General features: G+C 40.8%; 11 protein-coding genes, 1 long non-coding RNA gene, 2 other non-coding genes and 2 pseudogenes across 50 annotated transcripts; 11 read left to right on the forward strand and 5 right to left on the reverse strand.

Annotated features, from left to right (window-relative positions):
- The first annotated feature begins 9,012 nt into the window (after positions 1-9,012).
- On the forward strand, positions 9,013-95,928 carry PIK3R1 (phosphoinositide-3-kinase regulatory subunit 1). Of its 5 annotated transcripts, none has more exons than XM_030844649.2 (16): positions 9,015-9,220; positions 20,192-20,911; positions 67,358-67,450; positions 67,887-67,961; positions 74,011-74,142; positions 74,925-75,126; positions 75,335-75,414; positions 86,844-86,946; positions 87,502-87,600; positions 87,719-87,899; positions 88,150-88,275; positions 88,993-89,135; positions 89,343-89,519; positions 89,618-89,686; positions 90,385-90,555; positions 91,666-95,928. In XM_030844649.2, exons 2-16 carry the CDS (start codon positions 20,578-20,580, stop codon positions 91,853-91,855), a joined length of 2,175 nt encoding a protein of 724 aa, XP_030700509.1. In that variant the 5' UTR covers positions 9,015-9,220; positions 20,192-20,577; the 3' UTR covers positions 91,856-95,928. The 5 variants fall into 5 exon arrangements, with proteins under 5 accessions (XP_030700527.1, XP_030700509.1, XP_030700515.1 ...); XM_030844655.3 differs by lacking the exon at positions 9,015-9,220 and adding an exon at positions 9,696-10,155; XM_030844667.2 differs by lacking the exons at positions 90,385-90,555; positions 91,666-95,928 and having other exon boundaries at positions 9,013-9,220; positions 89,618-89,690.
- A 127,226-nt stretch (positions 95,929-223,154) lies between these two features.
- LOC132596996 (uncharacterized) lies at positions 223,155-225,742 on the reverse strand. The gene is made up of 3 exons (XR_009563277.1): positions 225,382-225,742; positions 223,987-224,058; positions 223,155-223,404 (listed from the first exon to the last, which is right to left on the reverse strand). It is a non-coding gene; the product is annotated as an uncharacterized lncRNA (long non-coding RNA).
- A 23,161-nt stretch (positions 225,743-248,903) lies between these two features.
- LOC115845075 (ras-related protein R-Ras2 pseudogene) lies at positions 248,904-821,511 on the reverse strand (annotated as a pseudogene).
- LOC115848569 (U6 spliceosomal RNA) lies at positions 654,489-654,592 on the forward strand. Its single transcript, XR_004037747.1, has one exon. It is a non-coding gene; the product is annotated as a U6 spliceosomal RNA (small nuclear RNA).
- A 63,201-nt stretch (positions 821,512-884,712) lies between the features above and the next one.
- Positions 884,713-914,755, forward strand: SLC30A5 (solute carrier family 30 member 5). The gene is made up of 16 exons (XM_030844709.3): positions 884,713-885,098; positions 893,750-893,872; positions 895,610-895,676; positions 896,874-896,959; positions 899,697-899,784; positions 902,338-902,425; positions 903,629-903,705; positions 903,948-904,118; positions 904,573-904,861; positions 905,045-905,253; positions 905,973-906,130; positions 906,974-907,103; positions 909,447-909,648; positions 910,441-910,667; positions 912,374-912,502; positions 913,115-914,755. Exons 1-16 carry the CDS (start codon positions 885,013-885,015, stop codon positions 913,283-913,285), a joined length of 2,301 nt encoding a protein of 766 aa, XP_030700569.1. The 5' UTR covers positions 884,713-885,012; the 3' UTR covers positions 913,286-914,755.
- Positions 914,756-928,509: 13,754 nt separating this feature from the next.
- Positions 928,510-936,331, forward strand: CCNB1 (cyclin B1). 3 transcript variants are annotated; one of them, XM_030844749.2, is made up of 9 exons: positions 928,510-928,530; positions 929,140-929,310; positions 929,405-929,575; positions 932,340-932,522; positions 933,921-934,079; positions 934,296-934,532; positions 934,808-934,948; positions 935,573-935,683; positions 936,224-936,331. In XM_030844749.2, exons 1-9 carry the CDS (start codon positions 928,510-928,512, stop codon positions 936,329-936,331), a joined length of 1,302 nt encoding a protein of 433 aa, XP_030700609.1. The 3 variants fall into 3 exon arrangements, with proteins under 3 accessions (XP_030700609.1, XP_060151412.1, XP_030700617.1); XM_060295429.1 differs by lacking the exon at positions 935,573-935,683; XM_030844757.2 differs by lacking the exon at positions 933,921-934,079.
- Positions 936,332-942,558: 6,227 nt separating this feature from the next.
- Positions 942,559-964,765, forward strand: CENPH (centromere protein H). 2 transcript variants are annotated; one of them, XM_030844771.3, is made up of 9 exons: positions 942,559-942,777; positions 944,482-944,537; positions 953,599-953,647; positions 954,045-954,119; positions 956,448-956,504; positions 959,743-959,806; positions 960,136-960,187; positions 962,225-962,388; positions 964,254-964,765. In XM_030844771.3, exons 1-9 carry the CDS (start codon positions 942,653-942,655, stop codon positions 964,347-964,349), a joined length of 738 nt encoding a protein of 245 aa, XP_030700631.1. In that variant the 5' UTR covers positions 942,559-942,652; the 3' UTR covers positions 964,350-964,765. The 2 variants fall into 2 exon arrangements, with proteins under 2 accessions (XP_030700631.1, XP_030700641.1); XM_030844781.3 differs by lacking the exon at positions 956,448-956,504.
- LOC115848327 (mesoderm-specific transcript homolog protein pseudogene) lies at positions 943,170-944,064 on the forward strand (annotated as a pseudogene).
- A 7,552-nt stretch (positions 964,766-972,317) lies between the features above and the next one.
- Positions 972,318-985,208, forward strand: KGD4 (alpha-ketoglutarate dehydrogenase subunit 4). Of its 2 annotated transcripts, XR_009563278.1 has the most exons (5): positions 972,318-972,451; positions 981,594-981,657; positions 982,829-983,016; positions 983,891-983,994; positions 984,271-985,208. XR_009563278.1 is itself a non-coding variant. In XM_030844792.2 (4 exons), the coding sequence occupies exons 1-4, from the start codon at positions 972,410-972,412 to the stop codon at positions 983,906-983,908; spliced, it is 312 nt and encodes a 103-aa protein (XP_030700652.1). In that variant the 5' UTR covers positions 972,318-972,409; the 3' UTR covers positions 983,909-985,208. The 2 variants fall into 2 exon arrangements, 1 of the variants encoding a protein (XP_030700652.1); XM_030844792.2 differs by having other exon boundaries at positions 983,891-985,208.
- A 2,859-nt stretch (positions 985,209-988,067) lies between these two features.
- Positions 988,068-1,022,490, forward strand: CDK7 (cyclin dependent kinase 7). Of its 5 annotated transcripts, none has more exons than XM_060295853.2 (12): positions 988,069-988,330; positions 988,689-988,748; positions 994,445-994,478; positions 995,390-995,457; positions 996,198-996,266; positions 998,201-998,311; positions 999,546-999,664; positions 1,001,293-1,001,392; positions 1,008,926-1,009,012; positions 1,012,934-1,013,083; positions 1,015,135-1,015,282; positions 1,016,435-1,022,490. In XM_060295853.2, exons 1-12 carry the CDS (start codon positions 988,265-988,267, stop codon positions 1,016,482-1,016,484), a joined length of 1,062 nt encoding a protein of 353 aa, XP_060151836.1. In that variant the 5' UTR covers positions 988,069-988,264; the 3' UTR covers positions 1,016,485-1,022,490. The 5 variants fall into 5 exon arrangements, with proteins under 5 accessions (XP_060151837.1, XP_060151836.1, XP_060151835.1 ...); XM_030844909.3 differs by having other exon boundaries at positions 988,073-988,330; positions 1,015,695-1,022,490; XM_060295852.2 differs by having other exon boundaries at positions 1,015,135-1,022,490.
- CCDC125 (coiled-coil domain containing 125) lies at positions 1,020,071-1,051,405 on the reverse strand. Of its 12 annotated transcripts, none has more exons than XM_060295845.2 (14): positions 1,051,242-1,051,405; positions 1,050,816-1,050,907; positions 1,043,171-1,043,520; positions 1,040,395-1,040,453; positions 1,038,800-1,038,886; positions 1,037,772-1,037,849; positions 1,037,477-1,037,515; positions 1,037,019-1,037,104; positions 1,033,230-1,033,312; positions 1,028,823-1,028,938; positions 1,026,333-1,026,440; positions 1,025,044-1,025,218; positions 1,021,371-1,021,501; positions 1,020,071-1,020,528 (listed from the first exon to the last, which is right to left on the reverse strand). In XM_060295845.2, the coding sequence occupies exons 3-14, from the start codon at positions 1,043,478-1,043,480 to the stop codon at positions 1,020,220-1,020,222; spliced, it is 1,581 nt and encodes a 526-aa protein (XP_060151828.1). In that variant the 5' UTR covers positions 1,043,481-1,043,520; positions 1,050,816-1,050,907; positions 1,051,242-1,051,405; the 3' UTR covers positions 1,020,071-1,020,219. The 12 variants fall into 12 exon arrangements, with proteins under 12 accessions (XP_060151828.1, XP_060151824.1, XP_060151826.1 ...); XM_060295841.2 differs by having other exon boundaries at positions 1,040,395-1,040,456; XM_060295843.2 differs by lacking the exon at positions 1,050,816-1,050,907 and having other exon boundaries at positions 1,040,395-1,040,456.
- On the forward strand, positions 1,047,809-1,047,881 carry TRNAA-CGC (transfer RNA alanine (anticodon CGC)). The gene has a single exon. It is a non-coding gene; the product is annotated as a tRNA-Ala (tRNA).
- Positions 1,051,406-1,058,608: 7,203 nt separating the features above from the next.
- Positions 1,058,609-1,073,291, reverse strand: AK6 (adenylate kinase 6). Of its 2 annotated transcripts, none has more exons than XM_030844963.3 (5): positions 1,073,190-1,073,291; positions 1,070,905-1,070,997; positions 1,061,900-1,061,958; positions 1,061,647-1,061,792; positions 1,058,609-1,059,071 (listed from the first exon to the last, which is right to left on the reverse strand). In XM_030844963.3, exons 1-5 carry the CDS (start codon positions 1,073,212-1,073,214, stop codon positions 1,058,879-1,058,881), a joined length of 516 nt encoding a protein of 171 aa, XP_030700823.1. In that variant the 5' UTR covers positions 1,073,215-1,073,291; the 3' UTR covers positions 1,058,609-1,058,878. The 2 variants fall into 2 exon arrangements, with proteins under 2 accessions (XP_030700823.1, XP_030700809.1); XM_030844949.2 differs by lacking the exon at positions 1,073,190-1,073,291 and adding an exon at positions 1,072,995-1,073,122.
- On the reverse strand, positions 1,068,883-1,073,211 carry TAF9 (TATA-box binding protein associated factor 9). Of its 4 annotated transcripts, none has more exons than XM_070045144.1 (3): positions 1,073,190-1,073,211; positions 1,070,905-1,070,997; positions 1,068,883-1,069,925 (listed from the first exon to the last, which is right to left on the reverse strand). In XM_070045144.1, exon 3 carries the CDS (start codon positions 1,069,906-1,069,908, stop codon positions 1,069,111-1,069,113), a length of 798 nt encoding a protein of 265 aa, XP_069901245.1. In that variant the 5' UTR covers positions 1,069,909-1,069,925; positions 1,070,905-1,070,997; positions 1,073,190-1,073,211; the 3' UTR covers positions 1,068,883-1,069,110. The 4 variants fall into 4 exon arrangements, with proteins under 4 accessions (XP_069901245.1, XP_030700793.1, XP_030700800.1 ...); XM_030844933.2 differs by lacking the exon at positions 1,073,190-1,073,211 and adding an exon at positions 1,072,995-1,073,043; XM_030844940.2 differs by lacking the exon at positions 1,073,190-1,073,211 and adding an exon at positions 1,072,743-1,072,988.
- Positions 1,073,292-1,073,331: 40 nt separating the features above from the next.
- RAD17 (RAD17 checkpoint clamp loader component) lies at positions 1,073,332-1,104,962 on the forward strand. 7 transcript variants are annotated; one of them, XM_060295859.2, is made up of 19 exons: positions 1,073,377-1,073,482; positions 1,073,797-1,073,839; positions 1,074,708-1,074,811; positions 1,076,708-1,076,965; positions 1,077,501-1,077,584; positions 1,079,250-1,079,406; positions 1,083,268-1,083,404; positions 1,083,882-1,083,934; positions 1,084,023-1,084,148; positions 1,084,242-1,084,311; positions 1,087,879-1,087,899; positions 1,089,569-1,089,680; positions 1,091,685-1,091,870; positions 1,092,171-1,092,256; positions 1,092,365-1,092,511; positions 1,094,188-1,094,337; positions 1,096,278-1,096,398; positions 1,102,019-1,102,076; positions 1,104,228-1,104,962. In XM_060295859.2, the coding sequence occupies exons 3-19, from the start codon at positions 1,074,770-1,074,772 to the stop codon at positions 1,104,493-1,104,495; spliced, it is 2,076 nt and encodes a 691-aa protein (XP_060151842.1). In that variant the 5' UTR covers positions 1,073,377-1,073,482; positions 1,073,797-1,073,839; positions 1,074,708-1,074,769; the 3' UTR covers positions 1,104,496-1,104,962. The 7 variants fall into 7 exon arrangements, with proteins under 7 accessions (XP_060151839.1, XP_060151840.1, XP_060151843.1 ...); XM_060295856.1 differs by lacking the exon at positions 1,073,797-1,073,839 and having other exon boundaries at positions 1,073,332-1,073,482; XM_060295857.1 differs by lacking the exon at positions 1,073,797-1,073,839 and having other exon boundaries at positions 1,073,332-1,073,482; positions 1,104,231-1,104,962.
- Positions 1,104,963-1,105,335: 373 nt separating this feature from the next.
- Positions 1,105,336-1,136,030, forward strand: MARVELD2 (MARVEL domain containing 2). Of its 4 annotated transcripts, none has more exons than XM_060295864.1 (7): positions 1,105,336-1,105,387; positions 1,109,548-1,110,711; positions 1,112,502-1,112,537; positions 1,122,793-1,122,941; positions 1,127,581-1,127,752; positions 1,130,863-1,130,913; positions 1,131,876-1,136,030. In XM_060295864.1, the coding sequence occupies exons 2-7, from the start codon at positions 1,109,563-1,109,565 to the stop codon at positions 1,131,996-1,131,998; spliced, it is 1,680 nt and encodes a 559-aa protein (XP_060151847.1). In that variant the 5' UTR covers positions 1,105,336-1,105,387; positions 1,109,548-1,109,562; the 3' UTR covers positions 1,131,999-1,136,030. The 4 variants fall into 4 exon arrangements, with proteins under 4 accessions (XP_060151847.1, XP_030700859.1, XP_030700836.1 ...); XM_030844999.3 differs by lacking the exon at positions 1,105,336-1,105,387 and adding an exon at positions 1,105,454-1,105,585 and having other exon boundaries at positions 1,130,849-1,130,913; XM_030844976.3 differs by lacking the exon at positions 1,105,336-1,105,387 and adding an exon at positions 1,105,454-1,105,585.
- Positions 1,136,031-1,153,433: the final 17,403 nt, after the last annotated feature.

The following is a 1,153,433-nucleotide window of genomic DNA, read 5'->3' on the forward strand; positions in this document are numbered from 1 at the left end:
CTTTATCTGCACAGACTGGGTTTTCTCCCTGTTGGCCTCTCTGTACTTACCTTTAACTTCCTTCTGCATCTGCTGGATGGTCCCTCTGATTTGTTCCAGTCTTCTTCTCAACTCATCTTCAACTAATTCCTGCTAAGGTGCTAACTGAAAATTGAGGGGCTGTCTCAAACACAGCAGGACAGTGGGTTGGGGATTTGTGTTCTGGACCTGCATCTGCTGTTATCAGTGTCATCTAGGGATCATTTTTCTCATGTCCCCAGACCTCAGTTCCCTCTCCTTGAAGACAAACGAGAAAGAATTTGATAGATGCTAAACTATCTCCCAGATATTAAATTGTTAGTATACATAACCACAGCCTTCAGATGTGTTTGTACTTCTAAAAGGTGAGAGAGGGACGGTCTCGCTCCTTCCCCAGTATAGTTCAGAGCAAGGGTCAGCAAACTCTTTCTGTAAAGAGCCAGTAAGTATTTTAGGCTCTGTGGGCCATGCTGTCCCTGTTGCAACTACTAACTCTGCCAAGCAAGTGTGAAAGCCACACAGATAATGGGAGTTATTTATGAAAATAGGTAATGGGCTGGAGTTGGCGTCTAAGATAGAGTTTGTAAGCCCCTGGTTTAGGAGATGCTGTCTGGGACCAGGTTGCTTCAGTTCAAAGCTCAGCTCTACCAGCTACCTAGCCTTTTGGTGCCAGTTTCCTTATCTGTAAAGTGGGAGGAATGGCACTATGGAGACTAAATGAATTCATATATGTGCAGCACTTGGACCAGTGCTTGATTATGTAATTAGTGTGGTTAACTATCATTCTTCTCCCTCTTTTCAACTTCATGTTGTGTTTCTGCACGCTTTTTTTCTGTTCACGAGTACGGCACAACAACTTTTTCTGCAGGGAGATGGTACTAAGGCAAGAGGCACTCGCCTGCCGGGTGAGGACCTGTCCCCGTAGAGAAACTTCTGTCTTCTGAACTTTCTACTGGTGAACAGTCATCAGTCTCTCCAAAGCTTCTTTTACTAGAGCAAAAGCATAGGAACTTGGCCTGCCTCAAACTAATGGCTCTTTTGCTCCTTTGTCGGATGCTACTTTGACTCTAAAACAAATGGTCTTGTAGCCTCCTGCGGGGTAGCTCTTGGTAAGGCAAGAAGTTTCTGAACCCCCTTCCAAGAAAGGATGAATAAGGAAAAGCTTGGCAAAGCCACCTCTGTCAAAGTACTGAGCCTCATGATGGGTAGAATACTAGGTTTTTAGTATCACACAGGGATTGGTGAGGGAACGTTCCCCACGTGAGGGGACTATCAGGGCATGCTTTTAATGCGGTCCCACATGGCTTGCAGAAAGGAGGTGGTGTTGGTGGTGGTAGGGCGGGGTTGTGTGCCGATATTCATGGCCAGGTAAATGGTTTGGGAAACAGGTACATATTCTTTTTTCCCCTCGAATTCAGTGACTGAGGAAATAGCAGGAATTGCCATCTCTTTGCCATGGAACTGGGTGTTAAGAGTCTTTTATAGCATTTCAGGTGTAAAGAGGTTTTGTCCTTAGAGCGCATCATCAGCCTGCATGGTTCCTCCCGTTTTTCATGCGGCACAGTGCCCAAGTTACGTACAAGATTATTAATCTTTTACAAGGCCGTTGTTGACAGACCCATAATCATGTATACACGTCATGAATCTTGTCTTCCATAAGTCAGCAGTACCTGTTATGTTTGGCAAGGGCTCACCGGGCACTAGCTAAACCAGAATCGTACTGTGATGCCACGGGCTAGCCCAGTGAGGCCTACGGCCAGAGTTAGGAGACATAGGTTCTTTTCATGATTCTGTCACTAACTGGCTGTGTGACTTAGAGCATCACCTAACTCTGTGTCATAGAGACAGTTATCTAACTTCTCTGAGACTCCATTTCCTTCTCTGAAAAAGAGAGAGTTAAGCTAGATGAGGCAGGCCCTTGCCAACTCTGTGATTTAGGGTTACCCAAGTGGGGAGAGGAGGTGGTCTCACAGGTCTGAAGTTCTCTGTTGATCAGCCTAGATCCTTTTGGGCCCTTTCGCAGTTTCTCCTGGATTGGTAGTGATGCTAGATTAGCTGATAATTGCAATAGTTAGACGGAAAGTTGCCTAGAAGTGGCTGATCACGGATTCAGGGTAAGGAGCGCATCAACCGGAAGGGAGGTGTCACTGAACAATGAGGCAGCACATGCTGCAGTCCTAGAGTCGGAAAGCCCCAGCAGAGATGTTATTCCACTGCTCTCAGTCTATGAAACCCGGGTCAAATCACATAGTCTTCCCGAGTCTGTTGCTTCATCTGTAAAATGGAAATCAGGATGCAGGCTCTGCCTATGACCCAGGGATGATGCATCAGATAAAAGAATTCATGTTCAAGTCCTCTTGAAGCATTAAAATCTGATACAAAAGCCATCATCATAAGCACGGCTCCCTTCTCACAACAGAAAACCTAAGATGTATTTTTCAGACATATTCATGGTTAAAGAAACTCATGCCCTACAAAATATCGTAAGCGAGGAGTAGTCATTCCTTCACAATGCATTTTGTTCATAACTGAAGAAAGGAAATCCTTGTTAACATTGTGATACAGTCACCCAACAAAAGATTCTAAGAATCTTAGAAAATTGGTACTGTCAGAAGATAACCTTACCTGATCTAAAGCGTTTTCTTTGCATACACAGCTTGGCAAGACCCAGAGAAAAGGCAGTGTGGTAGGGGCTAGTCTGGAGAGGTTGATGGTAATGGGTTTCCTTTATTCTGCGAGGCTGTCTGAATACTCGGGGCTCAGTTCTGTCAGAAACACTGACAGTTCTGGATCCCCTCCAGTGGAGGGAACAAAGGCTGGGGTTTCTTTTGAAAAATTCTTTCTGAGCAGTGAGATTGTCCAACACAGTTTCCTTGATAAAGGGCTCATTATCTATCGGTGTGACTTTGCCCTTAATTTTTATGTTGGCAGTGCCAACATGAGCATATTTAAGCCAATCCTTTTACCCAGACAGCTGTAACAGCACCCTAACAATTTGTGTCAGTGCTCAAAGCTGGGGTGTAGAATATAATCAACTACGGGCGAAATTTCCAATTAGTTGAATCACCAAGAAATATAATGTATCAGCTTGCTTTTCGTCATATTTACACTTTTTGTCATTTTTTCAATGCGAGCCCATTTTAAATTTTAAAAAAAGTAGTCGAATGTTTCAGAATTGCTTCCTTAGCTTAACAGATACATGCTTATGGATCTAAGTGGGTTGATTTTGTTGGAGAAAGGTGGCTCCAGAACTCTGGGAAAAGGTGACCCTCTGAAAGAGAAATCCACATTAACAATGAACATGTGATAAACCAGTCTGAGAGGGAGAGTCTGTCGATGGTGATGGAGAAAATCTTGCATCACCCAAGTCTAAATGAGGTGATTAAATTTTAGCCTCTAAAACTGGAAGGACTGGAATATGATGTTAGCTCAGGAAGCTGAGAGCTAACTAAGCGTATACTATAAGCTTTGTAAAAGATTTTTAATCAAAATGAGGAAGCTTCACGGAGCCTACACAAAGGGGAGTCAGAGAGTAAGAGTGAAACAGAACCAGGCGCAACGTTTGTGATGTGGGACTTGTGAACACTGTGCTCACTAGGGAGGGGCACATTCCAGCGGGTGCCTGGGACACTTCAGTAAGGTTTTCCAAAGCCAGGATGAAACATCCCTCAAGCCTCCCCACCACCATGTACTCTGGATGTTTCTGAGGTTAGAACTCCATGTGTCAGAACTCCATTCCTTTTTAAGGCCAAATAATATTCCATTGCATGTCGGTACCACATTTTGTTCATCCATTCATCTGTTCATGAATACTTGTGTAGTTTCCTCCTTTTGGCTATTGTGAACAATGCTGTTCTGAACATTGCATACAAGTATCTATTTGAATTCCTTCTTATTGCGGTTTTAATTTGCATTTCCCTAATAACTAAAGTCGTTGAGCTTCTTCTATACATGAGCTTATTTGCCATCCGTTTATTTTCTTGGGTAAAGTGTTCAAATCTTTTGTCTATTTTTAAAAACTGTTTTTGCTTTTTAAGAAAATATTGTGTTGTGAGGGTTCCTGACGTATTCTAAATACAAGTCCTTTGTTGGATATATATTTTGCAAATATTCTCTCTAAGATGTGGCTTTTTATTTTCATAACAGTGGCTTTTGAGGAGCAAACATTTCTGATTTTGATGAAATTCAATTTACTGGTTTTCTTCCTTTTATAGTTCATGCTTTTTGTGTCCTAATATCTAAGAAATCTTTTCTAAACCTATATTCTCTTTTAGAAGTTTTATAGTTTCAGCTTTTAAATGTAGGTCTACGATCCATTTCCAGTCAAATTTTTTATATGGTAGGATACCAGGATCAAGGTTCATTTTTCCTTGCACATAGCTTTCCAGTTGCTCCCAGCCTGGTGATGTTTTAGCAGCACTCGTAGACTGGCAGCATTTGTGACCCTGTTGCTCCATCCTCAAGTCTGGCTCTGACTTAGGCCCTCAGAGGTTCTATCTGAACAACACTTGCATTCTATTCCTTTAACAGTTGCACATATAAGAATTTCATGTTGAGTTTCCTTTAAACCTCCAGACCATTCTCCTTTACTGAGTGCCCACTGTGTACCAGGAAGTCTATTATTTGCCGGAGTTATACAAAAATAAAGGTGGCCCTGGCATTCAAGAAAATAACTACACAAAATTTTGTTTGTGTGTCTCATATTTTATCAACTGAGATTACTGTGTTGTAATTTTTTTTTTAATCCAGCTTCTTATTACAGGGGATTTTGAGAGCAGATACAGAGTAGAATTAACTGAAACTATCACTAAGGTGGTTCATTGACTTCCATTGCTTGCTGGTTGATTTATTTAGTTTTATTCCCAAAGTATAGAGGACTGAAGAGCTGAAAGAGACAAGAATGCCCAGACCACAGATTATGACCAGGGAACTCTGAGTACAGGTGATTATGATCTTAGGTGTTCTTTGGGGGTACAGTCAGGAAGTTGCCTCTCCTTCTAATACCTCAACGTGGTTAACAGCAGGTACAAGCTCAGAAATAACAGAATGAGAATTCTAAAACTGTTGGCCTTCTGAATTCTCCCTCTGCTAGGAAGCACTATTCCAGCCAATAATTTTTTTTCATGCTTCTCTTAATATGTGTTTAACCTGGTTAGCTCACAAAGAGGGGAAAATTTTCAGCTAAGTAATACAAAGATTGATTTTTCTCCCATTTCAGTTATCAGGGCAGGAGATAGGGAAAATAAAAATACTGGACAAAATTCCAGAGTGTTTTGCCCCAGGGCTGCTAGCACTGGTATCTCACCCATTACCAGTTCTCAGCCATTGAAGGCCTGCAATGTTTGGTGTTGTAGAGAACAGAAGACTCAAAATACATGATCCTTGAGATCAACAGTTTGACCTTCCAACAAGCCCGTTCTCTTCTTGGGTGTGCTTCCTTTTTTTTTTTTTTTTTTTTGGCCCACTTAATTTTATGATGTACAGCGTCCTAAAACTATAAACTACTGGTTGTCATAACGCTTATGTGGCCTAACCCAGGTTTCAAAAACTGTTGAGTGAATTGCCATCATTTAATAATTGGGAAACTGCCCAGTAAAAATTTGGATTTCCAGCTTCTCTCTGAGAATTGGGAGGCCTGGCAAATCTGGGCTCACATTCCTGCGTGGCCACAGTCAGCTAAACTCTAGTACCAGCTGCTCCCTTTAAGACCAGCCATTTGGGCTCCAGTCTCTCCCCGGCTGGCTTTCCTGATGGTACCTTTCCTACCTGGATTCTTCAAGATGGTGGTTCTTGAACCTGGCTTCAAACTGTCAGGAATCATGTGAGGAACTTTAAAAGCTACTGATGCCTGTGTTGCAACCCCCAAAGATTTTGATATAATCCATCTGTTGTGTAATCCAGGCACTGGGATTTTTTATAAGCTCCCCAGGCAATTCCAAAATTGAGGACCCCTGTGTAAGAGCATCTCGAAGTTTAGCTTGCATATGAATCACCTGGGGACCTTATTAAACTGCAGATTGTGATTCAGCATGCATGTCTGGGATTCTGCATATCTAGCAAGCTCCTAGATGGTGTCAGTGCTGCTGGTCTATGAGAAGTAAGGCTCGAAGGCATTTGTCTTTGTTGTTTTGTTTTGTTTTGTTTGCGGTACGCGGGCCTCTCACTGTTGTGGCCTCTCCCGTTGCGGAGCACAGGCTCCGGACACGCAGTCTCAGCTGCCATGGCACACGGGCCCAGCCGCTCCGTGGCATGCGGGATCTTCCCGGACCGGGGCACGAACCGGTGTCCCCTGCATCGGCAGGCGGACTCTAAACCACTGCGCCACCCGGAAAGCCCTTTGTTTTATTTTGATTTTGAACCCTAAACTACAGACTTGGGTTTCAAGTCTAATGGAAGCTTATTCTAGCACTCACATTATTGAAGTAGCTGGAGTGATGGTGGCAAATGAGAATGTACTACTGGTCCTCTTTGGGAGGGTACATCTCAGCTTGCTGTGGCCACTGAAAACCTTTTGGTGTTAGGGGTCCTTAACTCCCATAGGTCTGCCTTCCAAACCACCTTTGCTGTCACCAATGATGCATGACAGCCCTCTCTCCCTCTGGCAAACTGTACCTCCTTTGACATTTTGAGCTCTTTGATGGTGGGACCGCTCTCATCCACCAGTTCCGCCGTTACTGATTGCATGGTAGTGTTTGTGCGTTTATTTGAGCATTTTATTGCAGTGGTTTCAGTTTGTGTTCCCAGATGCCTTAGGCCTGGAGCAATGGTTCTCAAACCCTAGCGTGCCACTTGGAAGGTGTATTAAAACAGACCCATAGGCTCCGTCCCCAGTATGTCTGATTCACTGAGGAGAGAATTTGCATTTCCAGCAAATTCCCAAGAGGTAATGCCATGGCTGGTCCAAAGACTTAGAGGCGCCCTTGGTCTCACCACATGGCTTCTCATAACAGTTACGTTTTTGGAGTCCAGATAAGATTTGATTAAAGGAAAAGGTTATTTTTTAAAATTTTGAATACTGCTGTTTTGGTGACTTTTGCTTTAATTATTTCATAGAAATTAATAGAAAATAAAAATAAATAAAAATTTGAATATTAGTGATATGGCGGGGAGGTATCAATTTAATAAAGATGAAACAAAGACTAAACTTATTCAATTATGGAAAGAGAGCCATACTGTCCTATCATGGAACACTCTTTGGACTTACACTATGTGTTCAAATATGACAGAAAAACATTAAAGAAAAAAACAACATATACTGGAAATAAGTTGTTGAAGTCTATCTAGAAAAGGAAGCTTGATTAAGGATTTCATGCTATTTTTAGGTTTGGGGGGAATAGAACCCCATTATAGCAGTATATAAATGTCTTTCCAGGAATTCATCGTGTATAAAAGGAGACAGCTGGTGAGGTTTCTTCAGACGCAAGCCTAAAGGAAATACAGCAAACGTCACAGCAGTTACATCTCAGCTTATTGGACCGGATCAAAGTAACTCTCTCACAGGGTGAGACACCTCATTTCATTTATAAAGCTCAGGCAAACAATATATGAGGTCCTTCATTTCACAGGATGGGTGGGAACCATGTAGCTTAGTAAACTTCATATTTACTTTTAGATGAAGTGGATTCTTAAACAAGACAAGTATCTGTCTGCTTTTGTATCTCCACTTCAAGAAGTATGCTGTAATAACAAAAATGCAAGGGCCTGAAGACCCTAAAGTAGAACTAACTTGTCCGTTAGAATGTGAGTCACCTTTAAGAATGATTATATTTCCTTAGGACAGTCAATAAATTTCAGGATATTCTTTACTTCCAACGCCCAGAGGAATAAAGCACCAAATTCAAAGTTTGACAAAAGTCTAAGTGCTTGGTTTAAAAAAAAAAAAAAAAAAGTAATATTCTTGCAAGGAAATTGGGAAAAGGGCTCTAGGGCAAGTAGGCTGGGCGGGTGCAGGTCTCAAAACCGCAAAAGAGGAATCTGGGAAGAGCTTATTAAAAAGCGGACTCAACATGTTTTCACGGGCGAAAGAGGAACAGAGGGTGCTGGCATCCCATCCTACTGTCAGAGGAAGGTTCGAATCAACGTCAGATTTTTCTTGAGCAACTAAAATAATGACGACTAGCTGAAGAGTGTGCATTTGAAAATTAACAAATTTAAGGAACCGTACAAGTCACATGAGTTTCCTCCACCGACCCCATGAGCAACCAAGGGGCCACGGTCTGCCTGAGCGACCTACATTTGCTCTGTCATCTCAGGACTGCGAGGGATCAGCCAGCGTGCGCCCTCCTCATAAAACTCTGCCCTGCTGGCGGGCCGGGCCGGCTCCCGGTGGCGGCAGTGCCAGCCAGGCTCCTGGAGTTCTAGGCAGGCTGCGGGCGCTCGTCCCTCCGCTTCACCCTTTCACCCCTCCTTCACCCCCAGGCGCTACGCGGGGTGGCGAGGATTTTCCGCCCACTCCCGCGGCCGCGCTGGCGAGGCCATGAATTGCAGGGCCTCCCGGCTTTGGCGAGCCTGGAATCCGAGTCCTCCCCGTCCCGGCCACTCTGCTGGGGCGCTGGGGGCTCGAAAGAGGCTGGGGTTTGTTTCAAGACACTGAGTTTAGAGACGCAGCTTCTAAGTCTGAATTTGTCCTCGATCTTCCCCAGACCCGCCGCCTCTGGTCTCGAAGACGCCCGGCAGCCGGCTCGGCCGCAGGCAGGCAGCAGCCTGGCCGGCCCGGAGGGCGCAAAGCCAGAGCGCTCGGCCCGGCAGCCCAGGGCATCCCCGCGGCTGGGGGCGGAAGGCGAGCCCGGCAGCAGGAAAGGTTCGCAGGGCCGGAGCTCCACCCGGCTGGCCGCCGGGCTCGGGGGCCCGCAAAGTGAACGGCGGCGGCGGAGGGCGCGGGGCCAGCGGAGAGGGGCGGAGACGCGGGCGCCGGTTGGCGCGGGCTCGGGGGCGGGGCGGGAGGGGCGGGGCCGGAGGCGGGGCCGGCCGCCGGGCGCTGGAGCTGCCGGCGCACGGAAAGGAGTCGCGAGCAGCTGGAGCGGAGTTGGAGGAAGCGGCGGCCGCGGCCGGGGCGGCGGGGAGCGGGTCGGGAGACGGCGAGCTTGGGTCGGGAACGGCTGGCGGGTCGGAGCCTGGTCAGGGGCGCATCGGAGCCGTGCGCGCAAGAGGCTGCCGCTGCAGCCTGGGCCCCGCAGAGGAAGGAAGCCGGCCGGCGGGGGAGGTAGGCGGCAGCAGCGGGTCCGGGTGTGTGCTCGGGAGGGGGAGGCGGTGCGTGCGCGCGCGGCTACCGCCGCTCTCTTCCTGTCACCAGCAGCCGCTTCTCCTTCTGCAGAGCCGAGCCGGGGGAAGCGAGCCGGCCGCCGTCCTCCCTGCCGCCGGCATCTCCCGCCCGCCGTGCAACCGCGGGCCCTACTCGCGGCCAGCGTCCTGCGTGCTCCCGGCCACCTCGCGGCTCCCGTTTCCCTAGTCCTCTTCCGAGCGGGTTGTGCGTGCCGCCGGGCGCATTCGTCCCTGGAGTTGCAGGCGAAGTCGGGCTTCCGCCACCCCTCCGTCACCTCACGCTTCTGTGGGTCCCCACTGTCGCCTTGCTGCAGTTTTCCGGCGCCTTTCAGCAGAGGAGAGCGCCCTGACCGCTGCCTTTGCGTTAGCGGGAAGGAGCTATGCCTTCCCCCGCGCCCTCCGGCTGCACCCGCGTTGCTGCCCGGGGCGAGCGGGGCGGCGGGGGTCCCCGGAGCTAGCCCCCAGCCCCCGCCCTCCGAAGTTCGCCTCCCTCCTCTTCCGGGGTGGGGGAAGTGCGCCTCGGGGCGGCCGGTCGCTGGGACCCTAACTCGGCGTGTGGTGCCGACCGGGCCTGGGCAGGTTGTTGGAGGCAGACTTAATGGGGTCTTGGAACAGCCCGGAAATCCAGGTTTTTTGTAACGCGGGGCGAGGCTGGAGGGACCGGCCCAGCAATATGGAGCCGGCTAGAGAGAGCGAGAGAGCGTGCAAACCCGAGCTGAAAGATCGTGGGGAATTGTCTGGAATCCACAGTTCTCACACTCACTTCCCAAGGGCAGAAACTGCCCCGCAGATCACAAGACAAAGAGAACAGGAAAGCTCAGGCCAACCGCTCCAGAGCAGAAATGTACTTTGGTAACCAGAATTCGATCATGAAATGTAAGGGTGTGAGCGGAATGGCTGTTACATGTTGAATGCAGAATGTGTGTGGACTGGATTTGGGGAAATTCTTCTGCTTCTCTGGGCGCAATTAAGATCAGAAAGGTCTCACTTACACCGTTAATCCCTGGTTGGAGCTGCAGCACTGTTGGTATCTGAGTATGAGTTACTCTGTTTGGGGGTTTTGTGACTTTAGAAGTGATAGGGGTTTGGGGGGCTTTTTTTTTTTTTTTTTTTCAGTTCTTTTCCTCTTTGTCAGTGCGAAGTACGAATGGATAAAGCAGTTCCGGGTTTTGAATGCAGCATAAGATTGTCATTTCAGTGTGATGGGGCTGGAGTTTTAGTTGTTAGGCGGGACATTCACAAAGTAAGTGACCCAGGGGTTATGTGGAATGGTTTTTGTTTGTTTGGTTTTTAATATTTCATTATCTTGTCTTGCGTTTGGCAGCTTTAAAGATGGTTAGGTATTAGCTAGAAAAGGTCAGAGTAGGAAGACAAGTTTATTTCTGAGACAGGCTATCAGTAATGGGGCAGATCATCAGGAATTTGATGACTTCTGCACAGAAGGCCACAAACATCTTTTATCGTTGGAAGAGAAAAAAAGCACCCTCATAGCCATAATTTTTTGATAGATTACACTGCCTTGAAATAAACAGCTTTTAAAAAGCATAGATGATAGTCTTCTTAGAAACAAAAGTTCTTAAACTTTGGGAATGTTTTGGTCATGACAAAGAAAATACCCTGAGTGATTTTGGGGGGGATCCCTCTTCAGTTTGGGAAGGTGTGTTTGGTTCAGAATCAGGCTTAAACTGGAAAGGCTGGTGGAGGAGGCTCCCTGCCTTGCAGAAGTGTTGGGTTATGTCACTGCTGGCCTCTTCAGCTTTTATATGACAATTGCAACTAGAGAGTTGTACTTTTTCCATAGAAGTGTGTAGATTGTTGTGGTTGGAAGAAAGTTTTATATATCTGATACTGGCTTTCAAAGTGTGATGTGCATTTGCTTTATAACTTTCATCTTGATTTGGGACCTGTTCTTGTCAGTTGCATAGCAGATAATTTGCATTGTACACACTACTATCTGCTGTTTTATCTGTTTTTGTAAAATGACGGTATCACTGTGTCTTTTCACCTCTGTGATGCTGATAGCCAGTGTGAAAAAGCATTTCACTTCTCATTGATTAATTATATTGTCTTTCCATAGCTGTTTCTTTAAATTTCACTTCATTAAGAACAGTAAATCCCCACAACATTAAGTTGGTTTTGGGAAACAGAAGTGGTACAATAAGTCATAGGTGACACGTATTTTGGTTACTGACAGTGATGATGGTAGTACGCATTTATTTGCTGGAAATGTTAAGTGCGTCTAAGCTGGTTTTTGAAGGGTTTTGGTATCTTCAGTGCAAGCCTGCTCCACTTACTCAAATTTTGTGTTATTAAGAGTGTTGCCCATATATTTAATTAAAATTTTCCATGAATGCCCCGTAATTCTTAGGCTAATATGTTCGTCAGAATCTCCTTTTTTTTCTTAGGTAGTTCAAGGGAGTATTCTAAAAAGGCATCCACTCTGAAAGGTTGTCCACACACTCATTAAAACAGAAACAATTCTAGTTCAGCTCTCATTGTGTTTGCATTTTGTCATATGCAAAATGAGTTTTAGTGAATAAAGAGATGGTCAGTGAGCACATTGAAAATAAAATGATTTCATGGTCAGTTAGAATATAGAAAGCTGAGATCATGTTTGCATTTGGTGTTTTGCTTTTAATTCTCCCACAACTGGGGTATACACAATGCAGAAGAAAAAGGGAAGTGCCTTTTTCAGTATATTATACATTTAGGTGGGCTCCCCACAGCTCTTCTGTCTTTTGGAGGATACAGGGATTGCCAGTGAAGGCAAGAGAATGGAGCATCTTACTGAAGCCCTCAGAAAACAAGAAGTTACTTATCAATGGAAGGAAGAGATTATCACTTCGTTTTTACCTTAGAAGGCATAATATCAATTATATAACAGCTTTTAATAAAAAAACTTATGTTGTAATTGATTTTAAAAATATTCATCCTATTTATTGTTTTTTCCCCCCCGTCTCCTCCACCTACACCCTAATGTGATTACCTGCCATGGTTCTGCCAACCCTCTTATTGGAATTACTTGCTTAAGAGAGTGGCAATTAAAGGCCATTTCACGTACGTTATGCCAAAGCAGCTGAAAATAGACTATGTAATTACTCCTAAACTTGTCTGTTTGGGTGATATTAGGGGTTTTGTCTGTTTTATTTATTTGAAAGGATAGAATGAGTGTAGTGTACCTTTTGCTTTAAAAAAAAAAACTACTATAAAAACATCTTTGGAGATTGTATCCTCCCAACATTGTTTTCCTTAAAGTGAATCCAATAGGTACCCCCAGGCACCTGTAATCAAAATAGTTTTCATGTTAACGATCACCCAGAGAGTACTGCGATCACAGGAGTCTAGCAAAAGTGAGGAGACTCCAGCAGTGGGTGGAGAGAGTGAAGAAAGCAAGGTGCCTGGGCCGGGCTGGAGTGCTTTGCCCCTCTCCTTTTTGGCTGGACCCCCAGTGGTCTAGCCCCGGCGCTCAGCCCCAGGATCTAGGGCTGTAACAGGAGGACGCTGCTGCCTTCAGTCCCTGGAGAACCGCATGAGTGCTGTCACCTTTCCTCTTTGAGGGCAGCTAGGGAGCAGCCACCAAACCCTGCTGGAGAGGAGTGTTGTCCCCTAACTCCACCCCCTGCCTCATACCACCCTCTCACACAGCCCTGGCTCCTCCCAGGTCTCCTCTGCCCTGACCTCTATAGAGCCACCCTCTGCCTCAGGACTAGATGGGCAAAGTCCACAAGCAGCCCTTATCTGTCTATCTATTTACTCTGAAAAGAAGTTAAAGCAACAGTGGAGAGGTTGATTTTGGCTAGCTTGAGGATTCTTTCAGTAGACTCTGCAGCATTTAGAGGCAGGGCCAAAGAAAATTCTTGGCAAATGTTCTGGTTTTAAAATGAATTGTATAAGTGGTAGGAAGTGGCAATCAATATTAATAGTAATGACAGTAGTAACAATACTACTACTAGAGCTGTGGTTTACTAGCCATGTGACTTAAAGCAAATTATTTTACTTCTCTGTGCTTATTTTCCCATCTGTAAAATGGAGATGGTAATCATACCCACGATGGTTGTAATTAAATGAGTTGACATATGCAAAACCGGAAGAAGCGTGCCTGGCCCCTAAGAAGCACTGTGTTGGTGTTAAGCAAGCTCTAATTATCAAGCATGGAGTGCAGTCTTTGTATAAATAATTTCCTTTACTCTTCATAATAAATAGGGGCACGGAGAGGTTTAAGTAACTTGCCTAAGTTTAAAAATTTAGGCACCAATGGGGACAAGCATCTTTGAGGGTGAAACCCAGTGCTTGTACTCGCCTTCTTGCTAAGGATTTTACACAGTAGCATTGTATTTTCACAAGAGGGGGGACCCTAGATTGTCTGCTTTAGTCCTCCCATTCCATGGCCATCTCCTCAGGGCTTCTTCCCTGGGATGACGCAGAGAACTAGAGTGGTCCATCCCATGGCCTTTTCTGGGTGATGGGATATGTTTCTCAGGCTCTGGAAGCCACAGCCTCCCTGTGGTGACCACTGAGCCTGAGAACTGCCTCCAGCTGGACCTGTGTCTCTGTCGCTCGGCAGTGCTCCGCTATCCCATCACTTTGCTTTCTGCAGAGCCCTGTGACCTTGTTGTTTGACCGGGGCTTGTCCTGTCCCCCCACCCCCATACCCCCAACCCCCAGAGGGCTGGCGGGCAGGAGTTGTGCCCTAGGTGCCTTGCTTCCCCCCACAGTGCAGACCCAGCCCTGAGCGCGGCAGCCTGGGACACATTCTGGTTGGTTTGAAAAATGAATGGAAATACTTGAGGGCTGTGGCTTGGGGCTTCCTCCGAGCCCATCATTTTATTTTGTTTTAATTGAGGTAAAATTTACATCCCATAAAATGTTGCCCCGAGCCCATCATTTTAGCTTGAAATTCATTTTGTTAGTAGGAAATTTTAACTGTTCAGTTTGATTTTCATGATTTCCAGGACACTCTTTGAAAGGTAAAAAGAGTTTTAAATAATGAATTGTGCCTTTTGTTTTTTAAAAAGGCTGTGTGGATTTAGTTAGGGAGCTTGCCCTACTCAGAGCTACCACACTGAAGATGGAGAGGTGAATTATAGGTCTGGGGGCCCAGGAACCTCTCTGTAGTTTTGCAGCTGGATTGAAAGTCCATTCTGTGCTGGGACCCAGGGCCAAACTGCTGATTTCAGGGCAGGATAGAATCACACGATCAGGCTATATTCTTGATTTATTTAAAGTGATTTGAAAATATCCTTTATTCCTGCCTCCCCACCAAGTTTGCTAAATCCCCGTCCTTTGTGAAAGGGGAATGAGTAAGTCAACAAAGTCAGAGGACTTTTCAAAGAATTTTGTTTGGTTCTTTGCCCAAATGCCTGCGGGTTAGAGGGTTTAAATTGAAAATTTACTTTCAAGCAGTTGTACATTAAAAAGTCATGGATTGCTCCTTGTCGGGCATCAGAAACAACTTTATTCTGAGGAACAGAATGGGAATTGGTTGGTGTTTTAGCAGAGAGAGAAAAATCTGTCTTCCGAGTAATGGTATTGCAGGCAGTCTGTAAAAGGCTTGAAAAACAGGAGCAACATTTTTCCCGTGAAGGACCTTTTGAACTGCTGCATATGATGTTCTGTATGAGTAAGTTAATTTGTTATTTGTTCCTAGGACTCCTTTATACCTTTTGTTACAGTAACTTAGGTTATGCACTGTCTTGGAGCACATGTCATAAAACTGCCTTGGTTATTTGAAAACATTAGATTATCCACATATAAAAATCTTAACTGGGGAAATAATTCTGTTGAAGCTGGCTGGAAACATTTCAATGAACAGGTGTACGTAGCCAAAGAGGTTGGAGGGGTAAGCTTGTGGATCTGGGCACCATATAGCTTCAGCTCCACACTGATCACAGGACAGTGATCTAGGCACTACCAGTGCCCCAGTCTGCTGAGTCTTCTGCTCTGTGGGTGAGAGAGAAATTTGAGGGTGAGAGAAAAGAGAACTTGCCAGTCCTCTAAATGTGATAGCCCTGGTGACTGTGGACGATGCGTCACATACCCCCCCAAGGAGGAGCTGAGCTGTTAGAAATTGTGCAGTGAGGGGCCTGGGGTAGCAGCGGGGGGCATAGATGCCAAGAAGCATGTAGGTGACAGAAGCTGAAGCTTGTAGAGCAGAAATGGGCAGGATTCCAGAAGAGGGCAGCCTTCCAGAAGTGATGTGCCCAGTATTCTTTGATTCACTAGTTCATGGACTTCTTTGGCAAGGATGCATCTTAATGAAGTCTCTTTGGAAGAAAATCTGTGTGGTCCAAGTTGCTGAGTCTCAGACTGAGGGCACTCCTGCTGAGTTATAATGCTTCTTTTTGTGCAGGTGTTTTTGTGAAAGAGTCACAAACACTATCGGTAAGGCCACCGTCACAGAGAGCAACAAGCAGACCTTCAAGATAAACCTGAGAGGTCAGAGCATGCAAGCGAGGAATCTGCACCATTGACCCCATGTATATATCTGGGCCGTCCTGGGGCATCCGAGCAAGCTAGCTGAGTTTGGGCAGTAGGTTTTTGTTGTTTTTTTTTTTTTTGCGGTACGCGGGCCTCTCACTGCTGTGGCCTCTCCCATTGCGGAGCACAGGCTCCGGACGCGCAGGCTCAGCGGCCGTGGCTCACGGGCCCAGCCGCTCTGCGGCATGTGGGATCCTCCCGGACCGGGGCACGAACCCGCGTCCCCTGCAACGGCAGGCAGACTCCCAACCACTACGCCACAAGGGAAGCCCTGGGCAGTAGGTTTTAAGGTGTTAAAAGTGGTGGCTCTGGAGCCAGCCTGCCTGGATTTGAACTCTAGTTACACCTCGCCCTTGGTGAGTGTTATCATGGCCAAGATATCACAGCCAAGACACTAAACTCTCCGCACCTCGTTTTCCTCCTATGTAAAGTGAGAATGTTGATAGTACCCATCTCATGGTTACCTTGAGTATTGAACATGTTAATACACCTATAGCTCCCACTGAATATTCGATGGTGATGATTGAATGGGTTAATACACCTATAGCTTCCAGTATTTAGTGACGACGACAGTGGCAGCCATTAAAATGGGCATGGCCGTCAGGAGAAGGTGTACACTGTGTAGCAGGGGGGGGCCGCCCCCCTCTAGCCAAGGCCTCTCTGCACCTCCCCATGGGATGCGCTCCACTCACCACGCCATGGCTAGTCAGTGCTCCCTCTTTTTTTTTTTTTTTTTTTTTTGCGGTACGCGGGCCTCTCACTGTTGTGGACTCTCCCGTTGCGGAGCACAGGCTCCGGACGCGCAGGCTCAGCGGCCATGGCTCACGGGCCCAGCCGCTCCGCGGCATGTGGGATTCTCCCGGACCCAGGACACGAACTCGTGTCCCCTGCATCGGCAGGTGGACTCTCAACCACTGCGCCACCAGGGAAGCCCAGCGCTCCCTCTTAATTGGCACTGCATCGTGGCTGACCTTGGACTGTTTGGATTGGTCTTCCTGGCCTTGACGGTGGAGTCCCTGAAGATGAGTGGTGTGTGCTGCCTATGGTCCAAGAGTCATAGAAGATCTGGGCTTCTCTTGGTCAGTTGAGGGCCCAGAGTTCTGCATAGGATTCTTCTGCACAGAAAGTAAGGTGGTTCTTACAAACGGTGAGGGAGGGGGACTTTGTAGAGACAGGTAGATCTCTGGCATCTATGGCGGGAATTGTTACTCTAAAGTCTGGTCTTGCTGAAGTCTTTGGGTTCCTCAGGGTTCTTTATCTCCTTGCAGGGATTTAGCCTCAGGCCAATGTAAACACAGTTTTTAGGTTTGTAAAACCTTGAGCAGACCTGGATCTTTTCTTACTGCAGTGTCCCCTGGTGAGGGACATGCATAGCTACATAGGTGCGCCGTGAGCAGGGCTTGGCGATTGCTGAGAGCCGTGTAGCGGGGAGAGGAGGAATTGAGGTGGACAGAGTAGGAGGGAGAGAGGGGAATTATTATACTCCCCATTCTGTTAAGAATCTCACCAAACTGGCCTCCTGGGCTGTTGAAATAGAGGAAGACATAGGCAGCAGCTGGCGGAAAGATCTACCCAGCCTACTAGTTGAGGATTTTTTTTTTTTTCAAAAAAACATACATTGCCAGGAAAAGCTAACAAAAATTTCAAGGCAGATTTGGAGGAATTAAATTATTCTCAGGCATATTGCCTGGTTTCCAGGCATTTAGGGATATGTAAATTTTCATGTTCTGTGTCTCATTTGTAACAGAGTACATTAGTACTAAAAATGGGATTTGCTAGTTCTACATTTTCTTGTGAATTTATGCAGCGAATATTTAATTTGATTCTGGATCTAGCAAAAGGAGAGGCTGTCTTCAAACATAACATAGTTTATTTTTCTCATATGCTCTGCTGGCTGCTTTAATTTTTTTTCTCTGCCAACTGAAATACGAAGTAGAATACTACTGCAAATTAATATTCTTGCTACACAAAGATCTCCAGTGTTTGTTTTTCCTTCTTTTAATATGTAACTCTCCTAAGAGCGTTATTGTATTACAGCTAAGAGGCTTTAGCCATGTAAAGTTGAATACTTTACACTTCTGAATGCCAGCATAACAATTAATCTGTGATTAGATTTGCTTCTTAAGATGCCTACACCGCAGAGTGCCTATAATAATAAACTTCTAAAGGGCTCCATTCTTGAAAACTTATAAAAGCTCTCTTTGACACAGCGTACCGAAATTGTGAGGCTATTGTTTTTATTGCTTTATTGTTCAGCCAGCTTAACTGAAAGCTGGCTGAGTTTGCTTTTCCTCTTTCTAACAAAGATAACGTGGAGAAATGAACGGAGCACATAGTGTGTCCGTGTGCACATTGTTCTCTACTGTTCTAGCAGCTATCCAAGCTGCCTTACTGCCTCTCTAACTTAAAGAGCCTCTGACTCTCTAAGCCCTCTGCCTCTACTAGTTTAAGAAAAAAAAAAACTTGCATTTCCGTTTCCCCCTCCACTGAGCTTATCTTCATAGTGTGATCTGCAGCCATCTCTACTTTCTTTTTATTCCTTAACTCCTTAAACTCTGGTTACTCTTCTCAATACTATTAGACTAGAGTGGGCTTTCTCAAGTCCGTGATGATTCCACTATGGACAAAAGCCCCAGATGACCTAGCCCTGCCTGTTTCCCACTTCCAGAGGCCCCTGCAGGATTTAGTCTTAGAGATCACCTTTTCCTACCTGAACCCTCTTACCCCTTGTTTCCAGGACATTGCATTGTCTTCAGACCTTGACTTTCCCTCCTCAATGGCATTCATTGAACCTTGATGTTGGGTCCTTGGATCTTTTTTTTTTTTTTTTTTTACTTTTAATATTTTCCCTCTGAGTTCCTTCATTCCATTGAGCTTGGCCTTGCCTTATATGCGGCTGATTACCAAGCCTCAGGTGTGTTTCCTCTCCTGAATCACAGACCAGGTTTTCCACGATCCACGCTTGCATTTGGGTGCCCAGCATCACTGTTAGCCCATCAGGCCTCCTGGCTTCCCTTTGCCTGATATTGGTAGCTACATTCTTCTTGTGAACTCAGGATCAGGCACCTTTTGCTTCTTTCTTTTTCTTCTTCTTTTTTAAAAAAATATATATCATTTTCATTGCTTTTTAAGAAAGGAATCAACGTAAAATTAAAACAGTAATCAATGTTGGGATAAAAGAGAAAGTGCGAGAGAGAGAAGTTTTTCCTTTTTATTTTGTTTTTTCTTTTTATTTTGTGCTTGTATTTTCTGTACAATTTATACTTTCTATTTTACTTTTTTGCTAGGAAGGTACCAACAAAATGACCTATGCTCTGCTATTATGTACTAAGTTTTGTGTCTTTATTTCTTTGGCTTAAAAATACTAATATGTTGCTAAACAGACATACAGGTCAGTGTATCTCTCTGATAATCTCATGTCATGCAGAAATGAACTCTAAAATAGCTGGCAGAGTGGATCCTCTTTAAGGTCCAGCAGTCAGCTAGTACCTTGAACCTTGGCTCAGCCCTCCAGCCTGGGAAGAGCCCCTTCCTCTTGGCTTCTCTGCCATCCTGTTTCTCATATGCTGCAGTCTGTCCATTTCCCCAACCAGGATCCAGTACCCAGTACCGTGTGCTTCTCTCTTTCTTGATCCATTTTTCAGCATTGCCACGTACCACACATGCTTCTTCCTCCCTTACTTCAGTCCTCCCCTTTCCGTGCCTTCTGCTGCCACTTTGGTTCATGCCTTCATGGCCACTTGCCCAGATGGCTGCAAAACACCTTTCATGGCTCTCCTCTTCTGTCCCTACGCCAGTCCCTTCCACGCACCAGGATTAGACTGAGGTTCTTCAAGTGCCGCTCTGGTCTTGTTGTTCCCCTCTCTCCAAGCCTTTTTCCAGCTCCCCAGTGTAGATTGCATCACTCATAAACTCGACACGGGTGTGTGTGATGTTTGTTATACAACCCCTGCTTATCTTTCTAACCCGGACGTGATGTTCCCTCTTTGGCTTCACACATACCGGTCTGCCTGTTCTAGCTCTTCCCAGAATATGACAAGTGCTTCATCACATCTGTACCTAAGATCATGCCACACGTTCTCTTCTGTCTTCAGATGCCTGCAGTGAGATGTGGTCTCTCCCTTGTTTGAACTCCCTAGCATTCAGTCTCTGCTCTCTTATGACATTTACCTAGTGTTATAGATCCTTGTGTCCTGTCTTATCTCTGAGATGTTGCCACATTCCAGCATCCCTCCCACGCTGCCGAGTGTTCTTAGAAGGCTGGGACTGCCTGCCTCACTAATCTTTGTTGTGTATACCATGTCAAGCAAAAGCATACTGGCCTGTGTACGTCTGCCAGGTTGATTAAGTACTTGTTGAATGGAAGTCGAAATTCAGATTCACACAGATGGCCAAGTGTGCCGTTGATTCATAAGTCTTGTTTTCCCTTTGCTAGGTGCAGCTCGCATGTGGTGTGTGCCACAGTCAAATCAGATGACAGATGGACAGTGTGACAAGAGTGTCAGAAAGGATCGGGCCTCGAAGGGAGAGTCAGCCCCGAGTCAATGTGTTGACGAGTTGCTGAAAAGGAAGCCGGTGGGAAGACTGCGGCCACAGAGGAAGTGAGCCCTGACTTCAGTCACACCCTTGATGGAGGACAGATGGACGGCCGGATGGCCAATCACCTCTCCTCTTAAACCTTTGGAGAGTTATCCTTTATCCCCTGCCGGACGTGTATTAGGAATCTTAACACACTCTCTGAATTCACTTTCCATAGAAACGTCAGGTTAGACTGCGGTGTGCAGCCAGCCTCAGCTGTCGCATGGTCGCAGGTCGGCAGCCATGAGCGCCGAGGGGTACCAGTACAGGGCGCTGTACGACTATAAAAAGGAGCGGGAAGAAGACATTGACTTGCACTTGGGGGACGTACTGACTGTGAATAAAGGGTCCTTAGTAGCTCTTGGATTCAGTGATGGACAAGAAGCCAGGCCTGAAGAAATCGGCTGGTTAAATGGCTATAACGAGACCACTGGGGAGAGGGGGGACTTTCCGGGAACTTACGTAGAATACATTGGAAGGAAAAAGATCTCACCGCCCACACCAAAGCCCCGGCCACCTCGACCCCTTCCTGTTGCACCAGGTTCTTCAAAAACTGAAGCAGACAGTGAGCAGCAAGGTCAGTATTGATGAGTGATTGCTTCATGACTGCTTTTTTTTTTTTTTTAAAGGAAAAGTCTCATGTTGGTTGAGCTGGGCTGAAACGGTCTGGGCAGAAGTTGTTTTGGCAACTTTACCTGAATTTATGTATGGTGCATAAAAGTTTGGTCAGTCATTACATGGCTAGAAATTTGTGTTTGTGGGGTGGAGGGTTGTTATAAAACTAGGGTGGTGATATCTGAGAACCTTTTCAGTTAGTGTCTCAAAACACTATTATTAGAGTTGCCATGGAATTAAACACCTTTTGCATTCTTATTCTTGTAACTAGTATTATATACCTAAATAATCATTTTGGGAAAGTAGAGGGTAAGTCTAATGTACGTATATTTAACATTAATTTGATCTGCATGGAAAATGGAGAGAGTAATAAAATGACCACAGAACTCAACAGAGAAGAAACCATTGCTTTTGTAACCTGGTGTCTACCTCTTGGTTTCCTCTCCAGGAATACTTGCTGAAGCTGAAACTCTATCCTGTAGTTAGTGTAGGCGCACAGGGAGTCCTCTTCCTGCCTGGGTAGTGTCATCTGTAGCATTAATGCCAAGTGTGCTTGGCCTTCATGAGAAAAAAAAAAAAAAAAATCACTGAATATTTTTCTCAAGTGGAAAACACCTTGATCCAAAGCCCACTCATTGTTCATTGGAGATGGTCCCCACTTCAGCTCTGAGCACAGCTGTTCCTTAAGGTATTTCTTCTGTTCAGTTTCACACAGAGACAAGCCTTTTACTCCGCTTTGCTGTTAACAGCCTTGTCAAATCATTCATTTCTTCACTGGTAAATCTCAAGCATTGTTCCCCCTGTATAATCTTTTTCCCAGAGAATGAAAAAGGCGTGGAAAGATGTGTTTCAGATGGGTGGACTCAACTGCGGTGGTTATGTGTCAAGTAAAACTGACTGTGGGCATCATGGTGTATTTCTGGAAGAGATCCTGTTCCTATTGTGTCTTCTTTAATGTTGGCTTATTTTAGCACAAATGAATGAGGTACCGGGAGTGAAGAAGCAGAATGCAAGGGTAAATGGAATTGGGAATATTTCATAAATGTCGAAGAACTCACTAAGGACACTTGAAGGGAAGAGCTTTTCTCTTCCCATCCCAACCCAAAAGGGATACTTGTTTTATAAACATTATACTGTACTTTAGAAATAATATTCAAATGATATGTTTTACTTGACAGTTCAAAAGCAAAAGTTAGGTTTTTTTCTAGATGAATCAAAAAAACTTGACTCTGAAAGTTTTTTGTATATATGTAACATACGATTTTGTCATTTTATATATATATATATAATTATATATAATTTTGTCAACCATTGTGTTTCTTGCATAGTTTCACTTAGCTGAGGGGAGGTATATGCATAATTGTTTTTTCCTACCAAACTACATATTTTTAATTTGACTTTTGATTTTTTAAGTTAGATACACTTCCTAATATGTAGTCTAATTCAAAAGGAAAAATGATATAATTTCTCCTGGCATACAAAAGATTACAGACTTATAAAAATATTTGAGTCAGGTCAGAAAAGATTATTTAAAAGGGGTACCTTGTCAAGATTAGGGACAAAAAGATTTTGTAAAAATAGCTTCTAAACAAAAATTGCATTTGATATTTTCATTTGGATATAGTATACGGAAAAGCAAGTCTTTCCTTAAAAATGATTTTCTCTTTGTAGGATCTAAACTATTTTATAACGCTTTCTTTCTAACGTAATGTGGTAACAACTGAGATTTTTAACAGCTTTTTCTTTTTTTTTTTAAATACATAGAAAGAGTAAAATGAAATATTTTAGCAGAGTTTAAGAAAGAGACCCACGGTAATGTGCATTAAAGTATTAGAGCAGGCCTGAATATAAATGAGAAATTAGGAGCAATTGAAAGGTTGGAAAGACAGTATGGGGGTTGGGTGGGGAGTTGAGGTACTAAATATTAGATTTTCTACAAATGTTACTCTTGCATTCTCATTTAAATTTGATTCCTGTGAAATGAGGATTCCACAGCTCCTGCGAGTTGCATGTCAAATTGATATGGAAAGTAGTTGTAAGGACAGACTTATTTGTTGGAACCTGTGGGGCTTTAATTTCTTTTGCCTGAGGGTGTGTTTATTTGAAAAGTGTTTGCAGGGACAAAGTATATGAAGGTGAGAAAGGATAGTACTTTTCTCTTCTTACGGTAATTGAATTCTTTCGCCTTTTTTTCCTTTTTACTCCCTCACCTTACTTAGCCTGTTTTTCATGTTTGACTGTATTTTATTGAGAAGGTTACCCCGGTGACATGCAGGTCTCTTTTGCGGAGGGAGTGTTATGGGGACAGTGGGCACGCCCCCGAGATGAGCGTGGGATAAACGTACCTTTATGCCCCTCTCACCAGCTTCCCTCTTTGTATTTAAAAGAACGTTGTCTTTAAACTCTGCCCACAAGTAGCATCTGTGTGAGGAGTTCCGCCTGATGACAGAACCCACTTTTTGCTTTTCTTGCATGTTCCTGGAAAGAAGGCTGTGATGTCTCACATTTTTGGGGAAAAGAGAGTCAAAAACCCATTTGAAGATCTGATCCCCAGCTCCTCTCAGGAGAATGTACCTTCCACCCATCCAGTTTGCATACAGTTTTCTTATGAAGCCCTGGCCTAGTTTGGATTGAATTTGTATATTGGATAATCTTGTATTTCTTGGAGTTTAAATCATTCAGTAAATATGAACTGAGCCCCTATCTTGTGCTAGAAAGCAGGGATGAGAGATGAAGTCGGACCCGAGAGAGACGGCGTGCCCTCTGATGCCCTTTCCGGTTCTTCTCCCACCTCCTCGGGCCTCTGCTTGGACAGCTCTTCCTCAGCCGTCCTCTTAGCTGACCCACTCTCCACTCTTTGTTTAAAGCTTTCTTCTCAAGGAGGCTGGCTCTGCTCATCTCGTTTCACATACAATCTGCCCTTCTGCTTTTGCAAAGCATTTATCATCTAACCTACTCTAGAATTTACTTACCACATTGTTCGTTTATTATCTGTTCACTCTGGTAGTTTGTTAAGCCCTGTGAGGGCAGGGGTCTTGGATGTCTCTCCATTATCCCAATTACCTAGAACAGCATCGTAGGTGATTAGCAAGTGGACAGATGCTTGCTGTGGAAGCGCATCATCCAGCTGTTTCACATCCCACGTGACTCTGGAAGTGAGCCACGTGCTTGGTATGTCTCGTGCAGGCATACGGCTGTAACAGCCCATTCTGTTTTTAAACATCACGGTTTATTGTTAGTCACATCATTCACATCTGAGGAATCTTGACCTGGCCTTGACCATTGCATGCTGTGTCTCCAAAGCTGTTATTTTTTACCCCATTTCCTAGGACGGGTAGTTCTGCGGGTGGGAAAGCATGTTGAGCTGAGAGTGTACTCTGTCAGCCACTTAAGCAAAGTTAATAGAGCACATGTCAAGATCAGCAAGTGTCCTCGGGCACAGATTTTATGCTGTCCCTCCCCCTCTTTTATCTCCTCTTTGCATGGAAGCTAAAATCACAGATATCAGCATCACATTTCATTTTCCCACAGCCCAGTAAAGCCCTGTTTTACCTTCTTTGGAGAGAACCTCTTCCCCGTCTGGTGCAGGTGAACGGTGTGATGGGGGTGCACAATGGGTGGTACATGCTCCTTAGGGGAGCTCTTGAAAGACCATCTTCCTGCTCTTTCTGCATTCAGCGGTGCTTCCATATTTCCCCTGACACAAGGAAATGAGTTGATGGAAGTGGGGATTTAGGAATAAGAGAATCAAACTGTATTCCTTTCATAAGTAAGCTGTCCAGTGGGGCTATTTCTTGAGACAGTATTTTGAGATCCTTTGATTAAAGTCACACTAATCCAGAATATTTAGACTAGTGAGATTCCATGACCACATCAGTTTGTATAGGACGTTGAAATCTGCTAGCTTGAGAGATCACTTAGGAATCTGAGTTCATCCCCACTTCCATCCCCCATCTGCACACCCCTCCCCCAGCTCCCACTCTGGACTCTGACAGTGGGTCCCAGCTGGTCCTACATATAAAACATAAAGCACACATTTGGTGTGGGCTGTTTTAAACTTTGATCAAAATTCCTTCTAAACAGACGAAGAGAAAAGCCTGCAGCTTGTGTTTGCTTTCATGGTCTCCCCAGCCACGTGATTTTTCCATTTTTCACACTCAGCATTTGAGTGTCCCTCCATGGTTGTCGCCCCCTGTCTAGAAAGCAAGGCTGTAATACATCACATAGATTGACTACACTGTACAGAGGTCGCAGAGGATGGTGACCCGATCCCAAATTATACACCTTTGCTGAGCCCCCTGGTCGGAACGTACTGCTGTTACTCACAGAAATAGTCCCTGTGAAAGTAGTTTGCTTTGCTTCACGAATTCCTGCCTTTATGAATTCTGTTTTAGTTCAGAAGCTGCCTTGTCATAACTTTCCTCACCTTTTCTCCTGCTTAAGTGAGACTTTGCTGTGAAGCGGGAGGACTGTGGTTAACCGCCCCCAGTGATGGGGTGAGACCTCTGGCTTTGGTGCTGACTCCCTGTTTTTCATTGATCACTGTGTTTTGGGAAGCAAGCAGGCCTGGTTGCAGGATATTTGAAGATCAGGGCCTTGGAGTCCTGTCTTTAGTTTCTGACCCACCAGAAAAATTAATCAGAACAGCAGAGATTTTTACCCAGATGTAAACGTATACCTGTTTTTTGTTTGTTTGTTTGGGGATTTGTTTGTTTGTTTGTTTTTCTTTTCGGCCACACAGTGAGGCTTTCAGGGTCTTAGTTCCCCGACCAGGGATTGAACCCGGGCCCCGGCAGTGAAAGAGCTGAGTCCTAACCACTGGACCGCCAGGAAATTCCCAACATGTAAGTGTTTGCCCTTCGTGTTTTAGTAGGAAGTGACATCTGAAAGATGTCATCAATATAATTGACTAAAGAGCAGGCCTGAAAAAAACAAATGTGGTGATCATTTTTGATAAAATCAGATGAGCCTAACCAGTTCTCTTATGACAGACTGTATCACTCAGGCATTTAGTTACATATGATAACAGTTCTCCCTCTCAGGAGCACCAGCGTTTCTATTCTTCTTACTAAATTCTTGATTTTTAAGATGTTTTCCCTGTTAATTTTAAATTTAATTCTTTTGTTTCCCCAGAAATGTGAAGGAGAAAGTAACCCTAACAAACAATTTCCATATCCACAGTTATTTGAAAAGGAAATTGAGAAGAAGAGAAAGTGTTCTCGCCTTTGCTGCTTTTTAGCAGAAAGGTTCTGCCCCGAGCTGGCCCAGCCATGTTAGAAATTAACAGGGCTCCCAGAGGTGGGATGGGCAGGAAGGTCCCCTTGTCTCCCAGAGAGGAGAGGACTCCTCCCTCCCTCCTCCAGTCTGTTATTAGACAGGAAGGATTTGATTCTCGCTTTCCTGGAGCTGCGGTGACAGCTAAGTTCAGGGTTACAGATAAGACATTATTTGAGGAAAAGCTTTTCTGCCAGGCTACCATGGCATGTGTCATTTAGAATCACAGCTGTAGTATGCAAATTATATATATTTTTTTACTTAAGTGAGATATATGTTCAGAGGCTTTCATTAAGGCTGCTGGCTCTAGAGATTTCACTGTGTTCTTTTTTCCAAAATGGGTAAAGGGTCCAATGTCCATGTCTGTATAACCAAATAAAGCCCTCACACTTCTGATTCGAGCAGGAGCTGTGTAAGTGGAGTGATCCTATTTTGTTTACTAGCAACCAAGGTAATGTTGATGTTCTAATACAGTTTTCTTTGTCATGAAAGTAGAATTCTGTATGTTAAAAGTGTTTCTATTTTTAACTTTTTAGCTTAGTTGTCAACAGATCCTTTGATAACTTTGAAGTCGGTCTTCCCTTGTTTGTAGGTGAATGCATCTTTGTCTAAAACAGGCAAAATTCTGATTAACAAACACTTCTCCACTAAGTCAGAGTTTGAAAAAATAAATGTTCAAAATTCTGAAATCCAACAACAAATGGCACCTTATATGCTAAGTAGCTTCCAAAAAGGGGAGAATCTGGTACCTCTGGCAAATAAGAATACCAAGTATTAGATGCCATTTACATATCCATGTTTTTCTCAGTAAAAGAAAGCAGATGTTAGCAGTACAGCTGGCTGTTGCATATTTGTGTCTTTGTTGCTAACAAATTTCCATGAGGAAGGACGTAAAATTGGTTTGAAGGCTAAAATAGGAGAAAATAACTTGGTATTTTAACTAGAAATGAGAAGGATAATTGCATGATGGATTATATCTTAATTTTTGAGGTCTTGATTGAGTTTATAGCATTCAGTATCAAAACAGTGTTTTCAGTTTCAATAAAATAATCTAAATAGAGAAGGTCAAAGCGAATTAGAAATTGACTGTATTTTAATTACTTGGGTACAGTTTCCCTAAAATATCGAGTTTAATGAAATGTTGTCAGAATACTTTATAAACGCATCATTCCTACTTACTGGTTGATGTAAAAGACCATGATATTTTGCTTCTGCTACAATAATTCCATACACTGTACATTTAAAAAATGTTCTGATGAAATATAACTTTGCAATTAAAAACAAAACAAACAAGCAGCAGATCTTTCTGTTTAATTTTGCATGGAGAACTTTGTCCTAGTGGCTTTATGCCACCTAAAGTATGGCTGTCGTTTTCAGGAATACCTTCTCTGTTCTGTTTCTTGCTTGGGGGTGTTTGTATTCATCTATTTATCTCTTCTCAGTTGGTAGCTTGTATTGTGCAATGCTTATAGATTCTCCTGTCCTATCATAATTTGATGCGTATTGAAGTTCCCTATGTGAGTTTATTAACACTGTATTGTAGAAGACTATTTGTAATTTGATGATCAAATCTGATATCCAAGATGGTAAAGATGTAGCCATAAGTGAAACATAAATCCCTGTGGTATATTATTTGAATCAGAAATTCCACTCTGCTTTGCTTTCTGTAAATTCCATAACCCTTCTAATCCCAGTGTTCTCTACTTTTAAAACAACAAGTAGACGCTATGTCTTCTGAATTCTGGCTGTATTTTTATTTTAACCTCTTACTGACCCTTGATCAGTAAAAGTTTCTCCATTCCTACTCATAAGAATTGTTGGAGAAACAAAACGCAGAAAGTGTAAGTTCTCACTAGTACTGTTTCCCCGGTAGTGCAAGCCAGAAGCTAGAAGGGAAAATAATGAAGGAACTCAGAGAAATAAGCAAAGATGGTTGGGCAGATGTGCTCACATGACCTCACTGTAAGATCTGATTGGAGGTTGGTCCTTGGGATGGTATAGGATTGTTGCTAATGAAAGCGCCAAATTGGTACCAAGTTTTTGCAAATCTACATACTGTATGATTTTAAGATCTGTTTCACCAAGTGTGAGAATTATGCTCTAACTCTGTTGGTGGGCACTCAGCAGTTGCTGACATCAAAATTGATTTGAGATTCTTCCTGTTTTACACATTGCAGTTTATCAGCGAATTCAAAGACATTGATGGAATGCCTCTCTTGGACTGTGTCTGTGTGGCATAGCTACATTTGTTGACATGATATGTGCTCAGAGTTCCTAGGGATTTTTCTAGTGGGTTTTTCGTTAAATTTTCCAAGGCAGATAGAAGGTGATGTTTTTAACATTTGCCTATTCAGGTTATAAAGATTTGTTTATTCAGACCTCTTCAAATTTATGTGATAGCAGTGTTAAAATATGTACGCAAGAGATAACACATTAGCATAGGCATTATGTGAGTCTTCATTGTAAAGCCAGAGGGACTGTTGGGTGGTCAGTGTTATATTCCAAATTTTACCCTAAGGAGCAAAACTGCCATAGTGCCTTCATACTGCACGAGGTACCACCGTCACAGCGAGAGACAGTCAGCGTTGGTTCCAACTTGCTACTGGGTTTTGGAAAATGCAATCTTCAAAATGACTTGAGGTTGTTCATAAGATAATCTATTGTGAATCCGCATTAAACACTGCTGGCTTTATTTTTTAACCTGTTTAAAAATTTTCTAATGTTTAAGAATGTTGCTTCTTTATCAGTAAATAGTTCACTTGAAATATCTTTCTATTCCTGTTCTTAACTATAGAAACGTAGTTGAATATTTACATCGTTATTAATTTATAATTTCCGAGTATTTTACAACATTGCTTACTTAGGTCTTACCATGTTTTTTCAGGGAGCAAAAAGTAAATTTTCCATTTTCAAAGGAGACAGGTGCAAAGAAGTTTGAGCAAGATGTGACTTTATTGCTAAATAATCGTGATTATCTACAAAGTACCAAGGAACGAGATGTAATGAATTTGGTTAGAACATATCAAAGTATATATTAGAGTCATTGTCCCATGTTTCCCCATGGGTCTATTTAAATATTGAAAATGGCTTTTTCCAAATATACCCTAAAAATTTGCTGACTTACTATTTGCCAAGCATTCTGCTTAGCATTTTAAAGACATTTTTCATTTGATCCCTACAGCCACCCTGCAAATATGGCATTAGAACCATTTTCCAGATTAAGGAACTAAAGCTCAAATGATTGTGTAAATATTTAAAAAGGAGGGGGCTCCCTAGGAGGAGCATTCAGAGGGTTCAGGAACACTCCAGAAGGCAGTCGTGTGGGTCTTGTTCAGCAGTCCTTTGTGAAGTTATCAGTAACTGAAGGAACCGGCTCTTTTCTGCTTTTTGGGTGGTCTCTAATTATGTCTGTTTTATCTGTTAAGTTTCATTGGCTGTTACATTCGTACCATCACACAAATTATCTTGTTTTACCTACAACTTACAGCATTTTCTTACGTCTGCTAAATATATGAAAGAGTTGAGTTACAAAGAGACTGATAAGGCCATGAACCTGAGACAAAGTTTGGGGTTATATGTGTGTATGTGCAGTTTTTCTCAAATACACCTTGATCAGATACTCAAAAGTTATGTACCATTGATAAGTGATTTTCCTTCCATTTCTGTTATTTTTGAAGAAGTTAAATGTCTTGCTTCAAATGTTTCCCTGAGCTTCACATTTTCTTACTTCTGATTCATAATTAAATCATTTTGGTTAAAATTGAGCAGGTTATTACTTGCTTCTTAAAAGCCAAAAGCTGAGGATATCCAGCATAAAAATTATGTGTTTTGGCATGTGGACAGCAGCTGCTTAAAGTCCCTAAGTATAAGAAATCTGAAGTGGACTCACATGAATCTGAAGTCTTGTACCTGAGGTCTGTCAAAATGAGCAGTAAACGCCATTTTTAAAGTTTGGCTAAATGACTAAATTCCTTTGAATGTCAAACTTTATTTCTCAGGAAAGTTAGTCACTGCCAAGTTTATAACATAAACATCATGTTTCTGTTACCTGAATTCCAAGGACAAGAGGGTAGATGAGGGCAAGTGAAAGGCACAGGTGAATTTAATCCTAGGTGTTTAACTTAAAAGGACACTGTGACATTGCACAGAGAGAGTCTCTCCAAGGACACGAGTGCCCGTAAAAATTCTTGGTTGCTTTTATTGTTTTATTTTTCCCCCCCAGTTAAAAAAAGAAACTTATTTAAAAGTTTCCTGATTTAAAAAGGTCTTTGCCTGGTAGCCCTGACACACTTCTCACTAGAGTCTCTAAGAAGGTAGAGAAAAGTCCTTATATTCTAAACAGTTATAAAAACTAGAACTAGCAGGAGAAGTGTCTACTGTAAACCAAATGGAACTGGGTTTAAAAACACAGGCAGAATAAGTTTTGACCACCTAAAAATAGGTAGGCAGAGACATGTCCTCCCCAACTCTGCCTGTAATTCAGAAAGAGCCTAGCAGCTGTCCCCAGAATGCTCTTCCTTTCCTCTTTCTAATCTCCCCAACAGTGCCTTTTTATTCAGTGGAAGGTCATAACTCAGAAAATAACCAGGCAGAGCTGGGAGGGTGGGGTAGGGGCATTATTAATACTGTTACCTCTTGAGAATCTTACTCCACAAAAGTAAAGTGTTGGAGGTGGGGTAGAGTTAGACCCGTGTTTCCTGAGGGTTTCAGTATTGTTTGAGTCCTTCATCCTTCAGAGCCTCAGAAAGCCTGGCAGTAAAGGTAGGAGAAGGTTTGCTTTCAGCAAAACTGTATTGAAATGAAAATCACATTGGAAATTGGCCTGGGAACTGTTCATCTCAACCTGCCTACCAACTCTTGGTCTGAAGCCAGCACCCACGTGGATCAAGAGTAGCTCAGAGCAGGGCTTCCCTGGTGGCGCAGTGGTTGAGAGTCCGCCTGCCGATGCAGACGACGCGGGTTCGTGCCCCGGTCCGGGAGGATCCCACATGCCGCGGAGCGGCTGGGCCCGTGAGCCATGGCCGCTGAGCCTGCGCGTCTGGAGCCTGTGCTCCGCAATGGGAGAGGCCATAACAGTGAGAGGCCCGCGTACAGCAAAAAAAAAAAAAAAAAAAAAAAAAAAGAGTAGCTCAGAGCAAACACCAGGTCCGGGCAGATATCTCCCTGTATGGTGATCAATAAACGGGGGAAAAAAAAATAGCTGAGCCTACTGAAGAACATTGCTCTGTAAAGGAAAGGAGAGATTGTATCAAAGATTTGAAGGAAGAATAGACCTCCAGCAATGGCCCAAATGAAAGAGGGGCAGAAAGTAGATGATTATGAGCTGAAAAGAACTGGATGGGATGAAATGGGAGTGAAACCATTAAAAAAAAAAAAATGTAAAGAAATTAAGAATGCAGTATAGCACATTAAAATCCATAGGAGAGGCAATAGAGAGTAGAATTAACACAGCTGAAAATAAAATTAATGTTGTAGAGAAGAAACTCAGAGCTCTTCCAGAATCGAAAGAGAAAAGAGATGAAAATGAAAGAGAAGATTGTAGATGCATAGTAAGAAGGTATAACATGGGGCTTTTCAGTGTTGATAAATGAGTAATAAGTCATATCAAATGAAAAAGAGCAAACATTATAAAAATAAGCATGCATGCATTTTGTACAGATTTGGAAGCGTGGTCCACATTGTTTAGATGAAATCGATGACAGGCCACCTCTAGATATGTTTTGGCAATTTTTTTTTTTAATTATAAGAATGCTGTTAAACGTCTTTCCAAAATATCTGGTTAACTATCAAGGAGCAGAATTCAGGCTTCCTTGTCTTTTGTAGCAGTAAATGCCAAAAGATGGTGGATGCAGAGTTTTGAGGAAGAAAGAAGGTGACTCAAGACCTTAATGTGTTGCTTCCTTATATATCATGTGGAAGGAATTGAGAGGCGTTCTCTGATAAGCAAGAGCTCAGTGAGATATATTCAACTTCTCATGTCACAAGGGCGAACTTCAAAATTGCCATTTCATTGTTAAGCTTTATAATTAGAAAGGCATAGTTTAAAAATGAATTCATTTTGATTAACTTAAAGAATAATTGCCAGAAGAATAAAACTGTAAGTTATATATTTACCAAATACCTAGAAATACAAGGCGTATTCCAAAAAACAGACAACAAAGCATAAAATTATTATTGACGTGGGGAATGTCAATACTATTACTATGTATGAAAATTTACAGAAATACATGTATTAACATATATGTACATACATAAATATAAAGCTGAATTTATACCTACCTATATTTGTGTGTTCAACAAATACTAGTTTTGTGTCAGATGCTATGCTAACATTTTGCTACATTAACTTGTTACTTTTCATTAGAACTGTATGACATTGGCCTTACTATTATTATACCTGTTGTAAAGATAAAGAGATTAAAGCTTAATTAGATGATGGCCCATGGTCACACAGCTCAGGCAGGAGTTGGGGTTTGACCTCCAACCATGTGATTTTTGACCCAGAATTCTTTTTTTTTTTTTTTTTTTTTTTTGCGGTACGCGGGCCTCTCACTGCTGTGGCCTCTCCCGTTGCGGAGCACAGGCTCCGGACGCGCAGGCCCAGCGGCCATGGCCCACGGGCCCAGCCGCTCCGCGGCATGCGGGACCCTCCCGGACCGGGGCACGAACCCGTGTCCCCTGCATCGGCAGGCGGACTCTCAACCACTGCGCCACCAGGGAAGCCCTGACCCAGAATTCTTAAGCAGCAGTGTGATACAGTGGAAGGGCCCTTGGGTGGTCATGTTCGTGCTGTGTGACACTACTGTATTTCTGGCCACAGTCTGTTAGCCAGGAGGGCAAGTCATCCCCTGGCTTGCCAGTGACCTGTGAAGCAGACTGATATGCAAAAAAATGAGTTAAACAACCAGATTTTCTCACTCTCAGGCAATAGACCCAAGAAAATCTAAAGAGAACTAAACAGATGCGTGAGTTACTCTTGCTTCCAGCAAAAGAACCTCATCAGAACAGGCTGGGAAGAGGTGATTAATTTTAAGGGACAGCTCCTTCCCTCGGCAGGTTGGAAGCTATGGGGCTTATTAAGTGGTTAAAATATTAACCTTCGAGTTAGCCCTCACTTGGCTAGTGCTTTCATATATATATGAAAACATGACTTTATAACATGGTAAGACATTAATATAAAATCATTTCTATAAGTTGTATAAATGATTATATATTAAATACATTATTATATAAAGTTATATAATTTATATAAATATGTTTATGTATAATAACATTTATATAGATAATGTTTATGTAAACATCTATCTGCTAGTACAGTATATAAGGCAATATAGAAAAGTCATCACTGAGTTAATGGTGGAAATGTAATTGATTTGCTACTTCACTAAAGGAGGCTTGAAAGGATTGAAAGCTAGCTCTGACTTGCTTCTTTACTAGCCATCATTGTTTGTAGTTACATGCACAGTTACATGGTAACTGTCATTTGTGGTCTGATCTTCCCCTGAAGGGAAACTTGAGAAACCTGGTTGGCTTTAACATTTAGAGGAAGTTTAAACATATTGGAACATAAAATTTACAGTTGTTTAGGTTAAAACTCTGTTTCTTGTCAGACCACATCTATCCAGCTCTTCTGTGATTAGAATCATCTAACTTTGGCCTGAATTAAGGAAGAGTTTCACAAGATGCACAAAATATTTACTCGTGTTTTCTTTACCAGCTTCCTGAGCCTGTGCAGCGGACTGAGACCTCTTCTTATCTAAAGGCAGTGTGGTCACATAAGCCAATTGTCACCAGTTAACTATTTTCATCCCCTGAACTGCTTTTGGTGAATTCCAACCTAGTTATTACGTCCCTTTAATATTTTCAGTAATTTATATTCTTTAACTATAAGAGTGAAGATATTTGTGAGTTTATTTTGCGGGGGGTGGGGGGTGATTAGTTATAGTCTAGCTGTGAGGCTAGTTGCCTTTCATATACTCTAGAAGAGAAGGATGGGGTCAGTTTCACAATGATCTTTGTCCAAAATACAAGACCACTGTCACTCCCACCTCTCAGGCAACCCCTGCTCCATCTATTTTCTAGAACAATTTAAAATATAGCCAACGCTTTTGCTTCAGCGTCTCTTGATTCACTGGATCCCTAAGGGACCATCTTTTGCCAGTGTCAGATGCTGTGTTTATTTCGCATTTTGAAATATTCTAAATTTTATATCCTAGCAAATATAGTAGTCTTCAGATTATGTTGTCTCACATTCATGTATAATTTCCTAAGAAAAGGAAATGGAGAGGGTGGGGGTTAATAGAGTAATTAAACCTTTTTAAAATGAAGGGGAAAAAAATCTTTTGTTTATAGGAGGTGAAGAGAGCATTACTGATTGATGTTAGCCTTTTCCCAGAAATCCGTCTCACGGAGTTGATATTGAGCGTTTTAGGCAAAGGTGGTGTAGGCTCTGCTGAACTTTGTTACCTTATTCTGGACCTTTTATTTATGGGCATGTAACTGAATGATTACATGAATTTTTGATTGCTATAAAAAGGTTGTATTTGCAGTTTTTAAAATATAACTGTTTTTAGTTCATTGCATCTGAACGCTGCCTTTTTCTTTTCTTAAATACGTGTCAGATGAAATGTTTTACCTCTGAGATGAAAATTTTGAAGTTTATTCTTTATTGATATGTTTGCTGGCATGCTTGAGCATTTGCTCTGTGCTTTACCTCCATTATCTTATTTAGTGCTATTTATAGGTTGAGGCTTAGAAAAAGCAACCTGCCCAGGGGCAAATACTAGTAGATGGTGGACAGCTGAGACTTGCATGCAGACCCTCTGACTTGAGGACGTGTGCTTGCCAGCACCACACTGTACCACCCTCAAAGTGAAATGCGGGAGGACGGAACCTCTAGTTAGGATTAACTTCTCCAGAGGTCATGTCATATTAAAGCTACCACAGGTTCTGAAAGCAATTAAATAAATATTAGGAAATAGTGGCCTATAAATTGTAGGCTTTTTAAATACAGTCTCACATCTTTGTAACTTTTGCCCCATAATTCAGTTACCCTCAAACTAATTGAAAAATCTTAGAGATATTAAAAATGCTTGATTGACCCATATTTTGTTTCTGTTAAGATCATGTGCTTGAGCCATATGTCAAACCAGAGACTTATATTAGACAATTTGTAGGAAATCATCAACCTCTCTAACAGTTTTCTTGCAATAAAGAGGGAAGAATATGTCATGTATGAGTTAAAACAGTGACCTCATACCATTCATGCGAAAGTATTGTGCTAGCAGAGCAGTATCAGCGTTTGAACCTGGAGTTGGACTCCTCAACAGCAGGGCCAGTCCAGAAGAATGTGTGTGTTTTAATGGATCATTTAAATGAAAGTTTAATCTTTACTCAGAGAAGAGAGCAGCTCTGACTGAGAGCATCTGAAGCTAGAACATGGATCAGGGGGCTGAACGTTTCCATTTGGCCTCTGGTTGAGTCTTGCTCAGGGAACACAGCAGTCAAACTTCAGTGCGTGTCAGTCATGGTGTAGGAAGCCAAAGGAAAAGTCCTTGGTTCTAGTGGTTTTCTTAAGTCATCAGGATGGATTTAATGATTTTATTTGAATAATTACTTCCAGTGAACCACAGCTGGGGACTCAGAAAGAGAGGTCTTCCAATGGTAGACAGGCCCTCAGATGCTTTCCCAGTGTCCACTACTGCAATATGGCTTAGCCCTAAGGCAGAAAAATCCTCCCCTCTTAGAAGTGAGGGTATGCTCTGTAGCTGTGATGGGGGAAAATTCACTCCCATGAAATGGGAAGTATGCTGGGTTGACCAGATAGCCCAAAGCTGAGCCATAGCTAAGGATTTCTCAAATTCGCAAGGCCTCTTTCTTGAGCTTGTCTTCTTTCAGACTTAACCCTCAGTTTCTGGGTAAGTTGCAATACATCTGTAGGGAAAGCCCCTGGTTTGGGTTTAGTCAAGCTTGCCAGAGAAAACTGGATCTAAGCGGGAATAAAATTTACTGACCCCTGTTCTCAGAGGTTAACATTTTCATTTATGTTTTACATGACTCATTTTAAATTACAGTGCTCTACAGATATAGAAAGAAGCCTTCCTCTTCCCACCCTCCTCCAGACACCACATAATGGAAAAAGCAAGAATTTTCTGCATGAGCAAGGCTTTTTTTTTTTTTTTAAACAAAAACCCAGTCTCTGATGGGACTTTTTTTCCTGCCAGAATTCCCACTGGTCCACTGTCGCAATATTTACAAAAGGCCACGATGAAAGAGGAAGGCCCATTTGAGCCCTTTGCCTCTGTGTTATGTGAAACGTAACTTTTATTTCTGTTCTTGGTATCAGAAGAATTGTTATTTTTGAACTTCTCTGATAGGCTTGTAAACCTACTAGGTCCTTTTAACTCATAAAGTATAATTTTGATTAAGAAAAGATTTGTCCCTCTGCTCTAACTAGACACATAAAACTTTGAAAGGTTTTGATGTTCTGTTTCCTGTTTTTTTTTAAAAAAATGTATCCTCTCTTATGAACTCCAACTAGATGAGAGGATTTTCCTTAGAGAAAATTCAGCTCTGGGAACACCATCCACGAAGGTCGTAACCTAGAACATTTTTGAAGGGAAGTTTCAGTGAATTAAAAGAGGGCGGGGTTAGGAAGCAGAAAGTTCTGTTCTACCATAGCTGTAGCTAAATAAATCATTTCACTCTGGAGCCTGGGCAGTTCTGTAATTTATAGCTAATTGTCAACAGAGGTCACTGATTACAGTTCATCGTGGAGGAGAGAGGTGGTCTGGGGCCCCACTAGGAATTCATATTAATAGTTGTACCTTTCCTTCTTCCCCAGAATGTTCACTAGAGAACATTCTGTTAACCACTGATCCTCAGTGATCTTTTATTTCTACATAAAAACCTTTTAAAATGGAAATAGGTCGACTTGATTTTTTCTTTTAGTCAGGTAGAAGATAAATGAATCAGCTCAAAGCACAATTAAAAAGTGTGTATTTGCTTGGGTGCAGGACTGAGGGATGGAAAATTCTGTTCTTTTATTCAGTGGGACTCTACAACCAACTGTGGTAAACACATGTATCCCATTGTGCAGCCTTTCTTTTGCTTTAGGGGCAGTTTGATCTACTGACCAAAAAGAAGCGACATTAAGACTAGCTCCCAGCCCAGGGCTTTAGCAAGTGCTCAATTAATTTCGGTGGCTCAGGGAGAGAAGCAAGTTAGTTTGGGGATCCAGATTCTAAACAGTCTGCCATTGAACCACCTCACAGACCGGTGACAAGAGACTGTTTAATTGAAGCTTCGTAAAATGGTTCCTTAAACTTCATGGACAATTGAGTAACTTCAGTTTCCTCTCTTTACTCTTGTTTACTTCCTGCTCTTCTAGAAGGTATTCTGATCTCTTACAATGAGAAGATTAAACAGCTGTAGCTTAACTTCAAGCATTGATTTGGAGAGTTCTGTGGCTGCATTCATTATATCTTTACTAAGATTGCATTCCTGTGGATTGGGCAGAAGCATATAAGCAGCGGTGTGGCTTATCCAGGGCAAACCCAGATCCTGTTAACCACTGAGCCTTGATGGTCTTTTATTTCTACATAAAAACCTGTACCACTGGAATAATTTGCCTAGATTTTTTTTTTCTTCTAGTTAGGTAGAAAAACAAAAGAATCGGCACGGAACACAGTTGTGAGGAGTATTTGTATGGGTGCGGGACTGAGGGAGGAAAATTCTGTTCTTCAGGCAATGGGACTCAGCAGGAAGCATGTGTTGAAAGTTTCTCACCTAAACGGGTCATAATTACAGACTTTAGGATTTATTTTTTTGAATTAGAACGTGAAGCTCACTCAGCGGTCCTTATGAAAACTTTCCTTCTAACTGCATATTTTATGTCAAATCATAAGTTAAATTTCTGTGGTACAAAGAAGAGTTTTTTGCTGTAACCGTATTGTAGCCCACGCTGAATATATCAATGCTACTTTTCACTGAGTAGTTGACTGGTCGGATCCATTGTTAATTTTAAGTTTTCTTTCTTGTTTTCTAAGAATAGTCTTAAGGCTGTATGTTTTAGAAAAATGCGCTTGTTCAGAACTTCTCAGATCTAACCTGGCAATCAGTGGGACTAGAGGTAAGAAATAATAGCTTTAACTGAACATCATCTAAAATGCTGTAATATTCCATTGCATGACACATCCCATGTGTCTTACAATTTCTAAGAATTCAAAGTAGTGTGCAGTTTTATTAACCACCCTGCATCCCTGTAGCACAAGGAATTATTTTTGTTATTGAGCGGACAAAACAGGGGTGAAGTGACTCACAGTTAATTGCCGGATTAAATCAGGCATCCAAGTCACTCTGCTTCGGGTAGATTCTCAGAGACTCAGCTGCTGTCTTCAAAAGGAAGAAATATATCGCAGTATGCGGAAAGAACATAGCGTGCAGTATGTGACGGGTCTTGTTAACTATCTCTTGTTTTCTGATCAAAGTAGCCTCTGGGTTGGAGGAAAATGTTGTAGTGCAAATCCTTATTATATTTCATCATTATTTATTGCGTTGTAAATGAATGTATTTAACAGTGCTAGTTTAGGAATTCTTGGTAAGTTTGGGAATTCTAATCATTTTTCTTTTTTTTTTAATTTTAAGATGGTTGAATTTTGCATATGCTAAGTGTTGGCCTTTGTGGGTGTGTGTAAGATGCACAGGAGAATGAGTTAGTGATGTTACAGGAGCACCAAAGCAACCATCACACTTTCGTTCAGTGTCCTTTTTCATTGTTCTTGCTTACGTGGAGCCCTTGTGCACAGGCTGGGCATCTCGGGGCTTTGAACAATGCCCTTGGCCAACCGTTAGTCCTAATTGCTGTGACTAATTTGCTGTGTGACCTAAAGACAGTAACATACTGAACTTTGGTTTTATCATCTGTAAAACAGAATTAATGACACTCTACCAAGCCAAGACTTTCAGTGAGGCATCATCATCACAAGCAAGCCCCTAAAATACTAATTAGAGTATTAAAAAGGAAATCTTCTCGGTGAAAACCAAATACTCATTGATGCCAGTCAAAAACCTAAAAAACACATTTGCCACACACACATACAAAATTGTTTCTTAGACTTAAGTGATATGTTTAGACCTGAAGGAAATGAAAGGAATTGCGATTGTTTAGCTGCGGGAAATAAAGACCTGGGGCCGATTTAAACAGTTGAAAATTATTTGAAGAAGTGTTTTGTCTCCATAGTAATGAACTTTTTTTAGCTTCTCTGAGGCTATTCAAAGAAGAAATGAGGTTCAATTACAGCAGAGTTACATAAGTTAGATAGCAACAGTAGTGCTACCAATTCTTTGTAAGACATAAACTTGAACTCACTTCAGTTTCAATGAAAAGGGCAGTGAATTTGCCAAAGAGCTGTGTACGTGTTGCCTCAAAAAGCAAAAAAAAAAAAAAAAACCCACAAAAACACTGGAATAGTGCTTTGAAGATGTTTTCTAGTTAACTCCTGCATTCTTTCTACATTTGTGTGTCTTCATTACCTGTACCATTTGGTTGAGAGCTGTTTCAGAGTCTCTAATATGCCATATGGGTATACTGTGTACTTTCTCTTTGCTGTACTTGGAGGTAATAATACTGCCAAAACCATGCTGGGTCAAAAAAAAAAAAAAGGAAAAAGTCGTGTTTTTGGTGTATTTCTTTGTGAGGAGGTTTTCAGGTCGTCTTTTTCTCTTACGAAGCCAAAATTACAGTACCTTAGTAAATTACAACTCTTTCACTTTTATAATTGCTCATCATTTAACAAATAAGCTCATTAGTTAAAAAAAAAAACAAAAAAAATTCTGAGCCTTGACAGAAGGAAGGGAAAACAATCTTCCTCAGCTGAATCTTGCCTAAGTAGTCTTAGCAATAAAGATTGCCACCTATTGGTTAAAGAAAAGAACTAAAACTAAAAAACGGTTTGCCACTCTTACAGGTAATGAGTGTGATCAAAACAGAATTATTTCGATGGTGCTCTGGGTTGAGGTACTTGAAAATGTGTGATTTGATGAGAATCTTTATTCTGTGCTTTGAACTTCGCATTACCAATAGCATTAAATTATAGCAGGTATTTCAGGAGAGGAGGTATGCTGCTCTCAGGATCCCTTTTGAAAGCATATTTTTTGAGACTGTCAGAATTCCATTGTAATAGAATATTAAGTGGATAAGTGCATTTTTATTTTTTTTTATTTTTTTAAGTGCATTTTTAATTGGACAAATGTTGGAAGCTTGATTTTGAAAACATTTTTCTAACTCTATTGTTAGTTTGGACTTCCCTTCAGTCCAGGCTTTGAAATCCAGCATTTCCTGTCCAACCAAAATGGGATGGGCTTGGTGACATGGGCCTTTCGTGCCTCTTGGTGCCAGGATCTGTTTTTCCCAGATGATGAGCGCTATATAGACGATGCTCTCTCCAGTGTCATCAAACATCCTTTTAAGGTACATTTGATAATAATTAAAAAAAAGTTCATATTTTGATGTTGAAAAGTCTCAAGTGGTTGTACACTGGAAAAATGTTCATTTTAATAATTTTTCCCCAATATTATGTGTATATAAATTCAATTTTTAGGAATACTTGTATTTAATTATAAAACAGCAGTGCAGCAATTTTTTTATTGTTAATAGTATTATACCATCTTAAATCCACCTTCCCTCTGTGTGTCCTCAATATCTACAGATCCTTCACATCTTGAGATTATTAAAATTTACATAGGTAAGTGTTTCATCAGTGATTGTGTGTGTACACATATGTATATGTAGGTATATATCCTAACAAATTCAGGATTAAGGCCATCACTGCTCCTGTGTTCTCTCTTTATTTTTTGCTCATGTGTCTGTTTGTATTTGAAATTTTAAGCATTTTTATCTTAGGTACTTCCCAAATAATCATTTGATGCCCTTTGTTGGCATTGTATATTTGGTTAATTAATTTGACAAAGCCTGTTTACCACCAACACCGCCCTCCCGCCTCCCCCCAACACGCCTGGGAACTAAGTACTCTAACAGCTAAAGAAGAGGTGGTACAAGGAAAATTGGAAGAACCACATGTTATTTGCTTTAATTTGTACATAGTACACCTATATATGTGTGAAATATATATATATAAACTGTTATAAAGCAACATATTGATGAATTTAAATGAGTAGGCACAATAAAAACAAAAAGCAAACAGAAGAGTGGTTGGAGTGAGGCCATAATAAATCAAGGAATGTTTTTTGAAGGAGGTAAAACCTATTTATATTTTCCAGCTGATTCCTGTGGACATCAATAGTAGGCTTATACCTGGTGTATAATTTGAAAAGCTGAGATAGAGGAGAAAAAGGTAGCTTTGTGAACATTGTCAAAGAATTTAAGACCTGAGTGTTTTTATGCAGGAAAGTTGAAATGCATTGTTACAGTCAGTTTGTGTAATTTCCTTCTGTAAAGACCTGCCCATTTACCAGTAATGATACCTTCTTTCTCTTCTATTTTTGTCCCTTCCTTTAGGAAAAGGAATATATGCTTACTCATTATTTAAAATTCAGAGTCATTTTCCTGTTCCAGTTGGTGGGGTTCCTACCATTAAAGAAGAGTGGAATTAGGCACACGTGAAACTCTTCCCTCCTTAACTTGTGCTCTTTCCAACTATCCAACTTTTATCCCTTTTAAAATTCTACTCTTTCAACCATCAGTTCTGTATAGTGGTTACCTCTCCTTGGTCTTTTTTGTAGTTTATTCCCATGAAAGCAGATGTACTGGGCTTTTTCAATGCTGCCCAAATGATCTGCCTTGGCAGTAAGAGGTCCTGTCACAGAATCCAGTACTTAAGCACACACAATCAAACTAATTAAATTCAAATTCATTTATAAAGAATATTGTATTAGGCAGTTGGACTTCATGACTAAAGTTTATTTCTCCAAAGGACATGTTAGTCCAACAGGCCATTCTAGGAATTCTGCTTCCCCTATAGCTCCTGTTACTGCACTACTATGATAATGATTTAACCTCCCATAAAGCTGCATTTTAATAGGTGTTTATAGGCATCACTTACCAAGCGTTTCAAGTATTCTTTGAATAGAAACTGCTGGGGAAAAAAAGTTAACACAGATACTTTCTCAATCAGGCCACCATTTGAACATTCTGCATAGAAGGCAGTTGGTAGATGATCTGGTGAGTAAATGAATATAGTCATTTATATTCAGATGGTATTTGTTTACCAATTAATAATATTTATTATTCAGATGGGTAAATGAATACCCAGCTCAGGCCAGTGACTTTCAGTTGTTCCCTCAGAGAACTGGAGGGGATTCCCTGGGTGCCTCTGTTCACAGTCATTTATTATGCGCTTATTTTTATGCCGAGTACTGGGCTGAATGCTGTGGTCGCCATAATGAATAAAGCAACCTCACCGCCTGCAGTGAAGCTCCAAAACCTAGTAGAGGGAAGCAAAGAGCATGAGCTTAGTGCCACCCCCGCTGTGTGAACAGTGAACCTCAGAAATGGAAGGAAGTGCCTTCCCTCACCTCTGCCACAAGCTCCTCTCCTGCATCACTGCCCTTCTCTCTGGGATATAGGTTGCTTGGGCTGCAGTGCCCTCTCCTCAGATTGTACAAGCAAGAGAAGTGAGTGGGTAGCCTCTCACAGAGTCTTGGGTCTCAGTGACAGTCCCCACTTGTTCCTTCCTGGCATTGCCAGGTCTCCTCTGACCCTTGCTTTCCACCCGTTGTAATTCCCCCAGCTCCGTCTCTGCCTGCGCCTCTAACAACATTGACAAAGAGGGGAGGACTGGATTATTCCTATTGCTCTTGAAATACTTAGATACAGAAATTATTATAAGTGGGTTAGGTTTCCATGTCTATTTACTAAAATTTCAGTTACCCATGATGCCACTGAACTATGCTCATTTGTAGTTATCACCAATGTAGCTATTGAAAATAACTTGTGAAGTAGACTTTGGTGGTCTAACCTGGGGACCTAACCACCTTTTATAACATTTCTGGGGGAAAATGTGTTCCAAGTTTTGCACAACCAACTTACAAACGAGCTTGGGAAACACAATCCATATGTAAGTCGGAGACTTCCTGTATTGACATTCAGCTGCGCTGGGAGAGTTTGGTTTTGCTAGCGCTTGTGTGTCCCCAGCCTTCTGTTCCTAAAAGCAATGCTGCTGGGGATTTTGAATTGACTCTCTGGGCTTCTTGAGGTTACACAATTCAAAACCTGCTTACCAGCGCCACCGAGCTAAAGGAAACTAATTCATATCCGAAAAGGTCCTTTAAATCAGAAGTGTGTGTGTTTGCCTTTTATGTATATACCTGCCGCTCCATCAGCTTGTTGCCCTGTGACTCTCCAAGGGACTAGGGAAGCAAGGGGAATGATTAATTTCCTGACACAGTAATCACCTCTTGGGTATTAAAGATTTATCTTCAGAACCTCTCGGCATACAATGGGCTACTGCTATTGCTTTCAGATAAGGATCCCATTTAAACTATCCTAGGGTTTGTATTGTTTGTTTGGTTAGGTTTTCTGCCAGGGAGGTTCTTTAAGGTAGGTGATTCTTTAAGGTAGGTTAAAATTCCTGGATTCTAGATTTGATTTTAAAATAGCTATTTCATAATGTATGGTGGAAAAGTATTCTTGCTAAAACCTTTTTGGTAGCCCTGCTGTGCATGAGATGACCCAGAGGTTCTTGGTTCAGCAGATGAAAGGCATAAACAGTGTTTCTGAGTTGATTTTTCAATGTCCCCTGCTATGTTTAAAAAAACTTTTTTTATAATGAGTATGTCTTTCTGAGCCCTACTGGTCCTCAAGGTTTTTACTTATTTGACTGAACTTAGCGGGCTGGATATTTGTGAGCCGTTGACTGACACTCACAGGAAGTGCATCAGAGTCAGTCTGTAGGTTGAGGTTGGGGTGTGTGGAAAGGCAAGTTCCAGGAGCCCTGGATTCATCCGTTCGCCGATTTTGGATGGGAGAACCAGCTGCCAAAAGTAGGAGGCCTTTCTTATGGGCTAGAACAATTTTCTTTCAAATCTTCCAGCCTTTTCATTCGTCCATTTTTCAGACTTTGCAAGTTTGAAAATCAAGTCTTTTCTATCCAGAGAAAGGCACGAAGTTGACAGCGTTGATAGAGAGAGGAGGAAAACTCGGTGTCCTCCAACGAGAGCCTGAGACCCGGAGGTCTGCAGGGGCCCACCCTGCTGGGGGTTTGGTGGAGCCTTGGCTGTGTGCAGAAGGAATGGCTGACCATGGAGATGTTCCGGTTGGATCATGCATTTGGGCTTGGAAAGCCCTGCCTCAAGTTCACCGGCAGGAATGAGGCAGAATTCACAATGTGGTGTCTTAAGACCTTAAAGTTTGCCAAGTGTTTGAGCAATGCCTCACATCTCCCGTGGATGGGAAGAGCTGTGCCTTGTCCCACAGTAAATCCAGCAGAGATGAAAAAGGTCAGCCTCTTGCATCTCTCATGTGTTGTTTAGACTAAGACCTAGACCTTGTTAGACCCCGCTTGGCACACTGTCCTGAACCTGAGGATCCTCAGAATTACAGGCCCAATTTCAGGCCGACTTGAGGAGTTGGTGTCTGATGACAGGCAAGTACCTACATGTGTCTTTCATTATTCCGTTGCCTTAGGAGATGGTGTTTAAGTTGGCAGATAGACTTATTGAAAGCAAAGCTTGTCGCTGGTGAGATTACTGACTTCACCAAAAAAAAAAAAAAAAAAAAAAAAAAAGGATCAAATGCCAAGGGAGAGGGAGGGGAGTGTGTAGTATTTAAAAGTGTGGTGAAGCCATCAAGTTAACAAGAAAAAGTAGAATAAAATGTGGTTTCAATTTGTTGTACTGGGCTTGGGATGATAATGTTTCAATAGTAAACTGTAGGGGGAGAGAGAGAGAGAGAGTGTTTTCTGAATTTCAGAATCCTAGAAGTTATTTCGAAGGCTTAATTTGTTTCAGTCCCCAATTCTATACTATAGTAAATCAGTATTTTTTGCAGGACTTGCTGATGACGAGAACAAAGGTTAGCAGTTCCTAGGACGGAGGTCCCCAGCCTTTTTGTGGAAAGGAGCTACTTTTTATTTCCTGAAGCCTTGGGTTATGGGGCAGAGCGTCTTAGGAGTGTTGAATGACCCATCCTAACTCTTAGCAGTTCTTACCTATGCGACATCCCGCTGCCATCCAGTGGCAGCTGCCAGACAGCATGGTAGCTGTAAAATCTACCTCGTTTTGCTCTCCCTGAGCGTCCATCTTTCTGCTGCTTCTGGTTTGGGGTCTTTCCCCCAGATAGTACCCGACACAGTATTTGATGGGAAAACTTGACTATATGTCTCGCTTCAGTAATTCAGGGTGAACGTGCATTTACTTACCTTGTCCCTTCTTCCTAGCAATACTAATTATTTATCTGCATTGCTGTTTTTCCTCCCCAAATTACTGATAATGTGCATACTTTTTTTTTCTGTTTAAATTTTTTTAATTCCATCAAAGCAGTATAACATATACTTCCCATAAAACACTTTTTTAAAGAAGATCAACAAGGATTCTCTTACTGTTGAGAATTTATTTTCAATATACTCTTCCTTTAGAGGCACAAAATTGTGATCAGTCGTGAATTTTCTTTCTGAAATGCAATCTAGCAAATATATTTTGAGACATGGTAGAAATGCTGATAGATCCACTCAGTTCTAACGCTGTGTGCATACTTTTTCCTTGAATGTTTTTGTTTCCTTGGCTAAAGAATTATGGCTGGTGGTATTTCTGCTATAACTGTTATAGTTTTAATTCAAAGTGGGTCTTCACTTATATCTTTGTGTTTATGCTTTGAGCTGTGGTGTCCCAGTTCCCAAGTATGTTTCATGACACTTATCCTACATTTCAGACAAAGTTTTATGTGTCCCATAGGATTCGAGCTGGACTCGGAGAAAGAGCCAACTAGCAAATGGAATTATTCTGTCTTGTGAAAGGTTCCAGCCCTTTTAAAACGCGACTCAGAGAGAAAACAAATATTCTTGGGAAGAAACTGGGTTTGTTAGTACTTGGAGAGAAATTTTCGGAAAGGAAAGAACATTTCCCCTGGCCTCAGGAGCACATTCAATGTGAAATATTACTGTTTTTAAAAGAGTTAAATTTATCTTTGGGTCATTTATCTGACTTGAAAATAAATGGATCTAGTCCTTACTAAAAAAAAAAAAAAAGATACAGAATCCTGTCTTAAATAAAATGATAGTTCAGTAAATTAGGTGAGATGTTCTCAACATCAGCTCTTCACTGAAAACAGCTGGGACTTACGGAGGTGTTTTCAGAGATCTTCAGGAGTTGGGGAATGGACGAAATGTGGCAGAAGTTAGTTCTGACTGCACGCATTTGCCTTGTCCGAGCTCTTTATGGTGAATGAAGCGCGTGCTTCCTACTTCCTTGTAGTCAGATTCTGTCAGCAGTTGACTAAGCAGGTGGAAGGTTTATTTAGTCAGAGGAATGACTGAAAACAATGAAGTATAAACCCATCGATAGCCATTCCAAGAAAGAGCTATTAATGTCTTCTTTTTATTTTCCCACAAATCCCTTTTTTGGTTTGTTTTCGTAACCTTTCTAGAATCGAGTGATTTTGAAACGTTTGCCATTTGGTCATAAATGTGGCGAGTGAATGGGAGCCTGTACACTTGGACGTGATATAAAGCAGTTGACCCACCAGCGTTGGGGCGAGCTTCTGAGGATGGTTCTACGAATGCCCGCCCTTCTGGCACCGTCAGCAAGTAGGAAGTGGACCAGGAGAGATTTGCTCTCGACAAAAGAATGATCTGCGTCCTAACTCTAAACGTACACTGTGTAGATGTTGCAGTGTTTGGTATGGTCAGTTCCCTTCTCTTGTCCTCTCCCCTTTTTAATTAGGGTGGAAAATGGAAAGTTCACTCAACAGAATTTTGAGTGGAATTTTAGATTTGAAAAGGACTATAGGGATCATCTAGTCCAAATTGGAAAAAAAAAAAAAAAAAAAGAAAATCCAAAGAGGATGAAAGATGTCGTGTTGGGATACTGGAATCTCTTCATAAAGTAGGAATCATCGTAAGGTGTTTTCATCTTAGACCTGTATCCAAAAGGGTATTTTTACAAAGACTTTGCTTTAGTGAAGTCTTCAGTTACAAAAATGGCCCTGGGTCAGGAATTCTAAGGACAGGGTTATGGGTATGTTTCCTGAACATGAGTTTAATATTTAAGTCATTCTTACCTTGGTGCTGGTCTGAATAGACTGATAATTGTTTGAGTTAGTCGCCATCTGTAACCTACTTTGTACAATTTTAATGTGATTTAAGGGAAGACACCCTTGGAAGTACTTAGCTATGGTTCATACCTATAATCAATCATGTTTCTTTTTTGGTCTTAAAACTTCATGTAATACAGAAAAGTAGATTGCATAAGTACAGTCTTTGTTTTTCAACGAGGCAAATGAAGCAGTATCTTAAATTAAATCAGGGTTTCCTGAGGTTCCGGAATCTTATTCCTAAATTTTCCACTGGGTAACCTCCAAATCCTTCTCTTGCCTCTGTCCCTAGTTGACATGAGTCAGGCCACGATTTGTACCACGAATGAATACGATGCTGCTCTGAGGCTGTACTTGCTGGGGAGAGAAATCCTTCAAGGGAAATAAACCTAGAATGGAATGTTAGTCTCTGGGTGGCTCCAGAAGCATTTTAGAGCTTAACTTCTGAGCTTCTAAAGGGGGTTGAAATTTAACAGCATCTAATTTTCTAAAATTACCAAAGGAGAATGGTATCGGCCTGTGATTTGCAAAGTACTCACTTTACAGTACTCTCAAAATTTTTGTCGGCTAAAAGCTTTTTCCGTGCCACAGATGTGGAAGGAATAGCCCACTCTTGCTGATAAAGGGAAGCTAGTGTTGAACGGGAACAAACAGTGAATTCAGGGCTTTTCCAGAGTCTTTGGAGGTATTCATTCTTGACCCAGCTATGTGCGAATAGCATCTTTATCCGGGTCAGGCTCTGATTCAGCCTCATCATCTACTTCAGCAATAGAGTAAACAAATGTCACTTGTTAGCTACTTCTTCCTGACCCTGACGGATCAAGCATTAATTTGAAGCCATGCTCCATGAAATAGTCCTTGGGGGAAATGGGTTAGTGATTTTATAAATGATAGTAGGGTTTGGGGAAAACACCTAAGCTTGCCTATAATGATTGTATGTATCTCCATTTTGATTCTCAGCCTCACTACTTTCATAGTATTCTTTTAGGATCCCAGCCTGACTTACCCACATTGCACTGCTTCTTATAACTTGGAAACTGAGGGCAAGAGAGAAACATGCCAGCTGTCGGTGTGAAGCAGCTACTCCCCTTCTAGCATTGGTGTCTGTGGTCTTTAATCACTCTTATAATGGAGAGATTATAATACACATGTTCATCAGAGTTCTTATGTCGACTGGAACATTATTTATGCTTTGCACAATTCCCAGGAGTGGTGCTTGGGACTTTGGTCTACAAGACATTTCACATTAAAATGCAGATAACATCTTCAAAATCCACAAAGACATGGGCTTTGCAGGCTTGGTAACTGAGTGCCTTTGTGGTGTGGTTTTATTCTTTTTTCTGAAGTACCTGGTTGCAAGTAGTGGGACACTGAACTCATAGGGACGTATTCACTAAATCTTTAAGACCAAGCAGCTGTTTATTCCATACAGCACATCATTCAAAACAACTTTGATGACCCCAGCTGGATGTTTTTCTGGTTTCAAATGATAACACCCTGAACTTATTTATTAACCCGGTCTTTCTCTGCCTCCCTTGACCATCCCCCTCTGCTTTTCTCTTTATCTAGTTTCTCTCTCGAGAATCAAAAAAAAAAAAAAAAAAAAGAAAAAACATATAAGATCATTTTGTAATCTTTTAAGGGGTCTAGAAATTGAAGGCATTATTGTCACCTTTCTTTTACTGTTGTGGTGTGAAGTGGATTGTTGTTGAAGCGCTAACAGCCAGCATGGTTGGGCGTCTTAAATGATCATCTGCTCTCAGCTTTGCAAAATCCACCGTGAACTGGAGCATTTTAATGATCTTAATTAGACCCATTCTCATGATCCACTTCAGAGCAGAGTACTAAAGGACCATATATGTGGGTGTATGTTTTCAGAGAAGATTATGCCTGGAATTCTATAGAAGAATTCTGCAAGCAGACCTTACTAAAATCAGCCGTGTCCCTCTGATGTGATACACGAAGCTTTGTCTGTCATTTCCATTTCAGTGTGATTGTTTATCAGACCCTTCCCTTATAAGAGACTGGTTTTTGAGCGGGGATGGGAGGGGCGGGGGGGGGAGTGGGGGAGTGAAGCGGGGTTGAAGTGGGTGGACGACAAGAGAGACCACGGGGCACTGAGTGGTCTCATGGCTTGGGGAGGAGGCTTAACAAGAGAGTGGGATAGTGGAGGAAGGAAAATATTGCCAAGTTGGGAAGAAGGTTTAGGAAGGGAAGATGGAGGCATTCAGGACAAGCCTCCTGGTTTTCAACTGTGTCGAGGCCTTGCCCTGTTGAAGAAGGTCAGTGCATCCACCAGGCCACTTGTAGCTTGATGCCCGGCCAGGTTGGGGTTGCACTTGTCCTGTGGTAGAGAGCGCCCTCCTCAGGGCGTGGCTACACCTGGGAGAAGCAGGTGTGGTACGTAGGCCACTGCATAGTTCACAGTCTGAGCTGGGAGCCCCAGAAAGAGATGAGGGCTGCAGGGCCCAGCCAAGCCCGGCTCACCTCCGCATCCTGTCTCATCTTTCTCCTCTTCAGTATTTTGAATTATAAGAGCAAGTAAAGGGGTTCATAACTCAAGGAAATGTGATAGATGACAGTAGAAGCTGTCCCCAAAGTTCCGTCTACCTGCCCATTTCACCCCCTCTCATCTACCATGCAGCCATTACCATGACGGAGTAACCCAATAATACAGGCCTGACCTTTAGTAATTTAATGTTGGTCCTTTCATGCCTTTGGCTTACTGTCTGTGAAAGACCCTAAAAGGGAGCAATGTAGTCTTGACAGTTGGGTAGGACGGGGAAGGGGGCTTTCACTGCTCTGTGAAGTTATGACACTTTTACTTGCATCCTGCAAAACAGTATTCTCCTTCCTTTGTTAGACTGTTTTTGCAGAACAGGTTAATTGACATTTTCAAACATTCACTGTATATGGTGTTACTTAGGGTTTTGCTTGTTTGTTTGGTTTGTTTTTTATTTTTTCTAACACCATAACATCTTTTTATTGTTCATCAGTAATCTCTGAGTTATTTATACACCATCTTCAGGTGCTGGGTAAGGAAAGATATATTACTTATGGTTGCTAAAATCGTGGTGATACGTTACTTTAGGGTTTATATTCAGTATTGTTAACAGAAATAGATAACACAGTTGCTCAATTATTTTCAAACAGCAAGTTCGGTTCGTAACATTGTTCAGAGAGCACTTGAAAAGATCTTAGAAATGATCTTAGAAAAGATCTTAAGCCACTCCGTATAGTTTATGTCTAAGAGAACTGAGGTCCAGAAAGAGTCAACTTAGAAGAGTCCAACATTCATTCATCAAAAGGTTTTTTGTGTCAGGCACTTGACAAATCACAGGGTCCAGTGATTGACATCCTTGCTCTAGATCCCTGCCTAGAGACACCACCCAGTGGAAAAGAGGCAGAGGTGTCATTTGAACCTGAGTCAAGCTAATTCTAAAGTGATGCTCTTTCATGACATTAAGTAAACTGCCTCTTAATTAAGCACCTCAAATGGATCGTAATCTGTCCTAAGTTTCGTCTTCCAGTTGTCCTCTTAGAACAAAAATTCTTGAACATTTGGGGTGAAATGGACCTCTTTATAAATGCACTCAGTCAGTTGATCACATCCTCTGTGTCCTGGTACAGTGAGTTTGGGGCACATTCCAGGAGTGACCTCCCAAAGCCTATTCTCTTGGTGATCTTTAGCCACTTCCTTGAAATATGGGTTTACATCTGAAGTGAAGCTCCCCTGGCTGCATGGACCCAGTTTTACAAACCGCACACTTCCTCCTGAGAGCCAGTTTCCTAGGTATCACCATAAAGTAGCACATTCTACCAGAGTTTCACCTGCAGAGTCAAACCCTAAAACCATTCACATTGACACCTCAGAAGCCATGCTACCCTGATAAACTCTCTGTGTCAACTGCCTTACAAAGGGCAAACTCTTGCGAACCTCTGCTTAGCAGTTCAGGCATCGTGCCCCTCACTGCCTTCAGGCCTGGAGGCCTTATCCCAGAAGGAGCCCAGAGGTCTCAGCAGGACGCTCACTGCAAATTTCTGTTCTTTTCTCGTCCCCTTTCCTGAATCAGAAGTTTTGATTCAGTGCCTTTTAGCTCTTTCTGATGTTATCACGTCATCTGAGGTAGAAGCTGCTTGCCACTTCCAGCCTCTGCCACCCATAAAACATTTCACATTTGGAGAAAACAATAGCAGCTTGAGTTTTTAAAGGAAACAGCTTCTCTTCTGGGATCAAACTGAAAGCAGATATCTGAACTGTGAAACTTTTTTTTGTTTGTTTTTAAGAAGTATCTGGAGCTGGATTGAAGCGTCGTGTTCCATGTACTTGGACAAAGTCAAGTTTTAGGACTAGAAGCAGGCAGCATGGGCACCTGCTTCAGGAGAGACAGCCTTTGACAGCACAGTCTTCCTCTTACGTTTCTCCACCGTTGTCCACAGCCCTGTGTTTTAGCAGAAGTTTGAAGTCCAGAACACACTTACTGTTAAAACCCACACAGTCGACAAATAGTCTCCAAGGTTTCATAAGAATGGATACATTAAATTATATGTTCTGGAAAGAGTGGTTGTATTAGAAACTTTGAACATAAAGATGCTGGGCTGTAAAAAATACCCACATTGGACCATCTTATCAGAAAGAACACTCCCTAAGGTGCCTGCCTGTGCCTGTGAGAGTAGGTAGACATTTTGACCTCCGCCCTTTCATTCTGACTTCTGTTCATTTATCCTGTAGCAAATATCAGGCATGTTAACGATCCCAAATTTTATAAATGAAATTATTGCAGCTCGCGCTGCCAGGATGTGAACCTAAGCAGACCTCATATTTTCTGACTTAATAGCCAGACTGTAGCAGCCTTCCCTTGATAATGGAAGCTTCTGTCAGCTGCAGTCAGCAGCCTGTCTCTAACAGGAGGTACCCAGACACATTGAATGCAAATTTCAAGGGTAACTAGTAACAGATGGAGAGCCACCAGGTGAAGCAGTTTTACTAATCATGGCATTTCTGAAGAACCGACTTACAGGTCTGCCTAATGTCCTGACCCTAGGCCAGGCACTGTGATGGACACCAGGCTTCTGCTGCCTAGCCTTCCAGAAGGTTCTTAATGTATAATGAACCCTGCAGGTACCCCAGCTCCCAGTCAGCCTGGACTCAGTGCCTTCACAGTATGGTTAAAGCTGGTTGTACTCATTACACACTAAAAGTAAAGAACTCAGAACTCTTAATTGATCTTTTGGAATATAAGGAATATGGTTCTTTTTTGTATATCTTTTTTGTATTGATCCCAAAGCTAACGTCTTCTGCAGATAACCAAATTCACACTGAGACAAACTGAAGGCTGTCCTTCTAGGGCTGTGCTGCCCAGTACAGGGTCCACCAGCCACATGTCACAGTCACGTGTGGGAAATGCGGCTAGTCTAAATTGAGATGTGCTGTGAGTGTAAAAAAAGAAATGAAAAATGTCAAATAGCTCATTGATAACTTTTATACTGATCATATTTTGAAGTGATAGTACTTTGGATATATATTATTTAAAAAAGGATTAAACTTTCCTCTGTTTCTTTTTGCTGGTAACGTGGCTATTAGAAAATTTTAATGTATATGGCTTACATTTGGACACCACCATCAAAGGTACTGAAAGCCATCTTTCTCTGAATTTCTGGTATAAACTCAACTATTTTGCATATTCTGTTGGATTTCTTTTCATGTATATCTGTGTCTTTTCTTCCAAAATGAACTGTTACCTGGTCAAAGACAGGACCTTGGAAATGGTCCATCTCATACTGTGATTTTCAGCGATGGAGAGGGTGAGTGTTCGCCATGCCTGGGGAGTTCTCTCCTTTGTGGGACAGAGCACATATGCTCAACATCCTGTAGAATATCATAGAATTCAAACAATGTGGTTAATAGGGACATGGGCCAGTCAGGGAGTGCTGTTCTCTCTCTCTCTGTTTTTTAAATATTTATTTACTATTTATTTATTTAAAAATATTTTTTAATATTTATTTAATATTAATTATTAATATTTATGCTGGGTCTTCGTTGTGGCATGCAGGATCTAATTCTCTCACTAGGGATTGAACCTGGGTCCCCTGCATTGGGAGTGCAGAGTCTTAACCACTGGACCGCCAGGAAAGTCCTTAGGGAGTGCTGTTCTCTCTCTCTCTCTTTTTTTAATATTTATTTATTTAAAAATATTTTTAATATTTATTTAATATTTAATATCAATTATTAATATTCATGCTGGGTCTTCGTTGTGGCATGCGGGATCTAATTCTCTCACTAGGGATTGAACCTGGGTCCCCTGCATTGGGAGCACAGAGTCTTAACCACTGGACCACCAGGAAAGTCCTTAGGGAGTGCTGTTGAACTCTCTGCTTTCCAGGTCTGTCCTTTGACTGGAGAACTCTCGTCAGCTTTGTTTTTTCCCTAACTCTATGGTCTGGCTCTTGGCCATCCCAGTTTCCGGAGTAGTGCACTGGGCTGCACCAAGGAAAGGTGCAGTCTTTAAAGAAAACATGTGCCCTATGGCACTCAGAGGGAATGACACACAATTAGTACAGAAGGATCCCTTGCAAGGCAGGTGCCGTCTTGTTCTCTAAACCCCTCTCAGTTAAGTCCTGGCTCTGACTGGAGCAGCTGTGTGAGCCTGGACAAAGCACTTAACCTCTCTGAGCCTCAGTTTTCTCCTGCGTAAAATGGGGATGCTGATAGAACCTTCCTCATAATCTAATAATTTCAGTAAAGCAATTTAGCACAGTACTTGACACATCACAAATGTTACCCGTTACTATTATTACTATGGTGGTAATGAGAGCCTCAGCTACTAAGGGCAGCCTTGAATGTTTTATTCCTGGTCTTGTGTGATTTGGGATTATTCCTACTGCCACATTTTTGAGAATGAATTATTTTTCAAATGACTGAATGGCCAGTCCCAGTCCCAAGTCCAGAGGTTGTACTGGACTTGGGACTGCTCTGTTCCCCAAACCCGAAGATCTAGGGTTTGGGCAACAGAGCAGTTTCCTCTGAGTATCTAATTCACCCCTTTACCTCTTTCATCACTGATATTTGTACTCACTGACTGCATAGCATAGATCACCAGCTCATTTTGCATGGACCCGCCCATCTCTTAGAACCCAGCCGGTCATTGGGCGGAAATCTCAAGATGTTGAAAGGAACTGCGTTGACAAGCAACTTGATTCAGAAACTCAGAAGACGGTGAACAGGAGAAAACTCCCTGTAGGAGAAATCACAGGTGAAGTAGAAAGAGCAGGGCCCTTGGATTCAGACAGATGTGGGTCGTGGTGTGTGCCCTGGCAAACACTAGTCAAGCGATCTTGCCGTAGCCATCTAACCTCTCCCGAGTCTTCCCCACGTACACAATGAGACCGATGGACTTTGCAAGGCTGTTACCGTGACTCAAGGAAATGGCCTAAGGGACTAGAGCAGTATCTAGGCCAGTGACTGCTCAGCCCTCCCGCCTTCCTCACTTGGCCTGACCCTCACTCTCCATTTCCTGATCTGCCCTCCCCCCACCCCCCTAAACCATGGTATATAGAAGCCAGTTAGTGTTACATTCCCTGACTTGTAGCAGCCATGGCTTTGGAGTACATTTAAGAGCATGTGGTTACTTGTCTTCCGTTAGATCCATGTACAGAAATGTGAGAAAGGTTTTAGTTCTCTTGAATTTACTGTTCATTCTGGCAAAGTGAAAGTTTATATCTCACTTAAAAACACTTTCAAAAAAGTTTCCCCTTCCCTGTTAGAAATTGTAAACTATCTTAATGAAATATAACTAAATTTTGCCGTTTTCCCACTTACTTAATTTATTGAATTTATCCCCCCACCATATTTGAAGTAAGTTGTTGCTTGATGCCAACACCAGCCATCCCCAGGTGCCTGTGATTTTTGCCAGCTTTGCAACAATATGGTGGCTAAAGGGAATATAGAATTATTTTTAGAGTAATTCATGATTAAATGCAATTTAGTATTTTATATTGGCCATGTGATCTCCTTGACGTTAATCTTCAAATCATGGAATTTTAAGAACTAGAAATTATTTTAGAACTTCTTATCTAAACTTCACCACTTCAAGACCCAGAGATATTAAATGTTTTCCCCAAAGTTCCCCAATCTGTTATTGCCAGATCTAGAACTCGTGTCCTTACCTATCATCTGTTTCTTTTTCTACTATGGCACAGTGGCTTTTCAATTGTTTTTCATATGATAGAATAATAATCCTGCATAGGTATGGCATTTAATAGAGTTTTTTTTTTTTTTTTTTTTTTTTTTGCGGTACGCAGGCCTCTCACTGTTGTGGCCTCTCCCGTTGCGGAGCACAGGCTCCGGACGCGCAGGCTCAGCGGCCATGGCTCACGGGCCCAGCCGCCCCGCGGCATGTGGGATCCTCCCGGACCGGGGCAGGAACCCGTGTCCCCTGCATCGGCAGGCGGACTCTCAAACTGCGCCACCAGGGAAGCCCAGCGCTTTTTTTTTTTTTAAACAGAAGTCACAGAAAGGATGCAATGTGTTAAAAGACCCTGATTTTTAGTTTCTCCAATAGATTACATTCAAGTAATAGCCAAAAAGTATTTTACAGACTAAAATTAAAGTCTTTAGTCTTTAAAAGGCTAATGCAAAAAGTGACCAATGGGGGGAAGCTAATACAGCCTTTTGGATTAATTAGCTTAACTTCGCCTAGCCCCTTTTAAAGAATTACCCAAGCTCCTGTTGAAGCCAGCAAAAAACATCTGTTGACTTATTTATAGCCACAATTTCTAAGAAGCATATTCTATAGCAGATGAAAAAGTAGTTGACAGCTCATAATTCATAAAGTTACTGAGGCCTAATCTAACAGAACAAAATGTACAAAACTCGCTCCCGTGGTTCAGGCCCTATCACTTCCCTTTTAACTGAAGACAGAAGTGGTGCAACAAAGTGAAGCATAGGTTGCTCTGGTGGTTAAGAAAGAGGTGACTGGGTCCTTTTGTTCATTAACAACATCACAGGTATTGCAATATCTCCACTGTAGGAAACCAGCATTTTTCTGACCATTCCCACTTTTCACTGGAAGTTTGAACAGGGTGCGACCTACAGATTGTTACCAACGTCTTTTCTATCAAGAATCTGAAGGGTTGATGAAAATGACTGATTGAATACTTCTGTATCTGGGGCAAGCTTAACTTTTTTCTTCATTCGTTTTCTTTGACCACTTGTTATATTTGACATAGCCACTATGATATAGTCAGCCCTGCTGAATTTTAAGCAATTATAAAAATACACCCACTCCTCAGATGTCACCTATCTATATTTTTTAGCTCACTTCTGATCATCTTTTTGGAAACATAGTCAGATATCTTTCTAAAATCAATATGTTTTATATTTTGCTTCTGGTCTAGACAGGAAATCCTGTCTATCACAGTTTTTTTTTTTAAAAAAAAAAGGTAGATTAGTCTGGTACAAATAAGTCTTATAGCATAGTACTATTTATTACCCTGTGCTTTTTTTTGAGAATGTAATGATATGATCCAACTGCTGCCCAAATTGACCCATCTAAAATTGTTATCTTTAAAAAGAAAATCATATCCAGAACATGTCCATGGATTTCTTTAGCTGAGAGGTGAATAGCCTCTTGTTCATTTCACTGTTGGTTTTTGTACATTGTGAGATGAGAGAATTTATTAGCCCACAAGAATTACTCACATTTGTCTGAGGTAGTGAAAGTATTGCTCTGTTTTTTAAAAACTCTGATCCCTCACACGATTGTTAATGGTTGTGTTTACCTTTGTCTCACAATTGCTACCCTTTATTGTATATGTGTTTAAAAAACATTTAATCAAAAAGTAGGATTAAATACTATCTTCCCTTCTTAGTTTTCTGTGCTAGCTGATAGGGAATTTTCTATTCGGTTATTTTCAGGCCCCTTGTCTTTCTCGCCTTTATTTTCTTTTTCTTTCCAATCCTATAGACACGTCATCTTTTTCCTTTTCTCTGCCTCTTTGATCATGAGCATTTTAACTCCCTTCATATACTTATTAAGCATATCGTATTAATATTTCATTTTGGAGTCTTTGAAATATAAGTTACTATATATATATATATATAATATTTTTTTGGTACATTTTTTGCTGGGCCCTTTCTGCATCTGATGATTAACGAAAATAAGTCCATTTGTACCTTGCTGAAAGTGATGTTAGCCAGCTATATTTAGCTTAACAAAACCCATTACATCCTTGGGGAAGAATGTGCTTAGTTTAGCCTTATGAGAAAATATTTAATAAATGCTGTCCTGAAAATATTTAGCCTGGCTGAGTGGACTGGCAAGAGTTGAATCCTGATAAAGCGGAGGTGATGGCGAGAAGCCGGCCCTCCAGTCCAAGCTCAGGTTGAACAAACGCACCTCTTGTCACTAAGGGTTGTAGCTGTGGGTGTCTCCTGTTGCCAGGTGCTTCACCATCAGTATCCTGCAAAGATTTTCCACCCCCTTCTCATGGCTCCAGAATGGCATCATGCAGCAGGTCTGCCTAAGGAGGAAATGAGGTTCACGGAGCGGTTTTATGGCCAGCTTGGAAGCTGATCTGTTCTTTAAAATCCTAGCTTTACCACGGACTGCTGGCATGTCTTTGACCAACTTGCTGAACTTAGTCTCAGTTTCCTCCTCTGTAAAATGGGGACAATTACAATACCACACAAGGTTCTGCACACGAAATGAGATAAAGCACACAAAGCATTGAGCAGTTTTCAACACTTATTGTTCAATACTATCAGTAGTATTGGGAACTAATACTGCTAGTAGATGGGAACTATCAGTAGTAGTAGTACTAGTAATAATGTGTTAGGTCAGCCTTTCTAATACATCCTTGCCTTCCCGCCACCATCCGCCTACCCACTAAATTTAAAGAGCTGAGTTTTCTTGAACGTGGCAAGGTAGGAAAAGCTCTGATGTGGACATCAGAACTGAGTTCTAGCCCTTGGCCTGAACTTCTGTGGGACCTTGGGCAAGTTGTGACCCACGCAATCTCACCCCACACCGTGGTCCACAGATGCACAGAGCAGTAGTAATAAGGTCACACTACTTGGCCTGCGTTTTGCTGGTGATCTTTAACTGAAGCCTTCCATCAGCCAGAACCTTGGAAGAGAAGAAAAATGCTAATCTCTCTCTTTTGGTATCTAATTGGGTATAATAGCAGATCTAATTAAGGTTGATAGCCAGACCCTCTGAGTTAGGCAGCCTCACTTGCCTGACACATGTTTAGATGTTGGGCCACGGGATCTGGTATGAGATCAGCCCATGAAGCCAGGACATTTAGGCAGCAAGTTATCAGTGTGGAGGTTAATCGTTGGGAGTCTGTCTCCCACAGACATCTGGAATTCCTCTCTCTGATTGGTGGATTCAATCTTAATCCTTGCTACTCAAAGTGTGGTCTGAGGACCAGCAGCCTGGGCATCACCTGGGAGCTTGCTGCAAATGCAAAATCCTGAACCTCACCCTGATCTACTGAATCAGGTTATTAATCCACATTAAAGTTTAGGAAGCACTGCCCTAAACATCTGCTCTTGGGAGTATTCTGTCTGGCACAGAGGATGTTTACTAAATACTGGTAGAATTTGTATTTGGCATTAATTTTTTTCTAGATTTACAGCTTCTTTCCTCTCTTTGGGTATAACATGTTGATGTGTTAGGTAGCTCGGATTGCCATGACAAAATACCATATCCTGGGTGGCTTAAACAACAAAAATTGGTTTTCTCAGTTCCGTTCATGTGGCAGGTCTGAGATCCAGGTGCCAGCATGGTTGAGTTCTGGTGGGGGCCCTTACCTGGCTTGCAGACAGTGCCTCATTTTGTGTTCTCATGTGGCAGAGAGAAAAAGAGGAAGCTCTCTGGTGTCTCTTCTTATAAGGGCACTAATCCCATCATGATGGCCCCCACCCTCATGATGTCTACTTAATTACCTCCCAAAGGTCGCATCTCCAAATACACTCACATTGGGAGTTAAGGCTTCAACATGTGAATTTGGAGGGATGCAGTTCAGTCCACGGCACCCGATTTCTACACCTTACTTTGAGATGCATCCAAAAAAGTAAGATGGGCTGATGGAAAGATATGTAATAAATATAGTAAATATTTAAATATAGTAAATGTTAATTATAGAGTCTAGGATGAGGATATATGGACATTCACTGTACAGTTCTTTCTGGTATGTTCACAATTGTCAGAGAAAAAGCCCTGCTCTTTCTTTAGAACAGAATCTGGTGGTTCTTTTTTCTGATTTCCATCCGGGCTTTCTTAAAACTGCCTCACTGGACAGCTTTGCCTCTTTGGCAGTGCCCCCCTCTGCCCGCTCTCCTTGGTCAGCCAATGTCCTGCTTCTTCGCTGTTAGTTAGTGAGGTTCCAGCCTCCACTGAAATGCTTCTTTCTGGTCTCTGGTTTCCCCAGTAGTGTCCTTCTGTCCAGTTTCTCTCTTACCTCCGCCCTCTCCTGATCAGAGTATCCTTCAATTCTTGTGAGATTGGGGTTTCTCAAGTTAACATTGGAAGAGGCTTCTGTATTGTTTTTAAGCATTTCTACCATTTTCTGCCTTTGACGGTGAAACCTGCTGTCAGATAAAAGTGGGAGAGAAGTGAGTGCCATGCTCTGCCCCTAGGGAGAGAGCATGGCTCACCTGGGGCCCCAACCTCCCTCTTGTTGTTCATGGGGCTCCCATTGTTTTCTCTTTATGACCTTAATTATCTGCAGTTCAAGATGTTTTCTAGTGACGGGTGATGTACTGACTTGTATATTTGGGGAGAAGCTCAAAAGCTCGTGTTATTAGGGTCGTTTTACTTGAACACACCAGAAAGTACTATGGCTGCCCACTTGTAGGATGGGGCATCCAGTATCTGTGTGTCATGTGACACCCTTGCCACAGTTACCCTTAAATTAGCCTTGGTGTGAAGTTCGGGGAAACTTATCACAGGTTTCTCTCCTTGACTGGGACTTGTAGACTCTGGTGGAGAGAAACAGGTCCAGGCTGAACTCAGGGACACTATTCATGAGCTTTGTGACCAAATGACTTAATTTCTCTCTGTCTCCCCACCTTTAAATTGAGGGTGATAAGGAACTGCTATGAAAAATAAGCGAAAGCATGTCCGTAAAATACTGAGTGTGAGTCCTCATTGATGTTCAGTAATAGTCATGCACCCAAGAAACTCAGGGCCCATTGGGTATGTGTCACATGATTTTCCCTTCTTTCCTTCCTTTTTGGGGCCTCTCAGTCACACTTCATACAAAATCTTTCTAAGCCAACAGACCAAAGGATCAACTTCCCTTATAAACCATTAGCCTCCGAAATCCCGGGGACTCAACTATAAATTATTTTCCTGGTGGGGAGAGGTGGGTGTTCCCTTCTCTTCCCCATTTATCTCCTGCCCAGAATCTTAATTTGCTGTATGCTGTAAATTGTAATCTTTAAATCAGACTCCAATTTAGGTGATAAGCATCACAATTAGGCTAGCCTGTCAAAAGATTAAGTGTAATCTTGCATTTCAATCTCCACGCAGAGGCTTTAGCGAGGCCATCAGAAGCGAAGCTGTAATGTCTGCTTATGTTTAATAAAGTCTTTGCCTGCTGTTTGTTTCCTGTATAGTCTCTTGTCTAGAAATAAATTAAATGGGCAGAGGATCTCAGATCCCTTTCATTTGTTTTTAAGCTGTGAAGCAGAAGAGATAAACGGGAGAAGATAAACTTAAAGATATTAAAGACTAATTAGTTTAGGGTGTCTGAAAAGATCTGCAAACTTCTTGTTTAAATCTGTTGACAACTCTTATTAATTCCCTCTGACTAGTTATCCCTGAAAATAGTGTAGTTATGGCTGAAGATTTACTTTCACATCTACTCTTTCTACTCCCATTTTCAGTTGCCCCTATTTTTTTTCCTTCCTTCTCCTGCAAAAGAAAAATCCTTGTTTCCACCAAGTTCAATATCCTTCCAACTTCATCTTTCCTTTACATTCAGAAAACTGGAGTATAATAACTCAAATAGATAGTCCTTATAGGAGAAAGTGCAATGTATTGAAAATCATGTGATAATTTAGATATGAGTTCTGAAAAGATATTAAGTGTTTTTATATGTAGAAAGGCAAAATGCAGATGTCTACCCTAATTAAGTGTTTCCTGTTTGCCACCTTAAAAAAGTATTGAGAATTCTTTCTGTCTTATAATAATTTCTGGTGTTAAAATTTGCCATTGCAATTGGGTATTTTAAAAATCTGTAAATAATAATGAAAAAGAGTACATGAATAAGTCTCAATTAATAATAGCTACCCATTAGTTTGTGCTTGCTACATTCTAGGCACTGTGCTTACCCATGTTTGTTGATACAGTATTCATTTAATCCTTGTTACACTTAAAATTATTCCCATTTTACAGATGAAACTGGGATTCAAGTTAATTAGCATACCCAAGATTACACTCAGTAAGTGGCAAAACTAAGATTAAAACCCAGGTCTCTTTGGCTTTAAACCTGTGTTTTTAACAATTTCTCTACTGCTGATTAAACAGGTGTGTTCCAAAATTAAGGAACTCATAATTGGTGGTGGGGGGGTGTTTTTTTGGGGGGGCTTTGTTTCAGTTTTTAAGTGCATTATCTTAGCCAGCATTGGTTATGGCTTTGCCCATAGAACTTAAGAAGTTTAAACCTTCAGAGTATTAACCGTTATAAGCATAAAGTATGAACATGTTTATAAGGCTTATTTAAGAAAAGTATAGGGATTTGCTAGATTTTTGCCCACCAGAATGTCCATTTTTCATTTGAAAGAATGAGAGAGACTGTGTTAGGCAGGACTGAAGTTTTGATTCAGCTACAATTTAACAGACAAGCATCTTGATTTAATATTGATCCACACTTTGCACATACTTCCTTTTCTGTGTATTTGTATTACATTTTAAAAGGTAAGTGGCAGCTTTTCATGTACGTCCAAGCTGCTTCCATCAGTAATGGAATACTTGGCTTGGGCAGTCTCTGGAGTCCCAGAATTTCAGCTTAAACTTTCCATTCGTCCCTTCCAGGCACTAACTCTAAAATATCCTTTTTTATGGAGAAGGCCTCCAAAAGGTGTAGCTGTGTGCTGGTTTCATCTTGCACTTTGTAGCGCGTTGGCACCATTTAACGTGAGGCATGCCACCATCTCCCACACACCACTGGTGCCCAGGGACTGTTCAGGCCTGTCCATGTTAGTGATTTGGGAAGGGCGTAAGTCGGGAGAGAAGGCTCTCTTCTGTGTGACTCGTTGTCACCAGGGCAAAGGGGGAAAATAGAACTAGTGGAAAATGCAGCACTTATGATGTGTCATCAAAAATTCTTTCTACAACCTGGGACACCTACTTCATTGGTGTTCCTGTTAAAGGCTGATTCCTCTCTTTTTTTGAAACAATACACGTCTTGGCTTCACCACTGCTTTTAGACCCTTTTGCTGTTCTTTCTTATCTTCTTTCTCCTTAAGTAATACTGATTTCTTTTTGCTGAAAAGTGATTCAGCTAAGTGAAAAACTGGTGTTGGCTTGTCGTCGAGGAATCTAAAGTTCACCCAGTTTTAAGAGTGGACTTGGCTCTCCAGACGTGTACACTGGCTACAGCAGGATTCAAAACCCAAAAAACATTCCTCATTCAGATATAAAAATCTGTCTGAAAGGTGAAATCAAATGAGAATTTACATGTAAACTTGATGAGGATCATGCTCTGCTAATTTGTGTTTTGTTTAATAGCCACCATGTCCGATCTCTACATTTTGTGTGTGTGTGTGTGTGTCTCTCTCTCTCTCTCTGTATATATATATATATATATTTAGTTCCATTATGTTTTAGTTTATTGAACTGTATGATGTGGTACTTTATCATGGACTTTTCAAAGAAGAACTTGCCAAATTTGGTACTTCCTAGCAATTGTCATTTCCTGTTGGAATTTTTTAAAATGGGATCTAACGGAAGCGTAAATATTGACCTTGTGTATTTAATAAAAGTAAAGGAATCGTTGATTTTAGGATTATTGAAATAATTAATATTTTGCTTTAGAATGCTTTTTAGACTTTCACTGTTAATTGATCCTATTGCCCGAAATAGAAAATGTGAACTTTAAAAGCTTACTGGGTGAAGCTTCCACATCCCATATGTTTAAATATTTTAAAGGGGAAATGGATTGAATCATAGATATTGTACTAGAGAATAGGAAATCCTTGAATTGTTATTTTAAAAAACCTTGTCTCTTTGTAAAATTTACCTTTTAAAACTCCCACTGAAAAACTTTGATCAGTTATGATGCTTTATACATTGGGGTAATAAGCTTTGTTCAATATTAACAAAATTCAGTGATAAATTCACTCGATGTGTTACAAAGGAGTGCCTGTACTTCCTAATGTATATGTCTAGTTTTTATCTTTTTAAAGTATTCTGGGGTGTACTTTGAGAAAAATGTCGTTATAGATACCTGATAGCCATCACAATGCTTTTTAGAAACTTCATGTAGTACTTGTATGAGTGAAAGAAATGATATTTTGCAGCTCAGGATGTGCTTCATGGAAAGTAAACTACCATGTTTTGCCAAAGAAACATTGAAAGGACTAAGGAAAGGCTTTTTTTCCCCCTCCTTCTTCAAGCTGAAGTGAAGAAATAAGAGTGGCAGAAACCATTTTATATGTAGTATTTGCCAACCCAGTAATATAACAACTCTTGGGTGCATATTTCAGTCACAATTAGGTGAAATCTTTAATTATCACTTAATTTAACTTTCATATTTGCCTGCAGAAATGACTGTGTTGATAAGATTCTGAAAGGAGATAAACCTTTATTCAGTAATTCCATTTTTAGTTGCCAACTTTAAGGGGTTTTTTTTTCATTTTTTCATTCAAAAAAATGCCTGTGTAATTTATGAGGGAAGGAAAAGAACAACGAGGCGTGTTAGTTGGATGAGTGTCGTGTGGATATGTGGGTTCATGCATTTACTGTTTAATCTTTAGCTTTTTGCACTTGGCTGTGCTGAGATCTGTAAGTTTGAGAGGGCTAAGAAGAGAAGCTACAGTGAGTCCCAATTAATAATATTTCTTTACAATATATCTCTACCTTTATGTTTTCCTTCTGTTACATGTGCTGATAGGATGATATTTCATTTTGCTCAGTGTAGAAGGCCTCTATGAGGGAGGCTATTTTTGTGAGCTGATAATCTAAGGCAAAGGGAAGTAGTTTATAACGTATCAGAGGAATGAGATGCTATGCTCTTTCATTTTATAGTATTCCTTTTTTTATTTTACAGTGCTTTTAACTAAAAAAAACTATGAAACTTTCAAGATATTTTTTATTAAAGTATAGTTGATTTACAATATTGTGTTTCAGGTATACAGCACAGCGATTCAGTTTCATATGTATTCTTCAGCTTCTCTTCCCTTATAGGTTATTACAAAATATTGAGTCTAGCTCCCTGTGCTGTGCAGTAGGTCCTTGTTGGTTATCTATTTTATATATAGTAGTGTGTATATGTTAATCCCAACCTCCTAATTTATCCCTCCCCCCACCCCAAGATATTTGCATTTTTAAGTGCTTTTCGGGTATACTCATATTTTAACAGATTTGGGCGACGTCATTGCTGGATTTTTTCAGGCAGGGGGTGGGGGTCACCCGCATGGATTTGCTTATCATATACAGCATGTCCTAAAACTTACTACTAACCCAAAACAGATGACTAGCTCCATTCCTGGATATTCTGATTCTGGGGGTTTGTAGTCATACCCAGCATTCTGTCTTCCTGGCAAGTTCTCCAGATGACCCCTAGGCACAGGCCAGTGGGGAAAGCGCCAGTGAGATGAAGTGTCCATTCAGCTCTCTGCATCGTGACTGTCTGGCAAGTCAGTGGCGTATCTGTCCTGCTTTCATGAAGTGCGAAATGTGTTCAAGTGCTGTTGCAGTAGGACAAAGTGGCCCAGGAAACTCAGTGATAAATTTTGTGTGCCCTGCGTTCAGATGTTGATAAGCCCCGTGTCCAGATGCCATGTCCTCTGGGACAGCTTTTAGTGGGGTCTTTGCAGCACGAAGTCAACTCAGGAATCTTTCATCTGTTGCTGACAAAACTTGCCCTTGCTCAGGCTATAGGACTGCGCTCTTCAATAGTGTGGCCACTAGCTACATACAGCTATCTCATTTTAAATGACGACAATTAAAAATTCACTTCCTCCGTTGCAATAGCTACATTTCAAGGGCTCAGGAGCACTTGCTGGGTAGCACAGCTAATAGAACATTTCCATCATCACAGAAAGTGCTTCTGGAGAGTGCTGCTATAGGATTTTCTTCCATAACGTAGCTCTTCTCCTTTTATCCTGGGTACTTGGAATGGCTAATAGCGTTAGGTGGCAAGATCACGTTACTGTCTATCTCAGGAAATAGTGCCACCTAAAAGGGTCTTCTGCTACAGGGTCTGGGTTTCCGAAATGACGTAAATCATACTTAATTCTCTAAGGTCCAGATTTAACATAATCTTACTTGACTATTGTCTTGTGAATCTGTTGTTCTTCTGTTCTGACTCACTGTTAGAAAGATGGGCTTCGTTAGAAATGTGCTTATTTAACATGATATATGGCTTATAATAAAAATCACACCACTAAAATCTCATTGAAACAAAATTGTCAGTATTTAGTCTTTCTTATTAGATTATATTAACTATTCCTAGGTGAGAGTATATACACAGCATTGAACCTTAAGTGTCTGCAGATCAATAAATGGCTGATAAACAGGCTGCACATGTAGGTATTTTCATGAAGACTGTCATTTTACCTATATTTTGTACTTTGAGAAATTTGAGATGAGTATATTTAGCTCCCTCTTCTGGTATATTATGAGAAAAATATTTGTACTTTACTTTCGTATATTTTTGGGGTGAAAATACAGTTATCAGTGTTATGTTGAAGGGCATTATTTGTGTCATCCAATTAGACTTTTGTTTTCCTTTGTATCATTTGGTAAAACATGTGAATAAAAGCATGGAAACAAGTTCATGAAAGCATCACATTTCTGAAGATATTAACTGACCAAAACATATGTAAGCAAATAAAGGCTTTTCAAGAGCAGGTCCATGGGGATTTAATTTGAGTCTCACGTGGCCAGGGAGCATTTGTACTGGCTTCGGATCTGATATTAAGCCCACCCCGCCATTTGTGGGGCGTGGGGCAAAAATACAGAAGGAAGGCCAAGCCTGTATCTAAATATTGTAAAGTTATAAACCATATATTGATTGTTAACAGACTGTTCAGTAAGATACGTTCCATTCTCCTACCTGGGAAGTTACTTCTTCACAATGACCAGCAAGCTAGATTCGTATTTAGAGTTCTTGGGTTCTCAGTTCTGCCTGAGAGTGTGGTGATATGGGGAGAGCTGGTTCCCAGCCCACCCCTGGCTTGGCCCTGCGCTGCCAGGACCTTTGCACGTCCAGACTCCGTTCCATCCTGATCCCCACTCCCCACAGCCCTCGCCCACTCCCCAGGTCCAAAGGGGCACCCCTGCCGGGAGGTCTGCCCTGGGGAGGATGGACCTGGGGAAGAGGCCCGCGAGGCCACTGGGGCAAGGGATTCCAAGCTTCTGGGAAGTGTTCTGAGTGTGTCCTAGGAGAGAAGCAGTGGGCGTGTCCCCTTGGCCCCCCAAACTCATCACACTGTGGGAAGAGGCACAGCTGGGGGGCGGCCCGCAAGGAGCCTCCTCAACACAGGGCCCAGCACGGGCTCCCTCTCGTTCCGGCCTGAGGCTGCTGCCATCCCAGTAGGACCACATGACCTTGTGTTCTAGTCATCTTCACTGATGTTTGCTGCGTTGGATTACCCCCGATTAAACGTAACCGCACAATTGTGTTTATTTGCAGCTTCGACTCTTCCAGACCTTGCAGAGCAGTTCGCCCCTCCTGACGTTGCTCCACCGCTTCTTATCAAGCTAGTGGAAGCCATTGAAAAGAAAGGTAATCCAGCTGGTAGAGGAGTCGGTTAACGGGTTATGGCCTGATTTCGTGGGTGTTATCACTTGTATTTGTCTCATGGACGTTCATTAAATACACTCCTTGCCACCTGTGCTGGACCCACAAGCTATTTGTTGCAGCGACCTGGGGAGATAATCTTGGTCTGACTTCTGACTCTACACTAACATGTAGTTATTGCATGGAAACTGTTAACTTCTCCCTATTTTAATAAAGAGAATTAACTTGCTCCTCAGGGGCCAGGTGATGTTGCCAAAATTATTGACATGCCATAAGATGAACAGTAGGAGTTGACTTCCAGGAATATTTGGTACACATCTAGAATAGACACTGGATGGAAACTGGAATGTCTCTCTGGCCGCAGGCTCACACATTCTCCAGAGAGCTGTGTTTTGCATACTCAGTCTGTTTTGTGTCCTAGGTCTGGAATGTTCAACTCTATACAGAACACAGAGCTCCAGCAACCCAGCAGAATTACGACAGCTTCTTGATTGTGGTGAGTGTCACAGAGCTAGAAATGCACATGGGAAAGGCGATTCTTACCTTTCTGTTTCAGGTAAAGCACAAAACGTGAGCTTAACTGTGCAACATTCGCAGTTTGAAGGGAGCTCAGAAACATGCACACTTCCCTCTGCCCTGTTATGGTAAGAGGGCAGACCTCTGATGTTTGTCTCCTGAGTTGGGGTGTGTGCGCCTGCCTGCCTGCAGGTACTTGGCTGTCATCACAGCCATGAGCCCCTGGGTGCTGTAGAAACTGCAGAGGAGAGAAGCATCTTGGGATTTCTCTGCCTCTGCTTATCTGCCATCTTTCTCTGACCCTGCCATTGGCTACATCTAATTCATCTGGACCAGTTAAAAAATTATTTATAAGTCTATGTCATTTAACAAAGGTCTCTTCTGACCTTTCCCCTTTTCCTTTTCTCTCTCTTTTTCCTTTTCTTTTCCCTTTCTTTCTGTCTTCCTTGCTTGCTTGCTTGCCTTTTCATGCCATATTTACATCAAGTAACATCATGATATTGTTATCTACTGTAATGTGCTGGTAAACCAACTCTCTGGGGGGGGGGAAAAAGCATTTACCTACTTCTGTGGTGTAAATCTTCTCACCGTGGTTAATTTCAAGCTACCAATGTGTCATCACTGAACTCTTGGGAAGAATTGTGAACCAGTACAAGTCGGTTGAAGCACACCATTGGTTAAATGACGTCAATTAATTTAACCAAGTGGTGGCTTTATTATTTGTCCCTGCCCTCCTTTGCCATACAGAATAAAACTGTACAAATGTAAATTTACTGGCCATCATTCTAGCAAGTCATCTGCTACATCAACTTCTAGCATCTCTCAGACCCTTCATTCCCTCCCAGTACTTTTCTTTTTATTGATAATTTTTTGCCTCACACTATTTTAACTGAATTTGGGTGTTTGAAACAAAGGGAGTGAAACCCAGTTTTGGAAGAAGCACCTTCAGGCGTGCAGTTATGCAAAGAATGCCCACATGACATTTAATAAACGAAAAAGTTTGAAGTGTGAGGCAGCTTCAAAACGAGGCAGCTTATGAAAATTTCTAGAAAAGATGTTTCTGGGAAAAAAGAAGGAGATTAGATCTTTATCTGTCGATAGTTTTACTTGAAATGCACCGCCCAAATGTTTGAAGCTTAAAAAAAAATTTTTTTTTAACTTTCATTTTTCCTTTGTACATGGAAGTCAGTCTTACACACACACAGGGTACATCCTCCTACATACATCCAGAGTAGGTCATTAGAAGTTGACTGGCGGAAAAATCAAGGTGAAAAGACTTGTTTTTCTTTATCTCTAACAGCTTTACCAGGGTGTTAAGGAAACACCAAGTTTTGTCCTAGCCAATTGAAATAGACATACATGTTTTGGTCAGAAAATTGGTCAAATCGAACATGTTAAAAGTCACAGGAAGTGTTTAGACTTCAGAGACTGATGAAATGGAAGTTATTTGCGAAAGAGCGGTTACGTTTTTTAATGTGACCAAAAACAAAATGATGCAGTTTGGCTTTAAAAAAATCTTCACACCACCTGTAAGATGGAATAAATAACCCAAATTCACTTCAACAAGATATTTTGACAGACAGCTTTCTTTGCGCATTTGAGATCAAAACACACATAGAAAACTGGTTTCCCTTGGATTCTGTGCTGTAAAAGTGAATTTTGTGGCAAAACGAAGAGAGTAAACATTATCTCAATTTAGGAGTGAGGATCCTCCAGGACTGTTTCCAGCTTGAGGAGTTTTCAGTCTATAAAACAATCGTAATATCCTGGAGGAAGCTCAAAGATAAGTCACTTACACTAAAAGCAAAAAGTATGGCTTTTAACCAACCCCATGAATTACCAATGTCTGAAAAGGACAGACGTGGGTGGAGGACAACAGCCTACATTTATTAGCACCTACTGAGTTATTTTATTTCATCCACACATCAGTCTTGTGATTAGTAACTGCTGATGGTAAAGCCATGACTTGCATCCAGATGGTTCTGACTCTAAAAGCCCTTATTCTCGTTTTTCCCCCACTATATTGCCCTAAAATAAAAATATTTCTTTCTTGGTTTTTTTTCATTTTAATGGTGTGAATTATTTTCTTTCTCTCCTTCTCTCTCTCTTTTGGTTTCTCTTAACCTGAATTAGGCTTTTCCTTTAAAAGTTCTCATTACAAGAAAAACCTATGTGTGTGACTCCGTGTGGTGATGGATGTTAACTAGACTTACTGTGGTGGTGGTTTAACGATGGTATATACAAATATCAAATCATTATGTGGTACACCTGAAACTGATATAATGCTATATGTCAAGATACCTCAATTTTAATTTATTATTATTATTTTTTAAAGAAACGGTAGAGATTTTTTTTTTTTTTGGCTGTGCCACACGGCATGTGGGATCTTAGTTTCCCGACCAGGGATCGATCCCACACCCTTCTGCACCGGAAGCACAGAGTCTTAACCACTGGACCTCCAGGGAAGTCCCAAGATACCTCAATTTTAAACATCAGCCTTCTGCAGCCTCAGCACTGTGGGCATTTTAGGATGGATAATTCTTTGTTGTGAGGGGGCTGTTGTGTGCGTAGGGTTTCAGCAGCACTCCTGGCCTCCACCCACTAGATGCCAGTGGGATTTTCCCCTGGTTGTGACAATTGGAGATGTCTCCAGGTGTTGAGAGATGTCTCCTAAGGGTGGAGGTGGGGCAGCAAAATTGAGGACCCCAGTTGAGAACCCTTTACTTAGATAGAGATCAGTCGGGGAGGGGACTCCATTCCAGTGGGAGAAGGGGTAAAGTGTTGGAGAGTCTGCTCGTTGCCCGTCAGGAGTAGACTCAGAAAAGCAGGGTAGAAGAGACCTAAAGATTGGGTGGCTCTCTCTGAACTGACTTCCACTGTCATCACATGACAGATGTGTCTAGCTCTTGGAAGAGCACATTAGCATAGCTTTAATGCAGAAAAGGAGACTGCTAGAATAGAAATCAGAAACCCCAAGGAGCTTTAGAAGTTGTCTATAAATAAATAGAACATACTACATCGGCTCTAGTGGAATTTGACATAAGGTGAGCTGATCCAAAGACTTGAAATAAGGTTATTTCATTCAGAGGTTATAAAGGCTCTTTGGAATACACCTCATGTGTTGGAGAAGGGCTTCAGTGAACGAACATCACTCTCAGGACTTTGTGTAGCTCAGCTCACAAACATTCAACAAGCACATTCTCTGCTGAGCACTGAGGGATGTGAGAAGAGCAGGTGAGAGCCACAGTCCGTGCCTTGGAGGGACTGTCAGTCTAGGAGAGAGACTCGCAATTACCATAGTGGGAAGTGTCAGGTGTCATAGAGAGATGACTCCTGCCGGGGGGACGTGTGGAACCTTTCGCATCTTAATGTTTATACCTCATCGCCAAATGGTGTTTTAGGATGAGCAGATTATGTAATAAGAATTGGCTGGGCAAAGTGATATTAAATGAAGTATACAGGGGGCAGATCTGGGGGGAGGGGCAGCCGCTTGCTGTAGAGTGGGTGGCTATGGAATGCTCCAAAAGAGATGCACGCACAGTTTTGTGTGACAGTCACACTAGTAGTTGCATTACTTTCCACATGGACCCTTTATGCAGAGACCCAGTCTTGCCCTTCCCCACACTTACTAGAGATGTCATATGCCTCTGGTTTGTTCTTTGTGGGACACTTAAGTGATTTAAGCCCTTGCTTCTCCACCTTTTCATTCTTTTCCTCAAACTAACCTATCCACATTTGCTACCAGCTCAGGACTTTCCTGAGCTCTATGGTATTGTACGATTGTCTTTCGTAAGTTCTGCCTAGTTAGTGGGACAGGTTTGGCTGATGATGATGCGTCCAAGAAGCTTTGTTAACTCAGCCTAAGTGCTTTATAATATCACACCTGGTTCATGGCATCCAGGATGCCACTTCTCCTTCTCATGCTGAATACCTGCAAGTAAACTTTGATTCTCTCTCATCTTCTCCTAGGCTACAACCCAGTCCCGTCAATCTCCTAGTTAGGTTACTTCTTTTTTTTTTTTTTTTTTAACTGGATATTCATTTTTATTTATTTATTTATTTATTTATTTATTTATTTATGCTGTGTTGGGTCTTCGTTGCTGCGCGCGGGCTTTCTCCGGTTGCGGCAAGCGGGGGCCACTCTTCATCACGGTGCGCGGGCCTCTCACTATCGCAGCCTCTCTTGTTGCGGAGCACAGGCTCCAGATGTGCAGGCTCAGTAGTTGTGGCTCCCGGGCCTAGTTGCTCTGCGGCATGTGGGATCTTCCCAGACCAGGGCTCGAACCTGTGTCCCCTGCATCGGCAGGCGGACTCTCAACCACTGCGCCACCAGGGAAGCCCTAGGTTACTTCTTGATAATGTCTTACATGTTTCTAACGGTCCTGAAATCCTGATTACCCCGAGTGGTATCAGCACTTCCAGCAGCGCTCCTTTCCGACTTATTTTGAATGCCACGATTAATAAAGCTGTTTAGAAATGTAGCATTCTGCTCGTCAGGGCCCCTGTTCTCCACTGAGTACATGCACAAGTCCTCAGATAATTTCCCTCAAGTCATCTTTCCTGTCAGTAGTGTGCATCCTTCTGTGGTCCTTCCTGCCCGCAGCATCCCTTCCTTCCACCAGGCAGTGTGCCTCATTCTACCCCAAGTACTCAGAGAGCGGCTGAGAGTCATACTACCCCAGTGTTGAATTGCCTGACCTGTTTTCCAGATGAAAGATTTACTGGACAGACTTCATGTCTTATCTTTCTTCTGAGATAGTTCAGTGCCCACCAGTTATATTAGTAATACCTTAATCAGAAATACCCTGTCAGAACTAGGGAGAAACATGCTAAAGATGTTCACGTCATTTTTATGGCCGTTCTTGAGACTGACTGCTAAAATTCTGTAATAGCTTACTGTTTAATCAATCAGTCTGTACTTTATTGGATTAAATTTATATTAGTTCTGATATGCAGTATTGAGCAATTCAAATTTTAGGAAATCTATGGATTTGCACGTCATGTTTTCTTGTTGCAATTTTAGGAAGTATTTACTGTGTGATTCACCATCCCTAGAACAGAACCCTTCTCAATCAGGGCAGAACCACCGTCCAGAACGTACTTGCAAACATTGTGGGGGGCTGCATTTGTTTGCTGCGGCTGCCATAACAACATTCCACAGACTGGGTGGCTTAAAAAACAGAAATCTGGGCTTCCCTGGTGGTGCAGTGGTTGAGAGTCCACCTGCCGATGCAGGGGACATGGGTTCGTGCCCTGGTCCAAGAAGATCCCACATGCCGCGGAGTGGCTGGGCCCGTGAGCCATGGCCGCTGAGCCTGTGCGTCCGGAGCCTGTGCTCCGCAACGGGAGAGGCCACAACAGTGAGAGGCCCGCATACCGCAAAAAACAAAAAAAACCCAGAAATCTATTTTCTCACAGTTCTGGAGGCTAGAAGTCCCAGATCAAGGCAGGTTTTGTTTCTTCTGAGGCCTCTCTCCTTGGCTTACAGATGGCCGCTTCCTTGCTGTGTCCTCATATGGCCTGTCCTCTGTACGTGCACCCTCGGTGTCTCTTTGTCCAAATTTCCTCCTCTTATAATACCAGTCAGATTGATTAGGGTCCACTCTAATGGGCCCATTTTAATTTAAACACCGCTTTAAAGGCCCTGTCTCCAAATATATTCATATTCCGAGGTGCTGGGAGTTGGGGCTTCAGCATATGAATTGTAGGGGAAACATTTCAGCCCACAGCAGGAGCCCTGTTTTTTGTTGCCCCCGAAGTCTGGGAATGTGTTCCTGGCATTGTGGGCAGGGGCCTTCATGCTAAATGCTTACAGGGTGGGGGACAGACCTACACAAGGGAAAAACGTTCTATTCGAAATGCCAGGAGCAACCCCTGCAAGAAACACTGCTCATAAATACGCAAGCATCTTACATATGTCCTCATACTGCTTCCTTTCATGTGTCACACTGAAGTCGCACATTCAGAAAATCGGCCCAACCAATGCATAAAATGTCTGAAAAAATTTTTTTTGCATATTTCTACCATAGATGCTGCCTCCGTGGACTTGGAAATGATCGATGTGCACGTTTTAGCAGACGCTTTCAAACGCTATCTCCTGGACTTACCAAATCCTGTCATTCCAGTAGCCATTTACAATGAAATGGTTTCTTTAGCCCCAGGTGTGTTGTGTCTTCTGAGAACCTCCCTGAACGTGTATTGAGATGTGGATGTACTTGTCAACTCCAGGGCTGCAGATAAAGAGAGATTTCTTAGAAAATGTTAGGAGGGGTCTGCCCCCACCCCCATCAGCACAAATTCCCTCCCTTACCAGGGCATCCGATAGAAGAGCCAGATTCTAGTTTGCTTAGGAAGGCCGTCCACATGTTGAAATGGCTAATTGTTAACCTTTTATCAGTATTTTAAGGTTCACTACGTCAGCGAATGCCTCAGCGTGCCAAGTGCCATCCCTGGATTCAGGGAACCGGACTAGGACCCAGGGACTGGGGATGTTCCCATCAGCTTCCTCCAGTGGCCATTAGAAAATGAGTTGAGGGAAGAGGACTCTCCGTTTTAGGAGCTAATGCTCAGTTAAAGTGCTTTGGGGACAGGAAACTGTGGTTCGTAACCTTCAAAGTTAAAACCTGTGAGACTTATCTGATGCTCCTCCGAATTAGCCAATCACACTCGAAGCCGCTCCATGGACGGCAGCACACCGAGAACTTCTTGTGGTTTTGTACACCAAGAGTTTCTTGCATTTCCATTTGACTTGAGATTTTGACTTTCTCGTAATGCCTTTTCTAATGAGAAGAGCAAATGTATTGTCTGCTGTTTCTGATGCCTTGGTTTTAAATGATCCCTCGGTAGCTAGAACAGAAATTTTCTAAGTGTTTATTCACTAACAGCTAGAAACAGTCTCTTATTCCTTTTGCTTTCTTTCTTTCTTTCTTTTTTTCACCTGTAGAAGTGCAAAGCTCTGAAGAATACATCCAGCTGTTGAAGAAGCTCATTAGGTCGCCCAGCATACCTCATCAGTACTGGCTCACGCTGCAGTATTTGCTAAAACATTTCTTCAAGCTCTCTCAAACGTCCAGCAAAAATCTTTTGAATGCAAGAGTACTCTCTGAACTCTTCAGCCCCCTGCTTTTCAGATTCCCAGCAGCCAGGTAAGTGATAGAAGAGCAACCTGGATTTTGGGGTGATGAGGGTGGTCCTAAGTTTATGGGTCATTAAGCTCCTTCTGAAGATACCAGTTCACAAATGCTTGTACATAGTTCCATCAGACACATTCATTTGAATATGCAGAAATGAAAATAAGTTTGTTGTTTGGGGAAAAAGGTATCTAATGGATCTTTTTTATTTTTTTTTTTATAGTTCTGAGAATCCTGAACACCTCATAAAAGTTATAGAAATTTTAATCTCCACCGAATGGAATGAACGCCAGCCTGCACCAGGTAATGCCTTCGGAACATTTAAAATACCCTCACTGTTCGTTTTTTAGAGCCTGAAAAATGGTGATTTTTAGTCTCCTCTGAAGTGCCGTAAGTTTCTCGTGGAATTGAGATCCATAATAACATGTTACCTCATGACTTAAGGGGAAAATAGCTGGGCAGCAGCGCTATGGGTCAGTATTATCCAGCTTTTGATATTTGTGGCTTTTACGTGGTCTTGGTTTCAGGTGAGGGTTGCTGGGAGAGCTCCCCAACCCCCTTAACTTGATGCTACTGGTTGTTGCATAAATTATGGCGTTGATTTTCGTTGCTGACATTTTTGTTTTTCTTTCTCGTACTTACAAAGTAGGGGATTTATAATTACTATATAATTTAAAGTATTTTGGAATGTGTTTTTTGCAAGCAGGTAGGCTGAGAAATGTCTTGTCAAAATAAACATTTATAATAATGCAAGTAGTATGAAACTAGGGGTCTACTGCAACAAGTTCGAGCAAGCCAGACACTTCCGTGGAAGCAGGCTGGCATTCAATTAGCCGTTTAACAAAGCGGGAAATGTAGACCGAGTTAGCAGTGGATTTCATTTACACTGATGTATTTTTCCTCTACTGTGGAAAGTCTAAACAACCCTACTTTGCTGTATACTGGTTAAAAGTGAGCTGGTCATTTAGAAAGTGATGAGGGCCCTAGAAGTGAAGTGGAGTTTCAGGACCAGTAGAAGGTGTTGCTTGTAGTCTGAATTTATGTCTGGAATTTAATTAAAACATCATGAATTTATTATTTATTATGAGTAACTCATGCAAATTACCAAACTTATCTCTGTATGAGCAAACGTGGGGACCCAGATATCAGTCACGCAATGGCGGACTGTGTTGTGCTTTTTATTAAGGTGTTCCATAGCTAGGCTCATTTGTTTGCATCTGGAAGGGGCAGACAGAGAGGTGAGGGCCTAGACTTAAAACCCACCTATAGGGATGGGATAAAGGATGGATGGGTAACCACTCATGATACAGGTATTGGGAAGGGCTTCTGTTGACAGATCCAAAATACGGGATCCACAGGTAAGAGTGGCAGCATAAATACTACGTAAGGCAAGCCTGGTCCATTCCAAGTGTTCCAAATCCCAGCAGGCAGGATATGTAACAGGGATACCCTGGATTGTAAACCGCATCAGAGAAATCTGTCAACAGGTACGGCCCAGGACTGGAGTTCCAGAGGGTGACCAAAAGGTGTCATATCGTGTGACTGCTTGGGTCACTCGATAATGGATTTGGGAGCTCTGTGTTGGTGTTCAAAGGCTGCCTTTGGGCTCAGTAGGAAACGATGCAGTGATAGATTAGAAGTACCCTGTGGGGAGGGGACAGGGGCAGGTGTGAACGTGGCACTGGAGCCGTTTATTGACTACCCACTCCTAGACTGATCACATGGGTGGGAAGAAAGAGGACCAACAAGAACAGAACAGGACCCCCGGCCAAAGGATCGAGCTACGATCTTTCACTTCCTCCTGACCCGTGTGGAGGTCCACCTCAGAGAGAGGGAGAGCTGGGCCCTGCTTGCAGGGAAGGCGGGGGAGGTGCCCAGTCTTCTCAGTGGCCAGCTCTCTGGAGAGGGGGGAGACATGGAAGCTAAAAGCCAGACAGGGCTTGACACATACCCACAAGCAAATTTATCGCATGGAGTTTTCGAGAATTTCTGCTACACGGGGTGTAGTAGAATCAGTGGTGGAGTTTAATGCTTCTGCTTCTGGTGTAAACTGGTTAAACGTCTTTCTCAGTTTCAGCCTAATTCCACCCAAGAAAAGCTTCATCTGCATCTGTTTTGATAATGCACACCTAAGACTGCTTGCTATGTCATAGACCCTACCTACATCCTTCTACTAAGAAATTGGTGTTATCAGTTTCAAAGGCAGATGGATTAGTTCCATCAGCTCTGTTCAAGAACGATCCATAAAGCCTTGAACGTTGCTAGACTATCCCAGAACACATGCAGCCTCTTCCAAAAAATTGCATCCAAGTAATTTTTAAGTCCTAGTTGGAGGCATTTCCCCCTTTGTGTGATCTCTGTCAACTATTCTGCAAATCGTATGGGACTTAGGGAATTAAAAGGTTGCTTCAGCGTCTCTCACTGGTGAAAACAGACTACCCACCCCAGGACAACGTCCTCATTAACACCTTTGTATTCAGGAGTGGCTCCAGTGCAGATGATTGGCAGGGCACCCTGGGTTAGAGAAATGACTTCTTTGGCCTGGTAGGAATGGGATGTTTTCATGGAGTCTTTCATCATTACCCCTGCATGTGCTCATCCCAGTGGGCTGGGAAGCACCGGCGCATCTCCAGGGAACACTCGTAAGTCATCCATTTGCAGTAACTTTGTCATGAATAGAAATGAGTGCTTGAATGATATTTGGGGGGTGGAGGACAAGCAAGACTATTATGGGGCAAATAGACACCTTTTCTAGTTGTTATCAGTTAGAACTTGAGATGATAGGCAGGGCTAATGATGTGTGAGGCAGCGTGTCAGTTGCAATAAGACCCGTTAGCACACAGCGTCTCATTAAATTCTGGGCAGGAGGGTGTGTACTGTAAGTATAAAAAGAATTTGAGAGATGTGGTTGGTGACTTTTTTAGTAGACAGGAAAAGCTCATAGGAAAAAAAAGAACTTGAAGTGGGCTTCGAAGAATAGGTACAATTTGAAAAGGGGAAGGAGAAACAGCATCTCAGTTCAAGGAGTTTCAAAGATTTCTTCAAAATAGATTGGAAAGGACAAAAATAACAGCTTGATATTTTTACTGGATTTGAAAAAGCAGTAAATATTTTAGGTGACAGCGTCATAAAAAGCATCACTTGAGAGCTGAATGCATTGTCCAGCTCTCCGTTTGCACGTGAAGAAACTGAAGACCACAGAGCTTGACGGTTTCACCTGGTGCCACCCCAACCAGTGTGAGCCGGAATGGGTCTGCCGGGGGTGGGGCACCCGGCCCAGACACCAGGCTGCTGCTCTGTCTGCTACCTGGGCTTTTGGAACCTTCGTGGGCAGCAGGACTGCCCGTAGTGTCCAGTCAAAAAGTCCTCCGAAGTTTCCAGCAAGCGATAGACCAAGAATAGGTGATATTTGTACCTATGGGTCACATATAGTGAAGAGCCCCAGTGCGACTGTTGGTAGCTTTGGGGATCAGGCTCAAGGTCGCTCCGTCGTGTGTCATGCAGTGGAAAGAACAGTGCAAGTCACGTCTGGGTTTGAATCCCAGCTCTTGTTGCTTACTTACCGAGTTCATCACCGGGCCATTCAGCCTTTCCAGACGGTGTTCCAGTCTGTGAAATGGGAATAACGCCTCTCTCCTGGGATGGTTATGAGCGTTAAATGAGGTGAGGAGTACTGAAGCTTACGACCCTGTAGTATGTCCTTGGTGTCGTTGTGTCAGCTCTGGCGTTTAAGGCCCTGCCGGAGCTGGCCTCGTTCAGGGCTCCATGTCCTCAAGCCGCCTTCCTGGTTAGTGCCGTCTGAATCCTACCAGGCTGTTCTCCCCACTGGTCCCACATTCCCATGTTCCCGACCAGCGGAGCCTGGCCTCAGGATGCCTGGAGGGGACTTAAACGCAGATCTGAAAAGGACACTCAGTGGGCAGTTGCTGCCCCGTGGGCGCATTGCTTGGAGGGAGGAGGATGCCTTTGTCTGACGCCCTTTGCTCCGTGTGCGACTCAGGGAGTGGAGGCGCCTGGATCTCAGCACCAGCACCAGCGCCGCTGCCGCCCCCCCCACCACACCTTGCCCAGGCGCCTTTACGCAGTGCACACAGTGCACAGCCGTCCCCAGTGGCCCCGAACAGTGCCATCCTCTTCATCTGCACCCAGGGAGCTCCTCCCCTGCTTGATGTGCAGGGTTTTGACCCATTCACTACATTTATGTCCTTAAGCCCCTTGTCCTCTTATACGTAACTGTTCTGTAGTTGTTCTGGTAGTTTCATCAGCTTAGCTACATTTCTCAAGGACAAAGGCTTCTCCTTTTCAGCTCTTCTTAGCGTGGAACTGGACACAGCATAATAGTCATCCAAATGAAATTTCAAAGAACTCTTAACACACCAGGTCATTTAATGCATCCAGCATACCTGTGAAGGAAGGCTTCTCCTCCTGTAGGGAGGGAAACTAAGGTTTGAAAGGCTAAGCACAGAGTAAGTTCTCCAAACTTGGTTGACAGTTTGCTGTTCTCTGTTACTAAAAGTCTTTAAAAGGGTTAAAGCTGAACAGCGGGTTTTCTTGAATCACTTCGTGTTACGTTTACCCTCCTGATCCTTAGGTCGCTAAAGTAGATTTCTATAGGGCAACTAAGGTAAAAACGGACCATTTAACACTGAGTGCCTTTGAATGAAACCCATTATAAGTGTATTTACATATTTCAGATTTCATGGATATATTCAGAAATATTAATGTAGCATAATTGAAGTTTAATATTGCACCCTCAAGCCCAGAGGGAAAATAAATGACTCTTTCTCCCCCCTGCCCTTCTACACCTGTCAGAGTTAATTTTTAACCGCTGGTGCATTTGCAAAACATTCATCCTGAAGAGCCCGATTCATGAATCTTGTTTTAAATGCTCTGGGCTTGGTTTGCAACCAAGACTAAAAGCAAGCACTAAGGTAGAAGGAAATGACTTTCAAAGAGTTTTACTTTGCTCTGATTTATTTTTTATTGGGTTTAAAATGTGGTCTGACATTAGAAGGTTGTTTCAAAGGTGAGAAGTGAAAGTTTGAAAAAGCTGCACGTGTTTAGAGGGGCAGGAGTAAGCAGGCAAGGCGTGTACTAGGTTTTGTCAAAAAATAGGAAGTTTTATTCGTGCTCTGAACAGGAGATGTATTGGCGGGTATAGTTCAGTTTTACTTTTGTTTTCACAGTGCAGCCTTCTCTTTCTCTCAAGGGACATCTGAGGGGGCAATTGTGGAGAAGGGGTCCTTTTTCCTACTAAGCAATGGGCGCACCTTTTCAGATACCTTGTAGAATGTATCACTTTTATGCGTCTGTAAACCTGAGTTTATTTGTAAATTCAAACGGACATTTTTCTTAGTGCAGGGTCATTCAGAGCCCTGGATGTGCACTAAAGAATTGACATCATCCTGAAGGGCTCTGGCCTAAGTTGTCTTAAGTTAAAATCATGAAAGGAGGCATTAATTTAACCCCTAAAAGAAGATTTTGGCTCATTTATTTTTTTCTCAAACGGGTTTTTTTTCAAATGGGCTTTTGTTCATAAATCGTGGCCCTTGACAAAAAACCATTTAAGAAGCTGTGCAGGATGAATGCTGCTCGTGGAGCATTTGCTGCTTGATGGTGATTGGCACGTATGAGATACAGTGTTCGGTCTGTAACTTTCGCACTATTTTAATGATTAAGGGACATTTTCCTGACTAGATCACACCTGCTGAGAAGTGACACATGGCCTCATTTCGCTTCTGAAATGAGTTTTGCAAAACTTTGAGAGAGAGAAAAGTAGTAAGACTTAGTGTTTTGAAGAATCTAGAAGGTAAAGATAGTTTTTCAATTATGTAAGTTTTCCAGTGTGGTAGACTAGGCTTTGGGTTTCAGAAATTAAAATACAAGTTTTCTTACAAGAGCTTATTAGCAGGCATGTGAAAAATATTTCCAAGGTTATGACATCTGTGCATTTGATTTATTAGTGATTTCTTAGTGAATCATACAGATTTAAGTGACAGTTGGGCAATTATATTTATTTTGTGTGAACTTCTGGACATAGTGGGAGATGAATGAAATACACAGAAAGTTGACCGTTTTCTCTGGAGCAGAAGTTACTGATTCTGTTCTACCAGCAGAGGGCTCCCTTTTTAAGCTAATGAAGAGCATGTTTTTTGCCGATCACTAAATTGACTAAAATTGGGAAAAGACTCAGCTCACACTTTGAGTAATATAATAGAACTTCTAGGGTAAATGATTGTACATATTGTGAGAAATTTGAAGCAAAGTTTTCAAATCTATTTTAAGACTTTCTCTAAGTAGAGAGTGTGCCACTTCCCAGTAGATAATTTTCTTCTGAAACGGGAAATAGACTGTCAGACTAGAGAACACTTTAATCTTAGAAGGTTTTGACATGACATATCCTGTGAATCCAGACAGGTATGCTTAAGTGACTGATGTTTCCAAAGTTCCCAGCTTCAGAAAGACTATTTTTTAAAGTAGGGCAAGATTATGCAGCTCAGGAGGCAAGGGTATTCTGTGAACTAACCCTGTGTCTGTGATCAGCTGGCAGGAACTGTGTCTATTCACTTATAGACTAATTTTTTGCCAATTGGAAAAGTAGGTGTTTCGTATGACCTCAATTGCACCAAAGGAGAGCTTGTAAAATCACTTTCATTGTGAGTGTAGCAGCACTTCCCAGATATTGCGAGTAATTCTGAAGCTGGTTCCTGCCTGTGTGGACTCTTGTGTCAGCCCCTAGATCTTCCTTTGTCACTGCATGTGACCTTTGGGTCACCTTGTCATACAGAGTCTGAGGGTATTATAGACAGAACCCGTGTTTCTTCAAAGATAATTAGAAAGCAGCTTTTCTTTTAATTAAACTAAAAATAGAAAACAAAAGTTTTGTTGTAGGTGTGAAAGTTTTTGCATGGGGCTTAAAAGAAATTAACTTCAGTTTCACTTGTTAATTTTTACTTTCTCTGGCAGAGGGAAGTAAAGAGCAGGGCAAGTGAGTGGAGAAAAAGGAGTTTAGGACCAAACATCGGAAGTCTGGGTTCTGGTCCTAGTGCTATAATGTTATTGCAAACCACTTCATTCTGGGTGAGAAGCGTACACGTGTGTGTGTGTGTGTGTGTGTGTGTGTGTGTGTGTAGCATGAGGGAATTGAAGTGATCTCTAAATTTTTTTTCTGGTTTTAAAGCTAGTGATTTTGGGATTTTACATTGGGTTAAGGTTCTTGGGATAACAGTAAAGCCGTCTATGCTGATGTGAGTGGAAATTTTCTTTGGCCAAATTTTAGTTCTTTAAATAGTAGCCAACAGTCCTAAGTTTGGTTCCTTGCAACTTTTTCGAATAAAGGGAAAAAAAAAAATCCTCTAGAAAGGTGTGCCATTCTCCTTGCCCTCCCGTCCTTTGCTCCATGTAGCATCTGCACCAACCTCATGCAGGCAGACCTTTTATGGCCATTTTAACAGGAGTTGAAATTGACTTCATACAAACAGCTGCAGAGTAGAGTCTTTATCTTGGAGTGTATTTTTAATACAACGGAGCTTAGTGTACCCATGCCGAGGCGCAATACTCTTCCCGAGGAGCCTCCTCCTGGGAAACGTTTGGAAACCTGTTCCCTGCAGGGTGGCTCCGCCGGGCTCTCCTGTGACACCTGCGGGGCTGTCTGTGCTGGTATGTGGGAGGAGGTGGACGCGAGCAAGGCACGGTGTTCTGGGCAGCTCTGAGAGGTTCAGGCCTTTACAAGCAAGGCTTTGATTCTATTTTTTGCTGAACTAGCTCAGCCACTTCCTGTGTTTGGCAGCGCCTAGTGCCTCGCTGCACTGTGGCCACTTGAGCCCCGCGAGCCTGCGAGCCGCGCGCCGCCGCAGCCGGTTCGAGAGCCTATTTTAGGTCCCCTGACAATGGCCTTCTCACTTCCTCGGCGAGGAGGAGGAGGAGGACCTGGGCTGGCACTGGCCACTTGTTAACGATGATGACAACTTCGACTTGGACTTGGGCTCCCCTCCCCCACCCGAAATCCCTAGCTCAGCAAATATTTGAACCTGCCCAAGTTAATCATGAAGCCGCGATCGTTATCTGAGAGGGACGTGCGAGCGCCCGGGCTCCTTCCCTCCCCGGCGCAGCCTCGGCCCCGGCGCGCAGCCGGCTTCGGCTTCTGCACGGGCGGCGGGCGCTGAGCTGCGCTGCTGCCGGCGGCGCGTGCGAGCCTCGGGGTCCTGCGCCGCACAGGCTGGAGGAATCGCTTTTCGGATTTTTTTTTTTTTTCCGTTGTCGGATACAGGCATTTCTAAGGGAAACCGTTGAAATGCATAACCTGCAAAGTAAGTTGCCTTTCGTTTGGGCACAGCTCTGCCCCTTGGCTGTTTCACTGTTTTGGGGGACTTCTCTGAAAGGTTCATTTCTGCAGTTTGTCTTCGTGTGTGTGTGTGTGTGTGAGAGAGAGAGAGAGAGAGAGAGAGGGAGGGAGGGAGAGCGGGAGAGATAGTAAGCGCTGCCTGGGGAGGACAGATGAGAGATTAGGGGAGACACTCCCCCATTTCCTCGAGGGGCACAATGTGAGGGAGAGATGGGGCTTCGGTTGGAAATGGGGAAGGAGGAAATTACCAAGTGCTGGTCTGGAAGTTGGGGCCTGGCCAGGCCTGGGAGAGACGTGGAAAGTCACCTGTCTCCCTGCCCTCCTCCCGGGGTCTACCACATGGGTTCCAGCAGCAGGACCGGTTTGCACCAAGTGCTCCCAAAGGCATGGGGGACAGGTCCCCTCCGGGCTGTCGCGCTGCCCTCCACAGCTGCTGGGAGGACTTGGGTCAACATTTTTATTAAATTAAGATTTTTTTTTTTCTGAGGACATATCCCCACCACCACCACTTTTCTTTGCATTTAGGGTTACTTCAACCTTTAGGCAAAGAGAGCCTGTGAGTGGGAGACAGTGGGAGGGTATAGGTTGAATCTGCCTGCCTCCTTAGTGGGAAATTGAATTAAACTGGAGGAGAGACATGTGAACAGTGCTCAGAGGCTGTCTTGCCTTTGCTCTATTTCTATATATTTTATGATTCCAAATTTGACAGAACGTCTAAGAATAAATTTCCAGGGCTTCTGTGTTCTTTAAATTGTCACAGAAATATGTGACATACACATGTACGTAGATCACACAGCCCACTCTAGTTTTTTAAATTAACTACATTTATATGGGTGGGGGGAACCTTTTCTCCCTTCCTCCCCTCTCACTGTAGGAGAACTAACATTAATTTAGATTTATAGGGGAATTGGTTTCCTCACATTAAATACTGCTAAGAAGGAATAATAACATTTCTTCCCAAAGTGAGGCATTTGAGATGGAGGGGACAAAAGCCCCCCCGCTCCGCACACACACACAAGTGATTACATCACCCACCCCCCCTCAAGCAGTATTTAGCCCAGTAAATCTGAAGATGGGCTCATCAGTGAGAAATACTTAGCAAAGATAGCTCTGCCTGTACTCTACATTCTGATATGTGGCCTCTCTTTTTTTTGCATTTTCATTCCCTATTCTATAGTTTTAACTGCAGTGTTTAATAGAGATTTTTGCCTCTACCTTTTTTCCATTGTGCCACCTATAATGTAGCACGTTTGTGACAGTGTATAAGTTGAGTTTGCAGTGAATTATGGAGGACTGAAATTAAATATCCAGAGTTCTTGATCCTTCCTGCTTTTAATATATATCAGAGGCATTTTAGGACTTTAAAATATATCTTGAGTATACTATTTGGATGCCTTTGTAAGATTTTTAAACCAAGAAATGACCGGGCTATCTATAAACCCAGATGCACTGGGGGTGCGGCGGGGGGGGGGGGGGGAAGCTACGTGCCGCAGCGTATCAGCTTTTGTCAACCTGCCAAGAGCGGAGCGTACCATGCTGCACGGAGCAATAAAAAAGAAATTAGAAAACTCACGGCTAGAGAAGAACAGTCAGATTAAACACCTTTTTGAAACGAAGAGCGTGTATACATTGCAGTTCTGTTAAATGTAGGATCTTCGTGAGATTTGGGGCTGTGTTAAGGCTGGTAGAGAAGAGAAATGATGAAGCAGGAGTGGTCTGGTGACATTTTTCTGACTTGATTGGCTGGGGTGTGTGATGTCATAGGTTACAGTGCAGCCCCTTATAGGTTTTGAAATGAATTCCAAGACACCATTACAAAGAAAGCCGGACTCTTTTCTTATAACTGAGCTCAGCCCAGGAAACTCTCGCACAAATGTACAACACTGTTTGGAATATGGAAGACCTGGATTTAGAATATGCTAAGCCAGATATAAATTGTGGCACAGACTTGATGTTTTATATAGAAATGGATCCACCAGGTAATACTGCAGTATTCTTGTAGAAAGCTGGTTAATGTTGTGGCATTTAATCTTTCTGACAACTACGGTTAACAGCTCCTCTTTGGATGTCTGTTTTTATTCATTTGTTCTAATTTAATGAGTTTGCTCATAGCTTGAAAATGAAACAAATGGTTTGACTGCCTGTGGGAGCAAGTCAGGCTGTGTGGGGTAAATGCTTATTCTTAGTTGAATGGCTATAAATTGGATTCCAGTTTTTCACTGGTGTCTTTTGTTGCTGTTTGGGTTATATTGTTGTATGTCGTTCCTTTAATTAAAAGGATGCAACCTCGGTGCCGCTTTCTCTGTTGACAGTGGATGAGGACAGTGTGGCACTTTGCAGTGATAACACTCGGTACTTTAGAAAGCATGTACCAGTGCTGCTATCAAATGTAGCAGTGATTGCAACTCAGTTCTAGGTGCCCTGAAACTATTCTGAATCAAATGTTGAGACTTTGTCTGCTCTCTCTTCTGTTAAGATACTGCAGTGAGAGAAGTTGGCTTCTTCCCATTACTGAGTCTCGGTCTTTATAAAATATACCTGCTAGACTCCTGACATTTTTTGCTTAAAATAATAACAGTGCTTTAAAACTTATGACTTAGAATTTAGCTAGACATCCTAGACTTATTTTGCTTTCTCAATTATTTTCGCCTTCCTCCCAATTAAGAAATTCAGAAACACTGCAGTCTTTATTTGTCACCAGTTGGTACATGAATACTGATTTGACATTGAGGAAGAGGGATATGGTTTTTAATCACTCTTGGCATAATATAGAGCACAGTTATCCAATAGAATATTATCATGAATACTAAAGAGATTGAGGTCACAGAGGAGTTTCTTAAAGTGGCTTTTGGCAGAACAGTGCCTGAAATACTAAGATTAGAGAAACCCAATTCCGCCTCTTAAAACATATTCCTGTAGATGAGCTTTTTTATTACCACAGCAGCATTTGTGGAGGACAGAAACCAAATTTGTCTTTTATAATTAAATAAGAGGAGGAAATTAAAACCAAACCATGTGATTCCTTCTGCTGTTCTCTTTGTGGTCTCTTACTTTAGATAGATTTGACCAGATATGAAACTTTAATTCAACTCAAACCTGAAAGTAGAAAATGTCGTGACTGAGTCTGGGTTTACTTTGAAATTCATTCACATGGCCAGCCCATTTTATTTGTTGGTCTCTAAGCTCTTCTCTTTTTTTCCATTATGGTCTATAGTCAAAAAGAGTTCTGATTTTTTTTTTTTTTTTTTTTTAAGAAAAGGTTCATGGACTCGTGCATTATTGCTGTGTTTCACAGTTGAAAATGTTACTTAAAGGAACTTGGGTCGACTTTTAAACGTTTATTTGTAGCTGGGACTGCAAAAACTTTTTCTTTCTCCTTCATCTACAGCACTGCCTCCTAAACCACCAAAACCCACTACTGTAGCGAACAACGGTATGAATAACAATATGTCCTTACAAGATGCTGAATGGTACTGGGGAGATATTTCGAGGTAAGGCTACAGAGACTCTTTGAGTTTCTCACCAGAGCTAGGGAGTTTTAGATGAAGAGAAAGAAAAGCAAAACGCACCAGCTTGCTAAGTTCCATTTTTAGGCTATCATCCAACATAAGCATGAAGCTGGTTCCCTTCCAAAGACGACCACAGAAGTCACTGAGCTCTGGGGAATTGTGGGTGCTGGATGCCACAGGAAATTAAATACCCGAGAAGTTTCATTACTGACAGAGCTGTCAGGGGGGGCAGCAGGGTGAAGTGGCACTGCCTCAAGGCAGAGTGTAAAGTCGCTCTCTTTATTAGACCAAAACTCTAAGAATTAATGTTATCAGCTTAAAGTGGCATTTCTAGTCTCAGCTTTTTTTTTTTTTTTTTTTTTTTGAGGGGAATGAAGAGTTGGGAGGAAACCTTTTGGGGATCACGACTTTCTGTGCTGATTTGTCAGAATGACTTGTGTGTTAATTCTTAAGCTCTGAAAATACAGTTAAGAACATGTAACACGAGAATCACCAAATCCACTAGGTGAGCATTGTCTCATGTTCTTTTCACTTCAGGGAAGAAGTGAATGAAAAACTTCGAGATACAGCTGATGGGACCTTTTTGGTACGAGACGCATCTACTAAAATGCACGGTGATTATACTCTTACACTAAGGTGAGTTAGGGCATGTGGCTAAAATTCTAAAATTGGCGTGTTAAAGGGGATGGGAGAACACGCTTTTTTTTTTTTTAAAGAGAATTCTAATGCCGTTATTTATATATTGCATTTGCAGGAAAGGAGGAAATAACAAATTAATCAAAATATTTCACCGAGATGGGAAATATGGCTTCTCTGACCCATTAACCTTCAACTCTGTGGTTGAACTGATAAACCACTACCGGAATGAATCTCTAGCTCAGTATAATCCCAAACTGGATGTGAAATTACTTTATCCAGTGTCCAAATACCAACAGGTAATCACATACTCATGTTAATATTTTAAAAAGGTACTTTTAATGTTTAGAAAATATTTTGAAGCAGATGAATTGCATGTAATCAAGCTTGAAAAACGTTCAGACTGTAATTTTGTGATCACAAGTGTATAGTGGCTCAATAAAATACTTTCACAAAATAAATGACCATTGTTTGAGGATTCTTCCCATGTCAGATAAGTACCTTATCAACTGAATTTATATTTTGTCCATTTTCTTCTAATCCTTCCAGGATCAGGTTGTCAAAGAAGATAATATTGAAGCTGTAGGGAAAAAATTACATGAATATAACACTCAATTTCAAGAAAAAAGTCGGGAATATGATAGATTATATGAAGATTATACCCGTACTTCCCAGGTGAGTTTTCTGTGAAAATCACATTAAAATTATAGAGCTCTTAGTTACTAGAAGCTAATGCATGTTATATTCAGCTTCAGAAAAAGAATTTAAAAGGTTGAGTTTTTGCCAGTAAGAAAGTGGGGAGATCATTTATTTGTGAATCGTTGATTAGTCTAATAATTACTTACTATAAATCTTTTAAATCAAGCCTGTAAGTATCAGAATAATAAATTAAGTTGGATTGGCATAACAGCAGATTGAAGAATTCTCTTTAGAGTGAAAGCTAATAATACTGGAAGTGCCACAGACTTGTCTAACCTCTGAAATGGGGATTTAACTCTGCGATGCCCTTACTATGAAAGGGTTGAGGCTACATTTACTGCCTTGTTTTCCTAGAGGCTTTAATCTCCTCTAGACCATCACGTATCTGGGACCGCCAGAGGGAGCAAAAGGATGGCATAAGCTGCTGATAAAGTGGAATGGTTTTTAAAGAAGATGAAAACTGTAGAAAACTGTCAAGCAGTCATCTTCCAGAGACTGGGAAAAGTCTCCAAAGGAAATGTGTGCTTCTGTGATACTATTTTAAGGGCTTTTATGAATTTGAGTCCCACCTTGCTAACAAAATACTTGCGTGCCACATAGTAGCGCCGGTCAAATGTCCTGGTAGTGTCTTGCCGTAAGAAATTGTCTTTTCTGTGAAAGGAATGACCTTGTCTTATTAAAATTGGGTTGCAGGAAATCCAAATGAAAAGAACAGCTATTGAAGCATTTAATGAAACCATAAAAATATTTGAAGAACAGTGCCAAACCCAGGAGCGGTACAGCAAAGAATACATAGAAAAGTTTAAACGCGAAGGCAATGAGAAAGAAATCCAAAGGTTGGTGACCCAGGAGGGTTTCCACTGCCCATGTGCTAGAGCACCACAACTCTCTTAAACTGTTTAAAGGTGACCTCGCTTTCTGTGAAACGACAGGGAGAGAAAGCATTCTTTACCTGAGGAAAACTGCTGGGAATCAATACTGCAACCTTGGGGGAACTTTCCTGATGCTCCAGGTAATTATGGATGCGTTGCTCTTGCCTACAGGATTATGCATAACTATGAAAAGTTAAAGTCTCGCATCAGTGAAATTGTCGACAGCAGAAGGAGGTTGGAGGAGGACTTGAAGAAGCAGGCTGCCGAGTATCGTGAGATTGACAAACGGATGAACAGCATTAAACCAGACCTCATTCAGCTGAGAAAGACAAGAGACCAATACTTGATGTATGTACTGGAAATGGAACCCTGCACGTGCATGATTGGTCATTGCAAAAATCAAGGATAGGTTCTTAATGCATTTTCCTTTTAAACCTCTTTTCCAGGTGGTTGACTCAGAAAGGTGTGCGGCAGAAGAAGCTGAACGAGTGGCTGGGCAATGAAAACACCGAAGAGTAAGTAGTTAGCACAGATGGGAGGTAGCAAGGGTGTTTGTTTTTTCATTTAAGGAAAATGCACAACTTGCTTCGTTTGCAGAGCAAGTGAGGAATGGAACGTCTCGTAGGAGAAAATATTATCAGTCTCATTACCCAGAATTTTAAAAAAGGAAAGTTTAGCAAAGGAGAATGCAGATTTCCTTTTCCCCCATGGGGCTTTGAAGTGACATTGTGTCCGTGATGATGTCCTGGAACCGTCTAGAAAATCCGAACATATTTTGGGACCAGTGTGGGTGGGGGTGGGGGTGGTGTTGGGGGGAGACAACCCTGTTTAGCATATTTTTAAAGCTTAAGTATATGTTTTGTTTCAATTATTTGAAAACTGGTGTTCCTCCTAGTCAATCAATTTCCTGATCTAAACTGGACAAACGGGATGGTTTAATACCTTGCTGTCTGCCGCAGGTAGCTACTGACTGACTTGAAAACAGGAAGAGTATCACTTAGTGCTACTAAAACTCTTTGTTCGGGGGTGGGGGTGGGGGTTGAAGGCTAAACTCAATGAGGAAACTCAGGCCAGAGAGGCTGGTCGAGTCAGACCCGCAATCGCTGGCCTGACTTGCTTGAAGGAGGGGCAGGAACTAGATCGAAGCAAGGAGAGGGGCAGGCTGCTGGCTGCCATGTACTTCATTTAGAAACCTTCTCTTCTACCTTTGTAGCCAATATTCGCTGGTGGAAGATGACGAGGATTTGCCCCACCACGACGAGAAGACGTGGAATGTTGGCAGCAGCAACCGAAACAAAGCCGAAAACCTGTTGCGAGGGAAACGAGATGGCACTTTTCTGGTCCGGGAGAGCAGTAAACAGGGCTGCTACGCGTGCTCCGTAGTGTACGTACCCCCAGCCAATTATTTGTCTCGTCAGACAGCTCAAGGAGGTGTTTCATTCATTCAGCCAGCCAACCATGCGGGCAAGGATTTGGAAAAGTTCTAACCTTTAAGAGTGTTACGGTAGTACAACGGTGGAGAAGAGGAAATGAGACCTACTGTTTTCAAGTCTAGGCAGGAATGGCTGTCGAGTAGAAAGAAACCTGCTGTTTAGGTGGGAGACTAGGGCTTGGGAGAAGTCCTGTTTTCCTTTTTCGTCTTTCAAGTGGAAATAGCCACACTTGCTGCTTTTTGGGGGGGCTTCCGTATAGTTAGTTAGAATCTGAGGCGATCCACATGGAAGCACCACCCACAGGTAAAGTCCCCATCAGCGACAGGTTAAAACAGTAAGAGAAAGGACCCTGCTCACTGTCCCTGAGATGAGTACACCCAAGAGAAGACATTTCCGTCCTATGGCCTATTTTCCTTTGTTTATGTAATAGTTCGGGGGTACTTTGAAGAGTGAGGTTGGTTCACTGACATTATTTCAGAGACATGAATGTCCTCTAGGAGAGAAAGGGTCTCTGCGTATTTTATAGCCCATCACCTCCCTCCATTTAAGCAGAGAAATATTGCTACAGGAAAGAAATGAGACCTTTGAGTGAGGGCAAGGGAATAGGAGAATAGATGGAGAGGTATGTGGACAATTCCAGGCCTGCCTGAAAGGAGGAATCCTGTTAATAATTGTAATGGTACCACTCTGGTTGGGCGGCAGCGCTCATAGGAACGGCTAAAGTCACCACCCGTTGCCTGCTCACCGCACTCTAGGCATCCAGCAAGCCCCTTCCGTACACCGCCTCATTTCTCAAAGCTCCCCTCTTACAGACAGATGACTACTGTCTCCCTTTTAATCCATGCTAAAGATGGCAACCCAGTGGCTCAGTGAAGCTGGGTTACCTCCCGAAGTTACTCAGCCAGTAAGTGACAAGGGACAACTCCACGAGTCTAGGGCTCCCCCAGGACTGGTCTCCAGGTGGAGGCTGCCTGCATCGGGGCTTTTCACGATGCTTTTACCCAAAACGCCTCATCCTGGCCCAGCTCACCCAGGCCCTTGTGCTCTCTCTCCATGTGCAGGGTGGACGGTGAGGTCAAGCACTGCGTCATCAACAAGACGGCCACGGGCTACGGCTTCGCCGAGCCCTACAACCTGTACAGCTCCCTGAAGGAACTGGTGCTCCACTACCAACACACGTCCCTCGTGCAGCACAACGATTCCCTCAACGTCACGCTAGCCTACCCGGTGTACGCGCAGCAGCGGCGATGAAGGGCCGCCCTCCCGCCTGCTTCTCACCTTCAGCTCCCCGAGGCCTCCAGCAAGCACAGGGCTCCCCTGCAGCCCGACCTGGGAACTGAGCTGCGGACACCCAGCCGCCCGTCTTCAGAGGTGACTCGAGCTTTCGATCACACGGCAGTAGGGGAAGACACATAACGCGGCGGGCTCGCACTGGGCGACGACCACCGTTCCTCGTCTGGAGTGCTTAATTAGCCTTCCTTCCTTTCCTCTTCCTTTCTTTTTGGTTTTGTTTTTTGGATTAATTTAAAGTCACAACCACACACGACACCAAGAGAAGAAATGCAAAAATCTCTGCGTGCAGGGACAAAGAGGCCTTTAACCATGGTGCTTGTTCGTGCTTTCAGAAGCTTTACCAGCTCAAGAGTTGGGACCTTGGAGACCGGAGCGGGGACGGGCTGACGAGCCCTGGCCTGGGGTCGCTCAGTCCAGCCTGGGTGTTGCCGTGCACGGTGGCCCCAGACACATCGCACTGTGGATTATTTCATTTTCTAACGAAATGAACCGATATGTAGCAGAAAGGCACTTCCGCTCACAGGGGACACTTTGGGGAACGTCCGCTCACGTACGTTCAGAGGAAATTCTGTTGTAGCAAAGTGCCAGAAAGTGTTTCATTAAAACTCTACAAACCAAGAAAACCCACCAACAGAAAAATGGAGCTTGGAAACTAGGACTTCAAAATGACTTTTAGTATATAAAATATGTACATAATATTGAATGACTAACTATCAAATAGATGGATTTGTATCAATACCAAATAGCTTCTGTTTTGTTGTGCTGAAGGCTAAATTCACAGTGCTATGCAATTCTTAATTTTCATCGTTGTTACCTGTTTTAAACGTACCTTCAGAATAAGCTTCCCCTGCCCCAGTTTTTGTTGCTTGAAAACACTGTCCCAATTTTTGTTGCTTGAAAACACTGTCCCTGATTTTTTTTTTTGTTAATATTCATTTTGTTACTCGTTACCTTTTTTTTAAAAAAGAAGAAATGTACAGGATGCCAGTTTAAAAAAAAAATGGCTTCAGATTTAAAACTATGAAATATTTTACAGTTTTTCTTGTACAGAGTACTTGGCTGTTAGCCCAAGGTTAAAAAGTTCATAACAGATTTTTTTGGACTAAATGTTTTGTTGGGCAGTGCCTGATAAGCTTCAAAGCTGCTTTATTCAATAAAAAAAGAGAAAGATATATGAATATGACAAAGTATGGCTGAGTTCAACAATGTTGTTTCAAGACTTAAGATACGGTACCTGGCAATGTTTGTTTCATAAAGAATTGTGAACTTCTTGAATCTAGGGAGGGGAATGTAGCAAAGGGATGTACAGGTGGGGGGGAGGGTGGCAGGATGGCATGCACTTTCTCTTTCTTGTGATTACAGAGAAGTGGATCACTGCAAAGTGAAGTCTTTTCCCACTTTGATCTGCTACTTACTATACCCTCATGACAAATACAAACCTATGGGAATGCTAGGCCTTAGGAAGGCAGGCAGGCAGGGTCCTGGAGCAGTGTTCACCCTTGTTGGAAACACCCATTTTAAAGTAAAGTATCATTGCTGCATTTAGAAAACCTGTCTCTCTTTCACATTAGACTACCCGTTAACAACCAGCCAACATCCACTGTAGAAAAAGCATGATCTGAAAAGATATTTTTATCTGGATATCTGCTATTTTCCTAGCTTTCCACTCAACTTAGATCAGAAAGCAAATAGACGTGGTCATAATCGTTCCTGCCCCGATTGTGGGGAGCTTGTTCAAGTCATGGCCATTGTAGGAATCATAGTACCAGTCCTCATTCACCCAAATAATTGTATGTGTTACACTTCACCGTGGGGAAAAGGAAGGGCTTGTTAGAGTATTCTTGCCAACTGAAGGCGACAGCAAGAGATCTCTCTCCCCAATTTACATATGCAAAAGCCTTTGGGTTCAGTGGGAACTGTACCTGTGTTGGGAGGAATAATGGGGAGATTAAAATGGAATCTTAACAACTTCAGTTTTCCTTTCCTATTTAGATTCACCACAGCTTTATTTCTCTTTCCTTCAAATACTGGGGGGAAGGGGGTTTTGTTTTGTTCTTTCTTTAATGTTCCTTTTAAAATTCTTTTGAAAGAATCAGTCTAGTGGCTGACTCAGTCAGCTGTAGAATGTATTTTTTTTTTCCTTTTTACATGAAGCTACTCATATCAATAGCAATAGTCAGTCTTACAGCCAGACTGTCAGCCCTCAAACTTGACTGTACTGACCTGACCATCTCCCTCACATCTCCAGACAATTGACGATTCCCCTGGTTTTGTTCTCTGAGTGTCTCCTTTACAACTATCCTTCCATGTCATACAGAAGCCCAACCATTAGTTAATAGTAGTTTATCAACTAGGTTTGGTGGTTTTTTTAGTAGCACATCTGTGTATGCTATTAAGGAACTTTGATTTCTAAAATATAAGATCCGAGATGGAATATTGCATTAAAAAGCTACCATTCTGTCCACGTTTTTGCTTCACCACTTCACAAGATGGCATGGTATTTAGGCACTTGCCTTATTTCTGCCTCTCACGAGCAGAAATGCAGTAGGTTTTTCTTTGACCAGCAAAGGCAGGATTCATTGTTTCCTGTCACCGTGAGTCACAACTTACCTATGATGCTACGCCTGTGCCCAGTACCCTTCTGCCAGCGTGTGGCATGCCATCACATCTGTCCTTGTAGATGTTTGACCAGCAGGGCTCTGAGTCCAATCATTCATCTCCTAACCACACTGAGCAGCTTATGATTAGGGATGGAGACAGCAGAGGCCCTCCTGATACATGCTTACATCCACGCATTGATTTTCCCCACCCAGCGCAGCATCCTGAAGATACGAACCAGAAGCTAAGCTGAAGAGAGGCTGTGATGGGGCTTTAGAATTGGGAGCATTGGGATCTGATATAATACATGAGGGAAAAATCATAACCACGTTGAAAAGGCAAAAAGCCTGCGTCTGCAACACCGGACGACTTCACGGCCCTCGATATATGTATATATGTATATGTGCATGGACTGTGTTTCCAGTACACCTTTCAGCCAAAACAGATCCACAGTCGTTGAGTTCAAGTACATAACAAGCCAGTGTCTAGTACAATTCTTGTATGTGTGTATGGGGTTTTTTTTTTCCTTTGAAGTTGCTTTGTTTTGTCTTACAAAGGTGAAAAGTGTTTGCAAGTGAAGTGAGAAGAAGTTCATAATTCTTTGGCTTGTTTCTGTTGTTTAAAAGTTACTCCTCTCGGGTAGCTGGTCTACGTGACTCGCTGAACTCGGAAATCCTCGTTTTCGGTGTGTCAAGCCAAAATGTGTTCATGTGAGCCGTCACTGTGGGGAACCAATTGCTTTGTCATATAGCTGGTTATGAGCTAGTAACGTGTTTGGGAAGTCCTACTGATGTTCCTTTTTGGGAGAAAAATTCTGCTGGTTCTAACAACTGTACTTTTGCTATGCATGGTATCCAAGTCAGTTGGAGAGCAGACCCTGAAATTGGAGTTCAGGGTCATTTAAGAAAGGGGCAGTTTATAGCATAATGCCTCACATGGGACAAAGTTCTGAAATGCCAAATTCTTATTTTTTAGAAATCTAGGTATATAAGTTACTAGTATAAATTACTAGTATTATGAACGAAATTGGGTTCATTGGAAACACTAACCGACCTCACCTGGAACTTGTCACCGTGAGAGAGCGTGAGCTGCCCAGGGTGCTGCTATTTAAAAACAGAAGAAAAAAAGGCAAAACAAACAAAAAAATCTCATTTATATGTGTGTATTTTTTAAAGCTACGATCTCTTCGACGTTTTTACAAATCTGTTTCTATGACATTGTTAAAGTAAAGTTGGTCTTTTGACGAGAGGGAGGATGTCATGGTCAGTTGTAATTTTGCCTTTACAAGGCACCTGGGGCGGGGGGCGGGGGGACTGTGCCTCCTTGACATTTGTTCAAGCTATAGATTCAATGGAGCTATGTCTTGTTGTTTTAAGTTGCTTTAATGCATTGTATTAGGTCTTCAAACAGAATAAAGTTTGTTTTGAAACTTAGGTTATGGTTTGAGATTTCAGTGATCACCGAAGACATATGTTCTCTTGCTCTTTCGGTTAATAATGTTGCTTCTCCTGGAGTCTCCCACCCACCCCCTTTCACTGTCATTACATTATCTCATTTTTGTCAAGCGAGAAGAACACATGAATGATGGCTCAGTGTCATTTACATCGGTTCACTATATCCTTAATGATGAAAAGAAGTAGCTCTAGGTGATGTCATTGCAAGGCATGTTCTTGGTCCAAAAAAAATGTGATCTCTACTGTCCCTCAATCCCTCCCCTTCACCATCCAACCCCAAACCTTCAGAATGGTTCTCTACAAACTATCGTTAGTGAAGGTATCTGGCTTTGTCTCTCTGTTCTACAGGCTGCGTCTTTGAAACAGGCACAGTGCAGGGACACTGTGAGGCACTGTGCAGCAGGCAGAGGTGTGACATGGGGTTCTAGACAGGGAACAAAGATGCTGGTTTCACACTCTAGTATCTAGTCAATATATGCAAACCATTCTTAATCTAAAATAACTTTCCCCACTTGTTTTGATTGCTGAATGAATTTATAATGAGGCCACTTTGCACGTACACGGCACTCAACACCTAAGCACAGTGAGGGTCCTAGACATGGAGGCATGGTCTAGTGATGGCGATGAGAGGGGCACATAAGTAATTACAGTCATGGCAACAATGACTAATATACTGTGTAGAGGAGTAACTCTTGAGATTCATTTCCTGCTTTTCCCCTGCTCTGTTCTGTATCCCAGAGAACTATATACTCAGGGTCTCTTGCCCTCTGGCTTCTAGGCAGTGAATCTCCCCTGTGGCGCCAGTTCCTGCCAGAAAGACTCTTTGGAATCTGAGCAGCCCTACTATGCTCCTCTCTCCCTCTCTGTTCCTCTGGCAACAGTGCCTCCTCCCATTTTTATTCTAAGCCAAGGGGTAGTTGCAGCTTTCTGTTGTTGCTAAACCTCTGGTTTCTCTCACCACCCCCAGTTTGGTTTCTGAGTCCTTCCATCACCTGAGTAACCAATCCTCTTTATTCAGGTCTTTCTTTAAGAGCTAGAGTCATTTCTTTTTTCCTGACTGGTCTCTGATTGCTAGACCAAGTGATTATTGTTCATTTAAACTCTTTGTATGTGTTATCTGATTTAATCCTTCCACAATTATGAGTTAGAAGACAATATCTCCATTCTACAAATGGGGAAACTGAAGCACTGAGGCTAAGCGACTTATCCAAGATCATGCAGCCATTAGAACACAGAAGAGAGCACCTAGGCCGTCTGACTCAAGCCAGAGCTCTCCACCCCTAAGCAAGTGCTGAAAAAGGCACTAGGAAGATCAGAGAAAATTTCACTAGTTGCTCTTCCTGCTGGGGGATCTAACCATGTGGCTCTCCATTGGTGGACAGTATACAAGTGGCACATAACAAATAGCAGGAAATGGCATGGGTTTGCTTTAGACCACCTAGGTTCCCGAAGTGTGGTCTCTAGGCTAACAGCATTACCATCAGGACCACTTCGAAACCTGTTATAAAGGCCTACTTGAGGGCCCCATCTACTAACTCAGAGTGAGACCATCTGTTGCAGCAAGTTCTCTGGGCAGTTTTAAATGTATACTAAAATTTGAGAATCACTAGAATCACCAGATTGTTGAAATAGTACTTCCAGTATTTTAATTAAAAGCCACTACTATTTTTTTTTTTTTTTTTTTTTTTTTTTTGCGGTATGCGGGCCTCTTACTGTTGTGGCCTCTCCTGTCGCGGAGCACAGGCTCCGGACGCGCAGGCTCAGCGGCCATGGCTCACGGGCCCAGCCGCTCCACGGCATGTGGGATCTTCCCGGACCGGGGCATGAACCCGCGTCCCCTGCATCGGCAGGCGGACTCTCAACCACTGCGCCACCAGGGAAGCCCCCAAAAGCCACTACTATTAATGAGTGATATATATTTTACTTTATAGTATAATTTGTGCTCACAGTATAGATTCTATACAGGAAAGATAATAGACCCATTTACAGCCTAGGAAGGCCTAGCTGGGTCTTAGCTCTTTCTTTAACCAGCGATGGGAATTTGACCAACTCCATTTACCTATCTAGACCTCCAACTCCATACCTGTGAAGTAAGGTTATGAGTCCAGAAAGTCTTCAGGACTCCTAGAGCATATACTGTGGTCTGGTGTACTGAATGAAACAACTCAATCCCCCAGTTCTCCACTTCTAATTTGACCAAAATGATAACCCACAACCTGACTTGTAACTACAGACCACTGAAGTTGTAGTACCGGCCCTTTATCAGTGACAACGGTCAAGAAGCATTAGCCAAATTAGAGTCCCCTTATCTTGCTGATGTCTTAAAGGTACACTCCAGGCGAATCAAAATGGTAAGCCAAGTTCTCGATAATGTGATGAGGAGTACGTTGGAAATGACACTTTGTCCACCTATCTAAAGCACAAGGCACGGAGTCAGAGAACTTGGCCTTCCAAATCTTCTGGGACATGGTGGGAGTGAGGTAAGTATGGTACATTAAGACTTTAGGGACTTCCCTGGTGGTGCAGTGGTTAAGAATCTTCCTGCCAATGCAGGGCACACGGGTTTCAGCCCTGGTCCAGGAAGATCCCACATGCCACGGAGAAACTAAGCCTGTGCGCCACAACTACTGAGCCTACGCTCTAGAGCCTACGAGCCACAGCTACTGAGCCCATGTGCCACAGCTACTGAAGCCCGCATGCCTAGAGCCCGTGCTCCGCAACAAGAGAAACCACCGCAACGAGAAGTCTACACACCGCAACAAAGAGTAGCCCCCGCTCGCTGCAACTAGAGAAAGCCCGTGTGCAGGAACAAAGACCCAACGCAGCCAAAAATAAATTAATTAATTTTAAAAAGATGTGATACTTCTTGATACTGTGTCAACTCAAAAATTTTTTTCTGAACTTGTCCCTTAAAAAAATATATCTAAAAATAAGAATCCTGTAAAGACTTAAATGTAAGAACTGAAACCATGAAACTCCTAGAAGAAAACAGGGAAAAAGCTCCTTATATAGGTCTTGGCTATGATTTTTTGGATATGATACCTGAAGCACAAGCAACAAAATCAAAAATAAACAGGAGGGACTGAATCAAACTAAACAGCTTCTGCACAGCAAAAGAAACAATTTACAAAATGAAAATACAATGAACAGAATGGGAAAAAAATATTTGTAAACCACATATTTGATAAGGAGTTAATATCCAAAATATATAAAACACTAATGAAACTCAATAGCAAAAAACACACAAATAATCCAAAATGAGCAAAGGACCTGAATAGGCTTTCTTTTTAAAGATACTGAAAAGGCCAACAGGTACATGAAAGAGATGCTCAACATCACTAAGTATCAGGGAAATGCAAAATGAGCTAACACTCACTCCCCCTCACAAGGGAAACAGTTAACAACAATTCATGGACAAGACACAACTAAGAGAATCGTAGAACAAGGGAGTGAGGCGAAAGCACCCCCCCGTGCCTCAGTAGTAGCCCCAACCAGCGGCTTTGCTCATCTGTAGAACCAAGTCGATGGCCCAGTCTGACTAGGGTACTTGGCAGGGTACAGGTCTATCTGATTCAAGTCCCCAGTGGAGGAGTTTTGCGGGCCCTGGAGCCTGGTCTGACCACTCCCAGGCAGAAAAGCTGAGTCACAGCCCTACCAGCTGCAGAACATGGCTCCCATCCCCATCTGACAGGAAGGGCTGGTGAGAACATCTGGAAGCTGTGTAACCCAGCAACACTTGAGCTGAGAGGCAGGTGGACAGAGCTGATCGCCCCCAGAGTAAAGCGAGTGGCCCTGTTCAGCCAGGGAACTTGGGGCATGGGTCTACTTGAGTCAGGATCACAAACAGCGAGCCTTAGTGGTTTTGGAGCTGCTTTTCTCACTGTGCCCAGGCAGGGAAATGAATTCATAGCCCCGCTCATTGCTGAATACAGCCTTCAGCCTGCCTGACCAGGGAACCTAACCAGAGCACACAGGAAGTGCACAGCCCATCCAACAGTCCTTCTTACATTGGAACTTCAACAGAGCATAGCCCATGCTTTCCCTGTCTGCAGAGCAAAACTGGTGGCCTCACCTGACCAGAATATTCAGTGCACACTGTTGCCTGATTCAGGTCCCCAAACAATGAGTTGTGCAGGCTCTGGGTCCCATCCTGCTGTCCTAACAGGGCAGGGAAGCTAATTCATAGCCCCACCTACTCTTGAGTATATTACCCAGTCCCTGCCATCTAGTAAGGCTGACCAGAGAATCAAGGCAACTGTGGAGCCCATCCTATAGCCTCACATGGGCAAGGAACCAAGCCAGCAGTCCTTTCCAGCTGTTCTCAGCTAGTGGCATACACTCCCACCCCTGACCTCAGCTTGAACAGCTGCCTCACCCCAAAATAAACCCTAATAGCAGGCTCAACCTGCCCAAGGACATTACTAGGAGACATGTCCAGAAACCCAAACTGAACTAACTGGTGAAGAACTGTCTCTGCCAAAGTAAACATGCAAAGTCTGGAAGAGGAGACCACATACTCAAATGCACAGATACCAATTTAAGGAATCAAGGATCACAAAAACATCAGGTAAATATCATACCACCAAAGGAAACTAATAAAGGGCTAATAGCTAACCCTAAAGAAATGGAAATCTCTGAACGGTCAAAAATTTCAGAATAATTCTCTTGAAGAAGTTTAGTGAAATACAAGAACACAAAGCCAAACAACTAAATGAAATTAGGACATCTGCATGACCAAAACATGAAGTTCAATAAAGAAACAGAGACCATAAAAAAAAAAAAAAAAGACATCCTAGAGCTGAAAAATAAAATAACTGAACTGAGAATTCAACAGAGAGCTTCAAAAATAAACTCAACCCCACAGAAGAAAAAATCAGTGACCTAGAAGATAAGATGTTTGAAATTAACCAGTCAGAGGAGCAAAAAGACAAAAAAAAAAAAAAAAAAAAAGACAGAGAAGAAAGCCTACAGGACTTATAGGACACAATAAAAAGAAACAATATTCATATTGTGGGAATTCCAGAAGGAGAAGAGAAAGAGAAAGGGACAAAGTAAAACTAAAGCAATAATGACTGAAAAGTTCCCAAAACAGAAATAGATATCCAGATCCAAAAGGCCCAAAGGACCCCAAATACATTGAACCTGCACAGGACTGCACAGAGACACATTATAATTAAATTATCAAAAGACAAAGAATTTTACAAGCAGCAAGAGAAAAGAGAGAAATTACATAAAAGGGAATCCCCATAAGACTATCAACAGTGTTATCAACAGAAACTTTTCAGGCCAGGAGAAAATGGGATAACATATCCAAAACACTGAAAGAAAATAACTGTCAACCAAGAATTCTACACCTGGTGAAGCCATCCTTTAGAAACAAAGGAGGAATAAAGACTTTCCCAAACAGACAAAAGTTAAGGGAGTTCATTACCACCAGACCTGACTTCCAAGAAATGATAAAGGGAGTTCTTTGAGTGGAGAGAAGAATGCTAATTAACATCATAAAAACAGGATTGGGAGACAACATGGCAGAGTACAAAGATGTGAGCTCACTTCCTTGCATGAAAACACCAAAATCACAACTAACTGCTGAACAAACATTGACCAAAAAACACTGGAACCTACTAAAAAAGATATCCTACATCCAAAGACAAAGAGGAAGCCACAACAAGATGGTAGGAGGGACGCAATTGCAATAAAATCAAATCCCATACCCACCAGGTAGGCAACCCACAAACTGGAAAATAATTATATCACAGAGGTTCTCCCACAGGAGTGAAAGTTCTGAGCCCCACATCAGGCTCCCCAGCATAGGGGTCTGCCATCAGGAGAAGGAGACCCCAGAGCATGGCTCTGCCCACCAGAGGGACAAGACCCAGCTCCACCCACCAGTGGGCAGAAAACAGTCCCTCCCACCAGGAAGCCTGCACAAGTCCTTAGACCAGCCTCATCCATCAGGGGGTAGACAGAAGAAGCAAGAACTACAACCCAGCTACTTGCGGAATGAAAACCACAATCACAGAAAGTTAGACAAAATGAGATGGCAGAGGAACATGCCTCAGATGAAGGAACAAGATAAAACCACAGAAGAACAACTAAATGGAGTGGAGATAAGCAATCTGCCCAAAAAAGATTTCAGCATAATGAGAATAAAGATGATCCAAGAGCTCAGAAAAAGAATGGAGGCACAGACCAAGAAGAAACAAGAAATATTTAACAAAGAGCTAGAAGATCTAAAGAACAAACGAACAGAGATGAACAATAAATAACTGAAATGAAAAACAAACTAGAAGGAATCAATAGCAGACGAACTGAGGCAGAAGAATAGATAAGCAAGTTGGAAGACAGAATGTTAGAAATCACTGCTGAGGAACAGAATAAAGAAAAAAGAATGACAAAGAAATGAGGACAGTCTAAGAGACCCCTGGGACAACATTAAATACACCAACATTCACATTATAGGGGTCCCAGAAGGAGAAGAGAAAGAGAAAGGAGCTGAGAAAATATTTGAAGAGACAATAACTGAAAAATTTCCTAACATGGGAAAGAAAACAGTCACCCAATTCCAGGAAGCACAAAGAGTCTCAGGAAGGACAAACCCAAGGAGGAACACACCTAGACGCCCAGTAGTTAAACTGATAAAAATTAAAGACAAAGAGAAGATATTAAAAGCAACAAGGAAGGGACTTCCCTGGTGGTGCAGTGGTTAAGAATCCACCTGCCAAGGCAGGGGACACAGATTTGAGCCCTGGTCCGGGAAGATCCCACATGCCACAGAGCAACTAAGCCTGTATGCCACAACTACTGAGCCTGCGCTCTAGAGCCCATGTGCCACAACTACTGAAGCCCTCATGCCTAGAGCCCATGCTCCACAACAAGAGACGCCACTGCAATGAGAAGCCCATGCACCGCGACGAAGAGCAGCTAGCCACCACTCACCACAACTAGAGAAAGCCTGCATGCAGCAATGAAGACCCAATGCAGCCATAAAAAATAATTAATTAATTATTTTTAAAAAAGCAACAAAAACATACAAGGGAGCTCCCATAAGGTTATCACCTGATTTCTCAGCAGAAACTCTGCAAGCCAGAAGGCAGTGGCACAATATATTTAAAGTGATGAAAGGGAAGAAGCTACAACCAACAATACTCTACCCAGCAAGTCTCTCATTCAGATTTGACAGGGAAATCAAAAGCTTTACAGACAAGCAAAAGCTAAGAGAGTTCAGCACCATCAGACCAGCTTTGCAAGAAATGCTAAAGGAACTTCTCTAGGGAAAGAAAAGGCCACAACTAGAAACAAGAAAATTACAAATGGAAAAGTTCACCAGTAAAGGCAAACATACAATAAACACAGGAAATCATCCACACACAAATATGATATGAAAATGAGAAATTACGAGAAGACAGTACAAATTCGGGATATTGGAAATGCATTTGAAATTTAAAAACCAGCCACTTAAAACAATCTTGTATCTATACAGACTGCTATATCAAAACCTCATGGTAACTGCAAACAGAAAATCCACAGTAGATACACACACAAAAAAGAAAAAGGAATTCAAACACCAACATTAAATTTAGTTGTCAAGTCACAAGAGAACAAAAGAGGAAGGGGAGAAAAAAGACGTACAAAAACAAACCCGAAACAATTAACAAAATGGCAATCAGAACATACATATCAATAATTACATTAAATATAACTGGACTAAATGCTCCAACCAAAAGACATAGATGGGCTGAATGGATACAAAAACAAGACCCATATATATGCTGTCTACAAGAGACCCACTTCAGATCTAGAAACACATACAGACTGAAAGTGAGGGGATGGAAAAAGGCATTCCATGCAAATGGAAATCAAAAGAAAGCTAGAGTAGCAATATTTATATCAGACATAATAGACTTTAAAATAGAGACTGTTAGATGCGACAAAGAAGGACACTACATAATGATCAAGGGATCAATCCAAGAAGAAGATATGACAGTTGTAAATATATATGCACCCAACATAGGAGCACCTCAATACATAAGGTAAATACTAACAGCCATAAAAGGAGAAATTAACAGTAACACAATAATAGTGGGGGACTTTAACACCCTACTTTCATCAATAAACAGACCATGCAGACAGAAAATTAATACAAGCAGTTCTAAGAGGGAAGTTTATAGCAATACAATCTTACCTCAGGAAACAAGAAAAATCTCAAATAAACAACCTAACATTACACCTAAAGCAATCAGAGAAAGAACAAACAAAACCCAAAGTGAGCAAAGGAAAGAAAGCATAAAGATTAGAGCAGAAATAAATGAAATAGAGATGAAAACAATAAAAAGATCAATAAAACTAAAAGCTGTTTCTTTGAAAAGATAAGCAAAATTGATAAACCTTTGGTCAGACACATCAAGAAAAAAAGGGAGAGGAGCCAAATCAATAAAATTAGAAATGAAAAAGAAGAAGTTACAGCTGACACTGTAGAAATACAGAGGATCATAAGAGACTACTACAAGCAACTATATGCCAATAAAATGGACAACCTAGAAGAAATGGACAAATTCTTAGATAGGTACAATCTCCCAAGACTGAACCAGGAAGAAACAGAAAATATGAACAGACCAATCACAAGTACTGAAATTGAAACTGTGATTTAAAAACTCCCAACAAACAAAATCCATGACCAGATGGCTTCCTAAGCAAATTCTATCAAACATTTAGAGAAGAGTTAACGCCTATCCTTCTGAAACTATTCCAAAACATTGCAGAGAAAGGAACACTCCTACTCATTCTATGAGGCCACCATCACCCTGGTACCAAAACCAGACAAAGATACCGCAAAAAAAGGAAATTACAGGCCAATATCACTGATGAACATAGATGCAAAAATCCTCAACAAAATATTAGCAAGGGATGCAAAGATTTTTCAATATCTGCAAATCTATCAGTGTGATACACCACATTAACAAATTGAAGAATAAAAACCATATGATCACCTCAATAGATGCAGAAAAATCTTTGACAAAATTCAACACCCATTTATGATAAGAACTCTCCAGAAAGTGGGCCTAGAGGGAACATAACTCAACATAATAAACACCATATATGACAAACCTACAGCTAACATCATACTCAACGGTGAAAAGCTGAAAGCATTTCCTCTAAGTTCAGGAACAAGACAAGGATGTCCACTCTCACCACTTTTATTCAATATAGTTTTGAAAGTCCATAGTTTTGAAGTGACCAACAAGGGACTAATCTCCAAAATATACAAACAGCTCATGCAGCTCAATGTCAGAGACAAACACCCCAAACAAAATATGGGCAAAAGATCTATATAGACATTTCTGCGAGGAAGACATACAGATGGCCAAAAAGCATATGAAAATATGTTCAACATCACTAATTATTAGAGAAATGCAAATCAAATCTACAATGAGGTATCACCTCACACCAGTCAGGACGGCCATCATCAAAAAGTCTACAAACAATAAATGCTGCAGAGGCTGTGGAGAAAAGAGAACCCTCCTACAATGTTGGCGGGAATGTAAATTGGTACAACCATTGTGAAGAACAGTACGGAGGTTCCTTAAAAAGTAAAAATAGAGCTACCATATGATCCAACAATCCCACTCCTGGGCATATATCTGGAGAAAACGAGGGTTCAAAAGGATACACGCACCCCAATGTTCATTGCAGCACTATTTACAATAGCCAAAACATGGAAGCAACATAGATGTTCATCAACAGAGGAATGGATAAAGAAGATTTGGTACATATACACTATGAAATATTTTCAGCCATTAAAAAGAATGAAATAATACCATTTGTGGCAACATGGATGGACCTACTGATTACCATACTAAGTGAAGTAAGCCAGACAGGAAAAGAAAATATCATATGATATTGCTTATATGTGGAATCTAAAAAAATTATACAAATGAACTCATCTACAAAACAGAAATAGACCCACAGACATAGAAAAAAAACTTATTGCTACCAAAGAGGAAAGGGGGGGGCTAAATTAGGAGTTTGGGATTAACACATACACACTACTATATATAAAATAGATAACCAACAAGGACCTACCATATAGCACAGGGAACTCTACTCAATATTTTTTAATAACTTAAGGGAAAGGAATCTGAAAAAAATGGATATATATGTATGTATAATTGAATCACTTTGCTGTATACCTGAAACTAACACAGCATTGTAAATCAACTATACTTCCATAGGAAATTTAAAAAACACAAATGAGATATCACTTCGTACCTATTAGAACAGCCATCCTCACAAAGAAAAGTGAGAACAAATGCTGTCAAGAACGTGCACTGTTGGTGGGATTATAAACTGGTACAGCCACTATGGAAAACAGGATGTAGGATCCTCAAAAAATTAAAACTAGAACTACCATATGATCCAGCAATTCCAGTTCTGGGAATATATCCAAACTAAATGAAAACACGAACTCAAAAAGATATCTGCACCCACACGTCATAGCAGCATTATTCACAATAGCCAAGACAGAGAAACCACCTGTGTCCATTGATGGCATTGACGGATGAATGGATAAAGAAGTTGCACACACACACACACACACACACACACAATGGAATATTTTCATCCACTAAAAAAAAAAAAAAGAAAAAGGAAATCCTGGCATTTGTGACAACAGGGGTGGACCTGGAGGGCATTATACTAAGTGAAGCAAGTCAGACAGAGAGAGACAAATCCTGTATGATCTCACTTATATGTGGAATCTAATAGTAAAAAAAGAAAAACACAAACTCACAGAAAAGGATCAGATTTGTGGTTACCAGAGGTGAAGGGTAGGGGGAGGCAGAATTGGAGGAAGGTGGTCAAAACATACAAACTTCCAGTAATAGATAAATAAGATGATTAATGTACAACATGATGACTATAGTTAACACTGCTGTAAGATATGTATGAAAGTTAAGAGCATAAATCCCAAGAGTTCTCATCACCTGGGAAAAAATTTCTTTTTCATTTCCTTTTTATTTTATCTATATGTGATGATGGATACTAACTAAACTTATTGCAGTAATCATTTCACATTATATGTAAGTCAGGCCATTATGCTGTACACTTTAAACTTATACAGTGAGGTATGTCTGTTACATCTTGATAAAACTGGGGGGAAAAAGAATGGCCATTACTGAGCTTCCCTGGTGGTACAGTGGTTAAGAATCTGCCTGCCGATTCAGGGGACATGGGTTCGAGCCCTGGTCTGGGAAGATCCCACATGCCGCGGTGTGCCACAACTACTGAGCCTGCGCTCTAGAGCCCGCGAGCCACAACTACTGAGCCCACGTGCCACAACTACTGAAGCCCGTGCGCCTACAGCCCATGCTCCACAACAAGAGAAGCAACCAGAATAAGAAGCCCACACACCACAATGAGGAGTAGCCCCTGCTCACTGCAACTAGAGAAAGTCCACACGCAGCAACAAAGACCCAACACAGCCAAAAATGAAATAAATAAATAAATTTATAGGGAAAAAATTGGCCATTATCAAAAACGTAAGAAATAACAAAAGCTGGGGAGGATGAGGAGAAAAGGGAAGCCTGGTGCATTGTTGGTGGGAATGAAAACTGGTGCAGCCACTACAGAGAGCAGTATGGAAGTTCCTCAAAAAATTCAAAATAGAACTACCATATGGTCTAGCAGTCGTACTTCTGGGAATACATCCAGAGGAAACAAAAACACTGTGTCAAAGAGATATCTGCAACCCCACCGTCACAGTACACACATACACACACACACTGGAATATTATTCAGCCATAAAAAAAGAAGGAAATCCTGCCGTCTGTCATAACATTATGGACTTTGAGGGCATGATGCTAAGTGAAATAAGTCAGAGAGAGATAAACCCTGTATAAGCTCATGTATATATGGAATCTAAACAAACAAAAAACGAAAGAAAAAGCAAAACTCATAGAACAAGAGATCATATTTGTGGTTACAAGAAACGGGGTGGTGGGGATTAAAGGCAGTCAAAGGTACAAGTTTCCAGTTATAAGGTAAGTAAGGATGAGGGATGTCATGTACAACATGATGGCTATAGCTAACACTGTGTGGTATATCTGAATGCTGTTAACAGAGTAAAACCCTAAGCACTGTCATCACAAAAACCATATTTTTCTTTTTCTTTTCGTATCTATATGAGATGATGGATGTTAACTTACTGTGGTAATTATTTCACAATATATATAAGTCAAATTATTATGCTGTAAACTTATACACTGCTGTATGTCAATTATATCTCAGTAAAATTAGAAAAAATAGCAAGAATCCTGTTGTGCTATTCTAAATAGATATATAATTGATTGTTAACCACCCAAGCTTCAGATAATCTTCTCAAAAGATAGCAGTTTTTCTACCTCCAGCTTGGTCCTGATGTCATAAATCAGCTCAACAGAAAACTGCTGAGATGCATTTGGGAGAAAGTAAAAGGGAGGGGCAGGGGATAAACCAGTAACCACCAACATGCTTATCTGCATTTACTTTCCAGAAGGAAATTCAGAAATTCCCTGCTCTGTGTAGCACTCAATCTCAGCTGTCTGAAGCGTGACCTCAGGTTTAACCTTCTCTTAAATAAAAATTTCTAAAGCTGTACCTGGCTTGACATGTGTAAAGGTTTGGTCTGTCAGACAAGACTAGGACAGTCAACCTCCAACCGCCACCATTTATCACATTAAGAGCAAAGTTACAGGATAGGTCCATTCATCACCAAGACTGCGCATTAGAATTATGGTTTTGACTGGGAAATACACCATACGTTCTATGACTAACCTACTGGAATCAATTTATTTATGGAGCTCTCATTTCAGAGCTCAATGATTTATAGTCCAAGCCCTCACAAACCAAAAAATATGGATAACTTCACCACGATGGAGAAAACGTGCTGGTCACTTTAATTCATCGTTTACTGTCATCTTAAGAGAGGCCCTGTGCCACATGACCTGGGACTTTAAATAGTTTCCTTGACAGAGGTGATGCTCCGTTTCCCCCAGACCAGTGAGGATGAGCTGTCTATAATGGCTTATTGATTCATTCGACGAAGCCTTATTAAGCACCTATTAGGTGCACAATACTACGCGTCCCTCAGGCAGTCCAATGATAAAAGAAGACAGGTGGCTGTCTCCAAAGACCTCGGTCTGCTGGGTAAGGCAAACTCTTAAACAACGGCCATCTATCGTGATAAGAGATAGAGCAGAGAGGAATGAACAGTAAGCCTCCGGAGGCCAGAGGGAGAACGAGTTAGGTAAAGTTTCAGAGAGCAGATATCTTAAAATGTTACCTAGTTTAGGAAAACCAACCCTCCTCCTGGCTGCTCCCTGTCTTAGCTTGGACTACCATCACAAAAATACCATTGCTTATAGACAAGAAAAACATTTTCTCACCATTCTAGAGGCTGGGAAGTCGAGGAGCGAGGCGCTGGTAAGGCAGGCTTCACTCTAAGCCGCCTTCTTTTGGCATATAGGCTGCAGCTGTCTGCTCACGTGCCCTCTTGCGTGCGTGCAGCGCATGCGTGCATGGGGGCAGCGCAGGCACTCAGGTGTGTCTTCTTATTCCCATCATGAGAGTCCCACACTCTTTACTTCATCTAACCTTAATTACCTCCCAAAGGCCTCACCTCCAAATACCATCACACTGGGGGGTAGGCCTTCAGCATGTGAATTTGGAGGAAAAGAAAACATTACTCTGATAACTCTTCTCCACAGCCTTCATGAGAGCTACTACTGTCAAGGCTAGGCCACTGCACCGCTTGAATACAATCACTTTTCAGACGTAGTTTGTTTTCGCTTTTTTTTTTTTTTTTTTTGCGGTACGCGGGCCTCCCACTGTTGTGGCCTCTCCCGTTGCGAGCACAGGCTCCAGACGCACAGGCTCAGCGGCCATGGCTCACGGGCTTAGCCGCTCCGCGGCATGTGGGATCTTCCCGGACCAGGGCACGAACCTGTGTCCCCTGCATCGGCAGGCGGACTCTCAACCACTGTGCCACCAGGGAAGCCCTGTTTTCACTTTTTTTTCTTTTTTTTTAAGTACTGTCATAGGCATTACCTCCATTGCAAGTTCTCCAGAACTGAACGTCTGCATCTGTGGTTCCTGTGCTGCAGGTGGTTTCAACAGCTGACATCACACCCTCTGCTCCAGGCAGGCTGCTGTGTCCTCCCCATGCATGACCAGATGCCAGGGTGTCATTTGGCTCTGCCTTGGCATTGGATGTGAACTGCCAGCAGTCACACCTATTCCTTTTATTCTGAATTAGGAATTCTCAGCCCAAGCTGCATGTTAGAATCAGCTGGGTAGCAATTTAATAGGAAACCTGACCCACTGAACTGGTGTCCAGGGGGTGAGGATTAAATAAGATAATATACAGAATGCACCTGTAACATGGCTGCATCTGATAAATGGAAGCAGTAATTATGGTTATTGGAAAGATTTCCCTATCCAATAAGATTAGGTTCTCAAGAAACTATATTTATAACTTTTGATTTTCTGTAGTTTTTAGCATAAGGACTGAACATTTGGTAGACCACTCGAAATGTATTTACTTAACTTCTAAAATATTTATACCTTTACCAACTTCAGAAAATATTTCATCGTTATACTGGATCATCGGTAGACAGCATTGGATTACTCATAACCTAACACACTAAAGTCACTGATCCACATATGGTTGGCTGTTCTATTTAGGTATTTATTCTGATAAAAATATGGTATAACATTTTATTAATTACGAGTATGACAAGAGGAAAATAAAAAAGGACCAGCATAAAATAGATACAAAACAAGTAGTGGGGCTTCCCTGGTGGCGCAGTGGTTGGGAGTCCGCCTGCCGATGCAGGGGACGTGGGTTCGTGCCCCGGACTGGGAGGATCCCACGTGCCACGGAGTGGCTGGGCCCGTGGGCCGTGGCCGCTGGGCCTGCGCGTCCGGATCTGTGCTCCGCAGCAGGAGAGGCCACAGCGGTGAGGCCCACGTACCGCAAAAAAAAAAAAAAAAAGTAGTGAAGGGCAAGGGGAAGGGAGAAGTTATTGAAAATAAAATTAAGTCTAAGGAAATTTCCAATAATTGAAGGAAAATGGAGCTTCCTATTAGTCAGGCAAAAAAAGGACCACACAATGGTTTCATAAACCTAATTCTCCAATAGGAGGAACTTGTTAGTTCACTGTGAGATAAACATTTCCCTTACCCTGATACTTGAGAGGAATCTGTCAGAGTGGACTTTGTAAATGATAGTGCCTCTTACACAATGTTCTTGATGTGAAAAAACTGTTTCATAGATATTCCCTGTATAGTACTTTCTTATTCACCCTGTGGCAGAAGCTAAATATTGTTCTCGAAAGGGGGTTCTGTGGCTTAGCTCTAAAGCCATGGTGCAACGTGTCCATTTCTTAGCCTTCCATGGGCTGCACTCGCTTCAGCATGCCTGATACAGCTGATCTGCAAGTTCTTCAGAGGAAAGTCCAACAAAATTGCAGACCACAACTCATATGCTAGACTGTTCCAGGCCAGAAGCTCAGTAGTACATCTCTCTTGCCACTTAATGTTCATTTTGGCACATGGATAATAAAAGTTAATGCAAGATGAAAGCTAATGCAACTTTTCCAGAAGTCCTTATGACATCTCTGGCAGTGCCAGATCTCAAAGGTGTGGAGAACCAGACGCTACCATCTCTTATCTGCACATCAGCTTGATCTGGTCTGGAGCCCAACTTCATGTGGCACTACAACCTGTTCATCATTCTCTCACAGGATATACTAATTCAGTTCATTTTTACTGTTCATTTTCTTTTTAACGTCATCTCTCAACGATCAATTTCAATGATACATTTCAGCTAAAATAACACCCACGAATCTTTGCGAGTCCAAGTTTTCTGGACTTTTCCTGAGGGAAGGAGTTTTTGTCAACACATAGAACTTTTGAAAAATTTCTGCAAACATTTGTGAGCACAGGACAAGATGGAAGGAAGTTCTCATCGGCCTATGATTAAAGGCATTAGAAGGATAGGCATCTCTGGGAAGTAAGGAGCTGTAAATCTTCAGCAGAACTCCACAGCACACCTCCCTCTCCCCTTAGTTCAGAGAAGTTGATGCTAGAGGTAAGGGTGGACCAGCAGGCGTGTGGTAGGACATGGTCAACCATCAGCTCTCCCTCATGTCACTGAATGTGGAGTTGGGACGTGATACAGTGGAGCACACTGATACATAGCATTGCCACCATATGGATGAAAAATACAATAGATGGAAAATACCCTCAAGAGCACAGATAATAAAATGTTGTAAAACGCTTAGGAAGTGATGAGTTTTGAATATATATTTGATTGTAAGTTTATATCATTTAACTTTTAATGGTGCCTGTACTTATCATTTGTATGATTTTCAGTTGGTATCATTTACTTTTTAATAATAGCTGTATATAACAACCACATGGTAAAATACCAGAAAACATAGCCAGTGGATTTTTGTGTCATCCAGCACACCCCTAGCAGTAGGAAGGGATTGATCTTAAATTGAAGGGCACTTTGGGCGATGCATCAGGTGCCTACATATACCAATTGGCTGTGGACCTCAGGTTCAGCTTCTGCTTGGAAGGATGGTTGCTAAGAAAAGCAGAAGGATCCTCATAGCAGGTTCCTAACAATATCAATTAGGTAGACTGAACTGTGTCCTGGCTAAGTTAGGGCTGCAATACAGTACGTTTACAGTAACATGGAAAACAAATTGGAGCAATGACTATTTTTATTCAGGAGTTCTGCCTTATTTCATCACAAAACAATGATCCCCTAGTCTAGAAAAATAGAAATTTTTAGATTATTAAAATTTTAATAATTACTTTTTTAAAATTAAAAGCTTTAAAATGTTCAAAAACATGTAGGTAACTCCCTCTATCCCCCACAATTTCAGGCAGAATCCATATGTGTTCTCAGTGATAAGCCACCCAGTCTTCCTGCTGCAGAAATTTCACAGCCAATCTCTGGGCCCATGAAAAGTTTTAGTAATTAAAACAAAGGGGATATTTCCGGAGGGTTAGAGCAAACATCTTCCATGTACAACAAATTGACTGTAGGAAACAAAACAAAAAAATCAAAGTATTTTCTCAGTGCAATTTGATAAAACATTGCATTATGTGAAAAGGAAATAATTTGAGATCAGGTCTAACTGCTGTCAGATGAAAAACACTATTAGCAAAGTATAAAATGGAGGGCTGACAGTAGAAAACACATTGGATGCAACGGAAACTTATACTAGTGAATTAGAGGAATAATTCAAGGTATCCTCTCAGAAAACAGAGAAAGAGAAAAAAGAGATGACCAAGGTAAGTGAAGAGAGAAGACCTAGTGAATAGACTGAGGAAATCTAATACATTTATACAGTTGACCCTTGAACAGCATGGGTTTGAACTGTGTGGGTTCACTTATAAGTGGATTTTTTTTCAATAGTAAATACTACAGTACTTCACAGACCATGGTTGGTTGAATTCGAGGATGTGGAATCATGCATACTGGAAGAATCCCCTATATAGAGGGCTGACTATAGGTTATATGAGGATGTTCCACTGCATGGAGGGTTAGCACTCCTAACCCCCACCTTGTTCAAGGGTCAACTGTACTAGGAATTTCAGGAGAGCAGGGCAGGCAGAGAAGTACTAATGAAAGAATTGCTAGAAGGAAATTTCCTTGAGTTGAATAAGGATTGAGCCTACACATATAAAGGACCCACTGAGTAGCATAAAATAATTAAGAGCCTCAAACTGCTGGTAATTCTTTTTAAGACTCAAGAGAAGAAAAAAAAAATTTTACAAGTAGCCAAACAAAAACAACAGACTATGCTAATAAAATACTTTTGAAAATAAGGTTAATAATGACTTTCCTTCTACCGCTTAATGACAGAAAACAGTGGAAGAATATCTACAGTGTTTGAGGAAAAAGGATTGTGACATAATAGTCATATGACCACCAAATGATTGTTCATGTTTGAAGGCAAGAGAAATTCAAGACAAATAATGCCCAAGAGTGACCACTGTTTACCTTTTCTGAAAAAAAATTACTCAAAAACTCCTCTAGCCAAATGAAAAGAAAATCAAGAGAAAGAACACTACATGGAAAATTGTCTTTAAAAAATGGTAGACAACAGTGACAGCAATAAAAACACTATTATTCAAATTGTTAACACATCTATGAAAAATAATGAAAATGACAAGGTAATTATTGAATAAGGAACATATGTAATGTAAAGGTAAATTAAGATGAAAAAGAACAATATGGATGTAAAAGTTGAAATTGTTCCAATAATCCTGAGAGCTGGGGGAGGGAATGGATAACTGAACAAGTATGTATTTATATATGAGTAAGGATGCTTATTGATGTATTCCTTTTAATGGTAAATATTGTCATTCATCTGAATGAACAATAATTTGTTGAATAAAAGTATAGTATAAATCAGAAGGAAACCATCAGCAATTAAAAAGTTATATAGGGCTTCCCTGTTGGCGCAGTGGTTGAGAGTCCGCCTGCCAATGCATGGGACACGGGTTTGCGCCCCTGTCCGGGAAGATCCCACATGCTGCGGAGCATCTGGGCCCGTGAGCCATGGCCGCTGAGCCTGCGCGTCCGGAGCCTGTGCTCCGCAGCAGGAGAGGCCACAGCGGTGAGGCCCACGTACCGCAAAAAAAAAAAAAAAAAAAAAGTTATATAATCTGATATCACTTATATGTGGAATCTACCCAAACTCATATAAATGGAAAGCAGATTGTAAGTTTCCAGGGATGAGCAGTTGGGGGAAATGGGTGAAGGTGGTCAAAGGGTACAAATTCCCAATTATAAGATGAGTAAGTTCTGGGGATATAATGTACAGCATGGTGACTATAGTTAACGATACCATATTGTATAATAAGAAAGTAGATCTTACAAGTTCTTACCACAAGGGGAAAAAATAGGTAAGTGTGTGAGGTAATGGGTATGTTAATTAACCTAATTGTGGTAATGGTTTTGCTATACATACATCAAACTATCACGTTGTACACCTTAAATGTATACAACGTGTCAATTATATCTCAATAAAGCTAGAGAAAAATCTTTAAAACTGAAGTATATCCTTCTGAATTGCTTAATGTTCCATTTAAAATTAAAAATAAGTCAAGAAATAATATATCAGCAGTTTGATTTAGCAGTTACTTCAGGTATCTTTTGTAGATGTTTCAGTTTTATTAAAGTCAATTATTAGTCTCAGCCAGTTTACTCCAGACTATGGCAACTCTGAAACCATCACAGAATCTAAAGGTCACTGTTGAAAGTTTTGATCTTCTTGCCTTACATATTTCTTGTATCTTCTGCTGGGGAAAAAAATCACATGGTGGGGCTTCCCTGATGGTGCAGTGGTTAAGAATCTGCCTGCCAACACAGGAGACACGGGTTCGAGCCCTGGTCCGGGAAGATCCCACATACCGCAGAGCAACTAAGCCCGTGCGCCACAACTACTGAGCCTGCGCTCTAGAGCCCACGAGCCACAACTACTGAGCCCGCGCGCCACAACTACTGAAGCCTGCGTGCCTAGAGCACATGCTCCACAACAAAAGGAGCCACCGCAATGAGAAGCCTGCACACTACAACGAAGAGTAGCCCCCGCTCACCACATCTAGAGAAAGCCCGCGTGCAGCAAGGAAGACCCGACGCAGCCAATACATATATACATAAACAAATAAAAATTAAAAAAAAAATCACATGGTGAATTTTAGCTTAAAAGTCTATTTAAAGGGCTTAAAAATAATAAAATGCAATATGTTATTTATATACTCAAGGCAAATTTGCTTCAAAGAAAAATGATTTCATAAGGACCTTCATTAACGTTTAAAACACCTTTGAGAAATGACGTTCCCATATGATAGATGGAACAATTGGGTTCTAGGGGGTTAAGCAAGCATCCCTATGGTGGCTGGTAGAGATGTACAAAATAATATCTGATCACAATAATGATGATAATAATAACTACCACTCACGTTATTGAGTGTTTACTAGGTACTGAGTACTATCTATGTGCTTTACATACATTATTTGGTTAATTTTTACTGCTCTGAGTGTACAGATGAGGAAGCCGAACAAAGTTATGTAAAGTGCTGAGTCATGCAGCTAATTTGAGGTGGAGCTGGGAATCAAACCCAGGTCTGCCTAATGCCAGAACCCTTGCTTAGACACATACACTGTACTGCCTCCAATGACACAAGATGTCCCTAGCCTTGTCACATCTTAGGGAACAGGGACCAACACAATCTTGGCTTTAGAGATACAGATTCAGTGACAACCACAAGTGGAGATTCTTGGTGATCCCCTGTAGAATGCCATTCTTCCTTTCATCTGCTGCATTCCATCTACCCAAGCATGCCCCAGTGACCCTGATTCCTCCAACCAGCCCTCTCTTACCTCCCAGCTCTCACTGAATTCACCTCTCACTAATCTTTCAGTGCATTTACTTTCTAACACTCTCATTTGGACTTAGCTCTTTCACATCACTTAGAAAGAATCTGAAAACAAGAGAAAAGCCACCCACAAGTGGCTTTAATGAATATTACTAGAAGTCTGGAGGTAGGGGGTTGGTGGAAGTTTGGAAAGACAACAGTGCCATCCATGACCAAGTTTCCCTTCATGCTTTACTCTGCATATGGGTTTTCTGGCCTCATGTTTGTTGCTTCATGGTCACAAGATAACTGCCCTACTGTAGTCATCACATTCACATTCAAGGCAAGAAGGAGATGAAGGGGCAGTGCTAATGAGACCTCTCCTCACACCTGTCTCTTTTATAAGGAAAGAAAAATTTCCCAAATGCCTCCAGCAGACCTTATGCCTCTTTGGCCAGGACTGGGCTATGTGGCCACTCCTAGCTTCCAGGAAAGCAAGTACCTCACTCCTCCATCTACTGTGCAAGGGGGGCAAGGAGAAGGTACTGAAATGGCTGCTGGGTGAGCCAGTCAATGGTGTCTGCCACTGTGGCTTTGTAGTTTCTTTCAGCTCTTTTTTTTAATGCTTTGTCACCCCCAAAGGACCATAAGATTCTTGAGGGCAGAGTTTTTAAAATTAGTTCTTTTTTCACTGTGTCCCCTCCCCACTCTCACCATTATCTTGCAAAGTTCTGGGGCACACTGTTGGTATTATATAAATACCTGTAAAACTGAATTCATTAAGTATAAAATGCATACCTAGAAATACAAGGAGTATTCTTTTTTAAATTTCATAGAATCTAGATCAAGAAGCAAAAAAGAGAAAGAAAACCTTTGAGCAATTCTGTGAAGATTTGATTGTATTTCATCGTTGTGAGAAAAAAAAAAATGCAATGCTCAGAGCAGAAGGGAGGTAGCTGAACCTAATGCTTTCTGTTTTGGCCCCTTTTCTGACCATTTCTGTGCAAGCCAACCCCCTTACAGAGGCTGAGCAGGAAACAGCACAGGAAGTCAAGCTTCTATTTGCTTTTTGTTGGCAGGATGGATGAAAGTTCTGCTGGGGTGGAAATTTGAAACTATTGGTTAAAGTTGACTCTCTTACCCTTCTGTCCTGCAACAGGCACCACGGGAGCCGAGCAAGACAAGGCTCCATGTTCCTGAAGCTTTTCTGCTCTCTTTATGTATCCATGTCACTTCCTTGCCTTCTCTTTCCGATCATCTGCGCTACCTGCCTACCCAGCCTGCTCTCCCAAATGGTCTTTGGGAAGAAAAAGTGCATTTTGGAGTCTAAAGTTCAGAGAACAGAAGGAGGTGCTGGGCTGAGAGGAAGGCTGAATTTCAGCCAAGGTCATCACTCAAGCTAGAAGTAGTTCCAACTTACAGCAATATTCTCAGATAGAACAATACATCTGATGACATCTGCAGTATCTAGCTTATCAAATGGCTTCTAGGATGGCTCCAGTGAGTCTTGACCCCGGTATTCGTGTTTCTATGTAGTCCCTTCCACACTGAATAGAGCTGACTTACATAACCAAGAGAAAGCCTGTGCTGAGGGAAGCCCGCTGGATGTCATGAGAACACTCAAGCAGTCCTACCAAGAGGTCCACGTGGTAAAGAACTAAAGGCCTCCTGCCAAAAGTCACCATCAACTTGCCAGCCATGTGAACGTATCATCTGAGACACAGAGCCTCAAGCCCCCATCCCCCCTTCAGCTGACGCAGTCCTGGCGGCTGTTCTGACTGCAACTTCATGGGCGTCCTCAAACCTGAGCCACTCTGCTGAACTGCCCCCAGATTGCTGACCTACTGCAACTGTGCGACATAATAATGTGTATCGTTTTTGGAAGCCACTAATTTTAAGACAAATATATTCATTCTCTCAGTATGTAACTCTCATTTGATTCACGTAACCACCCTATAGAAGAGAAGGAAGAACAGGTGTAACAATCTCCATGTCACAGATGAGAGGGCCCAGGCTCAGCAAGATGGAGCAGTGTGGCCAGTCTCACGTCGCTAATACACGTCGGGGCCTGGCCAAGGACCCTGATCGTCCGGTTTCTAGTGTGGGATATTTTCTACCTCAGCCCTCTGCTATACCAGTGGGGTTTCAGGAAAGTGACAACAGAGTCCTCATTTCATTCCCTGTCCCAGAGGAATGGATCATAGCAGAACTACTAGCCTGAGTTGTAATCAAGCTGACACCAGCTCAGATCTCCAGTCTCTCACTGGGATCAAAAATAGTCACCTTCCTGCCATGGGCTTCCCAAGCTCAGGAGCCTTGCTACCTGTGCTGGGGGAGGTACATGGGGAAATGCACATGGTCTCTCCAAACTTAATTTCTTTTCCTCCTCCCTTTTTAAGCCTCAATCTTCCTCTGGTCCTCTTTGCTTCTCTCAAAAGAGGGTTTTGAAGTTATGATGGGAAGATCTTGACTCTAGATGCTTGGTCTCAGCTCAGAGTTATATTAGTGGCATGTCATTCTCACAAGAGTCAAGAGCTTCCCAACTATTTGGAGTAAAGTTTTGGGTAGAGAAGTAACCCCCGTGCCTTCCATGACTTCTCCTTCCATATTCTCCCCATCATAGCTTCTTTCCAATACCACCTCCATTTCCAGAAGATCCCTGGTTCCAGGATGCAGGAAATAGCACTTGGCCACTGAGCCAGGCCCACGATTTAGAAATCCCTGGTTAGAGGGCAGCTCTCAAGGCTTCAGAGGTAGAACATGTTAGCCCAACACAGACCACAGCAAAGAGAGAAGGAGCATGGAAATATGAGCTTTAAGCAATCCCTGTCTGCAGGACAATAAAACAGAAATGTATTCGGGCATATGTGTGTGAGCAAACCATTTCAGCTAAAATTTTCCTTCCTGCAGTTGAGTTCTCCCACCATGACTGGAAAGGTCCAGCCAAAGCCTCTGGGCTACCCCAGATCACATCCCCTATGGGTCCACTTGTCCAACGGGAAGGCTTGGCTCCGTGTTTACAAACACAGACAGGGAGCAGATATCTACGGTCATATGGGACTTCTGTTTTCTGAAACACATTGCTTTTGTATAATTATAGGTTCTCATGGTTGGAAATGTTCTTGGAAGTAATATAGCTCAACCATTGCATTTTATAGGCTAAGAGATGAAGGGCGAAAGGATGATGAGAGGCACCTGGGGTTAACCATGGTCAGGACTGTAGCTCTATGTCTTGCACTCCTTCATCACACATTGCTCAGCCTCGCCCATAACCTACTCACCTTGCTAAGAGATAATTCAGAAGTGTTCTTCTTTTGCCATCCCTGTACCTGAAGCTCACAGTTTAGGAATTGACTATATCACGGGTTTGGGAGTAACCTACCCTTGGGACCTCCTCAATGGGAATCAGCTCTGGCCTTCACGTAAGACATATACGACAAACTTTCACTTAACCTCTCTGTGACTCAGTTTCTTCATCTACAAAATGGGTACAAGAAGAATATTTGTTTCGTCGGATGTTGGGAGAATTAAATGAGGGGAAAAACTACGTAAAGAACTTCGCTCAGTGCCTGGCATGCATAAAACTCCCAATAAATGTTAGCCATCAGAAAGAAACAATCACAGAAACGAGACATCTCTACGGAGTAGTAAAGACTCACCATGGAGGAAGGGGTTCCTTCAGTCAGAAGTGGAGCACTTATCAAAAGCTGTTCTGGTCACACTTACAAAAAGGCCAGATCAGGCCAAGGGGGGAATAGAGGTCACCGTAAGGGGAGGATCTGGGGAAGCAGCCAGCATATGGGAGAATGGATGTAGACACAATGAAAGGGCGGGGGTGGGGGGGAGAAAAGGAGAGCCAGGTCCAGTTATCTCTCCTGTGCAGCTGAGAAAAGGCTTTATCCTCCTAACCATTCTGAGAAGGTGGTGCTAGGTCAGCTCTCCGAGAAACCAGGAAGGGATGAAGGAAACACACAAGAGTGACGGCAGTGAAATCTGGGCTTCCCGCCTCTTACCAGGCTCTCGGTAAAGCAGGCCTAGGGCTGAGTACACCCTCAGGTGCTCAGGCCTTGGGATTCCCCACTCACTTCTCCCTGGGCCTTAGCATTCACCACACCCCCTTCCACAAGGCTGCTGGCTGACCCCCAGGTGCATCCAGGCCTGCCCACTTCTACTCACCTCAGTAGCATCTTCTTCCAGGAGGACAGAGGAGCAAGCAAGCCTGAATGTACGGCTTATTTGTTGGAAAGCCCTAGGGGTATTTGTGGGTAGTGAGCAGGTCTTAGCACCAACTTGCTAAGAAACTTTGGGTAGGTAACTTAGCCTCAGAAGCCACATCCATAAAATGAAGTCAATTGGAATCTCCCCTGCTGTTATATCCCAGGGAGGGGGCATGGATCAGTGAACTGTTAAAAGAAATGGCCTCGGGATGACAGGTATCAGCTAACTGCAAGCCATCCTGATTCATCTGATGAATCTCTCTGATGGACAAAACAAGAAAAAGAGAGGAGAAAGAGACAAAGAGGTGGATGGGAGGAGAAAGGGGAGAGAGAAAGAGGGAGAGAGAGAGAGAGACAGAGGGAAATTTTTTAAAGGCTAAGGTAATTCCACATATAAGCAGGCTTCCTTCCCACTCTCCAGCCTCAGGAGAAAGAAGACATTGGCTTTCTCTTCCCAAGAAAGCTTTCCTAACAGTGAGGGGTTCCTGAGGGACTATAGAGGGAAAGGTGATTTGATTCTGCCCAAGGTGAATTCTGCACATTCTTGCTCTCAAGATAATTCCCCAGTCTGGCTTTGCAACTATTTTTAGGGTTGCCCTGAAGAGTTTCGGGTATGTGAGTCTATTTATTTGCTTGGAGGACCAATCAGCTCAGTGGAATAGGTAAGCCTGTAGGATGGTGTGGTTGGCCTGAAAGAAATGATGCTTCCTTAGAATCTCCTCACGCTCTCCAATGTTCTATACAAGTGGTTCTCAAAGTGTGATTCCCTGGGAACTTGTAAGAAGTAAAATTCTTGCACCCTACTGAGACCTACCAAATCAGGAACTCAGCAATTTATAACAAGCCACCTGCGTGATCCTGATGCTTGGCAAAATTTGAGAATCACTGCTCCACACCAGGACTCCTTAAATGTTAATGTATACACAAAGCACTTAAGATTGCGTTAAGCTTCAGGATTTGATTTAGCAAGTCTTGGTACTCCACACATCTCCTGAGCTCCACGTGTTGCTTATGCTCTTGTCTCCAGACCACACTTTGAGTGGCAAAGCTCCACATCAGTGATTCACATAAGAATTCACATGAGAATCAACTGAGGGGATTTTTTAGACTATCAATGCTTGAGCCCCATCCCCAGAAATGCTAATTCAAATGGTTTAAGGTTGTATCCCAGCCTCTGCATTTTTTATAAACCTCCCCAGGTTCCTCTCACCAGGGTGAAAACTGCTGCCTACACTTTCAACTTCATTGCATTCAGTTAACAATACTTTGATCTCTGTTTGTGTAATACTCACTGAGGAGCACAGGCAGACCTCCGAGATATTGTGGGTTCAGTTCCAGACCACTACAATAAAGCAAATAATGAAATAAAGTGAGTCACACGAATTTTTTGGTTTTCCAGTGCATGTAAAGGTTATGTTTATATGATACTGTAGTCTATTAAGTGTAAAATAGCATCATGTCTAAGAAAACAACTTACAATCATTAATTTAAAAACACTCTATTACTCAAAGGAAACCATCAACAAAACAAAAAGACAACCTACAGAATGGGAGAAAATAAATGATATGACTGATAAGGGGTTAAGATCCAAAATATATAAACAGCTCATACCTGTCAACATCAAAAAAACAAACAACCCAATTAAAAAATGGGCAGAGCTAAATAGACAAGTTTCTAAAGCAGACATACAGAAGGCAAAGTACATGAAAAGATGCCCAACATCATTAATCATCAGAGAAATGCAATTTAAACTACAATGAGATATCACCTCACACCCGCCAGAATGGCTATCATCAAAAAGACCAGAAATAACAAATGTTGGTGAGGATGTAGAGAAAAGGGAACCCTCGTACACCATTGATGGGAATGTAAATTGGTACAGCCACTGTGGAAAACAATATGGAGGTTTCTCAAAAAGCTAAAAATAGGACTTATGTATTAGCCAGCAATTTCACTGCTGGGTATTTACCAAAAAAACACTAATTTGAAAAGATACCTGAACCCCAATATTCATAGCAGCATTATTTACAATTGCCGAGATTTGGAAACGACCTAAGCATCCATCACCAGATGAATGGATAAAGAAGATGTGGTGTGTGTGTGTACACACACACACACACACACACACACACACACACACACAATGGAATACTACTCAGTCATAAAAAAATGAAATTTTGCCATCTGCAACAACACTTGGAGGGTATTACGCTAAGTGAAATAAGTCAGAGAAAAACGAATACTGTATGATATCATGTATATGTGGAATCTAAACAAATAAAACAAACTAGTGAATATAACAAAAGATAAACAGGCTCACAGATATAGAGAACAAACTGGTGCCTCAGTGGGGAAAGGGTGGGGGGGGAGGAGCAACATAGGGGTAGGGAATCAAGAGGTACAATCTACTATATATTAAATAAATAAGCTACAAGGACAGCACAGGGAATATAGCCAATATTTTATAATAACTATAAATGGAATATAACCTTTAAAAATTGTAAATCACTATACTGTATACCTAAAACTTATATAACATTGCAAATCAACTATACCTCAACAACAAAAAAAACTTTATTGCTAAAAAATGCTAACCATCACCTGGGCCTTCAGCAAGTTGTTATCTTTTTGCAGTAATATCAAGGATCACAAATATAATAATAATGAAAAAGTATGCACTATTGTGAGAATTACCAAAATGTTACACAGACACATGAAGTGAGCAAATGCTGTTGGAAAAATGGTGCCGATAGACTTGCTCAACGCAAGGTTGCCACAAACCTTCAATTTGTAAAAAATACAATATTTTCAAAGGGCAATAAAACTTAAATGCAATAAAACAGGGTATGAGTGTATATGCATCTTAAGCACCCGATCATTGTAAATGCATATCAATGAGGTCGTTGGTCTAGTGATATAAGGGCAGAGAGAACTTGAGGCATTCAGAAGGGAGGAAAGACTTTAGAAGAACTAGAGTCAGGAAGCTGGAAGTGCTGATGCCTGACTGTGTTTGTTCCAAGACTTTGGAGTTGCCTAGTGTTTATTTGATGATCAAAGGGAATTTTTCAATTGTAAGAGGTGTCAGGAAACACTGTGAAAGACTGAAATGGGCAACAAAGTTTATTGGGTTCCTAGGATAGCCCCTTGGGTTATCTTTGTCTTTCAAGTGAAACCACAACTCCATAAGTTGTAGAATATTGATAGAATGTAATAGAAACCATTTTTTCATAGAAATGCAAATTATGTGGAGATGTACTCAAGTTTTGTCCTATAGACATGGACCAATTTTATATCCATCTATAAATTCATTTCAGCATTCCCAATGGCCTATGTATGTATGTGGGTTTTTAATTAACCTTTGAAACAGTTGTGCCATTTTACCAGTTCCTTAATTAATTGGTGTGTTAAATAAAATCTTTGACGTGTTGATTTTATTTTGTATCTGTAGAGGGTTATGGCTTTACCACTGGGGAAAAAATAGCCTTTAGCAAAGGGACTGAACTTCACTGCATAGTTGTGATAGGTTGAATAACGGCTCCCAGAGATGTCCACTCCCTAATCCTGAAGACCTCTGAATCCCTGGTAAAAGGGATTTTACAGATGTGATTAAATTAAGAATCTTGAGATGGAAAGATTATCCTGGATTATTTGGTGGGGAGGGCAATGTAGTCACAATAGTCCTTATAAGAGAGAGACAGAAGGATCACGTCAGAGAGGAGATATGATGACAAAAACAGAGTTTCAAGTGATGAGCAATAGGGACCACAAGCCAAAGATGCAGGGTGTCTCTAGAGACTGGAAAAGGCAAGGAAATGGATTCTTCCCCAGAGCTTCTTGAAGGATTGCAGCCCTTACAACATGTTTTGGACTTTTGACCTCTAGATCTGTAAGATAATACACTTGTATTGTTATAATTTGTTACAGCAGCAATGGGAAAGTAATACAGTAGTGATCAGAAGGCTGCTTCCAGTTCCCTTTAAAGGCCATGAGTCACATGGGAGTGTTTGCTGCTTGCTTTGACAAGCAAAGATGACTCATGCCATGCTCCTGCCTCTGGCTCTCCATGGCTGAAAGGAGAAGGTTTGACTTACACTCCTTCTAACCTTCTCTCCAGTTTGGTGTTCCAGCTTCCCTGCCTGAACCAGTAAATGCCACCCCACTTCTAATGACCTTTGAGTCAATGACCTCTTCTTTCCCCTCTCACTCAGACTTACCAAAAATGATACTACTGAAGTTTAAATCCTCAGTTCTTGGGGGCTCTCGGAAGCATTCCTCAGCCTCATCTCACCCCTCTGTAACTTACTCTTATTCGTGTCAATCTGCACTGAGGATACCGAGGACCATGGCATGGGTGACTCACTGAGGGCCAGCAAGTAAGTGGCTGGGCCTCCCTCATCCTCCCAAGGGGTTCAGCAGCTCTGGCCTGACTCCTTCTCTAACGAGGTACTCTCAACATGCCCTTCACACTGCAAAGGGATGAGCTGCAAAAATGCCTCCTGATCCCTGAACTTGGTCTTCTTGTTCTCTTATCCCAAATCCTGGTCTTTCTCTTCCTCTTCTAAACATGCTTTGAACTTTAGAATTCTTCCTCACTTACAAAAGCAGCTATGGGAGCCCCTACCTGCTGTATCAAATGCTGAACCGAGAGAACAGCAAAGAGACACAGTCCTTGACCCTTGGGTGTTCACAAGTTAAGACATGGACAAGATAGCCACTTAATCTAAACATGAGATGGTGAATAGACAAGGAAGAATTTACCCATTTAGGTCAAGGGTAAGTGCACAAAGGGGGAGAAGTGACTGGGGTGGGGAGGGAGGTGGGGAGGGCCCATGAGGTCCAAGCCCAGGCAGAAGTGAGAAGCCACTACATTCCAGCGGTCAGTGCTGGGAAGAGCTTTCATGGGTTTCACGGACGTCAATGAACCTCTTTGCAGGGGGTAATGAGTAAGAGAAGCTGTTCTCCAGATACCTGCAGTTCAATAGGTCCCCAGGGAGAACAGCCTTTAGGGGGGCACTGGCCTGAAAAGCTTTAGAGTAGAGTGAGTCAGCAGACACTGTTCACTCCTAATAAGAGCCCTGCAGACAGACCTCTCCAGGAGAAACAAAATCAAGTTCCAGCCCCATCAGCTATTATGGTTGATTTTCAGCCAATTGCACCTAGAGTGAGCTGGAAAAGCTACCAGTTAACTGTTGTGATGTAGCAGCACTCAGGAAAGCAACCCGGAGCTCCCATCTTAACTTGTCATTTTCCCCTGCCCGGCAAGTGGAGAGGCAGGGCTGCACGAATCCCCACCGTCCCAAGCCTGTGAATTAGGCACCCCCATCACAAGGAAATAGCAGGGCTGTGCCAGGTCCTGAGCTATTTCATCAGGAGAAATCTCCAGACTCTTCTCTTTCCTATGTTCTAAGAAACAGACCTAGGAGGGCAGCTATTTCTACGCCTTGAAGACTTAGAGAGGAAGGCTAATGACAAAATATTTGTAGAAAACACCTATTTTTAATAGATACATTAACCAGGAAGCATCATATTCTCTCTCTCCCTCTCTCTCTCTCTCTCTTTCTCCTTTTAGGGGAATGAGGAACTAGGATGTGGTTCCTGGTTGGTATGGATAGAAAGCCTCTTAAGATCTCCTTTGATAGGGATTGGTTTGTCCTACCTGCTTTTTTAAAAGTATTATTATTTTCTTATCAAAGTAATACATGAATATAAGTTTTAAAATGAAATGATAATAGACGAGATTTATTGAAGACTTCCCATAGGCCAGACACCATATTAGGTCTTTTACAAGGATTATCTCATTTAATTCTCAACACACCCCATGACTATGTCATCCCCATTGTACTGATGTTAAAACTGAGGTTGGTGTATCATCGGTAACTTTCCCAAGGTCGTGATGTTACTAAGTAGTGGCATTAAAATTTGAACTCGGACAGTTTTTCTCTAGAGTCAACACATTTAACATTATGGTATTCTGCTTCAAGAAAGTTTATAATAAAAGTTTAGAGTCTTCAAAACTAAAAGCACCAGATTCCTAAAACACACACACACACATACACACACACACACACACACACACACACACACACGCCCAACTCTCACTGTCCCACTCCTGAGAGGCATCTACTTTTAACTCTTTGTGGTGTATCTTTGGGTGTCTACCACTATAGTTCTAAATAATATTCATATACTTACATCTCTTGGTTTATAATTTTGCTATAATCTATTTAATTCTTATTATGGCAGATGAGCATTTTAGCTCTTTTATTTTTTCAATATAATTATAATTATAGTTTTGGTTAAATCCATATTCAGTGTTTTATTTTTGACTACTGTTCACTTCTAAGCCAAGTAATGTACACTATTTACATTCTTTATGTTGTATAACTTTTTGTTTTTCCTGTAGTTAATTATTACCTAATTTTTTATTTGCTTAGGGTTTTTTTTTTTAATCAATGGCAAAAATCTTTCCATATCTTCCTATAGCTATGTACCATGGCTTTTCTGGGGTTTTTTTTTGCAGTTCGCGGGCCTCTCACTGTTGTGGCCTCTCCCGTTGTGGAGCACAGGCTCCGGATGCGCAGGCTCAGCGGCCATGGCTCACGGGCCCAGATGCTCCGCAGCATGTGGGATCTTCCCGGACCGGGGCACGAACCCGTGTCCCATGCATCGGCAGGCGGACTCTCAACCACTGCGCCACCAGGGAAGCCCCTGTACCATGGCTTTTAATACAATTTTTCTCATCTTCAAGCCCATCAGATGACTAAGTTTCAACATCTCTCTGGAGGCATTTTCCCCAGCATCCTCTTTTCTCCTGTTCCCCTTTGGGCTGGTGTTCTGTATTCCTGCCACACAGCTGTGGTTCGGGAACTTCCCTTTACCATCATCCAGGGAATTCCCTTTCCCTCTTTCCTGCATGGATCTCCTGTTTCCTAAAACCCCCGTCTTCCTCTTTATTAGTTTATACCCTGTTTTGGTCAGTATATCCTTCTATAGTTTCCTGAGAAAGTGGTAGCATAGTCCAAATCACTTTTATGTCGCTTTTACTCACCCCCTTCATCTTTTTCAGTCTCCCCCACCCAATCTCTTCCCATATTTTGCAATATTTGGTGTCTCCAATTTTGATGCCTTTCCAGAGTCCTGCAGGTAAATTGGCTAAATTTAGTTCTTCCTTTATAGACCCTGAGTTTTGACCTTGAACTCTTTTGCTAAGTCATTTACCAAATTTCCATCTGATTTTATCTCCATAGCTCATGTTTCAGGGTTTCATTTGGCTTCTAGTATCATGGAAGGCAGTGTTGCTGTTTCCTGTGATTCTTGTTACTAAGGGGATGGGTTTTAAGAAGAGAATGGGCTATTGTTATCCTGTTCTTGTTAAGCCCCACGTCTCTTCATCACTGGCTGTCTTACAGAGTTGGTATCGGGCAAGGTTGGATGATAAGATGATCAATGCTCTTTACTCAATAGATGTCCCACAAAGCCAGTTCGTTATTACCTCTGTGGTCAATTGATATCTTGAAGGCCTGGGAATTGGAATAATTTTGTCAAGCCTAGAGGCTCAGGCTAGCTTTTGTCCACCTGCAAGTCCACTTTGATCCTGGTGGGATGCTGTTTTTCTTCCTTTCTTATTGGAGTATAATTGCTTTACAATGTGGTGTTGGTTTTTGCTGTAGAACAAAGTGGATCAGCTGTATGTATACATATATCTCCTCCCTCTTGAGGGGATGCTGTTTTTCAGTCCTTGGATGGGTGGTAAACTAAGTGCCTAACAATCACTAGAGAAAGAAAGAGGCTTTCCAAGCTTCCCTTTCCCCATTTATAAAGTCATGATAATAACAGTGTTATATTTAATAAAGTTAGTAAGGATTTAATGAGCTAATATATAAATGGTGTAGCATAGTACCTGACGCAAAGTAACTATTCAATAAACATTAACTCTTATTATTAAATCTTTTTGCTCAAGTTTCTGACCCAGATGGAATTTTGCACAAAAGCAAAAGGATGGATAACACTGTCAAGTTTTAATTTTTTCTCATTGGGTCTCCACTTTAACCAACTACAGGCTTGTTATTTCCTCTGTGAAAACAGAAATATCTTGATTTATAAACAAATAATCAAATCAGACTTCTGTAACTACTGCAGCCTGTGGGAACCTCCTGACCTTCTGTAGCATCTTTATCCACATTACTCACTTGGTACTTAATCGAACAACCAGAGGCCACTGAGGCCATGTGATGGACTTCGGAACAAATTCTTCTCTCCAAACACCTCCTCTCCCGTCCTGCTTGTGAGATACTTAGGGTTCTTAGAGAACTGGTTCTGTGTTTTTTTCTGAAAGTCTCCAGCACAAGTAGGTATCAAATTGTTGTTTTATGATGAATAAGACTTGTCATGCTGAGTATATTCTTATCCAATACAGAAAAGAAAGTACGAGCGCCAGTGAGTTTATTAAGACCTCTTCTTTCTAGCAACACAGGCTGGACATTGGCTTTTGTCCAGCCCTGAGCACCATAAGCCCCTTGGGGTCAGTTAGCACAAGTTAAACAGAGGCCTCTCATATCTGACGGAATCTAAGGAGAGTTACTTTTTGGGCTGCTTTACCCTACTTCAGACCCTCACACTTGACCACTGTTGTACTGCAAAACCTCAGGTTAGTGGATCCCCATCCTCCATGCCAGCAAGCCAGCCCCCGTCCCATGATGTTTCTAACAGCACCCCTTGCACCGAGGCAATAAAAGCCTTTATTGGCCCCAATCTAAGCTTCTTCTAAACTAACCCTGAACCACCTCTACCACTTTTCCTCCCATGATTCCCCTGCATGAACCCCCTGCTCCAGCCAGAATGGCCTATTTATTGCATCCTCTTCTCCCCTGAATACGGGACACTTGTATCTTGGTCTTGCCGAGATACACCCCATGACCTCCTCTCCTACGTATGTGTCAAGACTCCAGTAAAACCTTACGTCCTCCAGGAGGAATACCTCCACTCTAATTCACAGAGGTCTTCCCTCTCTCAATTTGCTGTAGTTACCATTCTATATTATATGCTGCCTTCTATTAGCAGTTGTATTTTTATGTGCAGATATGTTATTTCCCCTTAACATTTGGGTGTTTGCTTTGTGCCACTTACTTTATAAATGTCTAATTCACTTAATTAATGTCTAAAATTAATTGCTAATTTGTATAGCAAACATATGAGGCAGGTCCTATTATTAGCCCCACATTAGATTAGGAAATTGGGACAGAAAGAGGTAAAGGAGGTTAGTAAGTGGTGGAGCCGGTAGACCCAATACCCTATGTACTTAGCCACTATGCTATGCCCTGCACACAAGAGTCACTCAATAAATATTTGCTCATCAATTAATTGTTGATTTTCCCACCCATTCTCTGACCCAGTCCTGCCTACACTACCTTCTCAAAGAGAGCCCAGCTTGGGAAGATGACCAAAGGTCTTCATTACGCTGACCTCCTTGGGATAAAAGTATATCAAAAATAGCTGGAACCGTGTTATTTTGATTCCGTGTTTCATCACTGTGGTCTGAGATTCCACTCTGAAATTCTTTGTTACCAGAACCCCCAGATATAGGGCCTGTCGTAAAGTTGTTATTTTTGATATCAGAAAGTTTCTATTTGAAACATCGTCTATTTACATTCCTTAGCCCGAAATAGTATGAAGTGTCAGTATAATGTCTTCATGTTTCTAATAGAATGTGATAATGTTACATCAAGAGTCACAAGGCCCAGTGAGGTATTTTTGCCCTCTCTAGCTTTTGGGAAAGCGTATTATGCTAATGAGTAAGGTCACATTTATGAAGTGATGCCAGTATATCTTTCCCCAATATGAGAAGGAAGATAGAATACGTATGGAATTCAGTTGTTGGCAATGCACAGGAATAAGTTGCCCTCATTAGAGCAAAAGTTCTCACAACTCCCTCATGACAGTGTCATGAATCGGCCCACTCCTGGTTTTATCCTGGCCCCCAAAAGAAAATCACGTGTCCAAGGCCACTCCTGTGGGACTGCAGGACCCATTATATCACATGAATGCCTTCATCTTCTCCTATTGTTATTATTGAGATCAATTCCAGGTACAGTGAATAACATCAAGGACCATCTGCAGGAGGAAAAGCCGTACAAATTCATCCTGCTGGTGTGTGAAAGGGGACGAAGGAGGTTTGCTGCCAATCATTGTCACATCACAACCCTATTCGTCTGCTTTTTGCATGCTCGTCATTTTACCAAAAAGCCAAGAAAAATGTAGAGGGCGGTGTATTTGTTACTGTCTGGTTTTAAAGCAAACGTATCAGAACTTGGTCATTTATATCAACGTGTTCTTAAAGGTAGTCACTTTAGGAAGTTGGGCCCTCAATCTCCAAATCCTGCCACTGCTTACACATTTGCTTCTTCCTTTTTGGAATTGTCTTCAGGACAGGATATCATAATTTATCACCCAAAGTGGGGCACTTTGAGAGTGACAGTGGGTACTATTAATAATTAAGTTAACCAGGGAAAACTCAGTCTTGGGCAACGAGAATGGGTGATTACTTTGCTCTAGGGCCACGTCAGAAAATCAGTTTTCATCATTTTTTGACCAAAATGTTCTTACTCGGCTGATATAGTAGAATATTATTTATAGTTTGTACAATTACATAAATTAAAAACCATAAAACAATGGTTTAGGTTATTTAGAAATATTCATGTAGTAAAAGTGTATAAATAGACTGGACTGACCCCAGATCATGACAAGGGTTGATCCTAGGGAGAAGGGAGGGAAATGGGACCAGGGAGGACAAAGGGGACTTCAACTTTGTTGGGGACACTTTTTTTAAATCTACAATGAACATGGTAAAGTTATTAACATTTACAAATTGTTCATAAATTTTGGCAATATTATCTCTTGAAGCTTTCTGTTATTTTTTCAAAATTAAGGGGAAAAAAATTGAGGTTTTACTGAACGTCTCTTGAGGAAGCTTAAAAGAAGGGATGAAACACACATCACAGGTACAACTTTCCAGAGGTGCTCCATATACACCTTCATCTGAAGTCTCACCTGTCAGCCTCCTCTCCCCTCTCCCTCTCTGTCCTGCTGCCTTCTAATATGCCAATTCTGTCCTTTTCCCTCCTTCTCACATGAAAAAGCCACCTGATCTATTCTCATTATAATTTCTGCCTCAGTCTTTCTGGGGCAGAATGTGTGAAGATGTGGGTATTCATCCCAATCAGAATAACTTGGGAGCTGGTAACTGGCTTCCTTAGACACAGAGCTTCTCCAACTTTAATGCACTAGGAGGCAGTTGGTGATCTTGCTGAAAGGCAAATTCTGATTCAGTAAGACTAGGTGGGGCCTGAGGTTCCTTTGGTCTACAGAGCTCCCCGGTGTCTTGGTGCTACTGGCCCCTGGACCATACTTGGAGGAAAGAGGCCTTGGAAACTGAGTGAAGGAGGAGTAGAGGAGAGGACTGGTGGGAGCCTGCAATTACAGTTTAGTATTTTTCCCTGTGTTCCTTGTCACGCGCGTGCGCGCGCGCGCGCACACACACACACACACACACACACACACACAATTCGCCACTCTGACCCCAGCAACACTCATTGTGGCCTCTCAATCTCTGATTTTTATCGCTTCCTTGAAACTTATTTTCTATACTTGCAAAGTAAATCTAAACATAATGTTGGGCTCTGTATCAAAGCGGGGGTGGGTGTTATCAGCAGAACATTTACAGTCATAAACTCAGGTTGTCGGAGGCTAGATACTGTATGTTGATATTTATGACCCCGCTTCTAAAAAGAAAAGGTAAAAATAATCTGCTAAGTAGCATTTCCATTAGTATTTTTGTAACAATTAACTACCATTCATTTATAGACCTGTTAAAATAGTCTATAGCATTTGCCTCATCACTGTAGAATTTCTTGGTTTTAATGGCCTTAGTGCCTAGGATAAAGCCAGACCCAGAGACGTGACTTACCAAGTGATTTAGGAATCCCCAGTAAACTTAATTCCTTCCCCATTCTCCTCATTTCCAACCCACTGAGCTGCTGTGACCCGAAACTTTTGGCCGTTTTTGTCTACAGGATGAAATTTAGAGGATGACAGACTTCACCTCACCCGAGAAAAGCTCTTAAACAATGACTGTTCTTTTACGTATGCATGAAACTATATATATGGAAAGAATGCTTATACAGCCCTTAACGTGGGATGGACACTCTGTGAAGTCCTTTAAAAATATTTAATACTCCTAACAATCCTAGAATATAGGTAATATTATGATCCCCATTTTACAGATGACAAAAACTAAGGCACAGAAACTCACCCAGTGTCACATAGCTAGTGTCAGGCGTTGTTATTTCTAAAGCCCATATTCTTACCCACTTCAATGGAATAAATTGTATTTTAGTTGGGGTTCCCTCAAAATTAGAGCCTGAGGCAAGGGCTTGAATGCAGGCCATTTATTTGGGAGGTGATTCCAGGTCACACAAAAAAGAGAAGGAGGTGGGGGGTAGTGAGATTGGAAAGGAAGAGGAGCCAATATCAATGAGCATCTTCCAAAGACCTCTGAGAATCTTGGCGAAAGGTCCCAGGATCACCCACCTAAAGGAGGGTAGGCTGCAGCACAGACCCAGGGCCACTCCCTCCCCCATTGATTGAAGGTCACCCCGAGGGCTACCACTCTACTTCTGGGCTGCACTTGAGCAGTAAGTGGCCGGGAGCAGGTCGTGAGCAGATGTGGAAATATGCGGGGGCACCAATCAGCTCAAAGCGAGTCTGGTTTGGGCCGCGGCTTAAATCAGAGGTGGGCCGAGCTGGTGTGACGGGGCTCCAGTGTTATTTCCAAGACTGCCTCTAGAAGCAGTGACATTCGGCGGTGAAGGACTCTGCCTGGGGAATGTTGCAGAGCATGTAGGCTAGATAATCCCTTCATATATGAAACTCTATAATTCTCTAAGTAAAAGTTCGTAGGAGCCATCACACTTTGGCAATAATAAAAATGCTATATCTTTAACATTATAATTATCAAGAGTGATGAGAAGTATAATTTAAGGGAATACTGTCAGTTGCAGCCAACTTCTTTTCATTCACAGCAAGTACTATTTAGACACGACCCCCAAGTAGTAATAATTCCAATGGAGAAATAAATCCTTTTGAAATGTGTGTTAATGTACTCTGGCTTTGGTCAGTTGGAGGGGGAAATTTCCTGTAGACTCTCGTCCAGAGGCCGTCATGACTAAGAACACGAGATTTCCAATCTTCTAATGATAGTTCCAAGTCGGGAATATGTTTCACACAGGAATGTGCATATATGTTCTCTTGCTAAACCAACACTCTCAGTTAACAATGGGGTTTTTGAAAACTGGAAGGTGACTTCCTGTGCTCAGTGCAATGCCATCCATCCTATCCATTTTGCTGAATTCCCGAGTAAGTACCAGAAGGACCCTTGGTGAAGACTCAGTTTTATCCACTGACTCAGTTGTGGTTAAGGTTAAAGAAATTCTGAGTCTTCTGCCTCCAGGCCACTGGCCATTTCTAAGTTTGGAGGTTCTATTTGGTCAATTCAGGATGCTTTCTGAGGAATCATGTGTTAGGATTGTGGGGAGTAAGGGGTCAGCTCAGGTCACATCAAAGTGCAGCTCAGCCCAGCCCAGCCTAGGCAGCTGGTGAGGATTTGGCACCACTGGTGAAAGGATGGGATGGAGGTCAGCTTTGTTGGTTTGACCCCTCAGTGGACCTGTCATCTTGGTACAGTTCCACGGCCACAGAGTGTAACCTCATTCCAAGCTGTGGTCTCCCACGCTTCCCTCCTGGCTCATCCAGGGAACAAAAGAGAGGCTGTGGATGAGTCTGTGCACATTCATCATTTCTACTGGTGTAAAACCTCAAAACTTTTGGATACTTTCCCAAAGGCCCACATGAACAGTCGGGAAACACATGAAGGCAATCAATGCCTAGAGAGAGTATTATTGTAGAACAAGGGCAACACCATTTTCTCTGTATCGTTTTCCTCTATAAGTTTCCTCTGTAATATTGAGATCCTCAATATTCACTTGCCCTTTGTTTTATTTTTTGATCACTGGTGAGTTCTTCCCTTTGGTGATTTGATGATTATATTGTCTCCCTGCTCCTGACTGTCAACACACCCTTCCTTCTCAGGAAATGGAAAAGGAGAATGTAATTAGACTTTAACAGGGGACACGCAGAGAGAATATAGAAGAATTATAGTCTCTTGGGGCAGCAAATTGTGTTGAAGGCCCCACTCTGGTACGTTGGAGTCTTGCTTCCTGTGGGAAGGGTCACTGAGAAGAAAAAAGATAATTCTAGATTGCCACATGAGTCAGTCAAAAGAAAGGGCTGTGATTGTACGGACTCTAGCCATTGCAAAGGACAGAAACACAATTCAAATTAGCTTTGGCAAAAATGGGAATGTCTTTCTCACATCACTGAGAGATCCAAAGGGTCAAGCAACTTTTGTGTTCAAATGTATTCAAGGATTCAAAAGAGGTTGACAAAGAGTTTTTTCTTCTCTGCTTGCTTCTGATCGCCTTCCTTTTCAGATAGGCTCTCGCTCATGTAGCAAGATGGCTGTAGGAAGTTCCAAGCTCAGAACGCGCTTGTGGAGCCAGAGAAAGTGAGAGGCCAAGTCTTTCCTGAGAGCTCTGGGAAGTCTCAGGAAGTCCTCTTATTCGTCTGTGTATCAGTCAGCATAGGCTGGTTATGCTGCGGTAATAATCAAACCCAAATCTGAGGCTCAACACCCAAGTTTATTTCTTGTTCACATTACATGTCCCATGTAAGTCGTTGGTCATCAGGGACCCAGGATGATGGATACTCCACCATTTTGTAGCTGTACAACCTGGGGTTTGAGATTTCCTTTGCTGTGGCATAAGAAGGGAAGGAACTAGAGAATCAGACATGAGTTTTCTGCTGCTTCAGCCCACAAGTAACCAACATCATGTCCTCTTCCTTCCTTTGGCCAGAACCAGCCGCATGGTCCTGCCTAACTTGCAAGGTGACAAGGAATGTGAGAGAGGATTTAGAATGTTCAACAAGCATCACTGTCCTTACTACATATGGCTTGGGTTATATGCCCATCTTTAGGTCAGGGCTGTGGCCAGAGGACTAAATGCTTCCATTGCTGGACCTAAGCCACATGCCGTCCCAGGGAATGGTGAGGAAGCTCAACGCAAACCTCCGGAGATCCAGTAGCTCCAGGCCTAGTCAAGGGCTGACACTCCACCTGGAGCAGCTCTTAGCAATCAGATGTTGCTTGGAAGCATGTTTCAAGCCTTGGGAAGCATATTTCAAGCCATGTTTCCCCAAAGTGAAATTCCCATCCAAGATGAAGTCTGGTGAACTGGTCACAGGGTGATGATTGAGAACACAGAGCTTGTGTCATCCGGAAGGGAGAGGACACTGGGATCCCTGGAAGTTGATTCAGACCACACGCCTGGGAAGACTGCCAAGGGAGCCAGATCATGAACGTTTACCAATGGCCAGAAGGAGGCAGTTGAGTGGGTGAGGCTGCTGGAAGGCCAGCACCTGACCAGGCCTGCTTTTAGCAACGGTCCTGTGCATCCTCTGCCTTGTGGAAAGAGGGGAATGGAGTGTGGTCAGTAGAAAAATGCCTCCAAAGCCGTCTACAATCTAATCCCCAGGTCCTGGCAATATGTGACGTTATGTGGCAAAGGGGAATTAAGGTTGCTAATCAGCTGACCGTGAGATGGCAAGATTATCCTGGACCATCCAGGTGGGCCCAAAGTAATCAGAAGCGTCTTTATAAATGGAAGAGGGGGGCAGGAGAGAGAGAACCAGAGAGATGGCAGCACGGCCAGAGACTCAGCCAGACCTTGCTGGCTCTGAAGATGGAAGATGGGGACCATGAACCAAGGAATGCGGGTGGCATCTAAAAGCTGGAAAAAGCCATGAAACTGATTCTTCCCTAGCACCTCCAGAAGGAAGGCAGCTTTGCCAAACCTTGATTTTAGCCCAGTGAGACTTCTGATCTCCAGAATTGGAAAATAATACATGTGTGTTGTTTTGAGCCACTAAGTTCGTTTGAATTTGTCACAGCAACAATAGTGACACTGTGGCTCAGACGTTTAGCAGCCTTCCCCCAAAAGTGCATAAGGGAGAGGGGCTTAGGCATGACCGAGACCCTCAGGATCAAGACAGAGCTGTGGACACCTCCTAGGCTGGTCTCAGGAGGTGAAAGGAGCCACAGGCTGATAAGGAGGGCAGATGCTACGGCTCCTGTGATGGGGAAGTAGACCAAATCCAAAGAAGGTACCAGGGAACACGGTTCTTCTTGGCCCACTGTGTCCTTCCTGGATTTAAGGCAGTTCCGACTTTAGCCATCATATGACTACCACTTTTACCTAAGATATGAATATCGAATTGGAACATATGAAAATCAAACACAAACACAAACAACTGGATATTTATCCTTCAGGATCAGGTAGACGGAGCATTGCAAGAACTCAAACTTTATAAGTCAAAAAGCTACAGCCAAACCCACAGACCTAGCAGTAAATGAGTCCAAGTTGAGAGTCACGGACAGCCTGGCCTTTGCTAATAATCCTCACATAAGTGGACCCTCGCGGTGTGCTCTCTATCATGGTCATATAGAAGGAGATGATAATGAAAGCAACATTCTTTTACGGTTAGCCGGTGAGTTTGCACATGTAGCCATGCACACATAGACACACAGAGACAGCTAAAACTTTTTCGTCTCTTCAATCAGCTTGTCTGCCAAGAAGAAGTAAACACTAGCAGGAAAGACTTGCCTCCTTCGAGTCAAATGGATTTTCCCCTCCCACCTTTGAGAATTGCTCCCGTGTGCAGGTAGACTACAAATAGGGCCAGAGGAATGAGGCTTCAACAGTGGGTAATGAAACTCAGGACTCATTGCTGCCCTGAGGGGAATAGCAAGTGAGTGCTGTGATCATTTCAGAGGCTCGGGAGCCTGCATGCTGTGAGCTAATGGCCCCAGTCTTATTCTTATGCAAGCACATGTTCACATTAAGCTTGAACTTGAGTGCTCATCTATCTATTAGTTATCAGCATCGGAGTCATCCAGAGCAGACAAACCACTCTAACATTTGGATCTCATTAGCACCCTTCCTGGCAATTATCCCTACACGGCAAAGGCAGGGAATCAACCTACTTTCAGAAGCCAAAGTATTTTCAGAGCTCTTCCAGGAATGGTTCTGCTTCAGGACAACTGAGGCTGAGAACCGCTGAGGTGCTTGGCCACCCGTAACGAGTACCCACTGTACCCGGTTTGTGGGCATGAGAAGGCTTCTCAACTCCAGGCTTTAGTTACCAGATTTCATCAGGTAGACATTTGTCAATCTAACACGTGAGGGAGAGGAAACCCACATCTATAGACCATCTGTTTGCCAGGCACACATCTATAATCTATTTTAATCACCATGCAACACCATGAAGTTGAGACTCTTATTCTCAGGTCTGAACTTGGGAAACTAATAAGGTTAAGTAACTTGCCCAAGTAGCAGAGCCCAAGCCTTCTCATGAGCTCCCTGGGCCATCCTTGCTGTGCACTAAAGTCTCCTTTTAAAAAAATCCTACCCTTCTTGCCGATTTTCTGTATTATCTGAATAAACGTTCTTTTCATCTCGGGGATACAATTTTCTAATAAGTGATCATGAAAGAGGAGACAGCATATATTTTCACTGAGCATTTCAAAGATGAACACATAAATTTTAGAGTGGTCGGGTGGCATAAGTTCTGAATTTCATTTCAGAAGACAGGTCTGTGAGTCTGAGGATAAACCATTTAATCTCACTAATCCTTATCGTAGCCGTTTGTAAAATGAAGAAAATAATACCTGTCTTCCATCACAGGACTATTATGAGGATCAAATGAAATAAGTGACGCAAAATTCCTATCTACTTGTAGGGTGTTTTGAGCTCACAGAAGCAAGAATATACCCGTTAAAACTCTGTATTGTTATTTTCGAAATCAGGATGACCAGACTGCACCTTTCATAAGATTTGGTTCATCTTCAGACACTCCATTAACTTGGGAAATGAGTTCTAGAGTAGTTATCACAAAACTAGCTACCATTTATTGAGAGCCTCCCCTGCATACATTATTATCCATCCTCACAGCTCACTCCTTCGAGCAGATATTATTGTCCACAATTAAAATCTGAGAAACGAAGACTCAGAGGCTAAGTAACTTGCTCAAACAAGTGGCAGAAGCGGGATGGGAATCCACGTATGTCTAATCCAAACTCAATGTACTGTGCCTTGAATTTTGTAGGAAAAGAAGTCTCACGATGTTATTACTTTATAATATAATTTGCTTATTTATAAATTTACTAATTTATATAGAATCGGTATACAGCCTGTGGGTCTGTCCTAAAGAGTCTGCACCATTTCCTAATTCCTGTTGTCTTTTCTGCCGATCCTTCATTTCTGCTTCCTCCCCTTTTGGACTTGGAGATGTGGACAAATGTTACATACAGGATAAAACAGGTCAGATCCTGCCAAAACCAACATAGCCAACAAAACCAATAAACCAACTGAGGTGGTCTGAGCTTGTGTTGCCGCTGACCCTTGCCCTGGTTGGCCGTGGAAAGGGGCTGCCTGTGTTCCCTGAGGTCAGCTTGGTGTGCAAGGCAAAGGGCAAACTTCATGGCAGGCAGGCGGGCTCACCCAGCTCTGCATGCAACTGCTCCAGCTCCCCTGCATCCTGCTGGACTTCCTACTTCGCTTCTATTTTAGTTCTTTGAATAAATGTGCAAAGAAGGGAAAGACTCCAGCTAGATCACAGGATGGAAATGCAGTGACAGTGTGGGATGGAATGTCTTCAAGAAGACAGAAGTCCCATTGAGCTGCCTTGCTTCCCAATTCCAGATCTGTTCAATTTAGGAGGAGGATGGATGGTGTGTGGAACTAGGCTGCTTAGATGAATACCTCAACCCAGCCACTTTCATGTTGTATATAGACAAATGTCTTAACCTCTTTGGACCTGTTTTATTATCTTTAATGGGTGAATAACCCATAGAGTTCTTGTGAGGATTAACTTATCCATGTGAAAGACCCAACACAGTGACTGACACGTAGAAAACAACACATTGGTTGGGTGGGGAAGGAAGTGAGTACATTCTCATGTAAACTGGAGAAGGCCTGGTGTGTTCCAGCCATGCACTGTGACTCTGGGCTGGACCAGAAGCATCATCTTCCCACAGAGCAGTCCTGGTATGACCCAGAAATGCCTTTCTGGATTGCTGGCGGAGCTGTGACCAGATTCCCTCAGGAATGGTACCAAATCTCTGTTTATACAACGTTTTCTCAAACTGTGGAGCGGGGACCACTTGAGTCACAGTCATCTTGAGTGCCTTTCAAAATGCACATAGGTGGGCTCTACCCAGATCTATAGAACCAATACCTCTTGGATGGGAATGGAGTGGGAATTTTCACCCTTGGTTCTCTCTTGCTCTAGAGCCAGACAGAATTAGCCAAGCTGAGGCTCGGCAAGAGGAGTGAGGGAATGAGACTCCAGGGAGGGGATGGAGCTGAACATGTTTCTGAGAACCCCTCCACCTCCCAGCTCAGGAAACCACTGCCACTGAATTCCCAAGGGCAGAGTAGAGTCTGTGCTCTGCAACTTTTCTTCTGCCCACTGAAGAGAATCCTGCAGGACACTTTATGACAGAGAGGAGTTTTCCAGGCTTTTTCCTAATACTTCTGGGTTATTCTAATAGTCATAATCAAACACTCTACAGGAAGCTCTACTAGGAGCTGGAGCAAGAAGGAAGAATAAGACACAATTCATATCTGGAATTCTGTGGACAGGTGATTCATGGGCAAGACAAGGCAGCCCTTGATAAAGTCATTTAGGAGAGTATAGATTGCGACAAAAGGAAGGGTTGTGGAAGGAAGAGGAAAGAACGTGGGGAAGCCTCCCCATCAACCAGATGCACACACTGAGGACTCGACTAGGACAGGGGTAAACGCTCTGAGAAGAGGCATCTCCCTTTCCTCCCTAACTCCGCAGGGGCTGAAGTGGCGCTGGGCACTATGGTGATGGACAAGACCCTGACGTTTGAGTTTAATCCCAAATCTACTTCCAGACGCCTACTTAATTTTGAAAAATGATTTCAGCCCTTCTGAGGTTCATTTTTCTCATCTACAAAATGCAGAAGATAATTTTTTACTACAGGTTGTTTGTAACACATAAAAGTTACATGACAATGCTCTATAAACTCTAACGTACCAGAGATTTATTTTAATTGTTTTTTAGAATGCACAACTCCTATTCCACGTCATATAGTAAACACGGGAGGTGTCACTTTTGTTATTTCTCACAGCTAACAGGATGCCTTACCCATAGCAGATCCTCAGAATATGTTACCAGCCAACACTGATAGTCCTTATGTGTTAACCTTCAACAATGCAAAGAAACATCTCTGCTAAGTTCTAGGCTAGGAGCTTGGGGGTTAGGAATACTTTGCAGAGAAGTAAACATTTCAGAAGACCCGAAATCATTAAAAGCCAGCCTTAATTGTCTAATTTTTTCAGGCAACAGGAGGCCTATCTTGGAAGAAGTAGGTCTGGAGGCGGAATGGTCAGAGAAGGGCAAAGATGTGTGAATGTAGAGAGGGGTATTTTCCTGCGAGTGGCGCTTTCAGCCAAAAAATCTTTCAAGGCCTCTGCTCCCAACAGAGAAACCCAATCTGGGACCCTGGTGCATGGGGCCAGTCCTATGGTGCTTGGTGTCTGCAATTCTGCTGACTGGGGGTCGTCACCCACTTGGCCAAACAGCCAAGCATCCCAGAGAAGTGGGTCTCGACCTGGCTTTACAGAACCCCATACCCACCATTCATACTCCTCAATGCATGGGACTTAGGCTGGAAGGCATGGGGGCCCGTGATAACTTGGTCTAGTTCTTGTGACCTCAGAAAGCCCATTCCAGAGGGGGTGGCACAGTCCATTGTGTCACCTGATTGGGGGGTGCAAGCTGCTCCTCGCTCCTCTCTCAGATCCAGAACATCCTGGAGAAAAAGGTTGCAGAGATGTTTCCCTCTGCTAGGCGGTGACTGGCTGCCCAGCTAGAGCTAGGGATAACTCCTGGCAACAGTGGAGGTTGATGAGTCACCAGAGAGGTTTCCAACCTATTCTTGTACCAAGAACAGTACGGTTACCGATTCGCATCAGCACACCTCTATTTTGGGCAGGTCTTTCTCAGAGTTGGTGTTTCCTGCAGTGCGTGTCAAGTACTCAGTCTGTCTTGAGGCCCCTCCTCCCGCATCTGGCATCTCCAGCCTGTCGAGTCACCTTGGCAACACAGGCTATTCATAATGTCAGAGAGATGTGGGACTCACACACCAAGGTTTCCTTAATCACTCTCTTATTCAATTTGCTCAGATTCTCATCAACTGAGATAATATAATTAGATGCCGGCAGCTTGGTTTCATGCCTGGGGCATGATAGAGGACACAGCAGTGGCAGTTCCATTTCCTTGCCCCTTTATGGAGGGGATGAGGTTGGAAAATCCAAAGGCGCGTGTGTTTCTGTTCTCTTATCTATTGGTGGAAGCAGTCTGCTCTAAGATGGCGTGATGAGCTCTGATGAGCAAAGCTCTTGCTATTCGAGGCGTGGTCCACGGAACAGCAGCATCTCTTAGATGTGCAGATTCCTCAACCCACCCCAGACCTACTGAATCTGAATCTGCATTTTCATAAGATCCTGGGTGATGTGTATGCATGTTAATGTTTGGGAAGCACCAAGTTAAACCACTGCATGGGGGCTTGGGTGAGACTGACCACACAGCTCCAAAAGGATTGACCCGGGGTTAGAGGGTAGGAGTTATACTAGGTAAATTGGTCAACACTGTCTCTCCAGGGTCCCACAGGACAGGAAAGCAGGGCCTCCTCAGGCCACACTGCCTCATTCATTAGGGCCCTCGGACACGTATTAATAATTTGATGCTACATCAATTGACTGACAGCCTCTGCAAGTCTGTGGAATAAAATAATGACCGCCAAGCACCCCAGACTTCTACAAGCTCTGGGCAGCCAGAGGAGGCGGATCGGTTGCTCCAATTCAGTGCACAGAACTTGTCCTAAGTCGTCACATGCCTAGCAGCCATCATCGTTTTAACACCTATGGAAACCACACAGTTGTTGGAAGCAGTATCCACTCAGCTCAGAAAATCTGAATGGGGGCGCAAGGAAAGATAAAGTGGGAGCATGGACCAGGAAGAAGGAAAACAAAAGAGGGTCAGAGTGTTGGTAAGCAAGAGTGCCTCCCTGTTTATTGTTTTGTTTGATTTTGTTTTTGTTTTTTTACTACTTTTTAAAATAGATCTTTATTGGAGTATAATTGCTTCACAATACTGTGTTAGTTTCTGTTGCACAACAAAGCGACTCAGCCATATGCCTACACAAGTCCCCATATCCCTCCTCTTGAGTCTCCCTCCCACCCTCCCTATCCCAGCCCTCTAGCTCATCGCAAAGCACCAAGCCGATCTCCCTGTGCTGTGCTGCTGCTTCCCACCAGCCAACTATTTTACATTCGGTAGTGTATATATGTCCATGCTACTCTCACTCTGCCCCAGATTCGCCTTCCCACCCCATGTCATCAAGTTCCATTCTCTATGTCTACCTCTTTATTCCTGCCCTGCAACTAGGTTCATCAGTACCATTTTTTTTTGATTCCACATATATGCATTAACATATGGTATTTGTTTCTCTTTCTGACTTACTTCATTCTTTATGACAGACTCTAGGTCCATCCACCTCACTACAAATAACTCAATTTCGTTCCTTTTTATGGCTGAGTAATACTCCACTGTATATATGTGCCACATCTTCTCTTGTGTTTCCCGCTTAGAGAAGTTTCTTTAGCATTTGTTGTAAAGCTGGTTTGGTGTTGCTGAATTCTCTCAGCTTTTGCTTGTCTGAAAAGCTTTTGACTTCATTGAATCTGAATGAGATCCTTGCTGGGTAGAGTAATCTTGGTTGTAGTTTTTTCTCTTTCATCACTTTAAGTATATCCTGCCACGCCCTTCTGGTCTACAGAGTTTCCACTGAAAAATCAGCTGATAACCTTATGGGGATTCCTTTGTATGTTATTTTTTGTTTTTCTCTTGCTGATTTTAATCTTTTTTCTTTGAATTTAATTTTTGTTGGTTTGATTAATGTGTCTTGGCGTGTTTTTCCTAGGGTTTATCCTGTATGGGACTCTGTGCTTCCCAGACTTGGGTGAATATTTCCTTTCCCATGTTAGGGAAGTTTTCCACTACACTCTCTTCAAATATTTTCTCAGACCCTTTCTTTTTCTCTTCTTCTTCTGCGACCCCTATAATTCGAATGTTGCTGCATTTAGTGTTTTCCCAGAGGTCTCTGAGATTGTCTTCAATTCTTTTCACTCTTTTCTCTTTATTCTGCTCCTTGGCAGTTATTTCCACCATTTTGTCTTCCAGCTCACTTATTCATTCTCCTGCCTCAGTTATTCTGTTATTGATTCCTTCTAATGTAGTTTTCATTTCAGTTATTGTGTTGTTCATCTCTGTTTGTTCTTTAGTTCTTCTAGATCTTTGTTAAACATTTCTTATATTTTCTCAATCCATGCTTCCATTCTATTTCTGAGATTCTGGATCATCTTTACTATCATTACTCTGAATTCTTTTTCAGGTAGATTGCTTATTTCCTCTTCATTTATTTGGTCTTGTAGGTTTCTGCCTTGTTCCTTCATCTGTGACATATTTTTTTGCCATCTCATTTTTTTTTTTTTTTAATGAGTGGGATTGTGTTCCTGTTTTGCTGGTTGTTTGGCCTGAGGCTTCCAACACTGGAGTTTGTAGGCTATTGGGTAGAGCTGGGTCTTGGTGCTGAGATGAGGAACCCCATGAGACCTCACTCTGATGAATATTCCCTGGGGCCTGAAGTTCTCTGTTAGTCCAGTGGTTTGGACTCGGAGCTCCCACTGCAGGAGCTTTGGCCAGACCCTGGGCTCGCAAACCAAGGTCCCACAAGCCACGTGGGGTGACAAAAAAAATAATAAAAAATAACAAAGTAAAAAATAAATTTAGACTAGGAAATTAACAGAGATGTTAGAAAGAATGTAAAAATAAAAATACAGATTAATCAACAACCAGAAGGTACTTCAGTACCACAATAGTAAAAAAGAGGAGGGAAAAGAAAAAAAAAAAAAAAAAAGTGTGTGTAGGGGTAAAGGCCCTGGCTGTGGAGAGCGGGGCCTAAGCAAAGGCGAGGTTTGGGTGGTGGGCGGGGCCAATGTTCAGGACCCACAGGGCTGGAAAAGGCCCTGGGGCTGTGGGGGGGTGGGGCTTAGGCTCAAGGAACAGAAGGAGCCCAGGTTGCCCCCCACCCCTGGTCTCAGAAGGCAGGGGACCTCACCTGGGAGCCCAGCAGGCTCCCTGGGCTTGAGTGGGTGGGGCAAATGCCCTCTGCCCCTCTCCTGCTCCTCCTGCAGGGCCCCTCCCGCCTGCCTCTCCTGATCTTCCCGGCCTCTCTCCTATGCCCCCAGGACCCGCGTGGCCTGGAGGGGAGTTTGGAGGGGGGTACCAGGGCACCGATCCTGTATAGCCTCCACTTCTTCTCCCCCCTCAGTCTCCCTACGTCCTACCGGTTCACTCTGGGGTTCCTCCCGCCTCCTTGGGCATCAGAGTCCCCCACCAGCGGCCGGCAGGTGCCCTAGTTGTGGGGAGACGCTAACTCCACGTCTTCCCACACCGCCATCTTCATTCCGCCTTCCTGCCTCCCTGTTTTAAAAAGTGAAGATTCAATTTCCTTTTACATTTCAACTTCCTTTCATTTGCAAGATATTTCTAGCATTTTCTCAATGGTTTTCCTAATTACCATTCAACTCATAAGACGCTCCCTCCCCCATGCACAGGAGCTCCGTGGCATTGCATGGGGGAGGGCTGGACAGGCAGCACTGTGGAGAAGGATGTGCTATTGTTCAGATGTGCTAAGATTTCCCATTTCTCCTACCTGTCTACCTCACAGGATGCCCGAGAGCAGAGACTGTGTATTGGGAGCACTCTCATCCCTCAGAAGAGAAGGGCGAAATATTAAGGAGCATAACGATGTCATTGTAGTAAGAACAGGTTTGTGTACCATCCTTCCTGGTAACCTAACTGTTGCCACGAGCGTCCACCTGAGGCATGCAGGTAAGCCTCGGACTTCTGGCGCACATAGTGAACTATAGCTCACACTCACAGAGCAACGGCTTGGAGGGGGATGGACAGACAACCCCCAACTCATCCTCATGACCTCTATGAAAAGACAAAGGGGGGAAATGTTCCTTTACAGGTGATTAGACTGGTATAAGATTTACTGAATAACCGCCTCCTCTGTCATGGACAACGACACGTTTTTTGAGGGCTAACTGGGCAGATAGAATTTGCATCCTCATTGAGTTTATGTTACAGAGATCTGAATTAAAATCTTTCCTTTATTATTAGATCAGATTGGGCAAAATCCCCAAGGAAACAAATTATGGCCTTTAAAGAATAGCAAAATCTCTTCTCTGATAACAATTCTTGGCTGGGCCATTTTTGTTAATAAAATTACAGATCTATTTCTATTCAGAGAGACCAAATATTTATTTCGAGTCAAACTGGCCCAACTTGAGTGATATGTCTTCTCCTGGAGCAATCCAACTAGAGCCAGGAGGATGGAATCACGTAAAGAATGAGCTAGACAGAGGCCAGCTCCCCCAAAAGAGCCATGTGGTGGGGGAAGGGTGTGATTCCCAAGATGTGGGAACTAAGAATACAACCTAACTGCTACACCTAGATGTCCAAGGGAAATGTTGCTGAGGGCTAGACAGGATTGCCCTGTTCTTTTCTTTTCCTTCATGTTCAAACAATGGAACATCACTCTTCCCTACCCTCCACCTCCAATTCTTTCTTTTCTTCTTTATCATAGACTTTATTTTTAGGGCAGTTTTAGGCTTATAGGAAAATTGTGCAGAAAGTAGAGAGTTCCCATACATTTCTTACCCCCAGACACATTTCCCCTGTCATTAACATCTTGCATTGGTGGGGTACACTTATTATAACTGATGAACCAATATTGATACATTATTAACTAAAGTCCATAGTTTATATTAGGGTGCACTCTTTGTGCTTTATTGTTCTATAGGTTTTGACCATTGTTCGCCATGCCTCTGTCATTACAGTATCATACTAAATAGTTCCACTTTCCTAAAAATCCCTTATGTTCCACCTATTCATCCCCCCTTCCCTCCAAATCCCCGGTAACAAGTAATCTTTTTACTGTCTCTGCAATTTTGCCTTTCCCAGAATGTAACAGAACTAGAAACATATGGTATGTAGCCTTTTCAGACTGGCTTCCTTCACTTAGCAATATGCACTTAATGTTCTTCCATGTCTTTTCATAGCATGATAGCTCATTACTTTTAATTGCTGACTAATATTCCATTATATTGATATACCAAACTTTGCTGATCCATTCACCTATGGAAGGACATCACCATTTCCTTTTTACTTCTCTGTCCTTAGATGTCCACTTCATGTCTTTAATGGGCCACTGTGAACTTCTTGCCCCTTGATATTAACTTATGCAATTATTATACACTATGCCTATATGAAAATGACAGGGCTTAGAGTGTCATTTTGGTTGGCAACTTGGGTACTAGTGGTATATCACCTGTTTACTTGACAAGTGGTACTTGAATATGTACCTAAAGCCAGTGGAGTACGTGTTTAAGGTAGAATGCCCACATTAAGACAGTGAATTGGCTACTCAGGCTGAGAGTGACTTACTGGATATTCCAAGAAGTAGTGAGACTTCAACCACTAGAATTTGAAGTTAGGTATCTTCAGGAATGGAGCGGAAGCCTTGTCACCATCTGTGAAATGGAAATAGATCAAATAGTAACTAAAGAGGATTTCGCCCACCCACAAGCCAGTGGTATTGGCCACACTGAGTTAGTACCAAGAAAGGTTGAATAGGGTCAGAGATGTCAGATTTAGGCAATGTTGGAGACAAATACACAGTTTCATTGATTTATCCTTAAAATGTATAAAAATGGTTTTATCGAGGAATGTCATGAATATTATTTTGTTCCCTCATCCACATGGCTGTTTCATGGGCGTGGACCTCTATCAGGCACAGTCTTTAGGTGACCCATCCCCCTGGCTGCAGTTGGATCGGTCCAGGAGAGGACATGGACTCAAGCTGGGCCAGACAGATACAAAGGAAAAATTCCATTTCTTTGAGTGTGGCTAGATTTGGAACAATTGAACTTTCATGCTATTAGAGGTCATATTTTATGCCTTGGACACTAAATTCTCTTTAGAATGAGAACAATGATATAGATGTGTATGAGAAAGAAACACAGACTCATCTTTTTTTTTTGCTCCTGTTTCCAAGCATTTTATTGAAGAAAACATAGTTGTCTCCTCAACATCGGTTCTTCCTTCTTTTGGCAACTGCCTCAGTCTTCATTTTGATATGCACGGCTACCCCAAGCATACCTTGGAAATAGCTCAAGTCCATAGTTAAATGACTATGGCCTAAATTCATCATAATCCTCGTGCGTGGGCACAGGTGTTGATCCAGAGGTAGATTGGGGCCACCAAGTGGAGCCAATGAGACAGAGGAAGGTAACTGTTGGAGAATCTGAGGAAAGAGGCTTTGTTACTCTTCAGGAGCCACTTCTGGAAGAGATCCCCACCCCAGATGGGGGTGATGTACTGGACTCAGTTTATGTGCCATCCCAGATCCATGCACTTGCCTTGCTTATAGAGCAGCAAGGCCTTAGCGACAGTCTGCTGTTCCCGCGATTATGGACCCAGGTCATTGCTAGAGGTGGAGAAGCCACATACTCAGGGGCACCTAGCGAAGAGAGATTGCTGAGTCTGTGCTCCGGCCCTAGTGTTCCTGTGGGGGCCTCGGCTTTATCAGTAGCCACCTAGAGAAGACTCGGGACAGAACTAGGAAGGGAGGGGGAGTTAGGTCCCGTGAGAATGACTGGTGAAGATAGGGGCCAGGAAGTTGCTGATAAATTCTTCTCTCTTCCTGCACCCACATAGCTGGTCCTGAGATACAGTAGCCGGTGCATCCTTTCTGAAGGCTCCCCTTTGAACTTGCTCTCTCCCCTCTCCCATCTCACTCCCTCTTTCCTTCTCCTGCTTCCCCAAATCGCACTCCAGTCTCAAATAAAGTGCCAACACATCAGTCTTTCTGGGAACCCAGGCTAAGGCAGGAGGATATGACCTCATGGACTGCTGGCATCTCTCTTATGGGAACTAGCAAAAGGATTGAGGCCAGTAGTGTGAAAGACATGTGGAGAGCTGACAGGAACATGATAACATCAATGACCAACCTGGGAGCCCTTCTTACCTCTGGACCTCCAGTTACCCGAGTCAAGAAGAAGTCCATTCTATCTAGTTTTCTGTGAAGGGCAGCTGAATACATTGTAACAACCTTCTCTAGTTTCACCTATATTTGCAGATTCTGGGAGGGTCTCCCTTGTATCATAGCCTTATAATAAATTCCCCTTTTGATTTCAGTTAACGTAAGTTGATTCTGGTACCTGCCAGCAAAAAGATCCTAACTGATATACCCACCTCCATTTTGATTCTGATGAAAAACCATTAGAGCCCCTTGTTGGGATTCTGGTCCTTTTCACCAAAGAAATAAAAATCAGTTAAAATGTATAAAGTGTATGTATAGCCATGCATAAATCACAGGTTATTTCTGTTTTAATTAAAAAACAGGCACGCACATATCAAACAAATTTTTTTAACAATTCTGGAAGTTTTCCCAAATAAAAAGAAAACAATACCCCCAAATAAGAATAGTTTAAGAATTAATCTCTGCCACGCCAGCTTTCCCCCAGATGATGGATTTGTTAGTTAATCATTCTGAAGCCAGGATTAGAGCACAGTGAACAGTTTAATAAACCATTCATTTCCTACAGTGCTGAGCAGTTTCATGGGCTTTTTACTCGCATGCCATAAACAGGACTATAAATTGTATTAGTAATTGTTTTTGAAAAGGATGTCGAGACTTCTGTTCCAAGATGGCGATTTGAGCCTGCACGTTTAACTACTCCCTTTCTTCCCCAGTTCCTATGGAAATGACCACAAACATATTTTAGAATATGGTTAAAACAAACAAACAGAAAAAAAAAAAACCTTTATTCTGAGAAACAGTGAAAACTGCTATCCACAGGCTACCAACTGGGAGGAATTCGGCAAAATAGCAGAGATAGAAATAGATAGCAGAAGACCAACTAGCCCAAGACTTGATGAGTGCAAGGAAAAGCCTCCCTGCACTTCAGCAATCTAGCAGAACCACCTAGATTCTGATCCTCCTGGAGCAGCAGGGCCTGGGGGGTGAGGCTGGGCAGTGGAGTATTTAGTGCCTGTAATGCAAGGTCTTTGCTAAAATTGGCTCCCATTGGGGGTCATCCTGTCCCTTAGAAAGGAGAGCTGGACCAGCTAACCTCAGGTCACTACAACAAACACAGGAAAAATAACAATAATAAAAGAGGAAAAAGAAGAAAAGAACATCAGGGACCTATAGAGATGCTGAGACCCTGGCCTCCTCCAGCTGCATTCACTTCTTGAGGTCATTGTCAGAAAGTGGAAAACACTTTCCAATCATGTGCCAGAGGCTGATGGGCAATTTTCTTCAATCAGGAAGTAGTTTGAGCTTTGTCGATTATATGAAAATAGCAAAGCCGTACTAGACCTGAAGGTCTCCGGTATAGAAAGGGCCCGTCTGCCATCCAAAGGTTAAGGTACTAGGAGCTAGGGAATGGATTGAAGTTTATTGACTTTCAATTGATGAAACATTGACAACAGCATCAGATAGTGAAATTACACCTCTCGGCTCAGAGAATATTGTTTCTTGTCCCAGACTCATTGTTGAAGTTGACAAGTAAATGGCTTTCTGGTAAACATTTATTCCATTTTTCAATCTGGACACCAAATTGATGTGTAGCAATAATGTGAGGGTAATTACAGGAGTCTGAAGGACCTGAAGTCTTGCAAAAGCCTAAATGTTTTCGAAAGCAGGCTGTTTCTTTTACTTTCCAGTCGGCATTGGATTGCTCAAGAGGACAATGCATGCCGAAGAACTGGATTCAATTCAAAAACTACGTATGTGGGTTTTCTGGGAGGGGAGATACAGAGCTTAAGGTGGCACTGATGATGTTTTCTTTCTCATCATCTCCCTATCCTCTCCTTTAAATACCTTCTCATTAATTCTGCAAAATCCACCAGACAATTCTCCACTCCCAGGGGCTTTCTCACCTCAGTTGAAAACAGCTCTTCACAACAGATGATTCAATTTTATTTTCCCCTTGCTAAAGGGGTGGAGGTGAGGAGGAAAGGAATTATTCCTCTAAACTAAGATTTCTCAACATTTCACATTGTCTTCCTCCTTCACATTCATGAGCCGCCCTCCTCCCCCTTCATTTCTCATTAAGAATGCTCGACAGCAAAACTCTAATGAAAGTGTACCTTACAAGGAAGAGTGAGCCTTAAACCTCTGAGGCTCAGTGAGCCTATCTGTAGAATGGGGCTATTAAGGGATCCCTTGTGGGGTTATGTGAAGAATTAACGAGAGAATTTATATGAAAGCATGCTTTAAAACAAAAGCGCCCTAGGGGATACAGGGGTAGAGTGAAATTACAGAGTGATGGAGAGCCAGGAACCTGGCAGCCCCATTTAATGTGTGACTCTGGGTGAATTATTTAACCTCTCTGTTCCTCGGCTTACCTATCTGTAAATGGGGATATGAGTGCCCACTTCAGATCGTCTTTGTGAGAATCAATGAGTTCTTAATGAATATAGGCTAACATAAAAATAAAAGACATCGTTCTTACAATTTCAGAATAATCCTGTCATAAGTAAGAGGTTTCCTATCTCCTCCACAAAGTGATAACTTTTAATATAGATATTCGATGGCCTGTCTGGGGATGTGTGGTGTATGGAAGAAAACGCAGATCCAGATCCAGAGTCAATTCTCTGTATTCAGTAGAGGTCTGAATTTTATATGGAGGTCAAGGGAGAACGCTCTGGTATATTTCACGGAAGTAAGGGGAAGATATTTAAACCGGAGGATGGAAGTGAGTGAGTACACAGGCCTAACTCTACACAATGAACAGGTGTATGCTGCTTACCTCCTCGTTTTAGGACCGTTCCCATCCTGAGCTCCTAGTGGCCCAGATCCTCATCTCGTAGGTTGTAAATTCTGGTGTCTACCATCATCCCCTAAACTGGGGATTAACTACTGAGTTAACTACCGAGAGACTATTATCATCCTAGAGGTACTGGCAAAAGTTCTTAACCTTCCAAAGAGGGATCTGTATTTGTGGAGTTTTAGGCACAACGATAGTCCAAGGAGGGATTTTGCAAGAGCTAGACGGTGATAGGCTAGGAAGAGTTGCAAGACATTCAGGGCCAGATCAACTGTTGGAGGCCCTGAACACAAATAACATTTTGGTACTCATTAAATCCCATATAGTTCATAGTAAACGTTATATAAAATCATAAAACATAAATACCATACCCACGTGTACGCTGAAAAAGAAATACATTCATTTTAGATTTACTGATTTCAAAAGTCTGGGTAAGTTCATCAAAGCTGAATCCGTACCATCTCTCTCCTCTCTCTCTGGCCCTGCTTTCTGGTGACCTCGCCACATCCTCAGGCTGCCTGTCAAGTGTCCGCTCCCTCCCATCTCCACTTCCTCCTGCTGCGGTCACCAGCCAAGCCATCTGCTCCAGCTCTCCGAGGAGGTGCCTCAGGAACTCTCGCCAGGCTCTGCCGCCAGGGCCATCCTATCTCCTCCCCCGCCACCACCACAGAGCTTCCAGCTCTTTGTACCATTGACAGTTCTCCAACTTGGCTCATAAAGCCCAGCTCCTTGAACTCCCACTTCAGAGACAAGGTGACAGCTAACACCTTGTCTTGTTTGAAGTTTATGCTGTATTGGGGAAAAAAACCAAGAGAGTGGGTTCCCAGGAATTGCTTTCCTGCTTCTTTGGGGACGGAGCTGGGGCCTCTTCCCAGTGTGTGGGGTTTAATCCCAGGCTCTCCAACAAAGATGGCAGACAGAACTGTGTGGTAGAGACACCTGCGGCATTAGAGGCAGAAACACCTGAGTTTGTATCTTACTTTAGGCACTCGCTACCTGTGTAAGGCTACTTCACCTTGCTGAGCCTCAGTTTCCCCCTGGGAAAATGAATATGATGAGAGTGTTTGTCAAGAGCACCTACAGTGAGGTAGGTGGGTGCCACACCTGGCTCGGAGCAAGGGCGTAATACACGGGAGATTTTATTTATAAAAAGGCCGGGTCCTGTGACTCGGAGACTGTGGCAACACATCCCTTGCATGTACCTGAGATTGTCCTGTTCCTCGGGGTGAATCCCCTAGAGAAGCAGACTGGAGACTGACTTGCACCATCAGAAAGGGTACCTCACACTCCACTTTATCGACCTTTTATCCACGATTTGTCACCAAGCCGAGGCTACATCAGAAGACACGCCTGATCTATGGATTAGGAGGAAAAGCAGCCCTGTCTTCCCCAAGCTCCTAGAGACCACCTAGCTCTTAGGGCCAGGTAGTGGAGGAAAGAAGTATATCCTCAAGTCTTTCGAGCAGGATTTTCAAAGTGAATCCATTGTATATGAAGAATTTCCTGAAAGCTGAGAAAGGCTAATTTGATGGACTGATAGTGAAAATAGTGCCTCTGACAGTTTTGGGTCTGTGGCCTTTAACAATTTTTTTTCAGTATAGAACTCAGGTAACTCCCATCAGCATGTAGATTTCCTTGCTTATAAAATGTCAACTCCACAGTCAAGTGACTGCTTAAGGAATCTGCAAAAATGGATTCTAGAACATTTTGCATCCCACCTAGCGACTAGTCTGGGTCTCATTTATTTTCTCCCTTGGAGTCAGGGACATCAAAACCTTACAGGCCCCAGTCAGAACCTGCTTCCTATGCTCATGACCTGTGCAGTCACATGGGGCCCAGTGTCTAGAATGGTCCTATAATTGGTTTGATGTTCTGCTGTCAGAACATTAAATTCTTAACAAGTATTATTCAATTATTAATAATTTTTGAACAAGGAACCCTGCATTTTCATTTTGCACTGGGCTTTGCAAATTATGTAGCTGGCTCTGGCCCCAGTACCCAGCCCGTTGTCTGTTGTATAATAGATGCTTATTTACTATTTGAAGAAAATTAATGATCAACAGTGTAATGCCCTCTCTGTTTCTTCATTAGAGTATATTCGAGCTATGGTCCATAAAGCATTTGAAACCCTCCTATGTGTTATAACCTGAACAAAGGCCATGTTAAGTCTAAAAATTATACTTGAAACTTAGAAACCTAATGTGATACGTGAAATACCAGCTACCAGTGGATTCCCTCCCAAACAGGAACAATTTACAAATCTTCCATTTGCCTGATAGTAACAGCTTCTGCTACTGAACATCTCAAAGGAATAACAGGTCAAAGTGCTGAGTAGAGAATTCTGCCAACTCAATATAAAGCTATCGAGGTGATGCTATTAAGTCCCAAGAAGCGAATATTCAGATCTCATTCAAATGAAGTTCTTAGGGGGAATTGCCCTTTATATAACAATTGATTTTTCTAAAGTGAATTACCAGTTATAGGATGTTTACTCTGGTTTGTTGTTTAGGGACTTGGGGATGTGTATGAACCACACTTCAGGAAAGAGAGCTGAAAAGCAGGGCAACGTGCAGAATTGTAATCAGAAAGTGGATGATAAAATCATTCAAAGAAATAAAGCAGAAGCCAGCCAGAAAAACACAATTAAAAAACTGAGAAGTGAGTGAAATCCCCAAAGCGTGACCATGGTGGGATCTGACACTGAGGTGATGGAATACGTTGAACTTCATCTTCCATTCCAAAGGATTCAATTTGCAAGGGCACCATCAGTGTAGGTTAAATAAAACACTCTTGTTTAGAAACAAGGTGGTGGTGAGCGGGGGTGACTATAATATCTTATAACAAAGGATAATGGGGAAAATATGGGACATTCCTTCTCCACACCTCTTCTTGCTTCTCTCTACGGACCTTTATCACTGACACTTCTCAGCATTCTCTCTCAGAGAATGGGCAGCTGCTGAAAAGTTTCAGAGCAAGGGCAACAACGTGGGGAATACTGCAGCAGAAATACAACCAGCCGCAGAGAAGGCCAAATAGGGAAGGAAATGAGATCAGTAAGACTCTAGATTTTTTTTTTTTTTTTGCGGTACGCGGGCCTCTCACTGCTGTGGCCTCTCCCGTTGTGGAGCACAGGCTCCGGACGCGCAGGCTCAGCGGCCATGGCTCACGGGTCCAGCCCCTCCGTGGCATGTGGGATCCTCCAGGACCGGGGCACGAACCCGCGTCCCCTGCATCGGCAGGCGGACTCTCAACCACTGCGCCACCAGGGAAGCCCAAGACTCTAGATTTTAATAGCGAATTCAGGAATCAATCAATCCAAATCTTTCTGGATTACAATGTGCCCTGTGCTCACGAGACCTACATGAAGGGTGGCAGCCAGGAGAATATTTGACTGTGCTTCACCGGAAGTACAGAGTAGATAACTCCTGAACGAGTCTTTTCCCACGTGGATTTAACCTGGAGGCAGTTCTCAGCCTCCCAAGCCAAAAGCCAAAGCACAGGATATAATTCCTCTCAGATGGAGAACGAACACCAGTAGGAGAAAAGAGCAAGAGGTGATTTTATACACAGGCAACATACTGCAGTTTATGGAACTTGAACGATTGAGGATGGAAAGACAGAGTTCTCTGTAATTGGTGTTAAAGCCTTACAACAAGGAAATGCCATGTGGCCAGAAAGAATAAAAATGGGACAGAAAAGAAGAGGATCGGGTAATGAGAAAGAAGAGAGGAAAGGATGCAGGCCAGAGGAGGGCTGAGACAGCTTCTGAACCCACAGCCTGCTTGAGGTTCTCACCAATTCCAAGGTGAAGGCAGCGTGAGAGTTAACATCAGAAGCACATTATTTTATTTGTAGTTTTTTGGTGATACTTAGGTTAACAGTTGAATAAACTGTGTGTGATTCTCAGTTTGGCATAGAAAACAACATAAAATTTAACATTTGACTTTCGTGTCCTAAAGTTCCTTGGCTACCGGTACCAGAGGAAAGTTTACACTGCCGACTGCTTCCCTGGGCCGCAACTGCTCGCATGTAGCTCCCTCTCCCCCAACCGTCCCCAATCCACCCACTCTTCCTGTATTCATCTGAACGCCCTCCTACTGCTGCGGGAGCTGCCAAAAGCCCACTGCCACATTCCTTTGCTTGTTTTTTGTTTTTGTTTTTGTTTTAACATCTTTACTGGAGTATAATTGCTTTACAATGGTGTGTTAGTTTCTGCTTTATAACAAAGTGAATTAGTTATACATATACATATGTTCCCATATCTCTTCCCTCTTGCATCTCCCTCCCTCCCACCCTCCCTATCCCACCCCTCTAGATGGTCACAAAGCACCGAGCTGATCTCCCTGTGCTATGCGGCTGCTTCCCACTAGCTATCTATTTTATGTTTGGTAGTGTATATGTGTCCATGCCACTCTGTCACTTTGTCTCAGCTTACCCTTCCCGGGGGGGGGGGGGGAAGGTCATGAAGAACCTAGGGGTAAGACGGGAATAAAGACACAGACCTACTAGAGAATGGACTTGAGCATTACTTTGCTTTTTAAAGCAGTGGGACAGAACACGTCTTTGTGTAAATGTCTTCTATCTAGGTGATGCCCGGGGAAGGCCACAACTTTCAAAGGGAAACAAGCCCTTTTGAGCACTTTTCTAAACCAATAGTGAAGTCTCACTCTAAAAGGCATCCTACTTTGCTCTCGGACCAACAGTTCAAACACCACGTGGTTCTTTAAAAATAATTTCTCTTCTTTTTTCTTTATAAATTTCTATGTTACTAAATAGTCCTCTAAAATATTATTTTTAAATGGTGGCATATCATTCAGTCCCATGGCTGTGACACTTTTAAAATACAATGCCCTGCTGTTGGATGTTTTAATTTATTTAAGTTGTTTAATATTGTGGCCAATATTTTGCTATTATAAATAGGGCTAATATATATACTATGTGTATATTTTCATGCATGTACGATTATTTCCTTATAAATACATTGAAGTAGAATCATTATAAAATACTATAACTTTGAAGCAAATTATTCTGCAGCTTCTTGTATGTATTTTAAATGATGTGCTGAAAGCTTTACAAATGTATAAAAGGCCTATGTTATTGCACCCTTAGCCACTCAGTGAATGAGTTAAAAAAGAAGTTTATAGTATTAGAATTATGAACGATTATCATAAAAATAAGTACATTGCCAGACAGTCAATAGTCATAAATAGTGCGTACTGCTTGAGGTTTAAAGAAACAAGAAAAATTAAAACTTGACCAAAGGAGTTTCATAAGGCTTTTATGAATAATAAACCACTCCAAATTCACTTCTTGCTGTTGATAACTATGACTGACATCCACCTCAAGGTAACTGTGATTTGACATATTTTATAAGAGTTGGGTACAATAATTAAAAAGCTTTAAGAAATAAAGGCTTTGAATGAGTTTTAGTATCAAAAACTTTGGTTGAGCAGACAGTTCCATTCATTTGCATTAAGGCAAGACTATTTTGAAGAATTATGAGTCAACATTGCAAATATATATTGGTATATGCCATATTTAAAAACATACTTTCCCTACTACTTCCCTATACTTCCCTTCTGCTCCAATCGAGGTGGTCAGATCATGCTAACAAAATGTTTTCTTCATTTTCCAAGAAATATATGACTACTTTCTTTTAGAGACATTAAATGTTACAGATAGGAGACTTTCATTTCCAGCAATTATAAAGTAGCATGTATCAGGTTAATCCTACAGTTATGATCAATCTTAGTACATTTCAAGTATACAATATAGAATATTTACTAAAATTGACGATTTGCTCGGGCATACTGCAAGTCTCAACAAATTTCAAAGCATTGAAAAAAAAAAATACACTATTCTCTGACCTTAGCGGAGTTAAGATAGAAACCGGTCAGCCAAAAATCACTAAAAATGTTTTCAGTGTTTGAAAATTAAGCAATAAACTGCTAAATATTTCATTGATCTAAATAAGAAATCACAGTGGAAATTAGAAAATGTTTTAAACTAAATGATGATGGGAACATACTTCATATCAATACTCCTGGGTCAGGTTAGAGCTTATTTTAGCGAGCTTTTGCTGTGTAAAAAACCATCCCAAATTTTAATGGCTTAAAAACAACCACCATTTTATTAATATCAAGATTCTATGGTTTGCTTGGGTGGTTCTTCTATTCTGGCTTGGCTGGCATTGTTGGACTCTCTTGTATCTATGGTCAGATAAAGGTCAGGGAAGATGGAAGACCTAGAATGGCCTTATTCACATGTCTGGCAGTTAGCAGACTTTCAGCCAGGATACCTTAGTTCTTCTCCATGTGACCTCCTCCCCTCCAGCAAGCTAGCTTGCTCTCATTCATGGGGTGTTCTCAAGTTTTCAAGCACAATAAGAAAAGACAAACTTCAATGCTTAAAAGTTTTCCAAATCTCTGCTTGTTTTATGTTTGCCAACATCCATTGATTAAAGCAAGTCACATAGCCAAACCTAGACTCAAGGACAGAAACAACTTTTGATGGAAAAATCTGCAAAATTATATTACAATAGGTCATGCAGACAGAGATAGAAAAAAATTGTGGTCACTTTTACCATCTACACACAGCTTAAATAGTGCTCAGAGGGAAATTTATATCTTTAAATACATATATTAGCAAGTGAGGAAGATTTGAGTTTTTAATCTCACGAAGTTAGAAAAGGAAAAACAAACTAAGCCCAAAGAAGGCAGTAATAAAGAATAAAAATTAATGATAAAGGAAATAAACATACAATAGAGAAATTCAACAAAGCCAAAAGTTTGTTCTTTAAAAATATTGATAAAATTGATCAACAAGAACAGTAAGAGAGAAGAGACAAATTATCAATAAAAAGAATAAAACAGTAGCCATTACGACAAGTCGGGCAGGTGTTACAAAGATGAGAATTTATAAACAATTGTTTGCCAATATCTTTGAACGTAAGATAAAATGGAAAAATTCATTGGAAAATACAAGTTGCTAAAATGGACAACAGAAGAAATAAAATCCTATATTTATGAAAGTAATTGTCATTTTATCGAAAACCCTTTCCACAAAGAAAATTCAGACCCATGTCTTCACCAATGAATTCTTCCAAATATCTAAGAAATAATACCAATCCTTCACAAACATCTCTAAAGAATAGAAAAATAGGTGACACTTCTGAACTAGTTTTACAAGACTACCAAACCCTCATGCCAAAACTTTAGGAGGACACTACAAGGAAGGAAAATTATAACAAAAATTCTAAATAAAATATTAGCAAATTGAATCCATAAAACAGGCTTATTTAAGTTTAGAAAAATTAGGAAATCAATCAATAAAATTAACCATATTAATAAAATAAAGGAGAAAAATCATGTGCTCATTATTTTGCCAGATGCAGAAAAAATATTTTGATAGAATTTTTTAATACCCATTCATGACTTCTTTTAACTTTTTTTTTTTGGCAAACCAAGAATAGAAGAGACTTCCTTAACTTCCATAAAGGGTGTATGTATATATATATATTTTTTGCGGTACACGGGCCTCTCACTGCTGTGGCCTCTCCCATTGCGGAGCACAGGCTCCGGACGCGCAGGCCCAGCGGCCGTGGCTCACGGGCCCAGCCGCTCCGCGGCATGTGGGATCTTCCCGGACCGGGGCACAAACCCGTGTCCCCTGCATCGGCAGGCAGACTTTCAACCACTGCGCCACCAGGGAAGCCTAAGGGTGTATTTTTTAAAACCTACATAAAACTTCATATATAATGATAAAATTATTTAAAAGGCCTTCCCAAGATTAGGAATAAGGCAAAAATGATCATTTTTACTACTTATATTCAATGTTGTACCTGAGGTTTCAGCCAGTGCAATAATTTTTAAAAAAAGAAAAATTGATAGATATAAGTACTGGAAAGGAAGAAATAAAACTGTCATTATTCACAATGACATAATTGTGTATGTAGAAAATTCAAAGGGTAAAATTTCAGAATAAATAAGTGAATTTAGCAAGGTCCCTGGATACAAGATCAATATAGAAAAGTCAATTATAAATATTTCTATATCTTAACAACATACAATTCGAAGATAAAAGTTTTAAATTACATAATATAAAACAGCATAAAAACTTTAAATATCTAGGAATAAATCAGATTAAAATGTGTAAAACATCACCAAAGAAAACTACAAAATATTACTGAAAGAAATAAAAGAAGATATGAATAAATGAAAAGATACACCCGTTTTCAGATTGAACTACTGAATATTGTAAAATTGTCAATTTTTCCTAAATTAATCTTTAGATTTAACAAAATCCTAGTCAAAAACTTCAGAAGCCTTTTTTGTGTGTGTGGAAATTGCTAAGTGGATTCTAAAATTTTAAATGGAAATACAAACGGCCAAGAATAGCAAAAGACAAACTTGAAAAATAGTAGGGTGGAGGATTTATGCTATCAAATATCAAATTATTACAAACCTACAGTTATTAAAACAAGAACAAAACAAACAAACAAAACAGTGTGGTATTGGTAAAAGGACAGAAAAGTGAATGAACGAAGGAACAGAGTCCCAAAATGGACTTATACATACACAGCAACCATTTTTAAAATAAAGATGTCACAACACTGTAATGAGGGGAAGGGGAACTTTTTCCCATAAATGATTCTTGACCCATTACATACCTATACAGAAAGAGATGAACCTTGAACTCTACCACACACAAAAAGCAATTCCAGAAAGATTATAGTAAATATGCAAGGTAAAATAATAAAGCGTCTAGAAGGTAACATAGCAGTTTATCTTCATGACCTTGGCAGTAGAAAATGGAACACCACCTTTATTTAAATAGCTGGCTCAGATGTATTTGACATATCCAGTCTGCTCTATCCAGCCTTCTCCATTCTTCCTAGCTCACTCCGATTATCCTCTTTTCTGAGCTTCTATTTCTCTCTCTTACAGTTACTACCGCATATGTTAGCACTCACATTGTAAATCATCCCCAATTTCTGTCCTGTGTGTTGGTCTTGCAAGCTTTATGATGGCAGAGCTCATCATTCTCTGCTATTTTCAATAGTGCCTGAGTTAGTGCCAGGCCCTCAATTAGTAACTCAGAAGTCCAGGTGGTCCTAAATCTCTCTGAACCTCTACTCTGTTCTCTGTCCTTTCTAGGACGCAATGCTTGAGTCCCTTCATTCATCTAAACACTGCAGAAGTCTGACCTAAGCGTTTCCTGAAAGCAAAACGTTCTACCAGGCATCACACAGGCTGCAAAGTTGTGTAGGTATCATTTTATGCTCTCAACAAGTTTATCATCTCTTAAGGGAGATATGGGGCAGAATCATTATTTTGTACTTCAGAGAAGTGTGGGATGAGTATCTGGAGAAGAAGAACAGAAGAGAAGAAGGAATTATTTTGCCCCGGCTAATCAGGAAGGGCATGTTGAATAAGTGGCATCTGAGATGGGTCCTAAAGGTTATAAAAGACTATTCCAGGCAGAGCAAAAACTTAATGAATATTTTTTTGAATTGATGAACTACAATTCTTGGATAACTGTTTGAATAGATTTCTCCTGGAATAGTTAAATTGACTTCCTATAACCACAGAAGAGCACTTGTTCAGGCTATGAAGCAAGTGCTCCTGGAAGGACAGAAAAGATGAAGTGGTTGCTTTCGTCTGAAGTCTATGGCTGTTAAATCTGAGCTGTCAGAGGACTGTGTTAGCAGAAGCTCTTATCTTTCGAATACATAGATGGCTGTTTTCTGCTGCTTCCTTCCAGCTCAGGGGAAGAAGTTATTGCAACAAGTCTGCTTTGGAACTTTTTAGTAAGTCTTCCACCGCCTTTGTGTAATTGAATGAAGAGATTGCATTACGTTTTTAAAAGAGTTGAAAGAATAAGTCAGAACAATAGAAGTCCAGATTAGCTTCAAGATTCATGTCAGAGATTAGTGGGAATTTAGGAACAGATGGGAGGGCCCTGAATTCCTTGGTGTTAGAATAACACAGTGCCTGTGTTGCAAACTCAAATGCCTACAGGGAGCATGGAGGTAAAAGAAGTGGGTGGGTGGATGGGCTGAATATAAAAATAGTAACAGCAGAAATGTGATGAGAAATGGCAACTCACACTTGGGCTGTAGTAAGGCAAATTCTCAGGCCCTACCCAGACCTACTGAATCAGAAACTCCAGGGTGGGACCCAGCAATCTCCAAATGGTTCTGATGGATAGTAACATCTGAGAAATACTGCAATAAGGAAAGTGAAAACAGAGGCAAACTGGTATGCTCACACCCCATGTAAAGGCCAAACATTTCTCTGCCGTATGTGATTTTTGCCTTGTAGGACATAGACCCTATGTTGCCAGACTTTCCACTTTTGTAAAGAGAGGTCATACGTCTGAATTTTTACGTGATATTTCTTGATTTTTTTATGTATAGTAATAGCCATGATTAAAAAACAAACAAACAAACAAAAAAACCTCTGGTGGCCAAATATAATCGCGGTCAACATTTCACCACTGTAAATTGGCTTGCGATCTCTAGCATAGTGATTAAAAGCATAAGCTCCAGAGTCAGACAGCTGTTAAATTCAAATTCCAGCTCTTCTTACTTTGTGGGTACTTGTAAAAGCAAATTGTTTAATATCCCCAAGCCTCGATTTCCTCCTGTGTGAAATGGGCATAATAATAGTACCTGCTTCAGAGGGTCCTTGTGAAGGTAGGGTGAGGTAATGCTTATTCAAGGGGCTGGCACATTGTAAGTGCTCAGTTAATGATACCTTTATAATTACTCTGCTCAAGCACAGAACATGCTGGGTCTGTAGGGAAAAGGAAGGCAACTGAGATAGGGGAGTAGGGAACTCATTGATTTCTCTGGGCTGAGCTGGGTGGTCCTACACAGTGTCCAGAGTAAGTGGCAGCCTCACGCAGGGACCAGGCTGTGCTCAAGCAGGAAGGAGATGTATTTGATGGGTGTGACCCAGTAGTAGAAGATTCCCATAGTCCCACATGTCATTTTGGGCAATCTGCTCGTATATGGCCAGGACTCAGCCTGGGTTGGGAGTAAGGACCCTGGCAAGTCTTAAATTCCTGGGATCCCAAAAGCAGGTTATGTTCAAAGTTTAAATGTAAGAACAGCCAGGTAGCCTGTACATTAGCTCAGACCCACCCATGGGTCAGTACATCTGAGGGTGTCGGGGAAGGGGAAGAAGAAAAAAGATAAAAAGCGGTGTGCCCATCGAGAGCATATGCTAGGTAGAGTAGATACCAGGTCTGTGGGCTGCCACGATTACCTCCAGTCCCCACATCTGGAGGGGCTGAGGCAGCTGATATACTTCCCGTCTTAATCTAGACCAGCTCAGCTCCAAGGCATGAATGAGCCTGGAGGTGGAAGGCTTTGGAGACACTTCCTGTGAGTGGCTAGGAAAGGTGAAGCTTGACAGATACAGATGCTGGCTTAGGCAATGGGGTATCACTCATTTTTCTAGAAGGCAAGAAATTATAGTACTAATTAAAAGGGTCAACTTTCAGTCAGTATATAGGATGCACTGGATGAGGAGTCAGGGAAAAAGGAAGACCATGGCACTTACCCTGGCCAGTAATCTCAGCATTTGGACCACTCTCCTCTCAGTATTATTCAGGACATCTTTAATTGATTAAAATATCCTCTCCTGGGCTTCCCTGGTGGCGCGGTGGCTGAGAGTCCGCCTGCCGATGCAGGGGACACGGGTTCGTGCCCCGGTCCGGGAAGATCCCACATGCCGCGGAGCGGCTGGGCCCGTGAGCCATGGCCGCTGAGCCTGCGCATCCGGAGCCTGTGCTCCACAGCGGGAGAGGCCACAACAGTGAGAGGCCCGCGTACCACAAAAAAAAAAAATCCTCTCCTGCTAATATCCCTGAAAAGACATCAACATCTTTCCAAAACTCTGCTCTATACAGAGTTACCATACGATCCTGCAATCCCACTCCTGGCCATATATCCGGAGAAAACTCTAATTCGAAAAGATACATACACCCCAATGTTCATAGCAGCACTATTTACAATGACAAAGATATGGAAGCAACCTAAATGTCCCTTGACAGATGAATGGATAAAGAAAATGTGGTGTATATATACAATAAAATATTACTCAGTCATCAAAAAGAATGAAATAATGCCATTTGCAGTTACATGGATGGATCTAGAGATTATCATATTAAGTGAAGTAAATCAGACAGGGAACGACAAATAGCATATGATATCATTTATTTGTGGAATCTAAAAATATGATACAAATGTACTTGTCTACAAAACAGAAACAGACTCACAGACATAGAAAACAAACTTACTGTTACCAAAGGGGAAGTGGGGGAGGGGTAAATTAGGACCTTGGGATTAGCAGATACTCACGACTATATAAAAAATAGGTGAACAACAAGGACCTACTGCATAGCACAGGGAACTACACTCACCTATACCTTGTAATAACCTAAACGGAAAAGAATCTGAAAAAGAATATATATATGAATAAGTGAATCACTTCGCTGTACACTTGAAACTAACACAGGATTGTAAATTAACTATACTTCAATAAAACAAAACAAAACAAAACAACTTTGCTCTATCTAGACAGCTACTCCAACAGACGGAAATTAGCACTTAAAGTTCCTGGTTTGGGTGTCCATTGCTACAGGGTGATGACAATGGGGGTGAAAGAAAGGGGTTATTCAAAAAATGTTATGAAATATCAATAGGAGTCAGTGCCTAAATTTTTGATGGGGGTTGGGGGGTAAGATGGGGCCAGCATGAAGAAACCCAGGTGCAAGATCACAGTAAGTTTTCAAGTCTAAGAGTGGGAGACTGTTTGATGCTGTTAAGAAAAGGACCTTCCCTCCAAAAAACAAAAAAACATATAAACAACCAAGGAATTCAGAAAAATGAGCAGGTTGGTGGAGAAAAGATGATGAGTTCACCTTCTGAGGTTTGGCAGAATAAGGAGCTGGAGGTGTCCATGGAACAGTTTGACATGCTGGACTCTTCTCAAATCCTATCAGCTTTTAAACTTGGTGTGTGAGGCTTTGGGAAGATGTCAAGAATGTGTTGGATACTTTGTCCTTGAGGAGTTCAGGAGATAATGGAGGCATAGGGACACCCACACATGACTAACAAGGAGTTGTATAACCAAAAGGAATCAAACAGAAACCACACACATATTTAGAAAGGGGGATGCGTGGGGAAACAAGGCAAGTCATGGAAGCTGAGGGTGGATCTCAAATCAATTCTGAGCATGAATAGAACACTGGGGCCAGAAGATGATCCAAATTCTTCCTTAGACATGGGTAATTATTCAAAAAGGACATCTTCTTGGCCTGAGGATCCAAAAACCATCACTGATGCCATCATCATAGGATATTTATTTACCAAGCATCAGCATATTCTCAGCATTATGCTAGTGGTCAAAAACCCTTTGCCCTATGAGGAACTCACAGACTTGTAGGTGGAAGATATGTACCAAGTTACTGCAATACAGCAGGAGAAGTTCTGAGATACCTGTATACACAGAGAGATACAGGAGCATGTAGCATGTCTAATGAAGCCTGAGAGGAGCAGGGCAGGTGTCCTGCAGAGGATGAAGTTGGAGATGCACTGAAAGGAAACTAGAAAGATTGGGATGAGCAAATACATACTACTATATACCCATCCTTATCCATCTGCGTGCCAAGTTGCCCAGGCTTTCTAGGCAGCACCCAGCAGGAGCAGCAGAGAAGTGTGCAGGTGTGGAGTACGACTCAGGGTGGGCTCTTTAATGCAGTTCCTCAAGCTTGCTCTTGGAAAAAGGCCAGAGAGTTTTAAATCGCCTTTTATTTATTTTGTCTTTTTTTTTTTTTTTTTGAGGGAAGCATAGCAGAGCATTTGTAGCTAAACTTCTTCTCTGCTGGCTGACTTCCAGAATAAATCTGACTAAATAGACTCACCGTCTTTTGGGGCAGACACCCCAGGGCATCCTTCTTATACACTGATCTTCCCCCCAAAGTCTTTTCTACCAGGGAAATGAGAGGGAAGTTGATCTGAGAAAGTTGTTAAGATGAGAGGTTTTTTGGTTATTATTGCTTGTTTGTTGTATCACTGCTAGGTCTCCCATCTTTTAAAAATTAAATTTTATTTTTCTATCACTTTTGTAATGCTTAATTTTAGAAAAAGAAAAAAAAAACCTAACAAAGTTTACTACCTCAACCATTTTTAAGGGTATGGTTCAGCAGTGTTAAATACAATCACATTGTTGAGTAACTGATCTCCAGAAATGTTTTACCTTGCAAAACGAAAACTCTATACCCATTAAATAACAATTCCCCATTTCCTCTTCCCCCAGTCCCTGGTACCCACCATTCTACTTTTTGTTTCTATAAATTTGACTCCTTTAGATATCTCACATAAGCGGAATCACACAGCCTTTGTCTTTTTGTGAGTGGCTTATTTCACGTAGCATAATGTCCTCAGGGTTCATCCATGTTGTAGCATGTGTTATAATATCCTTGCTTTTCAGGGCTGAATGCTATCCCACTGGATGTATATATCACATATTATTTATCCATTCACTAGCGGCTGAACATGTGGCTTGCCTTACATCTGGGCTATTGCGAACAATGCTGCTATGAACATGAATGTACAAATATATCTTCAAGACCGTGTTTTCAATTATTTCAGCTATATTCCTGGAAGTGGGATTACTGGATGATATGGTAATTCTATTTTTAATTTTGTGAGGAACCACCGTAGTGTTTCCCATAGCAGATGGACCATTTCACATTTAGGTCTCCCACCTTTTAACGAGGAATTTATAACCTCTGATATCAGGAGGACCCCCTTTACCTCGTGACCAGGTTAAGGCCCTATCCTTCCACCAGTCCTTTGTGGAGAAGGAGGCAGCTGTCCTCAAATATGGACAGAGAAGTTAGGACACCATCAACAGGTGAGGTAGCAATTCTGCAGAGCAACTGGATCACAATGTGAGGCCCAAATAGAAGATGAAGTCACCCACCCAGCACCATCACCTGCTGAACTGCCAACTGATCTCTGCTACTGACAGAGAACAATCACCCATGTATCTGGGAACCCTGCTACATTTGAGAGCCTGCTTCAGCTGATGTGATACCTTTAGCATTTGATGATACCATGACCCTTGATTTCCAGGGAAAAGCAATATTGTGATTTATAAGAAATATATATTTGGATATTGAGATAACCAAAATATCATTCTCATATGTGGTTCCTGGCACACAGCTACTAAAACCCTTGGAATTTCCTAAGTGAGGAGAGCAATAAAGGTGACTTTTGTTATGTTAATGAGGTGACTTTTCAAAAGCACCTAAGGATGGGGGTTCCAGGGAAGGGCTCCATACACAATAACTTACAGTCTGAAATTCCTCCCCATGTGGCCTTCTGCTCAGGGAAGCTGGGGCCCTTCCATGGCTCTGAGCAGGGGATGCCCACCTAACCAGTTCTGCTTCAGTTTTGGTTCCCAAGTGCTTCTGACAGTGGGCATGCACCTGTACCAAGTGTGGTTTTCAGATTTAACTGGAGTTTTCATTGAACCTGGTTCCTGGACTGCACTGACGAAAGAGTCACCTATTCTAGTGCTGGAGGAAAAGCTATTTGTGCTGGATTTTTCAAGACATCTCACGTCCGTCTCTGGCATGGAGCCCTCCTAAGGGAGACTTGTGTAATTTTCACATGACTTTTGCCTGCTGATGAGACTTTAGAACTTATGCCCAATGTTTGATGCAATTCTGCTGAAATCAGCTGGGTGACTCTGAGGACTGTTGTTGTCTTTCTGAAGCTCAGTTTTCTCAAGTGTGTACGGAGAGTTAGACCAGATCTCAAATATTCCTTTAACCTTCAGTCATTCCACCAGAGGAGGAGAAGCTGTAGAAAATACCTGTCATGGGGAAACTGCAGAAGAACTTCTGCCCTTTCTTGCTTTAACTCCCTCCTTGCATGTACCTGCTAGACAAGCAAGAGCTGGGAGTCCCAAAGGAGAACACACACTAGATAGCTTCACGTGGTGGTGTCGAGTGGTCCTCCAGCATCTGCTTGACAGTTCCTGAGGCAGGATCTCATGGTCAGATCGCTCATGCTTCTTCCTGATGAAATGGAGCAGGACCCTTTGGGGTCCTCCCGGGTACAAATCCTTTCCGTGCCCAAACCACCACCCCACCCCACCCCCCCCCGCCCCCGTTTGTTGTTAGTAGGAAATAGGCTTCATTCAGCCTCCTTGACCTTTTCTGAGTTCCAAAGGGCAGATTCAAACAGTGGCTTATCAGGGAAGGGAGGAAAGGCAGAAACAAAGGAGGAACAATCAAGACACAGTAGTGCAATGTTCAAGCACATTCCTGGTTCCTCTTCAAGGAATATACATAACAATATCTGACTTCTCCTGCAGGAACTAAGGCCGCACCCAGGTAGAGGATGGTAACTTCAGGCTGAGCACAAGATTCCTGGAACACTGCCTTGTTACCTCACCACCAACCAATCAGAAGAAAGTCTGTACACAGTGGAAGATAATAAAGACTCTGACCCCCTCCGCAAATGATTCTCCCTTTAAAAACTTTCATGGTTGAGAAGAATCTTCAGAGTTGGATCTTGGACACGAGTCTGCCGTCTCCCCAGGTTGCCAGCCTCCTGAATAAAGCAACATTTCCATTCCTACCAACACTTGTCTTTGGAGTATTGGCTTTGGAATAGCGAGCAGCCAAACCCGAGTTCAGTCACTTAGAAAAAGTCTTCTTGATGTTAATCTTGACTTGCCTCCCTGTACCTTTCACCTATTAATTCGAATCCTCGCCACTAGGATTATATAGAAAAAAGCTACTTGCGCAATTTGCGTCTTGGTGTGGTGAGTGTTTTGGTGAGGTGCGCGCGTGTGTGTGTGTGTGTGTGTGTGTGTGCGCACATTAACACCTTCATGGTGGGTCCCTAGAGTTGTGTGTGGTCCATCGTGGGGTGGGTCTTGATGCCCTGGTATGTCTTATGATACCAGAAAGACCAGTACTCTGAGTTAGGCTGATGTAATTTAGTGAACTATAATTTATGGAAACAATTTACAGGTTAAATGGGGGAATAAAGAAGATGGTAAATAAAGGCAAATTGTCCACTGACACATTCCTCTAGTTAAATTGACTTGTAATCAACAGTGCATTTATTGCAAAAGTCCATTTCCTTTACTGAAGAAAATTTTTCCCTCAACTTACTTTCTCTCTTCTCTCTTTCCCCATGTCTCTCTTCCTGTTTCCAGATCAGGTGTAGGCTCAAAGCTAGTCTTGGCTCTACTACCAAGTAGTTTTGTGACCCTACACTAGTTTCTGAACCTCTCTACTCCTTGGTGTTTCTATCTGTGAAGGCAGACTAATGGCTCCCCAGCAATGTCCGCATCCTAAATCCTGGAAACTGTGACTATGTTAGGTTACGTGGTGAAGAAAAGTTAAGTTTGCAGATGGAACTAAGGTTGTTAATCAGTTGACCTTGAGATGGGAAGATTATCCTGGATTCTCCATACAGGCTCAATGTAATCACATAGGAAGAGGAAGGCAGAGAAGGTCAGAGTGACATGATGTGATAAAAACTCAACCCAGAGCTTCCCTGGTGGCGCAGTGGTTGAGAGTCCGCCTGCCGATGCATGGGACGCCGGTTCGTGCCCCGGTCCGGGAAGATCCCACATGCCGCGGAGCGGCTGGGCCCGTGAGCCATGGCCGCTGAGCCTGCACATCCGGAGCCTGTGCTCCATAACGGGAGAGGCCACGACAGTGAGAGGCCCGCGACCGCAAAAAAAAAAAACCAAAAAAACTCAACCCAGCCTTTGCTGGCTTTGAAGATGGAGGAAGGGAGCCAGGAGCCAAGAAATGTGAGTGGCCTTTAGAAGCTGAAACGGCAAAAAAAAAAAAAAAACCCGATTCTTCCCCACAGCCGCCAGAAAAGATTATTGTCCTTCTGACACCATGATTTTAGGCCAGTGAAACCGCTGTCAGACTCCTACAGAACTATAAGATAATAAATTTGTGTAGTATTAAGCCACTAGGTTTGTGGTAATTTGCTACAGCAGCAATAGAAAACTAATACACTATCTATAAAATCCAGTTCATAATGGTATTTGTCTTAAAATGATTACTGAGAAAAAAATTACAAGACCAAAAACAAAACACTCACTGTCTGATACGTATCGAGTACTCAGTGTACAGATGCTATTATTTTTAATCCTCCTCCCAACTTTCCCCCTTCTTCTTCCAAAGCTCACGGTCGGTCATGGTACATTCTTCATTGGTGGCTCCACTGCGCCTATGAATGGGCCTGCCAGCAGCAACTCTCCCAGAGGCCAGTTGACAGCAGGAGAAATCACAACACTTTCAAATCCATTTGACCAGGGCTGAATGTCTGCCAGAATCCTAAAGGAATTTTCATGTTTACATTGAAGCGACAGATCTTTATGACTGTGGGAGCAGCTGCTGGCCAGAGAACCACCTTTGCTTCTTCCACATAGTCATTCCTATTTTATTTTACTTTATATGTTATAAGAAGAAGCCATGGATATCTCAGCTTTAAAGCAATGCCCTGTCTGTAAGCTTTTAAATCCTTACTTGGGGAGAACAACAGCTCGTATCATGGACGAATTCAACAAAGAGAGACGGTATTTCCGGCTAGGTGGAGAATAGGTCCAACAGTTTCTGGGAAACTTCTCTCTTGGCTCTTTGCCTAACCACCAGACTCTCCACTGCCCCCACTTTTACAGTCACCCCAATATTCCAAGAAATTGCCCAATTCTTTCAAAACCTTAAATCAAAGTCTGGCTCCATACGTCTTTGGTATAGGCAACAAAACTCCTTAGAGGACAACTTGTCTCCCATGGGTTATGCAAAAAAATGTTAATGTAACATTTATGGTGGAGCCTTTACATGCATAAAAGTCAGAAAAGCTTTATTTATGGCCTGCACAGCTGCTGTAAGGTACTTGCCTCCTTCCGATTGCTTGGGGATTATCACACAGGCCGTTAACCTTAATGCTACGTTAGCCCTTATTTGGACTCTTCTCATCCCAGTTCTATCTCGCCATTTGCATTTGTTGTCTTTGGCAGAGGAAAGAAAAAGAAAAAGAGAACCATTGTTGATTGCGCATTCAAATAAAAACAGCGCTCGCACACACAGGGGTGTGGTGGCAGAGGCATATAAAGGAGTCTGGTTTGGTGATGGGTCCGGGGTAGCCAGGGGAGGTCTGCTGCCTGACCTGAGTAGGGGTTTTCTTTCTTTTTTTTTTTGGATGGGTCAAATGTTTCAATTCCTTTCATGCTGTTGGTACATGCACGTGCTTGTGCATGCAAGACCAGCATTTCAAAGAATGGTATGATTTTCCTATTTTATTTCTCTTTTTTTCAATAAGGAGAAGCAATGAAAAAGTCTCTTGAGATCATTTGATTCTTCCCCCCCCCCCCCCCCGCCACCAGCAGCCTACTTAGGGTGCTGTGAGCATCACAGGGACTCCTCACCTCTAGACCCGGGCAGGCCACCCTTTATCTACTTACGCTGCTCCACAGAGCCCCCCAGAGACGGTGGGACAGAGCCAACTAGGATGAACCAGGGAAGCAGATAGCAAAAGTGAGGAAAGGTTTTGGAAGTGAGCCATACCTGGAAGGAATATGGGAATGGAACGTAATTGTATGGAAAAGAGAAGGGCTTTGTGAAGAGGGCCTAATTACGGAGTGGAGGGGGAAGAGAGCGTTCAGTGTGCATTGTCTGAATGACAGAGCTCGCCCATGCCCTCCTCCAGAGGACCTAGCTGGAAGGAGAAGACTTGTAGCAGGAGGATGGATGGAGTTGAGACATAAAGAATCTTCTGACCATAAGGATGGGAAGGGATGGTTTTATTTTTTTTTCCAGATAACTCAGCTATATGTCAGAGGGGCAACTTTCTTTCTGTCCTGTCACAATGCACTTCAAACTAGATAGGAGGAATGAATTAGGATCTCTCAAGAACTCTTCCAAACCTTTTAGCCAGAAGCTGAATTCCATATGAAGTTCCATCTTTAATAATATTTATGTATTTTTTTTTTAACTAAAGGAAAGTAAGACATCTTACCAACACAGCATGCTGGAAGAGTTTATTACCTTCATTTTTGAAAAAAAGGGAAACTGACACCCAAAAAGCATTAGTATTCTTTTCTTTTCCTTCCTATATAAACAGAATAAAACCATTTTTTTTCCCCAAGGTTTTCTAGGCATACGATTTCCTATCGTTGACTCTGGATCTGGCCTCTGAATGTGGAGAAAACATAAAATATAACTTATGTTTTAAAATCGCCTTACCTGCACCTTTCTTGGTTATACTCGCCTCTATTTACTTTCACTAGGAATGATTAATATTCCGGGCAGTCTTACAGATAACAATTTTCTCTTTACCAAGGCAAACCGCAATACCTGAGTGACACAATATTGTTTATTTCAATCATGTTACTGACTACGGAGGGATGAAGGATGGAGGAGCAAATTCTGAGATGATGGAAAGGCCAGTAAAAGTTGGAGTGGTCAGAAAAATGCTGTACTTATTGTAAGATTATGGAAAGGGTTTGTTGGCAAAAGTGGCTGCACTTATAGTCAAGGCTTCAACATCAGGGCTTCAAAATCAAGTCCCATTTACTTATTAAGTCACTATTGTTTATCTTCAGAAGGAAACCAATATAGCTGCTATCAGGAAGCTCAGCCTGTGAAACAACTGGAGGGCAAAACAAGACAGGATTCCATCCTCCCTCCTTCTCTTGCACTCCAACTGCAGTGTTACAACACTATAGATTTGCCCCCCTGCCAAGAAAATTGGAATGCAGTGGCCCTTTGCTTCCAAAATAAATAGGAGTTTAGTTTCCCAGCATTTCCCATCTTTTCCAGGTTCATTCCAGGAGCTTGGTTTTAAACAAGATTAAACATGCACACAGCTGAAATCAAACTGGGTCCTATAGAAATGTTGAAAGAGTGGACTTAAATCTTAGCTCCTCAAGACAGTCTAGATTCATCCCACAGCAAATGTTCCTCGCAGCTGCTGCTCTTCTGGTAAACAGAAGAGAGAAGAAAAAAAATAAGTTATTTTCTGCCTGTTGAAACTGTCTCAAACTTAGGTAGTATAGTCGTCATGTAGCATAAATTTATTTTATTTTTTAGTTTTAGTCGACCAGAACTGCTTCCTGTTGGAGAACTCCATGTTCTAAATGAAGAGAAACATAATTTCACTTACTAAAAACTTGATTTTGTTTCTTCTTGGACATCTCTACAGCAGATTTAAGACTGGATTCAGTGTCTTTCCCAAATCTGAACTCACCATTTACTAAGGTTCTCTGTATTGTTGGCAACTGTGATACAGGAGAACCATTTTTATATCTAGCAAGAGCTCTTTGTCTTATCTTTTAAGGATAAGATTGATTTAGGATAGAAGAGAACCAGGCAATGTACATTTGGGAAATTATCATTACCCTCTAAGTCCTGGGTATCTAAGCCCATGGACGATAACTGATAATCTGATCTCAACTTAAAACACACAGACACATCAGGTGTGGAAGACACCTCAGAGACTGGCTACCTCTAGCCTCTTCATTCATTACAAATGAGGAAGCTGAATCCTAGAGGGGACATCGTGTCCTTCCAGCATTTTCCTAGGGGGAAGTCACTTTGGCTTCACTCCTTGTGACTTAAATAAATCAAGAAATCCTGCAAAGAGCCGTGCCCAGGTAAGAATTCCGTGAATACCATGGCTGCCTGGTATTTATGGCCACACTGGGCACCAAGCCATACTGAGTGTGTCTGGATGGGTGGTGGCCCAGATTGCCTCAGGAAGGTGACATAGACTCAAAATCAGAATTTCCTACTGCCTCATGGACTATTTTTAAGGGCCAATGATTTAGAAAGGAGCACAGACTGAGAAGTGCTCCCATTTTAAGATGTTCCCAGGCATTGGTGGTGGTTTATTCCTGATATGCAAACCCTGGGTTCTAGATGAATCTCCTAAGCAAAGAAATCTAGTTCGCTTGTGTGTGTGAACCACTCTCTTTCTCTGCCACTGGTTACATCTATCGCTACTGTGGCACCTGGGATTCAAGCCCAGTTAGGGTCCGGGCTGACCGAGGAGGAGTGGAAGAAGTAGTCAAGAGATAGTCCTGGCTGATTTGGGATTAACAGCTACACACTGCTATGTACAAAACAGATAACCAACAAGGACCTGCTGGACAGCCCAGGGCACTATATTCAATACCTTGTAATAACCTATAATGAAAACAAAACTGAAAAAGAATATATATATATATATGTATATGTTCAGTTTCATATATATAAATGAATCACTTTGCTGTACACCTGAAATATTGCAAATCAACTCTACATCAATATAAATAAATTAACAGATAGGAAGGAAGAGAGAGAGAGAGAGAGAGAGAGAGAGAGAGAGAGAGAGAGAGTTAGTCCTGGCCAAGTTGGAAGAAAGCCACAAGGCAGTGAGTGAGGTCTGATCTGGCCTTGCTACTCAAAGTGTCCCCTACAGACTAGCAGCATCAGCCTCTTCTGGGAGCTTGTTAGAAGAGCAGAATCTGCAGGGTCACAAGATCTTCACGTGATGCTCATATGCATTAAGCTTTGAGGCAGTGCCTGGTCCTACTTCCAGAGATGATGATTGAATTGGTCGAGTTTGTGGTCTGGTCATGGAGAATTTGACAGGCTTCCCCAGGTGATTCTAAAGGGCAGCCACAGCTGACAACCACTGCCCTAGAGGGCTGAGCTCTGGCCACATGCCCTGGACAAGAAGAGGGCACTGGGCAAGTGCTCTTGATCCAAGGAAATTCAGCTTAGTTTTGCTGTTGTTACCTTTCCAGGCAGAAATCTCCATGGCAGTTTAGAGAAAGGACTTTTTAAGAAGAAAATAATGGGGAGAAGGCAAACCAAAAGACAGTTGGGGAAAGAGGAAAGGAAAGATGGCTAGAGCATAATAATTGGAATGACATGAATTAATGTAAGCAAATTACTTAGAACAGCAGCTTAAACATAATCGGGGCTTTAGAAATGTGTGTTATTGTTATTCATAGAGAATGTGGACTTGAATAAAGAGGATACTACAATAGCTACCTTTCATTTAGTATCTCCTAAGTGCCCAGACTCTCATATTCATTATCTCATGTAATCCTCATAACAATACTTTCAAGAAGGTATTATTACCCCATTTGGCAGGTGAAGAAACTGAGGCTTAGGGAGATGTCTTAGTCTGCTTGGCTGATGTAACAAAATACTATAGACCAGGTGGCTTAAACAAACAATACTATTTCTCACAGTATTGAAGGCTGGGAAGTCCAAGATCAAGGTTCCTGCCAAGAGCCGTCTTTCTGGTTTGCAGACAGTGGCATTCTTGCTGTGTCCTCCCATGGTGCAGAGAGAGAGGATGCTGTTTTTTTCTTCTTTTGTAAGGGCACTAATCCCATCACAGGAGCCCCACCCTCATGAGTTCAAACCCAGATATACTTGACCCTAAGGCACCACTCCATTTCAACCAGGATGAGGATTGTCATTGTATGCTCTGGGAATGTAGAGGATGGAGGTAGGTGAGTAGAGGCTGAGGACTGGGAGGAGAAACAGAGATGATCTTGATAAATTCCAAATGTTATCAACTTACCAGGCCCTGCCTCCTCTCAATTCCCAGACCCTCACTCAGCCTGCTGCCCAAAGGGCAGTTATGAGTTTTTGCCTTTGGAATAATGCAAAACTTGGTCATTCTAGGGAAGCTCATCTCCATATTCAAGAGAGACATCTTGCCTCTGGCTTAGCACACCTGGGCTGGGTTCCAGCTAACGAACCTCCCCAGACAATTACAAAGGAGGGTTTACAGGCTAAGAATTAGAAAGGTGAGAGTGCCAAGCCCAACACATTTTATTACTGAACTGTTAGAATTAGAAGAGGGCCGTCTATCAGATTGGCTAAGAAAACACTAGCAACCACTTGGACCGTGGAATTGCAAAAGGATTTGCAGTAACAGAGTCTGATAAGATGTAGCCAGTGTGGATTTGTGAGGGCAGGCCTAGCTTGAAAGAACTCGTTGGGTTTGTTTTGGTTTTATTTTTTTAAAAGGAATTACTGTTATAGGAGACAAAAGAAAAAAGAAAGTCTAGGATTCTATTTACCTAAAATTTCAAAAAGCATTTGATAAGGTTGCACATTAAAGCCAATTGCCCCAGGTGAGAAATTGTGGTAGGGGGTAAAACAGCTCCCCATGAAGACAAGATGCTGCCCAAACAGGAAACCAAAAACAAGGAATAAAAGGTAATATATCTAGCTGGAAAGGGGTTACTTGTGGGGCTGGTTTGACCTTTTCTCATTTACACAATTTAATCAGGAGACAAAGGCTCTGGTGGCTTTTCATTATTTTTGGGGGGGGGGGTGGAAAAGAAATTGAACAAGGATATTGACTGCCTAGCACCATCAAAATCTACCCTCAAGTTCTCTTCTCCCCAATTCTTCCTTCAATAACAATTTATGGGATGCTTCTGCAGTGCCAGGCACTGACGTAGGCTCTTGGGATAATCAGTGAACCAAAAAGACAGAAATCCCTGCCCTCCTGGAGTTTGCAGTTGTAGTGAACAGACACTAAACTGTATACACAATGCTGTTTAGTTTGGGCTTAAACACCTATGTCATAAACGTAATTGAATCCCAGGAATGTTGCCATGGTTCAGCTCAGAAGAATCAAAAGGAAATGACTGGAAAAATTGAGCGATTTGTTAGAACTGTCACATATCCCACCAGAGGCTACATGGCAAGGCTTATGGAATCCTTTCATTTCCAGGTTAGGATTAAGCGGTACTTAAAAGTCTTCAGTTCTTGACGGGAGTGTATTCGTGCACCTTTTCCCCAGCACAACTTGGAGGTCCTTGAGGGCAAGAATCATGGTACCTCTTCTGTTTCCCATATCTCTGGGCTCATGGGAAGCAATGAATTCTCAACCCTGCAAATGTCAATGACTTCCGACTTCATTACCAGTTTTCATGAAGTAGAGAAGGAGACCACAGAAACAGTTACAGTAGCAATCTCTAAGCCCAGAAAAGATTATTAGTGTTAAGACTACAGCAAACAGTTCTCCATCTCCATAGAGGCCAGGAAAAAAAAAAAAAAAGCAGAGGAAGTGAAAGTTGCTCAGTGCCAGAACAGGTTGATAAAGACATCAGTAGAACGTTTTCCCTCTAGGGATGCTTAAAATGGAAAGGATTCTCATGGGCCTAATGAGATTTGGGGATGGAATTTTCTAAAAACAGACAGTGGTAATAATTGTTTATGTCAATTCTAACTTGTGATAACAACCTGAAAAGCATGAGGCTAGCACTGGGGAGTTGAGTTCACAGCAGGACATCTAAGGATTGGGTCTCCCAAAAAGGATCCTTGTCGGTGGGGAAGACACAAGGTCTCTCTAGGAGCTAGAGCCTTGGCATATTGTAAACCCAATGCTTGAGCCAGACTGTTCAGTGGATTGAATGAGCTTTGATCAAGTGTGGCGACTCTGAAGCCTTAACTGGCCAACGCAGGATAGCAACGATAATGGGAGACTAACGCGCTATCCTCAAGGTCAGTCCTGGAAGAAGCCTTCACCTTGGAAGACAAATGTTCAAAAGACTGTGGTTGTGATCCGCCATTGTTCTAGCAAAGTAGCCAACAATCATGGCTTGTCAGCTTAAAGCAACAAGAGGAGTGTACCCGAGGACAGGGAGGGTTTCCACCCATTGTTTTTGTGGGTTGTGATGGCAGAAGACACCCAAGACTTCAAATGATGGGCTGCCTGGGCTGGTGAGGCCCTCAGAGATCTCCATTTTAAATGCCCACATTTTACAGGGGTAGAAATTAAGTGCAAGGGAGCCCTCAGTTATACTGGGCTCCTGACTCACAACCTACGTCCTTTCTACTTTACCAAGCCATCCTTAACAAGCCCAGCTTCAACTCAGAATTGTCCAGAGCACTTTCTCTGTGCTCCCTATTCTCTGCTGATTATGACAGAAGTACTCAGGAAAATTCTAACTGGTACACTTTCTCAGCAATAGATTGTCATTCTGAGGTGACAGTGTCTTAACCCAGTTAACTATGCTATTTTACAGATGAATGTTGTGATATGAAATGAATGGTGGGAATTCTGGGTCCTGAGGCAGGCGGGAGAGAGACTATGGGTTGAGTCGTTCTGTCGGACCCTTGGATCATACCTTCAGAACTTGTGGAGGGTTGAGAGAGGCTCCCTAAACCAAAGGTTCCCATGCTGTTTCTTTCTAAGTGTAGATGTCCTGAGACATGATGTCCTGAGAAAGGGCAGTGAGCCAAGGAACCCCAGCTTCTCCTTGGCCGCAGATTTTCTATGAATTTTAGTCACATTTCAATCTGTCTGGGACTAGTTTCCTGGACTAGTTAATCCTAGGGACTCCCCCAGTTTTAAAATGTTACATTTTATGATGATAGTAGAGTAATCTCTAGGTTAGGATTTGCAAACTCAAATATCTAGTGGGCCAGCGAGTTAACATAAGGAAGTAGGATGTTTGTATATCAAGCATTTTATTTACTATTAAACGTGTAGGGCAGCTCTTCTTCCCTATACAATAGACTATGCTGGTCCAGTGTTGCTAGATCCTGACTTTTATCAAGAAAAGCCCCAGGGACTTCCCTGGTGGTCCAGTGGGTAAGCCTCCATGCTCCAAATGCAGGGGGCCCGGGTTTGATCCCTGGTTGGGAAACTAGATCCCACAAGCATGCCAATTCCCATATGCCGCAACTAAGACCCGGCACAGCCAAAATAAATAGGTAAATAAATATTAAAAAGAAGAAAAGGCCCAAATCCAAACTTACATGTGGAAGTCTTGATTTTTAATGTTGGGAATTCAAATTTTCACAACAAAAGAACCTGTGGGGACAGAAAACATCTCAGCAGCCTCAGGCTGTGAGCAGCGCTGATGAGCCATTGGGAGACCACTAGGTAACTAGGGCAATCTGGAGTCCTATGTCCAAGGGATGCTGACGGGTACTTGGAAGTGTTCTAAAGAAAGTTCCGTGCACCTTGGAAGTACATTTCTGTGCAGGAACAAAGAATTACTAGGCCACGATTTCTCCTGCAGGGGCTGGGCACTGGTGGGAGGGCTCAGAGATCTGGAAATCCCTACCTGGGTGGTCCAAAGAGCTCAGACCGGTTGGGCTCTGCTGCATGCCCCAAGGCTCTGAGCATTCACAGTTCAGGGAGCGCCTATTGTTAGATTACCGCTCTGCTCAGAGGAATGTGAAAGTGCCTAGAGGTTATCACTTTACAACCCAGAGAAAGGAAGAGGATGCCATTCCCTCACTGCTTTTTGGGGGAGAAGCTGGCCACAGCCTCCTCGTGAAACCTGGGCACAGAGAGAAGGCTGTTTAGAGAGGCAGAAAAACGTTCATGGAGTGGGGCCCACAGACGATTAAGGCACTGGGGACCAAGCTCGATAATAATGATACTAATCCCAAATACTATGCATTGACCTCGGGCTCTGAGTGAGAAGCACTTTAAGCAAGATCGCACTTAATTCCTATAGCAACGCGACAAAGACTAAGTAAGTGGCCCAAAGTCACCCAGGAAGTGAGAGAGCCCAGATGCAAAATGAAGCTCAGGCAAAGTTTCCAAGCTGGCTATTAACTTACGGAATGAAAACACTGCTTAGAGGGTTCAAGGGAAATTCAGTATGGTTGGCTGTCCCTTCATCTGTTTGCCCTGACCCTCCTGGAACTGTTACAACTGGTTTTGATTTTCTGGGTGTCACCAACTTCTCCTTAATTTTATCAGAAGTTGGCTTTTCCCCCTGCGATTTTGTCATATTTTATCCAAATACTTTTCTCTGGAAATATTTGTAAAGGAACAGAACGTTCGTGAATAGTTTTTTATCTTGTCCCAATCCAATAAAAGCTCGGGTAAAGAGCTGGTGGCCAGTGTAGTTCTGAGGGACAGTGATGGGTCATGTACAGTGGCTGGTCTCTCAGTGAGGAGAGCAAGCTGCGTGTTTCCATGAGAAAATTCATGTTTCTTTTTTCCACAGAGACCCCAATAGCTTCAGCTTTCTGCCTGGTCAAGCTGAGGCTGCTCTCTTCCTAAAGCTCCCCCATTTCTCTTTGTCTCTAGAAAATATACTTTAATGAAACTTTTCAAAACCCAACTTGCTTGCCTGTCTCCCCAGACCTACAAGGAGGCATCTTCTTATGTGTGTAGCTCATCACACGATTCCAATCATAATGAAAGAGCCATGGACCATAGAATGACCTGATTTTTCTGAAAAGCTTTTGCTGATACAGTAACTGATTTTAGTTTCCTATTAACAATGAAATTGGAAGGCTGATTTTAGCAGCTTGCCGCACGGGTGACCATCACCTCGGTCCCAACCAACAGCCATATTGTTCAGAGGAAAGAGTACCAGCGAGGACTGCAAATGAACCCAGTGGACAGGCCTGGCACCTCACGGCATATTATTTGACATTGTTGAGGTCACCACTCCCTGCCATGAAATCAATCTTTCTCTTAATCAGAGAAGGCATAAAGGGTCACAAGTTCCATGTGAGACAATGGTTAAGGGGGCAAAGGAGGAAAAGGGCCCGATGATTTATCTTTATGTGCATTTATTTGATGGACATTTCCATGCAACTTGCTATTATCAATCCACAAAGCAGACAGAGGGAGGGGAGGACTTAAAGGGGAAGAAGGGGATGAGGCGAAGAGGGATTCACCTGGGAGAGACAGCTTAGCCACAGAGGGCAGTGAAATAATACGGTGAATTCAGGAATCAGTCCCATAGTTAATCTCCAGTGTTTTGGCTTTGATTGCTTAAATATGGACCCTGGAATCTTAGAACTTATCCACAGTCAGGGCACCTTCATCTTGAGCTTGGATGGGTGTGTGCTAAGAGCCCTTGACTGGGCTGATACATTAGAAGGAACATCCTCACCATAGTCGATGCGGCAAAAGCAGTTCAGGTGCTTAGTGACCACTCAGGGTGGGTCTAGGCCCTGCTTGGCACTAGAGTTGAGAGGAAGAGAAGTTATAAAAGCATTACATCTGATCCCTGCTCACAAGTTTATGCTCAGGGAAGAAATAATGACACAAGAAGCATCCAGAGGAGACCTGAGGAAATGGACCAAAGAATATTCTTTAAGCAGAAAATGCTGCCAGTAGAGGAAGAAGAATGAGATGGGTGTGGGCCCGAGTAGCTTTACAGCATTATTGGCTCAAGAACTTAATGTTTAGTGAAAAGTTCCTAATTCCAATTATCTTGCTTATTTCCCCCAGCCTATGATGAGCCATTATAGTACATGTGGAAGGAGCTTAAAATGGAAGAGGCTATAAAAATAAAATATTTGAAATTTTTCTATTGTGAATGAAGAAGCCAGCAGTTAGCTACTGACCTGTTGCTGTTTGTATTTTCACTGGGTATTTGCAGAGAAGAATAAAAATGTGGGATCCAGACAATACAGAATTATTAGGAGCTTCCACCTTCCATCATCCTAAAAAGACTTTGTTGATACAGCCACTATGGAGAACGGTATGGACTTTCCTTAAAAAACTAAACACAGAGCTACCATATGATCCTGCAATCCCACTCCCGGACATATATCCAGAGAAAACCATAATTTAAAAAGATACATGCGGGCTTCCCTGGTGGCGCAGTGGTTGAGAATCTGCCTGCTAACGCAGGGGACACGGGTTCGTGCCCTGGTCTGGGAGGATCCCACATGCCGCGGAGCAACTAGGCCCGTGAGCCACAACTACTGAGTCTGCGCGTCTGGAGCCTGTGCTCTGCAACAAAAGAGGCCACCATAGTGAGAGGCCCGCGCACCGCGATGAAGAGTGGCCCCCGCTTGCCACAGCTAGAGAAAGCCCCCCCATAGAAACGAAGATCCAACACAGCAAAAATAAATAAATTAATTAATAAACTCCTACCCCCAACATCTAAAAAAACAAAAGATACATGCACCTCAGTGTTCATTGCAGCACTATTTACAATAGCCAAGACTTGGTAGCCACCTAAATGTCTATCTACAGATGAATGGATAAAGAAGATGTGGCATATATATATATATATATATATATAATGGAATATTACTCAGCCATAAAAAAGAATAAAATAATGCCATTTGCAGCAACATGGATGGACCTAGAGATGATCATACTAAGTGAAGTAAGTCGGACAGAGAAAGACAAATATCACATGATATCACTTATATGTGGAATCTAAAAAAAAAACAAAAAAAGATACAAATGAACTTAAACACAAAACAGAAACAGATCCACAGACACAGAAAACAAACTTATGGTTACCAAAAGGTAAAGGAGGGGGAGGGATAAATTAGGAGTTTGGAATTAGCATCAACACACTACTATATATAAGATAGACAACCAACAAGGATCTACTCTATAGCACAGGGAACTCTACTCAATATTTTGTCAGAACTCATAAGGGGAAAAAATATATATATATATATATATATATATATATAAACTGAATCACTTTGCTGTATACCTGAAACTAACACAACACTGTAAATCAACTATATTCAATTAAAAAAATTAAAAAGTCTTTTAATATGAGTTCTGCTTTATCAGACAGGAGTTAAATACCACTCTTTATGTAGATCATATAACACAGGAATTGTGCCTCTAGGAGTCAGATAATTAACGTGAATGCGTCATAGGGTAGAGGCAAGTAGGACAGTAGGCGGGGATCCCAGGGCCCTGTAGAGGGGGGCAGGTTCTGTCAAAAGCAGTATTCATTACTCAGCAAAACCATTATTGCCGTGTGGGGATATGCCGCCAATGTCTGCAGTTTTTCAGAAGCAGAAGATGGAATGGTAGTTTGTATGTGAAATTTAGTGATGTCCAAGTCATTATTTAGCTCACACACACACACTCCAAGGCTAAACAAAACAGAACTCACATCTGGATCTGGTCCATGGATCTCTGGTGCAGAATGCCTGATTTAGAGCAACCTGTTCATTTTATAGATGAAGAAATAAGATCCATAAAAGTGAGATGACTTGCTCAAGGTCACACAACTAGCTCAAGAGTCAGCCAAGACTCCGTTTTCCTGAATCTTAATCTCAGTTGCTTTCCTCATACCTTACTGTCTTACAAGAAATAAGTCTTAGAGGTTATAGAAAGATTCAAACTATAGAAGGCCTGAGAAGGGCTTTCATTCTCCCCTACCCCTCATCCTCCGTTTGAATGATTAACCACAAACATTGGTTGGTGGAAGGTCTGGGACCTCCATGTGGCTGCATCTCAAGTGCTTCTCAGCTGAGTGTCCCTTTAACATTTGTCTTGACAAAGGGAATATGTGAATGATGGAGCCATCGACAAAGAAAGGCAAAGTACTGGGCCTTGACAGCTCACTGAGGAGTTTCAAAAGAAAATTCCCCAGTGCTTACAGTTTGCAGGACGCAACCTAGGACCAGCAAACTCTTCCCCATTTACAAGTGGGAATCAGCAATGGACAGCAAGTCCTGGTTTCATTTCCCACCAGGAATAGACAAAGTCTCCCCAAGAAAATCATCCCTTTATGACTGATAAAAATAGAATCGCAATTCATGCTTCCATCTACTCCCTCTGTCTTCAGGCTCTTAAGGTGCATTTTCCGTTGTAATGGCTGATTTAGATGGATTCCCGGGGTGCTGCATCACTGTTGGTGACATTAATGGTCTTGGGCTCCTGAATTTTGATTGACTGGTATGATCTGTGAAACTATTTCAGGACCTAGATTTATTATTATTAAGCCTATAAAATGGTGTCAGGGTCAAACAAGCCCATGATGTGTGTTGTGATGCAAATATGGGCAAGGGGTGGATGCCGCCATTTAATAGACGTGGGTAGCTGGAGCAAACCATGCTTCATCCTCTACTCATGACCTGCCTCTAGGCCCTCTCCCAAAGGCACAGTGGATTTAGGTCCCGATTGTATGGGGGCAGAGGGTTGGGGGGTGGGGAAGAAGGAAGATAAAATGGGTATTACTAATTATTCTCCTAAATTGTTTAATTCCTCAAAGAGGTTTTGAAGATTTTATTTTATTTTTCAGCTCACTTGGAAAGGACTAAAGATTTCCTGTTTTTTTTCTCTGACTTGCAAATATTATCTAGCTTTCCTAGCTCAAACCTGTTGTTTTTGGAGTCTGAGAGAAATATCGATGCTATCTCATTCAACCTCTATCAACGAGAGAAGAAAAGACTAAACAAGGAATTATATGACTAGCCATTTATCCTTTCTTCCTTCCCTCCAGAAAGCTTGGCTCCAGTATTAAGAGCAAGGAAATGGACCTTATATTAGGCTGGGTTCCAGAAAGATATTCTCAAGAACACCATTGCGAACTCCCTTTTGGAAAGGAAGGGGTACTCCATAAAATAATAACCCATACTTTCCATTTATATATGGGATATAGAAAGGTGAAAAGAGCTCCACTCTTCCAACAACAAAAAGCCAGACTTGCACATTCACAACTTTCTGTAAATTTATCAGAGAGCTGACGTTACTAGTCAACCAACTAGCTAACCAACTAAAACTAACTAAATCTAGGGAAGACAGATGATTGCAAGCAGAGATGGGATGTGAGTACTTTCTTACCTTGGGCTGATGCAGCTGGACACCAAAGAATAATAGGGATTCAGCTAAAATTATTAACAAATTGATTGGTAGTGGCCACATATGAGCTAATGGGACAGTATAGAATCCTGGGGCCACAGATATAACGGGAATTCACTCTGACTCTTCTCCACTGACCTCAGAGGGCACTCACAGAAAAGACTGGTGAGAGTAACGGGAAAATGTCCCTGCAGGTCCAGACTGGGAGAGAGGAAGGGCAGCCACCATGAGAAAGCTTTGAAGCCATGCCCAGATTCTTCCCCTGCATCTCCTCTGTAGAACAAAAGTCTTAAAACTGCTGTAGGGAGAAGGCAACAGCCAACTGCAACTAGGGTGAGAAAAAACCCTCTGACCTCTGGGATAAAGAGGAACACTGCATACTGATAAAGGGATTAGTCATCCAAAAGACGACATCCTAAGCGCACCTAACACCAGAGCATCAAAATACTTGAATCAGAAATAGACAGAAGTGAAAGGAGAAATTGATCGTTACACCTAAGGCTTCAACATTCTTCTCTCTGTCATTAATACAAAAATAGGTAGAAAATCAGTAAGAATAAAGAAGACATGAAACTTGAACTAATTGCACTAAACTTGAACTAATCTAACGAATCTATAGAATATTCTGTTTAACAACGGCAGAATACACATTATTTTCAAGTGCACATGGATCATTCACCAGGATAGGCCATATTCTGGGCATAAACTAAATCTTAACAAATTAAAAACACTATAAAATCATACTAAAAAACATTCTCTGACCATAACAGAATTAAAATAGAAATAACAGAAAGATATCTGCGAATACTTAGAAATAAAGCTATGCCTTTCTAAATTTCCCAGGGCTCCGAGAGATATTCTCAAGGGAAGTTAGAAATACGTAAACAAAACAGATCAAAATGTATGGGGTACAGTTAAGGCAGTAGTTATAGGGAAATGTATAGCACTAATTGCTTATATTAGAAAACGGGAAAGTTTTCAAATTAGTTATCAAAGCTTCTACTTTAAGAAACTAGAAAAGAAAGAGCAAATTAAAACCAAAGGAAGATGATGACAGGAAATAACAAAGAGCAGAAACCAATGAAATTTGAAATAGAAAAACAATAGGAGAGTGCTACCCCCTTTTTAGTACTTATTGTGCTAAATAGATTCTATTATCCTAAAACCTTGAAGAATTCAAAGTTATCATTTCCTTAGAGTGGCCAGTAGATTCCTATGAGACTGATCTTCCCCAGAAGTCAGCCAGGAATGATGAGTGTGGAGGTCAGTGTCTGCTTTGGGCACCACCCTCTGTTAGCCAGCAGTGCAGGACAGCTGCAAGGGATTTCTTTAACAATCCTAAACAAAACGTCCCCTGTCTTCAGAGAGCCTCCAGGCAATCACGGGAGACATATAAGCAACGCCTGTCTCTGGTCCAACTGAGATGCTCCCTGGCTCCTTCAGAGGCTGTGCTGACAGCCATCATAGCACATTGTAGCATCATTATGGCATTGTTGACCCGTCTCCCATGACTGAGAAAGCATCAGCATGAAAAAGAAGTAGAAGGAGGAGCCACACAAAACAACTGGAATTATCTTCCTGTTTAACATAATAAGTGCAGTTTAATGGAACAAAACATGCTAAACTGAAAAATCTTTTAGTTTATATGACACTCCTCCCAATTCTGTAAGTAGGGTATTTCATTCTTCACTTAAGCCACTGCTAGAGTCCTGAGTCGTAGAATTTTGTGAATGCTGGCTTTTCAGCAATTCATTTAAATCTGTTTTTCTATTCTTGTTTTGGAAATTATGTAATAGACATGTACAAACAACTAAAAAAAATTAGCCCTTTTGGGGGCTTCTGAGGACAAGAGGACTCAGAAGACAAGTTAAGCTGTTAATTCACCATGTTTCAGTACATTGCTGAATGGATACTTGCATCATGACATACGCATATCAGTAAACAAAGAAGTTGCACATCTCCACTAAAATTCAGTGCAACAAGATACCTAAAAGTCCTGAAAAGTATGTTTTTAGGCGCTATATATATAATAAACCAGCTCCTAACACACTGAGTTCAGGTGTCTGTATATCCAATATTCTTGATATGAGATGCAGTTATGTTTAGACTGAAGTCTTATTAAAAGCGTTCTGTAGAAATCAAAGTCAGCTTTTAGAATAACCCCATGTAAGCGGAAATTCTATGGCTGTGTGTGTGTGTCTGGAAAGTCTTCCCTGGAAAGGCTTCCCCAGGCAGATAGATGGTTTGCCCCCAATTAAAATGAGGGGCAGTGATGAGAGGTGAGACTCAGGGAGTCCACAAACCTATCTGGGGCTGGAACAGGCATTTGTTCTGTCTCAGAATAAACCAGGAACTGAAACTGTGAGAGTCAAGGAGCTCTAGGGAGGAAGAGAACCGTTAGAGCTGAATTAAGGTTGGGGCCCAGGCTATGGTTCCCAAAAGGAAGTTAAATGCCTTCTGAAAATGTCACCTACTCCATATCTATTATACCAACATATTCTAGGAGTTTAGCTTTTTGTCCTAAATAAGCGCTCTCCTTGTCTCTTGAAAAGTTTGTTGCCCTCTGGTAAGCACATAGCTTTTCTCCTGAGGTCTCTTAGGGGCCCAGCCTAGGCCCAGACTTGCTGGTCTTGATAGACAAAGTAGCGAACTCAACCAAGGAATCTAATCCAAAGGGTGATTTGTGGGTGTGTGTTTCCGGGGGAGTCTGGGGCACTGTCTCAACCCTCAGCTTTGTCTATAAAGCACTGTCTCCCAATCTTGTTCTGGTCTTTCCCGTGGTTTGGACCAGATACCTGCATTTTTCAAAACTTCCATGATTTTGCTCTTCAGTTCCATGAGAACCATTATATTAGGTGAGGATTTCTCAAAGGACAAAGACTGTATTTTTCTCTATTTATTCAACTAATATTTGTTGAGCATCTCCAGTGGGCCAGGAACAGTTAGTGGATGGCTATAGGATAGTGAGTAAGAGGGGCATCGTCCCTGATCTCATGGAATTTTCACTGGGGGAGTTAGACACTAAACAAATAATTATAGTTAATTAAATATTTACAACTGATTTAAGAACTACAGAAGAAAGACAAACTTCTATATCCCAGGCACGTGGCCTAGCACAGTACATACGCATAATAAGTATTTGTCGAATGTCTGCTACTCTGTGGGTTACCTGCATTGACAATAAATGCCCGAGTATATTCTGGTAAGAGTTACTAGGCAAGAAGAACTCTCAGAGAATGTTGGGGAAGCCTGGTTTAGGCAAAGTCCAACAGGCTTCCTTAATGTAGGATTTCTTCAGACTTTAACCTGCTGACGTGTACTGTGACTATAGCAGCCCCCTGGTGTGCATGGGGTGTCACAGTCACTTGTACTCTGCAGTGTCTCAAGGAGCCTACTCATCTGGAGACGCTCTCTTGGAAACACTTTTCCGAGTGTTTTCAGGTGGAACTTCGATGCTTCCTTTCCATTGCTGGCAGTTGGGCCCTAGAGAGTCTGCTGCTGACCTGGGTTTTTTTTTCTGGTAACACCATCCTGCCCCTTGTTCAGGGGCACTCTCTGTGGCACCCAGATACAAGGGGAACATTGCTTCCACTTAGGGTTGCATGGAACATACTTATACCAAAAAATTATTTGTGTTTATCTGAAATTCAATTTAATTGGGCACCCTGTATTTTTAATTTGCTAAATCTGCCAGCCCCACTTTGGTGCCAGCCTGCTCTGTCTACCACGAGTTCTGCCCGTGGGGTGCTGGGCTGTGAATACAGGGGGCTGGGGAGGCTGCCCTGCAGGTGTCATCCTGGCCGAGCCAATAGAAGCCCAGTCCAGCTGCTGTGCAGATGTGCAGGACAGACCTTGCCGGGAGGCACTCCTGCTGCTGCCCTACTTGGCCAGGGTCCACTGCTGGGGAGCAGGTCAATTTCACACTTCTCATTTCAAAACCAGGAAAATGATGAGTTCTGTCAGCAAGTTTCTGTGGCGTGGAATAGACTCCAGCAGTGATTTTTAACCAGGGGCAATTTGGCAATGTCTGGAAATAGTTTTGGTTATCACAACTGGGAGTAGGGGACAGTGTTACTGGCATCTAGTGGGCCAAGTCCAGGATAAACATCCTACAATACACAGAGTAGCCCTTGCACCCAAGAATGACCCAGTCCAAGACAGAAACAGTGCCAAGGTTCAGAAACGCTGGACGAGAGGAAGCATTACCACGTTTCAGAAGCAAGGCCAACCCTAAGGAAGTTTGCGAAGAGGAGAAAGTTTTAGTCCTCTATCCCTGACCTTCTTCTTTCAATAACACCCGCTCTACAAAGAGTCCAGTGTCCCTATGTTGCCTTTGGTTCCTCCTTTAGTTGAGGAAAACCATATCTGCATACCGTGCCCCAATTTTTATGACAGTATTAATGACACAACATGCTAATTTTTCAAAACATGTTCCTGTTCAAAACACCATTCAAGAGATGGTGTGGCAGACATTGCTAATTCCTTACTTCAGAGCCAACCTCCCCTTTCTCCTTCCTAAGAGAATATCCAGCTTTGTCCAACGAAGCAAGGTGCCCAGTTGAAAATATGGAGCCCGTCAAACTTCGACTCAGCTAGAGGTGGATATGAGACAGGATAGGAAATTTGCTGGGTGGAGGTTTCAGAAGAAGATTGCTTGTCTAATAAAAGCGGACAGACTTCGCTGGCACTGAGCATTGTTCCTTTTGTTCTTTCTCCTCTTCTCACCTAGACTGAGGGTGTGATGCGAAACAGAGAAGCAGCTGCTATCTTACAAGTGTGAAGACATAAGCCACACCCAGAAGGTGCTTGAGCAAAAGAGCTCGAATCCTGGGTGGTTTCCTCCAGCTGGGGCATCATCCTGCACTAGCTATCTCCCGACTCCTTGCTGCAAGAGAAAAACAAGCAACTTGCTTCAAATGCTCAAGTTGGGTTTCTGTTCCATGTCACCCAACTCAGTCTTAATGGAGACAAAGGCCTGGAGGGGAAAATGTTTAAACCAAGCATGGAATCTAGTGGTGAGATGCTGGCAGCCATGAAGTTCCTCAGGAATGATGAAGTATTGTACTTAGGAACGGGAAAGTCTCCGACCCCTCCATCACTCACACAGTGTAGGTTCCTCTGCACATAGGTAGCTGCTCTAGTTCTGACCCAAGAAACAGATTATTTAATTTATTTTTTTGTTGAAGTAGAGTTGATTTACAATGCTGTGGCAATCTTTGCTGTACAGCCGTGACTCAGTTATACACGTATATATTCTTTTCCATTATGATTTATCACAGGATATTGACTATAGTTCCCTGTGCTATACAGTAGGACCTTGTTGTTTATCCATTCTAAATGTAATAGTTTGCATCTACCAACTCCAAACTCCCAGTCCATCCTCCTCCCTCCCTGCCTCCCCCTTGGCAACCACAAGTCTGTTCTCTATGTCCGTGAGTCTGTTTCTGTTTCGTAGATAGGTTCATTTGTACCATATTTTAGATTCCACACGTAAGTGATATCATATGGTATTTGCAATTCTCTGACTTACTTCACTTAGTATGATCGTCTCTAGTTGCATCCATGTTGCTGCAAATGCATTATTTCATCCAAGGAACAGATTCGATAAACACTTGGCTGACTATTAACGGTGGCAGTCATTGCTACAAAGAGTGGATACAATTCCAAGGAGATAAAGGGTTACAGGAACGGCACTTGGGAGTCCACCAGGGGGCCCAGTGCAAATAATAACTGACCAGCCTTCATTAGGCCCCTATCTCCTCACACTCACAACCAGTAAGACGCTTTTGATGGTACTGACTTTTGAGAGAACAAGGCCAGCATGGTGCCAGAAAGAGAGGGTCTGGGATCCTCCTTAAAATTGACACAAGGTATTCACTCTCTTTTCACATCCACTTTAGGTGTGTTTGGTGGGGGAAGGATTATGATAAAGAAAAGGCCTTCCTCAATATTAATGGGCTGTTTGCAAAGATCAGTGTTCACACCTACCTTTGGCAGAACTTGCCCAGCTGTCTAGCCTCATGGGGACGGAGCCTGTGATGAGGTGTTACATCATCCTGACATTATGGACATAATCAGAGAAATGGCCCCTCACGCCCAATTCACACCCCTCTTCGTCCCCTTCCCCTCCAGGCCCTTGTCAGTGTGTCCCAAACAGGACTATGCTGGGCCAAGGAGAAGAATGGCTAGGTCTGAAGCCGCTCCTTATTAGGATATGACCTTGGCCTTGTTTCTTGATCTCTGTGTTCCTGAAGCCTCCGCATCGGCATAAATGGTGTCAGTGGCAGTGCCTATCTCCTAGGGTCCTCATGAGGATTAAGAGGAATAATTCTGAAAAGGGCGAGACACACAGCAGGGAATCCTGGCTTGCGTTCTATTAGTATAAGCCTTACTGGAGTTTCATGACGCTGCAAAGAGGCGAGAGAATGTCTCCTCCGTCCGTGTAGGAAGGTGCGTTGCTGCATCCTCCTTGGGGAAGCAGACACCATGTTGTTTGATTATCAGATCGCTCTATTCACTGATCTGTAGAGAACACAGGGCAATCCAGCCCAGCTCTCAGAGAGGAAGAAACTCACACCCAACAGGCACTAAAGCAGTTACTTCCTTCGGGAGCGGGTGCTGCTCTGTCCTGTCAGGCCTGAGGTGCCCACTGCCCCGCCTCTCACAGGCCTCGTGATGCTGGCTGGACCCGAGCCCCAGGGCCCTGAGGGCTTTGGAGTCACATGCGAAGCCATGTGGCTCCAGCAGGAGGGGGCAGACAGTGGTTGACTGAGGAGACTGACAGGGAGGGGAAGGGAGGCTTTGCACCCCAGGTTTTAGGGGTGCAAAGCCTCCCTTAAATGAGGTCGGTCTGCACAGATGGTCAAGGAGTCCTCGGGTTGCTCCTGCCAAATGTGAAGTATGTATTTAAATTGGAGGACAGGACATGTGTAAACCATTAACGGGCCTCCCAACAAAGCGACAGTGATACAATATGGCCTTGTTGGAAGGCCTACCTGAATTCTGCCTTTGTGTAATATAATCTGGGCAAACTGCCTCTGCGCTGGGAGCTGGGTCTCACCTCAGCTTTTTATCTAAAAGCTTTACCTAAGAAACACAATAGCCCAAGTTGACCTGACGTGATTTCTTTTCAAGGTGTGTGTGTGTGTGTGTGTGTGTGTGTGTGTGTGTGTGTGTGTGTGTTGAGGGGGAAGGGAAGCAGGTAAAGGAACCAAACTGGAACTCACATGTCAACTTCTCACTTGTAAAATTTGCGGGGGAATAAAGATAGGGGCGTAACATGCAGCGCTTAACATTCCACGGGGAGGGGATTCAACCAAATGCGGACACACCGTTGCAGGCTGTGTGGTATTTGGACAGGACATTTGTTTCACTGGCAAGCCCTCAGTTAAAGAGTAAATAGGTTCTAGGACTTTGGCTTTTCCCAGAAGAGAAGAGGCTGTTCCTGAGCTGGGCAGACCTGGTCACCCGCCCAGCTTTCTCCGGGGATCCTCAAGCAGTTTGTGAACATGGCCTCACTGCTGAAGGAAGCGCACTGCCCGCTGACATCTTAAACACTGCCTGCTGTTTAAGAGGGCCGGGAAAGCACCAACAAGGGCTCTAGCCTATTCCCTCCTCAGTTACCTTGGGTCCCCTCACAAGCCTGAAGAGAACACTGCTGAAATATTTCAGCTGGATTTCAGCGGCTCTATCACTGAGAGAGAATCTCCGGGTCAACAGCAACGGGCATCCCTGACGTCCTCTCTTAGGCTCCTTTGCTTGCTTCTACCCTCAGCAGAATCCCACACACCCTCCTTTTTCTCAAGGTTTATGCCTGTATGAAATTTTGTAGGTCATTTCAAAATATTTTGACTACTAATTTTAAGGAAAAGCTACAAATAGAACAAACTAATTGTTCATCAATAGGACAGCCATTTAAGCATAATCTTACCATGACATACTACATAGCGGCTTTTAAGAATAAGGCTATGCTACATGGTTGATATGGAATGATTTCTGTAGGAGGTTGAATGGTGGCCCCCCAAAAGGTATGTCCATGTCCTAAACCCCAGAACCAGTGAATATGACCTTATCTGGAAAAAGGGCCTTTGCAGATGTAAGTAAGGATCTAAGATGAGATCACCCTAGATTATCTGGGTAGGCCCTAATCCCAATGACAAGTATCCTTTTTTTTTTTTTTTTTTTTTGCGGTATGCGGGCCTCTCACTGTTGTGGCCTCTCCCGTTGTGGAGCACAGGCTCCAGATGCGCAGGCTCAGCGGCCATGGCTCACGGGCCCAGCCGCTCCGCGGCATGTGGGATCTTCCTGGACCGGGGCACGAACCTGTGTCCCCTGCATCGGCAGGCGGACTCTCAACCACTGCGCCACCAGGGAAGCCCGCAATGACAAGTATCCTTAATAAGAGACAGAAAAGGCAAAGACACCGACACAGAAAAGGAGAAGGACAGAAGGACATGTAAAGATGAAGGCACAGATTGGAGTGAAACAGCGACAGCCAAGGAATGTCTGAAGTTACCAAAAGCTGGGAGACCCAAGGAACAGATTCTCCCCTAGAGCCTCTGGAAGGGGCATAGCCCTGTCGCCACCTTAATTTTTTTTTTTTTTTTAATTTCCTTTTTTTTTTTTTTTTGCCACCTTGATTTTCGACATCTGCCCTTCAGAACTGTAGAGAATACACTACTGCTGTTTTAAGTCAGCCAGTTTGTAACTTGTTACAGCAGCCCTAGGAAACTAATATAATCTCCAAGATAGATTTAAGACTAGAAAACCAAAAACAGGAAACAAGGTGAAAGACAGTATATACAGTAGGTAGTGTATTGTATTTTCTACTATTGGTATTTTTAAGAAATATGTTTTTAGAAACACGTTTGCATATGCATAGAATATGACTTAAGGATATAAAAGACACTGGTAACAGTGCTGCCTCTGGGGAGAGAGGCACTTTTGTTCTGCTCTAAGTAGCATCCCCTGCGGAATTCCCTGGCAGTCCAGTGGTTAGGACTCCGTGCTTTCACTGCCAAGGGCCTGGGTTCAATCCCTGGTCAGGGAACTAAGATTCCACAAGTTGAAAAAAAAAAAAAAGCATTCCCTGGAGCTGGGCACTCTGACTGGCATAATAATGGCCCCCCATTAAGACATCCACACTGCAATTAAGATTGCAGACGGAACTAAGGATGCTAAACGTTGACCTTAAAATAGGAAGATTATCCTGGACTGTCCAAGTGGGCCTAGGAATCACAAGAGTCTTTAAAAGTGGAAAAGGGATACAATGGAATATTATTTGGCAATAAAATGAAATGAAGGGCTGATAGATACTACAACACAGATGAATTACAAAAGCATCATGCTAAGTGAAAGAATCCAGTCACTAAGGATCACATATTATGGTTCCATTCATATGAAAAGCCCAGAATAGGCAAATCTATAGAGTCAGAAAATAGATTAGTGGTTGCCAAGGGCTGGGAAGGAAGAAGAGATTACAGGGGAAGTGATGGGTACAGTGTTTCTTTTGGGGGTGCTGAATACGTTCTAAAATTGACGGTGGTTATGAATTTACAGCTCTGTGAATATACTCAAAGCCATTTAAGTGAGTCAATTGTATAGTATGCATATTATGTCTCAGTAAACTGGCTGGAAAAAAAAATGTAGAAAAGGGAGACAGAAAGGAGTCAGAGTAGGAGAAGTGACCTATCATTGATGGCCTTGAAGATGGCAGGGGCCCACAAACCAAGGAATGCAGGCAACGTCTAGAAGCTGGAAAAGGCAAGCAAGCCTCCAAAAGGGACGCAGCCCTGAGACACCTTAATCTTAGCCCAGTGAGACCCCTTTCAGACTTCTGACTTCCAGAACTCTAAAAGAATAAATTAGCGTTGTTTAAGCCACTAATTTTGTGGTAATTTGTTACAGCAGCAATAGAAGACTATTATAAGTACTTCTTATACCCTTTTTTCCTTTCAGATTTTGTGCTGTGCACATTACCTACTCAAAACTTAAATCAAAACGAAGCAAAACGCCTATTCAGGGCAATAATTTGATGTCATTTCGGAAAATTTTTTAAGTATCTGTAACACTCCTCTTCAGTAGAAATACAATGCAGCCACAAATGTGACCCACATGTGTAGTTTTAAATTTTCTGGTAACCACATTTAAAAACAAAAGAAACAGGTGTAATTAATTTTAGTAATAAATTTTGTTTAGGCTATTATATCTGATACATATCATTTCCACATATTTATAAAATTATTAGAGATATTAAAATTTTTTTCTCCTATTAAGTCCTTGAAATTGGGTGTGTATTTTAGTCTTAGCACATTTTCATTCAGGTGAGCCACATTTCAGGTACTCAACAGCCACGTGTGTCTAATGCAGGACATGGATCTACAACATCCATCTGGGGTACAGGGTAGATTTTTTACCTTTTGAGCATGCTACATCATGCCTAAGAACGTGACTACAAAAATTTCTTGGAGCATTGATCAAAGGGTAAAAAAAATGAAAACAGTCAAAACACCCTCCACCGCAGTACAGGCACACTGTGGATATTATGTGGGTATTAAAAAGAAGTAGTTAAAGCTACATGAATTGACCATAGAATATTGACCATGATCGTGGCGTATTACTAAATGAGAACAACCAGGTGAGCAGTGCTTTTTGGGTAAATTTTTGTTAAGAAAACCAACCAACATATAAATACGATATTATTTACACGAAACTGTTAAAGTTGGTTACTCTGCGAAACAGTACTGAGGTATTACAGATACTATTGTTAATTTTCTCCTTGTACATGTTTTGTTCTGTATTGCTTTGTAATTTTTTTAAAAATTCATGGATGGATAGAGAGAAATATAGATAGATAGATAGATAGATGATTAGATAGATAGATAGAGTTGCTAATCAAATCCTTAGGAGGTTCCCCAGGGGTCATACCATTGCCAAAGCATGAGCAACCACATCAAAGACTCTTTCCCCACCATAACCCTACATAGGACTCACCTTCCTTTTACCAGGTACTTTTTTCTTATTAGAGGGAGCATCTCAAAATATGCTCTATGTAACAATACTCCTAAACATACACACAAAGTTACTCTGCCTGTAGAGCCTACCCACCTGCAATAGAACCAATATCTATTCTGCCATTCAGAGAAGCAGTTTTCATTTTCCCAAGCTCACACTTCCCCAAACCCATCCAATACCCAGATAATAATGAGTGTTTTAAGAGCTTGAGTTTGCAGGGAAAAAAATATGGGGGAGGGAGCCGTCATGGACTGCATACCAAATAGAAAGCAAGAGGTTCCACGCATGGATTAAAAGAAAACTCCAGAAGGTTTCAGACTTTGGGGTCTCTTCCACGTTCTGCCTTGATCAGTATTATTCGTTACATGGCACCTTCAGTCTGGTACAAGGTCTATTGTCCTGTATTAGCGGCATGCAACAGGCAACTCAGGCCCTACAGTACCCCTGTGCAGCCCCGAAAGTCCATGGAATGAGACCCTTCTAACTTGGGTAATTCAAACACAAGTTTATTCCTACAGCACAGTGCCCCTGTGAAGTGAGCCATCACCTGCTGCCTTGAGAGTCTGTCACTCTAAGAGTCCAATTCAGGAAGAAGCATACATGTGTTCCTTGGACTGGTCTGTGTGACCGAGTCCCTGAGAGTATTCCCTCCAGGCAATGGATGACCTGGTAGAGAGTTTGGCCAAGACCCAAAAGGTTGTCATAATATTTTTGCTTTATGTCCTTTTTTTACCCATGGCAAGCATCATTCAAAATGTTAGACTTTCTTTTGTTTTCTTCCTCTTCCTGCATTTTAAATATTTGTACCGGGGTATGTGTGGGAAGGACGGCTGGGGAGAGGGGAACCCTCTGATGCACTCAAAAGTGGGTGCTGGTACTTACTGACCTTCTTCCCTTGGCCCTACAGACTAATTACAAAATGGCAGAGAGTATCCAGGAGATAAGAACTCTAACTTCAACAAATGTTTATTGGGGGCTGTGTATGACTCAGGCACTGAGACAAAAAGATGATGATGTTAGTTGAAATACAGATTTCATGGCTCTTAAGCTATTTGGAATACTTGAAATCATTCAACAAATAAACATTGTCAAGAAGAGAAAAGTAACCCAATTAACTAAATATAAGAGTATTTCAGAAATTCTTTGAATATTGTTTTAAAAAATACTTTGAAAATATAAACCATATATTGAAACATGAGGCAAATATTTATATAGAGATGGAGATAGAGTCAGATGTTTATTAATATTAATTTTGTACCATCTCTATTTCAACTATTATGTAAAATAAGTTATTAATTTAGAAACCTTGCTTTTTCCTTACTCATAGTTCATGAAATAATTTTATTCAAATTTTATATTCACTTTTTAAAAATTTTAATGCTTGCATATTTTTCATTATAGCTATCCTTGTGTGGCATTCAATTGCCATGAAAGTTATTTTTTTTTTTAAAGTTTCTTGGAACGTCTTCTTTTTTTAAATTAATTTATTTATTTGGCCACATCAGGTCTTTGTTGCAGTATGCGGGATCTTTTGTTGTGGCAAGTGGGCTTCCCTCTAGTTGTGGCGTGCGGGCTCCAGAGAGCTCAGGTTCAGTAGTTGTGGCATGTGGGCTTAGTTGCTCCATGGCATGTGGGATCTTAGTTCCCCGACTAGGGATCGAACCCACGCCCCCTGCATTGGAAGGCAGATTCTTAACCACTGGACCACCAGGGAAGTCCCTATATTCACTTATAACATTACTAATTTCATCATTATTTAAGCTGTGTAGATGATTTTATATAGTTTCTGGAAGATACCAAGTTCTATTCTGTGATCTCTAAAATACTTATTTTCAGTGACCTAGAACACTTCTTTGTGAAGCCACATCCCCAGGATAATGACTAAAACTTTGTAAAATTTTTACTTCTTTTTCACTGATCTTATCAGCTAACCTCTTAAGCATCTCCAAACAAGCAAGTACTGACTTTGTTTCAGGTTAATACATGTTACACAAACAGTACCTGGTTGTTCAAAATAAAGTAGCCCACTATACGAAACAAATATAAGGACATTCACTCCCCCTTTTCTGAGGGATAATTTTAGGGAAAATATATGCTTCCTCTATTCAGGCACATATAGTATAGAACCTAAGACTGTGTTTGGCATGCAGGATATGCGGTGGACTCACACTGTTCTTAAAGCTGAAACACCTTCACAGGACACACATGGTAAACTGTATTCTCCAGAGATGCCTCCACCAATACACCCTATTCCATCTGCTCCTCTTATATGATGTTGACACTCCTCCAATAAGAACTGAGAGGTTTATGTTCCCTTTCCTTGAATCTAGACAGGCCTGCAATGGTGGCAGAGGTAATACCACATGATTTCTAAGACTGATAAGAGTGATAGAGCTTCCACCTGGCCCTCTTGGGACTCTTGCCCTTAGAATCCAGCCACCATGCTGTGAGGAAACCAGGCAACCACATAGAAAGGTCACATGGAGGTGTTCTGGCTGACAGCCCCAGCTGAGGTCGCACCAACAGCCAGCATCAACACAAGTGGATGCTGAGTGGAGCAGAAATGAGCTGACCCCACCAAGCCCTGTCCATATTGCAGACTTGAAAACAAAATAAGTCATGTCATTGTCCTAAGCCTCTAGGTTTTGAGGTGGTTTGTTATGCAGCCATAGAAATCAGAACAACACGCTTTCTCACAACTGATACACACAAAAAGTATTCTTACAAACTTAAATAAAGGACCTTTTACTTATTTCTGTCATTCCATTTAAGATGAAAACTGCTGAGATTTTTGTGACTTTTTATTCTGTCATTCATATACTACTTCTTTTTGTGTTTTGTACAGATGTTCCACATTTAGAAAGCACGTTAGGCACTCATACCTTACTGGCAGAAGTGTAAATTGGGATGCTCTTTCTGGAAGATAACTCATACCCCTTCCTCCAAAAATGGGGCAAAACTTTAAATGTGCATCTCTTATGTCCCAGAAATTTTACTTCAGGAATTTGTTTTAAGGAAATGATAATAGATATATGTAAAAAATAGCTACAAAAATTTTTATGTTTTTAACTTATTAGAAACAATCTAAATATCAACATAGAATTGGATAATAAGTTACTGAATACTATTTGGCCATAAAAGACGTTGAAGATGGAGATGTCCTGACATGGGAACAGGTTAAAAATATATCATAAAGTGAAAATATATCATTAAGTGTATATAATTCCATTTTCACAATACTAAATATATAAACATGTTCAAAGATACAAAGATCTAAAAGTATTTGCACCAAGGTTCTAACAGAAATTAACCAAAATTGGTGGGATTATGAATTTTGTTATTGCCTTCCTTCCTTCTCTCCCCCATCCTTCTTAGCTTATCTCAATTTTCCACTTACTTTCAATAAAGTTGCATTGCTTTTACAACAACAACAAACATTAAAATAAGCTTAGCTTAAAAAATTTTTACAGCTGTGTATTAGGGTAGTCCAGAGGAGAAGAACCAATAGGATGAACCAATAGTTTGTGCATGTGTCAGTATAAAGAGATTTATCAAAAGAAAGACTGATGCTATTACGAAGGCTGACAAGTCCCAAGATCTGAGGGTGAGTTGTCAAACTGGAGACCCAGCAGGGCCAGTGGTTTCATTCCAGTCCTACTCTGAAGGCCTGTGAGCCAGAAGAACCACTGGTGTAGCTCTAGTCCAAAGGCCAGCATGCTCGAGACCCAGGAAGAACAGATGTTTGAGTCAGAAGGCAGAAAAGGGCCTCTATCCCAGTTTGAAAGTAGTCAGACAGGTGGAATCCTCCCTTACTGTGGGGAGGTCAGCCTTTTGGTTCCATTCAGACCTTCAACTGTTTGGTTGAAGCCCACCCACACTAGGGAGGGCAATCTGCTTTACTCATGTTACAGATTCAAATGCAACCTCATCCAGGAACATCCTCACAGACACCCCAAAATGTTTGACCAAATATCCAGGCACCCTGTGGCCCAGCCAAGTTGACAAACAAAATTAATCATCACAAATGGAAAAGAAGTGCAATGTAAACTTCCATTGGAAAAATCATGGAGAAATCAAGAGAAAAAAGTGGATTCTTTTAGGACAAAGCCTTTTCTGAGCCTCTTTAAATCACTTGTCAAGTCAGATTATTTGAGTTCATTTTTTAACTTTAACAAAGTTAATATTTTTTTGTTTTAGAACATTTATTTGACTTGATAGGCATTATGGTCTATGTGTGTTAGGGATGAGCAAAGCATGTGAAGTCTGTTTTTCCTCCATATTTTTACTGTATTTGTAATTTACCTTTTAGGAGACGTACTCACAATTCCAAAGGCAGTGCCTGACTGGTCTGCACAGCTGGGGGAAGGAGGTTTCAGGGGTGGGGGTGGTTCCTTCTCTCCATGTGCTCCCATATGCCCGAGTGTTGACCTGTCACAGCACTTAATCTTATCATCCTGACCCGTGTGTTTAGGTCCTTTACGCGATGGTGAGCAGCCCCAGAGCTGCTCAGAGCAGAGTGGCGCTCAGCACAAAAGTTGCACCCAATGTGTTGAATGGAAATAAAACATCTCTTCATCCAAGTCACTGATGAAAATGTCCAACTAAGCAGGGTGGAGTACTGAGCCCTGCGATGAATCACAAAACACTTGCCTCCATTTACAACCGTTCCTTTCAATTATCTGCCTTTGAGCCAGGTTTTTCAGTTAGATAATACGCTTTATTACAAAGGCTTAAAATGTAGAATTCCACACTTATCATTGACTTGCCCCACCATCCAGCACAGCATTTTCCAAACTGTAGGGGCACGACCGATTCAAAGGTTGTGAAACCAACTGAGTGGGTTCTTAGCAGTCCTTAAAAAAGCTGAATAGAGGGAATTCCCTGGCGGTCTAGTGGTTAGGTCTAGTGGTTAGGACTCCACGCTTTCACTGCCGAGGGACTGGGTTCGATCCCTGGTCAGGGAACCAAAATCCCACAAGCCACGTGGGGCAGCAAAAAAAAAAAAAAAAAAAAAATTGAACAGAAAATATCAGAGAGCCTCTCACCTATTAATAGTAACTATTGCTGCAGGAAATATTTGTTTCAGATCTATATAGGCCTGTATGTGTTCTGAGTCACAATGGAGTATGTACTTCTTGCTGTGGCTGGAATCAAAAGCATTTGAATGTCACTAATCTAGCCCATAGTTTTCATAGTAGACAGATGTCTTGCTAAAATTAAGATAAAACCAAGGTCAGCCTCATGGGCATGAAACCTGTTCGTCTGATGAATTCAGTTGCACAAGGCTCTAGGCCTAGAAGGGCCCAGTGCTTGGTTTAGTGCTCTGTTGTCATTGAAGAATTCTTAATTCTTTGGTATATCTTCTCTGCTTACATGAATATACACACACAACTCTGATCCAGCAGCAAACGTGTGGGCACAGCGAGCAGTGTGCCTGACAGTTGACTGGGTCTTCCTGTACACAGGAGCAGTATCAGGGCACTTGGGCACCATGGACCCAGAGGGGTTGGCTGGGGCATGACCTAGACCCAGATTCACAGCAGCCACAGCAGCAGCAGAAGTAGCTGGGTCCCAAGCCCAGGAAAAAGGAGGAGACCCGTGGCGGGAGGCCAGCTTGCCCACTGGCCCCCAGAGCCTGACCTTGCTGTGCCTGCACAAATACTAACTCTCCCACCTGAGCACTAGAACAGGAACCACTGGTGCTTGGGCAGTAAACCTGGAAAGTAAATTATTACAAAACAGAAGCACATACAGGGACATTGAAGTAGAGTTTCCTATGGAGTTATTAGAGTTCAAAGGGCTTTACAATCTCCAGTTTTGGAAATTGCTGCCAACATTGCAAAGAGAATGTCTACAAACTTAGAAAGAGGAATTAATAAAAGTATTGTGGCGTGGACACATGTACACTACCAAACGTAAGGTAGCTAGCTAGTGGGAAGCAGCCGCACAGCACAGGGAGATCAGCTCCGTGACCACCTAGAGGGGTGGAATAGGGAGGGTGGGAGGGAGGGAGACGCAACAGGGAAGAGATATGGGAACATATGTATATGTATAACTGATTCACTTTGTTATACAGCAGAAACTAACACACCATTGTAAAGCAATCATACTCCAATAAAGATGTTAAAAAAAAAAAAGTATTGTAGCATTGAGTAGAAAAAACCAACACTATTTTCATATGAAGCTTTAGACGAACAGATTAACAAGGAAAACAATTTTAAAATTCAAATTTCCTGTTTAATTGAAGATAAGGCAATAGAATGCATAAATATGTTTCAATCTATATACAAATTATGAAGTCACTTGTTTCTTGCACAACCTCTACAAGCTTACAGTAACTATCAGAAGACACATTAAAAGGCCATTGCATGAATTTACATATAAAATTAAATTCAGGCTGACACAAAACTGCTTTGTATAGTTAAATCTTTTTAGAAAAATTGTTCCACAAGAATTAGTTCCAGATGTGTGACAAATGTATACTTTGAAATTATCAGAAATGTACCCTAATGTCACAGTCTATAAAATACTCCTAACTCCAGTAACAGCTGCAGATTTCTCAAAATTAAACATTATCAAAAATTATTTTCAACATTGAATTTGTCAAGAAGTGACATCACTTCCAACATTAAAGTATAAATATACCAATATTGTTAAAAGTATAAATTTGATGACCTAATGAATTTGCAGAAAATGAACCAATAAATAATCTTGTGAGGAATCAAGATATTGCATTAATTTATGGCATTTATGCATTCTATAAAATTATATCACCAAAAATACCTTTTTGTAAATTAAGTTTGTGTTATTACTTATGCATTGCTATTACTCCTATTATGTTTCAAAATAAAATATTTTTAAGAAAAAAGTTTTATATTTTAGTACCTTTAATGGCACTATTTTCCTGCCTTTCAAACATGGGCCCTACATTTTCATTTTGCACTGAGCTCTGCAAATTATATATAGCTGGCCCTGGATACAACATTGCATTCAAGTCAACAAATGTATATGGATTGAATTATAGGTTGTATGTATCAATAAAAGGACTGATCAAGATGAAAAAGATGGGAGATGCAGCTTCAGGAAACTTACATTCTAGGATTCTAAGTCAAATAATTTTAATATATGGTAGAATCCAAGTACCATGTAATGAACAACAAAAGTATTATAAGAATATAGAGGGAAATTAAATTAATCATTTAATTTATGACCTCTTAGGATTTTCAAGTAGCTTTAAGGTATAACGCAAATGTTTACAACCTAAATTCCTTTTTGACTTCTTCAGGAGGCTTAGGCCCATGTCCCACGTTTCAGTTTACCAGTATTCCTAGTCAACTGGCAATTATGTGGTTGATTGTATCCAAAGGAATAATGCTTTCATTAAGTCCTTCTTCATTACCAGTATCATGAAGATGAATTGTGCACTGAGTCCAGACCTGTCCTAGTCCATGCTGCTATACCTAAGTGTAGAATAGACTATTTCATACCCTTCCATTGAAAGTCCTCAGAAGTTTGGAAGATAAATGACCCCATCTCATTTATGCACCACTCCAGATCTTCCACTTGCCTTGATTTTGACCTTGAGAGGAGCAATACCTTGCGCTTATGGAGTCAGGTCCCTGCTGCCTCAGCCAGCACCACAGGCTGCTTCGGTGACTGCTCACCTAGACCCTCAAATCGCTCCCAGGCACAACCTAACAGCACCTGTCCACAGCCCATACCTCTGGCCTCTGGACTTTTCTGTTGCTGTCAAGACATGGGTTGTCTTAGGACCCACTTGGCATCCATGTTTGCATGCATGCACAGCCCAGAAAGTGTATGTGAGTTAATATCCCTTGGGACAGACTTTGACCAATGGGTGTGAACACTGGCAGATAAACTCTTCTTTTGTTCTGCTGCTGAATGGACTGTTCAGAGATGCAGTAGCTTCATGTGGCTTCTCTGGAGACATCCTCTGAGGCCAAGCAATAGTTCCTGAAAGCTATGGGCAGCTCAGAAACATTTCTTCACATTTGCTTTTTCCTCCTGCCTTGACTTCCTCTCTTTTCCCATCATTGCTGCTTCCTTAGGATTTCACATCTAAATAAAGTGTTAGCATTTAAGAATTTGACTCAGGCCTAATTTTCTAGGAAATGTGGGTTGAGATATTAATATGCTGTAGGTGTAGTTCTGACATGAACACTTAAGCAGCAGTATAAACTGGTTAAGAGCATAGACACAAGCTGGGTTGCCTGGGTTCCAATCCCAATTCCCGCATTTAGCACCAGTGTGGGCAAGTCACTCAGTCTGTGTTTTCAATGTTGTCTGCAAAAATGCATAATAGTAGTAGCTACCTCAAAAATTTTATGTGAGATTTAATATTTATAAGGCACATACTAAGAGTTATATGTGTTAAATAATAAAAGGAGAAAAAGAGACAGACTATCATTGAATTTCCCTGCTAAAGAAACCTCCCAATCAACAGATTCCATCGACGGACTTCACCTTTTGACCAAATTGAATTCAAGGAACCAAAGATAGGGGAACCTTGGCGGGGGGTAAAACTTGGAATGAAAAGAACTGAAGCTGAGTCCTACCTACTATGTACAGTGGTGTGGGGGAGAGCTGATTGTTAAATAGTCAGGAATTTTTCAGCAGCTGTTCAACTGTTGTTAGCTTGAAACTGGCCACGGTAGTATTTACACTGTGGAAACTGGCAAATGCTACAAATTGGGCTTTAAATTTTTTCCTGATTCTCAGAAATGCTGTGAAGAGTAAGTGGAAATATTTGTTAAGCTATGAAGTGCTACAAAAATTAGTATTAATATTTGCCTCTCAAACTACTTGATAAGGGGCTTTGATGTCTGCACTGTTTGGCTCCACCCAAATCGTGAGCCTTGATGCTTCTGGTGACCCCTCATTTCTCCCCCAAGAAAAGAAAGATACCTAACAGACAACACAGGGCTTATTAAGAAGTGTGTTATTCATGATCTCAGCTTCAATCACCTCACATAACATACATTATAAATTTCTTCAATTTGTGTCACAGATTTTTCAAAGCATTTAAGTATAAATTTTATCTCACATTTGTGTATGATTGAGAGACTTGAATTACAGTCAGTTCCTCGTTCTCAATCCCTAACCTTACCCTTTCTCACTAACGTTGCCCATGTCTCTTCTTCTGTAGTGTTCCCTCCTCCAACATTCTTGTTTCGCCCTTCCCCAGCCTCTCACATTGCCAAATTCATTTTTCTTTAACAGATCTCTGTTCTCATATCACTTGGGAACTCTCTCCTAATCTTCAGAATTAAGGGAAATGCCTTTCTACCTGTTCCCCTTGTAGCCTCCACATACCTCATCTTATCTATTATTGCCGTATTAGAAAAGCCAGCTCATTTTCTGGTTTCCCTTACAAGGCTGTGTATTTCTTGTTTATTATTGTAGCCCCACATTTAGTGTAGTTCTTGGCTCACAGTAGGTATTCAAACACTGATAAATTTCTTCATAGCTTTAAAATTTTCCCCCCTAATTCCTAAATGAATACTTATATTTCCATAGAAGACCAATTTTACTATCGAACAGTTTACTAGAGTGAGTAGAAAATTTGTAAATGTATCAAATATAGTTCAGGAATCTACAAGCTAATGTCTAACAGGAGACAGATACATGGATACATTCTAACATAAATCACCCATTCTGGATTCTCAAACCAAAAAGTATCCATTTCCTAATAAATAATGGAGAGGAAAGGAGGCTGAGAACAAAGGGATCATTTCTGAAGTCTCTGATCACATGCAAGGACACAAGAATCCTCAGATGTCACCTTAACCCTGGATTTACTCCTGAGTAGAGCTGCTCATTTTTATTAGATAGGGAACTGTGATCCTCTGTCCTAGTATATTTCAAGGAATATTTTATTTAAAAGGTTTTCAGCATGTATGAGTTAGCTGTGCATACTGAAAATGTAATTTTAACAGACAAAAATTTTCATATACTCTGTGGCTTTGAACCAAGGAGTCCATCACAAACGGAAACTACACCCAAAAAACTATCTTTAGGTCTGAAACTTAGAGCTAATGTATATATTTACACTAAGAATTTCTCTTCTTCATTGGGCTTTTATCTTTGGGTTTCTTCAGGAACTTCTCATTTGTCTCTTTATTATCCATTTTCCACCAAAACAGAAGATCATACACTTCCCTGGATAAAGTAGAAAGTCACTGAATTTGGTCCAAGACCATACTACAAACCTACAGTAATTAAAATGGCATGGTATTGGCATAAAAACAGACATATGGATCAATGGAACAGAATAGAGAGCCCAGAAATAACCCCCCACACCTACAGCCAACTAATCTTCAACAAAGGAGGCAAAAATATACAATGGGAAAATGACAGTCTCTTCAACAAGTGGTGTGGGGAAGTTGGACAGAGGCATGCAAATCAATGAAGTTAGAACACACTCTTACACCCTACACAAAAATAAACTCAAAATGGCTTAAAGACTTAAACATAAGAAATGACACCAAAAAACTCCTAGAAGAAAACATAGGCAAAACATTTTCTGACATAAATTGTACCAATATTTTCTAGGTCTCCCAAGGCAACAGAAATAAAAGTAAAAATAAACAAATGGGTGATTTATGCTAGAATGTATCCATGTATCTGTATCTAATTAAACTTAAAAGCTTCTGTACAGCAAAGGATACCATAAACAAAATGAAAAGACAACCTATGGAATGGCAGAAAATATTTGCAAATGATGCAACCAACAAGGGCTTAATTTCCAAAATATACAAACGCTCATACAACTCAACAACAACAAAAAACAAACAACCCAATCAAAAAAATGGGCAGAAGAACTTTTAGTTCTTTTAGACATTTCTCCAAAGAAGACATATAAATGGTCAATGGGCACATGAAAAGATGCTCAACATTGCTAATTAGTAGACAAATGTATATCAAAACTACAGTGAGGTACCACCTCACACCAGTCAGAATGGCCATATCATTAAAAAGTCAAATACAAATGCTGGAGAGAGTGTGGGGAAAAGGGAACCCTCCTACACTGGAGGTGGGAATGTAAGTTGGTGCAGCCACTATGGAAAATTGTATGGAGGTTCCTCAAAAAACTAAAAATAGAGTTGCCATATGATCCAGCAATCCCACTCCTGGGCATATATCTGGACAAAACTATAATTCAAAAAGATACATGCACCCCTCTGTTTATAGAGGCACTATTCACAATAGCTAAGACATGGAAACAACCTAAATGAATGGATAAAGAAGATGTGGTATATATATACAATGGAATATTACTCAGCCATTAAAAAAAATAATGCCATTTGCAGCAACATGGATGGACCTAGAGATGATCATACTAAGTGAAGTAAGTCAGAAAGAGGAAGATAAATATCACGATATCACTTATGGGGAATCTGAAATATGACACAAATGAACTTATGTGCAAAATAGAGACAGACTCACAGACACAGAGAACAGACTTGTGGTTTCCAAGGGGGACGGATGGAGTGGGAGTTTGGGGTTAGCAGATGCAAACTATTATATATAGAATGGATAAACAACAAGGTCCTACTGTATAACACAGGGAACTATATATACTATCTTGTGATAAACCATGGAAAAGAATATGAAAAGGAATATTTATATATATATAACTGAATCACTTTGTTGAATAGCAGAAATTAACATTATAAATCAACAATCCTTCAATTAAAAAAAATTTGGTCCAAGAAGATGTTTTCAAAACTATGCTTAATGATATAAATCATATCATTTAATTCCTCTGCTTAAAACACACACACACATTTATTTTTTCTGCCCAATAAGAAAATTCTAGCTTCTAAGTCCATAATGGCCTACATGGACCCACATGATCTGACTCCTCTGCATCTCTTTGGCTTATTTCCTCCCATTCACCCCCTACCGCTGGATCTCCAGTCATACCGTCATTACTGTTCCTTAAGTATACTAAGCTTACTCTTGCCTCAGGGTCTTTGTATTTACTGTCCGTAGGACTGGAAAGATCTACCTGGTTGACTTTTTATTTGGATCTCTGTTCAGATAAATCCTCTTTACCATTGAAGTCTTCCACAGCACCAAACCAACATAGTGCTCACTTTGCCTCGCAGCACGAGTCACTATTACAACTCCTGTTTTATAAGAAATACCATGCTCACCAACTTCAGACTATACTACAAAGCTATAGTCATCAAGACAATATGGTACTGGCACAAAAACAGAAATATAGATCCAATGGACCAGGATAGAAAGCCCAGAGATAAACCCATGCACCTATGGTCAACTAACCTATGACAAAGGAGGCAAGGATATACAATGGAGAAAAGACAGCCTCTTCAATAAATGGTGCCGGGAAAACTGGACAGCTATGTGAAAAAGAATGAAATTAGAATACTACCTAACACCATACACAAAAATAAACTCAAAATGGACTGAAGACCTAAATGTAAGACTGGACACTATAAAACTCTTAGAGGAAAACCTAGGCAGAACACTCTATGACATAAACCACAGCAAGATCCTTTCTGACCCACCTCCTAGAGAAATGGAAATAAAAACAAAAATAAACAAATGAGACCTAATTAAACTTAAAAGTTTTCACACAGCAAAAGAAACCATAAACAAGATGAAAAGACAACCCTCAGAATGGGAGAAAATATTTGCAAATAAGCAATGGACAAAGGATTAATCTCCAAAATATACAAACAGCTCATGCAGCTCAATATCAAAGAAACAACCCAATCAAAAAATGGGCAGAAGACCTAAATAGACATCTCTCCAAAGAAGACATACAGATGGCCAAGAGGCACATGAAAGGATGCTCAACATCTACTTATTAGAGAAATGCAAATCAGAACTACAATGAGGTATCACCTCACACCAGTTAGAATGGGCATCATCAGAAAGTCTACAAACAACAAATGCTGGAGAGGGTGTGGAGAAAAGGGAACCCTCTTGCACTGTTGGTGGGAATGTAAATTGATACAGCCACTGTGGAGAACAGTATGGAGGTTCCTTAAAAAACTAAAAATAGAACTATGATGTGACCCACTACTGGGCATCTACCCTGAGAAAACCATAATTCAAAAAGAGACATGTACCACAATGTTCATTGCAGCACTATTTACAATAGCCAGGACATGGAAACAACCTAAGTGTCCATCGACAGATGAATGGATAAAGAAGATGTGGCACATATATACAATGGAATATTACTCAGCCATAAAAAGGAATGAAATTGGGTCATTTGTAGAGATGTGGATGGACCTAGAGTCTGTCATACAGAGTGAAGTAAGCCAGAAAGAGAAAAACAAATATCATATATTAACGCATATATGTGGAATCTAGAAAAATGGTACAGATGAACCTACTTCCAGGGCAGGAATAGAGACACAGACATAGATAACAGACATGTGGACACAGTGGGGGAAGGAGAGGGGGGGACGAATTGGGAGATTAGGACTGACATATATACACTACCATGTGTAAAATAGATAGCTAGTGGGAACCTGCTATAAAGCACAGGAAGCTTGGTTCGGTGCTCTGTGATGACCTAGATGGGTGGGATGGGTGGGTGGGGTGGGGGTGGGAGGGAGGTCCAAGAGAGAGGTGATATATGTATACATATAGCTGATTCACTTCACTGTACAGTAGAAACTAACACAACATCATAAAATTACACTCCAATAAAATAAATAAAAAATATCATGTATCATTATCTGAACTCATGTTATACATATAATTGTTTATTATCTATTTCTCCCTTCGTTTCCATAAGATGGAAACAATGGATGATGAGAACCATGGATAACAGAAGAACTTCATCTCTTATTCACATTTCTAGAGCCAAGAAAACATATAGGAGCACGAGAAATAAAAACGGATGACCCAATCAAGGCACTGAGGTCCTTCTCGTCCTGTGGTCACCTATCTTTTCACAGAGACAGAAACACATGTTGCAGCTTCACCAGGCCAGACTCATTTGAGCAAAGGGCACCCCCGCATACTTGCAAGGGAGCTTGTGTGTTATAAAATGCCCTCCGTGTGCCCAGGGTTTAAATACAACTGCAGAGGTGAGCAGATCAGAGGCGCAAAGGCACAGAAAGCTCCTGGCAATATATTGGGTAGGGTTCTTGCTTTGAGGTTACGAACTGTTCTTGGAAACCTTATATGGCGTCAAGATTCAGAATATTCACCAGTCCCATTCAATTTCATGAAGGTGCTATACTTTTGGAAGTACCTTTGGTTGAGATGGAGAAGTTTACCCAAGAAGCAATCCCTCCCTAAAAGGGAGTAATTCACATTTCTTCGGAGATAAGATAAAGAATCAGAAGGAGGAAGGTGACAGCGACATCTAAAACACCTTTTTCGTGTAACTTAACACATTCTGTCTGATAAGCATCATTAATCTGAATTTCAGAAAACTGAGAGCAAGAGCCGCACAGAACTAGATTCAAATCCCAGTTTCTCAGCTGGGATGGGATGGTCTTCAACTCTGGCTCCAAAGTCCTTTCTTCTGCATCATGAAACCTCTCATGAGGTTCTTGAATAGCAGCAATAAAGGGTTCAAGAGAGGGACACAGGCAATTATATCACTGGTCCCTTGGCTCTTGACTCAGCCCCAATATACGCTATGCAGGAAATGGTTCAAGGGCTCCATTACTATTAATTTGTGTCACTCTTTAATAGGTTTTGGGCCAAAACTTATCACCTCAGTGTTTTGAGAACTCCATGAAGACAACTTCACTGTTTACACTAGTGTATTCTTTATCGTAAGAATCCTAGATTTGGCCTCCTGTTCTAATTCATATTATTCCTGGTTTTTAAGTTTTTATGTTTGTTACCATATCGCTGTATTCATTTTTGCTATAAGCCACCTCAAAGCCATTGTGAAATAAAGGTAAGTATAAAGAAATAAATTACACACCTGCTATACACTTACTGTGGTAGATTACAAAAGTGGTAATACATTTTCATGCTTCTTTATATCCATGATCTTTGCCATGTGACTTAGCTCTTCCCAGAAAGAGATAGAATATTTTCCCACCCCTTAAATCTAGACTGGCTCTGTGACTTGCTTTGGGCAATAGAATATGGCAGAAATGATAGGGCACGAGTTCTGAGCCTAGGCCTCCACACCTTGCATACTTTTCTGCCTCTTGGGTCCTTGAGGCCACCAAGTGAATAAGCCCAGGCTAACTTGTTGGAGGATGAGAGACATAGGGGACCACTGGTTCCATCGTCCCAGTCAAAAGGCAGCCACACTCCAGAAGCAGAGACACTTAGGTGATCCGTCCCTAACTCCAGATTCATAAGGGAGCCCAGCTAAAACGAGTAGAACTATCCAGCTGAGTCCAGCCTAACTAAGCAAAATAAATGATTGTTTTCTTAAATAAGTAAGGAAGCAATCGCTACCTGATACACCTATATTCATAACTGCCATGCATAGGCACTCATATATAATAAGTGATTTACTTACGTAATCTCAGCCATTTTAAGTTGGGTACTGTCCTCATTTTATAGCTGATCCTTACACAGGTTTAGGAACTGGCCTTTCATCTTCTGTAGTGTAAAGCAGATCATCCTATTGGATTGTCATAACAGGAAATGTTAGTTAGAATATTTGGCTAAGTTAGTTCCTTAGCCATGAGCTTTAGATTTTTAATTTCACTTATATACCTTCCCATTTGGCCCCCAATTAAGCAGACTAAAAAATGAAGCTTGAAAAACACAAATTCTTCAGATTTTTGCTTCTAAGGTAAACCTTAGATCATTGAAAAGAATGAAGTCAAATTCTACAGAAGAACCACCTTATCAGGGAGGTTTTGCCAAAGTCCTTACAGCTTTGGGGAAGTACTGAGGAAGCCACGTGCTCTCTGAAGGGTCCAGCCTGTCCCCGGGTTGCCTGAACATCCCTAAAGGTTACTCTGTAGATCACTTCTCAGAAGGCCTTTGAGAATACAAATTACTCTCTGGTAAGTTTATGGGATGATACGTCTCAAGAATGCCTTTGAAGGTACACAAATGAACATTCTGTTTTCCTGACTACAAAACTCAGTACCAAGTCATGGGCCAAATTCTGTTAATTCTATTTGTCTTTGTCCACTAAGCATCCCTTCCCAATGGACAGACATAAATCAGCTTCCCAGTGTCAGAGTGTAACAACTTCATGAGATTGAAAAAAAACAGTGTCCTTTCACATTGGCTCTGCAATCTGTAACATGCAAGAGTCCAGATCTCTTCCAGTAAAAGAGATAATGTAGGTATTCCAGTGGTTGGCTGAAGGTTGTATTATGTAAGAATGAAATAAGGTGAGAGAATAGAAAGCTGCTCAGTTATCCCAGCTGTGCTCAGAAGGGCAAATACAAATTCACAAACTAAAATTAGAGCAATTAAAAAAAATTTCTACTTGATACTCAAAGAAAACAAGATGCATTCAATTTTTCTCACTCTCATCTTGCTTCTGGTTTGTGTTTTGCCTTGTTGTTGTTCTTGAGTATTTTATATACTCTATCAATCCCTTCCTTGCCCAAGGACTGTGTGTGTGTGTGTGTGTGTGTGTGTGTGTGTGTGTGTGTGTGTCTGAGTGTACACACACAGGGGCAATGAGCTTTGGGGACAATGGAGGCAGGGATGGATGTACCCAGAGAATGAGAAGGGGAAGAATTCATAAAGTCAAGGGAAACTAAAAGCTGTTTGATAATAATAATAATTATATATATATATATACACACACACATACACAATTGGGCAAAAAATTCAATTTATGAGCCTTAGGAAAGACTCAAAATTATAATGGGCCACATTAAATTTGATAGTCACAAATTTTCCAGAGAACCCTCCTTATACCTCAGTTCCTACAATGACAGTTCTAACTCAATTTATTAACTCCTAGCCCTGTAGGATTGGCCCTCTGCCAACTAGCTCCCCTTATCATCTTTGCTTTCTGGTGCTGAATATGAATTCTTGCACCTTGTTTATTAGACTAAGCTTTTGACATTTCTCCAGTAGTTATTAAGCTAAAAGTCAATCAGTCTCCTCTGCAGAAACTTTTTTTTTTTTTTTTTGCACAGGCTCCGGACGCGCAGGCTCAGCGGCCACGGCTCACGGGCCCAGCCGCTCCACGGCATGTGGGATCTTCCCGGACCAGGGCACGAACCCGTGTCCCCTGCATCGGCAGGCGGACTCTCAACCACTGTGCCGCTAGGGAAGCCCCCATCTGCAGAAACTTTGACTTTGAGTGAAATGAGGTTCAGGGTGATTGGGTCCAACTGTGGTGCTCTTGAATGACTGGGTCAGGAAGGTAAATGGGCCTGAAAGTTCAAGTGGGAGATGGTACTGAAATGTGGACAAAGGGAGACATGAAAAACTTGCCTCCTGGTTCTGCATTTTGCAGACCTGTTTTACGGTCTCTTTTTAAAGAAAACCATTCTGAGGAGTTTTAGTGTTGAGAAATGCTTTATCATTTTACTTCAATAATTATGAAAAAAAGACAAATACTGAACATATGTATATAGCTTTAGAACTACACTGAAATCCTAAGAAATGTTAAGTTATAAAACTTTATACATTTAAAATCAGTAAAAATAATTTAAAGAAATGCGGGATTTTGTTTTTGCTGTATTAAGATTTGCTGTATTTAAGACTGTACTTAAGGATAGAAAGATGTATTTATATGCTTAGTGCCTCAGTTTTTGACTTGACTCTTTTGCTTTTGATAAGCTCTTGTTTGACTCATTATTGTTACTTTTTGTTAAAAAAAGTTTTAGTCAACAATTTATTAGGTTGACGGGCCATTTAAAACTGTGTGCCAAAATGCAATACTGGAAAAAAATGTTAAATTCCACGTAATAAAAAGTTTTCCAAGTGTTTTTATAACTCCCTGTACTATCTGCTTATGGACTGCTCCACGTATGTGAATAAAAAGATGGGGGCCGCCCTCATGCTTGCCAGCAGCAGTCGTGGTGCTGGCTGCTATGACGAAGGAGGGTTTTTGCTGTTGTTTTTTTACGACTGAGGTCTTTTTGAGCTAGGCTTGCCTAGGCTGCTATTTCCTGAGAGTATTGACTTTTTGGAAACAAATGCAAATTCAGATATGGAAATTGAGTAGCAGGGCTCAATTACAAGGTAATTGCGTAATGTCTAGAGTTGCTTACAGTAACTTGTATGACAACACAAAGCTAAAATTATCACAGAAAATCTGCACCTTGGAGAACACATTCAATGTCTGCAAAACATCATCATAGTTTACTGTTTTGCCTGGGACAACCTGGCCTTGCTAATAGACTTCCTATCAAAGCATCATTAATACAATAACTTTTGGGGCTTTAGAAATGTAGTAACGAGAACTTACTCATATAGTGGGACTTGAGAAGGACAAGATATATAAAGGCATCCAATAATTGAAGGTAAGAAGATATTTTAAGGACTGTTCCTAATTTTTATTTACTTTTCTGCCTTACATAACACAAAATAATAAGTTAAAAATGTTATTACTTTTTAAGAACATAAGCTTTTTTTTTTTTTTTTACTTAATATATCTGCAAACCAACATTCAAAGACTATTTTCAAGTGTTTTTGTTTCTGGTTTTTCTGATCAAGCCAGAGGATGCTCCCTCACGTCATTTTAGTATCTCTTGGCGGGGGGTGGGGAAGCCAAATCCTTTATTTTACACAGAAATGAGCAGAGAACAAAATTAAGCAAAAATATTTTATGTCCCCTTTTAAAAGTTAACCTAAAAGCCCAAAGATTACTTTGAGTTCTATTAGATAGAGACCGTCACCCAAGGGATAGGCTTGTCCACAAGGGTGCTAACTATTCTTTATCAAGCACCTTATTTCACCTGATGCTCCACGTATCGCACATAAACAGATGTCCCACCTGTGCAATTACTCCCTGTACATGTGGGCCTCCCCCACACCTTGCTGTAATTTGTGTCAGAGTCTCCCCCAGTATCCTGCTTCTTCCGTAACAGAACATGCAGACTTGGTAGCCACGGGGCATTGCTTCCCACCACTAGGTTGAAATAATCCTGGCAACTGGGACCCCAGAGATTTCACCATCTGATTGCCTGACAGAGCTGCTTAAGGTCACTGGCCAAGGATTATTGCATCTTGGGGAAAACATTTTAGGAACAAGTCATTATTGTTTACAGAAATAGCTTAAAAATGTTCCCAATATATAACTGTCTACTTGACTTGAAATATTGTGTAAGTAGTGACCTATATAAATTTCCGTGTTTGTATGTTTATCCGGATAGGTAATGATTTCTATTCTAGGAGTCAATCATTTGGTTTGCCCTTTAGGAACATATATTCTTCATTCTACAAAGAGGACCCTCCCCCCCAATCTATTTTTAGAATATTTCTGGCAGAGGCTGCTTGCTGTCCTTGACTATCCTTTCTCCTTAGTAACACGCCTGTTAGCAGGCACACGACTGTCCTGAAGAAAGAAAGGCCATGTTCCCCAGCCTCCCTTGCGGCTAAGTGTGGTCCTGTGATTAAGTTGCGGTTAATGAGAAGTAAGCAAAAGGATCAGAGAGTAGCTTCTGGGAACCTAACATGAGATTTGGGTGACATGTGGCCTTTGCCTCTCTTTCATTACTTCACCCCTCCTGATGCCCGGAAGCAGATGCAACGTTGACCACGAACATGAGGTCATACCATACGGAAAGCAGCCCAGAGAACTGTTTAAGGACTTCCTGGAGCAGAGCCACCCTACCAGCCCCGCACTGTTTTTGTCTGCTTTTACCTGTGAGACATCTCCTCCTATTGCTTGATCTCTTTTGTTTAAGTTTGTATCATTTGGGGATTTTGCTGTTACTTGGACATAAACCTAAAGTTACAGAAAGCAATTTGGATGAATCAAACTGCTAAGTTCCCAACTTATAGCACTGATATAGCACAAAGATATGTGAAAACACAAGAAGAGGCAAGAGATCTATCCATGAACGATAAAAGAATTTCTAAGGCATGCACATTAAAGCTAAGGCGATCATTTGGATAGCCAACTGGGAGAAGAACCATGTTCTGAATCCACATAGGATAGGGTGAGGAAAGGTCATCTGCTTGCATAAATGCTTGAAGGTCAAATGTCAAGAGTTGTTTGAACAGTTGTGGGCTAAAATGATGTAATCCAGACCCATGGCCTCTTGGGAATAAGCTTAGCCGTTGAACGGGAAGACTAGACAGAAGGGACTTTGAAAAGGTACGTGGGCCAGGCTGACACCAGCCCAGCTCCCTTCCCCTGGAGCTGACGCAACCTGCCCTACTCCACCCTAACCTCTGACCTCCTGTACAGTCCCACACAGAGGAAAGCCCTGGGCAACTGCACTCTTGTTCCTTTTCCACCCCGGCTGCAAAAATAACCCCCAGCTGCTCCAGGAGCGCCGGAGGGCATGGGGACGAGCCTGACCTCACACTTGGAGTTCTGAGAGGGAAGACAGCCCACTCAGGCAAGCATCAGATGCCTGAAGATCCCTCTTCCTTCTCCAAGTGTGGCAGCTGCGAAGAGAGAGGAGGAGACCCTGAGAATGCTCAGTCCTACGTGCTTGGACTGGTAAGCACACAGGAATGGCAGCAGAGGAGGCTGCCATTCCTGGGCACCCAGGCTCCACTCAAGGGGGAGTGAAGAGGCCGGGGGCACAGGGCTAAAAAAGCCCATGGAAAGCCCCCAGCCCTGGGCAAGTCAGGGTGCCACTGAACAGCTCCGGTCTCGCCCAGTGTCAATACCAGGAAGGGACAGCTGGTGTGACCTGGGCACGATAACAAGAAACCAAGCTGAAACCAAAGCAGCAGGAAGTGGAGCCCAGCTCTGTCAAGTAGACATGGAAGCCACGTGGCCCCTGGGGAGAACAGGGCGGGGCAGGAAGGACTAAGCCATGGTCTACATAAACCAGAAAAGATGTAGGTTTTTAAAGCTGCATGCTAATTCAAGGTAAAGGGAGTTTATTTACAGCGGTTGAGTCAAGCCCCTGCTTCATCATTTCCTTAAGGGGACGCAGACATCTTCTCTGAGGGGATGACACACGTGGATGCTCTGGTGCCCCTTTATAACATGACAGACTTCCCCCTTTTCAGTCCTCTAGATTCTCATGCTGAGACAAAGACTTCCGATGCACACAACCCTTTCCATTTCTCAACCTGACGGTCCTCCACTCATTAATCTGTACACTGTTTCTATGAAAGTGACCAGAGTATCTCTGCCCGGTAGGCAGAATAGTAACCTAGAGCAAGCAGACGGAAATGCAAGGGCCACCAGCGAAGGGTTGGCGGAGTTCCCAACCCGGGCTGCCTGTGTCAGCTCGATAAGTCCTCCAAAGCACCGCACTATCACCATCGAGTAAGGACTGGGGCGGTGATGCCGATGATGCAAAATGCCGTTAGCCTTAACTCACCCGGTTCTTAAATGAATTAATTTGAGTATCTAGAGAGCTGCCTTTCTTCCTTCTCTCTCTTCTTTCCCTTTAGTCAGCTCATAGCTTTTAAGCACCACACCACCTGAAAGCATTCTCTTAGATTCTCTCCAACAAATATATTCAAGGAATCTTTCTTTTTTTTTTTTTGTGGTACGCAGGCCTCTCACTGCTGTGGCCTCTCCCGTTGCAGAGCACAGGCTCCGGACGCGCAGGCTCAGCGGCCATGGCTCACGGGCCCAGCCGCTCAGCGGCATGTGGGATCCTCCCGGACCAGGGCACGAACCCGCATCCCCTGCATCGGCAGGTGGACTCTCAACCACTGCGCCACCAGGGAAGCCCTCAAGGAATCCTTTAGTCAATGCTATATAGTATTAGATCCTATCTCATCATTGGATTAGTCTCTGCCCACTCCTCACTCCAAACTAAACTCTCTCAGATTTTCTGAAATTAAATCAACAAGTGTTGAGTCCATATTAAAGGTATCATGAGTGTAATGAGATGAATAAGACACAATGGCTGTCTTCAAAGAGCTCATATTCTATATGGGGAGGGTACATATATACACTCGCACGCGCGCACACACACACACACACACACAGTCATTGTTCAAAGACAACAACTCAGGAGACGCAATAAAGGTTTAGTTTGTTGTTTTCCCGAGTGAATGGACAAAAGCTACTGTATTATTTAGATGAAGGAGAGTCTTTTAGCCTAAGTTGCAGAAGCTAAAGACTTCAGGAACCAAATAGGACTGTGATATCCTAGTGTTACAGGGTGAATTGTATCCCCCTCCAAACATTCCCACACTGAAACCCTAACCCTCAGTACCTCAGAATGGGACCTTACCTGGAGATAGGGTCTTTATAGAGGTAAGAAAGTCAAAATGAGGTCATTCGTGGCAGCCCTAATCCAATAGGACTGGTATTCTTATAAAAAGGGGAAATTTGGAGACAGATATGCAGAAAGAGAAGACAATGTGTAGAGACACAGGGAGAAGACGGTCGTCTACAAGCCAGCAAGAGCCGTCAGTCTGGCATAGATCTTTCTCTCACAGCCCTCAGAAGGAAACAACCCTGCTGACACCTTGATTTTAGACTTCTAGGCTTCAGAGCTGTGAGACAAGTTTCTAGGTGGTTTTTGAAGCCACCTAGTCTGTGGTACTTTCTTATATCAGCCTGAGGAAAAGAATACAGCTTGGCACATGGGTAAGACCTGAGTAAGCACAGGACGATAAGGAAAGCCTTACCTGTCAGTGAAACAGCACCAACAAAATAAGCTAGTCAGAATGCCAGACACAGTGTGAGAAAATCAGTTTACCTGAAGCAAAACATTCACGGAGGACAGTGGTAAAACATATCTTGTTAAGTAAGGAGTCTGGGTCAGTGCATACTGGGCCGTGTTCTCCATTAATGTGTTTGGAATGTATTCTAAAGACAGAGGTAAACTCTGGTGGCATTTCATCAGGGGCCATGTGATCACAGAGATGGTGGGTGTATTAGGAAGATGGTGAGCAAGACGGATTGGAAAAAGGAGCCTGGTAGAAGATTGTTCACTTATGACTGATTCACAAACATCACTGCAAATTAGAATCACCTGGTGTGATAGGCGGACTAAGGGCTCCCAAGGATCTTCACGGCTTAATCCTGGAAACCTGTGAATGTTCCCTTATATGGCAAAAGAGACTTTACTGTTGCCCTTTAGGATCTTGAGATGGGGAGATGACCCCGGATTATGCAGACGGACCCTAAATGTAATCACAAGTATCCTTGTTGGGAGGGAAGCAGAGGAAAACTTGACTTACAGCAGAGAAGAAGGCCATGTGATAACAGAAAGAAGGAGAGATGGAAACAGGGAGAGAAAAGGTCACGTGATGAGCCGACGCCCTCAGCAGATTGGATCACGCCCACCTGCATTGGTGAGGGTCCCCTTCTTTACTCAGTCTATGGATTCCAATGCTAATTTCTTCCAGAAACATCCTCACAGACACCCCTAGAAATAATGTTTTACTAGCTATCTGGGCATCCCTTAGTCAAACTGACACATAAAATTAACCATCATAAAGAAGAAATCTTCAGAGTGGCAGAAGGAGACTCATAAAAGCCCCGTGTGTGTGGAGGTGGGGGGCAAGCTTGGAAGGGAGGGGAAGTCAACACAGTCACATGCTGCACAAAGGTAAAGAGGAGGGTGACTAAGAAATGACGGCAGATTGGAGGCCATCTGTGACCTCTGAGAGAGCAGTTTCGAGGGTATAGAAGAGGTGGGGAGGGGAAGCAGAAACCAGATTACAGGAAGAAGTGTGGGGAGAGGACCTGGAAGCAGTAGTAGAGGCCAGCTTGGGGGGCTCCAGCAATGAAAGCAAGTTGAGAAAAGGAGTGATAGCCCAGCAAACTAGACAGAGATAACTTAGCATAACGGGCTTTGGAGTCAGACCGACCCGACCCACCCCCAGCTCCTCCACCACCTCGAATTTGCATTCAACAAACTGTTTAATTTTGCACAGACTCAGTTACCTTGCTTGGAAAATAGCTGTAAATAATACCTACACCAAAGAGTTGTAAGAACCAAACGAAACAGAATAGGTAAATTGCCCATTTTAAGTGTCTGGCTCATAGTAAGGGCCACAGGTTTCAAGGCAGAGATGTAGAAGAGCTTTGGAATCCTACCTTCTGATCAACAGGGTTGCCAGTAAAATATAGGATTCACAGTTAAGTTTTAATTTCAAAGTAGAAATAGTTTTTAATATGTGTGTCCTAAATATTGCACAGCCATACTTATACTAAAAAACTCTCTTTTATTATTTTCCTGTTGCTGCCGTTAGCAAATTATCACAAACTTAGAGGGTTAAGCAACCCCAATTTATTATCTTACTGTTGAAAAGTCTGACACGGTTCTCGCTGGGCTAAAATCAAGGAGTCAGCGGGGCTGTGTTCCTGCTGGAAGCTCTAGGGGACAATTTATTCTTTTACCTTTTCCAGTTCCTGAGGCCACCCGCACTCCTTTGCCTCCTGGCCTTCTTCCACCATCTTGAAAGGCAGCGACGTTGCAGCTCTTTGACTCTTCCTCCTTAATCACATCTCCCTCTGATTGCAGTTGGCAAGTGTTCTCCGCTTTTAAGGACTTACTTGATTAGATTGGGCCCAGCTGCATGATTCAGGAGACTCTCCCCATCTCCAAGCCCATTAGCTTAATCACATCTGAAAGTTCTTTTGCCATGTAAGGTAACACGTTCACAGGTTCCAGGGATTAGGAGAGGAACATCTTTTGTGCAGCGTTATTCTACCTACTCCGTTGTCAGTCTAAAATTCTAATGTAACTAGGTGACCTCTTGTTCTTTGCGAAATCTGGTGACTGTGACCCCCACCTATAAAACGTTCTTTGATTAACTGGAAGGAAAAATGCTAATTTCCCCTGCTCCTACACATTTTATTAATTACTTCCTCTTTCCATTCTACGATTCTCCCACATGCATCTCCCTCCATGCTATGTGATGTGAATGTGTTTGTGTTCAAAATTTTATGAAAGAGATCTGCAGCTGTTTAAAGAGAAGAAAACTGTGTAAAGAGAAATTATACTTTATCTTGACTTCCATTTTAAAATCAAATCGTATAGGCTTATGCAATAGGAATTGGTAAGAAAAACAGAAACCATCTTAGGTATTTCAGGCAATGGAAGGAATTTAACACAAGGAACTGGATGCATACAAAACTCCTGGAAGGTCTGGAGGAGGGCAGGTCAAGGAAAGCAACAAGCTTTCAAGTTTGCTGCTAGCTTTACAGAGACAGGAAGCTTCAGGGACTATAGGAAACGGGCTGGTGATGATTTCATCTGCTTCCAGCACTGACTGAGGTGGATGATTCAAAGGGAAATGTCTGGGATCTAATACAAACTCTGATGTCTGTTGAACCCCACACATCTGCCCACTTCTGACAGAAGAGCAATAATGTGGCGTCTACCTCTCCTCCACCTTCCAAATCCCATGCAAGTACCTCTGGTTGTCAGCATCAGACTCAAAACTCTTCAGGCAAGGGATGTGAGGAAGGTAGTGCCCAGACTTCCAGCTCTAACAATTAGAAGGAATTGCATAACAGGCCAGCTGGCCTATATAGTTAAAGAAAGAAACACCCCCAAAGGATTGAAGGGAGAAAACTTTTAACAAAGGAAAAGGCAAATCAGATTCCTGGTTACTGTGAAATACCAAAATCCCTATGTGTTTTGTACCCATCTGCAACTTTTTCTTTAAAAACAATACTTTGTAAATTTGCTGTGTCTATCCCATTGTCTTCTGAGCTTACCCCAGCCCTAGGATTTCACTGCCTACAAACCCTTGGCCATCAGAATGTTGTTTTCTTATCTAAGGTGGCAACATGTGAAAAGAAGAGTCTTAGTAAACGTGTTTGTTTCCAGGGCTAATTCCTGAACCATAAGATATGACTCTTTTAAAAATTATCTGCTGCTGTGGAACAAACTACACTCTAAAATTTAGTGCCTTAAAACAATAATTCCTTTTTTTTCAGAATTATCTGCTGGGCTCTTCTGCCCCCGTGGTGTCACTCACTCGGCTAAGACATTCAGTTGGTGGCTGGCTGGGCTGGAAGATCTAAGAGGGCTTCTCATGCACGTTCGGTGCCTTGGTGCCCCTCGGGTGGCTAACTTAGGCTTCCCCACAGCTCAGTCTCACGTGGTCAGAATCTGGCTGCCCAGAGGGAAGAAGTGGAAGCTGCCAGACCTCTAACAGCCTGGGCGTGCAAGTCGTAGAACGTCACTCCCACCACATCCTATGGGCCAAGGAGAGTCACAAAGTCCTGATTCAAGTAGAGGAGAAATGGGCTCTGCCTCTCAAAGGGTAGAAAGCGGATGCATACAGAGAGGGAAGGAATTAATCAGCGTCATCTTTGCACAAGATGCGAACTTTGATACTAATTCTCTGATTCTATCCTCACTTCACAATTCGGAGCATGCAGGTGTTGACCTTAATTTTTATATTTTGTTTCTTCTCCATCAATGGCCTCAACGTTTTTTGCTTATATAGCCAATGAATAATAAATGTTTGAGCAAGCATTTCATATATGTATCCACAGACAACAGGTTGACTGTCCTGCACCATTTTATACAAGGGACTTGAGCATCCACTGATTTCGGTACCCACGAGCCAGTCCCCTGTGGATGCCGGGGGAGGACTGAATATGTACATGTAACCCCCCTTGAACAACACAGGGGCTAGGGGCGGTGACCCTCAGTATAGTAGAAAATCCATGTATAACTTTATACCAGCCCAGATCATGTAGTACCGTAGTACAGTATTTAGTGAAAGAAATCCTTGTATGAGTGGACCCACGCAGTTTAAACCCGTGTCGTTCAAGGGTCAACTGTAATACACATATACGTGTATATTACATATTATATAGTAGTATATATAGTATACACATATACTACTGCCAATCTATTTGTTAAATATTAGTAAAGTTTAATGTCTTTTTTATTTTTAATAAGCATAACTATGAACAGAAGATCGTATACTATTCTTCTTATACTCCACTCTGAAGATCACTGATCTATCCTTCTGTCTTGGTCTCATCATTGCTTTCTTGTGTTTTCTCATTAACTCCCCACCCTTGCAAGCTCCTTCTACTACCCTCAAGGTGACACTGAGATTTTGCTCCCCCTTTTTATCCTCTTCTTGTTGCCTAGATATATCAAATAGAGCTCAGCGTTGTTCCACATCTCACAGTAGATAGCTAAGAAATGTGTCGTGTACTCGAGCATTGTGAAATCTGAAGGCTTATAGTCGGGTAAAGCAGATTTGCTCTTCTTTTCTAAATGCTGTCAGTTACAAGGTTAGATCCCCAGTGTTTGTGTAAATATCAATATACAGGGGTACTCAGGCACCCTCATCCCTCTGGGGAAAAAATCATTTGAGGACTAAGCATTGATTAGAATTATGTTCTCTCAGAGAGTAGAAGACTGAGAATAATCTCAATTTACAGGAGGCAGGTGGATGCCTTGTCATCTCTGCGTCTCCAGAGTTCTAGCACAGGGGCTAGCAAACAATAGGTGCTTAATAAAGGTTTGTTATACCAAAGGCTGGCCCCTTACATGTAACTACCCAAGTACAGGTTGCCTTTTTCAGTTTGCAAGTGGAAATGTACAGTTTGATTTGCAAGTAGTTACCAAGAAACTCAGAGACACACCAATAGGTACATTTTATAATACACAAACTAAACTCCGATCATCACATAAAATGTCAGAGAGAAGGCAAAGCAGAGAAAAACAAGGGGTGGACATTGCAGTTATGAGTGCTCTGTCCTTTTAATTTTGAGTACAAATTAAGTTCCTTCTAATCTTTAGAAAACAACGTGTGTGGGGTGTGGAAACAGAAGGGGAGACTTGAGGCGGTGCGCAAAGGGTGGAAGGATTTTAAGTGATCCGCTGTGATCCGCAGTGCGTATCTTGGCCAGGGTTATCTCCAAACAGGCCTCAGTAGACAAGAAGATGGAGATGGAGGCCAGCTTCCTTTTCAATCAAACATGAAGCTGCTGTGTGCGCAGCCCTGATGTCCAGGCTGCTGAAGGCTCTGATAGCTGAGGCAGAAGCAAGGGAGAGGCTGATAATGGGGCAGGAGCCGGGGAAGGCTGTGCGCTGCCCGGGGCCTCCCTTGGGGTGATCGTAGTGCTTCTGGCCGCCAGATGTAATGCACAGCTCAGGGGCCTGATTCAAGGCCTGGAGGTAGTGCAGGGAGGAGAGCTTTCCCTTTCTCAGCTTGTCTAATTTAACACAGTTTTCTGTCTGACTGCTCTCAGCTTCAAAAGGGAGTCTGGAGTGCTTGCCTACATGACATAGTCCTATGGAACTTTCTCCGTCGGTATTTCCAAATAAGCACTGGAGGCAGCATGTCAGGCAAGTGCTGAGATGCAAGAACTATGTGCAGGGGTGTGTGTGATGGGGGGGTTGGAAGGGAACCTGGGCTCTGATTGGATGCCGTTGGTTCCTTTCATTGCAGGCTGCTGTTCCTATTGTTTTTACCAAGATATTTTTCTCCCCCAAATGCAAAAGCTAGAGCTGTATGACCCATCCATCCCTGGCCCTTTATACAAACCAACCCTGGGCTGCACTATGGCCAGGAAGCAACAGTCCAGCTCCCGCAGAAGGTGCTGACAGCTCACCTCAGGGCTCCCTTCCAGCAGGCAGGCAGGGGCTTCTGCCACATGGCACTGGAGAGTTGCCCTTATTGAGACCTGAGGGAAAAAATCAGGATAGCGTTAAGCAAGTTTCAGGCCTGCGCATCAGTCAGTTACAGAGAAGACATTTCTTTTAGGTTTTTCAGAGTCTGTGCTCCCTAAGCTGGGTCGTGCTCCCCAGCCTCTGGGCCCCTCACCCCGTTTCGTGTGTGAAACGAAAAGGTTGGGCCAGAGGGTCTTCAAAGCTCCTTGCCGCTCTGACTTCCTCTGATCCCATGACCTTTAATTGCCAGGACTATGGAGACCAGCGGCCTGGAAAACCCAAAAGAATGGAAAATGCCCAGACAGATATTTTTTCACCTTGGAGTATCACTCCTTGAATGTGCTTTGTGCTACCTCGTGAAGCCCACATAATGAAGATCTGACTCAGAAGGTTTCCCCGTTTCTCCATCCTGACCCCTGACATCCTGAAAAGGTCTGTTTACCTTTCCAAAGAGACATAACTCCCTGCTTAAGCCTTAGCTGCTCCTCTAGCCCCATCCTGACTAGTCTTTCTGGTTTCTCTTTCTAGTTAGCATTTTCTCTGACTGGGAGAGGGGGTGATGCTTGGTTGAAAAGCCCTCTCTGCAGGAAAGTGCAGCACTTCCTCTCTGCATCCCTCTTTTTTTTTTATTTTTTTAATGACTGCACACATGTATTTAACAGTGCAGTTTTACATAGAATGCTAAGATTACTTTTCTTCATATTTTATAGAAGGCCTTGAAACATACTGACTTTCTATTAATATTCATACCGTAGCACAGCCAATTCTAACTCCTAAATAGATGCACTACAATTTGTTTAGAGTTTAAAGGTTTAATGGCAAAAATGAGGGGAGAGAAAAGAGTAAGCGTATTTTATATAATGGAATGAAAAATACATTCATGAAATAGCAAATAAAATTTAATACGGTCTCAGGCACCCTGAATGAGATGGTGCCTGATTTGTAGGGGTGATTGCTATGTCCGAATAATCTCCATTTGGAACTTCTGTGACTGCAGAGATGAACTGCAGTTTAAGTTACATCTCAAACAGTGCACAGAGAGAGAAAGAGATACCAACCAGGTTTTGAAACAACAAACATGATACACAAAATACACCACGCCATCTCTCGTTTTGCTCCTCTTACAGCTCTGTATACATAGGCTAGGTATTATTAGCCCCATTTTACAGGTGGGAATACTGACTCTGAGATAATTGAGTTACTCAAACTATCAAGACTGTTTAAAAGGCCACATGAAGACTGGAAACCAAGTCTTCTGATTCTTAATGCCCCTCCACAGCACTGTTGAAAATATGGATCATCTTTCTGGAGGAAATGGCTTGACCTTCCATACTCACCTGTCTCTGGATTGAAAGAGTGGAAAAATGGAAGAAGTGGGGGAGAGGTCAGCTCAGGATTGAAACTCTTCTCAAAGCAATTTGACTGTTGCCTTGCTGTGCTCAAAAGCTGCTTCTGCTTCCAGGATTTACCCTGAAACCAATAATCACAAAACCTGTAACTCCTTTGGTCACGTGTATATGCTTAAAAGTGTGCAGGCAGAGTCCAGGCCAAAGGTCGCCTTTCTGTTGTCCAAGATGATAAAGCTGCAGCATTCATGAGGTATTATGGCGGGTGGGACAGCCTCTCCAGTAGCATCATCTCAGTGGCCATCTTCCTTGCTTTGACCACATCCTTTAGTAGATAAAGAAGTGTTAAAACTCTTGCTGCCGACCAGTGGGACTTTTTCATGTTTAATGTGAAAGGGAGAGAAACTAAGAAACTTGAGCTAATTGAAATATGAATGTGGAAAATATATTGATGTGCTCATTTTTTCTAATTCAATACTTATGAAAAGGTATAATTTCAGTTCTGATTCTGCACAATTTACTCGTGGTTTCATGGGGCGAAACTCATTTTGAGTTGTTTTAAAGTTCAGTTAAAAGCATTTTGTTGATGTGTTTAATTGGGGGTTCTTGTCAAGGAATTTATTTTTTCACAGTTCTGTTTTGTTGAGGTCCTGAAAAGGTCTATGAATATTCATGAGTATGAAGTAGATCTAAAAAGAAAAAAAAAGCCTCAAGAATACTAAAATTTTTTGAAAAATACTAGATAGGCTTCTGATGGTCATGATTTAAACAAGATGAACTGAAAAGTTTGTCAGTCCACTTTGGATTGAAAAATTGCAGATCCTTCTGTTTCTAAATTTCCGAAATCATCTCCTTTACAATGTTTTTTTATGCCCAAAGCCTACCATTTCATTCTCTGGAGACCTCTGTCCCGATGTGAACTTTGAACTGACATGGCAGAAGCAGTTTCTGGTTCTGTATTTTGGAGGGATTGTTGGGGGAGGTTTTTGGGGAGGTCACATTGAAAAATCTGAGATGTCCAAGGGTATATGAGCAAAAGTTTTCCCTGTAACATGGAGGCACAGAACCTGAACTGCAGAACCAAGAGGGGGGTGTGCAAACAGGAGGCTCTGTTCCGGGGATGTCCCTACCTTTGGCCAAATGGTTCATTTTTCACACAGTTATCTGGTGATATTATTTTGGCAAAAACAGTGTGGAGGTTTTGAGTTCTTGTAGTGTCACTGGTGGGGTTTTTTTTTAAATTATAAATTTATTTATTTATTTTTGGCTGCATTGGGTCTTAGTTGCTGCGCGCGGGCTTTCTCTAGTTGCGGCGAGTGGGGGCTACTCTTCGTTGCGGTGCTCGGTCTTCTCAACGCGGTGGCTTCTCTTGTTGCGGAGCACGGGCTCTAGGTGCACGGGCTTCAACAGCTGTGGCATGTGGGCTCAGTAGTTGTGGCTCACGGGCTCTAGAGCGCAGGCTCAGTAGTTGTGGCACACGGGCTTAGTTGCTCCGTGGCATGTGGGATCTTCCCAGACCAGGGCTCGAACCCGTGTCCCCTGCATTGGCAGGCGGATTTTTAACCACTGTGCCACCAGGGAAGCCCGTCACTGGTGGCTTTAAATGCCTTTTCCAAAACTCAGTGTAGTTCTAACACAACATTTATTAGCCACAAAAGAGTTCAACCAAATGCCTTAGAAAATGAACACTTCCTTTGGGCTCTTTGGCCATCATCGTCACACATACACACACACCCCGCCATGGGAAACTTCCCATTTCTTCTATTCTTCACCCCAATAGAGCTGGTTGTTTGGATATCATCATCGACTGAATTGCTTCATTTTGGTTACAAATCATTTACTGTAATCACTGAAGATGTCTACTCAATAGAGGCCTATTAAACTGTCAGCTTTTATTTAATTTTTTACTTGTCTGTATTGCATTTTTAAACTATTTAAAAATTGAAATACAGTTGACATACAATTTTGTGTTAACTTCAGGTGTACTAAAAGTAGCGGCTTTTAAATCAGGTTTCAAAGGCTTTTCTGTGCCTCAGTTTTCTCATCTGAAAAAATGAGGATGGTTATAGGATCTCACTCAAAGAGGCTGAGAGAATTATACTGAGAAGATTCCAGTGAAGCCCTTGCTAGGTGTTCTATAAGTGTCTGATGCGATCATCCTAACTGCAGACAGGCCTCTTTCATTCTTTGGACTGGGGTCTTACTGGACTGGGAAGGGGTTGAGGAGGGTGCTGAGATGTGCATACCCGACACCTCTGAGAGGAGGTGGGAGAGAACTCAGTGATTCGGTGTACCGTTAGCCGTCCTTCAGGGAACTTTCCAGTCTCCCTCAACTTGTCCTAACTACAGAAGTGTAAGCGTTTCCTTTCAGATCAAGGAATAAAAAGGTGCCCCAGATCTCCACTCCTTCTCTGCCAATCCCAAGTTCCACACTGGCCTGATCTGTGAGGGGAAAACTTAATCCTCCTCTTCCATGTTAATTTGAACAGCTGCATTCAAGCCACAGACAAAAAGAAGGCTTTTCTCTTCACTTTGTAAGGTGGCCACTCTGGAAGGAGGAGAGAGACTCAGGATAAGACTGGCACCTAGGAAGAGGATAAGACTGATTGGTCTTGATTTATGAAAGTGCCTGTACCAGCACCATCTTGCCAGATGAAGTGAGTCAGTCAAAGGCTCTCTCTCCTGTCCCTTGTCATTGGGGGAGAGAAGTGACAGGGGCAGCTCCCAGGCATCCTGAGATGTTGTGTGTGTTTGCAACTTGAAGAGGAATTTCCCACCCCTCCCTTGTTCTCTTTCTGCACGCCTACTGCTGAGGCACCTCTGACACAGCCCACCTGTAACCCCTTCCAAGATACTCCTCCGTGTTGCCCCAGGAGCTGCTCTTTTTCCTTTTTGGTTGAATTTTTTAGGATCTGAAAAGGCTCTAGCCAAAGGTTTGTTTGTTTGGGTCATGTTCACGTTCTCACATTTCTGTCAGATATGGAAAATGAGGAAGTTAACTGCTCGCTCGCTCTCTCTGGAACTCAGCCAGTGCCAGATGAACATGGAATTAGGAGTCCCGAGCTCAGGAGCCATACTTTGTCTCCAAGATCATCCAACCTGTAACGAACATGAGAAGTTTCCTGAGATCCCTGCCAGATGGACATAAAAATCAATATCTCGCATACAAGAGGTGGGTTCTACATCAGATTTTATAGAGTAATCAACGAACTAAACATATTCCCCTACCTTCAAATATCCACTTGGAAAAAAAAGATTTATTCTTACTCTGAGTCACAGAGGTTAATGCTTAAGAGGCAGCCTGCTTGGATGTACACTTCACCACCTGCTGTCTACATGACCTTGAGCTCAGGACTTCACCTCCTTGCCCTGCAGTTTCCTCATCTGTAAAAGGGAGACAGGAATTGTAGGACTGGCAGGGTTCATGGCAGGCGCACTGCCCAGCAATAGTAAAGACTGATGATACAGGCCATCCATCACCCTGGCACAGAGAAGGAGGAGCTTCCAAGTTCCAATTTAGCTCAATATTTAGGTTCGTATAAACAAGCCCAATGCATTCTCCACTCTGCATCTTTGTCCAAGCTTCTCATAACCCTGGTTCTTCTCCCCGGCACATGCTCCCTGTCTTCTGCCTCTTCCCTGTCCCCTCCCAGCTTGAACTCCCCGTGCGCTTCTAACCAAAGAGATCTCTCCTGCCCCCTCGCTTGTCTGCAACCCTCATTCTTGCTTATCATTTTACTGCGTCCTCCTGTATACTGAAAGCAAAGCTCCAGAACGATTTCTTCTGAGCCACCCATAAAGGCAGGCACATTGCTGGGCGCACGCTGGAGACACGCGGTTGATGCTCCTTAGAGGATGCGGATATGCCTGGCCTAAGGAGACCTTCCTTAGAAACTTTCCGACCTGCGTGCAAGCCACCTTGTGATCGCCCAGGTGGAACCTCGGGCTGCGCAGCGATTTGCAGATCCTGAGCACAGGACTGTGAAATCCGGGAAGCAAGCGTGTGCTGTGTGCTGAAGCATTCCAATAATAGTTGCGGCTGGGGAGGACGGTGCGGTGACTCACGTCCCGGCGCACGTCCCCAGGCAGCGGCGTGGGTGGGGCCGCGCACCCCGGGCAGAGGGGGATTTACCTGGGGAGGCCGGGACGGCAGCCGCCTGCAGACACTGACTCTGGAGGGAGCCGGGGTCACGAGGGCAACCACTCTGACTCACACGGGAAAGCCAGAGGGCGATGACCAAATTTGAAAGAGCAAGTCGCCTCTGTCAGGGAAGCTCTTAGAGAAACAGGAAGCGTGATCAGCTGCTACCAAGCTCAGAAGAGGAAAGTCAGCTGTCGTTGTACCTCTGTGCTCGCTGAAATTTATCACGATGAGCGTCTGTGGAACGCAGCACTGTGCTTCTGAGAAGTGAGACGCATCACTCCCACTCAGCGTGGGCACCCGTCCCCACCCCCATCCCCGCTCATCCGCAAGGCCTGCCGTGGCAGAAGCCCGGTTCAAGCTCATTCCTACCCTCACGTGGAATTACCATAGCTAACATCTAGTCACAACAGCCTCCGTGTTGGGTTTTATGGGCTGTGATCAGCTGAAGGGTGGCCGGCTGAGAGGGTACCCTGCCCACCAAAATAAGAGCTCAGGCACCAGCCTGAGCCAGCCCATAGGAAAGGGCATCTTTTCTATGTGTCTACCCAAAGTAGGACAGCTTTTTTTTTTCGAATTAGCACAACATTCTACATGTTGGCGGTGGTCCTGTTTACTGAGCACTTACTGTATGCCTAACTCTGTGTTAAGAATTTGGTGCACATTGTCACATTTAATTCTTACGACAATCCTACAAGGCCAGTTCTCTCAGTATTCTTTTTAGGGATGAGGACATGGAAGCACAGAGAAGTACAGCGATCTGCCTCACACCACACAGCTATTTCTGTCAGATTTGGACTTTGAACACAGGACATGCTCCCATCCAATATGATTTTGTTTAGTCCTGGTTGATGATGATGATGATGATTTAAGTCTTGGGTCCTTGGGACGCCTTTTTTGTAGGCTGTGTTCTCACAGGTTTTGCAGTCAGCCTACTGTGCCTTGAGGGCGAACTGGGAAGGCTGAGTGTTGGGGAATTCTAGGAGAGGTTGGCTCCATCCTTCTAGGGCCAGGCTGCCCCAGGGCCTACCTAGGGGTAGGATGAGGCTTAAGTGTCCCTGGCTGAGTAGCAGGTCTGTGTGGGAGGTCCCAGGCAGCACAGGGCAGGGAGCCCCCTTGATGAATGTAGCCTTGCCACTGCCCTGTTCCCTCAGTGCCCTGAATGGGGTGGACCTTGCTGCTATGCAGGGGGTTAATATGGCGCTCTCCATAAGATGACAGCCAGGATAGCCTGCAACTTAAATGGAGCTGTCGCTCTCAAGAGAGAGAACAACCTTTAGTTCAGAAGCTCCCAAGCATCAGTGCCCTTAAAATCATATTCCCAGCCTAAGAATTGGCATGCTAACAAGTTCCCCAGGTCATTCTCTTGTAAGTAGTTCTAAGGACTATTCTTCATGAAATACAGCTTTGGGTGTTTTATACTGTGGGATGTAGGCCCTCTTCCCAGTTAAATAAAATAAGGAAAACTAACACTGAATGTTCCCTTGTCAAATGAAAGCCAACAACCCTTGGTGTCTTGGCTGGCCACCATAAGTTTTCAGGATACTTTTTTTTTTTTTTCCATCCGCAAAAATAGTTTATTTGGGAATAGCAGAGGAATTACAATTTGGGACGTGCAAACTATGATGAACCACAGGCAGGTCCAAGGAGACAATGGGAAGGTCAGCTTTTATTAGGTTTTTGGAGGAAATCAGGAGGGCTGTGGTGGTTCTTGGTGCTGGCAGGTGGTGGGCGACTTGTTGATGGATCAGAGGGAAATCTTTCTTTCTGCTAGGGTCAGTAAGCTGCAGTGAGTGATACAAGTGTGAGAGCTTCCTGACTCCATTTTAAATAGTTTATTTTCACAAGTGTCATACTACTACTACTGCTGGGGGTGGGGGCCGGAGGAAATACTTCAAATGCACCAGCGTGTTGCTGATGTCTTAGTGAGTGAAAGCCCAGTCTGCTTCTGCAGACCATGCATGGGTGTTAGTACTATGTCCCATTCTTAGAGACGTCCCATCTTCTGAAGTCACCATGGGCTGGCTGTGATACCTCTCTTCCTTTCCACCGTCAGGGCACGTCTCTCTCTTTTGTATCTGGCTATATATTTAAAATAGGATAATTTAATTTTGAAAAGGAGCTGGAAACAGTTCTCGCACAACCACAGGTGAAGGTTCTTAGTTGGGTGGTGGAGGTAGTAGGGGGGATGCAGGGCAACCTGTGATGCCACGAACTGCCCTGAAGAAAATCTTAGGGAAAGAATATGTAAGTATGAGTGGCCTGAGCCATATTTTTTGGGCATGTTTCCCAATGGTTCTGCTAAACAAAAGATTTTCATGTGGAAAAAAACAAAAGATTTGGGAATTGAGGGCCGATAAGGATTTGTGTTTCAGAGGGTAGCTTACACCTCCAAGTTCAGGCATGGAGGGTTCCTCGGGCCAAAGGGTGAGATGCCTCCTCTGATTTCCCACCCAGCCTCCCTCCTGCTTACAGAAGTAGCAGGCTTGACCTGGGTTGTGATATGAAAAGCAACGTGAAGGTGTGTGGCCCAGAAATTTCTCTCTAACCTGTGTGACACTTTATCTTACATGGTTTCCCTTGGTCTCTGGAGGCAGTGGGAACTATAAGACTACCCAGATGAAAGTGCATGAGAGGGAACACCTTCCTGCCTTTGGGTCTGCCATCTTGGTAGGGATTTACACACCCTGGCAGCTGGCTGAGAGAATTAAGGCAGGTAAGGAGGCATCAGATGGCTAATGAATGGGATGGAAGGCTGCTAATGAGATCAGTCAGGGCACCTAAAGAGGGGAGTGGGGTCTTCCGTGTCAAAGACCAGTTCTGCTAACTCCCTTCATCCTTATGATTAGAGTTGGAATTGTCCCCCCACCATAATAAAAGCCATGAGCACCCTCTCCCCAGCTTGCCCCATTCCCAAGAGTCAATACTCTCGGAGTCTAAACAGCTGACCACGTCATATATTTTGCCTTCTTCCTTTTACAAAAGAATAGGGCATGTGTGCCGTGTGTGTGTGTGTGTGTGTGTGTGTGTGTGTGTTGGAAGGTGTGTTGGGCTCTAGAACTACAGATTCATCCTCTTTTTGTGCCCCTCAGGCCTTTTCATGGGGCCACCAATTTGGACAATCTCAGGAACTGCACAGACAGGCAGCTGGATGGGAACCTGTTTCCTGTGGGCAGACAGCTCCTACATGGAGCCAAAGCTGGAGCCAATCACCCTGTGAAAGGAGCAGCCTCCCTGTAAGATGCAAAGGCCAGACCTCAGCTACCTCATACCACCTCACAGTTCCCTGTGTCTGGTTCATCAAGTCCGCAGGCCCTCGATGGGCAGAAATAAAGAGAAGTAGGTTCCTGTTACTTTCCTTAGGAGCAAACCCTCAGAGTCACAAAGCACCAGTGAAGATGGGCAAAGGACAGCCTCTTGGGGCCTCAGTTCCCTCAGATGTAAAACAAATCACAGCAGTTCCTTTCTGTCTCTGAAGCTGTGTCATTCTCTAACACGTAACCGCTGTTAATCTGGCACACATTCAGACATGTGCATATGTAGAGAGACACCATATAGGTGTTTAACTGATGTGAATTCAATTATATAAGTGCTGTCTCTTTTACATACTTAAAAATAAAAATGCTGTAAAATTACATTTTGCCCACACACAGGTGGGGCAGGGCCTAGCTCACCTCCTGTGGCTGCACACCCACCCTCATGCTCCCCTGCTTGCCCTCGCTGCCAACACCACCTGCTGAGGCCAGTACTAGGAAACATGTAGCAAATTCAGAAAAGTTGTTGGTGATTTACAGAAGTCTGATTCCCCTCCCTCCAGGGAGTGTCTGCTTTATCAAATGCAGAAGGAAAGGGACATTGGTGGAGGCTGGGGCCCTCAGACCATTTCTCGGTCTTTCACCTCTGGCCTCTTCCATGGCTTGTTGAGCAAAATTTCTGGTTGAATCAGATGGTGTTGGTTGAGAAAAAGGAGGGTGATCAGTGAGGAAAAGGGCCCAATGATTTTCAAATGGCGTCATTCCAATCTGATCAAATATACCAAGTAACCTTCCCTTCCAAGTGCAGTGACTTATGAAAACTCCCAGTTCCACCCCTACCTTGCCCTGCACCATATATGCAAGCTACTGCTCTTCTCCATTTGGCAAGACACAGGCAGTTGGCCAGCTTCCCATATAAAGGACACCTTTTCCTCTTTAGCTAGCATTTCCCCTGAAGAACCAGAAAGGCACAGGCATCGGTGCTGCACGCTCCATGACTCCTCCCGCACGTTCCCATGACTGGTATCTGCTTTCTGTCCGGCACCATGTTCACCTGTCAAGCAGAGCCCAAGTGACACTTTCTGACCACCACTGCATTCCAGCTGCCCCCATCTGGAGAGTTCTGGCTGGAGTTTCTCTCTGTTCCTAGGCTATCTTTGACACAGTGACCCATTTTACCACTTTCTGTCCAGAAGTGGCTATTCCTCAAAGAGGAATGAATCACTTTGTATCCATAACAATGCAAGTGATTCCCAAACAGCAGATGCCTTCCACTGGTTCAAAGTTTCCAACAGGCATTGAAGGAAACTCCACAAGGCGGTTCCCCCTGGGGTAACACCTGGTAGGAGGCTGTACAACCTGAAATGTAACTTTACAAAACACCTCAAAGCCACTGGAGGCAAAGATCTGGAACAGAAAGACCATTTCTCTCTAAGTAGTCCAGTATATTTCCTTCCAGCCAAGCAATAAGCCCAGTGTAACAGCAGAATTCCAGCATCTTCCTGAGTTAACACAAAGCCGCTATGTTGACATGGCGCCATTGGAGCCCTTTCACTAGTCGGCCTCATTTTACCATATCTAAGAAGTGAAGTAGGCTTCCCTGGTGGCGCAGTGGTTGAGAGTCCGCCTGCCGATGCAGGGGACACAGGCTCGAGCCCTGGTCTGGGAAGATCCCACAGGCCGCGGAGCAACTAGGCCCGTGAGCCACAACTACTGAGCCTGCACGTCTGAAGCCTGTGCTCCGCAACAAGAGAGGCCGCGATAGTGAGAGGCCCGCGCACCGCGATGAAGAGTGGCCCTCGCTCGCCGCAACTAGAGAAAGCCCTCACACAGAAACGAAGACCCAACACAGCCCCAAATAAATAAATAAAATTAAAAAAAAAAAAAAGGAAGAAATGGGGTAGAGGCTGGTTACCTCCTAAAAGATGGAATTTGCCTTGGTTCTCTATTCCACATGAAAGCAAGCAGTAATTTATAATTGCTTGGAAACCAGTAGCATAGACACTGATGAGTAAGTGCTCAACTGAAGCCAAATTCCCCCTCCTATTCATGAAAGGAACTTGGATGCCCACTCTCAAGTGTCAGTCATCTTGAATCACACTGGTGTTGAATTAAGCTACTGTTTTTTCCAAAGTAGTATCTCCCATTGAGCCAAACGATGCCTTCGGGCACATTATTCCTTTAAAAGAGTACTGTATTTGAATAGAAAAGAACTTAAATGTGAAAAAAATGTAAGTCTATTTGGGTGGTTGGTTATATCACCAGGGTTAAGTGTTTGTACTTCAAGTTACTATTTTGAATCAAGAGTTGTCATATAATTACAGCCTAAAGGAAACCATAGTAAAAATTTGAACCAGAAATTGACTTACTGTAATGGATGATTACCAAAGAATAAATAAATCGCATTCAGGAACAGGAAAGAAAGAAAAGTGACATTGTTAAAAGCTGTCAACTTTGCAGAGCAGAATCCCTTCCCCACAGCTCCCCTCCCCCACCCCCTCTCAACTAGGAGCTCAGTGACTTTATGCACTTCCTCACCATTTCTCTCTTTCCAAACTTGCCTAATGGAAATAATCTGAAACTTATTTTCATTATGGTATAAATGATTGATAACTTAAGTGTTACATGTTTTCAGATTATTCATTTATCTTAACATGTTTGATAATGCTTTAGTCTAAAGGCAGGAACTCTAATGGGAATTTGAGCAGCCAGACCATAGGTGAAGGATTTTTGTCAGTGAGGGCGATGGTGTTGGGGGAATGCCTTCCCAACCCAAGAGAGATCTTAATAGCAGAGAAGTTTTGGAGCTATTACTGAGGGTATATCAATGAACATGGGCTAAAACAAAATATTTGACAAGCATATTTTTCAAAAAAAAATAGTTGTGTGCCAGGAATTTAAGTGGCCTAAGCACGTAGGATTTGGGAGTTTGGTACGAATAGCAAGATATGAAGACTGAGAAGATACATACACACACACCACACTTTTAAAGAGTTTACAAAGAATGTATGTTGGTATAACTGAGTCACTTTGCTATGCAGCAAAAATTAACACAACATTGTAAATCAACTATATTTCAATAAATTAAATAAATAAAAGAGTTTATAGTACCTCCTCTTACATTAAACAGGTAGAAGAGGAATGGAGCAGAGCCCTGAGGTTCTTGGAGGACCTGGAAACTACAGGACCATGAGACCCAAGGCCATTGCTCTCAGGGACCCAGACATCTGGGGAGGAAGGAAACTGGGGAAAGGCTGTAAAACTAGGTAACTAGTAGGTCACTGGTGACCTTTGTTGAGGATAATTCTGGAAGCCATGGTTCTCATGATAAAGACCAAATTTCTCAAGACCCTGGATAATCTGGCTCCTGCCTACCTGTCCTACCTCTCCACTTCCTCCCACCCCCAAACGGCTTCAGCCAAGGATCTTTGAACTTGGCATTTCCCAAGTCTGAAACACTCTTACATTCCTCTAACTGCCCTAGTTAACTCTTACCAACCCTTCAGGTCTCAGCTCAATAGTCATGTCCTCTGAGAAGCCCCTCTGACTCCTCAGACTAGACAAGCTTTCCTGCTCTCAGAACTACCATACTCTCCTTTTAAAACTACATTTCCTAGTTTACAGTTATGTATTTGTGTGACAATTGATTTATGTCTCTCTCCCCTACGGCTCTGTAAACACCATAAAGATGGGACCATATCTCGCTGGTTACCTTTGTGTCCCCAGTGCCAAGAACAGTGTTTGGCACATAATACGTGCTCAATAAATGTTAACTGATTATGTAAAAGAGTCAACTGATTATGTAAAAGAATCAACAATTCTTCTCATCAGTTGCTTTGGACTGAATGTTTATGTCCCACCAAAATTCGTATGTACCTTTTGAAGCCTAATCCCCATTGTGATGATATTTGGAGGTAAGGCCTTTGTGAGATAATTAGGTCATGAAGATGGAACCTTCCTGTATGGGATTAGGGCCCTTATAAGAAGAGATCTCTCGGAACTCCCTGGCGGTCCTTGCTTCCACCACCGGGGGCCCAGGTTCTATCCCTGGTTGGGGAACTAAGATCCCACATACCCATCATGGCCAAAAAGAAAAAGAAAAAAAGAGCTCTCTCTCCACCACGTGAGGACCCAGCAAGAAAGTGTCCATGTGCAAACCAGGAAAAAGGCTCTCACCAGGCACCAAATTGTCTGGCATCTTGCTCTCAGACTTACTATTCTCCAGAGCTGTGAGAAATAAAGTTTAGTTGTTGAAGGCACCGATCTGTGGTATTCTGATTATAAGACATCAAGGCAGCTCGGGAGAATCAACAAGCTAGGAACCTTAAGCAAGGAGCTTATTGTCTTCAAAGTTCAGTCTCCTTACCTCTAATATGGCATTAGCAAGAGCACCTATTTCTGAGGATTGTTTTGAGAATGAACTGAAATAATACATGCAAATAACTTAGTACATATGTAGCACAGACAACACACTCAATACAGTTTTCTTATTATTACTATTACAGCTTTCTCATCTATAAACTGATGGTTTTAGAGGTTCCTTCTGCTTTAAACATGCTATGACTCCTATTTAATCCTAAAAGAAAAGTTCTTTGTTTTCTGGATTTGTCAACCTGGCAATTGTAACAATCAATGTATTAACTTTTTTTTTCCAGTAAAATAATGCTACAAGAACTAGCAATGATTCGTCACCCTGTAATAATATGCACGAATTTAGGGCAGGGCCATAATTATTTTATGAACTTACATTTAATGTACAGAAGTCTTCCTTTGTCTCACAAGATTCCAGGAAGTAGAAAGAGGGGGTGATTTGGAATGATAAAGCTCCCTTTTGATCTACAGTTCTGAAGAGAGGCATGTTTTTTCTTTTGTTGGTCTAACAACAGTGTAGATATATATGCCCTTACTTAAGAGAGAAGAAAAACAGAAAACCAAAAGTTAAGACATTCATATTACACAAGCCAAAATATTAAACAGAAGCCTGCGTGCCACTCTGTGATTTTCTAACTCTATTGAGTATCTTTCTGGATTTAAACCCTCACGAAAGAAGTAATGTTCATTACCTAATAATGATAAAATATTACTTCCAGTGAAAAACATGATCTTCTTTGCTCTTATAAGGTGTAATGGAGAGTTTTATGCCCACTTTATGCACGGGCAAGTTGAGGATCCATGAAGGAAGATTATTACCTACAAAATCACATAGCTAACCAGGCACGAAACCAATGCCAAGTGAGCCCAAAGGTTTAGGCCTCGTGATCAGACAACCCACTTCCCTTTGCTTACCTGTCAAATCCCGTAAGTGTGAGCTATACTTCATGTTTGTTTCTCATAAATACATCCTTATTGATAATGTCAATAAAGTAAATTTCATCACTCACTTGGAATGGCTCCGTCTTCATCCTGGCAGTGTTTTGCCTTCCAGGAGAGCAGAACAATGCACCATAGTTTCCAAGTGCCTTTCATTTGTCACTGGGACCTTTGCTATTTGGATCACACTTCCTCCTTGCCAGACCTTAGCAAATATAAAATCTTGGTCCAGATAATTATCTCTGTAATGGAGGTAATTGCAATGGTAAGCGTCTTTACCCCAAATTCCCATGTTTTTTCAGTGCTTTATTTTAGGCTGACCCATACTATCGAAAAGTGTTCCAGCGACGGCTAAAGCTAGAGAGGGACAAGGTATTAACCAAAAACTTATTAAAACCAACAACCAATGTTTGTATAAAGCTTTAAAGTTTACCAAGTTTCAATCCAGGGAGGTAACCAGGGCAGGTCTCATTATTCCCATTTTATAGATGAGGAAATGAGGTTCATTCAGATCTTTTTATTTCAAATTCCACGCTAGAGCTACAATACCACAATATCACAATACTGCAATTCCTGGGCGCTTCGCTATTATTGTTATTATTACTCTTACCATTCAAAACCAGAGGGCATTTGCTTGAACTTCCCCCCACATGAGCAGTCAGAGAAATCAGAATTGGGATCATCAAGCAAATTTTACTTAAAATAACTTACTTATTATTTTCCAGACATGCTTTGGACAAGTTATTTTAAACACAATTGCACATCAGTAAAAGTCCACAGGAACAATGGTCCCTCCACAGGCTTCTAATGGAGAAAGTGAATTCAGAACAGACCTTGTTACGGTGTCAAAATGAAACAATGCCTGGGCAAGTTCCATTACCATTCCACAAACAAAACTAAGGAAACGGGAGAAGAAAGGAGAAAAGTAAAGTATATTTATGTCCTGCAGGGCTCTAGCTCTGGCAGGAAATTCTGAGTGAGAGCTCTTATAGGTGCCCTACCACTTGACCCTGGGATTGTGGGACCTTTGCACGGCCATCTCCAATCAGGTGTGTGGTTGGCTCCTTCCACAGGCTTCAGAGGCTGTAGGGGCCTGAGTCTCACTCAGCTTTTCCATATCTCCCCAAACCTGGCCACTGCATATGTAGGGGAGCTTCCTTTTCTCGCTCCTACAAGCTTTGCAGACTTCCAGTTTACAGCAGGAAGAACTGCTTCTCTCCCCTCACCCTTCACATCACTTCTACATACATCATTCACTGATCACTGTCTTAGTAAGTCTTTAAATAAGTAGTAAGTCTTTAAATAAGTGCTTATTACCTATTGACTGGGAACAGACAACTTGAAGAGACATGCTATGTGCCAGACACACAACAATAGTCTCAAACTTGATTACATAAGAATCCCTTGGAATGCCCATATGAAATGCAGATTTCTGGATCCTACCTCTGGAGATGTTTATACGGTAGGTTTGGGATGCAGCCCAAGATCTGGATTGCAGTCAAATACTCCAGATGATTTTGATGTAGGGGATCCAGGGTCACTTCGAGAAATACCATAGTAAGTGCTAAATAACTGAATAAAAGAATGAGTGAATGAATGATAATATCATGAATGAGAATCGCTGGTTGAACTGTGTTTCCCTCATTTGCCTTGCCATGAGGATCATTGGTACACAGTAAAAATAATGATTACTAAGCCTGCCCCAGACACAGTAATCATAAACCCCAGGGAAAGAATCTGGGAATCTATATTCTTAAATAAGTGCCCCAAATGAGTCTTAGGAAAATGCACCTTTGAGGAATACTACCATATAGGCTGTGGTCTCTGTAGTTCCCACAACACTCATTTCCTGTTCTTTGAAGCAGTAACTTGGAGTGACCACATTCAAGCAAGTACCTGAAGTTCTTACTATCTTGGTAAAACTGCTCCTTCACTTGCCATTTTAGAAAAAAGCAGACCCTTCAGCCATACCCCATATGATCCTTCCAGTAAACAGTCTACAGCTATGGATCTAAATGGGTTTCAATATAATCTGGCGAGATTTCAAAATATTTAATAATCAGTACTGTCTGGGCACCAACTAATCCAAGTGGACAAACAGTATATATAGTAATATAAGCAACCAACGTTTACTGTCTAGATATTCGTCCCTAGTGTAAGACTTTAAATGATAGTTTTTTTTTTAATTGAAATGTAGTTGATTTACAATGTTGTGCTAGGTTCAGGTGTAGAGCAAAGTGATTCAGTTATATATATTTCAGATTCTTTTCCCTTATAGGTTATTACAAAATATTGAGTATAGTTCCCTGTGCTCTACACTAGGTTCTTGTTGGTTATCTATTTTGTATATGGTAGTGTGTATATGTTACGCCCAAATTCCTAATTTATCCCTCCCCCCTTAAATGATAGTTTTTTAATCGTGTAAGCTTAATAAAGCTTGGGGAGACTGATGTATTTTCAAGAATCCCTTCTAATTTATCTCTTGCACCCCTGTATAGAAGGCCTGAGTTTGGTAAATATATTGACGGTAATGCCTGGTAATTTTGCCCAGGTTTGTTTAATACATCTTTCCCTGTTTAATTTGCTGCACGCTCCATGCCCTGACATCTTATTCTTTACCAGACCAGAAGTTTTTTAATGTGCAAGCCTATTGTGCCTAGGGAAAAATGTTGAACTTTTGCCTTTGTAATAAGATATGCTCCAATGACCAACTTTAGCAATTTAATATAGTTGAATAATAACTGAATGGGACATTTTGTCACTCAGTCATTATTCAAGCTCCTACTGGGGGTGGAGAGAGGAGTTGCTGAAGGCCAGATTATTCCCAAGGGAGCCCAGCCACACAAATCAACACTGAGAGAATCTTTTTAAAAACAATGTTACAAAAAATCAAAAATTCCAGGAAATACAAGTCAAACTATAGATTTGCAAAATGCTTATGAGAGCTCAAGTTCAATTTTACAAAATGGCATAGTGTTTAGTATTCATTTAAGATATTTTTGTACATGGAAAGTATGTTGGAAGGATAAAGCAATCACCTGGATAATTCAATCTAAGAAGTGCTTTGTAGGTGGACATGATCCAGATAGATGAGGTCATTTCCATATGGTCCAGAGGTATGTGAAAATTCCCCTTCACCCAACATTGCATGTTACCTCTGATTCTGAAGATATTCCAGTATTCATTACAAGCTTCAAGCACCTGTATCTTGCTCTGATGTGTACAAAGACATTTCTGTTGAAAATTTCAAGGTCTCTTATTTTCATGCAAAACTTGAAGAAGCCAAAGTTTTTGTTTATTCATTTTAGTCTGAGTTGTTCTGTTTTGTTTTGCTTTTTGAGATGTACTGTAAAGCCAATTTTCCTTTTTTCTGTATCTAGGACCAGGGCTTCATTTGCCAGTGAAGAAGATACCACATGCAGACTTCTAATTTATGTACTTAGCGTATATAATGTGTTCTAGAGTCTCAAGGAAGTTAATCAAGGGAAAACCCAGATAGCCTGGCAGCCTTAGGGAACTAGGGTGTGGCCATTCGGGAAGGCTGCCTCTTCCTCTGGAAAGACACCTGGTTGGGATTAGGCTGGGCCAAGGCTGTCCGGTCAGTGACAGCTGCCTCAGTGTCAGGATAGGAGGCTTTCCGAGAAGACATGGCTCTCTTCCAGAACATCTGAGCCCTGATTCCTGCAATGCCACAGTCCTCATTTTTACTCCATGTGTGGATATCACTACCAAAGAGGTCACAGAAGCTCCCTGACCTCATATCTCTACCACAAGAAAGGCCCTCTCCTGTTGCCTAGACCAGGGACCTTTTCCTTTCCAGGCATTCTCAGAAGACTCAGGAGAGTTGCAGAAGTTCTGGAAAGAGTTCTGGAAGGTATAGGAAGCCCTGAGAGACATGTGCCCCATCAACAGAGGGTCGGGGATCTCATGGAAGTGGTTCCTCGTCATTCATGTCCTCTCATACCCCTACCCTACTTTATGCCAATCCCTCGGGTTTTCATAAACCAGGTTGAGGGACCAGCCACAGGTCAAGAAAAAACCCCAGATCTGGGACTGATAAGTTAATTAAGGGACCTCAAAGGATTTTTACAATTGTTGATAACCTCTGACAGTCATACCTACTTATTGTTAACAAAAAATGTTTATCCTTTCTGAGATGTCGTGGATAGAAAGGCTTATAGGCAGGGTAAATGTTCAGTGCAGTAGATGTATTTTCTTGATAGTAGATCTAGCCCAGTGATTACTCCCTAAAAGTCATCATAGACAGCACTCTCACACGGATACAGATAGAAGTTGAAAAACACATTTCCTAAGGTACTGATTTTCTCATATCAAGACTCTGGTTAGATGCCCCATGGTAGGAACCTTTCTCCACGTTTTGTGAATGGACAGAGAAAATCCTAGTCTTTGCCTCGGATTTCAGCTTAGGAGACAGCACTGCTTATCTGGAAAGATTCAGTGGCCCTGGCCCAAAGAATATTCAGCTTTTGCTCCAATGGAACCAGGATCCTCTTTTCAATGTCCACCACAAACTGGGTGTCAGAGAAAACAGATTGATTGCCCCATAGCGGAGCTGCCAAGAGGAACTCTAAGCCAGACTTTGGTAAATGGAAGCTCCCATTGGCACCACAAGCCCCTGGGGAAGCATCTGGACTGATCTTGGTTATTGCCTTCATGGCCTTACCTGACTCCTCAAATTCCCTCTTTTGAGCCTAATCTGAGCACCACACCTCTAAAATCCACACCAGCCTAACACTCTCATTCTGACCCCCATTCTTGCCATTTCAGTGACCACACTCAGCCTCTGTTCCTGATTCTATCCACCCAAACAAGCCTTCGTCTAACCTGCCTTAGCTGATTATTCAGGCCCAGGCCCATCAGGAAGGCAAACCTCATCCTAGGCCCTCGTTCTGGCTTAGTGCCTCTGATGTCGGTTGCACAACTGGGCACCACAAGGAGCACATGACTGCCATCCACAAAGACAAAGATGGAAACTATGAGCCATCCACTTGGCAACCATGCTGGCACCCTCCTCCATTCATGCTGCCAAGCCCTGACCAGAAAGATCTTGGACTGCTTACTGCCCAATGCACTCAGTCCAGACTCAGCGTGGCTCAGGTCGTGGCTGGTAGAACCGGCTATAATGACACTTACACTCGCAAGAAAAGGACAGAGGAGGGGACCCAGACTCCATATCAGCTTATGCCCGCCAGATTCAAGCTAAAGAGAAATCTAGAAATCTTCATGAAACTAAACAGGAAAGATTTATTATTATTGTTATTATTGTTATTTAGAAAACGACCCAAAATAAACATGTTCTACCTTTAAAAATTTTTAATTTGATTTCCACAGGAAAAACTGAATGCGTTTTCTGTCCACAGAAAGCATGTATGGTCTTTTTCCAGGAATAAGGGAAGCAGGGAAATAGGTGAAGAAAAGTAAGTCAGTGATTAGGGTATAAGCTATAATGTAGGGAAGAGCTATGTCACTGTTGCCTACAGAGTACTAATCCTATGTCCCAAGTGATTTCGAAAGCACTTTAAAGAAACCAGGAAGAAAATTAAGTACCTGCCTATACATTTATCTCATTTTATCCCCTCCCCAGTTCTTTCAAGTGAAGATTTATTTCCCCCACCTTGCAAATAAGGAAACTGAGGCAGCTCAAAGAAGCTAAAGGACTGTTCAAGGTTACAAAGCTAAAAAATGGTTGAGATGGGAGTTGAACCCAGTTCGTCATTAATTTAGACAACTATCTTCCCCCTGAAGCATATGCCAAAAGAAGTGTACCAACATTCCAAGACAATGTCATCAGGGAGAGCACAGTCAAATTACTATTGAAGGAGTCCTTCCAGTCCGTTTCCCAAAACTAGTGTTGGAAGTGTTGGAAGGTGAGTTTGGTAATTGGTTCACTTTTAATAGATGATTTATTTTAAGCTGCCTGGCTTGATGATGCAACAAGCAGGGGAATGAGCTTGGTTTGAAGATAGATTTCTGATCTTCTGGGAAGTGCTTCTACTTCAATAAGCTTTGACTCACCAAGGAAATTCCTAAGGACGTTTAGTCACAACCTGCTGAGCTGCCAACGCTGTAAATATACACATGCCCATATGCACACATATGCATAGGAATAGATAATTTTGTAGTCATGGCAATGAATGCTGCTTTCATCACGGACCAAGCCATTGCAGTCAGCAGGGAGGAGGCTGCTGGGGGGAAACTTTTCTTCTTCCAACTTGGGTCCAGTAGTTGGTGGCCTGTAAATTAACTGACGAGGGATAGGTTAACAGGAAAAGAGATGAGGTTTACTTAAGGCTACACAACAGAACTACTCAGTAATAGGTAACTCGCTCAACAGACTGGGATAAAAACTTTATATGCCAAATCAACAAAGGGGTGGTGATGGTGGTAGTTAGGGCTTCAGCAGGAAGATAGGGAAGGTTCTGTGGGACTTCTTGATGCTAATGGCTATGGGCAGTCTGCCTCCATACAGGCACCTAAATACATTGGAAACACCCATGGTTGGGGGGAGGGAAGGAGGTTAATGGCAGCTGTATATTCTGAAAGCTATGTTTGTGTCAGATAAAGGGACTTGAGATAAGATTTCTTCCTGTATCTTCTTTAGCTCAAATGTTTTTACTTTAAAATCAACTCTGGGGGCTCTGAGCGGTTCCCCACATTTCCCTCACCGGAAACATCCCTAGAAGTTTAAAAACAAAAAAAAAGAGGCTAGGTTGATGGCTATGGGAAGAGATTTGGATTAGAAGTTGCAGGGAAAGAGATACACAAAGGGAGAAGAAAACAAAGATGAATGGTTGGAGCAGTTTCTGAGTCCACAAGGCAGCCAGTCAAGAAGATTTCTAGACGTTGGATTTTGAAGCACCTTTAGTGAGGATGGTAGTGGCAGTGTTATAGCCATGGCTATTTCCCGGAGCAGAGCATGGAAGATGCAGGTGTTCCAGTGAATTTTCTGAGTGGTCCATACTGTTGTGGTGATAAATCCTTTGAAGTTATAGCACTTCAGCTTCAGCTCGCAGGGCTTTAGGAAAAAGGCAGCTTTAGTTCTCAGTGATGCCAAGTCAAGAGAGTGAGAGAAAAATTTAATTACCAACAAAACGTGTAAGATGGCAGGTAGAATTCACAGAGATGAAAAGGTAGCTTTAAGACAATGAACGGGACTCAAATCTGGTAACATACAAGGGTAGGTTATTATTTTCCACTGAAACATACAATTTCTTTCTACAATCATCCCCATTAAAAAAAAATTTATTTTATTTATTTATTTTTGGCTGCGTTGGGTCTTCGTTCCCGTGCGCGGCTTTCTCTAGTTGCGGTGAGCGGGGGCTACTCTTCGTTGCGGTGCGCGGGCTTCTCATTCTGGTGGCTTCTCTTGCTGCAGAGCACGGGCTCCAGGCACACGGGCTTCAGTAGTTGTGGCACGTGGGCTCAGCAGTTGTGGATCACAGGCTCTAGAGCACAGGCTCAGTAGTTGTGGCGCACGGGCTTAGTTGCTCCGCAGCACGTGGGATCTTCCCGGACCAGGGCTCGAACCCGTGTCCCCTGCATTGGCAGGCATTCTTAACCACTGTGCCACCATGGAAGCCCCTACAATCACCCCCATTTTGAGCAAAGATTATCAAAGTAAGATTCCTCTTGTTTACAAAATGTCTTTTCTCATTAAATTTGGCCAGATCATTTACATAAGTGCAGCAAGATTGGTAATTGGACTATATAGGCCTTTTAAAGTTTGCTTGGCTGGAACTTTTATAAGGAATCTCAGATTGGACTTTTAAATGCCTCTTGATGCTTGCAAGCCAAGCCATGAACTTATTAGACTTCATCTGCAGTATTTATAGATTTGGTGATTTCCTTTCTTCTTGAGTTTCCCAAAATATCCTAAAGTTCCTGGGCCTGCCAGAAAGTGACTTTCCCTACTCACCTATAAAGGCCGGGAAGTCTGTAAGCCAGGTACCAGGACAGTTTTTCCAGAACGGTTTTGTAAACATTGGCTTCATAAAGCAATCTTAATTCCTGAAAACTGTTTGGTCATAGATGATTCTGTGTACATGAATCTCAAATATGACATTCCAGTTAAAGCCTTGGTGATATACCCAATTTTCTCAATTATGTCCTGTTACAAAGAGAACAGATTCTTACTGAACTTATGCAAGCAACTATATTGCAATGAGAGTAAAAACATTCAGTAAGAGTTTCTGAATTCTGGAGGGATCAGTTAGGGAAAAAAAGATAAATGTTTCTTTTCAGTTTGCAAAGATATAATCTTCTTAATTGTTGTGAGTTATAGATAGCTTAGGAGAAAACAGAAAAGGGGTTCCTTATATCCAGAAAAACAAAACATCTAAGAACAAGCAATATTCCAAACAAATAAACAAAAAAATCCATAAAAATTATAATCATTTTTCACTTGCTCATTCAGTCTCACATAATAATTCTTGTCCCGCTTGAAACTGGCTTAGCAGTTTTGTGAAGTCATCAGCTTCACCACTAGAATTCTGGATATCCTTAGTGGTGTGATCTCAAATTTATTTAAGCAATGCCATGAGAAGCCTGTACCCCAGAGTACCTTAGGTCATAGATCTTTCTGTGGTTCTCTGAGACATCCCTTTTGTTGAAGACAAAGTATTCCGGCTTGTAGCTGATTGCAAGAGCTTTTAGGAAAGCATCAGAATAACAGAATAACTATCTGTGAATGACAAAAAACTTAAAACGGCCACTGTTAAAGTTTGATGAGAATTCATTATAAAAAATAATGCAGTTGACAAATTTGGTTGTTTCTGTGACATATATTCTCTTAGGATAATAACTGAAATTATGACTGATAACATTCTATCAGGACATATCATAGACAATGAGGGCATTGACAAATTTCTAGGCACTTCATAGAATTTCTGAAGTACTTATATCAATAACATGTAGGCATACCAGTATAACCTAGGGAAGGTTAAGCACCTCTTCCCATTTGACAGTGCTTCCGTGCAACTTAACTTATTATGACATAAACTTAATTAGTTAAACATCTCCCTTTTCACAAGGTGAGAGGACAAACCCTTTGAGATTTTCCAGGGACCCCGTGGAAAGTCTCAAAATCAGTTCCAGGTCAAAAAGACTTCATTTAGAATTTGATTTTGGGAAGCTGTCCAAAACGTCAGCAGGTTTGAACACCTGATTAAACAGGATCACAGATCAGTTTTTATTTAAGAAAAAAGACTTGGTCTTCTTAAATAATCAAAAACATGGTTAAAGTACTGGAAATTATTCCAATAAGACACAGAACCTTCGCTTCCTAAGTAGATGACTTAAAAGGTAAAGAGAACCTTTTTACAATCTCTTATTAAGAACAGACCAGTAATCCAAGAAATTCTGTCTTTTCTTTTTCTTTTTTTTGCGGTACGCGGGCCTCTCACTGCTGTGGCCTCTCCCGTTGTGGAGCACAGGCTCCGGACGCGCAGGCTCAGCGGCCATGGTTCACGGGCCCAGCCGCTCCGCGGCATGTGGGATCTTCCCGGACCGGGGCACTAACCCGTGTCCCCTGCATCGGCAGGCGGACTCTCAACCACTGCGCCACCAGGGAAGCCCCAAAACTTTGTCTTTTTAAGGGAGAGAAAACTAAACTCTAATTTTGCATCAATACATTATTGATATTAAAACAATATTGACATTATAAAACTTACAGTAAATCCATTCAGTCTTAGCCAGCCTGACCACATTAGATAAGATTCTCTCTCTGTGTCCCACAACATCACCCCACTCCCCAACCTGTAAAACTTCCTATATTTATTCATCTTTCTGTTTCTCTTTCTTTTCTTTTTTTTTTTTTTGCGGTATACGGGCCTCTCACCGTTGTGGCCTCTCCTGTTGCGGAGCACAGGCTCCGGATGCGCAGGCCCAGCGGCCATGGCTCACGGGCCCAGCCGCCCCGCGCCATGTGGAATCTTCCCGGACTGGGGCACGAACCCGCGTCCCCTGCATCGGCAGGCGGACTCTCAACCACTGCGCCACCAGAGAAGCCCCTTGTCTCTCTTTTTTTTCTTTTTTCTTCTGGAACAATCTTGTGTGTGTGTGTGTGTGTGTGTGTGTGTGTGTGTGTGTGATAACAGAGCAATTTTAATTCTAGCATACAAGGATATGCTTTATAAACTTCGTGCAACGGCTGTACGCATTCAGTAAAGTGACAACTCGCAATACCACTTAGTATCTCAAAATCAGGAACATACCTTTGAATTGTTTAAACACAATCCACAGAGTGAAAAACAAAATCAGAAGTCACCACAGTTATACTAATTGTCACCTAAACGTTTTACCACTTACTACTTGATATAGCAGTCAGTATCTAGTAGGGGATATCGGAAGTGATTTCAGATTCTCATCCTGTCGTACTCTATTGGGAAGGTTTCTTGAGTAGCTATGTGACTGGCCAAAGGTGGGTACAACCAGGACCAGAACAGCATGTAAGGTTCTACCACAGTTTCTGTAGTTTTCACTTTGTTTTCCTTTGTCAGCTAAAACTGCACAGTAAGAATTAAATACTTACCTTTACATATACACGAGGTATGATGTGAGAGCATATTTGCTTACAAACATATAAAAATACTTGTTAACTAGTTTGATAAGAAAATAACGTATAAAAGTATATAGCAAAACGTTAATCATCTCTGACCCTGGAAAGATCAATTCTATATTTTATGTTATAAACAAAAACAGTTTTAATTTTTTGAATCCCTTACCCAGAAATACTTGAAAAGGAAGACAGACAGAAATTATTTATTTTTACTCTCAACATGGCTGTGAAAAGAGTTAAATTAAAAAACCAAGAACACTAAAATTCCTAAGTCCAGAATGAGTCCAAATATTTGGTCACATAGAATATTATCTTTAGGAATAATAATAAAGGCTTTACATGCAGTTTTTAACCTATAAATACAATAGGCATTTTGGTATTTTGGCCACTGGAAAACAAAGGCTATAGCATCAGTAAAGGTCTGAGATGTCTCACTTTTGTGAATTCAATTCAGTGTATTTAAGGTTAACTAAAGTTGACATCAAAATTTTTAGAGATAGGCAAAAATTCACATTTTAAAAAAACTCCCTATGTTTCTATTTAGAGTAACAGTAGGCGATATGATTCCAGAAGTTAAAAGTTATTTCACAACCTATGACTTCAGCTTGGCAAACAGCTTAGGTTCCAAAGCTGATTCATCCTTATTAAAAGTAAGCCCTTAAAAAAAGAATGTGTCTGTATATATAGATATCCATTTTAAAGGAATTAATCTTTGAAGCAGCCTTAGTGTTTCCTTTAAATCTGTCTTGAATGACCATTGGATTAGCTTCATGGAAAGGATTAGCCAGCTTCTTGGTCTAAGGCTACCACGGTGATCATTTATCTAAGGCTAGAAAGGTACCGGCGTGATGTTAACTGTAAGGAGAGAGGGAGAAGATGAGGGCTTTTCCTGGCAGTTTGTAGCTAAAATTCAAGGGATTCTTAGAAAATGACACAGTGGCAGCCTTTCTTGTCATTTTCTTTCCGTGTTGGTTCTGGTGAAGGAGGACATTCCTGCCCTTGAAATTTCCTTATAACCCGGACAAGCTCATGGAAAGCTTGATCTACATTCATCCTAATCTTTGCTGACGCCTTCACATATGTTACCTTAAGTTGTCGTGCTAACTGCTGTCCTTCTTCCTGCGTTACCTGTCTCTGATGATCCAGATCTGCTTCATTACCAATTAAAGTCATTAGAAACTCATCACGATCCTTTCCTCTGAGAATCTGTCTTTGAAACTTACAGATTTCTTCAGAACTGCCTCTATCTGTGACTGAAAAGACCAACAGGAAACCCTCGCCAGTTCTCATATACTGTTCTCTCATAGCTCCAAACTCCTCTTGTCCCGCTGTATCCAGAATATCTAGCCGGGCTGCCCGGTCATCTGTCACGCACTGCTTTGTGGAGGAATCCTCGACGGTTGGATCATAATCCGTTACAAAATAGGACTAGATGAACTGGATGGTGAGCGCCAACTTGCCGCGCTGCCCCCGCCGATTACCACGAGCCGGTGCTTCTCTTGGCCGGAGCTGTCCCGCCAGCCGGCGGCGGCCATGTGGATGCCGCCGAGCCCAGCCCGGCCACGCCGAGCCGCCGCCCGTCCTAGGCCCGGCTCGGGAGACTTGTGCGGCCGGTGGGCCGCGGGCGAGCAGCCGGGCGGGGGTCTCGGGCGCCAGGAGCTGCTGGAGGGCCCGTCCGGGTGGCAGCGCAGCGCCCGGGCTGCCTGGGTCCCGACCGAGGCGCAGAGAAGCGAGGTGACCACAGCGGCGAGGGGCTTCAGTGGCCGGAGGGTGCACTCCAGCACACGTCTTCACAGTGCCAATGGAACAATCTTTAAACAACTACTTTTGGACAGAATTACTCTTTTCTTTTTCTTAACAAACACAATCCTACACTCCTTGAATACTTTGCATTCAGAGTTTTCTTCTTCACCCTTATTTATTTCTAGTAGCTTCATTTACATATATTGATTATAATTTTGAACCCTTAGTAACCTTTATTTCCCAGAGAAAACTAGGAAGTAGACAATTGTGAACTGTCATAGACCACCAGCACTGTGTAGTAGATTAGCAAATTTATCAATACATCATCTCACAGTTTCTAGAGACTTATGCTGCCCTCAAAGTACAATTTCTCAATATGACAAAAATATCATTTTTGTTCATAGACCCAAATATCTTTAGTTTCCTGTATAAATAAGAAGTCAAAATAGATAAACTTAAAGCTATGTTTAGTAATTAATGTTTCAGTATTTTATATTATTTGGAAATGATCTAGATATTTAATGGATATTTAATGGATATCTATTATTTAACTTTGTATAACTCTAAGGTTTCAAGTTACCAAAAAGATTTTGGAAAGTACTTCTAAGCAGACATATAATAAAACACAATTGTTGTTGAAATAAAATCTGTAAGAGCAATGATTTAATTTGATTAAAATAAAATCTCTAAGGAATCTTGCTCCCTGACTTCAGACTGTACTACAAAGCTACAGTAATCAAAACTGTATGGTGCTGGCACAAAAACAGACACATAGATCAATGGAACAGGATAGAAAGCCCAGAAATAAACCCACTCACTATGGTCAATTAATCTATGATAAAGGAGGCAAGAATAAGCAATGGAGAAAAGACAGTCTCTTCAATAAGTGGTGCTGAGAACACTGGAGAGCTACATGTAAAAGAATGAAATTAGAACATTCTCTAACACCATATACAAAAATAAACTCAAAATGGACCTAAACGTAAGGCCATATACTATAAAACTCCTAGAGGAGAATATAGGCAGAACACTCTGACATAAATCGCAGTCATATTTTTTTTTGGATCTGTCTCCTAGAGTAATGGAAACAAAAGCAAAAATAAACAAATGGGGCTTAATTAAACTTAAAAGCTTTTGCACAACAAAGGAAACCATAAACAAAACGAAAAGACAACCTACAGAATGGTAGAAAATATTTGCAAACAATGCAACCAACAAGGGATTAATTTCCAAAACACATATATTATATGGCTCACTATCAAAAAAATAAATAACTCAGTCAAAAGAAAAATATGGGCAGAAGACCTAAATAGACATTTTTCCAAAGAAAACATATAGATGACCAGCAGGCATATGCAAAGATGCTCAACACTGCTAATTATCAGAGAGATGCAAATCAAAACTACCATGAGGTATCACCTCACACCAGTCAGAATGGCCATTATCAAAAAGTCTATAAATACTAAATTCTGGAGAGGGTGTGGAGGAAAGGGAACCCTCTTCCACTGTTGGTGAGAATAATGGTGCAGCCACTATGGAGAACAGTATGGAGGTTCCTTAAAAAACTAAAAATAGAATTACCATATGATTCTGTAATACCATTCCTGGGCAAATATCCAGAAAAGATGAAAACTCTAATTCGAAAAGGTACATGCACCACAATGTTCATAGCAGCAAAATTTACAATAGCTGAGACATGGAAACAATCTAAGTGCCCATTACAGATGAATGGATAAAGAATATGCGGTGTATATACACAATGGAATATTACTCAGCCATAAAAAAGAATGAAATAATGCTATTTGCAGCAACATGGATGGACCCAGAGCTTATCATAGTAAGTGAAGTAAGTCAGATAAAGATGAATATCATATGATATCACTTATATGTGGAATCTAAAAAAATGATATAAATGAACTTATTTACAAAACAGAAACACATTTACAGACATAGAAAACAAACTTATGGTTACCAAAGGGGAGGAGGAGGGAGGGATAAATTAGGAATTTGGGATTAACAGATACACACTACTATATATAAAATAGATAAATAACAAGGACCTACTGTATAGCACAGGGAACTATATTCAATTTCTTGTAATAACCTATAATGGAAAAGAGCCTGAAAAAGAACATATATATACACTATACACACACACACACACACACACATATATATATATCTTTGAATCACTTTGCTGTACACCTAAAACATTGTAAATCAACTATACTTCAATTTAAAAAAAATAAAATCTACTCAGCCATAAAAAGGAACAAAATTGTGCCATTTGCAGAGACATGGATGGACCTAGAGACCGTCATACAGAGTGAAGTAAGTCAGAAAGAGAAAAACCAATATCGTATATTAACGCATATATGTGGAATCTAGAAAAATGGTATAGATGAACTTATTTGCAAAGCAGAAATAGAGACACAGCCGTAGAGAACAAATGTATGGATACCAAGCGGGGAAGGGGGGTGGGGGATGGATTGGGAGATTCGGATTGACATATATACACTACTATGTATAAAACAGATAACTTATGAGAACCGACTGTATAGCACAGGGAACTCTACTCAGTGCTCTGTAGTGACCTAAATGGGAAGGAAATCCAAAAAAGAGGGGATATATGTATACGTGTGGCTGATTCACTTTGCCGTACAACACAAACTAACACAACATTGTAAAGCAACTATACTCCAATAAAAAAAATAAAATCTGTAAGTTTTATAATCTTAAACATATAGTAAATAATAGCTTATTTGATTAGTAAACCCAAGTAGTCTGAAAATATATGTTTGTATCATAATGCCGATAACTCAGAAGAAAGTTATTTTTATTATTAAACAAATGATATTAAACTAGTCTTATTTACTAAAGATTTACCCACATCATGTGAATTTGAAAAAAAATTTAGATTTCTGAGTTTTAGGAATATTTCATTTATATGTTTTAATTTTTCTCTAAGCCAATTGAAGTAGAGCTCTTTTAAGGAATTTTATAAATTAATTTGGCTATACCATCCAGGGGTAAGAAAATACCACATATACATATCACATACATAGACAGACATAAGCATATATGCAGACACAAATAGAGACCTTATAGCTTTCATAGTAATCCAAAATTTATTAGTTTAGGTAAGAATTAGTGTTTGTCTTTGTCCCACTTCTTATTCAGACTATGTTTCTAGCAGATGAAATGAGTTGTTATTTGTTCAACCTATGGGCTAAAGCTTTTTACCAATATTTGTGCGGGAGACCTTTAAGACCTTTTCTTTGCCTTGATGTATAATCAGTGGGGGCTGTAGTTCAGTCTCACTCAGGTGGTTGTTTTAGTGGCCTGAGAAGTTACTATTTATTTATTTGTTTGTTTGTTGGGCTATGCCGGGTCTTAGTTGCCGCGTGCAGGATCTTTTTAGTTGCGGCGTGCAGCATCTAGTTCCCTGACCAGGGATCGAAGCTGGGCCCCCTGCATTGGGAGCGCAGAGTCTTAACTGCTGGACCACCAGGGAAGTCCCGAGAAGTTACTTTTTAAAGCCCGGGGAGTGCTAAGGAAAAGAGCACTGGGGGCTCATTAAAGGGGGATATTAATTGGTTTTTATTAAGAGGAGAAATAAATTTCGTATATTTTATGACAGAAAGCAATAGTACAATTAAAAGCAAGGGATCCCTCAGGCTGAGAGCCAGCCTAATTTCCTTGGATGTTTGCATTTTAAAGAGATGGCTCTCGGGTCCTGGAGAAGACGGTTCTGGGTGGTAGAAGATTTACAACTCAAAGAGGGAGAGGAAGAAAGCAACCTTTTAAAATAACTGCTCTAAGAGCGTTTTCAGGGGCATATTTGCCTATTACCAGATTTTGGCTGGGACAACAGTAAATTTGTCTGGTAGCACTGAGCCTTTGCAAACAGGCATTTTTAAGGGGGGAGGGGGAGAGGGGGATGTAGTAGGTGGGCAGAATTATTTGTGTTGAGAGTCTGTAGTTTCTAATTGGCCCAGGTTGAGGCCTAGTTGCGAAGAGGTTTCAGAGGAGCGGGACTGAGGAGGCTGAGGCTATTTGTGTCTCTTTTTTCTTAAGTTCAGGTCAGTCCCTTTTCCAACATCCTGACTTAAAGTATCAGCAAGTATCTTGAGATGAATAGGGGAGGCTTTGGAACTGGTCAGAAAGATGGGTGTACTTTGGGTTACTTCTAGAGCCATATTTCTGATTTTATAAAGACTTGGTTAGTAAGGTAAGGACAGATTTTTAATTTTTTTTCCGGTACGCGGGCCTCTCACTGTTGTGGCCTCTCCCATCGCGGACCACAGGCTCCGGACGCACAGGCTTAGCGGCCATGGGTCACGGGCCCAGCCGCTCCGCGGCATGTGGGATCCTCCCGGACCGGGGCATGAACCCGTGTCCCCTGCATCGGCAGGCGGACTCTCAACCACTGCGCCACCAGGGAAGCCCAGGACAGATATTTTTAATTCTTCAAAGAATTGAGTGGCAGCCTCAGTAATGATATTAAGGGGCTGGCCTACCCATCCAACTATATTATTTTGAAATTCTTACGTATATCAGAGAGAGTTCCAATTAAGGCAGAAACCAAGATTCCTATGTTCCAGGGCTTCTGGATTTAGAGCTCTGTGTCTTTGGAATGTTTTTATAAATCGTTCAACAAAGGCTTTAGGATGTATTCCTTCCCTCTGAGTACTTCATTCCACTTTAGCCCAATTAACCTTCAGGGGAAAGGCCCAAGTGGGCCATTTGTAGCAGGGAGGTGGAGGAGGGAGTTTATGGTGGATATAGATTTTGATTTCTGTTCTTTAATTTTGTTAAGGGAGACTTTTAAGCTAGCTGTGATCTTTCTTTATGTCCTCCTTTCAGTTTGATTTTTCCATATTGGTAATAGGATATTTGTTTAGGGTGAGAGTTCTCTAAAAATTCTTACAAATATAAACTCTTTTTCAAATCAAAAGATCTGTTGTCTGGCCACTGACGACTTAGGATCTGCAAACGTATAGGTATTCTAAAATGTGCCTCAAAACCAATGGACCTTTTTATGATTTAGCCATGGACACAAGAGGCAACCCCCCAAAAGGGTGCAGAAAATGAAGACCCATAATTTAGTCACTCCCAACAATAGCCAAAGAGAAAGAAAGCAAAGAATCTCATTTGCCACAGGTGATGGGAGTGGTGTTTGTGAAAACATGTGTCTCTAGTTTCCCATAAAAGTGAGCTACCTTGGGACTTCCCTGGTGTTCCGGTGGTAAAGAATCCACTTTCCAATGCAGGGGACGCGGGTTCGATCCCTGGTCTGGTACCTAAGATCCAACATGCCACAGGGCAACTAAGCCCGCATGCCACAACTACAGAGCCTATGCGCCCTGAGCCTGCGCGCCACAACTAGAGAGAGAAAACCCACACGCCACAATCCCACATGCTGCAACTAAGACCTGATGCAGCCAAAAAAATAAAGAAAATAATTTTTTTGTGTGTTTTAAAGTGAGACACCTCCAGTTACAGACCTTCTGATCTGTGTCTGACACCAGGCAGGTGATACTGGGATAGGACTTCCCAGCACAAGCAAGGCAACGAGGAAACAGAGGATAAGGTCCTTACGGACTAAGACCCTTTATCTAGACTGAGATGAACGCACTAAGAGCTGGTAATGGTTAGCAGGACACCAGCCACAAATGGGGTGCCCAGTCTGCTCACATATTTGTCCTGAAGTCTACAGATTCTCATGATCTCAACCTAATGTTTGGCTTCTTCTGAACACAGACCCAAAAACCTGCATCCCTGGGCAGACAGAAAACCAGAGAGTGAATGCACTTACTAGATACAAACCAAGCTCTCAGGACACACAAAGAGATGAACAGATAGGACAGAGTGGCTATCCCTGGGAGGGAAAGGATCTACAATAAGAGTACTCAAACTAGAAAAATGGTACAGATGAACTGGTTTGCAGGGCAGAAATAGAGACACAGATGTAGAGGACGAACCTTTGGACACCAAGTGGGTAAAGTGGTGGTGGTGGTGGTGGTGGGATGAACTGGGAGATTGGGATTGACATGTATACACTAATATGTCTAAAATGGATAACTAATAAGAACCTGCTGTATAAAAAATAAATAAAATTCAAAAGTTCAAAAAAAGTAAATAAAAATATCTTCACAGCAAAAAAAAAAAAAAAAAAAAAAACCGAGTCACAATATACAAAGAACTAGTTCGTGTTAAGTATTTTCTCCTGCTAATCTCAACCCTGGAAAGAAAAAAAAAAAGAGAAGCTCTTACTGCCTTTGCTCAACCAGACCCCGAGAGACCTGGGAGTCTGGCTGGTAAGGAAACTTACCTGTCAGCTTGGTCAGAGGTCCCAAGATCTCAGCTACAGTCTCTAGGTGAGCAGGGCACCCCTACCATCCGGTCCTTATCACCCAAACTGTTGAACTGTTGAAGAAGGAAAACTTTTCTTCTTCCAACTGATGTCTAGTGGTTGAGGGCCTACAAATTAACCAACAATAGACAGATTAACAGGAGAAAAGACAAGGATTACTTATGCAGGCAGGTGGAAGTAGTCAGTGATGAGGAACTCATTCAACAGCCAGGGATTAACAGGTTCATGTACCAAATTTAACAGAGGGGTGGTGGCGATTAGGGCTTCAGTGGGAAGGTAGGGAAGGTTCTATGGGACTTTTTGATGCTAAGGGAATGGGTAGTCTGTCTCCATGGCAGCTGCATTTGCAGGAAACTCCCTGGGAAGGGGGTTAACAGCAGTTGTATTTCTCTGGAGTCTCTGCCATGGTCAGGTAAGGGCCATTTAGATAAGATTTCTTTCCCCCTCTGCTTTAGCTAAAATGTTTTGTCTTTAACATTATCTTTATACCAACTCTGGGGGTCTGAGTGGATCCCCACAAGACTCGAGACTCTCATCACCCCAAAATTTTAAAGAAGGAAAACCTCCCGGGTCCTTCCTGTGACAAGTGTTGAGATAGGCAATATTTCTATGATGGGCTTGAGAGCTCCCAGAAGATTCAGTGAAATTCTTGGTGACAGACACATTGCTGCCTAATACAAAGGCACTGTGGGTTTATCAATGTAATTTCTGCACAGGCTGAGATCATCACGGGCTTCATTCCAACAACACAAGTCCTGGCTTCTGTGCCCAGAGTGAGGGCTGATATTTAATTTCATTAAATCCCCAAGATTCAAAACCCATTACTTGCCTTCAGAAAATCATTGCACAGTATTTCAAGACTTAAGTGATATCAGTGTTTGAACTCTTTCTATATATAGTTGCTTTTTCCTTTTACCCACCACAGGCAGGAAAGGTAGACTGTTTATATTTTCAGTTACAAATTGATCTTATAACTCAAACACTGATGTCCAAGGAAATATTGTTATCCGTGGAAATATCTAGAAGAAAAGGTAAAATTCAATTCTAATTTCCAAAGGCAGTATTCCATATTCTCTATTACTTTTAGTATGCTATGATTTAGTGCTGTTTGGTTTCAGTAGCACAAGCTTCCTGTTCATTAAAGCCATTTTCACACCTTCAGAAACTCTAGTTATTAAGACAGATAAGGATATCTCCTAAAAAACTGCGGTCTCAAGTCCATCAATTCAAACTGCTCATTCAGAATACAACGTATAGAAATTAAAGATAAATGAACCACCAGGTGATCTTTTCTTAGAAGATGGAAAGCCCCATAAAAAAGAAAGTCAGGTATTTGTCTGTAGTATAGACTCTCGGGATGAAATTCTTGAGGATGGGCACCATGGATTTGGGGCTTACTAACCTGCAGGGATACTGGAAACGAATAGCAATGAGAATAAGAACATAGCCAGAATGGTTCAGAGTTTGAGATACTTCTATATAGAATGAATTTAGACATTGCTAATTAGTGGTTTGAATTCTAGCTCCCCCAAATATTATCAAAATAACCTTTTGATACTGGATAATTCTTTGTTAGAAGACGGGGATTATCCTGGGCATTGTAGGATGTTTAGCAGCAATCTTGACCCTGACCCTCTAGAGGCCAGCAGCCTCCCCAGTCATGACAATCAAAAATGTCTCCAGACATTGCTCCATTTCCTCTTGGAGGCAAAATCAGCCCCAGTTAAGAAACGAATGCTTTACAGGTAATAGAGATCTCACCACCTCAACAGGCTTAGCAGAGGCTCAGAATAGGGAGGGCAAGCTTGGGAATAGTTTCGAGATTTTGGAGTATGGTTTTCTTCAATGTGTGTCTTTCATCTTGAGAGTGGGGAGGTCTGGTTAGGGCTGGGTGAGGACCACAATATCATCTTTTTTTTTTTTTTTTTTTTTTTTTTTTTTGCGGTACGCGGGCCTCTCCCGTTGCGGAGCACGGGCTCCGGACGCGCAGGCTCAGCGGCCATGGCTCACGGGCCCAGCCGCTCCGCGGCACGTGGGATCTTCCCGGACCGGGGCACGAACCTGTGTCCCCTGCATCGGCAGGCGGACTCTCAACCACTGCACCACTAGGGAAGCCCCACAATATAATTTTTAGGATTAACGGACATAGCAAGGTGAAGATTTTGAGGTGAGGGGTTTGAAAATGCTCAAATTGATGTAAAATTATTCTTTGATGTTTTCAGTAGATGAGTTGAAGGGTCTTTGGGGAGGTCTTTGGAGTGAACGATAAAGTCATTTGTAATTGCCATCTTCTTGGGCTTTCTGGAACAGTAAAGTTATGCTGAAGAAGACCCATGGAATAGAAAACTTATGTTAATGTAGACTGTGGGGATGGAAATGGTTTTGGTTCTCAGTAGATTTCTTGAGTTTTTTTCCCCCTCAGGTTGCTATCTACCTTTTTGCCCACTATTACCACATTCACAAAAGCCAATGTATAAGATGCCAAACTTATATATTGTGCTGTGTCTCCAGCACAGACTCTGGAGTTACTGTTTCATTCTGGTTTCACCACATTACTTTCGACCTGGGCAAGCAACACACACTTGTCAAACCTCAGTTTCTCCGTCAATATACTGAAGTCAGTAACAGTATCTCCCCATCAGGTTGTGGTGGAGTTTGAATGAAATAATACATGTCTGGTGCTCTGAACATAATATGCACTCAAAGGGTATGAACCAATTATGTAAAACTATGAAAAAAATGCCATAGCAACAGCGTACCTATGCTTGGACCATCATGTTTTTGAGGACCTCCTTCATTCTCTTTTCCATAAGCTCTAAGAAAAGACTGGGTTGAAAAAGAAACTGAAACGCCCTCTCTGCATCCTAGAAATGTCATGGAGTGAGAGTGGCTAACTGTTCTAAGTTCCTCTACTCATGTTCTTAACGGAGCATGCTCTTTGGTCACCACTAACATGTGTGGGGTGACTTAGGCTATATTTTAGTAATGTCACTGCTGTGAAAGTTGGTGAACAATAGGAGTACCATGGCACTAGCTTGTGGTGGGTCAAAAGCTACTTTCCTGAAACTTATCCACTGGAATGTTCATCTAATCTATTTCCCATGGGTCATTTTAAAGACAATACCTTGCTTTAATGGCCATGACCTTGAATCCATTACACTGTGGAATTCTCCTTTTTGCTCTCTCCTAATTCTAATAACAGGTCATATACTACAGGCACTGATCTAGGTACTTATAGTTTTCTCATTTAATCTTCACTTATAAGGTAAATACTGTAATGAGAAATCTGATACTCATAGAGTCAGAGTAACTTGTTGCAGAGACCTGGCTGATACGTGAGCAGAGGCAGGATTTAAGCCTCCGTTAGGCTCCGAAGTTGACGATTCTCCTACTGCGGCATGATGCCACTACATGTCTATTTCTCAAAATAAGAACAAACTGAAAAGCCCAAAGCTAACACATCAAACATATCCTCGTCATGGTTTTACAAAGCCTGAGTCCATGTATAGTATTTGACCACATGGACTGGAATTTTCTGGAATATTGGCAAGGAAGAGACAACCTTGCAAAGTGGCAGATCTAATCTGATCACAGGATGACTGAAATAACTGAACACCAACCTCAGGTAACCACAGCCATGGATGGGATTAAGAGGGAAAAAAAATAAAAACTCTACACACCACCCAGTACCCCAAAGCATTTTGAGGACTACAGACATGCATTTGGCAAAGAAGTATTTCAACAGCATAGTTTATCAACAGAATGGTAACAGGCTGAGGGAATTTCACTGGATAGCACTGTGACTGGGGAGTGACATTGGAATTAAATGTCTTCAAGAGTAGGTTTTCTGGGATAGTGTCCTTGTTTTATGGTGGTGGTGACGTTACTGTTTTCAGAAGAGGTGATTCAGTAAATGGACAACTAAATGCAATTCAAGTTTAGATCTCTGTGTAAGTTTTTTTTTTTTTTTAAACATGGATCAGAATTCTTCATTTTCTAACACAGCATTGTAAATCAACTGTACTTCAATTTAAAAAATTAAATGAAAAAAAAAAGATATTTTCACCTCTGCTTTAGTGCTACCTGTGTGATTCTGAGCAAGTAAACTGATTTCTCTGGGCCTCAATTTCCTTCTCTATAACAAAGAGGGATCCATGAAGTCCCTTCCGGCTCAAGTCAAAAAGATGTTATTAACTGACTACTGCCCTCTACAGGCAACTAGCTCAGCAGTCTGAGAATTCATAAAGGGGATGTTGGCAAAATTCTCCGGGATATTTAATGTTATAACTTAGTTTCCCACAGAATATCTTGTTATTCAATGAACCATGGTTGTGAAGCAATTAAAATGTTAGATTTTGTCTAGACCTCACTTTATAGATAAAGAATATGAGGACTCCCATGGCTGTGAACTTTCCCAGTTCCTTAGGCGTAAGGCTTGAACGCAAGTCTCTTGATAATCGGTTCAATAGCATCCAATAAGTGACCCTTCCAGTCTTTTGCAGTTGTCTTCAAAATACTCTTCCTTCTCCTTGTCCGACAGCACTGGAACTCAGCATTTCCTAAAATTTCTGTGAACTTACTACCCTTAGGAGTTGATGAACTGTGGATATTTCCATTAGAGCAGTAAACGGTTGCTTCAGTGTTGACTGGTGAGCACCTGGTTGTCAGGTTGCTTTCTTGCAACCTTCCCTGCTCCTCATGGGGAGGTCGTTTACTGACATTGCCGGGAGAAAATGTATGCGTGCTCAATATCTGATTGATTCCCTTTCAGTTCCAGGACTGTTAAAATTTTTAATCCTTCACGCTGAGACCTACTTAGAAGTTGGGACACACTATTCATTTCCAAGGTGGAGGACACAGAAAAAATTTCCTGGACAGCTTTCAGTGAAAATCTGAGTCAGTTTAAGCCTACTTGAAACAGTTTAAAAATTCATTCATGTTTTAATTTTTATTATTACAAAAAGCAGCATTTGTGCCTTGCAGAAAGTTATAAATTAAGATTAAAAAAATAAGAAAATGATAGCACCGTATTCTTACCACCCATAGATCACCACTGTTAACACACCTGTGTGTAGATCCTGAAAGCTTTTTCCATGCATATATAAATATACATATACATATTTTTACCAAAATGAGACGGTGTGCTGTTTGTAACCTGCTTTCTTTAGTTAATAATCTCCATCTTTCCTTGTCAATAAATTTTTTTCTTGTCTAAAACCCAACCTGTATTCAAATTTCCCCTCCTTGTCCCCAAAATGGCCTTTACAGTGGTTTATCCAAACCAAACTCAAACCTAGGACCCTGAATTGCATCTATTTATTATGTCCCTTAAGATTCTTTAATCTAGTGTTGCTTCCTCCCTCTCTTTATTATTATTATTTTTTATCAAACACCTTGTTGAAGAGAACAAGGAAGGCTGAGGTTTTGTATGTTTTTCTTTTCTTTCATATTTTATTCTGTACATAAACCAGATTTTTAGGAAATTGCCCAACTTTCTGCTTTATCTTCACCTAAAGAGATACTGCCTTAATGGTATAACAGATGGTCAACAGCTTAAAAATACAGCTTTTAGTCTAAAATGAAATCTGTAAACCTGATCAAACATCTCTGTTTTTCTTGAATTTCTCTTTCCCACCCTATCTCCCAGTACCCAGAACAAAGGAAAATTATTCAAAATGATCTCAGGCCCTTTGATAAGCTATAGTGATGAACAAAACAGGCATGATCCCACATGGAGCATACAGTCTAGTGGGGGACTTAGATTTGAAATTAATCATTAACATTAAATGCTTAATTAAATGATGACAAATACAAATACTGAGAAGGAAAAGTATAGAATACAAGGTGTTGGGGTGTGAGAGATAGCTCATGGAAGTATGTTAGGGAAGCCTTCTCCTGAGGAATGAACTTTAAATCAGTTAGTTGAGGGGAGACCAGGGGGAAGACTGCTTCAGGCACGGGGAATGGCATTTGCAAAGGTGATGAGATTTAGCAGTAGTGCCTAACATCGCTGGGATGAAGAGAATATAAGAGGGAAAATGGAATGAGATGAACCTGGAAAGTTAGACAGGGACCAGCCCATTCAGAGGCCACAGGCCATGTGAGTCATTTGGGGACTTAATTATCTAGGCAAGAGGAAGCAGTAAGGAGCTCGAAGTAGAAGAGACACAGAGTCAGATTTAGGTTTTATTAAGATCTTGCTGACCATTGTGTAGAGAGCAGATTGAAGAAACAGGAGGGGATACAAGGAATCAGTTAGAATGCCACTGTGATTGTCCAGCTGAGAGATAATGGTTTGGCCTAGAGTGATGGTTGGAATAAATCAAAGAAGAGTGATTTTAGAGATATTTAGCTAACTAGGAAGTGGAATCAAAAAAACTGAGGGACTGATTGGATGGGGAGGGGTGTGAGGGGGTGAGGGAAGGGGAGGCACTAAAGATAATAGAACGGTTTCTGTACAAGTGATTGCAACCCAATTCAAACTAGCTTAAGCCTAAAAGGAAATTGATTGATTCAGGTGCAGAAAAAGTCCTGGGAGTAGCTCAGATGCTTCAGGCATGGCTGGATCCAGGAGTTCAGATGATGCCTCACAGAGTAGATCTCTTTCTGATTCTTTATCTGCTGCTTTGGCTTCACCCTCTCTCTGAAAAGCTCTTTCCACATGCTGGCAGCTCCAGGTTCACATCCTCACAGAGTAGCAACTCCAGCAGAAGAGAACTTCTCACTGTTTTCAGGAAATATTCTAGAATTGAGTTTCATTGGTTAGTCCTGGGTATCATGTTCACCCCTGGGGCTGAAAGGCAGAATCTGTCCCTCTGAAGCAAATAGATGCAGAGTGGGAAAGGAAATTTGAGGAGCTGTTACCAGTGCAATGGTGAATGACTGCTAAGCAGGCGAGAATGACAGTACTTATTACGGGTAACAACTAGGATTTTTACAGGCACAACTGAGTGGATGGTGGGGTCATTTGCTGGAGGAAGAGTATAATGTCAAGGAGAAAGATCACAAGCTCAAATTTGCACCATGTTCTTTTTGAAGTCTATTAAGCTTATCCATGCAGACGTCATGCAGACAGATGGATACATGTGTCTGAAGTTCAGTAGAAAGTTCTTGGCAGTAGGTCAAGGTTTGGGAGTTATCTGTGTACAGAGTATGGATGAGATCACCTGAGGAGTGTGTCAAATGAGAAGAAATTTAATAGCTGAGTAGAAGAAGATAAGGTGGCTACAGAGCAGAGTGAAAAAGAAGGGCTGGTCAGCCAATTAAAAGCAAACCTAGTGCAAATGATGCCATAAAGTCCAGAATGTTTCCTGAAGGTAAGTATGGAATGTCTAACTGTGTGTCATACGTCTGAGAGATAAGATCAGATGAGGAAGTGTCCATCAAACATAGCAACATGGAGATCGTGGGTTAGTGGAACAGGTTTAGATAGAGTAATAGGGAAGGAAGCCAGGTTTGGTAAGAGGTTGAAGAGTGAATAAGAGTTTAAAAGATGGTAAAGATGAGAAGTTCACTATGAATGGGTGGAGACTGACAAAATAATGGCTAGAGTAGGAGATGGAAGTCTAAGGAAGGATTTTTGTTTTGTCTTACTTTTTGATAGAGACTTGAACCTGTTGAGGAAGAATTTGGAAATACACAAGCTGAAAGACAGAGGAACATGGGATCCAGAGCACAGTGGATGAAGAGACCTTATAACAGAGAAGGACCAACTCCTTCACTGTAATTGGAAGGGTAAAAAACAACAACAACAACAAATGCTGTTGCAGGAACATATGTGGATCCCATGGCCAGAAACTGAAGCCATTTCTATATGAAATCTATTGTCCCTGTGAAGTAAGAAGTCATCTCCTTTAAGTGAGGGAGGGATCTGAAGTGTAAAGAGTAGAAAGACTTGAAACAGAGTTCAGGAAAACAAACTGGAGATAGAGCAGGATCTCGGGGCAGAGCCTGAACTTGCCTTCACCTGGCCGATGGGTGATTTCCCCCAGCAGTTCTTGGCAGCCCAAGTACTGAACCTGAGGTGAACAGTTGGCCAGTGGATGTGATGGAGGAGGAGTAAAAAGGAATGGATCGTAGAGTAAAACCCCATCATAACATGACGCATATGGTGTACAGTGGAGAGCCTTGTTATGCCTAGGTTAGTGAAATGAGAATGGGGCCACGTAGAGAACGTCTACTGAATTCACATCATCACAGGATGGGTTCTCATGGGGCTTCACGGAGTGTACAACCTAATGGATGAAGGGATGAGCCGTGGAAGCCATGTTGGGTAGGGAAGGGGTGAGGAGAGGAGGGGACTGAAAACTGGGGTTGACCAGAGGTGGTCTCCGAGGCTGGAGAACATGTTTGAGAAATTCAAAGGGCTGAGCCTCAACAACACAGAGTCAGCCTTAGGAAGGAGAGAGAGGCTTGCGCCATGAAAGCACACTGACCTGGGTACTGGAAGGTCCCAGCTCCATCACTCATTAGTCACGTGGCCTTGCCTCTGCTTCAGATTTCCAATTTAAAAATTGGGGATAATCGTATCTTTCCTGCTCTCCTCACTGAGCTATTGTCAGCAACCAGCTGAAGTGCTATTAAAGCGTGAGCTATATTAGAAAAGAGACCCAAAGGTCTCTTTTTTTCCATTGTGGCAGAGAAGGGTGTGTGGAAAGGGAGGTGGTTACCCGAGGACTCACCGCTGCCTAGCGCTGGCCTCACATGTGTGCTGTGCTTAAGTTAGGAGAGGAAAAACAAACTTTGCATGCTCTGCCTTGAGCTGTTGCTATTTACTAAGAAGCTGTTTTTTAGCAGTGCTGTGGTTCTATTTTTTTAATTGTCTGTCTTTACTCCATAACAATCCAACCTTCCTGGATCATTCACACATGTTAAAACACTAGATCACGGCCCGCCGGCTGTGGACTGATGCTTCAGAGTGATACTGTAGAGGAGAAGGTAACCCAGTCTCTCTCCAGCGTAGGCTCGATAGTTTTGACCCTTTATCCCCATTCTTCTCTCTCCATTCTCATTTTCCTATTAATCCCCAACTCTGGGAAAAACCAAACCAAACCCGCTTCTTCTTGCAGTTGTCTCTATGGCACCCCTACTCACCCCGTTGATCAAGCCCAAAACTTCGGAGTCATTCTTGATTCCTGCCTTTCCCTGATATCCAGTTTAGTGACGGGTCTGATTGAGTCTAACGCCAAGAAAACTCCACTTTCATGATCTTTACCACCAATGTCACAGTCCAGCAGCCGTCAGCTCTCCCGGGGACAACAATGCTAACCTCTTACCTGGGCTCCCTGCTTCCATGTTTGCCTGCCTGTAGTCTATTCTCCCCACAATCTAGAGCCACATTTTTCAACGCCCAAGTCCGACGTCACCTAGAATAAAATCTGCCCTCCTCCTCTACTTTGCTCAGACCACCCTAGCCCTCCTTTGAGTCCTTGAACTTGCCAAGCTTGTTTTAGCTTTTGTTCCTTTGCCACAGCTGTTCTCTTGCCTTGGAATGTTGTTCTCCCTGATCCTCACGTGGCTGGTTCTTTCTTGTTATTCAGATCTCAGATTGCCACCTCTCCAGACAGTCCTTCCCTGCCCACCCAGCCAAAAGTAGGATAAATGATTTCATCTAACAGAAACATATCCAGCCTTTTCCCTGTTCTTTCTTGCTTATTCCTCTTTTCCTTTTTCACCCTTAAAAAGGTCCCTTTCATCTATCTCTTAATTTAGCCTATGGTTTATAATAAACATCACTGAGAACTCCCTAAGTACCACCTGTGTGACTAAATTAGTGAACATTGCCTTGGGGAACAAAGAGATGCCTCCCTCCCCCCTTTTTTTTCTCTCTTCATCCCTCCTTCCTTCCTTCTCTCCCTTCTTCCTTCCCTCTCTCCCTTCCTCCCTTCCTTTACATCATTAACTCACAGGCTCCCATGATATATCAGAGTCATATTTCTAATATAAAGGCAGCTATGGTATAAAGACTCAGGCTAAATTCTATTTTCCTCCTATTTATTTGTTTCTGAACCTCAGTTTTCTTATATTTGAAGTGGCAATAAAAAGTATTATTTCACAGGTGGTTGTTGAGTGAGATGGTGAGTGTATCAGTTATCTACTGCCACAGTAATGCTGTGTAACAAATTACCTCATACCTTATTGGCTTAAAACAGCAATTTATTTTTTTCTCATTCCTCTATGAATGAGCTGGGCAGCTTTGCTGATCTGGCCTGGGCTCATGCACGTATCTGCAATCAGCTGTCCACTCTCATGGGGCTAGCTGGTCTGGGATGGGCTTCAGCTGGGGTAACTCATCTCTGTCCCATATGGTCTCCTGTCTCCCAGCAGGCTAGTCCAGGCTTGTGTTTCTGGTGGCAGCAAGGTTCCAAGAGAGAAATCAGAAACCACATTTCAAGTTTCTGCTTGCATCAAATTTGCTACTATCCCATTGTCCAAAGAAGCCACATGGTCAAGCTCAATGTCAGAGGGCATGCATATAGGGAGGTATGAAAATCCCATGGCTGATAATGCAATTAATCCACCACAATGAGATCAAATCATGATGACGTAGAGCCTTCTCCTCTGGGAAGCCTCCCTGACTTCCCTCAGCAGACTTGCACACTCTTTTTGATATGCTTCTAGTGTAGAAATTACTCATGCATATGTACTGAATCCCGAACATTCTCTAGACTGGAGAGGTGCTGAGGTGCTGCACACTCAGCAGTGAATGTAACAAAGTCCATTACACTGTAGTGGTGGAGGACAGAGAGTGAATAATTATAAAGACATGAAAATACACATAATTCCACATACTGATATATGCTTTAAAAGTATTGTTTTGTAGCTCTTTATGAGCATGTCAGTCTCCCCCAGTATGCTGCAATCTCCCTGAGGACAGGGATCAAGTCTCTTCATCTTTGCGTCTCCAGTCCCTAGCACGGTGCCTGGCCCAAGAGGTGCTCAATAAATAATGAAACTGCAAGTGGGCAAGAGAGCCCTGCAGAAAGAATCGCCCATAGAAGGCATGGTCATGAGAGGTGTGAAGCCAAGAACCTTGTCATGGCAGTAGCTGTGCATTCTCAGGTGCGTATTTCATTTGATTCTTATGTATTCCCATGAGAAGACACAGGACTGAGTTTTCTCCCTGACACTCTTCTCTCTAGATAAGTTTCCATAGAGACTCTCCTAACACGGATGTCTATTACTCAGCAGTGATTCTGACCAAGGGCTCTGGCATCATTTGCCTCGTTTTGCTTCTCTCCTAATCCAAAGAAACCTTTGCTCCCCACTTCTCAGCACTTATATGTCTCATCACAGATGACTGTGGTGGCAAAGTCAGAGAGGACAAGGGCTACAGGGACTTGGGTGCTTGCCTCTTCCGTTTGGGATTGTGAAGGCAGAAGTCAATCACTTTGAGCAGAAAGGCTCCACATTATCCCACCTCTCTCAATCTGAAGAGAGAGAGACTTGGACTACAACTTACAAGTTTTGCCATTAATCATTAGAGTCCCTCTTCAACTGACTTGGTTCTAGACCCTCTATTTATATGTTATTCAGAGCCTCTTTCTGAAGACTAACATGCCTCCCTGAAGACACTGGTTGGCTGAAAAAGTACTGACGTGGCTACTTGACAGGTTTTTAACTGCTCAGCCACTGAAACATCCTTTTAAGGTGTTCTCATAGCATGCATCTTGGCAGAAGGCAGAACCTGCCTCCCACTCTAGAAACTGAAGAGTCCAATTCTAGTTTTCTTTCTGCTCACTGGCAGGGGTGGTGTGTGCATGAGACCAAGTCCAGCCAAATGCTTCCAGCTGGGGCAGTGGAGCATTCCTCCCTCAGTGATCTAGGTAGCAGGGGTAATAGCACCAGAAGGAAACAGAGTCCTATAAGTAGTATCGAGTGGGGCTATCTGTTTGGGGTCAAATTATGTCTCCCCCCTCATTCTTATGTTGATTGTTTTATCCCAAGTATCTCAGAACGTGACCTTGTTTGGAGATAGGGTCTTTGCAGAGGTCATCAAGTTAGAGTGAGGTCATTAGGGTGGGCACTAATCCAAAATGACTGATGTTCCTATAAAAAGGAGCAATTTGGACAGAGAGATATGCAAAGAAGGAAGACAATGTGAAGAGAAATACAGGGAGAATGCCATTTGAACATGAAGAAGGCCATCTATAAGCCAAAGAGAGAGGCCTGGAACAGATCCTTCCCTCACAGCCCTCAGAAGGAACCAGCCCTGCAGACACTTCAATCTTGGCCTTCTAGACTCCAGAACTGTAAGACAATAAACTTCTGTTGTTTAAGCCACCCAGTCTGTGGTCCTTAGTTATGCTAGCCTTAGCAAACCAATACACCATCCCGATCAGAAAATTCCTGTAGCACTGTTTTGGCTCTGGTCCTAGCCTCTTTATTTTCTTGGTTCTCCATCTTCCAGGTTTTTCTGAATCAATTAAATATGTCTTCAAGAAACTTTTTAAAATTAAAACTCAGCCAAAGTTTGTTGTTTCCAACTAATACAAATACCATGTACTGAAGAGTTTTCCCTCCATAATGGACTCTGGGTTCATTTTTCTTCCTCTCTCTTAAAGAAACAGTTCCTGCTTCTGAGCTCCGTGGTCCAGCCAAAGCTTTGTAGGATTGGCATATCTGCCCTTCCTTTGTGGTCAGTGGGCTTTTAACAGATCTATCCCCACTCTTCCCTTCCTTCTGATAACACAAGTGCACTTTTCTTATATGACTCTTCTTAAGGTTGGCTGATTTGTTGACCCTCTTAAAACAAGCAGGATCAGAATACTATTCAAGTCATACTACAGAGGGAGAGATGCGTCCTCTGAAACATGGCATATTCTGTAAATATCAGTAGGCTATCCCCAGCCGCAGCCCCTCAGAGGTACATCCCAATTTTATTCCTGCTCTAGAGTGTGTTATGAGTAAGTACTCTGTTGTCTTTACTTTGGGTTTAGTCACATTAACAGCATAACTTGAACGCTTGGCTTGATAATACACGTTGATACAACATCCAGATTAAATCTACAGTAATAGTGTTCCATTCCTCATAAATATATGACACTGAGACTATGTAACACGTGGTTGCGTGAAACTGCCTTATCTTATCAAAGGTTTGCACAGGATCAAAATGCTGGTGAATCGAACATTTATTTTCTTGGTTTTACTCTGATATTTCACAGTTCAAGAGATAAAGGAAAAAAACAAAAAAAAACCCACCTACAATAGAAGTATATTATTCAGCCCAGGCACTCTTATTTCAAGTTCAAAGCAGAGAAGAGGGAAAGAGGAAAAGGCCAACAGAGTATGATACCAGTTTTTGCCTCTACTTCTATTTCCTAAGAAAAGAAGCAGTGGATTCACTTTTGTTAGGGAATAACGATGTGCTCGATATAATGCTGACTACTTCACAAATATCATCCAATTTAGTTCTTGCAACCACTCTCCAAAATCACCGCTATCATTGTTATTCTCATTTTATAGATGCTACTACACATGGAAAGCAGAACATGTTTTCAGCAACCCCTAAGGAAGCCCAGAAGTAATAGTGGTCCCTTTGCTCCAACCGAGTAGCTGGGAATAAACAGCACAGGAAAGTCAAGTTGCTCCTCTGAGAAGTCAACAATGCGGACTGCACCATCACCTCTCATAACTCTCTTCTTTCAACTCATCCCTGACAACATGGGTAGACCCATTGTCCAAGGGTCCTGCCTGTTCAACATCTAGGATTTGATTTGTTGTGTCCATTTTGAGTGTCCAGGCATTTTGTTTCTTATCTACTCTCCTTCTCTCTGACTACCTCTTCTATAGTTTATAGTGGAGAGTTTGGTGTATATTCTATAGTTATTGATGGTTATGGCTCCTTGTTCTCCCTGGAGCAAAAGATAGTATGGATGGCAGGTAAGGCAAATAGTTATTTTCTTCCTTTCACCCTTGTTCCCTCCCACTAATAATGATCTAATGGAGTGATCTTGGACAAGTCAATTAACCTCTTGAAACCTTGGTGATTTCATTTTTAGAGTAGAGATGAAGGTACCTTGTGTGTCTGATGGCATGAGCATGACCCAGACCATCTCTTGAGCCTCTCCTTTTTCCATACCAGGAGCTATTGGTCATAGCAAGTATACTCTCTCTCTCTTATGACATGAATAATTAATTGCTAATCCAATCACATGCCTTAAATAGGGACATCTTATAGTGAGCATTCTTCTGATTGGCAGTTACAATTGTTCAATAGCACCAAACTTGGGGCGGTAGGGATCAGACATCCCTGACTGCAGGTTCACTCTGCACGTGTCACTGGTCACAGTCACCCAAATGCTGTATTTTAAAATTAGTTTCTCAAATCTTTTAAATTTCAAAATTACATAGGGAAAAGGTTTTGCTTTATAGCACCACTAACACCAGGGCACAAAGCACACTTTGACCTAGAAGGGAAGGGCAAAGTCATTTGGGAAGTGAAGTTTGACCTGCTCTCATTCATTTTTTTATCAAGCTCCTCTATATTGGAAATTCCAAAACCATCATGGGATATTCTCTAGGAAATATTCATGGTTGAGATATTTGAACTTACTGTTGAATACATGGAACAGAAGTTATACTTGGCTTCTCTGTTGCTGGGGTATAGTAATAGTCCTCCCACTGGGGGCACTTGTTTGGAGCATGGATTTGAGACTGTGAACCTGAAAGGGGTCTCTGGTGGATGTGAGAGGCTGCTACATCTTGGTGAATGCTGTAAGTTCCCATAGTGCAGGCTGAAGACTTTTACTTTCTTTCTTTCCATGGAAAAGAGGAGGCGGAGTCAAATGACAGATGAATACTTCTCTATGTAGCAAGGGGAATAATCTACTGCTACAGTGACAGCTCTTTTATTAGACCTTCTTTCCTTTTGGAGAAATAGAGGAGCTCTAGGTCTTGCATGGTGGTGACAACCAAAAATATAAGCCTCCAGTGATGCCAAGTTTCCTAGTGAGAAGCTGTTAGTCTCTCTTAAAGAAGATGATGGTAGTGATAGCAGTAGGATTACCGATAACCACAGCAATAATATATACTTAACATGAGTGAGGCATGTATTATGGTCCATGAATCTTTAAATGCTTTATGTGTGTTAACTCATATCATTCTCACAATAACCATATCAGTTAGATGCAATTATTATCTACATTGAACAACTCTGAAAAGTGATGCACAGAGACCTTCCCCAAGGTCACACAAATCCTGGTAGAATCAGGAATTGAACCCAGGAAGCCTGGTCTGAAGCCCACATGTTTTAACTACTACACAGAAGACCAACGGTCTCCACCTCCCCCGGGATCTCCACAGTGCCATCTCTGAGCCGCCACTCTCAACGGTAGCTCCGAGGGTAATTCCTGCCAGGCTTACTGACCTCGCTGCTAGTGGCTCCTCTCCTGGGACACAGTCCTGTACCAGGGACCACACTCAGCAGATGCTCCACTGGGGAAGTTTCTGTCATTGGAAGTGGCTTCCATCACTACTTCTTGTCATGGCTGCTGTCAATGAGTGGTGGTTTGGGGCATCCACTCCTGCCAACATCATTTTTAGGGCCCTCTTTGTGTCTGCTGCTCCTATGACAATATCCAGCTGCCTCAGTCCTTGTTAGCAGCACCTCTAAACTGTAGCTTACTGAAGCTTCAATGCCACACAGCTCTTGCAAGGCACTTACCTGAGTAGTACCTTAGCTTAAATACGGCATCGAGGAAGCAAGTTTACTTACCCCTCCATCTCCCTTTTTTTCTTTGAGGCATAGCACTGGTCCACCTGGCTTATCAGACCCAGTAATTAGACCTGTATATTATACTTGTATAGCTGTGTGTCTATTCCTTTCGGATTTACAAAGTTGTTTTTAAAATTCATTATCTCATCTAATCTTTTCACTCACCCTGTGAGACTATCATGTGCTCCATTTTAGAGATGACAAAGTTGAGGCTCAGAAAGCTTTCATGTCTTTCCTAAGATTTTATACTAAAGCCAAGAGTAAATCTAACCTTAGAGTGTTAATATCACCACACCATTACCAAGGCTATTATCAGTCCTTTAACTCTTTGACTTCATGGGCAAAATAGTATCTTGTTGTTTTAATTTATTGTACTTTGATGATCCCTGAGGCTATTTTCTACTTCTTTCTTGCCAACTGCCTATGCCAATTTTTTTTTTTTTCTTTTGGAGGGGTATCTTTTCTGAATTGACTAATAAGAATTCTTGCTATCAGGGAGATACTGATTCTTTATCATGTTTGTCCTGTGCCTTTAACTTTTATATTTTTAGGATGTACAGAAATATAAAACTGTTAGGTTGTCAAATTTATCCACCTATTTCTTCATAGTTTCTGTCTTGGAAAAGGCTTCTCAATCCAAAATTATATCCATGTTATTTCTACTTAGTTTGTAGTTTTACTTTTCTATTTAATTTTTTAGTCCATCTGGAATGTATTTAAGTATATAATGTGAGTTAAGGGTTCAACTTGACATTTTTCAGGTGAACAAATAGTGATCCCAGCACTATTTATTAAATAATGTGTTCATCACATATTTGACCTTCATCACATATTAAGCACAGCATCTAATGCCTTGTCACCTGTGCCTCTCTAGATAGAAGAGCCATGATTCTGGGCCCTAAATCAGACTGCACAGACTGAAAAAAGATGCTTCCTTCAATTATAAATGTGGGTGTGTGTGTGTGTGTGTGTGTGTGTGTGTGTGTGTGTGTGTGTGTGTGTGTGTGTGTATTTCAGGACTGGTTCTCAGTATCCTAGGGTTCTCCAAACTAGAGAGACATTTTCTACCTGTGACTTGTGTTAGCGAATACCTAGAATCTGAGGTTGATTTAGTGGCTGTTCCCATTCAGAGAACTCTTCCTTATTTAAGAAAAGTTTTGCTCCATTTAACACAGGGTTTTGGGGAGAAGATTTTGCAACCCTCATTTCCTTTTAAGGTTTCAAATCATAAGAAAATGTGGAAATACATGACAGCTCAAGACCTAAGCTACTGCATGTGTAGAAACAGAACATCAGTCTGGGGAGTCAGAGACCAAACGTACTGGTCTTTTAAATCCCTGTGGAATACCCTTGTCTGTGCTATTTATGGTCTGTTCAAGCACTGAAAATCACAAAATGTTACCCCTGAAATGGATCCTAGAATCTTCTAGTCCATCCTCCTTGTTTTCACAGACGTGGAAACTGAGACCCAGAGAGCTTACATGACCTGCTCAATAGGTCAGAACATGGGTTAAAAGAGGGGGTCTCAATGCATTACACTCTGCCCCCACCCCTTTGCTTAACAGCTCAGAGTTAATTAAATCAAGCAATTCAACTGACCAAAATTGTATTGACATCTAAAACTCAAGTCAGGACACAGGCTGAAAGTTCTTCAAATTTCAAGAACTGTTCAAATTTGAACAGTTCTTCAAATTAATCCATTTAAATACATCTTGGATTGAGAAAATATGTACTGTAAATAGCTATGAGTAAACACTCTCCCTGCTTTCTTTCTCTTTCTGTTTCACCTCTCTCCTCTGTCTCTTCTTCCTTCCTCCCTATCTTCCCCCTTGCTCTGAAATTTCTCCTGCCAGAAATAAAGTTCGCTGCACAGGCATCTTATTGGAGCCCTCACGGTACATTTGGCTGTAATGATTGTGCCTCTCCGATGCAGGACGCAATTATTCTGCTGCCTCTTCTACCAAGCTGTGGTTATAGGTCCCAGAATTCAGGCAGGAGTAAGGCAAAGTGAAGTGGGTTAAAGCAAAAAGGACCAGGGCATGCTTATGGATGCATGCATAGTCCAACCCATCTACCCAGGACCTCAGACAAGTGAGATTCAAAGTCCTCTTCTGGCACACGCAGTAGTCACCTTTGAAAAGGAAGGCAATGATGACTTCATTCACTCAGACAGAAAAGGGGACCAATGGGACTCTTAGTGCACAGAACTGGATGAATTTGAATGCTTGGTTCGCATACTCTTTCCTGTTGGTTCTTGAATGATCTACTTTTATGTGTCTAGCTAATTCTTTACGCAGTTATTTTTAACAGGGTGCTGAGTACCCAGAACTGGCCACTCAAGACAAAATCTCAGACGCTAGTCCACACCTTGACGCTCCCCTCACCCGCAGTCACCGTCATCCAAAGTGCTGTGCTTCTCAAGGCCTTGAGTCTCTTTTGATATAGTTTTACTGCATGTACTGTATTCACGAAAATATTTTTTAAATTTTAGTTATTTTTAACATTATAAAAATGGTATTCTCTGATGACTGAGATTTTCTTCAAAATAATAAAGGAGGGCCAAAGCATATAGATGAGGCAAGATCAGCCAAGATGGAAGCTGAGTGGTGGGTACGTGGAGGAAATTATAGTATTTAAAACTCGCCATATAAAAATTTCTCAAGCTATCAGGCTGTATATAATACTTTGGGACTTTTTTAAACTAAGTATTTTATTGCTAAGAATCATTCATATAGTTACTTATTTTGATTTCTGTATGATATTCCCAATTGTAAATAGATCAGTGTATTTGAAATATTTTTGAATACAAGAATTGAAGCAAAAGATTTTTTTTTTTTTTTTTTGCGGTACGTGGGCCTCTCACTGTTGTGGCCTCTCCCGTTGCAGAGCACAGGCTCCGGACGTGCAGGCTCAGCAGCCATGGCTCACGGGCCCAGCCGCTCCGCGGCATGTGGGATCCTCCCGGACCGGGGCACGAACCCGTGTCCCCTGCATCAGCAGGCGGACTCTCAACCACTGCACCACCAGGGAAGCCCAAAAGATTTTTAATTCACCTAAAAATCCAAAGTAAAAATATTTTCCTTTTTCCCCCAGACTTTGGTTATCTTGATTTTTTCCACTCTTCTCCCCAGTTCTGTCCCCTGTCTCCCAGATCTCCTCTGCCACCTCCCAGTGTTCCATGAAGTGGATCCAGCTCACCGTGATCTCGGATCAGAACCTTGATGTTTCAACTTGACTCCAATTGGATTGGTTCTTAGTTACCATACAGAGCTTGGCTTCTTGGAGATGTTGCCTCCAAGTACTTTCTCCCTTCCCTGTCTCGGGCAGTGGAGGACCCAGAAGAGCTCTAAGGGAGGGTTGGGAGGGTGTTCTCAAATCTCTGCGGTAGCATTGCCCCTTCTGCTACAAATAGCCTCACTCTTCCAAGACCCATCTCTGAGGGCTCCCTTCCCAGGAGCTGGGCCCCAGTCGGACCTAAACTTTCAGTCTTTCATGCAAAGACTGGTCTAAAGAAAATCCAGAGAAAACAGAATATGTCTCTCTCTCTCTCTTTTGCCCTACTCAATGACTTTTCCATCCTTTTAAATATTCATCCATGGAACACAGACACCACTTTCAAATGCGCTTCTAGGCTGCCTTCAGATTGGCTCGCGTAGAGACTTAGCAACAACCCTCTTTCCAGGGCATCACGCTTGTTGCATGTGACCCAAAATGCTAATCATTTCCTTCATTCACCAAATATTTACTGGCTGCCTATTATGTGCCAGGCACCACAACAGGCCTTGTGTGTACAGTGGCAAAGAGGATGCAATCTCTGCTCAAAGAGCTCCCCATTCAGTAGGGGACACAGAGAAGTACATGAGCAAATGTAACAGAGGCACTTGCCAAGTCAGGGCAACATTATGACCTCCGTGGGCCCTAATACCTTTGTATTCATTGGACCCTTCCCCTATGAAAATATTAAAATTATATGCAAAAGTTCTATGCTAATATTACATATTAAAACATTTCTTGTAATTTTAAAAAAACATTTTTATGGGCTTCCCTGGTGGTGCAGTGGTTAAGAATCCGCCTGCCATTGCAGGGGACACGGGCTCGAGCCCTGGTCTGGGAAGATCCCACATGCCGCGGAGCAACTAAGCCCGCGAGCCACAACTACTGAGCCTGCGCTCTAGAGCCTGTGCTCCACAACAAGAGAAGCCACTTCAGTGAGAAGCCCGCGCACCGCAATGAAGAGTATCCCCCACTTGCTGCCACTAGAGAAAGCCCGGGAGCAGCAACAAAGACCCAACACAGCTGAAAATAAATAGAAATAAAATAAATAAATTTATTAAATAAATAAAAGAACATTTTTATGAGCTCTTAAAAGTGTCATGAGTCCTAGACTATCTATCTACTGTGCTTAATGGGAGACATTGGCCTTGCCTGTCATATGTATCTTCTTCTCTATTTTAGGATAACTCAGCCCCACCTCTTTATTCCTTCTATCCCTTTCTGAGAACAAGAATCTCCCATATGATGGTAATCCTACATTTGGTTTCCATCCACTGAAACTTCATATATTTGCAAAGAGTAGCAATGAAATCACATTCAAATTATTTTTTAAATTTATTTTTTACTTATTTTATTTATTTGGTTGCACCAGGTCTTAGTTGTGACAGGAAGGCTCCTTAGTTGCAGCACATGTGCTCCTTAGTTGCGGCACGCGAACTCTTAGTTGTGGCATGCATGTGGGATCTAGTTCCCTGAGCAGGGGTCGAACCCGGGCCCCTTGCATTGGGAGCGTGGAGTCTTAACCACTGCGCCACCAGGGAAGTCCCTGAATGTCTTTTTAATTTATCATGATGGCAGCCATTTATATATCTGTCAAACAGTAACAATAACCAAAGTGTGTTGACTCCTAAGTATGTGACACTAGTCCACATTTTGCAGAAATGAAGAAACGGAAGCACTCAGAAGGGAAATAACTTGTTCAGGTCCATACGACTAGTAAGAGGCATAGCCAGGATTCGAACCTGTAAGGCTCCAGGGCCTTAGCCCCTATGTTAGTTGACCTAGGACACTATTGTATGAGACATACCATCCAGGCTATTTTCTACCCAATTTCTCATCCTTTACAAAACTGCAGACTGCCAGGAGCCCACAGTGCACAGGCTGGGAACCTATACTTAAGGCAAAAGTTCTAACTCTTTTTATAGCATGAAGCTGCCACTGGGACTCATTTACTACCTGAAATGTTTCTGTTTCAGGGAGCCTATTATGAAAATACAGGAGCCATGCTTCCCCCCATGTGCCCTAGAGCTCTCTCCTGTAGCTGTCCCTGGGCTAACTGAATGAGAAGCTGTGATTCCCCCTCCCAGTCCTCTGGACCTGCTAAAACAATTTAAAATATTTAAGTCCCCTGAACCTTTGTGCATATTCTTGAACACTGAATTACAAAAAATACCTCCCTGGGTTGTGTCCTCACCAACAATGTAGATTCACAGAAAAGGAATTTAGGTAAAAAAGATGGTGTCTTAAATTCTAGGCCCACAATGCCAGAATAATCCTTGTTTGCCAAGTAGAAATTTATGTAATCATGAGACTAAAGACACTTCTTATTTCCAAAATGTTACTGCAACCAGAATAATAGTCCTCCCTAAGTAGGTGCCAAAAGACTTTTTCCTGAGTCCTCCTAAGTGTTTTAAGTTGATAGAAAATTATCCTCTTGAAATTATACAGTCAGCTCCAGAACCATAGCTGTGCAGCATGGGAAAGGAAGACAGGAAGGAAACCTTTCAGCTGAGATGTACATCATGGGGGAAGAAAAAACATAACACCCTGACCCATATACACCATTTTCTGGTCCAGAAATGTTATTTTCTTAACAAGAACTTCAGTAGAGAATCAAAAGCAATGATAAAAAAATTATTATTATTTTTTTTCTGTCCGGAGGGACAAAGCTTGAAAGTTTGTCATACTTTTCATTCATACAGCTTGGGGCCAACAAACACGCTGTGACTGGATAATATCAAGAACAATGAATGAGGAAAATATGTGAAAGATGACCCAGAATAGTCCCTCCACAGTGGCATTTGGGTAACCAGTAACGAGCTGACAGATAAAAGATCATGTGACCGTCTCATACAACATGGTTTCCTTTCTTAAAAAGACCCCAAAAGTTATGTGTTTTTTATTTTTATTTTATTTTTTTTATAAATGTATTTATTTATTTATTTTTGGCTGTGTTGGGCTTTCGCTGCTGCGCGCGGGCTTTCTCTGATTGCGGCGAGCAGGGGCTACTCTTCGTTGCGGTGCGCAGGCTTCTCATTGCGGTGGCTTCTCTTTGTTGCAGAGCACGGCCTCTAGGCTCGCGGGCTTCAGTAGTTATGGCACGTGGGCTCAGAAGTTGTGACTCGCGGGCTCTAGAGCGCAGGCTCAGTAGTTGTGACACATGGGCTTTGTTGCTCCGCGGCATATGGTACCTTCCCGTCCCAGGGATAGAACCAATGTCCCCTGCATTGGCAGGCGGATTCTTAACCACTGCGCCACCAGGGAAGTCCCAAAAAGTTATGTGTTTTTTAAACTAAGTTTAAATTCCATGGAAGTCTATCTCTAAGTCACTGGACTCTGGGTAAAGAAGTGTCTGATCACTTAGTCTGAGGTCCTGGGATGGGATTCCAGGCTCGGGCAAAGGCTTCGGTCAGGGCGTGTGGATAGGCGGATTTTCGCCTTTCAACACATAACTGTAACCTGATGCACTGTCTGAGTTTATTTTCAATCACATACACAAGGGCTTACTGTGAATAATAAGCTGTCCTCTGAACCCATTTCCAGGAAAAGATTCTCTGTGTGTGTCACCCTGCATCACTTCCTTTGCTACACAGTGACTATGAGGACACCAGGACCCAGGACCAAGTGTCAAGCGCCAATGATGGGGCGGGTGGGGGGGGTGACATTTCCGGTCCTCGTTACTGTTTGTTTTAGTGTCCCGTCCAGTCTGGTCTCAGATGCATCTTAGATGCATTACTCAGAATTTGCGGCCTTACTTCTACTTTCTCACCTGGAATGAAACCCAACACACATTTCACCGAGTCATCCCTCCTTGTTAGAAAAGGAAGGAAGAAGAGAAAACTCTGTCTCACAGGTCAGGTTTCTATCTCAAGGTGGGAAAACTTGGTAATTTATACTTAAAAGTAAACAAGCTATGCCCACATTCAGCTTATGAGGTGTGTAAACATAAGACGGGCGATTCTAATTTTATTCCTGGTACTGTGTTCACCTTCTGATTCAACTCTTGTCTTTATTTTGAAGCAAATGAAGGCAGGCCCCCAATTCCACCTGAGACCCTGTAATTCCACTGGGCTTTTCAGAAGCGTTAGGGTCAACACAGGGACATGAATTTGAACACAAACTCTAGCTATAGGACTCCAACTAAAATGTGAGGCAGAGAACAGCTCCGAGATTCATGGATGTCAATTTACTTTGAGGAGAAGCTGGATAAAACTTTGAGTTTGGTCTCAAAATAGCCTGGACAATTTTAGTTTTCTGACAGCATTTGGTGGCAAGCCTGTTAAAGAACACCATCTTGAAATTTCCCATTTGTGTGCTGTAGATAGCAGATCATCTGGACACACCCAGAGCTTCAAAAGCATTAATCACCAAAGCACACCTGGCATGGAACAGAGCTACAAGGAGAGAAGGAGATAGAATTTTTATTTATTTATTTTATTTATTTATTTTTGGCTGCGTTGGGTCTTCGTTGCTGCGCGTGGGCTTTCTCTAGTTGCGGCGCGCGGGCTTTCTCTAGTTGCGGTGCGCAGGCTTCTCATTGCGGTGGCTTCTCCTGTTGCAGAGCACGGGCTCTAGGCGCACGGGCTTCAGTAGTTGTGGCTCATGGGCTCTAGAGCACAGGCTCAGCAGTTGTGGAGCACGGGCTTAGTTGCTCCGCAGCAACAACTGTGGGAAAGATGTGGGATCTTTCCGGGCCAGGGATTGAACCCTTGTTCCCTTCATCGGCAGGCGGATTCCCAACCACTGCGCCACCAGGGAAGCCCGGCGATAGAATTTTAGATGGACCTCATACTTTGTGTTTTGTGCCGCTTTGATGAGATAACAACTTGCCTCATTGCTAAGCCAGAGAGGCCTTAGGGTACAGCGGTTAAGACATGGATGCTGGAGTTATGAAGACTTGATTCTGAATCCCAGCTCTGCCATGTACTGGCTGTGTGAACATTGACAGGTTCCTTAACTTCTCCCAGCCTTAGCTTTCTAATGAGACAGAGTACATCAGGACTAGCATAGTATCTGCACATCTCGGGGCTCAGGGCCCTTCCCTTCCTCCTCTTTCCTTTTCACTGAGTATTAATAAGGATGATACGTATGAAAGTACTCAGCATGTAGTCAATTCCCACAGACTATCGGTCTGTCTTTATCACCCAGTGACGTAGGACTTAAAATTATTATTTCATTATCATTATTTGAAAAAGGTCATTTTAAAAGTTGCTGTTTCTGATTCTAGCTATCAAATCACTTTGACGTAGGCACTTTGACGTGGGCTGAGCTATATGAGAGGTTCAGTTGATGTAAGGCTAGTGCTCACCCAGGGTTCACATGTAAGCATTGTAAGAGGGTATTCCCTGACTTAACAAAGTCTTAGTGCTTGACTGCTATTGGCAATGGCATTAGACAGTGCACTCCTTTAAGTACCAATCCCGTACTTATAATGGGATTCGGGGGATTCTTTGGAGGTTGAAGAGAAACAAGGCTCAAAGTCCTTGTTTTAGATACTCCAAGTTATTAGAACGTCTCTGAAATACGGAAATGTTTTAAATTGAATTAACTTGGCAAGAAAAGTCTTTAGGGTGGGCTCAAGGGGAAACTCACCATCAGGTACATTCAAGTGCCTTCAGTTCGAGAACAGGGTCAAGATGGTCCAAGAGGAGAGCTGGTCTGGCACTGACATTGTCCTTTCCCGATTCACTCATCTTCATACAGTGTCCATGCCCAGTGGAAAACAGCTGAGGATGTGAGAAAGAGGACTGATCACAAAGACTTCCCCTGCTGGAACCCCACCTGCTGTGGCATGGAGCCTCATAGCTGAGTGGAACATGGCACTCTAGGGAGAAGCACTCTGCCCTGCCGACTTCCCTGACCCCAGATGATTGGTGGCAGCAGCCTTTCTGCTTGCACTAGACCGATGGACTAATGCTTTCAGTAGAGACACAGCAAGAGCTGTCATCATCTTCCCTGAGTGAATGTGGACTTGGGTCCTTTGTGGACTTGGGTTCTTAGTCTCCTCATGAGCAATGGCCAGCAAAGAACGTATAGACTTCTCTTCTCAGTGAGCACAGGGGTTTAAAGTTATTATAAATTGACCTTTCAAAGAAATGCGAGGTTATTTCATATTCCAAACTGATGAAGCAGGATATATTAGTGACGCCTAGGTGCATTTGAGTTGGCAGTCTTCATAACATCTGTTTCCAAGTCCTTCTGCAAATTCTTAAACTCAAGAATTTGTGAAAATGGAAAATTGCCAGGAGCTCACATCTTAGAATGAGTTACACCTCTTTACCTTACTGCCTTCCAGTCCAGATTTCCAAACGAGGACTGTGCTGAAATGGAGGTTAGGGCCACAGGTAGGTTAACTTATCTCTTGAGCTGGATAAGTCATTTCCCTTTGGTGACTAATTTACAACCCCTTCCTCCCACTAGTTTGACCTTTGGCCAATTTCAATTAATTATAGAAACTTGTATTGTTTGAGGTTCCTGGTCTTAGAGACAGAAATGACGTTTCATCGGAGTGATCCTGTGTCTTAGCATTCTTAAGGAAAGATCCAAACGAGCTCATTAGAAACAAATGTGGTAGATAGTCTTGTGATGGTACCAGGAACAAGCCACGAACAGGAACCTTCATCCCAGCTTTGTTTAACACAGGCTCAAAGATACTCTCTCAATTGATTGGTTGTATAGCAAATTTGTCAGGTTGTGTATAACTTTAAATGAATGGCATGACACAGGGAAAAACCTTCCTCCTTGTATAAAGATATGGTCATAGAATTGGCAGTTTTATAATCCGACCCATATAGCATTTTTTACCTGATAATTCAAAGCAATTCTCAGCATCAATACTGACTTTCATTATACTATCAGTGGGTGGGGAAGGTACCAAACATTTGCTCACCAGCTGTGTACCTTAGCTTCCAGCATCAGCTGTGAGAAAAAAAATGGAAGGGAAATAGCAGAGCCTGAGTTTAGACTCCTATCTCTCAATCCGTCATTCCCACCAGCATCCTCACATCAGTCTTGCTGGGCAGTTGAATGGATGTGATGTAGGGAACGGCGTGTACTCTTGTGCTTTCCTGGTTCTTAGAATTTGGCTTGGGGTGGGGCTTCGGTCCCAAGGGACACCTTCTTTCTGTGGGCCTGAGAAGCTGTAGCAGGATCAAGCTCTCTAGTCCTGCTGGGCTTGAATGAGCCCAATTGGAAGGAACTCCCAGTGTGACCACAATGCCATTAAGACATTGGACATTCTCCTACTCATCTATTAAAATGTCTCGGGTCTCACGCTTCCTAGATGCCCATTTACTAAGTTCTTTAGGGGATTTAGGTCAGACACACAGACCTTAGCAATCGTCTAAACCAAACCCCCTGTTTTCCTGACAAGTGAACTAGCCCAATGTCACACAGATGATGAATGGCAGGTCCATGACCAAGATGGTTTTATGTTCCTTCTATCACCTTACTCTTCCCTATGTAAAGACAAATAAGATATGACTTTTGTCCTGGAGGGCTTCACAATAATGGAGGGGAAATGAGACTTCATGCAAACGAACAATGAATATCCCGGCAGGAGAATACGATAGAGAGGGGCAGAGAATTAACAATGCTGAGCGCCTGCAATGTACAAAGGGTTTCATTGCACATTTTCTCACACAGTCTTCACATCAAACTTATGAGGAATACATAATCATCCCATTTTATTGATAAGGGAACTGAGGCTCAGAGGTTTTGCAATTCTTTATTGGCACGTGCATGGAACCGTGATCCATCTATAGACCTATAGCCCTGGAGCCTCAGAGTCAGTAGACTCCCAAAGAGGAGGGGTCCAGTCGGAGAAGGCTGCTCAGAGAGGCGAGGCTGTTGGTTTATTGCACTTGCTTAGGTGCAGAGCAGCTTCAGCAGATGGAGGAAACACAGATGGCCTCCCCACGATTGCGTCACCACCCAGACAGGTTGGAACCAGTTACACACCCACTGCTCTGCAGTCTCCAATGTAAATTGCCTAGAATATCAAGCCTGCCGAAGAGAAAATTTGCATCTTAAACCTGCAGCGGCCTCATTTACAGATGATCTATTTTGGACGACGAGTTACACAATCTATAATGGGGAGTTCCCGAGGATGTAGAAGACCCTGATGTCCCTTTTCTGAGTTGTAACATTTCATGATGAATCAGCACAGCCATCAGTAAAGGGGCAAGGTGACGGACAGCTGGACACAGCTATATACAAGTGCCAAGGGAGAGTCAGGCTGAGCAGGGTGAGGACAGGTAGGCTGTCACGTATGTGCCAAGTTTAAGGAGGAGGAATATCCCGAACGATGAATTTGAAAGATGTGCTTGGCAGAGAGCAGGGAAAAAAACTTGAGGGAAGGTTTTGAAATGAGAGGAAATCCCATGTTTAGTTGGGACAGAGAACACAAAACAGAGCATGGGAGCTGGAGATGAGGCAGTTTGGTAAGGAGTATACGTTGGGAAGTTGAGAAATTTATAAATTCAACCACATTATCCTTGATCCCCTGCACACAGAACCTTCAAACCTCCTCAAGGGCCCCCTTTCTCTCTGAATACCTTTGCATATGATGACTCTGATACTGTCATATTTCCTTTATACATGAGGTCCTGAGTTAGTGGGGTAAGTCAGGCCTGAGATTTTATCATCCCCTTTCCCTAACAGAAGAAGAGGTTCAAAGCAACACATCAACTAGACTCAAATAAAACCTGAATTTGAATTTGATGAAGGAGCTTCAGGACACACAGACTGTCAATGCAAATGTGCCCAGGAAATTAAGCTGTGAACTGTCAATGGGCAGAATTGCTCTGGGAGGAATCTCTATGAGATATATGTTGGATGGGATCCCACATTTCCTGAACTCCTGGTGGCTGTAAAGGTGCAAACCGGAACTGGTGTTTAAAGCAAAGTCTCTCATGCAGGAAGAAAGTGAAAATACTCTCCCTGAGGAAGCTCTGAGCAAATGGAGTGACCCAGAGGCAGGTGCTTCAGACTGAGATGGTAAATATCCTGTTGAACAACATAAGAGACTTGGAATAGGTCGGTGGGTTCATTTCGGAAAAAAAAAATAATGTTTCCTGTGTGCTTTTCTTTTTTCCTGACTTCTGGTAGAGAGAGAGAGAAGGCCAGAAGCCTTGATCCCTGGGGAATGATCAGGATCATCAGGGGAATAAACACTGGTGCAGGCTGTGTCCTGCACGGACGTGCCCGGGTAAGGGGACAACGGAGGGGTGGAAACCCAATTTCTCCCATTCTAATGTAAGGGCCGTGAAGGGTATGACCTTGAGATCTTGGTGTCCTCCATATCTCTCATATCTAGAACAGTCCTTGACACATAGAAGTTGCTCAAGAGTATTTGTTAACTGAATGAATACGGAAATAAAGTGGTCCCAGCAATATGGTGTCAGGCTGGAGGAGCAGGAAGTAATGCCCAGGAGGCCACACCCCCACAAGGAGGCCACACCCCCACAAGGAGGCCACACCCCCACAAGGAGGCAAGGCCACCATCGAGGCATTCACGTTTGGTATCTAGAGTTAGAGCTCCCCTGCCCGCAGTTAGGAGACCTGGCCTGGGTGGAGAAGCCAGGAGCAGGGGCTCAGGATAAGGGATGGGAAGGCTGGCAGACACTGCTGGGTGCTCAGCTGCCATGCTGCCCTTTTTCCTTACCAACCCCATTCATATTTTGTTTCTTCAGGTGGGAACGCACCTCACCGAAACCCCTGCTTTCCCAGGCTTCAGGGAAACTACTGCCACTCATGTTGGGCCATTGAGACATAATTAAAGGTCTGCGGGGGATTTCTGGGAAAGTTTTGCTTTCCTGCTTCAGGGGTTGCCCTTAATTCTTTGTCCTTTCCTCTTTCTGCTGAGAGCAAAGACCTGAGCTTGGAAAAGGGGCAGCCGTCTCGTGACCATTAAGCAACAAGAATAAGGCAAGAGCCTTGTGTTAAGGACAGAGGAAAGAAATACTGAAGGGGCCTGGAACACTGACGACCTCACAGAGCCCTTGGACTGTTCAATGCCAGACTGGAAGTGTGAGAAAGACATCCCTCCTTCTGTTTGTCTAAACCACAGCAGTTAAGTTCTGGTTACAGGCAGACATACCCAATTCCTAACTAAGACAATAAGCAACCGCCAGGAATGTAAGCCATCTAGGAATGTTTAGAAATACTTGAGGAAGAGACAGGACTGTTGTATCCAAGATGGAGACTTGGAATAAGACTGATGACCGTTCAAGGACCTGGTGACTCCTCATGACGCTGGTAGACTTGGGTTACAAAATAAAGAATTTTCCAACAGCGAAGCTTTAGGAGTTACTGAAATACACTATGCAGACCGTCTGTGGACTTTAAAATATGTGCTTTTGGGATTTCCATTCTGACAAGAACAGAAATGATGTCTTAGTTGAGTAATGTCTGAAAGAACCATTTGCCTAGAACTTCATCAAGCTTGCACTGGTGCAAACCAGTTTGAGAACTTCACATTCTTTCTGTTGCCCAATGCCATTGAGTTGAAATGAACCAATTTATTTTGAATGGGTGCTGTAAATTTGAGCTCTAAATGACTGGTTGGTAATTTTAGTGTCCATGATCTAAATGGACCCTATGATTGTAAGGAGGAACAGTTGATATAATCACTGTCATCAACATAACAAGCTCATTTCACACGCTAACACCTTGAGTTTGTTGACATTATTGGTAACTATGCTACACATCTATTCTGCTTTTCACAATACTGGTGTGAATTCGTGTCCTGAAGAGCTGTGGGCTCTTTGAAGTCTATTTGGAGACTTTTTCTGCCCTTAGCAGTCCACACAGCTAGAAACAACAGGGAGGTGTGGATTGGTAGGTATATTTTTAGTTGGATTACTTCAGCCCCAAACAGGGAATGCTTCAGGCAGTAAGTATCGAGGTACATCTGATTAGGACTCATAAACTTTGTTTAGGACTACTCATATAGCTAAGTGGCTAAGTGGCGTGTCTACAGGTGTGTGTGTGTTTTGGTGGATGCCCTTAGGTGACCCACTTTCATATGAAAAAATAATATGTAATTGTGGCAGACTACCATCTTTATTCTGTGGAGCTTCAAAATTTATTTTTCAAAAGGTTTTTCTCTTTTTCACCACAGGTCTGAGATGTAGTTTGAGCAAACTGAAAGTCAGCTTCAGTATGAGGCCAGTTCTTTTTTTTTTTTTTTTTAATAAATTTATTTATTTTTGGCTGCACTGCGTCTTCGTTGCTGCACGCAGGCTTTTCTCTAGTTGTGGCGAGTGGGGGCTACTCTTCGTTGTGGTGCGTGGGCTTATCGCTGTGGCTTCTCTTGTTGCAAAGCACGGGCTCTAGGCACACAGGCTTCAGTAGTTGTGGCATGCGGGCTCAGTAGCTGTGGCTCACGGGCTCTAGAGCACAGGCTCAGCGGTTGTGGCACACGGGCTTAGTTGCTCCGCAGCATGTGGGATCTTCCCAGGCCAGGGCTCGAACCAGTGTCCCCTGCATTGGCAGGCGGATTCTTAACCACTGCGCCACCAGGGAAGCCCGAGGCCAGTTCTTGATTATTTTTGTAAAAGGGTCAGAAATTTATAAATTATATTCAGATTTGCAGAAGTAAACATAGATTCTTCATCTTCTCTCTCAGATCTTATCTTATTCAGGAGCTCTTTGTTTTCACAGGTAGCAGAGAAAAGATAAAGTTACCATTTCTGGGTCACTCTGTCTCTGCTATTCCTTGAATGCTCCAGGCCTCTGACACCAGGTGACCATTTGGATCTTTTTTCTGCTGCCCGTGCTTGTCTCTAGTGTGAGGTAGCTTATCTCATTTGCACCTAGCACTTGAGGTAGAAGTTTGTGGTTTCTGCCACGGTCACCTGACCTGAGGACTCAGCATCATGAAATAACCTCCCCATCTTACCTCTTGGACTTTGCTCTGTCCTTCTCTGGTTCAGTGGTCTATAGCACTCCTTGATTCTTTTACTGAAACACATGAGAATTCTGGAGCTCCATCCTGGCCATGTAGGAGAGTTTGGGCCTTTCTAATTCTCACCCGGATGGTCCAGTGCTAGACTGAGAACAGGGAGCTCCCCTAAAGGGCTTCTGAATTCCCTCTATTTATCTTGAGATGTCTGGGCTATGTCAGCCTACTCTCAGGGTTTCTCAAACCTTTTTCCACCCAGAGTTTTCATCCTGAAGGTTAAGTCACAATCCTCAATTCCATCTGGCCTCTTTTTTTCTCCTCCTTCTTGGACTCCTCTCTCTGGAACCTGATGGGTTTCCTTAATTTCCCTTTCAGTCAGGTGAAATTTCTTCTTACATCACATCTTCCTTCTTTCTTTTTCTAAGGCTCATAAGTAAAGCTCTGGAGTCCAAGTCTACCAGGCTTGACTCCTGTTAAGTAAAGGGAAGCTTTACAATGTAGAAGGTTCTTTTCTTTTTCAAAAGCTTGGCTTTCAAGGTTACTGTCACACTATAGACTCAGAATGTCAGCTTTTCAACTCAGAGCTAAATGACAGCTTCTGAGGAGTTTTAGTGTGTGCCCACCCTCTCTTTCTCTGTGGCAATCAACTGTAAAGGCCCAAGGAATTTACGGAAATGGGATTTGCCAGGGATTCATGTTTGAAGGGAAGAGGAAGAAAGACTAGTTTAATACTTAAAAAATATTCTCTACTGAGCTGATGGGAGAGCTAACTGTTGCCCGTCAACTATATGCCAGGCACTGTGTTAAGTGCTTCTCATGCTTTCTCCATTTCATCCTCACAGCTCGCAAGGAGGTCTTTACTTAAGAGGACACTAAAGCTTAGAGAGGTTATAGATCTTGCTGAAAATCACACAGCTAAACAGCAGTGGAGCCAGTATTGGAGCCCATGGGCTCTGCCTTGACAACTTGCAGGATTACTGACTGTGACACTGTGTCACAGAGAGAACAGAGGGGGTGAAGATAAAGAAATCCACGTCACGTCCAAAAGCACGCACCATAAATCTCATCACACCCTGCTAATTCCTGTTTTTCACTAAAAATTTCATGCCCCATGAAACGTATCAGGCAAATCCAAATATTGCTCATTGGGAGACAAGAACTGGCTGATGGTTTGACAGGAGGAGATAGAAGGAGGAAGGCACAGAATGTTCACCAAATTCCAATTGCTGGGAAACAAACCTGCTGGAAAGTTCATTAAGCTTTCACCCACATAACTCTGAAGAGGATTTTAATGAGCCATTTATTGGAAGTTTGTTAGGGGCCTGTATTTTGGGTGCTATATTTTTATTGGCTTCCTTTTTATAAAAAGGCAAAACCAAAGTACATAGTGTTCAGATGACTTTCTTAAAATGGGAGGCCATCTGAGTCACAGAAGTGAAGTTAAATTCTCTAAGCTTCCGGTCCCATAATATCTTTCTCTAAATACACTTTTGTCCTGCAGCTTCACTTTTTCAAGATCAGAGGATGACACTCTAGGAAGAAGAAAATCCATCTGACCTGCCTACACAACAATGAGGCAACCTCCTTGGAACCCGTTTCTTTTCACACTCCAAAGAAATCATGTTTCAAACAACAGAGGTGGCAGGAGTTTGGGGAAAAAAGTGAAAGTTTAATGTTCTTTTAAAAATCCAGAAAGCAGTGTTTCTTAACATACAGAGCAGTAGCGTGAGCCCACATTTTATTGTTTTTTGTTTGTCTGTTTTTTTGTGGTACGCGGGCCTCTCACTGTTGTGGCCTCTCCCGTTGCGGAGCACAGGCTCCGGACGCGCAGGCTCAGCGGCCATGGCTCACGGGCCCAGCCGCTCCGCGGCATGTGGGATCCTCCCAAACCGGGGCAGGAACCCGCGTCCCCTGCATCGGCAGGCAGACTCTCAACCACTGGGCCACCAGGGAAGCCTGTGAGCCCACATTTTAATATTGTCATGCTTTCTCATTCAGACTGGCTATATCTTAGTGTGCACTATAAGAAGGAAAGACAAGCAAGTCATCAAACTTGTCTAAAGATAAATGACAAAATGTTCCAGAATAACAATGAAAACCATTAAGATCAATAGTTGTTCTTAGATGACTTAAGAGGGGTTCTTTTATATAATCAAAGTTGGTAAAAAGAGATGGAATGAAGACTCCAAACGGAAACAAAGAAGGGGAACTAGAAGAGAAAAACAGAGCAAGAATATTACACACGGAAACAAGAGGAGTTTAAAATACATAAAGTAGAGGGAGACAACAGAGCCAACAGGGCTGTTGAGAGAGAACTCAAGAACTTTTTTTCAGAAGTGGGAAAGATGGCTTGAGAAATGAAACGACTTCTTTGTCTCAGTGTGTGAAGCCGGATAAGTGGGGACAGATGCCAGAAACAGGCACACTTCCCAAAGGAGGAAGAAATAGAAAATTGGTTTCCTGCCAGAACAGGTGGCGTGTTGACATGTACACATCTGACAGGCAGGTTTCTGAAGCTTTCCAAGGGGGCTGACCAGGCCAGCCCGAGGCTGTCTCTAAGACTTTAGGGAAAGGCACCACGGGGGAGCCCCCGTGCTATGGTTTCAGATGTGTCTGGACGCAGGAGAAATAGCAGTGGTGGGTAAGGAAAGTCGGGGAGCAGCCTGCTATGAAGCACAAGGCTGAAGGCGGGCCTAAACTCTCTCAGAGCTCAGGGCCTGATATTTTTAAACACCCATTATAGGACGAGAGCCAAATGTCTGGTTAATTTCAGGAGCAGGCGGATATTAACCCGCTACAGTCCCTTTGACCTTCTCAAATGCTGTGAGGACTTTGTTTTCCTTTCTTTTTTCTTTTTTGCTGGTGGTGGTAATAGTAGGGAGGGAGTGGGGGGGGGTCTAAGACTGGGAAAGCATATGGGTGTTGGGGGTGAAAGGCTGATATTCAGTTTCCCTACAGAGTTTGGAATCTTCTTTTGTTTGAATAACTGGCTTCTCATAGGACCAGTGATTGGGACTCTGTAAATGGCACACTTACCCAATCATAAAAATATTTAAATAATAATCTGGGGCTAGACCTGGGGTGAAACGATCAAACAAAACAGTGATACCTTGAGAATAATGTTTCTCACCCTACTTATACTGGGCAGTAGAATTGTGGTTACATGCATGGGCTCAGGGATAAAACTGCTTGTTTTTGTAACCCCACTCTACTCACTGACTGTGTGGTATTGTGTAGTGAACCTCTGAGCCTTCATTCCCTCATCTATAAAGCGGGGATAATCACAGTATCTATCTGGGACAGAAACACTGTGGTATGTTTACCACATGGTTTCTTTTCCTTGCTGGGAACAAAGGAAAATCCCATTTCCTATTTTCTCCTTGCATCTGCGTGAGGCCCTGTGACTAATTCTGACCATTAGAATGTGGGCGCAAGTAGTTATGCCACTACTGGGATGACCCCTCAAACCTCCCACAGGATCTTCCATGCTCCTTCTCCTGTCTCATTGTCTGCTGGCCAATTACAGAAGATCCAGGAGACGATTCTGAGGACCCCATAGCTGTTACTGCCTCTGCAAATCATGATGTGAAAAGCCGTCTGCCAACCATCCAACTGACTGTGACCTAAGCACAAAATAAATCTTCTATTGTATGAAGCCACTAAGATTTAGGGGATGCTTGTTACAGCAATTCATCAATTCTAACACTATCTCAAATATTAGTCACTCCTCAATAAAACTATATCATAAGGTTATTGTAAAGATTAAATGAGTTACTATATATAGAAACTATTAGAATAGTATCTGTTATATAAGCTCCCAATAAAAATTATTTCACATATCATAATCAGTATAGAATTGGCCAGTTGGTTATTAATTCTAGGAAATATTATACTTTGGTCCATTAATTCTAAGAAATAATATTTGCAGTTTCTTAGCAAATTTGAGCACAGACTGGGCCACCTATCTGTCACAGTTGTTAACCTGGTTCTATGATATGCTTTATATAATCACTTTGGGTTAGACTGGGCAAGGCGGTGTGTTTGAATGGCTGGAAATCTGCAAGGACCTTTAGGTATAAGGCATCCCAGCTGTTCAGAGATACCTTTCCTTTTAGAGTTTTTTTTTTTTTTTTTTGCAGTATGCGGGCCTCTCACTGTTGTGGCCTCTCCCGTTGCGGAGCACAGGCTCCGGACGCGCAGGCTCAGCGGCCATGGCTCACGGGCCCAGCCGCTCCGCGGCATGTGGGATCTTCCCGGGCCGGGGCACGAACCCGTGTCCCCTGCAGCGGCAGGCGGACTCTCAACCACTGCGTCACCATGGAAACTCCAGAGATACCTTTCCATAGCAACCTAAAATTCATACGGACAACGTGGCTTCTAGATTCTGATCGGAAATCTTATAAAAGAAGTCACACCAACTGAATACTTGTGCTGAAGGGCTGTTAGGTTTATAAATAGTATATGCACAGGGGGTAGCACAGAACATAGCCCAGTTTCAAGTGCATGCTTGGTATCTAGTAAATGGTAGTAATAATAAAAACAAATAAATAATAATTATCGGGCTTCCCTGGTGGCACAGTGGTTGAGAATCTGCCTGCCAATGTAGGGGACATGGGTTTGAGCCCCGGTTTGGGAAGATCCCACATGCTGCGGAGCAACTGGGCCCGTGAGCCACAACTACTGAGCCTGCGCGTCTGGAGCCTGTGCTCCGCAACAAGAGAGGCCACGAGAGTGAGAGGCCCGCGCACCGCGATGAAGAGTGGCCCCCACTTGCCGCAACTAGAGAAAGCCCTCGCACAGAAACGAAGACCCAACACGGCCATAAATAAATAAATTAATTCATTTAAAAAAAGGTAAACTTATCAAAGAGGTGCCAGTTGTCCAAAAAAAATAATTATCACTATTGTTTGAGCACATCTCTTTTTTCTTAGAACTTCAAAAGTCTGTCTGTTGTGTACTTTGTACCTGGGGCTCTTGGGAAAGTCAGTTTACATCCTGACGCAGCTGTGGCCTTGTTTGTTACATAGTGCCATCTTTTCTAACATTTCATTTACTTTTCCCCTACTGCAGTCAGAGGCCATTACTTGTCCTTATGCTTGCTCGACCTAATGAGGCAAATTGGTCTCTACCCTCTTTATACCATCCTTTACTTACCTGCAGACTCCACACTTGTGTATCACTGAATAGCAGGCATTAGATATGCAATGTCACACAGAGATCTCAGCAATAATTAGGCATTTGGAGGTGATTTTTTTCCCCAAGAAACATTAGTCTCAACCCTAAAAGTCCCTTTTCTTCAGTAGGTCCAGGTCAATAGATAAAGACCTTAATGGTCCTTTAATGTGGAGAGGAGCAAATCTGGCTGCTTTCTGCGTCTGGCAAACTCTATCTGGCTATTCATCAAGCATTATATGGCTGGCAACTCCGTACATGTATTCTGCCAAACGCTTTGTCTCCTTAGCCTCTAAGTCTGTATGTACTTCAGAGAGAATTCAAACCTTGAATTTCTGATTTATTCATACTTAACTGATCAAAGTTGCCACATCTGTCTTAGTCAACACTTACAGGGTCTAACTTCTGTTTCTTTGACCCAGGAAACTTGAAAAGGTTGGCAGCAACCACCTCCCAGAGAAGAAACGAAACCAGTTGTCTGGGTCTGGGAAGGAGCTAGTTCACATCTGGCCTTCAGACAATATTTACAATGATTTTTTCCCCTTTGAATTCTAAGGCATGTGTAACTAAAAAGATGTGCTTGCAAACCTCTCTTAGCTGATATCAACCTGAAATGAAAGGAATCTCAGAACACCTCAATGGGAGAGGTGTGGGGGCAGCAACCTAGTTAGAAGGGTGTAGGTGTAGGAGTCTTATCCTGGAGCCCAATTTATATAGCATTTCACATACGTCTGAGAAAACATCAACTGTCCATCTTTTTAAAAGGGCAGTGGTAATGGGGAGGGGAGGGTGGGAGGGGTGGGGACTCTCGGTACTCCCTCCAAGCTACTCCTTAGTACTGCTTCTGACCTAACAACACCACACTTTGGATCTAATATCTTGGGGCTGATGTTTCCAGAAGCAAAAGGAACCACTAAACTACTGGCTAGGCAAAGAGTGGCAACAAAAGGCAAATCTTTGCTAAAAGGATACGGACATCAAGCATGTCAAACTCACAGGCTGGTTAAATGCCCAGGTTATTTTGCTGTGAACCATTATTTCTCCTGGCAACATTTTATAATATTGGCTGTCCTCCCAAAGATGACAGAGCATCATGTGAGTGTGCACAGAGGACTTCACTCTGCAAATATTCCAGGGACAGCAGTCTCCTAGAAAGGCAGGTTAAAAAATTCCATAGATTTCTTTTGGCTGCTATTGTATAGTACAGAATGGAGTGATCTCACTGCAAAAAGATAGGAGGTAGCCTTGGACTGTCGTAAAAACCAATAACTGTGCAGACGTTTGTCGGTTTACAAACCAGTTCAAATTCATGTAAAAAAGATGTACCTCCCTCTCTACTTTCAGAGGAAACCCAAAAAGAACAAAGTTTGCATTTATAAAAGTAAAATGTTTAAGACATCTGCTAATCAGCAACCACTGGATTTTATTACATTAGTAGGTTATAACTTCCAAAGACAAACATCTTTTTTTAATAAAACCAAGTGTGGTGGGCAGAGTCTAAGATGGCCCCCATGACTCCTGGTCCTATATTTCTGGCATTCGTGCCCTTAGGTATTCTGCTTCCCTGATGTATGGACCCTAGCTCTGCATCTAACTCAACAGAATATGGCAAAGGTGATGGCCTGTCACTTCCATGATTATGTTGTGTTATTTAAGATTCTGTCTTGTTAGCAGACTGACCCACACGGCAAGAGGCTGATAGGAGCCTCTAGAATGACTTCCAGCTGACAGATGGCAAGAAGCCAGGCACTCAGTCCTACAGCTGCAAGGAAATACATTCCCCCAACAACTTGAGTGACCTCAGAAGAAGGTTCTTCCCCAGTTAAGCCTCCAGATGAGAATGCAGCCTAGCAGATAGTCTGATAACAGCCTTCTGAGGCCCTGAGCAGAGGACCCAGCTAAGCTTTGCCTGGCCTCCTGACTTACAGAATCTAGGAGGCAATAAATAATACACCAAACGTTTATCACAAGGCTTCTGCTCTTTATAGGTTTCATACTGAAATAGTGAAAAAGAAAGCTGAGCTGTGCAGTCAACTGATGTTATTAAACGACACAGTGAACCACAACTCTGCTACTGCCACGTTACCACCAAAGTACAATGAGATAAACATTTTGTCAGGGGTATTCCTTCCCCCTCCTCCATTTTAGCATAGTTAGGAAAAAAAAAAAAAAAACATAGTCGATGATCTGTCCCTCAGGCATTTGGACCCTGGGGTCAGGGCCATGTTTTGAAGGAACAAATAGAACCGAATACACTAAAGCTTTCCTTACATTAGAGGTCACTAGTAGAATTTCCTTAAGGCCCCCATCCAAAAATATAAAATAATTAGGACAGCCCACATAGCCACATACATTTGCATTTGCATCATCAGTTGACTGTGAACTGCAGTTAGGTTGCATGCACTTTTCAAAATTCCATCATGCCCACAATGAAATCCATACTCCTGACTGTGACATTCGAGGCCGCAGTCTGGCGCAGCCTTCTGTCTCTGACTTCTGCACTAGCCTCTTTGTTCAGTATTTGTCCCACAATGACATTCTTTCTCTCCGTCAAGCACACAAACCAAAGTTATGTCTACCTCTAGGGCTTCTGTCTGGAACACTCTACAAAATTTCCATGGCTGACGTCTCAGAGTTTAGTCTCAAACATCCTCTCCTTCAGCAAGGCCTTCCCCAATTTTCCCAAAGGCCCCTTTCCTGCCCAGTCGCTCTCTTCCACATTAATTTCTTTTATTTCCTTCAAGATATCAATACTATCTGAAATGACCTGCCTATGGATCTACGTGACGATTCTGTGTCTCTCACTAGAATATGACTGCCATGTAGTACGTGCTCAGTAAGTATCAACTGAATACATACATGAAATACAAGTTGATTATTATACCAAGACTGTCAGTTCTTGATTTAGTTTTCTTCTTTGCCCCTTGCTCACCCTTCCACAGGTCTGAAATCCCACAGCAGTTTTGCTGCTAACTCAGCCAGCATGTTTCACACACCTGTACACACAGCACTAAACAAGGTATCTGAAAGGAAACAGAGGTTGGAGAAGATGTAGTTCTGACCTTAAGGACTCTACAGATTAACTGGGTGGGAAGATGCAGCACATGTAGATCGATTAAAATCCAACTACGAGGCACTCACCACAATAACTAGGCCAAGCTAAACATGAAATTGCTTAGGGAGTACAAAGGAAGGGATGATTAGAAAACTTCTTATAGGAGCTGATTCTTGGGGCAGGAATGTCTACGGGAAATAAGGCAAGGGCATTCAGAGCAGGGGGAAAACAATGAGAGGAAGCCATTAAACCCCCAAAGTTTTTTTTTTTTTTTTTTAATGCATCCATTTCTCAGAGAAAATGTATCTCTAACCCAGAGCCTGTCTGAGCTTTGGAATCACTTTTTTAAAAAACCAAACACTGGCCTCTACCTAAGCTGAAGATATCAATGCTGGCCTCAACTCCAATTAAGTCAGAATCTCTGGAGGCTGGGCTTAGGCTTGGTATATTTCAAAAGGTCCCCAGGGGAGTCAATGTGCACCCAGGGTTGAGATCCCTTGCTAGCCCGAGATGCCATCACACAGTTGCATTGATGAGAGATGCCCCAGGTCAATAAAGGGAGACAGTGAAAGACAGTAGTTAAGGCTCTGGAGTAGAATAGCCTAGGTCCAAATCTAAGCCCTGCAACTTACCTGCTGGGTGACCTTGGGCAAGTGAACTAACCTCTCTGAGCCTCTGCCTACACATCTGCGAATAATAAATGTAGTTACATTTATTATTAAGTGGAGAATTAAGTGAGATAAGGCTTATGAAAACATCTGATGAAATGCACGGTGCATAGTCAGATATTAAACTTTTTTCATTATCGTTAGCATATATGTCCCAAATTTTCAATTTTTCATAAATGCGCTGGAAAGTCCAATGTGCATTTCTGAAGTCTTTGAATCTATCAGCTTAAAAAATTATTTTAAGTCTGATCACAGCCTTAACCTAGCACATTGATGAATTCAAGCACATTTAAGCAGGACCACAAAGAAGACAGAGGCTAAGTCAACCCGGGAGCAAATGAGCATTGTAATGGAAACCGAAATCACGAGTGATGGGCCAGCAGCCTTGCCTGATGAAGAAACCAGGAGCTCACAATGTTAGAACCACCCTTTTTGTAAAAAAAAATGACAGGGCATTTAAAAGAAACATAGCAGAGATTTTCCACATTACTTGGGTTAACAGTACCATCCTTCTCCCACCATTCGTGTGGACCCAGCCCTAGGATAAAAATTGTTTCCTGAATCACTCTCTCTCTACCTCACCCTAGGTCTGATCACTTGACTCCAAAGTTCCCAAATACGTGTCCCACCTAATATTTTTAGAACAAGTCATTTGAAAGTTTCCTAAACTTCTCATAACCTAGCGATTTGCCAAGAACAAAACCACTTAGATCATTTATACTTATCAGAGAAGCAGTTTATTTAAGTGTAGAGAACCCACTGCATAACTTTGTTTTCATATTTCTATACTATGTTTAAAATGCGTGCCTCAGGATGACGTAGAACACAAATTTGGAAATCTTGGGCATAGAGACCTGAAGTCACAAAACAGAAGAGCTTTAGCAGCCATAGGTTTTAGAGACCAAGGAGCAAAAGGGCTGCCAGGACAGAAAACTGATAAGCAGCAGTAAGAGCTCAAAGAGATACTTCAACAATTTCACATCCTCAGGGAAGTCAGGTAAAGTAAGAGTGGAGAAGTTTCCTTTCAACAAAGCAATGCTGTGGTCTTTGGTGATTTTAATTCCAGTTATTGTAGTTGCAAGTCCTAAAATATACATTTGGCTCTTCTTTTAGAGTTAAAAAAAAAATGCATGCCTTGTATGTTCCTAAATGCTTAGAAAATAAAGCGTGGAAAAGTACCCTCCAATCCTTTGATAGTGGTCATTTCTAGATTAACATTAAGAGTGACTTTAAGTTTTTAAATTAGTCTCTTTAGTGGCATTTGAAATTTGTATATAAGCATTTCTTATTTTTGTACTACTTAAATGAAATTCTAGATGAAATAAAACATATGTTTTATAGAAAGACCCTGGCCCTTCTGGAAACAAGAAGTAGGCTTCAAAAAATGCCAACCCCTTCAACTTAAGTCAAGAAAGGGCTGTCACTGAGTATGAATTTTAAATATTTAGTGGGTTGGAAAAAGCCTTCTGCACTGGAAAGAGAAGATGAAAAAGACTCCTGGTTAGAAAAGGACAACCTTTCTGGCTCCTCCTGGGTGGTTTTGAGCGTCGCAGCTCGGCTTTCAAAGGCTAACCAATGAGGTGACAGCGAATACTCCATTGCACATGTTTGTGAAGTGTAGACCTCCAAGGCTGGCTGAGAAACGTCCTCCTCAGCAAAGACTTAGGTCTCCATTTTACACATTGAATCAGTGCTTTTCATGACTCCAAAGGACTACTTTTTTTCCCCCTCTTCCCTCATTCAACTCGGAAACATTCCTTTCTGTGGATTTTCGTGAACCCCTGCCCAACACCAGGTGCAAATTGAAAAAATCCCACTGGCCAATTTCAGCATAGGGAGGCCTACTGTTCTTTCAATAGAGCCTCTCTTTCAGGCCAGGAGTTCAGATCTTAGCCCCTGGGCACACAAGTCAGGGGTTTCACTTTCATCCACAAGCATCACTCATGAAAAAACTCCTTCTCTGTGGTGGTTGCCTCTCAGACCCCCCAGCCTAGAGGCTCAGATATATCTGCCTGTGTGAACCTGGGCATTTGTCAGGGAGGAAAGCCAGAGGAATTCCTTGCTGATCTTAACCTTTAAATGTACGACAGTCCCCGGCTCAGACATGTAATTTTCCACCCGCTGCGGTTTATGTGTGGTTGACATTATCATTTGGCAAATACTTTACAGCAAGTTACCCTCCTTGGCTTGCAATTTAGAGACTATTGGGTGGTCTTCTCCACGTGGGACACTCCACCGGTGGATCACATGTTAGCTCTGCCACCAGTGTCCCAGGAAGGACCCGGGTGCCTTCAGAAACGGGTGGGTTCAAACTAGAATTCAATTCTGGCTTCAACTCAGCACTCCACTGTGCTTGCAACTTGCAGAAACCATCCAATTAAATTCTATTTTACAGGCATGTATTGAGCATCTACTTTGGATTAATTATCTATGGCAACCCGAATTACAAACACCTGCTATTTAATGGAATTGCTACCACCATATTGGGCGGTGGGATTGGAAGATCAGGACTGGTTCTCTACATTGCCTCCAGCCTCTATATAAATGTTTCCTCCACTGAGATCAGCTCGGTGCTTTGTGACCGCCTGGAGGGGTGGGATAGGGAGGGTGGGAGGGAGGGAGACACAAGAGGGAAGAGATATGGGAACATATGTATATGTATAACTGATTTACTTTGTTATGAAGGAGAAACTAACACACCATTGTAAAGCAATTATACTCCAATAAAGATGTAAAAAAAAAAAGTTTCCTCCACTGCTAGCGGGGATAGGGTACACCCAACTATCAAAGTTCTACTGTTAGAATTTTCCTAACCTTAACTGACTAGATCTGTCACTGTGGACTCAGTAAGTAGACATGGCGTCCGAACTCCCCATCTGAGGTGCAAAAGCGGGGGGGCTTGGAATAATGTTTTCTGTTGTTGTTAGCAGGCTGGGGCTACCTGTCTTACAGCTCAAAGAAGCAGTTCAGATGGCATGTTGGAAAAAAAGATACCAAATTATCAGATTATAGATGTTACATAAAGTTCCTGAACTTACTCTGCAAACTAGGTGTTATCAGTCAGAGTCCTACAGGACACAGATAGCCCACTCAGATTGGGTAATTAGTAAAACAAAGACTGTTCACAAGGCCTGGGCAGGGTCTCAAGGAACAGACAAGGGCAGAGCAGTACTCCATGTCCAGTAGCAAGTAAGAGCTGCTGCTACCACAAGAGAGCCAAATAAGCAGGAAAGGGGAGAGAGGACCCCAGAGGCAGGAGAGGGTAGCTATAGGGATAGGGTTGCCTGAAAGAAACTGTAGCTTTTGGTAGAAAGGTCCGGACAAACCATAGCAAACAGGCAGGGGGGAGCTGGGGAATAAATACTTCAACTCCCTCGCATCCTCCTTTCTGAACTCCTGCCAGTGACTCCCATTAGCCAAATCCCACTGGGAGCTGGAGGACAAGGAAACCCAGAGTGCATGTGGGCCAGGCTCCTGGGGTACAGAGAAGAACAGAGAAGGGAGGAGAGTGAGCCTAAAGGGCGCACAACCATCTCTAGAATACCAAATTTTTCTAAGTGCAATGAGAACCCAACAAAGAACACAATAAATGTGTTCTTTCTCGGAAGCTAAAAGCAAATGTATAATTGGGGACTTGATGCTTGAGCTGGTTCTAGTACATGTAGAATCGTCATCTAGATGGGAGGAGAATGCTATGGGGGAAGAAGCTTCAGAAATAGCTGTGTGGCCAGCGCCTGCGGTGTCAACAGCTGTGGCAAGGTAGGAGGCTGGAGAGGGAGGGGGCCAGGCTCTGGAACCCTATGTTAGGTTGAGGCATTGGGATTTTTTTGTGGATTTTAAGCAGCGAAGTGGTATCATCAGACCTCCATTTGAGAAAGGCCGTCAGCTATATAGAAATGGGATGAATGATGCTGTGGGGCTGCTAACCTATTTCTGCAAACAGGTAGGGCAAAGAGATTACATAATCACAATCAGTGAAAGAATTCCTTCTGACTACGATAGTCCCAGAGATCTGGTCTTGGTAACAGCTGAGAAGGAGTCAGTACAATTATCCTCCTTCCTAACCCGAACAATTATTATGCTTCATTATCTTTTCCAAAAGATAGTCTTCCTTCAGGTTCTAATATTCTTTCACAGGATCTACAGACATTCTTTGCATCTGAAACAACGTCGAACGTATCACACAAAAGAGCCAGGTTCTTTCTTGTCACAAGCTTGTGAAGAAACTTCCTTGGCACTAGAACGCCCCTCTGGCTGACTTTGTTGCTAAATTCTTATACCATTTTAAATGGCTGCCACATTATTTCACATTAAACTATGTACACAGGGTAATTTTCTCTGAGTGTGTTGCTAATTTTGATTCATTACATTGCAACCTCTTTGAATGCACCACCCTGAATCCCGCTGTGTGTCCCTCACAGCCACCCCGGTGCTAAATGTGTATTTGTTTTTTCAAGAGCATATGGTCATTCTTTACCTTCGAAGCAATTTGTGCTTTGAAGGGAGGGGTTTCTTACACTCACTGGAGTGTCTCTCTTTAAAACAATCCATGCCTTTAAACACCATTGTGCAAACTTTCTGAGCCCAGGACAAGTATTTATTTAATCAGAAAAAAAAGTATTTTGAGCATCTATAGTACTCAAGGGCTGGCCCAGATAATCAATCAAAGATAATAATTTGGAACATTAAAAATAAGGAAATTCAGGCTAATATGTTAGGGGCTAAAAATGGTCTACTGTGTAACCCTTTCCAAATAATATTTTAAAATTTGCAGAGACCTTCAAAGCCTATTCAAAGATGGACTATTACATAGGAGTTTTGAATGCTATAGGGGGGCTAGAGAGGAAGGTATTTTTGGTTGGGGAAGACTTTTGGCATTTGTCAGATTATACCAATCACAACACATATAGGGCTGCCGGAAGTCTGGGTTGGCTGAACTGTCACCTTCTCTGTGGAGGCTTTCCAGATGAGTCTCTGCACAGTCTCAGAGAGTCACTCCAAACTCAGGAGTATTTCTACAGATAATCCTTCTTAAAAATGTGGTTTCCAGTCACACTCCTCAGAATAACCCAGGGAATCTTGTTAAGCCTGCATCCCATCAGTAGCATCCCTGGTTCAAATCTTGATGTTCCACGTACATCTATCATTTCCATCAGACTGTGAACTTCTTCAAAATGGGAGCCACATATGAAGATCAATATCCCCCCAAGTTGGCACAATACCAGGAAAATAGTAGATTTTTTCTGCACAACTTAAAAGGTCCTTATCACCATATTCAGATGCCCATACCTTGAAACCAACCATTGTGTTCTAGGTATCTGCTGCCACATAACAAAGTACCACAGAAACAGGCACAGTGATACCTCCAAAGTACAGAGTACGGAGTACAGAGTACAAAGTACAGAAACAGGCACAGTGATACCTCCAAAGTATTCTACTGGTCAAGCAGTCACAGAGCATGTCCAGATTCAAGCTGAAAGGACATAGACATCACCTCTCATTGAAGAATGTCAAAGAATTTGTAGCCATTTTAATCTACCACATAGCATATGCCGAAGCCTGTTAAAAGAAGAATAGCTATCATTCTTTCATCTGGCTTTATGGGCCTTTCAAAGAGCCAAATAAGGAAACTGGACATTTCATTGGTGGTGAATGGAATAATTAGTACTCCTTATCAGAGACTGGAGCTACGAGAGGGTTAGAAAGTCCCGGGTATTTAGCCCAGGAATATTCCGCTGTGAGGATTCCCTTAGCTTGCACCTTCGGATGCAATTCTGAATGTAGGGGTTCGTTTCTCTGGATGACTCTTGATTGGAAAATCTCCTCTCCTTATTTTGCATATTGGCAGCTCTAATCCATCCATGTGTCTAAATAACACACATCTTATAATCCGTTTCCCACAACAGAGAAATAGGACCTCGCCACCCAACTCTATGTCTGGATGAAATGTATGACCAAACAAATACACCTGGATCAACCAAGTTGGTCAGCCATCAGATAGTCAAGAGTGAAGAACTGTACTTGGTCAACACAGAAACTAAAATAAGTTGTCCTTGTGAAGCTGGGTGAAAATGGCATTTCAGCTAAAAGCGCTTTTGTTGAGCTTGAAAATTCTTGACTAAGGGGTGGGAGTCATAAAGTGCTTTATGAGTCATGGGAAGGTCAAAGATCACCTTTCAACTTCTAAAACTAGCCCAGGCTACTTACGGTAGCTCTCTTTCTTTCCCTCTTCCCCCACCCTCTCTACCAGCTTCATCATCTCTGTCCACTTCACAGTATATCTGTAATGAACTTGGATCCAGTTCAAGGAATACACAGGAAGCCTTCAGCTCCCTAAGCAGACTGCTCCGTAGGAGGGAGAGAGAAAAGAAAACACCCCTGGGTGGCTCTGTATTTCCAAAAGATTAAAAATAATTAAACAATAAGATATTCAACTTGGATTATTTCAGGACAGTGATTAATGGGGCTTCTCTCTCTAATGATGCCCTCCCCTCAGCTAATCCCTCCCAGTCTCATTTCAAAGAAGATGTTGGTTAACACTTCATTTGTTTTTTTTAATTAATTAATTAATTTATTTATCTTTGGCTGCATTGGGTCTTCACTGCTGTGCACGGGCTTTCTCTAGTTGTGGAGAGCAGGGGCTACTCTTTGCTGTGGAGCACAGGCTCTAGGCACGTGGGCTTCAGTAGTTGTAGCATGTGGACTCAGTAGTTGTGGCTCATGGGCTCTGGAGCACAGGTTCAGTAGTTGTGGCTCACAGGCTTAGTTGCTCCACGGCATGTGGGATCTTCCCGGACCAGGGCTTGAAACTGTGTCCCCTGCATTGGCAGGCAGATTCTTAACCACTGCACCACCAGGGAAGTCCAACACTTTGTTTCATTCCATGTACTCCTAAGAAAATAGGGGTATACTATGACCCTGATACTCATACCAACCAGCTGCCTCCCTCTCTCCCCTCTTGGAATAATTGTGGGTGAAAAGAAAGGAGACATTCTCAAAGGCATCAGTGCTTAACTAATTACCTATCTACCCAAGGCAATGAAGCATGGGGCACCCAATATGCTGCTGTTGGAACTAGAATTCAGAGTGTCTCCTAGCCAATGGGCCCAGTACTGTGTCTACCACAAACTAACCATTCAGTAAATGTCTGTTGCAGTAACACACTATAGAAACAATTCCTTTTCTTTTTTGACCTGGGAAAGTTTATCCTTTTCACAGGGACACAGTCTGAGAAGAGGTGATGTTGATGCTGCTGCTCACGTAGGATTTCTCAGATATCATAATGGGCTCATATATTCATTCAACAAGCATTTACTCAGCACCCACTATGTGCCAGACTCTGGATCCCATCTTGTACTGTATCAAAGCAAGGCTTGCTCTAGCAGAGGTGGCAGCAAAAATTAAATAAATAATTACCCCAGGTGACAGTAGGTAGCAGTTTTGTTGCACTTAGTGCATAGAACATTAAAGCACTCAGGGAATATTAACTGAATGACTAATAACATAGAAAAACAACAACCACAGATTATTTTAAGTGTAACATCTCCAAGCTCATGTCCTTGAATCTTAATGCAGCAATGTCTTGGCAGCCCAGTCTAGGGACATTTAATTTAAACTGTAAGAATATAACAAAAGCATAGATTTTAGCTCTTGTGTCTCTCCTTACCTTCACTATGGTCAGGCAGAGAGCCTGTTACCCTGGGAAAGTCAGAATGTTCTTCTGCAAGATGACAATTTACCAAAACCACATGGAGATGGCTGAGATCATCTATAAATGTGGCAAGTTCATTTTCATAAATTCATGATAAATTTAATTTGAAATAAAACCTTGACCTTGGACTTAATGATGAGATTAACTGCAAACTGAGCAACTTTTACTGCACATTTTCAACAGCTTCCCAAAAGGACTTTATCAGCTTCCAGTTTGGACTTCCTAGCATAAGGACACTTGGTTTTTTTCTATAGCTCCACCAGTGGACCCGCAGAAAATAAAGGTTCATTCTTTAATCAACACCATTTGTTACATCTTTCTTTATTCACCCAAGTCAGAAGCTTTTCATTTGGATAACAGTGACTCCCCTTTCTAACTTGTAGGAATGGAGAAACCCTTAAAATGATGGGCCCAAGAAGACTGAATGGCCACACTGTATGTAAGTTAAAACAAACAAACAAACAAACAAAAACAACTTCTATCCCACTCAGCTGCTGTCAAAAAGCAACTAAATGAAGCCTCTATGTAAGCTGGAGCTGGACTCTTGAGCATCCTGTTCTGAAATGTAACTCCATGACTCTCTGATGGAAGTCCCTGCCCCTGCATAAGCAAGAAGCTGACCCCACCATCCAGAGAATGCCCTGAGGAGCACAGAAAGATTTACCCCATCAGCTATGGCAAAGACTCTCGTGGTACCATCCTCTTAACAACCACAGAAGTATAGGGCTGAGTGTCTTTTTTTTTTTTTTTTTTTTGGTACACGGGCCTCTCCCGTTGCGGAGCACAGGCTCCGGACGCACAGGCTCAGCGGCCATGGCTCACGGGACCAGCCGCTCTGCAGCATGTGGGATCTTCCCAGACTGGGACACGAACCTACGTCCCCTGCATCGGCAGGTGGACTCTCAACCACTGCGCCACCAGGGAAGCCCAGGGCTGAGTGTCTTTTGAGAGTATTATCACTAATTTCTTTCACTAATAATACAAATCAGATATTTTTAAAGGGATGAAGCTTCTATAAAAAATAATCTTGGTATGTATACCTAAATGCCTACTTTCTTGGTGGCCACCGGTGCTCATCCAATTTGGGGAATTCACTAAGTAGATCAATAAAGAAAAACTGGCAGCTTCTGTAACAAACAACCCCAAATTGCAGTGGCTCAGCACAATCATTTCCCACTCGTGCCCCAGTCATTGACAGTTGGATGGTTCTCCTAGGTATTTTGCCTCCATATGATGACTCAGGGATCTAGGCTCCTTATAGCCTGTGCCACCATCATCTACAGGATATGGATTCTTTATCTACATGGAAAAAGAAGGAAGAGCAAAGAAAATGGTCTAGAGAAGTTTCTGTCCAGGAAGGAGCATATGTCACTTTTTGTCCCATTCCAGGGCCAGTATGCAGCATGTATCTCCAACTTAACTTCAAGGGAGAGTAGGAAATTTAGACTTCCAGTCTGCCTGGCAAGAGGAAAGAGATCAGTGAGTATCTACCTAGTCTCCACTACAAGGTTTATGCTTTACAAAAATAAAATATGGAATGGGAGAAAGAGAAAGATCCTAACATTTTAAAGTGCTGAAGAAAAGATCATCCGAGGCAATGCTCCCTGTGCTATACCAGCAAAATGAGGGAGAGTGGCTTAGTGGTTAGGAGAATGTGCCCAGGAGTCACACTGCTTCAGTTTACATCCTGACTCAAACACTTATTCGATATGTGACTTTGGGTAACGTGCTCAATTTTTGTGCACCAAATTTATCTGCAAAATGTTGATAATAACAGTATTTACCTCATAAAAGGGTTATTGTAAGGATTAAATAAAATTAAATATTTGAAGCACCTGTCTACTTTGGAGCCTAAAAGAAAGGGTAATGAGGGAGTTTTGGAAGGACCCAACCTCTGAAATGCTATAAAACGAGAGGTGCTAGTAAATACATACAGCAGGAGGAAGGGGGTATTGAGAAAGCATCCTCAAATTGGACCAGGAATGCCCTGCATTTCCAATGACATAGGCCAGCCAGATGTCAGATCAACTCAACTTGTTAAAGATGAAATTGCTTTCTGCAGAAGTAGAAGTGCACCCTTAAATGGATACAGAAAGCTCTCATGGATCTCAAGGACAGAGAGAAAAATGAAACTCAGAACTGCTGTAACTAGGGACTAGAGCCCATTAGAGAACCAGAGTCCCTTCCCTCCTTTTATCTTTGCTTCTCTTTTCACATTTGCTTCATTCTCTTTCCTCACTGCAACTGACTTTCCTTGCTTTGTCATGGTGGAAAATGGCTGCTACCAATATTTACATCTCTTCTATAAAGGGGAATAACAAAACTGCACCCAATTCCAAATTCCTAGGAGAGGATCTGATTGGTCTGACTTGGTCAGGTACCACTCCTGGTCCATTCAACTTTGGCCAGGCAGGTGAGTTCATGCTACAAGAACATGGCTTCTACAGTAATCCTGTATATCAGGCCTGGGAAGTGATGCTTCCCAAAAAAGAGAGAGGGCAGGGTAGACTCTGTTCTTCAGGTTTCTGATCACATAATGCCTTCTAACTTTTTTTGTACTGACATTTCCATTATTGATTACCTTAGTTTTTCATGTGCTTATATCTTTTCTCCTCAATTAGGTTATACTATGGTATGAATGTGTACCCCTAAATTTGATGTGTTGAAGCCCAGCCCCAAGGTGATGGTAGTATGAGGTGGCATCTTTGGGAGGTGATTAGGTCAAGGCTGGAGCCCTCACAAGTGGAATTAGTGCCCTTATAAAAGTGACTCTAGAGAGCTCCCTTGACCCTTCCCCCACGTGAGGATACAATGAGAAGTTAGCAGTCTGAAACCCAGAAAAGGGCCTTTACCTGACCATGCTGGCACCCTGACTTAGGATTTCCAGCCTCCATAACTGTGAGACATAAATTTCTGTTGTTAACAAGGCACCCAGTCTATGGTATTTTTGTTATAGCAGCTCAAACAGACTAAGATAGGTTATTAGTAATGAAGGTAAGGATGCTGTGTACAATTTTTTTCTATTCCATAGGACTAGCACGTTGACCTATAATAGGTGTAAAAAAATTCATTGAATGAATGAAGAAATGATTAACTTGGCGGGAGGGGAGGAGTGAGTCTTGCCAACTTAGTGGCTTTAAAGGGTCACTGTAACACCCTTGGATAACTAACTTACTTAAAGAAAGTGGCTGAATCATAAAGAGACAGGGCAGAGAAGAAACTAATGCTTTCCAGCTTTTTTTTTTTTTTTACCATCCTTGCAAATGACTGATTCGGGGCTTAAAAAATTAACCTGCCACTGACAACTAATTACTTTTGCTTATCAATCCTTGGATTCTGCAGCTGCATTGAACATTTTGACCCTTACCTCTTCTTGTCATCACTCATTCCTAAAACTGACCTTCAATGTAAACAGAAAGAAAGAGTATTTTTCACCTTAACGTCACCATTATGGACACACATGGTGATTAAACTTAATGCTTATTTAGTGCATTTGTTACTATAGCACTCAATTCTTAACTCTTTAAGCCTCCTTGTTGCTAATTCATTCATTCATTCACTATCCATTAAGCACATTGCCCCAGGTTTACAACAGTGATTAAGACCCAATGCCTCTCTCAAGGAGCTTACAGTCAGGAGAAGCAATTAACAGCCAGTTACTGAGGAAGCTAATATTCCCCTTTTTCATATTTGTGGTTCTGCAGACAACAGTCAGCAAATGAAGAAACTTTATAAAAAATAACTTCTGTTCCATAGCATCTAAGTAAAGAGAAAGTCTACAAGTATGTCGGGGTAAAAACATGCACCTTATTTAATGGATGAAATTTTATACATTCTCTAGTAGCCCCAGTCTATATTTCTTTCCATCTGTTTTCAAGTTGAAGTTTGACCACTGTGAACCTAAAGGGCCACTCCTTTTTTTCTTTCTTTCTAGTATTTTCCATCTATTCTCATTGGCGTGGAGTTTAATTCCCAAAGGGCATAGTAATGAGAGAGGGCTCCCTGAGGGCCTGAGGAGTGGTGAGTGTGGAATCAAGAGATAACTGCAGTCTTGAGAGGTCAGCAAAGAAGGAATCTGCATCTAATTCCACTCCCCTCTGTCATTACAGTGAGCCATCTGAACACCTACAGTGGCCACAAGGTGAGAAATTTAAGAGACCCGCTTATGGAGGGGAATAGTAGTTGTTCCTTTTTCTTGGCTATTTCCTAGCACTTACTTAGCATCGTTCAGTGAGAAGGAAAGCCAATTGCCAATCCCCTCCACTGTCTAAATAATGGACAAGGCATCTCTTTGGAAACTCAATGGTACAGCTAGATTCATGGGAAAGACAGAGGTCGAGGTCGGTGTCAACCTCTTTCCCGCAAATCTATCTAAACATTCCATTCCCCCATTACTTCCTCCAAATGTAACCGTGGAAGACACAACCAACCAAACAAAAAACAACAGGACAACCTAAATACAAAAGGAACAAAGATTCCTGGTGTTAGTTAGACTAAGGATTCTAATGTGAGACAAACGCAAGCTCCTCGTTGGAGCTCCAGATCCCCTTGTCCCCTTGTACGTGTAAACACGAGGTTTGGTTTTGCGGTAACCTGTGGATCTCAGAAGGCTGCAGAATTAGCAGTCTTTGTGTGAGAATGTGGTTCCATTATTTATTCAGAGTAAATAGTCGCATCAAAGCCCACAGGAGCTGTCAAAGCCAACATTAGACAGGGCCTGCAGGCAGAACTGTTCTTTCTTATGTCTTATTCAAGACATAAGAGAGCATCACCACATATCTAAAACATGATGGGCCTGGTCTGACTTCATTTTGGGTGGTGCAAAACTTGGTCTGTTTTTTTCCAACTTGGGAAAACTGAAGTAGCGGCAATGCGGTCAACCTTGGGAGACTCACGACCTACTCCCCTCCTACGTTTATAGATTGTTCCATTCTTTCTTAGTTTCCTCTTCCAAAGAAATGTGGATTCATTGTTCTACCATTACACTATTCAGCTTCTGCCAGTGAAGTGGTCACAAATTTCACCTCTTTCAGAGATGGGTTTTTTCTTTCTCATTTCTAGGGCCCTATATCACAATGCTTAGGTTAGTCACCATCAAATTACAGCTGGGACTCGTCTGACCTAGACCTGGGTGCCAGATACATGGAGAAGAGAACTTGACAGTAGTCAAGGGCCTTGGTGAGATCTTTGTGCACTTTTAAACCTTAGTAATTTAGGTTGTAGGCCCTGTTAGAAATAATCCGCGAGTGGCTTTTAGAAGGCCATTTATTAAGTTTAAAACAACTACATTCGATAAGCACACATAATGCATTTTTCCCTCCAGAATCCATGACAGATAAAAAAGGCTTCCATAGATAAGATAAATTGTGTCCTGCGGTGAGCAGGAGTAAAGTCCATATCAGTTGTGAGAAAAAACTCGGTTTGCGTTTAAATGCCATTTATAACTTGTTTCTTTCACAGTTGCCGCCAAAGTTGTTAAACTTCGAGAGTTAAATGTTTAAAAGCTGCTCAAGGATTTTATGATGTCTGAATTCTTAAAGCAAAAGCACGTTCACCTTTTACAGAATTATGTTTAAATAATTCCATTAAAAAAAGTATGTGCAAAGGGTGTGTTTAATAAAACCTAGGTGAGGAAGAGTCAAGGTCAATTAATGGTTGGGGACCTTGAACCAGAGATGCTGGGTGATGCGCTCTGCTTTTCTCTGAGACTCATTCCTGGCGCTGTCGTGCCTTCCCCGCTGCCCCATCTCTACAAGGGTGCTTTGGAATCAGTCACACAATTCAGGAAGCAGCTTTGTGGCCAGAAAGCACCTACACCTATTCCATATTCCATCGGGGCGCGTGAGCTGGCAGCATTAGAGGCAAGCTTTGGAAAATGGGGACTAAGTTTAGCCTTCCCTTTTCCAAGCCAAAGGATTGCATGTGGCACCTTCGGCACAGAATAAGGGTCTCCCCGTGGGAATGATGCACCCTGACTCTAAGAGGCATTTGCTGTTGGCATTGCCTAGATCTCCTGTCCAAGATGGGGATGTGGCCACACCCCAGCTCACTCTCTAAACCCCTGAGCTCTCATTTCAGTAGCCCCTCTCCCAATCAGAGTGACTCTGATGTTAAACAAACCTGAATTCTAATACCATTTACCAGCTGTGTGACCTTAGGCAGGTCACTTCTCCTTTCTGAGCTTCCGCTCACTTATCTGTAAAATGAGGATCATCATAGCACCTAATTCATGGAGCTGTTGGGAGGATTGATGAGATAATACATGCAAAACACTTCCTACAGTGGCTGGCATACAATGAGGGCCCCCAAATCACTTGCAGTTATTATAATAATCAACATGCATCCGGCAAAGTGTCCAGCTGCTTTGAGGTTAAAATCATTAAAGTCATAAATTCCCTCATTTTGACACAAACACCTATTTAAAGTGACATGGTGAATAGCCGAGTATCAGGCCTAAAATTCACTTCTTTTAGCTGTTCCTGAACTTAGAATGAAATGTGAATGTCTATGTAGGGTTGGAATATTGCCGCTTCCAGGCTCAAAGCAAAAGTTCCCAGTAATCAAGGCAGCTTAAAAATCCAGTAGTTCTCTCCTATGAGAGGTCTTAGCAGTGCTTTCTCTGAAATGGCTCTTGAATCTTGTTCCTCTCTCTGCATTGCTTTTGTAGAGTTAAGATGACCTCATCCTGATGTCCCTGACTCCATAGCTCTACCTCCAGGCAGCTGAGGTAAAATACTAGAGTAGAGTTGACCCTTGAACAATGCAGGGGTTGGGGCCAACCCCCCAACATGGTCAAAAATCCCATAGGCCCATGACCCACCATATAGGCGATTCCCCCCACCCCTGTATTGGCAGTTCTGCATCCCTGGATTCAACCAACCACAGATCGTGTAGTGCTGGAGTATTTCCTATGGAAAAAATCCACGTATAAGTGGACCCATGCGGTTCAAACCCATGTTGTTCAAGGGTCAACTGTAATTTGAAAATTTACATTCTAAAAATTTCTGTTGCTGTGAATTTTGACAACACATTCACTGTATTTGATATTTCATGTAACTATAAAGGAGGAAATTAGATTTGGGGATTTATCCAAAGGTGGGAGGGTGGGTGAAAGAGGTCTATATGCTCTGCCTTAGCAAGGCTAAGGGCTCTGCATAAGCTACCCCAGTGGGCCTTTGCAGGCTCACCTGTTCCAACTTCCTCTGCAACGTCTATCATCAGCCTCGCTGAATTACATACTACACAGCCTACCCTCCTAAACACCTGCTCTTTCATCCTTTCTGTCTTTGCAAACTTGGCTGCCACTCTCTCTGGAATGACCTGTCTTTAGCCCCCTTCCACTTACAAAGCCTCTATTCAAATATCACCTCACAAGAGGGATACGTTTGTAGTCAGAAGAATCTGGGTTTGAATCCAGGCTCTGCTGTGTACTGGTTCCATGACTCTGAGTAATAAATAACCTTCAGTTTTCTCATCTGTAGGTAGCCCAAAGAGCTCCACCAGGCTGGAAATAAAAATCTAAGGACTTAGCAGAAATCCCTGACTCTCACCGGTTTGGCCACACTGATCCCCCAGTCGGTTTAAAGGCCATTCAGGTACGGTGTGTGTGTGCCTTGTGTGCGTGCGTGCATGTGTGTTTTAACAGATCCCCTCTCTGTAAGTATTTTTGGGAACTGTTAAGTGAGACTGTTGAAACCTGACTCTAAGTCCAGACCTAGCTGGTCCACAAAGTACACTTGGAGGCTGGAATTTTGCCCTTATTGTTACTGCCACAGTCATCTCAGTCACCTAAAGGCAACTAACTTCATTGCCAGGTGGAGCAGATTGGCTGCCAGTCAGGAGAAAAATCCACCACCAACCATGCCACCGTCTTGATCCTCCCTGCTCAAGCCTTTGAGCACCACCACTACTGTTTCCTTTCTTTGTTTTTTTAAAAAATTAATTAATTTATTTATTTTTGGCTGCGTTGGGTCTTTGTTGCTGTACACGCAGGCTTTCTCTAGTTGTGGTGAGCGGGGCTACTCTTCATTGTGGTGTGCAGGCTTCTCATTGCGGTGGCTTCTCGTTGCGGAGCACAGGCTCTAGGCGCGCGGGCTTCAGTAGTTGTGGCACACGGGCTCAGTAGTTGTGGCTCACGGGCTTAGTTGCTCTGTGGCATGTGGGATCTTCCCAGACCAGGGCTCGAACCCGTGTCCCCTGCATTGGCAGGTGGATTCTTAACCACTGCGTCACCAGGGAAATCCCACTACTGTTTCTTAACAATTCCTTTGGAACAACAGAACAATAGAGATAGCTCTCATCTTACACGTTTTGGTCAGTCAAGGATTCCCCAAAATGATGCAACAGTGCTGATTGGGCCCCAAAGATTTACAGCTCTTCTTCCACTCCAGATAGGGATGGATTGTAACTACAGGGTGCACCTGTATCGAGAAATTGCCAAACCTTAAACCTTGAACAAGTCTTTAATTGGGACAACTCAATAGGCTACCTAACCCTTTTGGAATTTACTCCCAAGGGTTCTCCCACTGTTCCTACCTGAGAGTTCATTGGTCCCACCAGAGAGTTTAAGACCTCCTTAAACCTCAATACCTCCTATTCAAATCAGCTTACACCAATGGGATTGTGTGCACTATACGGATAGCATTTTATCCCTTCTCAAAGAAGCTTCAGTTACCATTCGGGGGAATCCATGGGATGTGTAAAATTAGGATAAGGCTATCTACCTAAAAGGATCTTGGAGAATGATAAATTATATTAAGTGAGACAACATAGTTACAGTGCTTGGCGTAGTCCCAGGTACATAGTTCATTCGTAGGCAGATGTAAGCAACCAGTGCCCCAAACTCCACAGTGAAAGAGCTCCCTTCTCTGCGCTCCCACCATGATTAGAATGATTTTCTGTTGAGCCCTGACCACACTGTGTGGAGGCTGTATTTCTCCCTGCTGCACTGGAACCGTCTCTTCCCATCTTTGTATCCTTATCACTGTCCCCCACCCTTGGCTTCGTACAGTGCCTCGCATGTCACAGCCCCTTAGTAACTCTTGAATGAAGGTGTTAAGAAAAAAATGGACCCGAAACGAGTAGATATTAATTTTCCTCGGAAAATAACAATTTCAGCGCATCTTTTGAAGCCTGTGTGCTCTTTCCCAGCTGCCTTATTAGCAACTCTAGGTGAAGGTGTTTAGTTATTTTGTGAGTCTCTATTACCAAGCTCCAGTGTCCTACACACGGCAGACACTCAGTGGATATTCGTTGACAATGATAATTGAGTTACTGTTACCACAACTGTTCAACTCATGACAAAATTATTATTAACCCAAATCCTTGAACAGCCATCCCTCAAATAAACAAAATGTCTGCAGTGCCTTATTCCTGACCCCCATACATGGCTCTTCAGAGGGCCTGGACCTATGGAATGTCCTGTAGTGAAGCTACTCTCTCACCCTCTGTTCTCCCCCAGGTACTGTATTGGTCCAGAGTCTGAAAGAGGCTTCAGTTCCTAATTCAACTATCATCACAAGAGTGATTTCAAATTGGGAATCAGATAGCCATACAGAATCAGATGGCTACATAAGAACTGGGGAGGCGCCAAACTAGTCCTTCCCACACTGGGATCTGCAGTATCACATGGAAAGTATATTTTAAAAATATAGACTCCCAGGCTTCCCTGGTGGCGCAGTGGTTGAGAGTCCGCCTGCCGCTGCAGGGGACACGGGTTCGTGCCTCGGTTCCGGGAAGATCCCACATGCCACGGAGCGGCTGGGCCCGTGCGCCATGGCCGCTGAGCCTGCGCGTCCGGAGCCTGTGCTCCGCAGCGGGAGAGGCCACAACAGTGAGAGGCCCGCGTACCGCAAAAAAAAAAACACACACACACACACACACATATATATATATATATATATGTATGTCTGCCTCCTTCCCGCGTACCACAAACAACAACAACAACAACAACAAAAACCACATATATATATATATATATTCCTCCTGTCTCCTTCCCCCCGCACCCCCCACCCCCACCCCCCAGGTCTTTTATTCAGTAGTCAGGACATGGGCCTAGAAACACGTATTTTTCAAAAACTCCCAGGCAGGTCTGATACAACCATCTGGTTCCAGTGAGTGGACTCGCCCTTGGAAACAATGACTTGGGTCATCCATCAGGGCTCAGGTAAGACGTTCCTAAACTCATTGGTCCACTGTGTTACAAGGGATGTAGAACCAAGGCAAGGGCACCTGGGGAGTGGTGTGGCAGCATTCTGAGCTCAGGGGGCCTGTCAGGTGGAGGGATACATTAGGCAGAGACGTCTACGGTGGAATGGCACGAGGGTGAAGGTGAGAGCATAAACCTAACGTTGGACCAGGGAGGAATGCAGGATGTGACAGAAAATGAAAGAAAAGGGTAACTCCAGAAACAGGGTTTTTGAGGGCCAAGGACAGAGAGGCAGGCAGGAAGCCTGAGGAGACCATACAGCAGTTCAGGAAAGGCTGTGGAGGTTCAGCCCCAGGGGACTTCCAATGCACAGGACAGGAGAGATTTCACAGGACAATAAGGGGTTCCATCCAGAACGCCTGGAGATGGGGGCAAGGCTGGGCTCCTTTCCTGTTTCAATAAGGAAAGTTGCGATGCCATCCAGGAGATACAGCAGAAGTTGAGGTGGCACAGGGCCACCGTCGGGCACCTTGGGTGTCTCACTCTGAGAGCGCCAGGAAAGGCCAAGTGAATTTGAAGAGCAAAAGCAGAGAATATGACTCAAAGAAATGATCTATTTAAGTAGAAAAATATTTGATGCAGGTATTTGCCACTGTTTCACTAGACATCCTTCAGTGGAGAAAAAGATACCCCAAATCAGGTTGTTCCCAGGCCTTTGATCGCCCACACAGGGCTGGGAGTGACTCCCTGAAGGCACGAGGTGATCCAGATAGGTGTTCTCTGCATGGAAGGAGAATCAAGAGCAGAAGGTGGGCACAAGCAGTCCTCTGACACAATGGAGTCATCTTGGGGATGGGCAGAGATCAGCCCCAGGACGGCAGCATGTGACACACGTGAGTTGGGAATATTCTAAGAGAGAGGAAGAGTCTTAGGTGTGAAAGTGAGATCCTCCTCTGAACTCTGCGCTGGGTACTTTACACTCACTGTTGGTACGTCTCAGGCCTGTCTGTCCCACTTTGGCCCTCACCAGGGCATGTGGGAACTACTGGGGCCCTGTGTGCCCTGCCCAGGGAATGGGGAATCGGAAGCACCATTATAGGTCCATTGGCCTAGACTCCACCATTGCTCTCAGTCCTAAAGCGCACTAGATGTGGCACTGAGCCAAAAATGGGCTTCCTCTGGAGACAGAGAGCCACCCATGGTCACGCTCAGAGAAACAGGCCACTAACCCTAATATTCTCTAGTTTGCTTATACCAAACTGGATGCTTCAATATCTCCCCCATCCCAACCCCCCTTCAAGGTTTGATCCCTCCCCTTTCTTTGCTTCTAACAGAACCCCAATCTTGTTCAGGTATCCATGTACTCAGAAAAAGCTGGCCTCACTCCCAGCCCCAGGAGTGGTCCTGATCAGAGTAAGGAAAGTCTCATTTTCCTTGTCATATTTGTTCAGGAGTGGTTATGTGACCTGATTCCAGCCAAAGAAACATGAGGGGAAATCTGAGCACTTCTGGAGAAACTTTTCAATCTTCCAAGAGAGCTGCAGGAAGAGATAGTTTTCCCTTTCCTCTGCAGATTGCCACGTCTGGATATATTGCCCAGAACTACTGTGGCCATCTTGCTGCCAAGCATGTGGAGGAAGCCAGCTTTTTTTTTTAATTTAACATCTTTATTGGAGTATAATGGCTTTACAGTGGTGTGTTAGTTTCTCCTTTATAACAAAGTGAGTCAGCTATACATATATATATATCCCCATATCTCCTCCCTCTTGTATCTCCCTCCCACCCTCCCTATCCCACCCCTCTAGGTGGTCACTAAGCACCGAGCTGACCTCCCTGTGCTATGCGGCTGCTTCCCACTAGCTATCTGTTTTACATTTGGTAGTGTGTATATGTCCATGCCACTCTCTCACTTCGTCCCAGCTTACCCTTCCCCCTCCCCGTGTCCTCAAGTCCATTCTCTACGTCTGCGTCTTTATTCCTGTTCTGCCCCTAGGTTCTTCAGAACCTTTTTTCTTTTTCTTTTTAGATTCCATATATATGTGTTAGCATATGGTATTTGTCTTTCTCTTTCTGACTTACTTCACTTTGTATGACAGACTCTAGGTCCATCCACCTCACTACAAATAACTCAATTTCGTTTCTTTTTATGGCTGAGTAATATTCCATTGTATATATGTGCCACATCTTCTTTATCCATTCATCTGTCGAGGGACACTTAGGTTGCTTCCATGTCCTGGCTATTGTAAATAGAGCTGCAATGAACATTGTGGTCCATGACTCTTTTTGACGAGACAGAGGAGCGACGGTGAGAACATGGGTCTTTTAAGAGATCAGGGCTGAGCAACTGAGTCAACTAACTCTGAAGTCCTGGACTTCAGATTTAGTCCACTCTGCCCTGGACTTCCAATTACGTGAAATAACACTCCATTGTTTAAAGCAATCTGAGTCAGGGTTTCTACTACTTGTAGCTGAAAGCATTCTAATTGTTTAAGTCTCAAGAGGAAAGGGAAGCATCTGAATAGACCCTTTTCATTCTTTCCCAAACCCGTAAAGAATGGAAGGGTGGTTTCCACTTGCTATTCCAGTCCTCCCCCTTCCTGAATTGGTGTTTCTTCCCCTATGTGGCCTCCAGTATTTACAGTGTGTCTAGGACTGCTGTTTAATTGATGTGAATCCAAAAGACAGAAGTTGTTTGATGCAATGGGATGTAGGAAAGGAAATAAGAGGGAAGTAAAGGTTATGGATGAAAGCTATGGACACTGTATAAATGCTTAAAATGTTTCACATGCAGAGGTGGTCACGGCACACATGCCTACAATGCAAATCCAAGTCACCTTTCAAACTCAGAGGCCTTGAGGACCCCTTCTATAGAGCTGTGCTGTCCTATATAGTAGCCGAGAGCCATCAGCCATTTGTTCTAGCCACTAGCCACATAAGGCAATTTAAATTTTTAATTAAAATTAAATAAAATTTAAAATTCAGTTTTTTAGTCACACTAGCCACATTTTTATTCTCAATAGCCACATGTGGCTACCATACTGGACAGGACAGACACAGAATGTTTCTATCATTGCAGAAAGTTCTACCGGACAACACTGTTACAGAGGCATCTCCTTATTCAAAGTGAAATGATAAGCAGAGAACCCACTGCAGGCTTAGGAAGCAGGAAAGGTGGACGGCACAGTGGCAAGGACACAGTTTTGTGATGAGCCCTGGATCTGCCGCTTACCTAACTTGCATGAACCTTAGTCTTCTCATAGTCGAAGGGAAGATAATCATATTTACTCTCAGGATGTTGTGAGGACTAGAGTTGATGTATACGGAACACCTAGGAAGGGTCTTATCACACTGCAGAGGATCAATGAGAGTAAATATTACCTCTGGTTTTCTTCCTTGGACACGGGTTATACAAAATTTTGTTGTGTTTATACAACCCTCTACACCCTTGATACTCAACGTGTTGTCCCCAGACCAGCAGCATTAGCGTCATCCGGGAGCATGTTAGAAATGCAAACTCGCAAGCCCCACCCTAGAGCTACTGAATCAGAACTTAAATTTTAACAAGATCCCCACTTGATTGATATGCACATTACACATTAGAAAGCACGGATCTATACAAGCAAAAATTCAAAATAAGTAAACTATGTGACCACATAAAAAGGAAACGGATAGTAGATTATGAAACCTTAATCATAACTTAGATGCTTCAGTTTGAAGAGACTGTGAGAGACGAATGGTTAAGCCCAGCAACGATGGGGCCTTGGGTCAAGAATGAGCACCCAGGACAGAGAGCTCCTGTACCATCTTAGCAAGATAATGCTGCAAAAAAGGAGACTCTCCCAGCTCCCTGGGCGGGTGATCTGGTGGCATCCCTGAATTCTCCCAGCAGGTAAGCTTTTGCTGCATAAATTACTCCCCAAAGTTAATGGTTTAAAACAACAATGCAGTAATTATTTATTATCTCTCACAGTTCCTGCAGGTCAAGAATTCAGACAGGGCACCAGATCTGGGGCCTCAGCTGGAAGGCTTACAGGCTGAAGGCCGGAATCACATGAAATCTCCTTCAACCACGTGTCTGGCAGCGATGCTGGCTGTCAGTAGGGGGCCTATTTAGCATTGTCAGCTGGAACACCCACACATGGCCTCTCTGAGTGGGCTGTCTTCCTGAGAAAATGGTGGCTGGGGTCCAAGGACAATCAGAGAGAGAGAGGAAGAAAGAGAGAGAGAGAGAAAGAGAACCAGATAGAAGCCATATTGCATTTTATGACCTTGCTTTGAAAGTCACACAGCATCACTGCTGCCACATTCTGTTGGTCAAGGTAATTACAAAGGTCTGCCCAGGTTGAGAGGGAGGAAACACAGACTTAAGGTACGTCGAGGTCATATTTGACATAATAACAGAGGTACGTTCCCACCCTGTGGGAAGTGATATTTTTGTGATGGGTATATAATTGAGGCCATCTTATTATGGCCATCTATGGAAAACCAAACGTGCCGCATGAAAATTTTTTTGGGTTGGAGTTATTTGAGATCTCAAATCACCATGCCCATCACCATTATCATAAACAAGTTACTATTTGGTGTCTTCCATGTGGAGGGCACCATATTCTGATTCCTATTTGCTTTATAGCAGGAGTTATAGGATGTCCACCTCCCTTTGGTGTACCTTGTTCTTGGCAATTCTTTTTTTGTCTTCCAAAAAAGACAGCCTGGAAGTTAGTTTCACTTTCCATTCTGTCTTGTTCTTTTGCATTATTTCATTAAAGTCAAACTCTTTGAATATGACATCAAAGAACTCCAAAAATAAAGTGAGAATAAGTGGCCCTGGTAAAGATAACGGCTCATTCACTAGTACTAAGTTCTGAAATAGGTTTTTGGCGGTTCTACAGCCTGAGATTCCTTGCTAATGGCAAATAAAATAATTACAGCAAAATGTGCCCATGCGTTAAAATTTTGAGTTCCATTTTTGTAGCTATCTAACTACCTTATATTTTCAGACTAAAACTTTTCTCTGTGTATTTTCATCTCCGTCATAAAAGTTTCTTGGCAAGACTCATCTCAATCTGTTTGGTGGTTCTTAGAGTAGAATCAAGAAAGAGGGAGGATGAGATAGAGCTTTCCACACATGACAAAATGAAAAATGCTAGTGTTTGTTTCTCATTAAAAAAAAAAAAGCAAAAGCAAAAACTACAATCGGATCTGGCCTATAGTCATGCATCCTAAATAATGGAGGAAGAGAAACATAAGCATACAGACTTGACACAGACTTTTTAGGGTTTCTAGGTTTGTATAATCTTCTGTGTTCCCTTTCACCAGAAAGTCACATTGTAACTTCTTATAGTTAGAGGGTCTGCCCCTGTGATAGACCATTCTTCCCACCCACCTCCTAAGTGCTATGAACATCTCAGGGCTCTCATTATTGCCTTCAGGTAGAAATTTCACACACACACATAGACACACAATCATTCACCTCACATGTACACATTCACTCACACACAAACTCGCATGCACAGAGACTTACGCAGTCACACAGTCATTCACATGCCCATGGTCACTCACACACAGTCATTCCCAACCACGTGTGTACACACACATACACACACACACACACACACAAACACACATACACACACTCTAGCCTAGCACAACCCACTTCCTGACTTTGACACCTATGCAACTACCTGAACACCCCAGCTCCACCTCTAAGCAGGAGGAAGCCTTCCGTCTTTTGGGATCTTTCCACATGACCACAGCAACATTCACATCCAAGACCCACTCACCCAGGGTCCTGAACTTCTTCAGTGCCAACAATATATGACTCTACCCTATTCTTTTCTGTTAATCAAGATTATCAGAAAGCAATTAAAAGTAAGTGAACTGGGCTTCCCTGGTGGCGCAGTGGTTGAGAGTCTGCCTGCCGATGCAGGGGACTGGGTTCGTGCCCCGGTCCAGGAAGATCCCACATGCCGCGGAGCGGCTGGGCCCGTGAGCCATGGCTGCTGAGCCTGCGCGTCCGGAGCCTGTGCTCCGCAACGGGAGAGGCCACAACAGTGAGAAGTCCACGTACCGCAAAAAAAAAAAAAAAAAAAAAAAAGTAAGTGAATCTGTTCTAATTTATTTTTAATTTCACAAAATTCTATAAGTTATGTGCATTGGTTGGAAAAGACCTGAACCAGGAAGAAAAAAGACTTCTTGGGAAGGTGAGAGTGTAAACATGGTCAGAGAGCAGAAGAAAAGATTCCAAATGGAGAGAATAAATGTATATTAAAAGATGAAGGAACAGAAGCTCCTATTTATCATGTCAACTGTACCTATATGCCTGGTATGTCACATTTATATTGATATCTAACCCTAACAACGTCTTTAGGCATGGGTGTCATGTCCATTGTAAGGGTAATAAAACTGAAGCTCAGAGAGCTTAAATTATCTGCTCAAATTCACACAACTAGTAAGCAGAAGAGCTAGGATTTGAACTTGGTTATGTCTGACTCCTAATCCTAACAGGTAGTGAGAACTCAAATATTCAATCACCCTTTAGAAGAACTGTTCAGATTTATCAGGATCAAGGAAGGAAGCTACATTCTTTGATTACCAACTTTAAATTGTAAGTAGCCACATCTTTTGCATTGCATATAATGGCAATCTAACTTTAAGGCTAGACCAGCATGCATTGTTCAAATGATGACTTACTGAGAGCTGGGATTTAGGAAATTACCATGGCAATTTTCTCTCCTTCCTCCACAGTAATAAAACTCCCAATTTTTAGCTAGGGAGTTTTTAGCCACATTTCTTGGTTTCCTTTACAGCTAGATGTAGCCATGTCTCTAATTGTTGACCGATCGGAAATGGATGGAACTGTTATGCACTTTCAGGAAACTTCCTCAAAGAAAGCTGAAACATACCCTTTGCCCCTTTCTTCTCCATCCCTTCTTCCTGCTTGGAGCTTGGTTCTAATGGCTTGAACTCTAACCACCATCTTGGACCCTGAGGACAAAGGCCTCTACAGATAGCAGAGCAGTGAGTTGAAGAGTCCAAGTCTTTGAGGACTTTGTGAAGCAGAGTTGCCATTCATTCCTGGACTGCCCACCTCCTACTTGTACACAAGAAAGAAAGAAATGTCTTGTTTGAGCTACTGTAATTTGAGTCTTTGTTACTTGCAGCCAATGCTAATCCTAACAGGTTCAACATAGAGACAGGGATTGCCATGTGCCAGCAGCTTCCCACATCATGGAGCCTTCTGTCCCTTTAAAAAAAATTCCCTGAGTATCCTCATAGACTCTCCTCCCTCCACAAAAAGCCTAAAGCCCTCAAGTCAAGTACTGAGTACTCAATTACCATCTATTGTCAATAAAGTCAGTTAAACTCATTTAAGTTTTATATTTTTCTCCGTCACTGTTACTCTTACTTGCACATGCTTTTTAATCTGGTTTGTCAAACTTGTGTCTTTGCGCTCTTTCAAAGCCTTCATCATAGTTTGCATGTTGAGAGATCATATAATGCAACACCCTGATACTTTTACCCCTCCCTATTCAATGATGTAAGGTTGAAGAACAGACCCAAGAGCAAAGGGAAAATGAAATGAGATGCTCTCAACAGTTCACCAGGAAACTTTGTCTAACTTTTTACCTAGAATGCCTCTGTGTCATGGCTTTGCTTTCTCGCATTTTTGATGAGAATACAAACCCACTAGATTCACAGACACAGCAAACAAACTTATGGTTACCAAAGGGAAGTGGCGGAGTGAGGGGGAGGATAAATTAAGAGTATGGGATTAACAGATACACCTTACTGCATATAAAATAGATAAACAAGGATTTACTATATAGCACAGAGAACAGTATCCAGTATCTTAAAATAACCTATAATGGAAAAGAATTTTTAAAAAGAATATATATACATATACACATACATATATAGGTATATAAAAAAAATGAATCACTTTGCTGTACACCTGAAACTAACACAATATTGTAAATCAACTATACTCCGATTAAAAAAAAGTTAAAAAAGAATATAAACCCACTGACCAGAAACTCTCCCTTTATCTTCTATATGCTGTCAACATCTCATGAATAGTTAATAAGCAATTAAGTATTCACAACAATTGAAGGGAAACCCCAAATCTGAAACTCTAATCTTCATTTATGATATTTTATTATTCCTCTAAAACCTGTTCTTTAATTCATTTGACCGGAAGCTTAAGGAAACTTGCTACTTCAGCAGGAGGCAACCCAGAGGGGAGGATAGGAGAGAGACTGGGGCAGAGGGAGGGCAGTGAAGGAGGCACTACACACTCTTGGGGGCCACCATTCCGACCACCCTGCATTCACACACAGTCCGCTCTCTACCGTGGGCCAAACACCAAGCAAACGCCATCCAAAGGCCACCCAGCAGCTGCTGCCTGACCTCCCTGTCTCTGAGCCCCATGGCAGTGTGATTGGGTGTGCCCACAGCACAGGGTGGGCAAGAAGGAGTGGACGGAATCTCCAGGATTCTGCCCCAAGAGGAGCAGCTCTCCTAAAGGACAGGCAGGCCAGGGAGGTGCTTCCCTAGAGTTGTACTGTTTTCAAGTTTGGTTTAGTCAGGTCTCCACAGCCACTCTGCATGGATGCCCAGTGATGTCTGCTCCCCGAGGGCTGTATCTACCTGTCATCAAGCCCACTCACTTTTCTCACTGAGAAAGCAGTGGAATGAGATGAGCCTGTAGGCTGCCCACACTCCCTGGTACTATCTCTGATCTGCCCCAAAACAGAGGGGCTTCAGGGGACTGTTGCTTGACCCCAAGTCCATCAAACACATTGCCTCTGTGCCTTCAAGGCTTGTCCGGAAGAGGAGCCCAATAAACCCTCGCTGAACTCAGCTGCCCAGCTCTCAGGATTTGACTGAGAGAAATATTTGGATGGAATAAACCAACTGCTACTGTCAAAACATCACATGAGAAAACTTCTGGTAATGGAAGGATGCTGAGTCAAAATGAAAAAGCAATAATCAAATAATAGTAATAGCTAACACTTGGTGAGCATTAACTGGGCCAAATGTTATGCTATATAATTTAAATATTTTGAATAAAAGTCCTTTAACAGATATGTCTTTTGCAAATACTTTCTCCCAGTCCGTGGCTTCTCTTATTCTATAGGCAGTATCTTTCTCAGAGAAGAAGGTTTTTTTTTGTTTGTTCGTTTGTTTTTACTGCAGTCCAATTTATCAATTTTTCTTTCATGGATTATGCCTTTGGTGTTATATCTAAAAAGTCATTGCCATACCCAAGGGCATCTAGATTTTCTCTTGTGTTGTCTTCTAGGAGTCTTACAGTTTTATGTTTTACATTTAGGTCTATGAGTCATTTTGTGTTCACTTTTGTGAATTGTGTAAGATATGTTTCTAGATTATTATTTTTTGCACACAGATGTCCAGTTGTTCCAGCACCATTTGTTAAGAAAACTATCTTTGCTTCATTGTATTGTCTCTGCTCCTTTTCAAAGATTAGTTGACTACATTTACGTGGGTCTATTCCTGAGCTCTCTATTCCATTCCATTGATCTATTTGTCTGTTCTTTCACCACTACCACACTGTCTTGATTACTGTAACTTTATAGTAAGTTTTAAAATTAGGTAGTGTTAGCCTTCCAAATTTGCTCTTTTCCTTCAATGTTGTGCTAGCTATTCTGCATCTTTTGCCTCTCCATATAAACTTTAGAATAAGTTTGCCAATATCCACAAAATAACTTGCTGGGATTCTGACTGGCAATGCCTTGAATTTATAGATCAAGTTGGGAAGAACTGACATCTTGACAGTCTTCCTATCCATGAACATGGCATCTCTCCCCATTTACTTAGCTCTTCTTTTATTACTTCCATCAAAGTTTTAATAGTTTTTCTCATATCGATCTTAAGCACATTTTGTTAGATTTATACCTAAGTACTACTTTTGGAGGGGGGTGATATTAATGATATTGTGTTTTTAACTTCAAATTCACTTGTTCATTGCTGGTGTCCAGGGAAGTCATTGAACTTTGTATATTAATGTTGTATCCTGCGACCTTGCTAAAATTACTTATTAGTTGCAGGAATTTTTTTTTTGTTGTTGTTAATTATTTTGAGCTTTCTATGTAGACAATCACATCATATGCAAAGACAATTTTACATCTCCCTTCCCCATCTGTATATCTTTCCTTTTCATACTGTATTAGCTAGGACTTCCAGTATGATGCTGAAAGACGTGATGAGAGGGGACATTCTTGTTGTGTTCCTCATCTTAGTGGGAAGTATTATACTATAGACTTTATAGCCATGTCTCAGAAAATCCTTGCAAAGACCCTGTGAGATAAGAACTATCGTATTCTCATTTTTTCATGTGAGGATACCAAAACCCAGAGAGGTCATACCCAAGGTTACATGGCTTGTAAGTGGTTAGAGAAGAGATTTAGATTCTCAATTCCTGCATCCAGTGTTCAGATTCTTAACCACTATTTCAGGCACTAAGACATCCTGTGAAAAACTGTCAAGATCCAGAGATGATCAGACTTTCAGCCAGTACACAGATCCACTGAGGTATAAAGATCAATGCATATTGCAAAAGTTACTCAATTGATTTTAACATTTAGAATCTATCTGAATTATACTTTAATATATAAAGCTCAATGGAATCAGTCTGGTTAATTTACCATATGCCTCTCTATTACAATTAACTTAATTTCATCATATACAAGCTCCTAGGCTTGACACTGTTAGCCATCACACAACATAGATTAATATGACACTGACCTGGATCTCTGAGGTCCCTATCCTAAAATGCAATGGATATTTTGGAAGTACAAATACAGACAGTGGTATTATCTGAAATCATTTAACAACAAGAGCAAACCTGATGAGACTGAATATTGTCATCATAGGCAACATCTTAGGCTTGTGTATCCAGAAATGGCTTAACTTTTGTACTGGGTGGGAGAAGAAATAAATCACTCCTCATCCACTATGCCCGGAAACGATTTACAAGTGAGATCAGATTTTGGGAAGGGCGTTTCTTTAAGCAGGAAAAGTAGCCCTTCTCCTTTCTGTGTAAACTTCCCACTAAATGAGATTCAGTTGAATTTTGACTTAGAGGTGAAGAGCTGGGAGATAAATTATTGCTGAGTTTCTAAAAGTACACAGTTCATGGGACAGAGTAGGCTCTTCAAAAATGGGAATTCCCTGGCAGTCCAGTGGTTAGGACTCTGAGCTTTCACTGCCGAGGGCCTGGTTTCAATGCCTGGTCAGGGAATTGAGATCCTGCAAGCCATGCGGTGCAGAAAAAAAAAAAAAAAATTGCTAAATGACTGAGTGAATAAAAGAAAAATACCACACTGAGTGGCTTTTTTTTTTTGGAATGGGTTACATTCTCCTGAACTTACATCTGTGTCCTAAATAGGGTGATTTGTATAACAGGATCCAGAATGAGGGTCCAAGCTGTGGGCTTCCTGTATATTCTGCCATTCCACTGGGCATGAATAGAGAGCAGATGAGAGGCAGTTTAAGGACCCCAGGTATCTTGTGGGAGAATCAGTAATTAAATGCAGCGAGGCTAAGAGATACGGCAGTTGTTGGAATTAAGTCTGCCTGAGCACCTCAGTCCTCTAATCATATTCACCCTTAGGGAGAGACTGTAGGTACTATATTAGTTTCCCGAGGCTGCTGTAACAAATGACCACATCCTGGTTAGCTTAAAACAACATACATTTATTCTCTTACAGCTCTGGAGGCCAGAGGTCCAAACTCACTATCACTGGGCTGAAATCAAGGTGTTGGCAGGGCTACACTCCTTCAAAACATCTACGCCTCGCCCCTTGCAGCTTCTGGTAGCTGCGCCATCCTTTGGCTTGTGGCCACATCACTCCAATCTTCGTGACCAGCACCTTCCAATCTACCTCGGCTCTGGCTACAGATCATTTTCTCTTCTTTGTCTGGCAAATCTGCCTCTGCCTCACTCTTGTAAGGATACATGTAATTACATTTGGAGCCCACCCTGATAATCCAGGATAATCTCCCCATCTCAAGAACTTTAATCACACCTGCAAAGACTCTGTCATATACCTTAATATTCACAGATGCCAGGGATTAGGATATTTGAGGGCCATTATCCAGCCTCTACTACAGGGACATGAGCCTGACCAAGGGGCCTGTGAGGGGATAGTCTCCTGGCCAGGTCCCCAGAAACTATGCTCTCATTCTAGGGTGAGCGAGTGCTGCTAAACAATGGCTCAAATTTTAGTGACACATGTCAATCTGCTCTTCAGCTGCAATTTATTTAGGTTGTTAATACAGCTACGGAGATACAGATCTGCTCACCATTCAGCTACTTTGCATCATGTCGTCAACCCACAAATGATTTGGTTCTTGCCTGGAGCAGAATTTCAATTTAATGAATGCTGTAAAAATGAATGTGAGCATATTTATGTGGAATTAAGTTACAAAACGTTAAATTTAGTACTATACATTTTTCTGAGGTACAGCTCATTCGTGACTTCCCTTTCTATCATCTTGTGTTTGCACAGCTGGTAACTGTCAATTCAAAATGAAAACGGTGCTTGAAAATCAGAGGACATTTCACTGAGCTTGGGGCTTAGTTGTCACTGCTGAATTCTGTGATGATCTATATTCTTAGTTTATTGACTTTGGGGGGCAGGGTAATTACTATGATGTCACTCACACAGGGTTCCAGTGTTCACCCACTCTGTCATAGCGCAAGATACTTGAACCATATCCAGAGAATTTTTTTTTCTGGTCTAACCACAGAAAGGAACACTGATATAAGGAATAGGTATAATCCTGGCATTGGGAGGGGCTCTCTAAGAGTTCAGAGTTCAGCTACAGCTCTGATGAACCACAAGCTCAGAGGTCTGGGGGACGGGGGGCAAAGAATGTTCCAGAAAGCATCAGAGCAGACTCTCTTTCTAACAACCATCCTCCTGTCAATGAAGGCTCCGGTGCCCTTCTCTCTCACTCCTTATTAGCAGGTGGTGCCTGGCACATTCTTTCCTAATGGTCTGGAAAGAGGATCTCAGTTGCAATAGTGGCTGTGTGTACAGCTGGATAGGTCTTATGATGAAAAATCCAGCCCAAGTCCCTCTTCTTCAGTTTCTGAGAGGCTCAGGACAGCTTGTGAAGGAAAATAGATCTTCAGCAGCTGCCCTCAAGGTTACAAACAACAGCAACCTCCTCTCCCCATCAGCCCTGCCAACCCCTCAAAAAGTATGTATTCTCCTTCACAAGGACTCTCAAGGCCGCCAGTCAATGGTCAACAAAAATTGAAAATCGATTTCAGATTTACCTCTGCTGGGAATTAAGTCTATTCCTTAGAAATAATGAGTTATGAGGTCATCAAAGGCTTGTTCTTTTTCCAGCTTGCAGAGACCTTTTAATTTTAGAAGAAAAAGTGACTAATTTAACAGGACATTCTAATTCCAGTGATGTGCTTTTTCCCATTTTAATGTCAATTGAACCACAAAAATGTTCATTTTTCTCTCTTCATTACTCCTCAGGGTTCAGAAAGAACAGTGTCGCCAAAGGGGAAAAAAACTGGGTAACGCCCACTCCCTCCACCCATTTTCCAAAAAAACAAAATGCAGCTCTGGCCTCAGTCAGCCTATGTTTTCACTGTTCTTGGTGGGGCCATTCCACTCGCCAGCAGGGTACCCACAAGGCAACATTTTCCATGCTTTTTAGATAGTAGCAGGACATAAGCAAGACCACACCGTTCAGAACACAGGACATTTAACAAGGTGGAGAGAGTCTTGATAAGCAAAATCAAATTCTCTTGGAAAGTCTTCCAACAAACAAACTCACAACCCCCCTCCCAAGTCCACAGATAGCATCTACTATGTGCCAGCTATGATGCTGATTCTGTTAAATACCTATGGACAGGCATTTTCTCACATGATCCTTGTAAGAGCCCTTGGATATCACACCAAATATTGCAGAACTGGGATTAGAACTGCATAACATAGTCTGCATTTTTCAACTCTCTGCTCTAATCTGGAGGTTCTCAAACTTAAGAGGACGTCAGAATCACCTGGAAGCTTGTCAAAACGAAATGCTGAGCCTCACCTGAGAATTTCTGGTTCAGTAGGTCAGGGGTTCACACGTTGAGGACCATGACTCTAATGCCTCTCTCTGATCATCAACAGTCGTATTCTAAAAGGACTCGAGGAAGAGCTTCAAATACAGAATGCCATTCTTTGGCTTTTGTTCCCTTCTATACTTCCTAAAAGACAGTCTGAGAAGGATGGCTGGTGTGCTCAAGGCCAGGTAGAGAAAAAGAAAAAGGAAGGAGCTAGAGACACCTGTTTCTCTTGTAACAATTTCTCAGCTCAAATAAAATTCTCTATAGTGGCCCAGGACCTCCATCCTGAAGGCTGTGGCTTTGAAGTGACGCTCCCCTTTGAAGTGAATGCCTCCTTTACATGGGCAGGACTTGACCCTATGGGAATGACTCATTTTTTTCCTCCACTGTCCCAGGTCTTAGGTTGGTTCTCATAATTTAGAATACTTTGCATTTTCCACGTCTCTTGAGCTACTCTTGTGCTGTCATTTTGACCCCACAGTGAACTCAGCCATTGAGGCACCCACACAGCTGCAAACTCATTAGCAATATTCTCTGCGAGTTTGAGTTTTTCTTTCTCTAAAACAGTGTGTCCCTCTCTCTCGCATTCTCTCTCTCCCTGTCTTACACCATTGCTCACAATTTTCTCATGGAATAGCTAACCATTGGTTGATTCAATAGCGAATCTGAGGCAATGCAATAACATAAAATACCTGAAATAGAGACAGCCGGGTACTTTGACTACACTGTGCAGGGACCTAACAGGACTTCGTTCTTCCATTTTTTCTTCTCCAACAACTTCTGTGTTCTGGACCTTAGACAGCCTCCCTCCTCCCCTCTCCCATTCACTTGGGATGGTCGAGACTTTCAGAAAGGAGTATAATGATACAGCTCCCCCCAGTGATGGCACAGACTTCCGTAACTTGCCTGAACCTATAGAACACGGGCTGTCATACCTCCGGAGCCCTCACGGAGCATGGTGAGGAGGCTCGCTCCTCAAAGGGGACGTTTGGCATGACCGAAACCTACACACTAAAGATTTCTTTTAGATGTTTTAATCCCAACAAGTCAGAAGATAACAGTAATGGGAGATAAGGCCTCAAGTTCCACTTGCCAGTATTGAAAGTCTCATGGGTAGTCTTTGGGTTCCTTCCAAAGAATTTATAAAATGAATAGGGTTTGCTTGAAATGGAAAAGGGAATCTAACATTTGTGGACGCCTACAATATACCAGGCACTGAGTGAGAGGTTCCAGCTACGCTGTTTAATTTAGTCACCATAATAGCTCTCAGAGGTTGGCTTTATTATTCCCATTTCGTAGTCAAGAAAGCTGAGGCTGAGAGGTTACGTAATTTGCCCAAGACTAAATTGAGCCAAGGCTGGAACCCAGACTTGTCTTTCTTCTATATTATATGGCTTTCTTGGAAAGGATATAGTAAATAAAGACGGCGGCGTGGAAGACAAAGATAAGCAACGTAGAAAGGAAAATCAAGAAAGAGTGTACAATGGAAAAATATCAAAGGTATTTGCATGGATTATGCAACCAAAACATTTCCCATTCTGACACTGATTCCAATGTGTGTTTTTTCAACCCACCACCAAGAAATTAACTCAATTCTCTGTGGATACTGACCCAATGTCCCATAAATTTAACTCAATTCTGACACTATCTACCTAGAGATAATGTCAGATTCCACAAGTTAAGGCCTTAGTCCCACAAGACTACACCCCCGCCCCCCCCGCCCCCCTTCAGATACCAATTGCAAGTCAAGGTTGTCACCTGTGCTTCTGACTCACCAGATACAAATCAGAGGTTTCCACAACCACCTCCTCAGGTTTGATTCATTTACTAGTGCAGCTCACAAAACTCAGGAAATTAGTTTACCTGCTAGATTGCCAAATTGATTTCAAAGGATACTACTCAACAGCCAGATGAAGATACCTAGGTCGAGGTCCTCAAGGTAGGAATTTCTGCCACATGGAATTTGGGGCCCAGCACATGGATGTTCTGTTTGGTTCACCAACCTGGAAGCTCTCTGAGAGCTCATCCTTTTGGGGTTTTATGGAGGCTTCTTTCCACAGGCATAATTGATTAAATCATTAGCCATGGGTGGATGAAGTCAATCTGCAGCCCCTCTCCCCACCCCAGAGGTCAGAGGGTGGGGCTGAAAGTCCCAACCCTGTAATCAAGGCTGGTTCCCCTGGCAACCAGCCTACCTCCTTTGGTTACCTAGGAGCTTTCCAAAAGTCACCTCATTAACATAAGATAAGATACCTTGATCAACTGATAGCTTCATTTAAGAAATTACGAGGGTTTTAGGAGTTCTTGCCAGAAACAGGAAGGAAGGCAAAACATTTATTTCTAATAATAAATCACAGTAACACAACATTTAAAAACCATTAACAACAGGCAGACGTTTTAAATACAGACAGATTTGAAAAGTAATGAGAGACACTAATAGAAAGTCTCAGCATAGATGAGAGTACAACCTAAGAGAAGAGCAGGAAAGGAGAACGAGCACCAAATGCTCGTCCATGAATATATGAACGCACCATAGCAAAGATGCTGCAGAAACGTGACCGAGATGATGGAGAATAGGAATGTGGACAACTCCAACTAAAATCAAGTATTCCTTTAGTCTTGTTTAAAAAGGGAGTAGAGGGGCTTCCCTGGTGGCGCAGTGGTTGAGAGTCCGCCTGCCGATGCAGGGGACACGGGTTCCTGCCCCGGTCCGGGAAGATCCCACATGCCGCGGAGCGGCTGGGCCCATGAGCCATGGCCGTTGAGCCTGCGTGTCCGGAGCCTGTGCTCCGCAACGGGAGAGGCCACAGCAGTGAGAGGCCCGCGTACCGCAAAAAAAAAGGGAGTAGAAAAGGAAATACAAATAAGAGATTCTATGAATGGTAAACCCTAGAAATGTGTAAAAGAATTAGAAAAATAAGTTGCCCAAAGCAGAGAGAGAAGAAGAGGAAGAAAAGAAGAGGAGGAAGAGGAAGAAGGAGAAGGACGGGGGGGAAGGAGAGGAGGAAGAAGGAAGAGGAGAAGAGGGAGAAGGGGGAGGGGAGCCAGAGAGGGAGGAGGAGGGAGGGGGAGTCAGGGGGAGTCAGGGGGAGGAGGGGAGAAAGAGAAGAGAGGGGAAGAAAGGGGAGAGAAGTGGAGAGGAGCAAGACACAGGAGGAGAGACAATTTTTTTAAATGTTTCTGAGGAACAGACATGCAATATTCTGATGTTTGTAGCTATACCGAGTTTCTCTTAATGAGGGAAAATGCAAAATACCTCTGATAATTTCAAAATAAAACTAGAGACAGCCTAAAGTGCTAGTACCAGCGAGGGGTTCTTCAGAGAAAGGAGCTGTGTGAATCAGAAAGCTGGGCTCCACGTTTTTCTTCAAGATACCTGAAAAAACCCTGGTGAATTCAATTCCCGTCCCTTCCTTGCTTTTCTTGGCTCATTACTAAGGTGGAGCAGCCAGATCCCGTCGCAACGCCCAGGCAATAAAGGGTTGGTTGGAGAGACACACCTGCTACTCTCTCTTTTATAGCTGGGAGCACACAGTGCTGTTTAGGATTTACACCAGGTCTGAAAATGCCCCCAAAGCAGACCCCGTCTATAAGGTAACTAGCAGAGACAGTCCAGACTCAGCTACAGATCCCTCCCGGACCCTATTCCATGCAGCTGTCTTTATGGACTATAGGATGGTAACTGAGGTTAATTACCACTGAAAGATACACACCATATGATTTTTATGTCCATTTAGTGAGATAGTTCCAGCATAGAGAGATTGTCCCAGGGGCAGCGCAGTGACTTAGTCTCCAGGTTTCTGTGTTCCTTACATTTATGGGTTATGCACAAGCTAATGGGGTAATTATCAGTGCTCCAGCCGAAGCCCCTTTACCATTTCCCCCTGCCTCCTGCCTAAATGTCAAACCCATCGTCTTCTTGGGCTTCAGTTTTTCCACATTTTGTAGTCTTCATCATTTAACTGCAGTTGGAAAGGGGGAAAAAAAGTTACCACAACTGGAGGTTGGCAGCCTTGACTGTTGCTCTCTGCTCCAGAGAGATTTTGTTTTTCAAATCATGGAATAAAATGATTTAAGAAAAAGAATCCTCGGCGCTCAGGCTCTGCCTTCCGAGCTTCAAAGCCTTTCACAAGCTGCAATTCATTAAACGCAATAAGCCAGCGGACCGACCTCTGCAGGGAGAGGGGCCAAGGCCTCCCACCCCACCCTCCTTCTCTTTGTGTTCCCGACCACGGCAGGCAGGAGGGGGCAGGATAATGGTGCTCCCATCGGGCTGCCGCCCATGGCCCTCCGCCCAGGCCTGCCTTTCCTCTCCTCCCTGCCAGGGCTCCACGCTCCACTTAGCCATTGGGTACAGGATCTTCTCTCCTCCAGGCTGCTTTTGTCTGTCTTTCACAAAACAGTCTGCCCACATTTTTACTTCCTTTATATAAATGAAGAATTTCCTAGCCACGGGGCCCAACCAAGCCTGACATTAGTCCCCTAGGACAGATTCTTCCCTGCTTGACCACTCAAGGGCCAACAGCCAAGTGGTATCACACCCCTCCATCACCATGAGACAGGGCCAGTATGTCCCTCACAGCAGGCAGGGTCCATTAGCCCCACATGAGCCCTTGGCATCCCCGCCAGATCCAGTTGCTCCTGGGCAGTTCCCCATCCTCTGCTGCTGAAGGGTTGCCTCTCCAGGGAGCGTGCAGGCACGATGGGTAGTGAGTCTTTGGTATCAGGGTCACTGAAACGAGGAGTATGTGGTCTACTGAGCTCCCATGAGTCATTGCACAGTTTGCAAGTCCCAGTCTGTTTGCTTTCTGTACTTACACATGGACCCTACCCAGACCCTTTCTTAGAGAGAGGGAAAAAAATAATAAAGCACCCACAAGGCCCAACCATGGCATATTAAATTTCATAAGGCAATGCCGAATTAATTTTTATGGTTCTTCTTTCTTTCCAGTTCCTTCCCGCTCCTCAACTCTGCCCACTAGTTTAAGAAAAAACAAGCCTAGTATCCCCTTAAAGTACTGCATTCATAATTCTAGTGTTAGAAGGCAGATCTGCTCTACTTTTAACTGCGGAGCATTTCCCAGTAGTACTGAAAACATGAGTTTCATCCACAGATCAACCTTAGAAGCAAAAACTTGTGTCAGGATCTTCATGGGCCAGAGTTCATGTGGGGAAAAGATGAGTAACCACACCCCAAGCCGGGCCTGCCCTATCCTATGCCTTCTTCACCATAATGCACCCAACCTCTCTGCCTTTCCTCCAGGTCTGCCCCCAGGGCACGGGTTTTCTCCAGTGTTCCCTCCTCCTGACAAAAGGTCCATATCCTGCCCCGCACTGAAGGCCCAGCACCTCTCCCAGCACCTTCACCAAGGCTCTTCTATTTGCTCCAGCACAAATGGACCTCCGTTTTCTCCGAAGTCTTAAAAATGTTTGTACTCATCAATGTTCAAAATCATAAGTTTGGACCTGGAACGAGCCTAGATTCCCACCCTCTCCATTTCCAGAAGAGAAAAACTGAGTCATTGAGAGCTTCAGTGATTTCCCCTGTTTCACACAGTTGGTTCGTAGAAGGGCAAGACAAGAATCTGAGTCTCCTGGCAATGACCTGCCCAACTTCCCCCTACAGAGGTTGCCAGAAACAGGGATACCTGCAGATCCCCAAGGACATCGGGCATTGGGCAGGGCACACTTAGTCCCCATAAAAAGCAATCGAGGCAAAAGGGCTACTGCTTTTAGCAGAATTCATTTCATTCCTCGGTCAGGCCACAGGCTGGGCCCCCTCTGGATGGAGAGTACTCAGATGTGGTCACTAACATATTCAAAGTTGAAAACTATCACTTTATTATGATGTTAATTGGCACCAACCTGACCATGAAGGCAACCTGTATGACAGGACTTGGTTACAAGGAGGAGGTCCAGATGACTCAAAAGATATGTATGTTAAACTAGTCTTTTCCTTTTAAAATAATTTCAAATTTACAGAAAACCTTCAAGAGGGTGAAGAACTTTTTTCTAAACCTTTTGAGAGTAAATTACTGACAAGATGTGCCATGACTCCCCCCCAAAATACCTGAGTGTATAATTCCTACTAAAAGGATATTTTCCTACATAACCACATTACAAACATCAAAATCCAGACACTCACACTGATACATTACTAGTCTCTAATTCACAGACCCCGTTCAAGTTTTGCCAATTGTCCAAACAATGTTTTTTACGATAAAAAGCACCCAATAGGGCTTCCCTGGAGGCGCAGTGGTTGAGAGTCCGCCTGCCGATGCAGGGGACACGGCTTCGTGCCCCTGTCCGGGAGGATCCCACATGCCGCGGAGCGGCTGGGCCCGTGAGCCATGGCCGCTGAGCCTGCGCGTCCGGAGCCTGTGCTCCACATCGGGAGAGGCCACAGCAGTGACAGGCCCGCGTACCGCAAAAAAAAAAAAAAAAAAAAAAGCACCCAATACAGGATTGTATGTTAGATTTAGTTGTGACATCTTTTAATCCCCAGCAATCTAGAATATTTCTTCAGTCTTTCCTTGAGTTTCATGACTTCAACGTTTTTGAAAAGATTACAGACCAATTATTTTATTGAAAATTCCTCAATCTGGGTTTATCTGGTATTTCTTCATGAATAGATTAGATTTTGCATTTTGGGTAGAAATATCACAGAATTGATGTTCTTATTGTTTCTCAGGTGGTGTATCAGTTTGTCCCATTAACATTAACCCCTTATGAGCAGAATAACACAGCATCAAAACACATAAAGCAAAACCCTGAAACTTATGAAGGAAGTTACAGAAGTACAAAAATAGGGAAAGACTTTAACAATATTCTGTCTCTTCTTTTTTTGCTAGACTGGAGTCAGTAAAGAGAAAGAGAATTTGAGAAATACAATTGATACAGTTGGCTCTTTTTATATATATTGACTTTTGGACCAAATAAACAGATAAATATTTTTCCCTATACTTTACATGCTTTGGGTTACAGAGAAAACAGTAATAACTTTCCCAAACAAGACATTTTATATTTTAGTTTAATAATAAAATTATTAAAAATTAAATCACTACTTGATTATTCAAAGATCCTTTTAGAAATAATTCTTGGGACAAATAAAACATCAAAACTATAATTAAAGAATCCTTAGAAAGTAATAATAAGGAGATCATATTTTAAAATCTGTAGTATGGGATCAATGTAATCTGAATTATATTTATAATATTCAACGCAGTAAATAAAGACTAAAAAAGTGTATTAAAATTCACTGAAGACATTAAAAAGAAAGCCAAAATACCAAAATAAAGAGGGAAAAGACTCATTAAAGGAGAAGTAAAAACTAATAGCTGAAATTGGAATGAAAAAAAATAATAAATATAAGGGCAGGAAGAATCTGTGATTACTAAAGTGTGTGTATTGCGTCAGAATTGTACAGATAGATGAATGAAATTATATAAAGTGCCCAGAAGCAGAGTTCATGTATAAGTATTTCATATATCAACAAGGTGGCATTTTGTATCAATGAAGGATGACTCTATTATTTAATAAATGGTGCTGGGAAAATAGGTTAACCTCAAGAGGTCAGGGAAGGAAGTAAGATTTCTTCCTTATACCATGTACCCAAAATTACAAATGATTAAAGAGTTACTTTAAACATTAAAAAATTATTTCTAAATATTAGAAAAAAAGATGAATATTATATCCTACAGGAGAAACAATCTTCTGAAATAGCATCAAGTATAGACACTCTAAAGTAAAAAGGTAAGTATATTTGATTACATGACATTTGAATAATTATAAACTAAAATTAAAAGAAAATAAATTATAAAACTATTTACATTACATAAAAGAAAGAGAAGGCATCCTAATATATAAATAGCTCTTACAAAGCTATTAAAAATAGGGAGACCCCATTTATTGGTGATATGTACGTATATATTTCATCAACAAATAAATGAAAAAATACTAAACCACAGCAATAATCAAAAAGATTCAAATTAGAATAATGAGATAGAACTTTATGCTTCTCAACTTGACAAAGGTTAACAAAGATACAGTCTACCCAATGTAGACTGCAAGGAGAGACAGACATTTCATATAGTACTTGTACAAATATAATTTAGAACAATTTTACTGGAGAGAAATATGTCAGTGTGTATAAAAACTTTAACATGGGGACTTCCCTGGTGGTGCAGTGGTTAAGAATCACCTGCCAATGCAGGGGACATGGGTTCAATCCCTGGTCAGGGAAGATCTCACATGCCGCAGAGCAACTAAGCCCATAGGCCACAACTACTGAGCCTGCGTGCTGCAACTACTGAAGCCCATGCACCTAGAGGCTGAGCTCCACAACAAGAGAAGCCACCGCAATGAGAAGCCCGCGCACCGCAACGAAGAGTAGCCCCCGCTCACCGCACCTAAGGAAAGCCTGCACGCGCAGCAACGAAGACCCAACACAGCCAAAACAAAAAAAAAAGGTTAAAAAAAAATTTAACCTGTGTATTCCACTTCTAGAAATGTATTCTAAATATATACTTATAAAGGTGAGCAAAGACTTAGGTTAAAATTACAGACAACCTACATGCCCAACAATGGGGGTTGATTGACTAAATTATGGTACATGAAAGATGGAATAATAGCTCTTAAAATCATTTTACAGAAAAATATATAATGCTGAGTAAAAAAGACAGGATGTAATACATATGATTCCTCCTTTAGTTAAAAATATATACATACATACAATACGTAATTTTATATATACTTAAATGTATGTATATATGTATATATTTGTACATATATGTGAAAACAGACCAGATGAATTTGTCACAATGTTAACATATTAACAACAGTTATCTCTGTTTAGATGATTTTTGTTTTTCTATTGATAGTTTTTGTGTTTTTCATGTTTTCTATTCACTATAGAAATAAGGTTAACTGTGCATGGATGTTTTTATAAACAGGAAAAGAAAATCCACCATTTAAAAGAAAAAATCATTGGAATCCTTTAATGACAATCACTAAATTTTTTTCCCCCCAAAATTGCTGGTAATGAGCTTGGCTCAGTAAGCCAAAGCCGGATATATTAAGGTTGCCTTCTCCTCCTCCATCCCTGCTCATCCACCCCTCCTCCCATGACTGCATCCCCAGAGTGCTCCTCTGTACACTTTGTATACAAACAGCTCCTTCTTTGAGCCCTTTCTTGGGTTCCTGGAACAAGGAAGCGGCTGGGAAGCCACACTGAGCCTTGGGGTTCCACAGCAGCTCCAATCTTCCACCCTAGACCCCTGTGGACAGTGTACCCTCGAGCAGATTCATCCCTACATGACTCTGCTGAGCCCCAGCCAGCCCCAACACAATGGGAACTTCACAGCTTCCACGGAAAGGAAGCCAAGCTAACAGCCCGGAGTGGTCAGAACATAGTGTCCAAGCCTCAGAGCAGAGGGCAGCCTGTGGCGATTGTTGTCACTATCCATGTGTCCAGGCCGACAACAGAGACCCACGGAACGGCAGTGACTAACAGAGCATCTGAGGCCAGCCTGGGATGACTTTATTCACAAGCAGACAAGAGACACATTACAATAATTGAGGTTAACTGTGCAGAACAAGGCTAAAAAGACATTGCCACTGCTCCCCCAGGCACCTGGCCTACGGGCCTGGCTCCTCTAGACCTCTCCAAGAAATGAGGGGAGATGGACAGTACATAGAGTGGCTTCCAGGCCACAAAGGAGTGTGATTTTGAAAGCTTCTGTTAGCCTCTAAGCCCCTCCCCACTAGCTTCTGTCGACTAAAATAATCTCTAGAAGCCTAGAGACAGTCAGTTCCTAGTAGTCCACATGAGTAGACTTGCAGCCTTCTCCTGTGAAGGCCCATTAGAAACAGAATGGTGGCCAAGTGCATTCTGAGGAGAGGGTGGCAATGATGAAAGTGTTTCCTAAGTGACCAGATCTAGAAGGAGACCATGAGTGATGCAGGGGCCGCTGCAGGGCTCCAGGGCCATCAGGGAAGAGGAAAAACCAGAAAAGGGGAGTGTCTAAAGCAGAGTGAAGAGGCTCGAAGACACAGTTTTCCCCATTTTTTGTCCTGGGCCAGCCCTGGGTTTGGGGTTTCTGCCTGTCTTCAGTGTGGTGTACAGGGAGAAAAGGGCTTCTTGTTTGATTTGCACATACACCAGGCTTAGGAGAGTGGTTCTCAGCTGAGATCCCTCAACTTCTTGTTCTGCGCTTGTTCTGTAATCACTGGTATTCGTTTGGTTATTTGGAAGAAAATTTAATGTAAAATCCATGTGGATTTAACATTTTGAAGGGTCTATTTGTTTTCACATATTTAGATCCGAAGCTTTGGCTTGAATGGCAAGCACTCAACCATGCCTTTGTATCAGACCTTCCTGTTTCCTTTGCCATTCATCATAACTTTCCTGTCCCGTGTCTTAGCTCTCCTGAGAGCTTCCTTCTGCAGGGAGTGGATGATGGAGAATGGCTGGCATGAGACAGAAGCCAAGACTACTGAACATCAGGACTTCCCTGGTGGCGCAGTGGTTAAGAATCCACCTGCCAACGCAGGGGACATGGGTTTGATCTCTGGCCCAGGAAGATCCCACATGCCGCGGTGCAACTAAGCCCGTGTACCACAACTACTGAGCCTGCGCCCTAGGGCCTGCAAGCCATAACTACTGAGCCCACCCTCCGCAACTACTGAGCCCATGTGCTGCAACTACTGAAGTCCGCGTGCCTAGAGCCCATGCTCCGCAAGAAGAGAAGTCACAGAAATGAGAAGCCTGCACACCACAAGGAAGAGTAGCCCCCGCTCACCGCAACTAGAGAAAGCCCATGCACAGCAATGAAGACCCAACACAGCCAAATAAATAAATAAATAATAAAAAGAGCAATTAAAAAAAATTAAGGGAAAAAAATCAATGAAATAATAGAAAAAAATAATATGGAATATCAGTGAAAGCAAAAGCTTTAAAAAAAAAAAAAAAGACTACTGAACATCAATGGGCTCCAGCCACGTACTGGCTCAAACTCACTGTAACGTGTTCCTGATTCTAGAGGTCGTATTATTTTCACTTAACCCAGTGGGTTAAGGAAGGGACTTAGATCGTAATGTTTCATGATGTGGAGCTCACTTCACCTATAGATACAGAAGGCCCCCAAATTAATTATAGCTTATGCCTATCCTCTAAGATGTCTCAGTGATCCCAGGCTGCTCCAGGCAAGAGACATGAAGAGCCAAAGCCACATCTTCTCAACATGATTCCAGGAAAAGCCCATTTATTCTGTATAGTCAGCTCTGTGGCTTCAGTGAACTTTTCCTCTTGGTCTACGAGAAGCTTAGGAAACAGTATTCCCTTTGAGGAAATGATTTCAATACTCATGTTTTGTCATGCATAATTCAGTAAAGGAGACTTCTCAGGACACATATCAGTGGACTTCGATAATGTCCATAGGTCTTCTTTGTCCCATGCGTATTGATCTAAATTATAAGTCATAAACTAAATTTGCTATATTGTTATCACTGTAAGTGGCATTTATGCTGCTGCTGATATATCCATTTAAAAAAGGATCATGTAGGGCTGGTTCTGTGTCTAGACCAATAACAGCAGATCCCTGACATATTACAAATTGGAGGAAGGATGGAAAGAGTAAGAAAAAAGGAAAGCTAGAAATGAAAGTCTCCTCCCACTATTCTCCTTTATCAAAGTGGCTTTGTTTTTGTCTTTTTTGTTTTTAAGGAAAACAAGGAGTGTTTTTTTCATAAATCATAGTCTTTTAGAGACATCTCCACTAAAAATAAACAGAGGTTCTTACTAAATTGTTCCAAGTTTACATTCTTTGATGAGTTGGGCGGTCAGGAGAGAGAAATATTTTCCCTAAGTGGCCACCTGGTTCAGTTCTCCCATCTCCTGACCCCTTCTCCTGAGAACTCCCTTGCTTAATTCAAGTCTTGTATTTGCTTTGGGCTTCCATTCACTACAGTGGGTCTTTTTTGCAGGAGAGTCATTCCAGTCCCACAGACAGCCTTGGTTCTGGGTTCTTCCGTCATGTAAATCATTTGTTAAATCACCTCATTTCTCCCATTTCTGTTTGTGGGGAGGATTTGTTATTTTAAAAAATCTAGCTTAATGTCTTATGTCCAATTGCAGTGACTCTCTTTAGACCATCAGAATTTCAGAAAAATCAGAGTCGGCAGTAAATACTGGCATAAGGATAGATATAAAGAGACAACTGAATTGAGAGAAATAAACCTTTATATTTAAGGTCAATTGATTTTTGACACAAAATTCAATGAAGAAAGAACAGTCATTTAAACAAAAAATGTTGGGAAAATTGTATCTCCACATGCGAAAAGGTCAACTCAGACATCACACCATACACAAAAATTAACTTAAGATGGATCAGAGACCTAAATGTGAAAGCTAAAATATAAAACATTTGGAAGAAAACAGGAGAAAATCTTCAGGAACTTGGGGTAGGCAAAAACATCCTCCATACAACACTGAAAGTATGAGCCATGAAAAGAAAAAATTGATAATTTGGACTTCATTAAAAATCAAAATTTTTGTGGTTCAAAGACATCATTAAGAAAATGAAAAGATAAGCCACAAATTGGGAGAAAATATTTTTGCAAATTACACATATGATGACGGACTATTATCTAGAATATACAAAAAACTCTTACAATTCAAAAATAAGAAGACAAAAAAAATCATATAAAAGTTGACCTAAGGTATGAATAAACATTTCACCAAAGAAGGTATATGAATAGCAAATAAGTTCACAAAAGGAAGTTCCATCTCATTAGTCATTAGGAGAAAGGAAATCAAAACCACAATGAGATATCATATCATGCCCACTAGAATGGCTATAATCAAAAAGACAGATAATAGCAAATGTTGTCCAGGATGTGGAGAAATAGGAAACCTCACACAGTGCTAGTAAGAATATAAAATGGTACAGATGCTTTGAAAAAAGTTTGACAGTTTCTTAAAACTTAAACATAACTTTACCATATGACCCAGCAATTCCAGACCTACTCATTTAACCAAGAGAAATGATAACATATGTCCACACTAAGACTTGCATGCAAATATTCACAGCAATGTAATTCATAATAGCCTAGCAGTGGACATAACCCAAATGTCCATAAACCAGTGAATAGATAAACGAAATGTGGTATATTCATACAATGGAATATTCTCAGCAATAAAAAGGAATGAAATAGTGATACATGCTACAACATTAATAAACCTCAAAAACATTATTTTGAGTGAAAGAAGCCAGACACAAAAGACTACATATTGAATGATTCCATTTATATGAAATGTACAGAAAATGCAAATCTACAGAAATGGAAAGTAAATTAGTGGTTGCCTGAGGCTGGGGATAGGATAAAGATTAAGTGTAAATGGATATGAGAAATCTCACTAGAGTAATACAAATGTTTTGAAACGATTATTGTGCTTTTATACAACTCGGTAAATCTACATAAAGATCACTGAATTGCCCACCTAAAATGGGTGAATCTCATGATATGTTATTTGTTAAATAAATTTGTTAAAAGTCAGTAGCCACCAAAGGGAACATGATAGAAGATGTAAAGCTAACCTCTCAATCTCAACTTCAAATGTTTTCTATTCTTTATTAACCATTTAAAAAAAGAGAATAGTTCTCTAACTGGGAAGAATATAATAGAGAATATCTTTTCTGAAAGCATACGATGATCCATTAGTAGAAAAGAAGCAAGTTCAAACTAACCTAGCCATAATCAAAGGGAAAGCTAGTTTTCTTCTATACATTTTCTTTGTAGAAGATACCCCATCTCAATATAAATGTATCCCGTCTCAAAAAGAATTAGTCCTGAATCCCATATTCTGAAGTCAGATAGATATTGGGGATATCATCCATGATATTTCTCCCAAAGATCTTTTCCAACAGAACGAAAAGAAAGAAGGAGGGAGAAGGATGGAAGGGAAAAAGAAGAAAGAAAAGCCAACAAGTTCGAAGAAGAAACAAAATATTTGAGATTTGAAGATGCTCCAGTCAATCTCCAAGGTTGGAAAAATTTCACAAAGTTGGTGAATCAAATTCCCATGGCTCCCCACTCTTAGGGCCAGTTTGCAGGGAGAAGACCCCAGTGCTACTCCACACTCCCCGCCCCTCCACCCCCCCACCGCCCCGCCAGCACACACACACCCTCACACTCGATTCCTGAATAAATACAAACACAAGTTATACCAAAGGACTCCAAGCAAAACCCAGCTACTCCCTGAATTGATTAACTCTAGGGTCAACCAAAGTGACCAAGTACCTTAACTTCTGATAGCCAGGAAAACACACAAACAGCTACCTACTTATGGAAGTCCCCAATGCCAAGGAGAATGCAGCCTGTCCCAAACCCCAAGTCAGATTATTCTTCACAGGTTCCTGCGATCTCTTTAATAATGATGTTCCCTTTTTTCTTTCAACTGAGAGGTTGCTGATCATTAGACAGTCAAGCTTCTTCTAAAGAAGAAATACAAATTGGGAGGTTTCAGAACATGTGTCTGCAAATCCAAAACCTACAGCTGCTTCTGTCCGGGGTTAGCCCTGAAATGGAAACTAGAGTATATGTGTTTAACTTATTATCAACTATGACCAGATCCTAATCAATGCTATTTTCTATTGCCTTCAGCCAGAAGAAGAATTCAAGTCAGGAAAGGCTTGTAAAGGAACGATGTTGCAGAGATGACAGGGGTCTAGTTCTCCTTTAAGAACTGGGACCCTTTCTTTGATAGGCTGGAGAGAAGGGTGTGAGAAATGAACCTCCTGCTGACACAAAGAAGGGGTTCTCGTAACTGTTTACTTTACCCACATCAGCTCTGAACACCTATCAGACAAAAGGTGGCTTGTTCCTTTGCAGACTCAGTGATCTGCGGAATTGGCTGAGGTAGTTCCAAAAGGTGTTCGGCCAGTGCAAATGCATGAGCTTGAAGAAGGGCTTGCCAAGTCCTGTTAAGGTTTATAGAAGTCAAGAAGCCATGGCATTCCAGCTCTGCTCATATTTCTCCAGCTCGGCTTAAGTTTTGTGCCTGCAGTTCACTGGCTTTTTTGTATTTTGATTTTCATTAACACAGAAGGCTTGCTGTTGGCAATAACGCCTTGGAACGTCCTTGCTGGAGCTTAACGTTTCAGCACATTTTGCATTGCCGAATGATGGGGTTGTGGTTTGCCAGGAAGGGACTGTTAACGCTTTCCTCCTAGAACTGGGTAGAACTATCCCTGTGCAAACCTCTGCTAGTTTAAACAAAGCTTCTGTAAAGGCAAAGCAAGAGAAAAGCTGCTATAAATGCTTTCATAGGCTGCATCGGTGATTTACAACCTGCTTTATTAATCCTATAAAAAGGCACAGCTGAACGCCTTTAAGTTACATGCATACAGATGACTAATTAAATACACAGTTAAAAGTCTTGACCCAGCACAATTCTCACCGTTAAAGAAATGTCTTGAATTCCCCTCTAGGCAGAAGTTTTTGGATGAATTTGTGGGTGGAAGAGGATGGGGTGGGGTGTGGAGGGAGAAGGATGACATCCTAGATGACAGCAGGTGAGAGAGCAGAGGGGAAATGGAGTTTCTGCTGGTTCATGTTTACCCACCCTTCACACTTACTAATGACAACAACACGGCAGCCATATGACCGCCCGACACTGCCAAAGGCCACTTCCTCTGACCTCTGACAAAGACTGGGCTACGGTTAGGTTGAGTGGGGATGAATTACAGTGGCTTTGGATACAGAAAGAATAATAGAATCCTAACATTCGGGTTAGGAAGCATCTAAGCAGACTTGCTGACCCCAATTGGTTTATACCTTTAGAAACTGAGACTTGGGGATGAGAGGATTTTTTTTCCATCACAGGACTAGTTATCAGCAAAACCAGGATGAGGACCCAGAAGCGACCTCTACAACATTAACCTTTCCGAGACACCATTCATTCCTGAGGCTGTGTTGCCAGAAGACACAACATATTTTGATGGGGGAGAGAGGGGATTAGTGGAAGGCAAGTCAGGTAGGATACGATTCCAAAACTCTAAATGTTTGCCAAACCACTTATCAGAAACATAAAAGGCCCTTTCAGTTTTAAGGTTTTGGGGAGGGATTGGGAGAGGCGGGAGTGGCCTTTCCCATCAAGGGACAAGCCCCAGCAATTCTTCCCTCAGCTAAGTGGGGTTTTCTTTGTTGGCTGGCCCTCTCACAAAGTCTGGCTCTGTACAAAACATTTTTAGAAACTCCCAAATCAGGCTGTGAAAGTGTTGTGCAAGTACACTGGGGCAAAGGTCAGGAAGATTGGATAGCACTCCTGCGGGGCTGCTTGGGGCAGCAGGTGTTACTCCTCTTGCATTAGCACTTGAGGTGACCCACCAAGGTCAAGGTTACCTCCACACCTACAGGCTGCCCAAATAAAGACCGCAGCTGAGAACTTTTCTTCCCCTTGCACAGCTCTACCTGCTTTGTCTGCTTCCCTCATGACCCTGGATCCATTTCCTCAGTTCCAAAACAGAAGACAAGTTTTCTTCCCTCTTTATATATGGAGCACGGAGCCTAGCTGTTGCCTCTACACAGAAACATGGTCCTCTTTGCCCTTACTCTTTTTTATTTATCTTCCACCCCTTTCACCAGCTAATTCCTATCCGTTATTCAAGTTTCAGCTCAGATGTCTTGAAAGTTCAAGTCAGAGAAGTCTTTCTGGATCCCAGGAGTAGATCCAGGGCTCCCTCATCCGCTCCCACAGGAGGCTTTGCATATCTTTGTCATAGAAAGCACTCATCACACTCTCTTCTAATTGTCTAGGTTCAGGTTGTTTCTATCTGCCGACTATAGGCTCCATGAGGGCAGGAACCATGTTCTCTTATTCACCATTGTATCTCTGGTATATATATATTATGGTGCCTGACATATAGAGGGGTGCTTATAAAACACAAGCAATTCTTAAGTAGATAAATGTCCCTCTTTGTTTCTCACCATCTCTCCATTGCTTTCCATATCTGAAAACAGTTTAACAGAATATAATTTTTCATTAAATTAATTTTACTTTATTTATTTATTTTACTTTATTTATTTTACTTTATTTTACTTTAAACACAGAGAAGTGGAAGAAAATGACTCAATGCAGGGATTGGATTAGTTTCACAGGGTTGCCATAACAAAATGCCAAAGACTGGGTGGCTTACATGACAAAAATTTATTGTCTCGAGGCCAGAAGGCCAAATCAAGATGTCAGCAGGAATGGTTCCTTCTGATTACTAAGAAGGAAGGATCTGCTCCAGGCCTCTCTCTTTGGCATGCAGATGGCTGCCTTCATGTTCACATGGCATTCTTTCTGTATGACTGTTTGTCTCCAAGTTTCTCCCTTTTTATAAGGACACCAGTTATATTGGATTAGGACCCTCCCTAATGACCTCATTTTAACTTGATTACCTCTGTAAAGACCCTAATCTCCAAATAAGGTCACATTCTGAGGTACTGGGGGTTAGGACTTCAAAAAATGAATTTTGGGGGACATGATTCAACCCATAATAGGAATAGTGGATGTCACTGCAACTATAGCTGGCCACTTGAAAGACTAAAATCACAATGAAATAAAAATATCTCAACGTTCTCTGTAGGCTGGATACGGTCACTTCTAATAGAGTTTTGAAAGCCAGGCTAGCATATTCTAGGGATATCATCTCCAAATTGAAGCCTTAGGATTTTCAAAACCCTCCACCAGAGTGTTCAACTAGAATATAAGGTGCTGTAGACACACTTTGCTAAAAGAACCCCCTGGATCACTTGTCACAGTCAAATAATTGCAGCCCTTTCCCCTCACAATCATTTCTGTGACCATGCCAAGAAGCAAAGGGAAACTGAGTTTCCCAAGGGCATTATGGGGTTTCCATCCCTTGTTCTAAACTTGCACTATTATTCCCAGAATAACTGTGATATTGGAATTTGATCCATAAACCGGATGAGTAATCAGCTAAGGTCACTTAGAGGTAAAACATGCCTCTGCTTGCTGATTCAGCGTTTCTTTTGTAAGTGCTCTTTATATATGAAGGAAGGTGGCTCTTAATGTGGCCCATTTTTTCCCCAAGGTTCCAAATTTCAGTTCTATTTATGAATTTTTCCCTGCCAAAATTGTAAATGCTTATGTAGTCAAGCAATAAGTCTTTTCCTTTTTATCTTTTACTTTTCCCATGTGTTTTCCTCTCAGGAGCCTTGCTGATTCCCTAATGGCATCCTCCATCCCCTGCCTCCTACACCAGGAGTTCTTCATGGAGTCTTGAGGAACTGCACAGGCTCCTTAAGTGATAGGATTTATTTTTTCAGAGGTGGCTTTGCAATATCCTGGATAAGACACATTTAATAGCATCAAATAGCACTTCTTTTATAGTGTTTGTCATATTTTATGTAATTGGGTAGATGTCTGTGTCTCCCACCAGACTGACCTCCACTGAAGACAGAGACTATGTCTTATTCACTGTTTTAGCCCTGGAACCTAACCCTCTGTGTTCAACACAGGTGAATGCCACTGGTGAATACCTATCCAACATCTGTGAATTCCATCACTGGGGGACCTCTCCTCTCACCTGGGTGCCCCTTATCCTTTAAGCATCCATGTCTTGCATGTTAAATTCCCTCAGATTATTCAAAACTCAGCATCGGATAACATCATCAATGGTCAGAGATATGGTAATAATGGTCACATGGTATTAAGACAATGGTCACATGGTATTAAGTGGTCATGTGACCCCATCCCAAAACTAGTTTTATTAGCAAAAAAGAGCAAAGAACTAAATCCTTTGGAGTCACTCAAATTCTATTTCTAGGCCTATTTTGCCTACATATGTGGCTGAACCAGAGTGATACTTTCTCACCCAACACCTTGACTATTTAAGTTAACCTTTATCATTCACTCCTTCTCAGAGTCACGCAATCAACAAAAGCCCACGCCTTAGTAGCTTCCATTTTGCTGTTACTGTTCATAAAGGAGAGAAGCTAGACATTTATTGAGAATTTGATGCTGTAAAAAGAATTCTAGATACAAACTGGGCCATTAAATAGAATAACAGAATAATGGGAATCTTTTTCTCAGAATACACGTGTGGCAACCACCACACTCTCCCACTCATTTTTTCTTCCCTCACTTACCACTGCTGAAAACAGAGAAGACACAGGCTTGCTGAACTACTCTAAACCTAGGAAACCAAGTGTAATGATTTTATTCAAGTAAAATAACCCCTCTTTGGGTTTCTCAGTTCCATCTTAGCAAATTTAGGCTGCTACTCAGGAGCTGGGCAAGCATGTGAAGGGAGAGAATGAGAAGAATGAAGTGGGATGCGTCTGTCAAATCCAGCATAAGTTTGCTTTTGGATTTGCTATGAAAGTGACTCATTTCATAAACGATACAGCTGCTGTAGGAGGCAGCCTTGTCAGATCTGACGGATGGCAGTGTATCTCTGGATCTTCTGCAGTTGTCGGGGCAGACAGGCTTTGGGGCCAAGCAACCATATCATGTACATCTTGAGTCAATAAGAAATATGAGAACTCTTCCTACCAATGGTAAAAATAAGGCAAAGTTCTCTGAACAGTGGGACTCTGGATCCACTCTACACGCTGGCCCCAGCCTACCTTTTGAAAACAGTTTCACATCTAACCTATCCAAGTGTCCCTGCTTTGCAAGGGAGTTCTGGAGAGTCACTCTTCCTTTCATAGAACAAGGTCAATATCAGTTGGTCCCCAAGTAGGAAAGCCTGGGTCGGGGAATGGATAAATGATAGCTAGTATGAGGAAAGGATGGATTTCTGGCAAATGGGAGCTTGCAAGCACAAATCAGGGGGGTGGATAATGAGCCCTCTTCCCTTTTTTAAAGTGTCAGTATAGCCTCATTCCTCATTTCTAGCAGAAATAATCAAAGAGAACCAAGAATTATCACCCACGGGCTGCTTGCAGATAGGAGGGCGTGGCAGAGCTTTTCTCCACCCTTCTCCTCCATTCAGCCTCAAAGGGCAATGAGCTTTGCTCTGCTTTGACCTCTTAACTCCTAGAAAGCCTACATTCTGGCCAGGAAACGCACTAATGTGACAGAGGGAATGTGATTGGAAGAACTCTGGAAGTCTTCTCAGCCAAATACACCAATATACACCAATTCTCATGGTCTCTAAAAGCTCCACCATAAAATCTTTCTTTGCTTTTAGACACTGAAGGCATCTGTGAAAATGCAATCACAATAGTAAAACATTAAGCCATTTCTTACAAGACATTTCTAAAGGAACTTGATTCCGGTTGAATTTCTCAGGGCAGAGCTCCCACCTCCAACAGCTACCAGAGCTCACCGCCATCTCCCTTCTGCCCTCAATTGTGTTCTCTCATCTTTTTTTTTTTTTTAACATCTTTATTGGCATATAATTGCTCTATAATGTGTGTTAGTTTCTGCTTTATAACAAAGTGAATCAGCTATACATATACATATAACCCCATATCTCCCCACTCTTGCATCTCCCTCCCACCCTCCCTATCCCACCCCTCTAGGTGGTCACAAAGCACCGAGCTGATCTCCCTGTGCTATGCAGCTGCTTACCACGAGCTATCAATTTTACATTTGGTAGTGTATGTAGGTCCATGCCACTCTCTCACTTCATCCCAGCTTACCCTTCCCCCTCCCTGTATCCTCAAGTCCATTCTCTACGTCTGCATCTTTATTCCTGTCCTGCCCCTAGGTTCTTAAGAACTATTTTCTTCTTTAGATTCCATATATATGTGTTAGCATATGGTATTTGTTTTCCTCTTTCTGACTTACTTCACTCTGTATGACAGACTCTAGGTCCATCCACCTCACTATAAATAACTCAATTTCATTTCTTTTTAGGGTGAGTAATATTCCATTGTATATATGTGCCACATCTTCTTTATCCATTCATCTGTCGATGGACACTTAGGATACTTCCATGTCCTGGCTATTGTAAATAGAGCTGCAATGACCATTGTGGTACATCACTCTTTTTGAATTATGGTTTTCTCAGGGTATATGCCCAGTGGTGGGATTGCTGGGTTGTATGGTAGTTCTATTTTTAGCTTTTTAAGGAACCTCCATACTGTTCTCCATAGTGGTTGTATCAATTTACATTCCCACCAACAATGCAAGAGGGTTCCCTTTACTCCACACCCTCTCCAGCATTTATTGTTTGTAGACTTTTTGATGATGGCCATTCTGACTGGTAGGAGGTGATAACTCATCGTAGTTTTGCTTTGCATTTCTCTAATGATTAGTGATGTTGAGCATACTTTCATATGTTTGTTGGCAATCTGTATATCTTTTTTGGAGAAATGTCTATTTAGGTCTTCTGCCCATATTAGGAGTAGGCTGTTTGCTTTTTTGATACTGAGCTGCATGAGCTGCTTGTAAATTTTGGAGATTAATCCTTTGTCAGTTGATTCACTTGCAAATATTGTCTCCCATTCTGAGGGTTGTCTTTTCATCTTGTTTATGGTTTCCTTTGCTGTGCAAAAGCTATTAAGTTTCATTAGGTCCCATTTGTTTATTATTGTTTTTATTTCCATTTCTCTAGGAGGTGGGTCTAAAAGGATCTTGCTGTGATTTATGTCATAGAGTGTTCTGCCTATGTTTTCTTCTAAGAGTTTTATAGTGTCTGGCCTTACATTTAGGTCTTTAATCCATTTTGAGTTTATTTATTTTTTATAAATTTTATTTTATTTATTTATTTTTAATTTTGGCTGCATTGGATCTCCGCTGCTGCACTTGGGCTCCCTCCAGCTGTGGCGAGCGGAGGCCGCTCCCCATTGCGGCGTGCGGGCTCCTCACCGTGGCAGCCTCTCCTGTTGTGGAGCACAGGCACCAGGCACGCAGGCCCCAGCAGCCGTGTGCTTGGGCTCAGCAGTTGTGGCTCACGGGCTCTAAAGTGCAGGCTCAGTAGCCATGGCTCATGGGCCCAGTTGCTCCGCAGCATGTGGGATCCCCCTGGACCAGGGCTTGAACCTGTGTCCCCCGTGCCGGCAGGCGGATTCCCAACCACTGCGCCACCAGGGAAGCCCCTTGAGTTTATTTTTGTGTATGGTGCTAGGGAGTGTTCTAATTTCATTCTTTTATATGTAGCTGTCCAGTTTTCCCAGCACCACTCGTTGAAGAGGCTATCTTTTCTCCATTGTATATTCTTGCCTCCTTTATCAAAAATAAGGTGACCATATGTGCATGGGTTTATCTCTGGGCTTTCTATCCTGTTCCATTGATCTATATTTCTGTTTTTCTGCCAGTACCATACTGTCTTGATTACTGTAGCTTTGTAGTATAGTCTGAAGTCAGGGAGCCTGATTCCTCCAGCTCCGTTTTTCTTTCTCAAGATTGCTTTGGCTATTTGGGGTCTTTTGTGTTTCCATACAAATTGTGAAATGTTTTGTTTTAGTTCTGTGAAAAATGCCACTGGTAGTTTGATAGGGATTGCATTGAATCTGCAGATTGCTTTGGGTCATATACTCATTTCCACAATGTTGATTCTTCCAATCCAAGAACATGGTATATCTCTCCATCTGGTGGTATCATCTTTAATTTCTTTCATCAGTGTCTCATAGTTTTCTGAATATAGGTCTTTTGTCTCCTTAGGTAGGTTTATTCCTAGGTATTTTATTCTTTTTGTTGCAATGGTAAATGGGAATGTTTCCTTAATTTCTCTTTCAGATTTTACATCATTAGTGTATCGGAATACAAGAGATTTCTGTGCATTAATTTTGTATCCTGCTAGTTTAACAAATTCATTGATTAGCTCTAGTAGTTTTCTGGTAGAGTCTTTAGGATTCTCTATGTATAGTATCATGTCATCTGCAAACAGTGACAGCTTTACTTCTTCTTTTCCCATTTGGATTCCTTTTATTTCTTTTTCTTCCCTGATTACTGTGGCTAAAACTTCCAAAACTATGTTGAATAACAGTGGTGAGAGTCAGCAAACTTGTCTTGTTCCTGATCTTAGTGGAAATGGTTTCAGGTTTTCACCATTGAGAACAATGTTGGCTGTGGGTTTGTCATATATGGCCTTTATTATGTTGACATAAGTTCCCTGTTTGTCTACTTTCCAGAGAGTTTTTATCATAAATGGGTGTGCAATTTTGTTGAAAGATTTTTCTGCATCTATTGAGATAATCATATGGTTTTTCTTCTTCAATTTGTTAATATGGTGTATCACATTGATTGATTTGCATATATTGAAGAATCTTTGCGTTCCTGGGATAAACCCCACTTGATCATGGTGTATGATCCGTTTAATGTGCTGTTGGATTCTGTTTGCTAGTATTTTGTTGAGGAGTTTTACATCTATGTTCATCAGTGATCATGGTCTGTACCTTTCTTTCTTTGTGACATCTTTGTCTGGTTTTGGTATCAGGGTGATGGTGGCATTGTAGAATGAGTTTGGGAGTGTTCCTCCTTCTGCTTTATTTTGGAAGAGTTTGAGAAAGATAGGTGTTAGTTCTTCTGTAAATGTTTGATAGAATTTGCCTGTGAAGCTATGTGGTACTGGGCTTTTGTTTGTTGGAAGATTTTCAATCACAGTCTTGATTTCAGTGCTTGTGATTGGTCTGTTTATATTTCCTATTTCTTCCTGGTTCAGTCTCAGAAGGTTGTGCTTTTTTAAGAATTTGTGCTTTTCTTCCAGGTTGTCCATTTCATGGCATATAGTTGCCTGTAGTAATCTCTCATGATCCTTTGTATTTCTGAAGTTTCAGTTGTTACTTCTCTTTTTCATTTCTAATTCTATTGATTTTGAGTCTTCTCCCTTTTTTCCCTGACGAGTCTGGCTAATGGTTTATCAATTTTGTTTACCTTCTCAAAGAACTATCTTTTAGTTTTATTGATCTTTGCTATTGTTTCCTTCATTTCTCTTTCATTTATTTCTGATCTTTACGATTTCTTTCCTTCTGCTAACTTTGTTAATTTTGTTCTTATTTCTTTAATTGCTTTAGGTGTAAGATTAGGCTGTTTATTTGAGATTGTTCTTGTTTCTTGAGGTAGGATTGTATTGCTATAAAGTTCCCTTTTAGAACTGCTTTTGCTGCATCCCATAGGTTTTGGGCTGTGGTGTTTTCATTGCCATTTGTTTCTAGGTATTTTTTTATTTCCTCTGATTTTTTCAGTGTTCTCTTGGTTATTTAGTAGCGTATTGTTTAGCCTCCATGTGTTTGTATTTATTACAGATTTTTTTTCCGTAATTGACATCTAGTCTCATGGCGTTGTGGTCAGAAAAGATAGTTGATATGATTTCAGTTTTCTTAAATTTACCAAGGCTTGATTTGTGACCCAAGAAATGATCTATCCTGGAGAATGTTCCATGAGCACTTGAGAAAAAAGTGTATTCTGTTGTTTTTGGATGGAATGTCCTATAAATATCAGTTAAGTCTGTCTTGTTTAATGTATCATTTAAAGCTTGTGTTCCCTTATTTATTTTCAATTTGGATGATCTATCCATTGGTGAAAGTGGGGTGTTAAAGTCCCCTACTATGATTGTGTTACTGTTGATTTCCCCTTTTATGGCTGTTAGCATTTGCCTTATGTATTGAGGTGCTCCTATGTTGGGTGTATAAATATTTACAATTGTTATATGTTCTTCTTGGATTGATCCCTTCATCATTATATAGTGGCCTTCTTTGTCTCTTATAATAGTTTTTATTTTAAAGTCTATATTGTCTGTTATGAGAATTGCTACTCCAGCTTTCTTTTGATTCCCATTTGCATGGAATATCTTTTTCCATCCCCTCACTTTCAGTCTGTATGTGTCCCTAGGACTGAAGTGGGTCTCTTGTAGGCAGAATATATACAGGTCTTGTTTTTGTATCCATTCAGCCAGTCTATATCTTTTGGTTGGAGCATTTAATCCATTTACGTTTAAGGTAATTATCAATATGTATGTTCCTATTACCATTTTCTTAGTTGTTTTGGGTTTGTTATTGTAGGTCTTTTCCTTCTCTTGTGTTTCCTGCCTAGAGAAGTTCCTTTAACATTTGTTGTAAGCTGGTTTGGTGGTGCCGAATTCTCTTAGCTTTTGCTTGTCTGTGAAGGTTTTAATTTCTCTTTCAAATCTGAATGAGATCCTTGTTGGGTAGAGTAATCTTGGTTGTAGGTTTTTCCCTTTCATCACTTTAAATAATGTCCTGCCACTCCCTTCTGGCTTTCAGATTTTCTGCTGAAAGATCAGCTGTTAACCTTATGGAGATTCCCTTGTATGTTATTTGGTTTTTTTCCCTTGCTGCTTTTAACATTTTTTCTTTGTATTTAATATTTGATAGTTTGATTAATATGTGTCTTGGAGTGTTTCTCCTTGAATTTATCCTGTACGGCACTCTCTGTGCTTCATGGAATTGACTATTTCATTCCCATGTTAGGGAAGTTTTCAACTCTAATGCCTTCAAATATTTTTTCAGTCCCTTTCTTTTTCTCTTCTTTTTCTGGGACCCCTGTACTTCTAATGTTGGTGTGTTTAATGTTTTCCCAGAGGTCTCTGAGACTGTCCACCATTCTTTTCATTCTTTTTTCTTTATTCGGATCTGTGGCAGTTATTTCCATTATTTTATCTTCCAGGTCACTTATCTGTTTTTCTGCCTCAGTTATCCTGCTATTGATTCCTTCTAGAGAATTTTTCATTTCATTTATTGTGTTGTTTATCATTGTTTGTTTGGTCTTTAGTTCTTCTAGGTCCTTGTTAAATGTTTCTTCTATTTTCTCCATTCTATTTCCAAGATTTTGGAGCATCTTTACTATCATTATTCTGAATTCTTTTTCAGGTAGACTGCCTATTTCCTCTTCATTTGTTTGGTCTGGTTGGATTTAACCTTGCTCCTTCATCTGCTTTGTTTCTCTGTCTTCTCATTTTGCTTACCTTACTCTTTTTGGGGTCTCCTTTTTGCAGGCTGCAGGTTCATAATTCCTGTTGTTTTTGGTGTCTGCTCCCAGTGGCTAAGCTTGCTTCAGTGGGTTGTGTAGGCTTCCTGGTGGAGGGGACTGGTGCCTGTGTTCTGGTGGATGAGGCTGGATCTTGTCTTTCTGGTGGGCAGGACCGCATCCAGTGGTGTGTTTTGGGTTGTCTGTGAGCTTATTATAATTTTAGGCAGCCTCTCTGCTAATGGGTGGGGTTGTGTTCTTGTCTTTTTAGTTGTTTGGCATAGGGTGTCAAGCACTGTAGCTTGCTGGTCGTTGAGTGGAGCTAGGTGTTAGCATTGAGATGGAGATCTCTGGGAGAGTTTTTGCCATTTAATATTATGTGGAGCTGGGAGATCTCTGGTGGAGCAATGTCCTGAACTCAGCTCTCCCACCTCAGAGGCACAGGCCTGACACCCGGCTAGAATACCAAGACCCTGTGAGCCACATGGCTCAGAAGAAAAGGGAGAATGAAAGAGAAAGAGAGAGAGAAAGAAAGAAAAAAAAGAAAGGAAGAAAGAAAGGAAGGAGAAGGAAAGAAAGAAAAGAAAGTTATTAAAATAAAAAATATTATAAATAAAAAGAAAGATAGAAAGAAAGGAGCAACAAAACCAAAAAATCCACCAATGATAACAAGGGCTAAAAACTATCCAAAAAAAACCAGACAGGCAGAACCCTAGGACAAATGGTAAAAGCAAAGCTATACAGACAAAATCACACAAAGAAGCATACACATACACACTCACAAAAAGAGAAACAGGAATATATATATATATATATATGTATAAAAAAAAGAAGAGAGAAACCAAATCAATAAACAAATCTACCAATGATAATAAACTCTAAATACTAAACTAAGATAAACATAAAACCAGAAACAAATAAGACGCAGAAAGCAAACCCCAAGTCTACAGTGGCTGCCAAAGTCCACTGCCTCAATTTTGGGATGATTCACTATCTATTCAGGTATTCCAGAGATGCATGGTACATCAAGTTGAGTTTGGAGATTTTCAATCTGCTGCTCCTGAGGCTGCTGGGAGAAATTTCCCTTTCACTTCCTTGTTCGCATAGCTCCTGGGGTTCAGATTTGGATTTGACCCTGCCTCTGCATGTAGGTCACCTGAGGGCATCTGTTCTTTGTCCAGACAGGACAGGGTTAATGTTGCAGCTGAGTAGGGGGCTCTGGCTCAGTCAGGCCGGGGGAGGGAGGGGTACAGAATGCGGGGCAAGCCTGTGGTGGCAGAGGCCAGCATGACGTTGCACCAGCCTGAGGCACGCCGTGCATTCTCCCGGGGGAGTTGTCCCTGGATCACGGGACCCAGGCAGTGGCGGGCTGTACAGGCTCCTGGGAGGGGAGGTGTGGATAGTGACCTGTGCTTGCACACAGCCTTCTTGGTGGCTGCAGCAGCAGCCTTAGCATTTCATGCCCATCTCTGGTGTCCACACTGATAGCTGCAACTCGCGCCCATCTCTGGAGCTCGTTTAGGTGGTGCTCTGAATCCCCTCTCCTTGTGTCCCATGAAACAACAGTCTCCTGCCTCTTAGGCAGGTCCAGAGTTTTTTCCGGACTCTCTCCCAGCTAGCTGTGGCGCACTAGCCTGCTTCAGGCTGTGCTAATGCAGCCAATCCCAGTCTTCTCCCTGGGATGTGACCTCCAAAGCCTGAACCTCAGCTCCCAGCCCCCATCTGCCCCGGCGGGTGAGCAGACTAGCCTCTCAGGCTGGTGAGTGCTGGTTGGTACTGATCTTCTGTGTGGGACTCTCTCCACTTTGCCCTGTACACCCTTGCTGCTGCGCTCTCCTCCATGGCTCCGAAGCTTCCCCACCACCACCTCCCATCTCCGCCACTGAAGGGGGTTTCTAGTGTGTGGAAACTTTTCATCCTTCACAGCTCCCTCCAAGAGGTGCAGGTCCTGTCCCTATTCTTTTGTCTCTGAGTTTTTTTTCTTTTTTTTTTTTGCCCTACCCTGGTACATGGGGAGTTCCTTGCCTTTTGGGAAGTCTGAGGTCTTCTGCCAGCGTTCAGTAGGTGTTCTGTAGGAGTTGTTCCGCATGTAGATGTATTTTTGATGCATTTGTGGGGAGGAAGGTGATCTCCACATCTTACTCCTCTGCCATCTTGAAGGTCGCTCCCTCCCATCCTTTTTTACATCTATTTTTCTCTTCAGATAGGACTTACTCTTTGAAGTGTGACTAGGTTAGACGCTCATGACTCAATGTTTGGCCCAACAACATTGCTATCACCTGGGAGCTTTAAGAACTGTAGACTCTTAGGGACTTCCCTGGTGGCACAGTGGTTAAGAAGCCGCCTGCCAATGCAGGGGACACAGGTTCGAGCCCTAGTTTGGGAAGATCCCACATGCTGTGGAGCAACTAAGCCTGTGTGCCACAACTACTGAGCCTGCGCTCTAGAGCCCGTGAGCCACAACTACTGAGCCCTCGTGCCACAGCTACTGAAGCCCATGCACCTAGAGCCCATGCTCCACAACAAAGAGAAACCACCGCAATGAGAAGCCCGCGCACCACAACGAAGAGTAGACCCCGCTCGCCGCAACTAGAGAAAGCCTCTACGCAGCAATGAAGACCCAATACAGCCAGAAATCAATCAATTTATTTATTAAAAAAAGAAATGCAGACTCTTAGGCCCCACTGGAGATCTGTTGAATCAGAATGTGCATTTTAACTGGTGATGTATACACACGCTGACGTTTTACAAGTCCAGCTTTAGGTCCTCTTTCCAGAGACCCCACTCAAAAACTTTCATCTTCCACATCCTCAACATTTAAACCACTGTCCCTAGGAGTTCTGGGCTCATCCAACCAACCTGTCAGTATCATCAGCCTTCAGGTCACCAGATAGTTTCTCTCAGGGATTCATGGAGTCACTCACCCCTCAGTACCGAGAAGGCAGCCTTTATCTACCCTGGGAGGTACTTTTATAGAGACGTTTTGAAGTTCCATTGAAGCCACGCATGTATCTCTTCTGGTTGACCTCTATTCCATCATAATTAGGGGACAAGGTGTTTACTTATGTCCCTGGGTGCTGACAAGGAAGAAAACACCCCCCAGATTTACCAGTGGAGTTGGGGCTGGTAACTCACTTTAGCCCTAACTCCCCCCAGACCAAGGATTTGTACCAGTTGTTCTCTTAATGGGACTTCACTTGTGTAAACCAATATGGAGTATCCTTTACAAAATCCCTTTAACAATGTCAACGTTCCAGGAAGAAGGGGCATCCTAAGGGTTTGTCCCATATTTTTTAAAACCTTTTATTTTGAGAAAATTGTAGATTCACATGCAGTTGTAATAAATATTGGGTCAGCCAAAACGTTCGTTTGTTTTTTTCCGTAAGACGGCTCTAGTAGTGCTTAGTTGTCTTTAACTTCATTTGAAACAATTTTGTTAGATTGTATGTGACAGCTGTCATATCAGCGTGCATTTAAAAAAAAAATCAAAATTGGAGTAATTTTTGTGTAGCCATTTTAATATTACAGATGGAAGAAAAAAAGCAACATTTTCAGCATATTATGCTTTATTATTTCAAGAAAGGTAAAAACGCAACTGAAATGCAAAAAATGACTTGTGCAGTGTATGGAGAAGGTATTGCGACTGATCAAATGTGCCAAAAGTGGTTTGCGAAATTTCGTATTGGAGATTTCTCACTGGACAATGCTCCACGGTCGGGTAGACCAGATGAAGTTGACAGGGATCAAATCGAGACATTAATTGAGAACAGTCAACGTTATACTAGGCAGGAGATAGCCAACATAGTCAAAATATCCAAATCAAGCCTGAAAATCATTTGCACCAGCCTGGTTATGTTCATCGCTTTTATGTTTGGGTTCCACATAAGTTAAGCAAAAAAAACCTTCTTGACCATATTTCTGCATGAAATTCTCTACTTAAACATAATGAAAACACTCCATTTTTAAAACAAATTGTGATGGGCAACAAAAAGTGGATACTGTACAACAATGTGGAATGGAAGAGATCGTGAGGCAAGTGAAATGAACAACCACCAACCACACCAAAGGCTGGTCTTCATCCAAAGAAGGTGATGTTGTGTATATGGTGGGATTGGAAGGGAGTCCTCTATTATGAGCTCCTTCCGTAAAACCAAATGATTAATTCCAACTGAAAGCAGCATTTGATGAAAAGCATCCACAGAAAACGCATAATCTTCCATCAGGATAATGCAAGACCACATGTTTCTCTGATGACGAGGCAAAAACTGTTACAGCTTGGCTGGGAAGTTCTGATTGATCTGCCGTATTCACCAGACACTGCACCTTCGGATTTCCATTTATTTCGGTCTTTACAAAATTCTCTTAATGGAAAAAATTTTCAATTCCCTGGAAGACTGTAAAAGGCATCTGGAACAGTTCTTTGCTCAAAAAGAGAAAAAGTTTTGGGAAGATGGAATTAGGAAGCTGCCTGAAAAATGGCAGAAGGTAGTGGAACAAAACGGTGAATACGCTGTTCAAATAAGCTTCTTGGTGAAAATGAAAAATGTGTCTTTATTTTTACTTAAAAACCAGAGGAACTTTTTGGCCAACCCAATAATAGAGAGATGTCGCATCCCCTTCACCCAGTTCCCCCCAGTAGTAATATACTGCAGAACTATGGTTCAATATCACAACCATGGTTTATGCCCCTGTCTGCCATATGGCTCTCTCTGCCCACACTCACTTTGATTCTGCAGACCGCCTTCATGTTTCCCACTCCTCTGAGTACCTTCCAAATCGCTTATCAACATCAGCTGCAATTCCTTTGTGTCTGTTCCGATCATAATCTCCTAATCCTCCCCAGATGCCACGCCAAGCCCAGCAGTGCAGCGGAGCCTGCAACCACAGCTCATGACTCAGCACCTCAGACAGAAGAGCTGAGCCTCTGGCCCCAGGGACCTAGGCCAGCGCTAGCCACTCACTCTTTCCAAGCCCAAGGGGCAATTCTGTCTCCATTCCTATTCTGCCAGGAATAAAGCAGAACTATTTCTGCAAGGCAGAAAGGCAGAGAGTGCAGCCTGAATTGAACAAGGCGAGAACAGGCGCCTGCTGATAAGGAAGTCCACGCAGGGGGCGGACACAGCCTTAGCACTGGAATTTTTACCACATGGGCCAGGACTTTCCTCGGTTCTAAGCATCATGATGATAAGTATAACAATGCTAGTTATCATTTATGGAGTATTTGATGTGGGCCAGGAACTTTTAAAGTATACTTTCCGTGTATCAGCTCACCAAATCCTCATAGCCACTCTACTAGTTAAACAGGAGGGAAGGGGGCAGGGCACAACCTTTGAAAGAATGACATAGCCTGAGGACGTGACGTAAACTGATTAGAACCAAACGGGTCCAAGATGGCAGAGAAGTCGACTTCCACTAGACCTTGAGCCTAAGTATACGTTCACTGTAACACATCAGCAAACTAAATGACACACCCACAGGCGCCATGACAGTTCCAAGACCCACCATGAGGATCAAAAAGCGGGCAGTGGCCCAATTCCTGGAAATCCCCTCCCCTTCCTAAAATAGCTGGAATACTCCTCCCACTCATTAGCCTATGAAATTACCCAACCCTATAAAAACGGACAACCCCTTTCCCTGGTGCCTTTCTCACCTTCTGAGATGGCCCACACTCTGTGGAGTGTGTTTCTCTCTAAACAAATCCACTTCTTACCTATCACTTTGTCTCTCACTGAATTCTTTCTGCCATGAGACATCAAGAACCTGAGCTTCATTAAGTCCTGAAACCAGCTGTGTGATCTCATCTGGAAGACCATGGGTTTTGGCCAGGTTTGAATCCCAGCACGTGGGTTGTTCAAGTCCCAATCTGAGGTGTATGGTTTCACAAGGACAGTTCTATTCTCTTCTCCATTCTACTAGTAAGGAATCTGGGACGTGACATAACACAGGGATTTAAAGCGGCCAACTTCAACACCCAATTAAACTCATTCCCTCTCAAATGAGTAGACATCTGCAGCTCCTGGTTCTACAAACATTAAGAGAAAGTCCTGTGTCCCCTTCCTACTAATGCAGACCCAAATCATTTGCAAGCAAGGAAGGAGAGTCCATGCGGGGTGGAGAGCATGTCACAGGCAACAGCTGTGCCACCTATTAATCAACCTTTAGTTCTTGTCTGAAGAGTTGGGTGGTGGTGCCTTGTCCACATAAACCAATGTCTTTCTGGCAGTTTACACATTCTACAATGAAGGAAGGCAACCAAAAAGTTGCTACCTGTACAAAAACGTTTGAGAGGATATGGTATGCAGCAAGCTTCAGGCAAGGGATGCAGGCGAGCATGGTTCTCATCCAACTGCTCATGGTTCTGTGGCATGCCACAAGCCAGCAAGGACACAGTGCAGCTTCATGGCATGCCACAGCCCCAAACACATATTTGTCACATACCATTCACTCTGACAACATGCATTCCACGTGCCCCAGCATCCTGCAACTCTTGCTGTTTTGCCTTCAGATGCGAAAGCTTGCTCACAGTAGATACTTCTTGATAGAGGACCTCTGAGCCCAAGCTGAATGTTATTTGACCACTGTGTCAGATTCTTTTCCCCTCTCGCTTTAAGCCACACCTCCGTATTCTTCACACACCCCAGCTTGCCTGGTCTGCTAAATATTTCGTACTGTCCAGAAGAGGACTGCCTTCTAGACAATCCCCTGTCTCCTTAATTAACCAGGCTTGTCATGGGACCTCCTGACACTGAGGGCTGCCAAGAACAACTTGGAATTCTTGCAGTCAACACACTCCATGCACCTCCCAGCCTCCCCTCACACTCGGGGAGCCCCACCTTTCCTGGGCACATTCCATCCCCACTCATCCCACCCACCCTGCTCCTTCATTCCATTTTTGGGTGGTGCCACTGAAGCCTATAAGCTGCTCTTTTCCCTTAGGCAAGGGATTGGGGTTTGACAGTTTTATCTACATTATGTAGTCTAGGGCAATATTTTAGGATTTAATAATCAGAAGGTTGAGGCTTCCAGTGCTCATGCTTATGCTAAGAACATTCCCAGGTATCAGTAGTGTTCAGAATCACTGTGTTATCAACAATCCATGTGGACCTTAACATTCCTGGCACAACCTTCATTACCAGGTTGGGCGCAAAATTTTAAGGCATGGGGGGGGTAAAGTTGACTTTACCCACCGCCCCCAATTCCTTATTCTACTGCTCCTAAGTAACAAATATCTTCTACTTAATGACCCCCTCCCTTGCTTGCTTGCTTTCTTTCATCTTTGCTTTTTATATATGCTGTTTTGTATGTTTCATGTATGTTCATAAACTGGTTTCAATCCTTCCTGGTTCTAAATGGTGGAAGGAAGGGAGAGACAGAGGGAGGGAGATGCAAACAAAATTAAGAAATTCCAGACAGAACTCTGTCCACAGCAAATAAGCTCAGACTGCTTTAGAAATTTAGGTTTTCCATCCACGCAAAGCAAGGGGCAACCAAGGGGCAGGAAGCATCTGAAATCTGATAGGTAAGCATTGAATAGCTTTGCATTGAATAGGTAAGCATTGAAGAGCTCAAATTTCTTGTATTCCGTGCACATCTTCATAAGTGTGTTAAAATTTCTGATTCTCTTTCTCCATTTGTAAAATGAGGTGGGAATTATGAAACTAGACCACAATAACCAGCATAAGACAACCTCTTATAAAATATAGGCATTACAAACACAAAGTAGCATTATTAGGGTAAATGTAAAACTCTGTTCCAAGCAGTATAATTATTATTGGAACAAAAGAATCATTTGTCACTACTGTCTAGGTAGAACAGCAAATGCTAATTCCAGTTTAGAAAAACCCTAGTTTTGATTAAAAAAAAATACTTGATAATTATGGGAATGAGTACAAATAGCTTAAAGCACCCCAGCAACTTTCCTCACTTTTGATCTTAGAAAGAGCATTTTTCTTCAGTTCCTCTTAGAAAGAAATGAGCCAGGAGCAATCTGTTTCATATTTCACATGCTCGGCCTCTTTTTGCTTTCTGTTGCTGGGTCCTCCATCTCTGTACTAACTGTGGCCTCTTCTCTGCTCACTTTACACCCTCTCCCTTCCAGTGTTTCTGTAATTCCTAATGGGGATACTATTGGCATTTTGGCTGGGACAATTCATCATGTGCAACTGTCCTTTATATTGCAGGACAGTTAGCATCCTTGATCCCCACGCAGTCCTGCCAGCAGTACCACCCCTAGTCACTGTGCTAACCAAAAACACCCTTGTATATTTCAAAATGGCCCTTGGAGAGGCAGCTCCGCTCACAAAGTTTGAGAATTTCTGTGTCGTTTTACCATTCCCAGTCCAAATATCTCCCCTATGTGTTAGTCCATTGTTGACTAGATAGTCTCACTTGGATGATGCAGAAGAACTTTAACCGCCTGTCTAAAGCAGAACCCATCATCTCCCACTTCCCCAAATCTGATTTTCCTCATGAATTCCTATCTCTGTTGACCACATGTAATCATCAAAGCCAGAAACCTAGGTATCACCTTTCACTCCTTCCTCTTCTTCAAATCCCACATCAATTAATCACCAAGTTCTACCTCTTTAATAATTTTGTATCCATCTCTTTCTCTCCCTCTCTATATAATAACCATTTCTTTACCAAACCAGAGATCAACATAAGATCTTCAGCCTGCTGGTTGGCTGTGAAAGTCCTCCCAATAAACTGTGTAATGATCAAATGAGTTTAGAGGGAATCATTGGATAATAAACATCATAAGTATATAAACTCATATACTTCTTATTAAGTAAAGATATAGTTCTATTCAGAACCTTTGTTTTTCTAAATTCTTTTATTACTAGACAGTGAACTTCCTAGAGTAGATGTGTTAAGGCAGCTTTTGTTCCAACTAAGTGAGCTAAGGTCAAAATGCTTGTGCACCGCTATCCTAGATAATAAGTTCTTAAATATACTAACTTGAATCTCATCCTTTTCCTCTCTCTCTTCTTTCCAAGTCTGTTCTCCTCTTTCTAAAATACTTACTTGCAATTGTCACACCTCTGCTGAAATTTGTTCAATGGATTTTTGTCACCTAAAACATACATCTTGGTTGACCTCATGTGAAATATAAGGTTATGGTCCCTCTCAACCTCTTCAGCTTCTCTCTCTCTCTCTACCTCGGTCTCCAAATTTCACATGAAGCTCTAGCAATGCCAAACTCTTTGAGTTTCAAACACTACACCTTGTAGTTCTGTTCCTCCCTACTTTTACACATGTAGCTCTCTCAGCCTGGAATTGCTTCCCATTGATTTGACTTCACTTATGTTTTAAAAGTATCAATGTTGGGCTTCCCTGGTGGCGCAGTAGTTGAGAGTCCGCCTGCCGATGCAAGGGACACGGGTTCGTGCCCCGGTCCGGGAGGATCCCACATGACGCGGAGCAGCTGGGCCCGTGAGCCATGGCCGCTGAGCCTGCGCGTCCGGAGCCTGTGCTCCGCAACGGGAGAGGCCACAACAGTGAGAGGCCGGCGTACCGCAAAAATAAAATGAAATAAAAGTATCAATGTTGATACTGTATAGAAAACAGACTTTAGGAGGCCAGAGTAGAAGCAGGGAGACCAGAGCTGATTGACGGTGGCTTAGCCCATGGTGATAGCAGTTAAGGTAGAGAATAGTGCTCAGATTCTCATATGTTTTTAAGGTTTCAATTTTATACATCTTATTTAAAAGAGTATCAAAAATTTTAAACTAGTTGACATGTGGGAAAACTGAGTCACAAGGTAATCAAGTATCTTGTCAGTATTATATCTGAAAGTTCCATGATTCATTTTCTCACATAAAGAGATTCTGTGTCAAAAAAACCCCTGATACTCTTTGTAAACTGAGCAGGGGTCTCATTTCTATCTCTCCTGAGGATCTTAAAAGATAAGTGCTTATATTAATTATCTTGAAAATAATTCCCCATTTGAGGTTTGTTTTTTTTTAAGCAATGCTCATCATAAGAAAAACCATAAAATTAGTAAAGTTTCTCTCTGGCTTTTGGCTTTCTCTTCTTTTCCAGCACTCTTCTCTTAAACTCACAGTATTCCCATATCCTCATAAGGTTCTTTATCCTATTAACTGCATTGGTAATAGTAACAGTAGTAGTAGCAATAGTAGGAGTAGTGGAAATAGTAGTGATAATATAATACATTAACTGACATTCATGGAATCTTGCCATGCTAAAGGTTCATGCAGAGTATCTCATTTAATTCTTATAGGAACCCTAAGAAGTAGGTAGTATACTTACCCCCATTTTGCAGGTAAGGCAATAGAGGTTCTGAAACAGTATATAATTTGTTCAAGATCATTCACCTAACAAACTGTGGAGTGAAATTCAATCCCAGATTTCATGTCCTGTTCCCTTATCCACTATACCATATTGGCTCCCTTATAGGCATTTTATCTAGATTCCAATTATTATGTAATTATAGATTAATCTAATAAAGGATTTTAAATAATGTCTTAAAATTAAAAATATAAGTTTTTGTTTATTGTAGAAAATTTGGAAAACCTAGAAAAGCACAAAGCAGAAAATATTTCTATAATCACATCAGGCAGGGATAGCTATTAATATTTTTGTATTCTCTACATCATGCTTATAATAGGTTAATATTGTTGTGATTAAGCACACTTTTTTGTAATCTAATTTTTTCAACTTAATAAAATTGTTAAAACAGTTTCCCATATCACTAAGTTATATTTATAAAAAATATTTTTCTGTAGTTAAATGGAATGTCATTATGTGGATACACCAACAAATTTATTCCACCAATCCCATATCATTGGACATTTAGGTTAAATTTTTTACTTATTATAAGTTAAATTTTTTTATTATAATTAATTCTGTAATGAATACTTGCATACATGCCTGATTATTTTCTCTGGATAAAGCCCTAGGAGAAAAATTGCTAGTTCAAAAATAGAAAATGCTTAAGCTTTTTTCTCATTTTGCCAAAATGTCTTCCTGAAAGATTGTTCAAACTTAAGCACCAACCAGTAGTTTTTTAATATGGCCTACTTCCATACACTCCAGCTAATGCTCAGTATTAACTGTTGCTATTTTTATTATCTGGAGTTGTTTTCTTTTCCTTTTAATAGTTCATCCCATTTACTTTATTTTTAAAATCACAAAGGGAAGGACTTTTGCTTCCACTCATGAAGGAGTAGTAACTGTATGGTATTTGCACCCCTCCCCCCCATAACCCATAAACACTACAGAATTGGACAAAATGTATGAAATATCTGTTTTCAGATATTAGATACCAGACAGTATAAATCTGTGATCCCTGAGAGTATAATTTGCACCCTAGAGCCAATTTATTTCCTAACCTTGGGGCAGGGCAGGAGAGCCCATGCAGAGCGTGGCAACTTCTCTGAGTTGAGGAGAGAGAGATAGGAGCTTGGAAAGGCTGAGGCAGCTAAAAATTGCAGGGAAGCATTCCAGAGAGGAAAGAGCTACATAAAACAATTGCTCCGGAAAACTGCATAGGAGTCTCATTGAGTCTCAGGCTGAATCCAAAAGTGAACATGTGTAATGAACACCGCAAAAACAGGCAAAGAACAATTGCAAGTGCTCTCTAACTGGACAATTCTCTGAGCTCACACTGGGTTAAGAGACATTCAGAGTGTTATCATTCAGAGTGGAAAGACCTCATTGAATACTTAAGCATTCAGTAAAGACTACAGAAAACTCAAGCTTTAGTAGTGGGAATAAACTAGCCTTATATAAGGCTATTCTAGACCTGCCGTAACAAAGTTTAACAAGCCTCAAAAGGATCAAACGAATCACAAGTAACATAACTGATTGCCAAAACAACTGCCAATGCTCTCTAAAGGAAAACAACAAAATATATTCCATAATGTAACATTCCTAATACCTAACATCAAATAAAAAATTACCAGATATGTCAAGAAGTAGCAAAATGTGATCTCTAATCAGGAAAAATATTAGTCAGTGGAAATAAACCCAGAAGTGGCAGACATGTGGAACTAGAAGACAAGGACTTTTTAAAAGAGTTATTATAAAAACTCAACAATTTAAGAGAAAACAAAGACTTGAAGAGATAAGTAGTTGAAAACATAAAAAGGAGCCACATAAATATTGTAGAGGACCAAAACACAATAGCAGAAATAAAACATTCACTTATGAATTTAAGAGCCAATTAGATATTGCAGAAAAAAGATCATTGAATTTGAAGACATAATAATACAAACTATCCAAAATCAAGCACAGAAAACAGAAAGGCTGGGGAAGAAATGAATGGCACCTCAGTAACATGTGGGACAATATCAAGCCATGTAACATATGTGTAACTGAAGTCCTAGATCAAGAGATGGGAAAGAGGCAGAAAAAATATTTAAAGAAAAAATGGCTGAATATATCCCAAAATTGATTAAAAAAATTGAAACCTACACCTTCAACACATTGTATATCAACTATACTCCAATAAAAATTAAAAAAAAAAAACCCTATACCTTCTAAATGCTTGAAAAATCTCAAGAAGATAAATTTTTTAAATTCCACAGCCATAAACATAGACCACATTCTGGGCCATAAAGCACATCTTACAAATTTAGAGGAATAGAAATCATACAGTGTCTGTTCTCAGACCACAATGGAATTAAAACAGAAATCAACCACAGAAAGATAACTGAAAAATACCAAACTACATGGAGATTAAACAACACACTTCTAAATAACACATGGGTCAAAGAAGACATTTCAAGAGAAATTTTTAAATATCTTGAACTAAATGAAAATGAATAACTTATCAAACTTTGTGGGCTGCAGAAAAAGCAGTGCTTAGAGGGAAATTTATAGCACTTAATAATATATTAGAAAAGGGAAATGATCTAAAGTCAAAAATCTAAATTTCCACCTTAGAAACTAGAAAAAGAAGAGAAAATTAAATCCAAAGTAAGCAGAAGAAAAGAAATAATAATAATTAGAGCAGAAACCATTAAAATTTAAAACAGGAAACAGAAAAAATCAGCAAAACCTGGTTCTTTAAAAAGATCAACAAAATTGATAAGACTCTAGCAGGCTAACTAAGAAAGAGAGAGGACACAAATTACTAATATCAGAAATCAAAGAAGGGATATCACTACAGATCCCATGGAAATTAAAAGGATAATAAAGTAATACTATGAACAACTCTATGCCCACAAACCTGATAATCTAGTTGAAATGGACCTATTCTTTGAAAGATACCATCTGCCAAAACTCATACAAGAAGAAATAGACAATATGAATAGAACTGTATCCAGTAAATATATTGAATTAATAATTAATAATCTTCCAAAAGAGAAAGCACCAGGCTCAAGTGAGTTTACTGTAATTCTACCAAACATTTAAGAGAGAAATTATACCAATTCTCTATGATCTCTTTCAGAGGAAAGAAACAGAAGGAGTATTTCCTAACTCATTCTACGAGGCCAGCATTATCCTAATACCAAATTCAGACAGATATTGCAAGAAAATAAAACTACAGACCAATATCTCTCATGGACATAGATGTAAAACTCCTCAACAATATATTAGCAAATCAAACCCAACAATGTATAAAAATAATTATACACCACAAACAAGTGGGATTTATCCCAGGTATGAAAGGCTGATTCAACATTAAAAAATCAATTAATGCAATCCATCACATCAACAGGATAAAAAAGAAAAATCACATGATTATATCAATAGGTGTGGAAAAAACATTTGACAAAATCCAACACCTATTCATGATAAAAACTCTCAGTAAACTAGGAGTAGAGGGGATCTTCCTCAACTTGATGAAGAATATCTGCAAAAGAACTACAGCTAACATCATATTTAATGGTGAAAAATTTGAAGCTTTCCCACTAAGATTAGGAAAAAGGCAGGGATGTCCCCTCTCACCACTCCTTTTCAACATCATACTGGAAGTTCTAGCTAATGCAATAAGACAAGAAAAGGAAATTAAAGGTATTCAAATCAAGAAGGAATAAATAGAAATATCTTCGTACATAGATGATATGGCCATCTATGTAGAACCTGAAAAATTAACAAAAAAATTTCTGGATCTAATAAGCAATTATAGCAAGGTTTCAGGACACAACGTTAATATACAAAAGTTAATGACTAAAAAAAAAAGTTAATTACTTTCCTATACGTTAGCAATGAACAAATGAAATTTGACGTTATAAACACAATACCATTTACATTAGCACCCTGAAAAATGAAATAGTTAGCTACAAATTTAACAAAATGTATACAAGATCTATTTGAGGAAAAGTACAAAACTCTGGTGAGAGAAATAAAAGAACTAAATAAGTGGAGAGCTATTCCATATTCATGGATAGGAAGACTCAATATTGTCAAGATGTCGGTTCTTCCTAACTTGATCTATAAATTCAATGCAATCCAAATCAAAATCCCAGTGAGTTATTTTGGGGTACTGATAAACTAGTTCTAAAGTTTACATTGAGAGGCAAAAGCTGCAGAATAGTCAACACAATATTGAAGGAGAAGAACAAAGTTGTAAGACTTTTAAAGACTTACTGTAAAGATACAGTAATCAAGACAGGGTTATACGGGTTAAAGAAGTGACAAATAGATCAATGGAACAGAATAGCGAGCCCATAAATAGGCCCAAATAAATACAGTCAATTAATCTTTGACAAAGGAGCAAAAGTAATATAATGGAGCAAGATAGTCTTTTTAATATTTGATGCTGGAATAACTAGACATCCATGCGAAAAAAAAAGAAGAATTGTAGATGCAGACCTTACATCCTTCACAAAAGTCAACACAAAATGGATCTTAGATCTAAATGTAAAATACAAAATGATAAAAAAAAAAAAACTCTTAGAAGATAACATAGGAGAAAATCTAGATGACCTTGGCTATGGCAATGACTTTTTAGATACAACACCAAAGGCATGATCCATGAATGAAATAATTACTAAGCTGGGCTTCATTAAAATTTTTAAATATTTGCTCTGAGAAAAATACTGTCAAGAAAATGAGATGACATACCACAGACTGGGAGAAAATATCTACAAAAGACACACCTAATAAAGAACTGTTATACAAAAATATATAAAGAACTTTAAAAACTCAATAATAAGAAAACAAGCTACTCAGTTAAAAGAAAGGGGCCAAAAGCCTTAAATGACATTTCACCAAAGAAAATATACTGATGGCAAATAAGCATATGAAACGATGCTCCACATCATATGTCATCAGGGAAATGCAAATTAAAACAAAAATAAGATACCATCAAATAGTTATTAGAATGGCCAAAATCCAGAACACTTACAACACCAAATGCTGGTGAGGATGTGAAGCAAGAGAAACTTTCATTCATTGCTGGTGAGAATGCAAAATAGTACAGCCACTTTGGAAGACAACTTTGCCTTCAATTTTTCTTACAAAACTAAACATGCTCTTACCACATGATCCAGCAATTGAGCTCTTTGGTATTTACCTAAAGGAGTTGAAAACTTATGTCTACACAAAAACCTACATACAGATATTTATAGCAGCTTTATTCATAATTGCCAAAACTTGGAAGCAACCAAGATGGATAAATAAAATAAATGGTAAGTCGAGACAATGGAATATTTTTTAAATATAAAAGAAATAAGTCTTTTATTTTAAAAGAAAAGACATGGAGGAAACAATTGCATATTACTGATGGAAAGAAGTCAATATGAAAAAGCTACATACTGTATGTTTCCAACTATCTGACAGAAAAAAGGCAAAACTTATGGAGACAGTAAAAGGATCAGTGGCTGTCCCATCTTGTGTGTATATGTGTTGGGGTTGGGTGGGGGGAGTGAATCTGTGGAACACAGAGGATTTTTAGGCCAGTACTATTTTGATTTTTAGGGTAGTGAAAATACTCTATATGATACTGTAATGATTGATAAACATCATCATACATGTGTCCAAACCCATAGAATGTACAACACCAGGAGTGAATCTTAATGTAAACTATGGACTTTGGGTGATTTTGATGTGTCAGTGTAGGTTCATCAGTTGTAACAAATGTCCCACTCCAGTGAGGAATGCTGGTAATAGAGGAAGCTATGCATGTTTTGGGCAGGGGGGAATCTCTACATTTTTCTCAGTTTTTCAGTGAATCTAAAACTGATCTAAAAAAAACCAAAAGTCTTAAAAAAAAATTACCACACCAAGTGTGATAGCCAATGTCCAAGATGGTTCTCAATGATCCTCACCTGCTAGTATTTATGCCCTTGTGTATTTTCCTTCCATACAAAACAGTACTGGCCAGTGTGACTAATTGAATATTGTGGAGATAACAGCATGTGACTTACGACTCTAGGTCGATATGAGTCTCTAAGACACACTGCAGCTTCTGCCTAGCTCTCTTTTGAATCACTTGCTATGGGGGAAGCCAGCTACCATGTCATGAGGACACTCAAGTAGCTCTATGGAGAGGCCTATATGGAAATAAACTGAGGTGTTCTACCCAAGTCAGCACCAACTTGCCAGCCACATGAGTGAGCCATCTTGGAAGCAGATCCTTTAACTCCTCCAGAAGACTGAAGCCCCAACCAACACCTTAACTGAAACCTTATGAGAGATCTACAGCACAGCCACCCAGGTAAACTAAACCTAAATTTCTGACCCACAGAAACAGTGGGATATAAGAAATTCTTATTGATATTTATTGCCATTTGATATTGTGGATGATATTTCACACAACAGTAATGATTGTGTTTCTATTTGCTAGGAAAGGAAAGAAAAAATGAAAAAGAAAATATTTTCAAAAGTTTACAATAGTATCAAAACAACATGAAATACTTAAGAGATAAGTGTAACAAAATAAGGGAAAACATCACTAAAAATTAGAGAGCATTGTTAAAAGAAATTAAAGAAGGCTTACATAAATGGAGATATTTACCATGTTTATGGATTGGAAGATACAGTATTGTTAAAATATCAGTTATCTCTAAATTAACTTAGAGGTTCTGGTGTGACCTCAATCAAAAGTCTGGGTATCTTTTTATAGGAACTGACAAGCTAATTCTAAAATTTACATAGAAATTCAAAGAATCCAGAATAGCAAAACAAGTCTTGAAATAAGAAAAACAAAGTTGGAGGCCTTATATTATGTGATTTCTGAATTATTATAAAGGTACAGAGTTTAAGACAATGTGTTATTAGTGAAAGGTAGACACATAGATTAATGGAACAGAATACAAAGTCCAAAAATAGACCACAAACATAAGATCAATTGGTTTTAACTAAGAGTGCTAAAGACATTTCAGTGAGAAAAAGAAAATCTTTCAACATATGATGTTGAAATCACTGGATATCATTGGTACGAAAAATGAAAATCAACTTTTACCTCACTCCATACCCAAAAGTTAGCCTGAAATGGTCATAGAATTAAATGTAAAAGCTAGAACTACAAAGTTCCTAGGAGAAAATCTTTGATCTTGAGATAGGTAAAGATTTCTAAATACAGTATACAAAATCACAAACTATGAAGGAAAAACTGATAAATTGGACAGCATCAACATTTAAAACTATTGCTCTTCAAAATTTATCATTAAGGCATCAAAAAGTCAAGTCACGAAATGGGGAAAATATCTGCAATACATATACGGCAAAGTACTTGTATCCAGAATATATAAAGAACTCGTAACAATAATAAAAGGACAAGCAACCAAATTAAAGATGGACAAAGGATTTAAACATTTCACAAAAGATGGTGCATGGATGGCCAGTAAGCACATGAAAAAGTGCTCAACATCATTAGTCATTAGAGAAATGTGAGTTAAAATTCTGAGGTACACATAATAGAATGGATAAAAATTTTTAATTGATAATATCAAATGTGGTGATGCTGTGGAGCAACTGGAGTTCTCATGAAAAATGGTACAATTGCTTTAGAAAACTGGCAATTTCTAAAATGTTAGACATGCAGTATTTACCATATCACCTTTGTACTGCTAAGTATTTGCACAAGAGAAATTAAAACACATGTCCACAGAAAACTTGTATTGAAAGTTTATAGCAGTTTTATTAATGAAAGCCCCAAACCAGGGTCAACCCAGTTCGTGAATGGATAAACATAATGTGTAATATCTATACAACCAAACACCACTCAGCAATAAAAAGAAACAAGCTACTGATACACATAACACAATAGATAATTCTCAAAATCATCATGCTGCATGAAAAAAGACACAAGAATATATAAAGAATTCCATTTATACAAAATTCTAGAAAATGCAAACTAATCTATAGCAATAAAAATAGATCAATGATTCCACTCCTAATTATGTGCCCAAGAGAAACGAAAATATATGTCCGCACACAAAACTTGTATATGAATATTCATAATAAAAGCATTATTCATAATAGCCCAAAATTAGAAGCTACCTAAATACCCACCAACTGACAAATGGATTAATAAAATGTGGTATCGGGACTTCCCTGGTGGCACGGTGGTTAAGAATCCACCTGCCAATGCAGGGGACACGGGTTTGATCTCTGGTCTGGGAAGATCCCACATGCCGCAGAGCAACTAAGCCCATGCGCCACAACTACTGAGCCTGTGCTCTAGAGCCCATGAGTCACAACTACCGCGTTCGCGTACCACAACTACTAAAGCCAGCACACCTAGAGCCCATGCTCCGCAACAAGAGAAGCCACCGCAGTGAGAAGCCCGCACACCACAAAGAAGAGTAGCCCGCGTGCAGCAACGAAGACCAAACACAGCCAAAATTAAATAAATAAATTTATTAAAATAAATAAATAAAATGTGGTATAGACATACAATAAAATATTATTCAGCAATAAAAGGAATGAAGTACTGACACACATTACAACATGGACGAGCCTTGAAAACATTATGCTGACTGAAAGAATTGTCACAAAAGTGATTTCATTTATAGGAAATGTCCAGAATAAGCATATCCATAGAGACAGAAAGTATATTAGTGGTTTTCTAGGGCTTTCTACAAAATGAGAGTGACTGCTAATGGGTACAGACTTTCTTTTTGGGGTAATGAAAGTGTTCTAAAATTGACTGTAGTAATTGTTACACAACGTTGTGAATATACTAAAAACTATTGAATTACATACTCTAAATGGGTGAATTGCATGGTTTGTGAATTATATATCAATGAAGCTATTATTTTAAAATTTGAACAGACCAGTTATTGCTGGAAGCCAGAAGTTTACTGCAAAAGAGCATGAGGAATATTTTGGTGGTAATAAAAATGTTTTATATCTTCATTGTATCAGTAGCTGCATGGTTATATGAAACTGTGAAGATCACTGAATTGTACACTGTAAATAAATGCAGCCTAGTGTATGTAAATCAGTCAGACTGATTTTATAGAGAGTGTACACTGAAAGTCTCCCGTCTACCTCTGGCACCCATTTCCCATCCTCAGATGCAATTAACATCATCAACTTCTTGTATATTCTCCTAGACATATTTTATATTATACATATGTAAGTACATTCTTAATACATTATTTTTACCTTCTTAAAACAAATGGTAGTGTACTATACACACATATACACCTGGCTTTTTCCACTTAATATATTTTGAAGATCATTCTCTAACAGAATATAAAGAACTTCATTATTCTTTTTTTACATCTGATTAGAAATGGGTGGTATGGATGCACCATAATTTGTTTAATCAGTATCGTATTAATTTATGTTTATGATATTTCCAGATTTTTGATATTACATACAGTGTCAAAGTGGATAGACATGTGCATACGTACTTTCACACATGTATACATCTACCTAGAGGCTAAATTTTTATCCAAAAGATTTCTGGAACAAAAGTCTACTTATTATATCTATCTGTTGATAGATAAAATAAATTCTCCTTCATGAGTATTGTATATATTCAAACTACCAACAACATTTACTGGTTTTTTTGATCTCTGACAATATAAGTGAAAACAGAATCTACTTTACTTGAATTTATGTATCTATAATTGTGAGGAAGATTGAATATCTGCTCATAGTTCTCAGAATCATTTATATTTTCTTTTCTGTGAAACACCATTGGTAACTTTTGCCTACTTTTCTGTTATATTCTTGGAAGTGTATGTATTTATTTGTAGATGCTCTTTCTATATAAGCAAATTATTCTTTATATGTGTTGTGAGTTGCAAATATCTCCTCCAGTTTGTCACTTACATTTTGACTTTAATTATAGCGAATTTTACAAACATTTTAAAAACATAGTCTAAATTTATCACTCTTTCATGACTTCTGAGATTTGTATTTTGCTTAGGTCTTTCCCATCCTATGATTATAAAAATACTTCTCCAGAGTTTTCTAAGGTATTTATGGTTTTATATTTTATGCTGAAACTTTCAATCAATTGGGAATATATTTTGGTATAGCATGCAAAGCTCTCAAATTTTTTCCAGATGGTTACTCCATTCCTCCAATACTATTTATTGAGTAATCCATCTTTTCTCCATTGATTTGAAATACCATCTCTATCATGTACTGCATAACCATATGAATTTGGATCTATTTCTACACTTTCTATTCTGTTCTACTGATCTTCCTGTCTATTCATGTAACAACACCAGATTGTTCTAATTATTATAGCTTCATAACAAGAGCTAATAGTTAGTAGGCTAGTTTCTCCCTCCTATTATCTTCTTTATCAGAATTTTTCCTAGTTATCCTTGCTTGTTTATTTTCCATTTGAACTTTAGAAACAGCTTGTATAGTTCCACAAGAAAAATCCTTTTTATATTTTCATTGGGATCACATGAAATTTATAGATTACAGAAAATAGACATCTTTCTGATTTTAATGCTTCCTATCCATAATTAATTACAGTATGCCTTTTCATTTGTGCAAGTCTTCTTTTATTAGACTTCAAGTCTCTTACTAGCATTTAAGTTTTTTTCTTCATATAAATCTGGCAAATTTCCTTTTCGGTTGTTTTAATCTACTTGCGTTGGCTAGAATCCTTAGAGCTTATTAAATAAGATTGATTATAGAGTATATCGTTGTCTTGTTCTTAGAGTTAATAGAAATGTTTCTAATATTGTCCTATTAAGAATCATACTGGTTGAGTGGAATATATATATACACATATGTATATACACACACATATTTTATATTCACATACACACACTACATATATATACACACACACACACACACACATTCATATACATACAAAAACACAGGCTATTTCTATTGAGAGATTATAAAATTCAGGAATGAAAACTGAACTTTATTAAATGCTTTTTAAGCCTCTATGGAGGTTTATAACATTATGTTTTATTTTACCTATTAATATTGTAAATTTGGGAATAAATTTTTATCATATTGAATAATTCTTGCTTTTCTAAAATAAACTTCACCATGCTACATTAAGTTTTTATGCGCTGCTGGATTCTGCTGGCAACTATTTTACTTGGGATTTTGTCAGTATACATAATTGAAATTTATAGCCAGAGCTTTTGTTCAATCTTTGTCATATTTTGAAATCAATGTTATACTTGCTTTGTGAAATGTTTTGGAAGCTTACATTCTTTTTCTGTGATCAAGAAGAATTTTAATTGCATTGCAGTTTCCTGTCCTTCAAAGCTTTGGTAGAATTCCCCTCTGAATCCATCAAACCCACTGCTCCTTAGGAGGATATATATCTTGAATAGTTTTCTCTGTTTTTCCCATGATAATGATAGGAGGACATTTTTATCTCCTCTGGGTCAGTTCTGGCAATTTATACTTTTTAAGAAAATTACACATTGAATCTGGACTCTCACATTTATTTTTATAAATGTGAACACAGAGAGTTGAGTAACTCCTCTATTTACTTCTGCATATGTGGCTATTTACTTGTGTCACTTCTTATTTCCTACTTGTGCTTTCTTCCTTTTTCTCTTGCTTAAGTCAACTAACACATCTTTTTTGTTTTAGCCCAATATCTTTTTAATTTAAAAGATACTATCATCAAAGGCTACATATATATATATATATAAAGTCTCCTCCCTAAATCCATATTATTCCATGATAGATTTTCACAGCGACTAGTATATATACCAATATATTTTTCAAATCTGTTCAGTTATCCATTGGGTAATGCTTTTAGAATAAAAAGATGCCATTATCATCACAGTCTGAACATTGTACCATTAGGGAGACCTGCTTAGAAATGGTTCAGTGATTTGCTCATTATGATGACTATTTATGAACATGTCTATTTGCATTAGCAATAAGTAATCCTGATATCAAAAGAGATAATGGTTGTGCATAAACCGAGGTGGCTGCATGCTCTTAAAATATTTACATGTAGTATTTACATGTAGTTTTTCAGGTAGGTCTTTCCCATTAGCAAGTGAAAGTGTGCTCCCTTCAATTTTCTCCACATTGGTCTTGCTTCTGGGGGATGCATCCTTCGATCTCTGCAACTTAAGGCCATCCTTCATATTTGTTTGTGTCCTTATAGTTCTTTATGTGCTGTTCAAAAGGGCTTTTTGTCTTAATGCCTTTTCCACCACATAAGACCCATTAGTCTCTAAAACCAAGATGAGTAATAGGTGTACTCCCCAATTCAGCAATGAGCTGTCAGCCCTCATCATTGAGTTTGGTTGCTCCATCATCATATGCTCCCAGTAAGACTATTATTCCACCTTGTATGGCCTTCAGAAACTCAATAAATGAGGCCACATTTCTTCTACACATGTCAAAATATCTGGTGTCTATTAGATCTCCTGTTTTTCCACTTACCAAGGCAACATTGATCTCTCTTCCAACATTATTCTTTTTTTTTAACACCTTTATTAGAGTATAATTGTTTTACAATGGTGTGTTAGTTTCTGCTTTACAACAAAGTGAATCAGCTATACATGTACATATATCCCCATATCTCCTCACTCTTGCGTCTCCCTCCCGCCCTCCCTATCCCACCTCTCTAGGTGGTCACAAAGCACCGAGCTGATCTCCCTGCGCTATGTAGTAGTGTATATATGTCCATGTTTACATGGACATATATACATCAGTATATGTATGCGAGCAAGTATATCATATATACATCAGTAGTGTATATGTGTTTATGTTTACATTTGGTAGTGTATATATGTCCATGCCACTCTCTCACCCTGTCACAGCTCACCCTTCCCCCTCCCCGTGTCCTCAAGTCCATTCTCTACGTCTGTGCCTTATTCCTGTCCTGCCCCTAGGTTCTTCACAACTATTTTTTTCCCTTTAGATTCCATATATATGTGTTAGCATACAGTATTTGTTTTTCACTTTCTGAGTTACTTCACTCTGTATGACAGACTCTAGGTCCACCCACCTCACTACAAATAACTCAGTTTTGTTTCTTTTTATAGCTGAGTAATATTCCACTGTATATATGTGCCACATCTTTATCCATTCATCTGTCAATGGACACTTAGGTTGCTTCCATGTCTTGGCTACTGTAAATATAGCTGCAATGAACATTGTGGTACATGTCTCTTTTGAATTATGGTTTTCTCAGGGTATATGCCCAGGAGTGGGATTGCTGGGTCATAGGGTACTTCTATTTTTAGCTTTTTAAGGAACCTCCATACTTTTCTCCATAGTGGCTGTAACAATTAACATTCCCACCAACAGTGCAAGAGGATTCCCTTTTCTCCACACCCTCTCCAGCATTTATTGTTTGTCGATTTTTTGTTGATAGCCATTCTGACTGGTGTGAGGTGATACCTCATTGTAGTTTTGCTTTACGTTTCTCTCATTATTAGTGATGTTGAGCATCCTTTCATGTGTTTGTTGGCAATCTGTATACCTTCTTTGGAGAAATGTCTATTTAGGTCTTCTGCCCATTTTTGGATTGGGTTGTTTGTTTTTTTGATATTGAGCTGCTTGTAAATTTTGGAGATTAATCCTTTCTCAGTTGCTTCATTTGCAAATATTGTCTCCCATTCTGAGGGTTGTCTCTTCGTCTTGTTTATGGTTTCCTTTGCTGTGCAAAAGACTTTAAGTTTCATTAGGTCTCATTTGTTTTTTTTTGTTTTTATTTCCATTTCTCTAGGAGGTGGGTCAAAAAGCATCTTGCTGTGATTTATGTCATAGAGTGTTCTGCCTATGTTTTCCTCTAAGTGTTTTATAGTGTCTGGCCTTACATTTATTTTATTTTTAAATGAAGTTTTTTTTATATTGCTTTTATTTTATTTTTGTGTGTGGTGTTAGGGAGTGTTCTAATTTCGTTCTTTTACATGTCCTGTCCAGTTTTCCCAGCACCACTTATTGCAGAGGCTGTCTTTTCTCCACTGTCTATTCTCGCCTCCTTTATTAAAAATAAGGTGACCATGGGCTTCCCTGGTGGCGCAGTGGTTGAGAGTCTGCCTGCAGATGCAGGGGACATGGGTTCGTGCCCCAGTCTGGGAAGATCCCACGTGCCACGGAGTGGCTGGGCCCATGAGCCATGGCCACTGAGCCTGTGCGTCCGGAGCCTGTGCTCCACAGCAGGAGAGGCCACAACAGTGAGAGGCCCACATAGCACAAAAAATAAAAAATAAGGTGACCATATGTGCGTAAGATTATCTCTGGGCTTTCTATCCTGTTCCATTTATCTATATTTCTGTTTTGGGGCCAGTACCATACTCTCTTCATTACTGTAGCTTTGTAGTAGAATCTGAAGTCCAGGAGCCTGATTCCTCCAGTAGCCATCTAAAAAAGGTTGTTATGTCAACTCCTTACAATTTACCAGAATTTACTGAAAATGGATCAAAGATTTACATGCAAAATTAAACCATAAAAGTAACAGCAGAAAATGTGGGTAAAGTTTTTTGAATTTTAAAATGAAAGTGGCCTTCTAGATTAAAACAAAAAATCCTAAAGCCATAAAAAAAGTACAGATAAATGTAACTACATTTTAACAAAACTTCTTCATGGCAAAATTATCATAAACAAGGTCAAAAGATAAATGACAAACTAAGAAAAAATAGTTGCAACTTATACCACAGACAATTTCTCTAGTGTTTAAAGAGCTCCTAGAAAGTGAAAATAACCAAGTCAAACAGAAAAATGGTAAAGTGATAGGAAAAGAAGTTCACAGAATATTAAACATGAAATACAAACAACACTTAAAAAAACAAAGATGTTCAATATCAGTAAAAGGAATGCACATTATACATTATATGCAGGAGACATGATACTATATACTGAAAACCTTAAAGACTCCACACAAAAACTACTGGAACTGATAAACGAACTTAGGAAGGTAATAGTAGGATACAAGATTAATATACAGAAATTGGTTGCATTTCTTTACACTAACAATCAAATAATGGAAAAGCAATATAAAAAAATCCCTGTTAAAATCACATCAAATATAAATAAATAAAATAAGATACTTAGGAATAAACCTGACCAAGGAGGTGAAAGAGATATGCTGAGAACTATAAAACATTAATTAAGGAAACTGAAGATGATTCAAAGAAATGGAAAGATATCACAGGCTCTTGGATTAGAAGAATTAATATTGCTAATATGGCCATACTACCCAAAGCAGTATACATCAAAAATACATCTACATGTGGAACAAATGCTACAGAACACCTACTGAATGCTGACAGAAGAACTCAGACTTCACAAAAGAAGTCTGAAGGAGACCTAAAGGCAGAGGCAGGGCCAAATCCAAAGCTGAACCCCAGGAGCTGTGCGAACAAAGAAGACAAATGGAAATCTCTCCCAGCAGCCTCAGGAGCAGTGGATTAAATATCCACAATCAACTTGATGTACCCTGCATCTGTGGAATGCCTGAATAGATAACGAATCATCACAAAATAGAGGTGGTGGACTTTGGTACCAAATGTAGAATTGGGATCTGCTGTCTACAACTGATATGTTTCTGATTTTTATGTTTATCTTGGTATAGTATTTAGTGCTTGTTATCACTGATGGATTTATTTATTGGTTTGGTTGCTCTTTATTATTATTATTTTTCATTTTACTAATTTTTTTAATTATTTTTTTTCTTTCTTTTTTTCTCCCTTTCCTTCTGAGCCATGTGTCTGACAGGGTCTTGGTGTTCTGGCCTGGTTTCAGGCCTGAGCCTCTGAGGTGGGAGAGCTGAGTTCAGGACACTGGACCACCAGAGACCTCCCTGCATCATGTAATATCAATCGGCGAGAGCTCTCCCAGAGATCTCCATCTAAACGCTAAGACCAAGCTCCACCCAAAGGCCAGCAAGCTGCAGTGCTGGACGCACCATGTCAATCAATTAGCTAGACAGGAACACAACGCCACCCATTAGCAGAGAGGCTGCCTAAAATCATACTAACTTCACAGGCACACCAAAATACATCACAGGATTCGACACTGCCCACCAGAAAGACAACATCCAGCCCCACCCACCAGAACACAGGCACCAGTCCTCTCCACCAGGAAGCCTACACAAGACACTGAACCAACCTCACCCACTGGGGGCAGACAATAAAAACAATGAGAACTACGAACCTAAAACCTGCAGGAAGGAGACACCAAACACAGCAAGTTAAACGAAATGAGAAGACAGAGAAATATGCAGCAAAGGAGGAGCAAGGTAAAAACCCACCAGACCAAACAAATGAAGAGCAAATAGGCAGCCTACCTGAAAAAGAATTCAGAGTAATTATAGTAAAGATGATCCAAAATCTTCGAAATAGAATGGAGAAAATAGAAGAAACGTTTAACAAGGACCTAGAAGAGCTAAAGACCAAACAAACAATGATGAACAACACAATAAATGAAACTAAAAATTCTCTAGAAGGAATCAATAGCAGAATAACTGAGACAGAAAAACAGATAAGTGGCCTTGAAGATAAAAAGGTGGAAATAACTACCACAGAGTAGAATAAAGAAAAAAGAATGAAAAGAATTGAGGACAGTCTCAGAGACCTCTAGGAAACCATTAAAAGTACCAGCAATTGAATTATAGAGATCCCAGAAAAAGAAGAGAAAAAGAAAGGGACTGAGAAAATATTTGAAGACACTATAGTTGAAAACTTCCCTAACATGGGAAAGTAAAGAGTCAGTCAACTCCAGGAAAGGCAGAGAGTCCCATACAGGATAAATCCAAGGAGAAACATGCCAAGACACATATTAATCAAGCTATCAAAAATTAAATACAAAGAAAAAATATAAAAAACAACAAGGGAAAAGCAACAAATACATACAAGGGAATCCCCATAAGGCTAACAGCTGATCATTCAGCAAAAAATCTGTAAGCCAGAAGTGAGGGGCAAGACATTATTTAAAGTGATGAAAGGGAAAAACCTACAACCAAGATTACTCTACCCAGCAAGGATCTCATTCAGATTCAACGGAGAAATTAAAACCTTCACAGACAAGCAAAACTTAAGAGAATAGAGCATCACCAAACCAGCTTTACAACAAATACTAAAGGAACTTTTCTAGGCAGGAAACACAAGAGAAAGAAAAGACCTACAAAAACAAACCCAAAACAATTAAGAAAATGGTAATAGGAATTTACATATCAATAATTACCTTAAACGTAAATGGATTAAATGCTCCAACCAAAAGACATAGACTGGCTGAATGGATACAAACACAAGACCTATAAATATGTTGTCTATCATAGACCCACTTTGCACCTAGCGACACAAACAGACTGAAAGTGAGGGGATGGAAAAAGATATTCCATGCAAATGGGAATCAAAAGAAAGCTGGAGTAGCAATTCTCATATCAGACAAAATAGACTTTAAAATAAAGACTATTATAAGAGACAAAGAAAGACACTACATAATGATGAAGGGAGATCCACCAGAGGGCAGACAGCAGAAGCAAGAAGAACTACAATCCTGCAGCCTGTGGAACAAAAACCACATTCACAGAAAGACAGACAAGATGAAAAGGCAGAGGGCTATGTACCAGATGAAGGAACAAGATAAAACCCCAGAAAAGCAACTAAATAAAGTGGAGATAGGCAACCTTCCAGAAAAAGAATTCGGAAAAATGATAGTGAAGATGATCCAGGACCTCAGAAAAAGAATGCAGGCAAGGATCGAGAAGATGCAAAAAATGTTTAACAAAGACCTAGAAGAATTTAAGAACAAACAAACAGAGATGAACAATACAATAACTGAAATGAAAACTACACGAGAAGGAATCAATAGCAGAATTACTGAGGCAGAAGAATGGAAAAGTGACCTGGAAGACAGAATGGTGGAAATCACTGTTGTGGAACAGAATAAAGAAAAAAGAATTAAAAGAAATGAAGACAGCCTAAGAGACTTCTGGGACAACATTAAATGCAACAACATTCTCATATAGCGGTCCCAGAAGGAGAAGAGAGAGAGAAAGGACCCGAGAAAATATTTGAAGAGATTATAGTCGAAAATTTCCCTAACATGGGAAACGAAATAACCACCTAAGTCCAGGAAGTACAGAGAGTCCCATACAGGATAAACCCAAGGAAAAACATGCAGAGACACATAGTAATCAAATTAGCAAAAGTTAAAGACAACAAAAAATTATTGAAAGCAGCAAGGGAAAAATGACAAATAACATACAAGGGAACTCCCATAAGGTTAACAGCTGATTTCCCAGCAGAAACTCTACAAGCCAGAAGGGAGTGGCATGATGTACTTAAAGTGATGAAAGGGAAAAACCTCCAACTAAGATTACTCTACCCGGCAAGGATCTCATTCAGATTCAATGGAGAAATCAACAGCTTTACAGACAAGCAAAAGCTAAAGAACTCAGCACCACCAAACCAGCTCAACAAATGCTAAAGGAACTTCTCTAAGTGGGAAACACAAGAAAAGAAAAGGACCTACAAAAACAAACCCAAAACAATTTAGAAAATGGTCATAGGAACATACATATCGATAATTACCTTAAACGTGAATGGATTAAATGCTCCAACCAAAAGACTCAGGCTTGCTGAATGGATACAAAAACAAGACCCATATATATGCTATCTACAAGAGACCCACTTCAGACCTAGGGACACATACAGACTGAAAGTGAGGGGATGGAAAAAAGATATTCCATGCAAATGGAAATCAAAAGAAAGCTGGAGTAGCAATACTCAGATCAGATAAAATAGACTTTAAAATAAAGGATGCTACAAGAGACAAGGAAGGACACTAAATAAAGATCAAGGGATCAATCCAAGAAGAAGATATAACAATTATAAAAATATATGCAACCAACATAGGAGCATCTCAATACATAAGGTAACTGCTAACAGCTATAAAAGAGGAAATCGACAGTAACACAATAATAGTGGGGGATTTTAACACCCCACTTACACCAATGGACAGATCTTACAAATAGAAAATTAATAAGGAAACAGAAGCTTTAAATGACACAACAGACCAGCTAGATTTAATTGATATTTATAGGACATTCCATCCAAAAACAGCAGATTACACTCTCTTCTCAAGTGTGCATGGAACTTTCTCCAGGATAGATCATATCTTGGGGCACAATTCAAGTCTCAGTAAATTTAAGAAAACTGAAATCATATCAAGCATCTTTTCTGACCACAAGGCTATGAGATTAGAAATGAATTACAGGGAAAAAAATGTAAAAAACACAAACACATGGAAGATAAACAATACGTTACTACCTAACCAAGAGATCACTGAAGAAATCAAAGAGGAAATAAAAAAACCTAGCGACAAATGACAATGAAAACACCATGGCCCAAAACCTATGGGATGCAGCAAAAGCAGTTCTAAAAGGGAACTTCATAGCAATACAATCTTACCTCAAGAAACAAGAAAAATCTCAAATAAACAACCTAACCTTACACCTAAAGCAATTAGAGAAAGAAGAACAAAAAAACCAAAGTTAGCAGAAGGAAAGAAATCATAAAGATCAGAAATAAATGAAAGAAAAATGAAGGAAACAATAGCAAAGATCAATAAAACTAAAAGATGGTTCTTTGAGAAGATAAACAAAATTGATAAACCATTAGCCAGCGTCATCAAGAAAAACAGGGAGAAGAGTCAACTCAATAGAATTAGAAATGAAAAAGGAGAAGTAACACCTGAAACTGCAGAAATACAAAGGATCATGAGAGATTACTACAAGCAACTATATGCCAATGAAATGGACAACCTGGAAGAAATGGATAAATTCTTAGGAAAACATAACCTTCAGAGACTGAAGCAGGAAGAAATAGGAAATATAAACAAACCAATCCCAAGCACTGAAATTGAAACTGTGATTAAAACTCTTCTAACGAATAAAAGCCCAGGACCAGATGGCTTCACAGGTGAATTCTATCAAACATTTAAAGAAGCATTAACACCTATCCTTCTCAAACTCTTCCAAAACATAGCAGAGGGAGGAACACTCCCAAACTCACTCTACGAGGCTACCCTCACCCTGATACCAAAACCAGACAAAGATGTCACAAAGAAAGAAAACTACAGGCCAAAATCACTGATGAACACAGACGCAAAAATCCTCAACAAAATCCAACAGAATCCAACAGCACATTAAAGGGATCATACACCATGATCAAGTAGGGTTTACCCCAGGAATGCAGGGATTCTTCAATATATGCGAACCAATCAATGTGATACACCATATTAACAAATTGAAGGATAAAAACCATATGATAACCTCAATAGATGCCGAAAAAACTTTTGACAAAATTCAACACCAATTTTTGATAAAAAACTCTCCAGAAAGTAGGTATAGAGGGAACCTACCTCAAGATAATAAAGGTCATATATGAAAAATCCACAGCCAACATCGTTCTCAATGGTGAAAAACTGAAACCATTTCCTCTAACATCAGGAACAACACAAGGCTGCCCACTCCCACACTATTATTCAACATAGTTTTGCAAGTTTTAGCCACAGCAATCAGAGACGAAAAAGAAATAAAAGGAATCCAAATCGGAAAAGAAGAAGTAAAGCTGTCACTCTTTGCAGATGACATGATACTATACATAGAGAATCCTAAAGACACTACCAGAAAACTACTAGAGCTAAGCAATGAATTTGGTAAAGCAGCAGGATACAAAATTAACGTACAAAATTTCTTGCATTCCTGTGCACTAATGATGAACAATCTGAAAGAGAAATTAAGGAAATACTCCCATTTACCATTACAACAAAAAGAATAAAATACCTAGGAATAAACCAAAGGAGACAAAATACTTGTGTTCAGAAAACTATAAGACTGATGAAAGAAATTAAAGACAATACAAACAGATGGAGAGATATACCATGTTCTTGGACTGGAAGAATCAACATTGTGAAAATGATTATACTACCCAAAGCAATCAACAGATTCAGTGCAATCCCTATCAAATTACCAATGGCATTTTTCACAGAACAAGAACAAAAAATTTTACAATTTGTATGGAAACACAGAAGACCCCGAATAGCCAAAGCAATCTTGAGAAAGAAAAACGGAGCTGGAGGAATCAGACTCCCTGACTTCAGACTATACTACAAAGCTACAGTAATCAAGACAGTATGGTAGTAGCACAAAAATAGAAATATAGATCAATGGAACAGGATAGCCAGGAATATAGATCAATGGAACAGGAAAGCCCAGCGATAAACTCACACACATGTGGTCACCTTATCTTTGATAAAGGAGGCAAGAATATACATTGGAGAAAAGACAGCCTCTTCAATAAGTGGGGCTGGGAAAATTGGACAGCTACATGTAAAAGAATGAAATTAGAACACTCCCTAACACCATCTACAAAAATAAACTCAATATGGATTAAAGACCTAAATGTAAGGCCAGACACTATCAAACTCTTAGAGGAAAACACAGGCAGAACGTTCTATGACATAAATCACAGCAAGATCCTTTTTGACCCACCTCCTAGAGAAATGGAAATAAAAACAAAAATAAACAAATGGAACCTAATGAAACTTAATAGCTTTTGCACAGCAAAGGAAACCATAAACAAGGTGAAAAGACAACCCTCAGAATGGGAGAAAATATTTGCAAATGAAGCAACTGACAGAGGATTAATCTCCAAAATATAGAAGCAGCTTATGCAGCTCAATATCAAAAAAAACAAACAACACAATCCAAAAATGGACAGAAGACTTAAATAGACAATTCTCCAAAGAAGATATACGGATTGCCAACAAACACATGAAAGGATCCTCAACATCACTAATCATTAGAGAAATATAAAGCAAAACTACAATGAGGTATCACCTCACACAGTTCAGAAGGGCCATCATCAGAAAATCTACATATAATAAATGCTGGAGAGGGTGTGGAGAAAAGGGAACTCTACTGCACTGTTGCTGGGAATGTAAATTGATACAGCCACTATGGAGAACAGTATGGAGGTTCCTTAAAATACTCAAAATAGAACTACCCTATGACCCAGCAATCCCACTACTGGGCATATACCCTGAAAAAACCATAATTCAAAAAGAGACATGTACCACAATGTTCACTGCAGCTCTGTTTACAATAGCCAGGACGTGGAAGCAACCTAAGTGTCTATCGACAGATAAATGGGTAAAGAAGATGTGGCGCAGATATACAATGGAATATTCCTCAGCCATAAAAAGAAACAAAATTGAACTATCTGTAGTGAGGTGGATGGACCTAGAGTCTGTCATACAGAGTGAAGTAAGTCAGAAAGAGTAAAACAAATACTGTATACTAACATATATATATGGAATCTAAAAAACAAAAATTGTGCTGATGAACCCAGAGGCAGGACAGGAATAAAGACGCAGACATAGAGAATGGACTTGAGGAGATGGGGAAGGGTAAGCTGGGATGAAGTGAGAGAGTAGAGTTGACATATATACACTACCAAATGTAAAATAGATAGCTAATGGGAAGCAGCTGCATAGCACAGGGAGATCAGCTTGGTGCTTAGTGACCACCTAGGGGGTGGAATAGCAAGGCTGGGAGGGAGATGCAAGAGGGAGGGGATACGGTGATATATGTATACGTATAGCTGATTCACTGTTATACAGCAGAAACTAACACAGCATTGTAAAGCAATTATACACCAATAAAGATGTTAAAAAAAATTACGAAAGTATATTAATGCATATGCACCGTGACCAAGCAATCCAGTACTGGAGAATTTATTGTGTGAATATATATGTACATGTGAAAATATCGTATTTAATATTATTTTTACAATATTGTAATAGCAAAAATTACCCAAACATCACTATGATTGGTTAAATAAGCAATAGTATAGTACATCAATTGAAAGAATACTATGAAGCTAAAAAAAATGAGGAAGCTACATATAGATAAGAAAAGATTTCTACAATATATTAGTTAAAAATTTAGGTATGAAATTCGGTATAAATATAATAACGTTGGGGTTAGAGTTAAATATGAATGTGTATTCATATTTGCTTATATAAAGACACACTGGAGGGACATATTAAACATGAAAAATAGAGGTTATATTGGTCGGGAGGGCTATATGAGTTAGTGACAGTGTGAAAGGAATAAGTTATTGTTAATTTTTAAATATTTTTTTTAGATTTTTCAACTAAATGAATTTACTACCATCTCAAAAGATTAAATTTAAACATCTTTTCATTTTACTAAATTTTGTGAATAAGATTTACAGATTCATTTAGGAAAAAATTATCCTTACTATAATGAGACTTCCTATGCATAAAGAGTATTTTCTTTCATTCTACTCAAGTTTTCATACCTACCTATGTTTTCAAAATTTTCTTCGTGTCAATCTTAAACATTTTTTAATACTTTTATTACTAAATATTTTATTATTATGGGTTGTGTTATAAACTGTACTTTTTTCTATATTTTCTAAAGGATTGTTTTTTGCATAGAGAGACTGTCTTAGTCTGTTTGGGTTGCTATAAGAGAATACCATTGACTAGGTGGCTTATAAATAATAGAAACTTATTTCTAACAATTCTAGAATTTGGGAAGCCCAAGATCAAGGCATCACAAGATTCAGTTTTCGCTGAAAGCTTCCTGGGTCATAAACAGTCATCTTTGCACTATGTCCTCAAATGGTAGAAGGGGTGAGGGAGCTCTCTTGGCTCTTTTATAAGGGCATTAATCCTATTCGTGAATGCTTCACCCTCATGACCTAAGCACTTCCCAAAGCCCCATCTCAAAATAGTGTCACAATGGGGATTATGTTTCAACATATAAATTCTGAAAGGACATAAACATTCAGTCTAAAGCAGAGGTTGTTGATTTTATTATATTAATTTCATACTCAGACATCTTTCTGAATTGTTATTTTTTATAATACTTTTACAGTTGAACTTTTTGGATTCTTTCCTGTTGTTCATTTACATCAGTTTGAACTCGGAAACAGTGAGCATTAAATTGTCGCAGCAAGCATTAATTGCTTTGTTCATGACTTTAATGGGGAATGTTTCTTATGTTTCACACACACACGCAGTCATTTAATGAGATTTTATAGTAAAGAGAAACAATATTTTGGAGATGTGTCGTCAGGACACGATAGACCAGGTATTGAAAAACTACATCCATAGACCAAATCCAGCTTGCTGCCTGTTTTTATAAAGTTTTATTGAGACACAGTCACATTCCCTTGTTTATGTACTGTGCATGGCTGCTTTCACTGAAAATATTCACAATCTGCTTCTTTACAGAAAAGAATTTCCATCTCCAGGGCTAGACTATGTTTCAGTAACAATTACAAAATATTAGCTGCTTAACATAGAAAAAAGTTTATTTTTCTTGCTTAACCTGCCTGTCCAACATATGTTTGCTGGACTCAATAACCTGTAGCTGCACTGTCTAGAACACACACTCTTCTGGTGACATGTATCACTTCCTCTCATGTCCTATTGGCCAGAACCCATCACATGGTACTATAATTGGAACTATAAGGATTAGAAAGTGGAAGAGACTCTTAGTTTTGCTCTTGGGGTTTACAGTTTAATAAGGAAGAAATAAGGGAAAAGACAAGTAATCAGCTAAAATCCAAGTTCCATCAAAAGAAGCAAAGTTCTTAAAGGAGGCAAAAGCAGGAAGGAAGTAATCAAGCTCTTTCAGAATATGAGCAAAAGCTTTGAACAGGAGTAGCACTCAAGACCTCCTAAATGAAGATATGGAGTGGGGGTATTGAAAAAGAAGGGGCACTGTGAATAAAGCCCAGAGGCCAAAGTACTAGAGGTGCTTAGGAAACAGCAGAGTCTAGTTTGATTAAAATATATGGAATATTTAGGAGAAGAATGGGCATTATGGCTGGAATGACAGACTGGCGCCATACTGGGAGGATCTTGAATGTGTTGGGTATGAAGTCTTTTGTCAACAGGTGTAGACGTGTAGACTCTTCAGTCTCAATGGTTTAGCCCAGCATTGTATCCTCAGCACTAAGAAGATCTGTTGGCACATGCAGGTGTTCAATAAATATTTATTAAGTGAATGAAAGAATAGGCAAATGCTTTCCTAATATTCTCTTTGCTATTTTAGAATTTGCTGATAATGCACAATAAAGAAAATATATCAGTGAAGATTGATAATGCTGCTCACTCTTTGATCTTATAAAGAACATCTTCAATAAACAATCTAGGCATATTGGCCTTCTACAAATAAATAAGGCTCAAAGTAATTATTTTCTCCATCTTCCTGCTTTCAACCAAGTTTCATCCATTAATTTCACAGCACCCGCCCCCCAATTACTTTTTCCCTCAACTCTCTGCTCCACTTCTCCCAACCAGACAAGATCTCATCCCATTAATCCTAGTGACTTCCTACAAGTACTCAAATTCTTCACCTTAAAGTTACTTTTTCCAAAAGGAAATTCTAAATTAAGAATCACTTTAAATAAATGAAAAAAATGCTTTCTTATAGCATAGACCAAAATCAATTCCAGATGGATTAAAGAGTAAACTGCTTAAAAAATTCAACTCATAGAAAAAAATGGAATCAGATAATTATCAAACAACTGAAGAGAGAAGGTCCTTGTAAGCTTAGAAGCAATAGAAGATATTTTAGGAGGGAAAAGTCAACAGGCTTACTACTAAATCCTAACTGCCTATAAATGAATAAAAAACAAATAAACAAATACATTAAAAGAAGTCACAGACCAAAGAAATTACTTGTAACATATATAATGTACAAATGGATAATATCTTTAAAGTAAAAAAAGAACAAATTATTGAGAGTTATCAAGATCTCTGAATGGGCAAAGACAATTTAAGATAGAAAAAAATTAGAAAGGTGGTCAGTCTTACTAGACCACCAAATTAAAAATAAATTAAGATACCCCTTTACTGAAAAAAAGATCAAAAATATATAAAATCCAATGTGGGAGAGATATAGTAATAGTTGCACTTTTATCTATAGCTATGTTTGTAATTGGTGCAGCTCTTTAGGAAAGCAATTTGGCAATATGTATGAAGAAAAATGTAAATGTAGTTACTTTTTGATCCAGTAATTTCACTTCTGGGAACCTGTCCTAAGGAAACAATCCAAAATATAGAAAAAAGTTCATTTACCAAGATGTTCATCACAGCATTATTTGTAATTATGAAAAAATTAAAACTACCCAAATTTCCAATAAGGGGATAGTAAAGTAAATCACAATGCACCATTTGAGAAAGTTTATGTGGCCATTAAAATATAGTTAAAAAGAAACTAAATAGGAAAATGCTTATGCTATAATTAGAAGAAATATTCAAAACGTCAAGTAGAGTACAACATCCAATTAACAAGAGTTGTCATAAATGATAAATGGTAAAATGATGGTGTTAACCCTCTACGCGCCCTTTGAAAAATCTTTGGTTATGAGAGTTTCCCACCTAAAATATCCTAATGATCAATTCCTTTCTTAGTGAAGACGTGGGAGGGAACTGCAGTTTATGTCTCATTGTGCCACTCTTAGGTTGTTTTAAAGCACTATCCAGCCTGCTCATCCTGAAATTCTCCCTCTCCACTGCTGTACAAACCATTCTCTTACTTCTGAGCTATTGATCCATGTGAAGAAAGCTTAGCGCTAGTGTGTCTTTCTGTCAAGCTAGGACCCTACCTGGCCTCAGTGAGGTGTGGAGAGGCAATAAGTTTAGGATAGGAAAGGAACTGGAGGGTCTCTCACCACAATGATGAGCTTCTCATAACACCCCTTCTACAGAGGAAAGAAGGCTAGTGTCTGCTCCCCAGATTATCCTAAGTATTAGGAAAGTAACTGTGGCATGTCACCTATGTAGTCAATTACGGACTAAACTGTACAAAGACTAAGCAAGTTAGACTGTCTTTGGCCTTTTCTAAGTAGGAGTACCCTCTCAGTAGCATGTCTATGGTATAGTTATATTGCTGTATAATCATTTTTAATATGAACTAGAATAAATAATTTAACGAAGCTTCAAGTGCTTAACTTGGGCTTGGCCCTAAGTGCTCAACATGTATTAACCCACTGAATATTCACAATAGCTCCACGAGGTATGTGCTATTATCATCCTCATTTTACAGATGGGAAAACTCAGGTACAAAGATGTACCTAAGGTCACTCAGCTGGTAAATGATGAAGTCAGGAATAGAACCCAGGCAGTATGGCCCCAAAGCCTGTATTCTTAACCACTGTTTTATAAAGTGACAATCCAATCTGACAATCCAGTTCCTACTACTTAATTCATTTTGATACTCATGCATTAGGCTTTTGAATGCTAATTATTGACAGTGAAGAAAACCATGAATTCCACTTATATTTTCTTAATCCTCCTCATTGGAAGAGGTATCTGTTATGGGTTGAATTATGTCCTCCAAAAATTCATATCTTAAAGTCCTAACCCCCAATAACTCAGAATGTGACCTTTTTTGGATGTTGGATCTTTACAGAGGTAATAAAGTTAAAATGAGGTCATTAGGGTGTGCTGTAATCCAATATGACTATTGTCCTTATAGAAGGGGGAAATATGGAGACAGGCACACAGGGAGGATGCCATGTGAAGATGAAGGCAGAGATGGAGCAGTGCTTCTACAAACCAAGGAACAACAGAGATTGCCAGCAAATTACCAAAATGTAGGAGAAAGACATAGAAATAATTCTCTCTCATATTTCTCAGAGTGAACTACCTCTGTCAACATCTTGATCATGGACTTCCAGTTTGAGACACTTTGTTATTGGATCCCTAGCAAACTAATATAGTACCTTTCCCATTTTTGTTATCATTGTCTAGCTACATAATGAAAATTATTGTTTTCAAACCAAATAGCTGAGGAAATGGATGTAGGAGTCAAATGAAGAGTAGAGATTTGGGATAGGATGATTTAGAACAGTACTTTTAAAACTGCATTTCATGAAACCTTGCAATTCCAAATACAGGTATCCCCTGCTTTTCAAAAGTTCACTTTACACCAATTTGCTTTTATGAAAGACCTACATCAGTGCCTGTACATTAGTACATTAGTGACCAAAAGAAATCAAAGAGAAGTTTTGCTTTAATTTAGAAAGGCAAAAATAGTGTTCAGTGTTTGTTTCACAGGAGCACGTGCCCCTAGCAGTGAGAGTGGCACTGCCAAGCTACTTCCCTGGAAACTACACTCAGCATCTCAGTATCAAGTCGCCATAGCTTTGAACTGTGTCTGTGAGCATCTGTGCTTTCTCTCAATTTATTTTGTGCATCCACTAGCAAGATATGTTCTAAGGTCATTGCTTCTTTGCTTTATGCCATTTTGGCTTATGAAAGGCTTCCTAGGAACACTCTACTTTCAGATAGTGGGGGAAACAGTAGTTACCTGAGGAGCTTCCACAAGGTCAAAGGAGGTGAAGAGAGCAGGGTTCTGGAAAACTGTTACCTTCACACACACCCCAACTTTAATAGAAGCCAGTCTACTTTTCTCTGTTGTACAATTTGTGTTCAAACTAAGATGTTGTTCGAAAAAATTTTTCCATTGCATTTTAAAGGCCAAGAATTCCTACTTAAAAGCAAAACTTGTTTAATTTCTTCACTCAATACAATTTTACTGAGCCACTACTATGTGCCAGGCAATGTTTTATACCCCATGGACCAAATTTGTTGCCCCCAGGAACTCTGTGTTTTAAAAAATAACAGGATACAAGATTAACAGACAGAAATCTGTTGAAATTCTTTATACTAACAATGAAATATCAGGTAAGGAAAGTAAAAAAAAGTCCCTTTTGAAATCACATCAAAAAAAAATTAGGAATAAACCTGACCAATGAGGTGAAAGACTTATAGGCTGAGAACTATAAAACATTCAAAAAAAATGGAGAGATATCCCTTGCTCTTGGATTGAAAAAATTAATATTGTTAAAATGGCCATATTACCCAAAGCAATCTACAGATTTAATGTGATCCCTATCAAACTACCCATGACATTTTTCACAGAACTAGAACAAATAACCCTAAAATTTGTGTGGAACCACAAAACACCCAGAATTTCCACAGCAATCCTGAGGAAAAAGAACAAAGCTGGAGGCAGAATCTCCCAGACTTCAGAGAATACTACAAAGCTATAGTAATCAAAAAAGCATGGTATTGGCATAAAAACAGACATATGGATCAATGGAACAGAATAGAGAGTCCAGAAATAAACCCACACACCTATGGTCAATTAATCTTTGACAAAGGAGGCAAGACTATACAATGGAGAAAAGACAGTCTCTCCAGCAAGTGGTGCTGGGAAAGCTGGACAGCAACATGTAAATCAGTGAAGTTAGAACACTCTCTCACACCATGTACAAAAATACACTCAAAATGCTTAAAGGCTTAAATACTGGACATGACACCATAAAACTCCTAGAAGAGAACATAAGCAAAACACTCTCTGACATAAATCGCACCAATGTTTTCTTAAGTCAGTCTCCCAAGGCAATAGAAATAAAAGCAAAAATAAATAGGACGTAACCAAACTTATAAGCTTTTGCACAGCAAAGGAAACCATAAATAAAACAAAAAGATAACTTACAGACTGGGAGAAAATATTTGCAAATGGTGCAACTGACAAGGGCTTAATTTCCAAAATAAACAAATAGCTCACACAACTCAATAACAAAAAACCCCCAAGCAACCCAATCAAAAAATGGACAGAAGACCTAAAGAGACATTTCTCCAAATAATACATCCAAATAGGCAGATGAAAAGATGCTCAACACTGCTAATTATTAGAAAAATGCAAATCAAGACTACAATGAGGTATCACCTCACACCAGTCAGAATGGCCATCATCAAAAAGTTTACAAATAACAAATGCTGGAGAGGATGTGGAGAACAGGGAACCCTCCTACACTGTTGGTGGGAATGTAAATTGATGCAGTCACTATGGAAAACAGTATGGAGGTTCCTTAAAAAACTAAAAATAGAGTTACCATATGATCCAGCAGTCCAATTCCTGGGCATATATCCAGAGAAAACTCTAATTAGAAAAGATACATGTACCCCAATGTTCATAGCAGCACAATTTACAATAGCCAAGACATGGAAGCAACCTAAAGGTCCATTAACAGATGAATGGGTAAAGAAGATAACGGTACATATATACAATGGAATATTACTCAGCCATAAAAAAGAATGAAATAATGCCATTTGCAGCAACATGGATGGGCCCAGATATTATCACACTAAGTGAAGTAAGTCCACAGAGAAAAGACAAATATCATATGATATCTCTTACAAGTGGAATCTAAAAAATGATACAAATGAACTTACTTACAAAACAGAAACAGACTCACAGACATAGCAAACAAATTCATGGTTACCAAAGAGGAAAGGGGGGGGGGATAAATTAGGAGTTTGGGATTAGCAGATACAAACTACTATATATAAAACAGATAAACAACAAGGTCTTATTATACAGCACAGGGAACTATATTCAAAATCTTGTAATAAACTATAATGAAAAAGAATATTGGCTTAACCAAAAAAATTGAAATTTTAAGTAATAGTTGACTAATGTGCTCACTTATATTAATCAAAACATGAAATATCCAATCAAAATTTACTTAGCTTTTAAGTAAAAAATGATGTCACTTTGTATAGTCTTAATAAGTCTAAGATTTTGTTTTGTTTGAAATATTGCAAAGAGATGGTGGTTTCCATTTTTTACTTTTCAAATTCCTAAGATCTCTATTCTCTTGGCTTGGAATAATTGAGTGAGGGGTCTCAATGGAATTTAAAATATGAAGGTTTTCTATTAAATAAAGAGTAAACAGAGAAACCATAGGGATTGGCTTGTCTCCATTCTTCTCAAAAAAGCAACCAACAAGATATTTGAGCTTATAGGTCCTTTAGGAAGCTGAAGTTTGACAGTTTGGGGTTATGTATGGCCTGGAAGAAAGGCGGCTTCAAAGTATGAAATACATAATATTCTGGAACACAATTGCCACTGAGATGGTTTTCAAGTCTGCTGAAGATTAACTTGAAGTTTGGGCATTTACTCAGCCTCAGAAACAGATGGATCATTCTGCTGTCAAATACTTACCTAGCGCAGATGTGTGTGAGACACTGCACTAGGCAGAGGAGGCCCAGCCCAACAGTGGACCAGGAAAGCTGTGGGAATAACTGGTAAGGGTTGTAGCCATTAAACAGGATGCAGGCATGGCTGGCCAGCTCTGTTTTTTTTTTTTTTTAAACATCTTTATTGGAGCATAATTGCTTTACAATGGTATGTTAGTTTCAGCTTCACAACAAAATGAATCAGTTATATATATACATATGTTCCCATATCTCTTCCCGCTTGCGTCACCCTCCCTCCCACCCTCCCTATCCACCCCTCCAGGCGGTCACACAGCACCGAGCTGATCTCCCTGTGCTATGGGGCTGCTTCCCACTAGCTATCTACCTTACGTTTGGTAGTGTATACATGTCCATGCCTCTTTATTGCTTTGTCACCGTTTACCCTTCCCCCTCCCCATAGCCTCAAGTCCATTCTCTAGTAAGTCTGCGTCTTTATTCCTGTTTCACCCCTAGGTTTTTCATGACATTTTTTCTTAAATTCCATATATATGTGTTAGCATATGGTATTCGTCTCTCTCTTTCTGACTTACTTCACTCTGTATGACAAACTCTAGGTCTATCCACCTCATTACAAATAGCTCAATTTCGTCTCTTTTTATGGCTGAGTAATATTCCATTGTATATATGTGCCACATCTTCTTTATCCATTCATCCGATGATGGACACTTAGGTTGTTTCCATCTCTGGGCTATTGTAAATAGAGCTGCAATGAACATTTTGGTACATGACTCTTTTTGAATTATGGTTTTCTCAGGGTATATGCCCAGTAGTGGGATTGCTGGGTCATATGGTAGTTCTATTTGTAGCTTTTTAAGGAACCTCCATACTGTTCTCCACAGTGGCTGTATCAATTTACATTCCCACCAACAGTGTAAGAGGGTTCCCTTTTCTCCACACCCTCTCCAGCATTTATTGTTTCTAGATTTTTTGATGATGGCCATTCTGACTGGTGTGAGATGATATCTCATTGTAGTTTTGATTTGCATTTCTCTAATGATTAGTGATGTTGAGCATTCTTTCATGTGTTTGTTGGCACTCTGTATATCTTCTTTGGAGAAATGTCTATTTAGGTCTTCTGCCCATTTTTGGATTGGGTTGTTTGTTCTTTTGTTATTAAGCTGCATGAGCTGCTTATAAATTTTGGAGATTAATCCTTTGTCAGTTGCTTCATTTGCAAATATTTTCTCCCATTCTGAGGGTTGTCTTTTGGTCTTCTTTATGGTTTCCTTTGCTGCGCAAAAGCTTTTAAGTTTCATTAGGTCCCATTTGTTTACTTTTGTTTTTATTTCCATTTCTCTAGGAGGTGGGTCAAAAAGGATCTTGCTGTGATTTCTGTCATAGAGTGTTCTGCCTATGTTTTCCTCTAAGAGTTTGATAGTTTCTGGCCTTACATTTAGGTCTTTAATCCATTTTGAGCTTATTTTTGTGTATGGTGTTAGGGAGTGATCTAATCTCATACTTTTATATGTAGCTGTCCAGTTTTCCCAGCACCACTTATTGAAGAGGCTGTCCTTTCTCCACTGTACATTTCTGCCTCCTTTGTCAAAGATAAGGTGACCATATGTGCGTGGGTTTATCTCTGGGCTTTCTATCCTGTTCCATTGATCTATATTTCTGTTTTTGTGCCAGTACCATACTGTCTTGATTACTGTAGCTTTGTAGTATAGTCTGAAGTCAGGAAGCCTGATTCCTCCAGCTCCATTTTTCGTTCTCCAAATTGCTTTGGCTATTCGGGGTCTTTTGTGTTTCCATACAAATTGTGAGATTTTTTTGTTTTAGTTCTGTGAAAAATGCCAGTGGTAGTTTCATAGGGATTGCATTGAATCTGTAGATTGCTTTGGGTAGTAGAGTCATTTTCACAATGTTGATTCTTCCAATCCAAGAACATGGTATATCTCTCCATCTATTTGTATCATTTTTAATTTCTTTCATCAGTGTCTTATAATTTTCTACATACAGGTCTTTTGTCTCCTTAGGTAGGTTTATTCCTAGGTATTTTATTCTTTTTGTTGCAATGGTAAATGGGAGTGTTTTCTTGATTTCACTTTCAGATTTTTCATCATTAGTGTATAGGAATGCCAGAGATTTCTGTGCATTAATTTTGTATCCTGCTACTTTACCAAATTCATTGATTAGCTCTAGTAGTTTTCTGGTAGCATCTTTAGGGTTCTGTATGTATAGTATCATGTCATCTGCAAACAGTGACAGCTTTACTTCTTCTTTTCCGATTTGGATTCCTTTTATTTCCTTTTCTTCTCTGATTGCTGTGGCTAAATCTTCCAAAACTATGTTGAATAAGAGTGGTGAGAGTGGGCAACCTTGTCTTGTTCCTGATCTTAGTGGAAATGCTTTCAGTTTTTCACCATTGAGGATGATGTTGGCTGTGGGTTTGTCATATATGGCCTTTATTATGTTGAGGAAAGTTCCCTCTATGCCTACTTTCTGCAGGGTTTTTATCATAAATGGGTGTTGAATTTTGTCAAAAGCTTTCTCTGCATCTATTGAGATGATCATATGGTTTTTCTCCTTCAATTTGTTAATATGGTGTATCACGTTGATTGATTTGCGTATATTGAAGAATCCTTGCATTCCTGGAATAAACCCCACTTGATCATGGTGTATGATCCGTTTAATGTGCTGTTGGATTCTGTTTGCTAGTATTTTGTTGAGGATCTTTGCATCTATGTTCATCAGTGATATTGGCCTGTAGTTTTCTTTCTTTGTGACATCCTTGTCTGGTTTTGGTATCAGGGTGATGGTGGCCTCGTAGAATGAGTTGGGGAGTGTTCCTCCCTCTGCTATATTTTGGAAGAGTCTGAGAAGGATAGGTGATAGCTCTTCTCTAAATGTTTGCTAGAATTCACCTGTGAAGCCATCTGGTCCTGGGCTTTTGCTTGTTGGAAGATTTTTAATCACAGTTTCAATTTCAGTGCTTGTGATTGGTCTGTTCATATTTTCTATTTCTTCCTGATTCAGTCTTGGCAGGTTGTGCCTTTCTAAGAATTTGTCCATTTCTTCCAGGTTGTCCATTTTATTGGCATAGAGTTGCTTGTAGTAATCTCTCATGATCTTTTGTATTTCTGCAGTGTCAGTCGTTACTTCTCCTTTTTCATTTCTAATTCTATTGATTTGAGTCTTCTCCCTTTTTTTCTTGATGAGTCTGGCTAATGGTTTATCAATTTTGTTTATCCTTTCAAAAAACCAGCTTTTAGTTTTATTGATCTTTGCTATCGTTTCCTTCTTTTTCATTTATTTCTGATCTGATTTTTATGATTTCTTTCCTCCTGCTAACTTTGGGTTTTTTTTGTTCTTCTTTCTCTAATTGCTTTAGGTGCAAGGTTAGGTTGTTTATTCGAGATGTTTCCTGTTTCTTAAGGTAAGATTGTATTGCTATAAACTTCCCTCTTAGAACTGCTTTTGCTGCATCCCATAGATTTTGAGTCGTCGTGTCTCCATTGTCATTTGTTTCTAGGTATTTTTTGATTTCCCCTTTGATTTCTTCAGTGATCACTTCGTTATTAAGTAGTGTATTGTTTAGCCTCCATGTGTTTGTATTTTTTACAGATCTTCTCCTGTGATTGATATCGAGTCTCATAGCGTTGTGGTCGGAAAAGATACTTGATACAATTTCACTTTTCTTAAATTTACCAAGGCTTGATTTGTGACCCAAGATATGATCTATCCTGGAGAATGTTCCATGAGCACTTGAGAAAAATGTGTATTCTCTTGTTTTTGGATGGAATGTCCTATAAATATCAATTAACTCCATCTCATTTAATGTATCATTTAAAGCTTGTGTTTCCTTATTTATTTTCATTTTGGATGATCTGTCCATTGGTGAAAGTGGGGTGTTAAAGTCCCCTACTATGAATGTGTTACTGTCGATTTCCCCTTTTATGGTTGTCAGTATTTGCCTTATGTATTGAGGTGCACCTATGTTGGGTGCATAAATATTTACAATTGTTATATCTTCCTCTTGGATCGATCCCTTGATCATTATGTAGTGTCCTTCTTTGTCTCTTCTAAAAGTCTTTGTTTTAAAGTCTATTTTGTCTGATATGAGAATTGCTACTCCAGCTTTCTTTTGGTTTCCATTTGCATGAAATACCTTTTTCCATCCCCTTACTTTCAGTCTGTATGTGTCTCTAGGTCTGAAGTGGGTCTCTTGTAGACAGCAAATATATGGGTCTTGTTTTTGTATCCATTCAGCCAATCTGTGTCTTTTGGTGGGAGCATTTAGTCCATTTACATTTAAGGTAATTATCGATATGTGTGTTCCCATTCCCATTTTCTTAATTGTTTTGGGTTTGTTATTGTAGGTCTTTTCCTTCTTTTGTGTTTCTTGCCTAGAGAAGTTCCTTTAGCAGTTGTTGTAGAGCTGGTTTGGTGGTGCTGAAGCCTCTCAGCTTTTGCTTGTCTCTAAAGGTTTTAATTTCTCCATCAAATCTGAATGAGATCCTTGCTGGGTAGAGTAATCTTGGTTGCAGGTTTTTCTCCTTCAACACTTTCAATATGTCCTGCCACTCCCTTCTGGCTTGCAGAGTTTCTGCTGAAAGATCAGCTGTTAACCTTATGGGGATTCCCTTGTGTGTTATTTGTTGTTTTTCCCTTGCTGCTTTTAATATGTTTTCTTTGTATTTAATTTTTGACAGTTTGATTAATGTGTGTCTTGGCGTATTTCTCCTTGTATTTATCCTGTATGGGACTCTCTGTGCTTCCTGGACTTGATTAACTATTTCCTTTCCCATATTAGGGAAGTTTTCAACCATAATCTCTTCAAATATTTTCTCAGTCCCTTTCTTTTTCTCTTCTTCTTCTGGAACCCCTATAATTCGAATGTTGGTACGTTTAATGTTGTCCCAGAGGTCTCTGAGACTGTCCTCAGTTCTTTTCATTCTTTTTTCTTTATTCTGCTCTGCAGTAGTTATTTCCACTATTTTATCTTCCAGGTCACTTATCCGTTCTTCTGCCTCAGTTATTCTGCTATTGATCCCATCTAGAGTACTTTTAATTTCATTTATTGTGTTGTTCATCATTGCTTGTTTCATCTTTAGTTCTTCTAGGTCCTTGTTAACTGATTCTTGCATTTTGTCCATTCTATTGTCCATTCTATCTCCAAGATTTCGGATCAACCTTACTATCATTATTCTGAATTCTTTTTCAGGTAGACTGCCTATTTCCTCTTCATTTGTTAGGTCTGATGGGTTTTTATCTTGCTCCTTCATCTGCGGTGTGTTTTTCTGTCTTTTCATTTTGCTTATCTTACTGTGTTTGGGGTCTCCTTTTTTGCAGGCTGAAGATTCGTAGTTCCTGTTGTTTTCTGTGTCTGTCCCCAGTGGCTAAGGTTGGTTCAGTGGGTTGTATAGGCTTCCTGGTGGAGGGGGCTAGTGCCTGTGCTCTGGTGGATGAGGCTGGATCTTGTCTTTCTAGTGGGTAGGTCCATGTCTGGTTGTGTGTTTTGGGGTGTCTGTGGACTTATTATGATTTTAGGCAGCCTCTCTGCTAATGGGTGGGGTTGTGTTCCTGTCTTGGTAGTTGTTTGGCATAAGGTGTCCAGCACTGTAGCTTGCTGGTCGTTGAGTGAAGCTGGGTGTTCGTGTTGAGATGGAGATCTCTGGGAGATTTTCGCCATTTGATATTGCATGGAGCTGGGAGGTCTCTTGTGGACCAGTGTCCTGAAGTTGGCTCTCCCACCTCAGAGGCACAGCACTGACTCCTGGCTGCAGCCCCAAGAGCCTTTCATCCACAGGGCTCCTTAATTTGGGATGATTGGTTGTCTATTCAGGTATTCCACAGATGCAGGGTATATCAAGTTGATTGTGGAGCTTTAATCCGCTGCTCCTGAGGCTGCTGGGAGAGATTTCCCTTTCTCTTCTTTGTTCTCACAGCTCCCAGGGGCTCAGCTTTGGATTTAGCCCCGCCTGTGCGTGTAGGTCGCCGGAGGGCGTCTGTTCTTTGCTCAGACAGGACGGGGTTAAAGGAGCCGCTGATTCGGAGGCTCTGGCTCACTCAGGCCCGGGGGTAGGGAGGGGCACGGAGTGTGGGGCGGGCCTGCGGTGGCAGAGGCCGGCGAGACGTTGCAGCCTGAGGCGCGCCTGTGCGTTCTCCCGGGGGAGTTGTCCCTGGATCCCGGGACCCCGGCAGTGGCGGGCTGCACAGGCTCCCCGGAAGGGCGTGTGGCCAGTGACCTGTGTTCGCACACAGGCCTCCCGGTGGCGGCAGCAGCGGCCCTAGCGTCTCACGTCCGTCTCTGGGCTCCGCACCCCTAGCCGCGGCTCGCGCCCGTCCCTGGAGCTCTCTCAAGCAGCGTTCTTAATCCCCTCTCCTCGTGCACCGGGAAACAAAGAGGGACGTAAAAGTCTCTTGCCTCTTCGGCAGTTCCAGACTTCTCCCCGGACTCTCTCCCGGCCAGCCGCAGTGCACCAACGCCCCGCAGGCTGTGTTCACGCCGCCAACCTCCGTCCTCTCCCGGCGCTCCGACAAAAGCCGGAGCCTCAGCTCCCAGTCCCGCCCGCCCGGGCGGGCGAGCAGACAAGCCTCTCGGCTGGCAAGTTCCGGTCGGCCCGATCCTCTGCGCTGGAATCTGTCCACTTTGCCCTCCGCACCCCTGTTGCTCTGCTCTCCTCCGCGGCTCCCAAGCTCCCCCACTCCGCCTCCCGAAGTCTCCACCCGCGAAGGGGCTTCCTAGTGTGTGGACACTTTTCCTCCTTCACAGCTCTCTCCCGCTGGTGCAGGACCCGTCCCTATCCTTTTGTCTCTGTTTAGTTTTTTCTTTTGCCCTACCCAGGTACGTGGGGGGTTTCTTGCCTTTTGGGAGGTCTGAGGTCTTCTGCCAGCGTTCAGTAGATGCTCTGTAGGAGTTGTTCCACGCGTAGATGTATTTCTGGTGTATCTGTGGGGAGGAACGTGATCTCCGCGTCTTACTCTTCCGCCATCTTCTGGCCAGCTCTGTTCTTTCCTGCTCCTGGCTTGCACTATCCCCACACTGTCAGGAGCTGAGGGCCCCTTTCTCTTCACTCACTGGACCAAGAGATGTTTCCTCTGAGGGTTTTTTTTTGTGGGTTTTTTTTTTTTTTTTGCGGTATGCGGGCTTCTCACTGTTGTGGCCTCTCCCGTTGCGGAGCACAGGCTCCGGACGCGCAGGCTCAGCGGCCATGGCCCACAGGCCCAGCCGCTCCGCGGCACGTGGGATCCTCCCGGACCGGGCACGAACCCGTGTCCCCTGCATTGGCAGGTGGACTCAACCACTGCGCCACCAGGGAAGCCCTGAGGTTTTTTTATTATTATTATTATTGTAATTCAAGAGAAAGATGACTTTTTATGCTACCACAATTGTCATTAAAACTCAATCTTTGAAGATTTGGCTTCCATATTATTGGACAAGAAACATCCAACTGTGTCTCTCCACTTTCTTTTAAATAATGCACTAGGTTCTGTGGAGAAATATGAAAAAGAGAAGCAGCTCAAGGAGTGAGACTGTAAACTCATGAGCCTGATTTTTAACAAGAGTCCCAATATTTTTATCCAAACAACTATTGTTTTCCTTCACAGAATGCACCCATAAGCTATAAACATTCTCATAACAATGCCATTGACCAAAGATGACCAAGAAATACTTTTGGAATTGCCTTCCAGGGTCTGAAACATTTTCTTTTAAACAACCTCAGAGGTGATAAATCACTTTGGGCAAGTTATTTCTTTGTCCCTAAGTTTCCTCACAGTAAAATGGTGATAATGACAGTACCTACACCTCACTGGGTTATTGTGCGGGTTAAATGAGAAAATCTACAAATAGTACTTTGCACAGTGCTTGGCACCTAGCAAGCATTCAGTAAATGCTATTAGTATTATTAGTACTATAATTATCATTGTCACAGCTCCTGGAGGATGTGTGAGGTTTTCAAAGTGTCGAAAGGCTTTTGCAAGTAAGTCTTCAATCAGGTGGGTGATACAACCGGGTAACAGTTTTATATCGGCAGCAAGAGGAGACAACAAAGCAAGAAATATCTTTTATTTTTGTAGTCTAATAAACTGGACTTTTAAAAAATGTGCCAAAAAATGGCAGCACACTTTAAAAAAGTACTATCTTCCTAATGTGACTCCTCTGAAAGAAACAAACAGGCTTTTTGCAATGGAAACTTCATGGAAATGTGTGACTTCACCGTCAGTCACTGCTTCCAGAGTCATGCCTGGTTCAATCTAATGGGGGTTGACAAACATGAAGATGGCATGTGCAAACTGAAATAATACAAACAAGCACATGTGCATCTGTGCTTTGTAATTCTCTGTAATTTTATCTCCTCCATGTGTTATTTGTCTCTCTGTGAGCCTTTGGGGACAAGGGAAAGGGGGTTTTCTTAGAAGCTTCAAGTGTCTGTGTTCTTCATATTTATGTCATTACACGTTTATAACGGGGCATCTAAATTGTTCACGTGGCAAAGAACACAGATAGGGTTTTTTTCTCCTCTCTTCAACTTGCTACTAGTCGCACAAGGTTCAACTCTTCAATTCTACTTTAATTCTAGAAACATTTATGGAGTGTCTGTTATGTGTGGGGCTCTGTAAATATGGTTCATGTCATCAAGGAACTTCCTACCTGATGGGACAGATGAGATTTTAAATCCACGTGAAACAGATAAATCATGATACCAGGCAGTACTAAAATCTTAGAAACAGATAAATGTTGTGGGATATCAGTAGAAGACTGATCTGATAAATGGTCTGGAGAAATATCATGGAAAAGTGGGATTTAAGGGAATTTACATTCAATATTTTGTTTGCAGAGGAGGTGGGGAGTTGGGGAAGGACAGTCGTCTGTTCATTCAACACCTGTGTTTGAACATCCCCCCCTTGTTTGCCAAGAAGGTCTCGATGCAAAAATGAAAAAGCACCTTCCCTAACTGGAAGGAAATTTAGAATCTGGCTATATAGAAAAACATACACAAAAATAAATAAAGAATAAAATGTGAAATTTGCTATGAGGTGGAAGAGTATTCAGATGAGTTAAAAGAAAAGTAATTCCATATTTATGTGTCCTCGATAAAAGTCCAGAAAGATAGATACCAAACTGTTAACTGGGGTTGTCCACTTTACATATTGTGAATTGTTTGAATTATTTTTCCAATGGACACGTGCATGTATTATCTGGGTTATTTTCACAAGGCACTATGGAAAAGCCTTTGGAAAAAAAGAGGGTGCTGACTTTGGGGATTTGGGGAGGTTCCAGAGGAAGACAGCTTTTAAGTTTTGTCCTCAAGGATGGCTGGGATCATAATAATAACAATGCCAACACTTCTTGAACATATTTTGTGTGCCAGATTCTAGGCTAAATGATTTATAAATCTCTTATATAAGCCCCAAACAAGAGGTATTTTATCCTTATTTGTAGAGCTCAAGAATCTGAGACTTGGACTTCCCTGTCAGGCCAGTGGTTAAGACTCTGCACTTCCACTGCAGGGGGCACGGGTTCCATCCCTGGCTGGGGAACTAAGATCCCACATGCCACGAGGCCAAAAAAAAAAAAAAAGAATCTGAGACTTAAGGAGTTCACACATTGACAGCCAAAGTTTAAAGCCAAGTTGTCTAGCTCTAGAATCTATCCACATAACTTCACATTAAACAGCTTCGGGTGGAAATGGAGGGCATAATTCTCCAGCTTCAAGGAAGAGAATTAAATAAAAACAAGGAAGTGGAATAGCAAGATATATGTGGGGAATCCTGAGCGTCTTCATGTATGAACCATTATCCGTATTAGGAACTTTTCCTTATATGGGGTAGAGTTACTCCATAAAAGGCTATGAATGTTTTTAAGGCTCTTGATTAATTATATTGTTCCTACCTAGCCTCCCTGCCTCTAATATTCTACACTTAGAAGATGTCTTCCACACTAATGCCAAATAAATAATCCTAGAGCAGTTACTTTCCCAGTTAAATACATCAATGAATCCCATAGTGTGTAGAATCCTTCCCCAATTCTTTATTATGTAGATCAAATTGCTGCAACATCTGGGTCTAACCAATCTATTAAGTTCCCAACACACCTTACATTCCAAATCAGAGGTTCCAGGTCTATTTTTTAAGTCACATTGGTTAAGGATTATCTTTATTTCCTCGTTGAAGAAGAATGGAAGACCACTATCAGAACAGTATCTTTTATAGACAAATAACCAAGCACAATAACCAATCAAGTCTTCCTATTATGAGTGAAAAATTATGCTTTCAAACCAAAATTGATTAATTTTCTTGTAAAAGGCAGAGAAGAGATCAAAATTGCAGGTGTGTCACTCAAAAGGTGCACTCCTCGTAACAAAAAGAAGTTCCAAGTTACAACATTTCCAAGAACTTTTACAACCAGCTACAAAAAAGTTGTTGGCAAAGGTTTCTCAAATTCCTGTATCAATATTGCTGGTAAGGATGCTCACAGTAATTTCTGAGATGGAAGATAAAATGAAAACATTTCTTTATGACCATTATCTTGAGTGGTGTGTATCAGTGATACATGCAGTATCTTAAATAGGTTGAACCCGTTGCTTTAGGATCAAACTTTCACAGTTTTTAGTGTTGTACATAAAATAATCAGAATTTCTTAAGACCAAAACGGTGACCCAAATGGCTCATTCTCTGAGCTTGTGTCTTTTCAGCATTGGATGATTTTCTTCACTCAGCAGAAGAAGAAATCCTGGAGTATATCACTGAGAATATTTTTCAAAAATCACATCCACATTCTAACAAAGAACATGGAAAAATACAGAGGCCAATACTACCAGAGAGTGAATTTGGAATCCATTCACCCGCATCTTCCAAGTTGAGTTACTCAACATTCAATTGTCCTACTTTTGAGTGTAATAGACTCATCAACTCAACATATGATGAAAAACCCAAAGTAGTCTTCAGTGAGCAATTGCTCCATAATTTCTCCATCTTAATACCCACAACTTGCTGCCATTTCTAAGGATCTATAATTCCGCATTAAGATTTTGCAATTAAATAGAAACAAAAAGTAAAAGGTAAGCACCTGCCTGTGAAATCTGGCGTAAAGCTCAAACAATCTGATGCTGAGGGAAGGCTATTCTTATTCATATTAATTTAAAAATACATTTTATTTTTAAAACATCATGATGAATTTTTTTCACTTGTTAGACATCAGTAATCTATTCCTTAAGTGGTTTCCAGATGTCAAACTTTTAAAACTGTGCCTTATAGAGTCCTGTCTTACTAAGGCTTACTTCTCTGCTTCAAATTACATCGTATCTATACTTTCCGTCCATAACTTCAAAATTGCTTTGTAAGTGGCTTGCTCAGCATTACTTAAGCCCAAGTGGGAACTCTGTCTTTCCCTGAGTAAATGCTGCCAAGCAATGGTAATATCACTAGAACATTAAAATCAATAATCCTGAAACATCGGGGATTTTCTTTATTTAAAAACCATGTCTTTTCTGGTTATTATATCTTTTCCCTTGGAATCTAGAGTCTATTAGAAGTTCCTTACCTATAGAGAAACAAAAAAATAATGGATGAGGGATACAGTGAGAAAAAAAAAACACAGTGCCTAGCCCCCTCAATAATGAAGGTCCATTAAGAGAAAACCCGAACTTTGTGGACGAAGGTTTGTCTTTAGTGCTCCCATATCATAGCAATGGCTCCATGTGAGGATACACAGATTCTCAACTCCATACCTTAGTTTCCCAAGGGCCAATGTTTATCTTTTAGTGGCAGAAAGTTTAGGAGACTCTCTTAGTAACTCTAAGCATGAAACTTTTGTATGTACCAAGAAAAGAAAAGTCTATATCCTGTCTTGGTGGGTATACTGCTGGGCATGTGAGTAAGGAAGATTCTGAGGCAGATGTGAGACAACTGGTGTCACTGACTACATTTTTCTTCTGAACCTAGCAACCGATTTCCCAAGTGAATTAAATCACAAGCTACAAGAATCTTAGAGCTGCAAGGAACTTGAGGGATCTTCATTAGGCATACAAAGAAACTAAGGCCAAAACAGGTTATGTCACTAACTCAGAGTCAAACGAGCTTGTTTCTGGGTCCAAGTAAGGAAAAAGTTCTCCAAACTCGCAGACCACAACACTGTTTTCAGCTCTTGCTTTTTGATTCTTAGTTTCCTTAGGAGAGAGAGGCATCTCACTACCTACCACCTGTACCAACCAGATCTCACAATCAGCTTCATTAGGGATTGCCTTACATTACAGAGATACAGAACACATTAGCAAGGAGTTTGTGGGTCTCTCTCTAGACAGTTTGAAGAAGGAGAAGGAGCTCTCTATTAAGGGAATATTTGAAGTGCAGTCCTTACTGGAAGCAAAGGCACAGAGTAGCAGTCTGCTGAAATTCCTTTCATGTCCCATGATTCTTTTATGCAACGTTCTCTATGAGAAACATAAAGTATCGAGAAGCCTCCCAGCCGGTCAACATCAAAATGAAAATTTCATCTCGGATAAAAGCAGAACTAATCTTTGATTTAATCCTACTAAGCCCTGTGCCCAGTTTCTTCAAGTTAGTGTGAGTCCAATACAGACAGAGGTTAAACTAATTAGAGCACACACTGACAATGGGGGCAGGTTTTCAGAGGTATTTGAAGACTGTGTCTACCTTGTCAGCTCAAGGCTTGCAGCGAGTAAATAAATTTAACCCTAGATTAACCCTAGATTAATCCAAAGACAAAAGAACCTTCAGACAAGAGACTAAGATAGGGCTGAGGGGGAGGGGGAAGAAAAATATGCTATGTCCTAATCATTAGGAAAGAACAGGCTGTCCAAGCCAATTCTGTTCTGATCTATAATGAGATCAATTGCATCTGGAGCTCTTGGGGCACTGGCAGCAGACACAGGGACGGCAGGGCTGCTCCGAGGAAGGATTACCTCATTGAAGAGAGCAGCCAAGGCTACCAACCTCCCTTTCTGACCCTCCCTCTCTGAGCCTGCCCTCCCTCTCCTCAGCCACCAGTGGACTGCCAGTTGCCCAGTGAAGCACAGCTAGCCTGCGAAGTAAATATGTCAATGTATTGAAACTACCGTCTCTTTTCCAATCAGCCAGCTAAGTGTCTTTCTGTCCCGATCTATCTTAAACTTTAAACCAGCAGAAGCTAGCCAGCTGCTTTCAAACGGTTGGTCTTCTTTCTTTCCCCAAAACTCTCTGTTGGAGCTACCTCTACAGATCATATTTAGGGGGGACTTTTAACCATCTCTCTTATCCCCCTTCAGCACTGAATACATCTGCATAAATGTGGGAAGATGGCTTTTCATTCCTCTCCCTGGCCCGAGAAGACGCAAGTTACTTTGCAACTAGACTCCTCCCCAAAGGAAATGCTAGGATCTTCTTTCTTTCCGCTCTTTTACTAATTTCCTCCTTCAAGCAGCACAAGAAAGCAAAATGGATAATGTCTCTATGAGCCACTTCAATCAGTGATCATACCAGAGTAGAACTGCTATGGAAGGGGAGTCAGAGAAAGGGTACAGATAAGGCTTGAGTCAGGTAGGGACTGGGAAGACAGAACTTTCCCTATTAGCAGGGGAAAAAATTGTGGGGGGAGAAAGGCTTACACTGGCTTATTAAAAAAAAAAAATGGCATAGAAGGCCTCTTGGACTTCAGATAACTCTTACAAAATATTTTGATGGATTGAGTGCAAAAAGTGAATCAAACATATGGATTAAATTTTCATTAAAATACAGATGGGTTTTTTATTGTTATTATTAAATTAAGCAAAATGTTTGGCAAAGTAGATTTGGTTTTGGCCAAACCTAGGACATTTGAAAAATAGTTTTGAGATATTCAGTGAACTGAACACAAAGCCAGGTTTACCCATCCCTAGAGTTTGGAAAAATGAAACTTGGCTCATCAAGGTTTGATTCAATGTCAAATGTATTTGTGGGGAAATAAGTTTCTGAAGCACCAGAACTGCCTACGTGCCTTGGGAGTGCAGTGGAAATGCCCAATAGTTATTGAATAACTCAGCCTGCCCCAGCACCCCAAAAGGCAGCAATCCATTGACCTGAGAAAAAGGTGAGTTGCTCCCCTCCTCCCTCACCAAGATATTAAGAACTGAACCAAAGCCAGTGTGCTGTCTAGCCTAGAAAATGAGCACAAAGCAGCAAATGAATAGGAAATGCTCATTTGAGAGGAAGGTCATCACCATAGCTGGATGGCTGACTGGGGGCTTTTATTATCTGCATTGACCAGAAGAATTTAGAAAAGCAAAGGACAATAAAAGTATTGATGAAAGGTGAGGTCACATTGTTTGGAAGTTTTTTCCAGACATTAAAAACTTCATTCTATTTTTTTGGGAAAAAAAAAAAATTCCAAAGGAATGCATGGAAATTTTTGGTACTCTAATGCCATTCCATTTGAATATCTTTCCATCAACCCATGGGTTACTGGAAAATTTTTTTTAAATCCATCTATCAGCAAGCCATCTGAACATGACTATACATGAAATTTCAAGTTTAGCAGTCTTTGATTCCTGCATATGGCCATTGTGAAACGCCATTCTACCCATGGTGAAACTTCAGCTTTCTGCCAGTGCTTTAGGGGAAGGAGGTCACCTGAAGAACCAAGTTTTCTAGGCAACTAAATGTTCTAAGTATCAAGCCTCAGCATCAAACTACTGGAGGTTTGTATTTAAACCACTTTGAGTAGAAATACTTGTCAACCTATGATCTACCGCTCCGTATTCTTAAAGGACCCCATTGTATTGCAACAATGTTCTAAAGGTAGTTGAGGCAAATAGGGCTATTTGCCTCTAAACTATATGATCTTAGCTTGCAATACTTTTTTTATATTTAACTATAGTTGGTTTATAATACTGTGTTAGTTTCAAGTGTGCAATGCTTTTCTAAGACTTGTATTTTCTTTGTATAGTGTATGAGTTAGGAAAACAGAATCACTCTAGGTATTTAAAGCACAACAGAATTTAATATAGGAATTTAGCAGTATATGCAATCATTGGAAAGGCTGGGTGGTGCGAAGATCAGGGACACCACTGCTAGCACTGAATAACTCAGGAAATGAAGGCTTCACAGGAGACTGCTCCCCATGACCTTACCCAACTGTGGTAGAAGAGCAGGTGATTCTCAAGAACGGAAGTCCTTGAAAAAACTTCCTTTTGCTGTCTGCTGATGTCCACATGCCCACTCAAGCTCTGGCTAGAAAACAGCCTCTCCTTTTTCACATTCTGTGTCTTGTACGAGCACCTCTCATTGGTAAAACCAAAACCTGAACCCTCCTAGTAAAAGGAAATGTAGTCTTCAGACTTCCAGTGCTTGCACATAGGAGAGAGTTTGGAAGGGAGACAATGATGTCAACAGACATCTCATTGGTACATATGGTTTTCCTGCTTTTTGTGGCCAGTTGCTGAACACTCTAACACTTACTCGGTGTGTTTGTCCTAGCTGTCCCACTCCATTCCTTTCCGTCTTTTATTTTTGTGGCACTTAACATGGTACTGACTTGAAAATCTGATACGTAATTTATTAAGAATAAACTGTCCTGAGTGGGACATTGAGACCTTTATAATGAAAAACAGTGTAGTGGAGTGGTGGGTGCTGGGCCAGATATATTAAGCCTAGCTCTGCCAATTACAAGCTATGTTATATTAATACGTCTATCCATAGGTTTCCTCATCAGAAAAATGGGAATGATATCAACTGCCATACTCACCTTTCCCAAAGACACTGCGAGTATCAAATGATTTATGCAGGACTTCCCTGGTGGCGCAGTGGTTGAGAATCTGCCTGCCAATGCAGGGGACATGGGTTCGAGCCCTGGTCTGGGAAGATCCCACATGCCGCGGAGCAACTGGGCCCGTGAGCCACAATTACTGAGCCTGTGCATCTGGAGCCTGTGCTCTGTAACAAGAGGGGCCGCGATAGTGAGAGGCCCGTGCACCGTGATGAAGAGTGGCCCCCGCTTGCCGCAACTAGAGAAAGCCCTCGCACAGAAACGAAGACCCAACACAGCCATAAATAAATAAATAAATAAATAAATAAAAATGATTTATGCACATGAAAGTACTTCACAAATTGTAGAGTACTATAAAATGTAATTCATTCTCTACCTCATTCTTTCGACACATTTATTTAGTGCTTATTTAGTTAGTCTAAGGCATAGACTTAGGTATTTCAGGAGTATAACAGGACAAACAACTGTCCCTGTACCCTAAAAATTTACCACTCAGTAGCAGAATAAAATATATTAATGGAAAGCCAAAACACAAAGTAGAATGTCACAAGAGCCATAAGGACAATTCTAACAACAACAATTATAAACAACAACAATTTAGTCTAGGAAGGAGCTGTTATTTCCATCTGGAGCAATTAGTAGGGTTTTTTTGACCCAGCTCTCTCATCTGCTTGTGTATTCTTCTATTTGATTCCTGGACCCCAACTTTCATGTACTCTCTATGTCCTATAGATTCCATTGCCTAAATGTCATCAGTTATCCATCTAATTCTTTTTTCTCCATTCCCTTTGTAATTGTTTTAGTTCAGAGTCTTATTACTGTTTGCCTGCTCCGTTACAATACCTTCCTCACTAATCTATCTGCCCCCAAGCTTGCCCACTCCACCTCACCCAACCCACAGCCTAATATAAGGTTCATCTATCTCTGCCACTCTCAGAATGATCTATCTAAAATGCAAATCTAGTCACATAATAATCTACTTAAAATCCCTTCAAAAAACAACCGCTAATCTCAGGATGAAGTTAAAATGCCTTCACTTAATACACAAAGCCTTCCATGATTTGGCCTGTTTGCCTTTCTAACCTTGATCTACTTGGGATGTGACTTCATGCATGCACTTTGTGACACCTATTTTCATGACAGCTCCCCCTCACCCATTCATAGTTCATGATCGTTTAAGTTAGTCCTGAAAATAGGGATTAGAATTGGGAGATTGGTGGCCTGGGGAAAAAAAGAGCTGGCTGGAGAAAATAAAGAGGAAAAAGTGTAATAAGGCGGAAGGAAGAAAGGTAAAATCTGCTGTTGGTGACATCTGGTTCACATAATACTGGATGTAGGTAGGAGTCAGGACCCAAGCTGACTGTCAGTTACCAGAGGATTTACCAGGGAGGGGCTCTCAATACTGTGACCACACAGATAAGATCGTTCTCTATGTGAAGGCCTGAAGTTCCTGAAGTCAGGAGCTCTGAATCTCTCTGTGGAAGAGGAATCCATTAGAGAGGAGGCCGTAGTTGACCACATGATGCTCCACTATACATAATGTTGTCCAAATGTTTTCTAGTGGGACGTGGTTGTTGCACTTATTGTGATGATTGCCTGATATTTGCATAGCACATTACAGTTTGCCAAATGTTGCCATAAATATCTCATTTGAGGATCAAATATCTCATTTGAGGATCAAATCCAAATTAAAGGATAGAGTTTTCAAAGGATACCAAGGCTAACTTGCAAGGTTAACTAAAATGGTTATCAAATACCATATTTTGATGGAGCCTTTGAACTCTTGGCAAAACTAATGTGTTTTATTGGGTGTTACTTGAAATTAACATGGCAACATGATAGCGTCACAAAAATACTTGAATGAATAATCACAAACCTTTGTGCTGAGAACTTACATCATCTCTTTAAGAAAATCAGCTAGTGGAGAATGGAAGGTTAAAGAGAGTAGGGAGTGTGAGAAGACAAGGAGGCCGGTGTTGACTGCTGACTCGCCTTTCTTTGCTCTCTTTATGTGTCAGACTGCTGTGGGTGTGCCGTTGTGTCTAAGGGGGAAGGTGAGGAAGAGATATTCAGGGAGGAAGAAAAAGACCCATTCATTTTATAATTAATGGGTTAACTAAACTTTTCTGAACACTTTTCCTTATTTAAAGATTTAAAGGCCCACGAGTTTAATCTTGTGTTACTGAACTAGTGATTGGTTTATATCAAGCATATTAAAAATTAACTTTTTCACAAAACCTTTCTCCTTCTTACTCAAACACCAAAGGTCTGTCAATATCAACTTAGAGTAATGGAACTAAGCAAAACGTGTTTTAGACCCCAAACTGAAACTTGAAAGGATAAGAAATTCTAAGTGTAAACAATGGTTTTCAATCACTTCACAGATCATTATCCCTTCCTTTTCCCTCCCTTCTGAAGATCACTTCTGAAATAACTAGATCTTTGTGTTCTGAAGTTTCTGGCAGGATCCATAAGACTTGATTCAGACCACAGGACAAATACCCTGCTAGGGCAAATTAAAAACCAGAAGTGTTTTCACTGGGGACATCTGGTCACCCAGTCTTATGACTTCTTTCTAAGAGTGGTGTAGTCCCTAAAGTTATTAATATCCTTCTGGAGAATCAGGAGGACTGCTTCATGTACATCTCAACCTTATAGACAAGAAGAGACTACTTCATGGCTTTGGACTTCTTTGTGGAAAACTAGGACTGTTACAGTGGCCTTCACTTAAAGATCTTTCATGCTCATGATGGCTCTCTAATTAGGGAAGCGATGAAAAATAACATTTGTGAAGCGCTCCATAGCTGTTTTTCATACTTTTTGTATTTGTTTCCTGTTCCTTCTGTAACAAATCACCACAAAGTTGGTGGCTTAAAAAAAAATGCACGTTTACCCTTTTATAGTTCTAGAGGTCAGAAGTCTGAAATCAGTTTCACTCGGCCAAAATCAAGGTGTCAGTGGGCTCTAGAGAAGAATCTGTTTTCTTGACTTTCCTACCTTCTAGAGCTGTATTTCTTGCAGTTATTGGCTCATGACCCTTTCTGGCATCTTCAAAGTCAGCCATAGGGCATCTTGCTTCAGTGGTCGCGTTGCCTTCTTCTGTGTCAAATCTTGCTCTGCCTCCCTCTTATAAGAACACTTGTGATTGTACTGGGTCCACCCTGATGATCCAGGATAATTTCTTTATCTCAAGATCCTTAATTTTAATCACATCTGCAAAGTCTCTTTTGCCATATAAAGTAAAATTCACAGTTTCCAGGCATTGGAACCTGGATACCTTCAGGGCCATTATTATTCAACCTCCTACAATTCTGTTTTTAATTTTCATACCTACACAATTGCACAGACATTGTTATCTCCGTTCTAAAGATAAGGCTACTGAGGCAGAGACAGGTTGAGAAATGTATCATTGTTACAGGTAATGAGCAGCAGAGCCAATTCTTCTAGATTTATGGAAGAAAAGCAGGAAAATCAGAGATACAAAGGAACATTGATGACAACTTTATAAAATCTTTTTTCTCCAATTTCCTCCCATCTTCTCCCTATATAGCAGGGAAACCTAAGATCTGCCCTCTATATCTGCCTGGCATTGGCAGAAAAAAACTTTCCATTTCCAAATGTATGGTTGGAAAGAAATGATCACTGACAATTGATGGGGATTGAATTTCATATTTTATCTAAGTCTATTTTATGACTTTTCTCATCTTTCAACTTTTATTATAAAAACAATTTTTAGTCCTTTCTATGTGTCAGTCACTGTTCTATATATTTTTATGTGTATCAACTCATTTGACTCATTTGACATCCCTATGCTGTCGATGTTATCATTATTCTTATTTTTACGTTTCACAGATGAGAAAATTGAACCATACTGTGGTTAAGTAATTTGGTCAGTTTTTCACAGTTCAGGATTTAAGCCTAGGCATCTTTAACCATTAGGTTCTGCACTATACTACTTATAATCTAACACTTACATATTTTTAACCTCTTTGTACTTTGCAATAACAGGTTTTATTCTGATTCCCCTTTTTCTCCATATCACTAAGTATCGTTTATTACACATAATAGGCCTTTAAATGCTGAATAAATGAATGAATATTGATTGTGATTATATTTCTCTTTTTTCTCATGTGTTTACTCCCGAATGCATTCCTGCAGAACCCTGTTACTCAAAGTGCGGCCTCCAAAAAAGCAACATAGGCATCACCTGGAACCTTATGAGGAATGGAGAATCTCAGGCCCCACCCCAGACCTACTGTATCAGTAAGTTTCCCACCTGATTCACATGCACATTAAAGTTTGAAAAGCACCTTTTAAAGCACCTATTTAGGGCTTCCCTGGTGGCGCAGTGGTTGAGAGTCCGCCTACCGATGCAGGGGACATGGGTTCCTGCCCCGGTCCGGGAAGATCCCACATGCCGCGGAGCGGCTGGGCCCGTGAGCCATGGCCGCTGAGCCTGCGCGTCCGGAGCCTGTGCTCCGCAACGGGAGAGGCCACAGCAGTGAGAGGCCCGCGTACCGCAAAAAAAAAAAAAAAAAAATAAAGCACATATTTAGATTTTACAAACTTATTCCACTATATCCACATGGTTCTCTCACCTGCCTATACACTTGAATGCCTTGGCTCTGGCCTCTTCAATTCCATCCCAAGTCTAAGGTTCTATGATTTGGCCAGTTCCACAAAAGCTATTCCTTTTGTAAGCACTTGTTTGTGAGATGAGCAGAATGACTCAAGGAACACATTAGTAGCTAATTTTTTGGGTTTTGTTTTTTTGCTTCAAAGCAAGCACACAAGAATCTCCCCTGCCTTTCCCACCAGCCCCCAACACACACAGGGATTGGCTTCCATAGGCTGCACTGCAGGTGAGCTGGAGAAAGCAGCAGCCCAGGTGGAGCAAGGACTCACAGCCTCTCCCTGGTACAGGGAAGGATGCTTCTCATCAGTGTGACATAACATTAAGACCCTAAATAGCTCATATGTCTCAACCATCAGGAGGGTTTCATTATAACACGTTTTATCTTCGCACACTCATCTCCAGACCCTGTGGCACCTGGCTGTGGAAACTTGTGAATAAAGGAGATATTGATATAGAACATCCAAGGCAATGCTTTCTAGTGAATCTAAAGAGCGTTTTGTGATCCCAAGATTGAGGCATCTCTTTCTAAACTAAGAGCTGATATCAGCACAAGAATGATAAAAAGAAAGTCCTCACTCAGCATGAGGGGAGAGCAGATAACTGTGGATCCCCACTATTGAAACTGGAAATCAAGCTGATTCATAAAGTGGGGTAGGAAAATTGATCTGTAAACAAACCAACAATGTGCAGACAATCTATCCTACTTCTCCTTCAGAACTCAACAGATCTAGACTAGCCTTTGACTGTACTAGACTTCTTGTTTTAATATTTTAATCTCTATCTACACACACACAAAATGGTGGATTGCTACCATGAACATGGTATCCTCAATCTATAAACACAGACGATGCTGATACGCCACCACTGGCAGGGTGGGTATTTTTGAGCACCTTAGACCCCAAATTTTGGAGTTAGACAGCGCCTAATTCCAAGTGTTTCACCGAGGACTTCTGCTTCTGATCAAGATGGAATAACAGCGACTGCATTTCCCTCTTTCCTGAAACAAACAAAAACTACACTAAATATGTGAAACAATGTCTTTCAAGACATAAAACGTGAGGCAACAAAGGACAGTGATCTCTGAGAAACATTAAACAAATTAAGTGAGCCTCGATCACCAGCTTACTTCCTGGACAGGGTTTCCAGGCTGCAGCACAGGGAGAAAGAATCCAGGCAGAGCCTGATAGTTTCCCTGAGCTGAGGTAACAGAGTTGGAAGTCTGGGGAGGCTAAAATTTGCTGAGCAGAGTGCCAGAAAGGAGAGTGCTGTTTAAAGAGAGGACTCTGAAGATCTCCTGAAGGACCCCCTTGAGTGTTTAGCCAAGTACTGATCAGCACAGAAATGTGAGGTAAGTATCAGAGGCCAGGGAAACGACCATATAAGAGGAAACAAAACTCAGAATATGCATGGAATAGGGAATAGTGTCTGTTTCCACTGACCAGAAATGGAAAACCTCAATTTGCAGGATATTGGGTAGGCTACCATATTAGTTTTCTATTACTGTGTAATAATTTACTGCAAACTTAGCAGCTTAACAGTACCCATTTATTATTTCACAATGATGTAGGTCAAAAGTCCAGATGGGCTTGACTGGGTTCTCTGCTCAGGGTATCATAAGGCCAAAATCAATGTGTCCTTTGGGCTGGGCTCTTATCGGGAGACTCTGGGAAAGAATATGTTTCCAAGTTCATTCCGGTTATTGGCAGAATTTGGTTCCTTGTAGTTGTAAGACTGAGGTCCCCATTTTCTTACCAGTTGCAACCCAGGATTGCTCTCAGCTCTTAGAAGCTTCTCTCAGACCCTTTCCAGGTGACTCCCTACATTTTCAAGTCAGTAATGACACATCAAATTCCCCTTGTCCTTAGACTATTTGATCTACTCTTCTACAACCACCCAGAGAAAACTATCTGCTTTTAAAAAGCTCATATTGGTTAGACCCACCTGGATCATCTCTATATCTTAAATTCATCTTGTTGGTAACACTAATTATATCTGCAACATCTCTATTTCCATATATCACAACATAACCATGGGGGTAACACCAAGGGGCAAAAACATGGAAGCCATATTAGGATTCTGCTGGCCAGAAGTACTCAGAAGGGTCTTGTTTCACTAGTGGGGTAAAACTAGCCCTCCACTAAATGCTGCCTTTATCCAGATTAACACAGTTTAAAAGCAAGACCCAAAAGGATCAAACTGTTTCCAAGTTACTTAACCATATCCCAGAACAAAACTAGGAGTACCTATAGGAACACAGAAATATCTACCAGTCAAAAGAATAAAACTGACAATGTTTAGCATATACTAAAAAAATTACTAAGTATGCAAAGCAGCAGGAATGTGCGACTTATAATGAGATAAATCAAACAATCAAAACCAACTCAGCACTGACAGCAATGATAAAATTAAAGACAAACATCTTAACATAGTGATTATATCCATATTCATATGCCCAAAAAGCTGCAGGGAAGATGGAGCTGCAGAAATATGAAAGACATATATTAAAATACTCACAATGATCTCTTAAAGATGAAAAATACACTAGGTGGGATTGATGTCAAATTAGACACTGCAAAAGAAAAGTAAACTGGAAGACACTGCAATAAAACTATCCAAAATAAAACACACAGAGGAAATTTTTTTAAAAGAATAAAAATAAATAAATAGAACATTCATGAGATGTAGGCAATTTCAAGTGACTAATATATGTATAATTGGAATCCTCAAAGGGTGACAAAAACAATATAGGAAATAATAGCTGAAAAACTTCCAAATTTGTTTAAAAACTATATACCCACAGGTCCAAGAAACTCAAGCAACCCCAAGCACAAGATGTATGAAGAAAACTTTTCCAAGGCACAGCATAATCAAATTACTCAAAATCAGTGACAAAAAGAAAACCTTAAAAGCAGCCACAAAAAGAAGTCAAGTCATGATATGTACAGAGGAACAAAGATAAGGATTAAAGCATAATTCTCATCAAAACAAGGCAAATGAGAAGATAGTAGAACGTCTTTAAAGTACTGAAAAAATAACTGTCAACATAGAATTCTATACCCAGCAAAATCTTTTAAAAATGAAGGTGGGGTCTTCCCTGGTGGCGCAGTGGTTGGGAGTCCGCCTGCCGATGCAGGGGACACGGGTTCACGATCCGGGAGGATCCCACATGCCGCGGAGCGGCTGGGCCCGTGAGCCATGGCCGCTGAGCCTGCGTGTCAGGAGCCATGACCGCTGAGCCTGCGCGTCTGGAGCCTGTGCTCCGCAACGGGAGAGGCCACAACACTGAGAGGCCCAAGTACCGCAAAAAAAAAAAAAAAAAAATGAAGGTGAAATACTTTTTCTGATATACAACAGCTGAAAGAATCCATCACCATCAGATCTGCACAACAAGAAATATTAAAGGAAATATTTCTGTCACAAGGAAAATGATATCAAATAGAAATATGTTTCTACACAAAGGAATGAAAAACATCAGAAAGGTAACTGCACGAGTAAATATGATTTATTTATTATTATTGGAACATCTTTAAAAGAAAATTGGTTGTTCAGAACAGGAATTGGAAAACCTTTTTCTGAAAAGGGTCAGCAAGTAAATATTTTAGGCAATGTGAGCTGTACAGTCTCTGTGACAACTACTCAACTCTCCTGTTATATTATGAAAGCACCCATAAAAAGCATGTAAATAAATTGGTATGGGTGTGTTACAGTAAAAACTTTATTTACCCTTAACAGGTGGCAGGCTGGTTTGTCTATTGGGTCTTAGTTTGCCAATCCCTGATTTAAAGAAAAAATGGTAATAATGTAGTATAAGATTTATGATACATGTAGAAGTAAAAGGTGTGGCAATTGCAGACTATAGTCCAGAAGGTGAGAACTGGACATATATTACTATAAAGTTCTTATACTATATGTGAAGCATAAAATGTTACTTGACGCAGACTGTGCTGAGTTAACAATTTAAGTGTACTATTAATCCTATTGCAACTGCTAACATAATAAAGAGTTACAGTTAATACACCAATAAAGAAAATAAAATAGAATTGTAAAGTACAATTCAAAAGAAATCAGTGCAAAGGAGAAAGAGAAAAAAGAACAAGTGGGATAAACAGAAAACAAGTAGCAAGAAAATATAACACACTGATTAAAATATCAAAGACAATAGTGGAAGAGGGAAAAACACACCAGAACAGATGGGTAATATTAGTGCAGAGATGAAAACTGTAAGAAAAGAATCAAAGAGAAATGCTAGAAAGAAAAACACAATCAGAGATTTAAAATGCCTTTCACATGCCCATCAGTAGACTTGACACAGCTGAAAAAGTCAGTGACCTTGAAGATAAGTCAATAGAAATAACTCAAATAAAAGCACAAAAAAAAGAATGAAAAAAAGAGCATCTATCTAAGAGCTGTAGAATAAATGTCAAATGGTCTAATAAACTTAATGACAGAATCCAAACCACAGGTTCAAGAAGCTCAGAAAACATTAAGTGAGATATTCAAACTATGAAAACAATAACAATAAAGAGAAAATCTTGGAGGCAGCTAGAAGAAAAAAGCCATAGTAAGTACAAAGAAACAAAGTTAAGAATGAGAGCAGACTTTTCATTAGAAACCATGTAAGCCAAAAGACAATGCAGTAATGTCTTTAAAGTGCTGAAAGAAAAAAAAAAAACCCTGTCAATTCAGAACTCTAAAACCCAGAGAAAAGAGTTTTCAAAGAGGAAGGAGGAAATGATGAACTTCTCATACAAACAAAAGCTCTGCTAATTCATTGCCATTAGATCTTCACTACAAGAAATGGTAAAGGAAGTTCTTCAGGAAGAAGATGTAAAATACCAAACTGAAATCTGAATCTACACAAAGAAACTAAGAACATTGTAAATGGAATAAATGAAGGCAAAAGTAAAATTTACTTCTTAAATATTGCTTGCAAAGGTAACTATCTAAAGCAAAAGGAGTGGGAATATACTGTGTGTTTAAAGCATATATAAAAGTAAACTGTGTATGTTAACAATGACACAAAGGATGGGGAGGAGGAACTGAAAATATACTTTTACAAGGTCTTTATGGACAGGTAAAATGTTATAACATTATTTGAATTCTGATTAATTAAATATGTCTACTGTAAATCCTAGGGCAGAAACTAGAAAGGATTTTTTTTAAGAAGTGACATAAATAAGAAATCAGTAGTGGAGATGAGATAGAGGCAAAAAAATAGTCAATCAAAGAAAAGAAGCAAGGGCTTCCCTGATGGCACAGTGGTTGAGAGTCCGCCTGCCAATGCAGGGGACACGGGTTCGTGCCCCGGTCCGGGAAGATCCCACATGCCGCGGAGCGGCTGGGCCCGTGAGCCATGGCCGCTGAGCCTGCACGTCCGGAGCCTGTGCTCCGCAACGGGAGGGGCCACAACAGTGAGAGGCTCGCATACCGCAAAAAAAAAAAGAATAAATTATACAAATGGGAAACGTTTAGCAGGAAGGTAGATTTAAAACTGACCATATGAATAGTAACATTAAATGTAAACTAAACACATCAATGAAAAGACAGAGATTATCCAATTAGACAAAAATTAAACTAGACACAACTATATACTTTCTACAAAAATCAACTTTAAATATAAACTAATAGCTAGGTTAAAAGTAAAATAACGGAAACAGATATGACATGCAAACACTAATAAAAAGAAACCCAGAAAACTAGACTCTTGGTGGTGAGCATGCTGTAGTGTATTCAGAAGACAAATTATAATGTTGCACACATGAAACATACAATGTTTTAAACCAATGTTACCTCAATAAAAGTAATTATACTTTGTGGGGAAAAAAAAAGGAAAGCTATATTGATATCAGGAAAAATAGACTTAAGAATGAGAAATATTACAGGGGATAAAGTGGGACAATAAATAATGACAAAGAAGTCAATTCTCCACAAAGACATAACAATCCTAAATATGTATCCACCTGACAATGGGATTTTAAAATACATAAAGAAGAAATAGACAAATCTACAATCATATTTGAAGTTTCAACACTTCTCTTGCAGTAATTGTTACAAAAAGTGCACAGAAAAGGATATAGAAGAGACTAACAACACAACCAACCAACCTGACTTAATTGACATTTATAGATCACTCCATCCAACAACAGCAGAACACACATTCTTCCGAAGTGCACAGGGAATATTCATCAAGATAGATCATATTCCGTGCCATAGAACAAACGCGAACAAATTTAAAAGAATAGCAGTTGTACAACATGTTTTTTGAACATAGTGAAATTAAAACAGAAATCAAAAACAGAATATCCGGAAAATTCACAAATATTTGGAAATTAAACAACAAACTTCTAAATAACCCAGGAAGCAATTAAGTCTCAAGAGAAATTCTGAAATATTCTGAACTTAATGAAGAGAAAAATATAACAAGAAAATTTAAAAATTAAACATACACCTACCATACAACCCAGACATTTCATTCTCATTTACCCACAAGAAAAAGAAAGAAAACTATGTCCATCCAATGACTTCTCCATGAATGTCCTTAAAATTTTTATTTGTAATTGCCAAAATTTTGAAACAATCCAAGTATCTATCAAAAGGTAAATATATAAATTTTGGTATATCCACATAACAGAATACTACTTGCAATATAAAAAATATAAACAAGTTTTGGTATATTCACACAATGTAATACTATATGAAATAGAAAGAAATGCACACATATGGGTGAATTTCAAAACTATTATGCTGAGGGGAATAAGCCAGACAAAATGGAGTACATACTGTATGATTGCATTTATATAAAATTCTAGAAAATGCAAACTAATCTATAATGACAGATCAGTGGTTGCCTGGGAATGAAGAGTGGGGTGGGGAGGAGAGAGAGGGAGGGATTACCAAGAGATCCAAACTTTTAGGGGTGATGGCCATGTTCACTATCTTGATTATGGTGATAATTTCATGGGTATATGAATATGTCAAAATGTATCAAAATTGTACACTTTTAAATACGTGCAGTTATTATATGTCAACCTTGACAAAGCAGTTAAAAATGAATCAAGGATATTCATGTGAACTTGTACAATTTTAGTTGACTTCAAGTAGACATCTCGTGGAACATGGGACCTAAGAATAACCACCCTCCAACCCTCCACCCCATTCTTTCCTAGCACACGTAAGAATAAATATGGGGGATTTTTTTCAGAGCTTGACTTCATAAAATTCTGTTCAAATGTCTACAGTTTAAATTGATGTTACCAGCTTCAAAAAATTTTTTTCCAAAGAGAAAAGTGTTAAAGATAAATAATAATTCAAAAGAATAATTATCATCCCTAACTTTTACATGTAGCACCTTTCAGCCTATTTACTGCTTCTCCCTCTGGACCATAATTATCAGCAATGGCATCGTGTTCTCTCTATGGCATAGTGGTATGCCATAGGGTCTTTTTTATAAAGTTGTCTGGATCCACTATTAAGATGCTGTGTTACATCATGATGAAGTAGTTTTCACTTTTTATTCACAATAAAAAGCTCAAACTGGGCAGTTTTATCACTGCTTATCCCGTATCTAGGGAAAAATCATCCTCCATTTGGCAGCAAGAACAGCTACTAACTTGTTTTAATGCTGCAACAGGCCTTGCCTGCTAGGGGGCACACCCCTTCTTTAGGAGGGCTTAGGATGCAGGAAACTCTTAGAGCACCATGACTCACTCAAATAAAACAACGAACCAGGCCATGAGAACTCAGAAGAAGATGTATAATTTTGCAGCCTATCCCCATCTGTTCAATGATATCAGCATTCATGACCAATATATTAAATTGAATATCCTAATGATATTTGCCATTCCTGGTTTTGAGTTGATTTCCTGAAAGAATTAAGCATTTTGTTTTTCTAATTTCAGAGAATATTAAGAAATGTTCTCTATTTAACTAAATCCAGGATTATGAATGCTTCCTCCAAACAAAGCAGCCCCTGTGCCCCTCCACCCATTTGACAATTCCGTTGCTAAGAAAATAAAGCTTTTCAGCTCAGTTTGCATGTGAGGCCTCGTGAGCATCTGAGCATTGCAGCCCCACCTTTCACACAGGAAGAGTCCTGGTGCCCTCGTGCTCTTAGGCTCTCACTGTTGGGCGAAGGAAATAGTCTGTGGTCAGCAGCCACACAGCAAGCCCTGGCAAGTGGTTATTGCCATTTCGAACCCCAGGTCTCAAAGGCGTATTTCCTCTCTTTTGTTTATTGTTACTGCAGGAGCTTCAGCTCATAGTTTGTTGTGGTTATTATTATTTTTTAAAGCCACAGGAAGTTGCTATTGTCTCATTTTGGTTGAGTTTCTTCAGTTCGTTCTTTCTGTTGCCACATTATTAAAGGCACCAGAAACTCTGTATTTATCTTCTAAATGTCAGCTTCCCCTGGGCCCCAGTTGCTCAGGTAAGTGGAATTTTCCAGTACAAACCTCCCCTAGTCTTCTCATCCTTGATTTGGCAGCTAACTGACCTGTCAATCTTCACTCTGCATAAGTTATTTGCAATGTCTGGAACATTTCTGAAAAGTAAAATAATGAGGCCTAAAGTCAACAGGTTTTAAAAGAAATTTTAAGTTCTCCTCTTCACTTTACCAGAAAGGGGGTATTGAGGTGATCTGATGGCAAACTATGCTTTCACTTTTCTTAAAGAAAGAATCCCTTTGGATGGGTTTATTAGCCACAGAAACTCAGGCATCACTTCTTCAGAATGTTCCTTTAGGTTTTCCTGTATGATTTTCTTATTGGTATTAATAGAATCAACCACAGATTCCATGCTCAGTAGTTTACTAGGAGTTAGTATAACTCTGACTTGAAATTTATCTCGTAGTGCATTTAACCAATTACTTAGGAACTATCACTCTGCCGACATTGCACAACTGCCTTTGGCTGCCTAACTCCAGATTTCTTTTATAAGAGAAATAAATGTCTATTATAACCCCTGGATTAAGATATCTCAATCCCTGGTGCTAATCCCTCGAACCTATAAATGTTACCTTGGGTGACAAAGATTCTGCAGGTATGATCAAGTTAAGAGTCTTTTTTTGTTTGTTTGTTTTAAATTTATTTATTTGTTTTTGGCTGCTTTGGGTCTTTGTTGCTGCACACGGGCTTTCTCTAGTGGCAGCGAGCGAAGGCTGCTCTTCGTTGCGGTGCGCGGACTTCTCATTGCGGTGGCTTCTCTTGTTGTGGAGCATGGGCTCTAGGTGCATGGGCTTCATTAGTTGTGGCACGCAGGCTCAGTAGTTGTGGCACACAGGCTTAGTTGCTCTGTGCGGCATGTGGGATCTTCCCAGACCAGGGCTTGAACCTGTGTCTTGAACTCTTAACCATTGCACCACCAGGGAAGTCCAAGTTAAGGGTCTTGAGATGAGAATATTCTTAATTATCTGGGTGGATCCTAATTACCATCAGGTGTTTATACGAGACAGGCAGAGGGAGATTAGACACACAGGGCAGAAGGTGATGTGAAGACTGGAGTGATGTGACTACAAGCTAAGGAATGCTGGATGCCACCAGAAGCTAGAAGAAATAAGGCACATTCTGCCCTAGCCCCTCCCAAGGGAGAGTGGCCCTGCTCACACTTGATGTCAGCCCAGGGAGACTGATTACAGACTTCTGGCCTTCAAGACTGTGAGATGATACATTTCTGTTGTTTTAAGTCAAAAACAAAATAAAACAAAACAAAAATTTAAGGACTGTCAGGATAGGAGACACCTCCAGGACTTTCTGAAATCTCCATTTGTTGTTAGGGATTTTGTGGTAACATAAAGGGCAGCATCATTTACTCACACGTGAGTGTCTCAGACTGAAATCGTCCCAGATATATGTAGAATCAGTGACCTCACTGTATGTCTGTACTCCTGACACATAAGAAATTAAGTTTGGCATTCTGAGAACAGGGCCAAGCAGACATTTGTTAAGAGAGGGCTCCTCTGGGTGATAATTTCAGAGGTAGGGATAACTCACATCTCTAACTTCCCTTTCCCTTCAAAAACATAAATCAGTGGACCTGCCTTTCTATATCTAAACTTTTCTTGACTCTTATTTATATGTTCAGCCAGTATGAACTCCTGGGGTAATGAATCTGAGAACCACTGTTTAAGAGGATTGACTGTGTTGCCCGTAGGAAAATAGAACTGGAGTGAAGATGGATCATTCAGGCAGAATCATTGTGCTGCAAGCCAGATCAAAAGGCTCTCTGAGCCTACCTGTGTACGTGTGCCCCTCCTGCAATTACAGAGCATCTGGCCATGCTCAGCCTTGGTGGGCGGGAGAAAACATAAGCTCTCACCATGCCAGCTGTGTTTTCCATCTTAATTTAAAATTCACACTGAAGCTAGAGCTAGTATGCTCAACTGGGCTATGTAGGCCCTTAACCTTTCTTTTTAGAAAGGGCTATTGCTATCTTTCTTGAAAAAATATTTACTACTATCTGGGAAGCTGCTTTGTGCTAGTTGTTGTTTATGGTAAATTTAAAAGATGTGGTTCTTAACACTTGGAGCTTCAGTCGGTAAAAGAAGCAAAAATAGGCAGACAGAGAAAAAGAAGTTCATGGTAGGTAGAGGAGATAGGATAACTACGCAGAGACATCAATGAATTAAGAAGAGAGTATTAAATATTTACAATATTTACCAGAGTTACCCTGCCCTACAAGTGCCAAAGTTGGATGGATGGTTGGTTAGATGGATGGATGGATGGAAAGAAGGAAGGATGGATGGATGGACAGAAAACACAGACAGTCTCCACATTTGCTCAGGGACTGGGAGAAAATTTAAAGAGGGTCTGTGACTTGATTGTTCTGAATCTGATAATATTCTGATAATCTCTTCATTAAGAGATGGTCAGTACTCAGTAGAATTGCCACAAGAGGAAAGTTCATACTGGGCACCACATTTTTAAAAGAATTAGTCTGATAAGGAGAATAGGCAAAATAAAATAAAAATAACCACAACGGAAATGGAAGAGATGGAGGGAACTGGGGCAGTGTGTATGGGAGAGGAGAAGATAAGGAGGAAGGATCTGGACGAGAGGTTTCTGGTGAAGATTTTGTGTGTTGGGGTGACGTCTGGAATTTTCAAAGCTCTCTAGATGATTCTAATATACAGCCAAGTTTGAGAACCACTTACCTATACCACCCTACAAAGGCCACCAGATCAAGGTTTCAATTATTTTCATTTTTTCTTCTATTAAAAGATCTCATGTTTCCTTCCCAATTTTTGAGTAGGTATCATCTCTTCTTTTACATACTCTTAACAAATAACCTGTAATAGCTATAGATAACCACTTCACTGCTTGGAGTCTTGGGCTTCAAATGGTAAAATGAGAATAATAATGCCTACTTTGCCTTAAAGATTAAATGAGGCAATGTTTACAAAGCATTTAGCCCAGTGCTTGGCACACAGAAAACACATATAAGCAGTGGCAATTACTGTTACTCTCATTGTTCTCTGACAAATGGCTTTGCTACAGCCTTCACTCCACCCACTGAAAGCATCAGGTACCCACGTCCAGATCTTTGCTCCTGCTGTTCTTTTCTCTGGGTAAAGACCCTGTTCCTCTCAGCCTAAGCCCTGCCTATCTGAAGTTCTACCTCCTTCAAGTCTTTTTAGATAATCTCTCCTAAACAATCCCTCCCCACTTTGGGATTCCTAAGGACATTTTTCTCTGCAGTAGTTGGTTTAGAATTGTCTCTTCATTTTACTGTGATGTTAAGAACTGTCTCCGCAGTTCTGTTGCAAATTTCCTGAGCTCAGGTATTTGGTTGTGTGTACACATCCTTGTGTGTACCCATGGCCGTGCACGCAGAGCCCACTTAGTGTGTTGAATAGTCATTCACATCTAGGAGACACCCAGTAGATTGCAAGCTCTGGGAAGGCAGAGGCCTGGTATGTGAGATTCATCTAAATCCCCCAAGGACCTGGAATAACACCTAATACATAGTAGGTATTAGTTCTCTAGGGCTGTCATAACAAAGTACCACACACTAGGTGACTTGAACAACAGAAGTGTATTTTCTCAATTTCTAAAGGCAAGAAGTCCAAGATCAAGGTGTTGGCAGGGTTAGTTTCTTCCTAGACCTCTATCCCTAGTTGGTAGCTGGGCTTCCCTCCTTGTGTCTGTCTTAATCTCTTCTTCTTATAAGAACACCAATCATACTGGATTAGGGTCCACCTTAATGGTGTAATTTTCACTTAATTACCTCTTTAAAGACCCTATTTCCAAATATAATCACATTCTGAGGTACTGGGAGGTAGGACTTCAACATGTGAATCTGGGGGCATTGGGAGGACACAATTTAACCCGTAACAGTGCTTAATAAATATTTGTTGAATGAATGAATGAATTGCATGCTGCCAACATGCCCTCACCGCCTAATCCAGTGTCACTGCTTAGTGCAGTATGACATTTATTAAGCAACTATTATCTTAGGTGGTTGTGGTAGGCAGATGAATAAGCTATGGTTTCTGCCTGAAGGGCCTTATATTATAATGAAAGAGACCACTGCACACAATTTCAGTAAATGGAAAATAAACTAAGTTACAAGTATGCACAGGGGGATATGTGAGACAGAGAGAACCATCTAACCCAGCAGGGGTTTCAAGGAAGGCTTGCTTGAGGAGAAAATTTCTGAAGTTTTAAAAGATAAATGATAACTTTATAGAAAAGAAAGACAAGAAGGAACTGATTTTAGAATTAGATGATTACACTGTCTACAGAGTGGTAGATGGATTTAAAGGGGAGTATCTGCAGCATGGAGAACAATAAAGAGATGATTATTATAGACCAGGTGAGAGATGAAGAGGGTAGGAATTTGATCAATGGAAGTCAATGCAAAGAAATCAGGAGGTGTGAGAAATGTTTAAAGAGTAAAATCTACAGGACTTCTTGGTTAACTGAATATGGTGGTGAGGGAGAGTAGAGGTATGGGGTAGCTCAAAGGGAAGGAGGAGTGTTGAAGAATTTGTGGCCATGTTTTAAGACCACCACAATCAGCAGCACATGGAATCTTATAGGAAATGCATGTTCTTAGGGTCCACTATAGACCCACCAAGCCAGACTCTCTAAGAGTGGGACCCAGGAACTTATGTTTCAATAAGCCCTAAGCGTGATCCTGATACCTGCTAAGAGGCCCTACTCTAAGGATAAGAAACATTCTCTTTGTATCTAGGAATACATATTTGGTCCCCTTTGTTTCTTTCTAATAACTCACATTGAACTATTTATCCTCCAGTCCTTGGTGACTATCTCAAAACTAATCAGTTGAGAGGCAGGAGAAACTGTGGGGTGGTAAGGTTATATATATAAGTCTTAGTATGTGCTGGGAAAAGCACTGGGGGAAACTCCCAAATATCAATACAACGGATCTCTATGCATCAAAAGGTTTCCTGAAATCTGGTGTTCATTATTTACAAAATCAAATTTAGCATACGACCAAGATTTAGGAAAACATTTTCTAGTAAGGTCACCAATCGAAAGAAAATGTAAGCACATCAAAGAAAATGGCTACAGTCTGGGGAGCAAGATTTGGAAAGCACAATTTTTTTTTGATCATCCAATGTGTTACTTGTGCCCACTAAAAGAGAGAATGCATTAAAATAACCGGTCAATATCCCAGTCAATGATTTAGTGGAACCCCATGGTGGAATCAATAATGGTGACCTGAATGCAATGACCTTTGGAGCTCAGAACTCTGCTGTCTCACAGGTTACTTCCAATCGACTTAATAAAAAATGTTCAGGTGCAAAACCAAATGGTTCGATTCCTGGAAAATCATTAGTAGTTAAGTAATTAAACAATCACTCACTTATTAACTTTTCCAGGTACTTTGGTAACGCTTGACAACACCAAGATTGCCTAGTAATTATATAAATTATTCCTTTTCCCCATTCAGTAGTTACCCCCCAAAAATATATTTTCATGAAAAAGAAGATAACTTTCAAAGCATGGGGAGTGGAAATAGGGTGCTAAGTTCTCCCAAGGACAACTGCTGATTCAGAACATATGTCAGGAGCAAGCAGCATGGAGTGAGGGAAACAACAGTGATTTATTTCATGAATTATTTGAAATTTTAATAAATGTGAGCATTACATAATTATAAATAATGAAGTTATTTTCTGTTTAAAATAAAATTTAAAAAGAAAGAAAAGATCTGCATGAAGAAAAAAGTACAGGTGTCGAAGTCAGAATGTGTTGGTTCAGTTCCTGGTCCTGCAACTCACTAGCTATGTGACCTTGAGCATGCTACTTAGCTGCTCTGGGCTTCTGTGTTCTTCTCTTTAAAATAGAAATGCTTACCTCAGATGGTTGCTGTCATATTAAAAGAGCTAAAAGATGTAAAGCACTTAGCACAATACCTGTTCAGATGAGTACTCAATAATATTAACTTTTGGTTGCTGTTTCTAGCTTTGGACTCAGCTCAAATCAGAGTTCAAATCCCAGCTGTTCTACTTACTAGCTATATGCCCTTTGGCCAATCATTTCACCTCTAAAAACCTTGTTTGTTGGTTAGTTTTTAAGATACGCAAGATGAGGACAAGATTATATATCATGTAAGATGTTGGAGGACACAGAGTAGGTACGTAACAAATGATGACTATTTTACATTAGCTCTTCAGAATAGATTTTATATTCTACATCAATTTTCCTCAGATTCTCCTGTTACTTAAGCTAAGTTCAGTCCTTAGTACTGCCCTGTCCACACTGCCATTGGCATGTCCAAACTGGGAATGGCAGAGGACCCTCTTCTTAAAGAAGAGATGGTTCTCTTCATTTTGTGTGTTTGTAGAAAGGTGATCTTACATATGCCTGCCCTCAGCCTGCTCAGGAACCACAGCATGGGAACATCATAATCTATGGGGAAAAGACAAGAGTCATGCCTCTGAATGAGAGAACAGAGATGATCTCAGACACATTTTCTAGATATCTCCCCATCTTTACCAACATGGTCCCTTGCCTTATTAAAATGAATTCTTAGCCATCTGGCATTCGCCCAAGCCTCAAATTCAGTGGGACACAAGCAATGAGACAATATGAGAAATGAAGCGAATAACATAAAAATACAAAACAATGAACAAAAAGGTGATTAGATATGACCACTTTTTTTTTAACCTCTCAATGACAAAAAGACAACATAAAAAATTAAAAGTGAAATATGTGGAAAAAACATTTGCAGTAGGTATAGCAAAGTGTTAACACCCTTAATATATAAAGTGCACTTATAAATCATTAATATGAAAAAGACCAGTATCTCAATAGAAAAAAAAAAGGCAAAGGATATTAACAGAATGTTCACAAAAGAAGACATATAAAGAATGAATAAATAGATGAAAAACAATCAAACTACTAACAAGTAAAAGTAAATTTCATCAGATGTTCAAAGGTTTTATAAACTGAGGTTTCCTAGTATTGGTAGGGTATGGGAAATGGTACTTTACATACTGTTGACAGACCTTTCAGAAGGGCAACATGTATTTGGCAACATGTATCAACAATGTATATATCATTTGATCTAGTAATTCCACTTTTAGGAAATTATCCTAAAATAAATGGTCAAGATGTATATAAAAGGATGTTTGTTACACAGCTGTTTATAATAGAAAAAAAGTTTTGAAACAACCTAAAATCTAACAATAAGTCATTGGTTAAAAATAAAAATGAATCAATGATTCATCTATATGACAGAAAATATACTTACATTTAATATACTGTAGAGTTATATCTCTTAACATGGAAATCTGTCCATAGTAGGGGGGATGGAGAGAAGCAATGCAGGCAGAGAAACCAGCTTGTGCAAAGGCTCTACTATAAAGGGAAGGGACTCCTGGTCCCCATGGGGTTTTGTAATCAGCTTCACCATTCTGGGAGTCTACCTTAAGACTGGGAGTGAAACTCTACTAGGCAGGGCCCCTCCCTGTCTTGTTCACTGCTGGATGCCAAATGCCTGCACAGCCCGGGTTCAATAAATGTCTGTTAACCTGAAATGCATGCCATTTCTGTAGAAGTGTTTCAGTGTGGGTATACACAAGGACACGTGGAAGGATGTTTGCCAAAGTGGTGATCTCTAGGTTGAAGGATTTGAGGTGATGCCTACTTTCTTCCTTATATTTTCATGTATTATTTGAAGTTTTAATGATAAGCATGAGTCATTTTCATAATTAGAGATAGCTAATCATATTATTGTCACTCAAGAACTTCAAAAAGGAAAAAAAAGATCTTAATGAAGAACGAAGGACACTGCTGGTGATCAGACTCAGACATGTATGATTTATTTCCTTCAGGTAGCCCCTTACTCTGCTGTCAGAGGCTACAAATGAGGCAGCCACAGTTCACTGTCAGTGGCTGCAAAGTCAGTGATACGATCAAGGGGTCAGCAAATGTGTCTGCCCAGCACTCAGAGAGATGTTTCCACAACCCCAGCCTTGCAGTTTTGGCTGCCCCTCTAGGGAAGGGCGTGTCCTTCTTTTATTTTCTACCACCTGGAAGCAGCATACTTCTCATTCTTCAATATCTTGCCTCCTCTGGAAACTTCCCAATCCTGGCACTTTTCCTGTGTGTCCCCCACAATACTCTCCTTCTTCCTCTTGTGTTCTCTCCTGGGTTCTAAATGACCCCCTGGGTTCTAAATGACCCCCTGGGCTCTAAATGATCCATTTACTTGCCTGTCTCATCCATTCACATGAGCTCCTGGAAAGCAGGAAGCATGTTTTATTCAGCTGCTATTTCCGGACCCAGCATAACATCTGATACATAGCAAAAGCTCAATAAATGCTTGTGAACAAACCAGCAGACAGTGGCTGCTTTCTCCTGGGCTTTGCCATACAGCTGTTAACTGTCCCCTAAGAGAGCTCCCACACCCCCAAGTTCTCCTGCAGCTGGCTTGGTCTAGCAGTCCCCCAGCTGTGCCAGGCCCTCAGCAGACACCCATTCACATGGGGCAGCCAGGTCTGACGGATGGAGGTGGTCTATCTCCCAAATACCATGAAAGCTATGGGATGCTGCCCGTGTGTGTACTGTAACTTCCTATACCCTCCTGTGTTCAAGCAAAAACAAGATGGGCTACCCGTTGAAAGTCACGTGTCCAGGCACCAAAGCTTTCTGACGAGGAGACAGTATTTCTCCAATCCATGTTTTACCAGTGGCTGAAGAACACAACGCCTCTTTTATCACACTGATCCTCATCACACAGCAGAACTTCCTCACAAGTGAAACGGCTCTAAGCAGCCCAGAGCTAACACAGTCTCCCTCCAGATCCCTCAGACGTGGGCTACCAGGTGGCTTTACGCCAAGCAAGCACTGGGCAGCTGAAGGTATATAAATGCTATCTGAACAAGAGAATAAATGAAAACTGGGAAGTTATGTGTGCCACATTGGCAATGTTTTTATCTGATTCTGTAAGTTTTTCTCCCAGGTTTAGCAGGAATGCAAACACTAATAAGCTGTTCCACCTGAGCTGAGCTTTTTAAATGTTGCTGCCTTGGAACCAGAAACGTGGAAAATGATCACGTTTCCACTAACAACAAGAGCAGTGCTACAACAGTGTCTTTCCAGTACTTCAAAAGGCTGACAGGGTTTGGGGTAAGGTTCTCAAGAAGTACTTGGCAACATTCAGCTTCTAGTACATTCTCTCTACCTCCCCCTTCCATGCCTAACAGACACTTTAACTCTGCGTCTGTATTTTATGGAAATAATCCAAAATGTGGGAAAGAGAATCTTGCCTTATTTATATAAGAAGGGAAGGAAGGAAGGAAGGAAGGAAGAAGGAGGGAGGGAGGGAGGGAAGGAAGGAAGGGAGGGAGGGAGGGAAGGGAGGGAAGGAGGGAGGGAAGGGAGAGAGGGAGGAAGGAAGGGAGGGAGGAGGGAGGGAAGGGAGGGAGGGAAGGGAGGGAGGGAGGAGGGAGGGAGGGAAAGGAGAAGGGAGGGAAGGAAGGGGGGAAGGGGAAGGAGGGAGGGAGGAAGGGAGGGAGGAGGGAGAGAAGGGAGGGAGGGAGGGAACAGCCTAAAAACCTACTATTGAGAGATATTTAAATAATTGATGGAATTCTACTACAGAGATTATTGTGAATCCATTAAAATGATTTTGGAAAATATGCAATATCATGGAAAATGCTAACTGTATGACTTTAGGAGGAAATGAAGAATACTAGTATTATTATAACCACACAAAGTTGGGGAAGACAGAAAAGTATAAAGACAAACGTAAAACAAAAAATTAATAATCCAATCACTCATCGAACTACTATTAATACGAATGTTTTCTTTCAGTCATTTTTATGACCGTGTATGTAAGTGTATTTTAATAAAATAAAATGGAGATCTCAAGCTATATACTTATTTTTATATCCTACCTTTGTTACACAATAATTATTCATGAGCGTTAAATATTCTTTAAAAATATGCTTTTCAATACCTGCATAGAAGTCTATCATGTGAACGCTCCACAGTTCATTAGGTTGAACCATAAAAAAGCTGTTTTGTAGGTCAACATTTGTCAACTATCAGTAATTTCATATAGTTCAATTTAATATCTATCTAGTTCCCATTTGGAGCACTTGGGTTATGTTAATTACTTATAATGAAATCAGTTTAAATAAATATTTAGTGTCTCAATTTATTTTATATGGATAAAATTTCTAGAAGGGTAATTTGCAGATAAGCACATTTTTAAGTTCCCTCAAATATTTTTCTATACTGCCCTTCAGGAAGTTTGTACCAATCTACATTCCCATTGTAGTGTCTGTTACTCTGTTTTTACTGCACTCCAAATGAAAGAAACTCTTTATAGTTTCTTTTTAACACATAATATTCTTTAAAAAATTGCCATTTTTTCTTTCTTTCTATTTAAGATGTCTCTCCAGAATAGTCACAAATAAGTTATCTCACAAAGACTGTTGGTATTGAGAAACAAAGTTTCCTATTGAAACACCCTCTCTAGGCAGATCAAAATTGGAAATCAGCTCTTAAGTCTAGAGCGAGAAACACAGAGGATAGGTTCTGAGGTAAACACCACAATGGGCAGAAACAGAGGGAATGTGAAATTCCAGAGTTAAGTTCAGAATTCTCAAGGCTAGAGTCTAGAGAAATGATGAAAACTCACCAGTACAGACTGGAACATGATGATACTCAAGAATATGATTGTTTTATCAACAAAACTGAAAGGCCACCTACTGAATGGGAGAAGATATTTGCAAACAATACATCCAGTAAAAGGTTAATGTCCAAAATAACAAAGAACTCATATAACTCAACATAAAAAAAAACTGATTAAAAAATGACTGAATAGACATTTTTCCAAAGAAGACATACAGATGCCAATAGGCATGTGAAAAGACGTTCAACATCACTAATCATCAGGGAAATGCAAATCAAAACCACAATAAAATAGCACCTCACACCTGTCAGGATGGCTATTACCAACAAGACAACAAATAACAAGTGCTGGTGAGGATGTGGAGAAAATGAACCCTGTGCACTGTTGGTGGGAATGTAAATTGTTGCAGCTACTGTGGAAAACAGTATAGAGATTCCTCAAAAAATTAAAAAGAGAACTACCACATGATCCAGCAATTCCACTCCTGGGTATTTATCCAAAGAAAACAAAAACACTAATTCAAAAAGATATATGCCTCCCTATGTTCATTGCAGCATTATTTACAATAGCCAAGATATGGAAGCAACCTAAGTGCCCATCAATAGATGAGTGGATAAAGATGTGGTGTGTGTATATATATATATATATATATATATATAAAATTGAATATTCCTCAGCCATAAAAAAAGAATGAAATCTTGCTATTTATGACAATATGGATGGATCTAGAGGGTATTATGCTAAGTGAAATAAGTCAGATAAAGACAAATAACGTATGATTTCACTTATATGTGGAATCTGAAAAAAACAAAACAAATGAACAAATATAACAAACCAAAAACAGAGTCATAGATACAGAGAACAAATAGGTGGTTGCCAGAGGTGAAGAGGTGAGGAGAGGAATGACATAGATGAGGAAAATTAAGAGGTACAAACTTCCAGCTGCAAAATAAATGAGTCATGGATATGAAATGTACAGTAAGGAGAATATAGTCAATAACTAAATAATATCTCTGTATGGTGACATAACCAGACTTACCATGGTGATCATTTTGAAATGTATAGAAATATCAATTCACTGTGTTGTGTAACAGGAACTAACATAGTATTGTATGTCAATCATTAATATAATTAACACTGCTGAATGTTATATATATATATATGACATTTGATAAGAGAATAAATCCTAAGAGTTCTTGTTACAAGGAAAAAAGTTGTCTTCTATTCCTTTAATTTTGTAACCATGAGATGATGGATGTTGACTAAAGTACTGCAATAATCATTTCATGTTGTATGTAAATCACCTCGTTATGCTGTACACCTTAAACTTATACAACATTGTATGTCAATTATATCTCAATAAATCTGGAAAGAAAAAAAGAAAGAGTGTGACTGCCTTTAAATGAGAGGGCTTGGATGTCTTTGGTGTCTGACTGTGGCCAGTGATGTCTCCATTGCTGTGGCCAGATGATGTCTCCAGAATAACCCTACATCCCAGAGTAACCCTACATCACAATCAGCATCCATTTTACTACAAAGACCTGATGCACTAGCTGTCACAAAATCATATGGTGACATAGTATTGGGTAATGGGTAAAGTTTTGGGGATCAGAAATTATAAAAAGACAAGAGGCAGATAATTTAGAGGGTGCCCTCCTAGGGGGACTTCTACTCACTCCTCTTAATGCAAGCAGAAAATCACTCACTTATTCAGATAAATATCTTTGCAAGGGTAGTAAGTAAATCCTTGGGCATTCTGACCATCTCGCCTCAAAGAGAGAGGCGAACACTGGGAGACCTACAGAGGCTTGAAGGGGTCGGTACAGCCTGGGGGTTGCTGGGACCTTTGTAAAGGGAACTGAAAGAGTGACTTTGTTCGCCAGAAAACAGCCTAAAGAAAAGGCAGAAATTCTCTAGCCAAAGTGACCCCAGGCCAACTAAAACATCAAGCTGAATAAAAATATGGAGACCTTTCAAGGGGAGGCTCCATAATGAACAATTGCAAGAGGTTCTTTGAGTCACGGCAAGCCCCTGGTTTCCAGTAAAATTCTAGACCCTCCAAGTTTGCCTGGCTGGGGACTCCTCTAGGAGCAGAACACAGAGCTCTCCTGGAGCCTTTCAAAGACCTTTTATGGACTGCCACGTCCCCACCAACAGCAAGTACACCATCAGCAGAGATGCTTAAACTGGTAAACCAGCCTGGTCCAGCTCAAGAATGCACCCAGATCTAATTTTCCTTTTCCAAGCTCATGGGCTATAAAGACATTCAGCTGCAATAATTTAAGTTTTTCACATTACCAGCAACTAAATTTTATACTTGTCAAAGATTGATGAATTGTTTTTAAGCTGTGGGTCAGGGTTTAGAACTGTACAGTTTCCCTCCCTTTCAGCCTCTCAGATTCCTGTCCTTTCCAGATTGTCATTGGACAATCAGCAATGAAACAGACTGGAGACAGAAAACAGGCTACATTTCAGAAAAGATCAAGAAACTCAGCTTTCCTTCCTCTTAAAAAGCTTCCTCCTTCTACTTCTGATTCAGAAGTCATGCATGCAGACCTAATATATATCCCATATACAACTCCTCAATTATATAAAAAACTTTTCCATTCATACCTCCTATTCATGTTTCAATAGAAGTTTAAACCAGTGGTTCTTGCATTCATTCCACAAATACTTCTTTGGGCATCTGACAAATCTCCACAGATAACTATTTCCCGCTGCCATCACTGGATTCATGTACATTAGTATTACTTTCTCTCTCCCCACTCTATAGCCAGTATTAGAGAACTTCATCTGAGATGAGCTTTGGGGGTTTAGAGTTCCAGGAAGAACCACTTAAAGTCTTAGAGAATATTAGTGGACTAGTACCTATTTTCATGAAGCTTTGGATGAATCTTCTCTCATCTATTCCTTTTTTTTTTTCTCTCATCTATTCTTAAATGTTACATCTCACAATTCATACTAGGCTCCTTAAATATTGTTAATGAGTTTGAAGCAGAATTTTATCTGAAGTATATATTATACTTTATATTTATGTTTACCTGTTTACATAGTTTTCTGGTAATTTTTACATAGTAGAGTTTAACTGGTTTTCTATTCTTTTCCAAATATACTCTTAGCACCAAATTTTGAGATTCCATGGATAATAGGTAGATCATAGTTTTTCCATCTTAGACAGGAAGAAATTGGTTTTATTTTATATTATGTTTCCACTTCTAATATGACCAAGAAAGCTCCTACCAGACCCTAGCCTATGACAGCTAACTGTAAAATATGGATAAAATATGCAAATAAAAATCAAATATCCAAAGGTGCTAGGGGGTAAACTCGAGCAGTCAAATTCTGGATAGGAGCTGAGATTTCATACAAGGGATTGGTACAAGTGAGTTAATAATTTGTATGCCTCTGTCTAAAGGCAGGTTGAAGTCAGTGTCACTTAGGGTGAGAAAATCTTTAATAGAAAAATTAAGTATTTTTTGAAGAAAAGGACCAAAGAACAGAATGTAGGGCAACCACGGCTACTGGAAAGTGAGCAGAAAATTTACTACAAGGAGTGATTCAGAGAGGCAGAGCCCAAAATTTATACATACACTCTTCCCAAGTATCTGGATGACCCGTGAATTACACATGCATATGATAGACTCTAAGCACACCAGCAAAGAAAAACAAACAAAAAAACACTAAGGTTTGAGCTACTATACAAGAGACAGAGTTTGTCATTTCAGTCATCAAATTAATTATATTCTGAAGCAAAACAACAACAATCTTCAGAAGAAATAAGAGACTTCAGGATATCTACAACCAATTATTTACAATGGTCAGGGTGTAATCCAAAAATTCTAACCATATAAAGAAACTATCCTCAACAAAATAAAGAAAAATATTATTGCAATGAATGAAAAGGTAGAAAATCTCTGCTGAGAAATGAAAACTATTTCTAAAAAAGAACTAAAGGTAGAAAATCTCTGCTGAGAAATGAAAACTATTTCTAAAAAAGAACTAAATAGAAATACTACAAATTAAAAACACCATAATTAAAATTTAAAAATTCATTGTATGTTCTTAGTGGTAGAGTGGAAAATACAGGAGAGTCAGTAAACTTGAAGACACATAAATGGAAATGATCCAATCTAAAAGACAGATAAGAAAAAGTCTGGGAAAAATGAAACAGGTTCTCATGAATTCATGGACCTGAATAAAAAGAATAAAAGTCTAACATATGTATAATTGGAGTTTCATGAGGAGAAGAGGTACAGAAAAGGCATTAAAAGGTATTAAAGTGAATTCCCAGAACGTCTGCTACCAGTGTCTTTGTCCCCACGGTGCGCCCGAGCCATCCCCCACCTCTGCAAGAGACCTTCCAACTCTAGCAGCAAAAACAGAAAGAGGCTGGTCCCTGATGACATTATGGAGCTTCTATATTGAAACTGTGCTGCTTATTTCTGGAGTTCTCATTATATGAGATGAACAAAAGAACAAATTTATTTCAGGAAAACTAAGAAGAAAAGAATGGCTGTGGATTTCCTGCCTGCTCAGGTGACACCGTGTGGATGGAAGGCTCTTGGTGCTGCAGCCAGGAGTCACTGCTGTGCCTCTGAGGTGGGAGAGCTAACTTCAGGACACTGGTCCACAAGAGACCTCCCAGCTCCATGCAATATCAAATGGCGAAAATCTCCCAGAGATCTCCATCTCAACACGAACACCCAGCTTCACTCAACGACCAGCAAGCTACAGTGCTGGACACCTTATGCCAAACAACTACCAAGACAGGAACACAACCCCACCCATTAGCAGAGAGGCTGCCTAAAATCATAATAAGTCCACAGACACCCCAAAACACACAACCAGACACGGACCTACCCACTAGAAAGACAAGATCCAGCCTCATCCACCAGAGCACAGGCACTAGCCCCCTCCACCAGGAAGCCTATACAACCCACTGAACCAAATTTAGCCACGGGGGACAGACACCAAAAACAACGGTAACTATGAACCTGCAGCCTGCAAAAAGGTGACCCCAAACACAGTAAGATAAGCAAAATGAGAAGACAGAAAAACACAAAACAGATGAAGGAGCAAGATAAAAACACACCAGACCTAACAAATGAAGAGGAAATAGGCAGTCTACCAGAAAAAGAATTCAGAATGATGATAGTAAAGATGATCCAAAATCGTGGAAATAGAATAGATAAAATGCAAGAAACATTTAACAAGGACCTAGAAGAACTAAAGATGAAACAAGCAATGATGAACAACACAATAAATGAAATTAAAAATACTCTAGAAGGGATCAATAGCAGAATAACTGAGGCAGAAGAATGGATAAGTGACCTGGAAGATAAAATAGTGGAAATAACTACTGCAGAGCAGAATAAAGAAAAAAGAGTGAAAAGAATTGAGGACAGTCTCAGAGACCTCTGGGAAAACATTAAACACACCAACATTCAAATTATAGGGGTTTCAGAAGAAGAAGAGAAAAAGAAAGGGACTGAGAAGATATTTGAAGAGATTATAGTTGAAAACTTCCCTAATATGGGAAAGGAAATAGTTAATCAAGTCCAGGAAGCACAGAGAGTCCCATACAGGATAAATCCAAGGAGAAACACGCCAAGACGCATATTACTCAAACTGTCAAAAATTAAATACAAAGAATAAATATTAAAAGCAACAAGGGAAAAACAACAAATAACACACAACGGAATACCCATAAGGTTAACAGCTGATCTTTCAGCAGAAACTCTGCAAGCCAGAAAGGACTGGCAGGACATACTTAAACTGATGATGGAGAAAAACCTACAACCAAGATTACTCTACCCAGCAAGGATCTCATTCAGATTTGATGGAGAAATTAAAACCTTTACAGACAAGCAAAGGGTGAGAGAGTTCACCACCATCACACCAGCTTTACAACAAATGCTAAAGGATCTTCTCTAGGCAAGAAACACAAGAGAAGGAAAAGACCTATAATAACAAACCAAAAACAATAAAGGAAATGGGAATAGGAACATACATATTGATAATTACCTTAAATGTAAATGGATTAAATGCTCCCACCAAAGACACAGACTGGCTGAATGGATACAAAAACAAGACCCAAATATATGCTGTCTACAAGAGACCCATTTCAGACCTAAGGACACATACAGACTGAAAGTGAGGGGATGGAAAAAGATACTCGATTCAAATGGAAACCAAAAGAAAGCTGGAGTAGCAATTCTCATATCAGACAAAATAGACTTTAAAATAAAGACTATTAGAAGACACAAAGAAGGACACTACATAATGATCAAGGGATCAATCCAAGAAGAAGACATAACAATTGTAAATATTTATGCACCCAACATAGAAGCACCTCAGTACATTAGGCAAATACTAACGGCCATAAAAGGGGAAATTGACAGTAACACATTCATAGTAGGGGACTTTAACACCCTACTTTCACCAATGGACAGATCATCCAAAATGAAAATAAATAAGGAAACACAAGATTTAAATGATACATTAAACAAGATGGACTTAATTGATATTCATAGGACATTCCATCCAAAAACAACAGAATACACATTTTTCTCAAGTGCTCATAGAACAATCTCCAGGATAGATCATATCTTGGGCCACAAATCAAGCCTTGGTAAATTTAAGAAAACTGAAATTGTATCAAGTATCTTTTCTGACCACAAGGTTATGAGACTAGATATCAATTACAGGAAAAGATCTGTAAAAAATACAAACACATGGAGGCTAAACAATACACTATTTAATGACGAACTGATCACTGAAGAAATCAAAGAAGAAATAAAAATATACCTAGAAACAAATGACAATGGAAACACAACAACCCAAAATCTATGGAATGCAGCAAAAGCAGTTCTAAGAGGAAAGTTTACAGCAATACAATCCTACCTTAAAAAACAGGAAACATCTCGAATAAACAACCTAACCTTGCACCTAAAGCAATTAGAGAAAGAAGAACAAAAAACCCCCAAAGTTAGCAGAAGGAAAGAAATCATAAAGAACAGATCAGAAATAAATGAAACAGAAATGAAGGAAATGATAGCAAAGATCAATAAAACTAAAAGCTGGTCCTTTGAGAAGATAAACAAAATTGATAAACCATTAGCCAGACTCATCAAGTAAAAAAGGGAGAAGACTCAAATCAATAGAATTAGAAATAAAAAAGGAGAAGTAACAATTGACATTGCAGAAATACAAAATATCATGAGAGATTATTACAAGCAACTCTATGCTAATAAAATGGACAACCTGGAAGAAATGGACAAATTCTTAGAAATGCACAACCTGACAAGACTGAATCAGGAAGAAATAGAAAATATGAACACACCAATCACAAGCACTGAAATTGAAACTGTGATTAAAAATCTTCCAACAAGCAAAAGCCCAGGACCAGATGGCTTCACAGGCGAATTCTATCTAACATTTAGAGAAGACCTAACACCTATCCTTCTCAAACTTCTCCAAAATATAGCAGAGGGAGGAACACTCCCAAACTCATTCTACGAGGCCACCATCAACCTGATACCAAAACCAGACAAGGATGTCACAAAGAAAGAAAACTACAGTCCAATATCACTGAAGAACAAAGATGCAAAAATCCTCAACAAAATACTAGCAAACGGAATCCAACAGCACATTAAAAGGATCATACACCATGATCAAGTGGGGTTTATTCCAGGAATGCAAGGATTCTTCAATATATGCAAATCAATCAATGTGATACACCATATTAACAAACTGAAGGAGAAAAACCATATGATCATCTCAACAGAGGCAGAGAAAGCTTTCGACAAAATTCAACACCCATTTATGATAAAAATACTGCAGTAAGTAGGCATAGAGGGAACTTTCCTCAACATAATAAAGGCCATATATGACAAACCCACAGCCAACATCATCCTCAATGGTGAAAAACTGAAAGCATTTCCACTAAGATCACGAACAAGACAAGGTTACCCACTCTCACCACTCTTATTCAACATAGTTTTGGAAGATTTAGCCACAGCAATCAGAGAAGAAAAGGAAATAAAAGGAATCCAAATCGGAAAAGAAGAAGTAAAGCTGTCACTGTTTGCAGATGACATGATACTATTCATAGAGAATCCTAAAGATGCTACCAGAAAACTACTAGAGCTAATCAATGAATTTGGTAAAGTAGCAGGATACAAAATTAATGCACAGAAATCTCTGGCATTCCTATACACTAATGATGAAAAATCTGAAAGTGAAATCAAGAAAACACTCCCATTTACCATTGCAACAAAAAGAATAAAATACCTAGGAATAAACCTACCTAAGGAGACAAAAGACCTGTATGCAGAAAATTATAAGACACTGATGAAAGAAATTAAAAATGATACAAATAGATGGAGAGATATACCATGTTCTTGGATTGGAAGAATCAACATTGTGAAAATGACTCTACTACCCAAAGCAATCTATAGATTCAATGCAATCCCTATCAAACTACCACTGGCATTTTTCACAGAACTAGAACAAAAAATTTCACAATTTGTATGGAAACACAAAAGACCCCGAATAGCCAAAGCAATCTTGAGAACGAAATACGGAGCTGGAGGAATCAGGCTCCCTGACTTCAGACTATACTACAAAGCTACAGTAATCAAGACAGTATGGTACTGCCACAAAAACAGAAAGATAGATCAATGGAACAGGATAGGAAGCCCAGAGATAAACCCACACACCTATGGTCAACTAATCTATGACAAAGGAGGCAGGAATGTACAGTGGAGAAAGGACAGCCTCTTCAATAAGTGGTGCTGGGAAAACTGGACAGGTACATGTAAAAGTATGAGATTAGATCACTCCCTAACACCATACACAAAAATAAGCTCAAAATGGATTAAAGACCTAAATGTAAGGCCAGAAACTATCAAACTCTTAGAGGAAAACATAGGCAGAACACTCTGTGACATAAATCACAGCAAGATCCTTTTTGACCCACCTCCTAGAGAAATGGAAATAAAAAGAAAAAGAAACAAATGGGACCTAATGGAACTTCAAAGCTTTTGCACAGCAAAGGAAACCATAAACAACACCAAAAGACAACCCTCAGAATGGGAGAAAATATTTGCAAATGAATCAACTGAGAAAGGATTAATTTCCAAAATTTACAAGCAGCTTATGCAGCTCAATAACAAAAAAACAAACAACCCAATCCAAAAATGGGCAGAAGACCTAAATAGACATTTCTCCAAAGAAGACATACAGACTGCCAACAAACACAAGAAAGAATGCTCAACATCATTAATCATTAGAGAAATGCAAATCAAAACTACAATGAGATATCATCTCACACCGTTCAGAATGGCCATCATCAAAAAATCTAGAAACAATAAATGCTGGAGAGGATGTGGAGAAAAGGGAACACTCTTGCACTGCTGGTGGGAATGTGAATTGCTTCAGCCACTGTGGAGAATACTATGGAGGTTCCTTAAAAAACTACAAATAGAACTACCATATGACCCAGCAATCCCACTACTGAGCAAGCCTGAGAAAACCATACCCTGAGAAAACCATAATTGAAAAAGAGTCATGTACCAAAATGTTCATTGCAGCTCTATTTACAATAGCCAGGAGATGGAAACAACCTAAGTGTCCATCATTGGATGAATGGATAAAGAAGATGTGGCACATATATACAATGGAATATTACTCAGCCATAAAAAGAAACAAAATTGAGCTATTTGTAATGAGGTGGATGGACCTAGATTCTGTCATACAGAGTGAAGTAAGTCAGAAAGAGAAAGACAAATACCATATGCTAACACATATATATGGAATTTAAGAAAAAAAATGTAATGAAGAACCTAGGGGTATGACAGGAATAAAGACACAGACCTACTAGAGAATGGACTTGAGTATATGGGAAGGGGGAAGGGTAAGCTGTGACAAAGTGAGAGTGGCATGGACATATATACACTACCAAACGTAAAATAGATAGCTAGTGGGAAGCAGTCGCATAGCACAGGGAGATCAGCTCGGTGGTTTGTGACCACCTAGAGGGGTGGGATAGGGAGGGTGGGAGGGAGGGAGACGCAAGAGGGAAGAGATATGGGAACATATGTATAACTGATTCACTTTGTTATAAAGCAGAAACTAACACACCATTGTAAAGCAATTATACTCCAATAAAGTTGTATAAATAAATATATAAATAAAAACTTTAGGCACACACACACAAAAATATTAAAGCTATAATGGCTGAAAATCTTCCAAATTTGGTATAAGACTTAACTTTTCCAATCCAAGAAGCTCAGTGAACTCAAAACAGTAAAACTATGCCCAGTTTCACTGTACTAACATTGTTGAAAACCAAAACAAAGATAAAGAGAAAATCCTGATAGCAGTCAGATACACAGAGGGAAGCCATGGTGCAAACTCAATGATTTTCATTGGAAATTATAGAAGACAGTAGGGAGTGTAAGAAGCAAAGAAAACATTAATCCTAAATTCAGCATCCAGTGAAAATATTTTTGAAGAATAAAAACAAAGACATTTTCATATAAAATAAAACTAAGAAAATTGTCAGCTGATCTGCACTTTTTTTTTCTCCTCCTCTTTTTTACTATTGTGGTTCTGTTTTACCTTCCAGTTGTTGTTTCATCTATATTTTAATTTTTATATTTTTTCTAACACAGCTGTTAATTTCCTACTCTAATTTTATTTTTTATTGTCCTCCTTTTCTTTTCTTTCTTTTTTTTTTTTTTTTGGCTGCCACACACAGCTTGCAGGATCTTGGTTCACAAGCCAGGGGTGGGGCCAAAGCTCCTGCAGTGGGAGCTCCGAGTCCAAACCACTGGACTAAAAGAGAACGTCAGACGCCAGGGAATATTTATCAGAGTGAGGTATTCTGGAGGTCCTCATCTCAGCACCAAGACCCAGCTCTACCCAAGAGCCTACAAACTGCAGTGTTGGAAGCCTCAGGCCAGACAACCAGTAAGACAGGAACACAATCTCGCTCATAAAAAAAAAGGAAAAAAAAATGAGATGGCAAAAAAATATGTCACAGATGAAGGAGCAAGATAAAAACCTATAAGACCAAATAAATGAAGAGGAAATAGGCAATGTACCTGAAAAAGAATTCAGAGTAATGATAGTAAAGATGATCTAGAATCTTGGAAATAGAATGGAGTCATGGATTGAGAAAATACAAGAAATATTTAATGATGATCTAGAAGAACTAAAGAACAAACAAACAGAGAGGAACAACACAATAACTGAAATGAAAAATACACTAGAAGGAATCAATAACAGAATGAGGGAAAAGAACGAATAACTGAGCTGGAAGACAAAATGGTGAAAATAACGGCCAAGAAACAGAATAAAGAAAAAAGAATGAAAATAATTGAAGACAGTCTCAGAGACCTCTGGGACAGCACTAAACACATGAACATTCGAATTATAGGGGTCCCAGAAGAAGAAGAGAAAAAGAAAGGGTCTGAGAAACTATCTGAAGAGATTATAGTGTAAACCTTCCCTAACGTGGAAAAGGAAGTAGTCACCCAAGTCCAGGAAACAGAGAGTCCCATACAGGATAAACCCTAGGAGAAACACAGCAAGACACATATTAATAAAACGAACAAAAATTAAATTCAATGAAAAAAATATTAAAAGCAGCAAAGGAAAAAGAAAAAATAATACACAAAGGAATTCCCATAAGGTTATCAACTGATTATTCAGCAGAAGCTCTACAGGCCAGAAGGGAGTGGCAGGATATACTTCAAGTGATGAAAGAAAAAAACCTACAACCAAGATTACTCTACCTGGCAAGGGTCTCATTCAGATTCGATGGAGAAATCAAAAGTTTTTCAGACATGCAAAAACTAAGAGAATTCAGCACCACCAAACCAGCTTTACAACAAATGCTAAAGAAACTTCCCTAGGCAGGAAACACAAGGGAAGAAAAAAGCCCCCCAAAACAAACCCAAAACAATTAAGAAAATGGTAATAGGAACATACATATTGATAATAAACTTGAATGTAAATGGATTAAATGCCCCAATCAAAAGACACAGACTGGCTAAATGGATACAAAAATAGGACCCATATATATGCTGTCTGCAAAAGACTCACTTCAGACCTAGGGACACATACAGACTGAAAGTGAAGGGATGGAAAAAGATATTCCATGCAAATGGAAATCAAAACAAAGCTGGAGTAGCAATACTCATATCAAGCAAAATAGACTTTAAAATAAAGACTGTTACAAGAGATAAAGAAGGCCACTACACAATGATCACAGGATCAATCCAAGAAGATATAAAAATTATAAATGTTTATGCACCCAGCCTAGGTGCATTTCAATATATAAGGCAAATGGTAACAACCATGAAACGGGAAATTGACAGTAACAGAATAAGAGTAGGGGACTTTAAGAAAACACGGTGCCCTTCAAACCAATCAACCTTCCTAATCAAGCTTTGGTCTTGGGCCTCTGGTCACTCAGAGTATGAGTGGACAGTTGAATGTGATAAACTAAAGAGGGAAATATTTTGGAGAAAAGCTCAGAGAAATACAAAACAATGAAGGTCTTTACAATTATCTTGAGAAACTTCACCTCTCACAAGCAACTTTACAATCGAAAATTTGGTTTGCTTGTGATAGAATTATTGGTGTGTACATCTTGATGATAATGAAGAAATAAAGTCACAAGAAAACAAACCAAAATAAAATAGTAGGGGACTTTAACGCTCCACTTACACCAATAGACAGATCATCCAAACAGAAAATAAATAAGGAAACACAAGTTTTAAATGACACAATAGACCAGAGAGATTTAATTGATATTTAAAGAACATTCCACCCAAAAGTAGCAGATACACTTTCTTCTCAAATGCACACGGAACATTCTCCAGGACAGATCACATCTTTGGTCACAAATCATGCCTTGGGAAATTTAAGAAAATTGAAATAGTATCAAGCATCTTTGCTGACTACAACGCTATGAGACTGGAAATCAATTACAGGAAAACAACTGTAAAAACCACAAATACATGGAGGCTAAACAGTGTGCTACAAAATAACCAAGAGATCACTGAAGAACTCAAAGAAGAAATTAAAAAATATATAGAAACAAATGACGATGAACAAACAACAACCCAAAACCTATGGGATGCAGCAAAAGCAGTTTTAAGAGGGAAGTTTATAGCAATTCAATCTCATCTCAAGATACAAGAAAAATCTCAAATAAACAATCTGACCCTACACCTAAAGCAACTAGAGAAAGAAGAACAAAGAAAATCCCAAGTCAGTAGAAGGAAAGAAATCATAAACACCAGAGCAGAAATACATGAAATAGAAACAAAGAAAATAGAAAAGATCAACAAAACTAAAAGCTGGTTCTTTGAGAATATAAACAAAATTTATAAATCCTTAGCCAAACTCATCAAGAAAAAAAGGGAGAGGATGCAGATCAATAAAATTAGAAATGAAAAAGGAGAAATCGCAACTGACAGTGCAGAAATCCAAAGGATTATAAGAGACTACTAAAAACAAATATATGCCAATAAAACGTACAACCATGAAGAAATGGACAAATTCTTGGAAAGGTACAATTTTCCCAGAATGAATCAGGAAGAATTAGAAAATATAAACAGATCACAAGTAATTAAATTGAAACTGTAATTTAAAATCTTCCAATAAACAAAAGTCCAAGACCAGATGGCGTCACAGCAGAATTCTATCACACATATAGAAAAGAGCTAACACCCATCCCTCTCAAACTCTTCCAAAAAATTGCAGAGGGAGGAACAAGCCCAAATTCATTCTAAGAAGCCACCATCACCCTGATACCAAAACCAAAAAAAGATATCACAAAAAAAGAAAATTATAGACCAATATCACTGACTAACATAGATGCAAAAATCCTGAACTAAATACTAGCAAACAGAATCTAACAACAAATTAAAAGGATCATACACGATGATCAAGTGGGATTTATCCCCGGGATGCAAGGATTCTTCAATATACTCAAATCAATCAATGTGATACACCATATTAACAAGTTAAGGAATAAAAACCATATGATCATTTCAATAGATGCAGAAAAAGCTGTTGACAAAATTCAACATGCATTTATGATAAAAACTCTCCAGAAAATGGGCATAGAGAGAACCTACCTCAACATAATAAAGGCCATATATGACAAACCCACAGCAAACATCATACTCAATGGTGAAAAACTGAAAGCATTTCTACTAAGATCAGGAACAAGACAAGGATGCCCACTCTCGCTACTCTTATTCAACATAGTTTTGGAAGTCCTAGCCTCGGCAATCAGAGAAGAAAAAGAAATACAAGGAATCCAAATCGGAAAAGAAAAAGTAAAGCTATCACTGTTTGCAGATGCCATGATACTATAAATAGAGAATCCTAAATGTTACCAGAAAATTACCAGAGTTAATCAATAAATTTGGTAAAGTAGCAGGATACAAAATTAATGTACAGAAATCTCTTGCATTCCTATACACTAATGATGAAAAATCTGAAAGAGAAATTAAGGAAACACTCCCATTTACCATTGCAACAAAAAGAATAAAATACCTAGGAATAAGCCTACCTAAGGAGGTGAAAGACTTGGACTCAAATAACTATAAAACACTGGTGAAAGAAACTGAAGATGACATAAACAGATGGAGAAATATACCATATCCTTGGATTGGAAGAATCAATATTCTGAAAATGACTATACTACCCAAAACAGTCTACAGATTCAGTGTAATTCCTATCAAAATACCAATGGCATTCTTCACAGAATTAGAAAAATTTTTTTAACAATTTGTATGGAAACACAAAAGACCCCAAATACCCAAAGCAATCTTGAGAAAGAAAAACGGAACTGGAAGAATCAGTCTCCCGAACTTCAAACTATACTACAAAGCTAGAGTAATCAAGACATGATTACTTTGTGCAAGTATGGTACTGGGACAAAAACAGAAATACAGATCAATGGCACAGGATAGAATGCCCAGAGATAAACCCACACACATATAGGCACCTAATTTATGACAAAAGAGGCAAGAACATACAATGGAGAAAAGACATCATCTTCAATAAGTGGTGCTGGGAAAACTGGACACCTACATTTAAAAGAATGAAATTAGAACTCTGCACCAGTAACCAGAGACAAAGACCAGATATATTTCTTATCATGCCACAATTCTACTCCGAGCTTTTCCCCTTGGCATGCTAGGATTTAGTCACTCCCACCCAACTCCATTCCATTCCAGTAAATACACTGCCTCACATGAAACTGCTCCTTAAGAATAACTTACTGATGGAGGAGGAACCAGGACGGCAGAGCAGAAGGACGTGCTATCACTCCCTCTTGCGAGAACACCAGAATCACAACTACCTGCTGGACAATCATCGACAAAGGACACTGGAACTCACCAAAAAAGATACCCCACATCCAAAGACAAAGGAGAAGCCACAATGAGACGGTAGGAGGGGCGCAATCACAGTAAAATCAAATCCCATAACTGCTGGGTGGGTGACACACAGACTGGAGAACACTTATACCACAGAAGTCCACCCACTGGAGTGAAGGTTCTGAGCCCCACAACAGGCTTCCCAACCTGGGGATCCGGCAATGGGAGGAGGAATTCCTAGAGAATCAGAATTGAAGCCTAGTGGGAATTGATTGCAGGACTTTGACAGGACTGGGGGAAACAGAGACTCCACTCTTGGAGGGCACACACAAAGTAGTGTGCACATCGGGACCCAGGGGGAAGGAGCAGTGACCCCATAGGAGACTGAACCAGACCTACCTGCTAGTGTTGGAGGGTCTCCTGCAGAGGTGGGCGGTGGCTCTGTTTCACCGTGGGGACAAAGACACTGGCAGCAGAAGTTCTGGGAAGTACTCCTTGGCGTGAGCCCTCCCAGAGTCTGTCATTAGCCCCAACAAAGAGCCCAGGTAGGCTCAAGTGTTGGGCTGCCTCAAATCAAACAACCAACAGGGAGGAAACCCAGCCTCACCCATCAACAGCCAAGTGGATTAAAGTTTTACTGAGCTCTGCCCACCAGAGCAACAGTCAGCTCTACCCACCACCAGTCCCTCCCATCAAGCCTCTTAGATAGCCTCATCCACCAGAGGGCAGACAGCAGAAGCAAGAAGAACTACAATCCTGCAGCCTGTGGAACAAAAACCACATTCACAGAAAGACAGACAAGATGAAAAGGCAGAGGGCTATATACCAGATGAAGGAACAAGATAAAACCCCAGAAAAACAACTAAATGAAGTGGAGATAGGCAACCTTCCAGAAAAAGAATTCAGAATAATGATAGTGATGATGATCCAGGACCTCGGAAAAAGAATGGAGGCAAAGATCGAGAAGATGCAAGAAATGTTTAACAAAGACCTAGAAGAACTAAAGAACAAACAAACAGAGACGAACAATACAATAACTGAAATGAAAACTACACTAGAAGGAATCAATAGTAGAATAACTGAGGCAGAAGAACAGATAAGTGACTTGGAAGACACAATGGTGGAATTCACTGCTGTGGAACAGACTAAAGAAAAAAGAATGAAAACAAATGAAGACAGCCTAAGAGACCTCTGGGACAACACTAAATGCAACAACATTCACATTATACGGGTCCCAGAAGGAGAAGAGAGAGAGAATTTAAAGAGAATATAGTCGAAAACTTCCCTAACATGGGAAAGGAAAGGAAATAGCCACCCAAGTCCAGGAAGCGAAGTGTATCCCATACAGGATAAACCCAAGGAGAAACATGCCAAGACACATAGTAATCAAATTGGCAAAAATTAAAAACAAAGAGAAATTATTCAAAGCAGCAAGGGAAAAGTGACAAATAACAAACAAGGGAAGTCTCATAAGGTTAACAGCTGATTTCTCAGCAAAAACTCTACAAGTCACAAGGGAGTGGCATGATATACTTAAAGTGATGAAAGGGAAGAACCTACAACTCTACCCAGCAAGGATCTCATTATTCAATGGAGAAATCAAAAGCTACAAGAACCTACAACTCTACCCGGCAAGGATCTCATTATTCAATGGAGAAATCAAAAGCCGCAGACAAGCAAAAGCTAAGAGAATTCAGCACCACCAAACCAGCTCTACAACAAATGCTAAAGGAACTTCTCTAAGTGGGAAACAGAAGAGAAGGACCTACAAAAACAAACCCAAAACAATTAAGAAAATGGTCATAGGAACATACATATCAATAATTTCCTTAAATGTGAATGGATTAAATGCTCCAACCAAAAGACTCAGGCTTGCTGAATGGATACAAAAACAACATCCATATACATGGTGCTTACAAGAGACCCACTTCAGACCTAGCGACACATACAGACTGAAAGTGTGGGGTTGGAAAAAGATATTCCATGCAAAGGGAAATCAAAAGAAAGCTGAAGTAGTTTTACTCATATCATATAAAATAGACTTTAAAATAGAGAATGTTACAAGAGACAAGGAAGGACACTACATAATGATCAAGGGATCAATCCAAGAAGAAGATATAACAATTATAAATATACATGCACCCAACAAAGGAGCACCTCAATACATAAGGCAACTGCTAACAGGTATAAAAGAGGAAATCAACAGTAACACAATAATAGTGAGGAACGTTAACACCTCACTTACACCAATGGACAGATCATCCAAAATGAAAATAAATAAGGAAACAGAAGCTTTAAATGACACAATAGACCAGATAGATTTAATTGATATTTATAGGACATTCCATCCAAAAACAGCAGATTACAGTTTCTTCTCAAGTGCACACAGAACATTCTTTAGGATAGATCACATCATGGGACACAAATCAAGCCTTAGGAAAATTAAGAAAATTGAAATCATATCAACCATCTTTCTGACCACAACGCTATGAGATAAGAAATGACAGGGAAGGGCTTCCCTGGTGGCACAGTGGTTGAGAGTCCACCTGCCGATGCAGGGGACACGGGTTCATGCCCCAGTCTGGGAAGATCCCACATGCCGTGGAGTGGCTAGGCCCGTGAGCCATGGCCACTGAGCCTGCGTGTCCAGAGCCTGTGCTCTGCAATGGGAGAGGCCACAACAGTGAGAGGCCCGTGTACCGCAAAAAAAAAAAAAAAAAAAAAAAAGAAATGACAGGGAAAAAAACGTAAAAAACACAAACACATGGAGGCTAAACAATACGTTACTAAATAACCAAGAGATCACTGAAGAAATCAAACGGAAAATCAAAAAATATCTAGAGACAAATGACAATGAAAACACGACAATCCAAAACCTATGGGAAGCAGCAAAAGCAGTTCTAAGAGGGAAGTTTATAGCTATACAGGCCTACCTCAAGAAACAAGAAAAATCTCAAGTAAACAATTTAACCTGACACCTAAAGGAACTAGAGAAAGAAGAACAAACAAAACCCAAATTTAGTAGAAGGAAAGAAATCATAATGATCAAGGCAGAAATAAATGAAATAGAAACAAAGAAAACAATAGCAAAGATCAATAAAACTAAAAGATCAATCAATACAAGATCAGTACAACTAAAACTAAATCAATACAAGATCAATACAACTAAAAATTCTAATTACGGAATTAGAACAAATCATCTTAAAATTTGTACGGAGACACAAAAGACCCCCAATAGCCAAAGAAGTCTTGAGGGAAAAAAACGGAGTTGGAGGAATCAGACTCCCTGGCTTTGGACTATACCACAAAGCTACAGTAATCAAGACAATACGGTACTGGCACCAAAACAGAAACATAGATCAATGCAACAAGATAGAAAGCCCAGAGATAAACCCACACACCTATGGTCAACTAATCTATGACAAAGGAGGCAGGGATATACAATGGAGAAAAGACAGTCTCTTCAATAAGTGGTGCTGGGAAAACTGGACAGCTACATGTTAAAAAAATGAAATTAGAACATTTTCTTACACCATACACAAAAATAAACTCAAAATGAGAACAGTACGGAGCTTCCTTTAAAAACTACAAATAGAACTACCATATGACCCAGCAATCCCACTACTGGGCGTATACCCTGAGAAAACCATAATGCAAAACGAGTCATGTACCAAAATGTTCATTGCAGCTCTATTTGCAATTGCCAGGAGATGGAAACAACCTAACTGTCCATCATTGGATGAATGGATAAAGAAGATGTGGCACATATATACAATGGAATATTATTCAGCCCTAAAAAGAAACGAAATTGAGCTATTTGTAATGAGGTGGATGGACCTAGATTCTGTCATACAGAGTGAAGTAAGTCAGAAAGAGAAAGACAAATACCGTATGCTAACACATATATATGGAATTTAAGAAAAAAAAATGTCATGAAGCACCTAGGGGTAAGACAGGAATAAAGACACAGACCTACTGGAGAACGGACTTGAGGATATGGGGAGGGGGAAGGGTGAGCTGTGACAGGGCGAGAGAGAGTCATGGACATATACACACTAACAAACGTAAGGTAGATAGCTAGTGGGAAGCAGCCACATAGCACAGGGAGATCAGCTCGGTGCTTTGTGACCACCTGGAGGGGTGGGATAGGGAGGGTGAGAGGGAGGGAGATGCAAGAGGGAAGAGATATGGGAACATATGTATATATATAACTGATTCACTTTGTTATAAAGCAGAAACTAACACTCCATTGTAAAGCAATTATACTCCAATAAAGATGTAAAAACAAAAAACAATGTTTGGTGAGTGTTTCAGCCCTGGTAAGTCTGTTTGCCATAAATATCTAAAAACTAAGGAAGAGAAATACAGATTACTTAAATTTTCATTCAGCATTTGGCATATATCATATACAAATTGATAATATATTTATTTATTCTTAAATTAACATAATGAATACTGCTGACTAAGTGATGGAGTAATATAACTAAACCCAAAACATGAATAAATAAAATTGTTTTGCATTTATGATTCATGCTTTTAGAAGTTTAGTGTTTTAAGTATTAGTATAAACAATTTTCAAATGATTTATAAATAACTGGAATTTTGAAGAATAACTTTATCATAAAACCTCAAATAATTTTCTGGTTTGTCACTTGATATTTGAATTTCATGTGCAAGGATTATCACCTTTTACATGAGGGGAAACTGAGGCAGAGGGTATGTAAGTCTTCTAAGAAAACTGAATCAATTATTGCAGGGCTATAAACTAGAGTTTGGTATAGGGAGCTTCAATCTGAGAATTTTGCCTAAGGTACAGCACGGCCTGAGTTTATTTAAATACTAGTTCTCATCATGTTTTTTTTCTTTAAAGAAAGAATAAAGCACCAAGTGCTTGTTAAAAAAAAAATAAGATCCTGCAGTATAAAAAACCAAACCAAAAAAAAAAAAACCACTAATACTAAACCTTCTTTGGGTTATTTGTATGGAAATATGTTAATATAAATGTTTCAGACATTACATGAAATTTCTAAAAATCTTATATGTTCTGGTATAATGTTATAAGTCATAATTCTAGCTATTACTTTAAAATGTGTATCTCAGAAATAACTAAATTTCCTTGTCAGTTGCATTATTATGAACTTTCATCAAATCTTTAACCGTGGTCATCTTTAAGTCTTTTGTCATTTACAGACAGTTCTGGGTGTACTCTGATGCTCTTGCAAATATGTTCCTATAAAAGGGTTTCATCTTCAAGGAATTCATGGAAAAGACGCTGACAAGTACAGGTTTCTGGTAACTGACTATACCACTGAACTGAATGAATAAGCATTTTCAGAACTCTAATGGAAAACTGATGAATTCATAAAAGGGCTAACAAAAGATCAAGATGAAAAAAAAATTGATTACATGGGACTGAGTGAACTTATGAGGATGATTATAATTTTTGTGACTTTCTGTTTGAATGAAAAAAAAAATCCCACAAGGACTCAGAGGCAAAAAATATACAAATCAATTTTCACTGCAAAGTAAAGGAGCTGTTACAGTGGAGGATTACTGGACTGAACGTCAATATTATGACATAGTATGAGTGTGTTTCGTGTTTGGTAATTGCAATCATTGTTGCTTTTGTTGTGGTAATCCATTTACAATGCTTGGTGTCAGTCTATCTCTTGTAAAAATAAAATACAGTATGTGTGTGTGAAAACAAAATAATAAATAAAAATAAAAGAATGAAATTAGAATGCCACCTAACACCACACACAAAAATAAAATCAAAATGGATTACAGACCTAAATGTAAGACCAGACACTGTAAAACTCTTAGTGGAAAACATAGGAAACACACTCTTTCATATAAACCACAGCAAGATCTTTTTTGACCCACCTCCTAGAGTAATGGAAATAAAAACAAAAATAAACAAATGGGACCTAGTTAAACGTCAAAGCTTTTGCACAGCAAAGGAAACCATAAACAAGACAAAAAGACAACCCTCAGAATAAGAGAAAATATTTGCAAATGAAACAATGGACAAAGGATTAAACTCCAAAATATACAAGCAGCTCATGGAGCTCAATATCAAAAAAACAATTCAATTAAAAAATGGGCAGAAGACCTAAATAGACATTTCACCAAAGAAGACATACAGACGGCCAAGAGGCACATGAAAAGATGCTCAACATCACTAATTATTAGAGAAATGCAAATCAGAACTACAATGAGGTATCACCTCACACCAGTCACAATGGCCATTATCAAAAAATCTAGAAACAGGGCTTCCCTGGTGTCACAGTGGTTGAGAGTCCACCTACTGATGCAGGGGACATGGGTTCGTGGCCCGGTCCAGGAAGATCCCACATGCCGTGGAGCAACTAGGCCTGTGAGCCATCGCCGCTGAGCCTGCGCATCCGGAGCCTGTGCTCCGCAACGGGAGAGGCCACAACAGTGAGAGACCCGTGTACCGCAAAAAAAAAAAAAAAAAAAAAAAAAAAATCTAGAAACAGTAAATGCTGGAAAGGGTGTGGTGAAAAAGGAATCCTCCTGCACTGTCGGTGGGAATGTAAATTGATACAACCACTATGGAGAACAGTATGGAGGTTCCTTAAAAAACTAAAAATAGAACTACCATATGACCCAGCAATCCCACTACTGGGCATATACCCTGAGAAAACCATAATTCAAAAAGAGACATGTACCACAATGTTCATTGCAGCACTATTTACAATAGCTAGGACATGGAAGCAACCTAAGTGTCCATGGACAGATGAATGGATAAAGAAGATGTGGCACAGATATACAATGGAATATTACTCAGCCATAAAAAGAAACAAAATTGAACTATCTCTAGTGAGGTGGATGGACCTAGAGTCTGTCATACAGAGTGAAGTAAGTGAGAAAGAGAAAAAACAAATACCATATGCTAACACATATATATGGAATCTAAAAAAAAAAAAAAGGTACTGATGAACCTAGCGTCAGGGCAGGAATAAAGACATAGACATAGAGAATGGACTTGAGGACACGGGGTGGCAGGGGGAAGCTGGGGCGAAGTGAGAGTAGCATTGACATATATACACTACCAAATGTTAAATATTTAGATAGTTGGAAGCAGCAGCATAGCACAGGGAGATCGGCTTGGTGCTTTGCGATGACCTAGAGGGGTGGGATAGGGAGAACGGAAGGGAGGCTCAAGAGGGAGGGGATATGTGGATATATGTATGCATATGGCTGATTCACTTTGTTGTACAACAGAAACTAACACAGTATTGTGAAGCAATTATACTCCAATAAAGATCTATTAAATAAATAAAAACAAAGACATTTTCATATAAAATAAAACTAAGAGAATTTATTGTCAGCTGATCTGTACTATAAGGAAAGCTAATGGAAATTTTTCAACTTTACAAAACAGAATATAAAACATCAGAAATCATTTACATCTGGTTAAATATCTGAGTAAATATAAAAGACCTTTTTCCCTTTATTTCTTTGAAATGCATGAGCATTTAAAAATATATATATACATTGTCTGATATCTCATAATGTGTGTTGATGATACATGTAAATTATAGCACAAAGGATAGGAAGGCAGAAAATGGACTCACACAGTTGTAAGGTTTCTATATTTTACATGAAGTGGTAGAATATTAACGTTAAGTAGTAGACTGTGAAAAGTTAAGTACAGGCATTCCTTGTTTTACTGTGCTTCACACATACTGCATTTTTTTTACAAATTGAAGATGTGTGACAACGCTGCATTGAGCAAGTCTATTGGTGCCGTTTTTCCAACAGCATTTGCTCGCCTCTTGTCTCTGCGTCACGTTTTGGTAATTCTCCGAAAATTTTGAACTCTTTCATTATTATTATATTTGTTATGGTCATCTGCGGTCTTTGAGGTTACTATTGCAAAAAGATTATCACTCAATGAAGGCTGAAATGAATGGTTAGCAGTTTTTAGCAATAAAGTATCCTTAATCAAGGTATGTATATTGTTTTCTTAGATATAAAGTATTTGCACAGTTAATAGACTATAATAGAATAAACATTACTTTTATATGCACTGGGAAACCAAAAAATTCATGTGACTTGCTTTACTGTCTTATTAGCTTTATTGCAGTGGTCTGCAACCTAACCTGCAGTATCTCCAAGGTACGCATGTATGTATATTTTAATCACTAGAATAGCCACTAAAAACAATGTAAAGAGGTATAATCTGAAAATACAATAATTATAAACATTTTTAAGCCAATTCAAATATGACAAAAGAAGAAAAACAAAGAACACAGAAACAACAAAACAAAAAATAATAAAATGGTAGACCTAAATCCAACCATATCAATAGTTTCATTAATTGTTTACAGACTAAACAGAGAAAGTTAGAATGGAGAAAAAGAGACCCAGTTACTAGAGATGTAGTTTAAATACAAAGAAACCAAGAAACAAAAGAGAACCTGTCCTGTCTAAACCATAAAACAAAAATAAAGCAAAACTATGAAAAAAACTTGACAAATCTACACAAAAGTCTGTGTTTGAGAAAACAGTCTGTCAACTTTTTGAACTTTATCGTCAGAACAGCAGACACAATTCACTGATTTTTAGCCAGATGCCAAGATAATTTTCTACATTCAACCTACCTCCATTAACATATAATTATTCTACCCAGAAGTGAGACATCACTAGTCTTATTCCCTTCCTTCTAACTCCTCTTTGAGCAAACATGCTCCTCCTTCTTCTCCTCAAGCCTCATCATCAGGCAAGGTGTGTGCACCAGTTTTCTTACACACAGTCTCAAAAATTCTTGACCCCAGCCCAAACTCTTTACTTGAACATTACAATCTTTGTTGCATCTTGAGAGGAGGTAGGAAAGGTGGTCTCTGATTGACTTCTATTTATGAACTAAATTATATCAAGTGGCTTTCATTTCCATTATCTATTTTATTGTTTTCTAGATAGCTATAAGTTTAACATCCTCTAACTGACAATCATTTTCTCCTCTTCCCAAACAACTAATTGGATGTGATTCTTACTGAGAAGTTCTCCTCTGCTGAAACAATCCATGGCCTCAAGATGATGCCAGGGTGGACTAACGATTTTTTGTTATTATTACAGTGAATTAGGTATGGCAATCTATATGCAAGAGTCAACTTAAAAAAAAATTTACTAGGGGTGGAACATAAGTGTTTTGGGCTTGAATAAATCTCTAGCAAGGGGGATTGTTGATTTGAAGGACTGTTCTCTTATAACTAATGTTATGATAAATGACAATCTGAGGAGAACTAAAACCTTGAAATGTGAGATGCAGGGTATGAGATGCATTATATGACAGGCATAGATATTAAGCGAATACCACTGCACAGAGCTATATGCCCACAGTTTTTCTTAAGCACAATGGCTAAATGTAATGTCTCCCCTTTTGTTTTGGAAAGATGAGCTGACAGTGTGTTGAGGAAGGAGAGTGGTTCGACAATCATGGTGGCCATATAAAAGTCAAACACGGGGAAAAAAATCAAATAGTGAAGAGTAGTCAAAGTGAAAATATAAAATTCCTACTTTTGCCCTTCTTGGTCTCTTTCTGACTCTGTCTTTCTCTCTCTCTTCATTTCCCATGCCCTCCCCCCGATCCTGCTTCTCAGAAGTAAACTATATTAACAGTTTCTTGGCTAGACTTCCAGAGATTTCTGTGCGTGAGTGTGTTATCAAAACCCTCCCTTGCCTTTTGAAGATTAACTTCAAAAAGATAATTTTAGATTTACAGAAAAGTTACAGAGAATTCCCATATACCCTTCATCTAGGTACCCTTATTGTTAACATTTTACATAGTCATGGTACATTTATCAAAGTTAAGAAATTAACATGGAACCATTACTATTAATTGAACTACAGATTTCATTGAGATTTCACTCCTTTTTTCACGAACGTCCTTTTTACTGTTCCAAGAGTCCAACCAGGATCTATACTGCATTAAGTTGTCATCTCTCCTAATCTCCTCTGCTCTGTTTTCTGGTCTTTCGTTTTTATCATTACCACAGGCAGTTATGAGGAGTACTGGTCAGATATTTTATAGAATGCCTCTCAATTTGTATTTGTCTGGTGTTTTTCTCATGATTACACTGGTGTTTTGGGTTTGGAAGCAGAATACCACAGAGTTGAAGTGCCCTTCTCATCACTCAATATCAGAGGGTACATACTATCAACATGGCTTATCACCATGTTCATAATGGTGATATGGGTAGTATCTACCCATTCTCTCCTCTGTAACATTAGTATTGTTCCCTTTTCATACTCCATTCTTTGGAAGTAGGTCACTTACTCTGGCCCACACTCAAGGAAAAGAGAATTAAGCTCTACCTCCTGAGGGGGTGATATCTATATATATATTATTTGGAATTCTTCTGAAGGAAAAAATCCTTCCTTCCTTATTTATTTACTTATATCAGTATGGACTCGTGTATTTACTTTATACCTTGGGTTATAGTGTGATACTATGCCACTATTCTTAATATAAATAAAACCATTTTATGCGAATAGTTCTGAAACTTTTTGAATCTCATAATCTGTACTTTCCATATCGGCATTGATATTTCACTATAAAGATGTTTCATGTTTTATTTATTTAGTCCTATTTTGTAAGATATTTAAGTTGGCTTAATTTTTATTCTTATTCAAACTACGCTCAATTAAATTCCTGTGTATATATTTATGTATTGTAGATCTATTATATATCAATAAGATAAATTCCTAACAGTGGAATTGCTGAGTCAAATGTATGTGCCTTTTCCAATGCGATAGATATTGTCTAATTGTCTTCCAAAAGAGTTGCACCAATTAATACTCATGATGGGCTTTCAATAGGTCACTGCACTTGCAGCAGGGGACCTGCTTCCTTTTTGTAATTGTGATGCATGGCCACCTTCCCTAATTACAGTGGGATGTTATCTCTGTATTTCTTGCTATAGGACCTGTAGCTGTGGGACCTAAGCTTTAGTCTTAGTTGTTGATATGTTCTGATGGGTAAGAAATTGACAGACTAACGCCCGAGAAATAATGGGAGAAATATCAACTTGAGGCTTGCTGCAACACGGCAGCAGAAAATAAAAGACAAGAGAAAAGTGATCAGGAGGGAAAAAAGCACACACACACACACAAAACAGAAAGAGATAATCAAAGAGACTGTAATTCATTGGCACCAGGACCTGACAAATTGGGGAAACTGACCAAGATTTGTTCTTGAGAAAGACTATTTCAAGATCTTCTTGACGTAAGATTCCAAGAAAACGGAATAATCAGCTCTGAAAATAGGGCTAAACGTAGGAGTCATTCTTAATATCCCCCCCAAAGAGGCCTAAGGTACTAGCAATTGTCTGTTTTCTCAGGGATTAAAAATTGAAGAGGTGGTGATTAAAAAAAGAAAATTGAAATCAAAAGACTGGGCTTGTTTTATGCAAGAGATAGCTGAATTCTAAAATGAGGTGTTTTGTTTTAGTTTGTTTTGTTTTTTCCCCCTTTAATGGGCCCATCCTTAGGATTTCTTTCACCATAAACCTTTTGGCAGACAGCACGCTTGTCTGCTGTGGCAGACGCTGCCCATGAAAGAGACTTGACATGACCTCCACATCACACACAAGAGAGAAGCCCCTTCCTTTATTTCTTGGGAAGCACCTGTGAATTAAGACCTTCGCTTGGGATTGTACTGTTCCTCTTGAAGCCTCTTCCTGGAGGTTTTCCTATCATTTTTGCTACAAGTAGAGTCCCCAGCCTCTCCCTCCTCCACGTCGCCACTCCCGTAGCACAATAAATATTAACACATTTATAACAGAGAAGCTGCCTCGTTCTTAATCACAAGTTAGATCTGCTGATTTGTTTGGAGTTGGTTAGGGTTGAGTCACTAAGAAGCATGTGAGGTTAGGGCACTCGCCTTTTTAATAATGATACAGAATCCCCGTGTCTCTCAAATAGATATCAAGCTTGGGAGCCATTCATTTTCATTACCCTCTCTCCCCATAGGAAAAACCCAGGAACACAGTTTATGTACTTAAAACAATAAGCTGAATCACTGTTGCTATTTAACATCTTATTTATTAGAAGATGTTCATTCTTTGTTGCTGTACCTGAAGCCAATGCAGCAAAGGAAACAGTTATTTTAAAAATAGAAGAGGGACTTCCCTGGTGACACAGTGGTTAAGAATCCACCTGCCAATGCAAGGGACAGGGGTTCGAGCCCTGATCTGGGAAGATCCCACATGCCGTGGAGCAACTAAGCCTGTGCGCCACAACTACTGAACCTGCGCTCTAGAGCCCGCAAGCCACAACTACTGAAGCCCGTGTGCCTAGAGCCCGTGCTCTGCAGCAAGAGAGGCCACCGCAGTGAGAAGCCCGTGCACCACAACGAAGAGTAGCCCCCGCTCGCCTCAACTAGAGAAAGCCTTCACGCAGCAACGAAGACCCAATGCAGCCATAAATAAATAAATAAAAATAGAAGAAATAAATGGAATACCAACTTGCAAACAAATTTAAACAATCCCCTACACGTTGTTTTTGGACAGCTCTGCATCATCCCAAGAGATCCGTAGGTAAATAACATCCTATTTTCTGTTTGCACAACATGGATCACGGAGGGAAGAGGGGATCAAATAACATCCTTGCACCAAATAGCTTGGTCTCTCTGGTTTGCAGCTAATATATAATGAGTTTGCAACCCATGGATTTTGCAGGCTGTTTCTCTGTGACCTAAGGAGTCACAATGACAATTCAAAAGGCTATACTAATTCCTTTTTAAAATAAAAGAGCAAGGGGTTGCTGAGTGTGGACATGGGGAACTGAGCTATTTCCATTACCCTATTTTAAGAAAAGTGCGAGCTAGATGACCCAGGTGCCACTATTATTGACCCCTAACTTCAGAAACTCATTTGCAAGGAGATTTGCACACCGATTTGGATGGGAAATTTATATTGCTTCTCTTCTCTGTGAGGCTATCAGGAAACACACTTCGCAAAATTCCCAAGGGACACATAATCATTCTTTCAGGATAGCAAGTTGGCTATAGCAGACTTCTGCCCATTCAGCTAAGCAGGTCTGTGAATGGTAATGGAGATAGCTAATGCCTCTGGGTTTTCTGGGGGTGGGAGGAATTTACCATGATATGCAATTAGGAAGAAATAGCAGAAGACGACAACTTGTAGAAGCCCAACTGAAAATAAGCTAACAAATAAATCTAAACCATATTCATTGTGCCATTTGGGAGTAGAGGTAGAGGATAATTTTCTAGTGTCAAGAACGTCATAAGTCTGCCAAAGTCATAAATCAGCAGGACTTTACAAGGGCCTTGGAAGTAGAGAGGGAGACCCCGTAAGAAAATGACAGATGCTCTTTCACTTCCGTGATCTTTTTTTATCTGCTAGCTCTTTCTTCTCAGTCAGTATATCTGGTATTTCCACTTCCCCCAACAACAACAACAAAAAACATTCTTGATTATTAGACTTTGGATTACCTCTGCTAACACGTGGTAGAAGTGACAGTTACAAGAACATTTCGAAAGCCTGCAGCTTTTGAAGCAGACCAAGGCCGGTAAGGGCTACCTGAGAGAGGAGATGGAGGCTTTGCCTCGCCAAAATCTGGTTACACCTCATCTCCATGCTCCCCAAGGGCCCTACCCCTGGATTCTCCCAGGAAGACCTTCCCTGCTGCCTCCAGACCTTTGCTCTCCTGTGTGTCCGGGACTGCCTGGGGTGTCCTTCTTCTAACCCCATCCTTGTCTAATTTGAACTCATTCCTCAAGGACCAACATCTTCCCAGTGTATAGGTCTCTTCCTCTCATCCAGCCTGCACTGAGCTCCCACTTTTCTCAATTCTTGTAGTTCTTATAATCTATATAATAATAATATTTTATGCATGCACATATGTATTGACTACTCGCTACATACTAGGGCCTATATTAAGCAGTTCATATATGCTATCTTATTTAATCTTCATAGCTACCACAACCTATTTTACATTAGAGGAAACTGTGGTGACAGAATCAGTGAGCGGCAGCGGATGGGATTTCAACCCAGATCTGTCATCTGTAAAGCCCATGCTCTTTCCCATATTCCATACTCCATTCTCTGCACTACCTCACAATACACTTGCATTGTATTCTTTTATACCTTATTCTATGTGGTTATGCCTCACCTGGACAATGGCATTTACTCCACTGGTGAATGGGGATCACATGTTATATTTGTCTAGCATGGGGCAAGGCACTTAGGAGGTGCCTAGTATTTGTGAATGGATGTAGAATGAATGGATGGGCACATTTCTTCAAGGTTCTCAAAGACGTTATAAGAACGATCCTGATAGACTGTGATGGATGGAGAAGAAAGGGCAGGGTGATGGTGATGTGTGGAAAGAGCCCCTAAGAGTCGATAAATCCTCTTGCTTGGGTTCACTGTGGTTCTCTTAGCCCCTCAGTAACAGGTGGGGCCATGTGAAACCTGGCACAGAAGCCGTGTCAGGGAAGTTCCCAGGAGATGTACCACCTTGGCCACAAAAGTAGTGTGACGGCGCCAATCATTGTTCCTGAGGTTTCTCTGGGGAGCCAAGACTCATTCAGCCAATCAGCTCCAGGACAGAACTTCAGTGTCTTACTGGGCTCCCTTGCTAAGCTTTAAATGGCTTAGTTAGATCATTGGGAAACGGTGCCAAATGAAAGTCTGGCCATTGCATTATAAACCTTCAAGCCTGAGCCATAACATAATTTCAAATGCAGTGTCAAGAGAAGAGTTCCAACACGTAATAAATAAAATACAGGACATGCATAAAAATGAAAGGGAGGGTCAACTAGTTTGAATGGCATACAAATTTAACGTTAATATCATAATCTGATGGAAAACCTCAGGATCCGAGGGGGTTCATATCAATTCCATCACTGCCCTTCATAGAACCTCAACCAGATTACCTCACCTTGCTGTGTGTCAGTCTCCCCATCTGTACGATGAAGAGCGCAACCTCTTTTATTCCCTAATTACCTTCTAGATATCATCTGATATCCCTTTGATGGCCTGAGTTTCCTTTCCCAAGTCTCATGTAAATATACACTATGTTTCTAAAAACCTCTCTGCATGCACACCTTTGTTACAAGAGAGTATCACTCATACGTTTCTGTCAGGGCAACCAGCCCCATTAAAAACAACAACAACAACACAGAATAGGAGGGTAGAGTTATTTTCAGAGTTAGAGAAAGCAAAGCCAGAAACAGTATAGAAACAGGTTCCAGGTAAACAATCGCTGCTCATCCATTAAGCCTTGTTACTTTCCTTTAAGAAAAGAGTACTTAAAAGAATATGGTTCTACCTTAGTTCTCATCAAGGAGAGCAATACCTTTGTCATGACTTATAAAGTGACTTGAGAAAGTCCTTTCTTCTCACAAATTACCGTAATTTTCATGTCAATTAAAAATTAGGAAAATGCTTAGTGCATTTTTCAATTGGACAAAATGCCAGGAAAGCAGAATCCAAGACTCACTGAAGAAAGGAAAAACTCAAGGTTCTTACCGAATCTCGACCTCCAGCCCACTTGGCCAGAACTTCCTTATGTTTCAAATTCTAGTGCCTGCTTCTCATGGGTCTCCTCTTGCTCTTTCCCTGTTGCCCCACTGACTACAGTCTCTGCTGGTCCTCTCTAGAAGCCAACTCCTTCATTCCTTCCCCTTTCTTTGCTTGTTGCAGCTAACATCTGGGGGCTGAGAAACAAGAGACCCAAACCTATTAAAATCAGGAATAAAGTTACAAGTCTAGAGGGGACCTGAGCTGCCCCCTTGAGGAAAGGGCATGAGCTCATGTTACCTGTTAGTTACTAGGCTCTAAGTCATAGACAGGTGAAGCTATTGGATTTCTCCCTTTCAGAATAAGGAAGCTTTTCTTCGCTCAGAAGGCAACATCATTTAGGTTTCTGTCTCAGCTTTGGGAGAAGGAACCCTCCTTGATACAACATAGTAGTTAATTCTTACTCCATGGGAACTGTAGTTAAAGCACTATGCTGGGACATGTAACGAACAGAGTCCCTTTCCTGAGAAGCATCTCTGGTAAGATCCTTTATGAGATAGACAGTGTGACCTGGCCAAGCAGCAGTGACCAGTCTAGTCCTACATAGAGAAATAACAGAAAGTAGGGATGGGAATCCGAGCTTGGTCAAGTTGTAATCTAATCTTAGGGGCTTTGATAGTAAATGGGATAAAGTCCTTTGGAGACCACATTGGGTGTTAGGGAATAAAATGGTTCCTTCTTCAAAGAAGCAGCTAGAAAGGAAGGATCCCAGGCTACATCCTAAAAGGCTATACCCTTTGGGACTCAATTACAGTCGTCACATCAAAATCCCTATCTTGGAAATGAATTATTGACTGTAACGATGATACCAAGACTTTCATTTGTATCTGTTCCTCAAACCTCACCCATGAGTTATGCCCTCCAGGAAGCCTTCCATAAACCCCTCCCCACCTGTGGGTAGAGGAGTGGGTTAGATGCCACTCCTCCGCCCCACAGCCCCCTATCCTAGTACTGAGTTACTCACTATACACACTGTGCCATATCAGTGTGCTTCTCACCTGGAGGCTCCAGCTCCATGAGGACAAGGCTTACATCTCTCAGCTCATGACTTTAGCACTGAGAATTGTGCCTTGTGCAGGGTACATGTTCACTATAAGCTTGAATGAATGAGTAAATGAATAAATGAACCTTTGTATCTCCTGTAATATAGTTCTTCCTCCCACCAAAGAGCTAATCATGGTGCATTCCCATAATCCCACAGGGGTAAGGCATTGTGACATCACCCTAAGACAAGCCAAAAGCATCAGCAGGAGCTGTACTGAGCAGAGTCCAAAGAGGCTGTCCTCAGCAGTCATGGAAGTTTCTCCTCCTCCTAAGAATGAGTGAAGTAGCCCAGAGGTATTTTCTTAGCTTCCCATTGAGCCAAGCTGACCCTGGATCGGGAGATGACCTATATGACCTTGAAAGCACATCCTCCTTGGGGAACCAAAAGAAACCGGATTGGGCCATGGACAGGTCTGGCCTCCAACGCCTGGGAGGATAAGACTGATGTTCCACACCATGGCTCCAAGGACAATATAACCTGTTCTTGAGCACAAGGTGAGTGAGAACTCAGCCCCCTTGGGACTCACACAGGAATTCAAGCTCTGCACTGTGAAGTTATCTTATACTTTTCCTGAGCTCTTAATTCAATTTTCAGTAGGAAAAACAAATAAACAAAAAGAACAGCTGGCATTTTCCATTGAGGGCTCCGAATAAAACCGGAAATACTTCGTCCTGCTGTGGGGCAGGGGTAAGATGATCTACTGAACTGTAATGGTTCCTTAAGCAGGCCATGTAGCCACAGGAAAAGCCATCTAGGAAGGTATATTTTTCTTAGTCCTTCTTTTAAAGGCTTACAAGATTTTTTAAAAACCACATGAATTCTGTTTTTAACCTGCATAAAGGCCTGCAGTTAATTTTTATGAGCAGATTTCAAATCCCTGAAAAACAGGTTTGGTAAAATCTCTACAAGACTTGAACTGCAAGGATTAGGGAGACCTCCAGAAAAAAAAAAAAAAAAAAAAAAGGACAGTTTTATGTCTTTTGTACATTTTCCATAAAATGTTGGGTCACATTTTCAGAAAATAATATTTAAAAGACAAAAAAAAAAAAGACAAAAAATCTTGCTTAAAAACTTAATTCTAATCCTCCCATGGAAAATACCAAAAAGATGAGTAACTTTCTGAATTTTAATGGGCAGGTACAAAGTAACAGAACCAATCACTCTCAGATTAAGAGTTGTTTTGGTTTCTTTTTTTAAAATATATATATATATATTCTTATTTATTTTAAAATAAATCAGTAGCAAATATTCAAGAGTTTTCTTGGTTTCTAATGCCATGTTGAAAGAATATTCCATAAAGCACACCATCAACTTCTGTCCCCCTCCCCAATCCCTAAAACACTTCACCCAATGGAGATTTTCTATTAATACTCCTCAAATTGTCAGAAGTTACGAAATGGCCATCTGGAACTTCCCATGCATCTGCCTGGACCCTGACCTGGTCTGGGTCCTCACATGTAAGTTGATTAAAGCATACACATTAGAAAAAATGTTTTTTTCTAATTTAGCCACATAACTGATTAGTATCCTTAGTTTCAGTAAGTTGTTTAATTCTGATTTTCCCCCAACAATCTGTGGTTTGACTGAAATTATTGGAGTGATCAAATGATCCTCTTCACAGGTTCCTGTCTACATAAACACATTATACAAGGACTAGCCCTAGGACCTGAAGACAGATTTTTTTTTTTTCAGCTCACTTTTTCCTTAGTCTAAACCCAAAAGAGTGAAAGGCCAAAATGTGAAGTCCTGACTATTTCTGAAGAGCCAATCCATCATATACAATATTTCTGCATGCCCTTCTCACTACCAGGATAAAACAATGGCTCAAGAGGCCAAAACCAGCAGACAGCCATGATCAAGAAGCGAAATTGAGGGCTCAGAGCCAGGACACTGGGTCTATGTCATGGCACTAGACACAGGTCACCAGGAAATGCCCAGGGCTTGCATCCAGCCAGAAACTGAGGCTCAGACTCCCCTCTATAATCTCCAGACCCTTCCATCCTCAAGCCACTTCTCCCTACATTTGCCAACCTTCTCTAGCCTGGAAGCCCAGCCCCAAACCAGGCTGTATCTGGAAACTGCTTAGCTTGTGGCCAGGATGTGAAATACTTTAAACGCTCTAACCCAACAACAACAGTGATCAGTGGTTTCATTTTACAGCTACCCTGAAGTGTGAGGACCCAATATCAATAACTTTTTAATCTTAACATTAGTCCCAGAATGACAGGAGGATTTACTTTAGTATTTGGGAAGAAGGAGATATTGTTAAGCATCTCAGAGGAATCAAGGTTGGGATCAGGGAGTAAAGGTCAATGCAAATGAAGGATCGTCCTAGCTTCTGCTAGAATACCATGGACACAGCAGACAAATGTAACTGGGTGAGCTGACAGCTTCCTCCACAGTAGAGTCTGAAAGGATATTTTGAGAAGAGGGAATCAGGCCATTATGGAAAGGGCAATGATGTTCTTCCTTCCAGCCCTACTGGAGGAAGCAACCGCCTCAGACTTGTACACCATCTCCTTTTCAATCATAAAAAAAAATCCAATATACACATTTTCCAAGCATATCTCCCTTGACAGCAACTTACTGCATTAGAATCCTGAAATCTTAAAATCTTGGATATAATCCATTCCAACTTTTTCATTTGACAGATGGAAAACCTAAGGTCCAGAGAGATAAAATGACTTCCCCCAAATTATTAAAGTTTTCTGTTCCCCTACGGATGTAATAAGACAAAAAGCAATAATCTATGTGACGTGGGGCAGGGAGGCCAGTGTAATGTAGTGTGTTTGGATGTTTGCCAACTGTGTGATCTCAAGTAATTTTGTTCATTTCCCTGAACCTCAGTTTCCTCATTTCTAACAACTGGGATAATAACAACAACAAACTTCAAAGGGTTGTCGTAAGAATTAAATGAGAAAATATATTTTAAGCATTGAGCGTAGTGCCTGGTAACTAGCAGGTATCGAGAAAGTAATATAATTATTATTGTTGTTATTGTCATTATTATCTTTGCTGATAGCATAACAGTCTACGGAACTGTGAAGTCAGGAGCCAAAATAACGTTAGTTACTAATGTCATTGCTTTAGTAACGGCAATGACATTATTATTCGAACAACAGTATGACTAGAATATCTTGAGTATGTGCCTGCACACTTTACTAATTGCTTTAAATACATTCTTCCAGCCCCATCCTCCTAACTCCATAGATAAGAAAACTGCCCCTGGAAGAAGCTTAAAATTTTGCTCCAAAGCTGGCAGATGATGCTCCTAGGACATGAACTAGGTCTCTCAGACTCCAGAATGCACGCTGTTATTCTGAATTAAGATGAATCATCTATAGATAAAGGAGAAATAAAAGGGAAATGTTTGATTTCATAAGTGAGGTCTTTGACTCTTCTCCCAACTGAAAGCCTGCACTTAGAGCAGAATGGGCCGATATCAATCATTTCACTTAACCACGTCAGACTTTTATAATAAATGTTTTGGCTGAGTGTGAGGTCACTCAATGTCAGCTCGATACCCCCTTTAACAGGGAGCTATAAGTCAATCTTGCCACCTTGAGAGTTATCTCTGATGTGCGCTAAAATTGGTTGGTTTTCTATTGATCGAGCGTTTGAGATACAAAAGCTGGAGAATTGTCTGCTATTTATTTGATGTGTTCCTGTATCCGTCAAACTTGGAGCCACGCTATCTGCTGTTTGAATGTGTCTCAAAGCTTCCCAGATCCGGCTTCCATAATTGTTTGGAAAATGGTGGTCAATTGTGGGCTACTCTTTTCCTACTTGTGGATATTCAGAGATTTTATTTACACAAGCTGTTAACCCGGTTACTTTTACCCACCCCATCCCTAGGGAGGAGGTAGGAGTCGGGGTGTGGGTGAGGCATACTTCTTAAGGATGCTCGAAGCCTTCTCAAAAAATTATATCTTCAGTCAAAAGGCTCACATGTTGCAAAATATTGAAAGGAGGGTGCCTTAAATTGTGAAATCTTCTGTGACGGATCTCATTTTTCTGGAACTCCCTGACATCTGAGCCCTTGTGCTGCTGGAAGGGTTCCAAGAGCACCATAAAATTAGGGCTGGTCCTGTCTGAACTGAGTCCAGATCATTTCAAAGTGACTCAAGGCAGGGAAATAAATATTGAACCTAGTTAAATGTTGCTTGAGATTATGCTTGGCACTAGGTGTCCAGTCACTGATTTACTCTTAGGTTACACAGGTTATTTTGAGCTCAAATGGATATGCCAGGGTGGATTCATTCAATAGCGGCAATCATTTGCAAGTGCAGTTACATTTCTGACACATTTAGTGGAATGTAATGTAAAGATTTATGGGATGGTATTGGGTGGGGGGAGAAGATGTCAAAGACCTCGGTTTCACGCTACTTTATTCAACTCTGGATCACATTGTTTTCCCCCATTCCTTGTCTTCTTTTCCTTACCTTCCTTGAATAAACTTTCTTTCTTTCTTCCCACTTGTTTTCTTTCTTTCTTCTTCCTTTCCTTTTTCAGGCAGTAACTTACAAGTTATGAATGAACCGTAAGAAATCAGGATCAAAGAGTTGTAATGATCTGCAGCTCACCCCACCCTTTAAACTGCCCAAATACGTGGGGGTAGCTATTTGGAAAAGAAATGCTTTAAGTGGCCAGTTATGTGTGTAGTGAAGCAAAGGTGTCCCATATATAGCACATCTGCCCTAGGTACACACCTGCCTGAACCGGCCTGTGGCATTTTCAGTTCGGGGCTGATGTTGGATTTGGTACCTCAGTGCCACTAGATAAGAAGTCGCAGGTACTCCCAGCCCTCTGCCTCCCCTCCCTTCAGCAAGAGGAGAACACTCCCCAGGGCCAAGTCTGATCTTGCCGTGTGATCTGAGGCTCTGGCTGCCCTGTCCAGTCCCAGCCCGGCCAGGCCCTGGAGCATCATTCTGCTAAGAACCACCTTTGGGGTCAGACAGACCCACATGGGACTCCTGATCTGTACTATGTTAGCTGTTGACCTTAGACAACTGACCTAAAACTCTCTAAGCTCAGTTTCCTTATCTGTAAAATGAGGTTGATAAGACCTCCTACCTTACAGGGCTATTGTGAAAATGTAATTGGGGTAATGCATGAAAAGTGCTTAGTTCAGCACCTGGCATACAGTAAATCAGTGGTAGGAGACCTCCCTGGTGGCGCAGTGGTTAAGAATCCACCTGCCAGTGCAGGGGACACGGGTTCGAGCCCTGGTCCAGGAAGATCCCACATGCCACGGAGCAACTAAGCCCGTGCGTCACAACTACTGAGCCTGCGCTCTAGAGCCCACGAGCCACAACTACTGAAGCCCGTGTGCCTAGAGCCCATGCTCCGCAACCAGAGAAGCCACCGCAATGAGAAGCCCGCCCACCGCAACGAAGAGTAGCCCCTGCTCGCCGCAACTAGAGAAAGCCCGTGCACAGCAACAAAGACCCAAGATAGCCATAAATAAATAAATTCATTAAAAAATAAAAATAATAAGTGGCAGAACTTATAATAATTCTCTAAAAGTCAAACCACCTCTCTTTCTGAAAGGCCTGAAGACTCTGAGCACAGATGTAACCACAGCCCCCAGCCTCTACAGACCTCAGTGTACCGATGAGATAGTTCAGAGGCCTGGCAGGGGTGCAAGATGGGGGCAGAGGAGGGGACCCACCACGGCAACCAGGCAGGGACACTCCTACCAGGACATATAACTGTTCCAGACAGGCCTGCTCCGGCTCTGAGCAGTTTCTACCTTGGCTTGGCAAAGTGTAGGGCCCTGCCCAACACGATTTAAAGCACACGCCTTTTTAACTTGCCTGTCTTTGGAAAAATTATACATAAGACAACAAAGTATAGATTAAATCCTGTTAGGAGAAAAATCAATAAGAAATATCTGTTGAACAAAGCTCTAGACTTAGACGGTCTTCTTTCAAAAACTATTTGATCCAACTTAAGTCCAGGACTCACAATTTGCCCGTGTTTAAGATTGTACGGTTCCCAAGGTACTTCCCCACACCTTATCTTACTTGAGCCCTCCCCAAACCTTTCAAGGTGGGTATTATAATATTATCTCCACTTTATGGATAAGAAGCTTACGCTCAGAGAGTTTTAGGTCAAGCCCAGTGTAACTCCGCTGATACCTGGTTATTTCTTGATCCCAGTGTTCCTGGCATTACACCGTTCAGCTTTTTCTCCCCACTGAGGCTTGGTCATCACAACCGCTACCAAACTTATGAACCTAATCTGGCTCTGATTAGAAACACGTCCTCTGTATACACTCTGAAGAGAGGCTCCACTTAAGTGGGGCGTGACAAATCTCTGCCTTTAAAATCTAGTCATGAATCTGCACCATATACTAAGGGACTTTCAGGAAAGAAACAGAATCCAAGCATTTCTGGGGGGCTCTTCACTGGGGAGCTCTAAGAAGCAGACTGGACATGAAGGGTGATTTACTTTTTAGCCAGTTGAATATAAACACCACGGTAAATTTAATGATGGAATGTCCTCAAAACCTCAGACAGCAGAGTCTCACCGAAGGCACAAATGAAGGGGGATTCTATAAACAGCAGCAGATCAGTTCCTGTGCTTCTCAGCCACAATGAATTATTTTTGTCCCTCCAAACACAACATTTTCAGAGGGTCCCCGTGGCCCCCCTCTTTGCTAAGTGGGGAAGAAAGACCTGAGCTGGTCAAAAGAGCAGTGCTCACAAAGAGAGGCAAACGGATCCAGTGATGTCGGTTTCACCCTCCCCTTTTCCCACCATGTGGAACACGAAGACAGACGATTCATGACTCCCAGTAACCGCGTATGGATTATTCATCAGAGAAAGCATGATTTAAACCATCACTAGGAAATGATTATTTCAAAATGCCCCACAGAGCCCTTCCCCAGCCCACCTGAAGCTGTGAGGGTGGAGGTGGACATTCAGGGTGAACCAGAGCCGACACACAAAGCTCCCAGAAGAGCCCAGCTCCTTGACGCTGTCACGGTGGGGAGCCCAGGGACCAGGCCTTGACTGAACGTCAGCTACTCCGGGGGGCCGGAGAAACCGCCTTTTTTCGGGTATGTTCCAAAGGGGTTTTCTTGCCTCGTTTTTAGCCCAGAGTAGAAAAGGTTGTTTCCTATGCAGAAAGCACACCCCTACCTTCCACGTGGTGAGAGAACACTCAGCAAACACCCTCACTGAGCTAACTTAACTGATGGGGCTCTCGCTAAGCGGCCCTTGGACTAGAGCTGAGGCCAGCTAGAGCGTGTCCAGTGACGTCCGTAGAGCCCAAGATTTGGTTTCATTAATCTCTGTAGACACATCAGCTGGGCATTTCCTGGCAGTGTTGAAACTGCCACGGTCGGTCCTATTAGGAAGCTGCTAGCACTACAAGTCCAAAGGTGACCCAGGGAGGGTCTTAGCTTCTACTGAGGGTAAGATCGATCCCATGGCTGCTCTGAAGGTGACCCTAGCAGAACAGAGCGAGGTCTCTGCTGGCAAGCCCATCACCCTCTCCGGATGGTGTGTGACCTGCCACCACCAAGACACACATCTCTCCCACAACCAGAGACGGCTAAGGCGCCTTGGACTAGAGGCAGGGCTGGGTGGCCGCAACCAGGACCTCCTCGCAGGAAGCTTGACAGACTTCTCCCCACAGGTGTTCTTCTAGTGCAGGGAGAGGGTGAAAGGCAGGAGCTGAGAGTCAGGCTGCCAAGGTTTGGATCCCAGCTCTGTCCACAAACCACATGAACCTCTCTGAGCTTCACGCTCCTCTTCTGCTGAAGGGGATAATCAAAGCTCCCACACAGCATCATGAGGTAGCTGAGGGATCAGCTGCATGGTTGGTATAAAGAGGTAGAACAGGACCTGACTCTGAGTCAACGCGGAGTCATGTTAGATAGGATTTTCCTCTTCCTGGGCACTAGGCCCACCATCTTCCCCTGTCCCCAAGACTCCATCCTGTCTGCCCTGTGGGGCAGTGCTTGTGCTCCAGGTCACTCCTCCCTTTATCCTTTTGAAACCTGCTTTTAGCTGCCATATAAGAAAGGGTCTGGGGCTTCCCTGGTGGCACAGTAGTTGAGAGTCCGCCTGCCGATGCAGTAATGAGCCTAGATCCCTGAGTCATCATATGGAGGCAAAATACCTAGGAGAACCATCCAACTGTCAATGACTGGGGCACGAGTGGGAAATGATTGTGCTGAGCCACTGCAATTTGGGGGTGTTTGTTACAGAAGCTGCCAGTTTTTCTTTATTGATCTACTTAGTGAATTCCCCAAACTGGATGAGCACTGGTGGCCACCAAGAAAGTAGGCATTTAGGTATAAATACCAAGATTATTTTTTATAGAAGCTTCATCCCTTTAAAAATATCTGATTTGTATTATTAGTGAAAGAAATTAGTGATAATACTCTCAAAAGACACTCAGCCCTGGACTTCCCTGGTGGCGCAGTGGTTGAGAGTCCGCCTGCCGATGCAGGGGACACGGGTTCGTGTCCCGGTCTGGGAAGATCCCACATGCCGCGGAGCAGCTGGGCCCGTGAGCCATGGCCGCTGAGCCTGCGCGTCCGGAGCCTGTGCTCCGCAACGGGAGAGGCCACAACAGTGAGAGGCCCACGTACCGCAAAAAAAAAAAAAAAAAAAAAAGAAAGGGTCTGCAATCCACAAAGCCACACCACGCTTAATACGTTGCCCTATCAGGAGCATCTGTATTCCTCATGAGAGCAAAGCTTTAGCTACAAGGAACAAACATCTAGGAGGGAATCTTATATCTTATTGGTCTGCAGGTGGAAAAGGTTTTTTGTATCCTGTAGGAGAGTATTAAAGAATAAAGGAGAGGGCTTCCCTGGTGGCTCAGTGGTTGAGAGTCCGCCTGCCGATGCAGGGGACACAGGTTCGTGCCCCGGTCCGGGAAGATCCCACATGCCGCAGAGCGGCTGGGCCCGTAAGCCATGGCCGCTGAGCCTGCGCATCCGGAGCCTGTGCTCCGCAACGGGAGAGGCCACAACAGTAAGAGGCCTGCATACCGCAAAAAAAAAAAAAAAAAAAAAAAAAAAAACAAGAATAAAGGAGAAAGCAGACCGGGGCCTTATAACCTAGACATTGCTTTTAGCATATACGACAGGTTTTATAGGTAGAGTCAAGGAGGACAGAAGAGATGGTACCACAAATTGCTTCACAGAAAAAATAAGGTTGAAGGGGACCCAGAATCCCAAGATGGGGGGCCAAGATGTAGACATCCTGTTTATAGCACCCACAAATCCAGGGCTACCAGGCTAGCCCATGGGCCTACGGCCTCCTGAGTCCTTGATGAAGGATGAATGAGATAAAATTTCACCTCCTCGTGTTTTCTCAAATCCAAGGGTACAGGCAACTGTACCCTTGATAAGTCAGTGCTCTGCAATTGTCTGGGATCAACCCAACCACATTAATTATCTCTCTGTCCCTCCTCACTCCACTTACATCTCCTCACACATTCACACACACTCCCTCCTTTTCTAGCTTTGACAAAATGAGACTACACAAAACACAGACTCTAAGGACCAAGCAAGGACAGGTGACGGAGACCGGGAGGACTCACACGTGCCCACGGATAAAGGCAAGATTTATCACCACAGGTTCCACTTCCTGTGCTCTCTGAAAACCATCTGTCTTCTTGCAGGTGGACGGTGACTGTCAACTGAAAAAAACGCACAACCTAAAGTTGAGAATTATGTTTTATTCGGTGGACATACTGAGGACTAAAGCCCGGAAGATAGCTTTTCAGATCCCTCTGAGGGACTGCACTGAAAAGGTAAGGGAGGAGCCAGGACATATAGGAGTTTTTTAAGAGAAAACAGATAGATGGAACATCAAAAGTTTACTGTTAATTAAAGAAACCAGACATCTCAAATGAATGAATTTAGTTAGCACTTTTCTATGTATGGGAAGATGCAAGAGTCTGGGCTCACTGAAATCATTCCTTTGATATGCACCTTAACTGTCTAGGACCAGTATCCTGATTTTCTCCACCCTAAATCCCCTCGGGGTGCACGGCTGGGGGTGGCTGCAGGGGCTGCTGTTTGATGGCCGCAACATCTTTTGTTTACTGACAGGGCAGGCAATGTTTCTCATCCACTTGACAATCCCACTCCTTTCCAACTCATACTCAGGCCACCATGACCCTGTGGCTGGCCACATGGCGGTGAAAAGGTGATGAAAAGGCCTGCTGGGCAGAAGGGACTGAAGTGGAATGAGGGCAGCCAAAAGCTCCCCCCACCCCTGACAGGACATTATCCTCTGGCGATATATGTGAGGGCTTCTCTGTGACCTGAGGAGCCCCTACCTCCTGCCGATGAATGAGGTAGTCCAGGGGGGGCTCCAGCTCCTGGAGGGAGGGCCTTGGCTGGTTTCAACAAACTTCATGCAGCACTAAGCCCAGCCCATCTCTGCGTAGCTCCAGGCATTTAAAAAACGCTTTAAACGATGATGATGTAACCCTCTCAGCCTAGATCTGCCAGGATCCCTAAGGCATGAAATGGTCCCCTGAGAAACGTACATTATCTGAAGCTTTCCCTTTTGCTTAATTATATTGTCCTAATGTTCTTTTTCCACAGGATTTCTTCTCCCCCAGGTCCTCCACCCAAACCCAGCTTCACTGTGGGTTGGATTCACATAAAAGACCAGCACATTATAATTGTGATGATTGATCACTGAAGTTTCCTTGGGTTCAGATTGTTTCCTAATGTGGGTCATTTTTCATCATAAAGAGTCGGCTGATAATGATGTCATTTCCACTGCTTGAATTTTGAGGCAGTGGCCACACATCACAGAGTTTAAATGACTGTCTATAGGGCAGCAACATCATGTCATTATCAGTTTAAAGCAGTTACTGCTTTACTCCTAGGGACAGAACAAGAATTGGTGCCTCCTAGAACTCATCAAACAAGAGCAGGACGCCAGGAATACACATCTGTTTGGGGAGCTGGGGCGACGGGTGCTGAGACGGGGGCGGGGTGGGAAGGGGGTGAAGCAAACCTGTTTTGTGTGAAGCTGTGGGGTAAGTATCAGATGAAAAGGCCGAAGTCACGCTTGACAGAAAAGAAGCCACACTGCTGATCACTGGATATCTTACATGTACTCTCCCACAATCATTTAACTGTGATTCCACAGCAAGATTAGCGAGAAAGAACTGAAATCACTCACGAAAGGAGCTTTGGACTAAAACCCATCTACCAGACAAGCCAAGAAGTGTGCCTCCCATGGAGTGAGTGGGCCTGGGACAGAACTGGAACACGACCTCAATTTTTGTGCGTGAAATATGGATATGAAAGGAAATCACGTTATATATGTGTTTAAAACAAATAGTTGCATCCGTAAAATCCCAGGGCTTGCAGGTCCTAAATCACTGCTGCCCCAGATGTTCCGTTTTCTGCTGTATGCCTTGAACCACCTCCCCCTGCGGCCCTGTCTTCTGGAACCCCTCTAAGATGGCCCGCAGAGATTCAAAGTTCGCAACTTGAGCCCAGACCTGCCTGCCATGGCCTTTCTCATTTAACCCAACATGTTTTCCCTCCTCTCCAACTTTTTATTTTGAAAATTTTCCAACTTAAAGAAAAATTGTAAGAAAAGTATAATGAATAGCTCGCCTAGATTCACCAGTTGTCCATACCGTCCCAAATTTGCTTTCTCTCTCTGTAGACATATTTACACATATTTTAATTTAACCATTTAGAATGAGTTGCTTTACCTTTATAACTTCATGACATGTCCACCCCTACATACTTCAGGGTGTATCTCAAAAGAACAAAAAGATTCTCTTCATTTCCACAATATGAATATCTTATTCAAAAAATGTAACATTGATACTATACTGTCATCTAATATATAGTGCTTGAGTTCTCCAATTGTCCCTATAAAGTCTTATGTAGCTGATTGAAATGTATATGTATATAAATATTTTAATTGTATATGTATATATAGGTATATAATATAGAGATAATGATACATAGAGTTATATCTCCAGGATTTAATCAAGGATCTCATATTGCATTTATTTGACATGTCTCGTTACTCTGGTTTCCTTTTTGCTTTGTTATGGTTTGAGTTTGTTTTTGTTTTGTTCTGTGATACTGGGTTGGTCTTAGGAGTCTCAGTATAGAGTCACAATTTTTTCAAAGGAGGTATTTCTTCGTATAATGGAGATATGTCAAGAGGACATAGGATCTAGCTTGCAGGAATTCCCAGTGGGAAAACTGGCATAATTTGAACATCCAAATGGCTAATGACAGAAACAACTATAACACATTGGTGGGTGGGGAGGGGAAAATATATTCTGATATGAAAAAAATAAAGTGAGAAGGAAGTTCTTTACAGGAGAAAACTAACTAATAAATAAAGAAGGAATTCAGAAAATTACCATTTCATAGCCATCAGAGTAATACTCAGACAAGAACCATCATAACCCAGTCCATATTTATATCTCCCCTCCCCCATAGTAAGAACCCAAGTTCCCACCATCCCCAGTATTTGGGTCATTTGCTGGGTCCTGCAATACACATTTGTTGGGTCCTGCAATACACACAACAGTTTCAAGATTGCTACACAATTACCACAACGAACAGCTTAGGTAAAGTTCCAGGTTTCTTTGCAATTTAATTTTTTCTTACAAAAAAATCATATTGGGAGTACACAGAATACTGTGTTTAAAAGTGATTTGAATAACTTCTCTTATGTGAGACTTTTACCTATTTGATATAAAGTTAGGTTCTTCTTTTTCTGTTTAAATTCAATATCTATCTTTTTTTCACCTTTGGTAATTCAATTTTATTTTTTGGAAATAGAAACCATTAACATAGCTTAAAAGTCAAAACCAAGTCAACAGGTACAAAGAGAGGTCCCTACCCCTGCACGTGTCCCACTCAGCCCCTGTAGATAACCAATTTCGTCAGTTTCTGCCTTATTTTTCTTGGGTTTCTTTTTGCAAAAATTAGAAGCTTTGTCAATAACTTTTTAAAGCCACAAACATTTGCATCCATTTTGTAGTAACTGTTTTCAAATTTTGGAAAAATTATGAGAAAACTCGAAAAGACAGATTCATTCCAAGAACATTCCTTCCCATTTCCTGCTTGGAGTTAGAGGAAGTATCTTTGTTTCCTTTTCAAAGGACATCAGAAAAGGTGGAAAGTAGGGAATAGGGAGAACGATGGAGGCCAAACCCAGCCACGTGACTTAGGGAGCTAAGCATCATCAAAGTCCTCAAAATGTGTATTTTTCTTCTGTCTGAGCAGCAAATGAAAAAGTAACTAACTTGCCCCACTTCTGATTCTCTTGCCACTGATATGATCAAAACAACCAGCCCAGCTATAGCACTTCCTAAGCTAAAACCAAATCTGATCATGTCATTCTCTAGCTTAAAACCCTTCCCTGGCTCCGCATTGCCTTCAGGATAAATCCCCAACTTACAAAGCCTTCAGAAGGCTGCCCTCTCCAGCCTTGCATCACGTGTACATACACGCACGCGAGTGATTCCCAACTGCTTGGTTCTTTCCTCACCCTGCTCTTTGCTTTGCTAAAATGGATCCCACTACTTGAAATGCTCTTCCCAAAATGGGCCAGTAAGTCCGCTGGATGGGCTTCACTTTGATCAGTCCCATGAAGCAAGTCTGTTCTTTGAGCCCTCGGGAAGCCTCTTAAACTACAAAGCTCCCCATGTCCACAACTTGGGTGTTGGGTGTGTACCAGAACCTCCTGAGATTGCAGCTACTGTTGTCTAACATAAGAGAGAGACGTGACAGGACACGAGGTTTGCGAGTTTAACTTTCAAGCCAAGGACAGGCGGAGGAAGGCTCATGACTGTGACAGTACAGCACTTAGCTCCAGCCTATCGGGTCCTGCGCTGTGCTGCATCCCTAAGCCCTCCCGATGGTGAGGTCCACTGTCTCCCACCCAGTGCCTCTCCTGCCTTAGGCCTTCCAAGTTCCCAATCCTGTAATCTTATGGCTCTATCTGCCTCACCTCTGCTTCCCTTTTTTGCATTTTCAACCAGGCGAGTAAACAGTCTCCTGAGAGACCTCTTCCTTTGACTTCTCTTCTCACATTCTTATTTCCCGGATCCCACATCAGACCCAACACAGCACTCTAGTAATCCCATAAATCCTGACATTTCATCTTGGTCTGGTTCCTTCTATTGTCTTCCTCTCCTTCCTCCCACTTGAAGAGATGCTAACAGAGCAGTGATTTTTAGGCTTTCCTGTGAAAAAGAATCACCTAAGGAATTTCTGACTCAGTAGCTCATGGGTGGGGCCCTAAGATCTACCATTCCCAGCATGGACCTGGAAAGGTGGTCCTAGGACCACTTTAAGTAAAACAGTAAGTAGACTATCTGAGTGCTTTATGTCACCCTTCACCTTAACTGGGCCCTCTGAATGCTAGAGATAGTCTTCCTCCTAATTACTCAAAACGACCATTCACCAGACATCATAACTGGAATCTGGGCAGACGATCCATCTCACCAGAACAACTGCCCCCAGCTGGTCCAGGCAGGAACTACAGCTCTAAGACACTTCCAGCTCTTTACCCCAATTAGATCCTTACCTTGAAATAAATTTACCTTTGAGATATGAATAATATTTTATTTTCCACTCAAGTAATAGAAATTATTCTGCTGCCTACTTATACTCTCTGTTTATTCACATCAATGTGATTTTTATTAGAATAGAATAATAATGCTTATCTATGTATTTCATTTTTAAAGATATTTAGATAGTACACGTATTTAGAATTCATCACCCAACTTGCAGAAACAATTCCACTAACATCCATCTAATCACACACTACCTTCCTCAAATATATATTATAATAGCAAAGTGGGCTAGACATCTATGGGGTTGATACAGATTAGTGAGAATTACTACCACCTGGTACATGCATGGCAACTAGAAGTGGCGGAAAGCGTCAGGACCAGTCATGAACAGAGTCTGAAGGAGGCAATACAGAGCCAAGTCCAAAGGAGGCACAGGATAGGGGCTGGGAATGGGGAGCTGTTTTCCTCTGGCCTTTGGGACATGAGCATACTTATCGTCTGAGAGTGTCAGAAGCGATTTTGGCCAAAAATGCACGTGGTTTTACATGCAAAGATTTTTTTTAAGCGTCTTGAAAAAAAATCAGAAGAAAGAGATTTCCAAGAGGTGGATAAGGAATCGCAGACTACAATAAGACTTTGGAAGAAGGAAGTGGAGTGCGTGACACAGACAGGGGTATAAAGCCTCCGTATCACGTGACCATGGCAGGACCGTGACTTGCCACACCTCACACGGGCAGTAGCAGGTGTGGCTGGTTACATGTGAGGTTCTGGGTCTTTCTGCCAGAGTTTTACTCTCTGCCACTTGCCAGGTGTGATGGCGGGTGAGTTATTTAGTCTCTGAAGCCTTTTCCATCCACCTGAAGAGAGACAGTTTTAACTCATATAACTGTGGTGATTGACTAAGGAATTGTTTTTTGCAAGTTGGGTAATGGAAAGATAATTGTAAGTATGTATACTATCTCAGTCCCTTTAAACATTACCATTATTTTTTATTGTGGTTAAATATACACAACATAAATTTTATACTTTTAACCATTTTTAAGTGTACAAGTCAGTGGCATTAAGTACATTCACATTTTTGTGTAACTATCACCACTATCCATTTCCAGAATCTTTTCATCATCCTGAACTGAAACTCTATTATTTTTTTGATCCATTAACTGGTTTTGGTCACGTTCATAAATTTTTTAGCATGGTACCTAATGCATGTTAACTGTCAGCATAACATCAGGGAACATGGGGTTTCATTTTAGCTTTTGAGTTTCTCTTTTGAGCAGTTCTATTTGTAGGAATTAATGTTTTATTGTTTTTACTCTTTCTTTTAGAAGTCTTCTAAAGAACAAAGAGAAAAACTGCTTTTTTAAAAAAAGAATGAAACTCATTGTATCTTGAATTTTTGTAAGTTTAAGATACATTATGGGATGTTAGCAATTTTATTTTTCCCATATCTTAAAATATTTTGCTATTCATCATCTTAGGCATTATTTGATATTACTCATCAATTATTCTCAACTATGCTAAAACACACTAAAATAATGTGAAATGGAAAAATAATGGAATTGCCTAAAAGGTTGATGCAATAATGAAATAAACTATCACTATTACATCACCCTTCAGTTTTCCTGTTGTCTTGCCCCAAGTATTGCAGCATCTTTCAAGGATTAAGACAGGGGATACCATCTTTGTTGTTTTTTAAAAATCTTTCAGTCAACACAGCTGAGAATTTATAATTTTTATTTTCTACCCATAATGGAAAAAATAAGGAAATTTATAGAAGTTGTTTCACAATCATTAAACAAATCAGAAGATTAATGCAAAGAGACTTCATGTAAGTAAAATCTCAGACTATGAGTCTTCAGGTGACGATCTCCTAGTTGAATTTTCTCAAACTCTCGAATCATTGAGTGGCTACTATATTTCTAAAGACAGAAAGGAAATGCAGTGTACTCAATGAGCTAGTCGCTCAGTAAGAACTTCATTATGTGATGTTTTGCTGAAAAACGAACTACCATATTCTTTCATCTTTATGATACTGTACACCAACATTTTGCTTGATACGGGTCATAAGTGGACAAGGCAGATACATAGAAAAGGGTGGATGAAAGAAAACAGACAATGTAAATGTCAAAAATTCTACTGATCACTCTAATTCATGTTTATAAATCTGAAATGTTTTGCATTTATGGAACAAAGATGGCTGTCCTCTCAAAATTATGAGCCATCAAAGTTTTCAAAAGTGGTATATTTTGATGACGCTAATGGCAAGAAGATAAGATCAGAAGAAATGGTAAGCTAAAAGTTTTAGAGATGTATTTGAAATCTGGAATCAGATTTACACGATGAATATGTTCCAGAATCATACATGACAATTGATGGCCAGTTAATAGTGTTCAAAGGAAGTTGCCCATTTTTGGTATATGTACCTTCCAAACCAGGAAAACATGGAATAGAAAACCGGGATTTACTATGTTGAAATTTTTATTAAAATTTCTAATAAAGTTGTTTTTCACTCTATCTCTGATTTTACTTCTGTAAATTACTCATAAAATGACTTAAAAATATAAAAGCATAAAAAGGATTCTTTGGAGGCAAATGGTAAATATTGACAAATATTCCTGGTATACCAAGGATTAAGCAAGCACTCAGTAAACTTTGTTGTTACTGTCACTATCATCATCATCACAGTCTACAGAGTCTTAGATTTATCCTGAGAAAGAAACCACATCCCATGATCCATGAAACAATAAGAAGGACTCATGAGCACCAGCAGGTTTGAGGTATCTTGTTGCCACATCCAGCACAGAAGGGTGCCTAGAGTGCGCTCCCACTGTGGTACACAAAAGGCCTGATGTGGCCATTCGCAAGGTGAGCCCTCTTCCTGGAGTGTGTGTGAGACACAGCGCAAAACCTGCCAAGAGGCATCACTCTCCCTGACCGCCACCCGCTTCCGCTGATTCACAGAGAATTGAGCCGCCACCAAAAGACTTGGTAATGTACCTTCCATGACTTTTAAGAGCTCAATCCTTTAAAATAAAAAGAAAAACTTGTATCCCAAGTTCTTTTGATCAAAGGTTGTGACTTTCAATGAAGAAGAAGGCTATGAGAAGTGACCATCTGGCTGGAGGAGGGAGTACCCATAGGAAAAATTCACACCACTGATTCCAAAAAAGGACACCACGAGGGTCACAGAAAGGAAAACAGAAATGGAGGAATTTTTTTTAGTAACTCTGAAATGAAAAACATAAGAAAGTGGTTAAGGAAGAATACTTGGAGATTCAAATCTCTCTCTCTCTGTGTGTGTGTGTGTGTGTGTGTGTGTGTGTATGTATGTATGTTTCTATCTTATCTATCTATCTACCTATCTATATAGATCTATGTAATTTTTTTAAATTAGTAAATGTGACCTCCTGGGTTTATCCAGTACAAGGAAGAACTTTCCAGTCACAGAGGGATCCTTCAGTGGGGAAAAAGTGATCAGAAGACTGTGGTTGGTCCCCAGGTAGACATATAGTCAAGTAGTGGCCAAAAGACCACCCAGAAAAACCATTCCTGAGCTGGGAAAACTGGATTCCCTCTAAGGTCCCTTCCATCTGAACTGAGGATAACACAATGGTTAAGAGAATGTGGGTCCTGGAATCAGAATGTCTGGGTTCAAATTCCAGCCCAGGCTTTACTGAGAGACACTATTTAACCTGACTAAACCTAACTTGCATTATCTGTGGGCAAGTGGGGCCCAATGATGACAGTGGTACCCACCTGGGCACGATATGTTCTGTTTGCCCCTGTGCAAGGGTGCCCCTTGCACCCCTCACTAGCCCCCTTTCTGCCCAGGAGACCGGCCTGGATGAAATTCCTCAACAGACTCCTTGTTGGGTGCAACAGCCTCCTGCCCCAGCAGGAGACTGCAGGGAGGGAGAAGGATGAGGGTGGGGCAGTGATGCCGTTGGCTCTCTCCTTCTCTCTATCCTATCTGACTGGCTGTGTCCTTCAAGTGAAGGTCCCTGTGCTTTCCAGGCAGCCCTATCTACATAACTCTTTCCTTCTAGATTCTGGGAATTCCTCCCCTCCCTCAACCCTCCAGGCTCAGAGGTGACTAGCCCAAAGATACTGCACTCTCTCTTGTGGATCCCTATACCTGCTTTCCCTATAGACTGCAAATAGTCTACTTATTAAACCCTCTTCCAATGATCTTAATGGGAAGTTGCATCTGTGCTTTGCTGGGACCCTGACTACTTTAAAGGTTGTTGAGAGGGTTAATGTGCCTGACACTTAGCAAGCAATCATCACAATGATATTTGTATCCTCCTTTCTCTTGTCTCCCACTCCTCTTTTCACCCAGGATTAACCCTTCTACACAGTTCCCCTTCCGATTCTTTAACAGAGGAGTCAGAAAACTTCTTCTGCAAAGGCCCGGAGAGTTAATGTTTTAGGCTTCGTGGGCTACACAGCCTGTCACCATGGCTCAACTCTGCCCTTGTAGAACAGAGCAGCCGCAGGCAATATGCAAACAATAAGCGTGGCTATGTTCCCATAACATTTTATTTATGAACACTGATATTTGCATTTCGTATAATTTTCATGGGTCAGGAAATGTTCTCCTTTTGATTATTTTTCAACCATTTGAAAATGTAAAAACCCATCTTCAGCTCTCAAGTTATACAAAAACAGGCAACAGGAAGTCTTTGGACTATAGGCCATAGTTTGCCAACCCCTGATTTAACAGAGTTCTAAGATTTAACATTTACACCTCAGCAGAGAGCTTTTATGCTCCAAATCATTATTCTACTTTTTTTTCTACTTTCCTGTTTTTTTAATTTAAGAATTTGATTCTTTGAAGCCAAAGCTTGCTGACTCTTTACCATGATCTTTGTTAACTGACTTCCAAAATCCTGTTCCATAGCCCATTCAGACCCCTCCCCTCCCTAGTACCTTCTGGGGACAATGTCCTTGAAGCTGTTCCCATACCAGAAACCCATCCCACCACTGTTTCATCTATGAAAAAACACATCCAGGACCAGCCCAGTGTGATTCACTCCATGGAAATAACAACGTGGTATATCTGGTCATAGCCTGTGTACTGGCAATGTTGAGAAGATGAAGTCAGTCTTTGCAGGATTCCACCTGATTATGTCCTGGTACCCATTCAGGACATTTACTGATATCCGATGATTTACTGGTCTGATGACAATTCTCTCCTCCCTCCCTTTCTCCAAAGGCCAATCTGATCAGTTGGTGCAAAAGTGCTAGTAGATGCTAAGCTGCTAACCCACTCTAACAGACATACCATGACTTATACAGACACAGATATTCTTGAATTTCATCAAGTCTTTAAAATAATTCCTTACCTAAGCAGTGGTTTGCAACCCTGGCTACACATTAGAATCACCTGGAAAGCATTTTAAAATGCTGATGTGCAGATCCCACCCTACAATGACTACAAGGTTATCTGCAGTTTTACAAAGGTTCCCAGCAAATTCTAGGGCAAAGTGAGGCTTGAGAATTATGGACTTAGAGGATGGCCAAGGGAGAGATTTTCAGGCAGCTGAAGGAGGTCACAATGCACCCATTCAAATCATGAATGCTTTATTTTTCTTACTCTCCCATGCAGAGTTGCAGAAAAGAAGGCAATTGGAAGCTACAGTAATCAAGACAGTATGGTACTGGCACAAAAACAGAAATATAGATCAATGGAACAGGATAGAAAGCCCAGAGATAAACCCACGCACATATGGTCACCTTATCTTATATAAAGGAGGCAAGAATACAGAATGGAGAAAAGACAGCCTCTTCAATAAGTGGTGCTGGGAAAACTGGACAGCTACATGTAAAAGAATGAAATTAAAACACTCCCTAACACCATACACAAAAATAAACTCAAAATGGATTAGAGACCTAAATGTAAGGTCAGACACTATCAAACTCTTAGAGGAAAACATAGGCAGACACTCCATGACATAAATCACAGCAAGATCCTTTTTGACCCACCTCCTAGAGAAATGGAAATAAAAGGAAAAATAAACAAATGGGACCTAATGAAACTTCAAAGCTTTTGCACAGCAAAGATCATAAACAAGACCAAAAGACAACCCTCAGAATGGGAGAAAATATTGCAAATGAAGCAACTGAAAAAGGACTAATCTCCAAAATTTACAAGCAGCTCATGCAGCTCAATATCAAAAAAAAAAGCAACCCAATCCAAAAATGGGCAGAAGACCTAAATAGACATTTCTCTAAAGAAGATATACAGATTGCCAACAAACACATGAAAGAATGCTCAACATCACTAATCATTAGAGAAATGCAAATCAAAACTACAATGAGATATCATCTCACACCAGTCAGAATGGCCATCATCAAAAAATCTACACACAATAAATGCTGGAGAGGGTGTGGAGAAAAGGGAACCCTCTTGCACTGTTGGTGCAAATGTAAATTGATACAGCCACTATGGAGAACAGTATGAAGGTTCCTTATAAAACTAAAAATAGGACTACCATATGACCCAGCAATCCCACTACTGGGCATATACCCTGAGAAAACCATAATTCAAAAAGAGCCATGTACCATAATGTTCATTGCACCTCTATTTGCAATAGCCAGGACATGGAACCAACCTAAGTGTCCATCAACAGATGAATGGATAAAGAAGATGTGGCACATACATACAATGGAATATTACTCATCCATAAAAAGAAACGAAATTCAGTTATTTTTAGTGAGGTGGATGGACCTAGTGTCTATCATACAGAGCGAAGTAAGTCAGAAAGAGAAAAACAAATACCGTATGCTAACACATATATATGGAATCTAAAAAAAAAACAGGTCATGAAGAACCTAGGGGTAAGATGGGAATAAAGATGCAGACCTACTAGAGAATGGACTTGAGGACATGGGGAGGGAGAAGGGTAAGCTGGGACAAAGTGAGAGAGTGGCATGGACTTATAAATACTACCAAATGGAAAACAGATAGCTAGTGGGAAGCAGCCACATAGCACAGGGAGATCAGCTCGGTGCTTTGTGACCACCTAGAGGGGTGGGATAGGGAGGGTGGGAGGGAGGGAGATGCAAGAGGGAGGAGATATGGGGATATATGTATATGTATAGCTGATTCACTTTGTTATAAAGCAGAAACTAACACACCATTGTAAAGCAATTATACTCCAGTAAAGATGTTAAAAAAAAAAAAAAAGAAGGCATTTGGGAGGGTGGGATAGAAATAAAAATTATTGTGCACCTAGCTTGTGTTTTGATTTTATTTGTAACTTTTCATTCATTTATTCATTCATCCAACAATATTTATGGGTGGAAAGTGTACAAGGAATTGAACTAATTACGACACAATTATTATTTAATGACAAATATGGTAAGTCGTACGAAGTCAGAATACATCTTCCGTGGGGATCTGACTTACTTGAGGGAGATCGGGGAATCTGGCTGAGCCTTGAAGCATGAGTAAGAACTTCTGAGATAAAAAGTGGGGATGGCAGAGGGAACTACATGAGCAAAGGCCCTGTGGTAAGTGGGTAGGAGCTTAGAGCTTTTGAAGAACTGAAGGCAGCGTGGGTGAAATTCAGAGAGCAAAAGAAGAATGGTGGGGTACATGACAGCCAGGGCAGGCAAGGCCTTGGAGGCCTTATTAAGACACTATAAGTTACCTCATTTGTACCTCACTAATGTCTGCATTTTATAGACTCAGAGCGCCAGCGACATGCTCAGGGTTCCATCACTGGAAAGAGGTGAGGCCAGCACTTAAACACACTTCTCTTTAATTCCAAGCCTGTGTTCTTTCTGCTGCCCCATCTGTCTCCCTCTGCAGTTCCCTCCACCTTCTGCAATGAGATGATTCACTACAAACAGAAATTATAAATCAAGTCTGTGTTTCTATATAGAATCTCTCCATATAGAAATGCAGTATCTGTGCTTATATACAGATACATAGATAGGAAGGAACAAAATAAGGATTAACTTTAGGGAAACTGACCTTCACTCTATGGAGGAAAAGAGTGGCCTGCACCTCCTAGCCAGTCTGCTGCAGAATTCAAAGTTTCCTATCATTGGACCACAATATAAGTTAATCAGACAAAGTCATTCATTGATTCATTTATCAGTATTTACTGAGCACTTATGTACCAAGTACTAGAGACACAGATGAAAATACAGAATCTGAACACGAGTGGAACTTACAGTCTTTTCTAGAAGAGAGGAAAGAAGCAATGTATTTAGCCAAATTCAAATCGGAAATGCCTAAAGTTTAACAGGAGATAAGGGAGGAGAGTGGTAATATTTTATACTTACTACTTATTTCTACCAGGATTATCTCTTTCTATCTGACTCCTTCACCCCAAAGTTTTCCAAATATGATCACCCCAAAAATTAAGGTCAATAAAAATTGCTATTATTTGGTAAATAGGGAAGACCACATTGTGAATAAAATTTAAGCAGTGGGCAAGGACATTCGGGGGCATGATCAAAAAATTGTACAAATTTGGGAAAATTGTACAAATCTTCCCCAAAACGTCTGATCCAGTTCCAAAATCAGCAATGTACATGAGATTGCTCCAATCCTCTTCCAGATGGTTTGAGGAAGTATGAGCTGAGTCCTAGACATGATGCTAGAGATATGAAATGGACAAATAAAAAACTTCATTAAAATCCTAAAATAAAATAGAAAAATCTGCAGCAGATGGTATGGATTATAGACAGTTAAATGCCTGACAAAGGCAGTAATGATTTTTTTTTTTATCAGCAACAAGGATTTGGGAGAAAGATGGAAAGATTGAATTATAGAAAATACGGTATTGATTTTTGAAAATGGAAGTAAGATTGATCCTAGCCAGTACCTCAGGTAAACTTCTTCGATCCCTATTAAAATGTTCAGTTTGAATCTAAAAATCAAGGAGGCAACTCAGCACACTTTCCTGAGACCCAGAGGGAGATGATGGGGAAGGAAAAGCGTCCATCTTCCCATTCTTCTTCAGGAGGCGGTCAACAACTGCTCAGAGCAGTGCCACCCCATGACCTTGGGGGACCAATACACCTGCCCACAGTCAAGAGAGGTGACTAAGTGGGGAAGGCCTGCTAAGTCCCACACACCAGTCTGCTGCACATCAAAAGCACACTGTGTGTGTGTGTGTACATATATGCACCTGCGTACACACGCATGTATACATCACCAGTTATCCTCCTTCCTCTCTCTTTTTTTTTTTTTTTTTTTGTGGTACATGGGCCTCTCACTGTTGTGGCCTCTCCCGTTGCGGAGCACAGGCTCCGGATGCACAGGCTCAGCGGCCATGGCTCACGGGCCCAGCCGCTCTGCGGCACGTGGGATCCTCCCGGACCGGGACATGAACCCGTGTCCCCTGCATCGGCAGGCGGACTCTCAACCACTGCGCCACCAGGGAAGCCCATCCTCCTTTCTCTCTTAAGAGTGACTTTTTCTGCCCTATCATCAGCTAGAACTTGGCAAAGGAGAACAAGAAACTCGGACCATCACAGCACATCAAAGGTCTCTCCCAATATATTCCCCAAACTAAGATGCATAAGAACATCTTCCTCATCCTCTTTGGAGACCATTAAGTCAGAGCTGAGCCTAAGAACAGGCTTCTCTTTCGCCCTTCCAAGAACACCTCAGAGGGCATCACTCCTTACATTTCCTGCAGTCACCCTTCCCTTGAGTAAAATGTTAAAAACGGCAATAGACTATAAGAACCTTGCTTTCAAGGACAAAAAATCCTTACCATATAATACTTGGTGCCAGCCCTGCCCACACCAAATTTATTCTCATTAGTATATGTTGACTCTCACTTTCTCATCTTCCAACATTATGAACCTTAATTTGATTGGCCATTCAGCCCAGTTTCCTAGATTTGAGCATATGTAGCTGTCTGTTCATCATGTCCATTGTGATAAGTGTCCTTGGTAGGCTGTCAGCTGCTTCTGATGTGTAAATCTGTGGTCTAGACTCACTCAAAGTGTGGTTCCAGGATAAACAAAATCAGCAGAATTACTAGAGAAATGCAAATCAAAACTACACCTCACACCAGTCAGAATGGCCATCATTAAAATGTCTACAAATAACAAATGCTAGAGAGGGTGTGGAGAAAAGGGAACCCTCCTACACTGCTGGTGCAGCTACCATGGAAACGTAAGTTGGTGCAGCCACTATGGAAAACAGTACGAAGTTTCCTCAGAAAACTAAAAATAGAGCTACCATATAATTCAGCAATTCCACTCCTGGGCATATACCCAGACAAAACTATAGTTCAAAAAGATACATGCACCCCTATGGTCATAGCAGCACTATTCACAATAGCCAAGACATGGAAACAACCTAAATGTCCATCGACAGATGAATGGATAAAGAAGATGTGGCACATGTATACAATGGAATACTACTCAGCCATAAAGAAGAATGAAATAATGCCATTTGCAGCGACGTGGATGGACTTAGAGATTATCATACTAAGTGAAAGAGAAAGGCAAATGCCATATGATACCACTTATATGTGGAATCTAAAATATGGCACAAATGAACATATCTATGAAGCAGAAACAGACTCACAGACTTAGAGAACAGGCTTGTGGTTGCCAAGGGGGTGGGAGAGGGAAGGACTGGGAGTTTAGGGTTAGCAGATGCAAACTATAATATATAGAATGGATAAACAGCAAGGTCCTACTGTATAGCACAGGAAACTATATTTAATATCCTGTGATAAACCATAGTGGAAAATAATATAAAAAACAATGTATATATATATATATATATATATATATATAACTGAATCACTTTGCTGTACAGCAGAAATTAACAGAACATTGTAAATCAACAATACTCCAATTAAAAAAAAAAGAAAGGAAATAAAATACAAATATAAGAATGAAAAAAAAAATCAGCAGAACTCCAGGCCTCACCCCAGATCTCCCAAGTCAAAGTCTGCATTTTAACACTACCCCCTGGGTGATCCTTATGCACACGAAAGGTTAAAAATCACTCCTGAGAAGTAGGAGTTCTCTGTCTAAACTGCAAGGCACTTATCATACTCCTGAATACAGGCTGGGAGTAAATCATGAAACGTTAACTGAGTCACTAGAATGGGATTTTATAGAGATAGAGGGGGAAAATATGAGAAATGGTGGTTGTTATACTATTTACATCTAGACTCCAAAATTTATGTCCCTTATATGAAGCACTTAGAGAACTCAGTAACTCTGTATATTTAAGTGGTGTAAGTGCTACAGAAGTTCAAAGAAAGGACAGCTTGATGTGGGATTTCCAGGTAGGGGAGAATACAGTGGAGACAGCAGGACTTGAACTAAGGATCAGTGGATAAGATCTCTAAAATATGACTACTAGGAAAATCTTCTAAATCCAAAACAGATGGATTGAGTTGTCAGATAGTGGTTACCAACCATGTGAACTTTAATAAATCACTTCTTATCTCCAAGCATTAATAAACCAGGAAGGTGATACAGCATAGTGGAAACAAGATTTGGTGTCAGAAGGACTCGCCTCCAATTCTAGCCAGACTATGTCACCCTGGAACAGTTACCTTACCTTGCTAAGCCTAAGCATCCTACCTAAAAATGAGAGTAATACTTGAGAATTCAATTATAAGAAAAGGTATACAAAGTTCCCAGGTCAACATCTGTCGCATAACAGGTGGTCAACCAACATTACTTTACCTTTTCTCCTCCCTTCCTTCTAGCAAAGAGTTGAGCCAGCATAAACGTGAACTAAATCTAGATCTGAGTTGGTAAGGACAATACAGATGAGGAAAGTCCTGAAGACCTCAAGCTTGATGTGGCAAGAAGGATCATTGTGCAAAGGTGAAAACAGTATTTTAGGAATACCAGCCTAGCAGTGTGTCCAGAGTGGACTAGAGAGGCAGGTGATGGTGGTGGTGAATTGGCAAGTTCACTGAAACGCATAAAGGACTTTGTACCAGCTTTCACAGCACATCTGTGCTGACCGTTTGTCTCTGCTCTCAGATCCCCTCTACACTTGGCTGCTCTAACCTGCATACTCGAGGACTGGATTTCTTGCCAACTGGCTTCCAGGTAGGATCAGCCAATGGGAGGCTAGAAAGCTTGAGTAGGAGGAGGAAAGAACCTGTTTATTCTTTCCTCTCCCTGCACGAGGTGGCATCTTAGAGAGCTTATTTCTCCTGAGAGTCTCCAACTCCAACAGGCAATCCTGGCCTCTGTGCTCCCAGCTCCCACCAGGCAGCCTCTGCAGAGCTCCCAAACACCTCCACCCTCCGTGGTCTCTCTGGTCTGGCGGGGGGACAAGCTTCCAGCCATTGCCAACCTCTGGGTTGCTGTACCCTCTCCTCTTTGGCGTCTCATTTTTATCATCACCTAGGTAACAATACTATAATATAACAGAACTATAATACGGCTTCCTGTACTATATTATTCGTTCTATTGAAAGATTAAAAGTGGTTTATATTTCCCTACTAGACCTTATCTGACAGAGCATCTATATCAAAATACATCTCAGATTATGGTTGTATGATGATGTGGGTTTCTAAATCTTGGAAAATATACAAATGAAAGCTACATAATGATTGATCTTCCATTGAAGAGTAGGAGAGAAATTGGGGTCAGAACTCTCCAACCAAAACATATCATGAAGCCATTAACACAGGATAATTATTAATCTGGGAATGTAATTGTACCTATGAGCATGTCACATTTAATTTAGCATTCCCATGGGTGATCTGGAAAGGGGAATAACAAATGCAGAAATTAATTCCACAGATCTAATTGGGAGATGTTGCAAACACCCTAATGACGGTGAAATGATCAAAAAGAAAAAAAACCTGAGTTACAGAAATATGGGCAGGATATGGTGATAAAACTCATCAAAATGCACAGCTGAATCAAAAGAGCAAAATGAGATACTGCCTGAAAAATCTACATTGGTATAGTTAAGAGAAAGCAATCAAAAACACGGATATTCCATGAGTAGGAAAGAAAGTAAAAACAAATCAATCTGAGAAGACGGAGGAGTGACAGTGCAAACTTGGATATCATTTTGAAATACGATGGAGGAAAAAGAGCCTAGTTAAGTTGAGCTCTAACCATAGACACACTGTGGGTTTTTTTTTTTAACAATAACAACAACAAAAATGATGTTCTCTCTCCCTCCAACTTCCACTCACTCCCCACAATTTACACACTATTGATTAGGCCATACTCACTATGCCTTACTCAATTTTGCATAGCTCAATAACAAAAATGAGAAAAATATTAAGAATTGCAAGAACTCTGGGAAATAAAATCTGAAAGATCATCAGCAGGACGACACGAACGATAAAGGAAGCAGAAAGAGACAGACTGGCTGAACAATCCTATTGCTAGCACAGACCCAAAGATAATCATCATATTGTGTGGGACAAACAAATTCCAATTAGAGAATAGATCTCAGTGTTGACCTAATTATTGAACGTCCAGCTCTCATTTTTATGGGATGAATCCAGGCAAGTAAAATAAATTCTTGGAGACAAAACTGCTCTTTCTAATAAGGACAATGACTTCCTCTTTCTCCATGAAACCCCAGGTGGTCAAAACACAAAAGCCCCATACATTATTTTTTGTTCAGTTTGAACCTTAAATCCTTCTATAAGGATAATATTGACTTCAAGGGGTCCAGACAGTGTATTTCCTATGTGGTCAAGAAGGGTTTTCTTTTAGGGAAACAGGAGTTCAAAATAAGGACAAGAACTCTTAACTCTGCAAGGCTACAACCAACACAATGTAGCAGCCACCAATAAGACTGCTTGCTTCCAAGTAAAGTATTAGGTGAAAGAAGAATAAAGGATTAAAGCCAAACACTCACAGCTCCGTGTTAAGCTGGGCTGTTATAATCTAAGTATTCATGAGAAACCATTTTAGAATTTAGAAGGGGGTGGGAGAGAAGTAACTAGAGTCAACTGTAATACAGAGAGGGTCTGTCACATGATCTAATTACAGAAATGAAAGCAACCCAGGAATTATGTGGTCTATTCAAGCCTGCAGGGAGGACGAACAAAGAATATAATTATCCATCAAGCCTGTTGATGAAACAATTACTATTTAAAGCAGATATAGATTTAAAATTAATTTGCTTCTGCATTCTGAGGATTGGGGGACAGAGATAAACAGTGTTTGAAGTTTAATTATCCGTGTGTAAGATGAAGGGGCTCATTTCAATTTGGTTAGCACTGCAAAGCATTTTGGATGGCGTGAAAGGAAGGACCCGACTCGGCTGAAAAGTCCCAGCACTGCTAAAACCTGTGATTAAAGCGAGTGAGGAGGCTGCTTCAGCCTCATCCCCACAGGATGTGGTAGTATCACAGGAGAGATGGTGCAATTGCAAATTAATATTCAAATGAGCACTAGTTTGAAGTTTACCTGGAGGGGGTAACACACTATCTCTAAAAGAGCAGAAGAGGGCCAGCCAAAGAGTTCCAGACTCCAGAGCCGTGAGATCTGGGGAGTGGAGACCTTCACGCATGTATGAGCAAAGAGGACATCTACCTGCCAGCTACTCTGAATGGACTGATTCTTATCAGAGGCCATGTGTGCAGTGTCCCAGGGCCGAATGGCAGGGCTGAGGGGAGGGCAGGGTGAAAGGGTGAACTGGAGCTGGAGTGCAAGATAAAAAACAGAGACTAGAAAATTCAAAAGTTAAAGAATGACTGTGGATATGCATGGAATTGTGTCTGTGTTCAGACATCAAAACTCCCGGGGACAGAATTTCTAGACGTCAGACCCAACTCACTAGCCGCCATGGGGGAGGTGTGCTCAGTGACCCGGCCGTGCTCAAAGGGCCTGGAGCAGAGCCGGCTACGTGACGTGGTGGTTAAGAGGATGGGCTTGAGAACGGGCCAGCTTGAGTGTAAAGGCCAGCTCTTCCACTTTTCAATTTTATGACCTTCTCAAAGCGTTTGACTCCCCAAGTCCCCTCCATCTCATTGATGACATGGCTTTCCTCCTTTCCTCATTGCGTGGCTGTAAGTATTAAATATGGTTATGAGGGAAAACCTCAGTGTCCTCTCCCTACTTAAACTTCCAAGGGTTCCCCATAGTTTTTTGGGTAAAGAATCTCCTCACCGTGGACTGCAAGGCCCGGCAACGGAGGGACCCCGTCACCTCAGCCACCTTCCCTTTCCCCTCCCCACCACTCTCTCCACTCCGGCCATGCAAGCCTCCTTTAAGTTCTCTGCTTTCTCTCCTGCTTCAAGGCCTACCCGTTTACTTTTGTCTCTGCCTTGGAACACTTTCCCTTCCCCCCTCCTTTAACCAGTTAACCGTTATCTATTCATTCTGCAGATCTCAACTCACAGCATCTTGGGTGGTAGTTAGCAGCACAGGCTCTGAGGACTACGTGTCAGGTTCAAAATCCCAACTCCACCACTTACTATCTGTGTGACTTTTGCCCATCTAAGAGTCATTCCTACAAAATGGGCATGAACACCAGCACCTACCTCATACCATTGTTGTAAGGGGCACAGGAATTAATACACATGACAGACAGTCTCAGCACACAGCCTGGTCTACGGGGAGCACCAGAAAACTGCTCTTGTCGTATTCCCCAAAGCCCTCCCTTCCATGTCACTTGTCAAGGTAGCAATTTTATGTTTGTGTGATTATTTCAATATGCCCATCTCTTCACTAGAATGGAAGCTCCATAAGGGCAGGAACTTTCCAGTGTTTAGTCCACAGTATAGATTCAGTTCCTAGCAGAACAGACACCCAAACATTTGCTTGAGGAATAAATGAATGGAAATGCTGAGCACAGTGCCTGGCACCTAGCGGGACCTCGATAAATACTAGCTTTTCAGTAGCAACCCACTGATAACGCCAACTGATAATTGAAAAAAACTAATAATCACTTTGCCCAGAGGTTCTCAACTGGGAGTCATTTTGCCCCCCAGGGAAGACTGGCAATGCCTGGACCGGGCGGGGAGAGAAGCATGCGGGTGCTACTGGGATCGAGTGTGAAGAGGCCAGGGAGGCTGCTATACGTCCTACAATGCACAGGGCAGCTTTCGCATGACAGAGAGTCATCCAGCACAAAAACGGCAACAGGACTAAGGTTGAGAAACCCTGAATTATGCCTTGTCATTTTTCACCGATTGCTTAATTCACCCGTTGAGTTATAGCAGGCAAATCCAGCTTAAGGGAATCATTCTTGCCTTTCATTCTGTCCATTTCTATAGGTATAAAGCCATCTTTGCCTCCCCCTCGGTCCCCAGACTCTCTTGGCCTAACGGAGCAGTCTCATTTCTTCTCACCCCTGTGCCCGGTGAGAGCCTGAAATTTGGGCACGTGGGTGCGGCTGAAGAAAAACACACACTCCAAGACGTCTCCCAGTTTGTTCCCTCTTTTGCCTCATACACATATTCCTATTTTCAGCAGAGCTTTCAGTAGAAGCCAAATGTGAGTACCACCACTCGGCTTTTAGGACAGAGCTCTGTTTCGAATGTCATGCTTCAAGAAAGTTCGTGTAGCCAAAAAGTAGGGCAGGGGCCAACATGTTTGATCTCTCGTATCTAATACAGAGGTCACTCTAAGATACAAGAGAATTTGCTCCAACCATAAGCCCTGGGCTCAAAATTATCAAATATAAATTCACAGGGATGAATTATAGGATCTGAGAAAAAGTAGGATAATGGAACAAAGTTGTTCTGAAGTGGCAATCCCGGTAATATAAAATGCACCAATACACACACATGCTAGAGGTTAATACAAATTTTAAAACTCAACATTTAGTCGACCGCATAAAATGACATGTTGACAATGGTTAAAAGTATGTCAAACAGAAATTACAAGTGTTGGCAAGGGTGTGGAGAAATTGCACACTGTTGGCTGGAAGGCGTAATGGTTCAGCCACGGTGGAAACCAGTTTGGCTGTCTGTTCCTCAAAAACTTAAACAAAGAGTCACCCTATATCCCAGCAATTATATTAATACCAGTATAAACTAGGCATAGAACCAAAAGAATTGAAAACAGAGGAACAAGAACATGGATGTATATATTCACAGCAGCACTATTCACAACCCCAAAATGTTGAAGTAACCCAAATATCCACCAACAGATAAATGGATAAATAAATGGTGGTATATCCTTACAATGGAATATTATTCAGCCATACACAGGAAAAAGTACTGATACTTGCTACAGCATGGATGAACCTACAAAAATCGTATGCAAAATAAAGTCACATAGTATATGATTCTGTTTATATACAATGCTAGAATAGGTAGGTCCATATAGACAGAATGTGGATTAGTTGTTTCTAGGCACTGGAGAAAAGGGGAAATGCAGAGAAATGCAGGAAAACTGCTAATGGGTAAGAGGTTTTATCTATTAATACAGAATATCAGCTCCTTTAAATTAAGGCGGAAACGTTTTGGAACTAGACGGACGTGATTACACAACACTGTGAATGTTCTAAATGCCACTGAATTGTTCACTTTAAAAATGGTTGATTTTATGTTATGTAAATTTCATCTCAATAAATTCTCTTTTAAAGCATGCTAAAATCGCACAAACTTGACAGACACTGAAAAAGAGAACACCTCAAAATGGAAATAGATGCAGTAGCCTGGGGGACTGTATGTAATCTATTTTTGCAGTCTTGATATCACTTTGTTTTTTTCAAAGTAATACGTATTGGCTATAAAAACTTTAGAAAATATATAAAAGTACCACAAAGAATATATAAGGCTCTATGGATAATATTTCCAGTTTTTCAAAATATATATTCTTTAATGTCAATGTCAAATTAACTTTGCAATTAAAAAAAAACCAAGACCCTGTGCATTAAGTAATATAAACCTACACAGTTGAACATTTATTTCTGCCAGAGCTTTTATTATAAGCTTGTTTCTTTCTGTGGGCGGAGGCTGGGCTGGGGGACCGAGGGTTGCCAGGGAAGCAGGTAAGTCTGTGACATTTTGGCTAGGGCCTCTCTTCTATCCTTCCATCCATCTCAGACCAGTGTGTCTGGCCCTTACCAGGCTGGCAAATTCTGGTCTCTGTGGGACAGAAAGCTTCCTTCTCCACATCTGAGCCACTGACCCTCCAAGAAAGAGACTGGTATTTCTACTCCTTTTCCTGCAGAGCCTCCTTCCTGCCCACAGCAAGAGGTCTCCATAACTTATTGTACTAGTAAGCTCTGAGAATAGGGAGATGGGGGCTTAGTATCCTTGACTTCATGAAAAAGATCATTACCTCCAAAATATTTGCAAATGACGGTGAACCGTATGTCTCACTTTCCATCCTACTAAACCTTTTGAGCATAAACATGAATAAAATGAGAAAGAAACAAAAAGAGAAGCAGAAGTTTGGAGCTTGGCTCAGCATAAAGTGGATATGTTACCAGTGAATTAACAATAATCAAAGGTCCATGTTATAACCACACTGCAGTGGTAACTGTCTCCATGAAAAGACACCACCCCAATTCACAGACCCAGAGGTTTTGGTTTTGAATGTTCACTCTTACCTTCATCTATCAGTGGCCTCTCTCTCAATCCAATTTTATCATCAAAGCTTCAGATCCAACATCCGCCCTCTTCTTGCAACACTTGTTCCTCCTGTTCTTACAGCAAAACTGCCCTTCCCGAGTCACTTCCTCCTGACGAAAAAGACCAGATGTCAAAGGTGTGCAAGTATCCTCAAGAGATTTCCTCCCCACAGAAACTGACAGGACCGAAAGAGCACTAGTTTACCAAAACATGGTAAAGGAAATAAAAATAGATAATTGCCAGAAATATCAACACTGACAAAAAAGGGCAGAGAATTTTCCAAGTATGGAGTTGCCTCTCTGGCATGGGAAGTCTATCCCACAGCTGATGGAAGGTCCTGATTCTTCTCCGTTTCCCCCAGGGAACTTAGCATTAATGGTTTTCCCAAAAACAGCTGCTTGAGGAAACATCACCACAAGCAGAGAGAAGAAGCCTAGCCAACTGGCCTTGTCTCTGCTCCTTGCTGTGCATGAGGCAGAGACATACAGAACCTACAGCAATAACACAGAGTAACATACATCGACAGAAATAAAGGAGAGACTAGTCAAACGCTCGGTGTCCTCTGTTCTGTCTTGTCATGATGCACAAACATGAGAACTCATAGATGCTTAAGAAAGAAGTGAATTATGCTCATCAGATACCAGCAAAACACTTCACATGTCTGTACATTGTACGGTTTCTATCTCAACCCAAAACCCACCCTGATCAGGAATTTGGAAGCACTTGCCTAGAATGGGGCCTGATTTTCCTCTGGGCTGTACAGAACTGCCTACGGGATCTAAGTGAAGACTCTGCAGAGACAGAGTTTCAGGTATCCAAAAAGGTACACTTCCATATAAACCAAAGTGGCCACCAGATGTGAGGCACTCATGCCCCAAGCTATGAGAAAGTGGAAAAGTCTAAATGCCCCCATGAGCCATTTGGGTATCATTGAGTTTCTCCTGGGACACTCTGTACTGCCTGTAAATATGACCAAATCCAATTCTAGGTAGCTTCTGGAACAAGGCAAGTGGTCAGGATTTATTCAGGCCAACATCTGGAAACGTGCATGTTCCAGTTAACTCTGTGAAAAAGCGAAGCCATATCCTGGAACTGTCCCCACCCACCCCCACCCCCGCCCCTCCTCTACCAGCCTAAAAACCTCCACGGTACAATATGTCTCTAAGATGCCTTAAGATAGCATCACAAAATTGGACAATAGCTGGCAGGAATCATCTCCCAGACTTGCCAGACTTGGTATTTTTTAGGGTAGAAAGCATCTAATGGCCACGAGTACTTCATTTAGTGTTTTTCTAATGCATTGCAAGAAGTTCACTCTCTAGCACTGAACTCTGCCGAGGAACCCATCTCAACCTCCCATCCCACCTCTAGAGAATTTTCATCCAAATATCTTATTAAGCTTGTCCCAAATGCTCAGTATTTGCAGAGTACTTTGCAATAATTTAGTAGCCTTCTCTCAAGACACACCTAGAGAAAGGAGATTTCCCACACACTATCACCATTTACTTTGCAGAGGGAGACCCTGGAGTCTCTAGGGAGGTTTACAGCTAGTGGCCAAGATCTTTTTGGAGTCACAAAGAAGGGGCAGCTGATTCCACTGGGAAGGGGACCAGTGACTGCAAGGTCTTCCCTTTTGGCTGGTGATAGTTTGTTTCCCATTGAAGTTACTCCTTGGAAGCCTTCTTAGACAAAGGTCTATCTTGAAGTATTTTAAGGTGTTGTTTATCGGGAAGAAGTAACATATTAATTAGCTAATACTGTAATATTGGTTCATATGTTAGTATTGATAAATTTTCATGTATCTGGACAACGTGGTTATCACCCACGTGAGAACAGGTCCTACAATGATGAGACCTAGGACAGGTAAGTTTGGAAAAGGAAGCTAAAAAGGAAGAGGAGAATTATCCACAGTAGGAGGTGGTCTAGGACCAGAATACAGGAAACAGTAGGAGGGGGTAGCGATGCGGGCGGGAGAGAGGAAATGAGGGCACTAGACACTTGGCTGGTTTGAGATGCAGCAGGAGGAGCAGAGGAAATGAAAACCAGATTTTGCTGAATTGACAAATCTGCCTGAGCCAGCGCTGCGCTTACCAGCACACAGGGAGGAGACCCCAGGGAAGGGGGATGTGACTGGTCTTTGATACCCTGCCCTCATTGGCACCACTGCTAAGGGAACAATAAGCTCTCAGAGAGCTGTGAGATCGGGTGGAGTGTCAGGAACAGAGCAGGAGCAGGGGAAAGAGGTAGGAAAGGATCAGAAGTTCTCCAGGCTGGGAAGAGTGGAGTGGGTCAGAGGCCCTGGAATTTCCCATTGGGTGACCATGCCCGGGTCCATCTCCTGGGAAGGTGGGCATGCGGGAACAGTTCACGCCACGGCCAGGCATCTGGGAGCGCCTCCCGAGCCCATCTGGGATCTCTGATCTCCTAGCAAAGAGTGTGTGAGGAAGGACCACACCACACGCCTATCCTGATTCTGGTGTGGAAATGTGCTCATCAGCTCCATGATCCTCTTCCCTTTTCTCATCCTCTCCCCCCATATCTCCTGCATGCTCCCTCTAGGACTGCCAAGACAAAATTGTTAAGAGATGCGGTTTACTTCTTTGATAAAATGTAATTATTGAGTGGTACTGATTGATAAATCTTACCTAAAAAATTAAAAAGAAATTTAAGTTGCCTGTGGATCCCCTCTACATACAAACACTCTTCACATTTTAGCTTCACAACCTTCTGTGGTCTTACCCTCACTTCCTGGGATTCCCAACCCTTGATGCTGGTCTCTGGCTGCTTTCAGTTCTATCAGGATTCACCCCAAGGGACAGGCCTCACGTTCCTGGCCTTTTCTGACAATTCTTCCTGATAATCTTTCTTACCATCAAAATGTACCTGACCTACCTTCCATTCCCTGAGAGCTTCCATTCCCTGAGAGCTATTCTGATATACTAACCTATGCCAAGAGAAAACACATGCCTTATGGTTTTTTGAGAAATTCAAATGAGAGAAATTAATATATGCAGGTAAAGTATTAACATTTTGTTATTATAAGTACATTAGTCCTTATAGGTAACAAACTGACAATTCAGGAGGGACTGAGAGAAATCTCATCTAAACCAGTGGCTCTGTTTAGGGGAATTTCAGGCATCAGGCATGCTGGCCTGGGGGAGGGGAAGACAGGGAGAGGCTGCAGCTTTGACTCTGACATTTTATAAGCCGGCTGCCCACTCCTCATGTGCTCGCTGCCCATCCTATGGCCAGTTCACGTTTTGCTTCATTCAGTTGAATCTAGGGAAAAAAATCAAACCTTAGATTGATCTATAGTTAATAATATTAAGTGTTTGAGGGACACAAGAGCATCAATGTACAGTTAGTTCCCAATTATGGAAAACAGATGCCTTAGGGCCAAATATCTTTTAAATCTTCTGCAGGTGGCAAGGAACCATTAGGGACTCACTCCCCTAGACAGGGCCAGAATTGCTTCCATTCAGGGGAGTCTGTCAATTTCCAGCTCTGTGATATGGGACAAGATATTCAGCCTCTTTGAGCCTTAGGTGCTTCATCTATAAAATGGGGATAAATCCACCTATCTCACCAGGTTGTAAGGATTCAATGTAACAGTTATGTAGTATCTGCAAAGCACATAACGCAAGGCTTGTCATACAGGAAACAAGTGAAAAGAGTAGCAGGCATAGCAGCTACTCCCAGGCATTTTAAGAGCGGAAATATTCAGCCTTCAAAAGGTCCTCAAAGGTAGCTGTATGATCTACAGATTAGCCAAAAGACTTGGAAACCAGTTGGGTTTGGGAGTTTCACATTGCCCTTTGAGACAGTTGGCAAACCCATGAAGTGTCTCAACCTCAAGGACAGGAATTTCTGCCCTAGAGATAGACATGACCTGTCTAACCAGAGATAGAGCAGAGGGCCTGGCCAAGCCCTGCAAGACTTCTCCCTCCCACCAAGCCAAGGGTATACCCACTCCCTCTCCTTTTCCTGACCTCACCCTTTTCCACCCACCTACTCCCCACCCCCCTCCCGGCCTAATCTCAACTCCAGGAGTGCTCTTTGCTTTTAAAATGCCTTGCCCAGCTTAATCAGTAACCAGCTGCCCTCCACTGCCAGTTAGTAGCCTGCCCTGACATGAGTTCCTTCTCCTGCCAGCCAGCAGATGTGACTTTTTTAGGCAGATTCAATTCCCAGCCTGCGCCCTTTCTGCTAATGACAGCCTCTCTCTCTCTCTCTGAAGGTTACCTGTCGCCAGCCAGCATTCTTGCTCATGAATGCAAAGTAAAGTGTGTGCTTGCCCTGACCTTGGAAAAGCACATCATTCTATATACGAGTTCTAAAAAAGAACATTTGACATTTGCTGTCTTATTTGTGTCAGGACTGAGAAAAGTCCCGTGTGGCAGGATACTCTCTTAGGTTCAGGGATGTGGTTTGTGAATGGCACTTGTCAACTAAACCTTGCAATGATACTCAGCAGGCATGATGTGGAGAAAATGTTAATGAAATCTTGCCTAACTGCCGGAACACATTTGAATAGAATCAAAGTCATATGTGAGATTTTTTTCTCTTATACTAAGTCTTTCCTGCATATATTAACCTTTTGCCAGTTTTTTTTAAAAAGCACAAAACTAGGATGATTCAATCATTCTTCAAACACGTATTGAGTACCCATTATGTATCAGACCCTGTACTGCGCACTGGGACAAAAAATTAAATGAGGCATAGATTATTTTAGGCAAATTATTATTCAAGATTTTATGCTGAGAACCCAACTTCCTGGTTTGCTAAAAACAAAGCAAAAAGACAACATGCATTTCTGGACCTTCGAGTCATTTGGAAATAGGCAAAGGGAAAGGCAGGGCTCTTAGAAAGAGCAAATAGACTGCAAGCAACCAGAATGGATGAGATGATCTCGGACAGATTGGGATGATCTTTCAGAAGGAGAGTATCCTGACTTGCTGTTGTTTATGAAATAGTCTTTCAAGCAAGAAGGGCCTGCAATGGCCACGCTAGGCTTGCCCTCCTTGACCAGTCTCTGCCCTGCAGCCTGATGCCACTGAGAGTGAAATCCAGTTGAGCCCTGCTTTCCTGATGGTGGTGCAAGGCACCATTTAGCAGAAGCTTCCTGATGCAGAACTTTTAGAGAATTCAAGGACTCACTCTGTCATCATCATCAGAAGTGCATGTTTCCACTGCTGAGTCAGAAGAACTAAATTGGAGCAGGACCAGAAACAAATGATGAGTCAAATGAAAGCTGTAGCTGCAGAGCAAATGCCCCTGGTGCTAAGATTGCTGGGCCATGGTGTGGGGTACCTCTACAAATCCCTAGGGCCCATTCATTCATGCCACAAATGGTTATGGAACATCTCCCATGCTTCTAGAGCTGTCCTAGGTGCTGGGGACAGAGCAGTGAACCAGACAGACAAGGCCCCATCCTCATGAAGCTTATATTGTAGTGGAGAAAGACAATACAAGAATAGTTTATAAGGCTGAAGAACAAAAATTAAAAGATGAGCTAAAAAGTAACTTATGGAAGGTACTTATATTGGTCCAGATTTTATTGCAGACAACAGAATCCACTCTTGCTAATTTAAACAGAAAGGCATTCTATACAGGGAATTTAGTGATTATAAAACTGTTAAAAGGGCTAGAAGAGTAGGCTCTAGACTGACCTCTCAAGAACAGTCCTCAGCCTCTGCATAATCTGTCATAAGAAACTGCTGTATTAGGAAGGTGCTATATCCCTACTGACTGCAGAACTATTCCAGGCCCCAATGCAATTAAAACAGCTGCTGCAGAGCCACAGAATCAGAAAGCCGCCCTTTGTTGCTACACATCGTAGCCAAAGCTACAACTGCTTGCTCCAGAGTCACACCACGGCCACCACAGTCCATGCCAACAAAATGACGCTTGGTCCCCTCAAAATGGAGACCCTGTGAACCACAAAATTGGTGCCTTGCACTTTGTTCCTGGAAACAAAATCATTTCTAGGATCCAAGCTCCAAGAAAGTTTGGGAAATGTGAATTTCAGTTCTGCAGTCTCAGATAGGAAAAGAGAGTTTGAATGGATGTTAAACTACCCAATCCATAGTAACTATCACACCATTTTGGAAGGATATTCAAGGAATGCCTCTGGGGGAGTGGCATTTAAGCTAAGACCATGTAAAGAACTGAGGAAGAAACTTTCCAGGCATAGGAAAAAAAAAAAAAAAACAAGGGTAACAACTCCAGGAATAGTGATTGAGGGCAATAAAGAACCTGGAGGCGTTAGGAGAAGCAGGGCTTAGGAGATCATAGTAAGGACTTGGATTTTATTCAGAGTACTGGAAAACCATAGAGAGTTTTATGAAGGGGATCAGCATACCTTGATTTGTATTTTTAAAAGAAAATTCTGAAAGAATGAAATAATGCCATTTGCAGCAACATGGATGGACCTAGAGATCATCATACTAAATGAAGTAAGTCAGACAGAGAAAGACAAATACTATATGATATCACTTATATGTGGAATCTAAAATATGACACAAATGAACTTATCTACGAAACCGAAACAGACTCACAGACACAGAGAACAGACTTGTGGTTGCCAAGGGGGCGGGGTGTGGGATGGGGAGGGATGGATTGGGAATCTGGGATTAGCAGATGCAAACTATTATATATGGAATGGATAAACAACAAGGTCCTACCGTATAGCACAGGGAGCTATATTCGAAAACCTGTGATAAACCATAATGGAAAAGAATATGAAAAAGAAGACATATATGTATAACTGAATCACTCTGCTGTACACCAGAAACTAACACAACATTGTAAATGAACTATACTCCAATTAAATATATATATATTTTTTAAAGGGGGAATTCCGTGGCAGTCCAGTGGTTAGGACACTGCACTTTCATTGCAGAGGGCCCAAGTTCGATCCCTGGTCAGGAACTAAGATCCCACAGCTGTGCCGCACTGCCAAAAAAATACAAAAGGAAGGAAGGAAGGAAGGGAGGGAGAGGAGGGGAGGGGAGGCGAGGGGAGGGGAGGGGAGGGGAGGGGAGGAGAGGAGAGGAGAGGAGAGGAGAGGAGAGGAGAGGAGAGGAGAGGAAAGGAAAGGAAAGGAAAGGAAAGGAAAGGAAAGGAAAGGAAAAGAAATATGGGCTCAAGGTGGAAAATGGATTGTAGATAAGCAAGAATTGAGCCAAGGAAACAAGACAGAACATTCTTGAGGATTAGAGATGATGGCGGTTGGGGTGAGGACATTGACCACAGAGATGAAGTTGACACATTCGATGTGTATTTTGTAGGGAGAACCACAGGAATTCAGAAGGAAATAGATGTGAGGAATAACAAAAAAGGAAGCATTAGGGATTGTTCCTATGTTTCTAATCTAAACAAAGCGTGGATAATATTACATTTACTGGGTTGAAGAACAATGGGGAGGACATTCAACGAGTCTCCAACTTACCAAAACACCAAGTCCTTGATGTTAAAAAAAAAAAAAAAAAAAATCAGTCATGTAGACAGGCTGGAAGTGGACTCAACCAGAAAGCCTCACGTTTTGCTAATCTCATTCTTCAGCAAACTCAAGAGTATTCTTATGGTTCTGGTGTAGTGGGTCTTAAACTCTGGGTATGAAATATTCTGACACAGGTGGGATCCACATTCAGACTGGGATAAAGGTTTGCATGGTAAGAGAAATGTGGAGCAGTGCAGAATAGTTTGGAGAGTTGGCATCTAATAGCCGTGAGAAACAAAACTCATAAAGTATAAAGTCATCTGAAGGTGAGAGGCTGAGCTCTGAAAAGCCACATGAATTTTGGACTGTGGCAATTCGAAGCCCCATGTTTCCACGTTGGCACAGCAAAATAATCCTCAGCTCACCTACTTTCACATCTCTCTCCTCCTCACCTCTCTCTATTCACTTCCACCATCACAACACTTGCTAGAATTAGAAGAAAATGCTTCCTGGGATTTATGAACCAACAGTTCAATGATAAAATGATGCCAAAAGCAAAAATGTAGATTATTATCTCTTTATAAACAGAAGTACTATTAGTAATCAGCCTGGGAGTCACCTAGAAGAATGAACTCAAAAGCCACTGCTCTAGACTACACTATCATCTCTTTGACAAATAAATAAAGCAACAAGAATTTAAAAGTCTAAGCAAGAGACAGAAAGGGAGGCCATGCCTGTGCCGTGCCTCTCTTTAGCAATCAGAGCTCTTAGAATAGCTCTGTTGCTGGAGCAGAAGCAAATAATCTTTTGCTCTCCCTAAGCATTAAATCTTCCACATGTCTTTAGCACTCTCCATGGGCATACTGGTGCCAAAGCAGAAAAAGATTTAATTTCATGTTGCTAGGTTCTCACTTTTCTGTGGTTAATAAAGAGGCAGGTGCAGTCAGCTAGGCTGTTAAGAAAAAAAAAAAAAAAAGGAGAGAGTGAAGATTGTTTATCTGACCAACTTCAAATCTTGCTAAACCACAGTATAAGACAACTCATAACTTGTTCCCAGCTCCCATATCTCAATCGCTTTCAAGGGAAGAGCTTCTGAAGGTATTTCACACTTACAAATGAAATTATTTTACCAACATAGGGCACTCTGAGCTCTGCATATAAGAATTTTTGAGCCCTTCTCCTATCCCTCTCGATATAAAAGATGTAAGTATGTAATATACTAAGCCCAAGAGTAAAGTTGCTAGCTGTTAAACTGATGAGTTGTGGGTTTTGAAGATGCATACCCAGTGTTCTCAAGAGTTAAAGCTGAAGTCAGAGCAATCTATCCCCTAATAAAGGGAAGTTGGTCTGTACAAAAAGGAAGATTGATTCTTCTAAACGATGGTGTTTAATAAAATAATTGGTTAGTAACTAACTGGTTGACTGAATTTGGCCAGTTTCCTTGTATTGGAGCCATCAATTTGGGCTCAGTTTCCATCTTTAGTCCAATCTCTGGCTGTGTTGGGATTTTTGTTAAGTGCTTACACCGAAGGGTAGGGAAGAGAAAGCAGAAGGGGCATGAGCCACTGTTTGTCATTTTGTCACCTAATAGGAAAATGTATTCATGTGTAACTTTTCTTTAGAATCTCTTGGTTCTGAGCAGATGGTAGATATTTACTTAATACTTGTCTCTTGAATATGTCAATGAATCATGGTACCCATCTGGTGTAGGCAAATTCTACACTGGGGATTGTGGTTGCCTCTGTAACATACATTCCACTTCCCTCTTATGGAGAAAAAGCAATGATGTCTGAGGGAATGACCTCATTTAAAGAGACAGGCCTGGCTGCCTATGAGCAATCTGAACCCACTTTCCAGAGATTGGCTAAGAAATGGTCCTGTGACCCTTGATTCTGGCCAGTGAGAAGGAAAGGAGGTTTCCAGGAATGTTCTTTGTTTTTGAGGGAGAGCAATAGGAAGCTGGTTTTCTCTCCCTAACTGTATGTGAATAAGGAGGCTTCTAGCCCCAGATGCTGCTGGCAGCCACTTTGCGAACACAAGGAAAACCCACCCAAGAATGAAGCCAAATTTTAAGACACAATAAAGAGATGGAGAGAACCTGACCCTCTGATGACACTTTTTGAGTTACTGAATCAATCAAACATAAAGCCCCCTCTATTTCCAAACTGCCTTCTATAAGACCTAATAAGTAGCCTTGCTGTTTAAGCCCATTTGAGTTTGGTAATCTGTTACTTGCAAATGTATTCGAATGATGTGAAGACTGACACCATTTGCAAAAAGAGATTTTTTTAAAGTATTATTTCAAATACCCAGCTTACCTCTCTTTGAAATAGATAATCAATAATTAACTTTTGTATTACGTAAATGTCCCTAACAGTTCCTTCTCACTATAAAGCTGATTTTAAGAATTGAAAGTCTACAAAGGCAATAGGAAATCGGGGCTGATAGCATTTAGCTCCTCCAGAAATTATGCTCTCATTCATGTAAGTGTTTGACAGCAAATCTTATACTTCAAGTGCAGTTTTTGGTTCTTACAATTTGGCGATATTTAGATGTCTTCTCCTTTTATACTTTATTTATTCTTGGGAATCTCATACCAAAATCAATACAGAAGTAACTTAAGGCATGTTGTAAAATGGGGAGGAAAGACACACCCAGCCATGTCCACCTGCTCTGTAATTAATTACCCCTTCTTCCACACATCCGGTGAAACACCCATTCTCTGAGTATCGGGTATGAAAGTGACTGTCCATCACAGGATAGCATAGCCTCTAAGAGCATGAACTCAGATCTTGACTCTGCTAGTTATTAGCTGTGTGCTTTTGAGTGAAATACTTATTTTCTATAAACCTCCATTTATCTTCTGTAAATGAAGATAATAATTGTATTTAGTTCATACCACTATGATGTGGATTATATAAGATAATGGGTGTGAAGCACTGAGCACAGTGCCTGGCATGTAGAAAGCGCTCTAGAAACGTCATTAATATTCAGTTTGTGGTGCAAGTGATCAATGGATTTTACCTGCAGGGGAGATGTGGGCATTTTAAAAATGCAGCTTAATAAACCAAATTATTATCTAACAGAGTGGGGTTTAGGAGAGAGCTGCCTGGGGAGAACAGGCAGAGTGGGATATTCCTCTCCTTCTTAACATTGATCTCCTATCTCCCCACATGGAATTAGTCTGGATCCCTCTTCCCTCCTCCATCATCATAACACTTAAGAATTAACTCTGGGCCTCCCTGGTGGCGCAGTGGTTGAGAGTCCGCCTGCCAGTGCAGGGGACACGGGTTCGTGCCCCGGTCCGGGAAGATTCCACATGCCGCGGAGCGGCTGGGCCCGTGAGCCATGGCCGCTGAGCCTGCACGTCCGGAGCCTGTGCTCCGCAACGGGAGACACCACAACAGTGAGAGGCCCGTGTATCGCAAAAAAGAAAAAAAAAAAGAATTAACTCTGATTCCTTCACATGGAGCTCAGTGAAATAAAATGATATAACACAGCAGGATGATAATATCATAGATTGTTATAAATACACTCAATATTGTGTTTTTTAAAAAATCTAGAATATAGAGAATGAATAAACAAAGGAATTAAAAACTAATATAGCCTGCTGATAGTGGCTCATTTACAAGAAAATCAAGAAACTGCTTGAAGGGTTAGGTAAACAGAGTACCGGCAGGGGTCAAGGGGATCTACCCCCACCAGCTGAGGGTAACCTTGAGCAAATCACAGGATCCCACTAGACGTGAATATCCTCATCTATCAAATGAAGGGCTTGGACGTGAACCAGCATTTTACACCATGTGCTTCCTACAGCCTGGTCAGGGACTGGCAGGGGTATGAGTGAGAGGGGAGGGATGGAGAGGGGGAAGCAGGAGCACAAAGGACCATTCTTTGGGGTCCACTCATTTTCTCTAACCAGAGCAATTTCATGGTCACCTGCTTTATATACTCTGTTGCAAGAAAACATTTGAACACGCACACACAAAAGATGAACTCCGCAGTCTCTAAAGTCCCTTCCAGCGCTGACTTGCCAAGGTTTCCCTCCTCATAGCTGTGATCGCCAACCTTCCCAGCACAGCCCAGTCTTTCCATTTCCACTGAACAGACAGGGGATGTTGTCAGCTGTGCTGCCTCCATGCTCCTTCCCTAACAGGAAGGGCTGGAATGTCACAGCTTCACAGCTTCTTTGACCAGGACACCTAGAGCAACAAGCCCACAAGAGATGCGAGGATGCAGGGGGTGACATGAATGGTAGGAAGCCTGATCCTGACAGCAGAGACAGAGAGACCTTGGACTAGGTCCTGTACAAGTTGCTAAATCTCCTTCAAAGCTCCTGATCTCTGAGGTTTTCCCTGAACCAACATTCTTTTCCCCCTCCCATCCTCAAAGTCCCCAGAGAAGACAGACTAAAGAGATCCCATCTGATTACTCTCAGTACACTTGATTTTTGGGGGATCATCTAACTATCCTCTTTCAGGGTCCCTGTAGAGTCTGAGATAGAGTTTATCAGGCTAAATTCCATGAAAGTTGGGCTTCACTGGTCAGAAACAAAGATTTATAACTCTAATTTTAATCAAATCACAATAATAGATTTTCCTTAGACAATCCATTTATTTAAACTTCTTAATTTTTTCCTTAAATTCTGTAGTGCAAACATACCAAAAAGTAGAAAATAAAACAATGAACATTCATGTACTCACCACTCAGTTTTGTCAAAGCTTAAAATTTTGCCTTATAATTTTAGAGCTTTAGAGTTTTTAAGGGGAAAAAAAAATATTGCAGATAGGATGAAAGCCCCCTCCTCAATCCCATTCTTCTCCTTCTCACACACCCCTCTACAAAAGGAATTACCATCTTTAATTTGGTGTTTTTCACTTTCATTCATGTTTTCATAATATTTCATAAAATATTATAAAATATATGTAATATATGTATAATATGTGTAATGCATGTAATATGGAACATTAAATATATGCAGTGTATGTAACATTACATGTATGTAATCTGTGCAGTTACATTGAACTACATACATATAATGTGTGTATATTCAAAAAGAATATATAGCATTATACTATAAATATTCTGCAACTTGGTTTTGGGTTTGGTGTTTTTTTGGTTCAAGATTTTACTTTTAAGTTTCATCCACATTGAGACATGTGATTCTAGATCACTTTAACTTCAGTATAATATGTCTTTGTATGAAGATACTTCAACTTATCCATTCACCAGTGAATGGAAGTTAAAGCTGTTTCCAATTTCCATCCATTACAAATAATACTAAATTGAGCGTTCTTATCCACATGTGAAAAAAATTTCCCTAGCGTAGCAGAGGATTGCTGGGGTGAAAATTAAGTTCACTCCAAATTTTATTTGATGTTCTAAATTGCTTTCCAAAGTGGTTGTTCCAATGTACACTCCCACTGTACACCCCCACTAGCGGAGTATGAATATTTTCTTGCGCCACATCCTCACCAACACTTGGAACTGGCAAATTTCTCAGTTTTTGTAAAACTGATGGATGTGAAAAAGTATTTCATTATGGTTCTCATGAATTTTTCCCAGGTCACTGAGGAAAGTGAACAGCTTTTCAAAAGCATATTGGCCATTCATGGTTCATCTTCTCTGAATTGCCTGTTCTTATCCTTCACCTATTGATACGTTGACTTGTCTTTTCCTTATTGCTTTTTGGGGAGTTCTTTAAGTATTCCAGATATTATTTCTCTATCAGTTACATATATTGCAAATATCTTCTCTCATGTCATGACTTGTCATTTATTTAAGTTGTCTTTGCTGTACAAAACTTTTGAAGGCGTCAAAGTTATCAGTATTTTCCTTTATGATATGTGGTTTTCAGGACAAGGCTCAAATAAGACGTGTTTGAGAAGTCTTTTCCTACCTCAAAGTCATAAAGATTTCTGTATATTTTCTTGTAAAACTTTTAAAGTTTTACAATTCATACACATTCAATCTACTTGGAATCAAATTTTTATACATGGACTAAAACAGTTATAATTTTATCTTTTCCTATAGAAATAATCAGTTGTCTTAACACCATTTTTTAAAAATCTGTTTTCCCACTAATTTACAAAGCTACTACAATCATGTATTAAGTATTTATTCAAACAAGGGTAAAATCTTTATTAGATTGTGCTAGTCTATATTCCAAAGCACTAACTTCCTATTTTGATTATTTTAATTTTTAATAAATCTGGTTATCCAGTAAGGCAAGTCCTCTTGCCTTGTTCTGACTTTAAACTTGTTTTGGCTATTCTTGGCCCTTTGTTTTTTCATATTTTAGAATAAGAATCAATTTTAGAATAATACTGTCAAATTTTTAAAAGCTATTGGGATTTTGAATTTTATATTAATTTGAGCATTAACATCTTCAAAATACTGAATCTTGCCATTCATAAACATGATAAATCTATTTATTTAAGTCTACTTTAATGTCTTTCAATAAAGTTACCATTTTTTCTTAAGACGTCGTAAAAGTTGGTTAGATTTATTCCCAGACACCTTAGAATTTTTGTTATTCTTTTAAAAGGTGTCATCATATTTTCTAACTCTGAAAATTCCCTACATCTGTGGCCAGTGTTTAGGGATCTTCGTAGTGAATGCTGTGATGTGCCACTTAGATCTCCCTTTAAGACTGAAGGGCTTAGTTGCCTTCGGTGGGAAGTGCTACTGGCAAACACCCCACGGCTGGTGGTCCTCTCTAGACAGTGCCTTACCTAAGGTCACGTCTCTTTTCTGTGGAATCCCCATGCAAAGACTGATTGTCAGGGAATAAGAACTCATCCCCCTCTTATCAGCTGGGACAACTTTGAAGGGCCATTCCAGTCCTACAGCTTTCCTACCAAGGTCTTCATTGAGACTACATCCCAGCTCACCTTCTCCTCGATTCAGTCCTGCTTCTTTCTCGTCCTGTCCACAGGTATCTACCTCAAGAGCATGCTTCCTGCAGGTTAATCTCTGTCTCAGAGTCTGCTTCCTGGGGAACCCAACCTGAAACAGGCCATGAGAGCAGATGCTAAAGTGGGATTTGGGAATTGGGTCATCCTCTGCACGACTGACGATGAGGACCCATCACTGGCAAAAGGTAGAGGTGTAATTGTTAAAACTTCCATCAGTGGTAAACTGAGAGGGTATTCTGGTGAAAGAGAGTGCACAAGAGAATGTAATTTATCAGGCATTTGAGATATAAGGGGCAAATAATAACAAGAATAGTGGAAATGGGTGGCTATAGCTAAGATTCATTAATCCTCTGAAAAAGAGAAAGACAAACAGAAATTGTCAGTTAAAAACTAAATGTGAAAGCCAAAGGGTCTTCATAGCATCATATACATCAAGTGGCTCTCACATCATGCGGCCTGAGGGAAGAGTGAAGAAATGCTAAGGACCAGGCCTAGGACTTACTCACAAGGGAAGCAGAGCTCCAAAGAAGATGAAGCTCTCAGTTCATGCAGGTCGGCTATGTAAGTTCAGAGCCTGGGCTGGGAAAGAGTGAATCCTGTCACAGGAATGAGGAAGCCTGGGTTTATGAAACTCTGTAATCTCCTGGCACCCTCTGAACTTGCAGAAGTGGCCCACCCCTCCCTGTTCAGGTCTAGTTCTTTCCCCCTCACTTGTACATATTGAAGAGGCCTCTCTCCTGCAGGACATCATGCCTCCCCCTTGGGACCTTCCCCCCCCCTCCCCTCCTGGCAACAAGGACAATAACTAAGGTTAGCCCAGTCCAGGACATGCTGATCCTGATTAAGAAGAAAAGAGAACAAAAAGGAGCTACAGGACCTAGAAAACATGTCCCAGCGAGAGCCAAGAGAGTATGCACTGGACTGGATCCTGAGGACGCTGGCTCAAGGGAAGCAGAAGATAAAGTTGAAGGGAGTGTTTAGGGCACTGTGACAGGACATGGGATTTAACAGGGGTCCAGTTAAGGACCTGGGAGATTGTGCAAACACCCTGCTAGGACGGCTCCCAGAAGCATGAAAAAGTGATGCCCCAGGGGTTCGCAAACTACAGTCTGCTGGCCAAATCCAGCCCGTGCCTTATTTTTGTACAGCCCGCAAGCTAAGAATGTCTTTTCCATTTTTAAAGGGTTATAAAAAATAAACAAAGATATGCAAACAAGGCTGTTTGTGGCCCACAAAGCCTAAAATATTTACTTTCTGACCCTTTATAGAAAAAGTTTGTTTCACCCTAGCCCTCACTAAGTGAAGGGAGAATGCCAAGGAAGAAAGCAGAAGAAATACTCAGATAAGTAGGCCTACAAGAGTGGACTTACAGGGTCAAACTGAAAAATCCATAGGATGACGATGCTCCACGGGAGGGCCCAAACAATAAAGAATGTGCTGGTGAGAGGGGCACCGGCCTCCCTAAGCTCAGTGGTGGCTCCCATCTGCAGGCCAGGAATGACAGTCAGAGGCCCTTACAGAGCCTGGCTCACTGAAAGCAATGATGACACTAGGACCCTGAAATAACAGAGGCCAGATGGCAGCACTTAATTGTTAGAAGCCGAGGAGATGCAATTATCATAATGAGTGGCAGGTTCAGAGAGGCAGGGGTATTAACTCTGATTACCAGGAGAAGGTAGGGTTGCTGTTTCATAATGTAGGCAGGGAAGAATATATTTGGCATTTAAGTGACGCACCTGGGTGCCTCTTGGTAGTTTCTTGCTCAGTTTTGATGGTCCCTGGACAGTTGCAGCAACCTTGGCTTAAGAAGGGCATCAGTGACCAGGGTGTCCGACCTCTCAGCAATGAGGATCTGGGTCACCCACCAGGTAAGCCACTGAGACTAGTACAGGTGCTAGCTAAGAGGGGGGAGGGGGACGGATCTGGCACGCCAAGTAAAGCAGGGATGGATGAGTATCGTATGTGGCCCCAACAGCAGCTACAACAAGGGGAGCTATAGTTCATCCCACTCATCTTCCTCTTACAAGTGTCCCCCAAGGAAAACGCTCCCACAGGAATCCTGGAGATGGCTCCCAGAACTTAGGTGAATAAGTAGATCCCAGTGCCACCCACATCCCCTTCAGGACTAAAGAATTTATCCCCTGAGGTGCAGGAAGTAATGCCAACAGTTAGACCTCCTCTCTCAGCCCTCTTCAAGAAGTGTCTTGGTGGGAAGCAGCAGGCAAGCCCAGAGCCACTCCCCTTCCCGCAGCACCCCACCCCTCAAAAGTGGTCAACTTGGGGATGGAAAGGCAGGGCTTCCTCATCCCAACTTGGGACTTGCCAGCTTCAGATCTTCCCATGGGGTTGTCTGGGCCCTCCTTTAGGACCGCATTGCAGCTCAACTTCTCCCTTTGCACAGTCACACCCTTTCTTTCCATAGGCGTTGATATCAAGAGCACAACCTAACAACCTCTCTGCAGGCTAATCTCTGCTCAGAGTCAGCTTCCCTGAAGCTCAACTGCCGAAACTCTTTTATCCAACCCTTGAATTACTTGACAGCTTCTCTTGGATATGTAAGTACACTGTCTAATAAACAAGAAAAACTGTCCACCTGAAACTAACACAACACTGTTAATCAACTCTACTCCAATACAAAAATTTAAAAAAGAAAGAAAAATAAAGACAAACACTTATAAAAGATAAATTTAAAAAAGAGAAACGTTTTTCTTCCTTTCCAGTCTTTACAGCTTCCATTTCTTTTTCTTGTCTGCCATCACGGACCAGAATCTCCAGTACATTGATAAATAGACACTGTGATGACAAGCATTCTTGTCTTATCCCCCTCTGAAGGTAATATCATAGTGTATAATATTTACTCTAAAATTTTGGTAGGTATGCTTTATCAAATGCTTCTTTTCCATTTTACTAAAAATCTGTTGTCATGAAAATATATTGAATTTTCAAGTGCCTTTTCTGCTTCAATTTAAATGATTATATTTCTTCTTTAGCTAATGTTACATTAAAAGGGGTTCTATTGTTAAACTTTCTTTACATTAGTACTTAGTAAGCCCTACTTGGTTTACACACACACATGCACACACAAATACGCATATATAAAACTCATAAAGATACAGTTGGATACTGACTTGTAAATATTTTATTTATGATTTTTGGTCCTATGTGTATTAGTGATTATTGGCCTCCAAACTTCCTTTTTCATGTTGACTTTTTCTGTTTTTAGTGCTGATCAAACTTTGATTTTCTATCAAAGTTACACTAGTTTCATAAAATGGCATTCACTCTTTTTATTATCTGGAACATGTGTATAAGATTGGATGTTTGATAGAACACACCTGTAAATGAGAAGTTTGGAATGTTTGTGTGTGTATCCTCATGCACATGTATATGTGTAGATTTTTTTCAAAAAACTGAATTTTGTTAATGACTATAAATACTTGTCTGTTTCTTCTTGAGTCAGTTTTGATAAATTTCTATTTTTCTATGAAACAGTCTACTTCATCAAAGTTTTAAACTTTATGGGTATTTGGTTAGCCACAGTATACTCTTTTTATTTTTTAATATCTACTAAATCTTACCATGTTTCCTTATTCATTCCTAAAAAATTTTATTTGTGCTTTCCCTCTTTCCTGCCCAGGTTATGAACAAATTGAGAAATCCAATAAAGGAGTAACTTTATTACTGATAAAGTTTAGGTGGGAGGTTGTATCTTAATATGAGAGCCAGAATTTGACTGACTGACTGACTGACTGACTAAGCAGAATACCCTGAAAGGGCTGCCCGGGTAAAGTCTATGACACGAGGGAGCAGAGGGAAACATATGCTTTCTCCAGATGCATTTGCCCGGAAAGAAGGGCAGAGCTGAGGTCAGTAAGCTCAGCTTATTCCTCTCAAATGTACTAATTAGGTAAATCATCCTACCTTCCTAGGGACAGAATGCATAAAGGAGAACAAGAAGGTCAGTTCTTAGATTTTGTTGAACTTTCCTAGTTTTTAGCATTCGATTTTTTTTTCTTAACATCCTTATTGGAGTATAATTGCTTTACAATGGTGTGTTAGTTTCTGCTTCATAACAAAGTGAATCAGCTATACATATACATATATCCCCATATCTCCTCCCTCTTGTGTCTCCCTTCCACCCTCCCTATCCCATCCCTCTAGGTGGTCACAAAGCACGGAGCTGATCTCCCTGTGCTATGCGGCTGCTTCCCACTAGCTATCTATTTTACATTTGGTAGTATATATAAGTCCATAGCATTCGATTTTATTAGTTTATGTTCCCCGTCTCATATTTTCCTTCCTTTTAATTCTTGTGAGTTATTCTGTTCTGTTACTAGATTCTTAATTCATTAAATCCTGATTTTCTTCACTTACAATGGAAGCAGTTAAGGCTGCCAATTACACTCTAAGTAGCATTTTAGCTCTATCACACTACTTTTATCTGTGACATTTTCATTATTAATTATAAATTTTGTCTCCATTGTTATTCATTACTTATCTAGTAATAAAGTTATTTTTAATTTCCAAAAATATTGGGGTTTTAAAATTTCTACCTATTGTTTTCTCATTTAATCCCACTGTGGTCAGAGAACTTGTTGTATATATGATTTTTTGGTATTTACCGTATTTACCAAGACTTTCTCTGTAAAGGTACACGAGTTTTTTTTAAATGCCCCATGAGTCCTTGAAAAGAATTTGTATTTTCCTAGCATACTGTTTCCTTTTTCCTTATTTAAGGATCATCTTTACCTCTAAGAGATAAACACTACTTTGTATGATTTTAATTTAGCTATATCAGCTTTCTGGTTTTTAAAATTTATTTTATTATTTATTTATTGGCTGCGTTGGGTCTTTGTTGCTGTGCACAGGCTTTCTCTAGTTGCGGTGAGTGGGGGCTACTCTTTATTGTGGTGCATGGGCTTCTCGTTGCAGTGGCTTTCTTGTTGCGGAGCGTGGGCTCCAGGCACGTGGGCTTCAGTAGTTGCGGCGGGCAGGATCTAGAGCATGCAGGCTTCAGTAGTTGTGGCACTTGGGCTCAGTAGTTGTGGTTCGTGGGCTCTAGAGCACAAGCTCAGTAGTTGCAGGGCATGGGCTTAGTTGTTCTGCGGCATGTGGGATCTTCCCAGACCAGGGTTCGAACCCGTGTCCCCTGCATTGGCAGGTGGATTCTTAACCACAGCACCACCAGGGAAGTCCCTATAAGCTTTCTTTTGATTAAAATATGACTGGTGTATCTTTTGTCATGCTTTCACTTTTAACTTTGGGGTCTTCATGTAATAGATATGTCTCTGTCTTTTGTTTTGCTTTTCTTTTCAATTCAATATGATAACCCTGATCTTTTAACAGGAGAGTTAGTCCATTTACATTTGTTGTAACTACAGACTTTTCTTTTTTTTTTGCGGTATGCGGGCCTCTCACTGCTATGGCCTCTCCCATTGCGGAGCACAGGCTCCGGATGCGCAGGCTCAGCGGCCACAGCTCACGGGCCCAGCCACTCCGCGGCATGTGGGATCCTCCCGGACCGGGGCACGAACCCATGTCCCCTGCATCGGCAGGCAGACTCTCAACCACTGCGCCACCAGGGAAGCCCCACTACCGACATATTTGAATAGATTACTACCATTTTATTTTGTGTTTCCTATTTACTCCAAGTTATATTTATCTCCTATTTTGGGTTCTAATGCATTAAATGAATTTTCTTTATTTTTTTTTGCCCCTTCTCTCGTTGTTTGGAAGTTATATATTTTTTCTTCTTCTTCTTCTTCTTTTTTTTAGTGGTTATTCTGAAGTTTTAATGTGCATACCTACCTTAACAAAGTTTATGTTTAATCTATATCACTATCTTCCTCCTAAACAATACAAGAACTTAGAATACTTTAAATCCAATCAGTGCCTTCCTGTCTGGCATATTACTTGTGTACAGCTTTTAATTTTCCTTGTCTTTTTACCTCTAAATCATGCCATTGTTGACATTGTTATTTTGTAGAGTCAATACTAATTTAGATTTGTCTCATGTTTACTAACTTATGTGTTCATCATTCCTTCTTGCTTCTCACTCTTAATTTCTGAATTTAATATGTTACTGAATAATTCGATGTTCAGCCAAATGATCATTCAAAAATGGGGGTGTAATTACAAAATTTTATCTTTACCCTTTAGCCAATTAGTTCCCTTTGGAAGAATATATTCTGAGGATTACCAGAGTGAGGAGGGGAACACTATTTAGGGAATCACGTTGGGTGAATATGAGGATTAGGGAAGAGGGAAAGAAAGAGGGCATTTTATCCACCAGGGCTAAAAAAGGAGTAAGATTCTTATAATCCACTTGTTTTCTACAGTGTCCTGAGCATTAGCAAGATACTGCTTGAAAAACAAGAAAACAGAGTTTCCATGGACCTATGCCTGTTGAAAATATTATTCTTCTTTTTGCTCTTGAAAAGTCTGTTGTCAGTTCTTATAAATAATATACTGTTTCTTTTTTTACTGTTTTTAAGACTTCCTCTTTGTCTTTTGAGTTCTTAGATTTCATTTCAGTAAGTCTAGTGTATTTTGGCTGCTCCAGGTCTTAGTTGCGGCATGCGGGACCTTTAGTTGCAGCATGAAGGCCCTTACTTGCAGCATGCATGTGGGATCTAGTTGCCCAAACAGGGATTGAACCCAGGCCCCCTCCATTGGGAGCATGGAGTCTTACCCTGGACTACCAGGGAAGTCCCAACTCTGGAAAATTCTTAGTCATTATCTCTTCAAGAACTGCTTTTCCCCCCACATGTAAAAGAATGAAATTAGAACACTCCCTAACACCATACACAAAAATAAACTCAAAATGGATTAAAGATCTAAATATAAGACCAGACACTATAAAACTCTTAGAGGAAAACATACGAAGAACACTCTTTGACACAAATCACAGCAAGATCTTTTTTGACCCATCTCCTAGAGTAATGGAAATAAAAACAAAAATAAACAAATGGGACCTAATGAAACAAAAGCTTTTGCACAGCAAAGGAAGCTATAAACAGGACAAAAAGACAACCCTCAGAATGGGAGAAAAATATTTGCAAACGAATCAATGGACAAAGGATTAATCTACAAAATATATAAACAGCTCATGCAGCTCAATATTAAGAAAACAAATAACCCAATCAAAACATGGGCAGAAGACCTAAATAGACATTTCTCCAAAGAAGACATACAGATGGCCAAGAAGCACATGAAAAGCTGCTCAACATCACTAATTATTAGAGAAATGCACATCAAAACGACAATGAGGTATCACCTCACACTGGTCAGAATGGCCATCAGCAGAAAATCTACAAACAACAAATGCTGGAGAGGGTGTGGAGAAAAGGAAACCCTCTTGCACTGTTGGTGGGAATGTAAATTGATACAGCCACTATGGAGAACAGTATGGATGTTCCTTAAAAAACTAAAAGTAGAACTACCATATGACCCAGCAATCTCACTACTGGGCATATACCCAGAGAAAACCATATTTCAAAAAGATGCATGCACCCCAGTGTTCACTGCAGCACTATTTTCAATAGCCAGGTCATGGAAGCAACCTAAATGCCCAACGACAGAGGAATGGATAAAGAAGATGTGGTACATATATACAATGGAATATTACTCAGCCATAAAAAGGAATGAAATTGGGTCATTTGTAGAGACATGGATGGATCTAGACACTGTCATACAGAGTGAAGTAAGTCAGAAAGAGAAAAACAAATATCATATATTATTACATATGTTGAATCTAGAAAAATGGTACAGATGAACCACTTTGCAAGGCAGAAACAGAGACACAGATGTAGAGAGCAAACATATGGACACCAAGGGGGGAAAGCGGGGGTGGGAGTGGGATGAACTGGAGATTGGGATTGACATATATACATTAATATGTATAAAACAGATAACTAATAAGAACCTGCTGTATTAAAAAAAATAAAATAAAATTCAAAAAAAAGAATTGCTTTTCCCCTACTTCCTTTATTCTTTCCTTCAGGACTTCTGATTAACATATATAAACCTTTTAATTCTGTTCTACATGTATTTTCACCTGTTTTATATATTTCCCATCACTTTATCTCTCAGTACTAGTTTCCAGGTAATTTTATTAGATCTACTTTCCATTTACTAATCCTCACTTCAACTACATTCAGTTACATTCCCTTCTGGAAGTTCTAGTAAGTTCTTTCAAATTTGCCTTTTCTTTTTTTAAAATTATTTTTTATAATAGTTTGTTCTTTTCTCATATTTTAAATTCCCTATTATGTGTCTTTAATTACTTAAAACATTAGTTTCATAGCTTCTACCCAATAACTCCACTATCTAAAATTATTGGAAACTATCTAATTCTAATGTGTTTTTAAAAATCTACTAATGTACATTCATGGTAGCTTGTCTTCTTGTGTATTTTACAACTATATATCATGAGCTCATGTTCAGCAGGTATTTATCTGTGGGAATCCAGAGAGACCCGGATTAAGGGTTCATCCCACTATATCTGTTTTGTGTTTGCTTCTGCAGGAACCCCAGGGAATAGCTTTCTTGCAAACATTTCTCAGCTTGGGAGTTTCCCAAATAATGTAGACAGAACAAAATCAAATGTCAAACAAACACAGGTCCATAGAAAATCTTTTTTCTTGTCTTTCATACTGTTTCTTGCTAATGCTCAGGACACTGTAGAAAACAACTGGATTATAAGAATCGTGTTCCTTTTTTACCCATGGTGAATAAAATGCCTTCTTTCTTACTCCTTTCTTAATCCTCGTATGCACTCAAAATGACTCCCTAAATAGTGGTTTCTCTCTCTCTCTCTCTCTCTCTCTCTCTCTCTCATAATCCTCTGAATATATCAAAGGAAACTAATTGGCTAAAGCAGAATTTCCAAAAAGAGCAGGCCCAGAGCCCACTTTATAAGCAGAAGTTTTATCAGCTTCAAGGTAAACATCTACTAGAATATTAATGGGAAACGTCAACAGGAAAAGGAAAAAGAGAGAGGGAAAATAGAGGGAAGGAGAGAATTGATATTTTTTGGCCACTGACATTACATCAATTTTCAAAACCACATTTTGTGGCAGATGGTCTCTCTCCATTTGCAGATGAGACCCAAGGCTACACAGCCAGAACAGGGGCTAACCCATGTCTCCCTGACTCCCTTCCTCAGAAGGAGAGTCCACGAGCCTAAAAGTCAGCTGATGGTAAACATTAGAAATACAGCCTCAAGTAAAGGAAAGCTCAAGGCAGGTAAAAGTTCTAAGTGGATCATGGAGGCTGCTCTTTTTATAAACTCTACATTAGCCAATTAATTCCCTCAAGATATACTGCCCCATTTCAGATTTTCACTTTTTTTTTTTTTTTTTGCGGTACACGGGCCTCTCACTGTTGTGGCCTCTCCCGTTCCAGAGCACAGGCTCCAGACGCACAGGCTCAGCGGCCATGGCTCACGGCCCTAGCCGCTCCGCGGCATGTGGGATCCTCCCGGACCAGGGCACGAACCCGTGTCCCCTGCATCGGCAGGCGGGCTCTCAACCACTGCGCCACCAGGGAAGCCCCCAGATTTTCACTTTTGATCCTCTCCAATCATACCTTCCCATCTCCCAGGTTTCCAATAGCAATCATGCTGATTCTCTAGGCTGGAAGGCCCAGACCACAGATGGAGACCAAGGAACAACTGGAGTGAAAGGCATTCCCAACCCTCCCAATGTCAATATCTGTGGCATTCCCCTTTGGAGACAGCTTACTTCCCTTGAAAGCCAGATATACCTGTGACATACATAAGGTTGCAAGGCAATGCATTTCTAGAATTCCGGCCTTCTGATGCTCCAGGACATTTTTAAAAATCGTATGGTCATCAAAAAGCTTCACTCCCAGCTGTGTGGAAAGTGACTCTGCAGCTCTCACTTAATTTTGGTTGCATTACCTCATTCTATACATCATTCATGATGAGCAAGGCACCACGGGGCTCCCTTAACGAACTCCTGTCGTCCTTGACACAGCTCTAATTTATTTGGCCATTGACTTCATAAATGCTGTAAATCCTTTAGCTGACAAAGGTGGTGCAGAAGTTTCAATGCAGTGGGTTCTCTCGTCGTCGTCACAACAAGCAAAAGAAGCCAAGGCAAATAGGAATACTGGCCTTCTATCATGTTCTTGTCCTTCTCGAGTGACCCACCATCACTCTGGCAGCTGGGATGGAAAGGGTGAGAGAGAGGGGATTTTCAAACTTGTCTTTGGATGGGCTATTTATGTCTTCCAACCTAGCACTTTTCCTTGAACTCCAAGGGAAGACAGACTGGAGTATGACTCCTCCACCCCACGTAAATGAATACATTTACATTTCCTCAGCTGTTTGTGTTGGAAAAGAGCTAGGAGCATCCCTGTGCCTCGTGGGCCCATCCAGGTCTCTTGCATGTCAAGGCAGAAACTCAGGAGCACGTGGCCTCAGGCCTAAAAGTCAGGCACACCCAGCCATGCCCCAGGGGAATAGTTCCTGTACAGTTTTTGTCTCGCTTATAGACACAGCTCTTGCCCTGGTCTTCATTACCAGGGCTTCATAATTTTCCTAAGAGGAGATAAGATGGAAGCAGACAATTTATTCTGGTCCTGCTAAAGGAGTTGCAGCATTTGGGGCTGGAGTCTGTAGGATTTTAGAACTGAATGCCAGTCGGCTCCAGGATTCAAACACAATTAGATAAAAGAGACTTTTCAGCCAAGGCTTAGGCTCATTCCAACCTTCTGTACCCTCTCCCCCAACCATAAAACACTTAGCACTGAGGGGCTGCAAGATGCTGAATCATCAGAGAGAGATTAGATCATATCCATGCACTGTGTGCAGACATAAAAGCAAACGTAAACATTTAAGAAAGGATTTCAACATCGAGGATTAAAGCAAAGGGGGTTTTATGTTTAACTAGGAGTTAAGCATAAATTCTATTTCCCCAGAATTCCATTAGTAAAGGTTTTGCTTCTAAAGTGTTTGGGGGCACTGTGCAATCTTTGCTTGAGACTTTGGGCCACAGTAGGATAAACAAGCAAAACACAAAGATACCAAAATTGACTGGAATTTCTCCCAAAATATGCAATGCACTTTGAAAACCAAAGGAAGAGACTAGCAAAAAGATACATATTGCTGTTTTAAGGCAAACCTTGCTTAAGAAAAAGGGAGCCAGAAAGGAAGCTCACTCAACAAAGATCATCTCTGAGTTCCCTTCTCGTAGAAGCCAACTAATCTGGTAATCGAAAGCATTTTCCATCTACCCATGGGTCCTGTTGAGCTCCTTAATTCTTGTATTATGTAAACCCTAAAACCAATTGCTAGAAGAATGTATCAAGGAAAGTTTCAAAGTCCTCTTAAGGTTAATTTCCCTCAAGAAATTCCTGGCTTTTCTTCTTTTGGTGCCTCTCTGTCCCTCTACTTAATTGCTTCTGTCTTCCTCCAGCCTAACCCCAATTTGATCTTTCTTACCAAGGTCTGCCCCAAGACTGGCAGAGCAGACAGAAAAGCTCTTTAAGAATATAGAGTTTACTATTAATAGCAGTGACACAGGCCTTGAAAACCAAGGCAGTCAAGTAAGGGAATCTGTCAGCCTGGATTAGCTTTCCAGCACCTGGGAGGTAGGACTTATTTATAAATAAAAATAGACAGCAAAAATGTCTGGCCCGTTAGAGGCCCCCAATGTCTGAGAAGGCCTGTATGGATCCAAGTCCAGAGGCTTTTCCCAGCTGTCCTCCAAACCTAGCAGCAAACTTTTGTTTTTGAAACTGGAATTAACAAAAAGAAGGCTTGTTTCAGTCCAAATCAAAATCCCTGCTAGTACAGTCAGTCTTCCATGGACTTTCGAACACTTAACCAGATCCCCAGTCCTGTAACAGGAACCACATATGTCACAGCATCCTTTAGGATTCATCTATCAAACTTATTGATGGGTTCTTGTCCAGAATGTGGTCCTTGCCTTCTACTTCTCTCTCTGGGCCTCCCTGCATTCTCCATGAAGGACCATGATTCCTCCATGTGAAGTCTAAGCCCCTTACTTCTTAACCTTCATAGAATTCCTTTTCTCACCACAGAATAGATTGTAAGACTCAAATCAAAATCTTTTGAAAGAAGCCTACATTTCGGAGGAGCATTTTGAGGTTACTCTGCTAAGACTGTGGGTTCTAGAAGCTGCATTCAGACACTTTTTTGCCAAATTTAGAGTTCAGGTGACCCCAGGTATAATTCACGTTGATCAAGCAATGAAAGTATAATTGTGCTGCAATGGTCTCTGATCCAGAGAAGCTTATGGTACCACTGCACTAAAAATCTGCTTTCAAATATCTAAAATAATGGAGGCCTCACACACACACACACACACACACACACACACACTGAAATTCCTTTGGAAATGGTAGCCCTCTTGCGTAAGCTAATACAATTGGCCAGAGCATTTTCTTATGCTGTTCAGCCCTTCAATTCCCATCTCTTATCTTCTAATTTTAACATCTCCTACTATAATAATTCTTGCCTTCTAGGGCGTCATGAATTGGTAGACATTACCAACCCCCCATCAGCTATCCATATTTAGTTCCTTTAATCTTTCCTCTGATCAGATTCCCCAAGTCCTCCTCCCCTCCAACTATTCCTTCTCCTTGCCCTTCTCCAAATTCCCTAGGGTTCTATGCCCCTAAACTGAGCTTTATAAAATCAAAGTGATATTCCAGATGCTCGTTCACCGAGAAGCCAAGAGACCAGCTGTCACCTCTGGTCTCTGTTACTCCGTGACTCAGGGTACGTGTCCCAGAATAGGTCTGGCCTTTCGTGCTGCCTTCTCTCATTGCAGTCTGGCTGCTCGGGGGCTGGGCACCATCACCCCAGCTCCCCTTTGGCATTACTGCTTTCCAGGTTTCTTCTCCCCATCAGGGGTACATGTTTCAGACTATTTTCCTTCAAACTTGCATAGATCACTGGTCAGCACTCCCAGAAAAGATATGTCTTTATCATCATCCTGGTTTGGAAATAAGCCCCCAATTTCTGTAAACATTTTTACCCAAAACAAAACAAAACAAAATAACACAACACCAAAACCAAAAACAAACAAACTCTGTACGATTTCCCACGCTGGAAGGAGAAAGCAAGAAGGAACATTATCTATGATTTTAGGCTCTTAACTTCAAACAATATTCTGGAGAAAGTAACAGAACATCCCAGGCAGGATCTGCCTCAGAAAGGATTTGATGGGCTTGTGAAGGGTGACTGAGCACCACGCCTGGAACCCTAGAGAGGACATTTTCCCCTGCTATCGTCAATTCCCCTGGGGCTACGTGGACCTGCCATAGGCTTCTCTGTGGTGCTTTGTTGCCTGGGAACCCTGCTTTCTTCTCCCTGCCTCCCCCAGGATCTGCCCTCCTCGCCTTTCTGGAAACTCAACTATGGCAGGTGGCAGGAAGGGTGTCCATGGGAATCGAGGGTCCCCACCCTCCTCCAGGAAGGGGCAGGGGCCCACGCTGTGCCCTGGGGAAGTGCCCTGGGAGGGCTCATTTCAGGAACTCCCAGGCCCACAGCACTAATCCCTACAGCTTCAGGGAAAAGAACATTCCTATTTTAAGAGGGCCTGGGTAACGTTGTGCTCACCCAGGTCTGAGTCACTCCTCCTCTTTAGGGTTTTAGGGTTTGTGAAAGAAATATAGTTCTCAGCCTTTAGCTCTGCATGCTTTATTTTCTTCAGCCTCAACGATCAACTGGTTTACCATAAAATGTAAAAGGAGCTAGCAAAGCAAGGGTAACCGGGGAAGCTATGGTGTCTGGAATTGTAATAGCAGAGGCACAGCTAAGAGTTACGTGAGATCTAAAAATAAGCCACTAACCATATCCTACCTCCTCTAACACACATAGACAGGTACGTAGAAGAGAAAACCACCAACAGTGCAAAAGAATCGATAAAGGACACTGTGATGAACCACAACCCACCCTGTGACCCAAAGAAGCAGCCCTACCCCCACAGTGAACAGTCTTTTAAGCAATGAGGATATTTCCTTGTAAGCTAATTCACTATCGTACTTGAGAGTATAGAACCACCGCGGTTTTCACACCAGCCATTGCAGTAATTAGAAAGGAATCACATCAATGGCATTTGCTATCCTTTGTGTAAACCATTGCAAGTAAGTTTGAATTCTTGCACAGTTTGCCTGCAAAAAACATGTACTTCTTCCTTATTAGCAAGTTACTGTTTAATCAACTTTGTGCTTTAATATTAACATAATAACAGTTCATACTTATTGTACATGTACACAATAACTCATTACTAATTCACTTGTAACAGCCATGGGAAGTGCCCCTTTTTATACACGAGGAAACAGAAGCTTAAAGAACTCAAGTCACTTGACCAAAACCACACCATTCAGAAGTGTTACAGTTTAGATTTCAATGTAGATCTTCCTAGGTGCTCACCTTGAGAACTTAATCACATTTCTACACTGTTCTTTACAAAACCAGATTTTGAGTCCTAAGACTGTCAAACTTTATTCTAATGGCGAATTCTCAATCCCCCAGCTAGTCAAGCTGATTTTTTCACACATTTTAAATGACATCAGTTAAAACCCAGTTTATACTGTACTCTCAGGCTTCTCAGGCTGAATATCACATTTGGGGTTTGGCTTAGCAGGATAAGTACCTGGTTCAGGGAACCACAAGCTCCTCGTTATGTTTTTTCCCTTGAGAAGAATAGTGGCCAGATCTCAATGGAATGATCCTGGTCCCAGGTTATAAGCTCCTAATTCTTTTTTTTTTTTTGTAATTTATAAACATTTATTCTCTCAATTTATGTGCTTCTCACAGACTAAAAAGAAACTATTTGCTGACTTTCACTGGTCCATGAACCACACTTTGAGTAGCACTGATTTATTCTATTACCTTCACACACCTTTATCCACAGGGTAAAGATAAGCTCCCAATCCTCTAGGACTACCTTGGTTTCTGTGTTGCTTTGCTTGGCCTGCCATTACAAAACACCACAGACTAGGTGGTTTAAACAATAGAAATATATTTTCTCACTATTCTGGAGGCTAGAAGTCCTAGATCAAGATGTTGGCAAGATTGGTTTCTTCTCAGACTACTCTCCTTGGCCTGTAGGTAGCTGTCTTCTTCCCTGTGTCCTCACATCATCTTCCTTCTGTACCTGTCTGTGTCCTAATTTCCTCTTCTTATAAGGATTACAGTCATATTGGATGAGAGCCCATTCACATGACATCATTTTACCTTAATTATGTCTTTAAAGACCCATTTCCAAATACATTCTGAGATACTGGGGGTTAGAATTTCAACATATGAATTTGGAGAGGGGAGGACATCACTCAGCCTGTAACAGTATCCTAACAACTTCCTCTTACAAAGTTGTCTATGGTACATATACAAATGCCTTTGACCCTGACAACCACTACTTTCTCTAAACACGTTTGTGTGCATTTAGACAAGTGTATGATATAGACAAGTTTTTCTGTGACCAAACCATAGTTCTTATTCAAACACTGTTACCAGCAACATCAACCATATTATAGCTTTCAACTTAGAAGGCATCATTTGATCTCATTGGTTACAAAAAAAAGTGTAGAAAATGTTTTTACCAATTATGAATTGCCTGTTAGTAAAAACAAATTCTAGATTTTTAAAAATTTATTGAAACCAATAATGTCTTCTTAAATTATTACTGTTATATACCTGGCATTTAAAACTGCACAACCTCTAATCAAGATAGAGCCCAGCATAACTTACCCTGGGCCCTCGGCATACGTCACAATTCCTGGTCATCCCATGGGAAGATTCAAGTGACCTGAAGAGGCAATTCAGATGTGTAGAGTTGCATCAGTCTAAAGGCTATCATTATGGGGTGCCTACCAGTTTCACATATCGTGCCATTATGCTAGGTGTGTTATGTGCATTAAACCATGTATCCCCTCAATATACCTGTAAGAAAGATATTGTCTCTGCTTTACCAGTGAGCAACTGGAACATCAGAGAGATTAAGTAGATTACCCAAAGTCACACAGCTCACAAATTGTCAAGATAAGTCTTATACGTGAACCTAGTCCCGTCTGACACCAGAAAGTTTTTTTTTTTCCCCACCACATGTTGCTTCTTTGACTTCTTCAGACAGGCAACAGTATACTCTCAGTGGCTCAGAACTTTTCCTGGGCCATGGCAATATCCAATCTAGTTCTATCAACTGTTAGTTTTGATAAATAAAATAACAACAGCATCTTAGTTTCTAAGTCAGAGCTGCAAAATAAATCATAGGGTATTCATCATCAGAAACAAAATCTACATCTGTCTTTGGGTGGTGATGAATGTTAAGGTTGTGTAAAACAACAATGGTGTACTTATTTATCATCAAAAAAGTAAGTTATATTGAGTAAACCTAATTAGTAATCACCAGCTACCTTGTAACATCTCCAGGACTGCAGTCTTGTGTTCCTACGAAACATGTATTTCATTGTTTAATTTTGTCTGTTGGGTGCCCTGGCTTCCGAAGCAAGATTGTAAATGTGTGGAAGGCAAGCACCCTTTCTTTTCCTTCTTTGTATTATCTTGCGGTGCTAAGTATAGTGTCTTGCACAGAGCGATGCTCACTAATAAATAACCATCAGCTTTAAAGTCTTTACAAAATGACCACCAAGAGAAGCCCATTGGAAGACTTGGTGATGAATCTCACAACTGTGCAACAGGGTGTCTAAGAAATCCCTACAACCAGATGTGTTGAGCCAGGTTCTCAGCTCTGTGAGGTCAAATGTGCCCTCTCCAGACCTTGATTTATAACTCCAAATGCCTGAGGGATGGCTACTGGTGCTGGTGAGGTATGTTTTTGTCATGATTGTGTAATTCAATTTGTTTATGTATAGTAGGAGGTAAAAGAAACGTTAGCAGGCCCTACTTGGGGGCCCCAAAGGCAATCCTAAATAGAGCAGGATTCTATTTGGCCTCTCATCAACGTGCCTACGGGTGGCCAGTTGAAGCATCCAGTCAGTCCAAGGCTACCAGTATAACTAGAAGTGTCTTCCTCCATCCTTCTGTTGCTCAATTGTCTTCTATCTCAGCAGGGCCCCATTCTCCTGGCTGAAAAGTAGACTACTGAGGTATACCAACAGGCAAAAGCAGGGTAGTTATAACTAGAGCTTTCCTCTAAAAACTAAAAAACTAGTCACATCACACTTCTTTACCTAGAAGTAAAAAACTAACAATAACTCAAAGGAACATATAAGCACTCCCAGTACTTAAAATTGAGCCCCAGGGCCCCTTGGCAAATATAACAAAAACCCTGATGCCAGAGATACTTCTTTTTCAAAGGAAAGCATTGTCTTCAAAAGATAGAACTAATAGTGAGAACATGATCAGATGGACACTGGTAGATCAAGTCCCCAGGGAAAAAGGCATTGTTCCGAGAGCCTGCTTAGATGAACAGAATTTTTCTTTAGTTTGGTGTCTCCTTTCAGCCTGGGACTTCTGTTTGCTAGTCTGTCCTATACCCTAGTATTTGTCCCAGACTAACTCTGGGCACCTCTTCCTGAGCTTTCTACACCTCAGACAACTAAGAAAATTATAAAATTGTTCAGCCTATGGAGAAAAAGCCTTAAGAATGGCTGACAGATGAGGTGAGCTTATGGGTTTCCTGTTCCTTTAAGAAGCCAGATACTTGGATGTGGAGCTTGAAGCAGTTGAGAAATCACGCAAGCTCTAGAGATTTAAGTGGTTGCCTCTATGCTCAGAAACTAGGGCCATCTTAAGACTGGCATGATGCCCTCATCCCCTTGCCTAGGAAGGCTTTATCTGCATCACACCATCAGGTAGGTTATAAATACACTGGCATCTAGAAGCAGAAGCAGAGGTGGAGGGCAATGAGAAGGAAAAGGTCTTTCTGGTAAAACTCTTCTAAATCTGAGTCATCTTCCTCAGAAGACACTGGTTTGCAGAAGACAATGATTTAGATTAGGGAAGAAGGCTGTGAATTTCCAAAAGTGAAATAAGCATAAATGAGAACAAGAAGGTAGAATCTGAGGTGCAAAGTCCTGCAGATGATAGAACCTGGATTATCCAAACCACCACCAGCGATGCTTGTGGATGTGTTATCCTAGTGTAGACTCAGTATACAGCTTAGTACAGAGCATTCCTCAAAAACAGCAATTCTAGAAAATGAAAGAGGACACCAGGGCCCCAGAAGAAGTGAGTCACACCAAAGTCATCACTACACAGCTAACCCACCCCTTACATCAAGACAGAAATGACTCCATCTTAGCCACAGCTTCCATGATCTCATCAGCAAAGATACCGAGACCCTGCCATTCCTCTGCAAGGGAAGACTGAAACTGTGCAGATTATTTCACCCAGAACATCTCAGTATGATTGGATGGATGGGATGAGGAAAAAAATCTACCTCCCCATGGTAGTTTCTTTAATCCTGCTGTTGGCAGGATACTTATGCAATGGAAACTGAGATGCGTCTGGATGTCTACTAGTAGAGGGCAAGGCCTGAACCTAGACGTCCTGAAGATTTGGAGAATGGTTGAGACACTTTCATTGCAAGTGAGAAGCTTGGCCAAAGGGCAATTTGTGGGCTTACTAACAGTTCAGGGGTGGATCTAGTTTGGTGCATAGATGGATTCGGGACTCAAATAGTATGATCAGGACATGGCTTTTTTTCCTTCAATTAGTCCTGCCTTCCGCAGTCTCCAGTCCAACACGACGGCATTGGTGGCACAGACCTCTCAGCCTCTCAGGGGCCCAGCCCAGCACATAGGAGCACAAGTTCTGTTCCCAGTAAACGTCTGACAGCACCTGATTAGATCACATGTTCTCCTCCAAACCTAGACTATGGCCTGGAACATGTGGATCAGGGGATGGAGTCGGGTACACCAAAGCCACATGGACCGAGTTAGAAAAAGAAGAATTCAAGCTATGGTTACCATAAGAAGAAAAAGTGAAGAATGGCCATCATCAAAAAGTCTACAAATAATAAATGCTGGAAAGGGTGTGAAGAAAAAGGAACCCTCCTACACTGTTGGTGGGAATGTAAGTTGGTATAGCCATTACGGAGAACAATATGAAGGCTCCTCAGAAAACTAAAAATAGAGTTTCCATATGATCCTTCAATCCCACTCCTGGGCATATATCCAGAGAAAACTATAATTCGAGAAGATACATGCACCCCAATGTTCACTGCAGCATCATTTACCATAGCCAAGACATGGAAGCAACCTAAATGTCCATCAACAGAAGAATGGATAAGCAGATGTGGTACATATACACAATGGAATATTACTCAGCCATGAAAAAGAATAAAGTAATGCCATTTGCAGCAACATGGATGGACCTAGAGATTATCATACTAAGTAAAGTGAGTCAGACAGAGAAAGACAAAGATCATATAGTATCACTTATATATGGAATCTAAAAACTGATACAAGGGAACTTATTTATAAAACAGAAATAGACCCACAGACATAGAAAACAATCTTATGGTTACCAGAGAAGGGGGCGAGAGGGATAAATTAGAAGGTTGAGATTAACATATACACACTACTATATATAAAATAGATAACCAACAAGGACCTACTGTAAGGGAATTATGCTCGATATTTTATAATAACCTAGAATGGAAAAGAATCTGAAAAAGTTATATATAAATACATATATAAAACTGAATCACTGTGCCATATATCTGAAACTAACACAACAATATAAATCAACTACACTTCAATAAAAAAAGAAGAGAGAGTGAATACCAAATGACAGAAACAATGAATGTCTGCTGTAATTAGTGAGCAGTGTCGAAGCTCATGTTTGCAGAAAGCTTTTGTCTTAGCTTGGGTTTCCCCCAGAAAACAGAGCCTGAGATAAAGGCTTGAATATGGGTCATTAATTTACAGAGATCAATCCAGGAAACAGTTGAGAGCTGGAAAGAACAAAACAGGAAAGAAGAAAAAAATAACGCAAGGTATACTGCAGAGATTTGTAGGAGCAGCCATCCAGGAAAGGAGCATTTATTGACCGGCTGCCATCCTCCATTGGTCAAGGATTGCCGTTCCAGGCTTGCGCATGCATGAGAACAGCCTAGTGAGTTCCAGTAGGTGGCCCACACTGCCAAGTCAAAAAATCCTGGAGGCACAAAGATGGAGATAGATGGTGTAGCTGGTTTCCATGGTAATGGCTGGAATAAAAGGCAGGGCAAGAGGATGTGTGGTGGGGGACCTTTCCTCTTGGGTACTTACCTTGCTTTGCTTTGTTTTATTTATTGCTGCAGGTTCATTTTTCACCAAAAATAAACTGTGAAAAGAAGACGCCACAGGGCTGGGTTACGGAATTACATGAGGAATAGTAGGGGAAGACTTGGGCTTGAATCCCTACTTCACCACCAGCAGCGTCATTTAGAGCAAGTCAATTAATCTCTTTGATTATCATCAGTAAAACATAGATGTCGATAATGCCTACCTTATGTGATCTGAGGGAATATTATTAGTATATAAAGTCATCCTGTCACTTTATTTTATTATTTTATTTTATTTTGCGGTACGCGGGCCTCTCACAGTCGTGGTCTCTCCCGTTGTGGAGCACAGGCTGCAGACGCGCAGGCTCAGCGGCCATGGCTCACGGGCCTAGCCGCTCTACGGCATGTGGGATCTTCCCGGACCGGGGCACAAACCCGTGTCCCCTGCATCGGCAGGCGGACTCTCAACCACTGCACCACCAGGGAAGCCCCTCACCATTATCTTTTAAACCTCACTTGAAAATCTAAAATAAGGGAGGGGTTATTTTATATCCAGCCATGTGGTCATTCAGTTTCCAGAAATTTAGAAAAAAAATGCGTACAATTCATTTGTTATCATTGACAGCAGCCCATATGCCTAAGCATTTGCTTTCCACAGTTTCTGAGAAACGTGCTGAGAAAAAAACATGCTGAATGCAAACATAATCCCAGATCCCTGACGTGACACTGTAGCCAGAACACCCAGCCATGCAGTCCATCCCTCAGTCCCCGAGACTTCATGGGGCCACCCCCAAGCCTCCATCTCAGTCCCACGTGGTTTGGTCTCTTGGTGTTTCTCAGGCACTGAGCATCAGTGAATGAGTCTCATACCCTCTTACTTTGGAAGATCCACCTCTTCTCTCTCTCTCTCTCTATTTTTCTTCTTCAACCTGGCTTTGATCCTAAAGTGATTCAAATATTTTCAGCAGAAAACCAAACCATCCCTGGGAAAGAGTGCACAAAGATGGTCCATACCACACTCCAGACTCCAGTGAGAGAAACACGTAAAGGCCAAAGTCCCTTTTAGTTCCCAAACTACCTCAACCTCTACATCAAACTCCATCATTCAAATCAGCTAGACCCAACTGCCCAAAAGCAACTTGATTGCAAATCAATCTCTTGCAGATATTTTGGAAAATGTCTACGAAAAAAAGTCCCTCTTTGAGTTATCCTCATCCATCCCCCAAAGGTGAATTTCATGGACGTTACACAGCCTATATTTAAAGTCAGACCATGTAAATGTACTCTCCAAATAAGATGAAAAGCCATCCGTTTGTTCCTCCATCATGTACTAATAAGCAAACAGACAAACTTCCATATATATGAGAAAGAAACCAACAGGTAAGTCATTCCCATAGGAATTTCTCAGCTCAAATTTTAGGAAAAGAAAAATGGTGGGGATGACAGGAAGGTTAGGCAGAAGCATAACTGAGATGAGGCTTTTTTAGAAGGAGCCAACTCTAATGCAAGGGAGACAGGAAAGTAATCCTTAGGTCAAATTATTGAGAGAAAAAATATCATTGATCAACCCAGCCTAGGGAATGATTCTTCTGGGATCAGATACCTACTCCTAGTGCACTCAACACTCACCTGAGGAGGGCTGGGTCACACCACCTACTGTCTACACTGGAGGAGCTTAGACAGGGTGGGCTGATTTATGAGAAGGGGCCTGTGGGAGGGACTGGTACGGCAGAGCCTGTCTTTAGAGACCTAAAGGACAAACTGTAGACTTGTGACAGCCACACAATGATGTCTACTGGGGAAGAGACTCTTCTTCCCAATTCATCTATGCTCAGACAGGTGCCATATTCACCACTCTGATCCTATGCGACTTGTTTGAGCCAAGATGAGAATAGAGTGTAAATAAGAGGCTTTACCCTGGCTTCTGTATACTGTCATTAAGAATGCACAGACTTGGACGAAAGGAAGCTGCCTGGGGAGTATGAATGAAGACAGCTCCAAAATACATCAAGCCACCAAAATACTATGGCCACATTCAGAACGTGTGGTTTGCATCAGGACTAATGCATTCCTTCAAACTACGGCAGAGTGTGTGCAAGGGTGTCTTACTGCCAACAGAACTAGAACAATGTCCCCATGAGAGCAATGAAGCCATGAACACCTAACCCACCACAGATGTTTGAAGACTCAGCTTGAAAAGCTGAGGGCAAGGCCCTGGGGCGGGTACGTTTTGATCAGGAGAAGGACAGAGAAGCCTCTGGAGGTGTGCTTCCAAGAGACAGTACAATCAGGATCTCACTTCACAGATCAGGAAACTGCGGCCCAGTGGGGTTTAGAGTCTAGTGTGTCTTTACATAGAACATGGGCTTTCCTTCCGGTCCAGGGCTCTTCAAACATTGATGGCAGGCTGTGGGTTTGAGGTAGGAGGATCAGAGAGAAGATGACATGTAACTATCACAGCTATGTTTTTCTGTAGTAGACTTCCAAACTAAAGACATTTTTCACTTGTCAAAAGTGGACAGTGTCTTGAAATACAATGACTGAAGGGCAAATGCTCCTTGACTTGATAGAGCCTGTTTATAATTACAGCATTAGCACAGACACACTTTAACTCAAAATCATGAAAATGACCTTAGCTGGGCTATAAGGCCTATATTAAAATCACGGCTGAGGATCTACTTTCTAGCCAAGCTCCCATTTTCAGATGCCTGCCCTTTGTTAAAGGATTTCCTTTAGCCTAAAATGTTTTAGGTTTGTTCTCTGACCACTAATGACTCTTTGACAATATCTCAAACAGAAGAAGCCGAAAGTACATCATTCATGCCTGAACAGATAACACTATTCCACCTCTAGTCCAACCAACTGTGGGTGAGTGGCTGGGTGGCCAAGCCCTGTCACTGTCCACCTTGCAGGAACTTGGGGAGGGGGCACCATAATGGTCCAAAAGATCCTCTGGCCCAGCCCTCCCATTTTATACATAAAGAAATGGAGGTTCAGAGAAGACAAGTGATGGTCCAGGGCTACCACCCAGTGGTGGGGGAGCTGGGCTATACCAGTAGCCACTCTAGATGATCACTGCCCAGTCAACTGAAAAACATATAAATTTTGAAACTACAAATATTATCCTCTTCTACTTCCCAGATTGTGCTTCTGAAAACATCAGTCTTCTAGATACTTGGTTTAATAAAGAGACAAAGAGAATGAAAGAGAGAGAGGGCAGAATAAGTTCATCCAAGGCACATAAGCATGAGAAATACTACACAACACATTCCCTTCTCAGAGACTCACATCACACACCAGGGAATCTGAGAAAGAAGCCCAGCAGTAAAGAAATCTGTTTAACTCAAAACTCTTTTTCCATGTCGTATCTATCAACATCCTACAGACCCAGTATTCTAGGAAACAGACTTTGGGACACGCTGGCTTAGTGAGAAGAGAAATGAAATTTCAAAATAATTGGGCTGGAAAGTAAAGAAATTGAAACAGTCTGGCTCATGTCAAGCAAGAGCTCAGAAATGGTACCATGTCATCTTCAGTTCCTTCCCCTGGGTCTTTCATGCCTGGAACTTGGAAAGAAATGGAGGCTAAGGGTGTCCTTGAGTAGCAAGGATAAAGAGAATGAATCTTTTTCTTTAATTTACCATTAAAGGTTTGTGTAAAGCAGCAAAAACACAGACCCTGCCTTTGCCACTCTTCTCCATGGGTACTTAAGTCGCTACCAGAAATATAATGCTGAGAATAGTATTCCCACATATTTATAACTTCTTTACGACAAACTACCATGATTTTCTTTTCCCTCATAAAGTTACATTCCTACCTCAGAAATGGTGAGGAAATCAAATTTGGCCCTTAAATAAACTAATTTGAAAGGTTTATAAAAATATTAGAGACTTTTAAAAAAGGAATAGGGGACCTGAATATCCCAAAGTGTGAAAATGCCACATTTTTACACTCAAATGATTTAAAATAGATGAACAGAATGTTTCCAAACTTTCTAAAAATATGCACCTTCAGGCAATTAAAAAAAAAATCCATCTAAAGGGTCATTTATTTTAAGAACCTAAAAGCTCAATTTAGCACTCCAGTGAGCTCCCACAGCTGACTGGATCTGGGAGACCAGGGCTGAAGAAAGGTCATTCACACTCCTCCCTGACTCCTTAATGGTATGTTTAGCCAGGCTAATTTTAGACCTGTCGGAAGCTTCTGATTCAGTTAATCATAAGGTGTTGGTGACAAGACTGTGGTCAATGGCAGACGTGGGCTGAGTTCTTTTTGAAGTCAGTTGGTGAGTTCATTCCTGGAAGGAGGGGGTCCATAGGTAGTCAAGGGGGGACTGCTGGTGATTCACATGCATTTCCTGGGAGGTCTCTTCTCCCCTCCCTATTTACCCTACATGGGCAGGAGACCCGGGAGCCATCAGTGGAAGCAACACCATCTTGATGATCCTCATCTCATTATCATCTTTCCTGCTGACCCATTCAAACTGTCTTATCCTTTGGCTTGGCTCATAGTTACTTTGGTTTGGGCAGGAAGTAGCTGGCTTCAAGTCAGCCTGGAGAGGCTGAGGTTGTGACCTTTCGTCAAAGGAAATGCTTTAAGGATGTCAGAGGTGGAGCTTCGTCATAGCTATTCACAGACAGAGGCTCAGTGACGGTTCTTTTAACAGGTGCTTGAGCATGGACAAAAAAAGTCTTTTTTTCTTGGATTCAGGGATGTGTGTGCCTACACCAGCTTCCAGAAAAAGAATCGTTACAATTAGCTACCCCTCTGGTTCACAGAAGTTTCACCACAGTAATACCCACCCTTTTCTTGACTTTGCCAAATTTTACAGGGGAATTTCATTACCCTATTATTCATTAAAGGGAATTTCTTTAGCCCTGTGAGTTTTCGGTACCAGTCAGCTCAAATACTTTTCACCCACTCAAGGTTTAACATCCTCCATAAAACTATCTATAGCAAAGAAGATGTCAATGTTCTACTCAAGAACTCAACAACCCGAGTGAGGGGAAAAATATCTAGCATTGTCGCTTACTAGATTTCAACAAATTCTGATGCTATAAGGGAACTCAGGGCTAATCCATTATCACCCTTTCATTTTATAGAATGGGGAAGCAAGACTTAAATTTCCTCAACGGACATAATAATTCAGTGGAACCAGAAAGTTTCCATGGAGCAAGAAATCTAGTATTCTCTTTCTAATCTTTGTTGATCACTCATGGTCCTTACCATGAGTCAAAAAGTGTGGAGAACAGGAGGAAGACGAAAGGGATAGTAAAGAGAGAAGTAAAGGGTGAAAATTTTTGATGAAAAAAAGCAAGTCAATTAGTCAGCGGCTTCCTGTCATCTCCTTGTCATCACCCTTTTCTTCCCAACTATTTTTGGCCTCCTCAGATAAACCAAAGAGCAGCAAGTCTCACTGAATATCCTTGGTCACCCATATCTAAGGGACAAAAAGCAGCAGAGACAAGTATATCTAAGTGAACCCCATTTTCCAGCTTTGGGACTATATACGTCTCAGTGGTTAATATTGCAACTGTGGCTTTTAAATGCTCATTTCATTCATTTGACAGTCATCTACTGAACACCTACCATGTGATAAGAATCTGCTGCACACTCCATGGGACGTTAATATGAAGGAGATGTACTCTTGCCTCTAGGAATTTAAAAAGAAGAAAAATAATTCTCCTGGTTGCAAAATTCTAAGATTGTGACATGTCGCACTAACAATAATAACACAGGGAGGAATCAGATAGGATCCCTGAGAGATTCGACCTGAATATTACGGGAGCCCAGAGAAAGAGGAAGTCATTTCCAGGAGGCAGGAGACAAGAAATCTTCATCAAAGATGCGGCCTCTTGAGCTGGGGCTTGAAGGACAGAAAAGACTTAAACAGTGAGAGGGCACTGAGGAATGGCCTTCCTGGAAAAAAGGAAATTGCACAAAGGCACACTCCCTACTTGTTGGGAGACAACAAGTAGGCCAGTTTGGCTAAAGCGTACGATAGATAAATGAAGGGATATACAGCTGGAGAGTTTTGGTGGAAGCCAAATTGCAGAGTATCTAAAAGAATGAGATAGAAAGGTTGGTCTCAGTTCTCTAGGTGATAGACAGACACTGAAAATTTTTCAGAGGACTGGCCTTTAGGCAGATTACTTGGGCCATAATGAATTGGAGTGACAGCCACTGGAGGAAGGATCAGCGTCTTATGGTGATCTAAATGAGAGGTAAAGAGCACTCGCTGTGAGAACAGAAAGGAGGCAGGTTCACTAGGCATTAAGGACGCAGACAGGGCAGGAATAATTTGGTGTGAGGGTCGAAGGAGCATTTCCTAGGGTTTCTGTGGTGGAAACAAAATTCCTGCATGCCAAATAGATACTTGAAAGCATGAGATTTTGAACCTACCACTGAGATGGTCTCACCATTGCCCAATGTTTGTTGACTGAATGATTTTGCTTGCTGTAGGTTGAGGATATTTGCGAGATTTTTTTTTAATTGTATTGCCCCTTCTATGTCTTTTTATGGTTTAGAAAGATGAGAATAAACAAACACCGGATGTCACATATCTCAGACTAAAGAAGAGGGAGAAGGTCTCATAATCTCTGTTCTGTTGTGTAAATACAATAACTATATAGTGGTGGACCCACGGCTGTTGAAAATACAGGAGACTATCCAAATCAGTAATTCTGCTTTACCATGTCCTTCCTATAGTCAAACTATGCTCCTGTCCCCATTCATTTGTATGTCAGAGATTCCTTTTAAAAACTGACATTGTTGAACTGGTAAGAACTTGCCTATGGAGGGGCCTCTATTAATACAAATGCAATCTGTGCATAACATTTTTCTACCACGTATTCACTGAGCAGACTCAATCACCTAGTCAGATGCTAAAGTATTTGGGGACAAATAATAAGAGCCCTTTCACTTTATTTAGCTGCTAATGTAGACACATTGTAGACCATCTTTTGCAAGCAGTCTTCACTGATAAACTAGAAGCAACCTGACTCCTTGTCATTTTCAGAGCACTCTCTATCTGATTTGGATTTTATTCTTTCACGCACTCTTTCTTCTGCAACCCCCACTGCCCACCTTAGCAAATATTTAATGAGCACGTGGTACATACCCAGCACTGGGCCAAGTGATGCAGATACAAAAAGAAAAGATAACAATCCTTTGCTTTGTGCAAATATCAATGAAGGCATTCATTTGCCCTGTGGAATACCTCACCTTGAAGACAGGAACCATCTCTACCTAAACCTGGTGTCATCTGTACACTAGTGCTCCACAGTGGTTAAGCATGTCTCCTGCAGCGTCCTAGGATAAGAGGGATGCTAGTGCCAGCTGGGCCACGTACTAGCTGGGAACCTGGTGAGTTATTTAAACCCTCTGAGCCTCAGTTTCCTCCTTTGTAAAATGGATGTGATAATTACTAAGTGGGCCTACCCCACAGGGTGGATTCTGGTAAGAATTAAACAAGACAGTTAATGCAAGGAGTTGAGGACAGCATCTGCTGTACACTGAAAAACACTGGATAAAAATTATCATTAATAGTATTGATATCTGACCTGTGATCCACCTGCAAATGACCACCAGTGGCTGAGATGGCGACTCTCCTTTCAACAGGGAAGAATACACTTAAAAGACTTGCTGGCATTTCACAGAAAGGTCTAGAAAGCAATGCCCATTTCAGTTGGCATGTCACAGGAGCATTTCTTCTTTAACCTCTATGTTATATTTTCCGTTTTATTTTATTTTCTTATACCAGAAAAATTTCATCTGCTCCTGACGTTCATTCCGTACTTAAAGACACAGCCTTCAGTTTGTGAAGCCAGCAATTCTCTGCCAATGCTGTCACCAGCTCTGTGGCACCGGTGGCCTGATCTGCAACAAGAAGGCACACAAAACTACTGTCCTTCCATCCAGAGGGAGTTGATGGTGTGCAGGGCAGGTAACAGGATCAAGCCCCCCAGTGAGGAGTAAGCCACAGAAACCACGGAAGGCAAACAAAATGGAAATGTGTTCCTCATGCAAGCACTCAGAGCCATTAAAAATAAAATGAAGGAAAGAATGAACCAAGAGAAAACTGTAGTGGGAATGGGATAGAACGCCCTTTAAATCAAAGATCCTGCTTTCCTTTCCATATCCTATGAGACTCTAGGTCACTGCTTAGATGAATTTACGGCTGTTTTCAACATTTGTATGAAACACAACGAAGAGCTGGACCCTGGCTGCCAGGCAGGCTACACCCCAGGAGATACATCGGGATACATCATTAAGGTGAGGCTGCGGAGGTTACCTGGGAGCTTCAGGTACCCCACACGCGTACTTCTCCAAACCAGGGCAGGCTGCACCTAACACAGTTTTCAAGGTCATTCTGACTTTCTTCAACGTTCCTTACCCCCTCCCTCGACCTCCTCCTAGGCATTTCCAACCTGGTTACCCCCACATGCCAGGGAAGGCACGATCTCCTTCAAACACCATACCCGCTTCTCAAGCATCATCTGCAAACAAATTTAGTCTTACACATTACATCACCACCTTGCTGCAGATGACGGACCCAGACAACGACCTCCCCCGTGGGCCAAGGTGATCTGGGCAGCCTGGGGCACCAGTCTGTCCAAGTTGGAAGGGGGCAGAGCTCCTTGCTGAGCAGATACTCTTAAGCCCAGCAGATCTAGGAATTCTATTTCCTTTTTTTCTTCTGCCTTTAAACATGCAGATCAGAACATCAGACCTAAAAGTTTTCCAAGCTGCACAATTTATGCTAGCTCATTACCTCCTGCTACACTCCAAGGCTTTGTAACGGAAATTGGCTCTGACTTCTGAGATGGGCATTACATCATAGTCTTCTTTTAGCACATTATGTCATCCCTGCTGAGAGGCATTATCTAGGGTTGGCTCAGCAGTAGCGATTTTTGTGGGCCGACTGCAGTGTTCCCAGAGAGCTGCTGGGAACCGCAGATTGAAATCTAAAACATTTATCTTCTAAAAAGCTGAAAAGGAGGAAAGATGTTCACATCAGACCCCATTTATTTTCCTTAACCCTTTCCTCTCTCAGCTCCTTTGATATTACAGCCCAGCAAATGCCAAAGATCAATGTGCAGAGCCTATACAGGGACGATTGTTTGAAATAACTGCTGCTAGAGGTGTCTGAAATACTGCTCCCATCAAGGGCTGATACACCTGACACTTGCCATGATTCTGTCTCAAGGGATGCTACAAAACGCTTAAAAGGAATCACCTTGCACACTCACATTGATAACACAGAGCATCCTGCTTAATTCTTGAGTTATTTAAGAATTTCTCCCCATGATCTATTTATAAATATATATGAATGAAAACTACATACACGCACATACACAAGCTTATCCTCCTGACCGTGTTGCAGCCACAAAGGCAAACTTCTAGAAGATTTGTATTAGAAATAATTTTTATGCAGGGAACTGAGCTGATATTATCTCTTCTCACTTCAACCATGAAATTGGAAGCCCATTTTGTATCTCTCCATCCTAGGCAGGATTAGAAACCACTGCACAGAGGGAATAGACAAGTGCTTTCAGGATAAAGCAAAGATCTTCTCAAACCCCAGAGAATCCCAATACCTCCCTCGTCACAAAAGCATAATTATGAAAAAAAAAGAGTCTCTAAATATCAAAAGGAAATGGGATACATTCAACCATGACTAAATTACAATTTCCCCCTTATATACCAACTAACGAGATTCATTGGGTGGGGAGTAAGTGCTGGGGGAGGGGTTAGAAGAAATGTTATGATAGTCCCTTCCCCAGCCCACCGCGCTGCATTTCTTTTCCACTGAATTTTTTTAGAGTAAATACTTTTGCGCTCTCGGTTGCTTTTTGTGGCACTCAAATGGTAGCCACATCCAAACAAATAACTTCATAATTAAACTGGAGGCAGTTAAACCTATCATTTGAACCATCCCAAGAGCCTGCTTCTACTTCTACCCTAAATGATTTTTCATGTTCTTTAATAGTGCCCTCCCCTCACCCCCAGTGGATCATAAAGCAAGATGGTGACCTTCATCCTTTACTTAGCTCAGGGCACAGCCATGTGAGCAGTCTAAGCATTCTAACAGGGGTTGGGACACCTGGCCCTACACTCATGGTGTAGAAACTTCCTGGTGACATTATAGCAAACAACTGATAGCCCCTCCTCAGAACCTCTTCTTTCGTATTTCATATCCATTGCCATTTGCCTCTCTTATCTCCTAGAGGGGACAGTGTGAGGACTGATGGTATAATCCCACTAAGAGCTCGGAGGTTTCAGATGGACAAGTGCCCTATAAAATAGCATTATTTATCAGCTAAGAACATTTACAAGACTCCTCTTACCCTTACCCTTCCTTTCCTTTGTCCCTTCATCTCCACCCTCTCCCCCTTAGCTCTAAGAATTTTATGATCTAAAGGCCAAAATGCTTTAAATCTTAATAACTACATGTGCCACTCGGGATACTGAAAGGAAACTATATATACTCTTGACTTCATTCATTCCAAGCTTTTACTGAAGCCAAAGTAACTGCCGCACCATTTAAAAATTCCATTCAGGGCTTCCCTGGTGGCGCAGTGGTTGAGAGTCCGCCTGCCGATGCAGGGGACACGGGTTCGTGCCCCAGTCCGGGAAGATCCCACATGCCGCAGAGCGGCTGGGCCCGTGAGCCATGGCCGCTGAGCCTGCGCGTCCGGAGCCTGTGCTCTGCAACGGGAGAGGCCACAGCAGTGAGAGGCCCGCGTACCGCAAAAAAAAAAAAAAAAAATTCCATTCAACAAGCAAGTACCCTTCAACACGTTAAGCTGATTTTCATGTAAGTTGTAAAATGTTAAATGACCAGAAGGTCTATCCATTAATAAAATTACCTGGCCCAATCATCCCCTTTCGCTTTGCAGGAGGCAAGAAGTTGGATTCATAAATCCCAAAGGATGTGTGCCTGCCTCGAAATGTTGGCTGGCTGGTCACCAGCTTCTGAAGGCACAGTGGGGCAGGGGCTGAGCATTATTCCTCCTCCTTCCTCCAGAGCCCTGTGTGTCCCAGTAGGTTGTGCCTAATCCTGCAGAAAAAAAAAGAAAAAAGTGTTCAGGATGCCCAAAAGCCCTCAGTCCACTCCCCAACCAGGCCAAGTGTGGAAGAGAGCCAATGGCCACTTGGCCCCATAACAGGACAGCCATGGCCATGAGAATCCATGGGGGGCATTCTTCCTGCTACCCTCTTACAGAGAAGAGGAAAGCAAGCCCCAAATCTGTAGGTAGTTTCCAAGAGTAAGTACACCGGGGTGGGGATCAGACTGTATGGTGAGAAATCAACTATTCCCTAATGATCTCCCAAATGAAAGGTGGAGAGCAGGGCTGGCCAAGTCAGAATGAGGAGCTCATGGACCGAGCTCACTGGCTCCTGACATTACAGTAAAACCCAGGCTTGGAGTGAGAAGGGAATTCTGGGCCTGGCTTCAGCCTCCTTCGCCAGCTGCCTTGGCACCAGTCACTACGCTTTGGGGGTTGGCAGAAGGGGAACAAAACAGTACAGACCTTCCAGGCTCTCCTGGGCAGAAGGCACGTGGAGAACTGGCATAGCCTCTCCTGCCCCCACCTGCTGCCCAGAATCCCTATCAGCATCACCTAATGTGTAGGAAAACAGACATTTGTTTTATCAGGGAAGGTCCTGATCCTGCCGTCTCCCAGCAATGCCAGGATACCACCTGTCCTCACCACTTGCCCTCCGGACTGCCAGTCCCCTGAGAGCCTGTGGCATTTCCTCCACTGCAGCGCCTTTCCTATTTCTCAGAATGAGCCCTCAACACAGCACCTTCAGACCTGTCTTCTCAGGAACAACACTACCAAGAAAAAAACTTCTTTTCTATAAATGTAAGCGTGTCATGAAGATACAGACTACATACACATCAAGAATTACAGTTCAGACCCATAAAGGTTAGAGAGAGATCTGCCTTATCCAGCTTTGGAAAGAAATCATGCAGTTCCCTTACAGTGCAAGTCCAGACTATTTCTCTTCAGAAGCCTTCTTAGCTCCTGGGAAGGTTATATTCCCTTCACCTGTATTCCTAGTCCAGGCTAAGGACCCTGTCTTTTCCTTAAAAAGTTTTTCCTTCTCAGATGCCAAGTTTCTACTCCACATTTCCTTCATGATCTGAGAAGTGTCTCTTGTTTACCCCTTAAGAAAAGGAACAGATTCTCATTCATCCTGGACAATAGAATTAGTTAGTTTCCACTCATTCATTCAGCAGATATCTACAGAGCAGTGACAGCTATGTGCCAGTTATTGTAAAAAGTGTTGTGGGCATGAATCGGACATGGATTCAGCTTTCCAGGCACAGGCAAGACCACAGACAAGCTATAGTAATAAATACGTGACAGAGACTGCTAGGCTTTCGCCCAAATTTCTCCTCTTATTCCCAGATACACAGCTAGATACACTTCCCGACTTCCTCTACTATTAGGTGTGGCCACGTGCCTGAGTCCTGCTCAATAAAAAGTGGATGGAAATAAAATACACCATTTCCAGTGCTGCATCTGTGAGATCCTACATGCTCTTTCCTCCTGGCTGGTTGGAATGGCAAGATCACCAAACCCTAGAAGTCAAGTGTTAAAGATGGCAGAGCCTCAGACAGCCTGGGTTTCTGGTTGCTCACTTGGAGGAAAGCTGCCCCCATGGCCTAGTCATGCTCAGGACTGGTACAAAAGCAAGGCTGAAACTTCTGTATGCGCCCATCGCATGATGGGGTCTCTTTACAACAGCAGCCAGGTTGCTCTAACATAAATGTTGGAATGATTTCCAGAAATGGAAAAATACATAGTGTATACTAAGGTAGAATAAGCTGAAAAATTGTTAGTATAGTGTGATATCACTTTTTAAAAGATTATGTATAAAACTGTATGAGAATTCTCTAGAAGTATATACAGCAAAGTATAGGTGTTTATCTTTCGATGGTGGTGGTAATAGGATGGCTTATCTACATTTCCTAATACAAAATATGATTTTATAATTAAAAAAGTAAAAGCTATGTTTAACATTAAAAAGGAAAGTATGTCTTAAGATGGAAATACAAAGGCTTAGCCTCTCAAGGTGGGCAAAGATCTCCTGAGGGAAATTAGGAAAGGCTTCTCAAAATAGGCATTTTTAATGACCTCTCTGACACAGAAAATCTATAAATTAGCTACAGCCTGAGAAATAGAATAGTTCAATTATACAATACACATGATTCCCAGCCATTACACACTGAGGCCTTGTCGATGGAGATCACTTCACCAGAAAGGATGGAAGAGACAAATTTTTGCCTTTACAAACTGTTAAGAAACTAGTCTCAGTGGTTGTTTGGGTGGGGGATAGGGATGGGAAGAAAGGAAAATACCGAAAGGATTAGGGGAAGGAAAAAGTATTAGCATACTTACCTTCCATGCTTTTATACCTTATGGATATTTTGAGATATGCATTTATTACTTATTCTAAAAATATTTTTAAACTTTCTTCTCTATGAACTTTGCACTCTATGTGTTTATTACCTATTTTTTATGTTTTTTTATTTACTTATTTTTTAACAACTTTATTGGAGTATAATTGCTTTACAATGATGTGTTAGTTTCTGCTTTATAACAAAGTGAATCAGCTATACATATACATATATCCCCATATCCCCTCCCTCTTGCGTCTCCCTCCCACCCTCCCTATCCCACCCCTCTAGGTGGTCACAAAGCACCGAGCTGATCTCCCTGTGCTATGTGGCTGCTTCCCACTGGCCATCCATTCTACATTTGGTAGTGTATATATGCCCATGCCACTCTCTCACTTCGTCCCAGCTTAACCTTGCCCCTCCCCGTGACCTCAAGTCCATTCTCTGTGTCTGTGGCTTTATTCCTATCCTGCCCCTAAGTTCTTCAGAACCATTTTTTTTTTTTTTTTTACATTCCATATATATGTGTTAGCATACAGTATTTGTTTTTCTCTTTCTGACTTACTTCACTAGGTATGACAGACTCTAGGTCCATCCACCTCACTATAAATAACTCAGTTTTGTTTCTTTTTATGGCTGAGTGATATTCCATTGTATATATGTTCCACATCTTCTTTATCCATTCATCTGTCGATGGACACTTAGGTTGCTTCCATGTCCTGGCTAGTGTAAATAGAGCTGCAATGAACATTGCAGTACATGACTCTTTTTGAATTATGGTTTTCTCAGGGCACATGCCCAGTAGTGGGATTGCTGGGTCATTTGGCAGTTCTATTTTTAGTCTTTTAAGGAACATCCATACTGTTCTCCATAGTGACTGTATCAATTTACATAACCACCAAGAGTGCAAGAGGGTTCTGATTTCTCCACACCCTCTCCAGCATTTATTGTTTGTAGATATTTTGATGATGGCTATTCTGACCAGTGGGAGGTAATACATCATTGTAGTTTTGATTTGCAGTTCTCTAATGATTAGTGATGTTGAACATCCTTTCATGTGTTTGCTGGCAATCTGTATATCTTCTTTGGACAAATGTCTATTTAGGTCTTCTGCCCATTTTTGGATTGGGTTGTTTCTTTGATATTGAGCTGCATGGGCTGCTTGTAAATTTTGGAGATTAATCCTTTGTCACTTGCTTCATTTGCAAATATTTTCTTCCATTCTGAGAGTTGTCTTTTCGTCTTGTTTATGGTTTCTTTGCTGTGCAAACACTTTTAAGTTTCATTAGGTCCCATTTGTTTATATTTGGTTTTATTTCCGTTTCTCTAGGAGATAGGTCAAAAAGGATCTTGCTGTAATTTATGTCATAGAGTGTTCTGCCTATGTTTTCCTCTAAGAGTTTGATAGTGTCTGGCCTTACATTTAGGTCTTTAATCCATTTTAAGTTTATTTTTGTGTATGGTGTGAGGGAGTGTTCTAATTTCATTCTTTTATATGTAGCTGTCCAGTTTTCCCAGCACCACTTATTGAAGAGGCTGTCTTTTCTCCATTGTATATTCTTGCCTCCTTTGTCAAAGATAAGGTGACCATATGTGCATGGGTTTATCTCTGGGCATTCTATCCTGTTCCATTGATCTGTATTTCTGTTTTTGTGCCAGTACCATACTGTCTTGATTACTGTAGCTTTGTAGCATAGTCTGAAGTCAGGGAGCCTGACTCCTCCAGCTCTGTTTTTCTTTCTCAAGTTTGCTTTGGCTTTTCAGGGTCCTTTGTGTTTCCATACAAATTGTGAAGTTTTTTGTTCTAGTTCTGTAAAAAATGCCAGTGGTAGTTTGATAGGGATTGCATTGAATCTGTAGATTGCTTTGAGTAGTATAGACATTTTCACAATGTTGATTCTTCCAATCCAAGAACATGGTATATCTCTCCATCTGTTTGTATCATTTTTATTTTGTATCCTGCTACTTTACCAAATTCATTGATTAGCTCTAGTAGTTTTCTGGTAGCATCTTTAGGATTCTCTATGTATAGTATCATGTCATCTGCAAATAGTGACAGCTTTACTTCTTCTTTTCCTATTTGGATTCTTTTATTTCTTTTTCTTCTCTGATTGCTGTGGCTGAAACTTCCAAAACTATGTTGAATAATAGTGGTGAGAGTGGACAACCTTGTCTTGTTCCTGATGTTAGAGGAAATGGTTTCAGTTTTTCACCATTGAGAACGATGTTGGCTGTGGGTTTGTCATATATGGCCTTTATTATGTTGAGGTAAGTTCCCTGTATGCCTACTTTCTGGATGGCTTTTTATCATAAATGGGTGTTGGATTTTGTCGAAAGCTTTTTCTGCATCTATTGAGATAAGCATTGGTTTTTCTCCTTCAATTTGTTAATATGGTTTATCGCATTGAATGATTTGCGTATATTGAAGAATCCTTGCATCCCTGGGATAAACCCCACTTGATCATGGTATATGATCCTTTTAATGTGCTGTTGGATCCTGTTTGCTAGTATTTTGTTGAGGATTTTTGCATCTATGTTCATCAGTGATATTGGCCTGTAGTTTCCTTTGTGACATCTTTGTCTGGCTGGTATCAGGGTGATGGTGACCTCATAGAGTGAGTTTGGGAGTGTTCCTCCCTCTGCTATATTTTGGAAGAGTTTGAGAAGGATAGGTGTTAGCTCTTCTCTAAATGTTTGCTAGAATTCACCTGTGAAGCCATCTGGCCCTGGACTTTTGTTTGTTGAAAGATTTTTAATCACAGTTTCAATTTCAGTGCTTGTGATTTGACTGTTTATATTTTCTATTTCTTCCTGGTTCAGTCTCAGAAGGTTGTGCTTTTCTAAGAATTTGTCCATTTCTGCCAGGTTGTCCATTTTATTGGCATATAGTTGCTTATAGTAATCTCTCATAATACTTTGTATTTCTGCAGTGTCAGTTGTTACTTCTCCTTTTTCATTTCTAATTCTATTGAGTCTTCTCCCTTTCTTTCTTGATTAGTCTGGCTAATGGTTTATCAATTTTTTTTATTTTCTCAAAGAACCAGCTTTTAGTTTTGTGATCTTTGCTATTGTTTCCTTCTTTTTCATTTATTTTTTATCTGATCTTTATGATTTCTTTCCTTCTGCTAACTTCAGGGTTTTTTTGTTCTTCTTTCTCTAATTGGTTTAGGTGTAAAGTTAGGTTGTTTATTTGAGATGTTTCTGGTTTCTTGAGGTAGGATTGTATTGCTATAAACTTCCTTCTTAGAACTGCTTTTGCTGCATCCCATAGGTTTTGGGTCATCGTGTTTTCATTGTCATTTGTTTCTAGGTAGTTTTTGATTTCCTCTTTGATTTCTTCAGTGATGTCTTGGTTATTTAGTAGTGTATTCTTTAGCCTCCATGTGTTTGTGTTTTTTAAGGAATTTTTCCTGTATTTGATATCTAGTCTCATAGCATTGTGGTCGGAAAAGTTACTTGATACAATTTCAATTTTCTTAAATTTACCAAGGGTTGATTTTGACCCAAGATATGATCTATCCTGGAGAATGTTCCATGAGCACTTGAGAAGAAAGTGTATTCTGTTGTTTTGGGATGGAAAGTCCTATAAATATTAATTAAGTCCTTCCTGTGTAATGTATCATTCAAAGTTTGTGTTTCCCTATTTTCATTTTGGATGATCTGTCCATTGGTGAAAGTGGGCTGTTAAAGACCCCCACTATGATTGTGTTACTGTCGATTCCCCTTTTATGGCTGTTAGCATTTGCCTTATGTATTGAGGTGCTCTTATGTTGGGTGCATAAATATTTACAGTTGTTTTATCTTCTTCTTGGATCAATCCCTTGATCATTATGTACTGTCCTTCTTTGTCTCTTGTAAGAGTCTTTATTTTAAAGTCTATTCTGTCTGATATGAGAACTGCTACTCCACCTTTCTTTTGATTTCCATTTACATGGAATACCTTTTTCCATCCCCTCACTTTCAGTCTGTATATGTCCCTAGGTCTGAAATGGGTCTCTTGTAGACAGCATATATATGGGTCTTGTTTTTGTATCCATTCAGCCAGTCTATGTCTTTTGGTTGGAGCATTTAATCCATTTACATTTAAGGTAGTTATCAATATGTACGTTCCTATTACCATTTTCTTAATTGTTTTGGGGTTGTTATTGTAGGTCTTTTCCTTCTCTTGTGTTTCCTGCCTAGAGAAGTTCCTTTAGCATTTGTTGTAAAGCTGGATTGGTGGTGCTGAATTCTTTTAGCTTTTGCTTGTCTGTAAAGCTTTTAATTTCTCCATTGAATCTGAATGAGATCCTTGCTGGGTAGAGTAATCTTGGTTGCAGGGTTTTCCCTTTCACCACTTTAAATATGTCCTGCCCCTCCCTTCTGGCTTGCAGAGTTTCTGCTGAAAGATCAGCTGTTAACCTTATGCGGATTCCCTTGTATGTTATTTGTTGGTTTCCCTTGCTGCTTTTAATATTTTTTCTTTGTATTTAATTTTTGATAGTTTGATTAATATGTGTCTTGGCGTGTTTCTCCTTGGATTTATCCTGTATGGGAGTCTCTGTGCTTTCTGGACTTGATTGACTATTTCCTTCCCCGTCTTAGGGAAGTCTTCAACTATAATCTCTTCAAATATTTTCTCGGTCCCTGTCTTTTTCTCTTCTTCTTCTGGGACCCCTATAATTCGAATGTTGGTGTGTTTAATGTTATCCCAGAGGTCTCTAAGACTGTCCACCATTCTTTTCATTCTTTTTTCTTTATTTGGCTCTGTGGCAGTTATTTCCATTATTTTATCTTCCAGGTCACTTATCTGTTCTTCTGCCTCAGTTATCCTGCTATTGATTCCTTCTAGAGAATTTTTCATTTCATTTACTGTGTTGTTCATCATTGTTTGTTTGCTCTTTAGTTCTTCTAGGTCCTTGTTAAATGTTTCCTGTATTTTCTTCATTCTATTTTCAAGATTTTGGATCATTTTTACTATCATTACTCTGAATTCTTTTTCAGGTAGACTGCCTATTTCCTCTTCATTTGTTTGGTCTGGTGGGTTTTTACCTTGCTCTTTCATCTGCTGCGTATTTCTCTGTCCTCTCATTTTGCTTAACTTACTGTGTTTAGGGTCTCCTTTCACAGGCATCAGGTTTGTAGTTCCCGTTGTTTTTGGTGTCTGCCCCCAGTGGGTAAGGTTTGTTCAGTGGGTTGTGTAGGCTTCCTGGTGTAGGGGACTGGTGCCTGTGTTCTGCTGTATGAGGCTGGATCTTGTCTTTCTGGTGGGCAGGACCACATCCAGTGGTGTGTTTTTGGGTGATCTTATTATGATTTTAGGCAGCCTCTCTGCTAATGGGCGGGGTTGTGTTCCTGTCTTGCTAGTTGTTTGGCATAGGGTGTCCAGCACCGTAGCTTGCTGGTTGTTGAGCGGAGCTGGATCTTAGTGTTGAGATGGAGATCTCTGTGAGAGCTTTTGCCATTTGATATTACTTGGAGCCAGGAGGTCTCTGGTGGACCAACGTCCTTAGCTCGGCTGTCCCACCTCAGAGGCTCAGCCCTGACACCTGTCAGTCACACAGCTCAGAAGAAAAGGGATGAAGAAAGAAGGAAGGGAGGGAGGAAGGGAGGAAGGAAGGGAGGGAGGGAGGGAGGGAGAGAGAGAGAGAGAAAGAGAGAGAGAGAAAGAAAGAAAGAAAGAAAGAAAGAAAGAAAGAAAATTTTAAAGTTATTAAAGTAAAAAGAATTAAAAAGTAATAAAAAGAAAAGAAAGGAAGAAGAGAGCAACCAAACCAAAAAACAAATCCACCAGTGATAACAAGTGCTAAAAACTATACTAAAAATAAACGTTCAGACAGAACCCTAGGACAAATGGTAAAAGTAAAGCTATACAGACAAAATCACACAAAGAAGCATACACATACACACTCACAAAAAGAGAAATAGAAATATATATATATATCTTTTGGGAAGTCAGGTCTTTTGCCAGCGTTCTGTAGGTGTTCTGTAGGAGTTGTTCCACATGTAGATGTATTTCTGATGTATCTGTGGGGAGGAAGGTGATCTTCACGTCTTACTCCTCCGCCATCTTGAAGGTCTCTCTCTATTACCTATTTTTTAAGTTCTATGACCTTTTGTAAATGTTAAGTCAGAGATTCTCTTTGAATTCGTTAAGAGCAGAGACAGATGCTGAGCAAATAGACCATGTCATAATTTCCCAGTAGAATCCCACAAAACCATAGATCCAATTGGTCACTGCAGCGAAGGTTCCCCTTTATGTATGGGAAGAACCTAAATATGTTCTTCCCTCACACTGGAGAGAAGGGCTGGCCCGGGAAGGGTCATCTCTGCTCTCCCTCACAGTCTTCAGAAGTGCTTAGAGAAAGACTTTGGTGTCCAATGAGAATCAGAAACCTTGCAAAACAGGGTGTTCAAGAGACCCAACCACTGTTCTTTTGCCATGAAGACTTTAAGGAGTAAAGGTGACTCAAGAAAGGAGCATCAGGCCACCAACTCTCCAGACTGCGGAAGACTGTTGCGGGGTTGAGGTCCCCACAAAATAAACTCTGAGATGGAGATTTGTCTGTAGGCGGCTTACTGGACAGGGCTCTTGGGAATACCACCAGTGAGGGAGTAAAGCAAGCAGAATTAGGCAAAAGGATGAGTTGAGCTGTGATACAGTTACTACAAGGGCGTCAGTGGTTCCCACAGGGCACTCCAGAGTTGGGATGGCCCTTCAGAGTTGTCCCAGCTGGAGCTAAGCCTTTATATGCCCTCGCATCTTGGGCAAGCAGCTCTCTTCAGCCAGTTTTCTGGGACGGGCTCAGTTTTGAGACATCAGCAGGCAATACTCCCAACAGCTGGGGGGACAAGTGTCTAGGATTGGAGGACACACTATAGCATCCACTAAAGAGCTATAGGAGGATGTCAGTTCTCCTCTCATCAGACTATATCCTATTGTTGAGATCACATCAAAATCTGCCCCTGTCATTCCTCTTCAAAATTCCTCAACAGCTTCCCATCACCCATGGGAGCAAATAGATCTTCCTAAGTAAGCCTATGGGGATCTTCTTGGGCCTAGAGGACAAACCCCTTGTGCCATTTACCCCATGGAAACTAGGCTCCAGCCACATGGGGCTACTCACCAGTCCCAGAAACTACCATCCTCTTTCATGGCACTGAGCCTTTGTACATGCTGTTCTTTCTGCTAGAATGCTGTCTCCACTCTTATCTTCCTAGAAAATCCCTAATCGTCCCTCACTCCTCAGAGTCATTTCCACCGAGAAACTTCCTCAGCTCCCCTGGGCAACTCACAGTGGCTTTACTCCAAGTTCCCACACAATATGTGCATCTACATCAGCCCCTGTAAGACAGACTAGTTCTGTACATCTGTATTCCCACTAGACTGGAAGCTTCTTGAAAACAGAACCAGGTCTGCCTTCTTTGTATCCCATACACAGGCAGCACGGGATTAAATGTTTGCTTAATGAATAAATAATTCAATGTGGAAGAAATGGTACTGGCAGTGTTAGCTCCATCACGGAACAGCAGATGAATTCTGACAAATTGATCAGAAGGAAAACAGGAAGTAAGGATGTGGGGAGAGGCAAGGTATTTGTAGCCAGCTATGCACCAGAAATATCTGGCTTTTGTATCATCTTTGGTTCTTGATATCTATTGTCCAAATTCAGCTTAACAGAATGGAGAGTATATTAGGGGCTCAAGTGGACAGCAAAATCGCTTTTAGGGTACAGTAACCAGAAACTCTCCCAAGGATGACTTCAAGGAAGGAGTATTGGGCTGCAAGATCCCTGGCTGAGGCTATTAACTAAATGATACGGTGGATCTCAGGAAGCATTTCCCTCTCTGTGTATTCTCCTGCAGAATCTCTGCCACGACAAGAAGAGCACCGCACATGAATAACATGTTATTCAACTTTTCTGCATGGTGCTAATCGACGAAGGTGTTAATGAGGGGGTGGGCAATGGGGCTGTATGAGCTGAAAGTGTTTAGGCCAAAGAGGAAGATGGTCCCAAGTAACAGATAGAAGGGGAAAAGGGACGTAGGTTATTCTGGAGCTCCTTGCAAAGGAAAATGGAAGTGAAGGCTCTCATCTTTCTTGGCCTCTCATTTCATATCCATCCTCATTTCATATTTCTATCCTCATGAGAAATGCAACTAGCCCAAACCACGATGATAAGTGGTATCTTAGTCATATCTTCAAGCAAGTAACTTATTTTCAGAACCCCCCAATGCAAACATAATACACTGTATAATGAAGCAAAATTATCTAAGTTCATTGCAAACAGGCATCGAACCAAGTTTGTCTTCAATCAAAATGAATTTTAGGTCTGTCTCTATTTTCAGATCTTACTGCCTCATAACAAAACCAAAGACCTATCTTTTGGGGAGAAAAAAAATATTCTATTTCCTCAGAAAATGCCAAGGGTCCACAAATTTTAATCTGCTCCAGCTGGAGTGGAGGCTGGGGGCTTATTTAAGCTCACAAAGTATACCTTCTAGGGTTTCCTCCTGCTGATAAACCAAAGATCCTCCTCGACCAAGGTTTAGGTAGCTGTTTCCAGTATCCAAAGGAAGACTTCCCAGCCAAGCAATTGCTCCACCCACCTGAAAGCCTGCTTAGGATTCCATTTGAATGTAGGAGCTGATCTCTAAATATAACCCTGAAAGCAGCCTCTGCCATCATCCCTACACTTGTGGCTTCTCTCCTTCCAAAGTAATAAAATGAGATGGATGGGTCTCCAGGCTTTTTCTCTGAAAGGGAAGCTTGGGGTAATGAGACACAGGAGAACCACCCTCTGCTGTTACTCCCCAACATTCTCTTTAGGGTGGGAAGAGGGGTGACAATAGACCTCCACTCAGGAGATGCTGCCAAGCCCCAACCTCCCAGTCCCCACTGGGTCCCTCCCAAAGCAGACAGTCCCTGAGCTGAGCCAACTGCCCCAGGGCATCCAATAAACTCAGGAAAATCCTTAGAGGTGTGCCTTCTCCACCTCCTCTATCCAGGGTTACTGCTGTAAAATTCAGAACCTCAACATATCCTGTTCCTAACTGTGATCATTCTTGTCTCACCAGATGATATTCCACTAACCAACCAATATTTGTTCATTGTCAATCACATTCACTAACCCTGAGATTCTTGACAGCAGTGCTGTGTCTTCCTCATCCGTGGACCTTCATCATCTTCCACAGTGCCAGGCACAGTGCAGATGCCCAGTAAATGCTGGATAGATGGAGGGATGGAGGGAAGGATGGAGGGATGGAAGGAAGGATAGAGGGATGGAGGGAAGGATGGAGGGATGGAGGGAAGGATGGAGGGATGGAGGGAAGGATGGAGGGATGAAGGGATGGAGGGATGAAGGGATTGAGGGATGAGGAATTGTCTCAGTGTTGTACTTGGTAGACAGAAGGACAGATGATAGAAATTGCAGCTTGAGAAGCCTGACTATAGCTGTGCCCTGCAACTCAAGGCACAATCATGGAACCCACACCAAGCTCTGGGGGCTCCAAGTCAGAGCATGAAGGTGCAATGTCTCCTGCCTGCTGAGTCACCTGCCCAAAACTAAATCCAGCTGGGGGTGGAGTGGGCCCTTCCATAGCGGGCCCAGGAGGAAATGGAGCTGGGATAACCCATGGAACACAGTGCCCCCCTCACTAACACACCCAAGACAGGCTTTCCTTTTCTCTGAGCGCTGCTTACCTCTGTGAGCAGAGGAGTGGAGGCATAGTCTTTCCCTGGCCCCCGAGCTAATGAGGGAGGCTGGGTGGGGCACTGCAACTGCAGCCCTTGCTGCCACACTGACCATTCATCCCAGATGTGACTGAGGAGGGCCTGGAGCCTGTTCATCCGTCCAGAGAGCCATGTCTACACGTGTGCGGTTGGGCTATTATCCCCCTGGATAAAGCCTAAGAGCCCACGGGCCTTTGAATGGAAGGCAGTAGGGTTTGTGGAAATGCCATTTCATTGGCCCTGCTTTATTTCTGTCCAGGCAGAACCTTGCTATCACGTAGAAACAACTGAGCTACTCAGGCTGTAGGCATCCCGACAGGTTTCCTCTGACCAGGAAAGGAGAGGCGCCAGCACCACGGCAACTGAGGGGTAGAGGATGGAACTGAGCAAAAGAAAAGCCAGGCTGGAGTCAGATTATACTTCCTTGTGGTTAGAGTTTGGGCTCTGCTAAGACCCAGCTTCTGAGAGATAAGGGCCAGCATTTTCCCTTCACCCACCCTGGACCACTCTCCCCAGAGAGGCCCCCCAGGATGCAGGAAACGAGGTGGCCCTGCCCATCTAATAGAGAGCACCTCCTTTCTGCTATGGACTTTCATCCTGGCTTCTACCTGATGAAATGAACAGTTCAGAATCGGTTGGAAACAAAGAACCTGGCTTTATGGAAGCTGAACGTGAGGCTTCCTGACAACACCAACCACTCGTCTGGCTTTACTGACTAATTTCAACTAAACCCAAAGCTAGAGGTTTTGGTCCTTTCATGTTTTAGTCTTTTAATTGGCAAAGAGATACAGAAGTGCATTTCTATCATATAGAAGACTCTTTAACTAGACTTATTGTGGTGATCGTTTCACAATGCATACAAATATGTGGCACCCCTGAAACTAATATAATGTCATATGTCAATGTGTTACCTCAATTTTTTAAAAAAGAAGAAAACTCTATCCCAGTTACACAGTTGATGGAAACTGTTTCCACAACAGCTGAGGTAAAGGAGAGCAGGGTGGTAACATTTTTTGAGTAAACCCTAGGTACCTGCCATAAGGTACTTCATTTGACTTAATTTCCCTTGATCTTCCCAACAACCTCAAGAGGTAAGTGTTACTATCTTCAATGTATGAGGAAATCAAAGTTCAGAGAAGTTGACTGACATGCCTACAACAAACAAGAGGAGAATCCATGTCCTTTCTGCTGCACCTATGGTTTTTAGCCCTGGTGGCAGAGGAGAATCACCTGGAGAAGATTTGAAGACCACGGGCACCCAAGTCCCATCCCCAGAGAGCCTGACTTAATTGGCCAGGAGTAGGTCTCAGATTCTTTTGGTAAGAGGATCAGTGGGCTACACCATGTTGAAATGGAGGTCACGTGAATCTCAAAAAAAATGCCTTATAGTTTTCATCTCATCTTTACCCCAACGCTAAGTCACCTACCATGTGACTCTAGCTCAGTCATGCAAGCAATTCCAGTAAGTCTTAGCTAGGGTGGAAAATCAGGGTGACAGCTGAACATTTTTTAGCTCATAAATGCTTTCAGCCTATCTACAAAGTCACACCACATCTCCTAGGTGACTGGGACTATTTTCCTTAAATTGGGAAATATTGAGCAAGGTGGATGACGGCACTTGTGTGGAGACTTACACCTCCTGTAACTGGTAACTAATCTGTGGTGGGATTGGAGGTAACTTACTTTTGTGATTCAGCAGGCTTCCCCAGCCATAGAAGCAGGAGGAAAGGTGAACACTGAGCTGTCTTCCAGGGAAAATTTGGAGGCATGAACAAATTATCCCATGTTTAGGAAGCACTCTGGGCTCCTTGAGTAATAGCTAAGTGTCAGGGCCTGGTGTTATTGGTTTTCACACAAGTCCCAAGAATATTTGCTCCTCTCAACCTCACTCCCCAACCCACAAGTTATGCTCTGTGCCCAGCTAAGGCCCTCTGCATGTGCCCTAGCAGAGGGCAAAGCAGGGCTTGAGTTTGCCCTGTGAGGAGGCAAGTAAGCGTGCATCCTATCGGCAACTTTTCCCCTCATAACAGACACCTCTGAGCTGGAATTCATCTGCTGTGAATTCCCTAATGTTTGTTTAACACAGGCCAAGGAACCAGATCAACAAATGGTGCTGTAGTCAGGGAGAGGCTGTTCTTACTGGGAAGATTCCTTTGATGAAACACCAATCATTTTCAAATAAGTAGGCAATCCAGGCCCCAAGTTAACAAGTGGGAAGGGTCTCCAACCCTTCTGCAACCTTTGCCCCTTTAGTGCCATTTTCCCCTTGACCTTCTGTTTCAGCACAAAACCAGTTACTTTTCATAAGCAGAGTCCATCTTTTCTTGAAACGACGCTTCCTGAACAGAGAACATAATCAGCTTCTCACAACCAAGGGAACCTGACCTCACTGAAGGCTGCTGCTTTGTCGGGGAAGCCATTGTTGAATGTGTTCGAATTTGACAGTATATGATTTTAAGTTCAGATTCAGATGTGTATGTATTTGTTATTGTTTCATTTATAGAACTTAAGAATGTTAAGGTGACATATCTTAGAGATCTAGATCTTAGAGATCTAGTCCATGTCTCTCATTTTAAGAGGAAACTAAAATCCAGAAAAACGAAGTGGCCAGCCTGAGGTCAGCCCAAGTGCTCAGAACTCTGCCCTCGGCCCTCCTCTGTTCTTTATCCCACATTCTGTCTTTAGAAAACTGCACAAGTTCCATAAGTTTAAATGCCACCACATATTAATAACTCTCAGCCCAGACCTCCCCACAGAACTGTTACTTTTCTACCCCAAGCCTCTCCCCATCCTCTCCCCCTGCCCCAAGGCTTCTCCTCGACACATTGCACCACTCTTCCAGAGTTGCTCAGGTCCAAAATCTTGCCATCATCCTTCAATTCTCCCTTTTTTACACACCCTATATCTAAGTCAGCATTCGTCCTAAATGGAGGTACTAGTTCCATTTCCAAAAATAAATCACTAATTCAACTCTTTTCCATAATCGCCACCAATACAACCCTGGTTTACACTGTAGTCAGCTCCCGCCTATTTTATTTCAATAGTTCTGAACTGGTCTCCCTCTCTCCACTCTCTCTCTTTCCAGTAGATGTGCCACGTAGTAATCAAAATAATCTTTCTAATAATGTATAAATGTGCATCATCTCACACCCTTACTTACACTTAAAATGAAACCTAAACTCTTACCCTACTTTCGTGGCCCTAGACAGTCTAACCCTGCCAACCCATCCACCCTCCCCATCTCCCTTTTCACTCAATCTGGTCATACCGCTCATCTTTGTTCCTCGAACAGATTATTCTCATTCCTGGCTCTGTCTCTACATGGTAATTCCTTCTGTGCAGATTGCCCTCCCCACAGATCTCTGCATGGCTACCACCTTCTCATCCCTTGAATCTTGGCTCAGAGGACCAGTCACTGGCTACAGCAGCCACCAGGCACTGTCTGTCACATTCCCATCTTCTGCACAGCATTTACCCAGGGCTGAAACTATTTTACTCCTCTGTTTACATTCTCACCATCTATCACCCTTATGGAGTATAAACACCTAGAGAGCAGATTTTCTTGGTCACCACCACATCTCCCACTCTTGAAACACTGCCAGACTCAGAACAGGCACTCAATAAATACACACTGATTGACGGATACTAAGAAATAGCAATAGAACCAGAAGTAGAATCTCTGCTTTTCAGTTCCCATTTAAGTGGTGTCTCAATCCTGCTTTTTGGTTTACTAGAAACAAAGATCCACTCAAGTGAGTTCAAAGGAAGGGAATTTTGAGGAGGATACCTATGGAGTGACAAAGTGCAATGTCTCTGCAATCCGAGAACAGGGGCCATAGTAGAACCCCGCAGAAACTGAAGCTGAAGGGGGCCTCTGAATTCAAAATGGCTCTGGAGGGCTCCCTCCAGGGGGTCTTCCTTTTGGTCCACCATTGCCACTATTAACATACACTCTGTGTATCTGCTTCTTCCTTTCCTGTTCCAACTGGCCTTTATTCATTCCCTCAGCAAATACTTATTGAGGGCCAACATGCGCTAAGCCATGCTAACACTGCTTGCTTACCATTTTTGCTTCTCCTTTATTTCATCTACACAGGGCTTTGTGCCCCTATCAGCCTTGCTCATGATTTTTTTGCTTCAGTTCCGTCTGTTAGCGGCACCATTCTTCCTAGGTTGTAGTTGATATTCCCAAGACAAAATCTAACCAAACCAGTTCATCTTTTGGAGCTGGATCAAACACTATAGATCACTAAACAGCTTATGAACCGGCAGCCTTTAGATCGGCTCAACTCTGGTCAAACCAGCTGTGTTCATGTGTGCTGTCTGGCAAGGGCTCTGGGTGTAGCAGCTTCTTAAAGGAGAGACGGCAGGGCAGATATCATGTCTCCAGGATAAACTTTAATCAGTGAGGGTGCATTTAGGCAGTGAGAAGAGACACATTTAGACATGTCAATTAGACCATTACTACGTCACGTTTGCCTAAGTCAATGGGCAATCTGGCGTCACTCACAGTTTCACAGCAGAAAAGTGATAGCATCTGAGCTTTGCTTTGGTAAAATTAACTTTTCAGAAATGTATGGGATAGATTGTAAAAAAGAAAAATATTGCTATAAGAGGAAAAATGAGGAGCCAGCTGCAATATATTGAAGCACTAAGTCATGATAATCTGAGTTAGTGCATGAGCAGTGCAAAGGGACAGTGGTACAGCTGAGAGAGACACCAAGTGGCAGGAATTGGAATGTAACATCAATTCCACAAGATTTGAGTGCCTACTGTATATACACGGTCCCTTACTGAGGCCCTATATGTGTAAAGCACTGTGCCAAAGGTGTCACAGACATAATCACATTTAAGCCTTGAAAAAAACCTATAATGAGATGTATATAATTTTGTAAACATTATATAGATGGGGAAACTTTAGGCCAGAGAACTAAATAACTTCCTCAAGATCACATAACCAGAAAGTGGCCAAGGAAACAAATGCTGTAGAAAGATGGAAGAATCCTAGGAGCAACGGGAAGAGGTCAATAGTATATCCACAAGATGGCCTGAGACTGGAGAACGCACTGGGCCAAGAAGGGAGGATAACATGGGAGGAGATGGCAGGAAGCCTTGCGTTTCTAACTGGGATGAAGAGAGGGATGGCAACATGGCTTGAAGGATGGAGCCAGGCTTTACACTTGGCCTTGAAACCTGACCCTGTCTTGAGCAAATGCCTTCCCTCTTGAGATCCAATATCTTCTCCTGTAAAACAGGGATAATAATATCCCAAACCTTGCAGGTCTGGGTAGGGATTAGTGATCACGTAAGGTAAGGTCTCAATAAAAAGTATCATTTCTGGGGTAAATAATTCTATTGCTATTACTGACAGATTAGTCAGGGGCAACATATAAACATCAGAAGAGATGACTAGTCAGAATTCTGTTGTTGAAGAGGTTTCAGGCTCCATGTTTCAGCTTAAATATTGCTCTGATGATGTGGACTACTAGGCATTGGGCTAATCTTTTCTTAGGAGCTAATGCATATGGCTGACTGGTAAGACAGGTCTAACTGTCAATATCAAATAATCTCATCATTTGAGTTAAACAGTCTGGACAGACGGGGGAAGGTAATTCTGTCCCCCACATACCGCACACCCTAGAAATGTGTGTGCAGAGCTGGAGTGCTGCCAGCAGAGCGAAGCCTGCTCTAGAGGGGGATACACAGGTACAAAGCTATTCTCATCAGTAGCAGGTGATGAAAACTCCACTAAGTTACTGAGAACATCTTAAAACCCAGAATCCAGGCTTTAAATATTAATTTGACTTCAGTAAGAAAGAGCTAGTTTTTATCCATTAGCTGAAAAGCACTTCAGCTCCTACTTGTTATTTTTAAGCAATAATGTTTTTTTAAAGAGCCTAGGTCTGCTCCTCACAAGGGAGAGGACTGGCATGCGCAAACCCCAGCAGTCTTTGGCCTTTCCCGGTGTGGGAGCAGAGGAGCAGTCAGCTAGCATTCCACTTGTGCCTTCCCCAGGCCACCAAGCCTGAAGCCTTCCTAAGGACGTGATCAGCCCCAATTCAAGATCAAACTGACTCCACAATGCAAGGGGGAAAAGTCCCATTAGCCAAACCACTGGGCAGAGTTTCAAGAAACAGCCATCTATTTCTGATTCTTTCCTATACTGGAAACATACAAAATATAGAGCTACCCAGCCCCCAGGCCCCCTGAAACCCATAGTTTCTATCGCCGTCTGATGCCATCCTACCCTACATGCACAATGCCGGATAAGGGGCAACAAATAGTTTGATGCCCCAATTCTAGATCTTTTCTCCCTCACTTTGAGAGCAGAATTCATCTGAATGAGAATGATTACCTTTTAACTAGATGTTAGTTTCATTCTAATCAAGGCTTGGGAAAGAATCAGGGAAGAGTCTTCTCGGAAAAGGAGTCTGAAGGAAGAAGCTGGCAGGATTCCGACAAACATAGGTGTTAAAGAAAATCTGACAACATGAATCTGTTCACTAGGCTGAAAGAAAATATACTGTATATTTAAGGCAGAGAAGCAACGTTGCATAACTTGAAGGAGAGGGGGGCATTCACTTTATAATCTATGTGAATAGTGCCCCCTGGAGTTGTGCAGTGCACAACCTGTGACACCAAACTTAGACAACCCTGATTCAGGGTATCTAAGTCAGAAAAATGCCTATAATAATTTCCACAAAGGTGTAGCAGCTTCGGGCTATTAAAACTTTAAGTTGTTGTAGATTATTCTGTAGAAAATTCTTAAGGCACACAGTAAAACCCAAACTTCCCAAAGAGTCATACTCTAACCAGGGGGGACCTGGTTAAAATCATCTAGACCATTCCCTCATTGTGCAGATGAGGCAATTGAAGGCCGGAGATGTAATATGTCTTGCCCAAGGTCAACAAGCCTATGCTAAAAAGGTGAAAGAGCTTCTCTGCTTCCTATAGACAGCCGAAATAGGTCGCTTTGCTGTGAATGGTATTCAGCCCACCCAGACCCCAAATGGAGTCTTATTCATCATTATCATTTCTTATTTTTGGAGCACCTTCTAAATGCTGAGCCTTGAGAATACAAAAAATGTTCCTCCCAAGATTCCCAAACCACGGGGAGATAGCAGGGCAGCTTCGCTTCAATTACACACAACCTTTAGTCTAGGAATTGAGGACTTTGCTAGAAACATTTCCAGGCACAAAGGTAGCAAACTCTTTCTTGAGCCATGAATGGTTATGGTCTACTGAACAAATCCTTATTTGGGCAATTTTTTTAAATGTGTTATGTCCCCGTTGGAGTTGAGTGACTTCTTTGAAGTTGTTTTGGTTTACTGGTTAAATATTTATTTGTTAATATATTTACAAGCCGTATTATTTATATGATACATTCGAAGCCATTATGAACTATTGGGTAATTATCCAAAGCACGAAAACCAAAACCGATGGTCATTTATGAGGAAAATGGGCAACTTACGAGGTACTGAGGTTGGTCTTTAATTTAAATTTTATTTTTAACACAGTCATTCTACTCTTTCTAATGGGAGTTTTATGTGTATTTGAGTGTTTGTGGTGAGAGCCAGGTGGGAGGAGAGTGAAGCCCTTTTACCAAAAACCAATGCAATTGAAGTGCTTTATGGACAAGCTCTCTGCCAAATTTCTTATTGAAATCAAAGACACCTTTGAGTTAGTTACACAACAGCAGGGCAGAAAGCACCTGCAAGTCACGTCTGTTTCTCATTTTGTGCTCATGTAACTCAGATGCCCTGTGGATTAAGTGAAATCTGCTCCTGAGTTGAAATTGTGTACACCACGTGTCAGCTCAGTTTGAATTTGGAAACAGGAGCTCAGAAGGTGCCACTCAAACATGTGGCTCTGGTTTTCCCCGAGTGTAACATGAACAAGGGAGTCATGTTATGGGTGCCAGTGTCTCTAGCTTCACTGTAAGTAAGAGATACGGCAGGACCGTGTTTCCATTTAATGGTGCTCCCCTTCACCCCCTCCCCATATCAGTTCCCACTTAAATGTTCATAAGGGAAGGTCATGACACGGAACAAGGAGGGTTGTAAAGGTACACGTCGACAGTTCATGCCTTGTGCATGCATTCACAACCATGTCCTGACACAGAAAAAGGAAGCCAACCAGAATGTGTGATCCAGCATCCCCAGGTAGCCAGCTATGGGTCCTTCCTCTGTATAGATTCTGTTTGTGGCCGACATAAATGGAGAAAGAAAGGTCTGGAGAAACTGCACTGGGGTAAAATTAATACTCAGTACAAAACAGTACTCTGATGTTAAGACCCCAAATTCTTTCCATTTCAACCCAAAGAGGCCTCTTTTAAATATTAGCACTAACAAGGAATCCTGGATTTTCTTCTCTCTGATCACATTTTAGAATACCAGCTCCTTGTCTGCCTCTTCATTTGTCCCACTGACTTAACATTTTGTGAGTAACTACTCTAAGCTCTCAAGCATCAGCAGTCCGGGATTATGAACAGCAAGGACTTTGCTTTCATGGAGTTTCCTTTCTGTCTGGGGGAAGGGGAGGAATTGGCTTTGAACTAGCTTAGCGAAGGCGTGTTCCAGTTAAAGTCAAGTCTCCATGTGGCATTCCAGATTTACACAGGATAAATTGGGATGTGCTAATTTGCTTCAAAAAAAGATTCAATATTTTACTAAAGAAAAAATCACAGAAGGATTCCCTTTCAATCTAAAATTCCCAACCACCCTCCCACCCCGCCAAGTGATTTTATTTATTTGGAATTTTTGAGGACTCCTTCAACTGTTAAAGTGAACACTGCACTGTTCTGGAGTACAGCCCCTCATCACCGGCATACATAAACATTCATTTTTACTGCATAAAAGAAGTTCCTGAAGAAAGCATCACTTATCCCAGAATAAAAAAAAAAAAACACAATACCCTACTCTGAAAAGACTGCTCAGCAGAGACTACAGGCAGGCCTAGAAAGAAAGAGTTGTAGGGACTCCAGTACTGGCGACTTCATTGGAGCCTCTCTGTACCCTCTTTATCTAAGTCAAGGGCAAGGAAATTCTGACGTCGAGGGGGATTTTCTTTTCAGTTTCTCTGGATTTTTCTCATTGACATGAATGAGGGTAAAAGGAAAAAAAAAAAAACCACTAATACAACTTTTTAAATGAACCTGGTGAGGTGAAGACATCATTTTCTCTCCTGATACTTTCAAATACTTGGATACTTAATTGTCTGTCACCAGAATCTCTCTTTATGAGTACCCACAATTTGTCCCATTAGCAATTAGAACAGTTTCTCCACTGAGCTTTGTCTGAGAAATAGAGAGATGCCATACCAAACACACAGACTTAGAAGAAATGAGAAAGACACTGAAAAGACCATTTCCTAACGTTACAACTGGCCTCCTGTTATTTTCCCCACACTGGGGTTTTATTGATCAGTGACCACATTTCTCCTCCAGACTGCTGTACTGCCAGGAAGCTTCCTGGTCCAGCTGCGTAGCGGTTAGTTGGCATAAAAAGTTTTTTTTAAAGCATCAGCCTTACCCTCCCCCGTTTAGGAAAGTTAATGCCATATCACGTTTTTCAGCCTCATGGATTGGAAGGCTATCCTATTTATATAGGGGAAGCAAAAGTGAAGCCAACCCTGGGTGTTTCCGCAAGCTTTTCATCTGCCCAAGAAGGATTCAAATGGAAAGGCTTCATAGGAATTAGATAAGTTTAGAAATACAGGTACAAAAGGGTATTCAGAAGTCAAACGAGCCATTCTTCCATTGAAGAGCTTTGCTTTCGATTAAAGATTCATGCTCAGTACAGTCAGTGTGTCTTAAATTAGCCAGGGAGAAATCTTCTTAAGGAAGAGAGAAATAAATGCACAAATAAAATGAGACCAAGGTGGGAAGAAATTGAGTGGTTTTTTTTTTTTTCCGTCCCAGTGTTAGATCAGTCCAAACAGACAATAGCCAAAGCCAAGTCTCCATACACAGGTCACAACCTTAGATCTTCAAGGTCTCTCCTGGCCAAGTGTTTGGGTTCCTATTGTGCTGACACATTGGAAAACCGCACTTGACCTTCAGAGGAGGACCAGGTCTCTTTTGCTGCTACTTAGACAGCACTCAGAGTTCATCTTTGGCTGTGACTTATTTTAAACAGCAACTATGCAACTACCTTGGCAGGATGTGAGCCACAGAATCAGTGTCTGGGTCAAGTAGAAGAACTCAATTTACCTTTATCCATAACAGGCCACTCCGCCCGATAGGAAACACAGAGCAGAGATGTGCCTGGGGGTCCATGTTTTCTTAAGCTTCTCATTACAAGTTACTAGTCCATGTCTTTTATTCATGCTGCAATCTTCCTCAACTGAATTATTTAAATGAAAAAAAAAAAAAACTGAAGACTATTTTCAAGGGAAAAAAACGTTTCCTTGGGCATACTCAGGTTACTGACAACTCCCAGCATGAAAGTCAAGCCTTGAACTATCGGTACTCTAACTACAGATCCCAGAGAAAAACTTTTGAGAAATCACTCACAAAGGTCATAGAAGACTTAAAGTCCATACATCAAAATGCCATCCATTCTTTGGAGTCGGCCACACGGTAAGAAGTGAAACCGATGTATTTTATGATGGCAACGTGGCCATTTAGAGATGCCTGCCAAGAGCTGAACATGATACCCAGCACTACGGCTCAAAATCCTGTATTCCAAGTAGCTACCTCAGTCTTAGGGTAAGATAGATCTCAAAATAGACACTTAAAAGGGGAAAAGATAGACATTTGACTTCAACTTGATATCGTATTGCTAATTCCTATGAGTTCTATCAAATGAATGGTGTGGAGGAGTACAGAAAGACCAACTGCATTCATGATAAGAATCATTAGGAATTCATAACAAGAGCAAGTCATGGCTATTGTAAATAGAGCTGCAATGAACATTTTAGTACATGACTCTTTTTGAATTATGGTTTTCTCAGGGTATATGTCCAGTAGTGGGATTGCTGGGTCGTATGGTAGCTCTATTTTTAGTTTTTTAAGGAACCTCCATACTGTTCTCCATAGTGGCTGTATCAATTTACATTCCCACCAACAGTGCAAGAGGGTTCCCTTTTCTCCACACCCTCTCCAGCATTTATTGTTTGTAGATTTTTTGATGATGGCCATTCTGACCAGTGTGAGGTAATACTTCATTGTAGTTTTGATTTGCATTTCTCTAATGATTAGTGATGTTGAGCATCCTTTCATGTGTTTGTTGGCAATCTGTATACCTTCTTTGGAGAAATGTCTATTTAGGTTTTCTGCCCATTTTTGGATTGAGTTGTTTGTTTTTTTGCTATTGAGCTGCATGAGCTGCTTGTAAATTTTGGAGATTAATCCTTTGTCAGTTGCTTCATTTGCAAATATTTTCTCCCATTCTGAGGGTTGTTGTTTCATCTTGTTTATGGTTTCCTTTGCTGTGCAAAAGCTTTGAAGTTTCATTAGGTCCCATTTGTTTATTTTTGTTTTTAATTCCATTTCTCTAGCAGGTAGGTCAAAAGGGATCTCGCTGTGATTTATGTCATAGAGTGTTCTGCCTATGTTTTCCTCTAAGAGGTTGATAGTGTCTGGCCGTACATTTTGGTCTTTAATCCATTTTGAGTTTATTTTTGTGTATGGTGTTAGGGAGTGTTCTAATTTCATTCTTTTACATGCAGCTGTCCAGTTTTCCCAGCACCACTTATTGAAGAGGCCGTCTTTTCTCCACTGTATATTCTTGCCTCCTTTATCAAATATAAGGTGACCATATGTGCGTGGGTTTATCTCTGGGCTTTCTATCCTGTTCCATTGATCTATATTTCTGTTTTTGTGCCAGTACCACACTGTCTTGATTACTGTAGCTTTGTAGTATAGTCTGAAGTCAGGGAGCCTGATTCCTCCAGCTCTGTTTTTCTTTCTCAAGATTGCTTTGGCTATTCGTGGTCTTTTGTGTTTCCATACAAATTGTGAAATTCTTTGTTCTAGTTCTGTGAAAAATGCCAGTGGTAGTTTGATAGGGATTGCATTGAATCTGTAGATTGCTTTGGGTAGTAGAGTCATTTTCACAGTGTTGATTCTTCCAATCTAAGAACATGGTGTATCTCTCCATCTATTTGTATCACCTTTAATTTCTTTCATCAGTGTCTCATAGTTTTCTGCGTATAGGTCTTTTGTCTCCTTAGGTAGGTTTATTCCTAGATATTTTATTCTTTTTGTTGCAGTGGTAAATGGGAGTGTTTCCTTAATTTCTCTTTCAGATTGTTCATCATTAGTGTATAGGAATGCCAGAGATTTCTGTGCATTAATTTTGTATCCTGCTACTTTACCAAATTCATTGATTAGCTCTAGTAGTTTTCTGGTAGCATTTTTAGGATTCTCTATGTATAGTATCATGTCATCTGTAAACAGTGACAGCTTTACTTCTTCTTTTCCCATTTGGATTCCTTTTATTTCTTTTTCTTCCCTGACTGCTGTGGCTAAAACTTCCAAAACTATGTTGAATAAGAGTGGTGAGAGTGGGCAACTTTCTCTTGTTCCTGATCTTAGAGGAAACGCTTTCAGTTTTTCACCATTGAGAACGATGTTGGCTGTGGGTTTGTCATATATGACCTTTATTATTTGAGGAAAGTTCCCTCTATGCCTACTTTCTGGAGGGTTTTTATCATAAATGGGTGTTGAATTTTGTCAAAAGATTTTTCTGTATCTATTGAGATGATCATATGGTTTTTCACCTTCAATTTGTTAATATGGTGTATCACATTGATTTATTTACGTATATTGAAGAATCCTTGCATTCCTGGGATAAACCCCACTTGATCTTGGTGTATGATCCTTTTAATGTGCTGTTGGATTCTGTTTGCTAGTATATTGTTGAGGATTTTTGCATCTATGTTCATCAGCGATATTGGCCTGTAGTTTTCTTTGTGACATCTTTGTCTGGTTTTCTACAAATGTCTGGATATTATTTAAAGACTATTACAATTTTGCCTACTTTACAATTTTATTGGTGTTAATATCAATAATTTTAGACCTACTTTGCAAGATTGCTAGTGTTGCTTAAAGATGCTGGCAGATTATAAAGATAGCACTAATTCTTGCCTGATAAGCTTGCTCTTTTTGTCCTAGAATACTGTGATGTGATTTTTCATGAATAATTCTGAAAAATTCAACCCTGCTGAAATTCCACACACAGAGCTAAAAGGCTCAAATAGTCTTAGATTCAAATTAGCCAGATCATAATCAGATTCAATACTGTAGGCAGAGCAAACAACAGACGGACAGACTGACCATGGTTTGTAGACATCTTTTCTTATCATACTTCATTAACACTAGGAGAGTCTTCGTTTCTTTGTCTGAATCGTGAAAACATCTGGAGAATTTAATTAATGCATTGAATCACACTGAGTAATCCAGGTCTTAAAGGTAATGTGTGTTCGCTTACATTTGTTGGTTTCTGTAAAGAAAATGGCCACTTTCATAAACTGACAGCAGTCAGAATGGCACAATGCTTACACTGGTGGTATCTGGCATTGGTTTCCAACCCTGAGTCCTGGTTCTGCCTCCTGACCAGTGACCTACATAATCTTGCTAAGGAAGATTCCAGATATCATTACTCTATACATCAGTTCACTCGTTTGGTCAATGGCAATGAACATTATCAACTGTTGTTTCTTTCTTGTTTCTTTCACAACTATGGTGATTTATTTTATATAATAATCATTTTTGTATCAGGTCCGGTGCTAGGCATTGAGATGAGTAAAGCTCAGCCCTTGCTTTCAAAAAGCTCACAATTCCCTGCACATAACTAACTATAAGGTAGTGAATGAGAATAAGGAAAAAGAGAGAGGAGGGTGGCAGCTCCTAGTGTAGGCTGAAAATATAATTAACCAGTCTTGAGATTTCCATTGCACCATAATGCAAATGCCACCCACCAGGGTCTGTCAATCTCCAGTTACACCCTTATTTAGACAGAAGAAAGAAGACAGTTGAATAGAGGGAAAATGCCGATATTTCTCGTTGACTTGTAAATATGAAAATGTCAAGCAATGAAAAGTATATACCTTTATATACAGATTATGAAGCAAATATTTCCCCCAAAATATAAAATAGGCTGAAATCCATAGAGAGGAAAGAGCTTTTATACACAGAGTTTTATAATTTGCAGCCCACCACTTCTCTCAAAGTTTTTTTAAGCGTAAATACCATCATCCTTCAAGTTCACCAATGTGTAGGATGCAGCTAAGATAGCTCAACACTAATAATGCATTCAAAACCACAAAGTTCAACTTGATAGGCATTTATGGCATGCATACTTTGTGCCAATATCCTTATCTTAATAGTTTCAATTTCAAATAGCATTCTGAATGAGAAGGATTTTATTAGTTTATATAAAGTTTCAGGGATTTTGCCCCACTTACTGGGAAAATGCATAAGAACGTTTTTTTAAGTCTTCCATTTAAATAAAGGAGCAATATTACTCATCATAGCCTAACCATCAATATTTAATTATTCTAAAACCAAAAAGCTTAAATTTAAAGGAAATGAATTCAATAAATTCTCAAGTGAAAATTATATATCCCCAACGAACACAGTTATTTAGGATTGTTCCATCCCAGTAGACATAAGTTAAACATAGTCTGATTAAACACCTACTATGTGTAAGGCACATAATTACTGGAAGAGGAAAGAAATCATTTCTACCCTTAGAGAATAACAGTCTAACAACCAGTTTAACTGACTGAAACTTCCAAGCAGAGTACTATTTATGCATTTGAATAAATGAGTCTGAATATCACCCTAAGAATGAAACAAACAAAAAATTTTGATTTAGCTGTTTTTCACTGGAACAGAGACTTGTTTTATCATACACTAGGTACAAAGTCAAAATGTAAATTCAGGAAATATATTTCCTACATGATAGGTGAGCTTGTATATAGAAAGGTGCATTCAAAGCAGAAATTCTACTTCAATTACACAGGTCTTCAGCTAATGAAAATTCTTGATTAAACTTTCATTTTCAAAAGCAGATACCTATAACAATAAAACGAGTCAAAAAGGCAAACAATAGTGGAATAAGTAGTGACTGAGTTAAAGTTATTGCAAAAGAAAAATTCAGTCACTGAGGACCAAATTAATCAACATCAAAGTTAAACTACAAAACTATTTAAACTACATAAAATGGTATATCATTTTGCTTTTCATATAATCTTCAATTTTGAAAAGAATGATGCCCATTCAAAGAACTTCTCAAGTGAGTAATAAGAGAAACACAAAGAAAGAGGAGAAAAGGAAAAGAGCAACAATCATTTCCAAAATAACAGAGCACAACCTGTTTATTGTAAGAAATATTTAATAAAGAAGTTTTCCAGTGGTGATTTTGATAAAATTGGAATTTTTTCAATTTAGATTGATATTACCCAATGTTCACATACATCTGATCTTTGCTCAATATTATTAGGCTATGTTACGGACTCTGTAAATAAATATCTAACATTTAAACAGGCTTAAAATGGACAATGTAACATGCTTCAAGCTACGTTTGAAAATTATGTTAAATGAAAATATATCTCTATGAAAAATGCTTCTGACACTTTTAAACTAATAGAATATTAAACACAAAAGAAAAATCCAACAGGTTTACATTATGTTTCAGCTTTTAAGTTACTCAACTAGGATTATGTGTGGCTTCCCCATGTTTGGAATCAGTTAAGATAGTTCAGGTCCCATTGTAGCCAAGTCTACAAGATTGCCCTGGTTCTTTTGTTAGATTGACAAATTTTTCATGTCAAATATGACTTGAAATAAATAAGCCATTATACTAACCTTGGAGTTAACTTTCTTATAAAAAGATAATTATAATGGTCTGTGGTAACTAATTTTGCTCTCTTTTAACATGAGGGTATCAGAAGAAGCTTTTAACTATTTAGACTTCTAAGAAAAGTCCAGGGCTTCCCTGATGGCGCAGTGGTTGAAAGTCCGCCTGCCAATGCAGGGGACACAGGTTCGGCTCCGGTCCGGGAAGATCCCACATGCCGCGGAGCGGCTGGGCCCGTAAGCCATGGCCGCTGAGCCTGCGCATCCGGAGCCTGTGCTCCGCAACGGGAGAGGCCACAACAGTGAGAGGCCCGCGTACCGCAAAAAAAAAGAGAAGTCCATAAAAGGTGAATGTTTACCTTGAACACCACAATCAGATCCAAACTGACATATATTTTATGGTTTACAGTAAAACCCTCTCACTGTTTCACTCACCTAAGAAGAACTGGTGTACAGCAACCAAGTTAAAGGATAACTGACCAGTGTGGCAGCTTTGAGCTGGAAAAGGAGGGCTAGCTTTTAGAATCCTAGTTCTATGTGGCTATAATCAAAGGCTCAAAAATAATTTTAAATGGACAAATAAGGTCTTAGCAGACTGAATCTCCCACAGATAACAACTATAAACTCCGGACAAAAACAAAACCAAGAAGAAGCCAGTTACCTGAAGACACTGGACAACAACCAAGAGCAGGCAGATTCTGGAAGAAAGTTAACACTTGAAAGAAGAAACCAACACTGGGTGAGTTTCCTGTTTTCATGGATTCTAGGATGAGGGCAGGATCTCAAGAAGTAAAGAGCCAGAAATGGGGAGCTCTAAATTCTGTGTATGACTCTTCCCAAATCTCTGGCGACTGAAGCACACGTGTGTGGTCAGACTCCAAGCAGCTCAGCCAAGGATAAAACAACTAAGCTGAGATTGAAATGGCCATCCAAGAAACAGCAGTTGCAGCTATAGGACAGTTAATTGCCTACTATAACAAAAGAAATCAACTCTATTCAAGGAAATACACAATATACAGAGTATCCACAACAAATCATTCACAATCTTCAGAATATAATCCAAAAGTGCTCCACATATGGGAAATGTAACCCATTCTCAAGAGAAAAGACAATCCTAAGAAGCCAGTCATGAGGTGGCCCAGATGATGGAATTTTCAGACAAGGACTTGAAAGCAACTATTGTAACTATGCTCAATCACATAAAGAAAAATGTGTTTTTATTACATGAAAAGATAGGAAATGTTAACAGATAACTAGAAACTATTTTTTTTAAAAGAGAACCAGATGAAAATTTTAAAACTGGAAAATAAAATATCTGAAAAAAAATTGTGACAGGCTTAACAACAGAATGGAGGTGACAGAGGAAACAGTCAGTGAATTTAGAGATAGATCAATAGAATTGCTCTAATTTAAAAGAAGAGTGAGTAAGAACATTGGGAAAAAATGAACAGGGACCTATGGGACCATATCAAAATAAGCTACCAAACATAAGGTAACCAAAATTCTAGAAAACAGGAAAGAAAGAATGGAACAGAAAATATATTTGAAAAATTAAGAGCCAAAAATTTCACAAATTCAGTGAAAGATATAAATTTACAAGTTCAAGAAGCTTGGTGAGCCCCAAGAAGGATGAATACAAATAAAACCATGACTAATCACATGACAGTTCAACTGCTAAAAAAACCACAGATACAGAAAAAAATCTAGAAAAAGCATCACATACAAGGAAACAATGATTCAAATGGTAGGTGACTTCTCATCACAAACAAACCAGAAAACAGAACAATGCATTTAAAGTTCTGAAATAAAAATAATTGTAAACTCAAAATTCTTGATTCAATTAAAATATCCTTCAAGAATGAAATAAAACGAAGACATTTTCAGACAAAAGGAACAAAGAGAATTTATCATAGTAGCCCTGCACTATGAAAAGTGCTAAAGGAAGCTCTTCAGGCTGATGGAAATTTGAATCTTCAGGAAGGAATGAAGAACATTAGAAATGGTTAGAAAATTTTTTATGAAAGAATGATGGAAAAATAATTAAAATTATGTCACCCAAACTTTGCGAATCTCAATATCCCAGTCTAAGAGAAGAAATAACAATGCTATGAGGAATATATGTGAACAAGCTTCATGAAAAAGTTAATTACTATTAAAAATATATGGTGTGCTTATAAACAAGTCCAGAATCAGGGGAAAATCACAAGATTTTAGTGTTCAGCTTGGCATTTATTTAACAAGCATTTCACGGATACGTATTATTTGCAATATAACATGCTACATGCTTCAGATTTTCTGCTTGAAAAAAAAGTGGCTTTAACTTCCAAACTAATTTCATAAAAATTATTGGTAAGCCAGGACTTTAGGGAATTTAGAAGGAAAATGCAAAATAGCCAAAAACTGTTAAATAATCAATCTGCACCTTTATTCTAAAAGTCACCTCCAACAAGTTCAGCTGTAGAGAGAGAATCCGTATGTTTGTATATTACCCGCTCTAAGTTTTTACTTAATTTGTCCTTGCAAAACAGTGCAGTGTTTAGTCACCAAATTACATTTTTGCCCACCTGGTTTCCCTTCAAGCTACTCAAAGAATACATGTCTCAGTGTAGCCCACATAAGAGAGAGTAAGGACAAAGGAACCCAGCTGCTTCATTCTTGACACCTAGAAATTTGCAGTGACTCCACATCCATGGGAAGACAAATGGCTACCCACCTACCGTCTTTGTGACATTACAAACAAACAAAACAAAAGATGTAAGTATACATATAATATATAGGAAAACCAAAAGATACTAAGCATAAAGCTCAAAGTACTGATATTTTTAGAAATGTTGATTCCAGGAGAGATTCAAACTTCATGTTCCTTAAGCAGTTCTAAAAATCCCTAACTTTTCCCATTCTCTTTTCCCTTCCCATCTGGGAAGGGAATAAACTATTACTACTCTTGCTCAACTCTATACTCTGATTCATTGGGGTCAGAAATTACAAATATTCCATATAGAGATATCTTTATCACACATTACTGAAATGTCAATTAAATAAAAATCATGAAAGAATATCATATATCAGAGTTTCATCTTAAATTCCCCTTTGGCTTCCTTATATTTCTGTTTTCCACTCCTATCTCTACACCTTCTTCTAAGCCACTTTCTGAGATGGAAGTAACTTTCCACCTCACTTGGCAGAGACATCTGCCTGTCCTAGTTGAGCAAGGAATTAAGGACCAACATAGCGTGTATGATGACCTGGTTAGCCAGCCTTCATCTCCCCACTTGACTGTGCTGTGTAGAATCAGATACTATTTTCATTTGTAGTTGGAAGTTCATATATTATAAGAGGAAGCAAAAGGAGAAGTCGCTATCATCATAGGTGCCCCTGTCAAGACTAGACTGTCAGTCTGGCTTGTTCCTAACCCTGGCAAGCAGAAAAAGGATATATATGGGCTATGTGGTCTTTGATGTACTTATTTTGCAAAGCAGTGGCTAGAACCCATTCAAGACAAGCCAAACTATCTGTTTTAGGACTTTATTTTGCCTATAAGCCCAGTGAAGGTCTGTCCCACCCAAATCTTTTGTACCTTTTATGTAAGTGAGTTTCAGACCGTACTATTCCATCAGTACATTCCACTTTCCCTAGGAACTTCCTTTGCATTTCTTAACTTTAGAAAATTAAATCTTTCAATAAGATGTTTCATCTTTACATTCTAAAGAGCCAAAAAAGCTGACTGATCATCGTCCAAGAGAAACAGACATAGGCAGTCCGCTTTACTGTCTGGTACACTCAACTGGAAATATATTAGTGGTGGTAACTGCTCAAGGATTGGGATTGAAAGGATGGATTGCAGTGGGAAGCCTGTTTAACAAATATTGCAGTTAGGGCTTCCCTGGTGGCACAGTGGTTGCGAGTCCGCCTGCCGATGCAGGGGACGCGGGCTCGTGCCCCGGTCTGGGAAGATCCCACATGCTGCGGAGCGGCTGGGCCCGTGAGCCATGGCTGCTGAGCCTGCGCGTCTGGAGCCTGTGCTCCGCAACGGGAGAGGCCACAACAGTGAGAGGCCCGCATACCGCAAAAAAAAAAAAAAAAAATATATATATATATATATATATATATAGCAGTGAACACCACCTACATGTTGGAAGGTAAACTAGGTAATAAACAAAAGATGAAATTAATATGCATGCTCAGTCCCCAAAGATAGCCAGATGGCTGGCTACGACATCAGATGTTTCCTCTTTGCCTTTGCAGAGAGAATCACTCCTTTGTGCACTGAGTGGTACAGCTGACATTTTCTGTGAGCATGGGCATCCAGTGGTGGACAATAAGGACCATGAAGCAGCCTAGGTGGCCCTAAGGACTTGGAGCTCCAAGCCATGCCAGGAGTCCCCAGGGGCCAGAAGCCACAAGGAACAGCAGTCATATATTGAATAAAGGGCAAATTTCACAAGCACAATGCTGACCACCTCACCGTGGACTCATGCTGCCCAGGGAAGAAAGGAGGGAAATACGAGGGCTGCAGGACTAAAAGGTTTATTTTCTCTGGGCCTCAGGAGCTCCAAGTGTCCCAGGTTTCCCACTCGGTGTGGTCAGGGTGTGACTAGAGCCACATACGTAAAGTTCTTTTGTTCCCACTTCACTGTTAGAAGACAAAGAAGCCCTTAATTGTTTCTAAAGGGAGCAGCCATCTCCACAGCTTTTGTCCTATTCCGAAATGGCATATTGTGAAAGGGAGTCACTTACACTAAGCCCCAAGCACAGAGGAAAATCTCAATGCTGAAGACTGGGCTCTCTGGACACACCGACCACCAAAAAATGCCTCTCCAATGCTCCCTCACTTTTTCCTTCTGCTTTCTTTGTCCTTCCATCTCTCCATTTAACTGTTCCACCTGTGTTTTACTAAGATTTCTCCAAGTAGCAAATAACTAAGCAGGCTAAAACAAAAAGACCAGGGACCAGCACCTAATGCCAAGACAACAGGCAGCATCTCTCCGGCTCTCCATCTCCTCCCGAAGGTTTGGAAGACAAATAAAGAGCACGCTGTGCCGTTGACCACCTAGGCTACTCAGACCTCTGTTCTACACCTGGAGCTTGATGCCTTTCTGTAGACTTGGGATGAATGAACTCCTCATTCTGTAAATATTGTCAAGAAGTCTTCTTAGGCAACAAAGGGCAAAACACCTTGGTGGCCTAAAGGAAATACAACACCACGGGCGTTCTTGGTTTACTCGGTAAACGTGATCCTTTCCAGTACTGAATAAATCTTGATTTTTAAATCAAACTCTATCTTAAACCCCTGGCAGAACTCACAACTTCGAGCAATACTGTGGTATATTACCTTCCGAACCCCATTCTCTAAAGGAGTTCTTAACTGAGGTTCATGACTTCACAGGTATCTGTGGATAGAATTTAGAGAGGGCATGGACCTTTATGGGGAAAACATTTATCTTTATTTTCAATAATGACTCAAAAATTGTACTTTCTTATATGACGACTGTAGGCAACAAACCATAGTATTATCAGTACCACTAATTTTGTCAACAGTTGAGATCTCAGATATATTCATACCACATTAGAGTTTTTGAAACTATCACTTAAGCTCAACTTGGAAATTATAGTTATGATTAGACTGCTGCTAGACCTTCTTATTTATTGCATTACTAATGAAATACATATATTACTATATCATCCATGTGTTTGTTTTATTGATGACTTTTTTCAATCCAATTGCTTTCCCTTGCAATCCTATTATTTTAATTTATGCATCAAAAATATTATTCCAGGGCTTCCCTGGTGGTGCAGTGGTTGAGAGTCCGCCTGTCGATGCAGGGGACACAGGTTCATGCCCTGGTCCGGGAAGATCCCACATGCCATGAAGCAGCTGGGCCCATGAGCCATGGCCGCTGAGCCTGCGCGTCCGGAGCCTGTGCTCCGCAACAGGAGAGGCCACAATAGTGAGAGGCCCGTGTACCGCAAAAAAAAAAAAAAAAAAAATTATTCCCGGAGGCCATAGGCTTCACCAGACTGTCAGGCAGATCCATGGCACAAAAAAGATTAAGAACCCCCACTACAAACTAAACGGACCGTTTGTTCTTCCCTCAAACACATTCTATGCTTTGGGCCAAGGTAATTTCTACTTTGAGAATATCTTCTTTCCTCCCTTCATGACCATATATCAAAACCTTACCTCCCCCTCAGTGTGGAGATCAAATGCCACCTGCTTCATAAAGCTTCCCTGATCCCCTTGTACTGGTCAGGATGGTATTCTGCAGCCCTCTTTTCACATTATCACATTCTACCTTGTAGACACTCGTGATCCCCTCTGATAGATAGGAAGCTCCTTGAGGGCAGAGACCGGGTGTACTTCACTATTGAGTGCCCAACGGCAGCCACCTCCTGACAGCTCAGCTTGCTCCCACTGCTCCGTTCTCGACATCACTCCTACTTCTCTACATCTCCAAACCACAGAACTCCTATGCATGTCCCGTCTCTTTCATTCCGCAGAATAAAACCAAATTTCTCCATCTGGCATTCAAGGCCCTTCCCAAACTGGCCACTTCCTACAGTCTTAGTCGTAATCTCTTCCATCTCTGAGCCCCATGTCTGGTCATTTTCCAAACTCCCACACAGTTTTCCTACTTCCATGCTTTCATTCCTGACAATCCCTCTTCCTGGAATGCTCTATATCCTTTTGCATAGAGAGGAGAAAATGACACCCTCAACACTTCCAAAAGAGCCTTTATTTTCAAGGGATTCCTCCCCAGATTCACACCAATAATCAAAGCTGGTTGCAGCAATGGCACTGCATGACCTGAGTATTATCACTGAAAAAACTGTATCACACATTTCCATTCCAAAATGTCATATTTGTGTTTCATCACTTTGTGACAGAGTTCTGAACGTTTCAGAGCCAGGAGTCAGGCTGAAATTCTGTATCCCCCTCACCTGTCCACACCTGAAATTCAAGGCCATTGCCACATCCCCCTACCCAATGATCTAGCCCCCTAAGTGGACCCACCTCCCAATTCTTTCCACCAATCTCTATGAAATCTCCTTGGCAAACAAATGCCCTCTTCACCATGGAATCGCATCAAGGAATGCTAACTCCAAATGCCTTACAGCCATCTCTAGGAGATACTGTGAGGATAGATAGCAATGCAAGCATTTTCCCAACCCACCACTGATCCTTCCTGCCTTTGATGAAACCCCCTCTGGCTTGGAGACTGGTGCCGTTCACCTCTGCCACCTTCTACCTTTCCTTGAGTTCATCCCCATCCACCTCCAGTGGCTCCAATGATGTCCTGTGAGGATGAAGGCACTTGCTTTACAGTCTCCAACCCGTGCCATCTTCTGGGAGGACCTGGGTTCACCCAACCCCTGATCTCATAATTCCTAAACCTCTAGACTCCATTGCTCTTCCTTGCTCTGCACATCAGCAACCATTCCAGTGGTTCACACAGACCTTACCTCTGTGTCCTAAATCATTAAGCCTGATGCCCTATTCTCTGAACATCACCATCTATCCTACCAGTGTTAACACTTAGTCATTCCATCTAAATGTTCTCTTCTCGTCATAGAATCCTCCTTTCCCTTTATACATCTGACTTATTTGAATCCAGAAAACAAACAAAACATAAAACACTTTCTTAAGATCCATTTTTTCCTACTTAACGTAATTTTGCAGTTCCATACCACCCCCTGAATCCCACATAATAGATACTTCAAAGAAATTGTGCCTTATTTAATCAGTGTGTCCCCAGAACCTACTACGGTGCCTGGTATGTAATGGCTTCTCAAAAAGCGAACAATTCCATCTAGCCCCATGGGCTTTTTTTCCACGCCTCTATGCTCACAAATCTACGTACTCAGTTGAGAATTCTTATCTGAGCTCAGAGCCACAGTTCCAAATATCCAGTAGACACTTCTATAGGAATATCCGATAAGAACCGCAATGACTCAATGCATCTACAACAGAATTTAATACTCTCCAGCCTCACTCCAGCTTAAGTGTGTTGTTCATCCTAGCCTCATAAATGCCATCACCATACACGATGCTGGTCCCTACAGCCTGAGAGTACTAATACTGCCCTTCCCTCTTTTCACTTCTACATCAACTGGAGAAGTCATGTGTATTCTCTCCTTTAAAAGTCCTCTCAAATCCGTATCACACATATCTGTGTCCTGAGCCATCGCTGACACTGCCCTTAGTTCAGGCCATCTTTAACTCTTGCCTGGACTAGTGCAATAGTCTCCTGTCTTGTCTTTTCTCTAGTCGCCTACTTAAATAACTCTAATAGTTCCCATATCTTTCTGGATAAATTTCAAACCCTTTATCGTATCCAATGACATGAAATAGCAAGCCCTATCCATCTCTCTGACTTCTAATCAGGCTTAGTCCAGAACTCTTAGTGCTTGATGAAAGCAGCTGCTTAATGTACTGATGAACAAATATCCTTGTTCACCTTTTCCAACGCATAAACTCTACTGTAACCCATACCAAAATATGTGCAGTTCCCCAAACGCACCACATCTAAGTCTTTGCATATGCTATTCTCTTCTGCCTGGAATGGTTTTCAGTTATGCCCCGATCTACTTAAAAACTCCTACTCAGTCTTCTGGACCCAAAGCAAATAATTCTGTGAAGCCTTGACAGATTACCTAGAGGATGAGTCATCAGTCCCCTCGTTGTGTACCTAGTACGTATTACAGACTCTCCATTGGATGCCTAGCTTATTTCATGGCAGCCTTTGTTTACAAATCTCATTCCTTAATTGGATCGCACATTCCCTGTGGGCAGAGACCACAGCAGATCTCTCTAGGTATCTCTGTGCCAAGGAATGTGCTTGCTGCAATGCCTGTGCTGTAAAAAAAAAAAAAAAAAAAAATCATTAAACGGATCCTTCAAGGCCTAATTAATGCAGCTGTCAGCCCTCCGACAAAGCTGCCTCATCAGAATGTGTTGCTCCCCAAGTTCTAGTTCAGAACCTGGTGGGTAGGGAGAGTCAGCCCCCGGCCCAAAGCCCACTCCCCTTCTTTTCTTATATCACAGTGCACCTTTTACGCACACTTACAAGACCCCAACCTGCATGTCCAAGCTCTGCCTACATCCCTTACACAGAGCTGCCCTTTGACCCCCTCCTCTTGCCCAGGGATGCGTATACCAGCAGCACAGGTGAGCCCAGAGAGGGGAACAGCACAGGTGCTAGAAACTGACTCGAGTTATCTGGGCGGGGAAGTTCAGGGCCTTGAATACCCACAGTGCCTAGAGGAAGGGGGTATGGATGCTGGGTGGGCACTTATCTCTTAGCCCCACAGGCTCCTCACTCCACGGAGAGGGCTCACATGAGGCCTTTGAAAAGCAAGGTCCAAGGCAGGAGACAGAATGCCTGGTGGACAGGACTGCAGTAGAGTCATCGCACTGTGCCTGTCCGCCCACGGATTGTAAGCTCCCTGAGGTTTAGGAGTTTCTATCCTACTTCCTGGTAAAGGAGAGAGAGGCGCTCTCATCGGGCTTGGAGCCCCACGAAGTATCAACTTCACCCCTGGGAGCTTGCTTATAAGAGACGCTGAATAAAGAGTTATTTAGGGACTGAATTAACAAAGACTCTTTTTATACTTTCAACAAGTAACAATTCTAGTATTGGGGGGTATTTATTGTTAACTCTTACCTTGTTTCTCAAACTTGTAGTCCGTCATGCCTTATCTTTCCTAAAAGATTTTAAATTCCTAATGATTTTCGATCTCCCATAAAAATCCCCATGTCCTAAACATAATCTGCACTCAGTAAATATTTGTTGGATTTTTTTTTTACAGGTCATCCTCATTAACATACTGAGATTCTTTTTTTCAGTCATCTCTGTAGTTGCATTGTGAGTCATAACCCAAATGGCAGCAGTGACTGTCATAACAGAAAGCTTCTGAGAGTAATTTTAACCAGTCGCTAGTAATAATTTATTTTTAATTTTTGAAAACAACTGTGGCTGTAACTATTTTACCAGTGAAACACAATAGCTATTGTCACTAGTGTTCAGGCAACTGAAAACTAACAATTGAACCTGTGCTGATGAATCAGTCAGAGGAAAGAGTGAATGAAAAGAATGACAGGTTTAAAAGTCAGTATGTGAAAAATTGAATTTGTTTGGAGTTGTTGAAAAAAAAATCTGGCTGAAGAAAGAATTAATGATAATTCCCAGAGTGAGGACTTCTCACAACTCCAGGAGAGATCTGGCAACCTCATCAAAATTAAAGTAGCCTTTGATTGACAAAAGGGACTATTGTACTATTGAGGAAGTTATTTTAAGTACGTCGAGAGATCTATACAATCTTCTTGAATATGACATCACACACACACACACACACACACACACACACACACAAATGAGGTCCTTGGGAGCCTTCATTCCACTGACGCTGTCTTGCACACTTCCTTGAATTTCAATAAATCAGAGCAATTTAATCCCACTCCTGGGCATATATCCGGAGAAAACTCTATTCGAAAAGATACATGCACCCCAATGTTCACAGCAGCACTATTTACCATAGCCAAGACATGGAAGAAACCTAAATGTTCATAAACAGATGAATGGATAAAGAAGATGTGGTACATATATACAATGGAATATTACTCAGCCATAAAAAAACTGAAATAATGCCCTTTGCAGCAACATGAATGGACCTAGAGATTATCATACTAAGTGAAGTCAGAGAAAGACAAAGATCATATGATATCACTTATATGTAGAATCTAAAATATGATACAAATGAACTTATTTACAAAACAGAAATAGACTCACAGACATAGAAAACAAACTTATGGTTACCAAAAGGGAAAAGGGGTAGGAGGGATAAATTAGGAGTTTGGGATTAGCAGATACAAACTACTATGTATAAAACAGATAAAGAGCAAGGTCTTACTGTATAGCACAGGGAACTATGTTCAATATATTGTGATAAACCATAATGGAAAAAAATCTGAAAAAGAATATATATATATATATATATATACACACACACACACAGACACATATAGACACAGATATATAACTGAATCACTTTGCTGTACACCAGAAACTAACACAACATTGTAAGTCAGCTATACTTCAATTCAAATTTTTTTAAAAATAAATTTTAAAAGTCAGAGCAATCTGACCTGCATGAGTCCTGTCCCAGGAGAATCAGAGACAAGGTAGGCAGAAGGGTATACAAGACCCTTCTGGACATTACAGGATGTCCATTAATGGAATTATTTTTTATAACAGCTTTATTGAAATATATATTCACATACCAACTCATTCACCCATTTAAACTATACAATTCAATAGGTTTTTAGTGTGTCACAAGGTTGTGGAACCATCACTATAATCTCATTTTAGAACAGTTTGTCCCTGCAAAAGAAAACTATGTACCCACTTATAGTCACTCCCCAATCCCCCTACTCCCCCAACCCTAGGTAACCACTAATCTGGTTTCTGCCTCTATGCATTTGCCTCTTCTGGACATTTCAGATAAATGGAATCATGTAATAGGTGGTCTTCTGGGACTGGCTTCTTTCACTTAGAATAGTTTTTTCAAAGTTTAACCATGTTGTAGCATGTATCAGTACTGCATTCCATCTTATTGCCAAATAACATTCCATTGTACGGATAGACCACTTGGAAGCCATGCTTTGAAAATAAAAATTCTATGTCTGTTGGTGTTTTTACCTAAGCTTTCCTCAGAAGATCTCCAGTTTCTAGATACATGGATATATGACAGCATAAGTTCCATCACTGTGTGACCTTGGACAGATTACCACTCTAAAATTCAACTTCCTCACCTGCAAGGTGGAAATTATATTGATACCTACCTATAGAGTTATTAGGATTATTATAGTCTATTAAATCTAGTATAGTGATTTCCCATAGGAAGAATTCATTAAATATTAGGTTTCATGAGGGCATAAAAAATTTACCGTCTTTATTTTTAAATTGATTGGATTTTTAATTACAAAAGTGATTTTTTTGTAACCAATAAAAATTACAGAGATGAGTTTTTAACTTCATAATCTTCCTCTCAGCTGCCTATCCATCTTCAGATGTTGCCAATGTAAAATGTGGTGTGTATATTTTCACACCATTCTCTGTGCTCATGTGAATTCACAAAACAAAAAGGTACACAGCAGGAGGTTTTTCCCTTTTTCTTTTACTCTAATGTATACTAGACACATTACTCTGAAATTTACCTTTTTAAAAAACACTAGAAAACATCTGGTCATCTTTCCAGGCCAATACATGTATATCTAACTTTTCATTTTTAATAGTCACACCAGATTTGACAGTGTAAATACTCCCCAATTTTTCAACATTTCCACTCCTGATGTACGTTCAGATTACCTTCCATTGCCATTATAAAAATGACTGACAAAGCTGCCATTAATGTGATACTAAATAGTAACCATAATCACAATGTTGCTATTATCATTATATCCATACCTTTGCATTCCCAAGTCCAGTCTAGGCCTGTCCCTTACCTGGTCAATACCAAGGAATAGGACTTGGATGAACCAAGGATGGAGAATGAGATGACCTAGAATAAGGAATTTTAAGCAAAAGAAATTTCAGGGAAAATAAACTATTATAATTCAAATGAACAACTCCAGGGACCTAGCTCCCCAGGGGAGACATTGCAGGGCATTCTGGACAGGAGAGAAAGGCAATTGAGGAGAAAAGGGGAGAGAAGGTGATCAGACCAGGAGAGTCAGAGACAGCAAGCTTCCTACGAAAGCTCTGCTCCAAGCCAGCCTCCCTCGGCAGTGAGTAAGATTCTGACCTTTTAGCCAACCTAGTCATTTTCCTTAATGTTATAGATAGCATCCTCTTTTAGATCAACTACAGCTTTCTAGAAACGGTTATAAAATTTTTAATCAATATTTAAACTTTTGCAAGTAAGCCTAATTACTCTATTCATAAATAAATAAACGTATTCAAATGTATTCAAAACTGGGCAATGAAAATCTATGATAAAACGATGTGATGTGCTGAATGAACCTGACTTTCTGTAATGCTTCTTTCCATTTCATGGAAGAGCCTGCCGTTTGAGCATGTATGTGTATAAAAGTCTCTTAACGAACTCCCCTCAATGGGGTTTAATCACCAAAGCACTAAAAAAAGATCTGAAATGACTGAATTATAGGGTATTTCAAACAGCTTTCTCATAGCACGGACCCTGGGATACCTTACGGCAGGTTCTAGCATCCCATGAATGAATTTACTATAAACCTCACATACTATAAACCTCACATGGCACTCCCTTTCCAAGAAGCAAAACAATTTAGAAAGAACACAGGGAAAATGATCCAGTTATTTTATTTCTGGAAATATATGCTATGTGGAAAGAGCTCTTTATCCAGAGGGAAAACTTCTGGATTTTACTGGCTTACTAAAATATAAACCATTTAGTGGCTTTTTTTTTAACCTAAGATTAAGCTTTCTTTCATCCGTTTGCACATGTCAACCAAAAATAGCAGACTCCAGATAAGAAAAAAGAAGTGTTTGTACAAAAAACAAAACTTATGTCCCAAAAGCCATGAACTCCCTTTTTCTGGAGTGTTAGTTCGTGGGTTTTTTTTTTTTTATTCAGGTTGTTTATCAAATGTCTGTTATAATATGAGAGAGAATAGTCATCGCCTATCAACCCTAAAAATTCTCACAAAATGTGCAAGGGACTCACTAAAGATAAGCAAATACTGTCAGCTGAGCATTAGCCACTGCACAGAAACCCAGTCACGTAAACATATATGTTAACTGAGATTTAGTATTCCATTACAGGATAGGAAAATTAATAACTTGTAATTGACATGTTCTTTGTTTCCTTTCAGCAAGGTATAGATGGCCCCCCAAATAACCCTTACATGTATTTAATGTTGGCAGCACACAGCTATTTCCGCTATGGTCTTTAGGGTCCCGCCACCCTTCATCCGCTACAAGACAGCACATTGAAATCTTTCCAAGGGGCCTTTTAGAACCGGGCCACCCTGTTTCTCTCCACAGAGGATACAGAAAGCCTGTTTGTCAGGAGCAATAAGGTGCCTATCAAGGTCTGCTGACAGGTCCAGATGAGGCCCACCTACTCCATTCCTAACCCAAGGATTACGAGAAGTTTCTGTTGGCCCTGGTCTTTGCAACAATTTTGCAATCAACACATTTCACACCTTATCCTCAATAATCAATTCCAGGAGCAAGTAGAAAGCCATTTAATAGCGAGAGAGTTGTCAATATGACACAAATTCACATCAGTTCATAGTGATATCCTACAGAACCTCTGTCATTAGCTCGATACCATTGCATCATTTAGACAAGTCAGGAGTTAGAGCTGGTGTCCTTTCCATTGACTGAGCTCCATGGGTACCTAAGACTTAAGCAGCAGGTAGAGGAAGCAGATGTTCTCTCTAAGCCATCTCCTCCTGCTTCCTCTATCACTCCCAGCCAGTCCTGCACATCCAGGCTCCCTTCCTGATGGCAGTGTTCTCCTTACATCCACTGCTATTCCTCCACAGCCTTGCAATTTCCCTCACAAATTAAGAGCTCTGAGAATGAGTCCACACACAACTACCGGAGCTAGGTCATTTTCCCTAAATAAAGGCTCTTGAATACCTTTTTTCAATATGTCATGAACTCTTTGACAGTGAGGACTAGGTCTATTTCATCTCTCTATCACTAGAGCCTGGAATGAGTATATAGTAAGTTTTCAATAAGTATTAATCATAGCAATTGTAAATCATAATAAAGAGAACGGCAAACATTTCTCAAGACCTTCTTTTGCACTCAATCGAACTCAGTCGAACTCAATCGAACATCTTATTTGCATCATCTCATTTAGTCTTCACAAATGCACTGCAAGAGAAGGAGTAAAATTATCCCCACTTTAAAGATAAAGACACTGAGGTTTAGGGAAGTCATTTGCTCAAGATCATACACACATAGTAAGTGGGAGAAAAGAGACTGAAATCCAGGTTAGTCTGACTCCACAGCCCAAGCTCTTCCGTCTCTCTGATAAATGAATTTAATTATGCACTCAATTATATTAACCCTTAGCTGCTGAAAATAAGAATTCTGCAGCCAGAATGAAGTAAGAGTCTACCCATCGGAAAATTTTTTGGCTATTGGGATTTCTGTCACTGACAACTTTTGGTACCAGAGAACAACACTGCCAGCAGATGATGTTGTTTATGAGATCAGCACTTATCTATTTTGGTGCCACGTAGGAGTGTACCAAACACTGCACTTGCAATTTTACACTTTGTTCTTCCTCCTGGTGGCCTCCAATTTAACCAGTGCTTAACGGAGGAGAACTGAACAAGACCCAGGCAAGGAACACGAAGTTGCAACTCGGTTCTAATTCATTCAACAATCATAATGCCTTTCACGTGCTATTTATTCTGCTCCCATTTCCCTCTCTTGCATAATCACTATCAATTCAATTTCCAGGGGTTCTGCACACTGAGCAGACGATAAACAATTTCCAGGCGCTAACTTCAACCTGCAAATGGTCCCCATCAGAACCTCCCCACACACGCACTGTCTTCTGTTCCCAGGTGTTTTGTAAAGCTCAGTTACTAAGCTTTCGGGGCTGGGAGCTGCCTGTCTTCCGGGAACTCTGTAAGCAAGAGGAGAAAACTGTAAGCCATTAGCCTGCTTCGAAGACTTGGAGACATGAGGCTTAACTGGGGTTTACTGGCAACTGGCTTTGTCCTTATTCCAAATCCTTCCGGCTCTGGCCCCTGTGAAGTTTCTTTGAGTACACCGTCTTCTTTTCCCATTTCCCAATACACTAAAGGTCCTTTTCTGGGACTGAATCATAAATTACAAGGTGTAATCTAAAGAAAAACATTTATTTTGGAGTCTCATTAACAACTCAGAGGAGAGCGATAGTGTTTATTCCCCGCATGATGGAGTGGACTCCTGCAGACGTGAAAAAGGCCAAGCCCTCTTCCTAATCCTTAAACACACACACACACACACACACACACACACACACACACTCGGTCAATATTCACAACAGGGAAGGTACCACAGAAGGGCAGAGGAAACACTGCACTAAAGACAGTCTCTCTAAACACCAAGTATGAAGCTTCTTGTCGTTAGTGATTTACTGGCAACCATACATAATTATCCATCCCATGTGTGAGTTTTTACGATAGTGTCTCTCAGTGCCGAAATTCAGCCCTTTATACTCTGCTAAGTGATGTTGGGACTGGGGCTCTGCAAGCCACGTTTCTCCTTTGTCAGTTGGCTCCATATTCAACTCTGCCAATAGGGGATACTAGGGGGAAACTTCAAGGGAGAAGCCGGGAGAAGCAACATTCTTCTTCCTGTTTACCTCTGTTCCTGTGAGCATCACCCCAACAATCGTCCTTCATCCTGGAAGCGACAGCTGATTCCAATCTCCTGCTTCCTTTTGCCCCATTCAGAACTAGCCTCATCACCCGCTGGCCGCCTCTCCCCTGAGCTGCTGAGCTATCTGGACCTGGGTAGTACCCCCTCCTCAGAAGTCTGAGTCCCAATTCTGTGAGACCCTCCTCTGAGCCTCTGGGTTCTGATCAACCCCACCTCTTCCCTTTGTTCCTCAACCCTGGGGGATGGCAATGGCTTCATGTAATTATTACCTCTGTGTTACCTCAGGGTTCACTTTTTGTTTTTTCTGAAACATGTTGAACCAATCTCCTATATTCAGTCTTCTAAGCTGGAAGCCCCTGTGTTCTCTACTTTTCTGACTGGCCCCAATGGGTCCTCCTTGTATTAACCATACCCTGCTCCCTACCTGATCCCTGAGCAAAATCCTAATCATTTTGCTCCTACAAAACTTGTCTTCTAACTGTCCTACTTCTGATTCTCCCAGTGTAACACCTGGATGGTGATTAACAGTAGTGGACAGGGGTGGAGGAGAGGGCAAGGCATGAAGGATCCTGCGCCCCAATAATCAGAAGCAGTGTTCCTGCATAAAGTCTTAGTTGGTCCACTTATGGAATAAAGAACAGGGGGTCAAATGAGAGCAAATCTCCCTGTTAGTCTGCCCTCAAGAGGAAAGAGGAAAGGAGACTTCTTGCTAAACTACTTGGAAAGGAGGTTCAGAAACTAATGAGCTACACTCACATTTCAGTAATTCAGGAACTCTGAATGACATAATAAATAGGCAAACTGCAAACACTACCACTGAGTAGTGTTTGCAAAATCCCACCTTCTGGGCTTCCCTCTTAGTGTTCTCTAAGGTCCTCTTTTGGGACTGCCGTGAAAGGAATGACTTAGTGATTTTCAGTCTTTACTGAAAGAATTAGCCTGTCAGCCACCTTTTCCTCAGGATTACTAGCTGCATTCAGGGAGTTGAGAAAACGGGACTCTTTCATGAAAAGAAATGAGCAAGGATAATACTGGAGCATCAGAAGGGCAAAAGCACACAGGTTTCATCAGACACTTGAATGTAAAGCCTGGATCTGCCACTTTCTAGTCTGAGCCTCAGTTTCAGCTGCAGAATGGGAGTGATAATGACCTTGCAGGAACTTTTTGAGGATGAGATCTATCATATGGAATACCCTTGGCATAGGGTCCTGGCAGAGAGTGACTTGGCCATGGACGTTTTTGATTAAACCTGGCTTGAGGGGTCACATGTCAAGGACATTCCTGAGGCTGTCTCAGCCTCCAGCAAGCTCCCATCTTTTCTTTCACTTTTTGAAGCAGGCCCCAAACCCAGGCCTCAGCTCTGCACTTCTTCTCAAGGCCTCCACTACCCATGCTGCTTCTCAGGGTTCCTCTCCCCCTTCTCCAAGATCAGCTGTAAAGGAAGCATTCACCCCTGTTCTCTCACTTTCTTGTAGCCCCCAAAAACGATCATGTGGTATTTGTTTTCCTTTTAGAGGTTTACTACTAATCTCTGCAGGGGAACAGAGATGGGAAGAAATGAAATTAACATCATGGGGAAGGTTCGAAGACCACAGAGTCCTCACTGTGGCCCTTTGTAGCTTCTGACTCACCAGGAAGGGTAACCTTGGACCTCGGTCTCTCATACCTGTGGGTGAAAGAGGGGCTTCCTCAGGATAAGGGGAAGAGCAACTATATCTCTTTGACCTCCAGAAGGCAACTTGCAGAAGACCTTGTGCTTGGGTGGCAAGAAGTCCATTCACCAGGCCTCTGCCTTGCCTGGGACAGACCCTATGGGCCATCACCTCACTGTGGTACCATTTGTGTGGCTCCAGTAGCCAGAAGGAGAGGACTCTGTATTTGGGGGAAGAGAGCAAGCGTGGCAGACAAAGGAGAGAGGGACCCTCGAAATATCCACTCGGGCTACCCCCCAGCTTCACTCAGGGCTCCTACCTACAAATGGTCTGATCACCCCTGCTTTCCCTGCTTTCTCATAATTTATGAATAATTATATAACTATTATGAATTATATAATTATTTAATTTTTAACAACTGCAATAGCAAGGGTACAGTAAGTCCAACACTTACTGTGTTCCAACACTTACAGTTAAGTTCCAAACACTTACTTCCATGAATTCTCACAACACCACCAGGAGGTATTTCGTATTACCCATCATACAGTGGAAGGAATTTAGGCCACAAAGAGGCAAGTGACAGAACCTGACTGTAATCCCACCCTAAGTAAGGGGCAGACTGGGATTTGAACCCAGGCCTGTCTGACTCCAAAGTTCATATTCTTTTCCTTTATATGACGCTTTTCCAATAAATTTTCTCCCCAAGAAGACCCTTCCTAATCCACTGCAGGATCCTCTAATCCTCGGCAGGCTCTCCCAGAATTTTTGCTATTCAGTGGGAAAGGATGAAGACTCCCAAACAAACTCCCCAGCTCTCTTCTTCTCCTTCTAGCTGGAGTATTATTTCAGTAGATATACCTAAATTTTAAGTGGAGCTCTTGGATCTCACCAATGAAATATGATATGTAAGGACCCATTTTCTTCGGAACAGAAATCAAAACTGGCCTGGAGAGAGGCAGGCAGAAGGCGAGCAAAGGCCAGCTAACTGTTTCATGGGCTCCCAGCCCCACCTTGATGCTTGGTGGGTTCAGACCACTGGACTGGTCTCCTTTCTCCTCCAAGGGCATGGGCTTCATGGGAATCTGGGTTCCTTTAGATAGAGAAGCAGTACTGGGAGGTTGGAAAGAAGGGGGGTGAAATTTTTTTTTCTCGATACTTTTGTCCTTTCTCCACACACTTTTTTTGTTTGTTTGTTGTTTGTCTGTGTTTGTTGTCTTTGGTATTTTTAATGGATAACTGTGTTATTTGGTTTTAATTCCCTTCAAAACTGTGTCACTTCTGAGCAAGTGATTAAAAGCCTTCTTAAACTCCTCACAATCCCTGACCTCGGGAAAGAAAAAGGTTTTCCACATTAGTTGATGTTGTCGTTTCTTCCTCTCCCTTAAACCTGGTCAAAATAACACTGGGGAGAAGGTTCAAAGAGGTGAGGCACAGTGATCCCAGCCACCAGGCCCCTGCAGGCCAGCACCACTTTAACCTGCCTTTGTTTTCCCCTCTACCTACACCCAACCAACGCAGGCCACAGCTGAAGCTGGGAGGGCAACCCTTGCCAGCTCCTCGCATGGAAATAAGAGGCCCTGCTGAGACCATTCTGGCATCCCAGCCAGGTCACAAACATCTCCTGGCCACATCTTGCCTCATGTCCTTCTCTCCCAGCTGGCTGCTTGGATAGGTCACCTCTCAGCTGACTGTTTACCCAACTCCACTTCAAAAAGAAAATGCCCATTCCTATTGGTCTAAGAAAATTTCATATGCTTTTCCAAGCTACAAGGCAAAGGAATTTTGGTACCTTTTGCCCAAGAGCACTAATTTAATGGAGGGGAAAAAAAAAAAAAACGTTTTTAACATTCTGGATTTTTCTTAGACTTTCCTCGGTCTATTTAATTAATATTATTACCAGTTCTTTTCTCTACTTGATTCCAGAAACACGTATGGAACAGCTGCTACAAAGTGGGTATCTGGTAGGCACTGAGAGGGCACCAGTGAACAAGTACAGAACCTCCCCTTAGTGGAGAAATCAACTCAGAGTGGAAAAAACCCACATGGTTAAACAATCTTCACCATATATAGCTTGCCTGCATTGATAATAGAGTCACCAGGCATTTTCCACGAAAATACTAAAAGATTCCTATGGTAAGACGTTAATCTCATATCCAGTCAGACCTGATCCTGGCAGGTGATTTCCTCACATGTACAGAACGTGAGCAGAGCTGATAACAGCGTCTATTAAGACATAACATGGCAGAGTGTTTTCTTTCCCCTGACAGGCAAGCAAGAATCCATGCCATCGTCCATCACGCACACTGACAGTTTTTCTGATCCAAAACAGCTGCGGCCCTGAAAAGACAGAGGGCTGGGTGTCCATTCTGCTTCGGTGCCAATAAAGAGCCTAGCCTTTGTGATTCCAGCGTTGGCACCTTCCTCTGTGTCCTTCACCGGCACCTTCTCACATGGCCTTCTTCTGTTTGTTTATGTACATCCTCCTGACAACAGAAGAGGCTTGAAGGCATCAACTGACTCCAGATGGTCTGGGGAAGCGAATCCTAGCACCGAGGCTCCCCAGTCCTTGGGCCTCCCTAAAGCGGGTGCCCCACAGGGCCTTCAGATCAACCCTCTGTTTCCTTCATGCACAGATAATTCGAGGGACTGCTGGGGGGTGGAGGCTTCTCAACAACTGGCAAGACACTCAGCTTAATACAGCAAAGGCATGGTCCCAACCACTTGGGGAACCTGCCGACTTATGGTCAAAGGCAAGCACATGAATCGATTCCAACTCTAAGTGAGAGAAAGAGGGAATTGCATTTTGAGGAGGTAAATGGAAAATTATGCTTTAAGGATACTGATCCCTTACCCCCTCCCACTTAATGAGCTAAATACACAGCAGTACACACAAATTACATTGAAAATGACATAGTAGGATTTTTTAAAGAACTAACCTTTGAATAGAACTTTACAACATGCCCTCGACTTGCATTATTTATTTACATCTCCCGCCCCCCGCGCCGTGCTCAGTGGGCCTTTTATCACACCCATTGCTTTAGATGAGAAAACTGAGTCAGAAAGCGTGACTTGCCAGACGATCCACAACACAGAAGTGACAACGTTTGGGCATGACTCGCACAGCCCTCCAAGGTGCCATGCTGCCCCACCAATCCCTGTCAGAAACCCCTGAGGCACCTCCAGGGGACACCATCACTCCACAAGGAGAACACTGTGGATGTCACAGGATTCTGGCTCCCTCAGATCTGTCCTTACTCTACTTCCCTTTGGGTTTAAATGGCGGCAAGCAAGGAAGCAAGCTGGGCGGCAGTGATGAACCCCAAAGGCCCTGCTGATGCACAGAGTAAAATGACTACGGAGTCAGTGACCCAAAGTCTCCTTTAAGGTTCAAAGTCTAAAGAAAACAAACCCAGAAGATATGTGTGTGAGAAGAGAAATAAGAAAGTTGACACTCAATCACTCTGTCTCTCTCCCTTAATCATCATCATCATCATCTCTATCTCTCCCACCTTCCCCCTTAATCTCCCCTCCCCCCTTCCTCCCTCTTCCTCACACTCCCCAGACCAAGACCCAGTGAGGACTCAAAGGCCAGGGCAGTTGCCTGAAGCCATGCCTCATGGGCTATAATCCAGGGAAATAATGTATAGGAACTGGGGCCAGGTAAGCCAGGACTCAGAAAGGGAGCCATAGGGAGGCGCTAAACCAAGCACAGAGGACCAACCAGGAGGGAGTTCCCTGGGGTTTGGGTGCCTTCAGCCTCAGGTATAAACAAGCTGGGAAGAGGAGGGGGCCCGGGGCAATCCAGAGCAGAGAAATCTGCAGGCTTCCCCCAAATCTCCCCCAGTGGTTTAGGCTGACTTCACAGGAAAAGGGACCACTCTTCAACCAGTCAGCAGGCTTGAAGATGAAACTCTTACATGCAGTTGTTGGGCATGTCCCACTCATCAGAGGGCAGTTGGGCGGTACCGATCAACATTTAAAATCTGCATGCCATTTGATGTAGCCATTCCACTACAGGTCTATCTTATAGTATATCTTACCTGTGTGCACAAAAATATCTCTGCAAAGATGTTCACTGCAGCATATTGCAATCACAAAAGACTGGAAACTACCTAAATAGTGAATGATTGGAATGGGATAAATATAATCAGGTTTGCTCATACAATGGAATACTCCGTAACCATTGAAAAGAATGAGTCGACTCTATATTAAAGACAAGGAGGTGGGGATTGGCCCCTAACAAGAAGTTCAAGGTAGAGAGTTGGGAGAGTAGATTTCTTTGGAAGCAGTTATCAGTGGGTCATGCTTTCCCCACCCCACCCAACCCCTACTGAAGAGGCCTGAAGGGGACCATTTGAGAGCGTGGCCTGAATTCCCTGGAGTTTAAAGGACATAGAGACTGGTCTGTGACTCACACTTGCGCCTGACAGAATCTATCTCAAGCACATGTTAGGTGTCCAATAAATGTCTGTTGAATAATGGAAGAGATGAGTGAATGAATGAATGAATACCTGAAAAGTATAAAAGTGAGAGGCTGTGACTACACCTGATGAGGTGATGGGCACATTAGCTACACAATGGTTACAGACAGCATATCCACACACACTTGCACAGAAGTTGATGGCATGAATACATTGAGGAAACTAAGGCTATTTGACTAAACCTACTTTTGTCATATTAGACATTTCATCAGAAAAGCCCATGGTGGCCCAGGAATCTTCCATGTCTTCCTTAAACAGCTCTGGCCTCAAGTTAATCCCTAGGATGAAGACTGCAGAAAACCCAGGGAACATTCTAGATGAAAAAATCTCTGGAGTTAAAAGTGGTTATCTCTGGCTGACAACAGATTCTGGTTCCCAGGTCTTCATTTATTTGCTTCTGTCCTCATGTCATTCGTGCTTCTACCCTTTAACTATAATCAGTCCTTGACTACGTAATACCTGACAGTAGAAGGGAAAGGATTCAATCTCACTCCCCGCTCTCATCAGCACACTGAGAACCTTTGGCAGTATCTCAGCCCAGAGACCCAGGCAAAGTGTCCCCACTGCTGCTCCAGCAATAAGCATCATTTGTCTGTACACATCAACTCTTTTAACAACAGGCTTTGCTTACTCGTGATGAAAATCCTCCATTTTAATTAAGTAGTGGAACTGCATTTGTAATCTAGTTTAATGCCCCAGAACAAGTTCCTGAACTACAAAGCCTGTATCTAGTTAGTGCTCCACTAACTCTCCTTAAACACGCTTACTACAGCTACAGCCATAAGAGGGAAGTATGGATGTCTGTGCAAACATACACTTGAAAGACTGAACCCAAACAGGAATCATCGTGGTGTGCACGTGCACTTGGGCTTTGAACACCCTTCACCAGAATTGATTCACCAGTCCTCCTTGATGCTCCTGTGAAGGAGAAAGATGAAACCAGGCTCCAAGAGTGAGCCCCACCAAATCCCACCATACTTCCAATATCCAAGAGATGGGATGAAAGCGGCCAGGGTAAACAAGCATGGGCTATGTGATTTTCAAGATCTATTTATCCAGTCCTATTTGGAATAGGGAGGGATTCCAAGGCAAGGAAATTCCAGAAGGCCCCATAAGAGGAGCCAAGCCTTTGATGTAACTTTCTGTCGCTCCTTGCTTCCCCATGCAAATCTCTCATTACCCCATCCAAATAACTTCCAAAACCACAGCTTCCTCTGTGTCTTGCAATGAGAAAATCTGTGCACTTGTGCTGGGAACGTACCTGCCCTCACTCCCCATCATCTGGAGGGAAGGAGGCCTGAGCCCATCAATAGCTCAGTTCAGCTGGTTCCTGAACGGAGAGGGGAGGATCAAAGGGCCAGAAATATTCATTTATGGGGAAAAGTAAAAGAATTAAATATGCAGAACCTGACCAAATGACGCCTGAAGGGGGAAATAAATGCCCACGAGCATTTGAAGGGTGTAACCAAACACCACAAAGAGAGACTTATTTTTAAAAGATGGTTCAAGTGGTTGTAACAGGGAGAGACTGAAGGAAAGCAAAGGAAAATCTCAACTATTAAGTAAATTCTACCTTCAGCCAGGGCCATAATACAGAGGGAATTGGTATCAATAGAACCCCTAGACCGAAACTTATATTCTCTAGAATTTGTATGTTTCCATTTCTGATCCATTTCCCAGATGTGTTTGTTTGGACTTAAAAATATATGTTTGAGTATTGCCTCTTGTATCTACATGTTCTGTGTATTTTTTGCGTGTACCTTGTGCTCTCGTATCTTTGATTTCTATGTACTTCTTGCATGCACTCCCTACGGTGTAATCTGCAAATGGCCTGTTCTCGTGGCAGCAAAGGCCGGCAGGTGTGCATGATTTGTCAGAACAAAGAAATAAGCTCAGTAATGGTGATGTTAGAAATAAAATACCTAAGAATCCCTCCAGATTAGTGACTTCAGTGCCTCACATGAATGTGAAGTTCTGCCACTCAGTTTTCTCCAAGCTCTCTGGAGAAGAAATGGGTGATGTCATAAGAATATAGCCAGAAAATAGATCTTAACAGTTTTCTCCTGAGATACACTATGTGGCAAGTCCTTCTGGAATTTCTAGATGGGAAGAAGTAGGCACAGTGAGAACAGCTTTTCTGAGAGTCTTTCAACACATTTTATTCCCAGATGGGTTCAGTGCAAGAGTGAAAATTATTTTTTCAAGGAGCATAGACATTTCAACAAAGGTTTGGTTTGAGTTTTAACCAGAGACTTAGGCCTCTCCATCACCTGGGGCGTTGATGAGGGGGTCTACATTTCAGTTACAAGCTCTTACGTGACTCATGTTCTACGGCAGAAGGGGCACTGAACTAGAAGTCTGTAGGGTTTCAATCCCCCCTCCATCATTTAAATATCTGGATGATCTTGGCTAAGTCAACTTTCCTTCCCAGACCACTTTCCTCACATCCAAATGAGGGAACTGGACTAAACTGGTGGGGTTTTTTTAAAACACTTTTTTTCTTAGACTTTTTTTCGCAGAGTTCCTTTTTAAATATAATACTACACAAAAGTCCAAAAATATGAACAGGATCAAAATCTTTCTGGTTAAAGCAAAACTGAGTGGTCCAGAGTTTGACCACCCACATCCTCCATTATAGGTCATGACCCTCAGTCCCCACTCTGAAACCCTGAGGCACCTCCCTGGGACACCATTGCTCCCTAAGGAGAACATTGTGGATGTCACTGGATTCTGGCTCCCTCAGATCTTTCCTTACTCTACTTCCCTTTGGGTTTAAATGGCAGCAAGCAAGGAAGTAAGCTGGGCAGCAGTGATGAACCCCAAAGGCCCTGCTGATGCACAGAGTAAAATGACTACGGAGTCAGCGACCCAAAGTCTCCTTTAAGGTTCAAAGTCTAAAGAAAACAAACCCAGAAGATATGTGTGTGAGAACAGAAATAAGAAGGTTGACACTCAATCACTCTGTCTCTCTCCCTTCATCATCATCATCATCATCTCTCTCTCTATCTCTCCCACCTTCCTTCTCTCTCTCTCCCCTCCCCCCTTTCCTCCCTCTTCCTCTCCCTCTTCCTCACACTCCCCAGACCAAGGCCTAGCAAGGTCCCAAAGGCCAGGGCAGTTGCCTGAAGCCATGCCTCATGGGCTATAACCCAGGGAAACAATGTATAGGAACTGGGGCCAGGTAAGCCAGGACTCAAAGAAGGGGCCATAGGGAGGCGCTAAACCAAGCACAGAGGACCAACCAGGAGGGAGTTCCCTGGGGTTTGGGTGCCTTCAGCCTCAGGTATAAACAAGCTGGGAAGAGGAGGGGGCCCGGGGCAATCCAGAGCAGAGAAATCTGCAGGCTTCCCCCAAATCTCCCCCAGTGGTTTAGGCTGACTTCACAGGAAAAGGGACCACTCTTCAACCAGTCAGCAGGCTTGAAGATGAAACTCCTACATGCAGTAGTTGGGTATGTCCCACTCATCAGAGGGCAGTTGGGCGGTACCGATCAACACTTAAAATCTGCATGCCATTTGATGTAGCCATTCCACTACAGGTCTATCTTATAGTATATCTTACCTGTGTGCACAAAAATATCTCTGCAGAGATGTTCACTGCAGCATATTGCAATCACAAAAGACTGGAAACTACCTAAATAGTGATTGATTGCAATGGGATGAATATATTTAGTTTTGCTCATACAGTGGAATACTCTGTAGCCATTAACAAGAATGAGTCAACTCTATAATAAGGAAAGAGCTCTAACATCTAATGTTAAGTGAAAAAAGCAAGGTACAGATATTGTGTGCAATAAGGTATGTCTTATGTGAAAAGGATGTGTACATATATGCTTGTATATTCACAGAATATTTCTAGAAAGGTACACAAAGAGTGCTCATAATGGTTACTTTAGGGAGAAAAATCTAGGTGGGGGATGGAGAGGTATCTCTGAGAGGAAAATGCTGTTTTTTTTTTTCTTTGCTGTACGCGGTCCTCTCACTGCTGTGGCCTCTCCCATTGCGGAGCACAGGCTCCAGACGCGCAGGCTCAGCAGCCATGGCTCATGGGCCTAGCCGCTCTGCAGCATGTGGGATCTTCCCGGACCGGGGCACAAACCCGTGTACCCTGCATCGGCAGGTGGACTCTCAACCACCGCACCACCAGGGAAGCCCAAAAATGCATTTTTTAAATGCCCTTTCATACACTGATTCAACTTCTTTTTATAATGTGCATATATGCATTTAAAGAAAGGAAAAATAAGAATTGTGTTAGAACAAAACCTGTCAAGTTGATTTAGCTTTCAAAAACAATTGTACACTTTAGGACTCCAAAAATCAGCCAACCGTTATCTTTATCAGAAACTAGAATCAAACAGGGAAACTGACTGGGTCACTAAGACCTTTACTGCAAACCCATTTGACAATGGTGAGCACTGAGCAAAGTACTGGATGTGAGAGCAGGAAGCCAGGTTTCTGGCCCTGTCCTCACCACCTCAAGCAAGTCACATGGGCTTTCTTGGCCTGTCATGCTTCATTCATAACATGACTGTGTGAGCTAGGTGGTCTCCAAGCTTCTTCCCTCCTCTAAGATGCACCCGTGACACGCTGTGGCCACAAACTCGAGCTTTGGACTTCTAATCCCAGCCCTGCTGACCTATTACTTGTGTGACCTTGGGCAACGTATTCAATTTTATAAACCTCAATTTCCTTATCTGAAAAAAACAGATGCTAATTCTATCGGCCACACAGGGTTTTGTGAGAATTAAACAGAAGCCTGCCCTAAAGCACATAGCACAGCGGCACCCTCTAGCTGGTATGCTCATCCCCAGATATTCTCAAACTTAGCTCCTACCTCACAGGTCGCCAACCAATCTAAATGGACCTGTCTGCTCTGGTTACTGTTTATCACATTAGGTTGTTTCTCTCCTTTACAGCATGCATCACAATTTGTAATTACCTCGAATATTAATTTGTTTACTGTCCATCTCACCCCAACTAGAACGTAAGCTCTATGAGGTTAATGACTTAATTTTTCAGGCTCACCACTCCATCTCTAGCCTCTAGCACAGACGCTGCTCATATAAATTCCTTGAGTGAATAAATGAATAAAGCAATGCTAGCTGCTAGTTGCTGTTGACCCTCACAACAGCCCCTTGCCAGGGAAGACTAATGAGCTCTTTCTCAAAGAGTGGGTGTAAGAATTGCTAACATTACTTTACAGAGCCTCAGAGCAGTTCAGTAACGTGCCCAGAGTTACCTGGCTAATACATGGCAGAGCCAAGACCGAAACCCATCCCTTTGTTGACTCCAATTCTTTTTCCTCAACCGCCGGACTATTCTAGGGCAGAGAATTCCCTCGCCTGGAGTTACGTACATACAACTCCTGCCTGGCAACTGAGGACATGGCTCCAACAACAATCATGTCCGACCTTTCAATTCCACATTGCCTGAAACACCACTAATGGGAAATCGCACTAATCTATGCTTTAGCACGTTTAACCCCTGCAGTTCCCTCCTGCTGACCCTTTAAAGGTCTTTGCTGGGGGCAGAAAACAGAAGATATTCTTGAGTCACACAACAACACTTTGAAACTTCCCAGCTGAAGCTCAGACTTACTCACAATCACCAAATAGCAAAAGTGACTAGTTGTCGTTTGAATATCACCAAAGTCATGAGAAGTAATCACTTGGAAAGTCTTATTACATCTGGAGAAGGAAACAGAAGCAACTGAGGAGAAAGACTGAACTCTCAGAGGCTGATGAATGGCTCACTATGTTGTCATCTTTGAGGTGATGTCAAGTTTATGAGTGTTGCTTGCCTTAATGCTGTTGTTGTTATCGAGCATTTGTGAAGTTCCTGGCTAGAAAGCCCACAAACTATAAAAGGCTGGGAATCATTCCTCTGTTTTTAGATTTAAGTTCTACCATCGGCAAGCAACAAAAACCTTTTAGACACAAAGCTTCGGAGGGAAAGAGATGTAAACAGTATCTTGGCTAGGATACCAGTCATAGGTAGCACCGGCCTCAGAAGAGCAAATCACAGAATGAGCAAGCTGTTATTGATTAACCCATCACATGCATGTCCTGAGGAAGCTGCTTTTGAAGTCTAGGTTGAAAAACATTCAGCAAGAAGAAGTTGCCACATTCCCGTTATTCTCTTCTACAATGGAACGGGAAGATAATAGTTCACTGGCACCCCAAACCCAAGCAGCATATTCAATCACCTGCAAAAACATTGCTCCATTCTCCCAGTGGACAAGTTAAGAACTATGGCTTTGTCTTTACAAGTCAATACATATAAAATCTGTCATTCATTCCATCTTCAAAGAAGTCAAACTGGGTATCCTATAAAAAAAAAACACAGCTCAGTGGGATGCTAATTTGGACACATGACCTACCTGTATAAATCTTACAGAATCAAGCCCCCAGATTCACTGGCATATCAATTAAATAGGACTTTCAGTGACGGAGAGCTTTAATAGCTAAAACAAATGGCAAGTTGGCAGCTCCGATATACTAGAATAGTGTTTCTAAAAATGTGGTCTGTGAATTACGTTCATCACAAATAGCCGGGATGCTTCTGAAAGGACACATTTCTAAGCCCCACCTTAGTCCTATAGTTCTGTGGATAGTGTCCATTACCTTACAAAAACAAACAAAAAACCCTTCTCGGGTGAATATTTTACATTTTAACATTTGAGAACCACTGGAGTATAGAAATAAGGACATCTGCTCAGACCAAGCAACGTGCGCTTCTCACACCTAAACCATGTAGAACAGGACGCAGACAATAGCAAAGACAAACTCCCACTGTGGTGAAAGCAAGAAGGGAGACACCTCTGTAGAATACTGCAAACTAGAGCTTACAGTCATTCTGTTTCACCTTTTCCTCTTCTTCCTTCAGTAAAGCAGAGGGGGACTTTTTCGGGCACAGAAAATCTCATTTCCTATTGCTATAAAGAAATAAACGGTCATTTCACATACAAAAATACAATAAACAGGAAGAAAAACAGACTTGGAGACAGAAATGATGAATTGAGTTCTGGACATTGATTCATAAAACAATTATTAATTAAGTACCATATCTAGTTTGAGCCTTGTAGGGTCATCCAAGTGGAGTTTTCCTATGGGCAGCTGGCTATTGTGGTCTCAAACTCAAGAAGAGTTCTAGAGTCAACAACGTATAAGTGACACTGGAAGCCTTGAGTGTAAAGTGTGTAGAATGGCCAAAGAAGAAAGCATAGAATCTTTGGGAGCATCTGAAAGAAAATTCCTCAGAGAAGAGTAATAGATGATGATGATCCAGAAAGAACAAGGAGAGCTGACAGAGTGATACGACGGAAACCAGAGGAAAAAATGTCAAGGAAAAGGGATGATCAACAATGTCAAATACAAAAGAGAAAACATGTAATATAAGTGCAAAGAGTACCTACTGAATTTGATAAATGGATTACCGGTAATCTCTGTTAAGAGATGCTTTTGTAGATTACTCTGTGGTGGGAGGTCAGATTGCAGAGAACTGAGGAGCAGCCAGGAAATGAGGAAGTCAAGAGAGCAGGTAGGGATACTTTGAAGGAGTTTGGCTGGGAAGGAAGAAGGGGCAGCATTCACAGAGGGATTTTTAAGAAGGAAGAGACAGGTACTTATTTATGTACCAAGTGAAAGAATCAGTGGAGAAAGAAAGAATAAGAATACAGAATGGAGTGAGAATAATGTATGGAGAAGCTCCTAAGGGAAAGAATAGGATGTGATTTAAAGCACGAAGCAGAGAATTACCTTTAAACAGGAGACGAACATTTTACTTGGATACTATAGGAAAGGACAGAGGAAAGTCAGATGCAGATGAATTTGCAAGTAAGGAGCGAAGGAGAGAAATGAGTGAAGTCACAACTAATGACCTCAGTGTCTCCTACGAGATAGAAAGAAAGGGCATCTCTTTACAAAAGGTAGTGGGATTTGAATAAACAGCTTGAGAAGATCAGAGGACTTGGAATGGCTATTATAGGACACGGGAAAGAAAACTCTCTTGACCATGGGCAAGAGATAGGAATAATGAGCTGAGTTAATAAGGTTCAGTTAAAGTCAGACCATCAACTATTAGTGAGACCAAGCGCAAGGTTGTGCAGTTTCCTCCAGTAGCACTCAGAATCCTGGTGATGGAAGTAGAGAAGGCCCTGAGAGTGGGTGCCTCAAGTACGTGAAGGTCATGGGAGTCAAAGAGGCTAAATAATTTTAGGTGGAAATGTTAGATGGAAATTGAAGTCAATCAAGAAGTGGAATGAAAAATAAACCTATAATCTAGGTTCCAAAGCCCTCATAAATGTTGGGTAAGCCAATATTTATGTCAAGGATCAGGGGAAGTGGCAGAGCCAGACCACATAAATTTCAAAGGAAAAGAGACTTTTGCATGAGGATCCAAGAGAAATGGTTTAGTGGGACATGAAGAAATACAAACGCCTCCCTTGGCCCAGGGATGTGTGGAATATGAAAGAATGGCCTTCCTTTCCTCCAAAGGGCTACTGAGGAAGCAGATTCTAGGGAGGAATACATTTCAGTGAAAGCAAGGGGTGAAGAGAAGGTTTTGCAAGAAGTCTAAGCTAGAGAAGAGTTAATTTAAAATGAAATGAGGTGCAGAGGGTGCAGTAGAGGGTAAGGAAGGAGTAAGCAACACGGATGAGTCAGTGAGCAAGGTGTCCCTAGCACTGGTGTGGCGGGGTGGGGGATGGAAAGGAGGCTCTTGTTCTTGGTCTCACTCCCTTCAGTTCTAGCCCACTTTTAACTCTACTGTGTTCCCCTCCCTTTTCAGCATCCCTCTGCCATTTCTCCTTCTATAGGACTGACCTTGGCCTCCTTAGATGGGAAGATGTTTTTTTTTTTTTTCTATTCATTCCTGCCTGCTTAGAGGAATAAACCCAGACTCACCTCAGTCCACCACAGTGCCCTATTTCTAACAGTCTCGGGACCTGAGTCCTTTTCTTTGTCCTCCATCCTTCCTTGACTAACTTTTCATCATGATCTAAGGTCCACACTTTATCTCTGTCCTCCCCTCTGGATTGAGATCCTGATCTCTGATCAGATGTCCCTGGAGCACAACACCAGGGACAACTTGACAGAGGCATGCCTCAGCTGGCTTTCCACAAATCCTTAAGATTGTTTACAAGATCCCACACATACCCAAAGGATCACAGATGATGCCCTTTCCTGTGTCCCGATGAGACACAGCTCACTGCCCTACACCCAACTCCCTTCAAGGATTTCCCCTCCCCCTCCTTCATTCAGTTTTCTGGCATCACTGAAGCAATGATGTCAATCCCATACTAATTGTGATATTGAGGGAGCAAGGTAAGCCACTCTGATATGATCAGTCAGGTATTGGAGGCAAATAAAATTCAAGACAAGTGGCCAGGCCACTTAATTGTGTGATTGTCAGAGAGGTAGAGCTAGATACAGTCAGAAACCTGTAGGCTTAAGGAAGGCAGATTTCCAAATCCTGAGATAAGATATCAGCATGATCACATTGTCTGAGACTCTTGACAGAGAAGAGGGAGCAAGAGGATTAGAAGACATCTGAAAAATTAAATTCCAACAAGACCATTAAAAATGCATGACAAGGCACAAACACGCAACTCATGAAAGAAAAGTACAATAGCCATAAACATGAAAAATCTTCAGTCTCATTAGCAATGAAAGGAATGCAAATTATAACAATAACACTCCATTTTTTACCGAGACAATTAGCAGACATTTTTTAAATTGTTGTGTTAATAAGAATGCAGGGAATCCAGTAAAAAAAAGAAAAAGGATGCAAGGAATCCAGCAATGGTGCTCGTAAATACTGCTGGTGAAAGTGCATTATCATCTCCTTTTCAGAAAGCAAATTAGCCAGATGAATCAAAAGCTTTAAAACATTTTTGTAATCATTTAGAATAATGGCTTTGGAAGAATAAATGACATGGAGAAAGGATCATTGTATACTGATAGATGAAAAAGTTTCCAAAATGTCATGTGTGGTATGACTCCAGTTTTGTAACTACAGGTATTTACACACATACATTCGTACACACATAATGTTTGTGTAGATATGCATGGGAATATGACTGGAAAGACATCAAAGTGTTAATATTAACTCTGGGTGATGAAGTTATCGTAATTTTTCCTTACTGCTGATTCTATCTTCAACTTTCTATAATGTAAAGTTAATATTTTTGTTTTCAGAGTAAAACATTTTAAAAGTTGGTTCTTTAAAAAGACAGAGCAAGAAAGGCAAGTACATAGTCTAAGGGGTGGGGGAGGTGGAGAAAAGTGACCTACCAAGGACAACAGGGATGCAAAGGGAACTTGCAACACACTCATACCTATAAAAATAATTCAAAAGATGAAGAGGACACACCCAGAGACGAATATGAAAGACTAGTAGAGAGGCTGAGACATGGGGTCAGGAAGTGGAAGCTCAAAGTGAGCTGAAGTTTGCACCATATGGAAAGACAATGAAAAGGACCATTTTCCTTGTCTTTAGATTGAGGAGGACGAGAAAGGTGTAAGTGCTATTTGGAGCAAATGGAGTAAAACTAATGTAACTTGTATTTCCCAGCCCACACAAACATGGGAATAATAATAGGATAATAATAATGGACACAAAACACTATTTCTCTGGCTTCAACTCCACCTATTCTGCAGGACTTCTATCATACAGATACGGACACACACACACACACAAAAATTTCCTTTCCTATGGCTTTTGGAAGCCCCAAGGGGAAATAGAGATAATACCAAGTCATCCAGTTTTCCTTGCTGTAATTGCCATTCTTCTCCTTTCCTACTCTGATTCTCTGTGGAGAATTCTCAAGTCATGGTCAGCAAAAAGGGTGGCAGCTACTACTTGGGATTAAACAGCCACCACCACCCCTGTCAACATCTCTACTGCTGACAGCACCACTGTTCACAGCTTACACTCTCAAAGTCACCCAAAAGCTACTAAGAAATGACCCTTTCAGCTTTCCTTGCTTTTGTAAAAGCCTCCGCACCTGGGTGCAGACTTGATTTCGTGGGGACTGGGCTGGGAGACAACTGTAGTGACACATGCCGGGCTGTGCTCAGAATGGCCCCTCCTTTTGATAACTGGTCCATTCTCCTTGGACCAACTTCTTGGCCTCCACTCTCATTACCCTCTGTTATTTCTGGTAATTCTACCCCTGGAGGATCCTCAGATCTTTAAGTAAAGAAGCACTGTCAAGCTGGCTCCACAATACTCTGGGCACACAAGCTTACATCTAACTTCCAGGATGACCACTCCTTAGGATAAAGCTGAGATTCTTGCTAGGCTAATGGAGGACAGTCAGAAACCATGACTCTTCAGCTCCAATTGTGCTTTCTGAAAATGGTGGGATAAATCAATTGAGAGGGAATTAACAACCCAAGGTAGATGAAGAGTTCATGAAATAAAACCTAGGTATTCAGAATCAATTATATACTCTGCCTCTGACACCTCACATATTTCTTTTGTGAAAACTGCACATGAAATGGCTAAAACATGGCCAGTAATTAGTGAGGAACCACAGAGAACCATAGAAGACATGCTGGAGACAGCCAGTCCCCCTTTTAAGTTCAGAAAATAGAGAGAATTCACAAATGAGAAAATGATGAATTTGATCACCACACGGGCAATATTTTAGATTTTCTTTAATGTAGTAGCTATTCATCTCAGTCCACAGACTCAATAAATTTAACTTTTTTGATTTTCTATAACAAAATAATTTCTCAGTCCAAGCCCTTATTTCCAGGCTAAAAGAAAAATTTAACCTGAGTGCTTCCTGAGAATGATCCACAATTCCTGGGTCCTATATAGAGCCAAGATGTGAGACAGGCAGAGGAGGGCATAGTGGTGCAGGTAAGGAATCTGCTCCTCTGGGTTCCTCTGAGACGTCCCTTGGCCCTGTTCTTCTGGCCATTTTGGAGTCCAAAAGTGCTAATCCCTCATGAGAAGACAAACAAACAAACAAAAAAAGTAATCATTGATAATTAGTCCTCCTGTACCAGCTTTATTGAATGTTTTTATAACTACCACTATGATCACGGTATCTACGAAGTATCATGATTTCAACAGAATAGTTAAAAAGGCTTTAATGATGTTTTTGACAAAATGGATAAATGTGGCTGGATGCCAACCTAGGTCAACATATTCATAATCTAGCTAATCATGATGAAAGATGAGAGACAGTCTAGTGCAGCTGCTAAGAGCACAGATTGTGAAATATGACTGTCTAGGTTCAAATCCCATCAACTTTACTGCTACAGATGTGACCAATGAAAAGTACTTAAATTTTCTCCACTTCGATTTTCTCATCTATAAAAATGGGGATGATAATGATTCTAACTTTGTGACAGGGACTATTAATGTTCATCAAATATCTAGTGCTCTACTTGTTTATCTGCCCTCATGCAGCTAGGTGACGTCATGTGACCAATATAGGCTAATGGGATATGGGTGGAAGAGATGTGATCCAATTCCCATTTTGGCCCTCAAAAACATCAGGTTCCTCCATATCTACCCCTCTCTCTCCCTCTCCCTCCCTCCCTCCCTCCCTCCCTCTCTATCTCTCTCTCTCTCTCTCTCTCTCTCTTTCTCTCCCCTTCTCTCTCACCTTGCAATGGAGCCTTAGAGGTCACATGTTCCAAATGGCCTAGTTAAAAGATACAAACAGCCCAGATTCCCAAGTCACCACATAGGAAAGAGCTACTCCTGAAGAGTCACCTGGTCCACATGGGAATATGATTTGAAAGAGAAATAATACTTTTACTGTGTTAAGACATTGGGATTTTGAGATAGCCTCATCCACCAGAGGGCAGACAGCAGAAGCAAGAACTACAATCCTGCAGCCTGTGGAACAAAAATCACATTCACAGAAAGATAGACAAGATGAAAAGGCAGAGGGCTATGTACCAGATGAAAGAACAAGATAAAACCCCAGAAAAACAACTAAATGAAGTGGAGATAGGCAACCTTCCAGAATAATGACAGTGAAGATGATCAAGGACCTCGGAAAAAGAATGGAGGCAAAGATCGAGAAGATGCAAAAAATGTTTAACAAAGACCTAGAAGACTTAAAGAACAAAAACCTAGAAGAATTAAAGAACAAAAAACAGAGATGAACAATACAATAAATGAATTGAAAAATACACTAGAACGAATCAACAGCAGAATAACTGAGGCAGAAGAACGGATAAGTGACCTGGAAGACAGAATGGTGGAATTCTCTGCCATGGAACGGAATAAAGAAAAAAGAATGAAAAGAAATGAAGACAGCCTAAGAAACTGCTGGGACAACATTAAACACAACAACATTTGCATTATAGGGGTCCCAGAAGGAGAAGAGAGAGAGGAAGGACCCAAGAAAATATCTGAAGAGATTACAGCTGAAAACTTCCCTAACATGGGAAAGGAAATAGCCACCCAAGTCCAGGAAGCACAGAGAGTCCCAGGCAGGATAAACCAAGGTGAAACATGCTGACATACATAGTAATCAAATTGACAAAAATTAAAGACAAAGAAAAATTATTGAAAGCAACAAGGGAAAAATGACAACATACAAGCGAACTCCCATAAGGTTAACAGCTGATTTCTCAGCAGAAAGTCTACAGGCCAGAAGGGAGTGGCATGATATAGTTAAAGTGATGAAAGGGAAGAACCTACAACCAAGATCACTCTACCCAGCAAGTATCTCATTCAGATTTGATGGAGAAATCAAAAGCTTTACAGACAAGCAAAACCTAAAAGAATTCAGCACCACCAAACCAGCTCTACAACAAATGCTAAAGGAACTTCTCTAAGTGGGAAACACAAGAGAAGAAAAGGACCTAAAAAACAAACCCATAACAATTAAGAAAATGGTAATAGGAACATACATATCGATAATTACCTTAAACGTGAATGGATTAAATGCTCCAACCAAAAGACACAGGCTTGCTGAATGGATACAGAAAAAAGACCCATATTTATGCTGTCTACAAGAGACCCACTTCAGACCTAGGGACACATACAGACACATACAGAAAGTGAGGGGATGGAAAAAGATATTCCATGCAAATGGAAATCAAAAGAAAGCTAGAGTACCAATACTCATATTGCTACTCCAGATAAAATAGACTTTAAAATAAAGAATGTTACAAGAGAAAAGGAAGAACACTACATAATGATCAAGGGATCAATCCAAGAAGAAGATATAACAATTATAAATATATATGCACCCAACATAGGAGCATCTCAATACGTGAGGCAACTGCTAACAGCTATAAAAGAGGAAATTGACAGTAACACAATAATAGTGGGGAACTTTAACACCTCACTTACACCAATGGACAGATCAACCAAACAGAAAATTAATAAGGAAACAGAAGCCTTAAATGATACAATAGACCAGCTAGATTTAACTGATCTTTATAGGACATTCCATCCAAAAACAGCAGATTACACTTTCTTCTCAAGTGCACACGGAACATTCTCCAGGACAGATCACAGCTTGGGTCACAAATCAAGACTCAGTGAACTTAAGAAAACTGAAATCATATCAACCATCTTTTCTGATCACAATGCTATGAGATTAGAAATCAATTTCAGGGAAAACAATGTAAAAAACACAAACACGTGGAGGCTAAACAAGATGCTACTAAAGAACCAAGAGATCACTGAAGAAATCAAAGAGGAAATCAAAAAATACCTGGAGCCAAATTACAATGAAAACATGACGATCCAAAACTCATGGGATGCAGCAAAAGCAGTTCTAAGAGGGAAGTTTATAGCAATACAAGCCTACCTCAAGAAACAAGAAAAATCTCAAATAAACAATCTAAGCTTACACCTAAAGGAACTAGAGAAAGAAGAACAAACAAAACCCAAAGTTAGTAGAAGGAAAGAAATCATAAAGATCAGAGCAGAAATAAATGAAATAGAAACAAAGAAAACAATGGCAAAGATCATAAAACTAAAAGCTGGTTCTTTGATAAACAAAATTGATAAACCATTAGCCAGACTCATCAAGAAAAAGAGAGAGAGGGCTTCCCTGGTGGCGCAGTGGTTGAGAGTCTGCCTGCCGATGCAGAGGACACGGGTTCGTGCCCTGGTCCGGGATGATCCCACATGCCACGGAGCGGCTGGGCCCATGAGCCATGGCTGCTGAGCCTGTGCGTCTGGAGCCTGTTGCTCCACAACGGGAGAGGCCACAACAGTGAGAGGCCTGCGTACCGCAAAAAAAAAAAAAAAAAAAAAAAAAAAAAAGAGCGAGAGGACTCAGTTCAATAAAATTAGAAATGAAAAAGGAGAAGTTACAACAGACACCGCAGAAATACAAAGCATCCTAAGAGACTACTACAAGCAACTCTATGCCAATAAAATGGACAACCTGGAAGAAATGGACACATTCTTAGAAACATATAACCTTCCAAGACTGAACCAGGAAGAAATAGAAAATATGAACAGACCAATCACAAGCACTGAAATTGAAACTGTGATTAAAAATCTTCCAACAAACAAACATCTAGGACCAGATGGCTTCACAGGTGAATTCTGTCAAACACTTAGAGAAGAGCTAACACCCATCCTTCTCAAACTCTTCCAAAAAATTGCAGAGGAAGGAACACTCCCAAACTCATTGCATGAGGCCACCATCACCCTGATACCAAAAGCAGACAAAGATACTACAAAAAATGAAAATTACAGACCAATATCACTCATGAATATACATGCAAGAATCCTCAACAAAATACTAGCAAACAGAATCCAACAACACATTAAAAGGATCATACACCATGATCAAGTGGGATTTATCCCAGGGATACAAGGATTCTTCAATATACGCAAATCAATCAATGTGATACACCATATTAACAAACTGAAGAAGAAAAACCATATGATCATCTCAATAGATGCAGAAAAAGCTTTTGACAAAATTCAACACCCATTTATGATAAAAACTCTCCAGAAAGTGGGCATACCGGGAACCTACCTCAACATAATAAAGGCCATATATGACAAACCCACAGGAAACATCATTCTCAATGGTGAAAAACTGAAAGCACTTCCTCTAAGATCAGGAACAAGACAAGGATGTCCACTCTCGCCACTATTATTCAACATAGTTTTGGATGTCCTAGCCACGGCAATCAGAGAAGAAAAAGAAATAAAAGGACTACCAATTGGAAAAGAAGACGTGAAAGTGTCACTGTTTGCAGATGACATGATACTATACATAGAGAATCCTAAAGATGCCACCAGAAAACTACTAGAGCTAATCAATTAATTTGGTAAAGTAGCAGGATACAAAATTAATGCACAGGAATCTCTTGCATTCCTATACATTACTGATGAAAAATCTGAAATATAAATTAAGGAAACACTCCCATTTACCACTGCAACAAAAAGAATAAAATACCTAGGAATAAACCTACCTAAGGAGACAAAAGACCTGCATGCAGGAAACTATAAGACACTGATGAAAGAAATTAAAGATGATACAAACAGATGGAGAGATATACCATGTTCTTGGATTGGAAGGATCAATATTGTGAAAATGACTATACTACCCAAAGCAATCTACAGATTCAATGCAATCCCTATCAAATTACCAATGGCATTTTTTACAGAACTAGAACAAAAAAAATCTTAAAACTTGTATGGAGGTACAAAAGACCCCAAATAGCCAAAGCAGTCTTGAGGGAAAAAAACGGAACTGGAGGAATCAGGCTCCCGGACTTCAGACTATACTACAAAGCTACAGAAATCAAGACAATATGATACTGGCACAAAAACAGAAATATAGATCAATGGAACAGGATAGAAAGCCCAGAGATAAACCCATGCACCTATGATCAACTAATCTATGACAAAGGAGGCAAAAATATACAATGGAGAAAAGACAGCCTCTTCAAAAAGTGGTGTTGGGAAAACTGGACAGCTACATGTAAACGAATGAAATTAGAACATTCCCTAATACCATACATAAAAATAAACTCAAAATGGATTAGAGACCTAAATGTAAGACCAGACACTATAAAACTCTTAGGGGAAAACACAGGAAGAACACTCTTTGACATAAATCACAGCAAGATCTTTTTTGATCCACCTCCTAGAGTAATGGAAATAAAAACAAAAATTTTTTTAATTTTATAAGTTTTTTAAAAAGACGTTGGGATTTTCAGGTTCATCTACTGAGACAGCTAGAGCTAATTACCCTGCCCAATAGGAAAATAAAACACTCACGACAGTGCCTGCCAGGTAAAGTGCCTCGATAAATGTAAGTAATATTTGTCACCTTTGTCATCATCATCGTCATCATCATCAGTATTAAGAAAGACATTGTAGCCTTCAGAATATTTGAGATTAAGTCCTAAATTGCCAGTTACTAGCTATAACAAGACACTACCTCTCAGAACCTCATCTGATAAATAGAGATAACAATGCTAGCCTCGCAGAGTTGTTGTGGAAATTAACACTGCGATCTGAAAACATTTTGGAACTGGTACACGATGTTACATAGTTTTATCAAATGATTGTTTCATTATTTCTAACTGTTCACTGTCAGTCATTGCCAGACTCCTAGAACATCCTATGGAAGGAGTATGCACCCATGTCCCACTGACGTTGGGCTTGGTCATGTGACTTGCTTTGACCAACAGTGTGTGAAGGGATGTGGCACATCCACATTCAAGCAGAAGCTTTAAGAACCATTGTGTGTGGATTAGCAATATCTCTTTTTCTCTCTTTGACATGATAAAAGGATATCAGAGATTGGGATTTCTCCTTCTTCCTGCCCCTGCAAAGAAGACAAAGGGAGCAGAGCCGAAGCTGAACAACAGTCAGAATAAACTGTGAGTGAGAAATAAACTCTTGTTGTTGGAAGCCACTAGAATTTGGGGATTGGTTATTACTGCACCATAAACTAACTAAGCTTTAGCTAAATTATATATTAACCAAAGGGTATTGACTAATAGAGTAACGTCAATGTGGACAAAGGTGTCTGGCAGTTCTCCTTCCTTAACACTTTTCTAAACAACTTTTATTTTAATCAGTGATTTGAAGGAGGAAATAGTGATTACGTGTGCATATGACAAGATCTTGAGATTAAATGCTAATAGTTTGCAGGACAGAATCAAGATCTGGAAAGAGATAAAAACTGGAACAATGGGCTAGGTCTAGCAAGATGTCATCTAACTAGAAGAAACATAAGATCCTCCACACAACTGCAGCATAAGGTGGTAGTTCTCATGAAAATAATATGAAGTTTTATTTGATAGCCAACAGAATATAAGGCAAGAGTATAAAGTGGTTGCCAAAAAAAAATATTGGATCTCTGGCTATCTTCATAGAAATGTGGTGCCCCAAACTGTTAAGAGTTTCAAGTATCTTCACGAGTGTAATCACTTTAATTTATTAAATTCCCTCTTCAAGTGTAGAAACTAAACTGAAAAGACTTAGATTTGGCTTAACTCCAAAAAGACAGTGACTAAGTTGTATCTGTCACAAGTAAATCTTGTAGGAGGGGAAGAGTAGGGAAATTTAAGGGCGGAAGGAGAGGAAAAATAGGAGGCCACCCCTATAGGGGAGTTCAAATATTTGAATTTAAATATTTAAAAGTCCATCTTTTGGAAGACGCATTAGAATTACTCTGCATGACTGTAGTACAAAACAAAGGCATAGGCAGTATCCAATCAAAGGATTTTCAATAAATAAACCCCTCCAAAAACTGAATGGATGCTTAGGATTTGTTAGAGAGGATATTCATGCATTAATACAAATAAGGAATTGTCTCAGTGATGGCAAAATCTCTTCTAAATGAGAAGAATCAAAGCCAATTTATACAGGGCAGGATAAGATTAGGCCCGTGGAATACCTTGGGGAGGATATTAATAATTCACAATTTGCAGTTGATGTTGGAAAGTAAATTTCACTAACCAAGGAGAAGTGCAGAAATGGTATTATTGAAGCTGATTCTACTCCCACGGTGGGGGGGGGGGGAGAGAACCACCGTCCCTCCCCCACAGCCAGGACAGCCAATGTGCATTTAGATTTAGAAATGTGCTGATCTGGCATAGGTGGGCTTTCTTTTGCTTGTCAGCAAAAGAAAGACACAACTTTGGCAAACTCTCTGTTTTAAACCTGCCATTTCCATTTTTATTTCTCTAAAACAGAGTGGGGGGAATGGTTATGGGGATACAACCAGTCCCAACTGGTAAAAGAAAGGCAAGTGGCCAACATAAATATTATAGCATAAGCTGAACCAGAGTAGAAACAAGAAGAAAAGATCAGTCCCTCCAAAAAGGTTCTCTCAAAATAGAAGGTCATGCCAAGGAAAGCCACAGATGCAACACCACAAGCCCAGGGAGAGTTTTAATCAGGAAAACCTGGCCTCAGGCACGCACTCGCGTGCAACTTCCCACCCGCCTTTCTGTGTGCCATTTTCTGAAAGTTAGGAGACAGGGGTTTCATTCATGGCTGGATGAAAAAGCAACACACACTTTAAATGGCAGCCCTGGGAGGATTCACATTTCTACAGCTGTCTTCCGCTTCCTCTCATAAATCTCATTCTATCTACTCTCCGGGGGCCATCTTGTTTGATCTTACGGTTTCAACTACTGTCTTTAGGCTGACCACCCCTAAATCTAAATCTGCAGATTGGACCTATCAAAGGGACTAAAGACCCTTCTAGCCTCCCCCTTGGATAAATATCTCCCTTTCGGATCTCCCCCGACACCTCAAACTCAAAATGTCCCAAACTCCTACTGTATTCCCAGCCCAAGGAATGATGGAGACCCAAGTCAGGAACTTGGAAGCCACAGTCCTTATTGTCCTTTCTCCCTCTTCATCCGCTCCATTCATATTCTGCCTTCCCCCACATCCCACCTCTCCATTTCCACCCAAGTCCTGTTAGTTACATCTCCCAAGCACTTCTCTCCATCCCAGCTAGCACTACCTTAGTTCAGCCACCATCATCTCTCACCTGGCTACTGCAACACCCTCCCAGCTGGTTTTCATGATTTTAATCTTACCACCCTCTAATCTATCTTCTGCACAGCATTCAGAATAATCTTTCTAAAAATATAAACCTGGGCATATCACTCTCCTATTTAAAACCCTTTAAATATTCCCTTTTGCCATCAGAATGAAGTTCAAAATGGCTAACATGGAACATAAGGCCCTTGTATTCTGGACCGTGACTCCTCCCTAACCTCTCTCCAGACATTCTCCTCCTTGCACTCTCCCCCCCCACACCCCTTTATACTCAAAAAACTTCATCATAAGTTACTGACTTCACATTACTTTCTTTTTATCTCTTTTGTATGTTCTGTTCCTTTTGTCTGGAGAGTCCTATACCTCTTTGCTTTCACTTCCAGTCATGACCTCTTACTCACCCTTCAGGACCCCTGGGAAGCCTAGAAGACCTTGTAAGTGCTCTCACAATATGCCCTCTGCCTTCTGCCCCCTGTCCCCAAACACAGCAATAGTTTCCTGCACATCTCACCGACTAAAGGCCTGTGCTGGCCAGGGGATGTGCTCCGCCCACCTGTCAGGGAGTTATCACCCAGGAGTGACCCTCAACCAGTGAGGGTTAGGAGTAGCTGGGTAACTTACTTGCACCACAGTAGGACAGTTCTGAAATATAGTTCATACTTTCGTGAGCATGCATGAAACTTTTGGTAAAACTCTGCTCAAATTTCTTGTCCATTTTTGCTTAATAAAATGTCAGCATAAATTAGGTTACAAAGACTAATTCTATAAAATTTAGAAAGAAGTAAAGCTCAAAATGAGTGAAAAACAAAAAATGCTCCTAAGTAATATGCAGTGAAAATGGGGAAGCACAGGGGCTATTTCACAAATAATAAGAATACTTAAATATCAAAAATTATTATAGCCAAAGTTGTGCTCAAAGGCAAATCCATAGCCTCAAGTATAATACTAATTAAACAACAAGCTTAAAAATAAATGAATTAGATTATTGAGAGGGGGAAGATGGCAGAAGAGTAAGACATGGAGACCACCTTCCTCCCCACAGATACACCAGAAATACATCTACACGTGGAACAACTCCTAAAGAACACCTACTGAACGCTGGCAGAAGACCTCAGACCTCCCAAAAGGCAAGAAAGTCCCCCACGTACCTGGGTAGGGCAAAAGAAAAAAGAATAAACAGAGAAAAAAGAATAGGGACGGGACCTGCACCAGTGAGAGGGAGCTGTGAAGGAGGAAAGGTTTCCACACACTACGAAGCCCCTTGGCGGGCAGAGACTGTGGGAGGCGGAGGGGGGGAGCTTCGGCGCCATGGAGGAGAGCACAGCAACAGGGGTGCAGAGGGCAAAGCGAAGAGATTTCCGCAGAGACGATCGGTGCCGACCAGCACTCACCAGCCCGAGAGGCTTGTCTGCTCACCTGCCGGGGCGAGAGGGGCTGTGAGCTGAGGCTTGGGCTTCGGTCGGAGCGCAGGGAGAGGACTGGCGGCGTGAACACAGCCTGAAGGGGTTAGTGCGCCACGGCTAGCCGGGAGGGAGTCCGGGGAAAAGTCTGGACCTGCCGAAGAGGCAAGAGACTTTTTCTTCCCTCTTTGTTTCCTGGTGCGCGAGGAGAGGGGATTAAGAGCGCTGCTTAAAGGAGCTCCAGAGACGGGCACGAGCCGCGGCTAAAAGTGCGGACCCCAGAGACGGGCATGAGACGCTAAGGCTGCTGCTGCCGCCACCAAGAAGCCTGTGTGTGAGCACAGGTCACTATCCACACCCCCCTTCCGTGGAGCCTGTGCAGCCCGCCACTGCCAGGGTCCCGGGATCCAGGGACAACTTCCCCAACAGAACGCACGGCGCGCCTCACGCTGGTGCAACGTCACGCCGTCCTCTGCCACAGGCTCGCTCCGCACTCCGTACCCCTCCCTCCCCCCGGCCTGAGTGAGCCAGAGACCCCGAATCAGCGGCTCCTTTAATCCCGTCCTGTCTGAGCAAAGAACAGATGCCCTCCAGCGACCTACATGGAAAGGGTGGGGCCAAATCCAAAACTGAACCCCAGGAGCTGTGTGAACAAAGAAGAGAAAGGGAAATCTCTCCCAGCAGCCTCAGAAGCAGCAGATTAAATCTCCACAATCAACCTGATGTACCCTGCATCTGTGGATTACATGAATAGACAACGAATCATCCCAAACTGAGGAGGTGGGGTTCAAGAGGAAGAGTTATTATTTTTTCCCCTCTTCCTCTTTTTGTAAGTGTGTATGTATATGCTTCTGTGTGAGATTTTGTCTGTATAGCTTTGCTTTCACCATTTGTCCTAGGGTTCTATCCATCCGTTTTTTGGTTTTTGTGTTTTTTTACTTTTTAAAAAATTTTTCTTAATAATTATATTCTTAGTAACTTTATTTTATTTTACCTTACTTTATTTTATTTTATCCTCTTTCATTCCTTCTTTCTACTTTTTCTCCCTTTTATTCTGAGCCGTGTGGATGAAAGGCTCTTGGTGCTGCAGCCAGGAGTCACTGCTGTGCCTCTGAGGTGGGAGAGCCAATTTCAGGACACTGGTCCACAAGAGACCTCCCAGATCCACGTAACATCAAATGGCGAAAATCTCCCAGAGACCTCCATCTCAACACCAACATCCAGCTTCACTCAACGATCAGCAAGCTACAGTGCTGGACACCCTATGCCAAACAACTAGCAAGACAGGAACACAACCCCACCCATTAGCAGAGAGGCTGCCTACAATCATAATAAGTCCACAGACACCCCAAAACACACCACCAGACGTGGACCTGCCCACCAGAAAGACAAGATCCAGCCTCATCCACCAGAACACAGGCACTAGTCGCTTCCACCAGGAACCTACACAACCGACTGAACCAACTTTAGCCACTGGGGACCGACACCAAAAACAACGGGAACTATGAACCTGCAGCCTGCAAAAAGGAGACCCCCAAACACAGTAAGATAAGCAAAATGAGAAGACAGACAAACACACAGCAGAGGAAGGAGCAAGATAAAAACCCACCAGAACTAACAAATGAAGAGGAAATAGGCAGACTACCTGAAAAAGAATTCAGAATAATGATAGTAAAGATGATCCAAAATCTTGGAAATAGAATAGAGAAAATGCAAGAAACACTTAACAAGGACCTAGAAGAACTAAAGATGAAACAAACAACGATGAACAACACAATAAATGAAATTTAAAATACTCTGGAAGGGATCAATAGCAGAGTAACTGAGGCAGAAGAACAGATAAGTGACCTGGAAGATAAAATAGTAGAAATAACTACTGCAGAGCAGAATGAACAAAAGAGAATGAAAAGAACTGAGGACAGTCTCAGAGAACTCTGGGACAACATTAAACACACTGACATTTGAATTACAGGGGTTGCAGAAGAAGAAGAGAAAAAGAAAGGGACTGAGAAAATATATGAAGAGATTATAGGTGAACACTTCTCTAATATGGGAAAGGAAATATTTAATCAAGCCCAGGAAGCACAGAGAGTCCCATACAGGATAAATCCAAAGAGAAACACGCCAAGACACATATTAATCAAACTATCAAAAATTAAATACAAAGAAAACATGTTAAAAGCAGCAAGGGAAAAACAACAAATAACACACAAGGGAATCCCCATAAGGTTAAGAGCTGATCTTTCAGCAGAAACTCTGCAAGCCAGAAGGGACTGGCAGGACATATTTAAACCGATGAAGGAGAAAAACCTACAACCAAGATTACTCTACCCAGCAAGGATCTCATTCAGATTTGATGGAGAAATTAAAACCTTTACAGACAAGCAAAAGCTGAGAGAGTTCAGAACCACCAAACCAACTTTACAACAAACGCTAAAGGATCTTCTCTAGGCAAGAAACACAAGAGAAGGAAAAGACCTATAATAACAAACCCCCAAAAATTAAGAAAATGGGAATAGGAACATACATATCGATAATTTCCTTAAATGTAAATGGATTAAATGCTCCCACCAAAAGACACAGACTGGCTGAATGGATACAAAAACAAGACCCATATATATGCTGCCTACAAGAGACCCACTTCAGAAAAAATAGACTTTAAAATAAAGACCATTAGAAGACACAAAGAAGGAAACGACATAATGATCAAGGGATCGATCCAAGAAGATATAACAACTGTAAATATTTATGCACCCAACATAGGATCACCTCAATACATAAGGCAAATACTAACATCCATAAAAGAGGAAATCGACAGTAACACATTCATAGTAAGGGACTTTAACACCCCACTTTCACCAATAGACAGATCATCCAAAATGAAAATAAATAAGGAAACACAAGCTTTAAATGATACATTAAAAAAGATGGACTTAATTGATATTTATAGGACATTCCATCCAAAAACAACAGAATACACATTGTTCTCAAGTGCTCATGGAACATTCTCCAGGACAGATCATACCTTGGGTCACAAATAAAGCCTCAGTGAATTTAAGAAAATTGAAATTGTATCAAGCATCTTTCCCGACCACAACTCTATGAGACTAGATATCAATTACAGGAAAAGATCTGTAAAAAATACAAACACATGGAAGCTAAACAATACACTACTCGATAACGAAGTGATCACTGAAGAAATCAAAGAGGAAATCACAAAATACCTAGAAACAAATGACAATGGAGACACGACAACCCAAAACCTATGGGATGCAGCAAAAGCAGTTCTAAGAGGGAAGTTTATAGCAATACAATCCTACCTTAAGAAACAGGAAATATCTCGAATAAACAACCTAACCTTGCATCTAAAGCAATTAGAGAAAGAAGAACAAAAAAACCCCAAAGTTAGCAGAAGGAAAGAATCATAAAGGTCAGATCAGAAATAAATGAAAAAGAAATGAAGGAAACGATAGCAAAGATCAATAAAACTAAAAGGTGGTTCTTTGAGAAGATAAACAAAATTGATAAACCATTAGCTAGACTCATCAAGAAAAAAGGGAGAAGACTCAAATCAATAGAATTAGAAAGGAAAAAGGAGAATTAACAACTGACACTGCAAATACAAAAGATCATGAGAGATTACTACCAGCAACCCTATGCCAATAAAATGGACAACCTGGAAGAAATGGATAAATTCTTAGAAATGCACAACCTGCCAAGACTGAGTCAGGAAGAAATAGAAAATATGAACACACCAATCACAAGCACTGAAATTGAAACTGGGATTAAATATCTTCCAACAAACAAAAGCCCAGGACCAGATGGCTTCACAGGCGAATTCTATCAAACATTTAGAGAAGAGCTAACACCTATCCTTCTCAAACTTCTCCAAAATATAGCAGAGGGAGGAACACTCCCAAACTCATTCTACGAGGCCACCATCAGCCTGATACCAAAACCAGACAAGGACATCACAAAGAAAGAAAACTACAGGCCAATATCACTCATGAACATAGATGCAAAAATCCTCAACAAAATACTAGCAAACAGAATCCAACAGCACATTAAAAGGATCATACACCATGATCAAATGGGGTTTATTCCAGGAATGCAAGGATTCTTCAATATACACAAATCAATCAATGTGATACACCATATTAACAAATTGAAGGAGAAAAAACATATGGTCGTCTCAATAGATGCAGAGAAAGCTTTTGACAAAATTCAACACCGATTTATGATAAAAACCCTCCAGAAAGAAGGCATAGAGGGAACTTTCCTCAACATAATAAAGGCCATAATGACAAACCCACAGCCAACATCGTCCTCAATGGTGAAAAACTGAAAGCATTTCCACTAAGATCAGGAACAAGACAAGGTTGCCCACTCTCACCACTATCATTCAACATAGTTTTGGAAGTTTTAGCCACAGCAATCAGAGAAAAAAAGGAAATAAAAGGAATCCAAATCGAAAAAGAAGAAGTAAAGCTGTCACTGTTTGCAGATGACATGACACTATACATAGAGAATCCTAGAGATGCTACCAGAAAACTACTAGAGCTAATCAATGAATTTGGCAAAGTTGCAGGATACAAAATTAATGCACAGAAATCTCTGGCATTCCTATACACTAATGATGAAAAATCTGAAAGTGAAATCAAGAAAACACTCCCATTTACCACTGCAACAAAAAGAATAAAATATCTAGGAATAAACCTACCTAAGGAGACAAAAGACCTGTATGCAGAAAATTATAAGACACTGATGAAAGAAATTAAGGATGATGCAAATAGATGGACAGATATACCATGTTCTTGGATTGGAAAAATCAACATTGTGAAAATGACTCTACTACCCAAAGCAATCTACAGATTCAATGCAATCCCTATCAAACTACCACTGGCATTTTTCACAGAACTAGAACAAAAAATTTCACAATTTGTATGGAAACACAAAAGACCCCGAATAGCCAAAACAATCTTGAGAACGAAAAACAGAGCTGGAGGAATCAGGCTCCCTGACTTCAGACTATACTACAAAGCTACAGTAATCAACACAGTATGGTACTGGCACAAAAACAGAAATATAAACCAATGGAACAGGATAGAAAGCCCAGAGATACACCCACGCAAATATGGTCACCTTATCTTTGATAAAGGAGGCAGGAATGTATAGTGGAGAAAGGACAGCCTCTTCAATAAGTGGTGTTGGGAAAACTGGACAGGTACATGTAACAATAGGAGATTAGATCACTCCCTAAGACTATACACAAAACTAAGCTCAAAATGTATTAAAGACCTAAATGTAAGGCCAGAAACTATCAAACTCTTAGAGGAAAACATAGGCAGAACACTCTATGACATAAATCACAGCAAGATCCTTTTTGAACCACCTCCTAGAGAAATGGAAATAAAAACAAAAATAAACAAATGGGACCTAATGAAACTTCAAAGATTTTGCACAACAAAGAAACCATAAACAAGACGAAAAGACAACCCTCAGAATGGGAGAAAATATTTGCAAATGAAGCAACTGAGAAAGGATTTATCTGGAAAATTTACAAGGAGCTCATGCAGCTCAATAACAAAAAAACAAACAACCCAGTCCAAAAATGGGCAGAAGACCTAAATAGATATTTCTCCAAGAAAAATATACAGACCGCCAACAAACACATGAAAGAATGCTCAACATCATTAATCATTAGAGAAATGCAAATCAAAACTACAATAAGATATCATCTCACACCAGTCAGATTGGCCATCATCAAAAAATCTAGAAACAATAAATGCTCTTGCACTGCTGGTGGGAATGTGAATTGGTACAGCCACTATGGAGAACAGTATGGAGTTTCCTTAAAAAACTACAAATAGAACTACCATATGACCCAGAAGTCCCACTACTGGGCATGTACCCTGAGAAAACCATAATTCAAAAAGAGTCATGTACCAAAATGTTCATTGCAGCTCTATTTACAATAGCCAGGAGATGGAAACAACCTAAGTGTCCATCATTGGATGAATGGATAAAGAAGATGTGGCACATATATACAATGGAATATTACCCAGCCATAAAAAGAAACGAAATTGAGCTATTTGTAATGAGGTGGATGGACCTAGAGTCTGTCATACAGAGTGAAGTAAGTCAGAAAGAGAAAGACAAATACTGTATTCTAACACATATATATGGAATTTAAGAAAAAATAATGTCATGAAGAACCTAGCGGTAAGACAGGAATAAAGACACAGACCTACTAGAGAATGGACTTGAGGATATGGGGAGGGGGAAGGGTAAACTGTGACAAAGTGAGAGAGTGGCATGGACATATATACACTACCAAATGTAAAATAGATTGCTAGTGGGAAGCAGCCGCATAGCACAGGGAGATCAGCTCGGTGCTTTGTGACCACCTAGAGTGGTGGGATAGGGAGGGTGGGAGGGAGACACAAGAGGGAGGGGATATGGGGATATATATATATATATATATATGTATAACTGATTCACTTTGTTATAAAGCAGAAACTAACACACCATTGTAAAGCAATTATACTCCAATAAAGATGTAAATAAATAAATTAGCATTTAGCTGAGTAATTTTCTTTTAATTTTAATGTCATAACCACCTAAGAAATAAATAAAAAAGAAGGTGAAGAGCAGAAATAATGAACCAAAAAAAGAAAAGATCAATAAAATTTTAAAATTCAGGATCTGGTTCTTCGAGTAAGGAGGACAATAGATATTTTCTGACAAATCACAAAGAGGAAAGTCTTAGTAATATACGTAGATCATTTTTTAAAAGTTTAGAATTCTGCAGAAGTATCCTATTGAAATTTGTGGTTGGCTTAATGGCTTCCAGACCCCCATGTCTTCTACAACATGACAATTTTGCTAAAGCTGCAAAAACTACCATGTCCTTTCACATATGTTTTAAAAAGTAGAAGAAATAAAACTGATTGCTTTTTAAGGGTATACCCCATATCAGATTTTAATTTTGATAAAAATTTGTCTATATTTAGTAAATATCCCCAAAGATCTATATCTCAAAGCCCTGAGGTTTATAGCTGTAAGTAATGGACTGCCTGTGACAATGGGTACAAATGCCAATGAAGGTTTAACTATGCTAAAATTTTTATGACAATTGTAGTAATTTTGTTATGAAGTAGGCTAGGTTTTTAGTGGCTAACCTCTAAACCTGTTTTCCTCATAATTCCTGTTATTTTTTAGTGCACCATTTTGCAGAATGAGAGATTTTTCAGGAACACACATATTGCATTAAATCAAAAATGTGTGTATGTGTGTGTGTATATATATATGAATTTAGTAGATAATAAAGGAATTATATAAACCAAAAGAAAAATATATGGACTGTAAAAAAAATAATAATGTTGAAAGTTGCTAGCAAGCTTTGGTGGAAAAACAAGTTAAATACTTATCTTAGATCAAAGAAATTTCTAAATAATTAAGTATAAATAATTAAAATACAAGAAAATTTAAAAATAGATAAGTAATACTGGAGTGGGGTAGAATTTTTAAACATAGAAGCAATGAAAGAAGTCACAAAGGAAAATTTAAGACACTCGATAAAATAAAATTTCTAAATTTTTGTTGGTCAAAAACACTTTTAAAGTAACAATGACAAAAACCCTGAGAAATATTTACAAAGGGTTGATATCCTTTATTAACGCAAGAATAAGAGAGAAAAAAAAACTCTACCAAAATAACTTTTAAAGGTAGAATGAAAAAAGGGCTATATAACAGCAGAGATTAGAATGTTTTTAAGGGACAAGAAATTAATATGTAATAACACATTTGAAAATCTTAACCAAGTGGACCTTTTCCAAACAAAAATCATCTCACGGGCTTCCCTGGTGGCGCAGTGGTTGAGCGTCCACCTGCCAGTGCAGGGGACACGGGTTCGTGCCCCGGTCCGGGAAGATCCCACATGCCGCGGAGCGGCTGGGCCCGTGAGCCATGGCCGCTGAGCCTGCGCGTCCGGAGCCTGTGCTCCACAACGGGAGAGGCCACAGCAGTGAGAGGCCCGCGTACCGCAAAAAAAAAAAATCATCTCAAGAAAAAGTAGAAAACTTGAATAGATTGATATCCATGGGATACATTGTTTTTTCAATATGTATGTTGAATGATTTCATTTCCAAAAGGGTTTATTAATAAATTCTCTCCAACTTTCAAGAAACAGATACTAACTTTTGCAGAGAATATGAAAAGATGAAAAGACATCTAACTTAGTTCTCGGTACCAGCTAACTGATACCAAAACTTGGCCAATTAGCCTCAGGGAACCTTGTTTCCAAGGGACTCTCCCTCATAAGGGACCACACTGTGCTCTCCAAAATACCCGCGCAGTGGTTGGTTCCCAGGCAGCCTCAGGCTATGATGGACACACGTGCCAGGGAGCCTGGTGCTTGACTTTCTGTCAAGTCCTCTCTTGCCAACAGAAAGAAACACTCAGCCCCACGTACTAAGGCTGCATGCATTCTCAAGACAACTTTGGAAGGAAAGGCTGGTACATGGAAAGGAAAACAAAAGCCCCCTGGCCCTACACTCAAGCCTTCCATCAGAAAGTTGTCTGTACGCAAGTGAACACATCTACGAAACAGAAACAGACTCACAGATACAGAGAACAGGCTTATGGTTGCCAAGGCTGGGGTTGTCGGGGGCTAGCGGCAGGCGGACGGAAGGATAGGGAGTTTGGGATTAGCAGATGCAAACTATTATATATAGGATGGATAAACAAGGTCCTACTGTATAGCACAGGGAACTATATTCAATACCCTGTGATGAACCATAATGGTAAAAGAATATATATATGTATATATTTTGCCATACAGCAGAAATTAACACAACATTGTAAATCAACTATACTTCAATAAAAAAAAATTTTAATTTGTCTACAGAAATTTCACTCCTAGGTATATACTTACAGAAATGCATACCTATGTTCACCATGAAACATGTACAGCAACGTTCAGAGCAACACTACTTATACTTGCCAAAAACTGTATAAAATTCATGTGTCCATCTCTAGCAGACAGGGCTGGAACCAGAGCGAGGTAAGTGAAGCACTCACCTCAGGAGCAAAATTTAAACGGTGCCCAAAGATCTAATACTCAAGATAAATAATATTTTTATGCAATGGCTTTTTTCAATCAAAAGTAATGCAAAAACTCGATGATGAACAAAATATCAAATTTTTAAATAAAAGCAGGATCAGTATTACTGATTTTTCCTCAGGCTCCAGGATGGCTTGGCACAGAAATGACAGTAGAACGGACAAATAAATTATGCTATACGCAATGAGAATAAATGAACTACAACTACAACAATAGCATAGATGACTCTCACAGATATAATGTTAAGCAAAACAAGCCAGACACTAAAGTGTATGCACTGGTGACTCAAAAACAGGCAAAGTTCTTGTTCAAAAGTAGGTGAAACTAATCTAGGATATTAAAAATCAGGATAGTGATTTCCCTTGGAAGGGGGCATGGGAGGGGGAGGAGGGTTCTGTAACTCTAGGAATATTCTGTTTCTTGATCTGTATGTTCCATGGGTTTTAAACTTTGGGAGAATCCACCAACCAGCTTATTTATGATTTGTGTACTTTTTATATGTGCTAAAAAAATTTTAGGAGTTGTCTTACTCTAGACCTAGAGATTATCATACTAAGTAAAGTAAGTCAAAGACAAATATCATATGATATCACTTATATGTGAAATCTTAAAAAATGATACAAATGAACTTATTTACAAAACAGAAGCAGACTCATAGACATAGAAAACAAACTTAGGGTTACCAAACGGTAAACAGGGGGAGAGATAAATTAGGAGTTTGAGATTAATTTATACACACTACTCTATTTGGGATTAACAGATACATACTATTACAGATAAAATAGATAAACAACGAGGACTGCCTGTGTAGCACAGGGAACTCTATTCAATATCTTATAATGGAAAAGAATCTGAAAAAGAATATAGATATACATATATGTGTGTGTATATATATATATACACACACATATAGATGTATAACTGAATCACTTTGCTGTACACCTGAAACATTGTAAATCACCTACAACTCAATTTTTTTTTTATGGCTGTGTTGGGTCTTCGTTGCTGCACGGGCTTTCTCTAGTTGCGGTGAGCAGGGGCTACTCTTTGTTTCGGTGCACGGGCTTCTCATTGTGGTGGCTTCTCTTGTTGCGGAGCACAGGCTCTTGGCACGTGGGCTTCAGTAGCTGTGGCACGCGGGCTCAGTAGTTGTGGCTCGCGGGCTCTAGAGCACAGGCTCAGTAGTTGTGGCGCACAGGCTTAGTTGCTCTATGGCATGTGGGATCTTCCCAAACCAGGGCTCGAACCCACGTCCCCTGCCTTGGCAGGTGGATTCTTAACCACTGCGCCACCAGGGAAGTCTCTATAATTCAATTTTTAAAATGTGTGGGGAAAAAAATGTATTACAGAAGTAAAAAATAAAATTGAAAAAAGAATTCCCCTACTTAGAAGTGAAAATATATACCAGCGACTTCAAGATGAGATGAGCCCCCGGAGGAGGAGAAAGCAAAGCCAGCAGCACTGTGGGAGGTGGCTTTCAGGGCACTGCTTTATTTCTGGGCCTCTACCCTTGACTAACCTTACGGCCAAAAGAAGCAAAGTGAATTCTTCATTAGCAAGCATGGCTAGCACCAAACCAACACCATGTGTTCTACCCATTCAGAACATTCGGCTGACGGGAGTTAACCCTCCCGTGGGCACGATTCACCAAGGATTAAGTACGATTGCTGCTTGCTCAGATATTCCTGGGGATAGGACAGGACAGCCCAGATTTCATCCAAATACCAGAGGAACCTTTCCTCTAGAAACCGGACCCTGCCACATCAGACATGACAAGACTTCCAAGCAGGGACCAAGGCAATCGTCCAGGAGACTGGCGGCCACTGGCCAGCTCTGCCAATACCCCCATGGGGCTGTCAGCACGACCAGCACAGAAGTGACAAGCTCTCTACAGCCTACCGCAGAAGCCACACATTGTATGGGGGGCGAAAGTCACCAGACGCTTGGGAGGACTATTTCAAAACCCGAAGTGGGACCAAACGTAGTCGATGGTGGCCTGATTCCTAAATGGGAGCAGAGTCTGCCCTGGCTACCGATGGTACCCAGCCTCGCTGCCAAGCCTGCAAAGGCTTTTCAGTGGGAAGAATAGGCCACTTTGGATTTGGACGGCCCCTGAGAAGGCAAAGGCAATGAACAAACAGAACAGTCAGCTGCTCTTCTCCTGGGTGTCCAGGAAATGCTAACAATGCCATCCCCAAGCTCCTTGCAAGGCAAATGATCACCCAGGCACCTCCTTCCTGAATTCAGGCCTGGGGCTGAGGCCTCCTAGACAGGGGTCAACTTGCTCATTCCTGCTTCCAAAGCAGCTGGGGGCTACGACATGGATAGACCTTGAACATTATGCTAAGTGAAATAAGACAGTCATGACAGGACATATACGGTATGATTCCACTTACATGAGGTACCTAGAGTAGTCAGAATCATAGGGACAGAAAGTAGAATGGTGATTGCCAGGGTCTGGGTTTGGAGGGATGGGGGACTATTGTTTAACGAGTATGGATTTTCAGTTCGGGAAGATGAAGAAAGTTCTGGAGATGGATGGTGGTGATCGTTGAACACCAACGTAAAAGTACTTAATGCCACTGAACCATATGCTTAAAAATGGTTGTCTCTTACGTTATGTATATTTTACCACATTAAAATAAAAGCTGCTGGGGAAAACTGAAGTTCTCAACCATATCCCCATGCTGTGAACTCATCACGTCCTCCATCAGCTCTGCCCCTTGGGCTGTGTCCTAACCTTACTGTGTCCTTACCAGTAAGCTCAGCTCTAGGATTTCCAGAATGTATATTGGGCTAATAAGGTCCTTTCTCCCTCACACATCCCCAAGCATATCTTCTCAACACATACTTCCCAGAGAAGTATATTTCAATAGAATTCTATCAAAGGATTGCTGTAAAATATTAAAGAAATAGTTCAAGAGACAATCCTGCACAAGATGGCAGGAAGAACGAAGGAAGGTAGATAGCCAGTCCTGGATAATACAGCCAATGTAGTTTTCTGCAGAATTCCTTATTCCACTACTTCCTTCTTTCAGCCTTTTCCTCACCAGATACTTCTTCCACAAACTTAGCCCCAGGTCTCCTGCTCAAATAAAAATCTTTTCTCAGGAAAGGAACCCAAAACTCAATCTCATGGAGGTATAAAGTAAAAGTTTTAACTTCTTAACTCTAGCAAGGGTATCAGATTTTATCTATCTATGAACATGGGCTTGGGTGAAATCTGTGAGATTTCATGGAGTAAATAAGACAGGTGGTAGAGCAGAAGGTGCTTGGAGGTCTTCAGATACTCCTGAAGGAGTATTAAAAGCTGCCTACTTCTCATCAATTACAGACAGTCAAGCTTTCCGTCTGCAAAGATTTATCTCTGTTAGGGCCCACTCACAGATTCTCGAGCACATGGAAAAACAGAAAGTCAAGAATTCTAGGAAAATAAATATAATTGCTATGTTTTGAGCATTTGCTATATAACATATCTTATTCTATTTAATCCTTCCTTATAACTGTCTTATGAGGAAGAATATTATTATTCACATTTGACAAATATGGAAAGTGAGACACTAACAGAGAAAGCAATTGCCCATTGTTTAATGTCTATTGAAACACAAGTAGTCATGGAGGGGTTTTTTGTTTTTTCTGTTATTCCTTTTTCCACATTTCCCTTTCTCTCCATTTACAGCTCCTTCTCTTGGACCCTGAATACCAGCACCCCCAGGCATTAGAGTATAGAAGACAAAAGCACAGTCTGAAGTCACAGTCCTGTGTTTGAATTCACTACTTACTAGTTGAACGTGTGTGTGTGTGTGTGTGTGTGTGTGTGTGTTGCAACATGTGTCTAAGAGAGCACGTGTGAAAATCAACTCTAATAAACATCCCTTATGTAACATAATTAGTGGTCTTTAGAATAAAAATCTTTGAAAAATGTCTGAAAATATAAATCAGAACTAGGCACTGGGAGCACATTCTATCTGTTTAGATCTGCATCAAAGAAAATATTTTTGCGGTCCAGATTGTATCAACTCCTCTAACATTCAGCAACAAATATACGTCAAGCACCGCTATGGGAGAGGAGATACGAAAATGAACAAGACTCGATCCTCATCCTCAAGTAATTCACAGTCCAGTAAGGATACACATAAGCAGACAAGCAAATGAGCAGCGTGATAAGTTATAATACAAAGATGGACATAATACAATGGGGTCACAACAAAGAGGGTGCCTGGATATGAAGAGGAACACTCCAAGGAACAAAAGGGGGAAATCATCCCAGGCAGAAGGGAAGAGCACGTGCTAGGACGCAGGGGGCTGAGTGAATGTGTCACTCTCTGCTAGCTACAGGTGGTGCACAGCTGGACAACAGGTGTGGCTGAGGCTGGGGACAGGACTGGTCAGGTAGGCCAGGCAGCTTAGAAGCCTTGTCAGTCTCTAAGGAGTTTGGATTTCACCCTATAGGCAACAAGACGCCATTAAGGGTCTTCAAGGGGCAGTAATGTAATGCAAAGTTCACATCGCAAAGATCCCTTAGGTTGTCGTGTGGGACCAGGACTCAGGGAGCCAGGCGACTCATGAGAGCTCCTGCAGTTCTTCAAGTGAGAGAGGATTAGGCATTGAACACAGATTCAAGAGACTTTGTCAGCGAGACTGGACAGAATTTGGTGAAGGGGAGGGGTGTCAAGGAAGAAAGTACTAAAAATCATTCCAATAGTTTAGGCTTCTATACCAGAACAGTAGCCAACCATCCAGCAAAGGGAAGGACTCACTTCCTGCAGTACATGCACATGGATAATCTAAAGCCCCATGAATGCCAGTCTACAAAGTTAGGGAGCCCCACGAATGCAACCCTTAATTCCTGCCATCAGCTCCGTCTCCTCGCTACAGCTCCCATTCTGCTCACAAAGGCTCAGTGTACGGAAAGGCCTTCGTGAAAGCCGGTCCTCCTGAACACCCTGCTGTCTGTGCCCAACCGTCAATGTACAAGAGCAGACTGTCCCCAACTCACTCGTGTGTGCTGCACAGAAACCTTTTCTTTGGTTTGCAAAGATATCATTTCAAATCGCTTATCATCAGGGAACAGCTCACCTCTATTTTTTAACCCACAATGAAAGCAACTGGGCCTCTATAGACCCTTAAACCTCATCTATGTCCTTAATTGATCCACAGTTCTCAGTGCTGCCAGGCAGTCCACCTGGGTCAGCTGAAACACATCCACCCGTGGCTTGCCTGCCCCAACCCAAGCCATGCAGTCAGCCAACTCTGTCAGTGATACCCTCCGAGCTCAAGTGTCTGCAACGAATGGCCTGCAGGTCACAACCAGAGAGTTCACATTTATTCCCATTACCAGGGGGAACATTTCGTTTTATTAATTTTCCATTACAGCCTTTACTCTAATAAAGAGGTACACACAGATTAGCCACCAAAATGTTCATCAAATCATCGTTCGTAAGAGGGGAAAGTTGCAAAGCATCTGAATTTCCAACAACAGGATACAAAGGAATTACTGTCCATCTCTATCATGGAATAGGATGTAGCTCCTAAAAACGCTACTCCATAAGAGGATCTATGGTGTGACAGGATGTTCACTACAGAATGCTTTCTAGAACATCAGCTCCATGAGGGCAAGAGATTTGTTTTGTTCATCAATGTACCCCCAGTGCCTAGGACAGGACCAGGCATGTGACAGTAATTATTTATCTGTTGACTGAATCAATATAAGAAGTAGGAAAAGAGGATGACAGAGTCTGGTTCTATTTCTGTAAAAAGAAACACACACAACACACACACACACACACACACACACACAGAGAGAGAAAAGGATCTGGAAGGATATACATCAAAATGTTACCAGTAGCTTTCCCTGGAAGGGTGGGCTTTTTTATAGTCTTGTTTTATCTCTTTTTTTCTGCTCACAGTTCAAAATGCTATTGTAACAAGAGCCAAAACAAAGAAGAAATTATTTTGGTGGCGGGGCTGGGGGGAAATCCCATAACAAACTCAGCTCTTGTTCCTCAAGTTCACATATGAACTCACTGTCCTTTACATGCAGAATAACCTTACACTAACCTCAATCGTATGTGTAACCCAGAGCACTAATTTGCACAAACAGAGAACAGTCCCCTCTGGCTCACATCTGACTTGACCCCTTGGCTTTAACCTTATTATCAGCATGGGTGCCACGCAGGGCCCTCAGGATCCCACCACTCTTGATAGAGCCTCATCCCAGTCCCCCATGACTGAGCTCGGTGAGAGTTTTTCCAATTCCTCCCAAACCGAAAAAGGACATTTTACTACTCTCTTCATATAAACAGACTGCCCATGTTTGCAGGGCAATTCTCCTCTCCTTACTATACCAAACATGAGAGTATGAACACTCTTCACCCAGTTTCTCCAAAGGCAGTTAAAAAAGCACCCAAAGGTATCACCTGCTGGGGTCTCACCCCAGTTAAATTACGACTTCCCTGGAGAAAAACAGGGCGAGCAAAAACAGTAAAACTTTGTAAAATCAGCTTGCATGAAGTTGCTCTGGCACCAGAGCTGGTGTGTATAATCCTCTCCTGGCTGAGCTAATTGGCTTAGCTCACTGATGACGTTATAGCCTCAGAAGCCATTCTCTGATTACAAGAATGAAAGTTGCCAAATGATCTTCAACCACAGCACCGACGGGCCCAGGGCCACCAGAAGAATATTTGGGGAAAGAGCTATTTTAAACAAATGCTCCTGTGGGTATAAGGATACTTTTTCTGTCTAGACTCCTGGTAACACCTGTTGCTCACTCATCCTGCCCCCGTCCACCGTCCCCTTGACAGCAATGTGGCCAAGGCAAACCATGGCCACCTGACAGAGCCCAGAGATGCAGCCACGTGAACAGCAGTCCCTGGCAGCCCAGGCATCGCATGCTCTGGTGCAGCCTGTCAGGCCCAGACAGCTCTGCTGCCAGGTGTCAAGAAGACAACTTCCCTTCTTCTTGCGGGAAGAGAGCAGGCTGGTTAAGCCAATAGTTTAAACGTTCAGATGGCCAGGGAAAGGAGTCTTCTTCCTGAGTGTATTACAGATTTGGTTTTGGCAGGCAGATCAGCATCAAGCAAGTAGAAGGAGAGGATGGCAGAATCCTTGCCCACTCCAGTCCAATCCTCTATACCTAATCATCCCCAATAAGTGGTTGTCTAGCTTATTCTTAAATCCTTATGGTGACAGGAAACTCACTACCTTATGAAATAGCTCATTTTATTGGGAAGAGTCTTCCTTATACTGAGCTGATCCCTTGCTATAACCTTTGCTCCCTTCATTACATGTTAGAAAGTTACATAGAAAGAATCTCATATCTCTCTCATGCAATTCAAATCAACATAGATTTGGGTTAGGCATATAAAATGGTTCAGATACATAGGGGTAAGTGAGTGCTGGAACCCTGGGGGAATTTGCCAGTTCCTGGCAGATTAGAGCCCTAGAGACAACAGACTAAGCCTGGGCTTGGGCATAGCTGGAGGTCAGATAGGAGACCACTGCATAAAGCTAGGATTCCCAAAGAACCATCCTCAGAGGAAAGAAGAAATAGTGCCATACCAAAAGTCTATAAAGACACTGTCTGAGTCAAACTAGATTCCGGATGGAACAGGAAAAAAAAATATTTCCCTATAAATCCCTAAACACAAGTTCACATTCTCTGAGGGAAAATTCACAATGTATATGTAAACTTAAAAACTCAAGTTGAAATCTTCATTTTAAATGGTCCTGTGTTGGTCATGCAAAAGCAAAGTAAACTTTCTCTACAGGAAAACACTTAAAACTCAAGCCTCAGGAATTCTCAGCAATTCTCACAGATGAAGTTTCCAGTAACATCAGCTCAAAATTCTAAAATTACCAGGTACACAGGGAAACAAGCCACCATGATCAAGACTGAGAAGCAAGAAGAAATTGCTGAATCAGAACGACAGACTACAATATTATCATCATCAGATACAGAATGTGAAATAAGTGCATTTAATGTGTTTAAAGAAATTATTTAACCTTAGAGTATTTAATTTTGGGGAGTTTTTTCCTATTTAAAGGGGAAAAAAGCTTATCAAAATTAACAATTCAGATTGGAAAAAATGCCAAAATAGAACTCCTAGAAATAAAAAAACACGAGAATTGAAAGTGTAAACTCAGCTGATGAGTTTAACCATATAAAACTGGAGAGAGTGAGTAAATCGAAAAATAGGTTTGAAAAACATACACAAAATACAGTATGGCAAAATCCACAGATTCAGGAAGCAATATAAACCCCAAAAAAGATAAGAAAGAAAAAGGAAAAAAAACAATCTAGACCCATTGCAGAGAAACTTCAAACATCAAAAGCAAACAGACCTTTAAATCAACCAGAGAGAAAAAAAAGATTACCAATAAATAATCTAAATTGGACTGACAGTAAAATTAGACTGACAGTGGATTTCTCAATCACAGCAATGTAAGCTAGAACCCAATAAGATGGTAAGCTTAGAGTGCTAAGAGAAAATAAATCTCAACCTACTATTCTCCACCTAATGAAATTTACTTTTAAGACTGAGAGTGACATATACACACTACTATACACAAAACAGATAATAAGGACTTACTGTATAGCACAGGGAACTCTACTCAATACTCTGGAATGACCTATATGGGAAAAGAGTCTAAAAAAGAGTGGATACGTGTATATGTATAACTATTTCACTTTGCTGTACAGCAGAAACTAACATACCATTGTAAATCAACTACACTTCAATAAAAAAATTTTTTTAAAAGACTGAAAGTGAAAGATAATTTTAAATAAATCAAAACTAAGAGAATATGTTACTAACAGAAACTCATTAAAGAAACTCACTAAAGGACTTCCCTGGTGGCACAGTGGTTAACAACTGCCTGCAGGGGGTTAAGAATGCAGGGGACACGGGTTCGAGCCCTGGTCCATGAAGATCCCACATGCCGGGAAGCAACTAAGCCCGTGAGCCACAACTACTGAGGCTGCGCTCTAGAGCCCAGGAGCCACAACTACTGAGCCTACATGCCACAACTACTGAAGCCCACACACCTAGAGCCTGTCAAGGCTCCACAATAAAGAGAAGCAACCGCAATGAGAAGCCCATGCACCGCAACAAAGAGTAGCCCCCACTCACCACAACTAGAGAAAGTCTGCACACAGCAACAAAGACCCAATGCAGCCAAAACCAACCAAACAAATAAACAAATAAAACTCACTAAAGAACTAAAGAAATATTCAAAAAAGGATGTATTTAAGAAAGAAAATGATCCTAGAAAGTAGATCTTAGATGCAAGAAGGACTGGAGAACAAAGTAAATGGGTAATGGGGTAAACATAAATAAACATGGACTATAAAAATAGTAACAATTATGATCATTTGAGGGGCTAAAGGATCAATGTAGAATTAAACCAATAAGTCATGACAACAGTAATTTCTAACTAAAGGAAAAAGAAAGAAGACTGAAGCTAAGGCATTTGATTTCTTGTACAGAAGGAGAATAAAATATTAACTATCTTTAGATATTGCTAAATTAAATATATCTATTAAAATTTAGGGTAACCATTAAAACAATTTAAATAGAGTATATCATTTCCAAACTACTATAGAAAAACTGGGCAACTACTGTTGATCAATAAAAAACAAAAGGCAAACAGCAATCAGAGAACAAAAAGAAATAAAAGGAATCCAAATTGGCAAACAAGAAGCAAAGCTGTCACTGTTTGCAGATGACATGATATTATACATAGAGAATCCTAAACATGCTACCAGAAAACTACTAGAGCTAATCAATGAATTTGGTAAAGTAGCAGGATACAAAATTAATGCACAGAAATCTCTTGCATTCCGATTCACTAATGATGAAAAATCTGAAAGTGAAATCAAGAAAACACTCCCATTTACCATTGCAACAAAAAGAATAAAATATCTAGGAATAAACCTACCTAAGGAGACAAAAGACCTGTATGCAGAAAATTATAAGACACTGATGAAAGAAATTAAAGATGATACAAATAGATGGAGAGATATACCATGTTCTTGGATTGGAAGAATCAACATTGTGAAAATGACTCTACTACCCAAAGCAATCTACAGATTCAATGCAATCCCTATCAAACTACCACTGGCATTTTTCACAGAACTAGAACAAAAAATTTCACAATTTGTATGGAAACACAAAAGACCACGAATAGCCAAAGCAATCTTGAGAAAGAAAAACAGAGCTGGAGGAATCAGGCTCCCTGACTTCAGACTATACGACAAAGCTACAGTAATCAAAACAGTATGGTACTGGCACAAAAACAGAAATATAGATCAATGGAACAGGATAGAAAGCCCAGAGATAAACCCACGCACATATGGTCATCTTATATTTGATAAAGGAGGCAAGAGTATACAGTGGAGAAAAGACAGCCTCTTCAATAAGTGGTGCTGGGAAAACTGGACAGCTACATGTAAAAGAATGAAATTAGAACACTCCCTAACACACAAAAATAAACTCAAAATGGATTAAAGACCAAAATGTACAGCCAGACACTCTCAAACTCTTAGAGGAAAACATAGGCAGAACACTCTATGACATAAATCACAGCAAGATCCTTTTTGACCCACGTCCTAGAGAAACAGAAATAAAAACAAAAATAAACAAATGGGATCTAATGAAGCTTCAAAGCATTTTCACAGCAAAGAAAGCATAAACAAGACAAAACGACAACCCTCAGAATGGGAGAAAATATTTGCAAATGAAGCAACTGACAAAGGATTAATCTCCAAAATTTACAAGCAGCTCATGCAGCTCTATAGCAAAAACCACACACCCAATCCAAAACTGGGCAGAAGACCTAAATAGACATTTCTCCAAAAAAGATATACAGATTGCCAACAAACACATGAAAGAATGCTCAACATCATTAATCATTAGAGAAATGCAAATCAAAACTACAATGAGATATCATCTCACACTGCTCAGAATGGCCATCATCAAAAAATCTACAAACAATAAATGCTGGAGAGGGTGTGGAGAAAAGGGAACCCTCTTGCACTGTTGGTGGGAATGTAAATTGATACAGCCACTATGGAGAACAGTATGGAGGTTTTTTAAAAAACTAAAAATAGAACTACCATATGACCCAGCAATCCCACTACTGGGCATATACCCTGAGAAAACCATAATTCAAAGAGTCATGTACCAAAATGTTCATTGCAGCTCTATTTACAATAGCCAGGACTTGGAAGCTACCTAAGTGTCCATCAACAGATGAATGGATAAAGAAGATGTGGCACATATATACAGTGGAACATTACTCAGCCATAAAAAGAAACGAAATTGAGTTATTTGTAGTGAGGTGGATGGACCTACCAGACTTACCAGAGTGAAGTAAGTCAGAAAGAGAAAAACAAATACCATATGCTAACACATATATATGGAATCTAAAAAACAAAAATGGTTATGAAGAACATAGGGGCAACACGGGAATAAAGACACAGACCTACTAGGGAATGGACTTGAGGATTCGGGGAGGGGGAAGGGTAAGCTGGGACAAAGTGAGAGAGTGGCATGGACATATATACACTACCAAACGTAAAATAGATAGCTAGTGGGAAGCAGCCACATAGCACAGGGAGATCAGCTCGGTGCTTTGTGACCACCTAGAGTGGTGGGATAGGGAGGGTGGGAGGGAGGGCGATGCAAGAGGGAAGAGATATGCGGACATATATATATGTACAACTGATTCACTTTGTTATAAAGCAGAAAGTAACACACCATTGTAAAGCAATTATACTCCAATAAAGACATTAAAAAATAAATAAATAAATAATAATAAAAAACAACAGAAGGCAATAAACGGGAAATAAACATTGAAAACGTGAGGGAAAAAACATGAAATAAGATATAAATAAATCCAAATCAAGGAGCAACCATGATTTAGTGTAAATAGATTAAATTCTCAGTTAAAAGCGAAGGTTGTCATTTTTTAATCCAAGTATATGCTAACCACAAAAAAAGAGAAAACCATAAGAATGCAGAAACATTGAAAGTAAAAGGATGAAGTCAGCCAAGTAAATACTAAATTAAAAGAGAGATTTACAAAACAGAAATAAAGTCACAGATGTAGAAAACAATCTCATGGTTACCGGGGGTGGGATGAATTGGGAGATTGGGATTGACATATACACACTACTATATATAAAATAGATAACTAATAAGGACCTACTGTATAGCACAGGGAACTCTACTCAATACTCTGTAATGACCTACATGAGAAAAGAATCTAAAAGAGAGTGGACATATGTATATGTATAACTGATTTACTTCTGTACAGCAGAAAGTATCACAACATTGTAAATCAACTATATTCCAATAAAAAATTTCTTAAAAAAGAAAAAAGTCACAGAAAAAGAAAGGGAGCTATCATATCAGGGAAAATACATTTTTAGGCAAAAAAGTATTACTTAGACATTAAAAGGATCATTGCAAATTGATACAAAGTTCTATTCACTAGGATATTATAACACGTACGAACTGTATGCTACTAAGAAGTAGGACTTCAAAAATATTGATAGAAGGCAAAAGGTGAAGGAACCATGGGAAAACTGGCAAACCCACCATCAGAGGGAAATTTTACACACCTCTCTCAGTAACTGATAGATAAACAGATAAAGTATCACCAAGGATTGGTGGATTTTCCCACTCAACATCCATTCTAATCTCTCTGTGGTATATCTTCCTGGACTGTGGGGCTAGAAACCTAAAACTACATTTCCCAGGTTCCCTTGTATGACCCAGTTTTCCTGGGACAATCATGTCTGTGCCCATTTTCCTGGTAATTATTAACAGCACCTCCTTTTTACACTCAAAAGTGTCTGGTGTGGATACTAAATTATATAGTTACTCTATTTATATGTAAAACACCATAAACGCAAAAGCTTTTTTTCAAGCGTGCTATATTGGTGACTCAAATATCAATAGCCACATTACTTTCAATGGTATGATTTTTCCAAAAAGGTGAACTCTTCTGAACGAAGCAAATTACAATCTTCTCTTGCATTTACATGATGGTGACATTTCTGGAAAATTCAGTGCGTACTAAAAGCATGCAAAAAAATCTTTAGTGCTTACATATAAAACGGAGATTGAGTCTGGGCTTAGATCATTTTCAACAGGTTTTCCACCTAAACAGAAGTTCAGAGACAATCATGCAGGATGTGAGACAATTCTTCACTGCAGGAAGCTATTCTATACATTGCAGGATATTAAGCATTTACTGTTTCTCACCCACTAAGTGCCAGTTGTGCATCGCCCCATTATTGTGACAAAATCAAAACACCCTCAACATGGTGGCTTCACCCCAGTTTAGTACCACTGAATGTAGATGACGGAGGCTATTTCAGATTACAAGCGAACATCCATCCAGAACTTGGATCACGTGTCAGGGGCTCTGAGGCCCTTCTGTACATCCTGTTTTCCTGCAAGTAAAATGCCTCCCCTTAGACTCTGAAATAGTGGCTGGATTTACTATATCTCTACCCCAGAAGGCATTTCTAAAAATTATCTTTTTATAAAAAAAAAAAACTGTTCTAGAGCAGTTTTAGATTGACAGGAAAAAAAAAAAAAGGAAAGATAGTACAGAGTTCCCATATACCCCATATCCAGTTACTTCTATTATAAATAACTTACATTAGTATGGTACATTTGTTACAATTAATGAACTAATGTTGATACATCATTATTAACTAAAGTCCATACTTTATTCAGACTTCCTTAGTTTTTACCTCATGTCCTCTTTCTGTTCCAGGATCCCAGCCAGGACACCTCATTACATCTAACGGTCATGCCTTCTCAGACTCCTCTAGGCTGTGATAGTTTCTCAGACTTTCCTTGGTTGTGATGACTTTGACAGCTTTGCAGAATCCCAGTCAGGTATTTTGTAGAATGTTCCACAGTTAAAATGTGTCTCCTAATTAGACTGGAGTTATATGTCTTTTGGGAGGAAGATCCCAGAATTAAAGTACCATTTTCATCACATCATATCAAGGGTACCTGCTATCAACATGACTTATCACTGTTGATGTTAATCACCTGGCTCGAGGTAGTGTTGGTCATATTTCTCCACTGTGAAATGACTACTTATTCCCCCTTTCCATACCGTGCTTTTTGGAATGCACAGCTCACACTGAAGTGTGGGGAGTTATGGTTCCCCTCCTTGAGGGTAGAGTATCTGCATAAGTTACATGGAATCCTTCCACATGGAAGTTTTCAACTCTCTCCCAGTTATTTATTAATCAATTGTTTATATCAGTATGAACTCATGGTATTTAGTTTTATATTTTCGGTTATGATCCAATATTATTTTATTTATCTTGTTTTTCAGATTGTTCCAACTTTTGCCATCAGTTCCTATGTCCCTTTGACATACCTCGATTATTGGCACTGGGGTGAGGCGGGTGGTTTTGGTTTTGGTTTTGGTTTTCTTGGCTGTGCCTCGGGGCTTGTGGGATCTTAGTTCCCCTACCAGGGATTGAACCTGGGCCCTCAGCAGTGAAAGCGTGGAATCTTAACCACTGGACCACCAGGGAATTCCCCGGCGTTTATTGTTGTTGTTGTTTTAGAGCTTCCTTACTTTCTGGCACTAGAAGATGCTCCAGGATCAACTTGTAAATATCCTGTCTCTGTGCTAGAATTAGCTATTTCTTTATTTCTTATACTGGAGAATGGTGTTCGAACCAAGATCCAGGTGCTAAGTGTACTGGTTGCTACAGGGGTAGCATTGCTTCTCGGTCCTCTCAGCTGACAGAGCAAGGGAATACATGTGTGTACACTAACCCATGAATATAATCATATATATAAATAAATATTACTACACGTAATCATCTGTATTAGGCTAAACACGAGTTCATACTATTATCTCCAACTCTCTTACTATGAGAATCATTTTAACCTGCTCTCCTTGCTTTTCTGTAATCCCACTCCAATGGTTAAAAAACCTGGTTCCCACCATGCACCATCCACTTACTTAATCATTTAGTTCCAGTATACATTACAGTAGTATCAAGATTGTTAATCCAGGCTCCCATGGGAAACAACTTTATTAACTAGAGTACATACAATGCTTACAGACACTTTGCCTTTAGCCCTACAGACTCTGCTCATTTCCAAACTTACTTAGGTCAGCACCTTTTTCCTCCACCCCATTCCATGAGTTGTTTCATACATTTGTAATACAGCTAGATTGCTCTGTCATATCTGTCACATTATCCATTCCATCCTGGAATCCCCTGACTTCCTAAACCATTTTTTAATTTGGATACAATAAGATTCACACTTTGCACTCTAAAGTTCTATAGGTTTTGACAAATGCATTTTTTTTTCATATACTCACCATTACAGTGTCCTACAGAATAGCTTGATCACCCTAAAAAATGCCTCATGCTTCATCCTTAAATCGCTACTCCTAAATCCCTGGAACCACTAATCTTTTTGCCATCTTTATAATTTTGCCTTTTCCAGAATTTCATATAATTGGGATCATACAGTATGTAGCCTTTTCAGACTGACTTCTCTCATTTAGCAATATACATTTAAGATTCACGCATGTCTCTTCATAACTTGATAGCTCATTTCTTTTTATCACTGAATAATATTCCATTGTATGGATGTAACATAGTCTTTACATCCATTCACCTATTGAAGGACATTTTGGTTATTTCCATTTTTTGGTGCTTATGGAAAAAAACAGTTATAAACATTCATGTGCAGGTTTGGGTAAGGGAATAAGTTTTTTAATCAGTTGGATAAATATCTACAAGATGCTTGTTATATCATATGAAAAACCGTAATTAAATTTGTAAGAAACTGTTATTCTAGCTTCCAAAGTGGCTGAATAATTTTGCAGTGAATAAGAGTTCCTACTGCTCTGCATCCTCGTCATCAATTGGTATTGTTAGGTTTTTGGATTTTGGCCATTCTAATAGGTGTGGAGTGGTATCTCACTGTTGTTTTAACTGACAATTCACTAAAAACAAATGATGTTTAGCATCTTTTCATAGGCTTATTCGACCTCTATACATCTTTTTTGGTGAAGTATCTGTTCAGATCTTCCTTACATTTCTTTAATTGGGTTGTTTTCTTATTGTTGGGTTTTTAAAGGTTTTTGTAAATATTTTATACAAGTCCTTTATAAGATATGTGTTTTGCAAATATTTTCTGCCAGTCTATGGCTTGTCTTTTCATTCTTCTTAATAGCATTTTTCACAGAACAGAATTACTGATTTTAATAAAGTTCAATTTACCAATTTTTCATGGATTAGGCTTTTGATATTAGATCTAAAAACTCATAACCAGGGGCTTCCCTGGTGGCGCAGTGGTTGAGAGTCCGCCTGCCAATGCAGGAGACACGGGTTTGTGCCCCGGTCCGGGAGGATCCCACATGCCGCGGAGCGGCTGGGCCCGTGAGCCATGGCCACTGAGCCTGCGCATCCGGAGCCTGTGCTCCACAATGGGAGAGGCCACAACAGTGAGAGGCCCACGTACCGCAAAAAAAAAAAAAAAAAAAAAAAAAAAACCTCATAACCAAACACAAGGCCATCCAGATTTTTCTCCCATTTTTCTTCTAGAAGTTTTATAGCTTTGTACTTTACACTTAGGTCTACGATACATTTTGAGTTAATTTTTGTGAATGGTTTAAGATCTGTGTCTAGGCTCATGTTTTTCAATATAGATACATAATTGTTCCAACACCATCTGCTGAAAACATTATGCTTTCTCCATTAAATGGCCTTTGTTCTTTTGTTAAAGGTCAGTTGACTATACTTGTGTGGGTCAATTTCTGGGCTCTCGCCTGTTCCAATGATCTATGTGTCTATTCTTCAGTATTGTGTTGGTTATTCCATATAAATATTAGAATCAGTTTGTCAATGTTAACAAAATAACTTGCTGGGATTTTGAGATTTTTTTTTGAATGTATAGATCAAGTTGGGAAAAACTATGTCTTAACAATATTAAATCTTCCAATCCATGCATACAGAATCTCTCTCCGTTTATTTAGATCTTCTTTTTTTTAATGTTTTAAATACTGATTTTTATATTTTCTGAATACAGCTCCTGTACTTATTTTGTTGGAGTTACACCAAGTGTTTACTCTTGTGCTACTGTAAATAGTATTTTTAATTTCTAATTCAACTTATTCCTATGTATATAGGAATGCAGGTAACTTATAACAGAGTATTCCTAATTCCTCCTTCCCATCTCTTATGAAAGTGCTGTCATTCCTTTCACTTATCCGTATGCTTTAATCACCCAATACATAGTTATTATTAATGCTTTAAATAAATGGGTATCTTTCAGATCAATTAAGAATAAGATAAATAAAAGATATTATCTTTACTCCTTTTCTAACACTTTCTTTATACAGATCTGAGTTTCTGACCTATATCATTTTCCTTCCGCCTGAAGAACTTCTTTTAACATTTCCTGAAAAGAAGATCTGGTGGTTATAAATTCCTTCACGTTTAGTTTATCAGAAAATGCCTGTATTTCTTCTTCACCTTAGAAGGAAAATTTCAGCAAATATAAAATTCTGGGTTGGCTGAGTTTTTCTCTCAATACTTTATACATTTCATTCTACCTTCTTTTTGCTCATGAGGTTACTGATGAGAAGTTCACTGTAATTCTTATCCTTGTTCCTCTACAAGTATGGTGTTCTTTCTTCTAGCTTCTTTCAAAATTTTCTCTTTGTCTTTGGTGTTCTGCAGTTTGAATATGATATGTCAAGCAGGTATTTATTCTGCATAGTGCTTTCTGAGCCTCTTGGATCTGTTCTTTGGTGTCTGTCATTAATTTAGAAAGTCCCTGGCCATTATACTTCAAATATTTCTTCTGTTCTCGTCTCTCTTTCTTCTGCTTGTATTCCAATTAAACATATGTTACACCTTTGAAATAGTACCTATGGTTCTTGGGTGATGAGCTCTGGTCTTTGTGGGAGTTTTTTCCCATTCTTTTTTCAACTTGAATTTTAGTTGGGGAAGTTTCTATTGACCTATCTTCAAGCTCAGTGATTCTTTCTTTGATTGTGTCCAGTCTACTGATGAGACATCAAAGACATTCTTCATCTCTGCTACAGTATTTTCTTTAGTTCTAGCATTTCCTTTAATTCCTCCCTAGAATTTCCATTTCTCTGCTTACATTATCCACATGTTCTTGTATACTGTCTACTTTTTCTACTTTTTTCACTAGAGCTCTTAACTTATAAATCATTGCTATTATTTTAAATTCTTTATCTGATAATTAAAACATCTGTGTCATACCTAAGTCTGGGCCTGATGCTTAGTCTCTTCAGACTATTTTATTCTTGCCTTTGGTAAGCCTTGTGGTAAAGTATGGGAGAGAGGAAGCATTCTATAAACATATGATTATATCTCAGTTTTAGTGGACTTTAGTCTCTGGACTGTGACCTTCACAAGTGCTTCTTGTAGCTTTCTCCTGACTTAAATGAGAATGGAAGGCTAAAGGGAGTTCGAGTGGGAGGAATGTTCTTTCCCCAGTGAGATAAGGTTCTGGCATTTTCCCCTTGGAGAGTAGGCCTTGGTTAGGGAACATGCTCATGGCATATCACAATGATTACTCTTCCCCTCCCCTGCCAAAGCCATGGGGAATCCCTCTTGAACCTTCACCATGAGAACCTGGTAGTGTTCCTGGAGGTGAAACCCACAGAAGTGTGAGGACCCCCTAAGACTATAGCACCAGGAGTTTCTCACTTTCAGTTTCTCACTTTCAGCTAGCTCACACTCAGCTTCCAGCAATTCATCAAAATTATCACTTTTACTACCAAAGTTACCTGCAGCTTCTACTTCAGATAAGCAGATCTAAGCTATGGCTCTTTGGATTCACTTTTCTCTGCAGATTTCAAGGTGGTGATTTGCCCTGCAACTTCATTTCTCTGATAGGTCTCAGAAAAGTCATTGGTACATAGTTTATTCCAATGTTTCTTGCAGAAACAGAAGTGGTGACTTTCAATCCAAAGATGTTTCAGAGCTGACACTGAAACTCTAAAAATTATCTATTCTAATTAGAAAAAAACTTAAGATTGGCAGGATGTAGTCATTGTTAAAGCGGAGTGACAGACTCATAGCTGTTCTTTATAAAATCTCTACTTGTAGAACATTTGAAAATTTTAACAAAAAACGTTTATTTTTAATAAAAATTATTGTTAAGTATCTGAAACAGGGTAGCTTTAATAGGCACAGAGGAGGAAAAAACAGTCATAGTCAACAGTATTTATTGAATATCCAATATGTGCCAAGGACTGTGCTAAGATAATTAGGATACAAGGATGAAGACTACTGTTTCCTGCCCTCATGGAACTGATTGCCTTTTGGGAACAGCTAGCATTATGTAAGTAATTATGAATTAATTATTGTGCTAAGGGCTACAAAGGAGGCTTTTTCATGGTGCTATGGAAGCAGATAACAGAGACTAAAGAATCTAACCTGGTCTGGAGGGTAAGAGGAGGTCATCTCAAAAACAATCAGAAGAGACATTGCAAGAGGAGCCCCCATGCTGGGCCTGTCTTCAGGAGACCCAGCAGCCTGGATGGAAGGTATAACCTGAAGTTACTCAGGCTGGACCTGAGGGCTGGCCTCCAAAGGTTGAACATAATAAAGATAATGTTAAAGGTAAAAAGAGTGAGAAGGTTTCAGAAGAAAGCAAAATTTCCATAAATTGGAATCCCAAGTAACCTCCTATCCCTCCTGACCACCTGAATGTAGACTGGACAACCAAGTGAGATTTTCACAATTCATTCTTGTTTCCTATAATATTAACTTTTCAATGAACCCTCCTTCCCTACCTATTCAAATTCTCCCTGGGTACCAGTAAGCTCTGGATTAACTTGTTCCTGGAGTAATCCCCATAGAAGAAGGGTTGAGACTTCATGTTGGACAGAGATAAAGACAGAGGAGCTAGGCAATTAGAAAACAAAATTGAAATTTTGGAGTTCTGCACACAGGTGTGCCATGGTTGCAACATATAAACTAATGCAAGATACATGTCTCTTGTGTGTAACATTGTTTTCCCATCTGGAAAACAAAAATTATGCCACTTACCAGCTCTAGTGCGGACTATTGCTAAGCAAGTTGAACAATTATGTCTATGAAAATATTTTCTATCAATTTATTACATAGCCTAATGATAATTTATAATGGTAATTATTAAAATATAGACTGATATCAACAATTAGAGCAACATCTAAACTTCCCAAGTTATCAATTTATAATTTTTCAAATAATAGCAATTAATCATCTTTATTATTATGGCTAAATGATAATGATTTGTAATACAGTATCATACGTTTGCTCTAAATAATAAGAGAAACACTAATCTATTATGGTGAAGATAATAACACTAATAATGAAAGACCGATGATTGCTAATCACTTCATATTATTGGTATTAAAATATCCAATCATCAAAACTCGGGGACTTTCCTGTTGGTCTGGGGTTAAGACTCCACACTCCCCATGCAGGAGGCACAGGTTTGATCCCTGGTGGGGAACTAAGATCCCACACACCACACAGCGTGGCCATAAAAACAAACAAACAAAAAAAATCAGGTGAAATAACACCTAGTGAAGGCGTATGGCAAAATAAGTGACCCATATTCCCCAAGTATTTCAAATCAGGATTCTAGGCCAGTGGTTTGCCACATTGGCTGCCCATTAGGAAAGACAAGACTGGGGACCTTTTTAAAAATACCAATGCCCAGTACCCCCCCACCTCCCCACCCCCAAGAAACTGATTTAATCAGACCAGGTGTGGCCAATTTTTTTCAAGTTCCCCAAGTGACTCTAACATGCAGCCAGAGTTGAAAACCACTGCTTCTTGATGTTTGATTTTTACACCTGAGAATAAAGATCTATTTGCTCCTGGGGCAAAATGGCATTCAGAAACCCACTTGCCCAGCCTCTGTCAATCAGTTCTGTGTATAGCAGAGGAACGAGTTGTTAGTTTTAGTTGTCAAAGCATTTTCTTCATGGAAAAGAAGTACATTAAAATACCAAATTACGGTATTTACATATTGCATGTTTTTTTCCCAACTGCGTTCCCATAGCAACTAAATCCATTCGCTCCCTACTTTCTCCTGAGTTATTTTCCATCGTGAGCCATGCTTTATTAGTGAGGCAAACAGTCTGCCCTCTGAAATGACTGTTTTGCTGTTTACTATTCCTTTGCCAAGGAATTCAACTCTACTTGGCATCTTCCTCCCTCCTGTGCTACCAGAATTTGATAAAGTTGGCTGCTGGTTTGGGCAGAGATCGTGTCCCTGCCCACTTTCCTCAATCTGGAGCAGTCCCTGGGTTTTTTCTGATGAGCTACTCAAGAAAAGTCAAGTGGAGAGGGAAGCTTCCCTCGGGGAACCTGGAACTGGAAAAGGATGCAAGAGAGGGGATCCATCGAATCCCAAACAGGGACCAAGTTGCTTAAATTGACAGTGGACAGAGGGTAACCCAGCTCCCAGGGACCTCCCTAGGCTTGGTCAGGCAGGGTCACTGGCAGAAAGGAGTCACGGCTTCGGAGTTGGACACCCTCGAGCAGGGAGAAAGTGAGTCCTGCTCCTGTCATGAAAGCATCACTCAGTCCCCTGAGAGGAGGCCCCAGCTAGGCGTAGGACACTGAGATCTCTTTGTGATTTCACCCAGACAACTTGGCAGACTGCAGGGCCTGTTAGTTTGTTTGAAACTATGACATTTCACTTGCTAATGGGGCTCTGCTTTGCAAGGGGACAGGGATGCCAAAGAAGACTGCAGGAGGGAGGCACCAGGCCCGGTGCTTCGGCACAGCTCCCCTCGCTGACACCTGCCGCCAGGATGGACCTGGGCCACCAGCACCCGAGGAGAGATGAGGGCCACCAGACACCTGGTGACGCTTCAGAATCTCTTCTCACTTGCTGATTCAGAAGCCTACTCTGTCCAACAGCACTAATGGAGAAAATTTGTTTCCTCCTTTCTCCCAGGCTCCAAATAAAAGTCAGAGCTGTAGTGTAGCTGCCCCGGGGCAAGGAGGCTGGTAACCCAGGCGGCCTCAGATGGCAGCAACAGAAATCACAGGCAGTCAGAGTTTCCCTCTCACAGGCAGCATCCAGGGGCGACTTACAGATGTGCACCAGTTACACTGCTTACTGCCAGGTCCTGGGGGTCACGGATACGGTCCTTCAGGACTCTTCCACCAACATCATTTATTCAAGAATAACTCCCTATATCAGTTGGGGTCCCAGAGGAAACAGATGCCATACTTGAAATGGGTAATTTGAGGAGCGTTTAATGAAGGGACTATTTACAAAGGTATGGGCAAGGATACCCATAACATAACATAACACAAGAGATGGTGTGTTACGTCAGAGCTAGTACTAGAAGGGCACTGCTAACACCCGAGGCCCTAACACAGAACCCAGAGGCAAGGCTGTATGGAGCTGACAGGAGCTGAGGCCTTCAGCTGAGGGAGGCGGCCAGCATGCCATCAGCACCCAGGCATAGAGGCAAGGAAATGAATACCTGGACCTCATTCTCCTCTCTCCCTTCCATCTGCCACCAGAGCTCACACTGCCAAACCTAACTGGAAGTTGAGGGCAAGGCAGCTCATTGATCTGGTCCACACAGGTCAGCCTCCTGGGGTACAAAACAAGGTGAAGTGGGGGGGAAAGTGTCTGGGAGGGCAGATAAAGACATCAAGCATCCTGTCTTATGCAGCAGAGCCACCGTGATACCCCATTACAGGAATAGATTTGTTCCACCATTGTCAGAGCCCTCCCAAATGCCAGCAAATCCCAAGACAACTGTGTCCAGGGGGTCGAAAGGGAACACTGAGAGTTTGTAATATGATGTTCGACCACAAAGAAGGCAAGTGGAAGCCTGATCTACACAAGAACATAAAGGTGATACTGAGAATATAGACTCAGCATCCCAGCCCTATTCAGTGGTACATCACTGACTTGAATCACATTGCTGCTCGTGTTTTACACTTTTCCTGCTCAAAAGGAAATCACAAGGACCCTGATATGCCCACTTCACGTGGAACACCTGCCTGGTTACTTATTTAGAAAAAAAAAAATGTAAAGGGAAGCCCAGTTATTCTGAAGTTTGGTTTCATTTGCAGCACTAATTATGAACAGGCTTTTAGAGTCTGACAAGATGATACTTGATTAGGGAATATTACTGAGCCAAGAAAAGAATGAAATCTTGCCATTTTTGACAACGTGATTCTAGAGGGTATTACGCTGTGAAATAAGTCAGACAGAGAAAGATAGATACCATATGATTTCACTTATATGTAGAATCTAAAAACCAAATGAACAAACAGACCAGAGACAGAGTCATAAAAATAGAGAGCAAACAGGTGATTGCCAGAGGGGAGGGACGTGGGGGCAGGCGGTGAGCAAACAGGTGAGGGAGACTAAGAGGTACAACTTCCAGATACAAAATTAATGAGTCACAGGGATGAAACGTACAGCAAGGAGAATACAGTCAGCAATATTGTAATAACTTTGTGTGGTGACAGATGGCAACTAGACTTCTTGTGCTGATCATTTAATGCACAGAAATATCGAACTAACATAGTGTTGTAGGTCAGTCAGTAAGATAAATAAATAAAAATTTTAAAAAAAAGATGATACTTGATTACTGAAACTCCGATGTCTAAGGAAAATCTGCAGGATGAGTGGTCCACATTCTGGTGGAGCTCGGATAAGAGGAGATATTTGAAACGATGTACAGAGTATACGGAGGTAAGAGCAAGGTGCTCTTCTGCTACCTTCGAGTGGGGTGAGGGGAGGCAATAATGGTTACAACATCTGTCCTACCTGATTTAAGCAACCTGTCCGACGTTCTGTTTTGCCTGCTTGTATTACAAGGAACCTGCAGAGTGCCTACGTATGGCTCAAAAAAAGATGCTCTGGCCAAATGCTAATGGTGACTGTGGGAAGTAGCACAGGATTTTTCAGTTCAAGGTCACATGCAAACTTGGTGGTGTGTTCGTTCCCTACTGCAATTTATTCATAAAAATTCATAATTTCCTGGATTTCAAAACCAGGTCAAAGATGTATGCTTCATCAGTTTAACTCTAGAATTGGCCCACTTTAAGGTTAAAGAAGACAAAATTTACCAAACTGGTCAGAAGAAGGTAACACAGGGTGGTAGAAATCAGATTCTAATTAATTTGGACTCTCCCTACTTCATACTGTTTTATTTACTACGTTCAATTTTTCCTAGTTGTTTGCTGACTGGGCATATCATGCACTGGTCACATAAGGATCATTCTTCTTTGTAGTCCATAGCTATGGTGACCATATTTTCCCAAGTAAATATTAAAATTTACCATCTGGACTCATACTAACCTGGAAACATATGGTCACCATGGTTATGATACATACGGAGGCACACTGTGGTTAACAGCATCCACAATCGTAGCCAAAAATACCCGCTCCAAAGCCTCTCTTTAACCCATGAACCTGTTCTCCAGGAAACCTGATACCTGTGATTAGAGGGGTTCACAGTAAGTTCAGACAAATGGAGGCATTTGTCACTTCCCTTGTACTTTCATCCTTTTGCCTTCCCATATCCAACAGCTACCCCTCTCCCATCCAAAACAATAGAGCAAATACACTGAACACAAACCAATACAGTCCACTCTGCTCTTAAGCCACAGAATCGCTCCACTGAGGTCTTTAGTGAACCACTTCGCCCAGACAGCCGAGGTCACCCCTGTTCAGACAAGCGCCTTGGTTTTCAATCTTTCCTCTCTTCTCCACTGCAACTGAGGTTCAGGTCTCCACAGCTATGTTCTCCTTCTAAGACCCAGGTTAGTCCTAGGAGGCACTTGGAGAGCCACATGTCTTGTGTGGCTGTAGAGTAGGTTCTGGGGAGAACAAGGAAGACTGGGCCCAATGGAGAGGGGGAAACTGATTATCCTCCATCCACTGGGACTGGAGTTAGATACAAGGCCAAAGATTTTTGTAATTTTTCCGATAGCACCCACAATAATAGCCTATAATAGCAACCACCAGTGAGGAGCTATCACTGGTTTCTAAGCAGGGATGTGAATTAATCAAAGACAATTTCGATGGCAATGGGAAGGATGAAATGGGAGGGATGGGGAGAGAAAACTGCAGGTGGGACACCAGGTGACAGATGAGAGCCCAACTCTAGCAGTGTCTGTAGAGAAGAAAAAAAAAAAGAGAATACCTAGAAAGAAAATTTCTCAACAGAGTCAAATGCTGTAGAAAAGTTAAAGAGAATAAAATTGTTTGAATTTAGCTATTTGACCTTGTGGTTGGTGTCAAGAAAACTAAAAGGACATAATCCTGTTTCTCAGAAAACTGTCACTCTAATTGAGGAGCCCAAAATGTTAATGAAACGCTAAAGTATCTAGAACACAATTCAGTGTCTGTGAAATATTTCTTAAATGACGAAGATGTTCTTCCTTTTTTTTTTCCTTCCCACCTCTTCACACTTCTTTTTTCTTCCTAGAGACCTGCCTTTTCCCAGATGACAAAAGGTTGCCACAAAAGTCGATATTTTAGTTTAAAAGTCCCCTTCACTTACAGATATTTTTCTTTCTTTGGGTTAGTTTAAACCTCACTTACGATGTTAAATGGTAAGTGAGTTTTATTTTATTTTATTTTAAAGATCATTTCACTAGGGGAAAAAAAAACGAAGATGAGCTGGAGGCAGAAAGGTAAGTTAAGAGATTCTTGTACTACTTTTCTGGTTATTTTAAGATGCTATACCATCTTCCAGGTGCCAGAGGATGAGTATTTACTCCTTACAAGGTAAATTCTAACTCCACTGGAACAAAAACACAAATATGCAGCTACAATCAAATCTTTTCCCCAAAACTCTAGGCTTAGGACTATGTGGTCAGCTGAAATCCTGGAAGACATAGTTCCTCAAAGGGGATCCGGGGCTGATCCAGGAAGAAATAATAAAGCTGTTACTTAAAGTATTTGCAACTAAGCACAAAATACAAAGGTGCTCAAGGTGTAATGTTATTAAGCCGTGAGACTGATTCTGTAAAGCACACAGGAACAACCAAGAAAAAAAAAACCACATCTTTTTTTATATTATAAAGCAACTATCAAATATCATAAAATCCTCTCATAGTCTTCTGTTTTCTACCATGAGCCTGGTTTCACTTTAATACCCCCCAAACCACTCTGTGGAAATGTTTTACATGTCAACAAAGAAGCAAACAGTAACCAGAGTAGACAAAGAGAAATTTAGCTCAGACTTACAGGTTTATATATAGAGTGGCCAGACATTCTTTTCCTATTCTGCCCTTTGCACTTGCATTCTCTAGATCATGTGTCTAAATGCTACGCTGTATGCTCAAATGCCTTTGAATACAATGTATTACCTCCTGTTGAGACCCACATTGTTCTCCCCTGATTTTCTGGTAGTCTTCCCGCCCTCTATTACTAGCGCAGTGGTGGGTTTTGTTTTCATTCCTCAGCTACATACACTAAATTCCATCCGGAGCACTTATTCGCCTGGCTTTTTTTGGCATCTTTCCACGTGCATCTGCATTCCTGTTAAGGGTAACATCTTCATCCCTTTCCATTTCCCCTCTTTTCCATTTCCTATGGTTTTCTCTATTTCTGTTCTTTGGCCAACCCTCCCTGCAGCTACATGTATTTTCAAATCTTCCCTGTATTTTTAAATTATCTTGGTATTCTCAGCCTTTGGGCTTTCAGGATTTATTCAAACTCTCTCATTTTTCCTCTGCCGCCTTTCCAATTATTTCTGGGTCTCATTTTGCATGGTCTACCCATAGCTTCCTTTTAAGTAAAATTTACTTTCTAAATAGTGAGATGCTTTACCAGGAGACATGCTTTCTGCAACCTCTCCTTGCAGCACAAATTCAAAGTTTTCAAGATGAGTGATCCACCCATCCATGTGCTTCCATCTGAAGTATCCAGAGTTCTAGTATCTCCCCTTGTCATTAGTGATATAGACCATATTTCCCTATTAGAAAATGTTCCCAGAATTGGGAAACTTAGGCTAAGAGTGAGCCTGTGCCAATGGCAAGGTACTGGCGTCTCTTCTCTCAGCATACTACATTGCTTGCCTTCCCCATTATCTCATCGTCCTTCCCAAAAGGACTTTCTGAACTTCGCACAAGGCACATACACACACCACACAGACTCACTTGGAAGCCTGTTAATGAAAATTAACCAGCAATTATCCTACAATTCATGGGGTCCTCACTGTCTTCTTATTGATCTTGACGATCAGTAGTCAGATATCTGAGTTCTGTAATTTAAGATTCATCTTCCTTCTCTTCTCTGTGAGCTGACATATCTTGATGAAGCCCTCATTTAGTAGGGACAGTATTGGCATCTCTATGAGCACAGTATAAAATAATCTTTAGCTCCCACTTAGCTTTAGTTCAAAACACAAAGTTTAAATGCCATAAAAAACAGATTTCTGGATCATTCTGCTTAAAGCTTTACTTATAACAACACTATGGACATATTCTAAGATAGTTCTACCTCAGAAAAAGGACTATAAGAACATTCATAAGATGCCAATTTGAACCCATGCATTAAATTGCCTTCCTTGCGCTCACTTCGGCAGCACATGTGCTAAAACTGGAACGATACAGAGATTAGCAAGGCCCCTGCACAAGGATGACACGCAAATTTGTGAAGTGTTCCATGTTTTTATATATAATGGAATATTACTCAGCCATAAAAAGGAACGAAATTGGGTCATTTGTAGAGACGTGGATGGAGACAGAGACTGTCATACAGAGTGAAATAAGTCAGAAAGAGAAAAACAAATATCGTACATTAATGCATATTTGTGGAATCTAGAAAAAAGGTACAGATGAACTGGTTTGCAAGACAGAAACAGAGACACAGATGTAGAGAACAAACATATGCACACCAAGCAGGCAAAGAGGGGATGGAATGAAATGGGAGACTGCAAGTAACATATATACACTAATATGTATAAAATAGATAACTAATGAGAACCTGATGTATAGCACAGGGAACTCCACGTTGCTGTACAGTAGAAACTAACACAACATTGTAAAACAACTATACCCCAATAAAAAACATTTTTTAATCCAATTGACATTTATATCAAATATTAAACATTTTCTATCTCCTGGTTACTATTATGTACTTAAAGATTCTGTTAGCAACTTAAATATGGTCTATTTTTCATGGACCTCACCATCTCTCTTGGGAGACTGGTAGATATAACTAAATATGCTTAATGAATTAATCAGCATGAGGGACAAAAGTCACAACTGATGACATGAAACACATTATAGATGTAATTCCTGCTTTCCATCTGATTCAACAAAGAGTATTTGATGACTGAACTTAAATTAATAATTCTTTGTAATGAACTTACAGTAGGTGACTTGTGTTGTAAAACATAAAGTCATTTGTATAAAACGAGTAATTTTTGTTATCTCACAGGGTATTCATTCCTATTAAATGACATAAGGTATAAATAGTGTGCATTACCTTACAACATAGCTGTGACGATTAGAGCATTACATCTCTGTATTAAAGTTGGGCAAATCAAAAAAACTTCCCTTCCTTCCTACATTCCCAATGAAATAGACAAAAGAAATTAAAATGAAGGGGAAGACATCTATATCAGTCCTGGAAAACAGCAAAAGTTGTGACAAATACTTGTCAAAAATTGCTGTGACTTCTTTTACTAGGAAAATATAAAATAACAAAATTGACTCAAGAAGAAGTAAGAAATATAAATAAGATCAAAGATACTATAATAAAAATACCATCAAATAATTGTCAAATTATAGGGGCTTCCCTGGTGGCACAGTGGTTGGGAGTCCGCCTGCCGATGCAGGGGACACGGGTTCGTGCCCCAGTCTGGGAAGATCCCACATGCCATGGAGCGGCTGGGCCCGTGGGCCATGGCCGCTGAGCCTGCGCGTCCGGAGCCTGTGCTCCGCAACGGGAGAGGCCACAACGGTGAGAGGCCCGCGTACCGCAAAAAAAAAAAAAAAGAATTGTCAAATTATAAAGGACATTTGGCCTGGGAGGTTTTATAAATCTTCAAGAAGCAAGAAATTCTGGACTTCCCTGGTAGTGCAGTGGTTAGGAATCCACCTGCCAATGCAGGGGACACGGGTTCGAGCCCTGATCCAGGAAGATACCACATGCCGCGGAGAAACTGAACCCATGCGCCACAACTACTGAGCCTACGAGCCACAACTACTGAAGCCCGCGTGCCTAGAGTCCATGCTCCACAAGAGAAGCCACCACAGTGAGAAGCCCACACACCACAACAAAGAGTAGCCCCCGCTCGCTGCAACTAGGGAAAGCCCGCATGCAGCAACAAAGACCCAATACAGCCAAAAATAAATAAATTAATTATTTTTAAAAAAGCAAGAAATTCTAATGCTATTTAATGTGTTAGACTACGAAAAAGATCAAAATTTTCCAATTCAATTTTAAAAACCAAATGTCATAACTCTGTTACCAAAAGCCTGGTAAATACAGCACAGAAATCTCTAGACCAACATAATTTAGGAATGTTTGCACAAATATATTGAGAAATTTTAGCAAATCACACCAGCAACAATTTTAAAAATAATAAGCCATTAAAGATGATTCCAAATTCTTTGCTATTCCTCCCATTGGAAGGTGGAGCCTAATTCCCTTCCACTTGAATCTGAACTGACCTCAGCAACTGGCTTGACCAATAAACTCCAGCAGAAGTGACACTCTGAAACTTCTATGGTTAGGTCATCGGGCACCTTGCAGCTTCCATGTCTGGGATCATTGCTTTTTCAAGCCAGATAAGACGTAAGAAATGTGACAACTCGGGCTTCCCTCGTGGCGCAGTGGTTGAGGGTCCGCCTGCCGATGCGGGGGACGCAGGTTTGTGCCCCGGTCTGGGAAGATCCCACATGCCGCGGAGCGGCTGGGCCCGTGAGCCATGAACGCTGAGCCTGCGCGTCCGGAGCCTGTGCTCCGCAACAGGAGAGGCCACAACAGTGAGAGGCCCGCGTACCGCAAAAAAAAAAAAAAAAAAAAAAAAAAAGAAAGATATATTGTGTTTCCAGATAAAATTACCCAATACCGTAAAGATTCCCACAAAATTTATCTGTAAACTCAATGCAATTGCATTTAAAATCCAATAGGACATTTTTAAGTTGACAAAAGTATCATACACCTAGAAGATAAACATGTAGGAAATCTCAGAATACATTTAGCAATATGGAATTGGTTAAGATAATTATAGTAAATCCATCCAAAGCAACACCTTGTACTTCGAAACGTTTGTGTAGCTATAAAGTTACTGACATGGAAAGATCGTCACAAAATATTATGTTGAAAAAAACTGCAATATGTTTAGTTTGAGCCCATTTGGGTAAATTAAATAAACAAATAGAAAAATAAAGTATTTATACAGCAAAATATCAATAGTTATTATCTCTAAGAGATTACAGATTTTTTAATTTTTAAAAATTTTGCTTATATGATGTTTCTAATTCTTCTCCAATGAACATGTTATTTTTGTAACTTAAAACCAAAAATGTGGGCATATTTCTTAAGTATACCCACTGTCGACTTTGCATCCTTGAGTTTATCTAAACCTTTGCTTAAATCCCATCATATCTTGACCTAACTGCTTCTTGGAATAATGAATCATGACTTTACTATAAACATGTAAAGCTGCATTTTCTTTTGTCTTCAAACTACCTTCAGTATGTTTCTTACTCTTATTTTTCCGAGCTGTTACTCACCTGATTCACTCCCTTCATGACTGTAAATTTTTTATCACAGCCCACTCTACCTTCATCTTTCCAGACTGAGAGTGTTAAGTAGTCAGCCCATCCTCATAAAGAAACACTGTCTTGCTCCATCTCTGTTTTTACAGCATCATTAAAATGACCACATGGCCAGAACTGAGCAGTATATTCCCAATTTATTTTTCCCTTACTTCCACTGTATAAGAGTTATTCCCCCAAACGTAAAAATATCATCCTCCATATAATTTATAAGAATATTTATTGAGCCAAATATGTGTATGGATTTCTTCTGCACTAACCACTGGGAAAACAGAATCTCTCTTTAGGTCAAGTTCACTGACAACATCTATAACACCATAGCTTTTTACCCCCCAAAAAGACATAGATTTGTCTAGAGTGCACAGGTATCCCAATTCACAGGGAAGGTCTTTTGTGAATCAATAAGTGCTCTGCCAGTGTCATTTTTCTTGTTGTCAAAATGCCATAGTAAAGGAAAAAAGGTCCCAACTCAGCCTGTGTAAATTGTTAGGCTCTTTTCAAATTACTCTCTGTTGCGTGAGGTGGGGGAGGGGTGCGCTGCTCAGACACAAACACACAGAATGTCTGAAATGGTCTAAATCAATGTGCAGAGCTACCAAGAAGAAATGGAACATCTACCGTTTGAAGAGCCTGGGAGCGGGGAGGAAACAGGAGAAGACCAGGTGGCAGGCAAATACGTGGAGGGTTGAGGAAAGGAGTCAAAGGGCACAGCTAGCTAGCCTGGCTGCTAATGGAGCAGGCGCATAAATGTAACAGCTCCTGCATGAAGAGAGCGAGCTGGTGGGACACCTGTGAGTCACTCTGATTGTCAGCAGGAGACTGCTTGCACAGACCAGGGACAAGTCCACTCTTCCACGTGCACTATTTAATGTCACACGGGAGGGGGGTGTTGATGCCTCGCTTCCCTTTCATTTCTTCTCACCCAGACTGCAACAGCCTCCCAATACAGTTCCATTCCTCTCCACTTCCTCTTGCACATTTGTGTCAGAGTGATATATTTAAGCAATTTCTTATGTGATTGCCTTTATTAATTTTTTTCTTTTTTAAGTCATCTTCTGGTGCCTCCTGCTTCCTCTGCAAGCCTTTCAGGATAGAGCAAAAATCCCATCACGTGATATATAAGGTCCTTCCAAACCAGGCTCAGCCTACGCCCGGAGACTCACGTTATCCCAGCTCCCAAACCCTCCCCTCGCCTTTGCTGAGCATCCTTCTGCACCGAAGTCTTTGGCTTCCTACCTCCACTTGTCGAGTATCACCCACCCTTCTTAAAGACCCTCCCCAAGCAGCCAACTGGGGACCAAATAATCAACTTTTTTCTCTTTTCCTTTCTATTCTCGAAGTACTTTCGGTGAACCTCAATAAATCCCTTAATACAATAATAAAACAATAAGCACTTACAGAGCATTCATTAAATATTGGGTATCTTGCTGAGCACTTGTCTTAATTAGAGATCCTTAGGTTGTGGGAAATAGAAACTTGCTTAAACCAAGAAAAAGGGGATTTATTATAACAACTCAAGAAACCCAGGGCAAGACATATAATCAGGCTGCCAGAGGGACTGGAAAGTGATCAGAAATCAAGGAAGCTTCTCTGTCTCTCTCTGTCTCTCTCTCTGTCTTTCTCTGTCTCTCTCTCTCTGTTCTCTCTGTTCTCTCTCTCTCTCTCTCTCTGTCTCTCTCTCCTCTCTCTCTCTCTGTCTCTCTCTCCTCTCTCTCTCTCTGTCTCTCTCTCTCTCTGTCTCTCTCTCTCTCTGTTCTCTCTCTCTCTCTCTCTGTCTCTCCCCCCCCCCCCACCTTTCTCTCATTTTACAATGCCTCTTCCTGGTTGCTGATAATTGCAAAGATCTTCCTTGCAAAGAGAGAGTTGCAAAGATCTTCCTTCCTCCCCTCCACCAACTGCTACAAAACTATACATATGACTCCATTCTATTCCAGAGTGTTGAGTGAATATTGCTTATGAGTGCAGATCATTATGTATGAAAATAATTGTTGGAAAAAGAACAAAAGTAGATTATCTGTATTAGGTAAGCATATCCTATTTAATCAAGTCTAAGATTCCGTTGATTGTGAGACACACCTCCATTTTATGTATCAACAACAAAGAAAAAAATGCTACCTTTTATCATTGTTAAGAAGCTGTCAACTGTAAGATACATTTTTATTTTTAGAGATGCTAAAATGTAAAACAATGATTCTCGATGAAATAATATATAGAGGCAATAAATGATAAGCTGCCTTTGTATAGCACCTAAGATCTCAAAAGGAGAGGTTGTTTACACCATCTTCTTGGGAGATGGCCAAAATCACGAGTTAACTAATACACAAGCCCCAAGTGGAGGAACCAGCAGCTGGAGATCAAACCAGAAGCTGTCAGAAGCTCATCCCAAAGATGTCATCAATGGTAGTCCATCAGTAATTAAAGGCCTGTTGGGTCAGGCCTTAGAGACCACCCAGATAAGACCTGCAGAGAGCTTGTCACAGGTTTTTGACCCTGAGCAGAGGAAAGATTCCTCAGTGTCTACTTCTTGGTCCCTGAAGCAACTCCACTCAGGAATCGAGATGCTCAGGCAAACGGTGACCCTGCACCTCACCACCAAGGTAGCCGCTGCCCCTCTCCACTATGTTCCTCCCCTGGGGTGACCAGTGTGGTGGCTCAGAACCACCATGACTTCTGCCCATCCGAGCCTCTGCTGCCCGCTCCTACCACAGCCCAAAAATAGGATGTCAAGACCAGTTGTCTAACCGGGGACTAGGAGGACAGCTACAGAACTCTTCACAGAACCCAACTGTCTCCTTAAAATGGTTTGACTCACACTCAGTATTTCTTCTAAGATCCGTCCGTGTTGTTGCATGACCTGCGGTTCATTCGTATTCACCCTTGCGTAGTATTCTGCCACGTGAAGGTACCACGAGGCATTCACCTCATCTCCCATAAATGGCCATTTGGTTGACTTCCTTTTTTGTTTTCTGTTATGTATGGAGGTTCTATAAGTCATCATACCTGTCTGTTGGAACACATGTGCAAATGTTTCTCTAGAGTATATACCTAGATGTGATTGCAGGATTTAGACTACATTCATATTCAGCTCCACAAGATAATGCCAGGTTGTGCCAGTTTATATTCCTAGGGGGGATATATGAGTTCCCATTACTTCAAACTCTACCAACAACCTGAAATTGTCAGACTTCTTAATTTTTGCCCATGTAGTAGAATGACGGAAACATACATCATTTATCATCATTTTATAAAGTTTAAACAATACCGAATAATAAATTGTTTAGGTATATGTGTACTTGTGCTAAACACACAAAAAAGTATTTATATATACACACACACACACATATATACATACTTGTGCTAAACACAAAACTCAGGATTGTAATTACATCTAAAATGAGCCAAGAGAATTGGATTATGTTTATATAATACAGGGACTTCCCTGGTGGTCCAGTGGTTAAGACTCTGCACTGCACTTCCACTGCAGGGGGCACAGGTTCAATCCCTGGTCAGGTAACTAAGATCCCGCATGCCACACAGTGCAGCCAAAAAAAAAAAAACCGAACACATATATAATGTACATACAATATATGTACAGTATCCCTATTTTTACTATTCAAATAACATAATAAAATAATATTTTGATTGCTTTATTCTCTATTCCCACAACACTGAAATAGTGGCTGCAAATACCTTTGAAATTACGTTCTTACTGTCTCATCATCACGTTAAAAAAAAAAAAAAAAGTTCTTCTCTTCTTGCTCCAGATAGAAAAAAAATCTCAGAAAAGGACTCTAATTGGCCCAGATTAGATTATGTGTTCATCTCTGAGCCAATCACTGTGGTCAGGAGTGATAAACATTGTGATTGGTCTATCTTGTGTCCACCTCTGCGGCCAGAGAGGTAGAATCTGTTACCATAAAGGATGGGGTGGCGGTGAAGGGGTATGAAAATGCAAAGCATGACACAAACCTTAAGAATTAATATCATCAACTTCTAAAGACCATACAAATAATAGGTGGCAGAGCTGGCATTCAAACCCAGATCTGCATGACTCTGAGGCGTGCGCATTAACCATTTCAATTCCAGCTTCTTCTGGATTAAAATATTTTGAGTTTTCTCTAGTATTATGCCAGAATTTTCTTATCTTTGTCCCTCCATCTCTTAGAAATCCTACCTGGTACTTTTTAGGTGTCTTGTGGAATTAATTAAATCTCCAAACTATAGATTGCTTATTTGCACATATTCTTATATCAGCCTGGACGTGACCATTTCTGAGACCAGCTCTGTGGGTCTTGTGCTCAGAAGAGAACAGATGGGGATTTGAAGAGTGGGAGGGGGTGGAACATTTTAATTTCAAGAACAATTTTAGCACCACAAAAATCAAAAGGGAAATAGAAATACTAGAATTTTTATACTCAAAGTTGCCTGATGATCAAAAGTGAGCATAAGAGGAGTAGCAAGAACCAGCTAACATACATTTTTCTTATTGAGAAAACGATAACCATCTAGATTTGTTATTTCTATTACATTTTTTCTGATAAACACTTTGGGAAGAAGAGTGGGTTTGCGTGGGGCCAATGGGGACATTTTCTTTGACTGTATTATCACAATTATTATAACAAAAATGTGTCCATGAGATTACTTGCAAATTTAAAAATAAATAATCACTACCTAAATGCATGGTTTAAGTCTCTTGGCAATAATTACCAGTTTTCTGTCTCTTTCCACTTTCCCCAGCTGTGGTGATATGAAGGTATTGTTCAAGAAACGATCTTTACCTTCTTTATTTTCATTTGGTCATGTTGGTTTTCATCTTGTTTCTTCCAGAGAATCATGTCTTTTCCTGGTACTTGTCTTTTACGTTCCTTTGTGAAGCCTAAAGTAAAGCAAACAAAAAAATCATTTCTTTGTTAAGCGTAATCTTCTTATTTCTCACTATTCATTTTGTCTTGCTTTGGAACGCTTCTAGTCTCCTCTGGGCTTTGGATCTACATATTTAAACTTTTATTTTCATTTCAGTCTTTCAGTCCTTTTGTTCTCCTTTCTCTGTTCCACACACAAAAAAATACATTTCATTTTAAATGACTCACCATTGTATTGCTTCCCCGGCTTTCACAGCCATTAAGTTGCATATAGTCTATTAATTTAGAGTTGTGTTATGCTGTGTTGGTTCAGGCTGCTTCTAGTTTTGTTGAAGGATCTGTATGTGGCTGCAATTAATTTATTTTTAAACATTTTCTTTCTCTCCCTCTGTCCTCTTTTCTGTATTATCCAATCTATTACCCACCAGAGCATTATACGCTGATCCAAACTGTGCCTTATTCCAAATTTCAACTTCTTCTTTTTTCCTCTCCTATTAGACTCATTTTGTTTCTAATTCCAATCCAACTACCCACAGTCTTGCTTCACCAGAGAGTAAAATACTGGTGTTTATTCAGGTGATTTTGAAGTGAGTTTTATCCTGCATTCACTAGGAAAAAGGAGAAGGGAGGGGAGTAGAGAAATTGAAAATAATAATTGTTTCAGTCTTGAAACTAAATATTCCCTTTCGGCTATGTACACTGCTGGGATTTTTCTGGGCCCTTAGTTAATCTTCCCATTGCTTTGCCTGTACTGACTTGTGCAGAGAGTAGGCTCAAAACAGCAGTAGAAGAACTAAGAACCCTGACTCAAGACCTCCTAGCCCCTTGCCCTAATCCTTTTCCCTTACTTCTTATTTAGCAAACATTAGATCCAAATCTACCCTTGTTCTTTGAGCAAAAGAAAGAAGTTTGCTTTCACCATCTTCTTCTCTAGTCAGGTTGATGTAAGCAAAAAAAGAATATGGTCTAGCTGGGCTCTGGAACTTTTTCCCAGATGGCATTACAGCCATGCCACAGGTGCAAGGTCTTTTTAACACACTGAACACATGGAAAGCCTTGGCGCAAGGAGCTAAAGCTAGAAGTTTCATGGAATTCATTAAATCTCCAAACTACAGACTGCTTACTCAAACATATTCTTGTATCAACATGGATGTGACCATGTCTGAGACCAGCTGTGTGGGTCTGGTACTCACAAGAGAACAGATGGGGAAGAGAGCCCACCCTATGGACTATCAGAGGGGTAGATCCCAGAGCATTCACCCACCCCTGCCATGGTCCTCTCTGGGCTGCCCACGAGGTGTGAGATTCACATGACTACGGCTATGGGCATGATGAGTCTGCCTCCCAAAATGAGATCTGTGGCCTCAGTTCTAAAGATCTGAAGCATTACACTGCCAATTATAGTACAGTGCAATGCGTTCTCAGCTTCGGGTATCAGACTCACAGCAAATTTGAGATTAAAATCTTCAACAAACTGTTTTCCCACATGCCTTGTGGAGAGATATGAAGGCCTGTGGAAAAACAAAAGACTTGACATCACAGAGAAGTTGGGTCCTGACTCAAGAGCTCTGGCTCTGTGGCCCTGGTAGACTGGCAGAGCCTATCTCGATGGCCATCAGACTTCAGCAGAGGTTGAATTAGGCTCTTACACACAAAGTCTGTCCCTTAGTCACAAGAGTTTCCACTGTCATCCCCACCATGATTCACTGACCCAAGTCTGGAAATCCTAGGGGCAGGACCAAATCTCACAGAAAACCGTGAATGTGTCCCTAAGTCTTTTCCAGGCAAAGCTAGTGCTTCCTGTTGGTTAAAGTAGACGCCAATGAGTCCAAAGCTTGTGCAATACATGAGCCAGTTTCTCACAGGGGAAAATTCTACTCCGTGGTCAGAAACTAAACCTGTGAGTCTAGCCAGACATTTTGCAACTATGAACGTAATGAAGTTAGTCAATTTTCTATTCAATTTTCTACTGTGTTAGAAGGAATACTGTCACTTTAAATTCTGTGTCAGAACCAGCCTTTAAAGAAGTCAGTGGCTGGAACAAAGTAGCCAGGGGTTATCAATGAAGGACAAGACAGAAAGATTTCATCTGAAAAATCAGGAAAACTACAAGTAACAAAATCCGAAAAGGCTCCTATGAGTAGAGCAAGCCAGATACAGGTTTATTTGTGTCTCTATGTTCTATGGATGCAAAGGAAAATTGATGCGCTTATTGGGAGCTTCTAAACTTAGGGAGGAGAAACTGAATTAAAGAAGTATCAAAAGCAATTGCTAGTGGTGACACTAAAGACGCTAAGAAAAGCTAAATTTCATGTCTTCTCACAGAAAAACATCTCCCCTGAAGCAAGTTCAGGACATCCTCACACTAATAAAGGAAGTGGGATACATGAGAGCAACTACCAGTGAGTTGAGACTAAGATAAGAAGGGGCAGTCTAAGAAAAGAGAATTCTCTCTTTCACTGTGATGGAAATGTTAATTAGTACATTTCTGAAAAGCAGTTTGGCAACATACTTATAAAAATCCTTCAAGATATGTGTTACCTTTGACTTAATAACCTTACTTCCAGGCTTCTACCCTAAGAAAATAATTTAAAATGTAGAGAAATAGGCATGTCACAGAATTATTTATGATTAGACATCTAAGTATATAACAGGACTATACTATAGAAAATTATGCATTTATTTAAATTGCACCTTTAAGATTAGTCAGTAATATGAGATCATGCTCATAATATGTTAATTAAAAGAATAGATGCAATATAAGTAGAATTATCTTAGGTTTGTTTATATATTTTCTGCAAAGAAATACAATTGTGGTTATTGCTCAATTGTAGAATCAGAGTTCATATTACCAAATTTTCCAAAACAAACCAGTATTACTTTTATGATCACAATAGAAGTTATTTTTAAGGAAAATTTTAAAGTTTATGCCACATTGTTGGGAAGAGGGGAGAGCAGAATACAAAATTGTATAAGAAAAAAAAGGTCTAAAAGGAAATACATAAAATTTTTAAGTATTAATTTTTGTTATTTTAGGACTGTAGGTTGCTGTATAATATTTGTTTTCTACTTTTTGGTATTTTTCTATTTTTCTTTAGAGAAAATATATCTTTTTTATACTGGAAGTAATATTTTAAAATTTTCTCATTAAGGATAATGAAACCACCTAAGAAATATATAAGGGACTTCTTTTTATTTGGTCTTTTATTGAAAGATGTAATAAGATGAGAGGGACTTTTCACATTTTTCTATAATTGGCCACCAAACTCAAAGCCAGTGACAAAAACCAAAAAGATACCGTGTGAAAGACAAAAAGCAAGAGGAGGGGCAGCCTTTAAGAGAGAGGACTAAACCGGCTCAGCTACCCTGCCGAGCCCTGCCACCCCTCTCCAGCTTCTCCATACAGACAACTGTGGGATGCAGAAAACTTACGGAGAATCTTCATAATCACGAGTCACTGGTCTCGCCTAAGGGAAGAGCGCTACTGTTTGCAATTGGGGAAGCCATGAAAATGCACCTCTCAGATGTCCTGCTGCAGGGAGTGCAAACAACTGCACCAGCTGCTGCACACTGGAATCTACCATCACATTTGAGCCAAGATCAGGCTTTCCATTGGCTGCTCCCAGACCAAAGACTGAAGCAGCAGGGATGCTAAGGCAGTATCCTTAGTGATAAGGATACCAATTGTAAGGCATACCATTCCAAGAGCCTTGATAAAACTTCCTAGAACTGCACTGAAGTCTAAGACCTTCCTTTCTTTCCTTTCTCCTATGCAGAGGTCAGAGCAGCATCACCATCTGGTGGGTCTCCCTGCTTTCTCCAGCTCCTGCTCCTTTCCTCTTAAAGCATTCCCCCCAATAAATCACTTACACATCTAATCCCATCTTGGCATCTGCTCCTCTGAGGACCTGGGTAACACAGGGCACTCCTCTATCCATTCAACCACCTATAGAACCCAACAACAGAACCATACCAACCATTGGGAGAGTAGACTATCACATGGTTCCCCATTTTTTTGGGTTTCCCATCTCTTTGCAATTTCTCTTCTCCTGATGCTAATATAGGTACTTAATCCCAATCAGCAAGTCTGGTTCGTATGCGTTTCCCATGGGTCAAATGAATACTGCAGCATGTAGATGGATTTGAATGGTGTTGCTTGTACCCATCCAATAGATTTAAACTACTCAGATTTGAAGTTTGATGAGGATTCAGAGTAAGGACCTGTGGAAAGCCTTTGAGAAGGCCCCTGGAAAGGAACTGGGAGCAGCCTCTAGGACATCAGCAGTCCTGGGCCAACAGCCAGGGAACTGGAACCTCAGTCCTACAACCATAAAGATATCCTGCCAACAGCCTGAATGGGCTTGAAAGTGGGCTCTTCCAAGATGCTCCAGATAATGCCTCAGTAGTTGACTCCTTGCACGCAAGAACCTAAGCAGAGAATACAGTTGGGCCATGCCTGACTGCTGACCTACAGAAACTATGATATAATAAATGAGTGTTGTTGTAAGCCAATAAGATTGTGATCATTTGTAATGCTGCAATAGAAAACTAATACAAGGAGATTCAACAGCATGTATTTGATAGCAGTAATTGGAGAAAAGTCAACCACTTTGTTTGTGCCTCTACCAAGTTCAGAATACTTAATAAATTAATTACAAAGTTTTATTATCAAGTTTGCCTCATATTATTACTAAGTGAATACATTCAAGTGTCTCATAAGCAAATTATATCTATTGTACAATGCAGTGGCTTAAAAATGTAATCTGTTACCTCAAATTATAACTATTTATAACCAGTAATCATTCCCTATGGTCTTCTTTTTAAACTACCACATATATGTCTGATACCTAAATTAATGGCACAATTTTTAAAATAATCAACAATCTCCATAGTTCCTGAAGGAGGCAGGAAAGGAAGGGAAGCAAATACAAGGTACAGTCAGGGTACAGTCATTCCTCAGTATCCACAGGAAATTGGTCCCAGGACCCCTCTCAGATACCAAAACCCCTGGATGCTCAAGTCCTTTACATAAAATGGTGTATTATTTGCTTATAAACTATGCACATCCTCCCATATAATTTAAATCATCTCTAGATTACTTATAATACCTAATAAGTTTAAATGTAAATAGTATTGTAGATACGATGTAAATGCTATGTAAATAGTTGCCAGTGTGCGGCAAATTCAAGTTTTGCCTTTTGAAACTTTCTGGGATTTCTTTTTTTTCTATTTTTGATCTGCAGTTGGTTGACTCCATGGATGTGGAACCTATGGATACAGAGAGCCGACTACATTCTATCGCTGTCTCTTACTGAGTGAGCTGACAACAACCTCACCAAAAAAATGCAGCTGGTTTCTTGCTTATGCAGGGCATCTCCAGAGAGGTCACTTGGAAGCCCTGCATCTATGAACAGTCCATCGCGGGAAAGAGGGAGAGAATTTATCTGCCAGGTTCTTTCTGTCTACTATCTCCGCTGGTCTAAGGATCCCTCTACACTTCTGGGTGTGTTAACTCCCTTAAACGTCTGGTGTGTTAGTGTTACCCAACCTCTCCAATTAGCCCCTTGCATGCCACTTTCCAACAATTCTTCTGAACTTGGACATGGTAGAAAGGCAGGGGTGGGGTTGCTGCAATTCCTGCCCAATGAGCATGGCAGAGTCATGCAGAAGCAGGGCTCTCACCCTGGAACGACTGGGACAGCTGACAGTGTTTTAGCGGAAGGTGGTGACCAAGGGTTCTCCACTGAGCAAGTGCCCAGGGCCCAAAAGGTGGAGCCAAGCATATCTGAAGATGTCCATTAACTTGGACTTCACAGCCCCAAATCTACTGTTTGCACTGCACCACCCTTCCCATTATCTTGACAACTAGGTAACAGAGAAATGACCCATTCCCCCCACTGCTTCTAAGAAACAGCTACTTCTTTCTTTTTACCACCATCCTTAATTTTGGGTTCCTCCCATCTGGTTTACATTTCTTCCCAGAAAGCTCTTGATGCCCTTATTTCCAAACTCTTCTCTGTACATGAAGCTATTTCTTTCCCACCAATTTTTGTAATCCATGCTGGAAAACACACGCAGAGCCCCTGGGCTCCTGCCCATTCTGCTTTTCATTATTGCAATTGCAATGTGGTTAAACCAGTAATGTGGAAACCATGTGTGTGCGCTTGCAGTGTATTCTACTCCAACATTTGATAAGAGTGGGCTTAATACACACATAGGCACACACAACACACACTTCTCTTCTGGGTAGTGCAGTGTTTGAATGAAGACATGATGACATCTCTGGGAAAGGAGGAACAGAGAGGAAACGTCTGTGTCTGAAGTATAAGCCTTCCAGTTTCAAAATGAGAAATATTTCAAAAGTAGTTGCACTAAATCCTTATGTGCAGTGGACAAAAACCTTATGAGAAAAATGAAAAATTTAAAAATAGGCCATTAATAAATAAAAACATTTTTCCCACAGATAAACCAAGCTTTGAGTGCTTTAGCAAAGGCCTTCTTTTGACATTTACAGGATTCTTGCATTTATATTCAAACTCATCAAAAATTGTCCCTAAGTGACCACACAATCACTTTCTGTGGTTTTTCTTCTTTCCTCTTGATTAGTTTTTCTCTTCAGACCTTTGGCTGACTATTTTGCTACTGTTACCACGACTGAAGTTCCTACCACCGTTAAAAGAAAGAACGATGAATAGCAATGCTGTATTCTCAAGTTTTTTCACCGTGAGCAGGAAAGGACCATTTAGAGATTGATCTCCCCATCAGAGAACCATGTCACCCAATCTCCCTGCTCTGCAACTTGTCACAAGGTTGATTGTAAATATAATATATATGAAAATGAAGGAGGAAAATGTATGCTAAACTTCAGTGGTGGTGCAGGGGGCTGGAAACAACGTTGTGTGGTACATCATTTCATCGGAATTTCTCATTTTCAGGACATTGACTCTAAAATTACTGTAGTCATAGTGTTTAATGTTCCTGCATTGGGATTCCAGAGTTTTTTAAAAAAATGATTTGAAGTCAGAAAAGCAAGACTGACTTATTTGGACCAATGCTGTAGTGTGACAAAAAATTTGCAAGAAAATAAGAAATGCTATAAGCACACACACACACACACACACACACACACACACACACAGACTTACAGCAAGCTTGATACCCTATCAATAGAACACTGAGAAGGGTGTCAGTAAAAGAAGAAACATAACATAATAGTAACTAGTGAAGCTTAAGTTTGAAGGCCCTGGGAGGGGACCTAGCAACACGGTCAGAGGTTTTTGTGCAATTTGCAAAAATAAGCTATTTTAACCAAAATGGTTAAGACTGCTGTCTCTCTACTCCAATTTCGCATTTGTGTTGAAGGGGAAAAAAAGAGAGGACCCAAATAAACAAAATGAGAAATGAATAAGGAGAAATAATACACAATACCACAGAAATACAAAAAATCTCAAGAGATTATTATGAAGTTATATGCTAACAAATTAGACAACCTAGAAGAAATGGACAAATTTCTAGAAAATACAACCTGCCAAAACTGAGTCAAGAAGAAAGAGACAATTTGAACAGCCTGATCACTAGGAGTGAAACTGAATTTTTAATTAAAAAAAAAAAAAAAAAACTCCCAGCAAACAAAAGTCCAGGACCAGACAGCTTCAAAGAGAAATTCTACCAAATATATAAAAAAGAACTAACACCTCTCCTTCTCAAGCTATTCAAAAAAATTAAACAGGAGGAAACACTCCAAAATTCATCTTATGAGGCCACAATTACCCTGATTCTAAAACCAGACCAAAACACTACAAAGAAAGAAAATCACAGGCCAATAGCTTTGATGAATATAGATGCAAAAATCCTCAACCAAATAGTAGCAAACTGGATCCAACAATATATAAAAAGGATCATACATCATGATCAAGGTGGTTTTACTCCAGGGTAACAAGGATGGTTCAACACATGCAAATAAATCAATGTGATACACCACATTAACAAAAGGAAAGGGACTTCCCTGGTGGTGCAGTGGTTAAGAATCCGCCTGCCAATGAAGGGGACATGGATTCGAGCCCTGGTCCGGGAAGATCCCACATGCTGCGGAGCAACTAAGCCTATGCGCCACAACTACTGAGCCTGCGCTCTAGAGCCTACATGCCACAACTACTGAGCCCACGTGCCACAACTACTGAGCCTGCACACCTAGACCCCGTGCTCTGCAACAACAGAAGCCACCACAATGAGGAGCCCGTGCACTGCAAGAAAGAGTAGCCCCTGCTTGCCACAACTAGAGAAAGCCCACACAGCAACAAAGACCCAACGCAGCCAAAAATAAATTTTAAAATAAATAAAATTTTTTTAAAAGACCAAAAAAATCACATGATCAACTCAATAGATGCAGGAAAAGCATTTGACAAAATTCAACATCCACTCATGATAAAATCTCTCATCAAAGTGAGTACAGAGGGAACATATGTCAACATAATAAAGGCCACTTACAACAAACCCACAGTCAACATCATACTCGAAGGTGAAAAGCTGAAAGCTTTCCCACTAAATTCAGGAATAAAACAAGAATGCCTACTCTCACTACTTCCATTTAACATAGTATTAGAAGTCTTAGCCACAGCAATCAGACAAGGAAAAGAAATTAAAAGTATTTAAATTGGAAGGGAAGAGGTAAAACTGTCACTATTTGCAGATGACATGATACTTTATATAGAAAACCCTAAAATCTCAACCCCAAAACTATTAGAACTAATAAATGAATTCAGCAAGGTTGCAGGATACAAGATTAATATACATAAATCTGTTGCATGTCTATACACTAACCCTGAAATATCAGAAAGAGAAACTAAAAAAAAAAAAAAAAAAAAAAATCCCATTTAAAATTGCATCAGAAAGAATAAAATACCTAGGAATAAACTTAACCAAGGAGGTAGAAGACCTATACTCTGAAAACTATAAAACACTGATGAAGGAAATTGAAGATGATAGAAAGAAATGGAAAAATATCCTGTGTTCTTGGATTAGAAGAATTAATATTTTTAAAATGAACATACTACTGAAGGCAATCTACAGATTCAATGCAATCCCTATCAAAACACCAATGGCATTTTTCATAGAACTAGAACAGATAATTTTAAAATTTGTATGGAAATACAAAAGACCCCATAGAGCCAAAACAATCTTAAGAAAGAAGACTGGAGCTAGAGGAATCACGTTCCCTGGCTTCAGACTGTACTACAAAGATACACTCATCAAAACAGTATGGTACTTGCACAAAAACAGATACATAGATCAACTGAACAGAACAGAGAGCCCAGAGATAAACCCATGCACTTATGGTCAATTAATCTATGATAAAGGAGGCAAGAATATACAATGGAGAAAAGACAGTCTCTTCAATAAGTCATGCTGAGAAAACTGGACAGCTACATGTAAAAGAATGAAATTAGAACATTCTCTAACACCATATACAAAAATAAACTCAAAATGGATTAAAGACCTAAATGTAAGACTGGAAACCATAAGACTACTGGAGGAAAACATAGTCAGAACACTCTTTGACATAAATTGTAGAATATTTTTTTGGATCTGTCTCCTAAATTAAAGAAAAGTAAAAATAAACAAATGGGACCTAATTAAACTTTAAAACTTTTGCACAGCAAAGGAAACCATTGACAAAACAAAAAGATAACCTATGGACTGGGAGAAAATATTTGTAAATGATGTGACCAACAAGGGATTAATATCCAAAATATATAAACAGCTCATACAACTCAATATCAAAAAAACAAACAACCCAATCAAAAAATGGGCAGAAGAAATAAATAGACATTTTTCCAAAGAAAACATACAGATGCCTAGCAGGCACATGAAAAGATGCTCAACATCACTAATTATTAGAGAAATGCAAATCAAAACAATGAGATATCACCTCACACCTATCAGAATGACAATCATCAAAAAGTCTACAAATAACAAATGTTGGCAAGAATGTGGAGAAAAGGGAACACCTGTACACTATTGGTGGGAATGTAAACTGGTGCAGCCACTGTGGAAAACAGCATGGAGGTTCCTCAAAAAGCTAAACTTAGAACTACCATATGACCCAGCAATTCCACCCCTGGGCATATATCTAGAAAAGATGAAAACTCTAATTTGAAAAGATACATTCACCCCAATGTTCATAGCAGCACTATTCACAATAGCTAAGACATGGAAGCAACCCCAGTGCCCTTTAACAGAGGAATGGATAAAGAAGATGTGGTATATATCAATATATATGCAATGGAATACTACTCAACTATAAAAAGGAATGAAATTCTGTCATTTGCAGGAACATGGATGGACCTAGAGATTATTATGCTTAGTAAAATAAGCCAGATAGAGTAAGACAAATACTGTATATCACTTATAAGTGGAATCTAAAAAATAATACAAATGAATGTATATGCAAAAAAGAAAGAGACTCACAGACATAGAAAACAAAATAGTGGTTACCAAAGGGGAGTGGGAAGGGGAAGGGACAAATTAGGGGTAAGGGATTAACAGATACAAACTACTATGTATAGAATAGATAAGCAACAAGGATATCTTATATAGCACAGGGAATTATAGACATTTTCTTGTAATAAATTATAATGGAATATAGTCTTCCAAAATACTGAATCACTACAGTATACTCCTGAAACAAATATAATATTGTAAATAACCATATTTCAATTAAAACATACTAAATAAAAAATTGCAAAAGTAACCTATTTTACCCCAAATGATTAAGATTGCTCTCTCTCTCTCTCTATTCCAATTTTATTGGATGGCATTATACAGGCCAGGAGCATGTGGGGGATCCAACTAAGAGAAAGTTGAGTTGAGGATATGTTTCATTTGGGTTTAACAGAAAAGTAAAATATATTTCAGTGATTCTCAGTCACTCTTGTGTTAGTTGTGTGACCGTTAGTGTCCTGGTAGAGCAATGGCTTCCAGGAGCTCTCAGATGATCCCTGAGAGACACAGAGGTATAGAGGAAGAGATTGCATCTCAATATAAACATGTACCTCAGGGCTCTTTCCCAGAAGTGTATTGGGTAGTCAAAAGAAACCAGTTTGAAATGTAACAAAACCAGAAGCTAATCTACGGAAAATTCTTCTAATCATCAGATCTACTAAAAGATAAGTAGAGGATTCAGATTGCATTGATACCTCATCAAAACAGAAGTTTTCTACTTGACAGAGATTTTTTGAAATGTGATAACAATCCTAAAAATGTATGCAATACCTTTCTAAACTATCAATATTTTTTTAAAAAAACATCAAAAGAGTTACATTTCTATTTTCTCTATGAAAAGCATATTACAACATTGTTGTCATATGAAGAGGCGATCCAAGATTATGAAGCCAAAGAATGTATTTCTGATGTTGGTGGTATTTGTCAGCTTTTTCAAATTTTTAATTCATTATGATTCTTTTCACATTCCAAATAAATGTTCTTTTCTATCTAATTTAGTAGTCATGACTTCAATTCTCTTGAAGAACTGTGTAAGCTTCTGGCCCCTCACAACATGTACTTCCCCCTCTGTCTGACTCACAGTCTCACTGATGACTCTCTTTGCTTGAGCTACTTCTAACAGCCACACAGATCATAAGCCTCAGTGTCTTTCTTCACCTCCTGGGATCCGAGGGCTTTCACTTCAGCTTCTTTTTAGTCAACCTGGACCATAGTCACATCTTGTTCCTTGTCATCATGTAGAACCCACTTCATCTCCAAAGTCTTAAATTCCAAAGTGCCTATAAGTCAGTTTACGTAGCTCAAACTCTTTTTTTCCAATTTCTTTTATACATATACCTACAGACACACATGCATGTGCACATGCACACCTCTTCCTCACTTTCCATCCTCATCCCAACAATCACTTCAAATATCCCATATTATGTGTACTTCTCTAAACCTTGTCCTTCCTATTCCATACTTCATAGCAATCCCTCTCAAAATCAACCCGGTTAGCTCTAATTATTTTAACAGCTGTGTAATATTTCACAGTAGAGATACATGATTATGAATTCAATATTTCCCTTTTGATGTCCATTTAATTTGTTTCCTGTTTCATTGGTTGTGACATGAACTGCAACAAACATTCCTTTACCTGTATCTTGATGCTATTATATCTACAGGATGCCCAGTACTTGGGCTGTTGGCTTTAAAGGTATCACTTTTTTTTTTATTTTCATAGATGCTGCCTAGCTGCTTCCAAAGACTAACAATTCACATTTCCATCAGAAGAATATGAGAAACTCCTTCTCCCTGCCTACTCTGCAGCAATAGGTATTATTGCTCTTTCTAACTCTTGCCAATCTGAAGCATATAATAATGACACCTCACTGTTACCTTAATTTTCTTTCCTCTGACCACTAGTAAATTTGAACATCTTTTATTTATTAATCTTTCAGATTAACTCTTTTGTGAGTTGTCTGTTCGTATTCTTGGCCAAATGTTGTGGGGAGGGGGGTGGTCATTTGAGTTTTTCGTCATTCTTTCTTAACCCCACCCCACCTGTATATTATAAATAATTACTCTCTGCTATGCTTGTTGCTAATATTTCTTTCAAATTTACCACATTTCTCCTGACTTTTTTTTTTTTTTTTTTGCAGTACGTGGGCCTCTCACCGTTGTGGCCTCTCCCGTTGTGGAGCACAGGCTCCAGACGCGCAGGCTCAGTGGCCATGGCTCACGGGCCCAGCCGCTCGGCAGCATGTGGGATCTTCCCGGACCGGGGCACGAACCCATGTCCCCTGCAGTGGCAGGCAGACTCTCAACCGCTGCACCACCAGGGAAGCCCTCTCCTGACTTTTTGTGGTTTTTTACATCATTAAATAATCTGTAATAGTATCTATAATGGTGTCAGTCTTTAATTAATTAATTAATTATAATTAATTATAAAGTTAAATTATAAATTAATTATAAAGTTCTCTCCTACTCCTTGGTTGCATATAATCACTTAGATTCTCTTCTAAAATGTTATTTTATTGTTCACTGAAATCTTCAGGCAATGTGGAACTTCCATTTGCATATTTTTTGTGATAGGGTCCAACTTTTTTTTTTTTCTAGAAGGGTAGCCATATATCAGCACTATTTATTAAGTAAATCAGTCATTTCCTACTGAATTGAAATGCTACCTTTATCATATGGTGATTTTTCACATATGCTGGGATATATTCTTGAGTCTATCTACTATTCTATTAGTTCTAGGCTATTTATTTGTTTACTCTTTGCCAGTACCATACTGATTTTTAATATAGTGGTTTTGCTGAATTTCTATTTTTTTCATACTTTTCTTAGCATTTCTTGGGCATTTACTTTTATATTCGCAACTTGACTTGTTTTAATCCAATGAAAAGTTGTTTGAGAGTTTATTGGAATTATACTAAATTCACATAATCATTTTGGATGATTTGACATTTTATGATATAATGTCTCCCTATCCAAGAACATGGTATGCCCTTCTATTTATTCAGATTTATTTCATGTTTTTCTATATATGTCCTTTATTTTCTTGCCAAATTTATTTTTTTAATATTTTATAATTTCTTTAATATTTTGTAATTTTATATCACTATTTTGAATGAAATACTTTGCCCACTTCCTTTTCTAGGTGTCTTTATTAGCATAGAGAAAAAAGGCTTTTTTGTTTTCAATTATTTATTGAATCCGGTCACTTACAGAAATTTTATTAATTCTTGTAAGTGTTACTGAAGCCTACTGGGTTTTCTGAGTATACTATTATATCATCAGCCAAAAAAACATAGTGTCATTTATCTCAATTTCTCTAGCACCAAGTTGTATCTAGTACTTAGCAAGCACTCCGTAAATGTTTTAGGAATGAATGAACCAATGAATTAATGGATGAACAAATGAAGTGGGCCAGAGATTATTCATATGGTGGATTAAGGTTCCTTCTATTGTAGCACCACTCCAATGTATTACAGATCTTCCTTTTGAATGCCACAGCCATTTCTTACCTAGAAACCACTTAAGTTTCCAAATCTACAAAAGGAGAAGATGAATAAACATGATGACCACAGAGAATATGTTCCTGAATAGTGAAGGATCTTCCTGAGTGAATTGTAGTGTGTGTTCCTTGAGTTCCTCTTTTCATTTGCGCTCAGAGAGACTGTAAAGGGAGACTTTGTTATTCTGACCAGGAAAGCAGTAACAAGCTGTCCCTATACTTTAGAATAAGTTAGAAGGCTTAAGGAGGCAAACTAATGCTTTTATTGAGTGAGGGCAGGCAGTTAGTCAAATGTTCACTTGCAGGAGCACTTCAGTGAAAGGTCCAGAAGTACAGACAAAAAAATAAAGGCAGTTTGGGAAGCTTTCTAAATCTAGGAAGAGAGTCAAGGGGAAAAAGTGCACAGATGATGACAGAGAAAGCCAAAGAGTTGCCCATTTATGTATATGTGTTCGTGTACATTTTAGTGGTCATCCATATATTACCTCCATGGCTATGCCTCACAAATATCACATAACAGAATTGAAAGCATATGCTCACCTGTCTAACCTCTGTAAGTCAATTATACTTAAGGAGAGTCAAGCCACTAGGTCTATAATCTCAACCACAGCCATTCACCTTATGGTAGCGATTAGAGTTGTAGGTATAATTTATTACTGAGGGAATTAACCATTATCAATGTTGCAATCTTGATATTTCAACTCAACTAAGTGTCAATCTGCATCATAATAAATAATAAATAAGCACCAAATGCTAGAAGCTTCTGATTTGATGTTATAAGAATATCACTTAATCCTGGAAGAGGTTTTCCAACAAACCACAGTAGCTCCCTGCTCTTTCACAAAATTAAAATATACATATACATGTATGAAGGCACATGAAAAATTTTCCACTGCAAGAAACACCTTTGCTTTCAAAGACAGAAATGATGATCACCAGGCTGGAGAGCAAAGTTCTCCCCATAAATTACCAGCAAGAACTCCAAGTACTAAGACAATGAGGAGAAAAGAGTATGTTCAAGCTGCAGAAATAAATACAAACACAGCTTACAAGACATGGTTACCAAAAGGGTGACCAAACTGTTCTTCAAGGGAAAACAAAATGTTTCTCTTAGAGAATCTAAAGGAAAATCCCTTGAGAGGCAGACAGAGTACCAACGTAGTAATTGGCTAACTAATCCCAAATACTGCATCTGAGCTAACAGCACAAAGCCAAATGAGGAGCATCAGCTTCTACACACACACACCAGGCTACTGGGGACGTCTGATGCTTTGAAACATCTCTTCACATTTTTAGCTAATGAAAGGTTTATAAAGAAAATGTATCCCTCTACATAAGCCTAGCCCCATACACACACGAGTGCATTGGAGATGTGGCTCAGGTCTCCAATTTGCTTTGTGTAGCAGCTGGCACCCTGATGTTTGGCCTTTGCTCACAAGGCTAGTCCTGATGGAAGCGCTGTTGCCATTCCTCTCTGAGAACCTGCATCCTTCTCATCTATTCTGTATCTGCCAGGCTTAGAAACACTTTCTTCCTGGGCCAGACCATGCTTCAATTCTTTTGATCACCATGACATAGAATTTGAAAACACTAAGAGACAGACCTCTCAAAATGGGTCATATGACCTTAATTCCCTATCAAAGGCAATGCTAGGAAGAGTCCGGACATTACCTGTATTGCTGCCTGGCCTCTGCCCAGCAGTAAGAATGTTCAATCATACAAATGATCCTGAGTCTTTGAGCTGGGCTTCTCCACTCAGCAGTTAGGATAGGCAACAAAGGGTCTTCCCTACAGCCCAGAACAGGGCCCCTGAAGATGACCAAGAGAGTCACTCCAACAAACAGAAGGGGTGCTCTTTGCTTTCTCTGGGGCAGAACTGTGATTTCAGTTTAATGTAAGGCAATTAGAACATCCCTTTATCTGTAGACTGACCATTTCGACAATCCTGGTTTACACCTATTGTCCCTGAATAATTATTTATAGTGCACCTTTGCACTCTCGAAAAGTTCCACTGTGGAAAATGAATTATATTGTCAACCTACTTACTCAGGATTCCAAGACAAATACCTCCTTGATCCAGCCAAGGTAGCATGAGCACCAACAAGGACAAACAGTGTTCCTAGGTGACTTGAAAGAGCAGGTTGGGGACTTAGAAATGGTACTCATTCTTATCTGGTGCAGATATCAACCCTATCTTTCTGTGAGGTTGCATATCACTGAAAAAAATTAATCTGGAGATCTCATCTATTCCCACTGAAAGAAAAATTTATTATAAGACAGTATCAGTCAGGGTCCCAACAGGAAACAGACAACCCACCTAAACTAGGACCATTCAAAGAGAGTATATTTATGACAATGTGGTTATAGGGGGACCGCAAAGGATAGTACGTAAGCCTAATGCTTCATGCTAACCAAGCTGTCATCATGATAGGCCCCAGGAAGAAGGGGAGGGAGAGCATCTTGCACAACTGGCTTCTTGAGCGAAGGAGAGACCCCTCAAGACACAGCTCAAGCCTCCCTTCTCTTATGAACCAATCCCACAAACCATCTGGCCCATGAAGATGCCACCCTGAAGGACAAACTGCACCACACATCCAGCTCTTACACATGCTGTGTTCTTACACACCCTTGCACAGTACGAATACGTCCTGTCTTTTCATCTAGACCATGAACTCTATGAAGGCAGAGACCACATCTCTTATCTCTGTATCACAGAGATCTGTATCACAAGCGTTGTAACACCAGTGGCTCTAAACCTTTTATTTTTCCAACATAGCACATAAAATCTATGACATTCATAGACAAGACATTCCCCACATGTATTCCCTGGGTTACACATAATTCCCACTGTGCTCCACCATTTCTCTCCCACTCAAACTAGCAGAGCAAAATGAAGATGAGCGAGGTCAGGTCATTTTACAGATAGTCTTGAATCCACTCTGTCTTTTTATTCCAATGTAATATTTTTTCTTTTTTAATTAATTAATTTTTATTGAAGTATAGTTGATTTAACACTCTGACTTTTAATGTAAATTATATACAGGCTTTGATGATCTGATACTATTAAGTGATGTCTGGCAACACATCTCACAACTGCTCCTGCACACTGTGTCCTAACAGCACAAGTTCATAATGTGTTTGATGGTGAGAAGCAGGAAGGGGTCACCAAGTGGGTAGGAAGTATGGAAGAAAAGGCTGTCTCCATCACTTCAAACACAGGTGCAGGACCATAGGAGAGACCCCAACCCTGGGATGCTATTGTTGGATCGAAGAAGAGATCCCACATTTACAAAACCAGAAGGGAGGAGCTAAAACGTGCCTTACACACTACCCACTCCACCCCTGAATTTCACAGATGAGGAAATTGGGTTATGAGGTATTCCTGTGATCACACAAGATACTAATCAAGGCATTATTGGAACCCTGAACTCAACTGAAGACAATTTAAGAAAAAACAACAACAAAACTCTTTTCTTGCCTGGGAATGAATGAATTCATTTGTCCTTACCGAATGCATATATTTACTGAGTGTCTGCCTTGTGCCAGGTAATGGGGATAACACAGTAAACAAAAAAAAAAGAAGGGCCTGCTCTCAAATGGGGGTAGCATTTTATCTAGGTCAGCGAAGACTTTCTGATAAAGCAATGTAGGAGCAGAGAGGTAAAGGGAGGGAGGGAGTCACATGGGTCCCTAGGGCAATAGTGTTCTAAGAAGCAGAGCAGTGTGTGCTTGGCATGTTCCAGGTGAGAAGCCATTGTGACTTGTCTGGAGGGGGAAGAAGGGACAAGGGACTAGAGATGAGATGAGAGATCGGGGTGGGAGTGGGGGTGGCCAGATCATGCAGGGTCTTGCATTTTACGGCCAATGAGATGGGAAGACACTGAGGAATTTTCAGCAGAACTGGAGTATAATCTATGTCTTTAAAATGTCAGTCTAGATAGTATGTGGGGAAGAGACTTGTCAGATCAAGGGGAGACGCAAGGAGGGAGCTAATGCAATGATCTAGGAAAGGGATGGGAGCAGTTTGGACTAGGGTGATAGACATGAGGTGATGAAAAGTAGTCAGATTCTGAACATATTGTTACAAGACTGCTGACAGAATTTGAGGATTGATTGAATGTGAAATGTGAGGGGAAGAAGGCAGTGACAGATGAGGTCCAAGTTTTTGGCCTGAGTAACTGAAAGATTGAAGTGGACACTTACCAAGAAAGAAGAATGAGAGAAAGCAGGTTTGAAGAGGAAGGTCAAGAATCTTTCTGAACATGCTAGTTAGATCTGCCTTTTAGAAATCGAAGTGGGTCATCCAGCAGGCCAGTGGACACACAGGTGTGGAGTTCAGAAGAGAGGCTGGGGGGCATCTGCACAGAGGTGGCATACTGAGTCATCCGACAGCATGTGAGGTCAGACAGAGAAGAGCCCAGGACCGAGCCCAAGTTCAAGTACTAGGTTGCCCTTCCCAAACATCACATGTGCACTTTAACTGAAGACTTTCTGCAGACAGTGGCTCTTCTTTCTCCTTCACCATCAGCTGAAGGACAATTCCCTGGGAGAATGTCAATGAGCCTCTCCTTTCTACTTCAGGAAGCAGCACTCCCCTTTCAGCCTGCTTCCCACTCCAGCAGGAAGAATGGTGAAGGGACAAAGGAACCAGCCCAGAGAACAGGAGCACTGCCACTGTGGAATGGTGAGTATGAGAGAGAAGTGACACCTCCCAGACCTCTCCTAGACATCGATGACTAAGCCATCCCCAAACAGAATAGGCAACGAGAGAAGCAGAGGCAAACCAAGTCAGCAGGTGAGCAAACTTCTTGATAAGGGGCACATCCTGACAAGGGAGGGAGTCTGATCACAGCCCAGAGTGGTGATGGTCATGTCCTTCACGCTATAAGGGATGACTGGCTATAAGGGCCGAGAGTTACAGATACTGCAAGTTGAACCATTTTTGTTGCCAAGGACAGAGCAACAGCAGCAGGTCCTGACACTCAGCTGAGGCAGGGGCTTCAACTGGGCTCTGGGAAACCCCTTATGGGTTATTTAACTTCTCCAAGAATTGGCTTTCTCTCTACTATGAGTTGGAAATGGTTAAATGGAGCTCCTTTACGGAGAAAATTGTTCAGAAATAACTTATGAAGAATTAGCTTCTGAGTAAAAATAGCATCACCACATTAAGTTTTAGACAGTTAAAAATAGGTAAACTCCCATTGTGATGAACTCAAGGAACTTGCCAATTATTTTAATGAACTAAAATGGTGTAAAATTAACACATTGCTAGAAACCAGGTTCCAGGTTGAGGGATCTGGAGGAGAAAGAATGCCAACATCCGGCTTCTGTTAATAAATCCACAAGCAAAAGGGAATTGAACCCAGCAGGGGAAAGAAATATCAAGAATACACAAATACATATATTCCCCCTTTCTTTCACTGGATGCTGGGCCTTTGTTTTATGTGCTTTTTTTAAATTAATTCTTTGGAATATGATATGGCACCTAATTAGATGGCTAGACTTTCTAGGTGGAGAATAAGAGTTACTGAAGAAAAATCACTTCTATTAGAACAAACCTGCTAGGAAAAGCTCAGCTATCCTGTCATCCACAAGGCAGGTAGCACACAATCAATTTCTCTTAGTGAAGAGAGAGAAACAAGGAGCAGTGTCACACAGAACTTGTGCTTGAACTTGAACATCAATCATTTATTTCTCTTATATGGGCAGTAACTCTATCAGATGATTATTGCACATGATTGACTGAAGACAGAGTAAGAAAGCACTGTTTGCAGAGTATAACAAAACAGCCATAAGTTATCATTCTGAAGTCAGAGAGAGAGATATGTCCATATCCTAGCTCTACAAATTTCTAGCTGTGTGACCTTGAGCAAGTTGCTTTACCTCTCTGTGTCTTGTTTCCCTCTTCCTTAAAATGAAGAAGTAGCACCTATCTCATAGGGTTATGAGAATTGAATATGATGATAAAATGTACAGTACTCAGTACATACCTGAAAGCAGCTATTAACTTATTATTAATTAATAATATTAATTATTAATTAATTCATATAATGAATCATGCAAAATTTTTTACTGTCTAGAAAATTTTCTTATAATGATATTTATTGTGTTGGGATTTAACTGAGAAAGACATCAAGAGACATCTGAAATGCCAATGCAGCTACCCTGGGGTTCTCTGGTAAACTCAGATCCCTAACGGGCATTTATAAAAGAAGGAAAGAAGGATACAGAACCAGAGCAAGCTGTTTTTAGTAGCATAAACTGAGTGCTTGGCAATATAACATACAAAATGAATGAAGGTTTGCCTCATAGAAAAAAAGATCAGATTTGTGGGTGGGGGGGAGGGGCCACAGAGAGGGGATTGGATGAAGGTGGTCAAAAGGTATAAACTTCCAATTATAAGATAAATAAGTAACAGTGACAAAGACAAAAAAATTTTAATTATCTCTTTAAGGAAAAAGTATATGATATTGATGAAGTACTGTAAGACACCATCAGTATTCTAACTAAAACTTGCCATTTGAAATTTCAAAGATGAAATGATACTTAACAAAAAACAAGAATTGGGAAAATCGGTTCAATGGCAGAATTTGGATTAATCTGTCTTCAACATCCTGCGGAGAGGGAGGCCCTTCTGGAATAAAAAGGCACTGACAACATTGTTCACTTATCCACATTCCAGCAAGGATGGACGGCTGGCTGCTGGAAAGGGATTGTACACAACAGGCCAAGGGATTAATATAGTATGATGCACATAGCCACGATGCGAGAATTTTTTGGTCAATGTTTAGCAAAATCATTATGTTGGAGAACCCATTTACTATTTTGTTATGAATTATACATTGATTAGGGTTGCCAGATTTAGAAAATAAAAATACAGGGCATCTGGACTTCCCTGGTGGTGCAGTGGTTAAGCATCCGCCTGCCAATGCAGGGGACACGGGTTCGAGCCCTGGTCTGGGAAGATCCCATGGGCTGCGGAGCAACTAAGCCCATGCACCACAACTACTGAGCCTGTGCTCTAGAGCCCGCAAGCCACAACTACTGAGCCCACATGCCACAACTACTGAAGCTCGCGAGCCTGGAGCCCGTGCTCCACAGCAAGAGAAGCCACCACAATGAGAAGCCCACACACCACAACGAAGAGTAGCCCCCGCTCAATGCAACTAGAGGAAGCCCACATGCAGCAATGAAGACCCAACACAGCCATAAATAAATAAATAAATATTTAAAAAAATACAGGGTATCCAGTTAAATTTAAATTTCAGATAATAATAATAATTTTTAGCATAAGTATGTTCCATGCAATATGTGGCTACCCATCACTAGGCCACCAGTAACTTGTCACTTAAGTAGGACCGGATGCAGGGAAGGAAGCAACTGCCTTCAGTTTTGGCAGACAGCACAAGTTCTGTGTGACACTGCTCCTTGTTTCTGAGGAAGGCATTCAGCATTGATCACTTCCACTGAACTAGTCCAGTGGTTTCTAAACACACACACGCACACACAAGAGTTATTTAGAAACAACTTTTGATGTGAAATCCTAACATGTTAAACAGATTGTTTTCTAAAAGGAGGGTAAGGACCTCTGGTTGAATGGAGAAGTTAGGGGTAGGATGGAGGAAGATGGACGGTCTAGATCTCTGCCCACTTACCATCATCTCTGCCCTCATAGCAGCCCCAAAGGATCTCCTTGGAACAAAGGGACTCTACAGAACAGATGTAGAACATCAATCATTTATTTCATCAGGCCCACCAAGTCTTACTTAAAACTGAATGTCCAGATCCACTTAATGTAAGCCTTACTTGAACATGTCCTTGTCTATGCCAGAGTTTCTTCTTACTGCAGACAAAATCATCAAACTCCCACAAGAGAGACACTGGAGTCCTATTTGACTCATCTCAGTCCTTCTTCTGCCATAACCATTCTGTTGCCACAGTCTGCTCTTTTTTACTTTGCAACAACTGTGCCTCTGTGACATGAAAGAAGCAGCTAAAAACAGAAAAACTCTCCTCAACAATTCTTCTTATCCACATGGTAACAATTATCTAGGAATTGAAATAAACTTCCAGACGCTTTAAGTAAATTTTCTAGTCATCCTCTAGATACTTACTAACACAAAGACATAGCCAACACTCTCCACCCACTTCCTCTGAGAGTTGGTTTAGAAGAATGTTCTCATCGTGGGTACAAGAAACACTGCTGTCACACAGAAGTCTTTTCCCTCACCCATTGCTACAACTATCTGCAAGGCTGCCATGCCATCTCCTGCAGACCCACCTCCATTTGGTATGTGAGGAATGTCCTTGAACACACTTTTCAGGTTTATTCAAATCCTTGTTATTCTTGCCCTCCATAATGTATTTTCAACATACTTCTCCCTGGCCCCTGTCTGGGAGTAATCATCCACTATGATTTTACCCCAAACCATTCTCCACAAAAGACCTTATATTTTTGAAAGAAGCACCACAGAGCCATTCCCAGAGCACATGGAGAACATCCCTGACCAGCTTAAAAAGCCAACTTCAAACCAATGGACAGCTACTTTTCATTTAAGGATATATGTCCATTCAGTTTGCTCATTTAAAGTTATGTGCCTACAAAAAAGCGACTAAAACTAATTAGTGAATTTAGCAAAGTTATAAGATTCAAGATCAATACACAAAAATCAATTGTATTTCTATATACTAGCAACAGAGAATCACAAATTGAAAAATAATAGTACCATTTGCAATACCATCCCAAAAAAGTAAAATAGGTAGGGATAACTCTGACAAAACATTATGCAATACCTGTACTGAAAATGACAAAACAATGCTGAGACCAATTTTTAAGGACATAAATAAAACCATGTTCATGAATTAGAAAACTCAATAATATTAAGATACTAATTTTCTGCAAATTGATCTAGACAGTCAATGCAACTCCAAGCAAATCCCAAAAAATCAGCATACTAATTCGAAAATTCATATGAAAATTCAAAGGACAGATAGCAAAAACAACTCTGACCAAAAAAGAACAAAGTTGGAGGACTAACAGCACCTAATCTAAAGACTTATTATAAAGCTACAGTAATCAAGACACATGGTATTGGCGGAAAGACAGACAAACAGATCAATGAAACAGAATAAAGAATTCAGAAATGGAATCATAAACATACCCATTTTTGAAAAAGGTGAAAAGGCAATTAGTGGAAAAAGGATAATCTTTTCAACAAATGGTGCTGAAACAACTGGATTGTCATATGCAAAGGAGAAGGAGGAGAAAAAGAAGGGGGAGAACTTTAATCCATATTTCTACACATGTAATAATTAATTTAGAACGGTTCATTGATCTAAAACTATATGAGACTAAACCTAAAACTATAAAACTTCTAGAAGAAAACATATGATAAAAGCTTTGTGATCTTGCATTAGACAAAATTTTCTTAGATAATGACACCAAAATCCATAATCCACAAAGGAAAAATAAATCAATAAATTAGATTTCATCAAAATTAAAAACACACACTCTTCAAAAGACACTGCTAGGGTAATTAAAAGAGAAACCACAGAATGGAGAAAAGTATTGACAAATCAAATATTTGATAAAGGACTTGTAACCAGAATATATAAAAAACTCTTAAAATCAATAATAATAAAAGCAACTCAATAAAAAATGATCAAAAGGTTTGAACAGACACATCACCAAAAAAGACATATGGATGGCATATAAGTACATAAGGAGATGTTCAACATTATTAATCATTACAGAAATAAAAATTAAAACCATAATGGAATGCCGCTACATATCTATTTGAATAGCTGAAATTAAAAAGAGTGAGTACACCAAGGGTTAGTGAGGATGTACAGAACACATAACATTTATATACTTCCTACAGGAATGTAAAATGCTAAAATTGTTTTGGAAAACAGTTCAACAGTTTCTTAAATAAACATACACCTACCATATATCCAGCCATTACATTCCTAAGTATTTGCCTAAGAGAGCTTAAAGCACATGTTAATACAAAGACATGAACATGAATGTTCATAGTAGCTTTACTGCAATAGCCAAGAACTAGAAACAATTCAAACACCCATCAACAGATGAACAGATAAGCAATCTGTGGTATATCCATCCAATGGAATACTATTCAGCAGTGAAAAAGGAATGACCTGTTGAAACATGCAATAACATGAATAAATTTCAAAATAATTATTCTGAGTGAAAGGAGTTATACTCCCCCCCCCAAAAAAAGAGTAGGTGCTGTATGATTCCATTTACAGTAAGTTCAAGAAAATGCTAATTAATCCATAATGACAGAAAGAAGATCAGTGGTTGCCTAGGGACAATGAAATAGGGGGGATTACAAAAGGTTACAAGAAAAGTTTTGGAAGTGATGGGTGTACATATCTTGATTATGGTGATGGCTTCAAACGTGTATACGTGTCAAAATACATCAAATTGTATACTTTAAAGATGTGCAATTTAGGGCTTCCCTGATGGCGCAGTGGTTGAGAGTCCGCCTGCCGATCCAGGGGATGCGGGTTCATGCCCCAGACCAGGAGGATCCCACATGCCGCAGAGTGGCTGGGACCATGAGCCGTGGCTGCTGTGCCTGCGCGTCCGGAGCCTGTGCTCCACAGCGGGAGAAGCCACGGCAGTGGGGGGCCCGCATACTGCAAAAAAAAAAAAAATGTGCAATTTATTGTGTGTCAATTAAACTTTGACAAAACTGTTTAAATAATTTATTAGTGAAGTACAGTTGACTTACAATGTTGTGTTAGTTTCTGGTGTATAGCAAAGTGATTCAGTTTTATATATACATCTACATATATGTCTGTGTGTGTGTGTGTGTGTGTGTGTGTGTGTATAAAGACTATATATATTTATTCTCTTTCATATTCTTTTTCACTATAGGTTATTACAATATATTCAATATACTTCCCTATGCTTGTCTTGTATCTATTTTTTTAATTTTTGAATTTTATTTTTTTATACAGCAGGTTCTTATTAGTCATCAATTTTATACATATCAGTGTATACATATCAACCCCAATCGCCCAATTCATCACACCACCACCCACACCACCCTCCATGGCTTTACCCCCTTGGTTTCCATATGTTTGTTGTCTACATCTGTGTATCAATTTCTGCCCTGCAAACTGCTTCATCTGTACCATTTTTCTAAGTTCCACATATATGTGCTAATATACAATATTTGTTTTTCTTTTTCTGACATACTTCACTCAGTAAGACAGTCTCTAGATACATCACGTCTCAAGAAATGACCAAATTTCGTTCCTTTTTATGGCTGAGTAATATTCCAATGTATATATGTACCACAACTTCTTTATCCATTCATCTGTCGATGGGCATTTAGGTTGCTTCCATTGTAAATTGTAAATACTGCTGCAGTGACCATTGGGGTGCATGTGCCTTTTTGAATTATGGTTTTCTCTGGGTATATGCCCAATAGTGGGATTGCTGGATCATATGGTAAATCTATTTTTACTTTTTTAAGGAACCTCCAAACTGTTCTCCATAGTGGCTGTATCAATTTACATTCCCACCAACAGTGCAAGAGGGTTGGTTCCCTTTTCTCCGCACCCTCTCCATCATTTGTTGTTTGTAGATTTTCTGATGTTGCCCATTCTAACTTGTGTGAGGTGATACCTCATTGTAGTTTTGATTTGCATTTCTCTAATAATTAGTGATGTTGAGCAGCTTTTCATGTGCTTTTTGGCCATCTGTATGTCATCTTTGGAAAAATGTCTATTTAGGTCTTCTTCCCATTTTTTGACTGGGTTGTTTGTTTTTTTAATATTGAGCTGCATGAACTGTTTATATATTTTGGAGATTAATCCTTTGTCCATTGATTCGTTTGCAAATATTTTCTCCCATTCTGAGGGTTGTCTTTTCGTCTTGTTTGTAGTTTCCTTTACTTTGCAAAAGCTTGAAGTTTCATGAGGTCCCATTTGTTTATTTTTGTTTTTATTTCCATTACTCTACGAGGTGGATCAAAAAAGATCTTGCTGTGATTTATGTCAAAGTGTGTTCTTCCTACGTTTTCCTCTAAGAGTTTTATAGTGTCCAGTCTTACATTTAGTTCTGTAATCCATTTTGAGTTTATTTTTGTGTATTCCACCAGTACTTTTATTTCTTCTCAATTCTAATCTCCTAGTCCTTCTAGTTCAGCATTTTTCTATTATCCTAACCAGGATAACTAAAATCTCAGAAGCCAAAAAGTAAAAATCATCTTTCTTGGAAGCAGAGTAAGTAGGGACAGAGAGGAATGCTAATGTATAAATATATATATTTTTTAATTCTAATAGGTGGAGAGTAGAGGGGAATATCTTATTTAAAAAAGAAAAGATTGGTCCCAGGATCTGGTCTCCTCTCAGCATAGAGCCCCTCCCCGATCCTGGCATACCCTCCTCATTCATTCTCTCAGGCAAAGAGACTCAAGTTCACTTCATTCGGTCTTCCCATTCTGACTCTAAATTGCATCCCTATGCCAGAAACAAATTTCCCCTTCCTAATTCACCTTTCCCATTCCCTTTCCACAGTTGCTGCTAAAATAGCAAAATGCCTCTTCTCTGAACCCCTCCCCAAGCCACTTGAAGAGAAATGACCGATTTCATCATTTCAAAACATGTTACTGTCACAACTCCTTCTCCATGTGTCTTTTGACGTGAATATAATGATGCAAATTCTTTATGAATTTAAAGGCTCTATTTCTTAAATGTTTGTTCATTTGTCTTCATACAATTAATATAATTAACCTGTCCGCCTGCACCATTACTCTCTGAAGAAGACTATAAAGTTTTAGAGAATCAGGGGTCCATCTGTTTAATCACCACCCGCCTACTGCTTCATGTCCCAACATTATCAAACCAATTATAGTGCCCAGCCCACATCCCCAGCCCACATCCTCTTTCATCCCCCTGAGCATTACCTCTCTCTAAAGCAGAGGTTGGCAAGTTTCTCCTGTAAAGGACAAAAGAGTAAATATTTTAGGCTTTGGGAGCCATATGGTCTCTGTCACAACTACTCAACTCTGCCATTATAGTGCAAATGCATACACAATACATAAACGAGTAAGTGTGGCTGTGCTCCAATAAATTCTTATTTTGAAAAACAGACAACAGGCCAGATTTGGCCTGCAGGCTGCAGTCTGCCAAACCCTGGTCTAAAGCATCCTGCCTTCCAACCTCCATCTGGCTAGCTCCTGGTTTTCCGACAAGACTCATCACAAGTTATCTTCTTGAGAGTACTTTCTCCTATTCCTGGGTAGGTGCATCCTTTGTTTGTAGTCCTGTAGCATATATACCAAAGTATTTTGCAGGGGGAGGAAAAGCTTCTTCCCCAAGCCTGATGTTTCCTTCCACATGGAGGGAGTTCCACATCCATGACACTGCTGGCCCCTCTCTACTCCCACAAACTCTTCCCATGGGAGACGGAGCAACTTGGAGTGGGCTTACTCTTCTTGTTGGTGGGAGCAAAACGCCCACAGAGAACACATATTCTTCCCACCTCCCGATGCCATGAGGGGGCACTTCTAGGAAAGCCCTGTCTATCCAGTGCTGCCTGTGCCTGGGTGCATAAATCTCTTTCCAGATTTCTCCATTATCAGTTATCAGTAACAGTAATATTTTTATCACTATCTGACTTTTGGATTATCTCTTAATTGCTTCAGAATTCTAGAGGGAGTCAGGGGAGGTATTTACTAAGCCCCACTCACTGCAACATAGACCACTCGCCACAGCACTCAGCATGTTACTTACAAGTATTCTTTGTATATCTTCTTTTACGTTAGTCAATGATTCTCAGGGTAGACCTTAGTCCCCTGGAGGGCCCTTCCAGTGACCGTGAGCAGACCAAGAAATGCAAGTCTTCTTTCATACTTAGAGCACATGACACACTTTCTATTAGCTTTTATTTTTACCTACAACCTAACGTTCCTTACTAATATCCTACCAGTGAGTTAGCTGTATTTTCTAAGTTGAAGCTATGAATAGAGTTTACTGAAGCTTTAATTCAGTATCCGGTTAAGTCTGGCAGCCACTCATTTGGAAATACTGCAAAACTTTTGCATGTGCACACAGGACAGAATCACAGTAGTTTTCAGGAAACACAATTTGTGAATCATGTATCACTGATGCTGTCTACAATTGGTCATGGTTTCCAACTATTGCTATTCGCTTTTGGCTTTTGCATTATACATTACAGTAAGTAGAACATCTTTATGAATTTATTGTGTGTCATTTGGGTAACCTTACAATGCATATTAATGCATATTTGTCCATCCGGAGGGCAGAATAGGGTAATAATTAGAGTACAGGCTCTAAAGTCAGACTGCCTGGTTTTTATCCCAATATCACCACATACTAGCTGTGTGACTGGGTAAGTTATTCAACCCCTTGTACTTCAGTTTCTTCACCATTAAAATGGGAAACTAGTACCTACATCATAAGGATACTGGGAAGATTAAATGAGATAATCCATGGTTTAGACCACATAGATAGCTATTATTACTGTTATAGTACTATGCACAGGAATAGGACATTTGGCCTCTAATTTTCCAGTAACTAGACTTTAAGCTATGTAGAGATGCAGTTCAAATACAAATCATTCATAAATCTATTGCTAAAGCAGATATATCTATAATCCTCCCAAAATTTGTTTACATTGCATGTTTCATTGGTGATATGTTTTATAGTACATATTTGTTTGGTACGTATTGTCTGTCTCTCTACTAGAACCTCATAAGGCCAGAGACTTTTCCTTATCTGTGGGTTGTCTACTAGAGCCCCAGTGCCCAGAGCAGTGCCTGCCTGGCACATAGTAGGCTCTCAGTAGCTTTTTAAATAAACTACTATGCTAACTATGAATCTATACCACATAATTTGCAGTATAATATTGAGTTTGGTGTAATAAGATTACTAGATGATCCAACTTTTGGTATTGTTTTTTACCTTAAAACCAAATGTTTAAGCTCATATTGTCATTGTAGTAAATAATGAGTGATTTGTATATATTCTGCTGTAATTCTTTGCTATAACTGAATTATTTTCCACTAAGAACATGTAGGATAGGTGACCAGGGTTCTTTTGCAAGGTCTGAGCGGGCCACAGCGAAATAAAGAACTGTGTTTTTCAATTCAACAATGCAAAAGTATTTTAAATGACCCAGCAGTTCCAGTTCTACACAATATGCCCAAAAGAAATAAGTGGGAAAGTCCATCTGTACAAGAATGTTCACAATGGCTTTGTTTATAATACCTAAAAATTGGAAACAACCCAAATATCCATTATAGAAGAATAAATTCATGGCAGAATACTTATGCAATGGAATATTATGCAGCAATTTTTTTAAACCCAATATAAAATAAAAATTAAATTAAAAAATAAAAAAACAAACTATGTAGTCTTACATGTAGTAACATGGATGAATTTCACAGAAATAAAGAGGAGCAAAAGAAGCCAGATAGCAAAGATAACACAGAGTATGATTCTTTTTTTTTTTTGGCTGCACCACACAGCTTGCAGGATCTTAGTTCCTCGACCAGGGATCGAACCCGTGCCCCCTGCAGTGGAAGTGCAGGGCCTCGACCACTGGATTGCCAGGGAAGCCCAGTGTATGAATCCTTTTATATGAAGATTCAACTTATATGAAGTATATTCATTATAGACAAAATCAATCTGTGGAGAAAGAAGTCAAAATAGTGGTTATCTCTGTTGGGGGAATGTGAGGGGGCAAGACAAAGCCTTTTAGGATATGGAAAACATTCTAAATTTTAATTTGGGGCCAAGTTCAAAGGTGTGCATGTGTGTTGCTGTGTGTACGTGTATAAACTTATTGAGTTGTACACTTAAGATCTATTCAAATATTTATAGTATGTATGTTATACGTGGATGTGTCTGTGTGTGCGTATTTTTTTTAAGACAGAATAATTTCTGTATGCCTGACATTTAGCTGGGCCCTGGAGACATCCTGATGGAAAACACAAGACTGGCCTTCCCCTCGGTAAGTATATCTCTGGTGCTAGCTCAGTATCTATGCTCAGTGAATTGGTGGTGACCTGAACTGAGCACTTTTTTGTACACTAACCACTTAAACTTTTAAAAAAAACTATTGCTGATACTAAGGCAACCACGTTGCTTTATATTTATTTGACAAACATATTTTGTTTCATTTTAGGCTTTTTCAGTCTGAGGTCATCACGATGCCTCATTACAGAAAAATCCCAGAACATTCACCTGCCTCCAGCAAAAGAACTCCATGCACTTTCACCTGCAGATTTCATAATTGATTCTCTGTGCTGCTAGCATTCTCCATATCCCACAGAGCTGTGCGCTAAAATCCAGAGCAATGAACACACCTAAGAAAAATGACGCTTTTGAGCCTACCCCATGGTGCAGTAAATTTGAAAGTACTCTTAATAATAATCAGGAGCAACATTGACTTTAATGGTCCTCAAATCCATCACGTAATTTCATTAGCCACCCAGCACAGATGCAAGAAGGGGTGATGTCATACTTTTTCCTCTTGCTCTGAAACCCGAGTCAGGCGCCAGAGATGGAAACTAGTTTTAGAGACTCTAATCGGATTAAAGCTTCTGGCAGCCACTGATCAATAGGTGGGAGCCAGAGGAATCCCAAAATGTGCAAAGCCCTCTCAGGCCCCTTCACGGGCACAGGCTCACTCAAGCAGAAGGGAGGTTCAGGTCTGCAAATGGGGAAAATCAAGATGCTGTGTCCAAAGGCACTGTGCTATTTCCAGTTTTCCCCAGGACCCAGGTCCACACAGGAGAGCGGGGTCATCACTGAAGCAGCAGCCTCAAATACTACTCCGTGATCTAACTTCTCACACGCCATCATATTGGAAACCAGCAGTTCAAAGCCTGGGCTTTGGAGTCAGCCACAGCTTGATCCAAAACCTAGCTCTTCCATTGACTACTTTAACCCTGAGAGAGCAACCCTACCTCTCTGAGATGCAGCTTCCTCGTCGCAAGGTGCAAATAACAACACCTACCTCACAGAGGTGTAGTGACAACAAAGAGCTCGTGTGTGTTACATGCTCGTGACAGTCCCTGGGCCTATGTATTTACCTGCTCAATAAATGAGAGCTAAGAATGAAAAGAAATGATCACCTGTGATGAAGAGCTACCAATAATCATTCTAATTCATAAAAGTCTGAAATTCCCCCTCAAACAAGAGAGAACATTTCAGCCTCTATCATTTTACTTATCTCAACTTTCCCATCTCTCAAAACTTAGCAGGAGCAAGAAGCCGGTGCCTGGATGTGCTTCTAACCTCCAGGTTGCTTTAACAAGAACTTCAGTAACATGGCAAAATACAATGACCTCATCATCCCAGTGTTGCAGCAGTAAAAAAATCAATGCTACTTAAAAAGTCTGACAATCAATCAAGGTCTAGCCAGATATCTGTGGACGTCAAACAGGCCCGTATAAAAACTGATTCACCTAGGGATCTCATTAAAGGTCTGCAGCAGTATTTCCCTGATGTAAGCTGGGAGTTTTCATTTGGGTTGTTTTTTCTTTTTTCAACTACGGAATCCCTGTGAGATCAGGGCTATACTTCTCCCCTGCAGCTGGCTTCGGAGCACTTCTATTAGATGAATGTCCTCACTTGCATTACCAGTGCAAACGGTCATTCATGTGTCCGTGTCATTCCACCCTCCCTTGGTGACTGGTACTTTCTCCTACTGAAAGCATACTCTGCTTTAGTCTGGAGGAAGCTCTTGAAAAAGTCATAAACACGTTTTATTTTTATTGCACTATACAAAGTCGTGTAGAAGTTATAAAGAGTATAATTTTAAGAGGATGCATTTGTATTCTACGGGCCTTTTTCTAAAACCTCATAATTCAAATATTAATGTAAAACAACTTTCCCCCTTCTGAGCTCAGGTCATTTTAAGAAATAGCACCTCTTATGGGCCAGGCATTCTTCTAGGCACTAGAGATTCAAAGATGGATACAGCACAAGCCTTCTCCTCTCTGGGATTGTGTGAGACTAATAAGCACAGATACCACTAACTCCAGACCCAGTCCCTGAAAAACAAAAACAAAAACAAAACAGGATGAAAGACAGGGTGTGGCACACACCACATTTTTTCCCCTCTAGGAGTTAAAAGGCTACTAGACTCTGGATTATCCACTCCAGTACAATCAACTTAGAGTGGAAACTTAAACTAGTGTGAAAAATGGGTGAACTGGAATGAGAGGCCCCGCTGTTTCCAGCAGCATTAGCAACTTACTCATTGAGAAACTAAATAAAACTAAATTCAGGACCCAATTCTCAGCCTACTCCACATCCCATGAATACATGGTGAGAAAGGGAATTAGCTTACACATTACAAATAATATATTCTTCAGCTCCTCAAGAGCATGCCTTAATTTCTTTAATTAGTCTCCCTATCTATAAGTATAATAATACCTATCTGGTAAGGTTGTTGTGAGACTGAAGTGCAACAATATATATAAAGTGTATAGAAAAGCACCCAGCTTGTATTAGGTACTCACTGAATGACAGCTATAAGAAAACGCAGTTCCAAGATACCAAAAGGAGTGGTACCACAGAGGCTATGCCTCCTGGCTAGCTTCTGCTTTTTCTTATTTTGAAGCAAGAAAAGCCGACTTATCTCTAGTCACACTAGCCTAGAAGGATCTAACCTTAGCTACTAGCACAAGAAGGTCACTGGGACAACAAAGCAACCTTGAAAAGAGATCTAGAAACATATCCAACAAAAAACATAAAGTTGATTAGATTAGAATATCAGTAATCCCAACGATTACAAATAGGTTACGTTCTCTAATTAAAAGGTAAGAACTTTCAATCGCCAAGATATAGAAGCAATCTAAGTGTCCATCAATAGATGAATGGATAAAGATGTGGTTTGTGTATATCTAACACTCAGCTATTAAAAAAATATATATATTGAAATCTTGCCATTCTCGACAACATGGATGGACCTAGAAGGTATTATGCTAAGTGAAATAAGTCAAAGACAAATACTGTATGACTTGACTCGTATGTGGAATCTAAAACACAAAACAAATGAACAAACAAAACAAAACAGGAACAGAGTGACAGATACAGAGAACAAACTAGTGGTTGCCAGAGAAAAGAGGGGTGGGACTTGGGGGGAAATAGTTGAAGGGGATTAAGTGGTACAAAATTCCAGTTATAAATTAAATAAGTCACAGGGATGTAACGTACAGCATAGGGAATATAGTCAACAATACTGTAATAACTTTGTATGGTGACGGAAGGTAACTAGGCTTATGGTGGTGATCATTTTGTAATGTATATAAATATCAAATCACCATGTTGTATACCTGAATCTAACATAACATTGTGTATCAATTACACTTCAAATTAAAAAAATAAGACGTTTCAGACTGATTCTTTTTTGGGGGGGCGGGGAACGGGGGGAGGTACCACGCCGCTTGCAGGATCTTAGTTCCCCGACCAGGGATCGAACCCCGGCCCCGGCAGTGAGAGCACCAGGTCCTAACCACTGGACCTCCAGGGAATTCCCCAGACTGATTAAAAAAAAAAAGGCAAGCTCCAACTGCATGCAATTTAAGAGAGATTTATCTAACACAAGATAATACAAAAAGGTTGCTAATACACAGATGGCCCAAAGACAGACCAAGCAAATATTGTACAAATGAAAAGAAAGCATTATAGTAATATTAACATTAGCTCATACAGAATTCAAGGCAAAAACTCTACACAGAACAAAACGTTGTTTCATATGGATAAACAATAGATTCATCAAAATATATAGCAAATATGAACCTTTTCACTCCCAATCTCATGGCAGCAGATACATAATGAGTAACAGAGTGTTCACAATATGTCAGACGCAATTCTAAGCTCTTTTCACACAGCAACTCATGTAATCTTCCCAAGAGCCCTATGAAGTAGATGATGTGGTTTTACAGGTGAGGAAACTTGTCAAGGCCTGTAGGCTCCTGAGGGTGGAGCTCCTACCCAAACCAGGCAGATGGACTGGCATCAGTACTCTTAACTTTCTACTACACTCTCTCCAAAAAGTAAAAAGAAGTATTAGAAATAGAAAGAAAAAAAAAAAAAAACCTCAAATGCATAGGTATAGTGAGAAAGGTTAAAAAACCATTCCCCAAATTTGTCATCTCAAGGTAACAAAAAATATAGAAAAGATGTGAATAACACACACTACAAGCTTGACTTCATAGCAAATCATTCTCTCTCTCCAAAGGGGAGAGAACACATTCTTTTCAAATGTCCGTGGAACATTTATTTAAAATAAAAAGAGAAAGATCATTTAATACTCCATAAAAAATTTCTCTGTAAATTTCTAAAAGTAGAACTCTTATAGGATCCCCCTTACTGATTAAAATGGAATTAAATCTAAAACCTCACTTTTCTAAATAACCCTTGCGTCAATGAGTAAATAAAAACGTAACTTATAAATTATTTGGAAATTAACGTATGTTGAAACACTAAATGGAAAATTCTATGGGATGGAGCCAAAATCTTACTCAGGAGAAAATCATATCCTTAACTAAGTTTTTTCCTAAAACAAGAAATGTCTAGAATAAACATTTTTGGAACATTAGACTCAGAAGCTAGAAAAAGAACATTAAAATAAACGAAGGAAATCAATGAATTAGAAAGTTTAAAAGAACTAGAATTGCTGAGTAAAACTAAAACTAGTTCTTTTTTAAAAAAGCATTAAGGGGGCTTCCCTGGTGGCGCAGTGGTTGAGAGTCCGCCTGCCGATGCAGGGGACACGGGTTCGTGCCCCAGTCCGGGAAGATCCCACATGCCTTGGAGCGGCTGGGACCATGAGCCATGGCCACTGAGCCTGCGCGTCCGGAGCCTGTGCTCCGCAACGGGAGAGGCCACAACAGTGAGAGGCCCGCATACCACATACACACACACACAAGAAAAGTATTAAGGGATGTTTGACAATCTAACAAAAGGGAAAAAGTTTGAGAACACAAGACTTCTTACATATCAATTAAAAATGAGAGAAGTAATCTCTTCCCAAAAAATAAGTAAAGACTCATGAACAGAGCAATTTCAAAAGAAGAAACAAACTGCCAAAAAACATATGATAAGTTATTCAGCCTGATTAGTAACTAGAGAAATGTCAATTAAAATAACAATGAAATATCATTTTCCACCCTAAGATTTGCAAAAGTTGGTGAAGCTGCAAATACTCATGAAGTGTAAATCAGTTTAACTTTTTGGAGGTAATAAATGAGACAATATACACTGAACTTTTATATAAATATTCCTTTTGACCTAGCTGTTAAGCTTGTAGAAGCTGCCCAAAGGAAATAAACAAATGGACAAAAATTAATGTACATGAGAGACCTTTAAGATGGCAGAGGAGTAAGATGTGGAGATCACCTTCCTCCCCACAAATACATCAGAAATACATCTACATGTGGAACAACTCCTTCAGAACACCTACTGAACGCTGGCAGAAGACCTCAGACCTCCCAAAAGGCAAGAAACTCCCCACCTACCTGGGTAGGGCAAAAGAAAAAAGAAAAAACAGAGACAAAAGAATAGGTACAGGACCTGCACCAGTGGGAGGGAGCTGTGAAGGAGGAAAGGTTTCCACACACTAGGAAGCCCCTTCACTGGTGGAGACAGGGGGTGGTGGAGGGGGAAGCTTTGGAGCCACGGAGGAGAGTGCAGCAACAGGGGTGCAGAGGGCAAAGCGGAGAGGTATCCCGCACAGAGGATCGGTGCCGACCAGTACTCACCAGCCAGAGAGGCTTGTCTGCTCACCCGCCTGGGCGGGCAGGGGCTGGGAGCTGAGGCTCAGGCTTCGGAGGTTGGATCCCACGGAGAGGACTGGGGTTGGCGGCACGAACACAGCCTGAAGGGGACTAGTGCACCACAGCTAGCCGGGAGAGAGTCCGGGAAAAACTCTGGACCTGCCGAAGAGGCAAGAGCCCACTGTCTCAGGGGTCGTGAGGAGAGGGGATTCAGAGCACTGCCTAAACCAGCTCCAGAGACGGGCGCAAGCCGCGGCTATCAGCGTGGACCCCAGAGACGGGCATGAAATACTAAGGCTGCTGCTGCAGCCACCAAGAAGCCTGTGTGCAAGCACAGGTCACTCTCCACACCTCCCCTCCCGAGAGCCTGTGGAGCCCGCCACTGCCAGGGTCCGGTGATCCAGGGACAACTTCCCTGGGAGAACACACAGCGCACCTCACGCTGTTGCAACGTCACGCCGGCCTCTGCTGCCGCAGGCTCGCCCCGCATCCGTACCCCTCCCTCCCCCCGGCTTGAGTGAGCCAGAGCCCCCTAATCAGCTGGTACTTTAACCCTGTCCTGTCGGGGCAGGAACTGATGCCCTCAGGTGACCTACACGCAGAGGTCAGGCCAAATCCAAAGCTGAACCCCAGGAGCTGTGCGAACAAAGAGAAAGGGAAATTTCTCCAAGCGGCCTCAGGAGCAGCGGATTAAATCACCACAATCAACCTGATGTACCCTGCATCTGTGGAATACCTGAATAGACAACGAATCATCCCAAAATTGAGGTGGTGGACTTTGGGAGCAACTGTAGACTTGGGGTTTGCTTTCTGCATCTAATTTGTTTCTGCTTTTATGTTTATCTTAGTTTAGTATTTAGAGTTTATTATCATTGGTAGATTTATTGATTTTCTTGCTCTCTTCCTTTTTTTATCTTAATATATAGATGTATATTTTTTTTACCTTTTTCTATTTATGTAAGTATGCATGGGTATGCTTTTATTATTATTCAAACAGAAAGTCACAAAAGTTATAATCATCTTCATCACTTCACTCAGTTCCATGTAATTAATTTTTTTATCTTGATCTTTTGTTAGCACTTTTATAAGTTCATCAGTTTTCCATTAGAGTTCTGAAAATGCTTATTCATTCAGTTCAGCAGTATAGTCAATTACCAGAAACCTGTACTTGTCAGTCTTTTCCATGAATTCCTTGAAGATTAAACCCTTTTATAGGAACATTTTTGCAAAAGCATCAGAGTACACCCAGAACTGTCTGTAAATGACAAAAGACTTAAAAATGACCACAGATAAAGATTTGATGAAAGTTCATAATAATGCAATTGACAAGGAAATTTAGTTGTTTCTGAGATATACATTTTAAAGTAGTAACTAAAATTATGACTTATAACATTATACCAGAATATATAAGATTTTTAGAAATTATACCAGAACATATAAAATTTTTAGAAATTTCATGTAATGTCTGAAACATTTATATTAACATATTTCCATACAAATAACCCAATGAAAGTTTAGTATTAGTTGTTTTGCTTGATTTTTTATACTGCAGGTTCTTATTAGTCATCAATCTTATACACATCAGTGTATACATGGCAATCCCAATCACGCATTTCAGCACACCACCATCCCCACCCCACCGTGGTTTTCCCCCCTTGTGTCCATACGTTTGCGTTCTATATCTGTGTCTCAAATTCTGCCCTGCAAACCGGTTCAACTGTACCATTTTTCTAGGTTCCACAAACATGCATTAATATACGATATTTGTTTTTCTCTTTCTGACTTATTTCACTCTGTATGACAGTCTCTAGATCCATCCATGTCTCAACAAATGATTCAATTTCATTCCTTTTTATGGCAGAATAATATTCCACTGTATATATGTACCACATCTTCTTTATCCATTCATCTGTCGGTGGGGATTTAGGTTGCTTCCATGACCTGGCTATTGTAAATAGTGCTGCAATGAACATTGGGGACCATGTGTCTTTTTGAATTATGGTTTTCTCTGGGTATGTGCCCAGTAGTGCGATTGCTGGATCATATGGTAATTCTATTTTTAGTTTTTTAAGGAACCTCCATACTGTTCTCCATAGTGGCTGTATCAATTTACATTCCCACCAACAGTGCAAGAGGGTTCCCTTTTCTCCACACCCTCTCCAGCATTTGTTGTCTGTAGATTTTCTGATGATGCCCATTCTAACTGTGTGAGGTGATATCTCATTGTAGTTCTGATTTGCATTTCTCTAATAATTAGTGATGTTGAGCAGCTTTTCATGTGCTTCTTGGTCATCTGTATGTCTTCTTTGGAGAAATGTCTATTTAGGTCTTCTGCCCATTTTTGGAGTGGGTTGTTTGTTTTTTAAATACTGAGCTGCATGAGCTGTTTATATATTTTGGAGATCAATCCTTTGTCTGTTGATTCGTTTGCAAATATTTTCTCCCATTCTGAGGGTTGTGTTTTTGCCTTGTTTATGGTTTCCTTTGCTGTGCAAAAGCTTTGAAATTTCATTAGGTCCCATTTGTTTATTTTTGTTTTTATTTCCATTACTCTAGGAGGTGAATCAAAAAAGATCTTGCTGTGATATATGTCAAAGAGTGTTCTTCCTATGTTTTCCTCTAAGAGTATTATAGTGTCAGGTCTTACATTTAGGTCTTGAATCCATTTTGAGTTTATTTTTGTGTATGGTGTTAGGGAGTGTTCTAATTTCATTCTTTTACATGTAGCTGTCCAGTTTTCACAGCACCACTTATTGAAGAGACTGTCTTTTATCCATTATATACCTTAGCCTCCTTTGTCAGAGATTACTTGACCATAGGTGAATGGGTTTACCTCTGGGCTTCCTATCTTGTTCCATTGATCTATGTTTCTGTTTTTGTGCCAGTACCATATTGTCTTGATTACTGTAGCTTTGTAGTATAGTCTGAAGTCAATGAGTCTGATTCCTCCAGCTCCGTTTTTTTCCCTCAAGACTAATTTGGCTATTGGGGGTCTTTTGTGGTTCCATACAAATTTTTAAATGATTGGTTCTAGTTCCGTAAAAAATGCCATTGGTAGGGCTTCCCTGGTAGCGCAGTGGTTGAGAGTCCACCTGCTGATGCAGGGGACACGGGTTCGTGCCCCAGTCCGGGAGGATCGCACGTGCCATGGAGCGGCTGGGCCCGTGAGCCATGGCCGTTGAGCCTGCGTGTCCGGAGCCTATGCTCCGCAACAGGAGAGGCCACAACATTGAGGGTCCCACATACCTCAAAAAAAAAAAAAAGCCATTGGTAATTTGATAGGGATTGCATTGAATCTGTAGATGGCTTTGGGTAGTATAATCATTTTCACAATGTTGATTCTTCCAATCCAAGAACATGGTATATCTCTCCATCTGTTGGTATCATTTTTAATTTCTTTCATCAGTGTCTTATAATTTTCTGCATACAGGTCTTTTGTCTCCTTAGGTAGGTTTATTCCTAGATATTTTATTCTTTCTGTTGCAATGGTAAATGGGAGTGTTTTCTTGATTTCACTTTCAGATTTTTCATCATTAATGTATAGGAATGCCAGAGATTTCTGTGCATTAATTTTGTATCCTGCTACTTTACCAAATTCATTGATTAGCTCTAGTACTTTTCTGGTAGCAGCCTCAGGATTTTCTATGTATAGTATCATGTCATCTGCAAACAGTGACAGTTTTACTTCTTCTTTTCCATTTTGTATTCCTTTTATTTCTTTTTCTTCTCTGATTGCCATGGCTAAGACTTCAAAAACTATTTGAATAACAGTGGTGAGAGTGGACATCCTTGTCTCGTTCCTGATCTTAGAGGAAATGCTTTCAGTTTTTCACCATTGAGAATGATGTTGGCTGTGGTTTTGCACTATATAGCCTTTATTATGTTGAGGTAGGCTCCCTCTATGGCCACTTTCTGGAGAGTTTGTATCATAAATGGGTGTTGAATTTTGTCAAAAGCTTTTTCTGCATCTACTGAGATGATCATATGGTTTTTCTCCTTCACTTTGTTAATATGGTTTATAATATTGATTGATTTGTGTATATGGAAGATCCTGGCATCCCTGGGATAACTCCTACTTGATCATGGTGTATAATCCTTTTAATGTGTTCTTGCATTCTGTTTGCTAGTGTTTTGTTCATAGTTTTTGCACCTATATTCATCAGTGATATTGGTCTGTAATTTTCTTTTTTTGCAGTATATTTGTCTGGTTTTGGTATCAGGGTGATGGTGGCCTCATAGAATGAGTTTGGGAGTGTTCCCTCCTCTGCAATGTTCTGGAAGAGTTTGAGAAGGATGGGTGTTAGCTCTTCTCTAAATGTTTGATAGAATTCACCTGTGAAGCTGTCTGGTCCTGGACTTTTGTTTGTTGGAAGATTTTTAATCACAGTTTCAATTTCATTACTTGTGATTAATCAGTTCATATTTTCTGTTTCTTCCTGGTTCAGTCTTGGAAGGTTATACCTTTCTAAGAATTTGTCTATTTCTTCCAGGTTGTCCATTTTATTGGCATAGAGTTGCTTGTAGTAGTCTCTTAGGATGCCTTGTATTTCTGCGGTGTCTGTTGTAACTTCTCCTTTTTCATTTCTAATTTTGTTGATTTGAGTCCTCTCCCTCTTTTTCTTGATGAGTCTGGCTAATGGTTTATCAATTTTGTTTATCTTCTCAAAGAACCAGCTTTTAGTTGTATTGATCTTTGCTATTGTTTTCTTTGTTTCTATTTCATTTATTTCTGCTCTCATATTTATGATTTATTTCCTTCTGCTAACTTTGGGTTTTCTTTGTTCTTACTCTAATTCCTTTAGGTGTAATGTTAGATTGTTTACTCAAGATTTTTGTCTCATGAGGTAGGCTTGTATAGGTATAAACATCCTCTTAGAACTGCTTTTCTGCATCCCATAGGTTTTGGATCGTCATGTTTTCATTGTCATTTGTCTCTAGGTCTTTTTTGATTTCCTCTTTGATTTCTTCAGTGATCTCTTGGTTATTTAGTAACCTATTGTTTAGCCTCCATGTGTTTGTGTTTTTTACATTTTTTTCCCTGTAATTCATTTCTAATCTCATAGTGTTGTGGTCCAAAAAGATGCTTGATACGATTTCAATTTTCTTAAATTTACCGAGGCTTGATTTGTGACCCAAGATGTGATCTATCCTGGAGAACATTCCATGTGCACTTGAGAAGAAACTGTAATCTGCTGTTTTTGGATGGAATGTCCTATAAATATCAATTAAATCTATCTGGTCTACTGTGTCATTTAAAGCTTCTGTTTCCTTATTTATTTTCATTTTGGATGATCTGTCCATTGGTGTAAGTGAGGTGTTAAAGTCCCCCACTATGATGTGTTACTGTCGATTTCCTGTTTTATAGTTGTTAGCAGTTGCCTTATGTATTGAGGTGCTCCTATGTTGGGTGCATATATATTTATAATTGTTATATCTTCTTCTGGATTGATCCCTTGATCACTATGTAATGTCCTTCCTTGTCTCTTGTAACATTCTTTATTTTATAGTCTATTTTATCTGATATGAGTATAGCTACTACAGCTTTTTTTGATTTCCATTTGCATGGAATACCTTTCTCCATCACCTCATTTTCAGTCTGTATGTGTCCCTAGGTCTCAAGTGGGTCTCCTGTAGACAGCATATATATGGGTCTTGTTTTTGTATCCATTCAGCAAGCCTGTGTCTTTTGGTTGGAGCATTTAATCCATTCATGTTTAAGGTAATTATTGATATGTATGTTCCTATGACTTAATTGTTTTGGGTTTGTTTTTGTAGGTCCTTTTCTTCTCTTGTGTTTCCCACTTAGAGAAGTTCTTTTAGCATTTGTTGTAGAGCTGGTTTGGTGGTGCTGAATTCTCTTAGCTTTTGCTTGTCTGCAAAACTTTTGATTTCTCCATCGAATCTGGATGAGATCCTTGCCTGGTAGAGTAATCTTGGTTGTAGGTTCTTCCCTGTCATCACTTTAAGTATATCATGCCACTCCTTTCTGGCTTGTAGAGTTTCTGCTGAGAAATCAACTGTTAACCTTATGCGACTTCCCTTGTATGTTATTTGTCGTTTTTCCCTTGCTGCTTTTAATAGTTTTTCTTTGTCTTTAATTTTTGCCAATTTGATTACTATGTGTCTTGGCGTGTTTCTCCTTGGGTTTATCCTGTATGGGACTCACTGCGCTTCCTGCACTTGGGTAGCTATTTCCTTTCCCATGTTAGAGAAGTTTTCGACTATAATCTCTTCAAATATTTCCTCTGGTCCTTCCTCTCTCTCTTCTGCTTCTGGGACCCCTATAATGCGAATGTTGTTGCATTTAATGGTGTCCCGGAGGTCTCTTAGGCTGCCTTCATTTCTTTTCATTCTTTTTTCTTTAGTCTGTTCCACAGCAGTGAATTCCACCATTCTGCCTTCCAGGTCACTTATCCGTTCTTCTGCCTCAGTTATTCTCCTATTGTTTCCTTCTTGTGTAGTTTTCATTTCAGTTATTGTATTGTTCATCTCTGTTGGTTTCTTCTTTAATTCTTCTAGGTCTTTGTTAAACATTTCTTGCATCTTCTAGATCTTTGTCTCCATTCTTTTTCCGAGGTCCTGGATCATCTTCACTATCATTATTCTGAATTCTTTTTCTGAAAGGTCACCTATCTCCACTTCATTTAGTTGTTTTTGGGGGGTTTTATCTTGTTCCTTCATCTGGTACATAGGCTTCTGCCTTTTCATCTTGTCTATCTTTCTGTGAATGTGGTTTTTGTTCCACAGGCTGCAGGATTGTAGTTCTTGCTTCTGCTGTCTGCCCTCTGGTGGATGAGGCTATCTAAGAGGCTTGTGCAAGTTTCCTGATTGGAGGGACTGGTGGTGGGTAGAGTTGACTGTTGCTCTGGTGGGCAGAGCTCAGTAAAACTTTAATCTGCTTGTCTGCTGATGGGTGGGGCTGGGTTCCCTGCCTGTTGGTTGTTTGGCCTGAGGCAACCCAACCCTGCAGCCTACCTGGGCTCTTGGTGGGGCTAATGGCAGACTCTGGGAGGGCTCACACCAAGGAGTACTTCCCAGAACTACTGCTGCCAGTGTCCTTGTCCTCGTGCAACAGAGCCACCTCTTGCCTCTGCAGGTGACCCTCCAACAGTAGCAGGTAGGTCTGGTTCAGTCTCCCCTGAGGTCACTGCTCCTTCCCCTGGGTCCCGATGCGCACACTACTTTGTGTGTGCCCTCCAAGAGCGGAGTGTCTGTTTCCCCCAGTCCTGTCAAAGTCCTGCAATCAATTCCCACTAGGCTTCAAAGTCTGATTCTCTAGGAATTCCTCCTCCCGTTGCTGGACCCCCAGGTAGGGGAGCCTGACATGGGGCTCAGAACCTTCACTCCAGAGGGTGGACTTCTGTGGTATAAGTGGTCAGCAGTCTGTGAGTCACCCACCCATCAGTTATGGGATTTTGATATTACTGTGATTGCGCCCCTCCTACCACCTCATTGTGGCTTCTCCTTTGTCTTTGGATGTGGGGTATCATTTTGGTGAGTTCCAGTGTCTTCCTGTCAATGACTGTCCAGTAGCTAGTTGTGATTCTCGTGTTCTCACAAGAGTGAGACCACGTCCTTCTACTCCACCATCTTGGTTCCTCCTCCTGTGTATGCTTCTTTGTGTGATTTTGTCTGAACAGCTTTGCTTTGACCATTTATCCTAGGGTTCTCTCTCTCCATTTTTTTCTTTTTTTCCTATAGTTTTTAGTGCTTGTTATCATTGGTAGATTTGCTTTTTGGTTTGGTTGCTCTCCTCTTTTTATTTCTTATTACTTTTTAATTTTTTTATTTTTAATAATTTTTATTTTAATAACTTTATTATATATTTTTTTCTTCCTTTCCTTCTTTATTTTTCCCTTTTCTTCTGAGACGTGTGGTTGACAGGGTCTCGGTGCTCTGGCCAGGTGTCAGGCCTGTGCCTCTGAGGTGGGAGAGCCAAGTTCCGGACATTGGTCCACCACAGACCTCCCAGCTCCATGTAATATCAAGTGGCGAAAGTTCTCCAAGAGATCTCCATTTCAATGCTAAGACCCAGCTCCCCTCAACGACCAGCAAGCTACAGTGCTGGACACCCTATACCAAACAACTAGCAAGACAGGAACTCAACCCCACCCACTAGCAGAGAGGCTGCCTAAAATTATAATAAGGCCACAGACACCCTAAAATACACCATCAGACACGGTCCAGCCCACCAGAAAGACAAGATCCAGACTCATCTACTAGAACACAGGCACCAGTCCCTTCCACCAGGAAGTCTACACAACCCACTGCACTAAACTTACCACCCACTGGGGGCAGCCACCAAAAACAATGGGAACTACTAACCTGCAGCCTGCAAGAAGGAGACCCCAAACAGAGTAAGTTGAGCAACATGAGAAGACAGAGAAGCACACAGCAGAGGAAGGAGCAAGGTAAAAACCCGTCAGACCAAACAAATGAAGAGGAAATAGGCAGTCTACCTGAAAAAGAATTCAGAGTAACGATAGTAGAGATGATCCAAAATCTTGGAAATAGAATGGAGAAAATAAAGGAAATGTTTAACAAGGACCTAGAAAAACTAAAGAGGAAACAAACAATGATGAACACAATAAATGAAATTAAAAATTTTCTAGAAGTAATGAAGAGCAGTATAACGGAGGCAGAAGAACGGATAAGTGACCTGGAAGATAAAATAGTGGAAATAACTACTGCAGAGCAGAATAAAGAAAAAAGAATGAAAAGAATTGAGGACAGTCTCAGAGATCTCTGGGACAACATTAAAAGCACCAACATTCGAATTATAGGGATCCCAGAAGAGGAAGAGAAAAGGAAAGGGACTGAGAAAATATCTGAAGACATTATAGTTGAAAACATCCCTAATATGGGAAAACAAACAGTCAATCAAGTCCAGGAAGTGCAGAGAGTCCCATACAGAATGAATCCAAGGAGAAACACACCAAGACACATATTAATTAAACTGTCAAAAATTAAATACAAAGAAAAAATATTAAAAGCAGCAAGGGAAAAACAACAAATAACATACAAAGGAATCCCCATAGGGTTAACAGCTGATCTTTCAGCAGAAACTCTGCAGCCAGAAGGGAGTGGCAGGACATATTTAAAGTGCTGAACAGGAAACACCTACAACCAAGATTACTCTAACGAACAAAGATCTCATTCAGATTCGACAGAGAAATTAAAACCTTTACAGACAAGCAAAAGCTAAGAGAATTCAGTACCACCAAACCAGCTTTACAACAAATGCTAAAAGAACTTCTCTAGGCAGGAAACACAAGAGAAGGAAATGACCTACAATAATGAACCCAAAACAATTAAGAAAATGGTAATAGGAACATACATATCAATAACTACCTTAAATGTAAACAGATTGAATGCTCCACCCAAAAGACATAGACTAGCAAAATGGATATAAAAACAAGATCCATATATATGCTGTCTACAAGAGACCCACTTCAGAACTAGGGACACATACAGACACATATATATGAAAGTGAGAGGATGGAAAAAAATATTCCATGCAAATGGAAATCAAAAGAAAGCTGGAGTAGCTTTACTCATATCAGATAAAATAGACTTTAAAATAAAGAATGTTACAAGAAACAAAGGACACTACATAATGATCAAGTGATCAATCCAAGAAGAAGATATAATAATTTTAAAAATTTATGCACCCAACAAAGGAGCACCACAATACATAAGGCAAACACTAACAGCCATAAAATGGGAAATCGACAGTAACACAATCATAGTAGGGGACCGTAACACCCCACTTTCACCAATGGACAGATCATCCAAACAGAAAATAAGTAGGGAAACACAAGCTTTAAATGATACGTTAAACGAGATGGACTTAATTGATATTTATAGGACATTCCATTCAAAAACAACAGAATACACTTTCTTCTCAAGTGCTCATGGAACATTCTCCAGGATACATCATATCTTCGGCCACAAATCAAGCCTCAGTAAATTTAAGAAAATTGAAATCATACCAAGTAACTTTTCCGACCACAACGCTATGAGACTAGATATCAATTACAGGAAAAAAAATCTGTAATAAATACAAACACATGGAGGCTAAACAATACACTACTAAATAACCAAGAGATCACCGAAGAAATCAAAGAGGAAATCAAAAACTACCTAGAAACAGGGCTTCCCTGGTGGCGCAGTGGTTCAGAATCTGCCTGCCAAGGCAGGGGACACAGGCTCGAACCCTGGTCTGGGAAGATCCCAGATGCCGCGGAGCAACTAGGCCCGTGAGCCACAACTACTGAGCCTGCATGTCTGGAGCTTGTGCTCCACAACAAGATAGGCCACGACAGTGAGAGGCCCGCACACAGCAATGAAGAGTGGCCCCCGCTCGCCGCAACTAGAGAAAGCCCACGCACAGAAACGAAGACCCAAAACAGCCATAAATAAATAAATAAATAAATAAATAAATTTTTTTTAAAAATACCTAGAAACAAATGACAATGAAAACACAATGACCCAAAACCTATGGGATGCAGCAAAAGCAGTTGTAAGAGGGAATTTTCTAGCAATACAATCCTATCGTAAGAAACCAGAAACATCTCAGATAAAAACCCTAACCTTACACCTAAAGCAATTAAAGAAAGAACAAAAAAACCCCAAAGTTAGCAGAAGGAAAGAAATCATAAAAATCAGATCAGAAATAAATGAAAAAGAAATTGAGGAAACAACAGCAAAGATCAATAAAACTAAAAGCTGGTTCTTTGAGAAGATAAACAAAATTGATAAACCATTAGCCAGACTCATCAAGAAAAAAGGGGAGAAGACTCAACTCAATAGAATTAGAAATGAAAAAGAAGTAACACTGACACTGCAGAAATACAAAGGATCATGAGAGATTGCTACAATCAACTATATGCCAATAAAATGGACACCCTGAAAGAAATGGAGAAATTCTTAGAAAAGCACAACCTTCTGAAACTGAATCAGGAAGAAACAGAAAATATAAACAGACAAATCACAAGGACTGAAGTTGAATCTGTGATTAAAAATCTTCCAACAAACTAAAGCCCAGGACCAGATGGCTTCACAGGCAAACTCTATCAAACATTTAGAGAAGAGCTAACACCTATATTTCTCAAACTCTTCCAAAATATAGCAGAGGGAGGAACACTCCCAAACTCATTCTACGAGGCCACCATCACCCTGATACCAAAACCAAACAAAGATGTCACAAAGAAAGAAAACTACAGGCCAATATCACTCATGAACATAGATGCAAAAATCCTCAACAAAATACTAGCAAACAGAATCCAACAGCACATTAAAAGGATCATACACCATGATCAAGTGGGGTTTATTCCAGGGATGCAAGGATTCTTCAATATACGCAAATCAATCAATGTGATACACCATATTAACAAACTGAAGGAGAAAAACCATATGATCATCTCAATAGATGCAGAAAAAGCTTTTGACAAAATTCAACACCAATTTATGATAAAAAAAAAAAAACCCTCCAGAAAGTAGGCATAGAGGGAACTTACCTCAACATAATAAAGGCCATAATGACAAACTCACAGCCAACATAGTTCTCAATGGTGAAAAACTGAAACCATTTCTTCTAACATCAGGAACAAGACAAGGTTGTCCACTCTCACCACTATTATTCAACATAGTTTTGGAACTTTTAGCCACAGCAATCAGAGACGAAAAAGAAATAAAAGGAATCCAAGTCAGAAAAGAAGAAGTAAAACTGTCACTGTTTGCAGATGACATGATACTATACATAGAGAATCCTAAGGCTGCTACCAGAAAACTACTAGAGATAATCAATGAATTTGGTAAAGTAGCAGGGTACAAAATTAATGCACAGAAATCTCTTGCATTCCTATATACTACTGATGAAAAATCTGAAACAGAAATTAAGGATACACTCCCATTTACCACTGCAACAAAAAGAATAAAATACCTAGGAATACACCTACCTAAGGAGACCAAAGAACTGTATGCAGAAAACTACAAGACACAGATGAAAGAAATTAAAGATGATACAAAAACAGATGGAGAGATATGCCATGTTCTTGGATTGAAAGAGTCAACATTGTGAAAATGACTCTACTACCCAAAGCAATCTACAGATTCAATGCAATCCCTGTCAAACTACCACTGGCATTTTTCACAGAACTAGAACAAAAAATTTCACAATTTGTATGGAAACACAAAAGACCCCGAATAGCCAGAGCAATCTTGAGAAAGAAAAACGGAGTTGGAGCAATCAGGCTCCTGGACTTCAGACTATACTACAAAGCTACAGTAATCAAGACAGTATGGTACTGGCACATAAACAGAAATATAGATCAGTGCAACAGGATAGAAAGCCCAGAGATAAACCCACACACATATGTTCACCTTATTTTTGATAAAGGAGGCAAGAATATACAATGGAGAAAAGACAGCCTCTACAATAAGTGGTGCTGGGAAAACTGGACAGCTACATGTAAAAGAATGAAATTAGAACACTCCCTTTAACACCATACACAAAAATAAACTCAATATGGATTAAAGACCTAAATGTAAGGCCAGACACTATAAAACTCTTAGAGGAAAACATAGGCAGAACACTCTATGACATAAATCACAGCAAGTTCCTTTTTGACCCACCTCCTAGAGAAAGGGAAATGAAAACAAAAGTAAACAAATGGGACCTAATGAAATTTAAAAGCTTCCGCACAGCAAAGGAAACCATAAACAAGACAAAAAGACAACCCTCAGAATGGGAGAAAATATTTGCAAACGAAGCAACTAACAAAGGATTAATCTCCAAAATTTACAAGCAGCTCATGTTGCTCAATATCAAAAAAACAACACAGTCCAAAAATGGGCAGAAGACCTAAATAGACATTTCACCAAAGAAGATATACAGATTGCCAACAAACACATGAAAGGATGCTCAACATCACTAATCATCAGAGAAATGCAAATCAAAACTACAATGAGGTATCACCTCACACCAGTCAGAATGGCTATCATCAAAAAATCTACACACAATAAATGTTGGAGAGGGTGTGGAGAAAAGGGAACGCTCATGCAGTGTTGGTGGGAATGTAAATTGATACAGTCACTATGGAGAACAGTATGGAGGTTCCTTAAAAAACTAAAAATAGTACTACCATACAACCCAGCAATCCCACTACTGGGCATATACCCTGAGAAAACCATAATTCAAAAAGAGTCATGTACCACAATGTTCACTGCAGCACTATTGACAATAGCCAGGACATGGAAGCAACCTAAGTGTCCACCGACAGATGAATGGATAAAGAAGATGTGGCACACATATACAATGGAATATTACTCAGCCATAAAAGAAACGAAGTTGAGTTATTTGTAGTGAGGTGGATGGACCAGAGTCTGTCATACAGAGTGAAGTAAGTCAGAAAGAGAAAAACAAATACCTTACGTTAACACATATATATGGAAAGTATGCTCTTACACATTGGAAAAGAACAACCACCACAAAAAAAATCTATAAATATTAGCATAGAAAGATGTCCATGAAATATTTCAGGTTAAAAAATTTTATAGAAGAGTAGGTCTAATGTGATTTTATTTATCTAAAAGATATATCTGAGCTGATACATGTGTTTATTAGGTGTATCGAACAACTTCTGGAAAAGGATACAAGAAATCATAGCAATGGTCATGTCTGTGGAGTGAAATTAAGTGGAATTTTACTTTCTGCTTTATTTATGTCTAAAATGTATAGTATTTTATAATCAGCACATATTGTGTTTATAATCAGAAAAATAATACTAGTACATTGTGGGGAGAGAGAAAGAGGGACCCTGCGTCCCCTCCTCCCTAATGAAGGAGAGTCCATACCCCATCTTACTGGCTCCTCAGGAAGCACCGACACAAAGCCACTGAGCGAAAACCAGATAGTGCTGTGCAAACCTTGCTTTGTAAAGCTCCACACGCCTGAGCCTTGAGTCACAGCAGAGATTGGACTCTCTTTAAGGTCACTCTTATTGCCTCTGAAATAACTACTCCACATCTGGGAACAAGTAATACGTTTCCCCAAGGAAGCCCCTGTTTCCCAATCTCCACCCTAGTTTACCATCAGTTTTGTCTCTTGGCCTCTGATGGACCATCTGCTCAGCACGTCTCTTTCTCCTGTTAACAGCCCTCATCATTTTTAAACTGTCTTTAAGCCCAGATTCAGAGGCAAGGGCAACATGGTGTCCCCTAAGTCTCTGAAATAAGTCAGTTCCTGTAATCTTCTTCCTGTGTCCCCTCTGTGAACATAAGCATCATTTGAGGTGTCATAATCATCATAACATCTTTGCCCTGAGAATCAATACTTTAAAGCAGGTACTTAGCTGAGGGTGCCTGGCAGGTCAATACAAGCAGAGGCTAAGGGGGACTTTGACAAAATGATTCCAAGGGGCAGAGTACGTCTGGGGCTTCACACACCCGAGGGTGATTCAGGAAACAGGTCTAAGATGCTGGGCTAGCAAGGAAAGACAGACTCTGCGTAATTACATTCATAGCTTGAATACTGTGTGTGTGGGTAATTAATAATCTATAAATGTCCCAAATGAGTGCACATATTGAGTTATTCCATCATTAAAAACAGTGGCAGTATTAATGTGGTTCCTCTGTAGGTTTCATTAACTGGACAGAGTGTCAAGTCAGGGTGGATTTATTTTCATTTCTTCCATTTACTCTTTATTTGGTTCTCTTCCATTGTTCACAAATAGAAGAGGTAATTATTGGAAGGGAAAAAAAAGCATTTCTCAGTTCTTTTGCTGGATAGGTGGAAATTATTTACCTACAATCATCTTGCCTAGTCTGCAGAGAACTAAGTGGAAAGAAACAATTAGGTGGAACATTTTGGATTTTAAAATACTTTGAAAAGTATCAAGGTCTAAATATTAGTGAGCTGTGGTTTTTCATCTTGCAGTGTGTATATCTGACCTCAAAGTGATCTTCAGGTTAGAGAAATCACTGTGTAGGGCAACTCAAAACTCCTAGCTTGCCCAGCTGTACATAACTTGAGAAAAGTTCTCCGTACCTAGGTCCCACCTCAGAGTACTACAGACTTCCCCAGCATCCCTGGGACAAGCACTCAGAAGGACCCAGGAAGTGAGGCTGGGTTCTAAGGAAAATGGAATATTCGATAGATGGATAGATAGGTGAAAGGACGGATGGATGAAGAGATGAATGAATGAGTAGAAAGAGATAGAGATAGGTAGGTAGGTAGGTAGATAGATAGACAGATAGACAGACAGACAGACAGATCAGTCGTTTCCTCCCTGCCTCACTCCACACCTGTGTATCCAAGCCAGGACCAGTGATATCTCCTGCTTCAGGAAAGAACCTTACTTCTCCCCAGGCCTGGGTCTTCTCTTGTCCTCTTGATTCCGTTTCCTCCTGTCCCCTCCCAAATCTGCTCCAATATCTATCCCCTCTCTACTGAATTTTAATCTCCCTCCACAAGATCTTCAGCCTACAAACATCTTCAATTCTCCCATGTGCTAATATACACACAAAATTCCCCCAACCAACTTCCCCTCGGGCTGAATTCCTTCATCCCCTCACAAGCTTCTTCTGGACAGAGTCCTCCACATCTTGCAGCCTCTTCGCAGTCACCTCCACCTCACCCCTCATCCCACTGCAAACTGTCATGCACCCTCCCCTCCACCACCCCTCTAAGGTCCACAGCCCCTTCCCCATCCCAAACTCCATGGCTTCCTCTCCCTTTAATATATGACCGCTTTACTTTGCCTTGAAACTTTCTCCTCCCCGATCTTCTATAATAGTTTACTCCTCCATTTCCACCTCTCCAACAATCTTTCTTGATTCATTCATTCTTTAATTTACTCAATAAATATTTATTGAGAACTTATTCTGTGCTAGGCACTGAACGAGATATGCAAGGAACACAAAATGACCCAGATCTTAACCTTACTCTCAAGAGTCTACAAAGAGATATGGTTGTATGAACAGATAAATTACAATAAAACATGGTAAATATCATCAATCATCCACTCATTGATGCAAAAATAACTATATGCCAAGCACTGTTCTATGTGCCAGGGATACAACTGTGAACAAAACTGATAAAAACTCTGCCTTTATTAAGTTTATTCTGAGAGGAAAAAAAAAAAATAAGTATATGAGTAAGAAATATAGTGTAGGTCAAAAAATCATGTTATGGAGAAAAATAAAGCAGGGGAGGAAAACAGGGGGAGTGCTGGGGGGAAGGCAGTTTTGCAGTTTTCAATGGAATGGTCAGGGAAAAGCTTACTAAGAAAGAGACATTTGCACAAAGATTTAAGTAGATGAGGGAGTGAGATCCGTGGATATCTGAGGGAAATTATCCTAAGTAGTGAGAACAGCAAGCGCAAAGGCCCTGAGGTAGAAAATGAGGTCAGGAAAGTATGGTTGAGGAAGGGTAAACCATATAGCTTGTAGTCCATTCAAGGACTGTGAGTGAGATAGGAAACAACCAGACGGGTTGAACAAAGGAATAACATGATTTGAACTAGATGTTAAAAGGATTCCTCTAGCTACCATATATAAAAAAGGAACAGGGAAATCAGTTAGGAGGAGGCCACTGCAGTAATCTAGGGGAGAGTTGATGGTGACTTGGAGCATGGGGAGCAGTGGAACAGATATGAAATGGTTAGATTTGGGGTATTTTTTGAAGGCAGAACAGATCTAATGATGGATTGCAAGAAAGAGCTTCTCAGAGGTGGGGATACTCAGAGAATCCACAAAGTGCGCTACAATCAGGTTGGCCCATCTGTGGAGTCAGCCGCCTTCTGATGACAGCACTAGTCAAGGAAGACCTTTCTTGACTCCATCCCTCCTTTCCCTAGCCCCTCTCACCTTCTACCTTGAAACTGACCTGAAATTTTCATCTCAAAATAAGGAAGGAGGGTCATGATGCACATCGGAGACAAAGAAAAAAAGCCAGTCAGATCGCCTTTTGCCCAATGCCTGCAGCCAGCCTTGAGCAGGCCTGAGCTGGGGGAGAAGGAAAAGCACTGACCTTTAGTGAAATATACTGATTCTACTACTGGCCTGAGCTTCTGTTGACTGAAAGTGGCCAGAAAGCTACTAGAATTTGCCCTAAATTTTATCTTTCATTCAGGGGCAAGGAAGAATTAGCACGGAATAAATGTAAAGGGGCAATTGAAGAAAAATAATAGTTATTTCATTGTTAAAAGTCATGTATGTGCCATGCAACACTGCTTTGGGAGATTAAGACTTAAATGGTCAACAACTGCTCTTTATGGCAAAGGCCAGTTGATGATCTATACCACCAACCCCAAGCAGAGCTTGCAGGAGCCCTTCTTTTAGGGTTAAACCTGCCATGAAAGGCAGGCCACTGAAAAAGCCCACCGCTTAGATACAAAACCGTTAGAAGCTGGTAGGAAAACAAAGGGTTTTGTGGTGGTTTTGTTTTGTTGTTGCTGCTTAAGGCTTTCAGAAGCAGAAATCCTGCACTAAATTTATGATTTAAATAGATTCTTCACAAGTGAAGATAATCCCTCATTTGACGTTTCTTCACTTGGTCGTTGTTTCCATACTGTTCATATTAAGCCTTGCCAGTTGATTTAGTCTTACCATAATGCACTTGTACCTTTGCTGTTTTGATTATTATCTCCTACTTAAAGCTGACTTGGCACTTTCTTCCTGGGCCCTGACTTCCCCCAGCTTATAAATTTTATGAACAAATTACTTTTTATTTATCAACCTCTTTCTCTGCCCAGCAGTGAATTTTTTGGAAGGTTGGCAAACAAAGCACAAATACTACTTTTTAGATGAGGCATTCTAATGAGGAAAGCTATTGTCTTTGGGGGAAAATATAAGCCAAGATGGTGCTTTCTTTAAAATTATTGCATTACTTAGAAATAAAGAAATAAACACAATTTCAGAAATATAATATAAAGCAAAATATATGTAGTAGTAGGCCTCCAAAAAAACAGAATTAATTCCTTGGAAGAGGTATCTTGCCAGAATTTCACTTCTTCTGGTATATAGATTCTATGCTAGAATGTTCCCAGAAGAGTCATAATCCCCTAACCCCACCAAGTTATACCAAAAAAAATAACTTGGAAAGTTCATTATGATTTCAGGAGTGACATCTGACTTACATCAGAGTGAGAGGCTGTCAAACTCAATTGACAGCATCCTCCACCAGCAATGCTTTGCAAAGATATTAAGGTCACCACAAGGGGGACAGGGTCAGTGTACATAAACGAACTCCATGCAAGAAGTGATCCAACATTTAGTGAGTACTTTCTCTATAAGTGACAATTTACATTTTTATTTCATTTACTCTTCACTGGCTATACAAAACAAGCACTGTTATCCCTACTTTGAGGAGAAAGACATTGGAGATCAGAGAAGTTGAGTGACTTGCCTGAGTTCACACAGTCAGTGTAGAGTCTGGATCTGAACCAAATCTATTTCTCTAAAATAGAGCATTTTAATTTCAGATAACGTTTCTGAATGTCTCTTCCTTCCCATCAAAAATCTACTACCAATGCTTCTAAAAATCATTAAAATAGCTGATGGGCAGGTACAATAAATTCTGAAAGGCTGGAAGTCAAGACCTTAGGTAGTTGGATTTCTGGATGGTGGTTCTGGAGGTAAGAAGCATGGCCACGGTGCTCAGGAGTCAGGAGACTCCGGGTTCCTCCTCCATTTCTGCTTCTCCTGTTTACTCATCATCTCAACCACTCTCCTAAGCACCTAGGAGTCCGACCCAAGCAGGATCACTTCCGCTCACAGAAAAGTAAACTGAGACACTCGATGGTCCGGATTTACACAGTGAATTCTATCCCACTTCTTCATCACTAGACAATGATAAACCTGAACTAACCCATATCCAGAACTCCATACTTCATGATTATTGTTGGAACTTGAACAACACCGGGGGTAGGGGGGCGGCTGTTGTTAGGGGTACCGACCCTCCGCTCGGTCAAAAATCCACATATAGGGGCTTCCCTGGTGGCACAGTGGTTAAGAATCCGCCTGCCAATGCAGGGGACACGGGTTCGAGCCCTGGTCCAGGTAGATCCCACATGCCGTGGAGCAACTAAGCCTATGCACCACAACTACTGAGTCTGCACTCTAGAGCCCACAAGCCACAACTGCTGAGACCGTGTGCCTAGAGCCCACGCTCCGCAACAAGAGAAGCCACCACAATGAGAAGCCTGCACATCTCAATGAAGAGTAGCCTCCACTCGCCACCAACTAGAGAAAGCCCGCAGCAATGAAGACGCAATGCAGCCGAAAATAAATTAATTAATTAATTATTTTAAAAATCCACATATACAACCCTCCATGTCTGCAGTTCCTGCATATGCATGGTTCAGCACCCATGAATTCAACCCACCACTGATCATGTAGTACTGTAGTAGTATCTAGTGAAAAAATCCACATATAAGTGGACCCATGCCATTCAAACTTGTGTTGTTCCAGGGCCAACTGTATCTGGAACTAAAGAAATCCAGAACACAGAATGACCAATTACGTCTGTGGTTGCAAAAATGCCATCTGTCTTTAATAGACTAGGGGTAAAAATCCTGAAATTCTCAAAAATTACCAAAAAAAAATTAAAAATTCCCATGAAGCTAAAACAGTAGCTCTGGATGCTAAAATAATGTTTTTAATAGTGCCGAAATAACACCCCAATGTTCATTGCAGCACTATTTACAATAGCCAGGACATGGAAGCAACCTAAGTGTCCATCAACAGATGAATGGATCAAGAAGATGTGGTGCATATATACAATGGAATACTACTCAGCCATAAAAAAGAATAAATAATGCTGTTTGCAGCAACATGGATAGACTGAAGGTTATTATGCTAAGCAAAGTAAGTCAGACAGAAAAAGATAAATACCATATGATATCACTATATGTGGAATCTACAACAGAAGCAGACTCACAGATTTAGAGGACAAACTAGTGGTTACCAATGTTGGGGGGAAGCAATATAGGGGTAGAGGAGTGGGATGTAAAAACTGTTGGGTGTAAGATAGGCTAAGAGGATGTACTGTACAACACAGAGAATACAGCCTATATTTTGTAATAACTGTAAATTGAGTGTAACCTTTAAAAATTGTATAAAAATAAAATTAAATTCAAAACTTTAGGGCTTCCCTGGTGGCGCAGCGGTTGAGAGTTTGCCTGTCAATGCAGAGGACACGGGTTCGTGCCCCGGTCTGGGAAGATCCCACATGCCGCAGAGCGGCTGGGCCCGTGAGCCATGGCCTCTGAGCTTGCACGTCCAGAGCCTGTGCTCCGCAACGGGAGAGGCCACAACAGTGAGAAGCCCGTGTACCGCAAAAAAAAAAAAAATTTTAACAAAAGACTGGGTGTCTTCAGCCCTCTATACAATTGAGTGCCCTCTATAATAAGCCGAAGTCCATTGCTGTTGCTTCCAAACAAGAATTCTGACTGAATCAAAATCCAACTCCTAAAACACTTTCCTACACAACCCACCAACTTTCTTTAATGGATGGCCTACATCATAAAGAAAAGGTTCAATTATATTTCATATACTCCAATGACTAGTATATAGAGTATAGAATTTATTTTAGAAAATTTCCATTTAAAACAAAAAGTTGAGGGAAAAGGTTTTGTGACTTAAATCAAGTTATCTGAAACAACAATCATCCAAATACTTTATGCCAAGCTAGGCCAGGGTCTTGAGGTTTTACTGTGATGTGATGCATAATACAGTGTATAAGACATATTCCATATGAAAGAAATGCTCAGAAATGACAAGACAGCATATATGTGGCATGTGTTTTGTGTGTCCGTGCTGTGTGGGAAGCAGGAGAAGAGGTAGCAGAGGGGAAAGGTATAAGAAGCAGAAACAGGAAACTCAGAAATGACAAGACAGCATATATGTGGCATGTGTTTTGTGTGTCCGTGCTGTGTGGGAAGCAGGAGAAGAGGTAGCAGAGGGGAAAGGTATAAGAAGCAGAAACAGGAAATGGTTATAAACACTTCCATTTTTGTTTGTTTGTTTGCGGTACGTGGGCCCCTCACCACTGTGGCCTCTCCCGTCGCGGAGCACAGCTCCGGACGCGCTGGCCCAGCGGCCACGGCTCACGGGTCCAGCCGCTCCGCGGCATGTGGGATCCTCCCGGACCGGGGCACGAACCCGCGTCCCCTGCATCCGCAGGAGGACTCTCAACAACTGCGCCACCAGGGAAGCCCTCAATGGTGTTTTTTAAACAAACGATTTAATGTTTTTGATGGAACTGACCAGATAATTGATTAAATGGATGGTCAAGTCAAACAAAATAGTCCAAGCACATGGGCTACATGCAGCAAGAAAGCTCAAAGGAAAAGATCCTAAAAGTAGCAGAAAAACCGAATGAATTCAGGATGAAAAACAATGCAGAGAAAAAAGAAGAAGGCGAGTGATGGAACAATTGCTCCTGCGGGGATGTGAATTGTGTTGGGCAAATGAAGACTTCTGATTAGCTTCTGGCTGTGCTGTTAAGAAGGTAGAAATCTGCTGATCGCCTATGATTGCAGCAATTTTCAAAGCATCAGAATGTACACATGATGAGTGAATGATGGGTTTGAGGGAGTGAATGAAGAAAAAGAGTCTGCAATATATTTGTAATGAAAAATGAAGGTGAAAACCAGCCATGAAACAATGCCACTAAATTTAAAAATGGGGCGACACAAGGGGCATCCTGCGGCCCCAAAAGGAAACACTCGAGGCAGCAATACCTCGGCTGCCTGGAACAGAAAAGTACTCCCATGTCCTTTTCCAGCTATGTTTCAAAACAAACGCTTTGAAACAGTTAATTCTACCTTTTTTAATGAAACGTGTCATACAAAGATATTTTCTGGGGTGACGTCAAATTATGTGACACGGAGAGATTGTGGTATGACTGCTGCTGCTTTCCACTACCTGGCCCTATACACTGCACATTCCCCTATGCAGATCCATGCAAAATTTACCAGGTAACAGTCAATCAGCAAATATATACGGAGCACCTACGACGTGTCAAGCACCCTGGTGCTGGGATTACAGCCGTAAACAGAACAAACAAAAATCTCTGCTCTGGTGGAGCAAATATTCTAGTTAAGCGGGAAGAGAGACAGGCAAATAACACATGCAGGAGGTCAGATGGTCATAAATGCCATGGGGAAGGAGACAGCAGGAGTGGCATGGCTCTCCTGGAGCCATGGAGAGCCTTACTCCTGGGAGTAAGGAGTAAATTTAAAGTCATACACTTGAATGCGAGTGAGTGACAGGGGCTGAAAGATGACCTTGGGTCCTAGGTTTCTTTAATTTTTTTAATTGTGGTAAATACACAGATCATAAAACTTATCATCTTTACCATTTTTAAGTGTACAGGTCAGTAGTGTTAAGCACATTCAGTGCTGTGCAACCAATCTCCAAAACTCTTCACCCTGCAGAACTAAAACTCTTCTTTCCATTAAACAACTCCCCAGACCTCCATCCTCCCAGGCCCTGGTGACCACCATTCTACTTTCTGTCGCTATGAATTTGATTACTCTAGGTACCTCGAACAAGAGGAATCATACAGTATTAGTCTGGTTCTGGGCCTCTTGTAGTGACTAATGGAAACCACAATGAAGTATGTGATGAGACTAGTCCTGAGGATCTCAAGATAAAAAGTGGGGAGATTCTGTGTGTTGGAGGGACAGGTGACTAGGTGTCTGCCAGGACCACACAGAATTCTGGGGCCCCTCTTCATGCCCACCCATGTGCTGTTACCTGGAGCACTCACAGACCCTGGGCTCTCTTGGCTCCTGCAGATGGAGGTGTGGAAAGTCCAGGGAGCATCTTCTAACCAGAAGTAAGTGGGACTCTCAGGCTCCCTCTTGACTGCCCAGAAATGCAGCACTGAGAGGGCAGGCAAACTCTCACAGTACCCAGCACATGGAGTGCCCTCCTCCAATACGTTACACAGAGCACTTGGTCTGCTGTGCCGGTAAATAGTGCTGCACTAGCAGGCAGATCCGGTTCAAGTTCTGCCTCCTACAATAGATTCTTTGTGTCGTTGGGCATACCCCTTCGTTTCTCAAGGCCGAATTTTCCTCACCGTGAAAATGAGTTCTTTGTTCTTTGTCTATCTTCTCCACTAAAATGGAAGCTCCTGGACATCAGGACCTGTTTTGTTGATTGCTCTCTCCCCAGAAAGTAGAAACGTACCTGGTGCATAATATGGCACTCGGTAACTATTCCTAGAATGAATTCATGAACAAATGAGCCTCTGTTATCTGCTTAGCAAGGTGCTGAGCAACGTGGTGAAAATATCTAGAATACCTGAAACATTGAGAAAACAATGCAATTCCAAACTAAATGGTACTAACCACAGGCCTTACTTAGGACCACCCTGAGTTGCTATCGTGGATAAACAATTGGTAACTTAGATAACACTGAGAGAAATGTGGCTAGTCCATAAGAGTCACCACAGAAAGATGAGATTTAAGCTGGGCTCTAAAGGGCAGGTACGTCTGAGGAAGAAAGAAGAGGGAGAAAGTTCTCTTGGGTTGTTAAAAAATACATTCTAGGGACTTCCCTGGGGGTCCAGCAGTTAAGACTCCACACTCCCAATGCAGGGGGCCCGGGTTCGATCCCTGGTCAGGGAACTAGATCCCGCATGCCCGATGCAACTAAAGATCCCGCATGCCACAACAAAGATCCCACAGGCAGCAACTAAAGACCCGGGCACGGCCAAATAAATAAATAAATACTTTTTTAAAAAAAAAGTACATTCAAGCAATGCATAAACAAATGACAGTGAGAAATCCTTCCCAAAGGTCTTCTTTTATCTCTCTACACTCTCTTCCTAGGAGTTCTATTTGGTACATGTTGGATTTGAGGTGCCTGTGGGAGAGGTCTAGCTTGCATTTGGAAATGTGAGTTTGGAGCTTGGCCTGGAGATCTAGAATTGGAAGTCATCCACCGAGACGTAACAACTGCCACGAATGCCATCCAAGAAATCACATCCTGAAAACTTATCCCTACAGCTCTGGATCTTTCAAACAGAAGACGGTATTCATGTTGAGAAACAATCCACATATTCAATCTCAACCCAGCCACGTAGCCATACTGCAAAACCAAGGCGATCCAGAGTGTCCCTCAGGCCTGTGCATGCCCCATCTTACTTAAACACAGGCACCAGAGACCAGTTTGGACCAGGAAACAGGGAAGCAGGGTGACCTTACATCTCAGTTTGCCCAGCACTGTTCTAGTTTATACCTGTTGTCCCAGCATACTTAGCAACAGTACCCCTTTCACTCTCAAAAGCATCCCAGTTTAGATGATAAATTACACAATCTACCAATTCTCCAAATACCCGATTTCTTGAATGACCCGTTCCCCAAATGACCAATTTGCCTAACGTAATTATGTGTTTTAACTTTCTAGTTTAGTTGATTTTCATTTTACTTTCATAATACCACTTTAAGAAATGTTTAGACTGTCCCTTCCCCAGCTCTGTAACACTTGAACTGGAAACTTAAGTCTCTTCTTCTTCCTCTCTATCTGTGCCTCGGTTTCCCCTCTCTCCTTCTAAATCTGTCCCCTTCTCCAGCAGCAACAGCAGGGAGCAGGGGCAGAGAAAACTGGATGTATTCTTCTTATGAATATATTCTCCTCATGACTATATTGTTTTAGGAATATATTCAAGGAAAATATCCTTTTATGAATATATTCTTTATAAATAGTGCCTTCTTGCTTAAATTCTTCAATGTGAAGAGTTCACATTAACGTATCATCCCTATGAATAATAATAACAATGAAAAATATATTTATAACAATTCTTCCTTTGAAGAATGTATCCTCACTAATATATTTTATTCTGGCCCCCAGTACCGCCCACCCACACGTCTCAATTTCCCCGGCTTTCTGTCCCTCAAGCTGTTGAAAAACTCTTGAAAAGTCCTTAAAATGCTGTTAGAAAATCCAAATGAAAACCAAAACTAAATAGTATAGATGACATAAATAAGCTTGGTGAATTAGTCCTTCAGTGAAATTGGCCATGCAACAAATTAGCTTTCAGCAAATTGGCTTTCAATTAATTGACTTTTAGCAACCTGACCTATGACCTTCCTGACCAGCCCACCTAAAATAGGTTGGCCATTACCCTTCCCGTCACCTTGACCCTACCAAAATTCTCTCTCAGATTATTTGTTTCATTTCTTAATGTTTTCGCAAGACCAAATATAATTGTTTGCTTATTATTTTTCTTCATCCCCACTTAGAATATTCTCAGGAGGGCCGAGGCCTCTTTGATTTTGTTCACCAGTGTCCACGTAGCCCTATCCCAATCTCTTGCACATACGTAGATGCTCAGTGAACATCTGCTGAATAAACCAACAACAAATGAATGAATGACTATACAAGAGATGCCAAGAGAATCTCTAGATTCATGAGAGGAACAAGAAGGAATATAAATTGTGTATTAATCCCTATCTCAGTTCTAACCACCATCATCCCAGGCACCCTCCTTTTGCATTGAAAACTAAAGAGAAGCTATTAAGCAAAACTTTTTTTTAATTGGGTATGAAAAGAAGGGGGAGGGGAAGTGATTCAAGAGATGAGCAAACTGTAAACCGTTTTTCAATCAGACAGAACCTCTTTGACCATCTGAAACCAGAATGCACTGAAGAAAATCTCTCCCCCAGATGTTACAACATTGCCCATTTAGTACAGTGCTATTTGAGAGCAGCTGGCGATGACTCAGGACTCAACAAAGACCTTAATGGCTCTCCTGCCAGCCCTTGGGCCATCATTTGCATAGGAAGCAGATTTGGCTGGTCTGCTGATGGTGATGCCTCTCACCCACTTGGACATGACCTCATTTTCACGTCTCCATTTTCCATCTTTGCCATATGCAGTCATAACCTACTGGGAAATACTGTGCCACAAAAATATAAAATAAAAGCAAATCCTGATCATTTGAAGCACTATTTTAATTACAATTTTACGGACACACCTCCTTTCATCAGAAATTCATTTTTAATCAGTCTAGCACATTTGAATTAGTGTGACGTGGTTTCCTTTTCACCCATTTAATATCTCAAGTCAGAAGTTTATAGCATTGCATCAGGGCAATTACATGAAAGGAGGCTATTTTTTAAAGATGCAGATAATTGTATTGTAGATTCATACTGTTTATGAATTAGGTTTATAGGTTTCACCTCGCCTCTAGATGCACTTATAATCATCAGAAGGAAAGAAGAAAGACATTTCACCAATGAAAGCACAATCTCTTTCCCATCTGGAAACGAATCACCAAGTCCTAACAAACACAAAGACATTTATTTACACTTAGACGATTTACCTGGGGGGTGGGGGTGAGGGTAGGGAACAACGTCTTCATTTATCTGCCAGTTCAACCCACTGAGGTCCCGCCAGCAACATATCTCCTCAGGAAAGGACAGGAGACAGAGGGGCTGGACAGTGATATTATTAACTGTACTTTCTGAGAGCAGAAGTTCAAGGGACACAGCAGGAATCTTGGAAAGTCTCACTTTCTTCCCCTCAAGTCCCTCGGAATTACCCAACCCAAAGTTCCAATAACCGAGTCCCATCATTTTCCAACTTTCAAATACCCAGTGTTCCAAGCCAAACCCTAAGCTTTAGCCTGTCTCCTTCTTTGATTCTAGAAGTCTTAATAGTTAATTAATTTATCAAAGGAGGGAAAGTAAATTATATCATAAACATTTGAACAAAGTCTCCGATTTCATAGCTTTGCTGCCTAGAGGGATGCTGACAGCTATACACAAGACACTGTTTTTGAAAGTGTAATTCAAAACCCATTAGAGGATGTTGAATTATATGTTTTTAATGAAATAAACTAAAATAGTATAAAATAGAAAATACTAAATTGTGTTACACATAATCCATCTCTATTTCATATATTATGTGTGTGGAAGTACATGCTAATAATAATAAACTTATTATTAGTAAACACTCATATAATGCTTGATTTGTATCAGGGACTGTGCCAGGGGCATTATGCAGGCATTAACTCATTTAATCTTCAAGATCATCCTATGAGATGGGACTATTTTTTACCCCAGTTTTACAGTTGAATGAACTAAGACACAGAGAATTTAGGTAATGTACCCATCATGGTCCAGCTAGCAATAGCAGACAGGATTTGGACCTAAGTAACCCTGCCCTAGAGTCTTTGACCTTAACACTGCACCATCCTGCCTCTCCTAAATCTATCTTTTGCTATAGGTTTTAGGCTTTTGGGGTTTTTTTTGATAAATAACAATGTAAGGGGATTATATATGATGTATATCCTAGGTTAGTTCCAATTTCAAATATTCTATGCAACTGTCCTTATACCGTCAGGCCGTATGATCTAATGCTTTGCTCAGGAAATTGGTCCCTGTGTCATGTATTCCAGCATCGCTAATGACACCACCCTTGCCACCAATCATAAACCAGAGATCTTCTGCCTTCATTACCCAGTCCCTGGGATAGTTCAATGGTCCCAAACCCCATGGTGCCAGAGTTAATAAAAAATACAAAAACAAACAAACAAAAAACACAGTTGTCTAAACTCTGGCAAAAGTATTACACCATAAGCAGTGAAACCTAAAGCTTTTGAGAGGCTACTTCGTCTTAGGTTGGGAGAAGCTATAGAATTAAGTCATAAGGTAACCACTGCAATGTTTATTTTCCTTACCCTAGTTTACAAAGAACTGAGCTAACTACAAAGGGACCATATAATCCAAGGAAAACATCCTTAAATTTCCAGTCACAAAATCTGACCTCTGCTCTGCCAAAATTATGTAACTCAGGCAAATCACTGATTCACAGCAGCTTACCTTATTTAGGATTTTATACTCTCCAGAGACACTAAGCTAACAACCACTCCCTGAGGAAGGCAGAGATGGCTATTAGAGAGGGCCGTTTCCAACCTCCTTCCTGAGGCTTCCACCCTCTACCCACCTCCAGTCTTTCCCTCCCATGCATAGACCTCCCTCCCCCAGAAGAGGAGAAACAGCTAATCACAGAGGTGAGAGGGCAGAGCAGTCACCAGGGGTGTTTCACCAGCAGGCAGTGGAAGGTCAGCGCCCCGTGAGATTCACTCTTCCACCTCCTGCACCCGTGTGGGCAGCCCACCTAAGGTATCCTCTTCTCTCTTGCTCTTCGAGGACATGCTGTGGGAGCTCCATCCAGATTCCCTAGAATCCCCTGTACCAGTTCTGGGCACCGGCCTTGAGCTTCCGGGTGCTGCTTTGCTCCTAACGGCCCAGTCTGTGACCTTCTTCAGAGGATTAACCTGGAGCCACTTCACATGGATGTACTTAGAGCCACGGGTGCCCAGGAGCTCCTGTCGCACCCCACCCCCACTGCAGGGGACTCCTAACCAGTGACCAGATGTGCAGCAGTGGGAAAGCCCGGCTCCCTCCCCTCGGACAAAACAAATTCTGAGGCGTCATTTATACTCAGAGTCCCCCCATAACATCTGGAGTCTGGGAGTCCTCCCAGAACATACCCTTGCTGGGCTCCACCTTCCCCGGACCCTCCACCCACTCCCTTGCAGTCCCCCCCCCCCAGCACTTCCTGAAGTAATTACTGGCATCTGTATCACAGCCTCAGGGTCTGCTTCTGGGAACCTGACCTAAACTCCCTCCCTGTTGCAGATCTAGGCCTGTCTGAGGAGGTAAGCCTCATCAGATTTTCTCTCTCGCTTTCTACTTGGCTTCCTCTTCACCTGCAACTGGGTTAGGTCAGGCCCTGCTCCACAGAGGGGCTGGCCATCTTAGATTCAAGGAGGGCCTAGAAGCTTCATGTAAATCTTCAGGCCTTCGCTGAATTCTCCAACTCAGCTCCCACACAGAGTCATGCTTTGGTGGTCGGTATTCATTGGTCAACTATTAATACAGCAGGGCTTTAATATCCATTTAGCTACTGTTCTTAAACATCTCCCTCAGCCAGAAAACTGAGGGGAGGTGTGGTAAGTGATTTAGGTATTCCTGGTTCCCTGGCCCTAAAACTATCACAATGGCAACAGAAACCTCACCTCCAGATTCCTACAACTATGTTAGCAGCCTTTAGACAGTAAAAGAATCAACCCATATAGCTTAAGAGCTAGAAGAGACCTTTGAGTTCTATCCCTTAGTAAACAGATTAAGGAACTGAAGCCAAGACCAGGCATTTTTCCAAGGTCATATCATTTGACAGTAAAGGTTTCCACCGAATCTACGTCTCTGGACTCAGAGTAAGGTGGTGGGTGCTGAACCAGGCTGCAGAGTGAGAAAAAGTGCAGGTTAGTCGAGTTGACTGCTGTCCTCCCAAATCCCGCCCCCTGAAAGCATCACTGGGTATCTCTAAACACATTCACGACAATAGATTTGTTTGAACTGCTTGATCTTTCCCCCATTAAGATAAACAGCATGAAATGTAGATTAACTCTCCCCACATGCCTTGAAGAAAACATAATCAATACTGTAGTCAGTTCCTTAAGGAGATTCTTAGACACATCACGCTCCACCTACCCAGATGGAGCACAGTTCCTGGCCTATAGAAAGCACTCAAATCATTTTTTTAGGAAATTCATTGGACAAAAATTCATACTGACCACTCAACTATGATGGCAATGACCCTCAAATTTATTCATAGGGAGACCTGTGATAGAGTTACAGCAATGTATCATGAAATACTGATATATTTAATTCTACCACACAAATTATAAATAATTTTACTAGCAGTAAAATGTGGCTATAAGATAGGTATTTATATTTCTGCATTTAAGAAACAATAACACACTAAAAGTTTAAGGAATTACTTTTCAGGTGTGTGTTGTCTACTCTATTTATGCATACTTTACTCACAACTGGTCCTCACTACCAGTGAAGCAATATAATCCAATACAAGAAATTTTAAAATTGAAAAAATAATCTGTTCATTAATTCACTTTTTCTTAAAAGGAGAAAAACAATCCCTATTATTTTTCTCCGTGAACCAGTGGTCCAGCTTATATAACAGCACCGTTCCTTGAGAACATTAGTTTGAAATCACTACAATAATGTAATCTTCACAGGAACAAATTCCAGCACAAGTTAGTATTAAGCAATCTTAAGACAAACAACTGAATCAGGATCTGGCCCATACACATTTAACTGCTATTGATTTCAAAGTAGGGAAAACTTCTACAGTCATAAACACGTGAAAATGTTGAAGTAAGAGTTTAGGTATAAACCCCCAAAACACTAAAGACCCAAGCAATGTTTATAAATTGGGAAACTTAGATTAGACTGAGTTCTTCGCTGCAGACAATAAACTTGTGAAACTTCTAAAAAGGGACCTATGCAGTATATTCATGAATAGGGTGAGTGATTAAGTGTTTTCAAATTTTAGATGTAATTCTATATAAAATGTGTCAGACAGAGAGCAAAGTGTCTAATAGCACAAGCGGAGAGTTTAGAGAGAAGGAATTCTGGCATATAGACCTTTCCCTTTATTGAGATGGTGCCCAAGGTCAGGCATAGGAGATTAGGCAGGGAAGTAGTGGTCTAAGCTATGATACAATGGGAAGGTAACCGAGCCCTGAGGGCAAGCTGTCTAGGACCAAGGACAGTCAATTCAATTGAGTTCAATAGGCAATAACTGTCCCCCTCATGTCAAGCTCCATGCTATGTGCTAAAGCTAAAGAGATGAATAAAACACCACCCCTTCCCTGACATGAAACCAAATTGAATAATCGTTAAGAGGACTTAGAGGAGAGAAGGAGAGTAGTTTTTGTGTGGAGTCTTTAGGGTTTCCTATATAGAGTATCATGTCACCTGCATATAATGATAATTTTACCTCTATCTTTTACTTCTTTTTCTCTTCTGAGTGCCGTGGCTAGGAGTTCCAATACTATGCTGAACAGAAGTGGTAAGAGTGGGCATCCTTGTCTTCTTCCAGATTTTAGCAGGAAGGCGTTCAGCTTTTCAGCACTGAGTATTATATTGGCTATGGGTTTGTCATAAACAGCTTTTATTTGTTGAGATATGTTCCCTCTATATCCGCCTTGGTAAGAGTTTTGTTATGAATGGATGTTGAATTTTATCAAATGCTTTTTCTGCATCTATTGAGATGATCGTGTGATTTTCTTTTTGTCTTTCCTTTTGTTAATGCGGTGTATCACACTGATTGATTTGCATACGTTGAACCATCCTTGTGACCCTGCGATGAATCAAATTTGATTGTGGTGTATGATTTTTCTTATGTGCTGTTGGATTCAGTTTGCTAATATTTTGTTGAGAATTTTTGCATTTATATTCATCAAAGATATTGGCCTGTGATTTTCCTTTTTGGTAGAGTTTTTGTCTGGTTTTGGTATCATGGTGATGGTGGCTTCACAGAATGACTTTGAGAGTGTTCCCTCCTCTTCAAACTTTTGGAATCTTTGGAAAACTATTCCATGCTCCTGGATTGGAAGAACTAATATTGTTTAAATGGCCATACTACCCAAAACAATCTATATATTTAATGAGAGCCCTATCAAACTACCTATAACATTTTTCACAGAACTAGAACAAATAATTCTAAAATTTATATGGAACCACAAAAGACCCAGAGTTACCAAAGCAATCCTGAGGAAAAAGAACAAAACTGGAGGTATTACCTTTCCAGACTTCAGACAATACTATAAAGCTACAGTAATCAAAACAGCATGGTACTGGCACAAAAACAGACATATGGATCAGTGGAACAGAATAGAGAGCACAGAAATAAACCTACACACCTACAGTCAGTTAATCTTCAACAAAGGAGGCAAGAATATACAATGGAAAAAGACAGTCTCTTTAGCAAGTCGTATTGGGAAAGCTGGACAGCTGCAAGTAAATCAATGAAGTTAGAACACACCCTCACACCCTACACAAAAATAAACTCAAAATGGCTTGAAGACTTAAAGGTAAGACATGACACCATAAAACTCCTAGAACAGAACACAGGCAAAATATTCTGACATAAATTGTGGCAACGTTTCTTACATCAGTCTCTCAAGGCAATAGGAATAAAAGCAAAAATAAACAAATGGGACAAAAGCTTATAATCAAACTTATAAACTTTTGCACAACAAAGGAAACCATAAAAAAATGAAAAGACAACGTTCTATGGACTGAAAATATTTGCAAACAATGTGACTAACAAGGGCTTAATTTCTAAAATATACAAACAGCTCATATAACTCAATAACAACAAAAAACAAACAACTCAAACAAAAAATGGGCAGAAGGGACTTCCCTGGCAGTCCAGTGGTTAAGATTCCATGCTTCCAATGCTAGGGGTGCAGGTTTGATCTCTGGTCGGGGAACTAAGATCGTACATACTGCGTGGCATGGCCAAAAAAAAAAATGGGCAGAAGATCTAATGAGACATTTCTCCAAAGACAACACACAGATGGTCAATGGCATGTGAAAAGATGCTCAGCTTCACTAATTATTAGAGAAATGCAAATCAGAACTACAATGAGGTACCACCTCACACCAGTCAGAATGACCATCATTAAAAAGTCTACAAATAATAAATGCTGGAGAGGATGTGGAGAAAAGAGAACCCTCCTACACTGTTGGTGGGAATGTAAATTGGTACAGCCACTATGTAAAACGATAGGAACGTTCCTCAAAAAACTAAAAACAGAGCTACCATATGATCCAGCAAGCCCTCTTCTGGGCATATATCCAGAGAAAACTGTAATTTGAAAAGATACATGCACCCCAATGTTCACTGCAGCACTATTCACAATAGCCAAGACGTGGAAACAACCTAAATATCCATCAACAGATGAATGGATAAAGAAGATGTGGTATATATAAACAATAGAATACTACTCAGCCATAAAAAAAGAATGAAATAATGTCATTTGCAGCAACATGGATGGACCTAGAGATTATCATACTAAATGAAGTAAGTCAGAAAGAGAAAGACAAATGTCATATCATATCACTTATATGTGGAATCTAAAAACTGATGCAACTGAACTTATTTACAAAACAGAAACAGACTTACAGACATAAAAAACAAACATGGTTCCCAAAGGGGAAGGGGGGGCTGGATAAATTAGGAGCTTGGGATTAGCAGATACAAACTGCTATATATAAAATAGATAAACAACAAGATCCTACTGCATAGCACAGGGAACTATATTCAATATACTGTAATAAACCATAATGGAAAAGAATATATATACACATATGTGTGTGTGTGTATAACTGAATCAGTTTGCTGTACGAAACTTATACAACATTGTAAATGAACGAGAGTTGAAGTATATTTCAAAACAATTTTTTAAATATTTACCTCAAATTTACTGCAGGTATTATTATCTACATTTGTCAGATGATAAAATTGAGACTTAGAAGAGGTAATACCTTGAGTACTTTTCAAAGTTATCAAATGAAAGAACTAGCAGTCAGAGCATCACCCACCAACATCAAAGTCTAATATCTTTTACTGCTCACTGTCTCTTTACGTATAATATGTCTGACTATACGATGCTTCTGCCCCATTAGATCCCCCAGATTACAATAGGGAGACTACATCATTCTGTCTGACTTATGATCAAAGTCTAGATTGAGAAAAGGGGCCGTGAAAACACAAACATGACTTAGTAACTCTGGTCAGAAGATTGAGACCCCTAAACACCATCATCCTAGATGTCCCTCAAAGGAAGGAACATGCCTTAAAGCCTACGGTTCCCTGCAGGAGGCATATTTCAGGTGGCTCTCATGCCGACTTCAGCTGGGTGATGTGGAGATTCCAAACAGCAAAGAAGAAACATGCTATATAGGCTACAGTCACGCTTTAGAATTAGGCTCAGGATCTCTTTTTTTTTTTTTTTTTGCACGGGCCTCTCACTGTTGTGGCCTCTCCCGTTACGGAGCACAGGCTCCGGACGCGCAGGCTCAGCGGCCATGGCTCACGGGCCCAGCCGCTCCACGGCATGTGGGATCCTCCTGGACCGGGGCACAAACCCGCGTCCCCTGCATCGGCAAGCAGATTCTCAACGGCTGCGCCACCAGGGAAGCCCTCCTTCACTGGACAACATCCATTCTCTCATCGTACACCTGCTCTGTGGTGGGCCCACCTCTAGGCCCCGGGGCCTGCAGTAGAAATAAAGAAGGAAAAATCCCTGACCTCATGAAACTTCCTTTCTAGTCAATGAGGAGAGAGATGGTAAATAAGCAACCAAAGCAATGAGAAAGATCAATTTAGATGACAATTAGCCCCATGAAGACAAATTTTAAAGAGTGGAGGAACGGAAGAGAGATGGTCAGAGTATCAGATCAGACAGTGTAAAATAAAAACTGTCAATTGCCATCTGCGTCTACAAGGAGTAACTCACTAGCCCCTGCAGTCGCTGACCTTCAACATCCCCTGAAAGGAGCTCAGTGTAGAGATCAGGAATGAGGCACTCTGTGCTCTGGGAAAAACTAGCAGAACAGGCCTTCAGATAGACAATTTCAGCAGAAGATTTTATGAGTCCAAATTCTTGCATCTTCTCATCTCTAGAAAAGCACTAAAATCATTAACAGAGACATCTGCTCCTCATGACTAGCAGCAAAGCTCTGCCAAAGTGTATGTCTGACTGCACGTCCCCCCGTCACTAAAGTCACATATATACTGACCTTCCCCCTACCTCTTCAGAGCAGCTCCTCAGAGCTCTCTGAGAGTCTGTCTCTGAAGCCATAGCCCTCATTTTGTTCCACATAAAACTGAACTCACAACTCTCATGTTGTGCATTATTTTTCGGTCAACAGTAGGATGATCTGAGAAGGAACATTTGATTACAGGCATAATTCATCACCCCCTTTTGAGACCTAAGATTGGTTATTAGGCCAAGCTTATTGTGCCCAGCTCTTCCTGTCTTCCTGAAGAATTCCCTTCCCAAAGAATCCTTAATCCTCACACACAACAGTCTTCTGACAGTCCTGCCCTACCAGTTCAACAGAGAAGCCCACACATGTCTAGACTTCCCTTGGGCACAAGCTTGGCATCTCTGTTACATCAGCAGGAGCATCATTATTATTTCACCACTGTAACTGCAGGACTGTACATCTACTTACCAGATGCAACTAAGAAAGAAACAGAAACCAGGAAAGAGCAGGTGGGTGTGGGCTTCCAGAAACAAAGTAAAGTGGATTTGATCACGGGCCGCAAGAGGATACTTTTTTTTCTTGCACATAACAGCCAAGTTCTAGGCTAGCAGGTGAAATGACTCTAAGTAGATCCAATAAGAAAATTAACTCTCACAGTATGAAATCTGATTTTTTTTAAGATCTCTGGAGGCAATATAAAAGAAAAACAGAAAAGGGAAATTAAAAAGGAAGTCAAGACCACCCAATATCCTTCCTCTCCCTTCTATCCCATGTCTTGGAGTTTCAGCAAAAGAGAGGCTGGAGAAAGACTAGCTGGGATTCATAACTATGATAAAGGAATAAGGATGCTTGAGGCATCAGAGGAGCGACAACAAAGAGAAATGGAGACTTCTGGCGGAAAGGAGGACAGAGAGGGGTCTGGGCTGACCAGTCTATCAATCAAGAGAATACCCACGAGGGAACATCCCCAGGGTCTGCTCAGAAAAGCCCCTGCTGCTGTACAGAGCACAGAGATGAGTCAGCCAAACTTGGGCTGCAGCTCCTCATGTTTCACCCTCACCCCCACTGCACCCTTTCCATTTACATCACAAACTTGAAGGAACTGAAAGACATTTCTTTGGGGTTTATGTGCTTGTGTTAGCTCATCAGAGAGAGGGAAGTATTTGACTCTCAACTACCCCCTCACCCCGCCCCAGCCTCCAATCCCCGGTGACACCTGAGACATCTTCAGTGGCAAAGAAAACCCTTTGCCGCCATCACCTGGCCAGGGTAAAGTTGATTTCATGATCTTCCACCGCAGATTACCACCTCTCCCCACCCCACTCAAATCCACCCCTTCCCATCCCCTCCACCAGCCCAAAATAGACTTGGGACAGGTAACATCAACTTCATCACCACAATCATTGGCATCATAATTTTTTTCCCTTTCTCTTCTCATTTTACAGATTCAAAGTGATTATAGGATTTCTTTTGTTTTCTTTTGCTGGGAATCAGTCCATATTTTACCTTAGAGTACATTCATATAAGTTCCTGCATTTCCAAGGGTAACCAGATCACATTTAAGTTAGCACTGTTGGTAACAAAATTACATGACTACGCTGGCTTCAAAAGCAAGAGAGGATGATACACACTAACATTCTTTCCCTTTCATACTGCTGAAGACAAAACTAAAGACCCCGCATGCTGCAGCTAAAGACCCCGCGTGCCTCAATGAAGATCCCGCATGCCACAACTAAGACCCAGCGCAGGCAAATAAATAAATAAATGTTTTTTTAAAAAATATAGAATCACATGCCTTTTACAATCCAGTATGAAGGCGTATTGTTCGTGTTAAAATTAAACCATTTGGGACATGGGGAGAACAAGGAGAGTTTCAAAGCTTAGGATGTTTAAACTTTCCCCCAAGGCCATTTTTCTCTTCTAATTGCTAGTTGGCATGCAGTATCAAGGCCTTGGGAAGACGGACAGAGGAAAGAAGGGGATCATTTAACTCTAAACTTCATGGCGTCTAAGGCTACGTCTGTAAAAACTACTTAACCTAAAATTCTACAAAGTTTTAATATAAAAAGCGATGGCAATTAGGAAACCCTGTAGAAAATCCATCCCTCCAGTCACTGATGGGAAACTTAAGCCACAGACAATTCACAGGGCTGACAAATAGCTGAGCTAAAACCTAAACTCCAATGCTCTAAATTCAAATCCTGTTCATCTTTCCACAACACCACGGGGGCACGCCTGACTCCAGTGCAGGAACTTGGCAGTGATGCTGGAGAAACTGTGGCCTCACGTCACTTAACTGTTTATACCAACAGCTTGCCAAAGAGCTGAGCAAAAATAGTCTGCCCTCCAAACATCTTCCATTCCATTAGCCATCAGATCTTAAATGTGGTTTAAAGCTGGTTCTCTTCCAATATTAAATCACGAAATCGGGAGACTTAAAAGAAGAGCTTGTTCCCCACCCCCGCCCATGCCAATCTCAGTGCCAATCCAAATTTTGTTCTCCCTTCAACCACCCTCTCTGCCCATCCCTGATTTTTATTACTCCAGGCTTAGTTTGATTTCTAAATGTACCTGGATGGGATATTCTAATCCTGACTGCAATCAAGTGAAGAAAATTTTCTCTAGTTTCTGCCTAGAACAAACTCAAAGGACGTGGTCACGCCAGGGTTGACCGTGGCTCCTAGAAATACCAGCTCCTCTGCCTTGGAGTTCCATAGCCTCGGAGAGCCTGCATGGCAGCCAGGACTGCACAGAGAGGCCCAGTAGGAACGAACACCTAAAACTCCTGCTATGAGGTCATCCTGGGACTTTGAGATGGTTGACACAACCTTTCCCACTTGAATCTCAACAGACGACCACAGGATACCAGAACTGCCTTCACTTTGTATATTGTATTTCTGAAATCCCATTGAGGACTCAACCTCCAACAATTAACAACCCAATTCAGGCCAGCAGCATGAACCTCAGACACACAGAGACCGGCCCAATGCTATCTGTAACAACTGTTTGTTCACTTAGAGGCTTGTTGTATTTGCTTCTTTCATGCCCCCCAAACTAGCCTTTCAATTTATTGATTTAATTTCACTTTTAGAGGTTCTCCCCACTGCCCTCATAAAACAGCAGGTACCTCCTGGACCAAAGTACCCACCTTAACAGATTCACACTACTATATATAAAATAAGTCAACAACAAGGACCTACTGTAGAGCACAGGGAACTCTACTCAATAGCCTGTAATAATCTATAATGGAAAAAAATCTGAAAAAGAATATTCATACATATACATATATATATATATATATATAAAACCAAATCACTTTGCTGTACACCTGAAATTAACATGACACTGTAAGTTAACTATACTTCAATTTTTAAAAAATGTTTTTAAAAAAACCAGTTTTAGGCAGTTAGAAGACAGTGTACAGGCCACAGAGAGATCTTCCTGGGGAATCTACCACAGTGTAGTAGTTCTTTCTGACTGAAGAGAACTCAAATGTCCCCTCAGTCCAGGCCGGACAAGTTTCAAAGACCAGAGGGAACATGTACAGACACGGTGGAGGCAACGCTGCTCAGGGGACACCTGCACTGTTACATCTGGCTCAAGCCTTCTCACTTGTTGTCTGCACTGCATAGGACAGGACTCAAAATGCTACCCAAGTGGCTGGGACAGGACAGGAGTTAGAGGGAGCACACATCACTCCACCGGGTAATGACGGAGAGCCTGCTTCCTCAGGGTGAAAAGTGCAATAGTTTAGCCAGAGAATACTCCTCACCGCTGTAGCTGGGGTGCTTACCATCATGGCACACGGGTGCCCTTAGGGGACGCAGAAGCCAAGAGGTTTAGAGTTCTTAGGAAATGCCCCCTGCCCACGTAGAGCACTGCACTGTCATTCACTTGTTCTCTACCGACAGGAGGGCTGCTGTTCTTTGCCTCCTTCTCTGCTTCACACACCCATCACCACTGTTTCTGGTCCTTTCTTTAGGATAAAGTTCCACTACTGGAGTGCTACACAGAGATATGTATGTTTCAAAGACTTTGGATACATATGGCCAAGCTGCCCTTGGTAGGGACACTCATTTACCTTCCCAACTCTCCTGCCTTTGGAGAACTGCTTCCCATTCCATAGGAATCCTGCCCAAAGCAGGTGGCTCAGATGTGGCTGACCTCACTCCCTGGCCCTGGAGCTGAGATGGTGACTGGCCTGACCATTAAGAGGACTCCATCCACTCTATGCGGTCAGTGGTTCACATAACCCAAGCCAGGCTAACTGGAGTTTCCTCAGGACTTTTGCTGGAGGGACTTAAAAAAACGCTCATACTCAGGCCAATCTATAGAGACAGAAGTAGATTAGTGGTTACCTAGGGCTAAGGTGTGGGGGAGCCTGGGGGCAGGAAAAAGTATGGGTGATTTGTATGAGGTTTCTTTTCGGGGTGATGAAATGGCCCTAAGCTTGACTGTGGTGATGCTTGCACAACTCTGTGAATATACTAAAAATAATGTGATTGTATGGTTTAAACGGCTGAATCGGGATGCTATATGAATTATACCTCAACAAAGCTGCTTTTTTTTTTAAGAGATTCCTGCTCTCACTCTCTCGCTTCCTCTAGGACAGCAAGCAGTAAGAATAATGTAAACATGGGTCTGCCAGCTGCTCTCCTCACCATGTAGAGAATATAGCCCTGCAGAGGCAAGCAAATGATAGAGACAGAGACAGGCACTGAGACAGAATGAATGACTTGAACGACTCAATCCAACTTTGCATAAAGTCACTTCCATTCCTTGAACTTCTCAGTTGCCTAAGACAAAAAAAATTCCCTTTTTTGGGGGGGGACAAGGGGAAGATGGCGGAAGAGTAAGACGCAGAGATCACCTTCCTCCCCACAGATACACCAGAAATACATCTACACGTGGAACAACTCCTACAGAACACCTACTGAACGCTGGCAGAAGACCTCAGACCTCCCAAAAGGCAAGAAAGTCCCCACGTACTTGGGTAGGGCAAAAGAAAAAAGAATAAACAGAGACAAAAGGATAGGGATGGGACCTGCACCAGTGGGAGGGAGCTGTGAAGGAGGAAAGGTCTCCACACACTAGGAAGCCCCTTCGCGGGCGGAGACTGCGGGTGGCGGAGGGGGAAAGTTTCGGAGCCGCGGAGGAGAGCAAAGCAACAGGGTGTGGAGGGCAAAGGGGAGAGATTCCCGCACAGAGGATCAGGGCCAACCGGCACTCACCAGCCCGAGAGGCTTGTCTGCTCACCCGCCGGAGCGGGCGGGGCTGGGAGCTGAGGCTCGGGTTTCGGGGCGGAGCACAGGGAGAGGACTGGGGTTAGCGGGCGTGAACACAGCCTGCAGGGGGTTAGTGCACCACGGCTAGCCGGGAGGGAGTCCGGGGAAAAGTCTGCACCTGCCGAAGAGGCAAGAGAGTTTTCCTTCCCTCTTTGCTTCCTGGTGTGCGAGGAGAGGAGAGGGGATTAAGAGCGCTGCTTAAAGGAGATCCAGAGACGGGCGCGAGCCGCTGCTAAAAGCGCGGACCCCAGAGACGGGCATGAGACGCTAAGGCTGCTGCTGCCACCAAGAAGCCTGTGTGCGAGCACAGGTCACTATCCATACCCCCTTCCGGGGAGCCTGTGCAGCCCACCACTGCCAGGGTCCCGGGATCCAGGGACAACTTCCCCGGGAGAACACACGGCACGCCTCAGGCTGGTGCAACGTCACGCCGGCCTCTGCCGCCGCAGGCTCGCCCCGCACTCCGTGCCCCTCCCTCCCCCCCGGCGTGAGTGAGCCAGAGCCTCCGAATCAGCGGCTCCTTTAACCCCATCCTGTCTGAGCAAACGACAGATGCCCTCCGGCGACCTACACACAGAGGCAGGGCCAAATCCAAAACTGAACCCCAGGAGCTGTGCGAACAAAGAAGAGAAAGGGAAATCTCTCCCAGCAGCCTCAGAAGCAGCGGATTAAAGCTCCACAATCAACTTCATGTACCCTGCATCTGTGGGATACCTGAATAGACAACGAATCATCCCAAATTGAGGAGGTGGACTTTGAGAGCAAGATTTATGATTTTTTCCCCTTTTCCTCTTTTTGTGAGTGTGTATGTATATGCTTCTCTGTGAGATTTTTGTCTGTATAGCTTTGCTTCCACCATTTGTGCTAGGGTTCTATCCGTCCGTTTTTTTTTATTTTTTGTTTTCTTTTAAAAAAATTTTTTTTTCTTAATAATTTCTTATTTTAATAATTATTTTCTTACTTTATTTTTTCTTTCTTTCCTTCCTTCCCTACATCCTTACTTCCTTCCATCCTTCCTCCCTCCCTTCTTTGTTTCTTTCTTCCTTCCTTTCTTTCTTTTCTTCCTTCTTTTCTTTCTTTCTTTCATTCATTCTTTCTTTCATTCTTTCTTCCTTCCTTTCTTTCTACATTTTCTCCCTTTTATTCTGAGCCGTGTGGATGAAAGGCTCTTGGTGCTGCAGGCAGGAGTCAGTGCTGTGCCTCTGAGGTGGGAGAGCCAACTTCAGGACACTGGTCCACAAGAGACCTCCCAGCTCCACATATCAAACGGCGAAAATCTCCCAGAGATCTCTATCTCAACACTAGCACCCAGCTTCACTCAACGACCAGCAATCTACAGTACTGGACACCCTATGCCAAACAACTAGCAAGACAGGAACACAACCCCACCCATTAGCAGAGAGGCTGCCTAAAATCATAATAAGTCCACAGACACCCCAAAACACACCACCAGACATGGACCTGCCCACCAGAAAGACAAGATCCAGCCTCATCCACCAGAACACAGTCACTAGTCCCCTCTACCAGGAAGCCTACACAACCCACTGAACCAACTTTAGCCACTGGGGACAGACACCAAAAACAATGGGAACTACGAACCTGCAGCCTACAAAAAGGAGACCCCAAACACAGTAAGATAAGCAAAATGAGAAGACAGACAAACACACAGCAGAGGAAGGAGCAAGATAAAAACGCACCAGAACTAACAAATGAAGAGGAAATAGGCAGCCTACCTGAAAAAGAATTCAGAATAATGATAGTAAAGATGATCCAAAATCTTGGAAATAGAATAGACAAAATGCAAGAAATATTTAACAAGGACCTAGAAGAACTAAAGATGAAACAAACAATGATGAACAATACAATAAATGAAATTACAAATACTCTAGATGGGATCAATAGCTGAATAACTGAGGGAGAAGAATGGATAAGTGACCTGAAAGATAAAATAGTGGAAACAACTACTGCAGAGCAGAATAAAGGAAAAAGAATGAAAAGAACTGATGACAGTCTCAGAGACCTCTGGGACAACATTAAACACACCAACATTCGAATTATAGGGGTGCCAGAAGAAGAAGAGAAAAAGAAAGGGACTGAGAAAACATTTGAAGAGATTATAGTTGAAAACTTCTCTAATATGGGAAAGGAAAGAGTTAATCAAGTCCAGGAAGCACAGAGAGTCCCATACAGGATAAATCCAAGGAGAAATACACCAAGACACATATTAAACAAACTGTCAAAAATTAAATACAAAGAAAACATATTAAAAGCAGCAAGGGAAAAACAACAAATAACACACAAGGGAATCCCCATAAGGTTAACAGCTGATCTTTCAGCAGAAACTATGCAAGCCAAAAGGGATTGGCAGGACATATTAAAAGAGATGAAGGAGAAAAACCTGGAACCAAGATTACTCTACCCAGTAAGGATCTCATTCAGATTTTATGGAGAAATTAAAACCTTTACAGACAAGCAAAAGCTGACAGAGTTCAGCACCACCAAACCAGCTTTACAACAAATGCTAAAGGAACTTCTCTAAAAAGAAACACAAGAGAAGGAAAAAACTACAATAATGAACCCAAAACAATTAAGAAAATGGGAATAGGAAAATACATATCAATAATTACCTTAAATGTAAACAGAATAAAAGCTCCCAGCAAAAGACACAGATTGGCTGAATGGATACAAAAAGAAGACCCACATATATGCTGTCTACAAGAGACCCACTTCAGACCTAGAGACACATACAGACTGAAAGTAAGGGGATGGAAAAAGATATTCCATGCAAATGGAAATCAAAAGAAAGCTGGAGTAGCAATTCTCGTATCAGACAAAATAGACTTTAAAATAAAGACGATTAGGAAAGACAAAGAAGGACACTACATAATGATCAAGGGATCGATCCAAGAAGAAGATATAACAATTTTAAATATTTATGCACCCAACAAAGGAGCACCTCAATAAATAAGGCAAATACTAACAGCCATAAAAGGGGAAATTGACAGTAACACATTCATAGTAGGGGTCTTTAACACCTCACTTTCAACAATGGACAGATCATCCAAAATGAAAATAAATAAGGAAACACAAGCTTTAAATGATACATTAAACAAGATGGACTTAATTGATATTTATAGGACATTCCATCCAAAAACAACAGAATACACATTTTTCTCAAGTGCTCATGGAACATTCTCTAGGATAGATCATATCGTGGGTCATAAATCAAGCCTTGGTAAATTTAAGAAAATTGAAATTGTATCAAGTATCTTTTCTGACCACAATGCTATGAGACTAGATATCAATTACAGGAAAAGATCTGTAAAAAATATAAACACATAGAGGCTAAGCAATACACAACTGAATAACGAAGTGATCACTGAAGAAATCAAAGAGGAAATTAAAAAATACCTAGAAACAAATGACAATGGAGACACGACAACCCAAAACCTATGGGATGCAGCAAAAGCAGTTCTAAGAGGGAAGTGTATAGCAATACAATCCTACCTTAAGAAACAGGAAACATCTCGAATAAACAACCTAACCTAAAGCAATTAGACAAAGAAGAACAAAAAAACCCCAAAGTTAGCAGAAGGAAAGAAATCATAAAGATCACATCAGAAATAAATGAAAAAGAAATGAAGGAAATGATAGCAAAGATCAATAAAACTAAAAGCTGGTTCTTTGAGAAGATAAACAAAATTGATAAACCATTAGCCAGACTCATCAAGAAAAAAAGGGAGAAGACTCAAATCAATAGAATTAGAAATGAAAAAGGAGAAATAACAACTGACACTGCAGAAATACAAAAGATCATGAGAGATTACTACAAGCAATCTATACCAATAAAATGGAACACCTGGAAGAAACAGACAAATTCTTAGAAATGCACAACCTGCCAAGACTGAATCAGGAAGAAATAGAAAATATGAACAGACCAATCACAAGCACTGAAATTGAAACTCTGATGAAAAATCTTCCAACAAACAAAAGCCCAGGACCAGATGGCTTCACAGGCAAATTCTATCAAACATTTAGAGAAGAGCTAACACCTATCCTTCTCAAACTTCTCCAAAATATAGCAGAGGGAGGAACACTCCCAAACTCATTCTACGAGGCCACCATCACCCTGATACCAAAACGAGACAAGGATGTCACAAAGAAAGAAAACTACAGGCCAATATCACTGAAGAACAAAGATGCAAAAATCCTCAACAAAATACTACCAAAAAGAATCCAACAACACATTAAAAGGATCACACACCATGATCAAGTGGGGTTTATTCCAGGAATGCAAGGATTTTCAATATACGCAAATCAATCAACATGATACACCATATTAACAAAGTGAAGGAGAAAAACCATATGATCATCTCAATAGATGCAGAGAACGCTTTCGACAAAATTCAACACCCATTTATGATAAAAACCCTGCAGAAAGTAGACATAGAGGGAACTTTCCTCAACATAATAAAGGCCATATATGACAAACCCACAGCCAACATCATCCTCAATGATGATAAACTGAAAGCATTTCCACTACAATCAGGAACAAGACAAGGTTGTCCACTCTCACCACTCTTATTCAACATAGTTTCGGAAGTTTTAGCCACAGCAATCAGAGAACAAAAGGAAATAAAAGGAATCCAAATTGGAAAACAAGAAGAAAAGCTGTCACTGTTTGCAGATGACATGATACTATACATAGAGAATCCTAAACATGCTACCAGAAAACTACTAGAGCTAATCAATGAATTTGGTAAAGTAGCAGGATACAAAGTTAATGCACAGAAATCTCTGGCATTCCTATACACTAAGGATGAAAAATCTGAAAGTGAAATCAAGAAAACACTCCCATTTACCACTGCAACAAAAAGAATAAAATATCCAGAAATAAACCTACCTAAGGATACAAAAGACCTGTATGCAGAAAATTATAAGACAATGATGAAACAAATTAAAGATGATACAAATAGATGGAGAGATATACCATGTTCTTGGATTGGAAGAATCAACATTGTGAAAATGACTCTACTACCCAAAGCAATCTACAGATTCAATGCAATCCCTATCAAACTACCACTGGCATTTTTCACAGAACTAGAACAAAAAATTTCACAATTTGTATAGAAACACAAAGACCCCGAATAGCCAAAGCAATCTTGAGAACGAAAAACAGAGCTGGAGGAATCAGGTTCCTTGACTTCAGACTATACCACAAAGCTACAGTAATCAAGACAGTATGGTACTGGCACAAAAACAGAAAGATAGATCAATGGAACGGGATAGAAAGCCCAGAGATAAACCCACGCACATATGGTCACGTTATCTCTGATAAAGGAGGCAAAATGTCCAGTGGAGAAAGGACAGCCTCTTCAATAAGTGGTGCTGTGGGGCTTCCCTGGTGGCACAGTGGTTGAGTCCGCCTGCTGATGCAGGGGACACGGATTCGTGCCCCAGTCCGGAAGGTCCCACATGCCGCGGAGCGGCTGGGCCCGTGGGCCATGGCCGCTGAGCCTGCGCGTCTGGAGCCTATGCTCCGCAACAGGAGAGGCCACAGCAGTGAGAGGCCCGTGTACTGCAATAAAAATAAATAAATAAAATAAGTGGTTCTGGGAAAGCTGGACAGGTACATGTAAAAGTATGAGATTAGATCACTCCCGAACACCATACACAAAAATAAACTCAAAAGGGATTAAAGACCTAAATGTAAGGCCAGAAACTGTCAAACTCTTAGAGGAAAACATAGGCAGAACACTCTATGACATAAATCACAGCAAGATCCTTTTTGACCCACCTCCTAGAGAAATGGAAATAAAAATAAACAAATGGGACCTAATGAAACTTCAAGGCTTTTGCACAGCAAAGGAAACCATAAACAAGACCAAAAGACAACCCTCAGAATGGGAGAAAATATTTGCAAATGAAGCAACTGACAAAGAATTAATCTCCAAAGTTTATAAGCAGCTCATGCAGCTCAATAACAAAATAACAAACAACCCAATCCAAAAATGGGCAGAAGACCTAAATAGACATTTCTCCAAGAAAGATATACAGACTGCCAATGAACACATGAAAGAATGCTCAACATCATTAATCATTAGAGAAATGCAAATCAAAACTACAGTGAAATATCATCTCACACCTGTCAGAATGGCCATCATCAAAAAATCTAGAAACAATAAATGCTGGAGAGGGTGTGGAGAAATGGGAACACTCTTGCACTACTGGTGGGAATGTGAATTGGTATGGCCACTATGGAGAACAGTATGGAGGTTCCTTAAGAAACTACAAACAGAACTACCATATGACACAGCAATCCCACTACTGGGCATATACCCTGAGAAAATCATAATTCTAAGAGTAATGTACCAAAATGTTCACTGCAGCTCTATTTACAATAGCCAGGAGATGGAAACAACCTAAGTGTCCATCATCGGATGAATGGATAAAGAAGATGTGGCACATGTATACAACGGAATATTACTCAGCCATAAAAAGAGATGAAATTCAGCTATTTGTAATGAGGTGGATGGACCTAGAGTCTGTCATACAGAGTGAAGTCAGTCAGAAACAGAAAAACAAATACCGTATGCTAACACATATATATGGAATTTAAGGGGAAAAAAATGTCATGAAGAACCTAGGGGTAAGACAGGAATAAAGACACAGACCTACTAGAGAATGGACTTGAGGATATGGGGAGGGGGAAGCGTAAGCTGTGACAAAGCGAGAGAGTGGCATGGGCAGGCATATATACGCTACCAAACGTAAAACAGATAGCTAGTGGGAAGCAGCCGCATAGCACAGGGAGATCAGCTCGGTGCTTTGTGACCACCTGGAGGGGTGGGATAGGGACGGTGGGAGGGAGGGAGACGCAAGAGGGAAGAGATATGGGAACATATGTATATGTATAGCTGATTCACTTTGTTATAAAGCAGAAACTAGCACACCACTGTAAAGCAATTATACTCCAATAAAGATGTTAAAAAAAAAAGCAGTTCCCTTTTTGTTTAAACTAGCTTAAGCTTAGTTTCCGTCGCAACCAACAAAGTCCTGCTACACCTTTCCTGAAAGGCTGTCCAAACGTGTTCCCTCCCCACCTGTGAATCAGAGTGCTTACTCTCCACCCCAAACCCTCTACCGCACTGAGAACTATCTGTAATAACACTTTTGTTCAAACAGAAATACACTCACAGACATAGAATACAAACTTACGGTTACCAAATGGGAAAGTAGGGGGGAGGGAGAAATTAGAAGTTTTGGATTAACATATACACACAACTATACATAAAATAAACAATAAGGACCTACTCTATAACACAAAGAATGATATTCAGTATCTTGTAATAACCTATAATGGAAAAGAATGTGAAAAAGAAAACACATATATACGTGTGTGTATGTATATGTGTGTGTGTGTGTATATAACTGAATCACTTTGCTGTACTCCTGAAACTAACACAACATTGTACATCAACTATACTTCAATTTTTTTAAAAGCACAGCATTGTTCATAGATAGGCAAAAAAATTTACAAATCTTAAATTTCTAGCAAGACCAAACATTTGTATCAACCCTTATCTTTTTCTTCTTTAAACTGTCTATTTTTGCATTAACTGTGCACACGATAATGTTAGTAAAGCTTTTGTCTATGAATATTTTTTCTGGTTATCACTGGCTTTTTGTTAGTTTACGAATGTCTTTATATGCAGAAGTAACTTAATGCATGAAACCTATCAAATTTTTCTTTGCAATACTCTTATTTTTATTTTTAAAAAGTCTTTACCCATCCTGAGATTACACAACACTCATGTTTTCATTTTTTTAACTGATCACTTTGATCCAGCTGGTATTTTAGGTCATAAGAGCTTAGTGTGTATTTTTACCCAAAATAGTTCACCAATTGTCCCAGTATTCATTATTCTTTTTTTTCCAATTTATTACGATGGCTATTTATATCAGATATTAAATTCATTAACACTGTAGAGTTTCTTTCTTGATTATGCATGTGATCATGTTGAACTGAGTACCAATCTTGAGCAATTACTCTGCCGCTATAACTTTATGATACAGCTTTTGGATAGTTTTTATTATGGTAAAACATGTATAACATTATGAAATTTACCATTGTAACCGTTTTTTTTTTTTTTTTTTTTTTTGCGGTACATGGGCCTCTCACTGTTGTGGCCACTCCCGTTGCGGAGCGCAGGCTCAGCGGGCCCAGCCACTCCACCGCATGTGGGATCTTCCCAGACCGGGGCACGAACCCGTGTCCCCTGCATCGGCAGGCGGACTCTCAACCACTGCGCCACCAGGGAAGCCCTGTAACCATTTTTAAGTGCACAGTTCAGTGGCATTCAGTACATTCACAATGTTATACAACCATCACTACCATCCATCTCCAGAAGTTTTTCATCTTCCCAAACTGAAACTCTGTCTCCATGAAACTCCCCACTTCCTCTCCCTCTGACTCCTGGCAATCACTGTTCTACTTTCTGCCTCTATGAATTTGACTATTCTAGGTACCTCATATAAGTGGAATCATACAATATTTATCCTTTTTTTTTTGCGGTACGCGGGCCTTTCACTGCTGTGGCCTCTCCCGCTGCAGAGCACAGGCTCCGGACGCGCAGGCTCAGTGGCCATGGCTCACGGGCCTAGCCGCTCCGCGGCATGCGGAATCCTCCCGGACCGGGGCACGAACCCGTGTCCCCTGCATCGGCAGGCGGACTCTCAACCACTGCGCCACCAGGGAAGCCCAATATTTATCCTTTTATGTCCAGTTTATTTTACTTAGCATAATGTCTTCAAGGTTCATCCATGTTGTAGCATGTGTCAGAATTTCATTCCTTTTTTTAAGGCTGAATGATATTCCCTTGGATGTATATTTTGTTTATTCATTCATCTGTCAATAAACGTTTGGGTTGTTTTGACCTTTTGGCTATTGTGAATAATGCTGCTATGAACACTGGTGTACAAATATCTGCCTGAATCCCTGCCTTCAGTCCTTTTGTGTATATATCAAGAAGTGGAATTGCTGGATCAAATGGTTATTCTATGTTTAATGTTTGTTTTCCACAGCAGCTGCACCATCTGATATTCCCACCAGCAATCCACAAGGATTCCAATTTCTCTACATGCACACCAACACTTGTTTTCTTTTTTGATAATAGCCACCCCCATTGGTGTGAAATAGTGTAGTACATTTTAATACATGATAGTACAAGTGTTCTCTCATTACAACTCTGTCAAAAAAAATTTTGGCCATTCTGTATTTTTCCTCCAGAACAATTTTGGGATTATTTTTACGTCCCCATAATATCTTACATGAATAATAATTAGAATTCTATTAAACTCATTTCAAATAAACATAATTCTTATCTTTAAGACATTTAACCCCACCCTCCACAAAGGAATAAAATCTTCTCTTACTTCCCTTAAAAATTTTAGTTTTCTTCATACTGAGACTAAACATTTCTTGTTAAGATTATCCCTATGTACTTCATATTTTTGTGCTACTGTGAATAGAATAATCAGCTTCTTTTTAGAAGATAATTTTTGGAGGAAGAAGAAGCCCCATAATTGACAATAATCCTCATTTATGAAACACCTGCTATTTTAAGATCAGTGATAAAGGTCAACAGTGCCTGTCTTCTACAGGGAAATTTACTGTAACAGAAAAGGAAACATTGGCTAAAGCTTCATTGGATTGCCTCTTTTAAAGCACCCAGAAGATCATTCCCAAGGAGGCAAGTAAATCAGTCCTAAGTAGGCAAGTAAAATTGTGGGTAATTTAATGTTTAATCAATGTTCGTTATAGCTAACATTAATTTTGGGTCAAATTCATGATGCATGAGTTTTCCTGTGTTGTACATGTGCTCTACATGACATTGGCCGCTCCTTGTGGATTTATACCCATTTTATTACTTCATTAATTTACCATTTAAATTATAACTGAAGTTACACCTGTATGTCTCCTCTACAATATACTTATATATTTGTGATGTATTGATTATCAACCCTTCAGTCAGAAAGATCATCTTTAATTTTACTATGGCTCCTAGAAAGAAGTATGATTCGCTTTATAGAAATTTAAGACATTCCACTCTGCTATGCAGCTTCCTGGCTCATTGTATAGAAAAGCTTCTATTGGTAAAATTCTTCCCTTGTTGGGGAGGGGGAAATGTCAGCTCTGCTCTAGGTGCTGAGTGCAGAGTGCCTATACAATAATACACATCAAGAATACATGGTTTATGAAATTGAATATATATAGCCTAGTCCCCTGGATATGTATGAAAGTTTTCCCGTCCCCTTTCAAAAATGGCCTAAGAACGTCAAGAAAGGACAAAGACACCACCTAATACATCTTCCTCCCTGACATCTTCTCCTTGACAAGGGAAGAATGTCGTCAGTAGAAGCAAACAGTCCCATCATTAGGAGTCCTGATGAAGGAACACAGCAGCCCTGTTTGCCCTCATCTCTCCCTCAGCACCACCATTTCATGGTCCATGAGAGTACATGGCTTGTGGCTTCTCTGTTTTTTAAGATTCATACTTTGGGCCAATAAGGAGCAACAAAGGGTATTTTTGTACTACAGGAAATAAGAAAAGGAAACAGAAACCTATCCAGGAGAACAGTAGACTTCAGTCAAGTCATTATAACCCTCCACCTCATGATACCTATTTTAATATACCTGCTCTCCTCCCCCCACCAGTAATTCCACTCTCTTTCCAAGCCTTTATTTACACACATAAAAAGGTCAAGTAACAATAATATAAACTGCTCAAAGTTGGACCAAAACAGTGACATAACTACTGCGGGTGATTCATAGCATTTCTTTCCATGCTGCTACTGGGTCTATTCTAACTATTAAAATCTCTATCTTGGGGGCTTCCCTGGTGGCGCAGTGGTTGAGAGTCTGCCTGCCGATGCGGGGGACGCGGGTTCGTGCCCCGGTCCGGGAAGATCCCACATGCCGCAGAGCGGCTGGGCCCGTGAGCCGTGGCCGCTGGGCCTGCGCGTCTGGGGCCTGTGCTCCGCGGCGGGAGAGGCCACAGCAGTGAGAGGCCCGCGTACCGCCTATCTTGGGATATATGTTCCAATTATGGACGCTGGCATATAATATATTTTATTTACCAGATGTAATAGTACTATTATTTATTGCTCTGAGGAAACAGATAGTATCAGTTATTACTGATTAGGGCAAGGAAAAAAGATCCAAGTCAACCATTAACTTGCTTTTAGCGCTCAACCCTTTATAAAAATACCTACCAAAATTGTATCTATTTTTGGCTTTCAGGTTGGAAGGGCAATCTCAAACCAAGGACTACTCAATGTAATAAACCAGGGAGGAAAGTCATCTGAAATATATAAACCCATCTCCTCAATTTCCAACAATTCTAGTTAACAGAAAAATCTTATGTCTTCAGTAAATTGTTTCAACGCTCTCTTTTTGCAACCTAAATCCAATCAGAGAGTATTCTCATGAAGTGATCTTAGCACTACGTATATAATTTGATTTGTCTAAAGCATAAATTAGGGAATTCCTGGGGGGGTCCAGTGGTTAGGACTCCGTGCTTCCACTGCAGGGGGCATGGGTTCGATCCCTGGTCAGGGAACTAAGATCCCACAAGCCAAGCAGCGTGGTCAAAAATAAATAAAAATAAAGCATAAATTAAATAGTAAAAATAACCTTAACTTGAAATCTAAAGAGAGGATGGCTGTTGTATAAGGACAAGCAAACAGCATAAATAAAACTTAAGGCTTACGATCACCTGTGAGCTGTAACCATTTTTAAGTCAACGTATCTCTTAATTAACCTTTTATACAGGCAAGGAAGGCCTCTGTCCAAATATCTTGCACCATCTCTGGATCAATCATGATAGGCTAAGATCTGCTGAGGTAACAAATAACCGTACAATCTCAGTGGCTGACGAAAATATACATTAATTTCTTACACTGTATGCCCATCATGGGTCAGCTGCAGCTCTGCTCCACCCTGTCTTCATTCTGGGATCAAGGCTGATGGAGCAGCCTCCCTCTGAAACATTATTTGTTGCTGGGGGAGAAAGTATCACAAAGAGGGAAAGGAGAATGTCATGTAACAGGAACTGGCTTTCCAAGTTTCTGCCCCAACGTGACATGTGTCACTCTGGATCGTATTTCATTGGCCAAAGCAAGTCACATAATGTTACCTGAGTTAAAGAGGGCAAGAATATATAATCATCTTCTTATGGATGGTTGGTCTCCTTATCTCTAGTCTACTTCCCATCAAAACCGTCTCCCACATTGCTCCCTGGGGCCCTCTTCCAATGTGCCATATTCCTCCTGTGCCCAGAAATTTCTACAGCTGGGCTCCTCCTGTTGGTATATGTATCAGCACTGGAGGGTGGGGCAATAGGCCAGGGGAGTTCAGGAATAAACATGGTGACTTTTCCAGAATGCTGGCTGTACTTATAGCTTTAGAAATATAGTTGTAATTAAAATAAACGTGAATAAATTATTGACAAAATAAAAATTCGTAAGAGTCTCTTAAAAATACTGGTGTTTGACCCAATCAAAAAATAGGCAGAAGACCCAAATAGACATTTCTCCAAAGAAGACATACAGATGGCCAATAAGCACATGAAAAGATGCTCAACTTCACTACTTATTAGAGAAATGCATATCAAAACTACAATGAGGTATATCACCTCACACCAATCAGAATGGCTGTCATTAAAAAGTCTACAAATAATAAAAGCTGGAGAGGATGTGAAGAAAAGGGAACCCTCCTACACTGTTGGTGGGAATGTAAGTTGGTACAGCTACTGTGGAAAACAGTAGAGAGGTTCCTCAAAAAACTAGAGTTACCATATGATCCAGCAATTCCACTCCTGGGCATATATCCAGAGAAAACTGTAATTCAAAAAGATACATGCACCCCAATGTTCACTGCAGCATTATTTATAGTAGCCAAAACATGGAAGCAACCTAAATGTCAATGAACAGATGAATGGATAAAGAAGATGTGGTATATATGAACAATGGAATATTACTCAGCCATGAAAAAGAATGAAATCATGCTATTTGCAGCAACATGGATGGACCTAGAGATTATCATTCTAAGTGAAGACAGAGAAAGACAAATATCATATGATATCACTTATATGTGGAATCTAAAAACTGATGCAAATGAACTTATTTACAAAATAGAAACAGACTCAGAGACACTAGTTTGGGATTAGCAGATACAAACTACTACATATAAAATAGATAAATAACAAGGACCTACTGTACAGCACAGGGAACTATATTCAATATCTTGTAATAAACTGTAATGGAAAGGAATATGAAAAAGAACATATATACATATTTGAATCATTCTGCTATACACCAGAAATTAATACATTGTAAATTAACTATACTTCAATCAATCAATCAACAAAATGAGAATAATATATTTTTTTTAATGTTGGTATTTGAATTGGGTCTCATTGGGCTACTCCACATCTCCTGTTGCCATGGGTGCAGGTTCATCCACTCTCAAGTGTCCTTTAGGGGAAGAGGTTGGGAAACACCAGGGCCTACATTTTCTGGCACTTCCTGCCACTCTAGAGTGGCGCTGTCCATTGTGCTAACCAATAACCACATGTGGCTATTGACCACTTGCATTGTGACTAATGTGACTGAGGAACTGGACACTGAATTTTCTTTAAATTTAAACAGCCACACGTGGCTAGCGGCTACTGTACTATACAGCACTGATGTAGAACATTTCCACCTTTGGTAGGCGGAATACTATAATAGCCTTCCAAAGATGTCCATGTCTGCATCCCCAGAACATGTGCCTATGTTATGTTACATGGCAAAGAATTGTTTGCTAATCAGTTGACCTTAAAATAAGGAGACAGTCCTGGATTACCTATATGGGCCCATTCTTCTCTGGGTCCAAGTCCAGAACTAATATCCTTTTCTTGTTTTCCCTTAGTGCAATAGAGGTAAACAGCTGGATTCAAGCAGCATTTACTAAAAAAAACAAAGAGCTGGGAAAATAAGTAAAGAAAATGCACACGGGATCAATCAGAGACACAAAGGAATCTCACCCCAAGAATCTTAGCAAAAGTATGAAAGCACTTGCTGAGCCCACATCTCCTCTCCTCCAGTAACTGCTCATGAAACCAGACCACTTAGTGCAGTGGACCCCCATATTATTACTTACTTAGGGTGCTTCTCTATGGGTTTCCCTGCCCCTAGTCAAAATTGCAGCTTATTATTGTTCCTCAACATCTGAGGGTACTCTATGGAGGTACTCCGTCCACATACATCTTCGGGATGACAGCCACAGGAACAAATCCAGTTCCTAGTTTCTCCCCCAGGATCTTTGCACACTAAGAAATGATCCTACACCCTCTGGCCAGTTATCACCTCCACCCACTCATCTGGCCCTGTGACTCACCTCTCAGGTCCTCACTCCCCCTTCCCCACATGCCCCCCGCCTTTCAGGGAAGTGGTTTTGTATAATTAGAGTTCAATATTTAAAATTAGCTTACTCATTCAGTGACCATAACACAAAGAGAATACAGGAGGTTATGCTCTCACAAGGCCTTTCCTGGGTATTTATACAAGTCTGCCTAATATAGCAGCCTATTTAACAAGAGTGATCCAAATATGTTTTAACTCTTTAGGACCTACAAGTGCGTCTCATACAAAGTCAAACACACACTCTTACCCTTTATCTATAGAGGTCCCCAACTGGCATTACTCCAAATGGGAAAAAAAAAAAATCTTTAGCAAAAGCCAATAGCAAAATATCATTAAGCACTATTCTTATTTTTGCATATAAAAATATGTTCATCTAGCTTTTTTTATTCCAAATTGGCTACTTTTCCTCCATAATAAAAAACATCAGACTATTAGATCATACAGATCTTACATGACTAGATTTAGAAAACAACATAATTTTTAAAGGAACTGATAATATGCACTAACCCTTAATGTCAAAGCCAAAGACAGAAATTCCCTATGAACGCGTGAATCTATTAAGCAGGAGTCATTTTCAATTATTAAGAAGCAAAGATCTGTATTCTTTATAGAAATTAGAAATGGCAGAAAATAGCATCAACATTCATAACTGCTGCAGTTAGGACCAATAAAATTTTTAAATCAAATTAAAATCAGAGTGATGATAATAAGAGTAATGAAATTTATGTAGCGCCCTGTGGCTCTATTTCCTCAAAGAAACCCGAGTCCATTATTTTACAGGATGAAGAAATCAGTAGGCACTGCTTGCATTTTCCAGGACCACTGGACTAAGGATTCACCCGCACCAACAGGGAAATAGATCAAATGTCACAGAATGTCATGCCCTTGGCTACTGCCCCTCTGACTCCACCATAGCATCCAGTCCCTCAGCTTCACCCCGACAGTCCGGTTCTGCTCGAGGCCAGGACAGGTTGAGCCTAGGAAATGTCTCCCTTGCTAGCGGTTCCTTGTTTCCCCTGCCTTCATTTGGCTCTGTTGGGTCCCTATTCTGGGTAACCTGACACCCAAGGGAACAAGAGTCAGAGAGGGCTTTGGAACTGAGGAGTCAATCTTCTATAGTTTAGCACATCTGTAGCAGCTGAAAATATTTGTTTGTAAAGGCGTATGTGAAGATCCGACCCTGTCCACATAACACACCTTTCTCATAATCCTAAATTCCAAAATCAGTAGTGGTTATTCACCCATTTAAGGCCAAAACCACCATGAAAATCTAGTAGATGTCTCAAATCTTCTACCCAAAAAATGTATTCAAAATTTGCTCTTCTTTTTTTCATTCACTTTCAAGAGCTATGCAAACCTATCAAAGCCCAGCCACACCCTTAGGGGATCTATGAACTAATTCCACACTAAGAAACCTGCTTTAAGGTCTTTTTGCTTTTCCTTGATACACAGGATTAACATTAACTGGCTTCTCAGAAAGACAAATACTGTATGATCTCACTTATATGTAGAATCTGAAATAGTCGGACTCATGGAAGCGGTAGATAGAATGGTGGTTGCCAGGGGCTGGGGGAGGGGCCACAGGGAGGTAATGGTCAAGGGTACAAGCTTCAGTTATGCAAGATAACTAAGTTCTGGAGATCTACTGTTCAGCACAGTGCCTCTAGCTAACAATTCTGTATTGTATATTTCAAAGTTGCCAAGAGATAGATTTTATGTTGAGTGTTCTTATTGCCAAAAAATTAATAAAAGGAGTGGGAGGAAACATTGGGAGGAGATGGATATGTTTATGATCTTGATGGTGGTGATGGTTTCACGGGTATACACTTATCCACAAGCTCATGAAGTTGGATCCACTGAATACGTACGGCTTCTTACATGTCATACATCAACAAAGTGGTTTTTGATTAAATTAACTAGCTTCCCTCCCAGAAGATTGTGCTAAATTAATGTAGGGTGTTGCTTATTAATGTTCCTGTGTATATTGGGTTTTGTCAGGACAGCTGGACACCAGGACCCTAGTCTGAGTATCACTCTTGGGCAATTATGAGCTTGATGAGAAAAAATATAGCTCCGTGGAACTATCACTAGACTGGGCATCTAAGTCGTACTCCGATGAGCCAGTCTGTGCTGTGCTGATACATCTTGTCTTAAGCACCCTTGGCAGGTAGACGAGAGCCTGGGCCTTGGGCTGCCCCTCCCCCAAGAACAGGGTGCACAGTAAGGGTACCTCCCAAAGGGTGGAGATGCCATAGGCACTTAAGAAACAAACGTTTTAAGCCATATCTAATTTGATATTTTAAGCAAAAAGGAATATGTTTTTAATTGCACCTGAGTATCGTGGAGTCAATTTGTACTCTTCACACAAGATGGAACTTCTCACCTGGAACATCTTTCAGAACCAAGAAACACTGGAAATCCATGAAAGGATTCTCCCTCTTCTTTGTGGGCCTTTGTTTCAGGCGCATCTTTCAGCAGTCGACTTAGGTACTCCTCCTCTTCCTGACATGGATTTAAGTCAAATATGAAGAAATTGTGGGTGATGAGGTCAGAAAGGCACAGAGTGAGAAGATGGGACTGTGGTGCCCATTCCCTACAGCAATTTCTCAGTCCAGGATAAAACTATGACAAGAGAAGGGTGAGAGGCTCCTCAGGGAAGCTATCAGGAAAAGCACAGCTATCACCAACAAGATTCTTTAATATGATATCTGTAGTGACTTCTCCCTACCTCTCTTTCTAGCTGTCAGATCTCTCGAAATGACTCTGGCTGTTTACATTACACTTTTGCGGCATTTCAAGCCATTTGCAAGGAAACACTGAATATATAGGCAAGAAATAAGATCTAAGCAGAGAACAGAGAAAAAGGGCAATAAGGGAGCTCAAAGGTGACAAGCAGGTGAAACCAACAGGTGTTCTGGAAGCAGCCTGTCCTCATAAGTCCATAAAGCATCAGAAAGCCCTGCTGTGAATGTTGCTTTGAGGGTGGAATTTAAAGTGAAGCCACTGGTGAAAGAGTAAGGCTATGCTCATGTTAATGAGGCGTCCCTGCTCAGAACTGATAACTTTTACACATGGGCTCCAATTACTTCAAGGCCTCATACTAAATTCCACTCCAAATTCTCAAAACAAATTTCATTTTATTTAACTTTAATTTTGAGAATTAATTTTAAAAGCTTCACATACACTCAGTTAGGTGGTATCATAAAAAATAAACAAAAAGGGCGTCGCCACACCAAAAGGTTTGAGGGTTTCTGGTCTGGAAAGCATTGAGAGCAGCAGTTCTCAACCCTGACTGCAATTGGACTCTCCTGGGATCCACTCCTAGAAAGTTTTATTTAATTTTGATGCCTGATACTCAGGCATCCGTATTGTTAAGTTTGAGAAACTCAGTTCGGGAAGCTTTTGATAACAAATGTGTACATAAGTATGCTCTTTTTTTTTTTTTTTTTCCGGTACGCGGGCCTCTCACTGTTGCGGCCTCTCCCGTTGGGGAGCACAGGCTCCGGACGCGCAGGCTCAGTGGCCATGGCTCACGGGCCCAGCCGCTCCGCGACATGTGGGATCCTCCCGGACCGGGGCACGAACCCGTGTCCCCTTCATCGGCAGGCGGACTCCCAACCACTGCGCCACCAGGGAAGCCCAAGAATGCTTTTTTAATTTCTCAGGAACTGTTCCCACATGGACGAGATGCAAGCTTTGGTCCCTCCGCATCAATATCCCTGCTCACTCCTGCCCACAGTCTCAAAAAAGGGATGTGGTGACTGAAACTCATTTACATCCTTATTATTCCCGCATTATCATTGTTTGTAAATGCCTTTTTTCTTTAATTACCCCTGCCTAAAAGGACATGAAGACAAGAGGAGACAAAAAAGCTAATGCAGCATTCCAGAAGAATCACTGGAGGGGGACATGGGGCAGTCTTATTAACTTCATTGTGGTGATGTGTTATAAAATGCAAATTGCAGAAAGGGGGCAGTACTTTGTTAATAAATATTTCAATTAGGCAGAGTAAATGCCGTACTGCATGGAGCAGGGGGAAAAAAATTCACTTAATGTAAACTCCATGCACAGCAGATTCCAGAGGGCGAAATGTAGTTAGTCAAACTACCTTTATGTTTTACACTGCTGCTCTTTAGCATAAGTAGCTAATAACCAATTTACATTAATGGTGAGGGCACAAATGTAAATCAGCCCCTTTTTGGTTTATATTACTGCAATGGAATCCTAACGCTAAAGTGTTGCACTTGGCGATTTCATTAAGGGAAAGACCTCAGAACCTGATACAGTCCTAGGGCCTGCTTCAAGGAATTTTAATATGAAACCAAAATTACACTGCACATCCTTGTTCACCACGTGGGAGTTTCCAGAAAGGGCTCTGCTATCAAATATTTTCCCCATCCACGGCTATGTCCACAACCCCGGGCTCCTGTGGGTGTTCAAAGTGTCCTGCTTGCCAAAAAATGCCTCCCAAGCCTGGGCCTGCAACAATATGGTCTTGTGCCACCGCAGCCTGGACTTCTGCTTGACTTTGCTTGCCGACCGGTAGCAGCCCTGACTTGACTCCAAACAAAGAGACCTTTGTATCAGATGGACTTTCACGGGTCCAGGTGGCTAGAGGAAGGAAGAGAGAGGGACCTTCAGGGCCTTCTGAGTCTGTGTTCCTACTAGCCACAAAGACGGAATGCAAATGCTAACAACAAGCATTTGTGCTGCCTGCACCAGTGGAAGTTTTCCATTTCTGGCCTCGTTCATCTGCGACCTCTCCTGCTCACAGGGTCTTTCTTTAGTCATGCTGCGCAAGCAGCTACCGTATAGACCCAAAGTTAATTTTACTACACACTTCAGTGTGTCACCGGAGGTACAATAAATCACGAGCCAATTTCCAATTTTGTTATGCCCTACTTGATAAGGACGTGAAGCATTCTTTCCCCCGACACACATGGTTTCAAACATGAGGATCAGAAGCAGGAACACGTCTCTCGATACGCCGTGAAATTTTAACCTTCCTTTTGGAGAGAAGTTGACCCCCGCAGGTCCTATTAGAATAAAATATCAATGTATGCTTTTTTGAGTTTGGATCTTGGGTCCAGAAGATGCCTACAGGCCTTTCTGCTGCCGAACACCTCTTAAGGTAAGTTGTTTTTTGAACAACTTCAGCAAATAAATTTGTTCAGATGAAGTACAAGTTGTTGGGGCAGAGTTTTATTCTGAATTACGCTGCGTTGTTGTTTTTTTTTAAAGGTACAGAATAAGATGCATACATATTTAAATTCTCATAAAATCATATTCTTAAAGATGGATAAAGAACCATTAGTACCCCTTTGACAACTTTTCATCTTAATTTGAGAATTGCCAGCATTAGCCCATTGCAGTGGTGGAGTAATCTAATTCTAATAGGTTGGATCGTTTGGTTTTGGCTTTGGGGTTTTTTCTTGTATATTGAGTCAGGATTCAGAAGTGACAAAAACAACTAGCCCTTCATGCTCATTAATTCCCTGGCTGCTTTGTCTATACTCACAATGACAATAATACAGTATACTTCTTGAGGTCATTTTGAGTTCTAAGTAAGAGTTTACATCACTAACTGGCAACTACCACAGTAATAATTGTCTTAGGCAGTAATCATCGACGGAGACTAAAACTAGTAGGTGAAAGTTGGGTGAGAAACAGGGTATGACATAGTCTCCAGGAATGTCCCCACAGGAAACGGAAGGATAGCCACCCAAAGTTGGTGGTAGTCTGATGAGCAAAATGGGAATGGGGTGGGAAGATCTGGAAGGTGACCTGTATTACTTGATTCTCAAAAAAAATGGTGTTAGTGTTTAGAAGAAGGAGGAGGAAAAGGAGGACGAGAAGAAGGAACACATCATTGGAGCAAAGACCAAAGAAAACCAAAGAACTACGTTCTCCACTACGGTCCCATAAACAAAGTACAGCCCAAGCTACACGCGGACTCACATTTTCATTTAGGCTCAAATTTCTGCCTTCGCAAGACACACACACGCAAGGAGGTTGGATGCATTCAGGTAAAGAGAATATAGAACATAAAGCAACAGGAAGTGCAGAGGTTTGAGGTCCAAGTCCTAGGTTTAAATCCCAGCCCCACCTCTTGCTGGAAACACGCCTTCTGAAAGAAATGGATGTCGATAAGTACATCAATACAGTTCCAAAAATGCCTATTGCACATGTATAGCACCCTGGGACAAGTTCTTTTCATTATTTAGAAATAAATGTTAAAAGGATACATACAGTCACTTTGGAGAATGATTTGTCAATATCTAGAAAAGTTTAAAATGTGCATTTCCCATGACTGAGCCGTTTCATGCCAGGATATATACCTTAGAGAAACTCACACACTTACATGAGGAGACACAAGATTGCTCGTGACAGTATTGTCTGTGGTAGCAAAAACTGAAAACAATCTAATTATCCATCAGAAAGAGATTTAATGTACACATTGTGATATATTCATAATGGAATATCAGACAACTATGAGAATGAATAAACTATAGCTACATGCATTCATATGAATGACTTTTACAAAACTGAGTGAAAAACCATGACAGAAGAACACATATGATATGATTTCACAAACATATTGTTTAAAAGCGTTACCATATCTTGCTGAGGATACATAAATATATCATAAAGGTACAAAAAGTGGGCATGGGAGCCAAATTCAGAAGAGCAGTTACCTCTTGGAAGGAGATGCAATCAGGAAGAGACATTAAAATGCTTGACAAGAGAAGTAAGGGTAGGGACTTTCCTGGAGGTCCAGTGGTTAGGACTCTGCGCAGGGGGCACAGGTTCAATCCCTGATTGGGGAACTAAGATCCCACAAGCCACGTGGCACAGCCCCAAAAAAAAACTAGGAAAAAAAAGTAGTAAGGGTAAAGATATACAAGTATATAGGGCCTTTATATTTATTTTTATTTATTAAATCAAAGTGTGGGAACACATGTTTGTGGCATTATTCTTCATAAATGACATACGTTTTTGTGTGTCTTAAATATTACCTAATTATTAATTGCCTAGTTTTCAAACAAAACTATCTACATATATACAAATATATGCATAGAAAATTTCTGGACAGAATCAATGGAAACTATTAATAGTATCTGCCTTTGGAGAGTGGAACTGGGGGTCTGAGGGGGGGCAATGTTCACCTTTCACAACCGTACAATTTCATTATTGCACAGTTTGAATTGTATTGCACAGTTTGAATTGTACTGTTTGAACTGGTACCATGTGAAAATGCTGCTCTCATAACAATTTTTCTAACAACTTAGCAAACATGGGTTATTTGATACTATCTACACACAGCTTTTGCATTACCGCTTGTCTAACTCATGGCCACGTGTATTTAAGCAGTAGACAAGCTCAGCTCCCCTTCTCAGGAAATGTGACCTTAACTCTGTAGAGTGATAATGGCCACAGGTGTCATGAATTCAAGCCACACCATTACGGATTTCATTCTATGGGTAATGTTTTGTAACCCCTCCATAAAACCCCATGTGTGTGATCTTATGAACCTTCAGGATACTGGAAAAAATAGTCTCAGTATATTACTTTGTGATAATGACAGTTGGTAATTTGGGCCATGAAATAGAGCCTAGTGCCATTTCAAATACAGTTCAACTCAATTCAACAAATGTTTATTGAATTCCTACCATGTCAGAGGCTACAGTAGAAATAGGAAGAACACATAAGTTCACACTGTTGAGGATAGAAACTTGTATTCTAATGAAGTACAACTGGCCTTACTTTATCTTTAAAAACTAATCATCTAGATGTCCTGGGTTTGGGAGCAGATACTAATCCTCATTGCTTACTTTCTCTCTTCCCTCAACCCATCAGAATAGCAAGTGTCTTACGGTGTTACCGCCATTGTTCTCAAGGCGTGAGGAAACGTCCATACCATGCAAGCAACTCACAAAGACTCAGCAGATGCGCACACTGATTAGTACTGCGATCAAGTGAGTCTTACAACCAGGTTGATCCGGCACTTCTTTGATGATACGCATAATCATCATCATGCAGCCTGGTAATTAAGGATAACTGGTAAATAATTCACGGAACGTATTGTAATCAATACAGCTCTGCCGGTAAGCCAAGATGCCTAGGGTCAGCTAAGTGGAGTAAGAAGAAGTTAGTTGGCCCAACTGAAAACCCCTAGTCAGCTAACCCAGAGGAACCCAAGCCTTTTCTTGCCCTCTCAGAGCCGCCCACTGTCTTGTGTTTCCCAGGAGCCCCAGCAGACAGCCACGCCCACCCCCCACCCCCCACCCCACCCCCATAAGGATTCCAACTGTGACACTGCTGAGGTTTACAGTTGTGCTTGGTTTCCTTCACGGAATGGGGTCTTCTGCCATTTGCAGAGGAAAAAAAAAAAGTCAACGAAATTAGCTCAGACCTCAGGCTTTGGACCAGAGCTTGTAAAAGAAGAGGAAGGAAGCAGGACTAACCCTTCCCACCAGCACTGAAGGGGCCACAGGTGGGTTTGCGAAGGGCTGTGGCTTCAGTTTTCCTGTACCACTCCCTTCTTAAGGCCAGACCCACGCTGAGGGAAAAGATCAAGGGATGTGATTCCAAAAAAAGCCTCCTGCCTAAAGTTTCTCCCCTGAAATTCTCCCAATTAGAGAGGCACGCAGACTAGCTCCCTGAGAGTGCAATGGGGGCCCTGAATCCTCGTCATCTCCCATCTCTGCATGGTTTTGTTTACTCAGCTTGGTTTCCCTTCCGCAGCTGAGGGCACAACAGCAGTGGAAACTCTGATGGGGTGGGAATCATATGTAAGAAATCGTAAGTGGAGCAAAAGAATATGGCAAAAAACAGGACCCAGGATAGGGCAATGGGCCCCTGGGTACCTTAGCAGCGGAGAAGCAGAGAACACAAAAGAGAGAAGAGGAACTAAAACACACAAGCCCTCTTAAAAGAATATACTGGAACACACGGGCAGTCATAGAGCATGACTTCTGTCTTAACCTTGTGGCCCAAGCTTGTCTCCCTTCTCAGCTCATCGTATATATAATGAAAAGTCCCATGACTATCCTGTTTACTGAACTTAGAGCCTCAGGCCTTGTGTTCCAGCACTGCTGAGGCTACTGTAGGTCTTTTAGGCCTATCTTAGTACTCATCTGCTAATCTTGGTTATTATCCCAGACTTGGTCAATCTCTCTGTATGGGTGTAACATCCATGTGCTTAGACAAGGTGTGTGTGTATTCTAGGAATAGACTTCAAGTGCCTAGCGCCTCTGGGCTCGTTGCATTGATAATGCCAAGTAATTTGCCTGTGTTCTTGATGCCTAATGGAAGTGCCAGTCACCTAGAAGTCCATGGGAAGCGCTACGGAAAGGATAACCATGCCAGGAATGTTGCAAGGCACAGTGCTAGAACAGCAGAAAGGCAGTGGGGAGTGGACCCAGAAGAGTTAAGTTCTATAGGACAGAAATCAGAATTGTCCCTCTGTGAGAAGTCATCAGAACTTGTTCCTAGGGTCTCCTGGGCATGGACAATAATGGGTCCACACAGAGCTACTAAAGATTTCCTCAAGAGCATCGCCAGAACACGAGCTCTGCGTGATGTTCAGAGTCAGTATACATTTTGGAGCCTTTGCTTTAAATAGATGTAAACACATTTTCCCATTACAGGACTTCTCAGAGCCTTTGATACGTTACTATAAACTGTGGAAACCCAAGAAAGGACAGGATACTCAATGTTTCCCAAACTTATAATTTTGTAAAATGCAAGTTCATATCTTCTCGCTCTCTTTTCTGTTTTCCCTTCCACGTTACAGGGAAAAGCAGAGTCTACTCTTTCCTGCCTCAGGAGAGAGGCGTAGCAAGGTTTCTTGATTTCTATTTTCAAATCCAACAGGTTTAGAGGAAAGAGAGGTTTGGGGATCCCAAGAGCAGGGACACATGCTCACTATTCCCTCCCAGCTCCCAGCGTCAGATATTTGAGTTTCCGACCTCACCAAAGACGCTGTGTCCCAAGCACAGTTCAGCAGCAGGAGGGACCCCATCTGAAGGGACTGTGTAGGTTAGGATAGTGGGCACCTTCGCATAAAGCAGTGTGGATAGACATCACCCCAATGTCTAGGCATCTGTAAGACCAAAGAATCCTGATACAACTGCTTGAAGGGAAAAAATCAAAAACTCCAAGTACGTCCAAGTTAAAATTTCCCATCAATCTGGAGGGATGGCAGATAAGAGTTAAAATCAAACTGATTCACAGAAAATACGGAATTGCAATATTTCCCCGCACAACTAAGTTTACATACTAAATCCCTATCTGCAACATGCATTTGCCCATGGAGCCCCTTTTTTGTCGAGTATCTCAGAGGACTAGTTTTGGCAGAAACACACGTAAGAAAATACTGGCGTAGATTATCCCATTTTAGAAGAGACAAGCCCTGATCCATATTCCTGACTCAAGCACTGTTGCCTCCGTTGAAAAGCTGTGGTCTTCGCGTACATCTGGAAGAGAATCTCCAGATTCCTTCAGTTAATATCCAGGATGCTCAGAGAGAGCTGTAAGCCCTTCCAAGAAATATATTTGCTAGAATGGTGATGTTCAAAACTCCATTCTTTGAAAATAATAAGTCTGAATGTCTAGTGAACAGTTAGAATTTTTAACAAAAATCCTAGGGAACACCAAAAAGGTGCACACTGGAAGAGAAGGAAACCGTGAAGGGCAAAAGTTGTTTTTCCTAACAGCCTCCTGAGCCAGTTCCCCTTAAGTCTACGAGCGCCAACACACGGAACAGGACTCGCTCCCTGCATGCACTGGGGGCCTTGGCTTTGACTGCTCCCTCACTCATGAGTGTGAAAAGATTAAAGGAGACGAATCTCAGAAGGCATTTAGCAGAGGACCTGGCCTGCGGTAAACACAGCTGGCAGCGGTGGTCGTAGTGGTGATAGTGGAACCATATAAAACCAAAAGGTAGATGAACTTTCGCTTGAAGCAAAGTCCCTGGGGGAGCCCAGTTGTAGTTTAGGTACATTGAAACTGCAGTGTTGTTAAAGTTATAGGAAGAGAAGCAAGGCATACCTGGGCTGGCAGTCCACCGGCCCAATTCAGTCCCTAACTATAGATGGGAGAGCATCTAATTAAATTTCTATATTCCAAGGAATGTTTCAGGGTGTTAGACTATCATTGCTAATGACTTTAGATATTATCACTCATTTGTCAGAAATAAATCTTCTTCGAGCACCTAGAAACTGCAAATGGAGAAGAGATTCTAATAAGATGAATTCCTATGTTTTTGGATGACCTCTCAAGCCTGCATGAGATATGAGAGCATAAACATCTCTGACCCAGGGGCTACAGAGCTGATACTTTTTTAAAATTAATTTCTTGATCTTTGGAATCTCTCAAAAGTACAGCAATGCCTTTCCCTTTTCCAGATTCAAATTACTCCTAGAAAATAACCCTTCTATGACTATAGAACCACTGAGTGTTAATATTATTTCTTAATAGACATGATCCTCTTTTTTCCCCCTTCAGTTGCTCCCCCCAACTTTTCTTGCGTGTTTGTTTTTTTGCCGTATGGGCCACCATTACCTGCTCATTTCCATACAATGCAGCCATCATCTGGAATGGAGTAGTGAAGAAAGGTATTGTTCTTTCAGAAATCTCCCTCCCACACGAGGTATGTGAAATGCAGAATTGTATTTTTAGCTTTTAAGTCTTTTTATCAGAAATCTCTCATTATCTAACTCATCTGTTCTGAGGAACATGCAGTCACATCAATAATTTTATGGCTTCCCTTGGAATCCAAACTTAGTTTAAAACCCATACATTTTCTTCTATGACCACCTCTCCTCAAAGCTGACAGCCTCGGAGTCCCGCACAAATTTTCTACAAAGTTGTTCAACTAGTGACTCTTTGTGCAGCATCTCAGCTACAGTACTGGCTTTAATATTATCTAGTACTTGTTCCCTTGAACGATGGTTAACTTGGTTGAAAATCAAACATGTAAGTAGGTATCAGATGATCCTTTACCAAGAGGATGTAAAACACTGTGGTCAAGAAATCAGACCAAGTCTGGTCATGTCCCAGCTCTCCCACCTACAAACTGGAAGATCTGATCAAGTTATCTTATTTCTCTGTGCTTTACTTTCCTTATCTATAAAGTAGGAATATCAAAGGAGTTACCTCAAAGAATTGCTACGTAGAGTAAACGTGTGCTAAGTAAAACACTTAGAACAGTGTGTGGCACGTATCAAGCACTCAAATTTTAGCTCAAGTAACATTAATATTAATAATATTGATTGCAGCTATAATATTAATCATAATATTAGTATTATTCCTGAATGCACACAGCCAAAGTTATTCCGTGGATGACTGTATAAATTACTGTTCTTTATACAAACAGTTGCTAATTTTCATTATGTGGGTTGTTGCTGCACCACTGCATTGATTCTGCCTGAGAAATGCCAGCACTTTAAATCTCTCCGTCTTCACCTATTTGCTTCTTGGTTTCCATCCACACACACATGCATGTGTGAACACCAAATGCCAAAAACCCACACCTAGTACTGAGAAGGCAGCTTTACAATCATTCGGCACAGGTTTTGGAGAGAGGATTCTACCTGTCGTTGGCTTTAGGAACTATTCCCTGAGGATGCATTGCCCCTCGTAGCAGAGTTACTGTGTTTATTATTAATACAACATAGCAATCCACGTAATGGATGCACCTCTGCAATCTTCTTTCGCTCTGAGGCTGTCTAGTAGATTGCTTAGCATAATGCAAAGGAAGCCAAGCTCAGTAGAGTTGACCCACTAATCCTACTCCTGAGAATGAGAAAATACTTCAAATTGGGGGAGGGGGGTAAATATACATACATATATATATATATAAAAAATAAACATTTGTTGCCTATGCAACCAGCAATAGGGAGATGATTAGATAAATGATGATACATCAACTTAACAGAACAGTATGGTGCAATTTTAAAATAGTTATGACTGTGCAACAACATAGAGGTCAGTGACAAAAAACAGAACACAAAATTTTATCTAATTCATTACTGCCTGGTTTGTGAAAGGAACAATGGGAAATCTAAATGTCATTGATAGTTAAATACGTTATGATACATACATGCTAGCAAAATTGTGTGGCCCCATTAAAAAGAATAAGGAAGTTCTAAATGTACTGACATGAGAAGGTCTCCAACATATACTGTCAGGTAGTGTTGGGAGCCAAGAAGTTTTCGCCATTAGAAGATGGCCGACACCCTGCTTCTCTTCCTGATTTATGAGATAGAAGTTCGCGCCTAAAATGAAAGCCCGCGCACGCAGCACCAATGATGATTAGCCAAGTACTTCCCTCATTCTGAATCCCGCCCCCCTTTCTCTGCAGTGTATAAATACAGCTACCGCAGCAATAAAAGTTTGAGGCTTGATCAGGATTTTGTCTTGCCTCCATTCTTTCGCGTCTCCTGCCCTTCCCCCTTTTTTCAACCCCCACAGGTTCCTCCTCAGACTCACAAGGATTTGTCCTGCTGGTCGGGACTCCCGGGGACGCCCGGGGCCGTACACAAGGTAGCAAATACAAGTCCTAGATCCAATATGTGAAATAATACCCCATTAAATCCAGCTGGAGGGGCTTCCTTGGTGGCGCAGTGGTTGGGAGTCCGCCTGCCGATGCAGGGGACGCAGGTTCGTGCCCCGGTCCGGGAGGATCCCACGTGCCGCGGAGCGGCTGGGCCCGTGGGCCATGGCCGCTGAGCCTGCGCGTCCGGAGCCTGTGCTCCGCAACGGGAGAGGCCCCAACAGTGAGAGGCCCGCGTACCGCAAAAAAAAAAAAAAAAAATCCAGCTGGAGTACGTGCGTATGTGTGCACGTGTGAGTCTATACAGAGTGTGTGTATGGAGTCAAAGGTCTGTAAGGTTACATACTTAACGTGGATAGGGGTCCTGTCTGGGAAGGCTAAGGAAAACTAATGTCCATTCTACATTCTTCTATGCTGTTGGAACTTTTCATAATTAGCACTATTACTTTCATATTTTCAATAATTTTAAGGCTTTATACTATTATTATACCTAGGTTAAAAAAATGGTCACACATGGATCGGAGAAAGGCAATTTGTATGTTGGAGTGTGAGACTGTCGACAATTTTGGTATTCTGGTTTATTGCCTTTATAGTTAATATATTTGGGGGTGGGAAATAAATCAAAAATCGAGAATAGTAATGGCTGCTAGTTATTAATTGCCTACTGCAGGGGATGTAGGCAATTGACGCACCAATGCTCCCATCCCCTGGCTGCTGTGAGTGTCAGCAGATGACTCACAGCTGCCCCCTTCTCCAGGGAGCTACTTCACTGTCCCCACACCACCCTAGGAGCAGAGCTCATGAACTGACTAATGGGAATATAAAGGCCAGCCCCTGGCCTCAAGGTGGGGCAACACTGTGGTATAATTATACTCCAGGGCTCCCTATGGGATCAGGCTGAACTGACATCCACTGAGACTACATCCTCGCTTAGCTTTCCCCCCTGCTGTATTAGTCAGGGTTCTCCAGGGAGGAGAGAGAGAGATTTTTTTTATTAGAAGGACTTGGCTTACACAATTGTGAAGGCTGAGAAGTCCCAAGCTCTGCAGTCACCAAGCTGCAAACCCAGGAGATACAATGGTACAGGTCCATTCCAAGTTTGAGTCTGAAGGCAGAAGACTGGTGTCCCAACTCAAAGACAGTAAGGCAGAAAAAGCAAATTCTCCCTTACTCAGTCTTTTTATTCTATTTAAGCCTTCGACAGATCAGATGAGGCCCACCCCCATTGGGGAGGGCAATCTGCTTTAACTCAATTACCCGTTCAGATGTTAATCTCATCCAGAAACACCCTCACAGACACACTCAGAATAATGATGAACCAAATAACATGTCGCCCTGTGGCCTTCTCAAGTTGACAACATACAATTCACCATTACACCTGCCTTATTCTTTCTTCTCTCATATGCCTTCTCCTGAGAACACTCCCCCAATAAATCCCTTAAACGAGAATCCCCATCTCAGGTTCTACTTCTAGGGAATGTGACTTAAATTACCTACTATGTGCCAAGAACTTGAAGCACCAGTCTTCAGTCCTCAGTCCTCATGGCATAAGGCAGTAAGGTGGGAGGTTAGCTATCATAACAATTAGCAGAATGGACTTTGAAATGAGATATACTTTATCTCAACTTGTGGGTTTAAAAAAGATATATTAGCAGGATAACTTTAGGCCAGTTACATAACCTCCCTCGAGCTCAGTTTCTTCATCTGTAAAATGGATCTAATTATGGTCCTCCAAGACTTGTTGGGAGGACTCAACTGGCCCCTCCATAAGTGTCTATTGAGTGAATGGAAGGAGATAATGCACCACAATGTTCATATATCACCCTCGGGTACAGAGTAATATCTTAATCAATATTGTCTACCAATACTCAGGTACCAGTTAAAGCCTATCCCCTTGAAGTCTAGGTCAGCTTGGATAGAACCACCAAGACCTATGAAAATCCAAAGTTCTCACCAGCTTTCTGCAAATTCCCAAGGGCTCCCATTCTCATCTGTCTCCTGGGCACCTGTGTCATCTCCTTGATCCAGACCCCCTCTACCTGTATAATATACTCACACCCTAACTTCCATGAAACATTAGTGAGCATAACCAACTTTATCAAAAACTGAGCCAGGAGGAGCGGAAGGCAAGTAGACCAGCTGAGGACATGGAAAACGGAGACCATCACAGCCACACACACACACAACTTTAATAAATCAGGGAGCATCGTGGTTCTTAACACACCTCTGGCCCTCCACCACCAGCACCGGCACCATCTTGCCATTTCCCCAGCCTCATTGCCTTTCTCCCTCCTCCTCATTGGCTCCTCTCACCTCTCTCCTCCCTTCTCTCCTTGCCCCATTCTTTTCCCTCTTCCGAAATCAATGCCATTCTCCCAGTACCCACCTACTCCCCCCAACTCCCATTCCCAGACTTTGACAACCCAAGGCACCAGCAAAACAGGGGCCTTCCCTTTAACCAGACCCACCCTCTTTGGAAAGGAGCTTTCATTTTAAAGATGAAATTTTGGTTCCTATAACACTATGTGTACAAATCCCAATGAGGGTGAATTTTAGCTTCATTTTACATAGGAAGGAATTGAGACTGAAAGAGCCTGGATCCCTTGCCCAAGCCAAAGGGTAAAGTGAGGATTTGAACCCAGGTCTGCTTTAATTCCATGGCCAGTCCTCTCAAATGCTGCACTACCAAAAATATTCCAGGAGGCTACTTGGCGATATTCAAGTCTGTGACAACAGTCTGTACCTTAACTTTTAGCCAGCTGTCCCTTGAAGATATGCCAGTGCTTTCAAGGGGCTTGGGCAAAATTGCATGAATTATTCAGCACAAACTATCAGTCCCATTACAGAAACAACACAATAAACGTAATCCACCATCTTCTATGAAGAGTGATTTTCATATTCATTTGAGATGCCCTATTCTTTTCATTTCACTTCTTCTGACAAGTTGTTTGTGCATACAAGCTCTTAAAGTCTCTTTTACTTGGAATTACAGAATGTAATAACCCAGTGCATAACAAAATATGTGTTCATTGCATATTTGATGATTAAATGAATGGCAATGACAATGTTTCAAGAGTGTGCAGCAGAGGCTGGGACGCTGAAGGGATCTTAAACCCAATTTCTGAGCCCCAAAAAAGTGAATTCATTCTTCATTACTTAATAATGGTCCTATAGACCCAGAGTCAAGCTCATCTCACCATACCTCTGCAAGGATTAATTTATTCCAACAGATAAAATATTTTCCTTTCCTTTTTTTTTTTCAGTGAAAATTCTTAGTCACTGAGTTATTTCATGCCCTAACCAAAAAGAAAAAAAAAAGGATTGTTCAAGTGGCAGCATGCTGAAGGCTTCAACAGTGTTAATCTAAAATAAGATTGAAAAAATGAGATCTGAGGGTCGACAGCAATTTTTACTTCACATCTGTGTTGTGTTTCAAAGCAAACACCACAATTCTGCAAACATGTGCAAAGGGAGAAATACTCAGTGGCCAAATTTTTAATTTCGAAACTCCACAGTGAAAAATTTGCAAAGGGACTTCCCCATAAGGCCACTGTTCCCTAAAATGTCCTCACAGCCCATCAGTCCCTTTGGCTAATTTCCTGAGAATTACAAGAACCTTTCAGATAGTTACTGGCTTTAAAGAATTTTCCCATGACATTCAGCCAACTTTCATCTCAAACGTGCCACAGATCGGCACTGCGGCTTTAAATAAGTCGTTAAACGGCTGTAAGCCTTAGTCTCCTCCTGGGTAAAATGAGAGGCTGGCGCTCGTGCTCTCTAGAGCTCCTAATGCTGATATTTCATGATCCAATCAAGCTCAAAGAGAAGGAGATGCAAACTGCAACACCTAGGATTGGCATTAGGTATAAAGGCACATTTCTGGAAGCTAGAACTGCTGGTGGTGGGGTCACCAGACCCCATCTCTAGACTCAGGTTTCCTCCTGAGCTGTAGAGGGTGAGTCCCATACAGGAAGGGCCGAGGCTGCCATCCAGTCCCTGTGCGTGCACAGATGGTGCAGCCTCCCCCCAGAAGGGTGGCCTCTTCTTAATGCACTCAAAGGAACCTTCTGGGTTCCTTTGAAAGGAAAAGCCAAGTTTAATAAAAAATGTACCTTTGGGCACCAGCCTATCTGCTCAGAGAATGTCAAGCCCAGATGCAAGAGGGTCTATAATTTCCTATTCATCTCTCACACTTAAATGGTAACAGCAAAGCCAACTTCAGAAAAATGAAAGAACTGCCCCCTTAGAGAGATTTTGTGAGAAAAATCAGTGTAGGATATAAAGGACATTTATTGGTGAACAGGACTCAGAAGATACTGAGAATTGGATTCAGATATACATCCGTAATTTCAAAGGCTGTTCTGATGTGTGTCAGGCCTCCTGAATACCCAGCCTCCCCCACCAGTCAGGCTATCACCCTTTTCTCCTGTTTTAAGCCTGGTTTCTTAACCCTGGTGCCTCAGGTAAACCCAGGAACACTGAGGAGAAGTCCACACCACACAGTGAATGAGCCGAGCCTGACACACCTTAGACTGGGGGTGTGGAGAAGCCAGGTGACCAAAGAGAGACGATGAGTGGGGGCAGGACGCGGCCATCACATCCACCACTCACACCGTTGTGCATCTCACACTGTTTGGGGCCACGTCCAGGAGAGCCCCGAACCCTGTTCCAGGAGCTCCAGCTGCTTTCTGGGATATCAGGGAAGACCTCTTGAGGAGGTAACATTGAAGTTGAAGTCTAAGCAATGAAGACCCAGGCCTAGGAAATGTAGGACCGCACACACAAAGAAGGCCAGAATGTTTAGGAAACGTAAAGAGAGCCACGTGGCTAGAAAACGGTTCATGAGGTATACCGGCTCTAGATGAAGCTGGAGCGGTGGGCAGAGGCCAGATCAAACAAGACTTTGGCTTATGTTGGGTTCCCCCGAATCAGGCCATGAGCAAGGATTTTAAATGCAAGGAATCATATTCAGGGAGCAGGAATGTCAGATAGGAAGGGGAGAGAAGCAGTATGGGCGCGTGAGTGAGCTGTGGGCAATGGGGCTCAATCCCGGGGTTGGGGGACGGGGGGAAGAGCCTCTGAAGACTGCAGAGCACACCTCAGATTTCCATCAGCTGAGGGCCAGGAGAGTCGGGGTATTTATCCACCCACTCTTGTCCAACACTGGTTGGGACCTGCTCCTGGGGCATTAACTCCCAGGGGCGTTCTGCCCAGCCAGCTGCAGTCAGAAACCTCAAGCATAGAGTTGCAGGTGACTGCAGTAGAAAACTGCCCCAGTACACAGGTACAGTGAGTCCCAAGGAGGTGTGGGCATGGCACCAACAGCACCTGCTACAGCCTTGCTGACAAAGGTGAGGGCTTTGGATTTTATTCTTTTTTAAAAAAATAATTTGTATTGGAGTATAGTTGCTTTACAATGTTGTGTTAGTTTCTACTGTACAGCAAGATGAATCAGCTATACGTATACATATATCCCCTCTTTCTTGGATTTCCTTCCCGTTTAGGTCACCACAGAGCATTAAGTCGAGTTCCCTGTGCTACATAGTATGTTCTCATTAGTTATCTATTTTATACATAGTATCAATAGTTGCACTGTTGGTGGGAATGTAAATTGATACAGCCACTATGGAGAACAGTATGGAGGTTCCCTAAAAAACTAAAAATAGAATTACCACATGACCCAGCAATCCCACTACTGGGCATATACACTGAGAAAATCATAATTCAAAAACAGACATGTGGGGCTTCCCTGGTGGTGCAGTGGTTGAGAGTCCGCCTGCCGATGCAGGGGACACGGGTTTGTGCCCCGGTCCGAGAAGATCCCACATGCCGCGGAGCGGCTACGCCCAAGAGCCATGGCCACTGAGCCTGCGCGTCCGGAGCCTGTGCTCTGCAATGGGAGAGGCCACAACAGTGAGAGGCCCACATACCGCCAAAAAAAAAAAAAAATTGACATGTACCACAACGTTCATTGCAGCTCTATTTACATTTGGCAGGACATGGAAGCAACCTAAGTGAATGGATAAAGAAGATGTGGCACATACACACAATGGAGTATTACTCAGCCATAAAAATTTTAAAAATTGAGTTATTGGTAGTGAGGTGGATGGACCTAGAGTCTGTCATACAGAGTGAAGTAAGTCAGAAAGAGAAAAACAAATACTGTATGCTAACACATACATATGGAATCTAAAAAAAAAAAAATGGTTCTGAAAAACCTAGGGGCAGGACAGGAATAGAGACGAAGATGTAGAGAATGGACTTGAAGACATGGGGAAGGGGAAGGGGAAGGGGAAGCTGGGACGAAGTGAGAGAGTGGCATGGACATACATACACTACCAAACGTAAAATAGATAGCTAGTGGGAAGCAGCCGCATAGCACAGGGAGATCAGCTCGGTGCTTTGTGACCACCTAGAGGGGCGGGATAGGGAGGGTGGGAGGGAGACGCAAGAGGGAGGAGATATAGGGATATATGTATATGTATAGCTGATTCACTTTGTTATAAGGCAGAAACTAACACACCATTGTAAAGCAATAATACTCCAATAAAGATGTTAAAAAAAATAGTGTATATATGTCAATCCCAATCTCCCAGTTCCTCCCACCGACACCCCTTTCCCCCTTGGATTTTATTCTATGTGTAATAGGAAGCCACTGGAAGGGGTTAGAGCCAGGCATCGCCACTTCCCAGGGTACACTGAAGATGGTTGTTCTTGCTGCTGTGGAGAACCGTGGGAGGGAGGGTGCAGCACAGTGTGGAGGAGTCACTGGTTCTAAAGGCCAGTGTAGTTCAAGGTGAAGTAGTTCTCTCACAGCTTTCTCACAGAGGCTGACCCCAAGCATCTCCTGACCTTACCCACCCTTTCAGCTGTCCCTTCCTAAAATCTCCCTCCTATTTTCTTTCCCATGGATGCTTAATCTCCTCACCTCTGACCATTCAAATTTAGGCTCTTCCAGAAAGGCACTGGCCCAAGCTTTTCCCTCACTTACCTGACCCACAATTTGTCATTTACACAAGGATTAGGTCCTACCTTACCTCGTGGCAACACTCTACATCCACTAGCATATGAGAACAGAGGGCAAAAATTCGACTCTCAAAAAGCAGGTGGAACAGTATTAAGCCAGACAGTCTGGGTTCGAAGTCCGTCTCTCCCACTTACTGCCCACATGACCTGTGACAAACTACTTAACTTCACTGACGCTGTAAAATGGGGATAACATGTCTTCCACCGAAAGCGGTGAGAAATACATGAGATATTACAGGTACAAGTACCTGGTACGTAATAAGTGATCAATAAGTAAGTGTCCGTTATTATCATTATGTTACCGTGTAATGAACATTCAAGTGTGTCCTTACCACAGTCAGAAAGAAAATAAAGGTGAAATACACACACACACACACACACACACACACACACACACCTTTTTTATTCTGATGATCTGTCTGGTTTGGAGGAATCCAGGCCAAGGTTTTCACCCATTATCCTGAAAAACTATGCACTGGCTGTATGCACTGTTCCCTGAACATCTAAGAAATCACTTGACTCATTGCCTGGGCACTTCAGAATGTCAGCATGAAGAACACCAAGCAAAATTTAAGGAATATTAAGTAAACACCTGATGTTCCTAGTGCTGAAGGAGAAAAGAAGCAATTTGTTCCTATTTTAAAACTATTTCAGAGGGAGAAAATACTGATTGGGCCTGGAAATTCAAGTTTTATGAGCAAAAACTGTTAATATGATGTGAAGGATTGGGTCCCACCCACTCTTCCCCCATGGAAGTGAAGAACATATGACTTTGGCAGCAATTAAAATCTAAGGGCTTTTGCCAATGATGAGTTCTTCCATCAAAAAGATAAATTAGAGACTATTTGAGACTTGTTTGGTTTTGACTTCCACCCATTCCCCAGTGACCACAATTAAAAATGGGCCAAACATCATGTTCCTCAATTATACAAATGAAGGTTGAAAATTATGTATAAGTTGACCATTTTAACAGGTATGCTATTTGAAAAACTAGGAGTGGGGACAGAACTTCTTACTCAATGACTCCCCTTTTCCCTGCTACACCCCATGATTACTAAGCTTGCAGACTATGTGAAGACACTTCCATTAGGGAGTAGTTTAAGGAGCCTTGAACTTGGAGCCAGGAGATTCCATCTTTGGACCTCAGTTTTGTCATCTGTAAAATGAAAATGTTGTATTACGAGTGATAAGAGGTCTTTAAATATCTTTGGATTTAAGTATTTTATGCTGTCAGGTGCTGCTAAGAGAACTCAACCAATGTTTCCCTCCTAAAAGGTAAGGAGGGCTTCTAAACTTTTCCGGAAAGGAATAAAAGTGATGGAGAAGGAGTAGAGGCAGGGCACGGAGGGAGACGGGCACAGTAGCCATTCTTACTACGAGGCTCTCTGGAAGCCACTATGAAGGAACTATACTCAACATTTTGTTGGAAAGGAAAAAGAAGAATCTGAATCACTTTGCTGTACACCTGAAACTAACACAACATTGTAAGTCATCTATACTTCAATTTATTTTAAAAAGTCCAAAAAAATTTTTAATAAATAAGTAAAAGAAGTTACACAGAATAAATGAGGAGTCGCTCAGGTGACACAGCCTCCTACCCTCTACAGGAGAAATGAAGAGAAAGGCTCATCTTCTCCACAACTCTAAAATATCCAAGCTTTACATCACATATTCAAGTTTCAAAGTATTTTCAAAGTCGTCTCGATACTTGTCAACACTCTAAGCCTCCTTCTGAATATCTAATAAATTTCAGCATCTTCCCCCCAGAGTTTATATGTCAGAGAACAACACTTCCCTTAGTGTTTTATTTCAAGGAGTGTTCTGCGTCCGCACACTCCAACATTACAAGGACTATGGGGGGTTTGGATTGCCTTTGACAATTTCTTCTACCAGCCCCGTGTTCATGCAGACCCATCACCAAATTGTCAATTCCATCCCCTGCACCAAAAAAAGGCAGAAATGTCTTAAAAGTTCAGAAGGATGGTCACCATGAGCAAATTCCCTTTTCTCTTCTCTTCTCTCAACAGATGGCCACAGAGAGGACAGATATAGAGATATAAGCAATATACGCCTGAGCTGAAGTAGTCAGCTACATTGCAGCAATGATTATGCCTGTTGCCCCACAGGAGTTTTGTTCCTGCCATCGTGATGCTAATATAGGGCATCGGTTCTCAAACTTGAGTATGCCACAGAATCACGTGGAAGATTTCTTAAAACATAGATTGCAGCCCTCCACCCACTCTCCCCAAGGCTTCTGATTCAGTCACTATAGGATTGCGCCTGAGAATGTGCGTTTCTCACAGGTCCATCTGCGCCTCTGATGCTAGTGGTCCAGAAATCACACTTTGAGAATCACAGGCATGGGGAAACCTGTGAGCCTCCGGTGAAGCTGGAGCCTGCTCGTCCCTGAGATCAAAAGAAGTCAGGGAAGGAAATCTGGGCTCATTTTATTCCTTCTTTAAGTTCAGATCCAATTAGCATTTACTGAGTTATGTAAGGCACTGGGTCAAATGCTTTCAAACACTTAATTCTCCCAATGGCCTGTGCTATAGCTATTGTCATCCTCATTTTAAAGAGAAGCAAATTGAGAGATTTGCTTCAGAGGGATTAAGAAACTTGCCCAAGACCACAGAGCTAGTAAGGAGAAGAGCCAGAATTCAAGCTCAGGTCTTCTGACTCCAAGTCTGTCAGGTGACCGCAACAATGCTGTGTATTCCCAGTCTCTAGGAGGCTGCCCAAGGACTCAGGGCAGAGGTCGTAAATGGCATTGATGGAGGATGGGGAAGCACTGCGGAGGGACATTAAAGGGACTCTTCGCATGCACGTCTGGCTCAGCGGGCTGACAGACCAACTCCTTTCCCTGTACCTCAGCTCTGCCAACTGAGAAAGCGAAGACTGAAATAGTTACCACCTACCCCCCAGCTTGTTCCCAAGAATGAGATAAGAGCTCCCGGCTATTACATAAGAAGCATTTTTCTTTCCAATCCCTCTGCTTGCTGAGTAGCCCGAAAGGCTCCAGACCTTATAAATGATGGGATTCACCTTTACTCTCTTGAACCCTTTGCAATGGTCACCCTGTTCTCCCATCCTGATTCCTACCTCCCCTGTGGCCCTAACGTCTGCAAGCTGGGAACTCCAAGTGCAAAGCGTGTGCCTAAAATGACGTGAGCATTTCAGAAACTCCGTTTGCTCCTGCTGAGTGACTGATGGAGAGTTGTTCTGACAGCTCGGTTGGGCACATTTTTAGGTGTTCCTCAGAGTCCGCCCTCACTCTGTACCTCGTGGGCCCCTAAGGCATATGCCGTAGGCTCTGCCTGCCGAGTAGCTGGCAGGAGGCATGTTGCACCTATTCTGTCAGCTTAGAAGGGCTGTGTCAAGAGCCTCATCCTCTTAGAATTAAGACTCTTTTGTCGTGCTTCACTGGTCTCGTCTAATGAACTGAGAGAAATGCCCGGATTCCACGTTAGTCAAAGACTGAACATTCCAGAGAATACATAAGGATTCTGGAGTCCAAGTGACCAAATAAAAGGTTGATTTCTTTTCGTTTCATTTTCTTGGCTTTGTGTCTCGAAGGGATGGCCAGCCTCCCTTTTCCCCAGTCTCTCCTTGTGGATGTTTGTTTATTAGTGGAGGAGAGTGAGATCCTGAAAGCCTTCCCCTTGCTCTGAAGTTCTGATTGTAATGGAAACAGTCACCAGGGGGTGAAGTGTCACTGTGGTTATCTAATGATCGAGGACAGCACGCCTGAGAGACAGCAAGGAGCCAGGGTCTCTGGCTGTCACCACATGGCTTATTCTGCCTCTACTCTCTCTGTCCCGCCAGTGACTAATTGATTTGTGAAAGCACTTGGAGGTACTCTGAGGGGGAAAGACACTTTATATCTCCTTATGACAAATCCTCAGAGGAACAAAAAATCCATTTCATGCACAAATTTCCCTGCTTGACTCTTTCCTCCATTCAATTCCCAGTTAGCTAAATCTTCAGCACCCAAAGAATTCAGAGACAAAAAAAAAAAATCTTCTGATGGCTGGTTCCTGCCAAACAAAGAGACTTGCACATGAAGGAAAAAAAAAAAAAAAAACAGAATCGATAGTAAAAATGAGAAACAGAAAAGTAGGCAGTAAAGAAGGAAAGTTGTTCTGTGGTCCTTAAGGAACTAATTTAAGACAATTACCAGATCCCAAAGTCAACAAGTTCTGTTTCTAACACTGGCCACTAGTGAGGAGAACTCATGAAAAGCCAGAATCTTATAGTGCAGCCTCCTGGCAACTTCATTTTATCACAAGTAAATTCTAATAGACTTTTTTTTTTTTTTTTTTTACCTCTGGCGACCAATCTAATGTTTCTATACATAGACTCAAAAGCGCTGTCAGCCTTTTGTAAATTCATCCCCCAAAATGTACCGAAGGGTTGATTTGGGATGTCTTGCTGCCCAGCTGGGGCTGAAACTTGCATTCTGACTTCCTGATTCAGCTTCTGCCTACAGTGCATTTGCTTTTTAAAAAGAGTTTGCCAGGGCTGCAGAAAGAGTTGAAGGAATATTGATAAGAGAACTGAGCTTTTATCAAAAGCAGCTTCTTGTAAGTGAACTTGGCCCAAATTCAGAGTTCTCCCCCTGTTGCTGACTGATCCCAGGGTACCGTTGGGTAAAAGCCAGTAAAGTCATTCCTGGGCCTTTTTTCCATGCAAATGTTAAGCTCTTTGGACAGCTGGGATAAGGAGGCTAAATTCATTCATTTATTCACTCAGTATTTATTAAGTACCTGAAATGTGCCTGACTCATAAGTAGAACTTATTTTTTAATCACTAATTGTAATGTTTGATCTGCAGAAATAACTTGTCCGTTGTTTGGAAGCAGGACACCATGAGACAGTGGATGGGAAGAGAAAATAGAGGAAACTACTTTTCTCCCTTCTTCACAGCCCCTCAGATAAGTTCCACGGGGAGGAGAGTTTTGAAGCATTGAGCCACTTTCAGATTGCAAACTACAGGGAATTACTTTGGCAAGTCCTATTCCATCAGTTTAAATCTGACACAGAATAACACATAGCTTTCCAGAACCATCTATGTCCAGAACCCATGTTAACTGCTTAGGACATTTTCTAAAATACCTACCTACACAGAAGAGAATTTTTTAAATGAATTTTAAAGACACTCAAAGGTTATCCTCCCCCCATTGCTGGACTCTCTCAATGGCCACAGGTGATCAAGCAGCCCCCAAATCAGACACTAGTCAAAATAATATGGCTGATCTTTTAATCTTTTGCAAATTCAGTCAAACAGCCATCATTCTTGTTCTATAAAATGGATAAGTATTTTTTGTCCAGCTTCACAGGATTCAAATCTATCCTTCATTGCTGCATAGACAAAATAATGCAATTATAATAAAAAGAAGTTGTATTTGAACAGTCTTTACTAGTTTATAAAACACCGTATAGTTTATGGAAGCATTTAATCAAATAACTTTAATATTCAGTCAACAAACAATTATTGGCCTAATAGATCTCCCTGGTGCCTAGCTTAGGGCTTAGTGGATGAAGAATAAGATATGGTCTCTGCTGTTAAGAAATCCAGAGTCTAGTGGGTGAGAAAGACAAGTTAGCAATAACCACAATATAAGTGCAATAGAGAAATATAAAGGTGCAGGGGTAGATAGAAGAAAGATAACAGACACAGTATTCAAAATTTAAATTGGTATTTGGGGGAGTTCTGTTACTTATAAGCTCCTAGACACCAGGTCCATCTAGGTTTATGTGCATACACAGAAACATAATAAAGTTTGTTTGTTTGTTTGTTTGTTTTGCGGTACGCGGGCCTCTCACCGTCGCGGCCTCTCCCGCTGCGGAGCACAGGCTCCGGACGCGCAGGCTCAGCGGCCATGGCTCACGGGCCCAGCCGCTCCGCGGCATGTGGGATCTTCCCGGACCGGGGCATGAACCCGCGTCCTCGCATCGGCAGGCGGACTCTCAACCACTGCGCCACCAGGGAAGCCCTTAATAAAGTATTTTTGATGGGAGTGCAAGACTGAGGGTGGCAGCTATTATAGTGGAAGAACTGGTGGTGGAAGAAGTGGTGATGATGGTAGGTTTTGGAAGACTTGGGCATTTCTTGGTTCATCAGAATTGATGTCCTTTCCTGGTATAGTACCAATTCCCAGCCATCCCAGAAACATCTCTGTTCCTAGCCTGACAGTCCATTGGTTCACTGTGAGCCAATATACACACAACCACAGCAAACAACCACCACAAAATATTAGCAGTAACCAACTATGTGGTAACAAATCACGTGCTAAAGAACTGACAGCCAGGGCTTCCCTGGTGGCGCAGTGGTTGAGAGTCCGCCTGCCGATGCAGGGGACACGGGTCCGTGCCCCGGTCCGGGAAGATCCCACGTGCCGCGGAGCGGCTGGGCCCGTGAGCCATGGCCGCTGAGCCTGCGCGTCCGGAGCCTGTGCTCCGCAACGGGAGAGACCACAAAAGTGAGAGACCTGAGTACAGAAAAAAAAAAAAGAACTGACAGCCAGTGGCCACTTAAAGATGTACCTAGATGCCAGGAGAGCAAAAAGGAAACCCTCTGCTCAAACCTGCCTTACATTAGTTGAGCACCATTTGCATGAACAGAAGAAGCAACAATCATTTTGAGGAGGGTGAAAAAGCCAGGCAGGGGAGGAAGAAACCAAACATGAATTGAAAGCACATGACACAAGCCCCTGGCTCGTGGAGCCTCACAAGGAAGAGCATGAAATAAGTTTCTTGCAGAAGGGCGACTATCAGAAAGAAAAAATGGTTGTAATAAATCCTAACAAAAGCCAACAAAAGAAAATGTTGGACAACTTGTTAGATAAATATTCAGTAAGGCTGATCCACCTCACTGGGTTGTTGTAAAGAACAGCTAATAAAAAAAAGATTGTCAAGGACACTGCAAACACAGAAGAACTAACCAATAATAAGAACATTAATAATAAGGGAGGGCCTAGGAATGAAACCAGTTCATCAAGACCAAAGATGTTGAGCAACCAGCACAGAAATAAAGAAAACAGATACAATTGCCTGGAGGTAGTCCAAACAAACAAGAACCAAATACTTTTTTACTCTTAAGTTTGAAAAAGAAGACAAGTTTACAGGGTATAAGACTATAAATAAATATTGGCCAGTGGGGTCTTGCTTTTCCCTGGCGGCAGCTCCCTTTGAAATGACTTCCTGGATGGAGGGGGTGAGGGAGTTGAAGGCTCCTATCCTCCTCCCTAGAACTCACGGTCGGCAACAGGAAGCCTTCCCTCCCTAGTCTTGATGATTTGGGGTTGGAAAAAACACTGGAAGGAATCCAAAGCTGTGGTTCATTTCATTCTTTCATTTCCTGCCTTTGCCAAATACTGACAATTACAAACAAATGTTGTCTTCACGACTTTCTTCTAGATGAACATTCTGCTCATTTCGGTTGCTTTTTGTGTATGTGACTCGAGAAACACTTTCTAAATCCCCAAGGTGACAGGATTTCCACGTAATGATAATGATTATTTAATGTCATCATCACGATGGGCTGCCTGGGCAAATGAAACGCTTGCTGGGTCTAAAGCATTCACTCAAGTGAGGTAAATTAATGCTTTCCAGGGTACCAGATTTCCCACTGGGACCCTAAAGAAGGCAATTCATTACCCAGGCATTCTCCACCCCCAACACTGCCTTCTACCAGCAAGTTCTTCAGTTGCTTAAACTGTCATACCTCTGGGCCAGTGTGGGAAAGTCCAGGAGACAGAAGAATATGCTGAGAAGGTCCAGGCTGGGTGGACATTTTTAGTCATCTGAAGATAGTCCAGAGGTCATCATCATCATCACAACCCATGTGAATGCAGTCCATCTTAGTTTCAAAGCACCTACATCGCATACATCATTCCCTTTGGTCCTCACAATAATCCCCAAGGTATGCAAAGCAGGTCTTACTACAGTCAGCACCTGGCCATGGCAGTAAGAAGGGCACAAATGGTATGGAGGTAACCCTAGACGACACAGGGAAGAAAGAAAGGGTGCAGTAGAAAGAGGGGGCAAACCCCCAAACCAGTAGCCTCAAAAGCCTTGAGGGTCTGGGACCAGGGGCCATGTAGAGTGAGGACACACAATGGCACATGGAGGCAGAATGGGAAGAGGTGTGGGTGTCTGATTAGACAGACCAGGTTTAAAAAGATTCCTGATTATCTGCTGTGTGAAAGATTGGTATTCCTAAGTCCAAAAATCAAGCAACATGGAAACTAAAATGAACCAAGTGTCTACTATTTGCCAAGTGTTTTCCTGTAAGATCTTAACGGACTTAATCTTCACAAATAATCTATGCGAGGCAGATATTATCAACCCATTTTTTACAGATGAGAAAACTGAGGCTCAAAGCAGTGATGTTATTTGCCCAAGATTACAGAGCTGTTAACTGGAAAAGATGAGATTCAGGGACTAGGAGAGAGACAGAGCAAGAGAAGGCTGGGGGCCCTGGCCCGGAATGACTAGCGACAAGCTTAGGGCAGCAACAGTAAGAGCATCACAAGAAGAGTTTAAGAATGAGGAACAAAAGTTTCCTGAGCCCTGGCTTCCCTGTGTCCTTTCTGCCCTGGAGGCTGGGCTCACAGTGCCTGAACGAGGTGGAAGAGGTGGGGTGACAAGCAAGATGGTTCCTGGCAGTTATCCCTCTTTTACACATGTGGAAACTAAGTTCCAGAGAGGAAAGGTCACAAAGCGGTCAGGGAGAACCTGCTCTTCTTTTGCAGGAGCAAGAGGAAGATACAATGTCTAAAAACACAGAAGTCTTGGAGGATCATGGCAGCTGGCGTGAGTTGGCCTAAAGGATTAGGCTCGGGCTGGTGAAGGGCAGAGATGGTAGAAGCAGAATGGTCAGAGCCAGCGAAACCTAAGAGGGGCCTGGGGTAGTGGAAAGGAACATTCTACAACTTCTTTGCTGCGGCACCTTGGACAAGACACCTCTCTAAGTTTCATCTGTAAAACAGAGAAAATAAAGTCCACCTCACGGTAATTTTATGAGTATTAAATTTTTATGTGTGTGTGTACACACACACACACACACATATATTGTTCTTAAGCATTTTGAAAGAAGTTTTCACGTTGAGATAGATGGTCTCTGGGGAGAGTAATGCAACAGGAAAGAATAGCATTTGGATTTGGAGCAATCCCTTCTTTGCACGTAATAAAATATTTCTATTGAAAACCTACTTTCCCCAATCCTTGTGAATTCAACTTATGTCATAAGCAAGACTTTTTTTTAATTTATTTTATTTACGTTTTTTAATTTTTGGCTGCATTGGGTCTTTGTTACTGCATGCAGGCTTTCTCTAGTTGCAGCGAGCAGGGGCTACTCTTCTTTGCGGTGCATGGGCTTCTCATTGCGGTGGCTTCTCTTCTTGTGGAGCACGGGCTCTAGGTGCGCGGGCTTCAGTAGTTGTGGCACACAGGCTCTAGGGCGCAGCCTCAGTAGTTGTGACGCATGGGCTTAGTTGCTCCGCGGCATGGGGGATCTTCCCGGACCATGGCTCGAACCCGTGTCCCCTGTATTGGCAGGCGGATTCTTAACCACTGCGCCACCAGGGAAGCCCAGCAAAACTTTTTGATTCTAAGAAGCACATAGAAAGCCATTTCCGTGACTTTTTCCTTCTGCAAGACTTATTTATCATGTTTCTTCTGACAAACTATGAACCATTCTGCTTTAAATAAAGAAGATTCCTCCTGGCGGGAGAATGAATCAAGGGCAATAACATTCCGCCTGACCCTTAATAGCATGTCAGGGTCACATCCAGTAACAGTACATAAAGCCTTCAACCAAATTGCCTCCAGCTTCTCTGAAAGATTTGCCCAACAGAGCCCATCCACGTTCATTTCTGCAGTGACTCCAGGCACCAAAGAGAGCCGTTCCCAAGGAGGAGGGGTGGCAATTGTGAGCAATGTCATTTGCAGAATTCCCTGCAAAAGAGCTTTGAAAGTTTTAGCTTACAAGTCCTGAATAATTCAGAGAACCTTAGAGTTTGCAAGAAACTCCTTGCCCACCTGATCTAACCCCCAATTCTAACACCCCTGGTCAGTGTTCTCCCAGAGCTAACGAGGGGCTTCTTCATACAGACCTGGGTCCGGGGAAGTCATTTCTAGGAAGTGTCCATAGTACAGCTGGATATAAATAATATAGTACCAAGAACCCACTAAGTGACTCATTCGAAATGTCTTCAATTTCTCTAATCCTCTTATTCTATTATGACTTGTGAATGTCCATATTTTATATTAATGTATTCTTATAATATGCACACAACCAGCCAGCACCGTGACAAGCCACTTAGCTCCCTGAATAGTCCCAGCATACCCTCTTTCCCATCTCCCTCTCCACCGGGCCCCCCCTCCTCAGGCCACAGCACCAGCTCACCTTCCAAACACAAACCCAGTGTGGGCTGAGGACACTGGCCTCAGAGATGACCTCCTTTCCATGTCCTCCCCACTTACCAAGTGAGGACAGGGCAGGGCTGAAGTCTAAAACCAGACCAGCTGGACCTGAACTTAGCCCTGGCCCTCCCCTTCAGTCCCATCACCCCATCTGGCAGCATCGCTCTGTCACTGGGCATTGCAAGTAGACATTAGTTGACTTTAGATTTGAAGTGGTAGGCTGTCCAGCTGCCAGGATCTGAGAGGAAAGAGGACCCTTAGCAGGTCATAACCAGTCTGCAGCAAAACCTGAGAACCGGGCTTCCCTAGTGGTGCAGTGGTTAAGAATCCACCTGCCAATGCAGGGGACACAGGTTCCATCTCTGGTCTGGGAAGATCCCACATGCCACAGAGCAACTAAGCCCGTGCACCACAACTACTGAGCCTGCACTCTAGAGCCCACGAGCCACAACTACTGAGCCCATGTGCCACAACTACTGAAGTCCGCGCGCCTAGAGCCCGTGCTCTGCAACAAGTGAAGCCACTGCATTGAGAAGCCTGCGCGCCGCAACGAAGAGCAGCCCCTGCTCGCCGCAACTAGAGAAAGCCCGTGCGCAGCAACAAAGACCCAACACAGCCATAAATTAATTAATTAATTAAATTTATTTTTTTTAAAAAAAGCCTGAGAACCTACAGGGGCTACAGAATGCAACTTTGACCTCCCGGCTTTCCAGTCGGATGTGTGATGCCTTGTGCTCCTGTCCTGAAGTTAGGCAAGGCTGGGTGATTCTGTCAAAGTGGGAAGCCAGCCTTGTGCTCTAATTCCAACTGATAGGTTAGCCAGGAAAATGTACTAAAAACATTCAGTGGAATTTGTTTGCAGATTCCCAGTCAGCACAAGCTATTAAAATGAAACCAAGTCATAGCTTGCTCTTCAGTGCGTCTTATCTTTCTGTCCTCTCAGGATTTCCCATGATAGGAGGATAAGGCTTAGGTAACACTGGCTTCGGGTGGCTTAGTCATCATCAGGGGAGAAGTAGGGGGAAAACCTCTCTGGGTTATCTCTGCCTAACTGCCCCAAAGCAGCCACCGCTTGGCTGGGCTTAACTCTCAGACAACTAGAACAGTGTTTTCGTTCCTCCCCGGAGGAGCGGCTCTCCACACTAGAAATGTGGAGGGGCTGCTAGAGAGTAGGTGGTACCACTGAAGCAGCTGAGAACTCTGTAGCAGAAACCATCCTCCTGGATTTCACCACAAAAGAGCAGAGGCAACTGTCCAAACACAGCCTTACACAGAATAAACCGTGTGGGACATAAAGGTTGCAGGGAGCTGGAGAGCCCGTCTGGAGCTCTCCCCAGCAGTCTGAGCAGAGGCTGCATTGGTAAGCAGCAGTTCTCTCCAGCAGTTCTCTCCTGCCCCCCAGTGCCCTTGGCTGCCCACAGTCCCCACTGCGCCCCAGACTCCAGGTCTTTCCTCCAAGTCAGCTTCTTCTGTGTCTCCCTCCCTCAGGGCAAAGCACTGCATTTTCCAAGGTAACACCTAGCTAATCTAATATAATCTAATCTGAAAGCGTTAGTGAGTATTATTGGATTAATACGCTATTACTCTTAGAAATACCATTTGCATTCCAGAGACACAGGGCCTCAAATTGAAGGAGTGGGAATTTCCATTACCCTGGCAGGCTAGGAAGGAGGCAATTTTGCGAGGGGTGGGAATTTCAAGACCAAATTTAAAGACTTAAAAGCAGCCTTGCCTATTCCTACAGCTGGGAAGGTTTTGAGTTTCATTTTTTAAAAGCTACCATGTAATCTTCTTTCTAACTTTTTCCCCACTTCCTCAGTACTGATGTGCTCAGAGGCCTCGAACTTTCCTTTAACGTCAGGTGATAACAATGGTTGGTATTGCCTGTGCTCTACTTTATGAGTGGGGATTTCAGTGCTTAAAAAAAAAAAAGAAAGAAACATACCTCCCCAATTATTTACAGTAATCATGCCTATACTTCATTCTTTTTACTTTGGTCTATTCTTCATAAACCTAATAAGCTACTTCAGAGATATGCAAGAACTCTTAGAAAGAGAGCTACCGTACACATATTGATATATTAATATATAATGTAATATATGTTCTAAACCAATTATATACATTGTCTCCCTCCTCATAACAACCCAATGAATTGGACGCTATCATCCTCATTTTTTAAATGAGAAAACCGAGGTACTGAAAAGTTAAATAAATTAGCCAAGCTCACATAGTTGCAAGTGTTGAAGGAGGAATCCCAACACGATTTCTGAGTCCAAAGCTCACCCTCTCAACCATTACCTTCTCCTACCAGATATAAAGCAACAATATTTCTACCATTTTGAGTTTTTCCACCTTACAGTGCTGAGTCAGTAATTCTCAACGTATGGCCCCTGAACCAACAGCATCAGTATCCCTCAGGAAACTTGCTAAAAATTGCAAAATTGGGGGCCCACTCCAGACTTAAAGAATCAGAAACTCAGGAGGGTAGGGCCCAGCAATTTATGTTTTAACAAGCCTTCCATGTGATTCTGGTGCACACTCAATATTGAGAACCACTGGACCAAGTCATCAGTGCAGATTCTTAAAGATTTGGGACTGGGTCAGCAGTAACTCCTTTTTAACGTTCATTCCTGGAATAATTCCTTTTCAGTTAGAAACTTCCACGTAATTTGACTGTAATTCTAGGGAGATCGGAACAAATGAACATTGTTGGCACATGCTTGACAGGTGTGCAACGTTGTGAATGCAAGTGAGGTAATCGATGCAAAAAATAGTTTCTCAAAATCCTGTAAGGTAGTCTAACACGACTGAGTATAAAAGCAGTATAACGAGTATTCTTGAGTTCAAAAGGCGGGGAGGGGAAGGTTACCTAAATAGGCTATACCTAATCAGCGGCCATTCGTCTGCTCCCTACTTGTGCAAAATTACATGGAATGTCACAAAAAGTACCTGGAGGATTCACCTGACTGCCATCTAAACAGCTTGTTTCCCCCTTTCTCTTCATTCTGTGCTGCTGCTCTCTTAAACCAAAATAAGACTGAGGCACCCACTTTGGCCTGTAAAAAGCCCACCAGGCTGAGGCCGTCCCACTCCCAGCAGCTGGAAAACCTCTGACTGGCGGGCAGGAACACACCTGTGTGCACACCTGTGCTTTCTGACTCGGGGCTGAGAATAGGCCGTTTTCCAGGAAGCAAGTTCTATACTCAGTTTCTCACACCCCACATGTCTTGGAGCTTGTTCAATGTTAGCCTAGGTGTGCCCTACATAAAAGAGTATAGAAATTCACAGCCATCACAGCCTTGATCTGAAAAAGAAAAATGATTTGAGTCGGTTCTCAAACAGGGCCAGAGGTTAGAAGCAGGGGGAACTTTCCTCACCGAAGCTGAGTCAGTGACCTCGACCTTCTCAAACCAGAGGGAAGCTGTCCCTGCCTGGCAGGGAGGGGGTCTTTCTGGTAAAAGAATGTTTGGATTCTGCAGTCGCGTTGGCCACTGGTGCAGTCCCAGCTGGGGAACTTGCTAGCTCCTAAGTGGCAGTTCCCAGCTGTGTGAGTCTGGGAAATACGCTTCACTGTCTTGAGCCTTGCTTTCCGGGACTGCTTTAGGAAGGGGAGTGCGGGGAGCACAAGGGTCAGGAATAATATCCATCAGACAAGAATGAAGAGAACAGGGCATATTGGCCTGACCAGTCCAGACCTACCTCAGGAGCTACACAGTTCACGCCGGCTCTCTTCCTCTTCCCCCCCTGCAGTGCCCAGGTGGATTTTCACCCGCCTCAGTGGGAGCCTCAGCCTCGAAGAGCTGTCACCAGGGGTTATATAAATAGGGCTTGATAAACAGGGGTCAAGGGCCCTGCTAACTGGTCTCACAAGCTAGCCGAGGGATCCTGGTATAGGAGTGAGTGGTTTCTAATCTTGAAATACAGAACAAGGCCGGGATGCCTCACATCTTACAGGGAAAAGCTGTAATCCCCTAGTCCGGGTCAGATCACAGGTCTTCCCCTAAAACCCCTGGGAACCCACTTCCTCCCCAAAAGTCCTCACACATAAACACACCCTAAAAACTGACAAAGGCAGCATTTAGTTAATCCCTAAATATTCAGGGGAATGGCACACCAACCAGCTACAGAGAAGAGAAACACCCGGGTGTTAATTACGTTTAAAAACGTCCCCAGAATACAGTGGAGGAAAGATAGCCTCTTCAATAAGTGGTGCTGGGAAACTGGACAGCTACATGTAAAAGAATGAAGTTAGAACACTCCCTAACACCATGCACAAAAATAAACTCAAAATGGATTAAAGGGGGCTTCCCTGGTCACGCAGTGGTTGAGAGTCCACCTGCCGATGCAGGGGACGCGGGTTCATGCCCTGGTCCGGGAAGATCCCACATGCCGCGGAGCGGTTGGGCCCGTGAGCCATGGCCGCTGAGCCTGAGCGTCCGGAGCCTGTGCTCAGCAACAGGAGAGGCCACAACAGTTAGAGGCCCGCGTAACGCAAAAAAAAAAAAAAAAAAAAAAAAAAAAGGGTCATGTACCAAAATATTCACTGCAGCTCTATTTACAATAGCCAGGACATGGAAGCAACCTAAGTGTCCATCAACAGATGGATGGATAAAGAAGATGTGGCACATATACACGGTGGAACGTTACTCAGCCATAAAAAGAAACGAAACTGAGTTATTTGTAGTGAGGTGGATGGACTTAGAGTCTGTCATACAGAGTGAAGTAAGTCAGAAAGAGAAAGACAAATACCGTATGCTAACACATATATATGGAATCTAAAAAAAAAAACAAAAGAAAAACAAAAAAAACGGTCATGAAGAACCTAGGGGCAAGACGGGAGGGAATAAAGACGCAGACCTACTAGAGAATGGACTTGAGGATACGGGGAGGGGGGAGGGTAAGCTGAGACAAAGTGAGAGAGTGGCATGGACATATATACACTACCAAATGTAAAACAGATAGCTAGTGGGAAGCAGCCGCATAGCACAGGGAGATCAGCTCGGTGCTTTGTGACCACCTAGAGGGGTGGGATGGGGGGGGAGGGAGGGAGACGCAAGAGGGAAGAGATATGGGGATATATGTATATGTATAACTGATTCACTTTGTTATAAAGCAGAAACTAACAAACCATTGTAAAGGAATTATACTCCAATAAAGATGTTAAAAAATAATAATAATTTGCACCCACAAAATGAAGAATTTTTACAGTTGAAAACATATAAGTAATGTCTTTAGAAAACCTCAAAGACAAGAGTCCAAAACTCTTTTGAATAATAGCAACATAATTAGAATGGGTCAGAGCTGCTAGAATCTCTACTATGAAAGAATCTTTTTTGAATACGTCATTTCTATGTTATTTTAAAGATACTCATTTACAATAGCACCTAAAATTCCCTAGGACCCTGCCACTGTTAGCACAGACAGGCAGTGTTCTAGTGGGACACATCCTTGACAAAACCCACGTTGGCTCTCTCTCTCTGTGTAACTCTGACCCCTTTGGTTATCACTGAAATGTAACCAGAGACCAGCTCTCTCCCTTCCTCCCTTGACTTTTTTCAAGGTCCTTATAACAAAGTAAGATATTCTTAATCAGTACCCATTCCCAACTATGGTTTGGTTTGAATAACTTAAGGCAAGACTTTGGCAGTTCTTTGAATTATTGTGTTAGGAAGTTATTATGTGATTACATGAGATAATATGTATGAAAGCAAGGGGCAGAGTATCTGGCATATAGTGGGAACTCAATAACAAATTGAGTTTATTATTCCTATAATAAGGAATTTGTGTCTATAACAGCTTAAAGTCATAGCATGGCTCACTGGTGTCTACCTGTTAGGGCCTTAGAATTCAGCACCGTGGCCAAGGACGCTTTAAGATCAAGATGAGGGCACCTTAAGACCAAGAGGGTTGTTGAATTTCTGGCTGTACCTGACACATCATCACCACCACCCCATATCTGTCTCCTATTTCTCCTACTTCCTGTCCCTTATTTTCTCCTCTTTTCACCACTCCCTATCTGTCTACAATTTCACACTGTGCTTCTATTGCATGTGAGCATTCTCTCTGACCGTATTTGTCTCCTATGTCTTTCTCTGCTTTCCCTTCCCTTTCCCCCTCTCCTCCCCACAAACACACAAACATGCGCGCGCGCGCGCACACACACACGCACACACACACAAACAAACAAAACAAAACTTTCCCAGAGACGTTTATTTTTCCCAAAAGGAGAGAGCCCTCTGCTGGCAAATTAGCATTCTGCTGGGAAAGGGCATCTGCGTTAGTAAATATTAGGGGCTGTTTCCTCCTTTTAGGGCAGCAAACGTGTAAGTTATTTTCAAACGGCTAGGTTTTTATCCATGCTAGGAACAGATACGGTATGAAATAATGAAGGTTGATGGTATAAAACCCAAATCCCCTAAAACCCTCTCCACTGGCCTGGTTACAATTTACGAGAGCAAACAGAGGGGATAAAAAGAGATACAGGAACCTTTTCCCCTCTCCTCCTTAATACATGGATAATCTTCTAGAAATGTTTCATGCAGAGAGAGGGCTCTGCCCAGTATTTAGGCTGTAAAGGCATCACATCAGACAGTTTGAAAGAGACTGCAAACAACCTAAACAGCCATCAAGAGCAGATGAGAAAATAAATTATCACACATTTAAATAATGGAATAGTACGCAGCTTAAAAAAGAGTGAGCTTATTCTATACCTACGTAGAAAGAGCTCCACAACTTTAACTTTAAAGAGCAAAGTACATAAACTACATATAATACACTATCATTTGTGTAAAATAAAAATATATTTGTATTTGCTTCTACATGCAAAAAAGTGAAATATTTATAGAAGTTTGAACAATAAACTAGTAACAGTGGTTACATTTTATAGGAATGTGGGAACTACAGGAATGGTGGACAGGGGTGAGGAGAAACTTTCACTTTGTTATATATTTCGACCTTTGATGTGAATGTTTTAACTAGTCAAAACATTAACTGGGGGCTTCCCTGGTGGCGCAATGGTTGAGAGTCCGCCTGCCGATGCAGGGGACACGGGTTCGTGCCCCGGTCCAGGAAGATCCCACATGCCGCGGAGCAGCTGGGCCTGTGAGCCATGGCCGCTGAGCCTGCGGGTCCAGAGACTGTGCTCCACAACGGGAGAGGCCACAGCAGTGAGAGTCCCGTGTACCGCAAAAAAGAAAAAAAGAAAAAAACATTAAGTGGATGGTTTTTCAAACAATAGCGTGAATGGGCATGAAGATTTCCTTTACTCCAAATTTGAATAATGGTTACCTTTTATTTAATGCTTATTATGTGTCATGCATTGTACTAATTGCCTTACATGTATTTTTTTTGAATTTTTGAATTTTATTTATTTTTTATACAGCAGGTTCTTATTAGTTACCCATTTTATACATATTAGTGTATATACGCCAACCCCAATCTCCCAATTCATCACACCACCACCCACCCCCACCACTTTTCCCTCCTTGGTGTCCATACATTTGTGCTCTACACCTGTGTCTCTATTTCTGCCCTGCAAACCAGTTCATCTGTACCATTTTTCCAGGTTCCACATATATGCGTTAATATACGATATTTGTTTTTCTCTTTCTGACTTATTTCACTCTGTATGACAGTCTCTAGATCCATCCATGTCTCTACAAATGACCCAATTTCATTCCCTTTTATGGCTGAGTAATATTCCATCGTGCATATGTACCACATCTTCTTTATCCATTTGTCTGTCAATGGGCATTTAGGTTGCTTCCATAAACTGGCTATTGTAAATAATGCTGCAATGAACATTGGGGTGCATGTGTCTTTTTGAATTATGGTTTTCTCTGGGTATATGCCCAGTAGTGCGATTGCTGGGTCATATGGTAATTCTACTTTTAGTTTTTTAAGGAACCTCCATACTGTTCTCCATAGTGGCGGTATCAATTTACATTCCCACCAGCAGTGCAAGAGGGTTCCCTTTCTTCACACCCTCTCCAGCATTTGTTGTCTGTAGATTTTCTGATGATGCCCATTCTAACTGGTGTGAGGTGATTCCTCATTGTCGTTTTGATTTGCATTTCTCTAATAATTAGTGATGTTGAGCAGCTTTTCATGTGCTTCTTGGCCATCTGTATGTCTTCTTTGGAGAAATGTCTATTTAGGTCTTCTGCCCATTTTTTGACTGGGTTGTTTTTTTAATATTGAGCTGCATGAGCTGTTTATATATTTGGGAGATTAATCCTTTGTCCGTTGATTCGTTTGCAAATATTCTTCTCCCATTCTGAGGTTTGTCTTTTCGTCTTGTTTGTAGTTTCCTTTGCTTTGCAAAAGCTTTTAAGTTTCATTAGGTCCCATTTGTTTATCTTTGTTTTTATTTCCATTACTCTACGAGGTGGATCAAAAAAGATCTTGCTGTGATTGATGTCAAAGAGTGTTCTTCCTATGTTTTCCTCTAAGAGTTTTATAGTGTCCAGTCTTATATTTAGGTCTTTAATCCATTTTGAGTTTATGTTTGTGTATGGTGCTAGGGAGTGTTCTAATTTCATTCTTTTACATGTAGCTGTCCAGTTTTCCCAGCACCACTTATTGAAGAGACTGTCTTTTCTCCACTGTATATCTTTGCCTCCTTTGTCATAGATTAGTTGACCATAGGTGCGTGGGTTTGTCTCTGGGCTTTCTATCCTGGTCCATTGATCTATATTTCTGTTTTTGAGCCAGTACCATATCATCTTGATTACTGTAGCTTTTGCCTTACATGTATTAACTCATTTATTTAACCCTCCCAATGACTCTGTGAGGTGGGAACTATTCTTGTCATCCACATTCTAGAGACAAGGAAACTAAGGAACTGAGAGGTTAAGTTGCTTGCCCAGGTTTACACAGACAAGGCTCCAGGAAGGCTGATACCAGAGTTCCTTCGCTTAACACCATGCTACTCGGCTGCCCCAGAGAAAGTTTCTTCAACACAGGAAAACTGACACAGAAAGTGTTCCGTGTTCTAAGTTAAAAACCCAGGGGCCCCAGTTAAAAGCTTGGAGAAGTCCTTTACTAGTGCTCTCAAACATGAGATTTTGACTGGACGAACACACACACTCTTACACACACACATACACTCACATATACACTCCTATCCTCACCTTCACATATACTCATACATTCTCACACACTCCTACACACACACTCTTCCACTCTCAGACACACTCACACACATAGATTCTCACACACTGATATACATTTTCACACATACTTGCACACTCACACACACATTAATAGCCTTCTCTGGCTCCAACCTAACCTCTCCTCTGTACTACCTTGCAAAGGCCCAGAATGTCAGCCCTGTGACACTCCAGCCCAAGGATCCCTGGACTTCTCTCAGGCCCTCCCTCCCATGCCATTCTCAGGACCTCCTCTCTATGCATAAACCTTTCCCAGATGAAACATGGGGACCCATATTTCTATCTCACCCGACCCATTTATGCTCCTAAACATGCTCCCGGCAGTCCAACCCAATCTTTCATCTAGTACCCCTGACAACGAAGATTTTCTCTTCCTCCAGACCTTAAGAAGGAAAGATTGTTTTTCCATTCGGCTTATGCTTCCAGTTTCTCTGCTTGCCCCGTGAATGAAGAATCTCATGCAATTTGATTTCTAACAAGAAAGAAGTACAACCCTCCACCTATCTAGGAGAGCATGCATCCTCTTAGGATGAGCATAAGCGTATTTTCTCACCAGCCCTGGACGACACAGAACCACCGTGAGACCAACATTTGGGGCTGCCAACAAGCCATGTAGTGTCCCTGGAGCTCTGACCTGCAAATGTTCTAGATACAAAACCATTTCAAAAAGAGAATGAGGGGGCTTCCCTGGTGGCGCAGTAGTTAAGAATCTGCTTGCCAATGCAGGGGACATGGGTTCGAGCCCCGGTCCGGGAAGATCCCACATGCCAGGGAGCAACTAAGCCCATGTGCCACAACTACTGAGCCTGTGGTCTAGACCCCACGAGCCACAACTACTGAGACTGCGTGTCTAGATCCCGTGCTCCGCAACAAGAGAAGCCACCACAGTGAGAAGCCTGTGCACTGCAAGAAAGAATAGCCCCCACTCACCGCAACTATGAGAAAGCCCGCACGCAGCAACAGAGACCCAACACCCTCAAAAATAAATTTTTAAAAAAAGAGAATGAGATATAGTATTTGACATGTACTCTTTTAATTCCTTTTTGGGGTTGCCCCCACTTTAGAACACAACAGATTTTAAACCTTTTACTGCTGCCCCCAAACCCCTTGTTGCTGTAATGTTTCAAATACTGGGGGGGCAAGACACTTTCTATCTGTGTGGTAAACTTATTATACAGTAACTGTAAAATGATATCAAAATTCCAGTCACTCTTCTGAAATGTTTCCACTTGTAATAATTAATAACATTACAAAGTCCTTAATAGTCATTATTCTATTTAATCCTCGGTGACGGTGATATTATTATTCTTCCCATTTTGCAGATGAGAAACTGGGGTCATAAGAGGGCAAGTAACTGGTCCAAGTTATATTGCTAGGAATTAGCAGAACTAGGAGCTGAAGACAGATCTGTTTTGTTACAAATCCACACCACATTTAACTGCCCTTGGGGGCCCAACTCAAATTCTACATCCTCACTGGTCCAAACTCTCAGCTCTTGCAAACTAGAACAAAGCAATCGACATTTTTAGAATCAACTGTCTGCACAGCATGACAGTGTGTGCTGCTGTTCATTCCGTGCCTTTGGGGTTGATTATTGGCTGGTATTATTATCTTTCATATATACTCATATAAACTCTAAGTATTAATCAAATTGTTAACTCTTTACAGGGTATTCCTCTTCCATCTTTGTGCCCCCATGCCTAGAAGAGTCTTCTGCACATTTCAGGTTTGTCAATGGTGGCTTTCTACTCTCTAGGTTTTCTAGACAATACCTGCCTCTCTGCCTATAAAATATATAGACTAAAATAAAATGAGTGGACATATATGTTTCTCACAGCATCCTTTATAAGAGCAGAAAGGAAGCCACCCAAATATCCCACGAGGGAGGAGTTGTTACATAAACTATGGGGCATCTGTATGAGGGAATGTTACACAACTCATAAAAACCATGTTTTCAGAGACTACTGAATAGCATAAGAAAATGTTTACCAAATATTATGATATATTTTACATTTATAGCAAAGAGAAAAAACCTTAGAGCAGATACACCAAAATGTCAACTTTTTTTTTAATCTCTGGGAAGGGAGATGAAACTACAGAAAACTTTTCTCTTCTCTTTCAGAACATTAACTCCTTTTCTGGTAATCCTTGGGGCCACTCATTTGGATCCTGTGAGCTTCATGTTTCTTTATCTCTAAAACAGGAGCAATATTAGTTTCCTCACAAGGCTCTTATAAATAGTTAAAACTTTTCCAATAAGAAGTGCTTTGTAAATGAATAACAATGGTATTAAATTATACAATAATGATTATATGCTCTTTATGCAGTTTTCATAACAAAGATCTTAGAGGGAATGATGTCCTGTCAAATAATAGTGGAAATCTTAGTGGAATTTATATCTTTTAAAACTCTAAAGATCTCTTCTTTCTTTTAAAAATTAACCCTGTATTTAATCTTATATTCGGTGAATTATTATGAAATGGGTCTCCATGGATGATTCAAGAAAAAAAGGAACCTATCTATATCAATAACCTAAATAGTCGAGCTTTCTTTTATTTTTATTTATTTTTTTTGTGAAATGAGAACTAGGCTTATCAAAATAAAAGCTCAGGGCTCCTCTTGCTTTGCTAGTCACTCAGTCACTGTGGCCCAGAAGGGCCAGGCATGACAAAGAACTCCTGACCAGGCTGCTGAGCTACCACTCAGGCCCTACACAGAGCAGGGTCAGGCCACACAGGCACGGCTATGAAGCCAGCCAGACTTCTCGCCTGGTGGGAGCACCTCTAGGGTCAAAATGCCACACAAAACAGCCCTACAAGGGCAGCATGGGCTCCCACAAGCAGCTTCCATTTCAGGAACCCTTAGCTTGGAACCCGGTCCTGCCCAAGTTCCCCAGGCTGAATTGTCCCCCTCCACCCTCAACCATCCTCCATCACACTGAGCTCCAGGTGTGACATCCAAAGCACTGGGTGAGAGTCTGTCTTAAAAGAAGCTCCCTTCACTTCTACACATATGTATTCAGCACCCATTCCGTGCCCAGCACCAGGCATCTCCACGCTTCCTTTCAAATAGGAGTAATTTTTACACCTGCTTTCCCTACTCTCCATTTCATCTCCTGTCCACTCAACCCAGTCATATATATGAAGTCACTGTCAGTGACCAATATCCCCATATCTCACCAAACACTTAGTGGTTTAAGCTCTATAAACCAGGAGAAGAAACAATCTCGATCACCTGGTAACACTTCAGCCATTCAGAATCCCTTAAAAAAAAGCCAAACTTGCTACATGACTGCAAGTCCTATACGTTTAAGCTTCAGAACTTTTAGGACATTCATGGTTTTGAATGGAAATCCTTCTCCGTTATAATCTATGTTCTCTGCTTTCTTAAACAGATTACACTGAATTGAACATCTTCTTGATGACCCATCCTCATGCACAGCAGTAACAGCCTCCATGGGGACTGTTGCATTGGGTAACACTCTTCGCCTGTAGATTTCATTAGCCCCACACTTCCTTCTTCTGAGGTTTTAATTTTTCTGTTTCTGTGTGCGTGCCACAACTACTGAGGCCCGCGTGCCTAGAGCCCATGCTCCGTAACAAGAGAAGACACCACAGTGAGAAGCCTGCAAACTACAATGAAGAGTAGCCCCTGCTCACTGCAACTGGAGAAAACCCACGCGCAGCAACGAAGACCCAACACAGCCAAAAATAAATTAAAATTAAAATAATTTATAAAAAACAAAAAGAAAGTAGGTCCAACAAGACATAGCTGACTTCTGCCTAGAGCTATAACAATGTTTGTCAACTTTTTTTTCATTATTATCCCCCTAATGAGAAAATTTTAATTTAAATTTTCCCTAAAAAGAGAGATTAAATGCCAAGGAATACGAGTAGAGCTTTGAAGGGGTACTATAATATCTAAGATTTTTCACCCTCCAAGAATCAGTTTTCACCTTACTGGGGGAAAATGCATGAGCTGTGGCTTTAAAACCCACCACCTTACCAATCACCTTACCAATAAGAACTGAGCCATGCTGCTTACTGACCACCTGACTGGCTCTTGGTACTCCACCATCACTATGTGGCAGGAACCCCAACTAGCAATTTAAAGCCTGATTATAGATTAGGGATCTGAATAACTGTTGCAGGGGAGGGGACTGCAAAAATGCTTGACAGAGGCAGATGGAGAAAAATGGGAGAAAGAAAAATGAAAAACAAAAAAATCTTATCTAAAATTACTCGTAAACCAAAATTCCAAAACAATAATTGTTTGCTAAGAAAGAAAATTAACAAAATTAACAATCATGTATTCACACTGGAAAATTAATTTCATAGACAGCTTAGCAAAGACTTTAAATTAGAAACATTGAGATCTTCAAAAAAAAAAAAAAAGAATCCTCCTGGCAACGTAGGGGACATGGGCTCAAGCCCTGGTCCAGGAAGATCCCACATGCCGTGGACCAACTAAGCTCATGAGCCACAACTACTGAGCCTGCACTCCAGAGCCCACGAGCCACAACTACTGAGCATACATGCCACAACTACTGAAGCCTGCACACCTAGAGTGCGTGCTCCACAACAAGAGAGGCCACTGCAATAAGAAGCCCGAGCACTGCAACGAAGAGTGGCCCCCACTGGCCACAACCAGAGAAAGCCCGCACGCAGCAACGAAGACCCAACACAGCCAAAAATTAATTACTTAATTAAAAAATAAAGTGGAAGAATACAAAATTTTTCAACAAAAACATGTAAAAAGAATGAAACAAGAATAGGTGGATATTTAAACAAGCAGTTAGAAATTAAGAAAGGAAATAGAGTGATTGAGTTGAAATAAAATAAACAGGACTGGATTGTTCTCCCTTCTAGATAGAGATAACTAGATATATAGATAGATAGATAGATAGATAGATAGATAGATAGATAGATAGATAGACTGATTGATTTAAATGAGCAGTTATGAAACATGGAAGATAGACTGAGAGATTCCAACATTTTAATGAATAGGAATAAATTGAAGAATAGTATTCCAGAAAAATTCCATTATTCCAGAAGAATAAACTGAAATGAATGATAGTAAAGCAATATTGAAAGGAATTGTTGTTGATAATTTTCCAGAATTAAAGAAAGAAAATCTAATGAATAGTCAGATCAGTAGAATCCAAATACTAAGCAGAATAAATACAAATAAAACCAAAATTGGACACACTGACGTAAAACTGTAGAAATCAAGAGTAAAGAGACAGTCTCGAAACTTATCAGAGAGAAAAGACAAATAATCTAAAATGGAATGATCACAGTACTGACAGATTTCTTGTTAGCAAACATAGATATCATAAGTTAATGAAATATATCTTTAAAGTGCAGAGAGGTGGTCATCTAAAATGTTAACATAAGGGAGAAAATGGGTGAGAAAGATATAAAAACTCTTATCTTTGCAAATTTTCTGTAAATCTAAAATAATCCCCCCCAAAAGATTTATTTTTTAGTGCAGAGAAAGAAAAAAAAATGTTAAGCTCGAATTTTACAGCCAGCTAATCCATTTGCCAAAGACATGAAAGTAAATATTAAAAGATATACATCAGCAAGAAGTACACTGAACAGAGAGAAAAGTTATAAATTACAAAAAAAATAATGAGCCTAGAAATGAAATCAATTTCATTCCTGTCTTCCCTCCTTCCTTCCTGAACAATTCAGTCCAAAATACATTAGGTGAGGCCAAGCAAGGGAGGAATCCAGCAGCTGTGGGGAAGGGAGTAGCAGCAGATGAGCACAGGGTATCAAAGCTTGAACAAAATGAGATCATCTGGGCAACCTAGTATGGGTTGTCCAAACTGAAACAAGGGAAGGTGTTCACTCGGGACAGAGATGGTACTAGCCCAGCACAAGTGTCAAAGCCCAAGTAGAGTGAGGACATCATCTATGCGGGGGGACAGTGGTGATGGAGAATATTGATTACAATAAATAAATATACTGAGAAAAATAAAAGCCAGGCTTTTCACTGTCAGAGAGTTACAAATAAACAGAGTCACATATAAAGAAAGAAAACTAGAGGGAACTCTGATAGTTTGTTACTGGAAGTATTGATGTTAACTCATGGTTTTCAATAGAGGTGTGTGGGTATATGTGTACATAGCTCTGTCTACTGAAGGGGCCTAAGAGCATCAACACCCTAAAAGCAATAAGCACACCTAGTGCCCAAATCTTGGTTTCTGAATACTATTCTTCACTAAAAGGAAACAGGACTTCTTGGAGAAATGGCTACTTTCAGGACAAGGGCAGGGAAAGCCTGGAATAAATAAATACTTGTGTTAGTCTAGAAATTAAGAAGTGCTTGCGTTGGTGGGAATGTAAATTGGTGTAGCCACTACAGAAAACAGTATGGAGGTTCCTCAAAAAATTAAAAATAGAAATACCTATTTTAAAAATTAAAAGTAGTACAACATGGTGACTATTACAACATGGTTAATAGTACTGTACTGTGTACTTGAAATTTGCTAGGAAAGTAATTCTTAAGTGTTCTAGCCACACACACACACACACACACACACACACACACACACACAAAGTAACCATGTGAGGTGATAGATGTTTTGATTAACTTGATTGTGGTAGTCCTTCACAATGTACACTTATATCAAATCGTAAAATCATACACCTTAAATATATACAATTTTATTTGTCAGTTATACCTCAAAATAAAGCTTGGAAAAAACAACAAAAAAAGACAAAACTACCTGCAAAGAAATATTAAACTCTGTCTATATACTTTACTGAAAAGTAAAGCTATAGTATGTTGGAAACAAAAAAATTCATATAAATGAAAAACAAGGTTTTATACATAAGAAAAATTAAATACAAATATAAAACCGAAGAATCTGAATAAAACTCTAAAGCCTAAAAATGTGAGGGAGTGGGAGAACAGTCTCTTCAACAAATGGCGCTTTCAAAAACAGAAATATAGATCACTGGAACAGGATAGAAAGCCCAGAGATAAACCCACACACCTACGGTCAATTAATCTATGACAAAGGAGGCAAGGATATACCATGGAGAAAGACAGCCTCTTCAATAAGTGGTGCTGGGAAAACTGGACAGCTACATGTAAAAGAATGAAATTAGAACACTCCCTAACACCATACACAAAAATAAACTCAAAATGGATTAGAGACCTAAATGTAAGACCCGACACGATTAAACTCTTAGAGGAAAACATAGGAAGAACACTCTTTGACATAAAACACAGCAAGATCTTTTTTGATCCACCTCCTAGAGTAATGGAAATAAAAACAAAAATAAACAAATGGGACCCAATGAAACTTCAAAGCTTTTGCAAAGTAAAGGAAACTACAAACAAGCCGAAAAGACAACCCTCAGAATGGGAGAAGAATATTTGCAAACAGATCAACGGACAAAGGATTAATCTCCCAAATATATGAACAGCTCATGCAGCTCAATATTAAAAAAACAAACAACCCAGTCAAAAAATGGGAAGAAGACCTAAATAGATATTTCTCCAAAGACATGCAGATGGCCAAGAAGTACATGAAAAGCTGCTCAACATCACTAATTATTAGAGAAATGCAAATCAAAACTACAATGAGGTATCACCTCACACCAGTTAGAATGGGCATCATCAGAAAATCTACAAACAAGAAATGCTGGAGAGGGTGTGGAGATAAGGGAACCCTCTTGCACTGTTAGTGGGAATGTAAGTTGATACAGCCACTATGGAGAACAGTATGGAGGTTCCTTAAAAAGCTAAAAATAGAATTACCATATGACCCAGCAATCGCACTACTGGGCATATATCCAGAGAAAACCATAATTCAAAAAGACACATGCACCCCAATGTTCATTGCAGCACTATTTACAATAGCCAGGTCATGGAAGCAACCTAAATGCCCATCAGCAGATGAATGGATAAAGAAGATGTGGTACATATCTACAATGGAATATTACTCAGCCATAAAAAGGAATGAAATTGGGTCATTTGCAGAGATATGGTTGGATCCAGAGATTGTCACACAGAGTGTAGTAAGTCAGAAAGAGAAAAACAAATATTGTATATTAATGCATATACGTGGAACCTAGAAAAATGGTAGAGATGAGCTGGTTTGCAGGGCAGAAATAGAGACACAGATGTAGAGAACAAACATATGGACACCAAGAGGGGAAAGGAGCTGGGGGTCGGGGGTCGTGGTGGCATGAATTGGGAGATTAGGGTTGACACATATACACTAATATGTATAAAATGGGTAACTAATAAGATCCTGCTGTATAAAAAATAAATAAAATAAAATTCAAAAATTAAAAATAACCAAATGGTGCTTAGGAGAACTGAATATCTGCATGCAGAGGAATGGAATCAAACCCCTACCTCACATCATATGTAAAAAAATTAACACAAAATGGAACAAAGACCTAAATCTGAGAGCTAAAACTATAAAACTCTTAGGAGAAAACATAAGGGTAAATTTTCATGACGTTGGCAAGGGTTTTTTTTTTTTTTTTGGCAATGGTTTCTTAGACATGACACCAAAAGCATAGCAACAAAAGGAAAAAACAGATAAATTGGATTTCATCAAAATTTTAAATATTTTGTGCATCAAAGAGAGTATCTGTCAAGAATGAAAATACAGCTGGCAGAATGGAACAAGATATTTGAAAATCATAAATCTGATAAGGGTCTAGTATCCAGAATATATAAAGAACTGCTGCAACTCAACAACAAAAAAGACAAATAACCCAATTTAAAAATGGACTGGGGCTTCCCTGGTGGCGCAGTGGTTGGGAGTCCGCCTGCCAATGCAGGGGACACGGGTTCGTGCCCCGGTCCGGGAAGATCCCACATGCCGCGGAGAGGCTGGGCCCGTGAGCCACGGCCGATGGGCCTGTGCGTCCGGAGCCTGTGCTCCGCAACGGTAGAGGCCACAACAGTAAAAGGCCCACATACCGCAAAAAAAAAAAAAAAAAGTAAATAAAAACGGACTGAATAGTCATTTCTCCGTATAAGATATATAAAGGGCCAAACAAGCACAGCAAAAGATGCTTAACATCATTAGTCATTAGGGAAATGCAAATCGAACTGTAATTAGATACCACTTCACATTCACTAGGATGGCTATAATCAAAAGAGGGAAAATAAGTATTGGCAAGGATATGAAGAAATTGGAAGCCTCATATATTGCTGATGGAAATGCAAAATTGTACAGCCACTGTGGAAAACAGTTTGGAGGTTCATCAACATGTTAAACATATAATTACCAGGCTTCCCTGGTGGCGCAGTGGTTGAGAGTCCGCCTGCCGATGCAGGGGACACGGGTTCATGCCCCGGTCCGGGAACATCCCACATGCCGCGGAGCGGCTGAGCCCATGAGCCATGGCCGCTGAGCCTGCACGTCCGGAGCCTGTGCTCCACGACAGGAGAGGCCACAGCAGTGAGAGGCCCGCGTACCGCAAAAAAAAAATTAAAAAAACATATAATTACCATATGATCCAGCAATTCTACTGGTAGTATACACCTAAAATAATTAAAAACAAGTTCTCAAACAAAAACTTGTATAAGAATTTTCATAGTAGCACTATTTATATTAGCCTAAAGGTGAAAACAACACAAATGTTCATCAAGAGATGAACGAATAAACAAAATGGCATATCCATACAATGGAATATTATTCAACCATAAAAAATGAAGTACTGAGAATTCCCTGGACATCCAGTGGTTAGGTCTCAGCACTTTCACTGCTTTGGCCTGGGGTTCAATCCCTGGTCGGAGAACTAAGATCCCACAAGCCATGTAGTGTAGCCAAAAAAATGAAGTACTGATACATGATACAACATAAATGAATCTTGAAGACCTTATGCTAAATGGAAGAAGCTAGACATAAAAGACCACATACTGTATGATTTCATTAATTGAAATATCCAAAATATCCAAATCCATTGAGACAGATAGCAGATTTTTGGTTGCAGGGACTAGAGGGATGGGGGAGTGGAGAGTGAATGCTTTAATGGGTATGGGTTTCCATTTGGGATGACGAAAATATTCTGCAACTAGATAGTGGTGATGGTCGCACAACATCACGAATGTACTTAATGCCACTGAATGGCACACTTTAAAAACTGTTAAAATGGTAAATTTGATGTTTTATGTATTTTGCCACAATTTAAAACTTAAATGAGGAAGATAAAATGATAGAGACACGTCAAAAAGACACAGAAACCGCTTGATGTACCTCCCCCTGGCCTATCTGGGACAATTCGGATATCAAAATAAGTAGTAATAGAAATAGATTATAGGCCATTGAATAAAAAAGAAATCCATGAGTCAAAGAAATATAGGAATCCAAATGGGGAAAGAGAAAACGTTTCTTTACAGTAATCTTACTTAATAGAACTAATGCCAACTAATCTTAATAGAAGGAATGATAGAATTTTAAAAATCACCATTTGGTACCCATCATAGTAATAATTAATTCAGTCACAAAACATCAATGGATAATACTGGTAAAAGTGTATGCAGATCAATGGAACAGAATAGAGAGCCCAGACACTTATGGTCAATTAGTCTACATCAAAAGAGGCAAGAATATACAATGCAGAAAAGACAGCCTCTTCAATAAGTGGTGCTGGGAAAACTAGACAGCTTCATGTAAAAGAATGAAATTAGAACACTTTTTCACACCATATACAAAAATAAACTCAAAATGGATTAAAGATGCCATGGAGCAACTAAGCCCTTGTGCCCCAACTACTGAACCTGCACTCTAGAGATCCCACGATCCACAACTACTGAGCCCATGTGCCACAACTACTGATGCCTGCGCGCCTAGAGCCCGCGCTCCACAACAAGAAAAGCCACCGCAATGAGAAGCCCATGCACCTCAACAAAGAGTAGCTCCCACTCACCGCAACTAGAGAAAGCCCGTGCGCAGCAACAAAGACCCAACACAGCCAAAAGACAGATAAATAAATAAATTTATTTAAAAATTTTTAAATTTTGTTAATGGATTAAAGGCCTAAATGTAAGACATGAAACCATAAAACTCCTAGAAGAAATCATAGGCAGAACATTCTTTGGCAAAAATCATAGCGATACTTTTTTAGATCTGTCTCCTAAGGCAAAGGAAATAAAAGCAAAATAAGCAAATGGGGCCTAATTAAACTTAAAAGCTTTTGCACAGCAAAGGAAACCATCAACAAAATGAAAAAACCTACTGAATGGGAGAAATATATGCAAATGATATGATCGATAAGAGGTTAATACCCAAAATATATAAACAGCTCATACAAATCAATATCAAAACACAAACAAACAACCCGGTTAAAAAATGGGCAGAAGACATGAATAGACATTTTTCCAAACAGGAAATGCAGGTGGCCGACAGGCACATGAAAAGATTCTCAACATCACTAATCATCAGAGAAATGCAAATCAAAGCCACAATGAGATATCATCCTACACCTGTCAGAATGGCTATTATCAAAAAGAACACAAATAATAAATGTTGGTGAGGATGTGGAGAAAAGGGAACCCTTGTACACTGTTGGTGGGAATGTAACTTGGTGAAGCCACTGTGGGAAACAGTATTCAGGTTCCTCGAAAAACTAAACATAGAACTGCCATATGACCGAGCAATTCCACTCCTCGGTATATCTAAAGAAAATGAAAACACTAATTCAAAAAGATACATGTACCCCAATGTTATAGCAGCATTATTTACAACAGCCAAGATATGGAAGCAACCTAAGTGTCCATTAACAGATGAACAGATAAAGAAGGTGTGGTACATATATACAATGTAATACTACTCAGCCATAAAAAAGTAACAAAATTTTGCCATTTGCAACAACATGGATGGACCTGGAGGGTATTATGCTTAGTGATATAAGGCAGATAGAGAAAGACAAATACTGTATGTTATCACTCACATGTGGAATCTAAAAAATAAAACAAACCAGTGACTATAACAAAAAAGAAACAGACCCACAAACATGGAGAACAAACTAGTGGTTACCCGTGGGGAGAGGGAAGGAGGGAGGAACAAAATAGGGGTAGGGGATTAAGAGGTAAAAACTATGTATAAAATAGATAGGCTACAGGATATATTGTACAGCACAGGGAATATAGCCAATATTTTATAAATGGAGTATAATCTTTAAAAACTGTGAGTCACTATGTTGTACACCTAAAACTTATATAACACTGTAAATCAATGATACCTCAATAAATAAAATTTTTAAATAGCTAACAAAAGTTTGAGGAGGAAAGAAATATATTCATAGTCTCAATGTAACTCCCCAAAAAATACTTAATTAGAAAAAGAAAGTTAATAACTTTGTAATAGAAAAACCAGACAGACACCACCTTTATCAAATGATCAAAGTTAACATCACTAGTAATAAGACAAACCGAAATCATGTGCCACCCGATAAGATGCAGTGAGACCACAGCATCTCTGTCATCTGTTAAGTGTATGAACTTGACTAAATAACTTCACCTCTTTTCCTCCATCTGAAAAAGGAAGGAAGCAGACAAGATAATATCTAATTTCCATTCCAGCTCTAAATTCCTACTATTCTAATACCTATTGGACTAATCTAAATATATGGCATCATGTTCAGAACTTGGCAAGAAGAGATAAAAACTCTTCTCTCAATTTAAGTGGCTGATGTTCTTATATAAGCAAGTCAGGCGTAAAGCGCACAAAATGACATATATAGTAAAACTTATGACCTTGGACTGATTTCATAGGCAGTACCAGAGAAGTCGAAATTTGAGAGTTTTTTAAAGCAATAACATTCATTCCTTATTTGAACGTGAGTTCAAAGTAGGATTAGGAAAGCAATTATATGTAAATGAGTGCTTATATAAATAAGTGCTTGAAAGAGTTTTTACCTTAAGAAAGTTGAACATACCTCCTGCCACTTCACGAATACCATCCAGGAGCCTAGCAAAGGCTCTGAAGGGTAGAAAAAGCTGCAGGCCTTTCAGGCATGGCACTCACACAAGCCCAATCACTGAGAGCATCTTCAATATAAGACAGAAATCTCTGTTTGGCCAGAAGTCAGTGCTTTCGGAGAGGTAAGATTAATGCCATTTAGTTAAGCAGGAGAGAATGGTTTTGCAAAACAACTCAGGCCCTCACAAGGCAATTCAAATTATCAGCAACCTCATAAATAAATACAGTCGTATCAATATTCAACTGGCAAACCATCAAAAAGGGATGTCTGAACTGATCTTATTATACTGTTTGGCTTCGGCTCTCAGCTTTATGCAAACAGAAACACATTAATTGGTTAATTAGTAATCTTTTAAGGATGGAAGAGACAATTTGCTATAATTATTTTTACTAAATTTTTATCATCCCTTCAATATACAGAAACAACTATATAAATTCAAACTATGAGTTACTAATGGTTCTGATAAAGAAAATGAGTTACTAGCTCATGTTGGCTTTTTTTTTTAATTACTCTTCCTTCCTACAGTAAAAACATATCTAATTATTGTACCCTTGAATCAGTTGGGCCTCGTTCCTCTCCCTCATCACCTATAACCAGTTATTTAAGTCATAAAATCCTGCCACCACTTCTTTTTCCAATGTCTCTAGACTCCAATCCTCCACTCTCAAGGCTGCCATTCTAGGCCAGCACCTCAACAGGCCATGCTTGGTTCAGCACAACAGACACAGAGCATCTACTATGGCTCACGGTGTCTTTCAAAACCTACAAGTCACCTCACTACTATTACTATTGAACAACTCAATTTCGTTTCTTTTTATGGCTGAGTAATATTCCATTGTATATATGTGCCACATCTTCTTTATCCCTTCACCTAGAGTCTGTCATACACAGTGAAGTAAGTCAGAAAGAGAAAAACAAATACCGTATGCTAACACATATATATGGACTCTAAAAACAAAAAATTGGTTCTGAAGAACCTAGGGGCAGGACAGGAATAAAGACACAGATGTAGAGAATGGACTTGAGGAGACGGGGAGGGGAAGGGTAAGCTGGGACGAAGTGATAGAGTGGCATGGACATATACACACGACCAAATGTAAAATAGATAGCTAGTGGGAAGCAGCCGCATAACACAGGGAGATCAGCTCCGTGCTTTGTGACCACCTAGAGGGGTGGCATAGGGAGGGTGGGAGGAAGGGAGATGCAAGAGGGAGGAGATATGGGGATATATGTGTACATATAACTGATTCACTTTGTTATACAGCTGAAACTAACACAATATTGTAAAGAAATTACACTCCAATAAAGATGTAAAAGAAAAAAAACACCTACTAATCAATCTGATGTGATAACTATCTCTCCATCTTTGTATCACTGCAAGTCTGACCCAAATTCTTTCTACCTGAGAGGTTTTTTCTAACCAGGCTCATGAGACAGGAGCAAGACCCGAGGTCCTCTCCTACAGATCTTCTTCAAGTTTCCACTGGTTCGTTGTTTGACACTACTTTGGTACACACAGTCCTAACCCACCTATCTGTACCTCAATCCAGCCCACATTCTTCCATATTCCATTCTTCCCTTAGAAACGATTCTATTAAACTACTAGCTAAGGAATTTCCTGACAGTCCAGTGGTTAAGACTCCAAGCTTCCACTGCAGGGAGCACGGGTCCAATTCCTGGTTGGGGAACTAAGATCCCGCATGCACCACAGCCAAAAAGAAAATTTTTAATTTAAAAAAAAAAAAAAAACAGGACTTCCCCAGTGTCACAGTGGTTGAGAATTGCCTGCCAATACAGGGGACACGGGTTCGAGCCCTGGTCCAGGAAAATCCCACATGCCGCAGAGCAACTAAGCCCGTGCACCACAACTACTGAGCCTACACTCTAGAGCCCGCGAGCCACAACTACTGAGCCCGTGTGCCACAACTACCGAGCCCGTGTGCCACAACTACCGAAGCCCGTGCGCCTGGAGCCCGTGCTTCGCAACAAGAGAAGTCACTGCAATGAGAAGCCCGCACACCGCAACAGAGTAGCCCCCGCTCACCACAACTGGAGATAGCCCAGGGGCAGCAACGAAGACCCAATGCAGCCAAAAATAAATATAAATAAATAAATAAATTTTTTAAAAAAACAAAACTACTAGCTAAGACTCACGTAACCCATATCTTTAGCACTTCCTGCACTAATTACTCCTGGGTCTCGTGTGCTAGCCCCTTCCTCTGCTGCCCCTCTAAAAGATGAAGTACTCTAGACTCAGCGTTCTTCTCCTTTCTACAGTCATTCCATCTACGGATGATCTCATCCAGGCCCATAAATAGCTTTATACTGACAACTCCCAAATTTATATCTTCAGCCTTGATCTCTGCGGAGCTCCTGACTCAAATAGCCAACTGTGCACTCAGAATTTTTCCTGGGAAATCAAATATAGCATGTCCAAAGGCTTACCCCATCTCAGTAAATGGTTAGCACCATCTGTCTAATTATTCGACTCAAAAACTTTGGACTCATTCTTTCCCCTTCCATTCCTTTCCTCCCATCATCCAATGCAACAATATGTATCTCTGTCTCTCTGACATATATCCCAAATCCAACCTCTGGAACCATCTCTATCACTGCCACCCTAGTTCATGTCATTATTATTTCTCATCTGAATTATTGCCATAGACTCCCAACTGGTAATGAGATTCTCTCATTCATCCAGACATTCATTTAGAATGACAGACCTCATCAAAGAAGAAAAGAAGTTTAGTTTAGCTCGACATGATGTACATTTAACGAAACTATTGCTGTTGGAAGTAACCACCTTGTTTCTTCCTTTCCTCATTCTCTCTCTGTACCTTCCTCTATGTGAATCTCCCTCCCTGCTCTAACTCCTTTTCCTTCTCTCTCTCTCCTCTCAATATCTTCTTTCTCTCTTCCTCTCCCTCTTGTTTTACTGAACAACTAGGCACACAGTATAGTGGAAAATGCTAGTGTTAGACTTAGAAGGGTCTCTTCCTATGGTCTCTCATGGTGAAGGAGGGTAATTATGACATAGTCAGTTTATATTTCTGGCCCTCAACAGTTAAATAAAGAGATTATACCGATGGTCTCTGAGGTCCCTTAAATTTCTAGAAATCTGTTCTCAGGTTATTTATTGAGTAAAGAGCTATGTTCCCTGTTCTTAAAAGTAGGTGGATTCAATATTTTTTATTGCCCTGAGGGGAAAAAAGCAAATTCGTTTTTTAACAAGGCCTTCAATTGAGCCTTTCCTATCAGGGGTCATTGTCTCTCAATAGAAAAAAACGCACCTCTCCCTTAGTATAGTCTAAATGTTCTATATCTCTGTAGTTATTTCTGTCTTTGGGCCCTCCTTGGGACAAGTAGATTCCAAGGAGAGGCCAGTAGCCCACTTTATATGAAGGCTATCATTTATTAGGCACTTACTGTGTTCCAGGCTCTGTGCTAGGCCTTTTTTAAATCTAATCCTCAACACAAGTCTACGTGAGGCAAGTATTACATTATCACTCCTCTTTTACAAAATAAGAAACTAAGGTGTGAAGAGGTTAAGAAATTTGTCTAAGGGCACACAGCTAACAGATGGTGGAGCCAAAATTTGGACCCAGGTCTATCTGCCTTGAAAGTCTATGCTCTGAAAGATTACACTATATACCTCCCTCCTGAAATGCTGGACCTCTGCAGCCTATCTTGGAGGTCTCTGTGCACGCTTGAACTGACAAAACCTGTGACCTCTGATGTCCTGGGGGCCACATTCTAGCCTGTACCTGAACCAACAGGGTCAACTCCATTACAAGGGTTTTAAGAGCAGAGACTCAATTTCTTATGGTATTGGTCCCGGCCACATGGATACTCAATAAATGCTCTTGACTGAGGAAGCCCATGGTGAAAAGCACTGACACAGCTAGGATGGCCTAATGCAAGTTCTGGTGATGCAGAGTAAAAGGTTAAGATGAAGGAGAGATTGTGCTAGGACTAGAGATATGATCAGGTTTCCCATAAAGTCCAATTTCCATGACTTCATTATCATTTGCAGAAAATAGAGAGGGCAGGACTTCCTGGTGGTCCAGTGGGTAAGACTCCGTGCTCCCAAAGCTGGGGACCTGGGTTCGATCCCTGGTCTGGGAACTAGATCCTTCATGCATGCCACAACTAAGAGTCCACATGCCACAACTAAGAAGTCCATATGCTGCAACTAAAAAAAAAAAGAAAAAGAAAATAGGGAGAGCTATTGATATCCCTGGAGAATTGCTTTAGAAAATGGCTGAAAAATTGGTTTAATTAAGACTCTAGGTATTTACGTGGAATATCAGGTCAGCACATTTGTGGAAGAATTTCCTTTTTTAAGATGCTTCCAAAGATCTTCAGAAGTGGGATTGAATTTGCATGACCACCTCCTAAGCAACATCAGAGCAGACTCAGCTCTCAGGGAGTCTTTTGTACCTGAGGAATTTATGGATTTCCTGGCCAAGAGGACCAATTGGCAGAGTCTCTAAAACTCTGCCTCCATCCCTACCCCGATCTCTAAGAGAACTGTGTTTGGTAGATAACCCCCCTTCCTGAAACAGGAGGTTAATGAGGCCCCTAGATGTCTTCCTGGGTCACTGGTTTGGTGCTAATAAAAAAGGTGAAATTCTGTAGCACTGTTTGGTGCCATTCAAATGTCCTCAACCCATCCTTGGGATTGGTTGTCTAAATCTCCTTAAAACCAAGAGTATTAGAAGGACAGAAAGATCTAGACTACCCCTCGGGATGTTCCTCACTTAGGGAACTGTAACATGGGCGAGGAAACAGAGTGAAAAGGATCAGTAGGTAGGCATAAGGTCATGAAGTTGGTGGGCAGGAACTCCCAGGGGAGGCCAACCAGCTCCAAAACAAAGATCAGCACTGACACTAGCAGGACAGACATTTGAAAGGGTGAGAGTCTCCACAGAGACTATGGGCATCAACCAGGACCAGGCCAAAGAAAGGGAGAGAACTTGGAAAGTAGAAGAGAGACGAAAAGGTTGAGGTCCTAATGATTCTGCCTGGTAAGTGTTCAGGCTTAAAATTACTTGTGACCATCACCCTCACCTTAGTTTTCCAAGCCTCTCCCCTCAGACTGATGTAACCTGGAAAAAGAGAGTTAAAAAAACATTGTCAAGGGACCTCCCTGGTGGTCCAGTGGTTAAGAATCTGCCTTCCAATGCAGAGGACATGGGTTCGATCCCTGGTGGGGGAACTAAGATCCAACATGCCACGGGGCAACTGAGCCCGCGTGCCGCAAATATGGAGCCCGCGTGCCACAACTAGAGAGAAGCCCGCACGCCGCAACAAAATATCCCGCATGCCTCAACTAAGACCCAACGCAGCCAAAAATAAATAAATAATTTTTTTTTTTTAAGTATCAAAAGAGTCAGACTGGAGTCAGACTGGAGTCAGACTGATAATCCAGGCAGTCTGTGTTTAAAAAACAAAAAATTATCAAGTATCAGTACCATATCTGCAGATGAAATACTGATTCTGGATATTTCTTCCTTTTCTTATACTTCCTTGGTAAGAATATTTTTCCAGCCTATCTAAGAAATGGCACTAATTGAGCCTATTTCTGATTTATTTTATCTAGTCAACGGCAACACACAACTAAAATAAAAGAACTCAGCCAAAAAAAAAGGCAATGACAACAGACATGAAATTCAGGTAAACATAGTTTTTCTCGTTACTCAGGAAAGGTAATATTATTGACTCTACCCACCAAAAGAACATTAAGCACTTTATCCATCCCACAGAACTCTCATTTTTTCTTCTGCCTTCTTTTCAAAACGAATTTTTAAATTCCAATTTTCTTGAAAGTATATCAAGACGTGACATTCTAAGCAATCACTGAGAAGTGTAAGGGAGAGTATAATAGCTGTAATTAACTCTGTTTACATACCAGACAGACTTACATTTCACTATAAATATTCCACACGAAAAATCTTTGAAAGAGGACCAATTATGCTGAGAGGTTTAACTACATGGCATTTGTCAAAAGAGAAAAAAACATGCCTCAGTTCCTATCTGAAAAAAATATTTCCTGGGATAATATAAGATGGTACACTTACCAAAGGAAAAAAAAATGAGGAGGAGGTTTGAGCTAAATGATAAAGTGCATCTACTGTAAGCTGTAGGCCTCTGCCCCTGCACCCCTGTCCTATCAAGAAACACAGAGCACATACAAGAGGATACTGGTTCCTATCATCTTAATTCCAACACTAGCGCTGGTCCCTGAGGGAATCTCAGCCAAAACAGAAAATCTCCCTAATGTCCTTATGGGGTGGCTGTGAGAAAATAAAATACCACCACCACAGGGGGAAAAAAAAAAAAAAGGTGCAATGGACAAGAACAGACATTTCACAGAACAAATGCAAAGGGTCCATTTGTTGGGAAACGTGCTCAGCTCTTACTAATCAAGGAAATACAAATTAAAACAACTAAGTCATTCCTCTTCATCCACCACATGGGTAAAAATTAACAAGATTGATAATATATACAGAGTTGTCAAGGATATGGGAAAAATGAATCCTCTCATACACTGATGATGGGAATGAAAATCAGTATTCTTTTAGGAAAGCAATTTGGCAACATCTGTCAATGTGAAAAATACACATAAAATTCTACCCAGAAATTTCACCAGTAAGCCTCTCTTCTGGAGAAATGCTTGCATCTGTGCACAAAAGCATAAACAAGGATATTCACTGCAGTACTGTTTATAGTAGAGAACGCTAAATGTCCACCTAAGGGAGAATGACACTACATTTTAAAAGAATTTAGGTTATCTATTTATATTCTCTAAGACATATCGCTAAGTGACAGGACAATGTTTATAATATCCCATTTACTTAAAAAAACCATACGCACTTGAATACATACATATACTTGGGTATAAAAGGTTTACACACTAAAAAAAAAACAGTGGCTACCTCTGGGGAGGGGAGTAAAAATCAGAAGGGATGAGAAGTTAGGATGTATCATTTTATTCTATATTCTTTTAGACTGTTTGAACATTTTGGAACCAGGATAAAAGGAAGTGGGGCACATTCTTAAGGGAAATGTTCTGTCGTATTACCCAATTTCCTCATTCATTCTGGCCTCTGGAATATCTCACAGTTTTGCCTAATGTCTGCTGCTCACAAACACTTCATGTAGTCCACAAATTGTATGCTCTCTCTCCTAGTCGACACCAGAGTCTGTGGGTCCATGTGGGCGACCATCACCAGCCTTGCCTCACGGGGGCGGGAGCCTCATTACTCACCAAATGCAAAGTCACGGCAGCATCATATAGAAAGAGGAGACCTTGACCCTGTGTTCTGTTTATGCCATTTATTTTGTCCTCTTTGAGGATTTTGCAGAGGGAACCATGATTCTGTATAAATGGGTAGTGTTCAACGACAGGTCTATATTTGGTGGTAAGTTAAATGACATTGCTTTCAGAACTTAGTGTGTGGGCTGTGAAAGATGTGAGTTTATGAGAATGTTCTCATAACCAAATGGGAAATAGAAATGATAAAATAAACCAAATTGCTGCTAGTAGAGATCACTATGGTAATCTGCCCTTAGTCTCTCTGCCTCACAGGAATGAGCCATTAATTTCCCCTCTGGAATTCCTCAGGATAATCAGTTTCAAATCCATAAGAGTTCTTTTCCTCTCACTTCTATTGCCATGTTGCTTTTGTAGCTCTTGGAGGCATTTTACTGACAATGCTTTAAATGCCTAGAGAAGTGTCAGCCTCCTGGTTCACCCCACCCAGTATTCTGTTAATACTGTGGCCTCTTAATAAATTTTTTAAAATAATAAATACACGTGATAACTATTTCTGAGCTACTGTTCAATCAGCCAGATTTCCCTAAATATTAACTCTTCTACTAAGAAAATATGATTAAAATCCTTATTATTTTCAAAAACCTGGATATATGTCATGGAAACAAGAACTATTGCAATCATATATGTGGGGATTTTATCTCAGCATTAAGGGTACCATCAGTGTTAGCACCTCCTTTTATGAGGAGAAAACAGAGATGGGCAAAGGCTTAGGTTCCCGGAAATTACAGCAAAATCTGAACCTGGAAATATTAGCAGGTTCATTTTCCCCCTTCCTATGTACAAAACTGATGCCCACACATGGCTCTAGTATATTCCCATAGTAATCACCACAGACAGTCCACAGGCTCAAGCCCGTCCCGGCACTAATGCTCACCAAAATATTCATTGGGTGTTGGCAAAGTATAGCAAATGGCCCAGGCAAGGAAGAATATAGAACCCTAGGCCTTTCACCTTTGTTTCCCCTCCTGGACCCAAGCCTTTTCAGGACCGGACATTGGAGGTGAGTGCATGAATGTAAAGGCAAAGAGAAATATCCCTTTCTCCACATTTAATGCTAACAGATGGTTTGTTTTCCTAGTCTACCCCATAAACAGCTAAACTGTGCCCTGCCCAAGAGGCACCTAGGAGGAGGATGAGAGTCCCATGTCATGTTTACCCAGGCTGCTCAGGCTACAGTGATTCTAGTGAAACAGGATCCAGTTTGCCTTGTGCAGTTTTATGCCTGACTCATTTACACAGGCCACTCCGTGCGGTATGTTATTGTAAGTAACGCACCCACACGCCACAGGTTTTAATGCATCCCCGAAAGTAAATTACTGTCAGTGATAAGTTATATGACATTCCAGACCAAATCAGTCAGTTATTCATCTAAAGACCAGCAAACTCAGCTTCTACTGAACTGTGAAGGTAAGGGAAAAGCATCAAACGATTACATAGACGTTCTACAACGAGGGCTTGGCAAATGACTATATTGAAATCCTTTCCTCAGCATGGCTGAGCTGTGAAAGGCCTGGAGAGGTCATTCAGTGCACCTCCTGCCTCAGCCCGCTGCAGACTCCAGGGATCCATTAGCATAGTCCAACAGAAGGGAAAAGATATATACCAAGAAGATGCATGTCTTGTTACACGTTTGACAGCTACATATTTCCCAGGGCTACTCCACTGGAAGTAGAACAAGGTGTCAAGAATAACTTAGGAGAAGTTGAGAAAAAAGTCCTAGGGATATGTAAGAAAGTTGGCTATGACATGAATAAATGAAGCAGGAAAAAGACAGAAGGGCGGCCCTCAGTGAGCTCAGATCACACCTCACCTGCCCAGCACAGGCTACTCACCAGCTGATTCCAATGCAGTAGCTGGCAGATGAAGGAGAAAACAGGACTTGGGAGCTTTTTTCCTATTTTCCATACTTCTAATTGTTCTTAAGCCACACTCCCTAGATGGCTTAAACATTAATAGGCTGAAGCCATGCTCTAGCATTACACTGGGCTAATTATGCTCTTTGGGTTGGAAAGGACAGAAATAACTTCACTTAGGCTACCTCAAGACGTGAGGGTTCACTGTTCAGTTACACAGGGTAACATGCAGCTTCTCCTTTCTCTACCTATCTGCTCCCACTCTCACCCCTAAGCCCCAAACCAACTGGCTGATCCTCTCCATGTTTCTCAGATCAAACTCCAGAGTCTGTTTCCCATTGTAATTACTTAACTCGTATTGGTCAGAAGCTTTTCCTGTCAGCCTCCTTACAAGCTACTCACCAGCCTATGAATTGGCTGCGCTTGGGTCAGGTGTCTACGTCTGGTCCAATCATCAGGTGCCCATTGCACAAGATAAGGCAGCTTCTTTAGCCAGGGGCTATGGACCAAAGCACCTTTCTCCAGAAAAGAACTGGGGGCTGGGGGGGGGCATGTATCAAGCACATGTCTTTGTCAAACTGCCACCAAAAGCTTAAGCCTAAGTAAACCACTGATTTGACGGCAGGATCTTGAAAGGAGCAGGACAAGCTTCATAGGCTTATGCACAGGTGCACAGGGTCCCTGTGCTTACAAGAGCCCACACTTAGCTTAATGCTCCATTGTGGCTGTGTTGACATTCTTAATAATTTTTGAATAGGGGGCCCTACATTTTCATTTTGCATGGGGCCTTGCAAATTATATAGCTCTATATTATATTCCTCTATAGGAGTTTTTAATATGTTATAAAATGTGAAGGGAGTTCCACAGAACTAAGTAATTTTGGATCCAAAGATTCTTCAGATCATTCACTCATAATACTCATTTGACAAACAAGAAAACTGAGGTCAAAGAAAGGCTGACAGGGCTTCCCTGCTGGCGCAGTGGTTGAGAGTCCGCCTGCCGATGCAGGGGACGCAGGTTCGTGCCCCGGTCCGGGAAGATTCCACATGCCGCGGAGCGGCTGGGCCCGTAAGCCATGGCCGCTGAGCCTGTGCATCCGGAGCCTGTGCTCCGCAACGGGAGAGGCCACAACAGTAACAGTGAGAGGCCCGCGTACCGCAAAAAAAAAAAAAAGAAAGGCTGACTGGCTTAGTCAAGACCTCACAGTGAGCACTGGCAATGTCGAACTGGAAACAGATTCTTATCAGAGAGGCCAATCTTCTCATTACTCCATGTGGCAGGCTTCCTAGCAGAGAGGACTGCCTGATACTTGGTCTATTTTGCCAAAATATTTGGTAAACCACTTAGAAATCTCATTTTATGAGGACGATATAAAAGCACAAGTGTAGATCTTTCCTTGTTCAATCTTACCTCCTATTTCCTCACCTATGACCTCCTCAGAACAGATTCCACTGACAATCCCCAGAATCTAAAATGAAAGCTGGGTAGAGGAATATAAACTAATAGAAACACCTGGAGGATTATTTGGTAATAGATATAAAAATTACAGTGTTCACACCCCTCACTCCACAATTCCATTTCTACATATAGTCTCACATATGCACAAATATTATTGCATGCCAAAGACTATTCATTGTGGTGTTGCTTATAATAGATGATATAAATAGAATATAAAAGATTGGCCACAACCTAAATATTCATCAACAGGAGACTAGTTTAAAGTAATATATAGATAGATATAGATGATACTATGTTCATGCAACAAAATATTATGTAGCTCTTAGGAAAAAAGAAGTTAATTTACAGTTACTAATATGGGACAATTTCTAACATATTGTTCCATGAAAAAGCAAGGTACAAAACACTATACAGCATGCTTCTCTTTCTGGAGGGAAAGGACACAGGAGTCCCCCCCATATCTGTGGGAGATAAGTTCCAAGACCCCCCAGTGATGCCTGAAACCACAGATACTACAAAACTCTTTATATACTATATTTTTTCTTATATATTCACACCATGCATACCATGGGTATGTATGTATAGAAACCATGATAAAGTTTAATTTATAAATTAGGCACAGTAAGAGATTAACAATAGCTAGTAATAAAATAGAATAATTATAACAATATATTGAAATAAGTTATGTGAATGTGGTCCCCCCCCTTCTTTCTCTCTCTCTCAAAATATATTATTGCACAAGTGTAATACCTTTTCCATCTTAACTAAGCACTTAGTTACGCGTGACCATAACTTTTGCAGTTTGAGGCAGGACAGTAAAACTTGCATGAATTTCTTTTTCCCTCTTCACAATTTCAAAATAGAAGATTCGTTCTTACCTAGATCTTAGCAAACTCAGCATCCAGTTTTTTTTTCCTTTCCTTATTAAGTCGAGAGCTTTCACCTTTTCACTTAAAGGAAGCGCTTTATGGCAGATCCGAGTTGCCAGCATCACTACCCTTGCACGTTGGGGCCATTATTAAGTAAAATAAGAGCGACTTGAGCACTGCGATCCAGCGACAGTCATCTGATAATCAAGACGGCCACTACGGCGGGATACGATGATTCACATCCCAGGTGGGACAGAGCGGGACAGGGAGAGATTTTATCACGGTACTCAGAACAGCACACAATTTAAAACTTATGAACTCTTTATTTCTGAAATTTTCCATTTAATATTTTCGGACCTCAGTTGACCTCAGGGAACTAAACGCAGAAAGCAAAACCATGGATAAGGGAGGAACCACTGTATTTAATTATATATCCCATAATTACACACACACATGTGTTGGGGTATTTGTACATGCACAGAATTTGTCTAGAAGTACATACAAAAAAGAATGACTGCCTCCGAGGAAGGGACATGAGGGACTCAGGGATAGCAATGTGGAGGAGATTTTTATTCTATGCCTTTTGTTCCCTTAAAATTTGTACTGGGACTTCCCTGGTGGCGCAGTGGTTAAGAATCCACCTGCAAATGCGGGGGACACGGGTTCGAGCCCTGGTCCAGGAAGATCCCACATGCCGCGGAGCAACTAAGCCCGTGCGCCACAACTACTGAACCTGTGCTCTAGGGCCCACGAGCCACAGCTACTGAAGCCCGTGTGCCTAGAGACCATGCTCCACAACAAGAGAAGCCACTGCAATGAGAAGCCCGTGCACCGCAATGAAGAGTAGCCCCCGCTCGCTGCAACTAGAGAAAGCCTGCACGCAGCAACAAAGACCCAACGCAGCCAAAATAAATAAATAATTTTTTTAAAATTTGTACTATGTGCATATCTTTTCAAAAACTAATCAGTTATAAATTAGGAGGTTGGGATTAACCCATACACACTATTATATATAAAACAGATAACCAACAATGATCTACTGTATAGGACAGGGAACTATACTCAATTTTTTGTAATAACCTGTAAGGGAAAAGAATCTGAGACAGAATATATATATATTTTTTTCAGTTATTATATATAACTCAGTCACTGTGCTGTACACCTGAAACTAACACAACACTGTAAATCAACTATACTTCAATAAAATAAAATAAAATAATTAAATTAAAGAGTGTCTGAAAGAGGACCCCAGGACACTGCCAGTATTGTATCATATCTATAATAGTGAAAAACATACTACTGTTGTCTTTTTTACTAAGACTTTTTCTAGGATCTTGTATTGAACTTATAGACAAAGGAAATTATAAGTAGTTACATTAGGCTGAAAAAAAATTCTCTCTTTTCCCCTCCTCTACTCTATATAAAAAAGAAAAATCTGAAAACCTGCTTAACCCATTGCTTGTTTAGTCATTGGCACAGCTGTGTGAAATGGCAGAGAAAATGAGAAATGTTACAACTCTTCCTTTGGAAACTTGCCAAGATCATCTCCAAAGTTCCTTCAGACATTACCCACTTATGTTTTTCCAGTGCACCTACCATCAGTGCTGCTAAGCACTTTAACAAGAGCTTTGCTTTGAACCAAAAGCACAAAGGGGGACACAAACCTCAGTACTGCCCTCATTCAGCAGAAGTACATTTTCCTCAGGTAGCAGCAGAAAGGGTGACCTTAGTCTTCCCAACGAACCCAAAACCCTTGGAAAAACTATAATTCCTAGTTAGGAAGCAAAGACAAGGGAGAGTCCCCCCCTCATCCCCATATTCTCTGTTCCTCCACTTCCACATGGTCTATATTTATGCAACCCACATGTGGTAGATCAAAGATGGCCACAGGGCTTCCCTGGTGGTGCAGTGGTTGAGAGTCCGCGTGCCAATGCAGGGGACACGGGTTCGTGCCCCGGTCCGGGAAGATCCCACATGCTGCGGAGCGGCTGGCCCGTGAGCCATGGCCGCTGACCCTGCGCGTCCAGAGCCTGTGCTCCGCAACGGGAGAGGCCACAACAGTGAGAGGCCCGCATACTGCAAAAAAAAAAAAAGATGGCCACAAATTCTTGACACGCCTCTCCTTGGGAGGTGGGATCTGTTTCCATTCTTCTAGATTCTGGGTTGCCCTGTGACTCCTTTGACCAGTGGAGTATGGCATAATTGGTGCTATGTCAATTCCTACTCCAGTCTTTAAGAGAACTGGTGGCTTTCTCCTCGTTCTTCTAGAGTCCTAAGCAAGGCACTGTGTAAAAATTTAACTGCCCTCCTAGGGACAGCATGTGGAGATGCCCTAAAACTGCATGGAGAGGGAAAAAGGGCCAAAGCCATTCCTATCAAGACATCAAGCATGTGGGTAAAATCATCTTGAACCCTCAGCCCAAACCAGCCACCAACTGAAGAGCACCAAGTAACCTCTGTCAATGCCAGGTGGAGCAGAAGAGCCGCCCAGCCAAGCACTGCCCAAATTCCTGACCCACAAAATGAGATATAATTAAATGTTGTTGCTTTATGATGCTAAGTTTTGGGGTTGCATGTCATGTATGCATGTTATGTCCAGGCTACCACACTATCAACTATCCAACACTGACATCTTCAAACATTTCATACTCAAAATTCAGTCTTTCCTAAATTGCCTTAGAATAATGATAGAATTATCTCATGTCAGGCAGCCGCAGCTACTGGGAGGAGGGGCCAGGTCCAAGTTGAGACAACAGAAGAATCTCCTCCCCTAGCACTTCTTCCCCATAATGCTATAGATGAGTCTACACGGCCAAGTTGAAGGGCCATCCTCTGCCACTGAGGACTGCAGAGATCATGGGCCACAGAGTCTGGAGTTTGCCAGCTCACACAGGATCCCCAACCCTGAGGGTACCCTTTGACCAACCCCGTCCATGTCACTGCTCCACTAAATCCTTGTCCAGCACCTCAGAGGGGTCACATGTGGTTAGTCTTGGGAGTGGGGTGAGAACCAGATCCTCTTACCGCAGCCCTTGCCCTTCCAAGCTGAGCTGAGAGAAGGAAAGCTAAGTCTTGGAAGGAGAGATTCCTGGATCAACTTCCCCAGCCCACAATGACTGGCAGCTGCCACCCACTCCAGCCCATGTGCCTGTTCTTACCCACTCACAGGGTTGCCAAGACCTGAGGGAGGTGGCACTGGCAGAAGCCATAATTAGGGATTTCATCAAATACTTTAGCTCCCTGAGAACAAATTCTTCCTGACAACATGCAAATCTATTGTTCAACTTTCAAACATCCAACTGACTTGCAAACACATTGTTGGGAATGCATTAGGTAGAAAAGTAAAGACACCACGTCTTCTGAATTGTAGACATGGCCTTGAAATACAGGAAAGGGCATTTCTAAGGTTAAAGCAAGAATGAAAGATTTTTAAAAACATGATGAAGGAATACAATGAGGCTGGCAAACATGATTTAGCAGGGTCCAGGTTGTACAGAGGGGAGCATGCTCAGAGAAGCTGTGAGAGAGGAGAAAGGGGAGGTGCAAAGAGGGTCTTCTCCCCTCCTGGTTCCTGCCTTCAAAGGAATGAAGTCCCACTCAATGTCACTGAAGACCTTTCACCATTGTTTGTCTAGGCAAATTTAAATGGTGAGCTGATCAACTGAATAATCTATTGTGATAGATCAGAAAGTCTGGATATAACTAGGGGAGAAAGGTGTTGGTTTAGAGGAAACCTCTTTTTCCTCCAAAGCCAAAGGAAGAAATGTTAGGATTTACCTACATCATCTCAATAATTTTCTCAATCTCTTACTTCAGACAAAATATTTAAGGAAACATTCTTTCCCAAGCATTCTTGGGTCAGGTCTATAGAGGCAGCGGAGGGAAGAGGGAAGGGTAGAGCCACCCAGATTACCTGTCTGGTTGCTTAGACTGGTCCAATTTCACTAAGAATCACACAAACCTCTTCATTCCTTCTGCTGTGTTCACCTGACCTTTTTCAATTTCTTTTTCCTTTCTCCGTTACCCTAAGGGAATTATCTAGCCACTCTGGCTTTCTTTGCATGCAAAATCTAACAGTTCTTTCTTTCTTCTTTCAGATAAAGGCAGTCTTGGGGAGAAGAAAAGAGCCTGGCTTCTTCAAATGAGCTCTGAAATAAAAGTCACTGCCAGATGTTATATAAAAGGTGACGTAATCCTAAAGTACTTCATTACATATGCAGCTCTGCTCTTCAGCCCAGGAGGAGTTTATTACATTTTGTCAATCCCATTTTCTGTACCCACATCATTTTTACATAATTTTTCCTGCCTGACAGACATCTTCACATTTTCACAGCAACCCATCAAGATAGTGTTACAACAGCACAGGGAACCAGGTTAGCCGCTTACAAATAACCACGCTAATAAGCCAGATTTGTCCCTGAGATACAAATAAAAGGTAAATGGTCTATCCATGCGTGTAAGAAGCACATCTATTTTAGAATAATAGGGAAGAAAGCAGAGCATCATTCGAGCTGACACCGTGTTCTTTCAGAATAGGTACCAAATCTATTCTATAAGTAGGAAAATGGGGAAATGCCAGTCTAAACTTATTCTTTCAATTCTCTTCGTTTTCCTAATAAATTCCTGGCTCCTAGTGAAATAGATAGCCATGGCAAATGCATTAAAATCAAACTTCCTGACTTTTTGGATTGGCACACAATTTAGAAGAAAACGCACCATTTCTGCCAATGCAATATCTAGCTACCAACATGCTTTAAGTGCAAACACTGTGAGACACTTCCTCCTACTCTCCAGGTGCTAAGCATCTTTCCCCCTCCTTCCCTGGGCACTTGAGGCCCTACTGCCCTCTGACGGTGAAAAGCAGCAGTGCAGGCTGGACGCTTCCCTCCAGGAGGATTAAGGACAGGCTGGGGTCAAGGACTGAGAGGGCCTCTGCCTTAAGATCACTGTAAGAGGCCAAGTACACTCAGCTCTCAGCTACTAGTCAGAAATGAATCTGACTCAGAATTCCAGTGGGATAAGAAAGTGCCTGTAGGGACTTCCCCGGTGGCGCAGTGGTTAAGAATCCGCCTGCCAATGCAGGAGACACGGGTTCAAGCCCTGGTCCGGGAAGATCCCACGTGCCGCGGAGCAACTGTGCCCGTGCACCACAACTACTGAGCCTGCACTCTAGAGCCCGCGAGCCACAACTACTGAGCCCACATGCCACAACTACTGAAGCCCACGCACCTAGAGCCCATGCTCCACAAGAGAAGCTCGTGCACCGCAACGAAGACCCAACACAGACATAAATAAATAAATTTTTTTTGAAGTGCCTGTAACTCCCACTCCCAGGAAACATATACGTATGCCATTCACCTTGAGAACCTCCTTCAGTTTTAAGGAAAGATCCCCGTTAAAATGAACTTTATGGTTTTAGACTGTAATTAGAAACTCAAGGTAACAGAAGTTATCATTTCTATATAAAAGCAGGACTTGAATATGGACAAAGGGAGACGTGAAGGATTTATAAAAGAACTCTGACCCTCCCCTGTGCCCTCCTCCCCCACTGCTCAGGAAACAGATGTAGATCAATGGATAACTAGCCCCCAAAATAAATGTATTCCATTTTCTACTTTTGTCTAAGGTCAGCACATTCCTTAGTTCTACAAGTAATTTGCTTCATAGATTCAATTTTTCCTTTCCTTTTTTAAGTAGCTTTTCTTTATATGAAAGTTATTCGTACACATAGCTTAAAGAGTCAAATAGTTCTGTCTCATTCCAAAATGAATGTTGCTACTTCCTGACACTTCAGTTTAGGCATTTTATATTGACTTTGCACTGTGAAAGATGATTTCATACACACACACACACACACACACACATATATACTTTCCAGTATATTATAATTTTGGTAAGATTAAAAATCAATATTTATAGTACTCTATTAAATTCTTAACAGTTAAGTCACGTGGTTACTTTCCCTTTTCCGGAACAAGTTTTTATTTTCCTTGGAGTTAAAAAAAAAAAAAGTCTTTCTTCACATGCTAAGTTTTCTGTACACTTAACTGTATTCATTTCACAGGGCTGCCATAACAAAGTACCACAATCTCGGTGGCTTTAAACAAGAGAAATTTATTGTCTCACAGTTCTGGAAATTGATTGTTTCACAGTCTGAAATCAAAGTGTCAGCAAGGCCACGCTCCCTCTGAAGCCTCTAGGGGAGGATCCTTCTTTGCCCCTTCCTAACCTTCTACTGCTTGCCAGCAACCTTGGCATTTCTTCTCTTGTAGTAACGTCTCTACCTTGATGGTCACATGGCCATTTTTCCTGTGTATGTCTGTGTCCTCATATGGCATACTCCTCGCTTTGTATGTCTCTCTGTATCGCTCCTCCTCTTGTTATCAGGACACCAATCATCTTGGATTAAGGGCCTACCCTGTTACCGTATGACCTCACCTTAACTTACATCTTCATTATATCTGCAAAGACCTTATTTCTGAATAAGATCACATTCTCAGGTATCAAGTGTTGGGACCTCAATCTACCTTTGGGGGGTCACTATTCTACCCACATTTATCTTCATGAATTTATCCCCAAACTGTCCAATTGTCTAAATCTCCTCTGAGTACATGCAAACATTTTCTGTTTCCTATCAGGTTTCACCTTCTGTGTTGGTTCACACTCAAATAGGTTCCCTTTATGCCTGTCTATAGCTACAGCCCATGTCCTTTCAAGTTAAAATGCAAAAACAGTGCATCTTCTTCCCTCAACAGTCTCATTGGCTGTACAGGGTCATATGCCAATCTCAAACCAACAGTTATAGGCAGGAGTATACCATGTGCACAATGGCTTAAGTCTGGGTCATATGTTCCACCCCTAGAGCTGGGAGTGGGACCAGCTTCATTTAACTACAAGATCTGAGCATGGGAAAGAGGTGATTCCTTTATAACAGCAGGATTTGAATATGAGACAAAAGGGAGATAGGAATATGGGACAAAGGGTGAATAGATGCTGAGCACCAAAAAAGAAACCAAAACAACAAAACTAATATCCACTATAGCCTCTTAACAAGCCCTTTAAGAGGTGTCATTTTCCCTAAGCCAGAACATAGACTTTGGCCCCCTAGACAATTTTATGATAATCTACTCACTCCAGGAAGGTTAAGAAAACAGAAAAGAAATTGAACAAAAATACATTCAGATCTACATTTTATCTTTTTTCTGCTTTTATAGGAATTGGTTTGGTAAGATCTAAGGGGAAAATACATGTCACTTTAATACATTTTGACATCCTAAAATGTTTGAGAAAAAGGTATTATCCCAAATACAAAATGTCCTACAAATGGCAAGAAATATCCTCTGGTCAAATCCTCGTGATTTCAAATAGAATGATGCAGAATATAAAAATTCCAGCCAGGCAGGCAATAACCATCCCGGTGACAAAAATGTTCTCCTACTGAGATGCCACAAGAAGTTTTTCTCAAATGAGTTTTCACTCTAGTTGTCTAAAATCATCTGTTCCCATCTATGAAGAGTTTCGAGAACACCAGCCTCACTCCCCCTCCATCTTACAGCATCTGCCTCTGTGAAGGAGTTCAGAATTTTTAACTTTGGGTTTCCTTTTTATTGGTTTCCCTATTAATTTTTCCTACTTTTCACCTAATTTTTTGTACTTTAGAACTATAGATCACAAACTAACAGTCACTGTATTCACTTAAACGGATTCTTCAAGCCTAAGAATTAACAATCTTTTCCAGCCTGAGAGCCTCAGTCAAGGCAAAACACAGGCTTAAAGTCATAAGACCCAAGACAACAAAAACAAAATGAAGGAAACAGGAGAAGATGGTGTCATGGTTAGTTTTATGGGTCAATTTGACTGGGCCACAGGATACCTGGATGCGTGGTTAGGCATTATTTCTGGGTGTGTCTGTGAGGGTGGTTCAGGAAGCGATTAGCATTTGAATTGGTGGACTGAGTAAAGCAGATGGTCGTTCCCAATGTGGGTGAGCACCATCCAGTCCACTGAGGGCACAGACAGTACAAAAAGGCAGAGGAAGGTTGAATTCTCTCTCTGCCTGAATGCCTGAAGTGAGATATCCATAAATAGATAGGTAGAGTTTTTTTATGCTCACAATGAACATTTCCATTTACTTCGTATTATATGTCATTATAAATATTATTACAAATAAGACTTAAAAAGGACACCTTTGGGTAGGTCAGATGAAAGTACAAAAATTGTGTGTGGGGCTGCAGTTTAAGGATGGTTTCTGCAGTCATCACATGATAGCAAAACAGTGGTAAGCAGTGCATGAATCTGTGTCAAAGACAGCAGGTATATATAAAGAGATATCTTATATATCCTATTGATTCTGTTCCTCTGGAAAACCTTAACTAATACAGATGGAGTCAGGGGGAAAAAAAAAAAACCTAGGAAAACAGAAAGAGAAGGCCAGGAAAAGAAAACAGAATACAGAAAACAGAAGGGGGCAGAGTCAAGATGATGGTGTGGGAAGACACTGAGTTAGTGTCTCCCCACAAATAGGGCACGTGCTCGTGGGGTACCCTGACGCCCAAGGAGATGGGAGGAACCCCCAAGTGAACCAGTAGGATGTGGGGGGACTGAAGGGGGAGGAGAAATAGAGGCCAGACAAGATCAGCACCTCTAAGGCCGGGGAGATCAGGAGAGGCAGGTGGGAGGGACCCTCCCGCAAGAGCAGGAGAGGAGCAGAGGGCGATCGCCTGCCAGTTGGGCTGGGGATCCTGCTGAGTTTCCAGGCCTGTACCCCCACTCCAAAGCCCTGTCCAGGCTGCATGGGTCCTGGGGGCATAGAAGGGAGGCAGGGGAGATCAGGAGAGGCAGGTGGGAGGGGCCCTCCGGGGACCAGAGGAGCAGGAGAGGAGAGGAGGGCATCTGCCCCACCCACTCGAGCCCAGGAAGCTTGCTGGGCTCCCAGGTGAGGTCCCCCGCCCTCTGAGACCAGGGGTTGGGCACACACCTGGGCCCCTTCTGTTCCTTGAGCCTAAGCTCCACCCCCTACAGCCCCCAGGGCCTTTTCCAGCCCTGTGGGTCCTGAGCATAGGCCCCGTCCACCGTCCAAACCACGCCCTTGCTTAAGCCCCACCCTCCACAGCCAAGGACTTTTCCCCCTTTTTTTTCTTTTTTTTCTCCTCCTCCTCCTCCTTTTTACTACTGTGGTACTGTTGTACTTTCCGGTTGTTGATTCATCTATGTTTTTATTTTTATATTTTAACATATTTGTTAGTTTCCTAGTCTAATTTTATTTTTTACTTTGCTATTGTTCTCTTTTTTTTTTTTTGCCACCACACAGTTTGTGGGATCTCGGTTCACAAGCCAGGGGTCGGGCCAAAGCTCCTGCAGTGGGAGCTCCGAGTCCAAACCACTGGACTAACTGAGAACCTCAGGGCCCAGGGAATATTCATCAGAGTGAGGTCTCAGGGAGGTCCTCATCTCAGCATCAAGACCCAGCTCTACCCAACAGCCTACAAACTCCAGTGCTGGAAGCCTCAGGCCAAACAACCAGTAAGACAGGAACACAATCCCACTCATTTAAAAAAAAAAAAAAAAAGAGAGAGAGACAGCAAAAATAATATGTCACAGATGAAGGAGCAAGGTAAAAACCTATAAGACCAAATAAATGAAGAGGAAATAGGCAATCTACCTGAAAAAGAATACAGAGTAATGACAGTAAAAATGATCCAAAATCTCAGAAATACAATGGAGGGTTGGATTAAGAAAATACAAGAAATGTTTAACAAAGATCTAGAAGAACTAAAGAACAAACAGAGATGAACAACACGATAACTGAAATGAAAAATACACTAGAAGGAATCAATAACAGAATAACTGAAGCAGAAGAACGAATAAGTGAGCTGGAAGACAAAATGGTGGAAATAACTGCCGAGGAGCAGAATGAAGAAAAAAGAATGAAGAGAATTGAAGACAATCTCAGAGGCCTCTGGGACAACACTAAACACACCAACATTTGAATTATAAGAGTCCCAGAAGAAGAAGAGAAAAAGGGTCTGAGAAAATATTTGAAGAGATTATAGCTGAAAAATTCCCTAAAATGGGAAAGGAAATAGTCACCCAAGTCCAGGAAGCATAAAGAGTCTCATACAGGATAAACCCTAGGAAAACACACCAAGACACATATTAATCAAACTAACAAAAATTAAATTCAAAGAAAAAATATTAAAAGCAGCAACGGGAGAAAAAAATAACAAAGGAATTCCCATAAGGTTATCAGCTGATTTTTCAGCAGAAATTCTGCAGGGCAGAAGGGAGTGGCAGGATATACTTAAAGTGATGAAAGAGAAAAACCTACAACCAAGATTACTCTACCCAGCAAGGATCTCATTCAGATTCGATGGAGAAATCAAAAGCTTTACAGACAAGCAAAAGCTAATAGAATTCAGCACCACCAAACCAGCTCTACAACAAATGCTAAAGGAACTTCTCTAAGTGGGAAACACAAGAGAAGAAAAGGACCTAAAAAACAAACCCATAACAATTAAGAAAATGGTAATAGGAACATACATATCGATAATATCCTTGAATGTAAATGGATTAAATGCCCCAACCAAAAGACACAGACTGGCTCAATGGATACAAAAACAAGACCCATATATATGCTGTCTACAAAAGACCCACTTCAGACCTAGGGACACATACAGACTGAAAGTGAAGGGATAGAAAAAGATATTCCATGAAAATGGAAATCAAAAGAAAGCTGGAGTAGCAGTACTCATATCAAGTAAAATAGACTTTAAAATAAAGACTGTTACAAGAGATAAGACGGGACACTACATAATGATCAAAGGATCAATCCAAGAAGAAGACATAACAATATAAATGTTTATGCACCCAACATAGGAGCATCTCAATACGTAAGACAAATGCTAACAACCATGAAAGGAGAAACTGACAGTAACACAATAATAGTAGGGGACTTTAACACCCCACTTACACCAATGGACAGATCATCCAAACAGAAAATAAATAAGGAAACACAAGCTTTAAATGACACAACTGACCAGATAGATTTAATTGAAATTTATAGAACATTCCCCCCGAAAGTGGCAGAATACACTTTCTTCTCAAGTGCACATGGAACTTTCTCCAGGACATATCAGATCTTGGGTCACAAATCAAGCCTTCAGAAAACTTAAGAAAGTTGAAATTGTACCAAGCATCTTTTCTGACCACAACACTATGAGATTGGAAATCAATACAGGAAAAAAAAAAACTGTAAAAAACACAAATACATGGAGGCTAAACAGTACACTGCTAAATAACCAAGAGATCACTGAAGAAATTAAGAAAATACATAGAAACAAGTGACAATGAAAACACAACAGCCCAAAACCTATGGGACACAGCAAAAACACTTCTAAGAGGGAAGTTTATAGCAAATCAATCTCACCTCAAGAAACAAGAAAATCTCAAATAAACAATCTAACCCTACACTTAAAACAACAAGAGAAAGAAGAACAAAGAAAATCCAAAGGCAGTAGAAGGAAAGAAATCATAAAGATCAGAGCAGAAACAAATGAAACAGAAACAAAGAAAACAACAGTAAAGATCAATAAAACTAAAAGCTGGTTGTTTGAGAAGCTAAATAAAATTGATAAACCCTTAGCCAGACTCATCAAGAAAAAAGGGAGATGACACAAATCAATAAAATTAGAAATGAAAAAGGAGAAATCACAACTGACATTACAGAAATACAAAGGATTATAAGAGACTACTACAAACAACTATATGCCAATAAAATGGATAACCATGAAGAAATCGACAAATTCTTGGAAAGGTACAATTTTCCAAAACTGAACCAGCAAGAATTAGAAAACATAAACAGACCTATCACAAATAATGAAAATGAAACCATAATTAAAAATCTTCCAAGAAACAAAAGTCCAGGACCAGATGGCTTCACAGGCTAATTCTATCAAACACTTAGAGAAGAGCTAACACTGATCCTTCTCAAACTCTTCCAAAAAACTGCAGAGGGAGAAACACTCCTAAATTCATTCTATAAAGCCACCATCACCCTGATACCAAAACCAGAAAAAGATATCACAAAAAAAGAAAATTATAGACCAATATCACTGATGAACATAGATGCAAAAATCCTGAACAAAATACTAGCAAACAGAATCCAACAGCACATTAAAGGGACCATACACGACGATCAAGTGGGATTTATCCCAGGGATGCAAGGATTCTTCAATATACACAAACCAATCAAGGTGATACACCACATTTACAAATTAAGGAATAAAAACCGTATGATCATCTCAATAGATGCAGAGAAAGCTTTTGACAAAATTCAACACCAATTTATGGTAAAAACTCTCCAGAAAATGGATATAGAGAGAACCTACCTCAACATAACAAAGGCCATATATGACAAACCCACAGCAAGCATCATACTCAATGGTGAAAAACTGAAAGCATTTCCTCTAAGATCAGGAACAAGACAAGGATGTCCACTCTCACCACTCTTATTCAACTTAGTTTTGGATGTCCTAGCCATGGCAATCAGAGAAGAAAAAGAAATAAAAGAAAAAGAAAAGAAGAAGTAAAACTATCACTGTTTGCAGATGACATGATACAATACATAGAAAATCCTAAAGATGCCACCAGAAAACTACTAGAGCTAATCAATGAATTTGGTAAGGTTGCAGGATACAAAATTAATGCACACAAATCTCTTGCATTCCTATACACCAACAATGAAAAATCAGAAAGAGAAATCGAGGAAACACTCCCATTTACCACTGCAACAAAAAGAATAAAATACCTAGGAATAAACTTGCCTAAAGAGACAAAAGACTTGTACTCAGAAAACTATAAAACACTGAAGAAAGAAATCAAAGATGACATAAACAGATGGAGAAATATACCATGTTCTTGGATTGGAAGAATCAACAATGTGATAATGACTATACTACCCAAAGCAATCTACAGAATCAATGTAATCTCTATCAAACTACCAGTGGCATTTTTCACAGAATTAGAACAAAAACTTTTACAATTTGTATGGAAACACAAAAGACCTCGAATAGCCAAAGCAATCTTGAGAAAGAAAAACAGAGTTGAAGGAATCAGGCTCCCTGACTTCAAACTATACCACAAAGCTACAGTAATCAAGACAGTATGGTACTGGCACAAAAACAGAAATATAAATCAATGGTACAGGATAGAATACCCAGAGATAAACCCACGCACATATAGGCACCTAATTTACAATAAAGGAGGCAAGAACATACACTGGAGAAAAAACAGCCACTTCAATAAGTGAGGCTGGGAAAACAGGACAGCTACATGTAAAAGAATGAAAGTAGAACACTACCTAACACCATACACAAAAATAAACTCAAAATGGATTAAAGACTTAAATTAAAACCAGACACTATAGGGACTTCCCTGGTGGCGCAGTGGTTGGCAGTCCACCTGCCAATGCAGGGGACACGGGTTCATGCCCCGGTCTGGGAATATCCCACATGCCGCAAAGCGGCTGGGCCCATGAGCCATGACCGCTGAGCCTGCGCGTCCGGAGCCTGTGCTCCGCAACAGGAGAGGCCACAACAGTGAGAGACCCGCGTACCACAAAAAAAAAAAAAAAAAAAAAACCGACACTATAAAACTCTTGGAGGAAAACATAGGAACAACACTCTTTGAAATAAATCACAGCAAGATCTTTTTTGACCCACCTCCTAGAGTAATGGAAATAAAAACAAAAATAAACAAATGGGACTTAATTAAACTTAAAAGCTTTTGCACAGCAAAAGAAACCATAAACAAGACAAAAAGACAACCCTCTGAATGGGAGAAAATATTTGCAAATGAAACAACAGAGGATTAATCTCCAAAATATACAAATAGCTCACAGAGCTCAATATCAAAAAAACGAACAATCCAGTTAAAAAATGGGCAGAAAACCTAAATAGACATTTCACCAAGGAAGACATACAAATGGCCAAGAGGCACATGAAAAGATGCTCAACATCACTAATTATTAGAGAAATGCAAATCAAAACTACAGTGAGATATCACCTCACACCAGTCAGAATGGCCATCATCAAAAAATCTACAAACAATAAATGCTGGAAAGGGTGTGGTGAAAAGGGAACCCTCCTGCACTCTTGGTGGGAATGTAAATTGATACAACCACTATGGAGAACACCATGGAGGTTCCTTAAAAAACTAAAAATAGGGCTTCCCTGGTGGTGCAGTGGTTGAGAGTCTGCCTGCCGATTCAGGGGACGCGGGTTCGTGCCCTGGTCCGGGAGGAACCCCCATGCCACGGAGCAGCTGGGCCCGTGAGCCACCGCCGCTGAGCCTGCGCGTCCGGAGCCTGTGCTCCACAGCAGGAGAGGCCACAGCAGTGAGAGGCCCGTACACCGCACAAAAAAAAAAAAAAAAAACTAAAAATAGAACTACCATATGACCCAGCAATCCCACTACTGGGCATATACCCTGAGAAAACCAAAATTCAAAAAGAGTCATGTACCAAAATGTTCACTGCAGCTCTATTTACAATAGCCAGGAGATGGAAACAACCTAAGTGCCCATCATCGGATGAATGGATAAAGAAGATGTGGCACATATATACAATGGTATATTAGTCAGCCATAAAAAGAAACGAAATTGAGCTATTTGTAATGAAGTGGATAGACCTAGAGTCTGTCATACAGAGTGAAGTAAGTCAGAAAGAAAAAGACAAATACTGTATGCTAACACATATATATGGAATTTAAGAAAAAAACAAACATCATGAAGAACCTAGGGGTAAGACAGGAATAAAGACACAGACCTACTGGAGAACGGACTTGAGGATATGGGGAGGGGGAAGGGTGAGCTGTGACAGGGCGAGAGAGAGTCATGGACATATACACACTAACAAACGTAAGGTAGATAGCTAGTGGGAAGCAGCCGCATGGCACAGGGATATCGGCTCGGTGCTTTGTGACCGCCTGGAGGGGTGGGATAGGGAGGGTGGGAGGCAGGGAGACGCAAGAGGGAAGAGATATGGGAACATATGTATATGTATAACTGATTCACTTTGTTATAAAGCAGAAACTGACACACCATTGTAAAGCAATTATACTCCAATAAAGATGTAAAAAAAAAAGTCACGTACGACAATGTTCATTGCAGCACTATTTACAATAGCCAGGACATGGAACCAACCTAAATGTCCATCGACAGATGAATGGATAAAGAAGATGTGGCACATATATACAATGGAATATTACTCAGCCATAAAAAGAAACGAAATTGAACTATCTCTAGTGAGGTGGATGGACCTAGAGTCTGTCATACCGAGTGTAGTAAGTCAGAAAGAGAAAAACAAATACCGTATGCTAACACATATATGGAATCTAAAAGAAAAAATAAGGTACTGATGAACCTAGTCGCAGGGCAGGAATAAAGATGTAGACATAGAGAATGGACTTGAGGTCACGGGGTGCTAAGGGGAAGCTGGGGCGAAGTGAGAGTAGCATCAACATATATACACTACCGAATGTAAAATAGTTGGCTGGTGGGAAGCAGCCGCGTAGCACAGGGAGATCAGCTCGGTGCTTTGTGATGACCTAGAGGGGTGGGATAGGGAGGAGAGGAGGGAGGCTCAGGAGGGAGGGGATATGGGGACATGTGTATGCATATGGCTGATTCACTTTGCTGTACACCAGAAACTAATGCAGTATTGTGAAGCAATTATTCTCCAATAAATATCTATTTTTTAAAAAAATGGAGAGAAGAATATAAGACGATAAATGGTAGGATGGGAAAAGCCGTATCCTGGGTATGTGGATCTGCTCTTCATAGTTCACTGCCTAGCCCTGTGCACCTGTCTGGGTTACCTCTCTGGGCCCCAATCTCCCCACTAAGAGGAGCAACCCAACCCATCTCTTGAGTCCCTCCGGTCCTAGCACTCTCTAATTGTGATTTCCCCACGGGTACCACCCCCTCAGTTAACACTCATGTGATGGGTGTCTACCTGGCAGAGTCCTCACCTGGGTGGGGTTGACCATTAAGCAGCTCATTGTAGGGACTGGTTTTAAATGCTGCCTTTGTCAATAAAGCCGTTTTCAGCATTCTGAGATCAGAGGGAGGATCCCAGTGGGATGGGCAGCTAAGTGCTGGATGTAAAGCTGCCAAACCATCAGGCCCAAGGGAGGCACTCTGAGAAGAGCATTTCCTAAAAACTCACCATTTAAAATGACACATCTTGACATCCCATTCCCAGAACCTATCACTTCACCTCCTATGGGGTTTTAATGCTTGAAAAAAACAATAAGCTCTCTATTCCAGGTGATGTTAGCAAAAGACCTATTTCTCGGATCAATGCCCTCAACCAAACACCAAAGCAAAGATACACGATCTTTTAGGTCTTATTCACCCTTCTATTTGCTGCTGCTGCTGCTGCTGCTGTCCTCCATATAAGCAGATGAGATTTGACCGTGTGATTAGTACTGAGAGATTTGGGCCAGCAGTGATCTTCAACCTGAGGACATTCAAATCACCTAGAGAGACTGTTTTCAAACATGGGTGTTTGGGCCCCTTTCCTAAAAATTTTCATTTAATTGGCCTAATGGAGGAATCCAGGCATCAGTCTTTTTTTTAAACACTCCCCAGGTGATTCTAATGTGAGGCCAGGATGAGAACTACTGGGCTGAGGGACTGCAGTGTTTCCAGAGGGTTCAGAGCAGCAGGGAGCACCTCAGACACACGTGCTTGCATTTCCAAATTTTTTAGCCAAGAATGCTTAACAGAAGGGAAGTTCTACCCAGAACAGCTGTAGATGCTGTGTGTTTTGGTCTGGCTTTTCTCTTTCCCCTATAGAGCTTGCAGCTAGTACAGACATACCTCAAGCAAGCAAGGGTCCTACCAAGGGTAAGAAAACCACCGAATTTTTGCCAAATTAGTGCTCTTCTAAATTTGGGGCTGACGTCACCATTTCAGAACTTGAAGGAACAACTGATATACCTCCAACTAAGGGAATGAGTTCCAATGCCAAGCAATTTGGGTTCTATAATATATTCATCATCAAAGCCATGTCTTGGGTACTAAAGAAATAGAGTCAGTGGCCATATGTTCCTAAATCTTAAACTTTGTCCAGTATTCTGAAACGTCTGTCCCTCCAAGGAGTTTAAAAATGTTATATCTGGGCTTCCCTGGTGGCGCAGTGGTTGAGAGTCCGCCTGCCGATGCGGGGGACACGGGTTCGTGCCCCGGTCCGGGAAGATCCCACGTGCCGCAGAGCGGCTCGGCCCGTGAGCCATGGCCGCTGAGCCTGTGCGTCCGGAGCCTGTGCTCCGCAACGGGAGAGGCCACAGCAGTGAGAGGCCCGCGTACCGAAAAAAAAAAAAAAAAAAAAAATGTTATATCCATAGTTTGAGCACTATCTCAGTTTGTTGTGGATTTCAAAGTAAATTATCTTATTTCACTTCTTGAAAGTTGGCAATAGTAATCCTCCCTATGATGTACCATGTATGTAGCCCTTACAGTGTATCAGGCACTAAAATATAGTATATCTAATTCACAGGACAACTCTGAAAAACAGCATTATTTTTCCAAGTTTACAGATGAGGAGGCCTCACGGCTGGTAACTGTTAAACCTGAGAGTCAAATTCAGTTCTGTCTGGCTCCAAAAATAATAATCTTTTCACAGTGCTCTAGTGCCCACAGAAAACCTGTCGGAAGGTCAGTCGTTGTAACAAAACAATAAAAGTAGACATTTGTATAGCAAAGAGCAGAATTACCCCAATGTTCTCTCCTTACTCTCCGAACCCTAGAAAGGCACTCTTAGGCCCCAGATTTCCCATCCTCAACCACATTAAAGTCTTTAGAGCGTCCAAATCCTTTGAGAATGGAAATACTTCTTCAGTAATTTTTGAGATGCATTATAAGGTCACTTCTAAACTGTATAATCAGGTCCTATAGATGTTTAATCAGTGTGGCTGGTAGAGTGGGAACTGGAAGGTCCAAGGGACAGACAGACATCTGTTTGAGTCAACTAGGAAAAAGACTTTCTAACAAGGATGCAAGTTATTACACAGGTTGGGCTCCTTGAGAGAGAAAGGCAACTTTGGGCAGACACCAGGAATACTTAGTCAACCACATTCAAAGCACAGTCGTAAAGAAAAAGCACACATTCACTAGTCCCTGCCCCGATAAAGCTTTCAGTCTAACGCTGGGAAACAGGTATTAATCAAATAATCCCACAAACATGATCACGTGACAAGTATTATGAAGGAAAAGCACAGGGTTCTTTAACAACATATAGATTAGGGACCTGATCTAATTGGGGGCAGAGAGGAGTCATATACAGTGAAGAAAGACTTCACTGAGGAATTCTTTTTCCAGTACGAGTTTACTGTTCCCAGGTTAGCTGATGGCATGTTCTAGATTATGAATCAATGACAGCTAGATATGCTCTACTTGGCAAACTCCATCTTCAAAGCCACCAACCAAGCCCAAGAGATGATGGATGTGAGCCATTAAAATTGTAGGTATCTGCTGATTCTCTTGGTCATGTTCTCTAGGTTTCAGTCCTAGCAGCACGGATCCAATTACCTCCCTTTTCCTCCCCACTGTTCTTCTCTTCCCCACTCTTTACACTCAGCCAAACAACTATAAAACCAGGGGCTAATGGTAATCCTCCCATATCTTCAAAGACAAGGAAATTAGGATTCTTGCCAGGCTTTTTAGAACAAAGGCAGGCCCCACTCTCCAACCTCTGGCACTCTATAAGCCAAGTGAATTGACTGCGATCCTAACATGTCTGGCCAGCTACATTCCCCCAGGATTGTCTTAAGGAAGCTAGGAAGAGCAGAACCATAATAGAAAAGGCCCTACCTCACTCAGCAGGTCATGCAAAAGTTGGAAGGATGGAATAGTTTGAATATTTAGATCCCATCAGAGTTGGCCCTTCTCATTGAGACAATCTAGTCTTAAAGAAGGACTATCCCTTCTTCTCTGCTATTAGTAGGCAGCAGCCACCTCACCATCCCCTTCAAAGTCGGGAAAGGCTATTATCTATCTCCTGGATTTAGTGAAGCAAATAGAAGTTTGATTTCTTTTCAGATAAAAGAGATGATGCAAATGAGAATTTTGTCCTGCACGGAGGAGTGACAAAGTAGGAGAATGAATCCTACTTGATTACAATCTTCCATCATTCTGATTTTATAATTACTGAATGGAATCAATCAGCTTTCAATTGTTACCTTGGTGAAAGATTAAAACATCATTACTTGTCCTACATATTTCACACTTTATCAAATTTTAATAAACTGAATGCATGAGAAATGGTTATATTATCTCTCATGATATTGGGATGCTAATGACATTTCTATTGATTTTAATATGCATTTGTTGGTCAAAAAGAGTCAGATTCCAACGAGGCATGGCATCCTATAATCAACACTAACAAATGAAGACCAATGAACACTGAAATGGCCCAAATGAAATCATTAATCAGAAATATGATAAAATAATTGCGAAAAAACTAGGGAGGTCTTATCTTCCTAATGAACACCTTTTACGGTATGCTGATTCATTTATAACTCTTACACATTGGTGATTTCTCTATTAAAATATTTTTAAGTAAGTATCTGAAAAGCACTTTGAAAAGGCAACATTGGGAGAGAACTAATTTCTCAATAAAGGGGCTCATAGGTACCTCCCCCAAAAGGTGAAAAAGACTCCTGAAGATCACAGAATACGTACAACTCTTCCTTAAAACAATTCAAGTCTGAAAATTTCTTAGCCCAATAGTGGGAAAGACCCCACAGAGTTATCAATAACATAGAACAGAGTAATAGTTAAAGGTGAAGTTTCTGTAGTTAGACACCACAGCTTTAAATAACATTGGCTGCTTTATTTCTTTGTACCTCAGTCCCCTCATCTATAAGATGGGACATAATAATAGTACTCACTTCAGCAGGCTTGTCTCAAGATGAAATGAAATACTAGATGAAATGAAATACTGTATACTGTGTATACACTGTATCCTCCAGTCAAACTGCATTTCCCCAGTTAAAACAGCATTAAATTTCATACATGTGAAGATCTTGCTTTGTTTCCCCCAAATTCTCTCTCAGTTTAATTTTTTTATTATTTCTTATTCTCTATAGCTGGTAAATTGGACCATGCCTCCTAGGGGCCTCATCAAGTCTGGGAGGGTCTGGAAGCTGGAGTTCAGACTTGCAGGTAATAAAGAGTGAGGGGTTGACGAGGAAGCAAAAGAACAGGGTCTTAAATGCTTCACAATGTGAAACTTTCCCACACAGTTAACAGTCTCTAACAGACCTCTAAGAATCGTGATAAATGTCTTCTGTGGGATTCCATTTCTTGTAAAACCTGGAAAAGGCAATGTTTTGCTCCAAGAAAATATAGAAGATAAAACATAGATGGCCCTGGAAAGACATGCGAGTGGAGACGGGATCCCAGCCTTATAAGCACCAGGAAATGCAAAGAAAGAGTCACAGGAAGGGTGCTGGATGTGTCTGAGCTGAGTTCACCTGAATCTCCAAGAGACAGGAGGCAGAAGAATGGAAATGGGGGGTCCTAGGTGATACCACTGGGGATTTCAAAATAAAATCAACTCTTCCAAAGCCCCATTTTCTCAATTTAAGATTCACTGGCCTTCCTTTCCATTTTGGTTTTTCAAAAACCTCATTGACACCAATTCAACATACTATTCTTCAAATCCATTTAAATTCATCTACCACCCTTTTTAATCAGTTTTATTTTCCCACATCTTCCTTTAAGGTTACTTGAAATTTTAAAATAATGTGATAATAAGTTTTTGGGTTTTTTTCATCAAAGCACTAGATCAAGACACCCCTTGTATCTACTGTGGAAAAAAACTTATATAGGCCACTTATGCCTTGATGACAATGATGACAACAGTAGCAGTTATTGTTTATGGAGTGCTCACCATGAACCAGGCATCATATTAATTGTTTTACTTGCATTAATGTGTTTAATTCTCACAACATCCAACGAAAGTAGGCTCTGTTATTACAGATGAGGAAATGTAAATCAAGAAAGATCACTTGCGGGCTTCCCTGGTGGTGCAGTGGTTGAGAGTCCGCCTGCCGATGCAGGGGACGCGGGTTCGTGCCCTGGTCTGGGAAGATCCCACATGCCGCGGAGCGGCTGGGCCCGTAAGCCATGGTCGCTGAGCCTGTGCGTCCGGAGCCTGTGCTCCGCAATGGGAGAGGCCACAACAGTGAGAGGCCCGCGTACCGCAAAAAAAAAAAAAAAAAAGATCACTTGTCCAAAGTCATAAAGTTGGTGGTGAAACCAGGATTAGTTCATTCTTTCAGCAACTATTCACTAGTGGTAAAATACATCAAATAAGCTACACTTTTAAATCTAGATTAAAGAAAAGAGCGGTGCAGTTATATTTTTTTAAGTACATTTTTTCAAAAGGGCTATAAAAGCAAACTGAGAGCAATCACAGATAGAGAGCTTTATTTCAAAGACCTTGAAAAAAGGTGTTATTTAGTCATAACAGTAAGTCCCATCCTACATATCTTCGATGTGATTTTTAACTCTCCTTACATCAAGATCTGGGGGGGGGGGGTGTCTGGGTTCCTTCCCTTGAATCTGGGAGGCCTTATGACTAACAGTGGAGGTGACACTATGTATTTCCAAGACAAAGTTCACAAATGGTTCACAACTTCTGCCTGGTTCTGTCGAGATGCTTGGTTTTGGAACCCAGCTACCACAGACCCTCATCTCAAAGGCACAAGAGAAATACCAATTCCTTCCAGAGAGCTAGCTTAACCAATTACAAAAGGCTCACTTTGATACAAGATCCATTAGAGGCCATTGGTCCCCAGATCTCTTGGCAGCACCCATTCAGCAAGGACGGCCACCACAGAGCCCCACATTCCAGTAGACAGCCAGCGAGGGAGTTCCCGCGCAACTTTCGGGGCCCACGTGCTAGTGGACGTCCCCTGCAGCTTCCCATTTTCCGCCCTGTATTTCTCTACATCTCGGTGCTCACGGGAGTTTCCTCGGTCTCCAGGCTGCTCCGCCCATTGTTGGGCTGCACCCCGCAAACCTACGAGGCCTGTGCTTGCCCAGCTTCAAGACCGAAGAGCGAGCCCGGAGTCAGCAACAGAGACATCAGTGGTTTAACGGGTAGAGGGAATCTTACATGTCTGAAGCGAGGTCCTGGAGCAACACCTCACCGTGTGCAGCAGACAGCAGGCAAGCCATGGCGGCAGGCTTTGCTTGGGGGTGGGGGGCGGGGGGATTTCCAGTTATAGGGGAATTAATGTCAGGTGGAGCTCATTAGTTACCAGGGAAACCAGCAGAGGAGCTCCTCCTCACCGCCCCTTTGATGAGAATAATCACCAGCTGGGGCCTGGGGCAAGTGCATAGGAAGGTCAGTCCTGAGCTTAAGATAAAGGTGAAGCAGGCACTGGTCAGGTAGGGGACGTAAGAGCAAGAGAACAGCCATCTTGAGTGGCCTGACCATACAGAGTTTAAGGGGGTCAGCAGGGTGGGTTCCTTCTGCCAGCTATGAGGAAGAACCTGTCTCAGCCCTCTCCCCGGCTTCTGGTAGTTTGCAGGCAATCTTTGGCGTGCCTTGTCTTGTAGACATATCGCCCTGACCTCTGCCTTGATGTTCACATGGTGTTCTCCTTGTGTGCATATCTCTGTGTCCAAATTTCCCCTTTTTATAAGGCCACAAGTCATATTGAATTAGGACCCACTCTAATGACCTCATTTTAACTTGATTATCCCTGTAAAACCCTATCTCCAAATAAGGTCGCATTCTGAGGTTCTGGGGGTCAGGATTTAAACATATAATTTTGGAGTGGGGGAGAGGGACACAATTCAACCCATAACATCAATGAAAAAATGAAGACCTAAAATAGGTAGTTCACTCATTTTAAAAGAGCAAGACATAAATCCAGCAGACAGTGACAGTTTGCTTGATGTGTATATAAAGAAATGAGCAAAACACTTCTTTTGAAATCCCAGACAAAAGCAACTCTGGCTGGGTGTTTTTAACCTCAAATTCAGCCCAGATTCATAAATCCTTGTAGAAAACCCAAGCCAATATTGAAGTTTCCAACAAGTTCCGGAGGCTGAATGGATCAGACAGAATTTCACTTGGTATTTAGGATTATTGAGTCTAACCTGAAACTTAAGGCACATTCATAGAACACAAACTCCTTACAAATTGAATAGAAGCAAATACTAAGTGCTCATGAGCCACCTGGAATGCACATGCTGAATGTTGAGGTTTTCCCATCCCAATAATGGGGGGAGGTCCCCACCATGAGCCACAGCCAACCCCCGCGCCTCTGCAGGAGGCCCCCCAACACCAGCAGGAGGCCCCCCAACACCAGCAGGAGGAGTCATTAATGAATTAATGTACCAAGTGAATCTCAGATATGTGGAGTGAAAAATATCTGTACTGACGCCCTCCGGCAACCTACACGCAGAGGCGGGGCCAAATCCAACGCAGAGCCCCGGGAGCTGTGAGAACAAAGAAGAGAAAGGGAAATCTCTCCCAGCAGCCTCAGGAGCAGCGGATTAAAGCTCCACAATCAACTTGATGCACCCTGCATCTGATACAAGAATAGACAATGAATCACCCCAAATTGAGAAGGTGGACTTTGAGAGCAAGACTTATGATTTTTTCCCCTTTTCCTCTTTTTGTGAGTGTGTATGTGTATGCTTCTATGTGAGATTTTGTCTGAATAGCTTTGCTTCCACCATTTGTCCTAGGGTTCTATCCGTCCGGTTTTTTTTTTTTTTTTTTCTTTTTAAAAAAAATTTTTTTTCTTAATAATTATTTTTTATTTTAATAACTTTATTTTATTTTATCTTTATTTTATTTTATCTTCTTTCTTTCCTTCTTTCCCGCCTTCCTTCCTTCCTTCCTCTCTCCCTCCCTCCCTCCCTTCTTTCTTTCTTTCTTTCTTTCTACTTTTTCTCCCTTTTATTCTGAGCCGTGTGGATGAAAGGCTCTTGGTGCTGCAGCCAGGAGTCAGTGCTGTGTCTCTGAGGTGGGAGAGCCAACTTCAGGACACTGGTCCACAAGATACCTCCCAGCTCCACATAATATCAAATGGCAAAAATCTCCCAGAGATCTCCATATTAACACCAGCACCCAGCTTCACTCAACGACCAGCAAGCTACAGTGCTGGACACCCTATGCCAAACAACTAGCAAGACAGGAACACAACCCCACCCATTAGCAGAGAGGCTGCCTAAAATCATAATAAGTCCACAGACACCCCAAAACACACCACCAGACGTGGACCTGCCCACCAGAAAGACAAGATCCAGCCTCATCCACCAGAACACAGGCACTAGTCCCCTCCACCAGGAAGCCTACACAACCCACTGAAACACCTTTAGCCACTGGGGACAGACACCAAAAACAATGGGAACTACGAACCTGCAGCCTACAAACAGGAGACGCCAAACACAGTAAGATAAGCAAAATGAGAAGACAGACAAACACACAGCAGATGAAGGAGCAAGATAAAAACCCACCAGACCTAACAAATGAAGAGGAAATAGGCAGTCTACCTGAAAAAGAATTCAGAGTAATGATAGTAAAGATGATCCAAAATCTTGGAACTAGAATAGACAAAATGCAAGGAACATTTAACAAGGACCTAGAAGAACTAAAGGTGAAACAAGCAACGATGAACAACACAATAAATGAAATTAAAAATACTCTAGATGGGATCAATAGCAGAATAACTGAGGGAGAAGAACGGATAAGTGAGCTGGAAGATAAAATAGTGAAAATAACTAATGCAGAGCAGAATAAAGAAAAAGGAATGAAAAGAACTGAGGACAGTTTCAGAGACCTCTGGGACAACATTAAATGCACCAACATTCGAATTACAGGGGTTCCAGAAGAATAAGAGAAAAAGAAAGAGACTGAGAAAATATTTGAAGAGATTATAGTCGAAAACTTCGCTAATATGGGAAAGGAAATAGTTAATCAAGTCCAGGAAGCACAGAGAGTCCCATACAGGATAAATCCAAGGAGAAATACGCCAATACACATACTAATCAAACTGTCAAAAATTAAATACAAAGAAAACATATTAAAAGCAGCAAGGGAAAAATAACACACAAGGGAATCCCCATAAGGTTAACAGCTGATCTTTCAGCAGAAACTATGCAAGCCAGAAGGGACTGGCAGGACATATTTGAAGTGATGAAGGAGAAAAGCCTGCAACCAAGATTACTCTACACAGCAAGGATCTCATTCAGATTTTATGGAGAAATTAAAACCTTTACAGACAAGCAAAAGCTGAGACAGTTCAGCACCACCAAACCACCTTTACAACAAATGCTAAAGGAACTTCTCTAGGCAAGAAACAGAAGAGAATGAAAAGACCTACAATAACAAACCCAAAACAATTAAGAAAATGGGAATAGGAACATACATATCGATAATTACCTTAAATGTAAATGGACTAAATGCTGCCACCAAAAGACACAGATTGGCTGAATGGATACAAAAGCAAGACCCATATATATGCTGTCTACAAGAGACCCACTTCAGACCTAGAGACACATACAGACTGAAAGTAAGGGGATGGAAAAAGATATTCCATGCAAATGGAAACCAAAAGAAAGCTGGAGTAGCAATTCTCATATCAGACAAAATAGACTTTAAAATAAAGACGATTAGAAGAGACAGAGAAGGACACTACATAATGATCAAGGAATTGATCCATGAAGAAGATATAACAATTGTAAATATTTATGCACCCAAAAAAGGAGCACCTCAATACACAAGGCAAATACTAACAGCCATAAAAGGGGAAATCGACAGTAACACATTCATAGTAGGGGACTTTAAGACCCCACTTTCACCAAAGGACAGATCATCCAAAATTAAAATAAATAAGGAAACACAGGCTTTAAATGATACATTAAACAAGATGGACTTAATTGATATTGATATTTATCCATCCAAAAACAACAGAATACACATTTTTCTCAAGTGCTCATGGAACATTCTCCAGGATAGATCATATCTTGGGTCACAAATCAAGCCTTGGTAAATTTAAGAAAATTGAAATTGTATCAAGTATCTTTTCTGACTGCAACGCCATGAGACTAGATATCAATTACAGGAAAAGATCTGTAAAAAATACAAACACATGGAGGCTAAACAATACACTACTTAATAACGAAGTGATCACTGAAGAAATCAAAGAGGAAATCACAAAATACCTAGAAACAAATGACAATGGAGACACGACAACCCAAAACCTATGGGATGCAGCAAAAGCAGTTCTAAGAGGGAAGTTTATAGCAATACAATCCTACCTTAAGAAACAGGAAACATCTTGAATAAACAATCTAACCTTGCACCTAAAGCAATTAGAGAAAGAAGAACAAAAAACCCTAAAGTTAGCAGAAGGAAAGAAATCATAAAGATCACATCAGAAATAAATGAAAAAGAAATGAAGGAAATGATAGCAAAGATCAATAAAACTGAAAGCTGGTTCTTTGAGAAGATAAACAAAATTGATAAACCATTAGCCAGACTCATCAAGAAAAAAAGGGAGAAGACTCAGATCAATAGAATTAGAAATGAAAAAGGAGAAGTAACAACTGACACTGCAGAAATACATAAATGATCATGAGAGATTACTACAAGCAACTCTATGCTAATAAAATGGACAACCTGGAAGAAATGGAGAAATTCTTAGAAAAGCAAACCTTCTGAGACTGAACCAGGAAGAAATAGAAAATATGAACAGACCAATTACAAGCACTGAAATTGAAACTGTGATTAAAAATCTTCCAACAAACAAAAGCCCAGGACCAGATGGCTTCACAGGTGAATTCTATCAAACATTTAGAGAAGAGCTAACCCCTATCCTTCTTAAACTCTTCCAAAATATAGCAGAGGGAGGAACATTCTGAAACTCATTCTACGAGGCCACCATCACCTTGATATCAAAACCAGACATGGATGTCACAAAGAAAGAAAACTACAGGCCAATATCACTGATGAACATAGATGCAAAAGTCCTCAACAAAATACTAACAAACAGAATCCAACAGCACATTAAAAGGATCATACACCATGATCAAATGGGGTTTATTCCAGGAATGCAAGGATTCTTCAATATACGCAAATCAATCAACGTGGTACACCATATTAACAAATTGAAGAAGAAAAACCATATGATCATCTCAATAGATGCAGAGAACACTTTTGACAAAATTCAACACCCATTTATGATAAAAACCCTGCAGAAAGTAGGCATAAAGGGAACTTTCCTCAACATAATAAAGGCCATATATGACGAACCCGCGGCCAGCCTCGTCCTCAATGGTGAAAAACTGAAAGCATTTCCAATAAGATCAGGAACAAGACAAGGATGTCCACTCTCACCATTCCTATTCAACATAGTTTTGGAAGTTTTAGCCACAGCAATCAGAGAAGAAAAGGAAATAAAAGGAATCCAAATCGGAAAAGAAGAAGTAAAGCTGTCACTGTTTGCCGATGACATGATACTATAAATAGACAATCCTAAAGATGCTACCAGAAAACTACTAGAGCTAATCAATGAATTTGGTAAAGTAGCAGGATACAAAATTAATGCACAGAAATCTCTGGCATTCCTATTCACTAATGATGAAAAATCTGAAAGTGAAATCAAGAAAACACTCCCATTTACCACTGCAACAAAAACAATAAAATATCTAGGAATAAACCTACCTAAGGAGACAAAAGACCTGTATGCAGAAAATTATAAGACAATGATGAAAGAAATTAAAGATGATACAAATAGATGGAGAGATATTCCATGTTCTTGGATTGGAAGAATCAACATTGTGAAAATGACTCTACTACCCAAAGCAATCTACAGATTCAATGCAATCACTATCAAACTACCACTGGCATTTTTCACAGAACTAGAACAAAAAATTTGACAATTTGTATGGAAACAAAAAAGACCCCGAATAGCCAAAGCAATCTTGAGAACAAAAAACGGAGCTGGAGGAATCAGGCTCCCTGACTTCAGACTATACTACAAAGCTACAGTAATCAAGACAGTATGGCACTGGCACAAAAACAGAAGGACAAATCAATGGAACAGGATAGAAAGCCCAGAGATAAACCCACACACATATGGTCACCTTATCTTTGATAAAGGAGGCAGGAATGTACAGTGGAGAAAGGACAGCCTCTTCAATAAGTGGTGCTGGAAAAACTGGACAAGTACACGCAAAAGTATGAGATTAGATCACTCCCTAACACCATACACAAAAATAAGCTCAAAATGGATTAAAGACCTAAATATTAGGCCAGGAACTGTCAAACTCTTAGAGGAAAACCTAGGCAGAACACTCTATGACATAAGTCACAGCAAGATCCTTTTTGACCCACCTCCTAGAGTAATGGAAATAAAAACAAAAATAAACAAATGGGACCTAATGAAACTTCAAAGCTTTTGCACAGCAAAGGAAACCATAAGTAAGACCAAAAGACAACCCTCAGAATGGGAGAAAATATTTGCAAATGAAGCAACTGACAAGGGATTAATCTCCAAAATTTATAAGCAGCTCATGCAGCTCAATAACAAAAAAACAAACAACCCAATCCAAAAATGGGCAGAAGGCCTAAATAGCCATTTCTCCAAAGAAGATATACAGACTGCCAACAAACACATGAAAGAATGCTCAACGTCATTAATCATTAGAGAAATGCAAATGAAAACTACAATGAGATATCATCTCACACCAGTCAGAATGGCCATCATCATAAAATCTAGAAACAATAAATGCTGGAGAGGGTATGGAGAAAAGGGAACACTCTTGCACTGCTGGTGGGAATGTGAATTGGTACAGCCACTATGGAGAACAGTATGGAGGTTCCTTAAAAACTACAGATAGAACTACCACATGACCCAGCAATCCCAATACTGGGCATATACCCTGAGAAAACCATAATTCAAAAAGAGTCATGTACCAAATTGTTCATTGCAGCTCTATTTACAATAGCCAGGAGATGGAAACAACCTAAGTGTCCATCATCGGATGAATGGATAAAGAAGTGTGGCACATATATACAATGGAATATTACTCAGCCATAAAAAGAAACAACATTGAGCTATTTGTAATGAGGTGGATGGACCTAGAGTCTGTCATACAGAGTGAAGTAAGTCAGAAAGAGAAAGACAAATACTGTATGCTAACACATATATATGGAATTTAAGGAAAAAAAATGTCATGAAGTACCTAGGGATAAGACAGGAATAAAGACACAGACCTACTAGAGTATGGACTTGAGGACATGGGAAGGGGGAAGGGTAAGCTGGGATGAAGTGAGAGAGTGGCATGGACATATATACACTACCAAATGTAAAATAGATAGCTAGTGGGAAGCAGCCGCATAGCACAGGGAGATCAGCTCGGTGCTTTGTGACCACCTAGAGGGGTGGGATAGGGAGGGTGGGAGGGAGGGCGACTCAAGAGGGAAGAGATATGGGAACATATGTATATGTATAACTGATTCACTTTGTTATAAAACAGAAACTAGCACACCATTGTAAAGCAGTTATATGCCAATAAAGATGTAAAAAAATAATAATAATGCGGGGAAGGGGAAGGCCGGGCTGGCAATGTATCACTGTCACCAACTCTATAACAGTGTATTTGCATTTCATGTGCGTTTGAATTGTTTTAAATAGTGCAGATACACAAACAATAATAAAGTCTTTGTGAGCAAAATTTAAAACAATATGAATCTCCTTAAATGTAAAAATTTGTCAAAACTTGCAAAATTTCAAGATGGGCAGGCTGGGTGACTTGCACACTGTGCTTTTATTAATGCCATAGGAAGGTGTCACTTTAACTGCTTGTCACAAATATCTGCCCTCTTTGACCACCTAGCACTATTATGCATGTACATCTAAACTTCCACCAGTGGTTTCAGTAGCCATTTGTGATCTCATCTTAAATTTGACAGTTGTGAAGATTAAAATCTTTGGAATAACAATTTCATCCAGGGGTTCATTTAAGTGATTGCTCTACTACTGAAAACCACACTGGAAAATCAGTAGCTTGGGACTAGAAGTTAGATTTGATAAAAAGCTATGGAGGGGGCTTCCCTTCCCTGGTGGCGCAGTGGTTAAGAATCCGCCTGCCAATGCAGGGGACATGGGTTCGAGCCCTGGTCTGGGAAGATCCCACATGCCACGGAACAACTCAGCCCGTGCGCCACAACTACTGAGCCTGCGCTCTAGAGCCCGCAAGCCACAACTACTGAAGCCCACGTGCCTAGAGCCCATGCTCTGCAACAAGAGAAGCCACCACAATGGGAAGCCCGCGCACAGCAACGAAGACCCAATGCAGCCAAAAATAAATAAATAAAACTTTTAAAAAAGCTATGGAGGCAGTCAAGATACCAACCTCAATATGCCCTATTGTGAATTTAGAAGAGAGAATTGTGTAAAAGACAGAAGACCAAGAAAACAAAAAGCAGTCCAAAGCAAAACTAGGCGTCAATATGTGTGAGGTTCACGCTTTGAAAATACATTCCCTCCACTGTATACTTATTCCCGTGGGAAAATTAACCTTAAATTGTGAAGATTTGAATTGTGCAAGGCCTTTAGGAATATGTCTCTTGAATTAAAGGCCACCATCCTGTATTTCCTCAACAATTTTATTGAAGTATAATTTATATATCATGAGATTCACTCCCTTCAGTGTACAATTCAATGATTTTTAGTAAATTTACTGAATTGTGTAACCCTCATCATAATCTAGTTTTAGAGCATTTTTATCACCCCAGTAAGACTTCTCATGCCCATTGATAATTAATCCCCATTCTCACCTCCAGCCCCAGACAACCACTGATCTACTTTTTGCCTCCTTAGAGTTGCCTTTTCTGGACATTTCATATAAATGGAGTCATCCATATGTATATAATCATACGATATGTAGTCATTGTGTCTGGCTTCTTTCATTTAACATGATGTTTTTGAGGTTTTTATCCATGTTGTAGCATGTATCAGTATTCTACTCCTCTTTATTGCTGAATAATATTCTCTTGTATGGATCTTGTAGTTGTTTTTATTTTATTTATTTGTTTGTTTATTTGTTTATTTATTTATTTATTTTTGGCCATGCTGTGCAGCTTGCGGGATCTTAGTTCCCCAACCAGGGATCGAACCCAGGCCCATGGTAGTGAAAACTCCGAGCCCTAACCACTGGACCACCAGGGAATTCCCCTGTAGTTGTTTTAGACTTAAGTTTAGATGTCCCAAAGATATAGCCACCTCTTACTGTGTATGCCAGATGTGACTATGAGTATGTATGGTAGAAAGTACCCAAATACAGTCACCAACAATGTCTCCCCTCCCTGTACCCACTCCTTACATTGAGGGGTGGACTCTGTTTCCCCTCCTCCTCTCCGTAGAATCTGGGCTGGCCCTGTCACTTGTCCAATAGATGTAGCAGAAGTAACATCTGGGACATCTAAGCCCAGTTAAGAGAACTGGCAGCTTCTGCTTCCTTCTCTGAGAAGCCTGGCATCATGCTGTAATGAAGTTAGGGCTAGACTACTGAATGATGAGACAGCACAAGGAGAGAGGCTTTCAACCACAAGAGGCCATCTCAGATGTTCCAGCCCCAGCCAAGCTCTCAGGTGAATGCAGCTGCATGAATGACTGCTGTTACATCATGTGGAGCTGAGAAAACACCCAGCTTAGCCCAGGCAACCCATACAAGTAGAGATCATAAATGATTGTCGTTTTAAGCCGCTCAGTTCTAGAGCCATTTTTTATGCAGCGCATCTCAGTTACCTAACCTAAACATAGTGATTTAACCAAACTCTTTCTCTTCCATTTTAATTCTTATTGATTTTGTTCTTTCTGAGTGTGTATAGTTGTATTGTATTCTACAGAGATTTCTAATGGGGCTTGGCTTTAATATCACTTCCTGGCTATTTGTGGTACATTGACGAGTTTTATGTCAGTGAACCTGCTTCCTGATATTCACGTGCTGAAATACTGAGACAAAAATTTTTAAATGCTCTGAAGAGAACCACCTAGAGAGCTTTATAAAAATGGATTCTCCAGGGCTTCCCTGGTGGCGCAGTGGTTAAGAATCCACCTGCCGATGCAGGGGACACAGGTTCGAGCCCTGGGCCGGGAGGATCCCACATGTCGCAGAGCAACTAAGCCCGTGCGCCACAACTGCTAAGCCTGCTCTCTGGAGCCCGTGAGCCACAACTACTGAAACCCACACGCCTAGAGCCCGTGCTCCGCAGCAAGAGAAGCCACCGCAATGAGAAGCCCAGGCACTGCAACGAAGGGTAGCCCCCGCTCACCGCAACTAGAGAAAGCCTGAGCGCAGCAACACCCAATGCTGCCAAAAATAAAATAAATAAATAGATCTATTTTTGGGTTTTTTGTTGGTTTTTTGTTTTTTGTTTTTTGTTTTTGCGGTACACGGGCCTCTCACTGCTGTGGCCTCTCCCGTTGTGGAGCACAGGCTCCGGACGCGCAGGCTCAGCGGCCATGGCTCACGGGCCCAGCCGCTCCGCAGCATGTGGGATCCTCCCGGACAGGGGCACAAACCCGTGTCCCCTGCATCGGCAGGCGGAATCTCAATCACTGCGCCACCAGGGAAGCCCAATAGATCTATTTTTAAAAAATGGAATCTCCATCCTCCTCTCCAGTCCCTCATTGTGATGGATAAGGAAACAGTTTCCAACTGCTCCCATAACAGTGTACAAGCTAATTTAATAATCTTACCAGGAAAGCTATTTCAATAACTCAGTTACTTCCTGAATTTTGATTAAGGGAAAATCAGCACGTTAAACACTGTGTATAAGGACACAAAATGTATCAAAATATAACCCTTATCCTCAAAAAGTCTAGACTCTTGTTGCAAAAAAAAAAAAATCATGTCAATATCAGATTAACATTAAATCAGCCTTCTCTCTAAGTTGCACAACTCTAAGGGGCACCATTCACAGACAAAATGATGTGGATGATGTCTCTTTGAAGCTGTTTAACAGACTGCACAGGAGACACAAAATTCAGTAATTGTTACATATAAATTATATCTCAATAAAATGAGGAAAGGGAATGCCCCCCTTCACCTGTGGAGAGCCATCTCTGCCCACTCCCCATGAATTAAGTCCATGAGTTATTGTCTCGAAGCTGGCTAATTCGAGGACCATATCCTTCTGGCTGTCACTGAGTCCAACCCCATACTGCTCGCCACACAACAGGCCAATAAATCAAGAGATGAGTTGTTGGGACAAGGAATAGCCACTGTGTTTGGAAAGCCAGCAGACCAAGAACACGGTGGACTAGTGTTCCAAAGAACCATCACACCTGAGTTAGAATTCAGGCTTCTTTTATACTATATAGTTGCTTTACAATGGTGTGTTAGTTTCTGCTGTATAACAAAGTGAATCAGTTATACTTATATATATATATATATACCCCTTATATCCTCCCTCTTGCGTCTCCCTCCCACCCTCCCTATCCCACCCCTCTAGGTGGTCACAAAGCACCAAGCTGATCTCCCTGTGCTATGCGGCTGCTTCCCACTAGCTATCTATTTTACATTTGGTAGTATTTATAAGTCCATGCCACTCTCTCACTTCATCCCAGCTTACCCTTCCCCCTCCCCATGTCCTCAAGTCCATTCTCTATGTCTGCATCTTTATTTCTGTCCTGCCCCTAGGTTCATCAGAACCTTTTTTTTTTTTTTTTTAGATTCCATATATATGTGTTGGCATACAGTATTTGTTTTTCTCTTTCTGACTTACTTCACTCTGTATGACAGACTCTACGTCCAACCACCTCACTACCAATAACTCAATTTTGTTTACTTTTATGGCTGAGTAATATTCCATTGTATATATGTGCCACATCTTCTTTATCCATTTGTCAGTCAATGGACACTTAGGTTGCTTCCATGTCCTGGCAACTGTAAATAGTGCTGCAGTGAACACTGTGGTACATGACTCTTTTTGAATTATGGTTTTCTCAGGGTATATGCCCAGTAGTGGGATTGCTGGGTCGTATGGTAGTTCTATTTTTAGTTTTTTAAGGAACCTCCATACTGTTCTCCATAGTGGCTGTATCAATTTACATTCCCACCGACAGTGCAAGAGGGTTCCCTTTTCTCCACACCCTCTCCAGCATTTATTGTTTGCAGATTTTTTGATGATGGCCATTCTTACCAGTGTGAGGTGATACCTCATTGTAGTTTTTTTTTTTATTTTTTTGCTGTACGCGGGTCTCTCACTGTCGTGGCCTCTCCCATTGCGGAGCACAGGCCCCGGACGCGCAGGCCCAGTGGCCATGGCTCACGGGCCCAGCCGCTCCGCGGCATGCAGGATCCTCCCGGACTGGGGCATGAACCCGCCTCCCCTGCATCGGCAGGCAGACCCCCAACCACTGCGCCACCAGGGAAGCCCTCATTGTAGTTTTGATTTGCATTTCTCTAATGATTAGTGACAACAAGACAAATATTATTCTCTGTTCTGCAACTTTTTATCTGTGTATGAATGGAAGAGAGTTATACCTTTAAAGGTCAGAGCCTTGAGAATGGGTTGTCCGGTATATTTTAGGCTATAAGCAACATTCTTAACTTGTAGCAAAAGTAATAGAATACAAAGGTTAAAGTAAAAGAAACAGAACCAATGTGGAGTCAGATCTGTTCTTCTCTATTATGTGGTCACAGTGACTGGCTAAGAAATGGACAGGTGATGCAATCAGAGCCAGTGAGACACAATGTCTAGACTTTTACTGGGACTGTGAGAAAGAGAAACTCTATTTTGGCCACCTGGATTTAGACTGAGAGTATAAGCTTAGAGCTGTTAACAGCCATCTTGCCACCTCACAGGGAAACCCCATCTGAGAAGAAAACAACATATTAGAGAAAACGAACTGGGAACTGTCAAGAGAAATTGGACCCTTGACATTGGATGTCATCAACTGAACATTGGTATGTTGGTAAATTGGATGTTATCAACTGAACATCTCTTTCAAGACACACTTAAAGCTAGTTCCTGTTCTGGACTTCTCTTTCTTTTTTTCTTTATTAATTTTTATTGGAGTGTAGTTGCTTTACTGCACTTTTCAATTCTGTGAGCCAAAACACACACACAGACGCACACACGCACACACACACAAAGACATACCTTTTACTGTTCAAGCCAGTTTAAGTTGGATTTTCTGTCACTTATAACACATCTTTCTCTCTTTTTATTTATTTATTTATTTATTTATTTATTTACTTTTGGCTACATTGGGTCTTCATTGCTGCACACGGGCTTTCTCTAGTTGTGGCGAGCAGGGGCTACTCTTTGTTGCGGTGTGTGGGCTTCTCATCGCGGTGGCTTCTCTTGTTGCAGAGCACAGGCTATAGGAGCGTGGTCTTCAGTAGTTGTGGCATGCAGGCTCAGTAATTGTGGCTCACGGGCTTAGTTGCTCCGTGGCATGTGGGATCTTCCTGGACCAGGGCTCAAACCCATGTCCCCTGTGTTGGCAGGCAGATTCTTAACCACTGCGCCACCAGGGAAGTTCCTAATACATCTTTCTTAGAAGCATGTTTTTCACCAATAAAAGGAGGATAATACTTGCTACTGGGCTTTGGTGGGGTCTGAGTATTTTGGAAAGCATAAAGCCTATTCACCTATAAAGTATTATTCCTAATTCCTCTTTTCTGCTCCTGCCTGAGTTCCTCGCATACTAATACTTTTGAACATAAAACATAATGCTATACCAAAAGAACATTTTCATTACCGAATATGCCTGTTCTCTGTTCAGGGACTTCTGATCCCATCTGTTCCATGGAATTTTTCATATCATAGAATTCTTTGAAACCAGATCAGCAAAGTTCTGTTTCAATGAACCGTTTGTTCCCTAGGTCATGAAAATAGCTTCTGCAAATAAGATCCTATGTTAAAAATGATGTTTCTGAAAACATTTTACCTGTGATATATGCCAACACGCTTTGGATATGAAATTGCCTAGTAAATTTGTTGCTGATGTTTAGTAAATTTTCATTACTGCTAATTAGTTAAAGTCTAAAATCTAAAGTCTATTTCTGGTTTCTTGATCTTGGGACGTGCTGCTCAAAAAAGACACAGCCATGTGGGAAACTGACAATGAAAGCCCTTTGGTCTTTATTCAAACAGCAGAAGATTTTCTTTTCAATAATCAACTGCTCATTTTACTTTTGTACTTCTCTTTTTCCCTCATTTCTGCTTCTCCTTTTTTTCCATGACTCTTAATCCAGCTTTGAAATTTGATTCTTTGATTTGATCCATCTGCAATATTTATTCCTCAAAGCCATCATCAATGCCTTTGCAGAAATTCATCTGATGCCTGTGAACATTAGAAGACAGAGAGATATTAGAAGACAAGGAGATATTAGATGACAGGGAGATTTTAAAATTAGCAAATAGAAACAATATTTTGGTATGTGAATTCTATCTCAATAAAGCTGTTTATTAAAAAGGAAAAAAAAAAAGCAATGAGTTAATACTGACCCTGTCCCCCAGAGAACCAATACACAATCACATACTGCTTCTCCCCAGAAGAAAACTGTGTCTGGGGTTCACCAGCATAAAGGATGGTGACATTCTTCTCTCGGTATCCAAGTAAAAACCAGCAAACCCTCCTTCAAGTGTTACCAGTGAGGCATGTGGACTCACAGTGAGTGGATTGAAATGATAAAGGCATTTCATCTACCAGGATTTAAATGTGCCCTTTAAAGACTAAAATCAATGCCAGTGTCCCTCTTTATACTCTGGTGGTACCCGTGTATATACAGCAAACCAGCCATTAGGAAAGAAGTTTTGCATCTTTCCACATAATCCAAAATGATGGCAAATTATGATGTGGTAATTAAATCAAAACCTTACAAAAGAAAAAAATATCTATGGACTGGATATATTCAAAGCTACCTTCTTTTTAATTTTGTTTTCCATTTTTTATGTTCTATCCCACTTTGCCAGTATTCTCTCCTCGTAATTCATTCTCTAGCTAGGCTGAACTTACTGCTACTTAGAATGGCAGATATGACAGTAAAAAGATGATGTCACCCTTTAGCCAAATTGCCCTATTATTACAGAATCCCTTATACTCTCAGTCATTTATCTCTGCCAACATGCTCCACGGGAAGGTTTTCCAGGGCAGATGTGAGCTCCCTCGGCAACAAAAGTGGTGGAGAGTGCACATTCATTTTAAAATCCTCAGAGGTAGAATTCAGTAAATCTTGAGATTTGGGAAATATATTGTGGAAAGGAGGCATCTAATGGCCTTAAATCTGTCCTGATTGAAAACCTCAACGAATCTTGAGTTTGAAACAATCCCCCAATTTTTTCTCCTTACAGAAATATTTTCACCTAAAAGCATGCTTTTGACCCATGAAAATATTGTGCAGACTAGTCTCTTTTGTAAATATATGCATAGATGCTAAGAAATGATTTTACATTTTAGTTGTCATTTGATTAGGAGTTGGGCAATAATTAGTAAAGGATAACTATGCAAGCTTCCATCAAGTGCACAAAAACAGCTCAAGATCAAATGCAGGCATCAGAGATAAAGGAAGGACTTTTTGAAGAGGAAAGCAAGCAATCAGAGAAACGGTATAAAACAGAAAAAACAACCCAGGAAATGAGAGTAAAAGAGAACCCAGAATAAACTGGGTTCATTTGAGGGATACTTTCCCCCATTTCTGCTCTTCCTCTTTTCTTCCCCAATTCTTTGGAGTGGTAGGTTACTTTTTAAAATACATTTTCTGTTTCCTCTTATCTTATTAAAATATAATACACACAGACAGCAAAAATTCCAATAGTATCAATACAAAAAGGGATACAAGGAATGGAAAATTTCTCTCCCATTCCTGACCCCAGCTCCCTAGTATCTGCCTCTCTGTCACCTCAAGAGGGCAAATACTGTTACCCCCTTCCTGAATCTCTTTATTTGTGGGTGTACCATGGATCCCTTAGCTCCCTGCTGAAAACTGTGGATGCCCTTCTCAGAATAATGTTTGAAAATAGGTAAAATGAAGTACAGAGGATTACAAAGGAAACCAATTACATTGAAATATGATTCTACCCAGGAAGGCCTTAGGGATCCCTGGGCTCTAGGATAAGAGCCTCTGCTCTTACGGTTCTTGTGCATGTGCAATCATGTATATGTCCATATCTATCCTTTCCCACAAATGGCATCGGGCCTTCCGCAGTGGGTGCTGCTGGAGCTCTGCCCACATCCCCTGTACAGCCAGTGCATCCATCTTCTGGCTGCTGTGAGTGTTGGCGGTTAATGGTTCACAGCTGCCCCCTTCTACAGGGAATCGTCCTCCCCATGCCCACACTGTGGCATGCCCAGTCAACACCGGGGTACCAATGGTTGGCTGACTCCTAGTGCAATTCAAGCTCCAGAGCTCCACATGGGATCAGGCTAAAGATGATATCCATTAAGACCATCCCCTTAGGGTTTCCCTGGTGGTGCAGTGGTTAAGAATCCGCCTGCCAATGCAGGAGACACGGGTTCGAGCTCTGGTCCGGGAAGATCCCATGTGCCGCAGAGCAACTAAGCCTGTGCGCCACAACCACTGAGCCTGCGTTCTAGAGCCCACAAGCCACAGCTACTGAGCCCATGTGCCACAACTACTGAAGCCCGCTTGCCTAGAGCCCGTGCTCCGCAACAAGAGAAGCCACCACAATAAGAAGCCTGCGCACCGCAACGAAAAGTAGCCCCTGCTCGCCGCAACTAGAGAAAACCCATGCGCAGCAACAAAGACCCAATGCAGCCAAAAATAAATTTATTTATTTGTTTGCTTGTTTGTTTGTTTTAAAAAAGACCATCCCCTTAGCTTTTTCCCCTGCACTACCCCATCCCTCGTGCCCCTGGGAGCAATCCCCCCTAAAAGCCCAGGAATCCCTGTCTCAGTCTCTGCTTTCAGAAATCCTGACTCAAGGCACTCACTCACCATCCCTTACCTTGACTTTTCTATTTATCGATTTTTTGCTTTTTTAAAAATATATATTTATTTGTTTGTTTATTTGGCTGCGCACTCGAGATCTTCGTTGCAGTGTGTGGGATCTAGTTCCCTGACCAGGGATGAAACCCGGCCCCCCTGCATTGGGAGCATGAAGTCTTAACCACTGGACCACCAGGGAAGTCTCATATGGATTTTTTTTTCCATATCGATTTTTTTGAAAGACATTCCATATCAGTATACACGGATCTGTATACATGGATTCTTTTAACAGCCACATACTAATCCATTCAATGGATTTACCATAATTAATTTAGCATATTTCCAGCACAGTCATTTCCAATAGTTCCTCTCCGAGAACTTAAAAATCTAATTTTTAGGGCTTCTCTGGTGGCGCAGTGGTTGAGAGTCTGCCTGCCGATGCAGGGGACACGGGTTCGTGCCCCGGTCCGGGAAGATCCCACATGCTGCGGAGCGGCTGGGCCCGTGAGCCATGGCCGCTGAGCCTGCGCGTCCGGAGCCTGTGCTCCGCAACGGGAGAGGCCACAACAGTGACAGGCCCGCGTACCACAAAAAAAAAAAAAAAAAATCTAATTTTTACATGTTTAAATGTAGTTACTGACTTACCACATTTTAAGCACAAACGGTCCACGACGTAGGATTTTTCAACTTTACGATGGTGAGCAAGAGATACACCATTCAGTAGAAACTGATTGGGAGTTTTGAATTTTGATCTTTTCCGGGGCTAGAAATATATGGCCCGATGCTCTCTAGTGATGCTGGGCAGCGGCAGCAAGCTCAGTGCCCAGTCAGCCCCTGATCACAATCAATACACTTACAACCGTGCTGTACCCATAAACCCATTCTGTTTTTCACTTTCAGTGCAGTATTCAATAAATTACATGAGATATTTAACACTTTATTATAAGAGAGATTAGAAGATTTTGCCCGACTACAGGCTAATGTTAAGTGTTCTGAGCACCTTTGAGGTAGTCTAGGCTAAGCTGTGCTGTTGAAAATGCATTTTCAACAAACGATATTTTCAACATAACCCCATTGTAAGTTGAGGAAGATCCGTATCTAATTAGTTGTTGAGGAGTCTTTCTTCGACTTCATTAGCCACAAAACTTTAGAACCTTGCTATCTTTTTGGAAGAAAGCTTTATTCTCAAAGCAATTTATATTTCAATTTGACAAACTGTAGAGACTCCGTTAGCTCCTAACCCTTGCATCTCTCAACGCCCCCCCACAGCACCAGTCTCTAGCACCAGATCAAGGAACACTCTCCGTTCTAAACAGGAGAAAAAACAGGCCCCGCAAATGCGTCACTTGGACCCGCGAATCTTTGGACCTCAGGTTCTTACCTCCCCACCAGCAAGAGGAGTAGATGCTTCTCTGGAATCTGGTAAGAAACTGCTGAATCCCCGTGCTCTCACACACCACTCCACCAAGGAACCTGTTCCCAAGGACAGCACCGCCTAATCTCCCTGGGGGAAGAGAAGCGGTTCCTCTCTGCCCCCCCATTGAAAGGTGGTTCCCCTCCCCCCTCCCAGGGTAGCACTTGGGGGCGTTTATTTGAGGCTGACCCTCACCTTTCAAACAGCCTTCCCATGTGTAGGAATTTCCCCCAGTGTAAACTCCCCTTCCCCAGGACAGAAACCAGGACTCACTCTTCCCGCCCAGCAGCTGCTCTTAGTGTGCAGGATGATAAACCCAGAATAGAGCAACGCGAGGAAGCAGGCGCTGCTCAGAATGCTAGTTCTGAGCAGAATGGAAGAGAGCCCTGAAGATCCCCAGGTGGGCAGTGGCAGTAGGGTCTCTGCTGGCTTCGTTCCATGGGGTAAGTTCTGTTGCTGACGTCTAAGAATTAAGACTGATAATTTAATTCACGTTTGTTTTTCTTTCCCTCAGAGGCTCCCCTCTCCTCCAACCATGAAAAGATGCTTGATTTCACTCAAAATCAGAGAAATGCAAAACAAATCAAGGGAAATACTGTTTTCTACCTACCAGATTGACAAAGATGAAAAAGTTCAATGAACTATCGATACCTTGGTGTGAACAAGGGAAAACGTGCTGCCAGTGGGAGAATAAACCAGTACAACCTTTACAAAGAGAACTGGGCTATGAGCTATCAAGTGTGAATGCAAAACCCTTGACCCAGCAATGTCACCAACAGGAATTTATCTAATAGAGGCAAGCAAACTTTTTCTTTAAAGGAACAGGTAGTAAGTAGTTTAGGCCTCCAGGCCAGGTATCACTGCTGCAATTACTCAGCTCTGCTGCTGTAGTCTGAAAGCAGCCAACAGACATTATGTAAACAAGTAGGCATGGCTGTGTTGCAATAAATCTTTATTTAAAAAAACAAATGGCACGTTGAATTTGGCCCGCAGGTTATAGATTGCCAAGCCCAGCTAGGTACCCTTGAACAAAAAACAAAAACATATATACTGTATTCTTCATAGCAATAGCCTAAGAATGGAAACCACCTTGATGTCCATCAAGAGAGGACTAGATAAGTAAATTATAGCACAGCCATTCAACAGAATACTTGCAGCCACTAAAAAGAAGGAGGCAGCTCTATGTGTACTGATAAGGATTAATATCCAAAATTTATCAGATTTTTTAATAAATTAAAACAAAATTTCTTTTTACAGTTCTTTGCATTGGGTTTATTGGACAACACCATATTGAATATCTTTAATCCCAGAATCTGCTTATTCTTTTTTTTAATTGAAATATAGTTTCTGTACAATATTATACAAGTCACAGGTGTACAATATAGTGATTCACAATTTTTAAAGGTGATACTCCATTTATAGTTATTATAAAATATTCGCTATATTCCCCATGTTGTACAATATATCCTTGTTACTTATTTTATACCTAATAGTTTGTACCTCTTACTCCCCTACCCCCGTGTTGCCCTTCCGCTTCAAATTTTTTAAAATGCAAGGTGGAGAGCAGGGTAGAATATAATTCCATTTTTTGTAAAAATTATATATATATAATTAATATTGACACATATATATATTTGCTTATCCAGGCATAGCACATATCTGATGGACACAAATGAGACTGGGGAGGGAAACTAGATGGCTGGGGGACAGGAGCATGAGGGAGACCTTTTTGCACCATATGCCCTTTTGTGCCCTTTGAATTTTATACCATGTGCTTTACCAATAAAGAACAAATAAATGCAATTTAACTTTTTTAATGCATATACTTTTTTAGTAGTGTTCTGGATCACCAGGTATAAACAGGAAAATAAAGCAGGGCTCTGGACAGCAGACCTTGCTATTTCCAAAGTCCCCTCCCATGCCCAGGGGCTGCATTGTGTCCATCAAAGAGCATCACAGAGGGAATCAGGAGACTTGGCTTCAAGTCCAGCCTCTGCTGCCCTGGACCAGTCACCTCATCTCTCTGATCATCCCTTTCCTCTTTGGTAAAATGAAGGCAATGGTACTTTTGAGCTATGTGATATAAAATAATGTTATTGTTTTTGGGGAAATCTATTAATGTCTCTGGGTCTCTTTCCTAATCTGCAAAATCAGAAAGTTGGATAAAATGAGACTTTAACTCTCACATACATTATTCTGTTAATAAACAAAGTTGTCATTTACAAGAATTCAGGCAGGGTCATGAGCTTGGCAAACAAATGAGGATCTCTTTTTGCTTATCTCAAGAGAGTGACCTCCAAGTCCAAAAAGAAAATAAGATATATGTTTACACTTAGAGATCCAGGAGGTGGGAAAGGGCTGCCTCCTTCCAAGGATACCACCTCTTCTTTCCTTGGCCCAGCTAACCCAGCGGTTGTCAGCCAGGCAACTTCACTTTTTTTTTTTTTTTTTAAGCTGCCACTGGATACAGAACAAGCTCTGTTGGGAAAAAAAAAAAAAATTAGGAAATGTCACTCACAAAGAGGGATGGATACATTAACAGTGTCAAATAATAGACTCGAGGGCTGACCAAGAAATGGAAGGGCCACGCAGGGAGGGCCCCCTGCCCCATCCTGACCTCTGGCCTTTGCTAAGAGCTATCATTTGTATTGTTTCAGGAACTCCAGGGAAATGACACGGTGGTGATAAGGAAGAGCAGCTTTGCAGTATCCTCCTATTTCTGAGAAGTTCTGGTTATTGTTAAACAAAAGTTTGGAGAAGTTAAACTGACAGGAAATAACACACGTGTTGAGTTATAAGGTGGCAAATGTTGTGAAATCCGTCTTCAGAAAAGTTTAGCTGGGCGAGAGTGTGCTGATGTGATAAGGAGCAGAGCTCCTGACACCATCTCAGCTGGTGGAAGACTCTTTTCCTTTCCTTCCTCATTTCCGTGGGCTTGGGATAACCACCCAGCCACTCTGAAAAGAATGTTGCAAAGGCTCTTCGTGTCCCTGGCTTCAAAGAACGTTTTACTCCTGAATAAACCATGTTTGTCCTCTCAATCTTAGAACGAAGGCAGCCAATCCAATCTCAGACATTTTAACAAATCACAGACTCTCTCTGGACATGCAGAGAGCATGGTGGGGATACACATCCAAAAATGATGGGCTGAGACATGAGAGAAGGGATGTGGGCCTCAAAGCTGCAGAGGAAAAAGAGGGTGGGATTTCAAATGTGAATTAAAGGATTATACTTTCTCTATGAGAGGTGGGAGGAAATGGTTATTACCTAAATGATGCAGGACATAAGGGTTTGCTAAAAAATTTTGGTGGACTATGGGACAAGCAGAAATAGGATGGAACAAATGAACCAATCTATGAAACAGAAACAGACTCACAGACATAGAGAATGGACTTGTGGTTGCCAAGGGGGAGGGTGTGGGGGAGGGATGGACTGGGAGTTTAGGTTAGTAGATGCAAAAACTACATATAGAATGGATAAAGAGCAAGTTCCTACTGTACAGCACAGGGAACTATATTCAATATCCTGGGATAAACCATAATGGAAAAGAATATATAAAAGAATGTATATGTGTGTATAACTGAGTCACTTTGGTGTACAGCAGATATTAACACAATATTGTAAATCAACTATACTTCTGAGAATTCCCTGATGGTCCAGTGGTTAGCACCCTCACTGCTGCAGCCCAGGTTAGATCCCTGGTCGGGATCCCACAAGCTATACTGCATGACCAAACCTAAAAAAAAAAAAAACTATACTTCAATAAAAAATAATTAAATAATTTTCTAAAAAATTTTTTAAAAAGAGATCAGCAAGCGAGGAGGAAGGGGGCTTCCCTGGTGGCGCAGTGGTTAAGAATCCTCCTGCCAGTGCAGGGACACAGGTTCGAGCCCTGGTCCAGGAAGATCCCACATGCTGCAGAGCAACTAAGCCCATGCACCACAACTACTGAGCCTGTGCTCTAGAGCCCACGAGCCACAACTACTGAGCCCGCGTGCTACAACTACTGAAGCCCACGCGCCTAGACCCTGTGTTCCGCAACAAGGGAAGCCACCGCAATGAAAAGCCCACGCTCCGCAACGAAGAGTAGCCCCTGCTCGCTGCAACTAGAGAAAGCCCAAGTGCAGCAATGGAGACCCAATGGAGTCAAAAATAAATTAATTTAATTTAATTTAAAAGAGAGAAGGAAGGGTGGGAGGGAAGGATGGAAGGAAAGAAGATAGATATATATCTATGCTCAGAAAATGTACTAGGTAGAAATATATCAATGTATTAATAACAGGGAGTGAAACTATGGGAGATTTTTTTCTACTTATGGATTATCTGTGTTTTTTACAATGACCATACATTAGTTTCTGTTCATTTGTAGGTAATGATATCATGCAAATGAGAACTATTTATTTCTGGTGAACCAATTATATTTACAAGTACTTTAAATAATTTTCATGGAGTTCAAAAAAATAGAAAGGAAGAAAGAAATAGGATGGAAAAGAAAAAAGAAATCAGAGTTTGGAGCAGAGAAAGGTTTGTTGCAAAGGCCAAGCAGGGAGAACAGGTGGCTGTGGATTTGTCATTTAGCTGATGTATTACAATGAGCGTATAATGAGGCTCAAGGTCTATGGGAAATGGAATCTTCCACTCTCTTGGGCCTAGTTGGTTCTAACCAGTTTTTATAATATCCTCAACAGCTGTGTCATTCTTTTAATGGTTATGCCCTGCCCTCTTCTTTTCTGTCTCATAGGGGAGCCATAAGAGTCAGTAGCAGTAGAGCTGCCACAATTCCCAAAGGGATAATGGGAAGGAGAGCTTGCCTGAAGCTAGAAATGTTACCAAACTCAGGTTCAGCTGCTCAACACTTGAAAGCCAAGTGTTGGTTGGAAAGAAAAGGAAAGGTCACTTTATTGAGGAGGCCAGCAGCCTGCAGAGAAGGTGGATTCATGTCCAAAAACCAACTCAGAAGATTCTGCTTGACCATGAAAGTTTTGTAAAGGGAAGTCAATCATTTGGGGAGGGGTCAGAGTCTTCCACTGTGTGCAGACTTTCTTCTGATTGGTTGGTGGTGAGGTAATAGGGCGGTGTTCCAGGAATCTTGTGCTCAGTGTGAAGTTGCCATCCTCCACCTGAGTGGCGGCCTTAGTTCCTGCAGACCTCAAAGGTACTGTTTATGTATCTTCTTTGGGGAAGAACTAGAACGCTGCCCCAAGGCTGCACTATTGTTTTTTGATTGTTCTTTCTTTGTTTCTGCATTCCCTTCCCTGATAAGCAAGTTTGAATCACACTTTGGAACTCAAGGAAGGTCAAGAAAGGTGAATGAAGCCTATTTCCTACAAAGAAGAAACAGGAGGACGTGGAAAGGATTTGTACCCAGGAGGGCCCCACAGGGTCCTGCTCCATTTCAGAAAGAGAGAGAGTTGTACAGAGTGGGCCACCTAGACAAGAGCATTGACATTCTGCTGAGGGACACAGTGGCCTCTGGCAACCTCATGGGAAGAAAATGAATGCCCTGACTCCATGTACCTCTCTCCCTCCCTCCCATCTCCTGAAGAAAGCCAGAAAACATAGCCGTCTTTGATGTAATCCATGCAGGACAACCTCACAGGGCAGGGACCAGTATGGAGAAAGGTGGAAACTAGATCTAAAGGGGCACAATGACGAAATTCAACCCCCCTTTGCCCAGCCAAACAACTTCAGATTCTATCCCATGTGTAGGAAAGGCAGGTAATTTAAGAAAAAGCTATAAGGAATTTTGAAACATGTTTCTTTCTTCCTGAATGTGAGTTGAAATCATGAGTTGCTAAGCCAAAATCTCCACTCTAAACCCTACAAAGCATAGATTACAATAATGCCAACCCAATAAAAAGCCATTCACTAAAGATCAGAAATGTTGAATAACTCAGTTCTTTGTAAACCCGAGTGCCCTACTATAAACTTTCAAATGTTACAGATGACCTTTTGAGATTATACAGGAGTTATAAGAACCAGGCAAGTAAAGGAATGATAATAGGGGCAGATACATAGTTCATGGAACATTTCTTCTATTTTCCATCTTCCATCTCTGACAAGGAGAAAGATTATTGGACAAAAAATAGTAGAACAAGCATTCAGATGAGAGACCTAAAAATCCAAACTGGTAGAGAGATTCTAAGACAGCACCTGGATTCCCTGCCGCAGTGTAAACCTTCCGGTCCTGACAAACTACATCCCAGCCTGCTACTGGAAGAACTTGGCGATCAAATGAGCTACTGTTTGTTATCTCAAAAGAATCTTAGAAACTGGGTCAGGGATGGATGACACAATTCTCAGACAGGTTATCAAACACAATACTGAACACAGAGAGAGGAACGGAGAGCACTTAAACATGCCTAGGAGTCAGGAAGGACAAGTCAAGATTTAATAAGTTCACAGCACTTCCTTTCTTTTTTTTTTTTTTTTTTTTGCGGTACGCGGGCCTCTCACTGTTGTGGCCTCTCCCGTTGCGGAGCACAGGCTCCGGACGCGCAGGCTCAGCGGCCATGGCTCACGGGCCCAGCCGCTCCGCGGCATGTGGGATCTTCCCGGACCGGGGCACGAACCCGTGTCCCCTGCATCGGCAGGCGGACTCTCAACCACTGCGCCACCAGGGAAGCCCAGCACTTCCTTTCTTATCCATACTCTGCCAGATTAGTAAATCAGAGAAAGCTATCGACACTCTGCTTCATCATTTGAGCTCAGCATTTGACAGAGACCCTCACCTTGTGAACAAGATGGAGGAATGTAGCCCAGAGATCACAAAGACAGATGCTGATTATGAATCAGTATCAGCCCAGAGTCTGCGGTGCCACGGAATTCTGTCTTCAGCCTTGAACTGCTGAGTAATAGCTGAGTGAACAGCTGACTTGCTTTTCTTCTTCGACAGCTGGAGAGGTAGCCACATACCTTGAATGGAAGAGTGTGGACCCAAAGCCTATAACAAACCAAATTTAACAATAAAAATCTTAATTGGAATAGGGCTTCCCTGGTGGCACAGTGGTTGAGAGTCCGCCTGCCGATGCAGGGGACATGGGTTCGTGCCCCGGTCTGGGAAGATCCCACATGCGGCGGAGCGGCTGGGCCCGTGAGCCATGGCCGCTGAGCCTGCGCGTCCGGAGCCTGGGCTCCGCAACGGGAGAGGCCACAACAGTGAGAGGCCCGCGTACCGCAAAAAAAGAAAAAACAAAACAAAAAATCTTAATTGGAATAAATGCAAAACCCTACACTTACATTTTTTGATGCATAAGAACAGAATCAGAAAAACATGACTGGGCTTCCAATTAAACACGGTGGGTTTTACTTCTTGCTTTTATTTCTTCTCTCTTTCAGAAGCTACCAAAATGACAATAGATAATTTATAATAAAATTAAAAATCACAAAAACAAAGAGAATTAGAGAGGAGAAATAGAGAAGAGGAGATGTAAGCAATAATTTGAAAGATGGAAAGCCAATAGTAACTGATTTGGCAAAACCCACCACCAAAGTGCTTGCAAAGAGGGATGCCAATGAGAATGACGCCAGCTCATCTCTAAGAACCCTGGAAAGGCCTAGGACCAGGAGACCCAGTACTGCAGAAGGGAGTGATGAAGCCCAGAGTGGGAAGTAGAAGTATGTGAACACATGAATAGAATGACTGTTTCATGAGAGTGTGTTTCCATTCTCTGAAGAGGTTCGAGCAGAATTTAGACAACCGCTAATCAAATATATTGTAAGAGTGGGAACTCCCTGGCAGTCCAGTGGTTAGGACTCTGTGCTCTCACTGTCAAGGGCCTGGGTTCAATCCCTGGTTGGGGAACTAAGATCCCCCAAGCTGCACTGTGTGGCCAAAAAATATATATATTCTTTCTTTTTTTCTTTTCTTTTTTTTTTTTTTTCATTCAAGCTTTGGGTAGAACTTGCCTTGAATGACCTTTAAGTCCCATCACCTCTGAAATCCTGTGATTCTAATCCTGTGTAGACAGGATTCTGACAGATTTTGGTAACTTCTGCATGTAGTTCCTGTAAGAATCCTAGAGGTGGCACTGTGGCATAAAATGAGACTCAGCAATGGCTACTACCCGATTCTCCTGGGCTTATACTATTGTCTATGGTAACAAGTAATAACTAGAATGTTTCTGAATTTTAAAAAATCAGAAACCTGAACTCATAGGTTCAGAACACCTAGGTACAATAGTTCTAGTGACGCATGAACCTTTGTGTGCGTTAGTTTGTCACCCTTCTCAGCTCCGGCCTTCTGCCTTATTCATATCTCAGCTGTGACACTTCTCTTCACCATATTTGTCATTCTAGGACAGCAAAACAAGTCATACACCAAAGCAACAGCTACTTTTCATCCCAAGTGTCCTGCCTCATTATGTGGACCCTTTACCTCAGGGTTCCTGGGAGTGTGGGGCTCTACAAGCTTTATCACCCTTGATTTAAAAAATAAGAAAAGCAAAACAAAAACCTTATTTTCTCAGTACAAGTTTAGGCCAGTATCTCAGATATGATTGTCTCTCATCCTCTTCCAATTTCCACAGCTAAAGATTTATGCTCTGCTTCTTAAAAGCTAATTACTTAATATCTAACTCTTCCTGACAAATTTTGTCACTCGTCAAAACTATAAAGTTTGGTTTATTTCTTTTATCTGCTTCAGATTTATAAAGTCCGTGGGGAATTTCTGCTCCTCACCAAGGAATATCTCCCTCAACTCCATAGATTCAGAAAACTCTGCTCCTACATTCACATCTCAATTCCAGGAAAACTTAACATTTGGAATCTATAAAACTGTCAAATCCACTAACTTTTGGCATAACTGGCCTCTTCCAGCCCACTGATGGGGGAGGGGGAAGGTTAAATGCCGTTAGTCCAGCCAAAAACCCAGACTGCCTTTTTTAATGTTGGGTCTAGTCTAGCTGATAAAAATTGTGAGTTGAGTGGAAAAAAAAAAAAATCCATACTTAGTTTTTGTTATCTTCACTAGTTTGTTGTATTTTTTAGATTCCACATATAAGGGTTAGGGTAGGAGATTAAGAGGTGCAAACTATTATGTACAAAATAAGCTACAACATGAGAAATATACCCAATATTTTATAATAACTATAAATGTAGTATAACCTTTAAAAATAATCACTATATTGTATACCTGTAAATTATATAATATTGTACACCAAATATATTTCAATTAATAAAAAAGATATGTGATCACCAAATGCAAAAAAAAAAAAACCACTCATTCTTTTAGTGACTAAATTTTCAATGGTAATAGCATCCTTGCCCCTTATTCCAAGTATGTGTCCTAACTGCCTTGGTCCTTTATAGGGTCAGGCCCTCAATATCTGATTGACTTCGGTTGTTTTGTTTGTTTTCTCAAGTGTCCTTTCTACTAATTTGATCTGAACCAAAGAATATGATGTAGTAGCTCACAACATTTTCCAAGTGTCCTAATTCTTATACCAACTTTCTAGACTTGATCTTTCTCTCCTTCTCTAGAGAGAACAGAAATAATTTATTTCCTATTTAGAGCAATTAGTAAGCACTTACAGAAACATCGTTGAATTGTTTGTCTCACAAAAGGAAGGGTAGCACCTGGCTAGTTAGTCCTCCAACTAAATCATTTCTATGGTTTCAAAAATATTCTTAGCGTTGCCAACATTTGTGCAAGTGAGTACCCATTCCACCTCCATATCACAAAATGGAAAACTTTCAAAGGAGTACTGTGCCTTGGGGCATACACGTTTGTTTTAAATTTCTTACCATGTTCATAGTACATACTTAAACCCTTAAGTGGCTTACAAAAGAGGAGTGCTCTAGTGATCCTTGTAATCTACTGCTATGAGGCAAATTACAGTGTGTTGAAAAGCGAAGAATTTAAACTTTGTGGATTCAGATTCAAATTCAGCCTTCGAGCCCCCATTTGAGCCCAATTCATTAATGCTGTGTTAAAACTGTGTGCTGGGAGACCCTAAGGATGAAACAAACCAGTGTCTCCGTGTGTAATTCATGCATTTTAAATATAGCTGTGGTGCTGAGCCAATGAGAGTCTGTCACAACTCAGCCAAGGCAAAGCCACTATACTTCAAACTCCCAGTTTGGGCTTTTTGTTTATAACAGCCCCTCCCAACTTTCCCTCTTCTCTATAAGAGAGTTCCCTCTCCTTTACTTTAGGGGACTTGCACGTGGTTCACCATAGCTGTGTGTCCTGAATTGCAATTCTTTTCTGCTTCTGAATAAATCCATTTTGTTGGTTAAATAAATAAATATAGCTGTGGCTTGCGTCACACCAGGATGAGGGAGAAGCTTCTAAAGCTGATGAAAGAAAGAGCTGCTCAAGGAAACATAAAACGTCTCAGTTTCAAAGGCAAAAAAAAAAAAAAATCAACAACTTGAGCCTATACTTGCTTCAAGAAAATCTGCAGTGAAAATTAAAACAAACAAAAACAGCTTAACAGATGCTCCAGGATAAGTTTTCCATTAGGGCACATGGAGGGTTGTTAGGTCTCTCTAAACGTCTACTCAAAAAGGCCTACAAAGATTTCCCCAACTCGTGACTGTTCTGATGTTTGTCTCCTGAGGTTTATAGTAAAAATAAAAGGCTAGAAGTATGAAGATAAGAACTTTGACTAGGGTTCTATGAGATTATATCGTGTGAAGTGTCATTTTATATAGTATTTTATTGTGTTGGCCTGCTTGGTCAATTTATAAACAATTTGGAAAGCTTAATACTATACAAATACATTTCTTTGGGTCACTTCTCTAAAAAGAAATCAAGCCCCAAAGTTAGAATATCACCTCCCTAATTTACTTTTGTTTCTATGAGAAGCCAAGATTCAACTTGCTTCACTTCCATTTACAGAAACATTTCCATGTTCACACCCATCACAGGAAGGATTTGACTGGGCTTCCCTGGTGGCCCAGTGGTTGAGAATCTGCCTGCCAATGCAGGGGACACGGGTTCGATCCCTGGTCTGGGAAGATGCCACATGCCGCGGAGCAGCTAAGCCTGTATGCCACAACTACTGAGCCCACGTGCCGCAACTAGAGAAGCCACTGCAGTGAGAAGCCCGCACCACAAAGAAGAGTAGCCCCCTCTCGCTGCAACGAGAGGAAGCCCATGCACAGCAACAAAGACCCAACACAGCCAAAAATAAATAAATAAATTTATTTTTTTTTTAAAAAGAAGGATTTGACTTATGAATTGTGCATAAAGTTAAAACATACAAAGAGTGCCAGAAGGCCTGTGTGTGTTAGGTTTTTTGGTGTCAAGGCAACTTGGAGTGCTAGGGGATTTACTGCATGTTACACACGGGATTAAGAAAAACAGCAATCTGGGCTACAATGGCCAGGCATCGTGGAGCCCCGTCGAGCAGGACAGCAGGTGCTACAGGGCATGGGAGGCAGTTCTCAGAACTAAAAGGCACCAATGCAGCAGCAGTGACTAGGGCCCCAGGTTGCCAGGCTGACTCCTGGGCAGCTGTGTTCACTGATTCTCCAACCTTACGGTGACTCAGCAACTCTCTTTCTCCGTTTGTCCAGCTTAACTGCTATCATCAAACCACCTCACTCTAAATATCTTTTCTCTACCTCGTGGCTTACATTACTCATGGCTTCTGCTAGTTCATGGTTCTACGTCCTCTTGGCATCTACGTACTGCCCTCCATGGTTGGGGGGAACCCAGATCTGCTTCTGTTACCAATTGCTTGTCTCTTTCCCTTTATTGCCAGCACAAATTCTTGAGAGAGAAAACTTGCTTGATTTAGCTAGCAACTATAGGCCACCTTATAGGCCTCTAGCCCAGTGGTTCTCAAATGTGGGTATGAAATTACCAAGAAGGTTTATTAAAACACAGATTGCTCAACACCACCCCCAGAGTTTTCTGATTCGGTAGATCTCTAAGGGATCCAATAATTTGCATTTCTAACAGATCCCCAGGTGATTCTGATGCTTCTGATCTAGAGATAACACTTCGAAAGTCCCTGCTGTAGCTATAGGTTGATGGTCCTGGAAAAAGATGCCCTTCAGCTGTAGGTAGGGGGATAAGTGATATGATTTAGAACATGGCCACCTATAAATAAGGATCTTACCACTGCCAGTTTCCTCAGCAATAGACTTTGGACAGAAGACTTTTAATGTGGGCTGTGGATAGGCAAGCATACTCTGATATTTTCCCTGTCCACTGCTTTTTCTTTTTTCTTTTTTTCTGACAAAGCAAGAGACTTTATTGGGAAAGGGCGCATGGGCGGAGGGTCCACTCTTTTTCTAAGTGAGGTTCTACCGCATTCATTGAATGCCTCCTATGTGCCACACCTTCAATGTTATTACCCTGAAGATACAAAACCAGGTCATTTTAACTTATAATAACCAAGGACTCAGCTAAATCATTTTAATAACGTAAAAATCAAGATAAATGTTTGGGTTCCCTTTTGAATATAAAGACACATCAAAAGAAAACTACAATAGCACAAGGAACTCTACCGTGTACTCTGTAATGGCCTATATGGGAAAAGAATCTAAAAAAGAGTGGAGATGTGTAAGTGTATTACTGATTCACTTTGCTGTACACCTGAAACTAACACAACATTGTAAATCGACTATACTCCAATAAAAATTAATAATAAAAAAGAAAACTACAGAAATTCTAGCGTTTCCATTCCAATCATACTATGATAGAAACAAAAGAGTAAAAGGTGCAAAAGCAAGAAAAGCACATTCAAAAAAATTATTAAGTTGAAAGAATTAGTTACAGATGACTCACAGTAAAACCAAAGTATATTATGATAAAAACAAACTAGGCTCTGTGCTCTCAAAACCCAGCTGCACGCAGAGTCAGGTGAGCACATCTGAAGAGGAGGAGGCGTCCAGCAGATCTGCTAGAGGCAGGAAAAAGCCAGATATATACAAGTTTTAGAAAAGGTCACATTTAACCAACCTGTAAAGCGGGTACTGTGAAGAATAGTTTGTACTGTTTTTCCTTGACAGGAGAACCCCAGAAGATCAGGCCACAAACCTACCTCTTTCCCTAGCCATTCCAGGTTGCAGGGACCTCCCTTCCCTTTTCTAGCTATTTTTGCAACACTCACTGCCTAAATTCACCGTGGATTGTGTTGTGTTATATCGTCCTCTAGCGGTTTCAAAAATTTCTCATCTCCCTTTTTTAAGGGTAGTATTTATCACAGGGCCACACAAACACACGGTGCTTAACAAATGTCTATTAAATGGACTAAAATGAGTGACAGAGAGCCTACAAAACAATTGCAACCAGATAAGATGACCTATCTCAGCTTCCCTGGGAGAATGAGTACTCTCCCAGGCAGAAGTATTTCAGGCTCAGGTTACTTATGCCATCACTGACTTTCCTTTAAAATAGATGATACAGGACTTTTCTCGTGGTGCAGTGGTTAAGGCGCGGCTCTCCCAATGCAGGGGGCCGGGGTTTAATCCCTGGTCAGGGAACTAGATCTCACACGCATGCCGCAACTAAGAGTTCACATGCCACAGCTAAGGAGCCTTCCTGCTGCAACTAAGATCCAGCACAACCAAAATAAATAAAAATATGTTTTTAAAAAATAAATAATAAAGTAGATAATGCAGTACAGTTTGCCACTGCCTCTTGTACAGTTTCAAGAAAATCCAATGTAACTTTGGGAAGTACGATAGCCTGAGAGCGCAAAAATTCCAAAAATGATAACTACAAGTTTTCTACTGATAAGAACAAATACAGTGTCTTCCCTGGTGGCGCAGTGGTTAAGAATCCGCCTGCCAATGCAGGCACACGGGTTTGAGCCCTGGTCCGGGAAGATCCCACATGCCGCGGAGCAACTAGGCCCGTGCGCCACAACTACTGAGCCCGCGTGCCACAGCTACTGAAGCCTGTGCGCCTAGAGCCCATGCTCTGCAACAAGAGAAGCCACCGCAATGAGAAGCCCGCGCACCTCAAAGAAGAGTAGCCCCCGCTCGCCACAACTGGAGAAAGCCCGTGCACAGCAGAGAAGACCCAACACAGCCATAAATAAAAAATAAAGTTTAAAAAAAAAAGAACAACTACAACAAGTGTTTGAAGCTGGTCTCTATCGCAGAATATTGTGACCAAAAGGCACTTCGGAGTGAGCCTTCACCTCCCAGTCGTGTTCAAATAACACCTCACTGAATAAGGAAACTATGTAAGTTTATAGCTTATTAATCTTTTTTTTTTACCCAGCAAAATGAATTTGTTTGGAAATAGCAGAGGAATTGCAATTTGTGACGTGCAAACCATAGGCAAGTCCCTCCTTAATCTTTCTTTTGTGTCAGCTTGATATATTTTGTGTTTGGGTTTTGATTTTTCTATTTATTTATTTATGGCTGTGTTGGGTCTTTGTTGCTGAGCGGGGGCTACTATTCATTGTAGTGCTCGGGCTACTCGTTGCCATGGCTTCTCTTGCTGTGGAGCCCTGGCTCTAGGTGTGCGGGCTCAGTAGTTGTGGCATGCTGCTCTAGAGCACAGGCTCAGTAGTTGTGGCTCGTGGGCTTAGTTGCTCTGCGGCATGTGGGATCTTCCCGGACCAGGGATGGAACCCGTGTCCCCTGAATTGGCAGGTGGGTTCTTAACCACTGCATCACCAGGGAAGTCTGGTTTTGATTTTTCTTTTTTCTTTATGTATCTATTTACCATTCAGTAGGTGTTTATTGTTCTGCTATGTGCAAGGCACCCTGATGTCAGTTTGGGGAGGAGCTGGAGATGCAAATGAGATACATCCTTGCTTTCAAACTGCTTACCCTGTAGAGAGAAAGCAAAATACACATAGAGAGTGAGAGAAAGGGAGTTCAAGGAGTTCAAGAAAGGACAAGTCTCCTCTGAAATAATTCTTTTTAAATGTATGGCACCTGTCTTTCACTCCTGATTGAAGACCGCTCAACAGCAAACAAACCACAGCAAGTCGATAATGACCAAGAGCTGATATCATCATCTATATTGAAACTGTGACTAAGGACAAAAGATCCCATTCCTGTTCTTCAGATAACAAAAACACCACTGGATTTCAACCCACGAAAAAATATTCACTCAGAAATTTCTGGCTTTAAATTACCTTACCAGGTACCAATGGAAAAAATTTTTTTAAAATAGCTAAGGTATTGACTCTGCCCTGAGAGAATTTATCACGTAGTGGGGAAACCTGCTTAGGATTAGCAATCACGCGAGGTATCGGGGCTGAGATCCTCTGAATGACTCTCCACTTAAAGCTCAGCTATTTTTTTGTTTTTCTATCAAAATAATTTATAAACATCCAGGTGTTAGTATTGGGATTGGGTTTTTTTCTTTTTTTAGGTCTTATCTTTTTCGCTGGAAGAAAATACTGCAAAACATTTGTGGTCAAAGGAATGGTATGTACAGAATAAAACAAATCCTACAACTCAGTTTAAAAATACAAATCGCCCAATCAAAAATTGGGTGAGGGCTTCCCTGGTGGCGCAGTGGTTTAGAGTCCGCCTGCCGATGCAGGGGACACGGGTTTGTGCCCCGGTCCGGGAGGATCCCACATGCCGCGGAGCGGCTGGGCCCGTGAGCCATGGCCACTGAGCCTGCGTGTCCAGAGCCTGTGCTCCACAACGGGAGACGCCGCAACAGTGAGACACCCTCGTACCGCCAAAAAATAAATTAAAAAAATTTACAAATTGGGTGAAACACTCAAATAGACACTTCTCAAAAGAAGACAGAGAAATGGCCAATAAGCATATGAAAAAGTGCTCAACTTCTTATTAGTCTTCAGGGAAATGTAAATTAAATGAGATATCACTATACACCTATCAGAAAGGCTTAAAATTGAATGATTAATACCACCAAACACAGTAAGGATGTGGAGCAACCAGAACTCATACATTGCTGGTAGGCCTGTAAAATGATACAGGTACTTTGGAATAAAGTGTGGAATGTTCTTAATAAACCGGAACATACACCTACTCTGTGACTCAGCAATTCTTCTCCCGAGAAAAAAGACACCTGTCTACACAAAGACTTGTACAAGAATGTTCCAAGCAGTTTTATTCATAATGTCCCAATACTGGAACAACCCAGATATCCATCAATAAGAGAATGAATAAACTTTGTTAATTAATACACTGAAAAGTACCACAACAAGAAAAAATAATAAGCTACTGATATATGTGGCAACCATGATGAATCTTAAAAACATGCTGAGTGAAGACGCCTTACTCAAAAGAGAACACGTTGCAGGATTCCATTTATGTGAAGTTCTAGAATAGAACTACTAATCTACTCTATGGTGGAAGAAAAAAGAAAGTAGTTGTTTCCTCTGTCAGGTGGTGGTGCAGACTGTTTGAGAAGGGACATGAAGGAACTTTGTGGGGTGATGGTAATAGGCCGTATCTTGATAGCGGTTTGGGTTACAAATACATACGTATTTGTCAAAACTCAGCAAATGTACAGTTAACATGTGTGCATTTCATTGTTCATAAATTTTATATCAAAAGACAAATTTGGTAAGCAAATACTGAACTTTAGTTAATAATATACATGCTGAAGTATTTAGGAGAAGTGTGTTGATGTCTGCAATTGACCTTGAAATGCAGCTAAAAATATAATAGAGCAAATGGGTAGGTGAACAAACACGTGACAAAACAAGCATAGTGTAAGTTAATAGCAGAACCTAGGTCTCAGGCATGTGGGTATTTGTAAAATGCTTTCAACTTTGCTGTCTGTATGTAAATTTTTATAATAAAAAGTTGGAAAGGACAAAAATAATTTTAAATACTTTTTAGAAGTAGAACATTATGGTATAAACATTGATTATAATAAACACATGAAATAAGTATATCTATGTAAATATTTTTAAAATAAATTTATTTATTTATTTTTGGCTGCATTGGGTCTTTGTTGTTGGGTCTTAGTTGCTGCACGCGGGCTTTCTCTAGTTGCAGCAAGCAGGGGCTACTCTTCATTGCAGTGCGCAGGCTTCTCATTGCGGTGGCTTCTCTTGTCACAGAGCTTGGGCTCTAGGTGCGCGGGTTTCAGAAGTTGTGGCACGTGGGCTCAGTAGTTGTGGCTCGCGGGCTCTAGAGCGCAGGCTCAGTAGTTGTGGCGCACAGGCTTAGTTGCTCCGCGGCATGTGGGATCTTCCCGGACCAGGGCTCAAACCTGTGTCCCCTGCATTGGCAAGCAGATTCTCAACCACTGTGTCACCAGGGAAGTCCCTATGTAAATATTTTTAAAAGATAATTGTAGTCAGGATTGGTATCATCATAGTCTACCTTTAAAAAACCTGTCATTATTTCATACTGGTCCATATTTCTTCACTGTCTGCATATTTATCTTTTTAAATGACTGTGTAATAATGCACCAAAATTACTACACCAAAATCAACTTAACTGTTCTCTTATGATAGGCATTCACAATAGAAGAGGCCATAGGAAAAGACCCTAGAATGAAGGCCAGTCACCCCAATCCTTCTCGTCCCATCTCTGCTGGTTACTTTTTTGTGTGTGTGTATAGAATTTTTTTTTTAATTCACTTATTTATTTATTTATGGCTGTGTTGGGTCTTCGTTTCTGTGCAAGGGCTTTCTCTAGTTGTGGCAAGCGGGGTCCACTCTTCATCGTGGTGCGCGGGCCTCTCACTATCGTGGCCTCTCTTGCTGCGGAGCACAGGCTCCAGACGCGCAGGCTCAGTAATTGTGGCTCACGGGCCCAGTTGCTCCGTGGCACGTGGGATCTTCCCAGACCAGGGCTCGAACCCGTGTCCCCTGCATTGGCAGGCAGATTCTCAACCACTGCGCCACCAGGGAAGCCCTAGAATTTTATTTTTTTATTGAAGTATAGTTGATTTACAATGTTGTGTTAGTTTCAGGTGTACAGCCAAGTGATTCAGTTATATATATATACATACATATACATACATACACATACATACATATATATATATTCTTTTTCAGATTCTTTTCCCTTATAGGTTATTACAAAATATTGAGTATAGTTCCCTGTGCTATACAGTAGGTCCTGTTGGTTATCTATTTTATATATAGTAGTGTATATATGTTAATCCCAAACTCCTAATTTATCCCTCCCCCACTCTCCCCTTTGGTAACCATAAGTTTGTTTTCTGTGTCTGTGGGTCTATTTCTGTTTTGTATATAAGTTCATTGATATCTTTTTTTTTAATTCCACATATAAGCGATATCATATGATTTTTGTCTTTGTCTGGCTTACTTCACTTAGTATGATAATCTCTAGGTCCATCCATGTTGCTGCAAATAGCGTTATTTTTATTCTGCCGGTTACTCTTTATATGACCCTGTTAGGGCAGGTTACCTATCTCACGTGTTCTCAATCTTCTCATATGTTAACTGAGGTACTGAGACTAAAAGAACTCAACAGCCCCTGCCTGCTGTGCCCTTTGTGCTTTGATAAGAGTGGTATCTAGTTTTTCATTTACTATGAATTAATACCATTATGAATATAATTTTAGAGTACTACTTTTCAAGTTATAAAAGTAATTAATACTGAATAAATGAAATGCAATTCATTATGAAAAATTAAGAAAATGTTTAAAAGTTCAAACAAAAAAATTAAAATCAAATTCCTTCTGCCCAAACATTATTGTCAACATTCCAGTGTGTCTCCTTCTAAATCAGATTTGTCCATTTTTTTAATGTTTAATGATTTGAACATTTTAAAAAGGATCTGATGCAGGTTGGGTTCTCCAGGTGCAGACACTGATTTGGAATTTGCATGCAAGATACTGTTGAGGAATCAACACCTACGGGAGTGGGAGGGAAGCAGGACTAGGCAGAGAGAAAAGTGGAACTTCAATCCAGGCTCCACGGAGCCTCAACCCCAGGATGTGCTCTGGGTTATATATGATCTATCAGAGTTGCAGAGCATTGAGACAAAATAGCCAGGCCCTGTAACCCCGCCTCGATCAGCCATCCGTTGCAGGCCACCCTAGGAAGCTGAGGCACGTCCAGAAGGAGTTGAGAGCTGAGGATTGTAAGCTGACAGCTGGACAACAAGTCCCACCTTGAAGTGGGATCTGGGACACACACGTCTGTGCCCACCACAGCATATTTTCTGTTTTAATTTGCATTTCTTTCACTATTAGTGAAGTTCTAAAAATGTATTAAAGTACAAATCTAACCATGCTTTAACACATTTCCAATCTAATGTGCAACCCTGACTCCAAATAAGGAGCCACTGAAGGATTTGGCATCTTGAAGTGCCTTTAAGCCCGGATGCAGTGGTACAGAACAGACAGTGATGAGGCTGGATAGGAAAGGAAGGATAGAACCAAATTAAGGAGAGAGGAGAGAGGTTGAAACTTTACATAGTCTGGGAACACGGGAGTCACTGAAGGTCCCTGAATAGGGGGATGGTGTGACAAGATGGCGATCTATCACAGTGATTCTACCAGAATATGTCAGCACAACAATCCAGCCCAACCTGACAACAGACGACCCTTCTCCAGCCAATCTTGCGGGAGTTTGACCTTTCTGAATTCTTCCCTGTCTAGTTTTCACTGGCCAACCACCCAGCCATCATGAATAAGTTAAGGTGAAAGACTGATGTGGGCGGCAACAACTGGTGGTTCAGAGAATACAGAGAACAGTGTAGAAACTATACCTGAACATGATCCAGGCAAGGAACGCAAAGCTGGAATTAGAGTCAAAGGAATTTCCTTAATATCCTGTTTATAAATTTATTTTTTAATATCAGCAAAAGACAATTCCCTTAAGAGAAAACTTAGAAAGATCAAAAAACAATTTCCACACACTTGAAAATGAGGCAGAAAAGCCAAGAAATATGTCAACAGATGCTCAAACTCAATGGTGAAAAAATTTTTTTGTTTTAATTAAAATAGCAATGAGGGACTTCCCTGGTGGCACAGTGGATAAGACTCCATGCTCCCCATGCAGGGGGCCTAGGTTCCATCCCTGGTCAGGGAACTAGATCCCACATGCATGCCACAACTAACAGCTCACATGCCACAACTAAGGAGCCCATGTGCTGCAACTAAGGAGCCTGCCTACCGCAACTAAGACCCGGTACAACTAAACAAATAAATAAATAAATATTTTTTTAAATAAATAAATTAATTAAATAGCAATGATATACAATTTTTAACTCATAAAGTTGTCTGAAATCTCTGTCCTTTTATTTTTCTTTGGGGGTATGCAAAAATGCAGGCAGCATGAACCTCAAGTTTGCACCACTTTGCCTTGCCTCTTCCACCCTCAAATCCCATGGGGGTGAGGCATGGCAGCCTAGGTGGATGCTAAGCATGCAACTGAGGGTTTAGGAAACCCCAATCTTTTAAAGAAGCTGCTAGCAAACCTGCCCAACCTTTGTCCTAGAGGGAGGCATTGTCTTTATTATCCTGCTCAGCAAACAAATCTTCCCTGGTTCCAGAGGGAGGTATTATCTCTATCTTCCAAGGCTGTTTGCTATACAAACATCTTTGAAAACACAGTCTAGAGCAAAAGCCATCAATGCTTCTGCTCAGAAGGCATGCAGAAACACAAGAGACCCATATAGAATTGTCTTCCAACAAGTTTCTTTTTTTAAGTTTGTTTTCCACAGTGTGTTGCTACCAGTTAAATTTCTAATCAGTTTGAGAAGAAGGGTAACAACGTGTTTTCCTCCACTCTGGGATATAATTGGTAGTGGCACATAGTAGGCTTTCAGTGAATATTTCCTTTTTGATTACTGGGTATATGAATGGATGAATGGCAAGATAAATTCTTGAAAAACTTGGGGCGCAATTAAATGAAACTTCAAGATCCACTGCAAAATTCTGATCTGCCAGTTGAAAATGTCTATCAATTATTTCCCTCCATCTTCTCATTTGCATCCTCCTGACCGTCCTGTAGATAATTAGTGTTTTTCATTTTTAACTGCCCACATTTAATGTCTGCTAAAGAAATTACACACATTAGAGTCTCTAATGCTAAGAGCTCAAACCTTTAAAACTATTCAGCTCCCTTTATAGCTTTGCAGTTGTATTGTGAAGCCCAGTATCTCCCTGAGAATTCCAGGGTATACACACCTCCATTTTGCTTCCTACCTGGTCAGGATGGATAAGGAATTATTGAACATTGTCTCATTTTCTTTTTCTACTTTCAAATAGAGGATAAGAATATGTTTGGCATCAAGTGAAGTCATCTGATGAGTTTGGGGTAGCTTTCTCCACTACGGTGCAACATTTTAAGAGTTGATTTTCCTGAGCATCATACTGCCCCTAGGTCTGAAAAAATATGCAATTACAAAATCTTTTAGCTGCTTATTTCTACTGAAGGTTTGCTGCCATATCACCTGTACCATTCAGTGATTTAATTACAAACAGCAACCTCCACTCTGACTAGTTCAGGCAGGAATTTATTAAGGGGCTTTGGGTACATCAAAGAATCTCTTAGAGGACCACAGAGCCAGGCTCTGGAGCTAGGCAGCCAAAAACAAGGTCCGACCATGCCATGAAGGCCACTCTTCCCAAAACACCACTGCCAGTGCCACTGATCACCAATGACCCCCAGAAATGGACCACAGAAGCTCTGCCACTGCTATTTCCAAAATACTGGATCCTTTTCCAGAGTAGAAAAATCAATGCCCCAACTTCCTGCTCCTCAGCTGAAGTCATGTCACACCTGGATATGTCTGACTAGTGAAACCCAGGTCACATGCCTCAGGCTGCATGCCCAGCTGCAAGGAAGTCTGGGAATGTGAGTTTTTTGGTTTCAACCTTGGGAAGGTAGAACATATAATGTAGGAAATGATCAAAATATATGTAGTCTTGTAGTGGACATTATCATCAATAAGTCCTCTGCCCGTATCCCCCTGACCCTTTTCGCATTTTTACACATGGCAGGAGCACTCCTAATAGTCAGCCAGCACTTTTATCTCTTTATTGAAGAACTGCTCCCAAAATAGCCTTATACTATGGTCTGAATATTTGTGACTCCCTCAAAATTCACATGTTGAAATCCTAAACCCCAATGTGTTGGTATTAAGAGGCGGGCCTTAGGGAGATTATTAGGTCATGATGTTTTTGGATTAATACCCTTAAGAAAAACGACCTCAGAGAGCTATTCACCCCTTCCACCATGTGAGGACACAGCGAAAACGCACTGTCTAAAAACTAGGAAGTAGGCTCTCACCAGACACCAAATCTGCCAGCGCTTGACCTTGGACTTCCCAGCCTCCAGAACTGTGAGAAATAAATATCTGTTGTTTATAAGCCCTGAGTTTACAGTATTTTTGTTGTAGCAGCCCAGATGAACTAAGACACCTTACCCCAGATCAGGACCCTCTGAGGTGGGACTTTCACAGAATCCAAGCTCCCCAGTGGGAGTGAACCTGATATCACATCCCTGCTCACCTATCTTTCCTGTCCCACTTTCCCACACTCCTACCAGTTTGTCCTGGGAACACTTACTTTCACACAAATCCTCATCTCAGAGTTTGCTTCTGGGAAGCCCAGCAATTACCTAGAATTGGACCTAGCTCATGGTAAGCACTCAACAAGTATTCATTAGAAGGAAGAAGAAGGCACTAAGTTGCTACTCATGACAATTTCCACCATATTCTCTGATCCAGGTTCCTGGAGGTGGCTTACAAAACAGGCCCTTCCCATCGGGTTCTCTTACATCATTGGAACAGACATCACCCACACAATCAGGAAGAGAGGAGCAGAACAGCTGACTCTGAGGTGCACTTTGCCCAGTTAGTGGGGAGTCTTGCCTTAAAATTATATAATTTTGGACAATTTACCTAACCATTTTTGGGAGCCAGATGTTTCACCCCAGGGAAGAGAGATACAAACATAGAAAGGGCAAAGTCTAGGATAAAACATCTAAGATTGGATTGTACTTGAAGGTATAAGTATGAACTTTTGGTTTTGGATAGATGATAAATAGAAAGATATACCTATGTACACACACACACACACACACACACACACACACACACACACACCCCTAGCTGAGCATATGTAATTCCTAACTCTGTCCACTGAGAAGCCAAAGAAGCAATGAGTATACCAGCAGCAATGTGATACCCAACACCTAGATCTTGGTTTTTGTTTTTGTTTTATTGAGGTATAGTTGATTTACAATGTTGTGTTAATTACTGCTGTACAGCAAAGTGAGTTCGTTATACATGTATATATATATATGCATTCTTTTTCATATTCTTTTCCATTATGGTTTATCACCGTAACAGTTTCCTGTGCTGTACAGTAGGACCTTGTTTTTTATCCATTCTATATATACCAGTTTGCATCTGCTAATCCTAAACTCCCAAACCATCCCTCTCCCTCCCCCCTCCCCCTTGGCAACTACCAGTCTATTCTCTATGTCTGTGATTCTGTTTCTATTTCATAGAGAAGTTCATTTGTATCATATTTTAGATTCCACATATAAGTGATATCATATGACATTTGTCTTTCTCTTTCTGAGTTACTGCACTTACTATGGTAATCTCTAGTTGCATCTATAGACCTTGGTTTCTAAATACCATTCTCCTCAAAAGGAACCAGAGCTCCTTGGAGAAATGGCTAATTCCAGAGCTAAGGCAGGGAAAGTATATAATAAACCTGGAACATCTTATACCAGAAAGTATGGAAATTCTGAAAGAATGATAGGAATATGTCAAAATGGCACAGGAACCAGCCAAATGGTTCCCACTGGCTAAATCTGGGACAATTTTAGCATCAAAAGCGTGACAGCAGTTGATTATAATCCGTTTAATAAAATAGGAACCCATGAGCTTATACTAAGGAAGATAGATAGATAGATAGATAGATAGATAGATAAATGGTAGAGCAGGGGGGACAGGAAAGTTTTACCTGACAGTAGAGGGTCAACTAATAAATGTAGAAGAGATGATGGAAGGGATGATTAGCATTTGGAAAACTTTATAGTAATAATTGTTTTGGTCAAGGAGCAAAAATGGATACTAATAAAAGTGAGTGAAAGTGTGATCAGAAACAATCTTGACATGGTCTCAAAGTATCTCCAGACAAAATACTTATTCATTAACATTATATTGAAAAATCTGGCAGATGTCTTCTTATCAAATGATAGAAGTTCACTTTACCAGTTAATGAGACCAGTCAGCATCATGTACCTTCTGATGTGACGCACTGAGAGGAATATAGAATCACTTCTGTGTTATTCTTGCCAAAAATGCATACCTAAAATCCAATCATGAGAAAACATCAGACAAACACAAACTGACAGACATTCTGCAAAGTAATTGTCCCATTCACTTCAAAAACGTCAAGGTCATGAAAAAAGGAGAGACCAGGAACTGTTCCAGATAAAAGAAAACTAATGAGACATGACAATTAAATGCAGCACATGATCTTGGATGAATCCTGGACCTATAAAAGACTGTATTAGGGGGAAAAAAATGTAAGATATTTCTCAAGGACCATTTTAGCTCCCAAAGTCTCCATGAGGTTTACTGCATCTTTTGTTGGACTGCACCATTTCTCAACTTCTCCTTCTGCCCAATTATGTTTCCTTTCCCTCCCTTTTACAGTTGTTAGTCCCAAAAGCACTCCTTGATAAATATCTTGCACATTAAACTCCATCTCAGAGTCTGCTTCCTAGAGAACTCAACCTGAAACAAAAAGAGTGAGTAGGATCTTAACAAGCAAAGGTTGAGGCGGTGTGCATTCTACACATGAAAACTAGCCTGAGAAAATTCTTGTATTGGAAGAGAAACAGCGTAATTGAAGGGGGGAAAGGGTGACTGGAATCCAGAGAGCAGAAGGCAGCTTGTTATGAGATGAAGCTGAAAAGATAGGTTAGGGCAAGCCCATACAGGATGCTGTTGGCCATGTTAATGATTTGAGTTTGTTGTAAGAGTAATGGAAAGCTGCTGGAAGGCTGGAGAGTAGAGTGGGGGTGGGGCAGACAGTGCATGATAAGATGGGCAACTGGAATAGATTACTGTTACTGTGGCAGAATGTGGAAAACAGATTTTAGAAAAGGGAAAGAGTGAACTTGGAAAGACTAGTAAGGAGGTTACTGTAGTTGTCTAAACAAAACATGATGGTCATCTAAACTAGATGGTGGAGATGAGGATGGAAAATTTTGGATTGATTCAAGAAATATTGAGAAGGTAAAAAATGACACAACTTGGTGATGGACTGGATATAGACCATAAGGAAGGGGAGGTGTTAAGGATGACACCTGCGTTTTGGTTTGCTAAACTGAATAAATGGTGTCATCCAATGAAGTAAGAAACATTAAAAGAGGATCAGGTTTAGCGGAAAGATCGTGAGTTTTGGACATAAAGAACTTGAGCTTCCTCTGACAACCAAATGTGGGGTTCTGGAACCAAGGAAAGAGAATGTTTCAAGAAGGAGGGAGAGATCAACTACGTTGAAAGCCATAGAGAGATAAGGTAATATGTAGCTCAAAAATATCCATGAGAGAGCTGCTTCAGAAGAATGATGAAAGTAGAAGCCAGGTTGGACTGGGTTGAGAAGTGAGTAGGAAGAAAGAAAACAGAGACACTTTTCCTTCCACTGCAAAAAAACAGGAAACATATTAGCCTAAAAGAAAAATGTCCTAATTCTAACCAAATCAAATATCAACTGAATTCAAGCTCCACTGGGGATAAAAATTAATCTCAATGTATACGTGTCATTTTACCTAGTTCTCTGAACTCCAAAGGAATGGAATTAGCTCTAGAAAAACACAATAGTTAGTTGTTACCAATGCTATTTGGGTTAGAAAATAGCAATTCTGCAAAGAAATTGCTACAAAAAAATGCTACAAAAAAGTCACTTCAAGAAAGTGAAGCAAGAATGTCACTCTTTGTTAGGCTTTACCTGATCTACTCCACTCTAAGTCAATGATTATCACCTAATGCAGGCAAAAGATATGGACATTTCTGTACAAATTCAATAAGCAAACATCCTGAATTTAAAAGTCCAACATACTGATGGCGTATTGTATCTTTGCTCTCTTCTTTGCCTCAAACAAGATAATACGTATCTTTAGCTTTTAAAGTTCATGCCTTCCTCTATGCTCTACACATAGGATACACCTTCCCACAATGCTTTTCTCCCATATCCAAAACCTTATCCAAGTTCCAGGTCAGCTTCTATCAGTGAGTCTTTTCTGGTTATATCCATATCACACCTTATTTGGGAAACCTTAGCATTTGTGCCTTTGCCAACTAGGTCTTGCTCTCAAATTGCTAAATATTTTCCACAATAGATTATGAAGTCCCAGCAGGCAGAGACTATGACTCCTCATTCTTTTATATGTTACCAAGAGTCTTTATGTACATTCGAATTAAGTGGAGTATTGTAAACTAATCATAATTTACACTGTTCAAAACCCCATTTTCATCTCCATATCCCAATCCTCAAATTTACCTATAAATAATAATAATAGCTAACATTTATTACTATTTCACTGTTATAGACACTTTTCACATATTAACACATACAATTCTCCCAACAACCCTATGATATAGATATTACTATTCTTACTTTGCAGATAAGGAAACTGAGGTACAGAAAGGCCAAGTGACACAATTAGTAAGTGGCAGATTCGGGATTCAAACCAACACAGATACAGGAACCCACCTTCTTAACTTTTTAGCAACAGAAAAATAACTCTAATAAAGCCTGGTCCTACCTGCCTAGGTTTACTGACGTGCAAGGATTAAGTAACACAGTTTAGGAGCCAGAATTTAAAAGAAATTCTATTTAATCGCAAGTTGTGCATTTTCTATGTCCCCTACCTGCGCTCCAGAAGAACCCGCTGTGTTCCTGACAGCCCATAGGTGGCGCTGCAGGGACAGGTATGTGCTCAGGCCTCGTCAATGGGAGGAGCTGATACGGGGCGAGGATTCCGTCCGTAGCCCAGCGGTAGGTAGAGCCTTAGGAAGGGGAGGGGACGGCGAGTGTTGTACTGTGCGCAGGCGCAGGGCCGGGCACTCCCCCAAGAGTGAGGGCTGCTGGGCCCGATGACGTGGCCTGGCCCCGTCCGATCCGGTGAGCCTCCGGGAAACCTGGCGGCGCCGGAACTGTCCGCGGCCTAGTCCCGACGCGCGTGTGCTTGTGAGCCGGAGCCGGGGACAGCGGCAGCGGCCCGGCCTACGGGGACCCGACGGGGCCGCTGGCATGGGGGAGTGACGCGCCTGCGCCCGGTGTTCCGCGGCAGCGGCGAGACATGAGGAGACTCCGCAGCGGGGGCAGCGGCGGCGGCTCCTGATCCCCGGGATGGAGGAGAAATACGGCGGGGACGTGCTAGCCGGCCCCGGCGGCGGCAGCGGCGGCCTCGGGCCGGTGGACGTGCCCAGCGCTCGGTAAGGGACCGATCGGGCTCCTGCCTCCGGAGCCGCTCTCTCCCCACGCCTGCCCGACAGCTCCGGACACACGTTGCCCGGACCCTCCCGGGTGCGCGCGGGGCCCGGCGTCCCTCCCGTGCGGCTGACAGCCCGGAACGCCCTCCTCGGTTCCGTACTCCCTCCCGCGACAGCTTTCATTGGTTCCGCCATTCCCCGCTGCAGAATGAATGCTCTAAGATCCGGGAAGGTTCTGCTTGAGTTTCTGGTTTTCAGGGCAGACCGTTAACCTTAGAACTGCCAGCCAGTTCAAGTGAGAGGTTTTTCTGACCTATGAGAAGCATGTCTGTTAGCTCTTTCTCCCTGAAATAGTAGTTTGGTGATACTTAACCTTTCTGATGTCTGCCTGTGTAAGTTAAAGGAAGGGTCACCATCATCTCTTCAGGCGAAGAAACCAAAAGTACAAACAGATGGACTTTGATGTTCAGGTTAACCTCGCAAAACAAGAATCCACCCCGCCATCTAGTTTTTCTTTTCCTTTCTTCGCTTATTTTGTTTTATTATTAAGTAAGACATGTGTGCTCATGGTCAAAAAATTCAAACAGTACAGAAATTCGTAGAATAAAAAGGAAACAGTCCCCATTACCCCCCTCCCCGCAATGTTCCCACGAACCCCCAAGAGGTAAGTAATTACAGTGATCACTTTCCATTGTGTCCTTCTTGACCTGTCCTAATTTCTGAGGTAGTGTCGCAAGATGTATAAAATATGGCCCAACAGTTTGGTTGGAACTGGTTTTCATTGCCTGTATATTTAATAAGGTTAATGAGATTAGTTCAGTGTTTTTTGTTCTTGGATACCTCCTTTTGAGACATGGTGGTTTCGGTAAATTCTTTGGAACTGTGGAAATAGCATTTCTAACATAACTATTTGTGTGTGAAATGCTGGAACAGAAGTTAAATCAGCTGCGTTTTTTGTAGTTACAAGTTTAATTTTCTAGTCTATTTTGAGCAACTCATTTTGTAAAAAACAATGCCTATCAGATATTATTTACTGAGACATGACAACTAAATGCAATAGGTGATTCTGGTGTAGATTTAATAGTGAGGAAAATGCTGTAAAGGATAGTACTAGGTCAATTGACAAAACTGATATGTGGACCATAGATTAGATAAAAGTATATCCATGTTCTATGTCCTGTAGTTCATAACTCTTCTGATTTCATAAAAGGATGTTCATGCGCTTAGGAATACAAGTAGTTGGGGTAAAGGAGCATGATGTATGTAACTTACTCTTTAATAGTTCAGGGGAAAAAAAGGTTGTATTTAGAGAGAGATAATAAGGCAAATAAGGTAGTATGTAACAATTAGAGAATCTAGGTAAAGAGTGTACTATTCTTGCACCTTTTCTGTCACTTGAAATTATTTTTAAATAAGTAATACAAAATTTTTGTTTACTCAAGAGCTCATTATCTTAGATGTGGTCAACAGTCCTTTGCCGTCTTATTTTCATTATTTGCTTAGCAGAGCTGCCCTCCTCTTGTAGTTCATTGCAGAATCAAATTCAAATCAGGACTGGTTGAACTTTGAATAGATTTCAGGTTGCAAGAGTTTTCCTTTATGTAGACTAAAAATCGAAGTATGGTTATAACCTGCAGCAAAAGCTAATTAACAGATCCTTTAATTGTGGATATTTTTATTCCTGAATTCACGAATATGAATTGTTTTAAATGTTTCTATGTTGGGCGTCCCTGGTGGCACAGTGGTTGAGAGTCTGCCTGCAGATGCAGGGGACACGGGTTCGTGCCCCGGTCCGGGAGGATCCCACATGCCACGGAGCGGCTGGGCCCGTGAGCCATGGCCGCTCAGCCTGCGCGTCCGGAGCCTGTGCTCCACAACGGGAGAGGCCACAGCAGTGAGAGGCCCGCACACTGCAAAAAAAAAAAATGTTTCTATGTTGACTTCAATAAGTCCTCTTTGCAGGAAAGGGCAGAGGGTGACAGCCAGCATTTATTAAGTACTTCCTATGTTCCAGGTACTTTGCGTGCAGCATCTCACTTAATCCTTATAACAGCACAGACTCATTAGTTGCATCCTTGTCTCAGATCAGGTAACTGGGACATAGAAAAGTAATTTTCCCAAGGTCACACACCTAGTAACTAATCTGGGAGTCAGTTACCTCAAACTTCATTTATAGCGCCTTCTACGCAGTGGACACGAATGTATCAAGCTTGAATTACATACACTGAATTTGTTTTTTTAACTGGAGAACTGTGAGCTGCTACAGTGGGCAAATCCCAAGAAACAGGTTTGAACCCAAACTCAAATTTCAGTAATTTCAGATTTAAAGAACCAGAGATTTTTCTAACCCTTCACAGAAAATACCAGTGATACTTTTGATGAGACTAGTTAATGGCAGATAATGATATATAAGCCATCTCAGGTACTAAGGGGAAGTGGATTGGATCCCGCTAAGTTGCCCAAAGGGTCAGTGAATGGCTCAGGGGCCACTGCCCCCATTTAAGAGCCTCCCTTCCTCACACCCCAGCTTTCCCCCTTAGTATGTTTTCCTCCACAACATGAACTAGGATTGTGTACTTATTAGTATATGGTTATTTGGCCTTAGCTAGTGTTTTGTCTTTAGCCCAACAGGAAGACTTCATTAATTGACACTTTAAAAATCAAAATATTCACCTTTTAGTTAAATGTTAAAATAATTTTCCTAATTAATAATGATAAAAGATCTTCACTATATATTACATGAAAAGTCACATAACAATTTCAAAATATATGTACAATGGTGAATACGTGAGTGTATCTAAAATAAGTGCTTGTCCATACGTGGAGATGCAAAGGAAAAGGTGTGGAAGGATGTCCCCAGTTGGTCACCTATGAGGAGGAAATTGGGAATGGTTTTCTTTAAAACTTTGATAACAACCAACTACTCAGGAATTACTTTCGTAATCTGTTTTTTAAAAATTAAAAGGGGAATAAAGTATCAGAAATTTCATAATAGTAATATTGTCAAGAAGTATTATACTTAATGTTCCATATGACTGAATCTTGCCATTAAAGTGCCAAATTTTTAAGTTTTGTTAATACTTTTTTTTTTTTTTTTTTTGCGGTACGCAGGCCTCTCACTGTTGTGGCCTCTCCCGTTGCGGAGCACAGGCTCCGGACGCACGGGCACGAACCCGTGTCCCCTGCATCGGCAGGCGGACTCTCAACCACTGCGCCACCAGGGAAGCCCAAGTTTTGTTAATACTTTAAACAAAAATTATTTAGAAATAATTTTATATATTGCCCCATCTTTTTAAAACAAGTATATTAAATATAGTTTACCTTTTTCTTGATGACTTCTGATCATTATGAGCGTAATCTGGTGAACCGAGCTTTTCTTCAAAGGTCCGTCCCAGTACTAGCGTTCTTCATATGCTGCTCTCCGTACTTTGAAATTCCCCCTCCCTTTCCTTGCTTCGTAATTCTATTTAGTCTTTTCCTCTTTTTTAACTTGAAGTATAGTTGGTTTACAGTGTTGTGTTAGTTTCAGGTGTACAGCAAAGTGATTCAGTTATATGTATATATATTCTTTTCAGATTCTTTTCCATTATAGATTATTATAAGATATTGAATACAGTTCCCTGTGCTATACAGTAGGTCCCTGTTGATTATCTATTTTGTATATAGTAGCATGTATCTATTAATCCCAAACTCCTAATTTATCCCTCCCACCCCCCCCTTCCCCTTTGGTAACCGTAAGTTTGTTTTCTATGTCTATGAGTCTGTTTCTGCTTTGTAAATAAGTTCATTTGTATCTTTTTTTAGATTCCATGTATAAGTGATATCATATGGTATTTGTCTTTGTCTGACTTACTTCACTTAGTACGATAATCTCTAGGTCCATCCATGTTGCTGCAAATGGCATTACTTCATTCTTTTTTATGGCTGAGTAATATTCCATTGTGTGTGTGTGTGTGTGTGTGTGTGTGTGTGTGTGTGCCACATCTTCTTTATCCATTCATCTGTCAGTGGACACAGCTTGCTTCCTTGTCTTGGCTATTATAAATAGTGCTGCTGTGGACATTGGGGTGCACATATCTTTTCAATTAGAGTTTCCGTCTTTTCTGGATATATACCCAAGAGTGGGATTGCTGGATCATATGGCAACTTTGTTTGTTTTTTACATTTTAATTTATTTATTTACTTGGCCACACCGTGTGCCCTGCAGGATCTTAGTTCCCTGACTAGGGATCGAACCTGGTCCCCCAGCAGTGAAAGCCTGGAATCTTAACCAATGGACCACCAGGGAATTCCCCAGCAACTCTAGTTTTTTAAGGAACCTCCCTACTGTTCTCCGTAGTGGCTGCACCAATTTACATCCCCACCATACCCTCTCCAGCATTTATTATTTGTAGACCTTTTTTTTTTTTTTTTTTGCGGTACGCGGGCCTCTCACTGTTGTGGCCTCTCCCATTGCGGAGCACAGGCTCCAGACGCGCAGGCTCAGCGGCCATGGCTCACAGGCCTAGCCGCTCTGCGGCATGTGGGATCTTCCCGGACCAGGGCACAAACCCTTGTCCCCTGCATTAGCAGGCGGACTCTCAACCACTGCACCACCAGGGAAGCCCTATTTGTAGACTTTTTGATGATGGCCATTCTGACTGGTGTGAGGTGATACCTCATGTAGTTTTGATTGCATTTCTCTGATAATTAGCAATAACACGTGCCTCTTGGCCATCTGTATGTCTTCTTTGGAGAAATGTCTATTTAGGTCTTCTGCCCGTTTTTTGATTGGGTTGTTTGTTTTTTCTACTTAGTCTTTAATACACACTTAGACATCTCAGACTCTGAAGATGACTTTTGCTTCCCTAGTTGCAGTTAGTTACTTCCATATCTATTCCTTTAGATCTCTGCTACTAACTTGGGTCACATAAATACTTGTTTCTTGCCTGTCTTCCTTAGACCTCAAACTCCTTGAGGGCAGGGCCTCTGTTACACATTTAGTTTCTTGGATAACACCTAGAAATGCATTTAGTTGTGAGCAACCAAACTAAGAGAGCTTTAATCACATACGGATATATTCTTCTCACGTAAAAGAAACCAGAGGTTGCTGGTACTTGTTCAGCCCCTCAGCAGTACCATCTGGGACCAGATTCTTGGTCTTTGCTCTCTGCCATCCCAAGTGTGGCTCTCATATTCAGGCTTATTATAAAATGGATGACATTTTCTAGAGAATGTTAACATGTTGATAATATTTTTAAGATAAATTTTAGATAAAAGTCCTCCTTTGAAGTCAGAAAGAATGCAGAACTAGTTCCACCTGCATCAGGCCTTTTTATCAGGAAGAGGGAAGGCTGTAGTACCTGAAACCACCCTGACAGACAGGTCTCATTAGCCACAGATGACATCTGGCACATAGTAAGTGAGCAGGGAATATTTGAAGAATGGCTTAGTAGCCCCATGAGGGTGTACAAGGCTCTTTGCTGACCTCAAGAATCCCCAGATTGCTGTGATTTTTAATGTACCTTTGTCAGTTTTTCCTGGTCTTTGTTTTCTCCCTCCCTGTCTTGTTGACAGTGTTCTTTGTGTCCTTGCTTCTATCCTGCTGCTTTATTTTTACACCTAGTTAAGAACTTAAGGAGTGAAGCACTTGAGGTTTTGAGCTTTCCTCTCTCTACTTGATGTGTGTCTTTCATTCTGAATTCATAACTGGGTTGATGACAGTTTAAATTGCCAGAAGCTTGACTGCCAGCTATGTACTGTACTACTGCACTATCTACATTATTGTGCTAGATATTACTGTATCACACAAGTGTAATTGTAGAATTCATTTAGTAAACATTTGCCGAGCACATATTATATGCAAGTCCCTGAGGTAAGAACTGAATAAACAAAAGATTTCTAGCTCAAGAGTAGTATTTTTATTTGCTAATTATAAACTGCTACCATGACTGGAGTATATAATTAATATTAATATAGTTAATTTACTTAAGTTTATCTGACTTTTTTCTCTAGCTTAAATGGGCCAAAATCGACATTAATCTTAGGTTTTAATATACATTTTGTTTTTCATATTTAAAGATTATTTTACCCTATATGTGGGCCACTGTGAATGTATAATTGGGAACAGTTTAGAAGATGGGAATCCTCAAAGCCTTTTGGATGAACTTTGGTTTTCTGTGTGACATATTAAAAGAGCATACTTAAGAGACATGGACTTGACCCTAGCTAACTCTGTGGACTTCAACTTCCCAGTCTGTGACATGAGAGGAATTGGACTAGAGAATCTCTAAGGTGTTTTTCAGCTTTTAAATATTAGTGTTCTGTTTCTTCTAGCATATATACATTTACTTTCTAGTAAATACCTAGACAATTACTAGAAATTTGGTAGATTTTTCATGTTGTACTGTGTGTTTTCAGCCAGTCTGCAAACAATCCAGAAACAAAATACACTCGATTTTTTTATCATAGCCATAATTTTAATTTTATTTATTTTTTCCAATACTCCTCTTTTCATTGAGATAAAATTACCTACCATAAAATGCATAGATTTTAAAGGTACCAGTTTTCATTTTTCACAAATGCATACCCATGTAACTTTCAGCATAATCAAGCTATAGGACGTTTTTATCACCCCAGAAAATCTGCTTGATCTTTTAAACAGAAATTTCAGTGTCTATACTATTCTACAGGTAAATTAAGTAGGGACTTCTGTGCTTTAGGATTTGACTTACTTTATTCCACATTAACATTTTTATTAACTTCTTGGTGATTAATTTTCACATTGTTAAAACTCCCAGATTGCACTATTAAAAAGCCCCCCAGATTATGTTCATGAAAAGAAAAACCACTTTGTTCCAAATCTGATTTTCTTTAATATACTATGATATTATTTGGACTAAAACAGAAAATGAGCCATCGGACAGTGAAGATGTTGGAATTGCTGAGATTCATTCTTTCAAGGACTGAAATTTATTTTCGTAGTTGCATCAAAATCTTCCAAAAATATATATATTTTCATGCCTTCTTAAGCAGATTGCTGTTTGTTGACTCAGTGCCATGGGACTTAATGAGTCACACTCATTGATTTTTATACCATCCTACATACATTGATATCATTGCATATCAAATTGTTTTAACTGCTATTTGAATGACTTAGGTTTCCCTTAAACTTCTGTGTTTGCTTTTTTGTATTTTTCTCCCATTGGTAGAGACTTCTCATTCCTGCTGGTGTGCTGGCTTTGGACATCCCTTTTATCTCCTTTTTAATGTATTAACACCTGTTAGATATAAACTTAGAAAGTAGTCTCTTGAATGACTTGCAAAGATGATCTGTTGGGGGGGGATGTTAGAAGTTCTCACCTTTTTATCTCATTCTTTTTCATTTCTAATTTGTGTATGTTTTATAACATAATATCAGGAGAGTAGTACATGTTTGTAATGTACAAATAATCGGTTTCAGGTGCAAAATTTTTTTTTACTACTAGAGGTATATGACCAAAGAAGACTACTAATCTAGAAAACTGAGATAATTTCTTCACTGTTTTCTGATTGCTCTTTCAGGAGCTTCTTTTTCGTTTCTTTTTATGGCAGCCTAATTTTTCCATGGATGAACTTTTCCTTCTTATCCAAGAATATTATTTCTAGTTCTTCGTTGTTTTCTGCTATTCCCTGTGATCTCTGTATCTTTTAAATTTCTTTGCTGTTTTAGTTTGTTTGGTCTCTCATTATAGGCTTATCATAAAGGATTGATTATCCATATTTGGCCATTCTTATTTGAGTGAGGCCCAAAAAGCTAGTTAGAAGACCTGTATGGGGCTTGTCCCCTGGTGGGCTTCTCCAGAGAAGGGTTCTCCTGCTGGGAGATTGAAGCCTGGCAGTTAGGATGTTAGAGTTAAATGAGGGAAGGCAGGTGGGGTGGGGTTAAGAAGGGAAACTTCCTTTTAATCTCCATGATTTTAGTCCAACACTTCATCCCTCTTTTCCGCTTTGCCTTATGTCTAGACTTCTCCAAAGGTGAAGCTCTTGTCCTGTCATGATTTAGGAGGGATGGTTGCCTGGCTGTGCTGGGTGGGATTCTGGGGACCTAACTACCTGGCAGACTTCCTAATGATCCTCCTCTTTGCAGCTCTCCACACCCTTTCTGAGGTGCTTCAGATTCCTGAGCCTTCTCAGGGCTCTGTAGGTCAGGTCACTTCAACTGTGACTCACTGCAGTCACTTAGCGAAGCAGAGGAGAGGTAAACCTAAGGCATTCACCATTCCCCCCTCCCTTCCTATATTATAGTCTCGTTTCATGACAGATGGTTTGGTTTCTGTTTTTATTCTCTTTATTTGTTTGGAGTAATTGTTTAAAAAGCACATTAGAAAATAGTTGAGGCAACTCAATCAAGAACATTTTTATTTTTAGTTTGGCCTTTTTTTCTTTAATAGACGGTATCTGTGCATACATAATACGTCCATGTATATTGCAAAAAATCTGAAAGTATATATACCAAAGTGTTAATAGTAGTTATCACGTGGAGGGGTGAGTTGAGTTTTTGTTTGTTTCATTTTTTGTTTATATTTATGGTTTTCATAAAGACCCCTATTACTTGTATAATAAGAAAAAAAAGGATTACAGAGTTCTTTGTGATTTCAATGATACTGAAACTTGTTTCTGTTTTTATTTTTCAGGTTAACAAAATATATTGTATTACTGTGTGTCACTAAAGTTTTGAAGGCTGTGGGGCTTTTTGAATCATATGACCTCCTGAAAGTAGTTCACATTGTTCAGTTTATTTTTATATTAAAACTTGGGTGAGTGTGTATGGTTCTTTTTTTCCTTAATGTTTTTTAATTTCTTTGAAAATCCTGTTTTAACTGAGTATCTTTAGGATATTTTACGTAGAATATTTTGTGCATTTTATTCCTCCTGACAAGTACTTGATAATTTTTTTTTTAAAGACAGAATACCTAAGGTTAGAGGTACCAAGAGACTGGATTTTAAAAAAAAAAAAAGGATTGTCATATTCTATTAGCTTGCCAAAACATCAGCTTTTGCTTTAGTTTGTGTTAATGAGGTTTTTGCAAATTTAATGTCTGGCTTAATAGAATACAGCTGGATCCCCATATCTGAGTCAGTATTCAGTCTGTTACAGTATCTCACATGAACTAGCCTCTGAAAAGCTCTAATATACACCCCTGAGAGAATAAGAGTGAAAAGGGCAAATAATATCCTAATACTTCTGTAAAAATAGTTTGACCTCAGGACTTCCTTGGTGGTACAGTGGTTAAGACTCCGAGCTCCCAATGCAGGGCACCCAGGTTCGATCCCTGGTCAGGGAACTAGATCCCACATGCATGCCACAACTAAGAGTATGCATGCCACAACTAAGGAGCCCATGAGCCACAACTAAGATACAGCACAACCAAATAAAAAATAAATATTTTTAAAATAATTTTTTTAAATGTTTAAGAAAAAAATAGTTTGATCTCACAGCTCCCTAAAAGGGCCTCAGGGACCATAGGGATTCCCAGACCATCCTACTGGCATAGTCTAACCTTCCAGCAGGCATAGAATGTCGCCTGAGACTTGTCTTGGCACAGATGTTCCTTATTTTCCAAGTTAAACCATGCTGGGCTGTCTTCACTACATGTCCCTTCATGGTATAGGGTCCCCTTACAGTATAAATTTTACACTACTCTGCATCTAGTAAGAAATTCTCTCTAAGTAAAGATTCTCTGGACCTTGAGATTGATAGTGACCAACCTCTGTATTAATAAATATCTGTTAGGGATTTCCCTGGTGGCGCAGTGGTTAAGAATCCGCCTGCCAATGCAGGGGACACGGGTTCAATCCCTGGTCCATGGAAGATCCCACATGCTGCGAGCAACTAAGCCCGTGCGCCACAACTACTGAGCCTGCACTCTAGAGCCTGCACGCCACAACTGCTGAAGCGCACTTGCTGCAACAAGAGAAGCCACCGCAATGAGAACCCGCGCACCACAATGAAGAGTAGCCCCTGCTCGCTGCAGCTAGAGAAAGCCCGTGCGCAGCAACAAAGACCTAACTCAGACAAAAAAAAAAAAAGAAAAGAAAAGAATCTGTTAGACTCCTGGCAATTTTAGTAATCATGGAAAGTGATTCTTGACTAGAAAATTTTTAGCACCACTAGAATATATTTTTATATAACTATTTTGGGAATATGAAAAGTAGGGATATATGATTAGTACTTTCTTCATTTCTATTTCAAGATTTGTTATTACTGTTTTAGAGAAGATAGGAATTATTTTCTTTAGTAAAGTATAAAAAAATATTGAGACTTCTTTTATGGCTTGTAAACTGGTTCTGAAGGCAGATACAAAAGAAAGAAGAGTTCCCAAAATATTGTAGTGGAAGCCTTATTAAAATAAATATTGTTCTCTAGTATATTTTCTTTAGAGGTTAACATACCCTTCAAATTCTAGTATATTTGTTTAAGTGTCTTTACTTAAAACCACACCTTGTATATAAGATTAATTAATATTAATATATTAATGTTTCAATATTCACAGGACTGCATTTTTTATGGTTTTGTTTCAAAAGCCTTTTTCTTCTGGGAAAAGTATTACCAAACGCCAGGTAAGTCTTTTGCAGAATCCTTTTGTCCTAGCAGTGGACCAGGAGGCAGTGTTCTTTCCTTGATCAGGGTTACTTACTGAATGATTTCAAGTGCTCAGCAGAACATTTCCAGAGTTAACTTGCCCTTGACTTAGCATTTCAAAACTGAGGCTTTAAGAGTAAATGCTAAAGTGCTAAGATAATGAAGTGTTTAAAAATGTAGACGAGGGTAGAAAATGTTTCCAGCATGCATATAATTATTTTTTTAATACAGGATCCATATGCTGAAAAGATTTACAAATCAGACATGTAGACATGCCCACAAGCCTAGGATAAATGTCACTGGGAAGCAGATAAAGCATAAGGGTTACGAGCAAGGCCTCTGGAGTCAGACAAATTCATGGCTGTTCTAATGACAAACCTTACTTTAAGCAAGTTACTTAATTTCTCTACCTTCATTTTCTGACCTGTAAAATGGAGATAATAATGCCTTCCTAATGGAGCTATAAGGAATAAATGAATTAATACATGTAAAGTTCTTAAAATAGTACGTGGCATACAGTGCGTATGCAGTACATATCAGCTGTCACCCTCTTCATCGTTATTATTCCCTTTAAGCATCTGAGGTTCAGGATGCATACCAGAAATGTCCTTCATTCTGCATCATCTCATATTATCACCTCTTTGGACAGTAGTTACACCCTACTACATATTTGCTACATATATGCCACAACTTAGAAACCTGTGCCATGATTTTTTATTAGATGAATTTAAGTACCTCCGTTTTAGAGACCAAGAACATTTTTTAAAACAGGATTAATATTTTAAAACCCATCTTAACTTTTTTCCCTCTCTTTTCAAATAATTGAAGGACTGAATATCCCTACGGGAGAAGAATTTAAAAACTAAAACATTAAGTGTTCCTAGCAAACTAGTGAGAACTACTGTAAAAAACAGAGAAAATTGTACGCTATAGAAAAAGATTTCAGGATCTAGCAACAGACAAGAATATGGAAAATGAAAAACAGAATACTATCTTGCAAATCTAGATTTAGTCAAGGGATCTTAATAATTTCTATTTAATTTTAAAATATGTAACTATTTGGCCATTAAAATATTTGTGTTACCATTATCTTTCCCTATGTATTTTATTTAAGATTTTGAGATATTTGGCAAAACATATGACTGAAATTTTTAATTTTTTGTTTCCATTTTTAGTGGATCAAAATATTTAAACATGCAGTTGCTGGGTGTATCATTTCACTTTTGTGGTTTTTTGGCCTCACTCTTTGTGGACCACTAAGGTAAATAGAAATGCATATTTTGAATGTTTATGTTTCTTCATTTTGAATATTAGTTTTATGCCATTATGTTTTATGTCAAATGTTTGTCAGTTATGTACAAATGCTTCTTTCACTTCTATAGCATTGGGTACAACTCATTGAGTATATATATATATTGAGGACCTGTTTAGCTTGTGGCCTAGTTCTTTGGTGAATACCATTAATGTATTGTTCATGATCTGTCATAGATATTTTACTAGTTAGAGTCCAAACAGTTTCAGAAAAATTTAGGATACGTGACTTTTTATTCATTGGTGATCCCTTTTAGCAGCTGATTTTAGAAATGAAAAGTCTGAAATGGTAAATAAAATCAACCAATAAGGAGGAAAGGAAAATCTTTAAAAAATGCTTCCCCCTCCCCGCCAACTCTGAAAGTCCTACTGCCCGCAGAAGATGCTTGAAAGATATGGTTATAAACAGATGTCTTGGGAATAGTGAGCCAATCATCAAAGATAAGTTTAACTCTCATTTCATATTCCCTTAAGTCTCTATAGATCTTTTTATGTAAATTGGTCGGTTCGGGGAGTGGGGGGACTGCTTTAGGGCCACTTAATTTAATAGGAATTATAACAGGTGCAACTGTGCATAAGTCTTCTTTTAATATTTCTCTGTCTCAAAATTATAAGCAAAAGTGCCTTGCCATTGATGGGGGGGCGGAATATGGGACAAGAAGTAAGGAATAAGATGAAGGGTGTTCTGAAGAGTCTCACTGAGGATGATGGAGTGGACAGTAGAAAGTGATCAGTGGGAAATGCTTTGTGAAAAGTCTTTTCTCCTCTCCCAGACAATAGAATAGCTCTGGGTTTGGCTCCCTTTGGCTTGTTTACTCTGTGCTTTGTCAAAGGAAGGGTGTATATAATTCCAATGTCATATCCCTGTCCGTGACAGCAGCAGCTTCCTGGCGTGGTGGGAAAGCTGGCTGGGATTTCTCAGCTTGGAGAAAACCTTTTCAGTTTATGCTTGAATATGATTGAGCGGTAATTTCTTACTCACGAAGTGATCTTTTGGTCTGTTTGTTACTAAATCACTGTCCCTGTGTGTTAGGCTAGGGAAGGAAGGGGGAAAGTTGTTAAATTCTTCCTTGGCTCCTTATTTAGTCATCTACTTCTGCCCTTACAACCACTCACTACCACCAGCTCCTCTGCCAACACTGCCCCTCTCATTCTTTTACTAAAATTGTCATTCAGTTTCTTGATTAGACAGACTCCTTTGGTGTTTCACTGCCTGTCTTATTTTAAGTTAGTATCATTCTGCTGATATATTTTTTTTATTGTAATCTCCCAAATATTAACAGAACTAAAATAATCACTACTGTGTTCTCATTACAGATTTTTGAATAAGGAAGAAAAATGAAAATTTTTCTAATGAGCAGCTGAAAATCTGTTCCCATGTAGATCCTATAAGCTCCCTTTAGCTGGCAATAATGTTTTTATTTTTTTTTAATATTCATACATATAAAAAAATATGAACATTCATGTATCCCCCCAAATAAAACCTTACCAGTTCCTTTGTTGCCCTGTGTATCCCCCTCTCCCCCTACCATTGGATGTAACCAGCATCTTAAATTTTGATTTTCATTCTCTTGGTTTTCTTTATAGTTTTACCATATATATACACATTTCTTTTTTGCAAGTTTTCTACTTTATATGAATAGAATTACATTGCATGTATTTTTGTGCAGCATACATTTTCCATTCAGTGTTGTGTTTGAGATTTGCCCATTTTGATGCATGTAGAGTATGTGTGTGTGTATGTATGTATGTATGTGTGTGTGTGTGTGTGTGTGTGTGTATATATATATACACACATATATATAGTTCATTCACTTTTGTGTTAGTTTTTTGAAATGTAATTCACATACCATAAAATTCACTCTTTTTGTCTTAGTCCATTGGGACTGCTATAATAAGAATACCATGGGCTGGGTGACTTTTAAAAAATACAGATTTGTTTCTCATGGTTCTGGAGGCTAGGAAGGCCAAGATTAAGGCAAAGCAGATTCAGTGTGTGGTGAGAGACTGCTTCCTGGTTCATAGACAGCCGTCTTGTCTCTTCACTGTAACCTCACATAGCAGAAGGGCGAGGGAGCTCTCTGTGGTCTCTTTTATAAAGGCAATAATCCCATTCATGAGTGTTTCACCCTCATAACCTAAACACCTCTCAAAGGTGTTCATTACCTCCTAATACCGTCACGTTGGTGATTGAGTTTAACGTATGAATGGGGGAGAGAAGGAGACACATACATTCAGTTTGTAGCATTTTTAAAGTATACAGTTCTGTATTTCTTAATATATTCATAGAATTTCATTCATTTTTACCACTGTATAATAGTCCTTTGAATGAATATACTCTAAATTATATTATCCATTCTCTCATCAGTGGGTATTTAGGTTGTTTCTAGTTTTGGGCTATTGCAGACAATGCTGGTATCTTGTAAGTGTTTCCTGGTACATATATACAAGAAACCTGTATGATATAATCCTACAAGTGGTATTATTAGATATTTGTAGCTTCAACCTTCCTAAGACAGATAATGCCAGAATATTTTCCAAAACAGCTGTACATGTTTATTTTTCCCATAATGTTTTATGAAAATCAAGGGGAAAGATTTATTTTCTTCTCCCTTACTCTCGTTGAATTCATGCTTCCTGATAAAGATCAGATATATTTCATGAATGATAATGTTTTATTTTTGTAGGACTTTGCTGCTATTCGAGCACAGTGATATTGTTGTCATCTCACTGCTCAGTGTTTTGTTCACTAGTTCTGGAGGAGGACCAGCAAAGGTAGAATTTTACATTATTCATTACTTGAAAATTGAAAGTGTACATGTAAAATACTATCCTTTACCATTTAAAAGAATGCAGAGGCTTTTTCTGCTAATTATAAATTTTTCTCACAACCATTTTGATTTTTACTTTTTATTTTGAAATCATTATATATTCCTAGGAAGCTGCAAATATAGTACAGAGAGGTCCTTGTGCCCTTCACTCAGTTTCAATAGTAACTTCTTACCCAGCTCTTATACTATCAAGACCAGGAAATTGACATTGGTACAATCCATGGACCTTATTCAGATTTCACCAGTTTTACATACACTCGTGTGTATATGTGTGTGTGTGTAGATTTGTGTAACCATCACCACGGTGAAGGTGCAGGACTGATTGATCACCACAGACATCTCCTTCATGCTATACCTGATCCCTCCCCTCTCTCATTCTTAACTCCTATACATCATTTTTGGAAAATACGTCCCTAAGAACTTGTTATATTTAAAGTCTGATGAATGTTTTGCCAACTAGGTGACCCTATTCATCTTCCATAATTTAAGTATTAATCTCTTGTCAGTAAATGCATCACCGATGTGCAATTATAACTTACACCTACAATACTTTTATTTACCAAATTAAATGCTTCCTATGCATGACGCATTGTGCTCGTTACAGAGGAAAGGAGAAATAAAGGCAAATAAGTTTAATAGTTTCTGTTCTGAAAGGGGCTTTCAGGCTAAATAATGGAGGCAGATGAATAAAATAAAGTGAACAAAGTAACATGCCAAGTAGAGCAGAGTCTACCCAGCCTGTAGATTTCAAATTGGATCCTTGGGTATTAAAGCATATGCCACTATTTAATCTTTTCCCCTCACTCACAGAGTACTCCAAAATAAATGTCAAGTGGATTGAAGATTTTTGTAGTTAAAAAAAAAGATATTTGTAAAAGCACAGCATAAAATATAGATGGATAATTAATCTGTGGACAGAGAAGAACTTTCTGAGCATAAAACCAGTAGAAAAAAATCACAAAGGGGAAACCACGTACATTTGACTGCATAATGATTACAAGCATCTGTGTAACAGAAATCATTGTGCAAACAACAAACTAACAACAATAACAAATTGCCACAGATAAAAGTTTTTTTTTTTTTTTTTTTTGCGGTACGTGGACCTCTCATTGTTGTGGCCTCTCCCGTTTCGGAGCACAGGCTCTGGACACGCAGGCTCAGCGGCCATGGCTCACGGGCCCAGCCGCTCCGCGGCATATGGGATCTTCCCGGACCGGGGCACGAACCCGTGTCCCCTGCATCGGCAGGCGGACTCTCAACCACTGCGCCACCAGGGAAGCCCCTACTTTTTTTTTTTTTTTAAATATAATCACTCAAATAGTTTAAAAAAATGCTGAAGATCCTCAATAGAAATGAGCAAAGGGCAGGAAAAGACAACTCACAAAAGAAATACAAATGACTTTAAAACATTAAACAAACATTTTACTGCACTAATCAGAAATGAGAGTATGGATCTTAATATCCTGTCATTAGTGTCAATAATGAATCTGGGCATCTCGCCAGGACTGTGACTTTTTTTTTCCTTAGTCTGACTCTGAAGCATCACAAAATTCTCAGTTGCCCTCTTTGCTAAGAAAAGATTAAGTTATATTCTCCATGTTTGGGTATTGTTAATGTTACCTTGTCCTGATTCAATGAAAATTATGAAATTTTAAATTATGTGGTTTATGTATACTAACTTTTGTCAAAATACCTACCACACTAATAGAGAATTTATCAAATGTAGTGGTAGTCATATAATGAATAAAATAGGATCCTCATTTTTCACTTAAAATTTTTATTTTATCGAAATATCTGGTATTACACCTATAAATTTGTAAATAGAGAGTGTATAATAATGCTATTTAGATTGCTTCTGTACCAAAAATTCTGAAGTATTTGCATAAACGTGGATAGTGTGCCCTTTCTATAATTTTCTCTTGTTAAAATCCTTTCCCTGGAATGAGAACATAAGAAGTGTATTCAGCTTTTAATACCTTTACTAGCTATTAGAGATGACTTTACTAATTTTCTTAACATGCCCTCTTAGTTCTTTTTCCCTAGAAGAGTGGTAACTAGGTTACTGACATTATTGTAAATCAGCTGTCTTCTCTATTACTTGCATGTTGTAGAATAAATTAGGTCACTACTAATTATTCCTTAGTTACTTGGGCTTTTCAAACAGAAGCAAAGTAACATTTAGGAAGATTAGTTCTGTGAACATTTAATGGTTTGTACGTGGTAACATGCTGATCAGTACTAGCAAGGAGACAACTGAAGTTGTCAAATTGTCCAGTGCCCTAAAAATACCCTACAGGATTTGTTGGAGCTCTTTACTTTTGTATCTTACTGTTAATACTGTAAATTTATATTGTACAGTATAAGGACTTTAATGTCAGATGTTATTTTTTCTTTAAATATTTATCTGAAAAAAATTTTCTTTAGCATTTGTATAGTCATGGTCTTAAAAATCAACACTTGAAAAAGCTATTCTTGATGTTATTCTCTTCATTTTCAGACAAGAGGGGCTGCTTTTTTCATTATTGCTGTGATCTGCCTATTGCTTTTCGACAATGATGATCTCATGGCTAAAATGGCTGAACACCGTATCCTTTTGCAAAAGATCGGAGTTTTTTAGTCTGGCACAATGGGAAATGAAGGAGTGACTGAATTATACTGATCAATCATGAATGAAACTTTCATAGGTTGATGTAGGTATTCTAAATCAGTATTCAAATAATGAATAAATTCATTCTAAATTAAATATTTTATAGCATCTCAATATCTTTTACAGCACCCTAAGTTTTCAGAAATTTAGGGACAATGAAAGAATATTTTAGAGTGTCCTGATGCTATTAAAAAAAAAATAGGTGATTTACCACTCAACAAAATCAATCTATTTGCTCTCTTGTAATTTAACAATTTAAATGCTCCTTTTAGAAGTCAGTGGCAATTATTAAATAGAAACTTTTTTGAGATTAAATGAAAAACCTTTGGCATCTTGCCTGAAAGAAGAAGTTCAAATTCCTTAACCTGGTATTCTCCCTCTTGCTCTAAATTATTATTTCCAACTCATCCCCCACTTGTCTCTTATATAAACCCAACTTTCCAATCAAATATATCTACTCATTTTCCTCTGCAGTCATGCACTGTTCTTTCCTATCTACATACCCTTGCCCACTCCATTTAGCAGGACTGAGAACACCAGTTTTGATCCTTCTGGTTACTGATACTGCTGTAAAACCTATTAGTTAACTAATGTCAGTTTACTTCGTTACAGTGAAAGAGGACAGCATGACTTTGCAGAACTCCAGGTTGATTGTTAGACAGTTGTTGCCCACTGTACCCTCTTTTGCCTGTTGCTTGCTTTGCTGAGGCTTATGTGGTCAATGGCTTAGAAACACATTTAGCACTGATTTTTACATGGCATATCCAATTCCATTGGATAGGAGTGATCTAAGGAGGTTCCTTGCTCTTGTCCCTTTGTCCTCTTTAGAGTATGCATGCCTATGTCTTTTGGAGGTTAAGCACTAAAATTTAACAACTGTGCCTTAAGCACTATTATAATTGTTTTGGAGACAACAAAAGAAATATATATAGGCCATTCTAATTTATAAATCATGTCCCAAAATTAAATTTTTAATTATTTCCTTTTGTTTTTAAGGGAAACATATTGTTGAGGATAGTCAGGTTTGCCCTCAGATTAGTGTATAGTCAACCCAAAGTAATGTAGCTAAAATTCCAGGAGGACTTCAGGATTCAAAGAGTTAATATTTGGAATTTTTTTTCCTTCACTCCAACTCACTTAGCTGAAGGACATCATGACAGTGCTCTAACTCACATGCTTTACACAGCCATTGCCTTCTTAGGTGTGGCAGATCACAAGGTATGTTCTTTTCTTTGTTCCTAAGGTGATCAAGAGATTCTGAAAAGTTACAGCAACTGTAGCTATAAAAGTACATTTAAAATAAGTTATCAGTAATTTACAGTACTGCCAGCCATTTAAGTAGTTCAGTAATTTGGGTTATGGAAAAAACATGCTAGCTCCATTTCTTTAAATATTATGTATTTAAGGCTTGAGTGTTGAACTGTGTGTTTCTAATGAGATTTATCTACTTTTACTCATAGGGTGGAGTATTATTGCTAGTACTGGCTTTGTGTTGTAAAGTTGGTTTTCATACAGCTTCCAGAAAACTCTCTATAGATGTTGGTGGAACCAAACGTCTTCAAGCTTTATCCCATATTGTTTCTGTGCTTCTCTTATGCCCATGGGTCATTGTTCTTTCTGTGACAACTGAGGTAAGAGCAGGAATTTATTGGTAATAAGTAAAATAAATTGCTGTTATTTATAGATTTTAGTTCAGTACATTGTATTTTATTTCAATTTGATGTTACAAGTGGCTTTAAATTATCAAGTACTATTACATTTATATATCCCTCCCATTCCTGTGGCCCACAGAAATCAGTTAAATACTAATAATAATATTAATAATAATTTAATACCTACCCACAAACCCAAGGATTATATATCACCAAGTATTTATAAAATTATTAAACAATAATGCTTCTTTTTTTAATACTTTGGGGAATACTAGGAAAATGTGCCAATATCTTATAACTCTTATATTTTGGCATTTTATAAATCATATTGAATCATGGGAATATTTGTTTATACATAAAGGGATTAACTAAAATATAAGATGTGAACTTTATACCCGTATGGTATTAACAAATTTTTTTTTTTAATTTCTAGAGTAAAGTCGAGTCTTGGTTTTCTCTCATTATGCCTTTCACAACGGTTGTTTTTTTTGTCATGATCCTGGATTTCTATGTCGATTCCATTTGTTCAGTCAAAATGGAAGTTTTCAAATGTGCCCGATATGGATCCTTTCCCATTTTTATTAGTGCTCTACTTTTTGGAAATTTTTGGACGCATCCAATAACAGACCAGCTTCGGGCCATAAACAAAGCAGCACACCAGGAGAGCACAGAACACGTCCTTTCTGGAGGAGTGGTAGTGAGCGCTATATTCTTCATTTTGTGTAAGCATTTTTCCCCTTAGCAAATTTCATCTTTTGGATTCTGATGTTCAGTCATTTACTAAATTTGGGAATTTGTTCAATGCTTCATACATTTAGTGCTGATAGATACTGTGTTGGGTTTTGGTGGCTTAAATTTTTTAAACTTTTGTAATATCCCTTTTTTTTTTCTTCTTCCGTTTCTAGCTGCCAACATCTTATCATCTCCTTCTAAGAGAGGACAGAAAGGTACCCTAATTGGATATTCTCCTGAAGGAACACCTCTTTATAACTTCATGGGTGATGCTTTTCAGCATAGCTCCCAGTCAATCCCTAGGTTTATTAAGGAATCACTAAAACAAATTCTTGAGGAGAATGACTCTAGACAGATCTTTTACTTCTTGTGCTTGAATCTGGTAAGAGTTTTAAATATTAGTGGCATATCTTAAAAGCGTAATCTTTTAATTTTGACAGTTCTGGTATAATTTTAGTAATTCCCGAATAATTTTAGTAATTAGAAATGGGCTAAAATTATATTTTCTCTAAGTATTAGAAAGATTACAGGATCATATTCATACTACTTAAACAAACAATTTTTTGAAGTATTTTAAAAATGTTGGTTTAGTGTGCTATTTCAAATTAGTAGATATAGTAGTTTATAAAGATTTTTATCAGGAATTCCATGGTGGTCCAGTGGTTAGGACTCCTTGCTCTCACTGCCAGGGGCCCAGGTTCAATCCCTGGTCGGGGAACTAAGATCCCACAAGCCACACGGCACAGCCAAAAAGAAAAAAAGATTTTTATCTACTCCTTATAAGATCTCACTACCGACCAGTTTGCTAACATTTTATAGTCTAGTTTATTTAGTTCTACAGACATATAAATAAAACTATCCCCTTTTAAGTAGTTTATAAGATAGACATATCTGATTTAGCTTGATTTCTTATAGTTTATATGAAATGAGGTTTCTTGTATGAGAACCAGTTAAATAACGAAAGAGACAGTTATATAATATCTTCAAGTAAGGTTTGGGTAACTAAAGGTTAAAATCCTTATGATTAAATTCTGATAAATCTCTCTTGAAACAGTTTTTCCCAACATACTCCTCTCCTATTTTTTTTTCAACGTGTTTTAGCTTTTTACCTTTGTGGAATTATTCTATGGCGTGTTGACCAATAGTCTGGGTCTGATCTCAGATGGATTTCACATGCTCTTTGACTGCTCTGCTTTGGTCATGGGACTTTTTGCAGCCCTGATGAGTAGATGGAAAGCAACTCGGATTTTCTCCTATGGGTAGGTACCCTGACTGTCAAGGCTTGTAGCAAATTCCATCTTATAGAATAAAATTTTACTACTTTTAATACAAATTTAATTTTTCAGAGCTTCATTTTTCTTTAATTTAAAGTAGATAAGAGAAACTAAACCAAGCATTTGATAAATACTGAATGGCAGTAAGCTTAAGACTATATACTCCCTGACAAATCCCTCTCATAGGTAGATAGCAAAAAATCAGTTAAATAGTGAGCTATTTGGCCAACAGTGTTTCTTTGAGGTAATGGAATGTTCATGGTCATTCACATCTTTGCAGTTAGAAAGAGAATTCAAAGTTTAAAGTGGCTATGCATGCAGTAGCCTTTCACTAAGTCATCATTCAGTTCAGCGAATATTAGAATCCCTGATTTGTGCAAGATATTTTGATAAGAACTATTGTAAATAGGTTAATAAATTCAGCTCTTACTTTCAACTGTTTATATTTTGAAAGATGGATGACCCCAAATTACAAAAAATTTTGATACAAAGCCCGATCTATGTGCTGTGACGGAGATACAGAGAACACCAAAGGATTAAAGGAGAGAGAAATAACTTCTTGCTAAGAAATTAGGACAGGCTTTGTGTAAGAAGGGACGTTGACAAAGGACTTTGATAAATATATAAGATTTCAACAAACATATATGTATGGAAAGAACCTTCCAGCATTAGTATGATATTTATAATCTTGGTAATTTTCTAGTCTTACTATTTGTGTAATTGAAAATCTGTCATTGAAAATCATTTCCTCATTTGTAACATAATAATGTTTATACTTTAAAAATATTTGTCATTTTCCTTTTCTAAAAATATATTCTACATTTTTAGGTATGGCCGAATAGAAATTCTCTCTGGATTTATTAATGGGCTTTTTCTAGTGGTAATAGCTTTTTTCGTGTTTATGGAATCAGTGGCTAGATTAATTGATCCTCCGGAATTAGACACACACATGTTAACAGTAAGTCTTTTCATTTTCCTATTTGAATTTCTGCTCAAACTCATACAGCTTTTTCCCTGCTAAAGTTTAACTACTTGTAGTTACTGACCTAGGAAGGTTTTATTTACTTATTTTTTAATTTAAATTAACATAACTTCCTATCTTGCTATTTACATTTACACTGCTGACTCTTCGAAATTAATTAATACACTTTTCTCTACGCTAGTAGTCAAATATTAGATAATATCCTAAAACAGTTTCTTTTCTGCCTTATTAAACGTTTTTGTTTGAAGATGTGTTTTTGAATACCTGAGGAAATATTCAAAGGCTTTACTCTAGATTAAATTACTGCTATGGCAACTTTTAATGTTTTCCCTGTACCTCCAAATCTTTACATGCGCTGTTCCTTATAGTTCTCACGCCCTTCCCTCACTTCTGCCCTTTTAGGCTTTACTTCTAAAGTTACCTTTGGTGGGATACTTTCCCTTAGTCCCTCTCTTCCCACCTTAAAGTGTGTTAGATTTCCCTTTCTGAATATTCCCATTGTATCTTGTGCAATCTCCTTTTAGCAACATTGACTTATAACTGTAGTTTAGTTTTTCATTCTTCCACAATTAAGATATGTGTCGCTCAATATCAAAAAAAACAAACAACCCAATCCAAAAATGGGCTGAAGACCTAAATAGACATTTCTCCAAAGAAGACATACAGATTGCCAACAAACACATGAAAGGATGCTCAACATCACTAATCATTAGAGAAATGCAAATCAGAACTACAATGAGGTATCACCTCACACCAGTCAGAATGGCCATCATCATAAAATCTACAAACAATAAATGCTGGAGAGGGTGTGGAGAAAAGGGAGCCCTCTTGCACTGTTGGTGGGAATGTAAATTGATATAACCACTATGGAGAACAGTATGGAGGTTCCTTAAAAAACTACAAATAGAACTACCATATGAGCCAGCAATCCCACTACTGGGCATATACCCTGAGAAAACCATAATTCAAAAAGACACATGCACCACAATGTTCATTGCAGCTCTATTTACAACAGCCAGGACATAGAAGCAACCTAAGTATCCATCAACAGATGAATGAATAAAGATGTGGCACATATATACAATGGAATATTACTCAGCCATAAAAAGAAACGAAATTGAGTTATTTGTAGTGAGGTGGATGGACCTAGAGTCTGTCATACAGAGTGAAGTAAGTCAGAAAGAGAAAAACAAATACCATATGCTAACACATATATATCGAATCTTAAAAACAAACAAACAAAATGGTTCTGATGAACCCAGGGGCAGGACAGGAATAAAGACGCAGATGTAGAGAATGGACTTGAGGACATGGGGAGGGGGAAGGGTAAGCTGGGACGAAGTGAGGGAGTGGCATGGTCATATATACACTACCAAATGTAAAATAGATAGCTAGTGGGAAGCAGCTGCATAGCACAGGGAGATCAGCTTGGTGCTTTGTGACCACCTAGAGAGGTGGGATAGGGAGGGTGGGAGGGAGACGCAAGAGGGAGGGGATATGGGTATATGTGTATATGTATAGCTGATTTACTTTGTTATACAGCAGAAACTAACACACCATTGTAAAGCAATTGTACTCCAGTAAAGATGTTAAAATTTGTTTTTTAATTTAAAAAATTAAAAATAAAACAAATGGATTTCTCTAAAGGAGAAATTGTAGATGTATGTAAATTAAATAGTGCCCTGAGCTAGAGCTACTATTCAAAATCATTTTGTAAGAGGGGATAATCAAGGGTAAGTATCCTTTGGGGTGTTATTGTGGCACCATTAAATCAAGATAATCTCATTTACTTTGTTTTTTAAAAAATGCTTTTCCATTGTACTTTTTTTACTTTGGGAAATTTTACTATAGTTAAGAAACAGTAAGACTGTGTTTATTTGTAATCCACTCATTAGTAAATTACAATCATTGCCTTTTAAAGTATTGATATTTACCTAGTAATATAAATGAGATTTCAGGTACAGTGTATACTTGCTCTAGTAAGCAGTACTTTCAAACTCGTTATTTAAATAAACAAAACAAAACTTTAGCATCATTTATTTATTCATAAAGCCTGAATCAAGTACATTTTTATTCTTAATCATTTAGTTAAAGCAAATCTAAATCCTTTTACTTGTGAGCACTTTGGTATTTGAAAGTTAAATGCTTCTTCTAAAATTCACACTTTTAAAATTTTCTTATTGAATTTAATGAGGTTTTACTATGAATATTTTCAAAACTATAAACCAAAAAACATATATAGCAACATAATAACTTTTAAATAACAAGTTTATTTTTTTAATTACAAATTTAAAGGTTTTCTTTTTTCTTTTTTGCTAGCCAGTCTCAGTTGGAGGGCTGATAGTAAACCTTATTGGTATCTGTGCCTTTAGCCATGCCCATAACCATACCCATGGAGCTTCTCAAGGAAGCTGTCACTCCTCTGATCACAGCCATTCACACCATGTGCATGGACACAGTGACCATGGGCACGGTCACAGCCACGGATCTGCAGGCAGAGGCATGAATGCTAACATGAGGGGTGAGTCCTTGCCGGATACTGTCCTACCTTTCAACTGTGTTCTGAATTGACATTGTTTATTTGTATTAAGTATTGGGCTCTTGGTACAATTTTATTTTAAAAAACCAACCTGTAACTAAAAAGAGATCTAAAGTCATCTGTTACAGAAAATGCTCACAACTGTTCATAAATGTCAATTTTTAAAAATAAATTATTGTAATTATAGAGTCCTTTTCATAGCGACATTTGAGTAAATATTAGTTGCAAGGGAAACTGTGCATTATGCACTTTCACTATAAAAGAACTAAGAAATTTTTATTGTACTGAAAAAAAATATGGGGGAAGTATCATTTATGTTGAGATATTTATTCTGATGTTTTATTTATTTATTTATTTTTTTGGCCACACCGCATGGCTTGTGGGATCTTAGTTCCCCAACAAGGGATTGAACCCTCACCCTCAGCAGTGAAAGTGCGGAGTCCTAACCTCTGGACCACCAGAGAATTCCCTATTCTGATATTTTAGTAGAAATAATTTAGGTAATGTCAAAACTTGGCTCATGTATGATTTCTAGGAAGCTTTCCCACACACCATCATAAAACTCACCACACTGGTAATAGTTGCCCACATCCTTACTTTCACCACTATGCCATGAATTCCTTGATGGAAGTGACCATGTTTAGTCATTTTGAAGTACCAGCCCCTAGCAGAGTGCCTGGTGAATAATAGGTACCTCGTAATATTTGTAGAATGAATAAAAGAACTAAATTAAATGTGCTTTAATTTTTAATATTTTATGTATCTTACTTGTAGGTGTATTTCTACATGTTTTGGCAGACACACTTGGCAGTATTGGTGTGATCGTATCCACCATTCTTATAGAGCAGTTTGGATGGTTCATTGCTGATCCCCTCTGTTCTCTTTTTATCGCTATATTAATATTTCTCAGTGTTGTCCCACTGATTAAAGATGCCTGTCAGGTTCTCCTTCTGAGACTGCCACCAGAATATGAAAAAGAACTACATATTGCCTTAGAAAAGGTACTGTGTATAATTTGTTTACTAGTCTTCTTCCTTTTAAAATAGTATTTGAAATTAAATAAGTTGACCTAATGAGAAATGAAAATGACAGTCTTGTAGGAAAATGGACTGATAATATAAACAGGCAATTCATAGAAAAACCAAACCCAAAATAGAATGTATTTCAGCTTGTGGTTTGCCATATCTTATTATTTATTTGTTTGTTTATTTGTTTATTGGCTGCATTGGGTCTTCGTTGCTGTGCGCGGGCTTTCTCTAGTTGCGGTGAGTGGGGCTACTCTTCGTTGCGGTGCGCGGGCTTCTCATTACAGTGGCTTCTCTGGTTGCGGAGCACAGGCTCTAGGCACACAGGCTTCAGTAGTTGTGGCACGTGGGCTTAGTTGCTCCACAGCATGTAGGATCTTCCCGGACCAGGGCTCGAATCTGTGTCCCCTGCATTGGCAGGTGGATTCTTAACCACTGCGCCACCAGGGAAGTCCCTGACATATCATATTAAAGTAATTAGGATCTGCTGATGAACAGTTGGCATCTTGAATACTTAAGGTATAGCATCTTAACCCACTGGTTTCATAAATAAAATTAGTAAAGTTTTCTCACTTTCTCATAATTGGTGACTAATACATCCTACTAAAAAAGAAAGTTTTTTATTTCAAAAATAATACATATCCATTACAGAAAGCTTCAAAGTAGAAAAAAGAAAAAAATAATAATCACATATAATTTCACCACCTGGAAAGAAACACTTTTTTTTTAATTTATCTATTTATTTATTTATTGGTTTTTTTGTTTTTTTGGCTGCATTGGGTCTTTGTTGCTGTGCGTGGGCTTTCTCTAGTTGTGGTGAGCAGGGACTACTCATTGCGATGTGTGGGCTTCTCATTGCGGTGGCTTCTCTTGTTGCAGAGCACGGGCTCTAGGCACGTGGGCCTCAGTAGTTGAGGCATGTGGGCTCAGTAGTTGTGGTTAACAGGCTCTAGAGCGCAGGCTCAGTAGTTGTGGTGCACGGGCCCAGTTGCTCTGTGGCATGTGGGATCTTCCCGGACCAGGGCTTGAACCCATGTCCCCTGCATTGGCAGGCGGATTCCTAACCACTGCCCCACCAGGGAAGCCCAGAAACACTTTTGAGTCGTTTTTCTGTATAAAAATATTTTTAAAATAAAAATGGCCAAAAAAATGTTTTGTACTGCTTTGTAAATTTTTCCCCACTTCATTATGTCATGTTGATAAATATTCTAATACATTTTTAATGACAGGGTAGTGTTACATTGTGTGGATAGTCTATAATTTATAGCCCTCTGTTGTTGAACATGAAGGATATCTTTTGCATGTGTTATCTCAAATATAACAAATAATACTGGAATGTTTGTATCAATATAAAGGAAACAACATGGTTTATTGAACGTATCCAATGTTTAGACTAGGCAAAGTACATCTTACATCGGTGAAAATGGGTTTAAAGTCACCTGTGTAACCCTGTTCACTTCCTATTCCAGACTTCCTTCCCTGGCATCACTGCCAGGTCAAAATATTTTAGACACCTTTACTTGAAGTTAGTTGTCCCTCCCATTCCTTTCTCATTTCTGGGCTCTCCTTACTCTTTTTTTTTTTAATCAGCTTAATAATGGTTTCTGGACTAGAAAGACTGCTTTGTGTTCAGTAAATTAGCCTTCAAATCCATTTATATCACCTCTCCTTTTATTTGACAGCTACAGAAAATTGAAGGATTAATATCATACCGAGACCCACATTTTTGGCGTCATTCTGCCAATATTGTGGCAGGAACAATTCATATACAGGTGACATCTGATGTGCTGGAACAAAGAATAGTACAGCAGGTAATAATCTTAAGTTTTTAAAATAATTTCAGTTGAGGTAATTGCACACATTGTAAGTTATACAGCTCAGTAGTCATTTAATTGTTTAAAAATATCATTCTTACAGCTGTCCAAGGATAAGTTGTTTTTTTACATCTAGATTTGTCTTATATCCAAAAATGGTAAAAAATAAAGTCAAGTTTTAGTATGTGGAGGACAAGCTTAAGTTAATGTAAAAAAACGTTCATTTGTAATCCAATTTGTAATTCCCAATAGATGGTCAAGAAATAAGTTATTATAAATATAGTCCTAAGTTAATAATAATAATAAAGTTGGCAGGTATGTGTCATGGTTGGAGATAAGGATCAAAACAGTTCCTGTATCCCTATTCTAGACCTACCGAATTGGAAACAGTAGCTGTTTTCCTTTTCTACTTTGAATGTCAGGTCAGTGATTTACTGGCCTTCTAAAAGATCCTATGTAATATTTGACCAGCTAAATAATAAACATTATTTTAAGAACTTATCATTGACTATCTGTGGCTATTTTAAAAAATGTGATATCTATTATTTAATCCAAGTGCACTAAATGCATTAATCTAAATGCTTTTAAATGTATGGATTTTTATAACAGGTTACAGGAATACTTAAAGATGCTGGAGTAAACAATTTAACAATTCAAGTGGAAAAAGAAGCATACTTTCAACATATGTCTGGCCTTAGTACTGGATTTCATGATGTTCTGGCTATGACAAAACAAATGGAGTCCATGAAATACTACAAAGATGGTACTTACATCATGTGAGATAACTTGGGAATTACCCCTGGGGTATGAACAATGAAGATGAAATGACCGCGTATTTATAATATCGCCAGAAGGAAGAAAATTGCACATAATTGTACAGAAACATTTTGTGGTATTTGAAAAAAATTTTAAAGCTCCCTACAGTTGGATCAAGGAATCTTTCTTAAAGGAAATTTAAATACAGAATGAAGCGTTAATTGTACAAGTAAAATAATTGTTTAAATTACGTATAAAACAGGAAACTTAAAATTTAAGTGAACATGATGTATCATATCATCTTCAAAAGTGAACATATAATGATGGATTCTAGTGAAGACCAAAATAACTTCTGTGTGTTTACTTTCTGTAAGAAAGCATCTCCATTGTAAATAATGTATTTACATGTTTATTACAAAGACCCAAATGAAAAATTTTTAGTCAATTTTTTGCATAGCCCTAGGATAAAATAGGAATAAAAGGTCTATATTTATGGATTTTCTGTATATAAAACTGGTTTCTAATTATAACTTAAATCCATTAAGTAAAACCTGTATTGCCACTTTAAATGTAAACTAAATTATTTGGGAGAAACTTCAACCACTGATATGAGGCAGCAGTGAGAATAGTGAAGGATAACATGACAGTTTTTGATGTATTACAAAAGCCAACCACTCTGTAAAATAAATTTTTTTACTTTTGGTAATGTTTGCAAATGAATAATTACTTTATTAGGGTAAAGAACTTAGACTAAGTTGTGTTCATGTTATTCACTCTTGTCTTCTTCCTTTAAAGTAGAATATTCCATTTCTTGTTATGCATCTGGCATTCCAAGTTGCTTATTAAGCTGGTATCCAAGCAATGCTAGGCTTTTCATCTTTTCATATGTTGTGGAACAGCCAGTGGAGAGAGTCATAAATAACTGTCAACTCAGAGTTAATTTTCTGCCTATAGATGTAACTTTTTTTTAAATTTCTGGAACATGTAGATGTAGAAGAAATATCAAAGAATTAGGTGGTTATTTTAAAGTTTAATAAGTAAATCTTGTTCATAAACCCTTGGGCACTATGAAATCAAAATACTTACTCTATAACTACTTTCTATAGTAATATCTATATTTTTTTATTTACAATTTAAACTGAATGTATAGTCTGAAAAGACTGTATGATAAATAGATACATAATAATATATGCAGTTTTATGAACACCAAAGAATGTTGACCAAGAGAAACTTTTGAATACCTATTTATAAGCATCTGAGTATTTTCACTCTTATACTAGGAATTTTGATAAGTAGGATGAATTAATTTTAGTATGGATACTATTTTCTTATCTATACCATAATGGCAAACATGTATTTAAATCATATTTTTGTCTTACAAATTTAAAATGTGAGAGGTTTTAGAAATTTGTTATAAGTTATTTTGATATTTCTTGTCTTCTCTTTACACACTTTCTGGTCCAGAATCTTCAATACATATTAAAATTTTTGAGTGGTGGGAAAATAATTGCATATTGATGTTTTAATGTAATTTTTATACATTAAAAAATTTTAAGTAGATAGGTACAATAAATATTACATTTTTTTTAATTGTCATTTCCCTTGGAAGGCATAAAAATAGCAAGAAAATTAAACTAATGTGATGGACAACTATCAAGATGAGAGAGAATGCAACACTGAAGGGTGAGGGAGTACAGATGGAAAGTAGGTAAACTCCAGTATGGAGAGCACCAGGGCCCTGGTTCTGGCTCATACAAACCATATGACTTTAGGCAAATCAGCCTCTCTGGGTATCTTTTTTTCCTCATACGTAAAATGAGAATACAATCTGCTCAAATTCACGGATACGGAGCAACTGGAACCCACAAACTGCCAGTAGGAATTTGAAATTTCAGCCACTTTGGAGAACCGTTTGGCCATTTCTTCTTAACGTTAAGCATACAGCTCTCCTGTGACCCAGCAGTTCTACTCCTGGGTATTTACCCAAGAGAAATGGAAACATGTCTATAAAAAGAGTGGTACAAGAATGTACATCTTCTTGAGACCCCAAAACCGGAAAGAATCCAAATGTCCATCATCGAGAGAATGGATAAGTAAGTTATGGTGTATTTACAATGGACTACTTACTCAGCAGTTTTTTAAAAATTACTGTTACAAACAATATAAGTGAATCTCAAAAACATTACAGGTGAGGGGCTTCCCTGACAGTCCAGTGGTTAAGACTCTTCGCTCCCAATGCAGGGGGCACGGATTCGATCCCTGGTCGGGGAACTAAGATCCTACATGCTGCAGGGTGCGACAAAAAAATATATATATATGGGTGTGTGTGTGTGTGTGTGTGTGTGTGTGTGTGTGTGTGTCTATATATATATTTATATATATATATTTATATATACATATAATTGAAAGAAGCCAGCCACAAAAGAGGTCTACTATATGGTTCCATGTATATAAAGTACAAAAACAGAGAAGACTAAGAAGAATAAGCTCTATAGTGATAGAGCATAGAAATTTTCAGTACAGCATTAATTTTCAATTGCTGTCATAACAAATTACCACAAGTTTAGGGCTTAACACAAACTTATTATCTTACAATTCTGTAGGTCAGAAGTCCAGTATGGGACTCACTGGGCTAAAATCAAGTTGCCACCGGGCTGCATTTCTTTCTGGAGGCTCTCAGAATCCATTTCCTTGCTCATTCAAGTTGTTAGCTGAATTCAGTCCTAATGATCGTGACTGAGGTCCCTGTTCCTTTGCTGGTATTCCCAGCTTCTAGAGACCACCTGCATTTTTTGGCTTGTGGCCCCTCTCCTCCATCCTCAAAGCCAGCAAGAGTAGGTCATGTGCTTCTTATACTTCAAATCTCTCCTGCCTCTCCTTCCACTGTGGCACCTTTCTCTGACTCACTCTTCTGTCTTCCTCTTCTACTTTTAAGGACTCTTGTGATTACTTTGAGCCCACCCAGGTACCAGATAATCCCCTATCTCAAAGTCCCTTTTGCCGTGTAATATAGTCACAGGTATGTTCATATTCACAGGTTCTGGGCATTAGGACAAGGACATCTTTCTGGGGGTCGTTATTTTGCCTGCCACGTGTTTGCCTTGCAAAGACTGGGAGTTTGTTAGAAAAAAAAAGGACAGGGAGATCTTTTTGGAGTGATGGAAGTGTTCTATATCTAGAGCACAGTGGTGGTTACACAGGTGTATACAATTGTCAAAATCTTAAGTATAACTTATGCATTTTCTTTTTCAAGTGCTTTTATAATTTGCTAGTAATTATTTGAAGCTACTGTGTGGTAAGCACACAATTATCCATTTTTTCTCCTAGCACTCTGGTATTATCACATAATAAGTTAGCTATAACTGATCTAGTTCAATAACACAGTATAGTGGACTAGATTTTTTTCAGACACATTGTTCCTCTTTGTGGCTATTTTCCACTTGAATTTAAAGGCCAAGGGGGGCTTCCCTGGTGGCGCAGTGGTTGAGAGTCCGCCTGCCGATGCAGGGGACGCGGGTTCGTGCCCCAGTCTGGGAAGATCCCACATGCCGCGGAGTGGCTGGGCCCGTGAGCCATGGCCACTGAGCCTGCGTGTCCGGAGCCTGTGCTCCGCAACGGGAGAGGCCACAGCAGTGAGAGGCCCGCGTACCGCAAAAAAAAAAAAAAAAAAAACAACTAAAGGCCAAGGAGGTTTCCTCTGCAACAAAGTACAATACATAGATCTGTCAATATTAATATTCACACAGTTATGGAAAGCCTATTTAAGAAAATAATACAATTCAGTAGTTTATTTTTTTTAAACATTGAATAAATCCATTCATACTCAACAAAATGCATTGAAGTTCTTTATAGCAAGACACTGCTCTAGGAGCTAGGGATAAAATCACCGATAAAACAGTCCTGCCCTAAAGGAGCTTACTTTCAAGTGTAGGACACAGACTAATATGTAAAAATGTCAGATTGTGATGAGCACTATGAGGAAAAGCAATAACTTATTGAACCCTTGCTGTGTACCAGGCAGGCAGTGTTCTAAGCAATCAATATGTGTAATTATTATCCCCATTTTACTGATGAGGAAACTGAGGAAGAAAAAGGTTAACTTGCCCCCAGATCATACACCCAGTAAGTGGTAAAGCCAACCGTCCAAACCAGGCACTCTGGTTTCACCCTTAACAGGGGTGCTAGAGAATGGCCAAAAAGGATCTCTATGGGGGAAGACAACCTGATTTGAGTAAGGAAGCAAATGGTACCTAGTATCTTAGACTGTATTCTATTTTTTTAATAAATTTATTATTCATTTATTTATTTATTTTTGGCTCATTGGGCCTTTGTTGCTGCATGCGGGCTTTCTCTAGTTGTGGCGAGTCGGGGCTACCCTTCATTGCGGTGCACGGGCTTCTCATGCGGTGGCTTCTCGTTGTGGAGCATGGGCTCTAGGCACATGGGTTCAGTAGTTGTGGCACGTGGGCTCAGTAGTTGTGGCTCGCAGGCTCTAGAGCTCAAGCTCAGTAGTTGTGGTGCACGAGCTTAGTTGCTCTGCGGCAAGTGGGATCTTCCCAGACCAGGGCTCGAATTCATGTCTCCTGGGTCGTCAGGAGGATTCTTAACCACTGCGCCACCGGGGAAGTCCTGTAGTCTATTAATAGCCACTATTCTATCCTGAAAGAATATCAAATGTAAGGCATTTGAGGCAGGAGGTGGTTAGCATGATAGAAGAAAAGCAAGAAGGCCAGTGTGATAGCAGCAAAATTAGTCAAGTGGTATAGTGAGGACATGGAAAGTCTGTGAAGGACTTTGAGTAAGGAACTGACTCGCTGACGTGTTTCAAAAGGATCATGATAGAAGAGCCTAGTAGAATCCAAGGAAGAGTTAGAAGGCTTTTGCCCAAGCCTAAATGAGAGATGATGGGGACTTGGGTAGACTAAGCAGCATGTTCATTGCCTCTTACCCATAAGCTCGCTGTTTAAGGTAAAAAATCAGACACAAACTCTGCCTTCACTATGCTTATTACAGTAGGGAAGATAAGATGTATGTAACTATAATTCAAGATTTAGAGAGATTTGGTGCCGTAAGGGAGTGGCAAAGTTCAGAAAATGGAGAAGTTACTTTTAGCTGAAGGGAAGAGGGTGAGGCTTCACAAAGGAGGTGGCATTTGATAGATCAAAGAGACCAGTGGGGTTGGAAATAGAAGGCAAGGGGATTAATTTCCTCTGGAGTAAAGTGTGTATACCCATCAGTAGTTCAGTTTTGCACCATCATGGCTTTCGGGTGTGGGTGTGGAGTTAGTAGACCTATGATTATGAAGGTTAGGAGCAGGGCATTGAAGATATTTGAATACAAGGTTACAGGTTAACCACAAGGGGCTTCCCTGGTGGCGCAGTGCTTAAGACTCCGCGCTCCCAATGCAGGGGGCCCAGGTTCCATCCCTGGTCCGGGAACTAGATCCCACATGCATGCCTCAACTAAGAGTTTGCATGCCACAACAAAGGAGCCCTGGAGCCTCAACTAAGGAGCCTGCCTGTCATACTAAGACCCGGCACAACCAAAATAAAGAGAGGGAGGGAAGGAGGAAGGAAGGAAGGAAGGAAGGAAGGGAGGGGGGAAGGAAGGAAAAGTTAACCACAGACCTGTTAGGTAATCATATGGGGTTTCATTTTCTAGCTCTTTAAAAATCATCAGGTAAGTTACAGTGACTTATACTCTTCAAATGCCTTATTTCAAGTAGGGTTTCCTATTGTCGGTTGCCTTGATTTTCCATAGGAGCAGGATAGGAATGCCTAACATGAAAGACTAAAATTGATATAGTGGGCTGGACACTGGCTGGCCTAGGAGTCAGACTCTCCCCCATAGCTGTGGTCTAAGGGCCAGTTGCTTATTCTCTGACTTAAAATGATAGGGTTTAGATCCAGTGAATATAAGGTGATCAAGCCCTTGCAGTCCTATGCAATCAAGGCTATAGTCCTTTTTTTTGTCCACAACACGCAGCATGTGGGATCTTAGTTCTGCGCCTCCTGCAGTGAAAGTGCAGAGTCCTGATCACCGTCCCAAGGCAACAGTCCTAAATTAATCTGTGGGAACCATTTTTGTTAAAGGCAACAGATGCATTAAATGCCTAAAGCGTACAAAGCCGGGTGGATGATACAAAGAGGTCTGATATGGTCTCTGCCCTCACAAGAAGGCAATAGTTACTGAGCATATAAAAATATGTAAAAGCAGGGCTTCCCTGGTGGCGCAGTGGTTGAGAGTCCGCCTGCCGATGCAGGGGACACAGGTTCGTGCCCCGGTCCTGGAAGATCCCACATGCCGCGGAGCGGCTGGGCCCATGAGCCATGGCCGCTGGGCCGCTGGGCCGCTGGGCCTGCACGTCCGGAACCTGTGCTCCGCAACGAGAGAGGCCACAGCAGTGAGAGGCCCGCGTACCGCAAAAAAAAAAAAAAAAGTCAAATAGTTCTTTTAAACTTATAACAAAATCAACACGCCCCTGTCTCCCATTCCTGCTCTCTAAAAAGAATCATTTTCTATTCTTTTAACTGTGTGATTTGCTGTTTACAGTCATAATTCTCAATAAATTTCTTCTATTGCTATTTTTTTGGTAGCTGTTATACAGTTTTAAACATTACCCACTAACTTCTAACAATGGAAGATGAGGGTTTTTAGCTCTTTTATACTATCAGCACACATGCACATTCAAACACAACCCCCCCCTCTCCCCACCGTTCCAATATAATTGAACCCTAATTTGGGGTTAAATCAATATTCAGTGTTTTAATTATTTTATGACCATATGATTTACCAAAGTGCCCTAAGTACCGTATTATGATTAGATTTCCAATTTTTATTTTAACAGCTAGTTTGTTCCAGATTTAATAGTGCCTTGCTTATTTTGATTTGCCTAGTTTTTCTGTACCTATCGCTCATTAATCTCCAACTCCACCAGAAGTGTAAATCTCTTCTCAGTACATTCAAATACCTCAAGTAAGTTATCAATTTCATTTTTTTGCTTGGAGATGTCCCACTTAGAACCCACCTTCCTTATCATTCTATTCCAACGTGTACTGACTGCTCCTCAGGCCAACTAAAAAGTGTCAGCCTAGGATCACCTAAAGTCTTGGGAATTTCTTTTGCCTTTCTCTTGTGTTGGAATTACTGTTTTTTTGATCCCACATCTTCCTTTTTTTTTTTTTTTTTGCACAGCACAGCATGCAGTATCTTAGTTCCCCAACCAAGGATCCAGGGATCGAATCTATGCCCCCTGCAGTGGAAGCACAGAGTCCTAATCACTGGACACTAGGGAATTCCCCTTCCTCTTTTTAAATTTCCGTCTTTGTTAGGAGAATACACACTCCAATAACTTCCTAAGAAAGGGTACATGGGAGATAATTTTAGAATTTGCAAATCTAAAAATGCCTTTATTCTACCTCATGACTGTTTCATGGTTTGGCTGGATACAGAACTATGGATTGAAAATCATTTTCCCACAGAATCTTGTAGCTTTCGACATTGCTTTTGAAAGTCTCATTCCATTCTGATTCTAGATCCTTTGTATGCTATCTGATTTTGTTTCCTTTTAGGGCCTTCCCTTTATTCTAAATGTTATACACCAGCACAGTGGCATGAGATGAGTCTTTCGTTCACTTATTGTGCAAGGCACTCAGACATGGATTTATAAAACTCATGTCCTTTAGTCCTGGGAAGTTTTCTTGTATTATTTCTTTTTCTTTTTTTTGCGGTACGCAGACCTCTCACCGCTGTGGCCTCTCCCATTGCGGAGCACAGGCTCCGGACACGCAGGCCCAGCGGCCATGGCTCATGGGCCCAGCCGCTCCGCGGCACGTGGGATCCTCCCGGACCGGGGCACGAACCCACGCCCCCTGCATCGGCAGGTGGACTCCCAACCACTGCGCCACCAGGGAAGCCCTATTTCTTTAATAATTTACTCTTTGCATTTTCTCTTGTCTTTTTCTCTAGAACTCTGCTATTTGTTGTATGTCAGACCTTGTGGAATAATCCTCTAAATTTCTTATCTTTTCTATAGTTCATCTCTTTGTCTTCTTGCCCTTTTTTCTGGGAAATTTTCTTGATTTTCTTTTACAAACCTGCTATTGAATATTTAATGTTTGTTATCATATTTTTAATTTCCAAGAGCTCTTTCTAAAACTTGCTTGTGGATGCATTATTAACTTTTCTTTCTCTGATGATATAAATAACTTTTATGTTTATTTCTTAGCTTTCTTCTCCTTGAATTGTCTGTTCTTCATTGCTGCGTGAGGGCTTTCTCTACCTGCAGTGAGCAGGGGCTAATCTTCGTTGTGGTACACAGGCTTCTCATTGCGGTGTCTTCCCTTGTTGAGGAGCATGGGCTTAGTTGCTCTGAACCATGTGGGATCTTCCCGGACCAGGGCTCAAAACCGTGTCCCCTGCATTGTCAGGCAGACTCTTAACCACTGTGCCACCGAGGAAGTCCCCTGGAGTTTCTTTTTATATTTGTTTGTTAGGTCTCTTTCTTTTAAGTTGGAGGATTTCCTCAAATGTCCAGTGCTCCTTGGCTGGCTGTTAACACTTAACAGTAAGAAATTAAAAACATTGATAAGAAGCTCTTTGTCAGTGTACAAGTATGTCAAATGGTGAGTGTCACTTTATTTTTTTTATCAGTTATCTGTCTTATACATATTAGTGTATATATGTCAATCCCAATCTCCAATTCATCCCACCCCCCCTTCCCCCCTTGGTGTCCATACATTTGTTCTCTACATCTGTGTCTCTATTTCTGCCTTGCAAATCAGTTCATCTGTACCATTTTTCTAGATTCCACATATATGTGCTTGTATACGATATTTGTTTTTCTCTTTCTGACTTACTTCAGTCTGTATGACAGTATCTAGGTCCACATCTCTACAAATGACCCAATTTCGTCCCTTTTTTATGGCTGACTAATATTCCATTACTCAGATATGTACCACATCTTCTTTTTTTTTTATTTTTTTTTAATTTATTTTATAGAAGTAGAGTTAATTTACAATGTTGTGTTAATTTCTGCTGTACAGCAAAGTGATTCAGGTATATATATATATTTATGCTCACATGTATTCATATCTATCTATATATATATACATTCTTTTTCATATTCTTTTCCATTATGTTTTTTTTAACATCTTTATTGGGGTATAATTGCTTTACAATGTTGTGTTAGTTTCTGCTTTATAACAAAGCGAATCAGTTATACATACACATATGCTCCCATATCTCTTCCCCCTTGCGCCTCCCTCCCTCCCACCCTCCCCATCCCACCCCTCCAGGCGGTCACAAAGCACTGAGCCGATATCCCTGTGCCATGCTGCTTCCCACTAGCTATCTACCTTACGTTTGTTAGTGTGTATATGTCCATGACTCTCTCTCGCCCTGTCACAGCTCACCCTTCCCCCTCCCCATATCCTCAAGTCCTTCTCCAGTAGGTCTGTGTCTTTATTCCTGTCTTACTCCTAGGTTCTTCATGACATTTTTTTTTCTTAAATTCCATATATATGTGTTAGCATATGGTATTTGTCTTTTTCTTTCTGACTTACTTCACTCTGTATGACAGATTCTAGGTCTATGCACCTCATTACAAATAGCTCACTTTCGTTTCTTTTTATGGCTGAGTAATATTCCATTGTATATATGTGCCACTTCTTCTTTATCCATTCATCTATTAATGGGCATCTAGGTTGCTTCCATGACCTGGTTATTGTAAATAGTGTTGCAATGAACATTGGGGTGCATGTGTCTTTTTGAACTATGGTTTTCTCTGGGTATATGCCCAGTAGTGGGATTGCTGGGTCATATGGTAATTCTATTTTTAATTTTTTAAGGAACCTCCTTACTGTTCTCCATGGTGGCTATATCAATGTACATTCCCACCAACAGTGCAAGAGGTTTCCCTTTTCTCCACACCCTCTCCAGCATTTGTTGTTTGTAGATTTTCTGATGATGGCCATTCTGACTGATATGAGATGATACCTCATTGTAGTTTTGATTTGCATTTCTCTAATAATTAGTGATGTTGAGCAGCTTTTCATGTGCCTCTTGGCCATCTGTATGTCTTCTTTGGAGAAATGTCTATTTAGGTCTTCTGCCCATTTTTTGATTGGGTTGTTTGTTTTTTTAATATTGAGCTGCATGAGCTCTTTATATATTTTGGAGATTAATCCTTTGTCCGTTGCTTCCTTGCAAATATTTTCTCCCATTCTGAGGGTTGTCTTTTCATCTTGTTTATGACTTCCTTTGCTGTGCAAAAGCTTTTAAGTTTCATTAGGTCCTGTTTGTTTATTTTTGTTTTTATTTCCATTACTCTAGGAGGTGAGTCAAAAAAGATCTTGTGATTTTTGTCAAAGAGTGTTCTTCCTATGTTTTCCTCTAAGAGTTTTATAGTGTCCAGTCTTACATTTAGGTCTTTAATCCATTTTGAGTTTATGTTTGTGTATGGTGTTAGGGAGTGTTCTAATTTCATTCTTTTACATGTAGCTGCCTAGTTTCCCCAGCACCACTTATTGAAGAGACAGTCTTCTCCATTGTATATCCTTGCCTCCTTTGTCATAGATTAGTTGACCATAGGTGCATGGATTTATCTCTGTGATTTCTATCCTGTACCATTGATCTATATTTCTGTTTTTGTGCCAGTACCGTATTGTCTTTATTACTGTAGCTTTGTCGTATAGTCTGAAGTCAGCGAGTCTGATTCTTCCAGTTCCGTTTTTTTCCCTCAAGATTGTTTTGGCGGTGAGTGTCACTTTAAAAATGATCCATCCATTTCATTGGTAACCCTTCCTAACCGTCTGTATTTTTAAGACTTTTCTCTTGGGCTGGTCCATTTCTCAGAGAGGCATGCTTTTATCTCACTTAGGAGGTTATAAGTCCAGCTGCCTGCATTTTAGCGGACTGAGTGGAAGAGGGAACTGGGTCTCACCATTGGGATGAAGAATTTCACTTCACCCCCACTCAGCTTGCCTGGTGTCTGAAATCCAGAGTTCCATTAGTTCAGCATCTCCCGAACATAAACCTCTAATCATCTGCCAGGACCAAGAAGATGCTGCACTCTCACTGCACTCCTAAGTGCAGGAGGAAATCAAGCAATCCTGTTTTCAGCTCTACCTACACCACCAGTTTCACAGACTCCTGGTGCCTCCAATACCCAAGACTGCTGGTGTCTACAGCATGAATCAGTTTGCTTCTTTACTTTCCATTGCCAGCTTAGCTTCCAACTTTCTTGGTCTGGTATTTCCATTAATACTCTTCAATGTGTTTCCTACTTCTAAAATGGTGTCATTATTGTCTCCTCACCCATCTTTGGGAGTTTATGCATTAAAAAAAAATCAACCTTTACTGCCTTCAGGAAGAAACAAAGATAAATATGTATATTTAATCTGCCATGTTAAACCACTACTCCCTCTGAGAAACACTGCCTTCTCTTTTCTGAGACACCACTATTTGGTCTCCTACCTCTTTGGTGTTCTTGTCCAATTTTCCTAACTTCCTAACAGAGAGGGCCTCTCCCTCTCTGTTCAGTCTTTAAAATGGAGGGCCCTGGGGCTTGCTCCTGGGCATCTACTCTTCTTTACATTCCTTCTTTAGATGACCTCATCTGCATCAGAGTTTAAATACTATCTCAGCAAAGGAGGCTTTAGCTCCCACCCTGGCCTCAGCCTAGTAGACCTCTCCCCTTGTATATCTCTAGGCATTTCCAAATGTCCTGCTATTCCCTAAAAGCTATTCATCTGTTAGTGTTCTGTTTCATTTACTCAAATCAAAACCTGAGTCATCCTTGACCCCTTTTCTCTCACTCCAAGCATGTAAATCATTAAGACCCAGCAAGTCTACCTCCAAAATATATCCAGAGTCTATCCCATTCTGTCTACCACTACTAGTACCATCAAAGCCATCATCTTTTGCCTGGCCTGCTACAGTAGCCTCTTAATGGCTCCCCTGCTTCTCTTCTCCTCCTGCTTCCCCCTCTGTCTCCTCCCCACCTATGTGTATTCTCTCCACAGTGACTACAGTAATCTTTCAGAAAGATAGATTATGCCACACCTTGACTTAAAACCCTCCAAAGCCTTCCACTGCACTTATCATAGCTTGGTTTACAAGGCCTTGTGTAATTTTACCCTTTCCAATTTCTTTAATCTCATCTCTACGCCCCTCCTCCCCCCATACTCTAGCCACACCAGCTTTTCTGAACATGACAAGCTCATTCCTATTACAAAAATTAATAAACAGAAAGCTCAATTAAAATAGAATGGGAGGTCAGAAAGGGGAGCTTTCATGTCCTGTGACTTTGGCAGAGCCCAACAAGAAAAAGAGAGACTTCCTCTTCTTACCTAGCAAGAGCTCAGCCAATAAAAAGCCACTATATTTCAAATTCTCAATTCCTCCAAAGGACTCTGTTTACTATAGTCCTCCCAACTGCTTTTCCCCTCTCTATAAGAGTCCTCTCCTTGTGGCATGGGACTTGCATGGCTTGCCAAGGGTACAGATCCCAAATTGCAATTCTTTGTTGATCCTGAATGAACCCATTTTTGCTGGAGAAATAACTGGAAGTCTATTTATTTTAGGTCAACACTATCATTGGCTTGTCACAGACTATTTCCTTTATCTGGAATGTTTTCCTTCTTGTCATTTAAACCTCAGCTTAAATGTCAACTTCTCAGACCATCCCTGACCACCAAGTCTAAGTCAGCTGCCAAATCACTCTATTTGCATCACTTTCTTTTTATTCTCTGCCTAGCACTTAGTACTATCTGATATTTTTCCTACTTTACTTACTTATTTAGTCTCTGTCCTATTGGAATATATGCTTAATGAGAGCAGGGATCTCATCTGTTTTGTTCAGAGCTGTATTCCTAGCACCTAGTACATCATCTGGTATGCAGTTGGCACTACTAACTGGGCCATGGTTGAGAACACTGAGTAGTTCACCAAGAAGAAAAGTCAAGTTTCTAAGTGTTATAAAGAAAGGAGATGATCCACGAAACTTGTGTTAATTATGCATCAAAAGTTAACATTCTGAATAGAAATCATAGGGGGAAAGTCATAGGTGGACTTCCCTGGTGGTCCAGTGGCTAAGACTCCATGCTCCCAATGCAGGGGGCACAGGTTCAATCCCTGGTCAGGAAACTAAATCCCACACGCCACAACTAAGACCTGGCACAGCCAAATAAATAAATATTTTTAAAAAAGAAGAAGAAATGAGTTATAGGTATGTACATAGTTGGCAAGATTTCTCAAGCTTAGCACTACCAGACTACTGACATTCGGGGCTGGATAATTATGTGTGTGTGTGTGTGTGTGTGTTTAGAGGGTGTAGGGGCTGTCTTGTGCACTGTAGGATGTTTAGAAACATCTCTGGTTTCTACCCACTAGATGCCAGTAGCACCTTCCCAGTCGTGACAACCAGAAATGCCAAATGCCTCTCCACCCTTGGGACAAAATGTTCCCCAGTTGAGAACTACTATGTTAAAAGAAGTTCCACTGAGCAATGGTCAGGAAGTGGTCTTCACTTAGGTCTGCTAAAGGCCTGGCATCTTAGGGTCATTCAAAGTGTATGGCTTTTTATCAGCTTCAGCTAGTTCGAGAGAGCCTATGGCATTGGGACAACAGTGTCAACAGTTCCTAAGCAAGTGCTGCTGTGAGGGGAGGTGAAATCTAGGGGGAAATTTGATGAGAAGCACAGTCTTAAAGTGTCTCCCCACGGACACTTTATTCGTTGTCAGAAACAAACAACTAAATGTTCACTGGAGAAAGCAGGTAGCAGCTTGGCCAAGTGATCAAAATTAATCTCACTTATGGGGAACAGGTGAACACAATGTGTCTGCAGAGTTGATCCCCTAAGAAAATATGATGTCACCTACGTGGCATAACAGCCAAGAGTACATAACCTTGATGTAAATCACAAGGAACAATTAGACAAACGCAAAAATAAGAAAGTTCTATTTTCTAAAAAGTGGCATGGAGTACTGTATTCTTCAAAACCATCAGTGTTATAAAAGACAAAGAAAAGCTGCAGGATCTGTTCCAGACTAAAGGAGGCTACATGCAACATTGACCCTAGCTGGATCCTGTACTGGAGAAAAGAAAATGCTAAGAAGGACATTATTAGGTCAACTGACAAAACTGGAATACAAACTAGGTTGAATACAATGTTGTGATAAAGTAAATTTATGAAGTTGATAACTGTAGTGTGATTATGTTAAAAGAACATCCCTTTTACTTAGGAAATACACACTGAAGAATTGAGGGATAAGGGGCCATGATAACATAACTTACCCTCAAATTTTTCAGGAAGAAAATGTTTATATACAGTTATACACGGATAGATCTATATATGAGAAAGAGATTAAGTAAATGATAAAGCAAATGGGGTAAAAGGTTAAGGATATTTGAATCTGGGTAAAGGGTATACGTGTGTTCCTTGTAATATTTTTGTTTGCAACTTTTCTAAGTTTGAAATTGTTTTCAAATTAAAAGTAAAACAAAAAGATTGGCTTTGGGAAAAAATTTGATTGAAGTAATCTGGCACGTTAAGAGGCTGGCAATATTCTTAAGAGACAATTACCGTTGTGGAAACGTCATGGATCTAAAGAAATCTAAGTTTAGTCCCCTGTTACTAATTTGTGATCCTGAGAAAGTCACCCAAAGCCTCTCTGAGCTTCAGTTTCTCCAACCCAGAGTGCTGCCAGAATGATCAAATGAAAGAATGTATATACAAAAGCTTTTCCTGCTACATGCCACTGCAGAAGAAGAAAGTGTGTTTAACAATAAGTAGGACTAAAGCCATAACTTCCTCTCACGTCAAACCAGCGGCTCCACTCTCTTTTCCAAGGCACCGCTGCTAACCAAGGCGGCGCACAGCTTCGCCTCTCCAGGTGGGCGGTGATCACCCCTCTCCAGGTGACAACAGTAGCTGCTTGAGGGCGCAGGCGCCGAGCCAGACCACGTGATGGTATGGCCCCACCCCCGCCCGAACTTTTTCGCGGGATCGCCCTGGAAACGCATTCTAGGAGGAACCGGCCGCCGCCAATGGGAAGCGAGCGAGTGCCACGAACAAGCCAATAGGGAGGGAGCGGTGCGGGGTTTAAACCTCAAGCAGGGCCAGATTCCTCCCGGCGTGCTGCGGAGGAACGGCTGCTGGCCTGCGGTGGGTTCAAGGTCCCCGGCTGGTCTGGGGCTCCCGTGCTCTGCTTCTCCCCACTGAGCTGCTGCCTGGTGTAGAGGAAGCCATGGCGCTCCGGATCACCAGGGTGAGCTGCTAGGGACGGTGAACAAACGCGGCTCTCCTGGCTCGCTGCGTCTCCTCTCCCTATCTCGCCTGCTGGAGTTCCCCTGGCAGTAGTGGACCGGGACAGATTTGGGGGGAGGATGGCGGTCGGTGGGCCCCTAAAATGGTGGGAGAGTTTGGGGCGCGGACAGACGGAGAGAGGAAGGTGAGAAAGAAGTGGATGGGGCTTGGATAAAGTGGGGGGGGAGGGGACAGATGGAGGGTAGACGCGAAACCTTTTGTAAATGGTGACGGAGGACCCCTGAGCGAGCTCCCACCAACTGCATAACCCTCTCCCCACAGGAAAGCTTCCTGCAATTAAGGCTTTTTCGATTTCCTTTCAAATGTTAATTCATGGTATTTTAGGTCAGGCGGGCACTGAGCAGGCAATCCCTCAATGGGTGAAAGAACAGGTTCGGGGAGGAATCTGGCTTGTTAACAGCTTTAGCGTAGACCCTGGAACGCAGGTTTCCCCTGGGAACCCATTTACAGTCGGCATTCCTCCTGAGAGCCTCTGTTTTGCCCCCGCTTTAACCGTTGATTTACTCTAACTTGGCCGAGCCAGCTCTCAAAGTGGTCTTGCTTCTTACAGAACACGAAAATTAATGCTGAAAATAAGGCGAAGGTCAGTATGGCAGGCGCAAAGCGAGTGCCTGTGGCCGCTGTTGCAGCCTCTAAGCCCGGGTTGAGGCCAAGAACAGCCCTTGGAGACATCGGTAACAAAGTCAGTGAACAGCCACAGGCCAAATTGCCCCTGAAAAAGGTAACTCTTCCTGATTCAACTACTCTGTAAGAGTCTGCCTTCCAACTGTAACCTGTGATGGAGAAACATTCCATTCTCTCCTTTTCATCCACAGGAAGCAAAAACTTTAGCTGCTGGAAAAGTTATTGCTAAAAAACTACCAAAACCTCTGGAAAAGGCTCCTGTACCTGTGCCGGAGCCCCAGCCGGAGCTGGATCTGGAGCCAGAGCCAGAGCCGGAAACCGAGCCTGTTAAAGAAGAGAAACTTGCCCCTGAGCCTATTTTGGTAAACTTAACTGTAATATTTTAGAGCCTGTTGATTGTTTCTTTTCCCTTCATTTTATTAATGCATGACATAGCATTTGACTAAATAGGAAAAATAGTGACATGTATAGAGTGCTTAGCAGGAGGTAGGCTTTGCTAAGCACTTTACATGCATTAGCTCACATAATCTTACACTCTTAGTGCGCTGGTATTATTACCTCTACTTTTAGATAACGGCATAGAGAAGTATTAAGTATCTTTTCTAGGGTCATATCTCATCAGTGGCACATAATTGGATTCAAACCCAGGCTATCTGGCTTCAGAAACTATGCTTTTAATTGCTTTGTTATACTACCCCTCCTTTGTTTACCGTACTGAGTAGTAGCTGCCTGGACTAAAGATTTTAATGTCTTTGGGTACAAGCCATCTCTGGCCAGAATTTATTGACTGAAACAGATTGTTCTCTTGAGTCCTTTTTTTTTTTTTTTTTTTTTTTTTTTGCGGTACGCGGGCCTCTCACTGTTGTGGCCTCTCCCTCCCGTTGCGGAGCACAGGCTCCGGACGCGCATGCTCAGCGTCCATGGCTCACGGGCCCAGCCGCTCCGCGGCATGTGGGATCTTCCCGGACCGGGGCACGAACCCGTGTCCCCTGCATCGCATCGGCAGGCGGACTCTCAACCACTGCGCCACCAGGGAAGCCCTTTTTTTTTTACTCCATAATGTGGTCACCAAATAATTAATAATAAATCTGTAACATTGGAATTTATATAAGGATGTAAAGCAGAAAATGGAGCTATTCAGAGAAGGTAAGAAGATGAGTTAACAGCCTCAAAAACCAAGAACATTTTATTAAATATCAGGTATGTAAATGTATCTACTCCTGTGAAGAAAATATACACCATCTAGAAGAGGCTGCTTTCCTGACACTTCAATGAACTGCATTTTTTTTTCTTCAATATTTATTTATTTGGTTGTGCCAGGTCTTAGTTGTGGCTTGCTGGCTCCTTAGTTGCGGTACTTGGGCTCCTTAGTTGTGGCATGCGAACTCTTAGTTGCAGCATGCATGTGGGATCTAGTTCCCTGACCAGCAATGAACTGCATTCTTAAGTTCTAATTTTTAAAACTTCATTAAAGCTGGTTGGGAAAATGATCGGTTAAAGTTATTCAGCCTAGCTTGTCTATATCTGAGGGAAAGGGATGTGAGGCTATGGCTTTAGTATTGTCCTTCTGGACATATCACAGAAACCTGTAGCATGCGCAGTCTTTAACTGGCCATACCAAAAGACCTGAGCTTTCCGTCAAAGTCCCATACTGATTCTTGCCTTCACTTTCCCACCCTCTTTTTGTTTGTTTTGTTTTGTTTTTGCGGTGCGCAGGCTCAGCGGCCATGGCTCACGGGCCCAGCCGCTCCACGGCACGTGGGATTCTCCCAGACCAGGGCACGAACCCATGTCCCCTGCATCGGCAGGCGGACTCTCAACCACTGCGCCACCAGGGCAGCCCTCCCACGCCCTTTCTTTTAACTGATAACCTTCTCATCCTTCAAAACAGCTCAATCATCAACACCTAAAGCTTTCCCTAACTTTCCCAACCCTACCCTAACTTCCCGCACCTCTAGGATTTCTTCCGAGAATCAATCTCTTTACTTCATTTACTTATTTCTTCTAAATTCAAAGCCCCTTGAGGACACCATAAAGCTAGTGCCTAGCATAGAGCTTAAGAAAGTGCTCAATAGGGCTTACCTGGTGGCACAGTGGTTCAGAGTCCGCCTGCCGATGCAGGGGACACGGGTTCGTGCCCCGGTCCGGGAAGATCCCACATGCCGCGGAGCGGCTGGGCCCGTGAGCCATGGCCACTGAGGCTGTGCGTCCGGAACCTGTGCTCTGGAACCTGTGCTCCACAACGGGAGAGGCCACAACAGTGAGAGGCCCGCGTACTGCAAAAAAAAAAAAAAGGAAGTGCTCAATAAATGTTTGGACAACGGGGGGGTAACTGGAGCTTGAAGAAAATGGTTCATGATAACAAAGTCAGTTAATCCTTAGTAGTTTGGGGGCTTCCCTGGTGGCGCAGTGGTTAAGAATCAGCCTGCCAATGCAGGGGACCCGGGTTCGAGCCCTGGTCTGGGAAGATCCCACATGCCACAGAGCAACTAGGCCCGTGTGCCACAACTACTGAGCCTGAGCTCTAGAACCCGCGAGCCACAACTATTGAACCTGCGTGCCACACTACTGAAGCCCGTGTGCCTAGAGCCCATGCTCTGCAACAAGAGAAGCCACCGCAATGAGAAGCCTGCGCAACTCAATGAAGAGGAGACCCCACTCCCGCACCTAGAGAAAGCCTGCTTGCAGCAACAAAGACCCAACACAGCCAAAAATAAATAAATAAAATCCTTAGTAGTTGGGACAGGACTTGTGTTCTCCTGTGCAGTGGGAAGCAGGCCATGTTACTAAAGACTAACCTGTCATTCACTTGGATTAACTTTACATGACATTGCTAAGCAAATGCGTTACTTATCAGTTTCCTTTGGAGGAAAGTCTAGATGTGAACTTGCTTCCTCTCTGTTTTACCTGTTAGCATTCTGACTCTAAACTGATTCAGTCTAAGTTGGCATTTCATCTTTCATATTACTCACTTCCTGAAGACAAATTGAATAAATTTGTAAAGGTAAATGAATTGTATTTCTGTTCAGCAGATAGTCTCTTGAATTGGTACCAATAATCTGACCTTCATTCCCAGATTGTATGCTCCTCTTTGCTATTATTTCAAAAAGTCCATTCTGTTTCAAGGTTGATACTCCCTCTCCAAGCCCCATGGAAACATCTGGCTGTGCCCCTGCGGAAGAGTATCTGTGCCAGGCTTTCTCTGATGTAATTCTTGCAGTGAATGATGTGGATGCAGAAGACGGAGCGGATCCAAACCTTTGTAGTGAATATGTAAAAGATATCTATGCTTATCTGAGACAACTTGAGGTCAGTAATATGAAACCTTTGTTTTTTCTAAACTGCATCTAGCTTTATTAAAGAGATTTTCCATTAACAGTTCACAACAATTTAAGCAAGATATGAGCAGCATTTCTTAACAGTAGGTTCCACTTTGAAATTCTTCGTGGAAAAATAAAAAGTCCCAAAGTAAGCCAATGTAATTTTTTTTTTTTTGGTGGGGGCGGGGGTTGCATGCATGGCTTGTGGCATCTTAGTTCCCTGACCAGGGATTGAACCCCGGGCCTGGCAGTGAAAGTCCTAACCACTGGACGGCCAGGAAATTCCCAACGAAGTCTCTATTTGCCATTTTGAACAGGGAAAATTCAAAGTGAGAGTTGGTACTACCGTGGCTCTTCCTAAAGGGAAGTCCACAGATTGAAAGGTATTTTATATCTATCACAGTTAGGAGTGAGTGAGTCCCAAATTCTGGGTTTAAGGAGCGTAACAGGCAGGAGGTACATGGTAATGGAGAAGATGCTGAAAAACTATAGCCAAAAAAAGGCATTTTGGGTCAGTGTTGCTTATGAGCATGTGATATCAGGGAAATTGTTCTTTGTGTACAAGAGGAGTATACTCAAAAGCTAAAGGTTTTGGTTTTCTTCCATTTCATCCTATTTCTGAAACTTTCTGTTAGTGTCCTTTGCCCTTTTCCCCCCCAAACAAGGAAGCATTCTGTATGTTAACAACATAAGCTATACAGTTACCAAATTTACCCAGTTGCTTGTTTATAACACGTTGTGTTCTAGTGGCATCATTAACATCCTCAGGCTCTTGCGTGGTTCTTTTGGGCATCTCCATTTTCTACAGGATTGTCCTGGTTCCTTGCCAGGACCAGCCTTCTGCTGTGGATTTCTTTTCTCCCTTGTCTTTAAAGTTTGTGTTCTAACTTTGGAGGAATGGGTTTAGCAGTTGTGTGTGCTGGATTTTGATGGTTGACTTTTGTTACCTGTGGTGTTTGAGGGGTTTAAACCCTGGAGTAGGAGTGGTAGCATATTGGTTCCAGCTAATCTGGAAGGTGCTGCTATATTTTCTACTTCATAAAGCTCAGGCTGTGGGTTTTAGAGTCTTAAGTGAAAAGATCTGAGGTGATAGGTAGTATGGTATCCTTATTTGGGAAGAAGCGGGGAAAGGGTGTGGGCCAGTAGTAGTGATGGTGAATTGGACATAGTAAGATTTGCCAATATGAAAACCTGTCACACTGTCCTGTTTAATGTTTGCTTTCTTTGTTTCTCAGTGGTAGAGCTGTTTGCAGTGACCAAATGAATAACTGAGTTAAGAACATTTTAGAGATTCTAAATGTTCCAGAGCTATTTTGAGGTGACTATTTCTGGTCAGAAATGTCATGTGGAGTCTTGCTTCTTAGGATAATCAGCATTTCTTTTGCAGGAAGAGCAAGCAGTCAGACCAAAATACCTACTGGGCCGTGAAGTCACTGGAAACATGAGAGCCATCCTAATTGACTGGCTAGTGCAGGTTCAAATGAAATTCAGGTTACTCCAGGAGACCATGTACATGACTGTTTCCATTATTGATCGGTTCATGCAGGTGAGCATAATTCAACAACTGAGGGTTCTCCCTTCCAGGGTCCTAGCTGAGTCATAAGAAACAGACTTTTTCAGCTAAAATCTGTCTTGAGGCATGGGGTGTCATTAATTGAGATTCCGTTGTGAGAGTGTGTCTTTCCCACCACTCCTTCACAATTCTGTGCCTCCTTTTTCAAATATGTATTACTTATTGATCCAGTTGAAATTCCCATTGCAGGATAATTGTGTGCCCAAGAAGATGCTGCAGCTGGTTGGTGTCACTGCCATGTTTATTGCAAGCAAATACGAGGAAATGTACCCTCCAGAAATTGGTGACTTTGCCTTTGTGACTGACAACACCTACACTAAGTACCAAATCAGACAGATGGAAATGAAGATTCTAAGAGCTTTAAATTTTAGTCTGGGTCGCCCTCTACCCCTGCATTTCCTTCGGAGAGCATCTAAGATTGGAGAGGTACAGATTTCTTGAAACCTTTGGTATGGTACATTAGGGAATACTGCTGGCCAATGAGATCTAATTCAAGTGCCTTGTATTTATACCTAACTACATGAGGAAGGGATAAAGATGGTATTTATTTCCAATCAGGCTGTATGTTAATATTATTATTAAAGCCTTTCACGGGCAATTGCATTTGAGAGTTTGTAGGCAAACATCCGTAGTTAGTTATGGGCATGCCAGTTACTGCCAATGCAGAATTCTCTTGACGGAACCTGTGGGTTTTATTCCAGGTTGATGTTGAGCTACATACTTTGGCCAAATATCTGATGGAACTAACTATGTTGGACTACGATATGGTGCACTTTCCTCCTTCTCAGATTGCAGCAGGAGCCTTTTGCTTAGCACTGAAAATTCTTGATAATGGTGAATGGGTAAGCTCTGTCCCACAAACTGAGGTTACCCTGAGCTTTTAAATTATAATATTTACAGCATACAGAACTGTTGTCATTAAAGGACAGTTCAAATGGTTCTTAAATATGGCATCTACTGAGGGAATGATTTAAAATATCTTGTTTGTGATATCTCCATAGAATGCTTCCGTTTCATTGCCTAATCTCATCTATCTAATACCCCTTTGAGAAAGGCAGAGCAGCTGCTACTCCTTACAGATGGAGAAGCTCAAGCAGGTCAAATGACGTACTAGAAGTTCGTTCGTATTCGTTGATTCAACAAGTATTTCTCCTATATGCCGTGTGATACTCTAGGCCCTAGAAATAGAATTATGAATGAGAAAGTCAGCTCCAAAGAACTTGGAGTCTAGCTTTGGGGTGGGCAAGTCAGCAATTACAAAAGTGTAATTAGGTTGGAGCACAGGATCCTAGAGAAGCCATGAAAGAAGGGTATTTGGGGAAGAAGGGGTCTTAAGCTTGTCTTAAATTTTGATTATAATCCGTCATACAGTATCTACTTCCCTACCCTAGTTTTGAATAACATCTAGAAATTTTATGAAAATCATTGGTGATGAGCATTTTCAACATTAACTTTTGTTGTCTTAGACACCAACTCTACAGCATTACCTGTCATACACTGAAGAATCCCTTCTTCTTGTTATGCAACACCTGGCTAAGAATATAATCATAGTGAATCGTGGGCTTACAAAGCATATGGTGAGTCAGTGGTACTGTATGGTGTTGGGAAAAGTGGAAAATCATTTAAGATTTTTTTTTTTAGTAAATTTATTTATTTATTTATGGCTGCGTTGGGTCTTCGTTGCTGCGCTCAGGCTTTCTCTTGTTGCGCTGAGTGGGGGATACTCTTCGTTGCGGTGCGCAGGCTTCTTATTGCGGTGGCTTCTTTCGTCACAGAACACAGGCTTTAGGTGCACGGGCTTTAGTAGTTGTGGCACTCATGCTCAGTAGTTGTGGCTCTCGGGGTCGAGAGCTCAGGCTCAGTAGTTACAGCGCACGGGCTTAGTTGCTCCGCGGCATGTGGGATCTTCTCCGACCAGGGCTCGAACCCTTGTCCCCTGCATTGGCAGGCGGACCCCTAACCACTGTGTCACCAGGGAAGTCCAGTCATTAAGATTTTATGCCTGTAAATTCATAGCTTGCTTTTAAGGAGTTGATTTTTAAGTGTATATGTGTATCGTTGGTTCTTATGATGTTTTCCTCTTTTCCTTCATTAATTACTATGCTTTTCTCTTCCAGACTATCAAGAACAAGTATGCTACGTCTAAGCATGCTAAGATCAGCATTCTAGCACAGCTGAATTCTGCACTAGTTCAAGATTTAGCCAAGGCTGTGGCAAAGGTGTAATTTGTGAACTTTGGAATACTATAAAATCTGCAAATAAAATTGGCACCATGTGCCATCTGTACATATTATATGTTACATTTATTTACTTTTAATAAAGTTGTAGTCCTTTTTACTTAAACCTTAACTCATCTGAATGTGGCTGCTTCCCACAGGTTGTTTTAAAGGTTCAGTGGGGGAATAGTAAAAAAGCTGCTTTCAATTACCTGGGGACCCAATTAATATACACAATTGATTCTTCTTGGTTCTTGTTTTATGTACCTGGCTTTACTTCAAATAAATTACTAAGCTCTTGAGGGCATTTACAATCCTTACTTACTTTATGTCATACTGTATGTAAGCCCAGTCATCTTAAGAGAATTGGCTGCCTAGTTCTATGTAAGGAAAAGTACCACCTCATTCCCAATTCCCCCGATTTCTATTTCCTCTGGTGGTTGCTGCTATAATTCTAAGTAATCTACTTGTACCACTTTCTTACATTATCAACTTAAACTAGTATCAGCTTTTTCACTTGGAAAAATAAGAATTTTAATTTATATTCAAAACCTAGTTTGCCTTTTCTTTATTGGTTAAGAAAATAAAACAATCCTCAAAACAAATAAGTATCTAAAAACGTTTATTTACCCACCCCCTCTTACTCTCCTACGTCTCAATCCCATCCACCTGAAGGATATCAGGAGTTTGGGATGTAGCCAGTCATGCCTTCTATGAATATAGACCTGCATGTAAATTATTATAGTGGGGGTATTAAAAAAATGAGATCATTCTATATACTTAGCAATTCTTTCAACATGGACAAGCCTTACCTGTATTTGGGCATTAGAGTCCATAGTATGGATATACTATAATGTAATTAACTATTCCCCTGTTCAGATTGCTTTTTGTCTTTGCTCCTACAGACAATGCTGTTTAAATGTCATTATATCCCATGCCTTTCTTTATGTACCCTGGGTTCTCCAAAGAGTGTGTTCTAAGTTCTGGCAGGTACAGCCAGCTGATTTTCTCAGTGTCATCAGCAATAAATGTACAAAAGTTCTGGTTTTCTCTGCATCCTTGCCAGAACTGAAGGTAATCATTCTCTTTAATTTCTGTGAGTTTGGCAAAAAATATCCTATTTTGTTTGCTGTTTTAATTTATACTTCTTATGAGTAGTTGAATCAATTTTTGTTGTCCGCTTATTTATCAATTTGTAAGGCTTTCTCAGTTTGTCGTTTGCCCTAAATCTGTTTATGCTATATCTTTTGCCATGCAGACACTTTAAATTTTTATATTGTCAAAACTATTTTTTCTGTAGTTGCTTTTGGATTTTTGATGTTAAGGTCAACATCATCCCCAAACCATTACCATCTCTTAAATTTCTAAATTTTTCCTGCTTAGGTCTACAAACCGTCAGTAAACCTTTTTTTTTTTTTTTTTTTTTTTTTTTGCGGTACACGGGCCTCACTGTTGTGGCTTCTCCCGTTGCGGAGCACAGGCTCCAGACGCACAGGCTCAGCGGCCATGGCTCACGCACCTAGCCGCTCCGCAGCATGTGGGATCTTCGCGGACCGGGGCACGAACCCGTGTCCCCTGCATCGGTAGGCGGACTCCCAACCACTGCGCCACCAGGGAAGCCCAGTAAACTTTTGGTATGTTGTATGAGATAGGATTCTTAACTTCCAGATGGATACCATTTGTGCCAGCCAGTACTATATGTTTAAAATCTTCCTTGTACAATTGAAACATCAGTTTTTATTGTTCCCTGATCTACTTGTTTCTTCCTGTGATTAATATAGTTTTACATTAAGTTTATCTGGTATGATGAGGCTACCACTGTTTCCCAGATATGTGGGGGCAATTTCAAACACATGAACCTTAAAATTATGTCCAGTTATTGAAAAGCTCCTTTGAGATTTTGACTGTATATTATATACGTATATATAGAATGTTATGTACTAGCTCTGGATAGACTGATATTGTCTTCCCATCCAGAAGCATTTTTCTCCATCAAAGACTTGTTGCATGCCTTTCATTGCAATGTTAGAATTTAATTATGTAATTGGCTGTACTTTTCTTGTCAAGTTTATTTTTGGGTTTATGCTTTTTTTTGTCACTATTGTGAATAGGCCCTATTTCCCACTTATTTATTTATTTTTTTTCGTTTTGCGGTACGCGGGCCTCTCACCGCTGTGGCCTCTCTCATTGCGAAGCACAGGCTCCGGACGCGCAGGCCCAGTGGCCATGGCCCACGGGTCCAGCTGCTCTGCGGCATGCGGGATCCTGCCGGACCGGGGCACAAACCCACGTCCCCCGCATCGGCAGGCGGACCCCCAACCACTGCGCCACCAGGGAAGCCCCCACTTCTATTTTTTATTGCTAGTTGTAATTTTGTTACCCAGTTGACATCGATGTTCTTGATTTTAGTGCTTTTCTAGGCCTTAAATCCCCAAATTTTATTTTTTCAACGGTATGATATATATATATATATATATTTAATGCAGAGGGACTGCCTTTTAATTTATTTATTTTTGCTGTGTTGGGTCTTCATTTCTGTGCGACGGCTTTCTCTAGTTGTGGCAAGCGGGGGCCACTCACTATCGCAGCCTCTCTTGTTGCGGAGCACAGGCTCCACATCTGCAGGCTCAGTAGTTGTGGCTCATGGGCCTAGTTGCTCCGTGGCATGTGGGATCTTCCCAGACCAGGGCTCGAACCCGTGTCCCCTGCATTAGGCAGATTCTCAACCACTGCACCACCAGGGAAGCCCCAACTATATGATTTTTAAGTTATTGTTTTAGAGTCTCCAAAACAACATTGATAATCGGTAGATCCCCGTCTTATTCCTGGATTAGACATCTCTTCAATATTTTTACCATCTAATATTTATCTGTTAATCTTTTTTAAAAAAAACAGAAAAACTCCAATGATATCATAAGCTGAAAGAATAAATAAAATTCCCCAGCCTTGACTATTAAAAACTCACAGCAGGAAGAGAAATTTAAAATCTATTCATTTTATTGAAAGCTAGCTAAATTAATCTGTAAAGTCACCTGGCCTGTTGCTGCTTATGATGGTAGCTTTCCATGGTTTTTTGGTGTTTTTTAGGAATTCACTACCACCACCACCTTAGAAAATCATCCATTCTGGATTTTCTAAATTATAGCTGTAGAGGTATATGATATTCAATCTCTTTTGTATTATAACTTCTCGTTTCTGATGTTGAATACTTGTGTTTTCTAATCAGGCTTGGCTAGGGGGTCTTTTACTGGTGTTTTGAAACAATGATACAAAGGTATCATTTCTACTATCTTTATTTTGTAGTTTTAGCTTTTATGTTAATTCTCACCATCTGCTTTTCTTTTGGTTATTTTCTAGTTTAGGTTAAATATTTAATAGAATTTTAGTAATAAAAGCCTTTGTATATACATTTTCCTCTGTGATAGCTGGTTTCTAAAGTTCTCTTTCATCAATATCTGGTTATTTTGTGATCCTTTTTGATCTGGAGATTATTTTACTGCTTATTTTCTAAGTAGTTTATTTATTTTTGCTGCATTGGGTCTTCGTTGCTGAGCGCGGGCTTTCTCTAGTTGTGGCCAGCGGGGGCTTCTCATTGCGGTGGCTTCTCGTTGCAGAGCACGGGCTCTAGGTGCACGGGCTTCAGTAGTTGCGGCACGTGGGCTCAATAGTTGTGGCACACGGGCTCAGTTTCTCCACGGCATGTGGGATCTTCCCGGACTAGGGATTGAACCCGTGTCCCCAGCATTGGCAGGCAGATTCTTAACCACTGCGCCACCAGGGAAGTCCCAGTTTATTTTTTTTGTCAGACATCTATATGTTGGTAATTTTTTATTTCATTGGAAATAAGGTCTGTAAAAAGCCTTTCAAAACTTTTCTATGTGGATAAGTACTTCATTGACTTATGTAAATATTCCATGGATTTTATTTCCTAATGGGAAACAAAGTTTTAGTGATTTATGTAGGCAAATATTAAGGCTACAGAGAAAAAAAAACTGTATGGCGGTCATATACACACGTGTGTGCAATTGTGTACATAAATTCCTATTTTTAAGAGCCATTTCAAAGTAAATCTCAGGTGTCAATATAACGTCCCCTTAAATACTTCCATCATGCATCTATGTCCTAAGAATTAAGACCCTTAATTTTGATTTCGACCATTTTTAAAATCTTTATTGAATTTGTTACAATACTGCTTCTGTTTTACGTTTTGGTTTTTTTGGCCATGAGGCATGTCGTATCTTAGCTCCCTGACCAGGGATCGAACCTGCACCCACTTCATTGGAAGGCGAAGTCTTAACCACTGGACCACCAGGGAAGTCCCCACAATCTTTTTATCACACTAAGAAAGTTAACAACTCCATATGTAATATACAGTACATAATCAAATTTCCACAATCATTCCAAAAATGTCTTACATTTTTCGAATCCAGAGCTCCAAGTTTCATTTCTTTTTCCATACAGAACAATTGCCCTGCTTTATTTATTTATTTATTTATTTATTTATTTATTTATTTTTGGCTGCATTGGGTCTTTGTTGCTGAGCGTGGGCTTCTCCTTGCAGTGGCTTCTCTTGTTGCAGAGCATGGGCTGTAGGCATGCAGGCTTCGGTAGTTGTGGCACATGGACTCAGTTGTGGTTCACAGGCTCTAGAGCACAGGCTCAGTTGTTGTGGCGCACGGGTTTAGTTGCTCCGCGGCATGTGGGATCTTCCAGACCAGGGCTCAAACCCGTGTCCCCTGCACTGGCAGGCAGGAAGATTCTTAACCACTGTGCCACCAGGGAAGTCCCAATTGCCCTGCTTTTTAACATGAATTGTCTAGGCCATTTTTCTTGTAGAATGTCCTTCATTCCAGATTTGTTGTCTGATTGTTTCTTCATAGTTAAGTTCAGGTTATGCATTTTGGCAAGAATATCGGTGATTTGCACAACTTATGCATCACTGGAGTCACGTATCATATTGTTAAACACTACTGGTGATACCACATTTGATCATCTGGGTAAGGTGGTAACCACCAGATGAGTTTTGATGTAAAGGTGCTGTTCTCTTTTTAGTTTTAACGTTGATTAACGATACTTGCTTTGAGTAGTCTTATCTCACTGGGAGTGGGATGATGGTAATTATCTAATTTATCATCCATTCTGTATTATTGGACATTGATTCCGATGCATGCTCAGATTGGAGAACCACTGCATAGTCTTCATCCCAAATTTGGCCTGTGGACACCTGATAGGCAACTGCTTAAAAGGATGAGATTGATGTGAGATATTGGAAAACATCCCGATAAAAGCAGTTAAGTGCAAAAAGAATAGGGTCACTTTTTTTGTAAAGAAAAAAGGAAGCAAAATGTTCTTCCAGGAATTTGGCAGTAGGAGTGGTGAACCGGACATTTTACATCCGACCGTGCCTTTGAATCTTTTACCAGGAGCTGAATTACTTTGATAATAGGAAGAAAGGGGAGAATTGTGTGAACAAGTATAACCCAGGGGCAACTCGCTATAGAAGGGAATGCTCGGCTCTGTTGTTCAGAGGCCCGAGCTGCTTGTGCTTGTGCAGCAAAGACTGTCCCTCTTACACAGCTGACCATAGTGAAAAACTACAAACCAGTCAGGCATTTATGTCCTGCGTTGCCCGGTCACTGCTCAGCCAAGAAAGCTCAACTGTAATCTGCCGGATCATCAAACTGACACTTGGGGGCACCCAACTCTGTTACGAGTGCGAATCTTACTGACAGCTGAATTTCAAACTGGAAGTCTGCATTGCCTCGTGGGGAGGAAGTGGGTATCTCTGAACTTGGGCCACTCTTCTCCGCCAAATGAGGGGCCTGGACTTAATGAGCTCAGAGCAAAAGTCTACCTAACCCTCCAATGTTTATCTCTGCCAGCCTGCCGGGCACAGCCATCTTCCAAGGCCGCGGATGAAAGGGGAGTGCTAAGGTGGGTCAGTAACGGCTATCCCAGCTCCAAGGCTGAAAGACCTGTGATGTCGGGGTTCTCCCCTCTAGGCCGCGGTGCCAGGAGCCAGGGAGTGCCCCCGAACGGCTGCTGCATATAGCCCTTAGCCCAGCACTCGACAGAGCTGACGCTAAATCAGAATGCTTCCAACTTTCACTAGTGGTTTGTAACGGTTTTAACTAGTACCTGGCCCAGGCATGGTAAAAGAAGGGACAGCAACCAGCAGAGACCGGGGCGGAAAGGGCGTGCCCTGCGGCGGAAGAGGCGGGGCGGCGCGATGACCCTGAGGTCCCTTCCGGTGTCAATTTAGTGGCGGGAAAAGCGGTCCCTTCTAGGGCAGAGTGTTCCGGTCCTGAGTGGTAGCTCTTGGCGCCGCGGATGGAGACGCAGTCCAAGGAGGAAGCCGCTGCCGAGGCCGCGGACTCCAGAGAGGAAGGCGAGTCGCCGCAGGTCGCCGGCGCCCAGGCGGCGCGTCCCGAGGACCGCATGGCCCTGCTGCTCAGGTTGTTCCCTCTGGCCGGCTGGGCGGGAACCAAGTGGGCGTCGTGGCCAGGAGCTCCCCGCTTTGCTTAGAAATGTCCAGGGTTCGAATTCAGCGTCGGTCGCTTAATGGCTGCGTGACTGCATCATTCACTTAAGCTCTTTAAGCCCCTTTCTTCATCTTGGCAAAGGAGAGAAAAATAACAGCTTCCTAGCAGAGTTGCTGTGGGCACTAAACGAGATATTCTGGAGTCAGCGTTTAGCAAAGGGCCCTTAGAGCCTACTGAGCTGTAATTAACGCCTCCTTTCTTACCCACTCATGCCCTGGGACCCCGATTTTCAAGCCCTTATGTGGGCTGCATCGAAGCCCTGATAACTTCGGAGGGAGGTGGCTCCGCCCTTTTCTGTTGTAGGTATGGCCCTTTTCAATGCAGAAGCTTCATTTGTTATATTTTCTACCAGGAAGCAACGTCTCTACGTTGCTAGGGCAAGATTTGATGAGAAAGGACATCAGTCTTTTACACCAGTGGGCAACTGTGGCCCTGGCCTTATCCATCCTACTCTGTTGTTGTGTGAGCCCCTCAAGCTAAGGATAGTTTTCATGTGTTTAAATGGTGTGTGTGTGGGGGAAGTCACAAGAATATTTAATAACAGGTGAAAATTATGTGAAATTAAATTTCAGTCCCCTGAAGTAAAGTTTTATTGGAACACAACCTCAGGACCAACTTTTTTTCTCATGATTATGTAGATGTCTTTGCCCAGGAGCTGCTCTGCAGGTTCAAGCTGATTTGATCTGGTCGGCTTACTATGAAGAGTCTCTGTCAAACAGAGTTGTATTTCCCAAGACTCACCATCCTCTCCTTCAAAGGCTTCTCAAAGATGGAGGCATGCTTTCACCCATTCTCACATGATTCATGAACTTCTTTGTATTCTCTCAAGGTCTCACCCCAGTCTTTGGGCCATATACCCGACCCTCTGACAGTGAGTTGTGGGACCTGTGGACAGGGATAGGCAGCAGTGATGGGAGATGGGAACTTAGTTATCGACAGTCTTTTATAATATATACATCAGAGGAAGAAGTTTAGAAGACACCGGCTCGGAGCACTTGCCTTTAACTATTCCCATTCATATTATCTGTGAGTCTTTGGATCTGGTCATTCCCTATCCAGAGTTCTTGGAGCCATATAGGAAAATGCTACTGCAGTCCATTGTCAATTCTGGATGGCCATAGTAGCCACTGTCCACAGCTAGAGTATCCCATGGCCTTCTTGAATGCATATATGGGCTTCATCAACTCCTGGAAAGAATAGCTTCCCTGTATTACCTTCCCCTATTCCCTTATTTGTTGTGTTTTCCTCTTAGGAAGAAATGCCCAAAAGAGGTCCAGGCTACCAAACACTATTCTCACAAAGATCTATTTCTTTGTGTAGCCCTTCTCTTTAAGCCTCATTTCAGTGTGACCCATTAAGAATAAATTTAAAAATCAAATTTTAAACTTTTCCTCACAGATGCTGTTTTCCTACTGTATTTCATTTTGAGTATTTTTCTGAGGCCTTAAATTCTTTATACCTGTTTTAAATAAAATAGGCCAAAATGGAAGACCTTAATGCTATTTGTTTATACTCATTTTGTTGCATCAACTTGCCAAAAAGATCAGTTGATTTATAATATAGTAATGAGTAAAACCTCAATAAGTATATAATTTTCTTCTCTTTATCTGTTTTCAGGGTAAGAGCACAGACCAAACAACAACTCTTGGAATATAAATCAATGGTTGATGCAAGTAAGTATTTTCATTTTCAAATAAGGTTTTGTGAGTTTGTTGATGAACAGTACTCCAGGGAAAACACCAATTTTACAAAAATATATTTATTTAGGGAATGGGAGGGCCAGCATAATGCAGTACTATACCCTGTAAGAATGCAAAAAGCAGGCTTGCCCTGGCCCTAAGGAACTAGTTAGGAATTCAAGAAATGTATATAAAACAAGTAAATAACAATACAGGACAATTAAGTTCTGTTGATCAGAGAATTGGGAAATCCCTGTGGGCTTAGGGTATCACAAAACTTGCTACCATCAACAACCTGAACATTAAATTAGCAGATTAGATGATTGTAAAGCAAGTGATCTGAGACCTATACTTTGAGAAACACTGGATTATTGGCATGAGAGCAAAAGAGGCATAAAGGCGTAAGTAAAAATTTTCAATTCTAAACACAGAAAAATTTTAAATTTATCTTTTAAAATTATTAATCCAGAAATCTCAGGGACCAAGAGAGTAGTAAAATGATGGTTTAGTCATCCTGAAGTAATAACCACCTAATAGCCACCTGATTTATTGTAAGCCCTTGGGTCACAAAGATAGATTTTGGTTACTCTTTCTTTCCCTATGAAATAAGCTTAAAGAGTAAAATCAAATAGTACACTAGGTGGAATCAGGAATTGTGGAGGAACTTCCCTGGTGGTCCAGTGGATGAGACTCTACGCTCCCAGCTCAGGGGGCCCAGGTTCAATCCCTGGTCAGGGAACTAGATCCCACATGCATGCCGCAACTAAAAGAACCCACGTGCCACAACGAAGATCTCGTGTGCCGCAACTAAGGCCTGGCACCTCCAAAATAAATAAATAAATCTTTAAAAAAAAAAAAATTGTGGAAAGGCCGAGGGACCTCATAGATGTCTTAATCACTTCCCTGAATCCGTGTTTGAACTTAGGTAATTTTTGAGCTCTGCTCAAGCTCTCTTTAAGGCCATAGATCTGAAGGCATTTCTGGTGTGTTTTCCATCTCCATTCCAGGGTTTCTAAAGTCATATTTTGCAAAAAACCAAACAAAACCAAACCCAACCCTAAAAAAATGGGCCCCCCAGCCTCTTTTCTGCTTACTGTAACTAGTAACTATAGGAACTAGGATATGAACCAGGCCTTCTTGCCTCCAAAGCCATATCCCTTTTGTTACATCGATAATGCTTACCTCCTGAAAAAGAATATCTATTACATACATAAAATATATATAAATGTGTGTGTATATATATATATATATGTAAAACTCAATCACTTTGCTGTATACCTGAAACTGATACAACATTGTAAATCAACTATACTTCAATTTAAAAAATGCTTAACTCAAAGATGGTTAGTAGGTCCCTGCCCTTCCCCTGGAGGAATTAATGGTGTTCTTGTTTCCAAAGCCCATGTTCCTTGTATTAAACCAGTTATGTTTACCTTAGAGATGAGAAGTACGACATACCTAATGCTTTTTCTGGCATGAGAGCCCACATAATAAAAAAGTATATTTAGGGCTTCCCTGGTGGCACAGTGGTTGAGAGTCCGCCTGCCGATGCAGGGGACACGGGTTCGTGCCCCGGTACGGGAAGATCCCACATACCGCGGAGCGGCTGGGCCCGTGAGCCATGGCCACTGAGCCTGCGTGCCTGGAGCCTGTGCTCCGCAGCGGGAGAGGCCACAACAGTGAGAGGCCCGTGTACCGCAAAAAAAAAGAAAAGAAAAGAAAAAAAAATGTATATTTGATCTTAGATGTCGAGGTATAAGGGAAAAGCTATTCAAAATTTGGACCACTGAAGAATTATCTCTATGAGTATTCCTGCACTCATAGTTGAATGAATTGATGCTAGGGATGGAGATATGGTGTTGAACAAGGCAGACTTTACCCTCATGGAGCTTAAATTCTATGTAGCAAAACAGGTAAGCAAAGAAACATGTGAGATAATTATGAGGTGAGGTAAATGTGATGAAGGAAATATTGGTGTGATAAGAGGGAGTGTCTACTTTAGACAGAGGAATCAGAGATGGCTTCTTCGAGAAGATGACCTTAAAGCTAAAATCCAAGTGATAAAAGAGTCTGCTTCCTCCTGCAGTTCTTGTTTTCCCTGTATAGATAATTTTATTTTTAAGGGCTTGTGACATCTGAAAACTTGAGTAGATTTAATAGTCCACACTCTAGAATGTCTACAACTAAAGGAGAGGACAGATTTGAAGCAAACCATAAGTAGTTAGGTTGTAGTCTTTGAGAGAAGATATTTGTCTAAAATTGATTAGTGTTTTACCATTAAAAAATATATTACTGAGGGCTTGCCTGATGGTGCAGTGGTTGAGAGTCCGCCTGCCAATGCAGGGGACATGGGTTCGTGCCCTGGTCTGGGTAGATCCCACATGCCGCAGAGCGGCTGGGCCCATGAGCCATGGCCGCTGAGCCTGCGCGTCCGGAGCCTGTGCTCCACAACGGGAGAGGCCACAGCAGTGAGAGACCTGCGTACCACACACACACACTCTCTCTATATATACATACATATATATATATATACATATATATATATATATATATATATTACTGAGACTTTATTGCATGAAGAAATTTTTTTTACAATAAGTGCATCTATTTTAAGGGTACAATTTGATGAGTTCTAACAAATGTATACATCTCTGTAACTACCACCACAATCAAGACGTAGAAAATTTCTGTCACACCTTCCCGTGCCACTTCACACTCAGTCCCCACCCTGAACCCAGCAACCATCAATTTGATTTCTATTGCTATAGATTTGTCTTCTAGAGTAGTGCTGTCCAATACAGTAGCCACTAGCTACAGGTGGCCTTTTAAAGTTAAGTTAATTAAAATCAAATAAAATTTAAAATTCTTTGTTGCACTAATCACATATCAAATGCTGAAGCCACAATGTGGCTGGTGGCTACCATATTGGACAGTGCAGATATTAAGCATTTCATTCATCACAGAACAGAACAGTGGTTTGGAGAGCACTGTTCTAGAATTTGATGTAAATGGATTTATATGGTATGTATTTTTTTGTTTCTGACATCTTCCTTTTGTGACTTAATTTGTGTAACAAAATTCACCTTTTTTTTTTTTTTTTTTGCCGTACATGGGCCTCTCACTGTTGTGGCCTTTCCCGTTGCGGAGCACAGGCTCCGGATGCGCAGGCTCAGCAGCCATGGCTCACAGGCCCAGCCACTCCACGGCATGTGGGATCTTCCCGGACCGGGGCACGAACCCGTGTCCCCTGCATCGGCAGGCGGACTCTCAACCACTGCGCCACCAGGGAAGCCCTCACCATTTTTTTTTTAGTTAATTTATTTATTTTTTGGCTGCGTTGGGTCTTCATTGCTGTGCACGGGTTACTCTAGTTGCAGCGAGCAGGGGCTACTCTTCACTGCACTGTGTGGGCTTCTCATTGCAGTGGCTTCTCTTATTGTGGAGCACGGGCTCAGTAGTTGCAGTGCACAGGCTCTAGGGTGTGGGCTTCAGTAGATGTCGCACGCGGGCTCAGTAGTTGTGGCGCACGGGCTTACTTGCCCCGTGGCATGTGGGATCTTCCCAAACCAGGGATTGAACCCGTGTCCCCTGCATTGGCAGGTGGATTCTTAACCACTGCACCACCAGGGAAGTCCCCTGTCAGTCTTCTTAAATTTTAGCCATTCTACTAAGTATATAGTAGTATCTCATGTGGTTTTAATTTACATTTCCCTAATAACTAATGTTGTTGATTATCTTTTCATGTCTTATTGGCAATTTATACATCTACTTTTATGAAGTAGATGTATAAATCTACTTTTATGAAATATCCATTCAAATCCTTACCCATTTTTTTTTAACATCTTTATTGGGGTATAATTGCTTTACAATGGTGTGTTAGTTTCTGCTTTACAACAAAGTGAATCAGTTATACATATACATATGTTCCCATATCTCTTCCCTCTTGTGTCTCCCTCCCTCCCACCCTCCCTATCCCACCCCTTCAGGCGGTCACAAAGCACCGGGCCGATGTCCCTGTGCCATGCGGCTGCTTCCCACTAGCTATCTACCTTACGTTTGTTAGTGTGTATATGTCCGTGACTCTCTCTCGCTCTGTCACAGCTCACCCTTCCCCCTCCCCATATCCTCAAGTCCGTTCTCCAGTAAGTCTGTGTCTTTATTCCTGTCTTACCCCTAGATTCTTCATGACGTTTTTTTCTCTTCTTAAATTCCATATATATGTGTTAGCATACGATATTTGTCTTTTTCTTTCTGACTTATTTCACTCTGTATGACAGACTCTAGGTCTATCCACCTCATTACAAATAGCTCAATTTCGTTTCTTTTTATGGCTGAGTAATATTCCACTGTATATATGTGCCACATCTTCTTTATCCATTCATCTGATGATGGGCACTTAGGTTGTTTCCATCTCCGGGCTATTGTGAATAGAGCTGCAATGAACATTTTGGTACATGACTCTTTTTGAATTTTGGTTTTCTCAGGGTATATGCCCAATAGTGGGATTGCTGGCTCATATGGTAGTTCTATTTGTAGTTTTTTAAGGAACCTCCATACTGTTCTCCATAGTGGCTGAACCAATTTACATTCCCACCAGCAGTGCAAGAGTGTTCCCTTTTCTCCACACCCTCTCCAGCATTTATTGTTTCTAGATTTTTTGATGATGGCCATTCTGACTGGTGTGAGATGATATCTCATTGTAGTTTTGATTTGCATTTCTCTAATGATTAATGATGTTGAGCATTCTTTCATGTGTTTGTTGGCAGTCTGTATATCTTCTTTGGAGAAATGTCTATTTAGGTCTTCTGCCCATTTTTGGATTGGGTTGTTTGTTTTTTTGTTATTGAGCTGCATGAGCTGCTTGTAAATTTTGGAGATTAATCCTTTGTCAGTTGCTTCATTTGCAAATATTTTCTCCCATTCTGAGGGTTGTCTTTTCGTCTTGTTTATGGTTTCCTTTGCTGTGCAAAAGCTTTTAAGTTTCATTAGGTCCCATTTGTTTATTTTTGATTTTATTTCCATTACTCTAGGAGGTACTTACCCATTTTTTAATTGGATTGTTAGTCTCATTGAGTTTGAGTTCTTTAATTATAACTGAATACATGATGTATTCTATTAAACACTAAAGAATAAAATATTGACTCCTTTAAAAACAAGAATACAGTCCTTTTTTAGGTAAATAAATAGATATATGTGTGTGTGTATATACATATGTATACATATATGGCAGAAATTTTCTCCTAGTTTGTTGCTTGCTTTTTTACTTCCTTAACATTGTCTTTTGAGGAGCAGAAGGCATTAATTTTGATGAAGCACTATTTTTCACTCTTTTCTTTTGTACTTTGTGGTTTTTGAGTTCTATCTAAGAAACTGTGACTACCCCAAGGTTGCAAAGTTTTCTCCTGTGTTTTGTTCTAGAAGTCTTAAGGTGTTAAGTTTAACGTACAGGACTGAGATTCTTTTTTTTTTTTTAACATCTTTATTGGAGTATAATTGCTTTACAGTGGTGTGTTAGTTTCTGCTGTATAACAAAGTGAATCAGCTATATATATACATAAATACCCATATCTCCTCCCTCTTGTGTCTCCCTCCCACCCTCCCTATCCCACCCTTCTAGGTGGACACAAAGCACCGAGCTGATCTCCCTGTGCTCTGTGGCTGCTTCCCACTAGCTATCTGTTGTACATTTGGTAGTGTGTATATGACCATGCCACTCTCTCACTTCGTCCCAGCTTGCCCTTCCCCCTCCCCGTGTCCTCAAGTCCATTCTCTATGTCTGTGTCTTTATTCCTGTCCTGCCCCTCGGTTCTTCAAAACCTTTTTTTTTTTTTTTTTTTTTTTTAGATTCCATATATATCTGTTAGCATACAGTATTTGTTTTTCTCTTTCTGACTTACTTCACTCTGTATGACAGACTCTAGGTCCATCCACCCCACTACAAATAACTCAATTTCATTTATTTTTATGGCTGAGTAATATTCCATTGTGTATATGTGCCACATCTTCTTTACCCATTCGTCTGTCGATGGACACTTAGGTTGCTTCCACATCCTGGTTATTGTAAATAGAGCTACAGTGAACATTTTAGTACATGACTCTTTTTTGAATTATGGTTTTCTCAGGGTATATGCCCAGTAGTGTGATTGCTGGGTCCTATGGTAGCTCTGTTTTTAGTTTTTTGAGGAACCTCCATACTGTTTTCCATAGTGGCTGTATCAGTTTACATTCCCACCAACAGTGCAAGAGGATTTCCTTTTCTCCACACCCTCTCCAGCACTTATTGTTTGTAGATTTTCTGATGATGGCCATTCTTAATGGTTTGAGGTGATACCTCATTATAGTTTTGATTTGCATTTCTCTAATGATTAGTGCATTTCTCTAATGAAAGGATGTTGAGAATCCATTCATGTGCTTGTTGGCAATCTGTATATTTTCTTTGGAGAAATGTCTCTTTAGGTCTTCTGCCCATTTTTGGATTGGGTTGTTTGGTTTTTTGATATTGAATTGCATGAGCTGCTTGTATATTTTGGAGATTAATCCTTTGTCAGTTGCTTTGTTTGCAAATATTTTCTCCCATTCTGAGGGTTGTCTTTTCGTCTTGTTTATGATTTCCTTTGCTGTGCAAAAGCTTTTAAGTTTCATTAGGTCCCGTTTGTTTATTTTTGGTTTTATTTCCATTTCTCTAGGAGGTGGGTCAAAAAGGATCTGGCTGTGACTTATGTCACAGTGTTCTGCCTATGTTTTCCTCTAAGAGTTTTATAGTGTCTGGCCTTACATTTAGGTCTTTAATCCATTTTGAGTTTATTTTTGTATATGGTGTTAGGGAGTGGTCTAATTTCACTTTTACATGTAGCTGTCCAGTTTTCCCAGCACCACTTATTGAAGAGGCTGTCTTTTCTCCATTGTATATTCTTGCCTCCTTTATCAAAAATAAGGTGACCGTATGTGTGTGGATTTATCTCTGGGCTTTCTATCCTGTTCCATTGATCTATATTTCTGTTTTTGTGCCAGTACCATACTGTCTTGATTACTGTAGCTTTGTCATTTAGTCTGAAGTCAGGGAGCCTGATTCCTCCAGCTCCATTTTTCTTTCTCAAGATTGCTTTGGCTATTCGGGGTCTTTTATATTTCCATACAAATGGTGAATTTTTTTGTTCTAGTTCTGTGAAAAATACCATTGGTAGTTTGATAGAGATTGCATTGAATTTATAGTTTGCTTTGGGTAGTAGAGTCATTTTCACAATGTTGATTCTTCCTATCCAAGAACATGGTATATCTCTCCATCTGTTTGTGTCATCTTTAATTTCTTTCATCAGTGTCTTACAGTTTTCTGCTTACAGGTCTTTTGTCTCCTTAGGTAGGTTTATTCCTAAGTATTTTACTCTTTTTGTTGCAATGGTAAATGGGAGTGTTTGCTTAATTTCTCTTTCAGATTTTTCATCATTAGTGTGTAGGAATGCAAGAGATTTCTGTGCATTAATTTTGTATCCTGCTACTTTTGGAGTAACTTTTGTGTATGGTGTGCGCTAAGTAAGGATAAAGGTTCATTTGTTTTCCATATAGAAATCCAGTTTTTCTAGCACTGTTGAAAAGACTTTTCTTTATCCATTGTATATGTGTAGGTCTATTTCTGGACTTTTTCTTCTGTTTCTTTGAGGTATTTGTCTATCCTTACAGTGGTACCATGCTGTTTGGATGACTGTAGCTTTATAGTAAGTCTTGATTATCAGCTCTTGTAAGTCCTTCAACATTCTTTGTCAAAATTGCTTTGATTATTCTTGGTCCTTTGTTTTTCTATATGCATTTAAAATCAGTTTGTCAATTTCTACAGATTTGACTGGGATTTGAGTGGGATCTATAGATCAGTATGGGTGAAATTGTTATATTAGCAATAATGATTCTCCCAATACATATAGATAGTTTATCTTTCCATTTCAGTATTTTGTAATGGGGTCTTCCCTGGTGGTGCAGTGGTTAAGAATGCGCCTGCCAGTGCAGGGGACACGGGTTCAAGCCCTGATCTGGGAAGATCCCACAGGCCACGGAGCAACTAAGCCCATGCACCACAACTACTGAGCCTGTGCTCTAGAGCCCGCGAGCCACAACTACTAAAGCCTGTGTGCCTAAAGCCCATGATCCACAGCAAGAGAAGCCACCGCAGTGAGAAGCCCGCACACCACAACGAAGAATAGCCCCTGCTTGCCGCAGCTAGAGAAAGCCCACACGCAGCAATGAAGACCCAACACAGTCAAAAACAAATAAATTAATTAATTAAATTAAATTAAATAAACTTATCGTATTTGGTAGTGTTCAGTGTAGAGGTCATACATGTATTTTGTTAAATTTATCCTTAAGTATTTTGTGTGTTTGCGTGCAATTTTACATGTATTTTTAAAGTTTAATTTCCTATTGTTTGTTGCTAATATATAGACATACAGTTTTTTTTTTTACATTGATCTTGTTTTTTGTTTTTTGTTTTTGCGGTATGCGGGCGTCTCCCATTGTGGCCTCTCCCGTTGCGGAGCACAGGCTCCAGATGCGCAGGCTCAGCGGCCATGGCTCACGGGCCTAGCCGCTCCGTGGCATGTGGGATCTTCCTGGACCGGGGCACGAACCCGTGTCCCCTGCATCGGCAGGCGGACTCTCAACCACTGTGCCACCAGGGAAGCCCTGTGATCTTGTTCATTTTTTACTCTTTTTCTATCATTCCATAACTGCTGTCCGACGTGGTAGACATTAGCTGCATGTGACTGTTGAACACTTGAAATGTGGTTAGTCCTCATTGAGAAGGACTGTAAATGTAAAATATGCACAGAAGGAAAGAATGTGAAATATTTCAGTAGTAATTAGAAATTGATTACGTGTTGAAATGATAATATTTTGGATCTGTTGGGTTTAATAAGCTATATTAAAATTAATTTCATTTGTTTCTTTTGTAGTGTGGAAATGAAATTAAAAATTACATATTTGGTTTGCATTTGTGGCTTACATTATATTTCTTTTGGAGAATGCTTTAATAAAATACTACTAACGTCAAAAATTTATTTATTTGTAGATGAAGAAAAAACTCCAGAACAAATCATGCAGGAAAAGCAAATTGAAGCGTAGGTTATATTTTAAAATTTTAGTTGTGGTTTTTACAGATTTAATAATATTATCCACCTTATAATATTGTCTTTCTTTTTCCTTTCCTTTTTTTTTCCAAGTAATTTGTCATGCACGTATTGAGAAGTTGTTGATGTGGGATGTAGACTTACATGCACATGAGTGATCATATTAACACTTTTGGCATCCTCCACACCTTAACAAGATACTTAGCGAAGTATCATAGCAGGAATCAGTTTACCAAATCTGTAAATGCATAGATGTTGGGAGCCTGTAGAATACTTTTATTTAGAGAACAGGCATTTTACTTTCTTCAAAGATTTACTTTATACCTTTCTTCAAGTAGTTACTTTTTCTGATATTGCTGAAATTCTTTTGTTCATGCTTCTTTGGCAGTAAAATTGAAGAACTGGAAAAAGAAATTGAAGAGGCAAAAATTGCTTTTGAAATGAAAAAACTTGCATTAGACAGGTAATTATTACCTTTTTTTTTTTTTTTTTGCGGTATGCGGGCATCTCACTATTGTGGCCTCTCCTGTTGTGGAGCACAGGCTCCATACGTGCAGGCTCAGCGGCCATGGCTTATGGGCCCAGCCGCTCCACAGCATGTGGGATCTTCCTGGACCGGGGCACGAACCCGCGTGCCCTGCATCAGCAGGCGGACTCTCAACCACTGCGCCACCAGGGAAGCCCAATTATTACCTTTTAAGTATGCAAAATGGGTATGACTCAAGGTGCAGGGGATATTTTAACTAGTCTGAAGTAATCAATCAAAATGATGTTTAGATAATGGTCCCACAAATCTTGAGCCCTGAGAGAAAAGTTACGTCATTCATTAATGTCTTCATTTGAAGAAGTTATATAAGATAGGGTAATAAGGAAATGTCAGTCAAGACAATTAAAGTGTGAGGTTAAATCTCATTCTGTGTTTGAAATGATTATATGGATTCATTTACTCCAGTAACTTTTTTTTTTAATATTTGTTTATTTATTTTACTTTTTGGCTGCATCGGGTCTTAGTTGGGGGACGCGTGATCTTCATGCGGTGCCTGGGCTTCTGTCTAGTTTTGGCGTTCGGGCTCAACAGTTATGGCATGCAGGCTCTCTAGTTGTGGCTCGTGTGCTCAGTAGTTGTGGCTCAAGGGCTTAGTTGTCCCGCGGCATATGGGATCTTAGTTCCCCAACCAGGGATCGAACCTGTGTCCTCTGCATTGGAAGGTGGATTCTTAACCACTGGACCACCAGGGAAGTCCCCTATTCCAGTAACTCTTAATTGAGTAAAAGAATTGTCAGTGAGTTTAAATATATTTTTAATTTTAGGCTTTGCATATATATTTTAAAATTCATTCAACAAATATTTGAGTGCTTCCTGTGTCGTAAGCTTTGTGCTGGAGCTGGCATACAGTTGTTAGTAAGACAAACAGTGGTCTCTATTATAGACTTATGATCTGAATTAATAACCTCAATTAAGTGAATGACTCTTAACAGTTTTTTCCTTGTATTTCTGGCCGTCCCAGATGAATTTATTTACATTTAATTGAAAAGTAGTTAAATCCCTTTTAATTGCTTCTAGCAGTGAACTTTTTTCCCTCATTTCATATGCTGGCTCATTATATAGATCATACTTTTTAACTAAGGTGGCTTCAGAGCTATTATGATATCCCCCTTTAATGAAATGACTAATATTGCTGAGCTGATTGCCTTTTTTTTTTTTAATTTATTTTTGGCTGCTTTGGGTCTTCATTGCTGTGCACAGGCTTTCTCTAGCTGCGGCGAGCAGGGGCTACTTTTCTTTGCAGTGCATGGGTTTCTCATTGCAGTGGCTTCTCTTGTTGTGGAGCACAGGTTCTAGGTGTGTGGGCTTCAGTAGTTGTGGCACACAGTCTCAGTGGTTGTGGCTCTCGGACTCTAGAGTGCAGGGTCAGTAGTTGTGGTGCGTGGGCTTAGTTGCTCCATGGCATGTGGGGTCTTCCCGGACCAGGGCTCGAACCCGTGTCCCCTGCATTGGCAGGTGGATTCTTAACCACTGCGTCACCAGGGAAGCCCCTGATTGCCTTTTTATTATTATTTATTAGCTATTTGAATTTAAAAATAAATTACAGTGCTTGCTTTTACATAGACACATTTTAAAGTTCACAGTCAAGTATGGTTTTGTATTCCCTAACTACACATTTTGGGCCCCTGTTGATCCCTGTAGTACCTTTTTATTTCTTCCAGTTTTATTGAGACATAATTGATATACAGCACTGTATAAGTTTAAGGTGTGCAGCATAATGTTTTGACTTACATGCCTCCTGAAATGATTATCACATTCGGTTTAATGAACATCATCTCATATAGATACAAAATTAAAGAAATAGCAAAAAAAATTATTTTCTTGTGGTGAGAACTCTTAGGATTTATTCTCTTAACAGCTTGCACATATAACTTACAGCAGTGTTAAACATGTTTATTGTGTTGTACATTACATTTTGTAGTGCCTTAATGCTTCCTCGCAGCCCCGCACCAAGGTGGACGGCTTGGAGAGCAAGTTCAGGCTGGGTGTCAGGTCTGCTCAGCCCCCCTCTCTGGCCATATGCACAACTGCATGCAACAGCCGCATCCATATTGGTGTTCCTTCATATTTCTATAACTTACTTATCAAAGTATTTCCCATATGAAACTGTTTAAAAACCTACTTTTGTTTTATGTTATATTTAAAGAGAAATCAATCTTTACTTTGTCGTATTTTTAAATTTTCTTTTTCAGTGTACCCTAAATGTTAACCATGTTTTATAATGGAAGCTTTTTTCCTCTGTAGGATGCAGCTTTCAAGTGCACTTAAAAAACACATGGAGAAAATTAACACCAAGACTAGGTATGTTTTTTTGTTTGTTTGTTTTATTTTATTTTTTCTGGATTTGGCAAGGATGGGAATAAGGGAGGTCCGCATAATGACTAGTTCTGTGAATTTTTTTTTTTTTTTAATTACCTGTCACTGCCGACCACCTTTATCTGGGGAATAGGAAACATGACAAAAAAAAAAAAAAAGAAACATGACAGAATTTCTGTGGGCCCTTCTCATCACTACAACTTTTATAGTCCTGTTGACATTTTGTTTCATATGGATCGGGACCCTAAGAAGCAATGGAGGTTTTACCTATGCAATATGGGATTTTTTTTTTTTTTAATATTTATTTATTTGGCCGCACCAGGTCTTAGTTGCGGCATGCGGGATTTAGTTCCCTGACCAGGGATCAAACCCAGGCCCCCTGCATTGGGAATGTGGAGTCTTAACCACTGGACCACCAGGGAAGTCCCCAGTCTGAGAATTTTGAAGGAAGATTGTTTTTGTTTTTAATAAATTTATTTATTTTTGGCTGCGTTGGGTCTTTGTTGCTGTGCACGGGCTTTCTGTAGTTGTGGTGAGCGGGGGCTACTCTTTGTTGCGGTATGCGGGCTTCTCATTGCAGTGGCTTCTCGTTGCGGAGCACGTGCTCTAGGCGCATGGGCTTCAGTAGTTGTGACACGCAGTCTCTAGAGCGCAAGCTCAGTAGTTGTGGCGCACGGGCTTAGTTGCTCCACGACATGTGGGATCTTCCTGGACCAGGGCTCGAAACCGTGTTCCTTGCATTGGCAGGCGGATTCTCAACCACTGTGCCATCAGGGAAGCCCCGGAAGGAAGGTTTTGAAAGTTAACTTTCATTTGGGATTTACTGTAAAGCAGGAGCAATGCTATCTCATTTAAGCCAACAACAACTCAATGAGATAGGAAATATACTCCTCATTTTTGTATTGGCAGAAATGATCTTGTGTAGGTTCAATAATTGGCCGGGCAATCAAGGTCATCTCTAATCTGATCCTAAGTGCCTGGCCACCGGGGCCTTACCTGTGATTTTATCTCCCAAAGCTCTAATCTTGTGATAAAATACCACCACCACCACCCCCCCCACCGTTGGCACAGGAAAAGTACCGAGATGGATCTGGCACTTTCTCTATCTGGACGTCTTAGCCCTGACTGATACCCATTCCTCCCATATTCCATTTAACTCCAGGACTACATAAATCCTAAAATCTGAATTTGAACTCTCTAAATATTGCTCCCCCACGAAAGGAGAGCTTAAAACATTCTTGTAAAGGAGTGCAGGATAGATTCATCGCATTGACACCAAAGACAGCACAAAGGCCAGGTAGGCTGAGGCAGCGCCTTTAGCCTGTCTTAAAGTTTACAACCACGTATAGCTGTAACTAGCAGAAAATGAGTTCAGCTCTCAGGTCTGTGCAAATAGTCCCCTTTTTCAGCCTCCCAGGTAAACTTCTACAGTGTTTCTCATGCCTGGCTGATTATCAGGATAATTAGTATTTTCACAATGGTCACATTGCTGGTCCCATCCCAAACCTGCTGACTCAGAATCTCTGAAGATGGGGAGCTGGCAATCCACATTTAATGAGCCTCCCAAGGGGATGTGGCACTCTGAAATATGAGAACCACTATTCTCATCCAGTCTTATTTCCACCCTTTTACTCCAGCCGTACTAAACTGCTTGATCTAGGTAATCTTCATAATTACACTTGAGCATTGAACAACCTGGGTTTCAACTGCCCAAGTCCACTTATATGCAGGTTGTTTGGGGTTTTTTTCAATAAATATGGCACCTGTATTTTCATTTTACAGATCTTTAAGTTAACTAAGTATGGGGGAAGATTTGTGTTTAGTTAGAGGTCACAGTATGTGGAATCAGAAGAACTAGGGTTTGATCCAAACTGTTTCAGCTTTCTTCCCTTGGGTGAGTCATTTAATTCCTTTGTTTTTGAGGCAGAGATAGCAGTGCTCTTGACTGTGTGGGATGGTTGGTGTCCCTAACCACTCACCCCACCTGCATTGTTCAAGGTTCAACTATACTTTACATCTTTTAAGACTCAAGGATTTCCCTTGTTCCACCCTTTGCACAACTCTTAGAAGGGTTCATATCCATTACTGGTTGTAATGAAACCATATGATGGTTGTGGATTTATTTTTTCCCCCATAAGATTCTTTCCTCTTTGAAAACATGTACTATGTTTTACTCTGTTTTATATTCCTGGTGCCTGGCACAGTCTTGCAATGTAGTAGTCACTCAGAAGTACTTGTTGGAGGGGCTTCCCTGGTGGCGCAGTGGTTGAGAATCCGCCTGCCAATGCAGGGGACACGGGTTCGAGCCCTGGTCCAGGCTCCACATGCCATAGAGCAACTAAGCCCATACACCACAATTACTGAGCCCGCACACCTAGAGCCCTTGCTCCCCGCAACTAGAGAAAAAGCCCGTGCGCAGCAACAAAGACCCAGCACAACCAAAAATAAATAAATTAACTAATTAAAAAAAAAAAAGAAATACTTGTTGGAGAAATGGGGATAAAAGCACTTTATTCACTGAAACTATTCTGTATGATATGATAATGGTAGATACATGTCATTATACATTTGTCAACTCATAGCATGTACAACACCAAGAGTGAACCCTAACCCTAATGTAAACCATGGCCTCTGGGTGAAAATGATGCGTCAGTGTAGGTTCATCATTTGTAACAAATGGATCGCTCTGCTGCGGGGGAGGCTGTGCGAGCGTGGGGGCAGCGTGTACATGGGCTTCCCTTCCACTCGGTTCTGCTTTGAACCTAAAACTTGTCTAAAAACTAAAGTCTGTTTCCAAAAAAAAAGCTATGTATTAGCAAGCTGTTAGGGTTTTTTCCCCCTAAATATGAGATTTTTAGAAATGTTCCTGGGGAATTCCCTGGCGGTCCAGTGGTTAAGACTCTGAGCTTCCACTGCAGGGGGCACCGGTTTGATCCCTGGTCGGGGAACTAAGATCCCGCATGCCGTGCAGTGCAGCCAAGAGAAAAAACAAAAGAAATGTTATTTGATATTCTTTGTTGTCTGTGAGCAAAAATTTTTCTAGGGAAATGCATCTCTAATTCTAAACAGAAATTTAGTTTACATCAAATTTTTCCAGACTTATTTTGTTAAACAATGACTTTCTATTGACGTGTACAGTGAATATAATGAAAGTAAATATGTACTAACTGATTTCTTAATTGAGTTTTTTTAACTGTTAATCATATTTTTTATTCCTTTTCAGTGTGCTCATGGATAACATGAAACAAATACTAAGTCTAAATAAATCAGTAATGAAATCACAGCAGGTAACTCTGAATTTAAAGCTGCTCATGCATTCTCATGCTTTCAGTAACATTCTTGCTGGTAACTGTATGTGACTAAATAGGATTGCCCAAAGAGACTGATGTGGTTGGAATTCACTGTCCTTAAATTTTCTCTCTTTTCCATAATTCCATTATTTCTGACTAATTATCTACTTATCATTTAAGCTACTTTTCCTTTCCCTTTTGTTGTGTGGAAACAGAGGAATTGAAAACTGGAGCTCTAGAAAATATGAATAGATAAATTCAGTGATTTAAATATTATAGGTGTGTTCTTAGGTTATGTGCCTTAATCTTTTTATTTCTAATAACAGGAAACCCGGGACTTGGAAGACAAATTGCTTGATGTTAGAAAGAAGAGATTGCGTATGTAGAACACTTTTTTTTTTTTTTTTTGGAGAACACATTTTCACTTAATATGAAGATTGATAAGGCCAGATCTCTCAATCACTGAAAAATTTTTTAATTTCCTTAAAATTTTGGACATAGCAATTTAAAAAGTAGTATATAAAATGGATTTTGATTGATTTGTTGTTTTAGAACTTTAAGTCACAAAAATTAAGATATTCTCAGTGGGGGAAGGAATATCAAATAATACAAAAAAGTATAATGTGAAAGCCGTACCTCCATCCTGTGTGACCACAGTTAGGAGTACATCATTCCAGGCCTTTTTCCACACCCATATAAATGTATTTAAATAAACATAATTTTTTTCAAATTTATTTATTTTATTTTATTTTTGGCTGCGTTGAGTCTTTGTTGCTGCGCATGGGCTTTCTCTAGTTGCAGGGCGCCGGCTTCTCATTGCGGTGGCTTCTCTTGTTGTGAAGCACGGGCTCTAGGCGCACAGGCTTCAGTGGTTGCAGCATGTGGGCTCAGTAGTTGTGGCTCTTGGGCTCTAGAGCGCAGCCTCAATAGTTGTGGCGCACGGGCTTAGCTGCTCTGCGGCATGTGGGATCTTCCCAGAACAGGACTCGAACCCGTGTCCCCTGCATTGGCAGGCAGATTCTTAACCACTGTGCCACCAAGTAAGCCCCCTAAACATAATTTTTAAATGATCACTTGATGCATATGGTTCTACAGCTTTTTAACTTAATGAACATGAGATGGCTTTTTGCACTGAAATGTTTTATTGAAATGTATTTCAGAAGTAACACATATTCTCTATAAAGAATTTAGAAACAGAAAAACATACATAGGAAGTTAAATTTTTAATTTTATCAAGAGATAATCGATCTTCAATGCTTCTTATTTATAAAATAAAATTGGCATAATTTTATTCTGTGTTGTAAACTGCTTTTTTCATTTAACAGTATAGGCATGATTTATTATTTTAAAATATTATGTAGATTTGCCTTTTTGTAAGTAATCTCAGGATTAGAAGTAGTCCTGGTCATCTGTTCTAATCACCCTTTGGCTTTTTTTCCATTGCATTCCTGTCAAGGAACCGAGCTCCTGAGATACACCCATTTATGTTTTCAAATACTATCTGTCCCCAACTTATGATGTTTCGACTTAATAATTTTTTGACTTTATGGTGATATGCATTTAGTAGAAACTGAATTCAGATTTTGAATTTTGCTCTTTTCCTGGGCTAGTAACATACTCCATTGTGATGCTGGGCAGCAACATCGAGCCCCAGCTCCTATCAGCCACGTGATCATAAGGGTAAACAACCAATACACTTACAACTATTATGTTTTTCACCTTCAGTGCAGTATTCAATAAATTACATGAGATATTTAACACATTGTTATAAAACAGGCTTTGTGTTAGATGATTTTGCCCATTTGCAGGCTAATGTAAGTGTTCTGAGCATGTTTAAGGTAGGCTAAGTTAAGCTGTGATGTTTGGTAGATTAGGTGTACTAAATGCCTTTTCGACTTAGGATATTTTCAACTTAAGATGGGTTTACCAGGAAGATTTCTAATTTAGTTCTCAGAACATTTCAGGAACAACAAAAAAAAATGGTTGATGGTATTTATCCCTGGAGAAGGGAATCTTATCTTTCCTTGAAAATTCATCTTGTTGATATTGTAATTTTTGTAAATAAAGGGGGGGAAAGTATTTCCTTATATATATCTCCTGCTATTTTTTTGGCAACCCAGAGTAAGTCCTCTTTGACATGATGCCACAGCAAACATTTGTAGACAGTATCATTGTCATACATACATACCTTGAACATCTCACAGAGGACATTACTAAGTATGAAATTAAAATATTGGTGTTTTGCACCAGAGAAATCATTTTCAGGTCAAAATGGAACTGCAGCCTAAAATGCTGCTTATTAAAAATTTTCTCTTGACTGAAATAATCAGTAACTGTTCTGCTTCATAAGTTTTCAAGATTCTTGTTTATAGGAGTTATCATATATAGTATATGGTTTTATTTTTAACCCAATAGAGTTAAAACAAGCTTCAGAAAGGAAGCTTTTCGAAATACAGACTGAAAAGAACAAACAGAAAGATGATTTGGGTAGTATGGAAAATTCGGGGAAGATAAAGACCATACAACAAAACCTGGAGATGGAGATACAGATTACTACAGTTATTCAACATGTGTTCCAGGTAATATTTTTATAAAATAGGAAGCGGGGTAAAGAACTTTTCAAAAGTGAATGGTTCTATTACTTTCAGGCTTATTTTCATTTAATTTTCTTTTCTTTTTTTTTTTTATTTAGTTTTTGGTCTTACTAAATAATTCAGTACTGAATATCAAGCTGTTTACATATATCTTGAATTTATGTCTATTTAGCATTTAAGGCTTTGGTTTTTTATTATAGTTAGACCTTAGGCATTTATAAATGGAAATGATGTCAGCAGCTCTGTGGAGGCAGAATGGTATAACGACGGAGAACATTAGACTTCAAGTTGGGAAGTGGGGAAAACATGGATGCAGGTGATGGGAATCTAGAGTTAAGATCCTACCAGCTACTTAATAGTTGCTGAGGGACTTCCCTGGTTGCACAGTGGTTAAGAATTCGCCTGCCAATGCAGGGGACACGGTTCGATCCCCAGTCTGGGAAGATCCCACATACCATGGAGCAAATAAGCCCTTGTGCTACAACTACTGAGCCTGCATGCCACAACTACTGAAGCCCACGTGCCTAGAGCCCATGCTCTGCAAAAAGAGAAGCCACCGCAATGAGAAGCCCACGCACCGCAACAAAGAGTGGCCCCCGCTCACTGCAACTAGAAAAAGCCTGCACACAAATAAATAAATTAAAATAAATAAGTTTTTTAAAAAAGTTGCTGACCTTGAGGAAATTATATAACTTTTCTAAGCATTAGTTTCCTTGTGTAGGAAGAGTGGTTATTAGAACTAAAGGTGATAATTCATGTTAATCTGTTTAGCATAGTGTCTGCTCGAAGCAAATTCTCAATGAATATTGGTAGTTATTGTCATGTCAGGGTTTTTTTTATTTTTTAAGTTTATTTATTTATTTTTTGGCTGTGTTGGGTCTTCTTTGCTGCACACAGGCTTTCTCTAGTTCTGGCGAGCAGGGGCTACTCTTTGTTGTGGTGCTTGGGCTTCTCATTGCAATGTCTTCTCTTGTTGCAGAGCACGGGCTCTAGGCGCAGGGGCTTCAGTAGTTGTGGCACACAGGCTCAGTAGTTGGTGTGCAGGGGCTTAGTTCCTCCACGGCATATGGGATCTTCCCGGACCAGGGATCGAACCCTTGTCCCCTGCATTGGCAGACAGATTCTTAACCACTGCACCACCAGGGAAGTCCCCATTATGTCAGTTTTTAAATTTTATGTGTTCATTTAGCCTGGAGGTTTTTCTTTACTTTTTTTTTTTTTTTTAATATTTATTTATTTGGCTGTACTGGGATCTTCATTGCTGCGTGCAGGATCTTTAGTTGTGGCATGCGAACTCTCAGTTGCGGCATGTGGGATCTAGTTCCCTGACCAGGGATCAATCCCGGGCCCCCGGTATTGGGAGCATGGAGTCTTAGCCACTGGACCACCAGGGAAGTCCCTCTTTACTTTATTTAATTTATTATTTTTGGCTACATTGGGTCTTCGTTGCTGTGCGCGGGCTTTTCTCTAGTTGTGGTGCGCGGGGGCTGCTCTTCATTGTGGTGCGCAGGCTTCTCATTGCAGGGGTTTCTCTTGTTGCGGAGCATGGGCTCTAGGCGCGCAGGCTCAGTAGTTGCAGCACACGGGCTCAGTGGCTGTGGCTTGCAGGCTCAGTAGTTGTGGCTCGCGGGCTCTAGAGCGCAGGCTCAGTAGTTAAGGTGCACAGGCTTAGTTGCTCCATGGCATGTGGGATCTTCCCGGACCAGGGCTCAAACCCGTGTCCCCTGCATTGGCAGGTGGATTCTTAACCACTGCGCCACCAGGGAAGTTCTGAGGATTTTTTAAAAATCTTGATAAATTTTTAAGAGTACTTAGAACATTAATTTAAAAATTTTTTTTCTTAATTACAGAACCTCATTTTGGGGAGTAAAGCCAACTGGGCAGAGGATTCTGCCCTTAAGGAAACTGTTCTGCAGCTTGAGAAGAATCTCACCATGATCCAATAAGAATTCTGTTTTGACGTATTTTTGTTTCTGTCTTTAATGTCATTTAAATTGCAAATTTCAAGTGAAATGCTTTTCAGTGTTTTTGGAACTGTTCTAATACTGCAATTTTTTTTTAGCTTAACAGTGGTACATGGAATTTACTGCTTTAAATATGATAAAGTGACTGGCGTAATCTAAAAGAATCTGAAAATGTTAGCCTTGGAAGTGTCCCAGAAGATATCTAGTCCAGCTTTCCACTGAATGTGGACTTTTTTTTTTACAACATTCCTGTAAGTCCCAACTCTCATTTGGAATACTTCTCTGTATTTGTTTGTCAGCCAAAATATTGGAAATTTAGAAAAGCATATCCACATCTTTATTTTTTTCAACTGTCAATTGTATTTTATTCAAATAAATCTCATTTTAGTTCTGTCTCACTAGAGATTTTCTTTTGCCTTTTTTAAAAAAATTTGCGATATAATTGATATATAACATTGTGTAAGTTTAAGATGTACATGTTGATTTGACCACCATGGCATTAGCTAACACCTCCATCATGTTACATAATTATCATTTCTTTATCATGGTGAGAATATTTAAGATTACCCTCTTAGTAACTTTGAAGTATGTAATATAGTATTGTTAACTAGAATCACAGTGCTGTACATTAGATCTCCAAAATTTATTCATCTTCTAACTGCAAGTTTGTACCCTTTGACCACCATTTCCCCAGTTCTCTCACTCCCCCTTATGCATTTTTAAACAGACACCCAAATAAAGCACCTCAATCATGAAAAAGAAAGAAAAAGAAAAACATATTCACAATGTTAACAGTTGTGGTTATTATAGAAAATTTGTGACTTTTTTCTTTTGTATTTTTATGTTTATTGTGTATTACTTTTATAAGTTAAAAAATAAAAAGAATAAATATTATTCTATCTTATTAAAAAATAGAACTTGCCACCTTTTATAGAATCCAATTCCAGTTTTGGAAAACTAATTTGAGCTCTTTATTAATTTGGAGCTGTTGATAATTTTTATAGACAATGTAGTGTTTTCAACATTCTTTTAAGATGGACTTTAAGGGATCCCTGCTCAGGGAACTAGATCCCACATGCATGCCTCAACTAACAGTTTGCATGCTGCAACTAAGGAGCCGGCAAGCCAGAACTAAGGAGCTGGTGCGCTGCAACTAAGGAGCCCACCTGCCTCAACTAAGACCTGGCACAACCAAATAAATAAATAAATATTTTTTAAAAATTGCTCTAGTTGAAAAAGACATAATGACGTTTAAAAAGGAAAAGAAGGAATTTAAACTGGAAAAGATGCACTGCAGTGGTAATAGCATTTGAAATCTGTTCTTTAGATCAGTAACAAAAATAAAGAGATTTGAATTCTAGAAACTTTTCTTTGGAATATTTATAGTTTTGCTTCATTTGTTTTGATAAATCATAATTTATGTGTAGTTTTTTAAATTTTACCTTTTTTTTCTTTTTTTTTTGTGGTACGCGGGCCTCTCACCGTTGTGGCCTGTCCTGTTGCGGAGCACAGGCTCCAGACGCGCAGGCTCAGCGGCCATGGCTCACGGGCCTAGCCGCTCCACGGCATGTGGGATCTTCCAGGACCGGGGCACGAACCTGTGTCCCCTGCATCGGCAGGTGGACTCTAAACCACTGCGCCACCAGGGAAGCCCTAGTTTTTTAAATCTTATGTGTAGTTACTCTTTTTGCCACAGTGTATTCTTGGAAATGGTCCACATGAATTATAAAAGAAGTTATATTTTTCTCATAGAAAAACATTCTGGAAAATACCTTCCTGATCCAAAGATACAGCATTAAATAAATCATAGATGCACGCTTTATTAGTGAATCCCAACTCAAAGGGTTACCACCATCCTCAGAAAAACTTTCTGCATTTTCCTAAGATTTTGTTGTCCTGTTGTGTGCTTCTTCTTACAGCCCAGCTCTGAGGGAGAAATTGTATTAGTTAGCTTTCTTGGAAATCATGCTGAAAAACCTCAAATCTCAGTGGCTTATAAGAAACATATTCTCTGTTGGATCCATGGTTTGGCTGATCATTCTAGGACCCAGGCTGAGCGTGCAGCCACTATCTGAAACACATGCTCATGGCTTATAAGGCCAAGTCAAATTATACAAGCACATTTCGTTTCTGTTTGGAACAGGTATACATTATTTCCACCCAGGTTCCACTCAAGCTCAACATCACTGGGGCACGAAAGTATACTCTCACAGCAGGGAAGTGCTGGGGAAACCAAATGGATATTTGCTGAAAAGAATATAGTGTACCACAGCCTGCTACCTTGGTCTTAAATATTAACTTCCCTTTTGCATGTAAAAGATGCACCTCTCCCCAAAGAAGGTAAGCTAACAATGTCATCTAGTCATACCAGTTCAAAGAGTCTTCACATTTTTTCAGATGTAGCTCTTCCTGATCTGGAGACCTATGAACTGAAAAGACAAGCTATACTGCTTCATACAGCCAGCAAACAATAGTGGAGGAGGACTGTAGCAATTCTGAAATATTGCTTGGCAAGTGATAGGAGGTGCCCTTTCGTAGGGGACAGGGAACACCTTTGGATTTGGCTCTCTGGAAGCAGTTCTTTATCTGTGGTTCATTCTACCCTTTGGGAGGTTCTCCCTATCCATTACTAACTTTGGCCATATCTGAAGAGGGCATTAGAGATTATGCCCATCTGAACAGCTTTCTTAGTTGGGGACCCAAATATCTTTTTACATCTCAAACAGTCACAGTCTTTTAAAATCCAGGCTAGTGGTGCTTTTGCTAATACATTTTTCTTAAAAATGGTGGTGGTGGTGATGGTTGTTTGGTTGGTTGTTTCGTCATATCAAACTATGATTTACCAGCTGACTGGTTTTATAAATAAAGTTTTATTGGAACAAAGCCACACCCATAGGTTTACATATTATCTATGGCTGCTTTCCCTCTACAATAGCATACGCTGGTCTCCTGCTTATGATGGTTCAGCTTAGGATATTTCAACTCTGATGGTGCAAAAGCTATGTGCATTTAGTAGAGACCATACTTTGAATTTTGAACTTTGATCTTTTCCTGGGCTAACACTACTCTCATGATGCTGGGCCGCAGCAGCGAGCCACATCTGTTAGCCACACAGTCACAGAGGCAAACAACCAGTATACTTAAACCATTCTGTTTTTCACTTTCAGTACAGTAGTCAATAAGTTACATGACATTTTCAACATTTTATTATAAAATAGGCTGTGTTAGATGATTTTGCCCAACTGTAGGTTAATGTAAGTGTTCTGAGCACATTTAAGGTTAGGTGTATTGGGACTTCCCTGGCGGTCTGGTGGTTAAGGCTTCACCTTCCAATGAAGGGAGTGCTGGTTCAATCCCTGGTCAGGGAACTAAGATTCCACATGCCTCGCTGCCAAAAAGCCAAAACATAAAACAGAAGCAATATTGTAACAAATTCAATAAAGACTTAAAAAAATACATTAAAAAAGGGTTAGGTGTATTAAATTCATTTTGACTTAGGATCTTTTCAACTTAGGATAGGTTTATTGGGACGTAACCCCATCATAAGATCTCTAGTTGAACTGAATTGAGTAGCTGCAACAGATTATATGCACCCCCAACCTCTTCTTCTTACAGTCATTGACTTGAAGGAACCAGTTGCCCTGTAGAAAGTTCTCTATGCTGATTAGTCTGATTGCTTCCTAGTAGTGTAGGTAGCTTGTTTCACCTCTTTATTCCTGTAAATCAGAAGTCAGATCTAAGTGCTTTATTAAAGTAGTTTCAATTTTTTTTTATCAAGAAAATTCACAAGTTGTTCTGGGTACTTTGTATTGCATCACATCAGGAAGTTGTCATACACAATGAGTTCTACCTAACAGATGTACAGCAAATGTCAGGAACGAGGTACATGGAACAAGAAAGTCAAAGGCCAGATAAGATAGGGACGTTAAGACACAATATAAGGTAGAATCAGATGGTGTGCTCCACAGGTCCATGAAAATAGTCAAGTAATAGCATTCAGGATATAGACTGTTGACTGAAAGAAAAATGCACAATGTAAGAGCTGTGAGTTGAGTTTTATTGTGTCCTACTGAGGACTAGGAGACAGCCTCTCAGAGAGCTCTGAGGAACTGCTCCGAAGAGGTAGGGGGACAGGCCAATTATATATGTGACTTTGGCTAATAAGTATGTGCAATCCAGTATACGTCTCAGTAGAAGGTTACTGCTAGTCAAGAGGAACAGATACACCAGTTAAGGATTTTAGTGCTTTTCTAAGTATGGGAGGATGCAAGAAACCAGAATCACAAAATTTCCTGAAATATATCTAAGGGCCTGTTTTGCCTGTTCTCCTAAAGCACAGAGTGCCTCCTCTGTTCTGAATTCCTTTCAGGGTATACTGTAGGTCAGGTATTGCAGTGGCTAATGACTTGATCCTTGTAGAACTGGAGGGTGGACAACATCCTTTGTTTTACAAGACGAAAATCACGAGACTTGCATGGGATGAGTAATCAAATGATGTGATGACAGGAGGGTGATTGAAACTGAGCAGCAGGAAGATAAGATAGGATTTGGTTTGCTGCCTCAGCTTCAGCTACTTTTATCATCTTCATCCTAGAAAGAACTAATCAAGAAGGGGCCTGGATGAGAATTCTGTGGAGTATGAATGCCAACACATACAAATAAATCCACAAGTAGAGAAAAGTCAGAGCATTTTCCTGGCAGTCTTCCCAAACAAAATTCATACCAATATGACCAGTAATTTGTATTGCATTTGACATTTTCTGAATTTATCATCAGGTATTCCCAGGAAACTTCTTGGTATTACAGGACTTGGAAAGTTTATCTTTTAATAAAATCTCTAGACATATATACACTAATATGTATAAAATAGATAACTAATAAGAACCTGCTGTATAAAAAAATAAAATTTAAAAAAAAATCTCAGGCTTCCCTGGTGGCGCAGTGGTTAAGAATCCACCTGTGGGCTTCCCTGGTGGCGCAGTGGTTGAGAGTCTGCCTGCTGATGCAGGGGACACGAGTTCGTGTCCCGGTCCGGGAAGATCCCACATGCCGCGGAGCGGCTGGGCCCGTGAGCCATGGCCGCTGAGACTGCGCGTCCAGAGCCAGTGCTCCGCAACGGGAGAAGCCACAACAGTGAGTAGGCCCACGTACCGCAAAAAAAAAAAAATCATGGGAATTCTTTGCCCATTTTCTTCATCTCTTAAGTATAATCATAAAGGAAAATGGCAAATATTTATTTTATTTAGAAAAGTAGCCAATAAATTCTCTCTTAAATGACCAGAATGAGAATCTAATATTGTAGATTTTCACATAGAAACTTGCTGTTTCTCTGAATGTAAATGAAAAGTCTGTGTACTAGGCATCTAAGCTGCTGTTGCTTTTGAGCTTTTCCCCACGAGCTTTATTGAGGTCATTGACAAAATTGTTAAATATTTAAAGTTTTCAGTGTGTTGATTTGATATATGTATACATTGTGAAAGGATTCCCACAATCCAGTTAACACATCCATCACCTCACATATTTACCTTTTCTTTCTTTTCTTTTTTTTGGTGAGAACATTTAAGTTCTACTCTCTTAGTAAATTTCAGTTGTACAATACAATGTCATCAAGTATAGTCACCATTTTTGAACTTTAAAAACACATTAGTTTATCTGGTTTCGGCAATGGTGACTTTAAAAAAATTTTTCTAATACACTTTTTTTATTATTATTTTTATTTTGTGTGCGGTACGCGGGCCTCTCACTGTTGTCCCTCTCCCGTTGCGGAGCACAGGCTCCGGACGCGCAGGCTCAGCAGCCATGGCTCACGGGCCCAGCCGCTCCGCAGCATGTGGGATCTTCCCGGACCGGGGCACAAACCCGTGTGCCTTGCATCGGCAGGCGGACTCTCAACCACTGCGCCACCAGGGAAGATCCACTTTATTTTTTAAAGCAGTTTTAGGTTCACAGCAAAATGGTGCAGAAAATCCAGAGTTCCCGTATACATACTTCTCGCACACAGACACAACTTCACCCCGCTGTCACCATCCCCGACTAGGGCGGTACATTTGTTACAACTGAACCCTAACATTAACATGTCATTATCACCCAAGGGTTGTATATTTTATGAGTTTTGAAAAATGTATAATGACATGTACCCACCATTATAGTATCGTACAGAATAGTTTCACCATCCTAAAAATCCCCTGTGCTCTGCCTATTTGTCCCTCCCTCTCCCCAACCCCTGGCAACCACTGATATTTTAAGTGTCTCCATAGTTTTGCCTTTTCCAGAGTGTCATATATTTGGAGTCATTCAGTATGTAGTTTTTTTGAGTACCATCTTTTACTCCCACTGTCGATGAAAATTCAATTAACTATTCAGTTGATATTCAATTAACTATCAAGATAAGAGTAGGGGGGGAGGAATTTTATGCAAGCCAAACAGGATTATAATCCAGGTAGCCGATTCTCAGAAAGCTCTGAGAACCTTTCCGCCTGTTAGAAGTCTAAGGCACAGTCATATATTTTTGAGACAAAGGATTGTACATCAAAATGACAAACCAATATTTTACATAAAGTTCACCAAGCATACATAAACCATGTGAGCAGCAAGTCACCGTGACCCCCTACAGATCTGGGAAAGAAGGCTATTGTTTTAAGAAGTTACATTGCTAGCGTCAGAAGAAAGAAAAAAACAAAAAGATCTTTGCAGTTGAGCAAGTGCTCCCATGTTTGATGAGCTCTGGTTAATGTGTAATGCAGATGCACGTGCACATTAGGGAGGGAGGAGGCCCAAAGGGACACACAGAGAATTTTATGTTTAATTTTTCTTGTCCTGTCTTAAAATACAAGTTTCATTTCATCACTACCAACGATATACATTAGTGCCTCTTTCCCTACAGCCTCCCCAAATCATATTCTCCAAATTCTGTCTGTTGGCCAATTTGACGGATTGAAAATAGCATTTCAGTGTAGTTTAAATTTTTCTTAGAATAAGGGAGGTTGAATGTCTTTTAACGTTTTTAAGGGCAATTTGTGTTTCTTTCCTGTAATTTACCGGTTCATGTGCTTTGCCCATTTAACCACTTTATCAATCTGATTTTAGAATATGTGCTGCTAAAACAAGCTTTGAAAGCTTTAAAAAAAAAAGATTCCTGGTGTCCTCCACACACATACTGAATCAGAAGGGCCCATATTTAGGCTCAATAACCCTCTAGATTTAGAAACCATTGACCTAGATCATCAAAATAAATTTGTCACTCTAAATATTTACAATAGTGTAAGGCTGCATTACCTACAAAGTTAAATGGCTGCAACATGTTGTGTATTAAAATTTTTTAACATTGTAAACATTAATATTTACCATAGAATTTAATATAGCGTGGTGGAATGGCATGGATGGCTCATGTTTCAAAAAGAAAAACTTGAACTTCTGAGTTTTCTCAAACTCCAAGTAGGCAGTAGTTTAATATCAGGACTAATGGTAGAGAAAGGAATCAGAATACCAAATCGAGAAATGTTAATAAGCAACGGGAATTAATACAACATTGTAAAACAACTACACTTCAATAAAAAAAAAAAAAAATAAGCAACGGAGTATGAGGTGGCCTTGTGTAGACCCGGAACTGACCACTCTTTCTGAGCTTGCTTCTTACTCCTAAACTTTAACGAGATTGTTCGTTTTAGGAAGCCACAAGAATTTATATTACTTATTTGATTTCAGATTAAATTTTGGACTACACTGAAACTGGAAACTGCCTATCTGGAGAAGAAATGGTCCCAGATCACTCATAGGCCGGTGAACAAAATAAATACAATACCACAAACCTTCGTCTGCAAAACGAAGCAATGGGAAACACCTGGGTCAGTTCCCAGGCAGGAATAGAGGAGGGGCGGTGTCAGGCACAAGTGGGTGGGGCTAGCTCCGCAGTGGAGGAGGGTCTCTCCCGAGCGCCCGCTCCTCCTCCGTGACGTCACAGGTAGAGCCCGCCCCCAGCCGCCCAGGACTCCTGTTATAACCGCTGCTCGCCAGGGCCCCGGAAGCTGCCCCTGTCGGGGGTCATGATGGGCAGCAAGATGGCGTCTGCCAGCAGGGTCGTTCAGGTAAGGAGACTCGGTTGCCTTTCCGCGCCGTAGGCAGTAGGGATGGTGCTGACTGTAGCACCGGCGCTGGGGAGGAAAGGCGGTGGTGGAGACTGCGCGGTGACCACGGCCCTGCATAGGGCCAGCAGCGGCTTCCCGGGGTGTATGTGAGAATTGGACCTTGAGCTCGTTGGGTCGGGCAGTGAGCCGGGGACCGCAGCTGACGGTTCGAGCCAGGCCGCGGGAGTGCATCTCAGCAGGTAGGCACATAGCTGTTCCGAAGTCCCTGGACTGCCCTCCACCGGGACCTCGTTAGCCTGTTAGGAGTCTGCAGTTTGGCTGTCCTGGCAATATCCTGGCCAATCAGCGACCAGTATTGTCTGTGTTGTCGCGGATCAGCCAATCGGAAGGAAGGCGGTAGCGGTGAGTGAAAGGAAGCGAACCCTGCTTCTGACCTGGTGTCCCTTCAAGGTCTTGGGAATGGCCAGAGAACTGGCCCCGCGGGCTGCATCTTCGCCGGAGGCGGGTTCTCCCCCACCAACCAGCGTCTGGTTACAGGCTGGATGGGGGAGAATGGAAAAAATACATATTTAAGTTTATCTGTAATATATGTCTTAGTGTTGGTTTCCTAAGCTTTTTTCCCCTGAATTTAGATTGGCGCTAGAGGAACTTTATTCTTAATCCACACATCAGTTACTAACTCCTGACAGCTTTTGTTTTTGCTTCTCCAGCTGTGACCTCTAGCTTAAATAGGAGAGGTAAAATTGGTATATAATGGGCGACAATCTCCACTTTTGTGGTTGCTTTACACGAGTTTTTTTCAACTCTTAAAGTATATTATTGTACAATTACCTTTTAACTTTGACACGAGAAGTGCATTTCCCTTTGCACATCTCTTAAAAGACCTTTTCTTAAAGTTATTTCGCTCTGAAAGAGAATCCTAGATCCCAGTCTTTGCTCCCATTGCAACGAATGATCCTCACTTATTCATTCAGCGGGTAGTTATTGAGCGTTAAAGGTGCTGTGAGGACAGGAGAACATCCGACAAAGGACTGGTATCCATAATAGATAATTATATATATCCATAATATATAGCCCAGTTTTTAAAATGGGTAAGAAAAACTTGATATTGCACAAAGCAAGATATTCAAATGAGCACTAAGCCAGTGAAAAGATACTCAACATCATTATTTGCCAGGAAAATGCAAATTAAAACCAGGACGTACTACCACACCCACCAAAATTATTTAAAAGACTGACAATACCAAGTGGTGATGAGAACATGAAGCACCTGAAACTCATACAATGCTAGTGGGAATATAAAATGGTACAGTCACTTTGAAAAACTTTTGTGGGCCTCTAATACTAGTTAAACATACCTACCCTATGTCCAAGCAGTTTTTCTCATAGGTTTATATCCCAGAGAAATGAGTGCATATACCTATTTAAAAAACTATATAAAAATGTTCATAGTTGCTTTATTAATAATAACCCCTAAACCAGAAATGATCCAAATGTCCATTAGCAAGATAAGGTGTGGTAGATTTGTTAAAATGGAACAGTACACAGCAATAATAAAGAACTTACTATTGATATATGCAACAACAATAAAAAAGATGCTGTGAGATATACAGTAAGAAATGGTCTGTCTCCTTTTAACAAAGCTGCAAAGACTTGTATTCAGGTTCATAATACAAAGCAGTATGTGCTGACATTATGTAATAATTACATGTTAACATTAGCAAAATGTATTGAGTACTTCTGTGCCAGGCCTATACTCAGTGCTGAGACTGCAGTGCCAACCAGACAATACATGGTGCCTCCACAGAGCTTAGAACTTGGCTGTTGATTGGTGTCTTTAAGAAAGAGTAGTATTTCAACAGGCTGGCACAAACTGATAGGAATTCACAAAGCATAGTGTCACCATTAAGTAGAGGGATTTGGCTGGACCACAGGGTATTCAAAAGTAATTTCAGAAGAGTAATTTATAAGTGTTCATTAAATGCCTGCTAAATGCCAAGCAGGGGCTTCCCTGGCGGTGCAGTGGCTAAGAATCCGCCTGCCAGTGCAGGGGACACAGGTTCAAGCCCTGGTCCAGGGAGATCCCACATGCTGCAGAGCAACTAAGCCTGCGCGCCACAACTACTGAGCCTGCTCTCTACAGCCCCTGAGCCACAATTACTGAGCCCGTGTGCCACAACTACTGAAGCCCGTGCGCCTAGAGCCCGTGCTCCGCAACAAGAGAAGCCACCGCAATGAGGAGCCCACGCACCACAACGAAGAGTAGCTCCACTCAACACAACTAGAGAAAGCCCGCGTGCGACAACGAAGACCCAACGCAGCCAAAAATAAATACATAAATAAATTTATTTAAAAATAATAATAATAAAATAAATGCCAAGCAGTATATATTTGTTATGTATGGGATGATGCAATAGTAGAAAGGAGATAGTTCATCATTCAGGAAATCGTTTGGCTGCATGAGACACAGGGGAAGAAGATAAGTGGTTGGATTAATTCAGGGTTTGAGCTTTACAGGTGAGGTGAAAATAAACCTCCAGCAAGGCAGTTGAGAGTGCTAAGAGGTTTTTGAATGGACTGTAGGTTCTAGGCTAGATGAGAAAGGAAGTAAAGTCAGGATGGAACCAATTGACTGGGAGAAAAGGGAACGATAAAGGAAATGAAGGGCTTGCTGGAACTGATGGTGGGAAATAACAGAGAAGAGAGTTGTAAGTTAAAAGGTTGTAGTTGAGTTTAGATTTTAGATTAAGATTTTAGGGATGGTACAGTTCTGAACTCAGTAAAGAATTAAGAGTAAAAGAAAAGAACCTTTCAGGAATAGATGCTAAACTGGAAAGAATATAAAGGCCAATAGGCAACTTGGAAGTTTTGCTAAAGGAAATAGTGGAGGAAAGGAGAAAAATGATTTTTTTAAAAAGTCACAGATAATGATTGAGGCCTAGGCAGGTCCCAACCTGTCTGCGGTTTGGGGTTGCTATCTGCCTTATAAAGCAAAGTAGAGAGTTTGTCTTCTGGGAAGACAAGAGTTGTCTTCTCCTCTAAAAAAGCCTCTTACATAGTTGGCTTTGGCATCTTCCACGAACAGGAGGGCAGGGATTGAGGCCTCATGAGGCTCGGTTTTCAGTTGAGGTAGAGAGAGGAGATGGTGGTTATAACCAGAAAGTCCAGAGTGGAGTGTTACCTCCAGAACTCGTCACTGTTAACTCTGCCTGGGCTTCATGAATCATAGAAGTGGATTCCTTAATAGAATAATAGTTTCCAAAAGAAATCACTGATAATGAAAAAAGGTGAAAGGGTTTCAGAGAAAATCATAGAGACGATAAAGACGAGACGATGCAACTTCTGTGTAATAAGTAGTCTATGAAAAAGTGACAGAGTTGACCAAGTCTCAAAACCTATAATTTAATAAAACTTTCCTGATACAAAAGAAAACTTAAAGTTATACCTTGTAGATTTGATCCAGTATGTTTGATTAATGAGTATATTCTAGTAAAATCATTAAATTTTAAAGAAAAAATTATTTGGTGATCCAAGCGACAAGACCAAGCACTTAAAAGAGAATGGAAGTTATCAGAGTTTTCAACAATAATACTTCATTAAGGAAAACATGTGGATAACATATTTAAGGTAGTTAAAGAAAATGTGAACCAAAGCTTTATCTAGCTACATTGACCTTCAAGTGTAAAGGCCACAAACTCTTCTTAACCTTTAATAACTCAGGGAATATTGTTCCCTGAAGCTCTTCTTACAGCTCTCACAGAGAATGAGCTTCAGACAACTAAGAAATACTTATTTGTACTTGTGGCTGTTTTAATATAGGAACTGGATGTAGGCACTGAATGTATTTAATTATAGAACTAAGACTAAATAATGCAGATAAGGGAGAAAGACTTGTTGATAATATTATTTTTTTTGACAGTATGGATCTAATAAAACTTTAAAATGGAGGGAATAAGGGGAAGAGTATACAGAAGGTAGAATAAACTTGCTAATTGCCTCTGGTTATTAAATGGTAGTAAAAGATGGGGAGGGAAGGCAGAGAAGAGATTACCATCAACTACCATTCTTTCTCATAATAGTGAACCAATAGATAGTATCTCAGAAACGGGCAACTAAGAGTATTATCTAAAGGTAGCAACATAACAAACATACAAAAGTACAAATCTTTCCAAATACCAAAAGACAAAACAACAAACCCCACAAATGAAAGCAAAGAAAAAAATCATATGACAAAGGACTTTATATTTAAATAATCATATAATGATATGACAGAAAATACACCAAACTTGTGAGTTATATCTATAAATTCAAATGGTGTAACTGCCCTTTTAAAAGTATTCTCATATTGGCCAACAAATGAATATTCAATGCTATGCTATATATGAGGCACAGCTAAAACTAAGAGACTTAGAAAGGTAGAAATAACAGGATAGTCAACTGATCTTTGACAAAGAAGCAAAGGCAATACAATAGAGAAAAGATAGTCTTTTCAATAAATGTTGCTGGAACAACTAGACATCCACTTGCAAAATATGAATCTAGACACAGACGTTATACCCTTCACAAAAATTAACTCAGAATGGATCATAGGCCTATATGTAAAGTGGAAAACTATAAAACTTCTAGAAGATAACAGAGAAGAAAACTTAGATGACCTTGGATTTGGCAGTGACTTTTTAAATACAACACCAAATGCACAATCCATGAAAGAAATAATTGATAAACTGGATGTCATTAAAATTAAAAATTTCTGGTCTGCAAAAGACACTGTGAAGAGAATGAGAAGACAAGCCACAGATTGGGAGAAAATATTTGCAAAAAGAATATCTAATAAAGGATGTTATTCAAGATATATAAAGAACTCTTAAAAGTTCCTTGGTGGCACAGTGGTTAAGAATCTGCCTGCCAATGCAGGGGACACAGGTTCGAGCCCTGGTCTGGGAAGATCCCACATGCCATGGAGGAGCTAAGCCCATGCACCACAGCTACTGAGCCTGTGCCCTAGAGCCCACGATCCACAACTACTGAAGCTCATACGCCCTAGAGCACGTGCTCCGCAACAAGAGAAGCCACCGCAATGAGGAGTCCATGCTCACCTGCAACTAGAGGAAGCCCGCGCACAGCAACGAAGGCCCAATGCAGCCAAAAATAATAAATAAATTTATATTTAAAAAAATGGGGCTTCCCTGGTGGCGCAGTGGTTGAGAGTCCGCCTGCCGATGCAGGGGACACGGGTTCGTGCCCCGGTCCGGGAAGATCCCACGTGCCACGGAGCGGCTGGGCCCTTGAGCCACGGCCGCTGAGCCTGTGCGTCCAGAGCCTGTGCTCCGCAATGGGAGAGGCCTCAATAGTGAGAGGCCCGTGTACCGGAAAAAAAAAAAGAAAGAAAGAAAAAAAAAGAAAGTCAACAATGAAAACAGCCTGACTAAAAAATGGGCAAAAGAGCTGAACAAACACCTCATCAAAGAAGATATACAGATGACAATGATATGAAAAGATGTTCAACATCATAGTCATTAGGGAATTAATTGCAAATTAAAACAACAGTAAGACACCTCTATATACCTATTAGAATGGCTGAAACCCAGAATACTGACACCACCAAATGCTGACAAGGAGGTGGAGCAATGGGAACTCTCATTCACTGCTGTTGAGAATGCAAAGTGCCACAGCCACTTCAGGAGGCAGTTTGGCAGTTTCTTACACAACTGAACATACTTTTACCATATGGTTGAACAATCGCACTTTTACCCAAATGAATTGAAAACTTACGTCCGAACAAAAACCTACACATGGATGTTTATAGCAGCTTCATTTATAATTGCCAAAACTTGGAAACAACCAAGATGTCTTTCAGTAGGTGAATGGATAAATAAACTGTGGTACATCCAGACAATGTAATATTACTCAACCCAAATTATATTATTGTAATATTATATTATTATATAATTATATATTTGTATATTATACAAATATAATTTATAATGTTATTTCAAAAAGAAACAAGCTACCAAGCCAGGAAAAATCATGGAAGAAACATACATGCATGTTACTAAATGAAAGAAGCCAATCTGAAAAGGCTACATGCTGTATGATTCCATCTGCATGACATTCTGGAAAAGGCAAAACTGTGGAGACAGTAAACAGATCAGTGGTTGCCAGAGATTGGGGAATGAAGGGATGAGTAGGCAGAACACAGAAGATGCTATAATAGTGAATATGTCATTGTACATTTGTCAAAACCCATAGAACGTACAACACCAAGAATGAACTCTAATGTAAAACTTTGGGTGATAATGACGTGTTAATATAGTTTCATCATTTGTAACAAATAGAATACTCTGGTGGGAGATGTCCACAGTGAGGAAGGCTAGGGGCTGGGGTGAGTGGGGGTGTGCCCAGTGGTATATGAGAACTGGAAGAAGATTGGAAACGACTCAAATTAACAACCCAAATTAACAGGGGGCTGGTTGAATAAACTCATGGCATTTATCCTGACTTCCTACTGATTCCCTCAGATTCCAGCCTTAACACTACAGTATTCTTCCTTGCCTTCCCTCATCCCATATTTATATGTTCTTTCTCTCACAGGGAAATCTCTGCCTTCCACAAACATCAATATGTATATACTCATTTGCTTAGTCCTACAATATATACAAAATGTATAGCTATATCTATACAACCAACCTACTAAGTAAAAAGTTCAAGATTTCTTTGTATTTCTTTTTGTCTTTAGACTGAAGGTATATAGTCCAAGCACTATGAAAGTTATTTGGATTAGCTCCTTTTTTTTCCTTAGTTATAAGCTGGTCAACTAATTGACAGACTTATTTGTTTCTCTTTGTATTTACATTTAGAGTTTAAAAAAGACAATTTTGAGACAGGAAAATTTGAGCATAGCTAAATAATAGATGATATTAAAGAATTATTTTTGTTAAGTGTGGGAAAAGTATTGGGACTATGGTTTAACCAAATCCTTTTCTGTTACATGATACATGTAGATGGTATTAACAGATGAGATGAGATGACTGGGATTTGTTTAATGGGGGAAGGGTTGATGAAATAAGATTGATTACTGTTGAAATTGTGTGATGTGTTTATCAGGGTTTATTATACTACTCTGTCTACTTTTATGTATTTTTAAAATTTTCTCTTAAAAAGGGGGGATACCAAGCTGTGGGAATTTAATCTATATGGGCATATTACCTTTTTTTTTTTTTTTTTTTTTCCGGCACACGGGCCTCTCACTGTTGTGGCCTCTCCCGCTGCGGAGCACAGGCTCCGGACGCGCAGGCCCAGCGGCCATGGCTCACGGGCCCAGCTGCTCCGCGGCATGTGGGATCCTCCCGGACCGGGGCATGAACCCGTGTCCCCTGCATCGGCAGGCGGACTCTCAACCACTGCGCCACCAGGGAAGCCCAACCATATTTTTAAGTGTACAAAAGCAATGTTGAAATGGGTTCTTTCTCTCTGGTGTATGTACATTTGTTTAAGTGTGCGTATACATACTTACATACCTATACAGTTAGCCCTTACCTACAAATGGTCTATTCACTCATTTGTCAGATGTTTGCTGAGCATTTACTATGTACTGGCTACTTCTGCAGAAGTACTTAATTTTCCATCTCTGCCTTTCCAGGAGCTTTGCTCTCCTGTAATCATTGGCTCATTTACTGTCCTCTACACAATATTCTTAGGATGTTCAGGTTGCTGTGGAAACACAGGAGGAGTTTTTAAATCAGATTTAGGAATCGGGAATCTTCTTAGAGAGGAGTGACAGTTGAGCTGTTTTCAAAGATAAGCAGTCAGATGAAAGTGGAGGCATGGAAGCGGGGTGGGACCTGGGAGAGATTCGTGGCAGAGCACACAAGCTGTAGATTGAATGGGGATGGAAATGGTATGAGGAGTTAGGGAAATGAAAAGTACTTCAGAATACCTGGAGTGAAAGGTACAGTGGTGGGGAATGAGGCTAGAGAGGTAGGGAGAGACCTGATCATGATGGGCCTGTGTGTGCCAAATGCGAGTTTGAAGTTTATCCTGAAAAGCTTAGGACTATAGGAAGGAAAGAACACTCTTTCAAGAAGCCTGGCTATGAAAAGAAACAGGTACTACGTGGAGTGAGAAGGTTTGTTTTTTAACACGAAAGATGTGAACATGCTTTAATGCTTAGGGAGACAACTATCTTCCAGCATTTTCTCACAGCAGCAGAATTATGGTGGTTAGTTTTCAGACCCATCCCTACAAGCCTATTTGCTTCTGTACTCATATAAAATGTGTAATGTGTAGTACATATATACAAATATATTGCAGATAAACACACACCTGTCTCACTAGTTACACAGCAACTTATAGATTACGTTAGTAAAAAATAGTACTCTGTTTATTAGAGTCTCAGCATTTTATATATATTCAGAAGATTTCATACTGAAAGTTCTGCTTAAGCTCCTCTGTAGCATTAACTGGAATTTTAGGGATAAAACATTAATACTCTTCAAATATCTTATTAAAAATGGTGTTCTAAATACATGTATTTCTATGGGTATAGGAAAAAGGCTGAAGTCAAGGGCTATCAAATGTTTAAATCTATTTTATGTGGGTTTTGGCTTATAGATGGTGTTTTCTTCTTTGTGCTTTTCTGTGTTTTTTCCAAATTTTTTACACAGAACATGGGTTACTTTTGTAGTCAGAAAAAGTATTCTTTTGATTACCTAATTTTCAATATGCTTTTTATCCTATTCTATCTAAACCACTAGGTATTAACATAGTAGAGAAACAACACTCAATACAAGTCAGGAAACTTGCAATTCTTACCAATCAGCAGGGTGATTTAGAAGTCATGCAACATAAAATCCTTGTCACCTTATAGGGTTGTTTTGAGGTCAGTAGGCAGTACAGTAAAATATCTTGTGATGTATAAAGTACAAAGTTCTTATGAATATCAGATAATAGTTTATAGACTAGCTGTCCTTGTTGGGAAAGAGTAAAATTTAAAATAGTAAAATTTAAAGTTGCTGTCAGGTACTAAGTTATTTTATTTTAACAAAAGCATCTGCTTGTGAGGTTCATTAGATTATTTCTTATGTAGTAAATGAGGTTATTTTAGTGCTTCATTTCTTTTTCATGCATTTTATTTTTCCTTTAGGTAGTCAAGCCACATACTCCATTAATAAGGTTCCCTGACAGAAGAGACAATCCTAAACCCAATGGTAAGCTGTAGTTTATTTATACTAAAAAGATATGTACATGCAGATTTATACATGAATATTCTATTATACACAATATTTCTCATTTTAGAATCCAGTAGACAATGGTAGCTTAGATCACAATGGTATGTTAGGTTGCATTAACTAACTTTCTATTACCTCCTTGTAAAAAAGTAGTAACTTGACAGTAGGTATTTCTGAATTTTTAATGATACTGTGTTTATATATGGGAATTTTTGTTCCACCTTCTGTCCTTCAGAAGAATGTCCCATGCTTATATTTGCAGAGATTATGATGAATAACCACCATTCCTATATTTCTCTCCCAGCTAACCTTTTCTTTCATTCACTGATTTATCTGTTCATTGAGGCAGTAAATATTTCTTGGATTGCCTTAGAACTTAACAATCATTGCCTATTACAGTAACTGAAGATTCTGAACAAGTTCTGTTTTTCTCTTACTGCTCTGTCAGCTGTCTTTAATTATAAGATACTTGACCTTTAATTCAGGGAGAATTTTAACAAATTTTGTATGGATATTTTTAACTTATTGTAACTCTTGAAAAATTAAGATATAGGTGACAAACAAGTATGGAGAAAACAAATCTCAACTTTCTTATTCTCCATTGTATGGTATTACCTGTAATCTCTACCATGTGACAAAATTTAAGTAATGTAAGTTATCCATACGGGTTGAACTCCACTACCTAGAAATTTCATTATTTTATGAACTTACTCTTCAATTTAGTAATTCATTCACTTAAAACTACCTCATTTGCTTTAAAAAGAACTTTATGAAACTATATATAGCTACCCAACGAAGTTACTCTATAATACTTATCTCTTGGATTGTAATACTTATCATTTTAAGAATAACTTGAGGGCTTCCCTGGTGGCGCAGTGGTTGGGGGTCTGCCTGCGGATTGGGGGGACGCGGGTTCCTGCCCCGGTCTGGGAAGATCCCACATGCCGCGGAGTGGCTGGGCCCGTGAGCCATGGCCGCCGAGCCTGTGCATCCGGAGCCTGTGCTCCGCAACAGGAGAGACCACAACAGTGAGAGGCCCGCGTACCGCAAAAAAAAAAAAGAATAACTTGATTATTTAATGATAGATAATTCAAAATAGTATTTTAAGACACTGCACAATTCCTCTATTTTTTTTTTTTTTTAATTTCAGTGTCAGAAGTTCTGAGATCAGCAGGACTACCGTCTCACTCTTCTTCAATTTCACAGCATTCTAAGGGAAGTAAATCGCCAGACTGGCTGATGCATCCGGGTCCACCAGACACTGCAGAGTTAATAAAAACTTTACCTCAGAAGTACAGAAGGAAACTTGTATCTCAAGAAGAAATTGAATTTATCCAAGTACGTTGTTGCTCTTTATCCCAATACTGTGGAAAACACCTCAACGTTATTGGCTTTGGAGTTTCATATTGCTGATTTCCATGTTCTTCCCATTGTCTTGTCAAGGTGTGTCCATAGCTAAGACAGGGATGGTCATGTAGGCCTGGACTATGAGAAATAAACGATGTTCGAGCCCTCAGTAAATGTGCATGAAGGAATATATGTGTAGAAGTATAGTATGGTAAATAGCAAAATATATATACCCCATGGAAAAAAGCTCTTTAGGGTCCTCATTAATTTTTTTTAAATTAATTTACTTTTCTCTGCGTTGGGTCTTCGTTGCTGTGCGTGGGCTTTCTCTAGTTGCGGCAAGCGGGGGCTACTCTTTGTTGCGGTGCATGGGCTTCTCATTGCGGTGGCTTCTCTTGTTGCAGAGCACGGGCTCTAGTCGTGCAGGCTTCAGTAGTTGTGGCACATGGACTCTGTAGTTGTGGCTTGCAGGCTCTAGAGCACAGGCTGGGCAGTCGTGGTGCATGGGCTTAGTTGCTTTGCGGCATGTGTGATCTTCCCGGACCAGGGCTCGAACCTGTGTCCCCTGCATCGGCAGGCAGATTCTTAACCACTGCGCCTCCAGGGAAGCCCCCTCATTGATTTTTTAGAGTGTAAAGGACCAAGAAATTTGAGGACCATTGATCTACGTCAACCTTGAGTCCTCTTCAGATCTGAAATTCTTTATAACATTGATAGGAGTGCCCCAAAGCTATGAAAAATCTGAAATTATTTTTAAAACCTAAAGATCATTTGATTAAAATGTTTCAAATTTGTATAGTGGCCATGAAAACATTTCTTTGTAAATGAAACACCTAATCTTATTGCTTTATTACTTCCTTTTCAGCGTGGAGGTCCAGAATAATCACTGACAGTGTGGCTGCTGTTTGTTTAATCAGACAAAGAAGAGTCTTTACAGTGAAGGACTTCCAGAATGACAAATGAGAAATTGTACATTAAACAACTTTAATAAAATTTCTGTACAAAAAAAAAGTATAGAAAATTTAGGACACTTGTATCTCCTAATTTATGTATCTTGGTCAGCTTCTCCACAAGCTTACCTGATTGTTTATATACTTTATACTTATTAAAGTATACATTTTTAAATGTTAGCCTATTAATTTACTCAGATAATCAAATTATCAAGCATTACAGTGTTGAACTATTAAAAGTACACAATGTCTAGTGAACAATCATAGGTTTACCATAATTTCACTTCTCTTTCAGTTTCTGTTTAAACATGGAAAGAATATATCCGGCAGAATTGCAGCTTTCTGGAAGTAATTTTCCTGGAATTGGATAAGGATCAGTGAAATAATGACTCCATTATTTGTTCTTAATTCTCTCAGTGTTTTTGCATTCACAAAGTTACTGGAGAATAACTGGCTCAATAAGCATATCATACTCTAAATAATAAAAATACAGCCATGGTAAAACAGATGCCTTTGTGGTATTAAGACTAGGGAGTTAACACAAAAGATTATGTAACCTGTGTTCAGAAAAAAATGTCAGTATCAAATGGAGAATAAGAGATCAAAATGAATATAGCATAGGAATAACATTTGACCAGAAATTTTAAGTTACTATGTTTTTAGGGGTGTTAAGAAAGTCTTGTTCTTTGGTTTATTTTACTGTTTGATTGTGATCATGTGTACAAATCCTGACAAGCATAAACCTTCTCAAACTTCATTGTACAAAAGCCTCATAAAATCAACCTATTCACCTTATTAAGGCAATTTACAGAATTTTAATAGGCTCTTCCTGTGCCAAGGGTATGTATGATTGTGAAAGTAAAGCCTCACAAAGTGAAATAAATTCTCTTCTATACCTTTAATGATTTCTAGAATATGCGTTAAAGAAGTCATCCCTAATAGTAAGGGTAACTCATGAGTAATAGACACAGTAGAATTGTTGAGTACGTTTTTGTATTTGCCCAGTTGCGTATGGATTAATCTTTATACTTTTTTTTCTTTTTTACTATTTCAGAGTTGATCTGCTTTTTGTGTAAATTCTGTATTGTGGCTTAGTATAAATGTTGCCCAACTTGAATGTGAAACAGGAGTTTGGTGCTAGCAATGAGCTATTCTGGTAACTCATGAGAAATACATGACTCATGATTTCTTTTTTATTATTTCAAAAATATACTTGGAAAAATTTCTTAAAAACTAGCACTATTCTCCTTTTTCTCCTTAGCTTTCTCATTTCAGTAAAAGGAAGCCCAAGGCAATTTTTTTGCTCTCAGGGTAGGTGCAGGAAATGAAGAGTGGCTTGAGTAATGTCGTGGGCCAGCAGTTAGAAACCCCAATACTGGTACCGTCTGAGGACCACCTTTACTACAGCTGCTGCCATGAAAGTTCCAATGAAAAAATATATCACTTTTACAGAATTTATGACTAGAGGTATGGCAAAAGGATGTTCGTGGGAATTGCTGTCATAGGATGAGCTCCCAAGGAGGATGGTGTCATAGAAAGAATTTGGGCTTGACTTAGAGTAAATAGCTTGTGTTTTCATTTAGGAGTTAAACAGTTAAGTATCTGTAACCGTTAGCAAATCGCTCAGTTTGTCCAACTTGCAGTTTTTTCTCCAGTACTATACAATGTGATAGGCAGGATCAAATTAGTGTATTGTCTACTACGTTGTAACAAATCACCCCCAAATTTAGTGGCTGAAAACGACACTCACTTAATAGCTCATGGTTTCTCTGGGTCAGGAATTCTGGGGCAGCTTGGCAGGGCAGGTCTGCTCAGTGTTTTTCATGAGGTTGCAATCAATGCCACCTGGGGCTGCAGTTATCTGAAGGTTTCACTGGGGCTGGACCATCCATCTCCAAGATAGCTCACTCACATAGCTGGCAGGTTGATGCTGGCTGTTGGCAGGAGGCCTCAGTTCCCCTCCACCTAGGCTTCTCCACAGGGCTGCCTGAATGAATTCATGACATGATGGCTGAATTCCTCCAGAGCAAATGATCCAAGTGTACAGGCAGAAGCAGCAGTACCTCTTTATGATCTAGACTCAAGTTATACACATTCATTTCTGCAATACTCTATTAGTCACACAGAACAGCCTGTTTCATTGTGTGAGTAAACTACACAAGTGCATTAATACCAGAAGGCAAGAATCATTAGGGCCATCTTGGAAGCTGGCTACTACTGGTGTGTGAAAGCGCTTTCTTAACTGTAAAATGCTATACAGATGCTGAATGGTATTTTATATTTATACAGTGCCCTAATGAACCCAGAATATCACTTAAACATTGCCTTTGTTACCCTATTTAAAATGTGCCAATATAGGAATTTACTTGTCAGCAGCATGGTATAATGTGATTATCAATTCATATGCCATGGCACACTTGGGAACCTCAAGCCTCAAATTTAGCTCACTATTTAGCTTATTTCTACTACAAGTGAGGTTAGATTACTGTTGACAGTGATGTCTTTTAGAAGGAACGATTACCTAAGTCACGTGACACCATATATCACTAGGTATGACTTGCCACAATTAAGAGGTATAAGTGGTAGAGATGGTATGTTTTCTGCAACATAGGAGAATTTTGCTTAATGAATATATCAGTGCTCAATAAAGACCCAAGTAGTGACAAAGAGCTGGAACGTGACCAGTAATAGTTATGTGATGGCTAACATAAACTGCACACTGTCAGACTGTATCCTAAGGGTTTCTGACGTGTGCAGTCATTTAAGCCTTACAGCAACCCAGTGAGTAGGTCCTATTAACAGAAGAAACTAGCAACAGAAAGGTTAAATAATTTGCCCAAATCATAAACCTAGTAAATGAATAGTTGTGGGGCCAGTATTCATATGCAGGTAGCCTAGATCCAGAGTAAGGACTCAGCCTTTACACTGTATTACCTTGAGTAAGTTATGAGTTTTTGTATTCTGCTGCCTTCTTCAACCTAACTCTGAAAATCAGGATTCTCCACTCTTAGAAGCATCAAATGCTCCAGCTCAAAACCTTAGAATTATCCTTTTCTTCCCCCACAACCCATGTCCAGTCTGTCAGCAAGTCGTATTGGCTAGAAGCCAAACTGGTACCCTCAATACAACCATCTGGATTCCTGCAATAATTCTTTAACTGGCCTTCTTGGTTTTCCTTGCCCCTCTAAGTTTACAGTGTAATCTCTCACAACAGTCAAAGGGCGAGTTTTAAAACATTAAGTCCGATATCACTTGTCTGCTCAAAACTCTGCAGTGGCTTTTCAGTAATGTCTTTCTGGTAACACCCTATTTAAAATCACAAACCCTACTATCTATCCCCTTTCCCAGCTTTATTATCTCTGTAGCACTTATCACTATGTATCATAGCGTATTTTAATTATCTCCTCCCATTGGAAGGCACTGATATTTGTTTTTCCCCTGCTGATTTCTCAGAGTCTGCAACAGAGCCTGGCATATTGTAAGCATTCAATATATATTCGTTGAATATATGAATTAATTGATTTGTATGAAAACTTATGAGAATCAAAGTTGGGTACTGATCACAGTTAACCATTGAGCGCTACGTCTAAACTTTGTGCAAGTTTCATTTAATCCTCGCAACCACCTATGATGTAGTCTACAAGTTCCACCTTACAGGGTAGAAAACTGATGGCCAGAAGTCTGTTCCACAGCACAAAATTGTTCAGTTGACTTGGACCTTCTTTGCCTAGACGTGCTTCTTCATAAAGGACTAAGAATTCCTCTTGATCAGCCCTTAAGAACTGGGCACTCGCTTAAGTAACCTGAAATTGTCGGCTTAGGCGTCCACAGTAACCATGGTGACAGGACACCCTTGAGCAAAAACTAGAGAGCGAGATCAGAGACAAGGCCGAGCCTTCCGCACTCATACACACCTATTAAATCCTGAACACAGAGCATCGTATTAGAGCGCTGATCCGTCTTCGGTAGTGAAGAAAGTATCTAAGTTAAAACGGTAACAGGGTGACACAGCCACCACCGAGAGCACCCCGCTTCCGGTACAATCTGCGGTCACGTGGTAGGACGGGGTGCGGCGCAGAAGACCAGCCCTGCCTCTTGCCGCTCCCTTAGGGCGGGCTCTGGCCGGACCTACTTAACAGCATCCCCGCCCACCCCGGAAGTGGGGGCGGAGCTAATGAAGCATCGGCGCTCAGTGGGCGGAAGTGGCTGTGGGAGGCTTTAAGGTGCTTTAAATTCTCGCTGTCTTGGGAGCTCCCCCGTTTCAGTTGGAGTCGAGCTCCGCGTGACAGATGGCTGTGGACGTGAAGTCACGAGCAAAGCGTTATGAAAAACTGGACTTCCTCGGCGAGGGACAGGTGAGATTCTCGGGTGGGGCTCGGAGGGCCCTGAGCGGGGAACGCCGGGCCGCCTCACACCGTCGCGGGTTTTCTCGTGGAAGCCAGCGGACGGGCCACGCTGCTCGTTCTGCTTGCGGGAGGCTGCCCAGACCCCTCCTGCGGCCCCTCTGTCCACCCTGGACATGAGACCTTGAGCGGCCTTCTCCGAAGAATAGACTGGAACGAGACGTGGACGGCCCCACCACGTTTCAAGCCGCCGCGAGTTTTTTCCAAGAACCCTGGGTTCCTTGCTTCCCCGAATCTAATAAAGTAAAATGGCAAACACAAACCAAAAAAACTCTCACCAACTTAACTTTATTCCTCTTCTTCTCTCTAGTTTGCCACGGTTTACAAGGCCAGAGACAAGAACACCAACCAAATTGTCGCCATTAAGAAAGTGAGTTGCAATTTGTTTTTCCTTGAGTCTCCTTGAAGATGTGTGTATATGGGAGCCGGTGTCTGGCCGTTTTCCTTCTCTTGACCGTTTTCTGCTAGTGAGGAGTTACTTAGGTCATTTTCAAAGAAAATAGAATTTCTTAGTGTCTTGTGTTCCAACGTGGAACTCGGGTTGAACTTGTGTTTTGTTGCATTCATTGAAATTGAAATGAAGAGGAAGCTGTGTGTTATGTTTGTTCTATAAACGCAGACCTTGGAAAAGGGGACAAATACTGCTCGTCTCTTGGGTCCTCAGAACACCTGACCTTTCCAGGGCCCTATTTCTGCCTCACCTGAATCCACTTTGTATATCTGTATTTCCTGAGTACAGGTTTACCATGAAAGGCTTTCGCCAGCATTAATGACATTGCTGTGGTGCGGGTTTTTTTTTTAATGGTTTCAGTAGCTTTTTTACTCGCATTCATTCAAGAAACTTCGGTCATATTTAGTTAACTCTCTATATACCAAGCACTTTCACCCTCGGTTTTTCATTTAATCCTCATAAGAGCCCATGAAGTAGGTAAAGTATTTCTATTTTACACTTGAGGTGGCTGAAGCTAAGAGAGATTAGGTGACTCATCAAGATGTCACAGATAGTAATTGCTAGAGCCAGGTTTTAGATCCAGGTGTCCTGCTCCCAGGTTGATTGCCTTTTCCCATACTACGGAAACCAATAACCTTCTCAAGAGAAGCTGGTTTCTTCACACCTCAGGCCTGTTGGTGGCTTAGGTGACCACCTTCCTTATTATTCCTGTTGCTGCTTTGAATCTTTCTCCTTGAAAATCCCTAATTCCTTTGAAGCATATCCCTCTCATACTCTTAACACCTGCTTCCCACTCTTCCTTTCCACAATCATTCCTGCCATTGTTATCTTTTTTACTTTTTCTGACGTGTCTCATCTCCTTTTCCAGTTTATGTTCTATAAACCAATGCCATAGCTACTCCCTTGTGAAACCCTTAACTTTGTTAATTCTTTCTGAAGTTATTTTTCTGATTCTACCCCTGGTTCACTTTATTCTAGCCATACTGACCTTTCTGTCCCTTGAATACATTAAATTCATCCCAGTCCCGGTATCATTGCATTAGCTGCTCTGCCTTCTGGTTAGTATATTTTTACTCTAAAACTTGAGTAATCATGTAATCAGGAATCATGACTGATTCCTTATCATTTAGATCTCAGTCAAATATCTCCTGTGTATACACGCCTTTGCTGGTCATTCTAGCTAAAACAGGTGTGCCTCCCTTCTTACCTGGTGTTCTTTGCATATTTCTCTATTATTATTTCATAGCGTTTATCAAAATCTAAAGTCTTTTACCTATGAGTTTATTTTCTGTTTACTACCACTTGAATTATATTTAGGACTGGGTCTGGTACATTTGCAGACACTCATTAAAAATGTATTGACTTGACTGATGTAGTCTCTTCAAATTGGTGTAATCTCATTGAATTCTGTGGTTTTCTGAAAATCCTAGTGGGTTTTCTTGTTTGCTTACTTTTATAATAAACTAGGATTTAGAATTCATCCTATTTCTCAGTGATAGACTTGTACCCCTTGAAAGTGACTCATAATGGAATATTCTTTTACATTTAATTTTTATTTCAAATAGTACATCTTTGTGGTTTTATGGAATATAACCTTTATATAAATGAATATATAACCTTTAAAAATTGTGAATCGTTATGATATACATATGAAACTTATGTAATAGTATACATAAACTGTACCTCAAAAAAAAAAAAGCAGAAATATTTCTCCTTCTACTAAACCAGTTATTCTCAAAATATTTTTTTAAAAAAAGTCAGTTACTAGGCCAAGCATGCCTGTCTCCTCTACCCCTGGTTTTCACTCCTTGGAGCAATCACTTTCAACTCTAAAACTGTTTTCTCTGCTATTTACATCCATTTCTTTAGATAGTATGCTTATCATTATTTCTTGAGTGGCTTTCCCTAGTTTTAGACATTTTCTATACTTCCTACTGTAAACATTGGAGATGTGGTGCTTGTGCACCTTCCTCTCCCACCACTCAATTTCTACTCCCACTCATTTACTGACATGTTTAATTTTACAAAAAAAGGGATAATAAGCTATGTATTCTGTATTCTTTTGCCTATTGTATTTCGGACTTTTAAGACATCATTAATCTACCTTATCCTTTTTAAACAATTGTATTGAATTTATGTTTCCCAATTTATTTAACCAGTCCCCTATGGTAGCCTTTTGGAGCCTTTCTCATTTTTCAGTATTTGTTTTATGTATCTCAACAATATATAGTGTTGCATACTTCTAAACTCTTTCTCTCCCTACACACACACACACACACACACACACACACACACAGGCATGCGCGCATGCAATATTCTTCTGCAACTTGTTTTTCTGAATCAGTATTATTTCTGAAATCTTCCAGATGGATACATGTAGATCTGGTTTATTCATGCTCATCAGTGATTAGATTCTATTATGTGGCTACACTAAAATTGGTCTATTCAAACTCTTGTTGATAAACATTTAAGCTGGTTTTTTTAAAATGTTTTACTTTTATACAGTCCTTCTACAGACATTCTTATACATATGTGAGTTTCTCTAGAGAATGTATCTTTAGTTGAAACCAATTATGAATTGTTGCTGCATAGAGACTACGCAGCAATGTCACCATATGTTGTCAAATTGCTCTCCAAAATGGTGGGATCAGTTTAACCTCCCACCACGTTCTCACCATCTTTGTATTGTCAGACTTTACAACAGTTGTCAATTAGGTGGATCGAAAATGGTATATGGTTGTTTTTTCAATTAATACTTCTCTGATTACCAGTGAGGTTGATCATCTTTTCCTAGATCTATTGGCTTTTTAGACTTTTTCTGTTAGGTTGCTTACATTTTTTTCTTTCCTGTTGATTTGGTGGGGAATTTCTTATATATTCTGGATACCGATCCTTTATCAGAAATTTGCACTGGAGATACCCTCGTTGCTGTAAACAATAAATTACTGATCTGTAATAAGAATAGAAGAGTATTTATTCAAGCCAAACTGAGGATTATAGTCCAGAAGACAGTCTGTCAGATAGCTCTGAGGAACTGTTCTGAAGAAGTATGGTTTTCAGCATAATTTATATCTTGTCAGAACAGAAAACATCAAGCATGACAGGGGTACATTCCTTCAAAGTTTCAAAAAAAGAAAAAAAAAAAGATCAGCCGAAGACAGGTCACCGAGTACACAGTGAGTCAGTATGGCCATGGCTCCCGGGAAGGGAGCCTTATCATCAAAGCAGTACTACTACTGAAGTCCCTGGAAGGGAGGCATTTATCCCTATCTTCAAAATGGACATTCTTTACTTCGGGGACAATGCACCCTTTTTTTTTCAATGGTTAAAAGCAGATGTACAATGTGTGTTTGATAGACCACAAAACAGGCTGTTCTAGTTAGCAAAAAGTTTGTTAAATCATGTATAAGCCAGAATGACTTCTCCATACTTCAGTATATAAAAATTTTTTCCATCATCATCTCCCAGTCTTTGGCTGGACTTTTAGTTGATTTATGGTATGTTTTGAGGCACAGATATTTAAAATTTTAATCTGGTTAAATTTGTCCATGTTTTTCCTTTATTGGTTCCCTTTTTTGTGTGCTTCCCTACCTCCAGGTTATAAAGAATTCTACTATATTTTCGTCTAAAAATTTTAAAGTATTGCTTTTCACATTTAGGTCTTCATTCCATTTGGAATTAAATTTTCTTTGTTGTGTAGTATGGGGATCCAGTATTTTTCCCCAGCTCTCTCAACACTATTGATAGTATGTCCTTTTCCTGGTGAGTTGTAATGCCAAGTTCCAGTTTCTACTTGGATCTGTTTCTGGGCACACTATTCTTTTTTACTGGTTGACTTTATTTCCCCCCATCCCTGCTCCAATACAATAAGCCTATAATTACTATTGCCTTATAAAGTCTTGAAGTCTGGTAAGTCCCACATAGCTATTTTTCTTCAAAATTATCTTGGCTTACTCTATGGGTCAGTTGAGAAATTTGAAACAGATCAGGAGAATTTGAATATGAACTAGTTATTATATGCTACTCTGGCATTATTATTAATTTTGTTAGGTATGAGAATGGCATTATAGTTATGTAAGAAAATGTCCACATTTTAGAGGTGCCTACTTAAAGTATATAGGGATGAAATAACATGAAGTCTGGGACTTGAAAAAGTGTATATTGTAGCCAGCAAAAAGGGGAGGATGAATGAATGAAGTAAGTATGGCAAAATATTGGTAATTATTGAATCTGGGTGATGAAGTAGATGGCTTCATGAAACTAGTCTATTTGTTATTATGTTTAGAAAATGTAATAATGTTTTAAATTACCTGTTCTTAGCTCTTTACTTTTCCATATAAAGTTTAGAATCCATTTGTCAATGTCCTTGAAAAATGCTCTTGTAATTTACATTTAGTTCCATTAAAGAGAATTGACATATTTGACGTATTTATGATATTGAGTCTTCCTATCCATGAACATGCTATCTATGTTTATTTTGATCTCATTTCTTAAGCATATTTTAAGAGTGCTTTATAGTGTTCATGGAAAGCTTCATACATCTCTTGTTGGCTTTATTCCTAAGTGCCTTATATTTTTTGGTGCTATAATAAATAGCCTACCTTTAAATTAAAAGTTCTATTTGTAGTATATAGGTGGGGGATATTTTTTAAAGTAGAATAGTTGATTTTCTGGAGTAGGATTTTTTTTTTTTTTTGTATTCTTGGTTACATTGTCATTGTATAAAGTAGTTAGCTCTTGTTCTTTAACCTGGTACTTGGTTTTGTATAAGACTGAACCTGTTAATGCAGTTTGATGTGCTTATTCACAGTAACAACAGTTTAACCATTTTCTATATCCGTCGCAATTTGTAATTTTTCTTTTTGGAAAATGTGGTCCCTGGGAGCATATTGTTGGACACATTAAGCATCTTATTTTATGTGTTACGCATTTCCTCCGAAGTAGTCTAACTTGAAGTGCTCCTTTTGTTTATTAGCCTCTATGCGTTTAATTATTTGTTCCTCATTTAATCTAACAAAGATGTGTAATTCAAAACTTAAGGGGAAAGGAATGATAGGTACTTGATCCTTTCTTATATTGTTAATTTTGCCTTTCTGATTCATGATTCCCACTCCCTTCTTGCCTACTAATACTAGCTACATATGAGTTGCTACATATTTTTGCTATGTTTTTTTTTAAGAAATTTTTAAAATTTTAATTAATTTATTTATTTTTGGCTGCTTTGGGTCTTTGTTGCTGCGCAGGGGGCTTTCTCTAGTTGTGGCAAGCAGGGGCTACTCTTTGTTGTGGTACGTGGGCTTCTCATTGCAGTGGCTTCTCTTGTCGCGGAGCACGGGCTCTAGGTGTGCGAGCTTCAGTAGTTGTGGCACTCGGGCTCAGTAGTTGTGGCTCGCAGGCTCTAGAGCGCAGGCTCAATAGTTGTGGCACACGGGCTTAGTTGCTCCACGCACGGCCTGTGGGATCTTCCTGAAACAGGGCTCAAACCCGTGTACCCTGCATTGGCAGGTGGATTCTTAAGCACTGTGCCACCAGTGAAGTCCTTGAAGTGTTTATATATATGTATTGGTCTAAATAATTTAACATATTTCTAATGTGTTTGTTTTTTCCTCTGCCAGATCAAACTTGGACATAGATCAGAAGCTAAAGATGGTGAGTAACTTATTTCATGTAATCTGACAGAACAGGAAAGGTTCTTATTCTCAGTGAGGAAGAGAACAAAGTATTAATTAAAGTTAACAGTGGTTCTGGATAGAGTTATTGCAGGGTCCCAGAAGAGTAAAGATAGACTCAGGATAGAGATAGGATATTTGTGATTTTCACCATTTCGGTGTTCAGAAGAATATTCAAGTCACCTAAGTAGATGGAAGACAGCAAGGTTATTAGTGACTTGTCTTGCTGTCTTCATTACTGCTTTAGGTGTTGTTACAAGCCATTGTTTCTTCTTCTTCTGAGCTTCTGATTACTTTGAAAATTCCGGATTCATGGAAGTATACAAAGCTTACTATAGAATAAATGTATGGAGGGGAAAGATTTTTTTTACCCCTTCTTCCAAAGCCTTATTTGCTAGAGTGCTAGGTCCTATTTAGTCATCAAGAAATAGTTCCTATATAAAGGATCCATCATCTCTGTAATAACTAGTACCAGATTTTATTTTAAATGTTGAGTTCCATCCTTCACATTGGGCAAGATGGTATCTAATCACTAGTTTGCTGTTAGCTTAAAGAATCTGCCACTGATATTCATAAGGCAAGAGAAGGGAGCCATTAACTTCTCACCTATATGCTACACACTTGTGTACATGTTGTTCCAGCAGTCTTCAGATCTGATATCTCACAGATAAAGTGAATACTTTTTTCACCATTTATCATAGTCTGTGCTAAGCTATTTTAAAAATAAAGCAATATAAAATGGAAACAGATATGTCATAAAAATTGTTATTTTTTTTCCTGAGGAATAGTCATCGCTATTTCATCAGACTGACCTTTCCCAAAAAATACGTTTACAAGAAGGTTTGAGATTTCAGAATTATTTTTCACTTTTTTCTTTGCCTTTTTATGTAGGTATAAATAGAACAGCTTTAAGAGAGATAAAATTATTACAGGAGCTAAGTCATCCAAATATAATTGGTGTGAGTATGATCTAAGTTGTTTCTGGGATTTGGGACCCTGCCTTTCCTGAATGTGGTAGATGTTGATTGAAGGCTCAGCAAGATAAGTTGTTCTAGACGAGCCTTGCAAAAAGGCTGAAATTTATTTTCTATCCTAATTGTTCTTGTAGGCAGTGTCTTAAAAACTATACAACTGATGAAATAAATTAAATATTGGCATACAGGCTGATTTTGTCAGAGATCATTTTGAAGCCTAGAGAGCTCTAGCATGTATAAGACCTTTAGCAAGTTCCCTTGAACTCTGTGCCATAGTCCCTACCTCATAGCGTTGTTATGAGACTGAATACACGTAAAGTACCTGGGATAGTGCCTGGCATAGAGAACACGCTCATTCAATGAATGACAGCTGCTGATGCTATTTGTAGGATGTTCTTAAGTACCAAGTTTGGGAATTTTTCTAAATTGGAGACTTAAATGAGGTTTTCATTAATTCATATCTTTATTATAACTCCAAAATTTGGAGGGAGAGGTTAAGTATTTAGTGAGTTTGTTTTTAATAGTAAGGTTTAGTATCCTGTGCTTCAAAGTACTAATTCCTAGCCCAAAAAAAGGATAAATATTAAATTTAATAAAATTATTTAAACTTTACAGAGAATTATCAACAATCCAAATATTTGTTTAACTTTTTAAAAATTACTTTAATACTGTCAAGTGTTTAATAGAGAATCACATGTTGATTTTTTTTAAATTTTGCTTTGCAGCTCCTTGATGCTTTTGGACATAAATCTAATATTAGCCTTGTCTTTGATTTTATGGAAACTGACCTAGAGGTAAGATTAAAATTCCTGGAGGAATTTTTTTTCTCTATTTATCCAAAGAGAATCTAAATGTTTATTTTCTACCTTTGAAGATACTGGCAGTCAAAAGAATGCTTAATTTTGTTGAAATCTAGATGTGTTCTCAAGTCAAAGATCTTCTGAATCATTTAGCCATATTCCCAGGGTTAAATACAAGAGTTGGATTTCAATAGCATTGTGTCTACCAAGTTCCCAATACCTTATTAACATTCCTTTTTCGAAAAATGAGTGTTTGGCTTCGGAGGATTTGGAACTTCTTTGTGACATTATCACAGAATATCCTTTTGAAAGCCAGGTTTCTTTTTGAGAAAAATAAGATTTTATACTTCTCATTAATATTAATTGAATCTCAGTAATGGACATTCCAAGGATGTGGAACAAGTGGAATTCTCATACACTGCTGATGAGAATGCAAAGTGATGCAGCCACTTTGGAAAACAGTTAGGCAGTTTCTTATACAATTAAATATACACTTAAGGTACAATCTAGTAAATACTACCTCTACGTATTTATTTATCCAAGAGAAACAAAAACATATGACTACACAGATGTTTAGCTTTATTTGTCACTACCCAAACTGGAAACAACCCAAATAGCTTTCATTAAGTGAATGTGTAATCATAAAGTGGAATACTATTTGAGAATAAAAAGAAACAAACTACTAACATATGCAACAGTATAGGTGAATCTCAAATACATTATACTAAACGAAAGAAGCCAGGCTCAAAAAGCTATTGATATTGGGCTTCCCTGGTGGCTCAGTGGTTGAGAGTCCGCCTGCCGATGCAGGGGACACAGGCTTGTGCCCCGGTCCGGGAAGATCCCACATGCCGCGGAGCGGCTGGGCCTGTGAGCCATGGCCGCTGAGCCTGTGTGTCCAGAGCCTGTGCTCCGCAATGGGAGAGGCCCCAACAGTGAGAGGCCCGCGTACCACGAAAAAAAAAAAAAAGCTATTGATATTATATGATTCCATGTATGGTTTTTTGGAAAAGGCAAAATTAAAGGAACAAAAATGATCAGTGGTTGCCTGGGTAGGGAATCGAAGGGAGGATTGAGTAGAGAATGGCCTGGGGAGAGTTTAGGGGATTATGAAACTATGTCTTGATTATGGTAGTGGTTACACAACTGGATGTGTTTGTTGAAATTCATAGAACTGTGAGATTAAAAGGGTATATTTTACCTATTTAAAAAAAAAGAAAATGTGAATTTTTATCTCATATAACGAAAAGTCTAGGAAAAAACTGACTGACTTGAGGCATAGTTCACAAATAATGCTAATGTAACACAGTCTTTCACTTTAACTCAGTGTTTTCTCTCTGTTGCCTTGTTCATGGGTAGAATTTCTTAATATAGTGGCTCAGGCACTTGCAGGCTTCTGTCCTTAGAGTTTAATAATCCCTGAGGAAAGAAAGTGCTTTGTTCCCTTTGATTCTAGCACCAATATTTGCCTTGGCTTGGCTCACTTATCCATCCCTGAGCTAGTCTGGAAAGCAGGCTGCAGTGTGGTGACTGACCATGCCTGGGTCGTGTGTCTACCTCTGAAGTCTACAGGTAGCGCACAGTCCTGTTTTAACCACGTGGACTAAGCTGGGAACAGATGGAGTGTTGAATGCTGTTGTCAGAAGGGGCTATGTATCTGGGGACAAGTGAAAACAACAGATGTTTGCTACATGGATGCCTAAAAACAAAGCAGTAGGACATGAAGCACTGCTTTCTTTCCAAACCAAAGGTACTTTCCCTAACCATATAATTGGAGGTTCTGACAGTACTTCCTAAGGAGAGTTAGGCAAGCTCTCTTGAGATTCTCCTCTATGAATAAATCCATTTTATGTCTGTAAATGATTTTATATAGTAGAGTCCATTTGGAATAATAAAGCTTACCTGTATATTGTATGCCTGCTTTACAGGTTATAATAAAAGATAACAGTCTTGTGCTGACACCATCACACATCAAAGCCTACATGTTGATGACTCTTCAAGGATTAGAATATTTACATCAACATTGGATTCTACATAGGGTAAGGTTTTTAACCAAGTATTATTGATTCTTCATGTTGTAGTCAGACTTCATGTTGTAGCCAATTTATTACACAAAAGGTCTGAGTATGTAAATTGTTACAAAATAGAGCTGGGCCATTTTATCCAACCTTCTTCCTCTGTGTGCTCCCTTCAGTTCCACTGCGTGGTGCTGTGAGGACTCTGAATTACTATATGAAACTTAGAAATGGAAGAGACCTAGTCCTTCATGTTTTTCATAGTTGAAGAGCTAAGTTGCTGACCAAAGTTACGTATTTTTTTTCAAGGTCAGCAGCTGAAAACTGACAATAGTATTAGAACCTAGACATTTTGGCTTGAAGTCCAGTGTTCTTTGTGCTATACTGTTGTAATGGGAAAAAAATAAAACCAAAAACAGTGGGAGTCTGGATTAAATTATGCAATGCAAAAATACCTTTGGAAAAATATTTCTAGTAGCTCTAAAATTCTAGGAAATAATGAAATAAAATTTCTGAAATGACTGAGTCATTGTTAGGAGCATTCAGCTACTAGAACAAGGCTGATAATTTAGATAAGTAGATGTTCTTAGGCACCCTATTTAGATGAAATAGCTAAAAATAAGTAAGTTATAGTTAGTAATTCTCATACTTAACACTTGGAATCCCTTTTAGGTTATTGCTAATATATTTTTAGCATAGATTGTGAAGACTGTATTCCTCATCCTTGTAAGTGCCTAATATTTTTATTTACTGAAGTTCATACATAGTGGGGTTTTTTTTGTTTGTTTGTTTTTGTTTTGTTTTTGGCCTCGTGGCTTGTGGGATCTTAGTTCCCCGACCAGGGATTGAACTCGGGCCCTCAGCAGTGAGAGTGCAGAGTCCCTAACCTCTGAACCGCCAGGGAATTCCCCATATATATTGTTACTAAATTAAATAGCAGCAGCTATTTATTGAGTGCTTACTATGAGCCAGTCACTACACTAGGGCTTTTACAGGAAATATTAAATTTAATCCTCACAGCAAACCTGTGAAATAGGTTCGTGAAATTAAGTACCTTGACCCAGTGTCTCACTAAGTAATATGGCCAATCTTATTTTGCTTTGTAGGATTTTATGTCAATAAAAATAATATTGGTGGTTGTTTAGATTTGGGGTGTTACCCCATTTCTGCTAAGTTTAAATTTAAGCCAACTAAATGTATCATTGTGATATTCTTCTCCACCCTGCTTACTTGTTTGTTTAAAACCTCTATTATATAGGACCTAAAACCAAACAACTTGTTGCTAGATGAAAATGGAGTTCTAAAACTGGCAGATTTTGGCCTGGCCAAATCATTTGGGAGCCCCAATAGAGCTTATACACATCAGGTTGTAACCAGGTAAGGATTCCTTAACTAACTGAAACCTTATATTGTGTAGGATATACACAAATGATTGTGATTACACAGATGAGCATCATTTGTCTTCTCTGAACTTTTGGCAGAGTTCAGGGATTACTATTGGTACTTTATTAAAAATATAGCCCTTTTTTATATTGTGTGTATCTTACCACAGTGAAAAAAAAATATACAGCCCTTCTTTCAAACGGAGTTGAATTTAACTCAGTCCTCAGAGATTTACCAAGTTATTTTGGGGACTAATTTATACTTCTTATACAGTTTAGTTAGGTAGGTTGGAACTCAAGTGCCTATTCTTGTACATAAGCATGTGATTTGGGGGGCCTGTGTTTATTTTATTGGTCAGTCTTGGTTCCACATTTTATATCATTCAGTGTGAATGAAAATTCTCTAAACAAAGCAGTGCATTTATATTTGGGTTTTGCATATTATTAGTTGCTTCCATTTTCTGTTTATACTTCTTATGTATAAAAACTAAAAATCACATTAAATAGATAGGGATGGTAGATTTTATCTTGTCAGGATGACATTTGTTAATTTCTCTGACTCTTGTAAGGATCTGAGAAGTCATCAGATTCTCTATCCTTTTAAATTACTTTGTCACCTTTCTCCAGATCTCACTGAGTGTCAGTCACCTGAGCCCTGAGTAAAAAGTAAGGGATATATAAGTAGTTGTTCATGTAATTTCTGGAAAGATTAAGCCCATCGTTCAGGAACACTGGGGACTCAGGAAAACAGGGACCCACATACATGAGTATTGTGTGCCACTGGTTTTCATCTACTCGTTTCTCATACTTTCTCTTCTTGCAAATCAAATGCTACTAATAGGTCAAATTAACGTGAGGACTGAGAATTAACAATTTAGATAACCTCGACAAGAGCAATTTTGGTGGAGTGGTGGGATGAAAGCCTGACTGAAACGTGTTTAAGAGGATGAGAGAAGAGGAAATGGAGACAGTAAGAACAGACAACCAGAGAATGAGGGGTAACTGTTAGGGGAAGTGGGGTCCAAAGAAGTTTTTGTTTTTTGTTTCTTTATATTTTAGTTTATTTTTTAAGGCTAGAAAAAATAATGGTATGTTTGACATTGATGTTAAAAATCTAGTAAGAACAAAAAGTTGATGTAGGAGAAAGAGGAGAGAATTGCAGGAGCAATATCCTTGAAAATAGGCAGGAGAGTGGGGTGTCAGTGCCCAAGTTGAGGGATTGACTTTAAAAACAATCATGGCTAGTTCTTCTGTAGTTATGGATGGGAAGGCGGATTGTGAGAATACAAATGACTGAAGGTGAGTCTGTAGAAATTTTTTTTCATTACTTGCATTATTTCAGTGAAGTAGGAAATAAGGTCATCAGCTGAGAGGAAGGATGGTGTTGAGGGTTCCTGGAGAAAGAAAGTGTTACTCATCTCAAAGTGGGAGAGTGAATGGACTAAGGGTGTATGTAATTTCCTGGCAGTAATATGGAACTTGTTGATTTTATAGCCAATTTTTCTTGAGTTAATATATCCATAAAAGTGCATTTCATCAGTAGATGATGTTTTGCTGAGGAATTTTCTCTAAGAAATACTTTAATTCCATCCTAAAATGACAGTATTTCTTTTTGTTCTTCAGGTGGTATCGGGCCCCTGAGCTACTATTTGGAGCTAGAATGTATGGTGTAGGTGTGGACATGTGGGCTGTTGGCTGTATATTAGCAGAGTTGCTCCTAAGGGTAAGTCTGGAATTGATGTACACACTTCAGTATTGTTATAGGAATTTGTTTTTATAATTTGTGTAATAATTATCTTCCCAGAGGTAATTCCCAGAGAGGAGTACCATCCTTGAAACAAAAAGCCAACAAACAGGTTAATAAAAAAAAAACCTCTGCCAAGTACAACCTTTTTATTAATGCTAATGCGAGGTGAGATCTCCCACTTAGGACAATAAAGGTTTTATTACAGATCATTCTGTGTTCTGAAATGTAACTATAATAAAACTCATTGGGTTGTAATACGGTACTGTCTCTACAGTAACTAAAAGTGTTAGGATAAACTTACGTACTTCTGGTACTTTTTTGTTTGGGCTGTTTAAAAGTACACTTTAAGAGATACGTAATACCAGCCACTGCAGATGCAACTCTGCATAACTTTAAATATTGTATGAGAGGAGCATTTTAGTTCTGTTCAAGCAGAGCAGACATGGTGGTCCTATAGCATTTCTCAAACTGAGACCATCTTACAATGAAACATCCTCTCCCTTCCCTCACTGTAGAGAAAGATGCCAACTTGGTAAGTTTTCTTTAGCTATGAAGTTTAGTTTAGCCCTTCTCAATGATGAAGGCAGAGGAATATTGGGAAATCTCACTGAGGCTGAGTGTTTTTCCTTCTTACATTCCAGATTCCAGCCTCTACTCCCCCTCTCCTCAAGCCATGTGTATTTAAAGAAATGTGAACCCAAAACACAAAAATACAGCTATTTATTTCCTTGAACACAGAAAATAGCTTCTGTACGCCAGAGAGAAGATACCTTCTTAAATGTCTTTTTTAGTTTAGTGTGAGTTCTATGCATCATTTTGAGATGCTCACCCTTCTGAATGCTTGTAGAAGAAACCCTCACATTTAGGCTTGAAGATGACATAAGTAATCCCTGTAGTAATGGGTCCTCTGAATCACCTGGTGTGACAACTATGCTACTCACAAAAACAGAGTTTACTGGAAGGGTACATTTGAGAATCTGTTAACTCTCAAAAGCCCAGTTCATTCATGACCAAGACAGAAACAGAATTCCATAGCCCCTAGTGTTATGACTGATCATTCCATTTAGAAAGTAAGGAGAGAGAGATAGCAGTTGAGAATAAATGGGTTAGAAATTGTGGACCTGGTTGAAGTCATAGTTGGAGTCTTGCTAACCATTGGCATCGTTGTTGGAATTATTATTAAGGTTATGAAGGAGTTGACAGGCAGCCCTATTTGGTGAAGAACTGTACCATTTTGCCATATATTTTTCCAGCACAATTAAAGAAAAATGTTTCCTATTTTAAACTGTCTCTGTACTCATTTGAAAATATCCTTGGAAATGCTGTCCACACAGTTCTAAATCTGTGGTGAGATTCTGCAGTCCAAATAGATAATAGTTGAAAGCCAGGATAATTCAGAAGATTTGCTAATATAAGCGTTTAACTTCTTTAAAGTGTTTTTTTCCTATATAAATTTTATAGAAGGTTTAATAACTAGAAAACAGGAGCAATAATAAGTAAGCCTATATCCAACCAAAGTAGTCTATATAGTTTAAAACATTTTAGAAGCAAATTGGTCTGCATTCTGACCTCTGAAAAGGAATTGAGAAATATTTATACTAGTGGAGTATTATGTCACTAAATAACACAAATCTACTTTTTAATTTATGATCTGTTTATGTTCTTTTTTCTTAATCATGTTATGAGACATAGTGATAATAAAAAATCTAAACTTGGATATTACCTACTGAGCAAATGCCACTATCTGGTCTAGATAGTTTCAAAGATAACCATTTTAGTTTGTAAATAAGAAGTAGTTTGGGGGAGACATTTTATGCTTTATAGGAAGGTCACTGGGCATCCTACTGGCCTGCATTAGAGCATTCCCTAGAGATGATGTGGTGATACAAAAATTTGATCAACCAGCAGCTGCCTGCCATACTCTTACTTCATCCAGATGGTGAGGATCCAGAGCTAATGGCTTGGCCTGTGGTTGATCTTCAGCCCTCTGACATTCCAATACTTCAGTTTGGCTGTATCAGCTCAGAACAGAGCTTCCATCAGTTTTTGCATAGGCTTCTGGATGCACATGGGTGTTAGAGGCTATAGGATATCAGATGTTCAAGAACGTTATTGTTCATGCCTATTGCATAAAAAAACTTGATGGTTTTCTGATATTTGGTTTGTGATCCCTGCCTCTCTGTAAAGACCTGAGAAAGAAAAAATAAATTTCTACAATGTCATTGTTCTTAAAAAGATGAATCTCAGCACAATTTTAAAAGAGAAGTCATGAGTGGAGTCATACTGAAAAGAACCAGAGGGAAGTCCCTCTTGGGTTCCTGTACTGTTGAACTCAGTACTTCTCTTCCTTTTAGGATTAATTAGACTCTTTTTCCTAAAACTGAAAAGTTTTCATTCATATGCTTAGTCACAATTGTATTGGTTAAATTCTGGTGTCCTCTAAGAAGCTGTTATAGAACAGGATAAAAGAACAATAAAGGGCTTCCTTGGTGGCGCAGTGGTTGAGAATCCGCCTGCCAATGCAGGGGACACGGGTTCGAGCCCTGGTCCGGGAAGATCCTACGTACTGCAGAGCAGCTAAGCCAGTGCACCACAACTACCGAGCCTGCGCTCTAGAGCCTGCGAACCATAACTACTGAGCCCTCGCGCCTAGAGCCCATGCTCCACAACAGGAGAAGCTGCTGCAATGAGCGGCCCGCGCACCGCAAGGAAGAGTAGCCCCTGCTCACCGCAACTAGAGAAAGCCTGTGCGCAGCAGCGAAGACCCAATGCAGTCAAAAATAAATAAACAAACGAATAAATATAAAAATACTGACTAGGACTTGGGAGGCCAAATCATTAAAAAAAAAAAAGATTTATTATTTATTTATTTTATTTATTTTTGGCTGTGTTGGGTCTTAGTTGCAGCATGCAGGATCTTCATTGAGGCGTGTGGGATCTCTCATTGTGGCGTGCAGGCTTCTCTCTAGTTGTGGCATGAGGGTTTTCTCTTCTCTAGTTGTAGCACACAGGCTTCAGGCGTGGCTCTGTCGTTGTGGCACATGGGTTCCAGAGTACATGGACTCTGTAGTTTGCTGCATGCGGGCTCTCTACTTGAGGCATGCAAGCTCAGTAGTTGCAGCACGTGGGCTTAGTTTCCCTGCAGCATGTGGGATCTTAGTTCCCTGACCAGGCATCGAACCAGCGTCCCCTGCATTGTAAGGCAGATTCTTTACCACTGGGCCACCAGGGAAGTCCCAGACAGTGGATTTTTTTAGTCAACGTTGCATTGATGCTTAATACAATGAAGACATTTTAAAATAAAGTGATAATTATATCTTGAGGATTTTTAAGATGGCAAGGCAAAAATCTCCCCCCCCTCAGAAATTATCTCTAAAAAGAAACAAACATAAATGTTTGAAATTAGGAGGTGCCTGTAACACTATGCCAGAGGATATGAAGCCAGAAATGAAGAAGGCTAAAAGTCTTCAGAAATGGATACCAACTGAACGCAAATTTTGTTTGGCACACAGAATCCTGGAGTTGCTTAGCAATGAGAGTGATCATTGATGGCAATAATGAGGTGCAGGACTAAAAACAGAAGGGTTGGTTGAAAAACCTGTATATTGAGCACTTAATAACAAGGTCCCCGACACGACCAGGTTACTTTCCTTCCCCCAGCTATACTTCCCCCTGACTTATTCCTCCACCAGGGAAAGGTTTATTCTCCAAAGAAACTGAAGCAGGAATCTCTAGACATGGGCATCCTTAGACCCAGTGAAGGATGGGGGTGAGATGCCAGGGTGAAAACACACAGATTACATGAAAGTCTGCAAACTAAACAGTAAAACCTCCAACTTATTTCCCTGTTCATCTCCCAGAACCTTGGCAGCCAGCTCATTTTAACTCAGGTAAAAGATTAGAGGATCCTTCACTGGAAGAACTGAACGGTCCCAGAGAATAGACCCGTAGGTAACTGGCATTAAGCTACCTGTCCAGTCTTTCTAGATAAAGACCATGAGTTAACAAGCTCTTTTCATAGATAGAATGCTTTGAATCAGCTTTTTTAGTACCTTACCTTTAAATATGAATGGTTAGCCAGTGATCACCAGATAGTTATCAAGGATTTTCAGGTATTTAATGACTGCTTCCAACATGTAAGGATAACCAGATAATTGGCAAGGATCATCAGGTATTTGATGAAAGCGTCCAACATGAATGACAGACTGAAACAAACTAAAAAAGAAACTTGGAAAAAATAGAAACTATCAGGTAGCAGAAGAAAATTCATCCTCGCCTCCCCACCTGCACCAAATCTTCAGAGAACTGAGAGAATATACTGCATACATAAAACAAGAACATGATGCTCTTTTACTGAAGGAACAATCAAAGAATAAAGTATACTTGAAATTTTTCAAAAAGGATAACTAAAAGCAAACAAAAATAGTAGAAAAGTAAGCTAAAGAACTCTTTCATTAAATAGAACCAAAAGATAAAAGAGATGGACTATAGTAGGGAAAAGATAAGAAAATTAGGAGATTGATCCAGGAGTGATCTTAGAATATAGCAAAGGAGAAGAAAGAAAATCGAGGGTAGGAAATTCATAAGAAAATAGCCCAGCATTGATGGATGTGAATAGGTTGGAAGTGCCATAAAGATTCTGCACAATGAATGAAAGAAGCCCCATGCCCAGACACATGGTGAAATTTCAGAATACCGGGGGTTCTTAGGAAAAAGCCTTTATTTCCACAGAGAGAAAAAACGTGAAAAGCTTACACAGAAACCAAAATAAAGGATTAGGGAAAAGATGGCATCAGACTTCTCAAAAGCCACATTGAAGACAACAGAACACATTGTGAGGGATCCAAAGTCCACGCATTAGGCAGCTCATTTTAATTTAAATTTCTTACATCAGACAAAAACAGCCATCCTTAAAATCTGGTTAAATTGCAAGCTTGCTCACAAAACTAAGGCTATGATGATGAGTGTCCCTGTCTTCAGATCTTGTAATACAATTTACGTTGGTGGTTTGCAAAGTAGCAGAGGTATAAGAAGGTATAAGAAGAAGGTATAAGAAGAAAATGTGAGCATGTCTAAAAAGATTTATGGGGACTTCCCTGGTGGTCCAGTGGTTAAGAATCTGCTTTCCAGTGCAGGGGACGTGGGTTCAATCCCTGGTCAGAGGAACTAAGATCCCACATGCTGCGGGGCAACTAAGCCCACATGCCGCAACTACAGAGCCCATGGGCCACAACTAAGACCCGACAGCCAAAAATAAATAAATATTAAAAAAAAAGATTTATGAAATGTTATTTAATATCCCTTCTAGTTTCTATTTTATTCACATTTAATATACATGATAGCACGCTATTATAAACACATATTTTAAATAGGGGTTATGTTAAGTCTGGGTCCAATCAGAATATAGAAACCACACATTAATTTGAAAAGGGAAGTTTAATATAAAGAATTATTAACTATGACAAGAGGTTGTAGTAATGAGGGATTGACTAACAAAAAGTAAGGAGAACTCTAAAAAATATAGGAATAGCAGATGTAAAGAGCAGTCACCCTTATACCTAGGGGTAACGCTAGGACTAAGGACAGAGCACCCAATGAGAGGACACCCAGGGCTGAGATCTAGACCTCTTGAAGAGGGCACAGTGTGGCTCACTGGTTGGCCGAGAAGCTGCTGTAGAGCTGTGCTGAACTTGCTGGAAATCTGTCCTCTTAGATGCTGAGGAAAGCTGTTCAGGGTATTTCAGGTGCTGAGGAAAGCACTTCTCTAGAGGCACTGCTACAGAACCATCTGCAGGGCATTCTAGAGGGAAGCTGCTGGCCTCCATGCACTGTTGGAGCTGAACACTGGAGAAACTGGTCACACTGCAGGAACCTGGTACCAATTCTAGAAGCTGAGAGTGGTGCAGGAGCCTGCCAGGCAAGCCGACTGGAACCAGGAAGCAAAACTTTTCTTCCTGTGATGTCTCTCCTGCATTCTCTACTGACAAAGCTTCACTTGGCAAAGGAAAAATATTTAAAGGACCCAGATCCATTTTTATGGAGAGTCAAAAAGGGTGAATTTGGAGTATATTGATAACTGGCAGAGGTGTTTTTGTTATGTTTTGTTGCTGGTAGAGGTCCACAGTAATAAAAATGTTGGAGACTTGGTACTTAATTTCATGTCTTCCCAGTGATTTTCATTGCCTTTAACAGTGCCAAAGGCCTCTTAACTCACAGAGTAAAGAAAACTCCTTTTTTTTTTCCTGTATACTTACATGTCTGAGAAATGAATTGGAAAATAATGTCTTTGTGTAGCAAAGATTTTGATCATTTCTTATCAGCTTACTGACGTTTAACTTATAATTATTATTTTTTTTACGTCTTTATTAGAGTATAATTGCTTTACAATGCTGTGTTAGTTTCTGCTTTATGACAAAGTGAATCAGCTATACATATACATATGTTCCCATATCTCTTCCCTCTTGCGTCTCCCTCCCTCCCACCCTCCCTATCCCACCTCTCTAGGCACTGAAAGCACCGAGCTGATCACCCTGTGCTATGCGGCTGCTTCCCACTAGCTATCTACCTTACATTTGGTAGTGTATATATGTCTATGCCTCTCTCTCGCTTTGTCACAGCTCACCCTTCCCCCTCCCCATATCCTCAAGTCCATTCTCTAGTAGGTCTGTGTCTTTATTCCTGTCTTACCCCTAGGTTCTTCATGACATTTTTTTTTCTTAAATTCCATATATATGTGTTAGCATACGGTATTTGTCTTTCTCTTTCTGACTTCACTCTGTATGACAGACTCTAGGTCTATCCACCTCATTACGAACAGCTCAATTTCGTTTCTTTTTATGGCTGAGTAATATTCCACTGTATATATGTAACTTATAATTATTTATCCTCTTAAAGTTGGCCAGTATACCTCTTCAAAGAAAGAATTTGCCAAGAGATTGTTTAAATAATATTGGAATAGAGATGTGTTCTCTTGCCTCCCAGCCTTTGCACCTGCCCTTTTGCTAGGATAGTTTTCTTCTTCCATCTTAGACTTTTCTTTCGGCAACTCTCATCTTCATCTGTCAACTTTCATGGCCACTTCCTGTAGGAAGCCTTCCCTCACCTGTCCAGAGTGGGTTAGGTGCTGTTCCCATATGGGCTAGGATCCTATCCTGTGCTCTCACTGAACACATCATCTTGTAAATACTGCTTTACTGGCATCATCGTTGTTCACCATGTCCACCCCAGGGGAGAGCAGGGACTGTCTTGTTCCCTTGTTTAAATGTCTAGGGCTTAGCACAGTGCCTCTTACATGGTAAGTGTTTATTAAAGATGAGAGGCGTGAATAAAATGGACAGTATGGTACTCTTTACTTGGATAGCAATGGCAGGATCTAATGCCGTATCCAGTATGCCTCAGACTAAATTTTTGTTATAGTTTAGTGTTTCTTATTAAATTAAATTTGTAGTATTATTTATGTAACAGCTATCAAAAACTATCTTGAAGTGGCTGCCTCTCACTTTCTTTCAGGTTCCTTTTTTGCCAGGAGATTCAGACCTTGATCAACTAACAAGAATATTTGAAACTTTGGGCACACCAACTGAAGAACAGTGGCCTGTAAGCCTTCATACATGTTCTTTGAAATTTAGTTAGAATTCTATATCGTGTATAACGTGAATATTACTTAAAGAAATGTACTAATTGTCTTAATTTATTAATAATATATATTCATTGCAAAAGTTATACAAAGTAAAAGTTAAAATTATGATATACCATCCAGCCTTCTATATACTTATAGCCCTCCCCCATCCCAGTAATTCCCATTCCAGGGTTAATCACTCTTATTTTGTTGTAAAGCCTTGCTATGAGGATGCACACACAAACACAAATGCACATATAGACATATAGAGTTGCTTTTTCTTTTGTTCTTTAGCAAAATAGGGATCACACCATACAAATTTTTTTTGCAACTAACTTGCTCTTCACTTAATATTATTGACCTGTTTCTTTTTAAGCCATATAATATTTAATTTTATGGATGTTCCATGTTAGTTTATCAATATCTTGATGGATTTGGGTGTATTTATTGAATTTTCACTAACACAATCAAGATTTTTTAGTATTATAATTTTTTTGTTGTTGTTGGCCACGCTGCATGGCTTGCAGGATCTCAATTCCCCAACCAGGGATTGAACCTGGGCCACAGCAGTGAAAGCCCAGAATCCTAACCACTAGGCCACCAGGGAACTCCCTGTTATTTATTTTTAAACCATTACATGTCTATAAAAAAGAAATATTAAATCTGTGATAAAATTTAAAACAATATAAATTGCTAAATTTTATATATTACAGTTCAGTGAAATTCTCACTTGTTCATTCTTTTTTCTTTCTTTCTTATTTATGTATGTACGTATGTATGGCTGCGTTGGGTCTTCATTGCTGTGCGCGGGCTTTCTCTAGTTGTGGCGAGCGGGGGCTACTCTTCGTTGCGGTGCGCGGGCTTCTCATTGCGGTGGCTTCTCTTGTGGAGCACGGGCTCTAGGCATGCGGGCTCAGTAGTTGTGGCTCGCAGGCTTAGTTGCTCTGCGGTATGTGAGAGCTTCCTGGACCAGGGATTGAACCCATGTCCCCTGCATTGGCAGGCGGATTCTTAACCACTGCACCACCAGGGAAGTCCCATTTGTTCATTCTTAAATTATAATTGAAGGGGCTTCCCTGGTGGCGCAGTGGTGAGAGTCTGCCTGCTGATGCAGGGGACACGGGTTCGTGCCCCGGTCTGGGAAGATGCCACATGCCGCAGAGTGGCTGGGCTCGTGAGCCATGGCCGCTGAGCCTGCGCGTCCGGAGCCTGTGCTCTGCAACGGGAGAGGCCACAACAGTGAGAGGCCTGTGTACCGCAAAAAAAAAAAAAATATATATATATATATAATTGAAGACCTTTTTATTTTCCTTTCTATTATAGCCTCATATTCTGGGGAAAAAATAATTACTAGAAAAGAGAAATTTTGATCAGTCTCTTTATCTTCTGGTTAAAACGATAATGAAATTATCTGAAACTGAAATTGAGTTTCTTTTGTGCTGTTACTTCCTCAACTTTCTAATTGAAAGTTGGCTGTATGTTCTAATTGTGAAATACGCTCTTATAGCTTTCATTTATTGAACACTTACTGTATGCCATTAATGGTAGGGTTTCATAAATTATATTTAATTCTCCCAACAATCCTATTAAGGTAGGTACTGTTATTCCCATTTTACAGATGAGACAACTGAGGTTTAGTGAGGTTAAGTAACTTGCCTGAAGCTACTCAGTGTCAGAGCTAGGGCTGCAGTCTGGGTCTTAGTGACTCCAGAGCCATGTTCATAATATTTATTCTGTACTATTTGACATGATTTTCTAAATAGTAGTTACTTACTCATGTTTTCCGTGGATTTTTTAAAATTCTTATTTTGATTTACATGCAGAAAGAAATACAGAGATATCCCTTGCACCCTTTACCCAGCTTCCCACAGTGGTAACATCTTGCAGAGTTAGGATAAAAATCACAACCAGCATGCTGACATTGATACAGTTAATATATAGGACATCACCACAAAGAGCCCTTTTACAGTCATACCCACTTTCATTCCACTCCTACTCCTTCCTTAACCTCTGGCAATCACTAATATGTTCTCCATTTTTATAACTTTGTCATTTCAAGAATGTTATAAATGGAGTCATATAATATGTAAGCTTTAGGGATTGATTTTTTTTTTTTTTTTTTTTTTTTTTTTTTTGCGGTACGCGGGCCTCTCACTGCTGGGGCCTCTTCCGTAGTGGATAGTGGAGTACAGACTCCGGACGCGCAGGCTCAGCGGCCATGGCTCACGGGCCCAGCCGCTCCACTTGATTCTTTTTTCACATTCATCCAGATTGTTGTGTGTATCGATAATTCGTTCCTTTTTATTGATGAGTGGTATGAATGTACCACAGTTTGTCTTAACTGTTCACTTGTTGAAGCACATCTGCATTGTTTCCAGTTTGGGGCTATTACAAATAAAACTATTATAAACATGCATGTACAAGGGAATTCCCTGGCGGTCCAGTGGTTAGAACTCTGCACTCTCACTGCCAAGGGCCCAGGTACCATCCCTGGTCGGGGAACTAACATCCCACAAGCTGCACGGCCAAAAAAATTCACATACAGGCTTTTGTGTAAGCATAAGCATTTATTTCTATGGGACAGATGACCAGGAGTGCAGTTGTTGAGTCATGGGTTGCATATTTAGCTTAAGAAACTGCAAACTGCTTTCCAAAGGGGCTGTACCATTTTTTATTCTCACCAGCAATATATGAGTAATCCATTTCCTCTGCATCCTCTCTAGCATTTGGTGTTGTCACTTTTTTACTTTAAGCATTCTGAGGGATTTTCTCTTGCCTAATGACTAATGAATAGTGTTGAATATCTTTTCATGTACTTACTTGTCATTTGTATAGCTTTAATGAAATGTCTCTTCTTGTCTTTTCCTTGTTTTTTAATTGGATTGTTTGTACTTTGGCTGAGTATTGAGCACTTTATATATTTGAGATACTCGTCCTTTGATTGTATATGTGGTTTGAAAATTTTCTCTTACACTGTAGTTTGTCTTTACATCCTCTTCACAGTCTTTCCAGAGTAAAAGTTTTTAATTTTGATCAAGTCTGTTTTTATCATTTTTCTTTTTATGAATAATGCTTTTGATGTCAAGTCAAAGAACTCTTGTCCTAACAAAAAGATATTCCTGATGATTTTCTTTTTCTTGTAAGTTTCATAGTTTTACATTTAACATTTAAGTCTGTGATCCTTTTTGAGTTATTTTTTATATGAGGTATGAGATTAAAAATGTCTTTGGAGGGGACAGTGTTGTTTATGATACCTTTCCCTCTGTCAATACCACAGTCTTAATTAAGTAGCTATATATTAAGTCTTGATATCAGGTAGACTGATTCCTCCCACTTCTATTCTTTTTCAAAGTTGTTTTTAGCTCTTTTAGTTCTTTTTCCTTTCCATATAAATTTTAGAATAACCTGTCTATATCTATAATAATTTTGCCAGAATTTTGGTAAGAATTGCATTAAACCCGTATACCAATTTGAGGAGAATAGACATCCTTATGGTGTTGAATCTTCCAATACACGAACATGATAGGTCTCACCATTTATTTAGAGCTTTGATTTATTTCATCAGTGTTGTATAGCTTTCAGTATATGAGTCCTACACATGTTTTGTTAGATTTTCACCAGAGCATTCCATCATTCTTTTTGAGTGATTCTAAATGGCATTGTTTTTCATTTCAGTATCTACATGTTCTTTGCTAGTATGGAGAACTACTGTTGATTTTTTTATGTTTACCTTCCTGTAACCTTGTCTGCTCACTAGTTGTAGGAGTTTTTGAATAGATTTCTTGAGGTTTTCTACATAGATCATCATATCATCCGTATGACAGTTCTGTTTATTCATTTGAGATCTACATGCCTTTCAATCCTTTACTTACGTTTGAATTATAAAAATATTTTTACAGGACATGTGTAGTCTTCCAGATTTCGTGACATTTAAGAGTTTCCCTGGAATCCCGTTACAGCATATCTTCATTGCAGCAGGAGATGACTTGCTAGATCTTATACAAGGCTTATTCTTATTTAATCCGTGTACTCGAATTACAGCCACACAGGTATTTTAGCATATCTTTAGAATTTCTTAAGATTTTCTAACATTCTTTAAATACCGAAAAGATGTGTTTCTATTTTGTTTTAAGGAGTAACAAATTTTATTTTTTCCCTAAGCTACAAGCACTATTCAGACTGGTATTAAAGTATATGATGCACACAAGTACAGGAGAGTTTATTCTTGCTTAAACACATATAAATACTTTCTATTTCATAATTAATTTGCTTTCAAATAGTTCACTAGAGAGGAAAAAAAAGCTTTTTGTATTTGTTAAGGCATTGGTATATTTCAATTAAACTCTTATATATTAAGTAAAATTTTGTGCTAAAATCAGTGCCAAAAGTGTTTTGTTTTTTTCCCCATAAAATGCAGTTCAAATATGCATTCTGGTCATTGTCACAGTCAGAAAGTGATAATAGGGAGAAAATGGTATAGTCTGATACAACTGTATACTTAACAAGAGATTGAAAGGTATTCTAAACAGAAAAACACTGAAACTGAGTTTTTTAAAGGAAATAAGAATGAAACTCAAGAAAAATGTGGAAGACCAAGAATACCTGCTCTTATAAAAGAAGAGAGAAATGTTATCCAATACAAAAATATAAGACCTATAGATTTGAAAAGGTTTTTTTCTTTGTTTTAAAAACAAGCACAGAAAACTGGGGCAGGGACAGGCAGTGCAAAAACGCAACATGGTACAATGATTTGCCTTCATAAAGGACGAGACCAATTGAAATCTCACAAATCTTCATATCTCACAAAACATACTAAGGTACAATATATGAGGGATACAAAGTGGATTTTTTTTCACTTAAGTTTATTACAGACTACCAAATCATTGTTTAATGCATTTACTTGTACAAGCCTTTTCTTTGTAGCAGTACATGCCACATTAATATATATATACTAGATATTTTACCATTGGAATTACTCTTCTAATTTCAAACAAGTAACTCATTTTTACCTTTTCACTCATGCATATATGCATATTATCTCCATCATAAGAAACTTGAGACCAGGTCAGATTATCTAGAAAGTTGTTTTCATTAATAGTAAAACTCAAAATATATAGAAAAATACTAGTTGTGATGACTTACTTGGGTTGTATTTTGATAGAATGAATTTTTTTAATGGGTTTTGGCTTGTAGATATCTAAAAGTTGGAATGAGTTACTCTTCTTAGATCTCTATGTAGCTCAAAATTAGTTTAATTTACTTATGGAACTGCTATGATTTGCAAGTAATATTTTATAAATGCAACTCTTCTGAAGTAAGAAATCTCTAAATTATTACTGCATATAATATTACGTTGGCAAGTAGGGGGAGGTATGCTTGACAAATTTATATGACTTCTTTTTGTTCATAAAAGAATTATCCAAAAGGAAATACCTTAAATTTTTGTGGCTATTGAACAGTACTATGATGCACATAAAGTATGAACTTTTGTCATCTAGAATAAAACTGTTTTTATTGGAATTTTGGAACTAAGTAAAAATATCATATTATAGAACATTGGACTGGTAGTAAATAGAAGTAACCTTGGGTAAGTCCTTCCAAGTAAAATTTCTATTAATCTGTAGTGGATTGTTGAATTTTAATCCATTGTTTCCAACCTATCACATCTTTTTAAAAGCTTTATTTTTAAGAATTTATGTGATTTGGAATTTGAATACATATAGATGTGACAAATAAACTTGGAAGTTCTTTTTAAACAAGTCTCTCTCTGTGTTTTGAACTACAGAGCCTATAATGTGTAGTGAGATGAACTTTACAATATCTTACTACGGATATTTTGTACTTAGTATAGGCTATTGTGGAAAAATTTGAAGGTAGTGTCTTTTTCTTATAGTAATGGAATTATCAATCAGTCTTAGGCTGCTAGATGTTTATAGTAATCTACATGTCGAAATACTTGAAATTAAGTTTGCTTGGGGAGGGGGGTGTATTCACATAGTATTTTTAATGCTCCTTACAATTTTGGCGGTTAGCTTTTCTTAAACACAGTTCATATATTCACTTAAAACCTTACTTTCTGTGGTATCTTTTCTTCTGAAAGGCATTGAAAACTAAGTATTTCAGTAATCGGCCAGGGCCAACACCTGGATGTCAGCTGCCAAGACCAAACTGTCCAGTGGACGCTTTAAAGGAGCAGTCCAATCCAGCCGCGGCAACAAAACGGAAGAGAACAGAGGCCTTGGAACAAGGTAAAACGCTCATTTTCACAAGAAATGAAATGAATTCAGAAAACTCCAGATAGCTAATATAGAGCTAGTGACTGAAGGGCAGCTAAGAAATGTAGACTGTGACCTGTTTACTTGTATAAATTTAAATTGGATAAAGTTGAGTGTGGTGTTTTAGCTGTGTTTACTTCCATTGAGAATACTTACATCATGCTTTTTAAAAGGACATGGGCACTTTTGAGTATACCTCAGAGTTACAAGTACTGTCCATGTGCATCCTGCTCTTTTCATAAATTCCTTCTGGTACACTGTATGCTTAATGTTTAACTAGTGCTATTGGAAAATCAAAGCGAGTAAAAATAGAGGTAGTTGGAATGCAATGACTGGTTAAAATTGCTATAAGATTAAATGTAAACAACCTCATTTTTCCCCCCAGGAGGATTACCCAAGAAGCTAATTTTTTAGTTACAGAGAACACTGGACAATATTGTACTACTGAAGGATATAGTGAAAAAGGCAAAATAGTAAACATTAATTAAATGCTTTAAAAGAAATCTGTAAATATTCTATTCATGTAAAATATGTAAAACTGGGTTATTTTATTAAATGTATTTTAAAACAAACTTAATTCTGATTTTTCTGATTAGAGTGCAACAGTAAGATAAGTTTAATTCTCTGAAATGTAGAGTTGAAAATGCATTAAGGAATTCTTAATAAAAATAACTGTCAGTTATTTTAATGATCTGGCCCATATAGCATTACAGATTTGTAGTAAAGGGGGTATTATTTTAAAATAGAAAGATAGTAGTAATATACCAAATACCTGCTACCCTGACTTAACATATGTTAATATACTAAATAGGAAAAAAAAATAACATTACAGATAAAATTGAGCTCCCTTTAACCCTTTAATACATCATTCCATTTATTTTTTCCTTTTTACCCTCCCCAAAAGAGAATGACTGTCAGGAAATGAGTGTGTCCTTCCATGATTTCATACTGCTATTTTATAAGAATGCATGTAGTAGTATACAGTACTGTTTTGGGTCTCACAATTTGAGTGGTAGACAGTACATCTCATACAGCATTTTTATTCTTACTCAAAAGTTTAAAACTTAGTTCCCAGTTGTGTAGGTCAGTTACCTCTCATGGCTCAACTGTGTTTTTTTTGCATAGGCCAATATCAAGGTGTCAGTTGGACTCTGGGCTCTTCTCTGAAGCTCTAGGGAAGAATCTGCTTCCGAGTTCATACAGTTCATGCCATTTTAATGCTCATGCCTCCTTATCCTTGCTGGTTGTCAGCCAGGGGCCTCTCTTAGCTTCTTAAGGCAGTCCACTTGCTTTGTTGCATGTCACTCTCCATCTGCAAACCGGCAACAGTGTCAAATCTGTCTGGCTTCCTCATCGCTGCCAAGAGAGAAAATTCTGCCTTTCTTTTTTTTTTAAAGGACTCACCTGATAAATGATGTCAGCTCACTAAGGGCTTAATTATACATCTTAAAAATCCCTTCATAGCAGTTACTAGATTAGTGCTTGAATAATCAGGACAGGAATCATGAGAGGGCCATCTTGAGAATTCTGTCACATGGACATTTAGGTTATTTAAAGAGGATTGTTTCGATGCACATGCAAGCGTTTCTCTAATGTACATACTTAGAATTGTAATCGTGAGGTCATAGTGTGTATTTTCAATTAGTGTTGATATTGCCACATTTCTCCAAAGTAGTTGTATCAGTTTACATCCCCAGTAGCTGTTCGGTAGTTCTTAAAAATGAAGAAGCCCCTTACCTTACACTGTATACAGAAACTAACTCAAAATATATCAAAGACCTGAACACCAGGCCTAAAGCTATAAAAATTCTTAGAAAATATCATAGAGGGAAAGCTTCATGACATCAGATTTGGCAGGGACTTCCTGGATATGACCCCAAAACACAGGCAGCAAAAGTAAAAAATAGACCATTTGGACTATACCAAAATTAAAAGCTTGTGTGCATCAAAGGAACGTAATCAATAGAATGGAAAGGCAACCTATGGAATGAGAGAAAATATTTGCAAATCATGTACTGATAAGGGGTTCATATCCAGAATCTGTGAAGAATAAATGTTGTTGTTATAGTTCAACAACAAAATCCAAATAAAAAATGGGCAAAGGACTTGAAATAGACACTTCACCAAAGATGATATAGTAATGGCCAAAAAAACCCATGAAAAGATGCCCAACATCACTAATCATTAGGGAAATGCAAGTCAAAACCACAGTGAGATTATCACCTTGTACCTATTAGGATGATTACTGCCAAAAAAACCCAGAAAATAACAAGTGTCAGTGAGCATGTGGAGAAATTGGGACCCTTGTAAACTATTGGTGGGAATGTATAAAAACAGTGCCAGCAGCTGTGGGAAACTGTGATGTTTCCTCAAAAAATTTAAAATGGAATTACCATATGATCCAGCAGCTTCACTTCTGAGTATATACACAAAAAAATTGAATGCGGTATCCCAAATGAATGCATTCGTTAACCTTTATGTAAGAATCTATTTCACTTCATCATCTCTAGCATTCATACTGTTTGGGGTCTTTGCTAATTTGATACCTCATTCTAATTTACTTTTCTTTGATTTCTACTGTGTTGCTAATCCCTCCTCTGTGAACTGTTGGTTCAGTTTTTTTTTAATACAATTTTTAAAGGTATTTTCCATTCAGCTATTACAGCATATCAGCTGTATTCCCCATGTTGTAGGATACATCTTTGAGCCTGTCTCACACCCTGTAGTTTGTACCCCCATTCCCCACCCCTATATGAACCCTCCCCCTGCAACCACTAGTTTGTTCTCTGTATTTGTGAGTCTGCTGCTTTGTTGTTAAATTCACTAGTTTATTGTATTTTTTTAGGTTCTACATATAAGTGATATCATGCAGTATTTGTCTCTGTGATTTATTTCACTTAGCATAATGCCCTCCAAGTCCATCCATGTTGCTGCAAATGGCAAAATTTCGTTCTTTTTTATGACTGAGTAGTATTCCACTGTATGTATAGATACAACATCTTTATCCATCATCTGTTTATGGACACTTAGGTTGCTTCCATACCTTGGCAATTATGTGAATAACGCTGCTGTGAACATTGAGGTGCATGTATCTTTATGAATCAATGATTTGGGGTTTTTTTGGATATATACCCAGGAGTGGAATTGTTGGATCATGTGGTAGTTCTATTTTTAGTTTTCTGAGAAACCTTCATACTGTTTTCCACATTGGCTGCACCAGTTTACATTCCCACCAACAGTGTATAAGGTTTCCCTTTTCTCCACATCCTTGCTAACATTTATTTGTGTTTTTGATGCAACCATTCTGACAGGTGTGAGGTGATGTCTCATTGTGGTTTTGATTGGCATTTCCCTGATGATTAGCAATGCTGAGCATCTTTACATGTGCCTGTTGGCCATCTGCATTTCCTCTTTGGAAAAATATCTTTAAAGACTTCTGCCCATTTTTTAATTGGGTTGTTTGTTCTTTTGATGTTGAGTTGTATGAGCTGTTTATGTATGTTGGACATTAATCCTTTATCATATCATTTGCAAATATTTTCTCCTGTTCAGTAGGTTGTCTTTTCATTTTGTTGGTTTCCTTTGCTATGCAAAAGCTTTTAAGTTTAATTAGGTCCCATTTGTTTATTTTTGCTTTTGTTTCCTTTACTTGAGGAGACTGATGCAGATTCTTTGTCCATTTATCAATTGGAATATAAATTTTATCAATTTATTTGAGTTTGTTTTATATACACACATACTTCTTTCTAGTTTTTGTAATGTGATTTTTTTTTTACACTTCCCACTTTGGTATTATTAAATAATCCCAGATCCTTCCTTTCCCTACCTTTTATGTTAAATTATTATATATACTAGGTCTGTGTATGGTCTTTATCCGATTCTCATTGACCTGCTGTTACACTGTTTCAAATAACGTAGCTTTGTATTACCATCAGGACAATACATTTTTTTAAATTTAATTTTTTATATTGGAATATAGTTGATAGGATAATACATTTTAATATCTGGCAACAGTAGATCCTCATTATTCCTTTTTTCAAAATGTATTTGCCAATTTTTCAGCTTTTATTATTATTAATGCCAACCAGTGCTGTTCCTATAACACAACTATAAATGGTTTATATTGTTACCTTATTATCCTACTGTTAGCTATCTGATTAAGTAGTAATATCTTTTCTTTTCACTAGAGATTAGATAAGTTTTATAACTGCTGACAAGGTAATGCACTTCCTTTGATATCATTGTGATGCTATTAATATAGTAATATTCCGAAAAGATATTAAAGATTATTACTATGTAATATTTCTAGAAAGAGAAAATAATTTTAAATGGCCTAAAATTCAGCATCAAAACCAAGAAGTTAATTCAGAGTGGCCTAAATGCCAGAATTCTGCATAGATCTGGCTACAGAATGTCACCACTCTGACAAAAAGGAAGCTATGAAATAGGTAACTAGCAATGACTGAATATACTGCTGCCAAAGTCCCACCATAATAACTTTTTTATTGAAGTGAAGGAAATTATTTTTAAACTTTATATGGCAAATGAAAAATCCAGAAAAACACAAAACCAGATAAATGTATTCCAAAAAGTAACAGTCACTCTTGTTGCTTGAGCCAAAGATCCCTATAAGTCAATCTAAATAGTTAATTTTCTTCTCAAAATCACTGTTTCTTTGTTTTTAAGATGTTGGCAAATACTGAAAATTTCAAAAATATAGTAATATAATTTATAAATATGTCAACACAGAATACTAATAAATGTCTTGTAGAGAACATTTATTTAAGCTGCTTCCCCAAATTTAGAATACCCAGAAAACACAACTTCTGAAGATGTAGCAACATTTACATGGTCCGTTTTCACAGTCTCGATATAAACAGCTCTCAGTTCTAATTTCAACTGGTTTGTCTTCAGTACATGATATTTGATGGCAAAGAACAGGATCTTTTAAGAGTTCTTGTGTAGTATTGATCTGTTTGAAAGTGCTGAACTGAACAAATGCAGCCCACAGAATTAAAAATTTGAACACTTGAATGTACAGGACCACGTAAAACAGGGAATTCTGAAGTTTTCTGCCAGGGGTTTTTTAATGGAGAATTGTCTTTCATAGGATTTTTTTCTTTATTCTCTTTTGAGGTGGTGCCTCTGTCTTCCAAAGCCCGAGCAAGCATGTAACTAACTTTTCTTTGATGAGCCAAAGCTTCTTCTTTATCATTTAACTGCATGCACAGAAATTAAAAACATACCAGTTAGTATATCACAGAGTACAGAGCTATAGTCAGAAGTATTTCATGAAAATGTTCAACCTCCAGTCTAAGCCAGTCAGTATGAATAAATCAATTAGGTAGCCACTGATTCCTAAGCATTATGCTACATGGTATTGAGGAGTTTTTTTTAAAAGGAAAAATAGAAAACAGCGTTCTTTCTATCGAAAAAATTTTTAAGTCATCTGAAGAGAAAGGAGAAAGAAGTATATATTTACATGGTGTGTGTGTATATGTGTATATATGTATATATAATACCAACAAGTACTTACCTCTGAAAGAATGTTGAGGTTATTTATATAAAAATTGTTTTTATATTTTTATACGCAAATAAACTTTAATACTCTTCTACAGATAAGTATGTTCATATAACATGAGTTTTCTTTGTATAGTCATCTATGAAATTGAGGATAAAAGGACCGATTTCAGGGTTGTGGTAATGATTAAAGGATATAATGCATGAGGAAGTTCGTTGAACACTTTAAAAATTCCTGAATATATAAGTCTTGTCATGAACTGTATATGTAACTACAGATGATGGAGATGCCTGGACTTAATTACAGGGAGCCTCCTCTTTTCAGAGGTGGAGCTTTAAAGCTGCACAGGAAGAACATGGATGGGAGAAGTGGGAAGCATGTGTGGGGTGTTTAAGGAGATGAAGATCATAATTCTGGAAAATGGTACCTGAAATGGGAACAGAGCATAAAAGTCAAGTATAGAGCGATAAAGAGTTGAATTAATAGGAAGGAAAAAGATAAGCTCATCCACAGCCTCTAACAAAAAGCAAAGATACTAACCAAATCTGTTAGCATCTTAAAGACTTCCTGAGGATCATGCTGGTCACCAGTACTCTTAGAACTGTTTTCCAAAGGGAGCATACCCAACAGTTTCTGCCCTAAGGTCTTCTTACTCCTTTGTGATGGTAACCCTAAAATGGAACATGAAAATCCAGCTGAGACACAAAAAGACACTCACTGAAGTACTTCCAGACAAAGAGGTAAGTGTGAACCAAGGCTAATTCATTACTAAATCAGCCAGGACCTTGTCCTCTTCAGGTGACCTCCAGCACGAGTGAGTCAGGCAGCACAGTGCAGTGGGAAAAGCAGACTTTAGAGCCAGGGTTGCAAACGCAGGTGAGAGGCCGCAGTGTGAGAACCCAGAGCAGCGCCCTCCCACTCTCATTGCTCAGCAGCTGCCCATGGGAGAATGCAGCCTGTGCTACCTGATAATCTCAGTCTTCCAAAGGAGCCAGCAATCCACATTTGCATGTGAAATCTCCCAGTGTAAAGGTTAGCCACCCGCCCACAATATTTGAGAACACTATTCACTCCCAACAAAACATGTCTGCAGACAGGTGGCCTCTGAACCATGCAAACTCTGCTTTAGAGCCAGAAAGACCTGGACTTGAATCCCCATTTAACCACTTTCTAATGGTATCATGTTGGACAAGTTCTCTGAGCTACATATCCTCACTTCCAGAATGAGAATAATAGTACCTATGCTCTATTGTTGGGTTGCTGTGCCATTGAATAATAGAGCACAGGCTGGGGGAAGGGAGTGGGCAGTTAGTACTGAATGGGGATACAGAGTTTGTTTGGGAAGATAAAGTTCTGGAGATGGATGGTGGTGATGATTATACAACAATGAGAATGGACTTCTTGTCACTTAAAAATGGTTAAAATGGTAAGTTTTAGAAAAATGGTTCTAAAGAACCTAGGAGCAGGACAGGAATAAAGACGCAGATGTAGGGAAGGGACTTGAGGATATGGGGAGGGGGAAGGGTAAGATGGGACAAAGTGAAAGAGAAGCATGGACATACATACACTACCAAACGTAAAATAGATAGCTAGTGGGAAGCAGCCGCATAGCACAGGGAGATCAGCTTGGTGCTTTGTGACCACCTGGAGGGGTGGGATAGGGAGGGTGGGAGGGAGGGAGATGCAAGAGGGAGGAGATATGGGGACATATGTATAACTGATTCACTTTGTTCTAAAGCAGAAACTAACACCATTGTATAGCAATTATACTCCAATAAAGATGTTAAAAAAAATGTACCTACTTAAAAAAGAACGGTAAGTTTTATGCATATTTTATCACAATTAAAAAAAAAATTGTGAAAGTACCTAGCCCAGCTACTGACATAATGCTTAAAAGTCCACATCCTGGAATATGTACACTGATATTCTTCTTCATCCATAGAAAGGATGCAATTTGTAGCAGAAAATACAAAATTTATAGATTTATACAAAGCAAGTTTCAAGAATGTTTTTAGAATGCTGTGCAAATGGTCTAATGATCAGTTAAAGTCTAAAGGGACAATTCCCTTTCCACCCAATCCTGATAAACCACAGTGACTGGGCCTCACACCTGACCTTTTTCAATAGCAGCTGTGGCAAGGGGGAAAAGCCAGACAAGTTGACCAGCTCACCAGTTCTGAGAGTGGATGAATCTGTCTCTATTTTCAATCTAAAAAAAAGGAAACATGCTTATAAGCTATCTCTCAGAACTTGTCTAAGCAGCCTTATCAAGAAGAAAAGTTAACACAGTGTTAACCACAAATAAGAAAATGACCTGTAACAGTCATCTTGTACCAGATTACTGAAGTATATTAAAATGAATCAAAGTCTTGTCACTAAGAAACAGAGCTACTAAACCTTTTATGGACTTGTAAAGGCTTTTCAGAGATAAACTAATTATTTTAAATTCTGCTTCCAGTCTCTCTCAGTACCTTAACGGAAAGCAAAGATTGGGAGCTGTACCTCTCAAATCGTATTTTCTATGGAGAAGTTCCTGAATTCTGTAAAAAGCTAAGAAAGGCAGGAATTCTGGACTATAAAATGAGTACAAGTGCTGAACTGAATATGAATCTACCGCTTCTCCCTACTCTTCTCTCTACCTTCCATCAAAACAAAATCAGATTTTCAAAGGGATTTGACTTCAGTTAACAACACAAAAAACACCTAGGCTGCCCTCTGAGAGTATGCCTTTGAAAATTTTGCGACCCAGCTCCTATCAAGGGCCTCACTGAAAGAAGAGGTACTTGAGGAAGATCACCCATACATTTGTTGTTCACGGTAGAACTAGATATTCTTAATGTTCTCCACCAATTCCTCAAAGGCTAAGTACATTGGACTGTGTTAGCTTATTTCCCTGGCAAATCACTTACCTTGACATTAAGGTTATACCTTTACCTTTTATCAAGGGATTATTATAGAAAACAGCCATATAAATACTACTTATTTTTTTATTGTAAGTGACTGTTGAGGACTTAGCCATTATATTTGCACACTGGCCTCTGTCAGTCTCATATCAGAAAACACCTTTAGAAGTTAATTTCAGTACAATGTGGAATGCCTGATTAAGAACGAACAAGAGTGGAGGAACATTATTTCTCCCCTTTTGCCCTGACTTCCACTTGACTAAATACATAGCTTTTATAATCTGCTTTCACCTCCTTTCACAGTTCTTGTTTACTACTTCTATTTTTATTATCCCTATAAGCTGTTTCTTAACACTTCAGCAGAGGTGGGTAAAGTTTAGTTAATGAAGCTAAAATTCACAACACTTGACCCCTATACTAATGCTAATATGCACTGTTTGAAAAGAGATATTTCAAACAAAATTAGGTATCTACTATTAAAAGTTTCATTTTTAATACTATAAGATTCTTATTGGTCCTAAATTCATCTGAAAATGAGAGATACTGGAACTAGGATTATGGATTTTGTCAAAAAAGATTTAGAAACAGGGTCATGTCAGAATTTGAATACTAAAAATTTACACTTCTTAATAAACTTCACTTTAATCTTTCTTGACTGATAAATGGTTTCAAATTGGAATTTTAAATTGAAGCAATATGAAGCCTACTGAATAATACTTACAAATGAAAATTGAGATTGACCATTTAGAGAAACTAAAATTTCCGAAAAATAACAGCTACTTTGTTTATATTGGACAGTCTACATACTTCAATGGCAGTTTATTCTCTCGTGCCATTTTTGTATATTTTGTTTAATACCATAATGACTCCAAAATGGCCATGAACTTTTGATAGGCTTGTGAACCAAAACCTAAACCTTAACTTCTGTTTCACTTTTCATAAGAATATTTTATTAATTTGTCCAATTTAAGATTATTTCTCTACTGCTCAATGTCTCCTTCCAAAGTCACACATTTCAATAAAGTTTAATTAGATAGATAGATTTAATGTTGGGTTCTAGTGCTCTTATTATAAATTTTTTCCACTAAAATCTCTACCAAAAAAGAGATTCTCCTGTTACTTTATGGTTTCATCTGCGTAAGTGACATCCAGTGACTCCTTTTTTCCCATGGTTATATTTTTAGATAAATCGTAACTATGTGAAATTTCAATTATATTCACCATATTAACTGCTTAATCAACTATGATTATAACCAAAAACAACTGAAATTACCTTATACCTGATTATTACCATTATAATTCTTATTTACCATCATCTTTAAGGTGCTTCCAATTTGTCCCTTTTGTTGCTTTCTTACACATTTTATCCATTTGTGTCAATCTTAGTGCCTGGTCATTTTTCCTCATTAATTGTTGCTCAAATGCAATTCTGAATGCATCTGCCATTATGTAGGCTTCTTCTTTACTCTTCTGCAGAAGTTCCAACTGGTTTTGAAAGAAAGTTTGAGAGGTGTTAGAGGCAAAACCAGAACAATTCTTTCCTGAATGCTGAGTCAGATTAGCAAATGCAGTCTCCCTGCCTAGTAGGAGTTTTCTGCCTGCCCTTGATCTATTGCATCCGCTTAATCTAATTACTACATGCCATTCTCTTCTGCAGTAGCTGCCCACTCTGAACTAGATTACCAGGAGTTTCTCTTGTGCCTATCAGTTCCCTGGTAATCCTACTCTTAGACCTCATTATCCTAGACGGGCCTCGTGTATGTCCTGCCCAACGAGGAAGAAGGGAGGATGCCAACGGCTGCATTTCAGTTCTGCCTTGGGCCATGCCAGAAAATACCACTGAAAACAATTATGAATACCATCTTTCAGATACCTCCCACAGCTGACTCTGATCTGTGTAATCTTATGCTTTTCCTGATGAATTGCTAATGTTTAGCTGTTTGCTTTCATATATACTCTGAAGACTAAATTCCAAACCTTCAATAAAAACGTTTTAAAAATTACGGTCCATACTGTATTTGTTGTGAAAGCCTAATTATAATGGCAGCTATCATTTGATTAAATGCCGGGCATGGCCCAGTGCTAAACATTATATGTCTACCGTGTTTATTTTTGACAACAACCCTCCAAACTAGTTATTAGCCTCCATTTAACATGCGTCCAAAGCCACAAAGCTGGAAAATGATGGAGCTGAGATTCAAACCTAGGTCTGGCTGGCACAAAGGTTCCTTCAACTGTACCTTGCAGCTTTTCTAATAAGCTTCATGTTTATCTCTCGGCTAATCGGTGTTGCACATCCTGGTGATTTTAAGCATGTGTGCCTTTTCCTCTAATATCTAGTAATTTTAGGGCCATGTATAGACAAAAGAAATATGAACTTAGGAAACACAGGCAAACAACTTTTCATGGCTGCAATATAGTGCCAAGTAATGTAAATAAAATTCAGTTTATATGTTAATGTTATCATTTAAAACTAAGAATAAGTTCCACAGCCAAAGACTACCAAATTAAGCTAATTATTACATATACTTCCATTTATTCTACTTTGTGTTAATGGAGAAGCAAAACCAAAGCTTTTACTGTTTTGATAACACAATACCTCCTGTTTGACCTGAAGGAGCATTTTCCGAGTAGATGCTGCCAGTCTGGCACAGGTACAGGGGCTCCCTCTGGGACCGTGACAAAGGCAGGCTCCCAGGACTGCAAGCTTTAAATCCAAAAGAATTATCCGTTACTAAGTGTCACGTTGCTCAGCCGTACACAAACACGGGGCGCACACACAAACCCATGCACATTTTATTCAAGCACCTAATTCAAAGAAACTGCAAAGGAAAACAAAAATAGGAAGCTGAGACCATGATTTCAGGACCCAAGGGGAAATTCACAAATGAGGAGAGACTGTTATTACTTGGAACAAAAATACACAGGAATTCTGCATTCCTTCTGCTCACGCTCCAAAACCTTTCACTTGGTACCAGTTTCCTGTACTTCTGAGTTCTTGGCAGGAACTTGACCTAACGAAGTAAATCTAAACATCCACAATATGGATTTCCTGTGACTGGGTTTGGCCTTGCTACCCAGCATTCATTACTGTCAGGTCCTGCCAGGAGAGATGCATGCTCAGAAATGATGAGTGAATTCTAAGGAAAACAATCATCCTGCCACTCCTAAAAAAATGGTCTATGATCATGTAATAAATTCTTAATATATTTCTTGGCTCATCCACTGTTCTGGAATTGCATATGGCCCTGATCCTTCAAAACCTGTCTTTGGATCACAATGAAGAAACTAATCCATGTGGGTCACTCCTGGTTGACCACTGTAGCCAGAAGAAAAGTAAGAACTGTTGTACTTTTTTTTTTTTTTTGCGGTACGCGGGCCTCTCACTGTTGTGGCCTCTCCCGTTGTGGAGCACAGGCTCTGGACGTGCAGGCTTAGCAGCCATGGCTCACGGGCCCAGCCGCTCCGCAGCAATGTGGGATTTTCCCAGACCGGGGCACGAACCCGCGTACCCTGCATCGGCAGGCGGACTCTCAACCACTGCGCCACCAGGGAAGCCCTGTTGTACTTTTTTTTAAAAACCCATTTTGGCAACTAACCACAAGTTGCTTTCCCAAAATATTCCAACAGCTTCCAATTTAATGGAGGCGGTCTATGTAACATATTGTGCCATATCTTTTAAAGTTTCATGTGGAACATACTACAAAATTATTGTCTAAGCTTCCTGCTGCTATAAATTTCCCATGGACTGGCTTAAAACAGAATCTTATTTTAGAGACTGTTTAGAGAGGAAGATTCCACGGTCTCTCTTAGTGTAAAGGCTATTTCAGAAAATTCCTTCTTGCATTAATGGTAACTGTGAAGTACACAGTGAGCTTTCAGTTGACTCAAGTGTACAAATGGCGGCTATGTGGCAGATTGGTATCTTCCCTTTTCAACTTCCCGCTCCTGATAATTGTCCCTGCGAAAGTTGCCAAAAGCAACTTAAGACCTGGGTAGGGCCAATATAAAAATGCAAGGTTTCTGCAGGGACCTCTGCCTCCTAATTCTATGTCCTTACCTCAGTGCTCCTTCATCAACTGGCTCAGGGCCCATGTTCTTGCCTGCCATAAAGTTACTTAGCGCTTACTCAAGATTATAATAAAGCACGCTTTTTCTGAACTTTCTCTCCGCTCAGTTTCTTTTCTTTTTCTTTTTTTTTTGCTATTACACTAGTTTTCCACCCAGGCAGTAGAGCATGGTGATCAAAAGCACAGACTCTAAACTCTACCTGGGTGTAAATCCCAGCTCCACCACTTAGTAGCTTTCTGACTTTGGGCAAATCACTTAAACCTTCTGTGCCAAAATTACCTCATTTGTAAAACAGGGATTTAACTGTACTCACCTTATTTGGTAGTTGTGAGAATTAAATGTGTTAATCTATGTGAATCACTTAGAACAGTGTCTGGCACTTACTAAGGACTATATATTTGCTATTATTAGTACTAGTTGCTTTATTTGAAATTCTATAATAAGTGAATGGCTACCCCTTCTCACTCCACTGGTACGCTTATTTCTCATGAGTCCCCAGGACATTTGTAAGACATTTCACACCTCAGCAAGCAATTAGCAATGCATCAGCAGATCTTTGTCCTGGACCTGGTTCAACCCCAGAGTGACTGCATCACTTTGGGAAAGTAACCAAAACTATCTGAGCCTGAGTTTCCTCCTCTGTAAAATGGGGATAATACCTGCTTTGCAGCCCTCAAAAGACCATTACGAAGATCAGATTAAGAAATGTGTGGCAAAGTACTCTGATGCTGTAAGCCTCTACCCAGGGAAGATACTACTAACATACTTTCTGCTAAAGCTGTAGAAAAAGGAAATAAAAGGGACAGGAAGTGGCTAGCACATCCCCTAATGTCCAAGAATGCTGTGCCTGAAAGGTATGGTACCAGCACGGCTGAAGAGTGGACCTGGGCCTCTCTCACCCTCGGTCTCAAATTGCTAAGTATGCTTCTATCCTAGAAGTGGAGCTGATGGCGACAGCAGAAAGAAAATGGAAGTGGAAAATTTCCCTCCTACTAAACTTTCATACCTGCTTACCTACCTCAAGACCTGAAACCTCTGTAAAGCCACTTGTGTCCTGGCATGTGTTTTCCTGAGCCATCTTCTGCTGTTTGATATCAAGCATGGCGAGGGCCTCCAAATACTGTTGATTCAAAACTAGGAAGGGCCATGTAAGAAAATGTTAGGAGGTCTAACCCCAGCCTCACCTAATCCAGTTAAACCAACACCGCATACTTCTTCTAAGCAAGGGATATACAACTACCCACAAAATCTGTCTCCAACCAGAAAATTTGATAGAATAGTGGGTATCAAGTGAGTTAAAACTAGATAAAATGTTATTTTTAATGTGGAAATAATTTTGCAACCGAAGTCTGGTCTTCATTTGCTCAAAGAAACTTTGTAGGATTTTCAAAAGGAGAACATACAAGGGCTAATTATCCACACTGTGAGACGATCAGATGATGAAATCGCATATATTGTATTAAAGTCAACTCTACCAGCTCTCCAAACTCTATCAGACTTTTCTTTTAGTTAGTTTTCACAAGAGGCTCTCAACGCAAATATTTAAAACAAGAGGGGTCCTGTTACTTACTGGAAAGCAGAATAACAGTAACTTTCCCTCTCTTCTTATAGGGTGGAAGGATAGGGAGGAAGGGACAGGAGTAGTGGTTATGAGCAACTTCTGTCCTGGTACCAACCTAACATGGGGGAAATCACTATCTGCTCAAATCACTGGTGTGGAGAAGCATATCTGTGTGTGCAGTTCTCATCCAGGGGACTGCCACAGTTCACTTACTACACTATGTAAAGTGCCACTCTCGGGCCCATGACCTGACTGAGCACTCATTTTATGCCTTTCAAGCCACCACTTTAAAAGAGTTTCTGCTGGGAATTTCCTGGCGGTCCAGTGGTTAGGGCTCCGGGCTCTCACTGCCAGGGGCCCAGGTTTGATCCCTGGTCAGGGAACTAAGATCCCACATGCCACATGGTGTGGCCAAAAAAAAGATTTCTAAAAAGTTGGTACCACATTAATACTCTTTCATTAACTTTTGTCATATAGTGACTCATTATATAAAAGATATGCTGTGTGTGTGTGTGTATATACACATACATCTATATAATTTAATGAGTCAAATAATATTTTGAAAAATATTTGTATTAGTGACAAAGTCACAGAAGACACTCTTATGAGAAAAAATTATGTTGAATAACTATACAATTTTATACTTTTCTTACTAGATTCCCAATAAACATACACCTACTCAGGTTCCTCAAACATCAGGTACTCTACCATTTTGTTTACACTGAGTATAAAAACTAAAGGATAAAGGGAGAATCAGGAGAAATTGCTTAATGGGTATAAGGTTTTATTTTGTAGTCATGGAAACGTTTTAGAACTAGATGTTTATAAGCGTTATGAATTGTTCACTTTTAAATGGTTTAAGTTAGGTGAATTTCACCTCAAATTTTTTTTTAATTCGAAAACCTAACTGATCAAACCCACAGCCAACATCGTTCTCAATGGTGAAAAACTGAAACCATTTCCTCTAAGATCAGGAACAAGACAAGGTTGACCACTCTCACCACTATCATTCAACATAGTTTTGGAAGTTTTAGCCACAGCAGTCAGAGAAGAAAAAGAAATAAAAGGAATCCAAATCAGAAAAGAAGAAGTAAAGCTGTCACTGTTTGCAGATGACATGATACTATACATAGAGAATCCTAAAGGTGCTACCAGAAAACTACTAGAGCTAATCAATGAATTGGTAGAGTAGCAGGATACAAAATTAATGCACAGAAACCTCTTGCATTCCTATACACTAATGATGAAAAATCTGAAAGAGAAATTAAGGAATAACTCCCATTTACCACTGCAACAAAAAGAATAAAATACCCAGGAAAAAACCTACCTAAGGAGACAAAAGACCTGTATGCAGAAAACTATAAGACACTGATGAAAGAAATTAAAGATGATACAAACAGATGCAGAGATATACCATGTTCTTGGATTGGAAGAATCAACATTGTGAAAATGACTATACTACCCAAAGCACTCTACAGATTCAATGCAATCCCTAACAAACTAACAATGGCATTTTTCACAGAACTAGAACAAAAAATTGCAGAATTTGTATGGAAACACAAAAGACCCCAAATAGCCAAAGCAATCTTGAGAAACAAAAACAGAGCTGGGGGAATTAGGCTCCCTGACTTCAGACTACACTACAAAGCTACAGTAATCAAGACAGTATGGTATTAGCACAAAAACAGAAATATAGATCAATGGAACAAGAGAGAAAGCCCAGAGATAAACCCATGCACCTATGGTCACCTTATCTTTGATAAGGAGGCAAGAGTATACAATGGAGAAAAGACAGCCTCTTCAATAAGTGGTGCTGGGAAAACTGGACAGGTACATGTAAAAGGATGAAATTAGAACACTTCCTAAAACCATACACAAAAATAAACTCAAAATGGATTAAAGACCTAAATGTAAGGCCAGACACTATAAAACTCTTAGAGGAAAACAGGCAGAACGCTCTGACATAAATCATAGCAAGATCCTTTTTGACCCACCTCCTAGCAAAATGGAAATAAAAATAAACAAATGGGGGCTTCCCTGGTGGCGCAGTGGTTGAGAGTCTGCCTGCTGATGCAGGGGACACGGGTTCGCGCCCCGGTCCGGGAAGATCCCACATGCCGCAGAGCCGCTGGGCCCGTGAGCCATGGCCGCTGAGCCTGCGCGTCCGGAGCCTGTGCTCTGCAACGGGAGAGGCCACACAGTGAGAGGCCCGCGTACCACAAAAACAAAAACAAAAACAAAATAAACAAATGGGACCTAATGAAACTTAAAAGCTTTTGCACAGCAAAGGAAACCACAAACAAGACAAAAAGGCAACCCTCAGAATGGGAGAAAATATTTAAAAACAAAGCAACTGACAAAGGATTAATCTCCAAAAAATATACAAGCAGCTCATGCAGCTCAATATCAAAAAAACAAACAACCTGGACTTCCCTGGTAACACAGTGGTTAAGAATCTGCCTGCCAATGCAGAGGACACAGGTTTGATCCCTGGGCCGGGAAGATCCCACATGCCATGGAGCAACTAAGCCCGTGCACCACAACTACTGAGCCTGTGCTCTAGAGCCCATGAGCCACAACTACTGAGCCCACACGCCACAACTACTGAAGCCCAGGCGCCTAGAGCCCGTGCTCCGCAACAGGAGAAGCCACTGCAAGTGAGAAGCCCGCGCACTGCAACGAAGACGCAACGCAGCCAAATTAATGTAATTAATTAATTTAAAAAAAAAAAGAATCCAAAAATGGGCAGAAGACCTAGATAGACATTTCTCCAAAGAAGATATACAGATTGCCAACAAACACATGAAAGGATGCTCAACATCACTAATCATTAGAGAAATGCAAATCAAAACTACAATGAGGTATCACCTCACACCAGTCAGAATCATCAAAAAATCTACAAACAATAAATGCTGAAGAGGGTGTAGAGAAAAGGGAACCCTTTTGCACTGTTGGTGAGAATGTAAATTGATACAGCCACTATGGAGAACAGTATGGAGGTTCCTTAAAAAACTAAAAGTAGAACTACCAGATGACCCAGCAATCCCACCTACTGGGCATATACCCTGAGAAAATCATAATTCAAAAAGAGTCATGTACCACAATGTTCATTGCAGCACTATTTACAACAGCCAGGACATGGAAGCAACCTAAGTGTCCATCGACAGATGAATGGATAAAGATATGGCACATATATACAATGGAATATTACTCAGCCATAAAAAGAAATGAAACTGAGTTATTTGTAGTGAGGTGGATGGACCTAGGGTCTGTCATACAGAGTGAAGTAAGTCAGAAAGAGAAAAACATATACCGTATGCTAACACATATATATGGAATCTAAAAAAAAAAAAATAGTTCTGATGAACCTAGGGGCAGGACAGGACACAGACGTAAAGAAGGGACTAGAGGACACGGGGAGTAGGAATGGTAAGCTGGGACGAAGTAGAGAGTAACACTGACATATATACACTACCAAATGTAAAACAGATAGCTAGTGGGAAGCAGCTGCATGGCACAGGGAGATCAGCTCGGTGCTTTGCAACCACCTAGAGAGGTGGGATAAGGAGGGTGGGAGGGAGATGCAAGAGGGAGAGGATATGGGGATATATGTATACGTATAGCTGATTCACTTTGTTATACAGCAGAAACGAACACAACATTGTAAAGCAAGTATACTCCAATAAAGATGTTAAAAAAAAAACCTAACTGATGCATTTCTTCTCCTTTATCCTGAAAATATGTTACTTCAAAATATTAGCACTTTGTCTATTGATATTTTGTTCTTAACATAGGACATTCTATATAAAACTGATCTTTTAACATAGTATTTTTAAAGAATTATCAAAATACCACTCTACTTACTTGTATTTTCAGACTTGAGCATTTTAATTTCTTCTGTTTTCAGTTTCAAAGTTTCTTTGAGGACTGCATTTTCACAATTTAGCCTGGAAAAAAGTACCCTCCAAGTAACTAAAACATTAATACTTTGTAGGTGAATGAGAATATTTAATCCCATAATTAGAACACGAAAACTCTAATATAATTTTTCTTACATCAAAACAGTCTAGAATTTATATATGTAATAAAATAAAAATTTAAAGGAGTGTGGTTAGACTTTGAACTTACTCTTAACCCTTCTGTATACTTAGCTGAGAAAGTATGAGAACCAGAAATACCTCTAAGTCATCTATTTTGAACATTCATTCTCTTTACTAAAGTTTCAATCAAGTTAATTACCATTTGAACACCAACTACATGCTTAGGTCACCTTCCAAAATTTGCATAAAAAGATACATAGGGAGGTACAAACTTCCAGTTGTAAAATAAATAAGTCCTGGGGATGCAAGGTACAGCATGAAGCCTGTAGCTAACAATTATTGTACAGTATTTGAAAGCTCCTAAGAGAGTAGACCTTAAAAGTTCTCAACATAAGAAAAAAACTGTAATGATGTACGTCAATGAATATTAACTAGATTTATTGTGATGATCATTTTGCAACATATACAAATATCAAATCATTATATTGTACATCTGAAACTAATACACTGTTATATGTCAATCATACCTCAATTTAAGAAAAAGATACATAGGGAGCTTTATCTATTGAATGAAAATTGGAATTACTTACAAGAGTTCCTAAATTGCCCACCATCGGGACTTCCCTGGTGGTGCAGTGGTTAAGAATCCGCCTGCCAATGCAGGGGACATGGGTTCGAGCCCTGGTCCGGGAAGATCTCACATGCCGCAGAGCAACTAAGCCCACAAGCCACAGCTACTGAGTCCACGTGCCACAACTACTGAAGCCCGCACACCTAGAGCCCATGCTCCGCAACAAGAAAAGCCACTGCAGTGAGAAGCCCATGCACCACAACGAATAGTCCCCACTCTCAGCAACTAGAGAAGGCCTGCACGCAGCAATGAAGACCCAACACAGCCAAAAATAAGTAAATAAATAAATTTATAAAGGGAAAAAAAAAGGTGCTTTATTCCTCAAGGGCTATAGACATTGCTTGAGAAACTGATTTCAGGTTTTATTAATTTGTAGGTAATTCATGGAAAGGGAATGTCTTAGATTTACATTTTTTGTTTTTTAGATATAACTGACATATTACATTAGTTCAGGTGTACAACACAATGACTCAACACCTGTACATATCACAAAATGTTCACCACAATACAGTCAACATGCGTCACATACATGGATACAGAATTTTTTTTTTATGATGTGAACCATATTTCACTTTTAATTGAGAAACTTTAACTTCGTGACCACCGTTTTAATGATACGAGGCCTGTCCCAAGCACAGCATGTAATATTCCCTAGGAATATCACGTCTTGATAGGTATTTTATTTAAAGTTATAAATTAGACCAGATGATCTGGTGACCGTTTTTAATTACAATTCAGGATAAATTTAATTCAGGCTAAAAACAAAACTGTAAACAAATATGGAACTCTAGTTAATGGGTTTGATTTTACAATGGTATGTATTAGCAATTCTAAAGTTACTTTCTGTACAGTCTATGATGGAACAAATAAGTAAACATACAGGGTAACTGGAGCCAGGTGTCTCCTTGTGGGACTTACAAATGCAGAGAGGGGCAAGGCTAAGATGAACCCTGTGGTGGTGGTCTGCAATTGGAGATATGAGTATGATCTCATTGATATGTGACAGATACATACATACATAAATGATAAAGAGACAGGTAGATAGATGATAAATCGATGACACAGAAAGACAGATAGATAGATGTATATATATGTGTCTGCATCTGTGTATTTTCCAGCTCTGTCCTCTGAGAGGAACTTCACGCAGTGAATCCTCAGTAGTAATGAGCACACCTAGCACACTCAGATCTTGATTTCTAAACACCATTCCCCATTAAAAGGAACTGCTGCTCCTTGAAGAGATACCTAATATTGTAGGCATACTGGCCTAGAATATCTTGTACCAGGAAGCAAGAAAGTGCTCAAAGAAAAATAAACGTCAAAAAGTCACAGGAACACCTGTGCCTGATGGGGCTCCCACTGACCGAAGTTGGAAAATTTTAAGCATCAAAAGAAATTATGGTAGTAATAGCTTTTAACCCACTGAATAATGCAAGAATCCTTGAATCCGTATTGGTATAAACAAACGAGAAGGAAAAACTCTTTTTTGCAGTAAAATGCCAACATACAAATGTAGAAGGAAGAAGGGAATTAGAAAATTACCATTTGGCAACATTGTAGTAATAATTGCTTCAGGTAGAATATCAGTGGATACAAAAACGAGTGGGTGAAAAGTCTGCTGAGTCACAGTATAGTTACATAACTTTCAAGTATCTCTCCACAAGATGCTTATTAATTACAAGGGGAAAAACAGTGACTTAATAGTGGAGAATGAGGGCAGACACCATACCTTAACCAAGTGATCAAGATTCACATCCTAGGAATAGGACAAATCAGCACCACATGCCTCCTGATGTGATGGACTAAGAATACATTGCTTCAGTGGTAATACTGCCCAAAATGCACGACCCAATTCAAGCCAGAAGCATCAGATACCCTCATTGTAGGATATTCTATAAAATAATGGGCCTGTCCGCCTCAAAATAATGTAAAGGTTATAAAAGATAAACACTGAAGAACTGTTTCAGATTAAAGGAGACTAAAATTTAGACATGACAACCAAATGCAACATGTGGTTCTAGACTGGTCCTGAACAGGGGAAATTGTTTTTTCTCTTTTGCTCTAAGAACATTATTAAGATAGTTGGTAATATAAAGAATAATATAACATTATTAAGATAATTGGTAATATAGCTGGCACATTAAATAATAGTATTGGGTTAAGGTCTTGATTTTTATAACTATATTATGTTATAAACGAGAACGTCCCTTTTAAAAAAAAATACAAACAAGTATTTAGAGTAACGGGACCCTATATATGCACAATGGTTCAGAAAATATTACCTCTATATTTATGTATTTAACTACAAAGAGAGCGAAAGAAAGGAAAAAAGAATGATAAAGTAAATGTGATAAAGAGTTAAAATTTGGAGAATCTCGGTGAAAGATATATAGGAGTTGTTCTATTCTTACAACTGTTCTGTAAGTCTTCAATTATCTCAAATTAAGAGTTAAGAAGTAATAAATTTTAAAATTAGGTACTAAAGCCATCTATAACCCCAGATACCAAATCAATTTCTCAGTGATTAAATTATAGCATATTCATAAGGTCAAAGCTATTAAATAAATTCACACTAATACAAGAGTTGCTCAAAAGACTGAAAAAACAGTGCAAGGCTAAAATAACTTGGGAAACATGGCTCTTAAACTGTATTTTAATATACAGTTTATACTAGTTTTTAAAGAAAGAAAATTAACAGTAACAGTAAAATATGGAACTGGTAAGTGGGTAAGCAATATGAATCTTATTTTATTTTATTTTTTTTTGGCTGTGCCACGTGGCTTGCAGTATCTTAGTTCCCCGACCAGGGATTAAACCCAGGCCATGGCAATGAAAGCACCAAGTCCTAACCACTGGACAACCAGGGAATTCCCTGAATTTTATACTTAGTGTGCTCAAAAAAGAAGAAAGCCTAAGCTACATTTGAATTATACACAGTTTAAAAATTTCCAAAGAAAAATTATGGAATAATAATATACAAACCTGTCATATCTTTGGATCCAAGATTCCTCTATATTTTTAAATCTATTGCGATCAAATTCTATTTCCCACTGCAAGGCATTTATTTCCTATAGAAAAAAATAGCACTTTCAAGGAAATTACTACAAATAAATCATTTCATGACTTTTGAATATCTGAAATAAATCATTTAGTCACTTCACAGAAATAGGTTAAAGACAAAAAACTAATTACTGCTCAAAAAGAGTCTATGATGTTTATAAACACATATGACATGCCTCTTTAGCACTCAAAAAGCTTTGCTGAAGCTTACTTATTATAGGGAACATTTCAAATTTGTTGCCCTGAACCTAGATTTCTCATTGTCCCCAACCCATGCAGACCCCAACATATACTCCTGGAAGTCTGAGCCCAGGACACTCCCACCAAGGGAGAGTAAAACAGGAATAGGAAGATGACCATCTAGGGTGATTCTTAACTACCTTTTTAGTGAAGATGAGATGATCAGAAAGAGGCAGGCTCTGCAGGGCAAGCAGGAGAAGAAAAATAGGAAAAGAAGAAAAACAGGAAGTGTCGATTTGGCAGGCTTAGCCCATATGACAATCTGTTTTGGATTATAAGCTCCAAAAGGGAAGCGACTGTATGAAGTTGAAGTACACCTAGCAGAGGGTATGCACAAATGACATATCCACTGGTACGGTGATTTTTAAGGGAATTCTATTTGAAAGCTTATTGAATTGAACAAGTCTACACTATATGCTATATGTGGTCAAATACCTTCTCCAAGGATCTCTTTTGTTCCACAGTTTTTTGAAGCACTGCCTGGGTATGACTTGTGGCTTTGCCAAATATTGCCTAAGAAAAATAAAGATTGTAACAGTATAAATTAAATTTCCAATCACCCTTATATGCAAGGTGAAGTTCACATTTTTATTTTAAGACAGTAGAAAAGTACCTTGAGATGAGATTCCCACAGAGACCTTTTGTATAGAGTTTGATAGTTCAAAAGTCAGAAGATCTCGGTTTGGTTCTTTCCCAATGAACGTGAGAATGAATGAATGGATTTCGCACACAAGGACATGTACATGAACATTCATAGCAGCATTATTCATAATAGCCCAAAATACCTATCAACTGGTAAATGGATAAACAAAATGTGGCATATCTATATAATGGAATATTATCTGGCAATAAAAAAGGAAGAAAGCACTGACACATGCTACAACATGCATGAACCTTCAAAATACGCTAACTATAAGAATCAAGAGGCAAAAGAATCTACACATATACTGTATGGTTCTATTTATGAAATAGAAAAGGCAAAGCTATAAAGCAGAAAGTAGATTAGTGGTGGCTGGGGATGGGAATGGGAATAACTGCTAATGGGTAAGAGCTTCCTTTTTTGGGGTGATGGAAATGTTCTAAATTAAGTTGTGATGATAGTTACACAATTCTAAGTTTAGTAAAAATAAATTGCTTAAAACAAGTGAAATTCATGACGTTAAGTTATATCTTAATAAACCTGTTTTAAAAATCTATAGCTCAAAAAAAAAAACTATATTAAACACTGATGCTTTTATTTTAAAAGCTATAACCAGGGAGTTCCCTGGTGGTCTAGTGTTCAGGATTCGGCACTTTTACTGCCATGGCCCGGGTTCAATCCCTGGTTGGGGAACTGAGATCCGGCAAGCTGTGCAGCATGGCCAAAAATATAAAAATAAAATTAAATTAAAAAATAAAAGATAAAACCATACTACCTATCATTGGAATGTGTACCTGATGAAAGTGTAAAAGTAACTTCTTACATTGCTTTGAAGAATTCTCAATGCTTCCTCTTTACCTTCAAGATGTCTTTGAGATGCCTCAAGTTCAGTTTTCAAAATTTCTACCTCCTGAGGAGAAAAATACAATTAGTCTTCCTATCTGTGAGATATGCAACCCCAAATGATCAATTTAGACAGTCTACATTTAAGTTCAACATTCACTTTGACTCAAAGTGCTCTGACCTTACAAAATAAGTTTGGAAATTCCTCCAGGCTTTATAAGTGGACCAGACATGCTGAAACTGAGATGCTTGCTGTCAGGTGCCAGTTATGACTAAAAGCCCAAATCTTTTGCTTTTACCCATCTAGGCCACACACACAGTTAATAATTTGGAGGAAAAGCTTTAGACCACATAAAATAAGAACATGATCAGCTACACAGGCTACAGTAGCTATTATAGGTAGAACCGTGCCCCCCATCCCAAAAGATATGCTCAAGTCCTAACCCCTGGTACCATAAATTCGACCTTATTTGGAAATAGGGTCTTTGCAGATGTAATTAATGTCATACTAGATTACAGTAGGCCTCAATCCAATGACTGGTGTGACGCAAGCCAAAGGTTGTTGGCGGCAACCGCCAGAAGCTAGGAGGTGGTAAAGGATTCTCCTCTAGACCCTTCAGAGGGAACGTGGCCCACATCTTGATTTCAGACCTCTAGCCGCCATAGCTGAGAGAGAATCGATCTGCTCTTTTTTTTTTTTTTGCAGTATGCGGGCCTCTCACTGTTGTGGCCTCTCCCGTTGCAGAGCAGAGGCTCCGGTTGCGCAGGCTCAGTGGCCATGGCTCACAGGCCCAGCCGCTCCGCGGCATGTGGGATCTTCCCGGACCGGGGCACGAACCCGTGTCCCCTGCATCGGCAGGCAGACTCTCAACCACTGCGCCACCAGGGAAGCCGTGATCTGCTCTTTTAAGACACCAGTTTGTCAGGGCAGCCCTAGGAAACCAGTAGAGTAGCGGTCACCAGAAGAGATACAAAGGCACAGTAAGGGAGTTCCCTGGCGGTCCAGCAGTTAAGACCCCATGTGTCCACTGCAGGGGGCCTGAGGTTCGACCTCTGGTCGGGAAACTAACATCCCACATGCTACGGCCAAAACAAAACCCAAAAAAACAAACAAAAAAACCAAATGCACACTAAGACGGGCTTTCTGTTCCTGAAAGGACAAGCACCCTCACAGAAACTCCAACTCCCAGCAAGATGGATGGTCTCCTCAGACCCCCTGGGGTACTTTCTAGTCCTCTGACTTCAAAGAAGTTCAATTAAGTCAGGTTATTTCAAGTCACACATACTGGGAAGACAGATGGAAGGGAGTGATTATTTTCTCTAGGAGGAGATTAGCGAAATAAGTTGGAAAGGAGAACAGGAGGGCATGTTTATATGAACAGCCTTTCGGAGAGATGAGGCAACGAAGCCACTGAGATGCGGAGGCCAGTTGGAAGCTATGAGCTTGACAGTGTGGCCCGAGAATCTCTGGAAAGCCAACAGTTGACTTCCATACCATGTTAGTAATACTTACACAAAATATCTATCAGTGGACTTTATTCACATGAGAATTTGTATGTTAGCCAGAGGACCTACCTCTAAAGTTTCCTGAAGACGTTGCCTTAATTCCACATTTGACAACTCTGAATCAGAATCTACTAGAGGGAAAAAAAAATTAAATATTTTCTTTAGCTAGTTAAATACGGGACATTTGTTTACAAAATATCAAATACAGCCTTTCCCTAAATTGAAACGAGAAAATAACTGTAATAAACCAAATGACGATAAAAACAGACAGCTTAGAACATTCCACAAATGAAAAGACACATACTTTTGAATCGAAAGACTCTTAAAAAAAAGGACTCTAAAATAACACTGTTGTTAATGAATTGGTGACTTACTATATCCAAACACAGTATTAATGAATGTTGGTGAGTAAAGTAAATAAATCTTGGTGTTTGGCTTAAGCCTGATCAATATCGTGATATGAATATCTAAGAAATAACCTGAATTTAATTTCTTTCCAAGGAGAATCACTAGAAGTCTCCAGTAACTTCAATTATTCTCTCCTTAATGGGATCGATCAACTGAGACATTAATCTGGGCTTCCCAGGAACTTCATTTACATTGCAGTTTCACTGGCAATAGAAAAACATTGAAGTGATAAATTATAGCAAGAGAACAGGAAGTAAAAAGAAGCAAAAAAATTTAGAAAGAATATTTTGAAGGACATTAAAAATTTCTCAAAACAATTCTTTTCTTTGCTATTCTGAACTTTCATCAACATGACAGTAACCAAGGGAAAACCTAAGTCATGTTTTTACTCTGATAATTCAGGGTTCCAATGAGGGACAAAAGTGACATTGCGGAACTTCCCTGGCGGTCCAGTGCAGGGGGCATGGGTTCAATCCCTGGTTGGGGAACTAAGATCCTGCATGCAGCATGGTGTGGCCAAAAATAAAAAAATAAATTAAATTTTTTAAAAAGTAACACTGGGTTGACAATGACAAGTTCTATTCTATTAACACCTGTGGTAGGCAGAATAATGGCCCCCAAAGATGTCCACATCTTAATCCCAGAACCTGTGAATACCTAGCAAAAAGGATTTTGCAGGTGTGATTAAATACTTGGAGATAGAAGATTATTCTGGATTACCCAGGTCCTTATAAATGAAAGAAGGAGGCAGGGGAGTCAGTATCAGCATGAGGCAGCGGGAGAAGTGGCTGTGAAGACGGAGGAAGGGTACCACGGCCAGGGAAGGCAGCCTCTAGAAGGTGGAAAAGACAAGGGGGCGGGTTCTCCCCTAGAGCCTCCAGAAGGGAGGCAGCCATGCCAACACCGTGATTTTAGTCCAGTGAAACCTGTTTTGGATTTTTGACCTACAGAACTGTAAGAGAATAAAATTTATGTTGTTTTAAACCATTAAATTTCTGGTAATTCGGAAACTGCCTATTTGCAAGAGGAAACTAACACAATATTCTCACCTAGGATCAAGTCAACTTTGATAAAAAGACAAAAGTTGATAACTCAAAAAATATAGGAGCTCATACCATTACTATTACTTCTTGTTTATATCCCAGTAGTTTCCTCACATTTTTGTAAAGGCATCTTAGCATAATGTTCAATTTTCAACATCTTGCTTGCAAAACAGTACCCATCCTCTATGCATGATAAGGACTTGGAAGAAGAATATATAAATAATCCCATCCTAATTTCAAGAAGGATTTTGAAGGACAGAGATCGATCCCCAGCTGCACCATGTTTTCGTAAATCTGAAATGTTTCTTAAATTATTTTCATGTTGTTCTAATTGTGTTTGTTCCACTTTGGTGGGGAAGTTTTACAATGTGGATTACAAAAGATTCAGCCACACCAGAGCTGTACCTCAGTGCAGGCTGGGACTCATCCACCAGTTCCGGGTCACTTCGCAGTTGTAACATTCTATCACAATATGATTCTGAATTTTATTCTCTCCTTAGTGTACAGCACAATTTATTTTTACTTATGATAAATTAATTTTGTTTTGAGAATTTTATGACATCCCTAAAACAACCTGAAGCCTGTGTGTTCTGCCTGTAACACTCCTTCCCCAGATGAGCATCAGGCTTGCAGTGCTCCAATGTGACCTCTCTTTTTGTGGTATGGGGGCCTCTCATTGTTGTGGCCTCTCCCATTGCGGAGCACAGGCTCCAGGCGCGCAGGCTCAGCGGCTATGGCTCACGGGCCCAGCCGCTCCGCGGCATGTGGGAATCTTCCCGGACCGGAGCACGAACCCGCATCCCCTGCATTGGCAGGGGAGCTCTCAACCACTGCGCCCAATGTCACCTCTCTTGACCTGTGCCTCAAACAGCAGCGCCCTGGCCCCTCCACTCACTCACTGTCTTTTCACGTACCACTGCCTGATGTTACATAGCTGTTGATTTGCAGGTTTATTTTCTGTCTGCTCTACCAGAATGTGAACTCCATGACATTAGGGCCTTTGACTATTTTATTTAGTGATGTTATTCCCAGAGTCTGGTACTGTGCTGGGCACCTAACAGGTACCCAATAAATGTTTGTTGAATAAGACAAAAAAAGAACAAATGAAGTATACCACTACTTCACAAGAAAAGCAAGGTAAGTAATTACTTATTGATATAATTAACATATATGTATTGATGCAGAATAATTACTGTACTTCACAATTTGTATAATACATGGAGACAGAAACATCAATCACTTTTACCATCACCAATCAACCTCTAGAGGTGAATGAAGATAAATTTCTAAAATCCACGATGGTGACCCATCTTCATGTGTTGGGAGGCGGAGAGCACTGGTAAAATCCACAGGGCAGAAAAGAGAAGGAGAAAGAGGATGCTGGGCATTCTTACCAGTGCTACTTTGTCGGCCGTGATAGGGAATTTGGGGTCCTTCTGGGTATGTGTCATGCAAGCTCTTATGCTTGGAATACTGAAAAACGGCACTGTTTCTTTCTTCCCCATTTCTTGAAAACGGGGGAGGACTGAAGGCCTTTCCATCTGATCTTTTTCTAGATGTAAATAAATGTGAAACCTGCACTTCGTAAATGCCGCCGGGCCTTCTTCTGAGGCCATACCCTAAATCGCCTTCTGCCATGTCATCGTCCTCTGCTTCCCAGGCCTGCCCCTCTGCCTCACTCGGCGGCCTCGCCTCCCTGCTCATCAGCCACGTGCCTTCTTTACCGTAGGGATAAACACGTTATCTGCAGTTAAGAGAAAGCAGTAGTTAAAAAGCCGTCAGTATAATCCAGGTTGGGTTTGCCAGGGAAGAAAAGTTCCTTCCTGTATTTTGCAGGCACAGCCAGCAATGCACAAGCACACAGATGCCCCTTGCAATCCAACTGAAGCGGTTTGACATTTCAGGACTTTTTGGGTAAGAAAAGATCTGACTCCTTATTTCCAAGGAAACAGGAAAGACTTTTACTGAATCCAATAATCTACTGATCAGGATAAAGCAGATCAGGCTTTGCCAAGGAAAAAGAACGCCCCTGACAAACAAGCTTACAAAGGAAAGGGATCAGTTTTCACAAGCCGAAGGGCTGTATAAAATTCAGAAGAGTCCCTGAAAACCCAGCTTCCAATGACTAAGACCATCTTGCCTCTGTTCCTCACAACGCTTTTTCTACTTCAGGTGCTCAGGGCCCTTACGCTCTCTCCTATGGCTCTACTTGGTTCATTTTCTATTTCTGTGCAGATACGATTAGGAGAGGTTTTGTCGGGACAGTGACAGATGGAGGGAAGAAGGTCCCCCCCCATCGTCCCTCTCTTTCTCTAACCATGCCACACCTGTGTTCAAAACCCTCCAGTGTTTCTCAGCACAGAGTAAAAGTCAAAGCCCTTCCAATGGCGAGGGGCCCCAAGCTCACCTCTGCCCCGTACCCTCACCCTGGCCTCCCCAGCCTCCCTGGTATTACTGACCGAGCCAGGCATTCCTGCCCCAGAGCTTCGAGTTCCCTCTGCCTGGAACATTCTTCCCCCAGCCAGATGCACAGCTGGTTCCTCACCTCCTTGGGTCTTTCCTGCAGCGTCACCTTCTCAGCGTGGCCTTTCCTGACACCCCACCTAAAACTGCCAACTCCTCTTCACTATCCCACTTCTCTGCTTGACTTTTCTTCTTGGCATTTATGACCTTCTAACATACCCCTCTATATTTTACTCATTTTTCAAAGCACACCATTCAAAGGGGGAAAGCAGTACACTTGGGAGCCTAGGGAAGCAGAAGGTGGCTCTGGCCTGCCTGTTACGCTTCTCAAAAGGTAGTGCGACCTGGACATTTCCTCTACCAGAGCCCAAACCCGCTCCCGAGGGCCCGAAGTGGAATGCAAGCTCCACAGGGTAGAGATTTTGGTCTGTTTGGATCACAATGCATGCCCAGTGCCTACACAGTTATCTAAGACGTGATCAGTGCGCAACAGTACTTTTAAATAAGTGGAGAAAGGGAGAAAGGAATAAACAAACAAACTGAGGGACTTCCCTGGCGGTCCAGTGGTTAAGACTCTGTGCTTCCACTGCAAAGGGCGCAGGTTTGATTCCTGGTAGGGGAACTAAGATCCTGCATGCCTCGAAGTGCAGCCAAAATAAATAGATAGATAGGTAGATAAATCAATTAATTAAATAAATAAAACCAATAAACTGAAATACTTGCCTGGGGTGAAAAACAAAACAGCTACCTCTGTAAGGCTCCACACCGGATAACCTGGGGCTAACTCTGGATAGAAATGCCCTACAGAGGGCTTCCCTGGTGGCGCAGTGGTTGGGAGTCTGCCTGCCGATGCAGGGGACACAGGTTCGTGCCCTAGTCCGGGAAGATCCCACATGCCGCGGAACGGCTGGACCCGTGAGCCATGGCTGCTGAGCCTGCGCGTCTGGAGGCTGTGCTCCGCAACGGGAGAGGCCACAACAGTGAGAGGCCCGGGTACCGCAAAAAAAAAAAAAAAAAAAAAAAAAGCCCTACAGAGAAATGCCCATCACTGAGCAACCCCCCCACCCCGTGTGGAGCCCACTGTGGGCACCTACCTGGTGACAGTGTCCACCTGTTGGCTGGAGAGCACCGGAAATGCTCAGCCTTGTCCCTCCGGTACAAGGGCAGTGAAGAGGGACTTTCACCACCAGCCATTTCAAAACAGCTGCTTTGCTGAAGGTATTTAGAAATATTTCATCCTTTTCTCAAGACTCATTTTTTTTTTTTTAAAAAAAAGGAAAATAAACACATCTGAAATCCTTTCTAAATATCCTGCTGTTTAAGTAATTGCTTACCAGGACATTCAAAAATAATTAAATCTCAGTCTTGTATTTTTGCTTAAGTCTCTCTCTTAGTCTCCCACTTTTAAAACCACACAAAGATGCCAAATAAATCTATCATGTTTGAAGGGGTTTCTGTTATTTTTAGGGTCAAGGTACCATACACTTTCAATGTTTAAAAACAAAGGCCCTTAAAAAATTAAAAAACAGGGGCTTCCTTGGTGGCGCAGTGGTTGAGAGTCCCCCTGCCGATGCAGGGGACACCGGTTCGTGCCCCGGTCCGGGAGGATCCCACATGCCGCAGAGCGGCTGGGCCCGTGAGCCATGGCCACTGAGCCTGCGCGTCCGGAGCCTGTGCTCCGCAACAGGAGAGGCCACAGCAGTGAGAGGCCACAGCAGTGAGAGGCCTGCGTACCAGTAAAAAAAATATATATATATACCAAAAAAAAAAAAAATTAAAAAACAAAACAAAACAAACAAAGGCCCTTAAAAATTTTAGAGAGATACATTATAAAAGAAGATACTTGGAGAGTTCCCCAGTGGCCTAGTGGTTAGGATTCCAGACTTTCACTGCCGGTGCCCGGGTTCTATCCCTGGTCGGGGAACTGAGATCCAGCCATAAAGCGCAGCCAAAAAAAAAGGAAGAAGAAGATACATAGATGGAAAGAGGCTCGATATCATTCATCAAGGAATTATAGATTACAATTACAAAAAACTACAATGAGATTCCACCACGTACCACTGTCAATTCCAGGTGTTGCCAAGGATGTGGACACCCAAATACACTGATGGCAGGAGTATAAGATGGTACAACCACTGTGAAAAAGTTTGACAGTTTCTTTCAAACAAGTGACCCAACAACTGCATTCTTAAGCTTTACCCATGAGAAATGAAAACGTGTTCATACAAAGATGTGTGCATGAATGTTCAGAGTATTATTCAAATTAGCCAAAAAACTGAAAACAATCCAAATGTCCATCAACAAGGAAATGGACAAATTGTGGTAGTCCACACACAGAATATATTCAGTAATAAATAATACATTTCTGATATATGCAATAATGTGGATGAATCTTACATTATGCTAACAGAAGAACCATGTATTGTATGAAATCCAGGCAAAACAACAGATCAATGGTTACCTGGGGTGGGAAGGTTGGCTTCAAAGGGCATGAGGGAACTTTTCTGGGGTGATGAAAAAGTCTTGTATGTTGACTGGAATGATGGTCTGTCAAAACTCATTAAACCATATACTTACAATGGTACATTTTATTATATGTAAATTATACCTCAATAATATATTAAAATGTATTTTTAAAAACAGAAAAAAAAATGAGACCTTTTAACTGGATTAGGGGAAAAGACGAGAAGTGTGTTAATCAGCTGTGTCCTCCTAGAAAAGAAAATGATTAAACTGGATGCCTTAAATTGGCAACAACTTGGGCTTCCCTGGCGGCGCAGTGGTTGGGAATCCGCTTGCCAATGCAGGGGACACAGGTTCAAGTCCTGATCTGGGAAGATCCCACATGCTGCGGAGCAACTAAGCCCGGATGCCACAACTACTGAGCCTGTGTTCTAGAGCCCGCGAGCCACAACTACTGAGCCCACACGCCTAGAGCCCGTGCTCCGCAACAAGAGAAGCCACCGCAATGAGAAGCCCGTGCACTGCAACCAAGAGCAGCCCCACTCACCACAACTAGAGAAAGCCCAAGTGCAACAAGGAAGACCCAACATGGCCAAAAATAAATAATAGATTAATTAATTAATTAAAAAAATTGGCAACAACTTTTAAGCCATGATCTAATAACAGCTAGCACTTGTTGCTTGCTTTCTGTGTGCGAGGCACTATTCTAAGTGCTCTACTTAGATTATTCTATTTAATCTTCACAAACACTTTACAAGACCATACTATTGTTAAGTCTAGACAATTACACTGAAGTACAGAGAGGTTAAATAACATAGCTAAAAAGAGAGAGAGCCAGATTCTGAATCCAGACCCCTCACGTCAGAGATACTGTTAGACTCTTAGCCACTGCTTTCTATCTTTCAGAGAACTTCAATGAGATTAACATCAGAGTAAACCAAGTTTCTATTATTTATGATATCAAGTAAAACTGAGAGTAAAAGTCTAAAATAGCTAGTTTGGCAACACTCAACAAAGTATATTGGACCCATTTTTTCCCAAAATTTTTATGAAATCATCTTGGTTCCTCTACAAGTTTATTTCCTAAATAAGTTTGTCTAGGGACTTCCCTGGTGGTCCAGTGGGTAGGACTCTGTGCTCGCAATACAGGGGGCCTGGGTTCGATCCCTGGTCGGGGAACTAGATCCCGCACATATGCTGCAACTAAGAGTTCGCATGCTGCAACTAAGAAGTCTGCGTGCCGCAACTAAGAAGCCCTCATGCCACAAGAAGATCCCACATGTTGCAACTAAGACCCGGCGCAGCCAAAATAAATAAATAAATAAATAAATAAATTTTTAAAAATGTTTGTCTATTTTTATTTGTCAAGGTTGATAGGATATTACTTACTGAATCAAAGACTAATCCCTAAGAGGCTGTATTTTACCTCTAGTGCAGCCTCCTGCCTCTGTTAAGAAGGGCGTGGTCAGGGTCTGGTAGCCAACAGTGAAGAAAACAGAATTGGTCAACGCAAAGGAAAAAAGCAATAAGAGGAAAGAGTAAGCAATCACAGGATCAGCTAAGAATATTTTTCAATGTGCCACATATATTCAGGTGTCACAGGTACACCTTCCTACTGTTCAGAGTTGAACAAAATGAGCTTTCACATGGTCTAATGCTCTAGTGTTTTTTAAAATGTAACTTTGGGAATTGTTGGCTGTGTACTCTCCCACTGTTATATACTAATTATATAGTAATATTAATATGTAATGCAGTCGGGACTTCCCTGGTGGTCCAGTGGTTAAGACGTGACTTTTGGAACACATTTCTTCTAAGAAAGGGGAAAAAAGTTGAAGTTACTAACATTCCATTCAACCAGTTTTGGGTTTTTTTGGGTTTTTTTGCGGTACACGGGTCCCTCACTGTTGTGGCCTCTCCTGTTGCGGAGCACAGGCTCCGGACCCGCAGGCTCAGCGGCCATGGCTCACAGGCCCAGCCGCTCCGCAGCATATGGGATCTTCCTGGACCGGGGCGCGAACCCATGCCCCCTGCATCGGCAGGCAGACTCTCAACCACTGCGCCACCACGGAAGCCCCATTCAACCAGCTTTAAATGCATTCAAGGCTGACAACCAAGGAGGCAGCAGGATGTGTGACAGAGAAGGGCCCTGACCCAGAAGGCCTGGGTTCAAATCTCACACCACCACGTGCTGCTCTGTGATCCTGGACAAGTCATTTAATCCCTCAGAGCCTATTTTAGGATTTCCAAAATGGCTTTAAGCATAACTACTTTATAGGGGTATTTTGGACACTATCAATATATTTGAAATCAATGTTCATTAATATGAATTTGAGTATTAGTTTCTTCATTTGTCAAGTCAGGGGACTGGATAAGATTCTTCTGTTCTTTAGACCTCTAAAATTCTGGCTCTATAGCAGCATTTTCCAAAGTGTGCCCCATGGAACCCTGGCTCTATGGACTATTAGGTGTTGCTAGAAATAAAAAGGTCCTTTTGGTCTTATTATGGGTGTCTTCTTATGCCAGCCCAAGCATATATGACTTGCCCAAAATTACACAGGCAGTGGCAGGGCCAGAACTAGAATCCATATCCCTGGCTCCTGGCCCACTTGGGAATGGCGACTGAATGAACAGACTACAGACCGTGAGCACACAATCTTCTACTCTTCCATTAAAACAACTCTGAAAGTGACGTGTATCTTCCTAATTGCTAAATCTAAGATCTAGCCTCATTCCTCAGGCTCCTGCGCTTCTGCAGAAGCTGTGATGCTACTGACTCACCATGTCCAAGTCCTCCGGCCCACCTTCGTTCCTCAACCCCACAGGGATCCCTGACTGGCTCCTACCTGCCCACTCAGACTCCTTTGCCTCTTCCTGTCCCTTCTGTATATGTTTGGCTTCCACTCCTGAAAACTCTTAAAATACACATCCCCAGCTTGATATCCTGCCAGCATTTCAAACACAGCTTGTTCAAAAACAAATGCATTACCCTCCCCACTGCCACCCCAGGTCTCCTGCTGAGCCCTCTGTTTCTGCAAACCCATCAATCACGCTCCAAAACATCCAGGGCCAAAACTTTGGGATTTGGGGTTTTTTCCTTTTTCTTCTTTTCAGTGCCTTCAGTTGCCAAGTCCTCTAGGTCCACAAAATCTCCCCAAACCATGTCCTTCTTTGCATATCAACTTCACAGCCCCGGATGAACTTCTTTTACTTCTCCTGGGCTAAACCAATACTTCCCTAACTGATCTACTCCAAGCCATTGCTGCCAACTCAGTCATCTGCGAGCACAGATCCAATGATGCCCCTCTCCTGCCCCAAAACATTGCATAGCTCCCATGGTATATATGATTAAAGTAGGTGTCACCTTGTTTTCCACAACGTAACCAGTTTTCACTTCCTGTGCCATCTGCCAGTATTCCCTGGGCATGCTCTGTGCTTCCGTGGAAGAGGGATTGTACCTGCTCCCAGGCCCCCTCAGCCTGGTCTCGTTAAAGCCTCTGCTGGAGCCATTCTCCACCCAGAATGCTTTCTCCTCTCAGGCCCTCCTCAGTTCATGACAGCCACTCCCTCCAGTAGCCCTCCTGACTCCCCTGGGCCAGATGTGCTTTCTTCTACCTCTGAGCCCTCCTAGCTCTGCGTTGTATCCTTCTAACAGTCCGTATTTCCTACCTGACTTGCTTTTTTATCACACACGGCCCTACTACTGTAGGGAATGAGTGTCTCTCATTTACTTGCGCATAACAGGTGTTCCAGAGACACTTAATGGATGGAATTGAAAAAGAAAACAGATTCCTGCCCGGAAAACTTGAACTAGAAGCATCCACACCCACTAGCCAGACAACTACTTCCTTAGCAAACAAGTTGATCAAACAGACACGTAATTCCTGTCAGGCTTGGCAAAAAAGGAACTGACTTCAGCCCTTTCTGTAAACAGTGATCTGCAGCATACCGCTGTAGGATTTTGTTTAAATTTTAATGTTAAAATAATTTTAGATTTACAGTAAGTTGCAAAGATAGTACAGTGAGCTCCTGTATGCTCTCTACCCAAATTCCTCTAATGCAATATTAGAGTACATTTATCAAAAATAAGAAATTAACATTGATACACGCACTTACCAAATACTTTATCAGGATTTCCCCAGTTTCTCTACTGATGTCCTTTTTCTGTTCTAGGATCCAATCCAGGATACCACATTGCATTTACTGCGCTGTAGTTTTAAGGCTCATAATTAGCAGAAAAATATAGAAAAAATAATAATAAAGGAGGAGATGAGAGAGGTAGAAAGAGTCTTTCAAAATCTATTCCTTATTTCTACAATATAAGATGAGGACATTCAACTAGCAAGAGCGTTAGAAGGAGCCAGTTTACCAGCTTGTACATAACCTGCGGAGCTTCTCGAATTTGCGCAGCCCCGCCCGGGGGTCTGGCCCCGGACCCTCTCTACTGTCCTTGGCGGGTGAGGAACCGAGAGCAGGTCTAAGTGAGCTGGACCCCGGCCGCCTCGCACCGCCCCCGTCCCTCCGCCCCCTGAGCGCGCTCACCTGAGGCCGAGACTCCACGCTGCGCTGGCCGCCGTCCCTCCAGCCACGTGACCGCGCTGCGCGGCCCCCACCGGAAAAGCGGGCGTGGCGGCCGGGGGCCCGACACCGCCCCCTGGCTCTGCGCCAGAGCCGGAGTTCACACGGTTAGGGGACGACGCAGGTAGCTCTGTCCGACTTAGACCCCGGTAACGTGACCAGCTGTGCGCAACCGAGTTTTAAATAATAGCTCGAGACCTAGAAAAACAGGGCGAGGCAGTGCGTGCGTCAGTGAAGGTAAAATTAGCTGGTTCAAATATTAAGCGTCTAGGAATCGAGTAAGAGAAAGATGGAGCTGAGCTGGAGCGGCGGCTCTTGAAAAGCAGGCTTTCAGAGCTAAGGAATGAGGGGGCCTTGTCGGCCAGAGGAGCTGCTGGGGCAAAGGCCAGGCAGTGGGAAGGAGCCAGAGGGCAGGGCCTGGTGGGCCTGGAAAGCTGCTATACGGGCCACCCATTCCTGTGAATATACGGCGAAGGGCCCTACCTCCCTTTAACCCCTCCCAAAACGTGCTGGGTCATTAGCTTCACCTGGTGCAATGATTTTGGTATTATTCCCTAATACCCAACATCCTTGAAATAACTGAAGGAATTTTGTAGTGGTCAAAAACTTGACCAGATTTAATGATTACTCTGGATTAGAAATAAACTAATGCCATAGAAAATTCAGTTAACAATGACATTAAGAAGAAAAAAAGGGAATTTTATTAGGGCCAAACTGAGGATTATAACCCAGAAGACAGACCCTCAGAAAGCCCTGAGAACTGTTCCACGTGTTAGAAGTCTAAGACACAGTTATATCCGTTTTCAAGACGGAGGATCTTACGTGGAAATGACATACTGATATTTTACATAAGGTTCACTAAAGATACATAGCCCAGGTAAGCACGTGGAAAGCGAGCAACAAGGCACCATGACCCCCTACAGAGCTGCGCTTCTTTTAGGAAGTTAATGGCTAGCATCAGAAGAAAGGGAAAAAATTGATCTCTACGGTGGAGCATGCGCTTCTATCTTTGAGGAGCTCTGGTTAATGTTTAATGCAGAGGCACGTGCACATTAGGGAGGGAGGAGGCCCAAAGGGACACACAGAGAATTTTATGTTTAATTTTTCTTGTTCTGCCTTAAAGTATACATTTTATTTCATCACTAGTAAACCCTTTTCTCGCAGTAACAAGCTTCTTAATCTTCCTCTTCTGCAAATCCATAACCATCCATTTCCCCAAAGTAAAGATACCTAGATATGAAGAAAACGAGCCTTAGAACTGAGGCTTTAATTTCTCCTGATTATGAGCATACCAGAAGCTCAGGGATTTAGATTACCATAAAAGATCAATATGTTTATAACTTTAAAGCCAGTTTGCCTGCTGTCTTGTTTAGTGTGATGAGCATGTTCAGTAGCTTTACAAACCCCCAATAATTTTTCTTCACTTAAAACTGTGACTTAACTATTTAAAATAGCAGTCTTTAAAAATTTTTCAAGTCTCTCCCCTAAAAAAAACTTAAATAACTCTGTTTTCTTTGTCAGAACTTCTCCAGAATGCAGAACTTTGATTGCATGCATATAAAATTTATTATGAAACATTTTGAAGTAATGTGGTGTGCAGTTAAGTTTGTGGTTTATTTTTTTGTGTATGGAGGTACATCATTTGTTGAAAGATTATTATTTCCCCCATTGATTTGTCTTTGCACCTCCATCAAAAATTGCCCCTATATGCGTGGGTTTATTTCTGGACTCTATTCTGTTCCACTGATATGTGTTCATCCTTCCACCAATACCACACTGACTTACTTTACTCTTTATAGCAAATCTTTAAATCAGTTACTGTAAGTCTTTTAACTTTGTTCTTTTTCATCATTGGTTATTCTGGTTCCTATATATTTCCATATAAATTTTAGAATCAGTTTATCAATTTTTACTTTAAAAGAGTATGCCGGAGGGCTTCCCTGGTGGCGCAGTGGTTGAGAATCCGCCTGCCAATGCAGGGGACACGGGTTCGTGCCCCGGTCTGGGAAGACCCCACATGCCGCAGAGCGGCTGGGCCCGTGAGCCATGGCCGCTGAGCCTGCGCGTCTGGAGCCTGTGCTCCGCAACGGGAGAGGCCACAGCAGTGAGAGGCCCGCGTACCACAAAAAAAACAAAAAACAAAACAACAAAAAAGAGTATGCTGGAACCTAAGTGTCCATCGATAGATGAATGGATAAAGAAGATGTGGCACATATATGCGATGGAATATTACTCAGCCATAAAAAGAAATGAAATTGAGTTATTTGTAGCGAGGTGGATGGACCTAGAGTCTGTCATACAGAGTGAAGTAAGTCAGAAAGAGAAAAACAAATACCGTATGCTAACATATATATATATGGAATCTAAAAAAAAAAAAAAATGGTTTTGAAGAACCTAGGGGCAGGATAGGAATAAAGACGCAGATGTAGAGAATGGACTTGAGGACACCGGGACGGGGAAGGGTAATCTGGGACGAAGTGAGAGAGTGGCATGGACTTATAAATACTACCAAATGGAAAATAGCTAGTGGGAAGCAGCCGCATAGCACAGGGAGATCAGCTTGGTGCTTTGTGACCAAGAGGGGTGGGATAGGGAGAGTGGGAGGGAGACTCAAGAGGGAGGAGATATGGGTATATATGTATATGTATAGCTGATTCACTTTGTTATAAAGCAGAAACTAACACACCATTGTAGAGCAATTATACTCCAATAAAGATGTTTTAAAAAAAAGTATGCTGTGATTTTGCTTGGGATTGAATTTATAGATCAATTTGGAGAAAACTGACATGTTAATAATATTTGTGAGTCTTGAAATTCATGAACATGGTATATCCGTCCATTTGGATCTTTGATTTCTCTCATTTGATTTTCTGCATGCAGATCTTGCACATATTTTGTTAGATTTATACCTAAGTATGTAATGCTTTTTGGTTCTATTGTAAATGGTATTGTTGTTTTAATTTCCAGTTGTTTGTCACTACTATATGGAAATGCAGTTGATTTTTGTGTATTGGTCTTGTATCCTGTGACCTTGCTAAGGTCAGTTATTCATGTAGCTTTTGTGTGGTTTCTCTTTGGAATTTCTGCATAAATAATCATGTTAATTGAGAATAGCTTATTTATTCCTTTCAGCTCTTTTATTTTCTTGCTTAATGCACTGGACAGGACTTCCAGGACGACCAATTTGCTTTTTATTTGCTAGTCTTGCTTAACAAATTATATTTTTCTAATCTCTCCTTCCATAAAAATAAACCCCTTAAAAAATAAACTTCTAGATGGATTTCAGGGGCCTGTGAATCTTTGAAAAATATAAGCAACATTTTATGTTAGTACGTATATCTGTATTTCCTTGGAGGAAGTGGGTTCATAGCTTACATCGGACTGCCAAAGGGATTTATTTCATCAAAAGGATTAAGGAATAAATTTTAAGTAAAAGCACAGGTATAATTTTCATGATCTTGTTTTTCACATATGCAGCAACCAAAGTTATTAAGAACAGTGTTTTTTGTTTTTGTTTTTACTTTGCCCTCTCCCCCGTTGATAGGAAAGAATAAATATTTCTCTGCAGTTTTGACCCCTATCACTTTTGTGTTAAAGATAAACACGAATTTAAATGTTGGTAGGGATTGGTGGTAGGACATGCTTAGAATGCAGAAGAAATACAGCTCAAGTAAGGCCAATACCTTATTTCAAAGCCCGCAAAAATAAAAATATAACAAGAAGGGCATAAGGGGAAAAAATGACTAGTTATCCACATATCAAAGCTTATTATCTTAAGACACTCTTGAGAAACTGAATAAATCACGTTAAGAAGTCTCATTTAAAGAAATATAAAATGATTCAAAATTTGCCACACTTTTATCTCCTTCAGTTTGGTTTAAATCAGCCTATTTAAACAAAAAGTTAACAAGTAGGTTTGGATAAAACCAGAGACAAACAGTAAATAGGATTATTTTTAAGACCTTTTTCAAGCAACTATAAGATGTTAAAGCATTGTCACTAGTTTCACATGAAAACCTAGGGCTGAAATTAATAAGTATATTAATATTTTTAAGGTTCTCATAATGTATTAGATTCCATTATTTCCTTTCTGTTGAAGGAAAATCTTTATTATTATGAGCCCATGTTAGTGTTAGGATGGATAATTATTAGCAATCAGTTGACAAGCAAGAGAATTTAGTGAATCCCTGTAGTGAAAAGAATATTGTCTTTTCAAAACAGCCATTAGTGGGAATTCCCTGGCGGTCCATTGGTTAGGACTCCATGCTTCCACTGCAGGGTGCGTGGGTTTGATCCATTGCCAGGAAACTAAGATCCCACAAGCCACGTGGCCAAAAAAAAAAAAAAAAAAGCAGCCTAATACTACTAAAAATAACAACAAACACATATATCGTGCTTAGTATGTGTAAAGCACTGTTTGTTTCGTCCTTATAGTAGTCCTCTGAAGTAGTAGTTGTCCTCATTCTATATTTGATTTGATCCCACGTAGTACTGGTAAAACCTTTGTGATAGTATCCTACTAGTCTGGGTAAGCTTTCTTCTCCATACCCATCCTTCAAGGACCTGCATCCTACGTCATGTATCCTTAATTTTTTTCTTTTATTCTCTCATTATGCTAGAACCTCCAGAAGGGCACGTATCACAATCTACTATTTGTTTAAAGTGTCCATTTGAGTGTTTATCTTCTTTGTGTACTAGATTAAGATCATCTGGGGCTTCCCTGGTGGCGCAGTGGTTGAGAGTCCGCCTGCCGATGCAGGGGACACGGGCTCGTGCCCTGGTCCGGGAAGATCCCACGTGCCGCGGAGCGGCTGGGCCCGTGAGCCATGGCCGCTGAGCCTGCGCGTTCGGAGCCTGTGCTCCGCAATGGGAGAGGCCACAACAGTGAGAGGCCCGCGTACCGGTAAAAAAAAAAAAAAAAAAGATCATCTGGAGGTCAAGAATTTATGTTAGGAGGACTTCTGCACCACAGTGATTTGCATGGAGTCTACATTATAGGTAATCTGTTTATTAAAATGAACCTTTTAAATGTTATACTTGCATACAATTTATCTTCCAGGAATTTACTTGATAAACCTGCTCATGTGCAAAGTTGCATACGCATTAGGCAGCACAGCTCAGTGGGTAAGAGCCTAAGATGGAATCCAAACTGATAACTTTGCTGTGATCTTAAGTCACTTAATCCTTCTGTGCCTTGGTTCCATCATGTAATGACAATAATAATACCTACACCTCAGACAGTAGTCATGTGAATTAAGAGTTCACTTTTTGAAATGTGCTTAAAACAGTGCCTGCCACATAGTAATATATGTACTATTCTCTTTTTTGTATTTTTTTATTGAAGTATAATTGATTTACAATGTTAATTTTTGCTGTACAGCAAAGTGATTCAGTTATACATATATATACGTTGTTTTTTGTATTCTTTTCCATTACGGTTCATCACAAGATATTGAATATAGTTCCCTATGCTATTCTTTCTTATTATTCTTGCACCATTTGCAATAGTAAAAAGCTGGAAACAACCTAAATGTCCATCAATAAGGGACTCAAACAATGCAAAGATGCTCAACATCATTAATCATTAGAGAAATGTAAATCAAAACCAAAATGAAATATGACTGTACATCTACAGGATGGCTATTAGATGAACAGTAGCAAGTGTTGTCAAGGATATGGAGAAATTAGATCCCTAATACATGGATGGTAAGAATATAAAGTAGTGCAACCGCTCTGGAAAAGTTTGGCATTTCCTCAAAATGTTAAACTCAGTTGCAATATGACCCAGCAGTTTGCTTCTTAGCTATATCCAAGAGTTGAAAACATACATCCACACAAAAACTTGAACACAAATGTTCATAATTCATAATACCCAAAGTGGAGGCAACCCAACTCTGCCACTGATGGAATGGATAAACAAAATGTGGAATAGCTATACAGTGGAATATTATTCAGCCATATAAAGGAACGAGGTATTCGTAAAGCTTCAACATGGATGATCTTGAAAACACTATGCTAATTGAAAGAAGCCAGACACAAAAGATGACATATTGTATGATTCCATTTATATAAAATGTCCAGAATATGCAAATCTATAGCAACAAAGTAGATTAGTGATAGCAAGGGGCTAGAAGGGAAGAATGGGAAGTGACTGCTAATAGGTATGGGATGTCTTTTGGGTGGGGTGATGAAAGTGTTACAGCATGGGATAGTTGCACAATTTTGTGAATACGATTTTAAAAATGGATTGTACACTTTAAAATGCTGAATTTTATGATATGTGAATTATACCTTAATAAAGTGAATGAAGAATTGGAAGGTCTGTATGTTCTAAGATGGTATAATATCCAAAATATATTAAATGAAAAAGAAATTACAGAAGTTTGCATGGTATGCTACCATATGCTTAAAAAAAAAAGTACACACACACACATGCTTTGCAGGCATAAAATCTCTGAAAAGATACACAGGAAATGAGTAACAATATTTCCTAAAGGGAGGGAATCTAGTGGTGACTGAAGAACAGGGTGGCCTGGAAGGGAAACCTACCTTTCCGGTACACATCTTCCTTGACTTACAACGGGGTTACTTCCCGATAAACGCATTATAAGTTGAAAATATCCTAGGTCAAAAATGCGTTCAATACACCTGAACTGCCAAACATCACAGCTTAGCCCAGCATACTTTAAAAATTTTTTTTTGGCTGCGCCGTGCAGCATGTGGGATCTTAGTTCCGAGACCAGGGATGGAACCCGCACCTCCTGCAGTAGAAGCGTGGAGTCCTAACGACTGGACCACCAGGGAGGTCCCCAGCCTAGCCTACCTTAAACATGCTCAGAATACTTTCATTAACTTACAACTGGGCAAAATCATCTTAACATAAAGCCTATTTTATAATAAAGGATTAACTACCTCTTGTAATTTGACTACTGTACTGAAAGTGAAAAACAGAATGGTTGTGTGTATCAGTTGTTTACTCTCATGACCACCTGGCTGACTGGGAGCTGCGGCTCCCTGCTGCTGCGCAGCGTCACAGGTATTGTGCTGCACGTTGCTAGCCCAGGAAAAGATCAAAATTCAAAGTACGGTTTCTAGTGAACACGTATCACTTTTGCACCATAGTAAAGTCGAAAAATCCTAAATTGAACCACTGTAAATTGGGCGCCATCTGTATACGCTTTCGTACCTTTTGAATTTTATACAAAGTGCAAGTATTACCACTTCCATTTTTTTAAAGAAAGAAATAAAAATGGAAGACTGATGCTTTATCTTTAGTCTAAGTTTTATTTTAAGAGATCATCTTCAGTTTCTTCTGTAATAAAAGATATCCAACCATTTGATCAGATTTATTCTTTAGCAACTGAAGCATTAAACAATTACAGTTTTAACTCTCAATCCTTAATAATACTATTCATTATACTTGAGATTGTTTAGCTTTCTCATGGAGAAAAGAAACTAAACACAAACCTTTATACTATCCACCTATGAGTCCAACAGCACAATTTCAATAAGAAAGTTGTACTGATACTGACCATTGAACAATTTATATGATGTCAGCAGAGAGGTATCAAGAGTGATTGTAAAGTGGCATTCTTGTTAAGTCAAGAGCTATGATCTTTGACCCACTGCTCTATCCATTTCAATATCTGATTGATATTATCCTCTAGATCTTCTGGTTTATTGCTCGGCAACTGATGCACTATTTCTTCCTTGTAGGATCCCAAGGCTTCTTCATAAAGAACTTGAAAAATTTCACACTGAATATTGTCTTTTAGTTTCTTCTGATTATAACCCCTAGAAGGCAAAGAGAAGATAAACAAACTGAATGGCATTAACTGGAGTTTTAGGAACAGACTAGAAACTGGACACTTTTGAACACATGAAAAATCACGCAAAAATACTTCTTGTAGGCTCTTTACCTAGAGAAAACAGATTGGCTTCTGTGAATATGAGAGACTTCTTTGACAAGAGAGAGGGTTAAACTAAGGACCAAAGTTTACCTTTGTCTGAGACTTTTTTCCCTACAATCTGTCAGCCACTCAATTAGCAAACATCTACCTACCTCAAGCCAGATGCCAAGCTATGAGATAAATAGTCTATAGCTATGGTCCTAAATATCAAAAGAGTTAAGGACTTAAGATATAGACACATAAAACAAGTAGATGGCATATAATAAAATAAAATGCATATGATAAGGAATAGCATATACTGATTGGGTACTTGATCACACAGATGTATCTGTACTTTACCAATTCCAAAGACATTGAAAAAATTATATAATCTTTATGCGGATGTAAATTAGCCAACTCATTAGCTAGTGAAAAAAGATAAGGAAAATTCAAACTCAAATTAGTTAAACTTTGTAACAATCAAAATTAAATTGAAGTACTTAAAAGATGATTAACTTTATGAAAAAACCCACAGAATGGGAGAAAATTTCTGCAAATCTTATATCTGATAAGGGACTTACATCTAAAATACGTAAAGAACTCTTGTAACTTAATAAAGAAAGGACAAATAACCAAATTAAAAATTGGGCGAAAGATCCAAATAGATATTTCTCCAAAAAAGATATACAAATGGCCAATAAGCACATAAAAAGATGCTCAACATCATTAGCCATCAAGGAAATGCAAATGAAAACCACAATGCAATACTACTTCACATCCACTAGGATGGCTACAATCAAAAAGATAACAAGGATGTGAAAATACTGGCGGCTTCATACACTACTCTTGGGAATGTAAAGTGGTGCAGCCACTCTGGAAAATGGTCTGACAATTCCCCAAAAGGTTACATAGTTAACATATGACCTAGCAATCCTATTCCTAAAGAAATTCAATACCCAAGATAAATGAATGAACATGTAATGTTCACACAAAAACACGTGTATGAATGTTCATGGCAGCATTATTCGTAATTGCCAAAAATTGCAAACAATCCAAATGTCTATAATCTGATAACTGGATAAATAAAATATGGTATATCCACATAATGGAATATTATCTGGCAATAAAAAGAAATGAAGTACTGGTACATGCCATAACACAGATGAACCTTGAAAACGTTATGCTAAGTAAAAGAAGCCAGACACAAAAGATCACATTTTGTATGATTTCATTTATATAAAAAGTCCAGAACAGGCAAATCCACAGAGATAGAAGGTAAATTACTGGTTGCTTAGGACTGGGGACTGAGGGAAAATGGAGAGTGACTGCCAATGGGTATGGGTTTTTTGGTGGGGGAGGGGTGATGAACATTTTTAAAAATTGGTTATAGTAATGGATATATAACTGTGAATATACTCAAAACCACTTAATTGTACACTTCAAATGGGTGTACAATTCACATGGTATGTGAATTTATCTCAATAAAGCTTTTTTTAAGGTGATTAACTTTTTTTTTCAATGGTTAAAACAAGACTACTTTCTCAGTTTTTTCATACTTTAGTCTTTAGTTATTTACATAAAATAGTAATTTTTAATAAAAATGTTAAATGGTCTTTTAGAAAACACATATGTACCGTATTGTCTCTATTACTGCTCTGTTCAAATATTTTTAATGGCTTTTCCCTGACTAAAGAAAGATGATGAAAGTTTTAGGTATAGCCCCAACCTAACTTTCCCTATGTATTTGCCACTATACTTTTTTGTGCAAGAATCTGCGAGTATCCCATCCAATGGTGCTTAGTCAGAGCTGACTATAGTCAGTGAGAACCACAAATTCTGAACCTGAAGTTAGGCAAACTTCTGGAGTTTTCCTTCTGGAGACTGCTTTCTAAATTCCTCTAAAATCTCCTCTTTTCCACAGTTTGAATCAAAAGACAGTGGGAAAATGTCTTCCATAAAATTTTGCTTTTCTGGTTATTCTGGATTAAGTCTGATGCTCTCCTGAAGGGATGAACTCAAATATATTGTGAAATGTTAATTTATCTTGTTAAAGGTTGTAAAATGTTCATTTATCTTTAGCTTTTCATAAGCTTTCCCATTTCTGTTGTGAGGATGATTTGAGTGGGTAATGTTCATTCCATAGCAAAGAGTATGTTATTGGTTTGGCTGTTTTCCTATAAAAGTTTTACATTAAGGAAAAAGCATGACTAAGTAGGGTTGATATATAGTACATTTTACTGAATCAGACTGTCAGCTGAGGTATTCATTTACTCAGAAACTACTGCTTGCGTTTTATGAATGCACCTTTTTCCGTTAGGTTCAGAATGCTGGTACCGTACAGACTTGGTTTATAAGAAGACCAAAATAAAGTAGTCACGTTTTCAAATAGAACCTTTTATGATGTTCATGTTGGCCAACTTCAGGAATCTGAGTAAAAGTTTACATAATACTTTAAGGATTCAGCGTTCTTCCTTCCTTACCTAGTTTCAAGTCTGTTGTACAAAACACTGTTATCTGTTTTCAGCACAAATACTATATGAAACCAGCGTTCAGGGAAGAAATCACAACCATGGTAATCAACAATAACTCCACCTTCACTCATTTGGTTTTCTAACTCATCAACTACCTGTAAGAAAGGGGAGGAAAAAAAAAAGATGAATACTCTTTAAAAAAACTGAGGTCAACTTTCCTATAAATTTTAAATGTATACTGTATAAAAAAGATTGTACTTACTCTGTCTTCATCTAAAATGGGACAATCATACTCTTCATCATAGCCATCATATAACTGCCCTAAAAGAGATTTACATTGGCATATTAAAGTAGTATTTTCTAAGTAACTTTCAGTAATTTTTAATTACTCTTAGAGACAAGGGAGGGCACTAATACAATAGATGTCATATGGACAGCATATATAAAGAGCAGTATTGATAAATTAGAATTTTGTCTAGAAGGAAACTTGGATAACAAAATACCTGAAAAAGAATGAATAATAGCCAACTTCAGAATTTGTGGGGCTATTAGTAGAAGAGAACTAGTTTCAGTGAGCTACAGATTGGTGCGAAGAGGGGACACATGGATACAAACACTCGTACACACATTAACAGGAGATTAAGTTCCAAATTTACTAGGCGAAGGATATGAAACTTATTAAAAGGAACAGCAGGTTCTTGATTCCAGAAATGAACCCTTTGTCACTAAGGTCACATCTTCATGGGGTTTGGGGAAGGAGAGTCAGTACCCAGATGCTCCTTCACTTCTAGAATTCCAGCATCCCCAAAAGCCAAGGGTTGAATATCTTATTTCAGAAGGTAAAACAAGAATGATGGGGCAGGCATAAAGAAGGCAGATTTAAATCTAACATAAGAATTTTTCAACAAATTAAAGCTTCCTTTCAAAGGAAGTGTGTCTTAAGGAGGTGAGACATACCAATCCCACCCTCACCCTGAATCCCTAGGAGGTATATACTCTAAGGCAGGCTTAGATCATTCTTCTAGCCATCTCGAAGAGCATGCTATAGTCTTCCCACCTCTTTCCACTTAATAGTTTGGCACAGGTTGAAATGAGCTTCAAAGGAGCGTGAGTTCTGAAGTGACGAAGGGGTGGTCCTGAGGGTTTGTGGAAGGCACAAAGGCAGTTTTAACTGTCTTCCTGGAGGGTCTGTGGGCTGATTCTGGGCACATGAACCATTTCTCTAGCATCCTAGTGTGGCCTCTGACTTCTTGGGTTACAGTTCAGTTACCAGAAACTCTTACCAGCTAAAAAGTTAAACTGTCTTGGTATGGGGAAAACTGGTTAACAATATAGAAACTAATCTAAACCCTTACTTTACACCACAAACCCTAGCTGAATTAAAGAGCTAATTTCTTTTTTTAAATTTCTTTTTCTTTTTCTTTTTTTTTTGCGGTACGCAGGCCTCTCACTGTTGTGGCCTCTCCCATTGAGGAGCACAGGCTCCGGACGCGCAGGCCCAGCGGCCATGGCTCACGGGCCCAGCCACTCCACGGCATGCGGGATCCTTCCGGGCCGGGGCACGAACCTGCGTCCCCTGCATCGGCAGGCGGACCCCCAACCACTGTGCCACCAAGGAAGCCCCAAGAGCTAATTTCTTAATTCCAAAGATAACTAATGGAAAATTAAACCTACAAAGGTATGATACATTTGAGTTTGTGGAAAAAAAAAATAATTGATTGAAACATATAAAATGTTAAATCTCTGTTCGATGAAAAATAATATAATTAAAAAAAAATGAAAAATGGCAGGGAGAAATACTAGGACAAAGGACTGAAATGTAGATTATATAAATACCTTAAATTCAAAATAACAATAAGTAGCTTAAGAAAGAATAAGAAAAAAATTCACACAGGATGGAAAAGATAATTAGTAAACAATACATGAAAAAATACTGTACTTTCCCAGCTACTAAAGAGATGAAAATTTAAATGAGGCTTTTTATACCTGTTATATTAGTTATACATGCATTTAGTAAACTGACTCTGGAAACGAATAATTTTTAAAAGTAAAACGTTATACCCGTTCAGAGATTTCTTTTGACCATTGAATTTCAAACCAGAAAAAAATTTAAAAAGATGCTGTAAAATGTTCAACAATAGCGAATTAGTTAAATCTTGTTTACTAACTTGCTAAAATATTATGTAATTAAACTTAAGTAAGTAAAATATCAGGTTGTTAAATTTCTGTTATTTTTACAATACTATATATGTGTGTGTGTGTATATATATATATATATATATATACACACACACATATGTTTTGTTTTTTTTTTTTTACAATGCCACAAAATCTAAGAATACCTACAGCTGACTTTGTACTATGTGGGAATCTGGAGTAGATAAATGTTCCTTCATATTTTAAATCCAGACTAGTTAAATCTTTAAAAATATATGCTGCCTAAAACAGACAACTATAGCAGCATTAACTTTTAGAATTAAAGTCTTTATATACTGCAGTGCTGAAATGCAGGATTTCTTAAGTCATGTGAATACATATTAATAAAATAGTGTAATTCAAGCTTTCCAACATTCATTTCAAAAAACATTTATCAAACACCATGTACCAGTAATTACAGAGATAAGGAAGATATAATAGTGAACAAATTGAACAAGAAGACCAACTCAGTCCTTCCCTCGAAGAGTTGACAATAAAATGGGAGATGACAGACAAGTAACCTGGAAATTGTAATATTTAATGCTGTGGATCATGGTGCTCTGGGAGCAATAACATGGGGACCTTTTAGGTTAGGAACATAAACTTGGGATATTAGAGAAGGCTTCCTGAAGCAGGTAACTTCTAAGTGGAAACTTGAAGCAGTTAGCTCAGGAAAAAAAAGGTAGGTAAGACGATTCTTAACAGAGAAAACAAGATATTCAAAGGCAGAGAGACTAAGGAGGGCAAGCCTTTCAAGGGAGGAAAAGTCTTTCAGAATAGTTAGAAAATAAGTGATAAGGGGTCAGGGGGATTAAGGCCAGATTAAAAAGGGCCTTGAGGGACTTCCCTGGTGGCGCAGTGGATAAGAGTCCACCTGCCAATGCAGGGAACACGGGTTTGAGCCCTGGTCTGGGAAGATCCACATGCCGTGGAGCAACTAAGCCCATACGCCACAATTACTGAGCCTGCGCTCTTCAGCCCGCGAGCCACAACTACTGAGCCGGAGTGCCAGAACTACTGAAGCCCGCGAGCCTACAGCCCGTGCTCCACAACAAAGACAAGGCTCAGCAGTGAGAAGCCCACGCACCACAATGAAGAGTAGCCCCCGCTCACCGCAGGTAAAGAAAGCTGGCACGCAGCAATGAAGACCCAACACAGCCAAAAAAAAAATTAATTAAATTAAAAAAAAAAGACCTTGAAGGCTGCACTGAGTTGTTTAGACTTTATCCCAAAGCAAAGGAAAATCATTAAAGCATTTTAAGCATGAAATGACATGATTAATTTCAAATTTTTAAAAATCATTTTGATTTCTGTGTGGAGTTGGAAGGAAGCAAGTCCAGAAGAAGCATGGATACCATATAAAAGCTACTGCAGAATTTTAGGTGGTAATTATAACCTGTACTCCAAGGAATGGAGAGAGATGAATTCTAAACTTTGTTTCAAATTTCCAAAAAGAGGAAAAATTTGTGCTACTTTAGAAACTTCAACTGGTAGTCACATTTATAATTGTCTATACAGTGGATCTTCATACGGCAAAGAGGAAAAAAAAGCTTGATTTCATCAAATTATCGAAACTTAAATCAGTTTCCTAAACAAAGTTTTATGATTTACTTAAATTACTTGCAGAAAAAAATTGATTGTGGAGCCGGTTAAAAGGCTTAAAATGACCTTCTTACCTTAAAAAGAGCTTCCAAGCTGTCATTAGTCAAGCTATAAAAACATGACCTTTCCTTTAACTGCCATCCTATCATTTATACACTCAACGTGAAAGCCGTTCTTTAAAGCTAACCATATAGGGATGCTAGTCATCTATTTTGCATCTATACTAATGCAATTAGTATAAGAAGTTAATTGGTTTAGAAGGATTGGGAGCTTTGATACCTGGCCTTTTATGCAAAGAGAGCAATGAATTCTGCCAAGAGAAGTTAGCACCAAAAGATGCGGCATTCGAGTAGGGCCTTTTAAGGAACTGTTTATAAGACAGATGAGGAAGGGCATGTACAGGTAAAGGGAGTAGCATGTATAAGGACATGGAGATGGAAGACTCCCCATGCGTTTGAAGAACAATAGTGCACTGTGGGTAGACTTAAGGGGACATAGGGCATAGTGGCTGCAGGGAAGGGCTGAAGGTAAACTGTGGCCAGTTCATTACTTCATTAAGGTGAGTGGCCTTTATCATTAAAAAGTTCAAGTAATTTCATCCCCTCTCCCCGCCCGCCCCCTTTTTAAAGGACATAATGATGGTGTACAGAAGAGGGAGGGAAGAGATACAGAAGAGATTCAGCACGAATGGTCTTGAGAATGGTATAGCGGTACCAAAGGGACACAGCGTTAATGGTCTTAGGAATGGGATAGGGGTATCAAAGGGATTTTTTAAACTATCAAGATTAGGAGACAAGTGCATCTGTGTAGTGTGTAAATGCGTTTTTAATGTGTGGGTGACAGGAATCAGGAATGGGCAAGCAGTCAGGGATGACTTCAGAACATGTGCTTTTTAAACATTAATTTGGAAATATGTGGGAACTATCCAGATGGTTAAATCTTGTAGATGTCTAGATGTTGGGCTAAGGTTTAATAATAAATTTAAGAGTTATAAGTAAAAAGGACTAACTAGTCCTGAGTCAATGAAATTACCAGAGGGAGGGGCAGGATTACAAGATGGCTGCAATGAGTTCACAGGGGAAAGAGGTATATAGGGTGGGAAGGAGAGAATCAGATAAAAAGAGTGGGAGAGCAGTGTGGGAGAGAGGACAACGGAGAAGTTAGTTTCACAGGCTTCCAGTGGTAGTTGATTCAGGTGAGGGAAAAAAATGCGATACACATAGGTTAGAGCGGGAATGGCAAACTTCTTCTGTAAAGGGCCAGACAATAAATACTTCAGGATTTGCAGCCTAATCTAGCTAGTGGCTCCTACAAAAACAGCTGCAGCTTGCCAACCCCTGCCTTAGAAACACATCAAGATTTTAAGTGTTGAGGGCCAGATATTTGAAATGCATCCAATGTCTAGACATATGAGCATCCTGGGGTTAGGCATAGAGGCTGAAGACTGATAAAACTGGTGGCAGGAAAATTAAGGATGCTGGTAGAAGTTTAATTAAATGATTGCATATGGGAAAGGACATCAAGTGAGGAATGCGAGACTGGAAGAACAGGGGTAAGAAAAGCATTCTTAGTCACTCCACATTCAGGACTCTCCATAGTTTTATTAAGCTTAATTCCCCACCTAATTTTTCCTGCTTTAGTTCTAAATGTCATAAAGAAGGCCTCTTACAAATAATACAGCCATTCAACATGACTACTAGGATGGCAATAAACTCCATTTAGACACATTTGTTTAAAACCAGTTTTGTTTTTTGTCTCCTTACTTATAGCAGGGTTTCTAAACCTGAAACACTACTGACCTTTTGAGCTTGATAATTGTGTTATGGGGGTGGAGGGCTGTCCTGTGAGTTGTAGGATGTTCAGCAGAATCCCTAGACTCTACCCATTAGAGGTCAGTAGCAGCCCCCCCACTCCAGTTATGACTACCAAAATATCTCAGAAGGTGCCAAATGTCCCCTGGAGGGCAAAAATCACCCCCTGTTGAGAACCACACTGCTTTACAGAAGATTGCATCGTTTCCCTTACAACATATTACCATTTGGAAAAAATGAGGAGGCTGAATGTCTCAGACTATTTCCTAGTAAGATTTTCAGATATACTCAGATGGCATTGGAGGGAAAAAATCTGGTACATTTTGAAATCACTATAAAGCACCTCATCTAACACATGTCAAATCAGATCAGAAATCCTTTATCTGGCATAATGGGAGGGAAAAAAAGCTCCGCTTTTCGTTTAAGGCAGATTCTCATGAAATAGTCTCAATAAAATAAAAAGAGGATGGTCAGGACCATGCACCATCAAGTGTACACACATCTTTTGAGTACAAGGAGACTCAGTGAAAAGGAAAAGGAGTGTCTCACAGTGGAATATCCCTGGTCTGGTGTTACTGTTGCTCTCAGTGCTATTCATGACAGATTATATAGTAATTTCATTAAGTTTAGAAATATTGAGTGGGTGAGATGAGAACTGGAAGACATGACTGAAATTGACTGACATATGTGACTCTGAAATCACTTGTCAAAAACAGTAAAGTTCAACAGGCAAAGGAACAAAACCAGATTTCATATAGGTATAAAATGGAAAATGTCAAGTTATGCACAGTAGTAAATAAAGACCTAAGTTTTATTAACTATAATTTGAATGCCAAACCTGGATTAAAAATATAAGCATCATAGTAGCTTATAGTATCAAGAATATGACAAGCAAAGATGCACAAAAATTGACCTGCAAAAAGGAATAATGGGGAAAAACTTCAAAAAAAAATTTTTTTTAAAGATGTTGGGGTAGGACTTTATTAATTAATTAATTAATTTTTGCTGTGTTGGGTCTTCGTTTCTGTGCGAGGGCTTTCTCTAGTTGTGGCAAGTGGGGGCGGCCTCTCTTGTTGCGGAGCACAGGCTCCAGACGCGCAGGCTCAGTAGTTGTGGCTCACAGACCCAGCTGTTCCGCGGCATGTGGGATCTTCCCAGACCGGGGCTCAAACCTGTGTCCCCTGCATTAGCAGGCAGACTCTCAACCACTGTGCCACCAGGGAAGCCCTAAAACTTCAAAAATTTTTAAGTGGTAAGATACTCGGAGCCACACCAAGGGTCCTTAAATATATCCAAAGGGATAGAAAAATGGGACCTAGGAAGAAGTCTGGCAATTGAGAAAGATAAATCTAAATGGATGAGGATTCGCTATAAATAAAAATCCTGACCAAGTGGTCTCTCTAAAAAACAGACATGGTATACTTCAGCAATCTGAAAGAATGGCCCGTAAGAGTGACTTACACACCAGAGATCATACTATAACCTAAACACGTGAAGACACTAGAAGTGACTATTGGTAAGGAACAGACTGCAACAACTTCAAGCTTTTGCAACTGTTATTTCTGTTGGTGATAATGAGGCAGAAAATTGCATCTAAAAATGTAAAAACATTATCGCCAAAGTACCAACAATCAAATGGATGAATTACAACTTTATTTTTTACACTTAAAGGCTGATGAAAAACCATTACTAATCCTATTAAAGAAAATCCAACACAATATCTCAATTGAAAAGTATGGTAACCATATTTACTCATTCAATACTATTTTCCTAAAACACAACATGGAAACATCTAGCATGCATGTTTAATCTCAGTACAATGGATTCAAAACCAAGTATACATGTTACATGCATCAAGGCTAAATTACAAATTATCATAGTCATCATCATCATCGTCATCATCATCATCATCATCTTCACGTTTTCTTTTCAATGCATTTGATGCTTCACTGGCAGTATTCTGTGATGACACCATATTAGTGGTAATAAGAATATTTTTGGACCCAATTAGTGATGGATTAATTAGAACATTCTGAACTGCTGATGTTGCAGGAATTGATGCTTTTACAGCTGGGGATTGTGAAGTGGGCATCTGTACTGTGAACCTTTGCCCTGTGAGGGACACTGGAGTCCCTACTTTAGTTGAAACAGACATGGTTTGTGGGGTTGGTGTGCCAAGCGTGGGAGTGCTTGGTCTGCTAGTAACTGAACCAACACTTAACCGTGGAACTGTTATTCTTCCCGCAGAAGTAGATGCCTTTTTTTGTAAGGATTTAAGTCTATAATTTGGAGCAGTCAAGCAATATCTATCAGGTGGCAATCTAGGACCTGAATATGGCTTGATTAATGGCAAAGGGGTTTGATTCCTTTGCCTTGCAATATCTAATAAGAAATCTCTTGGGGGAGGAGAGGTAAAAGACTGGTCAGCACGACACTGGATGGCCAATCGCACATCATCTGCATCAACAGTAGCCTTCTTAGCATGACTTGAATAAATTTTTGCATCATCTAGAATTGTGGTCACATATCGGAAGGCAAACTCCAACATCTGATTTATAACTCTTGGTTCATATTCTGTAATCCCCATATCCTTCAGGATTTGTGCCATCATCTGTGCATCTTTCGGCATGCTCTTGGGAGAAGCCATCTTGCCAGACTCCATGATATCCGGTGATCAGACTTTAGATCATTTGAAAAAAATATGTACATTAGATCAAACCTGAAATAGTTACTTTAGTAGCAACTGTCAGGAACTTTAAAATTTTAAAATACATGTTAAATTTTTAAAAATATAAATTAAAAAATACGCTAAATCTTTTTAATTTTAATGAGGCACATTTAAAGTTCCCTTCACTTAAATTTATTTTCTACCCATTAGAGAATATAAAAAGATGAAGACACAAATAAGGGAGTGATAAAAGATTGGGGAAAAACAGGGTAAAATAACCAAAAACATACAACATTTTAAAATATGTGCAGTTGGGGCTTCCCTGGTGGCGCAGTGGTTGAGAGTCCGCCTGCTGATGCAGGGGACACAAGTTTGTGTCTCGGTCCGGGAAGATCCCACATGCCGCAGAGCGGCTGGGCCCGTGAGCCATGGCCGCTGAGCCTGCACACACTGTGCTCCGCAATGGGAGAGGCCACAACAGTGAGAGGCCCGCGTACCGCAAAAAGCAAACAAACAAAAACGTGCAGTTGCTTACAGGCATGCACCTATAAACTAATCTAGGAAAAGACCATAGGACAGCCATGTCCTACTGCCTGAGTTCAAAATCATGTCCTTCCAGTGAGCTCATATACTCACTGTCTCCATAGATATATATGCTTAGCACCACCCTGACCTTTACGTGTTTTCCCAACTCAAAAATACTCTCCCTCTTCCTCATATTCAAACTGTCCTAAGTCTAATCTTCCTGGAAGCTATCCCACTTATTACTGTCCACAAGAACTGCTAGCCAACTGCAGAGGGGATGTAGTGGTCAAAATAACTAGGACACAGCATGAGACAATATGTTCTATTTCTATGGGTCCCCAACAGAGCATTAATTCCTTCATGGCAATTTTTCTCTGCTTTTTGTACCTTCTCACAAGTACAGTACTAATACTCCATTATTCTTTTTACTTTTTTAAACAAATCTAACACCAAAGTGCCCCTTACCTTCTCGTGCTAAATCACCCACATTAACGTATTTCAGTCCTGATCTTGATGCAAGTTCTTTGCCTAGCGTGGTTTTTCCAACCCCTGGTGTACCTGCAAGACAAGCCACAGAAAAATACTGTTCATGAATACTTATTAGACTTTAGCCTCTAATCTGCCTTCTTAACAACTGAAAAGTTTCCTAATTAGCAATCCTATATAAAATTACACACACCATAATCTAATCAAAACTACCCAAAGCCTGCTGAATATCAGAATTTCACCCAGTGTATCTGATTTCACCAGGATTGGGCTTGGGAGAATCTGATGACAATTACAGACTGTCTGCCACCACCATGGAAATTCCCAGAATAAAACTAGCTACCTCAAATAAACTGCCATCATTTATTTGCTTTAATTTAAAAAAATTAAATTGTTCATGGAAAAAAGTTAAGCAGTATGAAAGAATATCCACTATACTCTTCCCTAGAGACAACCAGTGTAAACCACTTTCTTATGTATCTCTCCAAAGAAGTCATATACATATGTTTGTGTATACATCCATATATATACAAATATATGGTAGCATACTACACGTGTACATATACACACATTGCATGCATACATACATACACACACCATATATTTCCTTCTACATAAATGGCCATACTATACATTGTTCTTCACCTTCCCTTTTTTATATTTATTGTTTCAAGATAAATAATCAAACACTTAATTTTCAACGTAAACTAACGCCACTGAAATTACAAAACCTGATCATTATAATTAAAGATAAAAGGAATTGGGCTTCCCTGGTGGCGCAGTGGTTGAGAGTCGGCTGGGCCCGTGAGCCATGGCCGCTGAGCCTGCGCTCCGTAACGGGAGAGGCCACAACAGTGAGTAACGCAAAAAAAAAAAAAAAAAAAAAAGGAAGGAATAAGTCAAGTCTACCTATAAGGGCAATAACATTTTTACCTCCAGTCCACTATAATACACCAAGTCTGAATCCTCAACTCACCATGTTTTCAATAAAACGCTCACATTTAGACTTTTGACGATATGGCTTAATATTAAAAAAACCAAGACACTGTCTGACCCAAACAAATCAGATATTGTAAAATCTTCCCCTTAAGGATGCTTAAAGGCTAAATCGTAACCTGTTGAGGTTAATCTGCTACTCTCAGACACAGACAGGACTTGTGCGCTGCCAATATGCTTACGTTTTGTTAAAGGATAAAACTTGGCTTTGATCCACAAACAGCGCCTCAAATTTTATTGTGCTGCAACAGCATCTACACCCATTAGATTTTTCCAGGAATGCCCTATGGTGCTATTAAATACTACAATTTAGTAAACATTTTCAGAGTTAAACGACCAGAAATATTTTTTAAAGTCGTTATGCGGCATTTTACTACCCCTCACAGGTAACAAGCGACCTGAGTATGGATCCAAAGACCCAGAAAAAAACCCACGATCAGCCCGGGAATTTTACAGCATCTCTACGAGAAACGACCAGAGATGCTCAGTAGATGCCTTTACTTCTTAAAACACAAAGAAAAAGCCCCTGATGCTAACTCCGCAAGCGTATACAGCAAATTTATCACCCCACACCGCAAACATCCGAACCCCTTCATCGAAATCTCTCAGATACAAAGGGAAAATAAGAGACGGCCCTAGAGGCCTAAGGACTAAAACATCCACCATTAACGGATCTACTAAGGGCCAAATACTGCCTTACCTTATCTCGCTAACCACGCAGACACCCCGCCAAGTAAAGAAGCAACAGCCATTTTACAGACAAAAACCTGATTACGAAAGATTAGGCAGCTTGCCAAAAGAGGGAACTGTATATTATCTACCTCTCTCCGCCTCACCGAGTAGCCAACCTCTGAGCAAAAGAATTAACGTCCGTCGTCCCCTTCCCCCAGCCTCGTGCAAAACCGTCGCGAGGGCGGGGGGTCCAGGCCCTGACAACTACAACTCCACGCGACCCTCGCCGAGCCTCGCAATAGAACGCTAAGCGACCCCACTTCCGGCTTTCCAGGCCCCAGGGCACTCCGCGCCCCGCGCCAGCCCCACCGCCCACCACAACCCCTAGTGCGCCCCCTGACCGGTGAGCAGGATGTTCGGAAGCAACATGGTCCTCGCCGCACTGGCTCCCGACGCCTCCGCACCAGCGCCCTACACGCTACAGGGAGGGGCCGGAAGGGGAGGGTAACGGCAAGCGCCAGTGGCGCCGGGGTACTCGAGGCCTGGAGTGTCGCTCGCGACCCACCTCCGCCGCCTCGTCACCCACCATTGGTTACCTGGCTTTCTATGACACGCTTCCATCGCAGTGGCCGAAGTACGAGCACACGTCGGGTCGGCGCTTCCGGTCAGGCAATGCGCTGGATGCCTAAGACAGTAGCTCCTTAGGAGGCCCCGCCTTTCGGGCTGTGTCGCGGAAGCGCCGACCGACCTGGAAGGTCCCCGGGAGGCGGGACCTCCAAGAGGGTTCCGCGCTGAGCCGGGTTAGGGCTGGGTGGCTTCCCTTGCACCTGGAGCTGAGCCTGGGCTCCACCGCTCCTCTCGGCCCACGAGGGGATGCAGCTACCGGAAGGTAAGGCTGCCGCGGCTGGGGCTGCGGTGTATATATGTCGTAGAGACGCGAGTCCATCTTTGCCTTCTCGCCTTCCCAGACTCTGATGGCTCCTCCTCCCGACCTGCCCATCCCATCTGGGGATGAGACGGGTCGGGGTGCAGAGCTCTGGCCTGGAGCCGGGGCACGCGAGCTCATCTCGGCATTACCTTGACTAGCAGTATTACGTTGGACGAATATGTGAGCTTAGTATCCCCAGTGCAGTGTGTAGGATGGTGGTGGGTTTGCTAGAAATACTCTTCAGGTTCTCTTCTGTCTCTGACGTCTCATTTCAGAAACCTGGTACCATCAAGGACAATTGCCTGCTTTTTCAAGGAGGTAACTGTCAGTCTTGCTTTCAAAGAGCGACTAGAGTCCTGACTATAACAACAGTCTGCGTCTTTTATTTCGAGCTGCCAACTCTGTGTTTTCCACCTATGTATCTCTTTGAAACCGCAAAGCAAAAACTTCTCTAGTCGTGAACAATTTGTGTGTGTGTGTGTGTGTGTATGATTTGTTTTCTAGGGTGTGGAAGTATTTACACATAAATTATGTGTGACTCCAAACTATAAAGCTCAGCTTACAGGTTTGTAGACCTTAAAAAACTTTCCTTCTGGCTAACTTAAAATTGGTGAGTTCACTAGTTTGTATAAACATTGAAGAACTATGAAAGAAGGCAGTGTTGCCAAAAAATTTCATAATAACGTATTCAGATAACAACAGTTATAGAAAAAGTTTACTGTAAGATATAAAGTCTTTGTCCAAAGTAAGTGATAAGTCTGAATTCATTGTATGGTGCTTTTTTTGTTATTATTTTTGAAATTTTGGAAAATTTTTTGAAATTTTATAATTTGAAATGTGGGGAATTTTAATTTTCAGTATGAAAACTACACAAATAAAATTGTTTAATTTTTCTTAATGACAAAAGATAGGTTCACAAATGTGTAGTTTTTCTGTTTTCTCTAATACATTATTGAGTTTGTAGGAAAAACGTTACATCACCACAGATAATTTGACAGTTATAGTCATTAAAAGTAAAATTTATTTTAGTATTTTGATTTCTTGCTGCATGTATGTTTGCTGTGTTCTCTTTCACTAGTTCTTGAGCCTTAACTTTATCATGTCGTTGATTTTTATCAATATATATTAATTATTTCTGTTTTACAGTTTATCTTAATTTGAGATTTTTTTTCTTTTTTTCCCGTAGGTGAATTATACTTTAATGTACTACAGGTTGTATACTACGGATGGGAACTATTAAAGTTTATAATGTCAAAAACTTTTCTTAGACCAAAGGCATCTTCCACAAAGGTATGATACACTAAAATGGCCATGTGATAACTGCCCAAAAGGAGTTATAACTTTTTATATGTGTTCCCAATGACTTATTACTGCTATGAGAGTAATGGTGCCCAGTATTTGTTGTAATTAGTGATCTAAAAAGTTCAAAAATAAATTGTGAAACAACTGTACACTGAAAACACAACCTTAATTTTGAAAAAATGTTTATTTACAATCCTGGTCACAAAGAAAAGGCTGAAAACTCTTGAATGAAAGAGCAATAGAAGAAGAGGAAATACATGAGCTGTAGTTGGTGTTATAGCTTAACAACAAGCCCTGCTTCTTAGAAATTAGGTGGTTCAATGTGCCAGTTTTCAACAAAGCTAGTGGGTGGGTAGGATGGGTATCAGACAGTATACTGAAAGTTAGCTGTTTTCCTAGTGGTGGATCTGATTTTTCTCTTACTCTAAGTGAATTATTTAACTTTGCTGTTTCTCTTCCTCTTCCTCTTTTTTTAAAAAGTAAATGGAAATCCATGTTTACATAAGAAAACTGTAAAATGTATAAGTAACATGGAGATTGGAATCGCTAGATCAGAATTGCTATCAAGAGTTTTACTACTACTAATATTTTTATGTACTCTTAAAAATAGAGGAAAGGGGCCAAAATTGTAGTACTAATAATAGACTTTTTAAAGAGGAGGAAATAAATTGGGTAACTATGACTAAAATTTTTTTTCCAAAAAGTCTTCATTTCTTTACCCACTGCTGATCATAATTCTAGATTCTGTTTATAAGAGGAATGAAGTTTGATTTCACATTCATAAAATACTTGAAAGTATTGCTTCTCCTGAGCCTACTTTCAGCTCCAACCTCTGTTTTTTGTTTTGTTTGTCTCCCAGAAAGGAGCATTGTCAAATAAATGGTTCACAACTATGGCTGAGTATTCTTCAAGGAAAATATAATCTTGTTAGCCAGGCAGGGAATTACAAAGTCAGGTACTAAGCTAGATTTTTTTAGATTTATATTGTTGGAATGTTAAGAAAAAGTCCACTTTTAAAATTCTAATTATTAAAAAAAGAACGCTTTTTAATGCTCAAATATTTTTAGGTTAAAATTGCTTAATTTGACATTTCTCTGTGTGTATTCTTACAAAGGATTTTAAAGAAAAGGAAGTGTTGGAGGGAAACGTAGAGGGGTTAATAGTTTCTATAGACTAGAAGACCATGAAATAGAACTCACTGATTTTCCTGCTCTATTAAACTAGTACTCGTTTTCCTAAACAAATCTGACAAATAACCCTCCCTGGAAAGCCTGCCTCCCTTTCATAAACATATTAGTTGCTTCATGAACTGAAGAAAAATATAATCAAGTCATAATTACAAACTATTCATAGTGTCAGTATTCTTAGACCTATCTTCACATATCTTAAAGCCGGTAGGGATTATTTGAATGTATAAAATGGTTCTTAGTTTGTGAATGTATTAACCTGGTCAAGGCAGAAGTGTTACTTTTCTTACTGCTCTACATGGTTAAAATAATGCCTTTTTTTCTTTATTCTGTTTTACTTCTTTTTTTGGTAGGTAATTTTAATATTTGTGTTTCAGAGCTACAAATGAGTTTTTAAAGTATCAGTCTAATCTTTATTCTGGGAAGATTATAATTAATAAAAAGAATTAAGTTTGTATTCTATATTCATTTATATGACATCCATCATTACCATGGTCAAGTAGATAAGTATACATCTATGCTTATTGTAAAGTAGAAAAATGACTAATACAGAGTCAGTTTTATTTAAAGAGCTAATTTGTGAGATTTTTATTTTAAATGTTACAAGTATAAGAATTTTTTTAATAGAGTCATTTAGTTATATAGGGAATAGATGCAAAAAAAATGTAATAGTGTTTACATGGTTTCTTTTTTTCAGATAACAAACTGGGTAGACTCATCATTTGATGATTTTTCAGAGACTACAAGCATCTCTACTATTACTGCCACATCATTAGGTGTGAATAACTCAAGCCTTAGAAGAAAAAAGGTGCCTTCCACAGTAGAAAGTAGCAAATTTCCAGCTAGAAAAAGAGGAAACCTATCTTCCTCAAAGCAGATTTATGGTCTAGAAAATTCAAAAGAATATCTGTCAGAAAATGAACCATGGGTGGATAAATACAAACCAGAAACGCAGGTAATAAATGGCATACAAACAAGTCTACGTGATTTACTTTCAGGAAGGAGAGGGATGTGCATTTTCAGATATTCATAAAAATCTTTCTGCCTAAATAAATTAGAAAAAAAATAATAATTTCTAGGTTTTTTATATTCCAAGTCTCAAATTTTCCCAACAGTTATTCAGAAGGTATACCATTGGTTATTTGTCTTCGATTTAATTTAACCCCCAACATAGACTTGATCCATTTAATTTTTTGCTAAATGTAATACCCCTCCCTATTTATTCCCTTCCCAAAATGTATAACAGGATTTTAAAATATTTTATAATTGCATATGTGCCTCAAATTTTCATATATTGGGGTCAGTTTAAGAATAGAATTTTTCCATATCAGTATAAAGAATTGAATTAAGTATAATCAAAAGGACCTTTTTATTACTATATCATGTTACTTGTTTCTAGTTTTTTTCATTAAAAATATGTAGAGTAACCTGTGCTGATGTATCAAAAAATTTTGAGTTAAAATGTTTTATTTTAAACTTGAAAATTTTAGCATGAACTTGCTGTGCATAAAAAGAAAATTGAAGAAGTTGAAACCTGGTTAAAAGCTGAAGTCTTAGAAAGGCAGCGCAAACAGGTAACTAAATAAGAAATGTGTTTAAAAATATTTGGCCTCAAATGTTTCTCTGGTTGGTTATAAGAAGTTAAAAACTTTCATGTTGACTTTCTCATAAGTCCAGATCACCTGCAGTAGAAAGCTGTCTGACCTTACTACTTCTTCGTCATTAAAAGACTCAAGAGACTTTGCATTTTCCCCTTGACTTGTACCTCTTTTTCCCTCTTATATATAAAGCATAGTAAACCATTAGGGGGCTAATATATTTAGCATATCAGATTATCTCACACTAAAGCAAGCAGGCAAATTACATATTAGTTTTTGTATTAAATATAACCTAAAATAGTCATTCATCCTACGCTTATGTTTTTTCTTTCACTTCCTAATTCCATAATTACCCTTGGCTCCCAAGCTAGAATATTCTCTCTCTCTCTTTTTAAATTTTTTTAATTTTGAGATTCTTGAAACATAAAGAAAAAATAGAATAGTAAGTGAATATTCATGTACCTGTAAAAATACTCATCATTTTCACCCATGAGTATTTTAATGTAAATTATAAATGTTTGGCATTTAATTCTCTAATGTTATCTAATGCTCTGTTCATATTCACATTTTTCCAGTTGTCTTTTATATCTGGTTTGTTACAACCAGTATCTAATCAAGGACCACCCATTACATATGATTGTTCTATCTCTTAGGGCTTTTAAAATCTAGAACAGTTGCCTTCACCTTCGCTGCACAGCATGACCAAAAAAGAAATAAATAAATAATAAAATTAAAGTGTAACTGGCTCTTCTCTAGGTCCAAGTATACAGGCCCTTATTTACTGTAGTTAATAAAAGTAAACAAATGAGCAAGGATTGCAGCCCACCATTATACGTAGGGCATCTTCCCCTGATAATTTTTCAGTTTTAACTTTTTTTTATCAGATTTACTGAATGAGGGAATGTTACTGGGAGCTGCATCCTCTAGTCTGTCTTTAGAGTCCTGTTCCTGGTAATATGTTTCTCAATATACATTTCTTTCTTTTTTTTTTAATTTTTGCGGTACGCGGTCCTCTCACTGTTGTGGCCTCTCCCGTTGCGGAGCACAGGCTCTGGACGCGCAGGCCCAGCGGCCATGGCTCATGGGCCTAGCCGCTCCGCGGCATGTGGGATCTTCCTGGACCGGGGCATGAACCCGTGTCCCCTGCATCGGCAGGCGGACTCTCAACCACTATGCCACCAGGGAAGCCCTTAATATACATTTCTTAAAGAATCTGATATCTAAACTGAGGTTTTTCCATAAGAATATTATACTTATATAATATTGAAGTATATAATCCAAAGAGAGGTCTGTATTAAGATTGAATTTTATGAGTTCAGGTAACCCCTAAAAATACTTGTTTTAGACATTACCTCTTTAATCTAGCTGAAATTGTTTTAATTTGGCTACTGAGTAGTCCTTGGGAGGAACATAATGCAAGAATTGAGGAATTATCAGAAACTATGCTTAGAAGTTCAGGAAATAAGATTCTCTTATCTAAAGCTGGTTTATTCCAGCTAGCATCGTGAAATTTAGTCTGCTTATACCTGACATTCAGTAAATATCTGTAGAGGTAATAAATATTTAAAAAGAATATTCATACATAATATTCTAGCATTCCAATGATTTTGATTTTTTATTCATGTTTATATTTGGTTTTAGGGTGGATCTATTTTATTAATAACAGGACCCCCTGGATGTGGAAAAACAACAACTATAAAAATACTATCAAAGGAGCATGGTATTCAAGTACAAGAGTGGATTAATCCAGTTTTACCACAATTCCAAAAAGATGATTTCAAGGAGATATTTAACCCTGGTAAGGTTTACTCTGAAGGTAGTGGAAATACTGGGGAAAGTCTGGTTTACAGGAGGTTTGTAACAAGCCCCCCATCTATATCTTTAAGATTTCTAAGATCCTATTGGGTATATGGGTTCTTTTGTTTGTTTGTTTGTTTTTTAAATTTATTTATTTATTTTTGGCTGCATTGGGTCTTCGTTGCTGTGCGCGGGCTTTCTCTAGTTGCAGCAAGCAGGGGCTACTCTTCGTTGCCATGCATGGGCTTCTCACTGCGGTGGCTTATCTTGTTGCAGAGCACGCGCTCTAGGCATGCGGGCTTCAGTAGTTGTGGCACGCGGGCTTCAGTAGTTGTGGCACACGGGCTTAGGTGCTCCGTGGCATGTGGGATCTTCCTGGACCAGGGCTCAAACCCATGTCCCCTGCATTGGCAGGTGGATTGTTAACCACTGTGCCACCAGGGAAGTCCCAGGGTATATGTTTTTGAGAGGAAGGTATATATTGCCACCTCTACGCTAGACTGGCATTTGCCCACTACCAACTGCTTCACAAAGTCAGAGTAGCAATCAGATGAAACTATATGTGTGCATTTTCTCACATACTTCCTAGGTTCAGAGAGAAGTAATTTTAGGAGAAGGAAGGGTCCCTCCAGCAAAGGAGAGTGGGATGTTTTTAAGGATTAAATGTTTTAACTGTTTTGTTAGATAACAAGCTAATCAGTTTGCATTATTTATGTACTTTTTTCCCAGGCTCTGGCTGTATAAATGAACTCTTTGTTTAAGTGTAAATCAAGCCTTAAAATATATTAAAGTAACTTGCCTCCAAACAAGAGTTTAGATCAGACCTCTTAGAATCAAATCAAAGTATAAGGCAAAGATGGTCTTTGGAATTCGAAAAGGGGCGTTAAGACAAACATCCAAAAATAATGATAGTATCAATTTAAAGACATAGTATGATATAACTTCACATATATGCTCATAAACTCCAGCACGATCATTTTTAACTTTCATATCTGTCTTACTGCTGCTTTAGGTAACTAAGCTAGGGGTATCCAAATCTTCTAGGCCATTTTGAAGTGCAAGGGGTTCTGTAGAAGGATGATTATATTCTAATGTGCAGTATTCCTCAAAATTCTTTCTTCAGGCTCTTCTTTAATATTCTCTGTGCGTACTTATCTTTAGTATGCATACCTGTAAGGAACGGCACCAAAAACGGAGGAGAGCTTAAACAAGCTTTATTTGGGAATGCTCCCGGGCGAGGTTCACTAGTCCGAGAGAAAGGGGCCAGAGTAGTCGCACCCGGGTGTGGGCGCGAACAAAATTTATAGGAGTGGACGCAGGGGAGGTGCTTGCTGTGTGAAGCAGCCCTTTTTTGGTAATCTCTCGGGTGCTGTGACAATGTCAGGTGTTGGTTGTATCAGCCTCAGAGCCGTTGGTTCCGCTCCTCGGGGAGCGGGAAGACCGGGCCGAGTGGTGTGGCAATGTCAGGTGTTGGTTGCATCAGCCACTTTGGCGGGGGTTCCGTCTGGCTCCCTGGGCCCTTCCCCGGACCTGCTGGCCTTACAATACCCTTATACTCATAGTATCCCATACTCTTGGAAATTTTACTGCTTTCTAACAGTAACATTACTTTTGACAATCTTGGAAGTTGGGGGTTTTTTTTTTTGGCTGCGTTGGGTCTTTATTGCAGTGCACAGGTTTCTCTAGTTGTGGCACGTGGGCTCAGTAGTTGCAGCGTGCAGGCTTAGTTGTCCCACGGCATGTGGGATCTTAGTTCCCCGACCAGGGATTGAACCCATGTCTGCTGCATTGGAAGGCAGATTCTTAACCACTGGACCACCAGGGAAGTCCCTAGGAAGTCTTGTTTTTGTTTTTGTTTTGTTTTTACCCTTCCCCCTCCCCATATCCTCAAATTGTTCTCTAGTAGGTCTGTGTCTTTATTCCTGTCTTACCCCTAGGTTCTTCGTGACATTTTTTTTTCCTTAAATTCCATATATATGTGTTAGCATATGGTATTTGTCTTTCTCTTTCTGACTTACTTCACTCTGTATGACAGACTCTAGGTCTATCCACCTCATTACAAATAGCTCAATTTCGTTTCTTTTTATGGCTGAGTAATATTCCATTGTATGTATGTGCCACATCTTCTTTATCCATTCATCCGATGATGGACACTTAGGTTGTTTCCATCTCTGGGCTATTGTAAATAGAGCTGCAATGAACATTTTGGTACATGACTCTTTTTGAATTATGGTTTTCTCAGGGTATATGCCCAGTAGTGGGATTGCTGGGTCATATGGTAGTTCTATTTGTAGTTTTTTAAGGAACCTCCATACTGTTCTCCATAGTGGCTGTACCAATTCACATTCCCACCAGCAGTGCAAGAGTGTTCCCTTTTCTCCACACCCTCTCCAGCATTTATTGTTTCTAGATTTTTTGATGATGGCCATTCTGACTGGTGTGAGTGAGATGATATCTCATTGTAGTTTTGATTTGCATTTCTCTAATGATTAATGAAGTTGAGCAGTCTTTCATGTGTTTGTTGGCAGTCTGTATATCTTCTTTGGAGAAATGTCTATTTAGGTCTTCTGCCCATTTTTGGATTGGGTTTGTTTTTTTGTTATTGAGCTGCATGAGCTGCTTGTAAATTTTGGAGATTAATCCTTTGTCAGTTGCTTCATTTGCAAATATTTTCTCCCATTCTAAGGGTTGTCTTTTCGTCTTGTTTATGGTTTCCTTTGCTGTACAAAAGCTTTGAAGTTTCATTAGGTCCCATTTGTTTATTTTTGTTTTTATTTCCATTTCTCTAGGAGGTGGGTCAAAAAGGATCTTGCTGTGACTTATGTCATAGAGTGTTCTGCCTATGTTTTCCTCTAAGAGTTTGATCGTTTCTGGCCTTACATTTAGGTCTTTAATCCATTTTGAGCTTATTTTTGTGTATGGTGTTAGGGAGTGATCTAATCTCATACTTTTACATGTACCTGTCCAGTTTTCCCAGCACCACTTATTGAAGAGGCTGTCCTTTCTCCACTGTACATTCCTGCCTCCTTTATCAAAGATAAGGTGACCATATGTGCGTGGGTTTATCTATGGGCTCTCTATCCTGTTAGGAAGTCTTTATTTACAGTCTTCTGTATAAAATATTTCTTCCCTTATTCCCAAATTCACTAATCAGTCATTCTCTTTTTGTCATTAAAACTGATTATTTTTTAAATAGATTTATTTATTTTATTTATTTTTTATTTTTGGCTGCATTGGGTCTTTGTTGCTGCGCATGGGCTTTCTCTAGTTGTGGAGAGTGGGGGCTACTCTTCGTTGTGGTGCATGGGCTTCTCGTTGCAGTGGCTTCTCTTGCAGAGCACAGGCTCCAGGCGCTCAGACTTCAGTAGGTGCGGCTCACGGGCTTAGTTGCTCTGCGGCATGTGGGATCTCTTCCCGGACCAGGGCTCGAACCCGTGTCCCCTGCATTGGCAGGCGGATTCTTAACCACTGCCACCAGGGAAGCCCAAAACTTACTATTATTGAAAACAGCTCATTTACAGTCATGCACTAATTGGGAGAATCTTCAGTGTGTAGGCAGAGTCATAAATATTTTTACCAATTGTATGACTTTTATACTAACAGCTGTGTTCTGAAATCAGTTAACTCCATATTACATTCATTGGTACAGAAAAGTTACTGTTGTTCATAGTGACTTGTCTTTTGAAATGAATATTTTAAATTTGAACTGTTTTGCCTAATTGAAAAAGTCTACAATATTGTGTGCTCATTCATGTATATGTAAATGTATTCATTAATGTATATCTATATTACGTACATATGTATAATATTGATGTGTATATAATTGGTTGAAAATAAAAGTGTTAAATATGTTTCCTTTCAGAATCAAGCTTCCATGTATTTCCTTATCAGTCTCAGATAGCAGTTTTTAAAGAGTTTCTACTAAGAGCGACAAAATATAACAAACTACAAATGCTTGGAGATGATCTGAGAACTGATAAGAAGATAATTCTAGTTGAAGTAAGGACAGCTTTTGAAATTCTTCTATAACTATTGAGTAAACAATTATAAGATATATTTTATGTGATAATGACATTTACTCTCTCCATAGTATTAGTACTGGTAAAATATAACATAAAGGCTTTGTGCAATAGAAGAAACCTAAAGTTTCTTGCAGTAAACTTGGATAGAGTAGCTATAGGTTAATGAACTTTAAAAATTTAATGGCCTATGTATAGAAAGGCAAAAAATATTTAGAAAGTGACGTCTTAGTAAAAATATTATAATCTGTAGTGATCCTAAGGAATTTGCTATCAAAATCCCATTGATGTGTATTACTATTTAGGACATCAGCTATTTGATGTCTCCCTTTCTACAACAGTTCTGGTTACAGTACATTGAATAGATAACATTTCTCCTGTTTTGGTAAATATAAATCTGAAAATAAATTTACATGGGAATAAAACTGAGCTAATGTTTCTCCTTTGTTTTTGGTAGGATTTACCTAACCAGTTTTATCGAGATTCTCATACATTACATGAAGTTCTGAGGTGAGTTTCAGTGAACTTTTTTAAAACTCCAGATTAAATGGCAGGTGGTTTAAATTTCAACCTTGCTTGCTGTCTTTTGTTATTTTAGGAAGTACGTGCAGATTGGTCGATGTCCTCTAATATTTATAATCTCTGACAGTCTCAGTGGAGGTAATAATCAAAGGTTACTGTTTCCCAAAGAAATTCAGGAAGAGTGTGCTATATCAAATATTAGGTAAGAATGAAATTTCTGCTTAAAATTTCATATACATACTGTATTTTTAAATTAATCACATAACCACTATCTTTCTTTGTAAAACTTTCACAGTTTCAACCCTGTGGCACCAACAATTATGATGAAGTTTCTTAATCGAATAGTGACAAAAGAAGCTAATAAGGTAAGTCTTTTAAGAACTGATTAATTTGAATCTTACATTGTAATTATAGAAAGCCAAACTTAAGTAGTATTATATAAACTTGAGGAGTTAGAGACACAAACTATTTCAGTTTTTAAAATTAAAAAATTTTAATTACACTCATAAAGCACGTCATTTTAGAAAATGTAGGAAATACTAATTTTAAAAATCCTTAACCTTTTTCTACTTTTAAACTTAGTTTTCTTTTTCACATTGAGGTAAATTTCCCTTTGCTTGGCTTAGTGTTTTAAATTGTATCTGTTATCAAGAAGCTGTTTTCTGGCATCTACATCCATTAGTCAGCAACAGTCCAACTCTACTTTTGTCTTGTCACTTTTTAAAGATTTAATATATTTTTTATTTTGATAAAAAAAATCATAAAATTTAACATCTTAACCATTTTATTCCAGCTTTATTGAGATATAACTGACATATAACGTCATGTAAGTTTAAGTAAGTTTAAACTTAAGTAGGTTTATGACGCATTGATTTGATAAACTTACGTAATGAAAAATGATTACCACCATAGGTTATCTAACACCTCCATCATGTCATGTAATTACCATTTCTTTTTTGTGGTGAGAACATTTAAGATTTTTTTCTCTTAGCAACTTTCAAATATGTAATACAGTATTATTAGCTGTATTATGTATTAGAAATATCTTAACCATTTTTAACCATCCAGTTCAATAGTGTTAAGTATACTAACATTGTTCTGAAATAGCTGTTAGTTTTTTTTTCTTCTTTTTTTTAATTTGGTTGCGCAGGGTCTTAGTTACGGCAGGCAGGCTCCTTAGTTGTTGCATGTGAACTCTTAGTTGCGGCATGCATGTGGAATCTAGTTCCCTGACCAAGGATTGAACCCAGGCCCCCTGCATTGGGAGCACAGGGTCTTATCCACTACGCCATCAGCAAAGTCCCTGAAATAGCTGTTACTTTTTCCCCCATAAATTTTATTTATTTATTTATTTATTTATTTGGCTGCTTTGGGTCTTCGTTGCTGCATGGAGGCTTTCTCTAATTGCGGCCAGCAGGGGCTACTCTTCGTTGCGGTGCATGGACCTCTCGTTGCGGTGGCCTCTCCTGTTGCAGAGCACGGGCTCTAGGCGCGCGGGCTTCAATAGTTGTGGCACGCGGGCTCAGTAGTTGTGGCTTGCGGGCTCTAGAGCACGGGCTCAGTAGTTGTGGTGCATGGGCTTAGTTTTTCCGCGGCATGTGGGATCTTCCCAGACCAGGGCTTGCACCCGTGTCCCCTGCATTGGCAGACAGATTCTTAACCACTGCGCCACAGGGAAGTCCCATAGCTGTTACTTTTAACGCATCATTTTTTTCTATCTTTCAAATCAAGATGATGTTAAAATAAATTGATGAAACTTCTACTCCAAGTAGCATGGTTCTAGGGGGCCCTACTGCTATAAATCAACTGGATCTTACATCATAATATATTTGGAATGCTGGATCACAGGAACTGAGGGAAGTCTCCAAGGGAGAGGTTATTTTTGAGGATTAAACAGAATAATGTATGCATGTAGAGCACCTAGCTGAATAAGTACAAGTATTAATAGTGAAATATTAGAAACACCCTGAGTCCAGGAATAGAGGGAGCAGTTACTGTGGTGAACTATTATGTCATTAATTAGCGTTTTGAAAATATTCAGTGACATGGGGAAATACAATTTAATGTCAAGTTAAAAATAACAAGATGTGAAGTTATATGATAATTCTAACAATAGAAATGATGTTTCCAGCCCTTGATATATCTGTCAAGCCCTATGCAAAGTAATTTTACATACCTGATCTTATTAAACCCTCACCACAACCATATAGAATTATCCCCATTTTATAGGTAAGGAAACTGAACTTTGGAGGGAAATAACTCGAATAATATTCCATGACTATTAAGTATCAGATGAGTTTAAGTTTTGTTCTGACTCCAATTCACTGTGCTAGAACAAAACATACAGTTGTCAATGACAACACAATGCACATATATACATAAACCTATACATACTAAAAGAAATACATAAAAATGCTGGGTGTTATTCTGGATGGTAGGATGACTTGTGATTTTTTTATTGTCTTTTTGAAAAAAAATCTCTGTTTTCTACTATAAGCATGATAATTATAAACTATATTTAAATATTTATTAAACATTGAAGAAATAAAAATAGTCAGCATCATACTACTGTATCACATTACTTACAACTTCTTTTTAGACTAAGTCATTAAATTGCAAATGGCATTTACTCTAGCAAGTTAGTAAAAGGAGATACCATAACTTCTTTGTCATGTGGTTAATGTGCTTTACCTTAAATAGTTGACCAGCAAGAATTTTAGAACTAGTATACTTTTGATATCATCATTGATATGTTACATAAAAGGAGCAGCAACAAGCACAATATTTACATGTAAATATAAATCAAAAAGAAAATCAAATATTATGATACTGTCTGGAGTCTCCAAGGATGATAATGATAGTATAAGAAGATTTAAAGGAGAGTTTAATCTCTGGTATTCTGTAGCTTAGTTAATTATATTAGGGAAGAGTGTTGACGTCTTAAGTGAATGAGTTATAATAAGAAAGAGTGTTGAATATCTTAAGTGTTTTTCTTTAAGTCTAAATGTTTCTCTGTATTCATAGGAAGAAAGATCTTTAGTCTTTTCTGATATCATTAGGTATGTAAAGTGTGGAAGGAACTGCTGATCATACATCTTAGCCATATTTGCCATGTTCACAGTAATTAACATCCATAGTATTTTCTTCAGCTGCCAAGGATTATAATTTCAAATTATATTTCCTTACTGGCAAGTAATCCATATCTAGAATTTTTCAAAAACAAGTACTCCTCTCAAAACAATTTTTAAGGTAAACGTATTCCCAATAAAAATAAAGTTAATCTGGAAGAGAAGGCATGAGCAAGAAAATTTTGTAAAAGAGTGATGAAGAGAGACTTGCTGTCTAGGTATTGGAACATAATATGATGAAACTCTAGGAAGTACAGCAGTGTGGTATTAGCACAGTAATAGACAAATGGAAGAATAAAATGAGAAGACAGCACAGAAATAGATCAGTATGTGTAAATGGGAATTTTTTATATAATGGAAATGGCATTTTACATCACTGGGGAAGGAGAGTAGATTATTATGGTTAACAACTGGTGTTGGAACAATTGGATATTCATATAGGAAAACATAAGGTTGCCTCTTTAGTTCATACTATGCACAAAAATAATTTAAACCTTGATTAAAGATTTAAATACATAAATTAGAAGAGTATTAGGAAAAAATACTTTGGGTTGGGGGAAAGTCTTCTAAGCAAGAAACAAAACCTAAAAGCCATGGATTTACTTCAAAAAAAATGGAAAACTTAGTAAATCACAGAAGGCATGGTAAAGATAAAAGACGAGCATGAGAATGAAAGAAAATATTTGCAGTTTTTTAACAGAAAAGCACTAATACCTGAATATATATTTTTATTTTTTATTCGTTTTACTTTTGGCTGTGTTGGGTCTTCATTGCCGTGTGCGGACTTTCTCTACTTGCGGCAAGTGGGAGCTACTCTTCATTGCGGTGCGTGGACTTATTGCAGTGGCTTCTCTTGTTGCGGAGCACAGGCTCTAGAGCACAGGCTTCAGTAGTTGTGGCTTGCAGGCTCTAGAGCTCAGGCTCAGTAGCTGCGGCGCACGGGCTTAGCTGTTCCGCGGCATGTGGGATCTTCCCAGACCAGGGCTCGCACCTGTGTCCCTGCACTGGCAGACGGATTCTTAACTAATGCGCCACCAGGGAAGCCCCACTGATACCTGAATACATAAAAATATGCCTACAAGAAAAAAAAGGCTAAGAACAGAAGCCAGTACACAAAGAAATACAAATGGATAGTAAACATGAGAGGTGTTCAGCCCTACATAGTAATCAGAGAAATTCATATTTAAACCAGGTAACATTTTTCACATATCAGAGCACAAAAAATTTAAGATTTATATACAGGGTTGCCAAAGATATGGAAAAATGAACACTCTCACCTACCATTGCTAGGAAAAATAAAACTGGTAAATGTTACAGACACTTTGAAGGGCCCTCTGCTTCTACAGAAATGTTCATGCATGTTGGCAAAGGTATACAGTTGACCCTTGAGCAACATGGGTTTGAGCTGCATGGGCCACATATATGTGCATTTCTTTCAGTAGTGAATACTGCAGTACTACCTGATCCATGATTGGTTGAATCCGAGGATGCAGAACCATGGCTACAGAGGGAAAACTATAAGTTACACTTGGATTTTTGACTGTGAGGGGAGGGCTGGTGTCCCTAACCCCACATTATTCAAGGGTCAGCTGTATATATAGTATATATATAGGTCTGGAATAGTAAAAAAGTGGAAACAATGTAAATGTCCCTTCATTGGGGGAAATACTAGTTAAATTACTGTCTACCCATAACATTTTTTAAAAAATTATATAGACTTAAAGGTACTAACATAGAAAGATCACAAAGAATGGTATTAATTCATAGAATAATACATATGATATGATCCCACTTATATTTAAAAAACTAACTCTGAATATACTTACAGATACTATATTTACTTACAGATACCTGTGCACAAAAAGTGGTCTGGAAAGGCTCCTCCTAAAATGTTAACACATGTTAGAAAGTTGGGATCTGTAGAGCAAAAGGATAACTTTCATAAAGAACTTTTGAAACAGCTTTAGTTAATAAAGTTAAAAATATATTGAAGGTCATAGCACAGTACTGTTTTTCTGTCAAGAGCTGAAATGGGATCATCTATGAACAATCACATGAATTCAGCTTAAGTTATGTTGTCAGTAAACTATTAGGAGTTTCTGAGGGGGAAGAGAGGATAAGTTTTTCTTGTCTTATACTTGATCTACCAAGGGTGTGATAGGTGATATATCGTATTTATGCATATGTGTGTGAGTGTGTGTGTTTATCTATATTTGTATATATGTATGTATATAGTAAAAGAGAGAGAACTTCAAAATATAACCTAGTCCAAGTAAAAAAGTAAAATGATATTTTATAACCTTGAAATTTTACCTTAAACTGTGATGTCATTGACACTTGTACCTTCATAAGCAGACTGTCGTTTAACATGTAGGCTTTTTAGCATTCAAATTGGAAAGATTCTATTATACTTCCATTAAGTTTAGAAAATAGGTGGTTTTGTTTGTTTTTTGCTTAGAAAATAGCTTTTTTAATTTTAATTTTTTCATTTTAGGATGGAGGAAAGATTGTTGTCCCTGATAAAACTTCTCTAGAGTTGCTCTGTCAAGGATGTTCTGGTGATATCAGAAGTGCAATAAACAGCCTCCAGTTTTCTTCTTCAACAGGTAACTGGAAAATATACACTCTTATGGTATTATATAGGTGACTAACTTTTTCTTAATTGTTCATGAAATGAAATTAAACTAAACATTTTAACTTAAAATTGGTATATACCTATCTCCACTTAGGATTTTTTTATTGAGACAGTGTAATAAAATTATGTATGTACACATGCATACACACACCACTATGAATGTGTCACCATATATATATTTATATATCTGAGACAAAAGCTGATTTATTTACGTGGTTTGCCACTTTACCTTTCAAAGTTAATTTGGAATGAGACTTCCTGAGAGAAAATCCTGGCTCTGCCACTTTTCAGTGACTGAATCTTGCAAGTTACTTAATCTTTCCATGCCTTTATTTTTTCACCTTTTATATGAGAACCTGTCTGATTGAGATGTGTGAAGAGTGAGGTAATCCTTGTAGAGTGTTTATTCCAGTGCTTGACACACATTCAGTGCTCAAATGGCCAGCTGTTAATGAATTTAATAATAGTTCATATATGATATGTTTAACAAATGCATTTCCACTTGTTAATATATAAAAGGGGTCCCTAGCCATGTTATAGTAAAGAGCCCCACTAATAGCAATGAGTTAATTTTTGCTCTTAATGATCATAGTTTACTGCATACAGTTTTCATCAGAAAACATTTAACAAGTGACCTACATGATGCTTAACATTGAGGAATTGACCTTAAAAAATTAAAATCTCTTTGGAGCTCTCAAAATCCACGTGAAATCCTAGTTTCTACCCACAAGTGTAACCTGTTCATTTAGTTACATCTTTGTTTTTCAAAATAACTCTACAGAAATAGACATCTTAACACAACTGAAACCAGAATTCTGCTTCTTGCTGTAGAAACATAAATGTAAATTGTGCTTAGGTTCACTACTAGAATTAGGGATGGGTCAGTTTGGGATCCTAACTACCATTTATAACGTTATTGCTCTGAGCTTAGAAATTTCAGAGGGAAGAAAATAATAGTGGGTCAGGAACTGTATTAGCAATTATATTTTTTTTCATTTAATTCTCAGACCAGCCTAATGAGATAGACAATAGTAGGATTCAAACCTAGATCCTGTGTTTTTCTAATACTCCAGGCTGGTTTTCTGAAGTCATGCATTCTGAGTTGTTTTTGTTTTGTTATAAATTTATTTATTTATTTATTTATTTCTGGTTGCGTTGGGTCTTTGTTGCTGTGCACGGGCTTTCTCTAGTTGCTGCGAGCAGGGGCTACTCTTCGTTGCGGTGCGTAGGCTTCTCATTGTGGTGGCTTCTCTTGTTGCGGAGCATGGGCTCTAGGCACCCAGGCTTCAGTAGTTGTGGCACACGGGCTCAGTTCCTCCACAGCATATGAGGTCTTCCCAGACCAGGGATGGAACCCCTACATTGGCAGGCAGATTCTTAACCACTGCACCACCAGGGAGTCCCTGAGTTTTAAAAAGTAGATTTCCAAGTGAAATTTGAACACGGGCATATTCATAAATTGGAGACTGTCCAAATCAGTAAAGAAGTAATATAGCATCATTGTTAAGCATGGATTGCAGAACCCGACTGTCTGGATTCAAATCACTTACTAGCTGCTGACCTTTAGCCAGTTATTTAACCTCTTTACGTCTCATTTCTTTACTCTGTATAATAATAGTTCTCCTCTGATAGGGTTGTTATGAGGACTAAATTAGTTAGTACATACCATGCAGCAAGAATAGTACCTTGCCATTAACACCATGAGAAACCAAGTTGATGTGACTATGTTAGAGTATGTCATTGTGTATGTGAAAATTTGAAATCTGTGTCATGACGTACTTTTAGATGACATTTTAGTTCGTTTTAATAGTTTAGTAACTGAAAGGGGACTCTGACTCTGTATACTTCATAATTATTTATTAGAAAAACATTTAAATTAAAATACCTAGTGTAACTATATCTGAAATGTTCTCAGTTTTAATTTTTATATTTTAATTTTATTTTAAATATTGTTTCTTGGGTGTATATTATTTAGGAAAGAACAATTTATGGCCAAGGAAAAAACGAACGTCTTCATTAAAATCAGATGCTGTGCTGTCAAAATCAAAAGGAAGACAAAAACCTGATAGGATATTTGAAAATCAAGAGGTCCAAGCTATTGGTGGCAAAGATGTTTCTCTTTTTCTCTTCAGAGCTTTGGGGAAAATACTATATTGTAAACGTAAGAAAACCTTATACATTTAAAAAACATCTGTTATTATCTTATAATTGAAATAAAATACATTTTTTTAAATGTCATATATTTGGTTCAGTTACAAGAAAGAGCTAGGACTAGGTCAGATACTCTTTGGCAGGGCCTAAGAAAGACATAGCAGAAAAATATATTTAGATAGAGTATTTTTGGATTATGAGTGGGATTAAACATTAAAACCAACTGTTGAAAAATCTTCAAATGAGAGGTGCTATATAATTATATAAAGGTGGTGTTATTTTTAATAACTCCAGACATTTTTTTTAATAGGAGCATCTGTAACAGAATTAGGCTCACCTCGATTGCCTTCTCATTTATCAGAGTATGAGCGGGATACATTGCTTGTTCAACCTGAGGTAACACTTCGTACTATTTACAGGCTGTATACTATTAATATTAAATATGTGTCCATATAAATATGACCACTGAATTTTTACCAAAATTATATATACTTCTTTTTATAGGAAGTAGTAGAAATGTCACACATGCCAGGAGAATTATTTAATTTATATCTTCATCAGAACTACATAGATTTCTTCACAGAAGTGGATGATCTTGTGAGAGCCAGTGAATTTCTGAGTTTTGCAGATATCCTCAGTGGTGACTGGAATGTAAGACCATTTGACTTAAATGTTTTTGTTTATGACTATTTCCTCAGAATTGAGAAAGAAAGTTTACTTTTATTCATACTGATACGACTTTTTTTTTTTTTTTTTGCGGTACGCGGGCCTCTCACTGTTGTGGCCTCTCCCATTGCGGAGCACAGGCTCCGGACGCGCAGGCTCAGCGGCCATGGCTCACGGGCCCAGCCGCTCCACGGCATGTGGGATCTTCCAGGACTGGGGCACGAACCCGTGTCCCCTGCATCGGCAGGTGGACTCTCAACCACTGCGCCACCAGGGAAGCCCGATTTGACATTATTTTAAGTAACTTCTTAATAACTATGACAAAATTAATTCATCCAACCCAGTGAAACTTCAGCAGTGAATCTGATTTTTCTATGATAACATACACTAATTTTTTCTAAAGTTATTTTCTGATTATAAAACTAATACATAGTCGGAAAACTTGACAACCATTGAAAAGTAGACAGAAGGAAAGGAACTGTGCCTCTATCTTTCCTTCTTCTTTTTTTTGGCCACGCTGCGTGGCATGTGCTCTTAGTTCCCTGACCAGGGATCAAACCCATGCTCCTTCCAGTGGAAGCGTGGAATCTTAATTACTGAACCTCCAGGGAAGTCCCCTGTGTTTCTTGCTATACTTTCTGATGGTTTTTAAATTTATTTATTTGCACATTTGAAATTATTCACTATAAAGTTTGTATTTTTTCTTAACAGTTTAACTCTGCTCTGACTGGTATAGTAGTTACTAGACACTTGGAGCTATTTAAATTAAATTAAAAATTCAGGGATTTCCCTGGTGGTCCAGTGGGTAAGACTCTGTGCTCCCAATACAGGGGGCCCCAGGTTTGATCCCTGGTCGGGGAACTAGATCCCACAGGCATGCCGCAACTAAGAAGCCCACATGCATGCCGCAACTAAGAAGCCTGCATGCTGCAACTAAAGATCCCACATGCCACAGCTAAAACGCAGCACAGCCAAAACAAAAATTAAAAAAAAAAATTCAGTTCCCTGGTCACACTAGCCATATTTCCATCATTTAAACAGTTATGATACAGTTTCTGTTATATATTTAGAGTTTCATTATTCAGCAGTTGCATTTGCTTAATTTTTTTATATTGCTTCTTTTTTATTTTGAAATTTTCCAACCTGTTGACAAATAGAAAGAATACACAATGAATACCTGAATACCTTTAGCTTTTGTTCACCAGTTTTTCACATTTTTCCACATTTGCTTAATCTGTATTGACACACTTGTTTTGGCTAAATAATTGGAAAGTAATTGTAGCATCACAACATTTAACACTTAAGCATGCATAAGGACATTGCTCTATTACAACCACAATAGCATTATCATACCTAAGAAAATAAACATAAATTCCATAATATACTGTCCTTATTCCTGTTTCCCCAGTTATCTCAAAAATGTATTTAAAGTTATTTCCACCACCCGGTTAATATTCACTCATAGCGTTTGATTATTATGTCACAGTTGAATTTTCTTCAAAATTTTGTAGCACTATTATTTTTAGGGCGTGGTGAGGTTGAAAAACATGAACATACAGTAACTAAATATGATTAGCCTTTTTTTGGGGTCAGTAGTACCAATAAGTACTGTTTTATAAATCTCTTACTTTCTTTATTTCACATCTTGTCTCCTTTTCTAGACGCGCTCTTTACTCAGGGAATATAGTACATCTATAGCTACGAGAGGTGTGATACATTCCAACAAAGCCCGAGGATTTGCTCATTGCCAAGGAGGAGGATCAAGTTTTCGACCCTTGCATAAACCCCAATGGTTTCTAATAAATAAAAAGGTAAAAAAAAGAATTGTACATTTTCAAAGAGTGAACTATTTATGGTATGTGAATTATATCTCAGTAAAGTTGGTTTTTTCTTTTAATTGAAAAAGAAAAATGGTCTTTCATTCTTAATGAGAAATAGTTGCTAAGGCCCACAGTTTTCTTAGAGCTATGATAAAACATAAAAAGGACAGTCGTCTTAAATGCTTAGTCATTTTTTTAAGGAAAAAGCGCTCAAAAATTGAAAGCATATACCTATTTTATTGGAATCAAAGTATACAGGCCTACCTCGTTTTATAGTACTTTACTTTATTAAAGCGTTTCACAGATAATGCGTTTTTTACAAATTGAAGGTTTGTGTTAATCCTTCATCAAGCAAGTCTATCAGCACCGTTTTTCCAACAGCATTTGCTCACCTCGTGTCTCTGTGTCACATTTTGATAATTCTAGCAATATTTCAAACCCTCTACCAGCAAAAGAGTATGACTGGATGACGGCTCAGGTGATGGTTAGCATTTTTTAGCAATGAAGTATTTTTTAATTAAAGTATGTACATTGTTTTTTAGACATAATGCTATTGCACACTTAGGAGACTATAGTCTAGTGTGAGCATAACTTTTTTTTTTTTGGCCACGCCGAATGGCATGCAGGATCTTAGTTCCCTGACCAGGGATTGAACCTGTGCCCCCCTGCAGTGGGAGCGCAGTCTTAACCACTGGACCACCAGGGAAGTCCCAAGCATAACTTTTATATGCACTGGGAAACCACAAAATTTGTGTGACTTGCTTTATTGTGATACTCACTTTATTGCAGTGGTCTGGAACTTGAACCCACAATATCCCTGAGGTATGCCTATAGTTGTAATTATATTTTCGTTTCAGTTGAAAATAAATCCTGGCTTTACCTCTAACCATCTGCACAAGTTATTTCACTTAATGTGCCATTATTTTCCACAGCTATAAATATGGAGGATTGAGTTATTTAGAGGTCAAAAACAGGTGGCTCACAAGTTGAATACAACCTACACACAGATTTTTTTAAATGAATTGCCAATCTTTGAAAACTAGTATAATAGTTAAAACTCAGATAAGGATTTCTGGCTTCAGAATTTCTGCAATCTCCTGAAAAAAAAAATTGGAAGTAAGGCAACACTGGTCCATATATTACATGGCAGTAGTCTACTCAAGCCAAGTATAATCTGCCCCTTGGTGATGGGAGTGGTCAGTACCACCTCCCCAAGCTGTTCCACTGCACTGATTTCTATTAACTGCCTGACTCCTATAGCATCTGAATTTGTGACCCCTGGACTAGGTCATCTCTAAGATGTCTTCCAGTTTTAAATTCATATGGCTACATATGAACCTATCATTCATTACCTAAGAAAATTTTCAGTGGATTTCTTGGAGAATTTCATTACTTTTAAGCAATTTATGTCCCTTATTGACTTGCTTTGCGCTTTATAGCATGTATATTAATTTCGCATTTGTTACATATAAATGATCTAAGACTGTGAGCACCTGAAAGGCAGAGATCATACTTCTCTTATCATCACTGTAACATAGTGCCTTCTCTTAACTGAAGAAAATACCTTCTTTCATTGAGAAACAATATCCTCACATAATTTGTGATATGTGTATGCTCATAAACAGAAGTCCTTTGATTTTTAAGTTTGTTTTTCTTCTACCTTAAGTCTTGTTCTTATTGCTGTTATATCAAGTGAGAAATAGTTGTGTAGATAAAATGCTTTGTTAGATAATGCTAGGACAGTTATAAAGGACTAATCAAGCTGCCCAGCGTGGCCAAAAAAAAAAAAAGGGACTGATCAGGTAAACTCTTAGAGTATATTTGTAGCATATAAACCCACATACTTTGTGATATAATAAACTTAGTCTAGGGACAAATATCCATATTTAAATTTTTATTTTTCACTTCACCATGTTTTTCCTCCTCTGCAGTATCGGGAAAATTGCCTGGCAGCAAAAGCACTTTTTTCTGACTTCTGCTTACCAGCTTTATGCCTCCAAACTCAGCTGTTGCCATACCTTGCTTTGCTAACCATTCCAATGAGAAATCAAGGTAATGATATGGGTTTTCCTTATCCCCAAGAAGTAGTGTTTTATAACATTATGTTTTTGTGGATCAACTTATTCCTATGTACCAGTGACAGTAAGTTTCTTTCCCCTTTATTTTTTGAATCAGAATTAATACATGCTTTTTGATTAAAAAAGAAAGAAATTAAATAATAAAGAAGTACCTAAAGTAAAAATTGAAAGTCCCCTATAACCACGCGTAATTCCTTTTGACAGATTGGTGTAAATTCTTCTAGACTTTTTCCTGTGCGTATACAAATGTTAGATGTAAACTTTAATTTTTTTTGTCACTTATCATGCATAGTGCTCCATATTTTATAATTAGGGCAAAGGAACTCTAGAGGCTGGGAAGTCCAAAATCAAGGTGCCAGCAGATCCAGTGTCTGGTGATGGCCTGCTTCCTAGTTTGCAGATGGCCATCTTCTCATTGTATTCTCACATGGTAAAGAGCAGAGTAAAAGAGAGCTCTCTCTGGGTTCTCTTATATAAAGGCACTAATCCCATTCATGAGGGCTCTACCCTCATGACCTAAGCACCTCCCAAGGCTCCATCTCCTAATAACATCACTTCAGGGGTTAGGATTTCAAAATACGAATTTGGGGTGACAGAAGCATTTAGTCTATAACAGCAGCAATGCAAAAGTATATTCAAATCTAACTCATATTTTTTCAAAATTTATAATTTTATTCAACCTTATTGATAGGTATTTTGGTTGATTTCAATATTACAAGCAATATTTATTAATAGTATATTTACATTGTCTTTCCAAGTTTTGAAATTATAAATAATGCTAAAAAAAATTAGTATGTCTTTGGCAATACACACTTGCCCAGTTTATGTCTACTGAGGTTTGCCTTTTTTTGAACTTTACCAATTTTTCCATCAGTTGTTTCTCTTTTTTAATGTGTGTCATAAGGGCCACATTTCATTAACAGTCCTAGGTCACATGTCTGTGGTGCTGATCTTCAAGGTAGAACAGAGAATTTGTGTAATATTGAAAGTATTACTAATCTACTACATAACTCATCAAACTTCTCAAGTGTTTTTTGAACTTTCAATTTTTTTTTTTAAATTATTTTTGGCTGTGTTGGGTCTTCGTTGCTGCATGCGGGCTTTCTCTAGTTGCGGTGAGTGGAGGCTACTCTTCGTTGCTGTGGGCAGGCTTCTCATTGTGGTGGCTTCTCTTGTTGTGGAGCACATGCTCTAGGTGCGCGGGCTTCAGTAGTTGTGGCATGCTGGCTCAGTAGTTGTGGCTCATGGGCTTAGTTGCTCTGCGGCATGTGGGATCTTCCCAGACCAGGGCTCAAACCCATGTCCCCTGCACTGGCAGGTGGATTCTTAACCACTGCGCCACCAGGAAAGTCCAAAACTTCTCAAATTTTAAAGATAGGGTTTGCCTTATGAATTATCAGAAGAGAGGATTATAGAGTAAATGTCTGCCTTCATACAATGAGAGTCTCATCTTTTAAGAATATTGATACCTAAAGATTTAAAATATTCTGTATTTACAGGCAGAAGTGAGATGACTTTTGAGCAATGGGAATGATTAATCTGTGAGTCAGAATCCAGAGAGTTCCCTATCCTTGACTATTATTTTTAGATTATACTAGTTTTTATTTATTTATCGTTTTGGCTGTGCTGCATGGCTTGTGGGATCTTAGTTCCCCGACCAGGGATTGAACCCGGGCCCTCAGCAGTGAAAGTATGGAGTCCTAACCACTGGACCACCAGGGAAATCCCAAGTTATACTAGTTTTTAAACTTTATTTTGAAGTAATTTCAAACTTAGAAATTAGAAGAATGGTACAAAGAAGTTCTTGTATATCCTTCACCAAGATTCCTCAGTGTTTCATTTTTTACCATATTTGCCTTTTATTCTTTTTCTTTATACACACATGTACACAAATATATGTATTTTTTTCTGAACCATGTGTGAGTAAAGTGCAGACATTATGCCCATTATTCTTAAACACTTCAGCATGTACTTCCTGAAAACAAGGACATTCTCCTACATAACCACAGTATATACATCAAAATCAGGAAATTAACATTGATATATTACTGCTAATTTATAGTTTAATTATTAGACTCCATTTGTAATTTATAGACTCCATTCAAATTTTGCCAATTGTCCTAATAATGCCCTTTGTAAAATAACAACAAAAACTTGTTCTCTCTTGTCTAGAAATCCAATGCAAGATCACATGATACATTTAGTTACTTACTTGCTATCTCTTTAGTCTTCTTTGATTTAGAATAGTACTGTGGTCTTTCTTCATCCATTACATTTCTGAAGCAGATTGTTATAACATGGACTGCCCCTCAATTTGGGTTTATCTGAGGATTCCTCATGAGTGGATTTAGGATATATATTTTGTGCAGGAACACCACAGAAGTGATGCTGTGTTCTTCTCAGTGCATCACATCAGGGGAATATGATGTCTATTTAAACCATGCTGGTGAAGTTAACTTTTATTATTTGGTAAGATAACATCTCTCAGGTTCTTCAATGTAAAGTTATTAAGTGTTTTGTGGGGAGACACTTTGAGACTATGTAAATATCCTATTTCTCATTAAAATTTCACCCACTAGTTATAGCATCTTTTGATAATTATTTCCTGAATCCGTCATGGTTGGCAAGTGATTTTCTAATGGCATTATTCCTTCTGTATTTGTGTTAATAAATTCTGCTGTAAGGTATTGCTTCGCCTTCTTCCCCATTTGTTTGTTTGTTTGTTTGTTTATATTTGTATAGACTCTGGAGCTTTTTCAGCTGTTGTTTCTATCATTATTTATTTTGGACTTAAATTGTCCAGATTTGGCCAGTGCAAGCTGCTTTAAGGTAACTCTGTGCCTTTACTCTTAGTGTACTTTCTTTCCGATACAAAGTGTTCCCGGATTATTTCATACTCTCCCTACATGGACTTAGAAATCTCAATGAGTCCTGGTTCCTTTTAGTGGATATGGACCCATCTCCCACTTTGCTAAATATATTTACTTGTTTACTTAATTCCTATGTCTATAACCTATCTCCTGACAATGCAGGCTGCTCCTTCAGTCCCAGCACTACTGCCACCAACTTACATTGGCACAGCCATTCACATTCTTTGTCCCACTCCTAGCTGTGCGACAGTGAATCGGTTTGATTAGTAAGAGTCTCCTTGGACCAGAATCATCAGCATCACCTGGAAGCTTGAGAAAAATGCAGAATCTCAGGCCTCAACCAAGACTTACTGAATTGATCTGCAAGATCAATTAGCAAGATTCTCCAGGTGATTCTTTTTTTTTTTTGGCAGTACGTGGGCCGCTCACTGTTGTGGCCTCTCCCGTTGTGGAGCACAGGCTCCAGATGCGCAGGCTCAGCAGCCGTGGCTCACAGACCTAGCCGCTCTGCGGCATGTGGTATCTTCCCAGACTGGGGCACGAACCCGTGTCCCCCGCATTGGCAGGCGGACTCTCAACCACTGTGCCACCAGGGAAGCCCTCCAGGTGATTCTTATGCAGGAGATGTTTGAGGAGTTTGAGAAGTATTGGTTTGGATTACTCACATTGGAATCACCTAGAGAATCATTATATCCACTAGAAAGTTCAGATTCCAGGATCACAACCCTTAAGTTTTCCATATCAAAAAGCTGTTTTTTAAAAATCCTAGTCATATTGTGTAGTGGATTTTTAAAAAGGTAAGGTAGTGTTTGATTTGCAGACTTTTGAAGGTTTATAAAATTTAGTCAAAAATAGGATGTTCTGGCTTTTTTTTTTTTGTCTTGTGGTCTGACTTTTTTTTTTTTTTAGTTTATTTTTGGCTGTGTTGGGTCTTTGGTGCACACAGGCTTTCTCTAGTTGTGGTGAGCAGTGGCTACTCTTCCTTGCGGTGTGCGGGCTTCTCATTGCGGTGGCTTCTCTTGTTGTGGAACACGGGCTCTAGGCGCGCGGGCTTCAGTAGTTGTGGCATGCGGGCTCAGTAGTTGTGGCTCACGGGCTCTAGAGCGCAGGCTCAGTAGTTGTGGCACATGGGCTTGGTTGCTCCGAGGCATGTGGGATCTTCCCTGACCAGGGCTCGAACCTGTGTCCCCTGCATTGGCAGGCGGACTCTCAACCACTGTGCCACCAGGAAAGCCCTTGGCTTTTCTTTTTATTCATCAATTTTTATCCCATTTCTTTCACTTTACTATGTCATTTCAGACATTTTATGTTTCTTCTGCTCATTTCTCTCTGTCCTCTTTTCTAGTCCTCCATTAGTGTTTGTTAGAATACTTACAGGTATCTCACGTTTCATTCTGTTTTCTCTTTGATTGCATAATCTCTATCAGTCTATGTTCCAGGTTACTGATTATTTCTTCTCCCAGTTCAAATCTACTATTGAGCCCCTGCAGTGGACTTTTCATTTTGGTTATTGTACTTTTCAAGTCCAGAATTTCCATTTGGTTCTTTTTTGCAATTTCCTTCTCTTTACTGATATTCCCTATTTGATGAGTCATTGTCATTATAGCTCCCTTTACTTCTTTTTATTTTATTTTATTTTTAAAATGTATTTATTTCATTTATTTATTTTTGACTGTGTTTGGTCTTCGTTGCTGCACACGGGATTTCTCTAGTTGCGGCGAGCAGGGGCTACTCTTTGTTGTGATGCGTGGGCTTCTCATTGTGGTGGCTTCTCTTGTTGTGGAGCACAGGCTCTAGGCACATGGACTTCAGTAGTTGTGGCACATGGGCTCAGTAGTTGTGGCTCACGGGCTCTAGAGCACAGGCTCAGTAGTTGTGGCACACAGGCTTAGTTGCTCCGTGGCATGTGGGATCTTCCCAGACCAGGGCTCGAACCTGTGTCCTCTGCATTGGCAGATGGATTCTTAACCACTGTGCCACCAGGGAAGTCCAACACTACCTACTTTCTATCTATGAATTTGACCACCGTAGGTACCCACTTAAGTGCAACCATACAATATTTGTCTTTTTGTGACTGGCTTATTTCATTTAGCATGTCATCAGGGTTTATCCATGTTATAGCATGTGTCAGAACTTCCTTCCTTTTTAAGGCTGGATAATATTACATTGTATATATTTACCACATTTTGTTTATCCATTCATCTGTTTTTGGACACAAGTTTCTTCCACTTTTTTTTTTTTAACACCATTATTGGAGTATAATTGCTTTACAATGGTGTGTTAGTTTCTGCTGTATAACAAAGTGAATCAGCTATACATATATATATATGCTTCCACGTTTTGACTGTTATGAATAATGTTGTTATAAGTATGGATATACAGATGTTTCTTCGAGATCTTGCTTTCAATTCTTTTGGGTGTATACCCAGAAGTGGAATTGATTATATAGTAATTCTGTTTTCAGTTTTTTGAGGAACTACCTTACCATTTTCCACAGCAGCTACACCATTTTGTATTTCTACAGCTTTCTCCACGTCCTTGTCAAACCTTGTTGTTTTATGGGGTGTTTTGATAATACCCATCCTAAGGGGTGTGAAATAGTATCTCATGGTTTTGGTTTGCATTTTCCTAACAATTTGTGACTTTAAGCATCTTTTCATGTGCTTTTTGGCCATTCTTCTTTGGAGAAATGTCTATTTAAAGCTTTTTAAAAATCTCTTTTAGCTCAGATTTCTTTTATCCAGGATATTGGAAGACTTCCTCTGAAGCGACACTTTGGAAGGTAAGCTGATCATTTTAATTTTCAAAGAGCTGTTACTGAAATAACCACCAAATACCTTATGTATTTATTCATTATACAGTCAATAAATGTTATCTGTAAAGGCCAAGAAATACATGTTGTACTAGTGATCAGAGACCATATGATTGCATTGTAGACCCATCTATTATATATATTACATGTAACAGCTATTTTCACCATCTCAGAATGGACTATTAGGCTAGACAGAATCATTGAATCACAGAGACAGAGAAATCTTTAAAATCCTTGAGTTCAACAAATTTTGCATAGCTGAAAACCCCTTTTCAGCTTTCATGCCAAGAGGTGTTCTTAGCCTATATTTGGAGACTGCAATAATCAGGAACTACCTCAAAAGAGCACTGTCTTTTTTATTTCTTTATCACAGAAAATTCAGACAAGTAAAAAAATAGAGAGAGAGATAAATCTACATCTATACTGTTCATTCCATTGCAAAATGGCTTCTGGCCTAATATCAGTGATTAACACAGTGCTTGTAGTTCATTTCTACTTGGCTTATTTGTAAGGTTAAATTATGCACTCAGGTATTCTAAAAAAGGTTAAAAAGTGCTTGCTTCCTGGTTGCAAGGATAAAAGTAAATGATAGAAATGGCATCTATTACCCCTTCTACTAGTTCTCCTATTCCTGGTCCCAAATGGAAAACTAGCTTATCTGGGCTTTTTTTCCCTCTGCCTTCATAGATTCAGTAAAGGCCTTTGTAGTGTTAATGGTTTCTTCCTTATAATGACTTAGCTATTGGGAGCCCATCTTTCCTTTTACAGAAATACAGTGATGGATGGATCTTACAGCATCATCCCACTGGGATGTGATCAGGGCTCAAACCTTTTATAAACTTCCCTTTTCTCCTCACTTCCCTCTGAATCAAAGAAGGACCAGCTGTTTTCACTGGCTCCTTTCCCCACAAGATTATGACATCAAAATCAAGGGAAGACCATTGTCTTCTATTGTCTTTTTCCTCCTAAGATGTAATTAAAAGAATGGGAGTCAGTGTTTTATTACTGGTTCAGCTACTTGATCTGAATTGGGAGGCAGGATTTGTCAGTGCTACTTATCACAATGACTAGTACTGTTGTCTTTCATTTATAGTGACCATTTTAACATTAGTGACCATTTTAACATAATCTTTGATTTATATTGATAATATTGAATATTAATACTTAAACTTAACATTTAATATTGCTATTTAATAGCTGCATAATTTCCTATAATTGAACCTACACCTTGTTTTGTTTTATTTATTATTTTTGGCTGCGTTCGGTCTTAGTTGTGGCACATAGGATCTTTCGTTACAGCGCGAGGGCTTCTCTCTAGTTGTGGCACATAGGCTTCTCTCTAGTTGTGGCGCACAGGCTTAGTTGCCCCGTGGCATGTGGGATCTTAGTTCCCCGACCAGGGTTCAAACCCGCATCCCCTGTATTGGAAGGCTGATTCTTAACCACTGGACCACAAGGGAAGTCCTCCTACACCTTGGTTTTGTACATTTAGCTTGTTTCCAGCTTTTGTTGTCACAGCCTTCCTTGAAGCTAAATCATCATGCATATCAAATACTATTTATGTAGGATGAATTCCTAGAAATAAAATTGCTGGATCAATGGATATACACCTTTGCTCTATATTGCCAGATTGCTTCCAAGAATATTTTGCCAATCTTATGCCCACTTAACAGTGTTTCAGCATGTTCTTTTCTCCTCGTACCACCACTGGGTTTTATTATTTTAAAAGGTCTTTACCAGTTTGAAAGATGACAATATTAATTTCCATTTTAAAATTACAAATTAGGTTGAGCAATTTATTTAGTAACCATTCTTCTGTAAGCTATCTGTACATGTTTTATGTCTGTTTTCCTATTCCATTTAATTCTTTCTTTTTGTAAGAAATCTTTACTAAAGATATTAATTAACTTGGTTGTGTTATAAGTTGTAATGATTTATTCAGTTTGTCATTTACTTTTTAGTTTTGTTTATATTGTTAAATAAACCGGTCCACCTGGCTAAACAGCACAAGGAAGGTAAATGAGAGACTACAGGAGAGGGCTTCATAATCACCACACTCATGGTGTAATTTAAAGGAATCCCCTCCTTTGATTATTATTAATGCCTGTGTTATGCATCTAGCAGATTGAAAATGGAAGCCCTGACTGACAGGGAGCATGGAATGACAGACCTGGACAGTGGAGATGAAGCCCAGATTGGTGGAGGGCAACCTGCAGAGGAAGCGCTGGGTGAACGCACTCAGACAGCTGAACCTGAAACCTGGTCTCTTCCTTTGAGTCAGGATAGTGGGAGTGAACTGCCTGCCAGCCAGCCTCAGCCCTTTTCAGCCCAGAGAGACATGGAAGAGGAAGACATGATAATAGAAGACTATGAGAGTGATGAGACATAGAAAGCAGCCTGCCCATGAGATTGTTACTTGACAGATTCATATTCGTTTTATTCAGTGGTACTTGAACAGAGATAATAGACTTTTCAGGTGAATTAGTTTGTTAATTCTTCACTCTTGTAGTATTTCAGCACAGAGAACTGATTTCTGTCATGTTGAAGTAAATAGAAGATCAAACCTTCAAATAATCTCTTAATCTTTTTCTCTAGTATTTATTTAGCCTTGTGAGTGATGTTGGGAGAGGTCAGTGTGTATGAAATGTGTTTGAACATTATGCCAAATATCAGAAAATGTGAAGGAATAATTCAGAATACATAAACTCTGTGGGTTGTAAATAAGAATTATAAAACAGTTTAGGATGCAATTAAGAGTGTAAATAAACTTTGTGCCTTATTCACAATTTCTCTCTGGTCTCTAGCTTCTTCCGATACCATTTTTATATGTTGTACAGTGGAATATTTTAGATACTTTCTGGAAACTATTTACATAATTTATATCAAAATTAAAATGTTGAATTTGTTCTGTTTTGTTTCTCCTGTCCTTCAATGATTCTTAACACGCACGGTCTGCCATGTGTCACTGGTCATAGTACGCAAGTCTCCTTCATCCAGTGCCAAACTTTTTCAAAAATAGAAAGGAGGGGGATTGCAACCTTGCGAAGAAAACTTTCCGGAGGGTTTGCTCTCACCTTTAACAACCTTTCCAGAGCTCTCCTAGCTGTTGCCTTGAGGTGCGGTGGGGGTGAGGGCACCGACCCGCCCGAGCCCCAGGCGACAGTCCGGGCCTGACAAAGCCAGGCGGGGCGAAGTTCAGTTCGGCCCGGCCCCGCCCCCGGCGCCCAATCCCAGTTTCAGAGCCGCGGGCGGCGGGCGCGCACTTCCCGGCGGCTGCGCAGGTGAGCTGGGCGCCAGGGGTGGGGCCCACGTGACCGGGGCGTGGGCGGGGAGGGGCCGGCGGACCCCAGGGAGGGACCGGCGGACCCCGGGCAGGCGCGCGGCGTCTGGGGTAGCCCTCGGCGTCCCTCGGCCCCTAGGAACGGCGCGCTCGCTGCGCTGCCGGCCACTACCTGCGCCCGAGGCCGGAGGCCGACGCGGTAAGGGGTGCGGGGCCCCGGGGAGAGCGGGGCGCCTGGGAGGCTGGAGGGCCCCTCGGCCGGCCAGGTTTCATTCGGCGGACACAGGTGCCGCGCGAGACGCGCCCACCCCCGGCCGCGAAGCCCCGGTCCTTCCGGGCGCGGGGTTATCCCGAGCTGGGCACGTCCGGCCCGATTTAGTTCCGGCCACTTTGGGGACAATTTCGGGAGACGAAGAGTGTATTTTCCCTCTGACGTGGAGACGCGCACCTGGGTGGGCAGAGCTGAGTACTGAGTGAAGTTGGTGGGTCGGGGACGTAGCGCCGAGCCGCGACCTGGGGAGGGACCCCGGACGAGGATGCTCTGTATTCCCGGGCACTCGCTCGAGGGTTCAGTTCAGAGCGCAGGGGATTTCCCATCCCCCTGGAAACCCAGAAACGTCTGAAATCGGCCCCTTTCTCGGGGCCAGCAAAACTTTAAAGCCAGCTTAGTGGTGATTCTGTTGGTGTAAAGGTGACCAACTGGATTCCTGTAACACTTCGCTGGGGAGAACCATTTCTCCTCCCACAGCTTTGACTTTCGGAGATTTGTGTGTCAACAGAATGGAGTCGGGCCCCGGGGGCTGGAACAAAACAAAGACCAGCTCTGCCTCAGCGTGCTGATTCTAAGTGGACTCTCAGTGACACCCTGAGAGATGCTAGGGGTATCCAGACATTGAACTGTGGTAAAATACAACTGACCATTATTCCCTTCCAAAATCACATAATTTGCTATTCCACAATTCTTCAAATTTGTAATTTTGGCTTTTTATATAAACACTGATAAGGTGATCTAATTCAAATAAGTCACATTTCACAGGTGAGCATGAATTAAATCCATTATAGTGAAGCATACTTTTGCCAGTGAGTTTAATTAAGCAACCGGTGTCCTTTAAATGCCTGTATATCAAAGATATTGAAGGATATGTAAAACTTGCTAAAGTTATTTGTTGTGCTTTTGCCTCTACTATTTTTAGGAAAACATATTTCAAGAATTATAGTAGTACTATGCATTCCTAGAATTTAAATGTTTTTAGACAACAGATAAAACGATGAAAGACAAAAAAGTAACTTTTAATTGCTATCATTATAGAAATTTTTTTCTGTACTAAATTTTTTTCTCCTGCTTTGCATTGGGCACCATGCTGGGACTCACAGTTAATTCTCTAAAATTGGAGTGGCCCATTAGAAGACCCTAGAATTTAGACCTCTTCTCCATCTCCACCCCCAGGTGATTGTATTTAGTCTGTGGTAGTATATACACTTCTGTGGGTAGACTGCCTACTTGATAGCTTTACCTGGACTTCTAACAGGTATCTCAGACTCTCTTCAGGCTGCTTCTCCCAGGACTAAGCTGGAGGGTTGGAGAAATGTTGCAGATGAAATGATCTGGTGTCTGGGATTTGCTTTAAAGTAATCTATTGACAAAAGGAATACCGTAGAGGGTATAGACGAAACAAGATTGGTCATAAATTGATAATTGAAAGTGGTTGATGGGCACATAAGGGCTCATAATACTGTTCTTTCCACTTTTTACTGTGTTTGGAAATTTCTAAAATAAAAATGTTTAATTCCCTGAACATAGAGTGTAACCTCTTCTTGCTATCTTCGTTGCTACCACCATGGTCCATTGGATTACAGTTGGACAACACAGGTTTGAACTGCAGGGGTCCGCTTATATGCGTTTTGGGGGTTTTTTTTCAATAAATGTGTACTGCGGTGCTGTGTGGTCTGCAATTGGTTGAATCCGTGGATTCGGGACCACAGCTACATATTACCAACTATAAAGTTACACTTGGGTTTTTGACTGCGAAGAGAGTTGGTGCCCCTAACCCCTGTGTTGGTCAAGCGTCAACTGTATTTCAGTGGCCTCCTAGCGAGTCTCCCTTTTTTCACCCTTTTCTCCTGGAAGGTACTCTTAACAGAGCACCCAGAGTGATCTGGTTAAAATACGTCATATCATGTCAGACCTTTATTGAAAATTTTCCAGTGGCTTCTCACTCCCAGTAGAAGCCTAAATCTTTCTAATGATTTTTATTTATTTTTAAAATTTATTTTATTTATTTATCTTTGGCTGCATTGGGTCTTCATTGCTGCACGCGGGCTTTCTCTAGTTGTGGCGAGCAGAAGCTACTCTTCATTGCAGTGCGCAGGCTTCTTATTGTGGTGTCTTCCCTTGTTGCAGACCACGGGCTCTAGGTGTGTGGGCTTCAGTAGTTGTGGCACGTAGGCTCAGGAGTTGTGGCTCAAGGGCTCTAGAGCACAGGCTCAGTAGTTGTGGCGCAGGGGCTTAGTTGTTCCGCGCATGTGGTATCTTCCCGGACCAGGGCTCAAACCCGTGTCCCCTGCATTGGCAGGTGGATTCTTAACCACTGCACCACCAGGTAAGTCCCTCTAATGATTTTTAAGCCCTAATGTTTCAGATGGCCTCAATTCTACTACTCACCCTCTCACTCACCCTGCTGCTGCCTCCATTCCTTAACAGTTCTCGAACATGCCAGGCACTCCCACTTTAAGGCTTTTACACAAGCTGTTCCATCTGTGTGGAACACTTACCCCTTATACCTGCCTGGCTTCCTCCCTCATTTCCTTCATTTCTATATTCAGATGTCATGTTCTCTCTGAAGACTTCCCTCGTCACTCTGTTTAAAATTATAACACCCTGTCCATACTGTACTTCTTATCCTCTTTCTTAACTTTGTTCCTTGGCATCTGATATATTTCACTTGCTTTATCTATCATTTGTCACCCCCGCTCCCCCACTGGAATTTAAGCTCCATGAAGGCAAGGATTTCCATTGGCTTTGTTCACTGATACATCTTCAGCAAGCCTGGTGCATGGCAGGCACTCGGTAAATACTTGTTGAGTGATAGATCTCCATTTTACAAAGTAAAACAAAACAAAGCCTTAGGAATTTCTAAATTGTTCAACACCGTAAAGGTGGGATTACCAGCTTTAATTTTGAGACCTTTATAGTGCCAAGTACAATGCCATGTGTCCAGCGAGTCTTCAGTAAATACTCATGAGCAGTTTGAGGGAGAAAATCATTGTGCCTTAAACATAGTAGTTATATTAGCAAATAGTTTCCTTTTTACATACATGTCCAGGTTATTGATTTCATGAAGGAAATCAACAGGTTTGATAAAAAGTGCTTTTTCTATGCTTTATTTTTCAGGTGGATTGAATACCCTGTAAGATACTTTTTGAGTCTTTCCATGGCAACAGCAAGTCACCTTTAAATAATTGGTCTGGAAAGAGTGATGTCCATGGCCATTGCTGTGGCTCTGTGCTGTACTTTCAGGGAATCTTACTTAGCCTTTGGTGATTTTTTTTTTTCTGAGATTTCAATTTTTTTATATCTAGTATCAAGTGTTATACTATTAGAGTGGAAGAAGCAACTCCCGTAACGTGACTTCCCGAGTTAGAAAAGAAAGGGACTCTCCACTCCCTGTGTTTATCAGACTGCTTCTCCTGGGCCATTCCAAAGCAGACTTGAGTTAATGAAAGTGAAGAGTATTTGCTGACCCATCACATTTTGGTATGTCGACCCTTAAATATGTTGATTTAGATATTTGAGGACAGGACTCTTCCTTGGAGTGTGTTAGCATCCTGTATTGTTAAAATTTAGTCTCATTTTTGGTTTTTTGCATTTTGTTGTTAAAGGGCTCATAGGTAAATTCAACTTATGTTTTAATCAAGAGCGAAGGTTTAAAAGTTTGATTGCCCTTAAAATCTCATAGAATGATTAGTAGATCCCTGGCTAACATAATTGTTACCCATGTTTAAAGTGTACATAATTTATGTTGTCATTTTTATATATCATAATAATTAGATATGATCATGTTGGTTTCCTGAATGTGATCATTTGCTACTAAGTGAATAAAACCAGCATCATTGAAAGGATAAATAACTAAGCATAAGTGATAACTTTAATCTCGGCCCCAGGTGTGAACATCACAAATGTTGTCAAATGACGGAAGATCCAGGAATCGGGACAGGCACTACGATGAGGTCCCAAGGGACTCAGACTATCAAGATGGCACCATAAGAACCTTCCAGACTCTTCACGACAGTGAGCTGGCTGTGAGCGCTGATCCGTTGCCACCACCCCCTCTCCCATTACAGCCACCATTCGGCCCAGAATTCTACTCAGGTGACACAGAGGAACCGGCCGTAGCACCAGATCTCAAGCCTGTAAGGCGCTTTGTCCCTGAGTCCTGGAAGAACTTCTTCAGAGGGAAGAAAAAAGACCCAGAGTGGGATAAGCGGGTGTCAGACATCAGATACATCTCCGATGGAGTGGAGTGTTCACCTCCAGCCTCTCCTGCAAGACCAAACCACTGTTCACCCCCCAACTCCTGCGAAGATCCTCAGGGCGGGTCAGAAGGCAGCTTTCGTTCCCGGAAAGAGGCCGAGGCAATGTTTCCCCACGATCCCTACGGATCCCTAAGCCGACGCACACACACAGCCCGAACCTACAGCGAGAAGGTGGAGGAGTATCACCTGAGGTATTCCTACATGAAGTCCTGGGCAGGCCTGCTGCGGATTCTGGGCGTGGTGGAGCTGCTTCTGGGGGCCGGTGTCTTCGCTTGTGTCACGGCGTACATTCACAAGGACAGCGAGTGGTATAACCTGTTCGGATATTCACAGCCCTATGGCATGGGAGGCGTTGGTGGCCTGGGCAGCATGTATGGGGGCTATTACTATAGTGGCCCCAAAACCGCTTTTGTGCTTGTGGTTGCTGGATTGGCTTGGGTCACCACCATCATTATTCTGGTGCTTGGCATGTCCATGTATTATCGGACCATTCTTTTGGACTCAAATTGGTGGCCCCTAACTGAATTTGGAATTAACATCTCCTTGTTTATCTTGTACATGGCCGCAGCCATAGTCTATGTGAATGATACCAACCGAGGTGGACTCTGCTACTATCCATTATTTAACACGCCAGTGAATGCAGCGTTGTGCCGGGTGGAAGGAGGACAGATAGCAGCAATGATCTTCCTCTTTGTCACCATGATTGTTTATCTCATTGGAGCTTTGGTTTGCCTAAAGTTATGGAGGCACGAGGCGGCTAGAAGACGTAGGGAATTCATGGAGCAACAGGAGGTAAGGGATTTCGTGATCTTTGTTCTTTCTTTCTGTTACTCCTTAAATATGTATAGTTGTCAAAACAAAGTTTTTGTTGTTTTTAAGGGTCTGAAGTTCAAAAGGCCCCACTCAGCATCTGACATGCTCTGACCAGGATAACCCACTCTGGTGTGTCATTTGTAGAATGTTGCAGGTAGACCCCAGATGTGTAATACAATATATAGTTTGTCGGTTGCAGTATTGTCTGTCTGACACTTAAGGGGAAAACAACTACTGAATTTCTGCAAAGAAGAAATGATGATAATACCTGCATAAGATTATATAAAAGCCCTATTAAAAATATTTTTTTTGGAATGGTAGCAAAAATGTTAGAGTATGTTCTGCTAACATCATTATTCCCTGAAATAAGTTGATGTTTTGCTTTCTTCTAAGGAGGAGGAGTGTGTAGTAGAATTTCCTGTGCCTCTGAAAATGTCAGTATTACCTTAAATATTTTCTTAATTTTAAGTCAACTATACCGTGCATTTTTTTCCCCACTTTTCCAAAGACTTCCTAGGTACAATGGCGGATGGTGTATATTGGGCAAAACTATAGCTAAAAATAAAATCCTTCCTTATATACTCAATAACCTACGTATTTACTCACTGACCTATGTATTTTTTTAATCATATTCATAACAGCAAAAAACTTGACTAACTTTATAATAGGTACCTTATGTGTTCTGTACAGAACCCCATACTCTAGTGTCATGAAATATATTTATCTTCCTAGAATTTGACATAGATTCAAGTTGTTTCTAAAAATTTGTCTCAGCACTGTAAGCATTTTTTTAAAATTTATTTATTTAATTAATTTATTTTTGGCTGCATTGGGTCTTCGTTGCTGCGTGCAGGCTTTCTCTAGTTGAGTTGAGCGGGGGCTACCCTTCGTTGCGGTACGTGCGTGGGCTTCTCATTGCGGTGGCTTCTCTTGTTGTGGCGTGTGGGCTCAGTAGTTGTGGCTCGTGGGCTCTAGAGCGCAGGCTCAGTAGTTGTGGTGCATGGGCTTAGTTGCTCCACGGCATGTGGGATCTTCCCGGACCAGGGCTCAAAGCTGTGTCCCCTGCATTGGCAGGCGGATTCTTAACCATTGCACCACCTATTTTTTTAATTTACATCTGTGTATACAAAGTAAGGAACTTTAAATTCTAATCAGTGTGAAATCCAGATAGTGAAGCACACACTTCCTTATAATTTTATGTAAGTTTAATAACAATGGAGTTCTTAATATCATTTCAAATTCTACATGAATATGACTGTTATAAACAGTACTTTTATTTCTTTTCCTTTTCTCAACAAAAATTTGTTTTTATAAGACTTCACATAATGGTTAATTAAACTTGAGTCACCTATGATTCCTGTTTGTGTGTTGCTGTAACTTCCTAAATGTTAAAATACACAATGGCATATAGCTTTTTTCTATTAATTTTATAATTTAACCATCCCAAACTCTTTAATTGTGCAAGGTAATAGGAACCAAGAATAAATAAAATCTAGGTAATTCAGAACAACTCACATAAGAGTCACCACTATCTCCATATTTCCAACTCTGCTTTCTGCTCCTGATTGACAGGGAATCACAGTTATCCCTCCTCCTCTGGTTCTCCACTGGCCCATGAAAACGTGGCCAAAAGAGTAGGAGGATCATGTGTACGGTAGAGAATCAACATCTGTAAAGTTGAGATTGGGCTATAGATGCAAATGGACAAAAATATTTGCAAAGTAGCTTCACACACCTCTGAAAAGTCATTTTAACTCTTTTTGTTCCAGATAAATGAGCAGTCATTGCCATCGAAAAGGAAAATGGTAAGAGTAAAGCTCACGTTATATTTTATCTCTAGATTTGTTAAATAATTTTCTCTCTTACCTGTTTATCTATAGAGTAGACCATCTGTCTGTAAAAGTGTATCTGTTGCATTAAGTTCATAATACGACTTTCAGCTTTCTTTTCTTTTTTTTTTTATTCTTTTTAAAATTTTATTTATTTACATTTTGGCTGTGTTGGGTCTTCGTTGCTTGCGTGGGCTTTCTCTAGTTGCGGCGAGTGGGGGCTACTCTTCATGGCGGTATGCAGGCTTCTCATTGCGGTGGCTTCTCTTGTTGTGCAGCACGGGCTCTAGGCACGCTGGCTTCAATAGTTGTGGTGCGCGGGCTCAGTAGTTCTGGCTCGTGGGCTCTAGAGCGCAGGCTCAGTAGTTGTGGCACACAGGCTTAGTTGCTCCGCAGCATGTGGGATCCTCCCAGCCCAGGGATCGAACCCATGTCCCCTGCATTGGTAGGTGGATTCTTAATCACTGCACCGCCAGGGAAGTTCCTCAGCTTTTTTCTAATACTAAGAGGACCAAATCAGACAAGGCTATTTGAAGTATCTTTTAATTGTGTTAAATGAAGCTTCTACAGTGAACCTAGTTGGTTCTCCTTACATACTTAAATTTAATTTTTAAAAAAATTTTATTATTTATTTATTTTTGGCTGCGTTGGGTCTTCGTTGCTGCACACGGGCTTTCTCTAGTTGCGGCGAGCCAGGTCTACTCTTCATTGTGGTGCACGGGCTTCTCATTGCGGTGGCTTCTCTTGTTGCAAAGCACAGGCTCTAGGCACGCGGGCTTCAGTAGTTGTGGCACGTGGGTCTAGAGCACAGGCTCAGTAGTTGTGGTGCATGGGCTTAGTTGCTCCGCAGCATGTGGGATCTTCCCAGACCAGGGTTCAAACCCGTGTCCCCTGAATTGGCAGGCAGATTCTTAACCACTGCGCCACCAGGGAAGTCCCTAATTTATTTATTTTTTACATTTTTTGTGGTACGTGGGCCTCACTGTTGTGGCCTCTCCTGTTGCGGAGCACAGGCTCCGGACGCGCAAGCTCAGCGGCCACGGCTCACGGGGCCCAGACGCTCCGCGGCATGTGGGATCTTCCCGGACCGGGGCACGAAACTGCGTCCCCTGCATCGGCAGGCGGACTCTCAACCACTGCGCCACCAGGGAAGCCCTATTTATTTATTTTTTAATAAAGGTGATTCTCCCAAATTTTCTTCAGTCTCTTTAAAGTTCTTCCCCATTATTTCCTATTCTTCTCACCTTGCTTTCAGATGCCAAATTTTGTTGTGTCGGGAAAGAAATCCCTATTCCACAATTTACTTAACTGCATGACAGTAGACAAGGTACTTAACCTTCCCAGGCCTTGGTTCCTTCATCCGTAAAATTGGAATAATAATAATTTCTACCTCACAAGATTGCTTGAGAAGATTAACTAAGATGCTGTGGTTATAATTATTTACATATATGTAATAATTTAATGTATTTTAATAATCATAATTTTACCTCATTGAAAAGTTCTTTTTTAAGATATTGGGCATTATTTCTAAGCAAGAAGTTAAGAATCCAGCCTTTGGGTTTGTTTGTTTCTCTGAAAACGGAGTATATTCCCTTGGATCAAAATTCAAAAAGGTCTCTCACACAGAGTCTTCTTTCATCCTGTACCATGGCTTCCCAGTTCTCCTGTGGAGGCAACCAGTGTTACCAGTATCCTGTGTGAGAGATATGTACATATATATATACACACACATATATATATTTGCTTTCCTTCCTCTTTTACACAAATGGTAGCATACCATACATGCTGTTATGTCCCTTATTTTTTTCACTTAATATATTTCTAAGGTAGTACATAGAAAATTTTTGGTTTACAACTACGTAAGTGTTGCATTTTATGGATGTACCATAATTTATCGTATGTTAACCTGTTTCCAATCTCTCACTATTAAAAACAGTGCCACAGTGAATAACCTTATACATATGAATAAATACTTCCTTCTGTATATGTATTGGGTTGGCCAAAAAGTTTGTTTGGGTTTTTCCGTAAGATGATACAGAAAAACACAAACGAACTGTTTCACCAACCCAGTACAAGTACACCTGAAATGTAAATTCTGAGAAGTGAATTTCTGGATGAAAAGCGGTGTACATTTTTGTTTTGACTGCTAGATTGCCCAATAGAAATTCTACCAATTCCCACCCCCAACAGCACTACAGGCTTCCTCACACCCTGACCAACACAGTGTCAGGAAATTTGTTAGCATCTATCAACCTGATAGGTGAAAAACGGTACTAACGTAGTTATAATTTGCATGTCTCTTATCAGGAGTGAGGTTGAGCATTTTTCATATATATATGTTTGCATTTTCTTCCTATTAACTGTCTGTTCGTATCCTGTCCAGGTTTTTTTTATTGGGTTGCTGATTTGTATAAGTTCTTTTTGGTTAAGTGCATTCGTTTTGAAAATACGTTTGATGAGGTTCTTTTTAACTTTATTCTCTATGTTGTAACATACAAATATTACTTGAAAATGTTTTGTTCATGCTGAAATATGGAATTTATTAAGTGGATGAACGGCAGCCTATCCAAGCGATCATAATTAATACATTGCTGTCATCATTCATTCATTCATTGAACAAACATGTCACAGGCTGTGGGCCAGTGATATGGATACAACAATGGCATTATCTCCATTTTCCAGGGGCTTACAAATCTGGTGAAAAAGAAAAACACAGATGAAAGATTAGTAGAGTATGAGAGAGAGGAAGCCAGCAGGAAGTACAAAATTAAACTAACTTGCTTAGAGATTTGTGTTTCTATGACATCTCAGGAGATCAATTTATGAATGATAATGTCTCAAATTCAGCATTATTAAATGCTGAATTTAACAGTGGTTTTTATTTTTTATTTTTTTATTTTGCGGTACGCGGGCCTCTCACTGTTGTGGCCTCTCCCGTTGCGGAGCACAGGCTCCGGACGCGCAGGCTCAGTGGCCATGGCTCACGGGCCCAGCCGCTCCACGGCATGTGGGATCCTCCCGGACCGGGGCACGAACCCGTGTCGCCTGCAGCGGCAGGCGGACTCCCAACCACTGCACCACCAGGGAAGCCCTTTTTTTTTTTCTTTTTTGGCTGTGTTGGGTCCTCATTGCTGTGCTTGGGCTTTCTCCACTTGCGGCGAGCAGGGGTTTAGCGGTGCACGGGCTTCTCATTGCAGTGGCTTCTCTTGTTGCGGAGCATGGGCTCTAGGCACACAGGCTTCAGTAGTTGTGGCACACGGGCTCAGTAATTGTGGCTCACAGGCTCTAGAGCGCAGACCCAGTAGTTGTGACACACAGGCTTAGTTGTTCCATGGCATGTGGGATTTTCCTGGACCAGGGCTCAAACCTGCATTGGCAAGCAGATTCTTAACCACTGCGCCACCGGGGAAGTCCTTAAATGATTTCTGACACGTATGTAAAGTCATCTGAATTACAGTTGAGCTCTACTGTGGTTTTCTTGGATATCCATAAATCGTTAGAAATCAAGAGATATCTGATCAGTTCTGACTGACCAGGCGTGGGATGAGTGAGGCTGGGATTAGCTGGTCTACAGAATACTGAAGAGTTACTCTCTCACAGTGCAGTGTGGACCTAATGTTACAAACCTCTACAATTTACACACTGTTCATAGCATTAGAGCAATGCTGCTTTGTGTGTGTGGGGGGGGGCATTTTGGTTGTTTGTGGGGTTTTTTGGCTGCACCTTGTGTCATATGGAGCTTCCCTGACCAGGGGTCAAATCCGAGCCCCTGCAGTGGAACCACGGAGTCTTAACCACTGGACTGCCAAGGAAGCCCTTGTTTATATTTTTATTGTACTTTGTTTTAACTTCCTGATTCCCTTGTGTTTAATTTGTTTTAAATGTTCATTTATTTATTCAACATTTTTTGCTTCAAGATACACAATTCAATTAGACTCAGTGACACTAACAATCAGTAAGCTAAATAGATCATCAGTTTTAAGCTGTCTGAAATATACATATCAGGGGACTTCCCTGGTGGCACAGTGGTTAAGAATCTGCCTGCCAATGCAGGGGACATGGGTTCGAGCCCTGGTCCGGGAAGATCCCACATGCTACAGAGCAACTAAGCCCGAGCACCACAACTACTGAGCCCGTGTTCCAGAGCCCACGTGCCACAACTACTGAAGCCCGCGCACCTAGAGCCCGTGCTCCGCAACAAGAGAAGCCAGCACAATGAGAAGCCTGCGCACCACAACGAAGAGTAGCCCCCACTCGCCGCAACTACAGAAAGCCTGTGTGCAGCAACGAAGACCCAAGGCAGCCATAAATAAATAAATAAACAAACAAACAAATCAGATATACTTGAAACTGATAAATAGTAGTTGCCTTTAGGAGGGTAACTGGCTAACTGTGAGGGGACAGGTAAAGAGGGAGACTTACTTTCCATTATGTATCCTTTTGGACCTTTTGAATTATACGTTATGTCTATACATTACCTATGCAAATTTTTTTAAGTTTTAAAAAAGTTAAGTTAGTAAATGCTCATTTCAAATATTGAGATAAGCAATATAAGGCTGATATTTAAATAACTAATAACACTGCCCTTTGTTTGAAATCTAAGTGCAAATTCCCTAACCTGTGGCTGACTTCCAGTGTTAGTACAGAGACGTAAGTGAGTTTGACCAAATGGAGAGGGCAGTCTTCTAAACTCGGAGTCATCGTTAAGAATGGCTTTGGCAGGGCTTCCCTGGTGGCGCAGTGGTTGGGAGTCCACCTGCCGATGCAGGGGACACGGGTTCGTGCCCCGGTCCGGGAAGATCCCACATGCCGCGGAGCGGCTGGGCCTGTGAGCCATGGCCGCTGAGCCTGCGCGTCCGGAGCCTGTGCTCCACAACGGGAGAGGCCACAATAGTGAGAGGCCCGTGTAAAAAAGAATGGCTTTGGCAGATCATTGCCAATACTCTCATTCAAGATTGCCATATTGCTATAATCCACTGGTAAATCCTACTCCCTCAGAGGGACTGACTAGGAAACTTACAAATTTTAGCCTGACCTGGAACGATAACCTTTGCTACATCACAGCCCAGTAAGAGTTCTAAAATAAAATTCACTGCAGGGAAAAGATCAAACTTAATCAGACTTTGGTTTAGAAAATGGATCTGGATTAGAAGTATTGCTCAGAATGGAAAAGAGGCCTAAAAACATATAAGAAAAAATATATAAGGAGACTCACTTTCTAAAAGTTGACACTCTTGTTAACAGATGATATCAAAATCTGAAGTCAGAATGTTCACATCAGGAAGTATGTTTCGGAACATCTCCAGGGGCACAAGAGAAGAATCTCTTTGCTTGGTGGGGGTTAAAGGTGGTATGCCTTTTGCGGATGTTGACTGCACAGCACCAGCCTGGGTGGGACTGTCTCACTAAGCTGCAGCGTGGCAGTGACACAGCAATGGTGGTCATTCTTGGTCAGGATGGATCTTATGGGCCTTCTGAGCAGTCCCTGAGGTGCTGGGACTTACCAAGGGGATTAAGTGCAGGGTAGAGTCAACCTGAAGGGCTTGGCTGAGCTGGAGGAAGTTGCCCCAAATGATGGGGTAGTCTGCTGCGGCTTCTGCAGGTGGTACGGGATTAGGAAGATCTGCTGGAGAGTTCTAGGTAGGTCTTTTCAGCTGCCCTGGAAGGCTGGTGCCTAGTATGTCCAGGGTGTGTTGCAGCATCTCAGATCCTGAGAGGTCCTGGAATAATCGGGAATAACCTTAGCGGAGTTAGAATCCCCATTCCTAAGACTCTTTGAGAATCGTATCAGTCCAGTTAACGTCTGCTCGTTCAAGATATGGGAGCAGAATGCAAAGAGCATCCTTTCAAAGGCCTCTTTTCCTGGGAGATGGGTCACTGTGGATCAACGTATTTAAATGTATTCAGAGACAGAGGCAATCTCATGACTTAATTGAGGAACCTCTGTTGGACTTACCAATGGGAACCTTATAGGAAAGGTTGAATCTCCAGCTTCTCATTGGGTATGATTTTCCCCTGCTTCCTTCCCATTTCTTGGTAGGGAAGAATTTGCAGATGACCACAGGAGGGGCAGTGTAGTGTGGTGAAGAGAAGATAAACTTTGGAATCAGGCAAATTTGAATTTGAGTACTACTAACTCTGTGATTCAGGGGAAATTACTTACCCTCCCTGAACTTAGTTTCCTGTCCCTTGTCTGGAACTATCAGCTAGGCTGTCCCTTCTTGTTTTGTATTTTCACGAACACAATTTTTAAAAAGCAAATAAGGTCATTTAAAAAATAAATAATATATATAAAGTAAGATCAAACAGAGAAAGAAACAAATTCTAATAAGTCCCTACATGTTGAGTAGATTGCTTTTCTAAACTAGAAAAGTCAAAATCTAATCTAGGTATCAAAAGTAATAGTGTGGGTTTGGGATTGGGGTCTATGCATCATTACATCTATACGCTCAAAGGGAAGGAGAATCAGAAATTGGACAAAAGCACCCTGAAACACATGTCTGGCTCTCCCTGTTTCTAACTTGACAGCGTATTCATTCAGCCCATTTTGTAAAAATTAATTAATTTTATTTTTGGCTGCGTAGGGTCTTCGTTGCTGCGCATGGGCTTTCTCTAGTTGCAGCGAGCAGGGGCTACTCTTCCTTGCAGTGCGTGGGCTTCTCATTGCAGTGGCTTCTCTTGTTGCAGAGCACGGGCTCTAGGTGCACGGGCTTCAGTAGTTGTAGCACATGAGCTCAATAGTTGTGGCACACAGGCTCTAGGGCGCAGGCTCAGTAGTTGTGGCGCACGGGCTTAGTTGCTGTGCGGCATGTGGGATCTTCCTGGACCAGAGCTTGAACCCGTGTCCCCTGCATTGACAGGGGGATTCTTAACCACTGCACCACCAGGGAAGTCCCATTCAGCCCATTTTTAATTTGAAAACTTAGTAATTATATCCATAGCAGTACTTACCCCATGGCTTAATTACTTTCTCTTGCTTCATAGTAAAGCTTTTCTTATATGTGCTGACAAGGCTGGTTTTTGCTAGGTGCAAAGAAAGGTCATGAAATCTGGGGCCGTTTGTTTGTAATCAGGAGTACTGTTTGAAAGTGGTGTGTCCCAGGGCTGGAGCCCAACTACCTTCTTCCCATGAAGGACCGAAGAGATTTTAATTTTTTGAGTCATATCTAGTTCTAGATATTTTTTCCCCAGTAGGGTTTTCTGCACTGGTGGTCAGTGAGGTTCACCCAAAAAGAGTGAAAGAAAATTTTAAGAGCATAATAACAGAAAAAAAAAAAAAAAGTAAAGCAGGTGAAATAGTCTGTGTGGAAATATTCTGACTTCTTAGAACTCTCCTTTTATATTAAAAGGTGAATCTTGGAATTAGAGATGGGCAAGTAAGGAAAATGAATAGTTTATGCTTCAAAAAACTTTACCTGAGGGGGGAGAAAACTCATATGGACTCTCCTCCACAACGTGACTACCTGGGTAGAATTCGTGATTTTGACCAGGAAAACCGAGCCTGACACCTGGGGCTGCTGACTAGGGAGTCAGTGTGCTCCCTGGCCACTCCTCAGGCAGCCGCGGGAGAAATGGATGGTTAAATACTTAGAAGCTAAAAAGGGACGCCATGAAATGGAAATCCACTCATTTAAGCCAAAAAAGTTTCCCCTAATTTTAATACCATGATGGATTTTCAAGATTAAACATAAAAGAATTCATGAGGATGAAGAAATGGCATCCCGACCAGCGAGGAACAAAGTGGGATAGATACTGACCTCAGAATATGTTTCCTAAAATACTCTTGTTTGATCTCCTTTCCTCTGGGTTTTCTGCTCCCCACTCATGTTCTTGCTGTTTGGGGCCGATGGCTGGGCGTCCTTTCTGGCCGAGGGGACCTGGTTCCCCTTTCACCCAGCGCCTCGGGTGCAACCTTCCCCTCTTGGTAGCCCTACCCCATGGCAGGTCAGCAGCCTCCACGTCTAATCCGACTAATCCACTGATCTGTGGGCTGCGCTATTTGGTGAGTTAACAGCTGGTAGTTTCTGGAATGAGCTAATGTTAAACCAGAACTCAAAGGCAGCCTCAGAGGTAGAGAAATCAGGAAACAAAGGATTTTAAAAGCTGCCTGACAAGGTAAAGAGCAAGGTTTTTTAAAATCTTGTTTTATATTTTGTTTTCAATGGAGTCAGGTCCCTCCCGAGCAGCTCAGTTATTAGCTCAGTGAGTTTAATTCAGCGAGCATGGACTGAAGCCCCAAGGGGTGAGTGGAGGGGGCTTTCTTCTGTGTCATGGGATCAACATGCTCTAGCAGGATGGCTTTGCCCGCCCCCTCCCCATCACAAACTCATTTCTAGCTTTAGGATTGAGCGGTATACATTTAAGTAAACTGTTTCCTCGTGTTGCTCATTTAAAGAATCAACGAGCCAAAAAAGTGCTGGCTTGTTTGGTTGGTTGGTTGGGTTTTGGTTTTTAGGTGGTTTTTTTTGGCCGTGCCATGCAGCTTATAGGACCCAGGCCCTCGGCCGTAAGAGCGAGGAGCTGTAACCTCTGGACTGCCAGGGAATTCCCGGAAAAGTGCTGGGTTTTCATTGTGGCTTTTCCACTCAGAGCCTTGAGACCTTGGAGAATTTACTGAACCTCCCTGAACCTTGCTCCTTTATGTGTAACACGGAAACCCCTCTCCTGGCATCCACCAGCCTCACCAATTTGGTTGGTGTTCTGGGTGCTGCCTAGTTGGGCCCCCAAGCACTATTTTCCCAACCCCAAAGCTGCACATCCACCTCGCCCTGCCCGTTCTGGAGTGGGCTCCCCTGGGTCTTCCACTTCCGCGTCCCTCCTGTTGGCTATTTTAGCTCTTTTTTTTTAAAAAAAAATATTCATTTATTTGGCTGCATTGGGTCTTCATTGCTGCGCGCCGGCTTTCTCTAGTTGCAGCGAGCGGGGGCTGTTCTTCTTTGTGGTGCGCAGGCTTCTCATTGCGGTGGCTTCTCTTGCTGCGGAGCACAGGCTCTAGACACGCGGGCTTCAGTAGTTGTGGCATGCGGGCTCAGTAGTTGTGGCACGTGGGCTCAGTAGTTGTGGCACGTGGGCTCTAGAGCGTGGGCTTCAGTAGTTGCGGCACGCAGTATCAGTAGTTGTGGCTCGTGGGCTCTAGAGCGCAGGCTCAGTTGTTGTGGCACACGGGCCCAGCTGCTCCGCACATGTGGGGTCTTCCCGGACCAGGGCTCAAACCTGTGTCCCCTGCATTGACAGGTGGATGCTTATTAACCACTGCACCACCAGGGAAGCCCTATTTTAGCTCTTAAGGTCTGTCCCCATGCTTCCTCCTTGGGCATTTCTGTCTCATGTTCTTTCCCCCTCTTTGAATGGATCCTTTTCCTACAGAGACTTCTAGGAGCTCTCCAGTGTAGAAGCCAGGTGACTTAAACCACTGTCTCCAGCATTCCCGTAGACCTCTTCAAGGAACCGCAGGTTAAGAACACCTGGGAAAGTAAAGCCATCCACCGCCCTTCCCTTGGTTTTGCTTGCTGTCTTTTTCAGATGATGAAACAATGTGACTCGTCCCCCATTCTGACCTACTTAGTGGCTACTTGTAATTGATTCATCTCAAGTTGCTGGTGTCATTTTTTTCTCTTTCCATTTAAGTTGACTTGTTCCTTTTTTTTTTTTTTTTTTTTGCGGTATGCGGGCCTCTCACTGTTGTGGCCTCTCCCGCTGCGGAGCACAGGCTCCGGACGCACAGGCTCAGCGGCCATGGCTCACAGGCCCAGCCGCATGTGGGATCTTCCCGGACCGGGGCATGAACCCGTGTCCCCTGCATCGGCAGGCGGACTCTCAACCATTGCGCCACCAGGGAAGCCCGACTTGTTCCATTTTTATTGCTGAATTTCTTATTTTGAACTACATTTTCTGTTCTTTTACAGTTAGTTGGGGTATACGTCTTAAATGTACTTAAGACACATTTACCATTTCATCATCCACCTTTGATGATCCCACAACTGGAATTAGAGGGTGTTTAATCTATTATATACTCTCGTAGCTCACTGTTTCCTTTAACTGTTACAGAAGTGTTCTGAACAACTCTGTGACTATAAAACACGTAATTCTGAAGGGAAATTGTTGATTGCTCTCTCTACTCTTCTTCCTCCTGCTCCCACCCCCCAGGTTTCTTCTAAGAATAAAGTTGGGATTTTTGTTTGTTCTTCTGCCTTCATTTATAAATAAATCCTCTTTTTCTCTCTAACTGTAGTGTGACATGGCCACCGGTTGTGACAGACAGAGAGACCAAGAAGTTAATTTTAAAGAACTGAGAGCAACAAAAATGAAACCTGAGCTACTGAGCGGACATATCCCTGCTGGCCACATCCCGAAACCAATCGTGATGCCAGACTATGTGGCGTGAGTATCTACCTAAGTCCTTCTTCAAGGTAAAAATAGAGAGGTTCCATTTGGGTTTTCTCTTTTCTGTTTGTCTACAAGTTAATACTCTGCTTAAAGTCAATTATATTTGAACAGTTGTTTGTTTCCTGGGAGGTAGTATATTGAATTGAAGGTACAGTATGGTCGTTGAGGAATAAGCTAATAAGCTGATTTCCTATTCCTCTTGTTTTAGTGAAAAAGTTATCACTTCGGTTTATTTTTTTCTTCCAGTTTTATTGAGATATAATTGACCTATAGCAGTGTATAAGTTTGAAATGTACAGCATAATGATTTGACTTACATGCATCCAGAAATGATTATCACAGTAGGTTTAGTGACCATCCATCATCTCATATAGATAAAAAATTAAAGAAATAGAAAAAAAATTTTTTCCTTGTGATGAGAACTCTTAGGATTTACTCTCTTAACTTTCATATGTAACATACAGCAGTGTTAATTATATTTATCATGTTGTACATTACATCGCTAATACTTATTTATCTTATAACTGGAAGTTTATAGGTTTTGACTACCTTCATCCAATTCCCTCTCCCCCTACTTCCTCCCCCCGCCTCTGGTAACCACACATCTAATCTCTTTTTCTATGAGTTTGCCTGTTTGTTTTTGAAGTATAATTGACCTACAGCACTGTTGGTTCCTGCTGCACAACATAGTGAAATGTATATTTCTATACATTTCAAAATCATCCCCAGGATAACTCTGGTTATTATCTGTCACCGTACAAAGATATTACATAGTTATTGACTGTATTCCCCATACTGTACATGTTGTACCTGTGACTCATTTATTTTGCATCTGAAAGTTTTTACCTCTTAATCTCCCTCACCTATTGCTTCACTTCCCCCACCCCCCACCCCTCTGGCAACCACCTGTTTGTTCTCTGTACCTATGAGTCTGTTTCTGTTTGGTTATGTTTGTTCAGTTATTTTGTTTTCTAGATTCCACATGTAAGTGAAATCATACAGTATTTGTCTTTCTCTGTTTGACTTATTTCAGCAAGCATGATACCCTCTAGGTCCATCCATGTTGTTGCAAATGGCAAGATTTCATTCCTTTTTTTTTTTTTTACTTTTTATTTTGTATTGGAGTACAGCCGATTAACAATGTTGTGATAGTTTCAGGTGCACAGCAAAGGGACTCAGCCATACATATGCATGTATCCGTTCTCCCCCAAACTCCCCTCCCATCCAGCCTGCCACATAACATTCATTCTCTTTTATGGCTCAGTAATACTCCTTTCAAACATTCTGTGTCTTTTGATTGGAGCATTTAGTCCATTTACATTTAAAATAATTATTCATAGGTGTGTACATATTGCCATTTTGTTAATTGTTTGGGAGTTGTTTTTATGGTTCTTTTTTGTTCCTTTCTTCTTCTTTTGCTCTCTTCCCTTATGATTTGATGACTATCATTAGTGTTATGTTTGGATTTCTCACTCTTTTTTGTGTGTGTATCTATTATAGATTTTTTTTTTAATATTTATTTATTTGGCCACACCGGGTCTTAGTTGCGGCATGTGGTATCTTCATTGTGGCATGCGGGATCTTTAGTTGCCACATGAACTCTTAGTTGCGGTATGCATGTGGGATCTAGTTCCATGACCAGAGATTGAACCTGGGCCTCCTGCATTGGGAGTGTGGAGTCTTAGCCACTGGACCACCAGGGAAGTCCCATCTATTACAGATTTTTGGTTTGGGTTACCATGAGGTTTATACATAGCAAACTGTATATATATATGTATCTATCTGTGATTATTTTAAGTTGCTGATCTCTTAAGTTTGAACACATTTTAACAACCCTATATTTTTGCTCTCCATCCCCAGCGTTTACTGTTTTTGACATCAAATTTTACATCTTTTTGTTTTGTGTCTCCCTTAACTACTTATTGGGGATATAGATGACTTTATGACTTGTGTCTTTTAACCTTCCTACTAGCTTTATAACAGGGCTGATTTACTACCTTTACTGTATATTTGCCTTTGCCAATAAGATTTTTCCTTTTGTAATTTTCAGATTTCTAGCTGTGGCCTTTTCTTTTCTACTTAGAGAAGTTCCTTTAACATTTCTTGTAAAGCTGGTTTGGTGGTACTGACTCTTTTATCTTTTTCTTGTCTGTAAGACTTTTGATCTCTCCAACAAGTCTGAACAAAAGCCTTGTCAGGTAGAGCAGGGGTCCCCAACCCCAGGGCCGCAGACCGGTACCAGTCCCTGTTAGGAACCGGGCCGCACAGCAGGAGGTGAGGGGTAGGCAAGCGAGCGAAGCTTCATCTGCGGCTCCGCATCGCTCCCCATCACTCTCATTACCACCTGACCCATCCCACATCCCCACCCCGTCAATGGAAAAACTGTCTTCCATGAAACTGGTGCCTAGAGGCAAAAAGGGTGGGGACCCCTGAGGTAGAGTATTCTTGGTTGTAGGTGTTTCCTTATCATCACTTTCAATATATTACGTCACTTCTTTCTGGCATGCAGAGTTTCTACTGAAAAGTCATGGGATAGCCTTATGCCAGTTCCCTTGTAGTAAATTGTTGCTTTTCCCTTCCTGCCCAGGTTAAGGAAGTTTTCAGCTATTATGTCTCCAAATATGTTCTCTGCCCCTTTCTCTCTCTGTTCGCCTTCTGGGACCCCTATAATGTGAATGTTAGTATGCATGATGTTGTCCCAGAGTTCTCTTAAACTGTTCTCATTTTTTTTTCTTTTCTTTTTTCTGTTCCGCTTGAGTCATTTCCACTGCTCTGTCTTCCAGTTAGCTGACCCACTGCTCTGTATCATCGAATCTACTGTTGATTCCTTTTAGTATATTTTTCATTTTAGTTACTGTATTCTTCAGCTCTGCTTAATATGTCTTTTTATTTTTTCACTCTTTGTTTAAAACTTTTAACTTCTCACTCTGTTCATCCATTCTTCTCCCAAGTTCTTTGAATGTCTTTACAAGTATTATTGGGTAGTTTGCCTATTTCCACTTTACTTGGTTTTTCTGGAGTTTTATCGTGTTGCTTCACTTGGAACATAATTGCCTGTAGCCTAATTTTGCCTAATTTGCTGTTTTATTTCTGTGTGTTTGGTAGGTTGGTTTTGTTTCTCGACCTTGGAGAAGTGGCCTTTTGTAGAAGACGTCCTGTGTGTCCCAGCAGCGCACTCCCTTCTGGTCACCAGGGCTATATGCTCTAAGGGTGTCCCCTATGTGGGCTGCGTGGGTCCTTCTGTTGTGGCAGGCTGACTACTGTGGGTGGTCTGATGGGCATGGCCAGCCCCCAGTCCTGTTGGTTGCCAGGCCCTGCCTTGTGTGGAGGCTACCAGCCACTGGTGGGTGGAGTTGGGTCGTAAGGTTGCTGTCTATGGAGTCCTGAGGGGTCCCAGGGCTAGTGCTGGTCCATGGATGGGCAGAGCTGGTTTCCAGGGTTGGTGGTTGCAGGCCTGGGGATCCCATATCTAGTGTCAGCCTGCTTGAGTGAGACCGGTTCCTGACATGGCTGGCTGTGTGGGGTCCAGGTGTCTCAAAGCTGGTGTCAGATCCCAGGGCAGCTGGCTTAGGGGCCCAGAGTGTCTCAGTGCTGACGTTGGCCTTCTGGTGGGTGTGCTGGCGTCTGGGGGTCCCGTGACTTCAGCCTGCTGGTAGACAGGGCTGGGACCCAGGGGATCCTGGGGCTAGTACCAGCCCGCTGGTCGATGGGGCCAGGTCCTGGGGTCCTGGAGCTAGTGCTGGCCCACTGGTGGGCAGAGCTGGGTCCTGGGGTCTCTGGCTGCAGGGCCCAGGCATCCCAGAGCTGGTGTTGGTCCTCTGGTGGATGGGATCCTGGCCCCATCCACCAGGGGGATCAGGGGATCTTAAGACAGCTGGCCTCTTGGTGGGTGGCACTGTGTCCCCACCTGGCTAGCTGCTTGGCCTGAGGCATCCCAGTACTGGTGCTGACAGGCTGGTGGGCAGGGCCCAGTCCCTTTGCCAGCAAGCTAGAGGGAGGATTACCAAATGGCGCCTGCCAGCACCAGTGTCCTCGTGGTAGAATGAGCTCCCCAACATAGCTACTGTCAGTGTCTGTGTCTCCAGGGTGAGCTCCAGTGGCCTCCTGCCTCTGCAGGAGGCTCTCCAGGATCAGCAGGTGGGTCTGACCCAGACTCCTTTCAGATCACTGCTTCTGCTTTGGGTCCTGGAGCGTGTGAGATTTTGTGTGCGCCCTGTAAGGATGGAGTCTCTATTTCCCACAGCCCTCAGAGTCCCGAAAGTCAGCCCTGATGACCTTCAAAACCAAACATTCTCGGGGCTTGTCTTCCCAATGCTGGGGAGCCCAGTGTGGGGCTTAGACACCTCATTGGGGAGACCCTCTGCACTTGCAATTATCCTCCCATTTGTGGGTCACCCACCCAAGGGTATGGGTCTTGACTATACCATGTCTCTACCCTCCTATCCATCTGGTGGTGCCTACTTTATATCTTTAATTGTAGAAGATATCTTCTGCTAGTCGTCCAGTCTTTCTCATCAGTAGTTGCTCTGTAGATAGTTGTAACTTGGGCATGCCCGTGGGAGGAGGTGGGCTCAGGGTCTTCCTCCTCTGCCATCTTGGCCACACCTCAACTTTGGTTTATTTTTTTTCCTCAGGAAATACCCTATGATTCAGACGGATGATGAACGAGAACGCTATAAAGCTGTGTTCCAGGACCAGTTTTCAGAGTACAAAGAGCTCTCTGCAGAAGTTCAAGCCGTCTTGAAGAAGTTTGATGAGCTGGATGCAGTGATGAGCAGATTGCCGCATCGTTCAGAAAACCAGCAGGTGAGTGCCTGCAGCTGCTGGCGAGGAGTTCTGATGGCGGAAGGATGAACTCTGACTTCGTCTGAAGTGGAGAGAAGGCATAACCATCTGCATCTGCTGTCTAGGAAGCTCACTGGCAGGGTGACAGTTCAAAATATATAATTTAATGTCTTTTGCCTTCAATTATTAAACAGTAGTTTATTTTCTTACTTAAGTAAAGTATAAATTTGCCTAACATACATACCGGGTCAATCAGGCTCCCAAAGGAGACAGATAGCACACTCTAAGGTAATTTGAGGTAATTTGAGGAAGGTTTATTCACAAATGGTGGACGTGGGTGTAGAGGAGCTGCCAGTGGCCATGCATTCTCCAGGGTAAGTCACAGCCAAGCAGTTAGCACCCCAAGCCCAGAGAGCACAGTGGGTAGGAACGGAGAGTGGATCTGAGGCTGCATACATGAGCTACAGGGCTCATGCTTCAGACCAATAACCGTGATTATGGCAGAGAGGAAAACGAGGGTGGAGATGGCAGTCATAGGGGACTGAAGTGTTTTCTCTAATGTTCTGTCTTTTTTTTTCTTCACATTTTAATATCTGGGAAATCAGGATGCCCTCATAATCAATGGCATTTTTTACCTGACATATATTTTTTCATTGAGAAATAATTCGCATACCATAAAATTCACTGCTTTTAAGTGTACAATTCAGTGGGTTTTAGTATTTTCACAAAGGGGTATAACCGTTACCACTGTAATTCCAGAACATTTTCATCACCCCTCAAGAAATAACCCATACCCATTAGCACTTTTTCCCCATTTCCCCTCTCTCCAACCACTGACAACTACTAATGTACTTTCTCTCTGTATGGGTAAATGCAGTGATATAATATGTGGCCTCATGTCTGGCTTCTTTTGCTTAGCATCATGTTTTCAAGGTTCATCTATGTGTCAAGAATCAATATTTCATTATTTTTTGTGGTGAAATAATATTCCATTGTATGAATATACCACATTTTTTAATCTATTTATCAGATGATGGACAGTGGGTTGTTTCCACTTTTTTTTTGTTTGTTTCCACTTTTTGGCTATTATAAATAATGCTGCTATGAACATTTGTGTGTAATATCCTATCCTTTTTAAAGAGAATGTATTCATCTAATCTGTTTGTGTAATTGAAATTTTAAAAACATACAGCATTTTTTAGTAAATGTCAAATGTATGTATATATAATATATACACACATTTTTTATATAGATAGATAGATAGATTCTTCTCCTGAGACCTGCATTAGTTGGGCATCTTTGTTTTGACCAGACCTTTAAGTGTACATTTAAATGAGTTGTAATTCCAAGTCCTCTAAGCCAAATGTCTAGAGTAGTGACATTTTCCCAGTCTTGGAGTGATGGAAGGGTGTTGGCTAAGAGATGCCAGTACCAGGAAGCAGGAGAAATCCAGCACATACTGCAGGTTCAGGGTCAGTTAGTTCCATTTGGAGAACAGGCAAGGTGCACAGGTCCAAGAAGGGTGACCAAGTTTAGATGCCCTCAAAGGAGTGCAGGAAAGAAGGAGCAGGCACCAAGCGTCGGGATCACCGCAGGTTGGGAAGAGCAAGCTGGTTAACAGACATAACGCTGAGAAACCTGAGCGTGACGTGTGGCCTTTGAGCCCAGGCCCAGAGGCGTCGGGTGTGTAGGCTGTGTATGCGTGGGCAAGGGCTCAGGCTGTGGTGTGCGATTGGGGGTGGGAGGGTCCTGCTTACAGCAGGTGCTGAGAAACTGAGTCCTCCCACAGTCCTCCCACACAATCTCACAATAGTCATTTCCTTTGGTTTTCAGCATGGCTTGGCAAGTAAGTAGCCAAATGACAGCCAAATGTAGTGAGTCTCGGTGTCTCCTCCAGGCCTTATCTAAAGTGGAGATATCAAGTGTATCACAAAAATGAACTTCTTCACAGGCTGAGCTTTGCGGTGGGCAAGAGTCTGCCGGCAAGGCTCACTCGTCCCCTAGCGCATCCCCAGGGAAGTGTCTCTGTGCCCAGCGGGCCTGCTGGGGGCATGGGTTCTCACACACACCTGCTCATGCACCCGTGAAAAATTAAACCATCACATGACTTTTCTAAGCCCATCCAATAGGAGTTTTGCTCAAAATAATCTCTCCGGTCCTCACCCTCCTAATTCAGTCTCTGACTGACTCTAGGATAGATTTTTACAGCTCTCATCTCTGCTTGCGTCTCCAGCACAGCACCCCTGCCCCCAGGCAGCTAGTTCAGTCCCAGGCCAGGACCTGTTAATGTAGATGACAACTGAATAACCAGGTTCATCTCACTGATGGCAAGCAGTCAAAACACAAACAATACTCATGATCTTAGTATGTGAAAAACATTGAAGAGTTAAAATATATTGGGAAAAGGATGTGGATTTGTGATGGACAATGTTCTCAGGGGAAGCTTTTAGAACATAATTATTACATTTTATTTTGTATTTATTAGGTGTACAGTGCTTCGCAATCTCCAAAGCATAGGTTTACCTGGATAAATGAGGGCATTGCTCTAGTAACCTATTTCCTTTGGATAGACTATTCAACCCTTTAACAAATTTCATATTTATTATTAAACTTAGAATAAAGTTGGAAGGAGCCTCATATTAGCTATTTTCAAAAGTTGAATAGTGTCAACTTGCCAAAGGGGATGAAAATGCTACCTAATTATAGCTAATGTGGTTATTATGTGCCAAGCACTTTAGAAGGATCATTTCAAATAAATGAACCTTCTCACAACACTATGAGACAATTATGGTTATTATTCCCATTTTACTGATAAGGAAACCAAGCCTTACGGTAAAGAGCTTGCCCAAGTCACACCGCCGGCAAGCAGTGGCACTGGAACTCGGTCCAGGTTTTACACGAGCAGGGACCTCGCCCTACTGTTCGTCCCTGGATCTCAGGGCCTGGCAAAGAGTCAGCCCTCAAATATTTATCCAGTGAGTTGAATTTGTTCGTGTATGAATATTTTCATTATAGTCTTAAGTAAAAATTGTTTTCTGTTCTTATGCCCACTGTACTCTTGAGACATTCTTGAGATATGATGTGAGTAACTGCAAGTATTTTCGTTCACATATACAGTATATTATTTTTAGGAACATGAGAGAATTTCAAGAGTCCATGAAGAGTTTAAGAAAAAAAGGAATGTGAGTAAAACCATTTTCTTCTTTAAAGTGTATTCTTATCCAGGTACAGTGGTGACTTTAGATTCTTGCAGCTAAAGTAGTTCTTTTTTTGTATTTCTTAAGATGCTACTTGTTAGGGACCATGGGTGGCTGCTGGGTGCCTTTTTTTTTTTTAATTTACCTTTTGGCTGCGTTGGGTGTTCGTTGCTCTGCGCGCAGGCTTCCTCTAGTTGCAGCGAGTGGGGTCTACTCTTCGTTGCAGTGCACGGGCTTCTCATTGTGGTGGCTTTTCTTATTGCGGAGTGCAGGCTTCAGTAGTTGCAGCACACGGGCTCAGTAGTTATGACACGTGGGCCCTAGAGCACACAAGTTTCAGTAGTTACAGCGTGTGGGCTAAGTAGTTGTGGTGCACAGGCTTAGTTGCTCTGCGGCATGTGGGATCTTCCCGGACCAGGGCCGAACCCATGTCCTCTGCACTGACAGGCAGATTCTTAAACACTGAGCCACCAGGGAAGCCCCTGGGTGCCTTTTCTTCTCGTCTCTGTCCTGAATACATTCTGCTGTGTCCTGATTTAGGAACCCAGGGAAATGAGCACCCATATAGAGCTCTTCACCCACATTTCATTCACAAAGATTAAGTTCTTTTACAGGTTTCTAATTCCATCCTTAACTTAATTGCACAAATTAGTAGGGGATGGAGGGAGCTTTTATTAATCCATTAATTACTTTTTAATGTATTTTAATACTCAAGAGCGCCTCAGCTCTCTACTTCGACTCAATTTCGCGTGAACCAAAAGCTTCTAAAAAATAAAATCCACTGAAAAAAATGTAGAGAGCTTACCTGTTATTCTTGTTAGGCAGATTTTGAAATCTGCCGCAGGAAAATCTGCTATGAAAGGTCATTTTCTGGGTGATAATGTGTGTTTCTGTGTTTTTTGCTCAGGAAGCCAGAGGCTGAGATAATAGCTATGTTTCTTTTCTAGGATCCTACATTTCTGGAAAAAAAAGAACGCTGTGATTATCTGAAGAATAAACTTTCTCACATAAAGCAAAGGATTCAAGAATATGATAAAGTAATGAATTGGGATGTACAGGGTTATTCTTAAAACTTATTTGAAACCACTTTTTTATATCAAGCTTCATATTTATTTACTGTCTTTTTTTATGCTCGTCTCTGTGATAGAGAAGCAAATGCCTCCTGAATCAGCTTGTAGTTGGTTTAGCTGGTATGTCAAGTTAAAACAGTATGTGATTGCATTTCAGACATTTCAAAACAAATTCAAATTTACTAAGGGCCTTTACTAAGAGTGGAAGAAATTCTGGATTCATCTGTGTACAATTTATATTTATCTTGTTAAAATTGATTTAAGCATTGTGTCCTTGTGGTTGATGATCAAGTGGAGTGTCAATTCTGGTGCTGCTTTTTCCTTTCTTACTTAGGCCAGTTCCTGGGATTCTTTTAGGACAAATTTCTCTTCCTAGCCAAAGATGTCATTTCTGCCCTTGAAAGGGGTTTGAATTCACCATTTGAAGCCTTATGATCTTGGGCGAGTTGTTTAATCTGCCTGTGCCTATTTCCTCATCTGTAAAATGGGGCTCATCATAGGACCTACCTCCTAGGGTTGTTAGGAGGATTAAATGAGTCAATATTCGTAAAGCACTTAGAGCCTGGCACATTTGTAAGCACTGCATTAGTGTTTGTGAACTATATAGACGTGTTTGTGGAATGAATAAACTACATAGAATAAGTCTCAAGGAAAGGACCTTAAAGAGCAAGTCCAGCCAGCTAACCCAAGGCCATGGCCTTATGACTTTCTTTTTTGTGTGCTGTAAATAAATCTTACACACGTCGCCTTAAGCAGATGCTTCCCTGTGGCCCTGTGCCTACTGGGGTCCAGTGCAGCCTTCTTATCTTTAATAGCATCACCGTGCACATCTCTCAACGTCCCCACAGCCCAGCCCTTCCTGTAAACCTCGAATACGAGGATTGTGTGAATATTGTTGCCATTTCTGTCCTGTTTAGATGTCCATCCTAAGGCCCCATGATGTTGCATCTGCTTAGAATCTCCCTTTGATTTATTGGAATGCTTCATTGTCCCAAGAATTATCTTGGCTTTGAGGCTTTATTCATGAGAAATGTTTTATTTTTATTAATGTGAACAAGAGACTGCTTTAAAAATGTTTTAAAAAATCATTGTTATTGGTTCCCTATTCAGCAGCATCTATCTTGTAGATAATTTCCCAGGTGTAGAAATACAATTTCTGCTTCATATAGTTGCCATTCAAACAATTAATACTGGAGGAATTTTCGAAGTGATGAAACCAAAGAAAAGAATGTGGAAAAGCGAAGGCGGACCAAGTATTGGATACTGAATAAACTTCCTACTTCTTCTTTGTCAATGATATCTTATTTAGTGTATATTGTTACTATTTTCAATCCATGGTTCTCAGACTATGCTTAGGGTGCTGAGAGTCTTAAGAGGTGATACTGTGGAAAGTGTGAGGCTAGGCTCCCTCTGGACCGCCCCCCAAACTAGAACAGCTGCACATTCTGTTTTACATATTGGGACCCCATGTTAACATTTTGCATAAGAAGAGCACCCATGCTTTAATAAAAAAAGAAAGATGAGGGGCTTCCCTGGTGGCGCAGTGGTTGAGAGTCCGCCTGCCGATGCAGGGGACACGGGTTCGTGCCCTGGTCCGGGAGGATCCCACATGCCGCGGAGCGGCTGGGCCCGTGAGCCATGGCCGCTGAGCCTGTGCGTCCGGAGCCTGTGCTCCACAACGGGAGAGACCACAACAGTGAGAGGCCCGCATACCGCAAAAAAAAAAAAAAAAAAGAAAGAAAGAAAGATGAAATAATACCAACTTGATGAACTGTAAAGAGATTAATATTGAAATGAAGTGTTAAGGAAATTTGACTTTGTGAAACTTTATTTTACTACAGTTGTAAATGTTAATCTTTGAAGACCAATGTTGTAATGCTGATTTTTACAGTTTTTATGTGAATACCTAGGCATATTAAAATTTCAGTCACCTGTTGTTTTGTGTGTATCCTTTATTGTTTACTTTTCTGGCGTTCCTGAGTTGACTGGGCATATTCTCCATTATCAGAAAATAAACCGGAAAGTCATTGAAAACTTGTAGATCATGATGCTCAGGTGACTATTTCCTCCTCCCCCATTATTTGCAAGAATTCAAAGTTAAGGCCACTGTTGGTTTCCTCGGGCTGCCTGCCTTAACCAAGTACCACAAGCTTAAAACAACAGAAATGTATTGTCTCACAGTTCTGCAGGCTTGAAGTCTGAAATCAAGGTGTCAGCAGGGCCAACCTCCCTTGAAGCCTGTAGGGGAATCCTTCCCAGCTTCTGGTGGTTCGGGCTGGCAGTCTTCGACATTCCTTAGCTTGTATACATATCGCCCCAATCCTCTGTCTTCATGTGGCCTTCTCCCTGTGCCTCTGTCTTAACAAGGCTATGTTCTTATAAGGACACCAGTCATATTGGATCAGGGACCCACCCTCTCTAGTATGACCTCACCTTAACTAATTACACCTGCAAAGACCCTATGTCCAAATAATGTCACATTCTGAGGTCCCAGAGGTTAGGACTTCAACCCATCTTCTTTGGAGAGGACACAGTTCAACCCATAACAGCCACCTTTAGCAAGTTGTGAGATTCAGAAAAAGATAGTTCCCTGTACATTTTTTTTCTCACCTGACTTTTAACATGTATTCTATTTTGAAACTTAATATGAGAAGATATCAGCATATCTAAAACTTGAAAAGAGAAAAGTATATATCCTTCACTCATTCATTTGTCAGTTATGTGCCAAATGCTTTCATTGGCCAGATGTTCTAGCACTGAAGATATGGTAGTCAGTAAAACAGGTAGAGACCCTGAGGTTACTGTCTAACAGGAGGATCTGAATGAGAAGATACAGGATTGGTGATGAAGTATGCATTTTTCTTATGTGCTTTTCTATAAATGGTTTGTGTAGAGACCCTGAAACTGAGATGCACCAATGTTCAAAAGATAGACAATATAGGAAAAATCTATAATTTTTTCTGACTCAATTTTTTTAAAAAAACAAAAATTTTTTGAAGAAAAATACTGAATAGATACAAAAGCATAGAAAATGGAAGTCCTGCCACCCTGGTGATATATACTGTTCGGAGCATATACTTCCAGTCTTTTTATTTTTTTATTTTTATTTTATTTTATTTTATGTATTTCTTTATTTTTGACTGCGTTGGGTCTTCATTGCAGCACACGGGCTTTCTCTAGTTGCGGCAAGCAGGAGCTACTCTTCGTTGCGGTGTGCGGGCTTCTCATTGCGGTGGCTTCTCTTGTTGCGGAGCACGGGCTCTAGGCGCACGGGCTCAGTAGTTGTGGCTCACGGGCTTAGTTGCTCAGCTGCATGTAGGATCGTCCTGGAACAGGGCTCGAACCTGTGTCCCCTGCATTGGCAGGCAGATTCTTAACCACTGCGCCACCAGGGAAGTCCCTTCCAGTCTTTTTATAATACATGTAATCAGTTTTAAATGGTCTACTTTAATACCATAAGTGTTTTCAAAGAAGAGTATCTGGGAGGCTGCACCAGCATGTGGTAGAGCAGCTCTCCTACATTAGACAAGCCAGGCTTAGAAGGAAGGTAGGAGGAGCCCAGCAGAAGGGCAAGGTGGACTTCAAGCTCACCACAACAAAGACTCCTTTATTTCCTGTGTGATCTTGAACCTAAGTATCGGCCTCCTTATCTGTGACGGGATAATATTACTACCTGATGAAACTGTTATCAAAATTAAATGGAATAATGTTTGTAAAGTATCAGGAAGATGCTTGCTCGATTAGTGGTGGCTAGATATTCAATTCAAACTGTACTTTTCACTAAGTTAGATAATGAATTGGCTGTTTTAAAGGTAGAATATCAAAATGACTTTGATAATAATAAAGGGCTGTTTTTGAAAGTGTGTAGGTAATGCATTTATTGCAGAAAAATTTAGAAAATGAACTCTTCCTAGCTCACACAAATAAAATTGCCCATAATTCTGCCCTTGGAGATAGTCGCTGTTAACATTTGAGATCATATCCTTCCATTCTCATCTTACACAGGTATGTATTTGTATAAGCATATTATATACAGAAAGTTTTGGTATTTACAAAATGAGTATTATATAGTACGTTGTGTTTTGTGTTTTAATTAATAAAACTAGACTAATTTTTCTGAATTTATAGTTTTCATGTTTTCTATTTATTTCATTTTAATGCAGTTATATTATCATTGTTTTAGTTACTGATGTTCATGTTGTATGGCGGAAAAAGCAAGGAATGGGAGTTAGGTCTAGATTCAAGCTGTGTGGCCTCAGGCGCCTAAGTCACTTAACTCCTTTGAGCAATGGGATTAGATGAGGTGAAAGTACCTAAGGTGGGAACTTCCCTGGCCCTCCAGTGGTTAAGACTCCGAGCTTCCAGTGCTTCAGTCCCTGGTGGGGGAACTAAGATCCCACAGGCGTGTGGCACAGCAAAACAAACAAAAATTACCTGAAATTTCATAAACCATAAATCTCTGAAAAATCCTTACATTTATTTATATTTTTGTTCTGATAATGTTATCAATAAGAAATTTTCTTTAGTTCATTATTAATAACTTGATAATAATAAATATAATAAAATATAATATAAAACAGCATATTTATAAAATAAAATATAATAAAAATAGCATATTTACTATATAATCAGGGCTTCTTCGGAGGTCTGTATATTCTGGTACAGCCAGAATGGCCTTGATGCGTACAAAGAATATTTCCATTTCAGCTGATTGACTTGGAAGCCACAGCATGTGCCAGTGTGAAAGGAGCAAAGAGCAGGCCACTGGGGAACGGGAGGAATTTTCCAATTAATGGAGTACAGATTTGGCCCCTTCCTTTCTTCTTTATAAAGTAGAAAAAAGGCCCCCAGATATAAGAACTTCATCACGCACCCCACTTCCAGGTATGTTTTTTTTTTTTTTCCTTCGGTACGCGGGCCTCTCGCTGTTGTGGCCTCTCCCGTTGCGGAGCACAGGCTCCGGACGCGCAGGCCCAGCGGCCATGGCTCACGGGCCCGACCGCTCCGCGGCATGTGGGATCTTCCCAGACCAGGGCGCGAACCTGTGTCCCCTGCATCGGTAGGCGGACTCTCAACCACTGTGCCACCAGGGAAGCCCCAGGTATGTATTTCATGACAATTCTGTTTGCCTCGTAATTTGTTTAATGAATAACCCTACCACTTAACTGCTTTGGAGAAACTAAAGTTATTGCAAGATATTAGACCCATAATAGGCGTTTATCAAGACCATTTGAATTGTAAGCAGTGTACAAGGTTGCTCTTTTTACACAAAACACCATTTTGTGCTACCAATTAAAACAATCAATATTTGTAATCATTTTTTATGGGGGAATTTTAGTAGGAGGATTTAGCAGTCAGTGTTCTCAGTCATAAGCCACAAAAACCAAAGCTGGTTGATTTAAGAAGAGGGATTTATTACTATCTACTGTCTAGCTTACAGAATTGCTGGGAGACCTGGAAAACTGAGTTGGAGGCTATGCAGCAGGAAAAATGCCCAAAATCACACCTAAAATCCAATCTGGTGAAAACAGCTCTCCTGCTCCTGCTGCCCTCTGTGTGCCAAATGCACTACCAGCCCTGCCATCCTTGGAAGCGTGACTCAGATTCAGATGATTCAGACTGAGGGATGGATTGGTGGAAGCTAGGTCCCTTGCCATGCTCTAATTGCGAAGGAGACTGGGATGGGAAGGGCCTTTTGAGCTTCAGCAGGCAGACCCGGCTTCCTACTGAGATTCATCACTTGGGGAATTCCCCAGAGTATGAAGGGATTTGGATGCTGACAGCCAAAGAGGAAACAAATATCACCTACAGATTAGTAGTTGTCCTAATTGTGAGTGTAGTCAGGGATTTATCTTACTTACGAACAGGCCAGATATGCACATGACAGCCAGTGCCAGAACACTTGTAACCTTAATGCTTCCAGAGCTGAGAAGAAAGACAGGAAGGGTCCCCACTAAGGTCCTAGATGTAGGAATGTGTCCCTGGCCTCCAGCTTTGAGATTCAGAAAAACATTATCACCCAGAAGGCATTGCAGTGCAGTAATTTCCTGGCCTTTTCAGATTAGGTCAAATCCTCCTACTATATGCTCTTCTACACTTGTACCTCTTATTGAAATGAGTACAGGTGTTTACCAAAAGGTGTGTACAAGAATGTTCATAGCAGCTTTACTCATAATAGCCCCAAGCTAGCAATAACTCAGATGTCTGTCAACAGTAGAGTGGTAGAAATGAGAAATTGTGGTATAGTCATAGAATACTACAGAGCAATTTTAAAGAAGAGTGAATTGCTGTTACATGCAAAACACAACACAATGTTGAACAAAAGCCAGACCAGAGCACATACTGCACAATTCTGTACAAAGCCCCAAATCAGGCAAGATTAAACAGTGGTGATCTAAGAATAGGGATTAACTTCGGAAAGCCAGTTATTAACTGGGAAGGGGTATGAGGGAGCCTTCTAGGGTATGAAAATGTTCCATACATTGCTCTGGATGGTAGTTACATGGCTATATAAATATTTATTTCACTGTGCTGTTGGGTTCATTGTATACACTTAACATATGTCTGTTCTATATCAATAAAAAAGCTACTGTATTATAAACTAATCTCTGGTGATAGAATTCAGAAGAGAGGTTACCTCTGAGAGGTGGTTATTGGCTGGGATGGGGCATGTGGGAGCCTTTGGGGTGCTATACCTTGATCTGGTTAGTTACCTGGGTATATAGATAGGTAAGAGTTCAATGCCTCAATTTTTAACAATCATATGTATGTTTGAAGAAAAGTATATTCCCAATTTAAAACAATCAGTGTGAATTTGGGAACACAATCCTTTCATAAATTGATGACTGCCTAGTGTTCAGGTGGTCTTTGGAGAACATCTGCGAAGTTATAGCTGGAGCAGCGCAACAGTCTTACAACTGCTGATCCAGTGAGTTATATTTGAAACCCAAAGTTGTACGTGTTTGTGACTGGGAACCGACCCCCATATCAGAGAGGGCAGATTATAACCATTTTCTTCCTCTCTTCCTCCATGAACTGTTCAAAACCAGATGGTCTACACATGAATGACCCTGAAGATTATTTATACCTGTTTAAATGCTTTTATTCTCACACTGTTGAATTCGGGGCTCTTGATTCTTTTTGTTCATAGGGCAGGGGGCTGACGGATATATGACAGGTGAGGAAAATACTGTTTGTTAGTAACGTGTGAAACACAGCAGCCCTTCCCTATTTAAATCTTGTTTGTGATCAGGAAGGCTGCCAACGTTGTTAATATTCAAGGGTACTCTGGGGATTGTTGTTGCCAAAGGGCAAACTCAGGTTAAACCGTGGGACAAAGTTATGCTCAACTACCATCCAAGTATTTGGAGGTGCCTGCCATGTGATTCAGCTGCCCAGACGCAACAGGGTGGTGGAAACGGTCTGTTGCTCTTCATATAATTAGCGGTGATATCCAGGATTTTCTTAGAAACCCTCAGGATTAAGCTTTTGAAATCAGAGACTAGAGAGAGGTGACATACTGCAAGAATGTTATTGTAGGTGTCTGATGTCAGCATGCCATGTGTCAGTGAGTCACTTCATGAGTCACTTTCAGAGTTTCACTGTTTCCCTACAGGCTGCTCCTTGATTTTCCCCTATTCTCGTGATGAGAAATTGGTACCGAACAATAGGACTATAGAAAGTCTTCTTTATCTTTGTGACATTCAGATCCTCAGCAGCTCACATTGAGGCTGGAATAGCCACCTACCTGCTCTTCCCATCTCCGTTTTGTGATGTTAGTTGAACAGGAATTGAGCTTCTCCCGTATACAGAGCAGATGCCTTGCTTATAGTGCTTCTCATGAGACTTAACCATGGTTTTTGCTTTCATAGAAGTCATTGGTGTACCATATGCCCATGAACTATGTTAGAAGCTGTAGAGTGGTTAAGAGTACTGGCTCTGGGACCAGACTGCCTGGGTCCAAATCCTGGCAATGCCACTTATTAGCTGTGTAACCTTGGGCAAGTTACTTCATCTCTCAGAGAGTAGGGACCATGACTCCATCATTTTTGTGCCTCTGCTTAGGCCCTTGAAGTGGTTGGTCCGATTATCAGAATCACCTGGGATGCTGTTATTAGTTTAGGTTCCTAGTTCCCTCCCTGGGATTTTCTGACCTGTTTGGAGTGGGGTCCAGGATTTGTATTTGTTATGTATTTGTGTTTATTATGTATTATGAGAGACACCCAGGGAAGAGACCCAGGGAACAAAAACTCCAACCTTTTTCTCCTCCTCCTTCCATGTCCTGCTGGTACCTCCCAATAACCCAACCAGAAGGCAGAGACAAGGAGTCTGATGATGTCTACCCCAGTCAGCCCCTGGGGTCAGCATGGAGAAGGGTGGAAAGTGGGTCTGGAGGAAGACATCCAGCATCCGTGTTACCTCACCAAATCCCAACCATCGTCAACTCCATGATATGCATGCTCTCGTTATACTATTTTACAACTGAGGTCACTGGGGCCCAGAGGCAGACACTCAAGTTGCCCACGCAAGCAATGCTCGGTTCTACCTATGAGGCATTAATCTTAACAGGATTTGTATTGAAGCTCATATGGCCTAGATACCTCTCATTGAATACCCAGCTTATTGAATGCCTCACCTTTCTCATCCTCCTTTGTTCTACTGCACCATTTGTGGTCAGAGCTGCAGAGGCCACAATTCATTACTGTCCTGGTTCCATTTACATATAGACTGTTGGAATCAGGGAGTTCAAGGAGGTGTCATCCAACTCATTTCTTTTCTTTTCTTTTTTTTTTTTTGCGGTACGCGGGCCTCTCACTGTTGCGGACTTTCCCGTTGCGGACTACAGGCTCCGGACACGCAGGCTCAGTGGCCATGGCTCACGGGCCCAGCCGCTCCGCGGCATGTGGGGTCTTCCCAGACCGGGGCACGAACCCGTGTCCCCTGCATCGGCAGGCGGACTCTCAACCAGTGCGCCACCAGGGAAGCCCCAACTCATTTCTTTATTTAATATGTATTTATTTATCTGGCTGCACAGGGGCTTAGTTGAGGCATTCAGGATCTAGTTCCCTGACCAGGGATCAAAGCTGGGCCCCCTGCATTGGGAACATGGAGTCTTAACCACTGGACCACCAGGGAAGTCCCCAACTCTCTTATTTTATACAATAATTTGGCAGCCCAAGATCCAGTTCATGTATTCATTTTCCATTCCCTGACTAGACTGTAAGCTGCAGGAGGACAGAAGTCAAGTTTTTTATATCATCTCTATCTTCCACCCTCTTATCAGAGTGTAACGAATGCATTGCTGATACTCAACAAATTCATTTTGATTGGTTTGGTTGGCTAATATTTTTAGTTAAATAGCAAATGAGCTATTTTAGCCTGAAGGTGAGAGAGAAACAAACATCCTCATTAACAGCTGCTGAGAGTTGAAATTGTTAAACCATCCAAATGTCCATTGCCAAAATGTCAAATATAATGCAATCCTTTAAAACAGCTGTACCTTCTGACTTGGCAATCTCACTTCTAGGAGTTCAGCCTGAAGATAAATTCATAGATACATGCAGATTTATGGACACATACGTTCATCTCGGTGTTGAGTATAACTACACATACGAACACACATAGATTGTGAGAGACTGATACAGGCAATGATCAAACCACATATAAAAAGAGAACTCTGGCCCACAACCTGGCAGCAAGGAGTCCAGGAACATAAACCACAACCTCTGTATCAATCAGCACCAAACAGCAAGGACTGGATCAATAATTGCCAACTTCCCTAATTTTTGCCCCCCTTCCCCCCTTCCAATTTGGGATCAACCGGAAAAAGCCAAATACGCTCTCCTAACTGAGTATATGATGCCTGTTTCTCACTAGCCCACCTCTAGCTTCCCTTGGCAACAACGTCCAATCAGGGCATGCCTGAAGCCTTTCTTTTCTTTCAACTTTCTTTTTCTTTCTTTCTTTCTCTTAAACTTTTTTTTTTTTATTAATTTACTTTTTGGCTGCATCGGGTCTTCATTGCTTTGCGCAGGCTTTCTCTAGTTGCAGCGAGCGGGGGCTATTCGTTGCCGTGCGTGGGCTTCTCATTGCAGTGGCTTCTCTTGTTGTAGAGCATGGGCTCTAGGCACGTGGACTCTAGAGCACAAGCTCAGTAGTTGTGGCACATGGGCTTAGTTGCTCCATGGCATGTGGGATCTTCCCGGACCAGGGATTGAACGCACGTCCCCTCCATTGGCAGGCAGATTCTTAACCACTGTGCTACCAGGGAAGTCCCCTTTCTTTCTCTCTTTCTCTCTTCTCTTCTCTCTCTTTCTTTATTTTTCTCTGCATCGGGTCTTAGTTGCAGCAGGCGGGATCTTTTGCTGCAGCAGGCGGGATCTTTCATTGTGGTGTTCGGGTTTCTCTCTAGTTGTGGTGTGGGGGCTCCAGGGCATGCGTGCTCAGTAGTTGCGGCACACGGGCACTCTAGTTGTGGGCTGTGGGCTCCGTAGCGCGTGGGCTTAGTTGCCCCACGGCATGTGGATCTTAGTTCCCCAACCAGGGATCGAACCCATATCCCCTGTATTGGAAGGTGGATTCTTAGCCACTGGACCACAAGGGAAGTCCCTCAACTTCTTTCAATAAAGCCTGTAAACTCCTCTGCCTGCCTGCGTTTGAGTCTCTGCCAAATGCATGCGATGGTGGCTGACTTCCTAGCTGTAGCAAGCTCTGAATAAATAGCCTGCTCGTTCTCATTTGGGTGGTCCTCCTTTATTTCCACAACTGGAAACAACCCAAAGCATCTGACAATAGAAAATGGTGTATCTATATGGCAGAATATTATACAGTGAGTAAAAATCAAGTTTTTTGAAGAAAAGTTAATGGTAAATGCTCCTGAAGTAATTTGGGGTGAAAAAAAAGGAAACATAGTTATAGATATAGTATGATCTATATACAGTTATACTTTGCTTATATATATATATTTTTTTTCCACTTCCCACCAGGGAAGCCCCCATGGTTCTTTTTTTATTGTGGTAAAATATACATAAAATTTACCATTTTAACCTTTTTTTTTTTTTTTTTTTTAAGATAAGAAGTGGATTTATTTAGAGAGAAACACATTCCACAGACAGAATGCGGTCCACCCCAACAGGCGGGAATGGCCTTGGGAGAAACACTCCACAGAGTATAGGCCACCTCAGAAGACAAGAGGCCCCGAAATATAGGGTGGTTAGTTTTTATGGGCTGGGTAATTTCATAGGCTAATGAGTGGGAGAATTATTCCAACTATTTTGGGGAAGGGGGGGGAAGATTTCCAGGAATTGGGCCACTGCCCACTTTTTGACCTTTTATGGTCAGCCTCAGAACTGTCATGGCACCTGTGGGTGTGTCATTTAGATGCTGATGTATTACAATGAGCGTATAATGAGGCTCAAGGTCTACTGGAAGTCGAATCTTCCACCATCTCGGACCTAGTTGGTTCTAACCAGTTTTTGTCATGTCCTATGGCTATGTCATTCTTTTAAAGGTTGTGCCCTGCCCCCTTCCCTCCTGTTTCATTTCCCCCTCAGAGATTTTACTCCTAGATTCTTATTTTAAAATGCACAATTCTTAAGTGTGCAATTCAGTGGCATTAAGTACAGTCATGATGTTGTGCAACTGCCACAACTATCCATTTACAGAATTTTTTCATCATCCAGAACAGAAACTCTGCGCCCGTTAAACTATAACTCTTCACTCCTGCCTCCCCACAGTCCCTGGTAGCCTCTATTCTACTCTCTGTGTCCAATATATGAATTTGCCTATTCTAGATACCTAATATAAGTGGAATCATACAATATTTGTCCTCTTGTGTCTGGTTTATTTCACTTAACATAATGTTTCAAGATTTACCCATGTTGTAACATGTGTCAGAACGTCATTCCTTTTTTCTAGCTGAATAATGGTCTACTGTGTGTATATATTACATTGTTCTTATCTGTTCATCTGTTGATGGACATGGGTTGTTTCCATCTTCTGGCTATTGTGGATAATGCTGCTATGAATATTGATGTTTATTTGAATCCCCACTTTCAGTTGTTTGGGATATATATCTAGGATGGAAATTGCTGGATCATGTGGTAATTCTGTACTTCTTGAGGAACCAGTATACGAGTTTCAACAGCAACTGCACCATTTTACATTCCTACCAGCAATGCACGAGGGTTCCAATTTCTCCACTTTCTCACCAACTCTTGTTATTTTCTCTCTCTTTTTTTAGAATGGCCATCTGAATGGGTGTGAAGTGATATTTCATTATGGTTTTCATTTGTTTTCCTAATGATTAGTGATGTTGATCATCTTTTGATGTGTGTATCTTCTGTAGAGAAATATCCGTTCAAGTCCTTTGACCATGTTTTATTTGGGTGTTTTTTGTTGTTCTTAAGTTGTAAGAGTTCTTTATATACTCTGGATTTGATTTAGTTTTGAATTGGACTAAATCCATCAGTTCATCAGAAGACTTATAAACATAGACTCCAGAAAATATTCTCAACTAGATTATCTTTATTTTTTATTATTTTTAATTTAATTTAATTTAAATTTTTAATTAATTTATTTTTTGGCTATGTTGGGTCTTCATTGCTGTGCACAGGCTTTCTTTAGTTGCAGTGAGCAGGGGCTACTTTTCATTGTGGTGCACAGGCTTCTCATTGCGGTGGCTTCTCTTGTTGCGGAGCACGGGCTCTAGGTGCCTGGGCTTCAGTAGTTGTGGCTCGTGGGCTCTAGAGCACAGGCTCAGTAGTTGTGGCTCATGGACTTAGTTGCTCTGCGGCATGTGAGATCTTCCTGGACCAGGGATCAAACGCGTGTCCCCTGCATTGGCAGGCGGATTCTTAACCACTGTGCCACCAGGGAAGCCTAGCTTATCTTTAGAAGCAAAAATATACAAAATAATATAATCTGATGGGGCTTAATGGTGGTGGAAGGTACCTAACAACACAGAAATTGGTCAAACGTTACTTCTGGACTGTTGGCTGGGCTTGCCAGATTACTTAAGGACAATAGGTCACCAAAAAGTGAATGTCACGCAACAAAAGCCAAGACTCCTTTCAGTTCTGTGTTTGCTGTGTCCCTTGGTACCCAAGCCTGCTGTAGCCTTCTACTCCAGCCTGGGTGTCCATAAACTGATGGGAGATGGAGGGGACACATTTCTGAGGTGTTTTTGGCTTGTAGTGGGGGAAGGAGTGCTCCCGTGAATCATTCGGGATCTTCTATGTCAAAAGATTCTGAAGAGGGCTTCCCTGGTGGCGCAGTGGTTGAGAGTCCGCCTGCCGATGCAGGGGACACAGGTTCGTGCCCTGGTCCACATGCCGCGGAGCGGCTGGGCCCGTGAGCCATGGCCGCTGAGCCTGCGCATCCAGAGCCTGTGCTCCGCAACGGGAGAGGCCACAACAGTGAGAGGCCCGCGTACCGCAAAAAAAAAAGATTCTGAAGAAAATGGAGTATACACTTGGTGAACATAGTATGAGACATAGGAATGGAATGAGGAGTGCGTTAAGGGGGAGCAGTTTCAGAGACATTGAGAGAATGGCCATTTAGATAGAAATGTTGAATGAGAGAATATGAGAGTAGTTATTCAGAAGTAAGTGTTTGGGACCAAGATTTTAAGGTCACAACAAACCACCTAATTATGCTTTTCACCCCCATAAGTGGTTTCAGAAACACTATTTTATGGCAATTAAAGTTATTTTAAGAGGCAGCCAACAAGAGTTATTTTAAGAGGCAATTTAAGTATTTACTTTCATGCTATAACCTTTGCCTTGTTTGTCGTTGAGTTTAAGCCTTGAGACTGAAGACAAAAGGATAAAAGGACTTAAATTTTGAGATAATTACATGAATATTATAAATAATTGAAGCACCATGCCAACAAAAATTGACCTTTTCAAATTAGCAACACAAAATTGGTTATATCTAATTTACGGAAAACTATTTTTATCTTGTTATTTCATTATAATTATTCAACATATATTCCAAACAAGAGGAAGGAAAACTATTTTAAAATTCTCAAAACCAGTTAAAAAGCTCTTTAAATAATATGAATGAATAAATAAAATTTCTGGGTTTTATTAATCTGTTTAAAGAAGGACCTAAATCATATCATGTATTTAAAAATCATATATTTGTGTGTATGTATAAAGTATACATTTAATTTAAACACAATTTAATTGAGAAAAAAGTGGTGTGGGTTTTTTTCTTGTTAAAAAGTGGGAGAGGACAGAGGGTAAATATTTTCATATTAAATCCTTGCCTGGTGGAGGCTGAGAAGTGGAAAATGGGTTGTAAATGTTTGTTTTTGTTTCCATTAAAAAAACCAAACTTTGTTATTTTGCCAGCTTTGAAAGTCTGCCTTTTCTTTGAGGGACGGGGGGTGTGGTGCAAATCGGAGTGTATGGCCCACCAGTTCAAAAGACCCGGAGGGGTGTTACTTCCTTTTCTTCACAAGTTTAAAAGCTGTGGACGCCCAAGACCAGTCCCCAAGGGTGGGGAGAGGATGTGGCGTCACTCCTCTTGGTAGCTTTGGCAGTGGGACCACATCCATTGGAAGTCCTAGATTAAGTTCATTAACATTTTTAATCTGAGAGCAGGAAGGTGAAGAATCTGTGGCTCTGATTTGTGACTCTCAGTTTCTAAGGACATGACCTACCAACCGCGCCACCGTCCTCTATCTTCCCTCATGAAGTCTTTGTTTTATTTTCGACTGCCTTACAGTAACTGACTTCACCTTCTCTCTTCCCTGCCCACTCTTGAGATGCCCCTTACCAGGAAATGACTCCGTCTTAATCCCAAAGGAATACTGAAAGAGGAGAGTGCATTGGTCTCAGAGAAGCTAATTGCTCCCTTAAATTAAAGCTCTTCTTCTAGAAGCTTGCTCTAGACTTTTTTGTTTTTAATATTTATTTATTTGTTTTGGCTGCTCCAGGTCTTAGTTGCGGCACACGGGATCTTTGTTGCGGCACACGGGATCTTTGTTGCAGCACACGGGATCTTTGTTGCGGCATGCATGTGGGATCTAGTTCCCTGACCAGGGATCAAACCTGGGTCCCCTGCATTGGGAGCAAGGAGTCTTACCCACTGGACCACCAGGGAAGTCCCTGCTCTAGACTGTAGAATTGTCCTCCCAGTGAAAAGCTTTTAAAGTAGGCAGGCCAGGTCAAAGGAGCCCCACCCACATGTGTGAAATATTCATTTTCCTCTCTGAAACCTGTGCACGTTCTTACTCTCCCCAATATCCAATTCATTACCAAGTTTTACATGAGAAATATCTCTCAAAACCCTTTTCTTTCATTCATTTATTCAACAAATTTATTGACCATCTACTGTGTGTCAGGCTCTGCTAGCTACTGGGGATACAAGAGTAAAACAACTCTAGTGGAGAGCCCAGTAGAGCTCACAGTCTGGTTGATTGCTCCCCAGCTAAGCCAAACCAAACCAAAAAACCAGACCAGATCCCCATAGCACTGGTCACTTTTCCCTCCTAACTCTTGGCACGTACACTTCTCCCCATTTTACAGATGAAAACACTGAGGGCTGGGACCATTACTTAACATGCCCTAGGTCACACTTGGTAATCGGCTAGAATTCTCTACGAATCTTATTCTTTCATCATCCAAAAAGTATTGATCATTCACCATGTATCAGGCATGTCCTCAGGATATAGTGGTGAACAGAAAAGAATAGGTCCCTGATGTCATGCAGTTTATATTCTAGTGAAGGAGACAAATAGTAAATAAGAAAACAGGAATTATGTCAGAGTAGCTGGATGGCTACTTAGCTCTGGATGGTCAGGGAAGGCAACTTTTTTTTTTCTTTTTGGCTGCATTGGGTCTTCGTTGCTGCGCGCGGGCTTTTTCTAGTTGCGGTGAGTGGGAGCTACTCTTTGTTGCGGTGCGCGGGCTCTAGGCACGCAGGCTTCAGTAGTTGTGACTCGTGGTCTCAGTAGTTGTGGCTTGCGGGCTCAGTAGTGGTGGTTCATGGGCTCAGTAGTTGTGGCTTGCGGGCTCTAGAGCGCAGGCTCAGTCGTTGTGGCGCATGAGCTGAGTTGCCTCATGACATGTGGGATCTTCCCGGACCAGGGCTCGAACCCGTGTCACCTGTGTTGGCAGGTGGATTCTTAACCATTGCACCACCAGGGAAGCCTGGGAAGGCAACTTTTTAAGTCTCTGTAACCTCTACAGATATACTTTATATTTTATACCTCTGTCCATTTTCCCAGAGTGGTAAAAAAGTAAAATCTTTAGGAGGGTCAGACTAGTTTTTAGAACAGCAAAGAGAGGAAGCTGGGTATATTTTGTTTCCTAGGGCTCCTGTAACAAAGTACCACAAAACTGGGTGGCTTAAAACAACAGAAATGTATGTCTCACGGTTCTGGAGGCTAGAAGTCTGAAATTAAGCTGTCAGCAGGGCCATGTTCCTTCTGAAACCTCAGGGGAGAATCCTTTCCTTCCTCGCTCCTAGCTTCTGGTGGCTTGCGGTGACCCTTGGCAGCCCTTAGCTTACAGCTGCAATCTCTGCCTCCGTTGTTACATGGCGTTTGCCCTGAGTCTGTCTCTGTGTTTCCTCTTCTTATAAGGACACCAGTCAAGTTGGATTAAGGGCCCATCCTTCTCCAGTATGACCTCATTTAAAAAATGTATATATTTTTAATTTTATTGAAGTATCGTTGATCTACAATGTTGTGTTAATTTCTCCTGTACAGCAAAGTCACTTATACATATATATATTCTTTTTCATTATGGTTTATCACAGGATATTGAATATAATTCCCTGTGCTATACAGTAGGACCTTGTTGTTTATCCAGTCTCTATGTAATAGTTTGCATCTGCTAATCCCAACCTCCTACTCCATCCCTCCCCCACCCCCCTCCCCCTTGGCAACCACGGATGTTCTCTATGTCTGTGAGTTGTTTCTGCTTCACAGAGATGTTCATTTGTGTCATATTTTCGATTCCACATATGAGTGATATTATATGATATTTGTCTTTCTCTATCTGACTTACTTCATTAGTATGGTAATCTCTAGGTCCATCCATGTTGCTTTAAATGGCATTGTTTCATTCTTTTTATGGCTGAGTAATATTCCATTGTATATATGTGCCACATCTTCTTTATCCATTCCTCTGTCAATGGACATTTATGTTGTTTCCATATCTTGGCTATTGTAAATAGTGCTGCTGAGAACACAAGGGTGCATGTATGTTTCTGATTATAGTTTTGCAGTAAGACTTCATTTTAACTTAACTAATTATATCTTCAAGGACCCTATTGCCAAATAAGGTCACATTCTGAGGTACTGGGGGTTAGTATTTCATAAGTTGCATGAAGCCTTTTTAAATTTTCATATGGTCAAATTTATCAGTTTTTGTGAGGGTTTAAGTCATCCTTAGAAAGGCCTTCCCCACTCTGAGACTGAAAATATCTCCCATAGTTTCTTATAGATGCTTATCATTTCATTATTGGTGAATAATCCTGTGATCCATCTGAAATTTATTTTAGTGTACAGTATTCCATCATATGTCTTCTTAGCAATGCCCCATGTCCCCCACCACCCCCACCCCAAAACAAACAAAAAGACGACGAACTGGCAAAAAAAAAATATTTTACAGTGCAAAGGGCCAATTTCATTAATATATGAAAAGTCCCTGTAAATCGATAAAGATGAATAATCCAATAGAAAATGGCACAGGATTAAGACAGTTCACTGAAAGGAATACAAATGGCTCTTAAACATATGAAAAGTTGCTCATCTCATTCATTGCAAATTAAAATTATACCAAAATACCATTTTTTGGTCATCTATCAAAGTGCCAAAGATTTGATAACCCACTGTTGACCAGAGTTTAGGAAACGGTCATGTACATATATGACCAGTAGGTGTGTAAATTGGTGCATCCTCTATAGAGGGCAATTTGGCAATATCTGTGAAAATTTTAAATGAACACATCCTTTGGAATACTCTCACTTCTAGGAGAAAGATGTCCTCCTGGTACCAGGAAGGAGAGAAGATTTTTATTACTGGAGCTGGGGAGTTGATGCCAAGATGAGTCTGCACAAACAAACCTTACTGAAGTAATCCTTATCTTCTGTTATTTCCCCCCCGTATATTTCCTAGCCACTTTCCCAAAATTTACTACCCTTAAAAACCCAACCCCCCTTTCCTTTGTTTTGTTTTTTTTTGTGATAAATTTATTTATTTATTTTTGGCTGCATTTTGTCTTCGTTGCTGCATGCGGGCTTTCTCTATTTGCAGCAAGCGGGGGCTACTCTTCATTGAGGTGCGCGGGCTTCTCATTGCGGTGGCTTCTCTTGTTGTGGAGCATGGGCTTCAAGCATACGGGCTTCAGTAGTTGTGGCTTGTACTCTCTAGAGTGCAGACTCAGTAGTCGTGGCACACAGGCTTAGTTGCCCCCTGGCATGTGGGATATTCCTGGACCAGCAGTCAAACCTGTGTCGCCTGCATTGGCAGGCGGATTCTTAACCACTGCACCACCAGGGAAGTCCCCCACCCCTTTTCCTTTTTTTCCTAGTCATTTCTCCACATTTTTTTGCCCTTTGTTAAAATTGTATATAAGCCCTCAAGTCTAATCACTTCTTTGGGTTTTTCACTTCTTTTCCATGAAGCTCCAAATGCCACATAAAAATATTAACATCAAAAAAATCTGTATGGGGCTTCCCTGGTGGCGCAGTGGTTGAGAGTCTGCCTGCCGATGCAGGAGACACGGGTTCGTGCCCCGGTCTGGAAGATCCCACATGCCGTGGAGCGGCTGGGCCCCTGAGCCATGGCCGCTGGGCCTGCGCGTCTGGAGCCTGTGCTCCGCAACGGGAGAGGCCACCAACAGTGAGAGGCCCGCGTACCAAAAAACAAAAAAAAAATCTGTATGTTTTTCTCCTATTAATCTGTCTTTTGTCAGTGTAATTCACAGGCCCAAATAACAGAACCTAGGAGGGTAGAAGAAAAGTTTTTCTTCCCCTAGCTGGGTCAGATGGTAATTCTATGTTTAAGTTTTCCACCGTGGCTGCATCATTTTATCCTCCCACCAACAGTGCACAACAGTTCAGTTTCTCCACATCTTTGCCAATCTTTATTTTCTTTTTTTTTTATTGTAGTCAAACTAAATGGGTGTGAGGAGGTATCTCACAGTAGATTTGATTTGCATTTCCCTAATGATTAGTGATATTGAGCATCTTTTTATGTGCTTATTGACCATTTATGTATCTTCTTTGGGGAAATGTCCACTCAAGTCCTTTGCCCGTTTTTAATTCAGTTGTTTGGTATTTTTGTTGTTGAGTTTTAGGAATTCTTTATGTATTCTAGGTATCAATCTTTTATTAGATGTATGATTTCCAAATATTTTCTCCCATTCCTTGGGTTGCCTTTTCACTCTTTTGATAGTGTCCTTTGATGCACACTGGTTTTCAATTTTTTTTTTTTGCGATATGTGGGCCTCTCACTGTTGTGGCCTCTCCCGTTGCGGAGCACAGGCTCCGGATGCGCAGACTCAGTGGCCATGGCTCACGGGCCCAGCTGCTCCATGGCATGTGGGATCTTCCCGTACCAGGGCACGAACCCGTGTCCCCTGCATCGGCAGGCGGACTCTCAACCACTGCGCCACCAGGGAAGCCCTGGTTTTCAATTTTTTAAAGTTAATTAATTAATTTTACCTTTGGCTGTGTTGAGTCTTTGTTGCTGCACGCAGGCTTTCTCTAGTTGCGGCGAGCTGGGGCTACTCTTTGTTGTGGTGCACAGGCTTCTCATTGCGGTGGCTTCTCTTATTGTGGAGCACAGGCTCTAGGCGTGTGGTCTTCAGTGGGCTCAGTAGTTGTGGTTCACGGGCTCTAGAGCGCAGGCTCAGTAGTTGTGGCACATGGGCTTACCTGCTTCGCAGCATGTGGGATCTTCCCGGACCAGGGCTCAAACTCGTGTCCCCTGCATTGGCAGGTGGATTTTCAACCACTGCACCACCAGGGAAGCCCAGGTTTTCAATTTTGATGAAGTCCAACCTTATCTATTTTTTCTTTTGTTGCCTATGTCTTTGGTGTCATATCTAAGAAATTATTGCCAAATCCAACATGGTAAAAACTTTTCTCTGTGTTTCTTCTAACTGGTTTATTGTTTTAGCTCTTATTTTGTGTCTTTGATCTGTTTGAGTCAGTTTTATTATGTGGTGTAAGGTAAGGGTCTGCCTTCATTTTCTTGCATATTATGGATATCTAGTTTTCCCAGCGCCACTGTTTGAAGAGACTGTTCTTTCCTCATTGAATGGTCTTGGCACTTTTGTCTAAAATAGTAATATATTTTAAACAAAACAAGAAATATGTTGTCGATATCATATCACAATGTGATAGCACAATATAGAATAAGAATATCATTAATATGTTTTTCCTCGTAAACACATTGATATAGATATACTGCTGGATACATAATATAAACTCACTTGGTATTTACTTGATAACATAAGAATATGAGCTTGCCCACAGTATCTTATGAAACAATGCCTTATACATTTAAAAATAACCCATTGTTTCATTACACTTAACCTGGATTCCATGTTATAAGCTATATAAATAGCAGAAATTCATGAGAAACACATAACCAATGAAGTACCAGTGCAAGGATATTTCTAGGGAATTATAAAAATATCTGATTTAGCAATAGGAGTATAAAAGACTTCTATTAGAATATCAACCCATTCCCATCTTAAAGTCTAGTTCCTTGAAAATTATGGTCCAAAAATCTTACTGATGCAAACGAGAATCACAAAAACCATACAGTGAACAAGGTAAAACACTAAATTGACAATAATAAAGCTAAACTAACAATAATTGACATTTAAAGGAAAGACTAAGCCAACCTAATACCTAAAGACGAACCTGAGTTAACATTGACAGTACACACTTAACAAAGCCTTCTAGCTGGAAAACAGAGGAATTCCAGCTATCTGGGTGTTTGCATTGTGGGATCTTTGCAAAGTTGTTGACAACTCAACTTCCCAGTACAATGCTGAATCAGTTCCTGTGTAAGCTTGAGTTAAGGGTCAATATGCTGGTTTATGAATAGCAAAGATGCGTTACCTTTAATAACTTCTGTAGGTTATTAGTAGTCTTTAGAGTTATATAAAAATTTACCCTTTAGGGACTTCCCTGGTGGTCCAGTGGTTAAGACTCCATGTTTCCACTGCAGGGGGCGTGGGTGTGTTCCCTGGTCAGGGAAGATCCCACATGCCCCAGGGTGTGGCCAAAAGAAAGAATTTACCCCTTAAAAAGAAAAAAAAGAACTCCTGCATTTTTTGTGTGTAGGAACCAGGGAAAGGACTTTCAAGTTTTGGGTTAGTGGACGGCCCCTTAGGAGGTGCACTTGGAGAAAAAAAGCTAACCCTGAGAAGGGTGTGTGATATGGGGTGAGGTGAGAGAGTGGAG

This window comes from Globicephala melas, chromosome 3, assembly GCF_963455315.2.
Source record: "Globicephala melas chromosome 3, mGloMel1.2, whole genome shotgun sequence".
Taxonomy (NCBI): Eukaryota; Metazoa; Chordata; class Mammalia; order Artiodactyla; family Delphinidae; genus Globicephala; species Globicephala melas.

Bases quoted from the DNA above. Each gene is read 5' to 3' on its own strand.
- CDK7 (XM_060295852.2), top strand. From the start codon at position 988,265: ATGGCTGTGGACGTGAAGTCACGAGCAAAGCGTTATGAAAAACTGGAC. The intron at 996,267-998,200 runs GTAAGATTAAAA...CCTGCTTTACAG, and splicing joins TTATGGAAACTGACCTAGAG to GTTATAATAAAAGATAACAG. The intron at 1,001,393-1,008,925 runs GTAAGTCTGGAA...ACTTTCTTTCAG, and splicing joins TAGCAGAGTTGCTCCTAAGG to GTTCCTTTTTTGCCAGGAGA.
- MARVELD2 (XM_060295864.1), top strand. From the start codon at position 1,109,563: ATGTTGTCAAATGACGGAAGATCCAGGAATCGGGACAGGCACTACGAT. The intron at 1,122,942-1,127,580 runs GTGAGTATCTAC...TTTTTTCCTCAG, and splicing joins GTGATGCCAGACTATGTGGC to GAAATACCCTATGATTCAGA. The intron at 1,130,914-1,131,875 runs GTGAGTAAAACC...TTTCTTTTCTAG, and splicing joins AGTTTAAGAAAAAAAGGAAT to GATCCTACATTTCTGGAAAA.
- RAD17 (XM_060295856.1), top strand. The intron at 1,074,812-1,076,707 runs GTATGATACACT...TCTTTTTTTCAG, and splicing joins CAAAGGCATCTTCCACAAAG to ATAACAAACTGGGTAGACTC. The intron at 1,084,149-1,084,241 runs GTAAGAATGAAA...AAACTTTCACAG, and splicing joins TGTGCTATATCAAATATTAG to TTTCAACCCTGTGGCACCAA.
- CCNB1 (XM_030844749.2), top strand. From the start codon at position 928,510: ATGGCGCTCCGGATCACCAGG. The intron at 932,523-933,920 runs GTCAGTAATATG...TTTCTTTTGCAG, and splicing joins CTTATCTGAGACAACTTGAG to GAAGAGCAAGCAGTCAGACC. The intron at 935,684-936,223 runs GTGAGTCAGTGG...TTTCTCTTCCAG, and splicing joins GTGGGCTTACAAAGCATATG to ACTATCAAGAACAAGTATGC.
- CENPH (XM_030844771.3), top strand. From the start codon at position 942,653: ATGGAGACGCAGTCCAAGGAGGAAGCCGCTGCCGAGGCCGCGGACTCC. The intron at 942,778-944,481 runs GTTGTTCCCTCT...ATCTGTTTTCAG, and splicing joins CGCATGGCCCTGCTGCTCAG to GGTAAGAGCACAGACCAAAC. The intron at 944,538-953,598 runs GTAAGTATTTTC...ATTTATTTGTAG, and splicing joins TAAATCAATGGTTGATGCAA to ATGAAGAAAAAACTCCAGAA.
- PIK3R1 (XM_030844649.2), top strand. From the start codon at position 20,578: ATGAGCGCCGAGGGGTACCAGTACAGGGCGCTGTACGACTATAAAAAG. The intron at 67,962-74,010 runs GTGAGTGTCACA...TTTCTACCATAG, and splicing joins ACGACAGCTTCTTGATTGTG to ATGCTGCCTCCGTGGACTTG. The intron at 89,520-89,617 runs GTATGTACTGGA...CCTCTTTTCCAG, and splicing joins ACAAGAGACCAATACTTGAT to GTGGTTGACTCAGAAAGGTG.
- AK6 (XM_030844949.2), bottom strand. From the start codon at position 1,073,022: ATGTTGCTTCCGAACATCCTGCTCACCG. The intron at 1,061,959-1,070,904 runs GTAAGGGGCACT...AATCTCTTTTAG, and splicing joins GGGTGATTTAGCACGAGAAG to GGCAGTTATATGATGGCTAT. The intron at 1,059,072-1,061,646 runs GTAAGGAAGGAA...TTTGCCTTCTAG, and splicing joins TACAACAGACTTGAAACTAG to GGGTTATAATCAGAAGAAAC.
- SLC30A5 (XM_030844709.3), top strand. From the start codon at position 885,013: ATGGAGGAGAAATACGGCGGGGACGTGCTAGCCGGCCCCGGCGGCGGC. The intron at 885,099-893,749 runs GTAAGGGACCGA...TTTATTTTTCAG, and splicing joins GTGGACGTGCCCAGCGCTCG to GTTAACAAAATATATTGTAT. The intron at 906,131-906,973 runs GTAGGTACCCTG...CTACATTTTTAG, and splicing joins ACTCGGATTTTCTCCTATGG to GTATGGCCGAATAGAAATTC.
- TAF9 (XM_070045144.1), bottom strand. From the start codon at position 1,069,908: ATGGAGTCTGGCAAGATGGCTTCTCCCAAGAGCATGCCGAAAGATGCA.
- KGD4 (XM_030844792.2), top strand. From the start codon at position 972,410: ATGATGGGCAGCAAGATGGCGTCTGCCAGCAGGGTCGTTCAG. The intron at 972,452-981,593 runs GTAAGGAGACTC...TTTTTCCTTTAG, and splicing joins CTGCCAGCAGGGTCGTTCAG to GTAGTCAAGCCACATACTCC. The intron at 981,658-982,828 runs GTAAGCTGTAGT...TTTTAATTTCAG, and splicing joins AGACAATCCTAAACCCAATG to TGTCAGAAGTTCTGAGATCA.
- CCDC125 (XM_060295843.2), bottom strand. From the start codon at position 1,043,480: ATGAGCAGGGAGGCGAGGCCGCCGAGTGAGGCAGAGGGGCAGGCCTGG. The intron at 1,026,441-1,028,822 runs GTAGGTAAGCAG...TTGGATTTAAAG, and splicing joins CAGAGGTTTCAGGTCTTGAG to CTTGCAGTCCTGGGAGCCTG. The intron at 1,021,502-1,025,043 runs GTAAATAAGAAT...GTTCCATTTTAG, and splicing joins GAAGCACCTTAAAGATGATG to GGTTACCATCACAAAGGAGT.